Source organism: Rissa tridactyla, chromosome 5 (assembly GCF_028500815.1).
Source record: "Rissa tridactyla isolate bRisTri1 chromosome 5, bRisTri1.patW.cur.20221130, whole genome shotgun sequence".
NCBI classification, from domain to species: Eukaryota; Metazoa; Chordata; class Aves; order Charadriiformes; family Laridae; genus Rissa; species Rissa tridactyla.
Genome location: NC_071470.1, coordinates 28840859 through 29994291, shown reverse-complemented (window position 1 = coordinate 29994291; position 1153433 = coordinate 28840859). Strand labels below are relative to the sequence as shown.

At 39.6% G+C, this 1153433-nt stretch overlaps 7 protein-coding genes across 29 annotated transcripts; 3 read left to right on the top strand and 4 right to left on the bottom strand.

The window, feature by feature from the left end:
• Nucleotides 1-38691: 38691 nt before the first annotated feature.
• TRMT44 (tRNA methyltransferase 44 homolog) lies at nucleotides 38692-60042 on the bottom strand. Of its 7 annotated transcripts, none has more exons than XM_054202805.1 (11): nucleotides 59927-60042; nucleotides 55153-55270; nucleotides 54197-54399; nucleotides 52852-52920; nucleotides 50080-50187; nucleotides 48525-48596; nucleotides 45220-45326; nucleotides 44400-44583; nucleotides 43362-43749; nucleotides 42335-42451; nucleotides 38692-39868 (listed from the first exon to the last, which is right to left on the bottom strand). In XM_054202805.1, exons 2-11 carry the CDS (start codon nucleotides 55160-55162, stop codon nucleotides 39636-39638), a joined length of 1491 nt encoding a protein of 496 aa, XP_054058780.1. In that variant the 5' UTR covers nucleotides 55163-55270; nucleotides 59927-60042; the 3' UTR covers nucleotides 38692-39635. The 7 variants fall into 7 exon arrangements, with proteins under 7 accessions (XP_054058780.1, XP_054058775.1, XP_054058779.1 ...); XM_054202800.1 differs by lacking the exon at nucleotides 59927-60042 and adding an exon at nucleotides 59112-59541 and having other exon boundaries at nucleotides 54197-54416; XM_054202804.1 differs by lacking the exon at nucleotides 59927-60042 and adding an exon at nucleotides 56879-59252.
• ACOX3 (acyl-CoA oxidase 3, pristanoyl) lies at nucleotides 59519-96365 on the top strand. Of its 6 annotated transcripts, none has more exons than XM_054202795.1 (19): nucleotides 59520-59649; nucleotides 61363-61492; nucleotides 63078-63256; nucleotides 64793-65026; nucleotides 66085-66156; nucleotides 67579-67668; nucleotides 69641-69784; nucleotides 70626-70714; nucleotides 80231-80327; nucleotides 80745-80927; nucleotides 82324-82446; nucleotides 84809-84929; nucleotides 85431-85550; nucleotides 86236-86349; nucleotides 88011-88126; nucleotides 90764-90938; nucleotides 91448-91515; nucleotides 92210-92296; nucleotides 95740-96365. In XM_054202795.1, the coding sequence occupies exons 3-19, from the start codon at nucleotides 63089-63091 to the stop codon at nucleotides 95857-95859; spliced, it is 2121 nt and encodes a 706-aa protein (XP_054058770.1). In that variant the 5' UTR covers nucleotides 59520-59649; nucleotides 61363-61492; nucleotides 63078-63088; the 3' UTR covers nucleotides 95860-96365. The 6 variants fall into 6 exon arrangements, with proteins under 6 accessions (XP_054058772.1, XP_054058770.1, XP_054058773.1 ...); XM_054202796.1 differs by lacking the exon at nucleotides 59520-59649 and adding an exon at nucleotides 59707-60030; XM_054202797.1 differs by lacking the exon at nucleotides 61363-61492 and having other exon boundaries at nucleotides 59519-59649.
• Nucleotides 96366-153150: 56785 nt separating this feature from the next.
• HTRA3 (HtrA serine peptidase 3) lies at nucleotides 153151-180866 on the bottom strand. Its single transcript, XM_054202678.1, has 9 exons — nucleotides 180039-180866; nucleotides 170206-170305; nucleotides 168270-168492; nucleotides 167388-167582; nucleotides 164894-164926; nucleotides 164114-164228; nucleotides 156983-157031; nucleotides 155107-155202; nucleotides 153151-154119 (listed from the first exon to the last, which is right to left on the bottom strand). The coding sequence occupies exons 1-9, from the start codon at nucleotides 180460-180462 to the stop codon at nucleotides 153954-153956; spliced, it is 1401 nt and encodes a 466-aa protein (XP_054058653.1). The 5' UTR covers nucleotides 180463-180866; the 3' UTR covers nucleotides 153151-153953.
• A 25381-nt stretch (nucleotides 180867-206247) lies between these two features.
• Nucleotides 206248-246050, bottom strand: SH3TC1 (SH3 domain and tetratricopeptide repeats 1). 2 transcript variants are annotated; one of them, XM_054202674.1, is made up of 18 exons: nucleotides 245972-246050; nucleotides 239976-240227; nucleotides 237498-237572; nucleotides 235136-235263; nucleotides 232552-232657; nucleotides 230614-230757; nucleotides 229776-229953; nucleotides 228902-228975; nucleotides 227838-228033; nucleotides 226183-226310; nucleotides 224053-224094; nucleotides 220810-222489; nucleotides 219940-220120; nucleotides 217251-217401; nucleotides 214907-215029; nucleotides 214464-214614; nucleotides 213359-213555; nucleotides 206248-213119 (listed from the first exon to the last, which is right to left on the bottom strand). In XM_054202674.1, the coding sequence occupies exons 2-18, from the start codon at nucleotides 240181-240183 to the stop codon at nucleotides 212889-212891; spliced, it is 3993 nt and encodes a 1330-aa protein (XP_054058649.1). In that variant the 5' UTR covers nucleotides 240184-240227; nucleotides 245972-246050; the 3' UTR covers nucleotides 206248-212888. The 2 variants fall into 2 exon arrangements, 1 of the variants encoding a protein (XP_054058649.1); XR_008466572.1 differs by lacking the exon at nucleotides 206248-213119 and having other exon boundaries at nucleotides 213421-213555; nucleotides 214945-215029.
• A 13134-nt stretch (nucleotides 246051-259184) lies between these two features.
• Nucleotides 259185-404502, top strand: ABLIM2 (actin binding LIM protein family member 2). 3 transcript variants are annotated; one of them, XM_054202675.1, is made up of 21 exons: nucleotides 259185-259310; nucleotides 298471-298614; nucleotides 313942-314125; nucleotides 324081-324196; nucleotides 329118-329244; nucleotides 331679-331772; nucleotides 348496-348583; nucleotides 352679-352737; nucleotides 355803-355880; nucleotides 360517-360663; nucleotides 366023-366143; nucleotides 367875-367973; nucleotides 373540-373641; nucleotides 374858-374911; nucleotides 379561-379613; nucleotides 380242-380389; nucleotides 385891-385949; nucleotides 388300-388354; nucleotides 389514-389578; nucleotides 389759-389839; nucleotides 402738-404502. In XM_054202675.1, exons 1-21 carry the CDS (start codon nucleotides 259295-259297, stop codon nucleotides 402849-402851), a joined length of 2004 nt encoding a protein of 667 aa, XP_054058650.1. In that variant the 5' UTR covers nucleotides 259185-259294; the 3' UTR covers nucleotides 402852-404502. The 3 variants fall into 3 exon arrangements, with proteins under 3 accessions (XP_054058650.1, XP_054058652.1, XP_054058651.1); XM_054202676.1 differs by lacking the exon at nucleotides 259185-259310 and adding an exon at nucleotides 289732-289880; XM_054202677.1 differs by lacking the exon at nucleotides 389759-389839.
• Nucleotides 404503-416195: 11693 nt separating this feature from the next.
• AFAP1 (actin filament associated protein 1) lies at nucleotides 416196-535489 on the top strand. Of its 4 annotated transcripts, none has more exons than XM_054202866.1 (18): nucleotides 416196-416344; nucleotides 470900-471028; nucleotides 476281-476378; nucleotides 488721-488829; nucleotides 493377-493588; nucleotides 496647-496826; nucleotides 506199-506291; nucleotides 507904-507988; nucleotides 512342-512491; nucleotides 515825-516036; nucleotides 517517-517662; nucleotides 521259-521376; nucleotides 524916-525030; nucleotides 526547-526711; nucleotides 527278-527468; nucleotides 528177-528338; nucleotides 529722-529772; nucleotides 532464-535489. In XM_054202866.1, the coding sequence occupies exons 2-17, from the start codon at nucleotides 470902-470904 to the stop codon at nucleotides 529722-529724; spliced, it is 2166 nt and encodes a 721-aa protein (XP_054058841.1). In that variant the 5' UTR covers nucleotides 416196-416344; nucleotides 470900-470901; the 3' UTR covers nucleotides 529725-529772; nucleotides 532464-535489. The 4 variants fall into 4 exon arrangements, with proteins under 4 accessions (XP_054058841.1, XP_054058842.1, XP_054058838.1 ...); XM_054202867.1 differs by lacking the exon at nucleotides 529722-529772 and adding an exon at nucleotides 522890-523147; XM_054202863.1 differs by lacking the exon at nucleotides 529722-529772.
• Nucleotides 535490-541524: 6035 nt separating this feature from the next.
• On the bottom strand, nucleotides 541525-1117746 carry SORCS2 (sortilin related VPS10 domain containing receptor 2). Of its 6 annotated transcripts, none has more exons than XM_054203166.1 (28): nucleotides 1117396-1117746; nucleotides 932439-932506; nucleotides 793296-793395; nucleotides 662432-662596; nucleotides 657138-657211; nucleotides 644588-644652; nucleotides 642318-642436; nucleotides 638236-638325; nucleotides 625923-626102; nucleotides 619366-619512; nucleotides 617889-617991; nucleotides 608146-608222; nucleotides 603157-603248; nucleotides 601602-601709; nucleotides 587544-587664; nucleotides 586091-586224; nucleotides 585353-585481; nucleotides 583777-583948; nucleotides 580178-580364; nucleotides 575051-575184; nucleotides 573595-573718; nucleotides 571709-571821; nucleotides 569925-570050; nucleotides 566827-566926; nucleotides 565282-565384; nucleotides 554777-554934; nucleotides 552541-552620; nucleotides 541525-552200 (listed from the first exon to the last, which is right to left on the bottom strand). In XM_054203166.1, exons 1-28 carry the CDS (start codon nucleotides 1117744-1117746, stop codon nucleotides 552177-552179), a joined length of 3444 nt encoding a protein of 1147 aa, XP_054059141.1. In that variant the 3' UTR covers nucleotides 541525-552176. The 6 variants fall into 6 exon arrangements, with proteins under 6 accessions (XP_054059141.1, XP_054059145.1, XP_054059146.1 ...); XM_054203170.1 differs by having other exon boundaries at nucleotides 554789-554934; nucleotides 1117396-1117517; XM_054203171.1 differs by lacking the exon at nucleotides 552541-552620 and having other exon boundaries at nucleotides 1117396-1117517.
• Nucleotides 1117747-1153433: the final 35687 nt, after the last annotated feature.

Sequence of the window (1153433 nt, the reverse complement as noted above, 5' to 3'; positions counted from 1 at the left end):
AATTGTGTTTGTTCTGGTAAAACAGCAAAGGATGAAGCAGGCTTATCTGTAAACAATTTCTTTTTCTTTTATCAGTTCTACATTTTTCACAGATTGCTTGTCACAATATCAGAAAGGCACCACTTAAAAAAAAAAGAAAAAAGGAGCCCGACTCATGTATTGGACTGCTGAGATAACACTGGAGAAATGGGTTCAGGGGAAAAAAAAAAGGCAAGATAATGTATCAGAAATTCAGCTTGCTGGGGTTGCAGCTTGTATTTTTTTGTGGTCCTAAAATACCTTACACTTTAGATAGATACCTAATAATTAAAAAACACTTGCCACAAAGCCAACCAGACTCTAATATTGGCAAAAAAGAGGATGCTAGCGGTGCATCGCAGAAGCTGCAAATGTGGACTCTCTGATTATCTCTTGCCCCTTAATTCATCAACTATTAAATACCAAACTGTCAGGGTAGTTCTCTAAAGCAGGCATGTGAGTATATATGCGTAAATTAAATGCTTTTAACAATCCGTCAGAAATCTCCGAGCAGAAATGCTAATTTAGCCCCGGCTCAGCTCTTTTGCTCACACATTCGGTGCTCTCTGTGGGAGAAACGGGCCTGTGAAGGGCGAGCGGGGAGCGCTGCGGGTGGCCCGAGATGCCCAGCCTGTTCCTGCGGATGACAGCGCCGGGCCGGCAGCCGCTCGGATGGCAGAAGTAGGGCAGGTATGCCCTAAATGCGATTAATTAGCCCGGCTGGTAAAGCTAACACGCGCCACTAGCAGTGCCAGGCAGAGCTGGTTTTCCTGACTACTCATATACTCAGCATGACTTCTTGTCATGCTGAAATTTGAGCATTTCCTACTAAGTCTGTGGGGGTTTCTCCCTCCCTTCTTCCCAGCTTTTAATCTCTTCATCAAACGCATCCCTCATCAAGATCTGAAAAACATGGTTTAGTTGTGCATTATACTGGTGGTCATAGCCCATTGCTTCTGCCCTGCAGGTAACATGAGACTCCCCTATAGCAAAGGTTGTTTGAGAAGCAGGGAAAGTTTTCTGGTTTTATTAATTAGAAGCGGTAAATTACAGATGACTACAATGATGGCTCTGCTCATTTTTAACCGAAATGCATTTAAATGTGTTTTTACATTTTCAATACAACTATCAAAGTTGTTCAAGAGTACCATGAAATATTTTGCAAACATTAATGGGACAGCATCTTCCTTTTAGTGCTATTTTTGTCATGTGGCTTTTCCAGGTAACATCAAGAATGTTTGCAATGAAAAGAGGAAATATAAATCCTTTTTATTTTTTTTTTTTTTTTTTTACCTAATAACTACGACTGAAATTTCCTTCTCACCTTTTGCTATGTGTTGAGGTAACGTATCACTGCTGTTGGGATAGTTTTCTCTCAAAATGAGGACAAAATTATTACTTAAAGTAATGATCTAAAATTATTAATTCACAGTAGTTCATGTTGACACTTTAATGGAATTATGATGAAAGGAGAAACAGAAATTCACCTCTTCAAGGCTAATATTAATAATTGGAAGCAGTTACCTCAGTTTACACATTTATGGAATTAATTTTCTTTATAAAATTAAAAAATCTTTTAAAGCATTACATTAAAAAGTAGAATATGTTTAAACTATATTATATAGTTACATTGTAAATAGATACAATGCTATATTATATAGTATATTTATATTATAAAATGCTGAGGTATTGAAATTTTAAAACTCAAAAACTGGAGCAAGCATGTTCTCATCCTTATAAATTCATGCTGAATTTAGGTTTCAGCATGGTTCAGTAGGTTCAAAAGCAATAAATCAGCCCTAGAAAAAATGGGAAACTGGCTTAAAAAGAAGAGAAAAGACTGTATGAACACACTTTTTGCTTTTCAGACTGCTTTCTGACTTTTAAATTTTTATGATGCATATTGCTCTCAGTCTACCCGAGTGGATTACAGGGACTACAGTTCAGCCCTTGACATGCTATGGGCTCTTCGCAATGAAGGAGTGAAACAACCACCAAGAAGGAGAAAACACACCCTGCCACAGAAGCCTCCAGCGCTGGTGGCTGACAAGCAGCGGTGAGCAGGGCAGGAGCATCCATGAGCTAAATGAAGAGGAGACACAAGAAAGAAGAGGATTCTGGCTGAAAGCCTGCCCAGTGCTTGTTTTGAGATGCTGAACGAAAAAAGAGATCATTTTTCCAATCATTCCCAGAGACATGCTGGTACAAAAATCTTTGTCTTATTAAATTCACACTGATTTTCTAATCTTGTCACGCTGAAATTTGAGCATTTCCTACTAAATCTGTGGGGGTTTCTCCCTCCCTTCTTCCCAGCTTTTAATCTATGATTTTTTTTTTATTTCAGCTGAAGGTTCTGGTTACACCCTGCCCTGTCTGGAGCTCAGCTGGGTGAAAAGGTTATGTCCCTCAGTTCAGCAGTATCTTCTCACCACCACCTCCCTGGGAAAAACTGGCACCTTTTCAAATTGCCTGCTGCAAACTGCTCATCTGACTGCTCCCTAACCTGATTCAGTCAAACCCATCAGATTCAGCTAAGTGTTAATATTTGCTTAAGCAAAGCGCCCACCCGGTGCTGATCCAGGCCAGGGAGTCGTCAACCCCAGACCCTTTCCCTCTCCATCACCGCTCTCACCCTGCCTTCTACCAGAGATCACCTCCTCAGATCTGCCACTTTGACTGCCGTTTTGTTTTTTGTTTTTTTTTTTTTTGAATACCACTCATTTCAGAGTTTTGGGTATGCAGTACAGCTAGAGAAACTGCCCTAAAACAGAAACAAGGGGAGGAGGATGACTTCTGGCCAAGGGTTGGAACAAGCATCCTGGTAGGCTAAGGTGGGTGTCAGCTGGAGCCACTTCACCTGGACCCGCCACTGCTTCAGCGGAGTTGCAGTACATCTTCTAAACCAGATTGGTCTGAGGGAGCCTTGCTGTGGGTCAGTGTTAGGGTAACAGGCTTTTTGATATCCCAAAGTGCCTGAACACAGGACCCTCAAGAAGAAATTTGAAATGTTTTAGTTGCCTCTGCAGAAGCAACATTACCCTTCTCTTGCATTCATCCAACACAATACTAACTGGATTTTAATGATCACAGAATTCAGCCTTCTGAGCAAGCTGCTGCTTTTAAGATGAATTTGCATATGTATATTTTTAACAGAACAGTCACCTTCAATCTTAAAATATTTAAGGGTTCTTGGATGAACCTGTCACTATGACATTTTGCTGGGAAAAAGAAAGAGAAAACCGTAAGAGCTAATAATACTGACTGAAAGACCTGATGTAACCTTATTGCCCAGTAAACAGCCTATCGCCATTGCTAGTAAAGGGCCACAGACATCACACTAACTTTGGAAGGTCACAGCAGTGAGGCTTGGCAGGCCTTGCCCAAACCTGCCTCAGCCTGCCTGGAGCTTTGTTTTAGCTTGTTTAATATCAATTTTTTCTAATGACCAGGTGGCTAATTCATAACTTGTTTGAATAATCTCTCTGTATATGCATTGAGTATAACCACAATTAGTATTACAGAAAAAGTCTAATTAATAACACAGATGAAATTGTACTCACGGTTCTCTTTATTTTCCCGCTCAACCTATAGCAATTAGATCTGGGCTTAGATCTCTTTGATTAGATTGTTCAGATTTCAAGTACACTAGCAATACATATAAGGTTTTCTTCCTCTTCACCCATTAAAAGGGATGTTAAGTGTAACACTGAAGATGCTGCGGCTATTTATAAGACAGACAGGTCAGAACCGAAACAGCTATTTCTGTCTATAAGGATGCTGGCATGTTGAGGCAGTAAAGAAAGAAAGGACTATAAATTATGCAATTTCAGAGAAAAAGGATTTGGGGAAAGGGATGAATTCTCTCCCTGGAGCTCAAGGACAAACAAGACCCCTAAATCTTTAGAAGTGAAAGGTATTTAAGAAGAGTTATGACTTTGTATTGTTCCCTGTTTTTTGTGGTCCCTGTCACTAGTTATATCTTATTTAGTGAGATGTATTTTGTAATTTGTATTTCGCGTGTTTGCAGACTAATCTGATATTCCATTCCCATAACAAAACCCAACGCAACCAAAGGCAGTGTCCAACAGCTCTTCTCCCACTACTAACCAACAAATCCTGTTCAGTCTGGGTTACTTTCTCTCTATCTTACAGATCCATTTTTAGCAGCTCCACTTCTGACAGCAGCTCCTCAATATTGTCAGGCCAGGCTGTACTTATTCAGCTGCTTGCCCTAGAAAAGAGGAATCAGACTTACATCTTTACTCTAGGTTTCCTTGCAGTTTAAACCAAAATACCAAAGGGGTATGCTTTGTTAATTAAGGCATAAGTTTTAACAGGCAAACGTGATTCTCTGTGCTACCCTGTAAAATAGCTATGAAAAATAGCAAATGCTTAGCTGTATGATCCATGTTTTGTGCTTGACAGCAAAAGGGAATTGCTCTCATACTTGCCATTCCATTCCTGAGCTATTTGTTATTGCTAACCTTTGCAGTGCTTTTTTCTTCTGCTGAAACCACAATACGGCAGAGCAAAAAGCAAGCTGGGCTGCCAGCACTGAGCAGGCAGAACACACACCACTGAAAGAAAAAAATTCCTGAAAAATACATTTAAAACGAGAAATACTTCCAAGGCTTTATCTGCACAGAACAAATACATGGAGGAATTTCACTAGAGGATCTGATTCTCTGAATAGTTATCCTGGAACAACCCTCAGTGCAGACATCACGGCTTCATCTACACCATGCAGGAAAAGCAGGCTTGCAGTCAGATTCGCAAGCTGTCACAAGCACACACACCTCAGTCTGCTCTCGGTTTCTAAAATATCGTGGCAGTTTCCAGCTAGTTTAAAACCCCATCCTCCTCCATCCATAACTCCAGTGTTAAGTGTTTACCGACAAACTAATTCACCCACTCTCCCACGTACCTCTCCCAGCTGTATTAAGGCCCCAACTCCATTCCATGAAGTTTCCCAGACTTTAACTATTTATTTTCAGTTTCTTCGTTATACCTCAGGTGACAATGGTTTTATTCTCGCCTAATAATTATTCCAGACAGAACCTAAAAAAGAAAGACTTTCCACATCAAAATCTGGAAGATCAGTCCTTAGACCCACTTATCCACCCACTGAGGGCTACCAGGAAGAGTCTGCCCACCCAGCAAACCTCCCAGCTCTCTCCTGTGTGCACATTTCCATTCATCTTAAAGAGCATACGATGAAAACTATGTAACATATATAGGGAAGGGAAAGAAGAGAGTATGCGTGTTCAGAAAGTCATCAGGATTCATTGTTAGAAATTATTAAGGAAGGTAAAGGAGTGGAAGAGCTATGCGGGATTTTTCCTGCTTCTCAGCACAGACACTTGTTGGCTGGAGTTGTACAGCGACATTAACTAAGAATGTAATCACTACAAGCTCTGGGGGAAAAAAAATCACTTGTAGTGTGGATAGACATTATGCATGTTAGATTGAAGATAAATTTAGCATGTGTGGAAGCTGAAAATGAGCACAAGAGCTGTATGCCCAGGTGTGTAGACCTAACAATTATTATTTACCTCGTGGGAGAGTCCACAAGCATCTTCTCTTAGTGCAGCCTGAGGTCCCTCCTGGCTGGAGAGTGGCACTGCTCACTGCGAAAGCAGGCAAGCTTCAGAGCAAACGGGTTCTTACAGGGCTTACAGGCCAAAAAAAAAAACCAACTGAAAAAAAACCAAAAACCACAACAAAAAACCCCAAAAAACTCAAACAGATTCTTACAGGGTTTACAGCAGACGGCTTACAAAGGCAACGTGGCTACATGGGACTGCACTCCAGACTGCCCCCAGCTTCAATCCACTCCTAGAGCACCCATCTTGGTACAGAAGAGATGGTATGAAACATCCTTGTATTTTTTTTAATTTATCCAAATGAGAAGGACCATGCTATCTCTATGCATATTAAGAAATTGCAAATATATATACAACATAGCCTGCAGAAACTGTGATCTCGTCATGTAAAGGAACATCACTAGGGAGTCCAAAATCAAAGTGACTCATGGAAATTTATAAAGACCGCAGAGACTGGATCTTACATAATTTAATAACACTTTGTACAGAACAGCGTAAAAATGTGAAATGTGAGATGGCCATCAAGGCCTGCAGTAAAGGCGCAGCAGCTCAGAGCATGCTTCTTTTGTTTAATTAGGTCACTCAAAATAGTTCTTGTGAATGAACTGGAGGATGCCTCCTTTCTTTTGAGCCAACGAATCCATATGGATCCAACAATTTGGGCAGGACTCTGTAGTTCTGCTGAAGATATTTTCTGAGGCCTGAAGATATGTGAGCTTGGAAGAGGTGGGCAGGTTTCCGAGTGAAATGAAAGCAACTAGGGCTGCAAAAGGATGTACTGTTTCTTTTTACACGGCTAGTATTTTGCATCATCTATCCAACAGCACCTGTGTTTCTCCCTAGTGTGCTAGAAAGGTATTCTTTGATCTACCAGCAAATTGAACTCACGCTGATATGGCTTCTTTTCTTTCAGGGGAAAAAATGAGAAATAAAATTTTCTTCAGAAAGTAGAAAATCTTAGCAGAAAAAGAAAAGGAAAACAGACCTTTAAGAACAAACTTTACATGTGGCTCTGCTATGAAGACTGATCAGCCCCGAGTCTCACTGTAGCGTCAAAACCTGCACTTGCAGTTAGATTTTCCGCAAACGCGGCCCTTCTTATCGACTGTTTGGTTTTGCTCCCAGGCAGTGGAAGGCATTCCGGAGATTTCCTTACCCTGAATCAGTAACGACCATCTCAGAATCACAAAAAAGAGCAGCTAGAAAACTGCTACAGAAGCTGAAAGTGTAATAAATCACACAGCTAAGCCAAGGGAAAAAACGTTTGCCTCCTCTTGCAAGCAGTGACAAATAAGAAAACACGATACTCTTGAAAAAGTAGGCTTTCTCCATCCCAGCTTTGGCCCCGTTCTCTCTTCTCTGCTGCTGAAAATATCCATCTCTGGTACGTAAAGGGGGAATATTTAAGCTTCTAAAACAAATTGGTCCTGCAGCCCTTGCTGCTGTTGTAATAAAAAAAAAAACATAATTCCTGAGACACATACCAGCTAAATCCTTAAAAGTGGAAGGAGATGTCCCCTTTGTTGTAGTAAAATGTCAGCCTGATGTGCGACTGACAAACGTCAAGACTAATAACGCTTATTGCCAAGCCACAAAAATGACCGAAATTGTGTTTTGCAGCTAGCGTCTCCACAGGCATTTACTTCAGTTTTATAACAAATGAAAAATAAGGGAAAAAGCTATAGTTCTCCAATGCCAAGCAAAATATTTTATTGGTATGTCTAACGCATTAAGGTTCTGTTTAATGTAAATACGTGTATCAAAATTCAGTTGTTGCCAATAGCAGCAACAACATACGAAGGGAAAGCTCATATTCCCCGTCACTTTACCAAGTCACTTTGCTGCCACACTGGAATTACTTCTGATTAACACAGGTGTGACTGAGAAGAAAATTAGGCCTCATCTCTAGCGTGGATCTAAACATATTGCTGGCGCTTAACATGTAAGATAAGTTAAGATAAATGAATTTTCTTCCTCTATACAACCACTCTTACTAAATACATCCTTCTAAATGTCAGGCTCCCTGATGAAGTAAACATAGTGTGAGTCATAAGCTTCTTTAAATGCAAAGCCACTATACAGAAGAAACTGGAAATGACTTTTAATTTGCTCTTTAATGATACTGAAGCGTGCATATCTGTAAGATGACTGAGTCTGACACCTGAGGCAGAAGCACAGATGCAGTTTCTTATTGTCTGTAAATCATCGCCCATTCAGTATTTCTTATTCTAGTACCTCGCCTTCGTTTTTTTTCTCTCAGGATTCAATAAATCATATCATGAGATTTAATCATAGCCTTCTGTATGAGTTATGAAATAATCATTGTCTGCTACATTATTTCTCCTTGATAACTTTGTTGCATAGTGAAACTCCATACAATGTCCTTTGCTTCAAATAGCTAATTCTTTATTAAGAGAAAAACAACAGCAGCAGCCCATAATAATCCTTTTCATTATGCTCCAACACCCCACAAAGTCCTTGGTGTTTCTTGTATTGTGAAACTCAGCTACACAAGACGAAGACCTCTCATGAGACTGCCAAGAAAAGAAGAAAGCTGAGGGAGGAGACAGAAAAGGAACCATTTATTAATTACTGGAGATTAAACCTGAAATTTAGGATCACGGAGTAGAAAAATTATTCCCTTCCTGGGATCACTTTCTGGAGCTGATCCAAAGGACAGTGGCCTCTGTATCTGAACAGGAAAACCAGATTACCCCGGTGCTGCTTGTTCACCTTTGTCTTCTTCCAGGACAAAGAGCAACTAATAGCTTGCTCCTCTCCCTGGCTGGAGTCTCACCACCTCCGAAACAGCCTGGACTCCTCAAAATGACCTAGGTGAAATGGAGGTATTTGAGTCCAACCACTCTGCAAGCAGGTCTACTGAAGAGAATAAAACGGAGGGGAAGTTAGCTCCAGCGCTTACCAGGTCATTGCATGTACAGTCCCAGTAACGGGCAACGGAAGGACCTGAGTCTAGACTTAAATTTTGCATGGGGTGCCTATGTATCATGTTAGATAAATACACTAACTGACAAGGGCAAGGCATTACTCAGTGAATCTAGTAGAAGTGTCACTAAAGAAAGAAAGGAAAGACAAGAACAGACAGCTAAATCTCATGTATACTCTCCTAAAATTCAGCCTGATTTGCAAGCCATTTACAACTTTGCTAATGTCCTGTCTGTCTCTCCAGCTTTTTTTCTGGAGGATGTTTTGGCCTGAGTTCTGTTTGTTCAAGTTCCTTTTGTTCCTTTAACTGCTTGGCTTATGCTGGCTCATTCTACTTTCATCGTTGCTGTTGCCACTCTTTTCTCTGTCAGCTTCCCAATATTCTGTGTATTTTTGACCAGTTGCCAGTGGTTCTATGTTCTATGCAAGTCAGGTGCTTTATAACATAAGAATCTTCTGAAAAATAATTGTGTCCGTTTCCCCAGATACACCTGGGAAGCCTGGGAACAGTCCTGTTCTAGAGTAAAAGATGGGAAGCTTGAAACATCAACGGACTATTTAAAGGAACACCAAAATTATCTGGTTCATGGAAATAGTCTACAGTTACAGATGGACAGGATAACTGGATGGATTATCTTCCTTCTCCATTGCACCCCTCAAATGAAGCATGAAATATACTTTTTGGCCTTGATTTCCCTCCACCACCACCGCCTTAAAATGATTTTCTGCTACTGGAACTCCATTACCTTTAAGTAAGGTAGCATTGAGTTACCCTGCATGGGAGAGGAGGAACCACGGAGGGGATGAAACAGTCTCTGGTTCTTGCAGAAGACATTGCCATTGATCTCATTTTGCGGTGTCATCACAAGCCAGCTGCGGTTACCACTTGCATGCCATCATGGAGTTAAAATACTTTGATGTCTGGTAATAAAAGACATAACTTACACAGATGCCCTTTCAAAAATCTGTTTACTAAAGGGGCTTGAAAGGTTTTCCTGCATCAACTGAAAACCCTTGAAAGAATCAGATGCCTCCTCATTTTGCAGCTACCATGAGACATATGGGGAGTCGAATAAAAAGTGACCATGACATACAGCAACATCAAGCTCCAGTACTAAAACAAGGACTTGCAGAGCACTTATATTACAAAATACAATTTTTCTAAGTTTTGATAAAGAAATTCTTATTTGCCAACTGAATTTTCATGGCTACACCAACCTTACATCAAATTTGCTAGAGCAGCATTTTATATGAGGGCAAGGAAACACGCAGATAATTTTGGAAGCCGATGGGGCTTCCGCTATGCTAAAAAAGCAGTCAGTAGTTTATGCGCTGTCAGTAGAGCTGGGTGCCAGCTCCCCTGCTCTGTTTTGGGACTACTTCTCTCCAAATTCAGCCCCGAAGCAATCCCAGGCTCCCTCAGTGACAGCGCAAACTGAAGTCTGAACACAGAAATTCAAGGGGGAGCTGTGTTTTCCTGGGACAGCCTGTCCCTTTCAACTAGTACCTGACTGACAGTTGCTTGATAGGGGAAACAACCAACACAAGGTATTTGAAATAACATTTTCCTACGAAGAAAACAAACAAATGAACAGACAATGAGAGTGATAAGATTGAAAGCTCATCTATTTGTAAAGAAATGAGCAATAAAGAAAGTCAGTCTAAATTAGCGAAGAGTATCAACACACAGGCAAGGTACAAGGGGGGAGAGGCTGTGAATTTAGAGCTTAATTTTATCAGCTCTTGCAACTGTCTTTGTGCATCCCCCTGCCACCCAGAAAATGGAAGATAATTTACCCCTCCTATCGGGTGTTTTAATTCTTAGGGTGTGCACACAGACAGGCAGTTACCTCTGATTAGTACCGCTTTGCAAATTCAGTCTTACTCACCTAGCAGTAATTAGTGCATCTGTGCATAGGCTGGATCCAGCACATCTATGGCAGGGCTGCTATCACACATTAAAATCCTGTGGCAGAAACTCTGTATTTTAATTTGGAATCAAATGTTATTTCAGTTTAGCATAATTAACATTCATGGTAAGCTAACCAAAGGCCACTTCAATACTGAATTTAAGTGTTCACAGAAGGATTAAACGCCTTTTCCTGAAATCAGTATTAAGTGTCAGTTGAGGCTGGGGGTTTGCTGCAAACAAACCTCCAGAAATGAGGTGCTCAGAAGTCATCACATGCAAGTACTCAAAGAACAAGCAAGTTGTGTGTGGTAGCTTAGGTCCTTCATGTTATCTGCGAAATTATGGTGTCCTGTTAAAACATTTTACCTTAACGAAGTTAACAAAGTTACATAAAAAGTAGATTTGTGAGACACCCTCATACTGACTTCTGCTTAAGTATTTCATTAAGTGTAAACTAGCTATGAAGGTCTGGACTTGGGGATAAATAAAGGTTAAAGAAAGAAAAGTAAATATCAAATGAAAATTAAATGCAATAAAGGTTATTTTTATTCATTGTGGTATTTTCCCAGGTTAAGCTTTTATGAATTTTGTAAATGGCATCATCTGTTGACTACTTAAGCCAGATAGCAACCTCTACAAAATATCCCAATTTTACGAGAAGAACTATGCAAAATGAAGCGATACTGAAATGAAATGAAATTGTTCTCCCACGCTTAGGTAAAAGCATTCCTCCCTTATCTGCATGCAGCCAGAGAAATGGACTTAAGCGTGGGTCTCCAGTGCAGCTGGCATTTTTGGAAGCACGTAGATACTTTAGAAGCACTAGTATAATTGAAAACGCTTTCCCCGGTGGCTTCTCAAACCATATAAATACTACTGAAGAGTCCACCCTCCAGAAAGACAGACTCAGTTCTCCAATTCACAGATGTCTGGAAAGCCATCTGCTCAGCACAGACTCACACTATGTATAATCAGACACCAAGATGCAGAAGCCTTTATGAAATCACAATTTCCCCACGGGGTGACTTGCTAAGCCTGTGCCAGGGCACACATGCCTTGGTGAAACCACCAGCTGCTCCTCAGAAGACTGCTATGGCATGGTACAGAAGACGCTCATAGTAAGCAATACAGTGCGTGCTGTCATTACTATCACTGCCTGGGGATCTTCTAACAGAGCAGTTTTGGCTTGGAAGAAGTCCACTTGTCAAAAGCCAAGCTACCTACCGAAACATAAACACCAATTTAAACATGAATGGCATCACCAAGAGACCCTTCTTTCGCTCTAGCATGGCTCATGAACACTCCTGTGACATGAACACCCATCTCAGATCCGAACAGGCAAACTTTTTCCTGCTCTTTTGAGGTTTTGCCTTGATTCACAGCATGGTCCTCACTGACAGGTGGTAGAAACGAGTTTTATCCTAGCTCCAGCATTGCTGGAGGTTCCTGCCCCAATGTGCTCGGTGCTGCCCTGCTCACCTCTGCCAGCAGAGCCAACTGTGTGACTGGGTCACTCAAAACTAACTGCTATTCAAACCATGTTCTTCTATTTCATTAAAGTTAAAAAGGCAGCAACTGCATAAATATCTTGCGCAAGAAACCTCACACACCAGCAGCATGAAGCTGAAGGTTACTGGCAACAACCAAGACCTCCAACCCAGCCTGAAGCAGAGCTTGTACCTTCTTGTTCAAGGATGCAATCCCAGACACCCGGCCGCTCTGCAGGAGCTTCTTCCCAAGCTTTCTTACAGGCACAGTCAGTCAACCTTAGTCCCTCTCCTCCCCTACAATTGAAAGGTTTTTTCTATAGAACGATATACTTTTTCTGACTAAATTAATATTTAGTTGTATAATATTAAGTGAAGCAGCTCAAAAAGTGGAAAGGACCACCAAGCCTAGAATCCAGTAGGTTATTATAATAATTTCTGTTTTTTCTAGGCCTTGGAAAGCTATTTTTAATCTTTCTCAAATTTAGGCATGATCTGCAGCCTCAGTAAAATACCTTGAGTTTCTGTAACCCAAGCAGGTACCAATTATGTAGGCAAACACACCATTTTATGGTTACTATCCATTAATCCATTTGGTTGCTCCACCACTATTCCTCCCCGATGCTCATCTCCCCTTTTCCTTCCCCAAAGTTGTATTCAACAAAGCTGATCTATAAAAGCCTTTCAGTTCTTATCTGCGGCAGACAAAATCCTTTAAAAAGCTAATCTCAGGTTTTGTTTCATTTGACGCTAACACATTAAGCCTCCGAGAACTCTCTCTATTGTGCTGTCAGCTTACATTTCTCAGTGCTACAGGACTGAAAAAATGAAAATTAAATGGCAAGCCAGGGCTCCCTCCATCAGCACCAGTAGATAACTATGGTTCAATCCCACCTCTTCAGGACATTGTTGAAGGCAGCTGAACAGGTTTTCTCCCCCTATGTGCAAAACTTTCGTTTTGTTTATAGCTGTAATACATCCCTGCTCTGAGGTCTTGCGAGCACTGCATGTAACTCGCAGGAACTCCTCAGGTGCTTTAATTCAGGCTATGGCTACAAGTTCACATTAAATACCAGCCACATCCTTCCCATGTTGAGGGAAACAGCAATTCTTAAAGCTTTTGTTGGGCAGCGGCGTTGTTCACTACCAGCCAGACAAGGCAGCTAGGCATATTTGCTTTTGTCACTCATGACAACAGCCTGCAGCTGATAAAAGATTGTATTTTCTACTGGTTTTCTTCTGTTCAGGCTGCTGTAACAGCACGGACACGGTCTTCCTAGTTTCCGTCTGTGTACAGTGCTCTCTACCATGTGAGGCAGTAGGTGGTTGACGCTGCCCAAATACATTTTTAACCCTGATGGTGCATGGCCCGACATTACACCCCAGTGAAACAGAGCAAACGTGCCAAATCCTTCCATGTCAGAAAAAAAGAATTTTACAGCAACTTCGAGCTTGTGTAAAGTGCCTGTAAGAGGTGCAAAGCACAGTATGTTCCAACCCTTTGTGTTTCATGTTGTTTCCTTGCCACAGCCTTGCCACCCTTGGTGGGTGGGAGGGAAGAGGGGACTGTTCTTTAATTTCAATATCCATGTTGGTTTCTCCGCAGTTTAGTAAAGCCCCGAGAGGGAAAGGGGCTCCCCGTTCTGTGTGAGCAGCCTATTCACAAACCTCACACCGCCTGCGGCAGAGCGGCCCCGCTGCTGAAATGCAATAGGTTTCCGAATAGGTTTATTCTGGTGCTGCAGATAATGGGCTTCTGCTAATAACTTGACTTTGTTCCTAGACAGCTATTATAGTCTTAACACTGGTCAATCTTTAGTCTGCTTAAAAAGACATCTGACCAGGCAACACAGCAAATACCGTGGCCTCTGCTTAGCACAAATAAAAAGCTGAGATCAGGTTCATTTCATCCATTTCATTTGGCTGCTCAAAATTTGCCCTTGAAAAGCTGCTTACAGAAACCTGGACCAGTATGCAAAAATATCACAAGCAGAGAAAACAGATAAATGTATTAAATGGAGCACATTTGTTTAATGTATATCTCTGTACATATCATATACATCTGCATATATAATGCGTACAGCAAATGTATATAAATGGCATAGATTTTCCTACAGTCAGAACATAAATCAAGAATTTTTATGATGCATTGTCCTGTGATTGCCTGAAAGTCAGCCAGGAAGCTACAGGGAAGATAAGAATAATTCATTTACAATACATTTCTAAGTAAACTACCTATACCTACATAAACACACACACACAAATACGCATATATATAAAATGCCAAGAAAAGTATGCATAGACACAGCCTGTGTAACAAACTAACCTGTTTTCAGATTTTAATAGGAAAAAATCTCACAGAGAAAATAATCAGTAAGTGCATAGTGCCTGCATTGTATTCCTTTGAGACCTTTCTTTGTAGGATTTTCAGACTTACACTGATTTCTTGATCAGTGTTTATAATAAACGGGAAAAAAACTTTCTGCAAATATTTACACTAGTGGAAAGAAAAAATGAAGCACTTCCTGCAGGCTTGATAGTTCCTTAATGTATCGTGTGTTCCTTTAAGGAAAACAAACATTGAAAAAGCTGCGTTTGCTGCTACAATGAAAAATACCAGTATCGCCTAAAAATGAATCCCAGTATTATCTCCCAATCCTGAATGAATTCTAGTCTAGTCACAGATCACATTACTGGGTAGCTCGCTTTAACTTGCAAAAACCAGCAATCCTTTTTCTACAATGTCTCACAATGAAAATGCTTACTCTGTGTAGGAATAAATGATGCACCAGTGGGTTTGAAATTGTGTTTTAACGAAAACAGTGTCTGGATTCTAAAGCTGCTGTAACTTTCATAGCATCCACACCTAGAAACAAAACACCACTATGACTAATTTTTTTTGTTAGGCTCAGTCTTTTTGTTTACACAATTTAACCTGAATAGATGTAGTCTGGATTAATAGTGAGCTTGTAGCGGACATTCTACAGCAAGGCTTTGCAAGCATTTTCATTGCATGAGAACTTCACTCACTTTTGTCCTAAGTGATTTTTACCTTCCCTTCCTATTCCTGAAGAGTACCTACCGGGAAGAAATATAGCATTAGTTTTTTTCTCCAAAGAGGCTGTAGAGACAAGGGCTGGTATCCCCTGTGATATGGACAGGTACACCTGAGCCAGGTACCGTATGCTTCATTTAGAGTTAATGGAGAAAAACAGGCACTTCTAGCATACGTTTCCTTTTAACCCACAGCAGACAGCTAAACCAGGCTGCAGAAACTCCACTGCAAAGTGTTTACTGCTCCCCATTCATTACAAAAGGAATTTAGGGGAGCTAGCTCAGGTGATAGGACAAGAAGAAACGGCCTCAAGTTGCACCAGGGAAGTTTTAGACTGGATATTAGGAAAAATTTTTACACTGAAAGGGTTATTAAGCACTGGAACAGGCTGCCCAGGGAGTGCTTGAGGCACCATCCCTGGAGGTATTTAAAAGACAGGTAGACATAGTGCTTAGACACATAGTTTAGATTAGTGATGGTTTTTGTCAGTTAGGTTGATGGTTGGACTAGATGATCTGAAAGGTCCCTTCCAACCTAGGCAATTCTATGATTCTGTGTTAATAGTTATAAACAACAACTAAGCACGGTGAATCCCTAGCACTGCTGTCCAGCTTAATGAACCTGGTTACCCATTTTCATTAGGTGCTTGTGAAGCAATAGAAAATTCCTCTTAGCCACATACTCTAAGCTCCTTTTCATGATGTAGGAGTGAGTAGGAAGGAGAAGGAGCCAGCACCATCTGGGCAGCCAGCTCGCCACTGAGCTCCACCACGCACTCCACAGGACGCGCTTTGAGAGCCACTGTTACACAACACGGCATTAACAATATTTTCATTGCATTAGCGCCTGGGGATGAATCCAGCAGAAAGATGCACAAAAGGCCTTTTACAAGCACACAGATGAGGGCTACTCTGGCAGACCTCGTGAAAACAGTTTGGATTAGTGTCTGACGGGGGAGGAAAAGGCAAAGCTGTGCAGAAAGCCACTAATCTCCAGCAGGGACCAGACCTCAGGTTAGCCCCAGCTCACACCTGACCAACAAATTATTTGTGCAAAGGCATGTTTACTTCTAGCATACATTCAGCCATTAAAATTTCTTGATGTTGTGCTAAATATTTTGCCTCTGGTACAGCCAGGTCTCAAACTGCAAGAAGCCGTTTATTGCATGTTCTTTAATGCTCCTTAATAAACACCACATGGTTAATAGTGCCAGCAATTTCAAATACTATGACTATCTGTGACATTTTCAAAGTGCTCCCCTGCTAGGAAAGACTGTCTGGGAATAGTTAGAGAGCAGTCACCAGGTCCCATCCAGTCAAGCCGGCATGAGTCCAGGAGAAGGGGAATCAACTTGAACCATTGTATTAGGTTTGTAATAATATTTGGAAAGTAGGTTTGTCCTGACATGAACTTCCTTCAAAACGTAGAGCTCCTGATCCCACGTAAATTGGCCTTGACATTTAAGCAAATTCAATTTTCAGAAGAGTTTATATGCAACTTGAGTAGACACATCAAAATATTTTTCTCTCCATACATCGTTATTCAGGCTCGCCAAAAAATTATTTTATGTGGCTGTGGAGCTGTATTTAACTTCACTGAAGTGTATCAGGCAAAGAACTAGGACAGGAAGAGCACCTTCCCTTAATTTAGATATATGGCTGCAGCTTGGACCGCAGTTTTGCCTCTGAGGGCAGAGATTTATGTGGCTGCATGAACTCGAGCATATTCACTTTGTTGACTCTCTGAGGTACGCAGCTGGTTTCAGAGTGGATAGGCACAAGCTGTACCCTAGAGCTTAAGACTCCAAGTGCCATAGACTTTAAGACTCCAAGTACAGTACCATAGATAATTTTATTTTTTGATGGCTTGGAATTGCCACTTTACACAATCTGCAATACAAATTCCCTCTCGAGTCTTCTTTCCATCACCCCTCAGCACTTGGGATACACGGATGCTCTGCACCTGGATAATGCAGTTCCTGAAGAATCACTGTCACAGTCCCACTGTATCATCACCACTAGAGACAGGAGTACGTATTGTGACAACGCTTCGTGCATCTGTCTGTTATGGGTGATATTCAAATTCAACTTGATCTGGGACATGGTTCAGTGAACAGTGAACTTCTTCCTAGCACAAGGAAACAGGAACACGTAAGCCAAAGCCATTCCCATCACTTCACCTGCATATCTAATGAGGAAGGTGGCGGGTGCTGAGACAGTGAAGCAAGAAAAGAAAATACGGTATGCTCCCTTGAAGGAAGAGAAATGGAAATGAAGACTGATGGTTTTTGCTGTAAATCCACATAAAGGGCTCTTTAATCTCCATAAGCTCCGTATCCATGATAGTTAGCAAATAAATTTACTAACTGTTAGAAATCTATGGCTTATGGATAGATTAGGATGCATGCAAGATGCAAGACAGAACAGGGAAATACCTGCCTTGTTTATTGCTCTCCCTCCCCTGATACCCAATTTGTTCCTCTTAAATTCTGATCAAAAGATCTATGAATCAAGACGGTTATGTTCGCAGACTTACATCTTGGAAAGATACACTTAGATGCTGGAAATCACTAATGAGCAAAGCTCAGCTTTTTTTTCCCCCCAGTGAATCCCATCCTAACTGCAGCTGTGAGTGAGATATTTTAATGATTTAAGTATTTAGAGACTAGACTTTATGGCCTAATTTTCCAGGTATAGGCCCCATTTAAGTGATTTTAATTAACAGGAGGTGCTTGTATACACTGGTAAAAATAATTACTGCTCCTTCTTTACTCCACTGAAGAAAATAGATTTTCTGTAGGCTCAGAACCTAGCCTCATGATTCTTTTACAGCTGAACAGAAGAATCTACAACAGACAGAGGTCATGCTGACTACAGCCCTGAGAACAACACTATTTCTTATTGATTTCTTTTGTCCTCTAAAAAATAAATTTAAGTCCCTAGTCCACTAGCCTAATGTTTGATCTGGACAGAGTAACACTACGGTAGTTGAATAAATGACCCATAAATTTTCAGTAATACACACCCGTTTTATGTTTAAAAGCCCTCATATAAAATTTCATTACCCCATAACTTTTCTGTAGTATGTTGGTTAATGTAAGGAGAGCTCTAGCCAAGTAAAATACAGTTATGTCATTTTTATTATTCCCCTTCAAGTAATCAGACACAACTTCCAGTCCTGATGTAAGAGGACATATCTTAATCGCAGTCATTAGGGTCTGTCTTTAGCTCTTGATGTTGAAAGCTAGAAAGATGAAACCTGTTAGATGAAAGAGAATGTCAGTTTTTGATGTATAACCCTCCTTCTCACTCCCATTCCTTGACTGTAAAATTTATATCCATGGAAAATCAGAACATTTTTCTAGCACTATTACCAAGCTTTTATTCCCCAAGCTTTGCTAGACATTTCACCTAAGAAATTATGAGGTTAATTTATATTTACTCTAAATCAATATGTTAATGACTCTACAGTCTTTATGTCCCTCACAGAATTAATGAGAGAAAAAGGCATCTCTCAACCTCTTTATTTTCTGTACGCTAAACATTTGTAAGAGTTGTTTAAATGAAATCAAAGACAGAATCTTCTTGGAAGTGCTCGTTAATGTGCAGAGGCCTGAAGTCAGAAAATCTATTCCATTATTATTTATATATAATAACATACACATATATTTCTCTGGGTGAGAATTTAGACAAACTTGCACAATGATATAGCAAAATAAACTACAAAACACAAGTCATCAGCATCAATGAGGATGCGGATTCAGTAATTCAGTAACTCAGTTCCATTTCCCACATCCATTTCTACTAAAGAAGAGACAAACGTTTATGTTGACAATCAGTTATACAATCGCCAAATTGTAAGCTGTCAAATTCACATCTTTTAGGAAGGTACTTCGGCAGAAGAAGGAGCATAAATCAGCTATATTATTAACTTACTACGTATTGCAAAAATGACTACAAACATACACAGTATCAGTCGTGTCTCAGCTGCAGATTCAACTAAGTAGGCTCAACACTGTTTCCGATTACATGAACATATCCAACTGTTCTCTTATTCTCTCACCTTCTCTAGCTCCGTGGGTAATTGTTTAAAACAAAATAGAACAGCTTCAACACACGACCTTCAGACAAAGAACTCTTCATCTCCTTTCTCCAAAGTGGAAGCAGATGTGGGTTCAAATCAGTCACTCCAGGAAGAAGCTGGACCCCAGGCTTACTATACCTCTGGGAAGTTCTCCAAGTGGAGGGTTAATAGCTATTCTAAGAGGCCCTTCCTTTTCTCCTTATGGAAGGAAAAACAAGACTTAAGCAGAGAACTTATGCAAGACTTTGCCCAAGCTAAAATGTGAATGAATCTATTGGTTTTCTGTCGGGACCTTTTAAGTGCTTTTAAAGAGCACTCCATCTGGTCTAAGTTAATTCACTTGGGTTTGAGGCTATGCCTATAATAATTATAATTTACAGGTGGACCAAGGTTGCCATGATTGTCCATATTGCTAAATTGTTAGCTTCTCTAGTACAGCTTTGGCTTATGCCAACTACTGATCTCCCAGACAATGTCCATGCTGGGAAATAGCTGAGGCCACTCTGGGGAGGGGAAAAAGCCAGATGCAAAAAGTGCCATGTCATTTGCCATCAAAGCCACAACCCTGGCCTTGGCACACTTGTTTACTAGAGCAGGCATGGACAGCCTGCCTTTCCTTGGGTACTTTATGCTGTGCCAGACTGTCTTAACTAGGGAACAGGTGATTTAGAAGTTCAGTCTTGCAAGAGATAAATATCTGTGGCAAAAAAGTCTTTACTTTCCCTATGCCTTCCTTCATTACATGTACAATGGAATAATTTTTAATTCTTTTTCCCTTTTTTGGTATAATTATGCAGACTGTACACTTTGACAAACATCCAGCATCTGGCAATAGCCCAGTTATGCACAAAACCAGGTGAAAAATTAATCTCAAGAATCTGTGAATACCTCCATTATCTCGAAGCCTTGAAAAGACAAGAGATGCGAACTACAGTTAGTATTTGCCCTAGATGCAAGGAAAGATCCTTGATTAGCAACTATTTACACACAAGAACAAAGTGGTCAAATAACATGATGCTTTTAAGTTGGCCTTTTGAGGGACTGCACATAAAAATGTGTTTGATAGATAAAACAAGTATTATTGATCATGAAAGAAAAAGAAACGAGCCCTTTACATCCAGGGGCATTTGCCAACAGTGTTACCTTGGTTTAGAAAAAAGAATATTCACAGATGGGGAAAACAGGTTCACTGGGAACATGCCAACAAGATGAAATTAAAGCAGCAAAAAAGTAGGAAGCTTTCAACAAATCACAAGTGAGAAAAGGCAGCACCTTCTCATCTGTGTGGTTGCCATCTGGGGAAAATTTTTATTCTGTTCTTTTGCCTTTCTTTCAAGCAGCAAAAGATTTTGAAATGCTGACTGAAAAAGCAAACAGACAATAATCACCCTCTTTGCAAAATGCATGCAGTGATTGCAAAAGCGTTGCCCAGGACTCTCCATGCTGAGGCAGGTGAAGGCAAGGGACCAGCCTCTGGGGAAGGGAGATATGCTATGGAGCAGCTCTGGGCTTTTTCTGGGATGGTGCAGTTTGTGTTCCTGAGTGGTGGCTGAGGGCACAAAGTGGCCCCAGTTTCACAAGTTGTTCTGCATATCACTATGAGACATTCCTTCTGATAATCTAGTCCTAAACCATGAGCTGAATTTTAGCTCAATGCCCTTGTTCTTCTCTAAGTAAACGCTGCAGGGAAAGGGCAGGGAGCAAGGGAGGGCATTGCATGTCTAGGCTATAGTAGTAGACCCTGTCCTCTGCAGTGACAAAATGGTCCCAGCAGGAATATGAAAGTAGGAATGAAAATTCATCAGCAGTCAGGTGCCTTTTTTTTTTTTTTAAAAGTTTTAAACACTCTTTCATGAGCTTTCTTACAAGTAGATTTAAAATGGAGCAAATCAAATTTAGTTTTTGTGGGTGAAAAAATAGCAGCAGATGATTTCCTTTCTACTTCTTTGGAAATAAAACACATCATTGAAAACTAACTGTACATTTTTAATACAAAGTAGAAAAACGCCAAGAAGTAAGACTGAGAGAACGAATGCCTCTAGAAAGATAACTCAGTTACCCCACTTCCTGAATAAGCAGATTTCAGTTCAAGTTTCTGCTCCAAACTGGGCATACCAGGTCAGGTCCCCCTGTACTCCAAAAAGTGCTGCATCCTGAAAGCCTGTGTCTCCTCCTTGGTAAATGCCTTTTCCTGCTAACTATGCAGATGAAATCTTGGCTACCTTGAATTCCGTGGCAATCCTTTTACTGAAACTTAATAATGATATAGTGTTATTAGACATATAAACTACCATTACATTAGGCTTTTGAAAGGAGAGGCAGGGTGTTTAGCAATTTTGAAAACTGTACCTTTTATTTATGTGCTAAGTATCACGTAATCTTCTTAGCATAATTATTTTTCATCTCTTCTGCGAATTCCTGACTTTGTTTTCCTTTACTTACTGAAAACCAGTTTGCCTGTTTTTGGTATTGTGATGTCCAGAATTGAAAACAATTCTCGTTCAAAAAAGTCACCAAAAAATGAGGCATATCTTCTCAAACCAAGGTTAAATATCCTCATGTCTTACTACTGAAGACACATAAAAAGAGTTTTCTTCCAATAAGTCACTGTCCACTCCTTTTTTTTTTTTTGGGGGGGGGGGGGGGGGGGGGGGGGGCGGGGGGGGTGAAGAGTTTTATGGTAAAAATTCATATCAGGACTAAAGTAACATGACTTCTTTCCCTGATGTGCCAGAGAGGACTTTTATGTGCTTCAATCTGGAAGAAGCATCATGGCTTCACTTGATGAATGCCTCTTGGAACAGCTTGTCTGGTTTAAGCCAGAAAATTGCTTCTCCTCAGAATGCTCTGCCCTCTGAAGAATACATCTGTATGTGTGACAGCTTCTCAGCTGTAAAATCTATAAAAGAATGCCATTGCGTTATAACACAATGTATTATGAAGATAATTTCTCTGCTGTTTTGGAGTTGCATGAGTACTGATATGAGAATCATTACAGAAATCTAATCATAAAATAACTAAACTTGTTACTCTGCCATTCAGCGTTTAGTGGAAAATATCTCCCTACCACTGAGTTCTGCATTGTTTGGACTATTTATTTTTCCTCTTACATTAGATCATGTGGAATCAACTCTTTGCTACCTTCTGCAGGTATTCTGAATTGCCCTCATTTTCCTGTTTGACTTATTTCTTCATCTCTTTCAAAACTCTTCCAAATTTAATGTTATCTGTAGATATCGTTAATGTTGCAGGTTTCATTTTTATTGGTAAAAATGCAGGACAGAAGTTCTCTTTGAAGAGAAACACATAAAATAACAGCTTTCAGTGAAAAAAACCTGAATCTATTCGCAATATATCACTGACCAAAATTATCTGTAGTTCTGCATAGGAATACTGGCTGTACCTAAATTATTGATAGGAACACTGCAATCAGGTACATTACACAGGCCCATTTCTTACCTGGCAAGATCTGATTCAGTGGACTTAAGCCAAGGATAAACCTAATCTAGCACATCTTTGCTGACATTCATTGAAATTCTGGCGTCATACATTAACCATCTGTTGAAATGATTTCATGACATGAGAATATCCAAAGCTTCTAAGGAGTAATACATTAAATTTATTAGCGCATATGTTCAAAGAATTTAAGGCCAGAAACTTTGTAAATATTGAAAGCACATTTACTTAGTGACTCCAATGTCATTTATTGTAGCTGGGTCTTCTTTCAAAGTGTATGATTCTCAGATGCCAAACTAAGCAGTGCAAATCATATTTATTTTGAAGTGAACTTTAAAAGGCCTCTGTCTTGTGTAACAAATTGGTAAGGCAAAACTAACAGCACAAAACAAAACTAGTTTCAAATGCCTGTATGAAACTTTACATATGACTCCACAATATTATTTTAGATTTCTGATCCATTGGGTTTATTATTCTTGTATAATTGGTGTTGTCCTCTGACTTCATAATGCAAGTTGAAGACATGAGGAAACAAAACCAATTTTGTCTCTTGAAGTAAATTAGAGACAAAGATTATTTTGCTTCTGTTTCCACAGGACTACCCTATCTGCAGAAGAATATTTGCACAGTGCTAATTTTTTTGTTGCTGTTGTTGTTAAATGGGTAAACGTAATATAGTAACTGGGCTTATTTTGAAATGAAACAGTCCAAAAATTTAAATTGGAATCTGTTCACAAAGCTGTACTGATCTTTGTGGATCGTGGGTGTATTTGACCTTTCTAGATATTTGTGACATCCTATCATGTCCCTCTACACAATTCTAGATACAGAATCATATGATAGCAATTAAATAAGATCAAACATTCAAGAAGTAATAGTGTACATGGATACCATGATAGCCCTCACAACATATTCAGTGCTGCCTAATAAGCAGTGTAGAGAAAACGTAGAGTAAAATTCTGAGATAAAGTAGCGTGTTCTGACTCTGATACTGCTGCTCATGTGCTCTGCTTGATACCCTTTCTTTTTGTAACTACCAGATAATCAATGCTTCAGGTTAAAAAAAATGTTACTTTTAATTATTTTCACAGCTATTTCAATTACGATCAAACAGGATAGAAGTGAGTTTAATTGCCTTAATGCTTCAAGTTTTAGAAGATTAGCTCTAGAAGCATCTAAATGCACATCCTCCCCTGCTTTCTCCTTGCTCCCTGGGAAGAGGGAGTTATCTGCCAGCCTAACCCAGCAATAAATTAAGGTACCCCCCCTACTGTCACAACAGTTCTGAAGATTGCTTCCTTGCCATGCTGCTGCAGAAAGAGAGTAAGCAGGTGCATATATAACCTTCAATTAAGTGTACTGTAGAGCACCACCTGTGTGTACCTTAGAGATGATGTTCAGCAATCAGACAGCATGATTCCTTAGCTCAGACTGGGCTGCCTGCAGTCTTAGATGGGCAAGGTTATCCAAGTGGATCTTCTCCTCCTTTCCACATTGGGCAGGGAGTTGAGAATTTACACATGTCCTCCAACTAATCACCTGACACATCTTTTGAGGCATTCACCATATTTCATATTTGGTCTCTCCAAAGCATTATCATAAAGATGTCCGAGGTAGAATTCTTTTGCGAAAAAGTAAAATAAATCAAGGAGCTGATTTCAGAAATCAAGTGAAATGGGCTATTTTGATAAATCATGAAAAGGTGTATATATTTTTCAAGTTGGAAAAGGTAGATTTTGAAGAATTTGCCACGGTTTTGAGGAACTGACACTTTATGATGGGAGAATAAGAAGTTCAATGAACATTTTCAGGTACCTCTGGTAGTAGGATCTTATCCTGTATTTCACTGCACAAGCATACAATTTAGGTAACTCTTTAATTCTGACTCTCTGAAACCAAACTTTGTGTTGCCAAAACTTCTATCACTAAAGCAAAAGCTACATTAATTCCTAAATTGTGCACTGATGGAAAAATCTCTTTTATCTAAAGTAGAACTGATAGCACAGTGTGGCAAGGGTCATCATTTCATTTTGATTATGCGCCCCCAACTCCACAATGTTTCTAAATAAAATGGCAATTCTCCAGAGAAGTGTCATAGCTTAATTGTCACTTTTCTCCTGAACTGTGATAAATATAGAGTAATGTAATTAATGCAGCAGCAAGAAAAGTGCTGCTCCTCGAGGAGAAGAATTCATAAGTTCCCTCGTGTTGTCCTAGCAACTTTGCAGAGTTGACATAGATTCTTCTCTTTGAAGGCGGAGTAGGTACATGTCAGTTCTGAAACGTGTTATCTGTCATCAAATTACCTTGAGCACTGAACAGAATAAAATACTGGCTTTGTGACATGACTTTAAAAAAAAAAAAAAGTCCTGCATGCTAAAATTGCTAAGATAGATAATCAAGCAGATGAACTTAGTCCCACTTCAAAGTTCACTGAAGTAAACAGAAACACAAAGACAGCTAAAAGAACAGACTTTCTACACATGTGTAGAGAGCCAAATCCCTTCATGATCCCCTCAATTTACAAAAGAATTAAGTATCAACATACTTCAAAAACGTTGGTCCTGAATCACTAATGAGAAAAACAACATCATAATTATTGGCGTACAAAAATATGCCTGTGTGTTTCTGGAGACCACATAGCAACACAGAAGATAAAGTAAAATGTACAGTGGTATTGCATAGCACTGACTTTGACCATTCCTCCTTATCTACTGTAGATTCTTAGAGTTGGGCTGCTATGGGTTGTTTGTCTTGGACAACACTATTTACTGATGCCAGCATGATGTGCCCATCTCCTAGCATTCAAAGTACACAGCCCACCACCATCAGAGCAGCTTTCTTGTTCTGGTGGATGCATGTGGTTGCTTGGTCTTCTTCCCGCTAGGAAGCCTCCATCAAAAGTTTTAGCCAGATGAATTCTGTTTTAACATCAAATGAAGCCTGTAGTTTTATACTCTCTCCATAGTTTCATTTTCCATTCCCAGATCTGCAAGAGCTCCCTGTTCATCTTGCCAACACGCGCTTCTGCCATGCTGTTCCTTTCCCTTTTCTAGTATTTTGTTTATTTTAAGAATTTCCCTTTGGTGCTCTTTTTTCCCTGATAAGGCACCAAATCTCTTGGCTTAGACAATTCCTCCTCCACCTGCACGACAGCTGCAGCTTGAATCCAGTCATCTCTGGGGATGGCCCGTTCCTCCTCAGTTCCAAGCTGCCTCTCACCCACCTCTGACAATGCCTCAGAAGGGCTCAGATTTTAATTTCTCCCTGCTGTCCCTCTAGTTCTCAGTCGTAAGTTGTTGATTTTCACTGCCCCTTTCTGGTTTAAGTAGATTCAGTTTTATTTTCTGCCAATACAAAGACTGAAGTTGCTGCTCTTACTAGATTCTCAATCTATCCTCAAATCAAGGACACATGCTCTGAATTTCAATTGTATGCAGGTTGATTTGACTTCAAAAGGGGCACAAAAATACAGACAAAAATAATAATTATATCATCCTCCTGCTCCATGTTTTGTCATCTTGCTTTTACCACTGATTTGCTGTAAACTGTATTTAATGTTCTTTAGTTACACAAGACAAACAATTTAATTTAGCGGAGGAGATTATTTGGTTAAACTGGTATTAAGGAACATGTTAAGTACTAATAGTACTTAGGTTCATTTTTTTTTCTTCCATTGAAAACAGTATTAAAATAAAAAAAGGTATCCTATGACAAAAATAATCTCTCCAGATAAGCTTTTATCAGTTATTTTGATGACGTGTTCAAAATTCTTCTTACATGTCAATGGTGTGCTACAGCTACCTGAGGAGATATCTGCTTCTGCTGTATATTTTCAACAAATTCAGAAGATTACTAATTGGTACATATACCTTCAAGAAAGGCAAGTAGGACAGTCAGCATGACTACAATTAATCTAACATGGGCAAATTCTCAATTAAATCCTGTATCAGTTTATCTATTAAAAAACAAGTGCTGGAATATAATTACAGTCAGTGATGATGATTTTACAGAAAGTGTATCTTATTGACCAAATCTTATTTAATTATTGGATCAGGTCACAATTTTCATTAAAAAAAGATAACTGTGAGGATATATTTAGACTTTTATAAGGCATTTGACTTATGCATAGATGTATGATAATCTGATGTAAAAATTAACACTATACATTATTAATAAAGCACACATTAAGTGAATTAAAAAATGGCCCACGAATCTCTAGAAATGGTCACTAAAGGGAAAACACTGTGGAACCCAAGTAATTTTTAATATGATTCCTCAGGGTTGGCACTGGACTTCAGAATGCATAACGTTTTCATAAATGATTTTGAAATAAGGCTAATGCAATCTTAAAACAATTACAGCTGAGAAAAAAAAAGGCGGGATGATAAAAAGCAAAGATGAAACAGTCATATAGAATGATCTGAAGTAATTCAGCATATGAAACTATTAATCCCACAAAATATGTTAATAAAATCACATTCACATTATACATCTAGAAAGAGAAGTGCAAATCATACCCACAGAATGGAGGGTGCATTAGCAAAGCAGTGACTTAAAATGGACAAACAAATGATAAACAGAATTATTTTATCATTAGTTTCTGAGTGCTATGAAGACACAAGAAAGGCTAATACGTTCCTTCAGTATATGAACCTAGGAAAAGCAAGATTTTACTTCAGTGCATTTATTAATAGCACTGAAATGGAAATGCTGCTTCCAATCCTGGTGTCCACATTTGGAAAATCATGGCGCAAAACTGAAGAGACACAAACATGAAAAAATTAAAAGCTTATAGTGCCTACCTTCTCAAGAAGAGACCTACAAGGATGCTGAGTCAGAGCATGATTTGTAATCAAGCAGAGGCAAACCAAGAAGCAGTGGTCAAGTTGAACAAATTCAAATTGGAAACAAGACTAAGTTTCAACTGCAGGAGTGATTAAGCACCGAGACCTTCAATTCAAGACAGCGTACATCTTTGAAAGAGAGTCACAGACCTTTTACAACCTTTAGTTCTATCAATCTATTATAGCTTAATGAAGAAGCAATCAAAGGTAATAGGGATCTAGCATGAAGCTCATTGCCATCTGAAGACTTTTCCCATTGAGCTAAGGACTACAAAAAAGAAAAACTGTGACATTTATGAAGTTTTTAAACCATTAAAGTAACACTTGAAATTGAAACAGAAGGTTCACTTTCTTCAGCCTAGCCCATTCTTTGCTCTGGGGCTTTTACTTGCAAAGGGTGTTAAGCAAAGATGACAGTCACGCCACAGCATAAAGGACACAGCCTCTACTCTGTGTATGCCAGAAACAGACATATTAGGACAGATCCTTTGTTAGCATAAATCATTGTAGGCACTTTGTTTTGGCTCAATCTCGCAGGAAAAAATGCAATTCCCAAAATCAGGGTTTTGTCAAACACGATTTTCACACGACCTAGAAGAAGCATTAACGTATCCCTCAAATATTTGCAAGATGCTGCAAAAGGATTTTGTGATGCTGTCCAAGTGGCTTGGAAAAGGCTTTCCAGGTAAGTGAGTGTGAAAGAAGCTATAAAAAGTTTTAAAATGTGCCTAGGGTCTATTGATTCAAACAAATCATCCAACTCAGCTAAACGCTTCTTGCTTCCATAAAACCCAGATTACATCAGAAACAACCCACATCTGATGTTCAACTTGCATTTTAAAAAGTGCAGGAGTAAAATCTCTTCTTAGCATCCCAGCTTGGGCTACTCAATTGTTACAGTAGTCTGTTAATTCTAATGAAGGATCTAAGGAGGAACACAGTAAAGAGCCAGTAAGGGTGAAAATCCTTTCTCTCCCTTCAAAAGATAACATTCCCTAGACCAACGCATTGTTAGGAGAAATCAACCAAAGCTCACATATCTTGTCACTAGAATATAGCTCCAACAGTGTTAGGCTATTAGAAATGAGTCACCGAAAAATCCAAAGAGCAATACGTAGGCTTGGGGGAAGAAAAGAACCACAAAAAATTAATCATTATATTAAATCAGCTCAGTTGAGGATCCACGCAAGCAGACTAGTGCAAACCCTTGCCGAGAAAGCTGCTACCCACTGTGAATGCAGGGTGGAGGTACCCAATCTTGCTTCCATGACTGTCATGAATTTTGATAGATGACAGACAGCAGCCTCATAGTCACTGCGCCAGCACCCTCAGGTGAATTCCAACCACCCCCACAGATCTGAAGAAAATCAGCCTTTCTGAGTAGTCTCTAACCTGGTGCTCCCCGCTGTTTGTTGCCATCTCCTTCCCAAACTGCAGCAGTACATGCAGAAGTCAGGGAGCAAGCTTGCCTATGAACAGTGAAGAAGAAAGGTCTTGAGAATTTCAGCTTTCTCCCCATTGTCTATCACTAGACTCTTGTTCACCAACAGGCACATTTTTTCCTAAACTTTCTTTGGTAGTTAGACCATTTTTGGAATCTATTCTTACGATCGTTAATGTTCCCCGCTAGTTTCAGCTGCAGCTGGGCTTTGTCATATCTAATTTTGTCCCTAAGTATCAAAGCAATGCTTTTACATTCTTCCTTTGTTGTTTTTTTTTTATTGCTGTCCACCTTTTCCTAGATTAACCCTTGGAGAACTCTTCCTTCACCCCAATGATCCAGCCTCCCATACCATCAGGGTAAAAATTAAACAAACACATACATACATAAAGGATGTCAAAACAACGTGGTGGTGAGCGTGAAGATGATATGAATATGCAGACAGACATGAATACACAAACAAAAGAAGAAGCTTGCCTCTGCTGTTTTTTTAAATAGCCCTTTAAAGTCACCTTTACACATGACTAGGAGGTTAGCTGCAGGAGCACAGAACTTTGCACAGAATTCAAATTAGGAAAAAGTATGATTGCCAGACTCATTGAGACCTGTGTCCATCTGCCTCAGTATTCTCCATCTGACAAGGGGTAACAGGAGATGTTTCAAAGTAAGACAACCCCATTAAGGGCAACTATAGGACAACATGCTCTTTGAGAAATCAGTTTCCTCCATTCAGATGTATAAAGGATGTCTTATGTCCTGAAGCGTGCAGCTTTATGTCCTTTTTTCTTCCTGAAGTCTTTTTTATTTTAATCTCCTCTAATATGTCAGGAGATTTTCTCATTATCTATTACCCTTTTTTGATCCTATTAAGCTTCCGGCTGCAACGATATCAAGAGACAGTAGGGTTCAGAGGTTAATTGTGCCTTCTATTCAAAAAGTACTTCCTTTTTTCCATTTTAACTGTGTTCATTTTTAAATAATGCTAAAATAGAAACTGAAAAAAACCCTATAGCTCAGTTTAAAATAAAAATGAAAGAAAAGAGAGAGAACTAAATTATGACACTCAAATAATTCTTTCCTGTAAGCCTTGGGGAAAACTTGATGGCACTGAGAAGTTAATGTAAATTGCCACTGTTAAGGTTAGATTAGAAAAAAAAATTAAAAACTAACTCTTTTAATCAGCCCCTGAGCTGGTGTGAATCAGCTTAGTTCTTTGGGAGTTATTGAGCCTGATGTGATTTATATCACCTGAATATCATGCCTTTTGATCTTTAAATATCTAATAATTTTTTACAGATCTCCTGCGGCCTTCTTGTAATGTATGTACACCCTTCTTAAGTCACAGTGTACAGAACCAGACCTTCTACTTTACCTTTGGTCTCACCTCCTGCTTCCTATGCATCATCTTCCTGTTCATAAATCCCAGAATTATATTTATCCCTCTTTTGCAGCAAACACCATTGATCCCTATTCAGTTTTTGATCCATTATAATATCATCACCCAGTCAGCAATGCCCCATGTTGTATTTATAATGCCCCCTCCCTGCCTACAAACACACATCTCTCCCCATGTATTTAGCACTTGAACTTACTGGATTTCATCTCACTGATTTCAAATCACTTATGCAATTAATCAAGGTAATTTTGAATTATAATCGTGTCTCTCCCTTTCATTCTTCCTCCAGGAACTGCCTCCTGCCAGCCAGGGACTTTGCTTTCTAGCTACAAACTCAGTTCTGCATCAGCGTAATTTAATTCAAGGAATGTAACAAGTAGCACAACATTGGCATATTGTATAGCCTCCTTGGAACTTGCTATACCAAAGCTCAAAAGATTTTAAGATTTAGTTTCCTCTTTCATAATATACATGCCACTGCATCGTGCATTTAAAACCTACCTACATAATGTGTTTTAATACTGAATCTGTACTCATCCTGCTTCTGTATTCACACACACAGCGGTTCTAACCATCTCGTGAAAAAGCGCGTATTTAACTGAAGTCATTCACCCATTTTTGCTCGTCCCTACCTTTAATTATTCATTCTTGTTATTAATACTGTTGTCAAAATTCACATTAAAACCCCTTACCTTCTCCATTTTAAGCACTCATTTACCACCATCCACTCCAAAATGCTCACAGTATCTTCCATGAAGCATAGTCTGAAAATGTAATAAGCATAGCCTTTATTCCATCATCCACATTTTATAAAAAATTACATATTAGGATTCTAAAACTAGCACCTTTTGCATAAGGCCTTTTAATGCATCCTTCAGGCCTAATGTGTCTCTAGAAGTTGTATGTCAACCAGCTAGGAATAAACTTCATCTACATGGGCTTAACTCATTAGTCTAAGCATAACTATCTTGTGCCATTTGAGATATCCTAGGACAGGTGATACTTCCACACAAGATATGATAAAGGACCTAATGGAGGCCCTATGCTGGCCCAGGAGGGCTCCCCTGGGCCAGAAGCTGGAGACCTGGTGAGATACCAGGAGACAAGATGTATCTCCAATGGCACTTCATGTTTAGGCAGATGAATTATTCTTTATATATTTCCCTGTTTTCTTATAAATATGTCATGTAACGTGCCAGTGCTTGCTTATGTATAAGCCTGGAATCATGTGAAGGATGCTTCCATATGGAAGAAGACTACATTGCAGCTACACTCTTCTTTTCTGAAAGAAAGTTTTATGCCTCCCATCTACATTCGCTTTTGACAGTTAATGAGTCAAAGGAGAATTGTTCAAAGCTGCTTGACTTATGCTAAAAAAAGTCTTACGAAGAACTGAGCACACACGGATCTCACCTCTGCCTGCACACCTTGCACTTGTTAGAGGAAATGCTGAAATGGTTGACATATTCAGAAACAAAAATTTCAGTCTATTTTCAGTGTCAGCCAGCCAGTAACCACTATTCCTGTGGACATATACTGTGCAATGTAGGCAGTAATTATTTCTTTCAGAAAGATCCAAGGAATACAAATGCAACCCTGAGTTTCGTCCTCTAAAAACCTTTTGTTGTGCTCACCTACTGGGATCTATCTTATCTCCCTTTCTCTTCAACACACACTCGGAGGAGGAAACATAACCTATAGGTTTCTCTGCCAAGAACGTACAGCTGATTCCCTGCTTGACTCTCCATAGATGTAGACATTACTATCTGCAAAGAGTGCAATAGCACTGTGCAAAGAGCTGCAAACTTATCCTGACCCTACAGAAGGTCTAACAATGATCCACAGAGGAAAGTACTTCGAAGAACTAGCTGGGGCACAACCTGTTTCTTTCATCAGAAACATCAGTCCCCTATTCATCCAAACGGTGTGAAGCTGCCAGATTCTGTTCCATCGCTGATTAAACATCGACTATCATTATTTGTGGAGGAAACACACATAAAAAGCCATTTCCCATTAAGTGCACACATTTAAGAATAGTATTTCCAGCCAAAGATGATTGCTTGTTGACAAAATTACAAAACATGTCTGGATTTTACAAAATTAAGCCCATAATCTACTGAAGTGCAGAGGTGGAGTGCTATGATTGATGAGTAATGGCAGCAAAGGTGTTCAAAGGAACCTGAACCTGCATCAAGGCTTGATCATGTATCTCAAAAAAGTTAACAGAAAATAGCTCATTGCCTTCGCAGGCCCTTAATAAAGGGTCCTCTTCTGGACCCAGAGGAGAAAAGAGGTGATTTTCCCTTTTTCCATAACACCAGTATCTGCCTGTAAATGAGGCATGGGAGCAGTGGGGCTTCCCATCCAGCTGCAAAGGTACCTCCACCCTGTGGTCAAATCAACGACCAAGGGACAGATTCCACTCATGATGCACTGAAGTGTAGCTTTATGGGCCTGTCTCCAGGTTGACAGTGATGTGATACATCAGCACTGGAACATTCTTTCCTGACCATCAAGTGCCATTTATACTGGCTTAGAATCCCTCTACCCGGAAATCACTCTTTGGCTAAATTGCTGTCCATGGAACTTCCTTCTCCAGTTGCCCAGGAAGGGGACTGCTACTTCTTGTTTGGCTGTTCTTATGGTAGACATCAATATCACCCATTTTCTCTCACTCACATCATTACATTAATGCTTCCTAACCTCTTTACGATGCTTTCTAAAGTCTTAGCAGTGATACAATATGATGCAGTATCATCAAAGAAAGAAACAAACCATGGTAGCACAAACTGAAGGAACTCCCTATATAAATCCAAAGAATAAATATTTTCTGAGGAAAGCATCAATGTTTAAACAGAGGGAGTGTTTCAGTGACTGAGACACCATGCAAATCAGCTTTGCAAGCTCTGTGTCAGATGCAAATTGATGTTAAATATCTGGTGGCAAAGAGTAAGAAAGATGACAAGCTCTCTTGTGCAGTAAGTTGAGCTACCAGTAATTACATGGCTGAGACACATTTTAACAAGGTAACTTTGGCTGTGCTCAGCCAGCATCTTGCTGATCCCCTTTTCTTGCAGAACATCTGTAAGCAAACCAGCAGGTCTATTATTTTTATTGAGACACCTGGAATTTAGTATTTAGCTACTCATTTAGTCTTATTGGTTTTTTTACACTGTTATTTAGTTTTGTTGTTTTATTTTTACTGTTTTGAGGGCATGAAGTTCATAAATATCTTTAAACACCTTTTCCTATTGCAATGGTCATTTTACCTCCAAATGTTGACTGAGCAAGAAAAAAAAAAAAAGAAAGAGTTCATAGAGGCACTTAACTGTACCATAAAGACACTTCTTCACATAAGGACTCCTAGGAGACACTAATTTGTACCACTGTGTGGCATTTGCCTGGTTTTGACCACTATAGCTACAGAGATTGCAAGAAGCCTTTGGAAAGGAAAGATTCTAACATCTCTCTTTATTTATCAGGAGGTATCAGGACAATTCAGGACCTTCTAACTTACCAGAAGAGAAAAGTTGGCAAAAACTGACCTTCTTTTCCCATCCTCTGCAAGACATAGGACACTATGGGTGTTTTTAGAAAAGAAAGCAATGTTTCAGAGGAAAAAAAAGATTGCAACATTACTTAAATACCCAGCTTCTTAGTAATAATTGGAATTTCAGCTTGCCAAGAAATGACTTGAAATAATCTAGTCTTTTTTATCTAATCAGGGCAATTATCAAAATAACACCACTTACTTGTAATATACTTCAGTTACTTCACTTAGGCAGTTATATTTATACAGAAGGAAGATCCTAGAAAGAAGTAAATTCATATTATCTTCTCAAGGGAAAAAAATACAGGAATACCCTGGAAGAACGATGCAAGAACCAAACTGCCTACAACGTCTAATGAAATGCAACGCAGCCACCAGCCCACTGCCCCCAGCGCTGGAGAAGCAGCCGCACGACTCGCTGAGCTCTGGAACACGCAGCTGCGGCTGCAGTTGCCTCTCTGCAGCTTTTTCACTTTCCCCACCTGCTGGCCACGCTGGAAAGCTGCACAGCACCAATATGAAAATATCCGGCTCAAGTGATTCTGCCCTCACACCGAGGTACTTCCACAGGCAATTAGTGAAGTTTCTTTGCATTTTTTTTATTGTTAAAAGTGAGATCAGCATCTTTGATGAGACACCCCAGTAAAAAAACAATGAAAGAAAGGGCAAAAATACCCTATCATTAAAGCTTTTCAAAAAACAGAAGACATTCCCTATCTGCTTAGATTCCAAATACAAGAAAAAACATGACTGCTGGGCTAAACTCAATAAAAAGGGTCAATATTTATGTTCACATCAGTATCAGATCATTGCTAACAGGTGAAGTGTTCGCTATAGGATTTAAAGTCTGAAACAATCTCACAAAACAAAAGTCAAATAAAATAGAAGACAAAAAAGGACCAAAATTATTATGTCTATACTATTCCAAAGTATAACAGAAATAAGGATAGCAATGCCTGTACTGAATGGATTTCCTGATGATGCACCAAAGGCCAGTGAAGACGGTGCTGCAGAGTAAAAGCATTGCCCCTGGGAAGGCTACATATTCAAACAAAAAAAGCGTGACGTACTGCCGAAGACAGCTAACTTGAAAACTCTCTGCTGTCTCAATATTTTGTACCTGAGAAAAAGGAAAACAGCTTTCCCTTCCTCTCTCAGTTCCATGTTTACTCACTGGATTAAAAACTACTAACAAAGCTGACAATCCAAAGCAATAAGACTCTCGTTGCACAGTTGTTGTATCTCCGTGTACACACCACTCGTAATATCAGTTAGCAGTGAGGACAGTTTCCTTACTGCTACTATAGCAAAGCAATCATCAAAGTATTCAAAATTCAGGGCAGGCTTTCCGGGAGAGGATTGTTTTGATTTTGTATACAGTGTCTGGTGAGCTGTCAGACAAGATGACTGACTGGCAACTTGAATGGCAGTGTTTTTGCAGCGTGGCAGGTGCTCTCAGCTTCAGCAGCCAACACCGGCCCCTTGAGCGGGCACAGCACCGCATACCTGGGACGAGCTGGATACACAGCTTTGTGCGAAGTTCAGTGCAGATGGATCCACCGATCTCCGAAGAAAAATCTGCCACGATGCTCTCCTGCTGCAAAGGAGCATGAACCTACACCTATTTAGAGCTGTTGAAACCTGTTAGAATAAAATTGTAGAGGGAAGAGGGGAGATGGGTTGCAATTGCTAGGCAGATTTCATCTGGCAGCATTGCAGTAGCACCCCATTAGAAGTGTCTTAAAGCAGGGCTTAAAAGGTGGGAAATAAGCACTAAAGCAGTTACATATTTCTACCTGATAAATATGAACAATAAGTTATAATACAAATGAACGGCATACACCCAGCAGGTCTAAATAACAGTGTCCACTAAAAATTACTCAGAACATGCAAACTCCAGCCATGAAACCATTGCCACGTACATACAGTGCTGCTGTGAGAGGCTTACAAAAGAAGAAATGCTCCAACACCCTGAAGGAAAAATCTTAAGATGCTATTCACATGTCCAGCACGACAGAGTGGCAGAAAAAAGGTGACTGTGAAAGGAATTTCCTCATAGTAACTAACATGACCGCATTACATTCTGGGTGAATTCCCAATTAATTGCATTTTTTGTATGAAAATAGTCTTTCAATTATATAAATAGCAGTTACCAGCAGTAACAAAACATAATGTCTGACTTCAGCAGATGCCAAATGCTTAGACACTTCAGTGGACACCTGTCCCAATATTTGTTTTAGCTGTCACTCGGTAGGATTGTCACAGATTTTACTTTTCATGTCTGTTGATTCTGAAATATTTGCCATTATGATGCCCTAAGCAAAGCTATTGATTGCTCATTCTTGTCTACTTTATCTTGCTAACGCTAGATTCCAGCTCATAAAAACATGCTGAGATAACCGAAGATAAAGAGTTATTTATCAATTAAAACCTTGAATCTGAACAAAGAAGCCCCAAAACCCATAAGAAGCAGACTGATTTTATTACAAAGCATATCTAGAGGCCTACATTAGCTGTCAGACAAGCCGTAAGACTTCCTCTAGGAATTGCTCTAAATGTGGGTTAATATATTATAACATGAAGTAGTAACAGTAATATTGTAAACAGACAATCCAAATAATATATACACCGAACATTCTCCTGGTTTGAAGGGTGCCAGAAAATAGACAGTTCTGAAGCTGTATACAGATATTACATAAGTAAAAATATTGTGATTTTTTTTCAATTTTAGGGATCTGATGAAAAACTAAAATGCAGTCCTTTACTGAGGTTTGAGGGAGAAGGTAAACACAGATTTTTTTGTTCTTAATTTAGAATATTTATCTATACACTTAATGAAACTGTAGCTCACCTACATATGAAAACACAAAATCTTTAGGTCCCAGCATTTCCGATTGCAATCTGACATCTAACTTCTCTTTATGTTCTCACTCTTGCAAGGTACCTACAAGAGCAAGTTATTTTCCCTCTATAAAACAGGCTTCAAATAAAGCCAAATTAACTAATGGGTAGTGATGCTAATATACTAAGGAGTAAAATTACAGTGTCACCTGAATTATTGAGACTTCATGTTTGATTCCTTCGTGGAGCAAGAGTTTTTATTATCAAGAATGAAACTGATTCTTACTCTCTATAGTACTTCATCCATTGACAAAATTGAATATTGTATTAATGCCATTTTAAGACTGTGGATCATAGAGCAAGCATCAAGATAGAGAATTTAGATAAAGTAGAGCTATTTGACGCCTTTAGCAGTTATCTTCACATTTAAATGCAGAATTATGTAAGGATGGCATTTGGATGCAAAATGTTCTCTTACCATTTCTCCAAACAACAGGGAAGTTTCTGTAATTACAGAAGACTTTCTGGCTGGCTTGCCACCTGCGGTGATGCCAAACATGAAGGGGAGCCGCCATCATGCATCTGTGACAGATCTGCACGCTGGTGAGTTCAGAAACAAAGTCTATAAAAAGGAGGCAGTGTACTACAGTAATACAGTGTGCTATGCTAGTTACCATAGCATTGCACATATAATAGAAAAAAGGTAGTTTTAAAACTAATTCACTAGTCATGTATATATTTGTGACTTCAATGAGTCAAGCAGGTATTTCATTCCCCGTTTATTGTAAAGAAGGGGGGAAAAAAAAACCCAAATAAACCAAACTAAAATACAACCAACCTTCTTCCAGCTTCTTAATCCTGACTTCCTGAAAGCCCATCTGAGGGGCCCCACAGGTAAATTCTAACTCAGGAAATGACCTATTTCAAGTCAAACACATCCTACCCCAAGGTGAATCATTCGGGAAGTCACCAGTGACTGGAAAAGAATTGAAAGTCTGTTTTTGCTCTTTGCACCATCCGGAAACAATCTCATTTTGGAGATGGCATGAACTTAATTTTACAGGGGCCTCCTCCTCATCAAACATATCAATATGTTTACTACAGTAAATAAGCATCTTGGGGAACACTTCTTACTCTGCACATAGCAAAACAAAGGTTAGGGCAACATCATCACTTGATTACACAAGTTTATGCAATTCCATGGCTTTTCTCAACACTTGTCCCCTCGATAAGCTAAATATTTTTCTGAGATTCTTACAACACTAACTACACTATCAATTGCATTCCCTTATTTTGCTGCCCTGCTTCATATGAGTTGCAGTTTACCTGGCTTATACTATTCTTCCCCTTAGTCCAATAACCTTAACTGAACTACATCCAATTTGCCCCTTAGAATGTGATTCACCTCTTCTTTTTAAAATGCGTAAATTCTGTAATGACCGCAACACAGCTCTGACTAGCACTAAATTCAGGATAAGGTATACAACATTGCAGACCAGAGCCACGGGGAAAAACGCTCAGAGCCCACCACAGCTCCTGTTAGAGGCAGGCCAGGTAGCTGCACGACGTGATATATTGGATAATGTGGTATGTGATGCATGAGTAAGGTGCTGCTGCAATCATCAGTCGTGATTATCCAGAAAGAGCCACCTCCAGGACCAGAAAAGAAATGTAAAGGGAGAAGGGGGAACACACAACACTTCAGTCAGCTCTTTGCTCCCACCCTGTCAGTAGATTTAGGCCCTGCTGCTTCTGCATGAGATGGACTGCAACCTGTTGGCTTAAAAGTTAGGGCGTGAGAAAAGTGGCTTTGGAACTGTTTTGAAAAGTGGTCCCAGTGTCACCTTTCATTTTTCCTCTGCTTTGTATTCAATTACTTCCTTCCTTTGTTCTTCAGATTCCCTGAGCTCCTAGAGAGTTCTCACATGGCTTACTCACTGTTACCCCTAGACCTCTTCGTCCTGCAGTCAGTTTCTATGTCATTGTTCTTACCTACACATTTCTTCTTTAGTAACTTTTCCGCCCCGCCCCCCCCCCCCCCTTGCCCTTTCTTCAGGAAGGTTTAGAATCAAAGTCTTTCTCAGCAGATCAGAGCAGAGATTCCACACTATCAGTATACGAGGCCAGAACCAACACAATTGTTGGTTCAGCAGATACTGAACTTTACAAGTACCTAGCAGCTGACAGATACAAATTACGACACATTCAATGACTGTCACTGAGTAATAATTTGGATTTCTGCTATGTTAAACCTTTTAAAGAAAATAATACAGTCTATCAAGAAAATCATAACCTGCTCAAGGTGCTAAGACATTCCTTTGTTATCTGATAAGCAGAAACCCTACCATTCCATTATTAAATACATTTTCTACTGTTACTCCTTACTTTAAAAAGAGGGAAAGGACAGTACGGCCTACAGAGCCCTAAAAACCTACATCTACATGTGAAGCCTACACTCATTTTTGAATCAGTAGGGGAAGGAAGGAAAGAAGGTGTGACCAAGAAAGTAAGGGTAATATGTAGTATTACTCCACAGTTAACATGGAGAGGAAGCTGTCAGGTCAGGAAAGAGCGAGCTCTTTCCAGTTTCTCACTCACAAGTCTTAAGAAACCATAAATCCTCCTGGACAATTCACAACAAAACAGCTGATTTTGAGGGTCTGAAAATGCTGCATCGTGTACATTTGATCTGATCGAGGATCATGAAGAACGTCCCGGGAAATTAAGTTTTTTAACTTTTCTACTTACACAAACACACATTAGACATGCCATGATAGAATCCAAAAATATTACATATATTTTACTATACCTTTTCCATGTTAATAAAAAAAAATAAAGAATTAAAAATAGAAAAGGACTTGCAAACCAACTGGAAAATAAGATGCAAAGGAATGAGAACAAAACCTCTATATTGTACAGATCTTCATGGACTAGGCAGTCCCAAAGTCAATCACAGATTCAGTTATGTACACAAGCTTAAACATAAGTGGATGCATTTTATTACTGTATATGTTTTTTCTTTTTAATAATCTGAGACTGCCTTAGCTCCTCAGTTCCATGAGCATATGGGCAAGATTCAGAAGGCAAAGAACAACCATCAGGATGATGAAGGAAAAACCAACAGAGACGTGTTTTAAATGCTTCAGCTGAAAGGCGTCGTTTCACTTCAGGCTTAGTTTTCCTTGATGGTTTCTCTTTTCTCCAGTCACGAATATGAACTCTCCCATTTAGAACTAAGATTTAAAAACAAACAAAAATGCAGCTGTTAATAGACAGACATGGGAATTGTACTGGAAAAGATGCATAGTGACATTCTGTGAATAAAATATATATTCTACAAATGGATCGCTCAGGCAGAACCAAATGTGCCATTTGTACAGAAACAGAAAGAAGTGCAAAACAAACTGAGATAATATAGACACAGTCTAAAGAAGAATTGATTGATCTCCCTGTGAGATGTTTTACTGTGATGCTGAATAGTTTGAGGCACCTTTGTATCATCTTTGTAAAGGTTTGTTCATTTGTTTCAAATATAGCAGTTTGGATCATTTAGACTAAAATCCTGTGAATTTAGATTGCAAGTCCTGACAAAGAAGTTTCAACTGCAAGAACTGTAATCCTTCCCGTGTTCTAAACTTTATTACTCCACATTTAAAATGTGATTACCAGCAAAAATCTAGTAAAAGTCTTCTACTACTATTACTACACAGAAATGCTCTGGCAAAATGGTTCACTGACCCAAAAATGCACTGCACCAATGAGAGGACAAGTCTAATCGAATCAACAGTGAACTATAATTGGTTATTAAAGATTAGGCTTTTTCTTTTAAATTCATTTGCTGTATTAGTAGCATAAACTGCACACACACATTTATGAACCTCTGTCAAGTCCTTAAATGTGTAAACAGAAGAGAATAAAAGGAAGTTAGTAAGAGAGAAAGAAAAAACATAGATGAAAAACAATGGTGTAAATGAGGAGAGAAGAATCTGCCACTTCTAAGCTGCCATGCTCTATTTTCATATTCTGCTTCAATCATACGTTCTGTATCACACACTTGTAGCTTGGAATAGTTAACTGGTACTTTTCTACATTCTGATAATTGCTATTCAAAAGGTAACGAGTCCAGTTACCTTTCACACATTCAAGCCTGGATGAATTCATGCCTCCAGGTTTCCTTGTGATACACAAATAGATCTGTATAAAGCCAATCCAGAAGTGGGTTCAGCAGAGCTTTAAAATCTCTTTCAAAAGATGAAGAAAAATGAGCAGATATAATGCTATTTATGATCAAGCATACGTATTTTTTTTTCTTCGAAAATCAGCCCTGTATTGGACAAGATGCCTGATCAAAAGAAACTGACACAGGCTGGTTACTCTAAGCCCCTTCTTTTGCATGTGTGTGAGCGTGTATCCATCTGTTGTCCACGTCTTTAAAACACTTCAGTAAAGATGACAAAAGAGCTGTAGCCATGTTCTTCTCTGTCCTCTTTGGCACGAGCAATGTCCTTCTAGACCACTCGCTGATGCAAGTCCCTTATTATGGTGACATGCTACTGAAGGAAAGAATCAAATGGTCTCTACTGAAGCCCCAGGGACTTCCCATGTGATGTAAATTAACTGAGAAAGATCTGGCCTTACTCCTAGTCTTTCTTCAGAGGTAATGCGCAGACAGCATCCACGTCAAATAAAAATCTTCGTTCAGTGTAACAGGTTGTAAATCTATTCCACCTATCCCTAATGAAAGGGAATCAAATTCAGACACATAATGAACGCAGTGTGACCGACTCTTTCCAATGCATGGTAATTCAAAAAGATTTCAGTATGGCTTCACATTTTATAATTGCCAAGTGTACAGAAATCCTTAGTGAACACTAAACTTGGTTAATTTAGCCACTGGCAACAACTGGGTTGCATATTCAGGATGATCTGCCATGGATTAGTTGGTCAACATTCTGCAGCTGATGTAGAACTGTTGGGAGATACGAAGCTCACACACTTGCAAATTTAACACAGCCAAAAATATTGATAAAACCTTGAAGATCTTGTATTACTGCAAAGCTAGACCTTACTTTTGCAAAACTCCACACTGACAAAAAAACAACCCACACAAAATCAACCAAACAAAACCCACCGCCACATCATTGCAACAGGAAAAAAACACCCCAAAACAGTTATCAACAAACCACAGCCAACCCAGAAACTTGCTACTGAGCTCTTTCTGCCATGCTCCCACAGGCTACATAAACACAGTAACTCTCATAGTTACGGTTTCTTGTGGAGACTAGTTTTATCTTGTGTTGGCATTTACACTGTGGGGTTTGGCAAGGCCAGACTAAGTCTCAGTTAAATGCTTTAGTGAACTTGCTCTGCATGTGACAGCCCTAAAATCATCAATACTTTACTCAAACAATAGCATTAAATTAGCCACTTTAACTAAAGGGTTGTCTTTTCAGATACAGTCGGTCTAGAACAATTCTTTGCTCATAGATGCCTTATCAACCTAATTCAAAAGAATTTTACTAACAGTATCTTGGAGCAATGGGTACATAAAGACTATCCAATTTTCCACAAAAGTGTAGAAAGTAGTTAAAAAAATCACCACCATAGTAATTTTTTAGTTCAGTTTAACTGCACATAGAGAAGATAAAATAATGGTTAAAGAAAAGCAAAACAAAAAATCCTGAAAACCCCGTCTTTACCTTCGAATACTTGATGATTGTTCTTCAGTAGCGTCTGCAGGCCTCCATATTCACTCTTCAGCCTTTTTAAAGTCTCTTTATTTAAGTGTTCTGCTACTTCTTTCAAGGAAAGGCTTTCTGCAATAAATAATGGTGTAGCTATTAAAAATGTATATATATAAAATCCTAAGAATATCTAACTTCTATATAAATTAATAATTATATGTGGAATCTATGACTGATCTACAGTACTGGACCAACTGTTTGCTCCCAATATCATGCATGATACGTATTTTATATGTATATTTTCTGTAAAATAGCAGCTTTCATGCTACAGGACTCAAGTCAGAATCTCCACAGCAAGACACATTTTATTTTCTTTGCTTTCTTTACAGTAGCATATAACCTTCACTGCAATAAGCATTGTTTACATGCTTGTAATTAGAGAGAAGAGAGAATGACTCAAAATATCTCCTGTAACAGTAACATATGACAAACTACAGGGAGTAAATAATAAAAATGGATGGAGGAAAATGAAAAGATGGCAGTAGTGAGAAGTGAATGCTTGTAAAATTAACAGCAACTTCCATTCTTCCTAAGACTAAACTAAAAATTCCTAATTATGTCATAACCAAACGGCACTTCGAGGCACTTCTTACAGAATTATAGCTAATTATTATGTGACTATCTAAAAAGACACTTAATATTCTCACCAAATAGATGTAGTGTCTTCTGTTTTGGTAAATGGGGAGGAGTTCTGGGTTTGGTTTGTTTTGGGGTTTTTTTTAAACAAAAATTGATTGATTCTGTCCTAGTAGTTAAGTGTAGAGGGAAAAAAACCCACACCAATTTCAAAATACTCTTATACGCCTTACTGGCATCCCAGAGTGCAATAAAACACAGCAGAAAAAAAAGCCTTTGATTGCTACTGTACTGTTCTTGGCATTTCCTAAAGTCTACTTCACTCACTAAATGTACAAACATGTAAATTCATTGGAAAAAACATTGTCTACCAGCAGAAGATAATGTAAAGGAAAGACAATCTCACCTCCTTGATTCCAGGTATTCGTATTTCCACCATGCATATTAGAACATGATTTTTGGGGGGTTGCATTTAACAGCAAGTTTGCCACACTGAGGACCACATCATCTACAAAATCCCGAGGGAGTGAAGCACAATTCCTGATTTGTTCTACTTTTTCTCTGGGTTGAAATCCAGGCATCCAAACTGTACCAGCAGTTTCAGTCTCATTTTCAGGAAGTTCCGAGCCTGCTTCTTTGAATACCTCAGAGTGATCCTTATGATTAAATCCAACTCTTCTGTCATGTGTAACCACAGGACAGGTCTGACGATTATTAATATACTGTGTTATCTGCTTGTCAATCAAAGCATGTTCTGTAGGTGGATAGGTCCTATTTTTTCCAATAAGGCAAACCTGTTTTAGTAGAAACAGGTAAATCACTATTTATATCGAGTCCCATACTAACACACAGCCCCCCAACCTGCATGTCTCATGTGCAGGCTTCTAAATCTACCTACAGGAGATACCCATTTAAACTCAACGCTCATCAACATCTGGGTTTTTTTTAATTTTAGTTTTCAAATATTGGTCCCACAGAAGAAATCCAGTATCAAACTATAATCCAGCACGCCATACAAGCACAGAACAGAAAAGACTGTTCCCGATACTCAGATTATTTACACAATTAAAGCTGGACGCCTCCTCCTACTCTAAGAACGTTTCACAGCAAAATTAAGTAAAAATAAGCAAAATAGGCAGCTGGAAAAATTCAAGCAAAAATGGGTTCTGTAAGTTTTCCATCCTATAGGGCAACATAAGAAATAACCATAAAACCTTCCATTCTTTCTTGTCTCTAGGATTGTACCTATGATGTTAAGAGCAGGTTACTCAAAGAAAACAATGAGTACTTTTAGTCTCTCTTCAGAGCATATTGTCTCAAGTAATGCAACTGAGTATAGTCTGATCTTACAACAATAATAACGAACAAACATCCATATGCTTCAGACAGCTAGCAGCTTAAAAAAAAAAAAAAAAGATAAAAACCCTACACAGTTCAAAATTACCCTTTTTGTTGATGGAATTCTAAGGCAATCTTCTTCCACACGAAAGCCGCATACAAATCCCACTTGGGCAACAAAATCAAGATATTCTCTGTACTGAGTTTTCTTGCTTTGTCTTCGGCTGTATTTTCCATGGAAATCAAAGAAGCAACACGGCAGCACAAAGTAGCAACATGAACAGGAAGACCTAAAAGGATAACAAACTACTGAATGGAAAGTCATTTCAGAGAACACACAAATTTAACAAATAACCCATCAGATACAAGCAATAATGGAAATTTTTATTAAGTGACGCAGCTTCACAAAATAATATTTATATGTTCCTCTTTCAGTAGATCTATTAGCATAATCAAAAATACTGTTTCGCAAAGTATTTGCTGTAGCAAATTACTGTGCCAACTTGGTTTGCAGGACTAAATCTCTAGATATTAAGCTATTGCAGCTGGTTGTGAAGAGTACAACAGTTCAAGGAAAGGCAGAACCAACAGCAATTTTATTGAAAAAAAAACTCAAAGAAACAAACAAAAAAAATCCCCAACCCTCAAACAACAGATTCACACCTAAAGGATAAAAATCAATTCTGTTTTCTTAACTTCAAAAGCAAAACGCTGTTCTGAATTTTATGAGAAAGTAAACACTACATCTGTGCTTCTCCAAAGGAAGAGAAACATTTTGTAAAAATAATCAATTGGCATCAAAAGCAGCAAGACCTGAAAGGAGAGCAGGTGTGTCTGCAAAAATGACAGCTCTCACCAAGCACACATAGGTAATTACGTTTTGTTTTTTAATTCATTCCCTCCCACTCCCCTCCCTCCACAAATACCTGGCTGCAATTACAGGTATCCATGGTGTTAATTCATCTGAATGGTTTCCTATGAGCCAGTCAGTGTCTGGAAAGAGATGACTGTCACCTGGCACGATTGTAGATTCCTAAAAAAACAAACAATACATTAAGTGAATTTTATGATTTCTTTAAATGCATTTTATTTATTAATAAAGCACTAAACAACGATATAAAATCATACAAGCTGACAAATACAAGGTGAACAAGAACCACAGGCACCAACAGTACTTTCCTCAATCTGCGCTTTTGCCAGGCAGTAATTTTTTATAGCTACAAAGAAGTAATTTAGCAATAGCTACCCACAAAATACTGGTCAGACAAAGAGCGAAATAACAATTCTGATTAAGATATCTGGCACCCTAAATATTTGTAAACAAATATACATTGGATTATGATTCCTTGAAATTCTCCTGTCACATGCATGTTTGCACTCAGTTTTTCAGAAAGCCACTTAATTTGCTATGTCTTACAGTCCTAGGACTCACATAGCACTTAATCAGAACAGAGCTTCACTGCTATCTTCTCTTCTTTCACAGACTCTTCCCAAATCAAAGTCTTACAGAACACCACCCTTCACACCCTATCATTCACGTATAAAAAAAACTTATCCACCCTAACACTCTCCCTCTTCTCTATGTTGCCATTCCATCCCTTTCCAAATTGTGTCAAGACTACCTTATGATACATACAACAATAAGAAAAAAATCGGATAGAGAAAGAAGATTTCTTTGGTGGCCTTTAGAATAGCATTTTGCCTTGTGGAAATTCAAGATATAGGGATTGAGGTGACATCAGCACAGAGGTCTCCCCAACACAATACTGACTCACAGAATAGTGACTAGTCTCAAGAATACCCTATCCTGATATTCTTTAAAAAACAAAAAAAAAAAACAAACAAAAAGAAAACAAACAAAAAACTAAAACCAACCACCAAACAGGATGAATTTTTCATACAGGTTAAATTTTAAAAGTTCTAGAGTGCCTTTAATGTTTCTTTCTCAGACACACATTTTCTCACCTTGAACTAAATACAGCAAAGAAAGTACTTAAAGATGTTGATACTATGAAAGTACATATTCTTCTCTAAAAACATGTATGAACCTCAAAATAATTATTGGTCATATTTGAAAAAAAGCTTTACATTTGAATCTGCACAGAATTTTAGGAAAAGCCCTGAAAATTATGCCCATACTCTCATTTCATATAAAATATGCATGCTTTATGAGGTCAAAATTCACATGTATATGTAAAATAGTATCTGTGTAGGAATTAAAACACACAAACAACGCTTACTAGGGAATTTCTGAAATCTCAGACCACCGCTGTCAATTCGCCTCATCAGAAAGCACTGCTAGGTGTTTTAAGTATCAGTATGGTGTATCATTGTCCACTTTAAATATGTATCTCTGACCGTTTTTAGTTACATTATCTAGAAATGTATATGCACATGTAACAAATTTCTTTTTGGCAGGTTACTAGATGTTAAACGAAGTGGTTACTAGATGTTAAACGAAGTGTTTGATAAGTGTCTTCTTATGGTTGATTGAACAAGTTACTCCTACATCACATTTCAGTTTTGATCATTTAATTTTGGTATGGCATGAATTATCATTGCCATACTCCACATTTTGACAGTCAGCCATAATAAAATTTGTATTCACGATGTCTGACAACAGTTTGGCTATGCACAGTACCACCTGTTACATTCATTTATATTGTTAGTATTGGCACTGAATGTCACAGATGGCAATATTCACCCTACAACTCATGCTTTAAGTAAAGATCAAAACAAAATTAGCTTTGAGGGTAACAAAAGGCTGTGAGCAGGTGCCTTCCCCCTTAGCCACCGGAGCCTTGCAAAATCATTTCACCCTTCCTGTTCATTATATAAAACCTTGACACATATATTTGTCCTTTCCTTATATGCATATTTTGGATATTTTTATCATTTCTGTCTGCCTTTTTCAAGTGTTTTCTGTGATTTTTTTTTCTTTTAAAAAAGATGAATACACCCCATCCTTTTCTATTTTGTTCCCTCATGCTGCAGAGAGGGACAGCTGATGCTCAAAAGCTTCCCTATGAGTCAAGAAATCTAAGAAACTGTAAACAGTCAGAGCTCAATGTGAAATCAATGTACAAAATTCAAAGATTTCCATAATACAGAAAAAGAGTCAGGAAAAGGAATATATAACATGAAGGAAAAGAGAAGATGCTGTTTGGTACGATCCAGGAATGAAGGAGCACCACAGCTTGATGTTTTGGATTGTTTCTTGAAGCTTTTCACCTGGATACAGACTGCAGCAAAGGAATCTGTCAGTTTTGGCAATCTGTACCCAAAATGGCAGAGTGGCAAAAAGAAACCTGCACAAGACTGTGAAAGCTCCACCTCCCATCTGTGAAAACGGCTGCTCTTTTGTTGATTTAATGTAAGTTGTCAGCATTCAAAGATATGTTGAATTAACTTTTAGACAAAAATACTAGAGAGTAACTACAGGCGGAAAATTCTTTTAATATATTGGAAGCTGGTAATTTTTGAGATAACAGAGTGAGAAATTTTATGAGCCTACAGCACAAGAAATCAGGAACACCTCACCTCCAAAGGGCAACTGTTGATCAGTAACACACTTTTACAAGTATTAGATCAAAACCAGCTGGAGTTAAAGTGAATGTTCCTGTGCTGGAATTCTTCCTGTTCTCATAAAAATGCTAATGTGGAACTTGAAATATAATCCCTCTTTCAGACTCGTTTTCCTGTTCGTTTTTTTGAAGGCTATTACTGCAATTACTTACCACAAGGTCAGTGCAGCAGAGGACTGGTTCCTTTGAGGTTCAACAACAATTTTGTCCCCAAAACAGCACATAGCACTAGAAAGTCAGAATCACTTTCAAGAATAAACTACTCACAACTTTAGATACTAATATCTTTTATGAGGTACAGTGGTGCAAACAAAGCTGCTTGATGTTGATCTTCCTGTAAAATCAAAGATTGTTTTATACTGTGCTTGTCTGTACATGAAATAGGAAATCATGCTAGTCTTCTCAGCTGAAAAATACTTAAGTTGCAAATATGCAAGGGTATAATACAGCATTGCTCTAATAATCCCCTTAACAACTTACTTTATAGTCCCACAGGACATATGGGTGGCATCATACCAAACCCACAGATCACTTTAGGAAGTCTATACACCAGTATGTTTGATTACATTTGCATCAACACAACCAGAAGCAATGAACAAATGCGTAAAATTACAAAGCAATAAGATTGACATACATTTGCATAATACCTCTAAATGAGTTTCTGGTCCATACATGTCCCATATTTTTCTTCTCCTCACATCGATTCCTCTACCTGAATGCTGAAATATTTGAAGAACAAAAAAGTATTGTTTTTAAGTACTACTTCTAGCAGAAGGTGTCAAACAGGCTCACTAAGTGTACATATTGATATTGATTATATCATTCATACTAAAATTTAGGCACATAATGAAACACAGCTTCACCATTTCAGGCAGAAGCTGAATACTTTTAATCCCTTCTTTCCCTTCTAAATGTGAAGGGAAAGACTAGGAAACATTAAGAATGTATCTGGTTTGAAATTTTACCCGGGAACACCTGTTAAGACTGCTCTTGGAAATCTGAATCTCTGCAAAAGTAAAAGCATAATATTATTTTTTGTTTGTTTTTAAAATATCTTTCATAAGATGAGTATGACTGTAGCACAGAGAAGAGTGCTATTCTAAGCAGTGCTTGCTGGCAGAACCACCTTTTAACTCAATTTAACTCAACAGTCAATTAGGCTGTTGGAGTCCAAACACATTTTTCCCTGTGTGAACTGACAGGAACAGGAAATAGGACTGAAAAGCAAAGCAATAAATGAAGAATGCAGAAGTAACAGTATTTGAACTTCAAGAACCCTGTGCAGAACTAACCAAATTCAATTACTAAAAAAGTCTCATAAAACTCTCACACGTGATTTTTTTGAGAGTCAGCAATGTTTGTCAGTGCTACAGCAGCGATGAGCTAATGATGTACGAAAAGAAATGTCTACAGGGAAAATAGTGTCTTGTATTAGATCAATTTTTTCTGGCCACACAAGGAAAGAGAGCTTGTGTTAGGAGAACTTGTACTTTTTTACCATGCACAATGACATCCATTGATCTAACAGAAGGTGTTAATTTCCCCTACAAATTTTACCATGTTCTCCCTAAAGCGGAAAATACAATTTTCTAAGAAAGATGGACCCAACTTCACTGGGTTTTGTTCAGTCTCACTGAACATCTTTGTTCTTGTTTCAGAAACTGTGCCTCAAGAAACCGAATGTTGCTGTTGCCACATTTTCACTCTCAAAAGCACAGCATGTTGTTAGGCATTTTCACAATTAACAAATCCCAGGATTGTTTTTAAAGATATAGAAAAACATCTTCAGGACATGACAAGTAGAATTCCAACTTCAATAAAATTAAGTTTATGAAAACCTTCTCATTTAAAGGCTCTTGGGAAAGAGAAACTCTATGTTAAAGATTCCTTATTCCTTTTTGCTTTGTCTACAGAGTAACTAAGTTACACCACCACTTTTTGTTTTCCTTCTTAGTTTCTTACCTCAGAAAAATAGCCTTGAATTGAAATGAATTGCACTAATAAAAATATATAAATAAGTGAAATAAGGTTTCTAAAGCTCTGCTAGGATTTTTTTTCCTGCCACTAGAGTGAGAAATTTGTATTTTAGCAACATGAATTAACTGAATTTTGGATATTTGTATACCAGATAAAAGGAAAGCATTACAACAATATTGACTGTCTCTATTTTTTAATTATTATTTTAAAAAGCACTCTATTTACCCCTTCATTATTTAGAATATGAACCAGTAGACCATTTCCACATCCAAGATCTACAAATGACTGTTTCTTGGTCAACCCTTTTTCCTTTCTCTCTTCTTCCCAAAGAATCTAAGACAAGAAAAGAAAACATTTTAGACTTCTGCTCTCAACTTTCCCTGTAACAAAGCAGCAAATGTTATTGGAAATGAAAGGAGAAAGCTGGGAGAGAATGCAGATGTGACAGAAGACACCCCCTGTACTCAACAGAGAAAATAACTTGAGAGGAGAAAAAAAGACACCCAAACAAATAAAACTGTTTATGGAGAGGGCAGGAATTATGTTGCAAAGTATCAATCATTTTCTAAGTGCTAAGCACATCCTCCACTCCCTTCTGAATCACTGGAAGTTGAAATTAATCAAGGCTATACAACCCTGGGCTAGAGTAAGCATAAATGTACAATAAACTGCTAAGCCAAAGGGTGCAAGAGGAAGCAAGGGAAGTAGCAAGTAATCTTCAACAGTGTCTCTGCAAGTAACTCCACGGAAGCATTTATATCCACTGTATTAAAGAAAGAATTCGTGGCAGAGCTGAAAATAAAAACAAAAATGTTCTTTGTAATCAATTGGCTATATATTGGTACATGTAACATCACTTTCTCCTGAACAAAGTGTAATTTACCTAGTTACAAGTCCTTCCTTCACTTCTTCCTTCAATGAGAAGCTACAGACCACCACAACTCTGCACACTTATTTTTAACTATGACTAACAAAAATCAAGAGTATTTAACCACAAAAATTAGTATTTGTAATGTTCCTGCTTGCTAAATTGTCAGTGTTGCTAGAGGGAAAGAAACTGCAGATAATCCATGAGATTATCAGGCTGGGTTCACATTTTCAAGTGTAGTACTTTTGCACTCCAGGCTGTATCCCAAAAATCCCTAATCACTTCCTACACACATCACACCTATCCTCCATCCCCTGCTGAGTTTCTCACAATGCAAACTGACTAGACACTTCTTTGGGCATGTGCCTAGACAGTAGGTGATCTTAATATGACTGCAGAGTAAAATGAGGTCAGATGTAGATGCTGTAAATCCATAAAAATTTAACACTGGACCTACATTCTCTTAATCACCTGTTTAACGTACCTCCAAGTAATGAGTTATTGTATACCACCATATAGATACCTTAAAATTTTGCAAGGAGGTTAGGTTATTAATACCATACTTTAAGCTTTCATTTATATAAGACAGTTACTGGATTAGTTTAAGAAGTTTTTGAAAATTAGTGTTATGTCAGCTAAAACATATTATCGCTGTAAACTAACACTCGTCCATAAAAATTTGCAAAATATTTTCAAGAGTGTCATTACAGAATGTTCTTGTGGCTACAACTAATTTTTGACATCTAATATTATCATGGTGGTAAAAATGGTAAAAGATAAGACTACTACATAGCTATTTCCACAAGCCAGTATCACAGATTAGAATCGTTCCATTGGAAGGAACCTACAATGATCATCTAGGCCAACTGTCTGACCACTTCATCATGATTGTTTCTCTGATGTAAAAAGTTCTGTCGCACCAACGTGACAATCAAGATTTTGAGAGTAGTCTAGGTCAGTCAGGCTTCCCCAGACAATTTTAAAAATTTTCATGTGAAAATAAACTGAGGTTCTAAGTTGATAAACAGTCAATTATCAAAATAAATTAGTCCTCAACAAGTTCTGTAAATGAGCTGACTTATTTACAAATACTGACTTAGAGACGACATAAGAGGTATCTACATTATACTTCAAGATATCTACTTCAAGGTAGACATGCTTTTAACTGCACTCTGGAAAACAGTCAAAAAATATTGATGTGCCTATAGAGTGACAAATTTTGATGCTGGTTAAAAAACTGAGGTTTCTAGTGATTGCAGGTGGCAGAATTTTCACAAATTCTTAAATAGCTAGGTGCCTTAGAAAACTGCACCAAGCATTTATCTGCATTCCTAGCATCTATAGAGTTGGCCTTATTGCATTTGAAGACAGGATTTGATCTGAACTTTTATGAGGGAAAGACGAAGCAGTGAAAAACCTTTAGCATAAAATTAACAAGTCGGAGAAATATGTATAAAACAATAGTTTCTGATCTGCAAATCGGTCTGTCTAATCACTATTTTTCTGCTACGTCAGTGCTTTTTGCTTTATCACTTAAAAAAACCCCAACAAACATCTTGTCTGTGTAGATGATAAACTTCCTGTGATGAAGAACTGCAAATCTTTATCATATCCTCACAAAGAGATTTTAGTACCCCTCTAAACTTAATTTTCATTGTTATTGTGGTGAATTGTGTGGTATGGGGCAGTATGAAAACCAAATCAACTGATTTTCCCTGTGCTTTGTGACATTATTTTTTTCCCAATTGTTATAAAATACTTACCTTCTGTAATCACTTACTATACGTAAATCCCTGAAACGCTATTGAGAGTACTACCAAAGATCAGAATACAAACACAACTTGAACAGTTATAAATTTCACTTTCAGTTTAAATTACGCTTGTAAATACATGACCTTTGTCTCTCTGCTTAAATGAGAGCAAAAGCAAAAAAAAAAAACAAACCCCCAAACCTCCTAAACCTACACTCTTTCTCCTACCCCCTTCCTTTTGCCTTGTATGGCTGTAGTAACTTCAGCATTCTATTTTAAAGAATGCAACAACTATAAAATGAAAATACCTCTTTAGAGAGGCTCTACTACTAGGAAATAGAACCTTACAGAATATTATTAGGCAAAGCAGTTCCCTACCAGCAAGTAAGTGGCAATGGCAACGTCTTCATAAACAAATTTCTCAGGATCTGTCACTTCAGGCCACACCTTCAGAAAAGATAGAGAAAAAATATTTTCTGCACCATCTTAAATGACTTCAAAAAGTGCTCAGTTAGGTACTAATTCACTTCAATAGGCTTCTGCATGTCATCATTTTGCATTAGAACCTCATTAAAAATATACACAAAGAATGTAAATAAAGACTGTTTGTGAGGCACACAAAAGAATAACGGCGTAAATAATGTCTGCTGTCATACAATCAATAAAGTTTCCAAGAACATTATGGCTTCGTATGTGCAGCTCACAACAAATAAACTGCTGCATCTGTTCTGTAATAAAGCATGCATCCTTTTGCTTAACTCTCTCAGAAGAAAAATACTTATCTTATTCCTGTTATGTGCAACATTGGTAACATGAGCGTTTGTAAATTTGTTTTCACAACATAACAGGCAAAGAATTATCCTGGCACAACAGAACATGAAGAATGAAATTGTGAAGTAGGAAGACAGAAAGTGAAAGTGGAAGTGTTATCCCTGTTTTGTAAATGAGGAATTGAAACAAAGATTTAAATGCTCAACACTACACTAAGTCTACTGCACCGCTAAAGGCTGAACCATTACCTTACCCACAAGTCCAATTTTCCTCTCATATATATGTTCCTATTAATACAGAAATATCAACGGTAAAACCTTTCAACATTCTCACAGTACATTTTACAAAAGCATTTACCAATTTTTTTGCTTGTAGACAGAGTCTGGTGCATAAGGATATAGGTATTACTTCACACAGCACTTAAGATAATCACTGTCATTTTTCAGGATTCCCAGGATAAAACAATACTACAACATTGCTCCTCTAACTCAGAAAGACATACTAACATTGCATCTAAATTTAAAGAGTAATAGGAAATTTAACCTGCTTACTAACCAGTGCTGTTTCCAGAATCTTTCAGGTTTTGGAGAAGGTGGCACTTTATTTATGCCTTCTAGCATGGATGACTTAGTATTTACATCCACTGACCTACTGCTCACTTCTTATTTCAAGGGAAGCATTCTGGAAAGTATTTAACTCCTCCAGACATTTTGTGTGAATTTGGCTCCAAGTCTTGCTTTTCCAGTTCCGTTCTTCCAAATACTGAATTGTTTGTTTCCCACATACACAGAAAAAAAAACCCAAACCACCAGACTATAAAACACACATTTCAATTAAATTGCTTTTTTTATTAAAAATAAGAATTCAGTGGAAGAAGCAGTTTCACTAAACAAAAAATAACAAAAACAATTATAGGAAAGCATATTATTACTGCATTTACTGACAAACTTACCTTAACCATCTCTTTGTATTTTTCTTTAAGGTCTTGATAAACTTTGCTGTATTTTGCTACAGAAATGAGTGAGAGTGTACTTTTAAACTCACTGGGCTTTTGCTCCACAGACCATTTAGCCAGTTTGGACAAAAGTTCATTTCCAAGCCATGCTAGTTTTGGGTATGCAATTCCATCTGAAAACCAGTCTTCGGGAAATGGAGCTACAATAGACACAGACCTTTAAAAAAAAATAATAAAAACTTCATATACATATAGTGTATTTTATTATCTGAGCTACCCCCAAAAAATTAAAAGAATGATTAAGTGGAAAAAAATCAGCAGATCAAACAGAGGTGTAAAAGTAGACGAGGGAATAAGGACATAGGTAATACACAAAGCCACAATGACTGAGGACTCGCAAATGATGAACAACCTGATTTAGCAATATATCCAAAGACTAATTAGTAAAAGTGAATTCATGTAATTCATGAAAACAACAGGAAGATTCAGGAGGAAAATACATCAGTTGGCACATTTCATTATTTCATCATCTCTAACTTTATCCAGATTTCATTAGAGCTATGCCCTCAGATGCTCATGGTCTATATTTCAATGATTGAAGCTCAGCAGGTGCCAAACAGCAATTCCAATTTGACCCAAAACCTCACTAACAGCCACAGAACCTGACCTCTCTCACAAGCATAGCTAGTTTCTCATGATCAGAATATGCATACTTTTTCTAGACCACACACATGTACAGTCAATGTACACATTCAAAGTTGAAACAGATTTGTTTTGTGTTGATTTCGGTATTGCAGATGTTTCATTTTCAACACAACACTATGCACTAAAATCACACCACTACTGCCATTTACTAATCAAGCATCAAATTATGCCTAGATATCAACGCTAAAACACGGTGTGATCCTTACAATAATTCAGGGTTTGCTTCCTCTCTCAGTCCCAGCACTTACCATTCCTCATCTTTTATGTGTGTAAGTTGAATTTGATAAATATTGCACTTTTTAATCTGGTATTTTCCTTCACTGTCTTCCTCCAAAGGCAGAAAGGTCACAGTTCCATTGTAAACATCTGAAAAGATATTTAAATAGTGATATATTATTCCATGGTGCAAACCATCCTGGTTAGCACCAAAATAAACTTTTGCTTCCTTACTACTTTAAGTGCAAACTAGTGAGACAAGATTTAGGACAATGCAGGAAGAACCACAATGCTAAGAACACAATGCTAAGAACTGTTTCTCAGTGCGCCTGACATCTGAAACTACTGAACTGTTTTGAGTGCTCAAAATTTTGCATTCTGCTGCATGATGTTTTCCAAAATATCTAAGGCTGATCAGTAGGATTATTCATGTTCTTTAAACCTAAACATTTGCATAAAGTAAAAGCTATGAGACTTTTCTAGCACAAAACTGCTGCTTTACCCTATCCCACACTAAACCTGGAGTCCTGGGAAGCACATTCCAAATTAATGGAGACTTACATATCAGCCTGGTACTAGATGAACAATCAGTGCAATATTAAAAAATAATCAACAGTATTATCAGTATCTATCAATTTTGCTATGTTCAAACACATGATCTACTGTGTTATTTTAATTAAGTATAGCTATGCTTTATGTTTAGCAACATGCAGCTTTCCCAATTAGAGCTCCCGGCTTAAGCACCGTGAAAAAAACCCCAACATTATCTGTCCTAAATTAGTATCTCATAACACAGAATCACAGAATGGTTCGGGTTGGAAGCGACCTTAAAGATCATCTAGTTCCGACCCCGCTGCCATGGGCAGGGACACCTCCCACTAGACCAGGCTGCTCAAAGCCCCATCCAGCCTGGCCTTGAACACTTCCAGAGATGGGGCATCCACAACTTCTCTGGGCAACCTGTTCCAGTGCCTCACCACCCTCACAGTAAAGAATTTCTTCCCAATACCCCATCTAAAACTACCCTCTTTCAGTTTGAGGCCATTACCACATGTCCTATCATTACACTCCCTGATAAAGAGTCCTTCCCCAGTCCTCCTGCAGGCCCCCTTTAGGTATTGGAAGGCCGCTATAAGGTCTCCCTGGAGCCTTCTCTTCTCCAGGCTGAACAGCCCCAATTCTCTCAGCCTGTCCTCATAGCAGAGATGCTCCAGCCCTTTGATCATCTTCCTGGCCCTCCACTGGACCCATTCCAAAAGGTCCATGTCCTTCTTGTGCTGAGGACTCCAGAGCTGGACACAGTACTCCAGGTGGGGTCTCACCAGAGCCGAGTAGAGGGGCAGAATCACCTCCCTCAACCTGCTGGCCATGCTTCTTTTGATGCGGCCCAGGATGCAGTTGGCTTTCTGGGCTGCAAGTGCACATTGCCAGCTCATGTTGAGCTTCTCGTCCACCAGCACCCCCAAGTCATTCTCCTCAGGGCTGCTCTCAAGCCATTCTCCACCCAAACTGTATTTGTGCTTGGGATTCCCATGGCCCAGGTGCAGGACCTTGCACTTGGCCTGGTTGAACTTCATGAGGTTTGCACAGGCCCACCTCTCAAGCCTGTCAAGGTCCCTCTGGATGGCATCCCTTCCCTCCAGTGTGTTGACCGTGCCACACAGCTTGGTGTTGCCAGCAAACTTGCTGAGGGTGCAGTCAATCCCACTGTCCATGTCACCGACAAAGACGTTAAACAGCACTGGTCCCAGTACTGACCCTTGAGGAACACCACTCGTCACCGGTTTCTATGTGGACATTGAACCATTGACTGCAACCCTTTGAGTTCTAGCCAGTTCCTTATCCACCGAGTGGTCCATTCATCAAATCCATGCTTTTCCAATTTAGAGACCAGGATGTCATGCGGGACAGTGTCAAACGTTTTGCATAAGTCCACGTAGACGACGTCAGTTGCTCTCCCCTTATCTAACAATGCTGTGGCAACAACACAGAAGTCCACCAAATTTGTCAGGTGCAGTTTGCCTTTGGTGAAGCCATGTTGGCTATCACCAATCACCTCCTTATTTTCCATGTGCCTTACCAGAGTTTCCAGGAGAATCTGCTCCATGATCTTGCCAGGCATAACTCTGAAGGGAGGCTACCTGAGAAGACCTGGTTTTAAGTGAATGTGCATGTATTATGTTAATATATTAAGTTATGGTCAGCAACTGCACTACTGATCTCAATGGTATCTATCACCTGTGGAATAAAACATCTATGTCCAGTGACAGATTCCAAACACTTGAGATTTAGGAAGTGTCAAAGATTTTGGAGATGAGCTATGAACAGCTGCCCACACCCTTAAATATCTCTACCATATTTCAAGATGATATTCTGCAATTTTTGTCACAAGTAAAAACAGAGAGGGAGGAAAGTGTGTTCTTTTGAAATAACTTACAAATAAAAAGAAAGGAGACTGCAGCAAAACATGAATGGCACAATACAAGCTAGTACTCACACACAACTAATTTTTTTATCTTAACATCTTAATTTATTCCCTATGTCCTTCCTAGAAAGTGACTCTAAAAGCATTTACTATATTCCATATGGTATATGATATATATGGATAATTACTTTATAAACCAGTTGCAAAAATCTTTTTAGTTGTTTACCTAGAGTAATGTCTTTACAATAACTTCTTAAGTTCTCATTTTTGAAAATGTTTTTTCAGTTACCATCAAAACAAATATTCTGACAACTACAAACCTTCAAACCAAGAATGCTATATTGGCTAAGTAATCAAATTTCAAGTTGACTCCAAAATTTTCTGAGCAAAACAGGAAAAAACTAATTAGCAACCGAGCAAACATCAAGTCTTGCTATCTCAGACCATCCTTAACCACTTCCCTAACATTCTGATTTTTTTTTTTAATATTTTAAACATATGAATTAAAAAAAAATTCTCTTATAGCCTTTTTCTTACAGATAAGACTCTCCAGATGTAGTTCAGGAACATCTCCTCTTAATATCAAAAGAAAAAAAAACCATAAAAGTGCTGTGTATACTTTTTTTTGAAGGCATCAGAATAAGAATCGCTGGCCACAAGAGTATCCTGTCAGCTGTCCCCCGTAAATGACTACAGGTCTTTCTGAATCATAAATTTAATTGGGTCTGGAATTCTGATTCTTGTCAAAAATTATCCAGAATTTATCTTAAAAAGGTGTCAACCTCTACCATATATGATTTTCTTTCCATTAGTAGGGTTTACTGCAGTGTATTACCATCATATAATGTAAGTGCCTAAAAAAATAATTAAAAAATAAATAAATCAAGCTTAATTTTCAGCAATACTGAAGAAAAGAAAGCTGACAAAAACAGTTCAGCTTGGCCAGGCAGGTGCCACAGCTGCCTACTTTTCTTCATTAACTCTGCACTTTCAAAGGCTACCATCACTCCTTAGAAACCTGTAATTAGGTTTGCACTACAAGCAGCATTTTTGCGTGGGCAGCTTACTCATGACAGGACCTCGCACGATGACGGTCCTTCTTGCCTTTTCTCTTTAAAGGAAACAAAAAGATCAGCGAGTTTCTGTATCTCTTCCTCAGGAGCAGGGTGCCTGGCTGCCCTCAGTGCTTTTCCCACCTCAGCAGTACCTTACACATGACATATTATCTCTTCCCCTACTATGTTTTCCTCAGGTTGAAGTGGAGCTTGTTTAGAGTCAGAGTCCTACAGGTGTCTGACCTCTGTCATTTGTGTTTCAACTGCTGACACTTCCTGAACAAGGAAAAATAAAATCTAAGCAAACGAGAAGGGCAAAAAAAAAAAATATCCATCTGCCCTCCCACAAGTAAGGAAAAATGTGTCATTTATCTCTTTTGCGAGACAATCTCGGACGGGACGGGCCTGCAACAGAGGCGGCCCCTCACGGTGTGCGCTCCTGCATGGCGGGCGCCCCCGCTGCCCGCCGCCCCGCGCTCTCTCCCCGCTTCGGGGCCGGGCTCCCGCTCACCTTGCACCGCCAGCTCCCTCCTCGGCGGGGCGGGGGGACCGACCGGCCGCCCTCGGGGCAGCAGCGTCCTCAGCACGGCGCGAAGCTCGGAGCGGCGCCCCGTCCCGTCCCATGGCGTGAGGGGCGGCGGTAGGTGCCCGTGTCCCGCCGGCAGCTGGCCGCGCACCTCCCTCCACAGCCGGCCCAGCTCCGCCGCCCCGGCAGACACCTCTCGCCCCTCCTGCCCCCCGCCGCCCCACGCGGCGATGAGGGGGGAGGATGCTTCCCCACCTTCCCCGAGCGGCACCGTCCCCTCCGCCTCGATGGCGGCCCCGCACAGACGCCTGTTGGCCACCTGCGGCTTCTCCAGCCAGACGCGCACCGCCGCCCAGAAGCCGCGGGGCAGCGCGGCGCCGCCATCCCGCACAACCGCCGTCCCCACCAGCCCCATGGATGGCCGACCCGCCGCCACCACCGCCGCCGCCGCGCAGGGGAGGAGGCGGGCCGCGTCGCAGGCTGCTCCCGTCAGTTCCTGAGGCGGGGACGGCGGCGGCCGCAGGTAGGTACGGCGTCCCTTCACCCCAGGACGGGGCTTCGAAGCCGCAAGGGAGGCGGCGGCGGGGCTGCCCGCCTCACGGCGCAGTGGCCGCGGGCGGGAAGCGCCTACTGTCAGCCCTCCCCAGGCAGCCGGGCCTGCCGCTGGGGGTGCCGGCCTGCAGCTGAGAACTACGCGGTACCGCCTGCGCCCGGGGGCAAACGTGCGCTGGGGGATTTTTACCCGATTTCTAGGTTTTGTGTGAGGAGGGTCTGTGTGGTTGTGACAGCGGCCACGGTACCTCAGCGCGGAAACGCCTTTCTGAACGCGGGCTCCAAGCGGGGAGCGCTGAGTGACAGCCTGACAGGCCCCCGGCCACCACACTCCGCAAGGAAACAAATCTCGGTACAATTTTTCGTAGTAAAACCCACTACATTGTGTAGTCTTTTTTTTTTCTCTTTTTTCCCCTGAGAGCAGAAATCAGGCCCCGCCCTGAATTCACGCAGTTCAAATAGCGGTTTTGCAATGGAACCTCAAAGGTTTACTTCCCTGCCTTTAACCTCTCCAGTGCTGCCTCTCTTTGGCTAACTGCCTTCACCGTTTTTTTTTTTTAAATTATTTTCTAGCGGCTCTGCATTTGTGAGTAACAGTATTTCTGACAGAGTAAGGGTACAATATCCTTACTCTTGTCGACTACCAAGTGTCTTAGCTTGGTAGCTAAGTGTCATCGTTATGCAAGATAATTGGCAATAATACACTGCAAACAGAAATACTCCCTCAAGATTTGCGGACTGTTGTTGTCCAGTCATGAATTCTAATTACTCACAAGAGCAGCTTCCACGTAAAAAGTGTTTTCGACTCAGCATTTCTCAGTGAAACTGCAGCAGTTCTCAGCAAGTTGAAAATAACATGCATTATTTTCTGCTGCCACATCCACATGCAGATTTCAGAATGTCAGTGCAAGGCCGAAATTAACACTAAGGTTATTCTTTAGGGCAGTCCTTTGTTACTTTCCTCCTGTAATTGCTGGTTTTCATTTCCTAATTAGTTTTGAAACCGTTTGCTTGGAACCAAATTATATTAAAACATTGTATGAAGGCAGAGAGAGAAACTGTACTTTTTTTGAAGTACTGTATCCTTTTTTATGAATGCTGTGATTTTTCTCATTTCAGCAATCTCATTGATTTGCAAAGTAGATAAAGTTAGATGCAACAAGTGCAGTATTTTGATGTAAATTTTCCTCTGTTCTGAGCCAGAAGCCTTGAACTTCTGTCTGATTTACCTGTTTTCCAGCTGTAAGAGTAATGTCTGTTTACTTGGCTTCAGGTTGAAATGCTCTTTCTCAATGCCTTTCTCCCCCTCCCTTTTATTTCCAAACCTGTTGCTCAATAGTGGAACCGCACCTTCCTAAAACCGATTTGGAAGTCATGTGCAGAAATACTATCCTGCAGTCATCTGTATGTCTGTACTGTCCAGAACTAGAAAATGACCTCCATAAGAAGATTAGGTTGAAAGAAAAGAAATGTAGCAAGGAGGCAAGGAAAAAAAAACTGATGGAAAAAGCAGAATGACAGACTAATAGTTTGTGTACTTTGATATGTTCATAGTCCATACTGAGCTCTTTGCCAGCCCTGGGCCCAGATGTCCTCCCAGTACCTTTGAAAATTGCTTCTTCCAGCCAGTCCCCTTGTGTGCCCAGCTTCTGTTCCTCTGCTCGATCATTTTTGCATTTTACAGGCATAACACAGATCTCTGCCATCTGCATGAAGTGACACAAGTTGCTGGGTGTGATATGAGCAGGTAGCAGCAGAGGGCACTCAGACATCTGCTTCTGGAAGCAGCAGAGGCATAAGCCTTTACTCCTTGGGTAGGTTTTACCACAAAGCGAGATTCCCCATCTCTCCAAAACCAGAGCAGTTGTACCTACTGATAGTGAAATCCTGCTGGTTCTGTTCAGTCTTGCAATACACTTGCATGACCCGTAGATCTACACGACAGAATGCTGGCAGGCTTCATGGGACCTTATGACCTCTGATCACATACGCAAGAGGGGTCAACTCAGCACAGAAAAAAGTGTATTCAGAAAAAAACATTAAGTGGGAAGACAAACTGAAAATGCAATAAGCCACCACATAACAGAAATGAAAATTTAAACCTCAGTGAAGAAAGAATTAAAAGTGAAGTTCAAGCGTGGTTGCAAAATTCATACTTTGTATTATTTTAAATTTATTCTCGAGTATGGCAATATGATAACTTAAGAGAAGTGCATACCAACGTGCTTACAGTTTTCCAGAACTGCATCATCCATGTAGAACAAAAACCCCATAGTTATATGTGTTTTGTAGAAATCACTACTGTGATAGTTTTATTTTACTTCATTTGTGCAGTCATTTATGCTGCCATAATCTGTACCTTTTACAGACCCATTGCAGACAGAGCCTTCTGCTTGTCCCATTCACCTGTTCCATTCAAGTCAGTGTTGTGATGGACAGTTTGTTGACATTGTTCTGGTTTCAAAATTCTGAATGTTCACCGTATCAAATAGCATAGAGGGCTTGAGGTGTTTATGTTTCCCCTATGTAAAGCTACCTATTTGTTTCTGCACCATACTCCTAATGATCTAGGCAAATATACCCAGATAGCATAGCGCTCACATAACTGAGTGGATCTGTGGGAGCTAACCAAATAAGATTAAATTAGGCAAAGGAGATGCAAATGTGCAGAATTTTACAGAAATTTCTTCGTTGCAGTTGGTGTACATGAAATAAAGGTTTTATTACCCACTTACTCTTTCATATATTCAACCAGTGGAAGATAAGGGCAGAGTTCCTACCATTTTCCTGATGTCTTCTGTCTCATGTTTATCCATGAACAATAGTTCATTACTTAGGTTATATAAAAACAAACCTTAATGTATAACCAGCATGCCATTTAATTGAAAGTTGTTTAAATGTTAACTAGTAACATTGAAATAATACAGGCATCTCCTGCATTTGAACAGGCCTTTGTATGCATGTTTGGGTGCTTTATTATTTTGGGTTTAAGTTAGAAGTGAGGTAACAATTATTCATGTTATATTCTATAAAACATGTTATTTTCTTGCCTGGATCTTTTATCTCATCCACTCTTTCTTATTATGTAATATTAACCAATGGTGTCCCTGTTTCATATTTTGCTTATTTTAAAAGGATTAGCTCATATTTTAATAAAAAAGACCATGTAATTCATTTTGATCGCATTTGATCAAACACATATTTTTTTGCTTAGCTTGTACCAAGCCAATTGAATTAGAAAAATGGAAGGGCAAGCTTTTAGTTGGCTCTGCACTGCTCTACTCGTACATTTGAACAAGTCTGCATTTAGTTAACAATGCTTTTGATTTCTTTTAATTATTAAAAATTAGACATCTGTGGTGCTTCAGTTCATGATGTATCTTTTCTTGGTTGGTGCAGTTTAGCTAACAATGGCATCCACGCTAAATCTGAAAGAAGTCACTGGCAACCAAAGTTCATGGGATACTATGCTACCAGATTTCCCTAAAGGACCGCTTTGCAGATATCGTAAGAAAGCTTCCTTCAACTGGAAGGAGATGGCAGTGCTACTAGATGGCAAAGATATCATCCAGCTTAAGGTAAACTGCAAGAATTGTAAGGATGCTTTAATTTTGGAGATATCAGTAGAAGCAAGTATGTGATTTTCAAAGGGAGAGTACTTAATTTAATAATACTCTGTAGATATGGAGCATGAAGAAATTGGTTTTGCACATCCAATTTTCAGAACAGAACTTTCAAGCAACCTACTTTGCTGTCTCCTAAGGCTCATTTCATTACTAAACATCAGTGCAGGGGAGACCAGCAGGTGCTACATTAGAGAACTTCAGTGTTTATTTCAAACTGAGAAAAAAACCTATATTCTACCATACTTCTTTACTGTACTGCATGCATTAGTTCATATATGCCATGGTTTTGCAATGCACTTAAACTGAGCTAAGTTCATGCCACTGTTGAACAATATTTCTTTGACATGACATGATTTTCTGCGGTCTTCTGTGCTTGCATTAATGCTTATGTGGCATTGCAGTTGGACAGATGCTTACCTCACTGAAAGCTAACCCTACCAAAAAAAAAGACATTAATTGTAGCACAAGAGATTGTGTGGGAATGCATGATTTAAAAGATGTAGGTGGAGACAGAACTGACTTTTTTGAAGGTGGTATAGACTTACATGGATTTAAGCTGATCTTGAACGTTCGCGATAATTACTAAAATCTTGGAAGGTGGATCAAAGAAATAAAATGTTCTGCATCTGACTGGTATACATAAAAAAAACATAAGTGCTCTGTGACTCAGGGAGTTTTTATGGGCAAATAGCATTGTTCATGTGGAGAAAGGGAATGACCCTACCTTTTAAAGAAAAGCACAGAAAATCTTCTGGTTTTCTTCCTTTTTACTCTGTCATTCTCTTCAGAGAGGAGGAAAGGACTTTAAAAACCTTTTCACAAGATTTCCCTAAGGCACTGCACTTTTTTTTATAAATTACATGAAAGACAATTAAGAAGATGTGGATATCTTGAAGACACAGAGATCTGAGGTAAAAAAAAAAAGCCATAGTATATCATCTAACGGGGAAAAAAAAAAGATCCAAATTAAAATGTTAAAAGATGCACATCCCCGTATTGAATGGCTGCATATGATGGTTCCGTTAAATGGAGTACATTTCTGCTTTCATCTGGGAACACAGCGGTTGTGGTACCTTAATGGCTTTACCATTATGGCATATTTCTAACTGAATGTAACCCCTGGAGTTTTACCTTTGTTTTCAGATTGAGGGCCATTGCCCTTTAGATCCTGCCAGCAGCTTCATATAGTGAAATAATGAAGCTGCTATAAAAAGCAAGTAAGTTTTACCATACTGTTCTCTACATTCAGATTGAGTCAGTCCTACACATATTACTTCGACAAAGGAGCTTTCATAAAATTTAGCTGCATGAACTTTTTGTCAGACCTTTTAAATATATTTTTTAATTCTCTGGAGTTTTGGCTTTATGAATTTACATCTTCTATCAAACGATTGTAGTTTGAGGCCTAGTATTATCCTAGAAGAACAGTAACTTGTTTTGTTAATTCTTTTCGATTAACATTCTCATGTCAGTTTTTTCCCCCTCAAGAACATAATCTTCTCTGCTCTGGAAAGTGATCCTCTCTTTGCACATCATCCTGGAGAAGATCTGTGCCGTGAGAAATATCAAGAGCTGACATTCCTGCGCTGTAAAAGGCTCTTTGAGTATGATTTTCTTAGTCGGCAAGAGATCTTAGAGAACCCGTTAAAGATATTTAATATGGTCATCTGTATAGGAATGTACGATTGGTCTCCATGTCTCCAGTATTTCTTACATTGCGGTGTAAGTACAGTTCAAAGTTTATAGTGGTGCATATTTTAATTTAAGTATCTTGTAATACTGTAGTTCTGTTGCTTTCTGCCTGTTTTATTAAAGCTATATTTTTTCCCAGTCATTTGGTTTCAAAAATGAAATTAATTTTAACTGTTTAGAACAGTCAGACAGCTGTGGGATTAAGTTAGGAGATCATTGTCATTAAGTCCTGTCTCCAGTGGAATCCAACCTGGAAAGTAAAGCTGGAGCAGCATAGACAGAGCTACAGAAAGATATTTTGATGCCTACAGTTCCACCTTCTTTTGTCCACTCCTCTGCCTCCTCTCTATGGCATTAGCAGCCAAAGAACTTGGTTATTGGGCCCTGTTTGGTGGCTATGTCTTTGCTACAGGTACAGGTATCAGGAACTTCCTTGCCTTGCCCTTGGTGTGTTGATTCAGTGTAGAATCCAGAAGGAATGGAAACCAGTGTAAAGTTTCTCACTGACATCAGTGTCTGGTATTGTGTTCATCGCTTGCTCCCTAGATAAATCTCTCAGAAAGAATACTTGACATAGCTGGTCAAATAATGTTAGTTGAGTTAACTAATTATTACTATTCAAATGGCGGGTAGGGTCTGGGAAGTACAGTTGTGTTATGTAAATATCCATCTAGAAAAACTGAAGGTAGCTTTAAAACCAGTGTTCTTGTCTGATCTTGAAGCAGCTACCTTCAGTTCCCAATCCATTTGCAATAAAACAAACTAGAATAGTCTTAAAAGTTTTACTTCACTCAAGGGGACATCAGTAAGGACAAGAGGAAAGTAAGCTCGTTAAGCATTTTTAAGAGTTTGCAATGAAGGCTTGAACAGGTTAGAGCTGTGAAAATTTCAATCCTCTGTAAAGGGGCCTTGATAAGATCAAATTCTGACATACATCCTCCAACTACAGGCTAAGTAGTAGTTTACTGCGCAGCCTACTTTCCCTGGTCTCTTTAATGGATGTCACTATTACAAATTATTATGCATATGTAATTTGTGCTTTCCATCATGGGGGCACTGATTTCATTCATAATTCTCTGTTTTTACAGGTATTCGCAGGTGCAATTTTGAGTGCTTCTAATAGGTTTGCAGACTTTGTGAAACAGGTTTATAGTATGGAGGTAATTTTATTTTTTTTTTATAACTTGTTAGAACTGGGCACTGTCAGAACCATGGCACTGCCTGCACCCTTGTGTTATTTCTGATCTATTTACATACCTAGGTACTACTAAATAGTGAAAGAAAAGACCAAGGAGCAGATTGAAGCACTGAGCCCTGACTGTCCTCACTTCTAGCTATTATGGCACTTCCTGGATGTGTTTTAGTTAACACGTGCAGACAAAGTTTGGGGACTTCTCCAAAAAGGCAATATAGAAGACACTACAACAGTTTTGTCTCTGTCCACAGTCCTTTTAAGAGTGTATCCTTGGAAGTTTTGCATGCTCAGACACTTCCACCTCCCACATCTACATTATACACTGTGCAACACATACCCTTGCCATGATGCTATAAAATGGACAATAATAATGACTTAATGCTACAGAAACACCACATAGAGTCCAATGGAGACTCAGGACCAAGTGTCCTGAAGAACAACTGTAGCCTATCTGTTACAGAAAGAGCCAATCCTATACAGTTTTTCCTGTCTGTGCCATTTGGCCATGTGGGCAACATTTCACTGTCTGGCCTGACCCTCTTTGGCTTAGCGCACCCAAACTGAGCTTCACGCTTCTTTTGTTATTCTTTATCACTTTTTATCTTCTTGTTTTGCCAACGATTCACCTTCCTTGCTTATTTAGTTTTCTGAAATTCTGTGTCTATCTGCTTATAGACAGCAATGTACTGCTACATAGTTGTGATTTGATACCCTGTGTTAAAGATCAGGATGCATTCTTTTAATGACTCTCAGTCTACACAAAATCCTGAGGGTATGTGTTTGTCAGAATAATTTTCCCTGAGGCTTCAGGTTTAATTATTTTTTTTTAATTTTCAGTTGCTTTTCAAGGGTTTGCTACTAAAGAGTATGTGCTACAGGCCAAACCAGGGAAAGGGATTCCAGTATGCATATTTCAATGTGGCTTCAAGCAGGCAGAGTTCCCAAATGCTGCTTAGAACTAAGTGTGTGCATACATTGATCTGATATAAATTTAACCCCTTCAGTAATGTAGCCTATTCACAATTTTGAAAAGAAACAGCCTCACTCTGTTTTTCTCTTAACTTTGTGAGTTCCCAGAACTGCTTGTAGTACAAGAAGACTTGCTGATTTTCACCATATAACAGTTCTTTCAACCCAGACAGCTGAAAATGTAGTCAGTTGATGTAATAATCTGTACCTGCCTGAATGAATCAGCCATCAGCAAAGGAAAAAAGTACCTGTTACCCTATTGCAGGCATGATGTCCTGGCCTTAGGGTTACATTTGTTTGGTTTCTTGCAATTGCAAGTTACTTTCCAATAGCTGTATTTGCGATCATTTGAAAATCTTACTATTTTAATTGCTGTAATAAAGTAGTCTTCAACTGTGCCTTGTGTCTCCTTATTTAGATCTTTGGATGTTTTGCTCTGACTGAACTCAGCCACGGAACTAATACCAAAGGCATACGGACTACTGCCACATATGATCGTAGCACTCAGGTTAGTCCTTAATGCACAGGAATAACGTTTGACACTGTTAGATTACATTAGTTGCTAGCAGGACAGAATGATTCAAGGATTTCTTTGACTAACAAGAAAGAATCAAGTTCAACTCCATGTATAAAAAAAAGAAAGTCAAATACTTACAACGCAGGGAAGAGTGTTTTTGGGGAGCCCTGGTTCAAGAAAACCAAAAGAGACAAGCATATCACGCTTCATGCGCTGTGGGTGCATCAGTTCATAGAAAACTCGCTCTCTGCTTCATTTATTTCTAAAAGAAAGAAATACATTCCTGCAAAGAATACAATTAAGGTGGATGTGAGGATTTCAACAGGTAAGCATGTTCCCACACAACTTTCCAGTGTTTCAAAACAGTGTCTTCTGCATTAGTATTTTTGACTAGTGTAAATCAGTGCATTTAATACCAACAATACTTTTAAAAAAGAGGAAAGGGATTCCATTCCAACAGAACAAAATACAAGAAAGTGAAATGGTTGGCTATCATATGTCAATATTTATAGTAAGTCCAGAAATTTCTGTTTTCTTGTACAAGTTAATTTAGCTTCTGGTTGTGATATAAAATAAGGATAGCATTGTTCTTCTTTGTTGTGTCTCATGAGGAATAGTTGGACATGCAGATTAAATTGTCTTTTGTTTTTAAATATGAACACTTTATATATGACAATTAGGATTATTTCCTGAGGATCAGAAGAAGAAATATGAAAAAGAGATAACAAGACTATTGAAGAGGCCAAAAGAACAAAACAATAAACTGCTCTTTCCAATAGGATACTGCTTACTATTCATAATTTGTTTTCTGAAATCAACACTGTTGCAGAAATAAATTAATTTTCCTAACTTTTTTTTTGGTAAATTAATAGAACTCTTTAGTTGTACATTAAGGGAGAAGTTAAGAGAGGAAGCTGATAGAACTTTCTCTCTCTCTTTGTCATCTAAATGCTTGGTTTATGCCAAGTTGAATTTAAAATGTGTTATTTAATGTCCCAAGAAGGTAGTCTCGTCATCTTCCCCAAAGACTGTGGCATTTTATTGCACTGTAATGTACAGAACTGGGTGCTATTACTGTCAGCAAACAACATCACTCATATCTGTAAGTCATAAAGTGGCTTCAAAAGAATGAGAAATGAGAAGCAACATTTTGAAACTTAACATTTTATATTCTTCAGTTGGATAGCATTCTAGTCTGCATTTTTTCATATACAAGCAATTCGGCGATCATTTGTGCAACGTGGACGACCAGATTCCAGAAAAAAAATCCAAACTTGTGAGTTTGGCAGTATGAAAAGTTGCATTTAAATAAATTGAGTTTTGTGCTTGTGATGAGTGCACTGCAGTAAAAGTGACTGAAATGACTAAATCATTCTTAAGATCATGAAACTCTGAGTTCAGATTTCTTTTACATCCAGAAAGCACACTATTTAGAATCTAAAACTCTGAATGTCTGTGTCTAAATGTCTAAGATACATGTATTTTTCAGAATTCCCACTACTCATGGTCCCCCACATTGTCCAAGCTGGGAAGTGTACTGCCTTTCACACTGTCAACCAGGCTTCCTTTCCACACAAAACTGCATAAAAAGGAGGTGGTCGCTGCGTAGGTTTCAGCCCTTGAAGTCCCTCATATGGAACCTAAGATATAGGAAGTGCTTCCAAGTCCATCATTTTGCTTTACCTTTTTTAACTGCTTAAATGAGCAATTAAAAGGCTGAATTTCAGGCTTTACAATGAAGTAATGAACTTTTTCAGCTCTAAATTTTTCCGAGCTACATGTATTCTCTCTAAAGTTGAACACAATAAGAGACGTCTCAGCTGCTGGAGTGAAATACAGAATTAAACCCTGACAATTAAGGAATGTTTTCAAGACATTACCATGGTCATGGAAAAAAAAAAGAAAATACTGTGTGTTGGTTTTTATGATTTATATAATTTGCTCCTTTCTTTCCTGACTGCAGGACTTTATCATCAATACTCCTGACTTTGAAGCTGCCAAGTTCTGGGTTGGTAATATGGGGAAACATGCCACTCATGCAGTTGTGTACGCCCAGCTCTATACTCCTGATGGACAGTGCCAAGGATTACATTCCTTCATTGTACAGGTAGGATAGAAATGTTGCTAATCTTTTTTTCTTTTTGGGGGAGTGAGTTCAAATTAAAGACTTTCTGTTATGCTGTTATTTATATCTGACCAGCAGATGCTTTAATTAATGCCTTCAACATTTATTGCAATTGTAAGAAGTGTACTGATTTTAAATGTTCACTGATTTTGTGATGTTTGTACAGCCAGTTTTATACTGTCAGTTTTCTGCAAAAAATTCTGAAAAATACAAAAGAGCTGAAAAACCTCCAGATTATCACACTACATATATAGTTAGAACTAACCTATGCTATATGAAGTTCTGAAAGTCTTGGATAAGGCTTAAGATGATTTATGTCTGCCTATGCTGCAGGCTGATCTGTGTGAAATCTCTAAGCTTCTACCACAGAGATCAGTTTGTAAGATTAAAGGCATCAGAAAATATGGCGATACAGTAGAGAAGTTGTACGTAGTAAAATGAACTAGTTGCACAATGAACAGAATTTATTACAAAATCGGGGAATACCTCAAAGCTGATTGTTACATAAAAGTTCCATTGATTCCTGCTATGTCTGTGTACACCTCAAGAAGGTTTCAATGCTAGTCTGATGACAGCATACTTAACACGGTGATGTAATTAGTGTCATATTGCCAAAATAATTTTCATTAAGGGAGCTATATCCTGAATTAGAGGATACATAGGTACAAGTTATATCCAGGGTTACGTGCTTGAAAAAAACAGAGAACTTTCTTTAGTGTTAATAGCAGAATACAAATTGGGAATAACTTCACTGTTTGAAAAGTTCAACCCATAACTTCCATTGTTCCACAACTGAAATAATATTTTGTTCCCTTCTATGCAGATTCGAGATACAAAAACTCTCCTACCAATGCCAGGTGTGATGGTAGGGGACATAGGAAAGAAACTTGGACTGAATGGCCTGGATAATGGGTAAGTCAATCCATCTGAAGGAGGAAACATTCTAGATTATATCACACTGTGATATATATCCTCCTTTGTCAGTTCTCTCTTTATTTCTGAGGTATTCAGTAGTGGGTTTAGGTTGTTGGTATTTCTAAAAAAATCCCAGATTGAAAAATCTTGAATTTCAGTCTTTTCTATCTGAGTAATCGTAGTCTTTCTACTTCTCTCACTTTTTAAAGTGCCACTGATAACTCTCTGGATATCCCCAAGCATTCTTGCGGTCTCTGCAACAATAATAAAAAAAAAAAAAACAAAAATCCGTTAAGTTCTAAGTAAAGAACTTAATCAGCCTCTCCACCCATCTGGGTGTTAGCCCTTAATTATTTTGTCTGTCGATTTCCAGCCCGCCGGAAGGCTAATGGAGGTCCACAGACAAGGTTTATTGTTAGTAAAGATGAGACCCACTAGAGAAACTAGGTGTCTTGTTTGAACGATGGTGTTTCTGGATTAATCCTGTTCACTGCAGAAGGGAAGAAGGTGATTAGGTTTTTTTTTTTCTGTATTCTCTGTGTACCATTGAAATAAAAAAGTGCCTGGGCTCCTTTTCTGAGTCTTGGACTTCAGTGGCCTTGCTGTGTTTCTGCTTCACTAAGTGAAGGCATCCAACGGGGAGGAGAGACAGTGAGGAAACTGAGGTAGATTTCTGCATTAAAACAGCGATTATGTAATTATGATTTAAACCCCTGTATTAGTTACATTGCTCTGTGTAAAGACAGAGACCTAAAATAGTAAGGGTGGAGTGGAGGTTGCTTCTTTATGCCTCAAATTTACCTCAAAGAGGTAATTTGAGGTAAACTCGAGTTTTAAATCAGGAGGTAAGCTGTTGAGTGAGTTTGTTTCCCATGTATGTATTGTCCTTCATAACATGCCATTGCAGTAAACAAAGTATAGACATCCTAAGGTATCCTGCTTTCAAATGTAATGGCTTTGACTGGTTTTCCAGAAGGTGGTAGCTATTCTGTAGTTTGTTGTCTGTACCAGCCTCCTTCTGATGTCCCAAATAGCCTGTAGTGGCACTGATAGCACTGACTTTTATGTTTATGTAGCTCATTATCATTGATGCGCTGTTGCCTGAAGACACAGACAAAATAACGAAAAAAAGCATCAAGTTTTGTAGATGAAAAATGTGAGAAAAGGCCTGGAAATGAAGGGGATTTGGGTTTTGGTGGGTATTTTTGCCTGCATCTGCATTACAAAATAGTAGCCACCAGGTGGCACAGCAGCAGAGGCCTGAGTAATCTAAATGTAATTCAGCTTCATGTTTCTGTAGAAATGTTCGAATTCTGTTTGTTCTTAATTTGCAGCATAGTTTTATGTGGAACACAGGGAAAGAGAAGAGTGTGCTTGTCACATAACATCAAAATACACATCATTTAAAAATCCACTTATCCTTTGATCTACGGGGAAAAATAGAGCATTTTAAAAATATCGGTTATAACTGAATAATCTGAAGTGATAATCCATATAATACACTGTAAATAGGAGATATCAATGACTTGCTAGCTTAATGTCAGATGGAGTCCCTTATCTTAGTTATGACATCACATGTCATTTAAAGCAATCATAGGGCACTCTAATCTTGCTGTTAACTTTGCATATGCTGCTTTAAAAAAAATATTATTTTCTTCTAACAAATAGCAGCACCCAAGGAGCCACAGTCATGGATCTAGATCTCTTAAGTATGGATTAAGACAGTCTCTCTACTAGAAAGCTTAAATTTCTTAAGACAGCACCTGCAGATTAAGATAGAGGGATGAGGAAGGCCAAAGTTATCAGTAGATACCCTTCATTCAGCTGAAAACTCTAGAAGCCTGTGTTCCTGATCTACCTCAGCTATTTTCCATGGAGAGGATAGATGCCAACGTTGTTCACAAGAACTAGAGAACTAGTTTTCACTTCGCAACCTTCCTGCTCACATTGAGCTGTCGAAAGTGTCAGGACTTGTCCACATTGCTTGTCAGAGGTGCATGAAGGCCTGGATGGGGCTGGAGAGGCAGTAGCTTCACAGCTCTGCATTTGTTTGCAGAGATGACAAGCTGTACCAGTCATGTTGTTTGCACGATCTGCAAAGTCCCGGGATTCACAGGGAGACATTTCACTAGACACTGCCTTGTCAAAGTGTTCTCCTAAGCAGTTTAGTAATTTTATATCCTAGCTTATCCCAGAGAGAGCACAGCCTGAAGTTCTTGTGCAGTATAGAAGCCTGTTGTATGCGGTGACAAGAAAACATTAAATTATGCTGTGACTACAAGTGTTAGTCTCTGCTGCATGCTTTGCCAGCTTTTTGCATGTATGTGGGAAATCTGGTTTAACTACCATAGACAGTTAGTAAATCAGATATATTTCCATGTAGTTACACTCAGAATAAATGGTCAGAGTGAAGATCGGAATCTGACATCTCTGGCAGACTTGTCAGATTTTGTTCCTGCACTTCAAGAAGTTTATGCTACTGATTTTCAATATGAGTACAGGCAGTTAAGCTCCTGAACACTTATGTAGGACATGGGGAAGAAATTCCAGAGCTTTCTTGGAAAATGTCATTGATTTATGCTATATAAGAGAACAGAGTAGGTGATTGTAGTTGTCCCTTCTGGCTCTGGAAAACAATTAATCTCTTGGGTTGTTTGGCTGAAGGCTGGTTTCCTGCTAACGAAGAGTGTAATGTTTTCAGTAAGAGAAAGAATTTAAGAAGTGATGTGGGAATTTTTGCAGTTTATATCCAATTGACTAGCCTGCTGCTTCTAAGTCTGTCTTTCCAAGTAATTCTCATAGATTCACAACTGAAATGACCAAAAATCCCATGGGCTTCAGCTACCCTGGCAAAAAAAGGCAAAATCGCTTTAAGATATTTTAGAATATTTTTCTTTCTCTTGATCATTTACAACAATTTCTGTAATGAATACATAAATGATTAAAAACAGAACTCCAGTTTTTCTTGTGAAGCATTTAGACTGGGTTTGTGTTTTGTTACTAAAAAATAAATCAGACTGCCACCAGGGGATGCAAGTGCTTCAGTCTTTATTTTCATATAAAAATGGCCACCTGTTCCTAGCGCCCTGGCAGTCTTTGAAATGTGCTGTTCACGGAAGTCTCGAAATGGAAATAGCTGAGGAAAAAAACACTGAAAAATCTCTGGGTATTTGGGATCCAGGGACTTTTCAATAAAATGCATGGCAGGCATAAGAGGAGGGACATAAAGCAAGAGCTTGGGTCAGTGCTGATGTGCTTTTCTGTTTCTTCGCTTTGGGTTTTTTTTGTCTGCCCTGGCTAATGTGACATTACCAAAATTACCCATTACTGCAGTGCACGTCAGTAAATGATTGCCGTTGAATTGGTGGTGAACCAATTTTATGTCCAGTTGTAACAAGCAGCAAATTGCTGCTTTCCCCGCTCCAGAAATAGAAATGATGCCCAACTGAATCTGCATGGGAAACAGTTTGAAAATCAGTTATAATTGTGTTTCTGAAGTGGTGCTTAACATGCCTGTCTTTGTAGAACGTGCCCTGAGCTCATTCAGCTGATAATGTGTATACAGTTTATTGAGCAGACAAAACCTCTGATAAGGGAAGACCTAGTGAAATGAAGCTATCGAAGGTACAGCAAACCACTGCCAGACAGAAAGCTATTTATTTTAATGGAATTGTTTGTTGGGGAGAAATGGATCTTTCTGGGGGAAGAAGAATTGTTAGCTGTGTCTACTTATAATTATGGACTTTGGAAAACTGAAGGTTTTTTATCAGCTTTCATGTAGAATTAAAATGTGATTCATCTCTCCACATGTATAACATGCTAAGACATTCAGCGTGTTCTCTAGCAATCACTGAGGCCAGATTCAGTTTTCTGAATACTGAAAGCAAAAGAAAACACCCAAGAGAAAATGCATAAAGGGGTTCTATTGGGCAGAAAAGCAATAAATGGCATAAAAAAATGCCTTCTGGAAAGAGACTGCAGGTTTGGAAAGCCCTCACTACAATTCCTTGTATATTGGCAAAGATGGCATATATCACACAACCTCCAAGCCTTTACAGATTACTTTTAAATGGTTAATTCTTCTTTTTTTTTTTTGTTACTATTCCAGTGTCAGTGCCAATAATACATTAAGATTCTGCTACTGCTAGTTTAAGGGTAGAACAAATAAAAGTCTAGTCCTGCAAAGGGTTTTGGTCTCCCCTAGTATTTATCCTCTTAACTCTTATTTAGGTTTTGCAATGATTGCAGTTATTTCACTAGAAAGACAGGAGCTGTAATACGTGGTTGAAGCCGAAATAGTCTCTTGGAGCTCCATCTTACAATCTGAAGCAGTGGTTTGGTGAAGATAATTTCCATACTCATCTTCTTTGGTTGTTCGCTTCTCTTCCCACACTGGCTTTGTGCTGGGTCAAACATTTGTCTAGCTGTGTAGGGGACTCAGCTAGGGAACTGGAACTGCCTGAAAACTAATCCGACAAAAACAACCCCAAAATTGGGCTGTCTTCAACCAGATCATTTGTCAGGTCTGGTTCATTGCAAGGCCACAGAAGAGGCTGTTCCAGTCCAGGGAAAGGGACAGTACAGGGAAGTGAATAAGAAAGCAAGTGTAGAAGTTAGTCCTGCTTCTCAAATAAACAAGCTTATGCTTGTTTAACATTTTTATTGTTTTGCAGCCTCTGACTAGAGTCACAAACAATTGCAGTATTAATGAAGCAGCTACAAAATAAAAATAAATGTTAGAAATGCCTGTACCTGTACCTGCATTATCTGAATACAGTACCATCAATCCTTCCATTCCTTGTGAATGCTGCCACTTTCACAGTTAAACCAAATATTTTGCAAGATACATATTTCATATTTGCAATTTAAGTCAAAACAGTGATTTTTGCAGTGGAATCATTGATATACCTGTTTGCCCTCTCCACTTAGTTTCTACAGTCAAGGTTAGACACTTATCTGGGTACATACAGTGCTGTGCACATTGCTAAGATGTAGTCACATTGCTAAAGAGTGCTGCCTTATCCCCTGATTTTTGTCACTCACAAGTACCTCAAAACTGTGTAGCCGTAGCCAGTTCACACTGACAGGCACTTGGTGGTGCTAATGGGGAAAGGCCGATTCAGATCTGGTCACGCATTTGTTTTATCCCCCACAGAAATATAGGTCTCGCATTTGCAGTGAACCTGTTTTCTTCCTTAGCAGAGCTCTGTCAGCTCCCGACAGTTGCAGGAGCCTGCACATCCAAAACTCCTTGAAAGACTGGCACTTAGACTGTAAGAACTTTAGGGTGCGTGGGTCTTTGTGCATCCACGAAGTCTATTAAGGCAGGATTAGGAGGCCTATAAAATGCTATGTTGTTTTACTGTTGCTATTGAGCATTACTGTTAGAGAGCTACATTCTCAGATTAAAGCTTTGATAGTAGAAACTAGAGCGAAAATATTGCCTTGCAGTTTTCCCCAGCTTCTTGGTAACTCTTCTCAACTCTAACGTTTCTGTGAGTTTCAGTCTGGAGTATGTCGCTGTTTTCTTTCCTTCTGCAAGTTTTTTAGCAAACCCCTGAAGTGTTATTCTTCCCAAGGTTTACTGTATCCTATAAACAGCCATGAGATCACTTGACTCACAATCTTTCAATACCACTTACCTACTTTCTGTTTCTGGCTGAAAGGATTGAAGGAGCTGTCACTGCACCACCTCTAACGTAGTCAATAACGAAAGCTGGCAGGAAAGGCATTTCAGTGAGTCTGAAATTCACCAAAGCATGTTTGAGCTATTTGTACTATAGGTAACAGCTTATTAATTTAGGACTGGCAAAGGGAGCTCGTAGCTTTTCAGCTGCTCCTTTTTTATCAGCATTACTGCGCACCAGATGAATTACTATTGCATGATTTAAAGTCAGTAAGATTAACTTTGCTTGAAATGTTCCCTAACCTAGTGGCCAAAGAACCCACACAAGAATGTTGCTATTGGAATAGTGCTTCAGTCTGCTCAGCTAATCTATGGAGAAATCTGTGTGATACAGGTGTTTTTTACAGGCTAGATGATGCAAAATTGCACATTGCTATAGAGCCCTATGATATATATTTAAAGTGGCAGCTATCTGTCTGTCTTGCTGAGAGGTCTTAATCTCAGTCACACTATTTGCTATGCAGAAGAGGCCCTAAATAGGGTAGCTTTCAAACCTGTGGTCTTGTCATCAGCATGTGAAATTTAGCCATTTTCCAAACTTGCTGGTACATGATATCCCCATGACTATGTATACAGTTCCATTATTGTAAGGTATTTCTTTAATTCTTGAAGGAGATTTTTCCCCTAAGTGCGTTGACAGATGTGGTCCATGTCTATTCACAATGCTTTCTAGGCTAATAACCATTAGAAATGTGATCGTTGACTTCATTAAATCTTTACTATTTATTTTTAATATGTTCCAATATCAAGTTCAAATTGGCTAGTATGTCTAACAATTTCAAATAGCGAAGTTCTTGGAGAAGAAGCATAACAGCAGTTGGCAATGATCTCACAAGGTCATCTAACTCCCAGGTCCTGTAAGGTTCTGCTTTTATTTTCAACACTGGTACTCAAAGGCAATATATCTTATTTCTTTACACATGGGAATTTTCTGTGTGATTTTTAATTGCTAGTTCTGTCTCTCTGTTTTCCTTCTTAAAGTTTTTGTCATCTTATATGCATTTATTTTGATAGCAGCTTACAAAAAAAAAGAAGGAAATTCTGTATCTGTAATGGACAATATCAAGTAAAAAATCTAAACTTTCAAAAACTGTTGTTTGAACTAATTTCATTTTAAGAAAATAGATTGTTATATAATGATTGGAAATTTAGTATCCTGGTTCACTAGCTGTGAAAGAAGTTATTATAAGAAAGGTATACATGTGATTTTTTAATCAAAGTAATTCTAGGTAATCTTTCATGTGATACAGAATTAGCTACTTTATGTTGGACAGATTATAATAAAACTTTTGACAAGATTTTTTGCTCTTTCCAACAAAAAACTTCCTCTAGCTGTTTGGGATTGTATCACAACAGATGAAAGTGAGTAAAACTGTTTATTGGGTCATTTTGGGAGGTGTTTTGTTTGGCACACATCTGCCATACGTTCAATATTAGTAGGCTTGAATTTCCTAAAAGTAGGTTACTCGTATATAAATTTCTATATTAGTAGATTTGAATTTGCTTTTTAAGAACCCTAGTTTCAAGCATGTATCAATATAAATAGTTTTCTACAACTGCACAGCTTTGCTGAATGAATTGAACTAATCACTACAGTGTAAAACACAAAAGGACAATTTGCCGTCTTGTTTATTGTCATTACTATCACGAATCTCACCGTTCATCACACACAGGACTAAACATGCTCCAAATGCGTATTTGCAAAGAGAAGGCCCGAGAGCTAGAGCCCTATGAATTTCTTCCTAGTCTGTGCCCCAAACATTGTTAGGTTAACTCTTCCTTTAGTCTGGCTTCTGATTCCAGTTTTTATCACCCATTCAATAGCTTTTTAAAATAATATTTCATTGCTTTCTTCTATGCATCTTTTCCTAGTTGGGAGGGATCCTTTATAAGCATCCATGAAGCTCCCTTACTTTCATCACTCAGATTCCTCCTTAAAATTCTCGTTTGCTCTAATGGCTTATAAAAAAAAGTCAGTGCTTAGCTGCCAAGGTGCTGCGACTGGCAGGTATCATATCAAGAAAGTATTCTTCAGTAGTTAGTGTCTGCCTCACTGTTTGTTTGGACACATTTGTAGCTTCTTGCCTTATGCTTGGATTGTAAACTCCTAGGAGGAAGCACCTCCTTGTAGTTCCATGGCTGTGCAGTAACTAGGAAAAAAGAGTCCTAAACTAGGGACCTAAACCTTGCGACACACAGTCTCCTGTAATTAAAGTAATGAGTAATAATAATTAAAAAAGCTCAAGTTCTGTCTAACATGCATGCTAGTGCTTAAAAATATTGGAGTTGCTAAACAGTTTTAGTTGTGATGGATTTTATTTGCGATATAGTGAGTAGAGAATGTGAATTTAACTAAAAGATCTTTTTTGAATGACACGTTTTATTTTGAGCGATATGAAGAAATATTAATAAAGATGGAAATCAGATTTTTGGAAATTCTGAATTTGATTCTGTTACAAAGTAGTGTTTTCTTGCTGAAACTGGCACTTAATGAAGCACTTTTTAGCATCATTAAGGCCACTAAGCAGCTGGTTCTTTGTTGGGATAGCACGCTTTTCTCTGTGGCTAAGTCCAAAAATACTGTGTATCTCTAAGGCTGAATAAATTCAGTATGCAGATATGTTTCCTTGGAAACAACTTGTAATTTTAAAGCACATGCAGCAATGCAGCCCTTATGTAATTTATTAACGTGAAAGACCTGGCTCTCGTGAGCCTTATTAAATAGATCAGCCTGTATTGGCAGGAAAAAGGAATTTGCTTTGATTACAAATACAGCTTTTCAAGTGCTATTAGATACTGAGATATTCGTGAGTGGAGCTGATATTACTGCTATTGTGCCAAGTTGTATTGCCCATTTGGGTGAAACAGTTCATATACTTTCTTCCTGAGGAATATGAATACTCAGGACATTCTGCCTGTTCTAACAGCTTCCTTCTTTACTGCTGCTAGCATTCCACAATTTCTTGCTCTTCCTTTTTCAGATGCCACATTCCAGGGAACAGAAATCTTAGTTTGAGTTTAAACAAAGGAAAATTCTCCATTCAGTTGCTTCTCGGGGCACTATTTCAGCTATGTCCTCATTTGTATTGCAATAACACGAATGATCCTCACAGATCTGTATTTTAGACTCATAAAAATATACAGTGTCTCTATTCCAAAGCAGTCTCCAGACCGGACTGACCAACACTTCAGTAGAACATATGGTTTAGCAGAATTGTTTGTGGCAGGGAATTATTAGGAGTCAGAATGGCCCAGTCAGGTTCTAAGCAGGAGAAGGAAGTTATTCATCTTCCCAAGCTTTTTGTTAGCCGAGTTATCAAGCTAAGTAACTTACTCATGCAAACTGAGAATTCATTTCAAGTTTCTGGGCTGTCGGTGGAAGTGTCTGTCAAACTGCCTCTGTATAAGGTCTCTAGTAAGTAATTTTACCTGTCCTTCACCTCAAACAGAATACATTGCTCATCCTTCCATTAGTGGTTTGCTTCTTTACTTATGAAGCTGCTGAAAGTGTCTCCTAGAGTCCATGAGGTGTTTGTTTTGCTTTTGTAAGCATCATCTTTTTTTTAAAAAAAAAACAAACTGAAGAGTTATAACAAATAATTTTCCATCTTGAATTTGCTCTGCTGCCCTGAGTCTGAAAGCCTTTGTTCTCCCAGGCATACTCTCCTAAATTTACCTACCTGGCCTGATGGGCACTGTTTTCAGTTCACTGATATGCCTGAGATCATTGTGCAATCATGTCTTTGTTGTGACCTTTATTCTGTAACGTAGACACCTCAGACTATGTTGAGGCAGATTTTACATTTCCTGTGTATTTGTTTAAACAGATTTGCCATGTTCCACAATGTCAGGATACCTAAAGAAAACATACTGAATATAGCTGGAGATGTCACAGCTGAGGGAAAGTACTCAAGTTCAATCAAGGTATGAATCAAGGTTTTGTCTCATTAATACAGTTCATTAAATATACAAAGGTATAAGTAGGTTAAGAGACAGAGCATGGATCTCTCATGTTGGGAAGTACTAGATACCTTGACTTAAATAAGGCTGTTGATGCTTTCACATGAGATAGTCAGAATGCTGGTTTTTTAATTGCCTTCCAGAGATTTCTGAGCTCACCTTACTGATTTTACTGACTTCTTGCTCTTTGTGCTACCCCAGTGATCCTGAAGGAGTTTAGAGAAACTACTTTGAATCTTGCCTGAATGCCTTATCTGAATGTGTCAAGAAATAAAATTGGCTAGTCCTCTGGGCTTCTGATCATGCTACCAGAGTTGTCTCTTTCTGGGGAGGTAAATGAAATGTTAGCCTCACCATTCAGGCTGTCTTTTATTTATTCAGGATGTTAAAGAGCGTTTTAGTGCATCTCTGGGATCCTTGTCCACTGGCAGAATTCTGATCACAGCAGTTTCCACGACCAATTTAAAGCTTGCCTTATCGATAGCCATTCGCTTCTCAGCAGCTCGCCATCAGTTTGGACCAACTGATGAAGAAGAAATACCTGTTCTTGAATACCAAACACAGGTAAATACTTTGGCGTTCACCTCTACAGACTTTTATGTAATGAAACTAAGATTCAGATCAAAATAATGACACTGAAGTTAGTGAAATTCAGGTTGTCTATGTCATCTGAAGGGTCATTCTAGTGCAGCTGTTCTAACTTAAGAACTCCTTCTGCTGGCACGATCAGGCTTTTAACATAAGTTCTTGTAATAGCAAAAACCATAATCCTGTTTCTCTGAAGTACGTAGAAGCATTTGTCTTCTGAAATAGTAACCTTTTCAAAGAAAGACTGTCTTCTATGCACATGTGAAAGTACTGCAGATGTAGAAACTAGTATTTGTTAAAAAATGTCAGTGCCTCTTTTGCTGCTATGCTAGTTTTCTCTTTTTTTAGCCTTTATTCTTTTAAAGTATAGAAATCGATATTCATTGTGGTGAAGTCTCAAGCTACTAGTAATTTGGAGAGGAGTATAACCATTGTTTTTCTGCAGAAACACCTTTTGCTCTGAAAAAAATAAACCAAGAATATGTAGGATAACTTGAAAATAGAGAAAACTCAGATCTGCTGAATGAGAAAAGTTAATTTATAGAAAGTCCTGAAAACAATCGTGCCCAGTTTGTCATTGCTGAGTGGGTGCTTTTTTCCAGGTTTGCACTTAGTCTTGGCACTTTGAAAGATTTCATGGGTTTCTACAAACTGGCGGAAGCTGCCTTCTTTACATCTCTTCCAAATAAGCCAGGGTCTGCTTCCCACTATTCTTCAAGACACTCAGTTTTGCTCAGTTTTGGCTTGTTATTTAGGCTCTGCTTGCTGAACCTCTCATTCTCTTCTTGCTCTACCACAAACGCTTCTTGAAGCAGTTTCTTCTTTCCTTCATGAGCTCTATCTGAGTTGCATGGAGCAGCAAAGATGCTTTTTTCTCTGCTTCCCAGCCCTGTTTTTTTTTCCACAGAATGCAACCAGCACTAACTTACATTCAGCAATGAAGAAGCAAGTGAAACAGTTACAACCTCTGTCATGTTGGTACTGAACAAACACATGAATCATGACTGGCCCTGGCATGCCAGACATTGTATAAACATAAGGCAAAAATATGTCATTAGTCCCCAAAGCTTCAGTGAACTTTTGCACTGGTTTAACATAATGTTTATCACAAATTCGTAAAACGCATGAACTAAGAACATAGAGCATAAAATGCATGAACATAGAATGATGTAACTGTAACTTGTGTATAGAGCAGTTATACATAATTATGTTTATGGATGGTTATTGTTAAGTTTTGTTCCTTATAAAACAGTTTTCCAATTTGAACAAAGTAAAAATGAATGGGTGGGTTCAATATTATGACAGTTACATATATATAACTATTAAAAATACATATCAATTTGTGATCAAATCTATTTAATTTTTATTCTAGCAATGGCGTCTTCTTCCTTATCTGGCTGCTGCATATGCCTTAGATTATTTCTCCAAATCCCTGTTTGAGAACTTTGTAGAATTTTATGCAGGCGTATTGACAAAGCAAAGGAGTCAGAGACAGGTGAGATATTTACACATTTCTTCTTAGCTGAGTTCTTACTGTAATGAACTCAAAATTGTTAAATGAAGGACCTACTTAGAAGTCTTAGGCCGTCTTACAATCCAGAATGCTAGAGCAATCTCTCAGAAATATGGGGCATACAAAGTAATGAATTAAGTTGCATTCCGAAAATTAGTTTTGATGGAGTGGTTAACGTTTTATTGATTTCCGTGCAAATTAAATCTATGTTCCCTTGCAGAATTATTTATCATAAATATATGATGGTAATGCAAATTCAGCTTATAACTTTTAAAAATGATACTTCAGGGGGGATGTATCAAAGATTTTCTGAAATAATACTATTAATTTCTGCAGCGGCTCTATGAATCTGGCTTGAGTTTGCAATTCATATTTATGCATTGGGATAAATGTTTCTGGAGAAAAAAATTAAGACTTTTGAGTCTCAATGCTGAATTTTTCGTCCACAATCAGACCATTGGAAGTAACCCCTTTACAGAGGAAATAGTTTGACCTGTCTCTGTGCAAGGACTGATTCTCAACCAAAATAACTGCAGTATGGTTTTTTTAATAGCATATAAATGTTATTTATTTTTTTAAATTTTGACAATATTCATTTTTAGGACCTACACACTGTCTGTAGATCTCACTTAAACAGTCAGCCTTTTTTCAGCTAAAATAAAGCTCATGAAAGATTTGTGTACTAAATGGCTGGGTATTCTAATTTCTTCTCTTTGCACAAACCACAGAATAATCTGGTTAATTTTTTTAATCTGATATTTTATCTCTGGAGGTCTCCAGTGCAGTCACTAACCTTAGGCAAAACAGTGGCTTTCAGAAAAAATATCATGATAGAGAGAAATCTGATTGTTGACAATGTTAGGAATGTAATCCCTATGAATTCCTTGTGTTCTACAGGAGATCTTAAAAAAAATACAATCCAAAAACACCCAACCAGGGAGTTACTTTTAAACAAGCTTTGGTAATATCAATCCACTATCTCCAGAAGCTGGAATTCCAAACACATTTTCAAAGGAAAGCAACAGAGTTAGTGTAAATGCAGGCTACTAGAAACTGAGAGGGTACATTTAAGTTTTCCTGCTCTTTGCAAAATTGATGCTTGAAAGATCAATGAAAACCATGTAAATCAGTAAATGTTATAAATACCCCCTTGCTGACTGGGGAGAGAGGGATTGCTTATGTCACAGAGGGAATAGAAGATTCGTCTGGACATGCCACCTTAAACCACCTACCTCTCCATCTTTGGGAGGGACAGGTTGCAAGCAGTGAACTATCGCATGTCAGTTGGCACATCTGAGCTAAGATGTACGCATGTATCCATTACCTGGCACAAATTATGGCTGTCCCATATAAGAAAGTTAGTGCTGAATGTTTTTCAGTTGTGGGAGGGTTTTTTTGTGGCAACAAAAATTATGCTTATCCCTTACATAGATTTCAGAAAATTTTATGTATGTATTGCCAGTTATTCTTTTCTACATTATAAAGCAGTACACATCCGAGGGCAACTGTATGAGGTTTAACAAAGCCAAGTGCTTTGCACTTGGGTCACAACAACCCCATGCAACGCTACAGGCTTAGGGAAGAGTGGCTGGAAAGCTGCCTTGCGTATAAGGACCTGGGGGTGTTGATCAACAACCGTGCCCAGGTGGCCAAGGCAGCCAGTAGCATTCTGGTTTGTATTGGAAACGGTGGGGTGAGCAGGCCTAGGGAAGTGATCGTCCCCCTGTACTCAGCACTGGTGAGGCTGCACCTTCAGTACTGCATTCAGTTTTGGGCCCCTCACAACAAGACAGACATTGAGGTGCTGGAGCGAGTCCAGAGAAGGGTAACAAAGCTGGTGAGGGGTCTGGAGCACAAGCCTTATGAGGAGCAGCTGAGGCAACTGGGTTCGTTTAGCCTGGAGAAAAGGAGGCTGAGGGGAGACGTTATAGCTTTCTACAGCTACCTGAAAGGAGGTTGTAGTGAGATGGGTGTCAGTCTCTTCTCCCAAGTAATAAGCAATAGGACAAGAGGAAATGGCCTCAAGTTGTGCCAGGGGAGGTTTAGATTGGATATTAGGAAAAATTTCTTCACCAAAAGGGTTGTCAAGCACTGGAACAGGCTGCCCTGGGAAGTGTTTGAGTCACCATCCCTGGAAGAATTTAAAATACATGTAGATGTGGTGCTGAGGGACATGGTTTAGTGGTGGACTTGGCAGCGTTAGGCTAACAGTTGGACTTGATGATCTTAAAGGTCTTTTCCAACCTAAATAATTCTATGATTCTGCATAGCCATGGCTTTAACCGGTCACAGACTTACTTTGTGTAAAAGTTATTACTCACTTGTAACTTGTTTTTTCACAAAGGCTGATTTGGGACGTGAGATTCATGCCTTATCTGCTGCCAGCAAACCACTGTCATCTTGGACTGCTCAGCAGGCAGCCCAAGAGTGCCGAGAAGCTTGTGGAGGACATGGTTACCTTGCCAGTAAGTTACAGACTACTGCATACACTGATCAGAAAAAGAATGGTTATGTTGATGTGTTGATGTTTGGCTGTTGTTGCATCATGGTGTCTAAATTTTAGCTATATGTTTAGAAAGGACTTTTTCCTCATATCCATATTTTTAAAGTTTTTATACCTGATACCACAAAAAAGAAGTAAACCTGTGCAAGCATCTGCACCAGCATTTGGACAGCCTGTATATGTGATTCAGTCTCAGTTCCAAAAATAGAGATGCAGACTTTAGAGATGAAAATTCCCCTTGTAAGATTAATGCCACATTTTTCTAAAAACTTTATTCATTTTCATAATGAATATTAATTTTCAGAAGCTAAACAGTGAACTTTCAAGCTCATTTGTTGGTAACTATCTATACATACAGCAACAGACAACTCTCTTGCACTTTGTCACAGAATAATTATTTCATCCCTCTTAGCTTCCATTAGTACATTGCAATATATTAAGTTGTGCACTTGTTCTTATTAAGTGAATCGTCTGGGTGAAATCCGAAATGACAATGATCCAAACTGCACATATGAGGGAGATAACAACGTCCTGCTTCAGCAAACTAGCAACTACTTAATGAGCTGGATGAATTGCATAAGAGGTAAGTTTTCATTGTGGAATCCTATGCTGGACCCAACAGCGTGTAGTTAATGGAATTAGGAGGTAATTTCATACTGAAAGCAATTCACAGTCATTTAATCATTTTGTAGAACGTAAATAATGTGCTACATACTCTGTCATATGATACATTCACAATACAAAGATACTTGCTGCAAGAAATATTCTTTCTCCTAAGCCTTGCAGAAGTTAGCTAGATGTTTTGCCATCTCTAATCAGGTTAAGTAGTATCTTACGCCCTGAGAAATGCAGTTGTGTTCAATGGAACTACTCCTGAAGTCATTGTAAGTCTGGGTACCCTCTGCTCATTGTACTTAAAACAGTTCACATTGCCTTAATTGGTAGCAATATCCATCAGTACATTTTGTAGTTCTCCAGATAAAGATTTTGTTCCAATTTTCTAGCAGTGAGTTTCACCAGCATCTTATAGAACTGGAAAACTCAGCAATAGGAGTTGAGTGTTCTGGGGCTTACAGGCAATGATGTCAGGTTTTTCAGCACTTGTCCACCAGTCCTCATTTGGCTGCTCTAGGCTATAATAAAATAAATATTATGGCCTAATTGCATCTGGCCTATCAAGCATATGCATGGCTTTGTAATAGGTTTTTAGTTCCAAAAAGTCTGATTTCTTTTCTCATAAATCATTTTTATTTTCTTTGGTATTTCAGATAAAGCTCCTTTTGAATCCCCTTTTGGAACAATAAACTTTTTGCAAGACTACCATCATATCCTTGGCTGGAAATTCACACCCATTAGCGGTGAAAATTCCATGGACTCCTCAGGTAGCCTTCTGCTGTTAAGCTGATTCGAGAATCTTAAATTCCTTCCCAAAGGAACCAGAGATTTGAGATTCGACCTCTGCTACTTAGTAGATATTTTTCACATTGCTTTTTTCCTGACTTTGTAAAATATGCATTTCAATTTACTAAGAACACAGTTTGCATTTCAAAATATGTCCTATTGTCCCCAGCCTCAACTCTGGAATGTAGGATAGCATCAGATATTTTTCTTCCATTTTTGTTCCTCTAAAGTAGAATTTCTTATCTATTTTTTGGCACTGTATTGTTGTTTTCAAGTGAAACTGCTGTAAGGGGCATTGATTGCTGCTCACTTATATCTGTAAAATATCTTATTTTAGAAAACCATACAAATTATTTAGAAATATGTTGAAGAGGCTTAAAGTGTGGCTGGTTTTGACAGTTGCTTTTGGTTGCATGAAAGAAAATTCCCTGCAGTTTTTCTGGCTTACTCTGCTATAATCAAATCAAGTATGACATTGGATGCCATTCCCACTTTTGTATCACTGTGAGCCCGGATTGGCCCTTGAAGGCAAAAATTAACGAAGAAATGAGAAGATAATGAGATAGTGACAGGGCATTGAGCAAAAGTGAATCTGTGAAACTGAGAACGTACTGGGGGAAGAAACTCCTGTCCTAACATATAAGGGGCAATCAAGTTGATTCCTAGAATTCGGTAACCACTTCAGTGCTCAAATAATTGCAAAAAAGCTGAACTTCGGATAGTGATGCATAGTACCAAGTGACATAGTATCATAACAGCTATGGGGTAAAATCTGAATAACTTCAAAATACAAAGACTTATAAGAAAAAGACTAGTTCAAAAGAACTGCTTGCTTTCTATTTTGTTGTATGTCTCCAACTTGTGAAATCCAGCAGAGCACAAACTGATACCTAAGCACGTGTTGTCTCCTCTCTTGTAATACCTACTGAAACAGACTATGGTTTTTCAAATATCGGAATCTGTTTATTGTCCCATTCTGTTAGAAACTGGACTACTAATTTAGGTGCCTGAATTTAGGCAGCATGTGAACACTCACGATTGCCTAAATAATATTCTACGTTAAATCTTAAGCTAAGACACAAGCAAGCAGGATTCATACAAGGACTTTATGCTGAAGTACTTTTTTCCTTAGTAGTTCCAGGCTGCTTTAAAAATAAATGTGCTTCTGTACAAAGCAGGTCATTCAAATGCGATTACATTCAGCCACCTTTGCGATGTTAGAAGTCACATGCTTTCACAAAATGTGGACTGTCTTCTGTTCATGTACACTCAGAAGAGACTGAATACCTTGCAGACCTAAGTCTTAATATGGGAAGAAAATAACAAGCTAAAAAAATTCGATCAAGTCAGAAGTCTAAATTGAGTTATGGATATACCTTGCCTTTTAGCTTGGGGTCAGTTTGAACTAGTGTATGGTCAGGCATGGTATGTCTTCACTGTACAGTTACAATCTGACTGTCTTGCCTAGGTGCTATTTATTACATCTACAGTAATGGGCAAAGTGTCATGTTAATGGATTGATTAATTAACACTGTCACTTTTCATCTCGGGTAACAAAAACAGACACCGCAGAAGAATCTGCATATGACTTCTTGCATTATAAATGTGAATGTTAAGAATTTTGATTTCCTCTTTTTCACAGTTCCTTTAGCAGCATATAAATGGCTGGTTTGCTACCTTCTCCGGGAAAGTGACCTAAAGCTGAGCAAGGAGAAACAGTCTGGGCGAAGTGATTTTGAGGCAAAAAATAACTGTCAGGTAATACTTATTCGGCTTTCTTATTTTATTTACTTACTTTCATCCAAGTTTGTCAGATCCTGTTAGTTTTATCCTCTTCTGTCATGAAGTACCATTTCCTCAAGCATAAAGCAGCAAGTCAAATAACTAATAAAATTTAATACCTGTCCATGTGCATTGTATTGAACATGATAGCAGGAGGACAGTTACCATCAGCAGAAGTCTTTCAGCATGTATTTCCCTTCAGAAAAGTTGCAGGCATGTGGTGGGTGATGTCTGTAATTTTGATAGCACAGCTTTTGAAGACTAAGTCTACTACTATTAAATCTACTGCAGCATCTGATTATTACATCTCCATCTGCACTTACGGCCAAATACATACTGTAGGAAAGAATCTTGTTCTGGCAGGTAGGTAAACTAGATGACCTAATAGATCTTTTCCATCTCTAATTTCTATAGTGCAAAGTAGTCATGAAAGATACCAGACTGACAGCATTGGAACCTGAAAAGGAAACATTGACAATCTACATATAGCAGATCCACTATCTCACCAATGACTTTTAACAGCTAGGAATGGCTTAACTCCAAATTTCAGTGTATATCCCCAAACTCCCCAAATTCTTCCATTGCCTCCATGAGAAAAACTGGCTTGCATCCTAGGAAAGAACAGTTGTCATTTGTCACTGGGGAGAGAGAGATCTGTTCCCTGAAGATGGCCAGTGTCATTCATCTTCTCTGCAAAGCTCATTAAAAAACATCAGGAAGGAATATTTAATTCTGCACCTAGAAAGAGCCAGCCTAGCTTCAACAGGGGATGGTCTGTGTGAAACCTATGGTAGAGTGGAAGAAGTCTTCCCTGGTTTTACCCTAGAAGCAGCTTAATTAGAGAAACTCTTCAGGGTCAAATTCAGAATGGGTGCCAGAAATTCAAGCCTGATTGCCTGTCAGTTGGCCAGCTCTTGGGAGGCTGGTGCCAGGGCCAGTGTGTTAGAGAGAATCGTTTGCTCAGAAGCATGAAGGTTCTCTTCTATTTTATGTTCAAATGTGTTAAAATATAAAGGTACTTAGGCACACAACTGCTGCTGAGATAGGCATTGATATACCTTAGGTCATTAGGTTTTCTTTTCTCCCTAAAATTTGTCTTCAGGACAGCGGGATTTTTTATTTTAATGGCATCCTCAAAAACATCTGAAAATGATTTACAAGCTGGGCTTTAAAGACATGTACATATTTGATTTAAAATTTTCTGGGCATGAAGAAGCACTTTTCTGTCAGCCCAGTGGCTGACTAATATATAATATTTGTTCTTGCTATGGGAGATCTGGAAGAGATTCCTAACCTATCCCTAGGCTATTTTGGTTTGGGGATAGCCTGATAGAAACAATACAGAAGTACAAGCAGAGGTGAATAAGGAAATAAAATTACAGGGGAGACGCATGGGGAATTAATGCTTCATTTGGGATACTGAGACTTATTTCATTCTGACTAGGGAATTGATGCTCATATCTAAAAACGTCCATCTAGTGAGGGGGAAGTTCTCCCTAATCCTGCAGAGAATAGGTGTGTTATTTTGCAGTTCACACTTGTATCTGAGCTTGGATGTAAGTATTCCACTGACCAGCTATCAAGAGAGAGACGGCAATCTTTGGAATGTGCCTTTTTTAAATCGCATGGTGGATTTAAATGCAAGGATGATGCAAGTATTCAATGGAAAAAAGAAAAACTAATCAACTAATTCTAAATGAAAAAAAAACAAAACTGAATAAATGGGGTAAAACCAAACGCCAGTTTGCAGCATTGCAACAAATCAGCCACAACAGCAATGGTTTTATAGTCCCCTTCTGTTCACCAACTAGAGTGTTTTCAGGCAGCAGGCTATTTCATGGTAGGACATATGCGGTAATACAGCAAAGGTGAAGTAAGTAAAAGTAGAAAAGTTTTCCTATGTGAGTACAATCACTTAAGGCTTTATACTTGGTATTAACAGTAACTGGTTACCTTTGCCTTGCTGATCAGATATTTTGCAAGGATTAGTTGGATAGTTCTTTCAAAACATACTACAGTCTATCACAATCCATAAACAGAATGCACTCATGCTAACATGATCAGATTTTTTATTTATTATTTGAGTGGACTGTAAGAAGTTTTCAGTAGGTTACTGCACCACTTTGAAGATTTTACCCTCTTTATAAAATTCTGTATATTAAATAAAGATGAACCTACCTTTATCTTATTAAAGTTTTATGGGTTTATTAATGACCCTAAAGTCAGCAAACCTGATTTTGCATGATCTTCTCTCTTATGTAGCTACTTGATCCCATACAGTCTGAGTGCAACTGCCAAATTGCACTGGTAATAGACATACAATCTGCTCTCCCTTTGGATTGGCATAAGAGAGTACCCGAACTGGAACACAATGGAAAATTAGGATCTTATTTCTAAGAGGCATTTCATGAGGCATTTTATGACTAACCTCTGCAAAGACATTTTAGAAATGGTTTTCTTCTGGAGTTTCGTCTTAGACTTTCTTTAATCTCAAACTAAATCTCCAACAAATCAACAAATCTCCAGCTTCACCAGAGCAATGACATTTTGCAGCAGCTGACGTTTGGTTCCTTGTATGTTGTTACTCAGTGTCCTTCTTTTCTGTTTCCTAAGGTCTACTACTGTCGATCATTAGCCATTGCTTTTATTGAACAAACGGTCTTACAAAGATATCATGACTTCACTCATGATCCCAACACACCATCTACTCTGCAGCCAGTGCTTAAGAATCTCAGTGCTCTGTATGGATTCTGGTCTTTAAGTAAACATCTGGCTGTGCTCTACCAAGGTGAGATCAGCTCCCTGAATATACTGTACATGTTACTTCATAAAAGTCCTAACTTAAACATTATGAGGATTTTTTCCCATGTTGTATCTCGGCAGGGGGAGGGAATCCTAATTAGGATTTAGATTAGAGCATTTTCTTATTGCCTGTGTGATGTAAAACAACCATTCTGGGCCAAAATTTCAGGAGCAGGACCCTGGAGCTATGAATTAACCCAAAAGACTCTTTCTTAGCTCAGAGGTAATGGAGGGCCCACAAGTTTTGATGTGGTCCGGTGCTTCGGAGAGAGGACGGGGGGTAGGCAGCAAGATGTTGTAGTGTAGCTTGTTAATGCAAAAGCCTTCAAATGTCAAACTAAGACAGTTTTACGGTCAGGTCATTAATGAAAGACAGTCAATCCAATTACACAGGAGAGCCTATTTAGTCTCTTGAATACTGAACTGATAAACTGTAAAAGGATTGTATCATTGTAATCTTAACTGGTATAAGCCTCTTTGTGAATGTATTTGCAGGTGGCTATGCTTCAGGTGAACAAGCTGGTAGATTTATTCAGAATGCTATTCTGGAGCTCTGCAACACAGTAAGCCTTCAATATTGTTTGTTGTGATTAAATAAGAATATAGTATACAAATACTGAAAAAGAGACGTATCGGTTATGCTATACTTCAAGGGCTAAATTAGCAGGATATTACATTAATAGTTTCTGAATAACTTTCTGTAAAGTTTAGTAACTCATTGATCCTGAATATAGTCATAGTTCATTTACCGAAAAATGATAAACAATGTATCTTACAAAATAACACTCTATCATTTGTGGCCTTGCAATCTTCATTGGAAAGCCAGTGAAATATTGCAATCCAGTGCTGTTTATTTCATTATTGTGTTAGCTCATTTTTTTCTCAGCACAAAAGCTTTTAAAACTGGATCATATTCTTTGCAGATAAATAAAATTTCAGTGAAGAATCTGGAAGTTATGTTTTTAAAGTTCTAAAATACATGTTTTTATGTGTGTAAATGGTACCATCTTGGTTAAAATGTGTTTTAAACCCATAAGGAAAGGAGGAAATATTTAAAATAGAGTCTCTCTAAAATACGTCCCTCTTACACTGGGAGGAAAAAAAGCAAAATAAACCTAGATTCCTTATTTTGGATATCTTGTAAGTTACCAAGAGATGGTACTTTATGAAAATAACCTTTTTGCTGCTCTGTAGTTCACAGATAGCCATAGACAACTACAGAAGTTGCCTAATATTACGTCTTCTGTTTTTAAACAGTTGAAAGATGATGCAGTTGCCCTGGTTGATGTCTTTGCTCCTCCTGACTTCATCCTCAACTCTCCCATTGGTAAAGCTAGTGGAGAGGTAAGAAACCCATTTTAAAATTTGTTAATTTAATCATTAAGAAGAGCATTGCCTGTAAATAGCCATAACATATCCAAGGCACAGCTACAAAAGAACAGGAAGACACTATTTCAGTGGAAAGTACCGTAGTTAAATTGATGTCAGCAGAAAATGACGTTTTGCGTTTGCTGGAGACAGGCTTCAATGAGAAACTCATACAGTATTGCTCTTACCATCTCCTAAGATTCCTTAAGGAGTAACATGTCTTTAGTATATAGCTTAATATCTTGGAGAGGGAGTAAGGTGTGTTTTTTCTCTGCCTAGGACTTTTGCAGCCTTTATTGGTATTCGCATTACACCCAGTTTGTGTGATGTGCCTATAAATGTTGTAGAAATCATTTCTTTCTTTTAATTCTTCATAAAAAGAGAAAGGAAAATTTAAAACTTGTTCCAGTTAAAAATTATATCAGAAATAGTGCAATTCTTTGAGAATTCAGTTTATCCAGTGGGAATTCTAGGATATGACAGAGTATCTTGTAATACCCAGTGCGAGGTACAGCATTACCCAGGGGATCTTGGTAATCTTAATGCAGACTTGAAGGATGCCGTTTTGTTAGCACCTCTCCTTGCTTTAATGAATATGTAATCCCTCCTTGTTAAGGCTGAGAGATTGCGAGAGCTCATCCTTAACAAGAGCGAGAGTTGAATCAAGAACTTAACAATGGCCATACTGGATCCAGTTCACAGAACACTCTAGAAAACACTGTATGAAACAGATGAAATATTGAAGTGTTCTTTTCCTTGTGTCTTGGCAGTTGGTGGTTTGAGAGATATCTCAAGCCGTAGGTTGTATTTGTGTCATTCTGTTTAATAGTCACAGATGTATCTAGCTTCCATTAATTTTTCCCATCCATTTTCAATTTCAGCTGTGTTTTGGCTTCCATGACACCATAATTTCCATATTGGGAGTATTGTGAAAAAATAACTTTCTAGTCCTGTTCCATATACGTTTACTATCTGTGAGGGCCTTTTCATTCCTGTGACAGGCCTTCTTTTGCTTCTCTGTATCTTTCCTTGTTCTGACATGTCCTTTCTGAGGTATCATAACCGAACCTACAAGCAAGATCCAGGATGTGGGTGCACCATGGATTTGGCAATACTAGGTCACAGTCCCGCTCTGCTTTTTTTTTTTAACTTGACATACTTAAAGAGCTGTATTTCATTCCAAAGTCTCAGCAAACCAAAATTCTTGCTTACTGGCCAACCCTACTCAGCAGAGCCAAGCTGTGGGACAGCTATTGTGTAGAGACTGGCGTCACAGTGCGGTAGTTTGGTTTAGTGTGGATAGACCCTGTAGAGAATCACTAGAGCCTGGGGAGGCTGCCAGGAAGTTTGACAGGATTGCTGAGTCAAGTGTACTCAATGCTTTTCAATATTCGCTGTCTGTGTCTTCATGTCTAAAGTTGTCCATCGTTCCCATGGTAATCAAGCAATACAGAAGGCAGCCCAGATGTTTCTAACAAGACTGACCTAACAGAATTATTAACTTTGGTAACAGAGGCTCTACAAATAAAGGAGGAAGGGCTAGCTCTACATATCCAGCTATCTCAACAAGAGGACTATAATCATAACTGGAAACCTTGTTTCCATTTCTGTAGATTTTGGAGTATTAAAATAATGAAAGAGAACACGGGAGGGAAGCTCCAAAGTTGACTCTAAGAGGAGCATCATCTGTAAGAATGTTAAGAAAGAATATCTGTATTGTCCAAAAGCAAATTTTCACCCATTATTCTGTCTCTAACAGAAGCTGTGAGCAAATGCTATAGGCAGAAATATAAAATATGGCGTAAGTACACAGTGGTCTGTTCCTAGAATACTATCTGCTTTCTAGCAGTCAGCTGGAGATTTCTTATCAGCAGCTAATAAAGCTGTCATGTAATGGATTTGGCTAGCTCTTCCTTGGCTAGCTCTTAGCTCATACAAATACAGAAGCCACAGAGGCTTTTTAATATTAGGAATTAAGAATAGAGATAATATTAGGAATATAATATGTGAGACATGCCAATAGGACTCTACTGGCTTCCTCATGCACTAAATATTTGGTAAGGTTTTTGTAATTTCATTGAGTCATGTTGAGAAAATAATTTCACGCAGTGATATCCAACCCGTGTTCTGCAGAACTGAGGAAGGTTTTCTGAACTGTCTCTAAGTCTGTGGTTTTCAACTTGTGTAAATATTTTCAACTGAAATTTGAAAAAAGGCTGCCAATCCCTCCTTGAAAGAAAACACCTAATAAAGCTCCTTGACTCCTGACTGTCAGTATTTAATTCTCTATTTGTTGCAATCTTTGCAACTTGTAAAAAACAATGCAAACATTTTAGTAAAAATTACAGCATGGTAAAGAATAGATTATCCAAGCATAACAGGAAAATTAATTTAATTCAGGATAAGCTATGTTGTACTGCAGTGGAGTGCCTTGCACCGTGAGCCACAGATCATAATCGGAGCAGAAGAAACGCTTCCAAATTTGTTATGGGCAGCTGTAAGCAATGAATAAGAATTCAGATTCTCTTTAAAAGAAACTTAGGCGGTATGGACATCATTTCCCCATAGAGGCTTTGACAATCTCAGCTTAAGTATGTGAAGTTATCGCCACATTTATTTCAAGATTAATTAAAAATTGTTAGACAATATTAAATCAAACTTGGAATGGAATAAATAGTTAACACTAGCCCCTGTAATCAAGGTCAAATATATTTTATATTAAATATATTATATTTCAATATTTATTTTCATAATCTCAAATATATAGGGCCAAGCTATCTTTTGATGTAGAAGAAAGGCTTTTCACTTTACATCACTGACTGCTTTTATACTACATTAATATTGTATTATACCGTACTTCAGCTTACTGCTGAAAATATGGCCTTCCTTTCCTCATCTTTCTATAATGTTACTTAAAGTTTAAGCTTCAGTTAATTATGAACTGCCAAGAATTGCTAAAATGATACTTCTGCAGAATTTGCTTCCATGTACTTTTTTTAACTGTTCCACATAAAATTGCAAATTGATGAAGATGATGAATTAACAATCTGCTTATAGGAGAGAGGAATTTCTTATGGTCAGGTCGAACAGTTCACATCTGGGAGAGAAGTTATGTTACTTTCCAGAAATGTGTTGAAATAAAGGTAAAACCAGACATGCACGAGTGCTTTCAGACACAATCTTCAGGTTTTGACAGAACAAAGATTAGCTTAATATAACCTTATTTCCAAATTTCTACCTTTGATAATACAACTCATGTCAAGTTGAAAACAAGAAATTACAAAGATTACTGGTTTCCTGCTCTTATGCCAAGGATGGTCTAAATGATTTACACAGGTATCTAATGTTAGATAATTTAACTTGCAGAAATTTTCTTTCTTTTCTATATGAATTAATCCTTTTTTATTATTATTTTGCAGTTATATAAAAATATGTGGGCAGAGATCCTTCAAGTCAACAAAGCTCTGAACAGACCTTCGTGGTGGGCAGAATTTTGTATTAATAAACCTGTTACAGGCAGGCTGAGGTCAAGATTGTAAACCAAACAAGTTGTAGGAGGCTGGATGGGCCTGAGATGGATACCGCATTTCAAACATCAGGAGGAAATGAGACCATATGTCAGACATTGAAAATGAAAGAGATTTTCATAGAGAAGTGCCAAGTTTTAAAATAACTTTGAAATCCAGTCCAACTTGGTCTCAGGGACTGTAATAATAATGACAGAAGCAAGAGCAACACATCTGCACACTATTCGTATTTACTCAATTAAATACAAAAAAATGAAGATTCATTATGATCACTGCTTTGCAAAGTTCCTATAGAAGAAATGTTCTAATCAGTCTCTTGACTTTACTGTCATATTACAGAAGTTTAATAATTAAAAAACATTTCCCACCAGGGATTATGAATAAACTGAACAAAAGCAAAATAAAAGAGAATTTGAAGAAAAAAGCAAAAAGACATCAAGAACACCAACAGCGATAAACCTGTATTAAGGGATGTGAATCATTTCCGACAGCCCCTTTGAAGTCTGTGAAGCTATTCTGTGTTAAACTACTGGATTGCTCTTTCAATGCAGGAGAGGATTGGGATTTTAGATAATCTGTCTTTGAATTGTGTATAATTCTGTAGATAAAATTAATTGAAAACATCTCATTTATACATATTTTTTTTTAAATGTATGGCAGTGCAAACTTGTAAGTTTTATATACCTTCCTGGTTAGTTATAACATTATCAAGCTTGGGATATGTTGACACACAGAAACCGCATCTATGTTTTAGGTCAGAATTATTATAAATATGGTTTTATAAGAACATACAACAGTAGTAGGCATTATTCAACATACTAGGATATTTCTCTTTCAGCTGTATTAACTATCAAATATTTTTATTCACAAATGGAAGAGGCACTAGCAAGGCTGTGAAGGTTCAGAATATTTTGTGTTTTAGATATGCTGTGAAAAACAAATTCATTTTTTCCTTTATTGTATCTATAAACTGAAGTACCATTAAAACCTAATTCCTGTTGCCCTTACTGTTGTGTGCCAAAGAGATTATTTTATAAGTTAAAAAATTCAGTATTGTTTATGGCCAATCAGGGACGAATTATGGTTTGGGCTACTAAATAAATATGATTTCAGTACTTGAGTGTTGAATTCTACTCGAGCAGAATGAGACCCTTGTCCTTGTGGGGTTTTATAATTTCATTTGTTGTTGCAGTGTTAATATACAGAAGTTTGTAGGTCTTTACAGGCTGCCTCAATGTGACCGAGTAATTCTGCAGTCTTCTTTGATTCCATCAAGTCCATTGAGGACTCCCAAATGCATCATAATGCAAACACAATTTAGGACAGGCCAGACAGAAACTTTACGAGCATAGTGCGAGAACATTCAGAGAGCATCTCCCCCTCTGCCCCCCTGTTCTCAGACAACTGATTGCTGAGACCCAACCTATATACCATTTCATGAAAAACAGAGAGGTGAGAAAAAGCAATCATTTCAGTGTTAACAAAGCCAGATATCCATCACTGGAGGCATGGACTCCTTGGGGAGCTGTCTAACTGCCACAATTCTAGGAAATCAAACAGTAAATAACATGACAATATGAAGAGATGGCTCTTGGTGGAGCCTGTAGTAGTGGGACACCCCATGTTATCTTGGCTCAGAAGACAGGAGTTGGAAACAATCACAGATTGTTAGCTTTTAGTTGAAAGTAATGTTCTTTTAGTAAAGATAACTTCTTAGACAGACCTCGCAATCTGAAATATTAATGATTTTACCACTGCAAGTTCAAGGTCAATTAAAGATGATAGCCCTCAACACACTGCAGTTAAAAAAAAAAACCCCACAACACAACAAGCAAACAAACAAAACCCCCAAATGACAAAATGTTTTTTGTAGTCCCTTTGGAAAAATGGGTATAAACTATCTTGTTAAAGCTTGCCTGTATTTTTTTTTCTGAACTTCATTTTATTTGCCAGAGATAGTCAGTGTTGCTTGTGCTTTTTCTACCTCTGTTCTTTCTTCTTTTCTAGTGAGGTGCCATAACTCAAGATGTGCCAATAGAAGCTCCTTGTCTAGCAATTGAACTGTAGGAAACAATGAAAAGTTTAGCTGCCTTTGGTGAAAAAAACCCGGTATATTTATTTTTTGAACTGTTTTGCCTCTTCTAATAATGTCCAATAGGTGGCATCATCCCATGGAAAAAAAATAAATCAATACAGCTAAATACCTATAATTAGATATTATAGAATCATGGAGTCTCATGATTATCTTCATCTGTTTTCTGTGTCAATAGGGAACCCAGCAAGTGCCTACTGCTCGCATTTGTGCAGACCTGAAGGAAGCAGGGAGAGCACATTATGCCCAATACCCAGTGTGAGCACCAGGATCTCTGACAGTGAAAGGAGCAAGTGGGGTAAGAGCTGCCCCACTACATAAAATGCAGAGACCAGTAGCCTTGATCTGTCTCCCCACATTCAGCAGCACAATTTTGCTTACACGCACACAGTCTCACCATCACCTCAGAGCTCTTCATAAGTGATACGGACTTTTCCTGCCTCCTTCCTCACAGCTGAGAAACAGACCTTTTATTATATAATCTTGTATATAAACTGTAAGTCTATTTATGAGGCCTTCGTAGCCCAGAAGAACACACAAAAGTGTTCGGCATGTAGCTTCAGTCACCTTCATCCAAAAAAACCCCCTGAGAAATCAGCTGTGTCACCACAGAATAGAACTGACGACCTGGTGAGCCCCAGAAATACCCACCAAACACATGACTGCAAAAGCAGACACCTCTGTAGAAATACATCCCTGAGCTCTTCCTGCTAATCTTATTTATTATGACTATTTAGTCAACAGCCAAACTCCCTGATAAAAGCTGAGTCCCTACGTGCTGATAAGGCCTGTACAAACTGGCAGGAAAGCGTGCTCTTTGTTCTGAAGAGCTTCTAACTCTGACTAGAGCGAGCACTGCAGGGAGTGCATCAGCAAGAATAGGATGATGGGCGGGCAAAATGGGATATTCAGTGAAATGCCACAATTATGGACACTAATAGGAGCTGTCAGCTTGCACTAAGCTTAGAGCTTCACGGGATCCTTGGATACCCGCATCCGAGCACCAGAGCTGAAATTAGTAAAAGCTAAGCAGGGAGGCTGTGAGGCCTTGGGGGTTTACTCTTTGTAACACCCCACATCTCTGTATCCCCAGCTGCGGGGTGATGGTGGCTGCTCACCAAGACTGTTTGCAAGGTCAGTGCCAGGTGTTCCGCAGCTGTTGGGCTTTATCTGCTGCCAGCAAAGACTATCTCCCTTTGCTCTGACACCCAGCACAAAGCCACAGCACAGAAAAGGCAGGCTCTGGGCCATTCTGTGGGCCAGAGCACTCAGTAATTATCAAAGCTCTAATATTTTCTGTATGAATATCTGGAGAACCATTCTTTAATCAGTTATGACTATGAATTTCTGACCTGATGTTAAGCCAGACCTATGTAATCAAATAAGCAAAATATCCTTTTCCTCTGAAGTCAACAATGTGCCAAAGGTTCTAGAGGTCTTCTGCATCCAGCTGCTCAGAGCAGCAGCAATTTTAAGTCTGAACTTGTAAAGCTGCAGCATGGAGGGAGAAAGATGTCATGAAATTTGGCATCCAATTCTCTACTAAATCACAGGGCAATAATTCAACAACTACCACAAGATGTCATTATTATATGCAGTTTGTTTCTCTTTACAGGACATTAAATAAAAGAGGCCTCTGGCAGAACAGAAAAGTCCTTTCCCTCCCAGTTCAAACACCAAATAAAGTTGGATGTGTCATTTACACTTGGTTGGGGAGCTGGGCCAAAGGCTGTCAAACAGCTTCAGTCCGAAACAATTTGGCCATGGGAATCTGTCCTTTTAAGCTGTCACATAAAGGCAGCTAAATCTGTCACCAGAAAGCTGAATCCAAGTAGGCCTGAAAGAGCCTCAACCTACAGCTTCCCCTGTGCCCATGATGGCTTGTCTCTGGATAGTGGCATTTTTCTTCTTTCTCACTTTGTGAAACCTCCTACCTGACAAGGGTATTTCAAACTGGTTTCCTCTGTCATGTGATATTTCTACTGATGTGACTCAGTTAAAGCGAAAAAGCTCTTTTCTGTCAGAAAAAACCCCAAATTGTTCATGTGCAGTAGGACACTGAATGCACACACCTCCCTTGCTGATGTGGCAAGATAAATACATGAATATTTCACATTACCTTTTGTAGGAGCGATGGTGTCAGGAGAAAGTCTTAGGGAGCCAGATGGAAGCCCTGCCATCTTTACAGCTGCAGTTCTGTGCATACAGGTTTCCCAGAGGTGCGTGTTTTCTGCAGAGATAAGTAGACTCACTTGCTGCCATTTATGTCTGAAAGCTTCTTTCCCACTGTAGTAAATGATTTATCATGCGTTCTGCAGGGTAGCGAGTTTCTTTTCTGTTTGCCTTTATTCATGTATTTTCTTTACTGACTTAATGTGTTTTGAAACCTGAGTGGTGATTTAATACTAGCACATGCTATCAGCACGACCGGTCTCTCTCAGGTGCGACCATATGGACATCACGGAGGTCTGTGTTTCCTCTCGTAGCACTGTACCTTAGCAATGTTTTGTTGTTCCCAATTCTCATTAGCCTGAGATCAGAGTAAGGCTCCAGACCATTTTAGCTCGGTTCACTGGCCTGAGGAGCACCATAAGCAAAGGGGAGCTCGCTGCATGAGACATCCATGTGATAGTATAATCTGAGACAGACGGATCCAGACAAGGGAAGGTCAGCTGTGATCACAGCAGGCTGCCCACAACACTGTCAGTGGGAACAGAAGCATAAAGCTTCAACCTTCTCCAAGCAAGGCAAGTCACAGGTTTATCAAATACAAGCAGAGCACTTCACATAGTTTCCTTTCCGAGGCAGAGAGATGAATGCAGTTTTTGCTGAGAGCAACTGTTCTGCTGACTACCTTGCCTTTTTCTTTCCCAAATTTTTGCAATCTGGTTGCCTTTGTTCAGCATTCCCACAGCATGAATCTCTCTTGAATAAATGCAGTTTCCATCAGGATTTACTTCACTGTGTTTGTCAAAGAACAGACCAGCAAGTGTGTGGCTAGAACAATTCCCAATGTATTTCCTGAAGCAAACTTACACGTTTTTTTTACATTTTTATTTGGCAACTATGGTCAACTGAGATTTGAAGAAAAGTCCAAAGACCCAGTGTCAGTGGGCAATAGCCCCCTTCACATGCCCATGTTCTTCCACCCTCCTGCCCTCCCAACTCATTTCTCTTGCTTGTCATCTTCTCTGTACTCATAGCTTTGCTAAAAATTCATTTTTGCCAAATCATAAAATATCCATTGCTATTCCTCCTTTTACGCAAAGAATATTTTTAAATTGTAAGTCCTTTAATATAGAAAATTCATCAATTCATAATGACAGTATTGTTTAGGAGGACAGTTGCTTGCGGTGTACCTGCCATGGAGAGAGAACCAGGAGTTGGAAAGCAGCCCGTGGAAGGCCCAACAGGGAGCTCTAGTTTGGTCAGACCTGTGACCACAATAGAGACATGCCTCATGCTTTCAACAGGTGATCCATGGGCCAGGACACCTTCTAAAGCATCCAGAGAAAAGCAACTCTACTGCCAATGTGCCGTACAGCACATACTGCACACTGGCCCTGCCACCTCCACGAGGTCTTTTGGGGCAGCCTGTACATTAGTAATGGAAAACCATTGTCTGAGAACAAGACCTCTTTTAACAGCGTAATACATTATTTTTGTAAAATGTAAGAATCAAACCAGGAGTCTATAGACACACATCATTCCCCATAGCAAAAATACGAGCTGTGACGACAAAATTGTTTATAATGAAGCAAAAAAAAAAGTACTCAACAAGTAGTTCTGCTTTGTGTTTCTATGCTTTTATCACCAGGATGTGATGAAATACTTTCTAGTCCCTTCGTAACCCAGGAGGATGTTAAGCAACACTTACTATGGTAAACAGTTTAAAATCAGCAGACCCATATAACTGGCAACAAAATATTGTGAAAGCTTGACTAGGAAGACTTGACTGGCCTGCTCATACTCATTTCTGTTATACTTAAGAGTAGCAAAGAAATTCCACCAGATTAGAGTTTGCTGAATATTATACCAGTATTTTAAAAGGACAAGAAAGTGGTGAACATGATTCTATCACAAACAAAATAATGGAAAACATGAAGGAGGATCCGACTAAGAAAACATTTGGCATATAGTAATACAGTAAGTATCAATCAGAAATATTATAGAAAATAGACTGTCAGACAAACCTGATTTCATTCTTGGAGGCGTTCCCAGGTGTTCTCAGACTTCGTTTTTTGAGTATTATGTGACATGCAATGCACATACACACTTCTAAGACACCATAGATAGTGTTATATGACACTATGAGTGAAAAATCAGCATTTTTTTCTGTAACCATGATGGACTGTGCAGGCTGGGTGTATTTCTCCTTCTCAAGTAGAGTACAGCGGGATGGCACTGCACCACCTCCAAAGTATCATCTGGTGACAGCTGCAGGGCCACCCTCGAACAGAGCCCACCAATGAGACCAAAGAGTGGCTGTGACTGGATCCGTGCCAATGGGTTGTGTCTTGGGTGAACAACACTCAGTGCACACAGGAAAACACACTTTAATTGGATTAGGAACTTCCTGACTGACAAGATCTCAGAAAGCGGAGAAATCATTGACCTACCAGTGCTTGTTATTTTCCTCAGTGAGCTGAAAGTAATTGTAAAATCTCTTTTACTAAAATGAACAAATTGGTTGACTGGTAAATAAAGGTGAAAAAAGACTTGACATACAGCAGAGTCTGAAATGCTTTGTATGTTTAAACCAGTCTGGTTTTGCTGAGCTGAGTATCAGCTCCTTCAAAATTATGCGGAGAAAGGCAGATTTTGTCAGCTTGGGTCAGACAGAGCTGAGACAAGGTGAACACTTTCCTCTCCACATTGGCTAATCACTTTCAACAACCGACCTGCACTGATGTATTTGGGAGAGAAAGATGTGGTTTACAATTTTTTAAAAGTTACAGGAGTGTCACAGGAGGAATAAGAACACGTGTGATCCTCACAACCTTGACATAATCAGAGAATTGTTTCTTGTCCAGCTCTAGTTCCAAAAAAGCCACATCCAAAGTTAGACCCACAAAAGTGCTGACCTGCCTGGAAAATGGAAACTGTGTTGTGGATAGTGAGAAATTCTACAAGCAATTCTGTCTCTGTGCTCGCAGAAACTGAGTGCCCAACTGCTGCTTCCTCAGGGCACAAACCAGAAAAAAAGAGAGAGCGCAACAGTATTGACTTCAAAGCTGGAGAAAAGTGCGTTACAGCAGGAAACTGGACAAACTCAATGTTTAGCATGTCAAAGAGGAGCTTAAAATATGATGCGATTACAGTATTATCGGCTTGTCCAAAAGTAGAACAAAATGTTGAATGTCAAAACAATAATTTGTGTGCGATCACGAGCGAGAGACTTACAGAAGTGGTTTACTTTGAAAGAAAGTGTGTGCATGTACACCCATTATTTGGGCTGACCAAACAATGGTCTATGCTTTTGTTATATGCTGTACCAAGATCCTTTAAATCTCCTTTTCAGAACAGCTGGTGCCATTGAACTGCCCTCCAAAAAAGTGCTTCTCTGAGTGTCATTAAATAATGATTTTTTTTAAGCCCACACAAACACTTGGCTTTTTCCATCTAGTTTATCAATGATGAGTGTTTGCGAAGTCCAGAACTGAGCACTGGCTGTATTTCACTAATGTGATGGAGGAGCCAGGAAAAACATATCTCCTGGGGAGTATTCCCACTTGTAAATTTATTTTTGATACATATAGGGTGGAATTGGGTTTCTGTGCTTGTTTTGATCTCTTTACAAATTCTTATTAAAAGAATGTCTTCCAGCTCCACAGAAACTGTAAATCCTGTTCCAGTACAAAGCTGTGGAGAAGTCCCACAGCCAGAAGCGCGGGGCAGCGGGAGCACAATTTTCACAAAGTATTTCTGTAGAAAAACTACCTTTTCCACCTGAGGGAAGGGTACCACCACCTGATCTTTGACAAGATCATAAAAAAGAAGACACGCACAAGTGCCTAAGACACTGAGCAAGCGGCAGCCCAGTCCTTCGCTCAACACACGAATATTCGTGCAGTTGAGCTATGCACTACAGCAGATGAAAACCATGTATTTTTTTCAGAGCAGTCAGCTGCACTGAGTGTTGTTCACCCAAGACACAACCCGTCAGCACGGATCCAGTCCCAGCCACTCTTTGATCTCACTGGTGGGCTCTGTTCCGGGGTGGACCTGCAACTGTTGACACATGGTACTTTGGAGGTGGTGCAGTGCCATCCTGCTGTACTCTACTTGAGCAGGAGAAATACACTCTTAGCCTGCATAGTCCGTCATGGTTATAGCAAGAGCATGTGTTCAAGGAACTTCCCGCTGTATTTTTGGCTCACTTTTTCTTTTGGGTTTCATTTGGGAGGTTTTTGACAGGGAGGGAGAATTCAAGAGAATGCTACCTTTACCATCTACCAGTTTGTTTTGGAAAGCAAAGAAATAGGCACAGCATCACTTAACCATGTTATGGTTTTTCCTCTTCAGGCAGTGTCCTTTTTTCTGGTGTCTCCTCATTATACTTCAGCTGTGAGGCCAGTTCTACAGCAAAAGTTGGAGCATTTGCAGTTTTATTTCTGTTGCCAGGCTCCCTGATCATTGTGGGAGGATTCCATATGCAACCAAAGGATGATTTTCCTCTCTGTTAAGAAATAGTTTTGGCACTAAACTATTTGAGTCATCTTTCTGTTTGCTTGACTTCTCCCATAATAATGTTATCCAAAACTTGATTCACCAGCTAATCTCACAAGACAGGATTTTAGATGTTTAAAGAAAAAAAATATATCTGTTCCTGTTTTTTTTTTTTCATTTTGACCTAAGAAAGCTCAGAGTTGAAAGAGTCGTGCTGCATTTTGCTTCAGTTGAGGTTAGGTAGCAAAAACTTCTACAGAAAGGTATATTCCTTAGATGTTCAATTTACAACATGATCAATTACTTTCTGTTTTATTTGGGAGGAATGTGGTAGCATCATCGTTAGTGTTGAGGTGTGTCTTACAACTTCTCAGAACCATCATGTTACCTCTGAATTACCAGAATGATTCTGTCATATGTATTCAAATTCCCACTCAGGGATGCAACACTAGTTCAAGAAAAACAATTAGAAGGTCCCATATGGACTCATTCATAGATGTTCCTACCTCATAAAAATTAAGGCAAGTCAAGATGTCATCTGGTCAAAAGTTGTTCCTCAAGACAATGTTAACTATATCTGTGTTAGTCCTTAAACCTGACATTTTCTTGAATACATATTCAATTTTAAGTTGTAATTAACATACTGGAATAGGCAAGCATAACTGTTATTCTAGAAATCTATTGTTTTTTCATCACGTGTTTTCGTGGATTGTTGGTGGAGAGAGGAGGAGGGATTATTGTAATGTGAAAGAGAGGAAATCACAGACCAGGGTCGCACCATCCTCAGTGCTCTCACAAATATATCTCACAAATATATCTCCAAAACCTTGCAATTTAAATAAAAGACAAGAAATAATGCACCATGAACAAATTAATATGTCAGTACTGGAAAGCAGTATGTGTAGCAATCTCAATGTTCCAGTTGCCATTTTTAACCATATTTTTTATAAGCATGGTGTCAGGGGGGCTTAAGGGCAAGACGTAAAAGAAGCTAATGGGACACTTCTCCGGAAATTTTCTTAGAACTTCCTAATTTGGAAAGGAAACTGATGAGAAAATAGGTAGCCAGCACTTGGCATGAAGGATGGCATCATGGAGGCTGGAGTAAATACCCCATCAGTGAATGAGAGATTTCAAAATTAGGATTAGGCTATGGTGAGTCTTGTGAGCAAAGACTAAGAATTTACACTTAATCTAATATAGCAGACAGGGGAAGGGCACAGAAAGGGCGGGACAGTGCCAAGGTCCTGTGCTAAGAGAAAGTGCAAGTAATCTCTTGTATTTGGCATGGAAATGATAAGGACAGAGGTGCATTTGCCAAGGACAGAGAAAGGGAAATAATCGGCACATACTTCAATGAGTAAGTTTTGCTGTATGAAAGAGAGGGAAGTCAATAGCTTTTGCAAAAAACTTGAAGTTTTAAAATTCAGAGATAGCTTGGACATAAGGACCAGACTGACTGACAGTAAGCTTTCGTCCAGAGTGGAAGTCTCTCCTTAAACCGCTACTTTAAGTAATTACATCTGTGGCAATTTTTGTTCAGTTGTTTTTTTGCTTCCATATGTATCTAGGCAACACCTGGAATAATATTATTCTCTAAAAACCTCTGAAATCCAGTGGTTCATTGCAACATGTTGCAACATTTTCATTTTAAAGATACAGATTTCATACACACATACAGACACACAGAGACACGCATTTATTTACAAAACTCAATCTATGCATGTGTTCAGATGCAAAAATAAACAATTTTTAATCAGGCTTAGTCAAATAGTTTTCCCTCTGGCTGTTATTTCTTTTTGTCAGAATTCAGCAAGAAATGAATGTGTAAAGCTAGGTGTGTGTGTATGTTTTTTTAACAAGGAGTCATAACATTACCACAGTGATCAACTCCTTATGAAAGCATTATGAACGGCAAAGAGATAATAAGGAACTATTTCTGATGTGGTATATTAATTAGGATTACAATGAAGGTTAATAAGATCATTATCTCAAGAATTATACTATAAAATGTGGGAGAGGGAGTTCTCTTATTACCTTCAAGAATTTCAGCAGAACTGCAAGCCTTTTTTATGTTTTAAGTTTATGAAAAAAAAAAGGGGGATAATCTCATTTGTCTGATGAAGTTGCAGTTATATTTTTGAGTAACAAAGTCACGTAGGGGAATTACTGTTACTTTAACAAATGCATCCTACAGAAGATATTATCTTTTAATTACCTCAAGATGTTTAGAGCTATTTCCTTTTAATTAAAAATCAGAGGACATAAGAGCAGTGGTATGCCCAAATAGCCCAGGGAAATCATTTGTTGATCCGTGGTTGCTACGAGAATATTCAGACCTATATATTGTCTGTGGATTAACATATAGCTATGTAAACTAGAAATGCTTTGAAAAGCTTGAAGGGTTCATGCAAATTGAATTTTGATGCATACACCCTCCCTAATTACTTAAGCACATTTCAATGTGTTTTAAATCATTACATTGTACTGTTTCCACACTTCAAAGGCAAACTCTGTCTAAAGCCCTTCCTTACTACACAGTATGTGACTTTCCCTACACAGCGCACTGATAAAAACTGCCATGTCTCGTGCAAGTGACAGTGCTTGTGTGTGGCAAAGCAAGCAAGTCAACATTTAAACCACAAAAAAAACCCACACCAAAACCAGTCTATGGTAAGGAGTGGTCCCTGGCCCAACGGTTTTCAGTTTATGAAGGGTCCAGGACTTTAAGGAGAAGCGGGTGGCCCCCAGCATATTGGAATCTGCCTCCCTATCAGCAGGGGTGTGCGCTGGACAAGCCCACGCACGTGGGAACCTGGGGAGGCAGAAGAGCCAGGGCGGTAGAAGCAGAACTTTGTTATCCTCTAGCTGAGCCGGAACATATGGACAGGCCACGTTCACGTGCCACCAGCTGGTCTGACAGTTTGGGAAACCTCTCGTTTCTTTGCCCTCAAACTTCATGAAGGGTGTGTGTGATGGGGTGTAAAACTCATTAAATCTGGCAACGATCACAAGTATGGGTTAAATCTGAGCTGCAGCGGCATGGATGTTGGAAGAGCTGCACGGCGGGTACGAAGAAGACAAGCTGTGGTTTTCCTCCTAGCAGCAAGCATGAAGTATAAGCCACGGCCTGAAACCAGCACCTCTGGCCATGTGGTTTGACGGCACCTGCCTGTCCCCAGCGGTCCAGACAGGAAGAGCATCTGTGGAGGCTTGGGCTGAAACACCTGCACATCACTCCATAAACACAGCTTACCATATGTTACCAAATTACCAAGGCAGCCTGTGATTAGAGAGGAGGACTTCCGATGAAAGCAGAGGAAGAGCGTATGATAAAAACATTTTTATCTATGCTACAGGGTGACCAGAAGCAGATTTATAATTGCATTAAATTGTTTACGTAGCAATGTGACAGCTGACCTTGCTTTTATCTCCTCCCACTTGTCAAATTCCATTTTATTTTTGGCTACTTCAACATTCAGGATTTTTGTTGAAATACATTTTACCGTATTGCTTTACTGCCTTCCCTGATTTGCCTCATGATTTAAAGACACTGTGAAATCATTAAAGTCCCAAATATGGGTAAACTGGCGTGTGTACCATTACATCCTCCTCAATGGTGAGAGAAACAGGAATTTATAGAGAGAATTCATCCCTTTTGGGGGTCTCTGCTAAACACAGGAAGAAAGCTCTCGTTAGAGCTGTTACTTTGCAAAACTAAGTAATGCCCTCCAATGACATTACACCAGCGGCTGAATAGGATGAAGCAAAGTTCTGCCTTGCCTGTCACCTCTCCTGAAATATTCCTATCTCCAGGAAACAGCATCTCAGAAACCACTGTCCATCTGCTGCCAGCTGGCACTTTTGTCTCAGTAGAGGAGCCAGAAGACAGCCACGAAGGCTGAAAAGCAAGATTTCTGATTTGTGTGCATTTTTGGTCCAATTTGAACAATTACCCTGGGTTTGTTGCTTTTTTAATTTCCCACAAACAACTCCACAGAAAATCAGTTGCAGAAACACTGCTACATGATCTTCCAGAAACTACGTTCCAGATTCCTCCTACTCCTTTGAAACTGGCCTACTGTTGTGTCGTAAGATCTCAAAAGCTTTACCTCCGGGTAAAATGTGGACACAAGAAAAAGTTGTTCAGCCCCTCTCTTGTCTCTTCCCTTCATCATTGTATACCCCCACCTTTCTATAAGCTTACCTTCCTGTCCCACAGCAATGTAGAGGGCAGAGTTGCATCCATTGTTGTCAGTGGACCATACTGATGGGCCACTGGCTCACAGTGCTTGGCTCTAGCCTTTCTTTCAGCCAGGTTTCTTCTGCCGTAACCTTAGTCCACCCTATCACACCCGCCTCCAACCCTTTAAGTTCCCAACACCAGGCATCTGTATACAAAATCACATCATGAGGTGGCCCTGTGGGAACCTTGTGCCTCAGATCAGGTGACAGATACACATCAATGAGCCTGCCTGGTCACAGCAGGCCAAGACATACTGGCTCATGGGATGGTGAAAGGAGTATGTGGGGGTGGCAGAAGATTTGCAGTGCTGCACTGAGGGTGTCTGAGATGCACTCACCAGGATGCGTGGCTCTAAGCTAGTGTGTCATGTCACCCTGGTTTCCTGTACTTGAACGTGTATTCCGTCTCAGGAGACCTCACATTTGGCCTATATGAAAAGGAAAAGCAATAAATTCAGTCACCGTAGGGTTAATCAAGCTAGACTTGATGGGCTTGATGACACAAACCATTGGGAGCAGAGAGCCATGGCTCTTCAGCTACCAGCCCAGAAATGTGAGGATGTGACAACAAGTATGAACCACTCGGCATCTTGCCTTGCTTTATCGTAGAATCGTTTAGGTTGGAAAAGACCTTTAAGATCATCAAGTTCAACCATTAACCTAGCACTGCCAAGTCCACCACTAAACCATGCCCTAAGCACCACACCTACATGCCTTCTAAATGCTTCCAGGGTTGGTGACTCCACCACTTCCCTGGGCAGCCTGTTCCAATGCCTGAAAGGCCAACAAATATTTATTTCCCATCAAAACAGGTCTTCTCTTCAACCTGATGTGATCTTCTCAGCTTCTCCCGCTCTGCAGCCAGGCCAAGCCCAGGATTCCCACAGCTTCCCTCTCATCCCACAGTACCCTATCCATTGCCCCCATTCTCCTTTACTCCACTATGTCCTAATTCTCCTCCCCATAAATATTCATGTATGACTTTCACTCTATTCTTGTGCCACTCTATCGCAGTGCCACTATAGTTCTTGACACAGTCAAATTAACACACTGGAAATCCTCCTTTGACAAGTGCATTTATAGACAGACACTTCTTTTCTTTCTTTCCTGGCTCTGGGGTTTTGCCAGTGGGGACAATTTACATTGACGCAGGCTTGGCATTGGTAGGACTCCTGCTCATGTCCCCTAGAGTCAGTGGGTACGAGGTGGCCCATGCTCTTCTCAACTACCTGGCATGTTAGCATTAAGTTGTCTCTAGCATATCTCTTTGCTGGGAACTGTATTTGACATAGTTCCCCCAAAGAGCCAGAGAGAACAGTAGCATCATCCTGTACACATAAGTAAATAATAAAAGGCAACCCATGTAGAAGCTACTGCCATTTTTCTTTTTACTTCCACCCACTGTGAGTAGCTAACCAAGGAAGGACCTCCTAAATGTCCCTCTGCTAGTACTGAGCAGCCCTTATCATATTACAGATCTTCCTCATGTAGGAACTCTACAGGCACATTGAGCTGAAACTATGCACTCATTTGAAAATCTAAGCACTGGCAAATTAGATATCTGCGCTGAATGGCAATGGAAGCGTAACCATCTCAAGGGGGTTTTTCAGCATCTTAAAGAAGCTGGTGACTTGGGCTAAGAGTATATAAATTGATAGTTTCTATGGCAAGACGTTCTTCATCCAAGATAAAGGTCAAGCACATCTGGAAGACATAATAGCTGCGTCCTATAGAGACTACATCAACTATCTTGCTGCCAAAATCTACTATAAACAGGCACAAAGGGCCAATCTGCTGATTTTCCCAGCTGTCACTGGTTTATTTAAGAGGCTAAGTCGGTTTTCAATTATTGTTCTGTTAAGAAAAAAATAAAATCTATTGTGTAAGCTCTGTGCCAAATTACCATTGCTGCATGCTACATTTCCTTGAATTTTGAAAAGCTCATTTTCTGTTGTCCTGTTTACCTCCTTGGACTCTATATAATTATTAAATGGTCCCTAAAATCTTTTAGCCATTTCACAGAGCACAACAAATATATTTCCTTGAAATAGTTATAGCAAGAAATCTGCTTTAAATGGGACAACCGTTTGATCTAAACTGTTCAGTACACCTTTTAAACATTCCAATATTCCTTCGAAAGTGCTCAACTAACTTACTGTAATACCATTACTCAAAACTGCGTGGCACAACTATGGGTGAAAAAGGTATCATAAGCAAGAACACAAAGTTAAGAAGTTGTGTGTATGTATTATCAACAGGAGAGGTGCAGGACTTGCTAATAGCAGGCACCCTGCAGACAGATGCATCCAAACCCTGTCTCTTTTCTGCAGCTTCAGACCCTGTTTCAGGGCAGCACATGACACCCAGGAGGCTGCAGAGCCCACAGCCCTCCTCTGTGGGTAAGGACGAGTCTTTAAAACAATGCTGCCAGCAAGGAGGCACTGACCTTTTAAGTACCAACTCAGGGAAGGGAAGGACCACATCCAGCTCCCTCCTTAGTCTGAGATGTCTGAAATGCACTTCCCAGGGTATTTGCTACTGAATGGTTTTGGAGTCCCTCCTGTTGAAACTACACCCATGTGCATCCCAAGGTGTCAGAAGCAGAGCTACAGCTCGGCAGCAGAAGGTTAGACTTGGTCCATGGGTCCTGGCTCCTTCTGTGCTCAGCAAAGCCCCCAGCACAGAACCTCCCTCCATTTGCTTGGCTGAAGCCAAGCAGGAGGAGTGTGGTCAACTGCAGAATTGCATTACATCTTTGATGAGGCTGTGCTTCTGGCCAGGGTCTTCACTACCTACTGCAATTCAAATTGCTATCAGTTTGTATTCACCAGATTGGACATTTTTTGTGTTCAAAAGAAAATTTAGAACAGTCTCAGTCTGATATTGGTTTGGGTATTTCATTAACCACCTGTAAAGAAAAGCATTGCTTGAGTGCTTAAAAATTAGCAAAGGAGTATTAAATGCAGAGAAGCATTAAAATGGGTGGACTTGCAGCAGCTGGTTTGAGTGGACCAGCAGGAGGTGAAGGACAGCATCAGACACTGATTTGTCTTTATTCCTAGAATCAGAGCAAGTGAGAAACTGCCATTGCAGCTGCTTCTTTTGCACCAGAAATTTTATTTCTTTAGGGAAGTAAAAAGTAAAATTAGAAACAAAAGTCAAAACAACTTTTGCTTCTAGTTTATTCCACTTATTAAATGAAGAGATAACACTTGGTGAAGAAGCTACACCATAGAGAGTTTGCTAGTGATTTACAACTGCCTGCATACTTACTTGCTCATGGCCTCAACTAAATTTTACACCACTGCCCTTAGTGAATTTTTCTTTGACCCCAAATCTGACTAGGTCTTTGGCTACACTTTGCTAAAGCAGGTCAAATTGGCCATGCACAGTATATTTATAAAAATCTTTTTCTACTCTTATTCTTTTTCACGGACTAGGTAGAGTTAAACGTTTGTGAAAATGATGACTCAGCTCCTTTATTTACACAGAACCTCTGGAGATCACCAGAGGTGGAGGACTATTAAATGCCTGCCCTATGATGTGATTGACGAAGGGTGATTTGTTTTCCTGGGAACCCTGTGCTGCTAGAGAGGGTAGGGTCTGGACTCTATTCCAGGAGAAAGGGGAAGACACAGAGGGGGAGAGGCTCTGATGAATCAGCACATCTGAGACAACGGCAAACCCAGACCACAACCAGTATGTTGACTGGGACCTGTTTGAGCAGCAGGTGCACGTTAGTCAGCATCTACCAGGAATATTCACAAATGCAATCCCCAGCGTGCCTCACTGGGCACAACCCCAGCTCCTAAAAATCTGCTGAAACTGCTGATTCTGTGACAGGAACAATCCTCAAACACAAATCAGGCAGGGTGGGAGGAAAGCTTGGCCTCGGTCTGCAAGCTAGTCATTGGCCAAAGGGCCCTGAATACATCGGGGTGTGGAGGCACATGTAGGAGAAACAGAAGATTTCATCTCAGATTTTTACTCTGTGGATAGTACCCGAGTGAGGAAATCACTTACGGTCTGTGGCACTTCATCAAGCTACGAGCTGAGCGACCCTCCATCTCGACCTGCATTTAGCACAGGGGGTTGGTGTCTGAATCAGCCTCTCCTGGCCTCAGATGCCTTCCAAATGGTGCACCTGAGGTGATCATCTCAAATCCCTTTATAATCAATGACTAGGAACAGGCACTTACAGTGTATGGTTCATAACAGCTGTTTCAGAGGTGAGATGAGCAGCAATCTCTGCTGACACTAACAAAGGTATTAATTTCCAGACTGGAATATCTGTTAGGGGAGATACCTGTAAGTCTACATTGATATGCCCCCAGATCTGCTGCAGTTGCACCCAGCCAGGTCTGGTGAGATCCAGAAACAAGCCTGTGAATATCCACCTACAGCCTCAGCCCTTTTCAGCGGTCATGAGGGGAAGAAAGAGCATCCCACAGATGGCGTGATGGTCCCTCGGCTCCTGAAGTGCTGTTACTGAGAAAAAATATGGCCGTGAGCCAGAAAGAGAGAAAGAAGATGAGAATAGCAACATTTCAGATTAGTTCATTTTTTGTCTCTCAAGAGATGAAACTTTAGGCAACATCTAAGACTCTTTTGCCGGGGGGTGGGTTATTTATTTACTGAAGTCCTATATTGGATACCGGACACATAGTTAAACTGCAAGTTCTGTAGGAAACAACCTGTTTATCTGGAGGGATAACCCAAGAGGGATGAATTGGTATTATTCCACTTTATGTGGTGTTATAGACAAAAATAAAAAAGGAACCCAGCCTGTACCTGCCAGTGAAAGGCACCTCTGCAGACCCCGAGGTTAAACCGCTGCTGGCAGATTAAGCAAGTTCAAAAAGGCCGTCAGGCGCTCCAGCCAGCTGGCACAGAGCAAGCCCTGTCTGCTGGGGAGATCATCTCTCCTCCGAGACAGGGCAGCCACGTGTAGCCACCACCCACAGGGAATGGCCCCGGCAACTGCTGGGGAGAGCGGGCTGTCCCCGACCACCCCACCTTAGCTCCACGCCGCAAACAGCCACCTCGGCTCCCACGGCCAGGAACAGGGCCTGGCATTCCCTAATTATTCATAGGAATGTAACCGGTAAGTGAAAATGGGCATTTAGAGTGAAAGAAATAAAAATAAAAATCATACTTTCACCTTTGCCTTGAACTGCAAAAAAAAATATTTAAGCAGGAATTTTCAAACATGAAGTGACCCATGGATACTGGTTTGTTCTTTGAAAGTGGTGAAGAGTAAGGAAAATCTCTTATCTACAGAAACGCACTTAAATTCACTGGGATGATCAGAGATGGCAGAAAATAAAGAGGACCGTCTCTAATAGCGTGCAAACGTGCCTTGGTTTCAGAGCTGGAAAAATATCCAGTATTCCAGATGGAGAGCAAATTGAAAAACATTCTTTGTTTATATTTATTTGTTCAATCTCATGGTGTCCTTGGTTGCCCAGAGGAGCTACTGAGAGTAGTTTCTACTGTGCTGGTGGTTAGAGTTAGGTTACACACGCTTTTAGAAATTCAGCTGTCTGCCACTAATGAATTGTTCAGCGTAGCTTGAGGGTAATGATGCAATTAGCAGAAGTAGGCCAAAATTGTCCCAGGTGAAAGTCTACTGATGTCAATGGTGTCATTCTCGATGATGTGCTTGTTCCAGTGTGTGTAGAGACAATATGTAGAAAGAAGAGTCTTGCAAAAGGACTTACACAGATTCCGTTTGTCTTTTCCGATACTAATCCTGCATTACACTGAATAAAATGTAAAATTGCAACGTTTGCATTGACAGCAACAGTGCATTTCTGTGGATTGACTCACAAGTTCAGCCCATTAATAATTACTTTGTATTTTTAACAGTGTCCTTTGTGATTCTACCCACAGGCATATAAAATAATAGTTGTTCTGTTCCTTGACTATATGCAAAAGTGAAAAAATTTCTGAAAGTCCTTGTTACCCCTGGCTGTTTTAGGAATGGATTTGCTTCAGAGGAGCCCATAGCTAGACCATGGCAGGCAGAAAGAAGGGTGAATTTTGCCTTCACTGCCCTCCTGAATGAGGCACTGTGTAAAACGAAGCAACAGCCTTTCCCTGCCCCAAAGGCTTCTCAAGTCCGTTTCATCAATTATTTAAAGACATATTGCATTGCACTGAAGGTACCAGGCCTTCATGACTGGTAATCTAATAGATAAGAAGGGGAACACAGATCACAAATTGAAAGCACAAACCAGCCGTTTCACCCAGGTCAAGCAAGACATCCGTGTCAGAGCTCCCAAACCATTCTGATTCAGGGTTACTCAATTATTTTTTCCGGACTTCACTGGAAAATTGTATCATTGTCCCCTTGGTAGAAAGTGAAGCCTTGATGGAGGTCTCCCTGGCCAGAAAGGCTCTTCAAGCTGCAAGGAGCATTTGCCTGCACTGGCATGGGAGACATCAACATCTGAGGCTGTGACAAAATCCAAGCAAATCGTGTTCCTTGTCAAGACTTTGTCCATAACACACCAGCTCTATTTTGGTGTCTTAATTAAAGAGCTGTCCTTCCTCTTATGGCTTTCTAAACAATGACAGTAATGAGGGCAAATTTATGACTAGTGGGGTAGTCCACTTGATACTAATCCAAAAAGTACAACATACGGTCCTCAGTTTTATTATTCCTGAAAAAAACCAGCACTTTTGTAATGGATCTGCTTAAGTGTGACCTCTTAAATTATCTCTGCTAGCCGGCTGTAGCAACAGTTCCCCAGCTGCGCTGTTATTCATCAGTAACCATAGAAATTAAAGTGCTGCCAAGTATGTGCTCTTTGTTTTTTTCGAAGGGCTGAAAGATGATGCGGTGATGTCTTTGCCCCTCCTGACTTAATTCTGAACTCACCCCCTGGCAGACCTGATGGAGAGGTGAAGACGAAACCTGCTGTCGTTGGAAAGCTCTGTCACCAGCGAGCTCAGTCAACAACGCCGCTTCTGTGACCGGGCTGCTGCTGCTGCGTTTTCAGAACGCCTGCAGCTAGAAATAGGATGTGGTGGAAAGTCATATCCTGTTATTCTATAATTGCAGCCCTTAATGAAAAACTTTTTTTGTTTGTTTGTGTATTTCTGTTGAGATTGAAATGAAGCAGTCCTGGTATTTTTAGCCAAATGATTTGTTTTGGAAAGAAAAAAGTTGTATAAAATCTCTCCTAAAGGAATGCCTTCAAGTTAATTATTGGCCCACACTGATCTTTGAGATTTTATGGGTAATTTTGTTATTAGGATAGGATTCTTTGACTCTGAACTGACATCCGGGCTTTTTCAGTAGTCAGTAGAGTGGCACATTTCCAATGGGCAGCACTAATCATGTGTTAAGATAGGACAAATCCTCCTTTTCCTCAGTCATAGAGGCAGGCAATTAGCTGAGACCAGACTCCTAACTTTTGGGCAGCTACAGTTGGGTGAGAGAACTACTCATGGTGGCTTACTGACCATTTAATGGGCAATTCAAGGACAAAGAAACCTTGGTATTTCACTTTGTATTCCACTGGTTGCTTTTCTGCCACACTTTGTATTGTACAGTAAATAGCCAGCTATCCAAGGGGAATGCCTCACCCAACGTGCTTTTCCTTTTTGTTGGGTGTGCTTTTCCTTTTTGTTGGGTATGCAACATCTGTCCTACAGAAAAGGAGACTGCTTCCCATTTGCCCAGGAGAACTTAGAGAACATCTACAACGTGCAGACAAGCGTGGTGCAGAGATTTCTGCAGGAGCTTTTCAAGAGGGAAATCACATGGGAGGACTTTCTGCCTTGGCTTGGCAGCAATAAATAGTGCACACCAGACTCAGGTGTCTCTGAGCACTTCTGGCTTGGGATGAGCGTGGGAGGAAGTAAATTGTGTATCTCTACAACCAGAGTGAAAATAACAGCACCCTGAACTTGTTCATCAAAGTTAAACAAAAAGAATAGATTTGGCAAAAATGTATAGTTTCCTTCTGTCACCCTTTGAGGGTTCACTAACACCCAGTTTGACCTCTTCCTCATGGGAACTTTGTCTAGGGGGAAAAAACATCGGATTTTAAATTTTAACTTGTAATTATCAGATATTCTGTGCTGATGTGTACCAAAAATGTTGGATCACTGAAATGCTTGGAGTCTGTAAAAAAAAAATAAAAAAGCACTTCATACTGGTTCAAATAAGGAAATCGGTACAAATACCACAAAGACAAAATGGCCAACTCCAGATTCCAAATGAATCAAAAAGTCTATATTTAGCTCCCATTTAGCTCCTACTATTTCTGTTTCAATTATAAAACATTTCTTGTTAAATACACACCATCTTCTCAAATGCTCCACTTGACATAGTTGCTTGGAGCCCCATAATTCATCTCGACTTTTAGTTTGCTCACAGATAAAGGGATGGCAAAGGACAGCAAGTAAATGACTCAGGCTGGTGTTTTTACAGGGCCTTCACAGTTGCCGCTCTAGGAATTGCTCTGGAAGCAATCCAAACCTGGCCCAACTCCCATCAAACAATTTCCCTTACAAAGGTGTCAGATCTTAAGCAACCCTCTCCTTGCTTTTGGGAAGGGTAGGAGAAAAGGATGCATGAATCCTTGGGAGAGCAGAAGCAGCAGATTTTCTCTGTAGGCACCTGACACTAAATGCTGCTTTGTGGCCATGAAGGGGAGGGCGAAGAGGGTCACCCCTTGAACGAGTGAGATGTTTAATTTAAATGCCAGGCCTGGATGTTACAGGGGGTATTAGGCTGTTGGAATTTTTTATCCCAACTATTCGGATTTTCCTGAAAGATTTGCAATTCCCTAATTGCACGTTAGAAACAGAAGTGTTTCCACCTTTTAATAAACTCTAAACTTCTTACCAGAATCATCCCTTCAAAATACTCAGCATATGTTGCCTGTGGCCTGCAGTCTGCCACAGAGGATTTCAAATTTACCTGTAGCCTGGACTCGGGAAGTGAAACAGAGAGGAGAAACACAGCAACAAGATTCAGTCCCGGTTGTGGTCTGAAAAGCAGGTGGTTTTTTATTTTATCTTATCTCTGTAAGTAGAAAAAATCAATTTTTTAGCAGCTTGCACAAAAAAAAGAAATCAAATTGATGGAAGATCTGGACGGACAGTGGAGATGTGGGCCCAGGCTGTCAGCTTTCACTCAGGCTCATGCCGAGGCGTGAAGGAAACTGTTCAGGTCTCAGGAACCCCCTTTAACACTTTTAGGGAAATGTCTTTGCTTTACCACCCTGTCACGTACATGGTACTTTTCCAAGCTCAAGGAAGTTAGACTCATCAAACTCGAGTTTAGCCAGCATCAATTTGGCTGAACCGGATTTGGCTTCATTGCTTGGCATAATTAGACGGGCTTTCATAGGATGAAGTTAGGAAAAAGAAAAATTTAAACTGAAATACAATTTCTACCAGTAAAATGAAGCGGAATGTGAAGTAATCCCATAAGGAAGGAGGCTGATTCTCGTGTCCAAAGTCTTTCAAAGCTGGACCACACAAAATCCTAAGTACTTCTCTCAGGAGCAATCATGGACGAGTGGGAAGACGGAAGGGATGAGGTAATATAAGATAGATGTCAAACCCCTCTTTGAGGTACATGGAGGGAGGTATATATCCCCAGTACAGAGAAAAAGGCAGGCAGCGAGGTTAAAGGCTAACTCCAAAAAAGCCTTATAATTGCCTAATAATGTAAATTCATGAGTGTGGTGCGGAAAACTCTCATTCAGCTGCTGTTAATCCTAGACACAGCTAAGTTTTACTGGTAGCTCACTTTCTCTGCGATTTCAGCCTTAATTTAGCTACTCTATTAAGTATGGGCTTCAATCTCCTATTAGAGCTACAGACAGGAGCAGACGCCTCATTGTCATATATCCAAACTCAGTCCTAAACATTAAACTGCTTAACTGTACTGGAGCATGTATACACAAGCTGTCTAGGAGGTAGAAGATAAATGTTAATGTCTTCAAGTTTACATGAGAGTAAAAGCAGTTTCTTCATGTGTGTGAGAATAGTTTGAAACTTACAATATGGAACAAAAATTATCACAAGTGTGATTTTTTTCATTAAATACCTTTATCAGAAGGTTATCCAATTTGATTAGAAGGATTTTAGAAAGTAGAATTGGCTTGAAATAGCTGCACATCAAACAGCTACTCTCTCAAACAAAATTAAAATATACCACTCTGTCACGTACAGGCCAAGTTAACAAAAATGGTTCAGTGCTTCTATGCTAGACAATATTTAAATTTAGAACTATTTTTGAAACAAATTGAAAATGAAGAGAAGTTTGACACTGTAGGAGATCATTTTGCGCAGCGCTGTGTTTTCAGCAGCATACCTTAAAATATCAAGAAAATGAGAAGAGTCTTCTAGGGAATATCAAAGACATTTTTAATAAAAGCAACTAACAAGAACAAGGGAAAACAAAACCGATGACTTCCTTGTGACCACAAGCTTTGACTGAGTGCTGAATTTGCACTTGCAAAGTCATTTGTTTTGCAAAGTATAAAATTTACTCTAGCCTGTGCTGAACTGCCTGTGCCTAGCACATTTGTTTCATCAGTATTCAAACAGCATCTGATGTCGCTGATCCCTTGGAAGATATTTGTTATGTAGAACTCGTCCAAGTCCACACACCCAGTGATGTCTAGTAGGCTCCTTCTCCTCCTAAGACAGACTGATCTCTCATTTGTTGCAGTAAATTCCTGAAAACGTACAGTGAACTGGAAATCATCCTAACTCAACTGCTTCTTTTCGGAATGACACGTACTGACTGGCTACATTAAGAAAGACAGAAAATATATAACATAATTTTGCGATAGGTTGTCCCAAATGGCATTGGAACAATTCTCTAATGATTTTTATTCTCCTCAAACTGATACCACACATTCATTCCAACTCAGTGTGAAATCTGGGCAATATAATGAATCATGGAAGCCCAGGCACTGCACATACAGATTTATTAAGAGGCTGCAGAAAAGACCATAAAAAACAACAAAAAAGCATCCATAGACTTCAATGAACTTTGGGTCAGACCTTGAAAAGTACTGCCTTTTTTCTTCTCCAACAACCCACAAATTAAAAATAAATTAGTTGGATTTACATCTCACATGTTCACTTGTGAGCACAGAAGTAAGATCATTTGCTAAATGAAGAGTAAAATTCCTGCTGCTTTGGAAGATGTATTTCTTCACCAGTAGATGCACTCGTAGTCAACTTCCCTTAATCATTAGTGGATCATCTGAGTTGCAAATAATGCCAGGGTGGACAGGCAACTAGCTCCATCAACACACATTCTTCTGAGATGTCTCTACGCCACATCTCTCCACTGTGTTTCTTCACTAGTTTGGACATGAAACTGTTGCTTCTGGTCCTAAGGCAATTCCATATATTAGTACAGGAGTTTATAACGGGTTTATAATGCTCTCTCATAAGCTGTTACTCAGCAACAGGCCAAGTGTGAGCTAGCCAGTCCACATCCAGGTTGGTTTTATTTTTTATCTGAATGTCCTAGGCTTTCATTTCCCTGCAGCTGGATATCTGGCTGCAACTTAAATAGAATAGAGGATTCTTGGCTAAAGTTAGATGTTGTTGTCATCTTTCCCCAAAAGAACTAAAACATCAAGGATTCATCAAAGCACGGCGATGCTTGTGTTATCCAAAATCAGATCACAAACAACACAATTCTAAGTGCTCGTGTCGGGCTACCAACATCAAACACTTGGCGTGCTCGACATGACTAGCTTTTGAAAGACACTGCGGAAAAATTGAATGTTTCCAATGCCTTGATTGGAAGCATGACATCTCTTTAAACATGTTCGCTTAAGGACTCTTCCCCAAATGCAGAGGAGAGTGAAAAAATGTATAATTTGTTCACAAAAAAATGGTCAAATCTCTAAACATTAAGGTTGGTGCCATTTTGATGTATTCTGAATAGATGAGGAACATGGGCTTGCCTAGACAAAAGCCTATCCTCCTTCAGCTGCGCCAGGTAATGGTATAAACATAGATGCACTTAGGTACATATGCTTATGCTTCTATAGCTGATTTTGGCCAGGAAAGGAATTATACTTGTAAAAAACTTTTTATTATTATACTTTCATAACTGCATCCAAACTAGCATTATGCCAGCATATATACACTGGAAAAATAATAACACTCTTAAACAATCCCAGCTACAAGATTATAAGCACTGCCTGTCTCCTCAGATAGCTTCTTATCCCTCTTCTGAACATTTACTTTAAGGATGAAACATATCAAAGTGGATTGCACTCTACCTTTCCTGCAGAAAACAACATAGGGTAGGGCCCATTTAATGTCTTGAAATAACATCAAGTGAACCAAAAAACCTGAAAGTTGGATTTGACATGTGACATACTCGTAAATCAGCTTTCCACCGCATCAGTCCTCCATTATTTTTAGTAACGAAATTGATGTTGCAGCCTTTACCTAAGTGAAACATTCACTTAATATCACTGAATATTTCAAATGAGTATTCAAGGCAGGAGCTGGTCTGTTACGCGATATATGTTGTGCTTAGAAGCTGAGGAAAGTCTCAGCCAAATTGAAGTCAGTAAGAGACTTCCCAGAGGCCACTGGCTGTGTCAGCAGCTCTGCCGCAGGGCAGGTGCCACCAGGTGTATGCGCCCGGGAGAATTCCCAGGGGCAGAGCAGTCAGAAAGGTCCACCTCACTCTTCCTTGCTTGCTCCATCCTCAGAAGTATCTTTATGTATGAAGATTATTCCAGAATTATTCTTTACTGGTTGTAAGAACTATTTAAAATTCTAAAAAATTCAAGTGCACATATATGGTTTAAAACATCAGTTACCGTTGTTTGGAGGGCTATTTTCTAAGGGCTTTTGGCAAATTAGGAAATTCCTGATGCAGCTGTGAGTACTTCTATTTGAACATCTGAAATTCCGCAGCTATCAGCACATTAGCTCGAGCCTTGGTGACTCGTAAATCTTTCGCAGCATTTTATTTCATGAGGTCTAGTTCAAGCATTAGATGGAAATTACATTTTGCAGAGACCATGTTTGAACAACATTAGTTAAAGAGAAGCAAATGGATTTTTACTTTAACAGTAGTCCAGGTAGATATTAGTGAGCGTCCAAAAAAGCAGAGATCCGGTTTGAGCTAGACAGCAGGTCTTTAATAGAAAAAAAAAGAAAGATAGAGATATTTTTATCATTAGTAATGACATGAAACCTCAGGGATATCTGGAGATCTGAGATGAGAACATATTGTCTAAAAATGAAAACTTGAAGGCAGACTCTGACATAGCACCCACCGTGCCAATAGCTGGTGACAAGCAGATCCACCCACCCAAAGAATGCTGTTTCAATTCCCACTTCTCCAGCCATGCTTTCAACACACCCTGCAGACAGCAGAAGGGCTGCTTGCAGCATTTTGAAGCTATCAAGTGCTACCCAAGCCTGCATAAGCGCTTTCTAAACACCCATTCTGGACTGACTTATGATACAGGTAATGGCATGCCTAGTTAAGAAACAAGAAAACTGGTTTTATGATGTTCCCAATGGTTTTCCTGCAATTGCCATCCAGACATCCATTTTCCCTGATCATTAAAATCCATGGCCTGCTTGCGTCTGCTCAGAGATTCAATGTTTTTCTGCTTTAACTCAGTCTAGAATAGCCCCTAGACTGGTGGCTAGGGACTTCTGCTCAGTCCCTTGGATGTGAAACTTCCCAAACTTCAGAGAACCTACATCAGATCTTCGGCTTTCTATTCCACCATTGGCCTATGGATTTTTTGCCACATTCCTGAAAATTTAGGGGTTTGATCCTCTTTCTTAGGATCCAGGATAACCTTTGCCTGGAATTAGGCCCAAGCTCAGCCCAGCACTTTTCTCACAAAGCACCTTAAACGAAGATGCAGAGCCTTCTCACTGCCAAATATCCAGACGATCAGGGCACTCATCTAGGTAGGGGAGCAAGGTTTGTGTTGCCTACACACTGAGCATGGTGCATTAGCAATGGTAACAGAGAGACTTTTCATCACTTTCCACCACAACGCTGTGATTATTCAGCAGCTTATGCACAGTGAAACAATCCATCAAGAAACCTCAAGAGCAGCACGAGTCAGTCTGTGCACCAACAGCCCGATGGTTTGAGTCCTCTCCTGACAGAATGGCGGGCAGTTAGACATGCACTTGTTCTTCTGTAGAAGGTGTTCACCAAAGACTCAGGTGAGCTACAGACAGGAGAGGCTTCATTGACCTATGTGAGAATGTACGGATGGATCCCAGCAAAAAACTCTGGGCCAGACTAGACAGCCTTAATCGCTGCTCCGTCAAAGATTCGAAAGAGATTTCACCTCCTCCTCCAAGCTTTGCTCCAGGCAGAACTGCAACACGTCCCAAAAGCATGGCCCAGAGGACAGGGACCTTGTGAGTAAGACTGACAAAACGTTTGGAGCCTGGGAACCCTGAGAGTACTAAACTTACTGATCTGCTATCAGGATTTTGAAAGAAATCCATATTTCCAAAACGAGAAATGTAGACATCTAGAAATCTGCACTGATGGGAATCAAGTTTCTTTGAAAGGTATGAAAAAGTTTCAGAGATCTACGTTTTGAATTTAAGTACCTTAAGCTCCTTTGCAGACCTTGGCCTTTCTCTTTTATCTCTGACACCGATGTTATTCACGGCTTGTGCATTTTTACAGGGCAAGTGACATAATAGTCTACTCCATCCAGTCAATAAAAATCCAAACAGAGCTGCAAAAAGCAAAAGCCTTTTTTTGAAACCCTAAACAGGGATTCTGTGTTGTTTAATGGACTACCTGCCGTGCAGGGAATTGCTTTGGGGCAGGTGGAAACTGGGTCCAGAACTCCCAAATATATTCAAAGCAAATCGTTTCCAGACAATGGCAAGGTTTTCAGGATTAATAACACAGGTGATGTAGTGCAAGTAGGTAGCCTTCAGAGATACCAGTCCTCCACTCCTGCTTCCTGAAAGTCAGGTCTGGAGCTTTTATTGACTGTGTGACTATTCTTTCCAGTGAATTTCCAGGCGGATACTGCTGTCGGAACATTATGTTTTTCAGAATCAGCAATATGAAGTCAGATATGTGACACAGGCTGCTTAACTGCAAAATGGCAGCCCTTTGATGCCTCCGTTTTCACCGATAATGCACGTGCTTATGGCAACACCAGCCACATACGCTCTATCACTGACAATGCAGAAAAGTCCAGCACATTAATTACATCAGAAGACAATGAATATCCTTCTATCTCGCTTACATATTAAAGATTTTTATAGCATGCCTGCTGAGGAAGGTTCTGCACAGAAATGCCAGCAAAGGTTTTGGTGGCTGTAGTGTCGGTTTGTCATCCATTAATGCAGTGGGTAGAGCACTCACGCAGCCTGTGAAACACCTATTTCAAATTGTTTTCTTAGCCTGAGGAATATCAAATACACGTGTCCCAGGAATAGGATCTAAACATTGAATTGCTGGAGGATGACTTCATACACCCTTCTAGAGAGCCAGCTTTCCCTGGAGTTGTAAAAGATTCACTAGGCCAAGAGATAATCCTTCTTTTTTCAGTTTAAAGAATTCCTTTGTGAGAGTGGACTTGGGTTCCAGTCCTTGCTGTAAGACCCATTTAAATATCTTGTCCAATTACTATGGATACTGTAGAAATAGGATGCACCATTCCTAAATCCAGTAAAATCGAAAGAGCATGTTTGCGTCTTCCAGGGAAAGGATCAAACCACTAGATTAGAGTGTTGATTTCATTACTTCTGTCTCATTCATTTTTCCTTGGGCAAACCTTAAGAGTCTGATAAAAACTTATTACAGTACCATTGATAGACACTCTTTTCTTCTGTCTTTAGAGGACCGCATTCATATTTCACTTCACTTCTAGTTTTCCCATGCCATAATTAGCATAGAAACACACTCCAAAGCATGCTCTCATTGTTTTATAAAACCAGTTTATATATTTGATTTATATAAAATCAAATCAACAACAAAAAAAGCCCAACCCTGATGTTATTGGGCTTCCATCTTCGTTCTTGCAAAATATTTCAGAGTCTGAAAAAATTTAGTATTAAGCAATAATTTTAATATTCAGCTTATAGTTACACTGAGTTCATCCTCCTTACTCATGCCCCTTGGGCTATCACTCCCCTTGCTGTTTTCATCTTTAAATAAATACTTTTAGCAGGTTTTCTTTTCCCTCTTAGTCATCCTTTGGCCCAACTTGATTCTTTTTTTTTTTTTTTTTAACTTTCAATATATGATTTGTTGAACTAACCCTTTGACTTCTCATTCAATACTGTTACTCTTCAAATTCAACATATATTTCTTTATTATTTTTGCAATTAAATTATTTAATACCTATTTAAGCTTTACATATGAAGCAGTAAAACACTAGACTCTGGAACTATTGTATGTTGAAAGCTGATTTTTACTCCTTGATCTCTGTTAAAACTTCTTTATTGACACTAAGATTTCAAAATATCTTTCTCCAGCTGTATATCTCAGCCCAAAGCAAATCCAATGGGGAACATAATTTAATCTTTTTCTAGATTTAATCGCATTTATTCATCCCAAAAGTACTTCAGTCATCTAACTACATTCGGCTAGGCTTTTTCCAAATCTATAGAAAGGTGCTTCTGGACAGTGCATCCTTCCTCTTAGCCTTGTCACTTCTTTTTCAGGTACCTTTTTCTCTTCATTTTTTTTCAGGAAAACTTAGAAAACTAAAATGTTCTAAGCAAGTAATACTCAGATAGCTGAAGCTAGGCAAGATGTCTTCTCCACCTTCCGTAGATTTTTGGCAACTGCTTTGACTTCAGTGTTCTTTAGTTTCCATTAACATAATAAATAATAGCTTTTAGTAAAGCTGGGCCTAGCACCAATTCTTGCAATACTCCTTATGTTCGTCTTCCCTTCCAAATTGGTACATTGCCATTATCATTAACCTTGATTTATGGTCCCTTGTCTGCTTGCCAGCCTACTTGAAAGTGTAGTTCTCCAAGTCATTTTTAATTCATTTCTGAAATGAGACTACATGCCATGCTATTATAAAGTCCAGATTCAGCAAATTTTCCGAATTCCTATTGTATATTAATCCTGCCACTCCAATTTACCAGAGGTGTCATTTTGAGAAGAACACAAAGCCTAAGGAGTGTTAAGAACCAGCATTCCCAGCACAGCAAGAATAAGGGAAATAGGTCTGACAGGTTGAAGAGACGACTCTAGATTTCAGGAATACTCATACGCCTTTTATGTACAGCAGTATGGACCTTCTATTTTATCATTATGCCAAGGAGCCAGCATGAAATTGCATGTATTCATTTTCCTCAAGAATTCATAAGCCTGGGCTCCATTCATCTGCATTATTAGAAACATAGTTCATTTCTATAGGTATTTGTCTTCTAAATACCTTCAGGAAAGTTGGCATTCTGAGGGGGAATTAGTTTAGTACGATTATCCTCGATTTATTCAATACAGCCCCATTATGCTCTAAGGACTAAAACCTCTTTTCCAAAAGTTTCTTTTAAAATATTGTTTGTTCTCAAAAGGCTTACTCTGTAATAATCAGTGAGAGAGGTGGTTAAGCTTCTCCGCACTGAAAATTCATCTCTGCTTGATTCCTTTGCACCTTTGTCTTTAGTGATAAGAAGGGTGGAGGCCATTGAAAATCTGATTCATACGTGCAGGAACTCTGAATCTAGATAAGGAAAAGCCTTCTCTCTGCAGTGGGGCAAACAACCCATCACCCCACAGAAGAGCATCTAAAGTGCAATGCAGTGGCTGGAGAGTTCTTGCATTTTCTAACTCTTATTCTGCAGAATAAACCCGCACCAGTGGCAAGAGGTAAAGAAGAGCAACGGTCTCAGTTGCTAACCCTTAGTTGTCATCTTACTTCAGGGCATCCCGAGCACAAAATCTCATCAGACACTCATCATCAGAGAGAAGAAAAGACAATAGGAATTCAAGTGCGGGTTGGGAATTAGCTAAAGTTGGTAAAAGAAACAACTCTATACGGTAATGAGAGGTGGGAGGGTATCTTGGTTGCTCGTGAAGTATGAAGAGGAAATCGTGGTAGCTATGAGAGCTGGGTTATAATATGGGCATTTCAAGACATTTAATTCTTTTAGTTCCAACTCTTTTTTTTTTTTTTTGAGAATTCTAGATTTGTAGAAAGAGGGAGACGGAAAGAGAGAGGGAGGGGACAAGAAGGGGAGGGAGAAACTGAGAGAAGTCCATCCTTTTATCAGTTTGTCCACCAGCTTTACCTGCCAAAAAACCACCTCATTTTGATCCCTGACTTTTCATTCTATTCTCTGTTTGCTTGCCCACCAAACTTTCAACACAAACTTTGGAAAGCCTTAGTGGATGTATTTGTCTGAAACAACTGTGCTCTTTCTTCTTTGTTTTCATCCCTACTACAGCTGCTTTCCAGCAACTGAGAAAGAATTTAAGTCTGCTAGATGTTAATTATTACACTGCTCTCTTACTCCCACCTCCGTACACCCTGATCCTGCTCTCCTTTATCATAAAAACATCACAGAAACTCCACTACATGGATAGAGTTACAGTAAAAATGTTTCTACACACAGAGGTCCTTATTCAGTTATTGCTCAATACTCTTTAGGGGAAACTTGACTTCAGTGGGAGTTGGTCCATATAATGACTGAGCAGAGATTTCAGGGCATGAACTGCAGAGCACAGGAACTCCCACCAAAATTTTATTTAGCACATGAAGGTAGTGAAGCTTCGCCAATAGGCTGTTGTGGGAATACTGACACCACAACTCAAAAGTGTTGACTTCCGCCTCTGCTTATGAAACGTTGCAAGATCAGAACCTACATTTATATATCAGCTTAAGGCTGTAAAGCTTTTTATGACTTTTCAGGTTTCATAAAAACATATTTGTTACTATTTTATTATTACTTCTAGCATGATCTAATTTATAGACCTAACAGTAGATTTAAGATATTCTATAGGTGGAGTTGGTAGCACTGCCTACTATTAAACTTTCCTAACACTTCCACTTACAAGACACCATAGTCAACAGCTTATAACTTTGCCAGACCTGAACCATTTGGGCTGAAATTTGAGATGTTTCTCAGAAAATTTAGCCTTAGGCTGAATTTCACTGGCAAGTATCAGCCAAAATTGTGCAACTGTTCAGCTTTCTCCAAGAACAAAACTGAGAAAATGAAACAATTTTTGCAATGTTAAAAGAATACAGACAATTTCTTGGAGAAGCTAGAAGCCTACACTACAACACAGAAACAGTGAAAATAATGCTTTCTTACAGGGAGCATCTTTCACTGTTTTCTACTAAATCTAGACAAAGTTTTACAAGATAAACTTCTACAAAATCACAGATTCAATGGGCCCAGTAGAAACAGCTTCTATTTTAAGAGCTAAACAGCACCAATTCTGTCCTCACTGAACAGTCTTAAGCTTCTCACATCTCCTGTAGTGTTGCTCTTTCAGCATGAGAAATAGGGTATCTCTCTCTTCCAGATTCCTCCCTTTTTTCAGTTCAGAAAACTAGGCGATGCAAATGCAAATGAAACATGAACTTGGATATGAGGAAGCAGAGAGGAGAAATGGTCTACCTAAGAATGGGAGATTGGTGAAGACAGATCAGTGAAGGGAATGGCGCTCTGAAAATGAGTCAACAAAGATTTAAGACTTTGCTGGAAGATGGGAACTGGGACTGGCCAAATTACACAGAATAAGAAGCCCAGGAGAATCAATGCAGTCATAGGAACATGTTGGAGAAGGTGAGACACAAAGTGACAAGTTGGGAGTCATAACATACTTTTTTTAGCCTGTAATGGATACCCAGCTTCCTAAGTCTCATCATTTGCTGTTGCCAGATAGTAGTTGTGAAACCCATTTGTGATCTATGAGCATTTTTCTCCTTCACAGCTGGTCTCTATAAATTATGTCAATTTACTTCTGCTATAAATTATTAAACTGCCTGACAGCACCCTGCTGAGTTCTGCAATGACATATGATGAAATACCTCTACTTCTTTTACAAGAAAAGAAATAGGAAATCATGCCTAGTCAGACATGGGTACCATAGTTTAAGATGGCACTGCTCTTTATCCCAAAAAGTTGATTATTGTTCCTCTGGTGGATTTAACTGTCCCCACGGCTACATCATCACCAGATGAAGTGCCTAAAAATGTCTCCCCAACATCAGTTTGAATTCTGGTGACTTTTTTGGCTGAAAGATGGCTCAGACCTGACTGACGTTGCAATGAACCAAAGAGCATTCACACAATCCAATCACCTAACTCATAATGACAGTAATCTCCAGATAGAATGTGGCCTAGAACACAAAGAATAATGAAATAATTTGAATAGTACATAGTCCAGAACTCAGAAGTCAGTAGAAAAATAATAAGTAGGTCTTTGTTAATTCTTTTCACACCCTGATGATGCAGTGAGCCTGTGGAAAATGTTGCATGATATCAATGGAAGAAAAATGCTTGTGCACAAAGAATTATTTTCTAAGATTTCAGTGCCTGATTTTGGTCTCTAAATTTACCTGTGACATTTTAAAAGATTCTGCGTGTGCTGGCACATATAATTCCCTAAAGTATTAGTTGTTCCTTGTGCATTGTTTTTTTCATCACACCAGATTTCCTTATCTCTCTTCCTGGTATAAGAAATTTTATTCTGGGTACCAGAATTTACGCTGTCCAAAGTTCAGTTCAATGTTCAGTTAAGTATTTGTGAAACCAAAGTAGAAAATTACAAACCATTCTGGATACTTTTTCTGAGTTTTTATTACACTAAATCAAAAAAACCCAGAGATTTCTGGCTTTTTGGTTGGAAAACCTAAGGTGCTATTTCACCTACAGTTGAGCTTAAGAAGAGTCAGTCACTGTTTTTTCCACTCTTTGGCTTGGCCTCTAACTTTGTACAGTTTTACTTGGTGTCCACCAGAGCACCAGCAAAGCTTTCCTTTTCATTCAGCATCAAACACAGGAAACTCAACTCCATGGATATCAATTCTCCCTCCTGTCTACAGCAGAAAGGTTGAAGCTTATCTTCAGCTGAAGCAGCTTATATTTTGTCTTTGCTCTCCAAGGCTTCACACTGCAAGGCTCAACAGAAAGGTTTCAATGTCTTGCTAGGATTCTAATCAAGCACTGTTAGTTTGGGGTTTTCTTAGAAAAGCCTTTTCGCCTTCCTGAAATGGAGGAAATCTGAGAACAATCACCAGAGGAGGAAATCGGCCACAAACTTAAGAGCCCACAGGCTGCTTATTAAAGCAGTAGTACGCATTTGAGGAGCAGTGGCTTTGTAGTAAGGCTGTAGGCTAGACTGAGGTGATGTAGATTCAGTCCTTAGTTTAAATAGTATAGATGTAAGCAAACCACTGAGAGCCACAGCCAGTGAGGGATTTAGACCACGAAGGGAGGATTCTGGTGGAATAAAGGTACTGATGCCCAAATGTCTCAGGCTAGATGCCTTCTGCCCTGCGTCCACCTAGGATACAGGAACAAACCATTCCTCCAGTTGTGCCCAAAGAGGTCCAATCACCTAATTTAGAGACATTCCTAATCTCTAGAAAATCCTAATCCTAATAAAAGACATAATACTGTTCATATACATAGTACAAGTTTTCTTCGCATAGTCTGTTCAAAGAATATAAAGTGCAAATTTTAGCTGTACTAGAACAGACCAAAACCCAAGACTGCCCCCTCCACACTAGCCACAAGTTGCAACCCCCTTCTGGCTTTGTTGCCTGCTGGACCTAGGATTCCTTTCGGCTCCAGTTCTCTGCAGCATAGACCAGGAGACCAGGGCACTGGTATCCGGAACGAACAGCATGGTCAAATGCCCTGCATTCAGTGCCTGTCTGGACCAGCTCTTTTGCTGGTAAGTGCTTAAAGCATAAGACTATTATATAAAACAAGGGTACCGCTTTCGTCTTCTATTTTTAAAGAAAAGCACAAGTGTTATTCTTTCAAAAACCAGATGTAAATGTCTAGCCACAGAAGACCCTAGGCTCTAAAATGGATGGATACACCATTCTGTAGGCTTCAATCCAGACTCTATGCTCTGGAGAGGGATAGTATTCATAACATATAAAACCCCTGTTCTTACTTTTTCCTATTGGTTAGCATTAATCTTCTTCTTGCTTAATACATGTGTTATGTATTTTCCAAGATGTCTAATTTTCCCCCTGCTGTTCAAAGGAAGCCTACGTACTTCATACACACTTCTTTGCACTCAGAGGGTCAATGAACTGAAAATGTTGGTGTCTAAAGGCATCAAAGTCTTCTTAGGAAACCAAGTCAGAGACCTATGGGATAGGTTCATATCATCAGCTTTCTTGTCTACGTACCAAAATTTTGTATCTCAGTTTACTTGGCCTATCCAAAACATCCACAGCCAACAGACTTACTTACCCTCAAAACAGAAAAACAATTTATTAGTGTGACAAGCAAAATATTTACAAAGCATATTACAGAATCTAAACACCGATTTTTTTTGGACACAGAAAGGGAAGCATAAAGGCCTTCTGTAGCAGAGTCACAGCAAACCACTGGCTGGAGACTTGCCACTTTGCAATTCCAATTAAACACTTTTCGATCCAACCACTGAAGCCATCCAGCATATTCTGCTGAAGTCTGTGCAACTGATTTGCTAATACAAGTGGATGAAATAGCTCAATCTATAATCACTTCTCCTTAATGTGAATGGGACTACAGAGACAAATACTATTACACTGGATTCATCCACATTTTCCAATTACTGTTGTAAGCGTTACACATGCCTCACCACAAGAAATGAAATTTCTATTTCAGATTCCCTCAACCACATCAATTATCATAGAATTATAGAAATGTTGACGGTAAAGGACCTCTGGAGGTCATTCCATACAGCCTCCCAGTGAAAGCAGGATGGTCACCAAAGCTGGATCAAGCCACCTGCAATTTTGTTCAGCCTGGTCCTGAAAACATCCAAAGATAAAGATTCTACAACTGTGCAACTATGACTCAATCAAACTGAAGAAGCCAAGCAATTTAAGGCTGAATGGAAGGCACCATCCCAAAGGGAGAACCAGCTCTGGTTGTGTAATCTAGCATTTTGTCTTTGAGAATCCTCTGCAGATTCTTAGGGGGATTATGTTAAAGCAGAGAGTATGTAGACTGATCCTCTTATAGCAACCAGATAAATTAATGAAAGGGAAGTCTTTTCAGGAATACTATTGCACACAAAAACACAGACACAAACCTGAAGCTCAAATTCCTCAAGTCACAGGAGAATATTTTGCTAGGAAAACAATACAAGGACTACATATCACTGATTACTTGCCCTGTTCTTACTCTCTTTCTTTACAAGATGTTACTGGCTACTCAAAAATACAGGGTACTTGGCTAAAAAGACCTTTATTGTTTCTGTACTCTCTAAAGTTCACCATCAGTGTTCTTGTTCTAAAAAACAACATATTAACAGCCACCCCCATTTGGATCACACTCTTTAATCTCATTCTATCAAGAAAGCTAAATGTTCCAAAGTATGAGATCTTAATCATAGGGATCAAGACAGAAAAGGAGACTTAGACATTTAAGGGGACTACATGTTTTTTGGCTGTCATCAGCTTTAAGCTGCTACACTGTTGGTTGTTCTGGGTTATCTTTAAATGTCTCTGTGCCTCTGCTTCAAAACTTCAGTAATAACACTGCTTAGAGATGTTTCAAGAATATATACCTAATGTATCGTTAAAACACTCATATGTCATGCTAAGAGATGTCATTAATAAGTATCCAGGAAAAAATTAAAATTGCATCATCGTGCATCTGAGGTATACAGGTTAAAAACAATTGCCCAGATCAATTTACACAGTAGAAAATTATAGAACAAAAATACGATGCCAAATTTAATAACATCTTTGAAATGGCAAAACAATAATTATTCCACCTCCAAGACTTTGAAAGGCAAATAGCACCACTTTGATACTGAATATACTTAGTGTTCATGTAAAATTATGAAGACAACAAATTCCAGCAGATTCTCTTGCATCGTTTTCATCTTTCTGTGCTTGTATTGTTTGTACACCCTTTGGTTTCTCCGTCCCTGACTCAGACATGCATCATCTCTATTTCTGGGAAAATATTATTGACATTTAGTCCTTGGGTGTCTGTCACTGGTCGGGGGCAGGGCGAGACTATCTAATGCATGGAATGTAGGTCATGAAAAGCTGAGGGCACTCAAGATGTTTTTGAACCAGAAAAAAAGGCTTCTGGGATGGGAAAATAAGAAATTAGACAGCTTCATGTGATTTAATTTTAGATGCTTCACTGAAACACCACAGCTGCTCTGCTGGTAACGTCTTTTCTGGAGACAATGAGCTGAGTATTCTTACAATGGATTAGTGCTGGTAGGCAAACTGGGCAAAATTCAGCAACTAAATAGAACTTCTCTTTCTCTGCAGAAATACTGGGGACTCATCTTTCCTCTCCTCCCGTTCAGCTTGCGTGTGCGCGAAAGCTGCTAGGTATACGCTAAAGCTTAGACGCTACCTCACCACCTCTAGCCCCATCCAAGGCAATCAGTAAAGAGCACTTTGCATTACTGACAAAGGAATTTGGGACAGTTGGAAAGTGCTTCACAAGTTTTTTCCATTCCAGTTCCTCTTTCTGGGCGGTCCTTACCAGAGCCTGCTCTGGGTTTTGGCTGCTCTTTACCCAAAGCTGGCCAGAATAATTTCAGTTATATAACATTTGCCAGACACTCCTCTATTCTTCAGACTGTTCCTTTTCACTACATTATCCCAGATTTCCAATTAGCCTAATAGCATTTCCTCCCCTACCTACTTTATCAAATTCTCTCCTTGGCTGTCATTATCTCTGCAGGAATTTCTACGTAATATTAAAAATTATTTTATATCCCTAACTCTTACTTCTGGACTGCAGAGTTAAAGCCTAATACTTCTCTCTCCCTGACCACACTCGAATGGATACCCAACAACAAGTTACAAAGGGAGATTTTCATATCTCAGTCGTCAGCACCTATCTCAGGAAGCTCTCGTTTCCCATAGTCAATGGAGAATAGTGCTTTTTCTAACTTAGGTACAGGTACTAGGCATAGTAAGTAGCCTTAAAAAATCCAAAATATGCGACACAGAAGCCTTAGAAGCATTTAGGTAGGTAACATAATTTCCTTCTAGGAAAGCAGACACATCTCCTTTGTGGTTCTGTATTCCAGCTAAATTTTTAAGGAACTAAAAGGAGTGATGACTTGCAAGGTATAAATATAACGTTGTTGGTCCTTCTTGTTGGTCCTTTTGACGTTCTGCTCCTGTCCCTCTGCCCTTATCATGTGATGTGTGAAGAGCATCCCTTTGGTTGCCAGCTGTCAACTCCAGCTCTCAGGTGTTAGTCATAGCCTGGGCATGATCCTGAACCCACATCTCACAAGTGGTCACTCATGTCCTGAAGTCAGTCTTGTACATCTAATTTCTAACGGTAGCCAGGTGGTTACTGAGGATTTTGAAGACTACCGAACCTACTGATTTCCAAACCAATGTTTATGGAAATGGGAGGCACAGGATGTTTAATGTCTGTCTGCTACACTTCAAGTGCAGTTACTAGAAACCGTGCAGTCCTCTATCATTATTTAATAGCTCATTTGAGAACAACAGGGTGATTCCCTTTTCAACAGTTGTGGCCCAGAAAACACAAGTTTACATAACTTCAATCACCTATTGACAGCTTACAAGAGAATAAGTTAAAAAGGTCTTTGGGGATTTGGAAGTTTCTGCTTGCTGAAGTCTAATCCTAAACAAAGCAGCATAAAACATTACCAGGAAATAAGAGACATTCTTCCAGAGTTACAGACAAATGCATATTGCAGGTAATTTCTCAGTAAAAATGCCTACTAAAAATCCTCAAGTTTGTCTGCAAATGTAATAATGTGCAAGAGAGGAAGCAATGTCGTAGATAAATGACGCAGAAGGATCTCTGCACTGACAATGAGAAAAATGATACCATTTAGTCATTTGAAAATACGTGATGTTACTTCACCTGATTTTTAACAATAAGGGGAAAGAATTACGAAGAATAAATTTTAAAGTGCCAATTCAGATGTACATATGTTGTGGCAGATCTACTTGGCCCTTATAAGAACTCGAAGGTAACTGTTGCAAAGGGTAGATCAGATTAGAATATTATTAAAAAGGAGAAAATGAATTTGCATCTAAAAATCCCACCTGAAAATAGTATATCCAAGGCCCAGACATTTCAGATTTTCCTGTAGTATCCAAAGTAGAAGACAAGAGAATGTACTAAACTGACATTCAGCCCAAGGGAAAAAGTTTGGATGTATACACTGGTTGAACATAATGTAACTCCAGACATGAGTGAGGCTGTCAGGATACATTTTCCTGGGTAATTAATCCACCGAGAAGAAAAGTTCAGAGGTAAAACAATTAGGAATGACTACACCAAACTGGAGAGACAAGTTAAATCAAACGGTTCAATTACTGACATGGCTGTATTTCATGTGTCCTTTATCATCCAATTTGCTATCAATAAAGAATCTAATAAATGAAATAATTAAGGCCAATACAGAATGCAAGATAAACCTTGATTACAAAAAAAACCCCCAAAAAACCTTTAAACCCAATTCAGCTAAGGCATAATACTTAAAACTCTTAAGACTGGTAACTTCTATCCCAGTTGTTCAGTTACAGGCTGAACTGTAACCTTTGAAAATTAACAGACTCCCACAGGAATGCAGAATTCAAAATATAGTGCTGCTGCATGTCTTTTTCCACTCATCTACCTGATACCAAACTAGTAGATTAAAGTCATATTGAATAGGAGTTTGAATTTTAACACTCTGGATATGTTATTAAATGCAGACAATAAGCAGTAGCAAGCACATAGGGAAAATTCTACACTTCGAGCCATGATTTTTCTTTTCAATAACATTTTTGCAGCCCTGCTCTTTATACAGACGGAGACTCCTCAGATTCAGTCTGTCCGCTCTGTAATTCTCTGGTGACACAGTCTGCAAACATGCTAAGTACCGAAGCCCTCAAATATACATACCACTACTTCAAACCCTTTGAAAACCAAGCCTCTTTCAGCTTTTCCCTTGACAAGAGCTAGTGTGACAGACACACCAGCTGCTCAGACCTGAATAAGGGCTTTTTGAAGCAAAACCCATGAGCACACCAAACATTCAAAAAGAGACTGTAGCAGATGCATACTGCCTGAAAATCAGGGATAAGTCCAGAGCTGTGACACCTACAGCGGTATTTGTATTATATAGGCAATATTAGTAATTGGCAGCACCTTGATTTAAAAAATAAATCAGCCATCCCTTTGACTTGGCTTGCTGTCAAGTTAAAGAAAATAAGTGCCTGCAAAGCTCTGAGAAGATCTCAAAGTGATAAAAGGTTTACAATTAAAACCATTTCATGCCCGATTTCACCACGCTGAATGCTTGCAGTAGATAACTTGCACATCTGCTAATGGCATATGTCATCCCTTGACTGTTTCAGTTTATAGCACACTTTCCTCTGAAGAAAGCAATCACAGATTTTTAAAACTTTGTCTCTGGAAACTTTCCCTTTTCCAATGGCTTAATTTCTGAAGAAAAGACAAATCTGCTTTGGGATGCCAGTATATGTCTGTGAATCTAGAAAAGACAGTTACAGTCCCTGAAAGGTCTTGCCTGGTCAGTATTGTAGTTGCTTTCCATTTTCACATGTTTCCTCCATAATAAGGCTGAAAGGCACTGAGATTTCTCCCTGACTGCTTGCTATATCTGTGCTATGGAATGAATACAATCACTAGAGCAGTGAGATTGGCCATGGCTCTCATGCTGATACTAATGAGGTTCCTGGTATCATTTCCATACCCCCTCTAAGCTGACACTATAAATAACAATCAGTGCAGCCTTACATGGCTAAATCTTGATAAAGTTTCTGATGGTGCCAAAATATCCTATTTCTCTGCATGCCAGATGCTTTTAATAAAGCGATTTCCATCTTATGGAACTGTGTTTGTATTACCCTCGTCCCCCTGAGCTGCTTACAATGATGCTTACAGTTGGGTCAACTTTTTTCCCCTGTCTTGCCCTTTTGCCTCTGTATAAGAAATAGGATCATTCTCTGTAGCCACTCACAAAGAAGAAAGGATGTGTATGGACAACCTCTTTCTGAGAGCATTTCACATTGATTTAAGACTTTGTTCCATTCCTCTGCTTTTAGAGAAAGGTCTCTAAAATTGGCCAACAACTAAGCACAAATGAAAAAAAAAAAAAAAAAAAACGCGTGAAAGGAAAAGAATTCTAAAGCTGACAGAAGCACAGGGACTTTGTGTCCAGGTGACCTGCTGTGAAGTACTTGCTCCCAGAGCTGAATTCAGAAACCTGTGCTAGGTCCTGACCACCTGAGGGGCATCCCGTTAAAGCTGTCTTTTGACAAAATTCATTAAGAGCCAAGGACAAAGCCTTGGTCACTCTGCTAAGTAAGCTAAGGTCATGCTTGTTGCTATGCCCTTGTTCAGAAATGACAATTCTTAAATCCTTTCTCTCACAGAAGCACATTTTTTGCCATTTTCCCTGACAGTCAGTTAGTGAAGCCAATTGACTAGAAGATAAGAGACGTTAGTTTGAACTCCCTTAACCAATGAATGGAATCAAAGCCTGATTCCACATTTCCTTGGCAAGTGGCAAAGTCACAAGTATGTTGTATTGCAAAGGTATATTCCCTCCTAAACATGTTTGTTTGTTTTTTGCTTGTTTGTTGAAAGAGGAAGCCACCACAGGGAGACAGAAAATACCATAGCATAGCACCCCTTCAAGAACACCTACAAGAACAAGCTGTGGAGCAGAGATTCTGACATCCAACTTCATAGATTTTGGCTTATCTACAGTACTTAGTCTCATCACAGCTGCACTGACATAGGGTAGATGCAGAGATGCAGCTGTAGGTGTGCACATCTTTGGGGTTTAGACGTTTGTCAACATCAACAGCACTTGAGGAGAGATGTTACAATATTGCAGTACTGGATCGCAGTGCCTAATCTCAGTTAAGATTTATTTGAGACAGCTTCTCAGACCCTAGTCCTCATAATCTAATCCCATCAGGTCATTGTTCTTCCTCTTGGGGCAGGAATCACACAGCACTCTCAGGACACTGAGTAAGAAATACCAGTTTTTCCCATTCTTGCTTCCAGTGCCATTAGCTAACGCATTTGTTGTAATTTGTGAAAGGGATCTGTCAAGAGCTTAAAGGTCAACTGGTCTGAATATAACTAAGTCCATCTCCTATGTGTAAAGGAAGAAATAAAAGACATCATGGGAAAAAAACAACCAACCAAAAAAAAAAACCCAAAACCCAACCTTTCCATAATGTTCATGTTCCAGTAAGTACAAAAGTGAAGCAATTGCTGTCTCTTCTCCCTCTGAATGAGTAAGCACATTGCTGACTGCAGCACATATGCTGTAAGGGGTGGACTGGCAGATACTGCCCATAGCCCACATTGGGATAAGGCCTTCAACAGAAGATCAGGGGAACCGAGGAGATAAGGGTTTGCATGTGAGCTGTAGGACTGGTCCCAGAACTGCTCAGTCCATGACTACTTATGCTCGCTGACTTCTACCTCTGTGGCTCCCCTGTTGCACTCTGGTCCATGTTAGAAAATTTCACAGATGAAGTCTTTTACTATTGATGAGGGAGAAGTAGGAAAAAAGAAAAAGGAAAAAAAAAAAAGTGTATTCCCACACTCTTGCTTGTGCGTTAAGCCATATGCCAGGCACGCAAAAAATCTCAGACTAAATTCTCTAAGCTTTTGGGAAATATATCAAACCACAAACCCAGGCCAAGTCAGAGTGAGTGTGTGTCAATGCGCCTATTTAGAGTTCAGTAGTAGCTGGGCTCTGGCCGTGAGCTTCAGGCTGCACACGCACAGAGTGAAGCCGGTTGTTGCTCTGAAGAGGCTCCAGCCCGCAGCAGGAAAGGAGACCCAATTCACTGCAGCGCACGCAGCAGTTAGATGTCTAGTTTTCAAAAGGGGAATTTGAATTCATTTATGCCCCAGAAAGGAAAACCCTAATAATAGCCTTATCGGAACTATGTCTACTTTATTTAGAAGCGGAAAGTAGGATTGCAAAGGTTATTTTCTGAGATCTGATAACTCTTTACTAAAGGATAGAATTTTATTACACACTCTTCAGGATCCGACTAAAGCTATTCTATCGGAGTCTTCTTAATCTTCCATTATTGGTCATATTACCTTCTGCATCACCATAAATGGATTTAGAAAAGTAACTGGAAAAAGAGCTGATCTAATTGCAGAAGTAAGTACACCCTCAAAATTCAAGGCAACAATAAGATGCTATGGGTTGTTTTTTTCGGTTTTCAGCCAAAGATGTAAGAAGCCGCATTTAAAAAAGCATTCTTACAGAATGCCACCACTAATTGGGAGATTCTCCCAGAGGAACAAAACATCTGTTGTAAAGAAACAGTTGCCACAATATGTGGAGTTAAAAAGATACATCTATGTCATATTCAAATCCTGTGTGAACAATAAGATACCGTTGCAAGAGATGTCACAAGAATAATGCGCACCAAAAAATGTGCCTCCAGGCTATAAGAGACTATGGGCAATTGCTGAAGTTGACTCTTACTATCAGTATATCCAGCTCCACAACAAACGTCGTGAAACTGGCTTCAGTGTTGATTCAAATTTTACCCTGCTTCAGCATCAGTATTGAAAATACAATATTTTGTTAGTTTTGTATTTATATACCTGGAGCAGACCAACAAACTCTCATGGTATTGGAGACTAGGACCAGATTTTGCTATTTCAGCTCATTCTAATTATACACTGCATCTGGCATTTTGAATAGGAATGTAACAACTTTAATTATCGGCATACCTCTTCATTAGCCTCAAAAAAAAGTACAATGACATCTGGGCTATTTCTGTGAAACCGTGTGTTCTGTTTCTCTGTCAAGTAATCACAGTTACTCGTGCCTTTATATTCCTCACTTCAACAGCAGCAATAGCTATCTATTTAGTCTAAAAGCCTTGCTCATTTAGGAAATGTTAGTGTAAAATACTGTAGCCCATCTCTTCAGTGACAACTTGGGTACAACTCTGACTCATGACATACTCCAATGAAGCCCAAGGTCGTAATCCCTTTATTCCCAAATGGTCAATATCTGACCTAAGTATATTTAAAATTCGGGATACACCTAAGCTGTTCTGGAATTCATCCCGATCAGGGTAAAACTCCTCTGATTTGAGGGCAACATTTTCCTAGAGCTTAAATTTACTCTGTTTTATTTAGCTAAAAACTACAGACCTTTACATAATCATATTACTTTTACTGACTGTATGCGCTCCTTCGGAAGAGTATGACAAAGTAACACCTTGCAACTGCCTCGTAGCATTTTTATTTATTACCACGTTAAGGGCAAGGAAGGACAGGACAAGACAAGACAAGACATAAGAAAGAATAGGGTAGGGTAGGATGGGATAGGATAGGATAGGATAGGATAGGATAGGATAGGATAGGATAGGATAGGATAGGATAGGATAGGATAGGACGGGACTAGACTATCCTCCATTTGGTTTGATGTATCTGCAATTCGACTCTTGCAACGTTTCAAAAGGATCTGAACATTTTTAGCTTGTTTCTTCAGAAGGAGTCAACGTAGTAATTTATACAGATCCTAAAACTGGCTGTATATTTTCCAGCTGGCCACTTGGCTCAAATCCAGGTCACTCCTTTACATAAAATTATAGCTGTTTCACGACAAATGCAAAAGGACTTTGTTGCTTTTAGTCCAGCTCTCAGCAGTTTATAATTGTAATGACAAAGGTGACTACCTTGTCTGTATTTGCAACAAAGATGGCAGTGATTGACTGCTGTCTGGATTTACTCTTTGCTGCCTTCATATCGTTTCTCAGTGTCACCACTGAAAATAGTTCATCAGTGTTTATCAGATAATGTTTTGGGGGGGTTTTTCCACAAAATCAAAATCAAAAGTTTATTTTGAGGAAATTACTATTTTCCATATTATAATGAAGATTTCTTATTTAGCTTCATTTCATGATAAGGTAATAAATAAATCTTGCCTCACTACATCCCCCCCTCTGATTTACAATATTGTATATAGGTAATAACAAGGCAGGAACTCTTGTAAAAAGTTAAAATTTATCAGATTTTTCTGTTCGTAAATCCTCCCTTTCTTTGCCTGACGTTTCCCCAAGCTTGCCTGCTACAACTATTTGGAAAAGATGGCTTGGCAAAAAGCAACTGGTGGGAGTGGAATGACAGGGATCATGGAGCTAGAGGTTATTTAATTTGATGACCTAGCGTAAGTGGTGAAGCACAGGACATACAGCTCCAGTATAATCCCTAATGGGTCTTCTGAATGCTTTAGTAGCAAAAAGGCTGGACGCTTTCTTGCATCTTGTGGAATCAAAGAAAATGGAATAAATCATGTCTTCGATTTTCCTCCTCAAAACTGGCTTGCTCAGAAGTTTTGCCAGTATCAAAATAGCTGCCTGATGAGTTTATACTGTATAATGTGCACAAATTACTTGGCTTATATTAAAGTCACCTGCTGCTATATTACTCCCTGCATGAGAATGGAGAATACCAGCCAGTCTACACATATTCTGCTTTTTAACAGATTTACGAGGAGGCTGACAGGTGACTCGTAGTTAACCGCTTCTAGCGCACCTTGAAACCCTCAGCTGGTTTTCATAGCACAAATGCTCCAAATGCTCCCAGATGTTTCAGACCTTGCAGAATCAAAAGCATTGTTAACGTGCATAGATGCTTATGGGGATTTTTCCTATTCCTGGTTGTTTGAATGTTGAGTTCTTTGCAGCTGGCTGATAATGAAGGCTGTTTTCCAAAAACCCGACTTTTTCAGACAAATGTATGCTGTTGTTATGCAGATAAGACCTGTCAACACAGGCACGATTGAATCAGTCAGGCCAGTTAGCTACTGGCCCACGGGCTGACTTCTACCTGGTTGAACACAGTTTGGCAGATGCATCACCTTTCAAGCACTGGATGCAGCTGGATGAATAATACCATGAACTTCAAGAACCTGCCTTTACTTGCTATCTTTTGTTTTTTGGTCTTAGATGGCAACACATCAAATTAATGAGCCTACATGTCTAAGTATTAATGCAAATCTCTTTCACAAGTTACTTCAAATGTTTCATATCATATAATGAAGAGAGCAGCAGGTCACATTTCGCGAAGAATTTCCCACTGGAAGCAGATTTCATTGGGATTTTTTTTTCCTCCAAATCCTATGAATATGGAGAGCATCCTTGCCCTCTGACTTCTCCCAGTTTTGATTCAAGCACCGGATGTTTCATCTCAAAAATTTACAAGAAAGTGGAAGATTTTCTGCTTTGAGTTTTTCCTATGATACAAAGTTTAGCATTAGTTTACAGACGTTAAAAAAAAATGTTCTAAGGGATACTTTCATTTTATTTTTAGTATTCTATCTTTAAATTATAAGAACCTTAATATCCTACTAGAATTTTCTAGTTGAGACTTGACACAGAAAGAAAACATATATAAAAGAAGAAGAAAAAAACAACGCCAAAACTGACACTTTATGATAAAGGGGAAACACAGAATGTGAATTTGAGCCAGGAAAACAAAACATGTTGAAGAATGGATGCTGACTTATCACAGTTTAAAAGAAAAACATTGAAATTTAAACTGTCAGCTGAAAGTCAGTCCAAATTAAACGTTAGGAAGCTTAGAGACATCCCCCTGAGTAATTGGGCAGGTTGCCTATACCCTGCTGAGGCACTGAATTCAGACTTATATAAAAGCACATATTCATCCATGAGCTAAGGTTTCAGTGAAGAGAGTGAACACCAGAGAGGAGGCAACGTCCATTTACACATCTGTCTTCTTACAGACCACACAGGCTCATGGAGTGGCATTTCATTTAATCACGTAGTGACAGCGTTTGCAATTTGATAGTATAAGCTTATTTGCCTGAGATTTCAAAGTGCTTCATGTTAGGAATTGCTACCAGTCGCATCTAGTGGATGCAGGAACCGAAGAAGAGGAGGGCTTGAGCAACTAGTCCAGCATCAATCACAGCCTGGAATAGATTTGAACTGCAAACCCCCTACTTTTCAAATAAGTTGCAGAAAACATTTTATCTGTATTAAAGTCAGAGCTTATTTACCACAGCCACCTCCTCCCTCGCCCTCTTACTGCCATGTGACCCTCATTCCTGTGGTCTGCACAAAATGCAATCAAAATCATCCTTTCTTTCCAGACAGTTATCATTTCCAGTTTCAGTTAATTTTATCAGCTGCAAAGTTATTAGTCTGACTGTAAAATTCCATCAGAATCTACCCTTTGGTGCTTATTTATAAGTTCAACAATTAGAAGCCCTTAAAAATTTCAGAGCTCTTCCAGTCTCACTCGGAGCTATTCGTGGAGCATGACCACAGTTCTTAGGTTTACAGAAAGTTAACATGAACTATTAGACAGTTTAGACGGCTTTTGAAACAGCTACAAGTTACCTGAACCTCCTGATCAAATAAGAAAAAGAAAAAAAAGAAAAAGAAAAAAAAAAAGAAAAAAAAAAGGAAAAAAAAAGGAAAAAAAGAGGGGGGGAAAGCCTAGTTCTAGATACAGCTCTCTGTACTTCATTCTGAGCTACTGTTAAACTGGAAAGTATGTCATTATTATCTGCCACATTTGCTATTATCTCATTTGATAATACCTCTGTATCACAGAAGGAAATATCTGTCAGGCAACGTTTTAAGCGTTATTGCCAGTACTTCCACCAGTGTTTTTAACTTATCGAGGGTAAGCAGAGCTCTCTTCAAGTTCCCAGTGTCAGATTTTTTAACATCAGCTGCCCACAGAATTCATTTTTGATCTTTGCATTTCCCTGATGAATACTTCTACAATTATTATATTCTTATTTATATTCACTTCCCTTTTTGTATGTTACGCGTGTACAGACTGCATATGTGCATGCAAAATGAATACATGTGTATGCATCGTGTATGGTTTATAGTATATATAATGTGGAGGTAATTAGGTTTGTGTGCTATGTCGCCGTCACTCATAAGACCAGGGACACTATGGGCTTGCTACTGAGGGCAGGTGAAATGCGCGTTGGGCTGGCTAACGGTGATCACTCACTTGCAGAGATTCGGAGGGCTGTTTTAATATTCGCATCATGAGAATTCCAGTACGGACCAGATTTCGATGTTCACCAGCGTATTAATCACATGCTTAACTTCAAGCATATGTTTCGCTTCACAATTTTAGGATCAGGGCCTAGGTTTCTATGGTGTACTTGTGCTGGACCCACAGACAGTTTATTTGTTAAGCAGACCCAGCTCTGGTGACTAGAATTCTGAGGAGTAGACGAGTATTAACTGAAGAGATAATTAATCTACCTGTTCTCTCTTTCAGGTTTTTGGTTGCACTACGTTGTCAATCATTCTTCTGTTTCCAATGAGCCAACGTGGCGTTTACCCAGGCTCTTGAGACTGAACATGGAAAATGAGCAGTTATTTTGATTCATTGTTGTAACAGATTGTAAACCTCTCCTCTGTTTTTAGAAACATTTACCATAGCAGCTGAAAAATGATTTTTCAAAATACTACTGCTACAGCCATGGGCTTAGATCTTGGGTTTAACCCAAAACACCCTCAATGCCGCTAAGACCCTCTTTTCTAATCCTCCTAATCTCTGCACACACACACGCACAAAAGAAAGTTAAATAGCACGCTGACTGGGGTTTTCTTTTCTGTTTTTAGGGGAGAATTTCAATCTAAACCAAACCCACCCTATGCGGTGCATTACAATCAATATGACTTTCTATTTGTTAGTGTTGGCACAAATGGAGGTGGGGAATTATCAGTGAGAACAAGCTGAAGTATTTTTGGTACTAACAGCAGAAAGACTTCTGCTACACATCGTTAAGCAGTAAGTTTTAATTTCATGCAGCTCTTTCCTATTTTGTATAAATTTAAAACCTGAACATGAAGCAAATTCTCAAAATGGTGCAGTTTTAGCTTAAGACTCGTCCTACAGAGAGAAACCCCATTTTTTCCTTGTTATTAATATGTTGCTGCCATTAAAAATCTGACAAATTGTGTACAGTGACAAGACACAATTGTGATGGATGTCTTTTGCTTGCCAGATGTTGGTAAGATTTCTTTACGTAATACTGGTCTAGAGTGTGAGATTTGGATATATCATCTACTTACTAACAAATCTCTGCGCTTTATAATATGTGAAATAAAAATGTCTCCTTTCGCCCTACCTTCGATCCAGGTTTTCTGTGTGCTCTGTGATTATAAATTATTGTCTTTCTCGCTGAGCTATTGCTGTGTTTTTAGGGAGATAAATGAATATCAAAATATGTCACTGTGATTGGAAGTGTCAGGATGAACTTGTGGGAAATCTTCGCTCCAAGAAAGATGTTTACATTCTAACTTGTTCTTCCCTAAATCAGGACACAAACCAGTGCTGTGGTGTCAGGAATCGCCACACACGTATAAATTTTGTCTTATGGTCAGTCTCTAGGAAATATAGTACCCATGAGCCACACACAGCGAATCACGTAATCTATAAGGTATTCATGGCATACCACCTACATCTTCTGGAGAATCTGGACCTCAAATGCCTTGGGAATGGGACTGTATAAAGACAGAGACAGTTAAATAAACCTCTGCATCATCCAGCCGCTCCTAACCCCAGGAAGAGCTAGCTGATGCTTCAGATTACGATTGCCTTTCTCTTCTGCTGCTTCTTCCTCCGTGCTAATAGAGAAAGCAGGATGGCATGCAGCTCATTTTTCACTTCCCTTTTCTGTAAAAAAAAAGGACCACCGGGGCTTGATTTTTCAAAAGATGCGTCTGTGGCTATAAACTCATGCTGCGCATGCAAAATTAAAATGTGTCAACAGCTCCTTCTGCTCAAAATCTAAGATTTTTAGTGGCACAACTCCTTGCTACCTCACTGACCATCTGAAGCTTAAGCATCTCTTTGCATTTACCCACCAAACGTCATTGACCCAATCAGGACGACAGCTGTAGCAAATGTTTACGTGGAAAAAGAGGAACGTAGGTGTCATTGAACAGGAATCAGAGTTTTCTGGAAAAAAGGAAACTCTATATTTGATGCTGATTTATCATCTGCAGAAGTATGTTCTCAGACCTGGTCAGATGAGGTTGATAAGGAAGGTCTTTGCTATCAGCAAGCTGAGGGAGGTAACTTCTCCCCAGCTGTTGTAATTAATAGCAGTTGCTGCAAACTTGCAAAGCCTTCACAGTTACACGCAGAAACAAATTATGCCTGACCTGCAGCAACCTGCAGAATTACAGAAACCTACCCAAAGTCCATGGAAGGGCTTTGCTAGCTGGCAAGCAAATTTTCGGGTATCTTTTACAGAGCCTCTTTGCCTTAGTCTTTCATTTCAGAGCCCGACTCCGTGCCACTAGGGTTGACTGCATTAGCAATTTACTTGGTGGGGTCAAATTTCCTCAGTACTATGCAAAATAAATGTTGTGTTATGAAAATACTGCTCATTTAAAAAAAAATAATCTTAGTCCAGGTTCACATTTCTCTTAAGAAAATACTGATTTTATTTAATTACCTACCATCTTCGGGGGTAAAACAGTTCAAAAAGTAAGTTTTGCAAATATTGTTCCAAGTTAAGGCAAATCTGTAATGCCTAGCAATGCAAAGTGTGTAAAGATTACTATCTTTCTTTTCCACACTATATATTAAATTGCTTCAGTGGTAGAACTAAGCTGTAGAAAAGCTTGCTTTATTTTAAAGGGGTGGTGGTGATTTACAGAAGTTTGCCAGGCTGCTTTCAGGGGCTGCTCTTTTTCATTTTTGCCAGGATTTACTCATGTGTCTACCTTTTCTGCAGCTGCCATTACAGATGTGGAGCAAAAAAAATACAACCCAAAGCAGGTCCCTCAGCTTTCAGACCACATTCCTTTTCTGTTTGTGGTTGTTTAGCCTCATACCAATGACACTAATGACATCGATTAGCAAGAAATCAGAGAACTTCTCCTTAAAAAATCTCAGAAGCACTCAGAAAGTTTACTGCAACAAACCCAGTAAAAATGTAGACCATATGTACAGATCTTTGGGGAAAAAATGAGAAACAATGGTATTTATTTATCATTGTATTTCCCATCACTTCCTCAAACTCTGCCCACCGATTTCTCCTCTTCATATAACATCTGACATCCCAGACCACCGAGAAGCTGTAAAGGGCTTTTCAAAACAGCAGAACTCCCTTAATCTGCCACAAAATTTTCTCTGCTTTTCCCTAAACGGGGGATTTCATTGTAAGATTTATGGGCCAGAACAGCAATATTTTAGTAGACGAGAATGGCAATATTTAATCCCAGTGGAGTAACGTATTTCAGATGTTGAAGTCTTGCTGTAGAGGCACAACTGGCAGCTTTATGCCCCTAATGTAAGCAATAGCTAGTTTTCCAGTGGGATATACAGCCCTGCGTACTTTGCAGTGGGAAACAGAGTGCAGGTGTCTAACCGCAAAGACTACCAGCATGATGGACTTTCGCACTACGATATTTTTGTGTACATAAAAAATGTATTTGGAAGCATTTTTGGTGGTTTAGGCGTATTTTCCTATGTTCTTTGCATCTGGATTTATAGATGGGAAAGAAACATCTTTAGAGGTAAAATGGCTAGAAAGGAAAGTGTAATTAACACATTTCAAACTCTGACGGATAACTTTAGGTAGGTGGCTGTGGTAGGCACGGCATGGTGTAGCGAGCTTGACACCTGAGTGAGGCAGGGTCCATCATTTTACTCCCTTCGATTGAAAAACCTACCCCAGGCTGTCTTAGATAAACCTAGACAATACCATGAAATACCATGTTTTACTCCACTCAGAAAGAGTTCATTTCTCCCGTTGCCCCAGAACTTTATGGATTACTTCTGCTGGACACGAGGCAAAACTGCGATTGTTTTTCACGCATTCAAAATTAGGATTGAACTTTAGCTAGTAACCAAAGGCAAAAACCTTCATTTTTCTGAAACCGTCTTAAGATTGTAGGGTTGAAAGTCATCTCACCTAACTTGGGATCCATACAGCACAGATGCGTACATCAATCCTGGTCATCTGAGGCCCTCTTTACAGGAAGGAGACTTTATAGTAAATATTTTTAGGATACAACTTTTCAGGCCTGTTTTGAACCTCTACTTTCTGAGAAGAGAAAAGCTACTGTTTCTTCCCCTTGATGCAAAGGGAATCTAGACAGGTAGCTCAGACGGAATGACTGGCAGTCTATGTGGCACCAACCCTGAGGTAGACTTCCTCCCACAGAAGGAGGACAGACCAGTTGTCACTCCTGCTGTAGCACTGCACATCTTCTTGACCAAACAAGACATCAGAAAGTCATCTTCAAAAGCATGAGCGCTATATGCTGTAGCTTCTCTCTCTGTCTTTGGTGTTTAGGTTCTTACTGAGAAGATAGTTGAAGGCGTCTTGTTTTCTTGTTGTGCGTTGGTTAGTTGTTAGGGTTTACTTTTGGGTTCTTTCCCAAGCTGCTTCTGGGATTTCAAGCAGCAAATCATCGTGCCTGGCTATTTATAGTTACGGAGGCAGAAGACCATTTTGTAGTGGAACACAGCTTCAGATGGAGGCAATCGAGAAGTCATTGAACTTAGCAGCTGTGCAGCTGCGTCACCAAACCCCTCGTGCTGCCCAATTATTTTCCTTGGCGACTGCTTCCTCTAAGAACTTGTTTTTTCCTGACTATGCCTCAGTGGGCTGTTTGTGAAGGCCTGGCCAGTGTTTGTTGAAGAAAGAGCGAGCGAGCAGTTGCTTCTGTTATTCTCTAGAGGACTTTATAGGGAAAACGCTGTTTAATATTGACATATTCTCACAGTCTCTGGAGGAGCCTTTTGACAGAAAGGGAGGGGAAGAGGAAGGGAGGATGGAGGGAGATCTGCTCTGTCTGGCCTTGCTCCCCAGAGGATAAAAATCAAAAGAGAAAAAATAAATATCTTTTTCCTCTTTTTTTGTTTGTGACTGCTGCAGCCTGAAGCCCTGCTCCCGTATGCATGCTGTGTGCTCCCCAAGCGTTAGCTCGCTGCTAGTGAATATACTATTGAGCATTTTTAGTAGAAAAATGCAATATAACATTACCTCGCGTGTTTGCCAGAAGGTAAAGAATTGGACCAGCCAGCAAGATCTTCTAAGCAATTCTGCCTTAACTGCTGGTGCTGCTTCTTTCTGCTGAGGTTTACACCCCATGGCATGGCCTGGAAAGTTCTTCTACAGCAAAACCCCACCATGCTGTGTCTGCTGGGAAGGTCTGGATTAAAGACCAAATCTACTATTTGCAGAATACCAAAGTTGCAAAAAAAATCTCCTGCTGTGGGAAGAGGGATGGGAACAAACACAGACCTGGATGTTTTCCCCAGGCATGTCCAGTTAAATGAAGATTACAGAAACCCAAGTAAATAAGGGGAATAAAATAAAATAAACATGCTATACCCCCTTTCCCTTCCCTTTTTAGGGCTTCTTCCTACTTCAAAGCAATCCTCAGACTTTAGTCCTACATGTGGGTACAGAAAGTGTACCCATACTATCCATACACTCCCTCTCTGGGATAACCTCTCACCCTTGCGTGTCTTTGAACACCAGTTTCTGGCTGGTGGCGCCTAAACAGAGGCAGCATCACCTTCTATATCCTGCAGCGTCTTGTGGTTAAACAAACTTTTCATCAACCCACTGCCCTAGTATTATGCTATGGACTTGAAATGCTCAGCACAGCACTCCAGACTTCAGAGCCTGGGAAGAAAAAAATAAAATTCGCCTTTTTTCTGGATTTCTGCTAAACCAACAAAGCCTCAAGCATGAAACAAGCAGTCAAAACAAAATTAAAAGAGTGAGAGGCTGTTGTCTGGGATATATGGTGGTATGGAATAGCTGGTGCAAAACCAGTGGAGAAGAGCAAACAGAGCAGCTGCTGTAGAAGGCAAAATGCAGAAGTGTGAAAGGGCCGCTGTGGAAGAAGCCACACAGAAGAGCTTGGCACAGGCTGCATGGTGCACAGTGGCAGTCACAACGGATACATGGAACGGAGGGACTGCCGGCTGGGTATGGGGTTGTGCAGAGAACTGAGGAGCTGCTGTGCACTGATTTTATGTGTGACATTTCTACAGCCTTTTGAACCCTTTTCAGATCCCCACAGGCCAAAATTCCTGGAGCTGCATCAGGTACAACTGCTGGGCCGTGAGAGTGCTCTGTCTAGCACGGCAACCACAGCCTGCAAATCACCAGCTTTGCCAGCCTTTTCCACCCAGGCAAGCCCCAGGACTCATGTACCCCTCGTGTCACGTCCAGTTCCCTGACAGAGCTACAGGATCCCCTGTAAAGGAAGGAATTCCCTGGGTTTTCCTTGCTTGCAAATAGAAAGTGCCTCTCTTGCCAGTGGCATCATATTTTTTAACTGGTATTAGAAGTTGAAGTGTGATGGCGCACTTGTGGAGTTGGGGAGCAGATAGTCACAAATAATCAGCCATTGGAGCTGCTACGTGGGGCTCAGGGAGGGTGACAAGGTGCGTGTCGCACTGACTGCAGTCTGAAGGCGCTCTCCCCGTTATCGGTTCCTCTTGGGGAGGGTCACGGGTGTTTTGGGATGTTACCCTTCCCTCCCATCCCAAACTGCTCTGAGGGTACAGAGATAAATACTAACAGAGCTGCCATCCCTGCAGAAAGGGGTCTTCAAGTACCTGGCAGCTGTACAGCAGTCCGGCCCAGTGTCGTGCCCATCTAATTATATTAAAGAAACTAAAAGACATGCCTTCTTTTCTTTTAAAAAAAAAATGTCCTAAGAATATAATTCTTTTTTTGTTGTTCTTCTGTGCTGTTTCCCTTTCTTGTTTTCTGCTTCACACATACCTTGTCTTCCTGACAGCCCCCATCTCTCTCTATGAATGGTATTGCGTTATGCATGGTGTTACCTTGTTCCTGTCTTCTACCGAACATTGAGCCTGAAGCGCCTTTACCTTGCGCGTTGCCCCCAGCAGGCACCCGCAGGTGGGCAGGACAGGCCAGAGGGAGCTCCCCTGCAGGGCTGAGCTCCCTGGCAGTGCTCAGCAGCTCCCACTGCCCACGCGGCCGGGCTGCAGCGTAGAAACGCCCTGAAATGCTCATGCCTTTCATGCTGTCATTGCTGAGCTTTCTCTTTCCTCGTTTTGCTGATTAGGCCTTGCAGAAATAACGAGGCCGCTTTAGAAATCTTCATGGTAATAAAAGAGTGGTCAGACTGATGAATATCCAAAACTTTCCTCTTCCTGACCCAACCTTGACTTGGAAAAGCCGCAGCTGCCAGTTTCCTTGAGAGATCAAGATCATACTTTTGTTACTTTTTTTTTTTTTGCCTGACAGACACAGCCAGTAACTGCTTCTAACAGAAAAGTTGCTGAACGTTTTGTTTTAGACACTGACTGCTGTTGTATTTTCTCTCTTAGCCAAGAAACAAAGCTAGGAAGGTTGTGTTATAGACTTAACATTAACTGCTGGCATCAGTAGATGCTGACTCTATCTTAAATCTGAGCAATTAACCTTTGCAGCTCTGGCCGATGTCAGGGGGGACGAGTGGCAATTAATAAAGTCTGCTCTTGTATCTCAGCAGTTAAGGGTCACGCCACAGCTGAAATGACACAGACGCTCCCGCAGCCAAAGGAAATGACAATGCTTTCTTTCTAAAGGAACCTCGTCTGACCTTTATTCCCTCAAAGTGAAATCTGCTATAATGCAATGGCACTTGCAGACTCCAAGACGTGCGAGCTCCACAAAATTGTCAGAGAAAGCTTAAAAAAAGGGGCTGTGGGTAGAACACAACAGTTTTTGATGAGTAAGGAAACAGCCTTTCTCCTCTCCATGCGGCATCACGATTCAAAAGCCAAGGCACTTGGCCAGCGCCAACAACAGTGTATTGTTTTCATTTTAATGCTATGTCATTTTCAGACTCTATTCAGTATTACTGTAATAAGAGTTGTTACGCAACTTATTTCAAAATCACTACTATGTTATCTGGAAACCAAAAAGCCTCTCTTGCAACAAGACACTCACCGCCCTATGGGTCTCCTTACCAAACAATTTGTTGATCAATAATCTGAAAAATTAGCAACAAACTCGTGGAATATTTTAAGTTGTCAAACATTAATCAATGGACACAAACATACACCCCTCACAAACCGTGGAATGGTAGTCCTAGCGTGGTACACACATATGGATAGGCTTGACTTTAGGCACGACAGTGTCCTGCATTCCACGGCTATCCTAAGTTCAGGACCCGCTTATGGTTTTTGCAAGCCTGGATGCGAAGGCTGTATCTCAATAGAAAGGAGATGATCCCTCTGAATATGGAACACTCAACAGGTACAAGTATCTTTTGTTGGAGTGGTGAAAACAGCCCTCCTTTTAGTGACGGCATGGGTGTTACGCCATTATTAAAGACATGGGTGATAATGTGATGGAAAGAAACAGTATTCATTTTTAGGAGGAATATACCCCATCACCTTTCAGCCGTACAGTTGCAGTCACAGCCAGCAAGTAAAGAACAGATTGCTCTTTTCCACATGTCTGGCATCTTACAAACCCAAAGGTGCAAGACTTGTCACAAACAATAGCCAGAGTGTCTAAACGTGATGGGAACCTAAAGGAAAGGTTCTAGCTGCCCCAAAGACACACTCTGATGCAAAAAGGAGTTAAAGACCAAGTCTAGAAAACACAGCTTGCTGTAGAGACACTCCTCTGTCTCTTTGGAAACAGTAGCAACATTTGCTAACAAAGAAGATAGCTGTGTAGTTTAGGAGACCTAGGAGATCTGGATTTAGCTCTCAGCAGTTTCCGTCCCTGGTTTATCACGTAAAAGTCTCACAGGCTCCGGCTGTAGTAACAGGATTAATGGTGCTTCCTTTCTGCTTCTTGTCACGTACAGGCAGAATTGAGGACAACGGGATCCCAACTAGATACTCTAAATGACATGAAAGCACAATTCATAAGTATGAAAAAAAGTGTAAATAAATGACTTGTGTGCAAAGCATTTCTAAACATAGTCTAAATAAGGGCAGAATAATCATACCATAGGGCTGCAAAGGGTTTTCATAACATCAGGGCCCAATTTTCTGTAAGAAAATTTTCTCTTGGGAGAGTCTATTCCAGTTTGACAGAAGGGGGAGGGAAGACGTACTTGTTTAAAAAGAGGTTTACACCAACACATTATTTGTGTAAACTTTAATCTCCTTACAGTAGAAACATACACAGTACAAGCCAAAAGTAGTGTAACAATTTTACAGCAAAGCTTACCAGTAAAATGCAAAACTAATTTGTATCAAATTCTTAAAAAACTGTGCATTTTCTCAAACTTAACTTTGTTCAGCACATTGTTTTGATTTATATATAATAAGGCATTAATTCTATAAGAATCATTTACTATATTCCAAAATCGCATGACCTAGGTGTAACACTCTATAGCCTGATACCATTTTTGTTCCTTTCGATATTTACAGATTTAATCTACCTGCATTGACATGTAGCATACAAGCACTAAGAACAAATACAAGCTTTGCCAATACTAGTTTCACATTGAAAAAGTTACATTAAAAAAAAAAAAAAGCTCAATTGTGCATTGCAATAGCTTGGTTCTGCTGCAGCCATGACTGAAGTTTAAGAAGAATTTCTCCTTTCAGCATGCTTCTCCCTTCCAGTAGTATTTTGGTCTTTCAAAACGCAGAACTGAATCTGCTCTGAACCTGCAGGAACTGGAAGTGGACCCCATTTTTAACAGCTATCCAAAATTTGTTTTCCTCCTCCCCCTCCCCACAACACAGTTCTTAAATTTCTTTGAAAGTTAAATCTTCTACAAACGGCATAATTGAATTCATTCTAGCTACTATGTACAGAAATGGCTCAGGCAATTAAGTTAGTCCACCTTGTCATTAGTCAACAGGAAGTATAATTACTGTAGCTGTAAAGGAGGTATCTAGTGTTCCAGAATAAGTGAGTTTAATTATGGTGAGAGCTTCCTCAATTCTATTTACATGACAATTTCAGGCTCAATGTTAAATAGCAAGTCATCATTTCCTCTTCGAACTTCAAGTAGTAGAGGTGATTCATTCATCACAGCCTCTTGCAGGTCACTGGAAGTCATCAAAGGACGCCCATTGACTTTAACTATAATATCTCCGTCTTGGATTCCTCCTCTGCAAAGACAAAAATTAAAAAAGCAGTTAAGTATGCATTCTATGCAGAGAAAAAGTACAAAGACTATTCACCTCCTCTTTGGCTGATGTGATAAATTTTTACTTGTTTTAGTTTCCATTGAAGAGAAATTCCACCCTTCTGACTGCGAAAGAAAAAAAAAAAATTAAAAAAAAAAATAAATCGCTAAATGCAAAATCAGGCTTGCATCGTTTCAGTGGGGATTTTCTTCTGAAACAGCAAAAGCACACGAACAGTAAAAGTAGCCTAACCTTCTCTTTTTCTTTCACAAAACTACAGCAAAGGAGAAACAGAAAAGACTTTTAGCTGACTCATTCCACTCCAGAACATGCTTTTAGCTCTCCAGTATGTATTTCAAGCATTGGAAATTAAAACACTCTCAAAATTTCAAGACAACAAAAGTGTAACAACTGACCTCCAGGTAAATTCTTTCTCTCTTGCTGTTCAAATGTAATTCAGAATAGCTGCTTTTATTGCCTTTGTATTTTCATAATAATTCCTAAAGTAATTTTTGGAAGTGTCTTATTTATTTTCCAACTGTTCTGTAAAATAGCCTCTTCCCCTAAGAAAAAGCATGGTCTCAGAAAATAGCTCTGACAGTGTCTTATGTGAATGCTACCCTGTTTCCTGCTTAAACTCAATCCAAGTTTCTATTTATTAATATTCAACATACTTTTCAGAAAAAAAATTTGGTTCATTGTATTTGGGGTGTTCTTTAAATTTGCATGGTTAGTGTCTCATAACGTCATTTAAAAAGTTCTGATATTGAAATATTTCACTTTTGTAGAGGTGAGTAGAACCTTGGCACAAATTTTTAACTTTTTTTAAATGTAAAAGCACAATTTTTAATTGTTTAAATACAAATCAAGACTGGTAGGAGGAAGTACTTGAATATAAATAGAAATATTACCGACTAGTATCTATTTGGAGATTTATTTACGGTGAAGAACACGATGCGCTCTACATACCTATGAGAGGGTGAGTTTGGAACAACTTCATGTACATAAATTCCACTTCTGACATCAGGAAAATCTGCATTATTGTGTTTCAATTCTTCCACCAAGCTAAAAGAACAAAAAAATTATGTAGCATTTGATTCCACTACAAATGCAGTAGCATTCAAAAGTCATTATTTATTTATTCTCAAATTTTTATGACCAAAAAATAAATGACAAAATAAATGACATCTTGTGATGAGAATGGAGGGAATTTGAATTTAGATTAAAACAAGTAACACAGATTTTAACACAGTCAAAAACTACTTATCTGTGCAAAGCGTGCTATATTTAATGGTCTGGTACATCTGCAAGAACCTGACTTTTGCTATTTGTAGCAGAGAGGGGACTGCAGAAGGGCACAGGGACAGCAGCACTCTCTGTCCTAGGTGCTCTACAGGGACAAAAGTCATTCCGGCCTGAACGAATTAATGCTGGTGATGGCGCAGAAATTTGCTAACTGTTTTCCTTCTTTCATTTTGCAAGTCATTCTTAGTTCGTCTTTACCTAGAATAACATAGCTTTTGATAACTTCAATCATCAGATAGATCAAAACTGTGAAGGTTTTCCAAGGAAACTCCAGCTTCCTCAAGTTTTCTTGAGGAATTGTTTGTGCATCCCTTTCTAAAAGAAGACGGGAAGCAGCTGCAAAATGAAACTCTAAAAACATCCCCTCATTTCTGAGGAGGTGACATTATTTCAGGTCTGTGTACAGTGTGGCAGTGTGGGGTTAGAGAGTGGGTTAAAACCCACCTCTACAAAGAAAGTTTTAAACTAATGATGGATTACTCTGCTGTCCACCATGAAAACCTGGGGTCCCTCAGATGGAAAACAAGCCAAAATGGCTGCACACAGCTTCACTTCATTTGATTTTGTACTGAGGAAGCTAACAATTAAATAAGTAAAGCGAACACACCAAGGGAAGTAGTCTTTTCCTGAAAACAGGCCTGGAGACATCTTACACTGCTTCACTGGATGCCACATCTCACATCATGTTCACTTCATAATTACGCAGAGAAACATTCTGAGTTTCTCTCCATTGGTGGTGGCCCAGTGATGTTAATGCCATTATGCTGATTCGTTCCAGCTGAGGATCTGACCCTTTGGGGAGGATTGCAAGAGCGTAACTCAATAAACAAAGATGGCTTTACTACAACCCCAGCTGGAAATTCTCTTGTTTAATTTTGTAGTCTACTGTCACATTGGAAACGTGCCTACCGCTGGGAAAGAACACCAGTGCAAGAGCCCTCATTTGTTATCCCAGAATATATCTGGATGACAGCAAGACACAAAGCAACGTGAGAGAGAAAAGCCAGTAAAGAATTAGAGGAGGGTGCCCATATTCTGGCTTTGTTAACGTGGAGGCGTGAAGCTTTAATTCTTAACTTTAGCAACTACTTTCTTTCCAGTTAATGGGTAGGCACCAAATCTCACATCATATGGTCTCCACTGGCACTAACAAAACTACTGCCAAGCCCTCAGGCAGCTAATCTGGCAGTCATGGTCACCTGAAAGCAGCAGCTTGTTTAAACGTCACCTAAAACCTGGTAATTCCAGACATCCTTATCAAGAACGAAAATCCGTGTTCAGGCACTTTTTAATTTCCCCTCAGCTACCAACAGGGCATCCACCGTTATCAGTATTTAGAGAATGACTGACAGTGATTTTCCAGGTCTCAGAACATATATTTCACCAATATCATTAAAATGTTTCTAGACTTCATAGAAGCTAATGCACGCTTCTGGATTATCTGTAGATTTGTAATGAAAGATGAATGATGAAGTTTTGAACCGCTATTGACCACATCTTGTACGCATGATCATATAGATTATCTTTCTAAGATACTTACGCAGGTGTTATTGTCAGCATTCTGATGCCAATGAAACGTTTCTTCCCATCTGAAAATAACACAGACGATATTTAAGAAATTTAGGCAAACACTGACAAAAATAACTACTTTGATGAACCCAAATACCTGCCAATGAAAACAGGATGCATCAGCTTTTAACAAAACTAAACAGAAATCATACACATCTACGCTGAGGTCATTTTTTATTTTGGTTAGCCTTGGTGTACAGAATGACAATCCCTCACCTTGCAAGAGACGGTAAGAGAGAAGTTCATTTACACTCTGTGAGGGTTTTCCTTCAGGAAATGCAGGAAATTTTCTGTGATCTAGTATCCCATGACATCAGTAAATGGAAAATTTCATAACAAACTACCATTTCAGCTGAAACCAGTCAAGACTATTTGATCATATGGTGTTCTCACTAAAATGTAGAAATGGGATTTAAATAAATCAAAATGTCCACCTTTCAGAAAAAGGATAATCAAAAAACTCACATCGACCCTAATGCAAATGGGTTGTTATTTCTACCCCAAAGAATGAAAGGGGAGTTCTAAAAAAAAAACCCATAAGCCTCAGCCAAAACGATCAGAGGGCTGGAGCACCTGTGCCATGAGGACAGGCTGAGAGAGTTGGGCTTGTTCAGCCTGGAGAAGAGAAGGCTCCGGGGAGACCTTACAGCAGCCTTCCAGTATCTAAAAGAGGGCTTATAAGAAAAAATGGGAACAAACTTTTCAGTAGGGCCTGTTGCGATAGAACAAGGGGTAATGGTTTTAAACTGAAAGTGGGCAGATTTAGACTGTTCATTGCAGGGGGAACTGGACTACATGATCTTTAAAGGTCCCTTTCAAGCCAAACTATTCTGAATCTATGATTAGTCAGGACTCTACAGAATTTTAAATGGTGAAAATTCACTCCTTTAGGAACAGCATCACATTTCTGTACTTGGCTTTTAGTAGTCATGATATTACACAGCTGTCTTATGAAAAAAATGCAGTTTGATGACTTCCTGAAGTGACTGCTTCAATAGTTAGTTATATCCGGTATGAAACAATATTTCCCCTTACTTGTTCCAGCATAACTACTTCACAATTTCTTTGAGCTTCTCCATGTTCTCATGTGAGGAAACAGCTTGAAAAGGAGATGTACACAGTGTCCTCTAACTCCTATTCCTCACAAGAAAAACAGTCCCAAGTAAAGGAATCAGTCCTGAATCATATGCATGTCCAATATTCCCATTAGTGTCAGTGAAAGTGTTGAGTACTAAGCATTGGATTTACTACGCTCTGAACAATCTTACATCTGTAACTGTCATCCCTGCTTTTCCCTGAAATGTTCTGTCTCTCCTCTATTTTGAAGCAAAACTAATGAGATCAAAATCAGTAAGAGTGTCATGAAGAAGTTCAATTACTCAAAATTGACATCTCAAAAGCTTCGGGCATGGCCACGAACTAGTGCACTTACAGTGGTTCTCTAGTCTATATGGCATAAATGCAAGTTTTCACTTTTTGAAAATATCCAAACATGATAATTCTGCCACCTGAAAACAATCCGCTGTCCTTGCAATCTAGAAAGTTAAATGATCAAGTTGTCTTCATGAGACACATAGATGACAAGACTCTCTGGTGACAGTTTACTGTTTGCTTTAAACAGTTTGCTGCTGGTCATCACCTGTGTGATGCAGAAATACGCAGAAGCACAAAGCATACTCTGAGGGCTGAGTTAAGAACATTTACATGAAAGATAAATGAAAATGAAAGAAGGAACAAAAGAAACTGACCTGGAAGAAACAAAACAGTAAGGTGGACATTGGGCAAGAATGAAAAAAACACAGCAGAAATACCACTGACCTAAAAGGGAATTATTTCCACAGTGGCTAATGATACATGTAAAAATAAGGCTTTGGGGAAAAAAATAAATCTGGTAACTACAAACCTATTCACAACTAAACATCTCATTCTACCTTCCTCTTCAAGCAGGCTGGGATATTATTTCACTCCTGTTGATGCGCTAAAATTCAAAATAGCCTTCAGCCCTTTCTTCACAATAAGTTTGCCACACTGCAAATAGTGGTTCACACTATAACAGTAGCAGGCTATTGTATAAAGTAAAACTAATAGCTAAGAGCTATGGATTATTTTAGCAGCACAGTCCAGATTCCTCCCCTTCCCATCCTACAGCCATGTTTTATGTCAGAATACAGGTAAAAAAACTTCAGGCCTTTAATTGTGCAAAATTCCATTCCACTCAATTTAACCCAAGTCAAACACCAAACAAAAAAAGTTTTCATTAACAATGATTAGAGGGAATATAATTGTCCAGTTTATTAGAAGCATCAGCAGAGACAGAACAGACACAGACCACCAGCTGTAGCATTTTATCATACCCAAAGGACAGGCGTTTTGACGTCAGGGTTAAGTCACATTGGCAGAACAGTATGTGGCACCTGGAACTACCACTGTCATTTTACATCTGCTCTGTGAATAAAAAGTCTCAAAACCTGTCATTCTGGCAGTTTGTGGAATCATGAGGCAGAAGAAAAAAAAAAATAATTAAGAGAAGCGGAATATAATGAGATTGTAAATCTAAGAAGCACATCACCAAGGTGAAGTCCCGGCAGCAGTTAAAAGAATGTTAATATGTTAGAACAATAAGGTTGAATAAATGTGAAAGCACTGCAGCTTAAAGCTGGAGCAGAGCACAGCAGAGACATTCAAATTGCATTTTGTTTTTTTGAACGCCAGGCCAGATCAAACACTGGTTCCAGTGGTACAAAGTCAAGCAATCCAGCCTCAACCACTAGTTTAAACTTAAATCTGTTTTGAGTTAATAGAAAGCCACAAGCAGGTGACCCCAAGTATCTAGAAGCAGTTCATTATTTACAGAGATTTCTGTTCCACAGTAAAGAAAGAAAATGCACTAGGTAATATAGAATGTTTAGACGATAATAATAATCAGTGCTAATACTTCATTCAAATGCCATCCTCTCATTTTTTCCTCTCTCTCCACTCGTGTACTTCAGTAGATCATCTATTTGCAGTTACATACAATGGATCGGACTTCAAAAATATATGCCTTCTATGTAAAACTGGTAGTTGTCAACTGAGATTTAAAAGACTACGGTCAAACTTATTAAACAATATTCTGAGTATCTCCTATATGCCAGAGAGTAAATCTTGAAAGAGCAGTTTCCTAAGGGAATTTTATCATCTTCAGGCAATATGATAACTTAGAGCAAAATGGTAATACCCTTAAACTTATTTCTATGACCTAATTGTACCATAAGGGTGGATCCCACTGAAACTACTGACACATAATTGGAGCAAAAGAAAAACATGATAAAAACATCCCAAAAATTCTGCTTACATAAATTACTTATGTCAAGAAATAACGCCTATACAACAAAAGTGAAAACTATTACTGAAGGCCTAAAAAATGCAGACTATGTCTCAAATATGGTGAAAATATCTCTCAGAAATTCTCTTTCTTTGTGCATCAAGAGCTTTAAATGCCTGTTCTACCTCCAGCAAAAGTACAAGAGGTACTTAAGGCAAGCAAAAGCAAAAAGAATTTTTAAAATTAAAAAAAAAATTAAAATTGCCTGTGCCTAGGATATGCCAAGCAGTCACAGTCACACTGATGCTAAGAGTAAGTGTGAATCCTTTTCCTTTGATTAGGGGATAATGTGAACAATGAAAAGAGTCACACAGTACATTCCAATCACAAGATAAACTTGAATCTTTCGTTATTTTTTTTTTCTTCGGTTTCTGTAGGGAAAGTTATCTCTAGGCTCTCTAGCTGCTCTCAAGTGGGTTCATCATTCTCTGAAGGCAAAGGTGTCTGAAGGAGCAAGGTGGCTGATTTCAGTGGTGGCATCTCCAGCCGTCACTGACTTTCCAGCCCCAGTTACCAGGAACGCCTTGGCACGTGGTGGGCTTTCAGCACAAGGCTTGCGTTCATGTCTCTAGAGCCATGCATAGGGTGAGCCATCGCTCCTCTCTGTTTTGAGATAAGCAGTTTGGTTCTGAAGGGTAACATCACCAGTGATACAGACCCTAGTAACCTAGATGAATAAATAGTCTGTTTTTTCTAACTTGGCCGAAACAAGACTATGTCAGCTACTTTGAAATGTGCTTTTCAGCACATAATTCATAATTAACTTTTTTGATCACCCCCACCCGCCCCGCCCCCCCCCCGCAATCAATCAACAATTGAAAACAATCTCATCTGGGGAATTCCGCCAAACACAGATGAGAGGACTTATCAGAATTGTGGTGGTCTCAAATATATGAGCAGATGCCTGGAGAGGTAGCCTGGGAAGAATACAGAGAAATTGTCTGAGCAGCCAGGAATCAGGTTAGGAAAGCTAAAGCCCAGACAGAATTAAATCTGGCTAGGGACATCAACAAGAAAAGCTTCTATAGGTATGTTGGTGATAAAAGGAAGACACGGGAAAACATAAGCATTCTCTGCAAGGAAATGGGAGACCTGGCCACCTGAGATATGGAGAAGGCTGAGGTACTCAATGACATTTTTGCCTCAGTCTTCACTGGAAAGTGCTCTAGCCACACTGCCCAAGTTGCAGAAGGCAAAGGCAGGAAGCAGGAGAAGGAGGAACTGCCCGCTGTAGGAGAAGACCAAGTTCAAGACCATCTAAGGAACCTAAAGGTGCACAAGTCCATGGGACCTGATAAGATTCATCTGCAGGTCCTGAGGAACCTGGCAGATGAGTTGCCAAGCCATTGTCCATTATATTTGAGAAGTCATGGAAGTCTGGTGAAGTTCCCACTGACTGGAAAAGGGGAAACATAACCCCCATTTTTAAAAAGGGAAAAAAAGGAAGACCCAGGGAACTACAGGCCAGTCAGTCCCACCTCTATGCCTGGCAAGATCATGGAGCAGATCCTCCTGGAAACTACACTAAGACACATGGAAAATAAGGAGGTGATTGGTGACAGCCAACATGACTTCGCTAAGGGCAAATCATGCCTGACAAATTTGGTGGCCTTTTACAATGGCATTACTTTGTTGATTCATAAGGGAAGAGCAACCGGACTCATGAAAAGCATTTGACACTATCCCGCATGACACCCTGGTCTCTAAATTGGAGAGACACGGATTCAACAGATGGACCACTCGGTGGATAAGGAATTGACTGGATGGACACACTCAAAGAGTTGTGGTCAACGGCTCGATGTCCAAGTAGCGATCAGTGACGAATGGCATTCCTCAGGGGTCAGTACCGCAACCAGTGCTGTTTAACATCTTTGTTGGTGACATGGACAGTGGGACTGAGTGCACCCTCAACACTCAAGTTTGCTGATGATGCCAAGCTGTGTGGTGCGATCAACACGCTGAAGGGAGGGACGCCATCCAGAGGAACCCTGACAGGCTTGAGAGGCGGGCCTGTGTAAGCCTCATGAAGTTCAACAAGGCCAAGGGCAAGGTCCTGCACATGGCTTGGGACAATCCCAAACAGAAATACAGGCTGGGTGGAGAATGGATTGACAGCAGCCCTGAGGAGGAGGATTTGGGGGTATTGGTGGAGGAGAAGCTCAACATGAGCCAGCAATGCATACCTGCAGCCCAGAAAGCCAATTGCATCCTGGGCTGCATCAAAAGAAGCATGGCCAGCAGGTCGAGGGAGATGATTCTACCCCTCTGCTCCACTCTGGTGAGACCCCGCCTGGAGTACTGCATACAGCTCTGGGGCCCTCAACATAAGAAGGACATGGACCTGCTGCAGCAATTCCAGAGTAAGGCCATGAAGATCATCAGAGAGTTGGAGCACCTCTCCTATGAAGACAGGCTGAAAGAGTTGGGCTTGTTCAGCCTGGAGAAGAGAAGACTCCGGGGAGACTTTACAGCAGCCTTCCAGTACCTAAAGGGGATCTAGAGGAAAGATGGGGAGGGACTCTTGGTCAGAGCGTAGTGGTAGGGTGAGGGGTAATGGTTTTAAACCAAATGGTTTAAAAGAAGGTAGATTTAGATTAAATATTAGGAAGAAATTCTTTACTGTGAGGGTGGTGAGACACTGGAATGGGTTGCGCAGAGAAGTTGTGGATGCCCCATCCCTGGAGGTGCTCAAGGCCAGGTTGGATGGGGCTTTGAGCAACCTGGTCTACTGAGTGGTGTCCCTGCCTGTGGCAGGGGGCTTGGTACTAAATGATCTTTAAGGTCCCTTCCAACTCTAACCATTCTATGAATAATTTTAAGGGAATCCTGAGAGGACAACAGTGTAGGGAAACAACCCTGGCATCAGCAACTGGATGAAATCCAGAGAAGCAAAGATTGATATCATAAAGATCCAAGAGAAGCAGCAGCCAACGGTCCTGATACAAGATGAGTAGGGTGTGGACAGATAAATTGGCAAGCAAAAGAGAAAGGAAGGTTTGGCCTGAATGAAGCATTACTAGATCAGCTTTGGCTGTGCAGCACGTAGTATGACACCTCGTACAGTGTGACAGATACGAGGCAGGCACATAAAAAAAAGTCCAGAATATTGTAGTTGTCAGTTGCTGGTATATTTAGATTTTTATGGTCTTTGGTGCAGAGTCCTTTCTGTTTTTCTGCCTCTGCCCCACTTCCCCATGTATTTTTTCAGGAATTAGCACACAGCTCTTCTTCCACCGGGGTCTTAAAGTCTATCACATTATCCAATTATATAGGACTGACATAGATGATCATGGCAAAATAAAGACCACCCACTTATAGTGCACACACTACACTCCATCTGTGGACAAGTGTTTTAAAACATTCTTACCTTATTCTCCACAGTACACCTTAATCATATTTTTGCTTGGACAATATGTGAAATAGAAGGATAAGACTCCTTGAACAAGTCCCCATCATTTCTCAAGATCATTTGAGACTGTAATGACTTATCCGTGTCCTCACTATCCTCAAAGGCCCTTTTTCCCGGATTTATACAGATACTGTCTACTCTTCAGGGGTTTGAGTAATAAAACATCTCTCCCACTTCTGTGAAGTTGTTTTCTATTTCCAGGTCTATGGTATTCTATGCTGTAACATAATGCTGCTCCTTTAATAGGATCCCAGACTCGTGCCTTTTGGCACTTCACCAACAGATCAGGATACTAAATGGAAGATGTCACTGTTTTTTGCAGACCTTACCTTTACTTTGTTTGTCATGTGACTCTGTGAGAAACTGAGTGATACGGTCTGAAGGAATAGCAAACGAAATTCCAGCTGTGACCTTCAAGGTGTTAATCCCAATGACTTCACCATCCTGTTGAGAGACAGCACACAATCAATTTGCTCCTCAGTGACAGCATTCAGGTCACTGCCTAGCATTTCATATTAAATGCTGGTGTAAGAAATGTTAGTGTTGTAATCACTCAAGAAATAAACATTACTTGTAAGGGAGGATCTGGGCTCTGATTCACAATCTCTTTCGCATTTAACTGATGGCCAGAGAGATTACAGTACAGTTTGTTCATCCAAGGTCCATCTCACCACTCGGCAAGAGATTCCCTCTGCTGAGCAGGCAGTGGAGTCACTACCACCACTACAGCCACAATTCACTGACCTGCAAAATCAGTGTTGGTTTAAAGAAATCTATGTTAAAATTAGTTATGCGGATTAACCAGGTCCTATCTTTGCTGTGCATCCCAAGTTTTCATAGTGTGAACAAGCATAACCGCTCCTACCAGATCTCATTTTCCTCACTGCTGTGTAAAGTTTCCTCTGCTCTATGGGGAAATGTTTTTCAATGGTGTATGAATTGAGACCTAATTTGCATAGTTTGCATTAGCTCCATGTATCTGCCTACCACTAGCTTGAATGACTGGAAGGTGGTATGACCTATGAATCTTTAAAAAAAAAAAAAAAATTCTCCCACTTATTTCAAACTAGCTCTTGAAACAAAACAAAAACCAAGTCACCTGGACTTACCAGATTAACTAGAGGTCCTCCAGAGTTGCCGTACTGTAAAAATGATATAAGGGAACAATAAATTGGTGCTTCACTGTAGGAAATGCATTTTTCATTTTAAACAGTACTTTGTTTGTAAGTAAATGAAAGAGAGCAGGTCATTTCTTAGGCAGCACTGAAAGACACAGTATTGATCGCAGAAGATTACAGGTAGATCTTACCCTACCTGTTCACACCTCTGACGATTAGATTTTTTTTCTTTTCAGAAACAAGCCTTAAGTTAGGAGCAGCAACTTACCACTCCAAATAGTTAGACCCTAAGTTTAAGAAGAATCATTAAATGGTTAAAACGAGTATTTCAATTCTTCTAAAGACTGTCAGAACAAGGTAAGGATTGATTTAGTAACCACAAACATACAACCGTCCCCAGGGAGGGCATATAGCAGCTCTGAGCAGTCTGAAATTGTCTAATACCTAATGGCCTTCAAAGGAAACATCCAACAGGACTACAGGAAATGGGAGCTGGAGACATTCCTTGTCCATCTTCATGTTGGCTCAACAAGTTTGTTTTTGAGTGAGGCCAGAGTTTTCAGGTCTACCGAACAGCCAAGAGCAGCAACTTACCACTCAAAATAAACAAAAGCTAAGTGATGCGTGACAGCAACATGAGCCATATAAACTGTTTATACTTAGATAGCACTGGGCAAACCTTATAGATTCTCAGAAGAATAAAACAGACATTAAAGTTTTTAAAACAGCTTCAAAGTTTGAGTTTAAACAAAGAGATCAGTTTCTTACATTGTATCAGTCATCAGAGGCTACAAACTTGATTTTTCTGTCTGAGTGACACAAAGGAACCAAGATAATGATTCTTCATCCTTCCTCAGCATATCATCTTTCATTCACTTGTCCTCTGCTTAAAGGATGTGATAATGAAAGAATTTCAGCACATACAGTATAGCTCCATTTAGGAACGTATGGCCCTGTTTTCTACTGCCCCATGTTCCTGCTGTCCTAGCATTTCTCAGAAGGCAGCTGCATGCACATTCCTGCAGGAAAGTCTTGGCTGAGCCACAGGAATGCTCTGAACAGACCAGCTCTCAAACTCCTCCCATTCTCAGGAGAAAACCAGTGCATTAGCTAAGCACAAAGCATCCCTATGCCAGGGACTATCTTCATATTTTTTGGTCTCAGATGGCAAAGCAATTCAAATATACTGTCATTTTCCTTACCTCCTCTACTATCACTATTCCTAGCATTATCTGACACACTCTGCTACCCTTGTCTAAACTTGCTCATTGGCTTTTGAGGGCAGTGAATGCCTAAGTATATACTAGGAGGCAGTCTGATCTTGAGGAATGTGTACAGGCGTGAAGTCAAGAATCCCATGTTCCAATTCTGTCTCTGCCACCACTTCAGTGTGTGCTCCCAAAGAAACCATTTTGCATAAGTTTTCCTATTCTCCTTTTACAACTGAAGAAAGTAATGCCAATTAAATGTCTTAAGGAGTTCAGCTCCTGGATCATACAGAAGCTTTTTGAAAAAAAGTTCACTTCTACATCATTTCTTAGCACAAAAAGTAATTACCCTCTTTTTTTCCCCCCATACAATTTCTCTTGAAAAATCTGTGATAAGTATTTGTGAAGCACTTTACATGTGTAAAATGCTAAGTGTAATGACTTGTTATGTCAAATGTGATACCAAGGTCCAGCAAATAAATCCTGTAAATATTTTCCTTTCAATGTGTAACAGATTCAAGCCATAAATTTTCTACCTCAGATATGCATTAAGTGCTCTTTTTCGAATCACTACAAGTCATATACACACCCAAGTACCTTACATAAACTCTTTGGACTCCGCCAAGCTGCTCTGAAGGGATATTATTTTCATGTATTTCTATACAACATGCAGTGCTAGGACTCTTAACTCCAAACTGTATCTCAAACTTTATGTTATTTTACATCTAGATTCTTACTTGGGAGTATGTGATGTGCAAAGGGAAAACAAGAACAACAACAACAACAAAAAAACCAACCCCCTCAAGTTCTTACCTGGGTGTCCTGTCATTAAATTGAAGCAGATACTACCAACTTGACTACTCCATCTGGTTTTAATGCATGGAGATGAAAGAAACCTTGGCTCTATTCTACAGCTTCCTTGGCCAGATTAGTTGAACAAGCAGAGAGAGAAATGGTTGATTTACTGCTGGTCTATACAACCATGTGTTACTGCACAAGATCTACAGAATGAGAAGGTCTGTCATATGTAACATCTTCATAGACAACCTCAGAGAGGGCAGTTTTATTTAACATACCTTTCACAACACTAATGCCTGAACACAACTTACAGACACTGCATAGTCTTTTATAAAAAGAAGAGCCTATCACTGGTTTTAAACAAAGCTGCTTTTATTTAGTGGATTCACCTTTCAGAGCACACACTTCCCTGATTAATAGGTGGGGATTTCAAGGTCCCAGGACCGTGAAGCTCAGCTCCTCACATACCTAGTACTTACATTAATAATAGCATCCGTCTGAATGTAATCCATATCTGAGTCCCGCAGGCCAAGTTCTTTGCCATCTCGCTGAGCAGTGCTGACAATACCTGTTGTCACAGTGTTCTGTAAGGCAAACGGACTTCCAATCGCCACCACAAATTCTCCTGGCCTCAGATCAGCAGAGTGTCCCAGTAACAATACTGGTAGTTTTTTCTTAGATAAACAGAGAAAGAAAGAAAGAATGAACCATTAGTTTATACCTGAAAATAACCTGATTGGAATGATCAAAAACTAGGAAGAAGTTAGGAACATACTTTCCATTACATTAATGAAAGAGACACTCGCTATCGTACACCCAAAACTTAAGCCAGGTAAAATTAGTATACTGCAGGGTGTTACTGCTTTAATATGTCTTCAGAAACAAACTGCTAGCAACAGTACCGTTCAATTTCATCCAGAAAGAAAAAGGTCAGCAAGATTCATAAACAATTTCCTAGTTTTCCAGCAGATTATTACCTCCCTCTCCTAGAAAGAGCATACCAACCACGTATTGACCAGCCTGCCACTCTCCCTGCACTATGTACCATCTTGCAATCCGTGTATTGGCACAAAGCCTGAAGGATTAGCCAAAATAGGCTGGGTCTTCAGGTAAAGATAATTGACTGAGCTGCTTTTTTTTTTTTCTTCTTCTTTTTCAGCAGTTCCTAGCACAGTAGACAAAGTAATTTAATTCTAAGACATGAAAAATTTTCAGGTCTACAGAAACAGTTTGTTCGGTACATTGCTTTCCCCAGATGTATTTCCAAGGAAGGCCTAAACATATATTCCAGCCAATCACTCTGTGACTAAATTAAACTGAAACAGGGTTCCCAAATTAATTCACCTGTTTATGCCACTCACCTTAGGGTGAATCTTTATTGTTGCAATGTCAGATTTCTTGTCAATGTCTCTGATGGTTGCTTCGTAAGTATCTCCATTCTGTAGCTGCACTTTCAACTGTTGTCTCCCTGATATAGCATTGGTGCTTGACACCACATGGGCATTGGTCACAATTAAACCAGAATCAGACATAATAAAGCCAGAGCCACTGGAAAGTGGGACATTTCGACCAAAGAGAGGATGCCTGTACAAAAAAAGCAAGTAATCATAACTCATAAGGGAAGCACAACTTAGAGAAGATTACGTTAGAAATCATTTACCACCTTTCACCCTGAGAAATAGCAAAGAATTTGATGACCAATGTTACAACACTTACAAAAATTAAATTAAAAAAAACTGACAAAGAAAGGATCCTTTTTTGAAAATGGTGACTGCTTTTAGTCAGACAGGGAGACAGGAACCAAGGTTTTCAGACAACTCGCAGCATCCTTTTCCTTTGGCTTCCAATTCTATCTTTATAGCCTTCCTTGCAAAGAGGCTAAGTGACAACAAGGGAAGGAGAAGTCCCACCAGTTGCTGCTTCTACACAGGAAGAAAAGTGACAGGAAATAGCAGGGCTGACAAATGGACTAATCCTCTAACAGGGAAAACGGAAGAAGGAGGAACCTTGCAGCTGAACAGAGCAGTAAAGGAAGAGGTGGCATCTCAGGGAATCATGAAGCCCAAGTGTAGACTGGCAGGAAAAAGCATGCCTGGAAACTGAAAGGACTGGTAATGTGAAAGAAAAGAAATTAAAATCACTAACAATGAGTAAAACCTGGTGGGAAACAACATTTGCTGCAATATAGACAGTTAAAAGACTAGCAACTGTTTAAAATATGACTTTTCTCTATGAACAATTGCTGTAATGACCTTAGATTTGTTAGGGGAACAGAAAGTGCCCAGGCAGTAGAGGATGAGAAAAGGTCCACAAATTCTTCTTTCTTCCAAGATGTGGCCCTTATTAGGAAATTGTTTGAAAATTCTGGACTATTGAGCCGTAAAGAATTGGAGCCAATCCCAGGCAGAAGGCAGTATCACAATTAGCACCCAGCAGGCTGCAGGGCAAACATTTACTTATAGGGAAAGAACAGTCTATCTTAATTACATATGCAAAGATCTTAAACATCTTCAACTGTAATAATCTCTCAAAAGACCAACGAAAATGTGCATAAAGCTATGTGTCAGAAAACCTAATCATCTCAATTTTGCATATTAAAAAATCCTATTCTTCAATAAATTCTTAAGCCTATGCAAAATTAGAGTCCTCCAAGCAGAAAAGTATTCAGGTGATAGAGTACATATAGTATTTTCAGTAATTTGTTTTGACAGCAGGTTGGTTTGAGCACTCAATGTTAAACTTGCCGCCTCAACTTCAGCTTCAGTACACTGAATATTGGTATGTTTTGGTCAGCAAATTTAGTACATTTTTTTCATATCAGAAATCATTTCTGTGTTTAGATAGGTTACATCTGGTCAACATGCTACCTCTTAATGTTCTCCTTGCCAAAATAAAGTCACCTCTCATTGAAAGTGGAATAAGCAACAAGGAGTTATGTTTTTCCAGCTTACCTTCTGGATTTGCTTTTTTTTTTTTTAAACTGAGATAATAAACATAATCCAGCAAGCAACACATTTTAGTGAAAGCTGAAGAGACCTCCAAAGATGAGACAGCCTTATTTTATGGCAGACAATATGTATCATAAAGTACCTTAAAGACTGTATGCCCAATAAAAGAGATCTACTAAACAGGAACAAAACACACAAATGGGTGGTTCTCTGGATAAATGAACCTGCTGTAATGTTTCAGAGTATTTTGTGAACTTCAAGAATTCAAAATGAAAATTACTACACTGGACAAATCTTTATAGACCATTGTTAAACAATGCAATTAAAACACAAAAATTGAAAATGTTACCTGAGGAACAGTTCAATGTGCACAACTGCAGGTGCAATCTTTTCCACCACATCTGCTATGAAGTTGAATTTGTATCTTGGGCTGCTGGACTGTAGGTGACCTATACTAGCAGAAAGAATTGGATATGTTAATAAGACAACATTTTTTTACCAAGTAGGCAAGACAAATACACTTTGAATTGGTCTGTTTTTCCTACTGGGATAGCTTCCAAACAGGTATTGGAAAAGAAATCAAAGTCATTAAGATTGTTGAAAACTTATAAAGCATTTTGCTTGATCCTGAGAAAATTAAACCTCAGTATCACTTGGCTATAAGTTTTTTGACTTTCTTGGAAGCCTACAAGCCTTGTCTGGAGTATTTTCTCAGGACAACTACTGATTATTATCCAAAACACATAGGGTCACAGGATAAGTCATGTTGGAAGGGACCTCAGGAGGTTTCTACAGGAGATTCAACCATCCGCTCAAAGCTGGGTCAGCTACAAAGGCAGACCAGGTTGCTCAAAGGCTCTGTCCAGTAGGGACCTGCAAACCTCCACGGACGGAGACTCCAGAAACTCTCTGCGCAACCTGTCCCACTGCTTCACTGCCCTTCACGAGGTGAAAGTTTTTCTTATATCTAGTCTGAACCTCTCTTGTTGAGACTCATGTTTCAACTCATGCCCATTGTTTCTCATCCTCCCACTATGCACCACTGTAAAGAGCCTGGCTCCATCCTCCTGATAACTTCCTCATGAGTACAGGAAGGCTGCTGTTAGGTCCTCCTGAAGTTCTCTCTTCTCCAAGCTGAACAAGCCCAGTTCCATTAGCTGCTTCTCACAGGAGACATGTCCAACCCCTCCAGCTGTCCTCACAACCCTCTCCTGAACTCCACTCCAGTTTGTCAATCCCTCTCTTGTCTTGAGGGGTGCAAAACTGGATACAGTATTCTAGATGTGGCCTAACAAGTGCTAAGTAATACAGCTGCAGCACTTGGGAACTGCATTTAGAACTCAAGTTAGGATTTCTTGAAGCAGATACATTAGAAACCTGCTGTAAATTATTACCTTTGCACCTAAGGCCAACAGCCATCCTGGCTTGTATTAGAAATAGCGTGGCCAGCAGGACCAGGGAAGTGATTGTACTGCTGTACTCACCACTGGTGAGGTCACACCTCGAATACTGTGTTCAATTTTGGGCCCCTCACAACAAGACAGACATTGAGGTGCTGGAGCGTGTCCAGAGAAGAGCAAGGAAGCTGGTGAGTGGTCTGGAGCACGAGTCTTATGAGAAGTGGCTGAGGGAACTGGGGTTATTTAGTCTGGGGAAAAGGAGGCTGAGTGGAGACCTTATCGCTCTCTACAACTACCTGAAGGGAGGTTGTAGCGAGCTAGGGGTCCGACTCGTCTCCCAAGTAACAGGCAATGGGAGAAGAGGAAACAGCCTCAAGTTGCACTGAGGAAGTTTAGATGGGACATAAGAAAAAAACTTCTTCACTGAAAGGGTTATCAAGCATTGAACAGGCTGCCGAGGGAAGTGGTTCCCTGGAGGTATTTGAAAGACATGTAGATGTAGTGCTGAGGGATATGGTTTAGTGGTAACTTGGCAGTACTAGGTTAACTGTTGGACTTGATGATCTTAAAGGTCTCTTCCAATCTAAACGATTCTATGATTCTAAGTTTTGCAAAATCACATTTAAGCTGTCACAAGGCAGCTGGGCATAGCAATAGAATACTAAATACTAAGAGTTCTGGTAAAAGCCAGTGCAGTACTACATTAAACAGCACTATACAAGCATTTATGAATACTGAATATAATTCTGTGGAATGAAGATCTTTGAAGGGAAGGGAAAAAAGCCCACGGCATCCTGGCTTCTAATGTCACAACATCACAAAGAAAGAATACTGCTTGTGCTAGAACGTCATAGTTATCTGGAATCCCTAACACATGGGGACATATCAATCACACATATGTTAAACATATGCTAGGGGACATATCGCCACACTCATACAGCAATCTTTAATGTTCACAGCCTGATGCTTTAAAATTGACTATGGGATCTAGGGAAGTGGGTAAACGAGTTGTAATCAGATACAGCAATAACAATTTTGGGTTTTTTCAAATCTGGTGCAACAGCACACTGTTTATCCCAGGAGATAATATTCTTTTTCTGCCATTTAGTCAGAAGGCAGAGGGTCTAAGTTCTAATTTCTAAACAATATCAACTCTCCAGAAATGATGCTTTGCAACGTCACGATTTGCTCTAAGTTCAACTCACGCTGAATAATGATTTACTCTACAGTAGCTCTTGTGTACCAAGTCAACACCTGGTTTTAAGGCTTCTAGAACTGCCCATTTCTAGATCACATAACACCATGAGTCCAGATACAGATTCTGTCTTTTGAAAGTATATACTTTTCTTTCATCAGCTGTCCAAGTCTTTAAAACTAAAGTAGGTAGGAGACAACACACAAAAAGCAAGATACAGAGAAAAGAAAGGAGAGAGAAGTTTAATAGAGTTCTCATGCATTTTGGTACTCTGTGTAGTTCTTAATTCAAAGATCATTTTCACCAGCCTCATCTACAGGTGTTTTACTGACCATTAAACCTTAAAACTTGTAAATTACTTGGGATAAAGATTACAGCACAATGGAGTCTAACCTTTTTTACAAAAAAAGATGCCTCACTGATCTATTCTATTATTTGAAAAAAATCATAAGATAGTGGGTGACAGAGAAATAGTTGTTATAGTTCCTATAGTCTCAGAAAGTTTTCACAATAAAGTGTTAAAGGACCAACAAAGTCAGAAAGTGAGAGGCCTCACATTACCACGGTATCCAAAGGACCTGAAGCAAAGGCAGGAACTTATGGAATGGACCCAACACTGCTAACAAGGAAGAAAATATTGAAGAAACCAGATCAAGGCAATTAGGCATTTCTCCATAGAAGTCTGTGAGTTCTTTTTCCTGTTACTGGACATGGGATTTACTTATGAGGGGAAAGAAACCGTGCTTACATTTAGAAAGCTAAATTTATATGATATGGTATAAACAGAAGGAACAACTTGGCAGGACTTGATTCAGTCTATTATTTTTACGTACATTCTCACGCACTCTGAAAAAATCCCTCTAACCAATTGAACATGCCTGTTTCAGTACTCAGTTTAAAAGTCACCGCAAACAGGAATCACAGAGGACAGTCAAATGTAAGCACAATATACTGTTATTTATTTTGCTTACTGGGTCACTGAAGATTTATCTTACCTTCAGTTCACAAGCAGCTTGCTTGCTTATGCAGTGTAGCCTTTCAAGTCTACTAACGTAACTTCGAATGCTTGCATACAGAGCAGTGTTCACTGACGGGACATAACATTATCAACACATTTATCTTAATAGAAATGACTACCCATCTATGCAAGATAGTTGGCTAGACCCTCAGCTGATGAATTAGCATAGAACTGGGGGGAAAAAGCATGGTGAATGCAGGCTTTCAGTTGGTGTAAATCTGCACAGCTCTATGTGAGTCAGGGCAACTAAATTTGCATCTGCTGAGTGCTGAACTGTTCTGCCCATGACGAATTGTCACAGCATTGCACACGGCCAAAAGTAGAGGAGGACGCCTGCCAAAGAAGTCAGTTTTGCACTGCTCCTGACCAGCCACCAGGGAAACATCAAGGGTGGCAGCAGCTTTCCAGGTAAGATTTGGGGTAGACAGAGAGAAAAAGGCTGAAAGAGGTAGTGGATGAACGTAAACACTGAAAGAGTGGAAAAAAACAAAATGCAGCAATACAGAGAGGAGGCTGTAAAACTGAAGCAAAGCTTGTCTTCTTTCCACACCATAGTGAAAGCATTTCTTAGTCTGAGCAGAAGTCCAGAACCTGTCTGTTGGGAGTCAGGACGCAATACTCAAACCTGAAGGTGAATCCAAATCTGCACTATATATTAAAGGGAAATTTGAAACAAAGGAGGATGAAGAGTAACAGACATGCAAACTTTGTAAGAATGGTGTCACCGAAGACCTACTGGCCTGATTAAAGATGAGCTGCTCTTACTAGTGTCTGGTGTGGACTAAGTACTGATGAAAACTGACTTACAAAGTTGAGATGCCTTCACAGAAACTGATCTCTCTTGAATCATTTTCTGCAAGCCGGGAGTGATAAGTACCTTTAACACATTATATGACATGCCAGGAACTCAAACTGTGGACTTGGAAGATGTAACTGCCAACTAACATTTACTCTCACAAATACAGCTCTATTTAAGGGAACTGAAGTGTTGGCTATTATTAATAACATTTAGTGTATAATTATTAAACTGTTGGTTTTATCAGAAGTTCTCAATATACTTTGAAAGGAAGGAATTGCAGCCTGAGAAACTGAAGAAAGAGGCAACATCCAACATTGCATGTTGTATAAGGTCACCCCGAAAACAAATGTTATAACTGTAGCAGCAGAATCAGGCCCTTATGTTAGGCCTTCAATCTATCCTTTAATTTGCATTAGTTGGTAGACACTCGCTGCTGCTAGTGTTCTTTCTAAAACATAAAATTAAACACATCTTTTTCTTTCTCCCCCCTGGCCAGATACTCTTGCTGTCTAGCAGAGTTTCACGCAGCTCTCAGACCTCTGCTGGACTGTGAACGTAAAAGCTCTGAGTTTACAGCAGCTTTGTGTGTTTTGACCTATTGACCTACTGAGATTTGCCACATATTTTTTCAAAGGTCTCTCAATAACAGCCATTATTTTCCATGTTATTACTGCATGTTCAAAAGCATCTCACACTAACCAAAGCTAATTCATCTTGGCAAAAAGCCATAATTTAATCCCATTAACTATCTGTTACATAACCAAGATATCAAAGGTGCTGCAACCACGTTGTACTTGAAGTAAAACGAGATTTATACTGTATGAGTCTTTAGCTGTCTACACAGTTCTTAATCAAAAGAACTAGATTTTCCCAATCTGCTCCATAGTCACAAATCAGCCAGACTTTCAGCAGATCAGAACCCCCATCCTATCGTTTCAATTAAGTGATTAGATCTACAGAGGCTCTACAGCTCCTCTCCCAGAACATTCAAAATCCAGATTTGGATGTAAGTGCATAAAATGGAGTTAAAGACGTTCAGCCTGTTTTGTAAAATTTGATCTTATGTTTCCAGGTCTATGGGCTCCAACTAAAGCTAAAGCTAAGTGCCTGTCAGATAGGAGTATCTTTATTATCAGGTTAAGACTTTTCTTGGGTAGTAGTGTTATCTACGGGCTATGAGTTAATTTCATAGAGTTTTATTTACTTTTTTTCAGAGACTACAGACCCACTACAATCTCATTAACACTGCTGTAAATCAACAAATTTGAAGAGTTAAACTAGTATGAAGAGAACTGAAAAAAGTTTCAGCAGAAATAAATCAGCATAATCCCACTGAAGACAATAAAGCCAGACCCATTTACATTTGCAAAAGACTGAATGTTTCTGAATATCTGCCAACTTACTCCCTGTAGAATTAAATCAAATCAGATTCCATGCTTTCTTAAAGACACTATGTTGTATTAAAATCCACAATTTTATATTCATTAAGAATTTGTGAGCCTGGGAAACTCATTCTTTTAAGGCTGTTCCCTCATCTCCCTTTCAAAACCAGCTTCAGAAAAGATCTGTGTGTTCAGCAAAATTATTATGTCTAAGGGAGGACTGTAACCTGGCAGATCTGATCACTAGGGATAAACACTGTCCCTACTGTGCTTTCATGGAAATAAATGAAAGACAAATAAAAGATTATAACGTCTCTGCTTAAAAAACAGAAACATCTGCTGGAAACATGGGTTCATGGGCAGCTTTTCTGATGAATTCAGCATTAAGATCAAGTTGCATAGCTGTGCACTGACCATAAAGCCTTCGTGAGTTTAATGCCACATTATGGTTCAGGCAACTTGTTTATACAATGGATGTCTACCATGCACAGATGAAAACAATTTGGTGAACCAACACCAAAGTGGCTTTCTTGTGCAGTGCAGCAATCACAATGGCCAGACGGAGACTGACTGCCACAAGCTTTCCAGCACAGACACCTCACTGCCTCACTGACTTCAGATGCTTGTTATTCCCTCTTCCCAAGAGACTCTCATGAGGAGACGCAATGAGAACCTCTCTTTCCTGTTAGCTATCCTGCACAAAGCAGTGAAGTACTATATTCTGAATATTTACCAAACACTGTACAATATTCATCCTCACCTGCAGGAACTCAAAACAAACTCAGACATAAGGAAAACAATCAGAAGAAGAATGTGACTAGAGTTTGTGTTTCCAGCTGATACTTTGCAGTACGTTTCCCTAAATACAGCTGGAGGCAGCTGTAAGGTTTTGATGACAATAATACCAGGAGGAGACTTCAGTATCTCTTAATGGGCCAATTTCTCAGAATGCCAAGTAATGATATGCTTAGTTGTTCTTCTGTATCTTCAAGGTTATGTACCGGCACACTCCAAACACCCCATGTAGTACTGTGTGCAATGATTCTGCTCATGCATTAACTGTATTTCAAATGTTTCTTTCAGGGAACTGAATTTTTCAGCTCATATCTTGCAAAGATCTGACTGATATGGGTAAGGCTTTACATCATGATCGCTTTTTGAGAGTGACTTCAGTTAAACAAGGCAGAGGACATTCTCAGGCACAACTCCGCAAAGGATGAGTGTCAAAGCCAAAGTACTTGTTTTCTGAAACTTCTTTGCTCGTAAGTTTTCTAATCAGTTTTACATTTTCCCTTGTTGCACTGACAAAATAACACCCTGATTTTTTTTAAAAAATAACTTTTGTCTTCCACGTCCTCGGTGCGAAAATACAAATCTTTTGACATCTGAACTGTCTTCACAGAAGCCATTAGTAAAATATCATCGCAGAGAATTAACTGTGCTAAGAATGTTGCACTGAGAGATCATAAATAGCCCTTTGTGTGAAAGTCTGACATAAATTGGCCATAGATTGCAGGTGACCTTGTGAATCCTCTGAGTGAGGAGTCTGACACTTTAATTGGTTGATATGTGGCATTGTTAAAATTTAGAATTGCTGCAGTGGGAAACAGGGCTCTGTAAGAATTGGTCTTTGATTACAGAAACTGTCTTCCATAAAGGTTTATGCCATTACTTATATGCTGGCCTGTACTAGCTTGTCTTTCTCACAGTAGGTGACAGAAGGCAGGAAAAAGCTAGCTGCTTCAGAAAATTCCCATATATTATGCTATCTACTGTTGAAGAGGCAAAAAAATAAAATACTTGCAGCACTTAGTTTAAATTTGATGAAGAGTTCTGCAGACTGTTCCTATTTGTACCTCAGAGAAGTCCATGGGTCTGCTCAGATGCATAAGGCTAACTGTATGAGTAACTTTTCAAGGCATAGGCATATTGAAGAACATCAATGATAGAGTTCCTGTATCTCCATGCAGCACACACCCCTTTTAGAACATTGCATCTAAAACTTGCAATTTGGCTTGGTGTTCTTCAAGCTAATCCAGGCCTTCAACAAGGAAAAAAGTATTTTAAATTCTGTCAATTTTGGAATTACCACTTGGTCATCCTGGGTACCTCTTTCCTCCCTTCCTTTCTGCATCCTTAAATACTCCTTTTTCATGCATCCTTGTCCACCAGACTTCTGTCACTAGGAAATCAGAGTAAATTTTCTCAGCCTATCTTGGTTTATCACAGCCAGAATCTAACTTAGCATCAACATAAATAACTGGAAATGGACTGGAGTAGACATTTCAAAAGCTGCTCTTCGGGGTCACTGCATGTCCAGAAAATGGCCTAAGTCACGCTATGTAAGGCTACCGTTATTTGAGATTGTTTTAATATATGTATGGTTAAATAAAACTGCACTTACTTCAAAACTAGCTTAGCCCTTCAAACTGAGTCACCTGAGGCCAGATTTCTTTCAAGAACACGGAAAAGAGAGAAACTCGACAGTAATTTTAAACTGTCGACTTTCTTCTAAACCTCTCATTACAGCCATTGCATGTTATTGTTTAAAAAAAAAAATACAAAAAATACCATAATTGAGTTCTATTCCTGGCTCAACCACCAACTCAGTCTGACCTTGGGCAAGACACTTGGTTTCTTTGAGCTTCAGTTTGTGCAGCTGTAGAATTGAATAAAAAAATTAAAACTTAACAGAGAACCAGATGCTTCATCTAAGCTGAGGCTTTCTGGGACAAAAAATAAAGCCAAAATAAAGTGAACACTAAAATCACTAAAATAGTTGTTTGGAAAAAAAAAGTTACCTCTACCTCACAGCTCCAAATTCCTAAGCCTATTAACAGTAGATTCAGGAGGATTCCTTAAAGAAAATGTCATATATACCAAACCCTAAGCACTCAGTAAGCCCTTAGATGCAGGCTAACTCTCATTTTAGTTAAACATTCTGATTATTTCACATGGATCAGTTCCAACCAAGTATTTGGAGTACTAAAACTAATGGATGCTGATGTGAAAATGAACACGCAAACTGCAATTTGTAACTACAAAATACTGGAGAGACCGATCATTGCGGCTCCAGGCTGGCGTGTGGAGCAATTGCTGGCTCTGATACTCCTAAAGGAACTCCATGGACATCATTTGTCCTATATGAAAGGTCCCCTATTCACAGAAAGGCTACAACAGGTAGCCCTTTTCCCTCTGACCCCTTCCAATAATTTTGGCAAGTTTGCTATCTATGAATGAAGAGGATGGTTTGTCGTTCACCTGACATAATGGAAACACTAACGCATGATTTAAAACTCCATTACACACATGGCTTTTCTTTCCAGGAACACTATGAGAAAGGTAGCAGAAGCAAACCCTTAAATTAACTTATCAGTAAGTATGTGAAAAGATACTAGCAGCATTACCACTTCCATAAAGTGACCCATTTTAATACTAAAAAAAAGTTACCAACTTAAGTGATTACTAAACTTTAAGTTAAACCTCCAAGCCTGAAGTTGCCATAGCATATCACAATATCAAAGGAAAGGCCTTAGCACATTACTGCAAAGATAAGACCTTTTGATACCCTGAGTGTCAGTATTTTAAAATGTAAAGGAGGTTTGCAAGCATTTTTTTCCCACTTTAGACTCTACAAGACTACAAAACTTCTTGTGAAAAGAAAACAAAACAGGCAAAAGGCTATGTTTTAGATGTTTTATATACTACTTGGTGCATTTTCTGCCCTGCTGGAGCTACATGGCTTTAAGAGGCATTTTCTGCCTAGAGATGCCTGTCAAGTGAATCCAATCAACCCCACACACACCACCAGGGAGGCCCCAGAGCACAAGCGTTCCCTGGACCCTGCTCTGCTTGTGCAGGCCATGGTGTGATGGATGTGCAGCGCAATCTGCACGAGCGATGCCACCCAAACACCTCAGCAGCGAGTGCCAACGTTACCACACGCAGGCGGCAATGGCAGGACAAGAGCAAGCTTGTACCGCTGCCCGGCCAGCACACTCTGCCGCGAGAAGGGGTGATAGCCGAGGACATGGCCACTGCCCTGCCCCGACAGCCTAACGCCTTCCACCCAGCTTGCTTCCATGCCGACAAGCACACTCACCTCCTGCTGAGGCATCTGCAGCCACACTACCGAGGGGAAACCTTCCCAAGCCTCAGCCAAGGCCTCTGGTCCGCACTGAGAATCAACGAGGGGAATTTCTGCCTTCCCCACGCCACAGCAGCCGGGCAAGGTGCCTTCACCTTGTAGCCGCTTACACCCCCTGGAACCCCCCAGCCTTCCCAGGCCATTGAACATCACGGTTTTTCTCAGCCTGGCAACCAGCGCGCCCCTGCGCCGCCCACCCGCCGCCCTCGGCCCCATGGGGCAGGCCCCGCCATGCTCCTACCCGATTCACAGGCTCCCTTCTGGACCTGGGCGACGGCGGGCAGCCCGTGCTGCAGGGCCTTGCGGCTCACCGCCTTCAGCTGGCAGATGTTGTCGTAGGTCCGGCCGTCGCTGCCGCACACCTGGGCGCTGAGCTTGCACTGGCAGACCCCCTTGGCGAAGCGCTTGCCCATGGGGTAGCGGCAGTCGAGGCTGTCCCCGCAGGGCGGGTCCTCCTTGCGGCCGCAGGAGTCCCCCTCGCCCGCAGCGCAGATGAGGCAGCAGTTGCAGCGGTCGGGGACGTAGCCGCTGGGGCAGCTGGGGCTGGGGCACTTGGAGACATCGCAGCGGGTCGGGCACTTGGCTCGGGCAGCCGAGAGCTCGGCGGCGCCCGGGCTGCAGCCGAGGGAGAGCAGGAGCAAGGGACACAGCAGCGACACCCGCATCCTCGGCGGGCTGCGGGCGGGGGGAGCGGCGGAGAAGGGGTGCGAGCCCGCCCGGCCCGAGCGAGGGGTGGAGGCGGGGAAGGTGCGACCGCCGCGCGGCGAGGGAAGGGAGAAGTTGGGCTTTGTGCACACACGGGCGGGAAAGCGTCTTCTGCCCCGAGCAGAGCTTCTGCAGGCGGAGCGGGAAGGCGCAGCAGACGGAAGGCAGGAGGCTGGAGTATAAAGCCGCGGAGTCGAGGCCGGCTCAGTCCGTCCCCGCTCAGCTGCTGGCAGGGCTGAGGCGCCGAGCCATGGCCGAGCTGCCGCGCAAGGTGAGCGCCGTCCCCAGGCGGCGTCGGGAAGCAGTGAGGACAGCGCTGCGCCGAGCGGCAGGGTTATATGCGGGACGTGTCGGCAGCCGCCTCCTGCGGTTCCGCGGCGGCAGCGACAACCAGGCCCCACCCCGGGCGGGGAGGGACGGCTCCCCGCGGGCGGGCCGCCGGGCCGGGGAGGGCCTGGCTGAGGGGAGCCCTCAGGAGGGCCGGGCCGGTTCCCCACGGGCGGGCAGAAGGAGGAGGGCGCGCTGCCCTCAGCCGGCGCGCTGCGGGGCAGATGGCTGCCGTCTGCCCGTAAATCACCGCCCCGAGGCGGGGAAAGGCCCGGGGTGAGCCCGGCTGCGGCGGTTCCACTCGACGCCAGCAGCAGTGGGTGTGCAACGTGGGCTAAAACATTTCAAATTGTAAGGGAATGTATGTGGAGAGAGCAGCTGTGACGTCTGCGAGCGCAGGGGCCAGAAAGGTGGCAGCCATTTTGTCTTCTCTCATGCTTGTTTTTAATGTTGTCAGCGTTAATAAGGACATTTGTCACCACTGCCACCAAAGGGTTAGCGAGGTTGGGCCCCTGCCATAATATTAAACACAACAGCACTCAGATCCCGTTTTGCAGGTGACGAAGCAGAGACACATGGAGCTGAACACAGAATCATAGAATGGTCAGAGTTGGAAGGAAGATCACCTAGCTCCAGCTCCCCTCCCCTGGGCAGTGACACCTCCCGCTAGACCAGGTTTCGCAAAGCCCCATCCAGCGTGGTTTGGCAGCCACTCGTTCATACATGGCATCACAGCAAGTTGTATGAGATGCTTTTCAACAGCCAAAGGGGGGCCGCTGGGCTCCCCACCATCATTTACTTCAACAAAAGATTTGTTAGCTTATGTAATAATAATTGAAAGTATTGCCAATATCTTAATTCCTGACATTTTGATTTTTTTTAGGCTATTATTAATAACAAAGTATTCAGGTGGAACAGAGCATCTGTTAAGCTCTGTTAACTGGTCACCCGCATGGTCTTGTGTGGGCCATCCTTATCAACAAAACACTCACATTTGCTCTGAGGTAGCATCTAGTCCTAACTTTCAAATTAATTACTCTAGATATGGATTGAGCTGGCTTCCAGGAAAGTTAAGCTGACGCAAGGAGAAAGATCTCTAACATAGCTCACTGAGAGACCATACCAAACTTGGCGAGTCTTACTTGCTGTGTATGACACTTCCAACCTTGACTTCTGCCTGCAGTTCCCCCTTCCCTCTTTTTTATGCAAGGGATAAAACTCCTGCAATCCTGCAAGGTACTACCTTTCTCCTGATGGGATCCCATGAACCAGGTTTAAGTAGGCACTATTTGCTGACCAGCTGCATCTGGCTATAGGGTTATAAAAAAAGAAGAAATGATGGTGCCATCTTCTAATTAAGGATGTCTTGAATGCAGTAGGCAGCACCCAGAATCCCCTGCTACAGTTAGCGTTTTGTTGTTCCTTCTGTTATAGCGACAGAGGTGGTCCAAGACTGGATTCTCCAAACAGCTGCAGTCTCACTTATGGAAAAAGAAGCTAGCAACATTACATGTCTTGTGATGAGAAAACGGTAACATTTTGCTGTAGAACACATCTTGACACTTTTTTGAAAGGTAAGAGTTACTAAATAACTTTGTTTATAGAGCAGTACCTAAAATATGAAAAATGTCTATGTTTTGTTAAAAAACTTGCCCTTTAAGGAAACAGGAGACTAATAAAAATGAAGAGTGTTAGGTCTGAAACATGGATCAGAAAGAAACAAGAGCTCTGTGTGTAGGTAACATGAATATTTTCATTATTTATGATGACAGTTACAAGGAAGAGGTTGGGGAAAACGTTTCAAATTACAAATAGCAGTCTGGGAGTTAACTGCTGTTAGACTACAGAATCATTCATAGTTGTATTAGTATTCCTATTAGTTGTCTCTTTCTGTAGTCACACTTGAAGTCTTCGAACAGGATATAGGAAAACAGTGTGAATGTGGACATATAAATACGGCAACCTTAACTGGAGAGTTCGCAATCTAGGATGAGTGTAAAGAGTTTCACAGAATCTTCCATAAGATCATAAGATCAATCTGCATCTCGTTAATTTAAAAAATCTTGTTAATTGAAAAATAAAATCTGAAAGGTATTTTCTGATGACTGTTGTCTTGTAGCCAAAATAAAACATAACGTAATTTCTCTCAGATAAACACGTGTATAGTATTGCCACTGCTAGGACTGGGCATTAATTATATTCTAAGGGGTACTGATCAGGCTCCTATTTATTATAGGAGATAAACCAAGAACTATAAGGGATACCTCAGTCTCTGCAACTGTTTTGTTTTCTTTCTTTCAAAATTCATTATTCAAAAAAAAAGACAGTGATGCAGAGTGTAAGGCTAGGAAAAAAAATGAAAGTTACACCAAGTATTGGGTGTTCCTCTTTGGAACAGTGAGTAAGAGGTTTCATGGCTCAGTGATACTTGTTGAACACCTTTTATTGGAGTTTGAATTCATTCAAAATTCAAATGTGGCACTAAAAGCTATTTAAATGATAGCTCATTCAGTAATAGTTCTCCATCACTTGGAAAAATAACCGTTTCATGGGTTCTGAATCACCTCCGTCTGGTGGAAATGATGCTTACTGCATAGCTGGAAGGGAGGTGCCTCAAGACAAATCCAAAGCAATGCAGGAAATGTTACTGGTGACTCAGTGGGTATCTGTCTTCTCTCTTGAGGGCCAAATTGTGATTTTATCCAAGTCTCAAAGGACATTGAAGCCTGTAGTTGCCATGACCTCAAGAGAATATCAGGAGTTCGTTCTAAAACTCACTCACTGCATTCTAAACCCTCTTCTTCACTTTCCCACAACAGGAGAAAATCCACGTTGGCTTTTTATGAAGTTAATTGTCCTGTTGTGCCTGCTGTTTGCATCTCCTGGTGTGCATGCAGGGCAGGTTTATGGTCTGAGGCTGTTCCTACGTCTGCCTGGCTGCATATGTGTCATCAGAGCCACGGATGCTGGTCCCTTCTGTGCTGTGTAGTCCACATAGCAGTGACAAAGACGTAGGGTAGCACATGACACTACACAGAATTAATAGTGAAATGATGCCTTAGTGCTGCACTGGGGATCTATATGCTGCTGCTAAAGGAAGTGCCATTTGGATGATGTCTAAATCTAAATTTATGACCCCATAACTATTAAAATGAATACTTAATTGCTTGAGTATAGTAATATTTTCCACTCTGTCTTGTCCCCGTCCAAACTGGGTAATTATGTATCAGCTGATTTAAATCTCTGCATCTCTCAGTTTAAATAGCAAAGTATTCTCATTCACACACTGTCCTAAATCCCTTTATTCTAATTCCTCTCTGTGTATGCATAAATGTTATGAATTTCTTTGGAGTTAATTTCTATATAATTCAAATTTCTTGTTATTGTTTCCTTAATATGGTTAAAGTTCAGAAACATTCACTTCTGTTATAACCTCACTATACAAATTGTGTAAGTTGAAGACCACTCTGACCTCGCCATTGAGGTCTCTAAATTAAGAGCACATGTTTAATATTCATCCTCAGTCCCTTGTAGGAGTATTTTGAAAAGAAATCCAAAGCACACTTTAAACTGGAGTAATAAACACTGTTTATTTATCAGATTGTCTGCATCTCATTTCCTGAACTAAACAGCTAAAGTCTGTTTGCACTCCTGACATCGCAAGTCTCACAAGCTGATCCAAAAGAACATCTGTCAGTTTGTTTTCAAGACTGGACATTGCAGAAGAAAAGAAGGGGTGGGAGGAGAAATAGACTTTCACAAACACAACAGTTCAAACAAAGTGAGAACTCTCTAGTCTGCCTTCATAAGCCAGGCAAGCTGTGCCTTAGAAATATACTTTCTTTCTCTTTCTCCCGTCCCCTAAGAGTAGCTGAAACGCAGGGGTCATTTTTCTTCTCTGTGTTCTGCCCAAACGGATTCCAGTAAATAATTTCAGGAAGTGTTAATAAATCCAAAAATATATTCAAGAAATACTCTCACAGTATACTGAAAGCAAATTAAAAAATCAAGAGCTTGTTCTCCTCTAACATGAGACACAGTCACGCTGATCTCCTTGCATTTGGTGCAAGAGAAAAAAGGTAGGCTTTTGGCACAGAGACAGGATTATTTGCAGGAAATGCCACAGCCTGCTCTGTTCTTCACTCTGTTTCTAGCCAAAAGAACAGTTTGTGTTGGTATGTTTAAGGGGAGGAAATTCAGACCGTTAATAACAGAACTGGCCTAGAAATCGTATGCTTTAAATTCTGTCACAGTCTTAACACGCCTTTTTCTAGCTGTAGAAGGGTGAATTATATCTCAAACTTTATCATTAAATATAAGGTCTGCAGTGAAAAGATAAGTGCATCTTTGAGCAGGTGTGTGGGACTAAAAAAGTCTATTTTTTTGTTAGAAAATACTGATTGTACTTTCCAAACTTGTTTGTAGTCGGTTGTCTTTGAGCAGGTGTGTGGGAACTAAAAAAAAATCTATTTTTTTTGTTAGAAAATACTGGTTGTAATTTCCAAACTTGTGTTCGGAAGAGCTGTTTGATATGTGAGGGTGTGTATAAGGAGAAAGGGCTAGATCTGGTCAAAATCTGTGTTTGAGGAGGGACAAGCAGAGAATAAAAAAGGGAAGAGACCCCTTTGTTTTTCCCCTCTACAGGATCCAAGAACCAAAATTTTGGGTTTTTTTCTAAGCTGTAGAAGGCTCAGATTCAATTTTCTGATCTTTCTGGTCAAGAGCAGGGACTTGGCTTTGATGTTTTGGTGTTGCAGGTTCTGTCCACTCTGGAAGATTCCGTTTTCTTATATAGTGTTAGAAGCCTTAGTTTTATGCCGGAGCAAAAAGACAAATACCAAACACATTGTTGTATGCAGATTTCCTGCTTTGCAGCCCACCCTCCTGTAGAGTCTTCCAGACTGTTCCATTAATTGGCCACAAACATGTATGAAGGGCCGTTTTGCAAGAGCTCCCAGGTCTGAAGCTGCAACACGCAAGCTCAGCCAGCTGCTGAGAGGGGTTAGGTGGACTGGGCAGACCTAAGGCCAAGCCACTGCTCAGCAGGATACCTAAGTTTGTAGTTCTCTGAAAATACTGCTGTACTGTTCCTTACCTCCTATTAGCTCTCTAGAGAGAGATACTGTGACACCAGCTACTATCAGCTCAGTATGTGTGGGGCTATCTGAAAGAAAAATAAATTTCCTTCAATTCAAACCACACTTCTGTGGGTTCTTCAGACAAGGCGTGTTGCCAGAGCCACACCGCAGTCTCCTCTAGCTCATAGATTTTTGTGTGTGATTCAAATTTGTTTACCCGACAGTCGCATGTAAATGATCATGAGCCATGAAACTCCTTATTCTTGGAGTTTGGCTGTAGTGACTCGGAGGAAAACATACAAATGTAAATGGGATTTTGCTTCTCTCTGCTTTGCTGTTGAACAACTGCCTAGAATCTCAAATAACCTCATCCCAACTGATGTGTTCCTGTGAATATACATATCCTGCAAGATCCTGCCACATGCAAAAAGGATACAGTGTGTTAAGGAATGAAATGAAATGAAATGAAATGAAATGCAATGAAATGCAATGAAATGAAATTTCAGTTGGAAGGGACCTACAACTATCATCTAGTCCAACTGCCTGAACACTTCAGGGCTGACCAAAAGTTAAAGAAAATTATTAACGGCATTGTCCAAATGCCTCTTAAACACTGACAGGCTTGGGGCATCCACCACCTCTCTAGGAAGCCTGTTCCAGTGTTTGACCACCCTCTTGGTAAAGAAATGCTTCCTAACGTCCAGTCTGAACTTCCCCTGGTGCAGCTTTGAACCATTCCCATGCCTCCTCTCACTGGATCCCAGGGAGAAGAGACCAGCACCTCCCTCTCACTCCGCCTCCTCAGGAAGCTGAGGAGAGCAATGAGGTCAACCGCTCAGCCTCCTTTTCTCCAAACTAGACAAGCCCAAAGCCCTTGTTGCCCTCCTCTGGACACATTCAAGGACCTTCACATCCTTAAATTATGGGGCCCAGAACTGCACACAGTACTCAAGGTGAGGCTGCACCAACACTGAATACAGTGAGATAAAAGAAGAGGAATAAATTGGAACAGAATGAGTTAAAGGGAAAGAATCACTTTTAGAAGTTTTATACTTATATGGGCCCAATGCATTTCACCTTAGGTTGCTCTTAATGAACTGTCAGAAGCAACCTAGAAGTGCAGTTCACAGTAAAGTGAAAATAAAGACAGCTTATAAACCTCCAGAAGACCATAAAGTGGTCCATGATTGAGAACATACCATGTGTCACAAGTCTAATTCATCTATAAGAGAATAATAGAAATTGTAGACTGAGTAAAAGCTGCAGATGCCATATAAATACATAACAACATTATTAATATTTTTATGCTGTCTGATAACATTTTTGTAAGCAAACAAATTAAAGTCTGGGTGAAGCCTCATGATGTATAACTTCTTGGAATTCTGCTGTCCAAAGAGAGTCATCAGTCCTTCATAGTCTACCTGAAATTATGTCAGGTATTTCCATAGGCATATCTCCTGAGTCCAACACTGTTCTTATTATAACTGCTGCTGACTGTATGACAAAAGAATAGAAAAACTGAAATTTAAATTGATTTTTTAAAATGGAGAAATGTTCCTAATAATAAGATGCAATTTAATAAGGATAAGTGCAAAGTACTACACTTTGTCACAAGTAATGAGGAACCCAGTAATGAAACAGGGACTGCCTGGTTCTATACAGTTCTGCATACAAGTTTTTGAGCTTATGAGAGACACACTGAGGGGAAAAAATCACACCAAAACCACCCAAGGCTCTCTCTCTTGTTGAAATACATGGAATCTTTGTACATCTTACCAAAAAAAACCAACCTCAAATTTCCTCTTTCCTCGCTGTGGTAAGGTCTCAGTTGGAATTCTCTGTCTAGGTTTGCATTTGCCACTTCAAAAAAGATGTGAATCAGTTGGAGAGAATCCACAAGAGCGTAAATTCATTAGAGGTTTAAAAATATGCCTTATAAGCAAAGCTTGAAAGATCTGAAATTGTTTAGTCTGAAACAAAAGAAGACAGATTAGGGACATGATAAGGGTATTCAAATATGTAAAAGGTTGCTGAAAGAAGAGGGTAACAAGCTGTTCTCCATGTTCATTGGGGTAGCTCAAGAAGAAAGATAAAGACTCAAGATGCTGCTAAGCCACTTTAGGACTGATATTATGAAGATTTTTTTAAATATAAAGAAAGAGACTGATATTTTTACATGTAAAGATAGCAAAGCACAGGAACTGAGTTTTGTGGAGAGGATGTGGATTCTCTTTGTTTTTAAAAGCCCTCTTTATATGAAAGCTTAGATCATTTTTGTTGCAGAAGTTACTAAGAAAGACCTTATCCTGCCTTGGGCAGGTAGGATCTTGAACTCCTTTCCTCCTTTTCTTCTGATTTTGTGACCATAATGCAGACAATCTGCCTGAGTAAAGATTATATAATCAGATAGCAGAAGTCCTAAAATGAATCTAGGAAGCTCATTCAGAATTTCAAGAAAAAAGCAAGAAAGAGATGGATTAGAATTAGAGATGAAGAAAGATTCAGTTTCTCTCTATTGGAGACCAGTAGTTTCAGTAGTGTGATAAAACCACAAGGCAAAACCCAAGTAAAAATACAGTGAGATTGAAAGTGAAAATGGTTGTACAGCTAGAGTTTGAGGTCTAGGGATGATCAGAGGATAAAGTGCTGGGAATGGGGAGATCAAAGAGAAATATATAACAGATGGGAGGGTGAGGGAAAGAGAAACATTTCCTCCAGATGTCATGTATTATCTCCTGGAAAGACTGGCAAGATTAGAGAATATTGCCAAGAGGAGGATGTACTGTGAAGAGAGGTATACCAAGTGTATTATATTAAATTCGATTCATCAAGTAAGAAAAGACTTATTGTAAATTAGTTACTCTTTTAAATGTGCAAATTCCGTGTATTAATACAACTCGCTCCCTGTGTACTATCATTATTGGTATCACCAGGTAGTCAGTGTATAACTACGGATATTCTCTAAAACGTCACAACATCAACCTCCTTCTGTCTTCCATCTCTTCCCTAATTTTTCTTGTTTATACCATCCCATATTCTGTGACTGTTTTTTTCCTTGCTGGCAGAGTAACAAGGTTCAGGGGCCTGCAGATTTTATGAATCTTTTTATGGTGGCTTGGCGTTGTAGAAGGGTGGTGTGGATGTCGCTGGATATCAGCCAGTCTTTCTCTGAGAGGGTCTGTACAGTGGGTGCCAAGAGGGATGAGGATGGGAAGGCTGAAATAGAATTGTAGAACTGGTTGCAGAAACAAATACAGAATTAATTCTAGAAAGCAGAGTAAAAATTTTAAATTCATAAAGAAAACTTTATTCTACTTAATCCATGAAAGGACAAATTGTTCAGTTTCACTTGGAAAAGGTTAGGGGATTTACCATAAAAATGGTGCCTGCCTAGAGTACACAAAAAAGGTAGTATATGACCAGTTCCTTTTCTCATCAAATTTATCTAATTAATCAGTCATCCAAAGGAGGACTGTTGAAGAAAAGTGGGTTTAGGAGTCTTGCTAATCTCAAATTTTCAAACTCTTGAGCCTTTTTCTAAGTATGAATTTAAAAATTAATGATCTTGTTTCTTTTTGTCTTCTTTTTATAAGCCTGTGAGTTGTGTTTTTGAGCTTCCCCCCATGAAATGAGAGCTAGAAAATTGTTTTATTATGGAATGGAGACTCTCAAATTACTGCGGTAGTTAATGTTTTAAGAAAAACACCATGTTTTCAATATTTGCCATAAAACTACAAGAGTTGGAAACTTTGGTTTGAGTTTTAAAACTTGAAGGTAACTAGAACTACTTCTGAGGAATTATAGAAAAAAACCAATAGAAGCACAATGAGGAAAATTATAACACTGACTGAATTTTTCCTGTGAAGGCTGAATGACACAAGAAGAGAGGAGCTAGCAGAACTCAAAAGCCAAGGTTGGTGACGTTGATAGGATGAGTGAAACCATAAAGTGGAGAACAAAGGGTCAAGTGTGGAGAAGATAAGAACATAAATGTGGTCTTTCCAGGTTGGTCCAACGGGCTGGTGTCCTCTCGTTTATGGTGACTTAAAAGAGATCGCTGGAGAATAGAGGAAGTCTGAACTGACACTTCTCACGCCAAACAGTGCTGCTGATTTGAAGCAGCAGTTTTCTCACATCCTGCCACATCCTGCCACCACTACTACATTTTAAACTGGAACTCTCTGCCTAACTGTGACTCAGATTAACTTTGAGCAAAAAGGTCATTAGACCTTCTCACCCAAGCTATGGGCATTTTTATCAGCTTAGCCCTGTGAAATAATTGGCCAAGGCAAGTTAAGAAGACAGGTGTTACTGTTAGACCAAGCTGTTTGCCATAGGGTTTTATTTGCTTACCCTGGCACGTTTTGTATGATGTCAGCACGCAAAGAATGTTTCTGCAGATAAAGCAAACGACAAATGATTTCATGAGCCTGTTTGTGACAGATGTGTGCAGTGTGAAGAAACATTGTAGCACAAACTACAGTACTCGTCAAGATCGTGTTATTCCAGCTCATTAATCACATTTCTCTGGTTTGTCTCCACAGATGACTATCTGTGAAAACTCACTAGTGGTCATGACAAGGCTTTCTGCTTGCCACCCCCTCTACATAGATGCCTGTTGAAATTCTGCATATCATTATTGAAGCCACACTGAAAGACAGATGGGTATTGTACCTCTTTCACGTCTGCTTCACACTCCTTTTCCATTCAGAGCCAAGAGCTGCCTCATATATGAGATCTCCCACAGTTTTTCATGATGAAAAAAATTGTTTTAATCAGTATTCTCACTAAATTCTTTTTATCAAAGTGATTTAACCAAATAGTTTAAAATATGTCATGCTTTTTTTGGCAATGACCCATAAAAGAAGAGCAAGTAATAGGTGCTAAGTTAGAGGAATTTGCATAATGAAATTACTGAATCATATTACTACAGTGAAATCAGAGCATAAAACGTATTTGGAAATGTGCAAACCTTAAGGGTATTTTTTTATGTGAGGGAGGAAAAAGAGGAGATGCTTGCCTTCTCTCCACTCCAAAGAACCCAAGGGAATGTCTATTTACTGCTATCCCCAGGACTTCTGTGTACTCCTGGCCCAGCCTTTGGAAAATTTTACCAGTCAAGGAGTCATGCATGCCTGTTTTCTCATCCTTTACTTGTCATGGAGCAGCTGCATTTCAGAGTTGTTGGGAAAGAGCAGTGCCTACATATGGAAGAGAACAAGATGAATATATCAGTATTTGCAGTTGAGATCAAATCTGAAAGAAGCTTAAATAATGTGATGTTCATTGTTGCAAGAGAAGACAAGGATTCAAAAATTCCATCTGTAGCAGTGCACAGACTCATGAAACTCGTCCACAGACAAATCTTTTCATTTTGCATGTTTTTGGCAGGATGAGCCTCGGTTCGAAGGACAGGTTCTTTTATGGATCTGGCATTTTCATTGTATTCAGGAACAATAGCAGTGAACCAGCCAGGTCCCAAATGGCATGCACTTCTCTCCTTTGAGCTGCCATCAGTCATCTCAAAGAGTCTCAAAGCTTTATGTTCCAGTCCGTCTCTCCCCAGCCCTTCCTACTATTCTTATAGAAGGAAGAAGGGTAACCCACAAATCCTCTGTTAGTAGCATTAGGGTGAGTTTCAGCTTTCAAAGTCAGTAGAGGAGGTGCCTGACATTACACACAGACATGGGAAACTGCGAGGAGACAGAATTCCTCACAACCAGGTAGTTGAAAATTTTAGAAACAGTCTGAGTGTGACATTGCCAGCTGGCAGCCACTGCAGTGAAACAAATTAAGGACTTAAATTGCTTCTGCACTTAGGCATCTGGGTGTCATCTTTGCACGTTTGCCTGATTCTTCTCTTCAGAAGATCTGCTGGAGGAGAAGGATATTTTCTCATGTTTTATATAGCAATATACTGATTGGAGAACTCATCCGGGAAGGAAGGAACAGAATTCTGGACCATTCTCACCCAGAGGGAATTTCAGGCTGCATCTTTTTTTTTTTTTTTTTTTTTTTCAGACAAGCTATTGGCAGTTGTCTTTGAGAGCTCCCACCATTTTCTCTGACCACAAAAATGCAAAGGTCCATATGGGAGATAGTTTCTACAGTCTAGTGTTTAGGAGACTTAGAACTCAGTGGGATGAATCTATGAACTCCTGTAAATATTTCTGCTTTTGCTGCTGCACAATATTTGTGTTCAGCAGTCTAACAGTGCCAAACAACTATCTCTTCTTTAGGGACAAGATTGTTTTAAAAATGGGTATCTCCCTGCCAGTCCTTTCTGTAACACACAAGGTAAATTCGAAAATCAACCTATACTATAAAGTTCCACTATATTGGTAATTTTTTTGTGTGTGTAAGAGGTAGCAAAACAATCTTTTTGGTTGTGGTATTTTTGGGGGGGCGTGGTGGTGTTTGTATTTATTTTTTAAATTGCGTGAAGAATTAGAATTCCATGCTGCAAAATCATAACAAAGGGTTGAGTCCTCAGAAAGATCAGTATTTGGGAGCCACTATGTAGACCATGGATCACAGTGTAACTTATAGCAATAATGGCTTAATTTCACTTTTACAGAACAGCAAGGGTTAAGAAGGAGAAGTATCCTTTAGACTGTCCCCACGTGGGATTTCAGAGATATTTGCTGTTGGTGCAGAACTCTGCCTTTTTTGCCATGTGACTCCCTCAGCTCCCTCCTCTAAATATTCCCAGGTAGGCACACTGTTTGACTCCTCCCTACCACTGGCCCCTCATTATACGCTCATTCTCCTCAGTTGAAATTCAAACTTCTCAATAATATCTCAGTCTCTCTTGTCAATAGCGACTTCCACAAGTTCTTGAGAGGTTGTCTCATCAGAACTATTTTGTTTAACCTCACCTTTATCTTCTCATCTGGCTTCTTGAAGACTCTCCCTCCTCCTCGCTCTCCATTCCCCCCCCCCCGCCTCCCTCACCTCTCACATTTAAAGAGGTGACTCTTATCCCAAATATCTGACTTGGATGCAATGAACTTCACTCAAAGAAGTTATATGATTTCTTCAAGTTAAATCAGTCCCTTTTCAATCTATAGCTAACTTTCCCAAGGATTCTGTATAAGGATCTCATTTTACAGTGTTTTATGTCAGGCTGAAAAGTTTTTTGAATGGCAAAATATTCCATGGAATAATGAAGAAACTGCTCCTAAAGGCATACGTCAGATAGATTAGGGACAAGTTGTGCCTTTCAATGCAAATTTGCACTGATATGTCAGACACAGTGCAAGTATCCCAAAGTTTTAGTTTGCCAAGCTAATCAGTCAAGTCTGCCTATTGTATCTTGTCCCCAGGGTATAACCGACTCATTGAATTGTGACCATATTTGTCCCTACATATCATACTCAAAAGTTATGCTTGTTCATATACAAAACAACCTGTCCTCCCTTATTTTTAATCTAAGTATTCCACACCTTACAATATGTTTCACAGAAAGTTTTAGATGAAAGCACTTATCATGTTAAAATGTTTTTATCAACAAATGGCAACTCATCTGGTATCAATATTTAGTAAGTTAATACGATTTAGCAACACTAAAATGTTTTTTCCCCATTTTTGTAATGCTCTTTTCTTGAAATGCACTAAGTGCCAACAATCTGTTTTTCTATTGTAATCAATGCTTTCTTACACAGGCTTTTTAATTGCGATGGTCTAAAAACATCTGCCTGTGGATAGAATCCCTTGGGATTTAGGTTGCTTTTTGATTTCTACTTCTGTCTTTGGAGTTCAAATAACTCCCACTCACCTGACAGCATGATAATCAAAGCAGAACAAAACCTCGTCTGCTTCTGGTGAATTTCCCAACGCAAAGCAGATATAGAAAGGAACTGATTCTAGGGACAAATCCTATGCAGCTTTTAGTTGGTAGAACTCATTTGAATTCGGAGGGCAGCAGAAGAGATCCTGGCACTCAACTCTGAGTGAGGAATGCAAACTAGACCCAAAATGTTCTAGACTTGTTTTTACTAATACTGTATAATCTGGGCAGGACACTGAGGTTAATGTCTTTCCCCTTGTGAAATGTTCCGTGAGATTTTTAATTGACCACAAGTCACCAAGAGTCAGGTGTATCTCAGCAGTACAGTGACTCTTTGAAGTACTTCGGTCACTGGGTTGATGCTGACTTGGAGGGAAGACTGCCGTCTTCTCAGTCACTACCACCCTTTCACTGCAGCACCTGGAAATTCTTTGAGATCACAGCTTCCATTCAGATTTTTAACTGTGAGCCTGCACTCCATTACCAGATCTGGAGAGATCATAACCTAAGTTTGTGTAGTGGCTGACTTGAAGAAAGTGCCTTACAATTTAAGAAGCCTTTAAATCAACACCTGATAACTAGGTTCTTTATTATACAGGCAGGATAAAATTTCCGAAGTATGTACAAGTTCCACAATACAAATACAGCTTTCAAGACACAACTAGAAAGATCAAACTGAGTAAGCTAGTGAAAAGGCAGCATGTATAGGGAACTTAGATATTTTATTAAAATGTTTGTCTCTTCGGTCTGACAGCTCCCTCTTAGATATCTGTCTATGGTTAAACTGAAACAGCTTTACTCAGTTTGGGTGGGATACAGAAAATTACTTGAGCTGGAGAGCCATAACAGTTCTCTGAGGAGAGAAAATCCTTATATATCAATCTGGAGGCACTGGCAGAGAAACAAAAACTTCAGCACAGGGTCGGTGGTCAGCCACAAAACAAAGACTCTTTAGCTGTTTTTACTGTTATGGACTCTGAGTTATAGAAAATTGGAACATTTAGTTCATTTGATGAATATCAATGGAGTTTAAGGTGCAATTCATTTGATCAAATATGGGTGTCTACTTTCAGATTAGACAAACAATTTTCTGTATTTTACTGATATGTTATCTCTATTGATGGTAAGATTAGCCTGGACACCCAAGTTAAATGTAGACGTGTAATAAAGGTAACAGCTTGGGAGATTGAATAGCCTCCAAACTGACACTATCCGGACTACATTATTTCCTTTTAAATAAAAGCGAAGCTAGTCAGAATCAAAACTTACTCTCATCTAATGGCTGTTTGGAATCTCAGTCCTGTGGACAGTTATCTTGCATCCCCAATAAAACCAATGAAGTTGATACTAGATACGTATCCAAGACTCAGATTTTGTAATACAATAAATGAAGTTTGATTCAGCTTGCTAGGCCAAACAGGCATAGAAATTACCCTAAAATCTGAGGGTTGAGGCATGACAGTTACCTTAACAGTTACAATTGAGGCATATTGTATAGTGGAAAGATGTTGGCATGATGAGTCCTGATGAAGCTTTTCAGGAATTTCTGTCAGGGACTGAGCATCCACACTGCTTATCGGATTTAAAGAAACCTGAGAGGGGCTAGAGTGGTCTTAAAACATGCTGAACGATCCAACAAATCCACTTTCTCACTGACAGCAGTGGAGGCCTTCCTACTGACTCCAGTGTGAACAGGAGTGGGACTCAAAAGCACACTGCTGCTGCCAGAACTCTCAGAGCAGAAGCTCTTTACAACCAAAAAAGTGCATTTATGAGTTGAAATGCAATACATGTCATTTGCCTGTTAAAACTTCCTTATGCATATAAAGTTGTGCTTCTTGGCATGCACACAATTGTACTGTCCTGACCAAGCTGGATGTCTAGCTGCCTGTGTCCTGATAAAGCCCCTTATGATTCACACTGTTGGTATCTTTATGCCAAATTCCTTTAATGTTTTTTTCACTAGGCATGTTCATGTACATACACAGAACAATGAACAGCAGGCACCATCACATTAATTCATTAGTCCTAAATTCATACAAATACTCAAAAAGAAGAATATGCTTTTAAAAGGGAGACCAATATATCTTTTTTGTATTGTTGTCACTGTATTTCAAATTTGGCTTCTCTTTGGCAGAACAGAGGGTAGTAGAACATGTAGGGTTTATGAATTGTCCCTAATAAACCTGTATTTCATCTTTTAGCTACATTTTTTTACATTTGAAAATAACATCTGCTCCTTCCCTCTTACTCAATAAGACTTTTAAAAGAGATTAGATGCAACGATTTTCTAAAAGTCTAGTATAATGAAACAGCTGAAAGAGAAGCTTAAAAGAAGGCAACTGAAAAAGAAATGTATTCCCCACCATGACCATAACTCATAGCTATATTTTGTGAGAACTCTAACAAGCTAATCCATCTGGTTTTGGTTTTCAGTCACAGATGAACTAATAGCCTCTCATTTAAGTTACTGCATGGAACCACTATGAGCTTAAAGAAGCATTAGTCATTTTATTTGCATTCAAAGGGTTGTGTTTTTTTGAATGTAAGGAATATCTCTTCCCTTAAGAAGGGAACATATCCTGCATAGCAAGGATTACCAGAGAGGCAGGAAAATCTGTGTTAGCTAAAAAATTGATTACACAGACTCATTTGGGTTGGGCAAGGATCCTTCTGTGTCATCAATTCCATTCCACTGCACCAGTACCAAACTGATGATACCAACTGGATTGTGGGGTGGAAGAAAGTATAATTTCAGGAATAAAGGACCTAAAATTATTTCAGTGTATGTGTATGAAATTAAGGACTTCTAACTGTTCTGATGTCTCTCCTGTAGAAAACGCTAGCCAGATTTGCATTATTTTTGCCGACTTTTCCTCATTCGATATTCAAATGATACATTTTAATTCTAAATATTTGTTGTCTCTCTTCTAACTGTTACTTTCAAGAATGTTACTTAAAAGCCTTTCAGTGAGTAGTTGTGAGTAGATTAGTTGAGATGTAGGTACCATACTTTTGCCACAGAGCAAAGAAGGTAATGTAGGACCTTCAGTTTGCTTCATTAGGGCCTGCAGCAGTTAATGTACCTCGCTTATGAAAACAGTTTTAATTGTGGAAATATGCTTCCATTCAAGGAAAGCCATACCATAAGGAAGGAACTTTATTCATAGCAGGGTTCCTCCTCCAAGGACTGTTTCAACCCTCACTCAAGTCTGTCCTAGTTTTTCCATTGCTTCCATTTGGCATTGGATCATGCCTCTTCACTGATGAATTTGCAACACTGATAGATAGGAGAATATTTATTCTATACAATAATAATTCCAAAAATTACCATGTTACAGTGGACCATAATGAAGAATTTTGCTGTAGTAGGAATTCTGGTCTTTCATTTTGGTTTTGACCTAGAAATTATCTGACATGCTATAGACAGATAAATTGTTACCATTTTTTGATTGTACACATAGTTTTAAATAAGCTCTAGCCGCTGTTTTTCAGTATGCTCTCTGTTTTTTTCATATTAGGCTCATTATCCCTTAGTCCAGTGCTATCATTATAGATTTCATATGAAGGCAGAGATTATCTTAAAAAAAAAAATAAATTACACTATCCTAAACTTACCACCAATGTGTTCTTCATTTAAGAAAATGTCTTTTTCTCAGAGACTGATAAAGTAGCACTCAGCTACACTCATGAGTGTGTTACCTTTTATTCAACACATATTGAAGTCACAATGTATTCCCTTGTTTTCCTGTAGATAGAAAACCAAGCCGATAGGTATACTTGGCAGACTCACTGTAAGACATTTCATTTCCCAAGGAACAATAGGAGGTAACAGCTTTGTTCACAGTAAGCATTTTTAGGACATCATTGTGTAAGGTCTTAGGGAAAGAGACTCTGTGTGTCTGCCTTACAAAGAGCTCATGAAAAAGCTGCCTTATGCATAACTTATGTCAAAGATGCCCAGACTGTTGAGTGGAAGGACAGAATGAAGCTCTGAATTTCTGTAGCCGTAGACTCTATGAACTAGTGATTTCTCCAGTCCATGCAATGGTACTTATGATGGTCATTTGGGGTTTTTTGACTTTTTGGGGTTTGATTGTTTTTTGTTTGTTTGTTTGTTTGTTTTGGGTTTTTGTTTTTGGTTTGGTTTGTTTTTTTAAAAATGATGATATTCCTTACTCATTCTGCTTTCACTGGTGGCTCTGTGACTTTCTTAGGCGCTTCAGCATGGTGTGACTTTCTCTGTGGCCCACATCTATTATTAGCTGTTGTTTGTAATTCTTAGTAGTTGTGTCACCTTTGCTATTAGACTATAACTATTTAGGGAAGGGGGTTATGGTCTTCATTCTACAGAGATAATTTTGTGGGCACACCTGGGAGTACATAGACATCTGTGTCAAGGAATTTCTTTTAAGAGCTCCTAGGGGCAATTTTTGGTTTTCTTTGCAAGCTTCAAGGATCTGTGTTCTGTGTGGTGTCTGCTCTGTTACAGTCTGGGTAATACTGGTAGAGATCCCAGAAGCTGTTTACGTGAGAGATTAGGAACTCATTTACATAAGGTGTTACTCTCAGGACCAGCTTCATAGTTCTCTCCTACAAAAAATGGGTTTTGATTTGCTTTCCTTTAGGCCTCATGACATAGGTCAAGATTTTCCATGGACAAATACAATCAATCATCACTGATATCATTTCGTAACTCAAAATGGCTCATAAGTCCACAGAAATTTTCCATTGGAGAGAGATCAAATTGTCCACAGACATCTATTTTTATGAAACCCACAGACAAAATATTCTTGAAGCCATCCCTTTTTATATGCACGGTAACAGCCATTTTGCCTGAGAGTGCATTTGCAATTGTTGGATTTTCAGGTCACAACTTAATAAAAAAGAGGAAATTTTCAGTGAAAATAGAAGGGGGAAGAAAGGAGTATATCAATCTTTGCTCCTCTGCCCTCACCAAGTCACCAGTTCTTTAGAAAGGCAAAAACTTCTGCACATTTCTAAAATTAAAAACTATACCAAATAATTTATTTTCCCAATATTTTATACACTTACCTGTTTCACCAAAAGGAAAGTAATTTTTATTTAAAAAAAATATTTCCAAATCATTTCAGATCAAACATACTGCTTACAGTAATAGACTGGCTATTCTTAATAACAGAGCCAGGACCACATTCTCCCTTATGACACATAAGGGCAAACATGGTGGTTGCAAACCTCAGTGTTGTCTTTTCGGTCCATTAGTCTCAGACACAAATACAGATATCTATTAAAATTAAAGGAGCTCAGTAAGAGTAATCAGAAGATAGTAATTAGGATTAAAGGCTTCTGATAGGCATATTCTATAAATAACAGCAAACAGCAATAAAAACTGAACACAGTAATTAAAAAAATTTACTGCTAAATTACGTCTAGCACCTGTGGAAGATAGCAGTCAGCCACCCAGCCTGTAAATTTCAGATTTTTTTGTTCACATAAGCAAGTCTCAGTTTTTGCAGACTTGCTTCTGAGCTTTGCCATTACCTCACTGAGGATTTGTGCTCACGGGTGTGTTTGTGTAGCAGTGGAAATTTTTTTTCAACAAGTATGAAAATAAAGCCTGCGTGTTTTTCAATTTTGAAAATATTTTCCTTGGCAATGAAAGTGATAAACTCAGTGGCTAAAAATGGTGTACTTTCTAGGGTATATTTCTTGCTTTACACCTGAAATAGGACAACAAACTCAATGACAACAGATCTCTCAGCTGGCAAAATTAGTACAGTAGCATGAACTCTGCCAATTAAACACAAGAAAGCTCTCATTAGTCTAGATTTTTGGTGGTATGTAGCGATACAGATAATTTATTGTTTTGATACCTTGGAATGGTTGATTATACCTTTGAGAACTTCACAAATGTTCCTGCAGTAATACTGTAGTCACTGAAAAAGCAGTTGTCTTTTAGTCTTTAGGGTGTTTGCCTGAGTTTTCGTCAACTTCAAACCACAGTGCCCAAAGCTGAAAGGCCAATGTAGGCCAATCAACAAAGCCAACAGGATGTGTAATGGAAGTTTACAACACTGGAATCATTGTACTTTTCATACAAATGAGACCCAGCAAATGTAGGCATATGGTAATTGCCCTTCTTTTTTACTGATGTGACTTCCTCTTCCAAAAGAAGACTTTTCTTCCAATAAGAACCTACTTTTGGAACTGCAAAGCCCACATATGATTATCTAGGACCTTAGGATAAGTAGTAAGATATTCAGTGCCCATCAGTTTATGGTAAACCACAAAGCCAGAGAGAGTCCCTGTGATTTCAGAGTCTTATTGGCCTATTAGGAACATACCGATAGAACTCTCTCCATTTTCTATTCCCTCATGATATGGGAACTATGGTTATACCACATGAAGGACATCTAGTCAAGAGAATCCAGTGGACAAAATTGTGAGTGGACTTCAGACTGCTTTAAGCAGCTGATAAGCATGAGTTTGGATGACGAGCTTTGGTGTCAGGTGCCTAGTATATGACCTATTCATTCTTCTGCCCACACAATAGTACTCTGAAGTATTTTCATTGAGGATGATGGATGGAAAAGAGATGTAAGCCAGCAGAAAGACACAACAAGAAAAAATACTGGAAAAGATTGTGTCATGTGTGACTTACTATTGAATCTGATTCTTACTGATAAATACTGTAAAATTTTGGAAGTATCTGCATTTTTCAGTTAAAATTAGGGAGTCCTACATTCAGCTGAAATAAAACTGTGTATAAAACAATTCTGCTTATAAAAATGTTTTAGTAGTGGAAATGGATTACTGAACAGACCAGTAACATGCAACGGATGTTACATTTCTGTTCTAAATTATTGGTTTAAAGTCCAAGACACTAGTGACAGCTGTTCATTAGCCTACACTCCTCTCTCAATCTCCTTTCTTAGTGGACAGACACCCATATCAGAATTGTCAGTCTTGGTAACTAATTGTTTCTGCATCTGCCTGAAGACTAAACTATCCTCCCATAAACTGAGAAAGCCTTTTAGCATCAGCATTGCCACTGTATTTCATGCTGTGCCTGTGCAGATAAAGAAATTATGTCTGTCTGTTTTGCTGTCATATCTGCTTTCATTCACAAGCACTAAGCTTGTCTGAGCACAAGACTAATACAATGAAAAAACTAAATCTTCCAAAAATATTTTTTATTGTTTAGCTTGGGTAGACCAAAGCCCATTCAGTCACTGTAGGATGTGGGATTCCTTACTAAGCATCTATCCAGTGTTTTGGTATAACCACCATTCAAAATCTCTTCTGAACTCTTCAGCCTGATTAAATCCCATGTACGCTTACAGCTTTGGCACTGGTCACATACACATCATCACTGCCAGTGCCAAAGAAACGGCTGTACCCTTACAAAATTGAAAGAAAACAGGTTTCCCCTATCTCTCACTCTAGTGATGTAAGCATGGTTTGTCCCTACAGAACACAACCAAATGCAATAATGCCTTTTTAGTTAGTCGTTGGACAGCTAGACATGAAGAGTCTGAATCACCGTCTCCTTTGGCTTATATCCACTAGGCTCTCGGAGGTTTGCAGATGGCGGTCTTTTGATCCCTCCATAGCTTAAGCTGTTGTATTTTGTCAAATTAAATCCTGAAAGCATGCAAATACAAGGGATCAGAAGGATCTCTAGGGATCCAGTGCAACCCTGATGCTCTGAGGCAGAAATAACTACAACCAGGATACCAAATATTAAAAAAAAATATTTATCTAACTTGTTCTTAAAAAGCTACAATGAAGGAGACTCTCCTTATATAGCAGATCCCGGTACTTCATTACTCTACTATTGTGAAAATAGACAATATAAATCTTACTTTCCTTTCCCCTGCAGATGAGAAGAGCTGTCTTCTTCATGAGGCTTTTACATTGTGAAGACTATTATATCTGCCTTCAGTCTGTTCTAGACTAAACAAAAGTTGTTCCTTCAACCCTTCCTCAATGTTCCTATTTTCTAAACTTCTTATCAGTCTTATTGTTCCTCTTTGTACTCTAATTTGTCAACATCTGTCTTGTGTTGTGTTGTGCCTAAACTGGATACAGTTCTTCATCCAAGGTCTCACTGGACACAGAATAAATTTCTCTGTATGTTGTCTGTGACACTTCTGCTGATTTGAAGCTTGACATTTTTGCACTGCAAGCCAAAATGTTTATTCATGTCTCACTTGTCACTCATTACAATCCTTCATTCTCTTCTGTCACCTAGTTAGCTATTCCCCATTCCACATTTATTTTCCATAACACAGGTCTTTAACACAAGTTTCCTTTCTCGAGGAGATTTGAATTCTGATTCTGTCCTCAGTAGTGCATTTAGCCCCTTTCAATTGGCCATCATCGGCAAATTATAGACATCAAGATGTATTCAAAATATGTAAACAAGACCAAAATTATCTCTCTGAAGGTTGCTTTTTGAAATCCTTTCCATTTTGATAGTATGAAGTCCCAACAACTTATTTTCAAATTTTTAGTAAATCACATTTACATCATGTATTCTTTTACAAGAGGATGTATGACCTGACACTGTTTTACATAGTCTGGCATTTATTATTTCACCCTCATCCATTGTCCCATTAAAGTACTTGTCCTGGCAAACTCTGACATGTGAGCTCTAAGACAGTTTACCATCATCTTGGTATTTCCTACTGCCAACCTCACGTCAGTGGTGTATTTTATGCCTTGTTTTTATTAAATCCCATTTTGTAGGTCTTTGGGCTTCCAGAAGAAAGGTGGCTACCTAAATGACTGCTACAGATCTTGCAAAGTATAAGGAAAATGGTAATCTAGGAATTGCAATGTTGTTGTCAAATCCAAACCGCAGAGACTTTGTGCTTTTCTAGTGGACTTGTTATAATGATAAAAAAGTCTATCCAAGAGTAGACTCTGGGGATTGAACCAAATTTGTATGTTCTTTGGGAAAGGGTGTATGAAATAAATGTGTAACAAGATCTTTTGTTTTAATAAATTCAATTATAAGTACATAAACCTATTTCTAAGCAATTATTTAAGCATCTATAATAACAAAATGGTTTATTTGCATGCCAGAGACTTTTATTAGTTTGTTTTTATTCATGAAAGATGAAGTTAAAGAATGAACATGATTTTAATGTACAGTAGAGTATGGACCAAATGAAAAGTGATACTTGACTCCACCCAGCAAAGAAGAGCCACCTCCCCTTAATGGATTGAGCATTTGAAAGGAAGAAAAATAGCTTCGGGTTATTTTCAGATGTTTTCTAAAGTTGGATGAACTTAATCCATTTTGTTTTCCATCATTTATTCAGAAGTATTGCCTCAGGATATGTATGATTTTAAACACTAATATTCCACCACACCCCATAATATGGAATACAGCAACTAAGCACAATAGTAAAAATTCAAACATTGGCCAAGATTGCGTGCATATCTGAGACATTTATACTTGTCTGACTGAACCTGTAGGCCTGGGGAACTCAAGGGTTGTAATTTTAGTACTTTATTCCATGGGGTGTAACAAGTATCTTTGTTTTTGCGTATCTTCTACAGCGTCCTAATCCTCCTTCTACTGTATGAAAAATAGTCTTGCGGTCACTTTAAGCAAAGTAAAAATAGGGCTAAAATCTTAACGTGAATTGTATGTTTGCAACAATACAAACACGAAGAATTTCTGAGCTGGAGTAAAGGAATAAATGCACAGAAGATCTTGAAAATAGACAAATCATCCCAAATCTTGGTTCTACAATCTTCCATTTTTTGTTATGCATTTTTGGTACATGCAATTTTTGCCACGAAATTCATATGGGAATGTACCTAATGAATGCTTGAATCTTAGTGGCATTCATGTTCTTCAGGTAACAATTTGAGCTTCTTCACTTAAACTGTGTTACTGGTAGTACAAGAAAGGGTTTAATGGCTTTATTCTTTAGTTGCTATAGCATAACTAATCAACGCCATGAGAAAAAATTATACTAATTTTGAAGATGCAATGAGGATATTAAAGATACATTGGTCTCCTATGCTTGTCCAGTTCACAAATTTAATTATTTTTTTTTTGTATTCTGAAAGAAACTGTTTGCATAATTTATTCTAGAGATTTATGCTTGGTTTTGTGTGGAGTAGCAATAAAGCCATTAGAAGCAGTGTAGTAACACTGTAATAGGTAAAAATGAAAAAGAAAAAAAAAAAATAGAGGCTGTTCAAGTGTCATGAGACTGGTTTTGTTATGTTTGAATTCTCCAAACTACTTTGACCACAATGGAAAAACACTGCTGAATATCCCACATGCACTGTTACTTTAATAAAATACCAGATGCGTATTCTGTTAGATGCTCAGAAGACTATTTTAAACTAGCTGAGTGACATTGAGAATATATTTGCTTGCTTAATCTGAACCTTTATATTAAGTTGTTTCAGCTTTAAGTTAAAATCTATGAAATTACAAAATAATATGTGAAAATATGCCTTAATACCACTTTTGAGAAATAAAAATAATTCACAATTCCCCTTATATTTTCCCTTAATTCAGGGGAACTGAAGGCTCAATTTTACAATTTCCTGTCTTCCTAATATTCAAAATTGAATGTAGGATAAAATTATCCTTTCATTAATTGTCAGTGTCTAACTGATAGACCTAACTGTGGAAGGTTTCTGCATAGGATGACAAAAGAAGTAAGGAAGAATCCAAGCAGAAATTGTCAAAATCACACTCCAGTAAAATCAGCCAAGTATTAGCTTCATGAAAATGTAAACAAAGCAGACAGTATCTTGGCTTACGAATTGTGGAATGGGAGAGGACTCTAATTACAGAAATATGCATCAGCCAATGGAGGACTATAGATTTTTTTTCGGAACATAAAAAGAAGTTCTGTTAAGATCTTGAACTGTAAGGAAAGTGAGAGACTGGTTTTAGAGCATGCACGTGTAACCTTCTTCCAGAATCAGACTTCTCTAATGGGTCTTATAACCCAAATCCTGTAAAACGTGTCCTAGTCTGTAGCCCTCTTTCCAGTAGAACCTCTCATATTTTGCAGAGCAGTAAAGGGGAGGGGAAGGTCACTGAGAGGACAACCAAGGAGGAGGTTGTGTAGGAATATGCCAAAACTTCTACATCCTGTGGAGAAGTGCTCCTCACAGCTTAGTGCAAACACACTGCTGAGGAAGTCTCTCCAGTTTGTCCATGCCCACATAACCTGCTCCCCCAGACTCTCACATGGGAAAACACAGCCACCCACCAGGGCTGCTCAGCAGATATCAGATGGGAGAAGATTCCGTCTCTCAGCCCACATACACTCTCCGTTTCCAGGAGTCCTTTGGTCCAACTTGGACCTTTATGCAGGACCTCAGCACTTGGCTTTAATCTCCTGTGGCAAGGGAATGTCATGTTAGATACAGACCTTTAGCCAAATCTCAAATTCTTAATTTGACCCAGATCTGGGGCTTTGTTTTAATGGAGCTTAGCTGATTTACGTGAACTGAGAAAGTGCTGTATTGTCCAAATCAGAATTCCATGTCTCAGCCACTGAGTAAAATAAAACCTTAACTTGTGAACACAGAGGTCCAAAGGCAGCAATCTAAATATTTCTAAATGCTCAATCTAAGTTTATATTAGATTTAACTTGTTATAAACGATATCCAGCATGTTTAATACAGCACTAGTTTATCAAAAGTCATTTAAAAATAGAAGACAGTTCAGAAGAGATCAACAAATACCTTTGGGTGATCCAGGTATAGATTTTAAAGTAAAGTAAAGAAGCACTAAACAAGCAGCTTGCAACATTGCAGGTATTTGCACATTACAAACACCAAAACCACAGAGAAACATATTCAGTGCACTGCTTTAAGTTTTACCTCTTGCCAATTAAAAAGGATGTGTTTCAGACTGTTTAATAAAAAGCAACAGAGAATTCTGAAACTTCTAATATATATAATTGCTGTGAGTATGGGAGACTGGATGTGATGCAGCACCATCTTCAAAAGTAGCTCCCTTCTCATTCTTCCTCATTTTGAGCATAGGATAAGCTTTGTTCATACTTCTCCAAGTAATTATCTTATTTTCTGTTGGAAGTCTCATAGGTTTATTTGCTTCACCCTTGTCACAGCATGAAGCATACACATGGCAGAGCATGCTTACCCCCACAGGGTGCAAGTAGCTCAAGCTTACTCAGTAGGCATATAGTTTTGGTAGCATGTGTTAAAATGTCTTTCCTACGCAAGCCGCAATTTTTTAAAAGCTTCCAACAGGAATACTTTTTGGTAGGAGAAAGTCCATTCCTAAAGCAACCCCACTTTGCTGGTAAATCAGTCACTAAAGCTTTATAGAGAACAGGTAACCAGACTTCATTTGGTTTAAAATAAACATTGACCAATTAGTGGTCTTTTCTCCAGACTCATTCTTAGAAATAGGATTGATTTTTTTCCAACGTTAACTGGTATGTGGCAGACACCCAGGATTCAGCAAGGGTGATGAAAAGCCTGGCAGACCTAAACCCAAATAAAAATGGTGTCTAAAAAAGGAAAGCAGTAGAGCAAACGTAATTGGCAAAAGGTGCAATAAGGACAACGTTTCTCTTCTTTAATAAAAAAGTGTCACCATCTGTTCAACGACACATATATCAACGACACAACAACAAATCATAGACGCAAATTTATACACATTGATCAACTGGTAGGCAGAAAAAGGAAATAGGTAATCTAACAAAGTGATTCTACCCAAAAATTCCACTTATCTGGGAAAGAAAAAAAAATATGTCAGAAACAAAGACATTAATTAAAATTGATTAGTAAAGGACGATTTTTAGGGTAAAATACTTGCTGACACACAGCTTGATTTTCTTGAAACTTCTTGTAGTTAAAAGTGTTTCAGGATTTTAAGAAACCTATAGTTATCGTAAGTAAAATGAAGCGGGAAACTTGAAGAATGACTGCTATCTCAGATAATAAAGAATAACATTATAGTCATATAATTATTACTTCATGGTGAACAACATATTTACTCAGCTGTATGTTTGCATGTAAGACTATTGTTATCTCTGGTATGCAGGAAGAACAGAAAAAAGAACTTTTATACAGTGTATAATTGACAGACCTACAGCAGAGCATAAAAGAAACACACTTTTCAGATTACTTGGTAAGCAATTTACAAGTGTTTTCTCTTCAGTTCAATTCATTGCTACAAGAGTGCATGAATTTTAACTAAGTCTTTATACCATGTAAGTCCTGACCAATATGAGGCAAAGCTTCAGGATTTAAAGAAAATTGCAGTGCATATCACATTAATCTACCAAGAAATAAATACAGAATTATGCCAAGAATTAAAAATTCAAAAAATAATAGTTTCCAGGGAATAGTTTCAGAAATAGAAGGAATGTATTTATTTTACTGTCCTGTTGCTTTATAATTTGGATGCCTCTTCATAGTTAGTACTAACATCAACTTTGAAAATGAGACGAAAGATCCTGACCATACAATGATGCTCAGTAATTCAATTCTGAATAGAGAATAAAATTGCCTCAATAAACAATAGGTTGTTCAAGGCTGAAGATACTCTTTAAAAGGACAGTAGACTTAAAGTAATTAATTTACATTTGAATTTCAAGCAAATATGGATGCTTTACTGCATTGCCACTGAACAACAACAGTCTAGTTTTATTTGGAAATTTTTGTATGTTATTAAATGACTATGAATTGCTAAAGAGAAGTTATGGAAAAATGCAGAAATTAACTTGGGGGTTCAGTACATCACTAGACCTAAGCCCCCATTTCTCCTAAAAACAAGCCCACCCACACCCATTTATTCATGGCCAAAGGCCAAAATGTACAAGAACTCCAGAGAAGGAGGCGATATTTTGGTTCAAGGTCACTTTTGGTCACGTCTTAGGTGCTTCCTTGTATGTCCTAATACCCATATACTGCTGCTTTCTGATATTACAAAAAGTGCCCAGTTACACTGGTACTGTGTTAAATCTCATGAAGGGAGAGAAAGGAACACGTGTGTTGCATCTCAAACATAACTATGGCATATATTAGAAAAGGCAGGCACACAGAAATGTATCTGCACTTTAAGAAAATATGAGCAGGTGGAAAATGGTCCGTAATCCTTGATAAAGTCTTTTGCCAGTTTGGTAATGGATTGGCACCTGAGATGTTTCTTTCTCCCCCAGTTTATAACCTGACTGATAGAACGCAAGTATCTAACACCAGGCAGTGGTGTTAGATATACTTCAGGAAACATTCAGAAAGAATCCATGTTATTTTTACAAAAACAAAAATGCTCCATTTATCATACTCATTCCAACTCCCAAAAAATTAAATATTTTTCATGCAATGGTGAAATTCCCTTCTGTTGACTTGGCAAAGAAAGTATACTTTAAGCAGATTTTGTACATCTGCTGCGTCAGGAAAAACACCTGCTGGAAATTTTCAAGAGTTTCTCAGCAAATAACTCTCGAAAGCCATTCAGCATCTAAATGGCATATAAGTTTTATGATATTCTAAATCAGAGTAATCTTGTTTAGTTTACCTTTTTATGTATGTGTATGTATATATATATATATATACACCTACACAATACGTTTAGTATGTCAGTGTACTGCATAGCCAACTTAACCTGCCACTCATTTATTAAAGTGTCAGACAGAGATAAATATTAAACATTATTTTTCTTCCCGTTGTTATCTGAAATGGCAAAATGAAGCATTAGAAGCAAAATATTTAGAGGAACATCTTAGCACATCAGCAGACAACACCACCAGGCAGGCAATTTATATTAAGTGGGAAAATGGCTTCTGACTCTGCTAATATCTTTGGTACATTTTCAGAAAAAGTGAAGGTTTGCTCTGTATGTTAAGTATTTTGAATGTCACTGCCTAGAATACTATAGCACCCAGCTCATGCAAAGCAATTCATATGACATTTCTCTTGACGAAACAAGTCGCTGTCAAAAGTTGGCCATTTTAAACTAACACCAACAGTTTTCAGCAGCTGCCTGCCTCTACCTTCATTTACTAGGTTTCTTCTCTACCTCAGTATTCTGTATTTGCATTCCAGTTTTCCTGTTACCAAATAAAGCCGTGTACCACCTCAGAGCACCCAACTTTCTCTGGGTTGTCATTTATCAGAACTTTAAGCATTTCAAAGTGGCTTAGAATTGTTATCTTCAACTCTTTTTGCTCCCTGCAAGTGCTCCATTGCTTTCTTGGAGCATATTTCCTTTACGACAGAGCACACAGATGCTTGTCTAGGCAAGATCTGCATTTCTCTTATCCAGGTAAAGGGGCTCGAAGCCCTAGCTATGATCTAGGTCATCGGTTTTGAAAGCATCAGTTTTTAAGAGGTTTTTTGAGTGGATTTTTTTTGTGTGGGTTTTTTTTTTGTTTTGTTTTTTGTTGTTTTGGTTTTTTATTTTAATAAAGGTATTAGATTTTAGTTGGAAAGGAAGGGTAACGGAGGAACAGTGTGCTACTTTTTCAGGTTTCTGAATTCCTTTCTGGACTGGATGCAAAGCTAGAGAGTGCCACCTCGTGGCTAGAAGCTCTCTTGGCTGGCAAACTCTATAGCTCGGTCCTGCAAAAAATGAAGTGTCAAGATGTAATGGTTAGGCTCCGAAAAAACAAACAAACAAACAAAAAACAACATAAAACAGGCTTAACTTCTTTGAGGAGGCCAAAGTTGCAAAAATGTGGGCATGAGAAAGCAGCGGAGACTAACAGATACCCAACTGTGTGCCAGTTTCCACTCCGGAGAGCGAAAGCAGAACCTCGTTATTTCAAATCAAACAGAAATAGCTACAGGGTGTCAGTGCCTGCAGAGCTTTTAAGAGCTCAGCAGGGCATTTTTAGCTCATTAAGAGTATTAAACTTTTGCTGACTAGCTATATAACTAGTTCTGTTTAGAAGCCCTCTGAATTTACATGTGCTTCCTATGTCTTTTTTGTCTTTTTTACATTTATCATTCAAACATTCCATCACTCACTGTCTTTTCTAACAAACAGACTCTGCAGAAGTATGCTTTTTGTACCCTATCTAGGAGGCATCTAGACTCCACGCTGTTCTGTGATTTTGCTTCATTAACTGGTAGAACATTCTTCTAGTTTATCTAGACAAAATTGATTATTTACATAACAGCTACGGGAAAACAGAGTTTTATAGTATCTCAAATAATTAGACTTCCATTTATAAAGACTTGCACCAGGAAGCACACCAGGTAAAATTAATCTTGTCCATCTATAGAAATCTGCATTGTAGACAGATGACCATTCTGATTGCTAAGAGTAAGGCTCTGACAGGTGCCTCCTGAAAGGAAAATGAATCCTGAACAAAGAGAACAGAACTTAACAGTAAAATAATTTAGCCCAGATTCAGTTCCTGCCAAAATTTGTTAATTCCAACTTTGTTGTCCAAGTGCACTTCATTTGTTATCACAGAATCATAAAATGACATTGTGTTTCCCGGAGAAAAAGATCTATTTAAAGGTATAACAGGTTTTGAAGCAGTTTTTAAAAACGTAAAACGCTGTTTATATATCTAATAGGAATGCAGAAATCCTATGCCTATGACTCACTGTAAGCATACTGAGTAGGAAAACACAGAATTCCTGTGTCATCAGAGCAGGGAGAGAATTCAGGTATACTGCCTTTTCAAAAGCCACATACTTTTTGTATGCCGTTCAACTGGCTTGAAGGGAACACTCAAGAAATTCAGCATGCTGTACACTAGCCAAGCACAATTTAACATTAAAGGGTGAATTAATAATAGAGAACTGGATTGCTATGAAAGCTAAAATTCTGTGGAATCAGGGCAACAAGATGAAGTAGCAATGCAAGAAAGATAAGGTCTTACCAGCAGAACTGAATTCTAGATTAGCAAGTGTAGCTTCCCTTCCCAGAACACAGACTGCCTGTGATTACAGCATTTAGAACCAAAGAGAGGTTATAAATTTATCTAGTCTGAAAGCCAAATGAAATGGAAAATAAACTGCCAAGCACTGAAAAGCCAGTTAATGAAGAGAACAACATCCACAGTTTTCCCAGCTCTGCAGAGATCAAACAGGACTTCTGTTGAGTTTTCAGGCACAGACAAGGAAGAGAATATGAGATAATTAATTTCCCATGCTTAGTGGGACAATATGACACCAGTCTGAATCCGAGTCTTCAAAATAAGTTCATAAGGCGCCCAAACAGTAAAACTGTCAACATTAATGCTTAGAGTTCAAGTCTGATTGTGAGTGTCCAAAAAAATTTGTGTGCAGAATTGCTTTGTACACACATTTACACAATCAAGACATTAGAGGTCTGATTCACTACCCAACATAAAACTTCTTTGTTTTTAAAAAACAAAGTGCTGAGATATATTTAATGATCCTGCATATTTACAAGCAAGGCATTATCGTGTTCATTATTTTTAGCTATCTAATCCTCAGCATGAAACTGAAAACACAGGAGCATTTAAATTCTCTTTACAGTGTCAAAAAGTTGCCTTCTAGAAATAGCAAATAGAAAGTGTTTAAGCTCAAAGGTATAGAGCTGAAGCCCCACTTGATTTTGTGGGCCTTTGAGCCAAGTGCAGGGCTGCAGAGAGCTACCTTGTCTGCATAAGAACTCAAATCATCTCTTCAAGGTAATTGACAGGTCACAATTATCATGACAGATGGCAACTATCTGTTATAGTGCTTACAGCACTCACCGAGCAAGAAGATGCACTTCCCACATCTCTGGAGTTTCAGTCTATCAAGATTATATATGAAGTATTTTATATATATATATATCTTTATATAGATTATAAGCATCCTCTCTCCCTCTAGGAAAGATGTCAAAAAACTAGTGAAGAATTCACAAGGTCAAAAAGACAAGCAGAAGTCAGATACCTGTGTGTATATATGGAAAGTGTTCAGACTGCGCTGTGAATGACAGATTTTAGGAAAAGAAAGATTCTTGGGCAACGAACCAAAGTAATGAGAGTACACAGATACTCAGACCACAAAAGAAAAAAAAGGTTTTTTGCACCTTTCCCCAGGTTTGACAGTATAAGCAAATAAAATAATATGCAGCCAACAACCCCTAGCTGGTTTCTGAGACTGTGTGTGCATCTTCCAAAGACACTTCCATACTTCCATTCTTTGTAACGTCTCTTAAAAATAAACTAGCAGTTTCTGTACGAAGTTATTAGAGAATGAAAAGGCATCATTTCAAAGCGTAGCTAAATATTTAATTGCGAGATTATCAAACTTTAAGACATTGACATTCCTTCTCAAAATATGCAGCATGATCTAATATGTCAGTTCTACCATAGCTTTGGTACAAAAATGTTTCGAGGCAAATATTTATAACTATCAAAATTAACAATCTAGGATTTTTGCAATTAAAGTAGTACATTTTTCTGAGCATAATATAGTTACATGTAAGATGGCAGGAAATGCTATAAGTCATTGCAGACAATACTGACAGTTCAGAAAAGGGTCAGTTAAAATAAACCAGATAATTTGCCTTTGAAAAGAATGAAAGGGGGCTTTCACGTGACCACTGAAATGCACAAAACTACACCTTACATATTACTAGAGACTTCAGTTGTGGGAACCAGTTGTTAGAACACGTAGATAAGTGTTTTCAGGAATTAGAAGATAAATCTTAACTAGTATAAGTGCCTGTAAGTACTGCAGTAGATTAATTTGATAGGAAATGAGAGGTGATGCCTGGGGAACTGGATCAAACCAGTTCTCAAACACGCCACCTAACATGATTGTGCACATATTCTTATGACATCAAGTAAACACAATAGAGCTAGGTCATACAAGAACTAGGCAATGCAAAGAAACCCACATTTTCTAATGGAGTGTTTTCTCTCTCTAACACTTTATTAAGTATTTTTCATTGCATTTATGCTTGATCATTTTCCAATATCCAGCTAGGCAGAAACAGATAGCAAAGAAAAATTTAGTTTAAAAAATACTGTTGGGTTTTGGTTTTAGTTCACAGGCTGATCCTTAAACAACAAGTACAAGACTGTATATCTTGGAGACAATGAAATGTAGTTCACTGTCATATAAACTGGTAATTTAGTCTGGGATGCTGAGCTCCGGGGCTTACAGCACATGCATAATGAGACATTGAGCGCATTCTGCATCCTCCTACAAAGCCAGTGCAGTATTTCTTTAGGTACTTCTGTAGTTCTCAGACTGCATTTTCCAGAGATGCTTATGAACTCTTATAGCACCGATCAGGAGCTAGATTTATTCTCCTAACGTTCAACTCTGTTGCAAAGGTCCTTGCCTTTTGATAGAAGAAGAGAGACATTTCCCGATCCACAAGGAAGTTGTGGTAGATGATTGCAAGTCTTGTGTAAATTTTTAGTTGAGCTTTTTTATTGCCCAGGTCCATGGCAGCAGCAAGTGCCAAATGATAATAGCCTGCTGCATCAAAGGGGTCCTGAAATAAGAGACACAAAGATAGTATAGTACGCTCTATAGTATAACCAGCGTAAGAAGAAATACAAGGTCAGCTTATTAGGTATCAAATGAGAATAATATAGATTCTGAACTTCAGTAGGTTTTCCCCACTTTATTATTTACATATTAAATGCATAAAAACAGAATGCAGTAAATCCTGATGTTATGAAACATTACTCAGCATAACGATTTTCTGCAGCAGTTTTTGGTATTTCTTACCTTAAGGTCATAGAATATAATGTCTCCTAAGATCAAGTACACCTTGACATAATATAGTGTTTCCTCCTCAAACTCCAGAGGAGAGGAACAGAGGGACAAGGCCTTCAAATAAAAGTGTTCAGCTAGTTCACAGTGACCCAAATGATGATGGATGGCAGCCAGACGATGGTAAGCTATTCGTTCATTTAGCTGATTTCCTAATGAGATAATGTATGAGTCAGGATAAAACCAAAGAGACAAAGTAGTCAAGTTTTCTCAAACCAGATTACATCTATGCTATTTTTTGTTTACTTCTATATGATATTTGCTGACCTTTTATTGAATAAAACTAATTGTGCTCAAAAGATTCATCGCTAAAACCTGTCCTTTAAGAAAAATCCCACAGAATTCCTGAATTTCCTAGTGTAGGATTTGACAGTGCCTGGGGTTTTCTTAATAACTACATTCATATCTCATGTATAGATATACACACCCTGCATATACTTACAAAGAATACCAAATATATTATTTTGAAAGTGTAGTAGCTAATGAGATTAAAGACTCCCTTGCCCCTCCCAGTACACACTTTACATCAAAAGTTATGACAAAAAGATGATTTTCAGACTGATCAAAATGACCTGTCTGTGCATTTATGGAGGGGTGAGAGGGTTCTTAAGCAGTTGAACAGCTCTCAGATTTGAAGAACAGTCATTTTAGAAACTAGCCCTATTTTTTTTGACTACTTTTTCCTAAGGTCAGTTCACCAGCACGGCTGTGAGGAAATCTAAAAAAAAAAAAAAAAAAAAAAAAAAAGACACTCGAAAGCCTCTTGAGACAATATTATTCATTGGTATTACAGCTTAGCTGTGAGAATAACACTCAATTTGGACTTGGAATCCCAGGTTTAATTCTGTGCTCTACCAAAGGTTTTCCATATGAGCTTGGAGTTAGGAGAGACAGCAGTAAAGTTCTTCATTCTTGAATGGAAGCAAAAATAGCAATGGTAATATCATTATGAAATCCTGGAAAGAAATCTAACTGAATTCAAAGGGAGAAAGCCTTTTTAGAATTCTGTCTTATTTTGGAGATCTCAGTAATATTCAGCTATAATTGAAGTTGGCCTTACCTAAACTTACACTGAGCATAAGAGATGCTCTTGCATATTCCAGACTTTCCTCATAAGCCTTCAGATTTACCAGCAATTCCACCAGTTTATTGCATAATCTGAGTTCGGTGTTTTTGTTGCCAGTCTTAACAGCAAGTGGAAGAGCCCTGTCCTGAAATACATAAGAACAGGTTAGGTACTGCTGAACCCCAAGATGTGCACTGACAGGCTTCCATTTATGTTATGTCAAGCAATTTCTGGTTTTATTTTGCTCTTTGCATAAGGCATATCTTACACCCAGGAATTGCAACAGGTGAAGCGTTTTAACACCATGACTAAGTACTTGGCTGCAATAGGTTATAAATTATTTACTGGGAGAATTAGCTCTTGGTTCAGCATTTGTAGAACACCTGCTGCGATGGGAGGGTACATAACTATCCATGCAGTAGAAAAACTGCACAAACCCTGTAGAAAGTCACTGCTTTCTCCTTTTCCCAAGTACCATTGAAAAATATGTCTCCAGCAGCTTCAAACAATTCCATTCCTAAATTTGGATCTCCTGTGTAAAGAGCAGCATCCTGAGCAACCTGAAAAGAAAACAAGGAATGGAGAAAGAAAGAAAATCCTGGTTACTTCTTGATAAAAGCATCATAAATATTAGCCACTGAAAAAAGATCTTGTTAAGATCTTCTCGTTATGAGATAGGAAAGGCTATATTTTATGATACCCATGGTCTGTCTTTTTGGTACTCTGTTGAGCAGGCCAGTGGCAGATGCTGAAGAAGGAACATAAGGACCTGGGCACATAGTGTTATGGTCTCCCTTTTTCTGGCAACAGTACCCTGCTACTTTTGTCAGCACGTGGCACTCTAAAAACCAATAACGCATTTGATAGCTGCAACATATTAAATTTGAATTAAATTGCACTTACAGAACTAAATTCTAATTGCAAGTTGGATATTGCTAACCGTGCAGATTTTAAAAGCATCTGGAGTGAATTCTGTAAGTAAACGCAGCTCCACTGTCTTGTTATTCTGAAATAAACATATGCCATGTTATTAAAAAGGACTTCATGAAAGGCAGCATGCATCCTCCCCGAAGCAAGGATACCACGATAGCCAGTTACTGATAGGATAAGTAGTAATGAGAAAGGGGACTTGCACATGGAACAAGTTGAAGAACCTTGCTTTGGTTTTGGAATCTTTAGTTTGCAAGTGGCATCCCATTAATACAAGTCCAGCTCTCTACTTCAGCACAAAGGCAGCAATCCTTTTTCTGCCTATTTTGTCTTCAGGCACCTAAGGGCTCTATTGCATCACATTTTTGGAAGCTGTTTTACACAGAAGTTAAGATGTGACGACTTGCAGAAGTTACTGTCACAGCAGTCAACCTTTTAGTGGGCAGATTCCTGCTTTCAAGGCTTTCCTCATGGAGAGGCAGTGACTCTGTTCTAAAGACCAGGTTCCATACATGCTCAGTATGGAACACACACGCATGTCCCTTGCCCACTTGTCCTCTTGGAGGAAATAAAGCAGGTGGAGAAAGCCATCCCACATGCTGATTTGGCTTTTGTACCACCTGACCACTGACTTGGGGGCTATCAGCTAAAATCATTTAGTGAAAGAAAAAGAAATAACAAGCCTATAACACAGTCCCTTCCTGTAAGCACATCTATTCAGTTTTCCTAGTAAGTATTCAAAAATCTAACTTAATTGAGAGGAAAAAAAAAAAATCATTGAAGTAGCCCCACATATTGTGTCTGAGTACATTTTAAACGTTAATGCGTTTCCTGTGTTTTCCTGCTTCTTTGGAGATTTTTTTCCAAAACATTTTAACAACAGATGGGGGATTATTTTATTTAGAGATCATGTTTTGGTACCGCTCACACACCAGCCAAGACTAAGATCTTACTATATCGGGTTCTGTATACATCCTGCACTACAGGGCAGCACTGTCCCTTACAACAGGAGACAAGTATTTTTAACCCCTTTACAAAAGCAAGAAACTAATTCCCCAAATGCATCAGTGAATGGCTAGAATCACAGAATGGTATCACGCAATGGTAGGGTTGGAAGGGACCTCTGGAGATCATTTAGTCCAACCCCCAAGAAGCCTTATAGACAACAGAGTCAGATCTCGGCTGCAGTGCAGCCCTGAGAAAGACTCCAGATGATCCAGTTTCAGCAGCCACAAGGGCTAGGATCCCTGTTTTGGGTTATTTTTCACCCTGTGTTAGCACAGCAGTAGAAGCAGCAGCAGGTCCCAGCTGGTTGCAGGGGGTCCGAGGTGTGCCAGCCACTTGCCTCCTGTCTCACTGTTGCAAAGGCAGCAGCAGCAGCTCCAGCTGGCTCCGTGCCGTGCACAGCCACAGAAGGAAAGCTTTAGATGCTTTGGAAATGCTTCCTGAAAAAGCTACTCTCTTTTTTCTGGGGATCTGGCCCATAACCAGCATGCTAAGATGATTATTATGTCTTATGCACCAGCATGTAGGATGCATACATGGTTTGATTGCTGTGGTGCTGTAGAGCTGGTAGACAATGAAGAAATACACAGAATTTACAACAGACCAGGCACTTAGAAAGCTCGCTGCTGAAAATCTTTCCAGAGTCAAGCAAAAGATTAAAACGGAGCACCACCAGAAAATGCTGAGACTTTCAGCTGTTAAGCATTACATAAATGGTGTTACTATATGTTCAGAACATCAGTTAGCAAAATCTCTGGAATCATTGTATTGAATTACTCTCTTACCACGCGCGCCACCTGCACCATGTTGACAACATGTGCATGCCTGTAAGTGTTGACAACATACCTGAATATAAAGATCCACAAGCTCATTCTGCCTCAGAACGTAATATATCTTTCCTGCCCGTAGCCAAGCATATGCCTCTTTCTCTTTTTTCTGGAGATCTATAAATATTCCAAGGCTTCTTTTGGTATATTCAAGAGCTGACCTGTAAGCCCTGAAAAAGGGGAAAACTGCTAATCACTGAGGGGTTCTTCAGAATTGGGAATGTTTTTCTTCATAATGAAAAAAGCTTTATGGAAAAAAATCCCAAACTTCTTTCCTCTATTCAATGCACAATTATAATCTCTCAGCTATATTCCATTACTAACAGCAAATTTGGTGTTCTTCCTCTTCCATTTTTGTTCAATCTATGCTTCCTGTTGGATTGTTATCACATTATATTATTTCAGGATAGTTTATTTTAGATGTGTCCTTCCCCGACATCTCAGGCTAGTCACAGGTGGGAAAAAACCCAAAACGTTTCTTATCTTTAACTCTTTATTGTTTATCTTTAATGATTATCATGTATGGCTTTTTCCCCCACAAACCTCAGAAAGAGGTTGCATCTGTAAAAATTTTTTTCTAAATATCACCTAGGCCTCAGACTTAAGCACAATTCAAACTAATTAACATTTGTAGAAAATCTTGGAGGGGTACAAGACATGATCAGTTCTAGAAGCACCTAAATTATCGGGTCACTGGGCAGTGCAATTTTCTTTAAGTGTAAGGGCACTGTGCTCTCAGAAGAGTGGTCATACTTTTCCATTAGAAAGACCTATCAGACTGATTGAGCTTATGGTGCTTTACATCAGACACAGAAGCCCTAGACTTCCTTATTAAATCCTTCTCTATCTGTCTTGTGATAGACTCCCATCACCTTGACCTGGTTCATTTTTCCTCCGAGCACAAGACACAAACATTCCACAGTGCAACATGAACTGCACAGTTACAGTGAATCTTTACACAGTGCATCTTTAGAACAGCCTACTTAGGCCTCCAAAAAGATCTAAAACAAATCAAAAAATAATATGCTCCCCAGTATTGCTCGCTATCAAGATTTTAGTTCTGTCTCAACAAGGTATCTCGTTTGAGGGGAAAAAAAAAAATAATGTTTTAACCACATCCTGATTCTTACATAAATTGAAGAGACCTGTCACTCCTTTTATACTCATGAGAGAAAGTAAACGTCCACTGAACAAGCCTGACATTTCAGTCTTCTCTTTGCTAACAAGCTGCTAACATGAGGAAAGGCAAGGTAGTTAAAGTCATCCAGCTCATCCCAACTACCGAATGCCACTTCCATCCCTCCTTTGGACTTTTTGCTTTTACAGCAGCCATATACCCATCCATAACCCAGCATGGCAGCTGGAATGGGTCAGGCTGTGTCCCCTGGCATGGCCACAGTAATTTACAATGGAGGTTGGTGACACCAAGTGCATCACCGGTTTTGTTACTTCATCATAGATAACCAGCCTTGTTACTTGGGACTGTTAACTCAAAGAACACTGTGATACTATGGTTTAATATCATATTGAATACGTGCTATTATCCAGTAGTCTGCTAAGGTTACACAGCCAACATTTGGGAGCCAAGCTTCTAGGTGAGAAACAAGGAGTTGGACTCAATGATCCTCATGGGTCCCTTCTGACTTGAGATATTCTATGATTCTGTGATAAATTCTATGCACTGCACGCACACAAAGCAGCAGCTTCTCCAGCTGGTGAAATCCTTCTGCAAATTCCATGTAGTTTGAAATCTTAACCAACTCCTTTGTCTTCAGCCTCTCCAAAGGATTTTCACCAACTATGTCATTAAACAGGAGTGAACAAAGGAAAATAAATTAGGTGACATATTAGGAAAATTAGAGGCTTGGGCTGCAGCCACATAAAGCTAAAATAAGCATCTACTCTCTTTCCACGACTGAGGATATTTTTTCCATCCTTACTGAGGCACGCATGAAAATACCTGAATCTAAAGTGACTCCCTGAAGTGAGATACAGTAAGGAAAAAAAATAAAAATCAGACAGAGCTGCCTTAAAAAACACTTTAAAAATTGTCTAGAGAAACCCGTACCTTTCCCCAGCACCTGTTAGTTACTTTAAATTGATTTGTGCAGTCCGTTTTTTCAATAAAGCAAAGCAAAAAATTGGTATTCTGAAAATAAGAGCAGCATAGAAATTGCTGGAGACTGACGCTATGCAGTTTTGCATATAGGTTTTGTGCTTTTATAAGTTTTGAAAAAAAAGCATTTCCTCAAAGAGAAACACTTACATAGAGACAATTTGATGTCTGACCTGTCTGGAATATGTCATTTGATTTCTAATAGAAAAAAAATTGTCTTGTAAAAGTATCATTGCAAACAAGTCACCTGCCAGCACTAATCCTACAGCTATAACAGTCATCAAGAGTTGCGTAACATAGTACTTTTTAAATGCATTTACATAGATTTTTAAAAACCATTTGGCTCTTGAAGTGGTGCTAATCCCTGATGAACATCTTGTCTCCCTTGAGAAATGATAGTTACTTAAAAAAAGACCCACCGCAAAACAAGAGAAGTCTCTACTAGCACTGAACCCTTCAATTCTGATAAAGTGTTTTGGCAAAGCTGAGTGAAAAAAATCAGTCATATTTAGCTGTTGCAAAAATTGAGATCCTTCAGCATGGCAGAAGAGTTACAGTCTGAATAAAAGCAAAGTCATTCAGCATGTCTTACCTTTCTGTGCCCAAAGACAAATAGAGCTGACTAATGGTTTCCAAAATTTGTCCCTCCAGAACTTTGTTGGACATCTTTCTAGCTAAAGATAGTTGATATTCATTGTAGATGACACACTGAGCCTCATTTGGAACAACTGTACTGTAGAACTGACACAGCAGTTTAATTGCTTGTAGTTGACCTGGGAGAATAGATCGGAAATAGTAACATGAGTCTCTATTTTAAAATTAAAGTTAAATTAGTTTTAAAATAACTCATTCTTACTATTTCACAAATTCAGCATAGTCGAGTAACAATGTAAGAGTCATAACAAAAAGATTCCACTGCCAGTTTCTTCACCCCCAAAGTTAACAAAGAGGTTACTTCAAACTTGGTCTCCAAAATAAAATAATAAACCAGTTACATTACCTGTATAAGCTGCCTTAATCATGGTTGAAAGAATAAATAAGTAAAGCATGGGTCTTATAACCACAACTATTTTATGCAAAAGTAATCCAGATTACCAATTGTTTTCATACCTTTAAACTCGAGTCTGGTTCTGTTTTTACTACTAATGATATCATAACTATTGTAAGTGTTATTGAACATAGAAATCTCTCGATTTTTTAGAAATTATTTATTTCTCTTAACACTTCATTTAGTCTATTGTTTCCGACAAACCTAATTACCACCAGAAAAGCAAGCCAACATGTATTTATTTCTCCACCATTATGAGACAGAGCAAAGATTTTAATCGCTTTGATAACTATCACATAACATGTTCTTTAAGGAACAACTATAACATACCTAGGAACAACTATAACAAACATTTCCAAACAGGGTGCATTTTGGAACTTTGGCGGGGGGTGGTGGTACGGGGGAAGTACTTACTTTCCAGATGACTTGTCTCCATTGCAACTAAAAAAGCCCATTCATAATAAAACCTTCCTTTTTCTCTTTGAGTTCCACCAACATAGTAACATCCCAGCTGAAGGAGGACTTGGACAAAGTCTTGGCCACAGTCCGTACTTGGAAGTTTGGAGAATAGCTTCACTGCCCTGATATAATAATGTTCTGCCAGTTTGCTGGCTGCTGCATGCAGGCATAGTGCCCCAAAATTAGCCAGGGCTATAGCTTGGTTATGGGTCATATGAGTCTCTTCTGAAAGACGCAGTGCTTTGTAGTAACTCTCAGCAGCTTCTTTTGTATTGTTTGTTCTTTTCAAAGCAACAGCAAGCATATTATAAGCGATGCCTAGTTGTTGAGGATTGCTCCATGAAGAGTCTACAACAGCATTTAAAATGGCTAAAGCCACATCATATTGCCTGTGAAGAATGTACAACCAAGCAAGTGAAACCAAATAGTTAATAGTTTCCTCTGGCCTAGCAGAAACATCAGCGTCCAGTGCTTTCGTCATGTAAACAATGGCTTTTCCATACTGTTTGTGGTGACTGTACAGTTTTGCTAAGCTAAGATAGAGAGTGCTGCATAGTCCTTGCTGTTCATTAGTAAGCACAGACGAAAGTGCTTGTATGAGGTAAGGTGCAGTTTGGGATGGGAGTATTTGTCTGAATTTTCTCAGGCCGTAGAGCTTAGGAGCATTTTTGATCACTAAATCAATCCTTTTCAAGGAATCCGTTAAAGTATTTGAGCTCTGGGAAGAGGCAACCTTTATGCAACTTAACACAATGTGCGGCAAACACTTTTCATTGTAGGACTCTGCTAGTTTGAAATAACAGTTGTTTGATAAGTTGTTTTGTAAACCCAAGTCATTAAGCAACAGTTGAAACCTTTCCAGGAACGGCAGTGCCTCTTCATGCTGTTTGTGTGCACTGTAATGTTTTGCCAGTAGGAAGCATGCCCTTGCCTCTGCGTGTTTGTTCTGGCTCAAAATTGTCCTCTTCAGAGCATACTTTAGAATATCTGACTCCAGGTCAGCACTGCAAATGTAGTTGGGAATCCCCATGAGAAGAGATGTAGCCTTCTCAAAAACATGAGCACATTTTTCTTTGTTCTTCTGTGTCAAGTAGATGACCGTTAGGTTTGTATAAAGAGCAATTACAAAGTACAAATCACTAAACCCTCCACCTACTGCTCCCAACGCTTCCTCAAAATACACCCGAGCTTGGGAATACTTCAACTTTTTAACACTGAGCCTGCCCAAGAGAAAGCATAGCCTTGCTAGTGCCCAGGACATACCTGCTTTCTTTGCTGCTTCCCTTGCTGATCTAAAAAAGCTAACCAGTTGTTCTTCTTCTGAAAACCCATAAAACATGCTATTGATAAATGGATAAGAGAAATCATACAAGTTTTTGAAGTTTCTATCATACTCTTTCCTATTTAAGAAAAGTATCAATGACTCAAAGACGTCAGATGCTTGAACATCATCTTGACGTATGTGGAAGCAAGGTGGAGGAAAGATTTCTGTATTTGGAGAGTTAGCAGAATCCTTTCCTTCAGTAGTTGGCTTTTCTGCCTGGGTGACCTCCAAATTCTTGAAGTTCTTCAGGAATTCTTCTATCTTACCATTCTTGCTAGTGGATCCCGTGTTAGAATGTGAACATGGAATTTCTGAAATTCAAAAATAAATTACAGATCACAACTTCACATGTGCGTGCAAAGATATTTGGATAGACCAACAAAAAACATCAATAGAAGATGCTATGAGGAAAACACTATGTAAACATACTTCACTTTCTTAACAGTATGTCTAGGAGACAAGCCAGAGGTGGGGAAAAAGAGAGATCAAGAAGGATCGGGGAGGAACAAGTGTGGGAGAATGGAAGAGTGGGGATGAACAGGACTTGCCACATGTAAACAGGTTGCTGATCGGTACGCTTGCCTAGCCAGGCCCTGTGCCTGATCCAACACTAATCCAACTGAAGTCCAACGTTAATTCATACTGGTTTGTGTCTGAGTGTATACTCAAATAATATACACCGAGTTCATATTCTGTTCTCTCTGTGTGTATATAAGTGAGAGAGATTTGCCAATGAGTTACAATTCAGACTAGCTGGTAAGCAGGAGAACACCAGAATCTGGAAAGACCCAAGGTCTGAACCTGAGGCTAGATAAAGGGCCCAAGGTCAGGGCACAGATGGACAGCATGCATCTGAGTTGAGTAAGGGTATGCCTACGTCCTGACAGAAAACTAAGGCAGGTTAGCCAGGGAGGATGCATAAGATTGATTGAGCTCTTGAAGTCTCATGTGGGTGCTGCAAGCGTGCCTGCAAAGGTCCTGCTCTCCTGTCCATGCTATCTCTCTGTGGCCAGCCATAGCTGTGTAATGTGTAATAAGATTTCTTCTTTCAATCAAGTATCAACCTTGATTCTCTGCTGGCACAGATTAACTTTCTCAAAATTAAGAAGTTTGTGGTCATTGATCTAAATTCTCCTAGTACTGACATTGTTGAATATCTTACAAATATAAAAAAAGAGAGACGGGCCATCATGTCTTTAGTCCTCCCACTGTTACCCAGCCAAGGTAATAGGGCAGGGACTAGGGATGTAGTTTGCAGTCAGAGTGTAAAGCTTACAGCTGCATATTAACAGGAGCTTATTGAAGTTGCAGATTTAGAGCTCATTTTCCGTAGAATCTCATTTCTGAAACTGTTCAGCAGAATCATAAAAATAAAAACTGGTATTTAGAAAAATGTAGTACAATATAAGTAATGATAGTTACAGCTTAGCAACTAAATGCCAAAGGGAAATAATTCTGCATCCTCATCAAAATATCCCCTTTGGGAAACATATTTATGGGATGAAGTTTTCTAGCAGATGGAAAATCTGCTGGAATTCAAAGTCAGCACTTGCCAGGTGCCCCATAAACAGTATTTTGCCCTGTTAAACAACGTGGGGGGTGTCAGTGTGTGTGTGTCACAGCAGTAAAAATTAGTCATACAGTTTGCAATTGGATAGCGAGGTCCAAGACAGACATCTGATATCAGTGAAAACCCACAATGTCTTAAGCAAAACCTAGTGAAAAGAGGTTACAGGAAAACCTAGGAAAATAAACAATGAAAGAAGAAAGTTAAAACGTTAAGAGACATTAGAAAGAGAAAAGCTGTCAAAGTTATCAAAAAATCAGAAGTCACTTTAATTTTACTTCAAAATTATATGCTTATGAAGTATTACCACATTCATGAGCTTTCTGAAATTCTGGTTCTTCCAATTGGTCTGTAAGAAAGAAAAAGAACATGTTAGTTGTGGTATCTTGGTTCTTTTTCAGTTTTAAACATCCTAAAATAAGGCTGGTTTTGAGTTTGGGATTCTTTCTGTCAGAAGAATTGGATAGGTCCTGGAAATTTAGAAGATAGGAGATTTCTAAGTCTGACCCAAAGCTAACAGATACTAGAGACTTACCTTCCTGCTAATATAATTCACTGCTTTCTGTATGGTTGGGATGCATCACTACTGCATTAAAATACAAGTAGGCAGCACAGATAAAATCATTCCCCACAACCCACCCCCTAAAATGAGGTAACAAAAAGCCCTTAATATTACTGAAGTAAGTTTTCGCTTCTCTCCTGGGGTGAGGAATAATTATTTAGGGTCCTTTATGCAGATTGGAGTGTCAGACTTTTGTGGCCATTCCAATAGTATGCAGATGAAAAATCCTTGTACTCTATCTTTTCTTTTAATTTTGTAGACATTACTACTATAGATCTTGTTTTAGATGTTTAATGTAGAACATTTAAGAATTCATGATTTGTTTAGAAGATATTTCTCAAGGTATTTTAGTTGTCATGCTGCATTTTAGGGTTATAATACCTGTCTTTCATACACTAGATGCATTATAAGTGGTACTGAGTGTATGAAGACATATGTAAAAGCAGAGGCTCACAGAACTAGGTCTATTTAAGCTATTTTACCAGCCTTTAACAGTGACCTCTCACTGTTTCCTTCTGGATCTCCTTTCTGTAAATGCTTTCCTGACTTTGGTGGGCAAATGCCACAGATGTTTACATCTAAGTAGTAACTCAATGCTCTGAATATCTAATTAGGGAAGTGCTCATAGGTAAATACTTCCCATTAGATTGATGTAGATGGAAGGAATCAAAAACCCATTTACTCAGATCACACAACAAAACATCAAGTGAATATTAAAAATGCTTCCTCTAAGCAAGTTATGTTGATCAATTGTACAGTTTAAGAGAAAAAAGTGGTAAAGATGGTGCTATTAGCTGGGGAAGATGTGAAAAAAAGTTGGCACTTGTAAAGATGAGGGAGAAGATGAGATGTGGTGAAAAAAGTGTGACAGGCCAAAATAGCAGTATATCCATTAAGCCCATGAGATTGTTTTAGTAACAAATAGAGGTCTGAGCTTTTGTTCCCAGGCTTTTCATTTGAGCGAGAAAAGTGAGATGTGGAGTCATTTTGTACATTGACAAGAGTTGCATTTTGCAACTCAGGCCTGACATGCCTTAGTTATTGTTCACACACACAGTTTAATTTGCAGAATATTAAATCAATGCACCTGAGTAAAATCTACACACCAGCTCCTTTCAAATCAGAGCCTACAGGCCTGTCTCTCAGGATGCCACTTAATGGAGATAAAATGTTGTCAGACATTTGACAAGCATCACCACAGAACAGCCTATGGTGGGATAAGAAATTGCTGCTCCTGTTCAGTTCAGCAAGACAATTACATTACACTGCCTTACACTAAATCTGTAAAGGTGAAACCCCAGTTATCCCAATTAGTTTATGTAAAGCATAAGCACTCAGAGAAATAACATCTGTATCAGAGATGATGTAGTTAAAAGTATTTTTTTTCTTTGTATGAATAGATTTTGCTATTTTTCTATACCTTTGAAAGTTAAATCAAGCACAAAGAGGTGTATGTTTGCATTAGCTGTCAATAATTATTATGCTACCTTTCCTAAGATGAATGAAAAGCCAGCAGTATTTGGGTGAACATACTGCCTTTTATAATGCAGCACTCTTGACAATTGAAAGCTTGTTCAGCTCAATGACAGAGTTTTTAAAACCCCGCTGTTTAATTCATTCAAAAAAAAAAAAAAAGGACAAAAGATTTGTAAATGCTCTGCGGGGAAAAGTCTTGCATCAGCAGGAAAGTAGCAAAGATGATATAAAGGATTTTTATATGCCATACCTATGATCAAACTGAATACCAAGATATTTCAAAGTAGGTGTAAAGGCTGGGATGTCATTGAAATAGAAAAAAAATAAATCTGTTATAACAGGGATATAGGAACTGAACATGTACCTGGTGCAGTAAAAAGGAGTAAAACTCATACTTACCTATTCGATACACAGAGCAGACATCTGTGATGGAAGTTTGTTTCAACAAATGTATGACTTCTTCCAAATTTTTTTCTTTTGAAAAAAAAGATAGCTCTTCTGCTTCAAGAAAATCCAGGTCCTGTGGTCTAACAAAGAAAGAAGCAACTTCGAAAGCAGATTTGGCTTGAGGAGCTCACTGTATCAGCCAAATTTGAGCTTGTTAGAGAAAATAATATCTTTACATTATAGGTCCTACTGTGTTCAAAATTAGTAACAGTCATATTTATAAGATACATAGGAACTGATGATAACTATGCTTGCAGCTAACAGTTTCTGCCATATCAAAATAAGTTTTATGTCTATCTGTGTCATGGTATAGCACTTTATGAGAGAATTTATTAGAAGCACAAATCTTTAAGGACATTATGGTATTGATTTTCTAATGTAAGCTTAAAGGTATACATCAAATGAACCTGTAAACAACATGAGCCAGCAGTGTGCCCAGGTGGCCAAGAAAGCCAATGGCATCCTGGCTTGTATTAGAAATAGTGTGACCAGCAGGAGGAGGGAGGCGATTGTCCCCCTGTGCTCAGCACTGGTGAGGCCACACCTTGAGTATTGTGTCCAGTTCTGGGCACCTCAATACGAGAGAGATATCGAGGCGCTGGAGCGTGTGCAGAGGAGGGCAACGAAGCTGGTGAAGGGCCTGGAGAATAAATCTTATGAGGAGCGATTGAAGGAGCTGGGACTGTTTAGTTTGAGGAAGAGGAGGCTGAGGGGAGACCTCATCACTCTACAACTACTTGAAAGGACACTGTAGAGAGGCTGGTGCTGGTCTCTTCTCACAGGTAATTAGCGATAGAACAAGAGGGAATGGCTTCAAGCTGCAGCAGGGCAGCTTTAGGCTGGACATTAGGAAAAAATTCTTCACAGAAAGAGTGGTCAGACACTGGAATAGGCTGCCCAGGGAGGTGGTGGAGTCACCATCCCTGAACGTGTTTAAGAGTCATTTAGATGTGGTGTTAAGGGATATGGTGTAAGGGAGAACTTCGTAGAGTGGAGTTGATGGTTGGACTTTGGACTCGATGATCCCAAGGGTCTTTTCCAATCTAAATGATTCTACGATTTAAAAACTCCTTGTTTCAGCATTCAAACAGTCCAGACCTGTTAATAGGAGCAGCTTATTTACATGGTGCCAATGCCTGCTGAAAGGCACACTTTTTACGGGTTTCTGTCTGCATTATGAGCAATTATTTGTAAAAGGAGGCTCATTTGAAACAAGTTAAGGCCTGTAATTGAGGGTACTAGCAAAAATAGAATGTGGATGCTTTAACATAGATTTTGACAGACCAGCAAAAATGTAATCTTCCATAGGAGTAAAGCTTCTTGCATCTTGTGATCCAAAGAATAGAGACTGAACAGGGATAGCAACTACAGCAACCCCTTTTCCCCAGTAAGAAACTCAGGTACAGGCTGATAACATTTTCCAACATTTAAGCAGACTTCATGTTCCAATTTCTTTATATCTGTTCTGACTGATACACACTACAACAACTCCCATTTTAAAAAACCCAAACAGCCAAAACCAAACAAGACTGAGTTTAATGTACTGTATTTTAAAGCTTAAGAGACAAAATCTCTGTTTGTTTAGGCATTAAATACATATAACTTACTTATTTCTTGATAAGTCCAGTTTAACATGACTTGTCTTTACAAAACCTATTTGGCCAGTAAACACATGTCTTCCAAGAAACCATTCCATGCATTCAATGAAGTAGCCAAGGATCTCAATTTTGTCCCCTTTCTGGAAACTAATCTCTTCCAACACAATACTTTCATAATTCATCACAGCTAGACAGGATCCCATTGCTGTGTAATAAGGAGAGAAATAATATTTGCAGATAAAGTAACTTAACAATACAAATACACATAATAGAATAGCAACTCAGCAGAACATATTTAGCAAAAGACATTCCTGGAACTCATTAATTGCACATCCGATGCAGCAAGATGTAAAGCATCCAAACCTAATCAGTTTGGTTTGAGCATTTAGAATTTTAAACAACAGCATAAACCTCTTTATTTCTCAGCCATTAGAAAGGAAAGTCTAAAATGTTTTCAAATTCTAGCAAATTTCATCATCAGGTAACAAAATGAAGTGTTTTAAGTCCTTACTTTTCCCTCTTAATCGTGAACTCTGAACTTGGGCCAGAGTAAAAACCTTTGAACCAATAAAATCCTTATTGGAGAAATATAGAACATTCAATACAGCATTTAAACCAATACCTGTCGTAGAAAATAAGCAATGTTTACCCTCTAACCTCAGACAACCTGGACAAGTTTTATTTCTCTGGCAGTATACGTGTGAAAGATCCACAATAATCACACTGGTGCATTTTCTTATTTTTTAAATTTTATGATAAAAATCTACAGAGGCACCCTCAAATTACTTACTCGTTGCTACTTTGTGTACCTACTTAATACAAAATTGAGGAGAAAAAAGGGAGATATAAGACTTGAGATTTTAACTCAACTTAGACATGTCTAGCCGTGCATTTTGTAAAACCCTTCTGTCATAGGCATTGCTAATTTTACTCCAATATAATTTTGATACCTGTTTTCCCATCTTAATAAAATGGAGAAAAAATATTGAACCTTTCAGAGTCTATCCTAAGAAAAGTGTTGAATAAGTTAATTATTTTTTTTTCAATGCTGATGTTCAAATAGAGTTTCTTACCAATATTATTGATGGATTTAGATTCTGTTTTGTGTGCAACGTCAATAGGATTAGAATACATTCTAAGAAACCATCTGAAAGTAGAAAAAGAAATTGAAGTTAGTGTATGAAACACTTCATTAAATGTGCCAATAACATTGGTATTTTAAATCCACTTGAAAACAGATGCACCCCTCCCACAATTATCCTTCACCTTCAGCACTGTCTGTACAGTTCCGACACAGCTATATTTTGAGTAATATTAGTAGTAAAACAAGTGCTAGTTCAGTCAGTCAAACAAACCTAACTGAGAAAGTCACACTATTTCTCCCCGCCCAAGGTCAACAGAAAAATTTTAGCTTTCTAACTACTAAGAGCACCAAAAATTAATGTTTTTCTGGCGATTCCTGAAGTAAATCTATTGATAAATTCATTGTTACAATTTTGGCTTTGTAGCAATTATGAACTTGGACACGAACTTGAAAAAAAGTGCATGAAGGAGGTGGATTGCTCCTGTCAATAGTGTTGAGTAAAAATACTGCTAGCCTGCTATCATCCACATTTCCAAGCATCCCACCTGTTACGTATCCATATTTCCAAGCATCCTAAAAAATGAAAACCCTGACTTCATATTATTCTAGAAATTTTAATAGATTTTATTTCAGACTGAGGAAAAAACCCCACAGTACCTAATTCACAAGATGGGAAACCATCTTTAACTGCCGCTCTGGGGGCATCTGGATTAATTTCAGTTGTGTCGTATGGAAGGAAATAGAACATTTATTCTCAGTGTTAAGGGACGATGGATGTTCAATAACAAGAGACACCTATGTCTACGCAGACGTGTACATATGAAACCGATACATATGAAATAGGTAGCTAGTCAGGTACCTACTGATGAAAAGGGATCAACAGCTCCAGAGAAGCATTAGACAGCACAGTCTTGTCACCATCCACAGATCCACCTATTACATCTTCAGTAAAAGCCCCAGTCTCAAAATAAGTGCTTATTTCATTGTCTGTAGCCATTATCTTTCTTATCGTATTGTCAGGACATAAAACAAAAAATGCCCCTAAAAAGAAAGCAGGGGAGCAGATGTCATTTTATGTAACGTTTCAGTGTCATACAAGCTTTAAAACTGGCTTCAAGAGCATCAGTAATATTCAATTAGAGATTGAAAATCTGAAATTTGACAAGAATTTTCTTTCTGATTGTTCAGATATTCATAATTTTCTATCTAGTTTCTCTTTCATTAGGAAAATAAAATGCAGAGCTGAGGTGTTCAATGAAGTCTAGAACCTTCTTCTGATACATATTTTGCATGTTCTTATTGCAGTAATCGATGCATCCAGCATGTCATTCTGCCTCTGATGGTGGCAGCAGGTGATGCTATTTAGGAGAAGGACATGAGCCTGGCAACTATCTGTAATCCCTCTCCTGGATGTCTCCAGGATCTGCAATAATATCAAGCAATTTGGAATGTACATCCCTCCCTAATGCTTTTGGTATCCATTTATGGACCAGTTGCACCTGAATTTCTCTAATCCCTCTATGATCCCACTGAATCCAATCTGCATTTGTTCCTTTCTCTTCTCTTTCTGGTGCATTTCAAGTGAATATATTTAAATTTAAATTTCAACTTTGTTATTTGAATAGGTCTTAATATTTGATTTTAGGATTTTAAATCAAGGTGCTTCTCTAAATCTAGCCTTGCATGTGCAGTCTTCCTTACCTTCTTGTACTAGCAGGCTTCTGTACATCAAATTTAATGATTTTTCATTTATACAGACTTCAATGCCTGTTTCTTCCTCCTCTTGAGAATACAGCCAGAAAGATTGATCTAGGAATAAGTTCTCCATGCAATGATTTATAAAACCTAGAAAAAAATTCCAATTTGTTTTCTTTGCAGTTATAACTTTTCAGAAAGTCAGAGACTGGGGCAGGCATTTACGTAACTCCATTATTGCTTAACCCGCAATGTATATCTAATTTTACTACATAGTATCGTCAAAATTACATCCATACACTCACATGTATTACCGCTACTTTTAATGCTTAGCTCTCACAAACTTCACCTAGAAGGTGCATGGTTTTTCTGTGCCTAGTACTGCTGAAAAAGCAGACCATGTCTTCCCCTTACAAGGGTTCCCCATGGTTTAGCTGTATTTGAAAGATTTAGAGTCTGAGAGAGGTAACCACTAGCAAGTTTGAGCAACAGGTGCTTAGCACCACTTAGTAACAGATGACTGGAAATAATCTCAAAATATAATCTCTTTATAAATTTCCGTTGCCTGATTCAGCAGTGCCAATTTCTGACGATATTTTGCCTGGGTATCAGATTCCTGGCATTTCTTTGGGACAGAGATGATGCTGCATACCAGAGTCATGTACATCACAAGAGCGGAGCGCTTCAACTTGGAAACTGGGACTCCTTACATTAGGATTTAGGGCTTTCAAAGCTATGTGGTAGTTTCGGGAGATCTGGATTGGTGTATCATATTCAGAATTGTATAGATAATAGATTATTACTTAAAGGGCCAACATGAATACATTAACAAATCCTTTGTGCAAAAATTTACGAAGAGGACAAAAGGTGCACAGATCAGTGATTAAGGTGCTACCCTGCTATCTGGAAAATGCTAAATCAATTCCCTGTTAGCCACAGCCTTGCCTAAGAAGAAATTTCATCTTTTTGTGCTTTCTCTGCAAAATTGGATTGACACAGTAATTTTTCTAGTTCTCTAAGGAGCATTTTGAAATACAAAATGGCAAATATGAAATTAAAAATAAAAATTATTGTTTTAAATTGGTATGATAGAAATAGGCAAATTCAATAGTAATGCATAGAAGCTCTCCATCCACAGAAGAAAACAACTGAGGTGAACAAAATGGAGACAAAGATCCGATTCAAACGCTACTCTTCAGAAAAGACCTGTGAAGTTATAGGATAGTAAAAATGGAGCTCACATAAATGGCATCACATTGTTACAGAAGGCATGCTCAAGATTTAGAAACAGAACTGAAGCATGCAGTGCATACAAAACAATCTTTGTTTTACTTGGTATTTCCTCTGAAGCCTTACCAACTCTGTCCAGTTTACTCACTACGATTCAGGAAAGATGTAGAACAACTAGAAGAGTCTAGTGGGAAGCATGATCAGAGATCTAGAGAATACACTCCATGAAGAAGGATTATAGGAATTAGGGTTGATTTTCCTAGTGAAAACAACACTGAGTGGAAGCGCGGGTCAGAAGTCTCCAAAGAGGCACTAGCAAGGTGCAAAGAAAGAGTAGCCTTGACATCTCTACAGTGAGCAGAAAAAGCTGTAAAAGCATTTAAGTTGCAGCACAGGTTAGACTTTAGGACAAAAACACCTGGACTGGAATAGACTGCTTAGAAAGAAGATAGGATCTGATTCTGGAATATCTAACTTAGACAAGCCATCTGCCAGGAATGATAGCTGTTACCTACTTTGGGACAAAGGCGGGTTCTCCTGAAGGGTCTCTCCAGCCCTGTCACTAGTACCCAGTTCAGGAACATTACTTACTGCTATTAGGAGTTAATACAAAAAATCTCAAAATCCTGTTCAACAAGTTCCCAGTCAATCAGAACTTGTGTGCAGCGGAATAAGAAAGGCATATTGAACTGTTGTATGGCGAGACAGCTTTACCCAGTGAGTGGTAGGTCAGGAACTTCCATATTTCTTCGAAAGTTTTAAACGTTACCACTATCAGATCTTGATCACTATGAATAGACAGCAGTCTGGCAGAGAGCTCCTAAAAGAAAATCAAAACCAGTATCTTAATTACAATTATACTAGACTTGAGCACAATTTCTTGCTAGATAACACTTATGCTAAAATGCTATGTACTAAGAAGGATAAAAAATCATCCAGGATTTTATGTGTATAAAATACCTGTTCTTTAACACATACCTACAACATAGCATGAGCCAAGTTGTAATCTGATTAAAGGCCTGACTAAAGGCCTGTATGGTTCAGACATGTCTATGTATAGTGGCCAGTATTCTCTTTTAGAGTGTGAAAGCCAGGCAAGCATCTAGTGCTTCCAAGAATACCCTCCTAACACAGAGCAATTTACAGCTTGGGAACTGCTTTTGCACACGCCCAGACATGTAGGCATTAATATTAAATAGCGGAAAGGGATTTTTTTGTTGGTTTGGTTTTTTTGACTTAAAATTTCTCTAGGTCACTCGAGCCACTGTAAAGTTTTAGGTTACACAACATCTTGCTGTTAGGTTAGCCTCAGAGTTCTGCACACATAATGAAAACACACCTCCTCTGATGCATCTTTGAACTTGCTATGTGGCAGCTTCCGTCTTGTTCCAGAGTAGACATTGAATAGTCATTCCATAATTGACTCTTTCCATGCATAAGATAATTAAATATACTGAAGTATTTATTAGTTTTTTAAAGATGCAGTAAGATCCTTTTCTCCTCATTTGTACTGGTTCGTGTTGCCAGGATTTTGTGTTTAACAAAGATGAGCAATGGTCATTGTAAATGATAATGATAGATTTTTGTAAGGAATTTCAGAAATGCTGTGAGGGTGAACTACATAAACCTTCAAATAAGTGACAGAAATACATATTTTGATGGATTCTAGCCAAAGAGTGGTAATACGCAGTCTGGTTGCACTTCAGTTAGCTTAAAAACAGGGCTCTCCAATGATGCTGGCTACCATCTTTCAGGGAAATACAAATAACTGTGGCAATTTGAGACAAGTATCTGAACCAGTATCTCAGAGAATAAATCAGAGGCAAAGCTAACAAGTATAATGCTACTGTACGATTTCCCAGTACTGTACCCTTGCTCCCATTACATCAAAGTTGAAATGCATCTTAAAATAATTTGAGGACTGATCAGGAAAGAGATTCTAACTCTGGGGGTGATGGGGTTAGAAATTATCCCTCAAACATTTTCTGTAATCTGAGCAAGATGGTGCCGATCCACTGTTTTTGTGACCATTATATCATGATTTGAAAAGATCTGAGTTAATTCTGTTTAACTTCCGTATTTTTCAATTCACACAATGTGAATATATTAAAATAGTAATTCCTTTTTGAAAAGAAAAGTCCAACTTAAGCCTCTTCCAACAGGCATGCCTCATCACTGCTTTGATCTTCTGCATGCCCCTTTCTACACTAGATTAAATATTAACGAGGGCCTGAAATCTATTAATAAATTGCCAACACATGCTAAAATCTCGCAGCCTCAAGGGCTTTATGCACCACTGAATATCAAAACAACATTCTAAGGAAACTTATCATTATAAATCTTGCTTCCTTCAAAGTCCTTTTCCCAGTCTGTTTCTAATAAGGCCACAAATCTAGTCTATTTGTATGCTGTTTTCCTTCTCCTCCTGATCTCGTCTCCCTTTTTCCGTCTCCCACTAAACAAAAGCCAGAGCAGAGCAGCAGGAGTACGGACTGTTTTCACCGCCACAAAAATCAGCAGGCTGGTGATAGAGAGTTCACAACACATGCAAGGAAAAGCATGTAGAAACACATGCATCTGAGACGGTCATAAAGCCATAACTAAATAAGAGTCAGTGTTTGGCTTCCTAGTAAAGGAGGCTGGAACTCATGGCTCAGACAAGAAAGGGACACCGGAGGTCAAAAGGTATCATCCTGCTTTTTCATCAAGAGGAAAGAGGAGACTTTAAATTCTATTTGTAGCAAACCTCATTGGTTGTAGAGAACAGGTTTCCTACATACAAACAAATTAAAAATATGCTAACCCTCTTGTGTGCTATTTAAAGCTATTGCCATCTATCCCGAGGAAGTCCAATATTTATGCTATTCTACTTCAGACTTCCTCTTTGGCTTAGCAGTGGGCTTCCTGGGTAACCTGCATGCCAAATGACTCCAAGTGACTGGAAACGGAAGTGAACAGTCATTATGAGGGCAAATTTAAAAATAAAATAAATGAATCAGAAACCCATTATTTCCTTCGATGTAAATCAAAGCAGAACATACTTAAAATAAAACCCCATATTTAACATAAATCCTAGCTGGATTTATTTATTTTGTGTCAATTTGGTGTTCCAGTGTTTTCCAATGGTTCGATATTTCTAATGTCTCTAGATGGTTTTGGGCCATGGGAAGCTCTGGTCACCCAAATTCAGGCATACACCATGTAGATAGAAATGGGACCCAAAAATCTTACAGATTATTTCAGTAACTTGGAGCGTATTCTCCAAATAAATAAATCAGTTCCCAAACAATTGACTTACACTGAAAACTGCCATCACGTCCCTGCTGTCATTTTCCAGAAGACGCAGCTGCCCTCTGAGCTGTCTTTGGAGTACAGGATCAGGACATCCACTTTTTCGTCTTACCATTGTTAACTTCAAGGAGATATCTGGAGAAGGACATCTATTTACAGTGGATGTAAAAGAGCTTTGGAGAACCAGAAAATCCCTCAAAATGATAGAATCTACATTAAGAACTATTTTTTCAGCTTCAGAGACAGACACACGGAAAATTGACCTACTGCATGTTTCTTTTTAATTTTTTATTATCCAGTAGAGATAGTAGCCTAGCATGAAACATAAGATTTTTTTCAGTTGCATAATAAAGGCTACAGCTCTACAAAGGAGGGTGATGTGAAAGTCTGCAGAAATTTTGGGAGACAACTGACACACTTGGGGAAGGAGAAAAGAGGAAAAAAGAAGCAGATTGGTAATTTGTCTAACTAGACAGCTCTATGGACATTGAGAACATGCCCAGATTTCCAAATATCCCATGCATATTTTAAAAATTGAGGCAAACATACTGGAAAAAAAAAATAGATAGTTCAGCATGCTGCAACAACTCTTTATGCTAATCTTAAATTCATGGTTATCTGACATGTCACCCCCACTACTTCAGAAGGCTTCTATAAATTGAATATTGAAAAAGCTGTTTCTCAGCTAAGCTGATTGAGCAGCACCAAGCAAGACAAATGGTCCAACTAAAAGCTCGCTCACATGATTTCCCCAGCACATCTCAAAGAAGCTAGATACCTGTTCCCAGACCTTGACATCTGTTTACGAGAAGCTTTTACTACAGCTAAGGGTACCGTTTCAGATATCTCTCAGATAAAGAGGATCTTTGATAAAGCTGCTTTCATTCTGCATGTCTGTTAATTTAACTCAGTAACAGTATATCATATTCATAAGGTTTCAAATACCCAGATGGGCACATATAAGCCAATAATACCCACTCAGGAAGAATTCCAGTTGCAAGTATGCAAATAGGTCACGCTTCCAGCAATAAATGGGATTGTTGTACATACTGAAAATATTCCAGCTCCTCTGAGCTTCACCTTTTAATCAGGTAAAATAGATACTTTTCACATTCTAGTCTAATATGCTGCATCTTAATCTGTTTTCAAAGGGGTACCTATGTTTGCCTCCAGGAGTTTTATGATGACTTGAGCCTAAATTAGTCATTACTTTAAGGTCAAGAAGTGTGGCTCAGAAATATAAAGCAGTGTTACCAAATTACAAAACCTCTCTGTTTAAGCTGTGGTCATATAGTTAATTGCTAGTACAAAGAACACAAACTGGAGTTTGAATGTTACTTGGATCACTGTTTGGCAACAGTATTGTCGACCTTTTCATTTTACCTGAAGCCATAAGTTATACTGGCACAAAAGAACACTCTTACTTAACAATTTAATTTTTTGTTTTATATAATCAAATTGACTCCAAGTTAAATTGTGTTTCTACAGTTACATATTTATGTCTTATATAAAGTTAATATTACTGGAATAATAATTACATTGAATGAAAACAACCAAAATATGTCTGCTTCTGCCAAAAGAACAATTAATAATGCCTTATGGAAATGAAACATTGTCCAAAAACTCATTGCACATATACTAATCTTTCTGTCTGCTTCTGTGAGCTCTGATCCATACCCTCAGTTAAGAAGAACCCAATTTCTGTATGGAGTGAGACAAACAGGTACATAAGCACAAACAATTTAACTACAAATAACCACATGCCAGGGGGAGGCTGTCTACTCTACCACTGATGTGATTTGTCAGGTCAAGCTGGAAAGCAGAGTGCACACCAGCGTTGGTTTTTTGATGGTTATTTCTCTTCCTCCACAACCAAGAGAAGGGAAATGTGACTAGACCCTCAATGCACAGAGCAGGCCATGAGCCCTCCAGAAGGGAAGCCTGCTGTACCTACTTGCTGAAGAACTGCACTCAACTGCAACTTCATTGAAAATTCAGCATTAAAAAAAAAAGAAATTCAGACTTGGAAAGGCCACAAACTTAAAAAATCAGACATTTGAGGAACTGAAACACATACATAAAATAGGCAATGAACTTACTTGCTTTTCTTTTTTCATTAGCTATTACAATATAAGTCCATAAATTGTTTCTGGCTTTTATAGCGGTTAATAAGTTACTTCTCTCTTTTTATGAGAAATTTTCAACAAATCTTATGTAGAAGTTGGACACTTCACAGGTGCCATGAAATATGTTATAAAGTTACAGGAGTGATGACTGCAAGTGTGTTGACGTAGTTTTGTCAATTAGAAAACAGTAAGCAATGAAAAAAGCATTATTTTTAAAAGATACCATGAAAGAAAACATCTTACCAGTTGGAAAATTCTCTGCTTGACTGGGAAGCACCCTTGAACTGACATTAGTGCATTTTTCACTTTGAGAACACTCTGTTATGATAAATGAAAGGAATGGTTAAGTGCATTTTCTAAGTCCATATAAATCACACTGAAAAAAAACCCCAAAACACCAAAACCCCACACTTCCAAACCGTTTGATGCATTGGATAATTACTAAAAGAAAATAACTATGTTTTTCTCCTTCCTGCTATATGATTGCCAAAACCACAAAAACTATCTGAAGATCGTTTCTCCTCCCGAGGACGAAGTTAAATCTTGAGTTAATCATTTTGATGTGAAGCTTCAAGATAATGGAGAATTGGTGGGAAGATAGCCTCTCAGGAAACTGAAGTCCCATTTCGGAGGGAGCAAGGGCCTGACTTCATCTTCTCTTCCCTTGCACCTATACTAAAAATGGCCTCCGCTGAAGCTTCAGTGGTATAAATTGGCAATGATATGAGTGCCTTGTACGAGTTTATACATGGAGAGAAATAATCCTTCTCTTTATTTGTCACGATCTTAATACTTGGGAGGGGGTAATGTAAAACCAGGTGATTTTAAGTTTTCGAAAAATAATAAAAAATAATTATATTTTATGTTAATAATAATCTACTTTTTTGGCCCATATTTCTTCCAGTCCTTTTGGAAGTGATAGATTTTCATGCTGAAGAAACACCCGCTCCAACCAATTCCATTTTCTCAAGGTTCCCTGGGCAAAAAACAGTGAAGACAAGGCTTGATATTTCTAAGAATAAAAGTGTGAGAAATAGCTCTTTAAATTTTAAAAGAAAAATTCTGAGGCAATTTTCATGTATCCTAAGACATTTTTCCTCTGCAGCTCTTCCCTTGAAAAACAATTCTTTCTAGTCTTGTGCATCTGTTAATGTTGCATGAACAAAGTCACACAAATAAATAAGGATACATAAACACAGAGTTTTCCGGCTTCAGAAAAAAAAGCAGTAAGCAGTAAAAACATCATCTTTGAGGCCAATTATTAGACTATACTAACATTAGAAATCTCAGTTCTCAAGCACTTTGGGTTTTGTTAGGTTTTGGTTCCTTGGTTGGCAGGTGCAGAAGGGAGTGTTTGTTTGTTTTTAATCTGGACTCAATTATATTTGTTTCAAAATTTAAATTTGGTAGTAGGTTCACAGCAGTGCAGCCTGAGTATTTAAGGAACATCATAAATTTAAGTTCCCTACAACTTCTGAGACCAGACTTAGTTCTAGTTCTGCTTTTTCTGTTTTAGTCAGAAGTACAAACAGCAATTGTCAAAACTCTTAACAACATGTTATCACTTTGATCATCATTTAATAGTTGATAAGGGCAATTAATTAGCAGATGTTTTTGGTATGTGAATTTGCCATTAGTATTATTTCAATAGTACTAGATATAGACTTTCCTTGAAAGGCATTTATTGAGATATTAATATCCAGCCTGTAATATTTTATTTAAAAACTAAACCTAATTTCTGTGGCTTTTAGGAAGAAGCAAAAACTATGAGCAAGCATTTTATTACTCATGGGAGTTTAATTATAAATAATAGTTTGCTATTAAATTTCAGCAAAAGCATAAGAGTTACTATAAATACCTTTTAAACATTGTTTAAAGTCCTATAATTACATTCAAAGACTTAACATGAACTCCATGCCCCATTCCTAATTAACAGGATGACTTGCTTACTTCTTGGCAAGCTGAAGAGAAACTATACTGCTCTGGGATGCTTCTACCTGGTATTCTTTGATGTCAGCAGAGTTGCAGTTGTGAACAGAAAGACATTGCCTTTCTAAGCCAAAGGACATGCAATTTAAAATGAAATAGTTTTTCCATGATCGCTTGAAGTATTTCCACATTCAGAAAGCTCTCAGGCCTATATAAAGCAAGAGTCTGGCCGCTGGTTTTGAAAGACAGCCATCTACGCCACAGCACTGTTCCAGCCAGAGAGTGTTTGACTTCCATGTTTTTACTGCATGAAGTATGTTTTCATTTGCAGAAAAATAAAGATAGTATTACATCTTTTGCTGAAAAAATGGAAATCTAAGAATTTTTATTAAAGCAGAAACACGCAGACTAACACATCTCTGCTTATGAATCTTAGCTATTATAGCAAAAAGTGCTAGACAAAATATTTATATTTCAGTATTCTGTCTCTTGGGGTATGATAATTTTCATCTTAGCTTATCTTAACTAATAGATAATTCATTTGTCTGCTCAAAGTGAATTTCAATACAGATCGTTTAATAGTCCAATCTATGCAGCATTGCCATGGAGGAAGTATACCGAGTCACTTTGTTCCATTTAACAGTTTTAGATGTATTATAAAAAAAACTCAGCCGAAAATCACTTGAAAATTCTCTCCCTGTGCACAGCAAGCAATGTTTAAAGAACACATTAGTTTAAACACAAAGGAAAGTCAAGAGCAGAGCGACCAGTCTGTGTTGGTCGAGGTCTTACCCATTTGTTCTTGCAATGCATCCATCCCATCTACATCCCTGGCGGCGCTGATCACAGCATTGGCCTCCTCACATTTCCAGTCAGACCTCCACTCTCCCTGCTCCATTTCTTTCTTCTCCAAGTTCCTGTCTTGCTCTCCCTCTAGACCAGGGATGATGGCATTAGCGCTGAGCATGGACGTGCTGCCTGCTGCTGCCAAAGTCTCCATGATTTGCAATTCCTCACAGTGATGCAATTAACATTATCAACAATCTGAATGAAAATCCAATCATATATTTTAAAATAAGTCTCATAATACATGCACGTATTCAAGAGCTGTCCCTCTCCTGCAGGAGTTATTTTTAATTGTAATATACTTTAATGTATTTCCTTCAGACTTCTTTGAGAGGCATTGTTGTGTAACACCCAAATTCATCCCAGAAAAAGCTCCTGCAATTAGATGGAATCACTGCTTTAGCAACAAAGCAATAGATTTGACTAATAGCAACAATCCAAGACCTGAAGTGAAATGTCCTCATGCCCGCTGCTAATTATTCATTCTTGGCCAGCTTTAATGCAGAGCCTCCAAGGGATAGCATCACTCACATTAATACAGGCAATGCAGGGGAAAAACATCATTTTCTAAAAGTGACGAGAATGGAACGGGTACTGCATGCGTAATTCAAACAAGCAGGAAGGTTTTTATAAATCCAGATAAAGAATGAATCCTCTGCAGGCACCCACACTGCAGGAAGATCAGTATGTAGGGATCTAAAGATTTCTTTGCAGTAAAGCAGCAGAGTGATCTACTGAAGCTAGAGGCCGAGTCTGGCCGCAAGACTGTTATTGGCATGAACATAAGGAAAAAGGAATAGAAGTGGAAGTAGCGCACAAGTAGTTGCAAGTTTCACTGCTCCCTCTATAGTCACTGATGTGAGACATCCTGCCATCCCATTTCTTGGGCACAAGCTACTTCAGCTTCAGAAAAGTGCAGGCAGACCATCAGCCAATGCATCCGCAAAGGACGTGACTCGTAGCCAGCACATGCCCTACTGATATTTAGACCCTTTTCCTCAGTGGGTTCTCACATGCCTCTTTAATTGATTTCATACAGCTACGGGACAGATTTTGCATCAGTCCTGTCACTTGGACTTAATCCAAATTCCTCTGAGCTTATTCCAGCCATACTCATTAACAAGCTGCTTTTATTATGAGTATACAAACTTGTAATCTTTGTGAAATTTCCTCTCTCATTTGTTTTCCAGCAGAAATTGGTTAAAACTGAAGCTGTTGATGGAAGATTGCTTTCGCTCTGACAAAACCTCAGACTAGCGCCTGGTCACCTTTACAGTCTGCCTTCAGACCAGTCTGAAAATTTCTCCCTTCTCTGTTCAGCATGCAACGGGGTATCCCAAAGCACATTGTTGTGGCTTACTTCTTCACATATATGGCTTCCAACACTTCCTGCCCTCCAGGCTTCATCTTATAGATCCCTAAACCTGAGCAAACTGAGCACCAACATGAACAGCAGCAACAGCTCGTAGCTGTCTGCCATGGTGGGCAGGTACACCAGACAAAGCAGCGATCTGTTTGCACAACTTTCATACTCTGTTTTGCAGTCATTGAGACCTTTAGCCCATGGAGCACTTGAATAAGCAGTAAACTATATATAGACACAAGCAGGTTATGCAATTATAAAAAATTAATGAGGTATGTATACAGGTGGTATGACCAGCTCAGAGAAATAAATCATGACCATATCTACAACAAGCATAATAGTTACTGAAGTATGAGGAAATCTAGGCTGGATATTGTTTTAATGTTTTCATTGTCCCATTTTGCCATTTATTCAAAAGTATCTATCAGAGCAGCGAGGCTGATTTTCAAAAGATGCTTTGTGGTGTACCATCCCAATTCTCCATATGAAGCTATGTGTATAAACTCATTTATGCCTATAAAACACAGATAGTATCTCAAACACAAGTGATTTTGATGCCTTTTCTCAGAAAACAGTATTTCCACTAATGTATTTAGTTAACATTGTAGTTCTGACTTCAGATCCTAGTGTCTCTTGCTAACTTTCCTGAAAAACAGCCTATCAGAATTGATGACCTAGTTATGAATGATTAAATATAAAGGCCTGCCAGAGACCAAACTCACTTTGGTAGGGATAAGCTTTTCCATTTGTATAGCTGATCTTTTCCTTAAAGTAACAACAGTAGCTAACACCATTCTTTTCAGTACTGTACAAGGATTATACGTAATGCATTGTAATTTTCACATGTAAGGATTAAACACTCTTTTGCATATATTTTATAAATACTGGTATCTCCTGCTAATGAAGATGTAAATATTATGATATTAAGGATAATTGAATTCCAAAGGTGTTTAAATTACATTTTTCTGTGAATCCAAAGTCAGTTGTTATTTTTAGATTGGGATTATCCTTAATTCCAGAAATGAAATTCAGTGTTCAGAATATTTATTTTTTCCATCAGGTCCTATCTACAAGCAGAAATATAATCCTCAACAAAGTTTAGGAAAACAAGTATCCTGTGACTTGAATTCTTAGAATTCAGTTGAGTTGAAGAGATATTGGTTAACTTTTCCTGTCTTCTGCATCAACGCATGTCGGTAAGCATAACATATAAACGGGCTTGTGAATGAACCTACAAAGCACAGTGCTGCAAGAGCAAGCAGAACATCTGAACGAATCAAAATGGATATGATCTGTTTAAGAAGATTCAGTCATAGTACCCCAGAGCCTAAGCCAAGGGAAAAAAATCAGAATGAGTGAAAGAAAAGCAAAAATTATATGTTCTTATCAGTGTTTTCTCTTGGTTCTTCTAAGATACACAGTATGAAAATTAAAATCTCAAAAACATTTTTAGCAGTCATGCTCTCCTCTACAGATTCCTTTCCCATCTTTAATGTTTGCTTTAACTATCAAATGTCAACTCATGAGGCTCTGAAAACAAGATAGTAAATAACTTTCCTGTAGCTAGGCACCTAGTCTACCTAGGCCCATTTGAACGTTTGTTTAGCATCTAAATGTATCCTAAGTAATGCAAATTTGGTCACAGTTGACAAAGATTTCATAGAACTTTGCACCAAATCTCTGTCCTTCTGCTGTTCACCTTTGACTATCATATAAGTATCCCAAGCAGATAAAAACATTCATCCACTATAAAACAGATTTAGAGAACATTAAACTTCAGTACTTGAGTCACGAGCATCATTAGAGACTTTTCAGAAACCTATATAATGCTAATTTACTATCATACTTACTAGCAACTAGCCATTTGTTGATAGCAGCAAATAGAAGATGAAGAAATGGATTAAAGATCTAATGCTCATCTTTTAAAATAAGTTTGCCTTTTATAACCGGTTCATACAATCTACATTTATGTGCATTTTACTTATAATTTAGACAAAATTATTTTATCTCATGCTTTTTGAGGCTTGACCGAGAAATTTGTATTTGGTGCAGGATGTTGGCCATAAAACTTAATGATCTTCCCATTTTTCCAAACCAGGAGCCATCCTCTATTCAAAAGCCATGCAGGCAAGAGGTGACACTCCCCACTGATCTGGGAGAGTCTCACTTTCTAAGGCAGGCACTTGCAGTGGAGATGAGATGCAGATGGAGGACAGCTCAACAACTCCTCCAGGAGTGCCACCAGGTTTACTGGTGTCATCCCTCCTCATGGCCTGAGCTCCCTGGACATGCTGCCCTTCACAGAGCCATTGGTAGCTCCTGTCCAGCCTTACAAGGCTCAGAAGGTCACTCCACCTCCCCCTTTCCTTCTCACAGGGCATGGCAGGCTGGAAAGGTCTGTATGCAACAGCTGCTGAACAGAAGGTGGAAATAAGAGTCTCTTTTTCCTACTGGAAGTTAAATAGAACAATTCCATTATCATGCTTTTCCCGTTGTTGCTGCATCCTTTTCATTGAGTGCTTGTATCTGTTTTCAAAACACAGCTTACCATAAGAAAAAACATTAGCTTGACACTTTCCATTTCCCTAACTATGCAGGTTGAGCAGGGGTTTTTTTCCCCCCCCTGTACCTTTTGCTGTTGTTTTAAGAGGAGTTGTGGATGACAGGAACGCTTTCTCTCCCCCCAACTCCTTCCCATTAAAGGAGGTTGAATAAGAAAACTAGTAACATCCACTTAACAGGTTCTGGCTCTCTCTTTAAAGGTGTATTTCTAAGTACAAGAATAGGACTCAATATATAAAAATGAGTTCTCTGAACTAGTTGCCTAAAACCTGCACACAATACAATATTTCTCTTTCATTCATCACCTTCCCTCTGGGAGGCTCAGGACAACTTATTAACTTCTAGCTTCAAGTCATCAGTGGCAACTATAATCATTGTAGTTTTACAGAGGTGGAAAATGAGACAAAGATTATTTACGGTCATACAGGAGTGCTACAGAAGTGCTGGAGAAATAGCCAGGTGAATGTAAAGTTGAATTAATTTATCCCAAGAGGATTATTTATACATATTGGAAACCTCCAGGATGGTACAAGGTTACTGCCATTGCTCCTCTTTGTGTCAATTCCTATCTCATCCAAAGAAAATAAGCACCAGCTACTGTTTGTTTCTCCCCTCATCTCATCTCACCTGAGCCCCTGGTGGATCAGGGGCAACTTTTCTAAATTTAAAGCCTCTAGACTCTACTAACCACTGCTGCTGTACCTGAGACAACAGAACTCTGGCAGCCCCAAAATTTTTTTACTCATCTCATGCGGAGTGTTGCATTCAGGGCTCCAAACCAGGCAAGACAGCTAGCGAAGCCTGCATTGCCTTCATTTACAGGACACCTGACTATGCGCACACCCTTGATCTTCTGCTCTGCTTCATCTCCTGTACATCCCACATGTCATACAATACCTCGGTCTTGCAACACTACTGCCATAAATTAATCTAGGTCATTTTCCCAAACTGACGCTAGAGTAGTTATTTTATTATTCCTTCTCCCCAGTTTCAACTCCTATTTGTTTCACATTTCCTGTATAAGGCTACAAATATTTTACAACTGAGATCATTATAAACTTTATCCTTAGAGAGACCAAATCATAGCCTTGATCTCTATGAAATTTAGTCACAGGCATGACTTTTTTAAAAAAAGAATCCATACTATGTACTGTACAGGTAACACTTAGCACTTTTGTCCTCCAGGGCTGCTATGGAGGACATATAAAGGTAAAGCAAATCTGTAATCAGGGTAAACACACTTAGGTATCTTAGTACTCTCCAAAAATGGAAGATTGACTCCTTCATCACTGAAGTAACTTTAGGTTAGTTAGCAATTCTTAGTAAACTATGTTGCAAGCAGTATCATTGTTCATAGTTGGTCTACAAACAAAAAGCCCTAGCAAGCTTAAAAGATGCATTAGATTCCTTTAAAAGTTTTAACCCTTTCTTACAATTAATTTTCTTCATACCTCAGTAACACTGAAATATACTTTCCTCCTGCAATCCATCTCTGAAATCACTAAGTCCAAAATTTCCAAATTTAGATATTGAAAATTGTAGACTAAAATACAATTTCATAGCTGAATAAAAACAAGCATGAGCTCTAGGGGTGCTTTAAAGAAAAATCAGGTCACTGTTAGAAAACTATAAAAGGCATCTGTGAATCTCAATACTTCATTTTGAGTGCTAGATTTGACAGAGTTTGGCCTGTGGCAGCTAATGCAGAGGAATAAAGTAGGAGGAATACTTTTGTTACTGAATAGCAGCTCAGCTCACACAACACTGCTGAGAAGCGGGAACACAGAGCACCACAGGAACTCCCAGCACATCCTCATAACCATGACGGATCACATTTACACATATTTTCCAGTCATTTCATTACGGACACACCAAAGCATTGAACACGTCTGAAATTACCCCTATTTCTGCAGTTCTAACATCTTGACAATAAACCTGCAGTCAAATACCAGACCACAAGTACCTAAAATAAAGCGAAAGGCAAACATGCAGATATAGAGCACAGGACTTCTCCTACCTTTTCCAAGTCTGATTCGCTACAACATGCTGGTAAAGAGCAGACAAATCTGTGCCTTCCTCAGCTCTGCTCAAAACTGACTCCAGCACAGCTCTTCCTGTTTGACCTTCTTATCTTTCCTGTTGATTGCACAGCCCAGCTTGGATGTGGCAAGTACAAAAAGTTGTCTATTAACCGATACTGTTAATTCAAAAACTTTAGTTTTTTTTTTAAAAAAAAAAAAGAAGAAACATTCAGGAGCATGAAGTTGAGCTACTAAAGTTCATTGTGCAAAGCAAAAAAAAAAAAAAAAAAAATCTATCAAGTGTGCTGGAAGGTTCATTCACACACCCCTGCTTTCCAAAGCAGTAATTCACGTTGGCATTTTGCATTAGTGGCTAAAAGTCTCAATGGGACACATCCAGGCCATTGTGCTAGGCGAGCATTGTTCAGACAAAGTAACAAACCGTCCTTCGGATGGAGTACCACGCTTTGTTGCCCCTTTGCTTTTGATCATAGAATTAGGTTTCTTACTATCATTCCAGCTACAAAAAGGCTGATGAATAATTGTTTTACAGTGAATTCTCTCTGATACTCTTGGGTTTGAATTGCAGAAGTGTAGAGTTTTGCAGATCATGCACTATGCAGCATTAAATATCAGTTTGGGGAGGTAGGCAAGTCTGTTGTGGAGTACATGCAGACCATATCTTCTGTGTCAAAAGCTTTTATCATTGATCCAGATGCCATATCCTAAATGATCCACAAGAGAAACTAGAAATAATCCATCCCATTTCAAATCCGCTTGCTTTTTGTCCTCTACACTTTGAGATGTTTTTATACTCTCTTCCTCCCTACCATACTGAAAATTTCACATACGGTTAGTCACAGTTATGCTACTCTTGTAGGTAAGCACTGAGTACCGCACATGCCATCATTGTGGGCTGCATTGCAGCAGGCACTACACGAGAACAGAACAAACAGTGTCCACCCCAAGTGTCTGTTATCTCAGACATCTCTAGTTGGCAACATCCCAACATTTGAGGTATTAGGCCATTGACTAGTTGTGCTCGTGTATGTTGGCAGGGGGTGTGTTGTCCTGAGACACATCAAACAGTCAGAGAAAGCCTGTGGGACTGGGCAGCACCTGGAGAAGGTGGTTTGAGGTTGTCCTGCACAGCACTGCTGCCCTCCTACAGCTCCTGCCAGGGGGAATAGAAAAAAGTGACCTTTGAGCTGCCTTAAAGACCGTAGTTATGACTTCTGCTAATCTGCCTCAAGGAACACGCACTTAAAAGTTGGGTTTAGACTTTATAAACTAGATAGATATTAATTACAAATCATACTCTCATTTACCTTACTTCCTCCCCATCACACCATGTTATCGTGAATTATAAATGCTGCTTCAGACTGATCAGCCAATCTGTTCCTGCAGTGTGCTTGGGAACTCTCCATAGTTCCAGACATTATGAAGTTGGAGGGTATTCAAGTAATTGTATAAATCACAACTAACTAATCATCCCACAGGGCTCTCCTCCCACCGGAATTAATTTGATATTACACTATAACGCAGTACACAAAGCATGCCACTTCAGGTTTAATTAATTTATGTAGTAGCTATGCCAACAGCACAAAATACCCTATTTCTGTCACCATTTTACTGACTAGTTTTCTATGAGTTTCATAAATGTCTAAGTCTTTTCATCACTTTATTTTATTTGTAGATTTAAGGATAATCTTTGGTTACATTTTATATCCTCAGTTCTTCACTGGTATTCCTATCACCTCTTCTTTCATGTGTACTCAAGGTAGTTTTGCAAAAAAAAAAAAAAAAGGGGGGGGGCAAAAAATCATCTAACCCTATATTTTTCCTAACGAATACCAATCTTCTATCCTCTATTTCTACAGCCCAATCATTTTAGAATCTACCACTGATTAGTGTGTTCCTAAAACCTAAAAAAATACAACCAATTTTTATTTTAGAGAAGTGAAATTAGGAGAGACGCAACTCACTTAAGGAAACAATTTACAAAATAGCAACAACTGAACTCCAGGCTCCTTAATTCCATTTTCAATACCTGCTTAGAATCATAACGTTGTGTGGGTTGGAAGGGACCTTTAAAGGTCATCTAGTCCACCCACCCTACAATGAGCAGGGACATCTTCAACTACATCAAGAATCTTCAGCTTCCTCTATGATTTTACTCCACAGTGTATTTCATCATGCCATGCACAGTACTTCAATTCTTGGAGGTTTGTATTGACATGCAGTTTAAATGGAAACACGGAAAACAAAGTTTTCAGCTTCAGGGTAATGACATCAAAGGTCGACCCTGCGCTTCCTGTTGTCTTATTAAAACGGTACCAATCTGCATTACAGAAATGTAAGTGAATAACCTTATTGAAGATATGAACAGCTGCTCTCATGAAAGAGCTCCAGAGACCAATGTATTGTAGCAAACAGGAAAAACACAAAGGTAGCACAGAGCGGTTTCTGTATTAGTAATCGCATTGCTTATACTACATTTTAATCACTAGAAATTGTGCTACCTGTTCAGGTTTCCTTATGCTAAAAAATAGACTTGAGAATACTTCTTCTTTAACTATTAGAATTACATGAAGACTTGAAGGCCCTATTTATGTTGGGTTGTCCCTGATCTTTTCAGGATTATTAAAAGAAGCTGCCAGGAGGCCGAGGAGGACATTGCGTGTTGAAACAAGACACTTCCTCTAATTGTCTCTCTCTGGCATTGCTTTTCATCATCCTGTTTGTCAGCCCTTCTGCAGCTGCACGTTTGTCTGACTGCTTTTCACCACAGCAACTTGTTTTAGGAAAAACAACACATTTTAATATTAAGGCCAAGTTATACCTTCCAGTATAACTGTTGTTCCACCACAGCTGGGGACATACCTATGAAGGAACAGTCTGCTGCCAAAGGAACTAACTTGAACATGTAAGCACATTGAAATGTAACTCGTTTGACTATTTAATGATAACTGATAGCAAATACCAGATTTAGGCAAGAAGGGGCCTTCTTATCCACTTTACTAAATACCTGTCTGATCGCTTTCATCTCCAGTCCACTAAACATGATAAAGCTTATTTCACCTTGCTGAACCTTATCGTTAAAAGATCCTCTTTGTTTCATGTTTGCTGAAATTAGCATTCTTCGCTATTTACAGCTGGCACGACAAATTTGTTATCATATGAGATGCTGCTTTCTTGGCTAAATTAGTCTCTATTGGTTCCGATTTCATCCAGTGGTTAAGGTATACTCACTTAAAAAAAAGCGTGTAATGCAATCTGGACTACAAACTTCACAGACAGATACCAACTGAGCACTTAGATGTGAAACCTGTACATCTTGAAGTGGGAACTCAGTGACAACCATTTACTTAGCAAACTTACTTAAATAATTATATTAATTTTAGCAGGATTAGCAGCATGCATGGATATTAATTGTATTATCATCTTCACACTAGGCTTACACAACTTCCACAGAAATAGGCTTAGCCATATGTTTCCTTTTGATTAGCATGTTATCTCTCCCCAGTAACTGCATATAGAGTTAGCTAAAGAGTTAGTGTTTCTTCCTGGAGTCCTGTCATCTTTTCATCTGCCTGGTTGGAACCCAGATATCTTTACTTCCCCCAGGTCTTGAAAACAACACCACCCCAGCTCCACAGCCTGGTTCAGAAAGGAAAAACAGAAAACACAAAAAGAAAAATATACTCCCATCCATCTGTACGGAAATGCCGTCGCCTTGTAGTCTGCAGGAAAATGCTGAGTCAAAACATCCAGCTGTTACACCACTTAAATAGTTCCTAAGATATTTACCCAGCTCACTAAATAATAGCCAATTTTACTTACAATTACCAAATGTTAATAATAGATGTTACTAAGCTTGTTATTTGTCGCCACAAGCCATAACACGGCGCACACCTGACAAAGCTTCCTCCGAAGTTTAGCAACTCCCAAGAACCACCATTGCTCACTTGAGGACGTTTTTGGCCATGGGCCAAATAGCCAGCACGCTTCTACCAAGGAAACGATTTGGGCTCATATCCAAATCACAGCAGGCAGGAAGATTGTGATGGGATTCCCTGTTCTGTCTCAGCCATGACATGGACCATAGGCCTCCACGTACCAGAGAAAGATAAACCTTCTAAAACAGTTTCATCATCTCATAATAAAAATTTATTATTAGCACTTACCACTTCGAAGATTAATCATCTCCTTCCATTACTCTCTGGGTCACCAGGATTTATTTTCTGCCCCACAGGGATAACAGCCTCCCCTAATTAGGCACAAACTTTTGAGCCACACATGGCACAGAAAGCTTTTACTTCTCCATTGGCCACAAACCAAAAACATTCAGAGAGCTTATATTCACGAACTCCAGTACAGAGAATGAGCTTTCCCTATTATTTTTTTTTTTTTAATTTTGAAAGTGAAATTGATTTTCTTATATCTTCTTTTCTACCAGGATTAACAAACCACCTTGTAAACAAGACCTTAAAAATTTAGGTAACACGTGTTGATATGGAAGCAACAATACATTCTTCTACAAACCTCCAACTATTAAAAGGGGGGAAAAAAAAAAGTCTACATGCAATTCAATTTATACTTAAACTCCCACAGAACACCTGCTTTTTAAAAAAAATTATTTTTTTATCCTCTTCAGGCTAACAACCCACCTTTTATAGCATTGCAGATAATTTAAAAGAAAGTGGGTACCTCCTTTTATAATCAGGTGAATTGATTTTTCATTAAAGGTTAACTTTTTCCAGCTGCTTGAAGTTTGCAGGTAGAAATAAGAGTTTATTCTTAAGGAAAGATTTGTAACCTTCTTATAGATAGCCAGGAAATAATTGTGTAATGATATATTGATTTGAGATTATTTATCTTGCTGCCTGAATTAATTTGGTATCTCTTTTCCTTGTGAGAAATCTTTTGTTTTCCTTTCTAGGCATTCTGAAAAGGGCACTAATTAAGGTTTTTTCCTGAGTGAGATTTCTGGCGCGGTTTTCCTGCTAGCTTTTAAAACAGAGAAAACTATGTCAGTATATCTGAAACTGTTTAGTGTGAGGAGACAAATCACGTGCCTCCATGATTTTAAAAAAGAAGGTGGAGAAGCAGCAGCAATGAATATTTAGTTCTGCTTCATTTCCTTATCCCTTCTAAGGATTTGCATAAATGTATACTATTTGAAATATATTTTTGTATTTCTATATACATATTCACACTCTGTTATTTTTTTACTGGGGTGCTAAAGCATTTCTGGGATGGATAAAAAGACGTCCAACAGCAAAGCACTTACAGTCCTTAGCTGTACGCTGAAACAGTAAATTTGCAGTACTGAAATTTTACCCATCTGCTTGGTGATTCTGCTTAGTGCTAGATAATGCAGGGCGAGGGAGCTCTATTTATGGGAGCTTGAATATACATGGAATACAGATATCTTCTGAGCTAGTTTTGGTATTGAGGAAGTAAAGTTTGGCTTACTTTGGCATCCAAAATGGGGGAAAGATATTTCAGTATGGATTCGGTGGAAATGATGGCTCACTTTTGCGTCTGCTGATGCTCTGTGGAAGAACATGCCTGAAGGAATACGTGGAGGACCCAAAATGATAGATAGCCACCAGGCCAGAAATGATCATAGAATCATGATTTATCATCCTATAATCTCTGTGCTTTTATGAGGTACAGCAGAGTTTAGCGTCAGTAGCTTCTGTGTAAAGCGGAATGAATGCTGGTGGCAGGCGAGCCATGTGAGGGTCTTCCCTTTGATCAATGTAGCCCAAAATGCTACCTCCTTATAGTTTGGGATTAACATCTCCAGACACCAAAATGTCTACAGTATAGAAAATCCTACATTGATAATTTTGACTTTAACAAATAACTGTAAAAGTCTGCATCCATGTAAAACTAGCAAAGTAACTGGGATTTTTCCCAATTACTTCTGCCCTCTAGTTGAGACCTGAAGAAGGGCTCACGTGTGCAATATGATGTCCATTTTTTGCAGCTTTATCTGTAGATCCAAGTTACAACTTCACTTGGCCACAGACACCACAACTAAGTATATAAAAAGATGGTAATAAACATAACAAGCACAACACTTCCTGCTTCTTAAGTACCCAGCCTTGGCATGCTTGATGCAATATGTCCTAGATGAAGAATAAAGTCTTTAAAAGGTACAGTGCAATCAACAGTCTTGAGAAATATGAGGAAAGATTTTCTATTTAATAGAGAGGATCTGAGGCACAGTGGAGGTTTTGTCAATATGGATCTGAAAATTGTCAAAACTGTACATTTAACTCCAATTTAAATTTTGGCCTTTGAGCCATCTTACAATTCCATTTATGGACTATCGATTAAGTGAAATATACTTTCACTTGCCATTATAGACAGTAATGATGTTAAGGTGTGAATGTGTAAGGGAATGCTATAAAAAGATTCTTAATACGCTTAAGAGTATGCAACTAAAGAAAAATTATAATAAGCATTAACACATTCTGGGCTCACTCCATGAAATGCACAGTATTCATCTTATCCATTCATTATATTCAGTAATATTTTTCCATTTTTTCCCATGTTTGGAAAAAAATATTGTTTCCATTCCTCCTTATTTTCTAGTTGACGTCTGTGCATATGTTATCCACAAACCTCACCCAAAACCTTCAAGTTAGCTGAGGCTTGGCCCAAGCCGTTACATACAGATTGGGACCTTCACCTTGTATCAGTAAGCCTGGAAAGCAATACTGATTGTATGAGGCAGCTTTGATGCAGCTGGGGGCACAGGAGCATTCAGTCACAGCTGCATTTTTCTAGGGACCGATGTCTTCAAGGCCAGGTACATTCCCTGGCAGAGTGTGGGGAAAGCTTCTGTAAACTGTCGTGCATCTTACCAGGCAAAGCCTCGCTCACAGATGGAGCTACGTGAGAATTTTATCACCCAGGAAGAGTCTAAATTCTGCTAGCATGATACTGGTTTTTTTTTTTTTTTTAACGTAAGAACAGTGTTAGAGATGCAATGTAGGACAAGCACCAGGAAATCAGCATACATCAGCCTGAACTGCAAAACAGAGTTAAATTGACTCGGAGCCAATGGATTGTAATATCATCTACTTGAAGTGAGATAACGTAGCTTCACATGAAGAGCAATTTTCCAAGGAGTCACATTTGCAAGAGATCACAATATGCTTAATAAGCATTAACCTCTCCGCAACAGGCACAAAAGGGACAGTATTATAGTTCTTGCTTGTTTACTACAGAAAGCACAACATTATTTACATGTTTACAGTGTTGAGTACTGATATCACTGGCTACACAGACTGCATAACATCGCACTGAAATCCTCGCAAGCTTCATCTGCTGTTCTCAAATTAAAATGAGATTTTTGCCAATATTTTTGCAAGTGTAGTGACTTTTATATTATTCATGCTTTGTCTTGGCTCTTCCCCAAACCATCCTTTGCATTTGTGTTTCTGCGCATTTCATTGCTGTAACCTGGGGGGTTGTCATTCCTCTGTATAAACTATATATTGGTGCTAATCATTACCTGCTAGACTTCCTGTCATATGCAGCAGTCGGCAACATTAAAATTTATTTGTTCTGACCAACTTTCCAAAAGCTGACTGCTGACATGAGAGAACAGTCCTTGATTGTCTCACTGTAACAAAGATTTCTTTCATCCGCAGCCATTGTTCCCTTTGATGTTATTTCATTCTTTCTGTTTTCAAAGTTTGCCTGGGTGTTTTATTTGACCTCCTGATCATAATGCATTTAGGTTTGTAATGGGTAATTGATGTCTAAGTTATAACTGCTGATGCAATATTTATATTCTGCACACGGTGTGAAAGGAGCTTTGCATAAAAGTTGTTACAGAAATCTTGACAGTGCGACGCAGACATCTCAATATAGTGCTACGTTATTATTTCATTACAGCCGCTTCACGCTAATTCATTATTTATAAACACGTGTACTTCTGGCTCAGTGAATAGTTGGCAATTTATTTCCATACCCAGAATCTCATTTTAAGATCCCAGGCTGTTATTCTTCTGAAACTTCAGACTTCGCTGATATGTTATTTCCTACCAATGCCGTATCGATACAACAAACACAGTAAGGTGGTAGAGAGGTTACTACTGTCACAGGCACAAACAGGTTACAAACACAAGCGTGGCTTCTTTTGGCAACTGTCCCAGAACCAGTAATTCCCTGATAGAGTAGCTTTAATGTCAGAAAAGTCATAATTTAGATTTGGGATGAGACAGAAAATTAGACTAGTTCAGGTCTAGTTACAGGACTGTAACCCAGGCAAAGTAGTCCAGCCCTGAATTCCTGAGAGACATACAACCAAAACAAAAAACAAAACAAAACAAAACAAAACAAAACAAAAAAAAACCAACAAACCCAAAATATTTTTAGCACACAGATGTTTAGGGAGGTTTCTTCACACAAAAGAGAGTCAGTAAAAAGCAAAAGAAGGGTCATGACAGGTTCTTAGTCTTCTGTGATACAAAAGAATTGCTATTTTTGAAGTAATAGGAAAATGAGACCCTTCTGGAAATTGATAGAACACATTTGAGGAATAATTTGTCATTTAAAACATAATCACTTCAAAATAAATTACTATAAACTGTAAGATTACTTATTGTCTTCCAGAAGAAGTTGTCAAAAGACAGCAGCTTGGAGTGAATATGAGCCTAATCATTAGATTTCAGGTTAAAAAGTAAAGAAATTCCAAAGTTTCTTAGGAGCTTAAGCTCAGCTTTCAGGGCTACCTAAGAGAATTTAAAGGCATGAAATACAGAGATGCACATTAGGATTTACAAAAGGATATTTATGTGTGGTTTTTATGATTTTTTTTTTCATTAGATATCCATTTAGGAAATTTCTAGAAGGATTTGAACAACTAATGGTATAGCTGGGACAAACTGACTAATTGTTCTTTTAAGTTTCGCTCCAAAACTATTGACCTATGCTATTTGACCCGAATATCTTATGATACTATGTCAGCTTTGAGCATCAAGCCAAGAGCCAACTTCATCAGGTTAAACAGCTAGTTGAATTTGTGGTCTTCTATATTCTGGACTAGCAGGTAAATCACTCCTGTCAGGTAGCTGGATGATGTTTTGTTGTTTTTTTTTCACAAGTTTGTTTTTTTTTTTTTTCTGAAGAAACAAACGTTCTGCTTCATTCCCAGTGCAGAATTTCTAGTTCCTCACCCTCTTGCTGGACCCACCATCACTGAGATACTTTTAAAATATGACCCCTTTCATACTCAATTGTCAATGACCTAAAAAGCTTTGTAGACAAACAATCAAATAAAAGCAATAATTTTATTGTGCTGGAAGCCCATGGCCTCCCCATTGTTGTGAAGTTCAGAAATATTAGAAACAATCCTTTTTTCTTGCTTCAGTTGGACCTTTTCAAGAAAAGAACTAAATAAAAATATCGTATGACAACTTTTCCATGAAACTGAATTTTAAAATACCAGTATTATTAATTGAATGTTACCCCAATTGGATTCCCTGAATTTTGAAGATAATAAAAGGAAAAAAAATAAGAAAGCGAAATACTTTTTGATGTGGTTAAGTTCACTTAAATACACAGGGGGAAACAACCAAACAACTTTCTGTCTGCTTGAGCTAGACCAGCTTCTGCAAGAATTTATATTTTGTCGGTCCATTAAGTCTGCAGTATACTTAACATATAGAAGCACAGTCAACTGTAATGCTAATATCTGTTAATGAATATAAGCTGTATTGATCGTTCTATTTTGGTTTACATTTAGAGTACTCACTCTTTTTTCCCTTACATGAAGCCACATTCCCTTACTTGTCGAGGGAAGACACACGAAGATATATTCCCTTACTTGATGAGGATGCATTTCTGATAACTGGGATGGTTAGGAATTCAATAGATAGTGAAGGGGTTTTTTCCCAATACAGCTAATGTAATAGAGCAAGATGCATGAATGTACTTAAGAAACACGTACAGTTTAAATACACAGGGACAGTAAAATGCAATATAAGTTCTTCCGTAACACTGTCCAAATAACATTAGTGGAGAAATATTAGAAAACATTTATATATTAAAAAGTAAACTTTTTTGCCTTGCATAGAGTTTTCTAAGCTCTTCCAAAAAATAATGATGCTCTAAAAAGAATTCAGAACGACATTGAGGATGTGGAGGAAGAAGCAGGATCATCAGGATTGCCAAGGGCCAATTCAATTTCCAGTAATGACAGAAGTGGTGCAAAGTGCTGACAGTGTACAGGCTGCATTTTCAGCCTTCTTTGCAGTGGCTGGACAAGCTGATTGCTTTTAAGAATTAAAATCAAGAGATGGCTGCCTACTAGCCTGAGATTTGGATTGGTAACACAAGACTGAATCTTACATTGCTCTGAGGAGTGTATCTGCCCATCCTCAGGACGGATCATTGTCCTGAATGTTTCGTCTATGAGACTGCATGCTCAGTGTAAATCCTTTAGTGTAAACCTTCTTGCCAACTCTTTCTGGATGGTTTCACGTTGACTGTGAAGCTAACAATTCTACCACACTTTCGTTATCAACCCTTTCAAAAGCAACTTCCTTAGCAAAAGAGTCTTTCTGGAGAGCAAGGGTAACATCAAATCCAACAGGGTTCATAATAAACTCTGATGACTATTTTTGCCATAGACCACTCTTGCACGGAATCGTGACCTCTTCCCAAGTAATGCTAATGTTATCTATGCCATCCATGATATTAAACTATCTCCAGACGTCATTCAGGCAGGGCTTTTCCTTACCTGTTGTCTCCTAGATAAACTTAGAGAAGGTCTCTTCTAGACAGTAGGCCTTGAAAGCGGTGATTACTCCCTGATTCATTGGTTGGGGTCTTACCAGTGGCAGAACATGACTTTTCCATTGGGCTATGGGGTCTCCTTATTAAGCTTGCTCTAAACAAGGAGAATGTTGAAGTCCATGACCTGTTTCTCACAGCGTTACCTAAAGTCTGGCACCATGTAGGCACTTTGAGCATTTGCGTAGTAACCTGGACCTTTTACTTGTTTCAGGGACTGGTGGAGAGAAGTTCCAAAGTCCTCTTGTCGCCCTGTGGTTCTCACTGCAATGAATAAGCAAAGGCTTTAGTGTGCAGTCTGCTTCTGCACTGCTGCCCAGCAGAAGGGTCAAACTGTCTTTTAGCAGCTTTAAAGCCCAAGGGAGTTTCCTCTTCATTACATCCAGCATGGATTGCACACCCACCACCTTCAATACAAGTTATGTCTAATCTGGCTTTTAAAGCAGCACTTCTGCGTAGCCACAGGCTTACTAGCATCACTCAAAGATTCTCCTGAACTCATGATGGTTATTATATGCAAAGATATTTTGTGATTAAAAACACAAATTGCAGTGATGCTGGAAGCCAGACCTCATTCCCATGAATGCAGAACAGACAGGATGGATGTTGCTGCATAGCTGCAACTGAGACGCTATACACATTTCTACTAGTGCGATACATGGCATACATACACAGATGGATATTCGTGCATCATCGGCATCTTAATGAAGTTCTACAAGGGCCAACTGCAACTCAGCTGGCATCCTTCAGTACAGCTGGGCAGCTCAGGAGAGGTTTCAATGGAAAATGGGTGGTAGAAGATTGCAGGATGAAAAAACAGGTAATAAAAGCGCTGAGGAAAACATGATGTTAATCAGTGATGCAACTGCAAAACAAATGACAGAAAGCGACAGAGAGCAGCTTGGTACTGAAGTTACAAGTTGACAGTTTTAAGGAATGACTAAGTAGAGTAGGAGTGAAGGGTGGAATCTGATAGAGCAGCATAAATTCACGAGTGACACAGAGAAAGTGAATAGGGAATGATATGTTTGCTATCTCTTCTACTACAAGAATGAGCAGGCATCAAATAAAGATAGCAAATGGCAAGACTGAAACAAAGCAGATAGTTCTTCGCACCACACATAGTTCAGCTGTGAAATCCCTTGCACAGGGTGCTGTAGTTGCTTGAAGAGTGCATGGCTTCAAACAACAACCAGGCAAGATAATGGAAGAAAATCCATGGAAGTTCTTCAATACGAAGAACACACATCTGTCTCAGGATGATAACCACTGCTGCTGCTGGGCAGGAATGGAAAACTGGGTTGGATCGTCTGATCCTGTACGGCTGCTCTGAGTGCATGTCCACATTCTTCCCAACAGCAGTGATTACCTCCAGGGGCTCTCAGTTCGTGTCAGTCGAACGACAGGACAGCTGTATTATGGTACTGCTGTACTACACAGAGCCGAGGATCACGGTTCCCTATCAAATCATGACACGTAAGCGCTGCTACAGAGCTCATCTCACTTCAGTTACCGGTGTAGGATGGGAAAGTTGCGGAGGTTTTTATGGTTACGACTATTGGTTAAGTTTTAACTTTTAGATAACTGTTGGCGGAAAAGAGCATAACAAGGACGCTTATATAAATGCAAAGCAAGTCTGCACATCCCTATTTCTTCATGCTATTACTGTAATTCCCAGCTGCCCCAAACCTGGTCCGAAGTTGGCATCAGAGGAGCTGTGCAATACAGCTTATGTAACTACAGCTGTCTTCTCCTCGGTTTGTTAAACAGATGCTTTGGGGTTTTTTTAAACGTTATTTCTTCAAGAGCTATAGTAGATTTTCAGACTGCTGGAATACTGAAGAAGCTGGCTTTAATAAAACATTGTGTGTCCTCGTATTCTCAAATACAAGTGAGAGTCGGTGAGAGTCCACCTGCTCCCGAAAGCCCCACCTGCCCCTCCCGAACAATCAGACTTGCTGCCAAACATCTGCGCGGCGCAGCGCTGCCTGGAGCCGCGGCAGAACGCACACAGCCTCATCCCCCGGGCCTTTCTTCTTGGGGGGGACATGCTAAGACACCTGTGCTCGGGCAGCCTACAAGTAGGGCAGGGAAATGCAGAGGAAGCCCTCGCCCACCGAGCACCGGGTCGCTGGATGGGGAGCTGGCGGGCAAGGAGGTGAGAGCGGGCGGCGGGGGACGGTGCGGGCAGCATCATCTCTGCCCGCAGAAGCGGCGGGGCCGGAGCCTCCCCCCGACTCACCCCGGCCGCAGCAAGGCACGGAGGGGGATGTAGTCCGCGGGGAGGGGGGGTGCGGAGCTGCCTACACTTCCCAAGGTGCCCGCCGCGCCGCGCCGGGGCTCTGGGTGCCGGCACCTGCCGGCGGGGGCGGAGCGCGGCGCCGCCTGCCCCGCTGCGGGCTGCGCGGCGGCGGGCGGGGATGGTGCCGGTGCCGCCCGCGGGGGCGCGGTGACGGGCGGCGGGGGAGCGGCGGCGGGCGCGGCCCCTCCTGCGAGCCATGAGCACCGGCACAGGTAGGCGGGCGCGGGGGACTGGGGGGCGTGGGGGTGCGAGCGACCCCCCGTTGTGTTTGGGGGTCCGTCACGTTGCGGTGCCACTCTCCGGGGTGCGGGCGGGGGGAGCCGGCTGAAAGACGCTAAAAAAAGCGGAAAATGCGTGTGTGTGTATGTGCGCGGGTATCTCGGAGAGGAGCTGGCGCTGCCGCAGCCGCGGGCGCTGCCGGGCGGGAGGAGCTGCGGCTGCCGCCGCCGTGTCGGGACCCTGCGGGGGGGAAAGGGGGCTCCGGCGGTGCCGCTCCCCCCGGTCGTCGCCCGCACCCACGGCGGGGAGCCCTTGGCCGGCCGCAGCGAGAGGCGACCCGTGTCTGTCTCCACACACAGCTGCGACACCCCACGGCACGGCCCCGGGGGCGTCTGGCCCCGGCCCCGCAGCCGACATGCGGCTGAGGGCAGCCGGCAGGCTGCTGCCCCCCTCCCCGCTCCGCATCCCAGGGGGTGGGAGCACGGCGGCTCTGCAGACGGGGGATATTTGGGTTAAAAGCTCGGCCTTTTTTGCTGGCCGCGATACCATAGTGATAGAGAAGGTGAAAATGACGGAGCCCTAGCTAGGATTACCGGCCGGAGGGATCCAGTTGCCCAGGGCGATACAAAAGTAATTTCTCCTGTGATACGTGCAGAATTTGAGAACTGACTCGGAATTGTGTTTTCCAGCGATTCGGTATTCATCTGCCTTGTGTTGGCAGCGGGAGGTGGTTACTTCAGAGCGCAGCTGATCGCAAAACATTACAGTCTTTTAAGGCAAATACAGGGTTGTGCATCGGGGAAAGGGGAAGGTTTTGAGTTGTGTATTTTGTTTCTGAGGTTAACTGTAGTTGCTAAATATACCCTCTGCCACAACAACAGGGAGAGGTTGAATAGCTACAATTACGTGGTGACTCTGTATGTCAACATGCTTAATCATATCACGTCCTCATAGCGAGCCAAATGAGAGCCTACTGCAAACAAAGAGGAGAATGAGCTCCCTGTGAGAACGGTGCTAGACCTGGGGTCAGGCACCTGCCAGAGCCTTCAGCTAAAAACCTAGTTTGGCATTTCCTCATGTCTGATGAAGGTGTGGATATTTCCATGTGTGCCCATTATCCATGTTCCCGCACAGTCTGTGGATGAAACATGCACAGACAGTGTGCCGGTCCTCTCCGGGGAAGCGCCCAGGCCAGGGTAGGTGTCCAGGGGTGCGGGTGAGAGCAGAGTAAGTGCGTGTTGCAGGGTTGAACTGAATCGTGCGCTAGAAATCCTGATTCTGTTCCACGCCTCTAAAGGGAATCGAGATGGTTAATGCAGATGGTGACATCTGCACTGGAGATGATTAAACTCCAGCACAGAATCCTATCCTCGGTTACCCGTCTGTAATGTCTAACTGACGAACACAAAATACTGTTAAACAGCTAAATTCTGTAGTGATAGAACTGAGGCTGGTAGAGGGAATATTAAAGTCCAAAGTTGTATCTCTATAGTATTTAAAACGCCAATTAAATAGATTGTGAAGTTATAAAGCCATAGAAAAGTTAGTGCATAACAGTCTAGTGCAGAGGAGACTTGACACAATTCTATCTCAGTAATTGCACCAAACATGGTGTAAATGAAATAGCAAAAATGAACGGTGCCAAGATAAAAATAACATCCTGGGAAAAAAGAGAGTGGGAAAAAAAACCTCCTGAGGGTTCTTAGCTCTCATTTGAAAGTATAACTGGCAGTTTTAAGAGCATTGGTTTTAAGTATGGGTTTAGCTTTGATGTTTCCAAATTTTGATTTTGCATGTCTATGTAGACTCTGTAAACAATTTACAATCAATTTTTGTGATAAATGAAGTGTGAGGAGCCTATACCTACCCTGCAAAATCAATGGAAACTTTCCATTGACATCAATGGGGCAAGTATTGTACAGTAAATTTAATACCACGTTTTGACTAAAATTATTGTTTCCAAAAGATTTCCTCCAAAAGATTTCCACCAAAATTACTGTGGGAAAGCTGTAATGTGAAGTTTGGTATTTACCGTAACAGAAAGATGTTTCTGGTTCTGCAAAGAAAATACGTGTGCAATGTGGTATTAAGATCAGCCTCGCATAAAGTTCAAGGAATTGCTGCACTGTTTGGCAATTCAGGAGAAATCCCTGCTCTTCCTGGTACTCTTGAGATGGAGTGAAGTGTTGTGTATCTGTCCTTATTACTCCAGAGACCTTCGCTGTTTCCCTCTTGTGCCGATGCAACACATCATTAGCTGTCTGTGTCAAGAGGGTTTCGGGCAACCCTGTGACCCTGCCCTGCCATTTTAACCGTAGGATTTGGCTTTGGATATAGAGATGTGTGTATTTGGTAAACATGATTTAGCTTGTAATAGATAGATAATATAATTCAAAGTGTCCCAATAGTACATACGTTGAACCATCATTCTGTGTTAATGGACTGCAGGCTCATGCTATAATATTAAATCTAGAAAGCGTATGATCATGTGGCATAGTAACACATCTGAAATTCATTATTACGTATGTTGTAATTAGATTTTTCCATGTGTGATTTTCCTCAGCTGACTTCCATATATTTACCATTGATCTTGTCTGAAGGTATTTCTAAGAGCTTGTTCACTGTCCTTTACACCTGTGTTTGCATGGCATGGCCGTGCTTTCAGGATTCTAAATGTACTTTTAAGAGTTTATAATACACGATCAGTCTAGTATTTCAGTTCTTTACCATTTTGAAATCATAGCAAGAAGAACAGAGTAGGTTAAAAATTTAAGATTGAGAAAATTAGGTTCCCATCAATTCCCAGAAATAGGGTAACATGGTGTCTATTATTTAAGTGGAAAAAAAAGAATTGCAGAGCTAATTACATACTAGGTGAATTATCTTATATTAGATTAAAATAAATGTCATGACACAAATTCTTGCAGCTATTTAGTCTTAAAACTATTATATCAGAGGCAAAATTTGATTGTGTGTATCAGAGAACAGCTAATGGAGTGTCACAGCCCAAATGGAGGAGGAAGGTGGGGATCCTGGTTACAAAAGAGGTTATGTGCGTTGTTCCTGCTCTGCTTGGGAGATGCTTAGTTCCTTTTCAAAGTTCACATGCAGATATGCTGATAGGCATCCTCTCTGGAGACAATAATATGACTGTTTCAGACTGTAGTATATTTTATAGTTAGATACAGTGGTTTACTTTCAGCACTTAATTTTGAGCACTGGGAGAAGAGATCATTGAATTACTAGATACGAGCAGCAAGAGGTTGGCTTCCTTCAGAGTTCTCCAACTAATGAACGTGTGAAGATTATAACACACAATCCTCCAAGTCCTGTAATTAAACAGGATTAGAACTGCTTCCTTCCATTGCCATTTTAGCTGCATTTCCCCCAAAAAATAAGCAATGACACATATTTCCTAGTGGTATTTTCTTCCTTCGAAGTTGAATTGCATGGAATGTGTGTAACTTCTTAGATTGTAAAAAAAAAAATAGGAAGTCATATTTTAGGATTCTTTAAGGTTTTGGTGGAAGATTCTTCTTTATAGTTCTTTAGAAAAGGATTTCAGCTCAGTGCATGACATCTGTTAAATGGCATCATGTTCTGGGATTGTAAGAACATACAGCACAGTTAGGAGAGGGTGAAATAGGTCGGAAGAGCTTATCAAGTGATGGTATATCAGTTGGTAACTCCTGACTGCAGGACATCCTGGCTACCACGGGCCTTCACGTGCTGCCCCAGCGCTGCAGCCCATCTCTGGGAAGGCGCCTAGTTCTGCTTTAAAAAACCCGGGTATGTGCCTTTCTGACTGAGGTCTAGTTCTTGCCAATTTGCCGGTCTGCAGCGCAGCATCTGTACAGTAACGAGCATCCTCTGTGGCAGGTATCTGTACGCATCTGACTGCCACTGCAATACGTTAAATTCAGCATACGTTCAGGTTTGCTTCTCAGGGCATTAATGGCTTATGTACTTAATGGCAAATAATCAGCTTTGTTATAAAAACATAGAGGGCTAAGAAATGTAACGAAAGTTGAAATATTAATCAAAACATGGCTACTGAGGTAACCTTTTCCTCCTTTTACCTTCTTCTGTGCAATGGGCTGGCCAACATTCAAGGAGAAGTGAGGAGACCATGATTTTTAGTTTTGCCTAATTCAACAAATTGTTCGGGTTCTACACTACACAAATTCAAGCTTTTAGCAATGGAAACACGTCAATCTTGACTGTTGTTAACTTAATGCTCACCTCTGCGCTTTCCAGTCCTGCTGGGGGATTGCTGGTGCCATTAACTCACCTTTGGACCTTGGGTTCTCCATCTGAGCATCCAACGCTCACAGTAATGAATTGAGCACATTTGTGTGAAAATGGGCCGTGCTGCTTGGGGCTTTTCAGAGCAGAGCCCTGTCAGCGGCTGGGTGAGAGGGGCACAGCCAGCAGAGCTGTGGCTCCACACAAGCAGGGAAGCGGATGGGCCTTGGAGATTATTGGACAATTTGCTGGCTCGTGGTCTGCATCCTTAAATATAACCTTAAGGCAAATGTTTCTGAATTTAGATTATTCCCTGTGTCAAGATCCATTAGCAGTGTGTCAAGGTCCTTAACTGTTACCGTCTGAAATGGTGGAATGTTTTTTTCGCAGCTTATTAGTTGATGTTCATGCTCTGAAATCGAGATGGGGTATTGTTTTGCACGAAGCACGGTTATTTATTTTTCCATTTCAGAAAAGGAATGTGAGAGGAATATGAACTCCATTCAGTGAATATTTCTGCCTCCTTTAGAAGCTGTTTTTTGCCCTTTCTCTGTGAAAACAAACCATTCTTCTACTGGCACTAGTCAAAATGATCAATAAGTCTATTTTGGAGATTCTCCTGATCCTATAGGACACCTTGTTTGACCTGTAGTTGAAGGAAAACAAAGTCTAAATGCAATTGACCAAGAAAAATAAACATTCCTGAACTGTAACATGTTGCTAGTGATATTTTAAGATGACTTTAATGTTCGTGTAATATGGGTTGTTTTGGCTATTTAGGAACTGTTATTTTTAGATTTAAGTAATACTGTTATTGTAAAACAGTAACAGATCGTAGTTGCTCCTCATGGTGGATATGAGGAACAGGTGTGGTGTCTCGGCTCTTACTGTACCGTAGGTGCTCACAAACACGGCTCCTTGGAAGTTTTCAGGTAGCTATAGTTTCATTTCTAGCATGGGGCACCCTGATGCTTCAGAAGAGGATGAAATGTGATTGTCCCATGTACTGGTTTATGGAGTGAAATAACTGGATATAGTATAAATGTGGAGGATTAAGCATGCACTGGATGTGTTCCTTCAAACTGTTTCAGGGGATTTCAAAGTAAAATTTAATCCCTGTGACATTGTGTGGTGAAATCCTCAGTGAAGTAGGAGTTAGTGTTTGATGCATATCACATGAAGAAGCCACAGAACCTGTTCTGCTTGACGGTGTCATGCAAGAGCTTTTGTCACTTTAGAAAATAGGTCATATACCTCCTTCCCCTCACAGGAGTGTGACTTGAGGATTCGTGGATAGCAGGGAATTCCAGAAGTAATTCATAAGGCAGTTTACTAGCTGATGTCTAAATGTACACTGGGATCTTCTCTGCTGAGATGTCCCCTGTTAAGTGGGACTAAATGAATAGGCAGCCTTCTGTGTAGTAATTAATTTGGAGAGTTCTTGATCACAGACGACTTCAGTTTTTGCTTGACTTCATACTTCTGTCAAGAGAGTTCATTGAGGTACATTGCCTCAAATTTTGCTGTTTAAAATGATGTAAGCGCCCTAGAAGTCACAAAAAGTATTTTTACAGTTTCATCTTTATTTTTATCTCAGTTACTTTTGCTTAATTTGCTCCGTTTACAAATTCTCTACCTTTATTTTCCTGTTGATGTTCTCAGTGTTGCAAACTTAGCTGGGTTCTGCAAGTCAAACAGGTGTTTCTGTTCTTTACCTTGTAAAAGATGGTGAGGAGTTTTGATAGAGTTCAGCTGACAAGTTTGGCTTTGCAAAGTCTTGTAGGGTTTGCCTTGCTCTGATGTTTCGTTTGGCTTTGCAATACCAGGGGCATTAAAGCAATCACTCAGTCACAATTTTAGATGCACCACCAATACTAGAGGATCTGATCTTTAAGGTTGCATCTATAGTTGTGTAGGGGACAGAGAGCAAAGGACACCGTAGAAATGGGCTGTGTTGCCACTGTTACCCTTGATGACAGGGAGGTGAGAATGGAAAAGGGTTTTGCAGCCAAATCCTGTAACTGGGACACAAGGCAATGGGGAACAGCTGGGCCTGCGTACGTCTGCACCGCGAGTTGTAGCGAGTGTCTGGCAGTAACTGCAGCACCTCACCCTCTGACTTGCACATATGCTCCCCATTCTGTTATCTGTTAACCTGGCTATAAGTCAGGCTCATGCCGATTGTAGGATTCCTGCTTGCGGTTGGAGCCTCGGTGCGCTCGGTGGTTCCTGCCCTGCTCAGATTAAATAAAACCCCGCGCTCTGCCTTTGGAGCAGTGACAGAAGTGTGCCTGAGCACAGGCACAGGTGATATATATATATATTGAAATACTGGTGATAAGAGTGCAGGACTGGTTCGTGTGCTGTCTTGGAGCCCTACATGACTAATAGCGTACATTTATGTACAGCGTTGTCAACAGAGTCTAGCCCCTAATCCTATGGGGGTTTGTGCAGCGAGTGCGATGGGAGGAGCTGCTGTGGGCATCCCTTGAGTGTGGGGCGGGCAAGGAGAGATGGAGAGGTCTGCTTTTCATCCACCTGGAGAGGAGAATGCCAATGGGAACTGAATGGTGGTCTTCAACCCCCTAATAAGGGGGTAGAGGAACAACAGAGCCAAGTTCCTCTAAGGTGCGTGGGAAAAGGGTGAGAGGCAACAGTCAGGAGATGTAGCAAGGGAAATTCCCACCGGTCGTAAGGGGGGGAAAAAAAAACTGCAGTGAGAATGCCTGCACCCTGGAGGAGGGTGCCCAGAGAAGCTGTGAAATCTTCGGCCTCAGAGATTGTCAAAATTTAATTGGCAAAGGCCTGAGCAACCTGACCTAGCTTTGGAGATTGCCTTTCTGTGAGTTGGACGTCTGGGCATCTGGCCCAAAGTTTTTTGTTGGTATCTGAAGCCATCATAAAGCCTGGCTGCAGAGCTCCTGTTGAGCTGCTACAGAGATCTACGGGCAGATTAATCTCAAATGTTTTGCATGGCCATTTACCAACCAGTCTTCCTGTCTATGTTTTGGTGGCTCATTCCTGCCTCGGAAAATTGGAGAAAAACTAATGTCAGCTTCATGGATGAATGTTTGTAAGCTCTCCTGCACCAGGCTCTGGAGAAACAGAGTTTATGTACCACAAATCTGTTGAACAGTTGTCTGAAAGATGCAGACCTCTCTTGTGGGTTCTGTATGTGCAGCTGCAGAGTCCCTCCTTGACTGGGACAGAGTTTGGTGTGAACATCTGGCTTCTCCATCACTGCTGGGACTTTGAGAAACACTAAGCATCCATCACCCATGGGTGATATCAATGTGAACTGCAGAGTGTTTTGTCACTCTTAAACTAAGGCATTTATGTATGCGCCTTAGTATGGAATTAGGTTTAAACATTTTAACATCTTTGTTCTAATAGCCACGGCTTTTCATGTTACAAATCTAAGATAACAAGCATCTTGGAGACTGTCCTAATGTGTTGTTGTCTGTGAGAGCAACCAAAGCTTTTCCAGCAGCTTCTTTAAGGCTTCTGTCTTTACGAACCATAAGACCTTTAGGAATAAGCATTTCTGTTTCAGTTTGCTGTATGCCGCAGTTATTGCCATTATTTAAGATCACTGTCTGTACCAGCTCAGATTAAACGTCTGCGTGGCCCAGTAGCCTGTGTCCAGCCATGCCCGTCATCCTGACCTGGGAAAGACCGGTAACAGTGGATAGCTGTGTCCACCTTGGTCTTGAATTTTTCTCAAGATGGTACTAAGTGATGCATCACCTCAAGTACCAAATTTTAGCTCATTTTGGTAGCGTGGCCTAAATTTTGTTGTCTGCAGAAAGCCAGCATAACAACAAACTTCTATTTATATCTTAATAGAGCTACACAGTTACAGTGCTGTAGATTTGTTCGTGTCTGTATTATTAATTGGATTTGATATAAGACTGAAACCTAGGTTGTGCTGGGGACCCTTAACTCCTGTTATTTCTAAACTTTAGGGTTAAATAATCTTTCTGGACTGAAGTGATATGCTACATTTTCAGGAAAACTGCTGAAGTGATAGGCACCCATTTCACATTTCTTTCCATAGATCTATAATTCTAAATTGTGATGTGCCTGAGCTGTTTTCCAAGGTCAAGGCTGATTTTCTGTGGGAACCGCACGGTCTGTGTCCTGTAAAGAATATGAGACTGACGTTAGGGGGATGCTGCCAGCTCTGAAGAAATGCTCGGCTGGGCTTTCTGCATCTTGTCTCTGAAGCACGTAAGGTCTCCATAGATCTAGAAGCGTGCCGTAGTCATGCCTATTTTAGAAAGCAGCAAACAGCACGAGCTGCAAATGTAAGTTGGCAGAAGAAGCGTGGCTGTTAAGCTAAAGCTGTCAGAAACTGCCGTAATGTTGGTTGGATACTGGCTTGGTTTACCTGTCCTGTTATGAATTAGGAAAAGGCAGCTTTTCAGAGCCTTTCTAAATGCAAAGGTACTTAAGATTTTTGGAAATATATAGGAATGATATATATTGGAGGCAGTCCCAGATTCGGTCCTGGTAATTTTGATCTCCTGCATGTGTTTCCTAGGTGCTGTAATGTTGTGTTTAATAGAGCGACGGATGCTTTCAATATAGCTGTTTGCAATATGGACATGAAACGGCTCACCAATTTCAGTTATGAAATTCATCTTTAATTCTAGTTACTACTTTATTTTTATGACATTGTCTAGGTTATAGGTCGGATTCAGTTGCTAAAATATCTGATCTTCTACTGCTTCTCTGTGTAACTGATTGTTTTCACTCACATATTCCAATACTGAGTTGTTTGCAAAAGCACAACAGCTGTTTTCCCTCAAGACAACAAGAGAACAAACTTACCAGTCCGTTTCTGTACTAACTGTGTAATGGTAGTGGTGAGGCACTGGAACAGGTTGCCCAGGGACGTTGTGGATGCCCCATCCCTGGAAGTGTTCAAGGCCAGGCTGGATGGGGCTTTGAGCAGCCTGGTCTAGTGGGAGGTGTCCCTGCCCATGGCAGGGGGGGTGGGAACTAGATGATCTTTAAGGTCCCTTTCAACCCGAACTGTTCTATGATTCTATAATTACTCTGCTTCTGTAGAAAATGCTGTACTGGTTTATGTAACTTTTTAAAAAAAAAAAAATTTTTTTTCTCTAATTGAACCTATTTTCTGTAAGCAAACCTGTGAATGTATTTTAAGGAGTTGTGCATCCAGTGTTGCTTGCAGAGACTTTAGCAGTGGTTGAACAGCAAACCTTGATGTGTTAAAGCAAGGTTCCTGCTCTTAGCCTGCCCTGTGCCTCTCTGCTGTGGCTCTGGGAGGCAGGTGATGACACTTGTGCTCTTGGTGTGGTGGAGGGCAAAGAACTGAAGTGTGACAGGTGGCCTCTGAAGTTTCTAGGGAAATCATGGTAATTATGCTATTGAAAGTAATTGTACTATGGAAAGTATTTCCACTGCATTGATGCTATTGGACTATGAAGAATTAACAGTTACCAAAGAACCTATATTGGTCACAGGCTATTTGGCATTTCAACTTGACAGCTATGTATAGCACTCGAGCAGTAGGGAGGGAGGACTTTGGATGGACTGTAAAAGCTACGCGTCCAGGAGAGCTGTTGTACTAACCCATAAATAAGTCACCCTATGTGTTTTACTCCATTTTGTCTCTAGGCTGCAATCTCTTCTGCTGCTTCTGAGACGACCATTGCATCTCGCTGTCAGTGTCAAAGTTTCTTTTTATCTATTTATTTAGACTTTGTTGCATACTTCTGCGTAAGCATTCTAAAATGCTATGCCCTGAAGAAATTATTAATGCAATAAAAAAATTAGAAAACTCTTTAAAATGCAAATAATATAATTAACACGGTAATTGCTGTTATATTAATATTCCCTGTATTTCCTCTGACTGCGGTTAATGTTGTTTGTAAACTTTGGGGAGGAGATGCTGTCTCTGGCTTTGTGTACTGTATAAACAGCCATAGTATTTCTAGTCCCAGGCTGAAAGATAACGTAATCTCTTTAGGAAAATTCTGCTATATTTTGCAGGAACTCCTTTTTTGGTAGGATGTAACACTCTTTACATATATGTTCTCTGATGTCAGGGTTTCCTTTTGGTAGAATTTCATTATAGTACTGTTGGAGCTGCGTATTTTTATAAATATATTTAGCTGTTTAATAGTAGTTTTCATTGATTGACTGCAGAGCTCTCAAAAGAGAAGTAAATTCACTGGTGTGCGTATGGGAACTGAGAACAGATTTGTGACTTGCGTTTAGTCGGATTAGTCAAGAGGAAAAGAATTTGAAATACTAAAGCCTGAATTGTAACTGTTGCATCCATTAGGTCACTCTGACTTCACGTGTATAGGGACGTTTTGGGTTGGTTTTGGCATTGGCATGAGTGGTTGGTGCTTGTCTACAGAAGTAAGAACGGGAAATGAATGCTTAATTTGTTTGTTATCTTCCACTGAGTTTTGAAAAATAAAGTCTTAGCTGGTCCTTAGCTTGTCCAACAGCTCAAAGGGGCCAAGAGGGAGGGAAGAGTTTGGCTTGTAAAAACTAGCTGCAGGAAAGCCAGTTTCTTGCTGTTAGCTCCATGCCTTGGGCAACCTAGATATGCCCTCCCACTGCCCCCCCACCGCTTTTTGTTTCTCTCTGGATTGTATCCACGCGGAGATTTAGTTCCAAAAAGAAATCAAGGTTGCAACTGATGTCATCCTTCAGATAAGACTACATGTGTAAAATACTTCAAAAAAAAAAAAAAATCCCCCAGGAGCCTAACCCTGGAAAATGTTTTGGTTATTTTTTATTTTTACGTGGCAGGAAAAGGCTGCATGTACTAGCACCCGAGCTGCAAGCATGCAGCCCCACCAAGGAATCTGTGCAGCCCACAGTGACGCCTGTCCCGGCAGACCCCTGCCAGCAGCTGCCACTGTCACTTTCCGCTTGTTTAAAGCTCTTTAAAGGTGGCATAGAGATAGCACGCAGCTCTTTCCTCTAGAGGCAGGCTTAAGTTAATGTTTCCCCAGCGGCCAGCATTACAGATGCTTGCAGAAAAGGGGAAGAGCCCCTGCGCTTCTCTCTGCTCGCCCCTCTCCCTGTTCCGGACAGGTAGGAAAGCTGGGGATGGAGGCAACGTTCTAACTTTTCAATTTCTGCAGCTTTCATCAGTTACGATCACATGAGTACAGTGGGTAGTTTGGAAAATATTTGTGATCTGTCCCAGATCACACCAATAACACCTCTCAGCTTTTGTATCCCCCAGTGACCTGAAAGCTTAGTTACTGGGGTGAGGACTGTTTCAGTCCTGAGGGCTTGTACCAAGTCAAGCCTGTTCACTGGGTAAATGTGTCCAGATAAAGTGGACCTACTCCAAGCCACATGTAGCACTTCTGTCCAAAATACATCAAAGCAACCAAGGTCATTTCAAGAAAAATCTGACCAAAGTGCACCACGCTGATTGTCCCCTGTCGCTCTCTATATAACTACAGCAGCATCAAGTTCCTGTATTGATCTGTTTGTCATCAGGTTTTGATCGTTGCGTCATTCCAGAAGGGTGTAACCACCGGTATAATTTAATACCGGGGGAAAGAGAACCTGCATAATGAGAACCATTCAGGTGAGACGTGGAGCAGACAGGTCACACCGGGGGGGGGGGTGGTGTGTGCCCACAGGGGACCAGCGCAGCACCAGCACAGGGTGCTTATGAAGAACTGCATTGCTGAGCAAACTCATTCCAGCTTTTGTGTTCTTTGAAGCATTTTCCGATGTTTGGCCTTTGTAGGAAATCCTCAGTATCACACAATAATGGGCTTTAACTGGACTTCAAACCACAGAAGTGTATGTTTCAGAAGCTGTATTTTGAAAAGCATCCACAAAAACTTGTTCAAATTTATAGTTCATTTGAAGAAATCCATGAGTGGTGTTTTCCGAGCTGTTCACACGAAGCCACTAATGAAAGAGCAGCCAGCCCTGACGCCTATAGCCCCATAGGGAATGCCTGTCAAAATGCACCATGGCAGAGCATCAGGGTAAGGCGCCGGCAAGTTAAATTTGTCTTATGCGTGCCCAGAGAGTCTCAAGAAAGCAGAAGTGCTAATGCGAGGGATGCTGACTTATCAAAGGAGTGCAGCTACATGCAAGAGGATTAATTTTACTAATACATGCTTATAGTGCAAGCTAAAAAGGCTCTGCAACATCTGAATGCAAATCCACAAAAGAGTTAAATTTAGTTGGCGTTATGTTGTGCCTTTATTTTGAAATGGACACTGTTCACATTTACGGCTTGGGATTTCTCATTTGTAGTGCTCATCATAATGTTTTAAAAGTTATTCTAAAATTAATTCCTTACATGTTTTTGAGATGGATAATTTTCAAATTCAAGACTACCCTCTTTGTTATGTATAGTCCCATCGAAGCATAAGGAACTGTGTATTAATATAAGAAACAAAACTTCACGCTGCAGTTATTAAAAGCTGCCCCTTACCTTAGACTTAAAAATCTCTGAAACCTAAAATACTCTTATACGAATCAAACTTTTTCAAAAAAAGATTCTTCAATTTTTCATTGATGATATTACTCGGAGACCAATTCTAAATACAGCTTTGGTCAGCTTTCTTGTGCAGATATAGGTACCACAATGTTATTCCTTAAAGTTGGACCCCTAGAGCCCCCTCATCTGTGAGCTGTTGTGCTGCAAATTGTTAATGGAATATGTTATTCTGGAAGTTCACAGCTGGTTTATGTCACTTAATGCAAATGAATTGTAAATAAAATATACTAGGACATTAAATGTTTAGTTGAGATAATAGTTCTGTTTATTCAGCTTGAGGAAATGAAAGGTGGAGTTAAGACTACACTTAAAAAAACATAGGTAGGAAGCAAGAAAGCAGGTTTTAATTACGATTTAGAATAAAATCAATAAGCAAATAGGTCTAGAATAAAATTATAAAAGATTGCTGTAGATTGCTACAGTGGTACATTAACATACTAAACTATTTGGAGTGTGAGACGTTTTCCACATCAGAATGAAATAAATAGCAGCTTAATGCGTTAGTGATTTCAGTGACGTCTGCTCTGTCAGTTGCCCATGGGCTGGGGAAAATAAGTATTATGGCAAAAGATACGTGGGCGGATCCAGCAGCTCAGGATTTGGTGCTCCAAGTGGTGCAGGGCTGGGGACAGTTTTGGGTCCCTTGATACCAGCCGCATTGGTGAGATGCTTTTGGCCCCTGCCTTGGTTTGGTAGGAGATGCTCAGCTATGGGCATATCACTGCCATCCTGTTTCCCCTCCTGCTGTGGCAGTAAAATTAGTGAGTGGAATGAAGGGGCTGTATCTGGTGTTTCCAAGAGGAATATCACTTGCTGGGGGAGGATTTTTTTTTTCTTTTTCCCCCCTAATATTTATGCCTATTATTGGAGCTATACCAGTGAGTGGAACTGCTCGCCATCTTTGTCTGCTCTGGGAAGGCGCTTCACAACAAAACCTGTGTGACTGCAGTTCTTACACTAGAATACCTTGTTTTGGAGCATCTTTAGGACTTTGAATAACCTTATGCTATTTTTGTTTTAATTACTATAGTTTAATCAGTTTACCAGATAGTATACAAGCAGAAGTGAAAACCATATGCTTACCCTTGAGATCTAACTATCAATTAGGTCATGTATACATGCAAGAAAATTCAGGGAGAAATCACAAGCAATACCATCTTCATCTATAAAACAGAATACAAGTTGGAGTCTCCTTTTTACCATTTGGAATTTGTTTCTGTTGTTCATACAGGAAAGGGATGAAGGGAATTAAAAACCTTTAACCTTTTTCTGCAACCATGACAGCTAGAACTACATTTAAAAAAAAAAAGATTGCTGCGTAATCACTTATCTCCCAGCAGTGGTACTTAATTTAAAATGTCAAGTATTTCAAGGCTGTGATAAAATCGTGAGACTTAACAATGCTTCTTATATTGCAGTCAAAACTCCCAGAGCTCCCATGTCAAACAGTCAGCCAAAATTCAAAATGCAGCCAGATTAGCAGTGTTAATCGCATTGCCTGTTATTTAAATTGCAAGGGAGCTGTGCAGGGTGTAGAGGCTGGAAACTGGATACCTGTGTAGTAATGCCTGCGCCTAAGGATGTGACCCACAGCGTATGTGGTTAAGTGGGATTGGTATTTACTGTCACAACAAAATCACTACTTCTAAGGCAAATTGCAATGTTGAATGTGTAACTTGGTAAACCAGGTTGGTTTCTTTGTATGTTTGGTGTATGTTTAGGTTTAAAAAACCAGATTTGCTTCTCTGCTTCACTGTGACTTTTTGGTGGTGGGATCACCAGCGGCATTGTACGTCTAATATTTGGGTTGTAGGATTGTTATGAAATTCCCCCTGAATTCTCAGGGGCAGTCCTTGGGCCAGACTGCTGCAAATCCGAAGGCAGGCAGCATCAATGGAAATAGGCATATTCGTTGTGATTGATAGCACTATGAGACAAGAAATTTATTCTGACACTTATGTCTGAAAAAAAAAAAAAGACAAAGTCATTCATTTAGCCATTTATACATGAGCGTGCCTAAAATTAGCTTTTATTCTGTTAGGAATCCAATGGTCGACATGTACAAGTTCAGATCAGAAATGTTGACCCTCCAGGACATCCCAAGTTCTTTATGGCAGATCCAGAGAGAAAAGTTTTGCAATATTACTTATGGTATGTAGTACAATGTTAGCCTTGTTAAAAAAAAAAAACAAAACCAAAAAAACAAAAAACAAACAAACAAAAAAAAAACCCCACAAACACTAGATGGGCAAAGATGCTCTGGGTGAAAGGTGTTCAGCAGCACTGAATACCAGGTCACTTTTCCATAGATGCTAAATATGAGTTTGGAAGGCTAATTTTAGTCACCAGTGTGTGTCCTCACTCACTTGTGATGATCTGTTTTGCTGTTGTGCCAGGGTCCTGCTGCTGGGACAATGTGGAGCAGATCTGTGGATGGGATGCCTGGATGGCAGGGGGCTGAGTGCACGAGGAGGGGGTGCAGGAGCCAGGCTACTTCAGGAGGTTGAGGGGGAAGTTTTGTCATAGAATCATAGAATGGTTTGAGTTGGAAGGAACCTTAAAGATCTAGGTCTGACTCTCCTGTCATGGGCAGGGACACCTTCCACTAGACCAGGTTGCTCCAAGCCCCATCCAGCCTGGCCTTGAACACTTCCAGGGATGGGGCATCCACAGTTTCCCTGGGCAACCTGTTCCAGTGTCTCACCACCCTCAGAGTAAAGAATTTCTTCCTGATACCTAATCTAAATCTTCCCTCTTTCAGTTTAAAACTGTTAACTCTCATCCTATCATTACACTCCCTGATAGAGTCCCTCCCCATCTTTCCTCTAGACCCCCTTTAGGTACTGGAAGGCCCCTATAAGGTCTCCCCGGAGCCTTCTCTTCTCCAGGCTGAACAACCCCAGCTCTCTCAGCCTGTCCTCATACGGGAAGTGTTCCATCCTTCTGATCATCTTCGTGGCCCTCCTCTGGACCCACTTGAGCAGGTAATCTCCCTCTTCATGTCCCTGCTGGTGGGCTGTAGAGAAGATGGAGCCAGGCTCTTCTCAGAGATGCATGCAAAAAGACAAGAGTCAACAGTGACAGCTTGTGACATGGCAAGTTCTGATTAGGTATAAGGGGAAACAAAATTCCCGAGAAAGTCAGAAAGCACTGGAGCAGGTTGCCCAGGGAAGCGGTGGCCTTCCATCCTTGGAGGTTTTCAGATCTGGACGTGACAAGGCCCTGAGCAACCTGATCTAGTGGGATCTGTGCTGAGCGGGAGGCTGGATTAGTTGACCTCCAGAGGTGCCTTCCAACCTAAATTATTCTGCAGTTCTAAATATAGCATGTGGGAGTGCTAAACTTGATGTCGACATGATTAAAATTATATTTAAAGCTGGAGTAGGACAGCAAGGCAATGCTTCTGGGACTCTTGTGCAGCACTCTCAAAAATACAGACATGTACATTTTCAGTGGAAACTCAGTTATTCTGTAGCATAGTGATATCCCAGATGAGAGTTACATGACTGTTTTAAAAACATAGCTATGTCTCCGGGTGTTCATGATGCTTAGATGTACTTTGTAAGGGGTCAGATCTAATTCTCCAGGTCATAAACTGAACAGCTGAATGGATTCAAGGCTTCTTTTCCCCATTCTGTGACATAATTAAAAGATCTAATCTCTTAGACATCTGACCTGAGAATAAAGACAATACATTTCCAATTTTCTGTAGATTTTCTGTATGGTAGAGTACCCAGCTTCTAATTTTTAATTTACTATGTCATTACTACAACTAGGCCAGTTTTAAGATAGTGTCTCGATTTAAAGTTGAATCTTGGGACCATTATTTTCTTGTGGAGTGAGTGCAAAATGTATAGTGAATTCCTAGATAGGAGAGGTAGAATCCCATTGCTATAAAAGATCTCTAAAATGACTGGAAGAGATATTGAAGGAGGTTTTTAAAGATTAGGGCAATTTCAAGTTTTAAAAAGCAAAATTTATTTTGTTACACTTTCTAATTATGTCCATACCTCATCATACAACTAATAAATGGACTGATACATACAAGAGTTTAGGATTAGCATATAAGCATTAAAGCCTTTGAGTAGGTCTGAGTGTGTTTGAAAAGTTTTGGATCAGTGCTTTAAGTAAAACAACTAAATCTTACTGTGTGAGTAGAAGAATACCCTTTTAAGTGATTGTTATAATTCTACCTTTGTACGGATGTAATCTCACTGGTTGCAAAGGGAACATACAGAATGAATGAAAAACTGTCTCAGTAGCTTTCACATTGATTATAATTAGTTTATTTTCCTTCTTATCCCAGTTTCTGATAATTAATAATAATTTCATGAATTAATTAATAATTATTACTTCCAAATATGGACATGGGAAATCTATCAGTGCTGGAGGATCCTTAGGGGACTGCTGTTACAGTGCTGTAGCGTTGGGGACATGGGCTGTCTATCTGGAGGGCAAAGAGATGACTTACAGCAATTTTCCTTTACCCTTCCCTGCTGCTCAGTGGAACTCATAACTGGAATTGGCCTACTCAATTTATAAATAAGTGTTGATTACATCTTTATAGGTATAACGGTGCTAGCAGTCTGGCAGTGATTGGACTGATGGCCTGAATTAGGTGACAGACTTGACCCGCAATTGGAAAGAAAGTTAAATGGAGGCTTAAAAGAAGCAAATTGTAAGCACGGCAGAAAATGTTCTCGAGCTAGAGGTGCAGAGATTCTGCTGCTTTCGTAAGTGCCATACTAAATGGCACTATATTAGTGGTGTATTTATTAATGAAGGTAATATTATTACTATGTGTACAGAAAACCTCCATGACCCCATCTTGAGCAAAGAATATTTTATCAAAAAATCTTAGATTTTTAGATAACAGGTAGTAATCATAGAGTGACACAGTATTGCTCCTTTTTCTTTTGTGAATGTTTTGCTAGCATTTTGAGCACTTATTATTTTGGTGAAAGAATTCTGCATTGGGTTGACAACAAATGCAGATATTCCTTGCAAAATTACATTTTCATAAGAAAAGAACATGAAGAAAGGCCATTTTTGCTGCGAATAGCAGGGCCAAAGAACAGGGGGCAATCTCCTGATTCAGAAATATCTGTTTCAGCAGTTTCTCCACATCAGGGAACCTGTTGCTCTTCTTTTCCCATTGGATGTAGTAATGGACGGGTTTTGCCTTTCCCCTGGTAGTTCTCTGTTCTCAGGGTGGTACCTGTGTTTGCCAGTGTTCCCAGCTGTTTATATGCAGAGGTTTTCTATCATTTCGTAGACCTTCCACTAAGAGAGGTGGCTTTGTTTTTCTTTCTTTTTCCCTTAATCTGTAAAGTTTTGATACGAGTCTATATTAAAGACACAGTTTGCACATGTATTTAATGTTGGGTTATATCCTGAACTTGTTTAATCAGAATCTGGAAGTAAGAGTGTGTAACATCATGGGAATACTTATTCAGAAAGAGACTTTCTTCTTCCATTGCCTAAGTTTAAAACTTAGAGATTAGAGATGTTTTGTTTTTGTTACACAGTCCCACGTAGTATTAATTCCTGCCCGAGAGCAATGCTTAAACCCTTATAAATACCTTTGCTTTGAATAAAATTTATTTGCGTGTAGTTTCATACACAATGGTCTGGCTAAGTGATTTTGTTTGGGAATTGCTAACTTTCTGCTGATTAAACTTGTATTGCTGTTGGCAGTAGCATTTTGGCAAACGAAAGTTGGCGTCTTATAGACATAAAAAGTAATTATGATCATTCCTCCAAAGAGGTAGCGTTGTGACCCACCAAACCTATCAAGATAGACATCTATTATACATAGAATATTTCCATTTACTTCAATAGAGCTGAAATACTGCACTAGATTTTTTTCATTCTTTGTTGGTGATCATATTGGTATATGCTCTACTAGTATGAGCATCCGAAAATATGAAAGACTGTTAATGGATTCACATTAACAAAATCCAAGAAAGATGCTAGAAAAAGACTACATAGTCATTAATTGGGATAATTCACAATTAAAAGTTCAAAATTACGTAGAGCTACTTGAAAGGGCAAAATAGCACAAAGAGCTACTCTACTGCACTTCAGTGCGTTGCTGAAATAATGGATTGAAAACGTGATGCTGAAGTGTTTCCAGCATCACCAAATTGTTAGAAAATCTAACTTGCAAAAAGTATTATATTTGTTTAAAATGACTATGCACAATTCTCAAATAATTCTGGTGGGTTAGAAGGCTGTATTTTTCCCTTTGTAATGAAGGATGAGAGTTTCGTGTTTACAGGGTTCCCATGGTGGAATAACAAGAAGCATTGATGAGGAGGATCAGGAGAGCTGGCAGCTGAGTGACAGATGTAGGAGATTCAGACATGGTTTGCATAGGAAATAAAAGAAACTCTCAATCCCAACAAAATTTTTAAACAAGCACAGAAAACAGAGTGAGCAGTTATGCACTCAGGCTTGCACTGTGCCTCCCCCCTCCTAATTTTTGGATGCCTGGAGTTAGGTGAGATGACTCTCACCGTAGTAAACAAGGGGAGACTGAAGCTGTACCCAATCTCTCTGTTTGTATAAAGCTCACATTTTCATGGATTGAAGAACTAAAAACTTGTTCCTCAGGTGATTACAGTTGCTGTTGGAAAAGATGCCATGCTAGTCTTCCTCGTAGACAGTTTGGAAATATAAACTTTGGAAATATAAACTGTCTAAAAGCATTGTCATTCCGAAATCAGTGATACAATGCATGGTGTTAAAACCCGTCTGCCTCAGGCTGTCAGCATGGTGTCAGATGGTGAAACTGTGACACGATGGGGGTCATCAAGCTGTGTGGCTTGGGGCATAAGCGTACGTCATTCCCATCTTCCAGACTGAAATTCAGGCTAGACTTTTCAACTTTATTTCAGCTCAGTGTTGGAAGAGGGACTAAAATTGAGATAGCACTGGAATTTCCAATGCTTAGTGATACAGGAAAGTATTACTAGTGGAGTAGCTTAAAGAGATGGGGATGGCTTGTGATTGACGGTATGGAAAATGTTGTTGGAATGACTGAGTCTGGAAGCTAGGTCAAATTAAGGGTTTCTGCAAGTCACGGTGGCTAATTTAGAGATTTTTTTTTTTTGGCACCTAATGTCTCACTGGCTTGTTTAAGCAAGTTAATCAGCGGAGAGAAGCACTTCCAAAAGATGTCTCATTTTGCACAGCCTCAGTGGCAATTGTACCTAAAATTATTAGAAATGTAAGGATTGGATTGCATTAAGGAATTGCTCCTAGTTCTCTGCTTATTTAAAATGTTAGCTCCTGCTGTGTCCTTTTTCTAGCTTTTATGTAAGAAAATATATTGCTGAGATAATTCAATCACATCCTATCATTTTTCATACCCTGAGGACCTCATCAGTCCTTTCACAGAGTTAGGTATCATGCTTTGAATATTTAAATGATACTCACTTCTTGCAGCTTGATCAGATTAACTTTATTAGTGTATGTTTTCCTTAGGTAGCTCACTTAGGGCTATGTTCATGTCCATGTTTTAAGAGTATCCAGAAAAACAAAATAACTTTTTGAAATTCAGGCCTGTTCCTGCAGAAACACTATTAAAACAAAAGGTTTTGAAGTACAGATACTAATAGTGCTTAGCAGTGCAGAAAAACGAGTCATACTGGAGCGAATGTTGATTCCATTCATTACAAAGCAGAATTGTCCTTTTTTAATTCAGTGAGAGCAGGGCTGTCACTCTAAATGATAGAGAGAAATGGGCTGCCATAGAAAGGGCATTTACCGTCTGACTCATCATTTACTTTATGAGTAGTTGGACTGGGAAGAGAATTATCTGTGCTTATATTCTGTTTTAGAAATAAGCACTGGAAATGTGCTGCGGTAGCATGGATGCCTTGCTCTTCCTGTGTGTTGCATTAAACTAAAGTTGGGCTTCTCATTAAAACTGGTATTTTTGTGTCACGCTTTAGAGTAGAGCAGAGCCAAATTTTGGTCCTGGTCATCCCTTGTGGGAAAGCGGAAGGGAGCTGGAAGTGGTTAAGGAATAATGGCTGTGGATACAGCCTCAGAGCCATGCGTACAGCAAGAAGGGGACGTGGTAAAACGTGTAGGCAGTGTCACAAGTGGAGTCCATGAGCCAGGACAGCTGTGTCAGTGATGGCCCGACAGACCGACTCCGCATCAGCGGGATATAGGTCAAGGAATAGCATCCTACATAATTGTCATCTTAGTAATAGCATCCTCCGTAATTGTCGTCTTAGTAGGTTGTTATTAAAGACTCGAATCAGTAGGATTATTGGCAATTGGAGCAGCTTGAAGCCAGATAAACCTCCCCGTTGCCTTCCCTTGGTGCAGAGGAAGAGTGACCCGTATCTGCCTGGTGGGGTGGGTGCTGGGGCTGCCAGCCTCTGCGTCGCAGCGACTCTCTAGGCTTTTCTATGTTAGGGACAGAGGTAAAGGCTTCTCTTGAGGAAAATAAAGGTTTTTTTAATGCTCTTGTAAAGGTAGCTGGTGTTCACCAGGTCTTGGCTACAATTTTAGATTAATTCATTTTATTGCATGGAATGTGAGGACTTACCAGGTTCAGCCCCGGTGAAACTAAAAGGCAATTTGGATTAAGAAAGTACCTAAAACCGGTTTCTTTTGCTTTCTTTTGTTTTGACTTGAAAAGCATTTTTTGGCGCTTTTCTCCAACCTTCTCTGTCCCCCTTGGTGAACAGAAGTGAATTTCTGAATCACACTTTTCATCATGCAGGGCAGCATTTATTCACAGACTCATAGAACAAGTCAGGTTGGAAGGTACCTGGAAAGATGACTTGGCCCAGCCTTTTGTGGGAAAGGGAGCCTAAGATGACATCACCTAGAAACCTTTCCAATCACATCTTGAAAACGTCCAGTGATGGGGACTCCTCCACATCCCCAGGGAGGTTGTTCCAGGGAATTATTGTTCTCGCTGTGAGAAATTTCTTTCTTATGTCAAGATGAAATCTTTCACAGTGCAACTTGTCTGTTGTCTCTTGTCTTCTCTATGTGGCTCCTTGTGAAGAGAGAGCCTCCATCCTCTTTGTGGCTGCTCTTTAAATACTGCAATACTGTGATGAGGTCCCCCCGAGCCTGCTGCTCTTCCTTCTTTTCCAGTGAGTTGGACTAAGTAAATCCAGGCAATGCGAAGACTGTGGCAGCTCCTGTTTGTGCGCACCACAGCTTCACCCTGAACATGGCGCTGGGGCCAGACCTTGGCCACCAGTTTCCCTCACTCCCTCTAAACTAGGGTCTCCGTGCAAAAGTGACCTGGGTACAGAGGCTGGATGGGGACTAGCATCTCCTGCCCCCACAGCACATGTATCTCACTATTGTTACCTCAGCACAGTGAACCTAGTTTGTCTGTGGTTCCAGTCAGGGGAGTGAGGCCAGTGTGGGATTTGGAATTGCGTTTTCATCCATCCTTCACTGAATCGTATTTCTGTACATTACCTGGGAAAAACAGTGTGGGATATCTTTCTTTTGTAAATAAGACCCAGTTTTATCAGATGATGTTGCTTCTTCCCCTCCTGTCTGCAAAAGGCAAATATAAAGCTTCAGACCAAAATACTCAGTTTGACATGAAACTCGTTCACTGGCTGAATAAGGTGTCAGGTTGCAAATTAAGCAACCCAAAACTCAGTCAAAAAGTGTATTGTGTAGATAGCTCAAAAATGTATCTGTCGCCAGTAGAAATGTTAGTTGCAGAACTGTGCAAGAAGTAGCACAGTGGCCCCGGGCTCTGGGGTTGTGTTTGTGTGAATATAACACATTTCTCCTATGAATGCGGTGTTGAAAGATAATTGATTGCAGAAACTGTGTAGCCTGCATGTGAAAAGGGAGGCGATGTGCTGATACATCTGATGAGGATGAAGCACAATTAGATTTGCATCTAAGAAGAAATTCTCGTGCTGTGGCAACTTCACCAAAGTTAACTAATTTGCACCTATTTAAAGTACTGTGACTCTAGCACCAGGACTTCCATAATGTCAATACCTATATATATTTGAAGTAACTGTATGATTGCAATAAAACAGCAGCTAATCCCCTCTTAATGCCAAATTAAGCAGAGGAAATAAAAACAGGAGTTCAGTTTTATATTTTGGAGTAATTATCTAAGACATTTTCATATGCAACATAAAAAAAGACAGAACCTTTGGAAAGGTCTTTAAATTATTGTTTGTAATCCTTTTAGAAACACTATTTCATATAGTGTAAGTGAAAAGTTAGTAAGTTATAATTTAATTAATGATTAGAGGTGATTCATTGTGGCTGGGCTAACAAAATTAACTATTCTTTTCTACATTATTTTATCTCACTTTTGCTTTTTTGGTGTTGCTATAACAAGCGGGCATTGTTGTTATTCTGTTTGTACCAGGGAATGGAAAGAGAAGTGAGCCATGGAAATTCCATCTAAACTGTGGGGCTTTTTTCCCCAGTTCCAAACACTTGCTCATTTCCGAGCCAGGGAATGTGCTTGTTCCCCTCCTCAATTTGATGTCACAGACGGAGCAAATACCAGCATGAGGAGTCATGGCGAGCCAGGGGTGCAGCCTGGTTGCTGTTATGGAGCTGGGGGAGCAGGAGGTAGCACTGAAATGCCGGTTTCTGGTCTAGGATCATGGCGCTCTATAGCTTAATGCCCTAAAGGTGAGGGAACTGGCAGGAATAGCACTTGAATAACTGGTGGAGGTGCTAGAAGTGATTATCAGGGAGTTGCGGAGCAGTAATAGACATAGAGTCCAGGGTGGTGGTTTTTTTTAATTGATTCTTAAGATTTTTGGACCTGCTTATGCTAGAACTGAGCAATAAAGAATATCATTTAATTTAGATGTGCTCCAAGAAAAAAAAAATCTTTCTTCTTTGTTTCTTGGTATTAAAGTGCGCTTAGAGACATAATTTCATTTCAGATGTTCCTAATGAGAAATTGTAACCTTAGGCAAAGAGGGGAAAGGCCAGACTTTCTGACAGTGATGAGTAAATTGCCAAGATCAAAACTTGGCTGAACTGAGATCAGAAATTAATGCTGTTGAAAGTCTTCCACACAGATCAATAATAGTTTTACCAGTAGGCTTCACTGGGAACAGGGTCAAGTCCAACAGTATCACCCTTCTAATGATGACTTTTTTTATCCTTACTTTCAAAACAGCACTTCCATGCTGTTGACAAATTCCTCGGTGATCATCAACCAAAATGAATGCATTTATGTAGGCTTTGGATCTGACCTGCTGCTTTGCAGCTACATCCCTTTATAGAGAATGGGGTTTGGAAAGCGGGCAGAAAAATGTTTTCTGACTTGGTCACTCTGGGCTCAATGCAAGGATTAAAGCGCTGGGAGTCGGGTGCGTGTGCATAGGGTGTGGAGAGCTGAAAACGAGGACGTGTCTGAAATCCCCTCTTGGGCAGGTTTTTTGTTCAGGGTTTTATGCTTGGGATTCACAGTCTGGATCCTGACCCTGCTTTCAGCGTCTCTCTCCTCACCTTTGAAAACCTGGATGGAGGTGTCTGGGCAGAGGCTGGGGTTAGGCTCACAGCTGCTTGAGCTCCTGCATAAGTGGAATTTTGCAGCTGTGGTTCCCTATTGGATCTATCGCGGTTAAACTCACCTTGCCAGTTTTTTCAGCTCGCCCTAACTGGGAGACAGTAGCCCATTTTTTGCAAAGAGTTGTTTCTGCCTGTGTGTTTGCTGTGTGTGCCTGTCCTGGAGGTGCCATGTGTTGGAGGCGGTCTGAGCCTGGGCAGCAAGGCAGCCCAGGCTCAGGGGGGGAAGTGTCTCTCTGGGTTTCCTCCAACAAATATGCCAAGGTCCCAAAAAGGTCTCTAGTCATGTCTCCTTGGAAAGCAAGGAAGGTAGCTCTTCGAATGGAAGACCCTCAGATCTGCTGGATGACACCGAGTAAGAGCACTCGGTACCCCACGTTAGCAGAAAGGATTTAAGCTCCAAGCAAGCATATACAGCTGCTTTACCATCCACTACATATGGAAAAGTGGGGGGAAGCCAAAGGCTTTTTCTTGCAGCCCTCTGGGGACAGCTGGGAAATAGGAAGCGAAAAATCAGCTCGCTTTGCCGTTGGATGTGCGAAGGAGCAGGCATGAGAAGGCTGTTAAAAAGGGGGGGTTCAGCCTTGCAGCGCTGGACTTAACGTGTATGGCATCTCAGGCACCTGAGTCTTTCCTTAAACCTAGTCCCAGGCCTCTTAACTCTCAAAAGCTTCCATTTTTTTCAAGGTGTTTGTTTGTTCTTTGTAAGACACTTCCAGAGTTAAATTTCTGGGTAGTAATTGCAACATGTGAGAGAGCAGGTTGAGTCTTTTTTCCAAATAGCACCCAACCCACATGATCATTTGATAATCTTGCACAATAGGTAGCTTGTGATAGCAGAATTGTGGCAATATCTGTGTAACTTTCCAGAAAAGAGTAAAGCAGTGAAGATCTCTTAGTCTATCTGATTGCTTAGTTAATACTTCAATTTATTCTCCATTTAAGCACTCAAAATTTCCATTGATTAAAAATCCAGATAATTTAAATGGTAATTTTATATGTAAAACAATGGTAAATTAATATTTAGTGATCTCTTTCTCTCTTTGTGTGCATGTGGCATCAGCCCACATGGGGGAGGGGGGGGAACAAACCTATTTTAAAAACCTGCTCTGTGCATTAATTTACTCCCAGAAGAAATACCCAAAAATGATCTAGGTGTCTTTGCAATGCCTGTCACATTTCTTGCACCATTTGTGATCCCCTAAATGTCAAATTAATATTGTATTTTGATTCCTCCTGTATTAAAGGGTATAAATTAGCTTTTCTAACTTCCATGCCTACTACATACAATTTTTGGCTGCACCAGCTGACACTTATTGCCTCGTTCTGTTTCTCCAGTTTCCCTTCCATAAAATGCCGGGCTCGGATTCTGGGTTTTATCTCGGCAGTTCTTGTTACAGAACCATTTCTATTGCAGCCGGGTTGCCTTCCCTTAATACAATACCTCCCATTACCCTGTTTGCTTTCCCAGCTTAGGGCCAGGTATTCAGCAGGCGGTTTAAGTTTCCCTCTTGCACTCTCAATTCCTTTCTCTGATTAGACCCTTGTAGTGCCTGACCTTTTAGAAACTAATACCTTTTGCTAATTGCTTGCCTTATCCTTATTACATGGCAGTTTTTCTGCACTAAATGGCATGTGTCAGTTTATAATCTCTATGTAAGCAGGTCTTTTCTTACCTGATGGCTACTCCATTTGTTACTGGCCATCCCTATCAGTTTCGTAAGGTCAGCAGGTTCCCTGTGCAGCAGGTTCATTTCTGAAGGTGTGCGCCCTGCAGTACCATCGCTGTGGCTCTTGTTGTCACTTCGCTGCTAACCAGACTGTATCCCTTTACCCTCTGACCAGTGTCACTTTGCAGACCACTTTATGGACATGCCAGTACTCTGTCACCTCATTATGAGACAGGGTTTTCAGATTTTTTTTTTTAGCCCTACAAGGATTTTCTTGCACCCTATTTATGGGTTTGATATACAACTTTTTCCCATTATACATCTCTGCTAAAGGCTTTGCAGGCTTGATTTTTGATTTCTGCTCACTATTTCATGTGCACAGTTTTCTGAAGACTACTAGATGGTGTTTTTATCCTAGTTGGGGGAGTAAAGGGGGATAACCCACCCTTCAGTCTGGATCTAGGTCTGCTGTAGAAAGGTTCCCCCTTGAGAGAAAGGAGGTGGGAGCCGGAGAAGTTCTGGTTTCATTCATCTGACTTGCTGGCCAGCAGACAAGGCCTGTCATCACAAATTTCAGGGCTGAAGGAAGCTCTTTATTCCTGAGAGATAGCAGGGAGCAGAGAAGGACTCGTGACCCACTTACCTCTGGAGCAAGCACAGCTGCCTGCACTTCGTTATGCAGAGCTCAGAGTGGATTCTCAGCCTGATCTCACATTTTAAGTTTTCCTGCTTTATAAATATGTAGCGTTGTTGGTGTCTTATCCTTCAGTGCCTTGTACTACAAGAGCCCACAAATTGTTATTTTTCTCTGACTTGCTTGTGTGTGTGTTTCAATTAAAGATGCCCTTGTATACGGCTCATTGCTGTGCAGGCGATGCAAAATGTTTTCTCAGGTGTGGACTTGAGGATGGAGGTGCTTGAGAGCCAAAAGTTTAAATTCAGGCTGTTTCTGAGCAGGTTTGGTTTTGGCAGAGTACGACTGGTCGCTGAGGCAATGGTGGCAATGGTTGGGTGACTCTGCAAGTCCATTCCCAGCAGGGATGGGATTGACGCAAGAGAGGCTGGGCAGAAAGTTGGAAGACGAGGGTTTAGTTGTAGAGACACCGTTTATCCAACTCTCTCATTAAACCTTACCCTTTTATTGTTTGTTTTCAGTTCTACCGTGTGTTCGTCCGCTTTATTTGCATCATAAGTGTTTGAGGGCAAGGACTGTTCAGCAAAAGTGCCAACTTTGAACACAACCATTGCGGAATACATCAGATCAATTAATAAAGGATGATAATTAAAAGGAAACATCTGTTTTTAAATTTTATTTTTGTCCTAGTGATCAAACATTGCCAAAATCTGTATCATTACACACAGAAATGTACTTAATTTTACTGCATTTGTTTTGTTTGTTTGGGATCATATTATCCTCAATAGAAAATCCAGATAAACACTAACCTGGTCTGGTGAGGTGCTGTGAGCATGGGAGCAGGGTTCGACTCCATACCGTCACCTTCAATTACTATTGACATTCACTCTTACTGGAAAGAGGGAAGTGAGTAGAGGAAAAAACCATGAGTTAATTAGGAACGGATCTGAAATCTTTTAAAAATGCCATTTACAACCAATGGTACCATAAGCTATAAAGAGTTTGCAGCCAACTAATCCATTTCAGTGTGGCCTAAATTGGTTGCTAAGCTGTCTGGCTGCTGTTTGCAAAGATGTCAGGGAAGGCGTTGACCTCGGTAATGTAACCTTGGTGAAAGGGAACCTGAAACAGAGGATGGGTGAGGGCTCTGCTGTGGCTACCAGAACTTCAACTTGATGTTGTTAGAGGAGCCAAGTGCCTCATCCTTTCCTATAGCAAGGGCAGCGTTCTGTTAATACTTTCAAAACAAGGGGAACTGCAGGTGTTTGGCTTGTGTTGGTTTGAGAAACCAGGTTAAAGCTGTACTGCTTTTTGGATCATTTGCAGCAGGACCGTCAGCAGGCGGTGTCTGAGCTGTCTCGCCTGTGCTGCTCTTGCTGCTGTCCCTTGTCACGCTCCCCCGAGTCAGCCCATCACGCTAATGAAGTGCAGTAGCCTTGTGCTTTGTGCCTGTCAAGCCCATGGCTGGTGCCGGAGTTTCACAGCAATGCCATCAAAACCCTCTGAGCTCCTTGAGTGTGATTTCTCCTTTGCTGTAGCCAAGCGGTGAGACCGCAGGGGAGGCTCGAGGATCACGCCTCAAATTGTAAATACAAATTAGTACACTGTGCGACTGCGTTAAGATCGTATAACATCAAAATGTGGGTTATATAGCATTTAGCCTTGAAAAGGAGAAAGCCTGGCGAGCAGCAGGGAAGGCTGGGTTAGAGTGAAAGCGCTTTCACTTTTCCTGCCTATTAATTTACGTTCCTTCAGAGCGTTGCTATTTAGCAAAGTGCCTTCTGTGTTTCTGCCAAGCTGAAGTAGCCACTGGGAAAAACTAAGTAGGCCAAATCCTGCAGATATCTGGAAAGCTCAGCCAGGGTGGCTGGTGACGATCCAAAAGAGCACGGGGACGGATTTGGCCTCACGCAGACAGCATGACAGCATTGAACAAAATAAAACATTGCCATAAGGTTTTAATGCTGAAAGTCAGTTGCTGCAAGATAGTGCATATACAAGAATTTTTGAAAATGGAATAATTCATAGTTATGATTCAATGTGCAGAACCTTCAGATCTTCCCTCTGGGTCTTCAGGCCATGTCAGCCAGGACCACATCTGGCATGGCCCAGGACAGTGGTGTGTCACCACATGGATTTCTGCAGTCAGAGCTCCTCAGCTGGCCTTATAGAAATGCTCGTTCCATTCCCAATAGTCAATACTGGACAAATAAAGCAATACTTTGTTTCATATCCGTTACAAAATGTAAAGATATTTTCTGTATGTAAGAAACCAAAGGGAAATGTTCTGAAACTCAGGGGAATTCTTGATTTTTGCTGCTGTTGATGGGCGTTTCTGTAAGGTCTATGAACTATCAGCTGTTTCTGGCTTCTCATCATGAAATATTTTTCAAACTTGATTGTAATTGCATATAGATGCTGTTGAAAGATTGATGCCTTTTGTCTTAAAAAAAAAAAAAAAAGAACCTCCACCCCCTCTTGATATAGTCTTTATAAGAATTCATCCATAGTGAGCTGGTAAGAGCTTTAAAAAAATTCATAAGAGTTTCATTAAACCATAAAATCTGCACTTTATTCTACACAAATAAGCCTTTTCCTTTTTCAAATAAAGAAAAAAAGCAATATTTCAAGTGTTAAATAAAATGGTTTGGTTTTTGGTGAGGATTGGAAGGTATTGAACATCCTGCAAAATGATTCAGGATAGACTGTTGGAGTTGATGGAGAGACAGTCTTCCATGCAGCTTGGAGCAGTTCTATAGATTTTAATGTGATGCAGTGCAAAATATTCTTCAACCTATGTAGCAGAGTAAACTTACTGTGCTTTTTGTGCACGGTGCTACACAAACTGTGTTGTTTTCACAGCCCTCCCTCAGCAGCATCAGAAGCTGTGGAAACCTGTTTTCACATTTACACCCCTGACTAGTTTCTGTTTGTCAAAAGAGAGAAAAAAGCTGTTTCCTTGCTGCTTTGTAACCAAGTAGGCAATGGTTGGTAAAGGATGGTGAGCAATGGAAGTGCGGGGGAGAGTGTTTTGGCTTCTGTGAAGCCTGCAGGGGGAAAAAAATAATCTGCATTGTGAAAAAGGGAGGTGCAATCCTGTTCCTATCTCACCACTTTATTCCAGGTTCAGTCAGTTTGTTCTCCAAGCCATCAGTCCCTTTTCCAATGCACACGTTACTGCCTTCATACAAATTTAGTCCAAAGCAAGTAAGAGCTACAGATTTTAATCCTCGTGGAGTATTCACATGATAACTGGGCAAGCAAGTATTGCTTTAAATAGCTCAACACATTGCTGTTATTGCAGTGATAGGCAGTCCAACTCCGTATGAGCAATCAGGGGAGAGATTTTTGGCTGCCAGGTATCTCACTGACTGCCTTTGGGAGGGAGAAATGCTTACAGCATTTCGTGCCGAAATCAGTGCCGTGCTCCCTGGCACCAGGGGGACAGGGACTGCCTGGACCGGGGGGATGGCTAGAGGGATTTCTCAGCTACCTCAGCCCATATTTTTAATTTTATGGCAGGGCATTTTGCAGTTTTTCCTTCGTTAAGCCTTTTTCCCCAGGTGCCCAGCACCACCCAGCAGTGGCTATGGAAGGTGGTATCACCCCACACCAAGACAGCCGTCGCTGGCACGTCCTGCGTCCGGTCCCTCCGTGGCCCACCCCGTGGACGTGACAATATTTAGGCTCCTGCAGGACACTATTTTTACCCGGCGGCGAGGTGTTGGCTCGCCTCCCGCCTGTGCGTGGGTGCTGCAGGAGTCATCTGACCCCTGGGCATGCTGGTGTCGGAGCGCTCCGTACCGGCACGCTGTCCCAGCTCCCACTCCCCGGGTGCTCCGGAGGAGCTCCTCGTGCTGCCCAGACACCCAGCAGCGGTGCTTCTGGTGGTGTTTTCCCCTCTCCAAGGGAATTAACGTGGGAATGCCGGAAGATACAGGTACAGTGTGACGACTCCACATTTTGGAGAGCCTAGATCTGAAATTACTTGTTTTTCACCCGTAGCTGCAGTAACTAAATCGCTGATACTGTCATGAGAATAATTATTCTATGTTTATGTGGAAATGCAGCAGAGTGGAGGAAGATGGTTAAACGTTTATTTTAAATTATGTTTCATATTCTTTTAATTATATGAATGATGATTTGGAAATTATCATGATACCAGCACTTACCTGACAGCTCAATTTGAAAACTTCCCTCATTTTAGTTAATTTAGACTTATTTTAGATTTATATTAGCTTGTAATGAAAAAAAATAATACCTATTGCTTTATGCAGATTTGTTGGAATGCTCTTCCTATATCCTTTCTCATTGTAATCTTGCTAAACCCATACAAAAATAGCCTTTACGTTGCTGCGGTAACAGTCCCTAAAATTCAACAGAGATGTTTACTAACTGGCTTTGGGTTCGGTAAATATTTTATTATAATAACAAGGGCAGGAGGTTAGCTCGTGCTGGGCTCCTTCATGTGATGTGAATTTTGCACTGAGCGTACGGTGAGATTTGGAGCTCTTGTGTGTTGAGCACTTGTGCTGTGCTGCATCTCTTAGGCACAGTTGCATTCACATCCTGCTGGATAACGCCTCTCCTTCGTCTCTGACCCCGTAAACTCTAATTGGCAGTAAAAGCAAAGTTGTGCTGTCTGCCTGCTGTCCTCTGTCAGCTATAGGTTTCTGTTTTCTTTATGATCTGTAAGAAGTGCTGGAAAAGGTGTGCAATCCTTTCCTTATTGTTAAAGGAAAGACACTGTAAAAGATGTTTTTTATAAGCAGTAGACACAGGTATGGAATTCAAAAAGAAACGTGATTCTTGGACCTTGTTATTTAGTATTGTTGGACTATATGAATGCATTCAACTAAAGAGAGACCTACTGACATAGAGATTTATTGAATTTGCTGAATTGCCTGTGTTATGGTATAGGAACTGAAGAGGGAAGCGGTAGCAGTGCCCTGCTGTAGGAGCCACAGCAGAGGGCTTGCAAAGAGCAGGCAGCATTTCTGGGGGAGTGACTGGACCTGCTTGGTGCAGAAAATCCCGACTGGGCTCGTGTGTGCTGGCGTGGGGACGCATCGGCCCTCTGTATGGCCAGCTGGAGGGTTTGAGGGACTACCTAATGTGGACATTTAAGGCAAAACCTCTTTAGCTTTCCCTTTATCCTTGTGATCTTCTGCTTTGTTGTGAGATGTATGGAAGGAAAAGGTATTGTGTTCTAATGACAAGGCGCCATAAAGCATGCAAACACATTTGAAGCAGCTTTTAACACAAGCTGCTAATTGAGAAATGCACAGGTTACCACTAGATACTTAATGTACAGTTGCAGGTTTGTTGCCTGTCCCGTTTGGGCACATGTGCTCCCTCCTGCCACGGTGCCTGGACGCTGGGCAGGGCTGGGGCTGGGGAATTGCTCTTCCCTGCTGCCCAGCCTGGTGGGAAGGATGGATGGGGAAAGCTTCTGCAGTCCCTATTTCACAGTCGCCCTTTCTCTCATCCTTTCTGTGGAAAGGACCATCGAGGTCTCAGGCCCCCACGAGGCTTTGTAGTGAATCACCAGTTCTTAGGGAAAAAAAAACCCAAAACACCACCAAACTTCTTATCAAGAGTAAATTTATAGCTCACGCCTTTGCAGTTCTCTGAACACCGCATGTATTACCGTATTACTTATTACTGTGTTATATTGCCCTTCCCCCGACGCCAGCACTCAAGTACTCCTGGTCACTGTATTTTACACACAGACACAAGGCAGGGAGGGAGCGGGGGTCAGCTTTAGGCACTTAAAAACCAGGAATAATGCTTCATGGGATATTTAGAGGCAGCTAAATACTTGTTTTCTTTACTTTCATCTGAGTGTTTTTAAATCCAACCCTGAGTGTTTTGACTGAAGCGACACAAGAAGGGTTTGGCAAAAAAACAATTTGGACTCCAGTGTCTTAATTCCGGTGGGGTGCTGCTGCGCTCATCTGCTTCTCCTTTAATCCTGCTCAGAGAAGATTGCAAATTTAATTCCCCTCCAGGCTGCTGTGAACAACACCCTCCCCAAATCACTTGATACAGCATTTCAGCAATCAATACTTCTGTCCTGTTTCTCAAATACTTAGTGAGTAAAAGGCATTTGGGTCTCATATCTATTTATTTTGATTTTCAGTCACCGCCTTTAGCTGTAGATGAAAGATTTCAGTGTCAACATAGAGATAATTTCCTGCTAATTCCTTCATGCAGAATAATATCTTTTATCAGAGCTGTACATTTTTGGTTCAGAGTTGGAATGTGGCCTATGTCTTTGTTGGAAAAAAAAAGAACATTTGTATGAACTAAGCAGATGATACTGGTAATTCTTGATATTAACATCTTTTTACTCAAACAGAAGGTTTCCATCTCATGAAGCAAATGTAACGGATAATGAAGAAGGGATGTTCCCGGTGAATTTATAGAGGAGCCAGAGGTGCTGTTAGTTGATAAAGAAAACTGCTGTAGCTTTTCTTCTGATGGAGGGTTGCTCTGGAAGGCAAATGACATTATATTTGTCTGAGTCTGAAATGAAAGGCTTGTACTTTTTTTAATCCAACCTCAAGAACAGGACAAAAAAAACTCAAGAAAAAGAACCCCCCACAACCCTTTTGGTTTTCCTTTTACTGTTGACTTTTAAGCTCTGGTTCTAAACATTCCATCCAGGACCCTTGGTGGGGAATTATCACTTTCCCTGGATTGAGAGGTTATTTGGGGCATTTAGAAAAATTGTTCTTAAGGAATAAGATATTTATTCACATAAATGTTATCTATCCATTCAAATTACACCTTAGTTTAGTTCACAGTACTCTTTTTAAAATATCCGTATGGAATATCACAGAACAGAAAGCACCTGTCAGACTTAAATTTCAGCTCTGTGGCCCCCAGCGTAAGAAGGACATGGACCTGCTTGCATGGGTCCAGAGGAAGGCCATGAAGATGATCAGGGGGCTGGAACAGCTCCCATATGAGGACAGGCTGAGAGAGTTGGGGTTGTTCAGCCTGGAGAAGAGAAGGCTCCGGGGAGACCTTATAGCGGCCTTCCAGTACCTATGGGGGAGCCTACAGGAAAGACAGGGAGGCACTCTTGATCAGGGAGTGTAGTGATAGGATGGGGGGGGTCACAGTTTTAAACTGAAAGATGGGAGATTTAGATTAGAGATTAGACAGAAATTCTTCATTGTGAGGGTGGTGAGACACTGGAACAGGTTGCCCAGGGAGGTTGTGAATGCCCCATCCCTGGAAGTGTTCAAGGCCAGGCTGGATGGGGCTTTGAGCAGCCTGGTCTAGTGGGAGGTGTCCCTGCCCATGGCAGGGGGGGTGGAACTAGATGATCTTTAAGGTCCTCTCCAACTCAAACCATTCTGTGATTCTAATATTAAATTGTGTCATTTGGCCCTTTGTCATTTTAGACTTGTGTAATTGCCAAGAGCAGTAAATCTAATCAACGTTTTTTTTAGAACAGGGTTAAATAACGTGGAGTATATATGATATGTGGCCTTGTTTGTGTCCATATATTGAAAAAGGCAGATGGAAGTCTTTATTAATGAACTTCATATTTGAGGTTTGATCCAAGGTTGAATGTACATTCTTAAGCATGACACTTCTTAACTTTTCAGTACTTGATTTCTAAACTCAGTTATGGCTTCTATGGGTTTTATGCTAAGTTAAAACAAAATGCACCAAACTGGAAAAAGCATTAGGACTGTGTCGAATTCTGCAGTTTCTGGCCATGTGTTTCTTCATCAGGTCTGTAATTTCTCTCATTTGGCTGTCAGAGAGCCTTATAGCAAAGGGGTTTGTCATCCTCTGTGTGGATTGGTCCTAGATGGGATCTTTTGCCAAGGGTTTGATTTCCCTTAGCAGTTTGCTCACAGCAGAAAGAAGATGATGTTTTCCATCCCAGGCTCCAGAGCGGAGCGTGACCAGAGACTTGCAAATCTTCTCCCTTCTGCCACCACCATTGGCTTGTCTTGTGCTGCTTCCAAAATGCTCCTGCCTCAGCCAAATCTCGTCCTCATCCCTGGCACCTCATCCTGGTCCCCACTGCTGTTAAATCCTACTTAGTCTAGCAATACCAAAAGAACTGTGTTTATTCAAAGGGTGTTTTTTGGCCCACATATTGTGGATTTTCATGGATCTAGTGTACCTGTCACAATGTCCATCTCTGTCAGGTTTCAGCCTTTACTCCAAGTACTTCCAAAACCAAGGTGCTATGCTTTCTTTCTAACATTAAAAACCAGCATGTTTTATCCTTTCTCTTTTCTTCATCTTTATAAAAAGCTTAAACTGTTCGTCTCAAACTTTCCCTGAAGAAGCAAGCTTGAGAACACCAAGTGTGAATGTCTCTGTGAACAGTTGAAGTTTGGCAAAGATATAAGCACACTGAAAACATCACTTTACAGTTGCTGTAAGGTGTGTAATGCAGCTTTAGTAACGAGTGGTACCACCGTTCCCTCTTCCCCATGATACTTGCAGCAAGTCCATATGTTTTGAGCCAGCAGTATGGAAGTAAATCTGAGGAATGCATCTTATTTGACTTTTTTTTTCTTTTAACAAACCATTGCTATTTCAACAAGCCCTACTTCATCCAGACCTGCAGAATTATGTACTGCATAGCCTGTTGGAGAGAGGCCGAGACTTGACATCAGAAATATGTGAGCACTGGACATTTGGCAAGAGTATTGGCAGGGATGTCCCCAGCAGACAGGTCTTGTACACCAAAGAAATGCTGTGGAAAGTGTTTGCTAGTTCATTTCTTGCTGGCTTTTGTCCTTGTCAAAAAGTAAGTTGCAGTTAGATCTCTTTAGGACTTAAAGATTGGTGGAGACACCTCTGCTAGAGCATGATGCAGTCTGGGAGAAAAGGAAATTTGGAGAATCAGGCATCCATTTTTATTTCCGCTCAGAAAAAAATCATTTAAACTTAAGAAGGAAATTTCTAGTTTCATTAAATTCTACAAATCAGGGTATAATGTAAGCATTTAATTTTTGATGAGCTCTTTAGTTAGTTATGATCCGATGAGTAATCTCAGATCATTACATTCATCAGTAATTTGCTTTTTCACTCATTAAAGATATTGATTGTATCTTCTGCTGCTTCAAAGACTAGTTTTGATACATAAAGGCATAAAAGTAGAATGCTGAAAATTACCATGTAAAAATCTTTCCTTAAATATGATTTGAAATCTAAGTTAAAATTTTGACTAATAGAGTTAGTTTCTCAAAATTGTGCCAGCAGTTATTTCATCATAAAGCACAATATATTTAAAAATATTTAAACTTAAACTAATGTATCATTAATTACATAATTTTGTTGTGCTAGATGAAAGAATAAGTATTTAAAACTATCTTCAGAAGCACAGTTTTATAATGAGCCCAAAGGCACTGTTTTCCCACTGGGGTCTTGTTGTAATAGAGTAGCTTAGTTTTGAACTGAGAGGAAAGCGAAATAATTATTCATCTTTCTATCATGCATATTTTAAATATGATTTGTGTTCTTTGAAGATTAATGGAAGAATTCTGAATTGGTTGGAAGAATTCCAACATAGTTTCCTTTTTAATTTATTTTATTGTGGAGTTGTTGGGTTTTTTTGATTTCTGAACCTTGATCCAGAGACCTGAAGAGCAGCAAATGTGTGAATTCCCCCTGCCCTTTAGCTCTGGACGCTGAGCACCGTGTTCGTTGTGTAAAGCAAAACTTTCTGTTCTCTGCCACTTTGCAACAATTATCAACTTGCAACAATTTTCACAATTCAAAAAACAAAGTCACAACAACTTTCAGTTTCCTGCTGCTTTGCAGTAAGTTCATCAATGAACTCCCAGGTGCAAGAAAACAAGCAGAAAAATGAAGTTTTCCCTGGAAATGTGACAATATTTTCACTTTAGGGGAAGGGGTATGTTTGGTGTGGAGGGCTGCCTCGGGGCGTTCCAGCGGCGCACCTGGGTCCCTCCAGCACAGGCTCTGCGCGGCTGTTGGGACTCCTCGGCCGGGGCACTGTCCTGGCTGTGGGACCGGACCACAGCCGTCCCTGTGCCTCTGCACCAGCCAGGCACCGCTGCCTCTGGAGACATGCTGTTGAGGAAGCCTTTAGCCATGGGAAGAGTCGAGCGTGGAAAAAAGGGGCAAATGTTTAATCATTCCAATCAGAATTTTATATTTCAAATGTAACTTTTTAGGCCAAAATGTTCTGGGTGTGGTCAGCTCTTTCTAAGTCAAGTCTTCCATGAATTAAATGCTACAAATTTGGTGCTTGTTAGTAACTCTGGAGGGAGCAAAGCTTTATCCGTAGTTATAAACTTTTAGCAGCTACTCTACCAAGTAACTCAGGAAAATGCGCTGTTTTGGTTTCTTACAGAGTTGATTCTTTTTTTCAGGGTGGGTAGTTTGTTTTGGGCAGGTTACAGTAAAGAGAAATTCTCATGTCAAGACTTAAGTCTTGCAAAGTTCAGAGTTTCCTCTGTTTTCTTTTGCGGAATAAAAACACCCTGCAACAATAAGCCAGACCCTTGAACCGTGTGTGCTATTTGCTCTGTGTAAATTTGAGCATCTGCCTTTCTATAAACTTCTAATTGCCTGTCGTGCTGTGGTGTTTTTATTGGAGAAGTACTTAATTATAACCAGGGCTTCAGTAATAGCTCCAAAGTTCACATTGCCTTGAGCAGGACTCTTTTGACAATCCCAAAACGCATAATTTCAGCAGACAAGGCAGAATGCTAATGGGTGGTGAATAATGCTACTGGCAGCTCAATCCCACATATCTCCTTGGGGAAAAAAAAACATACTTTACTTACAGGAGTAGAAAGTGCCATTTTGGTCAAAACTTGCCGAAACTCCCCTTGAAGACTGGGTGGGAGGCTCAGCATCGCATTGAAATACTGTCTCCTTAAAGTCGGTGGATGTGGAAAGGCCTTTTGAGGCATCACCATTGGGTTCAGGTGGTGGGGATGAGGGTGAGAATAAAGGAGGAAGAGCAGCAAGGTCGGATGCTAGAGAACAAGAGCTGGATGATGCTCACTTACTGATTTTGGTGTTGCTTATTATCGTATGTGTTCATAGAGACAATACCATCACTGCCTCTGTATATCTTCCCTACCTATGGTGAAGGTATAGACATTACTGTTGTTTTGTTGTTGTGTCATTTTGTTTTGCTTTGTTTTTAAATAAAATCAGTTTTGTGGATTTTTTTCCCCTCTTCTTTTTTTTTTCTTTCTTTCAGAAGCCCTTTTTTTGAAATGGAATCTCTGATATTACAATAGGAATAGAAACTAAAGATCTTGACCAGTCTGAGTTTAACCCAGCCTCTTACAAATTTATTAATTGTTTCACAGCAGTCTCATACAAAAAGCTATTTCCCGGTGTTTTTCTGAATGTTGATGAAAGAGAGGGGTTACACAGTGGTGGCATTATCCTGTGACTAAACCCTGAAGGGAAACATATCTGATTGCCATTCGTACTTAGTGTATCAGCCTATGAGAGGTTGCTCCATCTTGACTGGTTGATTGTTAAGTTTGAAGCTAAAATTTTAAAAAATTCAATCACTTTGAAATAAGCAATCCGACCTTAGAATAAATGTGCCGCATTACAGAAGAAGAATGTAATGAAATATGTAATTTGCTTAAAATGCTTGATATGTTTTTCTGTTACTAGTTCTTCACAGAGGAAAAGAGCCAAGTCTATTGAGTTATAATATAGCCTTTTTATAATTAACTGCTTTGATGTTTGCTCTCTAGACTAAGTGCACTGCGATAAAATTTGATGCAAGTATTGCAGCAGACTTGCAAGAATAAGGTCGTATCCCACCTGTTCCACATAACACATTGTGATGCCAATTTATATTCTTATTATCAACAGCCCAATAAATGCAGTTTCTAATTTACATCACAAGATGGCAGCAAATTTTTAATTCACTTAATATCTTACTAACCTAAATAAACCTAATCTCTTGAAATCATGGTTTTCTTACAAAATGACAGCAACCTTTGTTTAATGATGATATTAACGTGGTGTTTACAGAGATGTCAGTGTTTCAGAAGTATGAACTCAAAACATCTACAGAAGTGTATTTCTATCCTAAGATCAGTTTAAAAGGCAATTAATTACCTTGGACTTTAAAGATCAGTAGCTCCCAGTGTAATAGTTACTAAGTCCCATTAAAGGTATTTTGGATAAAACCAATGCCTTTTATCTATAGTCTGGCTTCTTGAAGAGAAAAGGCAAGAAAGCTTTTTTTTTTTTTTTTGGAATTCAGGCGGAGTCTCTCAAGACTTGGTCATGGGCATTCTTCATAAGCAATTCTGGTTTATGTTTGAAATGTTTGCAGGCATGAGCTTTGAAAGTTATGAAATGAGAAGCTTGGCTCAGCTCCCTTAGCAGATCTTTTCTCCTGTGCTGGCCAATACCAGAAGTTAAAACGGTTTTATCTGCTCGACTTGTTCTGTCCCAGGTGTTGTCATTATTTGTAGGTCTTACAGAAGGTGCGTCTGACAACCTTTAAAATGCTCTGTGTCTTTTGTCTTCCCTTGCAGTTTCACAACCCCAGGCTGTACATAGCCAACTGGAGAAGCCATCAAGTACTGCAATTCTCTGCAATAACTGTGGAAACCCGTGCAAAGGAGAAGTTTTGAGAGTTCAGAACAAATATTTCCATATTAAGTGCTTTGTTTGCAAAGGTAAGTGTTTGTGACAGCTGTTCCTATGAGTAGGGCATTAACACTGGGCGTGTGACTTCATGGTCCTGGAAACTTCACAAACGTGTTTTACAGTGCAATTCATGCCTGAAGGGATTTACTGTAAACTCTGTGACGGCTTACTCTAAGACTGTAAACATCCTAAATCCTAAAAGTGGAGTATGACTTGAATGGATATAAACCTGTGGAGTTTACTTAAAATTGTGACCTGATGAAGAACAGGTTGAGAGAACTGATAGTGAAACACAGTGCCGGGTTAGGAGAGAATTAACATTGACAAAGAAACTCAGAGACTATCCCTCTCCCAGCTTTCTAATGTGTGCCGTGGGGTGGGCGGTGGCCACATCTGCTCCGACTCTCTTGTGTTGGAATGTGGTCTTTGAACCCCAGTGTGATCCTCTGTGTTTTTTGGGTTTTTTTTGGGGGGTAACTACTTGGTTTACTCCATACATAACACTTGTAGATACCTGTACATACATCTTTCAAACTCTTTTAAAGCCATGTGTTCTTATGGCAAATATTATTATCAGACTAGTTTTTCAGACCTAACTCAGGAAGAGAGCAGCTAACTTATTATTCAGGAGTCTTGTCTCCTGCATGAAGTCTCAGTAACATACTGATATGTGCTCCATGTAATTATCTTGATGAATCCAAGCCCTCTTTTATACAGATCTGCTATGAGAAAACGTTGACAAGTCCCACAGGGAGGAACCAGACACAATTATACACCCACATTTTCATTTTGTAGGGCATCTCCTTTTAGAAGTTGCCTGGTCACCTGCAAATGTAGCAGGTGGATTCTGAAACTATTCCCTGATCCCAAATTTAGGCAGTGCGGAAGCTTTCTTTCCCACCCCCATGCAGAAGATGATGAAGAATGTCCTGTTGAAGCTGCATTGCCCCTACCTGTCTGTAAGAGGTAGGGAGGAGTTTGTTTGCTTCGGGCAGATCTTGGATAAAACGAGAGGAAAAATCCCGATGTTAATGAGCAAGAAGCAGGGTAGTGCCTGTGAGCCACCCATCAGACTCAGCTGGCACAGGAGGTAGTGTCAGAGATGCATGGTTGAACTGCTTCTTGGTGTCAGGGCTCTTGGGGTACTGATATTCTCCTTTACTAATCATTTTGCTAAGTGATAAGTTTGCACACATAGTTGGGATTTTCTTCCCCTCTCATTATTTAAATGCCATAATTCCTTTTATCACTTTTCAGGGGTTTCCATCAATTTGCTGGCATCCTTTTGGTATCTGTTTTTGTTTTGTTTCTGGGTTTTATTTGTTGCTCAAGAAGTGTTAGTTGCTTTCTAGTGTGGATTTACCACGTTGTTAAATGAGAGGAGCTTAGGAACAGAACAGAGCACTGAACATACATTTCACTAGCTAACATACAGGGGAAAAAAATCAGGTTAGGCAAATGTGATTGGGATTTTTAATCATGTGCTCAAATCAAGGGATGAAAAAAATATAGTTAATGTGTTAGGATTTAGCAAAAAAACATAAATGGTACTCAGTTCTCCTGGTCAATTGACCACTTACCTCTTTTCAGCCTTGGAGGAGAGGTTCATGCCGTGACCCCTGTTCTGCACCGCTTTTCTCGTCATGCTGCTGGGCTGTTGTGCATGGGCAGAGCGATGATCCTGGGAATATATTTACCTTACAATTGACTCCTCCCTGTTGTGCATTTATTTTGATGGTACTCAGCGATGCAGTTTTCCCCCTCTCACGTCATCTGCCAAAGATAGCGCCTCGAAAGGGGCTGTGTGTCCTGCGTCCAGCGCAGCTGCAGGACAGTCCCGGGGCAGATAATCCCCACGTGTGGGCTGGCTGCATCGCCCCGCTAAGCTGCCTGCTGCCCGCCTGCTTAGGTTGATTGCCTCCATGTTGAACCATCTCATAGCCTTCATCAGAAAACCTTAATACTTGTAAAACTGCAGAAAACTATGTTCCTTCTCCCAGTATTTACAGATGTATGATGACGGAGACCACAAACTGACAAAGAGCCCATGAAGACGTGCAAATTACTGTCTTTTGAGAGGGTGTCCAGAGGTCTTTGACATCTGTTTATATGACTTGATCGGTGACAAATGATATTATACTGGAAGAAGTCACGCATACCTTTTTGAATACGTGTGATATGTGAAACCCTTTATTTGGTAGCATTGGATAAATTATGAGGTTTTGGGAGGCTTAAACATTGAATTGCTTCATTTTTTTTTTCAAGGTAGAAAGGTAGTTTTCTATATTGCCTTACTGCTGTCTGATTATTCCTGCGAGGGCTGTGAGTTTCAGAATGGTAACAGCAAGTACGTAGGTGCCTTCTGTATTTCAATTAAATGATATAACTGTGCAAACCCAGGGAAGGTCAGTATAGAGCCACTCATTCCCACCCAGTTCTTCCTGAATTTCCCAGATAATGCTTCTAAAGAAATCTAAGTTTTAAAAATCAAATAGTCAAGTGCTGACTGATTCTTGTCCTTATTCAAGATGGTGAGATGTACATCCAGATTAAAAAATTCCATAGCGATACTGTGAACATCTGCTAGTTTTACTCAGTATCAAAGTTTAGGAGGACTTATGGAGTTAAATAGGCATTATAAATAAGGTTTATACTCATATCTATTCATATATATTATTTCTTGTTAAGGTGCGCATCTAATCTGCTAGTAAAAAGCTGTAGGGGACATGCCATCTAGTCTCACTTCAAATTTTTACTCAGTCTTTACTTTAAAATATCTCCCATTTTAATCAGCTTTAATAAAAATGCAGTTATAATAAAAGTAGATGCCTCTGAAATATAAGGCAAACATTTTACTTGTTAGGCTTCAAGGGCTTTGGTTCCCATGTTTGCAAACTCTCTTATTATTTGTTACTGCTGTAACAGAAGGACCACGGAAAATGACAAAAGGTGATAAAATATTGTTCACTCAGACTGTCAAATTAAAACAAATTGTTTTATCTAGTTAATTCTGGGGGTGTCTGTCAGGTCAGGACTGCTTCTCATAGAGGGTTTGGTGTCAGGCAAATACTCACCTGGAGCTCGATTACAACAGTTTAATTTAGTGAGCCAGTAGAGACAGACTAATGTAGAGTTGTATGTAGGAGAGATGTAGGTGCTGCAGTTACATTATTCTGGGTAGCCTCTTTGATCTTTTGTAAAGAGAGAAATTACCTTGGTTTAGGAGTGTTTGTCAACAACTACTTTTTCTGTGATGTGATAGCATCCCAACGTTTCCAAAGTAACGGTAACCTATGCCACATACAGCATTTAGGAAATATTGGAAGTGTGAATCAAACCCCAGTGTTTTTAGGTGGTCTGGATAATTTGATTACTATAGCTTTATAAAATCAGAAACTACACTTTATAGTGTTTTATATAGTTGCTCTAGCAGACCAAATTATGGACAATCCATAGCATGTTTGCAAATGGATTTGCATGCAAAAATCCTGCAGCCCCCATCCTAGTTAAATGGGAAAAATCCGTGCAGTCCTGCAAAAAGCTGTTCTTTGTACAAGATTACTCATATGTGAGAAGAACCGTAACTTGATGAAATGAAGCAAGCTTGCAGTCTGAGCCGCAGATGTAAAAACATGACCATTGCGCTATAGCAGCTTCGCTATGTGTGTGTCTGTGTGTCTTGTTTTACACCTATTCAAAATTCCCTGGATTGCTCTCTTGCTGTGGATGCAGCACGTGAGGTCTTCCACGGCAGCACGGCTAGCAGTTTCAAGTATGCGCTTTTCCCTGTGAGTTTTCATCTCTTTGTTTAATTAACCCGTTAGAACATATCACATCTTCAGCTGGATTTGGGTGTGTGGTTCTGTGGGTCAGTGTGTCTGATTGTTGTGGAACTCCATTTTCCTGGGAATGGTTAAAAAGCCCTGGGCTGGATGTATCACTCTACAACATTTTTTCAGTAGAAGATACAACATAACCCTGAGTTACATCATTTTGGCGAAGCCATGTTAACAGGAAGGGCTAACACAGAATATTCAGTAAAAAGGTTAAAAACATCAAGTAACTCGGTAGTAGGAGTGATTTGTTTGTTAGATCAAATGCGTCTGCTAGGATATAAATATGTTAAAAGTTATGCTGTGTAATCTGAGGGGCTCGCGTTTGGACATAGCTGCAGGGTTTCACGTTTCAGAATGGGAGTCATTTATGGGAAGCTCACTAGTAAAATTTCGGAGTCCCAACTTTTGGCCAAGCAGTTGATGGCATGTGTGGTATCTTAGGCGCTGGGGAGGCAGCAGGGGCTCGTGTTCATCAGGTGCTCTCAGCAACGTGCCCATCACTTTCCAGGTACTTTATGAGTTTGCGGTCCCAAATCATATTAACTTGGTATAATAGGAAAAACTACACTTTCTATGCAATATTCTCATACTGAGCCTGGCTTGGATGGTGTGGTGGGTTTGGGGCGGTATCGTGGTTTTGGCCGAATTGGCCAATTAGAATGACAGATGGCCTTCCCCCCCTCCCCGCCTCTCCTCAGAGAGGAGAGGAAGAGATAAGGAGATTTGTTTAGAAAAAGAACTAAACTACTTTAATGAAAATAATAATAAATAAGAAAATAGTAAATAATAATAGAATAATAATTTTTTTTTAAAAAGTGTACAATATATACAATCATGTCACCAGCAGACACAGGGAAATTCCCAGACTGGAGTCAGCGATGGACGGGAGCTGAATTCTGGAACTAGAGTCAGAAATGCTCACATCGGGATCAAAGGCAGGCGAGCAGATGGGGTCCTCCTTGGATGTCAGCCATTGAAGAAAGAGTGTGAACCAGAGCAGCCTTGCCCCTTTGATCCCTCAGCTTTTTTACTGAGCGTGATGCAGATGGGATGGAATACCCTGTTGGTCAGCTTTGGGTCACCTGTCCTGTCCGCTCCTCCCTGCAGGTGGGACCCCTCTATGCTTCTCCATTTCCGACCCTCTAACGGGGCAAATAGCGGAGTTAGCTGGCCTTGGTTGTTACAGCAGTAAGTATACGCAAGAGCCTCTGTGCATACCATTCCTTGGTATAGTCAGGTCTTATCACTCTGAGAGTGAACAGTTTCTGAACAACATACTGTTAATTTCAGACTTCAGCCAGTTAGAAGAGGCCCAGCTAAAAAGTAAAAATTACAAATCAGAAAATTGGTTGTGTTTTACCTCAAACCAGGACAGGCTGACTTACCAATGTCACGTTAACTTAATATTTTATTTAATTGAAATAATGATAATGACAATATCACTTTTGCTTGTGCAAAAAGGGATTTAATGCAGTGGCCAGTAGTTCTATGTTGTGGTTTTGAGATTTTTAAACTTAAACTTTAAAAACCATTAATCACTAACTTTCCAAGAGCAACTCGATAATTTAAGCATGAAAACATGTTTTCATCAGTGAACTTTCACAATCATGAAGTAATCTGTTAGTTTTTCTGTTGTTTTGATCACGTCCTTCTCAGTTGCAGCCTTTCTTTGGATTCATGAAGAACTTTCTGCAGCTTCCCATGTCTTGGTTGTACCAATCACATCAGCGCTTCAGCAAAAGCTTTATTTCATGGCATACATTTCATCCAAAGTGTCGAATTTTTGAAGAATATCTTTCATGAGATAACATAATATTAGCAAGGTGTGGGAAAGGGACAGGAGAGGAATCACTGTTAAGAGTATTGGTAAAGGAATATCTTCCTAACATTGCAATAAAGCTTATCTGTCTATCTGTCTGTCTACCTATTTGTCCGTCCATCCATCCACCACAGGAAGCCAAGCTTCTGTCATTTCTCCTTTCCAACTTGATTTATCTCATTGAAAGACACAAAGTTTCTGGGGTTTTAGGGTTTTTTTGGGCATAGTAAAGCTATACAATGCTTACTCTACTCTTTATACCCATAATACTCCTGCTTTACCTTCTTACTAATGGACAAATACAGTTTTCTTTAGTATTTTCATTGCCTTGCTTTTCTCCTTATTTATATCCTTCTATTCCAAAGACTGGTAAGTTGTGCAAGAAATTCAAGTGCTCCTTAAAAACACAGATAGGATTTTCAAAGCAGTAATTGCGGAAATTTGAGGGACAATCCAAACTACAGATACAGCCATGTGCAGAAGGTGTTTGCATTGTGGAGGGCTTGTTCCTCACTGGGAAGAGCTAACTGGGAGAGGTCCTTAACCTTGCTGGGAGTACGGAGGTAGATTTAGACAAAGGCACCAAATAAATGGAGAGGAGTAAAACTCACCTTGGTTGAAATCAAAGTAGAACCAGGACAAAATTGAATGCATTTGGAAATTATGCCTGATGTTTGTTAGATAAGCTTTTGGATGGAAACACAGGCTTTGCAGGCAGTAAAGTTATTATTCAGATAAGGCAGTTTTGAGCATACATAATTTCTGCCCACATTCGATAGTGTCACCCCCATGAAGAGCCTGTAATTCTTTTGAATTACTCAAGTTCTCTTCTTAGGGTAAAGTTTCTCCCCACACAAAAAAAATATCAGTGCAAGAATGCCTTTATGCGGGGGAACTTTCTATCTGTGTCGTGTTCTTTCACATGGGGATACAGCAGGGATACAGCCAGCGCGATGGAGTAGTTACTGGGCGTTTCGAGGTACTAAGGTGACGTGAAGGCTGCATGGAGAGCCAGAGAGTTGTTGCATAAAATTCATTTCTGCCACAGTGGTGTTATTCCACCTCCCGCTTTCTGCGACTCATTAACGCAAGACCATCTGCCATATCTGTGCATAGTCAGAGCAAGCACTTAATTTGCAAACCTGTAACTGGCACCCAAAGCATCATTATGAAAAATCAGAAAATATTTAATATTGTTGCTTTACATGTTTTTCAAAAAAAGAAATAAAAAAGCAAACGGTTTTAATTAGCCTGACAAATGACGGCAGTATTTCATCATAAGCACTTAAGATGCTGTTAGGTTGAAAATGGATTAAAACACATTACTCTGTTTCTTAGATCTCTTTAGCATACTTAGAAATTTTAAATAACTGGATTGATTCCTTAAGATAATAAATCAATATAAACTGGATAACTTTTCCAGTTTTCCTGGGAGTTGTTTGAGTGGCTTGAAACAGCCACATATGTAATACTGTGAGGATCTCTCTCACCCTTAACACCATCGGAGAGCTTTTTTAGGGCTGTGACACTGTCTTTAAACTACTGGCTAATTCTACTTCACTTTGTAATGCAAAAATTACTAGATGTGTAGTTCCCATAAATTATAGGAGTCGAGTTACATAGTGCACAGGAAACTCCCCAAACTCCCTTTCGTTCTAATTAGTACAGCTGCGTTGTTAATGTTTTGTCAGTCTCATAAGAGCATTCTGAATCTCTAAGGGGTTTCCTGCACTGACGTGTGTACTCCACAAATTAATTTACGGGTATCATGGCCAGTCTAGCCGAGACCTTGTGTAGATGTCCTGTATGCTATATCCTTTGTAGCTTTATCAGTGCTACACATGCATGTGAAGTGTTGTAAGACGGATAAGACATAGCCCGCGCTTCTCTGTATCTTACCCACTCTAGAAAGTTGGTCTGGTTTTCCTTTGGCAGAACTGTCTGCTTTCCCGCAGTTCCTGAGCCAGCAGGTCTGCCTTGGCTTTCATGGTGCTGCATACTCCTATTTTCGTTTACCCAGACTGTAACAAAATGAGGTGAGATTCCAGTCCTTGAGATTATAGCTGGTATTTCAGATATTATAGCTAAAATATTGCCAGTGACTGACAGGCTTGAGTATTCTTGATTTCACGGACATCTGCTTGAAAAGACTTGGGTGTAATTACTCCTAGCTAGGAAGAGTGATTGGATTATATACCATAGCAAGGTTCCCTCTGTCTTGCTGCTTCCTCACCTATAGACAGAAGTTTCAGGTGTGAATTGTCCAAGAGGGCGAGTGAGGTGATATTCCCATGCAGACTTTGCATGGTCAGCAAACTCCATCGGGGGAAGACTTCCCCAAGACCTTTGTAAAATGCTTACGTGGACTCGTCGGCACCAGAGCACGCAACAGAATGAGTGTCACAGTGACAGTTCTCTTCTGGAAACGGGCTTAGACTGCTGTAAGTTAATTGCAGATCAGTTTGAAGTTAAGTCAAAGCTGTAGCGGTGGAAGTTTGCCAGGTGGTTGCTATTGCTTCTCACAGCTCTACTGGCCAGGAGGAGTGTTCCACGTATAATCATGGTCTTTTGGAGAATGGGCTTCCAGGCTGCATCAATGGTGTATGAAGATATGCAGTTTAGCTGCCGGAAGAGAATTACGTCAACAACATATTACATGTCATTCTTGGGATCTTAGCCACCAGCATCCATCTCAGAGATGGAGGAAAATAGTAGAAATGGACATAAAGCTGCAGTGCTGAGGAAGAAAAATTTTATTTATCTCTGAACAAGCAAAGATCTTTCTTGTTCTCTCTGTAACAATGTTATGAATGGGTCTTTGTTCCTTTTTTTTTATTTTCAGGGTCTCTGCCCCTCTCTCCTGTGTTGGATTCACTCTTGGTCTCTTTCCTCAGGCAACAAACAGGAGGAAAAAAATAGGCTTCAGACATGCAATTGCAGGTTGATCAGCAAAACGCTTGATTATCTCACAGGCTGAAAGCAAAATGGCACCGTTTGGATGACAAGACCCGTGCATTTACTGTTACAACCTGCCGTAGTGTACAGCAGCACAGCGAGTGTAGCATCCTCGGAGCCTCTCAGGACACAGCTGATTTTCCAGGCCCATCACACAGACAAAAAATTAATCTACTTTCAGTAGGCTCATTTGCCAGCAAGGGAGAGAGAGATGCATTTTATATTCGTGCAGTGCAAGTGGAATACTGATTACATACAACAGCGGGCTAGCAACGTGCTTAAAGCACATTAATTAATTGCTGTTGCTGCTATTTATTTTTATGGATTGTAGGCAATAAAGAATTATGGAGTTAGATTGACTGTGAAATCACACAGCATAAATGACAGTGCTCCAGGTGCTGTTACAGACACTGGTCTGGGGGACAAAGTAGTGTGTTTCTAAGCAAGTAAGGGAAACCCTCAGATCTAGATGAGGTGTATCGGTGTCAGGTAACCGCAAACCATCTTAATGAGTATAATTATTGAGTTGTCAGAGAAGCTGTCATGAAGTACCCTCCTCAGAAACGGTGTGGCAATCTTCCACCTCAAGTCCCACAGCATCTCCATGTATCAGCTTGCTGCCAGATACCATAAGTGGGGACAAAGACTCATTTATTCACTACTTAAAAATTACTCCTAAAGCTCCTAACTGTTCTGGATGGGGCATTGCCTTGGCGTGCAGGGTAATACCAAGACAAGCAGCTGAGTTACTCAGTGTTAGTCTCTTCATTATCATAACTGCTATGTCTGCAGTGCTTTTCTTGCTTCACTGAAATGAATGTCAGTAATGGTTGGAAACTGTTTCTAGGTTTTAAATAACCCTACCTCCAGATACTCATTTTGGATGACAAGTGTTGGGTAGGAGTGGATCTGTGACATAACGCTGATTTTCCTGTTCTAGGAGAGTAAAATCTGGTAGTTGCCTTCAAATGTGCTCCCTAGACTTCCTCCAGCTTTCCTTTCCCTGGTTTCTTGTCTCTGCAGGTGTGCAGGATCATCTCTGCTGGGCAGTCTCTCTGTCCGTGTAAGGAGTGGCAAGGGGCACAGCATCTCATCCGAGGGATGGCTAATGGGTCTGTTTTCAGAGCTACTCTTCTCAGCTTTAAATTGGGACTATTTTAATATCCAAGCCAGTATTTAACTGGAATCCCTGTGTTCTCCTCTGGGTCAGCTGGGTGTCGAGTTAAATTATACCAGATGGTTCAAAGAATGCAGGAGCGTGCGAGAGTTTGCGACTCGAGTTGTGGCTGGTGGAGCATAGCTGGTGGTGGAGTGATGTGTAAAGAGCAGGGGAGGAAGATTTGGCTTGTGGAAAAGCTGTGACTTCCCCTGTCCTGCAGAGTCAGTGGGTAAGAGGGAGAGAGTATAACGACGGAGACTTCCTCCTGTGCTCCAGATTCACTTATGAGCTAGATTTTTCTTCATTCATGAATAAATACAAAGACTTTGCAGAGGGTAGCACCTCTGTGAACTGTCATGTATGTGGTCTCTGTTACGGGCATGTGCCAAAACAAGATGGAAAGAAAGGGCTAAAAGCCCACCTTGCTCACTTTTCTGTGCCAAAAAATGCATTAATGGACTCTCTGTCTTAGGAGTTTTGCTTATAGCTAATCAGTCTGAAGGGAACCCTAGAAGAACTAATAACCATTGACAAGAATTGAGATTAAGGGGCTAAATGTGGCATTGAGGTTTGATACAAATGGTTTTCAAAACCGCTTGCAATGCTAAAACACTAAAAACCTGTATCAAAAGTGGTATCACTGATACAGATAAAAACTTGTGTGATGGCTATGCCTGTTTGAAGTCTTTTCATCCCAGCTTTTGTCTCTGAAGACGTGTTTTGCAGTGTACCTAATGCTTTTGCGTGAAAAGCCTGTTTTCATTTAAAACCTGTAATGGAAAAAATATTTTTCTTTAATATAGCACATGTAAGACTACTTCAGCTAAATTCTTCAGAAGTTATGTTTTTAGTGACATAGAATTGGCTGGCTTTATAAAAGAAATATTCAAGAAAATTATAATCCTCTGCCATAAAAAACGTTCTTGCACTAAACTGAATCAGTAGTCGTATTGACGTACATCAGGAGACTTAATAGCCTTGCTGAGCGGAAGAGGTTATCAAATCTCTGAAGAAGAATAAGCATGTCGGCCACTAGTCTCAATTCAATTTGTTACGAATCTAATTGGTTCCAAATAAATTTATACCTATTTAGATGTCAGTTTATTTCTACTACTGTATTACACAGAGGGTAGTACTGTCAGTGAAAAAGAAACAGCTTCTTTCCTTATTTCCCCCGTGCATTTTGTGCTGTAACCAGAGAATTCGAGGACTTGAAATTTCATGTAGTATCAGGGAACAGTTGAATAAAACTGTTTGGATTTTTTTTTTATATTGTAATGTTTGCGAAGCACTGATTTTATGGAGGATGACAGATGCATCTGCTTAATTAAGCAGAAGCATTAAACGCAAGAACTGTGTTTTTGAATGTTGATACTTATATTTTATGGATGGTATTGGGTCTAAGGTACCCAAACCCTAAGAAATTTAAAAAGAATTATTTTTTTTCTAATTTCATCCAATCTTGTCTCGCATTTGATGCTTTTTATCATTCTATGATCTCTCTCTCTTATTATCCTTTAAAAGATAGTCTCTTTAGGCTAATATTTTAACCATATCTCGTAATCCCTTCTTAATACTGCCCAAACTTCATTCTAAAGCTATAGAGATGTTAGGCCTTTTTTTCTATCTTTTTTCATTCTTACTGGGATGCTGTTCCACAGCCTCTTCCCTGTGATGGTTAGAAACATTTCTATTAATTTGCAGCCAGGGTTTCCTCACTCGTTTTTGTGACAACATTCTCATTGTATTTAAATAGCTCTTCATCTTTTCTTTAACTCGATCTGTTTAAACCTCAGCTGTATGTTGAGGTATTAGTTGTTTGGGTTTTTTCGTTAGGCTAAACAAGCCAAGTTCTACTTGTCTCTTAAAATAGGCTTTCATTCTGTAGGTCGTCCTGATAGCCCTGCTCTGCTGTGAATTGGTGTTTTGTGGAAATAACTGAGCAAGTTACGCCCTGTGCACTAGATGAGAGCTCACAAAGTTTGCCATCGGTAGTACTAAGTGGTTCTGTGGGACCTGCTTGGCCCAGCGCATCCTTTCTTATTGCTTCAAAACATTAATGACTTGTAGTTGTCCTGTGATTGCCCCTATTTACAAATCTTTCTTTCCTTTTGCCGCTCAGAAAGGAAGTTTTTTTTGTTGCTCCTTTTTGAATGGAATATGGTTCACCTTGTGTGTGTAAAGTAAATCCCTTTTCCGTGTCTCAAGGTTTCCAACTCCCCTTGTATCCAGATGCCCTTCTGTGCCAATAGTGCCTACGTGCTCTGGGTCATTAGCCTTCTTCATTGCCATGGGTCTGCTTTGTTGTAGCAAGAATGTTATTCCTATTGGCGTTTTGCTTAGTCATTAATCAGCTGTACTAATAGTCTTCCTTGGGACTGTGCGTCCCCCTTCTTCACAAACCACTGTCAGCTCCCCCTTGGCCAATTTCCTAATTAGAATCTTATTCTGTTAATTTTTTCTTATCCTACCTATTGCTCTAGGTAGGTGAGATATACAGCACTTTGTTTATCTAGAAAGTCACGTGTCTTGAAGTAGCTCTTTGCAGGAATGAAATAATTGACTCTGTATTGTGGAGCAAGTATGTTGGTAAGTTGTTTTTCCTTCTCACGGTCTACTTTATTTCTCGTATGAATGTCACCCTGGTGCGGTGTGTAGCGAAAGCCAGTAGAGGAACCCATTACTGTGGCATGTGGTTCACTTGCAGCGTACCTGTTGTGACTGTCAGGCTGTTAACATTAATTGGAAAGTACAGTAACAGGTATTAAAACAACTTAGCTAGAAAACAATTCTTAATCTTTGTTCTGCTGTTCAGATGAACATGGAACAATTTGTGTGTTCCTCTTTCCTGAATTCAGCCACCCTTTGTGTACAGGGAGGCTGAAGTGATGGCAATGCAGAAAGGGGCTTGAGTGAAGGCCAAGCTCAGCTTTTATTTTGAAGTCCAAATATCTTGTTTTTCTGTCTCTCTTTGGGTGAACAGTTTCACTGCAGGGTTTGCCAAGAAGCCAGGATTAAGCACATTGGTGCGAACTGCTTTGGAGTAATACACACTGAGCCACGGTAATTGTAACCTCGGTGACAGCAGAGAGAAAGGCAGATACCTTCGGGGTGAGACAGGGTCCCATCAAACACCAGTGGCAGGGCTGTCGCCAACCCACCTGGCCCAACCTCCCCCCGAGGCCCTTTAGCAGCTGTGAAACAGGGTCTGCCTGGCCTCCCTTGAGGACCCACGTCGTCAGTAAAAAAGTACAGATTTGCTTGTGCTTACTGTTTATTTTAGTAGGTGAGTAGTGGCAAGAGTGCATGACAGAGCAGTGGCAGATAATTTGTGGGTACACGATCAACTCCTCATCTTCCTCTTGTCATGAAAGCCCAGCTCCAAGTCCCCCTTGGGTGGCACAGACCAAAGCGCGTCGGTCGGTGCCTGCCCTGCAGCTCAAAGCGGTTCTTGGCGGCTTTGTTCAGGTGCACTGCAATAAGATGTGCCACTACTGGCACAAAGAAATATTCCATAGGGACGTAACCCCTCCCTGCTTGCTTCAGAAACACAGTTATGTCCTTTAGCTTTTTTCTCTTATGGTCTATTCTGCAAGTTTAAACACTGTATGATACAATTTAGAACTACTGTGGTGCATCGTTATTATCAGCTCAGCATGCTGTTCAGCATCATCTTAAATCCATCGTTGATTTGTGCTTCTGTCACACCAGTACGTACCTAGCTGAAATACATAGACTGAAAGGAACTCGTCATATTCAGCAAGTCATGCCATAGTTTTGAAAAGCCTGTTCAAAAAGCATGTCCTTAGTAAAAATAAGAGCAAGAGTGAGGAAGAAAAAATGTTCAAGTGATTGTGTTAAGCCTGTGAGATAAAGCACGTGAACAATGTATTGCAAGATAAATCATCTAAGCCGTAGTCCATGACAAATGCAATATAACTGGAAATATTTGACTTATAAGAAAGGTCAATTAACCTATGGTTCTTCAGTTCTTGATCATATACCAATACAGTTTCAGCATGATTGTTGTTTTCTGTCACCTAGTTGTTGGGGCCGTCTCTAGGGAGAAAGATCAGGATTTAAATTGCCACTTAAGGATTAAAGAGGGCCTTGAGCCCAGGCCTCCTGTGCTGCAGTCTCTAACTACTAAGAAAGATGTTAAAAAAAGGGCAAGTGATTGGATGTGGTTTTGAATTAATGTTCAGGATCCTGTGCTTTCTTGGGGTTTCTGTGCTGTGGGTATGTGTTATTTTGTTCCTTGAGCGTGCCTGCTGGACTCATTTCTCGTCGTTTGCAAGATGACTGATCCTGGCATTGCAAACAGGATTTGGTGTGAGTTGGGGGGCTTTACGTTTAAAAACTGAAGTGCCTGTGGACTCTCAGGTACCTAAGAAGAAATCTTAGTCTTGAACTTCAAACATTTAGGTACCTTTGCTATTTTGGGGCCAAGGCACCGAGCAGCTCTGCAGTGTTTTGTACATGCAACCCAAATTCGTTAAGCAATATTCCCACTCTTCTTCTGCTGCATGCGAGTAGTGACACTGCTGCCATCGTCTGTTCAGCCTCGTTTGCCTGTAGGCATCATTTGCTGATGGAAGTGCTTCCCTACATGCACATCCCCCAGGAGCAGAAGTATGTAGTAACAAGTGTGATGCTTTAACATTAAGTAGGAGTCAGCACAGCAGCAGAATAACTCACTATTTTGAATTCCAGTTCTCCATATAAACCAATTCAAGTCTGTTTTCAAAGATCCTGGTCAATATGGATGAGGGTCATCTTCTACATCTCTATCTAGTTCTATATGATTTCAGCCAGACTGTTTTATCTCTCCTTTCCCATTTTATATGTTCTCCAAATACTAGCCGAGCTCCATCCCTGGTGCAATGGAGAAAGCCCCTGGAAAGTCTCACAAGCCTCTGGTTAATCAACTGCAGATTTAGCTTAAAAAATATAGCATAGGATTAAAAACTCTACTTTTGCCAGGAGCAGGTGGTTCTGGAGATCCCTCCAATTCATGATGGGTGGGTGACATTTGTCAGGTAAATGTAAGATTTTTATTAAAAAAGGATCTTGTAAACCTGTAGAAGTTTACAGCAGTTGCCACGCACAGCAGACCCTGTCTTTGGAGGGAGCAGTATTTAACTACTTTTGTGTCTAGGAGGAATATCAGACAATTGTGATCTCTCAGAGACAATTCTTTGTAGCATTGGTGCTTTAGATTTTGAAGGTTTATGTCCTTTATGCATTTCCTTTAACCTGTTAAATGTGACGGGTGTTGTATATGCTAGCTCATACTTAACTCCTGAAGACTCTGTGCTAGCAGCCTCTGCACTGAGGTTAATATTTTTACATGGAATAAATGGAATAAATCCAGACTATTAGTGTACAAAATACATCACTGATGTAATTTACTATAAAAATAGTGTTTTTTCAGATGCACAACTGTTCTGTGATCATAAGCCTATATATTGAAATGCTAAAATACTCCACTAGGAACCATACTGATCATAGATGAAAAATCAGTATCATCTTAGAGAGCGAGCTTTGCTTTTCTAGCCTTCTGAGTCTGCCTTTTCTCTTCCTGCAGCTTGTGGATGTGACCTGGCTCAAGGAGGATTTTTTGTGAGACAGGGCGACTACATCTGTACTTTGGACTACCAGAGACTCTATGGCACACGGTGCTTCAGTTGCGATGAATTCATTGAGGGAGAAGTGGTCTCAGCACTGGGCAAAACCTACCACCCAGACTGTTTTGTGTGTGCTGTCTGCAGGTATGTTTTCTACATGAAGTTACATTTCATTTAAAAACTAGATTTTTTTGAAAGACCAGTGCCAGTTGTGCAAACTTATAGCCTAAAGATGGAAAAAAAAGTAGTTCTGTTTTCTTTTATCCAAGTAGCAGAATTAAAAAAAAAAAAAGTGCAAATTCTGAGGACCTCTTTTTTTTTGTCCCCAAATACTTTTTATGATATCTTATGTGTGAGGCTTTCAAAGTACTTGAGAAACTGCCACTGCCTCTACTGTCAGACCTTTTGCCCCAAATGTTACTTTATTTCTCTGTTGTCTGCTATTTTGTCTTTTGTTGACTGAAATTACAAAGGATTCCAGTGCCAGCGGCTGAGTCTTTGGTGAGCCAAATGGATACTGTGTTAATAGATTTAAGCTGAAGTTTCATAGTGCTGCTTCCCAGAAACTCTTGATAGTCATTTGAAATAGGACAGAAAGGTCCTGGACTTACAAACGCTTATGTACGTCTTGGATTTCACTGAGGATCTCCAGCAGCTGTGGAGGTGACAAGTGACACAGCATACAAGATTTTCCCCCGCTACATCCCAATGCGGTTCAGTGGGACCATTTCCCACGTGGGTATGTGCGACGTTGTGAGCCAGCGTTGGTGAGGATGTTTGCAGTACAAGCGGTTGATGTCTGCTTGACCTGCATCTTAGTCCTCTTCTGTGGAAATCACACAAACTGTTGAAGACTTCAGGAAGAAACTTTTAAGTCCACCACACCTTCAGGAAATGCGCTCTTATAGCAGTTTGGAACAAATGGAAATGCTGTAATAATTTCTCTGGCTAAACTTGAGCCTTTAACAGTATGAGAAAAGTAACCCCACGTTGAAAGGGAAAGCGCAGCGGGGCACTGATGCACCACAATGTAGGTGCTACGTGTGCTGGTGCCTTATTCAGGTGATTCTGCAGCCCCAAACCAGCGTGTCCGTGTCACTGTGGCCATCTGCCAGCCCAGTCTGCCCAGCTCGTAGGGCTGCTGAGATCAGGTATCCACCTGTGCTGATGTAGAAGCAGGACTTCAAATTCCAGAACAGCTGTGGTTCACGGCAGGATCTCAGTTTAATATATCAATTGCAGGAATAATTAAATTGCCATGTTAAGGGGAAGGTTTTGAGACTGATAAGCCTTATTATATTAAATTCTGTCTGTTCAAGGTTTGCTGTGTTTAATAGGAGATTTTTTTCCTTTTGGATACTTTAAACAGAGTTGAAGAGCAAAGGTAACCAAAAACCCTAAAATCATGATTTTTTTTTTTTCTTAAATAGGAGGAAAAATTATTTATTTGGGTAATTGTGGATCTCATGAGTTAACTGCTGGCTGTACATGCTCTTGGCCTGCAGCCTGTCAGTATTACAGCTCTTCTGCAAATGAGCACAGCTAATTCTTCGTACCTTTCTTCTTAGCACTAGTACCTTCTGTAAAGCGAGGTACTTTTTCATTTCAGAGAAAAAGAAAAACTGGTTGATTCCATTTTCCTGCTAAATGTGCTTTGTATCCTCAGCCCCACCATTAGTGTTTAGCATTCAGGCATAAATTATTTACCTGTGTGTTACTGTACTTAGCAACTTGGAACCTAACCTAGGTTTCAGTCAGGCTGTTGGATATACCAACCTCCTGCTGTATTGAGTCAGTCCTTCAGCTGATAGTTTGGAGCTTGGTAGTACAATTTGTCTCATCTCCCTGGAAATTCGGAATAATTTTCCATATGGCTAAACTGTTTATTCTTAAGTACCTAACAATGCAGGTGAGCTGTGTTGCAATACAGTGAAAATACTCACTAGAACATGCTACAAATACCATGTTTGTTGAAGACATGCTAAAGCTTTTAAAAATGAAGTTCCTGATACAACAGTATTTCATATAAAAAAAAAAAAAAATCAGAGATGTTCCCTAAACTTATCTAGAACTAAATAATTGGATTAAAAGTGATTTCAGTGATGAAGTTTCTAATTGCTGCTGTCTAAAACTTCAGTAGGAATAAGTGGATTTGCTTCTGTTGCTTTCCTTAGATGGACACACAAATTCCTGCTGTCTTTATCAGAGCCAACTAATGCCCTGCTGACTAACCGGATTCAATTAGTGTCTCCCAGGGGGGCTGTAACACTGAGTTGTGGTGCAGAGCAACAGAAGAATCCTATCATCTGTTTATAGTAAAAAAAACTGGACCAGGTCCTCAACTGCTTTAAATCAGCACTGCTTCAATTACCCCACTCTTTGCAAGCCAGACATAATTTATGGTTTTTTTTATGGGAAAGAGTGTCCTGTCCTATCTAAACATCATTATGGTTTTTATGGGAAAGAGTGTCCTATCTAAACATCATCAGCATTTATTTTATTGAGTGACATGCTCAGTAAAAATAAGGTGGGTAGACTATAAATACATGTGGCTTAAGCAGACCAAAGAACTTTTTTGTTTGCTTGTTTAAAAAAATTAAAATTAAATAGCAAAAAAGTAGAGCAGTTTGATTTGAGGTGCAGGATTGTAAAGCATTCTACCTTGGTATTTTCTGTGGTGGGAAGAGGACGGAGTACCATTTGTGTCCTCATTTCTTACAGACGGGCAGAAACCTTAAGTAATGAGCCAAAAGCACGCTGCCTGGGGCAGTTGGCTGATCAGCGCCTTTTACAGCTGGACGTTAATGTGGGCACTCGGTTAGAAATCTGATTTGCAGAACGGTGTGTGCGTGAGAGGTGCTGACAGCCTGACAGCAGGGCCGGTCCTGCTCTAATGGAAAGCAAGCAAGGCTCTTACCAACTTCAGCAGAAAAATATTGGCAGCAGAAGGCACTTTGCACTCATGGCACGGGTCTCCAGAGTGGTGCAGGATGGTTAAGTGCTTTAAATGACCACTTTTATAACCTGTATTTCTGTAGCTCTCAAGTAACACTTTTAAACTGTTCCTGCGTTGAATAGTAAACCAGTCACAGTAGCAACTCCTTTTTTCTTATTTTCAGAGAAGATTTGAATAGAAACTGGTAGGAAGGGTATATTGCTTCAGATGGTAAAATCAGTGCGAAAATCTAATGTGCGTACAGCTAGCTGGAGCGGTGGGGAAAAGCCAGTAACATAAGCCCGTTTGTTTTCTGGAGCTTGTGGTATTACTGGTCTTGAATGCCATGTGGCCCAGCGTCACAGAAAAGAGCTGTGTGCCCTGGTGCCCTCTGCTCTGCATTCTGAAGCTGCTGCTCTCCTCGGTCAAAAAGCTTGCCAAAACCAAAACCCAATCAAAAACCAGACTGGTCCCTGGGCATCCCCTGAGACTCGGATGCTATTGCCCAGGGCTGCCACAGGTCAAAGTGTGGAGGAAAAAAAAAAAAAAAAAAAGAGTTCAGAGAAAAACTATTAAAAGTACACTATAATGTGTTGTCTTACGTGATTGTTTCTCTCTATCTTGCATTGACTGGTTTGCTCCTAAACAAATTTAGGTTTTAATTGCATGTTTGCACTGCTGGCATAAAGATTGAGGGTTTGGCCCCTTCTTCTTCCAGTGCTGTTTATAGTCCGGTGAAATGGTTTTCTGCTCTGGTGTTTCATGATGATAATGCCTAAAACTAGGAATGAGTAGAAGAATAACAGCATAGATGAAAAAACGTTGCATATTAACTCCTTACTCCGAATTCACGGGAGGTGAGTGAGTGATTGTACGCTTACCATTTCGTTAACTGGAAGGGGCTGTGCCCTGCAGAGGGCTGCCAAAGACATTTCCTCCAAAAGGTTCACGTGCTTGTAAAAGCGAAATAGAAGGAGGGAGAAAACGAAGGCTATCTGTATCACTAGAAGCTGAGCTTTATTAAAATTGTGCACACAATTATACGGGTGTCAGAGACAGGAATGAACAAGTATGGACTGCCAGAGTGAGCTTAAACTCTTATGTAAGTTCTGTAGATGCGGCATGTTCGATCTGGTTACTTAGGAATCCTTAAGTTACATTTATTGTCTCATGTAACCACAGCATGAGTTTTTCCCAAACCAAAAGTCCTACTGACAGAGACAGGGAGTACGGCTCCCAGGAGTATTTTATGCAGGATGGCAAAGGGCAGGAAGTGGAGTCTTTCAGAAAGCAATGGGTAATCATCCCTGTGATAATATTTTCAAAAATGGGAATTTTCAGAAGTCTTAATACATCTATGCAGACCATACATCTATAAGATGTATGATCAGCATAAATTTGTGCTATGCATAGGGGTCTGTATTTGATTTCAGTGTTACTAATGTTCTGTGTGTCCATAGGGTATCAAAAATCTGGGTTTTGGTTTTAAGGCTTAATGTAATTGGTAAAATTGGGGCGTTGTTTATTCACCCAGTTGGAGGAATGTGTATAATATTTATCCCTTTAATTTCAGTATTCTTTTCATTAAAGTTTGTAAAAAATATAGCCCTTATTTAAGAGTCAAATTCTCCTTCTCTCTTCATCTCTTATGTGTCACAAAAACCTATATTTTTCCAACCTTTACTAAAAAGAATACTGAAAGGGATAACTATTATATACGTTCCTGGGGGAATAAATTAGGATGTATGTTCCAGGTTAATAACCAAATAGGTTCAGGTTTTCTTTACAGAATTTGGATATGAGAGTTCAGTATTTTGTCTGAATTTAGGAAGCTTTGTCTTGAAACAGCGTATTGGCAGAAGCTGAACGTGTGCCACGCAGAGGCGAATAACGTGTGGAGGGGTAAAAGGCAGTTACATATTTTTCAAGGGGTTTGGTGCCGAATCCAGATCTAGAACTTCTCTCAATCCATTTGTATTTCTGTTACCTTCAAGAAGGTAATTCACTGTGGCCAGGCAGTTGAATATAAAAATTCAGAAAATTGATAACTTTTTTTTTTCCCCCAAATGGGTCCTACATACAAGGCTGCTATTTCTAGAAAGAAGCTGATGGCTTTTGTGTATGTATTTCTTAAGAAAATAAAACAATACTGAAAATTAGAAGTTAAAATTCAGTTTGTTCTGGAATGTAGCAATTATGTCAGACTTTTTTTAAAATGCTAAACCTTTTTAATTACTCACTTTTTTTTAGTGCTGCTTAAGCTGTACTGGGTACTTCTTAAAGCATCTTATGATGCATGCTTCTTCATCTGGATGTTGAGGCCAAAGTTTTGAAATCAGAGTGAGTGTTCTTGGCATTTTGATTCTGAAACACGTAGATTTATCAATATATGGTGTTTTCTGAACAAAGGAGGTTTGCTGTCCAGCTCTTCAGGTTTCCGCATGGAACATACCTGTTGCCCTAGAGTCATGTAGGATTGAAGGGACCTGTGGAGGTCCTGTGGTCCAACCCCTGGCTCAAGGCAAGTCCAGTTTGAGCAGGCTGCTGCGGACACTGTCCAGTCACATTTTAAATATCTACAAGGAACGGAGATCCCACAAACTCCGTGGATAGCCTGTTCCAGCATTTGAGCACGCTTATGGAAGTGGTTTTTTCCTCCTTATAGTGAGTTGGCTTTTCCCATGTTCCAGCTTATGTCTGCTACCTCTTGTCCTTTTACTTTATACCTCTGGCAAGAGCCTGGCTCCAACTTCATATACACATCATCGGGTAGTTTTAGACAGCAATAAGATCTTGCCTGAGCATTTTAAGGCTGAACAAGTCTCACTCCTTCAGCCACTGCTCATGCATCCTGTGCTCCAGCTCTGGACCTAGCCACCTGCACTGGTCTCCCCCCAGTAAATCTTATCCTGAGGAGCGCAAAATGGTACATGTTGCTCCAGATGCAGTCGCTCAAATGATGAACAGAGGGAAAGGTCAGTTTCCTGGACCTGCTGACTACTCTAATGCAGCCCAGATGCAGTTGGCCGCCTTTGCCGCAGGGACGCTCTGCTGACACACATTCACCTTGGCTTCCACCAGGACCCTGTGTCTTTTTACGCATTCCAGCTCATTGACCCCCGTGTTGTACTGGTGCATGGGGTTATTCCTCCCTTGGTGCAGGACTTAGCATTCGCCTTGTTAATATTCATGAAGGCCGCAGGTAGCAAGTAATGCCCACTTTGTCCACTTGTTTAACACCTTTGTCAAATTCATCCCTATGGAGCAACCTTGAGGGATGTGATTGTACCAGGTAGAAATTAGAGCAGAATTCTATCCTGTAGGTCCTTAGGTTGCAGTCTGACACTACACCTCAGCCAAGGTAACTGCAGTCTGCTAATGAAATGAATAGCTTTGTTCTTCCCACAACCCTGACCATATGCTTCTGTTAATTTTACTATATAAAATTTAGTTGACTGTTCAGCCACAGAGTCAGATCAGCAACTTAAAGAACAGAAGGCCATCCATCTGCTCTGAAAAAACCTGAATATTTTCTTTTAGCCCAGAAAGCTTGAATGACTTGCCCACAGCTGCATAAGTTGAGGCATGGTGTGGAGAAGGACAAGCCCAGGACCAGACATTTCAGTGTCGGCACACAGTTACCCTGAATTAGGCTGGTCGTGGTTTGATGTTTTACAATATAATTTTGTTGGTCAGCTCCAGTCATTTCTGGGTTTACAAATATTGTAGGTAGGTGGATAAACCAAAATTCATTGGGAAGTGAATCACAGAAGATGTATTAAACTCCTACAAGTAATTTCAGCGAGCTCCTTTAAAGATGCTCTTAATTCTCATTTTAAAAATAGATTAGCCAACTGTGAAAATCACACTGAATATTTTTAAAAGGATAAGTAGCTAATTAAAACCCATACCTAGCAATGTTCAGTGAGTGACTGGTTGTGAGATGTCATTATATTCAAAGGCAGATACACTGCTCTTAACCTACAATGCTATTTATAGTCTTGCTCACAAGTTAAAGAGCTCAGAAACCGAAACCTTGTTAATTGACTGTTATCACCTTCTGTTGTGCCTTCACTCGTACCAGCATTGAAATCCTCACATAGGGCTGCTTGTGAAAGGGAGAGGTCAGATGTTACAGAAATACTGGCAAATGTGTTGTGTATGATCAACGCAATAGTGAAGCAAACACCAAGACTTAATTACGAGTTTAGAAGACCAGTGAGGGAAGGCAACATCTGCCTGTACCTTTGGGCAGACAACTTCCAAGGAGGATTTTTTTGTAGAGTAAGGTAGCTTGCAGATGTGAAAAACTTAATAGAGAAGTGAAATTGTTGCCCTCTCCCCTCTGAATCGAAAGGCACAGTGAATTGTTGCTAAACTTTCAGAAATAGGTCAAATAAGATATTTTTATGGGGTAGGAAAGCCTTCACACACAGTCATCCCAAAGGAGACTCTGTGGCATGCTGTGGTGCCTGTGAGCTTTGGCATGATTTGTGGGTGTCATCTGCCTGGCTCTGTGGTATAGGAGGTCAATTATCCTATTCCTCTCTAAGTTTTAACTGCACGTTCTTTCAAATTGTTTAATTGCCTGATGTAGCTGAGCCAATTCGAAGTGAGCAGTCCCTACTTCTACTTGATACTTGGCCCATCTGTTTCAGATGGGCTTCTGTGTTCAGATGGATTTTTGTTAGGTAAATCATTGAGTCAGAAAATTTATTAACTTTGCCTCTGGCTTCTGCTCCTAATATGCTAGATAAAAGAATGCTCAGTGGTCGCGGTGCTTCTTCAGAGCAGTGAATTGTTCATGGCTTCCAGGATGTCACCGTCTCCAGGACTATTAACAGTGCAAAGCCTGCTGTTTTACTGAGACATCTCATGAGAGTCCAGTTGTGTCATGAGCCGAGTTCCCTGTCTTGTTCCCCATAACGAGTATGGCAAAGCATACTTGATGGTAATATCCTACCCAGGGCGGGCACGAGAATGAAAGGTATTGAGGTAGGCAATGTAGTTGTGTGATTGTATCTGTGGAGCAGGTTATCATTTTTGTGGGGGTTTAATTCAAAATAGATTACCAGTGGTCATAATAAATATACGGGTGTCTGTAAATCAAGATGAGATGTCTTCCTAAAAACACATAGGAGGTCAGTTACAAGTTCTTGTCTCAATTCTGGAACAGCTGAAATTCCTTGGCTTTTGTCTTTCACATTGGTAGTAGGAAACTAGGATAGCATTTGAATTATGTCACTCCATTGTTAAGACAGTTTTTGGTAATTAGTCATTAATTTTCATGATCTATATAGAAGTATATCACATTTATGGTAATTTTTATTCAAATGAATGTATGTTCATGTCCAGAGGTCCTTTCCAACCTCAACCATGTTCATGAAACCCTTTCGTTATTCCATGTATTAGAAGGGTCTGAGTTTAAGCAGTATAAAAATCCATTGCGAACGACAGCTATGACCTAAAAAGAACGTTTTTGGTTTTTATACATAACACAGGAGTTTGCTGCTGCTGGATTGCTGCAAGACGGGAGAGACTTGCTTCTTGCGAGCAGCGCGGCTCCATCACATACTGTCTGTTACATACTAGAGACAGTGTTGTTGTCTTCTGATCCAGTTAGCGAGTAGAATTCATGGTACAAAGTCCTCTCTTGAACAGGTGGAACTTGAGGACTCCTGGATCTATACTAACATGGCGTTGGGCCTGTTTGTACCAGAGTCACACATGGAACATTTAGTTGTGTCAAAGAGCAAGATAATTTTAAAGGCTATTTCCATAAGATATTTTTCCTTAGCTTAACTTTTGGTAAGTAAGAAGGTAGCAAGTATTTGGAGTATTAAGTCATTAGTGAAGGGGAAAAAAAAAATGGTGAAAAGCAGAATTCATTATCAGATCTCCGAAGATACAACAATATTTAAATTACGTGTCCTCATAATTTTCAAAGTATTGCCTGTGAACCAAAACGTATGACAGTAGGGAACACTTTTTTACTGTTATTTAGTAACATTATTTGGAAACAAAGGACAGCATTGTTTTCGTTCTCTTTTGAAGTAATAAAAATTTTCTTTTAAATACAACACAAATGTAGAATAAGCCACTCTTGGGTGGTTTAGGGAGCAAAATAATGTTTATGCTTATATAGAAGTATATGGTTATATAGAAGTATAAGTGTAACAAGAAGCTGTACAGCTTTTGCAGTGAAGACAACCTTTTAATTGGCATGAATTTGATAGCGTTTGTGGGGAACGTCATGCATAGTTTTAATGAAATGTTAATGAAACAATCTGATCAGATGGACTTCACCACGAGGCAGAAGGCTTGCATTATGTTTGTGCCCCACTTAAGCCATATTTTGGTAGCTCGCTTGGGATTTAGTTGGACATGAGCTTTGGGTGGAGTGAAATGTGTTTCTAAATCCTCTCCATCCTTTGCTGCATTATGAAGTGATTTCTCCATCTGGTCCTCTTAGGGAAGACAACTCAGTAGTTTCTTTATCTAGGCAAGAAAGCTCACAGCGGAAAGCTTTTTGTTTTGCAGACATTGATAAAAATGCAGGATTTAATTAAGTGTAAGGAGAGCTATTCTTGAGTAGAGCTAGCAAGTAATGGTAGACACTTTGGGTTTTATAAGTGGGATAGATTTTCTCCTGTGAGACTTCATTGACATCTGCTTTCTGAGCATATAGATTAAGAGAAGGACTTTGATATGATCAAAGTTGGGAGGACAACGGCTGGTTTTTTTAATGTACGAAAGTTATCACTGTCATGCAGCATTTTAACAACATAAAAGCAGCTGCTTTTGTCCATACTTACTGCTTCTAATGCCAATTTTATTTTCATTTTGCAACTGATCCTGTTCAGTGATCAAGCCTTGATGATACTACAGTTTTAGCTACGCAAGAATTTGGAGTTGAATGGGGTTTTGTATCTTTAGATATTTTATTTTTTTTCTAAGTTGCTATAACATCTGCATTTGCATTTGTCTGGTTGGTATGTCCCTTCGATGCTTTATCCTCCAAGTGGCTGAAAAATTGTGAATGAGAACTGGGCAAGTAGAGGAAACGAAACCTGAGCAATATTCAGTTCCTTTTAATGGGAAGATATTGAATTTTGATATAGGCGTGAGACTGTAACCTGTTTGCTTTTGTTTCCTCTGTTGTAGGCTACCTTTCCCTGCAGGCGACCGCGTAACTTTTAATGGGAAGGAGTGCATCTGCCAGAAATGTTCTCTGCCCCCTTCCAGCAGCGCCGGCTCTTTCCCCGTACAGAACCTCCGAAGTAAGTAGGGGTTTCTGCTCTTTTCTGTTGATACTTCTTAGTCTGTAGAGGTTTAAAGAACGTAATTTTACCAATATGTTTAACTGGAATTTTTACCACTATGCTGCTTAAAAGGTGTCAAGAAATACAAAGTAGTCATGTGAAAAAGGGTATCATAGTTTTCCGAGAAGTCTGATACTAAAAAGAAACACAAACGGTACCATTATAGTTTTAACAGTACGCAGAACTTCCCAGAACATTTGGTTAAAACTGGAGTAAATCAAATTATTTGGAGAAAGGTGCAATATAGAAGTTAATATTTTTGAGGATTTAGTCCAACTCCAGCTAAAATAGAATCCAACATGATATTTAAGTGTTCCATGGTTGCTTCAGAAAATACCAGTGACAGGACCGCATGCCTAAATACTACACAGGAAGGGTTAATGTATGCAACGTGACCAGAGGGACATTTGCCTTGACCTCAGTACTGTTGTGTACTATCAGAAGATACAAACACTTCAGAGAAGAAATGTGTTCTTTTGATAGGATGTTTTTTGCAGCAGATCATAGAGTGGCATTGTTCCTCTGAACTCTGTTCCTCTGTCAGTTTGTGCACGAGGAGCTGCCATGCTTTAACATACATCCACCACCTGTATGTAACTAAACATCAACAGCAATTCTTCAATTAAACAGCAAAGAGAGAAATGTTTTTAATGACTATCATATCACATTGAGCTGGATTCGGCATGGCTGAGGAAGGGACCCCATAGATTGCTCTTCTTTGTGTGTAAGGGATTCAGCTAACTTCAGGGAGAAATTTCTCCTTTTTTTCTTTTTTCTTTGTTTTTCCCCACATCTCTCTCTTTACAGAAGTTTTCACCATCTCGTTTCTCCGGTTTGTCAGCAAAACCTGCTGTGTGCATGCAATGAGAGACACTAAGCTGTTGCTAATGCTGTTCTCTTTTTGGGGAGGAGATGGCCCTCTCTTAGGTGCTTTCTCTTGTCACTTATTCCAGAGGTGGATCATCCTCAGCCATCTTGGCTGGCTGCATTTGCAGATCCATACTTTAATGGCCAATCGTCTGTTTGTCTCCTTGTCATACGGGAAAAGCGGCTTTGACTTTAATGGAAATTATTTGCCTGGTTGAGTACTGACAGAACAACTTCATTTGATTATCTGTGACACAGATTCCTTTAATGTACTTATATTCCCTTTCTCTGTATACACACCCCCCCTATAGAGAGTTTTCTTCTGTTGCATTTCCCCAGCTCTCTGAGGTCACTGCACCAAGCCTTCCCAGTGCACGGGTACCTGCAAACCTCAGCAAACCACTGACCTCAAAGAGAAAGAGCACAATCTTTGTGGCAAAACCTGACCTGGGAAAGCAAAAGTTTAGCTTTTCCCTGAATAAAATCTCACAGATGCGAGTATTTAAACCTCAAATATAGGTCTGCTTTAAAACTTACCAGAAATGGAAGAAATCTTGCTTGCTACAGGTTTTAGTGGATTCACATAAGAGCCTTGGTTCAAACCTGGCTATCTGCCACACTGTAGACTGGATTTCTGAAATAATTTGATTTGGTCTTCACCTGAGACTTATCAACTCTGCTTCTCAAACTATGTAGTGATGGGGCGAGCTGATAGATGCCATGGCTTCTTAAATGGCAAACTGAGGTCCGTATCTGTTCTGCAAGTAAATTGTGCCATGATGTTGTCAGGATCCCAGATAAGTATCTTCCTTACCTGTATAGACTAAGTCCATTCTTGTCTCTTCCTTACTCCATCTCCCCGGTGTCTTGCAGTGCTGCTGCAGGGCAGCATTTTAGGATTTCATGGTGATGTGCAGCACCCAGCTGGCCCAGGAGCTGCAGAGCTCGTGGGCTTCAGGAAATTGGGTAGTAATGATGTAATCCGGCATTGCTGTGGGGAATAGAGCTTTAATGAGTCAATGGGAAGCATTGCAGCCATGAATACATGGAGGTGTGTGCATGTATATGGAGCAGGAAATGTCAGAGCCTGACCAATGACAATACAGAGAAAATTAACCAATTATCTAAAAAGATAATAAAGAATTTGGGAAGCATTCAAATTAATATGTAAAACATGGAAGAGCGATGTGTAATAACAGCAGTTTTCCAAGCACTTGCTAATCCTTAGGTTAGAACTAAGGATTTCAGGAATAAAGAAGCAGTGTCAGGGATGTTTTGGTTGAGCTGGAAAATTGAAAGTCCAGAATGGCTGTCTGTAGCTATGCCACATATGATACAAAGCAATAAATGGCATTAGTGTCTCCTTGTTTTAACAACAGTCTTCTTGGAAAAGACCTTGAGGTTTTAAACAAACAATTCTTTTTATAAAAGAACAGTAGTGCACAAAAACAGGTGACTTCAAGCAAGCTGTGTCAAGGACCAGGTAGTACGTTGACCTGCTGTTACGTTGGCTTTGCTCTTGGCTCAGGACTGCCTGATAAGTACTATGTATGTTATTTGTCAGCCTGTTTATCTCTGACGAGCTCAGGAATGCTTTCAGGAGATCTCTTGGGACTCACTGAGCTCCCAACATTACTGCCCCTTCTGAGCAGTCCCTCTGTTTTCATCCTCCCGGTTTAGTTTTTGACCTTCTTTACGCATTACATTTGAAAGAAATGAAAAATGTCAAATATTTGCTTTTTCCCTGAGTCCTTGAATTTTTTATTATTATATAAATACCTAGCTACCTGTTTTGTTTCTTTTATAAAATGCTAGCTGTGAAAACCTCTTGTGGCAGTGTTGATGTTGAAAGAGTACTTAGGGAAGAATATCAACATGTAGCAGCAAATTGATGTGTTCTGTAGAGTTATTGGTTGAAACTAGGTGAGTCACCAAAGGATGCTACATCCAAGACGGGAAGACAAGGACATTGCATCAAGAGGCACTGTTGGCATAGCAACCACAATATTTGTTTTTAATTATCTGGAACTTAACAGAGAAAACAGCAGTTAGGAATAAAAAAGTAGCTCACAAAATGCTGCTTTTCTGCTCACACGAGCTTACACCAGATCAAAGGTGAATAACATCTGAGCACACAGTGTTGTATTAAATTTGTGAAATAAACCCTCAAGCACTGAGATTAAATTAGATTACCAGATGAACCCCTGGTGCAGAGGAGATAAAAAAAAAAAAATAATATCTGATTGCAGTTAAATAATAGATACTGCAGTATTTATTGTCTTGTGGGACTATATCCAGGTACACACCCAAATGTTCTTTTCTATTAGCAAAATTCAAATGTTCTGATCCGTGGTGCGTACGCTTTTGTGCTGGGCTTGTTTCCACATATTGGTGCTCTACAGGGTGATATTAGAGAGGCATATTATTGCTCCCTTAATCCATTCCAAATCCACTAAAGGAAAATAAGAACTATCCTTTATTGTTGTGCACTAAGAAGTTAAACATTTACAATTGCACTAACAGAGCGTCTCCTTAGGGGTCACATAACCAACTAAATAGAATCTTAAATCAGAAAGTTTTTAAGAGGACTGTTTAAATCTTTTAACGAGTTTCTGCGTTTGAAGCTATTTCTTAATAACTAGATAAATCTTTTTAATGCTTTTGTGTGTCTTTCTCTTCCGTGCTAGTCACTGTTGTGTGGTGGTTTTTTTTCTTTTCTGACATCTCTAAATGACTCTTCAAATGTCTTTCAGGGTTTGTCTTTTCTCTAGCAAATTGTTGGTATACATTAAGAATTCCTAAAAACAAATAAAATATGTGTTTTCACATAAGATGGCAGATTTAATCATATGGAGGATTGGAAGGTTTACTGAGGTATTGATACTAGAATAAGTTTATTACTGATGTTTATCCCTATTTTTCCGCATATTCTGACTGTTTTAATACCTTGTAAGAAAATTATACGTAGATTGGAATGTCTAGAAAGTAAAGAGTGAATGAGAGGTGGACCCGATAGGGTAATAGAGGACTCATTTAGGATACAGAGAACCAGGTTCAAATCCCATGTCAGTGTAGCTTCCCTAAACAGAGCCCTCACAGGTGGACTGTTGGCATGGAAGCTAAGGGTGGATTTGGCTTTTACTACCATAGTCAAAAGCTCCACAATTAAAAAAAAAAAAAATTAAAAAAATCAATGAACCCCCCAAAAAAGTCTTGTCCTTCCTCAATTACTTTTTCTGAGGACTATAGCTACTTCACGTATAACCTGTTTAACCAATATAGTCTAGCTTATGTTATCCAGTTACATGTTTTGCATTTAATTTTCCTTCCAACTTTTTGGAGGTCTATATAAGTGAATTTCTACAAATAATAAATACATAGCTAGCTGTCACTTCCACACGTTGCAATGTGACTGCTGCTCAGGGATTTGTAATGCCTCTCAAGTATTGGGGTATTTCTCCTTGTTACAGAAGTTCACATCGGAACTTCAGCTTAGTTGTTTCTACAGCTGCAAAGAGAATTTTGAACCATGAGTAAAGCTTTCAGACCAGAAGCAAAGTCTAACATGAAGGTTCAATTATTCATATTATTTTATTTATTAATATTATTTTGTTAATAATATTATTAATATTTTATTTATTAATATTAAAATATTTTAATGACTTTTAGGTCTTTTTTAATTAATTTTATTAGGCTGATTTGTGATGCTTGAAAATTTAATCAGCGAAACTTTGTCTCTTTTAAACACAGTATAAATGACTTAAAATGAAACCTAAGTCACTAGGGAACCTGTCATTAGTGTTTTTCTTTGAATGATTCATGTCTGTAGCAATGTTAGGACAATATTAGGGCAGGACCACTTATCATCCATCAGTGAGCAGGCAGCGGCGAGCTTTAGAGCCTGCACGAACTGTTACTAGGACACCGATGGATCCTGGTACTGCAGTAACCAGGGTTGTTGCGTGACCATTTAAAGCCTGTGATTCACTCATATTGGATTTTTCCCTTGCAGATTGCGGGGGCTGTGGTTCAGAAATCAAAAATGGGCAGTCACTGGTCGCCTTGGACAAACACTGGCATTTGGGCTGTTTTAAGTGCAATACATGCGGCAAGCTACTGAATGCAGAGTACATCAGCAAGTAAGTTGAGTGGAGGAGCATTTTCCATTCCTTTCAGCATTCTTTTAGTACCGAATAATTAATTCAGTGTTACTTATCCTCTAGTTTGTGTTTATCAGTGTTTGGCCATATATAAAAGATTAGAGATTATTACCTAAATTGTATTAAACACAGGAAAATTCAAATTAAGAAAAGTAGAATTTGTCCATTTACCTGAAATGGGACTCGCCAAAGCTGTAGAAAGGCAATGGGGGGAGTGTGCCCTTACTTATCTATGTTTGACTTTGCTCTATGCAATGTTGTAATGTGAACAAGCAGATATTATCCTTTCCATGTGTTTCACATAAGGAAAAATGTTCTCAAAAAGTTCATTAAGGAGGTACGTATCATGATTTTGAGCTGCTCCAGAGCCTCGTGCTGTCAGATTTGGACTGAATGTGATTAGAGCGATGAGAGGCAGCACAAAGCTCACACACAGACCAAGTCCCGTGTCAACACTCATATCAGTCCGGTGAGATACAGGCCTTTCACTGGCCAAGGCACCTGGGATTAATTTCTCCTTAAGAGAAGTGCGTTGATACGATGAAATTTTCCTGAACGGTTAAGTAATTCGGTCACCAGTACCCAGAGATGAGGGAGTTTCAGAGATGATGTCCCACTGAATTTCAACAATTTTGTGGATTTAGATTAATACAAGTATACATTTAATTTCACAGTTTGCACTGGAGGCTGAGAAAACAGTATTTAATAAAAGGACGTTCTTAAATAAGGTTTTGCGTTATGCTCAAATGTTATGCTATTCTGCTGTATTTTGCTACAGTGCTTTTTTACTTGTTATTTAATAATAAACCCTGCCAAAATTGCAAAGATACAGTTATAGTGAAATCCTCTTTTTTAAAAAACCTAAATGCCAAACAAAATAACTCAAGAGAAGATTCGTGCTTAAATTAATTCAATTAATTATTGTGATATCTTATAGGTTAGTCTCTAAGCAATCCAACTTGCATCCTATAAAATTTTATGTTTCTCCAGGGAAATGTCGAGTAAAAATAAATAATAAATCTGCTAATAAATCTGTCTGATCATGGGCTGTTTTAGCATAGCACACTAAACATAGTTAAATATGTTAAATATGGACCACAAAATAATCAGAGGGAGAGAGCACCTCTCCTATGAGGACACGCTGAGACAGTTGGGGCTGTTCAGCCTGGAGAAGAGGCGGCTCCAAGGAGGACCTTATTGTGGCCTTCCAGTACTTAAAAGGGGCCTACAGGAAAGATGGGGACAGGGCCTGTTGCGCTAGAACAAGGGTAGTGGTTTTAAACTGAAAGAGGGCAGATTCAGAGTAGATACAAGGAAGAAATTTTTTACAATGAGGGTGGTGAAACCCTGGACCAGGTTGCCCAGAGAGGTGGTAGATGCCTCATCCCTGGAAACACTCAAGGGTCAGGCTGGACGGGGCTCTGAGCAACCTGATCTAGTTAAAGATGTCCCTGCTCATTGCAGGGGGATTGGACTGGATGACCTTTAAAGGTCTCTTCCAACCCAAACTATTCTGTGGTTCTATGTTTAACTTGCACTTTGAAACAGGAGAAGAGCCTTCAGTTTCTTCTGGAGTAATTTATTTTCATTCATTGGTTTAGTGGACTAAATGTAAAATTTTGTAAAATTGTGATCTAAATGTAAAATTTTGTAAAATTGTGATCTAAATGTAAAATTAACAAATAGGTTCATTTCAGAGCGATAGCCCAAATGCTCTGGTTCTGACTTAAAAGCTAGGACTCCTGTTTTTATTCTGCGTATCTTTAAACTGTACATTATCTTAAATCAATTATGGTGGTGAAATAACTGTTCACATCATCCATGAACACACTGCAAGATCTCTTCTGCTGCTCAGGTTGAAGTCTCTTAGTCATTACTGGCTTCCACAGGGCAGGTTCCCAAGTTGGTTAATCCAAGACTGTCTTTAAGCAAGTCCAGTCAAGAATGTCGGTAGACTTAAGTGTTAACCAAAAAACTTCATTCGCGGTCAAGGTAGTCAGATAAGAAATTACTCTGAAGACTAAGCTAAATACAATTAGATGATAAATAAAGAGTGAAAGAATAATATGTAGAAATAAGTATTTTTTTCCAGAGTGTGAAACAGGTGGAAGAATTTAATGAGTAACACTATCAAAACAAATGCTGTGAGAATCTTGGAGACTGAGCGTTGTGACATCTCTGGGAGAGGCGATGGCTGAATTCAGCGACAAAGCAGGGAAGTGGGATCGTGGTAGACTCTGAAGGGCCAGAATAGTTCATTAACTATTCAATTCTTTACAAAATTAATAAATACAAGTATTTGGGAGGGGGAAGAGTCCATAAACACCCTGTGAAGTGTTGAAGCATTAACAAATTTTATCTCTATAATCTCTCAGTAAACCTACCTAAAGCAATCTCTGTTGTTCCTCTCTAGGGATGGCATTCCATACTGCGAAACAGACTATCATGCAAAGTTTGGTATCAGATGTGACAATTGTGAAAAGTACATCACAGGAAGAGTGCTTGAGGTAAGGAGAACCTGTCATTCGAACACATCTCAAAGTGTAAAAAGAGACTTGCTCTTTTGGTTCTAGTCATATGCTCGCAAATGAGGGTTAATGCAGCAGTTTAATGTTACTTTTGTGAAATACTAGGAACTACTTCTGTAATTGTTCTCGGTTTTTTTCTCGTAATGGTTCGATAATACACATACTCCCTGAATGGGTATTTGTGGTACTGGAGAATGTTCAGATAGCAGAAGTAATAAGTGAATGGGGTTATCCGGCACATTTTAATACTTACGCTAAATTCCTTTGTACATTCTGCTCTTTGATTCTGCTTTAAGTTCCCTAGAGTTAGGGCGAACCTGCTGAAAAACTAAAATGAATCCTTTGAAATGTATTTTTTCACCCAGAAATGAGCTATGTTGCAGGGTTTTTTTGAGTTTGCTGTTTTAGTGTAGGTGAATGTTTATACTTTATGAAAAGAAATTTCCACGTAACTGACCTAGGGTCAGAAATTGATATATTCCTTTGATGTAAATAGAACTTATCATTGGATCTAAGTGTATGGTTATCAAATCAATGTAATAATTTATCCACTTTTTCTTTCTGCCCCTTTTCTGTATGTTGTGAAGCCTTGGCAGTACTGGATTTAGGAAGAGGTTTCCCAGGTTTCTCCGTTCGCCCCTTTCTCTTCATCAGTTAAGAAAGCCTGGAGAAGTCCCAAAGGACTTTCACCAGAGAAGGGTCCGCTAGGAGTCGTACAAAGACTTAACTGTCCAAATGGTGGACAATTGAGTCAAAGACTTAACTGTCTAAATGGTGGACAATTTTAGCTATGGAAGGGACTGATAAGCAAATGGAAGGAAACAATGACTCCACACTAGATGGCACGGTACGGTGTTAGGGTTAGGCATCAGAGGCTCTTCCACTATCAAATTGTTTTTACAGACATCTCAGAAAACAGAATTCTAATAAGGGATTTGAAAGAGTATAAAGACAGCTTTCTCACTATTTACAAGCATCTCTCTCAAGTGGGAGAGGGAAAAAAAAAAAAAAGGAAACATTAAAAAACCTTCAAAAAAGTAAAGGGTGACCAGTGGAAACTGCTACATGTTTTCAGAGCTGTCAGCCTTTGGCGCTGAATGAAAGGTAGTATGAGGGGCTGGGCTTTGGAGGTGAAGCTAATTAACTTACATTTGATGTGATAAAGAAGAGAGGTCAATGCAGAGGGAAGAGGGTCATGGTAAAAGCTGTAGCAAATTTGGGGTGCGCTTACCCATAGCAGGTTACAGGGAGCGATTAATACTAAGAAGGGAGAAGAACAGCAGCTCCAGTGTCTCTACTGACTCTGTTTCACAGTATTGTGTTTTTCTGTCCTAGTTCTTGCCTTGAAACGTCTGTACAAAAATATTGCTTTTACTTGGTAATATCTTATCTGCAGGATGGTTAAACAGCAGCATGTGGTGTGATGTGATTAAGAACTGGGTCCTTACTGTCTTTGTGGATGATGAAGAGAAAAAAAAAAAATTAAAAATATTTGCATAGTGGCAGTGCTGAGTTGGATTTGTGGGCCGTGTGGCTGTACCTCTTTCTTCTAACTGCTTGGTGAGAGCATACTGAACAGGAGGAGAATCCCTTGTTTTTATTATGGATGGACCAATAAAAAACTCAAGAAAAGATAATTCTTTAAAGCTGTTGTAGGAATTTTACCATGACTGATTATGTCTGTCGTTGTAGTTCTAGGTGATGTTCTTGGGTAGTGCACGTGTGTCCCCCTCCTCTCCCTTTCCCTAACGTTGCTCTGATGACAATACTGTGGTACTGATTCTCTTCTTACTGTGGTACTGGTGCAGGCTGGCAGCGACTTTGATTGAAGTCTGTGGCATTTAACTGTGGGGAAAAAAACCTGATGCAACATTCTGAAACTCTTTTTTAAAAAAAAGATGAGGAGAAAGGATTTTTGTGATCTGTAAAAGCACAGCTGAGTCAGATAGTGTCACTGTCAAATAGGAAAGATAGGATGAAGTTAGTGTGAAGCAGGCAGTGGAGTTGAACAGGTACAATGAAATTTAATGTCTGGAAGCTTATCACAACAACCTGGAAACTTTGTCTATAACCTTCTTTACATAAGATTGTATAATGTTGTTTTGTGTGCAACAAAACTAATGAAGCTTGAATATGGGTGAACATCCTATGCCCTAGCATTCTGCTGTCACGATATGTCCTGTTGCTCTTTACATCTCCAAACTTACCTTGTTCCATCCACTCTGTTTCTTCATGAAGTATTTTGAGAGTTTTCATTACATTTCCACTGTCTGTTCACGTGGTCAAGAGGAAACGCAGTGTGAGACTCCTTCCATGGTGATCAGCCTGTGATTTCCACCAGCCTTTGGACCTCTATAAGGCATCACCTTAGATGGCCATTGAGTTTGTGTTGACCGTGGAGAGCAGTCAGATGAGGAGGTAGAACGTACACCTCATTTCATTAGGAAGTCATGACCTAAGCACACAGATCTGAAAGAACGCAGAGACCGTATCCGTAGCTAACATGGTTAAGTCATTTGTTGTTCGTCTGCAGTAGACATACTTGTTCGAAAGGCTGGGAATTGGGGCTGATCTCTTCTCTCTGGCTGGTATCAAACTCGGTGTGTGTCACCAGCCAGCTTGCTGGTATATTTGTGTATCTCCTGATCAGGAGGAGAGAAAAAAGTAGCAGCCATGACTGGTTTCATTGTAGGATGTATTTTTTTTGTGGAATTGTCTGGAATCCTGAAACATTTTTCAAAACTTCAGTATTTCTCTTTACCATCTTGAATATGATCTGGAGATGCACTGAGATAATAGGGGCGAATTGCTATTAAAGTGGGGGAAAAGCTTGACAGCGATAGTTATTAGGCAGAAGAATAGTCTCCTAAGGGAGCTGCTGGAAGCTATCACTTAGATCTTATTAAAACAAGATTGGACAAGGCACTGGAAAATCTACGCTAGGGAACAGTCCCGCAATGACAAAGGGAGGGACTATATGACCTAATAGAATTTTTTCCATCTCTGATTTCTCTGATAATGTCAGGAGGACAGCTGCTTCCACAATTATTCTGTGCCCAGATTTTATAATGTTGTCTCCCTTTCCAACACGCTTGTTCGTTTTAAGTGTTTATTCAGCAGAGGAGGAAGGGAGAGTCAACTAGTGTGAGTTACTGATAACTTACAAAAATATGGCTGTTTTTCTAGGTTGCCAGCCAAATACAATGATGATTTAGTTACTTAAATTCTTCCTTCAGCCAGTTTTCTGAGGGCTAGATTCATTCCATGTAGTAAATGGGCTTAAACACAGGATAGTTCTGTTTATAATTCCTTTCTTGTTTCTTTCTTCCACTCCAGTCCACCTTGGCTTGCCCCCAGTCTCCCAGGGAACTTGTACTGGAAAAGCTACAAAAGGAGCTGAGGAGCTAATTTACGGACACCATAAATTCTTCTGTTGCTTTTAAAGGCAACAGTTTTCCTGTTCTTTTTACAAAAACCTTGTCCACCAGTGCTTTTATGGGCAAGGTTTGCTTTGCTCATGAAGCATACAGAGCCCTGTTTAATGCAACATCAGTCCTCTCCTAGAAAATGTGATGTATTATTACTGACCATATATATTGATAAACTTGCCATCTTAAATGGGCAGCAAGAGGTGGCTGGAGTTTACTTTATAGTTTGACTTAAAATGCAGTATGACTGAAGACCTTTAGGGAGAAAAAGGGTTTATTTTAGTGCTTATGCTATAGCTCTGTTTCCAGTCCAGCAATAGCTAAAATCATGCAATAACACAGAAAATAAACACGTTCTAAAATAACAAGCTGTTGATTTTTATAACGAGCCATTTCCCTTTCGTCATGTTGCAATCTATTTCTCTGCATTTGGCACTAAAAATATTTTTCTCTCTTTTTCTATCGCAAGCAGTTATTTATTAATTGAAATTGCAACTTGTGCTAATGAGGATATCATAAAAATAGACAAAATAAGTGTAATTGTCTTTTTTCCAAAAATATACTATTTTTTTGCATGATCATTCAGAGCCTGATACACACCCCTTTCAATCAAGAACACACTTTCCATTTGTTTCATGATTTTTAATCAGTCTTCGAGCTGTGATTTGCTTGGAGGAGGCAGAGGAGGGTTGCCTGCCTCACAGTCCTTCCCACATGAGAAGCCGTGCAGAGGCTTGGAAGGCTGTTGAGGTGCGTGGAGGAGCTTTCTGACAACCAGTGACTCCTCCTAGTCCCCTCCTGGGGAACATGCCTGGGTTTCCTTAACATCTGATATTTAGAAACTCAATTCCAGCAAACTCTCTGTGCTGTATGGTTATTAATTCTTCTGATGCAGATCTTCTCCCCATTAACTGATAAGCTCTAAGGAGAATTTATGGAGAGCAGTCTTGGTTCCTCCCAACTTTCATTTTGCAAAACTGAATGAGCCAAATTCTCCTCTGCTCATAAAGTCAGCTCCAGGCTCTTCTGGTGTTGCTGGTGGACCTTCGCGCCATCTATTCCCATCCGGAGCCACCTTCCCTCAGCATGGGGGAACATAGCGCTTCACATGATGCTTCAGCACTACCTTGTGCAGTTGTAGTAACTCCTTCCACAGTTTCTAAAGAAAATACTTTCCCTGGTACATCTCACACTGAGTGTGGTTGTTTTTCTCTGGCTTTGTCAACATTGACAGCATGTAGCGAGATATTACTTGGCGGGGGGGGGGTGGGTTCTCTTCATCTGCTGTTTCAGCTAATGATGTTAGAGGAAGGCTAGGTTGTTAGGGGAAGCCTTCATATCCAAAGATAACCTCCTGGGGATGTTTTGATGGCAAACGTGGCATAGGTTGTGAGGGGAGGTGTGATTGCTTGGATGGGCAGCTGCAACCCAGTGATGGCCACGTTTAGTTGCCTTTTAGCAGGCCTTCGTGTCCAGCTGATGAACTAATGGGATTACTGCTGCTACTGCCTGGTGTTTTGAGTTAATAATAAATAAAGTTGACAGTGTAGCGTGTTGGAAGTTACGCTTTTGGAAAGGTCTCTTGGGACTAATTTGCATGCAGCTCAACTGCTTCTGTAAGCATTAAGGAGTATTGACTAGACTTCTGTCTACAACTGTCCCATGAATTACAGCTTCACGGCTGTGGTGTAAATGTGTGCAACAAGCGCTGGTGAAAATGGCTGTATCTCTTGCTAATCATAAAATGGGTCCAACTGCTGCATCTGACATCCTAACTTGGCAGCATGGCACTCAGTATATGTGGGGGAAGAAAGGGTTAACATTTTTCTGGTTTACATGTATATGTAAATGTCTGGAAAAGCATAATCAGTATATTTTTAAAAAATCTATTAATCATAACCATGTGTTACTTTAAGGGAACAAATGCAGTAGGCACTAGGCAGGAATGAGACTAAAAGTGCCAATTATTTATATGCCAATTAAATGCCACTTATACCTCAGTGACATATTAATTACTTTTTTTTTGTAGTTTGTTTTTTGCTTTGCCCTAGGGTTGAGCTGCTTTTGTTTGCAGCCCCATCTACTTTGTAAATCAATTGCCTTTGCCTTTGCAAAAGTCTCGGTATAGCAGAGAGACGAGACTAATTCTTTACAGCAGGGTGTACAAATCTCTGCCTGCCGTGTGGAAGAATGGTTCGTTCTGAAATGCCTTGTTTCCCCGCTGTTTCGCTAACAGCAAAACCTAGTGATGTGTGCGAGGTACTTGAGCAGCTTATAATGTAGGCATTAATACTGAAACGTGCAATAAAACCGGCTCCGTCTATATGAAGGAAGGGTTTCCAGTGGCATGGGCAGCCTTGAGAAAGCAGCAAAAGGATCCAAGTGTCAGTACTAATCTTCAGTTAGAAACTGCCCTCTCTGCCAGTTTTCTCCCATCGCAAGAGAAGAAGGGAAACTGTTGGAAAAGATACGTCTAAATAAATCAGCATTAGCTCTTGCGAAAGGAAACCGTCTAAGGTAGGAAACGTTAACCAGCACTCTCAATGCTTAGTGTTTGCAGAGAGGCAAAGCATTTTGCAGCTTGAGAACGGTCTCTGTTTTGGTGCTGCTCGCATTCGTCTGGGGCTGCTGGTTTGAATGGCAGGTTAATCATCAGTGCATAGTATCTGAACTTGGCTGGGTGAGTGTTAATTGACAGTTGACTTAGACTTTCTGCTTTAAAACAGGCATCATTAAAAAGGGTATCAACAATCATATAAATAGCAACGCAAATGTTTTTGACTGTAGCTTTTAGCTTTCTCTGTAGCCCAATTGTATTGTTTTACATACATTCACCTTATCTTTCTCCCACCCTCATCCTTTCCCTTTTTCAACGACCTCTTCTCCCCAGAAAGAGATAAAGAGCTGCACCTATCTGTATTTATTATCTGGACTGTTAAAAATCCACCATTGTTGACATGTCAGGAAAACCCAGTACGTATTAAAGGGAACTGTTTGCATAGTTTTTACCCTGTGAATCAAGTTTTTAGGTTTATTGAGGAAGAGCGTGGAGTAGCATTTGGCGCTAGGTTAAGCTATATAGCTTACATTTTTACCCAAGTAAGGGATTCTGCAAACTCTCTCTGAATAATGCAAAAGAAGTTCAGAATTTGAGGAAAACTGTTTGATAGAATGACTATTGCAGGTTTTTTGTTGGTTTTTTATTTTTTTTTTTCAGTTGCTTGCTTTCTTTTCTGTTGAGGGTTTCTCTCCTGGGGACTTTTTCCCATACGTAGTAGTGCTGCTGTGCATTTGTGGCTGTGTGGGTTTGTATGTGTTAGAGTTTTAGCGCACAGTTCGACTTTTGAGCCTGGCAGACAGGTGAATGGTGTCCACTGCCTTTTCCCGTTACGCAAAAACGTATTACCAGTTAACTACTTAAACTATATTAACTGATTAATGAAAGCATCAAAGCAGTGATTGCGGTAGTCACCTTGATACCTTCTGAGCCTTAGACACAAACAGCATACAGTACGCCAGTTACAATGCCTTTCCAAGCACTGCGTTGCTGTGGTGATGCATTGTTATCTAGTACTATTTGCCGGCATTTGAATATTTTGACAATGTGAAACGTTGCACTTTTGGGGTGTTTTCAGTTCCTCATCCTATTACGTTGCATAATTTCTTTCATTTCTGGTGGGGCTTCTGACTCATGCCTGGGGCACGCTGCGGTCGGCCAGACTGCGGCTCCCCAGTGCCCTGTACCTACCCGTGATCCAGCCTCCAGGCGCCTCCCTCCAGCTCTCTCCCGTAACCATGACAGTGGTGCAGCACTGAGTGCACTTAGTGACAATTTGCTTTGTTGATAAAGTATCTCTGGGATGCTCTGGCCCATGTGACCACGGTTTGGTGTGCCTGCTAATAGCAGGAAAGCAGCCTATGTGACTCATTTCTTGTGTTTTTTAAGATTTTTTTTTTTTTTCATCCTGCCAATATTCAGCATTTTCTGTGCTTCTTCAAATCTCTTTTTTCCCCCGAAAGTAAGAACTTCTGAATGGTACCTTGAACTGGAAATGTGTGGAATCTGAAGGAGCAACTTCCTACTTCCAGGACGTACTGTTAATATCAGTTCTGCATATGACAGTGGCATTTCCAGTTCCAGCTAAATTTGGGGATCCAAAATATCAGCCCTTGTTCAGGCACAGAATGAGAGACTGTCCTCAGATGTTTGCAGCCTGGATCGCCACAACCAGCAAGAAAAGAGCTGGCTTCATCTGATACGTCATGCTGCCTCTCCAGGGCTGGTCAGCGTTGGTTGCAGCATCATTCTTCCCATCTGAAATGGGTGGGCTAAATGCACAGCTGCAAAGTCAAAAAGGAAGGGGAATATGTCTGCAAGTCATCTTTCTCCTCCTTCTCCCCCTCTCCCCTATCAAGGGATGGCAGAAGTGAGAGCCAGCTGCAGCTCGTCTTGGCCTGTAAGTGGGTTTTAAGGAGTGGGAGAGGAAAGTGGAAAAGAAATGAAGGTTGTTGAGCAAATGGAAAACAGAAGCCTCTTCCAGTCTCAGTGGGTGGCAAGAAAAATTTGCAAAGCTGAGATGAAAAAGACAAAAGGGGCAGATCGCTCATTGCATAACAATAGCAACTGAGTACAAAATCAGTGATTTTAGGTATGACAGACCATTTTGGTTTACAAGATCACGTACCAAATTCTGTAGAAAAAAACCCGCACTATTGGCCTCTTCCAGCTTTTGCCTGGCTGTAGCAGGGCTGAATTTGCTCCTGAGTCAGAAGTTGTTTGCAGATGTCACAGAATGAGAGTTCATTTAGAATAATGCTGATTTTTCTTTTTAGTCTTTCTTTTTTCTTAAGTATTCCCTTTAGGGGTTTTAAATAATTTTTTTTTATTTCTCCCACAAGCATTAGAAACCTCTCCTGAGAGTCCAGTATATAGTAAGTTACTATCCTTCTGAAACAAATGTCCCCTTTGGTACATTTGATCTGTGCTTTATACCTGGAAGAATAAAGAGTGTGTGGGAGGCAGTAAAAATGACTCAAATGTGGGTGGGAAGTCTCAAGGCTCCGCAAAGTACAGCGGGATGAGCCAGAACCAAGACAATGTGAAATAACTGTACATGTGAGACAGCTAAAGCTGTAAGTAATGCTGCAGGTGCATGTATTGAACGTTTCCCATGACTGTTTCTTGGCATCTAGTGGGATGATAAATGAATCCAGTAAGGAGAAGATGAGGAGAAGGATTGATTCAAAACATTACACTACGTTTACGCTGGTGTAAACCCCGTTGAAAATGGTTCATTTGCCCTGGCACACTGCTGGAGTGACTCAGTGGTGAGTCAGGTCCACTGTGACTGAGACAATTAGGAAGAGTTTTCCTCCAAATAATTCTCTCTTTGTCTCCTGGCTCTCACACTTTCCTCTCCTCGGCACTGTTGTGTAACATAAGCAATAGATATTTTGCCAAATACCTCTGCCTTGATAATGTTGCTTGTCCCTTCATACCCAGTAGGTAACATGACAACTGTTCACTGACTTAACCAGTATTGTATACAACTATTACTGAGTTCAAGTTCTTCTGTAGCATATGCAAAACTCTGGCTTCGCTATAAATGCGAATGGAGATTTTTTTTTTTTTTGTGGTTAGGCTTAAAGCTGGTAGCTAAGTACAGTCTTCTACGCCAAGCAGCAGAGGTTGTCTGACTTTCTGAATATCATAATTCTATTTTGAAAATACCCTATAGAATCCAGTTTACGGAGCAAGTATAGTCCATGCAACAAATACGCCACTACGTAGATGCAATGGCAGAGTTACAGTTAATGAGCGTGTGGCCATTGAACAACACTTGAGGGTGCAGTGCCCTGCTCCTTCTCCAGGGTACTCTTGAGATAAAGACGGAAGGACGAACACCTGGGCCTTAGATTTTACACAGCCTTTAGGATTAAACCCACATCGCACAACCTCGTGTTGAAGCGCTGTCCAAGAACAAGAGTGTTATGTTACCAGGTGGGAATAAGCAAGAACAACCCCTCATTTCAGCCTAGTAGGTGGAATAACTTGATAGGAAGATTTTCTGGGGCAGTTTTGTGCTCTTAGGTCAGAGAGTTTTTAAATAATAACTTATCTAGTTCTGGGACCAGGAACTAGAATCTTAGCTCAGCCAAAGTCAGGGAACTGCACTTACTTACAGAAAATCCATAAATCAGTGCAGTGACTAGTTGGGCCATTTAAAGTTGAAATGCTGTTATCTCGTTCAAAAACTTTATTAAATTTCATAAAGATAAATATCTAAGTTCCCTTTTATACCTGTATTTCACTGTCAGTTTCCTGTACATTTCTGCCACCTAAGAAAAACAGCTCATTGATGTAATAGTTCAGTAGAACCAGTCATTTGGGGAATGAATGAGGAACTGTAAACAGGATGAATTAAATAGCAACTAAAGGGGTTCAGTGGTTTTCCACCTTTTTTGATTTGTGTACTCTAAAAACATTTCCCAGTGAAGGTATGTACTCCTCAATTAATTGAATTTAGTATGATAGACAATGAACTTTCCTTACCTAGTGTTAAAATGTTTTTCTCCTCAGATCTACTCATATGAATCCATGGACATATGCTGAAAGTGGTGGGAGATTCATTTATCAAGGAGTTATGTCTTGACTGAGCTATCATAAATTGAAAGAGTGGAAGTTCTGACTGGGAAAAAAAAAATCACCGTAAGGATAACTAAGTACGGGAGCATTGTGCCCAGAGGCTGTGCAGTCTCCATCTTTGGAAGTTTTCAGTATCTCACTGGACAAATACCTGAGCAGACTGGTCTGAATTGAGTGTAGGAGGTTGGATTAGATGACCTCCTGAGGTTCTGTCCAAGTTGAATGATTCTATCATTCTGTGGTGCACTTGCACACTTCCTGAATTTAAACTGAATTATATTTCTACTACTAGCTGTATTACAAAGTGCACCTGAATAAATCTCAGTGCCCTTTAATGAAGGAATGTGAATGTCCATGTGAATGAAAATTATTCAGGAAATGGAGACATAGAAAAGGGAATAATTTATTGAAGTTTTAAACTTCTGCCCATCACTACAGTACCTAGGTATTTTTCTCCTTCTCAACCCACACAAATAGTAACTCCTTTCCATTTAAACAGATAGCAGCAGTCAAGTCGTATGTCTTTCATAAGAGCTTTAGTCCTTCATTTCAGGGTGAGAAGCTGCCTGATGGAAAGGCTTATTGATTGTCATTAGTTTTGTGCTTTATTCTGTTTCCCTTTGCTTGAACAGGTGGTTGTCTGGTTGTGACCCAGCTCTCCAACAAATTTGTTCCATGTGAGGAGCTTTTAACTAAGAATGCTTTATACCCATCTTCTGTTGGCTTTGTTTTTAGGTCATGTAACTGCACCATGCCTTGGCATACCGGCAGGCTCAGTGTTTTGTAGGCTGACTTGCAATATCTTTGTTCTGGATAGGATACAGGTAGGACTTCATTTGGAGATTTTAGAGTATGGGGATGGCAGGATTTGCACCTACCTCAATAGATAACACTCAGTGGTAATAATGCACTATTACAGCAACCTATTATACCCTTAAAATGGAAAATTATGTGATTCTTTGAAAATATTCTTTGATACGATTGAATCGTTGCAGCAGTCTAGCCTTTTCTCGCTTCCACAAATTCTTTACTCCCAGCAGTAAAAGGTGGTGTTACTGCTGTGCATTTTGATAATGAGGTAGATTTTTTAAATTTTTTTTTCAGGAAAAAGTTTACTGAAACCTTTTCATTCTCAGAAAAGGAACCAAATAGTTACAGGTTTATTTAAGACATTAAATGATTTTGACAACTCTTTCTTCCCTCTAACTTGGAGAGATGTGGATTTGTTGGGTGGGCTGTTTGGTGGATGAGGAATTGGTTGAATGGTTGCATCCATAGGATAGCAGTCAATGGCTCAATGCCCTGATGGAGATCAGTGAGAAGTGGTGTTACTCAGGGGTCCGTATTGGGACCAGTACTGTTCAATATCTTCATCAATGACATAGACAGTGGGATCAAGCGCACCTTCAGCAAGTTTGCAGGCAACATCAAGCTGAGTGGTGCAGTTGAGGGACAGGATGCCATCCAGAGGGAGCTGGACAGGCTTGAGAAGTGGGCCTGTGTGAACCCCATGAGGTTCAACAAGGCCAAGTGCAGGGTTCTGCACCTGTGTTTCGGCAACCCTCAGTATCAATACAGGCTGGGGTTGAAGGAATTGAGAGCAGCCATGCTGAGAAGGACTTGGGGGTACTGGTGGATGAAAAGCTGGACATGAACCAGCAATGCGCACTTGCAGCCCAGAAAGCCAACCGCATCCTGGGCTGCATCGAAAGAAGCATGGCCACCTGGTTAAAGGAGGTGATTCTACCGCTCTACTCCACTCTGGTGAGACCCCACCTGGAGTACTGCGTCCAGCTTTGGAGCCCTCGGCACAGGAAGGACATGGACCTGTTGGAGCGGGTCCAGAGGAGGGCCACACGAATGATCAGAGGGATGGAGCACCTCTCCTGTGAAGACAGGCTGAGAGAGTTGGGGTTGTTCAGCCTGGAGAAGAGAAGGCTCTGAGGGGACCCTATTGTGGCCTTTCAGTGCTTAATGAGGACTCATAAGAAAGATGGGGATGAATTTTTAGCAGAGCCTGTTGCGATAGGACAAGGGGTAATGGTTTTAAACTAAAAGAGGGAAGATTTACACTAGATATAAGGAAGAAATCTTTTACGAGGCTGTTGAAGCACTGGCCCAGGTTGCCCAGAGAGGTGGTAGATGCCCCATCCCTGGAAACATTCAGGGTCAGGTTGGACAGGGCTCTGAGCAACCTGATCTACTGGAAGATGTCCCTGCTCATTGCAGGGGAAGGTGAACTGGATGATCTTTAAAGGTCCCTTCCAACCCAAACTATTCTATGGTTTACTAACTACTTTACTAAGTGAGTAATGTGATCAGATGGGATGTACATAGTCTTCACTGGTGGGAATCATCAGAAATCTTGAGTCTTGTTCCAGGACTCAGCTCATGCTTTGAACTCTAGACTGCTCTGGTTCAATCCCTCATGTGTCAATCCATAAGCAGTTGTCGCTCATCAACTGCAGTAAAAAATTACATCAATCACACTCCTAGCAACGGCATGAGAGGCCAGACAAGCAATGTTATTGTGATAGAGTTACAATTATTATCCATATCATCCTTTATTATAATTCTACCACTTCATCAGTTCTTGCAGACAGAGCCAGAGGACGAGCAGAGGTTTTAGCTGAGCTGTCTGCAATAATGTAGTATCTTTTTCCTGAGTGATGACAGCTAATTTAAAACCCAACCTTAACTAGATAAGGTTATTCCTTCTGGTATGAATTACTCTGGTTTTGCTAGTGTTGCATGTTTCCCAAGCCTGGTGTTCATGCTGCTCTGCAGACTTTAGGATAACACCCCTTACTGTCTTCAAACTGTGCTTTAGATTATGTGATTCACATTTGTTGCATCAGGTTCATTCTTCTTTTATCTAGTTCAAGCCCTGAAGTTATGAGAAATGAGAAAATAAGGTTGTATGTACTTTTTTGCAGAACTTTCTGGTCCTTTTTTAAGTGAAGCATGGGTTCACTTGTCAGTGTACTGTGGGACAGGTGGCAACGTTGCAGTGCCCCCCATGCTTAGGGCAGGGAGTGCGGGGAGGTCCTTGGCTCTGCTGGGATAACGTTCCTCACGCGGACCCAGCCCAGAAGGCTCTGCCCTCTGTGCAGAGGAGATTTGCTATTCAAAGCAGTCTCTCATACCTAAAGAGAATGAAGTAATTCATAATACGTTGTCTCAGAGTGTTAAGGACTGTTTTGATTCCACCTTTAAGGACAGGCTTTGCTATTCAGGTGTGAGGAAATGTCAGTTAAGAATTAATCTTTATATTGATCTTCATAATAATACTGTCTTCACATCGGGATGCCTAGGCACAAAGACCTGGTGCGGTCTTGAAGCAAGTGTAGGATGTTGAGAAGGTTTCTTATAATCTACTACTTGAACCATAAGAGATCTCTGAGAGATGAATGTCCCTTCTTCTGTGCTGTGTGTGTGTTGATATTTTATTAAACACTGAGACAACAATCTGTCAAACTAAGCTTTCAAACTGTGCAAAGAAGAAGTAACCATATGGTTAGGAATTTGTTTGCTGCGTTAAACTCCCTCACATCAATATAACCAAGAAAAGAAAAAATAACAAGGCCATCATTATAACTAAACTGAAAACATAAAACAGTTGCTGCCCTAAGCTTATAAAATTTCTGGGTTCTGCTGGAGCCGATTGTTCATCTATGAGATGAAGCCTCTGAAATAGTCTGGAGAGAGAGGAGACAGGGGCCCTGATGGAAGCCTCCTTGGCATGTACCCAAGTGGGGTTATAGTTCACATTTGGACCCAACACACCCAGGTCAGGATATAGTATATAGTATCTAATCAGGCTACTTGTATAAACATATCAGGGAATATTAGTAGTGAATTCCTGCATCAAGTCCCTAGCCTCAGATTCAGCTGTCACCTCTCCTTTAGAAAGGTGGTGTGATCTGTTTTAGATACTTCAAGTGATGAAGAATCTGCCATGTCTTGTCTTCTGTGCTTTTGTTTGAAGAGGGACATCATAAAAAAATTATAAAAAGGGGCAACAAAAACAGCTGTCAGCACTTTGATTTATATGAAGAGTTTTGAGTATGTCCCATTTTAATTCAGAGGTAATTAAGCAAAATCTATTGGAGTTAAGCTGGTGTGAGCATCAACAAAAGGATCACTACACCTTTTCCCCCTGATTTTTCTGTTATAATTGTACCTAAGTTATAAAAAGAGGTCTCTGTACCATTCTACAGCTAGCTGACATTACTTACTCTACAGAGTGAATTAAAATGATGTATTTGGTTGTGTTGTTAAATTTAGGGAAATGGATTTTATTCTGTAATGCATCCAAGTTATCTGAGAATGCATTCTGACAGTTTATTTTAGCAAAGGAATAATTGAATTCCCCTAGAGAGTGTTAGCCTGGGAATTGTATCAGTTGTACTGAATCAATGGAATTATTGAGGCTATGCATTGCATTAGCAACGCTTGTGCGGTACAAATCTTTGAAAGGAAATTATATTTCTTTCCAGCTTGATATTCAAAATTTAAGTTTATTTCATGATAGTCAAATAACCTGTGCTTAAACACCTGCACTCACTCAAGCAATTTTAAACCTGAGTTTTAAACCTGGTACTGATACTTCACAGTCTGATACTTTAAGGTGTTGACACGGGTCATAATGGCCATCTTCCATGTCTAAAGTTGCAGAAGTTGCCCAGCAATAAAAATAAGAGCGAACTGGAACAAAGCTGTTTTCAAAATGGCAAGTCTGATGTGACGCATTGCTCTTCCTTATTGCTGATTTAAAATACAGCAACAGGTTTTCAGGGGTGGACCAAGTCAACACTGACAAAATAAATCCAGAGATTTTTTTTAACCTAAATTTGTCACACTCCTGTATTTGATATTGTGAATGGCAAAATAGCCCCCAGACACAAATTATATTCTTTAGTATAAATACCTCTGAAGACTTCGACATTCAGTCAATGAAAAAGAGTAAGACAAGTCATCCCTGTAGCAAGAGCGTTGAATTTCTAGATTAATAGAAGGGCTGTTCACAGTGCAATGCTGTGAGAACATATTTACATGCTGAAGACAGTGGGGCAATACTTGGTAGTAATTTCTTGAAGGTACATTCAATGCCTTTTCAACTTATTCCAGATAAACAGGTTATGAGACGTCCTACATGGACTAAAATTTGCTTATCTTTAACTCCAGGAGAACTTCTACTGAAGTTAGACTTAGCTTAACTTCAGGCTAAATTTAGTTTAATTTAGCTCTAAGCTTTAGAGTTACTTGGTCACCTGGCTTTTGTTCATAATGCAAGTGGCATTGACCTTAAGCCACTTAAACCATGGGCCATTCTGTCTATCACAGAAGAGTGTGGGGTCAAAGAGGAGGAAGGAGACTCCAAGATTTGGCTTTCAGTTCTGTAGGGATTTTGAGTAAGGAGTGCTGAGAGCATGAGCAAGAGCTGGCTTTGGGTTGTTGAACTCTGTTTTGTGAGTGTCATCTGAAAGATGGGGTAGGGGTGCAGGTTGGAGGGGCTGCGCCATGATGTTCACTCAGAAGAGCAGAACTTGCTGAATGCTGTTTCTGTTACTGGCTCAAGCCAGCGTTGCCTTGTGGTGCTGCTGCCCTTGCCTGTGGGAAAGAGAGCTAAGAAGTTTGCCCACAGTCGGACATAGAATTGAATTTTGGCCAAACTACCAAAATTGAGTCCTGCATGAATCCTGTGATCCAGGAATCTTGGCTTTCTTTTCTGATACTCATTTGAGATTAATTTCACCCTTGTCTGTGTTACACATTGGTGTTCTGACACAGACAAGCTCTTGCTCCTTTTAGCGGGTAGATGTCTCCTCTTGAAAAACACACTGAGGTCAATGGTGAAACATTTTACATTAATGGGGTTATAAGGTAATTGGAAATTTAAATACATGAAAATTGATGAGTTACTAAGCTCTTACGAGCAAATTTAGGGCTCTGTCCTGTTCTCATTCCAATCAATGAAAAGAGTGGTATAAAATTACGTGGATAAATCTGAAAACAATTGGCAAAGCTCCTGGCTTGTCTGCGTGAGGAAGGTAGAGCACAGTACCCGAAAGTGTCAGCTCTTACAATCCTATCGGCACGTGACACGCATTCCTCATGGAAACGGTTTAGTACCCATTACCTGCAAGACATTTTCAAAGCAGATACAAACATTCCTTGCATAAGAGGATTCTTAACTGTGCGTTACGATTATATATTCAGTGTGATCGTGAAGAACATACAGTTGAGTGGCAAATCCATGCCCAAGGCTATGACATCCCAACTTCCTTGTGTAGGTAAGTCCTAAGCCATCTTGGGCGTGGTGCACAGTATAGTTGTTTACAGGGAAAATGTGTTCACTATATAAAATTATTTCCATTCTGTAAATTCAGAGACTTAACTATTGCACATTAACATTTTTGTGTAGGCAAGACCATAATTACATTTTAAATCATGAATTGTCTATAATCAAAAGTAAGCATTGTGGTTGTAGGAGATTGTTGAACTAATTGGTATTAACTAATTTACTCAAATTAGTCATATTCTAGAGATGAAAGAAAAACTTCTCATAGTGAAGCTTCTAAATTGATCAGTATACTTAATCATCTGTGCCTTTTTTCCCAAACAGGCAGGAGAAAAACATTACCACCCAACGTGCGCACGATGTGTCAGGTGCAGTCAGATGTTTGCAGAAGGAGAAGAAATGTATCTTCAAGGTAAAAACTAAAAAAAACAAACCCCAAATCATTATACTTGGCAGCATTGCCCTCTTGCCCATACCTGCTAGCGTGCCTGAGCTATCTTGCACATACTCTCACTTTATAACTGCATTCTTCAATTTCTTTGGTAATGTGTAGGCTAAGGAAAAACAAAACCAAACCCTTGTTGCTTCTTACTCACTGATTACTTAAAAATCCAATAGCAAGTGTCCAATCCAATTACTCAAATTCAGTAGCAAGTGTGAATGACAGAAAGGATGAGTGGTAGCAGTTATTTCCTGCAGATGGAAGTACATGACAGGGAAGACTATAAGAATTTCCATTTACTAAAAACCCATGATTTTTCTGCAGTGATAAATGGTCCAAGTGGAAGTTAACAGGCATGCAGGACAGCAGGTTCCCTAAAGCTGCTGTTGCAGTCCTAAGACTAGTTCTGTTCCTATTGCCCATTTGGGTATGAGGAGAAAATCTGAAGGTCCTTACCTGAATTGCCCTCAATCAGACCTAAGTGCCCTCAGAGGCTGGAGCAGAGGACACCATGGAGCTGAAGCCCTTACCGCACAGTATGCCTGTACCTTACACAGCCATAAGCTTGCACAGGAGAAATTCAGTGTTTCTTGTCAGGGAATTTCAGTGGTAATAGAGAAGGACTTGCACAATAATTTATTCCACGGAAAACAAAAACTTATTTAATGTAGATATGAGCTAAAATGTATATTTCATATGTAGCAACTTTTAGCCGTACTAAACTGATCAAAAAAACCCAACGTCTACACAGCTAAATACAGGGTCAGACACCAGAGAAAATGAAGGCTTTCGCCTATGTCTTTGACTGGCAATATCTTTTCAAAGGAAAACAGAAAAGAGAAGCTCAGTGGGATGTGGGAACTGCCTGGCTGGTGTATTATCCTAAAATCACATGCTTGCCCAGATCTGTATTACAAATTCGCAATTGTCCACAGTTTTCTAGAAGTGTACTTTGAAATACTTCATAAAGCTGGAAAAGTTAGACTTTATTTAAAACACAATAGTGGTCTCAGTAAGATCTAATTATAATTTAGCACGTTATTTAAAATGACAATTTTATTGTCACTTTGGTTTGCAACAAGAACTAGCTCATTAAAGGACATAATGATCCTTGTCTGTGCTCATGGATTCTCCCTCAGGAGCCAGAAAATGCAGTGGCTCTTCTAATTGCAAAGTAGCTTAGCAGTACTAAAGTCCCCTGGGAAATCAATGCTTTAAAAAGATATCAAACTACAAATCTATTTCTAGATTTCAAAACCTCTGAAACTGTTATAAGGGTGGATATTTGTTAGGTTTTGTGCTGATTTTTAGTTCAAGTAGTCGCAAAGTATGGTCAGGTCCTGTTAATTTGGACCCGTCTTACTCACTTTGTTTTCTGATGCATGGAACGCTTATAAATACTGAAAGGGTGGGTGTCGGGAGGATGGGGCCGGGCTCTTTTCAGTGGTGCCCGGGGACAGGACAAGAGGTAATGGGCACAAACTTGAGCATAGGAAGTTCCACCTAAACATGAGGAGGAACTTCTTTACTTTGAGGGTGGCAGAGCACTGGCACAGGCTGCCCAGAGAGGTGGTGGCGTCTCCAACTCTGGAGACATTCAAAACCCACCTGGACATGTTCCTGTGCAACCTGGTTTAGGTGACCCTGCTCTGGCAGGGGGCTTGGACTAGATATCTCCAGAGGTCCCTTCCAACACTACAATTCTGTGAACATTCATACCAGCTTACTTTTAGCCTTTCACATGAAAAGCAGTTTTCATTAGAAACTGGTGCTAACTTCATAAAAGATCCGTGATCAGGCATTTGGACTGCCTCACCTGATGTGGTAGATAATAAAAAATGTCAGAGCCCAGGGTTTTATGACTTATTCTTCATCCTCTTATTAAACTACTGTAAAGTTCCTTTAGGTGTTGCACGTTTGTTAGCAGAAATTGAATCATCAGTGGTCATCCAGCAGATGACTTTTGGGTGAAAGGACTCTTTTTCTTCTGTGTGAAAAAGTTTCCCAGCCAGTTTTGCTTGACCACAGGTAGGAGTAACTCAAAAAAAGTTGATTTAAATACTTCTTAAAACCATGGGGAAGATTTACATGAACTTACACAGCAGTTGGGACAAACGCTTTCGGTAGGCAAGCTCTGACCCACTTGTAATTGGAAGATAAATTAGCATTAAATTCAAAGGTATTACAAAGATGTGTCTTAGTGGTTAAGTCCCAAAAAACTTCAGTAAATTAGTAAACATAACTTATCCGGTCTGTACTTACAGATAGTCTTTTACTGCTTGAGTCTGAGTTCATCTGTGTTATTTTTGTGAAATAGATTCTAATGATCTCCATCTGTCTTCTGGGAAATAGATTTTCTGTTTCTATCTTGTTTCCAAAATCCACTGGTTAGAAAACTATCAAACTGCAGTGAAAACAAAACATTTCCAATAAACCTTCTTGGTGCTCTCCACCCAGTATAAACATTAAATATTTATAACACAAAGGTTCTCAGCTTCCCATTTAGTCAGGCAGAAGTTGTGCCGTGCTCCCATTATTTTAACTGTGGAGGGCTTTAGTTTGTGGCTTGTCCAAGCTCGGACTGGCATAAACATAAAGGTTCCTTTTTACTATTAAAATTTACAAATCATTCTTTTATTTCATATAGTTACACACATTCCACTTCCATTGAACACTGAGTGTTGAACATCGTGCTCAAATTTTTTTAAATATTTTTTTCCTTTGTGACTAATGCAAAGCTATTAAGTTTCTTTACACACTTCATGTTTACTTTTATACCTCTAGACTTCATAACCCTCTCTTCTATACTTGTATGCAGTAGAGAATTGGTTCATTCTGTATTTTCTGCTTCCTCCAGGATGGATATTCCCCTGGATTTGGACAGTTAGTATTTTGATCTCTGAGAGACAAGCATGTAGGAAGTGCAAGATCCAGTACAGTGAATAATTCAGAAGGAAGGACTGGATTTTCAGCTAGTGTTAAATGCCACCATGCTATGCCATCCCATCGCAGTGTGCTACTTAGTACAACCTGAGCCAGACTATTACAAGAATATGAATAATAAGAGTACAGGAAATTGTAGCCACATATAAGGGAAAAAAGAAAACAAACAAAACATGAGAGTGTAACAGGTTGCCCAGAGATGCTGTGGGATCTCCATCCTTGGAGATATGTAGAACCCAAATGGGCACAGCCCTGAGCTGCCCGCTGTAGCGGGACCTGCTCTGAGCATGAGGTTGGGCTGGAGGAGCTACAGAGATCCCATATCAACCTTCTTAGGACTTGGGTTATGATGTTGATCTCACATATTCAAGTACATGTAACTTTCCATGTAACTGGGCTCCCAAGTTGGGAGCTGGGCTCAAGCCCATGTAACTGAGCTCCCCTGTTCAAGAAGGACAGGGAACTGCTGGAGAGGGTGCAGCAGAGAGCTACCAAGATGATTAGGGGACTGGAACACCACTCTTATGAAGAAAGGCTGAGGGATTTGGGTCTTTTCAGTCTGGAAAAAAGACGGCTGAGGGGGGATCTTATCAACACTTACAGATACTTAAAGGGTGGGTGTCGGGAGGATGGGGCCAGGCTCTTTTCAGTGGTGCCCAGCAACAGGACAAGAAGTAATGGGCACAAACTTGAGCACAGGAAGTTCCACCTAAACATGAGGAGGAACTTCTTTACTTTGAGGGTGGTGGAGCACTGGCACAGGCTGCCCAGAGAGGTGGTGGAGTCTCCAACTCTGGAGACATTCAAAACCCGCCTGGACGTGTTCCTGTGTAACCTGCTCTAGGTGACCCTGCTCTGGCAGGGGGGTTGGACTAGATGATCTCCAGAGGTCCCTTCCAACCCTATGATTCTATGATTCTGAAGCGCACCTAGTCTTTAAAATGTATGTGATCAGACTTCCCGTTATTGAGAAGTTGTCAGTTTTAGCTTCGAAAGTATCTGTGAAATGGTGACTGTCACGGAATCAGTCAGTATGCTGTATCTTAGAAAACCTTATAGGAAGGTTTAATAAGGTTCTTATTGGGGAACTGAATTAAACAGAACTTGAAATTTATTTTCCAGGTACATCCATTTGGCATCCAGTTTGTAGACAGGCTGCAAAGGCTGAAGAAAAAAACAAGGTAAAAAGACCATATTTTTACCCGTTGTTATTCCATTGTCATATTATTCTCTATCCCTTTTTTTGCAGTGGGCATCGAGGGAAGGATTTGGATTTTTTTCCCCTCGTGTAATTTTAAATTTTAAGTTACAGAAATCTAGTAGGTTAATGTAATGTAATAATGTAATATAAATATTCTGCTTTTACTTAGTGATTAAAGGTACAAGTTCAGGAGAATGCTGACCTAAGAGTTATATGTATAAACTGAATAAGGAAAAATGTAAAAATATGAATAAGAAAAAACAAAGTTAATTTTTAACTTCTGTCTGATTATGATGTGATCAGTGCATGACCTCTTCTCTTTTTATGTGGCTCTGCACTTAAAAGATCAGAGGACTTTCACTTTATTTGTTTTTACAAAAAAAAATCTCTCCTTGGAATTTCTTTTTTATTATTTGTTTGCAAAATGTTGGCAAGCCAGCCCCAACTTAATTTAATCTCTGGCTTTAAGTACCTCCTTAAGTTGGATGATTTGTGCATCTGTCTGTGTGCAAGGGGGGAGTTCTGGCAACTTTAATAATTACAAGGTTAGCAGATGAATAAGCTGCCCCTAGGAAATGAAGAATTAATTCTGTAGCTGGGGAAATGCTCTCTCTGAAGTGGTGGGACTGAGATGCAACTATCTCATTTAATGTGGAGGCCAAGTATGGGGTTCTTCAGTTCTGATGTTCTCTGATGCTCCAAGTTGGTACCTTTGGTATCCTCGTTCAAAAAAGCTCTGCTTTGATTCATCAAGCCTTGGATGGAAGGCACAAGTCAGATCAGCAGGCAGCAGCTATAAAAAGAGTGTTTACAAATCTAGTATGTTAGCAAGTGCAACTTTGACTAAATTATAGTTTTGAAAAAAGATTTGGTTTGGGCTTTGTCCTGAAGGGTCTTGGCTGTATTTTTTGTACCCATGTGTTTGTGAAGAGGTTGCTCTGGTATTCTTCATGGCGAGCTCTGAATATCAAATAAGTAACATTTCAGTATAAAATGTATTGTTTAATATATGCATATTAAAATCTGTGAAAATACTTTAGTAAGTGCTGCTGATACTATTAAGCAGTATTTCAGGCTTCCTAATGATTTTATTCTGGCTGAGTAACTGAAATTGCAAGCCTAAAACCCCAGGTAATTTATTGAAAATGTAGTAGGTTGGGAGTTTTTTTTTTTTTCCTGCCCTTCAAAGAAAGGCAGTGGATAAAGTTGTACTGGGTTCCTACTGGCTGCCTTTTCCTCACAAAGGCAAAGAAAGTGTACTTGTGAGACACTGTGTAAAGGCTGACTCATTTATAAAGCATCTCTCTAAGCGCTGGGAGTCTGCCCTGTCCCCAGCAGAGTGGAAGACATCTGTATCTGAAAATCAGTGGGAGTTTTGCCTGAGTTAAGGAAAAAAAACCAGAATGGAGCTCAAAGAATTTTTCCAAGTCTAATCATTTTTCCTTTTCTTTGGGTTTTTCCTCTTTTTTTTTGGTCTTTACACTTATTACTGAAAAATAAACCAAGTAGAAAGGATACCGTTTCAAAGAGAGTAGTAACGGACCTTTCAACATAACCTGTAAAGTTGGGAGTGGGATATACGGATTGAGAAATTTTCTGGTCAACTTCTGCAGTTTGTTTTTAAGTTAAGTTTCTATATATTTATATAGATACATGCACAGCATGTAATTAAAGTAGGTGACAAAGGCAGAAGGAGTAAGTGGCAGCACACTCCAAAACTTTGGAGGTGGAGTGGAAGGGAAAAAGAGTCGTGAAAGAGTCGTGAAAGAAGGACCTTCTGAGCTTGTCCAGAGCCTCAGTGTGAGACAACTGAAAATGAGAGGGAGAAAATTCTCAAATCCCAGTCAGACATGCCAAAACAATTAAACTGAATCTTTTTTTATATGGATAAGTATCACCACATACTGTCTTGAAGAAGTCCAGAGAAGGTCTGTGGAAGGATAGTTGTCATCATTGAGTTTGTTTGCGCTGCTAACACAGTACAGTACAGATATATTCACATATTGCTTCTGAAAGACAGTAAATATTTCACACAAGGGCTGGAGTAGTAGGAAGGATGCTTCCTTGACCTGACAGCTTAATAATGCTAAAATCTTTTTAAGGGTCTGAACAGTTATAACCTCCAGTTGAGAAGAGCCAGCCTTTGGTGAGACAGTAAATAGTGGTCGTTCAGAGGTGCATGGAAAAAGATGTACTTTTTGCAATCGGGGACATACTTTTCCATAGATGGGAAAGAGTATTTTATGATGCATTAACATATCTGGGTAAAAGAGGGTATAAACCCACTGACTTCATAGTAAGATTTGTTTAAATTGCAGTTATGAATGTCAGGTCTGTTTGCTCACGGTTAGTATCAATGTGTCGCACGACCCTTTGTTATTTAAAAGTAATTATATTTTTCATCATAAAGGAATCTACCAAAAAGAAAGCAGTAAAGGTCTGTCACTCTGAAAGCCGGAATGATTGAAAACAGAGCAAAACCAGTGGAGCATTAAAATTAATCTGGTAGTGTTACAGTCGGAGAGGGGAAAGCTAACCTATCGGATGCCTTGCCTCATTCGGGGTGCTCTGCAGGGTGTCGTGCTGTTTGCCATGAGTGAATGGCATGGTAGCGTGACACGTTCCAGAAGGGGGTATAGATTGGTTTGGTGGTATAACCTTAGAGTACAAATGCTGCCACCGTATCATTTTGTGACCCGGGACTCAGAGCTGCTGTAACTTGACCTGTCCCTGATAGTGCCCAAAGGCTGTCCTGGCAGCCCAGAAGTGCTCCAGGCCATTTCATTCTGAAGGGAGGGGAAAAGAAAGTCACATGTAAAATCATTTTTGCATTTCCAAAGGTGAATTTGGTTGAATAAAGGTGTTCTTTTATCTTTAATTCTTTGGTATACCTGTATATTTTGAGCTCGCTGTAACATGCCATTTTTGAGTGGTAAAGGTTAAATTAAATGAAATGTCTTGCACGCTCTTCTTGCAGTAACAGTTACATTTTTCTCTCCCTCTCCTCTATTTCTGATCTGTTTCACTTCTTTTATCCTGCCATAGGAAACAAGGACTTCATCTGAGAGTATTATTTCTGTACCTGCTTCAAGTACATCAGGTTCCCCAAGCCGTGTGATCTATGTGAGTATTTCCTGGTGAAATTCATTCCGTGGGATGGGGAAAACCCCCTGCTTCCTCCCACAGTTTAGCACGTTGTGTGGAAAGCTAGTATCTCCAAACCACTGCAGTTGGCAATTCCTCTAAAACAGAATTTACTTTCTCACGTTTAAAATGTTCGAATACTGCATTTACCATAACAGAATTCTGGCAGTTTCCTGTTATTTTCTGTGGTGTATTTATAGCACTTACATTACCACTAGAGCTGGCTTATACCAAAGCATGCAAAACACCACAGCACTTTCTAAAAAGAAAAGTTTAAGTAAACAGTACAACCCACAGGTAGATTACAAGCCTAGGTTTGAACACAACTTGTCTAAATCGAGCTCTTGGGCCTGCATCCGATTGCTTATGAAAACACTCGTGTGTGTGATTGCAGGACTCGGGCCTTGACAAATGCCAGTCCCTAACCTCAGAGGACCTTTGATGTGTTTATGGTCTAAGAAGTGCTAGCTCTGGAAAGCTCACAAAGAGAATTTAAAATAACAAGTATGATAAAAGCTTATGCTGAGTATTTTTTTTCGATACCAGGTGTACCTTGTGTGTCATAATTGCTCTAGCTAATGTTCATGGCCAAATTTTCAAGGGTACTGCCAATAGGTAAAAAGCATCCACAAGCATGCCATGTTCCATACAAACATCTCTTGGAGAGCTTCAGTATTCCCAGGGCTATTCTTTGTCCTGTCCAAGTGTCCCTTGGGTAGGCAGGTCATTCTCATCAGGTAGGACCATATGCAGAGGAAATTGCGGGAGATGTTACTGACTGACAGAGAAGTTGTTATACAAAGTTTAAGGGCTTTTATCTACTGCACTGAGACAAGCAAAAGAGTCCTTTGGAGCCAAACTTCTCTTTTTTCTTCAAGTAAAAATTATTTTGAATGCAATATACCCTTTATCAGAGTAAGAGTGAACTAGAAGTGGGGGAACTGCCCCTTATCTAAATGCTCATCATTTTTTCTGAGCTCTCCTTCCAGTAGAGCTCCATGCTGGTGGTTACCAGTGGTATATTCCCAGTGAAAAAACGTCATTACCTCAACACCTATGACAATTTGTTGTGCAAGGAGCCTGTTATCATGTAAGCACTTTCTTTGGACAGATGGTCTGTATCTCTCCAGCCATGCACCACTGCATTGTTTTTAGAGGCATGAGCGTTCTTCTAAGATTCAGATGTTTTTAGTGACATTTATCAGACTTTTGGATGGTACCGGTTTTCTTGATGTTTGTGATCACAGCTTTAAGCATGCTTCACAGGCTGTTAAAAATCAAGGATGACCCTCCAGTCTGTTTCTGGGTTTTTTTTTTTTTTGAAGAATATCATTATAGCAGCGCACAACTCTAATGTTTCTTACTGTAATATACTTTAGAGGCAGCTGGGACTGTGAAAGAATAAAGTTGTCTAGCAAATATGAGTCAATTAGGAAAAAATATTCCCCAAAGTGTGCAAGTTCTTGCTATCTCTCTCTCATCTCTGACTGCTTAATTGTCAAAGCTGTGAGATTGATTAAATTCTGTTTTGGCTTTTACAGACAGGAAAGTAAAAAGAATTAAAAACATGTTATTGGACTTTCATATTATCAAAATGATTGTTTAGCTATCTTTTGCAGCTGTTTTCTATTACAGGAGTGTTGTGACGTACAGACATGCTTAAGACTTGTCTGGGGTGCTTTTCTGATTGGCTTTACCAAACCTAAATTTGTGCTGCCACTGAAAGGCAGGTTCCACCCACATTGTGGCCCTGTCCCCTCTCTGGCCATCTCCTTTTTGGTGCTACTAGTGGTGGGTACAGAGGAATGATCAGTCAGATTTGAGACCGGATTCAGCTAAAAAATAACCCAGGAAAAACCTCCAGCTAACCAAAGAGGCAAAAAAAGCTGTCTACATGTCTCTAATGCTAATGTAGAAGGCAGAGCAGAGTGTGAAGGCTCACACAGGACAGACGCATCAGCAGTATCATGGATTCAGATCATTAAAACCAATAGTGAAACTGTACCTTGACAACTGTTGAGGTCTGTGAAGTATCATGCTCGACAAAAGCGAATTTAGAGAAAACAGTTAAAGCTTAGGAACCATGAATTTTCAGTGCTCATATTTTCAAAGTCATCAAGTCAGAGCAACACAATCTTTCTGAACAACACACCATCTCACGGGAGACGTGTTCCTGGGTCATGGTTAAGCTAGGGAAAGATGAAGAAAGTGTATTTTGACTAAACCTGAATGTGACTCATACAGACCGTTTACTAAAGCCGTACTTTTTCTTCTTCTGTTGATACCAGGCTTTGGTGTCTTGCACTGAGAGAGTTTGCCCTTTGATGTTAATGGGCATCTTTTCATTAACTTCAGTGATGGCTGGATAATATCTAGACTGAAATTTACCCCAGTGCAGGCATCCCCTCAGAGTCCTAAATACGACTGAAAAACTAGTTAATTTCTAAATTATGAGATTAAATCGGGCTTAAATAAAAGTCCTTCTTTATACTTAGCTGAATTTCATGAAAAGAGAATTAGGAGCTCCCTGCAAAGATATCTCTACCTGGGAGGTGCAGGTTAGGTTACATAGCTATGTTGTCGTACTAGGAATAGAAATCACTAGAAATAGAAATCAAAAAAGTTATATTTTTATACAGATCATATTTGCAATTATACAATTGTAAAATTACATATTCCAAATAAAACAGATATTCTAAACTCAGAGCATGATTTTAACAGAATCCAAAATACCAGATTATTGAAGAAATGGCTCACAGCCTCTTTGCCATAATTTGAGCCTTCCCTAGCATATTTGAATTCCTCTCACGTATTTGAAAGTGGGTGAAACAAATAAAACAGAAAACAATGTAGGCTGAATGTTTGTAAAATTGAGTGTGTAGAAAGCAACTGTATCTCTAAGGTGTTTTTTCATCCAAATTTGCCTACGTTTTGATATTTAAACCGAGAGGAATTACGTAACTAGATGCTTTACTCCTGACAGTTCTGAAGTCTGAGAGGATCTCAAGTTGCACTTCTACATGGAGAGATAGGGGCTAAAATTACTGTAATTCACACTTAAATATTCCCAATTCAGAATTTCTTTGGGTTCACTAGAATCAACTCCACAACTCTGGATACCTTAAAAAAGAAATTATCACAACCTCCTTGGCCTTCCTTGTAGGTACAATGCTGCCCAAAGTCTTCCTGAAACAGACTTGACTCCTCCTTATCTTGGTGTGACCTATCCCTGCGTCAGACCTTGCCACTGGCCGGCCTCTCAGTAGGGAGTGATTTATTTTCATTAAGGGGCTATTTCATTGCTTTTTAGTTTCTTAAAATAGCTGCAAGGAAGGTGAGAGCTGTAGGTCACTGAAGAATCACGTATTTGATTAAAACACATCTTTTTCATTAGTTTTGAGGATAAGAATATGTGATAGTTATGGCGGCTTCATTCAACTTTCTTAATTAAGAGGAATCTTCCTCCTTTCCGTGTTGCTTAGGCTTGCACAAATTCTTGCATTGTTTTGGAGAAAGGGATAAATGAAAGTTGTCACGCTAAATTTCTCCTGTATGATTAACCTAATAGAAAACTTCCCTGGAAAATCTATTGAACTTTTCTTAGCTCATACTAAGAAAAAAATGTAATCACTGCACACATAAATCCTGGATACTTTCATATTTTTGCATGTGGAAAACATTATTATATTTTTATAGCTGGTCATACTGAGATTTTTAGAGAATAGCGAGATTCACTCGTTTTGTTGCCAACAAAGAGCATATCGTTCTGCTAAGCCTGAATGGGGAATGAGACAATTACACTGCCCACTTCTCCACTCTCAATGTGGCCAACTTGTCGTATCTACAAGACAGTACATGCTGGATACAGTTTTGGTGCACGTTGCCATTATCCTAAGGATAATCTGTTCAAATGTAGCATTTTGTAATTATGTTTTTGGAATAAGCTTAGTAAGAGGAGAATGGGGAGCAACACAGCCCTTTCCCTTTGTTGGCTGTGTGAGTCTCATGAAGGGGTTTGAACTTTCCTTAAGTGGCATCTGTGATCTTCCAACTAATCCAGCATGGTGCCAATCCATCATCTGCTGGTTTGTGACCCGTAATTAAGGGCTACTTAGACATAGTCAGGAAAGGAGGTGAAGCTGTGGGACACAGCTGAAAGGCAAAAATTAAAGACCTGACTAATGTTTTTCAGCATCTGGAGAGTATATGTTGGAAATACGTATTTGATTATTCACTACTGCTTATGGCAGGGGAGCCCTGCACACTGAAACCACTTTAAAGTGAAGGGCATTTTGCCTGAAAGGGATTACAATATCTGTCCCCCGTGTCTCTTTGTGCAGCTAGCAGTAAGCGGGATATAACCAGGGGACCTGGAATGATGCCATGCTACTCTTATTAGCCAAATGTGAGTGACAAAGAAAAGTAGAAAGCACCAGAACATAAGAAGAAAACAGCAGTAATACTTAGCATTGTAAATAGAGGAGACTTAAATGTGCACAAACAAAGTGGTTTATTATGATGATGACTATTCTACCTACGCTTACCTGTCCTTTTCTGATTGTATCCTGATCATATTCTTTCTTATTCTCACTGCTTTCTTTCCTCCTTTTCTTAGGCAAAGCTTGGAGATGAAATTCTTGACTACAGGGATTTGGCTGCTCTTCCTAAAAATAAAGCCATCTATAACATTGACCGCCCAGATATGATCTCCTATTCTCCATATATCAGTTACTCTTCAGATGACAGGCATAGTTACGGGGAGGTACTGAAACATGGGTATCTTTTTTACTGTGAATTTGAGAGTTTGTGCATCATTAAACATGTTGCTGAATGCCCTTAAACATGTGCATAATTTAAAGAAAACCTTAACTTTTATAACTTCAGTAAATTGACTCATGCCATTCATTCATTCACAAGGCCTTCCAAAAAAACAAGTGAGATGTTCATTTCACTTTTTTAGTTTGTGGAAATGAAAGAATTGCTTTCTGTGATCATTTTTAAAACAGATGACATGTAATTAAAATATGTTTTTCTATGAGAGGAGTTCTACATGCATGTGGTAGGAAACAGGAGCCATTGCTAATTATAATGCAAAAATCAGAAGCGAAGCCAAATGTCTGTCATGATTTTTCTAATTTATTTTTTTTTAAAGTGTACCGTGTTATTTTGGTAACACAACAATGGTATCACTTTCCTATGCACAAATATCTTTCAACTGTCCCTTACTAAAGTTCATCCTCATGTCATGCATGCATTTCAACCTATTCATATGCAGAGCTAATATTACGCAGTTTGTGCTAATGAAATCTGATTTAACATAACTTTACTAATACTAATTCTGTTTTTTTGTGAAGCATATTTGTATATAACTCCTGTCATGCAAGTTAGCTTTTCTTTCCTAACCATATCTACCTTTTGTTTGAATTTATGATTTCTTTTGTAACTTTAGATACTTTTATACAAATCAAACCTCTTATGTATACTAGGTATACTATCAAGATATATATGGTCTAGAAAGGAAGTCTGAATTGTTCTCTATAGGTGTAAGTGAATGGGTAGAAATGAATACTGTAAATAATAGCCATACTGTTTATAAAAGCCCCAGTCCTTCTATCACTTCCACCTTTTACACTTAATCCACTACTACAGTCTCAGTACTGCTCTCAGGTGAAGTGCAGCATGTATGGTTAGATCTTGTAGACTCTCTTCCAGACCCTCTCTGTACAATGCTGAACCCCAGTAGCTCTATTACGCTGCATGCTAAAAGAATTAAGATTGTATCTGGCGAAGGGTTTAAATGGTATTTAGGTTTCTGAACTCACAAAACTGAAAGCTGCTTGCTAGCTCAGAACCTATGGACTATAAACTTTTCCTTTCTACGTCAGAATTTTTGGGTGCTGATAATGTTTGCGGCCCTTCTTAGCTGCCTGTTCCCATCCAGGCTTGGCAGAGGTGACACCTAGACTTGGCAGAGATGCATAAACTAAACAACCTTCTGCCAAGCTCCTGTGAGGTCTTGCTCATTGCACCCGCTCCAAGGTGATGGTTGTAAAACCATCACACCCAGCATAAATCTGTGCTGTTGCTGGAGTGAGTTTCCCCTGCCTGCCCTCAGCATCTCTTCGGCCACTTGCTCCTCCCCTTTGCCAGAGCAAGTGCCCATACGGCTTAGGTTTCTACTGAACCCATGGCATAATCTGACTCCATGCCATCACTCAAAGGCTGGAGGTCCCACAGGTGGGACAACTGCCTGATGGTGCGGTGAAACTGCCCGTGTTGGTGGGAGCCCAGCCAGTGGCTGTGAACTGTGAGAACCTCAGCGTTGCGCTTTCAGGAGTGGGATAGAAGACAGTTGCAGTTGAGCTCTAAAAATAACAACCAGCCAAAGAAATAAAACCACAGCAAAGAGGGCTGTCTGTCAACTGCTTTTAAGGGGTAGCTTAGTGGTGAGACCACAGCAGGAGGGGTTTATTCAGACAACTGGAGTCATTGCCCATTTCAGTAAACATATAGCTTAACAGAAGATAAAAGGGACCACATCATGAATGGGGGGCTTTTCCCCTGGGGCTGTAGGAAACACCTACAGTGTTTTGCACCACCAATGCTGTCTCAGATAGGTCTGTGCTGATGTAGGCATTTGTGTCAGCAAGACTTCAGTGATATCTTAAAAAAGTGGGGTCAAGTCATCTGTTTCTAGGTACCTAAACCAGGAGGGGATGTTGGGCTGTGCTCACAATCCAACATGTACATTTTTGTGATGCTCCAGATATGTACATCCTTGATATTGCCAGGGGAAAAAATATCATAGCACTGTAGAATATCTCAAGTTGGAAGGAGCCCATAAGGATCATCGAGTTCCTGCTCACAGGTCATCCTTGAAGTCTGACAGGCTTGGTGCTATGACCGCTTCCTTGGAGAGCCTGTTCCAGTGACCAACCACCTTCTTGGTGAAAGAACCTTTTCCTAATGTCCAATCTGAACTTCCCTTGGTGCAGCTTCATTCCATTTCCTCATGTCCTATTGCTGGTCACCAGAGAGAAGAGATCACCTCAGTGAGGTCACCCCTCAGCCTTCTCTTCTCCAAGCTGAACAAACCAAGTGACCTCAGTCGTTCCTAGTAACTCTTGCCCTCGAGGCCTTTCACAATCTTGGTTGTGCTTCTGTGGACACACTCAAATAATTTGATGTCCTTATATTGAGGTGCTCAAAGCTGCACACAGCACTCAAGGTGGGGCTGCACCATTGTAGAGTGGGACAATCGCCTCCCTCAACTGGCTAGCTATGCTGTGCTTGATCCACCCCAGGACATGGCTGGCCCTTTTGGGGCTATCGACCCAGACCCCCAGATTTCTTTCTGCAGGTCTGCTCTCTGGACTCCTGTCCCCCAGTTTGTACGTATGTGTATCCTGTCTTCCAAATTTCAGCATCCTGGCTATACTTGCTGCCACAATAGTTTCAGTAGATTTCTGCTCAACTCAACAAGTTTAGACCTTAGTTTCAAAAGGAAAACGAATGAACAGCAATTTTTCAAATTACATGATGTTTAATTTAAAAGTACAGATATTTTTCTTTCCCTTAAAGCAGCCAGCTCTGAGACCAACAAAGTTCTAGTCCAGATTTAACAAGGGCTTTTTTCTGGTCTCAGGCAGTTGCTTTAAATGTGAGTTTCCCTTCTGGCAGCACTCTCTGTGGTACAGCACCACCCTCACCAGACTCAAGGGTTTTGTAGTAAAGAAATCAAGAAAAGCTTTGTATGAAATTATTAATATCTTATTCCTTATTTACTTATTTAAAAACAAATAAAAAAGAAAAATTGGCCTAACTTAATTGACAGGTGGTTTTTGTAACTGTACTGTGTTATACATGGATAATGGTATTTTAAGAGTAGTTCTTCTCACAAGTAACATCATGCATGAATTTGTATCACTAATTTGTTGTGTGTTGCTGTTTGCAGTCACCTCAGTTGCTCTCTCCAACACCTACTGAGGTAATCCCCAATGCCTTTGTACTCCTGTTCTGACCCATTTTGTGATGCGTAAACCTGGTCATATTGATAACCAGCAAAGTCTGAAATGCAGGGTTTGCCTCCTGCCTCTACAGTGCATGGGGGTTTATAATTTATGTTTTTCACAGTGTTACTTGTGTTGAATACGTGCTCTGCTTCTGGATTGTCATCTGTACACATCTATCTCCACTGTCATCCATGTTTCTGCTTTCCAAAATAAAGGTTGTATTGTGGTCACTTCTTCAAGCTCTACTAAATAAATTACACTGGGAAATATGACTTATGTTTACATTTAAAGCTGCCAGCATGAGTTGACTTAAATTAATGCTTGGCATAGCTTTCTCTTTTTTTCATTTTGTTTTTTTATTTCACAAATAGTTAATCTACTTATACTATTTGTGCACACAAACTGTTAAATCATTTGCACATACCTGAACTTCTAGGTCTGTGTATTTTGATGTGCATTAATGATCAAAGCCACTCATTGTTTCAAGAAACATCACCTTGGAAGCAGTGAAAGCATTTCACACAGCTTCCCAAATACAATTACTCAGTTACATGTCACAGGCCTGGCTAACTTTTCCATTATCCCAATTTTATGTTAAGAGAACTGTATTGCAAAATTTCAGTAATAGTGGTGAATTGCGAATTTCCCTTAAGGTTTGTAAATAACCAACTGTCGCTATAAGCGTTGGTTGAACAGAGAAGTTAACCAATAGAAATGTAATTTAATTGACAGTTTAAAAATAAAAACATGTTTTATTGAATATTGGATTTCATGAACTTGATTGGCTGTTCCTTGCAGAGACACAAAGTACACAAAAGGTAAGGTGTGAAATAATCTATATGAAATTTTGGTGGTTTGGAAGATTATAATAATTCCCTTTAAATTAGCTATCAGTTAGCAAACGGTCGTACTACCAAGTTCCAGAAGTGACACCGGTATGGAGGTTGGTGCTGCCGTGTTTCATGTTATGTGAATTCTCCAGGTTATCTAGCTTTGCCGTGCTTGCTGTCTGGATTCACCTAAAGAGGAATGGATCGATATAATTAAGTTGTCCTGATAGGAATCTGGGAGATGATGATGGGGGATAAGTAGGATCTCCTGTGTGTTTAGATGATGAATGATCCTGTGGGAGTCACACAGGTGCCTAAAGATGTCCTGGGATTCATGACAAGTGACTAGCACCTGTTATCGTGTAGCATGTCTGGAATAGGAGAGGGGAAGCATTTGATGGAGTATAGCTTTCCATAAGGGAGTATCTGCAGGTTACCTTGATTTGTTCTAGTTGAATTTAACTCAAGCCAATTCTTGCCTGTCTTAAAAGAAACAAGAAATTTGCCTTTGCTTTTATAGCTGGTTTACAAAAAATAATTTCCAGACCTAATTCACTTAGTAATGCTGTTACTGTTAAGACACTACACGCAAATTACGATTGTAATTTAACTAGCTATAGAGAGTGTGGTGTTTGGAATGGGTGTACGTGGTTTTAAGTGGTTGAAGCCAAGGTTTTAGTGGGAAATGTGTTGTATGACTTGCTTTGCACAATGCTGCAGTATTAATGCTAAAGCTGTATAAGAGTGTTTATATCAGTTACCTCACTAGTAATGACCGTAAGGTACGCTGGGCAGTTTGTAGAGCCGATACAGTTGTTTCTGTGATGTAATGAAGCCAACAAATACTGATTTTTGTGTTGCCTGTAACCATTATGCATCCATTCATATAGATACAAAGTGACCATAGTACTATCACGCTAACCCGATCTCATCTTCCGTCTTCCCTCCCATGTATGTTCAGGGAATTACACTGTCCTGAAAAAACACTTCTACAGTGTTATATTCTTTTCACGTTATATTGTCGTTTTAAATTCATGTGTGTACTGATTTTCCTGCAAACACGACTGATCTCTGATACTTGGCAAAGCTGCTTTGGTCACATTGCGGTGGAGGTGTTTATGGCCGAAAGCCACCTCATTTCATTGGATTTGCATGGAGCGTTATAACAGCATTGAATTCCATCTACATGGCACAGAAATGTGCAAAATGTTACATTCTGCCTGTTTCGGAAGTCATTTCTCTCTCCCCTAATGACGTATATTTCCTCTCATCCTCTCAGGGTGACCAAGATGACAGATCTTTCAAGCAGTACAGGACGTCAAGCCCTAGCTCTGCTGGCTCGCTGGGCTATGGTCGCTACACTCCAACCTCCCATTCTCCTCAGCATTACAGCAGACCAGGTAATTGAAAAGCAGCCTTATTTATTCTCTAGACTTTTCCACTAATTTGTCTTACGTTGTAAGTAGGGTAGACTCCGGTAGGCAGGGGTTTAAGGTGGAGTAGCAGTTCGTTGCAGTGACTTATTTACTGTGAACAGAGAGTCTCATGGGGAGAAAGGAAACAAGTGCTTCAGGAACGAGCATCTAAAAAAATGAAAACAGGCATCTAGAAAGATTGATTTGATGTATCTGTAAACAGAAGATAGAACAGTTTAAAGGACTTAATCCTGGTCCCATCCTGCCTGAAGCTACACATTCAATCCACAGCTCTTTCATGGTGCGGCATGGTAGCAGTGAATGCACACAAAACCAAGAGGGTGACAGAGTGACTTTGTATCCCTTCTTATACTGCAGGGTTATGGTCCGTGTTTCTTCTCCACAGTGCAAGAGCTGGAGGAGTGACTAGTGGTTCTAATGGCTGGATTTTGAGGGCCAAGTTGCTTGCTTTAGTTGAGAAGCTTACAGCAATGTTTATTGCAGCTCTCGGCTGTAGCGGCAGCTGCGTTGGTGTTCTTGTTGCACAGAGAGGAGGGATCACCCCTTTTAGTCTCTGTGTGGGGGCCCCATACAAAAGCACGTTTGTGTTTGGGCATTGCACATAGTTCTATCCTTAGAAACAATCAACTAAATTTTTCAAAATTCATTCCAATTTTTCTCCACTCCGTCATCTGGGTGGAAAACACAGAGCATTTGTATTATTTTCTTGGCGTCTTTTCATTTCATTGGGGATATGTTATAATTATAAACTAGTTTGGAAAATTGGGAGTTCATAATCTTTCCATTGGAAATTAAAATTTTATGGTTAACACAAATAATTTTTACAGGAATTGAATATTTGTACTACATAAAGTCTTTGAAGTGAAAATGAGAGAGAGTATCAGATCTATTAGAGAGAGGGAAGATTAGTCTCTGCTGAAGGTCTGGCAGCTGTGTCGTGCTTAAGTTTAGCTGCACACTGTTAAAGGAAGGAGGGAAGACAAAAGAAATTCTAAATTAATTCTCATGTTTTACAGATTCAGTGAAAATTTAGAAGATAGTCATTATAATTGCCACTTTTAATAATTACCGTTAGTCCTACAAAATATGTTATCAGGACATTATTACAACAAAGCAAAGATGACTTCTGAGAACGTTTTTCAAAGTACTCGATCACATGTCTAACTTTCAGAGCTCAAATAACTTCAGGATGTTTCTTCAAAGCTTAAATTAGTCATGCACTTGAGTATCCTGGTGCGTTGTGAACTAAATCCTGCCAGCGCGCACCGACGGCAAGTGAGAACTGGACCCACTCGTAGCACAGTTCTCGGCAGAGACAAGGCTCTCCCCATTTCATTTCATTAGATCCATTATAAGCATATATCATTCCCTCTTGCAGCTTTTGAATATGCAGATTTTCCCCTGAGTGCAGCTATGCTTTTTGTGGTGCCTTTTCTGGAATATTTTCTGATGCGTTACATTATCAGTATTTTCTATGATACCCTTTCTGTCTGCAGAAAGCCCGTGTCCCTTGGCCAACTGCATAGTACGGCCACTGTGAAGTTTTTAGCAATAAACAGAAGTTTTAAATATAAACTATATGTTTTCTAAGCATCAGGAGGAAAATGTTCCTGAAAAAAAGGATGGCATTGTAATTTGTGGCTTTCAGTAAGTGAACTAAATAGTTTATTTTCACTTACTCTCTGTTGCCCCCAGCTGGTACTCAGAGTCTTGGTACCAGTAGCTGCATCTCCCTGCCCCAACACCCAAGCCCTACATCTACATTCAGACATCATTACATCCCTTTCTTCAAAGGTAAGGTCCAGGAATGCAAAACCGTGCTGTGATACTGTAGACTTACTCAGATGTGTTTCACTTTTATGTCTGTGCAAGCATGGCTTCCACTTGGATAAAATTTGTCTTAATTTTGTGCAAGTGCTTTTTTGATGTATTGTGTAAGTTTTAAGAACTGAGTGGGTATGGGTTGTTTTATTTTTGCTTTTTTTCAGTGAGTGTTAAGTGTTTTTCAAAGGGGTGGAGGGAAGGGATTAGATTTTCTAATGAAAATGAGGGAGGGAAATACTTTAAAAGTCAATTTGTTCTAAAATATATTGTTTACCCTATTTTGGTGATGCTAAATAAATATAACAAGCTTATATGTTGGATCCAACATTGGATGATCAGTTATCTAACCTTCTAACCTACATTTAGGGATTTTTCATGTTATTTGTAGCATTACCAAAAGTTATGCCAGATAAGCTGGTTAAATCAATATACCTGCACTGATTAGCAAATAGTGTTATAAAACAGTGTAAGTGATTCTAGTCTCCTTGCCAATGATTTTTTTTTTGCAGTGGATGTTAACTTTTAATGACTTCCATGTTGCGGATGTGAGACAGTAACAAGAAATGCCAAGGACTTTTGAGGCAAAGGCTATTTTTTTTTTAGCTAGTTAGTTTATTGTCAGAAAGAGAAGACATTCAGCTACCACATGTATCTTCCCCTGAGTCTGTCCTCTCTAGTAACAATACAAGTGGGGAGGAGACATGAATGATGAATGCCAAACGTTTTCAGTGCCTGTTCCTTGACTCTCATGTACTGTTTGATTTAATAAAGCAAAACTGTTCTTCTTGCCTTCATAACCAGTACAGAAAAGGAAGTGACCCTCTGCAGGAACCGGACTTGCAAACTCAAATGAATAGCAGGCGCTCATCACCTTTGGAAAAAATAACTAATGCATCTTCATTGGGCCCTAATGCATCCAGAAACAGTTCTGCCCAAAGTTAACTGAATTTCACTGGTATAAGCAGGAACAGAATCAGGCTCGAGTCTCCCAAATGTGATCCCTGAGAGAAAATTTCGGAAGAAAAAGCTGATGAGATTAAACTGATTGTTGCCATTTTAAAATCTACCTGCAAAACTCCTTCCCCACACCCTGGGTGGTGGGAACATTTCTTGGGAGGCTGGCACACGCCCTGGTATTCCCTGAGGCGCCGCGTGAACAATTTTTTGATCTGCCCTCTGAATTTGGGTGATATCATCCAGCCTGATGTACTGAGTAACAAAAACCTCTTCAGTGTGCTGCAGTGCACGATATCACTGTATGGAAAGCTCTTACTCGAAAGCCCACCTGCAGTTGCTTAGCAGCATTCCTGGTAAAATGAGTTTCTGTTTGGTGCTCCCCGCTCTTGCTCAGAGCAGCAGCGATTACTTTGTGCTGCTGTTTGGGGGAAGAAGTCCTCAAGTGGCGGCTCCTTGTGCCCAAACAATTGTTTTAGTAGTGTGATCAAAATTATAATGTTTTGCAAGTCTGCAGCTCTTTTTATCAAGGAGCTAAAATATTTTGCAAGCGGTAGCTTACAGTCCCTCACAGCGCTCCTGTGAGGCAGGCAAGCCTGTTTATACTTTCCCTGTGTAGGTAATCCTGAGCCCTGCAGAGGTTGTATGGATTATCCGCTGTTTTACACCGAGTTAACATCTCAGTCCGAAAGGAGTCAGAAGATTTGCCCCCATCCTCTTCACGTTCTCTGAATGCTTTTCTCTGAGTTGCAGACCGTATTTTTTCCTTATCTTGAGAAGCCTTTTGAGGGCGTCAGTGTGCTGTTTTTTTCTTTTCAAAGTGGTTAGTGTGGGGAGAGTAGGATTGTAGAAATAGTTCCTTTGTATCCAGACCAAGGTTAACGTTGCCACTTCAGTTTTAAAAAAGTGAAGTCACACTCATTTAAAAAATTTTGATTAAATCCCAAAATAAAACACTGCTTAATAATGCTAGCTTATTATCTTTGTAAGAACAGCACTCCACAATTGTCATTAAAAATATTTCTTCAAGCTTTCAGGAGACACAAATGTTACTACCCTAGGGAAATTAAAACAGGCAGAATCTTCCTTTTGACTTTACTGGGTTTGCATCATATTCTTTCTGAGAATTACATGGTCCATCATTTTTCCAGTGAAAAATATGATTACTGAGTTCCTGTTCTTTCTTCAGTATACTCTAGTCTATCTCCCATGAAATGTAATAGGATGAGCTATTCTTTATCATGCAGACAAATGATTTGGTTGTGCTCTTTTAAGGATTTTTTTTTTTTGTCTTGCAAATGTCTCTTCAAAATAAATCCTGTGCAACCTCACTTTGAGAAAGCTTCACAGTTCGTGCCCTTGCGAATCACAGGGTGTGATATTCTAAGTACCAACGCTTGGTGTAACTCTTCCTCTTGAGGTGATGGAGTCAGTGAGTGTACAGGCTGTGCTGAGCCCTACTGAAAAAATGCTTACTAAAATGTGGTGGAAAGTATCTTGCCTTTCTAGTGCAGGAGCACAGCTTCCAAAGCCCGTTTCATTTGGCTTTGAAAGCTTGAAAAGAATTAGTCATCAAACTTCAAAAAACTTTAATGTACCATGTGCAGAGATACTAAAGGATCCAGTTTCGGGAGTAGGCTCTGACATCTCCCTCATTAGGCCAGTGGTATCTGTTTGTTGTTCAATCCTCAACTCAGACAGCTCTTACTGTAACTTGTTATCAAATCTCCCATCCTCCCAGATAAGATGAAAGCTGACTAGGAAGGAGGTATAAACAATATGATACTTTTCCTGACAATCCCTTGAAAAGGGAGCATGGTCTGAGCTCTGGTCAGTTGGCTCCATGCACACAAGGTTAAAAGAGCAGCCTACCCTCTCAGCAGCCAAAAGACACAAGGAAGTTTTTGTGGTTGACACTCAAGTTCAAAGCAAACCTTTCCAGATTCTTTCCAAGTTAAACAAAATCCAGGGAAGAATTCATGATTCTGGTTTTTCAGTCTGCACTGACCAGTAGAGCAGATCACAGCCTGCAGCTCCTTGTGGCAAAAGACAAAACCAGAAGTTTGAAAAATATCTCTCTCGGGTAGTTTTATTTTCCCTGAGACCTTGTTTGAAGTTCTTCAATGTATACCAGGCAAACCTTGAAAGAGACAAATTCTTGGCAAAGTTTCATTTTAGAGATTTTTTTTTTTTTTTTACAGGCTAGATTAAATGACTGACTGGAGTTCCTACACATGAAATTTCTACATTGGTCTTTAGTTTGCTTTATGGTTAACTACATAAATTTTGTATGCAAAATGTAAAATGCAGCTGCTTTTTTGTGTTTGTCCAGATCAATGGCAGAGTTATAAATACAATTTAAATGCGCATCAGCTTGTATGAGTGGGCTGCAAGAAGAACCTTTTCCCTCGTTTCATCCTTAATTCTTCCCTTTCGAGCAAGTTAGAGGGGATGGCTTTGCAAATCGCTCCACCGAGGTGATCCTTACATTAAGCAGTTCATGGATTTTCTGTCCCCTGGTACTTGTGCTTGCATCCTGTTCTCCTACAACTGATTCCTCTCAATCAGTACTTCCTCCCGATTCCCCGCTGACACTCTATCCCTGTCCCTCAAGAATGACTCTCTATGTATGTACAATGCCAGCATCTTGGGATCACTGCTCAGTGAAGTAATTATTCATGCCAGTCATATATGAATATGAGGTTTTAATAATACACTAATTTTAAGCAAATCAGGAATTGATACACTGTGAAAGTCACCTGACAACTTTCCTTTTCTTTTAAGTTAAAAAATTCCAAAAGTAACATCACTTTGGGATGAAGATTTTTTTAAGGTTCTTGGAGTTTTAAAGGACCTTACTTAAATAAGTGTCTATCACTGCTCTTTGCATTCAAAGTTGGAGTGACACTGAGGCTTCTTCCACTTTGTAGGGGTGGCCAAGCATCTGGGCAGCAAGCAGCAAAGAAAGAGGGAATTAACAAACGTGCAGTGAAAACCTGTCACCGTTTCTTTCCTTCCAAAGACAAAGCAGGAATCAAGAAACTGAGTAACAGCGTGGTTCCTTGTCTGAGGACAACTTGACTGGTAGCTGGTGGTGACGCACCATGCTTTTAGTAATGCCATAATCCTTCCCTTACTTTTTGGAAGGGCCATAGGCTAACAGCATGTGCAGTTGTAATTTCACTTTCTCAACTGCTCTGATTACCTCTTCTGTTTTTTTTTCAACAAGAAATCACGATTATTGAGTACACAGTGGTAATGTCTGAATACCTTTCGAGTTTTAATTTTGCACCAACTATGAAAATAACAGACACAAAGTTTAGAACGAATTTAGAATTGTCATGAGATACGCAGCACGCTCTTCTGACCTCTTCTGGCTTGCTTTTCCTCCTGTCGAACTCAGTGGCGCTACCCAGTTGATTTCAGTGGTGCGTGTCAAGGCTGGCTTTGGTGACAGACCGATAACCACGCGTCCACTGCTTGTCAAGAGAGGCATGGGTTCAGCAGAGGCCACCTCCATGGGCATGGCCTAGGCAGTTATGGTAATCCAGTAGTTTTATGGTTATAAAACTTCCCCTCCCTGAAGGCAGAACTCAGTTACAGGTCTAGTGCTCCGAGCTGCTGCACTTTCTTTACCCCCCAAAAAACTTGCTGTAATTTCATCGTTACTAGCCATTAAATTTGTGCTCCATCCACACTAAAACAATAACAGCGAATTAACAACCATTTTGTGTAAGAATAAATGTCATGTTTGGCTTCCAGTTGCTTAACAGTGCTGTAAATTATATGGATTTTACAAGTCCCAAAAAAGTAGAGCTTTACTTTTTTGTTTGCCAAGCAGCACTATAATGCCATAGAGTGTGCTTCGGGGAAATTAGCTAAGAGGAAATGAATGGCACCTACTGAGCATTTGACAAAACAAGTGGGAAAATGAATATGGATCAGTCTATGTATATCTTGAAATTTGGTGAAGTGACTATGGCATTATAGATTCATGACTTGATAATCCAACTTTGTTTGCATAAATATGCTGTGGCATGTTACCTGTGGGAAAAGTTTGCAATTAAGAACCAAATTTCAACATCTGTTTTTTGTCGCCTATGTATGCAGGAATATTTGACTTAACCATAACATTTGTTTTTTGGCCTAGTCCTGCTTTGAGATAATTTGAAAAGTACTGAATGATTTCATTACTGGTTTCAGGGGCAGACTATAAGCCATAGCATTAAACTTTTCAAAAACTTGATTGAGAGATTATTCCGTTATGGCTATGCAAAATACATTACAAGATTGAGGATGTTATTATCCTTTTATTTTCTTCATTAAAGTGTTGTTAAAAGAGAAGCGTTAGATTCAAAGTGGGGCAGTTTAATCTGATATTATATATCAGATATTCATTACTGATGAGATGTTTGGAGACTTGAGCCAATACACTGTGCTGAAAAATAATGGGTTTTACAAAAACCATATATTTAAAATTGTTGGATTAACAAGTCATTCTGAACAAGCTTTTACGCTTGAAATACTCTACTTTGCTTTCCATTTTTTCTTTTATCTGCTTTCTTTGCTCTTCCCCTTGGAGGCAGTGAAAGTGGTCGGAGCACTCCAAGCTTATCCATGTACTCAGACAGCAAATCTTCACCTTCTGTCTATCAGCAGGCTCCTAGGCATTTCCATATTCCAGGTAGGCATTCACTGCTTAGCTTTTGATCTTCGATTGCTGGCACCTGTTTATTCTCTTCTGAATGTAATTTTATTTTATTTTTGCATTGATTTGTGAACTTCGAACTGCAAGAGAAGAAAACGTTTGATAAGTGAAAATCTGTTAACAGTTTAACTTGGTCTCAGAAATGAAGGAGTTAGAGAGCTGTGTGCTTACGTACATAAAAAATGCATTGGAGGAGGCAGACAGTGATGAATGCTATCGAGCCAACAAAGATACAGTTATTTATAGTGCCATTGCTTCACACGTCTGTCAAATTTGTGTGCAGGAGGGAAGGCTGAAGGGGTTTGGGGTTTTGGTTTTTTCCTTATCCATAGACTTTAAAAATAGCTGGTAGACCTTAGACCTCCAGGAGGCTCACTGTGGTTGTGTCTTTGCACATGTACTATACTGTTTTCAAGTTCACATTCAGTCAACGAGCACATTAAATTTATGTCCACACTGTTAGCTTTTTGACTGCTAAGCACATCTACTTGTTCAATGGAATAGTTTATTTATGTTTAGCTTCTGGGGTTAATGTTTCTATAAACACACGGTAATTAGGAGTTGTATCTGCTGAAGTCTGCGGTACTAAGTAAATCTGTTGTCCGTACAACATGATATGGGAACCCTAGACTGTGCCTCTGGGGGCTTTCAAAAAATTCCTGGAAAGCCGGGTTAGCTATACAATTCAAAATTAAGACAAACTATAGAATTTCCTATAAGAATATTGGGCATTTCCAGTATAAGCATCTATATCTGAACATGTACATTTTCTTCATAATTAATGGAGAAAGTCCTCTTTCAAGTGTGATTATAGTCTGCTGTGCCTGTATATGGATTTTAAGTACTGAGTGTAGCCAGTTTCTTTGTTGTCTATGAAGTATACATTAGTAGTGCAGACGTAACCACCTATGTTTCAGCAAATGAATGCCATTCAAGGTGTCCTAAAGCATTTTGAGGGACTTACGGGTGATTATACTGCAGAGGCAGGCATAGCCAATGTTTTAAATGTATAAAGATGGTGGGTAAGGCTTCATTCTCTTGTAATAACGAGTGAATGACAAGCCACTGAGTGAATGCGTAGTCTTTGCTGAAGTGTTTGCATTTTTAGTGTTGTTGAGAGGAGACAAGAGCAGCATGGTCTGAACTGCTTGCTTACTCTCTTATTCTTTCCTTTCTCTTTCCTTTTTCTCAGACACTGGCGTAAAAGATAACATCTATAGGAAACCTCCTATCTACAAACAGCATGGTACAGTCTGCTTTTCTCCGTGGCACTTTTCTCTACATGTCCTTGTAAAGAAATGCTATTGACTTCTGAATTAGTTTGCTGTAGCCTTCACATTTCATTATGTCCCCACAATCTCAAATAGAAAAGGAAAAAAAGTAATGTGAAAATTAAATAGCATTTTATATAAGATGATATCCAAGGATTCAGTAAGTTCTCTAAAACCGGGATAATGATATTTTGATTTGTCTTGGTAATTCAGAGCTGATAGTAACTTGTAAGCAATTTTCTTATTTATGGAATGATATAAAACATGTAACTGTAGGAAGTTGTTCTTCTCTTTTCAGACCGTGTCTTGGTGTATCTAGTTTTTGTAAATAATTCTGACTTCTACACTGCTGGGGAAAAAAATGTTCATTGATAAGTGGTGTGTATGAAATACCTATTTTTCATCTGCAAGTTGTTCAAGATGTAAAATATCAGGAACAAATGTGATCACACCATGGCAGTGAGGAGCAAATTCAGTAGCTGATAACATTGGCAAGATATGATTGGAAAAACTTTGGTAAACCCAGCAACAAAATTGTTGTCTGAGTTTCTAAAGAACAGAAAGAAATATGCGATGTTTTATACCACTGAGGATCTGACTTAAGACTCTAGTAAATGTAAAAAATAGAAATACGAAGTCTGCATTCTTCTCTTATTATTTTTGCTGTATATCTCACTGATTAACATCAATGGAATTTCCATATTGGTGTCAGTTCCTACTGTGTTCTCAGTGGTGTTTGACAATGATCTTGGTTTATGGTACAGGCTTAGTAATACAGAATTCATTTTTCTAAACTGAATTCCATTGTTAATCTTTGAATCAAATATGTATGGATTCTGCTGTAATAGGGTGCCTGAGAGGTGCAGAAGTACACTTCTGATTAAGAGTCATGACTGGGGTACTCCTGTACTCAGAAGCAAAGGACAATAATAAAATAAGTAACATAAATCTGCCCCAAACCAAAAATTGTATTTTAATAATGATTACTCCCCATCTTGGGAATGAATGAGAGAATAAAATAAACATGAGAGATGTTTATCACAAAGTGAGCGGTAGCTACGGCACTTTGGGGATGAAAGCTTGTATCTTTGGGGATGCAGATGGGAGAGCAAAGCTGTGCCACTCTTCATGGCAAGGGCTGGTCCAGTCTGTGCCTGCCAGCTGTGTCTGTTGGAGCAACTCCTCCCATCCTCTTACCTTCTGCAGCACTGTCTGCACAGAGGTGACCTCCCATGTTGTATGTGAGAGTGAGAAAGCTCTGTGTGTCTGTTCTCCCTGGCTTTAGCTGATAGCTGAAAACTTCCTGTGAGTGAAAGGTTAGGGAACTGCAGATACATCACTGGCTTCAGGGTCATAACAAGGAAAATACATTTTGCGCATTTTTCTTTTGTGGTAACAGGAGGCTTTAACTCATTTTATAATACCCAATTAACATAGTTTTAAAAAGGTTGCTTTTATGTAGTTAATCATTTTTTACTATCTTTCACGGAAAACAAGTTATTTCTGTTTTGGATGAAGTTCTAGTTTGGATCTGATACAGTAATTGGAGAAAGAAAATTGTCAACTGATGTCTCCCAACTGAGTGAGTCAGCCTGTGCACGTTCGCAGTGACTGGTGCTTCACGCTAAAGTAACTGCGCATTCAAATCATCCAGAGTTAGGTAACCTCTGTGGTTTTCTGGGTATGGTTTTGAGCAAAGTCAGACTCGCTGACGTTTCAGTGCACTTTTAGGTGTTGGTCTTTGATGTACGTTTTCTGCTCACAATATCCTAATCTTGGACAAACTAATGTTACCCCTAAGGCAAAGAGATAGTATCTGTTTGGTTTAGTGCTTGATTTAATGTAATCTGCCAACCTTATAGTCTGCTCAAGCTCTCTAATTCCTTCTTGTCTTTAGATATACAAATCATTTGAGGCAAATACTCAGGCTGAGCAAAAAAAGCTACTGTCAGAGGAAAAAGTTGAGTGTTACAGTGGTCTTTGGAAAGATCATGAACAAATGCAAAGTTACAGTCATCTGGTGTAAATCAGCATAGCTTCACTGATTTACGCAAGCTGATGATATGGCTCTGATGTCCCGTATCTTGGCTGCGTCATTTAATGTTACAGATATTTTTGGTTTGCAAAGATGATTCTAAGCAGCAGCAGCTTTTTTTCTGTTCCAGGCCAGGCATTTTTATATCAGTTTTCCATCCTTCAGATATGCAGCTGAAGTCTGGTTTATGTCAGTTTTGCACTGCTCTATGGAGTTGTTCCTTGTAATCACTGGAGTGAGCAGAGAATTAAATTATTGAGTCAGCAATCTCTATGGGTTAACAAGAATATATGTTTTAAACTTTCTTTTATAGATTATAGGTGTTCTGAAAAGTTGTGTTGAAAATACATGCTCATTTTCCTACTGAAGAGCAAAACATTATTTTCTCTAACTCAAAACCAGAAAAAAATCAATGAACTTTCCTTCCAATAAATAAATAAACGAATAAATAAAATTTATATTTGATTGTGGAAGAGCTAAAGCACGGACACATGAGCAGCTGATGATTCAGCTCCTCAAGCTAATGGGACACTGAACTGGTACATGATGAAAAGGAGCCAGAGAACATTCCTTCATTGAAGAGACCAAGTTTGAACAAACAAGCACAAAAATGTTCTTTAAAACAAAAAGGGCAAGAAGCTCTTCCAGAACATTTGGCTTTAAAAGGTTTCAGTTACAGCAGTGCCCAACAGATTTGCTGTAGCTACAGCTCTGTGTTTCTATTATAAACACCCAACTGCAGAATGAAAAAAGGTGGTGGAAGAATGGGACATATGAGAGATCAGGCTGAGAGCTGGGGTCGGAAAGTGAAGAGTGCGGGAGCCTCTGTGGCTGTTCGTGTGTGTGTGCGTGTTCATGTTTCAGAAATAGTTTAACATAGTTCAAAGCTTAAAAAAAAAAATGAAGAGGTTTGCTCTTCTGCAATATTAGCACTGATCCATGTGAAACATTGGGGTTCACAGCAGAACTGGGTGTCCCTTGTAGCAGTGAAGCTAATGCTCAGTACTGATGAAATTCAGGCCACTTGGATTTCTCTGCCAACCATGTGTTGTAGAAGCACTCTCAGGAACTCGGAAGGGGCCAGTCTTCATGGCCCCTGTTGGTTGAATAATGCTTTGGATTAAACTTGGTTTGTTATCCTTTGAAAATGTCAACATCTTGAAACAAAAACAATTTCCAAAAACACATCAGAATCTCTATATGGATTTCTGATTTAGTGAGAGCAAGATCCATACATGTAACCTGGAACAACATGTTGACTGGTGTTTTAGGGTGTGCTCCCTAAATATCAGTGAGCCAGGATTAAATCTTTCTTGCAACGCAGAGACTTTATTCTTCATCTGTCATATATGGATATTTCTTTCTATTTCTTTCTTAGAGAAGCAGCTTGCCATCTTGGGAAAATGCCCTTGTCAGGATGCTGTTAGCTAACTGTAAAAACCTTGAGTTTTTTCATAATGCTACTTTTATTTTATGGCCCAGTTTTGTTTTGCCACATAAAATTGAGAAAAAAACTCCACCCTCTACAGTTACAGATTTTCACCTCTAACCCATACATTTTTTTCCTTACTGCAATTTGTCAAGTATCACCTCCTCAACAAAACCAGTTAAGGTCTGCATGGGAGCTGTGTAATGGCACCAGAAAATAAAACTGAATAGCGCTGAAATGCTAATGGTGGGGGCCTTTTGCCCGTTGTAGTTCAGATGCAGGGCAGGTCCTCTGCAAACACGCTGGACGGGGGAATGGAGATGGCAGAGTTGTTCCCAACTTTGCTGGGAGCGTTGCAGCACTTCTAACAGCACAACTTGATCTCCTCCTCACCTCTGTCTCCGAGAGTCTAATCTGAGCCTTAACTTTTGTATTACCATACTATTTTTATTATTAATAAATATGTTTTCTGACTGCATTGTGTTGTATGGGGCTCTTGTGTTGCCCTTGTACTCAGGCATTGCAGACAAACCCCCTGTTATGATGACTTCTCATGGACTTAAAATTGTGCTAGATCATTGCATTACTCCAGTTTTGTGCCATTAAACTCTCCCCAAACAGCACAGAGCAATACAAAGGCAAGTAGGACTCAAATTTTGGGACTTCATCTGAAATGCTGTGAAATCCAGAACAAAATATTTCTGTAAGATTCTGAGGTGTAACTCAGTGTGTGGAACATAAAAGACAAGGAAAACCCCATTTGATGGTTGTGAACCATCTAATGAATAGCTTTTAAGATGTCAGTTTTGAGTTTTTCTTCCCAGCAAGTTGGAAAGCTACAAGAAAATAAACCAACAGTAAAATATCAGCAATTCCCCAAACATAGTTACTTCCTAAAAAGATAGATTCAAAGTCCAGCAAGAATAGATTCTGTAAATTCACTGTGTGTCTGAAGGATGGGTATTACTGTAACCAATTTCAAAATGATTTTAGGTAACTCTGTGAAACCATAGCTCTACACATTGAATTTTCTGACCAGCTGTTTTGGGTTTTTTTGGTTGTTTCTTTTTCCTCTCTTAAAAATATTTGGAACATAACCACAGTCAAAACAGATGACAAAAAAATGTAATCTGTTCTAATTTTTAAAATTAATCTTCCAGCCGCAAGAAGATCAGAAGGGGAGGATGGAAGCTTGGATCAGGACAGTAAGAAGGTAATGATCAGAAAGCACAAAAGGGGTTAGTTTATTGATCTTTCTTGAAGCAACTGTTTTTTAAAACCTGTTCATACGTAAGGGTATTCTTTCTATATAACTGAAATAATAATTACTACTTTTAGGTCTTTCCAAGAAGATATAGAAAAGTTAAATCTCTCACACAGAGGGTTTAGAATCTACATTCTACAGTAGAGAAAGGAATAGGGATATTGAGATTAAGAGCAATAAGCTCAGGGATTTTCACTCAGTCTCAATATATACATTGGTGATTCAGTTCAGCCTGTGGACTTTTACTTAGTGTGCATATTAACATACAAGAAAAATGTTCACAGAAGATTAATTCTAAGAAAATTGCATAGGGCATCTTCTCAAGTGGGGGGCAGTGGGCAACTCAATTAACAGAGAAACTATCCTCAACCCACCTGTGAGTTAAAAGTTTTTGGAAGCTGTGGCGTCTAACAGGGAGTCCCACAATATAGTCAACTTTTATCATTTGATAAAGGATGGTGCAAGTTGCAATGAGCATAAAAACCCAGTCGGTTCACAAGACTTCCCAGACAGGTGAAGTAGAACTGCATTGAGATGTTGAATTCTGAATCCTATAGCAGGCTTTTACTCTCTCCAGCTAAAGACCAGTTGGCTTATTCTGAAAGGGGATATGGACACCAGAACTAATTCCCCGGATTCAGACACCCGGTCCCTGTCTCTTACTGCTGGAACCGACAGAGAAAACTTCCCGAGGATGCAGGAGGGCACGACTGCCGGCTACTCCCGTGAGTACTGCTACCCGTTTTCAGTAGGTGGGATGGTAGTGTCAGGCAGATGGTTGATTTGTGCTAATTGCTCCTTGATACAAACTACCTGTTTTGAATATTAGTGGAGCCATTTCTTCTGTATCATGATAAAGCATAAAGAACACTTTGCTCCATAGATTAATTTGGAATAGACATTTTTTTATTCTTTCTCACAATTATACCTATAAGTTCACAGAAATCTTCCAGATATATAAGCCGTTGAGCAACCAGGTGGAATAATGGGATAATTTTGTTGCTAAATACTAGACTGAAGACCATATGTCCATGTTTGCTGTCAATACCAAAAGCATGTTCTACACATTTCTTACTCCACACCTCAGCAAGTCAGGAGGTGAGGGAGGTGATCATCAGAATTGAGTCTGAATTTTACTTTTAGATTACATAATTGACAAAAAATAGGCTAAATTAATTTTAACAGATAACTGGGCCATTTCGCTCCCTGCCTCCTCCACTTCACACCATACAGCAGTAGCAGGTCATCTGGGGTAAACGAGTTGGGGAAGCAGTTTTCCAAAAGAATGCATCCAATGCGAGGCATGTCTGGCGGCAGGGCTAGGATGTCAGTCTTGTGGGCATTTTGGTAATGTGATAGCTGGCTCCATCAACTTATATTAAGGAAATTATGGCTTAGCTATGTGAGGAAGAGGAAAAACAGATGCTACAAAGTCTGTCACAAGGCTGTAACAAGATAAAGAGGAACAGTTATTTTCGATCATCAGTCTCAGTGGTCTAACTTGAGGGGATTCGATTCCTTAGTCCTCACCAGACATTGCATACATGTACATGAAGCATATTGTAGGATTCTCTGTGCAGGGGAAACTGAGTCTGACCAGCTCACACACCGAACATCCATAAGTCACTGCCCAGAAATGAACACCTAAACCTTCCATCGTAATGCGCATGTTGGGTATTTTTGGAAGCTTTCTGGAGTTGATACAATGCATCTCTACATACGTATTGAGTGAATAGTCCTTGCGTGCAAATTTTAAGTAGGGAGAAGTATGTTGCACAATGAGAACTGTCATAAAAGAACAACATAAGGTGTCGGTTTTTTTCATGAGAATATTGCTATACCTGTCAGTCTTCTATACCAGCATTTCTTTTATGTTTTTTTTATTATGGAGCTATTAAAACTAGAAATGCAAAAGATGGTTCATGCCTCTGTCAGGGTCGATATCACCTCTGTGCCAGTGCAATATAGGTTGTGTAGTTCATTTTCCATTGCTTTTGTCAGTGTTTCTCTGTCCCTCATGAAAGTTGGCCCTGTTACCCAATTTGCAGCTGCACAGAAATGACATTGAGGAAGTTTTCTTTTCCTGACATTTACGCTTTTTTTTTTCCTTTCTTTATGGTTTTATTCAGTCATCTGACTGTTTTAATATCCAAGGACACCCTAAGTAATTCCTTCTCTACTCAGTGTTTCCCTATTTAGTTCTGAATATTTGTAGTCTGTCACATGTCCCATTGGCCACGGAAGAGTAGCTTCTTTGCCTCTTGCACTTACGGTTGAGAACTCCGACATTCAGCCCCATCTCTGTAGCTTAGTCAGTGAGTATCAGAGAAAACGAACTTTTCAGGTATAGGTTCAGTGCCAAGGGGTTATATGCAGAGTGGAGGAAGTTAGCAGGCATCAGACCGCGAGTCTCTGGTGATGTGTCCAAACATACTGTGCAAACAGCCCTGTGTTCATCTGTCCAGCCTCTGAGCAAACCAGAGAAGGGTTATTTTGCTCTAGAAGATGTTTAGCCACATGATGTTAGCTATATGCCCAGAAGAATGCATCTAACAACGAAGCACATCAGTATGAGGCTTTTTTTTACAGGCCTGCTGTATCTAGAGTGGAGCTTGCATCTCCTTACATCCACCTGTGCCAATGTGTCTTGTTTCTGTATATGTAGATGTTTAATAGTTAATAATTTACCGTAATTCATAAATTTAAGTGTCAAATATTTAGGAAAGCAGATACCTAGCAAGGTGTCTAACCCTTGCTGTTCATGTGTCTCTGGTGTGCTGAGGGGCAAGCTCAGAATATCCAGGGTAGAGTGAATGTCATACTGGAAAAAGCAGGAACCATATCCATGCAGAGAGTAATTGTTCAGATAGTGCCTGCTTAGAAGGAAAGATTGCTTTATCTTGGTCAGTTACTCCAGAAAATTTACTATAACAGTACAACTGCAGTTGGATGTGATAACGAGCGGTATGTGGTTGTTGGCTTTCAGTGTCCTATTTTTATTTTATATTAAAAAAAAAAAGGCAGAAAATTAAAAAGCATTTAACTTTGCAACTAAGTTCATGGGAAACAAAAGCTAACTGAAATACAGTTCCCGCGGGAGTCAGTGGGTCTTGCTAGCTTGTTTTGGGCTATTCTGGCTTTATTTGCCTCCTGGATTTTTTCCAGCCGGCCACACGATGTCGCTTGTGCCCGCAGATGTGGCTCAGTCCTGGCAGCCTGGGAGGCGGCTGCTACGTGCTGAAGTGAATTGGGTTTGTTTTCAAACCGGTCTTTACCTTAGTGCATTTTTGCTTGGTAACTGCGTAGTATTATTTGGTGATAGAAAAAAAGTGTCTCGCCCATCTTCTCTGTAGCCAGGAGGCCAAGAAATGGAACTCCACACTGATGTTCAGCACCAGCATCTTTTTCCAGGCAGGAGCAGAGATGATAGTTTTGTTGCAGATACATTCGTTCTGTCTTGCAGGCATTATACTCCTTGCCCTCTGGTGTCACTGCCATTCCGATAACAAGCAACGATAAGTTTCTAGTTTCCAAACTGGAATAGCTAAGTGACCCATCTAATTCAGTATTCATCACTACATCCCTGTATCAGACATGGAAAGCCCCTGCGCGGATGAAAACAAAAGTTCTGCTCATAGTTTATACCAATTCTCAGATGGTGGTTGATTGTGTTTCTAAAAATTCTCTTGCTTTTATAGATCATCTTTATTTTACTAGCTTAAATAAGTCAAGTTTATCAAGCCTTCTTTCCTGCGATGAGCTTTCAATGCCCCAGTTATCCTGTAGACCACTGGTCTGGTGGAGTTAATTTAACCCACTTGAACATTGATGAACAAGAACAGCACAAAGGATTCCTCCAGGATCTTCTGTCACTGCCTGAAAATACTATTATTTCTGTATCTTGTATGTATCAGGACAGACATATCCAACTTGTGCTTTTTTTTAAACTTATATTAGCAACTCAAGGTCATCTTGTGATTGAGCTGTATATCTAAGCCTGTCTCCTGCCCTGTCATTTCCAAATTATGAGCTCTCAGTTTAAATAGTAGAAGTTTGGGGTATTTGTTAGTCCCCAAGTGCATGACTTTTCCTATGAATTATTACATTTTATCCCATTTCTATTACTCTGATGTTCAAGGTTATCCCAGTTCTTTATGATACCCCAATCCTCTTCTATACTGGCAGTGCTTTATAACTTTGTTTAGACTTGGAAGTTTATTAGCCCGTTACTATTTTTGGTGTTCAGATTTTGGTGTTCAGATTCAGAAATCGAATTTCAACTCGACACCAGTCCATGATGACACTTTTCCTCTGTCAGCTCTGCTCAGTTCTCACTACCCGTTTTTTACATTTCATTATTTTCTTACTGAGCCTACAGTTCCTTTGATAAACTCCATCTTATCCAGATTTGCTAAATGCAAATTAAATATTTCATGTGCAGCCAAATACCAAACACTGTAATGATATCACATTAGATGAGATCCAATAAAATTTATGTTGTGCTGAAGTAATTTCTCTTAACAAAGAAAGCTACCAAGAAAGTCTGGCAGTGTGTCTTAAACTTATGTCAAACCAATTAAAATCTATGTGAATATAATTAATTTTATGTTTACTTTGATGTTTTTGTTCAGTCTTTCCTTAAGGTTTCTGTTAGTAGCAAACTGGTGGCTCCTCATTATCTATTTCCCCTTTTAAATATAAGAAGTATAGTTGTTGTTCTCCAATGATAAGGGGTATTGGACTTGTGATTCAATATGAGCTTATCACTCCTTGTTTAAGTACATAAATGCTTTGAATTATGTTTCCGTCACAACTGTGATTCTTTGGCATACCCTCATTTCGTGAGCTTTCCCTCCTTGCTCAGTACTCTACCTTTTGTTCCTAAAATCAGAGGTGAAGTATTCCTTCAGTGTTGGAGCCCTACCTAGGTTACCTTTCACCTCTGCTGTTTACTGACATAGCGTAACTCCCCGTGATCCCATTTCTTCTTTCCTTGTTCTCTTTTTATTTGGATAGCTGGAGAACCTTTTGCTATTTGTTTTAATATCATTTTCAGTGTTTAACTCAGCTTGACTTCTGGCAGTTCTCACTTTATCTCAGCACATCGTGAGCTCTTTGCTGATCCATCTTTTCTTTTTTCTTTCTGTATGCTTATTCTTAATCATCTCCTTAGGGTATTTATTAATCCAGTGGGGTCTGGAGTCCCTTCCTGCATTCCCTGTTGGACACAGATTGCTAACATTTTTGACAGAAAGAAGCATTGTACATTCAGTTCTTTGAGCTAACTGACTTCTGTAACTCTTTGCATCAAATTATCAAAGTTTCCTGTACTGGAATCAAGAATGTTTATTACACATGTGTTTTTTCATCTTCTATTTAATTTAAACTGATTCAGCTTGTCACTTCTATATAGCATTATTTTTATTAACCAAAAACTAATCTGAAGCACTTTTTGTCCTTTCATCGACAAAAGGAACTTCCAGACTTTCTTATTAGACTGTCGATATTAAAAATAAGGCTCTTCGGTTGTTTCATAGTGACTGCAGAGTTTCATCACCATATTACATCCAGTTTGTTCACGGTGACACCACTTTGCCAATTTTGCCTATCTTAACTCTCTTTCCCTTGAGTGTTTCTACACTCATTGATTTACTTTATCCATTGCCATATCTTCAGTTGTGCTTGTTTCCACTTGAAGCAGTAGAAGAAGTTTTAAAGAAAGCAAAAAAAAAAAAAAAAGTTGTGGGTTTTTTTAAGTGGTAGGATACCAGACCTTCTTTTTTTAAGAAACAAAACCAAAACCAGACCACATAGACCATGATCAGAAGTGATGTAACTCTAAAATGATGGTACCTTTAATCCCATTTTCAAGTCATGGCTAAACACCAAGTTGGAGGACAGAGATTTCACAAGCTCTCAAATCTGCTTTGCATCACGAAGCTGCATAAGGCTTCCATAACATGAGTCCCAAAACTTTCTTCGTGTCATGCCTGGTAAGGTGATTGCATCCTGGCATGCTGTTACTTATAGACATTCACATGTACACTTTCATGTACACTACATATGGAGAAGATGTGAGCATTGCTCAGTTATATTTCATCTCGTTAATAGAATGTACATATTGATCTTGTACTTTCAGTTTCTGGATGGTTTCTTGAATTCTGTGTTTTAGTAGGCTGTAAAGGATTTACAAAAAAAATATAGCTGTATATTATATCTTTTACAGGATTTCCATATTCTAAATCAGCTTCTCTACCTGGCTACGGAAAGAATGGCTTACATCAGGTAGGTATACATTTAAATGCATTCTCCAGCCAAGAGTGTATCATAAATAGGCAGCTTAGTAAGTAGCTGAAAATCTACACAGTAATAACAATTCAAAGATGTTTTGGCTGCCAGCCTTGTCTGACAGATTCATACCCTGTGTGGGTTACAGTTTGTCTGTCTGCAAGAGTAAGACAGACTGAGGCTTCTCCTTTTAATTGTGTGCAACATAAGCATTAGGAATCTTGATTCTCCTCCCAAAAGAAACAGCAGTCCAAAAGTGTACAGGCTGCACATATTAATAGATCACAGTATAGCTTGAATTAATGATAGAGTGGGTTAGGCCTAATTAGGCAAGTAATGATCTTAGAGCAAAGGTGGAGCAGCCCACATCCATTGCATTTCTTGAACCATCTGTTCTGGTTTTTTTAGTATGTGTGTGTTTGTGTATATATATATATATATATGTATATATGCATAGAGTCATTGTACTTCTAAGGCGGGGAGAGAGCGATACAGAGAGAATGGCAGGCAGCAATCTAGAAAGCAAAATGCATAACAAAATTATGAACAGATCAGACTAGGCGTTCTTTTTCTAATCCTTTTTTATAGTTTTTTTAAGTCTTTAGGAAAAAAGCATCTTTGACACTGTGGTGTCTCTCTGGCATCTAGTGTTATGGGTTCTCAGTTCATGGCTTGTATTTTTAGGTACAAACTCATTATGGTGACAAATTGGCAATACATAGGTGCATATGCACTTACATTTTGAAGATTGATTTGTGTCTAAATTACATGGACAGGACCTTGTTCAAATACCCTCCTTTCTCCAAAGGAAGATGTAAAAGCTGCAAAAGTACATGAGCGGGATTAAACTTCCAATGACCTGCAGTTTGGCTCTTATCACTGGGGAAGGAGCTACAAGAAAACAACTGTCAGAGGGTAGCTAAATGAATTTTTCAGTAGCTCCTGAAACCTTCATCCCTTTGAGTTAATATTACAAGAATAATTGTGCCTGCGTTGCTTCAATACCTGGATGCTTGAATTCCTCTCTGAAGGAACCAGTGACACTGGCAACTTGATCAAATGAGATTTAGGAATTTGAAAGGCTCTAGATAAACCTGTCCCTGCCTCTGAGTCAAAAGCTTTTTTCTGACTTCTCAGAGTAATGGTTACCAGTAACCTGAAGCGAGCGAGCGACAGACCTGCGCCCAGCCTCTGCACTGGTGAGGCACCAAAGCCATCAGCGGGCTTCACACGGATGAGGCCAAGCCAAACTCCATCAGCAGTGGAGCAAACTCCATCAGCTGAAGCCCTGCAATGTAACATGAAAGCAGCAGATGGCAGCATTTGTCCCACCTAAAGGGTCCAACCTCCCATCTGAAAACTGTAGGAAAGTTGAAAAGGTTGCTCATGGTCAAATCCTTGAGGCCAAAATTCTTCTCAGAATGGGTGTCCGCTCTTTGGATTGCAGGTTCATACCGGCTTTTGTGGTTTGTTATTTTTAATCAGCCATCTCACTGCTGCATAACAAAATAAACCAAAACCAAACAATAAGGAGCCTTGCAGGTTATTGTCAGCATAGCTGTGCACACCGTTGATACCTTAACAGGCAAAAATGAGACTCAGGGGAAAAAAATCATATAATAGTGCTTTAGTGATCTCCTGTAATGTTTTTCATCATAGCGCTGGCCAGCAAAGGAAAAAGACAGTGGGTCAAACAAAGCAATGGCACATATGTACAGTTCTCCCTGCTCTCAGTGGCATCAGCATTGTGAAGCCAAAAGCAGAAAGAGACAAGTTTCAGTGCAGCATAAGTGATTTGTGACAATGGCAGTAAGACATCTGCATCACAGGGAAAGGCATGTGACAATCTCAGTCTTACCTTACTGCCAGGTCTTCAAATGGGGGTGGCTGGTGGCTTTCTGACACCTTTCTGTCTCATTGAAAGCTGTGAGGAATCAGAGCTCAAAAATGTCCAAAGGGCTTAGAGGTGGGGTGGGTTGACATGACACTGCAGTTGCCTCTCTGAGTGACATCCAAGCGCCAGCTTTCACTGGTCTGTAGAAGTTCAGAGCGTAGGCAGCAAACTGCACCTGCAGTGCCTCCAAGGACCCAGGCACTCCATCCTCTTCTACAGACAGAACTCCATCTCTGTAATCGTAGGTTGATGGGTGTTGTGAGCATTTGGGATGCCTGCTGTGAGCAATTAGGTCAAGTTCCAATGAGACTTATTCCTCTTTCTCTCTCACGAGGATCTGTATTTTGGTTGTGTGGTACCAGCTGATTTTTATTTTTTTTTTTCCTCCCCACAATGTACAGTGTGGTTTTGTGGTGTATTTTGCTGCTACATTTCTTTTTTTTCCTCTTTCAGCCTGAAAATATGGGCCAATATGAAACGGACCAGGAGGCGAGCTGGGGGATGAAAGGTACATTGCAATATCATTTCCACTCCACTTCATGTTTTCTTCCTTTGAGGATGCTCATTAACATGTTGCCATAAAGGTTACTATTCTCAGAGCTTCACATAATAATGACTAGACAGAGACCCAGCTCAGCGTCATGTTTTCACAGTGAATCTTCTTTTTATCTAACTGAACATAAAGGCCTGACTGAAGTCTGCATCATAAAGTGGTGCAATTAGGCTGAGTCAATCTCAGTGTCCTCAATATGTGGCAACAGCCTCTGTGGTGGTGGTGGTGGTTTCATATCAAAGAGAGGAAGCAATTTAGGAACATGCATCTACTCATGGGGAAGAGCAGGATTTTGTTTCCAAGACACTTAATCTCGTTTTAAAAACCTTACTCTAATGCTTCACTTCATGCCTCTGTGTTGATACAAATCTTTGTCTCTGTGTTTGAATAGTTTAAAGTACAGATTTTGAAAAGTAGACTTATCTCTAATTTCATTTCAGACCATAAAAAGGTCTATGAAAACATACCAGCTATCCTGGTTGTATTTAGTCATCGTTGTGAACAGATGACCTTGTGGTGGTCATATCATGTATAGTCATATACTGACCTAACTACAATACTCTTGTGCTAGTTTAGATCCAGGAGTCATTTTCCCCACATCCCCAAACGATCTTTTCTTCACTGTTGTTATTCCTACTGCAGTCAGCCCAAGTGCAGGATGTTGGCATCTTGGAATATTGTATTAACTCAATGGTTTTCATATATGTTCCCAAACTGACATGCCTGTAATAATCCATATATTTTAACTATTTTCAGTAAAGAACAGTAAGGGCAGGACTTTGGGATGACAGACTGACTTAACTCTGCACGAAAGCCCCCTGTAAAAAGAAATTCCCAATTTTGCCAGACACTGTGTAACCCAATGGCATCGGGAGATGAATTTTCTGTAATAAGCCTTTGGTTTCAAGGACTATTGCTTCGGTAATGGACGGTGTTATAGGCATTCAGAGCACGGGGGTGAAATGTTTACTATGCATGCAGTTCAACAATAACTATTGAGAAGAGAGAAATGTAGTAGCATAACAAAATGCTGATGTACCCAGATGTTCATTGCAGTTACTCCAAAAGAAGCCTCTAAATTCTAAACTGTGAACCTGTTCTCGTTCTCTTGCAGAATACAAGGTAAGACGGGCTTTTCCAACACTGGAAGAACAATCAGATTCAGCACTTCCTAGCAAGGTTACATGTGTTCCTTTTTTTTTTTTTTAATTTTATTTTGTTAATTTTTGTCCCAGTGAAATATATGTCAAATCAGGATGCAAGTATGTACCATTTAAATTAGTAAGTTCCCCGCACTGTCATTTCCACGCATCAGAATCAGATTTGGCTGGAGTTCACATGCTCTTGTCTCTTTAACAGATTTATCCTTATAAAACACTTATTGTAACAAACCGAGTTCGTGTGAAATTGCCTAAGGATGTGGACAGGACCAGGCTGGAGGTAGGAATGGTATTTACTTGATGGCTTTGCAAGTCTTTGTCCTCTTTCTTTACCATCTTAGATATTCCTGTGCCCAAGTAATAGCAACAAAAGAATAGAGAGAAGAGAGGAATAACATTACATATTATATTTTATTTCAGAACACTAGTATGTAGGCAGTTTAACTAAAAAAGAGTAGCCAAAAGCCTGGCAAATGTCTGACCAAATGGTGTTTTACAAAGATACTGATGAACCCCATGATTATAGAATGGGGTGCCTGTAAACTTGTTTTTTTAATTCCTATAAAAGACACCCTCCTAGAATAACCCGAGTATTATAAAAAAAATCTCCATTTATCCTGCAAATGTATGGGCCTGTGTTTCTGGTCCATTGCCTTATTCAACCTATGCTTTGTCTGTGCAATCCATGATCACTGTGCTACAGGTTTGCTGTAGCGTCCACCTCTCTCAAGGAGTAGTAGTATAAGCTGGAGAAATGCAGATATAATTTATTGTAAAGGAAAGCTTAGTTTCCAAAGGCCAAATCCTGAAGTCAGTGTTCAAGCGAAATTCACGAGGTTGGGTTTTTTTGAGTGATTAATGACAGGATTGAATAAAGACTCACCTAAATTATTAAACTAATGTATCTTTGCGTAAATTCCTATTCAGAAGAAGAGAGAGTTCAAGAAAAATTATGTGATTAACAATATTGGACTCTGGGGAAGATTTATATTTAAATAAATTTATCGTGTTTTTAACTTCATGATGTGACAAGAAAAGAAGAAAGAAACTTTAATATTAAAGTAAAAAAAAAGAAGAAAAACTGAAGTAGCAGGAAGTTCCTTATTTAAAAAAAATAAAAATTTACCAAATTCTTATAAGTGAAGTATATTTTGGAAATGATGCTATGTTCTTAAATACTTAAATGTGCTTGTCGCCTGATTACCCAGCAAGTGGTATTGATTTGATTGTAAGGAAAAAAGAGCCTCAAATGTGTGCTGTTTCAAGCCTAGGGTATAGCAAGGCATGGTAGCAATAATAAAAAGAATAATGGTTCCAGAATAAGGAGCAGGGAGTTGGAGGGATACTCATCTGGACACATCCTCTAAAGGATTCTTTCATGTATATACATACATGCGTGTGTGTGTGTATTAAAGAATAGAGTCTTTGTTTAAACACATCAGGCTCGTCTGAATAGCAAATGCATCTCCAAATTGCTTTTTTTAAGGCAACGTATAGTTTGCTTTGGATGGATCGTGCCTGTCCCGGCTGCCATTATCCGTAACTCATACGCTGTCCTCAGCTGGGATCGCTGTTTGTTTAACAGAGGAATTGCTGGGTCTGCCTGGTACCAGGTGCAGCCCGGTGCCTGATGCCTCAAGGAGCCCGACCGCTTCAAAGATCTCACAGAGGTTTGCAAAAAGAACAATAAACGAGATCTGCTTCGAACCCGCACCAGGAAAGTGATAAGGGGACCAGGCTGACCCTGCTGATTGTTGCACTGTGTTAAACGCACGTGTCTGCAGGAAGGACTCCTTTGGAGACCATCTTACATTCATTAGGGATTGGTCGGTTTTTAAACAATTAAATTAGCAGGATTACAACTACTGGAGAAACAGAGGCAGCAGCTCATGTACACATTCAAACCATATGCAGAGTTGACAGGCACAAACGGTTGCCTTCCCTGCCGGCCTCTTCCCCTCCTCCCTGACCCTTCCTTCTGCATTACAGAGTTGCTGGAAATAAGTGCCTTTGCATAGAAAAGCAGTTTGTCGTTATTTCCTCTTGTGGCAGAAGAAGAAGATTGTAACTTAGTTGCTGACTTGTGCATTCAGCAGATTTCAGGCTTGGGTGAGACCCAGGCTCCAAGAGCCCAGGACTACGGGAGTTTATTGGTTTGCACAGGAGCAGACCAGGGTTAGACATACCCACCATCTGTTAGTAGAGGACCCGCTTAGCATATTTTGTTATCTTCAAGCTTTTGGGAAGCAATACTGGAAGCAGGTTTTTAAGGTTAGATTTCACCTTTTCTCGAGCTCCATTTCACATTCACTAGAGGGTGTGGTTCGATGCTCACAGATGTCTAGGAAGCAAGTGCCCTCTGTGAGCAGAATGGGTTGCCGGCTGGTCTCGTGTTTTCGTCCTGCACAGGAAGTGTCACTCTTGAAAGGGCTGGATTGTGCCTACAGAAGTGGTGAAGGTAATAGCACTGCTGAGCCCATGCATTATCCAAGCTGTAGATTGATTAATCATGGAAAATCTTTTAAGAAAAAAATCCATGTTCTAATATTCCGGTTTTGTTATGATGAGTTTAGTGAACTGAAGCCTCACCTTGCTCTCGCTGCCGCAAATCAGCGGGAGCTCCTGGCTGTGATGGCTGTGGGCAAGATACAGGTGATGTCACTGGAAGGAGACCTAGAGCCATTGTGTTTTATATCAGCTATCAAACCTGAAAGCAGTCTTACCATGTCCAGTATGATTAGAATATCTCACACGTCATGTTTCTGATTTCCTAGTCTACTTAAGAGTAATAAGTTGAATAAGTCTGCATGAGCTAGCTTTATTTAACAGCCCTCTTGCAAGTTGACTTGAAGCAGGCTCCTGTTTGTGAAACAGTTTGTTATGAACTTTGAATGATCTGGCATAAATGTCATGGAAAAGGCACTGTTGTTTGTCTCTGATTCCCTCTTACAAGGGAAGTCTCCTATATTGAATGCTTCTGTCATGGAAAGTGAACTCAACTAAATGGTATTAGCTCCTTCAGTCAAATTAAGGGAGGCTGTAACGAAGGCCTCGGCTAGTGGTCAAGGATCGCAGGAGGGTGGGGTTTTAATGGGTGGTAGTATTTTCCTAACTTTGCTCCCATTGTGAGTATTTTTAAGATTACGCTGTTGTGTAAGAAATTTATTTTAAGGATTATAGAAAATATTTTCTTGTAAAAATGCATATTTTTCTAAGCCTAAGAAGTATCTAGAGATTAGGAAGGCTCAACTGGTAATAAATGCATTCAAATAATAGGAATTCTTTCTTCAAAAGCACATATATCTAAGCGCAGAAACACTCGGCATGTTTTTGTTTGCTTGTTCTAACTCAGCAGTGAGGTAGAAGTAGCCCAGTTCTTGTGCTTCTCCAGGAGATGTTTATGCCAACAGTGAAGTAAGACATGCAGCATTGAGAACTAGTTATAATAAATGACCTGCTGATTTTTAAATACGTTACTGTCACTCTGACTTTTGAATGAATAGCCTGGATCTTCATTTAGTACAAGCTGAATTTACACTAGATAAGGATTTGGCTCAGGAGGCTTTTTAGAAGTTCCTCTATACCACAGAGCTGGTTATTCTAATGTTAGATGAACAGAGGAGCATTCCTGTGAGCTATTCTAATGGGAAATGGTGAAGAACAAGTTAATTCAGATAACGAACAGAACAACAAAGCAGTAGGACAGGATTGGGGTCATACAGTCTGGGTGAAGACGAGGAATTGCACCCTCACCATGTCTGCAGATGACACAAACTGGGGAGGAGAGCAGGTGATGCTCTGGTGAGCAGAGGGACCTGGCCAGGCTTGGGGAATGGGTTGACAGGTACTTCATGAAGTTCAATGAAGGTAAATCCAGATTCCTGCACTTGTGACAGAATAACACCATTCAGCAGCACAAGATGGGGGGAGCAGCTCTGCAGAAATGTACCTGTTGGAAAATGAGCTGAACATGAGTCAGCAGCGCACCTTTGCAGTAAAGGGGTTATAGAGGAAAACATAGCCTTCTCAGAAGTAGGCACTGGAAGGCCAAGAGGAAGCAGTCACAAGTTGCAGGAAGGGAAATCACAATTAGACGTAAGGGACAAGTTCCTCACAGGGAGGACAGTGCACTGGAACAGGTTGCCCAAGAGGCTGTGGAGTCTCCATCCCTGCAGGCAGGCAAAATTCGCTGGACATCCCCTGAGGGATGTGGTCTAATTTTAAAGTTGGCCATGCTTTGAAGGCATCCATAGGTCTCTTATTTGCTTAGGTTGGATAACAAAATAGGATTCTAAGCTACCTTTGCTGCAATAGCATTTGTAAAAAACATGCATAATTTGTTCTATCTTGGAACATTTTGTATTGAAAGGATCATTTTATTAGACAGAGGTTTAAATATAAGTGTCCTGGAGCAAACTTCTCTATTTTGGACAACTAAAGTCCTGTGTTTGCAGGGACTAAAATATCACCTTTGGATGGTACACATTAGCACATTCCTTACCTGCTGGTTTCCCTGTGGTGTTCCACATGACCTGTTTTGGGTTTTTTTCCAAAGGAAGTTGGGCTTATGGACACTTTTGAAAATCTTGATACCTCTTTTAAGTACTTGAATACCTTTTATGATTTAGGCCTTGGGCTGCTAAAAGCATGCAATTGATACTTTTATCTTAGATTGGATATCGTTTGCCTGTTATTCAGTCACAACAATGTGATTCAGTGCTTGCACATCCACATTGGAGGTTCATGCCCAGCTGCATAGGTTTATTTTTTTCCTCCTGAAGTTGCTTTTATCAGAGAGTATAAGATTTCTTTTGTGGTCACAGGCTGGTAGTTTTGAAAGCCAACATAGTCATCCATTTGGAAACCATCTTTTAGTGTTTTCATTTGATTTTCTTATCTTAATGTATCTTAGCTTCTTTAGCCTTTTCTTTTGAATGTCAGAGAGTTAAAAGCATTATTCGTTCATGCCTATCAAATACAGTAGAAAGTATATTATTCCACTTTTGTTTGAGCCTGTTCATTCTTTGTTTAACAAGGATACACTGAAACAATTGCTAAGGAAAAAAAAAATTCTGGAATGTCGAGTAGCAAACCTTCATCTGCCACCTTGTTCTCTTGTAAACAGAAATGAGAGATTTAAACATGGGTGCGGTCTTGTTTGAACAGAGCACTCACATTAATTCAAACATGCTTTTCCTCCTGAAACTGCTTGTCTGGATTTGTTTTAGGCATGACATTTTTTTCCACTAGTTTTTATTCAACAATCACCCTGGGTTCTAGCCATTTGGGCTGCAACCATTTTAGGACTGGTTTCCAGTAATTGGGCCTGAATTTATAACAGTCCCAGCTCCTAGATGTCATTCATACAAGTAATGTTGTGCGTCCCACCTCCTCTGGAGCTCAGATGGAGAAAATCAGAGCAAAACTGGAATGCTGTGTGTTTTAACATAGAGAAGTGCAGTTTGTAGTTTGGGGCTGAATTTGAGGTTACGGGCTCACTTCACAATGAATCTGGCGTGAAAAAGTGCAGTTCGCTGAATTCAGTGGAACTTCACACTGTCTAAACTTGCAAAACGTTTGTGTGATGTTTCTTATTCTAGGCATTTGCTTGCATCATGATCAGTGCTGGATGTCCAGATCAGTTTTCAAAGCCCTTATGAAAAGACCCATTGTAAAATTAAAATACACATTAGAAATTACAAAAGCTATTCCTATCAGAGTGGAAACACTGTGAGAGGGAACCGGGATTAGATGTGGAGCATTCATGTTATGGATGCACTAAAGCCAAAACTAGGGGAAACTGGAAAATCTGCTTTCAGGTATTTTGTACCTAAAACAAATGAATATGGGAAGTTTCATGTTGACTCCAGCATACTTTTTTGGATGATGCCCAAAGACCGTAGACATACCACCTGAAACCAAACCTTTGAGCCCTGGCTGTGAGTCTGGGACAAATATCCAAACAAGTGCTGGCGCTAAAATACATGAAAACACAATAAATAACTTCATTAGATTCTCCAGTTCAATAGTCATCTACCTTTTAAGACAAAATTGCATTTACGTGTCTTAAATTTTGGAAACTCAATATCCTCTATATATTTTCATTATTCATTATGGATTCGCAGACTTAGTTTTATTTATGAATTATTTTCTTAATTATGTAGCATGTTGATCAGTCTGTTGAAGGTGATTACTTCTGTAACTGTCAGCATGAAAGGGCTCGTTTAGTTGAATGACAGAATGGTGGCACAAGTTATCTTCAGAGATGTTCTACTGTCTACCACTATGTAGGTAATATATTGATATCCCTGAGTGAAATACTTGTATCTTTTCAGCTTATGGCATAATTACACAGCTGAGGAAAATACTGGATGTACAACGCTACTGTAGAATAGTTTGCTTGTGCCTTGTGATATTTCATAAGAGGTTAGATTTTAAATACCCCCCAGTAGTCGTGCTGAGTGGAAGGCAGCTTCTCTGTGAAGTTTCATGATACCCTGAGATACTAAATGAGATACATCCACAGGTCCAGGAGCCTTGTATAGATGCTTGGGGCTACATCGGCAGGGGGAAAGGTTTCACACTCCCTTCCTCATTGCTTCTGTTGCACAGTTTTTCCTGGGAGCCTGTCTGGGGACCCACATTGCTATGTGGAAGCAGAGGAGAGGGGGATCTATGCCTGCTTCCAAGGCTCGGTTGCACAAGTGCTCCAAGTTGCACAACTATTCAGTGTTGTGACTAAGTGCCCTCATCTAGTGTAACCGCAATTGTAGCACCTACTGCCTCATCCCCTGATCAATGGAGTTGCTCTAGTTATCTTTTGATACCTTTTTGAAGTTCATTAGGTGGCAACTCATGCCGTTTCTTAACGTTCCCTCCCCTATCACATAATTACTTAATAGTTTGAAACACTTATTGAGCGTGAAGCTTAATTACTTTGTAGATGAGCATAACATTCAGTACTCCCTTGGGAACATGGCACATGGCTAAGTACAGTTTTGGAATTAGCCACGCAGTAGGCTTAGAAGAAACCTCTGAAAAGCCTGCTGAGCCCCAGCAGTGCTACAGAAAAAAGGGGGGAAAGTGCAAGCCTTGTGAAAGCAGAATGAGGATTCGAAATTCAGTAGATGAAAGAGAACATTTTCTAGAAAATTAGGATTGGGCGTCTGAAAGTAATATTTGGGCTAACTTTGAGAGGCGCAGGAGAAGGGAATGGGAGGGAGAGGAGAAAAAACTGGAGAAGGGATGTAGCAGTTATTGTTTGAAATGTATTCAGTTGACATACTTTTAACATGCTAGATCTGAATACAGGAAAAGACTATGTCCCACCAGCAAAGCCTCTGCTCTAACTACCCTAAAAGAGCTAAGATCTGGTTATTTACATGAATGCTTGCTTACCTGTGGGTAAACCTTTCCCAGTAAATCCCTGTTTAGTTTGACTGGTTTGCATTTTGAAGACTCTGGAAAAGATCCTGTAGCTTTTACTTCTGGATTTTGTGGATCAGAGGTTGGAAGTATTACAAGGACTCTGAATAAAAATGAATTGAAGTGGACAACTACTTAAATTTTCACTCTATAAAATAGAGCGCACAGCAGTGCTTCAGAGAGAGACTAGCTGAAAGATTCACTATGGATTCAGGCAAAGGTAATGTAAAGCTCAGCTGTCATTTCCTATAACATAATGTAACAAAAAGCAAAAGAGAAACAAACCCGAGGTTTTAAATGACATCTAGGAATCCGGGCTTTGATTTTTCTAGTCTTCAGCTCATCACCTCCTGCCATCCACTGTGTTGGTTCATTGGTTCAATATTGACTCATGAAGAAGTATGATATCCCCTGGATGTCCTACATCAGCAGGTTTTCACAGGAAGATTCCCATCCAATTACTGACACAGAGTAAACATGCTTGTGCAGCATGACCTGGTCACAGCTTACTGCAGTATGGCTGTAGGTTAATTGCAATTTTCCCTTCCTGTGACTTATTCACTCTAATGCCATGTTCTTACGTATTGGTTTTGAAGATCTCTGAATTTCATTAAAAGTACAATTATTCTTGGGGAAAAGAAATCTCATTGAATTAAATAAACATTATAACTCTGTTTAGAATGATTAGTGACCTTTTGGCAGGCCACAGAAAAATAGAGACAAGCCTCATTAATTTACAGCGAAAAGCATCTCTTCTTTCTGAGATAACACTGTAGAGCAAGTATTTGAATGTGCAATTAATTACCTTTGTTCTGAGAGACTCAGAAATGAGCAAGTATCTGGACGGCTCATTTTAATGATCGTGTTCCGTAAAGCATGAGGATTTTCCATTATAGTGGTTGTGCGGCAGTAGAGAGGCTTAGCTCAGCCCTTGCTTAGTTCTGTATATCTTAATAAGAAACATTTACGTTTTAATTCTTCCGTTGTGCATGTGTGTGTTGTAGGAGGGCGAGCTGCATAATTACAGCGAGGTGTGGCGACCCTTCTTACACAGCACTGTGCCAGATAGGTAACATCCAGGTGAGGAATTACAGCAGCAGCATTCGGTTCCCAAGCCTGCAGGCCACCTTCAGGCTTCCCAAAGTGGGATCCCAATGGTTTGACCCCATTTCTGTAATCCAAAATGCTGTCAGTGCAGGTGAGAGATTGCGCTTCTGGAGACACGACTCTACTCTTCCGCACAAAGCCACTGCCGCGACCTGTGGGCACATCTGGTGGGACCAGCACTTTACTGAAATTGAGTCTCACTGTCTTTCTCTCATTTCTCATGCAAGCTAACGTGACACGCTACCCAGAACAAAAGGTTGAGCACTATTAACTTTACAAGCCTCAGATTAATACAATTTTATCAAAACGATATGATGTGGTAGTCCTTTCTAGTGTGACAGTTTCACAAAATGCTGATGTTCTGATGCCACGAGCTCCCGTTTAGCAGCCATTTTAGCGATGAACCATCTTTAAGCGATTTACTTTATCTTTTAGCAGGGCTTTCAGGTAGCATCACCTTAACATCACTATGCAGCTTCCAAACTGAGCTCAGCCAAATGCAGCCAGTTCAGAGTGTGGGCAGAAGGGGAACTTAATCTGGTCCTCTGTACCCTCCTCAGTGTCTGCAGCGTGCCCAGCTTTGCTGTTGATGCAGAGCAGAGAATTAGATTGAGTTAAGCTGCCTGAATATGGCCAAATTGTCACAAAGGGAATTAAGAATTGGTTACTAGCACGCTGTAAAACACCCAGACTTCCTATGTAAACAAGGCCAAGACTAGTAAAAAAAAAAAAAAGAAATGAATTTTACTTTTACTAGTAAGTTGGGCCATTCATTTAACGGCCCAATGATGCACTATTAACATAGCTGGATATTTTAAGCTGACCCAATCATAAAAAAAGGATGAAAAAAAATAAAAGATATAATGTTCTTGGCCCTGTAAAGCATAGCTTTACACACATATCTTCTCTCATACCTCAAGATGAATATCCTCCCTATTCCCTACACATAATTTTCAATTTCCGTTCTTTTGTTTGACTAATGAGACAACATAACGCTTCAGTTAAGACAAATTAATATTCAAATAGCTGAGAAGAAAGATAAATCAATCTAATATTTCTTAGTGGTGCATTTTCTCTGCCTTTGTTTGGGAAGAGCTCTAGGTCTTAAAGCTGTAAGGTTTAGGAAAGTCCCAACAATAGTGCAGAAAAAATTTAACATCGGACATACAAAGAAAAGTATGAACATAAACTTCCCACACTGCCCTATTCCCATGGTGTTTAGACCCTTCAAATACTTGTAGACATTTACCATATTCTCCCTTAGTCATCATTTGGCTAAGCTTATACATACTTAGGCCTTTTAGTCTTTCCTCATAAATCAAACTCTGCAACCCGTGATTACTTTTGTTACTTTTATCTGAAGCTTTGCCAATTTGATGACATCTTTCTGGGATCAAGGTTTATTCCAGAATTTGCAGACAGGACCGTAATCATTGCTGCTTCTAGGGTTGGTCCCAAAGCTACAGCCCATGGTGCTTAAGAAAGAGATGGTGAAAGTTTCTGAGATGGAGGGGAAAACAATGAGAATTATGCTACGTTGGGCACAGACTGGTTCCCTCAGAAGAGGGTTCAGATCAAAGGGAAGTGTTCCTTTCCTCTAGAATTAATTTCAAGTGTGGGTAATGCATTGATGGAGTAAGAAACTTTGTTAATATTGCAGTCTGACTGTTAGTCCTTGAGATGAGGGACACAGAATGTGGAGAATTAAAAGCAAAGAAACTTCCTAGTGGAAAGGGAGGTGAAAATAAGCGAAACTCATGCGTTCCCAACCTCAGTCTCTGCTACTGCATCCCTGGGATGGAAACTTTCAACTCCTTTTGGACCAGGCGGCACCAAGTGAGAGCTTCTGTAAGGGGAAAAAAAAATGGTGCCGGTGTAAAACAAAACTTCCATATAATTAGAAAATGAGTGCATGCAAGGAATGAAGGTGATGTCATCTGGATACAAGCAGAGGAGCAGAGCACAAATCTAATTCATACTGGCTTGGATAGATGCCTGCAGACTGAAAACTCAGTAAGCCTGAGGGCAAAGCAAAATGATAAATGGCAAAGTACGGCCTTGGAGAGGAAAGGGGGGATTGCAGAGCTTGTTCTGAGACTGGTGGCAAGCTTCGTTGGGAGGGGAAGCATAGCGAGTATTCGACACCCAGCAGAAGAGGCCTGATGTAGGGCTTGCGGACTCTCCCTACTTGACCTTCAGTATTGGAACGGATCTGATGAGACCACAGTAGTTTCTAGGAAGACATGGTGTAATTTACCTCAAGATTAAAAATGGTGGAAACATTCCTTTTGAAGTTTTACATTTCCTATGGTTTTGTGTGATTGGCAAAGTGGATTTACCTGCAGGGTATGGGCTTTCTGATTTTCTCTTTGAGTATGAACTGCAGCTTTCTCCTGAGTGAGGAGTCTCAGGATCTCAAGTCTTACCCACAATCTGGAAAGCAACATAAAACAAAATATGATATACTTTGCTCATCCAGACTTCTTTTTCAATCCCAAAGTTTACAGACAGGTTCCTTGCTGTGAGAAATTAGTGAAGTTAAGCTTGCTCACATTTGTCCGCTGGATTACCAGGAAAATATGAAAAAAAAATTCAGTGCAGAGCGAAGTTACTTTTTCTTTCCAAACCCAGTAGAATTAAATTCTGTTAGTGAGACATTGTTTCTAAAATACGTTGTCAGATGTTGCTCATTTCCATGCGAAACAGGATCTCCTTTGCCAAATATGCATGGCGTGTTTGTTCCATGCTATGCATAGTGCTTATGGTGGGTTGCTATCATTGGTCAAATGAAAAATGAAGGCTCTGTTCCAAAATATTAGTCACTGTTGTTCTGAATATGTGGAATCTCAAGGGAAAAAAACCAAGGCTGTCCTTTTTTAAGAAACCACAAGGGCCCATAATGACCATTGAAGGTAATTAAATGTAGTGATTTCTTACAAACAATTTCATTAATTTTCCTTGGGTAATTTACATTGAAAATATAAATGCATTGTTAGGAAGTGGAAAGTCAAAATTGTCCAAAAAATAGCTTTGGGTAAGGTAGGCCAATGGGGCTGTGTCCATCCTGGTTAGGTAAACTATTGTGGGATTACCAGGGCATGTCAGCATGCTCCCTGCCACGATTTTGGCTAATGGTGGCAAGCACTCTTCCAGACAATGCTGGGACCGGGATTCAAATGATAGACAACCTTGGCTTATTTGAACTACCAGTAAAAACATAGCCCAAAGGACCCAGTGGCCCCCCTTCCCCTGGGGAGTGCTGTGCTCCCCTCTACCTTCAGCATCTTGCACTCAGCATTATTCACATTCATGAGGACTGCATCTCCTCTGAAACTACCCTCCTGGCTGGCTTGCTGGCATGCATCTTGAGAGTGAGTGATGTGGACTAAATGGCCGTTTTGAGCCTCTTCCAAGTGATGAGGACATTGAACTCAGGTTTCCCACCTCCTGGGAAGTCCTGCAACCAGGAGGCGGTGAGACAAAAGGAAAAGGCCAATATCCCTCCCTTGAAATAATGTGGTTGTCTAATGTGTGATGAGCCTGATTCTGCTGTGTGAGAGATGTCCAAGCGTTTCCTCCACTTAGCAGCTTTGGGAAGCTCATTTCTGGGTGCAGGCGCCGAGGTGCTTGGGACAGGTCTGCTGGGGTGTCCAGGAAGGAGACCTGCACCTTGGAAACTTCAAGTAAAAAGCTCAGTTGGGGAGGAGAGAGTTAGATTGTAGGGCTGGTCCCAGGTTTCAAGGAAATCTTTGTGGAGTCCATGTTTAAAAATTGCAATTTGTAATTCTCATTGCATGGAATGTGTCCTTTTTAGACGGTGTGTGCTTAACACATCAGAAGTAGAGAACTATAACTGATACTACTGACATGCTTGAACAAGAGTTAGTCCACAATTATTAGAAGAATTTTATATGATATTCCTTTCTAATTCACACATTTATCTTTTTTGCCTTTTCTGTATGTGTATTAATAATTGTTAGGTAATTGTTATCTTACCTCCTTCCAATTCTTTATGTTGGTATTCTCCCCTTTTTCTCTCTCCCTTTTCTTTTTTTTTAATACTGAATCATGAAAGCATCAAATAGAAGCATAGTTCTTGGCATTTAAAAACAAAATCGTTATCCAGCTTGGGCTTCTGATACGAGTTTATCCCCATGGATAAGCACATTTTGGATTTAAGAATTTAGCAGTGTGCTCTCTCCTTTGTTACAAGGCTGCTATTAGTGGACCAGTGTGGCATCCACCACTCTCATTAAAGATCAAGGCAAAACAAATCAAACTCTGAAATTACATTGTTATCAATCTCTTTAAAGTCCTGGAATAGCTTAAATTTGTCTCGGCATGCTCTGTCATCAAGCACCATGTATAAACACATCATTTTTCCAAGGACCACAGCTTCTGCTCAGTTGGAACTCTATTGAAAAGTGGTTTGGTTTTTTTTAAAGTTCCTACTGCCATCAATAATGTTATTTCCCATCTACTCTGAGCTCATTTGGTTTTGATACGGTCTTTTCCAGAAGCAGTTTGGGAATTTAAATGCAAATCCTCATGCATTATTTTGTGGTGTGTTTTAAAACTTAGGAAGGGCAGAAATATTCATGTGCACAGAAGAGCTTAATGATACCTTTTGTATTTTCATTTTCAAGAGGCATTTGTCCCCTGAAGAGTTCCAGGAAGTCTTCAAAATGAGCATTGAGGAATTTGATCGTCTGGCACTTTGGAAGCGGAATGACCTGAAGAAAAAGGCCCTGCTTTTCTAGCCCCTCCCGGATGAAATATGTGCTTAATCAAAACAAAAATAGTCTTGCCAGAACTATCACATGCACTTGCTGTTGAACCATTGTCCAGCTTCATTGTGTTAGTATGTGTCGGGGAAACAGGACAGATTAGATGGCAACGCGTTGGAATACAGAGAATTTGCTAATCTTGCATGACCAGATGGTTTTGTCAGTAACTCCTGGTCCTACCCAGTTTACAACGTGCAAAAAAATCTAGCTTTAAATTTATTGTTGCTTGCAGTTATTGCTTGATGCAAACGGAAATTATGAAAGGAAGAGAAAAAGTGTAGCTGTGACAAAGGAAATGCATCCAACATTTTGTTCCATTAAGTTTTACAACACAATTTTTACAAAATCAAGTAAGTAATGAATATAAAATTCTCCAACGGGGGATCACATGATATTAAGAATATGGTAAAAGCCAAAGAAAAGCATGTCCGCAAGCAAATATTGCAATTGTTTATGTGGGGTACTTTTTAAGAATGAAAGCAAAAATATGGAAGCACCTTAATTCTACTTCTTATACTTTAGACACAGCCTACTCTCTAAAAGGTCATATTTGTCTAGAAGGTAACTAGCTATCTTTAATTACAACACAAGAGTTTTTATTTTATTAAGAATATATTGTGACATAGAACAGTTATAATGACTAAAATGTATACAGACCTACTTAAAAATTTAGTCCCATTTGTCAGGAAAACTGAAGCCTTATACAAAACTGGTTTAAGAGTGTATTGTGCCAGTTAACTGTGTTTTCCTACTAGTTTGGGGTGTTTGGAGAACTTTTTTTTTACATTTCATGCTGATAAAAATACCATGTAATCTTAATTATATGTAGATAGAGATATCTATCTATAAAAGAATTATTTTCATTAATATATATGTCCCGAGTAAAGACATTCTTACTTTCTCCACTTTCTGGCTTTACACAGTAAGCCACGAGAACTAGGATGGCAACTGGTAGGTGTGGAAATGGAACAGTTCAGCATAAAATGTAACAAAAAAAGCTTGGTGTGCTCTATCAATACTACATCCAATTATAATCAAGTATATAAGACCCTCATGCATTACTATTTGCATGTTTCTGTACAAATCAATTTAAAAAAAACACAAACCCTATGTGATACTGGTGTAGTACCTTGAAACTATCTTAAATAACAAGCAAAGCTAACAAAATCTAAGCGTTTGATATGAGCGTTAGACCTTAATATCTCTTCCAGCTGAAAGACTGTATTAAATTTAACAGTTTCATATGGTCAGAAGTATGGTTGCTGACAAGGAATGTTTTAAAGTGAGTTGCTAGTTTTGTGTGATACTAAAAGAGCATTACAAAAAGTACGTTTTTCAGCCATGTGTCAGTATTCTGCATTTTTACTGCCTTGAATGTTTGTACTCACTTCCTACTTCACTATGTCTTTTTGCATTTCCTTAAAGTAACTGGTTAATATATGCACTACAACACACTGTTTCAACTGACCCAGCATTGGCAAAACCATAGCATTGAACATGCCTTCTTCCAACTAATTTTCGAAATCCATGCTGTCGGAAATAAATATTTTCTCATGACCTAAATGTTTTGTCTGATGATACAAATGTTTAAAAAATTCATTAAAACAGAGACATAAGTGAATGATTTTGCTAACGAGTGTATAATTTTTAGATTGGAGTGCTGCGCTAGATGGAGTCTTTCCATCGTATTAGTGTAAATAATACATAGTTTGTATTAGTTTTGCTCAATGAGTAGAGCACATTTGTGTAAGGTACACTTACACAATAAGTGTACCTCTGAATGTCCAGTTACAGTAAAGTTGGTCATGATGTCAGCCATCCATCTAGCAACTGGCACATCTGACCAAGCAAAAAGTGCTTAACTGGTGATGTTCAGTGTACAGAACCATTAGCCAGTTGTAAGTGAGAGCTCCTGATCACCTGTTGTCTGCATCCATAATGCTCTTCAACCTCAGAATAGCTTGCTGTGTTTTGCCTAGGTGTGAACACTGGCAGCACACTGAAAAAGGCCAGTCTAAAATGTCATCAGCAAGCTCCATTGGTACTACGAAAATCTAAATCCAGGAGAGCAATTGGTTGGAGAATAACGATGATGAAGTTTGACATTGGTGAAGACCACTCTTTTCATCTACACCTTCCTGGGACATCACATTGATTACAGGCTTCTTCTCTGTGAGTGAAAAAAAAAAATTGCAGTTGACCAAAGAAATCCGTATACCAGTGCAGATCAGGTTCAATGTGGATACTCATAAATAGTTTGAAAATCGCTTCACCACAGCAGCTATTGTACCAGTGTAGGATTCAACCTATGCTGCAAGGAAAATGTACATTACTAAGCAACATGTGATCAACAGCTCCATGCTGCTGTACTGTGTTATGCGGATATATGGAATCATAGAATCTTCATGGTTGGAAAGGACCTGTGAGATCATCGAGTCCAACCATACACACACACATATAGGTGATGACAAGTGAGGACAATGAGGCACGTGAGCTCTGACCTATTTATGACGTGTTGAGCCAGCTAGTCTCTTATAACATCACCAGCCTTAGAAGTGTCTCCTGAAGATTCTTGTCCTGCCTTACCTAAATCAGATACAACTCTTGTTTTACATAGCCCCATGTAGATGTTTTAGCTCATGAGCATCAGTTCTTGTCACAATGCACAACTGTACCTAGGAGTGGTACCCCATCATCTATCTATATTTGCCTACGAGTCAGTTTGTCATTCTGTGCTCCCTTTTATGGTAAGTGAAGAGAAAAAAAGCACTTCAGTCACATCCTAATGTTCAAAAATAGTTGTATGAATTGCCTCTATCATATTTCTGTCCACTGAATATGGTAAGAAGGCTAATCCAACTGCAGAAGTACGCATTGCAAGCCAGCTAATCTTAGATGAAATTAATTTTATGCCTACAGTCTGTAAGTGAAAATAATAAGCCAAATTTTAACCAATTGATGGAATACCAGTCTTCCAACCATTGGCAGTTTCTAGAGCATGTTACCAAATCACTTTCAAGCCATCAGGATGGTACTTTGAATTGCACAGATCTCAAAAAATGCCTTAACACAGTAATTCTTTGTGTTCATTATACTATTCACCAAACAGGCATGTATTCGATGCCAAACACGCAAAAATGTTTTAGAAGACAGTCAGTTTATCAACTTACGTTCCTACTACCAGCCAAAACCAAAAAGGAATTTTGGCTTCCATACACAAAACCTTTGCGGACGTTAGATGAACAAGTACTCTTGTGTGTCCTCCTTATTTCATTTTCCTGAAAGTTTGAAATGGTCTGTAGATGTCTGTTCTGTGCAAAGGTGGCATAACTCAATAAGCTGTTCTGTTTTTCAGATGATACATGTCAGCGTATCACTCTATATTTAAAGCATCTACTGTCATATGGTGTAGGGACCTATTTAGTTATGCGTTTTAGCCTAACTAAATTCTCATTTACAATATGATAATTGTGCGCTGGATTTGGCACCAGCCAAATACACCAGTGTAAAAGAGCCATAAAGTGAGTACTGTTGTAATTCACTTCACTGCTAAGTCTTCTGTACATCACCTAAACTCCGTAAACAAGAACATGGCATACCAGAGAATACAACACTTCTGTTTCTAAAATATATCATATTTTCCCCATTTAAAAGCTGCAAATTGGAATTTTAGTCATGTAGTCTTCTTTCAGGAACTTAAGAGCATCTTACTAAATGTGAATAGACTAACATGTGCATAATCAATGTTCTGGTTTATTTCTAGCGTTCCATATGCTAATCTTAAATAGCATTATGAAATGGAAAATGCATTTCAGAGTAATTAGATAAATCGTTGCCAGAATATTCCAGAATCGTTGCCAGAATAGTGTGGCCCACCATTGGCAGTAACAAACTGAGAGTCTCAATAAATCATCAGCTGTTTTTTAGATAAGGCTCTTTCAAGTTATTAAGATACTGCTCCAAAGTCCTGTTTTCCAGGAAATGCTGTCTTTCACCATTTTGGTAAGTATGGATATGACTATGCAGCTCAAAAGGATCAATATAGATCTTGGAGGAACCTATTTTGATATGTATACAAGAAGCAAGGGAATTCTGTCAGAGATTTCATTTTCACACTTGGATCTGAAGTGTACGTCTCAGCTGTTCATGACAACCCCGATGTATGACCTAATTCTCACCTCATGTATTTTCAAAAAGGCATGTCTCAAACACAGCATTGAACGAGCCAAGATATTTCATCAGCGTAGTCTTTGAGACAAAGGAACACGTGGATTTTTGTGGTTGATGAGGAATATCTGACCAACAGTTCCAGATAGGAAACCAGGCGTGCCAGATTACCATTATAGCTGTCTGAGAAGGCTGGACATTTTTGTCTGACCTTCTGCTATTTCTTTTCCTTGTGGTTCAGGGGAGAACTCTGAAAACTGGAATTGCAGAAACAAGGAAATACATAGTTGTCAGAAGCTACCTGGAATGTAATAACCCTCTGAGACAAGATTAGTTTTGCGTGAACAAAAAAGATACAGTTCAGACCAAGAGAGATGCCTGGTCTTGCATTCCTTATTTTGATGAGGAACCATCTATTTAACGTTTCCTAAGTATGACCAAGCCAGACCATTAATTTTATTAGCCTTTTCACAGACCTGCAGGAAAATGCTGTTCTGCTATTTGCAGATTAGCTAGGTGAGACCCCAAGCACTGACATCTGTGTGGCACATCAGTTCCAAGGGGTCCTTATATTCTCCTGTCCCTCTGACTCGTGTGTGAGGAAAAGGGTTATGTTCTTCTAAGCTTCCTAAGATCTAGACTGGCCCTTGACCTATGTGATTACTTGATAGCTCACAGGTGGGTCTACCATTTTTCAGATCTTGAATATCTGAAAAAAAGACAAATGTTTTTTGTATCACAATGACAGACTGCAACCCTCTTGAACGTCTAAAATTCTACTGGAGGCTTGCATTTCTTCTTCATATCCAGGCCACTTCGGAGGTATGGCCGAATCTTCACAGGCTCACGGGAGGTGCTGGCTCAGGCTTTTGGAGTCTTTGTATTCCTTCTCACTCTATTCTGTGAAAAGCTGTGTTGGAAAAGGTGGTACTCAGTAAAAATGAAACATTTGAAACTCTCAATAGTTTACTTCTCGGGTAATGAAGCACACGCAGCAAATTGAATTTTGTTGGGGTTTTGCAGCTGGTTATTATTCCCTCCTCACAACCACCATCTCTGTGAGTTACAGTTTCTAAGTGCTCTTACTCTCACGATTTAGCATGTTTTCTTTCTACCACTCAGTTTTTGACTGACATCTTGACTACTATGCACGCAGGTATTTGTCAGGAGGTAGGTTCCATGGGGTTTTTTTTTAGGTGGTTGAACAAATCTATGCAGCATTCAAGCAGTTGGGACCAGCTGGTAGTCCTTCTGTGCCAGACTGCCCAACAGCAGCAGCTCCGGAGTGATTGGTCAAAAAAATGGACAAAAGCAACGTGTCCCACATATCTAAATTTTAGGGAAGAGGCTCACTGTCTCAGCTATGATATATTTACCATTTGTTAGGAGTCTGGATATCCTTGATTTCTTTTTCTGAATCTTGTTACATTTGTGTCCTGAATGATTTGCAGTTCACCTGTTTTCTCCACTTGCTATGATGCACTCCCATATTACGTCCTCTAACTCTTTTCTCCACTAAAAACTGCAACGTTTTCAATTTCTTTTGAGATTCAAACCTTTCTTTGCCCTTGATAATTCTTCTGCAAGCTCCTCTCAGCCCAGTCTACCTTGTATGCAGGAGGTGGTCTGACAGAATAAAGGCACTACAGTACTTGCTTTATATTCACCGCATTATGTCAAACATTATAACATCTTTTTTTTTACAGGGGAATAAGAAAGGTAAGAATGATTTTGACTCTTTTAATACAAATATACATTATCCTGAAGCCCTGGTAGAGCTAATCTCACTATTGCAAGCTGCTGGGTGTTTTTTTCCCTGAGTGGACATGCTCCTGAACTCTGACATAGGAGTAATTTTACTTTTTTACACTATTATCTATGCGTTCTTCTATTAACCGATAATTAAATAGGTAAGATGATTGATATAGCAAATTAAACAATTGAAGTTGCTAATGGTTGTCTGAATTTTCCAAGTTGTCTGGCCTGGAATAATTCAGTTGTGGAACCAGGTTAATACCCTTCATGCCACTTGACAATTTTGCCTGTCAAACTTTAAAAAAAATATAAATCTCTGTGAAGTTAGGGATCTGGAATACAGACACTTTGGGGTCATCAGTTTTTGCCAATTTTATACTAGATGTTTTTCATCTCTCAGCTAGTTTTTGATAGATGGTAGTGCCTGCAGGACTTTGTGAGTCACTGTATAAGCATCCAGTTGTTCAAATTGCATTTTTTTTCCCTTAATCCTTTTTTTTCAGTGTAATAACTGGGTATTTTGATAGCGCAATAAAAATAACATAGTAATCAAAGGCTACTGAAATAATTTATTCCACTTTAAATGTCACAGAAGAGAATATAAATACCTGATAGAAGTTGAAATATATCTCTTTTTTTGAGTAGATGCTAAAATTAAAGTGTTCTACAGAAGAATGAACTCCTGTTGTCAGTGGGAGAACTCTGTTGCTGTAGGTTATTATGAAGTGCTGAATTTCAAGGCAGACACTTTCCTCCAGGGTCTATAAATGTTTTTTAAAGTATTCTATAAAAATATAAATATCAGTTAATGTGCTTTCACATTTACTTTGCCTTTGTACCTCTGGAAGAGGCTCACATATCAATTAGCATATTTCAGGCCTCACGAGATGACTAGAATTAGTATTTCTATATTAATAGCAGTTTGGCAACTGATTGGCAACTATTATTCTGAAATTAAAAGTATTCGTGAAAATTTGCTTGAACCTCATCTTGCTTACTAAAAAATGGTGAAACGTCTCCTGTAAGAAATTCAGTAAGAAATAAAGAGGCCTAATACTTGCAAAACAAACCTTGTAAATATACTTACTCTACATCATCAGACCTTTATTTCCAAACACTGTACAGAAGGCAAACGTTAAAGTAGCACATGCCCAACCATAAATAAGGTCTTTTTCTTTCAAAATCCTTCCAGTTCATTGGTTTAAATGGAAATACTGGAAAGGGGGCTTGGAGCAGAAAAAGTATGGCTTTGTTACTTGTGAAAGTATCATTGAGAGCAAAGCTGGCCAAGCTCACTTGAAGGAATAAGAAAATTACTCATGTAAAAAAGTGACATTGTATCCCAGTGAGTCAAGTCAAGAGTAAATAAGGTGTAAATAAGGAGTAACTTGAAGTAGCTTTTCCAGTGCTTACATAAGTGTGTTTCTGTAGGAACAAGTGCGAAGTAACGCACAAGTAAAACAACACAGTGGGTTTATCCGAATAGTTGAGATTTTCAGCAGAATTACACAGGCGTTATTTTAACCGATGATAAGTTTAAGAAATGGCTGTTGCCTGATCTTGATGATAAAGGAGAAGGAAGGTATAGAGTTTCATACGTTGTTGAACAATGCGGGGGGAAAAAGAGGCAGGGAAGGGCTGAGATTCCATTTTTGGCCTAATCTTGCTTGAATTCAAAGGAAGCGCAGGTAAGGAGGTGAGATTTACTGGAAATCTTCGCCCGGTGGGTTCAACCTTAATATATAAATAAAAGTAACAAGAGTAGGATTTTTTTTTTTTAAGGACCCAAAGGTAGAACTACTTTTCAGTAATGCTGGGGTTTTAATATGCAGCTAATAAAAGGATGTTAGCATAGCATTTTGAAAATGTCAGGCGCTAAATGCTAAGCCCACTGAAATCACTGGCAATCTTACCTGCACAAGACCCCAAAGGTCAGGTTATATAGAAATTCTTCTAAAACTGAAATCAGAAGGAGGGATTGTTTGTTTATCTTTACCTCAAGCAGAAGACTACGAATGGGAAGTATAAACCATTTTCAGCTACACATTAAGATTCTACGAAGCATGTATTATCCTTTTTTAGGTATTCCCTCCATCACCCTGATTCAAAATCAATTAGCAGTGGAATGAAGAGCCTAATTTAAGATCTTTTACATCTCTGTGAAGAGAAGATAGTTGCAAATAGTTTTATTACACAGGAGAATACCTATCTCTAGAGAGTTAGGAGAGGCCCATGCATGATACAAAAGCTGCATAATCCCTCTTCTTGAAGTTTCTATAATGCACACTTTTTCAGATTTGCTTTCTGCAGAAAGGTGAATGGCATTTCTATGAAAGTAAGTTTTACCCGTGTAAGAAGTCCTTTTGGGACACGTATATACTCAGCACTGTGAGATTCCTGAAACAAATTTTTAAAGTATATGTAAAATATAATTATTTTTTTCTCCCACTGAACTGGGAAAGTATGTGTGACCCAAGAAAAAACAGCTCGTTGAAGAGATACTTCAAAAAGATACTTTTTTTAAAAAAATCAGGAAGATGTCAAGTATTAGAGTATTAATAACAATAGATTCTGCAGTAATAGGATCACAGTATATGATAAGAAAGGAAAAAAACCAACCCTTCATCAAGAGCTTTCTGCTGTGGGTAAAAGACATTTATTCCTAGTTTGTAAATGCCCCAAGCGTCTGAGACAGCTGTAGAAACACTGATGTTTTCCTTACAGAAAAAGCAGTTTCAAAGTAACAGAAGATTTTTGTTCTAAAAAGCTGTAACTTGCCTTCTGTTTTTGAAATCCTGCCATCATTATGTTTTACTGAAGAGAGTGGCAATTACTGTAATGTCACTCCATCTATTGACAGCCCAGATTGCGCTGTATTTTTGCCTGCTTTTCACAGTTCCCAGAGACCATCCGTTCCCCCCATGCCGACACAACGGGAGGGCAGGAGGTCGGACACGGCATGGAGGCAGCCGAAGCAAGGCTTGTTCCAGGGAGCCCTCCTCTCCCCTGCCCAACACACCAGTGTCTTCTGCATGGGGCGGTGTCAGGTCTCTCCATGAAGTCAACATTTTGACAACTGTAGGTTTTTCATGTCTGATCAAACAACAAAATCCCTCAAACCGCCCCCCCCCCCCCCAAAAGAACCCAGAGGCAGATTGTGCTGACAGCCTTTTTGGTACCAAATGGCAAGACCATAACAGCTCTTTCTTACAGCTATGATTTCACTTTAAGATACTGACACACCCCCACCCCCACCCCATATTCTTGTAGAAACATCTTGAAAGGTCTTACTGAAAAGTATTGAGCAGACTTTTAGGGGATGCCAATTATCACATCATCCAATAGCTTTTCTTATACTTGTTTTCTCACTAGGATGTTGCCGTGGTTTTGGGGCCTCTTAAAACTAGCAACTTGTCTGCTTGTGGACTCACTCCAAGGCAGATTTGAAGTGGAATCTAGTGTATCTTCAAAAACTGACCCATACTTTTAAATGCTTAAAGTACTGTTTTCCTGCCTTTTTGCAGTATTTAAGGGAGCCAAATCCAAATTGCTTGGAGTTCCTTACAAGACATAAATCACAACAAATGGTTGGAGATTTTTTTTCTCATGGCTGTGTTTCTCAGATTTCATCCAATGTTGATTTTCCAAGGGAAAAAAAATTCTTAAAACGTGCATAATAACTCTTCTAAGCACATCCTAAAGATAATAAATATGTCCTGTCGTTGTCATGACTTTTCTCCTTCAACACACTGGAGATTATCTGATGGTCAGAGTCCCAATCTTGTAAACAACTATATTTGGATACTGCTGGCACTACTCGATTATTTTCTTTTTTTTGTTCTGATTATTTTCTTTTTTTTGTGATAACCAGTACTAAGAAGATTACAGGAAGATAAGGGCATCCCTATGTCTCAGCTTCAAGTCATGCCTGAAGTTGTGAAGACTATTTCTACAGTAGTTACTCTTGACAGAGTGGGAATTTATTGTGAAATATTGAGAACAAAGACAATATTTGGAACATTGCATGGGTGTTTGGTCTTAAAGCTAGAAGGCGCTTTTTCCAACATGGAGGATGTGTTTTTTGAATTGGGAGATTTATACAAAATTGCCTTCTACTACTTTGTGTTAGAAGATGATTAGTTTAAGAAGTTTATTGGGTGCAAAGTATGACATACAGTTACTGTGAACCACAGATTTCCTTTTAATGGCGTGACTTCAGTTTCCATGCAAGAAACTCCTTGATAATTAATTGATTTATTTTGATCGTACTGTGTTTGAGGTGAGTTATATGCTGTTCCTTTTAATTCTATAAAATAGTATTTTTATTTAAATAGTGTCATTAAGACTTATGGGAAAGAAATCCACTGAATCACTGAGGTCTGTTTTGCAGCTGAAGTAGCTTACAGGGTGCATATGGCCAAACTCAGAACTGGGGGTGGGGAAAATGCCATTTTAAAACGCAGCGTCATGGAAACTAAGAATTTGACAAGAAAAGAGTTCTCTTGAACCCCTCAGCTTTAGAGACTTTGTCTTCCAGAGGAACTGTTTGTGTTGTCTGATGTTTGTCTCTGTGATAGATAGATGAAGTCCAGTCAGGCCAAGTGCAAGGTCCTGCACCTGGACCATGGCAATACCAGGCACAAATACACATCAGGCGGAGAATGGCTTGAGAGCAGCCCTGAGGAGAAGGACTTGGGGGTGCTGGTGGATGAGAAGCTCAACATGAGCTGGCAACGTGCACTTGCAGCCCAGAAAGCCAACCACATCCTGGGTCGCATCAAAAGAAGTATGGCCAGCAGGTTGAGGGAGGTGATTCTGCCCCTCTACTCGGCTCTGGTGAGACCCCACCTGGAGTACTGTGTCCAGCTCTGGAGACCTCAGCACAAGAAGGACATGGACCTGTTGGAACGGGTCCAGCGGAGGGCCATGAAGATGATCAGAGGGTTGGAGCACCTTTGCTATGAGGACAGGCTGAGGGACTTGGGGTTGTTCAGCCTGAAGAAGAGAAAGCTCTGGGGAGACCTTACAGCGGCCTTCCAGTACCTAAAGGGGGCCTATAGGAGAGATGGGGAGGGACTCTTTATGGGGGAGTGCAGCAATAGGACAAGGGGGAATGGTTTTAAACTGAAAAAGAGGAGATTCAGATTAGATATTAGGAAGAAATTCTTTACTCTGGGAGTGGTGAGACACTGGAACAGGTTGCCCAGAGAAGTTGTGGATGCCCCATCCCTGGAAGTGTTCAAGGCCAGGCTGGATGGGGCTTTGAGCAGCCTGGTCTAGTGGGAGGTGTCCCTGCCCATGGCAGCGGGGTTGGAACTAGATGATCTTGAGGGTCCCTTCTAATCTGAACCATTCTGTGATTGTATGGCCCATGCTTTAGTCCCTATGGAGTTACCACCAGAAGACAAGAAGTCCCTGCCAATCTGTCCAACAGCCGAAGGACAAACCCCTTATTATCCCACTTTCTTATCTGGCATAGGGCATAAAGTGCTTATTTTCTTGTGCCTGCCTTGTGATGACTATTTCTCATCTTCGTTTCTTTGCTGATCAGCTTGCTAATATCTTCAGGACATTTCTGTGGAAGAAATACCCTGCAGTGTTGCTAGAACCAAGCACCCTGCTAACAGACTGCAGAAGGGCCACACAATGTGTGGGCAGGCAGAGGCAATACACTGATGTGTTATTTAATATAATGTGGGCATTAAAATTTATCAAACTGGAGGCAGTAACGCCACCAAATCCTTGAAGTGCTCAGAGCAAGCATAGAAATCAGTGGTGCTATGCACAGATTACACTGCATGCACCAGAGCAGCCAGGAGCTGTGCTTTTACAGCAGATTCTTGGATTGTTCTCTCTAGTGATTGTGTTTTTCAGGTCATGATACAAATCAAGTAGCTCTAAAACAGCAATAGCTGAAAGCAATTGAACCATGGAGGAGCTACGGTTTAATTTTTCAAGGCTGACTAAGCCCTTTAATATTGCCAGAAAAATCACTACTTCTAATTACTCCAAACCCCACTCCTGCCAGCTCCCAACAAGCGGAATGAAAAAAGGCAGGTAGGAGCAGGCCACTGCTGTCAGAAGAGCTCATCCAGTAGGCAAGTCCTTCCCTGCCCATACCCACAGGCATACAAGAAAGAGAACATCTGAAAATGAGATTTTAGGCTAAATAATTTGTCCTGACAAGGCTGGGCTGTGAATTCAGCACTCCTGGTTTATGCTACAGAGATCTCGTGCATATCCTAGCTGGCCATGCAGTGTAAATGCTGAATAAATAGAAATTTCCCTTGCTGAATCTGTTACTTTGGGTATCACCCTATTGGAATGACAGAGAGTGATGAAACAGGACAGAAGACCACATTAAACCTGGCCAGATCAAACCAAACTTTATTCACCAAAAAATAAAGACGCTTAATGAGTTGTATGCTCTAAGATCCACGACAACATAAGCTATGAGCTTGTACAGAATGATGAATTTGTATGTAGAATGCCCCATATACTCCTCACAAGAGAACACTTGTGCATCCAACAGTTACAGTTGAAGTAAAAGAAAAGATGCGGTAACACCCAGCTGGACTACAGATGAAGAGATAGCGTTGCCTTAACCGATGTTCTTCCACTGTGACCCCAGTTTTCCAATTTCTCTGTGGGTAGAGAAGAAAACAAATACGTGAACCTGTGAAAGTTGGAACACGTTTACCCACCTTGTCCATGTGCACGTTTGCACTGGTTCAGCCTGCAATTTTGCTGAAAACTGAAGCCTGCTTTAAGCTCTCAGAAGGCATTTTTAATCAGTATAAACTTTAATCAACATAAACTGTCCCACCTCGCGCTCAATTTAAATCTGGCTTGCATCGAGCTAAACTAAGGCAACGGAACCCAGCTTTATGTTGGGTCTGTGCATGATTTTACACCGTTTTAGCAAAAGGGCTTAAATTGTGATGAATGGCAATATGCTTGGTGAGCTCCAATTCCATGATTTGGGTCATTCCCCCACAGCCGAATGCCAGCGACAGCATCTCCTGGGGATAAATGGGAAGCTCCGGTTATGGTACCGCAGTATTTCAGCATTCACTCGGGGAAAAAGCCTCCATCCACCCAGGATGCTTTACTCAGGGGCGGGAAGCCCACGTTTGAACTGCCAGCATCTGCCTCGCAGGGTGTCACCCCGGCTCACCTGCCCCTGGGCAAGCTGCGCCTGCCCGGCGGCTGCCGCCCCCCGCGGGGGGGATGCTGCGGGGGCCGCACCGCTCCCCCCTCTCCCCCCGCGCCTTTGTTCCCCTGGCTCCGCCTGTCCCCTGTCCCCTCCCCGCGGGGCGGGGGCTACGCGGCGCGGGGGCGGTGGGACCGGGCGGGCCGGTGCCTCCTCCCCGCCCGCTCCCCGCCTCTCCCCGCCCCCGGCGCGGCGCGGTGCGGTGCGGTGCGGTGCGGTGCTGGCTGCGCTCCCCGGCTTGGAGCTGCGCTCCGCGGCCGGAGCTGCGCCCGCCCCCGCTGCTGCCCGCAGCCCGCTTTGCGCCGGCAGCCGCGGCAGGACGGCCGGAAAGGTAGGAGGGCTCCCGCCGCCCCCGCTCCCCCTCTGCCTCCGGGCAGCATCTCTCTCCTCAGCTCCGCGGGCAGGGAGGGCGGGGGGGGGGGGGAAGAAGGGAGGGGAAGGGCTGGATTCAGAAAAGGGCTTTTTCTGACGGGACCCCGCTGCTGCTCCGGGCAGCCCCGTGGTAGCAGTTCAAAGCTGGGGGCTTGCTGGGGAAAAAAAAAAAAAAGCCTAAAAAATTAAAAAAAAAAAAAGAAAGAAAGAAGGAAAAGTCTCTTTCGTTTTGCTGGCCGGGAGAAGCACATGGGAAAAGCTTGCGAGGGAGCCCGAGCATCAGGCGGCGGCAGCTCCGGCGGCTGCCGTCCCCTTCGGCTCCCCGCCGGGCCCCGGCATCGCCGCACGACGCGGCCCGCACCCGGGCTTTGAAAGAGCCGAAATCCGGCTGAGATGCCCGGGATGAAACCCTCTGTTTGCGATCCCGAAACTCGCATCCCTTCCCGGGTAAAGGCACCGGCCTGGCAGCCGCGGGAGCCCGGGCTGCTGCTTTGTACCGATGAGAGTTTCATTATTTTCTCCCTTTTAGGGTGGGGAGAGGTGGTCTCTCTCCAGGCTTCTGTCATTTGAACCCCTTTCATCATAGCGGCGAGATTGCATCATGTTACGGTGCTGGATTCAGTAAGGGCAAAGGCGAAAAGAACCATCCTTCCAGATCTGTCCCATTGGCTTCCCCGTCCGACCCCCTCCTTTTTATTTCCTGTTGAAGAGCGAGGTTAGCACGAAAAAGCAGCCTGCCATTGGTAGGCGGCCGTTCAGTTCGCAGCGACGTATTTTGATTTCTTCCACTGAGGGTTTTTTGTGGAAACTCAGTTTTAACTTTGTCGGTTCCGTGCGCGTTATGTGTCTTGGGTGGGGGAAATAGAGGAAACTCGCCAAACATTTAGCTGGTAGGAAAATAATAGGCGCCAAACGGGCCAGATAAACAGCCAAAAGCAGATGTTGCTTTATAAACTAAAGCTCTGGAGTTGGAGGAGGTGAATGGATTCAGGCAGGCATCCCTCGGAAACAGAGGCATTCACCTGCCCAGAAAGGCAGCGCAGATAAATGAATGCACCCTTCTGAAAGGCAAGACAAGACAGATGTCAGGAACAGAGAAGTGTTTAGCTAATCTCCCCTCTGGATCCTATACGATCAGTTTGATGCAAACACTTGGTGTGCCTGTGTCTGTTTTATTTATCATACCTTTTCAATGACTTTTCGGCTGAGATTTGACTAGAAAATAATACATCTCAGAGCCAGAGAGATCTAATTAAATACTGTACTGCAGTCTAGGGCTTCCTAAGCTGGCAGATTCTGCTGTTCTTTGTGCAGTTCTTTGTTTTGTTCCATGGGGAAAAAAAATGTCACAGCCCGGCTTGGTTCGGCTCTGGGAGGTATTTTCCGTAACTAGTACCTCGCCCTTGCAGGTGCTCTGTCGCTGTTTGCTCCCAGTGTTACATGGCCACTTTTTTCTTTTATAAAAATAGCACTATTATGAAGTTCTTTTTCTTCGCTTCTCCGGGAGGGGTCGGTGCAGGGGGAAAAGGGAACAGCTTGGCAGCCAGATGGATCCATCCATCAGCGCCCTCCTATATGGGCACTTGGTGCCCTTCAGTCATCCCTTATGCCTCCTGGTGGTTTCCATAGGAAGAGCCACACAATTACTGTCTCCTTTTGAACAATCGTTTTTCCTTTTGGGACTGGGGTGGAAGTGGAGCAAATCCTACATTAGAGCCAGAGGGAGAGCCGTCCTGTCTTTCTAGGTCTATAGGGCACCAGATGGGTTTAAGAATTTGAAATGGTTTCTGAAAGGAAGCATTTACAGTTTTCTTTGTGTCTGTGGGTACCCAGTGATCGCAGTGACAAGCCTGCGCACAGAACAATGAGCAGATATTCACTGCCTTTGGTGATATACAGCACCGTTTGGTGTTTCCCAGGAAATATGTCAGCAAAATTCAAAGTGTTATGTGGTGTTCTCCGGTCTCAGGTAGATTTTTAGATTTGGAAGATCTGTGGGGGTTGAATTTGCAGTGTTTCTTGATGCAGTGGCAACAAGGAGGGGTAAAAGGCAAAGACACTTCAATAGGTCAGCCATTCACAATATTTTAAAACCTTACAACCTTAGTGGAGAGGTTTTTCATTTTCATCTCCTGAAGCTCTCAAAATTGAAGGGATACTGTCAGAGACATTAAAAAATATGTATAAATATTGAAGTCTCAGTGGGGGCAGGCAGTATTTGGTACACATATGACTAACTGTGCTGTTCCTTTCAGTGGTGCGAAGACGACCTGCTGTAAGGTCAGATCAGGAATTGTCTTGCCCTGCTGCTCACTGCAGACTTCCTTGAGGCATTGCCCCAGGACAAAGAGCCAGCAGTTCAGGGCTGGTTTATGCAATCTGGGGTCGGCCAATTTAATTTCCGTCCATTTTCAAAAGTTTGCGTTTCTGATACATCAGTCAATGGGAGTATGGTATCTAGGAGAGCCCGCCTGGTTAACTGCATTGTCTGAAGCTGCGCTCTTTGTTTTGCAAGGAGCGGGCGAGGAGGAGGAGGAACGCACGTGCTTCATATTCCTTTGCAAGAGATCTCTTGCTGAAGCGGGAGGGTGGGATGCAGGGACTTACGCTTCCAAACTCCCGTACTGGTTAGTTCACTCTATGTCATTATGGTTTTAGTCACACTAAAGCCGACTGTGTCAACTCTAAAAAAAAAAAAATGATGCATCCCTTCCAGTTATGCAATTCAGCTTGTTTTAGATGGGAATGACACCTTGCTACTGGTATAACCCTGAATTTCCTCTGATTCATCGGTTTATTGACAAATACAGTGTTTCATCTGGCACAGGAACTGTCTGTCTGGGCTGGGCAGGTGAGTGTGATACACACTCAGTAGGTATTATTCCAGGTTAATATACTCTAATATAAAATGTTTGTAGGCTCCCAATTGAACTCGAATAGTCAAACCCAACAAAAAAAATAGAAAAATGGAAGTCAACCAAAGGACTACTGTGAACTCTGAACCGGGGCTGAAAAAGCTAAGGCTTCAATGTACACCTATACTACATCTATTAAGGTTATCTATTGAAATTTAGGAGTTAGCTTTTCTACTATGAAGCATCCTCAGCTGGCCTTAGAGCAAATTTAAGTTCTTGATACCATACCAGATGTCTTTCTGGGGAGTGTCTGAATAAAGCAATACCGAGAATAGTCTGTCAACGTTACGAGCAGGTAAGAAAACATGTAGCTGCAATTGCACAGGGGTGACCCTGAGTGCAATGTGCAGGTGTTTGGACTGTACCTACACATCTGCCTATATGTGAAGGTCTTGTCTTTGTATTGCTTATGCAACAGCACAGTAACATAGATTAAATAGCTCTTACTCTCTGCTTAAACTTAACTCTTGACTCTCCATGTCATGAAACACATGCTGATGCTAGTAGTGCTAATGAATAGTATTGTAGGAACATAATTCGGGTTTGTGGAAAGGGGGATGTCTCATAGCAGATAACAAATGAGCCTTTTGGGACATAAGCCCCATGCTCCAGAGATATGGCAAGAAATTAAATCCTGAATGGCAGAGAGATAAAGTTGTCTGCTGTCTATGACCCCTCTGCCCCCTGAACAGAAAGTTGGCCATGACGTATAGTGCGTAGTAAGGCTTGAGTGCTCAAGGTGCTGAGCACCCTTAACACGTAGCAATGTCCAGATGAGCTGGTGGTGGTCACCTCTATAGAGCAGCCCTGGGAGAATACGCTAGGCTGTGAAAAGGATGAATCAATATCTGTTGTGTATTTTACCAGTGCCCATCAAGAAATCTAGGAAAGAAGCTCCTAAGAGGACTTTTTTTATCGGTTTGATTTTGTAGATATATTGCTCTTTATATGTACTGGTATCTTAAAAGTTGATGGTGTCTGTTTGGCAGTAAAATAAGCAAAATTGCATAGGGCTGTCTTCTTTAAATCTCTTTCCTAAACTGAAAAAGAAATAAACATTTTAAGAAATCAGTGCATTATTCCTCTCATGGTGACATAGTGGTGGGATTTTTTGACTATATCTGGGGGATTTCTGCTGCAGCGTCTCTTGGCCATCATGTATTTTTGAGCTGAGTGAAAAAGGCTGTCTTTCTTTAGGAGAGATGTTAGTGCCAAAATCCTTATGAGTACAAAATGCTGAATAAAAATATTTCCATCCATTAATATTAAGTGCCAGAAAAGAGTACGCAAGTGGTTTTAAATTTAATCTGCAGTGTAGCTGATATCTCAAAGATAACAGCATTTTTACCCCCAAGAAATACAGCACTTTATGTATGTGAGGTAAGTGCTATGACTTGCACTAAATATATATTATTCATTAGGAGACTGTCATTATATCATGTTTGTGAATTCCCCAAAGTCTATTATCACTGTGCTCCTCACATCTAAACATATATGGAAAACAAGATTTTGGTGTCCTACTTGACTGACTGATGTTCTGGCTTGCTGAATTTATCCTGAACTGGTAGCCACTTTTAATGAGCATACTTGGTTGGTTCATTTAAAATGAAAGGACTTTGGGAAAGGAGCTTAATTCATGTATTCACAGTAGCAGAGATAGCACTCCCTCACAGAGAATATGTTGTGGTATGTTATCTCAGTTTTGCAGAGAGGCAAATAGTGAAAACTCTTTAATATGCCGCTTTCGTGCTAAACTACTATGCGCTGCCTTCAAATATATAAAGGCTCCATATTTGGCCAGTTGCTGTGGGTGGATTCTCTTTTGTCCATTAAAGTATGTTTAAGTATCTCTTTGAAACTTATCTGGTCTCTCATCGGTTACACATGCTTACAGCATTCCTGTTGTTCAAAACTGGAAGAGGAGATAAGGCAAGGTAAGGAGGGAATTTCCTTGTTATTAACAATTAGCAGATCCAGATATTATTTTGCTGTACCATTTCTTACCAGGAGCAGCTGCAAAGAGAGAATTACAGTGTGACCTTCACAGCGTTTCCTAGTGCAGTCATCAATCAGTTCTGGCAGGAGCTTTATCGCATCTATCAGTGTGGCTCATAAGCCACATGCTGTCTAGTCTGGGGGGAAAAACAAAACAAACAATGGGAGCTACTGTAGGTTTCGTTTAAAATAAAACAACGAGGAGTGAGCTTTTCCCACATGTGCCAGCTTTGTAGGCAGATTTCAATTTTTACCGTGTGCTGTTGGGCTGATTAATAAAATACGATGGTTGTAAAGCAGTGGAAGAGACTTCCACTACGTCTCAATGGCGTTGGGAAATCATTCACAAGCCGTTGCAGCTTCAGCCTGTCGCAGTCGATGCTCTCCAGTCTCATTCTAGTCCTCAGCATTATTTTTACTAAGGAGTTGATGCAGTTATATTAATTTAGGTGTTTTCTGAACACATAAATGTTAGGGAATAAAGAAGTGTTTTCAGACTTCTCCAATTTTTATATGAAATAACGTAGCTTTCTCAGATTAAGCGGTTTGCTGTTTTTTGTGGGAATGTGTGCCTTCGTAGCTATTTCAGGGCTCTTTCCGAGGCAATCAGCTGCAACATCCCACTTTTAAGCATGCAAAACATTATTAACATGCTGTAAGTGTTTCATTTGTTTGTTTTGTGTGTGTTTGTTTGGTTTTCCCTACTGACCTTGGTCTGGTTTGGAAAAAAAATGAAATTTAAATTTACTGAAATTTAAAATATTTTGTGTTCTTACTGTTACACCAAGTTCGCTGCTGTTTTCAAATTCCTTTGGCCTCCTTTTCTTGCCAGCTGCAGTAAGTACAACTTTCTTGCCTTCCTTTCCAGGGCTCAGTACAGTGACAGGTTGTCACTTCGTGCCTGGCTTCCTTGCAGGCAAGTCCAAGTCCTAGTCCTAGTCCAAGCTAACAGGTAGATGGGAGAGCAGGAAGCAACAGGGACAGGCAGAATTGCTAGTGTGTAATTCTCACTTCCTTCACGGGCATATCTTTGTATGTATATATGATATATACAGATAGAATCATAGAACGGTTCGGGTTGGAAGGGACCTTCAAGATCATCTAGTTCCACCCCCCCTGCCATGGGCAGGGACACCTCCCACTAGACCAGGCTGCTCAAAGCCCCATCCAGCCTGGCCTTGAACACTTCCAGGGATGGGGCATCCACAACTTCTCTGGGCATCCTGTTCCAGTGCCTCACCACCCTCACAGGAAAGAATTTCTTCCTAATGTCCAATCTAAATCTCCCCTCTTTCAGTTTGAAACCATTACCCGTCGTCCTATCACTACACTCCCTGATCAAGAGTCCCTCCCCATCTTTCCTGTAAGCCCCCTTTAGGTACCGGAAGGCTGTAGATATGTAAATATGATATATAGAGACAGTGTGTATATGTATAGGTGATATGTATTAGAGCTGCCTTTGCCACACAGGTTTTCTGAGAAAAATGACTAATTGCTAATAAATATAGATATTTACCGTTATAGTGTCAAGTAAAAGGTTAAGGCCCCGAGCTTCAAACTCTAATGTTGATGTCTGAAAGTGGGGTGTTATCTTTAATTTTTGTGGTTTTTAAACAGCCAGTTCTTGGTAAAAGCTACCTTGGTACTAGATTTGGGCAAGGAAGCTTGAAATGCCATAAGAAATATGCAATAGCAGGTGCAAGGAAAACGCTCATGAAATGTGGAATATGTTTAGCAAAATGGTTATCTAGTCTATCAGGAAAAAACCCATGTGAATTGGCTAGCTGGCTATGGAAAGAATGACTTCTGAGGTTTTCCTCTGTGCGGGCTGTGTCAGTTTGAGAGGTTTTATAGCCCCAGCTGCTGAGGTGGCACCGGGCAGTGCAGTGGCCGCAGCTCAGCCCCTGCCCCAGAGGCCAGCAAACCCCAGTGAAAAGGAGCCTGACCGAAATGATGCTGCGCGTTGTCTGTCTTCCAACGCTGGGGCTGTCCCTGAGGATTTTGGCAGCTGAGGGGAAGGGTTTGACAGACAGACATCCTTGGGTGGTTTCAGATGGTGCTCTCAGCCGCTGCGTGTCAGCGGTGCCCGTCCCCACTGCTGAGCCGGCATCAGCCCCTGGGTCTCAGCCCAGCATCTCTGCCCGGGCAGGAGACGGGGCCAGGAGAAGCTGAAACTCTGGACCACGAGCTTCCGCAGCCAGGCACCACAGCTGCCCAACCACTTGGTAGAGGGGTTTTAAGAGGCCAAAGCCGTAAGTGGTCCCATCCCAGCAGGGGGATGAGGAGGAGATGGGAAGCTGCCCGCAGGAATTCATTGTTTGGGGGCTCCTGCTTGATGAGCACGCAGCAAACCAGCTGGCTGCCTGCTGCTGGCGTAGACCTAACAAAAAGACATCGTTTCAGCCCTGCAAGCAGGGTGGGCTGCAGTGAGGAAATGATAAAATGGCAGGAGTTGAAAATAAGACAGATAACGTCAAAGGCAAAGTCATTAGATAAGGAGAAGTGGGGCTGCTGAGTGTCACCGGGGCGGTGGTGGCCAGCAGCTGAGCTGCAGAGGGGCCACTGTTTGATGCTGTTCGGCTGCTGGGGCTTAGCATAGATCAAACTGAAATAAATTGCCCTTGCGGAGAGTGGGATTTATTCTTGTAAGCCAAGTCCGTGCTAGGGAATAGAGTGAAATACTTACTAGATACAGTCGCTGGCTGTGGGAGGTACAGGCAGAAGAAAAGAAATACCTGAAAATGTTACGAGCTAACTGATTTTCAACTCTTTTAACACACAACATTATCAAAGAATACCCTTTGGAAAATGAGAAGATCTGCTTCTTGGAGGGGGAAAAAAATCATTCAGGCTGAGTAGCTTCTGTGAATATACAGAGCTCTTCTCCTTGCCTGAGCCCTCTGTCTGCACCATGTGTTTGCCATTAGGACCATGCACAGCTTAGGACCATGCAAAGCTGCGAGTCTCCTTGGACAGGGGGTGGTGGGTCCTTCAGGAAGAACCAGGAGAGCTAAAAGGAGATAGAGGCTAGGTCAGGCCACGGCATTTTGTTTTGAGCTTAACAGGAATGAAATCCACCCTGAAGAGTCTTGGGGAAAATTCTGGATGGGGGCCAGCGTGAATAATGCTGAGCGCAGATGGGTGGGACCCCACCTGGTTACAAAAACAATCCTATTTCCAAGGTTAGTTAGTTCTGCTGACAAGTGAGGTCTCATTTAAAAGGAGAAAAAAACAGTTAGAGACCTTAAAAAAAAAAAAAAAACCCAACCCAAAAAACCTAAAAGTCTCTCACTTCAGAAATTAATGAAAACAAGTCCCCAAACATGCAGACAGCTGAAAGCACACACCAAAAACCTCAGATAAACAAAACAAGCGTCCTCTGGGGAATGGAAGAGCTGTTCCCTCTCTGGGAAAGTTTGTCTGTTCCTGTGGCTTGTGAACTTTTCATCTTCTCTGGGACTTTCTGCTGTCCTTGGTTCACTTTTTGCAGTTTCTTGGTCTCCTGCGCTTCTTTCCCTGGAGCTCAGAGGAGTGTTTATGCAAGCGCTCAGCTTTAAATAAATGAATTATCTCATTTGATGGCGGTGAGATTAGTGCTTGGGGTTGTGCCCATGTTTACGCTGCTCTGCTGAGCGGGAGCCCCCGCGGACAGGAGCGGGCTCGGGAGGTGTGTAGATGTGCCCACCCCACAACCACCTTTCTGCCCCCAAAAGGAGCCCTCCCACTGACCTCCACTGCTGCGGCTTGGAGCCACCAAGACACCTTCCTCCTTGTGACAGCCACATCCTCAGCCCGATCCCAGAGCCGATCTGCATCAAACCGTGTCCAACAAGATGCAGCAGTTAATTTTAACCTGACTCAAGTCCCAATTAACCTGACTCAAGCTCCTGGTGACTGCTGTTCCCGTCTGTCTGTCTGCAGTGACAGGGCCTCGCAGCCTCTCAACGCTGCAATTTCCTTCACATCCCTTTGGATCTTCTCCTTTGTTATTGTTTACAAAACGCCGAGCCTAGATTTTGCATGTGTGGAAAATCTTGCTGAGAGCTGTCACCCCTTTGACCTCGTCTTCTCCAGAGTTCGCATTTGTCTGTCCTCTTGCTTATATGGAACTTTTGCAGCTATGTAACTTTTTGAAGTTGTTTGAGTGTAAAAAATGGGCTATACTGAAGGCTTCCCTGTAAACAGTAGCTCTTGTACAACCTAAGGGCAATTACAGGTACCTGCAGGAGGCCCACATGACTGCGTCCCCCAAAGAAACGACTGAAATACTGATTAAATTACAAGGAAAACAAAACCTATCTTGAAGAGGTATGATGTTTGGGGATTTTTAGACTTCTTCAACCCTTTTCAACTCCTTCAGTTTCTTTCTCCTACCACAGTAACATCTTTTTAAGCAATATGGGACTGACTCTGCTGTACTTGCACTGGGGGATTCCTTTCTGGTTTATGCACCTCTACGGGCTCCAAGATCTAAGTGCAAACTCAGATTGCCCTGAAGTTTATTGTGCTTTATGAGAGCAAAGGGTGAAATCTGTCTTTGAGACTTGGGGTCATTTGGGCTAGGTTTCCTGACATACCAGCCCTTGCAAAAAAACAGCTGTTCTAGGGTTGTCATTCTGCCAGCTTTAAAGAAAAACAACCAAATAAAGAAAAAATACTCTGCCAAATAGGGATCAAACCTTAGCTTGGTCTGAGTGTGCTTTAAGTAGTCTCAGTCTTTGTATTTACACTAGTTAAGTTCTCTCCTTTCAGGGAGGTGACTTGGAAGCAATATTTATGGGAGTCCTTTCCCTGTACATCACCGTAGGGAAGGGCTGTTTCCTACTCAGGTCTAAGTGCGTTCCTCTGTGAGTCAGGATCTGCACAACCCAGAGCGAGATCTAAATGTAAATATCTGAAAGTAAAGATACATGAAATGAAGGTACACAGCTTTCCTAGGTGTGACTGCGGAGCTGTTTTTGGCCAGGAGGCATCACCTGGATGGTCCAAGTCACCCGACTAAGCCAGGACCAAAGTAGTCCAGAGACATTATCACAGGAATGTGCCCTTGCTTAAGCTATAGCTTGAGCTATATATATAGCCAAAAAAGCGTGTGCCCTTCTAGCAAGTTATCATCAGTGACTTACAGAGCACTTGGTACCCTAGAGCAGCTCTTTATATGTTAATAACTCATACAAAATTAATGACTTCATGAGATGGGACGGGGAGTGGGAACTGGAAATGGCAGATGCTCAGGGTGCAGAGGGAAGGAGAGAACTGACTTAGTCTGCCTGAATGCTTGAAAGAAACACATAATAAAGTTGTAAGGATTTAGGTGCACTGTTCGTCTCTCTCATCAGCCCTGCTAGTGCCCCAGCACTCCTGAGATTTCGGTCTAAAACTGTAGCCTTCACTTTAATGAAGTGCATAGGAGGAAGAGAAGCGTGTAAGAATCCTATAGCATCGTCTACCACTTTTGCTGTAGTCACCCCTGGTTTATAAGCTTTCATCTTAACTCCTGCAACTCAAGTGAGTTTAGGAACACTCCTAAACTCTGTGATAAACAAGCATTTGTGTACTTTACCCGGGAAACCCAATTTCTGGAATAATGCTAGGTGTTATATCCATAGGACTGTTTGTCACTGTTTGAACTCAGTTTACAGGTGTTAGGTCACCTGCCCCTTCTGCCAAGCAGCCTATGGAGCAAACATCTCACCTGCTGTTTTCAGCCCTGTACTCCTGACGTGAGCAGTGTCACGTAATGCTATATTATTTGCTATTAAAATTACAGACTGCGCTCTTCTCCCAGCGAGCCAGTGGAGAAGAGCCATGCAAGTTATCTCACTGACGTGAGACGTGCTGGGACTCTCCACACATCCATGCACTTTTCTTTGATTGCATTCACGGGGGTCAGCTATAGGGCGTCATGACTGTCCTGGATCAGTTCACTTCATTACAGTAGTCTGCCAAAATAATCCGTCCCCTATTCAGTTCATCTGCACCCAGTGCAATGAAGCAACTAAAAGTATGTGTATAATTCCAGAAGGCTCTTGTCAGCTCTGGGAGGGGTGGAACGAAGCATGGCCCTCTGTGTACCATAGCACTTCACAGGGTGGTTTGGCTACAGTCAATAATAAAGAGCATTTTTGCATAGTTCAGAAAGGTACGAAATAATATTGAGCAACCGTACCCTGTCATAATAGAGTCTGGCAGGGTAGAACTACATGAAAGCAGACAAAGGGCATGACAAAAAGGGTTTTTCCTTGGATTGGAGAAATCATTTTTATCCAAAAGTGTAACTATTGGACACTTCCAGAGGTAAGCCTACCTAGGAAAATGTTAAATTCCTTTTGTCATTGTTTCTGTATTAAAGTGAGAATTTCTTCCCAATGAGATTTTTGTAAGGAGGAAACAGATACACCACATTCACTGGTGGAAGTTGTCCAAAGCTGAAGGGGAAGATGCCTTTTCAAACTGTTAAGAGCAGAATGATAAAAGCCACCTGGAAAAATAAATGTTCAGTGGCTGCTGATTTCACACGTAAAGTGCATTTTCGTATGGAATCGTTATTTATACTGTACTAAACCTAATACAGCATTTAATAATTTTATTCATGTTTTAATTTGGTGTTATAAACAGAGTGATGCCTCTGTCTTCCTGTGCTCAAGAAATAGCATCCGTGCCTACAATGACTCTTCCTCTGCCTGTAGGCAAGTGAATTTTTGTCATTGACTAATAAGAGAAAGATCAGGGACTTGGGACCCTAATAATAGGACTGCTGGGAAATCACTGAACACCAGCAGAGATGTCTTTGAGTGAGAATTTTCATTGTCTGCTGCCATTATCTTGTTTTACATTCAGCTTGTCTGCCGGCTTGTGACTAGAAGCGAAGATTACTAGAATCCGGGCTTTTGAGGATACCATTATTTTCCTTTCTTTATCTGATCACACCATGGAATTATGTCACTGAATTAAAATTCTGACAGTGGCAGACTGTGTGTCCTGGATGATTAAAAGTTTCGTCAGCATAAAGTTGCGTGTTCTTTAATTTAAGGATCAGAGCGCAGCATCTCATCTGTTCCAAGTGTGAGGGCTAAGAAATGGCATTATTAAGCTAGCTAAACAACTGTAAAATGTATATTAAGACTAGCAAAGGGATTGACTTAGTTTTGTGTTGCCCTAGCTTCTTTATCTTCACAGAGGTTTTTTTTTCTACCTTCTTCCTATGTGCACCCATTTTCAGAATCTTTCAAGGCAAGAACTGTGTATTCTGTAAGATAAGTAATGTGTTATCACTCTTTTGCTGTGTTGTTATTGTAGGATTTTTACTAAGATTCTTGTTAGGTCAGATTGCTATCAGTTTCCGGATTAAAAATATGAACTTCTGAAGGGAAAATTTAAAGTGGTGTATTGATTGTGCCTGATAGCTGCTCTTCCAAATACATTTCCAGACGATCATCTGTCAGCATCTACTTCTACAGGGCACTTAACAATGTAGGATGAGCTCAGTCTAACTGCATTGTCCAAAGATGACAATATTTCTGCTGGAAAACATTAAACTGGTTTGTCTCCACAATGAAATCACTTCATTTGTAAATATCCTACCCCATAATAATGATATTAGTTATTATTTATGTTTATGCTTGTTCGCAAGCAAAAGCCTGTGCCATACTGGGGATCTTTTGTACTGAATGGTGCCCTATCCTCTATATAATTGTCTGCTATCCTTTTTTTTTGGCTTGCCTTACTCTGTATTTTATCGAGTACCTGCATCTGTTGTGAATTTTCATGTGAGAGTAGATTATGATAGAGTCAGTATCCTGACAAATTGCTTGAGAAGACAAATGGTGAGAAAGTCCCCCCTTGTAAGAAATGAGACCGAGGTGCTCCAGCATGGTGATTTTCAGTCCAGCAATATGGAGTCTTGCCAATGGGAATTTGTTTGCATCTGATTTCTTATCAACAGAGCATGGGTAGAAATTATGTAGGGGATTTCATTTCAGATTATTTTCAGTCACTGTCCTTCAAGGACAGAATGCAACTCGACGTGCAACCAAAGGCAAAGTGGAGCAGAGGGCAACCAACTTGGACATTGATCGAAGAGGAGAATGCTTTCAAATAGTAACAAGGAGGGAGATATGTGAAATAAATGCATCAATGCTTATCTAGATCAGGTGTAGATGAGTAGTGATGGGATATAGAAGAGTAGTGATGGGATACTTAACTGCCTTATTCAGTGTACTGCGGGGCTGGAGCTAAATCGGCACGGCTGAACTGGTGTTGGTGGGTTTGGAAAAGCAAAGGTACTGAGTGCAGCGCAAACCCTTACCCTGTTTATCTGTGGGACTTGAGAGAATAGGTTTGCTGTTTGTTAAAATGATTTTCATTATGTTTGTGGTGGCTTGTCACATTGGCTGCTCTTGGTACATGGGTGACAGCTACGAGCCAGAAGTGCTTTCTTTCCCTCCTCCCTTCTCTTGGGACAGTGGGATGAAATCTTTCATTCGTACGTCAAATCTGTTATGTTTTTCACACCAGAGTTTTGAGGCTGGGAGAAAAAGACCTGTGATGAGGCTGTGACAGGAGGAAGCCAAAGTTAGAGTGAAATGAGAATGCATTTTTATGAAGTAACGTTACATTTACTAATCTTGAAGATTTAGCATTTGGAAATGTGCTTTCTAACTGAGGAGAAACAGTTTGTTTTAATCTATTCACTTCTAAATTAGGACTCAACTATTGGTACTTGCAAAGCACTGAGAAAAGCACTCACTCAGACCATCTGTATTGGAAAAATGGGAATATGAAGCTAAGTGTCATCATATGTTCACAAGTCCTGCCTGTCCCTGGTGCTTGTAACATGTGCATGCCGAGTGAGCCAGAAACCGAGGAGACTCTGTATGAGTGGCTCCCAGTGGTGCCAGTTCATAGGTACTTCAGAAAATGCAAGTCTAGATATTCCTCCTACTTCTCTTCTCAGTAAAACTGGATAAGGACAGGTAAAAGATGACATAAAAATGATAAGTAATCATAGCACTATTAAATACGTGTATGAAGATAACATATGACTATTTACACAACTTTCTAACTATGTTTAAATGGTTTTACTGTAATGAGAAAGCTCTTTTTCACTTTAGTTTTAGTAAACATGGGATCAGATTTTCAAATTAAAGGCACATGAAAGCTGATAAGCACTAAGGGTGAGATACATCCTGCCAGACTCGAGCCACACACGAGAGACCAGGTCTACAGCCGAGCTTGTTCCCTCTAGACTTCCTTTACAGTCAGGGGATAGAAGGCTGCTTCTCTAGGATGTAATTAATCTGATCCGTTCAAAATGTCTATTTTAGGAAGGCTAAATTTCTCCATTGACTGTGCATTGGGCCTAGGGCAACTAGCTGAGATACAGACGACTATGTTGTAAGCGTCGGCATTTAGTCAGAGGAATGTCACCTCTAAAGCTCAAGTGGTCTGCCTCCCTACTTTCAACCCTATAAAATGAGTAATTCTTCTGAAGTAAAAGAATTTATTCAGGAGGCCTAAAACAAGATGATCGTTCTTTAGCTTTGCACAGATAGGTGGAGTATTTGTACTCTTAATTTAGGTTTACTCAGTGCTTACAAAAAAGTCAGTCACAACGCCTTTGCGGGGCTGCTTCAATGCGTTGAAGGCTCAAGGGACTCAGTGAAGACATCCTTGAAAAGAGACTGGAAACGCAGAAAAGATAACCGAGACAGATTCTTGCAAAATGAGTTTTATGATATAAAATTGTTATCTGTGAATTTCTGAGAATTGCTGTATAATATTAGTTCTCTCTTTTATGAGAGATTTGTCATATTGGTCTCATATAAGATCATTTTCATACCAAATGTCGGTTCATTCAGCTGTGAAAATTTTATTTAGACTGCTGTGCTTGGTGCCGTACTAATTAAGATGTCTCGTGTTTGTGTGACTGAGGTTCTTAAATAGACCAAAAATAATCAGTTTTATTACCACTGTTTAAACTTAGAAAAGAAAAAAATGTGCCATCAAATCACAGAAAAACAAGTTCTGAAAACTGAAAAAGTGAAAAAAACTGGTTGTGCAGTGGCTTGGGAGTCATTAGTTGGAGGTACATGGGAAACTACACCTAGAATTTGGGAGAATTTTGTTGCATGTGTCCTTAGAAAAGGTGCACATTAGAGGCCATAATTTCTGGGAAGGGGAAGCATCTGGGTTTAACCAATAATTTACTAATCCATTGAAACATGTATCCTATGTCTGAGTAATGTCAGGGATTTGGGATTTTGAAAGGAAGTCCAGGGAGAACCAGTGGCTTGAATTTATTACCAAAACGTGATTTTTTTATAAGTATACTTCAGATTTAGACAGGAAGTATAGCTATAGATAATTGAGAAATATGACTTTCTTTAGCAGAAGTACATATATAAAGTATTGTATTGCAAGCTGATCTCCTTAATGGCTATCTGTTAACCAGGCTTGTATTTGTTTTGGTTTTTATTATATACTATATTATATTACATGTTAAATGTATTATATGTATGTGTCATTCTCAGCTAGTTTTGTAGAGCGATAATTTCTATGGAATTTAGTGAGGAATTTTACATAGGGATGTCTAGAGACTGTAAACATGCAACAGTACTCAAATGACTCCAGTAGGAAACGAACACCTATAAAAATAGGGTTTTGCCAATGAGACCCAATCAAGCAAAGTTCTTTACACATGTATGTGTTTGCATTGAAGCCAGTGGAAAAATTCAGAGACTTAAATATGTCTATTAACGCACCAGACGGTGGAATAAAACTGCAGACCCAGAAGAAAAAAGATGGCTGAGGGGGGACCTTATCAACACTTACGAATACTTAAAGGGTGGGTGTCAGGAGGATGGGGCCGGGCTCTTTTCAGTGGTGCCCGGGGACAGGACAAGAGGTAATGGGCACAAACTTGAGCATAGGAAGTTCCACCTAAACATGAGGAGGAACTTCTTTACTGTGAGGGTGGTGGAGCACTGGCACAGGCTGCCCAGAGAGGTGGTGGAGTCTCCAACTCTGGAGACATTCAAAACCCGCCTGGACGCGTTCCTGTGTAACCTGCTCTAGGTGACCCTGCTCTGGCAGGGGGCTTGGACTAGATGATCTCCAGAGGTCCCTTCCAACCCTATGGTTCTATGATTCTGTGAAGATGCAGAGTGTCTTGTGAAGCTCCTTTGTACTGGGGTTAACTTCACCCCTAAGGCAGACAATGTACATAACCCATGTTCTGTATTTCTTTTCCTGTTGACATGTGTTTACTGGCATCGGCCTTTGTCTGACATTTTGTTGGTGTTTAAGTCTTAAAAATAGTTCAAAGACTTAAAAATAGTTTAAGCTATTTTTATAAAGAATGTAGTTCTTCATCACTGCTTCAGGCTGAATAACTGCAGTCTGGCTACGTCTTGCTTGTATTACCTATGGTAGGTGACCTCCCAGAAAGATTCATTACTGTTTGAAATGTGATGATTATTGCTGTATTGTTTTATCTAAATAATTTTTGTTGAAAGAAAGAGATAAGTTAAATATTATTAAGAGCTGTAGAGGTACAGCATTTATTAGAAAGTGCTATTCATAAACACATCACATTCACTCAAGTGTAGACCACCACATGGTGGCTGTTTAGTTTAGGCAAGCGTGCATTTACATGTTCTTTACAGGGGCTTATGATATGCTGAGCAGCTGGAGTTTATGTTAACATTCTGTATTAACCACAAAGGCAAGGTAGAGCTAAATGAGGGCCTCAAACCTTGGTAGAGGTTTCAGTGTTTTCTCTGAAACTGTATCCAGATCCCTAGCAAAACACCAACAGTTGCTACAGATGTTGGTAGAAGGTATCTGTAGTACATATTTACACAATCCTCCTTACCTTACTTATCCAGAGAATTGCTGATATCTCTTACAGATAAAGACCTTAGATCCAACAAAATTTAAAGGGCTGGGCAGGGATTAAGAATTTAAGTGCAAGGAACAACCTTCTGGCGATGTCTCCCTTTCAGCATTGACCTTGATTTGGAAGAAACTGGTTTGTACCTGCAACCATATAGTGTATAGGTGCTTATACCTCTTCACCTCACGAGGTTATTAATAAATAGGGTTTCTTGACTTAAAACTAATTTGAAACTAGTCTTCTCCCCTGAGGGGTAATGAGGTCTGACCTAGTAATCTGGTAAAGTGTATTGCAAGTGTAAGTCTGGAAAAAACCCATATACTGTTCAACAAGCCTACATCAAGAGAGCATAGGCTCTCGTTTCACAAGGTTGGATGCATCTAGATTTTTTTTCTTCAAGCAGCCTCATTTGCTGACCACAAAAATATTTGGGGAGACTTGTTACCAGCTTCTTGTTCGATGGCTAGCTGGTGCCTATCACTCCTCCCCCTTCTGTTGCTATTCCACTCTCAGTGTCCTACAGAATATGTATATATCTATCTATATATACACATGTGCTCATCCCTAGCACTGAGATTCCTGAGTAATGTATATCCCCTGGGTCTTTGCAGTGGACCTGATTCTTTTCCTCTAAATTTAGGGAAGCTTCCTCACTTTTCATGAGTCCGTGATTGAGCTGTTGGGTTTTGCTGGAGAAACGCTAAGTACAGTTAGGTAGCGCTTCCAGCTGATGAATCGTTTCAGCTTGAGCTGTGGGATAGGAAAGACACAGTTACTTAAACTGTGTTAAGAACAGCTGGTCTTATATATGAATGCATTTGTGTGTGTAGTCTCTTGCATTAACACTTCTGCATACTTCTGTATTGCGTAACAAACATTCGTAGATAAGCAACTAGAACTACAATATTGTACATAGCCTGCTGCAGTGGAATTCTGACTGCCTTCAGGAGACATTTCTTCCTGTCATTTCAGATACATTTCCATTTTCTCTTCTATTAGAAGCACCAAAGCTTTCCACCTTTTCCTACTCCATCCTTACAGGGTATGGGTTCTTTTTTTCATTTGGTTGGTGTTTTTTGTTTTTGTTTTTAATTTATTTACTGCATTCATTTTCCATGCTGCTTGTGGATTCCAAAACCTTGCCAGGAGGAACTTTAAAAATGCTGGCTTCTCTTGGTTGTTACATGTCAGCACAAATCAAAATACGTGTCAGCTTTTTTTCCAAGCAATAGTTTTATTAAATCCATCTTACAGTGCGAGAATATGTATGTGTTGTCTATTAGTAGTACTGCCTCTGTAGTGGTTAAGTAATATGTTTGAACCATACTTCTAGGAAAAAAGAATGTAGAAGGAACTATATTGTACTCTATTTCATCTGGAGATGTCCTGAGAGTTAAAATACATCAAAAAATTAAATAAGTCCCCTCAAAATGAAAGACGTGAATAACTGTGTGCATTCCTCCATAATAACGTTTGCTTATCCAGTTTCAGTCTCTTCTGTTTAATTATCAGGTAGAAGCACAAAGTAAAAAGGATAAAACGTAAAGGGTAGGTGTGGTACCCACTGGTTCATTATTTTTGTAAAAAAAAGAAGTCTCTACTGATGTTGTATTTATTGACCTTAAGACAAATTTCAGAAGGGAAAATAAACGATCTCCCTAATGTAAGACATGAAATACTACTGGGCTGTTTTAATTCTCACAGAAATATTCAGAATGAACTTTACTGCTCTGCATGGTTGCTTTGTAGTCTTTAAAAGCACAGAGCTGCATTGTTATCGGAGCAGCTAATGCTTTCCACAGAGATGCAGGATAACACCCCTGCTAGGAATGCACTGCCCCGGGGAAGAGAAAGCTAAATGTGAGCCTACTTGCAGCTATTGCTTTCATTTGAAAATAATTATAACATTTAGGCTATTGGTGACATTGCCTCCAGTAATTTCAGCAGTTCAGAGTGCCTGAGTGTATTTCACATATAATACACAGAAGTATTTTGCATATGTGTTTAATAAATACCATTTTTTACCTTCGTGAGTTTTGTTACGATATGGTCTATGCATCCCAAATTTCTATGTCTGAGTCGTGCATGTTCCAAGAAGCATAGTATACTTGATTCAGTAGGCCTCACACTGCATAACAAAAACATCCTTATTCTTGCTTCCACATAGCTGCTGAGTCCTACACATAAACAAATGAAACCCCACAGGAATAGGGACTCTCCTCTGAGGAGCTCGGGGTGAGCTGCAGCCTTCATGCGTGGCCCAAGTGCCTGACCCGAGAGACAGAGATGTTTTCTCCCACCACTCGCGTACCAGCAGCTGCCAGGCTTCCACCCACAGCAACATGAGGAAAGTCACGTATGTACGTATGTATTTGCGTGTGTGCACATATATACACACACGCATATGGACATATATATCATGGAATCATAGAATGGTTAGAGTGTGAAGGGACCTTAAAGATCATCTAGTTCCAACCCCCCTGCCATGGGCAGGGACACCTCCCACTAGACCAGGTTATTCAAAGCCCCACACTTCCAGGGATGGGACATCCACAGCTTCTCTGGGCATCCTGTTCCAGTGTCTTACTGCCCTCACAGTAAAGAATTTCTTCCTAATCTCTAATCTAAATCTCCCCTCTTTCAGTTTAAAACCGTTACCCCTCATCCTACCACTACATTCCCTGATAAAGAGTCCCTCCCCATCTCTCCTATAGGCCCCCTTTAGGTACTTGAAGGCTGCTGTAAGGTCTCCCTGGAGCCTTCTCTTCTCCAACCTGAACAACCCCAACTCCCTCAGCCTGTCTTCATAGCAGAGGGGCTCCAGCCCTCTGATCATCTTTGTGGCCCTCCTCTGGCCTCCATGTCCTTCTTGTGTTTGGGGCTTCAGAGCTGGATGAATATATATACACATATCTGTAGGACTAGACCATGTGCAGAGGTCTCTTCCAATGTTAATCATTGTGTGCTAGAGACGTAGTTTCACAATAGCTTTAAATCTAAATGTAGGTGCTCGTAAAAGAGACAATGCAACTCTTCCTCCCATTCCTTGCTCTTGCCCTACCTGGCACTATTGGAGGCTCCTGCAGGCATTCAGGGAGCTCTCTGCCCTCCTTTAGCTCCCCCCGTTGCCCAGAAATACACATGTTGGCCCAAAGGAAGGGATGAAAATGAAGGGTCAAAGACAAGATCACTCTCAGCAGCAATCCAGACATATGTTAACTTAAAATGTTTAGAGCAAAAAAAAGCAGAAATAACCATCTTATTTGAAAGACAGAGACATTTGCACACTTGTACATGCTTCTTTCACTTGTACAGACTGTACTGAGACATTCATCTCAGTATCTCAGGAAGGGACTCTCTAGTACTTGTTTTCTCAGAGCATTGGTAACTGATTTTAAGGAGAATATCCAGCCTGGCGTAAGAATCATAGAATTGTAGGGTTGGAAGGGACCTCTGGAGATCATCTAGTCCAACTCCCCTGCCAGAGCAGGGTCACCTAGAGCAGGTTATGCAGGAACGCGTCCAGGCGGGTTTTGAATGTCTCCAGAGTTGGAGACTCCACCACCTCTCTGGGCAGCCTGTGCCAGTGCTCTGCCACCCTCACAGTAAAGAAGTTCCTCCTCATGTTTAGGTGGAACTTCCTATGCTCAAGTTTGTGCCCATTACCTCTTGTCCTGTCCCCGGGCACCACTGAAAAGATCCTGGCCCCATCCTCCTGACACCCACCCTTTAAGTATTCGTAAGTGTTGATAAGATCCCCCCTCAGCCATCTTTTTTCCAGACTGAAGAGACCCAAATCCCTCAGCCTTTCCTCATAAGAGAGGTGTTCCAGTCCCCTAATCATCTTGGTAGCTCTCTGCTGCACCCTCTCCAGCAGTTCCCTGTCCCTCTTGAACCAGGGAGCCCAGAACTGGACACAGTACTCCAGGTGCGGCCTCACCAAGGCAGAGTAGAGGGTGAGGATGACCTCCCTCGACCTGCTGGCCGCACTCTTCTTGATGCACCCCAGGATGCCATTGGCCTTTTTGTCCGCAAGGGCACATTGCTGGCTCACGGTCATCCTGTTGTCCACCAGGACTCCCAGGTCTCTTTCAGCTGAGCTGCTCTCCAGCAGGTCAGCCCCCAACCTGTACTGGTGCATGGGGTTATTCCTCCCCAGGTGCAGCACCCTACACTTGCCCTTATTGAATTTCATACGGTTCCTCTCTGCCCAACTCTCCAGCCTGTCCAGGTCTCTGTATGGTGGCACAGCCTTCTGGTGTGTCAGCCACTCCCCTGGATCGCAGCTTCTCTAATTAGGGAGTAGTTAAGCTGAAAGCACCCCATGAGCATCTTGGAAAGGAAGGAGGGAAGTGGAGAGAGCACCAACAGGAGTTTTTTTATTTATGGTCAATGTACATGTCATCCTCTCACAGAGTATATTATTTATCTGATGCTAATCTAAAAAGGAGGAGATTAATATATTTTGAGTTTAAACTCTTAGTAATGTCAAAATTACCTTTTTCTGACTTTTCTGGGTGTATTACTGGGATGATATGTTACAGCTAGTGTCTAAATAACTGCTACGCCTTGACAAGCATCAGCTGGATTCCATAAGAACGTTATTTCTTCCTACTTAAGCAGCACTCTGCATGATTAGATCTAAATCATGAATGAGAAACACTTATTTCCTGTGAAAATTATATCATGTGACAAACTAACAAGAAAGAAGAGGAAGGTTTTGGGAAAAGATCAGTTACTTGAAGCTCTGTGCAGGCTTCTTTAGTAGTGAGCCTTTCAAACCCTGCTTGATTAAGAGCTCTGGCCTACCCTTTGTGGCCAACTGAAGTTAATACTACCCGTGCACGTCTGAGCTGCTTGTGAATCAGCTGCTGAACTGCTGTGGCTTTTAAATACTAACCAGAAATAGGGATCTTTTGCATTAACATGACTCTTTCAGCCACAGTGGCTCATCAGCTGAAATAAGACCGGTGCAGCTTCCACGTGTGAGGAAGAGGGGAAGCAATATTCTTGGCAATTGTGCCAAGGTATGGCCAAGCCCTAAGAGATCTGTGTCATTCTTTTGAGGTAAGCTGATTTTGAAGGGCCTGTATAGTGTCTCATCTTTTAAATATTCTGCCTCTTTTTCCTCTTGCCTGAACTTTTGTAACAATTGAGGACAGACAGAAAGGAGCCTATAACCTATTACCTCCACTCTGTAATTAGGCTTTGTCATGTGTCCACTTCTTTACAACCTACTAATTTGTCATATCAGCAAAGCGATGTTTCCTCATCATAACCTTTGATCATGAGAGGATAAGGTCAGCTGGGCTATGTATATATTGTCGCTCTTAATACTTCAGACAAACACAGGCTGTTTCTCTGATTAAAATGACATGCAGTAATATCAGGAGGTGATAGATTCTGTTGTGTTCTTTTCCCCAGTGCTGCCACTGTTACTCAAACATTGCTTAAGCAGAAAAGTTGGAAGTCGAGGCTGAAAGCTGTTCCTGGACTCCTAAGCACCTCATTTGTATCATCCATTTGTAATCTTTCCTCTTTCCATCATTCTGCTTCTCATAAAACTGACTTTTATAACATGGAGGAGGAGGATTTAGCAGGTCTTCTCCAAAATCTTGGCATGTGGGAAGGGGTTTCTGAACCTGGAGCACAGCAGTTTCTTCAGACAGCTACCAGCTGGGACGTTTATGGCTCTTTTGTTGTGTTGTCTCATGCCTGGATGACAAAAAGATTTATTATTCTAGGCAATTAGGGTGAGTTTTCCCCACTCATTTTTCATCTTTGGTATGATGAATTTGGTGATGAAACCCTGAAGACTTTTTTTCATGTTTCTTATGCAGAGGCTGAAGGCCAGTGTCACATCCCTGCCTCTCCCCTCCATGTTTTTAAGTAATAGAAGCAATTTAAGGTGAAAGTAAGTGGTATCTTTTGTTTCAGTGCATTACCTATAGCAAGAATAAAACAATTGTATGCACTGCAAGGTGTGTAGATGTGACAACCACATCTTGGCCAAGCCTGAAGGACTGATGTCATGCCTTTGCCAGAAAAACAGGCAAAGATTTTACTGGGACCGTTGTCTGTAAAAGATGTGAAATAATCCTCTGGGCCTAAATAACCTAGACAAGGCCTCAACTGGAGCAGTGTGTGATGTGGGGCAAAGCACGTGGGGGATAATAGGGGCCATTGGAGAGATTTCAGAAGAAACCAACAGGAATAATCAAAGGGCTGGAAGATGAAACACCAGTGAAAGGCTGGTGTTGAGATTTCAGTTGTTTAGCTGAGAGAAAACTGAGGAGAGACACGATAATAGTCTTCAAATAAGTTAAGGCTGCTATGAAGAGAAAGGGAATGTGTTTCCCATGTGTTCTCTGGACAGAACCAGAAAAATGGTCTTAAATCTCAGCACAGGAGATTGATAGTGCACATTATAAACACTCTTTGTTGTGGTAACTATGGTTGAAGGTTGAACTCGATTGCCCCCAGAGGTCAAAGGCTGGACTGACTTCCACCAGGAATGAGATGGGTCTAGCTGAGCTCACCTTGGATGAGAATGACGAACAACATCGCTCCTTTGCTGTTTCTTTAAGCTGTTTGAAGAACTATTTATGTTGTGTGCATTCTCATATTTTTCTAATCCTCTTCCAACCAAAAGATCAATTTTTTTTCTTTTTTAAAAATTACTTTCCTCAGGCTAATGCATAATGATGTCTTAACAAAGTAAACTTAAACACAGTGAAGAACAGTCTTCATGAGGGTAGCTTGGATTTCTAGGCTGTTCTCTTCAGACAATGACCTACCATAATCTGTTTCTCCATCTTAAATAGACTATGATGGTAATACAGTAACTAGCTAATGCAAAATGGTTTTGACGTCTTGGAGAAAGCTTTAACTGCTAAATACCATTGCTTCACTTTCATATCCTTAATTCTGTCTTCTCAGATCACAGTTTCATATTCACCCAAAGCTTTCCCATATAACTTTATATTTGCAGTTATTCTGTTCTTTTTTCTTTTCTTCTTTTATTGTGTTGAAATCGAATTTTGCAATTCTTAGCAAAACTTAAACAGACTTTTCCCCTTGATAGCAGATGCAGGGTTAGTTACTTTGTCGCCTCTTCTTGACAGCAATACCTTCCCTTTCTTTCCCTTCCACTTGCCTCTGAAATGGGCAGAAATTGGAGAAAACCATCTGCTGAAGCTGCTGCCAGTCTGGGACACGCTTACTCTCCCCTTCTTTCAGTTTTTAGTGGCTGGCATTTCTCACTCCCTAATGAGAGCATGTCGTTTTACTGAGTCAGCCCACCACTCATCCTCGTGAGATGCAGCCTCTGAGGGATACGACTTGCAAGAGACAGTCTGTTCAAAGTAACATAGAAGTCCGTGGTGATTAAAGCCTGACTTTTTAGGAGGAAAATAGCCAACTGAGCATTTCAAGGAACGAATGCTGGAGACGCTCCGACTGAGGGGACGTCTCATTCTGGTGTTGTGGTTTGTCCTTTCTCCCTCCTGCCTCGGTTGTCTCATCCTGCTTCCTCTGATTGCTGCCGCTTTGGAAGTGGCTTCAGTACAAAAAATGTTTTCTTTGAAGTAGTGTGGAAATAACATCTCTAAGAAAACATAACCAGCATATGTCCAGCTTTGTTTTTCAGCTATCTGATTCGAATACAGCACCGATATCGGTGGGTTTGCTTCTCTGCTGTAACATGCAAACTTTGAGTGACTTTTATGGTTCAATTACTTTTGGCAGACTTCGGTTCTTCACGTTAGATCCATGCACTTGTATAAACATAACTGGCTTCAAGCTGTGTTAAATATAATCACTTAGCTACAAAAACAAAAAACAGAGATAATGACTAAGATTAAGATTCCACTTTTTATAAACACTTTTGGGCTGAAAATGGTTTGGAGTCGCAATCACAGCCTGCTCACAAGTATTTTCCCCCTTTGGGTCTTTAGCTCTTCTCCTGTTTGTCATCCTCTTTGCCTTTGCTAAAAGTGCATTTTTCCTACTCTGAACCCCTAAGAAACAGACTCTGCCTAAGCTGTGTCTTAAAAAACATGCAGAGACACATGACAACAGGAAATATAAAGCAAAAGCTGAAATATGACACCACCACTCCATGGGGAGAGGAATACTGAATATTAAGTGAAATCCTGAAGTTCCTTGTGTTGCTGCCTAAAACCAGCTTGATAGGAGTGGTGAGCATTGGAAACAAAAAATGTTGTGGAAGGGACACAATCGGCAAAACAATTCAAAGAATACATTTGCCTAATGTTGATGTTTGACAGTAAATGTTTGTTCTGTGGTATGAGTGAAATAAGAAAAAAAGGAAACTAAAAAATAATTTTAAAAAATCAGTTTGCAGGCAAAAAAAACCCCACCTAAGTGGTGGGACAGAAGAGATTGCAGTTTTTATTTTTAAAGAGGATCTTGGGAGGTTTGTTAAAAACACCTCCCTTCTACACAGTCCTCCAAAGCAATGGATCACTTAAAGTTTGTTTGAAAGTTTAAAAAATTACCCAAACGTAAAAACCAAACCACCAAACCCCTCTGCTTTTTTGAAAACTGACACTAAAAGCATGGAAATGTTTTTCCTTACAAATGAGGTCAAAACAGCCTCATCACTCCCCCGGCACTGCCCAAACTTGAACTCTCTAAAAGACAGACACATCCTGAAATTCAGAAAACTCTGTTGCACATTACACGAACATCAGAAGCTGTAGTAAGAATTTAACTTGCTTTATATCTGTCCTTGTAATTCCAGCCTATAGTTTAGACAAAAAAAAAATACCTGTGCCAAACTAATATTAAGCCTTGTGTTACCGCTGATGAAGCTGCAACTCTGGGACTACTTGGACTCTGGGAAGGCGGGATGGACATGAATTAGCTGCTGCTGCCTCTGCTGACTTCACTCCTGCACTTACCCGGGTGTGAAGGTGTCTAGTGCACTTCCCAAACTTGCTTTAAAACCTTTGAATGGAGCTTGGTGCTGCTTTCAGTACAGGCAAGCAGGTTGATGTGAGCAGATAGATAAACTAATAGATGAGAGGGTCGTTGCTGTGGGCTGTTATTCTTCCCGCTTCCCAGCGAGGATGGGGGACAAGCTACAGACAAGTAGTTATTCTTCTTGTGCATTCCCAAAATTTCCTATGTGTGCCTGAAAGGACATGGTGAACCTATTGAGATATGCTCCCAGAAGCTCTTTCAAAACTCATCTGGAAAGGCAAGAGTTATCGTATGTATGTATGTCTTATGTATGTGATGGACCTCTCACACCTGAACTGGGCTAGTTTATTAAACAGTAAAGCAGATGTTCTTGCAGATAGCTAAGTATGAATTTCATGATGATTGGTTAATTATATGGAATTGATTAACTACTGAACAGCCTCTGAAGATCTGTTTAAACTGAAAAAAAATTAAAGAACTTTACTGAAACATTGAGTAAGGATTTAAAAACATACTTCAGGATCCTTTCTAGCTCTTTGTTCACCCTGGGTATAAATCCAATTTTAAGTTACATTATTATCTTCTTAAAGGATAAAAATACTCTGAATTTCATAGTAATATAGCTGAGTATCTGAGAAGTCCAAAGAGTCGTTTTCTCTGTGATCTAATTTGCTCTGTTGACGAAGAGGAAAGCGTGTGGTTAATATTACTAGAGAAAGTACACACTTTTATTGATGGCACTGCTTTAGTTTACTTGGGTTTGGAAGACATGGATTTACTTAGGGAAAACCCAGATGCAGATGATTAGATGAAAGGGAAAACTACCAAAAACAATAGGATGAGACTAAATCTGTGGAGCCACCATAATATATCTGCGTATCTGGATTGCTATTTTCTCATAATGAGTAACAGGACCCGGAAACCCTTTAACATATGTTACATTCACACTGAATCAACCCACGGTTTTACTCATATCCTTTTTATACTTTTATAAAACAAAATTTGGACTTGGTTCCAGTGATTTAGAAACGTTTTATGGCAACTGAGTCAAAGAATTTGGCAGCTTTTGCAGTTTGGAAGGCCACTGGAGTGTTTCGCAAAAGCCATACTAATGTCTTAGTAATTTTGAGGTAAGAGTAGTACATTTTTTTTCATTGCAAAAAGTAGGATTCTTTCTATTTTTCATTTGACTATTTAGAGGCTATTCAGTATCTAGGAGATTCCTGTAGCCTTTTCTTCCCTTTTAAATGGTAGGTGCTCTGTAAGGGTAATGCTGGGGAGTCCATGGGGAGACTTCTTACTTTTTCTTACATTTACATGGAGACGGATTATTTGATTTGAATTGATGAGATGGCCTGAACTGTTTTGTTAATATCTTTGTTTAGAAAAGTTTGTTTAGAAATGATTGCAAAAAATTTGTGGTCTCTTTACTTATAAAATTTGAAAAAGTAATACTGGTTTTCTAATCCCAAACTTAGATTTTTTAGGGAAGTAACTGAGAGACGGTGTAGGATAGAGTTTGTATGTTTAATATGAGGGTCAAGAATATACGTAGTGCTACCTGGAAATTGTGGGAGTGTAATAAGATCAAAAAAATCTCACCACTCTACCTTAAATATTTAAATGTCAACGTGAACCACCATGTCCAAATGTTTAATGTGGCCTACATGATTTTGGCATAAATAACATGACATTTTTTTCTGTTAAATTTGCTCCCTAGCTTTTTTCAGTATGTGTGTTTTCTGTCAGTAAGTATTAACAATTCCTGACAAGCAGAATCTGTCACTGATGCTGCACTTTTCCAGAAGTGCTGAAATGAGGAGTTAAAGAACACACTGATTCAAAGGGACAAGGAGCTGGTTTCATGCTGCTGGTGTATTGTGCTAAGGATTTTAGGAATATAGCTGGATCTTCTCATAGGTGGGCATAAAACAAGGAGTAAATGCATCAATGTTAACAGAATATTTTGTGTTTAAAATCAGTGTGTTCGAAGTGTTGGTTTATTTACTCCATGATATCAGCTAATGTGGCACATTAGGGCCTGTTTGTACAGGAGCTGCTGGATAATTTCGTATCAGTAGGAGTTATATTATCAGTAGGTTGGCTCTGGTGTCCTTTCTGAGAAGCAGACTGTGTTAAATGTTTGATGTGATGGTTCGAAGGGGCATGTTGGCAGTGTGACCGCTTCTGTCGCTTTAATCGGAGGACTTCATCGTAGCGTATCGCAGCGCTTGTGAAAAGAAGGTGGCAATGTGTTAGTGTTTTCAGAGACCTTAAATAATATCAGCATAGGCTGTACTGGAAGACCGTGAAGAATCTGAGACTAAAATGTTGCAATCTAAATTTCCAGCCTCCCTTATCTGGTCACTGAAACCACTGGTTCCTGATTTATAGAGGTATAAATCTTGAAAACCACCGCAAAGGCAGCAGCGTTATTCCATCTTTACATCCGCTTAAGCAGAGCTGGAGTTATTCCGAATTCTTGGTTTGTACCCACCCCAAGCAGTAGAGAAATGATGCTTAGTCCTTAGGCTCTGTTAGACCTTGAGACTCAACATAAACCTTTAGATTTTGGTTTCCTTGTTATGTGGCATCTGTCTGATATGTATACGTCCGGGACATGTACAAGATGTCTTTGGGGTTTAATATACCTTCATGTATACTACTGTGATTAAAATACACGTGTGGCATTCCAGTGTGCAGAGCAGGCATCCCGTTTGCTGGCAACAGCGAAGGTGGGATGCAGGGACGTGTTTCGTAAGCAATAAATGTGCATGAACACAATTATGCAATAAGGAGGAGTGGTTTCTCCTTCGTGTTTCTTCCAATTAACAGAACTTTAGGGAAAGCCAATGTTTCTTCAGCATATTCATATTGTGTCATAAGTGGTTAACTCCTTTAGACCAGTCATGCTGATAAGTGAGTAATTAATCACTTTTTCGTACTCTTCTGTGACCTCTCAGAGCATGTTTATTTGCAGGATGCGAAGCACGTTATCACTGGAGCATTAAGAAGGGAATAGGCCCAGTAATAGCAAAAGACTTCCATAAATTTGAAACAAAGAAGGCAGGGAAAACGAAGAGCAAGCAGTGTTAGACTAACCTTTGGTGTTTAAAGAAAGCTGTATTTACTTCGAAATCTATCATTTAAAATATATAGTAGTAGATCATCATGCAGCACTCTCTTTGTTTTTGTTGTATTTTTAGTTGTGATTACTCTCTTTTTGGTGCCATATAATCTGCAGTTATTTTAACTAGCACTCACAGCATAAACAATCTCTACAGGTTTTTCATTCTTGCAATTCATATTTACCAAATACTGCTTTTTCTGTTAAAACAGTTTACTCATAAATTATTGACTTGTATCAAAACAGAATGTGAAGTAGTCTGTGTACTTTCTCAGTACATGTTTAAGGAAAGTTGGACCACACAGCCACCACTGGGAATTGTTACGATTATTACCCTGTATTACAATTTTCTTTTACTGAATATCCTTTCGATTGGCCACCAAGCCTTTCCTGGCCTTTTAAGATTTGAAAATTGAGTCAGGCATGTCATTTGAAAGATTATAGTCAAAATTTGGTATAAGATTGCAATTTTATGTGTCTGACTTCATGGCAATTCTAATTTTTAGACTATTCTTTAATCCAATAAATCTACTATTTAGTTCAGACAGTTGCCAAATAAATGGTTTCTGCTGGCCTGGCAATGAATTTTTTCCTTTATTCTCTTGGAATACAAAGATGAATATCCAGTTAGTGTCCATTTGAAGGGACTCAGTTAGTAATTGGATACGTAGGATTGTTCATCTTTAGGTTATTACTTGAAATCCAGCCAACCTCAAAGTCATTAACATGGCTGAGGCTTTTTCCAGGTAGTGTGAAATGAGCTGGAAGTCTCATCCAGTTATCGATAGGCATCTATAGTAAAATGCTTTTGCTGCAATTGATGCAGAAAATGTATTTCCAGTGGTTGTAATTAATTACATAAATAACAAAATAATGCAACTTCCCAGGATGCAAAAATTTTTTTACGTAGAAAATTTTTTCTCCATACCATGTTTGAGGTCTGTTAGTGGAGGATCCTCTGGAGTATTGCATTACATTATTTATCATGCTATACCTGCTGGGCTTTTAAAAAGAAGACTCCAGTTTTCACGACTGAGGTACGTTTCAAAATACAGTAGAATAACTCTCACTATAATTACTGTGTCTATGTCTGAATGAAGCCTTGAGATTAATGTAACCTTGATCCAGAATGGAAAGGATATATACATAAAAGAACTAACTCTCTCCTAACACTGAAATAAACACTAGAGACAGATGAGATTATATGTGGAAAAACCAACCTGGTCATCCAGTCCTGCAAGTAGTGGTTCTGTCTTCTTAGCTATGATAGAACCTCAGTTAATTCACCCCATTTTGCATTTTTTGGGGGTATTAGCATAATGCAAATAATAAAGTATTGTCAATATGCTATAGCTGTTGGCAAATGTTACTGACGCCTGTGGTTCTTCATCAAAAGGCTTGCGCTGAGGACATGAGCCTTCTGCAGAAAGATGTCTGTGTGTAGCTCACAGCCCATCACCGGCATTCAGTTAAATGAACTTAAACAGATTAAACTGAAAAAACCCCACGCATTTGCCATTGTAGTTGCAAAAATGTAGAATTAAATGTCCTTTGAAGTTTAGACCTATTAACAGGATGGGATCTTTTACAGCCATAGCTGGTAGAAGGAAAAATTGATTTACAAATTGGATGTGTCTTTCATTCAACTTACAGAGAAATTGTTACATACAAATATAGTCTAATAGCAATGATGTAGAGACGGCGTATTAAGCTTGAGGACAATCTGTGGCATTGGATTGAAGGACTGAACCATGGGAAAGGACTGAACCATCTTTCAACCACCAAGACCAGAGGAGATGGGGAAAACCTATAGCACCAGGCACTACCTCTGTCCCTGAGGCACTGTCCTGAGCCGGAGCAGTGCTGGGACAGCAAAGAAAGGTTTCAGCTCCCCAGTTTCACCCTTTTCCTGGAGTGTGAGTGAGGGGGATTCTGTGCATCCCGGTGCAGTTCAGTCCTGGAATGGGGAGGAGAGGATGGGGAGTGTTGCCTGGCTCCAACTCTAAGCAACATCTGATGGCTTCAGGCTCTTTACGCCAACACTCCTGGTGGGGGAGAAGTGTAGATGCGATGTGTTTGCTTAATATGTGAGTTAATATTTGCTGATATTTTGTGCATTAACTGTCCTTGGGGGGGACGGGGTAATTATAGAAAAGAACGGGAGCAAATCTCTGTCAATAGGTGTGCTGCTGCACTTGGATGAAAGGCTGCCTTCCTGCCAGAGTATGTACCAGCCCTCCAGGGACCCATGAGAATAAGGGTTTAACCTCTGCGTAACTGAGTCCAGAAGGAGCATGTGCTGAAAGAAGTGACTGGTCCCATGAATTCAGATAAGTCATGCATACATCTAGTGTACTTACCACCTTGTAGGACCAAGCCTTAACAGAGTAAAGGTGAAGGTTCCCCAGCTGCCGTCCAGCCTCCAGCAGTTCTTCAAAACATCTCAGGTCTAATCTTGATTTCTAACTTGAAACCATGTTTTTCACTTCTAGGAACCTTTTTTATTTCTTCCCCTTTCTCCTTAACTACTTCTCCACTAGAAAAAAAGCAAGCACTGGCCCTGCAGCATGAAGGGTGCTTTTAAGGCAAGGCTTTGTCTATGTGCGCAGGGTGCTCAGCGGGGTCTTGTAGGAGAGAGAGACTCAGACCCTGGCAGAGCTGTTTTGTGCCTCAGGAGATGCAACCTCTACCAGGATCATGCTTGTAGTTTCCAACAGCCAGTGCCCTAATATAAAACCGCTAGCAGGAAATATTTAATAAAAAATTAGGAATTGGTTCCATGAAGACAGCTCATAGTTTTCTGTATCGCCATGTTAGCAAAACATTCTCTTAAAATAAGAGTGAACTGCTTAACTGCCTCTGGCGCAAAATTTAACTGCCCTCTGTCATAAACTATCTAACGAAATTCAGGGCGGTAAAACTGAACAAATGTGGGAGGAATGCACTTCTTAACTGTAAATGGGTTTTGTGATTAAACCTGGCTATTGAAAGATTGCATTCTCCACTGCAGAGTAAGACATTAGCAAGCAGGGCAAAAAGCAGTTGGAAACTGAGTAGCTGCAGAGTTATTGTAAAATTAAAGTCGGCAGCCCTGAAGATTGCAGCACCTGACTGGATTGCTTTACCAGTGACTCGGTTGGATTCATGATGGATGCAGCAGTTGTGCAGCTGTAGGGTGAGATGGCTCCTACTCGGGAAAGAAATCCTCCCTTTTGCACTGAATCAAGGGACTCTGCGACTGCTTAGTCTAGTCCTTGGCGCAGGGAAAAGCCAGAAACCTGCAGCAGAAAGTGGGGGGCAGAGCAGCTCCATCCTTTCCCAGCAGCCCGCAGTCGCACTGGAGCAGGAGCAAGAAGGAATTGTATGTCTAGGGGGATGTGCCATAGGAGGATGATTCAAGTTAACTTTTGGGTTTGCTATAGGTCCTGCAGATCTGTTCAGAGCGACATTTCCCACGTGCCTGAAAGAAAGGGAAGGCTTTTTAGGACTATATCTTTTATTATAATTGTGTCTTTGACGTAATGGGGATTTATTTTTTTTCACATTAAACCATATAAAAGCAGTACATTATGGTATTGGCACTTACACTATGTCCAAATTAATGTTTTTATTTTATTTAGAAAATGTTCCAAGCTGAAGGCAAAATGCCCCAAATTAGCTTAAAAATACAACCCAAAGAAAAAAATTGTCCCCTGGATAAAGCCCAGCTCTGGGAACAGAGAGAATTAGATTATCTTCCTAACTGGCACCAGCTCCTTCGCAGCGTTTGGCAGATTACTTAGGTCAGACTTTAGCTGTAGTGTTTATGATTAAGTGGAGAGGCTCTGGTTTCCAAACAGGTTACTGTATAATGACATTTTAACTGATATTAGGGGCCAGTTCTTAAAAGTGATGAAAACTTTGAACTTTTGGTGAATTTCAAAACGAATCAATGAGATTCATTTTTGAAAAGATATATAAAATAGTGAAGTAAAGGCATAGACTTCGGTATCTTTCTATTTCCAAAATTACCTAAAGGTATTGTAATGCCAAAAATGAATAGGCATTTGAAAAGAATGAAATGCATTGCTGTTAAAAAGGCACAAACCAGCCAAAAATAATACCAGGACATTCATTTTTTACCCTCCAAAAATAAATAACTTCTGTTCATTATAAACACTACATTTAGGGAGGTAATGCAAGTTACAAAATCTTTTACTTATTTTGTTTTGAAGTACAATTGAAATTAATTTCTGCTTCAGAATAAAAGTTTAGAGGAGAAAAAAAGAGCTTTCTTACGGCAGACGATTTTAATTTACTTCTAATGAATCTGACTCGTAGCATACTCATTCTTCTCGGCTCTTATTGGAAACTGCCTGAGCAGAAAGTTCATTTTTCCTGAAAAGTCACACTTCCTTCTGGATGTGAGTAATAACGTGTGTATGTTTATTTAGTAAAAAATTCTCTCTTTTTTTTTAACTAAATAAAAAACCTTTCCAAATACATAAGGCTGCCAAGAAGTGGATATTTGCTGGTAACCTACATGGTAAGTTTCCAGAGCATCTTTTTCTAACATTTAATACTGTATTATTCTGAGGTGAAAGAAAGTGTTCGTGTGCCTTGAAGGCATGAAGAAATGGCTCTGGAGCACTGGCTATAAATGAGGGGACCTTCTGAGTCTATCTCAGTACCTCACATTGGCGGGGTCTTATATTTTGTCCTGATAAAAGACTTCTGAACAGGTCTTTGGTTCTCGGGGGTGGCTTCTTGCCACCCTGTGTGATCCTGCCTTTTATCCTTGGCATGCTGCAAATCTCTCCTCTTGGTGTGGTAACTTCTCATGCTCTCGAGGAGAAAAGAGAAGGATGGTCGAGGAAGTGCAGATCACCTGCTTCTTGTCACAGCATGCTGTGAAAATGGTCATGTAACCCTTTACGGCCTCCTCCTTCTAGTACACCAAGACATGCCTCCATCAGAGTGAGATGTGAGGCTGAATTCAAATAATTCTGGAGCTCCTAAAGACCGTTGGCAGTGATCTAATATGTATGTGCTTACATACAGCTGTCTTTCACTCGAGGGTCTCACAACTGCTTGGTTAAGGGGAATGTGGTGTTACAAACTGGGAAACTTTGTCTTTCTGGGATGGGGCTCCTTTTCTTCCATCCCTCTTTCTGCCACGGTGAAGCTGGTGGCTGTGGCACACAGTTCAGCATCTCTTTTTTTGTGAAGAGCGAAGCTAAACAGCTGCGGTCCCACCAGGCTACTACATTAATTTTCATCAAAATTACACTTTACCTGCTTTAACGTACCTAAATCCTACTATAGAGGAGACTTCTGTTTTCAAGAACACTACATATTCTTTCACAATGCCAAAATAAATAAGGGGTGGGAGACAGGGATGAAACAGAGCTAACGAGGATTTTCTGCTGAGTGAATGTTTGGATTGTAAACTCTACGGGGGTTTGGACTGTATCCACTCTTGTGTTCTGGGGAGGCTGATCTCATTACCAGTGTCCAACAATAAATAAGGTTCTGCAAAGAGAATAAATAAAGTCTTGCAAAGAGAGATAAGGCCCGTCCAAAGTGAAAAGGCAGCAAAGAGGCTCGTTAAGAGGTGCAGAATCTCTAAGAAAACACAAAGATGCAATGCCTTTGGAAAATACGTGCAAATTAGAAAAGAGTTTCGTAGAATTAAGTGAAATAATAAACAAATAAACTATGACCCAGACTATTCCTTGCACTCAGCTTCTGCCTTGTCTTCCTCTGCTGATTCACGGGGGCCAGGGCGTGCTCCAAGTGTAGGGGCAGAAATAGGCACAACTAGTGATGATGGAATCAAGTATTGCTAAGAAGCTCCCAAAGCAAATGCAGCACTTTCCTTCTGTCTGCCCTCGTCTGAGTGCACTATTGCCAGAGACTCCACCTCATCTAACAAAGGCACAAAAAGAGGATGCCTCACCCCATCTGTTTGGTGATCTTGGCATAACCTGCCCTTCCAGGAAGCTTCTTCTTAATCCCTGATAAAAAGATAACCCTGTTTGGCCTTTGTCATACCCAGTGATCCAGAACTATTAGCAAAAACTATATTCTCTGCATCTTTCTTGCTATTTTATATTCATACATTTCAGGTGAAAATTTTGTATAGTTTCCTTTTATCTGTTTGTTGTCTTTCAGTTCTACTGTCTTCTTGCTGTTTAATTATTAAGAGGTGTAAATAGCATCCCAGCATCCTGTTTTACATCGTTTTCATTACACTTTTGTCTTTCCTTAGACAAGTAGTCTGTGTTTGTTGTTTTTCTCTGAAGCAAGTCTACCTGATCCTTTATGCGTTATAATAATCTATAGGTGGGTTCTGTGAGTAGCATGTAACAGTATAAAAATTAGCGTAGCATTATAAAAGTTAGTTGTTTCTGTCACACTGTTTATAGATGCCCTCTTGTCGGTTGTGGTACATGAAGTAGATGTGTTCTGCTGTGAATTTTCCTTTTTGTCATGTGGGATGGGAATGGAATCAAGATGTCAGGGACAGTAAGACTGGAGACTGGGGAGGCGCTGTGGGGCACGTCGGTAGGTGCAGGGGTGTCACTAAGAAGTGACATGGCACTGTCTCTTCCATGTGGGCCGTGCTGGGGAAGAGCAGGAGGGAACAATGAGGGAGTCCACAGCCCAGCAGAGCTGCTGGGAATGGGCGTTTCTTGGTTTCTGCGTCAGCTGGTGGGTGAATGATGGCAGTGCCCTTTCCCAGCAGCATCAGGCAAGCCCACAGTTAAGGCACCCTGTATGAAAATGCAGTGTAGAGAGTGGCTTTTCAGACCACCTTCCTAAACTTTCTTCCCAATTTTCCCCTTCCCAGACTTCGCATTTTTCAGGTTTCTACCATCCATATTGCCTCAGTCTTTTTCTTTGATTTGTTTTTACTCCCCTTATAGTTCTTATGTTACTCAGCTTCATATTGTTTACTTTTAAGTGGGGAAGGCTTGAAGATATATATTTATTTGTTCATTTAGAAAAGCTTCACCATTACTTAGACCACCTAGAAGATTAAACCCTGCCAGGGTAGCAGTGACCCTTCCTGTGTCCTTTACTCAAAGGAATAGACTGTAAATGAGAATAAATAGCAATTATTTTCTTCTAATGCAGGAAAATTTAGAAATGACTGAACAAATAAGACAGATATGTTTGGTTGCTTGCTGGTAGACCTTTGAGATCATACTCTGGTTAGCTTCATTTGCAGCACTTTTTCTTCTTATCTAGCTTTCAGATTTGTATGATTGCAAAACCATTAAAATGTTAGGTGGCATATGCAAGAATTCTTATGTTGCTTTCGTATGTGTGTTTTATGATATAATGATATAACATGATATAATGGTATCTAACTCTAACGTATTGTCTCCCTTTAGCAGATATCAAGGTTCAAAACAAAAGGGATTAAAATTTTTATCTCCAGTGATGGCGAACCTGGAGGTTAGAGGACATACCAGTTGCTTCTGTGCATCTCGCAGGTCCATGGAGAAGCAGAAGTGGGTCTACTGAGAATCATAGAATCATAGAATGGTTAGAATTGGAAGGGACCTTAAAGATCATCTAGTTCCAACCCCCCCTGCCATTGGCAGGGATACCTTCCACTAGACCAGGTTGCTCCAAGTCCCAGAGTCCTCTAATATCTTCCTTTTAGTCCTCTATTTTGGGGGGGATCAAAGGTGTTGGGGGGGGCCACAGCATATCATTTGACTGCTTCCTAGACTTTCCACATAGAATTTGCAGCCAGGGTTGTTTCTTTTCTGAATAGGCTTTTGAGATGTTATTGAAGCTTCTTGAAGGAAAACTGTTTACCCCATTGTTTGGTGAAGGATACAGATTCTCTAAGTTACAATTAAACAGGTGTCCATCTCTAACATACACCTGGGGAGGTGTTTGCTGTGGTGGTCCTCAACTGCGAACCAGAATATCCGGGGCTTGCAAGATACTTCCTGACAAAACAGTATTTTCCAGACTCTAGATATTTTCTGAAAAATGCCATCTGACTGTGATAATTGCCAAAGAGCAGTGTTATTGAGGCGCTGTCGCTGAACCAAAAGCTTATGTCAAGAGCTCAGTGAACCCTTTTCTTTTGGCTTTTGATTGGAAGCTCTGCTGACAGCACTGCTCCATTGACCAGCTGCATGGATCATTGAACTGTGCCCTCACAGAGCACACTTTGTGAAACTGCTACCAGAGCTCGAAAGAGTGATATTAGCTCATGATTTGCTACGCTTAAGTAGTGTTCCCAAAGGACCAGGGTACTGGACTGAGTTTTCAGAGCTCTGAATTCATCTCTGGTTCTGCCATTTATTTTTGTAGTGGTCTTAGGCAATTGCTTTTCTCCACAGTCACTTAGTTGTTGCTCTTTTTACCTTAAAGAAAGATAATCGGTAAAGGACTTGATGGGGCTGTGGAGAAACTGCAATCCTCAAGTTCCACTTAGCTGTCTGGAGCTGGGCTTTTATGGCTTGTTTTTTCTTCCATAAAGGGAAGATATCAACACTCCAATCTGAAACCTCCTAAGCTGGGAGGCTTAATGAATATTCATGCAGTGCTCTGAAGAATAAGTGCGTAAGAATTTTCCAAATAATAATCACACCTGCTGACTTTTATTCCAAGCCCCCTTCCACCCATGCTTTTTCATTATTTCAAAATACAGTCTTTCTGCGCCGCAGAACTGAGACCATTGCTTGGAATTTTGTAATGAACATTTCAGAGCTGTGCATGTGGTTTGCTTGAATATGATGACAATTTTTCACTTCTTGTTTTACTTCTCCATGTTGTTCTTGTTTCAGACGTGCAGGCTAAGCTGATACAGTGGGATACGGTTTCACCGTAGCCTGTGAAATAAGTTTTGTAAGCGTCATCGTGTCAGAGAATTATGCTAGCCACATATGGCCAGGCTGCGCCCTGGCACGTGCAGCAATCAGTTGGTGGCACTGGTGGGGGAGATGTGTTGGCGTGGCTGAGCATTTCTATTCTGAAGCATTTATTCCTACTCAGTATGGGAGCGTAAAAAGTGAAATCTGAGTAGTTTTAATTAATCCATGCTGCAAATGATCTCTGGCTTGGCTTGAAATCCAGTCCTCTCCCTCGCTACTCCTGGACTTAGGTAAGCCATTTGCCTGCAGGCTAATGCAAGCCAGGAACGTAGATCCGGAGGCCCAAGGTGGCCTGTGATTGTCCTCCCGGGCCAGACTCCATGGGTTCGGTGCGGAGCATCGTATGCTGAAATCGGGTGTCCCCCGGAGCCCACATCTCCCCGTTTGGCAGCAGCACAGCATCCTTCTGCTCCATGTCAGGCTAATTAGGTGAGGGGCCCCGGGGGCTGAGAGCGCTGCCAGGATGGCTGTCAGCGTCTGACTTCTCGCCAGCCATCTGAGGCAGTTTGGCGTTAGAGATCGAGGAGAGGCTGGAAACGAGAAAATAGTGAATGCTTACATGGTTCTGCCATCATCATCATCGTTACTATTATTTATTAGCATCTGCACATCTGGTCAAGCCATGCTGCAGCGGCTCCTGCCAGCGGGGTCTGCCCCCGTTCACAGGGCTGTGGCCCTGCGGCAGCCCTGCAATGCCAGGGAAACCTGCGAAGGGGTGTAGAAATTTATTAATAAAATTAAATATTATAAAATTTATTAATAGTAAATTCTCTATGCTTTGAATGATTTTTTTCTAATTCTCTAATACAAATGTCTAATCATTTACTATATAGGGGTTTGGGATTTTTTTAAGGTTTAAGGAAAACTTATCTCTTCTTCAAAAAGTCCTTAAGGACTTTCCACTGCATCCAGGTCACGTGATCTAGATCCACATTTTGGTTACAAAAGCCAAAGACAAAAATAGACAACGCTGTCAAAAAAGGATAAAATTAGTCAGGTTTTCTTGAGAGGGCCACAGTTTGATTTGGATTTTCAGATGTTAGGGTTAGATTTTCAGGGTTAGATTATCTCAGCAGCTGTTGACATTGGGAGAACTTTGCCATTAATGGGAATCGTTAGACAAATGCTGTTTGGATCTGAGATTTTGTCTCAAACGTTCAGTGTTACACATTCAACGTAGATATATTTGGTCTGTAGGGCTAATTCTGTTATAGCACAGAAATGATGTTGACACCAAATTTGTGGATTTAGAGAACTGCAGAACATGCAATTTTCCTCATCTTTTGCTCGTGTCCCCAGGAGGGAAATACCAGGTATTCCTGCTTTTGGATGTGCACAGAACTGCTCCAGCGTGCAGTGTGGATGGGACACCAGCCCTTGATGTGTCCTGTCTCTCCTTGTGATACGTCAGGAAATTGCACACAGAACGCCACCTGATTCTTTCATACTGAGATCCCCCACTATTGCCTGATCCTAGGATAAAAGGGTTTTCTAAACAGCCCGAGTTTGGGACTACAGCCCCATGGAGCTCCACTCTACAAGTAGATCTATGGTGGCGTTCCACCACAAAGTTACTCTAGCATAACTAGGTATTGCACCTAAAAACTGCATCGGTCCCGGGCTCCGGTCCATCCTGTGGCTGCACAAGCACCTGTGCCAGCCCGGCAAGGAGGCAGGAATGCCAGCCTGGGTTTGGGAAGGGCATGTGCGGCTGCTCCTTTTGGTGTCAGCACTGAGTTATGCTCAGTGAAGGTCTTTGTGATACCAAGCCTGCCTCAGTTTCCCATCTGTAAACCGAAGGGTGCTGCTCTGCAACCCAAAAGGGTGGTAGGAAAAGGAAATAGTTAATGGGTCTACAGTGCCTTGAGACTGCAAATTGCTTTCTAAAAGTTGTGTGATGAATATTTGCTCTCCTGCTTCTCTCATTTTAAAAATTGCAAAGGCTTTTTTTAGAAGCCATGCCTTCATCATAATTCATTTCTGGATTTGGCTATCAGTCAGTTTTCATCAGTTTGCCATCTGGAATGAAAAGAAAGCGTAAGCTGATTTTGCCTTTCTTTATATGTCTCCTAAGAAAAATTGGGAGCAAAAAAGTGTAATCATGGGAAAACAGATTAAAGAAGCATAGAAGAGAAAAAAAACCTTTACCGCAAGTGCATGTTTGCATTTTTCCTATGAACAAACTATTAAAATGAGATAAACCTTTTTGTTTTTCTTCAAGGAATACTGTTAAGGTTCATGGACTCTGAATGACCCATCTCTCTCTTGTTTTTCTTCTCATGCTCCTTCCTATTCACAGGACAGCCTGGCCTTTTTGAAGCACCTTTCTGTCATTCTCAAATGCTTCAAACCAAGGGCTTATTTAAGTAGTTTCCATTTTTCCAGTGGCCTTTTCTGACTTTTGCCAATTGTCTGTCGTGTTCTTGTTGATAGGGGGTGAAGGAGATCATCTTGCATTATTTTGTTGCTAATGTGTATATATGTCATGAGCCTCTGCAAATAGGGGGACAGAACTGGAAAGGACTAGAACGTGACGGAACATTTTATCCTTTCTTATGCTTTTTTTAGTTTTAGCAGCTTATTCGCTATAACCACGGTGCTCAAAGTATAGCTTCTGAAAAAATGGTTGCAAACTTTCTTCTTAAAAGTTTCTGCACTGCATTTTTCAAACTGCTTTGAACAGGAGGGAAGGGGTTTGGTTTTTTTTTTTTTTATATCTATAAATTTCTCAAGAATTCCCCTGAAAGCTATCAAAGTGGATTGGACTGCTTGCTTTCTGATTGTAAATAAATTCTAACTCAAGTGATGAAAAGTGCACGTAGGGTAAAATCATTTTTAATAGGAGGCTTTTAAAAATAATTCTATTTGATAAAGTTCTTATAAGCAGTTTAGAGCTCTCTTACATGGGAAAGAAGAGAACAGATCTCTATCTCAGAGTTTTTCCCCTGAAGCCTGTGAAATTAGTCCTTCTCTAAAACCAGTATGTTACAATTAATATATAGGGAATACCTCTTTGAGACTTTCTCCGTATTAAAGGCATTAAGATTTGTATGAGTATGCTAACATCAAGGACTTTATGCAGTATATACTCGATTCTTCTCACATTTGTGCTTTCCTTCATGCAGTGCAAATCAGATGTAAATAGGAAACTATTAGGAATAAATGATTGAGAGGATAAAATGTAATTTTAGTTGTTTTCTTAATGTCCGTGTTTGGCGAACAGCCTCAGACATTGAACTAGGAGATGTAATTTATACAAGCAAGACCAGCCCTGAGTTTTCTGTACGTTTGCTTGCGAAAGACCTTTTTGTGTTCTTCGAAATAGATTTACACTTTATTAATTTACTTTTTAGTTCTGATGAAAGAAAGTGTATGGGGGAAGAAGAAGAAGGGGAAGAAAGGGAGCACAGACTAGGAGGAGGAAGATTCAATGCAATTTGTTTCAGGGGCTACAATTGCAAATGAAGCATTTTGGTCTTTCTTGATGAAGGAAGGATCCTGTCAGATTAGAGGCCACTGTTGTCCCATTTGAGTTGCAAAAAGGGCTGCACGTGCAGTCTAATAATTGTCTGTAATGCTAAGGAAGACAGATGTAGCATTAGCTTCTGATGCGAGCAACCACCGTATTAATTTTCAAGGGAGCAGCAGCAAAAGCAGATGGTGAGATGAGGCAGGGATGCAAATGTCTGCCATCGATAGCTTTTACCTTTGTGTAATGGCTGTGGCTGATGCTGGGCTGAGCCAGCGGGACCCGATCACTGCCCGGCCGCACCAGCTGGTCCTTGGCCAGCCTGGCTGCGGAGGGATGCTGCCCAGGGCTCATCTGCGCACGGCTACAGGCATGACACGGGCTGTTTGTGCTATGATGCAATGGGATAACTTTTATACAGAGTCAGCACATTTTTGGTAATAACTGAGACCAACAGAGGCAGCAGTCAGTGGTTTCCTAGTTAGGTTATGAGTCTGTGTGAAACAAAGCACATAAACCCAGGAAAGTATGCAAACTTGCTATAAACTGAAATCCTTGCTGGTTTTTTTTTATTCTTGGGGGACGGTGCTGGGTTTTTGCCTTTGGAACATCAGTGGGAGGACATTTGGCAGTGCATCTTCTTTGCTACTCAGGAATACACGAAGAACTGGGAAGCACCTTTTAGCAAATATTGTTAAACAAGCCATCCAGGACCTTGTCCAGTGATACAAGGCATTGAGATCAATGGCACACTCAACCCTTGGGGTAGCTCATGTTGATCAGGATATCCCCTCAGCTGTGACAGAAGTCTGGTGGGGACAAATGGAGTTGCAGTGATCCTCCTAGACGTAAAATGTGGCTTCCTTCCCCAAGTGATATTGCTGAAGTGTGCTCAGAGGTAGCTGCGTAATTTGAACAGAGGGGTTTGTTCTGGATCCAGTGGTCCATTTGTGTCTTTATGGTATCCATCATCTGACACAAGTGGGTAAGCATGGGGAGAATATGCTAAAGATACATGTAAAGTGCATTTTTATTCTCTCTCATGGCCAGATACGAAGTTTTTAGATGCCGTAAGAGTGAGAAGCTGGTGTAACTTGTGCTGTTCAGTTCTGTGGCAGCACATTTTACAAATGGTAAATTAGCTCATTGACCTCAAAGAAATGCACCTAGACTCAAGGTGAGTGAGAGCCTCTGGTAATGCTAACTTTTTGGACACACGTCCTCACAGCTTTGAAATACTTTGTATGGATTTTTTTTTTCTTTTTTTTTTTTTTAAATATCACCTCCCTGTTGGAAGGGGGCAGCTGTGAGGGGTAGGATGGAGCAGGCCCAGCCGGCCGGGCAGTGCCTGTGCCGGTGCCAGGGTACGTCCCAGCAGCTGCCCAGTTCTCCCATCCTCAGTGCTGCATCCTCCCGCTGCGGGCAGGAGGAACAGACAGCCGACTGTTTGTCTACTTTGCTCCTGTTGCACAGGAATGAAATTACCGCCTTTTAGATGTTAATAACTAAAACACGGATTTATTTTTTTATTTTTTTTTTCTCTGAACTCATCCTGTTGTTGTGGTTAGTGAAACCAATCAGAAGGATTGGGACTTTTTTTTTTTTTTTTTTTTTACCATGGGAAAATGTTTGTAAGGTCTGGCCTAAAGGTAGATAAAAAAATCAGCTGCATGACGAGACACGGCGCAACTGTTGGGCAAGGGGGAATGTGAGGATTATTGTTGAAGGGACTGCTGAAAGAAAGAGGGATTTCATGGGGGAGAGGGAGGTTGCTTGGCAGGGAGAAGGGAGGCTGTTCCAAACATCTGGGGCAGCCTAACCAGATGTAGAAAAACTGGATAATGCGCAGAAAACAGAAAGCGGCCAAGGGGAGTGAAAGCCAGGGTGGTAAATTTTCCCTAAGATCTTGTAGGTAAGTCTGTCTAGCACAGTCTGTATTGCAAAGAGGCGCGAGGGCGACTGGATAGAAGAAGAAAGGTGGCTGGAGCAGCCTGAGAGAAAGGTGAGGGCAGCAGATTATTAGTATTTGTTAAACAGATGTTTTCTGGTTTCATGATAAATTCAAGGGACATCTATAATTAAAATGAAATCTCCGTAACATACAAGTATTAGCTGTATAGTCTAGGTTGCAATGAACTAGTTGGGCATCACTGAAACCATGAGAACTACACCAGATAAGGACCCAAAGTTTTTAATCATTTTTGTTTTCCATTTTTTTGTGAGGGGAATTCTCTTATTTATTTATTTTATTCTGTATCCTTAGAATATAAATATAGGTTAGTGTTTATTTTGTTTGGTGAGAGAAGTTCAATTTTAAGTCCCAAGTTTTGTGTTCAGACAAGTAATATATAAAACCCTGAACACGGCAGTTAAATATATTTGTAAGAATCTGCATTTTTTAAGGCAAAGATTTCTGCTAGAATTTTGTACTCTAAAGACCAGCAAACAGAACTAAGGGTGCCGTAGTCCACTTCGGTGTCCTCTGGCCTTGCACTTGAACTTTCTGCAGATCCAGCTCACCATGAGTCTTCAGAATAACTGTTGATAGTATGAGAAAGACGGAGTTTTCTTTAAAAGCTTGGGCTGTATCCAGTATTTAATGTTTCAGGGATCTAACTGCGTATTTTGAAGGCTTCCATGAAGAAACAGCTTCAGTAATTTCAGTGGTTCTGTCCATCTTATGACACACTAATGAGTCAGCAATTAGAATGATTATGGATTTTTTAAAGTTGTTGTTCATGGTTTGTATTTTATGCCATGAAATGCTCAAGTCTTTTGAAAAATGTAATGGCCTGATACGTTATTTTCTGCCTGATCAGTGCCAGAGACAAAAAACCACCATGTATTTGGACAAGTTATTTGGCTTTACAATTAGTGCATTTCATATGGTTCACTGGGTGGCTGTTGGTGACATGGTGACAACGTCTTATATCAGATTTGTGGGGTCTAAATCTGTTCATGAATATTGTTCCAGAGTGTTTGTGATCCTTCTTCTACAGCATGCTCAGTCTCAGGCCACATTGCAATAATACTGCCTGTGTTTTACCAGGGCAGTGACCCTTGCATCCATATAGCTGCATTTCTTCAAAATCTCATAGGCACCTCCAGCATTGTGCTAGAATATTTAATTGAGGAAGTTTCTGCATATTTTTAAAGGCAGAAGTATGAGATTTTGCGACAAAAGGGCATTTCAAATTCCAGCACAGTCCTTAGCTCCATTGACAAAACTTCTGTTGACTTACTGAACCAGCTTATCACTAGTGTATTCTTTAACACCTCTTATTTTCTTAGAAATATTTTAAAATGCACTTTTTGGACTACTAATTCTCCTATTTTAAGGAAATATAATTTAGTTTATGGGACCTAAATTTCATGGATTTCTAAAAGGTACTTGTTAGCTGTATCTGCTTTTAGAGAGAAAGTGTAACCTTCACTTACAAACACATTTTTGGAGACAAAAAAGGGACCTTGAAGGTTACTCTGTGGAGGTCCATTAGCAAGTGTGAATTCCACTCTTGGCTGATCCCTTACCACTAGTTAGTGTGTTTGCTGTGGCCCTCCTTTGGAGCGCTCTCTGTCCAAGCCCAGAGGCACCTGGACCAAATCCAGGCTCCTGGCACTCACTGGGCCAGTCGGCCCAGTAGGGTTACATAGGGAACCTTTGGTCAGTCTGATTTTGCGGATGTGCTGAGTGAAGGAACTGAAAGGAATGATTTGCTTCTGGGTGGCTGAGCTTGACTTTTTTTTTTTTTTGGGTCAGAAACTATAAAATTAAAAGTTCATTTGATTGTCCTGCCTATGTAGTATTCACAAAGGAGAACTATAAAGAGGAGAAATCAGAGAGACATTGATGTATTTCAGAGAATTAACTTGACAGCTACAAGGGACAAAGGGAATTCCCCATTTTAGAATTGCAATTTTCCTACTTTATCACAGCTAGCTGACTCCACTGTTGAAATGCATATGGGACTATATTTCATGGTTACATTTATGGATCACATGTGTCAGAGACAGGTCCAAGTGAATGGTACACCGAAGAAGTTCAGCAAACTGATGTAAGTTGTGCGTGTGCCTGCTGGAGGAAAAGCTTTGAAGGCATAGCTTAGGAGGAGAGCTGTCCCATGTCACCCATTGATGGATTTGCTTAGCGTATAGGCTCTGCTACCAGCCCTACCTGTGTGTCACCAAACAGTCCTCACTTTGATGACATGCCTGACACCTCAAACCCTGCCTTCTACCTTACACTGCAGACCAATGTCAGATGTGGTACCAAAATTTTTTTCCATTGGTACCACACAATTCCAGTGCAAGGGGCTACATACCGAATACTGTATAGTTGTTATTATGATTAATTATCATTATTATTAACAATATTATATTATATGTGCCTATTTGTGAATACTTCATTTACTGTTATTGCCTTGATGGAGTCTTGGTTTATGAGCTGTGTTCAACATGTTGATTTCCTTTTATCCATAAAACCACAAATGTCCTGGGCAACTTGTCTAAGACATTATGTCTTTTTGAGCATCTGACTGTGAAAAGCTGTTAAAGTTATGGTTTAGGTGGGTGCTTGTGAGAGAGGTCCAGTGTTATGTAAGACGATGCTTACTCAAGGATATTCTCCCTTAAGGTCCATACATTTGCAACTGCTCCCTCTGGTCTCTAAAAGTCTCTGTTGGAAATGCAGCAAAGCTCTCTTTCTTTCTGGCCTGGAAAATCTGTCTAAGAGTACAGAGTAATTAACTGAAAAGTTTTATGTTGATATTTATCATGATGGTGGGATTTTATGAAATTGTGGTTGCGTTTATGTCCTTATTCATAATGGAGGTCTAGAAATGAGTCAACTTGCATAGTGGGAGAAAGCGTTGGGTTTAGAGCACCTTTTTATGTGTCCTCCAAGTTTTTCAATCACGCAGAGAGTTGCATCAAAGAAAGGATACTCTCATTTTTCTGGCAGTCTAACATTGCTTTAGAGTGCCGGATCCTCTGTGTCTTCAGAGTTGCTTGATGAGCCAAGCATTTTAGACCTGATTTTCCAGGAGGCTGACAGTGACCAGATATTCCTCATTCCCTACACATGGAATATTTTTTTTTTCTGTTGACTACGACCTACCTCTTACATAATGTAATTCTCCAAAATAAGAATAAGGGGTGACTAAAGGACACAGAAGTTTTTTGGAGCACTGGTGTAACATGGGGAATGGTGCAATTTCCATATGAAGAGAGATTTCAGCTCTCACTCTTCTGCTCTCTATCAGTGTAAAGTACGTTTCTTTGCTCTTATTTTCTTAACATAAATCTGTATCAAAGTGTACATCTATTTAAAGAAATTTTCAAAAGCCTGTCAGGAAGAGCAGAACATGCTTCTCTCCTTGGGAAGAGCAGCAAAGAAGCAATGTATGGTAGAAGTTACTCATTGCATAACAGACCCAGCAGTGAGAACAGTGCTATAAAAAAGTGTTGTAAGATACAAAAAAAAAATAATTATTTTTTTCCATCTTCACATACAAATGTGAGGACTTCTGGATCTGTTCTTATAAAAACATAATATTATCTCATTTCTGGCTTTAAATTAGCTGCAAGTGGGAAGCCTATAACACCAGATTCACAGAGTGCAAACTGTTCTTGGACTGTACTGCAGGTATGGCTGACATGATCAGCCCTAGGACTTTTTGAACAATTTTTAAGTTTGGTGTTTTACATGTATTGTGTATAAAAAATTGTATTGCAGAATACAAAAAATACCAAATGCAACTGTGCAGTTCCTACCATTGCCGTATTTGTATTTCTTTGTCATTGTTTTACTACTCTGTTTTTCCTTCCATTAAGTTCATTAACTTACTGTCTCACATTTCTGCTGGATATGTAATTATTCATGACTTTGAAAGCAATCCTAACCTAAAAAGGGATCTGTGTGCAGCTGAGGACCCGAGTGAAGCACTCACAAGTCGTACTACAAGGCTTCGCTTTCTTTTGCTGCCGCAGGTTATCTGCTTCAGTGTGTCTCAGCCTTAACTGAGTCCCGTCTCCCCCTGGGACTTGGGGTCTGGGGCAGCATTTCACCTCCTACCACAGATTTTCTGTCTCCTTTTTGCATCATGTGGGAACTGCTTTTCTTTTGTGGAATCCGAGCCCGTGTTTTAGTTCTGTAGTGGCTGCTTATCTTTTGTGGTTTGGAGTAATGGAGGAGTTGAGCTAATGCAGGAGCCAGCAAGCAAGACCTGGAATGTCTTGTCCTGACGAGATGATGTCAGCTGATACATTTGGAGATGGTTAAATGGAAGACATTTCCATTTTCGGCACCAGTAGGGTAATGGGAGTCTGAAAAGAAAACTCGACCTGAATGCCCACAGTGTGCACAGAGATGGGAGGGTGAGACTCTCGTCCGGGCTGCTGGGCCTGCAGTTGGAGTGAAAACCATGGTCTTTTGCTTTACAAGGTATGTTACATTTATTTTGGGAACAAAAGTAGCCTCATATTAAAAATATACTTTTAGAGAAAGTCTTCACCAACTTGGTAAAGTCCACTGTAAGTTTCTGTAGTTAGATAGGCTTTTTTTTTTTTGGCTAACATATCACAAGTTCAATGTAGATAATTAATACTTAAATAAAAATAAATGCCTTTAATACTAAATTATTTCCTTTTAATTTTTCTTTTTTCTTCTTTCTTTTTTCTTCTTTTTTCTTCTTTCCATTTTTCTTCTTTCTTCTTTTGTTTCTTCTTTCTCCTTTCTTCTTTCTTTTCTTCTTTCTTCTTTTTTCTCCATTCTTTCTTCCATTTTCTTTTTTCTTTCTTCATTTTTTTATGGGTCTGTGAACTTGCTTAAAAGGAAGCATTCCTCTCCAAAGTCTGTGGCAGTACTTAAACACTGGTTTGGACTTTAAAAAATAAACTCTTTATCCATCTACCTTATGTTAATGGATTACACTCCTGCATTGCTGTCAGTCACTGCATGGCTGTAGCTGATTGAGTAGGATTTTTGGCACCTTATTTCTTGTCCAAACATTCCTTAATGCTTTCCCACCTCCTGTTTTATCACCCAAGTATTGCAACAGCAGCATTTGGAGCTCTGATAGCTTTTTTGGAAAGCTGGTTTTTTAAAAGCCAATTCCTTGAAAACTGAAGCAGAGGGAAGAAAGAAAAAGAGGAATACATGTGGGTTGTGGCTGGAACGATCCCCTGACACTCATTGAGGTTGATCATAAATATGCATGAGACAGGAGGAGTTTTTAGTAGCCGTGTTTTGCCTCTCTTACCCCAAGCTGCCTGGAAAGAGCGTTTGTGACAGCCTGGGGAGCTCCAAATTTTAAACAAAAGATGATTGTTATGAGCTTTTAGAGAGGCTTAAATATAATTATTTTTATGTTAAAACACTGTAATGACAATCCTTGTATGTGTTTTACTTGCTCCATGCTAATTCTTCATCTTTGGGCTTTATCTACTATTTAGGGTTCACCCCTTTTTCATACACTTCTAGCATTCCCTCCTGAAATACCATGGACCCCCAAGATCATCTCTACTTTCTGGAGCAGGTTTTTCGCATACTTAACAGGTAGAGTTCATCACATCTCATACACCACCATTAACAGGGCAGCAAAGAAGGGCCAGTGCAACCATGAGAACACTCCTCCTGAAAAGTCTTGATTTTTCACTCTGTGTTCTTCAAATAGCATGCCTTTTCATTTCTTGGTGGATAGGATTTTAATAGAGTTTTCAAATGTCATCTAGTTTCTGGTAGCATGTTGAAGAAATTAAAAATTTTTCCTGGTGCTAAATACACTGTCGCTGCCTGCTTCCAGATTTTGTGAATTTCTGTGTGAAATTCTTTTCCCAGATAATGATCATGTAGTCACAAAAGGAACTTTTTCATTGATTACTAGATTTTTGTAATTGCATTATGGTATTGAGTGGAAGCAAGTCAAAGTGATTTTGTGTTTTTCTTCATACTTTAAAGATTTTTGTCTCCTTGTGACTCTAAATTCTTCATAATGTCTCTGATATTTATATCTTTATAAAACACAGACATGGTTTCCCCAAGGGTATTCCGTTATGAGCTTTTTAATAAAATGTTCAAATGACAACATCCAAAACTAAGGATGATGACACTATTGCAATAGAAATGGGAATAAACATGCAGTTCACACTCTGTTTTTGATTCAAAACTAGATCATATGTCTGGTTTCTTCATTGTTGCATGCGTACCCAAATGCCAATGAGGTTTTTTTGGCAGGGTAGGGGGAGTCTGTATGTTTCAAGAAGTTTTTACACATTGGATCTCAGTAGGCTTCAATCAGATTTTGTAACAGAATAATTTTTAATCATTCAGCCAGCCAGCCACCAATAGCTTTAACTTTTTTCTGAAGAAAGTCCCAAAGTATCATACTGCTAACAGAATATGGAGGCTTAGATTTTTAAGAGGTTAGAACATATTTGCATTGAAATTGGCCCATGTGGTGTATGAGGTAGAGAACATCTTTTTTATGTAAGACAAAACTCCAGCATGAACATTTTTTTGAGAATAAATACTATTATAGGATTACGTATGTATTTCATTTAATATGACCTTGCAATAAATGACCATAAAGGCAAGGTTAAGGCTGAGACATCCACTCTGAAAACCTCTTAGTGGTTACCAAATATAGTTCTTCTCTGTGTACACGTGGATGTGCACATGTACGCTTGTATTGGGTTGTAGTTGGACAGAAGCACACCTATTCTCAATACCTGATTTTCATGTGTAGCCTAAAGATTGGCATCAAGATGATCCTAAAATCCAATCAAATTTGTTTTAGGATGTTAAACGGGATTTCCACCCCTGCCTCTGTCAAGGTAGAGCTCAAAATGTTGACATAGTTTTTTGGCTTTCCTGGAAGATGTATACTGACATACTTGTATACGTGCATTTATAATAGACATGCAAGCATAGAGGAGCATTTACTTTGCTTGGGGTTTTTCTTGTATGGACAAGACAATAATTAATAAAAATACTTCTTGTCATCCCTCATGGATTTGTCTTTCTTTTTCCTTAAAAGGTCTTCAGCAGATATTAGTCAACTGGAGAACACTTTTGGGTCATTTGTGGTGTGGCAAGGTTAAGAGATACTGTGATTGCTGTGAGTGACCAAAAAACAATCTGACCGTTACTGTAATGAGCTCATCCTTGTCTTTTCTTCTGGTTTAAGACCACCTTGAAGTCATGTGTGTGATATAGCACTGCTCCTAAGAATTTTTTTAATCAATTGGAAGTGAAAACTCCATATTCTTTAAAAAATGATTATAGGCTAGTACCCATAAATGTAGATTTGGAAGAACTGCATCATCATGCTCTTTCAATCCCAGTTGGTTTTATTTCTAGTTTGGAACAAAAACTATAGTGTGATGTAATTGCCTTCCTCTGATTATTTTTACCTTGGTGTATTCCATTGCTGGCTTGTGTATATCGTTTTTATGTGCTGTTGTTTCAAAAACTTTAAAACTCTTGAGAGCCAGTCTTGGAAATCCTTCTGGATGTATCATTGTTTTTTTATTTGTGCATGGCAATTGCAGCAGCCCATTAGGGGCCTATAATTCCTATTGAGCATAGAATGGACTTCTCATCATTTAATGAGGAATGTGATTTTGCTCCTCGGTCGAGCTAAAATCTGCTTACTGTTGTGATTACCATCCCTGGGCTCCACCCTGCCTTTCACCACCTGCCACTTACAAGTAATTCCTTTGGCAATGAGAATACAGCCCAAACTGTCAAATAAATTGGCCCCTTTCTGAGAGCCTTCTGATTATTATTCTTATTTTGTGGTGATGTCATATTTCCAAGGGTAATCTCTCACTGGAGGAGTATGTTTTTCTTTGGGACTTGCATCACCCTCTCATTTTTAGTCTCCGTTTCAGAAGTAATGATTGCTTACTGAAAACATGCATTATGTGGATTTTCTATTATTCAGTTCCATTACTTTTTGTGAGCACATCACTACATTTCTAGGAAGGAGAAAAGAAGATTCTTTAATCCAGAAAATAAGCCAAGAATTGAAAACAGGCAAACTTGTTTTTTTCCTGAGTACATACAAGTTTATTTGTTACTATCTTTAAAAAAGAGATTTCAATTCCTTATTTTGAATACTTTAAATGCACTCCATGTATTTTTGTTCTTTGCTTAAGCAGAAAAAGTATTAAAAAGCAAAGTGCATTTTTAGGATAGGTGGAAAGAGTGTTTCTTACTAGCTGGGAACAGTGTTTCCTTTTTACTTTTTGGATATTTGACATCATTGCGTATATATAAAATGAAGTTCAGAACTTCCTTCCTTCACACTTTGATGTTTGTGATGCTATTAACTCCCACAAAAGAAAATACAACCCCAGTTTAATCCTGGTAGTAAAATAAGAGAAGCAGTGCCTAGGTGTTTGTGCCTAGCATTTTACAACAGCTGCTAACAATTTTATTCTGTTGTCATATTAAAATTTCAAACTAGCGTTTACAACTGCTTGCTTGAAGTCAGTGTTGTATACCTGTAAGCTTACAAAGGCAGGAAGAACAAGTCTTCTCATGTTGTATATTATGATGCACTACAAGATATTTAAACCACAGTGCTGGACACTAGGCCAAATGTAAATGCAGTTACAGTGAATGTGTTACTGAGGCAGTGGTTTCGAGATTTTTTAAGCATTGTCTCACTGGTATGAGCTTCATCATGTCATCCTTTCTCAGTCCTAACCAAGGTATTTTTTAAAAAATTCTCTGCTGGGTGCCGTTAAACTGCTTCCAGTAACTTTGGTGGCTTGGTCATTGTAGCTGCGGTCATTGGTGACTGCAATCCAGATTTCCTCCAAAGACATGGAGGAGGAGGAAAAGGCCACACGTTTATGTGATGAGGCCTCAGGAGAGATTTGGGCTGATGCCAGGTCCCAGGAGTCTCTCCAGCAGCAGCTTCCTATCTCCTCTTCTTGTTTCTTCCCTGTCTCTTTGCCTCATAACTCCCTCTTGGTCTGTTTTCATTTCTCATTTTACAGTCTATCTGTTTATGTTAGATTATAAGCTCCTGAGTACAAGGATCTTATCATTTTTAATAACTGAAAACAGTTATGCACTCTGTGCACATCAGCGGTATCTGCTGCTTTCCTCCTTTTCTCTCTGCCTTCCCAAAACTGAAGGTTCTTGGCAAAGAACTGTGGCACAGCATGTATTCTTTGGTGAAGAGGGGAAGGGAGAGCTCCCTTTCAACTTATTTACAATCCCTTGCCTTAAGGAATCCAGAAAACATGTCATTACAAAGAAATTCTAGTGCAGTAATATATGCAATTACTGACAGTAATTTATATGGCTCTAGAACGACTTGAAAAATATACATTTCTTGCACTGTGTACTGATTAGATTTCACAATGACTGCCTAGATTCTATTGTAATGATTGCTTTTGAAATGCATATATTGTAATAAAAAAAAATATTAAAAGATTCATATATTCCATAATTAAAATAAAGCTCATAAAAACAGTAGTGATACATCCTAAATTCAAAGCATACTTAAAAGTAAGAGACCACTGTACCCTTAATGGAATATACATCTTATTTCTAAAGTGTATAATTTAAAAAATAACTAAGAGGTGACTATTTGGGTTTGGGGTTTTTTTAGGCCATAGGTCTTCTTTCTTTTTTTTGTCCTTGAGTCTTGTGATCGCTTACTGCTTTGCAAATCTGAACCTATACTTTTTTGCTTCAGAAGGCTGTATGCATGTGTGCTGGTGTTCCATAATGTGAACAACCCTGAAATTAATATGGTTATTGTGGAATACTTTGGATTTCTGATGGAATTCTAGACAGCTTCTTGCCAGAATAGCCAGAGCATGCAGGCAGGTACAGTGAGCAAATTAATGGGAAAATCTGCATTCACCGGAGACAAGAAGGGGCCAACAGCCCCTTGTAGGACCATAGCTGACATCCACAGGTTTCCCTGCACGGTGCTGTGTTCAAGCGTCGGATAAAACCAAGGCTTGTTTAAGGCTCCAGACACGTTCTCAGAAATGGAAAACAGGATTCCAGGTTCACTTGGGTAAACAGCTATATCAGAAAGGTTTTAGGTGTAGGGAAGAGTTTGTGAGAGAGTAAGCGGTAAAGAATGTACTTTTTAGAGGTCTGAAGAGGCTTAGCAGCGGTCGCCCTGTTAGGCCTTGAAAAGACTATAAAAACAAATGTGAATAAGTAGAGAAAAATTTAAGTAGAGGCATTTTGGAATGAGGATAGGACTGAGATTAATCCTAGGTGCGGCCCTGGAATTAAATGGATGTTTCTCCTCATCTTTTAATGAGGATAATGTCATCAGATACAGAAGTATGGAAATGTGTACTATTCTACCCAAGATGAAACTTAAGCTAAAAATAGGGAGTCCACTTAAGCGAAGGGACTGGAGCATCTCAGAGTTATGAGAGAAATGAAGCATGAAACTGAGGTTCAGTACCATGGGCTTCTCATAAATCCATGGAACAGGTATCATATGATTAGGCTGTAACAAATGTTTTTATATGTATGGTCTGAGCTACTGCAGTTATTAAGACAATGCAAGACTTGAGAGGTAATTTGAAAGGAAAAAAGTAGAAATGTGCTTACAAAGTTTGTTGATAAAAAAAATGAGAATGCAGAGAAGGAATGTAATTTTTTTTTTTTTAAGAAAGAATTGGAAAGCCTTGAGATCTGGAATAGTAGAAATGGGAGGAAATACGAAGTGCATCATCAGGAATCTAGGGAGTAATAAGAAATTATGCGATGGGTTGGGAGTTTGTCTTTGGAAGCTGTAAGAAGCATGAATCACTGTAAACAAGGAATACCTGCCCTTTTCCCCCCCTATCAAACACGATAAATAAGATGAGGGAAAGAGAGAGTTTCCCTAAACATTTATGAAGATACCAATTTGTCGAGAAGCTTTATCAAGCTATAATTTTGTTCTGCAGTTCGAACTTGTTTGTTAAAGGGAGAGGAAGCAGAGCGGCACTGCTAGAAAAGCAGATGGCCACACTCCTGCACCCACTTTTGTCTAGTGCTGGCTTCATGATGTGGTGTGTGAGAAGAACTGTCTTTTTGAGGTAATTGCTGCAAGTGCCATTGGTCCTCACTAATGGACTAGTCTGTTGGTTTTACTAATGAATGCAGTCTGTTTCCAGCAGGGAGGACCATACATTTTTAAGAAATGCTAGAAAATAACTAGGAATGTGAATAAATGAGAATGAAATCTTTTTTTTTTTTTTCTAATGGGACTTTTTAGAAAAAGCAATTGTCTCTTCTTTTTTGTCTTTCAGCCATGGAAGAGTTAATAGTTGAGCTGCGCCTGTTTCTTGAACTTCTGGACCATGAATATCTAACTTCCACTGTCAGGGAGAAGAAGGCAGTAATAACTAACATTCTCCTGAGGATACAGTCATCAAAAGGTCAGTGTCAGGGGTGGGTTTTCTCGCTTGCAGAATGCACAGAATAAGTCTGTGCTCAGTGAAATAGCTTTAAGGGCTGAAGACAAGCACTAAATTGAAGCAAGACAGAAAGACAGGGTGAAGCCAAAGTGTAACTTTCCTGAATGCTTTTGTTCATGTTCAGCAGTAAAACATAGCAAAAGGCATACTGGAAGTATCTTGGGTGCACATGGGTGAATCCAGCTACAAAATTACGTGCTAGATAGAATGTTTTTGCGTCTCCTGATACAGTGGTTACTTCATTTTATTTGCGGCAGCGATGCTATTTATGAGTTTTGATGGAAAAGTAATGCTGTGTGAGGGAGTGCTGGCCACAGCACCACTTTATAGCTGCGTGGGTGCTGCGTGCTGCTTCTCTGGTAAATGACCCAGATCCATCAGAAAGCTTGATACTGAGTTGGTGCACGGCTGATACAGGAGAGCCAGGCCAGAGCTAGGAGGTGGCTGTCAGCATGTTTGGTTTGCATTTTGCAATTAGAGTGATATTCACTTACCCCTTTTCTTCCTATCTAAAACCATTTTGATTGCACAATCACTTTTGTCTCTGTCAAGGTTATGGAACTGAATGCAATATAAATGATTCACTGTGTACAGCAACCTTTCCACAGACCTTATGCAAAGAATATTCCTCACTATTTTTTCTAACAGTACTGTCATATTTCCTTACAGCGCCTTTCTGTATGAAGTGGCCTCTGTTTCTCTTACATTTGACAGAAATACTGTCAGTGTAAACCCACAGTGTTTAGATTTTTCAAGAATACTAGAGTGTGTTGAAGAAAAATTCCACATTGTGAGCAGTTGCGTTTCTCATGATTTGTTTCTTCTCCAGTGCTAAAAAAATACGATCTTGTTTGATGCAGTATTTCCCCCCTTCACTAAAGACATCATTTCTGCCACAAGATTCAAGTTCAAGGAGACAAACTTGAAAATAACTGTTGTCCTCCTTTCCGTTTTGACATTCTTAAAGACTCATCACTATTTTTTCTTTACTACTGAGAGAAGGGGGCAGGCACATACTGTGGAAGGAGGCTTCATGCTCCAAAAGCCGATTCCCCAAACCCAAACCCCCCAAACCCAAAAACTGTAGGTAAGAACCTGCAATTTGATATGTTTAGAAACAGCTATATGTTACAGAAGTTCAAAATAAGCTCAACAATGCTGATCTGACACTGCATTTTCTTCTTGTAATCTTTTCAACTTTATTTATTAAGAAAAACATTTGACTTCCTCAAAAAGTCAGACACCATTCTGTTGCCAATTTTGGAAACACAGGGAAGGGTTATCATATCCTTTCCTTCTGGATTGTGGATGGTGTTTCAGGACACAAAAGTTACAGCTCTACTAGTAAATTAAACAGTGCTGGGTATGTTTCTGGACCCTGGAACTCATTTCTTTATGCTGTTAAATTATGGAGTGGTCCTGGGCATGGGTTTGGCTTGAGCTGACTCATCTCCTCTATCAGTTCCTAGGCGTGACTTGGGAGTTAGCACGGGCAAAGATCTGTTCCCAACAGATACCTCAAAATCATCACCCTCCACCCTGGTTTTGAGGGGTGAGAGGTTTTAACCATATGGATATGGATTTCTCTGTACCAGAGCACCTTCCCAGGCATGTTTAATTTATGACTTTAGATGTGGACAAGGATAAAAAGACCCAACGACCATAGCTTTCTGCCTTTCAGATCTACTGTTTAGGTTTTAAAGCCTATTTCAGGATCTATAACAAGATCCATTACATCCTATTACAGGGTCCATCCATTAACAAGATCCATATATTAAGTGATGGAGCTTGGTTCAGTGCAGTTGTTACTGAAATGTTATACCCACGCCTAGTGCCTACGTTCGAGGAGATAAAAGTTAGACATTTCAAAGAAAAGTCATAAAAGTGATGAAAGAATCCAGAAATACACCTTCAAATTATCCAAAATGAAGTATCATAATTAACCTTGATGTAGGAGAGGAATGACTGAGAATGAGCTCTTAGACTTACACAGCAAAAAGCAGTGTGCAATGGTGGAATGTTTGTTTCAAAGTGGAAATAAAGCACATATTTGAGCACTGAAGCTATGAACTAATGTGGGGACTTTGTAAGGTCTGCATGCCATTGCTGGCGCTTTATCAAGATAGAATATTTTGCTAAAAGATATGCTGTAGTTCAAACAAGTATTAATTCAAGGAAAACCCATAGTTCAGTTAAGCAAGAGGCCACAGGACCGTGCTTTAGATGTCTACAAACTCCACTTTATGGAATTGCAGTTTAAATAAGAGTTTAAGCCAACATAGCCTCTAAAAAAAGCATCCTGTTTCCCTCCCCAGGCTACTCATTCTTGCTCATCATGTATTGCATCTTCCTCTCTGCTAGCACAAGCGTTATTTGTTGGGGTTTTTTTTTCTGGTTTAGCCCTAACCAGTGTTACTTCCCTGTTCTGGTTCAACCTGAGGCCACACACATGCTTACGCTGGCACAAAGGGCGAGGTTGGTGCAGGGACAGCAACAAGGCAGGGAAGGAGAGGAGCTGCCTCCTTGGGAGCTCTGCCATCCTCTGCTGGCTTCAAGTGTGTGCGAAACTACCCAGGGAGTCATGTACTTTACTGGAGCTGACCCTGCTGCTTTTTTTATCAGTTATAACATTCAGTACTCCCATCCCTTTGAAACTATTCATCTCTTCATTAAAATTAAAAGCAATAAAAGATGCATAAAGCCACCGTACTCTGTAACTAAGCTGAACTGTCATTCAGAGTCTGTTTTTCAAAACGTTGTTTTACTCCACCCACATCACCCCACGAGAGCTCTTGGGTCGCTGGCAGAGCTCTTGGGTCGCTGGCACAGTTTAAGAGGCCTGAGGACTATGCTGAGTTCAAACTCTTTATATGCATTTGCAAAAATCAACTGTGTGAATCCAACAGGATATTTCGATTGCTGGAACAAACCGTTTAAGTTCAATGGGGAACAGTAATGAAGGATGTGTGGAACTGGGAACTGGCTGAGTTCTTTATAACATCTGGAAATGGACAATTATGTTTTTCTTTGTAAAGGTGTGGAAATTATTATAATGGGCTTGTTGGCTTTTAGCAAAACCCTTTAAACTCAGTAAGTTCTTACTTGGGGAATTCGTTAGAAATCTTTCTCCTTGTTTTGTTACATCTCCCAAATGCACACTGTTTTCTTCATTTAATATCTATCAAGCAGAGAGAACTGGGCCAGGCAGATGTATTCTTCAGGTCATAGCTGCCGGCCTTGACCTGCCCCACATCCAAACCCGTGGTTACTCTGAATAGCTGGCAAAACTATAAATCTTATTTTTCTTCCTGAGCCTTGGCATGCCCAATAGATTGTAGGTTTGAACAAAACACTTGGCATTTCCTTCTGAAACTCAGACTTTCTTCTGAAAAACAAAGACACAAACAGTTTATTTTGGAGTGAGAACTGTTGGTGGATTTAGTCATTTAATATGACTGTCAACATTGCTTGTTTTCTTTAAAGGGACCTGATGCTGTAAACTTATAATGCTGACTTTGCCGTGTAATTTGGCAGAAGAAACTGAATGTTAGAGTAGGTTCTTGCTTAAACACTCATAGTTTAAAACTGAGGAAAAACTAGTTTCACAAAGTCAATAGAATTCACTCAGAATACTTTTTTTTTTTTGCAGTAAAAAAGCCTTCGTATTTGACTTTTGGTTGTTATGGAAAGCATGGGAGACTTGAATACGGATAGCAGTCATAATATGGATTCATCCTACAAGAAGAGGAACAAGTGAAAGTTATACTAAAAAAAAATAAAATTGGAACGTTTCCCAAGACTAATCCCCCTCTTGATTTGTAGGAAGAAAGAAGAATCTGTGGCCCTTAGAGTCAGTTTATTTTATCAGTGTTGTTTTTCAATCCATGACTTCACACCCAGTGGGACTGGGTTATTATGACAAGAAACATTTCATCATTGATTACATTTTTGAGAATTATATGATCTTGACCAAAAGACATCCATTTGACTATGTAAATATATATTTTAAAAACTAAACTAAACACTAGAAGCTAAATTCAGTTTAGGAGTAAGCAGGGTACAATCCATTGACTGAATTTTTGCCAGAACATTGAGGAGATGCATCCTAATCTCCCTTTTGATATTTAGAAAAATAAACGATATCATGTTCCTATGTAGTGAGTTCAACTGGGATTTAAATTATTGTGCCAGAAACTCAGAACGAGTGGCTCACTCCTCTTTTTCTCTGGGAGGGAGATGCAATAGTGATACAAAGGATCCTCAAAGCAGCTTTTACACTCGGCTCCTTTTCCCTTTTCAAATTCACCTGGAAAATTATGGGATTATTTAAGAAAAAAAGAAAGAGGAAGATGGAAATGGTGGGAAAACATGCTCAGTGTGCAGTTCTGTTAATGGTGACGTGGTTTGAGCAAAGTCCCCCCAGCAGCAGCGTGCTCCAGGTTGGGGTGTCCTAGCATCCTGCCTCTCCCAGGGCTTGTGTAGACTCGCACCACGGTTCCCTGATCGGAGGCGGTGGGGGCAGCAGGGAGCCCAAAGAACATGGGTTCTGTGCTGTGTGGGTGCTGTGGGCTTGGCTGAATAGCTGTCACCACTGCTGCAGGGGAGGGAGAGAGGCAGGGTCTCTTCTTCTGCCTTCTTCCCCACTCTTCTGGCATGAAAGGAGGGTTTGGACTCATTTCTGCATGATGGCCTTGCCCATCCAAAGTGTGCCATGGGAACGACTGTTGCTCGTCTCCACTGGTAAAATGCAGCCAGCCACATACTGCTCATAGGCTCACCATGTTTTATTCACTTTATGGTGCCAATGGGACGTACACAAGTGGGGTATCTTGCCCCCCTAAATGGTTTTATCTGTATGGTAGATGCCTGGCAATGTGTTTGGATTTTAGCTGTTTAAGTCTTTCAGTTCCAGATGGGTAGGCAGTTCAGAATGACTTCCTGTAAATTTTTTCAGTGTCTGGTATTTGTTGATCCAAATAGCATATATGTTATTATCATATAGAGTAAGTCTGTGTTTGTTCTGCTTGATTAAATTCCTGAATTCCCAGCATTCTTCCAGTCCTGCCTTGGTAACTGCACTTGGGAGGTAGGTCATGAGCAGCACTGTGTGCCAGATTTCAATGTGTGACAGTCAGATGTGGTGTCCAAGTGTGGAAAAAATGTCCTGTTTGCACCCACCAAAGTGTTAAGTGGTGTCTGTTGCTCTTCCACAGGTTTTGAAATAAAAGAACATGTACAGAAGCAAGAAGTTGCCAACAGTTTGCCGGCGCCTCCTCAAATGCCTCTGCCAGAAATACCTCAGCAGTGGCTGGTGAGTGTTAATTTTTTTATATATATATATGAGAGAATATATTTGTGATAAGCACTAACAGAAATGTTTACAAGGGGAAGGAGCCTCCACGTCCAGGGAAATTATTATTCCTCTCAGCTCCGCTCTGATTGAGGGAATTGGATTCAGCTTGCAGAAGAGAAGGCAAAAAATTCCCTGTGGTGATACAAGCCCAGGAGAAGGTCACCTGCAAAGGCTGTGGAATCACAGTCTTTGGTGATTTTCAAAATTCAAGTGGCAAAAGTCTGAGCAATTTAACTTCAGAGGTTGACCTGCCTTGTGTTGGAGGTTGGCCTGGCCAAGCTCACAGGTCCCAGTTAGTTTCTTACAGTTTTAAGGATCAGCTTTTCCTGGAGCAAGCCTTATGAGAAGACTCCCTCTTGATATCTGAAAAATGAAAGTACAAAGTTTTAAAATGAAGGAAGACGGCTTCTTTTTTTTTTATAAAGTCTTTAGTGCCATTCTGTGCTCAGTCTCTGGGTAGGAAATTCCCTGCAGAACAAGAAGTGTCTGTTCTCAGAGATGTTTATAGCAAAGATACTGGTTGAGATCTGTAATTCAATTCCTCCAGTTGGGAGCAGCTGTCTTGTTGCAAAATAAACTATAAACAAGTTTTAATTCTCCTCTGTTACTGACTTTACGGTAGATTTGAAGAAAACATTTTCAACATTTTTTTAGAGAAGCAAAAGCAAATCATGATTTAGCCTGTTGAAAGGCGAACATGGTCTTAGTCCAAATACTGATAAATTATCCATCTTTTTATTAATTTTTGAAAAATTTTGTGCATGGTGATAAGGACAACCCGTGGAGACCCACGTTCATTGGCTGAAGCAGGAAATGTAGATGCAGTTTATGGGGGCAGAACAACTGGGTGACTAATATTCTGCCTCATTTTAGTGTGTTACTCTGTTATCACATTTATGCCCAGTTCTAAGAGATACAAAAGCCATTAGCATCTTATGAACGTAAGAACTAATTTACCAGATCAAACTCCTGGCCAGACTTTCGTAATAACCTTTATTTGATGGTGAATAATGCCGTGTACTGCAGAACAAAGTAAAAAAATCCCAACAACCGTATTAAGTAGAATACCTTAATCATAGTCTCTCCCTAAGCACTACCAGCTTTTGGTTTGTGACCTGAGCAAGATTATTGTTTTTTTTTAATTTTAATTCTACATAATGTAATGAGAATCATTACTGGAATCATTATAGGAAGGAAATGTTTATGCTAGAATTACTCCTATCCAGAGCTGGTATATATACTGTAGCAAAATTCAACTAAAAAGGGTGCTATAAAATAATTATGCAAGATTTGGATGGATGCAAAAGTGATCTTATTAATATGCAATGAAACCTGGAGAATCCATTTCATGGTTAACAGTGCCTGAAAATGATTATTTTTCTTTAATTCAAGATGCATATAGCATAAATTACAAGCGAAGGGGTTGATGAGAGGCAGGAAAATTATGGAAAATGCACAAGCCTTTGAAATGCAGACTTCAGGTGCTAGCTTCATAAACTGAAGCCAATTGAGATCCTCGTTCTTTCATATTTATGTAGGTTCAGTTTAATAAATTGGCTCTGAAGATTCAAGTTGTTTTTCTAAAGACAACTGACCTACTTTTCCTTTCTCATACACTAATGTGTAAATTCCCTTAAAGTTGGTACAGCTGCAGCGAGTGAAATGGTGTGAAGTATGAATTAGGTCCAGGAGGTCAGCACTGTTTTTTGCAGTAGTTCAGTTGGGATTTTGGAGTAACAAAAATATTTCTCTGAGATACAGTGGGAATTACCGTGGAAGTTGACACAGTTAGAGCTGGCCAGTCTGGAGTGCGATCTTCCCATGTTGAGCCTGGCAAAGTGGGGTTTGAACATGGCCCTCCCCTCTGACCTGCCTGTAACGCTGCGGACACTTTCATCTTGGTGAAGTCATCAAGCTGAGGTGGTTTTTCCATAGTGGTAGAAGCTGATTTTTGCCAGTTTTTCTGCAACTCTGTTGCTGCCGTCAGGCAGTGTGGTTTTCACCTCCCTTTCTGGTGTCGGTGACGCTTTGAGATCAGCCAGGAAATGTCTCAGGCCTCTCGTTGTCTTGCATTATCCAAATACAGGTTATGAGTGATGCTATTTTAAGATGGTAGCACATAGTAATTTGTGAAAAAAATGACAGACTGCTGCTTTCCTGCAAAAGACCAGGTGGAGTCAGAAGGGAAGGAAAAAAACCATCAGCTTCTTGACCTTTGGACACTGGGGCAAGCTCAAACCCCACTCTGACTTCAGAAACTTCTCCTAAAGTCATATTGAACTAATGGAATCGATCGTTAGCTGTTTTCTGGAAACCTTTCTCTATTAGATGCCTCTTTGTTAGCCCCTCATTATTATTAGATATGACCAGAGACTGTCGCATTATCTTTCTTTTTACACCAGGCTGGACATCAGTGACAGTGGCTAAGATCTAATTTTCCCTTCCATTAATGCTCCTCTATGGTGATTTTCAACCTACCCTTAATCAATGGACTCCTAAAACTTCGTAGCTGATGATGGCAGTCCGTACATAATTATGTCGCTCAGTGACACAAGTACTGATCTACCTTTCCTAGCCACTTTTCACAGACCGTGCTTTCCTGGTCAAGTGGAAGAAATTCCCTGGCCCCACCAGAGGCTAGGAAATTCTGCTCCAGGTTGCCCTTCTTCACATGGCAAGTTGGAAGTCATGTTGTATGGCACCTCTTTTTGTCAGCTGTTCAGGACAGAAACTTTTTCCACTTGCTGAATAACATCTAGTGGTGGTCTCAGGCTCCAGTGGAAACACAATGTGCTGCTGGAACACAGGACTTTACTGGAAGTGGGAATCAATAACTTTAAATAAACTATGCACTGTTTTAAAATCTATGGGTTTAGCACATCAGTTACTGAGCATGGTGGAAATTAAAGTTTCATTTACACCACTGTTTCTTTTTATGGCACTCGAGGGATTCTGCATTCAAAAAATGTTTAGTCTGAATTGATGTTTAAGCTTTTACTTATGTAAAGATATGTGGGTGGGAAGGAATTTAATACTCCTTAAAGTAGTGCCAGGAGCCAGAATTATGTGTGGGCAGGTGCTGTGCAAGGTTTCCTTTGTAAATCTGTAAATAGACCTGCATATTTGCTCAGGCCAAATCTTGTATCAGTTGTGTTATTCATCAGCCCATGAACAAAGAGTATAAAATTCATTTTATTTAGAGACATGCTGTTAATAGTTTAAATGAAGTCTCCAGTTATTAAAACACATTAAAGCCCAGAGAGTTTTCCTGGATTCAGTGGGCTTTGGACCGGTCTTAAAATCAAGGTGCAAAGTTGGACCTTGCGTATACTTGAATAAAGCGAATCACTGAGCACACAATCTCTTAGTAATTCTCTTTTTCTGTATACATTCCCTTGCCTACATCTGGTCTAGCAGACTTTCTGTCAGGCTTAGAAAGCACAAATACTCGCTTGCTTTAGCCTGTGCATACAGCTCCTTCAGATGGCCGGCAAAGTAAAAGCTGCAGATGAAGGATGAGAGTTTAAGGACAGCTCAGAGTCCTCCCGCAGAACTGAAACGCTGTTTGCCTGGGCGCGTTAATATGTCCTTGCTAGCATGAATGCAGTGCCAGCAGGTAGGGAAGCTTTGCCTGGGTCAGCAGCAGAGGGGCAGATCACCGTATTGGAAATAGAGTGGTGTTGGTTTGTCCCTCTTGAACCTGCCAGGGCTTGTGTCTTTTAGCCTGCTTTCTCCATCTCTACATCAGCAGCTACTTTTATGATATTTCCTCGCACTTGACAGGCAAGAAGCAGTGCTAGATGATGGGTTTGGAGGAATAATGGAGGCAATGCGCTGTGTGTCCCTCGCAGTGCGGCTGGTGGTTTAACACCTGGGATCCCGTCATTGCACTGTCACCAAGTTGCCTTGAAGTACATTTTCCACTGAGGCAATAGAATAAGATCCAGCGTGTCCTGCTGCTCAGATGCGCCCGAGGATTACTGTCATAAATTATCCACAGCATGACAGTGACAGAATACTTCTAGCCTCCAAGCATTTGGTTGTCATATTACATCTGACAGTCGGTGATTTCAGTGCACTGTGCAGTCCAACAAAATCAAATACAAACAGCACACAGCTATTTTGCATGATTTTCACAGTAAAATTGAGTATATGTTTTATTTTGCTTGGAATATTGACAATTCAATAATTATTTAACCACAACAAGTGTCTAGCAAGATGCCAGAACCCCTGTAGATATAAATCAAAAGGATAGGTCATCTTCCTCCAACCCTTTCCTGAAACATACACAGTCACTCTGTAGGAGTGTTTCATATAAATGGGTTTCCTATTGTGGGGAAGCAATTTGACAGCCTCCCTTTTTCTGGCTGCCTGTCAGGTATACTCTCAGATATTTATTAGAAAATGCTCAAAGGAGACAGTGCCCTTGGAGAAGAAAAAAAATCATCCTGAAATCAAAAGGATTTTTAAGGTGAAACATCACCAATTACATTAGTCATTCTTTGAACAACCACCAAAAAAGTGCTAGTCTTAAAGATTCTTCTAAAATGTGCAGTCAGGCTAGTGCCATAACAAAAGCAAGGGGCTCACGTGCCAGGTGGGTACTTATGAATCTTTATTTCATCTTGCTTTTTCTTCTAACATTGAAAAGCAGTTGTTATTCTCTGTTCTTCTTAAAAGATAATCTTAAGGTAGTATTTGGAGTTTTCCTCCTTGCAGAAACTTTTTAAAAGCCACAAAAATAAATTCAACAAAAATTCAGTTGTTTCATTTAGAGCTGGTTGATAGCTTCAGTTTGAACAAATCTCAGCAAGTTCTTCCATAATGAAGGAACAACTAATGAGGCCTTTTTGATTATTCAGTACAGTCACTCTTACTGCAGGCAATTATAAAATATTAACCCTTTCAGAAACTTACCAAGATCTATTTACTAGCACATAGATTTCTTTAACCCACTATTTCAATTTGAAAGGCTGTTCCACCATCCCAGTGTTCATCACCAGCCTTTCTCCTTGGGTTTAAGTCGCTTTTTTCCCCCACCTTGGTACCTGCGCCTCAGATATCCTTTGAAATCACAATCATATTCCTCTTGGGTTTCATTTCATTACATTGCATATAAGAGGCTCTATCAGTTGCATTTTGAGCTGTAGTTTAATTCTATCGAACTAGTTCCCATGTCAGTATTTCTCCTGTGCGCCTGCTGTAAGTTCACGTTTGAGTCTGATCATGAGTGACCAGAACAGCAGAGTCTTCTGGACGTGATTCAGTTGTGGAATACTTTTGGTCCTCACATCTGATTGCATAAGGATTAAGGACAAAGAAATGTTTGCAGCCTCTTTTTTGTTGATGATGTCTTGCAGGACACTGTAGTTGCCATTCCCATTTGCCTCGGGGGGGGTTGTTGCCTTATTGTTGATGATATATTTCACATTTGCAAGTGGTATCACAGAAAAGATTTAGTTAAAGTAATTTCCTTCTCAGTTCACTTACAATATACCTTTATAACAGTGCACCATATTTCAAAGTTTTCTTCATGTCTAAGCTGCCAGAATGAGCTGTTCCTGACTACCTTTAACTGGAATTCACATTTAAACTGGATGAGCTCAGGCCGGGTTTAATGTAGGATTGAACTGCTTCATTGTGAAACTGTATGCCCTCTTTTCTGTCTTTACTAGATGCTGGTGATCTGTGATCTCCATAGAAGCAAGCTATTAAATTACTAGTGCCACAGATTTGATAGGATATTTTCCCACCATTTTTCATGACATGCTCACGCTTGTGGCCTCAGGTTTTTGGTTTCTTGTTTCTATGCTATACCTGCCCATAAAACAACCTCCCTGTGCTGATAGTTAGGGACCAGCCTATTTGCCTTCCTAAACATGCTCATTATTGTGCTGTGCACAAACACATGGGAAAGGAACTAGGCCAGTAAGTACCAAAGGCTTCTCTTGTTTCTATTTGATGCAGTGCTCAGGCCCTTAGGAGAATATTGTTCTGGTGGAAATGGTGTTGCCTACACTTTTCTCACCATTTTGCCTTGTCTCATCAACACTGGCATGTCATGTACCTGGATGAGCTTATTAACTCCCGGAATATGAAGGTGATTTTGTCTTTGCTGGGGAATACAGACACTTCTTTGAGCGCAATTGCAATAACCACCTCTGACTGAGGGCCCTATGCTGATTAAAATTCAGATTCATCTTTCTCATGTAATATGCATGAAAGTGTTTCCCAGCATTGATTAAAGGCCATTTCTCTTCTTGGTACGCCCAGACCCTTTGCTTGATATGAGTCAACTCTATTGTGTTTTGTCTGAGTGGTGCTTGCAACTGGCTGGGTAATAATCTTATATTATAAAATTGGAGTGATATAGAAATATTGTGGGTTTCTTTCTGGCTCATTCTCTTTCACATTTGAATTATTTCCTTAGATCTTCCGTTAGTTCCATGGAGTCTGGCGTTTATTTCCACTCCTGTCTTCCATTGAGTATGCGTGTAACTCCTTCCAGCTATCGGTCCTTTCAGTGGTGCATTCTCTGCTCCAGTCTTTTCAGTTTTATTTAATACCTCAAACGTTAATTAAATACAATGGCAAGAACTGAGACTTAAGCTTATGCCTGGGTTCTGTCACAGGCTGACGTTGCCATCAGAGAGATGGAAGAACCAACTGGATCCTCTGCTCAGTGAATATACTGTATTGGTTTCTTACTGTTTCCATTTGTTCCTCTCCATTGCCATCTTTGCCTTCCTGTTGCTTAGGTAAAGGGGTTATGGGGTTATCTAAGCAGAACTCAGATGTGCTCTATTTTGTGAAATGGCAGCTCAGTTCCTGGTGAGGTTCCTGTGTAAATGCTCTCCAGACAATCTTCAGATCAAACTGTGGAGCCATAGTACACCCTGATTCATTCTTTAAATGCGAGCAAGTCTGTTCAGATCCCTTTCCCATCATCAGGCTCTGCTTTCTGAGGCTGCAATCTGTTTGTAGTCACTATACATACTAAATGCTTTTCCAGAGATACCTTTAATTAGGCATTCACCCCTGAGTCAGCAGACACGCACTTAGGCTGTGTCAGATGTACCTCCACTCCCTGGAGGACAGCGTGTAAAGCATGTACCTTCTTTTATTCTTAGTCTTAAACCCTAACCAAAAGCTTCGCTTGTGCATATACTCATCCTCCACCTGGTCGTCACTTCTGCTAGTGTTTCCTCCTTGCCCCTGTCTGTTCAGCAGTGCAGAAAGAGCTGGTGGGTTACCAGTTCAGCTCTTTGCAGAATCACCACGGGTTGCTGGGCCTCCCATCATGTCTGACTCTGGCTGTTGATTTCTTGGGCAATTCCTTTTGTTTTTTTTCTTGGTACCACCTGTGTACCAGAGGCCTGTGCTGTAATTGCTTGGGCAGACTCAGTGGTGGTTGGGTGGGACTGTACCAACAGCCTGTCATGCAGCCGTGTTACCCACCTTGTGGTGGGACTGCAGGGATTACTCTGTTCCAAAAAACTGAGTTTGGTGTCTGGCTGGCTGGTTTACTGTCCTTTGTCAGATGTGCTCAGAAGCGGAAAAGAGAAGTTGTTAGACTTCTTTCACATTATTTGGCTCCCGGTTTTGTAGGGTCCATCTGGCAAGCTGAGAAATTAATAACTTTAGGATACAGAGCTGATATCAAATGAAGAATTCTTCCTGGCTTCTGCTTGTCTACACTCAGGCTAGAATTTCACTCCTGCACAGCTCCATATGGTCTTAACATCCCATACAGTCAGCGCTTTTGTCCTGAATAAATCCAAGGTCCATCCGGGTCCTCAGTAGCTGGCATTAAATGGTGATTTCTTTTCAGTGCCTTAGCGATTCTGAATTTATCTAAAGGCTTTCAGACCAAGTGCGTGGCTAGTACTGGGGCCCAGTTTCCAGCCTTTACAGGGGTATGAAGAAGCTTGCTTGAAATGTTCTGTCTGTAATTTTGCCAGCTGTTTTGGTATTTGGTTTGTTGATTTATTTTGCTTTCTGGACGTCCATTTTTTCACATGTGGGGAAAGGGATCATAAATGTGTTCCTTCTCCCAGGCTGAGGATGCCGTAGGGTTGTACAGAGGTCAAGTCTAAGCTTGCTTCAACGCAAATGGCATGTGCATGTGTCAAGGTTTCTTCTTGACAGCCCACAGTTGCCTGCTGGCTTCTGAATAGCTTTATTATGCATTACCAGTGTGTGACCACTTTTCCAGTCTCATGTTGCTGCTTTTCAGTGTTGAGGGGTTACGTAGCAGCTGGCTCCGCAGACCGGCTGGATCCGAATTGGTGGTTGATCTAATATCACACGTGCGAGCATGGCTCTTGAATTGCTGGCAGCCTTTGCCTGCAGCACGGGTCTACTGACAGTCTCTGCCTCTGTTAAAGTCACTGCTTTCCACTGGAAATCTCCACGTCCTAAATCATTGCATAAAGGGAGGTGTTTCTTTCTATTTCCTACATAGTGTAAGTCTTCATTGGGGTGTAAAGTGATTTTATATCCTCAGGTCCCTATACGATGACATTTATTTTCCTCTGTATTTCATGGTGCTTTCCACACTATATACTTTCATATTGTCAGCAGATATCAGCTAGACTATCCCTAAAAAAAAAAGTACCTACCTCTCTTGGTAGGTGCCCTTGGACACAAGGGGGAAATAAAGTATTTTCTCTCCTAGGATAACGAAAGCAAGAGTTCATTTGTGGTCTGTGGAACACAGAGGAGCAGGTGGAGGGGAAGACCATAGATGCCATAAAATTAATATTTCCACTAAGACTGTTTCATAGTGTCTAGTACAATCATGAGTTTTACTATCCAGTTAAATATTGCTTATTATTTGAGATACTTGTTTCTTTCTCTCAACAGTCCCTCCTGTAAACTGGAGCTGGGCATCCCGCGCACAACCCATTCTTTAATGTCTTCAGAGATCTCAACCCTGTCGTGTAATTATCACCCCATCCACTTCTTTGTTTCAAATAAAGCATCTCTCTTTTGGTCTCAGACCCAGCACCTGACAAACACCTTTAACAGTATTGTTTCAGTATTACTGGTATTATTCTGGGCAACAATATCTCACTCATCTTTGCCCCTTTTCTTCCAGTGAGATCAAAATAATGTTAATTTTTTTCTAACTCAGTTCTTATTCCTGTGATTGAGCAAGGTTATTTATCTTGAAAGGCAACATTCTCTAGTTTTCTTCCTTGTGGCCTGTCATAAAAAAAAAAAAAGTAGAGATTTGTGCTAATGCCTTCTTTGCAGGTTGCCAGGTCTTTCCTCCTGATACCACTCAAACTACACATATCCTAGGGTTTTTGAGATTTAATCCTTTTATAGAATACGTAGTTTTGTGGGGTTTATGGCCTTGTTATTTTTCACAACTAATGAGAAGTTATTGAATCAAGAATTATTTCAGTTCATAATTCATAACTTCATCAAAATTCTTCCACTAAAGAATTGCCAAGTTGAAAGAATTACACAATACAGCTAGCAATAATAAAAAAAATTAAAGTGCTGTAAATATTAGTAAGTAATATCAGAATGCTGAGATGTACTTTTTACATTTCTTGTTGCTCGACCACTTATATATTCCATAGCTCCCAAAAGATGCAGCTGTTTATGGTACAGATTTGAATGAGGTATTTTTATTTTGTATTTAATCAGTTGGATTTTCTTTCAATATTAAAGCAGCCTTGCTTTAATCAGAAAGTATTTAATGTTGGATGTTTCTGTTTCTCCTAATGATTTTTTTTTTAAAATATCTTTTTTATAATTGTTTTCAACTTTGTTATGGCAAGCACTGCAAAATGCATTTCAGAAAGGAGCGCCTGGTTAATTCAGCAATGGATTCCATCTGTGTTGACGTTGGCTGCACAGCCCAGCCCGCCCCAGCTGTATGAAGTAACTGGTGCTCCAGCAGGGTCGAATTCAGACAAGTACCATTTGTGTTTCATTTCCTTTTTTCTTTCTTTCTGAATAACATTTTGTCTAAAAACAAGGATTCCCCCCCACATACCCCCCGATCTTTATTGGAACCTCTTATTTGTTTCTGGATAAAAGATAGCTTTGAAACCTTGGTGCTGTGTCAAGTCAAAATTGGAATGACTCTTGGGATGGGTATTTCCTGGGTGAATTAGGTTTAATAATGATAGGAATTTCATATGTCATATATACACCTGACGGGGAAAATAGTTTAAGGCTCGACCACAATATTAATGTATCTGTCTTCTGAAAAGGGTGGTATGAATCTACACCACCCCAGGAACAAACCTTGACCCTGACTCACTTGAGCAAGGCTCTGCCCACCTGGGTGAAGGGAGAAAACACAGACTCTTTGGAGGCAGTTCTCCCTATTGTGTCTCGCAGTTCAGGCCACACAGAGCTGATGTGTGCAGGTGTGTAGGGCAGAATTCATAACGTGCTGTCAATTTTCCAATATTAACAAACGTGTAATATTTTTTCCTGTCCCTTACGCAGCAGCAGCTAACCTTCAAAGACTCATTTATTTTGTGATTATGTGCAGATTTGCAATTTGGGTTTTTTTCAGCAGAATCACAGGGAAATGATGCTAAAAGTCACATTTTTTCATTATTTTGCTTCTTTGACCGATAACTTCTCTAGCAAAACTGGTCTGTGAGGAAAACTCACTTGGTTCACGTTGTAGATAACAGTAATTGCCATCTCTTATCTGTAATTGAGTTTGACATATGAAGTTGACTGTATCATTTGATATAGAAGTAATATTAGTGTAAATCTCAAGACCAAGAATTTCTGTGTTCAGTCATGAATTGGTTCATTGTTCATGAGGAAGTTTCTGATATTATTCAGTGCACGAAGGGAAGCCAGCACTGGAAGGGCAGGTTTATTCGTTAGCTCCTTGCCGTCCTGTGCATCGGGAATACACAAGCACTGACCTGCAAGGTGGAATAACCTACTCGATATGAATTTAACTGCAGAGCACACTAAGTGTGGGACTTGTCTTGCTGATGTTGTTAAGAATTAGATGTTTGGCGTAGGTGTATAATTGGTAATGAGATTTGGAGATGTCTCGCTCTGAAATCTGCAAAGATGAATCCAGCCCTGAAAGTGCCCACAGAATTAATTTCATTATAGCTAATGCCATGTGTTATTAAAGCTCAGTTCCTCCCAGGTAACTTTAGGTCTATAGCAAAAGAAGAGTGTAGTCACTGTGGCTTCACCTATATTACATGGAAGAAGGCTCTAGGCCTCTACTAGACTGTCCGGCCCATTGAATTGCACTCCAGAAGTGTCTGTATCTGACCATGAGCAAAGCCCACCTTGACTAGTTTCTTATCTCTGTTCATTCACCAAGTTTGGACTAGATCAACCCAATGCAGAAAAACACCATTACGTCTCTTTCATTACATGAAAAAAGAGAAAGATGTGTAGAAAAAATGTTACTGCAGAAATGAGACTCTGCTTACAAGCTGTATTTTTGTAATCATATAATAAACCGCTGGTGTTGGAAAAAGACTTTGGTATTTTCTCTGATACGAAAATATGGAACTAAAAACCTGTGGCAAATATGAATGAGTTCTATAAAATACAGTTGTTTTGGTACTTGTTAAGGAAATAGAACAGTAAAGTCATATGGAAGAAGTCACAGAGTACTAAATTTACTTTGTTACTATATCAACATACCAGGTCAGTTTTAAATTTAAAACAGGTTTATATTTAGAATAGAAGCATTTTAGAATTTGACCTGGTATTTGAAATATTTATTTTATCATATAATAGTTTCTCAATGTTTCTCCAAACTTTTCCTTGGTTGTAGCTCAGTTTTCACTATGTAGAAAGAGCATTTTAAAAATTAATGTCCATATTAAGAATTGATATACCATTGAAAAACAAAATACATCATGAAAATATGATCTAAATTATCTGTCCTTTATCTCTGCCAGCTCAGCTATTTAGCTTTTCTAAACTGCGCAACCAAACTGTTGTTTGCTGCTGTAATACAAATTATTTTAGATGTAAAATACTGATAAATAAGCTTTAACATTGTAAAATGGTCTATGCACAGAAGTCTCTTTCCTACATAGGCCCTATAAGTTTCCAGCTCTTAAATAGAGAACTGTGTCTTTTCAGTATTTTTACCACTTAATGCTGTTGTAGAAACGACTTCTTTTAATGTACTTATCTTGAATTTGACATCCTTAACAATGGCAAGTAAGATGGTACTGTGTTTGTATCCCCAAAGGACTCAGCTGGAGTACATGCAAAAATTTCTGCTACCTTATCATGAGTCATGGATGTTCACTTTTTCTTTTTCTTTTTTTTTAGCCACCAGATAATGGACCTCCACCGTTACCAACATCTTCCCTTCCTGAAGGCTATTATGAAGAGGCAGTGCCACTTAGTCCTGGAAAGGCTCCCGAGTACATCACTTCCAGTGAGTAATATATATCCAGACCAATTTCCGAGGAACTGGTAATTCCAGTGGCCTTCAGCTTTTTTAGTATTTGACATCTATATCTCTATTAGTGCTGTGGTGACATGTCATAAGCGTGGCTTTGACCGTCTGGGGACGGTTCTGGTTATCCTCACTGGCCATGCATTGGTTTGGTTTGCAGAATTGTTTTGGTGTGCACAAACCAAGCTCCTTTTGGAGGAAACTAAACCTGGAGCTCAAGTTAGGTGCACATAAACATGTTTCTGCTGCTGTTTGAGACAGAGGGTCCAAATCAGCAACTGGTCTTTTGGACAGATTTGAACCACAAATGTGGTGAGGACATTGGACCGGGAGTCCAGGGTTAAGGATTGTCCAGAGTAAACCCCTGTAAACTGGCAATACTGTAAATGTAGATGTTTCAGAAACTGGTGGCAATCTGCAGCTGTACAGGTATGCCTCTGTTGCACTGAATTACTTGCTAAAGTAGACAAATAAAAAGAAAAAAGGAATTATTGAAAAGATGTGATTTGCGGCATTTCTGATGACACATTGTGGATAGGGATAAATCACTCATACTGGCTCCCACAAGCCAGGTTTGATGCACATGACAGTGTTTTTGTGACTATTGGTTTAGTGCAAAAGGCAGAGTGCAGCCTCCTAACTGACCACCAGAATGTCCTTCTGCAACACAAAAATGCTCTATCTCACATCCAAATACTTCTCCAAAGACCTGTGCACTTCGCGGGAAGTACACTGGGAGCACGCTGATGAAGCAATGAAATGACATTTACAGAGGGTCAGTCAAGAGGACATTATGTACCAAGAAGTTGCAAAGATTTTCCTTTTTGCTGCTTTTTTATTGGCTGGGCTAATTTATTACTTGCATATGGCTGATTTGTCACTAATCATTATTTTCTATGGCCCAAAGACTAAAGGCATATCTTCCCCCATTTTATAGCCATTTTTATTATTTGAACTAGAAGTGAATAAAATGATATCTCCGTTCTTAAAACACATGCGTAGGAGTCACGTTAGAATCTTAATTATTCACTCGTACACTGCACAAACTGAGGTTATATTAATTTACCTAAGAAATTCAAGGTAAGAGTTTCGTATATTGTAAAGCAAATGAAGGAATATACAGTCTTAGCAGAGCAGCAAAATCACTCCTCTCGTCATTTCCTCCCTTGAAATGCTGCAGGGTGGTCCCCCTGTAATCCAGAGAACTGCTGATTTGTGTTTTGTTATTAAACAAGAGCCGTGCTCAGGCAGAAAAATATTAATAGAACAAATATTAATAGCACTACTAAAGGATTGCCTAGGGAAACAAAAAAGATAAAATATGAAACTAATTTCTTATTGTACTTAACCATCCAAATCCATAAAAATATTTAGGCTGTCTGCCCTAAAAGTTCGTTAATAATTCTGCAATTTAAGAATATATATTCATACATTTAAATCTCTGTTATTGTAACTTACCATCTCACTTGCTGTGACTTTGCTGTCTTTTCTTATGTCCTGAACTCCGTATCATCTCTTCTAATTTGTGTTTGAAGTACTTGGTTCTTCATCGGTAATGAAGTTGCTTTTAAATTCAATATGCCATTAGTAATGTATCTCCACTCAAGCAAAACTTCCACTAAATCCAGAGTGTGTGGCAATTAAAATAAGCCACCAAAGCAGTGTATTAACCAAAGACGTAACCTTAGCTATTCAGACTGTTTGAGGCGGAGAAGACCATAACAAAGAAGTGCTAAAAGTCTAAGTGTAAGAATAAACAGTTAAACAACTGCTGGGGTAGATATCATTATCTTAAGTAAATATTCCTATGGAATATTTTTGAAATGTCATTAAGAGCAAGGAGGCTTACATGCTATGTTTCCTACCTATAAAGGCGAAGAGCAGCAGAAGATTGCAGAATATAGATCATGAAAATGAAATATCTGTAACTTCCCCAAGTCCCTGTAATCTGTTTGTAAATGAACACTTGCAAGTAGGTGAAAACAAGACTGTATATGCCTTATCTGATAATTCCCTTTCTCTTTTTTAAAAGTTACTGGTCTGTACAATATGCCTAAATTACTACAGACTAATTTTTGGAATATGCTATTACAAATAATGTGAAAGTCCGTTGTGATTTTCACCCCCTAACAGGAGAAAATTTTGATGAGTATAAGTGTGAAAAGCCAATGTCAAAAGAAAATGCAGAAGATGCAAAAAAATATAGATCAGAAGCATTGGAACATGTTGTATCAGTGAATTTCGGTCTCTGAGACTTTAGTAGACTTAAAAGAAGTTTATTTTGGGGAGACACTTTTCACCTTTTTTATATTTTTTGTATTTCTCCCCTTTCTCTTGCCCCCTTCGCCACTCCAAGACCCAAAGAGTGTGTTGACTTCAACATATATACAAGAAATTTTCAGCTCTTACCTGTAGTTTACTGTCAAGCCTGTTTCATTACCTGTTGTGGTGAGACAATGAGAGACAACAGGTTTTAGTCACTACTAGCCTTTCCACAACTTACCTTTACACCGTTTGCTTCCATAATTTATCATTTTTTAATAGGAAGTTTACTGCTTCCCAAATTCAGTTCATAGGGATTCCCAGTTGGGAGTAACACTGCTTCAAAACCCTTTGAAATTATACGTACGTGCTGAATTTCCCTCCGTAACATTCTGAATATCTGTTAAAGCTGTTACATATGGGAAGTCGACTGCCTATCCTGTTTATGTTAAAATAGTCACTTTACAGTGTGAACAGGAGCTAGTTTGTGCCCAGAGCCTGAAGTCCTTGTTTTGGTCATGATATAGCAGTTTGGAGAAACAAAGAATAGAAGCAGATTGTGTCAAAGAGCAGCAAAGGTCTCAGCCCAGATCGTATTAGTCCTCCAAGGTGGTCACACAGCAAACTCCTCTTCTGGCCAAGAGTCCCACAACCCACAGAGGAGAGAAACATGGGGAGTAGTTAATGGGCAGGGTATGGCAAGAGTTCCCCCACGATCCCCTTACTGCGCGAGGATGGTATTCCAGAAATGTCAGCCTCAGAAGCTCCTGTGACTTTCATCCTCACATAAGCAGATTTGGATGAACCTGCATGTGCTGTGCCAACAGAGTCCTTCTGCTGATCATACACCTTATTGCTAACATGAAATCTGCGCTTGGCCTGCTTGTGAGCCACATAGGAAGTACCTGTAGGATATTTAACGTGCAGAAGTTAAATCTCTACTTTGAAGTCTCAGTCAGCACTGCCTACAATTCATTGAATCATCTGCAGCTTTTACTGCTTGCTCGTATGGAGCTGCCCCGAACCAAACACTCTATAGCAGAATTGACCAGAAGATGGCAATTCAGTTAAATTAAAGAGAAAGTTTCAAGAGTTTGAAATTTTGTTTTCATTTCACTTTGGAATGAAGAAAACCTATTTTGTACACTTTTGCGAAAACACAAATAAGATCAGACTATTTAGTCTTGGTTCAGAGATGTGAGGTCTGAGTATATCCCATTCTGACTCTGCACGTTAGGGAGGAACTGATTTAGAATGAGCTTTCCAGCAATCCACTGTCTTGTCCATTTCCCAGTTGTTCCAGGTCTCCTTCCTACATCCCACCTGTGTCCCAAATACCTAGCTAAAGCAAATGGGAGATTTTTCTTCCGCCTTCTGGCCTAAAAATATATCAAAGTCTACTTGAAATGTTTGGACAAAGTTTTAGCTGTTGAAAATATTCCAATCAAGTATCCTCCATGGGAGCGTGTGTCAGTGGATAACAAACATGCCTTCAGGTGTTATTATCTGAGGAACTTTACTTATATGCCTACATAAACAAATAAATAAGTACGGATGGTGGAAGAGAGGGTTCTGTGATAATGGCAGATTAGTTTTGTAGTTTAGGGGACTGCTGGAGCTGACGGCATTGTTGAAAATGACAGGTTGAAAATGAACAAAGATTGTTTCATTAAAAAGGAATCTTGCCATTACATCGTCAAACTTAGAGCAGGATTAAACATTTTAGGCTAACATAACAACATGTTCTTTGCAGAACGCCTTTAACTCCAGCAAAATCTATAGTTCAAGGAACAGCATTGTCTATTCAAGGTTAATTGTATCAGTGCAGGTGTTATATTCCATGTTTGTTTCTTAGTATGTTGCACTAATATTGAAATTTCTGTGCCTACATTTTGCATTATGCAATAGGTCAAGATGAAGATGTTTCTCTGTAAAAGAATTTCAAATGGTGGAAGTATCTGCTACGTAATATTTTGAAGATAATAAAAAACTACATAAAATTCTAACTATTCATTCCCAGCTTATTCTTTCAATTAGAATTCCCAAGGTATCAGTGTGGGTCTTCTATAAAATTTCATAATGAAACAGGATCTCATATTCAATTAACTTAATGTATTGATATTACTAAGCACTGAAACAGTAATCTGTTCATGGCTGACATTCAAAAGCCTTAACTTAAAATGAACCCTGTTGAGATTTTCAGTTATTTCCGTACGCTTCATTGCTAAATGTTTTAACTTGACACTTTTATGCTTTTCTTAAAGATTATGACTCGGATGCTATGAGCAGCTCTTACGAATCCTACGATGAAGAGGAGGAGGATGGGAAGGGGAAGAAAATGAGACATCAGTGGCCTTCTGAGGAGGCTTCTATGGATCTGGTGAAGGATGCCAAAATCTGTGCGTTCCTCCTTAGAAAGAAACGATTTGGGCAATGGACCAAACTACTGTGTGTTATCAAAGAAAACAAACTACTGGTAATTTTCATTTTTGTCTAGCTATATTTTCTTTGTACCTTTTAGATGATGTATTTATTTTTACAGGAATCTGGGTTTTGGAATATGTTCTGCAAACAGTGGCTAAGTCTACAGTAACCTTACAAAAGAGTTCGGTCATGATTTACCCAAGAAGCAGAGAAGCACTGAAATTCTAAGTGTATCATTTAGCCACTTAGAAATTCGAGTTTTATTGCGCTTAAACTTAAACCCAGGCAGTTCCCTGATACTGGAAAGAAAATGTGGCCTATTAGCTTCTAACATATTTCATTTGGAAAAAAAAATTGCTGAAACTGTAAATCCAATCTTTCATTCCCTGGGGACCAAAAATCTCTTAGGGAGCTTTGTGTATGAACTGTTGGATCAGACCGCTGGAGAGAAAAGTCCCTTGTTAGACTGAGAATTCACTTGGCAGCATATGCCGTGGTAATGTATACACTTTAAACTAAACCTTTGCCATCTGTTCTGCGGTAATTACAGATGCAGTATTCACATGATGCACAGCTGCATTATAGAAAAGAAAGAAACAAGTGGATGTATTTGTTCCTTAAGCATATCTGTTATGTTTCTTTCTGATTGGAGGCACCAGTAAAAGATTCCGTAAGTTAGTAAATTATCTGCTCATAGATGTCTTTCTGTTTTCTGAAAAGAGAGCCTAATTGAGGGAAACACTCATTTCTGTGTCATTATAAGGGATCTAGTGCTTACAGTAATAAATAAGTTGAGGTCTTAGGCACTCCCTGTCTTCCTGTCTGGTGCTTCCAACAGTTGTAGCTAATTATGTAACTAATAATTACTGAAATAGCCCAAACGTTAAAAGCTGATGAACAGGTGATGGAATATTTTCTGTACAGCCTTATTATTCTACACTCTTACAACATAGCTTAGATATGTTCGATTTAAATTACGTTTATTCTTGTGGCAGTATAGGAAATAACAGGATATGAAACAGAGGTATCTGGTTAAGAGGTTTCTGAAAATATCGTTGGAATTCCTTTGCCAGTTTTCAGTGGTTACTGAGGATTTAATTTTTCTATCCTCCTCCATTTAAGTGTCGAAAAGAATGTTGATTCCAATTCAGTTTGTATTGTATTCTTGCAATGCCATTATACTTAGTCCACATTTTTATCACCGTATACCAGGATCATATCAAATTTCAAGACTATTTGATAACAGCTTGAAGAAAAGAAAGAAAGCAAGCAAGCAAGAAAGAAAGAGGGGGAAAAATGAGATTTTTCCCTGAAGTCACACAGTATTTCTTCTACAATTATGTTTGTTGTTCTGTATAGAAATATGTTATTTTTTTCTATTTTCATTTCCTTTAGCCACATGTGTGGTCTGAAAAGTTGGGTTTTTTTTCTCCTTATAGGGATTGTCTTTTCAGTAATTCTGTAATGGAGATTAAGAAAATAAAAATCACAATAGGAGTCTAACGACCAAGTTACACAAGATTGGTTTATTGTTTGAAGGAGGACTTGGACATTTAACTTATGAGATATACAAGTAAAACAAATATATGTTCTTAGGGATTAGTAATTGCTTGTATTATAAATGCAGCTGTCCTCATAAAACCAAAATATTTTAATTAGAATTAGACATTAGTAATAACTTTTAGTAGGGAATAGTCTTTCACTTAAAGTCCTTTAATATATATACACTGCAGTTTTAGTAATGTATAACTATAAATAAAATATTTAAATTAATTTGAAGGGAATTATATGCTGTTTATTGCTTCTTAAAGTGACTAATGTTGTATGTTTTCAAGATTTCATAGCTTGAAAACATAATATTTTTTTAATAGTACAAACTTAAAATCTGTGACCAAGCTAGAGAAACTCTGGAGAGGGAAGGAGGATTACGAGTGATTTGCAGAGGCTGGTTTAGAGTGGCCGTATTTGCTCAGCCTGCGTTGTTGTGTTTATAACATACTTTTAACAGCTACTGTCTTCCTGACAGTTGCATCATGACTGCCGCAGACATGCAAAAGTTCATGTGATTTTCTCTGTTCACATTTACACACGTTTATACTCAATTATTCTATATGTGTGCATATTAATTAGTCATCTTTATTATCCCATACCTTTTTTGCCTTTGTGCTTAGTTGTATTGAGTAAAAGCCCAATTTACGGAAGTATATAAAATAGCCAGACAATCATATACACAGTTAAACATTGTTCTGTAGTCTGGCACTTGATGACAGCTTGATGAACCGCAACTGTACTGATATGTTAGAAGACAAGAGTAGAGACTAGGTCTATAGGACAAGCGATGTAATGTGAAACCCTTAATCTTTAGATCACCAATTTAAACATAGAGCAGGTCATCAGTGATCCAGCATGAAATGGCTGTTCAAGGACAGCACTTACTACTGAGGGAAAAACCATCAGGTAAGTCATATAGTTTTATCCAGGAGCTTACAGAGTAGACTAATGTGGAGATTTATGCGGTTTTGTGCAGTGACTGATTAAACTGAATTAGCTAAAAATGTTACTGTCCTGTGACTTTGCCCCCTTTCCACAGGGTGACAATTTTTTTACTTATCTCAAGAAAAAGAACAGCTGGGCAGGGCTTGTGCCAGCGCCTTTGTGGCTGCAGCGTGTAGGCACTGGCGCGGGTTTGCCTTGATACTCCAGGCTGTTGCTGCAGGGCAGGGTGAGCGTCGAGGCTTTAAAGTCGTTAACTGTACAAGTTTATTCTGCTGCTACATGTGAACAGATATCCTGAATCACCCTTTTCCTACTTGACCAAGGTCAAGGTTGAGTCATAAGGATAACGCAGAGAAGCTTAATACTCTCCATATGTTGTACCTGTCCTGCAATAAAAGATGTCTGTTAATGTCAGTCTGGAAGTAATTTTGCTTTACAGAGGGGATGAGGAGGAGAAATGAAAAGTTGGCGTTGGCTGAACTCTGTGGTATGTGGTAAAGGAGTGCACGGAAAATATTAAAAATTAAAAAATAGCATGTCTATATAATAACAGCTTTCCCCCAAGGTTCAGAAAGGTGATGTCTAACTTTTGAACTTCCTGTACATTTATTTAGTGTTACAAAAGTTCCAAGGACCAGCAGCCCCAGATGGAGCTGCTCCTGAATGACTGCAGTATCACGTACATTCCCAAGGACAGCAAAAAGAAGAAGCATGAGCTGAAAATCTCGCACCAAGGAGCGGATGCCCTGGTTCTGGCAGTACAGAGCAAAGAGCAGGCAGAGCAGTGGCTAAAGGTAAGGGGGGGATTTCTGACCAGGAGCTTTTCCACCCACAAAGTGCTTCCGTTGCTCACTCAGTTGTTGTTAAAACTGAGATACAGAAAGTAATATTCAGGCAAATCCAGACCACTGAAATCCTATCTAATTTGGGACTGCAGAAATACAGAGTTAAAGTTCAGGCCTCCGAGCAAGTCCTTGGGCAGCCAGCAGCTCAGTATTACACAGCTGCTGCTGCCTATGGTTTTCAGTGCTAATCGCACAATAATCTGGCACCGAGAGGAGAGGTGGCAAAGTCCCTTGCGTTTTCACCTCCGGCTCATTTTCCAGAAAGCTTTGGTGGTTAGGGGACACCGGTAGCGCGCTGAAGGTTCAAGTTCCCTAATGTGGAGGGGGCTGGCACCCAGGTTGCTTTTTGGAGTGGTATATGTGCATAACTGCCATAGGCTGCCCTGCAAAAATTGGGCATACAAACCTCACAGTCACCTTTTTAAAAAGAAGGATCTCTGAGGAGATACCTGTTTGAATTGCTCTGGATGGAGAAAAATCCTTCAGCTTCCTGAAGTCAGTTCAAGTTTGCTAATCCTGGTTTAGCAGGGTATCATCTGTTAGGGTTTGTTCTGGGAATGCAGGCTTCTGAGAAATGGGATTTTGTCATCTTCCACTCCTTTCTGTTAGGTGTCTGAAAATGTAGAAAATCCCAATGCAAGGGCTGCAGCTTTAGATCCTAACCAGAGTACTAGTCTTTATGTTGGACTTTGCCAGTCTCAAATGTGGAGGTCAGTGCAGTAGTGTGGGAAATGTATCACTGCAGTTTCAGTAGCTTGTTTTAAGACCTTGAAGTCCAGCCTTTTAAATGCATATAAAAGTCTGAATGCATAAGACTCATCAGGCATTCTCCATGCTGCGCTCTGATCTAACCTTATATGGTACTCACTTTTCTAAGAATAAATTGTATTTTTCCAAATACAATCAAATTAAACACATAGGAATTTCCTGATGGCAGATAGTTTCTCTGCAGAAGAGGGAGACATAAAATGCAGCTTAAGAGGTATGAGTTCTGCTGTGGGCTAATTTACTAAATGGAAAATTAATCTGTAATTTCCTATTTTGCAATATTGGAATATACCTTTTGGGGGTTTGCGGTTTGTGTGCGTTTGGTTTTGACTGTGAGTTTGTATCTTAGCTTAGAAAAAACACTCAGTGCGGTCTTTTTTAATAGAAACTTATCACAGCGATGTATCCGTTAGGCTTCTTCTAACATCAGTATCTTGTTTTAATTTTTAAAATCTAGCACCATCCAAGTGTCCCACTAACTCACCTAGAGTTTCAAAAACACTGATTGGAATGAAAAGAAATTCCTAAGTCATATTCTTTTCCAAGGGAATTCCACTGTAATTTGATCATAGTAACGGCACCATTATTTCCTGTGTTGTTCTAAACTTGGGTTTAGTAATGCTGAATTCATTGGCATTTATCGGACTTTCTTTCATAAAAATTGTTTTTTGGTTTTTTTTTTGTTTTTTTTTTTTTAAATTGTACATAAAGCATTCCCCACACAGGCAGAGAGACCAGTGCTAGACTTTTCCATATCCCAGATGCCTTCCTGCTACTTTTAAGAAAAAAAAAAAGAAAACAAAGATTTTGTACAGTTGCATGTTAACAAACTTGTGTGTGCTGTGGGTGGATGGCCGAACAGTATGTTATCTGCAAAGCATTTGGAGACAATCTGACAGCACTTTATTTATTCCCTTCATGCTGCAAAGCTCTCTATTAATAAAAACTCCTTCAAGTACATGGCAATGCTACTGTACGCTCAGCTTCCAAGTCCTCAGCGCTGCTGCAGCCCTCTCTGTTCTGCGTAGTACAAACTGCCTATCCACCAAATTGCCTGACCAAAAATGGTCTGCACAGCTCTTGCAACAGCTCCAATGTTTTCAAGAAGTATAGCTTTGTGAGAAAAAAAGCGTTGGTTTTTGTATTTTTAAAAATGTAGCAAAATGTAAGGGTTTTTTTGGTTTTGTTATTGTGAAAATAATTATTTCTTGCTCATTCAAGCCTTACTTCTGAAAATCATGTGTGGCCTTGTTAATAAGTTCCTGTACTGAGAAAGAGATCACTGCTTTGTCTTGGGAGAAATGGTTTGAGCTTTCCCTGCCTGTCACTCAGAGAGGCAGGGTTGTACCCAGCTCTGTCACCTATGTGTGATTTCTGCAGTTAATAAAATGGGCAGATTCAGAGACTGACAATGAGAAAGGTCCCTGCAACCACATTTTTAAATCATAACATGCCTTCTCTGTCAAAGGTACCATACCAATACAAGCCAGGTTGTCACTCAGGAACAGATTCTCATGAATTCATATGCAAGTGTCGAACTACAGCTTTACTTTTGAGCCTGAAAAGCTCAGAATGGCTTTGGAGGCCAGATTTTCCCATGAAAACTAAACCAGATTATTTTTTTTTTTAAGTCAGATGTAATCTGACTTTATACGTATAAACGTATAAAATACGTTTACTTAAGCAAATAATTTTAAAATATCTACTGGAAGACAAGCATGAAATAAATGCGGAATATTTCAGACCTTTTTTGTAAAGATGACACCAAAAAAGCCAGCTGATAAACCCAGTGCAAATTAAAGTCTAGACTGGAAACCACAAAGGGAGTTTCAGGTTTACCAGCTAACAAATGCTTGATGAAAAAAAAAGATAGCTGATGTCACCGAAGAGCCTGTCAAGCTTTCAGAGCAAGGAGCGTAACTAGTATAAATTCAGGCTAGAGCTGAGATCATAGCAGTAATATGGTGTGCAACATAAAGTGGTGGAATTTTCCAGACTTGAGTCCTAAAAATCTTCCCACAAAAATGTACATGAAAAAATGTGTGCAGTTACACACTCAGACCCAAACATGAGCTTTTTCCGTGCGCGCTTGAGTATATGTGCATCTGTGTGCGCTTTTGTGCATTTGTGGTCAAGTGAGGTCTTAAATCTGCCTGTTTGTCTCAGGACATCCAACGGACTGGTTAAAACTGCATTTATTCGTCAGCATCCCTGGGAAATGGTACATTAAAAATAAAAGGACTACTAAGAACATGACATTACAAGAAGATGCTTGTTTAGTGGATTCATTCATACAGATGAATGTGTTCTTTGTGCAGGACCTTCAGCCTAGGCCACAGAAAACTGCTCTTAATATTAAAAATATGTGAATGCTAAAGAACTTAAGTTCTGAAGTAGCTTCTTGTAGAAGACCGGTGAAAGAAGGAAATGGTCATTGTGTCTGGTCCCAAGGCCTTCTCTTCCTTTTTGCATTGCCTCCTGCAAAAATGTATTTCTGGTTTATCATGCATGAGAGCTCATCTATCATTTTGAAGTACTGGCCTTGATTTTCATTTTTCCCTAGCATTATGCACCATTTTTTAACTTTTCTTCATTTTATGGTGTGCGGCCATTTTGCAGCAATCTCTTCAGTTGAGGGTCTGTAATTTAGAGAAGAATCTCTCAGCTATAAGTAGACATTGCTGCATCTATCATTTTGACAATGTTCAGTCAGTTCTGAACTTGTTGTAATAAGAGGGATTTTTTTGCCCTGAAGAGAGACGAAAATCAAGGTTGTGATTGTATCCAGCCACCCAAAGACCCTGCAACACTCCTCGTAGGGCTGTTAATCTGGTTGTCCTACCCAGTTACCGTCTCTGATAACTGCATATTGTCTCTCGTAGAAGTCTTTGAAAACATCTTTTTTTTCATTGCCCTGAGCTTAGTGAGGGGAGTCAAGTAACTTCTGGGCTCCAGACTTAATGTGGACTGAGTTTTACTGAAGAATAAACTACTGACAGAGCTCTTCTTTTACCAGTTTGAATCAGCACAAAACTGAGCTTGGAACTGTAAACATTGTGTGGCTGGTTTTACTTTCTATGGGAATTTCCAGCTAGAGATCTCAAAACACTTCAAACATTACTTTCTTGGCTTAAGTAATGTTCCCCAAAGAGGTTATTATCTCCATTTTGGAGCTGAGTCGAGTCAAGTGCTGAACGATTGTGCCTTAAAACTGACTGGAAAAAGTGCGTTTGGGGATGTATGCTCGGTACAAGCGATTTCCATATAGCGTTTGTTAGTTTATAAGGAGCTTTGGGAACATACTGTGTCCCAAGACAGTCAGGCTGGGTTCTTTCTCCACTCCACACCGTCGCCAGCAGTGAAAGCTTTGCAAACTAAATTAAACCTCCCAGGACTTACACAGCTATTGTCTCAAAGAGAGGGTTTTAGATACCTTGGTAGAAACCACAGTAAGGTCAGTATGTTTGCATAAGAACTATTTAGGGCATGATCTGGAGGCGTAGCTGCATGTGAGGGCTTCGTCCAGCGTGCAGGACTGCTGCCAGTGTGCTTTGACAGAGCTGGAGGACCCCATCCTGGCTGTGAACCAGAGTGTGTTTCTGTGACCGGCATCATGGAAAACAATACATTACTTTAAAAAAGCAGAGGCATATGTAAAGTTAAAAAAAACCCAAAACACCAGTGAATACAGAACCGCAAACATCCTATTTGCTTGTTTTCTCAGGGATGTTTTCTTTAAGTTCCTGGCTAAAATCACAAATGCAAGCTGTAGCAGATCTAAGAGCAGAACCCAGGAGGGCTGAGACTTGATCCCTTGCTTTCACCACGAGATAGTATTCCTCTTCTCTCCTACTCGCAGCTTTGGATGGAAAATTATTTCAATCATACCTAGTTCAGGTTTATGGCCTAAAATGGGGTCTGCATCTCTGCACCGCCTGGGCTGGGGATGCAGCTGCCCTTGCTCGGGTACCTCTGCCCTTGCTGCAGCAACGCCTCCAGCGGCCCCCCCAGCCACCCAGCGCCTCCTTCCTTGGGCTCTGCCCGATCCAGTGGCCATATATGGCAATAGACTTCATGGTAATAATGCTGGAGAAAGGATAGAGGACTTGTCTTGGTTGAGTATGTCAGAAAAGTATTTTTAAGGGGATACACAGGCACTAAAGATAGGCTTGCTGGCTGCTACTGTGCTCGTGTTTCATCACCACTTTGCTCAGACAAACAGCAACAAGGCAGAAAGATGAATCTTTTTAGGCTAGGGGATGCTTGAGAATGATGTTTTCCAGTGATGAAGGTAAAGGGGAGTTTCTGTGGGGGACTTAAAGCAGAGGCTACGATGTCAAGAATTTCTGCCTTTCCTCTAATTTATCTAGGTAAACCCCTTGGGGCATTTCTTCTCTGCAAAATGCTGAGAGAGTTTTGGTCCTCTCTTAAGGAGGAGGAGTTTGATGCTAATGTATGTAGTGTCTAAGGGTCCAAAAGAGAGAAAGTGAGAATTAGTCATGCCAAAATGACAAAGAGTCTCAGAAAGTCAGTACTTCTCCAGCACTGAAAAAAGGAGGTTTTCGGGAACGAAAAATACCGAGTTACGTCTGGAGACAAACCCTTTTCCCTTTGCTATGTTGTGTATAAGCAGATTTCAGCTTTACTATATTCCTGTCTTCAGAGTGAAGCCACAGAGACAAGAAAGAGGCAGGGATTCAGCCCATCCCATTTCTAACAATTCCTGTCTTTGTGAAACATGTGGGTAGATGAGGATGGGGGGGTGGGTTGGCTGGATGGATTTCTGGCCTGGTTACATACAGAAGTGAAGCAAATGTGCAGTCAGGCCATCAGCTTTCTCCTTAATCACTTTTGAACTCGATCATATTAAAAGTGAGAGCATCTCCGGTGAGTTTCAGGAAAACACGAGACAAGGCGAGATGCTGTAATCACATCCCTGGGGTGAGCACAGCCTGTAGCCTGAACTCGTCCCACGGTACCCACCAGGAGAGCGGTCTCCAAGCTCCTCAAATGCAGGAAGACTCCACCTTACTCCTTATTGGGTCCCAAAGAGGTCACCTACAAGGAACCAGCTACAAATTTGGCACTTTTACTCTGAATTTGTTGGGTTTCTGTGTGGCAGGGTCTGGCTGGCAAGCAGCTGGCTTTCTGCTTTTACTGCACAGCCTGGGCTTTTTATCTGAAGCCTGGATCTTTGAAGGTAGCTGGAAAAATCTAATTTGATTCTTCTGACTTTGCATGTAGGGTAAGTATTTTGCCTCCAGTCATGGTGTGTCATTTAAAATATGAAGGCTTTATAGTAAATGTTAGTGCTCGTATAGTAAGGTAGTTTTAAAGAGAGAAATATTCCAGACACACCACGTGGCAGAAGTTCCACTGACTTCACCCGTCACTGTCAATGGCTTGGGGCAGGGAATCTTTCCAGCTTTGTACCTGCAAATATTTCCCCTCTGTTCCTCGTGTCACTGCAGTCAATGCGATACACTGAAGTATATCCTGATCCAGCTGGGGATTCAAGACCTTTCTATAACATAAATAAGGAATAATAATAGAGTTCAGGCTGCGCAAGCTTTTTCCAGGTCTGCGTTTGAAAGCGGCAGTTCTGAAGTCTACTAATTGTAACATTGTAATGGTAATTGTGGTATTTAAAATTCTTGTGGTGGAATAACAGAAGATTATTTTAAATGTATTTAGCTTTGAGGCTATCCAAAGAAATTAAAGGTCTTCAGTTTTCTGATTACATTTGCTTATATATTTTAAATATTTGAATACATAGCCTGTTTATGATCTCAGTTCAATTTTCCTGGCAGATGACCCTGTGTCTGTGTATGTGTAATGTACAAAGGCATTTGTGGTGAGAAAAAGAGAATGATTTCCCTTTTCTAATGTGTGGGAAAGCTTAAACTATTAATAGAGTATGGGCCATTACAAAGTATTCTCAGTACAGCCTTCCAGATTATGCCATTTTATTAAAAATAACACACTTGGGGATTCTTTTTATTTCCTTTCTAGTTTTGGAGCCACTGAGATACATTTATTCATATTTTCACACATTTCATTGCAATGGATAGAAGTTTGCGCACCTCCTTTCCCCACTCTCACTCACAACTATTTTTTAATGAAAATAGCGATCTTTTGTTTTCGTATGACTCCAGGAGACTGCATAGAAAAAAAACTGACAAAAATGCCGAGTCTTGTGATTGAAATTATGCAAGTTGGCAACACTGGTGGAATGTTTTATCCTTAAAATTTTGAGTTAAAGCTATAAGCATGTGAAAACCACATTTATAATGGCAGCTGTCTGCAAATGTAATTATAGAGAGTGCATCCAGGCAACCATTATACATTAAAGGCATTTCATCCTGGTGAGCTGTAGAAGTGTGAGTTTTATGCTGTGCATCGAACACAATTATATTGCACATAGAAGGCGATGAGCAAGTCTTTGCCAGTGAACCCCTTGAACCCAACTGAAGTGCTGGATCCTTGAATGTGCATTTGCTTCAGATCTTGCCCTGAACTTCCATCTGAGGGTGTGTAATTTTTTTTAATCAAAATTTAATTGCAGCCCAATTAAACACTTCAGCTTCTCCTTAAATATGTGAGGTATGATAAGAACCGGATTTACTTGGGTGCATGACTTTGCACATACTATTCAGTTAGTGCTGCCAAATCATTTCCCTCTGTTCTGTCTGTAACTCCCATTACTATCTGCCTTTGCCAAAATTAACTAGCTGTGTGGTGTGAGCAGATGCTGAAAACATGAGCCATTGAATCAGGGTCATGCAGGAGACAGAAATGAATGTTCCCAGAAACTGTACGGTCACATTTCTCTAGGAAGAAAACAGCAGTGTATTTACACCATGCTGAGTCCCAAGAACTAAAAATAAAACATAAAAAAAATTCTTAAGATTTTGAGGAATTTAGGGCTACATTTAACTCTGAGGTGCAAATGTTCCGCAACAGATCTATCTAAGTTTTCTGTTACAAAGGACACCAAGTGCCATGAAATACTGTGCTTATGTGTCTAGGGCAAGATACCGGGAAGTTCAGACAGTCAAGAAAGGATCCTGAAGTGTTTTAAGATACTAGCTCAGAAATAAAAGTGTAGGTTCATTTCCCTGCTGTGCTCAGATTTTTTTTATGTGACATTGAGTGAGTGATTTAATCTTTCTTTTGTTCCCCAGTTCTCCATCTGTAAAATGGGGCTGGTGCTCTTTCCTTCTTTATGGTATACAGTGCCTGTAATTTATGATGTGCTCATGAGTTGTAGCAATAGGGTCTTTGAAAGCCCATAAACATTTGATTTGTTTAGCTTCACCCTTAAAGAGAACTTCAGTGCTGTGCAAGGGCTGTTTGGTGCCATCTTTAGCTCTTTAATGCTTTCCGCATCAAAATTGTTCCGTTCAAAACTGAAATGAAGTTGTTTGTTGTTTTGCTTTTCCTCTCCTTTAAAGAAATCTGGATTTTGATAGTTAGATAATTGCTGTTATCCCTTGAACTGGGAGTTCTCGGGCCAGATCCTCCTCTCTGCCAGCCGGGCTTGCTGTAAACAGTGTGAAAGGAGGAGCTGGATATGGAAACACGTACGTGTACATGTGAAGGGGAAAGTTTGCATGTCTAGCGGTAATGCTTCCAGCAGAGTAGGGTCTTTCTTTCTTAGGTCACTTGGCTCTGCTGTCCCTGTGTGGCTGCATGGCTGTAATCAGCGGTGTGGAGCTCAGCACCCCATCAGCGTGAGTCTGGATGGAGAGCCGGGACCTGTTCTCATCAGCACAAGCAATTTCAGACTCATAATGGGCTGGTGGTAACCTCACGAGAGATAAAAAAACTTAATTATGCCCATAGGGAGTCATCAAATGTCTTTACTCTTCGCGTATTTTTACATTCATGTAGTTTCAGGTTTTGAAGTTCTTCACATTCTGTCAAAACCTCAGTGAGTTTGGTTCTGGATTTTTCTTTAACTTTTTAAAAGCAGACTTAATGCCATTCCCATTTCTGAGAACACATTTACAACTACTTTTACCTATACCTTTATGTCAATGTGTAAGTATAATACAAAATACCACAAAATACCACTGCGCAGTATTAACTGTAAGTCGATCAGCACTTCATTAATTCTCCAATAGCAAAAAATAAGCAGCTGGGTAGAGTATTATGCAAAACTCTTGTCCTTTGACATGCGGGACCTTGGATCTAATCCCACTTTTTCGTCATCATAACTAAATTAATTTGGTGGTGTCAGCTGAGTTCGTATTGCAAAACCAGCACGTGGAAATCAGCAGCGCTGTTGGTTTCTTTACTCAGGAGAGCCTTGGAGCTTAGGTTGTCTAGAAACTGAAACCTTCCACCTCTAGACATTATGTCTCTTCCAGGTCACGCACGAAATGACTTGGGGAGGCAGCGTGGAGAAGTTGGTGTCGTGGCAGCCTGCCTGACACCTGCCAGCCTAGTAAATGTCTGTGGGATTTTCCTTCCATCTCCCTTCACATTCATATATAATTTCTCTGATTTGTATTTTGTGAATTATTAACAAGCTTCACCTTGTCTCCTAAGGTTATAAAGGATGTGTGCAGCAACTGTACGGGAGCGGTAGACTCTGATGGGCCGTTGTCTAGTTCTCCAGTGCACAAGACGGAGCTGGAAAAGGTAAAGTTATTGAAATGATGAATGCAAAATTCCTTGTGATTACTTATTATAGACGCACTGCTAGGCACAGCATGGTTTAGGGGATGTTTGGACCATGAAGCTGAAATTGAGTTTAGATTCTGGATTTCATGTATTGACTTTTTCATGTGAGACCGTTTTCTGGGGCATTCTTCAATAACTTGTGCTGACTTGTGCCACTGTCTTAGACTGTTGGCCCTTGTGTCATTTTTGTCTGGATACGTGCACACATCCTACAGAATTAAGACTGCTGCCACATCTACTCACTTGGTCACAACCAGCCAGCGGGTCTGATATGTGTGCTGTGATGCAGAGACACTCTCTGTTGCAAAGAGCAAGCGGGGATGTGACCCTCGGGGAAGAATAGCTGAAGATTATACAGAAGTTTTCAGGGAAAGTCTTTTGGTTTTGAGACTTTAGTTCTTGAAGAGCTCCCTGGGCATGCTGAGGTCACTGTTTTGGCAGACCCTTTCAAGCATTCGTGCCTCAGCACAGAAACTTGGCTATTCACATGTGGTTGTCTCTGCTGCCTTGACTCAGCAGGATATGAGAGCAAGAATTAGGAAGGAGAACAGCCCTGCCCTGAACAATCAGTACATTAACAGCACCAACTTAAGCCCCTGCTCTGTTAAGGCATCCATGTGAGCAGATGCGTCTGCACACCCTGCTTAAAAGCCCCCGTGACAAAGGTTTCATCACTAAATTCCTGATGGCAAATTCTAACCCCATGGTGGAAGGACGCTATAGTCAGTAGCGTTACATTGCATTGCACCTGGGATAGTAAAAGCAAAGCATGTTCGTTCCGTGCCAGCTCAGACCTCCTGATTTCACAAGGCAAAAAGCTGTTGTGTTGTATGCTTGCACGCACCTGCAGAGTGTTAAGACAGTAACCAAAAGTGACATAAAATAGGTGTTTTCTAAAAGGCGTGCCATGAAAAAGGGTAGCAAAACTTCTCATTTGTTTCTTTTTGGGATAATCAGTAAATCTTCTTCATGGCTTCGCTACTCATGAGTAATGTGCTTACCAAAACTGTGCCGGCATAAGCTCTTTACTGCGTCATCCTGTGTCTTGTACACAACCATGACAGAATAATCAGTGCTGAAAATTTATTTCAAAAGCCTCTCTTTTGTGGCTATTGGAAGTACTGAAGCACCATGTAGGAATGAACTATTTTCTGATAAGTTGTAATTGTAAATGCATATGTGAAGCATTTTTAAAAGAAATAATTTTAAAATTATTCTTATCTATGTAATTGTTAATTGCTTATCAGATTAATAAACAGCAACATTTAGACTCCAGATATTAATGAAAAATATATTGTGTAATAAGAACTATTTACTTATGATTATTTCACTGTTTTGACTCTATTTTCAAATATAGACCCATTTTGTGGTTTCTGTGCTTTTCTAAAGCCTATATGGCAATGTAAATAAACTCTCTAAAACTGAATTTTTCACTGTCTTCTATTTGTCTTCCAAGTGGATGAGAGCTTGAAATGTGTTGTATTTCACAGTAAGCATATTTTTAAATTGACTCGCGTCGTTTGGCGGTAGTGCCCACATTGTCTGTCAGCTAATCTCTCTGTCCCTGCAGAAGCTGTCGTCTGAGAGGCCAAGCTCAGATGGGGAGGGTGCTGTGGAAAATGGCATCACTACCGTGTGCAATGGAAAAGAGCAAGGTACATCTCAGATGCAGAGATGCTTGGTGGAAACTATATGTGCATATAGAGAGCCATAGGTGCTGAAATACCTGGCTTTTGTCTTTTAAAAATGGGCAGTAAAGTTTTTTAATATTTTTATTAGGATTAAATTTAACGTGAAAGCTGAATTATGTTAAGAGTGGCTCCTTAAAACTTTGCAGGAACAGAAGGCATTTGATGTTGTCGTTGTGCAGGTAAAATCAATATAATTAGTACAAGGAAACAGAATATAGAAATTTTGACTTAGGCTTTTGTGTATTCAAAAGTACAGTTTTTCAGAGCTTGAGTGACCACTAAAAGCAACTAACAGTTGCTTTTATTAACTGTAACTGTATAGTGGCAACATAAATTATGGGTGTATAGCTTCTAAGCAAAAAAGCTATCATTGAACAGAAGGAAAGAATCACGTGTATTAGATATATGTGTATGTATACACATATATACAGTTTATATATTTGTGTTTACACAGATACATATATATATAAAAACATTTATGATTATTAACATACTAAAATATAAATAATCATGTACTATCAGTGGGTTTGTGTATATAATCTTACATATGCTACTTTGGAGCCATGCGTGTTTTGTAGTCCTTATAACCTTACGGAGGCACATCCCAAACCCAGAGGGAATTTTGTCTGAGTTATGTCTAAAAATCTCAACCCCTGTGCTCTCTTCCCCCGTCGCTCCCCCCTCCCTGCTCCTCAAAGCAGAAGAAATTCTGTGACTTTGTTAACTTGCCATATAGCAATGGTATCATTTAGAGAAGGCATTTTTCTGCAGCTGTCAAGCTGAAGGGTAATGTGAGCTGCAGTGAGCACAATGTCGATACTGGCCTTGGTGCCAGCGCTGTCTTGCCTTTTGACTCATTTCCTTTATCTTCTCCCTGGCTGAGATTTCCTGACTATACAGATCTCTGACATACCCAACGGTATGGAACAATGTCAGGTCTTGTGGTTTCTAGAAGCTGTGGTACATGGTTAAATTTCACCATATAAAATCTTCTACTAAGCTTTCAAAAAGCACACTACTGTTTTAGCCTCTGAAACCTGCCGAGAAACATCTGTGACCCAAAAGCTTGTTGTCCATGATGTCCAAAAGTGCCTGGTGGCTCAGGTGCCCTATGGGAGACAGGCTGATGGAGCACATGCTGCTGGAAAACCAGCTCAGCTTAGGTGTCTCAAGGAGGGTAATTAAAAATACCAGTTGCTTTTGAAAATTGTTCCCTTCAATATGTGGTAATAAAAAGAATAGGTATTAATGACTGAAAGGAGATTAAAATATCCCTGGCATCATTTTAAGTGGTTCTGGATGAAGTTACACTTTTTTTTTTTTTTAAACAACGGATAGGAAATACTTAAGGGAGTACGTGGGAAGGGAGACTCCGGAGAGCAGCCGTCTCCAGCCGTCACCCATCGGCCAGCCTCTGCTCCGCTCTTAACCAGCTGCTCGTTTTGCTGTGGGGAAGGAAATGAGAAGAAAAGGCTTTTGTGACAAAGAATCACTGGCTGTCAGGCAATCGATGTATTCTTTAGACTCGAAAAGATTGAGTCATGAAGGCCTTATTTCTGGTGCCTCTCAGTTCTGCAGAATAAAACAGCAGTGTGAAAGGAAGATAGAGCAGGAAAACAAACAAACAAAAAAGTACTGAAATGGGCTTATTCCACTGTCTGTTCATGCTGCTGAGAATGGTTCCTTTGGGCTTCTGTCTGAGAGAGATGAGTTTTTCTCAGTCTCTGGGTTTTTTCAATGCTTTTCATCTCCTACCCACTCAACAGCCACAGTCGGTCATCGGCTGCCTCTGCGTGGGATGGAAACCTGTCTGCAGGCAGGTGCTGCCTTGGGGTCATCCCTCAGGCAGAGGGATGAACATGATGATCCCCCACGAGCAGATGGACGGATGGCCTTCCTCCCTCAAACATGGGAACTCGTTGCGCGTTTAGGGAGCACAATATACGTTGTGAACACCTCTCCCTTAGGAAGAGAGAATTAGACCTTTGCTTGCACACGTGCGTCGCTGTATTGGAGTTTGCTGGTGAACAGCAAAATCCGTGCCTGAAAAGCTGCCTTTGCCCCTCAGCACCGCACGCAGCAGGTGACAGATTTGTACAGTCTTGGCTACGGATACAATTTCTAAATAATGTTCCATGATTGCTAACAATTAAACTAAATATGATAAATTATCCCATTGTGAGTCCCAAACTGCTTCTCTATTTCTGTGCATTCTTCTTCCCAGCTCATCAATTCAAATAGTCATTTTTCCTGTGAACATTTGGTCCCTTTTTTATTTCCCCTCAGTTTACACAAGTCCATAACTGCTAAATGTTCCCTGTTGCAAAGGGAATTGATATGTCAGGGATAAAGTTACAGCAGCCCAATCAGTAACTATCCTAAATGTATTTTTCACACAAATTATGTATCAGGACAAGTTGATGGATAATTTTGCTACTCAGTCAGTTAGCAAGGAGACTTGCTCTGTGGATGGAATCCAAATAAGGCTGAATGCAATTTCTGAAAGTTCATTTCATTTTCTTTGTTCTGTTTTGCAAGTAAAAGGTCTTCTTTTTGGATTCTGTTCACTCTTAGAACCTTTTTTTTTTTTTTCAACAAGTTTATTAGGATTTTAGTCAGGTAGGCACTTTTAAAAGTTATAACCATAGTCCTCGCCATGTTTCTTTTCAGCAGCTCAACGTCTCAGTGCACGGAGCTGTAATATTACTAGTATCGTATTAAGTTAAAGGAAGCAGAGACTGGATGTTAGCAAAATACCCCTTTTCAGCAGAGCTTTTTCTTTCAAGCCTGCATGATCACAAAAAGGGTCAATCTTTTCATTGAAGGCTTATACTGATCCCATTAACTTAATTGTTAGTAGCTAATTTATAAGTCTTGTCCTTCTAAAAGGCCCATTGTGGTAAGATACCTTAACCTAATTGTACACAGCAGGGGCATTTTCGATGGACGAGCGTAGTCTGTCTGTGTTGTATATTTAATTGGTGAAGTATTTTGAGGTAAGTGTTTAGGAGCATGAAGGATCGTCTGGCTGGATTTTTATTCTCATGTATACAGGCGAAATTCATATGCAGATAGCTCAGGCATACTGATAAATTAGATGACCACTGGTGTGGAAAGAGGCTTTCAGCTTGATTACAGCTGGCTATGCTGCAGCACACTTGAAGCCTTACAGAGATGAGCCAGGGGCTCATGAGGTAATAGGAGCCAACACGGAAACACCAGGGAAATACCTCCAAGGATTTAAGGGGCGCACCTCTAAAAAGGTCACAGGGCTGACAGCCCAGCTGAAGTGCCTCTACACCAATACACACAGCATGGGCAGCAAACAAGAGGATCTGGAAACCATTGTGCAGCAGGAAAACTATGATATAGTTGCCATCACAGAAACAGGGTGGGATGACTCACAGGACTGGAGTGCTGCAATGGATGGCTTGTATCAGAAACAGTGTGGCCAGCAGGCCTAGGGAGGTGATCATCCCCCCTGTACCGTACACTGTACTGTACTGTACACTGGTGAGGCCCCACCTCAAATACTGTGTTCAGTTTTGGGCCCCCCACTACAAGAAAGACATTGAGGTGCTGGAGCGTGTCCAGAGAAGGGCAATGAAGCTGGTGAGAAGTCCAGAGCACCAGTTCTATGATGAGCAGCTGAGGAAATTGGGGTTGTTTAGCCTGCAAAAAGGAGGTTGAGGGCAGACTTTATCGCTCTCTACAACTACCTGAAGGGAGGTTGTAGCGAGGTGGATGTTGGTCTCTTCTCCCAAGTAACAAGTGATAGGACAAGAGGAAATGGCCTCAAGTTGCACCAAGGGAGGTTTAGGTTGGATATTAGGAATAACTTCTTCACTGAAAGGGTTGGCAAGCACTGGAGCAGGCTGCCCAGGGAAGTAGTTGAGCCACCATCCCTGGAGGAATTTAAAGGACTTGTAGCCGTGGTGCTCAGGGACACGGTTTAGTGGTAACTTGGCAGTGTTAGGTTAATGGTTGGACTCAACGATCTTAAAGGTCTTTTCCAACCTAAACGATTCTATTATTCTATGATTCTATGATTAGATTAAATTAAATTGGAAGCTTGATTTTTGTTTTTCTTATCCTTCTGAATGCCATGATTTTTATAGCACAGAGGTTATTTATAGGCATCCGCATTAGAGAGAGCATATAATGTTTATCTCGTTGCAGTCTTTTGTACATTGCACTTTTGTACAAATGTTCATCTTGCACAAGATTGTTTGTCTGAACTACTGTTTTTATTCAGGTTCTCTCTATTCATTGGTTAATGTAAATACTCTAAAATACACATTTTTGCTTTCTTAATAGTGAAGAGGAAAAAAAGTTCAAAATCAGAAGCCAAGGGCACTGTGACTAAAGTAACAGGGAAAAAAATAACGAAGATCATTGGTTTAGGAAAGAAAAAGCCATCAACAGATGAACAGACCTCATCAGCTGAAGAAGATGTTCCAACATGTGGTAAGTGATTTCTCTCCTTGAGTCTTTAATGCACACTGTGACTAAAACTTTATAAAATTCTAGCCTAGAAATTCCTCTAAAATTGCTTTAGCTGCTATAATTCTTCCCTTGACGTCAGAAGGATGCACTCAGACTGAAAAAGGAGTAATCAAGAGCTTATCATTTGAAAAGAGACTAAACGAACTTGACTTTTCAAATAAAATGGTAGCACAGGCTCAGAAGGAGCCTTTGCAAAGGTGGGCACTGGAAAAATTGCTCTTTGCAAAGGTGAGGGGGAAGAGAAGTGTGGACAAAAAGCAGAAAGAAACGAGCTGTTTTCAAACAAATGGATATAAAATGAATATAGGTGGCAATATGGAATAAATTTAGGTTAGGAATTAAAAGAAGGTTCTTGGGAAAGGGATCAAGTCTTTTTTGATAGATTATGGTGAGGTTTTATGGGATAGCAATCAAGACAGCAGTCTACTGGCCTCAGCCAAAGTGATTTGAGTTTAATTGTGGGTTCCTAAAGTGGTACATATCGGACAAAACTTGAATGAAGTTACAAATTTCTAGTAAGCTATTTTATCTCCTAATGTTGGTCACTCCATATGACAGTTGTAGTGCTTGGCAGCCAAGGAAGTATATAAAAAGGCGTGCAGAAAATGCTTATGTTTTGTATCTTATCTTAGCTGTTAATGTTTGCTCACAATTCAGGACTTTGTGCAATGCACTTAGCTGATGTCCTCACAGCTCTGGTATTTTTAAACAGTGCAATGTATTTACATTCTCCTGGTTGCGTTCTGGTGCTCCTGTATGAAGTGACACTTCCACACGTGAATAAGGTTGAATGCACCCTTCTCCCAATCCCTTCCCAAAAATATTTCCATAGAAAGCAATCTGTGAAGCAGTTGCACCAGATTCTGAATTGCTTTCCTCTGTAATTGAGTAGGAAAACTTTGGGAAACCCAGAAATCTGTGATTAGGCAGCAGTTGGCAGAACCCATCCGTGCATGAAGTGTGGCAGATGTGAAAGAAGTAGATCCATGGACCACCGCCGAGAACTTCATAGATCACAGGTGGCTCTCAAGCCACACTTTGGGAATCATTCATATAAGCGATCTTTGATTAAATAAGTGTGTGTATATATGTCTATACGTCAGCTAAGTACAGATGTGATTTATCAACCAAAAGAACAGCTGGGAAAAGCTGTGTCCAGCCAGATGCATTGTCCGAAGCATCTGGCTTCCATAAAAGCTCAAACTTCCGGGGTCTCATAGTCCGTTGATTATTCTGTATTATGTGAGATGTTAACCACAGCTGTACGATCTAATTCCTAGTATTTCTATCATTATTTTGGATATGGACATAAATACGGCCATTACTGGTGTCTGCATTTGGCTCTACTCTACGCCACTTGCAGATTTTGTAGGAAAATATGTAAGTGTCTAGGCTTTGGTCATTGCAGGGAGTCTTTGCAGGAGTTTCTCACCAGCAAGAATTTGGCTCAGTGCAACACTCTCTGGGAGGTTGCTCCATAGTTGAAGGCTTTTACACTTTAAAAGGCTCTGCCTCCCATGAACAAAGGGAAAAGCCCAGCGGGGCTGTAGGGGACACCCAGCTAGAGTGGAAAATAAAACCCACCTGTACTGGGAGTCATCACAAGCTCTTCCCTACAGCATCATTGGTCTTTGACTGCCTGGGCTAAGCTGAAGTGCTAAGCCCCAACTGGGGATATACTCAAGGCACTTTGGTCATATCAGTTGTTGAAGTTTTAAGTAGGGATATGTGGGAGGAAAAGCATGGGATCCTACTTAGTTCAAGTGAAGTAGGAGGGTTTGGAAGAGCTTTTCTGAGAGGTGCATTGGGAGCAGAGGGGAAAACCAAGTACTATCTGAAAAAAAGGACTCGCACTCCAAAACAAGCCAGCTGGCTTGCATGTGAAGGGCTTTCCATTTCTAGGGATTAATAGCATAATGCACAGCTATACGGGGTTTTGTTACAGGATGAGGGAGGAGAGCTGGAGTGTGATCATCACAAGGAGCCAAAAATCAGAGGATTGTGCACATCCTCCTTTTTTTTATGGCACTTTCCAAGATGTGCGCAATTCTGATCTGCTATATCCTGTTGGATCAAGCTTTGACATTGGAACCATAATGTTGGAAGGAAAACCCAGAAAAATTAATGATAAGTCATAGTTTTAATGAAAACCAAAGAGATAGCTATCCAACAGGATTAAATGAAAATCAGACCTGCGATAGAAGACAATTTTTTTACATAAATTCTGGCCTGTGCAAGATATCATTTGTTTCCCTCTTCATAGCCTGTTTGGAAGCAGCAACATGCTGGATTCATGTGCTGTTCACTCTGTGGAAGCAAAAGTAAAAGATTTTATATTTTTTTTTCACATTCCCAAACTAAATATGGCAGGAAAATTGTGCATTGTCTTGATTGTAAGGTGTGAGTCTGGAAAGATTGTTGCTATGGTACAGAGAAGGAAAAACAGAAACGCTGCCCATTTAATGATATTATATGCCTAGACACTATATCTGAGATAGTGCATGATAAGAAAAGTGGGGTTTTTAAAAGGCAATTTGTTCATGAAATTTTGAGGTGTTGTAAGGGTACTGTATTATCCCTTGGAAAAAAAAGATCTTTATTTAAACTTTTGTCTTAAATTTGAGTTGAATTTCATATATATTTACTTCTTGAATTTTAAACTGGTATGAATTTTATTTTTATTGGCATAGGTAGCAATCTATTAAATTCTGCTTTAAAAGTGTTGCAAACCAAGCCTGAATTCTTCTTTCTAAGTGAAATTAGACCATGTAACATCAACACTTAGTACGTCTTTAAAACACTGATTTTGGATGTTACGGAAGGTAGCTCATCATCTAATTTTATAATACAAGCAGTGATTTTTCCCAGAAAATTTCGGTCAGCCACAGTTATCAAAGCCATTACACATGGAGAAGGTGGGTCTTCTGTGCGAGCACAGCGGCTGTGTGCATACCTTTTTACCACTGTCCCTCTCCCATTCTTACTAAAGTCTCAGAGATCGGTGTGCTCCTGCTTAACCAGCTGCAGCAGTAACACAGAACAGCCATTTGCGCGTGAGCGGGATCACATCTTTATACGCTTTTTTTTCGAGGTTATTGGCACACTGATATTTTTCATTAAAACAAGTGGGGCAGGGTCATTTACTTGTCTTCCTAAAATCCATCTGGACTTTCTATTATAAGAGGAATAACTTGTTTAAGTGCTAGCATTACAGTGAAAAGTGAGGGTTGTTTTTTTTTTTTTCTTTTAAAAAAAAGGCAGGAGTAAAATATCTCACATTTCATTTTATTGCAGGATATCTCAACGTGCTCTCAAATAACCGTTGGCGTGAGCGCTGGTGCAGAGTGAAAGATAATAAACTAATTTTCCACAAGGACAGGACAGATTTGAAGACGCATATTGTTTCTATCCCTCTCCGTGGCTGCGAAGTTATCCCGGGACTGGATTCGAAGCATCCCCTGACCTTCCGCCTGCTCCGAAACGGGCAGGAGGTCGCTGTGCTCGAGGTGCGGTGGTTGCTAATGGCTATGAATCGTAGGAACATACACAAGCTAAATTAGAGAAGCACTTCCATACAACCTGGCCATTCACAAAAATCTTTGGAATAATATTATTGCAGAGCTGGATAATAAATACTAGAAGGAGAAATAAAATATTAAGAGTTGTAGGCAAAGAGAAAACTGAGATTTAATGCGGTTCAGAAATCTTCTCAGTAAGATGCGCTTCTCTACACTGACCTTCCCTTGACCTGCTACTAAAATATCTCTGCTCTTTCTCTATGCACACTTTTACACGAGGGATATAATTACTTTGGTAAATAACTTAGCAATAATTAAATAGTGGATCACTGTTGATGGGAACTCTAGAGCTCTTAACTCTGATTTGTCTGCTACTTACGTGAACCACTTTTGCTCATCTGTGTCCGTATTAAGGTAATTCTGCAGTAAGAAAATAAAGCGTGCCGCCATCCTGGTGAGTCTCTTGGGCACACCACACGTGTACACGCTGCCACACTCCTCGCACTACAAAGGTCATACCTTCATCTGTGTTAGGCGGGTTAGGATTTTTTAGGGGGCTTTATTCATCATATTTTCAAAGCTGAAATGAGAAGACACAACACCAAGTATAATATAAAGCCAAATATAAGTGTCATAATGAGGCAACCTTTTCCTTTCAGTGGCAGGATGGACACTTTGACCGCTTTGGTTTTCTGACTCCAGGTCATGATGGTCTCACAACCAGGCCTGTTGTATGTGAGCAGTTCAGAGAAGCTGAAAAACTGGAAAGCAGCTCAAGGAACTATGAAAGGCAATGAAATATTTCAAAAGAATGAGAAATTTAGAAACCGCAGTTTCCTCCTCCCTTTTTCCGTTATTTATTTTGCTACTGTTTAACTTCTCAATTGGTGACTTGAAGCAAAATATGAAAACTTAAAAATTATTTTAATAGTATTCACATTTGTACATGTGACATTAGGAAAATGAATGCCATCATCTAGACAAATGTATTGGCATTTTTCAAAAAATAACATTAAAATCTCTTCTACTATTTCATTTCTCACACCCCCGCCTCGTTTCTGCTTAGCACTAACGTTTTCTTCTCAGGAGTCATGCTAACTAAAATCCCCCAGCCTAGCATAGGAAAATAATTCTGTTATAGCTTTCAATTTTCTGACGTCTAGAATAAGCATGGCTTGACTCTAAGTCCACTAGCTTTAAATGATTATTTTTTCTTCCTTTTTGGAGATTGCCCACGTTGTATTACATCATAACTGATGAGCACATAGCTTACTTAAAGTGCCTCCTTCTAGAAAAGCACATTTAATAAGAAATCCTGGGGTTTTTAGGAGTTCAGCAGAGATAAACCAAAGCCTCTCATACAAGGTGGCAGCAATTTGTCAGCCAAGAAGAATGCGCCGTTTTGAAATAATGCTCAGCTCAGTGGCAGACTAACGACCTGACAGATGCTCTTGCCCTCTCCTTGCAGGCATCCTCCTCTGAAGACATGGGCAGGTGGATAGGAATTTTGCTGGCAGAAACAGGGTCTTCGACAGACCCTGGAGCTCTGCACTACGACTACATCGACGTGGAAATGACGGCGAGCGTCATCCAGGCGGCCAAACAGACTTTCTGGTGAGAGGTGTTCAGCTACCCGGGTGTTTCCAGTACTCTGAGAATTTATATCCCTATGTTAACTCCAGTGCCAAGACAGCTTATCAAAATCCACCTCCCCCTTTGCCAGATATTGAGCTCCTGAAGTGTTTCAGCATCGCAGCATGTTAGATGTGTTCATGATTATCATGTTGGCATCCTGCTAAGTTCCATAAAAGATGCAGACACCATCCAACTTTACTCAAATCTTTACTCATTTTTTCAGTAAGTCTCCTTATCAAATGCTATATTTTAATCTTTTATTTTGCCTGAGGACTTAGAACTATCCTTGGAAGAGGACAAATATACTGAAATATGTAGCTATGTAGTTCACGTTTATCTATTGGCTGTATTTGCTGTACATATAGCCAATAAGTACAGCATATATTGGCCAGTATATGCTGTACACTAAAAATGTATAGCGAATTTAAGTCTTGGATAATCACATTCTTAGTGTTTCCTTCTCAAGTTCTTTATGATTAATTAAAAACCTCATCAAGCTCACACCAGTCCAATTAATTTCTGGCTTTTAATTTAGAAGGTGGAAATTGGGAAGGTGTCTAGGGCGCAGCACGAAAACTGTGTTTGAATTGCAAATCAGTGCAGTGAATTCCCCATTACTGATCCGGTGCTAAGAAAAGTAATGCATACTTAGCATATATAGTGATTTACATGTTCAAATCAGTTTAGGCATTAAAGCAGTCTTTGGTGGGAAGAGACTGTCATTTTTCCTTGGCTGGATGAGGTTGTTTAGAGACGGAGTGAAGGAACAGTTGGGACAGGCGGGATGTCCCGCTGCAGACGTACCCTGTGGTTTCCTTGGGTCAGAAAGCGGGTGGCCTGAGAAAACAGCTGGCAAAGGCGTCATCCCCCGTCTCACTGCAAAATGAGACGCCCCACACAAATTTGGAATTCGTGGGACTTAATATATTAGAGAATCACACCCCCATCTGCCCACCATACCTTTAAGCAGACTGAAAATGCAAAACAAAAGGGCAAAAGCTTCTGAGTTTTCCAGAAGAAGATTGTCTTGCCATTAGCGAGGTGTTAAGAGGGCTTTAATGAGGGAAAACGGGCAGCTTATTCAGGATCCAGTTTGAATGACTTCTGATAGAGATGCAAGTGACCGAATGTTACCACAAGCCCAGTTTTGTGAAAACCACATAATTTCGATGATAGTATCAAAATGCACTTAGCTTACAATTTATGTTAATATTTGTTTTGAAGTTAATAGAGCTCAAAAAGTTTATCCTGTGTTGACATGTATTTTTGCTTCAGTCAGCAGCTAGCAATAACCACACTTAAGAAAGAAATAGAATGGAACCCTTTTCCCCCTGAATACTGCTTCACTTTCCTTTTCTGAACAAATGTGATATTAATTGGAGCCAAGTGAAAAAACATATGCAACTGGACCACATGTTAGCAAGGAATGTCAAACAACCTGCAAAATAGCAGAACTCCTCTATTAAGAATTAATTAAAATTCATTCATGTCTTTAGAAGACTGTAAGAGCTTGTTGATAATCAACTAGAGTAACTGTCTGCTGATTTTCAACTACTCCTAGAAAATGAGGAGAAATTACAATGATACTTAAGTGTTAATAAAATACTATTCTTGCCCTGAATATTAGTATTCCAAATGAACTGCAATTATCATTAAAGCTTTGACTGTCGCACAGTCACTTCAGGATTACTGGTTATTCGGTTCCTGAGACTGATGCTTTGCAAAAACGATCAGCTCTTCATTAATAGTCCCATGAATTTTCTTCATCTAAATCATTAGATATCTAGGCCAGGCTGAAGAAAAAATGCTTCCAAGCAGGTTTTCTCCATTTCCTTTCTCATGTAGCAGTTTCATAATAAAATTAGCTTAGATGGCTACATCTGTAAACAGGATTAATGAGGCTTAGTGAAATAATGCTTCTGAAGTGTTTGCAGATACTTAGATAAATCTTAGCTGCCTTTGGTGGTGGAAATAGTTACTACAGGTGCATCAGATGTCATAAATGAATATCCTAGTTTTCAGACATGGTTATTATGCATCACACTCATCGAAGCTACTTAAATAGAAAGAAATACAATAGTGACTCCAAATGCAGTCCTTCCGACTAACCAGAAACACTTGAGCAATGTTCTTCATTAAGAGGAACAGTAAACAAATGCAGCCCTTTATTAATGTCTAATAAAGTATGAGATGTGATAAAGTTAAAAACATTTTTTATCATGGAATTTATCTAGGGCTTTTTGCTGTTTGTTTGTTTGTTTGAAGTAAGAAAAGCTTCTGTCTAATGAATATTCCACCCTCGCCCTGCCCTGAAAGGTTCACACCGAACTGGGCAGGTTTGTTCCTCCTGTGAGCCCGGATCTCCCGCGGCTCAGGTGAGCCGCAGTTGGATGAGGTCTGGCTCCCTCCGAATGAGAAATTCAATGGACTCCATGTTATTCCAAACCTAAAAGAAAGCAACTGTTGGAAACCACAGCATTCTTGAGCTGCAGCCAGCGCTACAGAAGACCCTCTCTGCTTTAGTAGGGCTTTATCATATTTTATGAATGTCAGCACAGAGTCTGAATAGTTCCATTGTTTGGGATGGAAAGCTTTGTTTTCCCATTCACGTACACCTGAAGCTATAGGAATTATTTGGGATCTCACTCTATACCTCGTTCAATTTTAGCAGTTGCTACAAAGGGAGACTCGCCCTCGGGGTCGTTACTGCTATTGGGCCTGATTCTGCCATTTTCTACACTGTTAGGTCTTTGCTCACGACACAAAGCCCGTTGTGGTCCATGGTATCTTGCATGTGTTCTGCAGAATTACAGTAAAACAAGCTGCAATGTTGATTTTGGAGAGGGAGGGTGAAACAAATAAAACATACATATATATCATATACATACGCATATGCATATACATATCTCTCTCCCCCTGTTGAAGTGTCCAGAGGGCTGAAATACAGCAAGAATGAACACACAGAGTATTTGCATGCACAGTTACCCTGAGCTGGGAAGCATAGTGCCATTCTGCACACTCTACCCAGCCTAAAGTGCTGATACAGAAATGAAAAATTCCCAGATTTTGAGGAAGAAAACATTCAGCAAATTTCGATAGAAATGTTAACTTAGATTTCATCAATAACACTTTTTTTTTTTTCCAAATTTTTGCTCTCTCCCAGTTCCTAAGTTCGCATCCCCCCGGAGCACACATGCACCCAGAAACACCTGCTTCTCCCTGATGCAGACAACAAGGGAACTTTTATGGGACACTGGCAAGCTGGTTTATAACATAGATCAGCAGGTTCCCATGTAAACATGCCACTGAGCAGTTACAGCTGTTGCCCTCCTGGCTTCCACACAGTCGTATCCCCGCTGTAAGAACGGAGGACAGGAACATATGGTTTAATATTGGCTGCTAGCAGCAACATGTGAGTAGCAAAAGAAAGAAAACTGTCCGCAGCTTTCTTGCAGGAAGTGAGAAGATATGTGCTTCCAGGCTGCATAATCGGATATAGGGAACATACCACTGAATCATCATTTAGACTTAGGCTCAAGTGCTGGTTTTTATTATTTTTATTTTGCTTTATTCAGTTTTATGAACAGGCGAGTTATATCTACAAATCCGTATCGGGGAAGCACTGCCAATGGCTACGCCTGTCCGAGTGGAATGGCACTTCATTACGATGATGTTCCCTGCATAAATGGATCGGTAAGAATTGAATTTGCACAGAACGAATGGTTTGCATGTGTTGAATGCATGGACATCTGAAAATTATATTATCTAAAAAGCCCCACTGGGTAGCTTCCAAATGAACTCCTATTTTTCTGATTGGGGGCTGCAGACTTCTCTCACACCTACAGAGTATTAGGGGTGTGGGACATATTGTTTACATTAACCTGCACATGAGCCAACGTGCATTTAGAAAGCGGTTGCCTGTTGACGATTGGTTGCCAAGTCCTTGAATATAATACTCACTCGAGGGGGTACTTTTTAGATCACACTGGACCTGGCAAAATTAAGGACTCAGTTATACCAGGCATTTTTTGGTGTCTGTTGAAAAAAAAAACCACCCAAAACCCAAACACTTCTTAGTCCCTGGAGCTGCGTTCCTCATGACAGCAGGTACTGCTCATCGCAAAGGAGAACCACAGTGTTCCCTGCCATCTTCATAACTTGCAGAGCTGATTGTAGGCAGATGTGTAATAGGGTTTAACACATATATGTGGTCCTCAAAAAGATTTACAGGGGAGCTACAACTCTTCATTTGGGCTGCTTCATAAAGTGCCCCCCCCCCCGCCCCAAGGCTGAACTCCAGAGAAATTCAGAGTTTCAAAGTGTGACGTGGACTGCAAGTTCAGTCCTCCATCGTGTATTAGTAATGTCATAAAGATGGTAGAAGGCCCCTCTTGGGACCAACGCCCGACCACATGTGTGGTGAGTAGTCTGTGTGTGTAGGTCTTGGATGTGCTCCTGCCTTTGTATGAGTAGTGTACAGCCACGGCCAGGATGGATTAAGGAAGGATATTTGGCAACCAGGTTGGTTTCTTTTAAGATTAATTGAATGAATCACTGGAGTATTGTTGTTGAGCTTTCCATTTTTCTGAAAAGAAAAAAAAAAAGAAAAGCAAAAAAAAGGAATGGCCTGTAGCTATTTTAGCTGGTTAGCTCAGAACAATAATTCTCCAGCAAATAAAATGTAATACAAGCATACCAGCAGCTGGTATTCACTGGAAAGACATATAGCCTGAAGAAAGGGGGGGAAAAAAAAAAAGAAAAAAGAAAAAACCCTTTTGGCTTCTGCTAACTGTTAGGCCGTATTACTTTTAACAACTCATGTAGCAGATTTAATCCCACAGATCCATCTGTGATGTCTGTGAGTATCCCTCTGTTAACAAAGCCTGCTCCTGCCCCCTCAGTGCTAGAGCTAACAACGGAAGGTGCTGTCTATGAAACAGCAAGGGTGATAGGGCAGTGCCGGCTTGCTCCCGCTATGGAAAATGCACCGGACTGAGCCTACGAGCCATGTAATGCAATGCTTCCTTTCCACACTGTGTCCTCCCCTCCTCTTTCTAAATAGTTTGATTCAAACAGAAGCAATAAGCATATACTTGCTAACCACCGCGGGCTTGCTACGGTCAAAAGGATTACTAATGTTTTCACTTTGCTTAGGAGGTGCTGCATGGTGAATTGTGTACTAACTGCCAAGGTGTATGTGTTGCAGTGGGAACCAGAAGATGGCTTTCCTTCTTCTCGTAGCAGGAACATTGGAGAAGAAATGCTTTATGATAACGCAGGCCTGTACGATAACTTGCCGTCTCCAAAAATCTTTGCGCGCTATCCGCCAGCTGACAGAAAGCCCAATAGGTTATCTACTGACAAACTCTCCTCTAACCATTACAAATACCCTGTCTCATCCAATCTGTCTTCTGCTCAGTCTGTCACTAATACCTCTGCTGTGGGGAGGGGATCTGGCTCCCAGGTACTGTACTATTTAATACTTAACAAAGCTTTTTAATTTTTTTTTTTGTTGTTCTGTTTATCTGCTTGTTATCTAAAGGGCCTTGGGCTACTTCAGTCCCTTAGTCTTAGTGCCGAAGTGCTTGGAGCTTAGTCATGGGCCCACTGCAAATGGAACAGGTTTGCTAAGTTGTAAATGCTGATACACAAGTTCTTGGTGATTTACAAATTGTGGATAACAACAAAAAATATAGATGTGACCTTCAAACTTAACCTGAGTGCATGTCTAGATGCCTTCTGTCCCCTTAGGCAGTGATGGCTTAAAAAAAAATAAAAGACAAATATGACTTGGCCATGACAGAAAATTTGCTTCTCTAGAATGTTACTGATCTGTATATTACTATTTTTATATATATTGTGAAAATATATACATCGTAACATATATTATATCCTGTCTGTTCTAAGTTATATTGTATATAGTGTGTATGTACCATATTTAAATTACTGACTGTTATTTTCTTCCCCTAAAAAAACCTAAGCCTATGTCTATGCTACTTTCTGAGGACGGCCTCAGGCTTCTGGACCTCAGCTGAAATGAAAGCGAAGCGAAAGAGAAATGAAATCCTGTGTGCTCAGTCTCAATAGCAGTCAGGCAGATCCCAGCTGGGGAGCAGAGCAAACCTTGCTCGCAGCCACACGGGGACCTTCTCCAAAGCCCGTAGCCAGTCTCCAAAAGCTGGTCATTGGCATAAGCCTGTGAATGTATCACAAAGATGAGTGGTTTTTAATCTAATCTGAAGTGGAACAGTTAGATAAATGGTTCCATTGAATATACCTGCCATATTGCGTGTTAATTCACTTAACCCCTATAAAAACTTCATATGGGAATATTAGAATTCAGTGAAGTTGCAGAATGTATACAGACCCGAGCAAAAATTGCGCTGATCTTAGGCTGCGGCAGCAGATTTTGTTACACGCCAAGTTCAGTCCTCAAAAGCTTTTGGAAGCAGGTGCCGAGAGCGTGGCACACATGTGCCCTGTGCTGGGCAAAGGCATCCCCCACGGAAATGCTACCCTTAACCAAGGACAGTGTTGCTCTCCCCAGGGTTTAGTTCAGTGCAGGGGAGCCCTCTAAATGGAAGCCCCTGGGACGCGAAATGTGCTGTTTCTGGTAATCTTGTGAACTCATCTGGTCATTGTGAGAGGTTTTTATAATTAAGAAAAACTTTTCATTAGTAGCTGGAAGTTGTATTAGAGGAAATTGACATGCTAACTCCTAACATTTAAAAATGTGTAATAATTATATTTTTTTGAAAAAAAAAATAACCCATGCACCACAAGGATGGCAAGGTCATATAGTAAATAAGAAAGAGGGTTGAATTTGTGTGTGGCAAACCCTGTTGGGTTTTTCTATATGAAATTAACTCTGACAAACCTGTGTTTCAAGACTCTATACTGTGTATTCAAAGGTGCAACTTTTCTGCCTCACAATGGCTTTCTTAATACAGTAAATGCCAGAGTTTTAAATAACTTGGAGACCATGATGCCACCAGAGGTGGGGAGTTCATCCCCTTGTTATCCTGTGATTGCTGGAGTGGCTGCCGCTGAGCAGGCAGCTCTCGGAGACGGTATCTCCGGAGGAAGTGTCGTCTCCAGCTCAATCAATGCAGTCTATTAAGGCTCTCTGAGCGGGCGGCTTTTTGTTGAGCTTTGCCCTTGATGAAAGGGTGACTGTGATGCCAGTGGCACAAGAATAGCTGGACCCCATTTGTACTTTTGTTTCCAAACAGTTTAAAAGCAAGAAGCCTCCTGTGACCGCTAACGGGATCACCGGAAAAGGGAGAACTTTAAATAGCCAGCCGAAGAAAACTGAATCGGTGTCATGTGTGAAGCGCACCGCGTCCAGTAAGTATGTCTCCTCACTGCTGCCTCACTTGCGAATGCAGTCATGAGGGTACCCAAAATAGCTGTCTTACTCAGCAAACAAGATAAAGAACCGCTGTAGTTCTTCTGTGGCTGAGAGGCTGAGCGGGAGATGCCCATCAAGACTTTGAATAGGAGATATTGTTTGCATTGGTGAGTCATTAGTACTCCAGCCATGCCACGAGATGAAGGGTTGTCATATGGAGAATGATAAATATGAAATGTGGACCCATGGCTGCAAAGTCGTGAGGACAGCAGGAAAAAAAAAAAAAAGAGTAATGATGATTATTATTCATTTGAGGCAGAGAGTAAATCTGTATTCCTGTTGGAAGAGGCATATGAGGAGCTGAGAAACACATGCAAACACTGTATTGGTCAAAAGTGGAAGCACTCTTACCACTAATGAAAAAGAAAAGGTATAACAACCACACAGCTTAAAAGCTTCCTCAGAGAGAAGAGCTTGGTGAGTGGCAGCTTCAGAAAGAGGGATCTTCTCACCTAGAGGCGAATTGCCTCTAGGGAATTCCTAACAGAGATTGCTTTGCTTAAAGAAGAAAAGACAAAAAAGAACTATAATCATAATTTTAAAATATGAATTCAAAAAGATGGCTTCTGCTGGAGAAGAAGAGAATGTGGGGTTTTAATCCCATGATAAATTTTTAAGAAGTCGTGGATTTAATGGCCACAAAAGAATTTTGGGTTAGACTTCAGGAAAGAAGTATGTATCTTTTGAACCATGTGGGTCAATTGGTACTGGAAAAGATAGTTGTGGGAGTAGAGGCATCTCGGTTACTAATGACCAACTAAAACTGGTTTGACAGCTATTTGTCAGGGATGGTTTAGTTGACTTTGCCTTCAGATATGCAGATAGACAACGTGATCTTTTAGCTGACCTATTTTCTTTGAGGCTGCAACTGGAGCAGAGGTATAGAAGGGTCTGGGATATAAATTAGACCACAGATAGATGTGAGCCATGAAATAAAAGCATTTATATGGGAAATTAAAAAAAGAAAAAGAAAGCTCTAAAGTAGAAAAACTTGAGAACATCTTTGTATTCTCTTATGTCAGGTGAGACAAGATGTGTGCTTTAAGCACTTGAAATAGGAACGGAACCCAGGTATAAGGGCAGGCAGGTGGTTTTTCCTCTGACCCCTTTCAATTAAAAATCAAGGGTTCGGAGCTAAAGAGGAGCCTCTTTTCCTTCCTCTGAACTGCACAGAAAGGCAAGGCCATTTTTCAGAACCAAGGTACTATAAGGTAACTGGCATATCTCATCTTCCCCGCATAAATGCACAGAACAAACTGACCCGTATCTTTTATGTAGCTCTGCTGCAGAGCTCAGCGTGAATTGTGCACCTTGAGAAAACGCCAGTGGAAGAGGGATGGCAAACCGGTGTCTCAAATCATGACATGCTTCTTGTGATGTTCAGTCTCAGGGAATAGTTTATAGTTTTACTGTTAATTTTAACCATAAATAACTACAATCTGATACATACAGATGCAGAGCAGTACAAATACGGCAAGAATCGTGTGGAGGCAGATGCAAAGAGGTTACAAAGCAAAGAGGAGGAGCTGCTAAAGAGGAAAGAAGCACTCCGGAATAGGCTGGCCCAGCTCCGAAAAGAAAGAAAAGATCTACGCGCTGCCATTGAAGTCAATGCTGGTATGAGGTGCTTTGTTGTGCTGAATTCTGCCCTGGGTGGGCTTAATTATCCAAATAGCTTTGTATTCTGTCACTACGTGAGGTTTGGTTTTGATGTTAAATTGTACTCTGTAATGTCTGTATTTGCTTTCTATGTAGATATAAAATATATAACATAAATATATATATTATATATATATGCAGGTGTATATACTTATTTTATATACATGTTTTATATATATGCATGTGTGTATATATATAAACACCTATGAAATGACACTGATGGGGACTTCAGACAAGCAGAACATGGGAATAATTTTGTTGTGACTGGCTAATTATATTTTCCTGACATGGAAAAATAACAAAACAAATGCTCATTTGAAACTATACTAGGAACCTAGGGAAGGCATCTGATTTCTGTTGCTAAACTTTTTACAAGAAAAAGTGGTTTTTGCAAAGTACATAACTTTTTTAGTGGTGTCGCTGATTTTTAGAGAAGCTATTCCTTACTTTTTTTAAAAGAAAATAATTCTGTATGTGGCAATTTAAGCTTCTTATTGAAATAACAACATTGCTGTGGATGACAGGCAGAAAAACCCAAGTGGTTCTTGAAGACAAGTTAAAGAAGTTGGAAGAGGAGTGTAAGCAGAAGGAGGCTGAGCGTGTAAACCTGGAGCTAGAACTGACCGAGGTGAAGGAGAGCCTTAAGAAAGCCTTGGCTGGCGGCATCACATTGGGCTTGGCTATTGAGCCCAAATCAGGAACATCAAGCCCACAGGTACGCAAAATCCCAGCACCATGGGCTGGGAGCACGCTGCTTTGTCAGCTCCGGTAAAATGCGTGGGAACTGAGAGTTTTCAAAAGGTTTACTAAGCCCGGGAAATAAGAGCAGAACTAAATGCCTTTCTGTGATATTTGCATTCTTCAGCTACATCTGGTGTACTTTCTAGAGCAGCGGGGAGCAGGTAGACATGGGAATCACAGGCAGCATGTGTTGGGATAATGTGCAAAAGCTGACACCTCCCTGCCCTCCATGACTGTACAAGTGCATGAACTGAGACATCACCCCACTCCACCCCAGGGAGATTTAAATGCACCAAGTCACGGTGCAGTGATGGAGACCCACTTGTGCCGGTCCCCTGTCCCCTTTGCAAGGGCTGCCTCTCCTGCGCTCATGATGGAGCATGGCAGTCCTGGCTTATGCTATAGATCTGTGTCAGAAGCAGCCATCAGAAGGACCAGAGAGGGATGTGTCAGTTCCTCAGGATCACCCAATGTTGTTTAATCACAGAAAATGAACTCTAATTTTCATCACAGAACACAACACCATTTCGTTTTCTTTTGTTCTAACCTCTTTTTCATTTATCCATCATTATTATGAATATGGTTTCTTAAAAAAAAATCTGCAGTTCTAAGTCTTGATAGGAAACATTGCCCGTGTGACTACTTGGAGGAAACTCAATGTAGGCTTTTCCCTCTTCATTAGTCTCCAATTTTCAAGCACCGAACTTTGGAGAACTCTCCAATCTCCAGTTGTGATACCAGTGATACCGAATGCTCAATCCCTGTGAACAGCGCAGCAGCTCTGAAGCGACCTCCCTCGTCAAATAATTCTCCATGTCGAGGCCATGTCCTTCGAAAAGCAAAGGTGAGAAGACTTATGTCTAGTTTTCTTTCTCTGTACATTTTCTTGCTTTCTTAAAAAGTCTTACTTGCTTGTGGAGAGACCGGGACAGAGGAGAGAGGGAAAGATCGGTTCCTGCTGCTTCTGTGGGTGAAATTTAGCCTTAAGAAGAGAATGTGCCATATCTGAATTATTTGTATTACAACATAAATACTGCTGATTTTGGGGAGCCTTTTGCAGAGACTTGGTGAGTAGTAATAATGAAGTATTCTATATAGGGTTTTTTTTTAAGTAACTTCTGTTACACATCTTCATTATTTACAGTGACTGAGATTATATACGTTTACAGTGACTGAGAATGAACCTGGCACCTCAATGTAGTAGATAGATACTGAAAAATCATCATCTCAATAAATGATTTGGTTTCATGGCACATCCTAATCTCTCTGTTTCCTCCTCCCGGCCCCTTTAACCTCTCTGTTACCCAGGCCATGAATTACTTCTCCCACTGTACCTATGTGAGAGCTTTCCCACCCTTCTTCTGCCACCATTTCCTCCATCCTTTCCATGGACACCGACTGCTTTTTCTGCCAGTTAGCCTCATTCATTTCAATTCAAGTAAGAATAATTAAACTCAGGGTAATAGGTTTCAGTTGTTTGACTTCGAAGTTTGCTGCTTTTGTTTCTAACCTGAAGAAGGATTCACATGCTCTGAAGCTTGTGTATTCCAATTATGGCCTAATTTGTCTCATGAAGATACCACCTCTAGCTATACACTGTGTCTTAGATTTGCATGTTAGCACAGCGTTACTCAGGGAATACGGTCTAGCAGAGCACAGTCCTTAAGAAAGGGAGCGTGGATTTGTGCTACATGCTGGACAGGCACATTAATTAGAGCCAGCCATTATTCACTACAGCTGGAGAATCCAGGACACTATAAAAACCTGAACATTTTTAGCGTAAAGAATACCTTCCAGCTGTAGTACATTTTTTATGCTCAGCATATGCTATACAGGAAAATCCCTGCTGTGTTGTTTGATATCGCCGTGCTTTGGATGGCACGATAGGTCGGTCAAGCTCCTTTGCAGAGGAATCTTGGATATAGGATTAGGCTAATCAGAAAGGATATGGAGCTACTATGCATATTTCCCATCCTGGGAAAAACAACTCAGAAGTATCCAATTTAGCTTTAACAGCTTTTTCCTAAAACTTCACACACGAAATATTAAGAGTGAAATTTTGCTGAATTAGATAGTGCAACCCAAGCCGTGCTCAGCCCATTTGCAAGGAGCTGCAGCCAAAGTCTGCCATCAGGTATGCATCTGCGGCACAGCCCGCTTCCAGGGGGAGTTAAATGTACATGTGCGAGGGTGGAATCTGGCTCTCAGTTCTTTTGGCCTTTTGCAGTGATGCGTGAGCCCAGGCCTCGTAGATGTGGCTAAAGAAAGGGCGTCACACGTGAGTATCCCAGAGCAGAACTTACTTGGCTCTCCACGCATGGATGTCAGTGCAATCTGGGGGCGTGAAACAGGTTTCACGGCCGTGCTAGCGCTTGCATCTTCAGCCACTGGCACATCTCCCAGTGTTACGAGGGAGTTGTATAAGCGTTCAACCCGTCAGATTATTTCCCCCTCCCCCCCGCAATATGTATCTGAATGCACTGAATGCCTCCTTCCCTGCTCTTTCCTTGCACGAAGGGTGCCGAGTCTGTTCACCAGCCAGCTTTGTGCTTGCAGCCACCCTGATGTCACCGCCGGAGCCCACACAAGACTGTGCCCCTCTCTGCTAGGGCAGATGCTGATGCTGATGCTGAGGCACAAGGCGTGCGGTGCAGCCTGCCCCGGGAGCGCTGTGGGGCACAGCGACGCCTCGGGGAGGTGGAGGGAGGGGGGAGGTTTGGAAGCTGCTCCACCAAAAATCTCTCTCCTCTCATATGCACATCACAAAAGGGTAAATACAGAGAGAAGCAGGAGGACAGATCTAGTGTTAAATCTAAGGACTAGCAGAATTTGGGGATGCACTCTTTAGGACATATGCTGTACCTACACACATATTTAGATGTTTTAACTTTTCTGTTTGTAACATGCTTTTAAATGTTCTTAGAAAGTAATAATGCATATGTTTAAGAAGCCAGAAGGCATTTAAAATGTAATTTTGTTAATCTCTACTTGTCTGGAAGTGGAGACTGTATTAAAACGTGGAAAAAAAACATTCTGCAGTAGCATTCCCAGGGAAGTAAAAATACTCCAAATATCCTTGCTGTGCAAGAAAAACAATTATCTAAATATTTCACATTTCAAATTAATTTCTAAAAGCAAATTGTTATGTGCAGCAAGGAAACTGCAATGATTATTTCTGATCTGTTTTTAAAACTGGTGGGCTGGTGCATGTCAGGTCAGCTGCTTACATTTTGCTCATGTTCAGGGACTGGAGGAGAAAAAGAGCTCTCCCGGTGCCCCAGCTCCCAGTCAGGCTGGCAGTGTTGACTTAAACATTCCTTAACTGGCGTGAACCTGCCTGGGAAATGGAAACAAAGAAAAAGTTCCTTCTGCACCTGCAAAAGAAGCTACTGCTTTCAAAGCTTATTTAACACTTAGCAAAATTCTCCTCCCAGTTGCTTAACCAACGACTTCCTTGAGAGCTTTGGCAGCATACGCATAGAGAATATACATTTAATATCCTTTTTAAAATAATTGAGTTTTTACCAATACTGTGTTTTAAGTTTAGGTTTACCATAATTTGAAATGTAAAACTGAGTAATTAAAATACGTTGGATTTTAATAAAAGTACCGTTTAAAGGAAGAAAAAATACCCCACAAGATTAAAATAATAAAAAATTATTGTCTACATGCTTTAAACCCAGGATTTTTTTCTTATATTGCTAAAACAGCCACCAGCTGTGACCTTTACTGTTGCTTTACAGTGGTTGAAGAGGTGTCATGGTCATGCAGCTGTTCAGCCAAACTAATGCTATTACTGCTTTCAGCAGCAGAAACAGATATTTACATGCATAAGTAACCGTTTTCAGTCAGAGCTCTTAAATGTTGTGGAATGAGTGTTAAATTCAGGAATTCAAGTTGGGAGCCAAGTCAGCAGGCTGCCTGCAGAGTACCTCTGCAGAGGCGATGGGTGGGAGAGGAATCCGCAGACCCCGGTGCCTGGCTAGGAACAGCTGGGCGGTCGCTCCACAGGGATTACTTCAGCGGGAGGCCAACTCCTCCATGTCTTCCCTGTTTCCTGATCACTGTCAGGGTGTGTTTCAGGGAGTAAGTACAGTGCGGATGCCCTAGGCTGAGCCCATCCCTCTTCAACTCTTCTGCTCCTCAAGTCAAGAGCCACAAGTTTGATTTAACTGGGTGTTTACCTGCAGGAATCCCATGATTGTCACTTGTGTAGCAGAAGAAACGGCAATACCTTGCTCTGAGATATATGGATGACAGCATTATAGGTTACGTGCTTTGCTGTGGTCGGTAGGTGTCGTTGTCCTCAGCTGACAGGTGGGGAAACTGAGGCACAGAAAGGCAAAGTGATTTCTTTAACTTGCCAAGCAATAGCTCGACTTGGGTTGCGTACATGGGAAATGTATGCAGCGGTAACTACCTTGCTTTTCTTTGCCCTGCCTGTAAGTCATTCTACCTCAGTAAGTCGCCCTTCTTAGCCATAGAAACGTGTGTCTGCCATGAGTTTTATAATAAAAAATTGAAGAGCAAAGCAGTGACTTGGTGTCAGCTATGAGAAATACTGAGTGCTTCCTGCCGTCCCGTGCAAGTAGGTTAGAAAGCCCGATCTGCTAAATCAGCCCCTCTCTTACTCAGTTCCAGCTGAGCGCTTCAGACCAGCTGTGGTGTGTGAAGTTTTTCCCTACGTACCCTTTGCATCAAACAAACATGGCTTATTTGCACTGCGCTAAAGAAAAAGTTGCCGTATATAGTTGCGGAGGGGTGGAAGCTGCGCACAGACGCTACCAGGACGTACTTGTTAGCATTCCCTAACTAATTTGTGGGCAGAAGCCTGGATTTGGTGAAGTTCGTGGAAAAACTGTTACTGACCTCAGCTGGCTTTGGCTTAACAGATCTGATGACATCAGTGAAATAGCCTGATTTCTCTAACATTTTCCGTATCTTTTTTTTCTCCCCCCCCACCTTCCAGGAATGGGAGATGAAAAATGGAACATAAATACAGCAAAACCACTCACTTTCCATAAAGGCCTTACCTATTATGGACCAAGACGTAGGCTGCAAAAGACTCATCTGAAAGGTGGTATCAAGCGATACAACATAAGAGGTTTTATAATTCTGTTAAGTTAATGGTAGCTTGGCGCTAATTTGCCTGTATTCCCTCTACTGTATTGCTGTGTAACTACGTGTGCCCCTTTTTATTAGCTGTAACTCTTTATTTCCAACTTCACTGGTAAAGAAAATGAAAACCAAAAAAAACCCGAACCAAGCATAGTAATTAAAAAGGAGCATAAAGTAGCAGTTGGAAGTTTACTTTGCCGAACCAGCATAGACCAGCAATGTTAATTATATCGCGTCAGATGGCCCGAACACCACTGAAGACTGGTGCGTTAAGACCGATGTGAAATCATGGTGGATAAGAAGTACTCTTACAGGTTAAAACCGCCTTTGCGAGGTCTGCCACAGAGGTGGCTGAGCAAAATCTTGCTCGTTCGCGGTCACTTTGCTGATAGCTGTTCACGTGGCAAAAGAAAACGGAAGAACTGTATTCACAGCAATGGCATGGCTTGCTTGGCCGGCAAGGCAGGAGCTCTTCAGTGCCACTGTCCTCTACGCTGGTGCGAGACCGTGGGCTGACACGACTCAGCTGTGGAGCATTTTTTGGATACTGTTAAGACAGATGATTTTTGTCATTGGGAGGTAAAAAACTGCCATACTTTGAGAAAAATGCATTTTAGTACATTCTCTTTATTACTATTCTGAAGCACCAGTCATTTTCAAAGGTCATGTTGTCGAACTATGATTTGTTCCTGATTTTTTTTAAAAGGCAAACAGGTATTTTTAGATACGACTTCTTTTCTATACTTTTGAAAAAGAAAATGTAATTGAAATTAATCCTCAACAGATAATGGCAACTCAGAATAGCTTATGCAGTCAGTCTTGTTTTGTTTTTTTTTATAATATAATATTGTTAAACTTGAGTTATAGAACACTGCTGTACTTATTTTCCTTCATCTTTTCAGACCTCAGCTATTATTTTTGAGGAAGATGGATTGAAAAGATGATAGTTTCCAGACTCTTTTATAAACAATTTTACAAAGAATTGGGGATTTTCTTAGACAGGAGTCCATTTCTGTTTACTAGGAAACAGCGTCTTGCATTTTAGTCTGTAAAATTACAGAAATCTGTTCTTTGTATCCATCCATGTCAGTCCTGAGAACTTACACGCAGTAAATTGCCAATTAAAGTCCTTCAAAATCTCAAGATTGGCTTTAAAAAATCAGGAGAGCAAGCGACAAAAAAAAAAAAACACAACCTAATCATACAATTTATTGGATTCTTTTAATTTTTTTCTCTGTGCTTTTTTTAAGCCTTTGGAGAGCCTTCAATCGCATTCTCAAGATTCTTTCTCTCCTCAGCTGTGAGGACTAGAAAATGACTTTAATTAAAAAAATTAAAATACTACTCATACTTCGAGATAATTACAGATGCTAGGGCTGGAGTCTTGATAGTTAAGACTTGCAATTAAAACCACAGACGTTGGCAAGACAGCAGTTATCAAGGATCACATCCCTTTATGGCCCAGCCTATAGTTACCTTTAGGAGTAGGTGCGTGACTCTTGAAGGGTACACTGGGATTCCCAGCTGAGCTGGATGCCAGAGGGCTTCCCGCAGGAGCAGGTGGGATGTGAAGGCACAGAGCCGTCAGAGAGGCCTGATGGCCGCTGGGACACAGGGCTGTGTCCTGTTGCCAAATGCAGTTAGTGCCAGGGATCCCATTGACCTCAGCAGAGCAGAAATGGGGCCCAACATGAGAGAAGGCTCTTTGCTTCTTGGGACTATGCTTTGTACAAAGTGCAACAGGAATGCAGATACAGTAGGGAAGCAAGTGTCAGTGTGGTTTTCACTGAAATAGGATTTTTTTATATTATTTTAGGTCATCTGCTTACTTACTAACTCTCTAAGTGGAGGGCACATTCTATGCTGTATGACTATGAACTAAACAGTATCAAGTTCCCATAATTATTAGCAGAAACAAATTTGAAGCAAAAGTAAGTTCATTTAGGCTTTTTATTTCAAATTAAGTTATTTATTTGTATATTTCAATAAATATTTAATTTATATCTGTACATATTTATGATGCAAATTAGGCTTCTAGTCAACGTTTGCAATGATGTAACAGTTGCCATTAAGAAGTGGTCCCGCATCAAGTAATGCCGAGTAGTCAAAAGCCAAATCACTTTATCTTGTTTACCCAATATTTTACCCATTGTATCTTCCACCCCCCATATCCTATGGAAAAAAAATAAACCCTTGGCAAGGACAGGTTTTAATCCATGTCGGAGATAGAAACGTGCAAATTTCTGTCCCAACAGAAATTGTGTGGTGCTGGAACCGTGCACACAACCTCAGCCTTGGTGCCACAGCCTTCTGCTCTGCCGTAGATGCTGATCGCCCTCAGCATCTCTAGCGCCCTTGGCACCTAGAGCTCCCGCTGCAGCAGGGGCTGCCAGCAAAATAAAGCGTCTTTTGCCCTTCCTGCAGCAAGGGCTCCATAAAGGCACCGCCGCCCTTCACCCCAGCCTGGCACGTGCTGTAACTGTACGTCTCTAATGCATAAGGACATCCTCTAATGTATAAGTGCGTCGGTACCACCGCAATTTGCATTCATGACACGTCTGTTCTATATAATTGCCAAGGTTTTGAAAGAAGGAAAACAAAAAAACCTCGGGAAGTAACCTCTCGATAGACCACATTCGGTGCTGTGAAATAGACTCTGTTTTCTTGAATAGTACGATTGCTGTACAATTTTTTATAAAAAGCGACAGAGCTTGTATTTTCACCATTTTTAGATTTCAGGTTCACCAGGCAAAGTCAGCAATAGAGCAGCATGACTTTTGTTTTAAAGGAAAACTCTAGTATTTTTAACCATTTCTGTGTCTTTTAAGAAAACATCACACTTGCGCTTCCTCAACAAACTCCTGTTACTGTACCAGGTGCTTTTTTTAATTGTTTTTTATGATGCTTTTTTTAAGAAAAAAAGATCATAACTCTGGGGGATCAAAGGTGTTTTTTTAATGAAATGATTGTGGCAATTTGATTTTTGAAACGGAGAATACTTAATTTAGTATCAATTTTTGTTAAAGACACTTTCAAATTAATTGGCCCAGGCTGTATGTTGTAAAATAATGTTCTCATATTAAGAATGTAATTATTTCCTTATTGTATTTTTTAAAAAACAAAATCATATTTAAAAATCTCTGTGAAAAAAAAAAAGCATGAAAGAAACATGAAAAAAGTTTTTGTTTTATTTTTGTTATTGGATATGTTGGCAGTGCCCATTATAATTGACTGTAAATATAGTCTTTCTACTGTATTTCTCAATGTATTTAAGTTTTTTGACACACGTTCATGGAAACTTCTGTTAAAAAAAAAAAAAAAAAGACCAAAACAGACCCATCTTCATATGTGTGTCTTAGTAGCTTCAACTAACTTTATGCCTTTCTAGTTTACTCTTCAGAAAGTCTTGCAGAGTGTGAAAAAAGACTGGCACCTGGTAGGTGCGACACATCGAAGACCATTATTAATAAAGTTACCTGTCAAAGAAAGAAGTATTTGCATTGTTGTTTCTTGGTCTTTGTCAGTATAAGAAGTAGGTGGCACCTTAGCAGGACACCCGCAATAGTCATCCTCAACCAAGTACCATTGTCCCCTGCCAGCCAGTTGAAAAACGGACAGGTTACATTTAGTATTTTTTTGTTATCAGTTCTGTCCCCGTTTAACTTTGTGATGACCTTCTGCAACTCGCACGCAGTCTATCTAAGGGGCAGCCTGGCAACGGCAAATGGACGTTCAATGTATTTAATGCTCAGAGCAGAAGTTACCGCTTACTTAGTGTTACTGCATCAGATGGCTTAGACATCAGCCCCGTTAATAAATAATGTAAAACTGTAAAACACTAAAAATTACCTCTCAGAAATTAAAGCAGATCAAAATCAAACTGTGCTAATTAACTAGGAATGTAGCAATTCCTTATAGATGACTGGCAGGTTAGATTGACAAGCCATAAGCCATAATTACTCCTTGTGGCTTTTCCTAGATTTAACTCTTGTTCCCATTACACTAAAATTATTACCAAATGTCATGCTTAAATAGAAAATACATTTCATTTTACCAAACCCAGGGAAGCAGTATTATAAAGTAGCCTAATTGGTTTCTTTTCTGTAATCCCAACCTCCTGGATGTCAGGAGAAAAAGGTGGTCAGCATATGTAAAGCGGCTCATGGTGATATAACTAATAAGAATTGTGTCTCAAGTAGACACGACTTTTTGTCTGCTTAATCAAGGCTTTTAACACTTCGCTGCCTTTTATGCAATTAAAAAGCTTTCCACCTCAAAAGCAAAGCAAATTATTAGTATTTCTCTAGAGAAAGAATGTCTGTAGAAAATATATATACAGGACAAGTTGTAAAAAAAAATGTTAATATATAAAAATATATATTTAGACTAGCTGTACTATATAATATATATTATTATTGTAGTATAGTAATATGTATGCAAAAATTAGAAAATGAGTACCTTAAGTTACTCAGGCACATGGCCTAAAAAAGCCTTAAAGACCATCTTAGTCTTTTTCTATAAGCTACATTTAATATTTGGTCTACCCAGTTGCATCTCAAAGGCATTCAATATGAAAGAACGTACCAACACCTAACTTACTTACTCCGCTGTGGTTTATTCTTGCAGGTGGGCACCCACATGCAGTGCTTTAATGTTAAGTTCTTCTTTTTTTATATATTTTTTTTAATTTGTGCAAAAGTTGAGCACCATCAGACCCCTCGTTACAGTACTTAAGCACAGGGCTTTATAAAGAAGGGCTCCTTGCTAGAGGATGAGTGATGCCAAATGTGACACTATTTTTTGAATGGAGAGGGAAAAAATCAGGGAACGCAGACTTTTACAGCTGTACTGGGCAAATTGACAGTATAATAAAGTGAAGCATTAGTGAACAGACTGAGAAATCACTGTACTGGGGTAGAGTCAACACAAGTTTTATACTGGAGTGTCATTGCTCATGAAGTCTGAGGTCTGTGAGGCCGTTAATGAGCATCCAGGGAAAGAACATATTCTGCTTGGATTTCTTCAACACGCTTTTGACAAGGTCCGTCACTAAAAAGATTTAAGTAGCTACTGGAGAAAAGGAAAAAAAAAAACCAAAACCAAACAACAAAACAATAGGATAAATAACTGGTTGGTAAACAACAAAAAAAAAGGGCGTAAAATCTCTGTTTCCGCTGGCTTGGGTCTTTCCAGTCAGCCTTGGGATCCCACAGGGCTAGGGTTTGAGCCTTGTGCATATGAGAATAATTGAAATAATTGGAAAAAAAAAAAGATGAAAAATTTGCTGTTATTTACTTATTCAGGATAATAACACTAAAAGCTGTTTAGTGGGTTTTTTACCCAGAATTGCCAGAAATACCTTTCACAACTTCACCGGTCATTAAAACGTCAGAATAAATTCAATGTAGAAAGAACCGTAAGGAAAGAAGAAAAAAATTCCCAAAAAACCAACCTAGCTAATTTTGAGCACGGAAATAGCTCTGACTACACGCAGAGATGATCATGGAGTTTTAACAGTTAGGTCCAAGAAAACATCCATGTACTGCACGGTAACAATAATTAAAAAAAAAAAAAAAAAAGGCAAAAAACATCCCATGTCAAATATCCTGTGATCTAAAACAAAACATCGTGGGCTGTAATAGTACCTGTCACCCAGGACACCAAATGTTTCCATTGATAAAGATAACACTAAAACAACTGCTATGCACAAGAACTTGTACAAACAAGTGCTAAAAGAAGAAAAACGCCGACCTACGAGCTCTGATTGATCCATCGTCTGCTTTAGGACCTGTAGAACATTATCCAAAATCTCGGCCCTGAATGTCATAAATACATAAATCCCTATGGGTGATGGTACAAGACTAAGAAAGAGATCCAAAAGTAGAGAAACCTCATGATACACGGAAAAATAATACTGTTTTTTACAATTAAATTTAAAGAGAAAACAAAGATAAGGGCTTTTCAGTGTGAAAAAAGGTATCTTGAGTAGGGGAAAGAATATGTTAAAAGGTTATAAAAATCAGCAGTAGAATGTGACATGGGAATAAAATAGTCCTTGTCACTAACGGTACAAACTCTGAGGGTATCAAAATTAATGGGGCAGGCTCAAAACCGCTACACAGAGGTACTTTCACTCACTGCCTAATTCAGCTATGGAGCTTGTTGCCACAGAATTTTATGGATGCTAAAAGCTTCTACAGCTCCGTAAACAACAAAGAAAATTCATGGCAGAAAAGAATTACTTTAGGTCTATTAAGCACAGAGCTCCCAGCTCGGAAGCAGGTCCAGGTCCACTGTGGATGGAGGCTGGAAGGTCAGTGACCTTCTGTGCTTCCCCCTGGTTCCCCTGCCATACTGGTTTTGATAAATTAAGCTGGTTTCATTCATAAAAGATGATTTAATTTTTCCCACCAGCAGTTACAAAAGCATTCTCCCCTATAAAATAATGTATCACCTTCCTTTCAATTTGATTTTTAAAGAGAGCATCTGTCTTAAGATCAAGACAATGCAATGTCATTCCTTCCAAATATATTAGGTAATTGAAATAATTAAATTACATCAAGGATATTCCTCTTCCATAATCTCTCCGTATGACAAGGAAATAATTTTCCTAGTAGATTTTGTAGAATTATAGCTCAGTAGAATTTCAGCTACATGGTCCTGAGTTGAACTTAAGTGAAAAGCTTCATTCCTGGTTTCATTATTAATTTGTAAACAGACTGATAATTGCTGTCACTGAATTATTTCTTTCAATTATTACTCGTTTAACCTGGTTTTTTAGCACGTACTGCTTTTTCCGATTTTTTTGGAGGTCCACTTGTGGTGTGATGGTGAGAGCGGACCCTTTTATCACATCAAAAATACACTGAGCAGCATTTGTAGCATTTTCCTTCAGCTTTTGAAAGCCGCGAGGGTCAGAGTACAGTAACATTTTCACCACAGCAGCTGGAATCGTATGAAAGCAAAAGCATCTTTCAAGGCATAAATGACAAAAAGAAAAAAATGGAAAAGAAATCAGTGTCTTCGTGGAAAACAGGAAAAAATATTGGCTGGTGTTTATGACTCAGAAGTTTTATTATAGAGACGTAATTTATGATGATGTTGAAACCAGCGAGGCTTCAAAATAGCATAGCAATTAATATGGCTTTGATGAGCGCAGCAAAGGAAACAGTAGTGGAGTGATCATCTTATCCTTTTTTCCATGGAAATTGGTTTCTGAAGTAAAGTAGCCCTTCAGGTTAAGTATTAGCAACCTTCATTTGGTGTCTCATTTATGGAAACATCTTGTCCATGTCTGTTCTCACTCCTGCCCTTCCAACTGAGGCGCTTTCCTCAGAAAGAGCTATCAGAACATCGTTAAAAATAAGAGACTTTAGGCTTTCTTTTGGTTTTGCTTTTATTTATATCAGAGCACTAAATTTGGAAGATGAAACGTAGCCGCTTGAGATTCAACAGGCGGCTTTTTTAGTGATAAGTTGCAGTTTAAAGTCTCGGCTAGCCACAATAGAGGATTAGAGAACCTAAAATGACAACCACCACCATGTTTGCTAGCGGAGTTACACAAGCAGGGAAAGCCTCAAGCTTCATTTCTGAACCCAGCCTCACGTTCAGCGCCATGTGCCAGAGAGCAGGATCATATAGCCCATACCCAGGGGTTCCTCTGGCTGCTAGGTCCTTCGTCAGGGACTATGAGAAACTGCTGCACTAGGGTAGACTGAGAAAATTAATTTTAAACTTATATTTTGGAAATTTTTCCTTCTAATTACCCCTCTTCTGATCCTCAAAATATACCCACTCCATGAATAAATAATCCATTCATCCCATTGAAAGCCTCAGTGTAGTCTATAAAATTTCTATGGCTAATTAAAAAAATTGGCAGACAATAGTTTATGTTGCTGCTTTGTTCCAGTATGAGGTTTAGCGAGACTTCGCATTGCACATCCACAACCACAACGCTTGGCAATGTCTCTGCTCTTCCCCGTTGTGGGCGTTAGGCAGTGAAAAGAACTAAGTTTGGATTTTACCAGTGTCAGGCTTCCCCTGGGAAGGCCAAGCTGAACAGCAGCAAACCCAAAACTGTATGCCAATTCTAAATCGGAGTCCAGCCAGTAGCAGCTCACCTCAAAACTCTGAAGCAGGGAAGAACGCCCCAATTGCAGGGACGCGCGCCACGTTCTGACTTTAGAAATTCAGTGACCTTGGCAAAGATAGAGAGCACTTGCCAGGATCAGAGAGCATTTTAAAAGCCAGGGCCTGATCCCTGCATAAAGCTACCTTAAGGACAAGTTTTGATTTGCAGACCCCTCAATTTTGCAAGGAGGATGCAGCTTCTATACAGCGCAAGCAGCTCTTCAGGAAGAGAGCGGGATAAAGGAAAGACAACACAGTTAATAAAGCAAAAAGAATAAATAAGGAGCAGGTGGTGTGTGAAGAAACCAACAAAAGTGGAAGAAGAGACTGGAATAAAGACATGGGCAGGGCAGAAGAATGCACAGAGCTTCATTCTTTTTACAGCTCTCTGTTACAGGGAGATCAAGGTTAAAACCGGCTTAATTCTCTAATTCTTTAGCTAGACAGAAATATTCAGCCTTTGATTCAGTGGGATTCTAGGAGAATGTTTCTTTTTCTTCAAGGGCAGTTGCATGGCTTCAGTCTCACCACAGAGTGTCACCCTCACGCCAGTTATACTGCAGCTCAACTCCGCTCCTAGGGAAAAAAAGACTTTTCCTTGTGGAGTTGAAGCTGCAGTGCAGGAGGACAAAGCAGAGCGGCTCAAGTGGAGGTGCTGCTGAAGTTGAGTAGTTTGCTGACAAATCAAAACACACACACACACACAAACTCCGGGGGCTGCTTAAACCATTTTCCCTCCACAAATCCCAAGAAATTCTTCACAAGAAAAACAAAGCAACCAATAGTTTAGAACCAAATTTTATTAAAGAAAAACCTGTAGTGCAGGTTCTCAGGACAAATGCATACCTTTGGATGCAGTGGAGTACACAGGTACGTATACAGTAGTTTGCCTGCTACATGTTTGGAAGCTGAAAGAGACTGTGATAAACTGCACCGCACAGTTCATCGCCATCGTTAAGAGTTGCCAAAACCTTGGTTGTGGATCACTAACAGATACTTGGTTATGTGTGTGCACTACATATTGCACAAGACTTTTGATTAAGCTATTAATTGTGCAATTGAATCACAGTTAAGTGTTACATTAAGCATATTCAAACATATATTTGATTTATTTTTTTTCTCAAAAACAGCACGTCACTACAAAACTGCCATTAAATGTTACATATTTACAAAAATATACAAATAACACTTTTCCCCACTTATGACAATGCACCGGTTACAGATTAATTCCGTTCTTCCCTTTAGCCCTGATAACGTATAGAAAGAAACCTGCTCAAAGCCAAGGTCTCCTGAAACAAAATTAGGAAAAGGCATGTACTGTTTTCACAAATACTAGAATGTGCGAAGGCAAAAGGAGAGGACTGCGTAGTCAGGTATGTTAAAGGTATGGACTACAGCACACTGATGCCCATTAAGAGCTCTACACGGGTTGGAAGGGCTCCTCTGTCAGAAATCTGGTTAGAAACACAGTATTAAGCATTTGTTGATTGTATTCTGGAAAAGTAGGTGCAAGTAGTTCAAAAATTAAGTTCTGCCTTGGTGTACTCTCTTGCTAACCACGGGAATAAGAATTAGAGGTGAAAACCAGCCCATCCCCTGCGTGAGTACAGACGCAGCAATGCAATGACGGATCTTAGCCTGCAGCTCCATTTCAAATTCACCGTGGGCAGGAAGATTTCTGCCATAACACAAAGCTGAACTGACAAAGGCCGTGGAACTTCATGGTCATAAATTAGGGTAGAATTTGGCCCTGCAGTGCCAAATAAATAATGCTCTACGTGAACAACAGGGTAGTGAGAAATGCTCTGTGAATCTCCCCAAGTATATCAAGGTTAGTTTTTCCTTTATTGGCTTTCATATCTTTACCAAGAGCTGTAAGTCTAATTAGCCAAAAAATATGATTTGGGCTTGGTTTACTGGCCAATTTTGTTCACATGGGTAATGCCAGCAAAATCTATATGATTTATCTGTCCAGGTTTGAAATGAGAGATTCTGGATCCACCTGTGCTGAAACAGGCACAGATGCACTGTAAATATGCCAGTATTCATCCTTTATCCTTAAAATGGAAAATTCTCCCATTCCAACTCTCATTATCTCTCCAAATCTTCCTCCAATATTTAATCCAGGGTGAATTTATATTCCTAGTGCGGCTTCATAAATACAGAGCAATAATCCTATGACAATTTCATTTAGGTGAGGAAGGGTGATAGTTGATGTCCCCTAAACCCACAATTGCAATGCTCTGGTGTGACCACCTCCCCTTTTGGAAAGACATATATCTATGGTTAATGGAAAGGTAAATCACAGTGCATATTTGTAAAAATAAGTGGTAAGTAAAGCACAAAAGTGGAAGCTTCCCAAAGCGCCCTGCCAGCTGATCAAGTTCCCCACCTCTTCCAATCTGCTATTCCTCTGCAAATTTTTTCTTGTGTTTTTTTTCTCAGCCATACAGAAGAGGATAAAAATGAGTTAAACCCCTTTTGACATCAACCCAGCATACTGGCAGAACCACAATCAGAGAAAAGCAACTCAGAAATGACTGGGATCAAGAGGGGAGAATTCAAGCATACTTCTCCATTTGATTACGTTTTCCCTCCAGAGCCTTCTGCACTGCAGAAAGTGCAGCCCATGACATACACCCATGAGGAAATAAATCATAGCTTGTCAGTGACAAATAAAAAAAGGAGCTATACTCAAATGTCTAGTGTGTATATGAAATGGAAGAACTCAGTGTTCCTAAAATTAAAATTTCTAGTCACATGCTCAGTAAACTCCAGCGGCTGGTGTTTACCCTCAGGAATACTATACCAACCCCATCCATCCTCTCTAAACATTATAAAATTACAACTCGTAGCGGGATTCTAGCAAATTACATTTAAGCAATATAAATCCAAAACACAGACCCTATAAAATAATTCTTCTCCCTTGCCTCCTAGCTGAGTGGTGTGCTAAGGAGGAACACCATTAGCAAATGCCCTAAAATCATCTCACAAGTAAACCTCCATTGGAGCTACCTCCGGAGCACACATACATGCATCATGGCTCCTGCGAAGCAACCACTTTTCCACGTACCTCAAGTGGGACATTGGTGTGAGCCAGATCTCTCCTAAATTATAGGTAGAAATGCTGAGATGTTCACATGTTCCTGGTGCTGCATCAATGGTTTAACACTCACGGTTTAACACCACTGTATGCAACCAACAAATATGCAACCAACCAAAAACAGTGGCCATCACAAATTAAAGTAAGCTCCAAAGCTTAAGCAAAACAAAATCAACAACTTGTGGCAAAATAATACACACTGGTAACACTGACTTTCTCCGTGCTCTTCCTTGTCCTGTTTAGTCTTGTGCTCCCCCTCCCTCCTGCATCTCTCTCACATACACTCACTCTTCTCTAACACAGGCTCTACCCTACAAAGATACTGCTAAGCTTTTCAATTATCTTGCCCACATCAACTTCTCCAAGCTCTCCCAGCAAGAAGATTCTGCCAAACCTGTGTGACGATTTTGCTTAAACTTGTATTTTATGGAACGTGAAAGCAAGCCACTTGCCCCTGCCTCCACGAGAGGTTGCATACAGACCCATCCCACAAACCTGACACGGCAAATTGTTCCCAAGATGAATGAACCCTGCTACTCTATTAGCAATTATCACCTGTTCTTCAGCTTCAGTTTGTTATTATTTATAATTTATCTTAAAGGCTATGTACTAGCTTGGGCCTCAATATTTCCCATATTGAAATGCAAATCCAGCCCGATGGTCTGGCCAGGTGTCCCTGCCCAACCTTGCTGCAATTCTGCATCTGCCAGTTAGAAGGGCTGGCAAAGCAAACCAGCCCTTGCTGTGCTCCAGGAAACTCATGCAAACACCATGCCTCATCCCCATAACCTGAAACAAGGCAGTAGGCGGTATTTGGGAGATAATGGGTATAGCTGTCTGTCAATTAAATATGTATTTTCCACTACAGAGAGACGGCAAGGTCAATACATACATGGGTGAGAGAGGAAAATGCTAGTTATAGGTTTATTATTCTTCCAGGGAGTACAATAATCATCTGCCTCTCAGACTAGAAGTACGTGCTCTCTGGGACAAGCTGCTGTGAGAAGTCCTGGAAAGGCTAAAGAGAAGAGTTCCAGAAAGATTTAGAGAAAATGAGAGCCAAAATTAAAAGGATTAAAATAACCAAAAGTGGGAAAGAAACAGGCAGGAAGGACTGCGGAGAGGCAAAGCACAGGGGACCTACATCAACTCAGATAATACAGCAGAGCTCAGAGGAGAGACAGGGATGGGGAAGAAATCATGATTCTTCTTGTTAGCACTCAGGACATAGTAGGGTGTGTATCCAAATAAAAACATAGAAAGAAGTAGAACACAAAGCAAAACAAAGAGCAAGGAAGAAAAAAGTGGATAGTAGAGAACTGTCATCAGGAGGAGGAGGCAGGCAAGACAGAGCGACAAACAGCAGCAATAATGAAAAAGAACAAAAGAACAAAAAAGGAGAGGGAGAACTGAGGAGAAACAGAAGAGAATGGAAATTCAGACAATTTTTTCTATAAAGTGTCACCAATTACTCAGCAAAAAGTTGGAAGCATTACACAATGCACGTCACTTCTCTGAAGAGTTCAGCATCTCAAAAGATGAGCCCCAAACAAAGAGAGGAATATATTTACGAGCAAATGGAGCCAGTGAATTGAGCACCTTCCCAAGTTTGTGATGATATTCTGTAATCTTAACCATTTAAATGCCCTTCTGTGAATCTGGGACATATAATTGGTGTATTAAAATATTCTCCTTTAGACTAGTTTCATCATTTGCAAACTGCCTAAGTGCAGGTTACTGATGTTTGGGGTCTATACATCCCTTTCTGCATAGTCCAGCCTATTCATAATCCATAACAAGAATGTCTCAAAAACCGTGTGCATACAAGTCTACTGTTTTCCTATATGAGCTGTTGTCATTAAAAAGCACCTCTTTCACCATTTCAGAAAGATTTCCTTTTAAAACTGTTTTAATTAATAAGCAAATACTGTGAATTAATACTTTTTTAAAAAAAAACAAAACAGAATAAGCTAATTCTTGCCCTTTGTTCTGCAAGAGCAGACGCCGTCAGTAGGAACTAAATATAAGTATCAAAAGCTGGTTAAAATTAGCAACAAATACACAGAAATATAAGACATGCTAAGAAAGTTATTTGGAACGCCTGGCCTTCCTGGTGATTAAGATACTCATTATACCACTAAAACCATGTGCAACAAAGGCGTATTATTTAAGTAGCACCATGTACTGCAGCATGTATTATTGCTGCCCAGCAGGGCTTTATGTCCACTGTATTGCAAAAAATTAGTGTAAAGATGCAAATTCTACAGAAACTGAGAAATCAAGACGAATCAATAAAGCTCAAGTTTGTGTAATGCTTTCAAGTGTTGCAAAGAAATAATTTTAAACAGAATTACTCGTGTAAGGGAAAGAATCCACTTTTTTTTCCAGGGCTAGTAAATGTCACTCCTAAAAGAAAATCAATCTGGAAGAAGAGAGAGGCAAAGAGTATGCAATTAAGAACATGTATTTTTAGAGATGCTATTGAAAAATGGATTTTAATACAAAACCTTAACAGCTCTTTGATAAGGATTTCATTTTGTCCAGCATGTTCATACCCAAGCACTATTCACATAGTTTATATCACTGCACTTCAGAGTACCTATTTCTAAGCCTTCCAGGACTTCTCGTCTCAGATACTGTCTTCCAGAAGACCATCTCAGCTACCAGCACATAAACTACCTGAAAACAGACTTCTGACAAGTCTCACATATGGAAAAAAAAAAAAGATTAAAAGAATGAAGATCTCTCATTTGCTCATACATGGCTCCATAATTCATATTTTAAGTAATTTGCTACTCCATTTAACAAGGATGAAAAAGGCCAGGCCCGAAGATTTAAAGAAATGACATCTCACATATTAAAAATCACAAAACTTACTTGCTGTATGTACCAATTTCATAAAAAAAAAAAAGGAGGAATGTATTCTTTAGTCTTCACACCATCCTGAAGTACCATTACAGGTCCTATTTCCCTGATGGTATGTATAAATCCCTCTGTGCAACATAGTTGAAAAGAAAGGAAAAATAAAAACTTTGTCCACGTGACATTCCCGATCAGATTTGGGAAGTGACCTATTCTAGTCCATCTCAACATTGAGAAACCCTTCTGCACTCCCTCCAGCTTGAAGTTACAAACTGAGTTGAAAGAAAAGCTGCTGAGGTTATCCATAGGGTAGAAGGCTGGCTTAGGAAAGATCAAAAAATTAAGAGGGCACAGCTTGACGTTTCCCAAAGACTGCAGGGCCAGGCTTTTAATTGCAAAAGCTAACTGGGGGTCTGAGTTATTTCAAAATTTGTCACTTTGACGATTATAGTCTGAAAATAAGTGAAAAGCATTACATATATGTCCATGACAGGAATAAACATGCATTTAAATGGCACGGAGAGGGCTAATACTGAAAGGAAACAAGGAACATGAAAATATAGACTTAACATCAGGAAAATGGTCTGAGCAGATTCTGTAATTACTTCTAGGCAATTAAATGTTACTCTAATGGAAGTTTTAGAACGACTTTCTCAGACTAGTAAGATTAGTCTATATGCCAGTTTCGTAATGAAAGTTATAGAGGCAATGTGCAATTGGGACCAAAACAGAGAAAATGAGCCAGGAAGTGGCTTTTTGGTTGGACTTAGAAGACACAACAAAATTTTGCATTGCAGAAATCAATATTTATAAAGGTAAATGCTTACGCATTCCCTCCTGGTGGAAAGCCAATATTTTGAGAGAAATGTGCACTTACTTTCATCTAAAACTCTGAAATAAAAATGAAGATGGAAACAATATAGTGGTATCAATCAATATACAATAATGACTCCAACTGTCGGGGATTCTGCAATGAAATAAAAATTTTAGTCTCTCTTTCCCCCCCAAAGCCTCATTAATAAAAAATTACAAAACATTGTTTTATAGGAAACATTGGAAAAATCTACAACTGAAATTGTCATTGATTGTATCAACTTAGCAACATTGTATTCAACTTGAAGCAACACTAGAAATTCAAAGCATATCAGAACCATTGGCTCATCATCAAAAAGTTACTGCAAACAACGGCATGTATTTAATTTCCTAAAAAGAATTTAAAAACCCAACATTTCTTTGAGCACGCATTTGTGTAAGGATGGAAACCACTGCAGTTCCATTCTGTTCCATTCTGCTGACCTCTATTAAAAAGACCGCATGCAGTAGTAGAGTACTCCCTCTAAAGGGATGTCTCATTGGACCTGAAACACAACTAACCATCACAATCATGTCAGATGAAATCTGCTTTCTACTCGAACTGCTAATGGCAAAGCGCTGATTTGTCTCTGTCTGTCCAGAGACATCTACTTTACACGAATAAACACTTTACTCCTCTTTACACTGGTCTCTGAAAGCAGAAAACTCATCAAGAAAGACATAATTCAATGAGAATATCCTAAAACAGTTCAAAGAAATTGGATGTGAATTGGAGATAACAACATCTTGCCTCAGGCTTGGCACCTTCTATTTCTTTATAGTCATTTCCACCACCCTCTTCTACAGGGTATAAAAACATACATTGGTTTATATTGCTTTTATTTTTGAGACATTGATTTACACTGTGTGTGGATTTTCCCTAAATGTCTTCTGAGCACTTTATATGGATGGACCACTCCAAAGACATATAAAACATTCAATGTCAAAAGGGAAAGCAAAGATAACAGCCGTAAATCTTGAAGTCTGTGTTAGAACGCTTCAAATCCGTGCTGCTTGGAGCACTCTGAAAAGTACAGGGGGGTTTTGGAATTGCAAACACGTAAGAGTTAAAGATAGCCAAAAGATGTAAACAAGGACAATACACCACCAGTTTTGTTGGTTTCAGTATAGTTCAATATCAATGTTGGTAAGTATTACTGTACCCATTATTATAAGGTTTTTGACCAAATAACACTGTAGAAAAGAAAGTTTAAGGTACTAGTGTGTAACTTAGCAAAATCACAGCCAACGTTGCAATGCTACCATGTAACAATATGATCCAATAACAGTTTTTAAATCAAATTACCTTTTTTTTTAATAGTAATGTACCTTTTTCAGATTACACATGTTTTACATTTATATATAATTGCAACTGGTTTCAGTACACTACCTTTAATAACAGCGATAATTACAAGTAAAACAAAGAAATGATCACAAAATTCTTTCACTCTGAAGATCCTGACCAAACAGTGATTAATTTAGCCTCACAATACCCCTGTGAGGTAGGTAATTACTATCAGCCCAATTTTATAGGTGGGGAAACTGAGGCACATACAGGTTACGTAACTTGCCCAAAGTCTGGGTACAGAATCCAGGTACCTGACAGCCATCTTCTGTTTCTTAGCCATCAAATCACCCTTCCTCACTAACAGATTTAACTGGAATATGTACAAATACTGCATGTGTGTGTGCGTGCACGTATGACAAGCATTTGTGCATAGACAAAACTCTGTGTTTCTGTATACGTATGTCTAGGATTTAGATACATATAAAGGATAAAATGCTAAGATATCATGGATGTAGTTCAAGAGATTCAAAACCTAACACTACTGAGACTTTTCATTTAAAGATAAACCAAGACACCATGAATGGGAAAACGGTAAGGGTATTTTCTCAATTTTAAAATAATTAATTTTAAAGTTATTCTTGCCAGGGAATCAAAAGTTTCCTTTATTATCTGCTGGGTATTATAAATACAGTTATGGCAAAACTGACAACTCTTTAGAAAACAGTGTTTTTAAGACATGACAAACCAACCTCACAGGAGTACTGCATGAATCAAATTAATAAGTGTCGAAAAACATTATTACAGGCACTATATTGTGCTAAGTGTTAATTAGAGTACCAAGCAGTTAAATATTCTACGGTGTTCCGAGAGACTCCTGTTATCAGAGACACAAATCACCCTGTATTAAATGTATAAAAGTAGCTGTTAAAGCACAGATTAGACCCGTGACCCGCTTCCAACAGTGTCCTTCGCCAATCAGACGAACCGCGGGAGAACAACCCCAAGCTAGAACTTCCATCCCATCCCTTATCCGTGAGGCTAATCCGCTACTCACCTATTACTTACAAATAACCCACTTTAGTTCTATTTCACAGGAATGAGTAAGATGTTTGCAATACTACTTTATTCTCTGTTCCAGCTCATTTCCATTAGAGAAAACATAAAGGGCTAGTGAGAATGGAAAGCAAGGATCCCGAGAGCTTCCAATGCACAGCACGATTTCTATTTGCACTTCTCTTCAAGAAAGCCAGACTCAGATACGTGTAACCCCTTGGATTTCTACACAGGCTGGCATACAACAGTCAGCTAGAGCATCGCTTCTCTGGAAGTCGGTTTGCATGGCACTCTATAACTACCTAGGCAGAAATTTTAGAACAATTTTTGAAATTATTTTCCTGAGGAGTTTGCAAGCGCTTTTCAGAATCTTCACTTAGACTTTTCCACCTACTTCCTTACAGTAAGTTCATAATCTAGATTTTCTTGTGCTTTACATATACATCCTGTGGGATTTGTGAGAGCCTACAGTACCGCACTGAATTATTACATCTCAGTCCATTGCATTTGATGACAATATGCTCTAGGATATCCACAGCTACATGGAATGCATATGATAATTTTAAGACAGTTCTTTTCTGTCTTACCAGCATTCATTATTTTCTGTTTGTTTATTCAGAAAGATGTAGTTAGGTACCTGTATCCTCCTTAAGCAAGGTGGTGTGCGAGCTTGCCACTAGCATCAGTATGACATTCAGTGAGTAAAGAGCTATTTATTCTCTATCGAAGGCAAAAAGTGAAGAGATTATATAGGTTTCTGAGAGAAGCATCCTAATTCCAGGCAGCTGTGACACATAGGATGCCAGATGTTTAAACTGATCACATCACTGTCCATTTCCTACATGGCTCCGTAAACCCCAGGGAAAAGACGAGCGGGGTTTGGATTCACCCCACTGCCACTTCCCTAGGGATGCAGAGGTTGGGACTAGGAAACTCTGACCCAACTCACCAAATTGGGATTAGGAAACTCTGATCTGACTCACAAGCCTTTCCGCAGGCAGCTCCTTCAGAAGCCCAACCACCCTCCCTGCAGAAACAGGGGCCAGCAGTGGCAGGGACTGAACAACACCCTGTCATGATGGAAAGGAAATACGAACCCCTGAATCATAGCCCATCATGGCCCTCCAGATTGCCAAACCAACCAGAGCGGCAAAGGTCAGGTAAGAGTTTGCCCACCCCTGCCTGCAAGGTCAAACAGCCAGGGAAAATCCCAAAGAAGGATATGGGTGGGAAGGGGACGGTGGTGTGCTACCCAGTCCTGCCCAGGGGAGAGCTCTGACCCACCCAGCACCTCTGCCCTAATAAGAAGTTTTAAAAAAATAACCATACAAAGAAAGTGACTTAAAAGAGGTATTTACACTCTCTGGAAATTTAAAAACAGACAGGCCACCAGCACAGGGTTTTATAGGATAACTCATCTGGCAGCTGCCATCGTCCTAGAAGTGCTCGCTCAGGAGACAAGAAGGAGCAACTGAAATGACCGTCCACAAGTGAAGGCACCTGGTCTGGAAACAGCGTCAAGCTGGTGTTTTTCTTTCATGTGGGGTGGGATTGGGGGAGATACTGGTGCTGATGGTTTGTCAGGACTTGCTACACTTACAAGAGCATTATCCTATATTATGAGATATCCTGAATAGCACTTTACTTCTTTCAATCCACAGAAGGGCCTAAGCCTCAATTCATTAGATTGTCTCACACATGTTTAAGTTAAAGAGCTTGTATTGACTAGGAGTGCATTTGTCTCCTTGCTCAGTCCTCTCCCAGTACAGAAACGCTCGGCCTCCTGAAAAAATGTCATTGTGATCAACCAACCATGTTCTGGTCTAGTCGCTTGGGTAAAAATCACTTTTTAAGGCTGAAGAACTCCAGCCTTCTGCTGAATACCTCAATTAAAAATATAGTTAAAAAGTTACAGTCAATCCTTCTAAAAATAAACATAAAGAACTAGAGTATATACAGAAAAGAAAAAAGGTGGCATTGAAGGTGCCTAGGGCTACGAATTTGCTACCGTAGTTTGAGTTTCAATCATAACGAGTTCCCAGGCCATAGAGTGAACACAAGACGTATTATCCTCCTTCCCTGGTAACTGATGATGGACACTTTTTTCCACGGGACCAATAAGGAACCTCCTCTCCACCAGCATTTACAGCCATATTTGAAATTTTGTGACATCACCAGGGAAAAATAAAATGATACAGAGAAGAGTCTTTCGGTTTTTATGTTCAGCTGTAAATATCAGCTAACCAGGTAACTGTGCATCTCTCTGGAGTTGATGCTCAAAACCACGCCTGAGTGATTGCCTATGAAAATACAGAAACAAAAGGCCAGCATTAGTGTATTTCAGGCACTTTACAATGAAACCCCCTTTTATTGCAGGGACAAGTCAATCGCATAAAGAGAGTGGCTTTATCAAACAACAGGTCAGGTGAAGGTTGGTGCAACAGCTCCATGTACCTACAGCATACTTTCGCGCAAAGCTTTTGCTCATGGTGGTGGATTTGTGGCGAATTCCTAGGGTTTCTATCCCAGTGACAGCATAAAGTTGGTTCTCTTTGTGGCTTAAAAAGGTGTAGTTGTCTCGAGGGGTGCAGGTGAGGGAGGAGAATGGAACCTGAGGCGTCCATTCGACATGCCACTGACCTGGGACTGGACACTGACCGGCATCAGCAATAGGGGAACTCTGTAGCTGTTCAAGTTGCCACTTCTCCCAGAAGGAGTCACTGCAAGGTAATGGTGTTGAGGAGTCCCAAGGTGGGGGTTGCGATAAAGTAGGCAACATAAAATATATAGAAAACAAAAAAAGTGGATGGGTGAGTCTGGAAATACTGTACTGTGGAAATTCAAAAGTTATGAGAAGAGAGAGAACAAACAGAAACCCAGGCCTGTAATTCCCTGCTGTGCAGGGAGTGGAGGCTGCTACTGACATCTCCCAACAGGGAGGGAAAAAGCTCACCACAACTAGAAGGGATCTCCATAACATAGGAACCTTCTGCAAATAATGTTGTAAAACAGAATTTAATTTAAAGCAGGGATTATAATATGTTTCATACTCTAGCCAGATAAAATAGAGGAGCATCATTAACAGGAATATTTTCTTGGCAGTACTGAGCAATACCGGAGCTAGTGGAAAGTATTGCATGCAACAACACAGTACAGCAAGCAGAAGTATAGTTTTATGTCTTAAATAAGTCTTTTGTCTAAAAGCTGTACAGTAGCTGACGAATATGGATGATTATGATACACATAAATGAACTCTCTGTGCTCCACTGGAAATGCTGCTGGTGTTGACAACCTGGCAGAAGCACAAATCACCTCGAAATCTGCACTTGTCTTAAGTTTCACATCAAAACATCACGACCTTGCACTCTTTAACCCTAATAATGCTTTGCCCAGATAGAAGAATTTTTTTTTCCACTGAGCAAGGAGCGCAGGGCAAGCAGAGATTATTTCTGAATGCATTACAGATCAGGGTAGCATTTCTTTATTCCAGCATCCCAAGCTGCCTTATATTAATAGGCCATAAGGGATTTTCTACCATTAAAAGAAGTTATGCTTTTGTACATTACTAGAGGTGTTTGAATGCTCCACTTTGTCATGTCTGCAAAGACTTTGTTATCATTCAGCCTTCTCCTCTAAAGGCCCTGGAGATGAGTGGATCAAACAATTTTAACACAGACTTTGTTTTTCCAGGGTTGTTTTTGGAACAAACTCCGGTAGAGTCAGGAATGCAATCAAGGTTGTCTTGCAAAATCTGAATGAAAACACAGTGATACTCATACACAAAGGTTGTCAGAGAAAAGACAGAAATACAGAAAGCAAAGCAGGAGGCTGAATTCTTCCCTTGTGCTCAAAGCCAACACCTCCAAGAACCTAGAAGCAGCATACGGTTCAGCAAATGAAAATAAAGACATCAACAACAAACAATAAAGGTGAAACCCAAGATAAAGAAATCTCTGCCAAAATTCCGTCTTTCCCCAGGCTACCTATGGTGCAGCTAAAACACATCTTCTTCTGTGGGTTCATGAAGGCATTACAGTTGCCTGTTGCACTATGAATCTACTGCTACAAATCCCAAAGGCTTTGGGTTATCTGATTTATTTTCACAAAATGTGTAGAAATGGATCAGGGGCTTTTTTCATTGTCCTACACTTTTCAGCCTGTGACCTGAAAGCAGTCTGAACACAATGGTAAATTTTACAAGAAATGAACTTTATAGATCAGCAATCTATGTTGCATTAAAAATAACCACAGGGTGCCAGCATATACACTTCCACCTGACAGTGAAATCATTTGCACTGAGAGATATTCACAAAAAGTTTCCCTCATGGGTTCCTTATGACCACCTCATGAATACTAGAAAGTTACCAGCTAAAACAGGGAAGACTTATGATACTTTTTATACAGGAATAAATTTAATGTTTCTAATCATGAAAACTTTAAATGCCACTGGAATATGATGGCAGATATAGCCATGGATCTAGATACAATCCATCTGAAATCACGGAAACAATGACTCTACAAATCCTTCTGACCTAAATGCCATTTTCCACTAATAAAGGGGATTATTGAGTTAATTCAAATGTTACCTATTATATCCTGTTCTACTAAGTATAACTTATCTCTAAAACTGTCTAAGTAAGTCTCCTGACATTAAACTGTACTATCTCTGTATTCATGCTCTATATAGCATGTCATCCATACATTAGCCTCCATCACAAGCAAGCCAAAATAAGATAACTGAGATAATCCTCTGTTGGCGGTGTACTATTTGCTTCCTCCTGAGTCTAAGCAGAAAATGAAAAAAAGCTAAAATGAAAACACACATTAATTAAAAATCAATTACTTACAAAAATTTATAAACTAAAAATGAAGTTACCTCTTGCGTTACCTAGTGTTTGAGAGTCCAGATCATCATCAATAAACTCCTCACCCTGGATGATGTTCTGGGTGTCCTCACTATGATTAACAGGGCTTGTCATCTCCTGCTCTTTTTCGTTGTGCATCTGGGCATAGACATTTCTGCCTGGCAGTTTCCTAAATTGGACAAGGAGAAAAAGTCTTGTGATGGAGTTCCTTTGTGTTGCACTCACACTGGCATCAGAGCAGAGCTTCAGCAGAGGGAAGTCACACCAGAATCACAAAATAGCACCAATGCCACCCTTCCTTATAATTTTGAGTTCACAACCTAAACACAACTTCTTACTCTCAGTCACAGTTTTATGTAACTGCCTCATCACAATGTTCATACCAATGTAATAATTAAGCATCAATTTCTTGACTAAGATTGACAGACAATGAACAATATAAAAAAAAAAAAAGCAAAACAAAACCCACAGAAAAGCTATTTTTAAGAACTCAAGCAATAAAAAGGAAAAACAGGCATTCATTCCTGGTTCCAGGTGTCTTCAAAAACATTAAGCTGGGTCACAATCATGATCCCTTGTGAGACCCCACCTAGAGTACTGTGTCCAGGTCTGGGACCCCCAACATAAGGACATGGACCTGCTCAAGTGGGTCCAGAGGAGGACCATGTTGATGATCAGAGCGATGGAACACCTCTCCTATGAGGACAGGCTGAGAGAGTTGGGGTTGTTCAGCCTAAGGAAGAGAAGGCTCCAGGGAGACCTTATAGCAGCCTTCCAGTACCTAAAAGGGGGCCTACAGGAAAGATGGGGAGGAAGACGTGATCAGGGAATGTAGTGATAGGATGAGTGGTAACGGTTTAAACTGAAAGCAGGTAGATTTAAGTTAGATATTAGGAAGAAATTCTTTACTGTGTGGATGGTGAGACACTGGAACAGGTTGCCCAAGGAAGTTGTGGGTTACCCCTCCCTGGAAGTGGTTCAAGGCCAGGTTGGATTAGGCTTTGAGCAGCCTGGTCTAGTGGGAGGTGTCCCTGCCCATAGCAGGGGGGTTGGAACTAGATGATCTTTAAGGTCCCCTTCAATGCAAACCATTCTATGATCACATCTCCCTGGTGAGGTGGGCTGACACTGAAGGTGGGTGATAGCATCAAGTAGCACTCTCATACTCCATCAGGTTGAGCAAAAAGAAGCAGGAGAAATCCAGGAAACAGGGAATGGAAAGGGAGCAAAGAGTGAAGAACCAGGAGGCCAGGAGCATGGGGTAAGGATTAAGAAGCTAAATAGGCATCAATAAGGTCAAATAAGAAGACAGGGAAGGTTAGTGAAGTTAAGCAGGCAGCACCGAAGGAGACAGTAGAGCTTGGCCCAGGAAAACTGGGAATTGCTGAATTAGACAAAACTTTCTATAGCAGACAGCATTTAATTAATTCATTCATTCTGATTTGAATCTAGAAAAAAACAAAAAGCATGTTATTAAATGGCTCTAGCAGCTCTAATTAGTACCATGTCTGAGCCTGGGAGGCTTAAGAGTAAGTATTGATACATGGTTCTTCACTAGATTAACTTAAATTAGACTTTGTAAAATCAAAGGGAATAATTAGGGCCTTCTAACTTCGTAACAGAAATATTTGTAGAGAGCCATATCCTTTGCTGTAGCCGCATTCGCCTGCAATCTGCCTGGGCACATAAGGACATCTTTTCCTAGGCACCAAGCAGCCACTTCTGATTAGGGAGCTGCCGGTTGTGAGCTCCGTTTCCTACACTGCAAGAAGCAGCTTGACAGCTTGATCAGCATGACAGCAGATCAACACTGTCGAAGTCTGTGCTTAAACACAGATTATTGCAACAGGCAGACCATGAGAAGAAAAGAGAAAATGGGGTTGAACCGCTGAGGTTACGCTGTGGTTTCTGCTGAGCTCCCTTAGGCAGTGAGAAGACAGAAAAAGTGACACTAATTTTTAGGCATATCTCTAAGGACGACCATCTTCTGCTCCATATTCTGGCAGCAGTTTGAAGCCTGGATAAACACACAGGTTGCTGTCTTTTCTCGAGGCTTTTGAAGATGACCTGTCTTTAAATGTCATTTCAGAAGAAAGGTTCTTTACCAGGTGGTACCATCTTAGTTTGAGATAAAACATACTGCATCAAACTTTTTTGAACTGCACCTTCCATTGATTCAAACTAGTTAGAATAAATAGAAATTATTAAACAATGAAAGACAACTGAAGAGGATCTCCTCCCTTTAATTTGATCTATCCAAGAAATGAATTGCATCCTATATACCTATATATGTACACACACACACATCTGTATAGGTACATGTATACACACACAAACAAAATCATATACACACAGAATTCACATATTTTATCTCATTTTTTATAAGCAGCACAAAGAAAGAAATCTGATTGCTCTTGCTCTTTTCTGTATCTCAGTGACCATGGAGTAAATGCATCCCCCAGCGTGGCTGGAGAGCTGCCTGGCAGAAAAGGACCTAGGTGTTCTAATTGACAAGCGGCTGAACATGAGCCAGCAGTGTGCCCAGGTGGCCAAGAGGGCCAATGGCATCCTGGCTTGTATTAGAAATAGTGTGACCAGCAGGAGGAGGGAGGTGATTGTCCCCCTGTACTCAGCACTGGTGAGGCCACACCTTGAGTATTGTGTCCAGTTCTGGGCACCTCAATACGAGAGAGATATCGAGGCGCTGGAGCGTGTGCAGAGGAGGGCAACGAAGCTGGTGAAGGGCCTGGAGAATAAATCTTATGAGGAGCGATTGAAGGAGCCGGGACTGTTTAGTTTGAGGAAGAGGAGGCTGAGGGGAGACCTCATCACTCTCTACAACTACTTGAAAGGCCATTGTAGAGAGGTTGGTGCTGGTCTCTTCTCACAGGTAATTAGCGACAGAACAAGAGGGAATGGCTTTAAACTGCAACATGGTAGGTTCAGACTGGACATTAGGAAAAAATTCTTCACAGAAAGACTGGTCAGACACTGGAATAGGCTGCCCAGGGAGGTGGTGGAGTCACCATCCCTGAAGAGTCGTTTAGATGTGGTGTTAGGGGATACGGCATAGGGGAGAACTTTGTAGAGTGGGGTCGATGGTTGGACTTGATGATCCCAAGGGTCTTTTCCAACCCGAATGATTCTATGATTCTAAATAAAGCACAGGAGTAACCAAATGCAAAGGACAAGGATGGAAAGAAGGTCTCATAGCACAACACAACTATTATGACCACTTCAACTAGTCCAAGGGCTCCTCCAGCACAAACATACAGATAAAGCCAAGCTCTGCCTCACTCTTCTCCCATTAACTGGATGAAAAAAGCCATGTTGAAAGGGGGAAGGACATTCCTCATTACCAAAACAAATACATTAGGTAATTAATTTTGACTTTTTTCTCTAGGGCCAGTAACTCCAGTCTGCTTTTAATGTGTTTGCTAATGAAAGTGGTCATGTGGAGAACAATATCCCTCTCAATCAGACCTGCATCAAACCTGTCAAACTGCTCACTTTCAGTCCACTGCCAAATGCCTAAGGGAAACAAAACACATCTGCAGAATTAGCACATATGTTGCTGCAATAATTAGGCGACCTTCTCAAAACTGTATTTGACAGATTGTAGAAGCATCAATGGCATTATCAAAATATTTTTTGACATAATAAAAACGTTTTCCATCTCAAAACCATATGGCACATCAGACCTTTGCAGTTAAGTAAAGGGAGCAGAGCTGCTAGTCTAACTGTTGTCTGCCCAGGATGAAGGACCTGTCTGACACCAGGTCAACAAGATGTGTCCTTTGGTGTAAATCCTGAGGCTTCAACTCACAACTCTGGTAAGACTTACTAGTTAGACATTACCACAGTCACAATACATACTATTAAACATATTAAAGGGTTCCTGAATGAAGAAACCGCACAAGTCCACAAATAACCATTAAATGTGTTGTTGTTAAGAGCAGTTCTTTATGGGTTAAGGGTAAAAGGAGAAAAGGTGTAAGCTGTTATTTCTCACTCACGAGCCTCACAAGCCTAATCCTGCTAAGCACAAATTCTTCATGGAAGATATAAAGTTGAGGTACTCAGTGACTCTTCTATACTTTGCTCCTCACACTTACAGAGGAAAGCACCTTAGATTGCAACACCAAGTATGGATGAGAGGAAGGAGAATATTACAGGTCTTGTGAAGGCATACGCTGTAGGCATTTGACCTTTTATACATTATAAAGATCTCTATGTGTGTCATATTGGTTCAGTTTTACAAGGAAGAGACTCAACCAGACTGAAGAAAACCATAGTCCAAGCCTTTTCAAGAGTCATTTTTAACACATGCGCCAGATGTTCTGTTTATAAGGGACAACCGCACAGTGGGATGAAACAGGATGTGGATATTGAATCCTTGCTAAAGCTGGGACTGATTCTGGCAATTTTCCAGTCACTCCTCACTGCTCTAACATGTAGGAAGGAAGCAGCCACCCCTAATTGTACAGAGAAAAACCGTTGTGTACCCTGATATGCTTTGCTCTTCTTAAGGAAGCAATTTATGTTGAGTCCAATGTAACTGTTTGAAGTAGGCAGAGCTGAAATGCTCTGGGTCTACATAAAAGACTACTGTGAAAACATGACAAGACATGAAATTTGACCCAAGAGATTTATATCAGCAATATGAAAAATTGAAAGCACACTTATAAGAACAGAGAAGAAGATTATGCGATTGTTTCTTTCGGGGATTTACTCTTCAGCTGCAAAATGCATGTGCTTCGCATCCATCACTGGAGACAATTACCTCTGCTGAGCAGCACTCCATGGTTTACAGTTTTAGTTCCTTTTGTTTACTCTGTAGCATTTTATTTCAATCATGAAGAAGAAATATTCATGCCTGCTTTGAGGATCATAAGTTTCCATATGAACTGGAGACTTAATTCTACACAGAACTACTAACGAACATCACAGCACGTGGCTTTCTTCAAGCTCTCCAGATCCCATACCTTTTAGAGGATACTCCAGGAAACATTTTTTTTCTTCCCTATATTCACAAATTCTAATCAGTTCATACTCGAAACTGTTTGCACTTAAAAATGTTCATCAGTAAGGAACAGCAGGAGGGAGATGAGATATTGATTCCCACTCATTTAAACTCTCTAGTTTATTTGGCTTTCAATTCCTTCCTTGTGGAGCCAATATTCATTGGCCTTTATGCAACTTCATTCATTTTCCAGAGGCTTGATTAAGATTCTGTTTAGTATAAAAAAATAGGAACATATTCACATGGCAAAGGATATGGAATAACGTAGCATTCTCTTGGAACTTAAATAAAACTAACAATAATAATCCATTAAATAGAATACTTTGTTGTGGTGTTGTCTTTATTATGTTTGGATTAATGTTCGGATGACTGACTTCTTTGTACTTTAAGGCACTCCCGATTTACTTGCCTCTCTCATTTCAGAAATCTTTTCTACATGCTATTACTTTGATTTCTGAGGAAGTTTTTATGAAATGTTATGGATCATTAAATTAGTGCCTGTTTTTTTATAACTAAATGGCATGGACTGGGACTAAACTTGCTCTCATGGAACATAAAAGTAGTATAAGCAAGGTGGGGAAAAAGATAGCTTTTCTCAGAGACCGAAAATGAGATAGTAAGTCAATGAGGCAGAAAGATAACACAGTTCTGCTCCAGATTGTGGAAATGACCCAGGAGGGGGTTCATTTACCAAAAGTGGCACTTGATAGTAGCAGAGAAAAAAGAAATACACACAAAATGGTATAAATTTGGCTGAAGTAGATTCACGGCGATTTGTGAAAACAATGTATGCAGCTTTAAGTACACTGGCAGTAGTTTGCATACAAATGAAAAGATTAAGATTTTCATACTCTTTTAGAAAACCAAATTTGCAACTATTAACCAGGTAAAATACCTAAGCAGAAAAGCCAACTATTTGCTCTGGTTTTGGCTACTCTAGTATCCTGTTGTTATACAGAAGTAAAAAATAAGAAAAGGCTGATTTTGGATCTTCCACTAAACTAGTAACATAATGTTTATATGGCAGCTCTGACGTGGCTGGAATTTTCCTTTCCCCCACTTTGCCTAGTGTAGACAGTGGTATTTGCCTTCTCTATACTGTTGCCCAGACCCCCATAGCATAGAAGCTTGCTCTGAAAGAATGAGGAAATCTTTTCTGGATGGCAACTTGAAACCCACAAAAAATATAAACATTGTTTCAAAGGGAACGGAATCAGTGCTTTTTTTTATTGAAGCAGATTTAGTAAAGATGGTATAGTATAGAAGAAATAGATGCAGGTCCCAAATCTACATTAAAAAATGGACCTGATTTCTCAAAAATATTTTCCAGCTGCTTCATATTGTTCTGGTCAAATGAGCAGCTGTAGTCCGTTTTACCTGGACGCTTAAACAACCGAAGCGTACTAGTGAGTGTTGTAACATATTGTTTGCTCGAGGCATCAGATCGGTGATTTCCACACTCGGAAAGTAGGAGCAAAGAAAAAAGCAAATTATTCTTGGGCTTGCCCACCATCTATTTTCGTTGTCTGCACTACCTCTTGTGCCACAGTCAGATTCAGCAACTGGGATATTTATTACCTCTCACTCCTTACTGCTGTCCTGAAAACTTCCCCCAAAACTATTTAAACCAATCTTTGTTCATCAGTGGCATACAACTAGAATTAGTTTTTAAAACTATCGATGTTTATAATTTAAAATTTACTTTTCATTTACTGAGTAATAATATCCCTAATCTGAATTGCTTACCTACTCTGGATCACAAATGATCAAACCCCTGCGTGTGCCAAGACTTTCTGTCTTTTTATTTTTTTTTGTCTAATGCAACTAACCACTTGAGATTGACAAGAGTTGCTCCACGAGTTCTGGGGACTCCAGCACCAGTTTACTGAGCACGTGTTCCTGGGGAGAAGGAACAGGCCACTAGATAAAGAGGGTGGGAGGAGAAGCGGGGTGAGGAGGCACAGAGAGACAAAATGATAGATGCTTGCAATTTTACTGTATATAAGAACAGAGGGCAGCAGTCGTCTTAGTGTTTAAATATTTGGAATTAGGGTATATTGAAAATGATACAATCATACCTAATCATTAACCTAGACAGTCATGACAACTCTGATTATCCAGCAGACCCTAAAAATTTAGTTTTGGTTAGAGTAGTGGGAAATAATACAATTTTAATCTTTTCTTTTTAATGGGCATTCCTCCAGGAGTGATGAGACTGTGTTGGTTTTCACTCTGCATATAACTAATCAGCCAAAATCCCACTACCTCTACATGATGCTGCCTCTGTTTTTCTCCTAACCCCCTACTTAATTAGATAAAATACTCTCTTCCTTTTCTGCATATGAGGCATCTGACACAGAATCTTATGCAGGACTTATTTTTAGATTTCTGCTCTATCTCAAACTAATCTTGTGAGATTAGTCCTTGTGAGGGACACCAATTTTTAGTACTTGGTGTTGCAGTTTTCAAAAACTGGCAGATCAAACAGGAGCAGAAAGTTTCATCATAGCTGCCCTGACTGACTGCCCTGAAAGATTCACAAAAAAGAGGTATTAGATTATTCCCTGATGTCTTGTCAACACCGTCTTTCATCTCACAATTCTGCCTGACAAAAATGAATGTAAATTAGGATCCAAGTTCATGACACGAACTTCAGAGATAATCCAGGCAGGAAGAGCAGAGACCACGCTCGGAGGACAAGGGGCCTCGGCAGTCAGGAATCATCAGGCAGTCTGAGACAGGTTTCCCCGTTTTCTATCAAAGCTGTACAATGGTCTACACGGAAGTTCAATATTTTCTCTTTACTTCTCATCACAAGTCCGGAACAGTGCCTCTGCTCATTGCAAATGGATGAAATGCTCTCATGTATGAAGCTGTAACCCTCCTGCCAATCCAGCCCCCATCTTATCTCCAAGCCAGTCTTTCCATCTTGCAACTTTCCAGGTATCAAACTTTACCTTAAGAACTGCCCTTTGGGCCAGCAAAGAGAGACAGAATAGTCCAAGGCACGTTTCATGCAATCGTTTGCAGATGACCTGCTTTGCCTGTGCCCCAATGCCAACTGAAAGCCCTATAGACCCAATCAGTGTAGTGATAAAACAAAAACTAATAAACCTTTGTCTGACTCAGGGTGGGGGAAAAGGAATTTTAACCCTTTTCTGAAGGGACTAGCTGACTATCAACTTAGATAAATGAAAGGAAAGCACCACCAAATGTCTTCCACCTCCTTAATTTTGTGAATGGTACATAATAATTATGGACAGTATTAACATTTCAACACTTTACACTTGTCGGTAATTTCTATGTGGAAATAATTTATATATATATTTGCATGTGTTATCTGAGTTACCACAGGGCCCAGAAAGAGATCTTCTGCTGAAATTATCTCCTAGAATTAAACAATTTTTGTTGCCTACGGCATTCTTTCAGCAAATTAATTTTTGATATACAGGCATATAATATTGACAAGTCTCCTTTGTGCATTACAACCTGTAACCTTTATATCTATATAAAGGACACTCAGTTTCATAGCCTCAGTCCCTATGGACTAGTTTGTAAACTTACATACTCACTGCACTGACTTTAAAGGGACTATACTTGCAAGTAAGTATACTTGCAACTTGCAGCTCCATGGGGATTCAGTATCCATCTTTATAACCACAGGAAAAAAAATTTTAAGGGATCTGGGTGGGAGAGGATTTCACAGGGAGCACACAGGGAGAAAGTGATTTTTCAATGTAGCACTGATTAGGCGCTCAATATTCTTTGAGGATCAAATTGCAAATGAAGGATGCAACTGAAAAAATTGTCATCTTGGAAAAGTTCAGCAGGAATATTTAAAAATAATTCTGTCAAATATCTCAGAAACAAATATCTCAGAAAATTGAATACTACTGCATGGTCATTCATCAATGCCAACAGCAGTTTTCAGGCTACTGAGAAACATTTGAATATATCTCACAATTCTTCTCACTCGGCACCTAAATTAAACCCCCAAAAATTTAAATGCAAATGATTTTCACAGATTATATATAGAAGTGCAAGAGACATTAAAGCTCACAATTTGCAAATTGTACTATAGTTTCCTCCTTAATAAAAGCTCTATTTATAAAGCAATGGTTCATTGGACATTGTAGAAAGAACTCAAGGAAAATAATTTTTTTCTTCCTTTCTTGAATATTTTATACTTCTTTTGCTATGCAGTAATTGTGTCTGTTATTTAATTGCTCTCATTTAAGAGCTAATAAAAGATATAAATCATACAGCTTTCAAAAGATATCACAAACAATTTTTATGATTCCACACTAGAAACAGCAAATCCTCCATGTATTGCTACTGAAATAATATAATTACATCACATCAACCATTTTTATGCTTTTCCTTGCTGCAGGCACCTAAAATAGCAAAATGGATTTTTATTCAGTTGTAGACAGTCTGATACAGCATTCTGTGCTTTGTTATTTAGAGCAATCAGCCACTATGAGCTCTAAGAAACTTAGGTGCTGCAGTGAGAAAAAGAAAAGATTCTTGGAAAAAACTCTATTGACTTAAAAACCCTTTATCTAAACAAACTCTTGCTTAAATGCTATCTACGCCTACTGCTATCACAAACTCAGTTCCGCATCCATTTCTATAAACTGATGTATGTTTCCAATAAAAAGCAATGTTTAAAAAATGAGACAAATCAATAGGAATCCTCACCGAGTAAGGACATTAGGATTTGATGATGATGAAGGCTTGTTTCCAGTATGCTCAAACCCAATAGCTTCTAAATGCCCCAGAGACAGAAAAATACCAAGAGCATAGCCAATGATAACACAGACTCATGAACAAGAACAAATCTTTAAATCGCACAGCACCTAGTAGCTCTGATTAAAATCAATTGTGGACTGAAGATACATTGGACTGTCAAAGGCTGGCATGGCATCCCTTGTCAATTTTGAGAATATGTCTCGCATAAGGGCCACTTCTAGAATTATTTGACACTCTAGTGTCAAATTAACACTAATCTATTTCCATCACTCATTCTATGTGGCATTGCCCCAGCCATTAAAATGTAACGTGTGCAGAGAAACTCCAGAGAGCTACACGTTTTGATAAAACTTCTTTTTTTAAGCAAATCAGCATTGCAGACACACTCATTGTCCCAGATAGCTTTAGTTTATTCATAACTGCTAGGAGTAATGAGGTTGGAATTAATCAGGAATCATATTTTAGCTCAGCTCTCTTTCTTGATGATATTATTTACACAAGCTGAACAAACTCTCCATAGGTCCCATATTGCTGCTATTTATCTTGGAACACAGCAAGTCAAAGCAAACATCAGTGCATTACCTTGATGTCTGAAAAGTTCAGAAAAACATGATTTTCAAAGCAGTGGATTTCTTGCAATTCTTCAAGAAATCTCCTTTTCAAAATACAAACTCTGTTTTGCTGATCTGTGGATAAACTTAATTCTTAAAATGTGTATGTTGTTGATGAAGGTTTACTTGCCTTTTGAACTTGTAGAGGATGAAAGCCCCAACTGCGACTAGACAGATAACAAAGAGAACCACAATAGCCCAGTAGCCACTGCCTCCTCCAATCCTCTGAGAGTCTGAAATATGAAATAAATAACAGCTTAGCATGTCCTATTTCAGATCTGTCACATTCTTGGGCTTTCTTTTCTAGCTAATTGTCACTTTTTGTTATTTGTGTAACCTCTTCACTCTATCTGTAGCCTCTTCAAAAAGGCAACACCACAAAATTAATTGGTGACTTGTGACTGAAGGACAGAGGACCAATTAAAAAAAAACAAACACAAAAAGCAAAACCCTGAAGATTTATTTACGCACTCAACGTTTTTCTTCTGTAAATCTAAAGTTAACATAGGAAACGATCACATACTCTAAGTACACGCGTTGCAAAAGCAGGGCTGTATTAGTTTCACAGAGAGAGAAACTAAGGCTCTGAACAACAAATGAACTCATCAAGGTCAAACATTGGAAAAGGCTGGAATGAACATGGGTTTCTTTCAATCCCAGCCTTTTGTGCTGGCTAGAGCATGTTAGACCTTTAAACCAGATTAGGTACCACAGCAAAACTGTAGCACGATTCTACATCAGAAACTAGGTAAAAGAGCGTTGTCTTCCGCAGAGAGCTGACAGATAAAATATCACACCAATATTTACATTAATTGATTGTGGTCAGCTAAGTTGTTCTCCCACAACACATTGAAATAAGAAAGAAGGATATATTATGGGATATGATACACAAATAAAAATTACAGGATGTTCTAGTACAAGGTTTAAGTCAACGCTGAACTTTCTGGTTAAAACATCGTTTTAATGTATCGCTGTTCAAAATACACACACACGTATACACATATACTCTCTTCAACCAGTTTCCAGGTACATAGTGAATCCAGAGATGCAGGAAACGCTTGCAAAAAACCTGTTTCCATTTGTTTTAAACACAGAAAAAGCATGTAATTTATCTCAGGACAGGATTAGCAATGTGGAAACCCGACAGCAAGCTTCACGTCTGTTGATTTGGAGATCAGATATACAAGGCAGAGACGCAAGGTCCCAGACCCCTGGAGTTATATCTGGCTGAAGTAAAGCAGCTCTGCTTTCTCGGCAGCCAGTGCAACCAAAGTGCTTCAACAGATGGTATTTTTGAAGCCTGGTTGGCTCTTCCTTCAGGGCACTGTTTTGTATAATATAGGTATTTAGTTAATGTCACAGTTACACAGAAAAAGCACGAAGCTGTTGATACAAATAATGAGGTATGACTAAACGGAATTATGTAAGAAATATTTACTTCGTGGTGATTGTTAACAAGTACCAATTAAAAATATATTCATATATACATATGTGTGTATGGATATATATATTTACATACATACACTCAGATATATTTATGTATCTATATAACCAAGTAAATATATATGTGTGTATACATACACATATATTGATACAAAGATTTTCTCCTTAACTTATCAGAACTCAGACAAGCATCCAAAGGTTGGTCTGTTGGGAGCTTTGTTCATATACTTACCTGAACTGGAGTCAGCTAAAGTCACTAAGACCCAGTATCCTCCCCTCAGAAAGAAACTGATGTTGTGTGCATTCAAGGCCTGCTTTATGGCTGCTATTCTCTGAAAATACAACAGAGAGAATGTCAGATGTCTTGCACTCTGTTCCACTTTGAGAGACTCAATGCTCTAAAAAGGAAAACCTCTGGTTCATTAAACGCTGAGAAACTCAGAAAGCATTTGTCAACGACGAGCTGAAATTTTAAAGAAAATCCATATTTAAAAATCATGCAAAACTCCACAAGCCGTAAAAAGCTGAAAATGTCCAAACTTTATAGCCAAGTCTTTCTTTTTGCTTACCAAACCCTTTACCTAGTATGTAACAACCAACATGTCATTTGCATGCACTATTGGGTTTACCTGGGTCATAACTCACACAATGCGTAATCCATATTAAAAACAGTCAATTTTTCTAACCTATCGGAACAAAACCTGCAATGTCACTTTAGATTTCTTGCTATGAAAAGTAACTGCTATTTGATAATGAACTGCATGTCATAAATTTACCTCACCTCCTTACCTATAATGGGATGGATTCCATTTATGCATTTAACAATACTCTGTAGAAATATATATGTCCATCCATGTGGAAAAAATCAAGATTTCTCCTATTTTTCTCCAGCGGATAGAGCATAGTAAAATATGGTCTCTCACATTTTTATGGAGCAGAACCATTAAATATACCATCGTATCCTAACCCCAAATGACAAATTGTCTAAATTTTCCCTTCTACTTGCTTGTGTCTTCAACATGGGTAATTTTCTAAAAGACCAAAGCTAGTTTTATACTCTATGCCTTACAATTTAGGATACGGCTTTCCACAGGATGCCAAATTAGAAATATGCGTTATATCCATGAAACCTTCACGAGCAACTCCTTTTATGATATTATCAATTACAGTGTTCATCTTTGGCAAGCCTTTGCAGTATAACAAATAGAAATCCATGTAGTCTCTCTCGTGTTACGGACAGAGACTACACAAAAGTTCAAATTCAAATATCCTCACCCATCTGGAATATCTAACTTCTGAAGCCATTCCACTGACTTTATTACACTTATTTGGGGGGGGGGGAATGACTCAACGTAAGGGTGATTGGAGCATGGCCTTGGTTGTTTTACAAGACAATTACTCCAGATAGCTCCTAAGTATTTATTTTTTGTGCCCAAAGTCTGAAAATAGAATGGGTATGACAACTATATTGATTAGTAGCCTTTAAAGTGTTGCTGGCACCACTGAAATAGAGTTACTTAGTCTCAGTCGAGGTTCACTCACATGTTTATGTTATACAACACAAGAGGGACCACTACTTGAGGCTAATCTGACTTTCAGCCAGTAAATGAAATTACCAAGCCCCATAACTTTGGATACATCATATTTTCCTGGCAGGCGTTTGAAGAATTCAACATTTGCTCTGGTTGTTGCTTAAGTAAGTAACACTTGTTGGTTATTCCTCCCTCCACTCCAGGTTCCCACCAAAGCCTATATGAACTACACTACCACATGTCTAAAATCTGAATCTCATGTGAATCCAACCAACAGTTCTGGCTTATTTATTTCACTGTTAGATTGATGGTTGTTTCAGTCCTCATGCTTGTTTTTTTTCTGCCCCAAGATATTTATTGAGCACAGTGCTGCCACCTCTCCCAACTGTTTAAAAAACAAATCCAGTGTTTGGAGCTTCTCTCTAGACTCTCAAAATTAAAGTTCTTACACCAGCATTTGGATTTTCTATCCTCTTTTTCTAGATTCTTTCCAGTGATAATGCTTGAACATGTGTACGCAATGGCTCCTGCACTGTGGTATAAGAATGCAAAAATAATGACAGTATTCAAACTCTTAACCTCTTACACATCTAGGGGTCTGACTTGCCCTTTTTGCCAAAGCAACTCATTGGGAATTTTCATGTAGTAGCTTGTCTAGATAGAGCCCCAAATCTCCCTCAGAGCCACTGCTTCCCAGGCTATAGTTTAAATGCGCTTTAACTGACTCTTTCAACTGAACTCATCCCACCTGACGTTAGACATGTAACAGATGTGCATAAATCAAGTGACCAAGTCTTCCTCTAGAGTCAATTATTAGAATGAAATACTTTTGAAATTGCTGTGATTAAAACAGGTTAAATCACACTCAGCTTTTATTTCTACATGTACAAATTTGAAAGAAAAAGGGCTTTTGTCAGAATGGAATCACATTTCAGAATTATCCAAAGGGCTCCTACTACTACACTGCCAACTTAAGATCTTTGTTATTGCTGGCTACTTTTATCAGTAATGACTCCTATTCTAGACTACTGACTTAATAAATAGCATCGCATCACAACACTCCATGTAAAACACCAATAAAAACTCCACCAAGTAGGTGTTCTCTGCCTGACCAAGAAATTATTGTATTAACAATCCTTCTTAAATCACATAATATCCCAAATCTAAAAGGTTAAGAACAAATAGGTTCTCTTCAAGGGAAGACATTTCATAACTATGTCTAAGTCAAGGATTTCAGGGACATCTCCTCCAAATGTGCAGAAAACATTCTGCATTGGTGAATCCTTGCAATAGCGTCACAACACTGACTTTGAGAACTGGCACCAGCAGCATGACAAAGCACATCCTTCCAGTGAAACATGATGAAGACCTTCAAGATTCTTTTCTGGTAACAGAAGAGAATGTAACAAATCTTTAAACAAGTGACACCATGAGTATTTTCCTGTTGACTTAACCAGTTATGGCTTCTAAGTTTATTGACAGAGGGTATAATTTAGGATATTTCTCAAGTCACAATGGATTCTGATACAACGCATTTTATCAAGATTTGTGCCATTCCATTCTAAATCAACAAATTTATATGCACATATCAATAGCTAAAGTAGTGTCCCTTAGCAATAATATAAAAATAGAAATTTAGGCAGCTGGCACTAGAAGACTGGCTCTACAGCATTGTACTCTATAAACAATCAGTGTTAGGGAGAACCTTTTAATTTCTTGAAAAGACAATGAAAGTACAGCCACTGATTGCAAAACAGGATGAAGGCTGTCCTAACCAGACATACGTTGCTCTGGTTACCTTATCACTAGTTACACTTCTCTTCCTTTTTGGTTGGTTTGCTGGTAGTAGCACATGCAAGTCAGCAGTTGTGGGCAGACCAGGTTTCACGACTGTCATGAGTGTTTCTTTGGGTATATTGGTTTCCTGTGAAGACAAAGGCATACGGCAAATTATAGGACATCATGCTTTATATTTTATAGAAAATACATAAGTAACTTCACATGTGTCTTTTAGTCTTTAGTGTTCAGATCCTTAATATTTAGAGAGGATTCCACCAGCAGCTAAAACATGAACAAAGCCAAACATAATTTAACTGAAACATGAGCTGTTCTTTGAAGACTGGAAGAGCTAAGCTTTGTTATCACATTAAAGAGATGTAGTGGCATCATGGAAAGAAGCAAAATGAAGTGGTATACAGCTTTAGCAAAACTCTGCAATGGCTGTACATTTCTAGGGTAACATAAAAAAAAAGAATCCTAAGTGATTTAGGATCCTTTGTGGGCCATTCAGACACTTAGTAGTCTTAGAAGGGCTTATTTATTACAGCTAACCTTAGCTTGGGGAAGCTACTCTTCCATCTGTGTTTAATGGTCAGAGAGAAGTCTTCCAGGGTAAGACTAAGAGCACCTAGGTTCAGTTTCTGAAATTGTTATTAACACCTGCATCCCCCACCCACAATCAAGTGTATGCCTTTTCAAAACAGTTTGTGCAAATTTTGCTTTTAGCCCCAAATTCCTCTGTGTGTTGTGTAATACAGTCACACAATTCTAATGACAACACGCTGGGTACTTTCTGTACCCTTTCTCCAACAGATTCTGAAATTTCATTAAATTGTTCATATTCTTTTGCAAATGATTTAGAAATTATAAAAATACAAGGGCTATTTTATAAGGAAGTAAAATATTTGTTTGACTGACACTGGTTACGGAATGGGGTTAAATTAAAAGTGGGAATTTACTTTAATTTGACATTTGATATGAACCTTAAAAAAAACAAACAAAAAGGCAGGGAAAAGTATAAAGTCAAAATTCCAGAACCTGATTTGCACTACTGTAAATCCACAAAAAGTCAAGTGATTTCAAACACAAGCATTTTCTAACAATTATCAACCTGCATCTCAGTGCTATTGTCCTCACAAAAAGTCAGTGCGTGCACACTCAGTTGCTGGCAGCGTGCGGACCTGAAGAGCACGGCCCTAGAACTCACAGTTTTTATGAGGTGCATTTACTTATCTCGCAGAACTGCTGCATGGCTTTGTACTTGAATTAACCTACAGGATTCAACTGCTCCCACTCCACATTTCTTTTGCAAATATGATCTAAATAACCATCTGTATGAATTGTTTGCCTAGGTATTATAGAATCATAATTATAAATAATTTTCAAAGTTACACAACTGACATTGTAGATTTTTTCTTTCTGTTTTGTTTTTACACAAAGCCTATGTCCTTTATATTACACAGCATCCTTTGCTTAACTTCTAGATATATCACATTTAAGCTACTCTTCCTGTTTTGGAGTCAGCAGTATTTACCAATACGTCTATCCCTAACCCCAGAGAGCAATATTTAGCATTAAATACCAATTAGGCTGTGTTAGACCTAAACTTTCTACGTTACAATATCATCATCTACAGCCTGCATGTAAAAGCCACGCTAGGCTCAAACTTGTTTAAAATGTGGCTCATGAGGTTCACTTTATTATTTTGCACTGCCTCCTTTTTTCTAAATGAGAAGGCATTAACTTAACCTTCAAGCTTTACGACTGGTGAGGGAACATTTTACGATCAATCCGAATGAGCACCTTTGCGAGAAGTCGTGTTACTACCCGCCCTATGTCTTCCCTCCACTCTGGTATGTCAGGGTTGTATATGTCCAGGTGCTTAGTAAACTTCAGAGGAAGAACATGAAAATGATCTAGGAAAAAAAGAAACCAAGCATTTTTGAACAAGTAACAAACCAGGCTGCAAAAACAGTTTTGCAGAAATCAAAGCTGAAAATACATATTCGGCATTATTTGCTGCGCAGCACTGCAGTATCGAGGAACCCCGCTGCTCTGTGTTGTGTACTCTTGCACAGAGCAAGAGTACGCTCCTGTCAGGCACTCAATTTCTTTCTGTATTTTTGTCAACATCATCAAATTTGTGCCTAAAGATAAAAAAGCAGGAAGAAAAACATACACAAAGCAGATTTGCATACATCCTCTGGGGTCATAACCTTCCCAATAATTTTTCCTTAGGACAACACACCACTCAGACGTGGTTGGTTTCTTTTATTTGTAATGGGAATGTGCCAATGGATTTTATTCTCACTGAATCATAAACATGTGGGTTTTGCCCATTACGTGTTCCTGTTTTTCATGTAAAATGAATATTTTATGTAATCCATTAAGTAGCTATGAAAATATGAACAGAAATGATATACCAAAGGCTAACTGACGCCCTCTTCAAAAAAATAAAAACAAGGTACACCCACATTTCTCTGGATATTGCCCAAAACATCTGAAATACCAGAAATGGGCTGTTCCTCAGTAAACAGTCTCCAAAGTCTTTCCTTTTTCCATATAGGCTCCTTGGATGAACACCTGGGGAACTTAATCCAAAGCAGAGAAAGAGAACCTCTGGAATGCCTCCCCACTGCTTCCGACAGAATTTTAATGTGGTTTTCTTTACCAGAGGTTTCTTCTTTATTTCCCCCACGACCAGTACTTTTTTTGCTCTTAGTATCAGGATTTGCCAACCCTAAGAGCCGAAGCAGTGTTTGAAAACCAGTCATTGATCTAGTCACACCAAGATGGGTTATATGTCTAAGATTTCTAAAAAAGTGGATGCACTTATAAGTGGTATCATAAACATTAAATCAATTTATCTTTGGAAAGGAGAAGGTTCATAAAAGCTGCGTTTAGCATGAGTGTCTTTTTTACCATTATTTTAAATTAGTAAGTATACTTAAAGCAAAAATAACAGAATCTTCTTCAGACAACAGAGATGTATCATGTTGTGTATGTCATGATATCTGAAGGCTTTTAGCTCTGCATTAAAAAGAAGGTTTTTCATTTATCACAATTCTCACATGTGACAGCACAAATACAGATGTAAATAATTCGTCAGCACTACATTTTTTACAGTATTTTATGCCTTGTCACCACATTATAAGACACAGCAAAACACACCAGGGCACAATGAGAAACAAGATCTGAAGAGTTATTCAGTAATTACAGCAGAGCTCTACTTGATCCAAACTCTCAGATAAGCATCAAAGGAACAGCGACATATTGTGATAAAAGGCAATTATTTCACATTGGTTTTAATGCTGAGAGTACGTACACAAGTAAACTTTTTTTTCAGAGGTATTTCAACTACTTTATTTACAAATTCTAAGAAACTCTCCAGTCATAGGCCAAAATACTACTTAAACACTATTGCTACATATAGCATTTGGGAACTACAGTAACATTTTAAATAAGCAAAGGAAGCACAATGTTTTAGATGAAAGCACTTCATACAATGACACTGTTCAACTTCATGGAGTTACCTAGTGACAGCTCATCCCTTTAATTTTAAGAATTAAATGTGGCATTAGATATAATTTTACAACAGGTTCAGTTGTGTCGGGATGGTTTAAGAGGCAAAAGAAACAAGTACACATGAAACAAACAAACAAAAATAATTAACAAGAGCAATGTCTCACCAAAAACGTGGACAACTTTTGAGTCCTGAAGCATGGAGCTCCCACAGGAAGCCTGCACTGTAACTCTGACGTCACCTGTCTCAGCAAACTTTGTCACCAGAAAACTCTCCAACGTAAGGAGTGGCTTTAAAAACAGAGAATTTGAAAAAGAATTTCAGCAAGAACCACAAAAACAGTGTCTGAAGAGACCGTCACTACAAATGTTAGCAAAAAAGGTTTCACATCAATTATTCCATTAATCAATATTTTATCAAATTGCTCAATTACAATTTTCAAAACAGAATATTTCTTTCCCTAAATGGAACTTTTATAAACAGAATAGCTGCCAGATGGGGCAAAAATTTCTTTCAGAATAATTGGTAGAGTATTAGGTTTTCACTCAGATCTCACTGAAACAAACAGACTTTGACTCAGGCTCTCAAATCTCTACAAGATCATATATAGCAAGACATTCGCCTCAAAAAACGTGGGGTGTAGTCAAAGTCAACAGGATTAATTCTGTGATTTTAGAGCATCATCCATGGACGCGCACCAGTCCACCATAACCTCCAAGGCAAAACAGATACTCTGTTCCCTGACCACAACTGTATGAACTACAAAACCCTCTACAAGACTACATCGATCTGCAGTGCCTCTTCTAGCAATGGCACAGTCAATAATAGTGACAAGATACAGGCTGGGATTATGGTAGACAGCACAGTTACAAGAAGCAAGTTCATTGTGCTTATCTGAAGCATTCCTCTGTCATACTTAGTCTCCCTCATAAAGAAAATATTTCATTTGTCTGTTATTGAAAGAATTAAAAGAAATTAACCCAGCTAGACAAGAAATACTCCCAATAGGAATATCTGGATATTTATTGCTCTAGGATATGTTTATCTATAATTTCTATCCCAAAGTGAATATCACTAGATTGTGTTAGTGCTTTCACTATTTTGATATCCTTTTAGATATCCCAGTTATTGTTGATATGCCAGTTTATTTTAGACTCCCAGAAAATATTTATCTAAACAATGAATACATATATTTTTGTATATATTCAGCACTTAAATTTACAGTAGTCACATTATCAACATGGAAGTGCATAAATCAAAGTTCTGTCATTCACCAAGGCTATGATCCCAAATGCATCCCCCTCCACAAGTTTTTTTCCCCACAGGTAATGAAATAGAAAAAAATTTTGTTCCCCTCCCTCAAGAAAATAGTTTAGAAATTCAAACCAATTCTAGAAGAGAAATTTCCATTTCCACATAAGCAATAAAGTGAAATTAACACCTTAAAAGTATGTGATAAAACAAGGCAAGTTAGATACTGCTTGCCACCCGATATTGTTTGGAATGAAAGATGGTCTAAAAGAAGTCATGCAACATAGTAGTATTTCTATACAGTAAAAGGTGTCACTCAAACTTTACTGGAAAGAGGTCAAAAATAATCTCAGTCAAAACCATTTATGTACCTGCAGATTGTTTCCTATCCACCAGTAGAAGACTGTCAAATTCGGGTTCTTAGGCAGTATGATGGCTGTCAGGTTCACCTCCTGGTTTCTCCCAACAACTGGAACCACTTCTAAATTTAAAGCCTGCAGTGGAGCTGAACAAAGTTCAAAAATATCATTAAACACGAATCTGTCAATTTATTAATACCTCTTCCCCCAAAAGCCTCTCACCAGCTCACCACAAGGTCCTGAATTTATTTTTCCCTTCCCCTCATGCTTTACATCTGTGATGAATGCTATGAGCATAATTGGGAGGACCTCATTTCAACAAAAAAACTCCAAATTAAAAAAAACCAAACAAATAAACCACAAACAAAATTCTAGCGTAACACAATGGATTACCAAAATGCACCTCTCTGATATACTTTTTTTTGGGTGCATGTCCAATTCTAGAAACCATAAGCAAATATCCCAGCTAAAAAGTGGAAAAGGCATCTCAGCATTTTTTTTTCTTTTTTTTTTAATGTAATAAAATATCAAATTAATAGAAATCTAACAAATATCTCAAATCGCTAAGGGAAAAAGCAGAAAATTGAAAAAGAATGTCGCTGACTACTCATTTTCGTGTTAAAATATAAGCTGTTAGGCTCACACCACACATACGACCTCATTAATGCATATTTTAAAATAGATGCGTGTATCAGGGGAGCATTTATTTGCAACTCAAAATAGATAACCTCTGTACTCCAAAATATGCCTTCAGAATAAGTTTTCTCCTTTCTGAACTTTTGCCTATGAAGGCTGTAAACATTATTATTTGTATAAAAGAAATGCATCATTGCCATGATTTTTATCTGCTTCTTGATGTTGTATTTTGCTTCATAGCACAATAACTTTATTGAAAAAAAATCTTCCGTAGGTTTACGTGTATATCGTTTTCAGAATGTCTGAATCATAGAATAGTTTGGGTTGGAAGGGACCTTTAAAGGTCATCTAGTCCAACCTCCCCTGCGATGAGCAGGGACATCTTCAACTAGATCAGGTTGCTCAGAGCCCCATCCAACCTCACCTTGAAGGTTTCCAGGCATCTACCACCTCTCTGGGCAACCTGGGCCAGGGTTTCACCACCCTCATTGCAAAAAATTCCTTCCTTATATCTAGCCTCAACATACCCTCTTTTAGTCTAAAACCATTGCCCCTGTTGCAACAGGCCGTGCTAAAAAGTCTGTCCCCATCTTTCTTAGAAGACTGCTTCAAGGACCAAAAGGCTGCAGTAAGGTCTCCCCAGAGCCTTCTCTTCTCCAGGCTGAACAACCCCAGCTCTCTCAGCCTGTCCTCATGGGAGAGGTGTGTTCCATCTCTCTGAGCATTTGTGTGGCCCTCCTCTGGACCCACTCCAACGGGTCCATGTTTTTCCTGTGCCGAGGGCTCCAAAGCTGGACGCAGTACTCCAGGTGGGGCCTCACCAGAGCAGAACCTGCTGGCCATGCTGCTTTTGATGCAGCCCAGGATACGGTTGGTTTTCTGGGCTGCAAGTGCACATTGCCAACTCATGTCCAGCTTTTCATCCACCAGTATCCCCAAGTCCTTCTTGGCAGGACCACTCTTACTCCCTTCGTCCCTATCCTGTACTGATACTGGGGGTTGCCCCGATCCAGGAGCAGGACCCTGCACTTGGCCTTGTCGAACCCCACGAGGTTCACGTGGGCACACTTCTCAAGCCTGTCCAGGTCCCTCTGGATGATGTCCTGTCCCTCAGGTGTGTCAGCTGCACCACTCAACTTGGTGTTGTCGGCAAACTTGCTGAGGGTGCACTCAATCCCACTGTCTGTTTCATTGAAGAAACTGAACAGTACCGGTCCCAGTACAGACTTTTGAGGGTCACCAGTCTCCATCTGGACATTGAGCCACTGACCACTACTCCCTGGATGCGACCCATCCAACCAATTCTTCATCCACTGAACAGTCCACCCATGAAATCCATATCTCTCCAATTTACAGAAAAGGCTATTGGGTAAAAGCTTTATAACAGTACAATGGGATAACTAGAATTTCTTAACTTCAGCTGCACCATCTATCCAGGATACCAAAGTGCTCTATGGTCCAACGTACATTCATTACACACAGTGAATACTAATCCATCCATTTTTGTTTCATTTTAAAAAACTTTTAACTCATTCAAAGGGCTTTCATCTCAGTTCAAATTTAAAGGTAATTCATACCAGTTCAAAGCCTTTCTCTTATTCTCTTTGATTAACTGATTCATTGCCCATTCACTTCTAATTCACTTTGATTAAATAGATTGAACTTCTCTAAGAGTACACCCTCCTTCTTTTCCACCTCACTTCAACCAGCCTGTGTGCTGCTTCATCCAAATATAAGGCTCTATTTTCAGTCTGTGTTTTCTCCGATAGCTCTTTAACCACCTACATGAATTCAAGACATGTTGAGTGTTCAAACAAATGGCTTCTTCAATAGCTTCTTTACTGATACAGAGTTAAAATGCTCCTCCTGTTGCTAGTGCCTTAAGGAAAATTCAGAAAATGTAGCAATACCATCAAATCTGTTCCTCCTAGAAAGAGATTTTCCTTCTGATGAGGTAAATTAAAGAAGTCTGGAGCAATCTGTGTCACTGTGTTGATTGTGCTATAAATTTATATTTTCCCAGTGAAAATCGATCATTCTGAGATAGTTTTGGTCCTGAAGCAGGTTACTTTTCCAGAGTTTTTAGGGAGGAAGTTGTTTGGAACTTGAATGATGACTGTTATTTCTAAATTCCTATACAGTAAAGAGCTAAAAATAATTATTGTGAGTCATTCTGCTGATCTCAGTCACACAGTTGCATAATGCATTTGAACAAGTTTCACAGCACCCTTAAGTGTATACAATAGGAATGTAGTTGACTTATAAGATTTCTGTTTAGTGAAGCTACAATTTCAGCACAGTTTTCAATGCTCCCTTATTATTCACATAATAGACATGAAGGTTTCATGAAAAAGAAAATGTACACCTAGTTCTTCTTCAGTTATTCTTATTCTGGGTTACCTACTCATGTTCATACTGTCAGACTTGCTCCAATTTCTCCTACAGTTCATTAACAAGTTGTATATTGTGTGATCTGGATCAGAAAGCATAATCTGGATGAGAGGCCAAACGTCACATAATTGTCCTGCATTACAGGGGATCCCATGGCAACAGAACTTGGCTTTAAATTCCCGTTATCATTTGTCCTTGAAAAAGTTCCCAGGGAATACATCAGCTGGAGATATGGTGAAAGCCGGACTGTATGGGCATTTGGGCTTTCATGATATTCCACAGCGAAAAATGTCCCTGAACGGCTATTAGTGTTTCTCTAGAACATAGAAATAGCAGTTTAATTAGTGCCAGCTAATTTCCTCAAATCTTGTAATTTACTTAAAAAATTAAACAGAGTAAATCACACAGAAAGCATTTATTCAAGTGTGCTGGGTAACACGCTTTTGTGAGTCTTCTAGACCACGCGCAGCATCCACGGACAAGCTCAGGAATGGACCACATCTGCTTCAGTGCTCTGCTGCCTCTGCACTTCAGCATCAAAGTCCTCTTAACGCACCAGTCGTTTTACTTGTAAAAAATACCTCTGGCTTCTGCAATTCGTAAATCCACCGCAAAAAATACAATCGACATCTTATATTTTTACCGTTTATCCTCATGTAGGCCACACCAGAAGCACATTTTGAGAAAGCTGTTGTTCCGCTTTCTGTCAGGGCTTGCTACTGCTTGTCATTCTCTGAACAGTACAAAGTTGTTCTCCCCAGAGAGAAGGGTATTACACAGAGCTTTTTTGCTGTTTGTTGCTTGTACAGATCTACTGTTCCTGTGCTTAATCTACTTCTCAGCACCTAGAAGCTCCAAAAACTTAACAGTTGAAGCCCTAAGTAATTTATCTGAGCTCTCTGGAGTTGCCAGATGATTTAAAAAACCAAACGTAACAGAGATAATGAAACTGAGGCGGAGAATTTGATTCTGATCCTTTCCATTTGATTTTAATCAGAGATTGGCCAGTAGCACTAATGGGTCAGGCTCCATCTGCTAATCAAAACAGAACTGGAAACTCTGGACTCAAGGACTGTGACTAGCAAAATATATAAATACCAGTAGTCACCAGACAGGCTGACATAAAGCACATGGATCTGTGCACAGCCGTGTATGTGGCTCTAGCAATTTCCACTGCTTTGGGATTAGGGTGGAAGCCACACCGCTCACAACAGAGGGGAAACAGACACCTGGAGAATGCAAGATGAGTATCTTTTCTTTTGATGCTACTTGTTTCTGAATTTTTGACACATCTGAAAACAGGCAAAGCAATAGCTGTCTTGAATCTCGAAGGAAGAGGAGAATTCAGTTCCAGTTATGAATTTCCTTCTTAGTTTCAATTATGAAATGACTGAGGTACATTAAACTTGCGATGGCGCATGATATTCCCTGTGCCGTGCTATTCTTTTCTTTTAATCTATTTGATGGGGGTTTTAGGTCTTAATTAAGGAGAGGGAGAGAAGTCTAAGTCAAGTAATACTGCCTGTCAACATGAAGTTATACCCAAGTACCACTTTAGAACTCTGTGAGAATTAACTACCTAAATCTAGATTCTAGCGCTTAAAAAGTAGCCCGACTTTTAGAAACACTGAGATTTTGACTCTTTTTTTAAAACCATACAAAAGCTCATACATTTCTCAACATGTCTGTTCACTTGCTTCACACAACACCTAGAAGCTCCTAAAAAGATATAGCTTGAAGTGTTAAACTTTAGCTGCTAAGACTGCCAATGGGGTCTTGAGTCAGGAAGTTGACTCAGTCCTTGAGTCTGGGAATTCCTTCATTCCTTGAAGAAGGAATCTCAAACCTGAGATTTGAACTGAGGCATGCTTGCTACTTAAAGATTAATACACCATCCTTCTCCCAAATCCAAACAAAACTAAATCTGACCTCCTAATACATTAGGTTTACAAGCCTCTGCATTAACAACATACAGCACTGCAAGACTGCATGAGGTTACTGAAAAAATATGCAATTTCCTTAATTGTGACTAGGAATTTTCCTTACTACTTCATAGCTGTCATGAGGTTTTTACACAGTAACAAAAGCAAGAAAACCGAAGAGCTGATTTACAGTTGACTTGGACGAACACCACAGCCTCATCATGCCCAGCCACATTCTCAGCCTTCACCGAGACACGGTAAATCCCAGGATTCTCATAGCGGTGACGGATGGGTTCTCCAGTCATCGTAAGGTTCACATATATCGCCTTAAAGCCATCTCCAAGATCTACCTGGTATTTGGTATTCAATATATCCCCCTAAAAGGAAAATATATGAAAAATATTTTAAATGGCCAGAACCAAAATAGACAGGACACATGATTATAACCATTTCCTGAATCACAACAGCATTTCCAGCCCCAGCCAGATATTTTGACTCAATTGCAATAGCTGCAGTAAAACCACTACATCCATGGCAAAGATTTTAGTGCAACAGATTTTGCATGCATTAACAGAGATAATACTAAATTTCCACAGCAAGGCGCTGCCTTACAATAAGATACCCCAGACCACTAAATAAGTTGTATGACACAGAAATGATTACTCTTGTCTTAATGCAGCTGGACATTAACTAACATAATGGTGCAGGGCAGCAAGTTCTGAGTGATGCTCATATGACTGCAAACAACCGAATATTGTTATTTTAGCGAATTACCACTCATCCAGTGAATTTCTAACCCACGCAATTATAAAGTAAAATTAATTGGTTTAGACCTTCTTCACAGCACCTTCTAATCACACCCTCCGAGTGTCAACCACTTCAAGATCCAAGCTGGGATGTTCGCACAGAGTTGTACTGAATTATACAGAGCTACCAGCATATTTAGAACTAACATGCTCTACTGCAAAATTAGATGCATGAGTAATGAAGCAGATTATTGCGCTGAGTTTGGGAAAGGGTTTAAAAGTCCAGCCAAATAATTTTGTCATGTCAAACATCTCACAGAATTTATAATTCATTGCACTTCTGCTAAGTGCTCCTTTAAATGACACTGTCTTCCTGAACTCAGCCCTAAAATACTGCAAGACTGATCAGAGGACAAACGTATGTCCATCACTCCTGTTGTCACGGTGTGGCTGCTCAGGAGAGAAGTCAGGCCTGTGCTACGCGGACTGGCGATGCAGATGGAGTAAAAGGAAAATTCATTTTAGCTGTGAGCAGTAACACCTTCTCAATATACTGGCAGCACTGCCTTAGCGAGCTGCCCTGCTTCCTCGGTCTTCAGAAATATGTTCCTGCTCGCGTGCCACAGTACATGGCCATCACAGTCATGCAATTAAAACAGGCTGCAGGGCCAGGCTTCGCAGAAAATCCTCTGTACTGTGAAAACACAGTGTCAGTTTAAAAATCTTTGTTGCCTCTAGGAAAGGATCGTACACATCCATATGCTAGTCAGGTGACCTGAATGGCCATCAGAGCAGAGAAGGATTGACACCCATCAAAGTGTTCAAAAACCACTTCACTTGCCCATAAGCCACTCTCTGAAATAGATTTATATCAAAATCTAATCCCAAAAGGCAGCGCTAATGTAAAATCAAAGGAGGCAACAAAGCACAGAACTTACATACACTGGCATTACAAAGGGAAGGAAAACATAGTATTATTTCCTCCTTTTATTATTTTGCAGTTTGGTTGATTTTCTTCCATGTTTTATCAGATGAAAGAGCATTGCTTATAACGTAAAAGAATACCCATAATCAGGAACCTGTAGGGTTATCATACACCTGAACACTGTATTTCAGCACACATAAAGGACGTTGAAAGCTCCTTTACTGTGAATATTTTTTTCCAAATAACATCTTTCTTTTGACAACAGATGGGTAGAATTTAGCAGAGGAGATAATATGTTATTAAAGTTTAAAGCAAAAAGACACGTCTTCTTGCCAGCAATGTGCCAGTAAGTGGAATCTCTTTAGACAACATTAGCTTGCAAACAGTTCTTGCTCACTCTTTCTTATGCTAACAAGTCTACATGCATTATTTTTTCCAGGTGAGACAGAAACCGGTGTTGAAAGTCAGGAGATGCAAGTTTCTCTTAATGTCTTATTCTAATACCTTCCCTAGCGTAAAGATGAGAGTGCTGCCTTCAAAACACCAAGGCACTTCTGTTTCCCTGACCAGGAAAGACAGAGAGCAGTGGACAGATAACAAACGAGTCACACGGGGAAAAGGCAGCTAAATTTAAAAGGAACTGGGACTCCCACCTCCATGCAAAATATATGATTGGCATGACATTATTTATTCATACATTCAGCCAACAGAATTTGGGAAAAAATAATTATAAATGACCATTATTTCTAAGGTCGCTTTGCAAACTGCCCAAACATATCCAAAGCCTGCTTTCTTTACTCCCTGATGTCTGCCATTCCTGCACCTAGTAACACGCATTCACACAAACTAGTAAATTAATTTTGTTCAGCAGAGAAAGTGGTATGTTTTGTTTTATCCTAGTAGAGTTATTTCTTAAATTCAGTAATTGTTATGAATTCTCATTAGACTTTGTTATATAGATTAAATCCTAAACACTCAGAACACCCGAGTATAAATATTATTCTTAGCCATAGGGGGCAGCAAATTGTTACATTTCTTCTAAATCTGCTTTCCAGTTCGATGTAACGAGCAGAAAACACAGCACGGGATTCCCTCTTCAAGATCCCCGACTTCTGCAGAGTTTTTAATAGTTTTAAATGTTTTACGTATTGCCACAGAGATTCATGAAAGCTTCAGCATCTATACAGTAGGAAAAAAAGTCAAACTGCCAATCAAAATCATTACAGTCCAAATGGCAACCAAATGCTCTATTGTTACAATAAGCGTTTCCAAACAAATTATAAACAAGAGACGGCGGAATAACTTGCCACATAACTGTTGGGGCACTGCAAGCATCGGGATGCAGAGCCTATGAAGCATTAAGCAGCATAGTGTTCTGCACATAACCTTTTTGATTCCATTACAGAAATAAATCCCAAGTGCCTGACTTATACCGCAAACGTTTGCCAAAATGCATGAAGTTTCTTCAAGTTCTTGCAAATCAGTGGGGTTAGCCAGGAAGTACAATACTCCGGTAACCTGAGCACAACAGTTAGAGCCTAATACTGAAAGCAAGCATTAAGAAAGATACCCACAGCAAACAATTCATCCAAAAGTTATTCGCTCCCGTTGGTCAGGGCCTTAGGGCATTGTCTCTCTCAATAAACAGAAAAAAACCCCATATCTTTGGCAACACAACTAACATATAATAAATGTTCTTATGCTGTGCTATTTGGTGATTTCTGTAAAGCTATGCCTGATTCCTTTCTGAAAGGCAGATTCTCAAAACCACTTAAACCAGAATATTAAATGTTGTCTGCATTTCTGTTCTTCTCTGATACAGCAGTTGAAATTTTCAGTCCAGGGAGGCTTTGGTGATTTAGTTCCTTTGATTTTCAAAGAAGCCAATGACTGACCACGCTGCTGAGGAGACAAATCCCATTCTGTGGGCAGAACTTGCTGGTTCACTGAGCTTACTGGATTGTCTGATTCATTTGAAAACAGAAGTTTCAATATTTAGAGAGTCATTTGTCTTTGTCTTAAGCACAACTTAATCTCATTCAGCAGCAAAGCGGGCAACAGAGAAAGGAACCATAAAAATAGTGTGGAAACTTTCATAAAGCCAATGTTCATTACTACCTGCTCTTGTTTGACGATGAAGGTGACGTCTTCCCCAGGCTTAACAGCCAGGCTTTCTTCTCTGATGCTGATCTGAAGTCCCTTGGGAGCAATCAATGGACACATACGCTGTGCTAAGTTCTGCTGCAGGTCTATGCCACCTTCACACACATTAGAAACGACTTTCCTGTACCTGCAAAAACAGTAAGCAGTGAGCACAATGAATTAGAGGTGAGCAGGAGAATGCCATCAGAGGCACTGAATGCGAGAGTGATGGTAGCTAATGAATATCCCTTGGGTTCATGAACAGACAAGACTGCAGATGATCAACTCATGATGCAAATACCTTCATGACGGACATTGCCTTTACAAAGTAAAACCTGTTGAAAGCAGAGGGCATGGAGCAGATGGGGGTCTCACTTGTATGCATTGGTAGAGTCTGCCTTTTCAAATTTAGAAACATGCCTGACCAGGCCTCGAGGAGCTATATAGTCTAATGTCCTCTCTGCCATACCCTTTCCTAGAGTTCAACAGTCTTCAATGCTCTAAAGGTCTTGGCTCAAATCCCAAACATCAGGAAGAAATTAGATCAAGCAGCTTTTGCATTATCCCAGAACCAATTGCTTATCTGCTGCTCTCAAATCCATGCATTTTTTAAAATACTTAAAGCATTTATTTAACATAACAGTATAAAAGAGTGAAAAGCCTAACACTTTTAAAGAACTAATAATGAAATACTTGGATGTGTACAGTAATTATTTACAGATCAGTTTCACTCAGGTATGTTTTTTTTAAACATCCTTTAAAATTGGAGTCAGATTTCCCTCTTTTGAATTCCTATTCTGTATACTACAGCTGTCAGCCGCAACCCAAAAGGCATCATTTTCCTTGGTAAGGCAAATATACACAGAGACCGTGATTCTATTGCCAGATTTGACATTTCATCATTTGGTTCTCATCTCCACAACCGACAGAGATGATGTTATGATAAGCCAGAATAGATGCCAGCTGCAAGTTATTCTCAGCACAGACGTCAGACTACATTGTAGTGTATATTCTATGTGGTATTGTTTACAGTTACTAAAGCTTTCCTTTGATTCTGAGCGTCCCATATGGTCAGGAAAAGAATCGATTCTCCATAGAACTCCTTACCCCTATAGAAGTGAGAGACTGGGAAGTTCTGTGAGGTGTTACTGGCTCCTCAGAATAATTCATTGTATTCAAACTGAATATTGGTCTAAACTCAAGCAATGAGCCAAAAAAAAAAAAAAAAGCCTTTGAATGGACATTCCTGTCATAAGTGTAGCAATGGTTACAAAATAAAAAATGAAAATACTGGGAAGAAGACAGGTCCCCCTGTTCTCAAACGCATTAGTTTTTGAACTGCTATGAACATGTAAAGTAACATTCCTCTTTCATTTGTCTGTAGGAAACTTTTGCACATGCTCTAAGTTGGAGTCAGAACTTTTGTATTTCCTACTTTTTTACAGTTTGCCTTGTTTACATTTTCTTAAAACCACTTTTCTGGCCCTTGGGTGGAATGTTCTCCGCTACTCTGGAAGCCTCTGCAAGCCAGTTGAAGGCAAAATCAGCTTACCCGGTGCTGCTGCTGTAGGCCTGCCCCAGCACGCAGTCTTCAGGAGGTGCTTCTGGGTTAAACCAAAAGTCAGCAAAGCATTTGCTAGACTCCGACTTCAGAGGTGCAGAGCGCTCAAACCCATAATCACTGAAAAACATCAACACCAAGGGTGTTAACTATCCCCACTTTGTTCAGCAGTCTAATTTGGGGTGGATGAGACTATATTTTTAAGAGTAAAAAGATTTTTTTATTATTATTCTACCAGCTGAACATAAAGTTGATGAAGCCAGTTCTGTTCCAAGTCCAATTACATCAGGAGATGCGTACACCTGGGTGAAAAGCTGGTTGTAATTACTTTGTCAGTTCTTCAAAATGAGTACTCTCTTGCTAGCTTAGATTTTTAAAAGGTTTCTTTTGCTACTCAGACCAACACATTTCTTCTGGGTTTTTTTTGCTTCATTTGCAAATAGAAGGGTTTGCTTGCCTTATAAATTAACCCAATGGTCATTTTTCAAGTCTTGACCAATAGAGAAAAATATCAGGATTTGTTCAGTCAGGTGGAACAAACACTTAAAACATGGCAATGTTTTTAAACAATAGCAAATGCAAAAGCAGCCTTTTACTCAAATTACAGGTTGCCTATTTGTTTATACACAGCTATGTGGAGAGAGGAGCAAAAGGAGGAAAATAAACCCAGCTCAAACTCCAAGTAACTACTTACAAGCAATAAATCAAAAGGTTCACGGACAGACTCACCATAAGAAATCAGAGTTCACACATTCACAAACTTTGGATGTGAGAGCTGATGTGAAACTTCTCCCTTTAATGCACCATGACGAAATCTTCCTCTTCCGAAAGCTCCTCTGCTGGCCCATGATGCAACGATCACCCTGAACATCAAAGCACCGGACTTATTGCACACCGTAACCTACACCACACAGACGTGACCTTATGTTGTCAATGGGGTGATCTTATTGCCAAGACTATAAACTTGTATCACCTCTTTCACATTCAAATGTATAGGTGTGCAAAGGTCTCAGCCACTGCCATCAACTAACGGGCCATCACAGAGTTGTAACATACACTGTATTTCAGGGCACAAATCCAAAGATGTACATGAAAATTTCAAGTGCAATTTAACCCATGTTCCATGTGCGCAGAATCTAGGCACAACCCTACAATTGTCCATTTAAAAATTCAGTGTGGATGCAGACAGCTGAAGTTCTATCTATACCACTTTGTCTCATGTCGGCAGCCAACAAGAAGCACGAATCATGCAGATACAGGTAGAATTAAGACTATATGAACACACTCAACTGGTAACTGGGCAGCTGCAAGTACTCTGTCAAAGTCATTTTAGTAGTTCCTAATTCCTGAAAGACATTTCAATGCCAATATCCCAAAATACTGTTACTCTTTAGGCTCAGATGTGCATAACATTCTTAGTAAATACACAGCATTCCCAAACAAGAAGTATAAAATTAGGCAATTAGGCATGAGAACTAGCAAATGAGAGCTGAAAAGCTGGAATAACACTGAGTTGTATGCAAAAAAAACCCAAACTAACCCTGCGGAGAGTGACAGAACAAATGTACTGGAAGAAGCACAAACATAATAATCAGAATTATTATGAATAAATATGACATATTCCATTTAATGTGGTCTCTTTAATCAATACATTGTATAGAGAATGTAGCTTCCCAAAATTGGATTTGGCCAGAAAACCAGGATTAGCACAGCCTTAATGCATTACTGCAGAAATGGTATTACCCAAAACAACTGGACCTCGTTACATGATCAGTCCACTGAGATCCTAAATTACTTCTGGAATGGGCTTTACTTATAACAATTTATATATTGTGGTCAGGAAGTTGGCAGAACGTACGACTCCATGTTGAAATTTCTTCAATCAATATTACACACTTTAGTTTATGGTATATGCTTCATAATCCAGCAGGACCACCTATTATTATGGCAGACCACCAGACGTACTTCCGCCTTTCCCAGGACACAGATTGCACAACCAAAGAGACCAAAATATCCTCCTCCATTTTAAACTATTGTAAAATCAGCAAATACCAACACAAGGACAACAAAGCGGGGGAAGTAGCATCCAAATTCTATTTGAAAACATTTTCCTAGCATGTAGTTCTACGTGACTCTAAAAGCTGCGGAAAAGTTGTGTCAGTTAACATAAGACCATGAATACCTGTAGATTTGTGAGCTCCCAAGATTCATAGTCATCATCAGAGCACTCCCTGGGGAAGGATGGTCTGAAGTCCACCTTCACCAGTTCCCAGTCTGAACGGTAGCTAATATGTCCAAAGACTCTGAACAAAAAGACCAAAAATAAAATCTTACTGGAAAGAAATACATACATCTGAGATTCAAATTTTCCTTCTATCTTTTCCTTTCCATGGTCATTGTGACGGTGTGCTCCCCCAAGCCACGTTGTCCCGTAACCCTGCTCAAGCAATAACCACCAGTGGCGGTCATGATGGATGCATCTGGTCAGAGTGGATTCAGGGGAGACAGATAACAACACAATCACCAAGGGCTAATTTATGGCAATGCCCTCACCTAACCCCAGTGCTGGGCAACATGCGACTCAGGGCTAATTTGGAAGAAACTGTCATCTACAGTCAGTATGCAAATACGACTATGAATCAATCATCTTACCCCATGAATAGTGAACAGCCCAAGAGCTCTTTGAGCTCCCCTGCACAGCAGCAGGCTGCACACCAGGATCTCCCCTTGAGTAGGGGTGCCTCCCAAGGTTACTCCTCAGGGTTGAGATTTCTTGCCACAACAGATTCACGGTAAGTGACTAATAGCATGCTAAACTTTGAGATCTTACTAAGTGATATTGATGACCCCTATATAATCCTTCAGATGCAAATGGTTGACCAAGTCTGGGACTAGGATAGGATCCAACTGCATCCTCTCTGAGAAGGAGTTTAGAAAGCAAGGGGGTCCTTTCTGAACCTCATGACTCAATGGGAGGGTCTCCACGAGAGTTTTGTTTGACCCTGTTCTCTATGCAGTAAATAACCAAGTGCACCTTGCCATCTAATCTTGTTAAAACACTGTCGCACTTACTACCAAACTTTGCTAAATCGCTGTTTTATATCAAGAAAAATATTGCTTCTCTTATGAGTGAAGTGCATCACTCCATCCGCAACAGTCATGGTGCCCTACTAAAAGGTCCCTGGTAATTTTTCTTCCACTTTTATTCTTCTTCATATGCAACGTGTCTAGTTAGAAAACACTTGCAAATTGTCTATGGAACTCTATAATGAAAAAATATAGCTCATAGATTAGAGACTTTTTTCCCCAACAAACTATCCAGAAATTTAATTAGAACTATACTATCTTTTCTAACTTGGAATCCAACCTTTTTGTCTATTATCTTGTTATATGAAACATTTTTCGATAGGGAGCTCAGATCATGGAACAGAACCCAGGGTCACTGGGTTCAATTTCCAGCTCTGTCACTCATTCCTTATGATTATGGTGCAACTCCTTCCGTTGTTTGTGTGGGGTTTTTTCTTAACTTCAACAGATTTCAGGTGGCAATTTGGTATTGTTCAAACTCACAGCAGTATCATGAAATTGTATTAATTTCTAAGGCGTACACTGAATCTACACGTTGTCCTGAAGAACTCTCAAGTCTCCTCTTCATTTCAGATAGTCCAATGTATAACAAAAAACAGGCACAAACTGGAAATTTCTTTTTGGGGAAAAAAAAAAAAAAAGAAAGCTCATTGCTTTAGAAACCAAGCTGCACATTCGAAGCAGCCAACATTTTCAAAGTCAGAATATTTATTTCCAAAACAAAACGGGTAAGTATGACATCCAGCAACAAATTAGAAAGGATAAAGACTCTATTTGGGTAAAAGTCAAATGTATTTGTGGTTTGTATCAGGCTTATGTGGCTTACTTGCCAAAGAATTTAAGGTTGATTCTGAAGCCAACAATTTCTGTGCAGTTCATACTGCACAGCGTTCATATTCCAAGCTTTAGTAGCATTCTTCAAACTAATTCATTCCTTTTGTTTTGCCCTCAGTTTTGTCCAAATCCAGACACAGCAGGAATGGTACAGTTTTGCTAAAAGCATTCTGCTGTGTGCAGTCATTTCTCTTGTCCTGAATACCAGGTTCAAAGTGGAACTGGGGTAGACCAGAAGTGAGAAAATGGTGGATTCTCTGAAGCACAGAGGCAACAACATCACACTAAGGATCCTCCCTGGTGGATGGATGTAGGGCTCTGAAGTCTACCAAAGAGGCCAAAAAATAGTTGCAGATTACTGATGTGCAGTGATTTCCCTCTTTCTTTTCTGGTGTATTTGCTTCTCAGCCATAGCACAGAGATGTAGGTATCTGTAGATTACTGCCCATAATGCCCACATTATAACAACCAAACAACCCATGCTCACCAACTTCACCATCAGAAGTGCACTTAATTAAACAGAGACACGTGCATTTAGTTTGTATGTCTTACTCTTTTCTTAGTAATGCTCTGAGATTAAAGCATTTACATCATCTGACTTTCTTTCCTTTTCAATCTACCCGTGTCTCAGAAGTAGAAACAATACACGAAAACTAAAAAATGTGGCTTGGTCTACTGGCTGTATATGCACATAGGTGGTCCTGCTTCTCTCAGCAGGAAGACTGTCTAGCATCGAGACCTACAGATTTGGTTCCTTTTTCTGGTTCAGCTGGATCGTGAGAGCTGCTGTCACCATATAATCTTATTCACTTGTAGTTACCTACGCAATAAAGTGACTACTTAGGTGGTCTCATGCTTTTTCCACAATGCCTGCTTCAATATGACCGGCTTTGCTGACAGGCATGAAGTGTCTTTTCCATGCTAAATACCTGTGCCTTTTTTTTTTTCTAATCTTTTTTTCTCAATACAATGTACTAACATAAGGCAGACTTCACCGTGTGCTTGTGCAGCTACCTACCTCAGTGAATGCTTCTTTAGACACCACAAAACTTTACACATTGGTTACATTTCTTTTATTAACTCATTTATCAACAAAGATGTTCAAGTGCAAGTAGCCAAGTCCTGTCAAAGCTTCACTCCTGCCTCAAGAAAAGTATTTTCTACGGAACAAACGAAATTTTCATTCACGTTAGCTATCTCAGGCAGATTAGTCAGGAAAGGAGAAGAACAGAAAGGAGAAGAGATGGCTGAGTTCAACGCAGAACAGAATAATGAAATTCTCATGAAAGTATATAACAAAATCTCTGAACTATTAATAATTGTCTTTGAGACCTCACAGCGGATGAGGGTGATTTCAGATGACTACAGAAAGGGAAACATTTCACCTATACATATATATACGCAGACACATACACATATATGCATCTGCCTGTGTATGTATATATAACCATATATAAAAACCAACAAAACAGAGCCCAGGGAGTTACAGAATTAATTTTGATATCCACAAAGATACCAAACAAATTATTAAACTACCCACTTGTAAGCACCTTGGAGATAATTAAAATGATAACAAACAGCCACCACGGATTTGTCAAAACGAAGTCATGTCAAACTAATGTAATTTCCTTCTTTTACAGGGTAACTGGCTTAGTGGATAAAGGAAATAATTTGACCTTTGATAAAACTGTTACACAGTGCTAGCTGACATTGTCTCAATAATAAAAAAAAATATAATAAAACAATAATGAAGATAAAATCATAATGAGGAAAGGGAGTACATATCCAATTAGAAGAATCCATTTTCAAAAAGTAGTTATCAAACAGGGAAATATTTTGAGATATGTATTGCAAAGATATGATGGGTCCACAGTCAGTGTCTTCATTAACACCCGTATGGTCAAATAACAAACACAAAATTTTGCAGATAACACAGGAGGAAGGGGGTGGGCGCTCAGCGATGGAAGCAATGGTCAGAAATCAACATCACGAAATACTACAAAACCAATGGCAAAAAGTACTCCTAGGAGAAAAAAAAATAAATACCCACATAACAAAGGTGCAAAACCAAAACGGAGAGTAACTTGCAAATATTGAAGAAAGGGCTTGAGGATTTCTGTGGAATTAAAACAAGAATGCAGTGTTGCTGCAAGAAGAAAGACTAATTCTAGGTTGCATTCAGAACCGAAACACAGAAAACATGGAGGTAATTATTTTGATAAACTTGGCACTAGTGGAGCTTCTGGAAGAATACGCTGTCTAATTTTGGATGTTATATACATATTTACACACCCACTAAAAATTAATTTGAAGAGGGGCAAGGATGACTCATAAGCTACTTAGAAAACGTAACCAGTGAAGAAAGATTGAAAGAATGGGTCTTTTCTCTGGAAAAGATAAAGCTGAGAAGTACAACAAAATGTCTTGAGAGTCTTGTTATAGATTTGAAGAGTTGCCTTCAGAAAGACTTGGAGTAAGGGCAAAAAAACCCGAAGGACAAGGATCAATAAACTTAAAAGTTACAGCTGCACAATTCTCCAATTCCTTCTCCTCAGCACTGCTCAGGCCACACTTGAGAGTACTATATCCAGTTCTGGAGTCCTCGGTACAAGAGAGACACAGACAGACAAGGGACTCCCACAAAGGGCCATGACGACGATGAAGGGGCAGGAGCACCTCTCCTGTGAGGAAAGGCTGAGAGACCTGGGACAGTTCAGCCTGGAGAAGAGAAGGCTCAGAGGGATCTTATCAATGTCTATAAGTTCTTGAAGGGAGGGTGCAAAGAAGGCAGGGCCAGGCTCTTTTCAGTGCTGTTCACTGTCAAGACCAGAGGCAACGGGCGCAGACTGAAACATGGGAGGTTCCCTCTGAACATCAGGAAAGACTTTTTTACTGTGAGGGTGGTAGAGCACTGGCACAGGTTGCTCAGGGAGATTGTAGACTCCCCATCCTTGGTGATACTGAAAAGCCATCTGCACACAGTCCTGGGTGTAGGTAGTCCTGCTTGAGCAGGGGGGTTGGTCCAGATGACCTCCAGAGAGGTCCCTTCCAGCTTCAAACGTTCTGTGATTCTGTAATGGTAATGGTACGAGCTATTGAGGTTGTTTATTCTGCCTCACTGGAGTAAGAAATTAGTGAAACATCAGAATTAGAGCTAGAGGTGATAAACTTTTGAGATATTGCCCACTCCCACATCCTACAATTTTATAAAAGTTGTATAAATTATTCTAGAAATCATGTAAATTCCAGAAGAATATGGAAGCTACGTGTAAACTATGTTTATACAGCAAAGGCAATGCTTCAACGAGCAAACTATAAGCCTGTGGATTTTTATCAAAAGACAGAAATAACCTTTCTGCCTGTTGGTTCAGCCTTTTACAAAAAAAATTATCATTTCCATTACGGCTGCTGTGATTCTCCAGACTGAAACCCAGGTTCTGACAGAGCACAGTAACTGCACCACTGATTCCACCATTCTCTGGCTTAAGTAAAATTCCTGAGATTCCTGCAAGTGTCTCAGCACAGCCACAAACACCATGAAAAATGCAGCCATACAGCTTTGGAATTCCTGGGGCAAATATCCTAGGGTATCCAGCCCCTTACGTGCACCCAGCTTAGCAAACTATTTGAAACCACAGCCTCATGATTATTAATGCTGTTGCGGCAATGTTGCCCTATTGAGGACAGGGTTTTGTAGACATATCAGGAGAGCCCATTTAAATGCATCGCCAAATATCACTAGAATTAAAAAGAAGTATTTTTCCAAAGTAAGGAAGAAAAGCATGTTTTAAGTAGGATTCAATGGATTAGATAAAAGCATGAGCTAAAATAAAGCTATACATACCAGCAATCACAATCTAATTGCTCAGGTGCAAAATATATATGCCCAATAAAATCATATGAATGGAAAAAACTGGAATAGTGCAGCAAGTGTAACTGATGATTAGAAGTTAAATATCAAGATGACAGTAATTCATAGAAACCTTCTTCTTGATTAATTATATTTCATTAGAAAGCCATCCAATAAATTCTGTTGAAACTATGAAAGATGATGCTGTGACAAATAATTTTTAAAAGAAATTCCAATTACCTTGGAAATTGATTTACTTTTATTTGCAAGATTTTGGGATCCATAATTTTAACTTCAGTGTTTCAGTTGCCATAACAACTTTGTACATTTGTTCCTAGTTCATTTATGAGCACATCATTTTTTAATTTGATTGCATCATTTGATAGCTAAGACAGTTTAATGCCGTTTTTAAGCTAACTCATTTAAACTATTTGCTGGAGGATTGCTGGTTATTTCTGTTCCTGATAAAGCTCATAATCAGGGGGAGATAATTTAACAGAAATTATATGCAATGATAATCTCTTCCAGTAAATTCACATTTCTGTTCAATAGAAAAAAGGATCTATTCAATAGATGTTCTTAGTTCAGACAAAAAGTAATAGCCACGTTGCCTGCTGCGTGTGTCACTTGCAAACCACCCGACTGAAGCTATGATGGTGCTAAAGCTGGAGACTCCCGCAGATTTATCAGGTAAACATTCAGCTTCTATGGCTTTATTGAGGAGAAATGACACTGATTTTGACAACACGCTGCTCATCTCAGATGTCACAGACATCTTTTCATAACCACTACACTTGTCTTCCTCTTTAGCTTTTCTGCTGTGTTCCTCAAGATTTTATTCACATGGTTTCACAGCATCAAAACGCTGTTTCTCAGAGCAGATGGATTTTAGCTACAGTGTCCAATATCATGTATCTAACGCTATATAAATTAAGACATGCTTTGAGCAACTTTTTGTAATATTATGGTGGTTTACCTTTGAGCTGTTAGCCATACTGTCTACAGACAAAGAAAATGCTTTGAGCAGCCCGATGTCTGATATACCCACCAGATATTCAGAGCAACATAGCTGAACCTGCAACGGTTTTGCTTTACTGCTCAATATCCGAGAACACTCAAAGACCTCAGAGTGGTGGAAGTGATCCTGCTATACTACTCCACCAAGGTCATGAAGACAGCACATGTGGAATTTATTCAGATGTTTAACGTAGCAACTTAAATTGTCCCAGTTTTGCAGTCGTACTGAAGACTGGTGATGACAGCTGCGTGATGCACAGCTACTTTTGTTTGAAATTAGATGCCTCTTTCATTCTAGACATGCCGCTTTAATCTCCCAAGTGCTGCGTTGGCTTTTGCTCTCCTCTACATGACTTTGTCATCAACCGTGATGCTCAAAGCAGCATGCTGCCAAGGTAGCAGAATTTGTCTGCACAGTCCTGTACTGCCCTGCTGACACACTCTGCTAGCTGGACATGCCAGCTGGGGGTGGAACAGGAGCTCTAGTGTTTTGGAGGCACCTTCAAATGTATAAAACTATCAAAAAAAAGCATAGGATTTGAATCAGGGTCAATTGAGGACCCCACATACAGGTGATGCGGGCAATCTCAATGGCTCTATCTTGGACAACATGTCTAAATTCTTCTGGGCAGCACCTAAGCAAAGATGTCCAACCATGTGCAAAAAGGCAGGACCTGAAATTCGTTATGGATCTAAACCTCAATATCCAACAGTGAGTATGAGACCAAGCTGGGAAAGGAAACCAGGCTCTCGGAGGTGCAAGTTAATTATTTTAACAACTCTCAGTCTCTTGGAAAGTATTCGTTTAAATGGAAGCAGTCACAGAGCTGTGGTATTTAGATCTTGTTACCCATGTAAGGCTTCCTTTCCTGTTGTAGATCATATTAGCAGGAAACACAATTGTCAGTGAACTTACTGTATTGTTAAAATCTTTTTTTTAACTGTCACAGCTCCTTGATTATTTTTATAACACAATTGCATTTTCAGATTGAATACTTAATTCACCTTACAGTTCACTAGATACCAGAGGATAAATACATTAAAACAGCAGCAACTTTCTCAGTTGTCTTTTACATAAAAGGAGTAGTGTGTTGGAAGTTTCTTGTCAATTTATGGTGAGCTCAAAGAGCCAAGTCCTTTGCTTCACTTAGACCTTTACTACAAATGAATACAATACAACTGAAAAAGCAAATAAATGTGACAATCTTCTTTTTGTTTTGCCTGTTGTAGTTCGTATTATTACAGTGCCTCTGAATATGCAGCAAGACACATGACCTCCCCTTGCCAAAATCTGTAAAGAAATTACCAAGTTGAGGGAGTAAAGTGATGAGGTTGTGGCATGGAAAGATGCCTCCTTCATCTCTAGTGTAACCATTGACAACAGGTAGTATTCTTCTTAACTCACAGAAACAATTAACATTGTTAATGAAAGATTTTCCAAGGGGATAAGTGTTGGAAGAGTGGGTTAGCCATGACTGTGTCTACAGTGCTATTTAAAGCCCACCATTTTCAAAAAGAAAATGTTGTCTTTGCTTCCTTTACATCAATGTAAAATCAACAGAAACTAGATAAGTCAAAGGGTTCGTACTAGTAAAATGGATGAAAGTAATGTAAGATTCAAGCTGCAGTCTGTTACACATCAAGATTATAATTCTGCGTATTTTTCTAATTCCGCAGAAGAACGTAACAGAGGTCACATTTTCAGTGGCCCTCCTAAACCGCAACTACAGAAATGATGAATGCTTCCATGTGCAAAAGTAGACACCTGCCTACATAAAGCAACTGCACAAAAACAGTGCTTGTGTACACAACAGATCATGTGCAAATATGCTGAGACACTTATGATTTAAGTGCCTTAAACTACAAACACATGCATATACTTTATGCACTGAAGAGTAGTTTTTCTTTTTTGGTTTGTCTGCCAAAGTGAAAAATGAGGGGCGGAAACAATTAAGTTGAAATTGAACCAAAGTATGTTTTTTCATTGTTTCCTGCCCCCAAAAAACAATAATTGCCAATCATTCTTTTATGCCAATACATCTTGGTTTTAAGTCTTTTGGGGAAAAAGAACGGAAACGAATGCTTCAGTTCTGAGAAGTGCTGGAGAGGAGTAGGATGAGCATGTTCCCATTTTATCCAGAAGCTCAGTGGCTCCATTTAGGTTTGTGAACTACCTCCAACATTTTTTTCCATCTATTTGGTAAATCCCTGTCCAAGAACAACCTTTTAACATGTAAGCTGTTTGGAAAAAATTGCAGATTTAATGCCTAGCCTGATGCTTTATGTAGAAGTAAATACAAGGCATACTGTGAATCAAATGGATTAATTTAAGGAGAAACATATGACATTATAAAGGATAGCTTTGCATCATTCAGCTCTCTGCTGTCATCTTATTTAAAGATCAAATTAATTTTGAATACTTACAAAATTTTATAATTAATTCCTTAGCTAATAATTTTTTTTCTACTCACATATTTAAAAAGCAGATCCCTTTTGTCACAGGTAGGAAATTCTTTATGCAGACTTCACCTGGCAGAGCCGGAGTAAATAGCCTATGGTCACCTAAATGGTGACTCCTTTATTGTGAGAACAAAATATAGCAAAATGGAGTTCAAGGCTGCAAAGGCTGGACGCAAAAATCAGTAAAATATTTGAACAATTTTATTATTGGTGAAAGCTTCCAATGTCTACCTCATCATTGCCATTAGAACCAGACACTGAAATGGAACTGTCTCCCTGAATGAGAAGTTAGAGCACCACAGCTGCAGGCGGTCTGTCACTGACAGGGGCTCAAAATGACGCAAAGGCTCTATCTGAATAAAAAAAGTCACTTGTCACCCTCTTACTCTCCTTCTCTCCTCCTCTAAATAGTGACAAGGCGATTAAAGAGTCTTACAGGACACGTATTCCTAAACTTTCAGTTCCTTTTAATCAAATATATTACCAGATCTGCCCTCAAAATGTACTAAATATGAGCTTTAGCAAGACACTGAAAACATCATGTTCCCTTGCTTCTGAATATGTTATGGAAACTTTATGGAAAGAAAAAACAAAGCTTTAAACACTGGACTTCTTTTGAGGAGAGGGAGAGAGAGGGGCAGTCCCATGATCTTGGCTGCAAGACCACAGGTTGGCCGTGACACTACAATGCTTTGACATGCTCTGCTAACATCTGTGTCCACAGAGATGCGAGCAAAAGCATTAGACTTGCCACTAAACAGGCATTTGTACATCTGGATTAGCTGATATCTAGATTAGATTGAAGTAGAGTAACCAGTTTGCTTTTTCAATGCTCTTTTATCAGAGGTCATCATTCTCTTCTTGTCTTTCTATACTTTATCTATTGACGGACAGATATGCTCCTCATTATGCAGAGAGTAGAACAGCCATTTCAGGACTGAGCACTGCTTCTCAAACAAGAGATTAAGTAGCTGCAAATAAAACCTAGAATTTGCCTTGGGAAATCAGCTATTCTCTTACATAATGAGGCTTTATCTACCATTTATCAACCTTTTTTTAAGGGTTGCAGTATGAGAAAGTTAGTAGTGAAGAATTCCCAACAGAGAAGTACCTCCACCTAGTAAGACGCTCAAAGACAACAGGAAAGGCAGTGTGCTGCCATGTGTGGCACAACAATAAGCCTCACAAACTACACATAATGTTGACTGTTACTGATGTTAAAGCTGAGGTTGACATTACTAGCAGAATCGACAGTTGCAAAATTCCAGATGGTTCTTCCTAATATCTAACACCTGTTAATATCCTATCCACCTTGTTTTGATTAAGTCTAAACTAGACTATTTTTGCTTCTATTATCACCTAGGAACCCAACAGGACTGCAACAACAGACTTTCAAGAGAGCAAGATGCACATGCAGGAGTTCTGCAGTTCAGAGATGTCATGAAGTTCCCAGCAGCACTGGAAGTAACTGTTGTTACTCTAAAGACCTTATAAAAAAAAAAAATCCCTTATTAAAAAAAAAAAAAAAAGGAAGACTTGGATTCTATCTGACAAAGAAATGCAGTCCTTTTATGTAACCTCTTATTGGCCTTTTAAAAAGAGGCCACGGGCTGTGGTACCATGATTATCATGTCTACTGGGTTTACACTGCAATCTAAATAACCTGGTTTGGGAAACACTCCCAGAAACTGAACTGTGATTTAGAAGTCATTTTAACAGGTTTGAAACTTTCATTATATGAACTACTTCCTTTGAAGAGGAACATCAATATTTCAGACACAAAAATGCTTCCTTTTCCCACTGAGTTAGGCCATTACTCAATCCAGCGTTATTAAGTAATTTTTTCCAAATATATTTTTAAAACTGGGTTGCAGTAACGTTCATTCTTAAAGAATTTAGCACAAAATAAAGCCTACTAGACCATGCACTATTTTGATGAATACATATCAATTACTTAAGGAAATTTCTTAGCAAACCTTACTTACTCATTTCACAATAAATGGTGAATTTGAGCTCTTCATTTAGAAATTGATTTTTCACACAGAATGAGTTTCCTAAACTTTATGAATACTTTATTGCTTATCTCTCCTAAAACTCTTAACTAGGTCTATTTAGAAATCGATTTGTACACAGTATGAGTTTTCTAAAATTTTTGAACACTTTACTGCTTAAAACTCCTAAAAACCTTAACGAGATCTATTGCACAGCACGATGGAATAAAATATATTTTCCTTGGCACTTGAGCGCACGTATTTTGAATACTGCAGGGGATTTGGATGAATGATTTAGATTAATGTCGACTGGCAGATGACAACTCAGTTTATGAAAACTTTTGACAAGTCAACATTTGTTTTTTTCTCTGTTTTGGAGAAAACACAAAACTTTCTAAAATGAAGACTTGAGACAACCAGGTTCACATTCCCCTTTTTCTTCAGTAAAGCTTTCCAGACCTCTTCATTTTGGATAAGTTATGACAGAACAGGAATTCAAATGGAAGTCCCTTACAAGTCAGGTCAATGTCCCAGTCACCGTGCTGGAAAAAGAATTCTCTCATACACACACTGTTATCAGGTCTCTTAATGTCTTCCCCAGATATCCTTCTTGTGGATTTTTTTTTTTTTAATAAAAATTAAAAGCCTTGAAGGAAATCCCTAAGCTGACTTTAGTAGAACCAGGATTTTACCCTACAGTAACAGCTGCTTTCCGTACAAGTAAAACATTGACTTTTTTGTGAGTTTATTCTAGAAACTTTAAACAAAACCATCTCTGTCCCACCATTTTGCTGCAAACTCTTTCAGTTATTGCCTCCCCACTTCAGAATTATGTTATCTCTGCTAATTTATGCATATTTTGACATTGGACTCTTTATTCAAAGTCCTTATTCAAACAAACTTCCTACCAAAGGGAGAAAATGAAATTCGTGTATGAGTAAAAAATGTCAGACTAGGTCCTTAATAATGGATTTGGACTCTTCAGGGTGAAAGACTCCATTAATTTATTCCCATTACCATGCACGAGTCCATCTTACCATGTTCTACCCAGAAGGAAAAATACTTTTTATCTAATAAAATGGAAAAGACGGTATAGTTGATTTTTTTTTTCCCAAGGAGGTGGGTATCAGTGGATGACATTTCTCAAAAGCAGAAAATCACTGCAGATTAAGTCATACCCAGCAACCCAGTTCAAGTGTGCAGTTTTAAGAGAAAATGACCTAAGCCAGACAGAACGACAAAAGGTCTTGAGGTAAAGTCAGACAGAGAACCACTGGGCAGGCAATGTCACCTTGAAGGTAAAACCCAATCAAAAGCATTAGGAGAGACAAGGAAGCTGATAAAACAGCAACAAGGAAAAACACACTGTAAGTTTATTCATCCTACTATCTCTAGATTCTGATACGTGTTTTCAGGGCCAGTCTGTGACAGTAAGTGTTTGATGTCCTCCATGTTCAGTAGAACTAGCTGCAAGGTAAGATCCTACAAGCCTGGCACTGAAATGCTGGAGTGAGACTCTTGTTAAGCCCTTACAAACATAAAAGCGATATGATGCTTTTTTGTCAATGCGGGCTCATGTACCAAATCTAGCTACAGTTATATATATTTCAGATGGATGATTTCAAAAAGGTATTGTTTTACATGAGCACTTTAGCCTATTCAGCCAGATATTTAAGTATATCTTCACAAAATCACTGCTTTAAATGATACTTAATAATAAAAAAAAACACACACAGAGCATATAGTCATCATACATCATTTTATCTGCCAGTAAGTAGAGTTTAAAATAAGCTTTTGATCCCTCTGCTTCCACTGAAATCAATGGAAATCCTTCATTCAGAGGCATAAGTATCTCCGTGTGGCATATATTATAGCATAAAAAACCCTTATGCTTGAGAAAAGGGGAAGATGGTGGAGTAATACTGTTCTGCTCCGGTCATATATGTATAACAGGATAAATGGGACAGTGGAGAAAGAAGGAAAGAACTAACAGGCTAAATTCACCCCTGCACAGTACAGCATTATGAACTTGGCACAATGCTTTGAAGTACATTGAGTAGGATTTTTGTTTTGCTGAGGATCCTTTACACAACTCCATACTGGGCTAATATTTTTTTTTTTCCTGGGGAAAATGCTACTGGTACCTGTCAAAGCCCGCTCTATTTGTAATTTCTAGGAAAAAAAAGCTTGTCACGAACACACTGAGCTCCAATATAAAGGATCACACAAGCTGTTCTGATAGGAGCATGTGTTAACAACCTGCACATCTCTGAGCGCATTCCCCTTCCCTCCTGCAGTCAGCATGTGACTTTCTCTCTAATTGGACAGGTGTTTTCTAGTCTCAGACACTTCCAAAGTATTAGCATTTATCCTAGAGACACAGCAAAACCTGCAGCTCAGATCCAGATGTTGCTGGCCTCTTTGAAAAAGATAAACAGGCGACTAAGCTGCAGCGTTTGGCTATTTTTAACTCTATTCACATCATCTGCCTCAGTCACTGCACAGAATTAAAATGTGTATTTGCTAGCACAGTGTTTGGTTACACAAAGTCCTGCAATGCTCGTTACTAGGACAACATAGTTATTTACGCTGCAAAGACAATTTTCATAAAAAAAAAAAAAAAGAGATAGATGTTTAGCATTTTTGGAGTCTGCCTAAGAATCTGTAGAAAACAGAAAAAATGCAGGAATAGTTAATTTTTTACCTACATTTCTCAGATTTGTATTTGCAGTCCTATTATTCTACTGTTTCTGGTGGTAACTGTGAAATTGCACATGAACATAACATTTCATCTTTACAATCTGAAATACTGCACTCAGATAACATCAAAGACACGCTGCACACTAGGGCTGTTTGGACATCAGTGTAAGAATCTGTGTGAATGCCAGAAGCAAAAGCCACTGACCCGAGGACTCTCTCAAACATCCACAATTAAAAATATGCTCAAGTGCTTAAGCAGAGAGCCCGCTGAAAAAAAAAAAAAATGAAACCAGAAACTTACGTCATGACCAGTGTCTCATCTCCAGGTTCACTAAGTAACCCATCTACAAAGACTGAAGTGCTGGTAAAATTATGTGTACTCCAAGTCTGGCCTTCATCTATGCTGAACCTGTAAAAAGAGCAGAAATGGTTTTCATTTACAGCTATTATTATACAAAACAGAATTCATTCAAAAAAAAAAAAAAAAAACAAAAAACAACAAACCCCAACCCTTTACTACTAAAGTCCAGCATTTACGATCACCAAAATACAGTATGCCTGGACAGTGTATCATATGAATGTGAACTTTTTCTCAGCAACACATCCAGGGGCTCACATCTTTATTAGAAGGTGTATATAAATGTACCACAACAATGGAAATTCTCAGGCACATAAAGACCAAGGTCTGTCAACAAACTATCTTGCTACCATGTAGGTTCAAGAGCAAGTTAATTTATCCTTCATTCTTTCTAGTAGTCTCTGAGCTAGAGACCTGTTAAGCAGAGGTCAGTGAAACAGGAGAGGCAAAACAACTCAATTGCTAAAACACGTGGGAGGTGCGGAAACTGCAGGCACCGAGATGATGGTCCTTCACAGCTGCTACCATCCACTTCAAAACTTGCAAAAGATGCCGATGAATCAGCAAAACGTATTTCAAATACTCTGTGCACCCAAAATTCACGATTCAAAGTCTCGTCTCTTCTGTACATTTTCTCCAGGTCTTTTGGATAGTAGGTTAATGATGGCTTTCATTCTAGCTAACCAAGTACGTAGCCTAGTTCCTATTAGTGTATACAGTATTAGGCAAAAATGAACCTAGTCACAAGTGATACAGATCTCTTGCATTTTTTATGACCAAGATGATAGTTTTGTATGCCATTACATAAGGTTACCATAGTTTGTTTCACTATCATGCAGTTTAAAACTCGATATTTTATAACAAAATGCTTTGCAGCAAATCATTCCTGCCAAACAAGCTAAGGCGGCCATTTGCTGCATTATCATTATATGACAGGATCTACACATATTACAGTTAATCTGTGCATGAATATCTCACATCAACTGGGGTTCTGGCATACTGTATTACACAGCACATAAGCACATGTAAGTCCTTTCCCCATTGAATCCCAAAGTCTACATTATATTGCTCTTGCCAGAGCAACTCGGGGCTATTCTCTAACCTCTTCATTCACTGTGACCAGATACCTAGGCCATAGATGCACCATAGGATAAGCATCATAACCATATACTGCTGGTGCAAACCAGTAGCAGATAATAACCATGCTGAACGTGGCTTGTACTGTAGAGTTACAGGGTAGCCTTTTAAGGGAAAATATCTACACTTGATGCAAGAAAATTTTATTATGATTAATGCATTATGCCATGGTACCTTCAGCACCATGACATAATCTTTAAGAATACATCCACCTGCATTTTGTTGACTTAATGAATGTTAAATTAAGCTGACTCCAGCTGCATTTCATACATGATCGCATTGAAATGCTCATCTTAAACTCTGAACTTTGCCTGAGGTCTTGAATACACAATAGCTCTAATCTAATTGACTGTAGGATTACTTGAGTATTTTCAGAGGGATAGAGGTGTCCTTGATGGCCACAATAACTCCACCATGGTCCAGGTACAAGATGTGATGCTCTTCTTCAAAGACCTACAAGTCAGACAAGAAAAGGCCACCTAAGCAAATGTACAAAACAGCAGAAATAAAACGTATGAGCAAACCAGGATTAAAAGACTTATATGTTTTATAACGTCCACACTTCAAATTGAAAAGGACATAAAAGTCAGTTTAACTCTTGTATTTCTCACAGCTGTAAAAAAAAAAGAAAGTTAAGCAGGTGAATCAGAAAATGTTCAGGTTCAAATCACAGTCAGATTAAACTGTCTAAAGGGATTCTAACCCAAGCTTATATTTCTCACAGTATGCATTCTGCATTTCTTCCTATTATATATCACCAAGTGACCTATCACCTTACTTCAGTATTTGCCATATTCTGTGTACCTTGCAGAATAAAATGCTTTGTAATCTAATTCTAAGAAAAATAGGAAAAGTATTGCCATCCATGAATTTCTCACATGTTCTCCAGACTCTACAGAACTTGAAATAATTGGTGCAAGCATGTTTTCTGCATTTCCAGTGTCGATGATTTATTTAAATTCAAACTTCATGTGATCTCACACAGTGGCCGCTCTTAGTTCTGAACCAAAATACATGTAATACTGATTTAATGGTTTAAAGGATTCAAAATTTCCTAAATTCTTTTCATACATTTTCTAGAGGTCATCAGCAGAACTAAAATAAATGAACAGGTAGATATCTTCCCTTTTTTACATCTGAAATCTATTTTTTTAAGACAGGGTTTACTCATGTTATTAGCGTGTGAAAGTTCATTTAACATAAGAGCAGGTGATAAAGTGCGAGTTACTACACACGCTTCGCAGTTAATAGATGAACATGCAGCCTCCTACACGCTTCGGCAAAGCAAAGGTGAAAAACATAAAGGTTAGCTTTTCTTTGTTTTGTGAATGAGAAAATAGTGATGCATCACAGGTATCTGCATCACTGAATGCTTGGTTTTTTGTCAGTACTAAATGCTACATTTAGAGGATTTATCAGCAAGTCTGAACCAGAGGGGGGAGAAAGTATCTTAGAGCACATTCACGATTACTTCAAAAATAGTAAGCATTTAATTTGGGTTCAGAATTCAGTCTTCCTCTCATCTAGTAAGAGCATATTTTATGGGAATCCTAGGGCTTCAAGTGTCCGATCGGTTTTTCAACGTTGCCAATTTACAGGCAAAACCCTGATATGAGGCATTTACAGTCCTATCTACTTGTTCCACACAGCTGCATATTTTAGGAGAGAATTCAGTAGACGACAGACATGCACTTCAAAAGGATGAGATCAGCTGGAGTCAAATAAGCAAGCAGAGGCTTGATCCTCCTCTAAACTTTGTTTGAACTTTTGCTCAAATCAAAATGAAACAGTATATGCTGGGACATGAAGTCTCCGCAAGCTTCAGCATCATGCTGAAGACAAAGGAAGCTGGTATCTGCATCACTTAATGCAAATTAGGTTTTCCCAGAAAAGCGCTACGGCACTTTCTCATGCACCATTTCAGTACGCCAGCCTTAGCACACTATAAAGCACAGCAGATACATTACAGGCATATTAACGGCATCTTTATATCATGCTCTTTTTGCACACATTTCAAACAGTTGGTAAGCAAAATGTATGAAATTCCTTATGAAAGCAAATCTTCATCTTCAGTACATTGAAAAGAATTAACGATTTCATGCCTGTGGAGTTCAGCACACAAGTAAGTATTTATCTCTACTTTCTAGAAACAAACCCAAGGGAAACAGTTTGCAAAGGATTTAGGCAAAGGTGGTCCCAGTGTCAGAGCTGAAGTTCGAGCCCAGGAACAAGGGGCATGTATGTTCAGAATCAGCCGTGAATTCTTCACTAACTAAAGTTCAGGTAACATACATATTATCGTCTTTACTAGTAGCCAGCCACTACAGAACTAGATTTTTATAGCCTATTTCTGTATTTTTTCCTTCTTCCGTGTTTTTTCAAGCATATGATGTGATTTATAGACATAATGTCAACGTCTTTTCTCTCCCTCTCTCTCCTTCAGCTGTCCATGTTTTCTTCCTGTGTCTGTCCTAACAACTTCAGCAACTACTTCAGAACAAGGTATCTGCTGGGAGCAATTAGGAGAGCTCCATGAAATCAATTAAATCATTTTTAAGTGATCCTAGAGAAATATACTCCACACAATTTTACTCTGAGATACAGAAGTTAAAAAAGTAGCCAAAAATGGCCAGTCACTTGTTTCTCTCACCAAGGGACATCCATTTCTAAATTCCAATCTGGAAACAGAGGATAAGCCAGTAGGACCTTCCCAGAGGTGAGAGGCTGGGACTGCAGCCATTGTAATTTTGCATCCAGTTTTACCATGCTTCGGGAGAGGGATGTCACATTAGATCATCCAATCGATGAGCAACAAAAAGGAAACACACTTCAGAAATTGAATCAATTTGGAAAATCAGTGGATTTCAGTTTGCTTTTTTCCAAGGGAAAAAACCCCTATGGCTCTGGGTAGACACGATAATCACCTTTCAACATCTGAAAAGTTGTTCAAAGGTGACAGGAAACCACTCCTCTTCAAAGACAAGAATAAATCAACCTACCTTGCAAAATTTGTGAAACTGCAAGAATAACAGCAAAAAGCTCCACTAGCTTTTGTTTAACGTTTGATGAAACACTGAACAGGTTGCCCAGAGTGGTGATAGATGCCCCATTCCTGGAAACATTCAAGGTCAGGCTAGACAGGGTACTGCACAACCTGATCTAGTTGAAGATGTCCCTGCTCGTTGCAGGGGGCTTGGACTAGATGACCTTTGAAGGTCCCTTCCAACTCAAACTATTCTATGATATTCGGAAAAATCTACGAAGAAAGGCGAAATACCACAAAGGCAGACTGCAGAATCTCCTACAGTGAAGGATTAACAAACAGGTCTGGCAAACCTCTGTTAGAAGCGTTCCTAGTATGTTTGATGCTGTCTTAGAGCACATGATTGGATTACATGATCTTTGACCTTCCTCCCAGTCCTATATTCCTATGAACCAATACTGCTATTATTTCAGGGAAGCTTTTAATTAATTCCTTGAACTGCCTTTTCTCCAAATTCCTTTATATTTACTTCCTTGCATTGCTCTGTCACTTTACTCAAGCACAGACTGCTTTTCTTCTAGTCTGTAGACAGCTCCGCAACATCACACGTGGCATGTGAGAAAGGTGACAGGCACTCACTAATGACAACTGTAAAGTTTCCAAGTCAGTGACTTAAACCCACCTGAAGAGCTGTGCCAAAACATGAGCTTTGTTCTGCTTTTTGCCAGCTCAGAAGACCTGTAATTTACTGTCTAAATAATTCCCATATCATCTGAAGCCTTGTCTTTTGTTGCATGAACTCCAACAGAGAAAGCAAATGTACCGCTCTCCTCTGGAAGAACTGTTTGATCATGAACAGCGAGGCCATAAAATACATACAATAATCTACATTTTCATTCTGATGGCAAATATTAGGATTGAGTAAGCTCTTTCAAAAGCTTCGAAGCAGTTGTAATTAAAATAAAGCTAGCAATAATGTTTGTCATTTTGACTGTCATAGTGAGGGATCAGTTTGTGGCTGGTTTTACAGCGTCAATAGTCACCTTAAGGTCAGACTTCATCACGTATCATTTGCCTGAGCGTCTCTTAAATAAAAAGCAGTGAAAACATGAATTTTATCCCCTTCACTCTTTCCTTCTTATTTTTCACCCCAGGAAAAACAGAACTTTGGCAAATGGTGACAATAAATTATTAGAGAGGTCTCTGTGAAGTATTAGAGAACACAGTACCCACTGTAAATCCTGGTAGACTTTTGCATTTAAACACCTATTTATCATCTGCTAGAATTCAAGAAGGAATTTGGCATAAAATTTTATCTTTTAAACCTCAAAGGACATTATCATGACAAAAATAATGTATTTCTTCTTAAAAGTCCTTCTGTGGAGTATTAATGGCACCCTACAACAGCAATATAAGAAATCATCTGTATTTTTCTTTTCATCTCAAACTCCCTGAGATCAATAACACTAGTGAGAGCATTTTCACACTTACTTCTTCTCGGATAATAACACAACTGAATTTTATTTTAGCTGAACACTAAAATATTATTTTAAGTGAAAGTAAACGACTTTTTGACACACTTTGGTGGTTTGAGGGTTGTTTTCTTCCTGGATATAAACTATAAGTAGATTCCAGAACTTCCTTATATCTTATGATCATGACTGCTGTTGCTGTTTACACTCAAAAAGAAAATATCCCTGTGATTAAACATCACTGAGACAGACCTATTTAGGAAAAAATACAAAATAAAGGTGCAATGTTTAAATTGACACTAGGCATTGGAAACAAAAGACATCCAGAATTCAAATAACATTACAGCTACTACAAGACTGTTTTTTTAAAAAATGTTTGATGCTTGTAGTCCCAGAACGGATTAAATCATACTAAAAGACATTCAAAGGTTTATCACTTTTTTCAAACTCTTTTTGCTTTTTCAGTTTCAATGGAGAAAAAAGTTGAAGCTTAAATAACCAGTTTTCAGAGTATGAAGAAGAGGAATTTCTTCTTTCAGGTTGGAATATTTGTACTGCCAGATCTAGCTGAAGTCCACTTCATCATTAGCATAGGAAGATTACTTAAATTATTAAAAACCAAAAAAAGACTCTATGTTTTTTTAATGCAAGATACTTCTAAAATCTTTAAAAAGACTGAAATATTCAAGTTTCAGCAGAACCTCACAGCCCGACCAATTTGAGTCTTTGCAAATCACCTCCTTAATCTCTCCCAGTTTCCAAGCGAAATGGGGATAATAATAGCTACCTCCCTCAAAACAGCAGGTATATAAAGATTAGTTAAGCATTATAAAATTCATCATATTGAGCACATTGAAATTATTTCCAGGTGCTTTTGATGATTCCTGTTTCCTACCTGACGCCACGTGTTCCCACAGTCAGACGTTATGTACATCTCTTCTTTATACTCAACCAGCTGGGACCCCAGGTTACCTGTCACGAAACAGGAGGAAACGAGGGTTGTATCCACGTAAGCAAGAGAGATTGGATCTAGTCCTGGTGCTACTCAGAGCGAGAAGTTTCTAGGTCAGAGCAAGAACTGAACTCAGATGATGAGCAGGCTTCATTTTTGGGAGCACCAGATAAATCCTCTTAAAACCACGTATATACACTTTTAACTTCCTTCCTTACATTGCTAGCTGTCTACAGGTGGGAGCAATGAGGACAACCAAACATTTTACTTTTGTTGCTGCAGGCTGAAAAATTATTAGAGAAGAACGCATATTTAAGATGTAAGTCTGAAACGACCATAAACTCAGAAGCCATACCTTAACCTGAACCTCATTCTGTAATATTATTAATCTTGAACTTAAATTGTTAAAATAAAAAAAAAATCTTTTATCTGTAAGACTTTATGAAGTAGTAGCAAAATCTAGAATCTGGAGAAATACATAACACTGAAAAGAGGGGCAGGGGGTTTGAAAAAGCATGTAAACACAAAATAATCTAAAGCAGAATTACTTGATTTACCTAAATATTGACCAGGAAGCTACGGAATATTTTGACAAAATGCAGTGAGGGGCAGCAGCTAGCATTCAGATTACTGCAAAGCAAACAGAAGTGTTAAAATAAACTTGTGGAAGGTGATCTTAGCAGATGCAATCCCAAATACTGAGATCTTCATCTTTTAACATGCGGTATTTTCAAATAGCAAACTATTAAGCCACCAGGCAGTTTACAGTATTCTAGGGGAGAAGCAATCATAGCACAATATTCCTTCTGAATGGTATCCTCCAGGGGATTTTGACTTAAATATATGGTTTTTGCATGTTTTTACAGCTAAAATAAGACTGAAGTTATGAGATCCTCTTAAGCAGAAGAGACGAGGGAAGAAAACACTTGAGATTAGGATAGTGGTATGAAATTTCACTTGTGTGTTATATAAATAGCTGGTTTTAACCACCAAAACAGATCTGTTTACGCAGAGTGCGCTCATTAGTGCTGAAAGGTTCCTGAGAGGAATGACAGCACCCACTGCCCAAAATATCCAGATTGCGTGTGCACCACTGCTTAATAGTATAACTCTACATTATTTAACCCTAAATACAACCTAGATAGGATTAGAATATTTATGTTGAATCAGGGAATTTATAGGAGTCTGTTCATTTCTTTCAAATGCATCTAAGGTTTCAGAAGATGCCACTGCCCCTTCTTAGGTTTTCATCTTTCCAACCCACTTCATGCTCTCTCATTTATCAAATAATTCAGCACAGATTTAGTTGGCCGTGTCATTTTGAAAATAAGACCCTGTTCTTGTAGGCAATGGGGAGACTTGATAAGGTCAGTACAGTATGGATGGAGGTGAAGTAGACTGAACACACACTTATGAATCAGGCTCGTATAGATGAAGTAGATGTAAGATCTGTAAGATTAAAAATGTGTCAAAACCAGCTTACAGACTCCCAGATCAGGAATGACTACTATTGGATGTGACAGCAGTTGTGCCAAGTGGGAAGGAAAGAGAAATAGGTAATTGCGGAGGGAACATCCCCTATTTTTTCCCCTGCAAACACCTTCATCTTCAAAAACAGCCCACCATTAAGTCAGCACTGAGGCCATGGGGCGCTTGCCCAGGCGGTGCGTGGTCACACCTTCCCACCGCTCTGCCTGCTGACTTGAGCCATGGAGCCAGGGTAGAAAGGGCCACCATATGGCTTCCCAAAAGCGTTATCATTTGTACATAAGGCTGCCTAGTTTTAAGAAACAAGGGCTCTAGTGATACCAGCAATCGAAACGAAACCTCCACAACAGAAATGACAGAAAATTACAACCATATCATCAGTGTTAAGAACAAAGGACCATAGACCTAACACAAGGTTCAATCTTTTTAAAAAAACAGATTAAGCTTTGGGTTTTATTCTGTCCAACAGTCCTTGGAAAATTACATGTTTTGATTACAGTCACATTGCATTCATTTAGACAGATCTTCCATTATAAGAGAAAAAAACCAATAATTAAACATGATTAAGTTGTAAATATTATCTAATGAGAGATCTAAAATGAAAGCTTCACATTTGAATCCAGTTGTCTTTTCTCCTCAAGTTTATTTAAAACTTTTTGGTTTATGGCATTTTCAATTTATTATCACTTTGAATCCTAGAACCCCAAGTAAGCAAAGATCAGGAAACACGATCTGATTTTCCTGAGTCTCACAGATCTCATCAGCAGGTAGGACCAGATCCCATCAGCTTTGTGTAGTGAAGATTAATTTGGTCACTAGAAGGAAGTATGAATGAGAAATCACCTTCTCAGGATTTGTAGGAAGGGAAGGGGGAGGTTTGATTTGCTGTTTATACAAAACATACTTCTTTTGCTATTCTTACTTTCCTTTGCATAGATTTCACTGGTATATGTTTCTGCAAACGGGTATATTTTTGTGCTTCTGCAATCACTCACAAAACTTTTTCTTTGAGATAGCTGGGGATAGAAATATTTATTCCTTGCTAGAATCTAAAGAATTGCTGTCAGTCTACACCCTTCTTTGCACAGATACCTTTAATGAATGCATTGCTAGTTTTGCTCCTGGATAAATGCTGTTTATTGTACATCTTTTTGCCAGTTACTTAAATCTGCTTACCTGAGTAGGTCTTTATTTTGAGAATTGCTATGGATCTGCACTTTAAAAAGTGCTGTGCTAAATTGCCTTAGCTAATGGAGAAACAGTCTGTAAACTAAACAGCATCAACTTGTGCTTCATTAGAAAGCCCTTTACATCCAGCTGATATGGTAATGACTGAACGATACTAGCAACAGCTTTGTAATTGCAGCTGTGTAAAAAGACAGACATGACTTCTCCTAGTTTTGTTTTACCTTTATTGCCTTTTCTTGGTAAATGAGCGAAAGGAGTTGGTGGACTCAATTAAAATTACAGAGAAATGCCATTCTGTCAAAAAACACAGCTGATGACAAACCTGGCCCAGAGGCTGGTGCGCTGCTTTGGGAAAAAGGACTTCCCTGCTTCTTCAGCCTTTGAAAGTAGACTGTCCCCAGGCCAAGGGTGAAAACCCAGAGGTTGACAGGTACTTCCGGCTGCTGACATAATGTTCTGTGCATTCATGAAGGCTGTCATTTCCAGTACTTCCACATTTTTTAGGAGACACAATTATATTACATAAGTTTGCAAACTTTATAAACTCAAACACGTCTTCATGCACATCAGAAAACCCTTTCTGCAAGGGAGGATAAAACTCTTCAGTATAGTTGCAGTTCGCAATGCCTTGCTGAAAAACAGCATGGGTGGATGCAGAAAGAAAAAAAGCAGGAGAGGCAGCAAGCAGGGGACCTGCGTCACCAATGGAGACAGGGAGGCTCCTGCAAAGCGCAGGGCGTTATTTGCCATGGGAAACAGCCACGCAGCCACATCTCAGGAGTGACAGGCAGAAGGAAATTTCCATAGGAACACATAGGGGTGTGTGATGCATTTAATGGTACGTGTGATACCATTTCAAATAGTATCTTTGAAAGCTGTTAGCCTGAAAAAGTGGAACCAGAATAAAACTAAGTCCTTCAAAGAACTTAGCAGACTCACCACAGATTTATGTGCAAACCTTTCTATTTAACATGTGTCACACAAGAGTTACGAGTTTTCTCTATTTAAAGAGTTACATCACTTTATTTTTTATATTCTAATAAAAAATAACTTCAAAGATTTGGGACATTCTGTTATTTTTGAGATTTAAAATAAAGTGCATAATTTTACTTCAAGGCTCTAGCTACCTCGCAGTGTGTCATGTTACTGGATTAAGCCAGCCAACTAGACAAAGCACATGTAATAGCACCCCATAAACCCCTTTACAACAGCTCCAATTCACATCAAATGAAATGCAAAAAATCCTGACATTAATAACATTACAAAAAAATGACTATAAAGTCACAAGAGCACTCAGAAAGTACAGCTGAAACATCCTGAAAGTTTCCATGCTGTATCCAAGTGGAACTAGGAACCTTATTCGTGGTAAACGTGGCAGCCTGTAACACGTGCACAACTGACATCACGATCAAGTGATACAGAAGGTGAGAAACTGCCAAATTATGCTCAGCCCCCAGACTGGAAGCCAATACTTACAGTTTGTAAGTACCATTCCCACCACATCCTGAAGTGTTCAGACTGTACCACACACCCACAAACATCAACGTGCTGTTTGCCTGGTGAATCACACCAAAATCTGTGCTCCTTATTGCAGCTGTAAAGGTCTGTAGTAACTCCTCAGGTGTGCCGCTACAACACAGAAACTTTTTTATCATTACAGTAGGTCTGTGTTAGATCTCCAAATCCATCTGTGGTAACTAGTAAAGGTAATATAATACACTGAAGGCAATTCAGGTTCATACTGAAAAAGTTACTGCATCTGGAACGGGTAATCAACTGCAGGCTATTTTAGCCAGAGCTATAAATGCTATAATTTTAACATCACTTTTTGATCTAAATGGCGTGAAAACTACTCTGACACATGACACAGACTGTTTTGCCATCTAGTTTCAAGAAGTTTTGTCTGTAATATAGAAGCTTCTCAAGTTTGTCTTATTTTATATTATTTTTGTAGCTAAATGACAGGAACCGGAAAGAAGACTTTTCAAATTATTGTGAAAGAAGACTTTTCAAATTATTGTGAATATTTGCTCCAACTTTGGTTTCTACATTTCTCATCCAACTTTAAACATACTGTAGTTAAAGTCATTTTTAGAGGTTCATACTTTTTCCCTCATAAAGGGACAGTATTATTGCAAACACGACACATACATGAAATAAGGAAAGGCCAGAGACTGTCCTGCAGCCCTGAGGCCAGTTGGCATGACCCGACCACGTTCACACCACAGAGCACTCAGGCCCGGCCCTCCCCTGGTGGTGCTACAACAGACAGAAGATGTATTTTTTGGGTGAGGTTTTGGGTTTTTTTCTTTTGGGGGTTTGTTTTTTTGATTGTTTTTTCAAGTCCAAATTACCTGAAATAACATGAGAGCTATGTTATAGGCCGTGAAAATGGCGTTCTCATGTGAAGATACTGAGGATGTATGTGGCATGCCCCCGATCATGATAGATGTGTCTGAGGGTAGAAGGCCAAGGTATGTTGGGTTGCGTAGGTTAGGAGAGGTAAAGCTGGTGCTGTCTTGACCATGACACTTATCAGAAACAGTCCCATGTCTGTGCCTTCTCCCCAGACATGGCTTGGGGGCCCAGGTACACCTGAATTCTTCTTAAACACTTCCCCGAAGGCTTTTGTCACCAACAGAGCCAGGATACTGTGCTAGATGGACTTGGGCCGAGTCAGTATGACTCTGCTGTTATTATGTTCTGACACCTTGAAACAATGGGAAACATTTTGGTCTTTATTTTGGACTTTTTGATTAAGCATATTCATCTTTCATTTCTATTACTTGCATTCTTATAAACCTTTTCAAACTGTGCTTTGGGATACAGGAAATCCTCTTTTGCTTTTTTACTTGTCCTGAGTAAAGGCTAATTTTGAAGTTACTAGGTAAAATCACATATTCCATCCCTGCAGGGGTGGCAGTCCCAAAAACTAGAATACAGGGATACTAACTACCCTTCAACATATTTCTCCAAGCTATTCATAACTTTGCACATGACATTTCAGCAGTTGGTAGCACGGGGGCGTGAAAGAAACCAAGGTATTTTAGTGATGACCAGTGGCCACCCAAGCTCTCTGGAAAGGTGGTATAGCTGTGAAAAACACATACAGATCTCAAGAGAGTAATTAAAAGTTTGTCTTTGCTCAGGCATTTTGGCAGGTTCCTACCGTGCCACAAATTACTTTCATTTATCATTTACTATTAATTTACATGTTTTAAGAGCTGCCTATCACTGCATTTACCCATATTTTTATATGTGATTTTAGACGTGCTTACTGTGAGAAGAAATAATCCCCATATGCAACACTTTGATAATCCTTCTAATATGGAAAAATCTTTTCCATATTAGCCACTTAAATTTAGCATACAGGCAGATACCTGCTCCAAAAAGAGAGATGTACCTTCCCTAGATTACTGGTAATTAATACAGTTGCAATATCCCTTTGGTCAATGCACAGTAAGCTAAAATTTCATGGTTTGTAAACTTGTAGTCACAGTGAAGAACAAACATACAACCAATTTGTGTTTAAATGTCCCAAATAGACAGTTTTTGGCTGGCAAGCTGAAGATGTGTTTAGCTGAGGGAGCGATTCACACCATCAGAGTGGGGAAGCATGTTGATGCAAGAAAAATCCAAATGAATTGCAGCATCTTCACTCAAAAATGCACTGGAAAATGCCCAGTCATCTCCCTGTTCCCTCATCCTTTTTACAGTGGCATCCTAGTATGCTACTTTTGTGAAAAATGATAGAAATTTATCACAATGTATGCAATGTATTTGGGCCTCATACGACAAAAAGTAAATGGAACTTTCCAGCACTTCCTCAATTCGTGTGAACGTGCAGAATTTGCTGCTTGCTTGATTTGCCGTCAGGATTGAAAGCTAAGCAGACAATTGTTGTGAACTAGCACCTGAAAAATCTACACTTTCTCTAAACATTTCTCATACAGAAGTCCTTCACAAGTTTATAATAAAAATTTACACATCAATTGACACACATTTCATAGCTGATGCTGTGAGAAATAGAAGCTGTTGCCAAGATTAAAATGCACAAAAATCAAATGTAAATGCAAAATCCTATTACATTCCTTACAGGGAGCAAAGCAGTTATTTAAAAGAACACTTTAATATGCAGCTATAAAATTTAATATTCCGTCTGAACAATTTATATATATACATAAGCTAAAAATATGCATTCCTCAGAACTATTTATGCAACTTTAATAGAGTGGATTTCTTTTTTCAAATATGAGTTTAAAAAGATGCAATTTTAAAATCCTATTATTGCATTTTTCCCAAATGCTCTAGGCATGAATGCTGTTCACCATTTAATTATTTTTGAAATTAAAACAATATTCAGTAGTCTCTGTGCTCTGATTTTCAAGCACAGTATCAAAACTATCTTTAAGTCATAGGTTAGGTTTTCCATTACCACAAGCAGCTGTGTTGTATAAGCTTTCTATCAAGTGGCCAAACTCCATGTTAAAGGGATTTTTGTTTGTTTGTTTGCCTTTTTGATTGATAGCAACACTGCTCTTATTGAGAGGAACAACTTCATGGCTCCTATGGTCAGAAACTTCTAATTCTAATTCTAGAAATTTCTAATTCTTATCCACTTGTTTACATTGCTTGTTTCTACCCCATAGTTACAGTTTCAGGAAAAAAGATCATATTCTTTATTGTCCTTTATTTTTCACAGCTAATGAGGTTCCTCTTCTAAATATTCTCTATTTCCATAACTGCCAAGTAGTCCTTCTTAGCACCTGCTCATTGGCTCTGAAGATTGATGATCAGAATTATACGCATTCTTATAAGTCACAGTATTTTCCCAGAGTATTAATATTTCCCTCTCTCCGTTGGCAATTGTTTACCTACTTCACCATCAGAACACATTTCTCTTTTTTACAGCACAAGGCACTGATGGTTCCTAGTCACACTCTGATCAACTGACATTCACAGATCTTTATCACCGCCGGTCATTTCCAGAAGATGTGCTCTCCCTAAACCTAGCAGTAAAATTCCAATAATGAATGTGCTAAGAACCTAGTAGTTCTGTTGATTTGCATAGGATTATCAATTTCAAGGATCAGGCCAGAAGAAATTCAAGCTCATTGTTGGTAGAAGTATTTCTGATAAGAAGTGTAAATTTACAAGGATATCAGGTTTGCCAGATAAAACTGAACATGTGCACTGAATCTAGATGACCTGAGCATCCAAATAATATAAATGCAAGTCAAAATCAGAGTTGATTCATCTCATCTGTTGGCAAGGGGATGCAGTAGCTCTTTAAGATTTTTAAGACTCCAAAATAAATCCCCCAGCTCCATTTGCAACTACATGACCTTCTACCAGAGGAAGGATGTACTGCACCACTCTTGGGAAAATTTTTCTCACTTTCACACCATCTCTCCTAGCTAGAGATTAGCACCATCCCTCATAGCAGTTCCATAGCGATGCTATGAGGGATGGTGCCCCTCTACCATTTTCATTACATTATAAGTTGCTCCACAATCAAGTCAAATTTAACATCAGTCCAGTTCTTAATGATATCTGGATGTCATCAAAAAGGTTCCCTCATATTCACGTTGAGGAAAGCTGTTGACAAGTTTACCTACTGCTACTGTAAGACAATGTCAAAGGGATAAAATCTCGCCCCATTTCAGGAAGGAATTAAGGGCAAAATACTCTTCTCCAACCTGCTATCCCTAATATAATCTCAGAGAACAGTGCAGTCAAACACCACAAAACCCAACCAAATGAAAACAATCCAGTATCTCAAAGAATATCAGTTCACAACATCAGATAAAACAAGGACAGATTAAAATGAAATAGAAGTAATGTACTAATTAATTAAACCCCATTGCTTCATTTGCTACTAGAAGGCATTCAGGTACAATATGGTGAGGCTAAAGTTAAGAACCTACATTAGAATAGGAGTACCTTCATGTAAAAAGAAGATCCCTGAGATGGAAGTTTTTTATTGAACTACTGGAATTCATAAAAAGTGAATTAAACACCCAATAGAAATGTATCTACCAGGGCACCGTAGAAATTCTTAGTCTCATTCGTGTCAATAAAAATACAGCAGCATTTCACTAGGTAGGTCTGCCTCAAGTAAATACTTTAAACTCCATTAACACTAGGGCAAAACTTGAAATCTTCAGTTATATTGAAGTAATGCAGCTGTCAGTTTCTTTCAACAGCAAATATGCTCACCTTGATATTCTCAGGAAATTCTCAATTTAGTAAGCCATTTCTAAGAGACTAGTGTAAGCTAAGGCAGAAATATAATCCATAACAAGCATAAAATAATGCAATTTTACAAAAAAACCTCTTAGAACAGTTAACATTTCAATAATTTTGAAATAAATGAATAGAGGAATCACAAGGATATGAAGTAAAACAGAGTTATGAGAATATTTTTCTTGATGAGTAGTCACCACTGCAATAGAAATTATTTTATTAAATGCCACTTCACAGTACCACGGGTCCATGGAGAAGCCACAACCAGCATTGTTCCCACCACAGAGACGCATTTGCCTTTTTCACTTCATCTCTCTTTAGGCAAAAAGAGAATTAATAAAAATGACAAGACAAATTATCTCTATCTAAGCATAAAGAACAAAGGCTTGGCCACTGTTTACATCAGTTTTCTGGGCTATTCATGATGCTGGAGGCCCTACACCCCACTTCTAGAGAAAAAGAACGCAGGACAAGTCCTTCAGCCACTGTCACTCCTCCCCATCGCACTAATGAGGAAGGAGATATTACACAGCACAGAGAAACATAATGTATCCTGTTACATATCTGTCCTAGAAAACGCAGCTCTGGGAGTTCAATTAACTTTTATTAAATTGTTTGATCAAGAGATCCCATAAAGGGTTATTCCACAGGGAAAGCCTTACATTGGCAATGTTTCTAGCATGGTATTGTTATAAACCAAAAGACTAGATCTACAAAGAACTGCTGCCACGTTTCAGGTCTCAAAAAATAATTTTAAGCATTTACCTGCCCCCATTATGAGCCCTGGTGCAGTGTCCTTCGTATGGACTGTTCCTGACACATAGGGGTTGTCTGCCCAGCGGAGATGGAGGTGAAGGTAGCAATCAGGCTTGTGGGGGAAGAAGATGACAAGTTTTAAAAAAACAAAACAGAACTGGTAACAGTTATGTTCCTACAATAATGAAAACACAGTCAGCGACCAGCTTCAGCAATGTATGTCTTTGTAAAGAAAGGGAATAGCTGCTTCCCATGGAGCCAAAGTCCAGTCTGAAATATCCAGTTAATATTAGCTATCTAGCTAACAAGAATCTCTGGTGATGTCTGCATAGTTTGCCACTGTCTCAGCAAAAAGATTTCCAAATTCGAAAGTCAGACTGAAATTATTGTATAAAAAACCCTTGTGACAGAAGAATTGCTTAAAAATTATAACTAACAGCAACAAGTATTGTATGTTTTTTGGTGCCAGGTAACTGGTAAAATGATGATTTAAACCAACTGTTTGTACTGAAATTTCTTTTTTAGAAAAAAAAAAAGCTATGAAAAATACCATAATGACTTTTGGACACATCTATCGTCTCTCCTTGGCTAAGCAACTTACTGGTTCTTGCTCTTTATGCAGTGGCACCCAGAGGTCATATCGCTCACAGCAATCTGACCAGGAGTGGGCTACCAGCATCGCCTGGGAGCTGCTGGCACTGCCAGCCCTCCACTCGTCTTGGAGAGCTCCGGATCAGGCCCTGCAGGCTGAATTCAAGATCACACCGCACGGTCTTCCAAAGGGAGCCAGAAGCTCCAGCCCTCCACTTCTGCTACGTGGAGAGGGATCAGAGCTCTGGCAGTGGCAGGACTAAAAGTATTTATTTCACCCATCGACGCAGAGCCTGGAGTCCCCAGGAGCAGAGAATCAGTGAGAAAAATACAAGGTTTTCAGTACAGCCCCGAAAATAACAAAATATTATGGGTAGCTGGGACATCTAAACAAACTGAAATAACATCATCTTACAAAAAAAAGGCCTTTTTCATGCAGTTAACTGTGGTGTTTATTTTCAAGCAACTGTCAAGAGTTCCCTTTAACAGGGAACCAAGGGTTACCTTGGTTTAAGATGAAACAGAAATATGAAAGATGGAAAGAGAAAAGGTATTGGTATCTATTTGACTGATGATGCACCCCTTGTATCCAGAGACAAACGGCTGTTGTGATTATTCTGAACTGCGTTGTGTGGTTGACACACAAAAAAAAGGTCTTCTTGGTGTGAAAGTAAGCTCTACATTAAGAAATGCAGTGCTACAGACAGGGCCGTGACTACTCACACTACAAGATGACTTGGGACACCACTGCTATGTAATGCAAGTAGATTTGCCCACTAGTTTGGCTGGTAAACTTGGCGCAAAGCTCTTGGGCTGTTAAAACTACTGCACATCCTACCATACAAATAATTCCTGTGCACTTTAGAGAAAGGACAGGCTAAAAAGAACCACTTACAGGTTTGCAGTTTGTCGGTTTGCCATTCATATCAATTTCTGGAGGGTTTAGAAAATCCCAGTCACGACCTTTGTTGTAGGTTATCAGAGTTGTAACTTTCCCGTCAATTTTCTGGTTGGCGAGAAAGACTCCTTTTACACCTCTGACCTGGAGCATACAGGAGAGAGAATTAATGACCAGCACATATACATTTTTTTCAACAAGGATTATCCCTGATTAGCTGCTCCTCTGCGGCTCTGAACTGCGTACCTCATGTAGCTTCTCCGCTAGGAAAGTGAATGATACTTTAAAAAAAAAAAGGAAAACTTTAAAGATATTTTAAAAAACGATACTTCGTAAAAAAAAAGAAACAAAGGCAAAAGGATAACAGGAAAGGGTGAATGGGGGAAGGGGACAATAATTATTAACTGATTGAACTGATTTGTATTTCTAAGTGTATTTTAAAAGGATATACAGCTCTCAATGTCAGAAGGCTAATGAAATCACGTCGTTTATACAGCAATATACGAAAATCACAATAGCATGGCCTTACTGTTCACTACTGTTAAAATTACAGCTCTGCATTTTTTTTAAATATGGACATCTCTAAAATGTTATTCTACAAATGATGTAAGCAATTTATAACAGCAACCTGCCTTTTACACTGAAGTCTTGTGACCCATATCATACAAATAGTACACAAATAGGTTACAGTAACAAAATACAATATAACATCCTTCAAAATAACACTGAATTAGGAAGCACAATTGCCTTTTGTAGGAAATAAATGCAGACAGTAATCGCACCTTAGTGTGTTTAGTTCTACCCCTAACATTTATGTTATGTGTTAATATTCCACCCAATGCCACGAGATAAGATCTTGTATTACATTTGAAGGTTTCCTTAAGAGCTCTCATTTCCCTTGCAATTATTTATAAGGTTTCTTGATTAAAAAAAAAAAAAAATGTTGAAAATGTATATCAACTCATATACCATTTCCAGCATAGTACAGCTCTCTAATCTGCTTACGTGCTGACATTTAACAAAACTGAACCATTCACTACAACTGACTGCACAAGATAGCCAGCTCCTCACATAATCAGGAATAGTTGCCTCTTACTGACCCGATTCATTCCTGGACTTACTATTTATTTTATATCTAAAATACTTTTCCTTTTTTTCCTACTACCAGTTATGAACTCCCTTTGACATTAATTTAACAGAAGTCTGCATTTAGGGTGAAAAGAAGGCATCCCTTTCATCAAGCTACAGATTCGCTATCTATTGTTTAGAAATATATGCTTTTTTCTAAGGAACTGACCCAAATCTACAGAGAATAAGAATGCCCTGCTGGTTATGGTAATAGCCTAGAACTTGGAAATATATTTACATTTATATAACCAAATTCCGTATAGACATTTTAATACCGCACTCTCTCATGAGTTCCTTCTTCCTTAAATGCCATGTGTGTGCTGTTGGCTCACTATCCAGCATGCTGGAAGCTCAGAATCACCTCCAGGTCAGACATACTAAAAAAGTCAACCACTTTGCAGTGCAGGTGAGAAAAGGAAGGGGAGGGAAAAAACTAGGAACCTGCTTTCTTCAGTTTCAGCGCACTTTCATCTTTCTGGGGCTTTATTACATATTCTGTCTTCCAGAGACGGCACAGCCATGGATATTACTGAAAAGCCTGGCAGTTCAAACATTTACTTGAGAAGACAGACTGGAGGTTCAATTTCTGTGCATGTCTTTCTTCCAGTGAACACAATATTAACTATTTAAAAAATAATTAGATCAGGGACTGCAAGTGAGGTTTCCCTCTTCATTTGTGGATGGCAAAAACAATCAAGAATCAAGAATATTTTTATTTCCTCTCTCTGTCTCTCTTTTTCTCTCATTCTTGTTTAATGAATATTTAATCATTCCATATAATCATTCAATGGGAGTCAGCCTAAAATTTTTCTGCATTCCCATCTCTAACCTATCCAAGTGCTAAGAGAAACTTCTCCTCTCTAGAATATGGCACACAAGTGTTTGAATCTATCAGACAGAAAGGTTATGAAAAAAATTCTTCCAGTGTCTCACTTAACTTCTCTCACCGCTGCTCCTAAAAAAAGATAAAAGCCAACCAGCACTTCAGCAGTGCTATGTTGAATGAAAGGCATAAATCTTGCTTGAAATAATAAGTTTCAGGCATCTATCTTCAGAGAAAGTTCAGAAGCATGATGTTTGGAGTGATGCATTAACCTAAAAACCAGTAACTAATATACAATATGTTGTGTAAAAAATGGCGGTTTTAAAACAGCCCATCCCCCCGGTAGCATTTTCTATTTTATTTGTCCGGTATGTAATGTAATTACACACCTGAACCTGTCTTTAAATGCTGTATGTCAAATCTGCCTTCTGGATTCAACTGTGATGCTGAGGCATCCAAATTCTTCCGTACTTTCTACTCCTTGACTCAATTCCCTAATCTAAAATTGGTAGATTAGCATCTTTCTACCAAGAAGGAAAAAGATTCACATTAATAATAAGGTGCTATGGAAAAGAAGACATTTCAACATTGTTGAGTTTTCAGTTACTCTGATGAGCAGTCCAGTATCTACCCAAGACAGAAGGAAGGAAATTCAAAAGTACCTTTCCTTTGTTTTTCTTCAGACTTTTGGATTAGTTCACAGAGCACCTATTTTCCAAAACAGTTCAGGGCCCTCATGGCCAAGAAGGCCAATGGCATCCTGGGGTGCATCAAGAAGAGTGTGGCCAGCAGGTTGAGAGAGGTCATCCTCCCCTCTACTCTGCCTTGGTGAGGCCGCACCTGGAGTACTGTGTCCAGTTCTGGGCTCCCTGGCTCAAGAAGGACACGGAACTGCTGGAGAGGGTGCAGCAAAGGGCTACCAAGATGATTAGGGGACTGGAACACCTCTCTTATGAAGAAAAGCTGAGGGAATTGGGTCTCCAGTCTGGAAAAAAGACGGCTGAGGGGGGACCTTATCAACACTTAATGTTATCATGTTATCATGATGCGTTATCAACACTTAATGTTATCAACACTTAATTATCAACACTTAAAATCAACACTATCAATACTCAAATGGTGGGTGTCAGGAGGATGGGGCCAGGCTCTTTTCAGTGGTGCCCGGGGACAGGGCAAGAGGTAATGGGCACAAACTTGAGCATAGGAAGTTCCACCTAAACATGAGGAGGAACTTCTTTACTTTGAGGGTGGCAGAGCACTGGAACAGGCTGCCCAGAGAGGTGGTGGCGTCTCCAACTCTGGAGACATTCAAAACCCGCCTGGACACGTTCCTGCATAACCTGCTCTAGGTGACCCTGCTCTGGCAGGGGGCTTGGACTAGATGATCTCCAGAGGTCCCTTCCAACCCTATGGTTCTATGATTCTAGGGGTTAGTGGTACCCCACTATGCTCATAAGGCACTTGGTGCCTTATAAACCTATTCTCTAAATGGGTTTCCTGCTATGATGATGTATTCTGACACGTTAATTTCTGCATTTTTACATTACTGATTTTACAGCCAAACAATATTCTATACTACTTGGTAGCAAGAAGCACTGCTCAGATGGCCCCACAGTGTTTATTAGAAGCAGTTACTGAAATACAAAAAATACAGCTATATAATAGAAGTTTGTGATTAAAATTTAAATATATACAATTTATTGTTTGGGAAAAAAAGGATGAAGAATGTGTACTGCAACTTATGTAGCTCTTACCCATATGAGGAGTCATAACAAGATCCAATCTAGAAGTATTACATTCGTGTGCCCATTTTGCAAATATGCCTATGTCAAATTTGTGACTGGTTCACATTGGCAGTACTTGATACAATTTCAAGGACACACTCCTTTTGTACAGTTACAAATGTCTATGCTCCTTTCCTGTGCTCCAAGGGCATGCTCCTTTCTTTGTCTTTTCTTCTTTGAACAAGTATTTTGGAATTATTCCCCTTTCTCATATGCAACATGAAAAGAAATACAGTACAAAAAAAAAAGATAAAGCATATAAAAGAAAATGAACGCAGACAGGTAGAAACCTATAAAAGATTTTACAGCAGATGTACAAGTAAAAGATGAAGTGAGGTCAGCAGAAGATAACGAAGATGAACAGTGCAAATTTTAGGGAGAATTATGCACTGGTGGAAAGAGAACTGGTCAGCCGTTCAGGACTGTCTCAGTGTTGCACTGAAGATTCCTCTTGCCGAGATGGGATACTTGCATCAAAATGCCCAGAGAGAAAACCCAGATTAAACCAAAAACATACCATCCTCAAGGACTGCAATACATGTTATATTTAGCAGCTATTTATTACTGTGTAAATAATCCATATGCTACTTATAGATACAAGTACTCGATCCCATTCTAGTACACAAAATGGACACCAGTTATTTATCATATAAGCTACCTGGAAGCTGTAGGCTTTCTTATTGTAAGCAAATAAAAGTGTTCTACTATAATGCAAGTCTATTCCAAAAATAGCTCTAAAAAATTGAAATGTATGGCTCCATGTATTGTTTTTCCTATTACTCTTTATCATGTGCACATTTTCTTTTTAATGCAACCCTACAAATTAATCCAGCACCCACGATAATCTAGGATATCTTTCTCTTGCGCATTATCAAATGTGCCCTCAGCAGCATTGTGAATTTCTGAAATCATCAGTGAAACTGAATTAAGTAAATAACTCTTTCAGAAAAAAGGACATCCAGGGGTGGCATCTCTGTACAACTTATCTGAAATGACATGCTACGCAGGGAAAAGAGATTGCACCCAACTCCCTTTGAGCTTTGCATCCCACAGGAGTGACCAGGAGCAAAGAGCTGCAAACTAATGCTCTCAACAAATCACCCTCTGGGAATGTGGCTACACACAATGTGTAGCTTCACTCATTAAGAAGCCTCATTTCTAAAGAGGTAGAGTCTAGAAAATAACCATTGGTAATGACACAATTTTTGCTTTACTAGAGCCATTCGGAAAGAAAAGGTTAAACAACGATGGAGGAGATAAGGTGGGGGAAAAACTACTGTCATTTCCCCCTACCTAGAAGAGTCTAATTATTGCCATTTAACAGCTCTGTATATTTATGACTTGTACCCTGAATTACTACAAACATTTTCCAGAAAAATCTAGTGCACGTATAAAGATATTTTTTTTTAACTAACACCAGGCAGATTAGAGAGTAGCAGTGGCCAAACTGTCGGACCAAAGGTCCATTAGTTTAATACCCTGATAATGGCCAGTGCTACCATGCTACAAGAAAGAACAGAACCAGAGCAAATGTACACCTGTCCTAGTTTCACCTGGGATACAGTTAATTTTCTTTCTAGTAGCTGCTGTGTTTTGGATTTAGTATGAGAATAATGTTGATAACACATACTGTTTTAGTTGCTGCCAAGTAACGCTTCTATTAACTCAAGGACTTTTTCAGCTTCACAAAGAAGCTGAGAGGGAGCATAGACAGGACAAGCTGGCCAAAGGAGTATTCCATACCATAGACGTCATGGTCAGTATATAAATGATGGTTGGCCAGTGGGCAGGGACCCACGATCTCTGCTCAGGGTGGGCTGGGCAAGTAATCATCAGGTGGTGAGCAACTGTATTGCATCACTTTTTTTTTGGTATATTCTTTCACCATTATTATTTTCTCTTCCGTTATTGTTCTATTAAACTGTCTTTACGTCAACCCATGAGGTCTGGGTTTTCTTTGGTTGGTTTGGGGTTTCTTTCTTCTTTCTCTCTTTTTTTTTTTTTTCTCCTTTTTCTCCCTCTTCTCCCTATCCTACTGGGGTGGGGGAGGGCAGGGGGGAGCACAGGGGGAGTGAGTGGCTGCGTGGACCTATCTGCCATCTGGGGTTAAACCACGACAACACCTTATAACATTTAAATATCATCATCAACAGGAATGGAATTGATAACAGTTTGTGCTACTCTTCCAAAATACTGTATTCTTCAGTCTTTTCTTGTGCCAAGTGAGCTGATGTGAAAATACAAGATAGATTTGTTTACAGGACAGTCTCATAGCAAATGCTGTTTGCACAAGACACCTACTGAAAGCAAGAAGATTTGCTGCCCAGTATCTAATTTTGTCCATTCTTTGCTTGTCCGAGCTGACACAACCTAGCACAAGGCTCACGCAATTACTATTTAAGACCCTACTGGCTAAAAGATGTCCTGCTCAGAGTCAGAAAGCGTATCACCAAGTCACCTAGAAGAAAAAAGCTGTACATAGGCAGCTGCATAACTTCTTACTTCAATAATAAATTGCGCTGCCAGTTTCACTTCTCAATATTTTAAAATAAAAAAAACAAACTCAGCCAATTCTGCTTTTGCACATCCATGGAACCTCATACCAAGAATCTTGTTCTTAGAACACACAGCACAAGGGCAAGAGGGAAACGTAAGTAGTAACAATGCACTATCAATAAGAAAGAAATCCTAGTCTTTTTACATTAAAAACAACTGTGAAAATATATTAATGTAAAATTAATTATATTCAATCAAAATAAAAAAAAAATAAAACTAAAACTCTACCGAGACTACACATATTGGAAGAGATAAAGACCTACCTCCAGAATATCTATCAGGACATTCTCTTCTGGCTGCTTTGTGCTCCGGACATTCTCCAGCAGGATAGAGTAGTAAACACCTTGCGGGTCAGACTGGTACAGGTTGTACGTGTCTGTCTGGTACCACTCCTGAACAGCCACAAACACCTGGTTTTCATCTGTACTGATTATCTGTAAATCCTGGAGAAAAATAAGATACAAAATGACTCCCTTTCTCATAATTTCTATTTTACAAACAGTAAGTTGACCAGGAGAATTGAATATGGGGGGTGGGGGAGGGAAGGAGGAGAGTAATGCATCTGAAAGTTCAGAGACAGTAATGTCTCAACACAATGCTAATCAACATGCTGTATCCCCCCACTCTGAGGTGATCAGTCACTGCCTTCTGGCTACAGTACACAAGCTGGTACTAAAGCTGTGATCTGCTTTGACTTTCATGGGAAATGACTTCTTGAAAAGAAGGGGGGAAAAAAAAGGCAAGGGAAGAAAAAAGTAAATTATTTTCTAAGATCTGGATGAGAGTCAATGGAAGACTGGAACAACATAAACAAAGTTAATCTAAAAAAATAATCCCCAGGTAGCTAAAGAATTGAAAATTATTTTGTCCAGGGCAAAGCATAACATAGCTTAAAGAGGATCAGATATAATTTACAGCAGTTACACATAAGAAGTGGGACATACAGCTCATGTATATTATAGCACACAATGCTAATTTATCTCTCTATGTGGACAAATCCACTGGAATATTCAACAGTAATAACATGAGAGTCAACACTCTGCATTCATTTCTCAAGAATTTCAGGCATGAATACTGCAACAGCTTTCTTTCAGTTTTCCCAGCTTCTTCACTCCAAACTTCTCAGACAAAAAATGCACAGCTGGGGAAAATAATTTAATACTAATATTAAGCAGAAGAAATAAATCGGGAACTAGCAACGCTGAACTAAGCTTAGCAAACAGAAAAAAGGACATGAGTTTGCAATAGGGGATGGCAGCATAAAGGCAGATGTTGGGGCTACATATGAAATGACATCTAGTCACGAAGACTGGAAGCTTGTAAACTCTTTATGACCATGGTACTTAACTGAGAAAATATATACAGTTCTGGTCACCTTATTACTGGAAAAATAACTAAGGCGGTGGAGTGAATATGAAATAAAGCCACCAAAATGTCAAAAGAATATGAGTTGGGGAAAATTGCCTTAAATATATATACATATAAATATACGTATGTATATATACATATCTCAAGGAAACAACTTTGTAGAACTCTAAGAGAGAAATAAAACAAATTCTGTAAGGATCCAGTTAAGATTGACGAAAACACGAGTATTGCTGAGAAATGCTGAATACTTGGCAAAGCATGGCAGTCATGCTTTAGGCAACAAGCAGGATTCAATTATGGCAATTAATTTAAAAAAAAAAAAGACATGAATAGAAATAAAATAATACAATGGAAAGATTTTTAATATGAACAAAAAATTGTCATTAAATAACTAATCATTACTTAAATTTAAAGTATTTTTACATGTCTGACACATCTCAACACAAAAGAACCTAAACGCAGTTTCCTTATCAATGACAGCTCAATGCTGTTTTCAAAGACTTTCTTGTTGAACTGTGTGCTGAAGTAGATTTTTACTTAGCATCCTGTTAATAGATCTCTTCTCTTGTACTCAAAAATCAGTCAGAAGCAGAGAGTCCAACAGAACTTCAGTTCTTTCCATCTGAGTACAAAACAGTAACTGTTCTGCCACAGAAATGCCAGCAAAACACAGCAACTGATCCCAACACGTTCTTTAAACAGCCTCTTACTTGTACAGAACGCTTCATCTCCTGCCTTGAAGATATGGCTGGGTAGCCCACATTACACCACATCTAATACTGAATTCACTTTCTCTTTTGCAGTGTGAGAAAAGCTCCTGTCATTATCCATTAAGTAAGGATGGAAGTGAAGCAGGGAGTGAAGCAAGGAGTAATGAAACCTTTTTTTCACGTGAAAACCTCTAGAAAACCCTTACTCTCCTGTGATGCCAGGAGCTTTCAGCAAAATTATCATCCACATTATTACAATAAAACATTTATACAGTGCCACAAACAAATGCAAAACTCCAGTGAATGTAGATAAGGCACTTTCCTTCCCCAAGCTCTGGTGGGGCAGCAGTGGCTGCATGGGTGGCCCGTGGCGGCAGAGGTGCGAGCTGAGAGGACAAGCACAATTGTGGTTCTCGTGTCTCGGGGTGGGGTGGGAGATGCTGAGTCAGCAGAAGCAGCGCACAAAGAGCTAAAACACGTGGTGCAGAAAGACAGCAAAATTAATTTTGAGCAGAGTGGAGGCATCAGGTAAAGAATGAGTGGTTGGACTGGAGAAGTTTACCACAACAAATGAGGGCTTACTTTTCTCTTGGTAGTGACTGTTACCAAGCAAAGAGGTTTGTACACTCAGACTGTTTGCTGCCAATTTTTTTCTGAGGCAAGAATTCAACGGATCCTGGTTTTAGCAAGTCAAATTGTCTTTCTACTTCCTTGAACTTTGTTCCTTCCATTCAGAATTTACACTTTCAGATTTCTAGTTCAGCCTTACTATTACTTCTTTTGGCAGTGATTTCTTTCTCCGTCAAGAAGCAAAACAGTCCTTCAGTTATACTACCTTGCAAGAATCAAGTGAAACTTTCTGCCCACAATCATGACCATAATCCTCTGGGAAAATTAATTGGCAAAGTAAGGAAAACTGCAAATGTCATGCACAATACCTTTAACGTTCCTGAATGACACAGACTGTTGATAACCTAGCTAAAACAAAGCTAAATTGTCATGTCATAGAATCACAGAATGGTCAGAGTTGGAAGGGGACCGTGAAGATCATCTAGTTCCAACCCCCCTGCCAGGGGCCAGGGACACCTCCCACTAGACCAGGCTGCTTCTACTGACATGATACCCACTGCTCAACAGATGAAAAGCACACAAAGACGGTATATCAGCAAATATTGCTAGACAGAATTTACTGTCAGTAAAGAGTTAACTAGCAAGGACTCCTGAGAGAGAAGAAATATCTTGATTCAAGGAATCAGAGTTTTTATCGCTTTACCTAATTTATGGCCACAGATACTACCTCAGGCTGTAATCTCAGCAGATCCTATAAGGAAAGCATTCATTCTTTTATGATTTTATGCTTGGACTACTGCAATTGCATTCTTGCTGGACCTCATGCTTTCTCTCTCCATATTCCACAGGCTACTCAAAGTCCCGCTGATCATCTAATTTTTCTGTAATTATGCTATTCACACATGGTTTATTCAAATTTTTTATAAAGATCTTCTTTACTGATGTTAGAGACCTGCAGAATTTGGAACATTTCTTATTGTAACTACTCAGATATTTGTTTATCGCCAGGCTGCTTTCTTATATACATTCAGTATTTGAATTCTTGTGCTTCCCTTTCATTTCTGTGCTCAAACGAGAGAGTCTGTGTATTTTTGGGTGTCCGAAGGCAGAATCTTTCTCCAGGTTTGCTATAACCCCGACTTCATTTTTCTCTGTGGCATTCCCATTTCTCTACTACTTTGCTTTTGCTCTGCACGTTTGCTCTGTCCCATGTCTTGTTGACCCAAGCATCCATGCTGCCGTCATTCTCACTTCTCTCTCTTTTTTGTTTTTGCAAAGCTCGCCAATGGCATTTTGTATCAGAAATAGGCTGTCATTCCCAAATGCCATCCAATTTTCTCCATTAGCTTTATCTCATCTTTTCAGGTTGTAAGCTTTTCTTTTGTAGAGCTCTGATGAGACATCCAATGCTACTAACTATATATTGTCCAAAACTCCCTTTTTCTTTTTCTTTAAATCTAAATCCCCATGACAATTCTTGGTTCTGTTTGCTAAGGTGCTTCTTGTGCACTATATTCTGTGAATTCCTTTGACGCAATGTTTCCTTCATCCTCCTCTCTTTACTGGGTAATGTTATAGCACACTAAGCACAGATGTCTGTATGTTCATCACTAAAAATCTGTGGAACTACTCATAGGTTCAAGACAGTGGACCATCCCAGGGCCAGGGATAGGTCTACCTATAGGTGCAACCAAAGACGCCTGCAAAGTACTCTTAAAATCCACTACGCAATCAAGTCCACAGGGTCATTTCCCTATGGTGGATGAGAGTAAAGAGAAAACAGCCTTCAAATAACACAAACAACTACCCCAAGGAAAATGGAATAAATTGTCTTCTGTCTACCTGCAGTTAAATACTGGGTATAAATCGCAGTTAGGGAGATTTAGGTTAGACATCAGAATATCCTTCTATAGTAGGGCTGGGTCATACACACTGAGGATGAAATGCCTAGGAAAGTAAAGTAATCTTCATCTTTGGGAATTGTTAAGAGTATGTTAGACAAATATCTGTCAGAACTGGTTTAGGCAGACGACTATGTTTTGGAAAAGGACCTCTCAACATCCTTTCCACATCTATTTTCTATGGTCCTGTGAAAACAGGAGAAAATAAAAACACACCTTATTGAGATCACTTGAAATGTTAAACATACAAATAGAAATATCATTAAAAAACCAGGATTTGAGCTTTTTGGGTTTTGTTCTGGTTTTAGTTTTTAGTTTGTTGTGGGTTTTTTGGTGTTTGTTTTTTTTTTTGGTTTTTTTTTTAATTCAAAAGTTATGATTTCTTAACTATGCTAAAGAAAGCAGACAATTTCCAAACAAGTAAGAATTTCAACTTGATCATGGAATTAGAATTAAGGGCAGCTGGAAAACTGTTGAATCTGAATTACTTTTCTACAAAAATGCTAAATGAATGCTGAAAGCAATCAAAGACTGCATATTAAAAACTGGTATTATTAAACAAGGCATCCAGTGACAGGTCATACCACTCCTGCTCTCTCAGGGACTTGTAAGCTGCTGTGTTTATACCTTTCATCAGTAGCAAAGAACACAATTGTTCAAATAAACACAAAGACAGTTTCAAAGTGATACTAGAAATAATTAGACATGTATAGAAGGCCAAATTGTACTAAAGATGAGCACCACTTCAAAGAAACGTCATATCACATGGACAGACCTGGTCTATTAAACAATATAAATGAATCTGAGGGTGTGCACATGACATTGAAATAACTGTGCATGTTCAGCCATGCAATGGAAAGCAAGCACCCAAAAGCTCTTCCAGCAAGTACAGAGCAACAATCAAATATCACTTCTTAAAAACAACCACACTGCTTCTGAATTATTTCTTTACTTTTAACTCAGAGATACCAACATGATCACTCTAGCATTTTCCCAAAATTATATGCTTTTAATGCAGTTGAGTCTGTTTTCACAGAAGGCTGAACGAACACCAAATCAAAAATCAATTATGAGTCAAGAAGCACAAAAGCATTAAACAATTAAGAGCCGTGTTTTTGGGGAGCTGAGGATAGGTGGGAGGAAGGAAAGAGGTTTAGAGGAGGAAGGGAAGAGAAATGCGTTGTTTTCACTGTACACAGCCCCATACCATCTACATTTAGTAACTCACCAGCCTGTAAGTCTGCTAATACTTAATAGAATTTTATATTCAATAAACATTCTATATGGTTTACTGTATTACTAACCACGATAAGAAACCCTATGACACAAATACAATTACACCTTGAAGACCGAAGAATATAAAAGATGACAAGGATCGCACAGCAAGCCACTGCTCCTTTGTGTAGTAAAGTGTGGGGATAACACAGGAAATACCATTAAGTGAAATCACTGTAGGCAATGTTCAGCACAGCTGACAAAATGCTACACAGGCAGGACGCTTCAGTCAATCAGGCAAATAAAAAAGAAACTCAAAATTCCCATTTTTCATATCTTACAATTTTTACTCCAATGTCAGAATTTTGACCCTCTGCAATCTTTTAATGCCGTGGTTGGCAATACGTTAACCTGAAGCAAGTGATAAATTAAACAGAGAATCACAAGGAGTAAATGTATCAGAAGCACAACAGATGTAAGCACTCAAGGCTGCGTAGTCTCAGCCTTGACCTCCAGTTGCACCACAGTTATACCCCTGTAATCTCTTAAGTACAATCAAGGTAACTGGATGGCACGTATCCCAAAGATAATCTCCCTAATCTTCCTTGCCTGGCTGAGTAAAACAGTGCAAGGAGAGAAATCAATAACAAGCTACAGCAGGAATAAAAGAACAGTTCCTTGAATCCTCCTCGGATAGATTTGTATGTCCGGGGAGCCAGACAGCTGCTCCAGCCCAGGTTCACTGGCTACTGCAGTGACACCACCTGGCAAAGGGATACTTCTACTGCATCAAATGCCACTGCTATCTCTATTTCTATTTTGTTTCCCTTTATTCTTTGTTCAACAATGGACTTTCAGAAGGCTGGAGAAGTGGTCCTGCTGCAGCTACACTCTGCTTTTCTGCCTGGCACAGGGGAACAACCTCAGCCTAAGCCACCCCAAGTGACGGATGACGGAGGTGGCAAAGGGGTACCCAAGCAGAGAAACAATTCTTGAGAGACTTAAGAGCCTTGCTAAATGAGCTCTCATAGCCTCAGTACTTTGTTATCCAACCATCACGCAGCCAGAGCCTCAAGAGAACTTTGTCTACTGACAAAAGGGCTGCAGGAATGTTTCCTGACATTTCTGCTGTTAATGAATGGGCCCATTTAAGGAATCCTTGAAAAAGTTTTGGTAAGAGGGAGCTTAACAGAGAAGGGAATACGTGCTTCAAAAGACTGATGGCTATTTAGAGAGAAAGAGTAAAACTGCTCAAAATATTTTACTCTTGATAGTATTGTATCTATTATTGGATGATACAGACAAGCGTGGAAGAAAACCTGTGGTTAAAATAATGATGTATATCTCAGACTGAGGCAGGGAAGAGGTGGACCTGTTTCGAGCCCCTCAGAAGGGCACTAGGGGATAATCACATAAAAAGAATATATGGAGTTGATGAAAGGTGTGTATAGGAGATTCATATTACCATGAATACATGGCAATATGAATTATTTCTAAGGCAATAGGATTTTTTTTCCTTTTATTTTTGTTTATTTTTCCCCTGTACTCTCTTTTATCTTGGTTACCTGAAAAATTTTACATTATTGCCCATTTCACTAGATTGAAGAGACATACAGAGATCAAAATAGATGAATCTTTTTCCACAGCAGAACTAAACTTTCTGAATTACAGTAGGATATAACAGACAATAGAGCTCTCACATTAATAAGATTTTGTAGCTGTCATGAACAAATGCAGAATCAATGAATGCCTTGTATCAGTTCATAAAAGGAGATTATTATCAATGGAGTTTATTTACCAGAGGTGGGAAGGGGACTCAGGATAATTAAATTCTTACAAATTGCAACAGTAAAACTACCAGGATTTGCAGCAGATTCCTTGGTTTGGTCAGCAATTTTATTAACAGCTTTTTTTCTTAAACTCTTAGAATGAACTAGTTCCCAGTTTTACTGTTAGTCACATTAGAGCATGACTCGAAACCCCAAATAAGGACCAGAACCCAACATACTCCTCCTTCTCCAGACTTCTCTAGGTGAGGGCAATCAGAGCTGCAGGAACTTCCATGCAATACAGGTGTGACAACTCTCTGGATGGGGCTGCAGCAGACTTGGTCTCCCAGCAGCGGCGGCTGAACCCCTGCTCTGGGATGAAACTCGCCCAAGGAAGATTGCTGGGTCTCCCTGGATCTTACTAGATCTCCCTGAACACACCTGCATGCCCAGCCAGTCACCTCATGACACAAATGCAATCTTGCCGCTCTTGGCTTGGTTTTGGTATTCATTTCCTACGAGTTATTCACTTCTGATCTAGGCTTTAGCAGCAGAAAACAAGCTACCTTGGTAAAATGGAATACAGAATAAAAGCCAATTCAGTTTTAATACAATCACTCCAAATTTCCTCTTCTGTTTTGGGAAACATACAGGCAGCCTTTCATACGGCTTCGCTACCCCTCTGCCTGGCTGCAGCCAGAATGTGACTCCTGTCAAACGCAGGAGACAGCTGTGTGATTCAATGTAGTGCCAGTATCAAACACGCTACTAAAAAAAAAAATGATCTGTCAACAGCAGGCAAAAAAGCTAAAAAAGAAAATATCAATTCTGTTCATTAAATGGCCCCCAACAGCTCTGCTCTCTGTACATACACAGAGCTCCGATGTGTTACAAAAAGGTGATCTAAGTGTCACTGTGGAGCCGGAGCCTAGAAACTTAGCACATGTAAAGCTTGGCTGGAAGCTGCTTTTATCAGCCTTTGATTCACAAGTAAGGAGGCCTTGAGATATGTCCAAAGACAAACATTTATCCTTTTCTAGGTTTCTCTTTGTGGGTACATTTGGACAAATACAGGCACAAATGCAAATACAAACAATATAAAACAATTTTTTTTTTTTTTTGCAGATTTTCAACCTCTTCATATCAAAAGGAAAACGAGACATCAATAACATTTTGTAATTGCTCAGTCTGAAAATGTTCATTCTATATGAATGATATAAAAATCACCGTGAAACACATCTATGCTGCAAAAGAATAATATCTGAAGAGCCCAGCACCACTCCCTGAGGCTGGAGCCTGGTTTTCCAGCGCAGCTCTCCTAATTTTGTTAGACACATCCTTGACCAGCGTGTAGTATCTTCTGTCTTAGCTACAGTTTTCCTTCCCTGTACACAATTGCTGCTCAAAAACTCTGGCCAGTGATATGAAGCACTTTACAGAGATCACTTGGAAACAGATTTTTTGAAGCCTCATCCAATTCTTTTGAGAAAAATGCAATATAGCCTATTTCAGACTCGCTTCATCTCCTGGTTAGGCAGAATCTAATACAAAACTCGGAAACTCAGTTCTTTCAGAAGCTGTTGTTTTTAACCAAACTTAAAAAACAGATTCTTTGTAAATACTTTCATTCTGTTTATCTTCAAACACCATAAAAGTATCAACTCCACAGTCATGCGTTCCAGATGTACTCTTAATGTCCCGGTGTCTTTGCTGATATCCTGCTTCTTTGCAAAATTTCATCATTAATTTGTTCATATGAATCTTTTTCCTTCTGTTCAAACTGGATCGGAAGATACATTTCTACTGCACTCTGATGATTCTTATTGATATGTGTGATGAAAAATTTCAGAGCTGTGTTCTTATTTATCTTATTAGTCTTATTTACTTCAGTAAATTTTTTACTTTAAATTTACTTATTTACTTCAGTATCTAAAATTTCTGCTGTAATGCAAAGGTACCAAATCACTTCAAAAAAACGTATCTTTTTACAGAAGAGGTTAAAATCTCTCCCATTCACCACTGTTCTAACGGATAGATGTATGGCTTCCAGGCTCTCTTAGTGAAATTTTCAGCTCTGTTGTGTGCAGATACCCAAAACACTTCTCTTGGAGGCATCATCAAAATGCTGAAGAGATACAGTTTATTTCGTTCCACTCATCAGGTACTGCCTGAACTAGGAAGAACACAAAAACATCCTTTTCCAAATGTCACACTCATCCTGTTCCTAGCTTGCTATTGACTCTATCCAAAATTAAACCATTAACTTCTAATTTATTTATTCAGCCAAGCCTGGAGTTAATCTGCTTAGCAAGGGGGGAAAAAAAAAAAAGACAAATAAACAAAACCTATATTTTCCGAAACAAAGAATTCAGCATGCAGCACTGTTTCAAACAATCCAGATTACATATGGCAAAAATACTAGTGAGTTATGACTGACATTTTTCGAGTATGTCAGAAATTAACTCTGTAAGACCATATGCCCCATAAACTAAGTACCCTTTGCACGTTAATGGATTTTAAGGCTAAGAGTGATTATTAGATACCCTAGTTCGCTCTCTGCTATCTTTCCAACCAGAGAATTTCCAACAATTATTTCTGCATATTTTATAAGATGCAGGAGGAGCAAATAACTTCTATACGGCTAGAGCAAATCTCCCAGAAAGGTACTCAGTTATGATTTGAAAACTTCAAAACCTAGAATATCTGTCACTTTCCTTGGCACTTTTTCAAATAAATAGTCACCAACAACATTAAGAAGTTGAGCTCAGTTTCTAATTTGAATGCATCTGGATTGAGCTCACAGCTATGGTGGGTCTTTCTCTACCAAAGCACTTTTAAGACTCTGTGTTTTCTCCCCATAAGGAGGCTTCTTCATTAAAATCAAGTTGTCTCTTGATCTGCCTTTTTGAAAAACAAATTATACTTTTTTCAGGCTTATTTTTCAATCAGATTGCTGAACTGATCTTGTTTATAGTGCGGTCCTGCAAACACAACACATAGTGGACTGCAGGGGAGTAGGAGAAATAAATGACTGGGGAGGACTTTTTAAACTGGTTTTGCTGCCAAGGAAAGCCATGGAACAAAGATATAGGTCACCCACTGTGTGCCGTGTCTCCAGCCTTCCCATAGCATTTGCTGCTCTTCACAACTGATGCAAGCTCACCTATTACAAACGTGGATGCCTACAAGGGAATAATCTCATATAGTTCTTGAGTTCTGACAACCTCCACCCATTTATGGAGATGTGTCAGATAGCTAGATCTGAACCCAAATAACATACCTTTTATTAATATAGTGTACTGCTATATAGATATTTAAATCAGAGGCATGTGTCATTAAACAGGTATAGTATGCATCCAACTTAAAAAAAAATAATCCCTTTCCTGAATGCTTGAGTAATTATCCCTACTGTCTACAATCATAACACTCTGTGCAACCCTTAAAAAATTGAGGTAGTATGTCCATCTTCTATGTGATGGCAGTATCAGGAAGGGCAAACAGTGCTCCACTGGCCAAATGCAGCAGATTACTGGGCATGAGAAGGAAACTGCAATGGAAAGGTACATATCCTACACAGGCCATCCAAAAGCAGAAGGAAGAAATGCCCAGGTTTCTCTTATAAGATTTCTGCCCTTCCACTTCCCAACAGACAACATTTTCCCACACAAGTTAGTATAGTCAACGCTTGCACTAAGGTGCGGACACTTCTTTAGGAAAGTTGCCATGGGCTGCAGTCCCTTGGGGTGTCCCTGTGCCAGCGGGAGCTGCCCAAGGCCTGCAGTCCCTCAGAGTGTGCACATCTGGCATGTTGTAACATTTACAACTGGATATTCTCCTATTGTTTTCCTAATTACAAATTTCCCCAAGAAAACATAAAGGCTACACTGAAGGCCTTAAAAACACTGAGATAATTATATGGAGAGGTTGATATATTTACCTGTGTCTATACATTTTTTGTCAAAATAGATAAATAAATAAATAAATAAATAAATAGCTATTTCCATAGTGCTACTGGGAATATATCCCAAATAACATCTGAGGATTTGATTTCTGGGTTTTATTAATATGCTGTATATTTAAAACCAGAAGACTATGGACCACCACTTAGGTTTAAAAAAAAAAAAAAAAGGCAAAGATAAAAAAAATTAACACATTCTTTGTGAAGAAAAGAAGGAAATAGCTTGTACTCCACTGTCCTTCATTAGATAAGCAATGAATTAAACCTGTGCATTTCAAGACATGTAAAAATCACATGTCTTAGTTCTCTACTAAGTGACAGAACCACATGAAAAGGCAGGAACCTCAGGAGGTCTCTAGACAGACCTCCTGCTCAGAGCAGGGTGAACTGTGAGGCCAGACCAGGTTCCCTGGGGCTTTATCCAGCCGGGTCTTTAAAACCTCCAAGTCATTTTTCTTCCGGATTGTAGAAGCTTTCTAACTATACATAAAGTTATGAAATACATTAAGTGCAGCACAAAAATTCAATTGCATATGTAAATATCTGTCTGTGCTTTATTGCTAATTTACTATGCAAGTAGAGAAACCTTGTCACTATAAAAATATGCTAGACTGAAGGAACCTCTCAACAAGCCTTGCCATTTTGTTAAGTAATTAAAGTTCATATTGGGATTCTTTAATGAAATAGAGCACCATCAACTGGTAAAATTCTCTTCTATTACTATTCATGCTTATACCAGAAAGCACCATGTGGAATTAAACTGTAATTGATTCTTGAAAGAACACTTGTTCAATATCATTATAGTGCCACTGGGTGTGTAGCATTGTTTCATGGAAGCAAAGCCCAAAATTAAATGACAAATAAGCTATTGTATGTTCTTGCCCTCTATGGTTTATGGGCTACTACATTCCTAGAATAAAAATAAAAACAGTAGGGCAAGAATATACCACAAAAGGGATTCAGAAATCTTTGCAAGGAGAAATTATGATCTCAGAAGAATGAGGTTAAAGAAAAGAACAAAGCTAGTTTAGGTAGAAAGAGAAGAAGAAAAATATATAAAAAGAAAGAAAAACATGTATACTTACCTTTGGCAACGCGTATTTTGGCAACTTCATCTGTACAAAGCCGTTGCGACGATAAGACACATAATACTTGGTCTGATTTGCTGATGTTGTCTATACAAAGGAAAAACAGAACCTTGTGATAGTTTATGTCACACTCATACATTTCACACTCTTTAGAGTGTGCAGTAGAAGACTTTTTTTTTAACCTGCAACTGAAATACATAGCTATTACTTCTATTACACGTGATCAATTTGCACAGTGTACTGTATTTATTCTAAAAGAATAAATAAAAAATTGTGGGGAAAATAAACTCCAAAGACTCAAACTCTTATGGTCTCCCCCTCTTTAGGAAGACCAAAAAAAAAGTTATTGACTTCCCTCTTTTGCCATTTCAGCTGTCATGGGTGATACCTGAGACTTCAGCATCTCACCATCCGCAATCCTTATTGATATCTCAGTGCCTATAGGCCTCCCACATTTCTGCCCTTTTGTAGAAACCCAGCTGCAGCACCTTCCCAGTAAGAGGTCAGGAGGAGGTACACTGGCCATGAACACCAGGTACCTCAAGGGCAAGTGGTACTCCAACAGCGCTATTCAAAGCAGAGCAAAAAAGGCTAAATAAATTACGCTAACATTATGTAAAGCATTAGCTATATTTGACTAATATTTTCTACACAGGATAAAACATTTTCCGGTGCGAGATGCTGACATGCCACATGGAGGATAGTGATGTAATTCTGAATCCATTGGTTGGTCAATTTGAAAGACAGCGATACCTCCTGAAGACACAATTATACGCCTAGAAAGGTTAAATATGTATTTCAACTGCCTGCATGTGTGGAACTGAAGACAGATTAAGTTTTATGTAAAATACTTGGGCGCTTATGAAGATTTTCACCAAAGAAAGCCAACAGAAAGGCACATCGAAAGGAACACCACTGTTTTGACTATTGCCCATTAGTTCCTTTCTCCTCTTTGTAATAGCAGATACACTGGTCATTTGAAGACTTTTACCTTATTTCCAAAAAAATCAATGCAAATATTGTTCCAAAGTACCAAAAGGAACATTCTAAATAACCATCTATGAAAACGATCAACTAACAGCTGCCCTAGGTTTTTCTAGTCAGAAATATAACACAAAAATCTGTGCTGGTATATAAATCACACATATCCAACTAAGCCTCTTGAACCCCCATCAGATTAGATTAGCAAAGGTTTTAGCCTTTTGCAAATAATATTTCACATTTTTTTCCCTACAGATCACCTAGGTAATGGCTCTCCAGTCATTTTCACTGAGTTTATAAAGGGTGGCTGCTTTGCAGTAATGGACTGGTCAAAAAAGAAAATGGAAGAAGTGAAATGAAATGTGCAAAATTTTTCTCTGGTTGTCCATGACAAATCAGACTGTGGAACAGAAGCACAGACTCATCTTCTTTCTTTGTCTTAGAAAATCCATTTAAAATCGTACCCTAATCTCACTGCTTTTCTCCTCAACTTCTGTGTTTAAAAAGGGAACCTGATTCAGAAAACAGCCTATCCTGAAGCACGCAAACTGGGCTCAGCTTGGCAAAAATAGAGTTGATACATGCCAGTAAATCCACCTGCCTGAATATTTTCAAGATCTCAAAGTATTTACAAATATAATCATTTTCCCTCTTTTTTTTTTAAACCAATTTCCTTTTTTTTTAAACCAATTTCCTTTTTTTTTGTGGTAGAAAGAATGTGATGCGTTAAATTATGGATTAAACCAAAAACCTCACCATTTATTTAATGAGTGTTAAATAGCAGTCTTATTCATCTTTTAATAGCTTTCTTGTTCATTATGCATTTATTCTATGTCACTCCTTTTAAATGACTGAAGATGATGCAAGGCAGCAGAGAATCAGAGTGGAAGCAGCTAGTTGTGTCAAGCCTCACTGACATTAAAGGCTGGTCTGTGCTTAAAAACAGTGTTGAAACTTTAATCCTCCTACTAACATCACCTCTCAAACTGTCTGACTGTCAATGCAAGCTGGAAAAGAAATGAGTATTAGAAAGTTCCTGATCTTCGTGGATATAGACATACTAAAGAAATGGGGTGGAGATCTTCCTCCAAGATGGTAGAAGTCTGAGATTAGCAGGATTAGCAGCGGAGACCTGCAAGGCTCTGATTCACAGCTGCACAGCTGAGGGGATGTGAGCGATGCCGGGGGCAATAAGACAGTCTCAAACTCTCCTCTTTTTGCCCAGATGATTCTGTTCCATCTTCTTTCTGACAGATACCGCTGTGATATTACGAGGAGTCCCTGGTCTGACTCTAACTCATATAGCGATATTCTAATTTACATAGCAATATCTTAGTCTAGCGATAAAAGAATTTCCAAGTGGTTTCAAACGGATGTTGTTTCTCAGCTGTGCAGCTGCTGTGTGGTTTCACTGGACCAGGTAAGCAGTGTCCTGCATCACACCTTGGGGGTGGCTGCACTTCAGATGTGATTATAGGATCCCAGAGTTATCTTCTATCCTGCCGTAACATAGATACGGCTAACAGTAAACCAATTTAGCAATAAGAGAGATGTATATTCCATACCGTGAATTACTGCAGGTAAGTCTGAAAGGAAAAGACTAGAGACATTACTCCTTTATGTGGAATACATGCACATCTCATTTACTGGCACTGACATACCTCAAATCTACAGAGACTATGTTATCAATGCCATCGTTTTGCTAGTAGCAACCGTCCGTTACTTTCCAGGTTGCACGTCCATTTTGTGTCTGCCCATGCCTGGCATGAGACAGAATAACAACAACTCAAGATGCAATTATACAAGACGTCCGGCAAAACAAAATGCTTGAAGAGGAGGCACAGCAGTCTGGAAGCACACATGGTGAGAAGTACTTCTCACCATCTACACACCGTGAAATGGATTTTAGAGTGTGCCTGGAGGGATCCAGAGATAATACCACCTTTGAGCAAAATGGGTGCCAAGAGTGCTAGACCTGAGCTGAAAAATGCCTACTTTAACTCAAAAATAATCTTCCAAATCCGTTTTGCTGGTTTTTTTGTGGTGATAAACGTTCTAAGCCATGTGGGCCTTTGAAACCACTATAGCAAACAAGAGGAGAACAGATTTTTTGTCTCTTTATCAATTTACACATCCTTTTGGAAGAAACAGCCACAATGGGGGAAAGTTGCACAGAAGCTAACCTGATGTACACCGAGGCAGTGGTGGGGAGAGCTACCCATCACCACAGCATTGCTTTCCTGCAAGAGTCAACAAACAAGCCCTTACAACAAGCAAATCTTACCAAAGTAAGGGAAAAATAATAGCCAAACACTGAGGAAAGTACAAGCAACTTTCCTAGGAAAATCTTAAAAAATAAGACATAACCTTTCTTTCAGAAGTTTGTAGCTCTGACAGATTCAAATCACAACCAGTCCCAAGCACATAAAATGACATGACTTTAAGCATGCCTGAACTGTACATGATGCCACAAGGCTGATGGAGTCCCAGCCCAGGTTTCTGCATGCAGGTCTTACAGTTTGGGAATGAAATAACCCTAATGCAATTTGGACCATCAGAAGTGGCTCCAAGCTTCCCAGCTATAGCTGTTTCACCCTGCGCTTCCTAAGCACAGCTGTATAAATTCTTTCCCAGCAAAACTTCTTCACAAGAGAATCCATGTGAAGAAGCTGAGCCACTACACTGTAAGTGGCTTTCCTTGAATACTCTTCTCAGGTAACCTTTTTGTACTATGGAGGTAGTGGAAAGGACCCAGAAGAGGTTGTAAGCAGAAAAACAAAAGGGTTGCATTTTGCTTAACGTACAAGTAATTTTGAACCATACAATCTATTTGAAAGCTTCCATCTTGTTAAAGCTAGGTCAGTGATAAATTAAAATCAACCAAATAAACAGGCATCTGGTTGTACAAATTAAAGATGCACTGTTTTTTTTTTCTTTTCCCTGATAAAGGAATGCTTTGTTCCATGTACAAATTCATAAATCACCATTCATACTCTGTAACAGGTTTCTCCATGCTCCTAAATTACAGTGTTGCTGCACTGTTTAAAATTTTATTTTTGAATTTGGAAATGGAGTGTCTCTCCAGAAAGCGGCAGTACCTGAAGAAATATGTAGTCATCCTGCACAGTAAGGGAATCCCGATCAGTGCCACCAGCAAACTGGACTGTCATTGTCTTATCAGAGCAATTTTGAATCTGGCAAGTGATGTAACGATAACCTGAGGGAAGAGAGACAGAAACATATGACAGGGCTATCAAGGGAAAAAGAAGCACGCAGTATAAAATGTTATTCATGTAGGGAAAGTGCTGCCTTTGCCAGTCAAGTTAGTTGTAAAATTATTATATTAAACCCTCATATAAGAGTTTTTCAATCTCCAACGTACTGAGAATGAACTGCTTACAGTTCAGATCATTCCCGGGAGGCAGTCTGTTATTATCCAAATTTTGCTGGTCCAGAGAGATTAGGGGTTAGATGAATGAGACATTCATGGGTGGGGATAATAGAAGGAGCCTCTTTTCTCACTTAACCTATGCACAGAGCGGAATTATTCACTTGGAGAAACGTCAGCCTGACACAACATAACTGAAATCAATAGATCAACCCCAGCATAAAACTGTGATGAGCAAGAAGAGAATCAGACTCCATTTAATAGATAGCATGCAGAATTTTAAAGGCTATTTTTAAAGCTCTGTAGGAAAGTTAAGACACGCTATTAACACACTATTGGAACTGTTCTTTTGGGGCAGGACTTCTATATTCAGAGTTAATACCTTGCTGAAAAAGCCTGCACTGATTTATATCAGTGGAGGCTCTGGCCTCTCTCTTGCTCTCCAGTTAGCAATGGGCAAGGAATATCCTCTCTGCCTGGGGTGTTAGAACAGGATCACTGCATCTTTGATGCAATCTGTTCTTATCACAGAGAGCAGAGCCAATAATCATATCTCATACTACCTGTGGCCCAAACACCACCTTTTAGATTCAAGCCCTTGTACGGCTCAACCTTTGTCACAAGCTTCTCAGCACAAAGTACTTGAGTGACTTTCCCAAGTGCAGTGAGAAAACTGTTAGACACACAATCCTGTGTCCAGATCACTAATTCTCCCCACACTCCAGATACAGTATGAAAGAGCAAATAATGCACCTCCATGCATGTGGTTCATTACTTTTGCAGTGTGATAGGAAATGCATTCCACACTTTATGACTTTCAATTAGAAAAGGCCAAACGAGTATATTAGATACAAATATTTGTTTTTAAATCTGGATCTGTTTAAGAGGCAGCTAGAGTCAATCCAAGTTTTCCTGCTGTTCAAATCATCACCACAAGGATATTTGAGCAAGCGGTAGCAATGGGCAGCAAGACAAGCATTATAGTTCTTCCTCAGATAGGTCATACAAAGATGCTGTTTCCACTAAAATCAATGGCGATGCTTTTACTGACCATACGTGCACAAAGTCAGTTTGTTGAGAACCCAGCCAGGAAATATTTCATGAGAGTTTTTCTTTTTCTGCTGTTTCTGTTAACTAAAAAAAAATATTAAATCTTTCTACCTAGCTCCTGAAGAATCATCTTACATTGTCTCTAAATAGAGCAGCTGATGGGGCTGTGTAAGGGTCACCAAGTCTCAGAAATCTCACCACTGAAAGATTTAGAAACTTTGTCATCCAGAATTTAACATGGTAACTTTGATTTTTTAATAGGGCTGAAATGAGGAAAAGCTACTGGATCAGGGAAAATCAAATTGCGCGTTCTTTACAACTCATTTTTAAGACTGCACAGGAACTTAGATCATCCGAGTCAAGGAATTAAATTATCTTTTAAGAGTACAATTGGTAACAAGAAACTATACAAGCTTTTGGAATCCTGGTGACTCTTTAGTACAGCACATCCTGACTGCTAATCTGCTTTTTCATTTATTTTCCCTTTGAAGTCTCAGAGTACACTGGATACTGTAACATGAGGAAATTCTGGGAGATGGTGGTTAGTGCAGTAGGACTGACATATGCAGCGATTCACTTTAACAGACGCTTACCCAGCACTAACACTGCATTGCCAGTTTTATTTGCAAATCAGGAAAAAATGTTCAATGTTTAACTGCCAGAATAAATTGCAGTATTAATGGATGTTTTCAACAGAGCATAGCATCTTGACGTCAATTCGCCTTAGAGTGGAAAACAAGTAAATTTTAAATTATACTATATTTTTATATAACAGGACAGCTTTGCTGACTACAGAAAAACAGAGAAAGAATCTGACTTGCACAATTTCTCTTCTGACTAGTTTTAAAAACAATCCATAAAGTACTCTCTAAAACAAAGAGAAGTGACTATACACTAGGGCATCAATTGATAACATTTTCATTTCCATACCTCCACTGGGGTCCTGGATTTCCATATGAACTAAATCAGGGTCTCCATCAACTCCAGCAACAGCCCTGAGAACATAATATAATCAAGTTATGCAGAGCCAGCTACAGAATAATCATTATGTGGATGGAGAAAAGAGAGGATTTCATACTAACCAGCTTTAACATTCTATCTGGGAAATTAAAATAAACACTTTTTATAATGTACTATTACTAACACCTAGATGGAAACTACTTATTCTGTACTTGACATCACTTTTTTCTTAAATTTCTTTAGAATCTCTTTTACTAAAATATGCATACAAATAGGAACAATTGGGGGAAAGAATAGAAATAGGTATGAAACCAGAAACAAAACTTCATAATCATAAATGGATAAATATACACACACACAGATATGCACACACTCACATGCACTGGCAAGCACTAGAGCATCTTTTTACAATTACCTTTGACATTTGAGACTACAAGGCAGATTTAGTGCTAAAAAAGACCTAGATTCCATTCTTATTAGAAATATTTTAAACTTGAGACACAGCTTCATTATGAATTGATACATTTTTGGTTAGCATATTCAGGAGAAGAGTAGATTCCACTTTGACAAAGGAAGAAAGTGAAGAATAATTTTGAGAAGAATATCCTGAGAAGGAAATTCAGCCAGAATTGATCAAGGTGCAGTTTAACTTTGAAAAGGTGTAATGGGAATACCAGCTGATTTTCTCTTAGTATCTCCCATGTCAAATACGCTCAGCCAAAAGATAAGCTTTCTACCCTTAGGGCTTCCATCCCAATCTGGGAAAGGCAGCCCCAGCTGTGCTTTTGTCTGGCCCTTCCCTTGTCATTAGTCAGGCAGAGTCTCCAGAGAAAGCTTTGAGCTGACGGTCATGCTGTCACTAAGCGAAACAGAATCCTGCCCCACTCCCATAGCTACATCGCTCTTCACTGGCACGGTACGAGTCCATCGAGTCAGCAGATGTGGGCTGAAGACACGCAAAGGAGATACACTGAGTGATAAAGTGCAGCTGGATGCAGATATTAAAAAAGCCCATTAAAATACTTGAGAGAAAATTATCATTTTGATACAATTATTAATAATCAAATGCAATAAAACTATACTTTCGACTGAAATTACATCACTGTTTAATGATTTTAATAGCATTGATTTACGAGGAGCGGTTAAAACTCAGACTCAGTAATTGGTGGCTCCTTGGGAATGCAGGCCAGGGGGAAGAGACTGAATGATTTCCACTGCTGCATAACAACCAGAAATAAGCACATATGCCGTTTTTCCCTAATAAGATAAATTATCAGTCCGAAGAAGGAGAGGGAGGGGGAGGGATGAGCCCGCGCCAAGCCATAAGATGTGAAGGAAACTTCTAGTGGGAATTGTTTAGTAAATGCATGGAAAAATCTTCCATTTAAGAAACTGGTCTCTGAAAAACAAACTATTCTAGCATTTTGGAGGCAACACATTAAGTCAGAGAAGACGTTACATTCATTGAGGTCTGGTAAGAATATATCTGAGCAGAGGGAAGGGATCTGTGAACTTTTTTGCTGTATGAGCTGTATATGTTTTTCTAGATACTCACACCAAATCAAACCTGCTATCATCTCTGGAATCAGCTTTTTGAAGGAAGAAAATTGTGCTTGCTGAATAGTTTATTTTTTGTGCTGGACTTCATGCAGCTGAACCACAAACTAAACTACAAAAAACTTTAGAGTTGAAATCTTCCAAGGCTCAGCCTGATGTGCTGATTGGCATCAATAATGCAAAGACAGTTTTTGAGTACTTTTGAAACAACCTCTTATATCTATAATTTATCACACACAATTTCATAAGCACAGTTTGAGATATTTTTCAACATCTTTACCTTCCTGTATTTCCTTCAACAGCTCAGAAGTGACAATGATCTCATGTCTACCGTGTTGCTTCTAACAGTGGCAGCTGGCACAAGTAGCCTCTAATCTCGTTTCCAGTGTAATCTTTTAGTGCAAGAGGTTGTAACTGATCTGTTTTAATGAACACTGCCTCAACACAGAAGATGAAAGTTTCCAACCCAGACTACTTTTCTCCTTTAGATTTCTATTTGAGTAGATGTGAATAAATCACAAGGAAGGGTTGTTTTTTTTTTTATAAACCAGCCAGAAAAAAGCAATACCTCTTTCCCCCTGAAGTTCAGACATTTCCCCTACTGCCCCTTTTAAAACTATCCTTCATTATTCAGGAGAACAGTTACTTCCAAAAGGTTAAGTCCACTCTTCCTAAACCAGCTTCCTAAACTCGGTGTCCATTGACTATAAAGGTGGTTTAGGATGACAGCTCCAGGCTGCAGTCTGACAAGCATTTCTGCTAACTGCTCTACCACATTAAGCCACCCCATTCTGTGTCCCCAGTCTTGCCTCTCATTCACTGCCTCAGATGTCCCATTGCACTTGCCAGGTTCCAGTGGTGGGAATTGTCTAATTTACAGGCGATCCTACAAAGATGGAAGACACAAGGTGCTGAAAGAAATGATCATTAAGCTAGACCTGTAGATCTCTAACTTTAGACACATCTGACAGGAGAAATCCACCCTTTAAGTGCAGAGTTTATCCATTCCGAAAGGCACAAATTAAGTAAGCAGAACATTTCAAAAATATGTTCTGTGTTTTTCATTACTCTAATTGTACAGATAAGCTATAACAGCAGAGACCGTTTACTCAGTGAAGACATTACACCCTCAAAGGCTACTTTAAAATGTCAGCTTAAGAACAGAGTTTCCAAACTCCTAAGTCCAGCTTTACAAACACTTAGAAATAGTCCTTTCTTCTTTTACCGAAAAAAAGACCCCATCTATTACGGCTGCTAAGAAAATCTTCAGAGCAGAGTATAACTAATGCAGAGAACTTGAAGCTATATCCCTGAAGAATAAACTAACCTACTCATTTCAGTGGACTCCTCTGCCAACAGCACTTTAAAAAGCAATACTGCTATTTCACTTGAGCTTAAATCATGAACCAAAGGGAAAGTCGTATGACACTATGCAGGCTAAACAGTCTAGGTCCCTCTAGGTCCCCGTGCGATACAGCTTTCTTAAAATGATGGGCAAAAAATGTACATACAGAAACACATAAAGTAAATGATCCACTTAAAAGGAAGGCTCGATTATATGTTTTTTCATATTAAGGGAGAAATATAAGTCAATTTTTTTTTTGCATTCTCATTTACAAACTTACTACTATAACAACATAAATGCATGTACCACTGTGAGGACTGTTTTCACACATTCATTCACAAGCACAGTTTACTGTTCCTCAGCTGGCTTTAGGATAGGACCTCTTCCATCTTACAAAGCACAGACACAATGGACCCTGATAATCCAACAGCTTCTTCCTTTTTAGTTGACATTTCAGCATCAATTTTTAACATTTTTTCCCCAAATAGAACAAGCACTTTCTTGGGAACTATTTTTCTCAATTTCAGCAGGGCTTTTAGCTTTGTTTGGTTAGAATTGCCCACTTTTCTTCTCAAAGTAGTTTGCAATGAAAACGGTCATATCTCAGCAATCTGGGACCATTTCTTTGTTTATTTGTTTTACTTGGGTAAAGGATGGCTCACCACCGCATTCAGGGTTTTCTGGGTTTGGGTTGTTTTAGTAATTTACATTCAACTGTTAAAATTTCCAATGAAATTCAGACGAACTTTAGTTTTAGATCAGACAAGTCTTCCTCTAGGAAAAGAAATATCTCTTGACCAAATACATAATGTTGGATAAAGCAAGTGCAACACACCAGCAGTTCAGATCATGTAACAGCGTGGTTACAACACTTCAGAATTAAAATCGCCCAACTTGATTGTAAGGTGGTGTAAATACCGGCAGCCTCAACATGCTTCTTCCCTTTCCTGTGAACACAAGTTCCCATGATCTCCCTTGTGCTTGTCTGACACCATGTTGAGCCCCTTGGGAAAACTAGTCCTGCAGAATGTAATTTTAGAACTTTTTGGAGGGATTAGTTTTCTGTTTCTTAAGTCACCAGATCATGGCAGCAGTTGAGCACCGATCCCATGCAAGAAAAGCAGCAAGATACTCCCTTTTTGGTGGTGCAGAGGTGAAATGGCCTCAGTGCCAGTGCAGCCTTTGTGCATGACTAACCTCCTTTATGTTATAAAGCTGCATCTGATAAAACGCGTTGAGAAGCAGAAGGAAATTCAGGGCACCTTTGCTTCCATTCAGGCCTGAATTAGGTCTCCTGAGGGACACTAGAGCCCTTTCTTTTACACGTGGTTTTTTAGACTTTAGGGAGGTTCGCCTGAAAGATTAGCTGTTGTACGATCTAATTCTTCATGTCTTTGCATTAGTGTTTGCCAGGTAATTCCACTGACCTTAACAGCATTACATCAGCATGAAAATGGTGCAATGGAGGGGAATAACAAGCCCTCTGCATCTGCTTTGGTCTGTGTATAAACGTATACTCCATGATATGACCATCTGGTATTTTATACTTTTAAATCATAGAATCATAGAATCTTCATGGTGGGAAAGGACCTTTGAGATCATCGAGTCCAACCATACACACACCAAAAAAAAAAACCCACCAAAAAAACCCCCCACAAACAAACAACCTACAATCTCTGCCACTAGAACATGCACTGAAGTGCCAAATCCAGACGTTTCTTAAATACCTCTAGGGATGGTGACTCAACCACCTCCCTGGGCAGGCTGTTCCAGTGCCTGACCACTCTTTCAGTAAAGTCATTCCTCCTAATATCTAATCTAAACCTCCCCTGCCGCAGCTTCAGACCATTTCCTCTGGTCCTGTCATTATTCACCTGGGAGAATGGGCCAACACCCACCTCCCTACAACCTCCTTTTAAGTAGTTGTAGAGGGCAATGAGGTCTCCCCTCAGCCTCCTCTTCTCCAAGCTAAACATGCCCAGCTCCCTCAGCCTCTCCTCATATGACTTGGTCTCCAGACCCCTCACCAGCCTGGTAGCTCTCCTCTGGACACTCTCCAGCACCTCCATGTCCCTCTGGTACAGAGGGGCCCAGAACTGAACACAGTACTCGAGGTGAGGCCTCACCAGTGCTGAGTACAGAGGCACAATCACCTCCCTATAACCATGCTGAAATTCTAAGAATTTAGAATTTTCTGTTAAGCATTCCAATTATGAGACCTTTGGCATTATTTTAATAATAATTTTTCTTTTAATCAGCTACCTCTCTTCTTCACAGACTGCCCTAGTATTTTCTTATTCTAGTTGCATGTAGTATTAGAAAAACACCAATACTCACCTGAAATTTTATATTTGTGTAATATACATGAACAAAAATTACCACTGACATAATACTATGCATCCCAAAATGTGAATCATAGACATCATAGAATCATAGAATCGCCTAGGTTGGAAGGGACCTTTCAGATCAGCTAGTCCAACCATCAACCTAACACTGACAAAAACCAGTCCCTTACAGGATAATTATGATTCATATTTTACTTCAAGGCATGAAGGCATATTTTACTTACGGGCAGTGCCTTGCTTAGAAAGCAAGTCAAAAGCATGCAAAATTTTCTACTGAGTAGCTTAAAACGGTATTGACTCTTGGCAACCTGGTTACTCAGGGAGACAAAACTATGATTTGATTCATACAAGCTAAAAATGTGTTTGATTATGACTGATTTGTATTTCAGGCCTTGCCACCTTTGCATCTGCTTTAAAAGACATACCTTCAATGATTCAGTCAATGCCATACACAGCCAAAGTGTGCTGCTACTTATTTATTCCCTATGCTTAAATACTTTTTAACCAAAATATCTTTCCTGTCACCTTTATCCAAACAGCATAGCTGGAGTGGTTTGTCATTGCCATGGGTTGACCTTGGCTGGCCTCCAGGTGCCCAGCAAGCTGCTCTATCCCTCCCCCTTCTTAACAGGACAGGAGGAGAAAAATAAGATGAAAAGCTCATGAGTTGAGATAAAGACAGAGAGATAGCTCACCAATTACTGTCACAGGTGAAACAGACTTGACTTGAGAAAGATTAATTTAATTTATTGCCAATTAATAACAGTGTAGGATAGTGAGAAAAATTACACAAAACTAAAAAAAACCCCTCTCCTCAGATTCAATTTCACTCCTTGACTCTTCTAAAGTCCTCTGACTGAGCAGCGCAGAGGGATGGGGAATGGGGGTTGCGGTCAGTTCCTCACACGTTGTCTCTGCTGCTCCCTCCTCCTTGTGCTCTTCCCCTGCTCCAGCGTGGAGTCTGTCCCATGGGAGAGAGTCCTCCACAAACTTCTCCAGCATGCATCCTTCCCACGGGGTGCAGTCTTTCAGGAACAGACTGCTCCAGCACGGGTCCCCCATAAGGCCAGAGTTCCTAGCAGCAAACCTGCTCCAGCGTGGACTCCTCTCCACAGGCCCACAGCTCCTCCCAGAAGCCTGCTCCAGCATGGGCTCTCTATGGGGTCACAGCCTCCTTCGGGCATCCACCTGCTCTGGCATGGAGTCTTCCATGGGCTGCAGGTAGATATCTGCTCCAGTGCAGACCTCCATGGGCCGCAGGGGGACAGCCTGCCTCACAATGGTCTTCAGCACAGGTTGCAGAAGAATCTCTGCTCTGGCACCTGGAGGACCTCCTCCCCCCTCCTTCTTCACTGCAGAGGCAGAGGAGGTGTTTGCAGAGTTGCTTCTTTCACATTTTTCTCACTCTTCTCTCCCAGATGCTGTTGCGCAGCTTTTTTACCCTTTCTTAAATATGTTACCACAGAGGTGCCGCCAGTGTCACCCATGGGCTCAGCTCTGGCCAGCAGTGGGTCTGTCTTGGAGCTGGCTGGAACTGCCTCTGTCTGACACAGGTGCAGTTCCTGGTCTCTTCTCACAGAAGGCCCAAACGCCTCTGCTATCAAACCTTGACACATAAACTCAATAGAGTCATACACATCACCACGCAGACAGAAATAGAAACAAATACCATCCCAAGTAATCAAGTCACACGTTAAGAGTGACTACCCACACAGATTCTTGGCTTCCCACACAAGAGCCTTTCACACAAAATTCGATGTTAAAGGCTCAATGAAGTCCTCTTTGCATTTCTCTTTCCTTCAGGGCATAACATCGCTGAAATCCCCTCGTTCACCTGACACTTGAATAGCCAGGAACCCGCTAGACTTGACATTAATAATGGGTATGGCTGTGATTGATTACTCTTGTGGGATTTCATCGTGAGAACAGAACTTCAGTCCTCTGAGAACAACTGCTATACCCAAATAAACTCGCCATTTTTTTTTTTTATGTTCTCACCTCTCATGAAAACGGAGAACCTACAGCTAAAAATAAGAGTAACAGATACCCATAGCATAGGATCCACATATCTAGTGCACTGAGGATAAAGAATGTCTAAGGCTCTAGGCAGAGTCATAAAGGAAATGTGCTGGGCCTAATTCTCTGTAATTACCAATGCATGACCTACTGTCCTGGGGTATGTTTGTGCTGGTGTAGACAGCTGATTCACAATCTATTCTTTGCTTATGTATTACAACGCTCTATTTTGAGAAATCAAAAGGAACTTAACTGGTGCATAAGCCCTGGGGACTGAAAAGAATAGCATCAGAGCCGGAGAAATCCTAAACTGCACTACTCTCGCTTCCTCTCAAGGATTACCATACAATACACCTTTTTTTTTTTTTTTTTTTTTTTAAATGGGCTCGATATATGTACTTATAAAGGACGGGTAGTGTAACATCCCCTAAACAAAAATCATCACATTAGGGCAATACTGCATGGCCAGTTGCAGTTTACATGCAGCAGGTCACAGTAACCAAAGTTTCTTAATTTTAAAGCACAAGAATTTGCTCAAAATGGAAACTTCTCACATTAAAAAAAAAAAAATCTGAGTCTTCCTAGCTAGTCTTTATATAAGGTTTATTTTCTAAATGTTGATACAAAATTAATTTTTTTTTAATTACAGTGTGACTTAGTAGTTAAATTTATTAAGTTAATTTCAAATCCACATTTCATAATTTTGCTTTGAAAATTTAAAAAAACCTTTTTAATGAACAATGTCAGAGCAATTATTTTCAGTATTTCCATCATTTAGGAACAGGGTTTTTTCCCTGTATTTTGATTTTTTCATTCTAACTTGAATGAGAAAACAAAACAAAACAAAACAAATTCCTAGAATATATGTTTTGAAACCATCTTTACATCTATCAGATGTAGTGCTGAGGGACGTGGTTTCGTGGTAACTTGGCAGTGCTAGGTTAACAGATGGACTTGATGATCTTAAAGGTTTCTTCCAACCAAAATGATTCTATGATTCTATCTGCAGCCTTACAGCTCTTTTGATTTTAGAATAGAATGGACTAGACTACAATATTTTTAGTTGGAAGGAACCTACAATGACCATGTAGTCCAACTGCCTGACCACTTCAGAGTGGACCAAAAGTTAAAGCATGTTGTTATAGACATTGCCCAAAAGCCTCTTAAACATTGACAGGCTTGGGGCAATGATCACCTCTCTAGGGATCCTGTTTTGCTTCCTAAAATGCTAAGAGAAGACAAACTGCTATGAAGGATTGGTCAATTTTCCTTTCCAAAAGAATAATGAAACAAATTGGTAAAATGTCTGGGAAGGGGTAAGAAAATGCCACACTATATCACAAATAGGAAGAAAATATTCCGTACTCCTAAAATAGAGATGGTAGTATACACTTTCCACTGGTCCCAGTCATCCTTCCATTAGTTCCACTATCATGAAAGACCAAATTCCATACATTAAATCCGCAAAGATACTTCAGGGATGGTGCAAAACACTTGAAAAGCAAATAAAGCCAAGAAGATGATTTTAATATATTGCTTATAAACTTACAGCGTAAGATCAGAACATAAATAATTTAGAATACTCAGTCCCTACTGACCTTCCCTTAATATAAATACATAAAACATGCCATTAAATTAATTGCATTTGGATTTTCATTGATTAAAACAGAAATGCTTCTTCAGGAAATGCATGAAGATCTGGCTGCTGCTGGAGGCACCAAAAAATTTGTTTTTACAAAGCACAGGAAAATATTATGACTGATAATATTTGTACTTACCAGGCTGAAAAAAAATCTTAGGCTATATTATCAACTTCAGTGGCAAAGCCTGACTGAAATCAAAGAAGAAACATCTGCTAAAGATCTGCCCAGAACCAGCCAGTATCAGCAAGACACACACCCTCATTTACAGAGCTGTACAATTAGTTTGAATTAATTTAACCTATCTTTAACACACCAGATGTTATATATTGCCAAGAAAACAATACTGGACTTAGTGTCCTAACAGTCAAGGTGTGACAAAACCTGTATTCTTACATCTGTTGAAAACTACACAAATACTTGTTTCCATCTAGCACTCAGATAACTCGGGTGATGAAGGCCATAAAGTTTCATATAATGACAGAGTAACTCCCATCACGTCCAAACCCCCACTTGCATCAGATTCTATATGGCAATGTTGTGTATGATATTAGAAGTAAAATATATTTATATATCTGTATTTCTATGAAAGTTTAAGGGAAGGATCATTTGGTACTGATGAGGCACCTAGTGCCAGGTCCTGCACTTGGGCCACAACAACCCCATGCATCGCCACAGGCTTGGGGAAGTGTGGCTGGAGAGCTGCCTGGCAGAAAAGGACCTGGGGGTTCTAATTGACAAGCAGCTGAACATGAGCCAGCAGTGTGCCCAGGTGGCCAAGAGGGCCAATGGCATCCTGGCTTGTATTAGAAATAGTGTGACCAGCAGAAGGAGGGAGGTGATTGTCCCCCTGTACTCAGCACTGGTGAGGCCACACCTTGAGTATTGTGTCCAGTTCTGGGCACCTCAATACGAGAGAGATATCGAGGCGCTGGAGCGTGTGCAGAGGAGGGCAACGAAGCTGGTGAAGGGCCTGGAGAATAAATCTTATGAGGAGCGATTGAAGGAGCTGGGACTGTTTAGTTTGAGGAAGAGGAGGCTGAGGGGAGACCTCATCACTCTCTACAACTACTTGAAAGGACACTGTAGAGAGGTTGGTGCTGGTCTCTTCTCACAGGTAATTAGCGATAGAACAGGAGGGAACGGGTTCAAGCTGCAGCAGGGTAAGTTTAGGCTGGACATTAGGAAAAAATTCTTCACAGAAAGAGTGGTCAGACACTGGAATAGGCTGCCCAGGGAGGTGGTGGAGTCACCATCCCTGGATGTGTTTAAGAGTCATTTAGATGTGGTGTTAAGGGATATGGTGTAAGGGAGAACTTTGTAGAGCGGAGCTGATGGTTGGATTCGATGATCCCAAGGGTCTTTTCCAACGTGAATGATTCTATGATTCTATGATTCTAATTTGCTCCCAAATCCTTGCTGTTGCTGGCTGATACAGCTGTTGAGAGAAATCAGAATGGTCTACATACAGAAAAGCGGAAAGCGAAAACCTAGAAAATACTTCTAGTGGTTATAAATGTACAGACTTTTATAATTTATTATTCTTATCTGAGAGGAATGTGACGTTTATGAACAACCATGACTTTGAAGTACTACATGGGAGTTATTCCTATTGAAGCTCCAGGATGCTTCCCTGATTGTGTCTGAATGATATAAAGATTCTGACACACAGCAAAATGCAGACTTAATATTAAACATGCCTTACTGGCTTTAATTCTTACATACAAAAATTATTGAGAGATTGTTTGAGTCAGAGCAAAACTGACACATATCTCAGTGATATGTTACGTTTTTCATAATTTAAGCGTGCTAAATATATACCTAGACTAGAGAGAGGCTTCCACTGTTCTTTCTTACCTGTTAGTAACTTTGACGGTTTTCAGACCTAACACATTTGAAAAATTTGTTTGATTAAAGACAGAGCGCCACATGATCTCCTGATTTACACTCTATATAATCTTGCTACAGAAAAATCAGTTTTAAGGCAGACATGACATTTCTGACCCAATGTATTACTTCTAAATAATTATACCCTTTCACATGGTAGTTAAGAGACCTGTAAAGTGTATTGCCTATGAAACTCCAGCTGCTGTGCAGAAATAAGTTCTTCACTAAGGCTTTATTTTGCAGGAGCAAGTGAATCAGCCTGACACTTTCTGCTTAAGTAATTCAGTAGAAAAGGTTGAGATAAACCAGAGTAAATCAGATGGGTGTTACTACAAACCAACCGCAGGCTTGTGTTCTAAAAGTACAGCCACTAAGTAGGTTGCAGACTGAAGAAGAGGCACTCGGAAGCATGAAAAAGCTCCCTTTACATGTCCAGGGATAATTACACCAGCAGGGCAGCAGGGTAGGTTAGTTCTTGTGCTCCAAACCTTTGAAACAGGGTTTAACCTGTCCACATGTCCCTGCCCCGGGTCACAACCTCCCCAAGTTTTTTTGAAGGCCAATGGCCAATGTCTCTCTAGGTATTTCAACAGCTCTGCATGCTTTGTAACCGCTACGCCGGCAGTTTAAGCAGGTTGGGGGTTTGTTTGTTTTGTCTTTCCTCGACAATGGGAGTATCTATTTCAACTCAAGAGAAAAGCAACTACCTGAAGAACAAGAAGGATCACAGCATGAATGCCAAACACATCTCAAATCTTGCAACCAAGATCAGGTAGATCCATTTCAATACTGGCAACACCACTAGCAAACCACCAAATATTGCTGAAAGCCAGATATGGCTCCATAGACATATGGATAATTATATTTTATGTAATTGACACAGATCGGAGTCCTTCTAGAACTAAAATCAAAAGTCATTTAGGGAACAGAAATGTCTAGCATGTTATGACTAATCCTGTAATAAAAAAATACTTATTATTGGTAATGATACAGTTATGCATAGTCCATACTTACACACTGAAGTAAAAAGTGAAAGGGGGAATTCTCTGGCTTTTTCAACAGAAATCAGATAACTATTGAGTGTGCAAACTGACCATTTTTAAATACAAAATCAATTAAAAACACTATCAAAAGAGTAATTTCAGTGTAAAGAGTTATACACTTTCCAAATTAATTTAATTTGTATAGAAAACAGGCATTGACTTATTCTTCAAACATTTTGTCAACCTGCTCAAATCACTTCTTAAACATTTTGAGAGACTGCAAAATATTTGAGCTGAACATGAAATCCTTTGATATACGTGTACTCGATAAAGTCATCTTTTTCCCCAGTTTCTTTAATAGCTTAAGTTTATATATGACTCCAGTTAATAGGTCTGATTCAACCTCGCTTAAAAAAATGTTATAGATTTTTCTCTGCAAAAAAAGACTGGTCTCCTTTCTAAAGATCAATTTCACCAGTAAAACAAAGAGCAATTTCATTGGACATTACAGCTCTCTTTAAATCCTGGGCTCCATAGATCCAGACCTATAACCCCTACACGTGCTGACACTCAGTACGATCGCTGGCACGAGTACGGATTTGCAATGTGCAGCAACACTGATATAAATTGCAAAAGACACCAAGGCTTGTACTGTCCCCATCAGTACCTCTGGAAACATCTTTCTTGATTAGAACGAAGTACTTTTTGCTGTTCATTTTTTTGTTTGGAAAATAACAGACTTCTTACCAAAAAATATGATCTTTTGAAACTCGTTCCTGCAGAAGGATCCATTTTTTCCCCAAGTCAATGGATACATAAACCTACGAAAGGAAAAAAAAAAAAAAAAAAGAAAAATTGGATGACAGGAAACTGTTAATGTTGTACATCTTCAAAGACAGGCCCTATGTCACTATTAAAATAACAGATTGTACACCAATAAAAAAAAATAAAAATCATTACCAGGAGTTCTCTACAAGGTTTTTCAGAGTAATAACCTTTCATAGAGAAAATCTTATAAAATATAATCTATAATGAACAAAACTCAGTGACAATGTCTTCTTGTTTACCATGAAAACAATTCACAGTTCATTTTCGGTCAGATGCTTTTTTACATCAGCATGATTTCACAGAGGGATGGTAAAAGGACACTTTTCTTCTCCTTCTTCCCATTCATTGGCCAAATAAGCAGAAATATTACCTTTATGCTTCAAGCCTTAATTCCATCAAAAATACTTAAGCTAGGAAGTCAATGGATTTAAAACTCTGCTAAAATAGGACCAAAAGATGTTAGAGAAATGCTTAAGAGATTTGATAAGGAGAGATGCACTTAAGGGCTTGTTTTGTGGGTCCAATTTGTGACCCATGAGAAATGGTCACTCAGCAGAGAGGCCGACGATGGCCTGGAGGACGAGGTCTCCAGCTCCACCTTCCCTCTGAACAGTTCACCCCTGGTAAAAAAGCAAAGGCTAATAATATGGATGGATATCAAGACTGCAGATGAAAGCTGTTTTCCCCCAGAATAAAGTGGGATATAAAATAGCTATTCAAAAATCTCCCTCCTTCAGCATTTGCCTTCATAATGCGTTTCCTCTGGTTGAAATAGGAAATATCTATCAGAATTCTAAAAAGACAGATTTAAAGCCCCCTGCTGTCTGCATGCATTTCTTCTTTGATCCAATTTACATATGATGCGTTTTCTCTTAATATCTCTAATAGGGGAAAAAAAAAAAAGGCAAGTAAAACTGTTCTTCTCTGATGTGGGAGTAAGTCACCAGTTCAGTCGCTGATGGTTCTGAGGGAAAGTGTCTTATGAGGACTAGTAAGAAATGTTTTTGTTTTAAAATGACAGGTTCAATGACAAATGAAAAAAAACACCCCACGATTATGAATTATGTTTTACTACAGAACACTGGCAATATTAATATGTAAAGATAAAGGCTAAGGTCACTCATCTCAGCATAAATTCTATGGGTAAATTTACTAAAATTTGAATTAGAGATAAAAGAGTATTTCCCAGTTACTCTGCCTTTCAGAATGACTGGGCTTTGTTCCACTGCATGCTCAATTAAAGCAGGTAGACCACATTTCGGGTGAGAAATTACTATCAGGACTCAGATTGCTTACTTTAGCATTCACCCAGTCAATGCATAGACAGAAATGATCACAGATCAAAAAGTCTTCAACCCCAGAGCTAAATGCGTTAATGATGGGGCAGCAGAGCCAGGCTCCTGATTTGCCTGCTAACTTTCTGATCTTAGTTTTATTACGTGGGTTAGGGTTTGCTGCAACCAGTGCATTTTATATCAAATAGCGCAGCGCAACCTCCTGGAAGGGAGGGATGTGGCTTTTAATGGGCTAGACCATGCAAAACGGAGAACCTGAGCTTCTTACTTCTTCAAACATTTATCACCACAGGCATTATAGAAAAGATAATCATCGGTTTGACCATCTTTCTAGAAGGGTGGACCCTGCTCAGTCAGTTACCAGCCTCAGCAGACCACTATAAATCTGGAAGAGATGATCATTTAATGCTCTGCCCTAACCATGGTGTCCAAACTGCAAAGAAAGCCAAGAATTCAAGAGGTTCCTAGCAAGAGGGAAAAGAGCTATTTAGGATAAGGGACAACACTGGCAAATGAATAAAGGGACATAATTTTGTCATCGACTAATTTCAGCAGAAAATGAGAGAAGATTCCTACCATTACAACAGAAATGTCTGTGCAGTAGGGGCTGAAAAAGACCAACCCAAATCCTTACCACCAAACCTAAACTACCTGCCCTCACACACATTTAAGACTGAAGTCTGGGAGCTTATGAATGAACAGTTTGGTTTAGTGTAGGGGGAAGCCCTTGCAATCTTACTGTACGATAAGATTGATAAGGCACATCCAAACTAAGAAGAATTTTTAACTGATGCATTGTTTGAAATAAATACAAAATAATGCATACCCAGCTTAGGCGTACATTCAACTTCCTTTAATTAAAAAAATGACCAATGTGTGACTCAAATGTGTTTTGTTTTTTAACAGGTACATATGATAAAACTATTAAATGTGATTAACTATGAGGTGAAAACAGTTATATTAGTGGACAGCTAAAATCTCTGGCTTACACATCTAATAGACGCTAGAATTCTGTTTATTGCCACCCATGTAACAAATGCGTGGAATCAATTTTTAAAAAAATTGAAAAGGCTTTTCGCAGTTTTACCATTTTTCATCCTTTCAGCTTCTAAATGAACAATTAAAATCTACTGCATCCTTGTCGAGTTTTAAAAAAATCTAGAAGCATTTATATAGACTCAGTGAATAGCTAATTGTTATTCATTATAACTGAGGTAGCCAGAAAAGGAAGCTATAGATTTGAGGCAGTAAATGGATTAATCCAACCATATTGACTGGATTTGCATTCATTTATAGTGTCAGCTAGAGGCTAGAGCTTTATTTAAACAAAATCTAGGGTTCTGAATGAAAGAAGAACGCATATTTTGCAAGACAAAATAAGCTCTAAATCAAATCAGAAGTTGTGAGAAAGGCCGTGATGCTCCAGTAGACAAAGAAGCCCAATTGCTATTTATGAAGGACGTGATCCTGTATTCCTTGTATTCTCAAAAGCGCGACTGTAAGAAATCATTTGAGTACCAGGAGGTAATGGCTGTTCCTGAGTTTTAGATTGATACTACTTTCTTTCAGTGAAGGTAAAGTTACTAAACTCAAGCATAGTAGAGCATACCATCTCCCTAGGCCAAATTCAGATCAACGCTATCTCTGAAGAGCATTGATTTTAGTACAGTGACCTCTTTTTATGTCATGTTGCAATTTTGATGTTTAGCTCCTCCTTTGCCAATATCACTTCCTCTTCCCCCTAGGCTAAATATATCAGATGTTATACAAAATTTAAACAGGTTACTGAACCAGCTATAGTAAAAGGCATCCTTTATTCCTACACATCTTAGGTAAACATGTAAGACTTCACCAGTAAGTCTTTATGGTTGACTCCTTTTAGCATCATATTGAACGCCTGAGAAAAGTCCATCAGATTACCTTACCATTCCTGCTACTCCTGCAGAGCTTTACTGAATATTTTGTAGGGTTTTTTGTCCAGTCATATTTTAAGAGTGGCAAATAATAGCATCACTCCTTTTGGAATATTATCCAAGTATAAAATGCGTGAAAATATCCCTATCATGCATAATTCATCAAAGCACAAAGCAAATGCTTCACTTTGTGCTTCTGCCTCCTCCTCTTTACCGGCAAATATTTCTATGCACTTCTTGTGGGCTGGACAACTTCTTCAATACAATTCTTTGGACTCTTACACTTAAAGGTTCTGTCAATTCCGTAACTACACAGAATGCAGGAATGATATCTAATGTCAGAAAGAAAACTGAAACTGACATATGTTTCATAACATAGGCTTTTCATAACTTCAGGCTTCCCTGAAGTATTCTGTTTACATAACATGCATTCAACATATTGTGTTAGGATTGAAGCTGCTAAGTAAAATATTTAATGTAATTTGTGACTGAGTTTGGTTTGCTATGTTTTTTATTCTAGTTCTATCCTTTTCTGCAAATCCCTGTAAACATGAATTGTTTTGGGATCAGCTGTTAACTTATATATCCCAGAAAACATCCCAAAGGATGACCTGATGGACTAGGGAAGTGATTGTACTGCTGTGCTCAACACTGGTGAGGCCGCACCTCCAGTACTGTGTTCAGTTTTGGGCCCCTCACGACACTAAAGACGTTGAGGTGCTGCAGTGTGTCCAGAGAAGGGCAACGAAGGTGGTGAGGGGCCTGGAGCACAGGGCTTATGAGGAGTGAAGTTGAGGGACCTGGAGTTGTTTAGCCTGGAGAAAAGGAGGCTGAGAGGAGACCTTATTGCTCTCTACATGAAAGGAGGTCGTAGCGAGGTGGGAATTGGTCTCTTTTCCCAAGTGACAAGTGGTAGGACAAGAGGAAATGGCCTGAAGTTGCGCCAGGGGAGGTTTAGGATGGATATTAGGAAAAAATTCTTCACAGAAAGGCTTGTCAAGCATTGGAACAGGCTGCCCAGGGAAGTGGTTGAGTCACCATCCCTGGAGGTAATTAAAAGACGGGTAGACATGGTGCTTAGGGACATAGCTCAGTGGTAGTTTTGGCAGTGTTAGGTAAATCGTTGGACGCTGATGATCTTAAAGGTTCCTTGCAACCTAGACGATTCTATGAAATTGAAATCTATGATGATTGAAGTCTGTGCAGTATTTGGCTGTAGCATGGGCAACTTTAACCAATCTCGCCACCTAAATATACAGATGCTGTGAAGTCTGACAAGGATTAAAATGGACTGGAGCTTACTAATTTCAGTTTAAAACAGGAGTAACGATGCAGGTAAGTTAAGACCGCTACAAGGACCAGAATCACGGTGACTTTACAACTGATAAAAAAAGGGATGAACAAACTGTGTGCGCACTCATCAGTGCTTAGCCTAACCCATTCAAAAAAATGACTTTATAATTTAACCAGAAGAAATCTGAAAGATGGCCAAAATTTACTAACCACATGATACAAGTCCTGAATCTGAAAGTGGTATAAATACATCATAAGAGAGAGAATTATTCTACATTTCTACAGCTTCACTGATTCCTCAACTCCTCTTCTGCTGTATGACTGTGCTGTTTATTTTATATTACATCTCAGGAACGGCTGTTGGATGCACTATTTCAGCTTCATTAACTTTCTACTACACTATAAATTACAGAGCAATTGCTTATGGTCACTTTCTAGGGAGGAGCATATTGCAGAGGTACTATTTAACTATTTTATGCATGAGAATAAATATTAGCAATATCCATATCAACTGAAAATGCCAGGATTGAAATTCCTGGGGGGGGAAAAAAAAAAGATATATTTTAATAAACCTCAACACCAGCATATGATTCCCTTCTGGGCAACTGATATGTCATAAAACCCAACACTAATCAGCATATCAGAACTGTTTTATATCTCCTTAAAAATAAATTCCTAAATTTCAAACAAATACTGTATCTTCAAGCTTTACCTTGCCTTCCTTAGTGTAAGCAAGTACTTTATCTTCTTCTTTTGGGTGAAAAAGAAGAGTTTCCACAAAGAAAGTAATAGGTTGTTTCTGGAAGGTGGCTCCTTCATCCGTGCTTATGAAAAGACTTTGGTCACGATCATTATGGGAAGAACTTACAAGAATAATCTAAAAGAAAAAACAAACAAAATATATTCAGAAGACTTTTTTCTTTATAACAGACAGCATAGCCTTATTTTTCTTGCATAAGAGTCAGATTTTGTACCTACCTTACCTGTCAAAATTTTGTGGACAAGACATTCAAAAGCGCCAAAGAGATAAGGACTGCAAGATCCTATTAATCTTCCCTGACCAAATCCGTCAATGTTAAATTCTGTAACATCTCTTGCAAATCATTCCAAATTGATCACTCCTCATCTCTACTCAAAATGACTGCCTTGGATTTTGGTCCTTGTGCAAGGTGTGTGAGGCCACATGAGAAAATCTTCAGACTAACCAAAAAAGAATTAATACTAGTAATGACTCATTTTAATATGTCCATATAAATACATCACTTTATCTAGTGAGGCTGCCTTTATAAATAGTAAATATAAAAATAATCACTGTTATATCAGAAGAATGGCCTAGGAGAAAGAACTAGTTTGTAACATCTCTCCATTGCTTCACCATTCTCCTCCTGCTGACACATTTGGGATAAAATGGCAATTCACTTTGATGCAGAAAAATATGCCCATCAATTATTTGCATTTCCTTTTCTCAGGTCCAGATAATACCTTAACTCAAGCACACTAATAGCTTGAGCTCTCTCCTTCCGTGAGCTTCATGTCACGCTGTCAGCAACTAAGAAATTATCCCCACACAATTTAATCAGAACTTCACTCTTTTCAACTTCTCCACCTTCTGCAGTTGGCCAGCATGTTATAAGGTGGTTCTAAAAATGCCAATGTGAGAATACATTTTTATTGTCATTCCAGATCAAACAGGCCCAGTTTGCATTCAAAGAGGTGCCTTAATCAATTGATAGCTTACAAACAAAATATGGATTTTTTTCAATGCCCAGCTGGGCTTTATTTGGCTCTCACTTCAAAAATAATTAAAAAAATAAATAAATCGTGAATTCAAAATGTTTTTAGAATATTCAACAAATGATGCAGAAGGCACCACAGAATCCTAATCACTGTGATACAGTGACTGTAAATTGCTTACAGAGATAAATGGCAATGAGTTGTGCAAACAGAATTACAATAACGTGAACACAGAGAAGGAAATATATTAGGCAAAACAGTACAATTTTTATGCAGCCTTTTTTTTTATAGTAAAGCTGAAGTTAAAAATTTGAAATTTCTAATGAATTACACAGATATGAGAGCTGGACTGAGCTTTTACTGCAATTGGTCTTGGGGGAAGAACTATAAATACCACATTTGTAGATGCTGTAATTTGACAGGTTACTTAAGCATGTGCACTTGTACTTAAAGCACATACAAAGTTGCACTAATTTCTGCATAGCTTTCATATACCTAAAATAGGGGACATAGTGAGGTACGTTGTTGAACGAGAGAGAGAACTGCACATACTTCAGGGTCCACAGTCCACCACTGCAACCCCAAACTAAAGCATATGTTAAGCCAAACCTATTTCTAGTAGCTGTGTGACTAGGTCAGTTAGAAGAGCAAGGTAATAGCCAATAACCTTACTATGATCTTGTATTTTTTTAATGATACACTTTACCCAAGTGTAGGAAACTCTGTCATTTTTATTGGAAAGCCTCTATAAACGACACCTTCACAAATGCCATTTCTTATTCCAACCGTATTCAATAGCCTCCTGTCTCTCAGTAAACTCTTTAAACAGGATCTGTTTAATTTATTACTACGTGCACTCCCAGTATGCTGCTGGTGGCCTACATATAGCATTCAAAGATTCTTGTAACACATTGAATTTGGCAGGTTTTCTGCAGAGGGCACAGCAGCGACCTAAAATTGAATGTGCTGCCCTGTCCCTTTGCTCACGTCGCAAGGCGGAGCGAAGAAGCGTTTATGCCCAGCACAGAGATTTGTATTTTGCTTGCCATGCTACCGTCTGCAACTCAGGCTCAAAATATCTAGTTTTTCTTGGAAATAAATGAATCCAAACTATCTGCATTCTGAGTGAGCTATATAGTGCTCATTCTTGTTGGTTCCAGACCAGATCACAGAAAGAAGGACCTGGTCCTGTGCTAAAGCAACCTCTACAAGCAAGGCTGCAATGTGAGCTCCACAATTTCTGCTGAAGCTGGTGGCCAGGCACCTCCTCGCATTTTAACGCATGCAGAGGGCTGGTCCTGAGACTCATGCTTAGCAGTATGTCCAAGTGCTTCCACGCTGTATCGCCAGAAGCAGTACAGCAGTAATTCCATATAGAAAGCTTAATATCTTTGGATACAGCCTTCTAGCCCAAATAACGCTTTCTGTAAATACCATTATCTTCATTCTCTCCTGTTAATGTTTTTTTAAAATGTATACAACTAAGACAAAAAATCACTATGGCATATATACTCCAGAAAAAGCATAAAACTGCACTTGTACAGAACAGTAATCTCTGGACTACAGCAGTATTTTGCCTTGCTTTCTTTTTCTGGCCCAAGAAATCTTATGCTTCCAAAAATACCAAAATTTTGGCTTTGAAATAATAATAAAGGAATTAGGTTTATAAATTTGGGAGTGGTTTTCACTGTTAATGAGCCTTTAGATTAGGCACATCTAAGTTTCACAATGAGCACCCAAGAGCATCTTACAGAGAACATCATTCTAGAAACTGAAGTCACAATAAAAATGCTAGCTATAATGAAATGCAAGCATGCTGTGATATTTGCTAATGCTGCCCTTCAAAAATGTTATGTATCTTTCAGAGTTAAATCTATCAGAAAAAAAACCAGCCCAAAGATTGTAGACATCTAAGCATATATGGCAGAGTCCCTAACTATACTTTTATTCACATCCACATCGTAATTCATTTAATGAAATATTTTTCAATTTCACTCACTGTTCTGATTTATATTTCAATAGCTTAAACCGATCATTATGTGCCAGGCATACAGATTTGCTTCCCACAGCTAACACACTGGGTCCTCAGACTTGCCTGCTGGCTAACACTACTTATTGAGGAAAATATTCCAGAGTAAATATTGTATCCACATTAAATGCATTCCATAACAAGTTTTATTTACTTTGTAAGTGGAACAAATAGCAAAACCTTCCTGCTAGCAACTGATGAAGGGATGCAACTGGGACATACTATCTGGAGAGCTGACTAACAGTGATTGCTGAGGGTTTTAACTCAAAATAAACAACTACTTGCTTGAATAATTGTGTATCCAAAAACCAGAACAGCTTTTAATCACATGTAAATTTCACTTAAGCTTCTTTTAAACAACTTTTTACAGAGCATTTCTCCCTCCTGTGAGACTTTCCTAATATTTTTTTAGTAAATTGTAACTTTATATTATGCTGTTTATCCCTGACCTCACTACTTAATCTCCCATCAACCACAATAACACATGTGTATACATTCAGAGCAGACGTAAATCTACAACTTCCAATAGTTAAGCAGAGGTAAAAGAATATTTCAAGGAGATAAACTATCCCATGGATTGTAAAGAAAATGAGTAAAAATAGAATATGTTATAGAGCCACAGGAAGGAAAGCAAAAAAAAATTTCTAATAAAAATGGAAAAATACTACACCATGCCAACATATGAATTAAAGCATTCCAAAACCAAAGAGAAGCTATGTTTTTCCTCATTTCAGGAAAAGTTAGTGAGGCAGAAGGTAATATAAAAGCCAAATAAAACTGAAAAGAACATAATTAAATCCATTTATTTAGTCTCCCTTTCAGGACTGATTGGCCAATGTGCATGTCTCACCATTCCCTCTACTGGGTGGAATCACAATCTGAACCCCAAAGGATAAAAAGACTCTGACAGCTTAGGCTACAGTAGCTTGTGTATCATACTTCTTCCCGCTATTACCATGAAGACTTGGAATAATCATAGTGATTACTAGGGAGACTTAACTGTAGAATTGGCAGCAATTCAAAGCTATGCTGTAATTTCAAGTGGCAATAAACACAGGATATTAACATGCATCATTTCCACTGTGTCTGAAATATATCCCCCCCTCCCCTCAGTTTAGGTCCAATCAAATGTAAACTCAAGATAAATTTGATCTTAATCAGCACTTTCTCTAAAACAAGGCAATCTTCTAACATATTACAATTGTGCTCTTTCAGCTTCAGCAACTGATCTTAATTTTAATTCCAGCTTTTATTTTCCTTTCTGTATTTCTCACATTAAATTTGGGAAAAATAAAAAGTCAAAATGTCCATCATGAAGATATTTCTAGACTCACAGCATCTGACTTGCCACAGGAAATTTGCGCAGTAAGTGGCGAGAGAGATGAGACATGCCATTTTTTAATTCTATAATCCTGCATATGGTCTGAAATCAAGACACTTGATATTCCTGAGCACTCTAAACTGACTTCGAAGGAAGAAACCTCCTTTGGGCTCAATAAGAAATCAAAATACAGAAAGTCTTCATTTAAGCACAGAGCATCCATGCACCGAGAGGCCAAGCATGCCCAGGAAGCACCTACACCTCTTCAGTCACCTCCAGTAGACGGAACTCCCACTGGACATAGAGGATTTGGCTATGGGGATTCAATCCTAGAGTGCTGGACTCACTCCAGCAAAAAACCTCAATGATGCAAACTTATGAGCCATCCCCACTAAGGTCAATTAATTTCCATTAAGAACATGTAATGTTAACGCCTAGATGAAGGTTCTTAGCTAAACTGGAGACAAGGCTGCTGGGCACAGGGCAGCACCAAAGTCCTAGTGATAGCATCACATACAGCTGCGTGCCTATATGAGTTCTGAAGATAAATAGTCTTTGTGGCAATACTGCCGATCTAGGGGCGGTATTCATCAAGCTTCATAGCGCTGCAGTCACACTCTCAACGTTTTTCAGATTAAGTAACTAACTCATCTATTTTTCTTTTTCTTTTTTTTTTCTTTTTTTTCTTTTTTTTTACAATTTACATTATTTATAAGTTATTAGATATGCTTGGCTGACACAGAAATTACTCTGCCTCCTGGTCCCAGTTGTAAATGAGATGTTGCTTCTCAGACAGCATTCATAAAACACACAAAGGGGACTGCCAAGGGTTATGATTTTTATCTTGGATGGTATGAAAGACCTGATAACTCAAGAGTGGCAAAGCTGCAGAGTGAAATACAGTCCCTTTACTCTCATAGTGGCAAAAACAATATCTAAAGAATCGACCCAGTGTAATTCCAAGCAGAGTATAAAATAAAATGCCTTCCAGGTAGCACGTTAATCTTGCAAATTTTCCCTGAAAGTTGCACCCAAAAAATCGCTCCTCACAAATGTTAGTTATTAGCAAATCTAATCACTAATGAATCACTGAAAGTTAACAAGAGCTAGAAAATCAGCTTGTGTGTGCAACTGAATTGTGTAAATGCACACTGACGGAATACATATATACGTGAATGTACACACATCCCAGAACGGTATATTACTTTTCATGGTAAGCATTCACAGCTTCCTTTAGAATTTGTATTTACTTTCTCTTGAAGAGTCCCTTTCAAGCTGTCACACAGATGCATTTCAAAACAGCAACTAGTCTCTATGAGAAGCACCATAAGAGAAAGGAAGTTGGGAACGTTAAGGATGGCTCCCAAGAAACATCCGCTACACAGATCACATAATCTCAGGACACAATCAAAGGCCATATGAAGCAATCCTGGTGGGGCTAATGGAAAGCATGTATTACAGTTTCCTCTCCCCTGTGTTGTGGTCAGCTCATTAATCATTTGGAATATCACATCGGAAGCTGTAAGGTTATTTATCTAGTACCAGCAACATATTAGGCACTTTAGGATGTGGAGTGAATAATAGGAGTTTAGGATCTTAAAATGAGCTGGTTACCAACTGGAGAAGCTGGTAACACATGAAACATGCTAAAGAGGGAATGAGCATCAGAGTTAGCACCTGAACAGAAAAACGCATTCAGAGCAACTGGACGGAGGACAACTGGCTTACACTGCAACTAGGCAAGCCTGAAATAATATAATCTGAGAGTAAAATGAAATAGTTTTGAAATAGTTGGCTTTTCTCTAGGGCACTCACTATAGTGGAAGCAAGTTTAAGGGTGGTTACATATCATAATAATGAATGCCCACTGAGAAACAGCTACAAAAATTCTGACTGATGTTAATGACCAGCCTGAAAATCCTGCCCTGTTGCGCTAGTTGGAAACCTGCATGTACCCAAATCTGCCAGATCTCTGTAACTTAACACCTCAAAGATGCTGACTATGCCAGCTCTCTAGGGGATACCAATTCTTCAGTCTTCTTATTTAGAGAAGTGTCAGGTAGGATAAGCAAGCTGATCATTACCTCTTCCTCCACGGGAACAAATCTCACCCACCTATAACCTGCTGGAACCAAAAAATTGTTGCCACTTGACTAGCGTGGCAGGCCAGATTTTCATGAGGAATGCTCTGCTCAAGATCATTTCAGAGCAGTAACTCGTGCTGCCAGGCCGAGAATTTTAAAAATCTGGCACATATTAAGAAATTTTGTATTCCTGAAATATACTGAGAGGTGTGAATATGCCAAAGATCACAGCAGAGGGAGAGGAGAAACAGTACTCAACATGGTCATAGACAGTCCTTTCTTTAAAAGCTGATTTTTCTAGTGTTATTTGCATCTGTCTTGCAGAGCTAAGATAACAAACATACATTGTTTATCTTCTGTACATTGTCACTGTTATGAGCAAGTAGTTAATTAATAAGGAATATGTTTAATATATATCCAGTGGATCTCTTGGCACAGGCTGAACTTACACCGAGAGGAACAGAAGCTTTATTAGGTACCTAAGATTGACATAAAAGAACCTAATACTGTTTGTTACAGATACTACTTTTACTACTTTTTTTAAAGTGAAAACAGAAAAGTCCTTTGGTCTTCCTGCAAGGTCAAACGTCAGCCTGACTATTGCTAATTCTTTGGCAACAGCAATCATTTAATGTACCCTTTGTAGAGTTCCTACCTCTAAATAGAGCAAAACCTAATGTTGAGATGTTTTGTGGGATGATCATCATATTGATATCTTTACACATTCAAATGGTTTAATTTAAAACTATGCACTCCAGTATACCAGGAACTGAATCACATAGTCTTTCCCAGTACGCTCAACATCAGAAGTTTGAGTGGGGAACAGCACTGGGAGGGCATAGCTCCAACTCTAGTCACAGCAGGGGAATGTTCCCTAACCAGGTTTTGTATTGCCCATAAAATAAGGACATTTTGTGTGACTTGAAGGGGGAAAAAAAAGAAAAAGGCAGTTAGACTGCACAGCAGAAATGGGCAAGTTTCACTCTCTCACCAACATGTCCACAAACTTTAGTATTTCCCAGACAGAACAGGCACACAGCAATCTTTTTAGCTTGGACATTTGCAATCTAATTTAAGAAGTTATTTTGCAGATCGCCAATAAACCTGCAAAAATCTTCTGCCTGCAAACATTACAGAGCAAAAAATATAAAACAATGCTTCCCAAACAGGATAATGGATGCACAACAAATGACTGCATATGTGTGTTGATCTCATTCAATGAAGGAACAGGTCAAACTGTTCCTAGTCACCAGCCATTAATTTGTCAGCAGCAAAAACCACAGTAAACTCAAAGAGAAATTATGTGGACGGTAATTAGTGGACAGGGAGAAAATACGAAGGAACAGCAGGCAGTTGTGGTGGTTAAAAATATCAGTCATATGGGATCGATCAGGACCTCATCATCTTGTGTAATAGGTAAAACATTAGTATGCCTTAAAAATATTACAAGTGTGTCTTTGATTATGAAACTCAGTTCTATTATGAGGCTGCATAAGAATTTTCTGGGAAGGCTGGAAAAGGAAGCTCTTAAAACATTAATCTGGGGAATCTCACTTTGCACAAATTGTCACCTCCAATCCTAAATACTCAACGTGTTCCTGGTGTTCTCGCAGCCAAAGGCCATGCCATAATGCCATGCCAAGATATCCCTTATGCCAGTTGAGGAATGAACTTCCAATTATCTCTATTCCTCTCCCTCCAAATTCTATAGAACACTTCTTATGAAGATCCATGTACTTAACAAGTCTGTTACAAATCATAAAGAATAAGTAGTATTTTCCGGACTTGGAGGTGTGCATGTGTGTGTATATACATCTGCAAATACGCACAGGTTCATGCCACCGGATGGGCTACATCCAAAGTCGCTGAAGCAGCTGGCTGAAATCACTGAGAGCTTTGAATGACCCTAGTGATGGGAGCGGTTCCTGAAGATCAGAAAACAATAAACACCCTGCCCATCTTAATATCATCTGCAAAGTCTCTCAGGTGTGTCGCACACTGTATTTTGAACTTGTATGTTCCCATATCTAAAGGGGTACCTGGCACTAAGAAGTGAGTTGCTGAAGTCTTTACCCTTTAAGGAAGCACCTGCTTCCTTTTGAGAACTGTAGGTGCTCTTCTTAATGGCGGTCTGGGTGTAGTTAGAGATTGAAGAGCTCTTCTCTCCTAGGCCACAGGGAAAAATATAAACCTGGGAGAGAGAGCTGCATTGAGCAAGCCTTTCATACATAAGGCACAACTGATTATGTGGTTTTGAAGGAGAAAATGGAAGGGGAACAAGAAAGAGAGGCAGAGCAGCAGAAGCAAGCGCTGGAAAAACAGTAATTATTTTTCACTTGAATTTGGCCATATCTCCATTATGTAGGCTACAAAGCTTAATTATAAAAGCTCTTGCTATTGAAATATTTCGCCTTATCTTTGATATCCAGTCCAAATGGACTGGAAAAAAAAGCCCTTGAAAAGCAGAAAGTAAATGTCTTTTAAAGTAATTTTTGGTCCCATTAGGGTGAATCTCATTAATAGAAAACGGACTTCACCGAAGAATACAGCTTTTATATTTGGAAGCATACAGTACTGCTGTGCCTGATTCTAGCAGCACTGTCGATAATAAACCTTCCTACATTAGGGCTTAGATTTTTGCAGTTGTAAAGTACCCATTTTATATTGAGGTAGGGTTTTATAGTAAATGCACATACCCTGGCACTCATTGTGCTAGTTTTCTCCAGGTATACTTGCGATGGGTGTTGATTTGAGCTTTTGAAAGATGATGTATAAAACTTCTTTTTTTTTTTTTTTTCTATTGAAAAGCATCGTTTTGACGTAACTGAATTGTATTGCTGAAAACTTCCATCAGAAGATTTACCAGCATGACTCCTAAGGCCCATGAGGTAATTATGGGGTGAGGGTATTCCTTCTGGGGCTGCTCCACCTTATACAGATACAAAGAAAATATTTGTTGGGACAGAGACACTGACTTCGTTGCTCAGTGGTTAGAGCACTCGCACGCGTCATTGCAGGAATGGGACATGGTATCTTCCCCTGTTGAATGCTGTGATTACTAAACCTTAGGCAACTCTTTACATATTCTCATATGTATGAGAGAAAAAAGGCTGCACACACCACCAAAACTAAGAAAGAAATAGAAACAATGTTATTTTGCTCATTTGCTAGTTTGTAAAATTTAGGGGCAAGGGTTATTGTTTCTTTGTTTGTTCCTAAGCATGTTCTTTTGTCTCTTTCTCTGTACATTTTAATGAAAAGTTGAAAGGTGAATAGGAAAGTAAATGAAATAAATGCACGAACATTTCTACTAATTCCCCTTCTCTCACTTTTACTAACATTTAATCATCAGGAAAAGTTTGTAATTAATACAGGGGATTATTTTTTTTTTTAATAGAAACATAATATTTTACTGAAAATGAGACATTAGAGAGCTCAGATCCTGGCAGTGTGTTTACAGAGACAGAAGGCAGCTAGGAAGATTTCAGGAGCTTTCTTTCTTGGCAAGAACATTACTATAGATTCAGCTACGAATTATGGCTGATACTGAAAAAGAAAACCCAGGTGATACTGTTATCTTTTTCTTCTAAGACAGACAGCTACACAGAGCTCTAAAAACATCCGACCAAGGTTAGTCTTGGGGTACCAATTCTGTTCTCAGTCAGCAAGAACTTTGCAAACTGACAGTTTTGCAGACCCTGGGACTGACCCCATCTAAACCCAAATCCAAACAAAACATTGGTCACGCTACTGTGTTGGCACTTAACAAGATTTTGTAGTAGTTCTTGAGGCTGTAACACAAATTTCTTACGAGATTTTACATATATCACAGTTTCTCTAGGTTTCACATCAATACCAACAGCATGGGAATAAAAATACATATGTTGCTTTAAAAGGGAAATGGAGGAACTACAAAACCAAAGAAATTCATGAACTGGCACAAAATATTGAAGATACATTAGCAGGAACAATTGCATTTCAACAAAGAAAGGAAGAGAAAACCTGTCTTGCCATTCTCCTCAAAAACTCACTATTGTTCATATTTTGACTCATTGGCAGAAAGTACTGGATACCACACAAGTCACTGGATTGTCTCAAGCATATTGGAAGTATATATGGGGTTACTGGAAGCAGCCCCATATAAACAAAACAAATTTTCACAGTAAATAAAAAAGCGACTCCTCCCTCCCACATCCCACCCCCGATGCTGCCAATGAAGCATTAATCCTGAAAAAATGTTGATATTGATACTAGGAGTTGTTCTCATGAAAAAAAAAACCCACAAACTATTGCAAAGTAACTTCAAACTTTCAGTTTAAAGTACTATCCACTTCCAATGACTGAATAATAAATTTCACCCCTTTACTGTACGTTAAGGTCACAGTATACTGCTCAGTGGTCTCAGTACCTTAGAGTTAACTTTCATGAGGGATGAACACCTTACTGCTCCAGAGCCAATTTCTAATCTCAGCTGTGCAGATGTGTATGTTTTTGATTAAATCTACTGCTCATCTGGCATGCACATACAGCAAACAGAACAGACCTGTATGTCTTCCAAACTGAACAGGCAGTCTTAAATAACCTGGGTTAGACAGAAAGGATAAAAACAATTCACCTCAACTGGTAATTAGGCATCATTCTGGGAGACTCAGTTCCAGTGTTTGATAGACCCAGATGGATACTGCCCAGGTGTTACATTAGAAATAGCTTCTTGTCTTGTAAGTTGCATGTTTTTACGGTCTTTCCCTTACTTTCTTTTCAAATGAACATGTTCTTATTCCTAGGTAAGAACTTAATCTTATCTCACTGTTTTTCCCTCTACTTTGCCTATGCTCCTCAGGCCATCTGTTGAGCTAAGGGACAGGCTATGTGGCTACTAGGATTTATTTGCCCAGTTTAACTTCGAGAACACCAAAGAGAAGGGAATAACACAAACATATAGGTAGGAAAGGACTTCCAGAGATAATCTACTCCAAACTCCTCCTCCAGGCAAGACCAAGTAGAGCAGATAGTTCAGGACCATGTCCCCTCCAGTCCTGAATATCTCTACGGATGGAGATCCCACAGTCTGGACGGCCTGTTTCAGTGTTCAATGACCCTCCTCATAAAAATGTGTTTCCTTGTAAGCCATTGGAGTTTCCCATGTTCCAGATGGTGTTGTTAGCTCTACCTCTGGTCCACACCACTGAGCAGAGTCTGACTCCGGTTTCATGCACAGCTGGTTTTAGACAGCGATAAGATCTCCCCTGAGCCTTGTTAAGGCTGAACAAGTCCAGCTCCCGCAGTCTCTCCTCGTGTCTTTTGTGCCCCAGTGCTGGATCTAACTGCCCCTCCACTGGGCTCCCTCTGGTATGTGAGTGCCCCTCTCGTCCCGGGGAGCCCAAAACTGGAGAATCTATTCCAGATACAATCTCAAAATTCCTAAATAGAGGGGAAGGATCACTTTCCTGGAGCTGCTGGCTACACTCTTTCTAGACTATGCGGTTGGGTTTCTTTGCTGCAAAGGCACACTGCTCTGCCCTTGGGAGTTCAACAAGGAACCCCAGATCTTTCCTGCAAAGCTGTTTTCTAGCCAGTCGGCCCCATTCATACAGTTGCTGGAGTTATTTCACCCCAGATGGAGGATTTTTTTTTTTTTTATTCGCCTTTGTTGAACATTGAAACATGTTGAACATGTTTCCTACTGGCTCATTGCTCCAGCCTGCAGAGTGACTGCGGCTCTGAAAGTACCATCCTGAAAAAAATGCGTGTAGATGGAGGTACCTAACAATTGCTGTTGTCTCAACAGCCACCCCATAGTCGCCCACAAATGCTGTTCCCTGTACAGCCCATATAGAAAGGCAAGCACTGAAGCTGGGAAGATTAGATTGCCCACTGGATTTTTCAGAGGTTTGTATCTTGTTGGAGCAAGGCAGATGCCTAGGTAAAGTGCGGTCTATTGCCCCAATTAGTCCAAGTCCCTAACATTTTGATGAGGCTTGATCTCAGATTCCTAAATTGGAAGGATGAGATTGCACCCTTGATTTTCTAGCATCATTTAAAATAATCAGGAATGTTTAATTGCTCATTTCTGCTCTAGAGTACACTCAAATGACCTTTTCTGGTCCTCAAGATACGTTTCAAAATTTGCTTTTTGTTTTGGTCATCCCCCCGGGTCCCCGCCTCATTTGCCCTGCAAACAACATAGTTTATTTTCTCATGTTTATAAAATCCTTTCCAGCATAACTTTCCAGGACACCTTGTCCTTCACCTCCTATGTTTTAATCCATTGCAGCCCTGGACCACAGCTAGCCACTGACAAAAAGCGTAAGAAGATTTATGGTCTTTTATATCAATCGTATTTGAGGTAATCCTCCTAAGAACTTCTAAGCACCATCAAATTTACTGTAATACAACCACAACTAAGTGGGTGGAGGCAGGGTGGCATGAGTTAGCCATAAAGTATGAGACATTAAAAAAAGAAACACTAGGAGATACGAAGAGCCTCTTTCACATAATTAAAAGTTAATTAAAAACTCTCAGTATGATCTATATCCAGAAAAAACAGCCTTTTGTCATATCTACAGTGAGTTTCCTGAAAGAAGCGCTCATCCGAGACTGCAGTCCATTCCAGAAAAGTAAATAGAAATCACACAATAATCAACAGCCTGTCCCAGATGGCATACTAATTTACTAACAGTTCTTGATAATTTATTCAAGTTAAACAGTTCAGTGACAGGCAGAGGGGCAGGGAGTGGTGGAAGAGAAGGTTATTTTCTCTCTTGCCTGACACTGTCTCACAGTCAAATCTACCTCGCTTCATCAGCTTGCTCCTAGGCATTTCTTTGAGAAAATTAATAAGCAGACAAGACAAAGTTTGTAGAGGAATAGGCCATAACTCATTTATTGCTACTGAAAACAGAAGGGCCTATGGGACTTAAAAGACATCAAAGATGCTATATTTACAAAAAAAAAAAAAACACCACACCAAACACCCCAAAACCTCAAAATATGAAGAAAAAATGAGCCTCATTTAAGAAGATTGCCCAGGTGGATAGCTAGTCTTCCCAAACTGCCTGCAAACAGTCCTCTGTGGTTTGTGAAATAATTTTTCTGTGATTACTAAACAATTCTATGATTCTATTATTGCATGTTTATACAGAACCAAAGGATCCTAAATCAAAATGTTTCAGAAAGTAAGAACCAAAATTTCTGTCAGTTTTAGCCGCATAAATCAAAGTGGTGACTGGGGATGCAGAAATAATAATGAAGTTAGGATTCATAAACAAAGCAGCAATAGGATCTCACCATCTGAAACAGTCAGCATGCCTACAGTCCTAACCAAGTTTTCAAAAGGCTTCAGCACATCCATTTCTCTGTCAGCCTGATTACAAGTTGCCCAGGGCAAGACTCTCTCTCGGCTTCACATCTGGACAGTGCCGAGCTCAATCATACCTTTGCCTGTAGGTGCAATCATGATAAAAGTAAATAAATACAGCTGCAAAAACCAGACTGGCCACACTGAGTGCTGAGAGCTGCTGAGTGTTTTTTGAACTCGCTTCTATTTTTTTAACCCCTAAATGAGAATTTGGTAATTTTTAAAGACACATCAAATATTTATGGCAAATTAATTCAAATGAGCTACACTGCCCTCATTTCCACTGTCATATATAGAAAGCAAGGCCATTAATTTCATTCGTTGTACTACTGATGATATACTAGTGGCATGATTTTCAAACTGCTAAGCTCCAAAAATACCCAAGTGCATCATCATCTTTCATGCTTTCTACAATTTTCAGAGATTTTAAATCTACGCCTACAGAGAAGCCTGAGTCTGCTAAACCTCCAATTCTGAGCATCTTTTCCAAGGTTTATCACTTGGAAGAGTTTTCAGTATCCTGGAGCTATGAAGGTGACTTTGCAAACAGTCACGGCAATGGGTATTAATGAAAGGCTAGATGTGATTCAGGGTGTTATAATTGCTGCAGCCAAGGACGAAAAGAGTAAAAGAGAACAGCGCAGGTTCATGCCCGAACAACCTGTTGTGGCACCATGCTAACTGACAGTAATCACTGCAAGCCATTGAGAAGCTGAACTGTTCACCTGGAAAACAAGCTCTGACTAAGAAACATCAAACTGCCAACAGCTAGTTGAAACAGGATGAAACAAGAAGTTGAAGCTATGTTTTTGGACTGGCCCATATCAATTCTAGGGAATGGTAAATCCCTGTAAACTCTCAGCAATATACCCAACCTGTCAAGCTTCAGGTTACGACCTGCTCTTCTGGTTCCTATTCTCTTCCCTTGGTAACATCAGGGGACTCTCAGGTCCCTCTGCTGAACAAGGCACAGGTCATCAGCACAAAGCTTTATAGAAATCCAACTGGGTAGGGCAGCTGCAGCACGATGACAATATTTTTCTAATACAAAATAATTCTTGACATCTTTCTTATCCATCTTCAAATTTACATTTAATGAGTATGTTTAGTCTTTGGGTTTTGGAAGAATTTTTGAATTCAGATTTAGGCCACAGTTTCTTTTAGAGTGTGGAACCTATATCTGCTAGAGAGAAACACTTGTCAGTGAACTGGGGCCATATAGCTCAACATAGTGCAGATTTGGTTTCCAACTACACCAAAGTTCTACAATAAAATAATCCCACTGAAAAAAGTCTGCCTCATATTGAGACATTTATCAGAAAGACACGAAACAGCTAAAGTTTGCAGCCTACCCACATGTTCACGTCATAACCTATTAACCAGAGATTATCTCTGTTTTTCACCAGGAAAATGAGTATGGACAAAGTCTTTACATGTCTGCAAAGCTTTGGAAACATTCATGGGATACAGACCATGTTACGATATGCATTTCAAGTCTGTGTTGTCATTGGTGTCCAAGACTTACCATGCTCAGGCTGAGAATTTATGTACTTTGTTCCTCCAACTCCGTTACATCTTTTGACTTCTCTCTGTTATTCATGTCTAAGTGAAACTGGAAGTGGATGAACTATCACGGGAAAAGGAGAATGAGCAGTGTAGCTTATAGGTAATTTAAACATTCATATAAGCATGCCCATCAAAAGTCGGAGTTAAATTCATTTCTGCACTTCCCTGTATCTCTATCAGCTCTGGGCCCCCCAGGAAAACATTTGATGGTCTGTAGTTCCCATTATGTAGCACAATAGCAGTGGCTGATCCTGTGATACTCTGAATGCTCATATAATGAAAAACGGTTTGATTTTATGTCAGTATTCTGTCTATGCTTACCTTCAGAATTTAGGAGTGCATTGCATCTTTTGTATCTATTCCCAAATCCAGCTTGTTGTATCTTTAGGCAAAATAATCAGCTGTGACTTTATTAATCAATGTTCACTTTGTTAAACATGAGGAGGGAAAAACACCTTCAAAGGTTTCATTCACTGAAGAGTACTTTTTGCAATAGAGTGATGGTAACAAAACAACTTGCTGTGAATTCTGTAACATAATGCAGGCTGACAAGGTAGTAACCGTTTTCCAAAGCACATCGCACTACACAAACATAGATCATGGCTGCAAAAAGCACACAGCCTTTTCTCAACAGAAGATTTGTAATAAAATTACATGTTCACAAAGCCTTCCCCCTCAACACAAGACTCTAAAGCTATGCCATCTCTGCTGTATTTTGAGATGGGTGTCTGCAACCTCTCTGCTGAAGGTTACACTCTAGAAAAGGGACAGCAAAAATGCCTGCTCCGGTCACAGACCAGTATGTTATGACAAACTACCATATTGATAGTTCAAACAAGATTCACCAGAAGATGACTCTTGGATCCCAACAAGGATGTGGCTGTGATGGGCAGGAAGCAAAACCAGGCATTAGAGACTCAGGTTTCCAAGCTGTATTTGAGATTTTCTCAACAATTCACTATAAGACTTGGGGGACTCTTCACCTCACCTCTCTGTGCTTCATAATACCCATCAACATAATGGGGATAATACTTATATGCATTGTAGGACTAAGATGATGGAATTAAAATATGATTTAATATTAAACTGTCCTCTGCTGTAAGTACTTCAGAATATCCACACTTAACACTTCTCCAAAAAAAGCACACAGGTTTCATCCTGTGTTGGTTTCCTCTCATTTTCCATGCTGGTATTTTGACCATTTAATGTAAAACTGTTGCTGTAACGGGCATAACGTAGATCAAAATAGTAGCCACAGAACAAGGAAACAAACAATATGGTGAAGAAAAATAAACGTCATCTGTGCTGTCAAAAGAAGTCTCAAATGCAGATTTTCCATTAATGAAGTGTAACCTTTACCCATTCAACGTCATAGTTCCCTCCAGAAATGAAAGAGCCAAATACGAAGACCATTAAATCTGCTGAAGCTCGGTCTAACAGATACAAATCTTTACCCTGAGAAATAAAATCCCTTGCTATAAAATCTCGTTCAACCACATTTGCCAGTGTAAAAATTGTGGCTAAAGCTATGAAGTCCAGATCTATTTTGACCTTTCAAAAAAATAGAGTTGGAGGTAAGGGTCTCTGCAGTCCTTCTTCACTTCATATGAGGTGTTTTAGTGAAATAAGTAATCCTTTCTAATGTAAGAGGAAGCTGCAGAATCAGGTTTGCTGTGGCCACCTGTTGAAGTAAAACAATTTGTGATGAGCGTCTTGTTTTGCAGAGGCGTAAGAATTCAGGCCTTGGAGCTGGTTTATCCTCTATAGCACACCAGTATTCCATGGCTTTCATATTATCAAGAGGTGCTCAATTCAGTGTGAAAAGTTAACACTTGTATTAGCACTCCATTCCACCCCCCCACGCTATTTCTGATGTGAAAGTTAGCTAATATATCTATTTTTAGATCTAGTAATTACCACTAGCAGTCTCACCACTCTAAAGAAAAAGCAGAATCACAGCACTCAACGATTACATTACAAATTCTGAATGGACTGCACTTGAATTACTCAGTAAAAAGGAATCAAAAGTCACATGAGGTCAAATCATGCTGACTACAAGTCAGTATAAACCATTCTTTGCCTCAGAAAAAAAGGTCACTCCACCAGCATTGTGAGTTAGCAGTGTTTCTGGATGATGGGTTCTGTCTCAGTTTATTTGAATTAATGGAACGATATGATTTGATCACAGAGAGATCCTTAAAAATACTTTTCAAGGAGGCACTTGCGCACAGTCTAGATCTGGAGTTTTATTAAAATATATACACTTCTGTACCCTGGAGAATACAAGACCAAGAATGCCCCTTGCAGATGGAAGAGAAGACACAAAGGTTGCTGGCAGTTCTTAGCCTTCCCTCAGACCAAATCCCAAGCAAGCTTTGTCTTCTGCAAAGACAAGCTTCACCTCTTGGGCTAGGGAGTAATGTGATAGGACTTCAACACGCATGGATTTCCACTGCAAATAAAAAAATAAATAGACAATTTTGCAAATACTGTTGAATTATGTGAATATTTGTCTCCCTTACTCCCCAGTTGCCATCCTGCACTCAATCCATTCAATTCTGAGTAGCAATTTGGAAAGCATTAAGTGTGTACTGTAGCCTTCCAACTTGAAAGGGCCATCTTACGAAAAGAGAAGTGGCTAAAATGAAGGAAAATCAAGTATAACTCTTACTTCAAAGCAGTACTAGTGTGTTCTAATGCAAGTGGGAATATATACCATGGCAGCAAAATACGGCAGAGAAATACAGCGGTGCAAATAATTCTAAGATTTAAGTTATTTGTTTTTTATCTACATAGGAAATGTATTTATTAGAGTAATTTTAAGAATCTTTGAAGAACAGTATTTTGCTGCATGAGAAATATTATATCCCAGAGTGGCTTTTGTACAATTCGCATAGACAAAAATTGCAGGAAACCTTACGAGTCCTGCTGCCTCCTGAGTAATCACAGGGGATATCATCATTACCCACACCACATAGCCAGCTTCTCCCAAGTCATAAACAGCTGTAATTATGGAATGATCGGAAAGTGTCAAAATTTATCTTCCAACTGGACTACTGAAATGATTTTCTCAAACGTCTCAAGAGAAGTATAAAAAAAAAAAACACTGCCAGTAACAGAAAAGCTTTTTTTCACAATTCCTGCTCTCCATATAAATAATACCATTTTCACCAAACTGGATCTCTAGTTGCCTTGTTTTCTGTAACAAATACAAACACAAACTGAATCTTAGTCTTACCTGGGAACAATACAGGTGCTGTTTTCCTCCATCATCTCTTTACTATCTGTCAAGTGTCAAGTCTTACCTATTTAATTACATCCAGAACACATTTTGCTACATTTTACAGGGACAAAACTTTTCTAAGTTTCAATAGTGGCTCTTAATAGTTCTACTCAGCCTCCTGCTCTTCAGACACATTTATTTCTTTATTTTCGTTACAATGCTGAATTAACACGTATCGCGGCATTCAACAAGGGGCGGCACTGTAGGTGGCTCTGTTCAACGTGGCTGAATTGTTGACATGACAGTTGCTTCCTGAAGCACTTGTCAAAAGCAATCTCTAGCTCCTACAACTTTCTGCTCCTGCTCTTCCTTTCTCTCCCTGCTGCTACACCTTTCTTGACTGCTCTTGGAGGTCAAGTCTTACTTTTTCAACCCACCCTGTGTTGGTCCTTCCCCTGTTAGAAGCAAATTTAATACTCCCGGCTCCTCCTGATTTTGACTGGCACGCATACTGGTCATCTTAGAAATCTCCAACAACTTAAAGCAGTGTGATCCTGCCCCAGATGACTAAAATACAACAGATGGACCCAAAGGACTTCTGAATACTTCTGTGACTCCGAACCAACCACAGCAGATCAGAAATGTGAGCACAGATCCTGACCACCATTTGTAACGTAAAAAGAAAAGAGACTGAAGTACGAGGGAAAAATTATTACCATCACTCTCTACGTTGTGAATTGATGGAGAAAAACAAAGACCAGCTTTCAAAAAATCTTACCTTCTACTGAAGCATGTAAATAAAGACATGGTTTTCAAAAATGCTGAGGATACAGCAACTCCTGTTGTGACCCCATGAGTACCTTTTCCAATTATGTCTGAACTTGGTACTCTGAGCTCTTGAAAAATCTGATCTTAATCACAGGCACTAAGCAATTTTGATCCTTTCTCTCCTCTCCCACCATCCCCCAAATCCACTCCCAAAAAGCTTCTGTAAATGTGAAGACTGTTGCAGAGCTGGGTATTAATGCAGTGCATCTTCTTTTTCACTCAAGAACTTAATACCACACATTTCTTAGTTTCATATATGTAACACCACATATTTTATATTTATGGCAGTTAAATACCTGTTCTCAACATGTGCCCTTAATACCAAGCACCCACAGTCTACAGACATCACTTCAGAATACCACGCTATTCTTGAGTAACAACTCATCCTTTCCATCAGATGAAAGAGAAATAATAGTTTCTGATCTCAGATTACAGATGTGATGTCGCTGATGGAAGAATATTCTGTTTAATGGAATGACCTGTGTTACCTTTTGTTAGGGAAGTGTCAATTGTGAAAGGCTTCATTAAAAAGAGAGAATGAACAAGCAAGACAGAAAAGCCCTTTAAGAAAGTTGGGCTGTCAGGTTTTCTCCAAGGGAAGTAACAGTTCTTTTCACACTGCTGTGTGAACTGAATTATATTTGACATTTATTCCAACTCAAACCTACCTAAAAGTTACACAGTCAATCAACATTCATTAGAGTCAAGAGTCAGGATTTATTAAAGTGTTTTTCTGTTCTAAATTTCACCACCCTTTACAGATCCTCCATTAGTAACTTTCCAACTCGGCATCAGACAAGACAGTCACCTTTTTACTGAGCTCTGTGCATGCAATATCCTTGTCTAGTATGTTTTATGAAGGTGGTATGTACCCATGAAACTTCAGAGATAAGTGTAATTGAGAGGCAGGTATCACCGCTGAGGCTCGGCTGACACAGATGTGCACCACTGCCCCTTTACTGGACCTGTTCAAGCCTTTGAAATAGCAACCTACTGCTATCAGCTATTTGTCGCCAGGGTTTTCAAGTAAGAGTTCAAAAAGTGTAACATTTGAGACTCCTATCCCATCTCCCCAGTCTCTACCTCTTAATCAAGTTTTGATAAGCTACCACTTGCACAGCAGGTTGTGAATTTACAGCTTAGACAACAGAATCTGCCCAGTTGTGCTCATGCCATGGCAGTGTTGGTTTTAGTGCAATGAACTTGGATTGCAATATGACAGCATTAAGCAGCATTCTGTTCAAATACAGGGCATGCTCGAGAAAGAACCCTTTATCTCTCCTGTGATATAAAAAAAAGACAATGAAGCCCTGTAAGAAGATCGTAACACATTTTGCCATGTGCCTTAATATTAACTTTAAGCACCACAGAGTGCTCAAATATATTATGAGGCTTCCATTTGTTGGAGGAATTGATCTAAAAGGCAGACTGCAACCCATATGTAAAAAGTCGAATCAGTTATGCATTAAATTATTGACACCAGACAATTTTTAGAAGTACTTATTTACCATAAAAATACAGAGCAATTGCTGTATTTTCCCTAACTATAAAAACCTCACAGGTTCATACCTTTTAAGGCTAGAAGAGGCCACTCTAACAGTCTCTTACAAGTGCAACACTGCTGAAACCGCATGAAATAGTACTGCAGATTTCTAACATGACTTTTAGCCTGGCATAATATTGCTGGTTTGCTGGATTTTCCCCAGATCTCTACTAATTATCTCTTTAACACTATGCTGCCTATACTTGTTACATAAAAACACTGTTTACATGTAAAGTAAGACTTCAAAACGATGCAACTTTATTTCCTAGATTAGGGTTCACTGCACGTGTTCTGCTTTTCCTGTAAAATGTAGTTCATCTCATGAAGCACAACAACCCAAAGATCAAGAGGGGCTGGTGAGAGTCATACTAACACCATCCTACTCACTATCACAGCAAATGCATCCCCTGTGGGGGAATGTCAGAATACTTCAGGTCTTACCAGGAGATAAGGGGACACTATTAGTACCCAAGTAACCACAATGCATCTCTACATTAACGGAATCATATTTGAACTGAAGAAAGGTCTACAGGTGTCACAGAAGAGTATTACCCACATTAGGAATTGCAGAGGAAGCTGTGGCAAATAAATGGCGCTCCTGAAGTACGCTGTATTTTTTGCTTGGGGCCTATTTCCAAGCAACTTTTCAGTACCATTAATGACACCGACAGAATGAAATACTTGGTTTATAACACCCAGACCTGAAATTCCCATTACAAACCAAAAAAAAATAAAAATCCACTTTACATAGCACCATTCTTTAATCTGTATCTCAGATAATGACCTCTGCACAATCACTCCAAAACATCCTCTCTGGCTTTAAAACACCTGGGCAAAAAAAAAAAAATCAAAATAAAAAATTATACAGCTAGATGCCAGTTTGCCATCTGAACTGTTCACTAAACACCTTATCTTGGTTGAAATCCAAAGACTTTCCATGAATTCAAATGGAGTGACTTTGGAATTAAACTAGCATGAGAGCACAATTCGCCTCTTAATGACAGTTATTTCCAAAAGGGAAACTGTTTTATGTAATCAATCTGAACACCTGCTTTTGCAATCAGCCTATGCAATCAGACAGATTACATGATTACTACCAAATATTGTGCAGATACATTCTGGGAGAAGAATTTGTTGCCGTTTCACATTTTTAATCAAGGTAGCAGGAAAAAAAACACCGAAGAAATAAAAATAAGATTCCATCTCAGCAGGTATTCATAAAAGAAGGACAGAAGAGAAGTGTGAAGTTTGACTGAAGCATGTTTTTGGAATAGATTTAAAACCTTTAAACGTCATTTTCCCCCAAAATTCCAGATGAAAATTATCCAAACAAAATTTATCGTTTGATACCATTTATATTATTTAATATTATTATTGATACCATTTATTTAATTATCGTTTGATATTGTTTGATACATAGAAGCTACACACAGGGCCTCAAATCAACCAGCAATCCACCAAGCATATCCTTAACTTTAATACTGTTTTAAAATACCAAGGGAAGAAAAAAAAAAAAAAAGACAATGGGCAGGATGTCCCCTCAGACTCACAGTAGGATATGAAGGACTTGCCTAAATGATGAAAACTAAGATGCCAAGTTCTTCCCGGTGATCTCTGCTATGAGAATCCAGCACTGAATAGAAACACTTGCTAGAAAACCTGAAGAAAAGTATAACTTTGGCACACCCTCCACCGAGTTACTGGGCATTAGTATCATTTTTGTTGCTCTTTTTTATTTCTGATTCTGCTGTAAAAACAATTTCACGCAAAGACCACAATCATTAATATCTAGGTAAAATATCTGACATCAAACAAGCTTTGAAATAGCATCAATTCCACAACACCGCAGATAGTGAACTTCATCTTGGATTTGTATAATAATTAGTTCAGAAGTAGGGAATTAGACTGCATAACATGCAAAATTCTACAGCATATTCACAAACAGACTGGAAAATTACTGAATAGAAAATAAATCTGCAATTTATTATCCTGATACACAGCAGCAATACGGAGAATCAACTAAAATATCTGATTGCATGCAACTCAACCACAATAACACTGTTATTAATATTTTTATTATGAAAAACTTTAACACTGAGCTCCGTACCCTACATACAATAGAAACTTTTTTAGTATAAGAAGAATATTAGTGTCTTGAAGGTAAAGGTATAGTATGACTCAAATCTTGAAAATTCTATTATAAGCTTCTCTTAGCATTTTGAAAATATCTTTGTGTGATGTTTGAGCCAAATTGCTTAGAAAATTTAGCAAAATGCAAGTCTCAGAGCTTATTGTCTTGTTGCAGACAAAAGTTTTGCAATAAGAAAGATTCTTCAAAAAATCATTGGTTGTTTTAAGCCTTTTAACAAAATTCCTTTTTTTCAGCTTGGTTATGGACTACAGCATGAAACTTACTTTTCTGCACCTTTTTCCATGAAGAAAAAAAAAAAAAAATAACCCACCACCAAACCATCGAAAAACCAAAGCCAAACAAATAATGGTTCTCCAAAGAACTGGTCCCCAAAGGACAGATACACTTCCAACATTTGAGAGTTCAGCACAGAAAGACTTAGGTGCTCACACTTCCAAAGTGCTGCCTGCACCATCTACAAATAATCAGCTTTCTCAGCCATCTGAGGACATAAGTGTTTCTGTAATCATAAACTTGCTAACTATACACTGTCAAGTATGCTCCTGAAACATTAAGATGAATGACCATTTTGTCAGTGGCAGCGTAAGCAAAATTATGAATGACCTAATTTTTCAAAAGTTGCATGAATAATTATGCATGCAAGTAGATACAGATATGTAACTGAATGTTTATAGGAGCAACTACTGAATTTTCATCATCACTACAAACACAGGTTAGAGTTTTGTGCTCACAGACATCCATATGCTTTTTTACATACAGGTTCCAAAAACAGGAGTAAAGTTACCGGAGACAAAATATAGTCTTCTGGTTTCATGTATGTTTGGACAGAAAAACAAAAAGTCAAGAACAAAGAATAGGAAATGCTAAAATTAAGATTAAAAGACAATGTATATTGGATTGGACAGTGATTTGAGGTTTATAAAATGAAACATGTTTCACCCGACAGAAAAATGGATGTACAAACCTCAAGCAGAAATCCAGCTACAGTATGTTTTCCTTAGTATTTCCAACAAATTTGCTTGATTTCCTACACCAAAAGCAAAGTAATCAAACCAAAGTAATCAACCAATAGTAGGTTGATTACTGGCCCATGCAACATGGCATAATAAAACTGCACATCCTGCCTTGCTGGAAAGGGACACGTCATGTGTCACCATTGCATTAGGTTGACCGAGCGCAATTATATTTGGCTGGTCAAGCATGCACATAACTGTTGACATGGCTTGTGCATTGCTATATTTGCAGTGTGCTGAGCTATTAGCATCAGAATATCTCTTTTTCCCCTTACCAAGAGAAGCCAAATCTTGATATGCTACCTCAGTATTTATTCCTTCCACATTCCTACAAATTCCTATGAGCTTTAGCAGAACTTGCTAGAAGTCAAAATTAAAAAGAAATAACACAGACCTCAAATATTTTTCTTGTCAGATCTTCTGTCTGTTCTAATGCTAGAGAACCACTTCTTTACGTTTATTCAGAGTAAGAGACCTCTTGCTCTATGAGTAGACCCAATGAATCCAGTAGGGCTACTTCTGGAGTTAGATGCTCCAGCGAGCATTCACTAATAAGCGAATTAGCTAATGCTAATGCTTTGATGACTCAAGTCATCAAAATTGGGCTCCGACGTGTTATTTCTTCACAATAAAACCACGCTTTTTTTCCACTTACACTTCATGGGAAAGATTAAAGAGCTAACTTGTCTAACACATAATTGTCCTGTGTCAAAAGGATAAATGGTTCAGCAAGGGATATATTCTTCAGAAAACAGCCTAAAACAATATTAAAGTCAAGTGTCCAATTTCGGGAGAGTGAGGGAGGAGGGGGAAGGAAAACCAAATAATATTGCTACTGCCACATGTGCACGGGAGGTTGAAGCACGAAGAGCACATGAGGAGAGATCTCCATGGGATTCGACACTGCCTTCTCTGGCACTCCAGCTCTTAGTTATCTCAGGCACAGTGTTGTATTTGAGCTGATAAAGGCCTCCAGGATTCATGGGAAATAACTGATTGTTCCTGTGGGACAAAGCCAGAGGTGAATTCACATGGGACAGCACAGACGTGTTTACTCTGAGCTCTTAATACTCCAGCACTCCTATCCCAGAGATACAGACCAGAAGCGCTGGAGCCGTAATTGCCAAAACTTATGCTGACTTTTCTTGCACAACCTTGGCTCAGCTTCTTAGGTATATATTACAAATGAGTCTTTGAGCATATAATCCTTTCTTGCACATAGTTCCACATACCTTCTTCATTCGCTGGCAAAAGATGCATACCTAACCTTCAAAGGCCATTTACTGCCTAATATTACAAAAAAATTATAGAACTTTCGCAGTAAATTAAAACAATTGCATAGCAGATATGTAAAACAAAAATCCAATCTAAGCTTTACCAAACTAAAGCCAGGCAGAGTTATAAGCAACTAAAAAGTAAATCCAGTATTAGGAAATACTAAGCAACTAAATACTTGGATCATCCTTTTGACAACAAGATTCCATGGTTTTGGTATCTGCGCATTTTGTACTCTAATGCCTCAGTATCTGCTTGCAATAATGCACTGCCATTAATGGGTTATGAAAGATGTCTGGTATGATTTGCTTCAAACCCTTCCTATCTAGTCTGTACCTAATATTAGTGGGAGGCTTGGTTAGGATGCTGTTGCTTGGTGTTTTGTTCACGAGTCAACACTGCTCCGTCAGCTTGAAGGGTACACAGGGAGAGAACTCTTACTTCACTCCACCATAATCCTTTACCAACTTCTTCACTTCCACTTAAGGAAAATGTAAATTTTTAGCTATTCTTCCCCACTCTACAGACTGCAACATATATGTCCTTTCACATGGACTAGCTTTATTTCAGCCTTATTTTATGTCTTCCGTACTGGCCCTTTTACACACGTTAGGGCCAGATCACATTTTGGCTAGCAAGAGCACAGTTTAATTTATTACTATCGTGATGAAAAAACCCTTTATCTACCATTGCTATCAATATGATGCCATGTCTTTGTTTTGTTTGGTCACTGTGTATGACCTAGTACATACTCCATACGTAACAAGCTACATTTGGTGAAGCTCCAGTTTGAGAGGACACATGTCTTCTTTTGTTCCTGGTTAAGTGCTCCTGTCCTAGGGTATGTCCATAAGGAGAAGGATTTTTCTGCCCTCCGGTTGTATTTGTTCTTTATCATGCTATTGTTGTAGAGCCTGAGGTTTAGGCAGGTAATACTGCTCTTTTTTGTAGTCATTTTTTATTTTAATGGATTTCAGCTATTCTTCTGTTTTAAGTCATCAGAAGCCTTTAAGTTACAAGCCTCCAGTAATCCAGTTAAATGTTGGGAAAGTGCTACATAAGCATTAAATGCAATTGTTAATATCTCCTGGGGGCTGCAAGCAGCTCACATCACGCTTAACTGGCCCTTCTGGCTGCCACACAGGGCTGCATTATTCATCTCTGGAGGCAGATGTGTCCAGCCGACTTTATCCACAGCCAAATATGTTTATTTATTACAGCACTTCAGTGTGTTCTCTAAGCCCTTCAGTTCAAATTCTCAGACATTTCTGGTGTAAGAGGCAGGATTAAAAGAATGCTTCTCAGCATCTTTGGTTATCTTTAAGTTTTTCTGCAAAGATGTGTGTAGAGACAGAAGCTACCCCGTGGCTCTTAGTAGCACAGATGATAAGTGATCCTCTTTGGCTGTAAAACATACCTTGCAGCTGTCCCTGATTTTTACCTCAGAAGTTCACTATCCTCCTTGATCTCAATTGTACTTTACTGAAAAAGTGAGGCAAAGAAGTGTCATGTAATAAAACAAGGGAACATACTTTTGGCAACGATTTTCTGTTTAAAAAAAACTGCAACAAAAAGGACGGACTTCATGGCTTAGTGCAGAGTTTAACAGTATCTCTGCTTCCAAGCAAAAGCATATTAAAATATTGTTTAAACAATTATTTTTTCTGATACTAAAGGCTCTTAAGGTAATCTCTACACGGAAGGGGCAGAGATAGCAGGAAGCCAAGCATCTTTAAAGGTACTCACTAGTAAGTGAAAATTAATGTGTCACTTTTTTCTCTCTTAACATGCCCATAGGGACTCCTCTACAAGCCCAGAGTTCTGCTAACTGGTTTCATTATTCCAAACACATCACCACCATGTGAAAGCACGGGTTTCCTCTGAATAGTCTCCAAGTCCAGCCCTCTCACATCTTCATCATCCTCCCTTTCTGGCTTCCTCCCCCCAAAGGCAATGCCTCAGATACAAAGGTGGCATATTATGACTGGGAACCCAAATGTAACAGAGCTATATTTAACTTATAGAATAAACTGTCTTTTACAAGAGCTAACCTGAAATATCTCACTCCATGATGCCACCTTACTCTTACAACTGGTCTTTGGACATGCTTGCAAATAATCAAATTTTCTGCCTGTCTAGAATAGCTTAGTAAGACAAAATCCAAATGCTAGCATCAGTAGTTAGCCTAAACGCAGATAACAAAGCCCCAAAATAGAAGCAGTCACCTTGAATCCCTAATATTTAGCATAATCCAACAATACCTTTATCTGTACATTTGCTCAAAGAGAGTAATTTTTTTTTTCCCCAAAGAAATGGTTTATTCTTATTACAGAACAGTAAAACCATGCTCATGGGTTATAAGGAACGTGAAAAGGTTGTCTTCTCAGAGGTTGCCCCTCATTCAATTTTTTGGAAGGCTTATTTCAGATCAGATAGATTTATTGGATGAGGAAGATTAAAGAGGCTATAGCTCTTTGATTATCACAGTGGCATATGTTCTTGAATCACACGACACGGTCCCGGTCATGGAGATATGTAGCTTGCCTCAACCTTTCACACTCCCTTCTCTCCATCTATACCTGGACTACAGCTGCTTCTAAATTCGACATATTCACTGGGCAGGGATTACTTTACATTTTCTATGTGCTATACAAACATTAACTTATTAACCTCCATAATAACCATGGGAGATTCATCTGAAACCTATTCAAAACCCAGTGGAGGATATGGGAAGATTCAGCTTCGAATCAGGCTCTCATATAACAGATAAGTAAAGCAAAACATAAGATTCTGTTTAACTTAAGACCATATAGCAACCCAAACTTCAGTCAAGATCAATTCCATTCTCTCAAATATTACGGATGTTCCAACTCCTCTGGCTGTTTAAAATATTCCTGTTACTTCTGGTTCTGCTTACAACTGACACTGAGCGTTACAGCAAATCTCATAGAGAGGAAAAAACGTTCATGGCTCCTTGTGATTTCATCAACCTACTTTTAATGTTTTTAAAGCAATGCTTAAGCTCTGAAAACAAAGATTTTATCAAAATCATTACTGAACGCATCAGAGTGCTTGATTTCACTGTAGCATGTTTTGCCCTATGCATTTGTAAAGTTCATCACAGATTACAGTAAATACAGGATAAAATATTTTCAAAGGTACCTAAGCACACCATTTTCACTGATACGTGTTCTTGTAAGTCATTTAGTCACTTTAAAAAATTCTTCTTGTTATGGCTAATTAAGATGAGCAATAGAAAAATCAAACAGGGTGACTCAGTGCTATATCTACCGTGACTATTCAATGAAGTTTTTAAAACTCAAAATGAATCTAATATTTGAAGTAATCAAGTCCTAATATAAAGCCCTTTTCTCATATTTTCCTTTGTTTTGGTATTTTTTTCTTTTTTTGCAAACAACCAATGGTAGGAAATCCTTAAACTAAAAAGCATGTCACCAAATTAAAAAGCCAGTTAAACCACGTCATTTTAAAAGGCACAAAGAGACACATTGATTCTGCTTGGTAAGGTATATCACGTTGGTCTCAACATTAGTTAAATTCTTCATGTTCCATATGAAAACTTAGAATTTATTTGACAAATGACCAAACAGCTGCCACAAACTCCAAAAATCATGTTCTACTAAGGAAACCAGCCCATCACAAAATGGGCCACTGGGACTCGTTCCTTTAAATATTAGTACATAGAAAAAGGAAAAGCTTGATAAATATGTATTATTAAACTAAGGAGCACTGTACTCATGTATTTCCCCAATGCTTTTTTCAGAATTCACAAACAGTTGGACTGAGATAACCTGAGCCCAGGTTCAAAATTAAAAAGTTCTTTTGAAAAGTCATACAGCCATCTGGTAGTCGAAAGGCTTTAAAATGTTCTAGCAGGACTTAGTATCAGAGAAGAACAGATGCCTGCAGTATACATTAGACATGTCATCTAGGGTTTCCCTGCCAAAAAATCATTTATGTAAAACAAACTTTCAACTAGAAACCAGATTTCAAAGGGAAACAGACATTTGGAGGAAAATAAAACACCTTTGCAAGAAGAGCAAAAGAAAAACTCATCTGCTTCTGCATGCTTTTGCCACTACTCTCTATTACTGTATCCATTTTTCATTCCCTTCTCTTTCAGTGATGATTATTTCAGGAAACTTTGAAATTTCTTCAGTAGACAGTTGTACAATAGGTAAGTGGCTCAGGCAGGAAAATACTGCTGTAAAAATCCTTCTGTTGGAAGATCTGTATTTCTGATTCATTGGGAAAGAATGTGCCTGTTAGAACAAGAACACAAGGCTGAATATAAAGTATAATAGGAGTTATTTACAAACTTCTAAATGTCATCTGCAAGTTAAACACTGCATCACAAACACAGATAAAGTCAAGTTCCAACCCTGAGCATCCAGTAAAAACAAACAGAATCAGTACTTGAATAGATATACTGGTGCCCCCTTGCAGATCCTGGTTTAAGATTTTATTCTCGCAACCAGTCATGAAAAATTATTCATGGGACTGTAACAGAGACTTGGCAGATTGGATGACCTCGACCCACAGCATGAGATACTATCCTGGGACAAAGCCACAGTCACAACAACTTTAGGCAGCTCTGGTTTGGCCTCAAACTATGGAGACGCCTAGGGTTGGCTTATCATCTACCTTATTTCATCACTTGACTTTTCACGCACATTCAAAGCTTGTTAAGGACTGAACTAGTTGGCTGCTGTATTATCTGACAGCTACAGATAAATGTATATGGGGACTGGGAAGAATTTCAGCTAGGAAAACTTTTATAATAAATTTATATATATTTATATAATTTATAATTTTATATATTTATATAATAAATTTTATAATAAAATTTCATTATACAAAGTCCTTAGGATCTTTCATCTACAGGAATCCAAAAACACCATGCACAACTTTATATTCCCTTTCAGCTTTTCCCTTTTAATATGAGAGGCTTATCTTTTACAGAAAGGTAAATTATGCAGCTTCAAGAAATTTGCTAATAATTTTATGTCACGTTGGTCAAACTATGATGAGACATAAATGTGTCAGAGTAATAATACAGGATCTCAAAGCAATAGGCTAAATGGGAAGCATTTACGGTAAGCTATCATTATACATAATATAGTTTTTCTTTGTAAGTAGTTGATACAAAATAAGATACTATATTAATGGCAAAACAATTGGATTTCCTAAGGAAAAAAAGATTTGAAAGATTACTAGTTTCTGACAGTATTATTATTTATGATGCTTTTGTCACAATGATTGAAAATGCAGAAAGATCCTTTGTGGTTAGTCAACTTTTTCTTAGCCTGGGCTTGATTTGTGCTTAGACTACAAAGAGGACATCAGTTCTGGATTCTCGTTTTTTTTCCTCATTTAGTTTTAGCTGGAAATACAAAATCAGAAGCACACACAAACACCACCAGATGAGCCCAAGGCATGGTACATGTACTTCACATTTCAAATGTTAAAGAATTTAGATAATAAAACTAATGAGTGTCTTGGTTTAACCCCAGCTGGCAACTAGGACCACGCAGCCCTCCACTCACCCTCCTCCCCCACCGTCCAGTAGGGTAGGGAAAAGGGGGAGAAAAGGAGGGGGGAAAAAAAACCTCATGGGTTGAGATAAAGACCCTTTAATAGAACAGTAATGGAAGAGAAAAATAATAATGATAATTATTTTGTATATTCTTTTACCATTAAGTGATGCAAAATAAATTGCTCTCACCACCCAACGATCAGTTGCCCAGCCTGTCTTGAGCAGCAATCACGGATCCCTGCCCCCCAGCACACCCCCATTTGTATACTGAGCATGACATCTATGGTATGGAATATTCCTTTGTCCTGTTTATGCTACCTCTCAGCTTCTATGGGAAGCTGAGAAAGTCCTTGACTTTCATGACAAAACATTACTTAGCAAATATGTGTTATCAGCATTATTCTCATACTAAATCCTACATACGGCAGCCACTAGAAAGAAAATAAACTCTATCCCAGCTGTAATGAGGACAACGAGGAAAAACTTCTGTAAACTGGATAGGTGGGCTTAAGTGTGCTTAATTCTGAAACAGACAAGACAGTAAATGAATATGAGCTACTAAGGCTACAGTCCTACACCAGAAGAGTGAAGGAGAAGATGGAGCGGCACTACTTTCACAGAGAAGCAACTGTTTTAAATTAGTGAGACAACAAAGGTTACTCATTTCTATGGCTGGGATGACGGAAAACAAATTCTTCAGAACCAACTTAGCAAAGATTTAAATAGAAGGAGATCTGCAGACAGTAGAATCATAGAATAGTTTGTGTTAGAAGGGACCTGCTCTAAATCTTCCCTCTTTTAGTTTAAAACCATTACCCCTTGTCCTCTTGCAAAAGGCCCTGCTAAAATGTTTTTCCGCATCTTTCTTATAAGCCCCCTTTAAGTACTGAAAGGCCACAAATAAGGTCTCCCCGGAGCCCTCTCTTCTCCAGGCTGAACAACCCCAACTCTCTCAGCCTGTCCTCATGCCAGCCCTCTGATCATTTTTGTGGCCCTCCTCTGGACTCGCTCCAACAGGTCCATGTCCTTCTTATGGTGGGGGCCCCAGAGTTGCATACAGTACTCCAGGTGGGGTCTCATGAGAGTGGAGAGAGGCAGAGAATCCCCTAATCCCCTCTCTTGACCTGCTGGGCATGCTGCTTTTGATGCAGCCCAGGATGCGGTTGGCTTTCTGGGCTGCTAGCACACATTGTCGGCTCACGTCCAGCTTTTCATCCACCAGTACCCCCAAGTCCTTCTTGGCAGGACTACCCTTAATCCCTTCATCCGCCTGCCTGTATTGATACCGGGGGCTGCCCCAATCCAGGTGCAGGACTCTGCACTTGGCCTTGTTGAACCTCATGAGGTTCAATTCTCAAGCCTGTCCAGGTCCCTCTGGTGTGTCAACCACAGCACTCCGCTTGGTGCCACCTGCAAACTTGCTGAGGGTGCAGTAAAGGGAAATAAGTTCATCTCATGACCCATGTCTTCAGTGAAGGAATTTCGTACTTCCGTAGTCCAAAATCCACAGTTGTACAATCCCTAAAGTCACACTTCTTTTCACCTATCTTTCCCTTACACACATGGACAGAAAAAAAACCCCAAAATGCACCATACCCAAAATGCAGAAGACAGGAAGAGAGAAAACAAATGTTTACTTCTCAACCCGACTTCTAGCGCTTGATTTCCATGTATCATTAGTCTTCAGTTCTTTATTTCTTCACATATCAGTAACAAAAATATTCACTGTAACACAACAGCAGACTGAAGGCTAGTGTGAATCGGAAGATACCTCATCAAGCAGGACTCCAATGGAGTCACAAAATATGTATTTGATGTGCAACCACACTTCTTACTTAAAAAGTGGGTCTCACTACAACTGAAACAAAACCACTTCTGAAAAATCTAACTGGAAACTGGTCACCTACTGGGTGGATTTAAAACAGGAAAACAGGACAAGCATGATGAGGAATTACAGAAATCTGATGTCTATGCTTGACGCATACACTGCATAAGACAACAGGAGAGAGAAGCTGTCTTGCCACTAAAAATGGTCATTCTTTTCACAGGGATTTAGCTCCAAACAGACTGCATAGTGCCCTTAACTGGATAGGAATAATTAGAAATCTGGCTGAATATTTATGCTTTCACTTCCCTGGCGAGGAAATACAACAGCTATATGCATCTTCCAATAAATACTGTCTCATTTCCTAACACAGCTGCCTGCAGCCACCTAGCACTTGTTATTAAATCCTTTCTTACCTCTCCTCCCAGCGAGGCAGCACGGTTCAGCAGTCCGAATTGCACCCTAGTGACCACCCGCACTACTCCGGGCGTTGTCATTATCTGGGGCTGACTGTCTGCCAGTGAATCACAATGAAGACGACTCTTCACTTGCCCGTCTTAGATTTTTCAGTAAAGATGATGATGATAATACCTTTCTCATCACAAAAATGAAAGGGGAATGACAAGGACTGTTAATGATTTGTACAACACTCCGATAATGTGGAGCACCATTTAATGGTAAAGTGTATTTGAATTATGTCAGCTGTGAAAAGGAGATCACAAAAGCATATTGGAGCACAGAGTAACATTTTATGCTAATTATTGGTAAAGAGAGAATGAAGAAACTAGCCTTCCTATATCCAGTACTAATGAGACTCAATTTATGCCTGCTTTTACATAATCTTATGAGAGCAAAAGAAAATCCCCACCCTATCTGCTAGATGTATACTGGAATAAATCTCCTCCCACAGAGATTTGCCTCAATCATGGTAGCAATCAGAATGTTTAGACTTTGATGTGAAAACGGAGACCGGGGGGGTGGGAATCACTCCACAAATTAAAAACTGCGCCTTCTAAAATAACAGATAGAAAAATTTCTATAAGCAACACAGAATGAATGATCAGTAATGATGTCCCAGGCCACAAACTAGCCAACGCTTTTCCTGGGCATAACTGTTTTGCGTTGGAAAGCGCTTATGTGCTCTGAATAAACTTCATTTGAAGTTAACACTCTAGCTTGTCCTTTTTCCCCCCAAAAAAATATTACATACAAAGTTGTATGCTGACAACTGCAGTTAACTGAATCACTCCTTCATGTGCATGTATTGGAAGAAATTTAAGTGTATGTGCTATAAAATAGTCTTCTGCAGCATCGATACCCTTTCCTAGTCAGATTTTACTGCAGCATTTTTTACAGAACCAAACTCACTAGCTCTATCAAGCTCATAATCAAGCTACTATTCTCACCTGGTTATTTAAAAGCATAAGCTGCTTTTTAGCCTCAGAATGAAAAAAAAAAAAATCAACAAAATCCAGAAATTCACAAAGTAACTACAATGTGATGCTAAAAAACACTGAAAAAGCAAGTGGGGATCAACATCCTATATGCTTGCAGGATGCACATTTAAAGAAAGACCAGTAAATACTGGACAAAAACTAGTCACACTTTACCAAAATACAACCAGCAAAGATATTTGGTCGCATATTTGTTGAAAGATTAAGCCAAAGTCAGACTGGGTATAGTCAATGACAGGTTTTCTCCAAAGGATTTTTCCAACCAGAAATCAAAACAAGTATATACAATAAGAATAGCTACTACGAAAACCTTGTTCTTCATTGGCACCATTCCACACACTGATCTTTTTGCAAAGGTATATTCCCTTCAGGTACACACCTAATGGAATGTTTCTGAAGTGGAACTCAGTTCTCAGCGATCAAAGCTGTAGATTTTCTTGGCCAAACATCTGAGACATCCGAGATTAACATTTGTTAATCTCTCAGAGATTAACTAATTTCTTCTCTTATATGACCCCAATAGAATTTTCAGCACTAGCTAGGCAACTTAACGAAAACAGCAGCATTGTAAATTCCTATCCGTATCTTCGTGCAAACTCAGGTAAATTGATCAGTTTTGAGTTTTACTATAGGGATCTATGCGTTTTTTCTACTGGAACATTAAATGAAAATGGCTTATTGTTACACTTCAGATCTAACAATTAGAAGAAAGTCTTTAGACAGATGTAGAAGAAATAAAATTGCTGAGATTTGCTCAGCTATTGTTGCTAAGCAATTGATAAGTTCTCTTACTTGTAAAGTGTTATCTCTATATATACATTTTTTTATTTTTTTTGCATGCCATCCCTGGATTTCCTTGCATATCTTCCTCTTTGCTTTCACCAGTTAGTTCTGCATATAGAAATCAACAGGTTGAAAACTTACTGACCAATACTTCCACAGCAAAGCAAAAAGACCAAGGTGAATTTTAAAGTTTTAGCTGATTAAAGTAAGCGATGACACGACCTCCCATTAAGAAAAGTGAACAAGTGTTTCTTTGCAGACAAATTATCAATAACATTTTAATTCAGGCTTGATTGAGTCAAAGCAATTATCACATGGCAGCAGGTAGTGAGCAATGAAGTGCTCGGGGTATCATTCTTCCCTTGCAAGGGCTGGAGGAAGAGGGAGTAATTCCTATTGACGAGGCTAATCTTCTAGTCTTCTTAACGTCAGGCATGCTCAGATGAGACAAATCCCACTCGGCATTCCTTGTCTACAAATTGGTCGTTTACATAAACATGTTTTCTCACCAACATATGCTATTATAGTAGGTTACCCAAAGATGGCAGCAGTCCAACCACTTATTTAGCAGCCAATGTTCATGTGTTTTGTGTAAACACATGTACTTTGCTAGCCCTTTTCTAGCCTTTATATACAGGTCTGGAGACTAAACCTTACTAAGGGCAAGAAAAGCTTTGGATCCCTGCCTTTGAAGTCGCTTCCTATCATCGTAACAGCATAGAGCTATAGGGCTTTTTGTTCTGCCGGGCATATCCTGTCCCCCCAAGGAAACTTTGAAAGTTTTCGGAAATAAAATTACCATTAGACAGACCATACAAAAGTTTTTACATACTGGTTTAGCTGTCCAAAAGCATTACTTCAACACTGCATCGACATTGTCCACACAGAGCAGTAACCCATGGTGTGCCTTCCCCATGTCTTTTCAACACAGATTTTAGAGTTGTTTTCCAGATACTAAACTAAAAATGGGGAATGACGTTACGGCATTCACACATAGTTTTTTTCACATGCAGATGCCGTATTTATCACTATTCATGTCCTTGTCCCCACAAAGATCAGACCGACTCTGTTCTTAAGGGATGACAGCACCCTGCCAGGATGGTTATCTGCAATGTGACTACTGTAGATTATTTCAGTAACAACTACTGATAATAACAACTGCCCATTCAGTTCCTGCATATCTCTGTGGTCTTCTACTTGGCTTACTCTGTTCTGTGCAGAGGGACAGGATATTGGGAAAAATAAAATAAATAAATAAGCAAACCCCTATATCTCTCTCTTATTATCTGTCTTTTTTTTTTCTCTCATTCTTTTTTTCTGAGACTAAACAAACCCAAATGCTGCAGTATAAACTACGCGACTACACACAAATGTCGACAGAACTTAGATTTATAAAAAAGTGACCTCTGTCATGTCCTTCTAACATTTTGCTAGCTATTCCTGCTGATGAGCAGTTATCATGTCTCACAAGACTTCAATAACACTAGAAACAGGATATCTAACTATTCTGCATCCATCACTGGAATGATCTAATCATGTACTAAGAAATAAGCACCAAGCCATCTCACTTCATAGTAGATATATTTAAAAGACTGATATCTACAAAACAGATTTCCTTGTACTAGAAAAAAAAAAAAGAAAAAAGAAAATGAAACGTTTCTGTGCATCCCGTTTAAACCTTCTACACCTTCTCGATTCCACGAGGAAATCTGCAAATACATTTGCAAATTGTGATTACAGTCTTCCAAAGTCTAAAATTCCAATCGCCTTATATGGTGGTTTTTTCCTACTTTACTGAGTAAATTTCTCTGACCAAGTGTCCCCCACTTCTCACTGCAGGCCAGGTGAAATTCTGTTACTATTTATCACTTGTGAAACAGTAATGTACTTCCTACAGACAGACAGATGCTATAAAGGCATAGAAAGGCATAAAATCAAACTAGGTAAAGAAAGAAAATGAGAATGATAAAAGCATGGCTAAGCTTAGTGCACCTTTTGTTGGCTCAACTGTATTTGCTTTTCCTTACACATCTGCACACATTTCTCTGTAAATAAAGTCATTGTCTGATAAACGGTAGGCAGCAATGTGTACGAATCCTGCAATACACACTCCTCTCTGGTATCACCCATGCTGGGACTAGACAGTAGAATAGTATATCCCATTGCCTCACCTGAATACACTCCCAGGCTGCCTATTACCAAAAAAACCCCGCATTTTGCTCAAGTTACATTACTAAGGATTTTACTTACATTTCATACTATGAAAACAAACAAACAAAAAAACCAAAATAACTGAACCAGTCTTTGCTTTCAAAAGGCAATTGTAGAAATTCAATATGGTGACCAGAGTAACAAAGATACTAGATATCTTTGGATACAGGTAGTGTTCAAGGATACAGGTGGTCTGCGAGGAGCAGGAAGTTGGACTTGATGATCCTCATGGGATGCCTTTCAACTTGAGATATTCTATGATACTCAACAAGTGAAACTGGAAAAAGTAACTAACTGGAATATAAGATGTAGTTATTAAACTTCACCTGACAATTCAATCCCTTTTGTCCTTGAAAACTTTAGTTACAGCTTAAAGATGACAGCTGTGGATTTCCCTCCATGGTGTTTCAGAGGAGTTTTCTCTCAATATTTCCATCATGCATTGATACCTTTGTAGGGCTAATGCAGAGATTACACTTTCTCATATATGTTGTCAGATACCAATAAAATGGATTCTAGTAAGTCTGTAAGGATTTGGTCTGAAACTTTTCACTCTGCGTACTAGTTCCTTGCAGACTCTCGGTAATGGGGTCAAACAAGGAGGAAGGGATAATGCACTGCTGGCTCATAAACCCGGGCCCGCTACTGCCTTGTTCATCTGTTTTCAAGAGTAGTTACAAATTTTGACATTACATTTCTGCACTAATGAAACCAGAGAAAACCTTCAAAAAATATCTAGTTAGAAGTGAAAAGCTTCTGCTGTCAGGTTCCCAAGCTGGCCAAGGGAACCAGCCCCATAAGATGCTTCAGAGTCACCAGCTGCCCCCAGCCCTGTGGGACCAGTCAGTGAGGCAAGCCCCCTGGACTATGTCCTTAGTCCAAATCTGATGGAAATAACACTGATAAAATTTGCCCTCCCTGATTGTTGTAAAAGGTGTCGCTTTGGGGGTTGCATAATTCAAAAACATAGTGAACGATACACTCTCCTAAACCAAGCATTGCCTCAGTGGCAGCCACAGGTAGATGGGATTAGTCACCATGCAGCTCTTCAAGCTCTTCATTTACCAACATGACTGTAATTAACCTTTCAGCGAACACATTGTTGTTGCCATAGGAACCCACCCTGGACATAAAGACAGTTTCATTATGTACTACATACACCGAGGAAAAGTTATGCTTCTGACAGCTGCGTCGTCATGAAAGGGTGTCAAAGCAGTTGTGAACATCATCGCTTTAAGGAGAGACAGGATGACAGCTCAATAGGAAAGTCATGACCAATCTAGAGAAATTAAGGCCACAAGAGGTGCCAGGGAACCCAGAAAGCCATGTCACACCCGTTCAAATCACCTTTCCTTCCACTTCTCCAGAGTAAGCAGTCACTGCAAAAAATAAAAATTTCAGAGGAGGAAAGAGCAAATGAGAGCACTCTTCTCTATCTCCACATATAAATAGAATCATATTAAACAACCCCACGAATTAAAAGAAAGCAAAAAAATAAGAATTAGTGCTTTAACCTAATGTACAATAGGCATAGAAACTCCATAACACTATTTATTTTTAAAATGAATGCAGTAGGTTTATCTATGGGAGAAAACAAGAACCATAAAATCTAAACAGAATAGCACCTTACTAGCTAATATTTAGTTTGCACTTTACAATTTGCATTATAATCACTATCTACTTTCTTCTCAGAAAGGATTTCCAAAGACCGACATAATGAGATTTGCAATTTACTGTACATTACCCTAAGAATCTTGAGCTTTACTGAAAATTATCAAATAATATTTATTAGTATTCTAGGAAGCCTTTAATTCAATATTAATCTACATTTGTCAAAAAAGATCTAAAATATATTTTGAGTTGCATTATCTATTCTTTCTTGAAAAAAACCTGAATTCGTATATTCACTAATTTGCAAAATTCAGTGCCTATTACATCTTTAGATCATTAGTTCCTATTGGATCCTAATACAGTTTTAATGAAAAGGAATGCAAAAAAGAAATAATCCATCTGTAGATTTGAGAACTAATTTCTAACATAAAACATTCTATAGCAATGTAAATGTACTATTTGCGTATGCCTCAATTTTCCCTAAGACATACTTTATCTATCAATTTTTAAGGGGAAAATAAAGCACCCAAGCATCCACAATTCAAATCAGGCAAAATTTAGGTAGAGTCCAAACATGAGAGCTACAAAACAATTTTCATCGTAACAAGTTCCATACCTAATGGGCCCTGAGAACTTCTGCTTTCCACAGAAAAATTACCAGGGTGCTTTGCGTTTGCGGTTGTGCATTTGCCATCTTTCCTCAGCTGTGTATGTAAATGCATAGCAAATCAAGCTCAGATTCATAAATTCAGGCTCCCATGGGCCTAAAATTTGTGTCTACTAACCTGGGAGACGTACTCAGCACATGTCCACAAGTATGGACATCACCAAGCTCAAAAAGGAGGAAAATGAAGAACTGAAGACAGCAGCAGTGCTTACATTTTCCTAATAGTGTATGGGGCTGGGGTCTCTGTCCAGGAAATACAAGATCTGGCTTTTAGACCTTCACCTGAAAACTACTTATTCATTTTTCATTGAAGAATAAAAATACAGAATGCATAAACCACCATCAGACAGAAGCTGCAGCCTCACCTCTTTGCCACTCTCTTTCCTGCTTTCTCAGGGAGACAGGGCTGGGCTGCTGAGACAGGGGACACAACCCAGCTGCCTGCATGCAGGGAGGGCGTGCAGCCTTGAGGCCACTGCACAAACGGCAGAATCCTCTTTCTCTCCCATCACAACAAATTAAGCAAACAGCGACAAACATCATTAAATTCCTGAAATTTGAAGCAAAAAATGCCTACCCCAGAAACACTCCAGTCAGGCCACAGAGACATTTTTGCACCCTGTCTTTGTTCAGCTTTTCCTGTCAAATGACTCACAGGTGATTCCGGGCTTCAATATTATTAGAACAATTCAATTTTGCAGTGGCAACGCACTGAGTTAAGAATTGCAGAAGGGGCAGAAGCAGTCATTGGCATTTCGAGGGCTAGGCTAGGAAGGGCTAGTGGGGTTTTGTGTGGGAAAGGCTGATAGCAGGATGCAGGAAGAGTACTGGGATGTGCATGATTTGGAGGAACTGGGTTTGAGGGACCAGGGATCACAGCTCTTCAAGCTGCAGAAGGATGCAGATCTCTTTCTTTCTCCTCACCCTAATCATGTCTCTTTTCTAGGATCTCGTTCTTTCCCCTTACTTCATGATACAGCTGACAGCTTGCAGTTGCTGCTGAGATATACTTCCATTACCTTCTGCAGCCCCAGGCAACTGGCTACAGCTTTGAACTGGCTTAGACGTTCCTGCACAGTTCACATGCTTGAACACCTGACAGCCTCCGTGTGCTTTATAAAGAGCAGGTGCTGGAAGATGGGCTTGTGGGCGTCATTCCTAGAGCTGGATATTCAAAAAACAACTGTGATGATCACAGAACAGTTTGGGTTGGAAGGGAGCCTAAAGATCATCTAGTTCCAACCCCCTTGGCATGGGCGGGGACACCTCCCACTAGACCAGCTTACACAAAGAACCATCCAACACGGTCTTGAACCACTTCCAGGGAGGGGGCACACCCAACATCCCTGGGCAACCTGTTCCAGTGCCTCACCACCCTCACAGTAAAGAATTTCTTCCTAATATCTAATCTAATATATCCCCTTTTCAGTTTAAAACTGTTACCCCTCATCCTGTGTCACTACACTCCCTGGATCAAGAGTCCCTTCCCCATCTTTCTTGTAGTCCCCCTTTAGGTACTGGAAGGCTGCTATAAGGTTTCCCCGGAGCCTTCTCTTCCTTAGGCTAAACAACCCCAACTCTGTCCTCACAGGAGAGGTGCTCCAAGCCCTCTGAACATCTTTGTGGCCCTCCTCTGGACACGCTCGAGCAGGTCCATGTCCTTCTTATGTTGGGGGCCCCAGAGCTGGACACAGTACTCCAGGTGGGGTCTCACCAGATGATGTTCAGCCCTGTCCTGAGCCATCTGCATATGATACAATATGCTTTGAGGGAATGAAGGTAAAGATGCCTCATTGTCCCTTTAGGTTATTCAAAGCTTCAAGGCCCTTATTCCAAACTTTTTAAACTTGTGATGAACATTACTTTTCTGCTCTTTTTGCTTTTCTTCTGCTAGGGACCTGCTCCCATTCTCATGGGGCTGGTCCAAAATTCACAGAGGTCAGTAGGAAGACCTGTATTGACAACAGTTTCTTTGAGCAGGCTATTTGCTATTGACCCCAAAAGTGGTGGTATCAGGCCTTAACCACCCCTTCCCCTCCCTTCATATTTGCCCCTCCTAAAAAAACAGACACAACAAAGAATTAAAGATGCTCTGTGCCAAATGAAACTGAAAGGAAACATCGCTATTGCCTTCTTACTTCACAAGCACACAATACACCAAAATCATGGCATTATTCTGACATCTGAAAAGAAGAAACTGATAAGAACATGTTTCATTTGCATATTAGTAGAATTTACTGTTTGATAATCTGAATTATTGACTCACGAGAAGCAAATCAGCATTGATCAATCCCTCTTCGGGCTTTTTGAAGCCCTTTGCTCAATGGCTGCCCAGGTCAGACCAAAAACTGCACAGCTTTTTTGCCTTGTCCAGCACAGACACTGTTCATGCTTAAGAACAGTTACTACAGAGAAGGTATCAAAGAAGCCCTACCACCTCAATTACTAAAAGATATCCTTACATTTAATTATTATCATGCTTTCTTGAAGGCTTGAGTACAAAGGCAAACAATGGCTGTCACAGTTGAGTTTTTCATAGTTGAAAGGTTTTGGATACAACAATCATGTTTACATATGAAGCACAGTGAATTTACCACTAAATAACTTCTTTGGTTCAAGATCAAAACATGGTAATAATTTTTTGGTTTCTTTAAGGCTCTGTTGCAACGATAATCCAAGAGCAGAGGCAGAGTAAAGATACCTCACCTACCCGTCACTACGTCACTGCTTGAAAGGCACTTAGCTACATCACACAATAGGTTTTATGACTATTCAATTATTAAATAGTATTAAATAATCATATTTTGATTACCAGTTATGTTCTCCTGACCTTCAATGAAAGTGTTGGAAAGCCACTGCATCTCTATTTAATATTAAAACTTACCATTTGGCTAACCTAACTTTCCAAATTGCAGCAGCTGTTTTTGATAGGGTTTCTATATGTTCTTGCTTCTGGTTCATTTTTAATGAGACCATGCAATCAGGTACTTAAATCAGAGGATAAAAAGCCCAAGAAAAACTAGGCACTGAACCATGAGCTTTACTGGGTGACCTTAGACACCTTTTCCTTGTGATTCATGCAATTTATCTTAAAACAAACAAACAAACAAACCCCAAACAACCAAACCCCTGTGTAAAAAAATCTCAGATCTTGCAGAAAATTGGAGGTGACATGTCAGCTGAGCTCAGCTTCCAACACCATCCTATTGTGGGGCTGAGCACATTCCTGGGATTTCAATTTTATAAATTATGTGTGCTATAAACTGCAAGAAGATGTAAGTACAATCCTGAGAAGTCAGCAGTGCCAGCTTGCTAAACCACTATATTTCTTTAAACCTACATTCTGAACTTAGAAATCACTGTGAGAATTTCAATTAGCGCAAACTGTGGTGTACTAAAAAGTGAGTACAAGTAAACATCCTTCTAGTTTGCAGGATGTAACAAATTCATGAGCTTACCAGTGAAACACAAATAACGTTGTAGTAATGGATGTAGATGCTTATCAAAGAGAAATCAATCTAATAAAGAATTTACTCAGTTAACACTTCAGGGCCTTTTTTTGAAGCCACGTGTGCAATGCCTCTTTAAAAGGTGCAGCAATGATTTAGGACATCATAACCTGCCCCATTGCTTTCCAAGCCAAAAATTCATTGCTTATTTTCTATTCTACCAAATGCCATTTTCTATGACTCCCTGCTGTCTTCCTCTGTACTTGTCTGAAACTCCGAGTTGAAATGGATTATCTGAACTCAGCACTACCTCCAGAGGAGTCACCAAGATGACAAAATGCAAGGAAATAAAAACATCTCCGTCACTGATTAGCAGGAGGAAAGGGTCAGACAGGACAGGTGGGGAGGAAAGGGAGATGATGACAGATTATTATAAACCTCCCAAGTGAGTCATGATGAATAAAACCTTACTCCCAGATGAGAACTAGGAATTTAGGAATCATGGATGACGTACTTTAGCAAACTCATTTACAGTGTTTCCCGAACAAATATTTCCCTGTGAAACAAAACAGAGTTGCAAAGGGAGTATTTCTGAATTGAATTTCAGAATATCTCACTGACAAGTACAGAGCAACACACTTTCACAATTCATCTGTTTGCCTTAATTTACCAAATCCACAACATGAAGGCATTCCGGCTTCTGCTGCTGTGTAAAAATGATGGAGCACATTTCCAAAAACAACTGCAGTAAGGTAGCAACAGACTCCTCGGTCTCATTGAGAATGACAAGCAGTTGAAAAGAAAGCTTACGGATAAAAATCACAGACTGCATCCATTTGCTCTAAATGGGAGTCAATACTGCGGTCTGCAAAGGATGAGGGGAAAAAAGAAAAATCAAGCAGTTGTCAGGGACAGAGAGAGCAGCACTGATTCAATATGAATTTAAAAAGCAAACAAACAAACAAAACACAAGACATCTGTCTTTGTACAGATGTATAGCTTGGTGCTGGGTTTTGTCCCAAAACAGACAATTTCCAGATATAACAGCCTAGCAGTACCAGGAAATCACTCTTATGAGAATTTTCCTGTTCGGTTCTTACCAATTTGTTTTTCTATTGAAATTATAGATGTTGTGAATTACATAAACCTCTGTAATAAAATTATATTTAAATGTAAAAATAAATTATTTAAAAACTTAAACAAATGCCTGCAACGACCAAGGAATGTCTCTTACTGAGAACAGCTGTTATTATTATTGTCTCATGCTATTGCAGACATTTTATAATCCTTATGTATATTATCCAAAGTAATTCTGCATTTCAGTATTATATGCCTCATGAATCAGAATATTTTACTCAGACTTTTCTGATTTAATAATCTAATATTTTAATAATACTCAAGGCATCTTATAAACAAACTGCTTTGCCTACAGACTCCAGACAAGCTCTTCAGCTCATCACACTGGTGACATTCTGTGATCAGTATTATAAAAAAAAAGTTCAATGGACTTTCAGGCCTAAGATTTATTAATTTATGCATTTCCCTTAAAATACAACACAACAACAGCAGCAGTAACAGCTTCCTCACACACTGTTTCAGGTCTCATGTTCTTCACCAATCATAAATAACTCCTCCTACCCCAAAAAGGCCTGAGTTTGACCTGGTGATTTGGTGAATTCTAGTGGTCAAAAGCGATTTTCCTGCAAAAAAGAATAGATAGCTCTGACACACTTCACTAGTTTTTTTAATACACAGCATGAGAATGGTGGAGAAGCCTCTCTCCTCTTGATGTCTTTATTGAATGACTGTTACTTCATTTCATTTCTTCAATAGCTTTTTCTGTTAGACGCAAGCATTTTCTTATGAAATTTCCTCTATGTCTGTTATCTCCTGGGATATTCTGCTGTTACCATTCATTTAGTATCACTTTCTCTAACCTTTAAAAATCAAAAAAATCCTCCCCATGGTGTGAAGAGCAGTAGACAGGGATGACAGGAATACCATTCACAAATTATAAGGCAACTAAAAAATCACAACAATATTACAATAGTTTTCAGGAGACATATCCCTGTTTAGGGTGATCGATACAAAGAAACACCAATGAATGGCAGAAAGTGACCAAAACTTGACGGATTGACAGGCCTACTCTAGCAGCTGCAACTCAAGCAATACTACCCCCGTAGAACTGATATCATCTGCATGAATAAAAAAAAAAAGAAGTAAAAAAAAAAAGTTAAACCCTGAGGAAGTTAAACCTGGTGATGAGAGTGACAGCCATGCCATTACAGGATCAAGTCTTAACATCATCATTAGCTCAGAAAAGATTCAGAAGAACATAAATTCTAAAAGAGATAATTTGGACAAATTTGCAGCCATCGATTTAGGTCAGAGTTGGTCATGTCTGGTAGAAAACAAATGAAGAGTAAGAGGTAACTAACTCACCATTAGACTTGGAAAATTTAAAACTGAAAACAAAATGTTCAGTCAATTCTAAAGAACTGGACACAAAGGTTGGGATAGAGTCCACTAAGAGTGACACAGACGGCTCCACTTACTGTTACAAAGATGATGTGCCAACTGCTTATTCTGTTTGGGATGGAGGAGCAAAGAACAAGCCAGATGTAACTGCCAAGATCTCATGAAAAGCTTATGATTTTCAAGTCCCCTGTTCCAGATCTACTGAAGAAAGGCTTTAATGCTGCAAATAAAGCTGAGTTTCATTTTTTGGTATAACTTTGACAATTTATTTTTACTAAGAATTTGAAAGGTCAATGTTAGCTTAGCTTTACCAAAGCTTTTTTACTACTTGGGAATCATTGATTCACAGATTTCTAAGGGAAGGGATCATCAGAAACAGCCTGAAATCAGTGCAGTAAAGGCTATGCAACACCACCTATTATTCTCGAGTTCAACTAGTATTTGCATTTGCCTACAGTATATTCTACATTTTAGAATAATTCACTAGTTTCAAGCCAGGAACCTCAAGAGGTAAAAGTCACAACCCATTAAAACTTGCACGCAGCATGACGTTTAAGTTGTCTGGCTTAGCGTTTCTTGAAAACTATCTCCTGTTACAATACTCATAAATCGTAGTCACGTTACATCTCGGTATTTCTTTTGATAAACCAATCACGGAATCACGGAATCTTCAGAGTTGGAAGGGACCTCTAGAGATCATCTAGTCCAACTCCCCTGCTAGAGCAGGGTTGCCTAAAGCACATCCCTCAGGGCTGCATCCAGGCGGGTCTTGAAAATCTCCAGAGAAGGGGACTCCACAACCTCCCTGGGCAGCCTGTTCCAGTGCTCTGTCACCCTCACTGTAAAGAAGTTTTTCCGTGTATTTGAACGGAACTTCCTATGTTCTAGCTTGTGCCCATTGCCCCTTGTCCTGTCGCTGGGAACCATTGAAAAGAGCCTGGCTCCGTCCTCCTTAAACCCACCCTTTAGATACTTGTAAACATTAATCAGGTCCCCCCTCAACCTTCTCTTCTCCAGGCTAAAGAGTCCCAGCTCTTTCAGCCTTTCCTCATAAGGGAGGTGCTCCAGTCCCATAATCATCTTGGTTGCCCTTCGCTGGACTCGCTCCAGTAGTTCCCTGTCCCTCTTGAACTGGGGAGCCCAAAACTGGACACAGTACTCCAGTTGTGGCCTCACCAGTGCAGAGTAGAGGGGGAGAATGACCTCCCTCGACCTACTGGCCACAGTCTTCCCTATGCAGCCCAGGATGCCATTGGCCTTCTTGGCGACAAGGGCACACTGCTGCCTCATGGATAATTTGCTGTCTACCAGGACCCCCAGGTCCTTCTCCTCAGAGCTGCTTCCCAGCATGTGTACTACTTGAAAATTGTTTAAAATATACATATATAAAATTCCCCCAAATATGCAGCTTTCTAAGTGCAAAACAGTCACCTAATTTGTGACAGTCCGGACTCTTCTTTTTTATTATGCTGCAAAAGATTCCAGCTCTGCAACAACTCAGGAGCTGCAAGGTGAACCACAGGTAACTGAAATCTGCCACCTAATTCTCAAGTCCACTGAATAGTAATGGAGGTTACTAGTGATTTTTATTCATTTGAAAGGATTACTGGTAGTTTAAAGTTTAAAAAAAAATAAGAAGTGCAGGCATTCAGTCTAGGTGCCTCTCTTATCCTACCTTCTGAGCCAGATAAGACAAAGACATGCAAACTTTTCCCAGATGTGAAAGAGAAAAGGAACTGACCGAGTTTACAGAAGAAGGAAATATTGGAGTATTGCCTTTTATTTAATTGCTGACATTAAATGATGATAGGGTTTTAGTACTCTGGTATTACTTAAAAGCCCGAGAAGCCATCACCAGGATGGATAACTGCAGCTGAGAGACTGTGAATGAGGGTGGGCACTTAAGAGATCCTGATAACACCACACAAAAAACACTTGAAAAATACACCGGAAAGATTCATTGTTAACCTGCCACGACTGAAGAAGTGCTGCATCCTCAATCGCATGCTTAACTGGTGGTGAGCATTCAAGGCATACAGGCAGCATGCCCATCTGACCAACTATTTGGCTACGCTCAGGTTCTGCATCCTCCTGCAATTCCCACCTGCCTTTTCCCTTATCCCTCTGCAATCTTCCCTTACCAAATGCCCAACAGAAAATCCATCAACTACCAAGTGCAAAAACATCCCCCCAGTGCAGCGATAATTTTTTCCATTCTTCCAGCTGTAAAGATGGTCAATGTTCAGTATGATGTGCCTTGAACCCCGCTGAAGATCTAAGGGTTAATATCCTGTCATCATGCACCCAGATCGCCCAAAACCCAAACCACATAGCATCCAAATTCTGCACATATTTTGCAGATGTAATATCATACATGTGGTGATACCTTCGTGCCCATAAGGAATTGTAGCTCCTTTGATTTCTCTCCAACACACTCCTTTTAACTGAAGCTATACCTTAGGCCAGTAGCAAAGAGTTGTTAAAAGAGGAGAAGAAATAAAATACCTGCCAACTTGTCTGACAGAAGAAAACATTAAGATAAGCCATAAGCACAAGAATGCACTCTGGCAGTTTTGTTGAGTACGTGCCACAAAAGGATCGTTTAAGATACGCTGGTCTCAGAACACTGCCTTTTTTACTTATTTATTCATTTTTTAAAAGGAACAAGACACAGAGGTCTCAGCAAAATTCCTTCAGTATTTCCCACCAGTAACATAGTTCATGTGAGGCAATGTCATGATAAAGCATTAATCAGTTTTTATCCAGTCTGCAGAAACATTTCCTTAATATTCTTATGAAGAATCTAACCAAGCCACATTTAGTTAATTTATGTGTTTAACTACCACATACCAAGTACTCAAGACTGAATTCAGCATCTTTATTAAAAGTTTTAAAGAAGAGAGGAAACACTACATTAAGGATAACTTTATAAAATGCTCAAAAGACTATGCACACATATTTCTCAACACTACTGCCAATTAAAAAGAAATTTTATTTCTTCTGTAGTAATGAGCCACTAAGCTCCTCTTTATCTGCAATTTAATTTATACAATAAAACTTTTAGAAGATCATCTATTATTTACCCTGAGAACACTGACAGCAAGAACGGATAGAGGTGTCATATATCCTCTAAAATAACCACAGGTAAACACACACAAAGCCAGATGAGAGAGCAGCACATACTTTTATCAGAAATCCATCACGCGTGTATAGAATACAATGGGGACTCAAGTGTCAAATCTCACAGTGGTGGACTTCATCAAAGAAAGAATTACAGCTTTGTGTCTTCTTTGACTAGTAGACCAGGATTTTCTTCAAAGCTTTCTGTGAAATCCACTTCTAACAACCCCATACGTCACCTTTAATCTTTAAGGTCAGAACCAAAAAAGGTGCAATTTTAGAGATGTTACAGATACAAGAGTGAATTCTTTAACCAATTGACCATCTTTACTAACACAATTGAATTTTAACACAACTTCCTCCAAACCTAAGCAATAATGAGATCTAAGAATTCAAGCTTTTTCATTTAGAGGAGGATATCTCAAGGATTCGCCTTGAAAACTGAAAACAATACAAGCTATTGAAAACAATACACTGAATGAGATCTGCTACTGCAAGCGCATTTGTTCTCCAGAAGAAAACAAAATCTGTTGTTACTGTAATATGATTGATAGTACCTTGTTACCACAGAAAAAAATTGTGATAAAATAAAGGGATTTCCCTGAAGCATAGGATAAATCTGTCTGAACACGGAAAGAACATTCCTGCTTATCCTGAAGTACACATATTTAGTGAAATTTGCATTATACATATGACTGCAAAATTTTATTACAGAAGACATTCTCTTTCGGAGATTTTTCACAGCTATTTACTGTTCTTCCACTCCAAACCCAATCTGGGATCTCAAAGTCAAACTGAACTGCTCAGAAGTTTGTCACCACCAGAAATACAGCTTCATGTATTAAATCATGATTACGTTTATTGAAACACATAGTACTCAACTCTGACTATGCTACTATGTCAAACCAACTGCTTTCAATGGATTTTTATAGGTGCAACTGCTTTCGGGTCAGTACATAATCTGACTGACATAAACAGAAACTTCAATGAGTTTTCATAAAGATAATAAAATTTAGTATGATACAATATAAGAGTGATATTATAAATGGGACTGTTCAGCCTGGGGAAGAGAAAGTTTAGGGGGATCTTATCAATGTCTATAAATACCTGAAGGGAGGGTGCAAAGAAGATAGAGCCAGGCTCTTTCCAGTGGTGCCCAGTGACAGGACCAGAGGCAATGGGCATAAATTGAAACATGGGAGGTTGCCTCTGAACATCAGAAAACACTTTCTTAGTGTGAGGGTGACCAAGCACTGGCACAGGTTGCCTAGGGAGGTTGTGGAGTCTCCCTCCATAGAGGTACTCAAAAGCCATCTGGACAAAGCCCTGGACAAATGGCTGTAGGTGGCCCTGCTTGAGCTGGGGGGTTGGACCAGATGACCTCCAGAGGTCCCTTCCAACCTCAACCATTCTGTGATCACTACCAAGAGTAGCTATGACCCTGAACCAGTGCTGGGCATGAAACTTTTCATTGTACATCAGATCACCTGAGATCTTCCCAAAGTTACAGCCTCACAAAGGTAGACCACTCAAAACACAGAGGTTCGGGCACTCATCTGCTGCATAGGACGTAAAAATTCATAACTCAGTTCTATGTGCAGAAAAAAACCCAGATCTCAGTCTCTCAGATTACATACATTCCAACTTTATTTTTTCACATGTGCTTTATCATAAATGAGATGTGAAATGTATTTCTGTCAAAGGCTATTGCCATAGCGTGGCCTGAACAACATAATTCCAGATTTCCTTATCCAGTGAACATGAGCTCTTAATTCTGAGATTCAACAGAATTTTGCACAATGATGAAAAGCCCTGTGTATCTTTAAAAGCAGAGTTTACTCTGAAATTTAGAAAAACTAAAGAGAATTGCACACGGTCACAAAGTCTCAAGTGAACAGTGTCAGCAAAGACTCAAAGTGTGTTATATATTCTGAAAAAAACCACAGGCTAATTTCAGTGAAAGACACAATGTTAATTATAGAAAAAATATTTCCCACTACTGCTCTCACCATCCCTGAGCAAAGAAAGTTTATATTTGCCAAAAGACTCGATGTATTTATCCTAGACTAATTCCAATACCTTGAAATGTCACCACTGGAGGATATTGCAGTGGAAGCTCAGCTACGTACTGTGGATCAGTTCAAAATCAGAAACTCAGTGAAGCAGCACCCATCTACCTCCTCCTTGCCTTTGAGTCACTTCCAAACAGCCCAGGTTGTACTAGCAATTCTGTCACAGCTCACAATGCATACAGCACTAGCTAAGCTAGTGACAAATCGAATTTTGAGGTAAGTATTTAGAAGATAAGAAATGTGAGAAAGTAATTCTGGGTTTTAAAATTAAGTATGTTTAGGATTAGAAAAAAAAGCCCTTATATTGTGGATCTATACGAATATTTAAGTAGGCTAATAGGGAATATCCTGGCTAAATACTAAAATTAGTGAGGCTGTCCTATTGCAAGGCTTTTTAAATTATTATTATTCACAGCATTAAGCTGTTTTACAAATATGCTGAAACTACTGCTTTGAATGGATTTAACAACATAGGAGCTATTGATTTTTGCACCCAATTCCAAGAGCTGATGAATGTCCTTTTTCCACTTAAGGAGAAGAGAGATGACAGTTCTTCCATCTGTTGGGACTGAGAACCTTTGTGACTGAAAAACAGCTCCCTTTGAGGGAGGAAAACAAGAAAAAATTGGCCATGTAGATGTTCTTTAATAGGCAGTGCTTAAATTGAGAGTCTCTAGCAACATGAACTGCTTTCTATAGCTGGTTTGTTTGTGTCTCAGGCACAGGAGCCAAGGGAGATGGCTGCATTATTCACTGGATGTTGCTGTTACTGCAAGATAAATACAGCATTCTTCTTTTTATCTCTGAAGTGCCTTTCAGATAAACAGTCTGACCCGAAGTGAAGCCCTCTGCTGTTTAAAAACAAAACCAGAAGAGATCTATTTTCCCAACAAAAGCAGGACCAAGCAGAGAGGTGGTTTTGGACCCAATGGTTAAGAACACCATTTGATATGATCCCAACCAGGATTACACAAGCAAGAGGGGGAAAAAAAATAAAAATAAAAAAAGCAGCAGCGCAGTGAAAGCTAAAGAAGTTATGAGACATAGAAAAAAAGACTATAACAAGGCTGGAGTTTGCAGGACCTTTGCTGTCAGGTTCTGCGAAATCAAAGTCAATAACAAGCACTGGCCAAGAAGCATTGGGCCCAGTGGTGCCATTAGGACAGGGTTAGGACAGAGGTACACGTCTCCAGTGGAAATGTCATGCTCTGAGCTGCCGAGTGCTGAACCAGCATTTTAGGAGAAAAAAAATCTGTAAGAAAAGCAGTTCAGATTTGTTCTCTACTTCACCTTTGAAACACTAACAGGTAGAATGCCTTTGCACAGAAGAATGAGAGAGCAAGGGAGTAAGTTATGCTCCTCTTCTCAGGTTCAACATATATTTAACTGCATTATGCCCCAGTATTTTCACGTATCAATATCAAACAAACATACAATTACAAACATATTGTTTCCAAGAATCCAACATAAAGCTAACAGATGTTACTTGATGCATCAAATTCGTATGCATCTATTACCCCTAGTCAAAGAGCTCCCCGTGCCTCTGCTATATTCCCCAACACCAAGAAAAGACACTCGTTCTTGAAACCTCAAATAATGGAAATATCACATTCTCCCTAGGCTACCTGTTTGAAAGGTTCACCATCCTTATGCTTAGAAGGTTTTTTTCTGATGTATAACCTAAATCTTCCTTGCTGCAATTCAAGTCTGTTTCTCACTGATCTCCCTTGTGAAAGACTGAATGTATTCTGTACCTCTTTGCAGCAGCCTTTAATATATTTGAAAGCTGTTATCATGACACCTTAATCTTAACTTCTCTGTAAAATCCCATTCCTTCAACCTTTTCTTATTAGTTTGCCTTTTTTTTTTTTTTTTTTTTAAACGGACCTTTTAGGACTCATTTTTCTCTGAACTCTCCTAAATTGGTCCCTATCCTTTTTGACCTTAGGAGGCTCAAGGAGGGCTAAAGAATTTCTTCTGTTGTTTAACACAATGTTTCTGTCACACACTCCAGATGGTGTTTGACATCATTGACAAGACATTGTTTACCTAAGTTCAAGTTGAGATTGACTATTAACCCACATTTCTTCTTATATTGATGATGCCTAAGGAGTCATTACCCATCCTGTGCTTGTACAGTTAATTATTCCTACCTAAATATAGAAGTTTACATCTGTCCTTTCTACACAGCAACCCAGATAAGCTTATTTTACTTTTTCCATAGTGTTTCAGTAACAAAACAACTAGAATTGTTTTACATTCACAGAATGCAGACCTTGCCACCCAAACATCCTTGCACACTTTCCCATGTTATTGTCACCTGATGACTGAATAAACAGTCTCTGTACTTCATCCAAAGTACTTAATGAAAATACAGAATAATGACTGGGCTGAAGTCAGGCTCCTGAAGTCCCTTTTGATGTATCAGTCCATTCTGACAGATTTTTCTAATGTGTACATATACAGACATCTACGGCTTCTCCTCTATCTACCAGAACTGTTAAGCTGTCAGAACAGAGAACTAAATTCATGACATATTTTTCTTGATTAATCTTGATTTCTTGATTACCGTTATTAAGCATCATTGTAATCTTCTAGTTGCTTACAAAGAATTTATTTTAAAAAAACAAAGGGTTAAACTGACAGACTTGTAATGCCAAGATTCTTCCTCCTTCCCTTGCTTTACAGATGGTATTATATGTTTGCCATTTCCACCCGGGTTTTGCTGAATATTGTGGTAATGAAGAACAACCAGTTTAAAAAAAAAAAAAAAAAAACACAACAAAAGAAAAGCCAAACCACAACCTAAAACCGAAACAAACAAAAAACCCCCAAACAAATAAAAACCCTGGATTATTTCTTTTCTATACACCTTTGGAGCCTCAGTCTGGTAAGTGTTCTCAAAGTACTAGTAACATTTGCCACCAGCATGAAAACCTGCACAAAATGTAGTTGTGACAGAATAGAGACTGAAGTCCAATGTCTGAAAGGATTCAAGTCTACGTCTCCTATCAAACCAGCTGCAACTGTGAGATTACCTATGAGGAGCATAGAGCAGGGAGGAACAGGGATTATGAAGCCTTGTATCCCTGTTTACAAAAACCACTCATATATTTTATAGAAAAAAGTCTTTGCTGCTTAATACAGAGGCCAAACCACAAGGGTTCATATCACTCCTGAGTTTTCTTTCCTCTTCATTTCCTTCCTCTCTTCCTTGTTGTGCCCTGCACTCTGTGCAATGGCAGTTTCCCCAGGAGTGGAGAGTTACAGTGCCATCATGCTGACAACAGCACTGAATCTGTCTCATCTCCTAAGCAAATATTCTACTAACGAAATACATGAGTATCTTCAGAAGGTTCCTCCAAACTACAATTAGAAGAGCATTTACTAATTTATCTTCATAAGAGTGACAAAACCCCCTGCATTTAACATAACACAGCAATTTTCTGAACACCGTAGTCATCCTCCATGCTGGATTGCTTTAAATCTTAGGAAAAAAACCAAGCAAAACCAGAAGATCGCTCCTATTTAAGTAAAAGTATGTGGAAACTATTCAAGTTTCCTTACTTCAAGATGGACAGAATTAGTACAAGCAGAACAAGGAAAGCAGGTAATGTAAACATTGAAATGTACTGTAACTAAGTTAGAAAATAATAAAAATGGCTACATTATAAGGTACAAAGCATCAGTAATTTCTTAGAAAAGACGCCTGCAAAAGACGTGATCCTTATGGTCACAGAACCATATTACAGGAGAATGCCTGTGGGTGTTCCCCTTCTATCTCTTTGATTTAGCAGCAAAGAAAATGAATACAAATAAAGGAATAAGAATCCTCTCCAGACTTTGGTTTAGCCCTGCATGGCCACCTCTGTCACTCGACCTGATCAATTGGTTGTTAGTGTTAGTAAAAGCTTATCTTGGATTGCATTTGCATGCTTATTCAAACTGTACCACAGTAGAAACTGTCAGCACCTTTGAAGCAAGGAAGCTAACAAGCTTTTTGCAAGTAACCACAAGATATATTATAGCTACATAGTTTATAAATCCAGGCCAATTATAAGTTCTTCAGCCTGTTTCATACATTCCTCTTTGAAGTCTATTCTAAAAACCTTTAGCTCCAATTTAACAAGAGTAAATGTAAGTTTCTTCATAAATTAATGGCTCAGATTGAGAACACCTTCAACACACAATGGCACAGGAACAAAAATGTCTTGTCTTTGAATTCTACACACAGAGCAACACTTCTGAGAACAGCAAGAAAGGCCCAAACCTAAGCAAAGTGTTGTTTCCATAATGCAATGGAAGAAGAAACAACCACATCCGTTTTGCCGAAAACAGAAATGCCTATATTACAATTTAGACACACTATTTCCTCTTCTTTGCTACAGTTCCTTTAAAATGCCAAAGTTAAGTCAGGTTCACCACCATTTCATTAATAACACACAGTTATTGCAGGGAGGGGGACAGGACATGGACCTTGGGAGCAGTGAAGTGAGTAAACCCCTGTTCACATATGGCCTGATCCCACACAGCACACACAAGTGCTCCAACCGGAAGGCTGGCAGAAGCCCCATTTAATTCAAGGGAATTGGCAGCACAGCTGGAGTTGAGCTGATGACGAGGTGTTATGCTAGGCCTTAGTCCCTCCAAAACGTCATTAAAAACAATTAGGTATTAGTAGAACCAAGCGTAGCTCTTCCCTCAGGGTGGATCCTGACCAAGTGGTTACGTACCCACTTGTTTCTTTGCAGTCGATAATACAACAGAGTTTAAAATTCAAAGCAAACTGTTTTTTCTGTAAGTTTTAAGCAAACATCTACGAGACTTGCTTCAATTTTGTATTGAAACAGAACTCCAGCTGCACAAAATGACCCAAGAGAAGCCTTCCACTCAAGGACTTTATGTTCTCTGCTCACAGAAATAGCGCCCACGAAACAACAGGCTAAGAGCAAGAGGTTACGCAGCTCCAACTCCAGCTTTCTGAATGTCACTGACTTCAGGTAAATACAATAACCCACTAGAGGTCAACAAAAAGTCTCTGGTAAAAAAGTTGAGTGCCTGTGAGCAGATAAAACCCACTATCAGATTTCCTAAATTTACACTGAGGAATTAGTATATAAGTCCCTTTCTTTTAAAAGGATAGTTTAAATTTCTAGGTCTTGATCTCTTTCTCCCTGGGAAGAACAACTCAGCATTTTCCGCTCCATCCCACAAGTACCAACATACCCTCTCCTGAACTGCAACTGATATCAATGTAACTAAACCCTGACAAACCGTTCCCTCTGAGATTTGCTACTTCTGTTTTGAACTGAACAGCTCAAAGGCTTGTCCAGCTTTTCCCAACTCTACAGTCAGTGCAACAAAAAGTAACCCAGATATTCTATTTTCTGAGCATCCTCACACACACACACCCCCCCCCGCCACGAGAGCTGGAATGTACAGCTTTTTCATGGAGTTTGCATGTAAATTCAGGGTATGTTTAATTTATGAGCCAGCAATGTGCCCTTGTGGCCAAGAAGGCCAATGGCATCCTGGGGTGCATCAAGAAGAGTGCAGCCAGCAGGTCGAGGGAGGTCATCCTCCCCCTCTACTCTGCCTTGGTGAGGCCACACCTGGAGTACTGTGTCCAGTTCTGGGCTCCCCGGCTCAAGAAGGACACAGAACTGCTGGAGAGGGTGCAGCAGAGAGCTACCAAGATGATTAGGGGACTGGAACACCTCTCTTATGAAGAAAGGCTGAGGGATTTGGGTCTCTTCAGTCTGGAAAAAAGATGGCTGAGGGGGGATCTTATCAACACTTACAAATACTTAAAGGGTGGGTGTCGGGAGGATGGGGCCAGGATCTTTTCAGTGGTGCTCGGGGACAGGACAAGAGGTAATGGGCACAAACTTGAGCATAGGAAGTTCCACCTAAACATGAGGAGGAACTTCTTTACTTTGAGGGTGGCAGAGCACTGGAAGAGGCTGCCCAGAGAGGTGGTGGCGTCTCCAACTCTGGAGACATTCAAAACCCGCCTGGACACGTTCCTGCGTAACCTGGTCTAGGTGACCCTGCTCTGGCAGGGGAGTTGGACTAGATGATCTCCAGAGGTCCCTTCCAACCCTATCATTTAAAGAGCAATTGCTGACAATCTTAAATCAGCTACCAATATATCCACGCTACCTCCTGTGTAAATCTTGGACAGAATAGAAGGCTAGGACTGTAGCTTACCAAGGTAGGTTTTCAAGTTCTAGTTAGAATTCCTGTTTCCATACTCGGACTGTGTCAGTTCTGCAACTCAGATCTCTGAAGCATCAATGCAAAAACTATCACAGTAGCTCATCAGCCAATTGAAGAGTGAATCAGTGCTTGAGTACAACACAAACATTCTGACAGGTAGATAAACAGATAAAATTTGTTGTTTTGTTAATTTCTGCTAGGAAATTAGAACACACATTATAATAACCCAGGCTTCACCACACCTTAAAGAATCATCTTCTCTAACAATACAAATTTTACATTGTCTCACAAATGTATCAAAGGGGAAAAAAAATAATCATCTGCAGTCTGGCTAACCAGAGTGTTTCCTTTCTTCTTATTATGAATAATGTTGAAAATGCTACAATAAATTCAAATACCAGGATCTATCAAAAACTCCTTGCTGGAAGAGGCTTGATTTTTAAGGGAAAGAAATCCATAGAGATTTGACTTATTAATGGTTTATTAAAAATTAATTCATGCCAAGAGCACATTAAATGTTCATCTTATTAAAGAAAATATAATTATTTCAGTGAAGATAAAACAATTTTACTAAGAAAAAGATGGTAAAACATATTAACGGGATTAATATTAAAAATACATTGTCTAGAAACACAAGAATAAAATGCTAACGTGGTAACTAAACAGCAATTTTATATTTAAAAAAATTTGCCACCATTATTTTAAGTTAAACGAATTTGGGAAGCATTTATTTTGCTGAGACTTGATCACTTAAGCCCAATAGTTTTGATACAATGAAAAGAAACTGTTCGGCAATCCTTTACTTAACCCCACAATGCTCCAACACTTAATAGAATTTCTTTAATGAGGTTAACACAATATTATTAAGGGAATTGGGATTTGAATTCCAGTCTTTCTGTATTTGTTTTGTGAATGTCAGTAAATAGTTTTCTTACAACAATAGTAGCTTCCTAAAGGAGGGTTTAAAGAGACAATTCTGCAAAATGTAAGGCTCTCGGGTATAATTAACGTGCACATAGAGATACATGTATAGACAGTTTATTAAGATGTATATACAGATGTTAATATACTTATATCAGAAGTAATATATGATATAAAGACAAAGTAACATCCTTTCAACAACAATATTCAAATACGACGCTAAACTACTTTTACCAAGAATATTTGCTTTCTCATTGTTACAAAGAGATGAAAATTGCCTCATTACAGAACCTCTATTCTGTTATTTTCAAATGATCAAATAAATTGTACTTTTCCCACTTAAATGATAAAACTTCAGCCAATAAAAGAAAGTCTGATGGCTGGATAGAGTGGAGGTAGCAGTTGCAATGCTGAAATTGAAGTTTTTGGTAGTTGTGATATAAAATAGCTTTAAAGTTTTATGACAAAGATTTGCACTTTTCTCAAACAGATATTGTGTCCCTTTCCATTTGCATGGACTCTTTCACCCAAATCGTTAGATAGAAATATCACACCTTAAGTGCTAACGTGAATACTGCAAGGCAGATCTTTTTCAATCATAATTATCAAGAAAAATAGCAAATGCAATGATCTGCCATGCTTTTTATTCAGCCATAATTCATTTTAAACTGTAGCAAAATTAAGGTATTCCCTACTTACTGCAACATCATTACATTTTCCAGGTACCTCTCCCTATGTAATCACATTGTAAGTTTTTTTCCTGTTCTTCTGCTTCACTGTTTTCCAAGTACTTACAGTACTTCTCAGGTTGGTGTCATCTACAGATTTAATAAGCACATTCTTGACACACGCTTCCTTTTGACAGTGAAATATTAATAACACTCCCCTATTATAGCTTTTCCAACAGTTTTCTATCTACCTACAATAATTTCTTGTGCTGAAGTCAAAATAAATGACATCTACTGCCTGTCCTTTACCCACAAGACCTGTTATTTTATGAGATGAAAATTAAATTGGTTTGACACATTTTGTTCTTGGCAGATGTATGTTTACCATCCCTCATCTCCTTTATTTTTCTGGGTGCTTACAGGTACTTTTAGTGACTTCTTCCAGTATTTTTCCAGGAATTGAAGTCAAGTAAGTACGTAATAAATCTCACTGAATTGCTGTGGACATATTGACTATTAATTTAAAATGAAGAACATTTTAAAATGCTTAGTTGATTCAATTTTCACGTAACCTAAAATACCTACGCTGCTTAATCCCAAACTATTTTCTTCTTAGAAATACATTTGTGACATTTGAAGAGTTGGAGAAAATGACTGTATTCAAATATTTCACTTATTTTAGCATAATAAAAACGTAACACTCAAAAACCTACCCAATTTTCAGTGACACATGTTTCGGCATGCTGGAGCCAATTATTTGTTGAACTTTTTAACGGATTGATTTTATTGAGTTCCAAATTACTATGATTTTTACTAAATTCAAGGCAGTCTTTGACAGTACTAGTACTAAAGACATGGCGAGACCGTATGTGTATTTTCTGTCCTACAGCAGACCAAACAGTTGTTACCACACCACGGCTTCGAACAGAGAGGCAATTAGCACTAAAAGTAGCTTAGATTATATGTTTTGCATCAGTTGTAACCCCTTATCCTTCATGAGAGAGACAATGCTCACCTTGCTCTATTTACAATATCTGTAAAAGAGCTGTACTAAAAAGATATCAGTGGAATTGTGTTACTGCAAAATACGGTGAAGATGATCACTTATTCCCCATTATTTAAAACCAAAACGCTAAACCCCCCAAAATACACAGTTCCTTAGAAATTTAAGATACTAGGGACATCACAAGAAGGGAGAGAGAACGTGCTCTACTTCAATTCACAGCAAGACACGTCATACTACGTTGGCCAAAGTGCTACCGTAACATCTTCTGATAATATTATATCATCGCTTCCCCAGAGGAAGAAAAAAATAATAATTCTGGAGAACCCGTACTATTAGACTGTTCACAAATCCATCCAGTTTTAACAATACGAAATGGCATAACAGCATATTGACAATTGGCATTTCACTTACTCTTCAATGCTTACAGTGAGAGGAAAAAAGATCATGCAAACATGATTTTTCCGTTCACTTGAGTAACATTTTCATGTATGCAGAGATCTGGCTTATTTTCAGTTGACCATGATTCATGTATTGCATTGATATGTAACATGCTTAAGTCACACAGTTTACTACAGGCTCATAACTGCAAATAAAAACCGCTAGGTGACTGTCTTTGGTGCAAAATCAGGGAAAGGACATTATATTTCTAGCAGAAATATCCCTATTCACAACTAAATTGTGTCTTGCAGGCTAAGAGCTTTAAGAAGATGCATTTCCTTTTCACAGCACCAGGATTTGACGCTGTGATGGGGATATTAATACCAAGCTGCCAGAAGCGATTAGTAATCTTCTGTGGGTGCAATCAGCCCTGCTCACGCTCACTTCATCCAGAATAGGAAGGAGGAGTGAAAAGAGTATTACCCCTTATCCTGCAGAGCAGGAGAGAGAACAGCCTTAGTGGAGACGCTGAAGACCTGAAGGGGTCTGGTTGGGATGTGTCTGAAACCTGCTTCATCTGGCCAAGTCTGCAACTGTTGCTGCTATGTGAGCCAGCTCACAGACAGAGGCAGTAATATTCACATGTTCTCGTTTTGCTTTTAACCAAGGACTGTGTATCCCCTTAAAAAAAATAAAAAAAAATAAAAAAATCACTAGCAGGAAAAGGTTCCAAAGAATGACCTAGAAAGCCCCAAAGTTAACAAGGAGAAACCTACAACAGCTAGACAACAGGGTTGTCTCCAAATTCCTGCCATGCTCTGAAGCAAAGGCACCCGAGTATCGGCTTAGTGGCTCCCTCCACTTGAGATCCAGGTGCCACATCTGCAGGTAGGACTCATATCTATAACCCACGTCCAATGGTGGGTGACAATAATCACTTACACAGCGCCCTGTACGTTAGCATATATAACCAGGAATGGAAGAGGTGGGGATCTGGGTCTTCCCTTGGGTAGAAGAAACTCAAACCCACCTGTCATGCATCTCAGAGAGACAAGCCTTCCTCCATCTAATTCTAGATGCTTTCCTAAACTTGCAGAGAATTTGTTGTGAATCTCTCTGGGTTGAGAGGGTGTGCGTGTATACATTCCACAGGCAATTGACCTGTAAATATATTTGATGGAGAACTGCTTCTCTCTTTCCATTCATTACTGACGTAAGATTCTGAAACTCCTTTTAACATTTCCATTCCATTAAGGGTCTAGAATTTAGTGGGAGGAATACAAGTCAGAGTGCCTGTCCATCAGGCTACAGGAGAGTCTGGTGAAGATACGTTTCATAGCTGTGCGTTAGAGGAGTGAAGGTATTTGCAGGCAGAGTAAGCTGTTTCTATGGCCTCATACTCAAGGTACTCAGTGGGAAGCAGGAGAAACTAGGTTACACTCCCTGCTTAGTTTATGCGTTGTGCATTACACAGGCACCACATGAAAAACAGAAATAATCCCAAGAGCAGGGCTCTGAAGTCAGCTCCGAGTCCCTGGACATTTGACTATGGAGCAGCTTGCGAACGTGACACGAGTCGCTCCGCGTTTCCATTACATATTTGTGACTGAGGCGCATGAAGCAGAACAGAGTGAAAGAACTACATTGCATCACTCACCTTTTATTAAAGGACAACAAATAAACAAAAAAAATAAAATAATAAAAAACTGTCTGTCTCGCACTTTGTATTACAGTCTGCCAAACATTTCATTTTTTGGATTACCACGTGTCCAAGAAAAAAAACCACAGAAATCCATTAAATAAACGTACTCATTTCATGGCTGCAAATACTAAATGCACATTTTTCTGGGAATTGTTACACTAAGTGCCACAGATCATCCTCATCTGTTTCCAGCTGTGGTCTAATGCTTTAGAGGAATGCATAAAACCTCATGCACCTGGAGATTAGGAGATTTCTCTTACTCCAGTTGATCAGCTTGCAAACCCAAAGGCTGACGGTTTATGTCATTTGTACTTTATATTAACATGATGATTTCACATTCAGTAAATTTTACTATATTCATTTTTGCATTAAAAACAAATCTTCATGTTATTTTCAGATTACTAGTTACAAATTATACCTTTCTAAGGGGTGGGGAAGGTGAGAGGAATCTTGCAAAACAGGGCTGATATTGTTGCTATCGCAGAAGGGTTCCCCACCTCCTTGAGTCTATTTAATAGGTTAAGTCTCTCTACTGAGACTAGAGAGTACCATAACAATATTAATGACTTTTAAGAGAGTTCTGAAAGATCCAAATGACTTGCAAATAAAAAAAATAGAGAGGAGGGAAGCTATTTTTACTGATGTACTTACACTTACTTTATCCTCATTTTTAATGCCCACTTGGTGAAATATTGCCTTACGGAAGCTGATGGAAAAACTCCTTTGATGAGAAATATGTTGGAAGGGGGAGGGGAGGAAAAAAAAAAAAGAAAAAGAAAAAGCTGCGTTTCTCTAAACCCGGTGCCTGCTACTGGAATGTTATGGTAGAATGACGTTATGCAGAAATAAACTGGGATGTGTTAAGAGTTAAAGGCAGTGCCCAGAAAACACAAAAGAAACTGGAATGTTAATGAACCAGAGAGCACAGTTAGAATGCAGAATTAATTTGTAGTCAAGTGAAGCCTGAAATTTGCTATTGAATTCTGCTACTTGTTGACTGTGGTTTGTGTTAGGTTCTGAGGCTTGCTTGATTTTTTCTTCACTGTACTGGCATTTAGCGTTAAAGAACGAACAAAGCTTAAGTATGTGAGTCACACAAATCAACAAGGAGCAGGAGGCTTTAAAATTGCTGCTTCTTGGCCAAATGAGGTTGATTATACTCTCAATCCTTTGATAATAAATAAATAAACAGAAAGAGAAGACAGAAAGTCCTTTAAATTGAAAAAGCACAGGGTGGACATGACGAACAACAAGACACTCCACATAGTTCCAGGCACACCAACACACTTGTAGTTGTCAGGAGTTCCTCACAAAACTGTATTTTTTTGTCACATTTTTCAAGTTTAGCATAGGTAGCAATACCAAACATAGCAATGCATGTGTTATGCTTCTGCATATGACTCCACTCCCCCAAGCACAGCATTCAAAATACCTCTCTCATTTCTGCAATGGCACTACTGGACTACTTGCTCATGGTAATTTGTTCACCCTTTCTTAGCACTACCAGCATATTATCTATTATCAGCACCAATTCCCCATTTCACCACCTTGAGCTCATTCATAGATTCTCATTCCATACACCTAAAGTACTAGAGATGCTGAATTAAAAAATATGCACCACCTACTGCAGGGCCTTGTGGCCGTTGGAAACACCAGTAAGTATTTCACACCACTGCCTCTTTGTTCTGCAACTAGATAGATACAACACCCCTCTAGCACCCAAATGCACAGGGGTAGGTCCTCTCCTCACGGAAGTAATTTGCAATTCCTGAACATGATGAAGCGTTGCCCTCAAGCCTCGTTATTGTACACGTCCCAAAGGTTATTCTCTGCTCTCCATGGTGTGCTGCATGGCACATCTCTGCAGCTCATTTACAAGACTGGCAGTTGATATGCAAAACAAACACTGCTTGCTGCCTGGTGTTTAGCTGCCCCATGCTTTTGCTGCACCCCTATAACCACTGCCAGGTTCTGCTAGGTATGCAGATCCGTTTCTTTTAATTTTGTGACTATGTCTCCAGGAAAACAGTCTTCATTTTGTGTCTTACCCATTGCTGGACATGCTGTGGTGTCCTTGCTGAACTTGTGCAGTCAGACTGTCTGAAGTTTCATAACCTGCTAACCTTAGCTTTTCATCTCAGTTCTCAATTATTTCAATTCATGGTTTAAATGTTTGCTGTCAAATATGTTTCACATTTAAATTAATGGAATCCCCAAAAGAAAAATATAGCCATTAATTTTTACGGGTTGTTCACGTTGAATGGTACTTGATAATACAACTCATTCCCACCACTCACTCATGCTGATTGGCAACGACAGGAAGACAAATCAACTACAAAATTTGGGAACTGACCTCAGTGTGGAGAACTGAGCTGCCATTCAGACTAGTGAAAATGATCTGGCAATGAAAGAAAACCCTTCACAGATTACTCAGGACTATAGGAACTCTTGATTTCACTAATAGGTCCTGGTTTATGTTCTGAGCAGAGAACCATGTAACAAGTACTAGATGGAGAAGCTAAGAATGGAAACAGAATAATTTAAGATAATTTTTCATAACAAGTTCTTCCATATTTTAATATATTTTTCCAAGAATAAATATCAGAAATATGTTGGCAACAACATCTTTCAGCTAAATATTTCAGGCAATGCATATTGCTTTTGGAACAGAAAAGAAATAATGGGAAACTTAAGTCCTGTGCTGGGCCTCTTTTATCTGTAAACTTTTATTGAATTTCCATGTTTGCAAACAATAAATAATAATAATAAACCTGAGCATTTTTATAGCTGTTTTCATCCATAAACTCTGAGGTACTCTTTAGTATGCTTGCCTAACTATAGCCAATAATTTTCCCCTGTTGACTGGAGTGGAATGCTAAATGCAAGTGTAGTCCATTAAAAGGGAAATGAGGAGAAAGATTGTCTTGTGGTTAGTGCCTGTGACTGGGAGTAATAATTCTTCAGTTTTATTTCCAGCTCTGCCATTGACTCACAGAGTGACCCGGGCAAGCCACTGAGGCCAAGAGACGAAAAGAGAACAGAGTTAAGTTCCTACATTTGATTTAACCATCAATAAGAAGTTTGATTTTCATAACTGCCAACTATCTGGAAATTCTCACTGTGGAAAAACTTTGCCCTAATCTCTTGTTCCAGTAGCTGACCCATCCGAAATTCAATCTTCATGAGAAATTGAACTGGTTTAACTTGAATCAATTTTAAATTGATCTCATTAATTTGTTATAAATCTCAACTGTACACATGCTTAAACCAACTAAACTCTCTCTTAAGTAACAGTTAAGCTTATTTGGTAAAATGTATTTTTTTTTTAAGAAAAACTCAAAGTTCAGCCATTTGACAGCTTCTGGATTAGGAGATGGCACTGTTTTATCCTGGTTCAGACCCAACTTTCCACTCAGGCACCTTTTTGTCATGCATCTACATTTTGCAGACACTGCGTGTCAAGTCTAAGATATGACTTTGCTTTCGTATTATTCAGTTTTGTTTCATATACTACATTGTCAAACTATTACAGCAGATCCCTTTTTCCTGGCCTTTGCAAATACAAATTTCTCCCACTGATACTTCTTCAAGCATCTTTCATATTCTCCTCTTTATTCCCCCTCTTCTGGCTTTTTTCCTATCCCTGTGATCTACAAAATTCCTGGCTTCACTTTCAAGACTTCTAGCTACCTTTACCTCAACTTTGGCCATTCAGTGACTGCTGAGACATCTGCTCCCAATTCTGACTTGAATTCCCTTGCAAATGTCTTTGGAAAAAAAATAATAATCAAACCATCACAACCAGAAAAAGATTCTAACTGGTAACACTGGTGTGACAGGACTTAGCGTGATTATTTTACTGTCAGTCATAAGAATAGTCAGGAGCTGTCAACAATTCAAGGTTTTTAGAGTTTAGATCAAAATTTGAACTATTTGTTTTCTCAATAAATGGAAAACCAAAACAAAACAATGTGCTAATATAAGTGACATTGCTGCCAACCTTTTCTATTGATTACTAGTAAAGCCCGACAGAATATCAATAGCACTCTATTGAAATTATCTCTACCCGCTCTGAGATAGAGTGCCTCATGTGTGTTTAACACATTTAAAACCAAATTACAATTAGTGAGCATATACATTTTAGCATCAAATCATCCACAAATGGAACCTTCCTGATTTTCACAGTTTAACCAAAATTAAGTCACATTTATTAACGTTTCAACACAGGGAAATATTGTCTGCAGCAGAATGACTTCCTTTCCTTCCTTGCAATGTACTGCAGTTGGGAGAAGAATTTCATGCACTGAATGCAGTGGGTATCAGTATAGACTCTGACTTAAGAAATTAACAACTTGAATTTTTCTAGATGCCTTTCAGATCTTCTCACTGACCTTAAGTTGTACATATAACAAAGTAATTTGTTTGTTAATTGACATGGCACTATCCCCAGTAAAATCGATGGTCTTTACTTCATTAATTCTGAGGCCAGCAGAGCCTTCCAAGACACTTAATTTCTTCGCTGTGAACTCATAAGAGTCACTTTGTCAAACTGCAGAACAGAAAATAAATACTACAGAAATATGGGGATCATTTACCTTTTTGACTCTAACGGAAGTATCTCTAGTGGACATTTGTGCAAACAGGGTGAAGAAATTTTGCTTAAAGCTACAAGCAGCAAAGAAACACAGTTTCTAAAGAGAGAATACGGGGCTGAATGGCCCACTACTCAGCAGATGGGTCAAGAGGGAATATCTGCCAATATTTTTAAGTGGGGAACAGGAATTTTATTTCTATCTCCCTCCATTGTAGTTGGTGCAAATTGCCATTTTCCTATAAATTCATGATTCCAAATAGGATGCGAGAACTATGAGTAGGTTGTGGAAGGTTGTGATGTTTTTATAGAAATGGAAATTCTGTAACACAAAAAAGAGGATGAATAGCGGAGGAGAGAAGCTGATGGTCAGCAAGAGAAGCAGCAACAGTAAGGACAGACAGAAAAAGGAGAGAGGCTTGAGATAAAGGAACTGAAATGATGAATAGAATTCTGTTCCACAAACCCAACAGTCTTAAGCTTTAATTTGCTCATTGAGCAGTTTTACAATTGGATGCAAAGTAGCATATAAATTATTGATCACCTTTGTGAATAAAGTACCAAATATACCCATCTGTTAGGCTTTCTACAGAAAAAACATATGCTTATAACATTGCCACAGCATGCTGACATTAGAACTTCACCAGGAAGAAAAGTATTGCTTTGTAATATTTGACATTCATAAGATCACGGAGTAATTCAGTTTTTCCAATATATACATATAGCAGTTTCAAAAATTGTAACTATGTATTTTATATCATTATCTAAAACAAATGAACTCATTTCACTAAAGTTGAACTCTCTGCATGGTGATGGTTTGATCTTGAACATCACAGCACTTACCTGCTCTGTCAGAGAGAGGAGGAAAGATGAAAGGAAATATCTGAAACACTAGGAGTATGTTTCTGGGCAACAATATAGAAGGAAAAAAAAAAAAAGTTCAGTGCCAGTCTTGTAGCTAGGTTTAACAGCAAGACAGGCACAGAAGCTACAGATGTTTTTTAATGGCAAATAGATGACAAGAAGGTGCCTCAGGTCTGTATTATGTTACCAGGACGTTACTCTTACTACTGTCATCATAGCAAACCTATGGTAATTATACTTGCATTTTTTCAATATGTCGCAGATTCCTCAGGTAAGGACCATGTCTTTTCCTGTGGCTTGTGTGGCATAAAGTTTAAAGACTATGAATGGGACCACAGGAAATTAAAATTCTACAAGTTTTAATACAAGTGAGCACGTAGAGACAACTGAGTCTTGGCTCTTCCCCTAGCCCTCATCCTTTTCTGCGCATTTCCAGTGGTCTGGATGCAGCTATGGACAGTAAATGAGAATAATTTTAAAAAGAATCCCCAAAAGTATACATTTATTGGAGGTTTTAGCTCCTGTAGTTGGAGCTATGAAGACATTGAAAGCACTGAAATATATTCTTAGAATGATCTACAACAGTGCCCACAACGGTTTAGCTAAAGTTTGGGTTTAATCACCAAATTGTTTAAGCGTTTACACAAATTCTGCAAGAAGTCTGTCTGCTTCCTACAGTCCCTCAATCTCTTTATGAACCTTAACCAAAGTCTCCAGTTCTATTCACGTGGCCTTAAAGCTTCATGAAGTCCTAAACAAATCTATGCAGAAGGGAGCAAGATCTAATTCCAGAGTCTCTATTGAACTACTTATTTGATTTTCCCTGTATGGCAGGATTTTTTTTTTTTTTTTTTTTTTTTAAAAAGGAGAGGAATGGCCTGTGGCTTGTCCCTACAACATTATCCCGACTTTGTCCAAGTCTGACAAGGCACCTTATTATACAAAATGGCATGTGTACAGACTGCATATGGACACAGAGATGACATTTATAAGCTGTGCATGAAATTTTCAGTGGAAAGCCTAAGGGACAAGCCCATGTTATTTGCTATGGTTTGGAACAAATTTAGTTCATTTTTAAGCAAGTATTGGGTCATGTTGCACGGTAGATTACCTTTTCCCTTCTAATCTAGGTAGCATCTGGTTAATGAACAATTCAAATACACCGGGGATACGCTAAATCACTGAGAAAGAAGCATGGAGATAGGAGTGCTCTAATTTCTCTAGAAAAAGTTTTAAGGTGAGAAAATGGTAATTACCCCTACAGCACAGAATCATCAGCATCTATGCTTGAGCAGCTGTAAAAAATTCAGTCTAAAAAGTGGTTGGACTTAAACAACCAAGACAATACCTACTGCATAGTTCTTTTTGGGGCTGAGACCTAAGTGGGACAAGTGAAAGTAAACGAACAAAGAGTACAGTATTCCAGCTATAACAGTATGTCTTACTTAACTACTTTCAAACAGCCTTTTCCCCTCTCCCTTCCCTACTAATTGCAAAGCCAGGCTGACGTAAAAGATTCCCAATATGCCACTTGACTCATACCTGCTATGAGATATCCATCACCACTTCACACTACTATTTTTTTTCTCCTGCTTTTTCTTTCTCCTCCTCTTTTTTTTTTTTTTTTTTTTTTTTTTTAAATAAGCTGCAGTTTGGTACTTAGACTGGAAGTAATCTGAATAACCCTAGCCATCTAAATAGACAAATACCTCGCTTCTCTCTAATGTCATGGCAGAGAGGTGCAGGCACCTTGAAAGGGCGACTTCTGCTAGTCATGTTAGAGATCTATCTTAGAACAGAACAAACCATCCTCCACAGATGCCTCTGTCCATTGACTAGACAGAAACACTAGAAAATTATCTCTAGCTAGATGCATAACATTTATACTGCTAAACATCAAGTCAGATACATTCCAACCTTTAACATTTTATGTTGAGAATTCTGATGTTTATGGACTATTAGTTCTAGTAACAGATGTTAAAGCCCTAATTGATATTAAACTCAAGCTTGCCTTTTTTTTTTTTTTTTTTTTTTAACCTGAAGAGATAAAGCTCTTCCACCATTTTTGTAGATATCCAGATGGCTGGAAATATTCTCAAAGGTTGTCCAATTAATTGCAGTATATGGTTCATAAGGGAGAGCAGATAGTCATTTTAAGCATGTACAGCTAATTTTGAATGCCTTGAAACACTATCATATTCTCATTTAATGAGCCTCTCTCCTAGTGTTGCCAGTTTGTGGCATCTCCATTTGGAAAGCGATGAAAAGAGAATCATCTCCCTTGCAGGCAAAGACAAAGGTGATAAAGGAAGACTTTGGTCACCACTTCAAAGAGAGTAAACAATAATTTTGAAGTTGTCATTAGGGCCACCATGAACAGGTCTGATTATTTCTGCTGATTCTCAAGACTTAGCCATTAAAGCAAGCAAACTATTTGATGCCATTTTCAAGGCCAATTTTTTTTTTTTAAAGGAAATTAATACTTTTTTATGGCTACAATCACTGGTACGCTGTTGGTGACAATAATGACATAGGAATAGGTTTCATTTTACTTTAAACTCACTTTAAACCAGACTTCTATTCAGTTTGCATCACTGGAGCATACCAGGTGCTAAGAAGTTACAGTGGTGCTCTGCTTTCTTATCCAATTTATATCAATAGCACTTACGTTTTAAAATCCTGTCAAGAAAAAAGAATTAAATCCACCTATTTGGAAATCAACCTTTATTCTGCACTAGCCATATGTTTTTATTGTCACTTCTGAAGTCACACTGACATTTTTTCCCCATTTTTCTCTACATTGGCTGTGACTACTTCACGTGCTCTGCAAATCCGATCATACTTCAACTGGCACCAAAAGAATATTTAAACACAATCCTTAAGGAGGTATATAGATAGTATCAAAAAGGTTCAATATTAATCGTTCCAAAAATGCCTCTGAAAAACTCTATGGCAGCATTCAATTCAACAGCAATTAGCCACAAACATCATTTGAAAAAGACAGACGCTTCACTGGCTCAACAGCCCAAGTGGACATGCTCTGTGGCCTGCCAGGGACTATGACACACAGAGGAGCACTAACAATTTAAGAGAACCATGCTACTCATCATCTCCTAATACTTAACACTGGCCACGACACACTTCTCTCTCAGACTACCTGCCACAAAGCACAGGTTATTACACAGGGTCATTCTTTTATTTTGCTCTAACTTAACTCTCTTTTTCAAACGCATGTTTTCTAAATCTTCCTTCTTCGTTTCTTCTGCTACAGATGTAAAGCTTTCATTTATATATATACACGTACACGTGCGTATCTATATATACACATACTGATTAGAGACAGCTTCTGGCTGCCTATTAGGCAGAATAGATATACTATGATTAATGCGTGCATATACTGAAGTATATTCATGGAAAAACTTTGCCAAGTATCCTCATTAGTTTCAGAGTTTGGATATTTTTGCAGAGTTATAATCCTACAAACTCTCTCCCCCTCCTTCATCACTTTCCCCTCAAGAGCTATAATACAAAGAGCTGCAATGAATCTAAATATGTTCAGTGCTTGCAGACTTCAAACCAAGTTCAATTTAAATATGCATCCGCTGTTTTTTCACTTGGCAGCTACCAAGTAAATATAACTTCTTATATAGTGATTATATTTAAATCTCCATCACTTGGACCTGAACATGGGAATATTTACAATCTTTGCATTTTGCTTACTTACATTATCATCACTCTTTACTTATTAATGGAACATAATAGACAAATGTACATAAAGTATATTTTGCTGTGAGAATGAAATAGTTCAGAGGAAATTATTATTATTAGTTAAGAAATTATGCATCTGGTAGCAAGAAGGTTAAGAAACTTCAAGCAGAGCCTCCCACTAAGTCTAACATATTTGCATTAAGGCCTGCTTTTAAGGGGAGAGAGCCAGTATTACATCACACGGAAGTCCTAGGAAACAAGATTTCATCAGGACCCTTGCAAACTCAGGCATTATTTGCTGTGCACCCACCCCCTATTTCAAGATTTAAGAGATTTGACATAAGGCCCCAAGACAGGTTCGGGATGCACAAAGATAAAGAGCTATAGTGCCAGACTGTTTTGCCCTGAGAGGTGTCATTATACCTATGTCAACAGCACAAAGACCTATGAAAGAGAAATATAGCCAGAACGGCAAGAGAGACCCTACAAAAGCAGCTGGGAGGGGCTGTGACAAGGAGGAAACCAGAATCACTATGGCAAAATCCTGTACTAATACAACTTTTGTTGTTGTTGTTCTGTTTTAAATTTAAGATTAAGAGAGAATGCCAAGAAATACATAGGGGCTCTGGTCTGCAGTGCTGTGGAGAAAAGCACTAACTTTTGCTCACGGAAATGCTTTTTGGGTTGGTTTAAGGGAGCATAATTATATTGCTTATTCCAATGCCACAATAAAAAAGAATGCTAAGAAAAATTAACACACTTCGTTACTGAATATCTGATAGCTTGCAAGCTCTTTGTTTTATATCTGGTTTATGAAAGAAGAAATAAATAGAAATACCATGACTGAAACTGAAAAAAAAAAATATTAATTTCAGCAAATAGCCCATAAGATGTTTGGGGCACAGCTACCCACGGTACACATATATAGTATCCAGCACAATCTTTAGAGATGCTCTCCAGTTTTTACTGCAACTCTGTGAAAAATAATAGTCCTCTCAATGATATTCATTTTCGCAGGGTTTAACAAAATAAGTCTAAAAGATGAATAGCCTTCCTTTTTCAAACTGGTCTCAAAATTACAGGGATTCACCAGTACAGTACAGCAGTCCCTTTGAAAGTGACAGAAAGCAGCAATAAACCTAGTTTAATCTCCTGGTCTGATGATGTTTTCATACCCTTCACATCAAAACAGAGCAGCTGGTATGCACTAATGAATACAGCCCAGCGTTCCCAGTTTTAAACTCCTCATTGCTCATTCCAAGTCACATTGTAACCCAATTTGACACTCACAGCAGCAGCAGCTTCATGGAAAATTCTTGTTAGTAACAACGTTAAGGGTTGGACCACAGCAAACTACATTGGGAAAGGGGAGAGAAGTGCACCCAGGCAGAATAACATTGCAGATTAGGGAGCAAAAAAATCCATAATTTAGTTGCAAGTATCTCCTTTTCTATTGCTTCCCACCACCTCTAATTAATGTGCTACCTCATAGATATTTGTCATACCCTTCTGGAAGTGGTCTCCCCATACTATTTTCCATGGACCACAACATAACAGCAGGAAGCTGCTGTGTTGCCTTCTCACACCAATCCCACACAGCCCCAACCACATTCCAGCTTGAGCTGAGAATCAGGGAATTGCACAGCACAAAAAAATGCCACCAAGAGCAGTAGGTGATGAAACAAGGACAGAAATTCCAGATCTCCTTGGCCAAAAAAGACACAACAGCACATAAGAGAACTTGATGGCAGGTCCTGGTTAAAACGACCTTTAGGCTTTCATAAAACTCAGCTCTTCTTAACTCAGAGAAATAGGGCTTCACATAATCCTTGTGGAATAGACCAAAGCGGACATGGAAAAGGACTGCATGGCTATGTTTCATCCCACAACCAGAGCGATCAACAAGAAATCACATTTTGCTAGCAGCTTAATTAAAAGAAACCACTGATTTTTGCAACAGATATTTAACGACCTTCAAACAGAACAAAACCTAAGACATTACACTGACCACTAGACACAAGATTGAAATGAGTGAAATTGGTTTGGTAAATCTAGATTTTAGGAAGAAAAAGTACATCTGCTTTAATTCATTTCCTCTTCCTTCAGTTATTCATATAAGGAATAATGAATTCTCATTCTCTTCCTTAGAGGCTCTATCAATAACATTGCAGACAAACTCAATTAGCATTTAAAGGCTGAAACCTGCTTGAATTGCTTTGAGATTCCTTTGAGCTCATCTCCCAGCCAGACAATGTACTGAAACTGATTTAGCCCACTCTTTTTGAAATATTGCTGCTATTTTGTCCGTAATATATCACAAACAAAAATATGCCTTCATTCTGATAGAGGACCACAACAGATTTTGCATAAAGTTGAATAAATGAGAACAGATGATAACTAAGCAATATCCAATCTGATGGTTTCAAACAGTACATTTATTTTGCATAAACAAATTAACTGTTCAAAAAAATTCCTCAAAACCATTTACTTTCTATTTTGCTCAGAAATGGTGAAAGTCCGAAATCATCACAAAGTCATGCTGTTCTAGGGGCACTGAAATTGTTTTTGAGGGTGGCATGTTGCATATTATCATGGCCATAGGTGTTTCGCTTGTTCCCATATATATTTCCAGTCCCTATTTCCAAGGCTGGTAAAACACTAGCCTCGATGCCATCTTAGGGAAATGACTGCCATGGGTTAATTACACAATGTGTGAATAATGTCTTTTCTTTCACCAGTTTTCAATCTCCCCCTTCCAGTTTCAATCAGTGTTTTCTTGTTCTTCTATTCAAGCTTTAAAAATAAAATACAAATTCCCATCCTGCTTTACTGTAATCATTACTTTGGTTAGTTTTACTGTTTCCTTCTTATTCATCTCTCCCTAAATAGTCCAAGTCTTTTCAATCTCTTTTCATATGAGAACACTTTCTCCAAACCCCTGTCATTCTCCTCTTGTCTCAACCACTCTGCTTCTCTAATGTGTCTTTCTGATACAGCAATCAGAACCAAACACAGTGTCCCAGGTGAGGGCACAGCACTGACTTTTCTTTTTTTTTTTTAATAAAATCATAGCTATAGCGTTTTCAGCATTTTTCTTTCTTCCATTCCTTTAACTTTTGAATATTCGTTTGTTCTTTGGCAGCTGTTACACAATATATAGAAGCCTGAATTCAGCTGTCTAACTCTGATGCCAAGGTCTATTTTGACTGGATGCTGTCAAGTTAGAGCATAAAATTAATTTCTAAATTTAGACAGCTACATAAATACCTAAACCTGAGTTAGTTATCCAAGTTTCTCTGGGCAACAAAGAGAAATAGGCACTTTAAGGGTATAAATTCAGACATCCATCCTATGAACTGAACTGCACCCCAAAAGCGCAGTTCCTTCCACCAATTGTAACAGAGATGTTGACACCAATATTCCAGGCCTGAGGAATCCTATCCAAAAAGTTAACCATACTTAGTTTTTACAATTCTACCCATTTGTATTTCTAAAAGCGTTCTTTTTAAAAAATTAACTAACTGAAAAGCACAAGAAAGGCAAAAAAAAAAAAAAATCACAATAATAATTTTAGGGGACTCTCCTCCCAGGATTGAAGCCAGTGTTTCATGAAGTGGTCATTACCAAACCAAAGAAAAAGAGGATCAGCAGGATGAGCAAACAATGTCTATTTTAACAACAAGATTTCAAAATCACTCTTATTACATTCGAAAATTATCACAGTTTTGTCCCATTTTTTTCTGATGAAGCGTTCAAACAATTTTTTTCTTTCATATCAATAGGAGTTTCCATTTGAGTTTGACAACTTCCAGCCTGAATTAGAGTTGAAATCTCTGCTACCTTGTTGAGTCGGTAATGCTTCCTGAGTGGAGGAAGGCACAAAGACACTCAAAGTGCAAACCAAAGAGATCAAGAGTTTCTCTGAGACGAAGTTGTTTAAGAGTACTTCTCCACTTCCTTGCAAATTGGCTGCCATTTATACCATGGTAAAGAAGTGGAATTGTGGATGGGAGCAGAGGAAGAAAAGAGGGACAGGAATAAGAGCACAGAGCTGAATAAAAATAAAAGAGAAAAAAAGTAAGACCTTTCCATGTATAAGTTACTGTATTGGTACAGCACATACAAGAACATGTGATTTATATTGCATGAAAACAGTAAGACTATGCTTTTGGTTAAAAAAAAATAATTTAGAAAGGTTCTAAAGAGAAGTCAAATTTAATGTAAAATTCCAACAGCATTGATGCCCTTTTGTGCAAATGCTGAAAGTTGAAGGGAGATTTCATTTCCCAACAGCAACACAGGCAGCTGTGCTCAGGAGCTTTCTTAGGTTTTCATTTTGCTTGTTTGTTTTCCAATAAAATACTATTGATTCCCGGTCAGGTAGTACAAAAGGGCTGTATAAAATAGTCTCTGCGATAATAACCACAATGTCTTTACTCGCCCCCCGCCCTCTCCTTCCACTCAACTTAAACAAAGGAGACTTAACAATTCTCCCGCTTTGGTGAATAGGAAACTGCACTTAAACCAGCAACCACTGTTTGCTTACCAAGTCTTTTTATCTTAAGCGCAGGCCCTTTAAGAATACGTTGAGGTGATTTAAAAAACTACGGAAAAATTTTAGAAGTTCTTTCTGTATAATCAGACATCAAAGTTTGATGTGGAATATGGTTTTGCAATAAAATCTCATTCCTTCTAATTTGCATTTCAAATAAACCATTAATATCTTACAAAAGGACTGAGAACTGAGATAAAACGTACTTTACACTTTGATATGTCAGCTGTTCACCCCTGTGGCTTCAACTTTTTTCTGCTACTAGTTACTACAACTTCACACCACCTTTTTTTTGTTTTGTTTTGTTTTTATTTTTTTATTTAACCTTATGCCACCACCAGTATCTGAAGCTGAAAAAACTGCCCTGACATGGGTTTCTAAACACCACAAAATCCTATGATAGAGATGGATTATGGCTTCAAGAGCTTTTAAAATGGACTTGCAGCTTATTTTTCTCTTTATCCCCATTTAGTGCCCTCAAATCCCCTTCCAGCCCCCTTTTGTAGCAGGCAGCATCTGCTGCTGGACATTCTCATACGCTTCCTGCTGCAACCTTTTGTTATTTGGAAAAAAATTTAACAGAAGGATAAAAAAAATAAATAACCCCATAAATGACCTAAATTATTAGCCTGAGTCGCTTCAACCAATGTTGCCAAGTCTGGTGCTGTATGTAATCTGGAAACGCCACCACAAAGGAAAGGAGATGTCAGGTCATCAACGGTGGTGCTTGTTCCCGCTGTCACCACACACTGTATGAAATACCAGCGAGTTTGTACCAGCAAGGTCCCAAAGCAGCAGCTCTAAGTTCTCATCACTAATTTATACCTGATGATGCACCCTGCACCAAGGAGGGATGAGCAGGAAAGACAACACATAAAAATCCAGAAAAGATCTATTTCTTACCTACCTGACTTGTTTGGGTTTTTTTTAAGGAAAAAAAAAAAAAAAAGGCATTTTTAGGGTATAAAGATTATGATCATTCTGGAGATAGTCTGCCCTTGATTCAGTGAAAGGTCATTTCTGTTTTGTGTGCAGCATAGATAGGGTCTTGGGGGAGAGATGCACGCATTGGAAATGCTAATAGAAAGATGCTTACAATGCATTAGGAAAACAAAAACAAAACAAACAAAAGACAAATACAGTCACACCTCATCCACGTTTCCCAGGTGAACAACCTCTGCTCTCCCCACTAAACAACCACAACCTGACTCTCACTACTGCAAATACAGATCGTTACCATCACCAACACAGCTTCTGCCACCATATTTCTAGTCCAAGATTGTATTGTCAGAATTGCATCACCTATAACGATGATGCGGACTGCAGAGAGCCTCAGCATGCCAGGCATTAGGTTAAAACAAGACTTTCCAAAGTGAAAGCCACCAGAGCTATTCACAGAGCATCATCTGGGGATGGATGTTAAAGGTCAAGTTGAAACAGTGTTTTTCACTTCTAACTGGGTCTTTTCTGTCATGTATATCTCCTCAAAAAGCATACATCTGGGATAATCTTTCTCTTGCTTGGGTCTTGGTTCCAAAAGAAAATACTTCAGCAAGGTTAACACCAGATCATTTTGCCAGTTTTGAATTATTTAAGCACAAGGGAGAAAGCAGTTGTGTCTTTTTTTTTTTTTTAAAAAAAAAACAAAACAAAAACAAACAGTTCTGTACTTTTCTGCATACTGATAAATCTAAGCCTAATATTTTATGTGTAGTTACTATTTATTGTTTGTTTACAGAGCTGGAAATATGCTCTGCACAATCATCCCTGCCCCAGAGAATGAAGGTGGAGTCTTAAACTCACTGGTAGTCTCCACTGAATTAAAAAACATTACTCATATATGTAAAGTTACCATTTATATTAAAGGGAACAGATATGCAGAGCTTAAAAGCTGACAAAAAAAAAATAAATAATCCCAAACAACTAAAAAAACCCACCAAAAAAACCACTGGAAAAGGCAGTGGATGTGGAAGGGATAAAATCACAGACATCTTCCTACACCTAAAGAAACCCCATAAGAACATGATCCTGTGCCACTGTTCAGTTATTCTGTAACATAATTAGCAACAGACACTAATACAACTGTTTACATGGGTCCACAAACCTTGACCTTAATAGGACTGTTTACATGGGTATGTTCTCCCCAGCTGAGCTCAGACATTTTCAGCAAAACATACAGAAAAAAATATGGTTTATTTAAAATAAGAATAAAAAACATGAAGGGAAATTAATAACAAGTGTTCTTGAGAGCAAGAACAAGTGAGCAACTTCATATTGTTGGCACTGGACTTAATCTAGCTCCTGATGCTTGTATTTGGGAAAGAGCGAATTGGAAATTATTATCCTTGCCTATACAAATAGTCCCACTTGAGGCACACCTCACGAGTCAAGTACAGGATTAGGTCTTAATACATTGTGTTTGGAAACCACCTATTTCTCTGCATTAGGAAGGTGTTATATCACCTTCTCACATGAAACTCACAGCAGTTTCCTCAGGACTGATAGGCGTTAGACTTCATCCCTCAGGATGTTATAATACAGGACAGCTATACGTTTTTCTGCACACCAAAACAATTCAAAATATTACATCTTGTGCATACACAATAAAAAAAAAAATTACTCCGCGATCACAAAGGCCGTCTTTGGATCAACATTACCCTCATATCAGTTATGCGTTTTGGATAAAAGGTTTGCATTTGCTTTTGAGAATTGCCTCTTTACCAACTCAAATACATACTGTATCTACATGAAAATTCAGAGTGCCTCTCCGTCATATTTCCAGATGAAATATGGTAACATGTCTGCTTTCCATTTCCAATGTCTTTTTTATCTACATGATGCTATTAATTCCTAATTCCTGTTCATGAACTTCTAAGATCGCTAAATTACAGAGATCTAGAAATTGTTATGAACAAAAAAATGGTTCCAAGACATTTCTTTTATTCCCAGATACTTGAAGTCAGAAAGGGATTAAAAACTAATGCAAAATATAATCGCCTACCTTAATGCTACCCCTGCCCCCATAAGGTCAATTTAAAAATGAAAATCAATTTAAAAAAAATAAACCAGTACCTCACAATATCATAGCCACTTTTTTCAACCTCTTTAATAATGCTACTAATTCAACACAAATTTAAAAGTAGTTTTATTAGGCAATTTTTCACTGGACAGAACTATTATAGGCAACACAATGCCTCACAACTCTACTAAACAGTCACAAAGACCTTGCAGAGGGGCTGACGTGATTTAAACATCATCCAGGGAGACTGTTTGAACTATAGCTCCATCTGAACCCGAACAGAGGGTTTTAATAGCCAACGCTGTCAGCCTGAAGAGATGTTGCTAAATTCAAGTAAAGGGAAGAAATGAAAATCAATATTATTATAAATTATATGTTTTCCTGGAATTTAGAGTCATTAAGAGACATTTCTAGGGAGCCGGATATACATTTGTTCGCAGCACAAGCCCTTGCGCAACAAGGGTGATACTAATAAAACACGTACATGTGTCAATACTTGAATGAGTACTTACTAAAAAGGTTACAAGTGCAACAATTCTAATCCAATTATAAAAGCAAAAAAAAAGTCCATAAAAATCTATATAAAAAACTGAGGTATTAGTCTAAAATTTCTTTTCATTCCACAGCGACAGATGAATGTGATATTGTCCTTAGCAGTATCTATTGAGTGATGCATTTTTTGCTATCATTTAATAGTCTAGTTATACAAAATCAATACTCCCACACATGCTGTCATTCTTCTCCTTCTGTGCCATTCAGGACTGTGGAAGCAAAGAATCCCCATATGTAATAATAAATCCATTTAAAACAAAATATTGAACCATGTCTTCAAATCTTCTTCATAGTACATGGCACTTTCAACATAGTTACTTCTAGAACTTACACAGCTTAAGTTAATTTCCTTATGGAAAAGGTTTAGGAATAATTTAGAAATGCAGAAGAAGATGAAAACATGCGTTGAGTTTGAGCGTAGGTACCAACATGGCCCTTTGGTCACATCCTCAAGGGGAGTCAAGACACCTACTTGCCCAAGCAGAATTAACAAGTGTTCTATTTCAGGAGCATAAAAGTTTGTCTAACCAAGTGCCCCCATGAGGCTTCTTCAGACAACCCTGAAAGCAGAGGCACAATGGAAAGATACTCTTACCTATCATGCAAACACAGACATATTGATTCTAGGGGTAAAAAAGGTGAACTTGGGTATATTGTGTCTTGACATCTGGGTTTCCCTTGGGTCTGTGTTAATTTTTTATTTTTATTTATTTATTTTAAGAAACAACCAAAAAAATCACAATATACTGAATGTAGAGACTGAGGCATCTAGAGTGGAATGCGAATACTGTCAGTACACTGAAACGGGCAGAGGATCAAGGGCTCAGCTAAAATAAGCGAGATAAAATAGTAAAAAATACCACCTCTTTCTTGGGATCGTACACTGAGCAAAAGCCTCCAGTTTGACAGTGACAGAACACCAGGATTATCAGCTTTCCCCTAAATTAAATGTTTCACTTTGTATAGACAGAAGTAACATACACTTTCCTTTTTAAGTTGGAGGAGCGAGAATTGTTATTTACTATACTACATGGTAAGCTACTCATAAGGTTAAAGAGCATGCCACCCAGCAGCTTTCCGCCGAACTGGAAAAGGGCACACCTTAATGCTTGGCCACTATATCAGCAAGAGGAGGAGATTTAGGGAGGCAAGAAGGGGGGAGTGCCAGCATCCTGTCTCTAGGTCCCTGCTTTTGGGAATCATCCGGAAAGGCAAAGTCCCGGATCTGGCTCTGGCTTTCAGAAGTACATTTTACATTCCCTGACTATTTAGTATAAAACAGAAATTCTCCTAGGAGAACAGAAGTTTAGGGAACACTTCTGAAGAGTGCAAGCTCTCCCTCTAGCTAAAGCAGTCCTAAGATCCTGGTTATCCGTTACCTGGACAGATGCCCTTTATCACTTACTTTATACAGGTATAGGCACCACTCGTAGCAATTACAGTAGCCGTAACTTTGCAACGCTTTCAGCATAGGTTAGACATGTACTGAATATACCTAGTAGATTATTTGCTTGGGGGCCTAAGCAGCGAGATGCTGGCTGCATGAATCACACACTGCCTCAGGCACCAGGGAGGTGCCAAGACACGGAGGCAGCTCTTGGCTTGCACGGCAGTAAAAGCCTAGGCACTTCAAGCACTCCACTAGTGAAAAAAGTTGGACCTCCAGGGATTGTAACTCACCCAGTGACATTCTCGGGATTATTCTCCTGCACTTCAATTCCATCAAAATTGTATTTAGATGCTAAATTTTGAGCTAGGCTTAAGAGAATGATGATGAGTGTGCTATAAGAAGCAACAAAGAAATGAGTAACCGGGGAGATGTGTGTGTGCCAGATTCACAGAGAAGACTGTATCCATATCTATCTGCTGAAAGAAATGAGAAGATTTAGAAAGCTATGAGAAAGTTTAGCGCCCAATATTGTGTTCATCCAGTGAATCCATCACTTAACAAAGACAATATATAGAAAACATCACATGATAAAGCTATAAGGGAATTCCATTCAGAATGTTGACAAAGAGTATGTTGAATCATTTCAGGTGCATTCAGGTGTATTCTGGTGCATCTCCTTCTGAACAGGATCATACACCGCGTGACACATCTTTCATACTACTGGAACAGTTTTAAATTAAGTAAGCGTTTTCAGTTACAGGAGAGTAAATATTCAATAATAATCTATTCAGAGAACAACTATAACATTTAACTTAAAAAAATATGTTGGGCGCATTCATCATTTCAGATTTAAAAAAAAAAAAAAATAGCCCCAGGGAGCACCAGCCAGCGGGAGATGAAGATGCTATGTAGGGGCTTTTGCAGTTTTATACTCTTCACATATTCCTAAGATTAGCCACACTGGTGCTGACAGAGGGTTCACATCAATGTCTTTTCTCCGGGACTGGAGAGGAATAGATTTCTGAGAAAAACTACTATAGGAAAAGTAAATCTTTGCCCAACACTTTTTGCCCCACAGTTTTTCTATACTGAACCATGAGTTGAGGGAAGATGGCAGTGGTTTCCAAGACAAGAGTGGCAGCTTTGTGTTAACAGTCTAGATGTACTTTTCTTCCACAAATTTCTTAATCCTTTTTTGAACCATTGCAAATGTTTTACATCCACAGACTCCCGTGCCAATACCAGAACACACAAAGCAGCAGTAGAAGTAGGAAAGTAGGACCATTAGAAAAATCCAAACAGAATATCAAACATATCTTTCCTGTTCAAAAATAGGTTCCTCAAAAAACTCTAACATTTTTGAGACATTAAGATTCATACAGAAGCCCTTCAATACAAAATTTATTTATTATTTTTATTCTTTAAAAGTGTTTCTACTGATTAGTTATGGGTATTGGGCTTACTGGGTAGTTCCGCAGATCACACATTCTCCCTTTTCTTCCCTCTCCAATTTTGAGGTCTATTTGACACCTTCTGCTCCCCTGGCGGCCCATCAGATTTCAGCAACAGGTACAAGGCAGAACTATTACATCCCTAAGTTCCTTTCCCCTCCTAGGGGACTATCATCAGCTTCTGGCCGTTTATTTTAATATCTTCTCTACTGGCACTTCAGTTTCATACTCTCAGATGTCCCCAGTGAACAAGGGGTACCGGTGGGAGGACCACTTGACTCACTGCAGGCAATATAAGTTTCTTCCATTCTCTTGATTATTTTGGTGTTTCCACCTGACACAACAGACACAATCAAACCAATTGATTATCTTCACTGTACATCTCTGAAGTGAGGAACAACATGATGCTTACCTTCTCATTGATGGTTATAGTTTAAAATCAGACTAATTGTTATTAAGTGCTCTCACTCTAAGATGCTATTTTACTGCAAAGACGACATTATGTATTACAGTACGGCAGAAAACAAGTAATTATCCTGAACAGCAATTAAGTTCTTCCACAAGCTCAAGTTAAAAATCTATTTCATCCATCCTATGTTATAACATTAAGGAAATTGGTCCAATTTGAATGGGAAAGGAGAGATGAGTTTTCTTATTCCTTCCTGTCAAGGAGCATAGGGGACACTACAATGCCAATAGACATGTCAAAGCAGCTTTCTCTCCTAAATTACTTCTTGCTCCATACGTTTGGACAAAGCGATTACACTAACTGTGCTCTCACTCTGGTTCCATATATTCAAAATGATTGAAGAAAGATATGAAACCAGTTACTCTGATGTAAAACTGGAGGTAGTCCTGAAACGAGTAGTTGGTTTGGACACATCAGTAGCTTTGTGGGCTGAAATACAAAGTTTCATATCAACAAAGGAGTATTATTAAAAAATATCAAACAACTGGATTTGACCTTTGTAAAGGTATTTCCATAAAGACCCATATTTAAGTCAATATTTCATGTTTAATTTAGGGGAAAAAAATTTTTGAAAAACCAGGTGTTCTGTTTTGGTTTTTTAATCACACAATTTAACCTTTCTTCTGTTAGAATATTTCTGCACTTTAAGGATTTTGCCCCAGAAATCCAATGGCGTATGGAATCCTTTAGTTTCTTCAGCAGATTGAACTATATCAATTTCTCTAAGGATGTTACTATAAAGCCATGTTATTTTATGGAGGGGCAGTTTGTTTGCTTTATGTTTTTGTAAGGCCAAAGACTTTCCCCGGCAAGACTACAGCTCCCCTTATAAAATGTTTATTCCCTTTAAAACACACTTTATTGCATTAGTAAACTTAAATTGGAGCTGTCAGATTTCTTCAAAGCATCCTGAGGAATCTGTCAGCAGTGTGACCAAGTGCATCAATTCTGGCATTTCTTTTCACAGTAGATCAAAATCTAGATGGATGAATGATCTGAAACTGTTATATGTGTGCTGCTGTCTGAAAGAGTTGAGCTGGTTGGTTTAATGCCAGACAAATGTTCTTCCAGCTGCACTTATATGACATAATTGTGATGTACAGTCAATGGTCAGATTTACGATCTGAGATATAACACCTTTAGATATGTGAAAGCACCAAGCTGCTCATTCAAGTTTCTAGTTCTAAAACGCAGCATTCAGTCAAATACTTCTCACAAGAGACACAGCTCTTTTCTAACTCAAAGGTCAGCATCAGCCATCAGCAAGAAGATGGTTAGAAGACTTGGTCTGGACATTGAGAGGTTGGTCCTGCCATTAGCCCTTGCTGCCAAACGGTGATTTCAGGGAACCATGCCTGCGTTTACTTCTAGAGCAAAACAAACAGCAAAACATGCTCAGTAAAATGCACTCAAATACATCAAACATCTACTGCAATCACAAATAGCTTGTTGACCAAATTCAGCAGCAAGAGTGCCTTCAAGTCTGCCAGCTTGATGATCGGAAGCACACAGCAACGCAACCAAAAAGGATTGCAAAAAGAACTGAAAGGGGAAAGGCAAGTGGCCAAATGTTATCAATAAGATGTAAGTATATTTGCTCTTCTTACAGAGAATTTTGACAAAGAAATCAATACTTCATATAAACATGAAATACATCACTAGAGTAAACACATAACAGCAACCTGTTGTGGGGTTAGTGAGTACTCTCCACTTTAAACCTTGGGTTTAGGCTTTTGCTACTGAAATTGTACTAACTGTGACCTGGCCTCTGCTAAGAGAAACTGATTCAGTCACTTTAAAACTGTCCAGCCATGGAGGAAAGAGCTCCAAGCTGAACTAATTGCTCTTGCCTTTCAACTTTTTCTTTTAAAAACGTTCTGTTTTCTGCCTGTATGAGAATTCCAGAAATTATTACCAAAATTTTAATTCTTGTAGCTGCTGGTTAACAGTGGAGAACTCGGGGCCGGGGGGGCGGGGGGGAAGATATAACTGAGAATTACATTCTTAGATATCTTAAATACTGTAATTCTGAAGCATATCAAACACATTATACTTTATTATAGAATAAAAGCTATTCTAAAGTCTTCTACTACCACTGTTACTTAATTTCTTGAGCACTTCAATACAGCTTCAGTATCTTTTAAATCTTTAAGTAACTGAGAAGAACTAGAACTGCTCAAAATCTCAGACTATCTTGGGAAACATTTGAAGTTACAATGATTTCTCCAACGCTAAAAGGAGATACTACCCATGGGAAGCTCTAGTGTTATTCTTGAGATCTTTATAGCAATTAATGCTTATATATTTAGTTAGCAGAAATGGAACACTGATCCTTCAATTTAAATGGTACTCAGACATCAGCTACACTACCCTAAGTCCCGGGTCCAAACATGTGAACCAATACTGCAGCAGGCTGCCATGGTTTCTTTCCCAAATAAAGGACATCTGCACTATGATTATGGATTAATTTATCTGTACAACTGCATGTACTGAATAAAGCAAATGTTTCACCTAATTTAATACCAATGAGCAAAGAATTGCAAGATTTAGTCAAGGTATCTTTGCAAATTTTAAGTTAATTGGAGAATATGCAAAACTGGCATTTATTCAGCCTTCGTGTATAAAATGGAGGACAAGCATTTTCCATTTTCCCATCAAATCAACTTTGATTGTTTTTATTTTCACTGACAGAAGAGAAAAATCTAGTTATCCTTCAAGAATTATTTTTTTGCAGCAAAATACTACTAATAAATACAACCATGATGAGAAGTCTACAAAAAGTCCATATTAAAAGTTCAATTACATTTATAGAACACAAGTTTGAACATGCTTTAATTTGCACCTATTTTACCTCATTTTCCCTTATCTAATACAACATTCAAGCAACCTCTACTGTTACTCTGCAGCAACAACAGCAATCCATTGCAGATTACAGTGGGAATGTATACTCAAAGACACAGTAAAGATTAAGTCCTCCTTTGCTCTCTTCTTTACATAGTAAAGACTTCTCAGACATGGTACGTGCAGTCTCTGCTGCACACAGCTGTGGTCTGGCAGACACTATTACGAAAGATACTCATCCCCCTTGTAGCATCTTCTGACTCCTTGACGAACAATAAGAAGATGTACCAACAACTTTTGACTTGCCCCTGGGCTGGTCACGAGTTGCCTCTTTCCAACCCATCTTTTCATAACAGTTACCAAGTTTTGACTAAGACTTCATTACATGAAATTTGACAATCAGAAGCAATTTTTTTAAATGAACACTGATATATGGAAAAAACTGCTCCTATCAAACTTGATTTTTTGATTTTTATATAAATGTGTTTCATAAAGTACTCTGACAGTTCAGATCTACCTCCTAAATTAAAAGCCAAGTTTTGAGATGTACTTAAACGTAGTAATTTTCCAGGATGTAATAATTGTTAGGCCACAATTCTGCAAGGACTCAGCAAGTTTATGTTTAATTTTATACCCCATAATTAATTCCAATGACTTTATTTGTATTGTAAAACAAGTCATCTATCACTACGCTAGAAATATATTAAGCCGTAAAACCTAATTTAAAATGACTCTAATGCCTTGCTCCTTTCAGAATATCATTGTGCCTGTGCAACAGCAAACTAAACAAATCTTGTGATTTGAAGAACATCCTGACATGCATTCTAATGTTCTTGAATGCTCCTTCTCATCTGCAGTAATAAATTGAGTGCCAGTGCTCAAGTAAAAAAAATACAAAAAACAACTTATCTAAAAGACCACCGTTGTCTTAAGAGTCTTCTAACTGAAATATTAAAGTTTTGAGATGTGAAAAAAGTCAGAGGCTTTTACAGAGGAGCCACTTTTCTGTTAGAAGTCCTGATATATTCTTCATCCACCCTCAAGGTGACAAAGCTCTCACTGCTCATTACATAGAATGCTTGGGCTGTAACTCTAGTGCTCTGATTCACACCTACCTTACAGGTCATTGATATACCAAAAAAATAGCCTAAGGCAAACATTACTAGGGGTATTCATACCATCTCAGAGTACATTGCAATCATTAGGCAACATACATTTTTTAAAAATGAAAATACTTAAGTATGAAAAAAGATGTCTAGACAACATGTATGAGGATGACTCCATAGCATTAATTAAGAAAAAGATGAAGACAGATAAAAAAGGGATGCTATAATTGGAAGCAGCAACTGAGACAGCAAAAAGAAGTAGTCCAAAAGTTGTCCTTATTTATTCTCATAAATATGTAGATTATCTTTGTTCCTCCAGTGACTGCATAGCCTGGTTTATGCTTCCCTTTGTTATTCAATTCTAACACTCTGCTGAGGAACTGGGAAGTCCAGCATTTCCATTCAAAAATTGGAATACACAAATTGCACAATTTATAGGAAATATGTTGCTCCTTCCCTATCCTCCGAAACTTAACAAGATAGATTTTCTCATACTAACTCCAGCCATCTTCAAGTTTAAAGGTAGCAGCATCAGGTCAATGAATAGACAGGGCATTATTTTCTGACTCAAGCTTTTTTCACAATGCTTTGGTATAACAGTAATGTTACATTTATCAAAGAGTTTGTGTCTGGAACATACTTACAAGATCAGACATATTTTTAGGAATTCTTTGTAAACAGAGCTTCTTCCTTTGAAGTAGGATTTGAAAACATTGATAGTGTTTATCCCAGAAGGGAAATAAACAAGAAGATGCATAATTAATATATCAAAAATAATGAGTTGTATTGAGAGGGAGCTTTAGTTCTCTATCTCATGACAGAAGAGTAAGGGTCATTCAAGAAAACTGACTAGTGGTTTATTTAAAAAAAAAAAAAAAAAGTAGGAAACATTAACTCTTCCCCCTTCACTCCTTGTTGTGAGATATTGATGTTTTTCCCAAACTAATTTCTCTTGGAGACAGGATATTAAACTAAGCAGATCACATCATTTATTACCTTAGATCACATCTATTAATGTAATACTTGGTTTCTTAGTACACAGATACTCTAATAAAGAAGTTCAGTAACAGCAATACTCTTGATGCACAAATTCATCTTGGGATTAGATTCCAAGTCCAGTTATTATAGTTTATTCATCTACCAAACATCAGCTGACCCATGGCAACCACCAGTGTGCATAGTCTTAGACCATAATAAATGCAAATTAATGCACTACAACTTAAAAGGCAGTGGGATGTGGTTAAAGATAACTTGCATGACTTTGTCAGAAGCAATTTGTTAGCACAATAACTTGATTGTGTGTTTGAGCTGTTAACACCAAATTCATCCCACCTAATTGTAGACAATCAAGGGCAATACTTAATCCACGTGTACAAAATGGCATGTGGTCCTTCTACAGTGAGTTAAAAGACCAAGCACAGGACGATTTACATCCTACACGGAAGGAAATGTACCCTCGCAATGCCACTCCTCTGCAGGGAAAGACTAAGATCGCAGGTTAGGAGGGTAAGCCAAAGATATCTATTCAGTTTTTGGAATGAATCTGGGCCCCAATGTACAAATCTTACCCTCCCCAACCTTTTTCTCCAAGATTAAGATAAACCAATGTCATGGTTCAACCCCAGACAGCAACTAGGATCATGCAGACGCTCACTCCCCACGCCAGTAGGGTAGGGAAAAGAGGGGAAAAAAGGAGGCGAAAAAAACAACTTGCGGGTTGAGAGAAAGACAGTTTAATAAAACAGTGACAGAAGAAGAAAATAACAACAACAATTGTAAAATAATATACAAAATAAAGTGATACAACACAAGTTGCTCTCACCACCACTATGGGAAGCTGAAAAAGTCCTTGGCCAGTATAAATATCGCATAACAACAACTAAAACAATATGTGTTATTAACATCATTCTCATACTAAATCCAAAACACAGCAGTACGAGGAAGAAAATAACTCTATCCCAGCTGACACCAGGACAACTCAGAAAAACTGACAGCTGGCATTTCCAATGGCTACATGTTTCTACGTGTAGCCATTGGAATGGTGGAAGCCTTTCCCTTGTATAAGCTGTTCACTAACTCTTCGGCTGAAGACCACCTCTCCTACTGTTGACTGAGTAGCTGATTGTATAAACATTCCTCCTCCTCTTCAGACCCAACTTAGATGGCTTGGCTTGGATAACTAGTGCAACCTGATTAAACAAAGATAGTTGATTTTGCATGAAAGCTGCTGAACAGTCCTTGAACAATTCATTCTGCTACCTCAGCTGTCTTCCAGACCAGTCTCCGACTCAAAGGATGAACGATAACAGGGTTGATAACACCTCAGACCACTACAGCTGTTTCTCAAAGGTCATCTGATCACAGCTGAAATCCCACTGATTTCACAGAACAAAGTCCTATTCCTCCAAGGAGGACAGGACCCAACCGCGGATTACAGGCACACTGTGAACTGGCAGCATCTCTGTTAAAAACTGTTAATAATTCATTATCACCATTTTATACCAGTCAGCCCCTGGAGAAGAGCAAATTAAAAATGCTGCTTGAAATATCATCCTTATCAGCAATACTGGGGAAAAGAAACGTAACTCCTTTTCCCTACTCTCTGCATGCAAACACACAAGCAAAATGGCCTTCTTTAAAAGAAAACAGTTGCTGACATTTTACATTTCTGTTTTTACTTTATTTACAGAGGACTCTGTCTACTGGGAAATGACATTTTCCTTCAGCTATGAAAATATATAGAAAAATGGTACAGCTGGAATTTACAGGAAATGCAGCTAGAAAATTACAGAAGACATAACGACCCGTGTTTTCTGTAATTACACAGAAATATGGATTAGAATTTGTATTATTGTGGTACATTTATGATTCTATTTATGACCTCCAGAAAGCAAGAATGGCATCCTTTTCATAATCTACCTTTTATAATACCGGTCAACACTGACTACCACAAAGAATGTTTCTTGAAATTATCGTCTTAGAGTGCAATTAGAAGTTTTTTGTAATACTGTGACAGAAATATTAAATAACGATGAATATACATAAGTATACATTTAACATTTGATCAAAATTACAAATGAATTCTTCTCTCCTATACAGAAATTACCATAGATTTTTATTGTAAGATAAATGTCTAAATGATCACATGGATTTATTTATAATCTTGAAAATACAGGCAGAAAGATGAAATACTAAACTCAAAATAGAATTATTCAATCAAATCTATTATATTCCACCCAGAAATAGGATATCCTGCTAACAGCAGACTGGGGTTAGGCAGCACAATTTGACTAAAGATGCATATTTTTATTCATGACTTCTACAAACTGTCAGCAGCTGTAGGAATACAGACTTTATGTTGCCAATGATAGCTGACAGCACAAGTGAAGTAACCAGCTTTCCCTTCTCTACATGTTTGAAGAATTGTAATATCATTTATCCACTGCAAAGGTTTACAAAGGCCTGGCAGAGTGAGATTAATATGCTTCTTTATGAAGCAAGCAGCGATGTTTACATCCTTCCTTCTCCCTCAGTAGAGTCTGACTGCAAACCCTTCGTATAATCAGGCTTGATGGGTGTTACTGGAGGCTCAGAGTAAAATAAATGCAAAAAAAAAAAAAATCACCCTTGAAAACAAATGGAAGAATATTAACTCTTTGTGGAAGAGCTACAGAATGCAAACAGGATCAGCTCCGTTTCTGGCTTTTGATTTACCTTACACCATATGGACAGCTTTTCCAGCAGAACAGTAGCAGAGCACTGCAAGACCAACGATATCCCCCTGAAAAGCCAAAAGACTGTATTCCCAAGTCCTTCAACTCAAATAAATATGAGAAAAAGTTTTCTGCACTCTTGCCACATAGACTCTGAAAACTGAACGCAACCAACAGGTGACAAACTCGGTCTCCTATGAGCTAAAAAATAGATGCCTTTTACCCACAGGAATTTGGCCACCTCATTCCCAAGTGACATTTTCATCAGCCTCCTAGGATGCTGCAGCCAGGGCTGCAACAAAGAGGAAATGCACTACTGGGAGTCACAATTCAGCAACAACTTGAGTACTGAACCTTGTTAATCCACCCACGAGTAAAGCAAGTAGTGGGACACCATAGTTTATATTCTGCTCTCAAATAAACGCACCCTGAAGTTCATACGGATTTGGTAAAGTTAGTGGAGCTGAGTGGGATCTACTGTGGTATAAGTGCTGAGCACAACATAGTCCCATGTCTATTGCTCTATTTACAAAGCATCACCTCAGATTCCTTCTGAGAATCTAGCTTTTTCTGCAGTTGTGCTGGCAGTGACTCACTTGTATCAACAGTGTCACTATTTTATAAACTGTACCTAGATTTACAACAAATTAGCAAACAATAGTCTTAAAGTATTGCAGTACTTTGGGTGTTACCTACAGAATAATGCAATAAGGATGCTGAAGAAGAGAGCAATCCATATTCTTGAAGAAACATTTCTAATTTGTCCAAAGGAGGGTAAAAATTGAAAAAGCTTCTGTGTACACATCTAGAGTGCACAGGCACATGCTTACACGCATATATATATATTGTCTTTTCAGAGCATCCAACACTTAGTTCTCAGCCCTGGAGGTCCAGAAGTGACAGGCCTACAACTGCATCTTTGTTGAGGCATAAAAGAGCTCCTCTAAGTTATTTTTAGGTTGAATTTCCTCACCCCGGCATCATCTTCGGAGTCTACAGAATCAAATACCCAGTGCATGGCTTTGCTGTAAAAAAAGAATCCAGAGACAACCATTTGCTAGAAAATTATTTTTGGTTGTAATTGTAGGGTGGGATTTTATAAAGCTCTCACTGCCTGCCTAACTTCACTCCCACTGGCTAGGAAGAGACATTTGCTATGGTCTGCAGCAGAAGCAGAACTAGGCCAGCAAGAAAGACTTTGAAAAGTTGTAACCGGTTCTTTTTTAAAGATTCTGACATACAAACCGGAGCCCACACAAAGGAAAAAAAAAAAAAAAAAAGGTTAACTCTGCTTTATTGTGAAGTCTTGCTACAGAGAAAAAAAGCAGTGAATTTGGCTTTATTGCAAAGCCTTGCTAAACAGTTCCCACATGTCCCAAAAGTTACTTCAGGGAGTCTTACCACCCCATAAATCGTAGTAGTACCACTGAGCAGCGGGTTAACAAGGAGACCCATCAGTACGGCAGAGGGAGGTAGGCATGGCCCTTGCTAAGCAGTTCCCAAATGTTCCAAAAGTTACTTCCGAGAGTCTTACCACCCCACAGACTGTAGTAGTACCGCTGAGCAGCAGGATAATGAGGAGCTACATCGGTACGGCAGAGGGAAGGCAGGCACAGCGGTTGTTCAGGGCGTCCCCTGCATCTTCGAAGCGCGCTCATGTCTCTCTCTCTCCCTCTCCGGCCCGAGACAGCCCCCCTCATATCCTGCACTGGATTGAGTAGAAAAAGTACAGGCTAGAGTCGCTGCACGCGTGGCCAGTGCCTGCAGTGAGCCTTACCAGACTCATGATCCAGCTTTGCTAACAGCAGCTGTCTGATACCTGACTACACTGTTGTACTCCCTTCTTGTTATCTTCTTCTTTGAAGGTCAGGTTCTCATAGATACACACATAGTTTTTGCAGCAACAGTACTGAGGTCCTTTTTCTTGGCATGTATACTGGGTTTGTTTCAACTAGTAATTTTCCATCACATCTCACTCGGACCATCCTCTATTATGCCTAACACAAAAGTCAACCTCACAGTCACAATTACACGTTTTGTAAGGAACACAAGAAATAGTAAGCTGCCCTAGTTGTAGTATCTATAGTTAATCAGCATTCAGTATCTCCCAGTAAGTAGTCAGCATCACTGATCATACAGATTCTTATATGGATTCTTTGCTGGTTCCATTTTTAGGTGACAAAAAAACCCCAAAACCACACAGAGTATTAAGTAGGTATGGCAGGGTATAATTAGCAAATAAATTTACTCAAATGTAAAATGTCGTAATCCACAGAACTGGGGGGGGGTGTGGGGGGGTGGGGTGGAGCCACAGAAATGCTTTAAGGGATGAAGTGTCAGCTTCACCATGTAAGGCCTCCAGAGCCCAATCTGTTCAGCAGGAGCAAACTGTTGGTACTTAGACAGGGAAAAGATGTAATGGAAGAGAAATGCTCAGTTTCGATGATATATGTGTGTTAGGATATGATAGCTGAAAGCAGAAATAAAAAGACACGATGTTGTGGCAGTGAAAATAAACCATTTTTCAAGTTCATAGCTTCATCTCCTCTGTGTTCACATGAAATTTAGGATTGGGAAGGAATCTTACCCCAGACCATGCTGACTGAGAACTGTTCAGCCAAGGTGTGCAGCGTAGGCCGGCAGCAAGTACCACCTTCCGCCACTGGCCATGCCTGAGCCTCCCCTGTCTGCTTGTAGTATGCAGTGCTTTGGGGCAAAACTGTCTCAGCAAATCTCTCAGGCTCAGTACAACGCTAGTCAATACAATTTAATAGCCAGTTTGAACCCTGCATGATTTCATTCTCCCCTTTCTGGTCTCAGACACTGTGAAATAAGGATGAGTCTACGGTCAGTCCCCATGCAATATGCAGCCCTGTGCTTCCTGTGCTAACAGGATCAGTGTTCTGGTTCTACTCCTTACACGCCTAGCCTTGCTTTTTTATGCCTCCTTTCAACTGCAATTTTACTCATTTCTAAATACAGAGAAGAACTTTTTGCCTGTGGCTTCCTCCCGAGTGCTCCTTCTTTCACATTCTTGTGCCCCGGCTTTATTAGCCTTGTCTATCAGTATGCGCAGAAGATGCTCTCACCAACGCACCTGACACGCTGTTCCTAACATTTCCTAAAGTACCATCAGCAATGAATCCTATTGCTTCTTACTCTGAGAGAATTGTGAGTTTCTCCTCTCTCCTTTAGACTGTCAGTGTGAAGCATTCCCTCCCTGGCATTAAGCATTCTGCTGATTGATCCAGTGCAATAAGAAGAATTACAAATGTTAGAAAACTGAGTTACTTAAAAGTTCAGTAATTTTAGATTATGAAAATTCACCTACAGTATCTCTTTCAAATTCTCTCTAAAGATGCTAATGCCATCTGTAGCTGCTGTTTTTATTAAGATTATAATTAATATAGTTGTATTTTGGTGCAGATTTGTACAGCGGTCCCTTGTACAGCAAGGGTGATACACTGCCCAGTTTGCTGTGCCCCAATTTGATTTTTTTTTTTCCCCACACATTGAAACTTCAGTATGTTGGCTCGTGTTCTGCCTACAATTTTTAATCCAAGAGAAAATGCTCACCAAATACCCCACCATGCAATGCTCTTCATGCCTCCTGAAGTGACATATGACTTCTACTGACATCTCTGACACAACTAAATCCTAGCACTCTTATTTGCTTGCTTCCTAATTCTTCATTTCTGTACATTGGCTTTTATCTAACATGACAAGAATTTCTATAACCATTCAGATAAGCACTCACAATTCTTTTAAAGAGGTACGCTCCCTCTGCGTTGGATGTGACATTGTATAGCAGATCTGAGGTCAGTTTAATCCAAGCTTCTTTTTCTTTTTTTTTTTTTTTCCCTTTATCAGGTACCTGAATACATCTGAAAAAAGAAGCTTAAGATAAAGACATTAGAATATCCATATACACCTGCCTCCTCTTCCTATAAGAGGAGCTGGTGTGCATCTCATGCATACAGCAAAGATCCTGCCCTGCTCCCTCTCTCTGTTTTTAATCGAGTCTTTAGATTTCACTCCCTTCCCATTTCTTTCATAACCAGTCAGTACCAATTTATGGTACTTGTCTTCTCCTTAAAGCTTTTACTCCTTTCCCCATCCAGGAGCTCAGGTGGTTCAACACATGTGTCATGGGACGGACACATGGCAGATCCATGGGGTGCTGCTCCCACAGATCCAGAGGGGCATCAGTGATGGGCTCGGCCACCCCATGGAAAACAGCACCAAAGGGATTAGCCTTTTGGCTCTCAGAAGGAATAACAGATCTTTGGTTTTTATTGTCAGCACTACCAGTAGTCAGGCTTTACCACGGAAATCGCTGATCCAATTACCAAACTGAATTAACTGAATCCTAGTCATATGCGTATTTGTTGAAGCGGGAAAAATTGTCTTTCAAGCTACAAAGTTCATTTGGTCATACCATTGTTGTGGTAGAAAATTCATATCTTTGCCTGATTTATTACTGAGTAACCTCTTGAATGTCCAAGGATATCACTCACTCACCTCCCACTATAAGCCTTGAAGCCTGCTGAAATCCCTATTGATCCACCGCTAACTCCCCTGAATTCGTAAGTCAACAGTAGCAGCGGAAACTATAGCTTGCAGGCCTTACTGCAGAAACCCATCTGTCAAAAGCCTGGTAGCACACACAACTGTTTTCTCAAAGAACTGTTAATCTGCCTCCCTGCCATCAGTGACACTTCAAAGAGTCAAAAGCCAATGTTGCTCATCTCAATACCCAAATCTCTATTGCCGCTGCTCCTCACAAAGGTTCACTGCCTAGATCTGCACATTCTGCAGATCTGAATTTCCCTGGATAACGTGTCTTTTAGTATTTACATTTTTATTAGCAATACTGTAACACAGCAGTTCTGCCCACCCCAGAAGACTTCAAAGTCACACACAGTGCCAATGAAAAGCTCCAGCTTCTTCAACAGAGTGACAGCTGACAGCTAAAGAACGTGCCTAACAATTACAAGCTTCATCAGATTACAACCTTAATGACAGAAAAAAAATCCACCTTTAGTAAAAGAGCCATGGAATCTAAATATCCTCATCAAGTAGGCAGCACTGATATTTCACCTTCAGTGGAAAATACCTATGTGTTAAATTAACTTGTGACAACTATGTGACAATTAACTTGCTTCAGAAAGGAGATGATAATCACACCTGCTGCCAAATCTGATGTGTACCACACTGAAGTAGTCTACTGATTATGTATTTCAGAAAGCATGTATTGGTATACAACTGGGGAAGACACTCAAGTTCTGCAAATATATCACGGTATGTTTCAGTACCTCTTAAGTGTTAATACTATTAACATATAATATTTATGAAGAATCTCCTTTCTTCCTTAATCACATTGAGATTTTCATTAAAGGTTAATTCTAAAGGAAGTTAGTGCCTTCAATCATACCTTATTGACCATAGTTTCTTATTAGAACTGCCACGTTTCTCAGGCAACACACCACTATGCTCTATTAAAACAACGCCCACTGCAAATTCTTACCTAGCTCAAACCGACCTGCAAGCAGTCTGGATCTACAAATACAGAGCTACCCTTTATCAAGAGACCGCCTGCTTATTTAACATCTCGATTTGATTAACAAACAGAGGACACAAAACTGTTATTGTCCTCTATTTGCCATGTCTGCAGGAAAACCTGCTTAATATTAATATCATGGTGGTCTTGAAAAAGGGACAGATTGTACTTCAATAGAACCCTTCTTTGGTAAACATTCAGCAAACACTTTTATGACTTTGTAATCAATAGGAAATGGCAATGGACAATGAAGACTATTTTAAACGGTGTCACATCCTCTTGCTGCATATTTTCTATTAAGTTTTTTTTTTAAAAAAAAACCAAACAAAACAATCAAATTACTGTTAGTAGGAGTGAAAAGTCACTTCAGTAGAGATGAAACTCAGGTCTAATCTGCCATGTGTGTACATAATTGATTTTATTTTTTCCCCCCAGGTAATTATTCCTGAAGGTTAACAGTGCACATATAATTGAGAAAGAACATAGCTTTTCCAAAGACAAAAGACCTGAATTGTAGGAAGATCAGCTATTAACAAACTGAAAATTAGAACAGGTATCCCCAGTTCACTTTCTTCATCTCCAGGCATGCTACAGTCTCGCTGAATAAGGGGACACTTGTAGCTTCACTACCTTTTCTGTACTGCCACACCCTCGTTACAGCTACTTGCAATCTGTATCAGTTCCCCAGATTTAGCAGTCATTTTACTGCTTTGGGAGATGTTCAACAAGTCTCTTGGTGCAAGGAAAAGTACCAATAGCAACAGAGACCCAAACATATTTTAGAGTATTAATAATAACAGCAATTTATACTAGAACATATGAACAACTGAGCAACCAACAGCATCGATCTATCATTTCAAGACAGTTCATGATGCACAGCAGAAATGTATATGGAAATTAGGAACTTCTCATTAATAGTTTTCATTTGTCAGACATGGAATAAACTCTGCAAGCAAAATTCTCCTTTGGTAGTATTGATTTAGAAATACAAATTTAACACAGGATTAGATGCTTAAGGTTTTAACAGCGAACACACACACAAAGAAGTAGTCAATAATGACAATGAAAGGCCAATTTCTTCTTAGTGGTTATTTTTAAAAAACTGCCTTTAAGTGAAGATATCCTCAGTCTCTAGACAAAGGCGGTCACCCTCACACTTCAACGATATATTGGTCACTTCCATATTCAATGATATATTTCAACTACCTCTCACTCCAATTCTGTGATGTGTCATGTTGAGATGCCATTGCTTTTTCATTAATTTTGACAATTAAAATGTACTAAACACTTAGCTTTTCGGACTACTACTAATGAAGGAAGCAAGTCCCTCATTAATATGAATGTTCATATCACTTCTGGATCTGGACTATTACGTACAAGATTACAGAACTACAGTAGCAATAGTTGTTTTTTTTTTTTCCTTTTTACAAATCACTGAATCAAATAATTATGGGGAAAATGCCATTCTTACAAAATAATAAATCATGTAGAGTTTAAGAATTTATCCTTTTCCGAAATCAGGAGGAACTAGGGGTGCAGTTTAACAAGCAACTTTTCCTTTTTCCTATTCATCTTTTCTTTAATATTTTGCAAGCTACTTCTCTGTACAACACACTTGACCAGATCGGAGCGTCAAGTCCTTGCAGCGATTACAAATAAAGGACAGAGGAATATCAATAACTGTGTTTAAAAACTGCAAAGTTAAATGACCCATAAATACTGGACTGTTATATGCCACTCCTGAACCTGAGGACAACACACAGCACGCAGATTTTAATCTAATAAATAGTATAGCAGGAAACAAGATGAGCAACACTCGTTACTGTGACTATAAAACCAAATACAGAGGCAAGTTGGGAGCACTGGACACACCACTGCTGTGGACAGCACAGCCCAACGGACAGGACACCAAACCAGCACCAGGATACCCAAGTTGCATCTTCTGTCTCCACAACCCAGATCCTTTTTGACTTCAGGGATATCACTTCAGTCTCAGCTTCAAAAATAAACACCGTAACATTGAGAAAGGCTGGGGGGAGGGGGGAAATCTCTAAAATGGTTTGATTACTGTTTGATAGAAAAGTTTGGGGTTTTGTTTTAAATGAAGGGACAGCTGAACCTGTGAGTCAGTGTCTGAAGTCAGTGAGAGCATGGGAGAGTGACAAACATGAACTACTTTGAGCAGTGCTTGCCTTGCACTTAAAGCAGGGAAGGTAAGTGCCACCAAGGTCAGGTCTGCTTTCCCCGAATATCCGTGAAGGTAGAAGCTGTCAGATTTTCATCATATGTACATATGTATTTAAGTGACTTTACAGCGCGAATGGCTGAAACATCAGTCCCGGTTCCTGTCCATTTAAGTAAGTGCTAACCGAAAGCTTAAAAATCCAATGACCTTTTATAGTTGTAGCAACAGCTCTATTATCCTGCCAATATCTACTCTCTCATGAACACTCTGCTCATTAGTTGACATTAAGCTTGATTGCTGTAAAGGTGATGTAGCTGAGCTTTAAATGGTACCTGCATTGTCCTATGGATATTTATTCCACAGCTATTCTGTAATTAAAGGCTTTATCAAGCCCTTGGAGAAATTCACTTACAAATAGAGTTAAAGAAATGTGAGTTGTTCTAAATTACTGTATTTTCACACAGCAATTCAGCCGACTGCCAGAAAATGCAGCCAAAAATCTCAAACACTTTTTAGACCAGGAAATGAGATTAGCAACAATCAGATCACACTACTACTATGTTATTTTGAGAGACCTTTCAAGGTACTGACCTAAACATCAATTATCCTTCTGCCTCACATGCATACAAATAACTGTCTTGAATCCCACAATTTGGAACACAGCTGGTGATTCTGCTGGTTGAACAATACTTTATGTTCAAGGAAAACCTCCAGAATGCACTTCCTCGCAGCAAAACGGAATAAAGTCTACATTTCCCACTCAACCAAAATATTGCCACACCAAGAGCTAAGAGACAGAGCTACGGTCAGTCAATAACTCTTTCATATGCTATATGAATAACAGTAAAGCCCACTTCCTACCCTTTCATAGCTAATTCTTGCCATTTTAAGTGTGGTTAAAATAAATCCACAGCAAGTTGACCCAATATAAACATAAGATACCACATAAAGACAGATCACCTGAAGCCTACAAAGCTCTCATCTACAAATCAACTCATTGTTCCAGCCCTTGATTTTAGAAGCAGTGACAGACAGGTTAAACGCGAGTGCTGAAGGATGCAGACACAGCGCATTATATCTCCATTTTAACCTTTCTTAAAGGTAGCCTTAGAAAGGGCAGTAAACTCTGTTATTTCAGTGAATTATGCTATACAGATTTAAAAGATTTATTTCTTTCTACATCCATCAACATTCATTTTTAGTGTAATTAAACTGCTCTCATGGATCGATGAGCACTGATAACAACCTAAAGTAGACCGAGAGCATCCACCAGCAATCTTTTTCATTAAGTACATAACCAAATATTATTTGTTAGGCTGAAACATAAAATGCATCTAAAGGATCTCATTCTGTTTGAAACCTGAGGGACAGCCAGCGCATGTGACCTTCTGAGAGATGAGGACATATAACTGAAGCTTTCAGGAGCAAACAATCCTTATTACTTCTATGAGGTTTAAATCTTATTTCTACAGGTGAGGCTCTAACAAAAATATAAATTAAATAAAAATGGTAGCTGTTAGAATTAGGCACTTAGTGATAACATAATCACAAAATAAAATAAATCCAAAAGCTTTAACAAAAAAGAATCTAAATATTCTGGATGTCCATAAGCAAATCCAATTTCCAAGTTTTCTAAAGTTGACAGTTCTTTAAAATCATCGTATAATCAGGAAATTAAATAGGAAGTATCATTTAGGAAGCAGGGGAAGAGTAACGAGAGACAGTAGCAAGAAAGTAATGTTTGGCTTTTTCAATCCAGCCCCTTCATATATTTTTCTGTGTGTTGCTTAAAATATTATCAGCACTAGTTGGAATACAAAAATCTCCTCCCATAATAACCACCACCATCCCCAAAACAACAACAAAAATTGCTTCAAAATACATAGGACACAATTTTTTTCTGAGGGAAACGACATCTAAGGATGTCTAAGTTAGTTCGCCTACCAAATGTTTCAGTCTTCGGAGAACCTGAATTTGGACTTTGGTGTTCTCCTTCTGGTTCTGTCCCAACACTAAACCAATTCTTGCATAGAGCTATCTTATAAATGTCTAGGTATTAAAAAAAACCTCCTTCACACTGTGTACGGATCCTGCATGAACAGCCTTTATATCTGGGATAGTGACAGTGGAATCGACAGCAAAAGCACAAAGCATCACAGCTACACTGTACATAGACCAGTGAGTGATTATGTCCATTTAGTAAAGCTTGTGATGGCTCTTTTTTCCAACCCCCCATAAAAACCAAGAGCCATTTCAGTAAATTCTAGAACAGCAGTATTTCATTTTTCAGACAATCCTGGCCAAAAAGATACATATTTTATATCCGTTTGCATATTTTTACATTTGAGTACTAGCAGAATTTAAAAGCATTACCATCATTGGTATTAATAGACTTTGCATGCTTAAATCTCACAAAGAGAACTGAGAGTATTTCCCTTAGCTTTCATTATTCAATGCTTTAACTGCTAAAAACGTCCTTGTTCCAGTGCCCCTGCATGAATAACGGTACTAGGCAAGAGAATATTTGAGTTTTAGAAATCTCAAGAGGCAGCATCCTCCTCAGTTACATCATCTAAAGATATTCAGACTTTGCCTGTGAATGACATGGAGGCCAAGACAAGGTTAGGGCAATGATCTACCATCAACTCATTAATGGCCCTGCACCACATCTGCAAGCCTGTTCTCAACATGCAGTGGCGGAAACGGTTATTCAATTTTTCAGGATGACTGGAAGCTTCAATATTCCAGGTGTAAAAACTGACTCTCAGTCCTCAGTATCTTGCATTTCTAATTACTTTAAAAATACTCTTCTGTGCTTTTCTGAAAAGGAGAACTACAGCTGACAGGGTAATCCCAAAGAGCAATACAATTACTTGTGTTGGTCTTCTCTTCCTGAAGAGTTGCTCATTAAGAGCCTTGATGCTGGTGAAAATTGTGTCAACATTTTCCCTTAATACAAAGCACTAGCTTTCCAGTTGCTGACTATTTTGACATTTCTAGCTGAAAGAAAAAACATTTCAAAGCCTGTACGGGATACAAAGAGTGGACAATCTGTTTATTCTTGCACATTTGCTTTCAAGGTTTATCACTTGGTCCATGTACGAAGGGGAAAAAAAAAAGCAAAACATGGAAAGAAATCACAAAGAGAATACAAAAGAGGAGCTCATCTGCCTACGTATGCTGTGAGCAAACCGCACAACTGGAGCAAAGGGGGATGCAGAGAATATGGGGCATTGACCCTCATTGCCTCCCTCACATTCAAAGCAAGAGCCAATCTGGAAGAAAACTGCCACTGCCAGGTGGGCTGAAGATCTGGCACTGCTCCCTTTGTTTATTGTATACAGACTACAGACAACATCTCCCACAAGGTAATGTTCATCGGCAGTCTCCACAACACCCCTGTGAAGGTAACTTACAGGACCCATTTTGTGACTCTATACCGACCAATGTCCCGCAATCAAAGAATACATGCACCCCAAAGGCAAAGATGCTGTGGGTCCCACCATGATGCTGCCACACTGAGCGACGGAAGATAGAAGAAAGCCTCAGACAGGCTGGGTTCTGCATCTGCCTCGCATTCCTGGACAGCCTCAGATGAGTCTCTTAACTGGTCTGGGTTACAGTTTCACTATATAATGCTTGGAAATCGTACTGAAATGCTTGGATAGGAAGTGCCACAGACAAGCCGACAGCAGCAGTCAGCAACAAGTACACATGCATCAGGTTTCCCACCACAGGACTTCACGTGCTAGCTTACCCCATAAATGTGGGGATTTATGGCAAAGGCAGCAAGACTATCCCAAGTTTAGCTTCTTCACACTAATACATTTTCATTTTTAATCATCTTTTTCAGCATTTCTGTCTCCTACTCTCGCCCTGGCCAGTTTCTTTGTGCTGCCCTCGATGCTTTCACTGACTTAGCCAAGGAAATATTAGTCAAACATATAAAGCTGTTTTCTGCCACCATTGCTGATACTAAACAATACCATATAACTTACAATTCTTCTTCTATGGCCTAATTCAGTAAGAATGAAGGAAATAAAACACAACCCACAAAATTTAGTAGAGCATTTTCTTTCAAAACAGTTTTCAAGCTTATCTAAACAATTTTATATAAGGAATAGAATTTATCTAATACAATACAATTACTCCACAGAGAGACACCAAAGGGTAAAGAAAAGCAAGGAAGTAAACAAGAATAACCCTGTCAGGATACGTTTAGCTCCCACTCTGCAACTCCTCCTACACATAAAAAACACATAACCACAGAAGTCAACACACACTATACAATATTTATTACCAGCTTATTGATACAAATATGAAATTATTCATTTCTAGAAAGGATCCATCTGTAATTTTTGCTTTTATGACCAGTTAACATCTAACTGAACTTAATACAAAATCAATGATTTCTAGAGGGTTACAGTCTGGCAGTGACTGTTGTGTTTATTATTAGATTTCCTAATCTTACTTTCCTAACCATGACATTTCTCAGATTAGTCAGCAGTGGATGTCAGCTACTCCACATCTTTGAGTTCACCGAAGTCTCAATAAGGCAGCTGACCCATTTGAGACAAATTCTCAAATGTGGCAAGTCACCACAGCTCCAATGACTCCATCAATGCCACCAAAGAGGGGTCTGGTTTTCCAGCTGTACACAGAAGTATTTGACAAAACTCTGGTACAACGGTGGCTTTATCAAGCTCTCCAGGATGCTTCCCCATCCTCACCTGCTCTTCTCAGATGCAGCTCTCATTGCCACTGCTCTCCTCTGAACCTTCTCAAGTAACCAAATCACTTGGAGACAGCCCTATTTTATTTTGCTGCACAGTAGTGCAGACATGGGTGCCATCTGTACATCATCTGCTGACAGCTCAGAGACGCACACCACACCCCTCCTCCTTTCTAATTAACTTGGGCCAAACACTAGGCTATTTCTGAAAAAAGATTCAGTGTGGGAACGACTACCACCATGTAACAAGGAACTGAATATCTGTACCCATATTCTTAAAATTAGTCTCACTTTTAACAATCAGTTTCTACTTGAAACACTGAGCATCCATTCCTAAAGAAGAAAAGAAGCAGCTCCAACTATGACAATGCAGCTATTGTGCCTATTCACCAGTTAATGTGCTGCAAAGACTTTACACACAGATATTTTATCTTCTTTAGCAAACCAACTAGCTGCTCCATCTATTCATTCAATCTCCAGTTTAGCATCATTGCCTCTCTAACATTTCTAGCACTGAATTAACCGGCCTCTTTAGTCTTCGCAAATGCATTAGCAAAGCTTCCCATCAAAATATCACTCAAAGTACTATTATTAGCTTAGCTTTAATATAGCACAGAAATTAAGAATGGCTGCAGCTAGAAAAAGCCTATGTAGATGTTATTTGTCTGACAGCTTCAGGCTTATTCTCAACACACTAAATAACTCAAAAATGACTCAGCCAGCTATTCACTGACATCAACCCCTGCACAGCTGAGTAAGTAACGTTAAGGGCCTGTAAATGGAAGGAAATCCTATTATGAATGCCAGGAGGGGCATCAGTCTTTTCTTCCAAGCCACTGCTCCCTATGAATGAGGGGAACAGCACTAAGAACCAAACACAAAGCCGGATCTCCAGCAGCTACAGTAAAGCCACACATTCTTCCAAGCTGGGGACACCCAGGGAAAAAGCTCCAAGAGACTCAGGAGCTGCTGAAACACACAAGTTTTTCAGAGGCAAATCTTAAACGTTAAAATGTCTACAGTAACAGAAACTTCACAGAAACTATACTGTGTTAACAACACCTGGCTGTTCAAGCATGTTGCAGTTTTTGGCTTTTTAATCTGCTTTTGCCTTTTTAATCTGCTTTTGCCATTTTCTTCCTTCAGATCGCAACAACCCCAATGCCGTTGGCCAGCCCACAGCCGGGCAGGCAGGCAGGGAGAAGCTGGGCTCTACTGCCCTTCGTCTGCAGCTGAGCCATCTGCACTGAAAGTTAGCTTTTATGAAGAAAAGTATATTGTGTTCCTGGGACTTCTCTGCCATCTGTGCTGCCTTCTGCTGGATAGAACACACCTGGAAACCCAGCAGATGCCTTACATGTTTCCAAATAGACCAAAAAAAGGGAGTAAATGGATACAAAAAGAGAAACTTTTAGTCACCACAAAACATCCTGCCAAAGAAAATTTGGCAAATACTGTTACTGAGGTGCTTATAAGCGTAAGCAAATCGTTTCTGTCATTCCAGTGACTTGAGGAGAAGGAGGAAAAAGGGGATGAAGAATGTCTTACAGAAGGGAATATCCTTGCAGAAATGGCAGCTACTCCAGGCTAACCAGAAAACAGCAGCTCAACCTCAACGCCAAAGCCTAACTCACCATTCAAAGCAAAGGAATCAGAGTCCATTCTGGTTTTACCTTGGCACAGATCCTTTGGTTCTACCTTTGAATTACACCATTTTCTGTAATTAGGACTCAAGGCCATTATTTCTGTCCTTTAAAAAAAGGACTGAACTAAGCAGAGAGTAACTTTATTTGGTATTAATAAAGGTTGGGCAACGTGTAAGTTTTAACTCAGATATATTTATTCAAGAAAATTAAAGTAATACAAAAACATCTGACAATACAAAAATTAGTAAGAATAAGTGCCTTGCTTCTCAAGCTGATTGCTTCTGGAATTAATGAAGGACCTTTCTCCTCTCAATTGTGCTGAAAGGTTTGCATTTTCCTCCCTTCTTTCAAACCCTCTAAGGTATTGCTATAATGAGCATTTGTCCTGGAGACTGCTAGACAGATTTAGCATGTTTTGGCTATCATTTCCGTGTGACAACTACTAAATTTCATTAGGAGAGCTCACATGAGCACCACTGCAACACTTGCTGGACTGGATCACAGTTCAGTGATGTGTTAAAAATGGGAATGTTGCAGCTTGCCCCTCTGTGGCTTCTGCCATCTCAGAAGGGCAGAGATCAGCCCTGTAACACAACATTTAACCTGTAGGCCACCAAACTGGCCTTTATATTATTTTCCTCATTAATTCTAAAAAGAATGAGCTGCCATATAGCCCAGGGAGGGCCATATCTCTCTATAGATTCACTTGGAAAAGAAAAAAACCAAAACATATTTTCAGAGGATTACAATGTTTTATAACAACATTTATTTCTCTGTCACGAGCAGCCTGACAGAGACTTTTCCTCTTTACAGAAATTATAAAATATCCTCTTTACAGAAATTATAAAATACTGGCTGCATGGTCTCTTAAAATAACTCTGCCCTTAGCTCTCATTAGAAGAATTTAATTCTTCCAGTGCTCACACACAGCTTGAATTCTATTTACACCAGTACAAATGAAGAGTATTCCATTTCAAGATTATCTGAATCACACTGAAAATAATTCATGTAACTGAAACTAAATCACAGCCATAGTCTCACTCATACTTAAAATTTTGGTGTAACTCACATGAAGTAGCATCAGAAGACATCATATCTGAGCAAGAGATACTCAGACTCTCAGATTACTCCCCATTTACCACTAGAGGCCAGCAGTTCACCTGCTGCTGCTACACCAAGGAGTACCTGACCACCTACAGGTAATTCCGCTCCTTCTTCCACCTGCTAAACCATATTAAAATAGGCTAGAAACATATACACTCTTATCTTACGCACAAGGAATAGCTCCCCTTGGTCATAAGGGCTGCTACATATTGGGAAAGAGACGTAACTTAGGCAATCATATATTTAATGGAGATACACACACATGCACAAAACCTATTAAAAAAAAATATAAAAGTTTTGCAATGGGGAGAGGGAAAAAAAAATCTTGGGTTTTCTTGGGTGGTTTTTTGTTTGGGTTGTGGTTTGTTTTTTGGTTTTTTTTCCACTGAAAGCTATCAGTCCAAGGAAGGGTACTAATTTTTTCTGAATTTTAATGGTGTATCTGAAACTAGTATCTATGGCCTGAGACACGTCATTTAACATTTGGCTGCCCTTCTCTCTAGCTGTAATAAGCTGCCTAAGAAGCAAAGACAAAATGGATTTGATATCTCATTCCAGGACATCCACTTGGAGACAATCCCTACTTTAGAAAATGGCAAGCAGTAATCATCTGAAAAAATGACTCGGTTTAGACATCCAAAAAAGTAAATATGTTCAAAATGTCTTTAGCATATATTTATTTACCTTTATTTCTTTGGAAGACTTTTATTTCTACATATAGGAGTAAGCAAGGGCTACTAAATAGCATCTCTATCATAGAGCTCTTGCTTCATGGTGCCAAAATAACAGGGGAAAAACCTCAACTTATCACAGACATTGCACTATTGTAGACAGATACTGAGAAATGCTGTTTTGGACAAAAGCAGCCTAGCATTTTTTTTTTTCAAGTCTCTTTGGACTTAGATAGTACCCATCTCCTAGGAATTTTGTAGTTTAAGAGAACTACACGAAAATTACTTAAAGAGATTAAGTTATTCATTAAAAACTTTATCTGATACTGAAAAAAACCCAACCAACCGATTTCCAGAGGAGACAAATCTGTCCAAAGGAGAAAGCTTTAGTTATAGTTTTCCTAAGGAGCAGGCAACCTGAAAAAGATGAGCCCACTGATTTATTCCCCTTCTGCCTATCTGCAAACCAGTAGCTAAAACCACAATGCAGATACTGCTCACGTGTAAATATCTTCAACGTGCCACAATACAGTTTCTCCTTGAAAATGAGACCTCCTTTTAAGTGCTTTTACACTATGCAGTGAAATAACATATTGCATACATTTATGCCTACCTTAGGGAGGTTCCATATCTGCAACCAGCTAGTGCACTTCCAGCCAGGCAAACAGTTGTCACACTCAGCTCTTCAAGAGCTGGGAAGCATTGGAAGCATTAAAAGGGCAAATTCAGAAGACTCTTCAAAATCCAAGAGAGGAATCTCTAAGACTAAAAGCAGATATTTGCACCACCTCACGGTAAGCAAAACTGCACAGCACGTGGAGAAAAGAGCAGCCATGTGCTGCACATCAGCCTCAGAAAAGCCTCACACACCAGACCCTCAGGTTCATATAATGAGCAGAGCTCCTCTGAACACAATGTAATTGCATCAATTTATACCAGCTGCGAATCTAGCACAGGGTTTTTTCTAACTCACTATTAACAGCTGGTATAATTCTGTTAAAACTGTGTCTTAGCACAGTTCAGCTGCAGGTCAGTCTGTTTCAAAGAAAGCAAAGATGATAACTATGGTGAAACGGTTGCCTGAAATGCAATAAAATACTCATTAGGAAACTCAGGCTGTTTCTGCCCCTGGGAACATTTATTAATCCTTGTATTAGGATCCTCAAATTCTTTCTGTTTGCTGTCTAAAACCATCCCTGTTTCTTTGCCACCTCCATTTTGTATTGTCACAGAGCTGATGGAGTACTTGTGAGCTTGAAGCTTCTTCTCACAGTTTGAGAAGTCCCTAAGCAGGTTTCAGGACAGTGGAGAATCAAGCCCCAAGAGTATCAAAATTATTTAGAAAAAAATGACATAACCTCTAAGAGAATGCAATTCCAGCCACTCAGTGTCATTGAATCCTTCCCTTCTTTTTCCGTAGATTTTTCCAGGCATATCAGGTTTGCACACCCAGCAAGAGGGATGGTCAACCTATTACATTTACCAAAACAAATTATGCAAGCTGATGAAAAGTGTTTCTTGCAGCAGTAATGACCGAAGTGCGGGAGAGGGTATAGCAAAGAGAATGCTCAAAATTGAGTGATGTTATCAGTGAAACTCTGTCTATTCGTCTCAACAGAGAATCTGTGCTCCAGAAGAAAGGAAATAGGAAGGGAATGCCTGTAATTCCCTCACAAGCAGCCAAATTAAAGAAGGACATACCTCTAACAGAGCTATTTAGGAAGTACTTCAGTAAGTACACCTTAGCCCAGTAATTGCAGCATTCTTACAGCAGTAAATAGATTACTAAAAAGCAACAGCAATTCTGGGGAAAATGTGATTATTGGAATGGAAGTTCTCATCTAACTGTTTTGTGTTATTTAGCACGTATTTTCCAAGTTGTACATGACCTGCATTTTCAAAGAGAAGAATAACTGCTTTACCAAACCCAGGGGAGAAAAAGCACTTTGAGACACTTGCCCATTAACATGTAGCATAGTGGTTTGCAGATATCCAGATCGCCTTGATTAAATGAATTAATTACCCTCAGCTGCAAGACTTTAACTATCAGTTTTTCTTGACTGGCATTTAGTTTGCACAAGAGACCCAACACTTACACTGAGCCCAGAGTTTTCATGTGTACCGGAGACTTAAAACTCCTGAAACTTAATACTGACATTATCTGCCCATGTACAAGAAAAGAGCAGGTATACAGTTGTAGAGGTAACAACACATAGTCCATCTCACAGTTCCTAGCATAGTCTTAGAAACAACAAAAAATATATTTCTATTCAGAAATAAAATTAAAATCAGTGACAGTGTAGCTCAGTTGGACATACTACGATAACCTCATTTGTTATTACTAATTTGTAAGATTAGTATACTATTTGAGACAACCTATGTCTTTTTTAAGGTAGGACACTCAGCCATCACCATGTACCCTTTTAAAATCTCAAAACATCTGTTTCATCTTATGGTCACTGCTCTGAAGATTGCAGTGACAGGCTCAGATCGTAAAATGCGCATTTCTGCTTTTCTGCTGAAGAAAGTCCGCCAGCTCACCGCAGTGTGGGAGAAAAAAAGAGATCTGAAGCAATCTGAATCCTGTCCTGTGACACATGCAAACTGGCTGGTGTGGTTGGATATAGCTGCTAGAAAACATAGTACACTAAGCAATTACGAACTCGCTGTTTGTCTTGGGAAAAGAGAATTGTGTAATCAGTAAATCTAACTGAGTTTTATTGATCGAGCCAGCAATGTTGCCTCTTCAGAAACCCGATGAAAATGCCAACGCAAAGTCCATCGACAGGTGCTCTACTGTTTACAGGGAGAGCTGAAAGGGGTCACTAAATGTGCTGTACAGAATGTACTTTGCCTATAGGTACACTGCAGATTCTCACAGCTTGCCTGCTTTAAAAAGAATTCTGGAGAAAGCAAAACAAAAAAAAAGTCCTATACAAGTCTACCTTCAATACCCTGTATGAACAGCCAAAGACCCAGCAGCTCACGCACTACCAACACCTAAGAAAATAAAGGTTGAGAGCATGGTCTATTAATTGGCATGCAATCGGCACTCTGCAAGCAATCCTTGATGCTGCCACACATGGGGAGTGACCCACCCTGATGGGCTCTACCTTTCTCTGCCTCTTTTTACATGAAAAACTGAATTCCAACACCTCACACTCAGTTTTGCTATGGCTTAGACAAATTTGTAGCATGCATTGATGTCTTTGAATGAACAAACTGAAGTGAAAAGTATTAACCATTTTACCCAGACAGCCATATTTTAAACAAAATTGGATGGAAGCGGTGAAAATATCCATCAACAAAGGGAAAAGTATGTAATGTATAGAAAAAGAAAAAGCTCTGCAGAAGAGTGGGCTGCTCTGGAAAGGGGTGAATACTCCATGTGCACAGTATGTCTTTCTCTTTTACCCATGAACTTGGTACAAAGGCGCTTGCAAACCTTTGCTTAAAGGGAAACCATAACTAATGGCATCTGCCACAGGAACTGATCAGCATTCACTGAATTGCAAACCACAGCTTCAGACACCCTTAACTCCCACACAATAGATCACCAGTGCCTCTCGGGTTCAACTGGCCTCCAGTGTGCCACTAGACTTCAAAACAGGAAGGTTGTTAAGTGACAAGTCAGCCAAGTGACAAAAGAACCAAATATTTATAAACATAATGCAACAAACCCAAGTGAACTTTGGTCATCTTGCTTACAACAGCATGGCTTTCCATCCCTAGAGAATTCGGGACACTCTCAGCCTAACAAGGCACTGATTCTTGTCTCACTCGGGCTCCGGGGGGCATGACAAGAGCAATCTTTTGTCCCATCAGGGGAATGGGAGGGAAGAAATGCTACAATCTTGAAAAGTCTAGTTCAGATACTTACAAAAGGGAAAGGATATCACAGAAATGAGAAATAAATGTTTAAAATGGGGTCTGTGGCCAACTGGAGGATTGAACCAAGACATTTTTGTACAGTGAGCAGTGAGAAACTGGTGACTTGGAGACTCAGAGGATCTATTTCAAAGATTTATACTGCATGCTTCATAGCATTTTCCTTTCTCATGGTGTCCTTAACTCTGCAATATATAACCAGATTGCATACATAAATGGCCCAATTCAAACTGCTCGTCTTACCCAGAAAAGAATCTTAAGCAGTTTTGAATTTAAGTTAAACAACTGGACATGTAAAGTAAAAACACATTAAGTAAACCATAACCTTTGACTGAAGGAACCATGAAACTGAATTCTGAATGTGTGTGGCACTCAGTAACCCCAGAAGCCCACAGACCTCAGGAGGTCTCCGGTCCAGCCTCCTGCTCAAGCAGACCAGCCTGGGGGTTGGCTGATGGGATTAGCAGAACAGCTAACTCAGGTTGAAAATATTTGTGAGAATTTTGGGGTGGGAGGGAGGAAGAGGGTCCCAGAAGTCCTGTGGGGAGGCCACAGCCGGGGCTGACCCCCTTGACCGTGGCCTCATCACTGTGGATGTGCCTGGCATTCACTGTTCCTGCCCCACCGGCCACAGATCACCCTCAGCTCCCAGCCCCCTGTCCCACAGGGAGCAGTCGCCCTGCGCTGCATCCTGACACTGAGCACTGAACCTGGAATAAGTTGCATAGATTTCCTTAAGCCAAGGCTGTCACTCTCTATGGTGTAAATAAGAACTAAGTAGCACTCTGTAGAATTGAAGTATTAATACGATGGTTAAAAAGATGACAATAAGTAAGATTACAATAAGTAATCAAGTGGCATCCCCAAACCTGTGTGCAAGGGCAATAGCAAGGGCTATTGTTTAAGATCTAAGAAAAGTTCCAAAGTGAAAGAACTGCTTTTTAAAAATATTTTTTAAAATATATTGTAAAATAAGTTAGTAGTTCATAGAAGAAGGTATTTTAAATAAGGTAAAGAACTTAAAGCAACTTGAGTCTGGTTCATCAACATTAGACAATACAGGCTGTGGGGCAGAACTGATTCACATTAGTAATTTGCCCAGTCAACAAAATAAATCTTCATTCTGCAGGTTGATGACATTACCAGACCAGTAAAAACCCGGTAGATGTGTTCCAGGCTTTCTGGGGCAAGATATTTAGTCTACTTATAAATGGGATTTATGAATTACATAACCAAAAAAGAAAACTGACAGTATATTTCTTTTTAAAAAAAATATTTCAATTATTGAACAAATATCACTTTCATAGCAAAACAGTTGCACTTCTACAACAACGGGCAGCTTTAATGAGCCTATTTCCATAAAATGCTTGATTTTCAGCTTCAAACCACCCCAGTGCCCTCCCTCAACTCCCTTGTTAGGCATCTTATTAAAAAGAAGTATTAAGAAAAATATTCACTATCTTATTCATTTGAGTCTTATTCCAGGACTATTCCCTAAAATGAGTCTTACCTGTTTCCCAGGAAATACTCTAGGGCATCCATTGCTGATAAATAGACACATATACCTCTGCCTCCACCCTCATTTCAAAGAATATGGATTGATTTATGGATTGCAAAATATTCTAATATTGCTTACAAAATCTGCTACCTTCTATTGCAATAAAAGTAAACAGAGAGTCACCTTCACAATAGAGACTATTATTTGCCACTTCCACAAGAGATGGAGGTTTCATTTCTCTACTCCCTGACTTTCAATTTAGCCATTCACAGCTATGCAAAGTTAAATACACAGCACCCTACCCTCCCACCAAAAACTGCTGGATCCCTACTGAGCTCCTACAGCGTGAGCAGAGCAGCGAGCCTCATCCGCACCATCCCAGGCGACAGGCACCACCACCTCTCTTGCGGGAAGGCTGCTGCATCAGGCTTTAAAGCTAAACAGAAGAAAAATCAGGACACGCTCCATTTAACGTCCCTTGGGTCTGCCACTTTGCCCTTCAGTCATTTGGCGGATATATCTTTCTCTTTTTGAGAAGAGCTCCTCGGAGCCCAACCTGCGGCTCCCCATTTTTAGAGGGGAGGGAGAGGGGGAGCATCCTTTTTCTGGAGCTCTGTGCTGGCCTAAAACCATATTTAAACTCACTGACAAGGAAACCAGGCCCTGGGACGGACCCCCGGCATATATGTGTCCCTTCATTACAGAGCAGCTGTGGTACCTCTGCATGGTCCGAACCTGGTCATCTTCCCTTCTTCGGTGGTACTTCTTGTAGCAGTAGCTTAAAGCCATCCCTTACTATTGGCAGCATTTCAAACCCCTTCACATTAGATTTGCCTGAGTTTAAACAGCACTGAGCCATGCACTGAAGATACAGCCCAAAAATCAAGCTTTTCCAGAAGAGCCCCCAATGAACAGCTGACCAGGAATGTAACGACATTACGATACTCTTTAAATTCCCCAAGGAAAACATAAGACGATGCTTTTTCTCCATCATTACTATGGTCATTACCTATACTACTATATTTTAAGATTTAGCATTGCCTGATTCACAAGCAACATAGGAGGGACAGACAAAAGCAAGAGCTCTGCCAGGTCTGCTCTGGTCTGGTTTGGGTTCTTTTCTGGAGTGTGCAGCTGCTTTCAGAGCGATGAACTGCCCCATCGCTGCTGAAGATGTTGCTTCAGGAAAATCCACAGTGGTTTTAGTCCTTTTATCTCAGCAGAGGTCACCCTGAAAGCTGCACTGAAGAAACAAAACAAAAGCACATCTGATGTAAGAAGCCTGGCTACTGAGAAGGAAAAGCGCCACAAGCTTGAAACAAAGCCTCCAGCAAAAGATTTTTGTGCGTACCCTGTGGCACACACAGCCATCAGCAATTTATGAATTTTGAAAAAGAGCTAAGGGAAGGTTCCAGATAAACTGCATTTTGCTATAGAACAATTACTTAATTTGCTTGGAAAAAAGCTACTCTTCTCATTTATAAATTAACATATGGAGAGACTACTGTCCCGCTCCTCTGGTAAAGACTAATTTTTGTGCATTCCATTTTATTCCCCAGTTCCCAAATGCAATTGTGCAAATGCTTAACCTTATGCGCTGAACTGAAGTCAATGGCATCATCCATGCGCTTAATGCCAAACATGAACAGTTTAAACTTCTGCCGAAGCAGAACACAGAAACCAACCTGAAAATCAGGTCTCCATTCTTCAGTTTTGATGAAACTCTGACTGATGCTGGATGCTGCAGGACAAGGGGACTGTTAAGGAGACTGTCCTTAATACCCATCTTGGAGGCACAAAATGACACAGCAGCAGAACAGAGAAAGGAGCCCAGGATTTGTAGCTCGTCTTCATTTCAGACCGAGTCTTTAATTTCTCAGACCTATATGCTAATGAAGTAGTTTGTTCAGCTGTTTCAGTACTGATCCAGACATGTGAATGAGTATCTTCCTCCAGACCTTTGCTGAAGCTGCTTAAGCTCAATGTAAGTGACATAAGAAGCAGCGAGTAAAAAAAAATGTATCACAGGTTCCTTAAGCCAAATTCTTACTGATTTTACAGGACAGTTGAAAAGCTGAAAGCCTAATCAAGAAAAGATAAACATGGATGCTATATATGCAGCATACGTTTAATAACTGAACTCTCTTAAAAATTTGTATTAGCCCAATTTTACAATTTGAATGTATGAAAATACATACTGCAGTCTGTGTGTACACGCTGTATAAATCTATCTGACACACAAATACAACTTTCTGAGGCAATGAACAGCAATCATTCCCAGAGAAGCTGATGGGAAGAGATGGCTGCGCAGCACCTGTGGGAGATGAGGCTCACGATTTACGGGATCATCTCCCTGGAGCTCCAAGAGCCTCACACCCCTTTTTCCATGGCTTTCTAACTCAAGCTTAGAATAAGGGTAAGTCTTTTCTAAGTAGTGAAGCCTGGTCTGAGAAGGCAATGTGTAAGGGGTGCTAGGCAGGACCCTTTCATCAGCAGTGGTTGTAAGACAGAACACTGTTACACGATGCAATGATGTATCACAGCAGCAGTGTACAAGCAGGCTTGAAATATCCAAATATAAAGCAAGTTTACACTATAGATGAACTTAATATTCCTAAGCAAGAAAAGATTTTGAAAATTAATGTTTCAAAATATTGTTTTCCAATAGACAGGCCAAAACTTTCAGCCTTAGCACAAGGAAAAAATTGCTGCATCTTAGTACAAATGCTTGTTTATAACTAACCGAATACCAGCAGCTCTCCTCCTCTTCTTTTACTGAAAAATCAATTGTTTGCTGAGGAAAAACATGTGCAAGGAAAACATTTGAATCCCTATTAAGAAAAGTGCAGAGCATTTCACTTTCATAGAAAAATGTGGACAAATGGGACTATTCCTTGTAAAGATTTATAAATCAGTTACAGATTGTTGTCACACCAGGCCTAAAACAATTTTACTACATTTAGAGACTCAGGAATGCTTTTGTTTGAGCACAGAACTTTTCTAAACCTACTGTAGCTCTGCTAACAGCCACCGGCCCTCAAGTAGAAGCCCTTGGAGAGGTATTACCCTGAAAGCCATTTATCTTTTACTTCAATTTGCAAGCAAACACCAACACAGAGAGCCATTAGAGAACAAGTGCTCTCTGGATGCTGAAAATCAATGGAGGAAAATTAAAAATCAACAAAGCTCTCACATACAGCCTCCTAAATGAAATGGCCTGTGATCCAGTCAATCCTTGTTAAGAGGAGAGTAAAATAAATTCTTAATCAAGGATGAGCTCTAGTGACACTTCTTATCATATTTATATTGCATATCATACATCTCTAGGTATATTCTGTGTCATAAGGACATAATCTGATAATAAAGATACTCATAGTGAATAGAACAATTAAGAAACTATTTGCAACACTCAAGTTCTGGTGGCAGGCAAAAGATTTAGGCTCTGAGAAGGGTAATGATGAGTGAATAAAGTGACACAAGTAAACACAGCAGCAGAAGTTTTGTACAATATTTTGATAAATGCTCCTTCGCTTACTTCTTGAAGAGTAAATCCACCTAATTTACGTCTTTTTTTTCTTTTTTCCAACGGTATTCAGCTAGTTACCTATCTCTTTAGGTCAGCTCATAAAGCAGCACTGGGAGCAACACAGTGCCTGTGATGCTCTTCCATGTTGCTCACAGCCATGGAAAAGTTAAAAAAGAAAAAAATATTAAAAATATTTGTCTGTGCTGTCTTACCTACTAATTACTGTCGCTCATGAACCAGTTGAACCACTACCCCTGAGAATGTGACCAAGTAGTGCTATAAAGATGTCAACAGAATGCAACGTTGCATGTACAAACCACTCATTTACCTTGATAATTGCAATAAACATGCAACAGCATGAGGTACGCTAAGAAAATAGGATATCTTCCATTGAGGCAATTATTAGCCTTCCTAATGTAACAATTTCCCCATGATGTAATAGCCATGGCAGAATTACGCCGTTTTAGCCGATATATATTGAAATAATCTATATTGATTGATTTAATTTTCCATATTTTTTCTGAATGAAGAAAAGGACACTCCTTCCACTTTGGGTGATAATTTCTCAACATGGAAAGAAGAGAAAAGAGAGAAAAGATTAAAGGGTTTCCTTAAATCCTTCATAATTTCCATTACAAACATGACTCTGTGAGCAAAAAGGAATTCTGAGGTGAAAATCATCAGAAATGAGAAGCCCCCCATCTAAGGGAGCTAAGGAGCCTTCTCATCTCCAGGCTGAACAACCCCAAATCTCTCAGCCTGTCCTCATAGGAGAGGGCTCCAGCCCTCTGATCATCTTCGTGGCCCTCCTCTGGACCCGCTCCAACAGGTCCATGTCCTTCTTGTGCTGAGGGCTCCAGAGCTGGATGCAGTACTCCAGGTGGGGTCTCACGAGAGCAGAGTAGAGGGGCAGAATCACCTCCCTCAACCTGCTGGTCACGCTTCTTTTGATGCAGTCCCTTTTTTACCAGGCTGTTTTCATCACCAGCAAATGAAGTCCCTCATTCTTGCCAACTGCAGTGATGAAATTGCTTGACCTTCTAGAAAACATACGGTCTTTGAAAAACATTTCACACACATTTCAGCTTTATCTTGTACAAGGACTGACTATTTTCTACAATGTTTGCAAGCTGCTGGGTATAAAAAGTCTCTAATGATTACCATCTTTTCTTCTTTACCAGAGTGAGGGTGTTAAAACTGTGGGCATCACTGATATCTTCTACCACAAAATACAAGCTCTAAACTACCCAAAGGGTTACGTCTAATAAGCTTCTTACAACCATGAAGACAGATGGCATGGCATATCTGAACACGAACGCGACAAATTTAGGACTATGTACTTTTGCAGCATTGACTCTTCAGGATATTTGTTTGGCAGTAAAAAGTGTTCTTCAAAATGATAAAAATAAAAATTGACAATTCTTTTTTCCAAAGTAAAGACAGGTTCCATAGGTCTCTCCCCTGGTGACTAACCTAGTAATTTTTAATAGGTAAGGGAACAGAAACAAAAATACGGACTGCATTTTAACTGTTTATTTTATTTTCACTTCTCAGGTTAAAATTTCAAAATGGTTGGGTGAGAGATAGAGAATAGCTCAGGGCATCTTTATTTTAAAGCTCAAGAAAACTTGTGAGAAATTGCAGCAGATTTTATCTGATTAAAAAAGGCAAAGGTAAAATGGCAGTTGACAAAATTTTGAATATGTTGCTTGCTCTTCCCTAGCAAGGCTCATTTTATTGCAACTTGACTCATCAGATGCTGTTTTAACACCTCTTGAGATGCACGAAGTTGATGTCTATGCTCCCCTGAAGACAAGAACACATTTTTCAAGGCTCTAGGCTGCCAGCCACACTGCAGTGAAACATATGCTGTCCTGTTACTTCAGATAACAAACAGCTTCTCTTTTCTTCAGTCATTCAGCCACACAAATAATTATTTTGTCTCCTGAGACTTTTGAAACGACTGAGGTCTCTTCAAATAGGCATCAATTGCATTGTGTTTGCTGGGTAATATACTTCTAACACAGGGCTAGATTATTCCAACCAAGGTATGGTAACTTAGCTGGCTTTTGTAAGTAGCAGCTGAGGCAATTGGTTGTGACTCCACTATTCCCAACGGTAATCCTTATGGGAAGACTATAAATATTGCATACCCACCATTATATGCGATGAACAAATATTGACAATATACTGTATTCTGAAATAGTCGGTAAGAAACCTCCTTCACATGAAAGAACCCCATTTACAAAGAGTCTTTTAGATCGAGTAAACATATCCAGGATTACAAAGACAACTGGTGACATAGCTTTAGAAACCTGGAGTACTGACATCAGTCACCAACTCAACCCCATGAGACATCACTACTCCCCGTATTGTCATTCCTTTGACATGAAGAGTATTTAGTCTGGATCATAGGTTCTTCACATAGAACTAGTCTCATATAAAGAGGATCATGAGGGGATTAAGAACACCACAGCAACCATTAACACACTTATTCTCTTTGGTATTTGGAAGCCACCCATCACCATGGTACCCCAGTGTGAACTGGATTGATACCCTAGAGCTTTAGGAAGGGAAGAAGTTAATTTACATAGAGATTTGAACCAGATAATGCCAGCACATTTCTTTGTCCGAAGGAAAGAAACAATACATCATGAGAGCTGAGCACCATTTTGAGGTGATTCATGACCAAAATTGCATCTGATACGCAGTTTTGCATCTGACGTGCAACTCCCTCAGCTTCCAATGCTGCAGCCATTAGCAGTGCCTGTGCAAGGCTGCCCAGCAATACAGATACTGAGATGAATGTGGCTGCTCCTGGAGTGAGGGTGCCAGGAAAAGCCCCCTCCAGGCCAATCTGCAACTGGAAGGGTAGGAGGATAAAAAGAGAAGTGGAATGGAAATAAGCTGGAAAGGAAAGCTGGAGGGAGAGCCAGTTACACCAGGGAAACACTTTTTCGGGGCTTTCACACAAGCAAAGTTGGGGAGAGACATGCCGTTTCCAGCAGCCCACCTCTCCCGGGAACTGACTGCCTTGCCTAGAGCCATAAGGAATGAAAGCAAACCAGTTCACAGCGATGCTAGACCTCCCCAGGTTATTATTGCAGTTCTCCCTATCTGGCAAATCAATACTCAAATCGCATGAAAGCCCAGATTGCAGCACTGTACATTGTTAAACAAGAGCCCTAGATGAAAGGTCATCAAGCTGGAGTGCCCCGATTACCTTATAATATGCTATAACAGAGCTGGGCAAGCTGAAATTGGAGGTTTCCTCCTGATTTTTGTAGTTCCTTAAGAAATCACAATAAACTGGAAACTCAAATCCTTTAGGGAAAAAGCACAATAACATCTTACTGTGCAGCTATTGACATATATTTACTGGATTAAAAAGTGGACTGAAAATTTATTGTGCATTCTCATGTTATTCTTCACCTTTCTAAGATCTACTAAAAATGGGTACAGCCTTGAGAATAGACCTTTTATTGGAGATTTCTGGTAAAAGCCTGTAGCTCCTACCACAGTGGATGTCACTGCAAGTTTACAACCTCAGTGTTCTCTGGGGATAATTTTGTTAGCTGAAATTTATAAACTGACCTGCAGAAAAGGCAGAAAGGAGGACTCTTGGGTTCTGCCACCGCAGCACTTGATGATTTTTAAATAAACTTATTTGTTAGAATCAATATTTAGAGATTTAGCCCTTCTCTGGTTTTTACCTGGGTGATATTTAGCTTATGTTTGTGAACACAGCTTAAATGCAGTGGCAGGTGGCACAGCAGTATTAAGGAACAGCAAAGTGTCCAGCCTCAGCCACTGCCAAGCTCCAGTAATTTTTCCAGTCAAAGAGAACAGACAAGAGAGAGGGTAAAAAAACACACCGCAAACAAAACCCAGTGTGCTATCAAAATGTTCAAAAAAGATAAATAACTGGCAATTACCTAAATCATGGACCACAGAATACAGGAAAAAAGAAAAACACTGCAGTGTTACCTGCAGACTGTGAGCATCAGCCTAATGAATTTGCCTCTTAACATCTTAGTTTAAAAAAAAAAAAGGGAAGAGGATAATCCCCTTATTAATGAATCAAAGAATCCCACGGAGAGAAAAATATATAAGTAAAGCAGAATACATTATAGCCTTGAGATAAACTCAGAGTTATAAATGATGCTGTAAGTCAAAAATTTACCAGCTATCGCAGAAAAAAATATATAAGATTCAGGCTCTTTACTGGCTATTAAAATGCCAGGGCACTTTCAGAAAAAATAAATGTTGATCAGAAAATGCTGAAGTGGCACAGGCAATGTTTTCCAACGCACAGTTTGACAATTTCTCAATTTGAACATTCATTTTAATTAGGAGTATTTATTAATTTTACAAGTAAACTTTGACATACTTTTAAAAAACTACATTTAAGAGGGTCACAATTTAAACAAAATATTTCACTTAATCTCATCTTTTTTTCCTTATCTCGGCTCCATCAACTCTTTCCCAAGTCCTTTATTTCCATCTGTAAGCCAGGATATAATTTTTTCAGAAATTTTCAGAGTATTGATAAGCATTTCTGACCTTATCCTAACCCAGCCATGTTTTACATGGTAACTGGTTTATAGCAGATAAGTGTTAATAAAAAGTGAATTTTATGCATTGTGCAGAAACACAGAGCCGTTGTTTTCCAACAGAGCATCTAAAATTTAGGTTCTAAATGTAAATTCAGCTCCCTTCTTTGTTTCCAAGTATAACTTTTTAAAGATGTAGTTCAAATTGCCTTCGACACTTTAGAAAAGCTTTAAAATTTTGTTATTAACACAGATTAGCTTTCTATAAAATTATTAAGAAATTTGGCTCATAAGTCACATCTTTAGTCTTAGAAGAGGCATTGCAGAATATTTTATCAAATTCTGTGTTCTCTATTTAATCTTCCAAAATCATAACACAAAAAAGTGTCAAAATCTACTTGGTCCTTGCTCAAAGCTAATAATGGTCTTACCATTGAAAATACTTCCCAAGTTTCAGTCATTCATTCTGGAAATATTAACCATTCTGACTTTTTTTTCAAAAACAAGCTTTCATATATTTGACTATTGATAATATTTATGGTATTGACAGACCTTTCACAAGCCCATACTCTCCCCTGAACTGTTAAAAATGCATTTGATTTAATTAATCTATTATTTTGTTGAGGGGCAAATGGTAGTTTTGTGCTTCAAGCTGAGAGTCTGGCTTAGACGTGTGGCATATTATTAAATTTCTCTCATTTCTTCCCCAGGCAAGTCACTTACATCTTTCTATTTCCACATCTGTAAAAGGGAAATCCTATAACGTCTTCAGAATTCCCAAAGCTATTAACAGGAGACACCAAATCATCTACACGCATATAAAATTTTGAGATCTTATGGCAGGGTACAACTCACAAGTGGTTTTAATATGGTCTAACAATATACCACGCAATATTAGAGTGGAACATTATTACCTCCTGAACGGCATTTTATTTCAGAAAGGACAGTTTTATAGACTTTGTCTGCTTAAGTCAAGTGAAAAGTTATGGCTGGACCTTGCAACAATATACAGCATGGGAGAGTTTCAGAGGAGCCTTTGGGCTTTGCCATCCCAAAGTGCAGCAGAAACCCTGTATCCCCGAGCTCTATGTAGCAAAGATGTAAAAACTGGAGGCCTGGATCTCCTGCTCCTGTGTTACTGCACCTTGCAGAACAGAAGAGCATTTCTCAACCCTTCAGCTGCAGCAAGTAAGAGAACCATTGCCTTTGCTAGAGCCCACAGAAAGAATGAAGTGCGAGGCACATTATTCTCCCAGACAGACTCGAACCTTTAGCCAAAGCCCTGCTAATTTATCCCTGCCTGCACTGCATCACAAACAAACTGTAAAAGCACTTAAACACAGAAAATCCTACAAAGTGACAAAATGTGGAAAAAAATTAGTCTACAGGTGTGGCTGAGTGAAACAAACAGGACGTATATTAGCATTAAAGAAGAACACCACCAGTGCATTTAATATCTTAAATTGACAGGAGATGTTTGCTTATTCCCAGTGATCCTGGTCTGATTCCTGTAGTCATAGTTACACTGAAAGCACTGCCTTTTATGCAACTAGCAGTCGTCCATTTCTGGCACCAAGCTTTGCAAGATAAACACTCCACAATCCCTCAGTGCTACCTGAGGCACTTCCCTCACCAGACCTTTCCACAAGATATCCTTGCGCAGACTTAGTGGCTTCTGGAAAAGGAGGAGAGCATTTCAAAGTCAAATCTGAATGCCGTTTCAATGTCCAGATAGGTAATATTGTTTAAAGGACTGAGAACAGGACTGTAAACCTGTAAAAATTGTAGATCCAGCAATGCAGTGGAAATTAATCCTGTTCCATTTGGAGCAAGTAGTTTAATTTCCTCATTTATGTTACCATCATACTCAAATTACTACCTTTGTCCTGAACCAGTCGTGCCTGATAAATGCTAAACAATCTTGAAAAACATAGGAACGTATTTATAACAATTATTTTCAGCATGCTGCAAATCTTAAAATGCTGTTCAGTACTGCAGGGATGTGACACAAAAAATACCTTATAAATATGCATTCGCCTTGAAATGGGATCATAAAAATACTCAGCATTTATTTAGGGATCACAGGTGCTCTGTAGACTTCAGTATTATTGTCTTAAGTTTATAAATAAGGAAACTAAACCAGAATAATTCTGTACTTTTTGCAAAACCCTGTAATCTGACCTCAAGGTAGACTGTCAAATCATGTCACATCACACTGTTTTTGCACAAGGCAAATGACAATACAAGGTGGGAGGCAATGGGAAGTCAGGCTTCAGGGAGGCTCAGGCTTGCTCAAGGTCATAGAAATTAAAGTCAGGTCTCCTGGCTAACAGCTCCCTGATCGAATCATCCTACTAGCACCGTTGAAGAGATTCATTTTATGAATTATTGTCAGGGATGTGTCAGCAGTTTTCTTATTATCCCAAGAAAATGATGATTTTTGAATAGAAACATAGACCATTAACTACATTCTTCTAAATATATATATTTTTTTTTAGTAATTGTAACTGTAAAAGAAAAAGGTTTAATTTGGTCCAGAAATTACTTGCGAGGTTTAAAAAGGAGTAATGCTGAGAAATGGAAGAAAGAAAAGCTGGAAAACAAGAAAGAGCTGGAAAGAGATTAAGAGATGGAAAGAAATAAGTGATGGAAAGGTTGCAAAAAATAATTTTGAAAAAAAAAATGGGGGGAAAGAAATACTGGTTATACACAAAACAAGGCTGCAAAAGATTCCTCCTCAAAACCAAATCAGGAATTAGGAAGAATTCACCATTCATCTGATAGCAATCTTCTGCTATGAACGGATGTCAGCATTAGTTACTCCCACAGATGGAAAAAATCTGTCTCTAGCACAAGCTTGAAAGAGGCCACTATCAAGAAGGCTTCAGAGGTAGCTTAGTTAAACATAAGAGACTTCAGTTTCCAGAAGTGAGATTCTTTCTCTGCCTGACAGAAACACGTAGTGAGAAATGAAAAAAAATAATTCTGTTTTATGTTTGCATTAATTTTTGAAGACTATATTCAAATAAATGTGTACAGGCTGCATGAGAATGACATGATTAAAACGTATTTGTCACACAGGTCCTGCCTTTTCAGTAGAAGTTTTCTGCTGCAGGGTGCTGGGGCCACTCGGAATCAGGGCTCATTTCAGAATTAGAAACCGGTAAGCACTTATGTTCATCCCTTCTAGTAAATGCCACAAAGAGAGTGGAATAAACAAAATCACTGGTGTACTTAACAGTGAGATTCATGGTAGTTTAGGAGTCCTGTACAAATATTTGTGCTGTGACAGCAAGATTGCAGCAGCTGACTGGTTTAAGCGGCAGTTTCGCTCCCAGCAGTGTAGGGGGGTAGAAGCCACGGGATTCTCAGTGGGGTGAGATGCTGCCAGCCCTGCAAAATGGCTGTGGTAGCAATTTAAACCCTGCTTATTTCTACCGTGCTTCCATGCTGACCCCAGGGAAAAAAAATGCTGCTGCATCTCTGCTCCTGAAAGAGCCAGAGGAGTTTGTGTGGTCAGCAATGAGTGGAGGGAAGTCGAACAGCTGCAGTGAAGAGAAGCAGAATGTGACACATCAGTAGATTGGAAAACGCTAGCAGAGCATGAAGCGTGGAAGCTGGGACTCGTGCTGCTGTTCCATCATTGGGGAAATGAGGAGGAAACGCACAGGTCTCCAGGAGATTCAGAAGGTCCATCAGCAAGCATGATGGATGTGTTTCAAACACTCTATACCATTATTTTTGGGCTGTCTGGGGAATATGCCTACTGTATGTTGTCCTTGCAGACCTCCTGAACGGTATTACTCATCTTTCTTCAAAGACGGTTTAGAAGTTTTCATATAACCTCCTTAACATTGTCCTATTGGTTAGTTGTTGCTGCAGTTAGACTCTGAGTTAAGATGAAAGAGTTCCCAATTTCCTCCCTTCTGTAACATGGGAACGTTGATACATGCCTCTAGGCATGTTGTGATGTTCAGTAAATTATTAGACGAAAGTAATCTAAACACACAGGATAACTGCAATAGATATAAATAATCCAAATTAATCACAGAAAAACATCATCTTGTGTATGCCACTTTAGCAGAAACCTCACTCTGTTCTGAGACTTATCTGTACCCATTTGATCCTGGCATAGCGGGCAATGAATTAAATACTTATTAAGTACCGTAAGATGCTTGTTACTAATCCTTTACCATTTGCTCTTTACAATTAGTTTCTCTCTCTTTTCTTCTCTTTCCTTTTGCAAAGATTCAGCACCGCTGATATAACCACCTCTTCCTTTCTGGTTTTATCTGTCACAGATTTCATGCAACCCTGAATCGGTAACTGTCCATTCTTCGTATGGACACCTTCTCCTTTGGATGCTATCTCATATATTATAATTTGCTTCCTCCTTATATTTAATTCTGCAAGCTCCGTATTGCATCAGAAAATCTTCCAGGATAATATTCTCATGGGAATGTATAGCCTTCAAAAAAGACAGGCATGATCCTCATAGCTACTGATTAGAAGACAGCTGTAGCTCTAGGTAGGACACAAGTCTCTGCCATGCCAGACAAAAGCCTAGGTCTCACTCATGTCTAGAGACCTACCGCAGACAATTTTGGCTGATCGGTTGATTTTCGTTTTCTCCCTAGATGTTATCTCAAGCAGAGGAGGAATCAAGAAGTACTTTCAGGTCAATGAGCCCATGGGCAGGCTGGACAAGAAAAACACATGACCTGCCTACTGTCCCGCACTGCAAATCTACCACCACGCCTCTATATTTTTCTCTGGCTTATGGCTAGGATTCAGATTTGGGCCTAAGTATAAGAATCTACATTTTAAAATAAAGAGCTTTGACATGACAGAGCCTGGTCTAAATTTTGCAAAATTGCCCTTCTTTTCAGACAAACCAACTCAAAATCCCAGATCTTAAACCCCCTCTGGTGTGGAACATTATGCTTTCCTGTTATGGCTCCTCTCCGACCAGCCACCCGCTCAGCAGCACACATCGCTGCAGGTAGCGAGGGTAGCTTCAGACCTGCTTTCTACTCGGTGCTCTTGATTGACTATTCCTATTTCTTCAAGCAATGACCCCTGCTCATCATAATAGGAAATAAAACCTTGCTGAAAATACGATGCTTGGATTCCTTCTCTTCCCAGAATTACCAGGAGGGAAATGGATGTCTCTCAAGTGCAGAATCATATGCACAATGGTCTCTTAACACTTGCTCACAGGTCTTTTCCATTATCACATAAATCTTTTTTATGTTGTACTCCCACCAACTAGTCTTTTTATTTTTGGCTTCACTACAGTAAACTTAATTTAACATTACAGCTTTTTGGTAGTTGTTGGTCTGCTTTTATGATTAATGAGTTTTAGACAGGAAATTCATAAAAACAGAACAAAAGAATCTATAATAAGCATGCAGTAAAGACAGGACTATTTTTCCGTAGAATAATTGTATGCCTGAGCACAAAAGAATGCAAAAGTTGTACATTAGGCTGCAAAATCACAGCGGAAGGTCAATCTCAAAAACTTCAATTGAGAACTCTACATTAAGCATCGAATAAATTATAGGATAGAACAATAACACAGAATGTCTGTTCAAGTGTGCACCCATTTAGCCCACACACCCTCTACCTTGATGGGTAATTATCCTACATACTATGTTAAACCTTCACACTAGTCATGGCAGTCTACTGTTCGCTTGCACTGTTAGCCAGGTTTGTTGATTTGGGGTTTTTTGAGGGTCATCATTTTTCTTTTTTTAAATAAGGTGTAGCCCTTGACCCAAGTCTACTCCAGATGCTGGACTATAAAAAAATTTATAGGTCAAAGGGAGCAGAACTGAAACAAAAAGATTTAGAGGCAGAGGTAGACATGCATGCAAAAAAGTATTCAAAGACAAAAATGCACCTAATCAAGAAGAGCTGGGGATTCCTTTCTAGCTCCATACACAGAAGACCAGGACAAGGAAAGGCACAGAAAGCATCAGCAAAATTTTTGTGGAAATGAAACCAAACCTTTCTCTGTCACGCTATACAGAAAAATGCATTCATAGTCCACTCTTTAAGACAGGAGGTGTTACATAGAGTATGAAAATTACATAAGAGTTACACATTCTTGATGCAGACCTGTTAACATACAACATATGAAAAAGCCCTGATTTCTCAAACAAAGCAGGAATCAGTCAGACAGGGAATGCTGAAGGTCCTTGCCTCCATTTAGCCAGTAAATAGCTCAAATACTTTTCTAATACCCAGATTCCTCGTGATCGCTCCATATATATGTTTAATTTTCAACTGTTTCTCTGTTTCTCAAAGATTTATCATATTTTTCCACATATACATACTCACACCCCATCAAACCTTCGCTCTGCGTGGCTTGGGTTTGGTGACCTCTGCTGTAGATGGTGACTGCTAGCCAACCGCTCAGTGAAAGCTCTGACTGTTTTAATCTATTGAGCTCCACTCGCATTTAATAGCTTCCTGGCTGTCAACGAGGCAACTGCTCATCAGCTATGTGTGTATGAATAAAATCTGGGATTTCTGCATAGGACTGCCTCTCACAGCAATCCACTTACTAGCAAATTATGGGTGGAAAAAAAATTTGATTACTGGGCATACTTCTGGAAGCCTTTGGAAAATCTGAAGATGAACTGAACAGTCCCAGCCAGAAGTCTTAAGCAAAATGATGCTGTCAGGTTACATCAGTGCTCTGGTGGTGCATCACTAGAATAAAACTGAATGGTGACACTGCTTATAAGGAAAGAATGCATCATGGTAGAGAGATGATGCATCACAACATACCCATATTCTGCAGTTTCACAGTGAAATTTTCCTGAAGTAACTACTCAGGTTATTGAAAGGAATATTCCATAGTTGACAACTTCTACTAATATAAGTGTAGGATAACTCTGCTCTCTGTGTTCGTGGATGTTCTGGTACGGTCTCTAAGGAAATTGGTACCTGAGTAGAATTATTCCTTACAAGTAAATGTAGTCATACTGCATTTTGACAACTTCCACTACCAATTGTTTTCCTCTGAAAGACGAATGTCAAAATGCTGTAGGACTGCATTTACCTGTAAGTGCTTACAAACATTGCTCAAGCCAGTTGCATCTTGGGAATGCTTTTATAGCTGTGGCAAATACCCTTTTGTGATCATGTGTAATTTATACTATTTTAAGCTATCAGGATTTAAAATATTGTGCAGGATAGCATATAGCCTTATTACTATCTTAAGTGTTCTGCATGGTTTGTCAAGCAAGAGTACAGGTTTGTCATCTTGCCTTTTAGTTCTGAAAAACATGCAGCTATTGGTTATTGTGACAGCTGGGAAATGTAAGTGTTCAACCCATTTAACTAATAAGTCAGTGTATGCACAATCAAAATTTATTTTCTCTTAATATGAAAAGCCTGAATGTACACTGCTTAGCTGCCTCTTTTCCAGAAGCACATAAACAGAAGGATGGATCCATCAGTTGCATTAGCACCAATGAAAATTAAAATATACGCTGAATGTGGGAAAAGATCAGTGTTCATTCAACTCCTCCCCCGCAATATTATACAAACAGAATTAAAGCAAATGTGTAATTTCTACACCAAACAGCACATATGCCCTATAAAAATGTTAAATTCTTAGATGAATTCTGCTAACTTTTGCCTTCTGTAGAAAGAATTTACTTTGTTCAGCTGACTCCAGATTGACACTATGGAAAGCATAATTCCATACTCCATGAAACATGTGCATCACTTCCAAATCACAATTATAATGCTGTTTAGAAAAACAGAGGATTCAAATCAAATTATTTCCCCCACATGGTACATTATGAGATGCCTGCACTATTTGATACTATTGGCATAGAGTAATTACAGAAAAGGATATAATTATGTAAATTCTGCTGTGTAAAGTGCAGGAAAATCCCTTATCAATGCACAGGACTTCAAGGCCTGCACAGAGTAAGGCTATTTTATGTCACAAATCAATGAAAAAGTGCTTCAAATGGAGAAGTTTGCATCAGAGAGCTTACATAGGAGAACTCACCTTCATTACTCTACAACTTTCCAAAACCATGTCAGAATAACAGTTTCAGTGTCTTCGGTTGCGGGCTTATACTACACTAAAAACAGACAGAATGCAAAGCAAATATTAATGTACCCTTAGGAAGTGTGAACTCTTAATTACAGGGCTACCTTGCCTATTACTCCATTGTATAGCATTTAGGGGGAGCCTACATGTTCTTTTGCAGGTAGGTGCAAATGTCTTCTACTTGTGCTGCCAGGTGACTGCAATTCAGCTCTGAATCCCAAACAATACAGCCACAGTTCGCACCTCCATCCCATGATTTCATCAGAAAGGCCCATTCAGAGTGATACACAAAGCCCTTTAAAGCTCTACCCTCAGAGGTTTGTCACCTTTTCTTGTCAAAACTGAGTTTCGTAGCTTGAGTCCTGCAGTAACCAGAGCAACTCAAGTTCCGCATCAGAGTTCTGCTGCATTCAGACAGAAAAAGACCCAGACTACAAAAGATTGTGTAGAGACGACCTTGATACAATTCCTTCCTCATTCATCTCTTAGGCCCATGAACAGTAGTCATCACAACTTGTTCATCGAAGAGTGAGAGAAAAGGAATCTGCCACTTTGCCTAGATTTAGTAGGGTTTATAAATTGCTTCTACCAGCTAGTTAAAATCCCCCAGCATTCCTGTAGTTTACCTTACAATTTTGTTCTTTTTTTATACAGTCTCTTTTCCATGGAGCACTATGTGAAAAGGATGTTGTTGTACCCTCTGCATCTGCTAACGCACTTCTTCACAAACAGCATTACAATTCTGTGGAATTTTAACTTCTTAAACTACAGGGTAGGGAAGATAAGATGTATAAACTTTTTTTTTCTTTTCAATCTATCTTAAGAAAATGCAAGCTAAAGCAATTGATAGGCACTGAAAATTTTCCGTAGAACTTCACATTTGCTGTATAAAGCTCACTTATAAGTCCATTGGTCTGAATGGTATAACTGCAGCTCACAGAGTGGAGGCGTGTTGAGTGAAAGTCGCTCCAGGAGCTGGTATACTGGCAGAGATAAACTGAAGAAATAATGTCAGTCCAGGAACTAGACTGGAACTTTATAGCAAATATTTTATCTAATTGCATTCCAAAACAAAATAGTCTTCCGTCTCTTTGTATGTCTTTGTAGGAAGCTGCAGTGAGTCTCTGGTCAGACCCACAACAGTCTCAACATCATGTATAAGAACCTCCACAAGATCATTCAAGTCTTACTCTGACAAATACAAAGAACTATGACTTTAATAGGATGAACTGCCTGCAGGTACATGCGTTTCTCCACTGACTGCAGAGGGAGAGGGCTTGACTAGGCACCTAAATTGCACTGAGCTAAAACCAGGTGAGGTTAATGCTCTTATAACATTGAGGTGGAAAGTATAAGCATTAAATTTGCAGTACCAGTTCTTCCATAGATGCGGTTTACAATGGGTAAACGGAATGAAGGCATAGAATAATGCTTAATATGCAAAGTATTCAAAAAATACCCATCAACGTCTTTGATCTCTGCTTTCATGCATATTCCCAGTCTCTAAATGCTAACTGGTAGCATGGGACTACTTACGCTTTAAATTCAAACTGCATGCTCAGTTCCAGAACGCACAGTCAGCACTCCAGCACAGTTTCCGTTTTCAGCGCGTTTCAAAAGATGTGAACTGGTTGACAAAAATCCATACCATAATGATCTGAAGTCTAGTAATACCAGGGATGAGTGAAACCCTGAGACTTTGCTCAGCTCAGAAAAGGGAGTCAGAGCTCTAAAGGTTCTATCCCACCTTATTGCAAATGGGCTGAAATGGATGGATGGGGAAACATTTTCTTCCATCCTTCTAAATAACTTTTATGAAATCAGCTGGTAGCCTTAGTCAGTGTCCAACACCAGAAAAGTTGCCATTATGACTGACAAAGTTCTTATCACATGTAGACTTCTCCCTTACTTGCCATGTGTGACTGCAACACCTCAAAGACCAGTTGCTGTTGGCAATTTAATTCCAATGCTTTCACCATTTTGGTACCATGTATGTGTGTGTGTGTATGTATATTTGCATACAGAAACATGTTTCCCTCTGGCATCGTTTAAAGGCCCTAAATCCTGAAGTCCTTTCTGCTCTGCTGGTTTTGTTGTTTGTATGCTATTGAATAACATCTTCATAGAAGAAAACTTCTGCATAAAACCAGTGTATTTAACAACTACCCAAAGGGACTTTGTATAACAAATGGATTCCAATATGGTGATAGTTTACACTAAGCAGGCTTTGTATCTCTAAGAACTTCAAATTTTCTTGAGCAGAATATAGATTTTTCTGAGACAGGGTTAACGTGAGATTTTTTTGGTTTTTGTGTGTGTCCTTCAGGCTTGAAATTCAGCCCTCTTTACCCCCCTTTATTTTTCAAGACAACTGGCACAACCACATTGTCACTAGCCCCCCTGTGCTTATGCAGGCTTTTATATTAGAGCTGGGTGAGCTGGGAAAAAATCCTCCACAGAGCTCTCATCTGTCTCTTACTTTTAGCTTTTATTCCCAAAGCTGAAATGGGTGAAGATTTTTTTTTTATTCTTTTGGACTTGAAATCACCAGTAGATCTTATCTCTGAGACACAGAGCCTTTGTGCTTGGTGGTAGTTCCACTTCAAGAAACAAAAAAATAATTTCTGACTTTGCAGCAAATTGAAAATATATTACTGAGCTCAGGCATAAGCATAGCTTGGGTGCAAAAACTCCAGTGACAATTGCAAGAGAAATAAAATATCTACTTAACCATCCAGGCAGCCTCGCTGAGTTACACTGATTTTTGATTAAGCAGAACAGACAGATAAACACAACTAACATTGTCCTTCCAATCAGTGGCCTCTGCATGAAATCAATGCTTTTGTATTACACTGGGGTTAAAAGGCCCTTATCAAGAGAAAATTCTTATTTCATGAAAGACCTACTGTGCTTCTGTTATTCACAATGTACTTCACAATTTTTGCTGTTTAAGACACAGGCATTTTGCAGACATAGAAGGGTTGTTATTGGGTTTTTTCCTCATAATCGCTCTTCCTGTTGCTTCTAATATAACATCCATTGTAAATACACTCAATGGGTCGATTTCGCTCTCGCTTATAAAGTCCACTTAATCTTCCTAGGCTCCATGAAAAGCTTTTTGGCTCAGTAATGATGCAGGAGCAGTTTTTAAGAAAGAGTTTCAAGGAGAGGGTTTTTTTAATTTTTAATTAAGGTTTTACACAGGATAAACATCATTCTCAATGACAGCCTCCCCAGTCCCTATGCTTTATATTAAGGAACATGCAAAGGACTTTGAAATTGTGCATAAAGGATGAAGAGGTTGAACACTAGTTCAAAAATTTTAGGTGGATGTGTGGAAACTTACAGGAGTTGCTCTTCCATTTCTGTGGAAAGCTCCATGGAACCTCCATTTCCAGGAGTCAATGGCCTCAAAAGTTTTCATACTCCATCACGGCATTTCTTCCTTCCTATATTATTCAGCAAGAATAAATATCCCACTTCCTTTCGTCACAAATTCATCTAAGGTGACCTGCAACTTTGTGAAAACCACTTCCCTATATTTTGAAAACCGGTAAAACACACTTCACATGGTTGCAGCATTGCATAGTTGAGTCTCAGGTGCCCTATAAAAAGTAATTTTTTTGCCACATACCTTTTTTTTGTTGGTGGGACAAATGTAGAAATTGTCAATAACAGTGGAAATCCCAGGCTGTAGATTCAACTTCGTATATAACGTCCCAAAATCTGAGGACCTGAAAGAAATCAAACATCTGTAAGCGCTCTCTTTAAAGGCTTCATCATTGAAACTCTGCAAAAAAAAAACCCCCACTTTGTTGCAGTAACTATCCCTTTTCAGTGCTTCTCCACCATTCTTTTGTTCTTTTCAGTGCTCCTTAGCTAAAAGAAACTAAAAGGAACCTGCCGCTATTAAGAATATTTTTCTAGGTTTGAAAAAACATGGCTAGTTCTGTCTGTATTTAGCAGTTCTGTGCAGTGCTAGCTTTCATCCCAACACTGCTCTGTGCAGTCACGGAAGCACAACATGTATGCCTTTCCATCACCACCAACAAGATGGGAAAAAAAAACTAAGCAAAGCAAAGGCTCATTGGCAAGTACTAACAGCACCTCTTTGGCTATGCAGAAAAGGAAGAGCTAACTTCAGAGCTTGGTGTTGTATAACAGAACCATTTGGCCTGAGATCTGGAAGACTCGCAATGGACCTCTACCAGAATTCATACTTGATAAAGGTATCTATCCAATCCTCCGGCTCTTTTTCAAAGGAGCACTAAATTCTGAATGAATAAAACCAAAGTCAGAACTTGGCCATCAGTACATCGTACATACAAATCTATGAATATTTCAAATGTGGGCACTTGGTAGAAATTATTTCATATTCCTGAAAAAAGTAAAGTGAAAAATGGCATCCTTGCTATGCACCTGTATCGGCAATATCTAGCATAAAAAGAACGCGCAAGTGAAATGTTAATATAGGAAAGCCTTAGTTAGTGAAACTGAAAACAAGTCACATCCGAAATTGAATCACTTTGTATGAAGCCTTGTTTGTTCTATATAGGATCAACTTGCACCATATGGTCTCTCCTTATTTACAGTTTTTCCTTTTGCATTTGGCAGGGGACTCAGGCACATCTAAGGCACCTCTCCCTTCTTCACCAAGAAGCCCTGCCTAAGACAGGTGGTTGGTGGGAGGATTTCCACTCTATACTCCCTTTTTTTCACCGGAATAACAATCTCCTTTAACAAACAGGGCTGAAGGTATGCTGTTCATACCTCTACATTATTCAAACAATTGTGAACATGCCACAGCTCTCATGTCCAAGAGAACCAGGATGAGACCTCTGTCCCTCCCAGTGTGGCGCTGAGGACTGCCTATGCAGTGATTTTTGCCCTATAGCCCCATTCTACCATGTTTATTGTTCTCCAGTGGGCTCTGTTGACTCAAACTCCTCACCCAGAGGAGTCACTGCTGAAATTCGTAGGAACATGACTGAGTACAGCAAGAGAGAAAAGTGAGAAACCAAATTCCTGACTAAGTGTGTACACCTTGACAGGCGGCCCACAGCCTGAGGTCCCCTCCAAGGCGCTTGAGGCAGAACGGTCCCTGAGGGGCTGGTGCCTGCAGGAAGCTGCCATGAGCACTGTGTGCCCACCCTGCACCCACCCATGTCCCAGTCCCATCGAGGATGTCACCTAAGTCAGCATGCTGTATGAAGCCAGAGGTGGCTACTTTGCTTTCACACATCCAGCTTTCCACGTGAGAACTTTCAGCTATGATCATGGAGCAGCTTTCTGTATCTTTGGCATTACCAAGCATATGGGGCACAGAACGATATGCCCGGATCATGTCCTAAGTTACACCAAGTAAAGAACGGTTCATATTTACCTTGCTTTTCTTCCCTCTCTACCAGTCAAAAAATGACTGGGCATAAGCCTATGACACACAGACCACACTCACAGTCTAAAGTTGAGACTTTATCTATTTTATAGTGACATCTGAATGGATTTGATCCAGTTTTTTTTTTCCCCTGTAATGTTGCTTCACCTGCAGATATACAGCAATGCATTACAAAAGTTAATGGAATCGTAGCAATTCAGTTTTGACAAATAATTATGTAGAAATCAAATACATATAATTGCACCGCACTGGGTATTCAGCACCAAGCTAATTAAAATTCTAAGGGGAATAGGATGGACAGTGCTAAACCTAATTTGCCGGAGGTGTTTGACAGAAAAGAAATTAAAGCAAAGACTAAAATACTGACTTCAGACAGACGTACTGAAATCAGGCAGACCAAGTATGTATGGTGGAAACAGAACCTACTCTATTCTCTTGGAGGATGGAATATCATCAGGTCAGTGGCTTGCCCAGTAATAACATCCTAAAATAATTCTTGAATCTTAAAGATGATCCAATTTACTTTGAAGAGGCAGTTCCAGGACTAATACAATGGGACGGTGGTGGCAACTGTATCAAGGCATGAAAAGAGTACAGGCAGGAAGCCCAAAGAGGATAAGCCATTTCAAAGATAAAAAGTTTCAGTCTAAAACTTCCTCTTCTAATTCTCATGGCTTATAAAAAAGTACTACAAGAAAAGAATAAAGTGGTAACAAAAAGAGTACACTATGGTAACAAAGGTATTTTCAGACAAAGGTAGAAAAAGTATACAGTCAAACATCTTTTATTTTCTGGTACAAATTAGCTATCTCAATGTGGAAAAAAATTAATCCAGTTCCAATCTGAGACAACAGGCTAATGCCTAAGCAGGAGTACCTGGATTGGCAGAAGATCTGTGGATCTATGGATAAATTTGTTCAGACTCCCAAATCTTTTTTATTATAACCCAGCCTTGAGGGAGCGCAGGAATGTCAGCTACTCTTTGAGAAATTTACATACAAGAGGACATAGCTCAAGGACATTATTCAAGGGGAGCACTGTCCAAAATAATTGGTTTTCCAATTCTGCTACAATCCAGAGAAAACAAGTCACTACAACTTTTTTACTTGAGATATAAATTCCATGTTCCTGACTCTGCATCTATAAAGAATTAACATTTTGTAGCACACAGCTAGAACAGAATTCCCTGTAATTGCACTACTGGGCTACAGACAGGGCTGGGAAGGATGAATTCTGGGATCTGCTAGCATGCCTATTTCAAGAATATATTATAAAGAAGCAGCACAAAATGTGTTTTATACCTAATTTAGGAGAGGAGAAGCCCTTTATACTCTTCCAGTCACAAAGAGAATTTTTTTGTGTGTTAAGAACCAAACTTGTGCTGTGTAAAAAGTGTTAAGGAGAGGGTGAAAAAAAACCCCTCACAAATGAACCATCTGTGTTTATCAGGATAAATATATTGCCTTTCCTCCCTAACAATTCATGAAAAGGTATTTCTAATGGAAAGAGGATACCCACATACCTGATAAGAGTAAAACATCCATCTATAGCATGATTTATTTGCAGTGGTAGCACAACAGCAGAACTCCGTAAGCCAGAGCAAGAAGTATAAAGTCTGATTTCTTAAAATGCGCCTGACCTGCAGTTCTGAGTGATCTGGATGCAGTTAGTGAGCATTTGGCTTTCTGTGAGACATTCCAGGGGATACAGCAAGCTATCCACTGGCTGCTTCCCGCTGCTGCTTATCCAGCTGTGCACTACAGGCTACAGGTTGTATGGACGTTTCTTAGTAGAGAAAAACTCAGTGGAGGTCTCGCAGGAAACACGTCTTCCAGTATTCAGGTAATGGGCCATTCAAGAGTAGTGAGACCACTGGATGCTGGAACAACGGGATTATTCAGGTACAGATGCAGATATCACACAACCTGTGTCTGCCAGGGCTTGTGCGTGGGTAATAGCTTCTTTGAAAGTGTATACGTCTGCTGAAATATGTGCCATTCTTCTTTTTTTTCTTTAAGGAAAAATCACTTGTTACTATAACAATGGCATATCGAAATAATCATCAAAATCAAACAATGATGTTAGAGCACAGGCAGAATCATGTCTTTTTAGCTTGTTTTAATACTGTGAGCTCAAACAATAGTTTATATCCTGATGAACGTACCCTGACGAAACAAAACTTCCAAAGCCCCTAAACTCTGAGGAAATTTGTGTCTCGTCCTTAAAAATGCAACTTTTTTATATTTGAGCTAAAATGAATTTATGCCTAACATACTTTGGAAGTGTACCTACACACTGAGTCTGGACATCTTCCAACAGAAATATTGAGAAAGAAGAAGAAATTTAACAGCTACCAACAGAGACATGAACCAAATGTTTGCCTGTCTAAACTTCACTATCATTATACAGCTCTCCACCAATGACTCACACCTGTGATTCAGTATTGCTCATTGTTATTTTTTTTTCCAGATTATATTTACAAGCATATATTAAAAAATATATAACAAACATTAAAATATATAAGAAACATTAAAATGTCTATCGGAAGATGTTAATGAAAATTTTCAGACAGAGGAAAAGTGCATTGCCAAGTCAAATGTAATACTCAAAGGAAATGTCAACTGCAAACGCGTCCTTTCCTGTTTTCTGTTATTTTTAATGAATTGAAGAGATGCACTGGAAAGAGAATGGTTGGAACGCTTAACACACATGTTCATCGGATTTCCTCTACCTTTCCTTCTTGAAGATTAACTCAAGCTCCATTCTAGCCGAATGAGCCATCCTGTACAAGCCCTATTAACTGAAAATCCTAAAAGACAACGATGAAGAGACTTCAAATGATGACTCATGGATTGCTCAACTAGCGAAACAAAAAGAAAGCCTTTGGAAAAAACCCTACGCAAGATCTGCTGGTTTAGATTATTGATAAATTGTTGTAAAAAAGAGATTCAATTGAGACGCATATTACAGAGTCAAGGAAGAGTGTATCTGTGCATAACACTCACTGGACTTCTTCCCACTTAATTTTCTCCAGACTGTATGCAAATGTTATTTTCCTGCCTTCCCCTCCTTTTGGTCAGAAGAAAGATCCAGTATTTACACCATGAACTTTAAAGTGCAAGAGAAATTAATTCAGGTTTTTGCTCTATCACACACTTATGTCTAACACCAGGATTTCCTTTATGTTCTGGTCCCTCACATGAAAAATCGAGACAACACTATGTCCTATACCTCAAATATCTGCAAGGAAAATAGGTATCTATAGAACTGTACAGTAATGAAGACCAGATGATGGAATATCTAAAACAGATACATCAGAAGTTCCAACAACAAATGCCGGGACAAACCTACTGAAAGGGAAGTAACCAGAGCAGTATCACTAAAGAAGTGGTACACTACTGTATCTTCTTTACTTAAACAGCACAGAAGACTTCAAGGGTTCTTACACGTATGATGTGGAAATTGCAGAGACTTTGGTTAGCCTCATAAAATCCTCTTAAACAGCAACAAAAAACCTCCAAACCCCTAAAGCCTTTCTTCAGAGTAGAAACACATTGTAACATTGGGTTCCAGTACCCAACCCATCTATTGAGGAATTCATGCCAATGAAAGTTTCTTCAAAGGCTGTAGAAGAGTATGACTCCTAGCAATCCAATTAACAGATTACTCATCAGCTATCAGCTCTACTGGAGTACTTTCTGAAAATACCCCTCTCTTTGGTTTCCAGAAAAGTCAAGCCTTTTTGAAATTAAATATTTTTCCTCTCAAAACTAGAAATATAGAAATGTTTCTTCCTCAATCCAGTTTTACACTAAAGAATCATTGGCATAGGCAAGAGCTAACAGATAAACAGTTTAGCAACTTCACATTTAGGCAATACAGAATTTACTGTTTTTTCCAAAAGTACTGCAAAGATGAATGTATCCTGTTTCTACTTACCGATCCATTACTGGTAACATATATTGATCATATATGCTGATAACATAGATATTTTTAAGAAATGTGGATTACCACAACAGCCTTTTTAGTTAAAGCGACCTACTCTGTAATGTGCTGTTAAGTATAGATGGTGCAACATGGTGCAACTCTGCCTTTATACAGTTATAGAGATTCCTTCACATTTTTACAGGTATTATGTGCACAGGCAGCCATCCACAGTGGCTTTTTAGTGACCTGTAAACATACTGATTGTAAAATAATGACCTAAAAAAAGCTACAGAAAAAAATCCAAATGAAACCAAAACACTGAACAGCCACATTCATATCGAGTGAGAACTCAAGGAGGATAAATGAATTCTAGAACTGGACTTTTATTCAGCGCATTAAATACACACAATTCAACTGGCTGCACTGAGAGGGAAAACCAGTCCTCTGTAGCCAATAATAAAAGCCAGGATTACTCTGCTAGGTGACTTCAGGGAGTCAGATCCTTCCTCAGGAGCTACAGTTACTAACTTCACAGTGAGGCATAGGACGCAGCCTTATTTTTCAACATACTTAAAAATCGCAGGAGACAAGTACTAAACGATGCTACATGTTGGCTTCTCCTCTGAGGGTTTGACATTCGGCTCCCCTGCCGCTGCAGGGTACCTGGGCTGACTGTGCCCCGTACTGGCATGCCGGGCTACAACTTTCTATCCTAATGTCGCAGCTACCTTTGCAGAAAGTGTTTCAAAGCCAATGTTTTCCAGGAATTACCCCGTCTCAGAGCTGTCCAGACACAAAGCTTCGCACAGGACAGGAATCATTCACATTTTCTTATGAGGGAACCTGGAAGGTGATAAACAGCTGTGTATACGGATGGGGTGTTACTTGGCGCAAAAAATTCAAGCTATATAATACCTATTTATGTACAGTATCATGTTTTCCCTTACTGGTATCTTCTGTCATGCACTTATTGTGTACTGTTTTTGGTTAATTACTTAATCTGTACAATATAGACACACACACTTAAACTTTAATAGTTAGCAGCACTGTGTCTTTAGTTTATACTGCATATCTTTCAGTGCTGTATTTAAATATTCCTACTCTGCATAGTCTTACAGTTATCTTCTACAGCCTTTCATTAGTCCTTCAGTATACCACAAACATCCTCCTCATTAGCCTATAATCGCGCTGCTTATCAGTTACATTTTCAAGCTCCTCATTACTTTGTTGCACAGCTCCAATAATTAGACTTTATATTTTGCAGGCCCGCACAACATCGCATCAGCTTCTACTAGCTGCAGCTATCACCTTTTCTCCCAGAAACTGTTAGTTTAGGCAGGACACCTATTCTGAAACTACTGTCTTGGTGCATTAATTCCATTGCCAACACACCGCACTCGCTGATGGCGCGGCTTGGAAGGTACAGCCTGTAGCCACGCTTGCAGTACACAGATATTTGTGATGAATCTGTTCAACCATGAAACAAGCAGTGTCACAGTGACAAAGCAGACAAGACACTGCCAGGAAGACAGGGTTATGTCTTACTTTTGTAAAAAGTAAAAGCTCTGTGTTATTTCTTCCTTCTTAGCTTTGCAATGCAGGCGGGGCTGGGGCAGGTGCTGGATACAGCCGGGCCTGGGAGCACCTTAAAAATTCCCCACCATTGTTCAGGCGTTTGCTCTTGTTAAAAAATACCCAACAACTGAAATGATCCGTGTTCAAATTAATGGTTTTGAAGACTTGCTTTTAACCCGGATCATTTCAGTAATCCTGTTTACAACTCAGCCCCACAACCAGTTGTAGTGACCTAAATAAGGGAGTAGAAAACGAGAATTAAATTGTGGGAAATAGGGAAAGATCAATTTCTTACCACGCTTTCTTCATTGAATTCAACATGTCATGTAACTTTCTTCATTGATTCAACATGTCCTGTAACTAGCCGTTAGTGTGCAAGCATTTATCCTAAGAAATGGTCCTGTGTAGATTTAGTTTCAGCAGCTGCAAATCCAGCATTGCATTAGTAGCTCTCAGCAAGGAATGGAGTATATCATGGAGCGTTTGAGGGGTTTGCTACTCAGAGTCAGCTCTGGCCCATTAGAAACATACATAAAATACCAGAACTGATAACTCACACAGTGTTACAAAAATGATTAATATTAATTTGGGGGGTTTTGGTCCATAAAAATGCTAGCTGGATTAGAGTACAGGAAGAATTTTACTGTTAGGTGTATATTTTTTAATAAAAAGGCTTTCCTTCACAAGCTGAATTTATTATTTCTCAAAGTTCTGCATTAGGAAAAAAAAACCCAGTGTTTTCACTTAACTATTTAATTACTACCTACAAAAAAAAATACTTCACTCCCTATAGAGTGTTAACTTCCTTCCACCAATTTGAATAAACAACAGCATTTGAAAAAGTGTGTTTGTTGAAAATTGGGGGCGGGGGGGGGAGAAGAAAAAAAAGAAAGAGAGGCCTTTGGTGCTAAAATGCCATTTTCCAAAATTATGCATACTAACTATATTGCCAGAAGTGGAAACATCATTATATCACTTCCAGTACTATTCTTCTTTTGTCAGTGCTCTGACTGGAAATGAGTAATTACAAAAAAAAATTCTCATCTTACATATTTGGGGAAAGGGGATGGTTTCAGAACATTTTCTTGAGGTTTGCAAGGAACATTAAAATTCTCCACCATGGAAAAATGCTAGGTATTTCCCACAGCCCAGGCTTTTTATTTAAACCACTACACACAGCTGAAATATTTCTGAAACAAATTTATTCTCGGTCAGGCAGCTGACTTGCCTCAGGAAGGCAAGAAGGATGTTGGGATGCATGAGAAGAGAGCATTTGGCCTTGTGCTTTCTGACCAGAACAGCAAGTTTTCTTGTAATCGCTGGAAAGATCTGGCTGCAAGAAGAACATTTACTAAATTAAAAAAAGAACTGATAATAATTTCATAAATTGTATGTTCACATTCACATGCAATTATGTATTTCTCTAGTGATGGGCTCTGCCAGCTATAATACTCAGCAACTTTACTCTCCAGTAAGTGGAACTCTTCTTTAACTCCATTTGTAGAAGTTTTTGCTTTTGCTGCCGAAGTGCTGACCTCACCTTTATGATTGCTCTGGGAGAGGTGGGAGGGGGAGTGAATGATATGGCCAGGTTGTAGCACTTTATAAAAAGGTAAATGAAGTCAATGTTTTGTCAGTAATTTGACTGTGATACTCTGCACCTGAAGCCAAATGCTTGGCAGAACTAAGGGAGTAACCGGACATTTTTATGAAGAATGAAACTATCCTAAATAGTGAGTAAATACAGATAAATAGACTCTGGAAGGTATCAAGCCTTATACTGAGTGTATTAGAAATGCATCAACTGCCCCACAGTCATCTGTTGTGGGTTTTCCGGCACGCTTCTCCGAAACTGCTAGTACACATCATGGATGGAGGCTGGGCAGTGCTCGGATGCAGTGCAAGTTCATCCAGGAGATCAGTTCCCACATCCCCAGTGTCAAAGGAGTGATTATTCTAAATTATTACAATTGCATCAGGAATAAAACCTTTGCAAGGAATTTTAAGGCATCATTTTTAATTCCTCTCCTGCAACATAAATTCATTGTCGGTGTTTAAAATACCTCCTGCCTCACATATGCCCGTGAACGAGGTTGCCGCAATGTGTCTTAAGTCATGAAAACATTTAGACAGTTAAACAAGTAAAGGTTTTCTTAACAGCCTTTAAAATCAGCATACGTCTGTGCCACCTGAACTGGCAGTTTGCAGAACACAGTGGGAAAGCCTGCAGATAAGGATGGGAGGAGGCACACCTGAGGTTCTGCAGTAACCAGGGGCACACCTGAGGGTGCTGCAGTAACCAGGGTGACTGGGGGAACTCGGATGCTCACAACCACTTCCGCACAATTTGTTTCTGTTACTTGCTAATGACCCCAGTCATAATCTCCTAATAGCCTTCCTACAATCGCTGATGCTTTTTTTAAAATTTATTTTGTTTAGAGCAGCCAAATTTCCCTTGCAGTTGTTCTCCTGTAACGGCAGTGACACCTGGGGAGGGCCGAGCCCATCAGCTGTAGTTTGGCCTGCTGTTGAACTTGGCAAGCCGGCAGCACATAAAGCCCCAGCAGATGTTTCTGCTTTTACAGCAGCTCTTCCAAACCCTTGGCCAGACATAAATCCAAAATAGATCCAGAAAAGAGACAAACAGTGCCACCATCATGGCTCTTAAAATTAGGAGGCAGAACCAGCCTTTTCTGCAGGACTCTGAGAGACCATTAGCAGCAGAAGGTGCCATGAAGTGTTCCCATAAATTATGCAGACAGATTACGCAGGCCAACCACAGCAAATGCAGCACATTTTGCACTGCGTCGCAGTTTGCTAGGAAACAGAATCTTAAGACGAATACACGCATTTACATAGGAGTTTCCAAACTGAGATCACACTTCATAGCAACAAGTACAGGAAGCAGGCGGTTTTATGGCCATTAACACTTTCACATGGATCTACAGTGCTTCCACGCCGTTAATGAATGTTCGAAAAATCAAACAGTAAGGAGATGATCCTTGGCAGAAGTAGTCTTCTGAATACATGCCATGCTGGATATATTTTGAAAAATGAAAGCCGCACTGAGAGCGTGTTCAGAGATGACTGTGCTTTATAGGAGAGAGGGCTGATATATACCAGGGTGACATGCTAATACATTCGTTCACTTGATGATGACTAACTGCTCTTAACGGAGGCTTGGGCCACAATAAATTGTTGCCATATAATTTCAAATGCAAGTGAAAACAACCCCCACAGAATAAGAATAGCTCCCTACGTTCAAAATAACACAAAGCACTCAAGGAGTCGAATACTTCAATCACATTCTTGTCTGGCATTACGGGAGACTAGGAAGACAAAAAAGTGACTCAGCATCTAAAAAGGAGTTCTTTTTGTAGGAGCGAAGGTTATTTACATGTTCTGCTTGCCCTAACATCTACCATTCAAGCCCAGATGGAGCTGCCAGCAGCGGATGCAGCTCTGCAGGTCTGGGGCTGATGGGGTGTCTGGGGTCTCTCACTGAGGCTGGGACAGCAGGAGATGCGTTCTTCCTTGCAGGAGCCTTGTGGTGGTGGAAGATCTGGGTCACCAAGTGAAGAGGTGCAGACTCCACAGCTGCTGAGATGACAGGAAAGAGATCCATGGGATGACAGCAAGTTTGTAGATGATACAAAACTGAGGAGTGGTCGATACATCAGTGATACATCTTGTGGAGATATGGGCAAACAGAAATGTCACAATGCTCAACACAGGGAAGTCTCGCACCTGGAGAGTAATAACCCCATGCACCAGTATATACCGGAGCACAACAGGCTGGAAAGCAGCTTTGCAGAAAAGGCCCTGGGGGTCCTGGTGGACATCAAGTTGAATGTAAGCCAGCAACATGCCCTTGCTGCAAAGAATTCCAACAGTCTCTCAGGCTGCATCAGGAAGAGTACCAGATAAGCAATGTACCTACCACATAGGGCCTGCACAATCTTTGGATATGAAGTCTGAAATTATAGTCATATCCCATACTCTAAATTTGTAGTTTGAAAGGTGGCACAGAAGCATTTTATCTACTTTTTTTTTTTTTGCAGTCACATAACTAAGTCTTATTCAACTGCCCAAAGCAGTCAAGCTTACATGAAAAAAACATGTGGTTTTGCCCAATGAAAGCATTTTTTTCTTCTCTGCTGTTGTTGATTCCACTCAGAACCACCACTTCGGGGAATTTAACCTATGGAAGCTTTGGCAAACATTTTGGTATATGCGGTCAAGCCTCAGGTTCATAGTGAAACTTCAGCACAACACCACTACTCCACAAATAAATGTACAGATCCCAAATGCTCGCCACTAGTCCCAGCAGGCATATTTTATTAAGTACCTTTTATACGTGGCTCGGAAACCAGCTTGATCTTACACCAATAAAATGAAAACCAACATCCCAGTGTTTGGGGAGAAAGACTAAGATACATTTGCTGTTCTTACTTCCAAATCATATCCACTCCAAGCAGTCTTTTTTCACAGAAATCAAGACTCCAGCTATCACTGGAGAAAGCATAAGGAGGGTGGTTAGGAGGAGTCAGTCCATGCAATGCCTATTGCTCCACATTTGCGGGTAATCCCAGTGAACCCAGGAGTCTGCAGTCTGCCCTCCTTCTCTCAGCTTCATACAGTAAAGTAAATTTAGATGTAAATGTATCTTGTGTTCAGACTGGAACAGACTGAGACAAACTCTCATTATCATCATGAGATAATGACAAAGTGAAAAAGCCCCACAGTTTATCTTAAAGACACATATAGAATCTTGACTGTTGAAGGCATCGACGTTCTTTCACATGTAGGCATTTTATATTTTCTCTAATTTTTAATATCCTGTGCTAATAAAAATGAGATCTGAATCATAATTTTATTGTTCCTATACATTTAATTAGTAGATAAAGGGAATTCCTTCTTCCAGAGCCATCTGACTGACTTTAGACCATGTCCTACTATTAAACTGGTAGACTGGCTGTATTTAACATTACCACTGATTAACCTGTCTGTAAAATCTAACCCTGCAGAATAAATGCCACAGAAGATTTAAGGAAATGAAACACAGTGGCACCACAGGGCAAGCTAAAAAGTTCCAAAAACTTTCAGCAGAAAGTTAGACAATGACCTAGCTTCAGAGCTGTGTATTTGCTGAATCCATCGACAGTGAAGCTTGCACACTCATGCAAAAGAATACTTAATAACTGCAATAAAATTGTTTTTAAGGGCTGTAAATGACCATCCTTGAGTTATCAATACTAAAACCTGATAATTCTTAAATGAAATGTAATCATCTTGGTTATTTTAGTTACTTTAATATATCTTGTTCAGAAAGTTTTGGCATAATAGATTTTTTCAATTTCTGAATTTCAAAAGTTTTAAACTGAAGAAGAGGCTCTCCTACAGGAGACTACCATATTTCCAGACCATATATAAGAGTTGTTCGTCGTTAACTACTAGTCCAAGGATACCAAAATGGACATTAGGCACATACATTTTCCAAGACTGTATTTTGCCATGTTCTGATCTCTTTTCTTTATTAAGAAGTTGCTAGTAAAACTGATTGATGGGTAGTCTTATTGTACCAGGAGGACTTGTCGTTCAACTCTTTGACCTTGTCTTCACACTAACAGTCAAGTGTCTTTGAAATCTGTTTACTTCAGAATTTACAAGAGTATTAATGACAGGATGTCAGCGCTTCTCAGGTTTGAAAAGATCTAATAATAGTAAATGAGTCTGGACAGTAGGGTCATCTATAATGCACTTTAAGAAAGACAAATTTCATTATTCCACCTTACAATTAAAGACAAGTAAAACAATTCTTACAGTACTTTTTATTCTTCGGTGGTTTTTTATTGAAGAACATTATTTTTTTTGAAGCCAACATAGATCACATTACATGAGAACAAGAAAAAAAGCTATACTATCAAATAAAGGACTTAACTTGACAGGTGCAACACCCTTTCCAGAAATAGCTACAGAACCTTTTCCGGTGGTAATACTTTCCTTCCTTCATTAGCAATATTATATAAAAATTACCTGTGGCAATAATTTTCTCTTGTGCTTGCTAAAGACCCTTTGCTTTGCTGCACAACTGTCTCAGAAGGAAAAGTGATCTTTTGTTCCAGCTCCTTCCAATATAGTTCCACTCCTTATTTACCTGCTTACAAATTCATCTATTCTACTGCATGAGATTAGTAAGAATAATACAAAATATGATAATCAGATGACCCATCAAATCCCAGAGAAAGTGTCCTCCAACATTAGTGCTGTGTCTTCAGGAACCGACTAATCTAGCAGAACAAGGAACAGTCACGTCACACCTGTATTTGCATTGGCCACATATGGCCTATTCAGCAGCTATGTGTGGACAGCATTTTGATTAGCACTTCAAGTTTCTAATTTTTTCTTTTGATTATAGCTTTTGGATTTGTCTCAAATTCTCCTAACGTTTCACGTATTTTACCCAGGTGTATAAATGTGCATTCAACTCAGCTGAGCTTCAGATTCCTCAAATTTCCTCAAATATTACAAGAGGTCAGAGAAACTTCTGGTTTTGCGTCAACAAAGCATAAAAATAGAACAAAGTTGATACCGGTTGCCTCTAAGACACTGAAGGATGCAAAAGTGAAGGATATTACCATATGATCAAAGGAAGCTGTAAATTACTAAAAAAAGAAGTAAAATAAGAAGCAGCTTTGAGTCGCTTATTCTGTTAAGAATGCGAATTATAAGTAAGAGATATTGGCTGATGGATTGATAAGAAATTTCAAGTTATTCCAAACTACTAAGTTACTTACAGTGATATTCAAAATGTGATCACTTTTAAGCCACACGATAGAGTGGGATTAATGGAACAAATACTTTATGAGCAACCCACATGTCATGCCTACTTATTATTATGAGGTTTTGGTTACTTATCATTTCAGGTCTGTGGCTTTACTAAATAACAACAACAACAATAATAATAAATAACACCACATTCAGACTCTCACATCTTTACGCACATACCACCAAGTGTAAGAGGAAAGAAAAGAAGAACATTCATGTAATCTTTTCAATTTAATATCTTCATGAAAATACAGTTTGGGTTATGCAGACTGTAGGTAGATTTTCAGGCTTCAATTTTATGCTTTGCAGTTGTCTCTTTAAATATTTAGGTATAGATTTGGGGGAAAAATACGTTGTCTTTGTTAGTAAACGTGTCAAATAACATAGAAGAATGTGGGAGAGAATCAGTTCTGCTGGTCCCCCATCCCTCAAGAAGCAGATCTGCAAAATCAGAGGTATAATAGACAGGAACAGAGCAGGGTCATTCATGCCTTGAAGCTGTGGCGAATAAGCAATACTGTCAGGCATATGAAAACTAGAGATGTACATGATTTCACCATTAGAAGATCTAAGGTCCTAAGGAGGAAAAGATGATCTGCTATCCTCTGCTGCCCACCCCATCCCTACTTGTTACTTCCTGTAAGCCTCTCCGCGCCAGCTTACAAGTCCATGAGCAGCAGAGCAAAATTTGCCTTTGGAGATGGCTGACCTTTAGTAGCTGCATTTCAAATTATTATCACAGCACCAATTGCACATCCGATCTTTCTTTTATACCTATCTTTTCTTTGCCTTCCCCATCAGAACAGCATTGTTTTTTTGTTACTTTTTCTTCCCATTCTATTCTTATCTTTTGGCAGTGATTACAAAAGACTTTGTGTGTAGCATAAGCAAGGAAAGAGAAATGCATTATTCCTTATTCTGAAAGCTGGACATGCTGGGCACAAATTTCATTTAAATTGCAGGTAGACCATCACTAACAGTACTGATAGCAACGTCAGGCATCCTTGGCACACAGATGGGAAGGCCTATTTGTATTTGCTTTGGAATTTTCTATTATGTTCTCTTTTAGCATATCAGTGCTTGGTGTCAATTTACTGCCCCATCTCAGAGAGGAGAAAATAAATGCCTTAAACATCAGGTATGCTGTCTGCAGGCAATTGGTTCCAAAAATTTTGGATAAGTGGACCTCTGTCAGAATATTTCAGATATCACTATACTTTACAGTTCCAGTTGAAAACAACATGCCTGCAACGTAGTTCCACAGCTCAGCTGTGAAACATTGGCCCATGAACTTGCAGATCTCCAGTGGTCCATACCACTATTTGTGAACCACTATACAGAGGGCTTACAGGTACCTCTAACAGCTGTCACTAACTAGTCCAGAGTTTTGATACTGTGCCGTCAATTCTGGAGAGAAAAATAGGACAGATGGCTGGAAAATTGTTCATCTAAACCTACAGTAGTCTGCTTATTTAACTGCATCATCTCCAGGTACTTACTCTGGATTTAGCCCATCCTTTCTGAATTCACTTGCCACCCTCTCACCACCCTAGTTTCCATTATAACAGAGACAAGGTGAAGCTCTGAGAATGGTGAGACAAATTGCATTTCCTGAAAACAGTAAATATTCTGGGAAGATGTATACAGGAAAGGAAGAGATGCTGAAGGGCAGAGAACAGTCCATCCTAAATTCCCAGTAAAAAGGCACCTAAGTAAATCACCTGGTATCAAGCCCTGTGCTTTCTGTGTATATAAGCACTAAATTCACCTCAATACATAAGAATATCACAGAACATTGCGTTGCATTATTTATTCAGACAAATTACTCTTTTTGGAAATTATCTGAAAAATCAACAATAGTTCTCTCAGATTATTTGTAAAATAATTCTTGACTTGTAGCTTCTTAGCTATAAAATACCTGAGCTCTGACAGGGCACAAGGTAACATATTAAGTCTGGTTTTTTGCCTGATCAACTTGCAACTCAGAATTGGTCTTCTGTCCTAAGCATTTGTGATTATAAATTCCAATTGTCATCCCTGAGTATTCTGTAATGTATAGTTAAAATGTATTGATTTGGCAAATCCTGCCATTTGCTGAAGTCTATTTGTAGAAAATGAACACAGGACGGGTCTAGACAGGATTGAAATAAATTAATTCTCAACTATGAGCTAACATTCACAGAAAACTTGCAATACTCTCTTGCTTGACTCAAGCAGAACAAGAGGCTCAATTACTAGTTCTGTGTCCCAGCAAAGTCTCCGCTCCCCAGCCGACTGCCATGTGCTTCCTATCCGAAATTAAACTCAATCACAACCTCAAACACACTCAAATATAGGGAAGAGGTCCAAGGGAAAATCAATGTCCTTAGTCATTCCTCTGAGTTTCACCCTCACTGATTCCACAATGGTATCTTTGGCTTGTGAATTAATCCTTGATGTGAGAGGAATGCTACCATTCTTGCCATTAGTTTTGCTAATAGGGAATATTGTCCATCAAATCACACAATCCACAGAACAGAATGATGCCAGCACCTAACTTCAGAATAAGCACCTGCAGGCGAAGCAGAGTACCAATGCTTGGTCCAGTCTGCCCCTAGAAAACACTCAGTTTTGAAAAACAGTGATATGAAAAATGGAATTGGCTCTACATGCCATAAAGTATGTGGTAACAACAACTATAAGAGCTGATTCTGTTTGAATGCCCCACTGTGAATTTAACTACACATAGTTGCTTGGCAGAACTTGCAGGAGACAAGATCTACTGACAGCAGCCCTTCTCGGTCACAGAGGTTTATCACAGGAGCCAGAACTCCTGGTCTGGTCACTTTGTGCTCCAGAGGAAAGCCACTTGCTCGTCCAGAGCCAAGTAAATATTCCAGCATTATCCTTCCATTTCTCTACCAGCTACCACCATCCCTGCTGATAAGGAACAATACTTTTTAACTCGACAATTAATTCCCTAAAGACTGCTTCAAAATGTAAACGTTATTTTCCTATCGACATTAAATATATAGAGACATTTATAAATACACGATTTCCTCCTGAAATCTGATAATCCAAGTGGTTAAAAATAATTTCCATTGAGGACATATTCCCATTCCAAGTTATTTCAGTAACCAAAAAACATTGTTTCTTCTCCCCAACAACTTGAATCCAACTCAACAAAAGCGTGCAGGGGAGCAGTTCAAAAGGTTTCCTAGTTCACCTGCCGAACCACTTGCAACAGAGCTTTCTATCCTTTAATGAGGCCTCTCAATTAATCCTCATGCACTGCATATGCACTAAATAATGCATGCTCTTTTACCTATGTACTCCCCAAACACATTGCTACTCTCTCCGAAACTAATAGTGACCAAACAGAACTATAAGGGATAATATGACGGAAGAGAACTATAAGACACACAACTGATGTGTGCTGCATTTATCAGAGATGCAAAACTGTCACCGTACCTGTCCCAACAAACCTAACCACAGAACGAGTGCTTCTTCATCTGGTCTACACTTGTGCCTTTTTGGCAATGTTTTGCCACTTGGAAACATCCACAATTCAATCTTAACCTTGGAATTACTTGTTCTAATGTATTTTGGAACACTACAGCTTTCATAAAAATTTGATTCCACTACAGAAAATTACAAATGTCATCAGTCAGCAACACAAACAATTCTTGGCTCCTCTTCTTCGCATACATTTGGAGAGCGTTCATATTTGTCTGAAAATGTTTTCAAGTGGTAATAGTTGTACAACGCAACAGTCATATAAACCAAGCTCCAACTCTGGTCCTGCAAGTATTGCCATGCACGATGCTCACAACCTCCAGCAACTGCAGCGGGCTACTCTTAATGCTAAAGCCCCTGAGAGCTTTTCTTTTTTTAAAATGATAGTGAATGTTAAGTTCAGCGATAAGCTCAGGGATCTGAATTCAGTGTTCTACCTTTATAATGGAGCTGACATCTGTGTACAATATCGAATTCATTTACAAGTTTGCATGGCGATCCAGGAGAGCTAACAGAGCTAACTAAGTGTTTACTATATTTGATGGGATAAAACCATGAGGTAATGCTGCAACTCAGAACAAACGAGCCTGGTGGAAATTGTCCATTCTTCCAAATCTAAAAGGTGTAGGATATTTAAGGTAACAAAAGGAATTGAAAATGCACTAGGGCAGAAATGTGAATGTATGCAAAGCATGAAAAACCTAAAAGAAGCTTCTTGATTTGAGCATAAATCACAACTAGCAGTCAGGATTCCAATTTCCTGTCACAGTGCCTATAAGTATTTAACTGTTGTTGTATACAACTACTGTAAAAATAACTTCCTTCTCAGAGAAAGTCCTCGATTCTTCCATTACTGAACCGTGGATCTAAACACACATTCCAGCATACCTGTTATCCACAATGAAGGAAGCACCTCACAGGATCAAAAACTTGCTTTCTGTATGAAAAATGAAAGGTCCTGAGGCAGGCAGAACAGCTGCCGACTGTTGGATTACTGGTGAACTTCTCACCTCTACAGAGGATTAATTCAGGTGTCCCACCCACCTCAAACACCTCAAGGCGACCCGCCTGCTCTGCCATGCCCATCTCCACCATGGGTAAGGCAGTTACAGGGACAAAAGCAACCAGATCCTTTGCCTCTCCCAAATCCCCATCAGATCCTGCTGTAGGTTATTCCTCTCTGTGATAATAATGTCACATTACTTTCCAATCCGAGTTTATACTGCTTTACACAGAAGTATCATGCCAGATAGAACAGCACATCAATACAAATGAGACCAAGGGCACAGAGGCAAATCCTGCTCTATTGTACAAACTTCTACTGAACTTCGAAACAAACTCTAATGCCACATAGGCTAATGTGCCTGTGGAGCCTATTAACATTCCTACTGTGTTTTCCAAATTACCACTTTCAGGAGGTCACAATAGTAATCAGAATAAATCTGACACTTAAAAAAGAGCCATAACACTAACTATATTTTATTTACCATCAAGATGTCAGAGCAGATAAAAGTGCTTATTTTAGGCACGGTCATAAAAGGAAGTCCTCCAGAAGGAAGATACAATTTACCACGTACGGAAGGAATAATAACATCTGATTTAATCTATTGCAGATATATTAAATAATTATTGATCAGCATACCAGTATTCATCTGCCTAATTTAAGATACCTTCTTATCACTTAAATATAAGCAAAATTACCGGGTGGTGTGAAATTTTTCAGGCTTTAAGTACATAAAGCAATAAGTAAGTCCTAAACTCCAAAATTTATTTTCTGATAATATCAATTTGCCATTAGAATCACAACAAACAAACAAACAAACAAACAAGACCACACAGAAATCCAGAAAACAGGGCTGCAAGTTTCTTCAAAAGAAGCCTACTCCAGTTCCACCACTGCCAAGGCAGGTGAATTATAACTCTGTCATCCCTAACAGATGTTTGTTTATATATTTATTAACCTGCAGTAAAGAAGATTTTATAAACTCCTTAGGCAAATAATCCAAATGGCATATCATTTTATAAAGTTCCCTAATTTCTAACTTGTGTTTTCGTTGCTAACATATAAACTTGCTATTCATCATCTAGCACTATGCATTTGGGGACTGCATCCTCTTTGCTGACATTTTTGAATATATTTGAAGACTGTTAACACATCACCCGTTGACTGCTCTTTAAAATAAACAACCCACATTATTCTGGTCTTTGCCATAGGTCACATGTTAGACCCTCCTTCATCCCTGATGCTCTTTTCTAGGCTCGCTCCCACCTGATGCCCTACAAAATTGAATTGACTAGAAGGACTAATTTGTACCTTTTGCATATAAACTCAGATATACATATATTCCAGTGTGAGGTTTGGTTTTTCTGCATCACCAAGACAGGACTGAAGTTCAGTTTGTGATCCATTTTATTTCTGTAAAAATTTCCACTTAATCAGTAGCTGTGAGGCTGTCAGTTCCTGTTGAAGCACAAAGGTTTGCACTTACACCTACTAACTAATCTCCTCTCTCTTTCCAATCATTTCCTCAGTTTGCCAAGATAATTTTGAATTCAAATTTTGTCTTCCAAGATGCTTACGAGCCCTTTAGACTCCATGACATCTACAAATTTAATATATACACTGCCTACACCATCAACCAGATCACTAATAAAAATTGATTGACCCCGAACACACAGACATCTAGAGAATCTCATTCATTTCAATTTTCTGTTTTCCCAGTGAAGCAGTAACGAGTCTTTCTGAGAAAGTCTTCAGACCAGCTCTCCACCTCGTCTGCAGCCTCTTCATTTGATTATCAACCCCTAGATTTTGGGGTATTTTCAGGAGGCCATCAAAATCTTTGGACAAAAATAAAGATACTCCAAAATTACCTCATGGAAAATGACAGAGTAAAGCAATAACACGTACATGCCTTTTACTGAACTCGTAGTGATAATCCCATCATCCTACATGCCAAGTTTCCATTGACTTCAGCACTGAGCATTGGAATATTAACAATTCACATTATAATTCTGGCATTGTACTCACAAGAGAGACGTGGTACACAACAGCAAAGGAGATGATTTACTGTAGTCCTTTGCACACTAACCACAGAAAGAGAACTTAAAAACTGCAACAACTCTGGAGAAAATATGTTTTCTAGACACTAACTCAAGTAGGCCTCGTGACGAGAACTATTTTTGGTGGAGAAATCTGATAGCGGATTATAGAGCTGTCATTTATAACAAGTATAATCCCTTGTAGTGCAAACTCAGGAGATTGCAGATTTGGGACTGCAGAGCAATCCAGCTCCATATGCATGAGAGCCTCGTGCCCCTGGCTAAAAGAACTGTAGTCTTGGATATTCAGAAACCAATTTTGATTACAATCAGTCTCCATTAGAGTATCTACATGAGCTAAACTTCCACAGTTCATATTTCAAATCCATCACTTTTCTTGTACTGGCTTTATTCAAAAGAATTATTCACATTAATTTGTCTATATCAGTGCTTGTAGGATGTGTAACGGAAGAAATAGCAAGACATTTGGGGGGGAGAAAAAAAAAGAGAAAGCAGAGGTAGTTCATCCAAAAACTAAACAGAACAACCTAATATGAAGACAGGCCTGAAGAGCTGAATCCATATAGCTTGGGAAACAATGAGTTGCACAGGATTTTGACAGAGCAAATACAGTGCCAGCCAGTATAGTGTGCCAACTATTTAACAAAAGCAAACAGCCTCCAATGTTGACATATTTAGGCCTCATTAAATCCAAAATATCAAAGCCTCTCCATATTTAAAGCAGAGGCGCTTTATTCAGCATTGAAAAGGCATCTTCTCTCACAGGGAGAAAGTTTCCCAGGTTTCCACAGTGCCACCAGCATATGCTCAAACTTAGAAAGCTTAAACAATTCTAAATACTTCCTCAACTTACATCTTTCTGTACATCTGGGGGGTGGGGTAATTTGTCTCACAACTAAAGGGAAAAGCAGGAGTTTTTCATATGACATGATGGAAATTTAAAGGTGATTTCTAAGGAGGTGTTTCATGATGCAAATTCAGGAAGAGGCAATGTTGCTCTTTTTCCTTTCATTCTAATTCTTTAAGGGGGCATCTGTGACGATGCAAACATAAAACTTGTCTGAACAATACAATCGTGTTATACTTGATAACGTTCCACCATACCCAGAAATCCAAACTAATAGAAAGCATTAATAGAAATCAAATTTAATAAGTGAGAGAACACTGCAAAGAAATAACTGTATCGCATCTCATGCTTACCTTCTCATTTGACAGAACAATGCACGGTGCAACATTTTTTGTCAAATAAAAAATCATATACATAAGTATATAAAAATATATATAAATGCATGTAATTATGTCATCTCTGGCTATGACCTGAGAGGAAACAGTTGGAAACAGATAACTACCTAGAACATGTGAACAAATGACCGAACAAATGACAACTGCATTTCTGAAATAATACAAACCTAGAGCTATCACATGGCACTAGAGGCACAGTTTTAAATTCTCGATCACCCCTGTAATTAAGCTTCCCACTATACCTGTACACCAGAGGATGCATCCTGCTTGATCTATAATGTGTGAGACAAGTCTTAAATAGACATCTTTAGTCTGGCTCCCTCAGGAAACAAGACTTACGCGATCATTTGTTTTCTCTTCCAGTTCCTTTCCCCATCCAAAATGGCTTTTGGACCCAGATTTCAGAGGAAGAGAGACATCAAAAATCCTGAACTCCAACAAGTTTTATGAATAGAAATAGCTGGATAAAGGATACAGACTCAATTAGCATCTCCACTGAGGGAAAGGCAAATGGAAGAGGCCAACGGGGGTCTGGCAGGCAGCAGCTGGCTGGCTTGCCAGCAGTCGTGAGGCTCATCATCGGCCACAGCAAGTACTGCCTCTTGCCCTTCCAAGAAGCACGTGGAGAAGACCACAGGGTATTGCAGGACTCAAAGAGAAAGGTCAGGGGAACATAGTGAGGAAGCTTGTTATTACAGTGGATAAGCAAAGTATTCTGTGATTCTACTAGCAGGGCTACCTCCATGTGAATATGGTGTAAATGACTATACAGTGCAGAGGTTTACTAGAATAAAAAGGAGAATGTCTTAAGATATGGGGAGAAACTTCCATGTCCTTTCTGTGCCATGAGTGGGGTTATCTGGTGTCCCACTCATACATAGCAGTCTATAGCTGCAAATAGTAGAAGCTGAGTATTCTCTTCTTATTATCTCCCCCTTAATAACTACTTGCAAAAACAGCTATAGCAAAATCCAGAAATAAGCAGTTCACCTGTGTTTAGTCACCTCTTTCAAAAAGCAGTTATTTCACCTAATATTAAAAACACCCTCTTAAAATAAAAATTCGTACACGATTTTGCTGATAAAGTACCATTTGCAATCCCATGAGGAAAAAAACCCCACAAAACAACAAAGAAACAAAAACTTATTTAGGAACAATTTCTAAAAGATGATTTTTCTTTTTCATTTTTTTTTTAATCCAGTCCCGAGTTCCACAGTATGATGGGTCTTCTGTACATGTTATTTAGTGTAGTACATTGAACATACTAAGCTCCTTTACACTAATTCCATGTTACATCATGTATCTGTCTAAGTGGTTCTTCTTGATCAGATCTCACAGCAAGGTGGTCTACATTTTTATTACTAATTTGGAAATTGGGTCACACTTAAATTACTGAGATTGTATCATTTCCTTTACTAACATTTCATAATCTTTCTCACCTTACAATGACGTCCCTCACTGCTAGGCAGGAAACCATTTTCTTGTCTTATGAAAGTTTTGAGACTCCATAAATTGACACGGCTTGAATTAGGATGAAAACAAAGATGAAATAAGACTTGCCAAGGTTTTTCACAAAAAAAAACCCAAAAAACCCAAAAACAAAAAACACAACCACCCAAAACAACAAAACCCAGAGAAGGAGCAACATCCCAGAAGAGAAAAACCACTTATGGTGAAGGTATCCACCAGTCTTGTGGGAACCTCTGGTTCAACTTCTTGATCCTACAGTGCCTCCAGGACCACCTTGCTTTTTCCGAGATAGGTGTTTGCCTCTCTATACATGGCATCCTTTCCTTTCAGGGTGGAATTTCCAGTCATAAATCAGAAACGCTTGTAAAAGCATTCTTGGTGAAACCAGTACATTCCTGTAAAAAGCTTTCATTTCAGTAAATGTAAATGTACATTCTAAAAAATGCCACTTTCAGACTGACCCTCATTTTATGTTCTCACTGAAAGTTGGTGAAAGCACAGAACCAAGCAGAGAGTACACACACGTTCCCAGAGTAACCGTTGGCATAGTACTAGTAAATTCAAATGGGAAAAACATCTCTGTTTAAGTCTGTAACTCATTATTTTGTTTTAAACCTATTCACAGCAACCGACTGATAATACGGAAACAAATACGGTTTTAGTTCAATTACTAAAATATTTGAGTTTTAATATAGTGCTTTTTAACCCATTTATTTATTGTTAGCTTCCGAACCTGTAAAATCTTTATTTGTGAGCTTTTTTATTTTAATCACCCTAGCCATCTGCAGCACATCTGTTACTTGCTCGTATACAGTAATTAACTTAAATGTGGGCTGGGTACTATTCTGTATCAACAGATATCAAAGCACCTGCTTTGATAAGAGACCAATGCCTCCTTATCAGCTATGATAGTTGGTCAGGTTAGAGTTAAGATTTAGTATCTGTCCCCTAAACTTACGTGCTATATCTTTATATAGTAACTGAGAGCAGAGTCTGGGTTTTTTGATGTTCTCCATTCCAGTGGCAAAGTGCTGTTTCTTGAGAAAGATCTCTCATTAAAAGACAGATACCCTGATACCAGTATTTATTTGTTTTTAAACACAAAAAGTGAATGTTTCACATTCACTCAATTAGAAATCTTGTGTCACTGCAGTTTTTCTGCTGAGTGTGGAGAAAGGGATATGTCTTTCTTTGTGATCTCTGCTGGAGAGAGAACATTTAATGAATCCATTATGAAAGTTCTCAGAATCATAACCAATTCATTAGGTTTTGAAAAACTCCTCAGGATCACGCTGAATCCACATACCTACCATCCCTTGGGAACTCTGTAGTCAGCCTTGAACTGGCCACACGACTGCAACCATTAGACTTCCAGGCCAACTGGACCCGTCTTTAATTACATACTTAGTACAAGTCAGTTTTGACAATCCTGTTACATTTTAAACAAGACATAACTGAATCCATCATGAATCCCATGATAATTGCATTTTGTTACCTTAGAGGTCTGCGGCTCCTATAATTAATTGCATTCTTTTTAAAGTCTGCCCAGGAAAGAATGGCTTTCTGCCAAGAAAGTTTTTATAATGTTCAAAGACTCATTCTGAAGAACAGCAGGTGCTCTTTGTTTTTATTTCTCAGTGTGCTAATGCCAGAGAAGCAGGGCATTCAATTGCCATGTGTCCACAACCTAATGCTCTCTCCATCTCCATAAAAGAGAGAGATTATTGTACCATTCAGAGCAACACTCCAATAAACACAGTAAGGATCGGACTATTAGGCAGGCTGTTTCGGGAAGTTGTTCTCTTGGGGAAACATGGTTCATAGGTGCATGTGAAGAAAGTCTGCTATGGTATTTGTGCATCAAACCTTTCATCTCATGTGTTACATCCATAGTGAGGGTGCTCAGCCTGTTAGTTCTCAGAACACAAAGCATTTCAGTCTGCCTTCCCTGGGCAGCAGGGAGCTCATTAGTATCACCAGCTCACCATCTGTCTCTGAAGGAGGAAGAGACGGAATTAATATATGATGGAGGGGAAAAAAAAAAAAGGCAAACAAAAAAAATGGTTGGGAAGCAGCAGGATGTCATCCAGAAAGGCACAGAATGTTTCCTTTGAAATCATCTTGCCTTGTCTGCACAAAACATGGAGAATGGCTTGGGCATGGCTATGAAATGTTCACAAAAGCATTTGTAAAGACTGAATTATGATCATTTTAACTACAGGATCTTCCAAAATCCACAGAAGAGCATCATTAAACACAGCTGTCCGCAGACGAGGCCTGTGAAATCTTCCTGGTTCTGTACTGCCTGAACCACAGGAGCAGGCAGCAGCTGAAATGATGCCTTTCTGGCTTTGAGGCATAATGAGAGAAAAGGTAATGAGCGAGAGCAGCTCCTGGTACAGACCAAGCAGCCGTCCTGCAGCACAGACCATGTGTGGGCTGTGTGAGAGACACTCGAAATGAAAGCTGTAATCACCCAAACGTGGAACAGTCTCCTCCCCAACTTTTACAAATGGTTGCGGAAGCAAGAAGAGACCACAGGAGAAAGCCAAGGTGGGCCAGAGTCACTGAGGACAACGACAGGAAGGAATGGGCTGCAGAGGAAGAGGACTCCACAGGGCAAACGCAAGGGAGAGCACAAACCTTTGAGATAAAGCACCAACCTTCTGAATATTGAATTAATCTCAAAAATCCTAAAACATCCCTTTCATTAGATGTTAGCCATTTTAATAATACAATTATCTTTATAAGAATATTTTATATATACACATAATACAATATAAACCAATGCAACCTTTAGAATACCCAGCTAATAGGACAACATTTCTCTGAGTACCTGCGAATTAAAAAAAATCGTAATTAAAAAAACTAACCTCAAATTATTTGTAGAAGTTTTTCAAGTACTATCCATTATGTTTGTAACTATGCTCAATATATATCTACTTTGTGTCTTAACATACTTAAACTAACCTACTTTGTTAATATGGTCACAGCTAAAACAGAATTGAAATCACAAATTATAAAGTCCAGGGCAGCCTGAAAGTCAGTCACTGAGTGAATCCCCTACCATCCTGTCCTTTGGGAATCTCAATATAAATATTCAGAAAGAGAATACATCTTACTGAAAATCAGGAGTGGTGCACAAAGCACTCAGAGCTTTTTTAAAACTCTGACATAAATATCAGCCTTTCAGCTGATCCCAGAGACCTTTGGGTCAATCACAGACGGACAAAAATGCACAGCTCAGATATTAAATGTCCAAAATCTGAGACTCCTTCACTTTTTTGATGGTTTATACTTAGACACTCAGATGTGAGTCTGTTTTCTTTGGTTGTTAACTTCTGTGTCAGGGAAATTACCCTCAAAGCCATAAAAAAATTATGGAAAAAAAAATACAAGTTAACATAGAATCCTTAAGTTGGATGGTAACATTGGCTCTCGTGTACCTAAGCAGATGTCTTGATTTTCAGAAAGGCTGAGCAATTGCTGATAGGTATTGTCAGGCACCACCATTTTTTGGAAAACCAAGTCATTGACCTACAAGGTACTACAATTGGCTTTGGGGTTTTAAAATTTATTTATTTCAAAGCCTTGTTCTGTTAAAAGGGGGAAAAAAATGTATCTAGCTGTGAATGCCAAAAAATGTTAATGGTATGACCTCAGTTTTCTGCTGATCATGAACTATGTGGAACTTGTCCAATAAACATAATAGAGTGGGAAAATGAGTAACTGAGTTCTTGAAAAAACAAAGCGAGTATGTCATCAGCACACAGAGCAAATGCACTTCTGTGCTACTTTCTGGGTCACAGGCACTCTCACAGCCCACAATATCCTCCTCTTGACTACCTCACACACCTCCGTGGGTCTGACCTACCTTGACAGTACGTCATTGTTATACTTGACTTCAAAGAAACAAATGCAGTTACAAAAGCAGCACACTACAGTAGCACATCAGTGAAATCAAATCTTACATCTGAAGAAAAACATGTCTATGAGTCAAATTCAGCTCTGTTTTACAAAGCTGTATAACTGGAGCAGCTCCCTGAATTTCACTGGAACTGCCTCAGAAACGCAACCACAGAACCCTTTTTAACAGCAGTGTAACAGAGAGGTGAGTCCAGTTCACTGCACAAGTGCTCTCATATTTCCTTCAGAAAAGGGTATCCTTGTTAGTTATGGAAAAAAGTATTTTCATTTCTGAAGTTCTACTGTCAGCAATGAGCAGATTCTTTGGTTGCATTCCATTATTTTCTGCTTCTCATGGCAGAACGTATAGCAATGGGATAGAAGCATGGCAACGACTGGATGCAAACTCCCTGCCATAGAAGAAAATACAGATATCCTAATCCCAAGACAGTAAGACGAGACACAACTGTTCATACTGGCTTTGTACCAAGGAATGAAGTGGCTACAGCACTGTAAGGCATATGTTCACAGGGTGAGGTGTGTATATATATACACATACACTCGTGGAAACAATAAATATCTGTAAATATGGAGACATAGGGCAGATCAGGACAGAAAATATGACTGTGTGTGTTACAAACAGGCATTTGCTCCTTCTGAAGACATTAACGTGAGGTTTATTCATATTGCCACTGTGCACTCCACTTTCATTGTTTCAGTGTTGATGCCTGTTCATGAAAACATAAATAAATGAATACTGGCCTTCATGATATATTTAACAAGCCTCTCAAGATCCGAAATCAATAATCTCAGTGCTATCCAACTAAATCACCACACTGCCTGCCTCTAACACAGAAAAGTTAAGATTCTCTAAATACAGTAGTGATCATGACAGCTGATTAGCACCCAAATCTCTTGTATCTGCTGGCACACAAAAAGCAGCGCTGTGGTAATTTATGACAACTGATGTCCCCAGCATTAGTGTTTTGGTTCTGCTCAATAAGTAGTCTGTTAGGGAACAAATGCAACATGAAAAGTGATGTCTGAAAATAAACCTTCCCCTTTTGGTTAATTATGATGGATAGTAATTTTGAAGAAGGTGGCTGCATTTTTTAAGTGGCGAGTTTGACTAGATAGATGACCTCCAGAGATCCCTCCAAGGGCCTGGAAAGCATCCATTCTCCTAAAAAAGAAGAGCATGTGCCAACCCAGAAACAACTTCCAAGAGTAATCATTGCTGTTGCAGAATTTTATCTGCGGAGTAGCACAGACAGGTGATCCATAGCTGGAAACACAATCAGACACACAAGAAAGAGGACAGAACTACTGCCAGTCCCTAAGGCAGAAGATGTTCACAAGGAGATTCATATACAAGAACATAACATGTTTTGTTTAAATGAACCTCTAGCAAGCAAAAAACTATATATACACTTGTAGACCACTAATTGCTAACATACTTGGCATAATTTTTCAGAAGTACCCTCCAGTTTACTGGCATAGTCTCAAAGTAGAGTCCCTTCTTTTTATTTGCTGAGCTCTTGCCTTGAAGCATTTTTCAAGGTTTTTTTTATTTATTTATAATCACACCAGGCCTCCTAAAGGTTTGGAATCCTGTTTGTTCTAACAAATTGCCCTCATAATTAATAAATGTGCTAAATCTGCTGTCAACCTAACTGATGAGGAAAATTTGACTGCGTCCTAGAAGGGAAGGATTTTTCCCTGTTGCACCTTTTTTAAAAGAAAAAAAATCCACTTCTGGTTGAGGACAGAGATATTGAAAATGAAAGAAAATATGTAGAAACATTTTAAAATAAAAATAAAAGTTGAAAAAGGATAGGATTTTAATTTTAGAGCCAAACAAGGCAAAATTTAAGTCATGACTGGAATTGAATTATGCCCTTGGATAGCACTAAAATGGCAAGTTGAAAACAAGAGATGATTGTCCTGTTTTATGAATGCCTCTCCAAGAAACAAACTTCTGCATGATCTGGTCTGCTGATTGCCCACCACATTCTTGTTACTATTTCTTTCTCGTATTTCATCTATTACTGCTTTTCCAAGAACTACCTAATGCCCACCTATGAGTGTCATGGAGAAGGGAGAGTATTAGTCCCGCTTGGTTACCCAGCGCCCACAACTTTGTTCACGGGGCAAATGAAAAGCTGACAGACCTGACTGATATTGCAAAAGCACTAACTAACGTAACTCAATCAAAAAGTGATGGTGTGTTTTGTAACCTTATATACTGTGCTGATTGCTGCATAAAGGAAGCTGATTTAAAGCTAACACATAATTACAGACAAGACTCTCATACTTCATCAAAAGGAACCCACCAAGACCTGCACCTGGTAATATATTTAGGCTCTGTGAATTCATCAATAAATTAGGAACATCCATAGGTGCTAGCAGGCTGAAGCGCCTTGCAAAGGAAAACTTCCTAGAGGTAAATCAATGTATATCAGTTTTTTCAGTGTAAAGGGAACGAATTGTGAAGTCCTCAAAGAAAAAATGAGAGCTTAATATGAGTGGTTTCACCATTGATGATTTTAGTAGAACCATGCCAGCCCCACCATTTGTCAGTTCAAAACACAATGCAAAGCTTAAGAGGAAAGTAACAGCAAGCACTTTGGGGTTAAGGAGGAATATATCACAGAAATTTTCTACTCTCAGAATAACAATTACTCTCATTTCTAGGGTGACAAATAAGGGAAATAAAAGGGAAAAGGAAATATAACATGAAAAGCCCCCACTCCTTACTAGGTATCAAAACTCCCATGTGCTAAAAGCCTTCTTGACTGTTAAATTTGTTAGGGTTTTCACCAAACACAGTGCAATAAGTCATCAATAGATAACCACACTGAACACTTAGGATCGTAAAATACGAGAACAGCACACGTGTTAAATACTATTTACTAACATGTGTTAAATACTAACTAAATACTGATCTATTATTAATATGTTATTTAATTGGTAAATAACGTATTACATTAATTAGGTGGACTTTGGACCAGGTTTACAGTGATAATTGTATTTGTCAGGTGGAAGAAGAGAGCCATACTCCACAATTTCAGTATAACATTCTTCACAAGAATGAGTATTGATTCAATCTAACTGTGGTTATCTAATTGTGACTATTAGAATTACGGTACCATTTTCAGTATAGAGATTGACTGTAAGTAAATGAAGAACTTGCCTGTGATAAAAAAATAAAAACAATAATGCTATTAGGTTACGTGCTATGCTTTAAAATCTCTGCTGGAGAATTCCCTCAAGTGAAGTTGGGGATAATATTAAAACCAGTGAAGCATAACAGCTGCCATAGGGGAATTATCTGGTACAGTATCCTGTTCTGGTAACCTTGCACCCCATGGACAACTAGATACATGAAACCACCCTCTAGGGAAAAATACTCTTTATTTCTCTTATGTGCTATTTTGTAAAAGCCTGAGGTGACAATTTACTATTTGCTGTTATACCTTTTTTTCCCACTCCTTAACCACTAAGCCTCTCTGATTTCACTTTCTGTTGACAATGCTTAGCTCAGAGACATAGAAATGAAATTCTTGAAGGACTCCCTTCACCTGGAATTTCCATAATTAAAGGTATGACTTTGCTAGGAAAGTGGTGCGAGTTTCTGACTTCCCAGTCATGCTCAAGCTCCATAGCAATACCTTGAGTCAAAATAAACTATTGAGTCTGAGAGCAGTGTTTAGATATCAATATAAGTATTGCCCAACTCCACATGGAAGGTATGGGGTCCCCAGCTCCAAAGTATCTGTGTTTCTAAACAGAAAGGTGGTTCAGTAATGCAGTATCTTAATATACTTCAGAATATATATATTAAACCAGTGTTAAGCAGAAAGGTTACACTGTATTTCTACTGGTGCTATTCAGTAGTCTGTCCTTGCTAAGAACAACTCTCTGCTCCTCTAATGCAGAAAGTGGAGCAAGATACTCCGCTTTAGGCTTACAGCTAGTTATCCCATACAGCATTTACACAGGCTTGTCTTTAATCTCTTTGCTCATATACTATATTCAGAAATGAAACGGGGTAGTGCAAACAGCACAGATGTGGCAGCTGTTGCAGTGGAAATAGCGAAAAACAGAAGAAAAAAATAGTATTTTCCCCATAAAAGCAGGTAGCATATATAGCAACTATATGTAAGAAAGGAACAAAATTTTAAGAAAGAATTCTTCCAATGCACAGAAGTTGTAAAGGTTGCTGCAAGCTGGTGAGACTCCACTTTGAAATTCCTTCTTTTATTAACTTTCTCAGCAGCTTTAAACATTTTTCCAGTATAATTTTATGGCTAATATATTATCATTATTTTGAATTGCCTGAAAATCATGAATCAATTTAGTCGCAAAGCAGATCTGTTCGATTTAATGTTCTTGTTACTTACTGCCTCAGTGTTGCAATTTTCCCCCTTTGCTTCCTTTATTTCCCTCTCTCTCCTCACATCACCCTGCTGTAATGCCTTTAATATAAAAGATGGCCTTCATTCTCGTGTACTATTTAAATTCATCATGTCTGACCTCTTCAAATGCAATGAATGCATAATTAATTTTCATTATAAATTTAGAATACTTCCTCTCTTCTTGCCACTTCAAGCTTCCTTCAGCTTTCAACAGCTATCATGTTTTATTTTATATTCCTTAAAAAATTCTTTCTTGCTGTCTTCTTTTCAAATTTCACTTTACATACAATTTGACTCTTCGGTACACACACACAGAGCAGGAACCAGCCCAGAACCCAATGCAAGAATCACTGGTGTTTGGTCCATCGCTAAAAATACAGACTGTAGTCATATAGCTGGGAAAAGGGCTGTGCATCTTCTTCCCAGGAAAGAGAGGTTTTAGGATTAATATGCAGGGTCCTTACTGTTAATATCAAGTATTTAAGAAACAGATACAGCACAGAGCTAAATTTATTTATCTCTTTAAATTGTGTCATTACTTCAATATTTTTTCTTTTTCACAGTCATTAGGGGTGTTCTTACTTCATACACACGTTTCCAAAATCCTGGTACACAGGCTTTGTGCAGATACTGGTTCGCTTGTTAAAATAAGTTAACAATTCTGTTTCTCTAAAACGCCAATTGCATCTTCAGCATGCCAATGGGTGAGTAACATGAATTCATGGAGATGGGGTTACCAGCCAGAGACTGTAGGAAAGGAAAGCAGCTTGCTCGGTTTTGATGTCAGCACCTTCCATGTCATGGGGACTACTGCTTAAGGGAGCTTCCTTGCAAGTTAAGAACTTTGCTGAGCAACATCAGGCCTATCTAATTGACCAGAACAGTTCTGAAATGTACTTCAAGCTGAACAAATAGACTTGTGGAATTGCAACACTCAAAATGTTTCCCCATGAAGGACACAGAAGTGGAAGACTTGGTTGGTATACATTTATTTCTGCTCAGTATTCCCAGTTTGTAGGATAAGCATAACAGTACACTCCAAGAAGTTTTATGAGTTGACTAGACCAAAATATTTCTTTTATGACAACTGCATTAACTTTAGCTCCTGGATTTCTTTTTTTCCTGTGAAATAGTCTTCAAAAAAGTCTTTTAGAAGATCTAAAACTACTGCCAAAGGAAAAAAAAAAAAAACACAACAAAAAAACTACTTAAAAACTGGTGACTACTCATCACTAAGAGATCAGGAGACCTCCAGAAACACTGGCAAATTTAGCTGCCTTCCACTCTGTAAAACACTCCACCTTAAGACTGATGCTTTAGTGCATGCATCAGATTTACTGTAACTTCACAGGAAAGCTTTTTTGTATGCAAATTAAACTACAGTAAAACTTTGCAATTTAGTTGTACTGCTTTTTCAGGACAGCCCTCCATCTCTATTAGCTCACTGACTTGAAGAGAGCCCTGTTTCAGACCAGTAAAGCGTGAATTGTCCTTGAAGTCTTTCCAGGCTTGTTTTGTTACACCACCTTTTGTGGAAAATATGTAATTTTGCTGGCATTTCCATCTTGCTGTCCAAACATACACAGTTTTAACCAATAGGGAAATTCTTGCCAAATGAGGTCTCAATGACATGACACCAAGGCAGAAAGGTCACACACTGACAATGCAATAGCAGCTGCACTGGAATTGTTAAGGCATGAATTAAGTTAAGGCTTTGTTAAGGAATGAAGTGCTGAATTTTCCTGTTCATCCATCAAAAAAAGAAAGTAAAGAGACTGCACAAATACCGTGCACTTTACCTTTTGAGTACCGTTCAGATAAACTGATCATTTCCTAATGGAAAGCCACCTGCTACGTGCACTATATTGCCGTTCCTACCTACTTTGCTCTGCAAAAGAAGCTGTAATATGGAACTGAATGACGTTAAAAGCAGGACGGTACAAAGTCCAGAGATTTAACTTACGCAATGGAGAGTATCAGAAAGATGGTTATTTCATACGGAGTATCTGATATAATGAACAGATATAACCCACCAAACCAAAACCAAACTAAACAGAAGAACCCTTAAAATAAGTTAACCCAATCGCTTAAAACATGGTCTTGACAAAGCATTAACACACTATGTAGACTACAGTCCTGAAGGCCATGACTACATATAATTTTCTTTGTCCTATGGAGAGATGGTGAAGTGCTTCATAAGGAAAATGGCATTCCTGTATGGTTACATATTGAGACAACTACCTTGGAAAATATCCTGGGGAGAAGAAGGAGAAAGAAGGGAAATTCTTGAGTGGCAAGAAGATTTATTGGATAATTTAATAGGATTTTCTCATCACTAAATTCTATTTTTCTTCTGTACCTAATCACCTTTCTTCTACCTCATTAAATCCAATTTCACTTCGTCATATATTTCTTTCCTCTCTAATTTCATAGATCATCATGTAATTTCTCTCTCACCAAACAGCATACCTTCTTTTTGCATCATTCTTTCCATATCTACTCTTTTCCACCTTATCATTATGCTGCCTCATTTCCTGCTCATTAATTCTCTTGCCATAAACTGGTCACTCCTGTAATGCTGTCCACCCTGTCTTTCAGCAGCATTGTGAAAACACTGTGCATCTCTGCTTTGCTCAATTTCCTCCTTTTTTTTAGTTAATTTGTTGACTGAGCCATTTTGAGTTTCTTCATTTTTCTTATTTCTAGAAACATATACACATAGAAATGATAAAACCAAGCTATACAATCATTAAATCATACTATAGAGAGCTACCTGCATGCTCCTGCACGCATTGTTAACTATATTGTGGGTTTGCTGCGCAAAAGTATAAATAAATTTAGTAATTCTACATATTTTGGACTGATCTGCATCTTATTCATGCCCCTGAATTATGCTTTATGTTTCAATAATGAAAATTTCAGTAATTCTGCATATTTTCTAATTTTACATAAAGAATGAGACTAGTTGAACATTATGTCATCTTGGGAAGATTCGACGACATACCTGAAGCACCATTCAATCTTGTCTGCACTGGAAAGACTGAATCCTGGCAAACAATGTCTCTATACCATGTTTTGTAATATGTCCCTCATATATTCGTATTGAAAGTGAAAACGTCTCTGTACACATACACAGACAAAAAAATGCCTCTTCGGCCCTCTTCCACATCTCTCAAGGTTGTAAAGGAAAATACGATAGAAGAGAATAACTATCACCTTTGAAAGAGTCTCTAGTCTATCATTTTACTAGATCCTTTAAATGAGCCAATTATCATCTAAGGCAAGGAAGAGGGCTGGCACACTTCCAAGAAGGGCAAAGCCCCAAATAATCAGACACTGCAGGAAGTTTGACTTGTTCCTGTAATAAATACACCTGTCTGTAGGAAGCCAGCTTGGCTTGGGTGTTCGCATTGCATTACATAGGCATAGTATCATGAAAGTGAGCAAATGAAAATTGTCCTAGAAATGGAAGCACGGGAAAGTACGCAGAGACACCCCAGCAGGACCGGGATAAGTATCAGCTTTGTGAAATTTGGCTCATGTACCAGTTATAAACTGCAAGACGCAGCCCTACCAAAGGCCCCCAGAGCTTGGAGATCAGGGGTGTGGGACAAAGGCAAGAGCTTCAACTGGTCATTGTGGTCAGGACTGAGGTGGAGTTTGCAATCCATCTTTGACTCAAGTTGGTAACAGATGACTCAAAGTCAGTTTGAAGACAGGTGTCCCCGTCACCCCCCCGTCACCCCCTCCCCCCCCGCCCAAAAGTATAGATGCATTTGTGCAATATGCTCCTGACTTTGATTGCTCTGAGCTGTTCCTGCATAAAGCCATTTCCCAGGAGATAACACCAACCAGTCTGCTAGCTCTTCAGAAACCTGTATATTCAATTAGTCTCCCTCAGTGGTATGGGCAACCTGGAAAAGAGAGTATGTGATGATCTCTTCCCTAACTATATTTAATGAAAGAGGGAAAAGATGTTTGGGGGAGAATGTTACCAGCAATTACTAATTAGCGATGACAAATTAACAGATGATAGTGAGTCTCCTCTGGTTTAAAAACTAAAAAAGGGCCTGGGCATGTCCAGTCATCAGATGATCAACAGAATATTTTCAGTAGGACAAGCAGTATTGTCTGGAACTGGACTTATTCTCAGTTTGTCTTTGGCAGAAGGCTAAAATGTAAAACATAATAGCTGATACCTTCCTTGTGTTTGCAGAGGACAATTTAAACTGTAGCTTTCTGTATTTACTAACAGAAATTGGCATGAAATGTTTAAACGTACCGATTTCAAACTAAACACTGAACACCTTCTGCAAGAAGTCCCCAAACCCTAATTCCTCTTAGATCCTTCTGAGGAATCTGCTTTGTATACAGGGGACTGACTGGACACGGCTACAGAAGTATGCAAGTTCAAAAGCATCTGCACAGATGTAAAATTGTTTCAAGAACATAATAATAGGTGAAGTTAACATAAATTTATTAGTGAAATTCTTATAGGTTTAAAAATGTAGCCCATGAATAAATGGGGTTCTGGGGTAGGCATGTCATTCCCACTATTCTTTCTTCCTGCTGAAATTGCTCCTTCTGCTTGTGTTACTATTTCTTGACTGTCAGACAAAATTTTACTATTACTGCCATCTTTGTTATCATACCATCCCCTTAAAACGAGTGCTCAAAAATCCCTGTTTCTCAGGGATAGTATTACAACCTTGATGAAGAGACAACTAATGACCATTAGAAGGGCTTGCTGCGCAGCACATAGAGTTAATTCATTTTACCATTCTTTTTCCCTTGAGTTTTCTGCAAGGACATTTTAAAGAATGACACTCCAGTATCACCGGTTCCTTTTATGTTCCTAGTTGGTTCTGAATAAGATACATTCAACCAGTAACAAATCTGATAAAATGACCCTGTAGAAATGTCAGCTAGCCAGCTGACCAGCAAAGGCTGTATTTGCGTGAAGCTGATCCAGAGGTAAACGTTTCACTTAAGTGAGAAATAACAAAGTCAATGCTTAACATACTGTTGATATTGATTAAATTAAATGATGACATATAAAATGGTACACTGTGATACTGCACTGTGAATCCCAAATACACAAAAATCACAAGTCAGGTTTCTCAAAAGTAGGACTTTATATAACTGGGTTTAAAAATGAATTTGGGGTCTACTCATTAAAATTCTTTAATTTATTTTTGTTGCATTTAAAGTGTTTCATCTTTCCAAGGTTTCAGCACCACCACCACAATGCCTATCAATTCATGAAGACTCTATGATACTAATACAGTGCAAAAGCAGAAAGTACTGGGGTATGTTTGATGGTATTGGGACATGTTTGACAGAAAACAAACTCCAAAAACAATACGACAAAGTAAGGACCACTGATGAACCAAAAGAAGGCAGGATCATGGGAGCAGGACAGGGTGCAAGATATGAATGTAGTAAAAAGAAAATCTTAAAAAAAAATTTTTTACTTACTCCTGCTGTCTGTCTGCTGGCTAGGTGATGTGGTTGTAGCAGACTTAGTATGACCACCAGCTAATGAGAGTGATTTATCTCATAGTTGTATTTGCACTTAAAAGAAAAAGTGGGGAAAAAAACCCCAACAAATCAATTCCAGTTTGTTCTGTACTGTATTTTCCAGTCAAGGGTCTAATGTTATGTTTTATCATATTTAACAATGTACAACTCTATTGGAATCAACTTAACTAATGAGATGTCAAAGATATACTTTGCTACATTTATCTAAGTTAGTAAGAAATTCAAAATTCCTTTAATGACAAACTAATATATTTTCATTCTGCTGTCAAAGAGTCTTTGAGGTCCTACTATAAGTGAATGCATCTGTTGCATTAAAATTCTTGTGTAAAGCTACATTCATCATTTGCTTTAGAAAAAAACCGCTCAACCATAAAACTGCTTCATCTGGACATAAAAATGTAGAACATCAAGGTCAGAAATAGGAAGAAGAAATCATTTAGATATAAAGATACAATAGTAAAACTTGATGCACTGCTACATTAAAGCAATATTGGTGCTCAACTTCATTTTTGAGTTTGCCGTACCAGTTGCTAGTGATTAAAAGGCAAAAAAATAAAGACCCATTACATTTGAATACTATATACCAAGAAAAGCAATATAATTCCACATATCTCTGCTCATGATTTTATTTATATAATAAAGAAAACTTTCATATTTCAGGGCATAAGCACGCAGAGCATGTGAAAATCAACATACAGATGGCATCAGTCAATTCAGAGACAGCACGTTGCCAGCTTCTCTGAAGAATGGATTTTGTCTGGAGTCAGATACTAGATTCAACAGTCTAAGAGAAATTCTCATACAGGACCAAGAAGATGGAAACCCACCCCATAGGACTTTGAATTGAAGAGGAAATGAAAAATTCAGTGAAACAAATGCAACACCTGTGCAACCTCGGAAAATATTTTGGATTTAGGGCCTGATAGTACCAGTACATATTCAAACATCGTATGAAAGCCCTCTAGCCTACCGGGCCTGGGAACTGACAATCAATATTGCAGCAACTACTGAATGAAATGAGTGAAAATATAGAAGCAAATGGGTTGTAAAAGCATAAGAAGATGACAGAATTTAAACAATATCATTTTAATATTTTACCACGCAATTTAGATTTCATCAAGAATGCAGAAACTTTGAAGTCTAACACAGAGAAAATGTTAATTGGTGTAAAACATCAACTTGTCACTGCTGTTTTCTAAAAGCACGTAAGCAAAATATCAGTGGGGAGAAGGGGAGGGATGCAATTTTCATTCTGCAAGGTGTACATTAAATCTGCTCTGCTTTCAGGTCATCTACTTTGTTCTTTTAAAGCTGCATTCATAGCTGTCTATACTCTGCTTTCCTTTCAAAGTCTTTTTTTCAGCCACAACTTTATATGCCTCTGGTGCATCAACATTTCAGTAACAGCACAGGGCTGGCATTTGCCGTTTTCATTCATTCTGTGCAATATCTTATTATTCAAAGATGGTCATGAATCTCGTTGGGCCTGCTCACAGTCTTAACTGAGGGTAGGACTATAAGTATTAAAATCTCTGAAACTGTCAATTTATTTGCAGAAAACTGACGATAAAACATGCAATTTATGCCATTTGAGGCGCCTCATTTTCCGTAAAGAATTTACATGAGCACTGAAACAACAAACCAATCTTCTCTAAAGCAAGGGTAATTAAAAACACAAAATCCGTAAGGAGTGCCAGTCTTACATTAAAGACAAGTTTAGATTAATCAAGTCATTGAAGAGATGGGAGGCAAGACGACAGCACTGAGGATGATGTTGTTTCCTAAAAGTTGAAGTCTTTTGTGATATGAATATTAATAGCCCAGTAGCATTCCTCATAGACAAGATTAGTCCAAGGCTCGTAATTCTGCAAGTGGAGAGCTAGAGGAGTGGCAGCAATAACACTCCTGCTATGGAGGGAACTTCTGGGCTCAGTAGGTCCTAGTTCTGTCACCTGAGATTAGTTCTGTGGTCTCAAATTTCTTAATTTCTCTGTTCTTCAGCTTTGCAGCTGCAAATGGGGGTAAAATTTTTATTTTTCCCAATCGCAGCTCCTCTTGCCTGATGAGAACACAAAGTCAGAACTGCACACAGACACACACATATATTTATTTGCACACACCTACACGCTCTGGCATAGAGGACTCCCTCTCCCACGGAGAAGCACTAAGAAATATTAACTAACGTACACCAACATTTTAATACAGCATGAGGGAACCAACGTTGTTTTCACAGCTAACAAAACCATTTTTCTCAGAGTATAGCTCTACTCTACTATGAAAACAAAAGAATTCTAAATTAATTAATTGCATGTGGCTATATTTCTTCCTCTTGAGACGAGTGTCTAGTTTGATGATCTCTGCCTTCCCGCCAGTACCGCTTTCCTCCATTTGTGAAAATATGCTATTTGGATGACTACAGTGTAATGATGGCCAGACTGATCTGCCTCGGAGAGAAGAGCGGCTGTATTTTAAAAGAACACTGCCAGAATACTTAAGAGGATACTACAAAAAAGAAGGACCATGTAGAGACTTGCATCATTGAGGAGGTCTCTTTTGGTACTATTACCACTATCTCTAGAAAAAGTGATTTATAAATCTGATAGATATTGAAGGTTTCAGTTCTACCATTCCTCCTGTTACATCCCTTACTTTCCCCTACCCTTCCACACTAATCTGCTTCTGAATGTTCCTTCTTTTTTTCTGTTTCACCTCTACAGTTTAAAGTCCATCACCTCTTGGAACAGTGTGTGTTAAACTACATTTTGTATGGAGTACTGCTGTCTCCCTCTGAAACTGCATTCTTTTACTTTACCCATAAAGAAAATGGTGTGTTTGCTTACAAATGGACAATATTTTGTTCTACCACAATAGTTAAATATAATAAAAATATTACATATTTTATGCAAAAAGAAAATGAAATGTTAAAAATGAAAAGGCCAACATGCTTTTTGCATATTTGTATTGCAGATGTAACTTTTTCAGAACTGTTCTAATCAGTGGATTTCAAAGATAGTGGCATTTCTGATTATTCTCGTGTCAATTTTATGCCCTTTTCCTTTCTTCACAACCAATTAGTTTATGTAACAAAGTTATTTGCCCCTGCAGAGATTAAGATTTCAGCGTAAAGTCTTACAGAATGGAGAACTGCTCAAATATTCAAATGACAAGTATTATTTAAAGTTGTAACATTAAGAATCAAGCTAACATTTTCAGAGACCTGACTTCATAACTCTTCAGCAAGAATTGGAATATATTTTCAGCTTCCTAGGCAAATGCTACCTTTATCAACATCTAACTTTTTTTTAATGTCACAAGTTGTATTACCCCATTAATCAAATTGATAGTGGTGGTTTGAATTTCACATTAAAATCAAAAGCAGTAACTATACAACTGTGAAGAAATTCTAGATTGAGCGTCAGTCACTTTCTGAAGCAAACACAGCATATCATTCACTGCATTTCATTTAGAAATCATTCAAAATGTCTCTTCTAAAATCTTCTAAATCAAGATTCAGAAGCCGTGCCAACAGTACATTTTATCTAAAATGCTTCTGCCAACAAAATACCTTGTTTGTTTCCATTGGGTTGAGAATCACAATAGCTGTAAGCTAATATTTAAGTAGTTCAAAAAAGGAATCACCTTTCACACAGGTTCAAATTAAGAAACCAGAGAAGTAAAATACCCCATCTATTAGTCAATAACAACATGACTTGTTTAGTGATAGTAACATGCTCCAAGCTGCAGGCAAAAGAAACGAAGACAGGAACCCTGCCCCAAGGCAGCTATAATCACGTACAAGACAGACACATAAGACATTACAGGGCTGAAGATTACTTTATCTCAAACTGTAAATCATTTTAAGAATACATAAAATCATTTGCATGGCTTATTAGTATCAATCACACACAGGAGACGAGTTCTCAGAAAGGGTCTGAACAAAGAGAGTTTATTTCCCCACTGAATGGGGAAAATCTTCCAGGTGTAAATAAAGATCAAAGTTCAGAGTGGAGAAATAAAACAAAGATAAATGATTTAATATGAAGAGCATGCTGTGGAAATAGAAAGTGAGAAAATCAGAAATGTAAACAGCAGCAGAGAGCGGAATATAAATGGACGACATTAGTTTTCCTCGCAAAGAGATCCACGGAGAAAGAAAGTGAGCAACGGTGAGGGCAGGAGGAGGGATGAAGAATGGAAAGATGCCAAGGGCACATCAACAGAAAGGAAGATAAGGAAAAGAAGTTCTAGTTTTGGGGACAGAAACACATACCCACACAAGAAATTTTTTTCCACAGTGGAAAAAATGCAAAAAAAATATCCGTGAGGCTGAAAGAAGAGAATTTAAAAAGAAACCCCTCTTGCATATAGCACCTTTCCCTTTAGTATTTATCGCCACAACAGGAGTCTCATCTGTAGATATTGATCCATCGGTATGTTGGGTAATTGAAACTTTAATTTACAATTATTGTTCCTTTTATTAGAAAGGTCACTTAATCTACGTCAGCTTCTGCTTTCTCCAACATTATTAACTCTTGTTTTCAACAGCTGGAGAATATTTTCTGTATGTAGCAAATGGAGCAGATTAAGATTTATTGTACAGGGGCCTAATAAGTTAAAAACTTTCTACTATAAACAGAGGAGTGTGTAGGTGCTACATTTGCATTTTTATCAAAATTTTATATTTCATACAGCAATTTATATGAGTCTAGAGAGAAAATTAGTAAGTACCTATTATGCTTTAACATAAAATAGAGTTAATGACTGTGTAAGGCTGCTAAAACCATGGAAAAGACCATTTCATATATGAGAGTGCTACTTGCTAAAGGAGAATGATATTGTTTGGATCAATGGCTAGAATAAATTCAACAAAATAATGTATTTTAAAGCTTCTTTTTAATGTCTCACTTCTTCTATTCTTCCATAAGGTACTGATCTTTCCTGGAGAAAGGAAACTGGGCTGGCAGGACCCCTGCCCTGACGAGAGCAGCAGTTCTTATGTTCTTTCCTGAGAAAAATTAGGACATCCTGAGCAGAAAAAGATGACACATTCTGGAGAGAAAGGCTTCTTAGAGACTGTTAAACTTCAGATTTACTAGAAGAGGAAGGAGGAACTGGCCAATGCCCTTGCTAGTGATCTTACAGTTTTACTGAAATGGGTCGAGATATTTATAAATCTTTAAAAAGTAGTGGTATTTCAAAGAAAAGCAAACCAGAGGCCAAGAGAAACAGAGACCAAGTCATATCCCAATTTACTGCTAATGAGTGCACACAAATTCTAGACCTATAAAAGGGAGCTTGATAAAACAAACAGTGTATGCTACAGAATCATCCGCGCTAGAAACTGAAAAAACCACCCCACAAATTAAGGCATTCATATTTCCAATATAGTTTTCTAAAGCACATTTTGTGATATTTCAGTGCTATATCAAATTCAGAGTAGTAACGTGCCCTATCCAGGTCTATCCCTTCCCTCTTGGGATCATTCATAAGTGTTAAGCCTAGAGAAAATGCTAAAGTGACCAACAGAAAAGTTGAGCAGGGATGCTTTAAACATTTTTCCCCTTCCCAAAGGAAAGGGATTACAAAAGCTATGGATTGGTTTTGACAGTCACCCAAGGGCTGCATGTAAATCCCAGGCCAAGGCCCCATCTTCCTAATTACAGCAAAGAGATACCCTGTGTCTTTCGGAATGAATGGTATCCTAAAGCGTAAAACGAAAATACAGCCTTCTGATTAAAATCCTAAGGGTAGAAAAAGATATTGAACAGCCAACTTCGATTAGAAAAAGTCAACCTTCCCAAAACAAAATCCTGGCTGAAGTTCATTAATAAAAGGGGAAATAATTTCATGTATCTGACAGGATAGCGGTTTCATTTGAATTTTAAGAGGGAATGAAAACTTCCTGTTGGCTGTCTTCAGATGCCTCAGGTTAGAATCTGATCAGTAAGATGGAGTCTAAGTATAGAACATAGCAACTGATAGTACATGATTAACTGGCTGGAGTAAAGCAAGGAAAATCTATCAGAAATTTATTTTGTAAAGGTCAGCCAGAACCTCTTCTGTATCTGGGTTTCACCCCCAACATCGTTCTTCACATCAGAAATTCCAGCTGCAGTTGAATTTCATGCAGACAAACCCCATTTCTTTTATGAATGAGTATGACTGGTATTTCCAAAAGGAGACTCTAATTGTTCAAGGCTTCCTGTTACTTAGAGTTTTGACAGCTTTCCTTGATTTGCTGCAGGTAATGGTCCTTGTGGATGTAGGCCTAAGAAGCTTTTACTCGTGTGGCACTGCAGTCAGTGGCTCTCACATCGTAGCTGCTTTGATCACTTCTTGCGCAGATGTGATTCCCCAATGGTTAAGTGCCTTAGTAACTGAATTCAAAGTTGCTCTTCTGTAAAACATGTTACGAGATGCAGCCCATTTCAACACAAGTGCAATGTGTCACTGCAATAAATTACTTTGCCATTTTTATTCTATGTGACCCTTATATAGCCGCCTCAGCCGAGAAGGGAGCTTGCATATTAAGATCAGTAATCAAGTAAGGTTTGGGGGTTTCCGACTTTGCCTTGCCAATGGTGGGACTCACCTTGACAAATATTATACCTCTACAATGCAAATGCCAACATCTAAGACAGTCATGTGGGCTTGCTTTATCACCAATGAGGAGAAACAGGTAGACAAGGGCTCTGGTTTGGAATGTGGTTTCAGGACTACATTAATAGCACACAGACAATCTTTATACAAACACATAGAAAACAGAAACTGAGACAACAAACATAGACATCTATATCACTGACATTTAAATTAGGTCTTCAAGTGTCTGATGGCAATGCCCTCACACCAAAAAGGAGTTTTTGGCAAATACTGCCAACTTATTACTGCTTATTTAAATTACTTAGTTGGGGTAAAAATATCAAAACATGGCCTTGTCCCCCATAACATCCTCACAGGTAAGCTTAGGAAATGTGGGTTAGATGAGTGGACAGTGAGGTGGATTGAGAACTGCCTGAACAGCAGAGCTCAAAGTGTTGTGATCAGTGGTGCAGAGTCCAGTTGGAGACCAGTAAATAGCAGTGTTCCCCAGCACCAGTGTTCCCCAGGGGTCAGTACTGGGGCTGGTCTTGTTCAATATATTCATCAATGACCTGGATGAGGAGACAGAGTGTACCCACAGCAAGTCTGCCAATGATACAAAACTGTGAGGAGTGGCTGACACACCAGAAGGCTGTGTTGCCATTCAGAGAGACCTGGACAGGCTGGAGAGTTAGGCAGTGAGGAACCTAATGAAATTCAACAAGGGCAAGTGTAGGATCCTGAACCTCGGAAGAAATAACCCCATGCACTGGTACAGATTAGGGGCTGACCTGCTGGAGAGCAGCTCTGTAGAGAGAGAGACCTGAGAGTCCTGGTGGACAACAAGTTGACCATGAGGCAGCAGTGTGCCCTTGTGGCCAAAAAGGCCAATGGTCTCCTGGAGCGCATTAAAAAGAGCATGGCCAGCAGGTCAAGGGAGGTCATCCTCCCCCTCTACTCTGCCCTGCTGAGGCCACATCTGGAGTCTAGTTCTGGGATCCCCAGTTCAAGAAGGACAGGGAACTGCTGGAGAGAGTCCAGCAGGGGGGCTACAAAGATGATCAAGGGAATGGAGCACCTCTCTTATGAGGAAAGGCTGAGACACCTGGGGCTGTTTAGCCTGGAGAAAAGAAGACTGAGAAGGGATCTTATGAATGCTTATAAATATCTAAAGGGCAGGTCTCAAGAGGATGGGGTCAAACTCGTCTCAGTGGTGCCCAGTGACAGGACAAGGGGCAATGGGCACAGGCTGGAACACAGGAAGTTCCATCTCAACGTGAGGAAAAACTTCTTTACTTTGAGGGTGCAGAGCACTGGAACAGGCTGCCCGGAGAGGTGCTGGAGTCTCCTTCTCTGGAGACATTCAAAACCCGCCTGGATGCGTTCCTGTCCAACCTGCTCTAGGTGACCCTGCTCTGGCAGGGGGGTTAGACTAAATGATCTCCAAAGGTCCCTTCCAACCCCTACAATTCTGTGATTCTGTGATAATTGTGACCATGTTATGTTTAGAAACTTCCTGTGCCTGCAACGCTTTCCTACACCACTACAACCCATGAGATATTGTTCCATGCTGAAAATCCAGCGGGAGCTGTTGCCTGGGTGTTGTCAGTGAGCCCTAGAAACACAGTACGCATTTACAAGCTTTCCAGAGTCAATCCACAAGTACTTTTCCTCAGAAGCACTTGCAAAGGAGAACCACTCTGAAGGACTGGATAATTTTACAATTACAATTCCAGACATTTGTAAGCTGCCTGCTTCAGTTACATTGAGAGCATTTTGCTTATTAAAGCAACTGTACAAACTGCAGTGTAAGAAGCTTAACTCTCATTTCATTTCCATCACACTGTATTGCGTGAACTCTATGGACCTTGCAGTGAATCAAGCTCAGATCCTCAAAGGGATGCTGTTAAAAAATCTGGACCTTAGATGTTTTAGTAAAAGGAAGAGTACTTAAAATGCTGTTAATGAACTCAGAACATGGAATAAACTTAAATAAAAATGCTTCACAACTAAAATTATGTAACAAAAAGATAGGAGAAATATTCCAGTATTTGTAAGGACTTTTCAAGTAAGTGAAAATACTAAGAGAAGGCTGCCAAATAACCAAAGTACTGAATGTTTGTTTGATCTCTAAAATGCGTAAAAAAGTAAATCTACGCCTTAGAAGACCCTACAAGACAGGCACTGAAAATGAAATAAAGGTAGTCTTGAAAATGTGTACTACACTGAGATGTCCATTAGAATTTTTAATGCTACGAAGATTTACATCACCAGATGGCTTAATACCTTAATCCTTTTATCATTTCATGGCATCTATTACAGACATCTGGAAGAACCAATGGAGGTTGGAAAACAGAGAGACCGAGAGTTCACTGAAGAATTAAAGTCTTTTTCCAGCATAGTAAGACACAACAGAAGGAAGGTGTTAAATTATTATGACTGTACATATACATATTTAACTGAATTATAACGGACGGTATGTCCAGAAGAAGGTAATTCTTCTCTGAGTGGCAATCCCATGACTGTAAGATTATTTTCTAAGACCTTTTCCCATCTGGGATTATAAACATTTATCCCCTAAAATCATGACCCCTTTATAAATTAGAGCTCTCATCTGCTGCACAGACTTCAGACCACCCACATTTCATGGACTTTTCCCTTCTCTCCAAGACAGAATGAATGTAATTTATATTTTCATTGTTTAAAATATAGATATGATTTTAGTTCAATTTATGGATTCATTTGAAACTTGAGTGTTGTGACTCTAAGGCCATGTGTAGATTAGATTAGGACAAGCAGACTCCTATAGAGCACAATTGTTTTTCCATTCAGAAACTATAAAGGCAGAAGTCAGTTTATAGATTTTAAAAAGGACCCAAAACTCTAAATGCCCACCCTGACCCTCTCCTAACACTCTCCATCTGTCTTCCCAGTTCTTTGCTTTCTATCTCATAATTTTAGGAGGCCCATGGTTATCTTTCCTTTCTTGTAAAGAAATAAAAATTAAATAGAACAAAGAATATTAACTGCAACTGTTGATTGTGACAAACTTGAAATATCTTCACAGGTGACAAATGAGTATCCTCAGATAGAGAGAAATTCTTCTTACTAAGAGCTGAAAACCAGAACTCTAGTCTCCCAACCACACAACGCTTAGAGCTTCTCTCTCCAAATAATGTGTTTTTTTAATGAGAAAGAAGTCTGGAAAAAAATGCACAACCCACAGTATGTGCTGGTAAAAACAAAGCAGAAATAAGTCTTAAAACCAAATAATTTTTGCATCAACCCAATTCCTATTGAAATTAATGAGGAACCTCTCCACTGGCTTCTAAAGATAACAGACATGTTACAGACTTCAAGGCATTTTAGTAACAAATTGCATCTCACCACAGTTTTGGCAGTCAAACAAATGGAAAGATCCCTAAATGAGAACAAGTCTAATTGGAAAGAAACTAATCAATTATCAATGTTTTAGCAATACACCAACTGATAGAAACTTACTCTCTTTTGAAATTACAGCCAAATTAATGGGAAATATTAATGTTTCTTACTAAATTATAATAGCCGTATCCTTATAACTTTCATTCATAATGGACCATTTTGGGGATTATGGATGAGGGCCATACACCTCTAGCATGCTCATGGATTACGGATACTAAAACTGGTTTGCAGGGAAGAAAGCCTCTACTGTCTTATTTTCTTCTCAAATTTCCACTTTTCCCATCTTTTCTTAAAGTTCTGGACAATTCTATTTAACAGCCATTTAAATCAGAAGAAAAGAAAACAAAATGTTTTATGACAACTGTCTCTGTTGGCTTCAATAAACTTCCACAAACATGCGACATTTTGGCTTCCCTGAAAGCAATGGGGCTTTTGCAATTGCCATCACCTTCTAAGGCAAACTCCAAGTAGAGAGGAAAGGAGATATATACCTTAGTTATATTTTTTTAGATTTTTTTTTTGAGTAACCTGGTCTTGTGGAAGGTGTCCCTGACCATGGCAGGGGGGTTGGAACTAGATGATCTCTAAGGTCCCTTCTAACCCAAACCATTCTAGGATACTATGACATATATCAGACTAACAACACTGCGTGAAATTAAAACTGGTTGAAGGGTACACTTTATAACGCATGACATAAAAATAAGCGAAGCTCTCCTTAAAAAATATAAATGAAAGAAAGGGGTCTTTTCCCACAATCACTGTGTTTGGGATGCAGAGTGCACAGCCATCAGGGCTGGGCATTGTCATCTCTTCTTTAATTTGATGCCTAATAGTGTATTTCACAAAACAAAAGAAACCTTCACAAACTTTATTAGGTATTGATATAATTATAATGTGACTTCTTAAGAGCAGAGATATAGAGATGAAGCTACTTCATCTCTACATTAGGTTACATTGTTCAGACTTACTTTACCAGTATCAGCATTACTGAAAATTACTGTATTTTTAACACACTACACATTAGTAGTGTGTTCTAACAAACAGCAGATTAGTAGAAATATGAAGCATAAGCAAACCAGCATGAAGAGAAAATCAGAAAAAATCCTCTGTCCAGATTAGTAGGACTGGAAAGTTCCTGCCCAACAGTACAATGAAAATGCAACGAGTTCATATTTAAATCCTCTGCAAGTTAAATTTCAAGACCATTTTTCAAAAAATGCTCTATAAACACCTCACAATTTTGAAGCTTGTTAGGATAAATATTGGTTGAAAAGCAAGTTTCTGGTGCACGTTTCTGATCCTTTGATAGTATTTCCTCATACTATTCTAATACAATGGCATGTCCTTAGAGCATTTCTCTCATATTCTTCAAGTAAAGTTATTCCTAATACCACATTTCCAAAGCCTGCATTGGGAGAATTTCATTTTCATAATGAGGGATCCGAGAATTCAGAGCTCTGAATTATGCCTGCAAATTTACCTTTATCTTAACTTCTTTTTTACATTCACGGTAAATATCTTATTAATCATAGGACTATACCGGGGGGACAAAAAACCCAGAACAGTTGAAGGACAGGAGTGGTTTTTATAACTTTTACATACGATAGAGCGAGGAAAAAGTGGTGCAATTACCTGACTAGAGACAGGCGTCTTCCTAATGTCAGGCCTTGAGATGATTCATGGGACCCTCTGTCGAAAAGCTTTATCAGGATGCTATACACGAGCTTCTACAAAGGGCATCTCTTGTTATTGTTCTAAATACTTCTAATAAAATCCCTAAAACTGCCCAATAATAATGAGACATGAGATCCTATTGTACGCTTGACAATATTAAACAGAGAACCTCCTGGAGCTGCGAAAAAAGCATTATGCTTCACTTTATCCCACAAGACTAGGGTCTGAAATTAAAGGTCAGACCCATTATTTCACATCAGTGCTAAAGGCAGGAGAATTTATTCACTACAGAATTAAAGATTAACCAGATGCTTTACCAGGCATAAGACTGTTCATAACTTAGCAGACAGTAAGAGAAAGTAGAAATCTGAGAGAACCCTGTAAAAGCTGATGCTGTCTCCATCCTTTTGCTGGACTACAGAAAGAGGCCAGGGGAGCTAAAACAGCAAAAAAATTGTTTGTATTTTCAGCGCCAACCTTTTAAGCATCGCCCAACTCTGGCTGCAGTATATCAACTATCACGAAAAAGTGGGCACATCTGCACATTTTGACAAGTGGCAAAATAGCATAAAACTTAAAATTACTCAAATCACCTTCATATGTAGTATGGTTAGACAAAATGAACTCCCCATTTTTTCCCTCCTTCTCTTGCCTGAAAGATGAGCAAACAGAGCAGTAAAATATTCCATGTTGTCTAAAAATACTGTATTTCAGGCGCTGCTCCCTCTCTTTGTTTTCCTTTGCTTGCTAGATCCATATGGTCTAAATAGTTTCCAATATAACTAGTCCACCACCTAGCTTTTGCCTAAAATTTCCATGATATTTCCATATCTAGCCCCCTGTAGCTTATATACTGAACCGTTGAGATCAGTACAACCAGATTTAGGCCAAAACCCAGTAAGCGATATCATTCTCTACCTGGTCTACCTCAGCTTGTTTTCAGCTGGGCTACTTTCTTCATCTTCCCACTTACACAGCCTATAAAATTCTGTCCCATGCTAGCCTTCGCTTGGGTTAAAGGCCAGAATTTTAGAAAACTTAATTTAATGCAATTTTATAAATTTAGAAGGATGACCTCCTTCCTGTTAACATTCTTGTTCTCATGCTCTGACAAGAGCATCGTTTCACACAACTGCCCTCTTCTGCATTCAAATTTATAACATCCATAGAGGCTAGACTTTGCTTCAGTCACCTTAGTAGAAATGTCAAGTAACTCTACTGAACTAAACAGATTGACTCTAAATTTGCACCTGGTTAACTGAAAGCATAATAGAGGCATATAAGATTTTACCAAATAAAAGCCTACAGCTTATGTGTTGGGAAATGTGTCCAAAAGGACTCAACAGCAAGGCCTTAGTACAGGAGAACTTTACACAGTATGTAACTCTTAATTCCCTTCAGTTCTTGTTGCACCTGTCTTCTCTTGCTCTTGAGAAATGATGTATTTGCTTTCTGCTCCAATGGATGAGCAGAGCTGCTCCATCCATAACCGTGTCATTACATTTCCAGCTCTTAGACGCTTCTTGGATACTCCCTCAGGCATTACATATTGTTGCCGAGCATGACCCATTTCCATAATCTGCGTTTTCCACTGTTGTGTCTCTAAATGGGACATGTTCTCCTTTTGTCTGAGAATCTGCAGTAGATCTCCCATGCGTATGCAAAATGTTCTTCTTGCTTACAAATTTCATCACTGGCTTACTCCTAATGACATACCACCTCATTACTCTGACTAACAAAAGGACTTTTGTGACAGTCAAAGTTTTCCCTAGTGATCTCAGGCCAACTTAACCTTAGTCCCAAATGGGTAGATTGTAAAATGATGACAAATTGATTCTGTACCAACGCATGTACATCATGCATAGCATCTTAATAGTCTGTTTTCGAAAGCAATCACTCAGGTATTCCATTCATTTTTACAGGTAAACTTTGAAATCAATTAAGAAAACATTTTTCCCCTTAAAAACATGTCAGAAAACATTACTGTTTCCCATCCGCTGAAGAGAAGTAAGGTACATGCATCCAAATGGGATTTAACAGAGCACACTATTGGTAACCCTTCTCATTTCAGGGCCCAGTTCTGCCTGTCTCCCATGTAATGCTATCAGTGTCTTTATCCATGCACTATGGCATGTCTTGAAACCACCAAGAGCAGGCAGCAGTACACGTGCAGCGTGATGCATCCCAACCTGCCTCACCACTAGATATGATCACAGAACACGTCTTGGTCTGGAAACTAAGAGCATGAGGATTTAAAATGGAAGTTTTACTCACAGCTTCTTCACTTACAGGGAACTGGACATTAGTCTTTGTGACACTAAAGGCAGGGTCTATCTGCTGTTTAATTTTTCCTCTCAATTTATCTTCCAGCTCATTAATCCGTTTCCCAGCAACCTGTCCCCACTTTCTATTCTTACAAGCAATTCTTCTCTGAGCTCCTGCTGGGAGGCATCCATCTTTCAAAGCAGTCAAGCTTTAATTTCTTCTTGTCTAGCTTGAGCTACATCAATCCTCCTCCTTCTTTTTTTTCTGTCCTGCAAATTCCAGACTTGTTCTCAGAGTAACAAAACGGTGCTGGAATTGGGACAACTAGCCTAAGTAATGGACACCCTTCCTTAGAGAATAAGCTTCCAAGTAGCTAGAAAAGGAACGCCCCATTTTCTAGTAGAAAAATGATAACACCTCAATAAATAGAGCCTCATTTAGCATGGCAATTTGTCAGAGAACAGAGCAAGTCTCTTCAGCTGCAAAGCACCTTCTAGAACACAACACATAAAAACATTTTTTAAATTCTCCCCTCTAAAAAACTAATATATATGTAATATCAGGTTCCTACATTAGACACTTTTTATTTATCCAGAAAACAACTAAACAATTCAGATGTTATTATTTTCAATTCCCACCACACTGATAGCAGTGTATATAAATAAATTAAAAATTTTTTTATAGCATTTGCATACACTGCCAATGCACATTAGCGTCTTGACTGCTGTGCTATGTTGTTTGTTATGCTTATGCTAACAGCGGAAAATATTTCTAACACAAAGTGCTCCAGGTCACTTCTTGTACCTGATGCAGAGAGAGATAATAAAAGGTGTTCTCATAAAGGCTCCTCCACTCTCAGTCCCAGCTCAATTAAGAAATGTGTTTTCTTCACACACAGCTTTCCTCTCTGTCCCCACATCTCATTTCGCACACTTAGGGATGGCTGCCAGACTAACCAAGACAGTCCTGCTATCATAATGATCATAGGGATGGTAATGCGACTCCTGGTTCCTTCAGCGAGAGATGCTGCTGCTGCAACATTTTGCTACCTCACTCCTGTGCTACTATTTATATTGTACTGTTTAGGCAGACATACGCCATATATTTGGAGATAACTTTACCAGTGAAAAAGGGTTGGGTTTTGTTGTTTTTCCTTTTTTTTAATTTAGGGGATTCTTTTTTCTTGCTGACAGTAACTCCAATGTAGGGCTATGCCTACAAATAAAAGATGGTTTGGAGAAGAGTTAACAGATATGATTAAGGGAAAAGATTGCTTTCCCTCTCCAGTACTCCTTTTTTATTACTATTTTAGGGTTTGAGGCATGAAGTAATTCCCTCATCTGGACCGATATATTTGGCCAAAAGTAGCTCAAATAATAGAAGCAGCAAGGAAAGCTACACAAAAGAATACACTGCAAAACTATTGGAGACAATACACCTGGGGAGGCTCTACAAAGGCAGAGAGATGGTGGATGTGGAAATCCACAGGAGACATCATATTGAAAATGAAAAAATGAGAGAAAAGGAATAAGACGCAATAGCCTAGCTTGAACCTTTTTGTATTTCCTCTATACTCCAAGGCTTGGATGGCACACAGCCTCTCAACACCAATTCCTTCTTTATTATTGTTGTTTCTATTCCATCAAAGATTCTGGTCCCACTAGAGGTGCTCTGGCCATGCCTGTACTTAGGCTCGCATTATCATTCCACATTTTCTTTGTGGACAGCCCAAACTCCTGCTAACCACAGAAATCCATCTACATTTTTGGCATATAAACTTGGTGGCCATTTAAGAACTACTGCATGAATGTCTGCTGCACGTGTGCCAGAGCCACAGGAGACTGCCAGGCTGCATACAAATAAATACACGCTCGAGTGTACACTGAAACAGGAGTTCCCAGAAACACCACTGGGTTACCTCAGAGGCAACCCTGAAGGCACTGGAGAAGATGAAGTATATAGGTGATGAATTTAGCCTCAAGTCTGGCATCAAGGCTGCTCCTGCACAGCAAGAAGAATGCAACCTGCATGTACAAATGCTCCCTGCTGTAGAAGTGGTATCCCATACTTCTAAAGCAAATTTTTTGCAACCCCAGGCACTATTAAGGTATGCATTATCTTTCAATATTGCACAGATTAGTCAGCCTCCATGCTGGTTGACAGTGTTAACCATGAATAATATGAAAACAGGACTATAACTTAGATGGAAGACCTTTTTTTTTTCCATGTATTTAAGCTAAAAGATCATTTGCAGAGGATAGTGGGCATTCATTGCCATGTTTACAGATATTAACTATTAGGACACTAACAGCACCTAAATTAGGGAATCCTTTTTTCCACAACTAACTAGTATTAAATGATTCACTGACCTTGTGTTATGAACAGTTCACTGCCAGTTTCATTTGGAGCGTTGTTACTATGAACGAGCATTTTCTGGGGAATTTTTGAGCAAGAAATCCCTCCAATACTCCTTAAAAGTTGCAAGGTCATAATTATAACTAAGATGGATGTCCTGGTTTCTAGCCATTTATCACTACAGTCCTATGGAGAAGATTTCTTTGCTGTGAACGACAACAAAAAAATGAACAGACAAGCCAAAGACCTGGGAAGTATGACAGAGTACGGAATTCAGCAGCCTGAAACAGTATAGCCTGAGCAGGCACGCTGGAGAAGAACAAGTCTATTTCACTGCTTGATGGAGTGACTCTCACAAGCTCTGTATCTTAATTTTTCCTTTTTCCTGCTTGTCTTCCTTTTACTGTTTGTTATAAACCTTCTTGTGCTTGATATTCAATATCTCTCTTTTCCCCTCTAAAGGTATTTTTTTGTACAATGTGGAATCAACTTTCCCTCATACAATCTGTAAAGGAAAGCAACAAAAGCCCATGATTCAAGCTGTGAGTCTTTGAAAAAACACAGAATCAAATATTTATAACACAACCGTGTGCCTACATCTACATATTTCATCCTATGACAGCATCACAAGTTTATTATAGAGCAACTATCACTCCACAGTAGCAGTTGAGACTGGCTTTCAGTGTTAGCCCTGTAAAATATTTCTTACAGAAATAAAAGTTAAAGAACTCATCTACCTCTCTACTACAACGTAACAACCTGTTTGCTTTTCACACACATTATGCCCCCTCAAAGTGGCAAAACTTTCGTGTCAACTTCAGCAGAGCTAATTACTACATCACAAATACTTCCAGTTGAAGGGTAAAATATACCAGAGGCATGAAATATTTCATTATCAATAACTTATGTACGCCTGGAAGGATCCTATGTGGCCACTAAACCATGCATTAGTCAAATCTCTATTTGCTTACGTGCAATCAATGTATTTTTTAGCACCACTGGCTGAACTAGTGCCATTTCATCAATCAAAACCTATTTCTGGCCCATGTGAAAATCTGTGGCTCATAATTGTAAAGCACATCTTGGGACTATGTCCCTTTCAAACTTTTTAATGTTTATTTAGGATTGGGTCCAGACCTTATGAAGTCTTGGAAATATTCTTATTTAGTTCCACAGTGCTCATTTAACCCATTGGACAGTACACGCTGGCCCAGTCCACGACTTCTACAACTGAAGACCCCAGCTCAATCTCAAGACAAAAGTGTGAAGATTTCCATTACCATCTCCTGCAGGAGCTAACAGGGAGCCATCACACTTCAGACTCATAAGAAACTCTCCACGCTATGTTCAGAAGTGTAACTGTATATTTAAAGGAAAAGAGGATGAAAGGTAATCCTTTACAGATGAAGTATTTCATTGGCATAAAAAGTAATTTAAGAGCACGTAATAATGAAAAACTGGCTGGATCCCTCAAAGCCCAGACATCTCTAGAATAAATTTATTCCATCTGATTTTTACAATTAAAAAAATAAATTGGGGAGAGAAGAACCAGAGCGTTATCCACCCTGAAATACAAATACACTGCACTAGCAGAAGCCAAGAGCTAACTGTTAGTGGCTGATAATGAGCTCACATAATGCCCATCACCTTGGGCAGAGAGCAAGTGAGGGAGAAACTTGCTATACATTGATAACACAAACTCTTAACTAGTTAGAAGACTATAAATACGTTTTGTCTTTGGCTCTGAGAACTGAGATATTGCTTCTTAACATTCACAGACCATATAGCAAACCAAAGAACAAGAATACTGTTATTTTACTGTAAGTTCGTACATGAACTATTACAGGAGCTTGACCCCTACGAATTGGTGGGCCCTGAGTATCCACCCGGGGGTGTTAAGAGAGCCGTCTGACATCACTGCGAGGCTACTCTCCACAGTCTTTGAGAAGCCATGGAGAACACGGGATGTCCAAGAAGACTGGTAGAAGTCTAATGTCGCCCCCATCTACAAGAAGGGCTTAAAAGAGGATCCATGAAATTAAAGGCCAATCAGTCTTACTTCAGACCCTGGGAAAGTTATGGAATGAATGCTCCTGGGAGCTATTGCTAGTCAAATGAAGCATGTGATTAGGAAAAGACACCACGGTTTCACCAAGGGCAAATTGTGCTTGACAAATCTGATCTCCTATGACAAATTAACTATTTCGGCTCATGCAAGGCAAGTGGTGGACATTGTTTATGTGGATTTCTCTAAGGCTTTTGATACAGTCCCCACAGCCTCTTCCTAGAGAAACTGATGCGTTATGGTCTAGACAAGTAGTCTGTGCAGTGGGTGGGGAACTGGCTGACAGGTCTCACCCAGGGGATGGTGGTAAATACTTCTTTTTCAAACTGGCAACCTGTCACAAGTGGGATCCTCTAGGGATTGATATTGGTCCCAACGCTGTTTAATATCTTCATAAGTGATCTGGACGATGGGATCAAGTTTGCTGATTATACCAAACTGAGTGGTTAAGTGGACACTTTGAAAGGGAGAGACACCCTGCAGGAAGACCTGCATAGGCTGGAAGAGTGGGTTAACAAGAACCTTATGAAGTTCAACAAGAACAAGCGTAAGGTCTCGCACCTGGGAAAACATAACCCAGGAGTGCAGCACAGACTAGGATCTACCTGGCTGGGGAGCAGCTCTGTGGAAAGGGACCTGGGGGTCCCGGTGGACAGCAAGCTCAATATGAGTGAGCAATGTGCTGCGGCAGCAAAGCAAGCCAACAGGATGCTGGGTTGCGTCAACAAGGGCATCACCAGCAGAGATAAAGAAGTCATTATCCCACTCAGCACTTCTCAGGCCACACCTGGAATACTACGTTCAGTTTTGGTCCCTGCTATACAAAAAAGATGTGGACTGGCTAGAGAGTGTCCAGAGAAGGGCCACCAAGATCACCAAAGGACAGGGAAGCCTGACATATGAGGAAAGGCCGAGAGAACTGGGTTTGTTCAGCTTTGAGAAAAGAAGGTTTAGGGGAGACCTCATCATCACGTTCCAGTATTTAAAGGGTGGCTACAAAGAAGATAGAGACCCCCTTTTTACAAGGAGTCACATGGAAAAGACAAGGGGGGATGGGTAAAGTTACTCCTGGGAAGATTTCAATTGGACACAAGAGGAAAATTTTTCACAATGAGAACAATCCACCATTGGAATAATCTCCCCAGGGAAGTGGTGGAATCCCCAACATTGGATGTTTTTAAGACTCAGCTGGACAGCAAGTGGATCAGACTGCTAAGACTGAAGTGGCCCAGGTGGATCTGGACTGGCAACATAAGGGTGAATTACTCATAGCTCAATGGGCCCATGACACCACAGGCCACCAAGGAAGACATGCAACACATAGATGGGCTCATGATTGAGGGGTGGACTTAACCATGGACACTATCGCACTGCAATTAAGCAAGCCAAGTGGTTAAAACCTCTCTGGTATGGAGGAGGATGGCTGAAATACAAATGTGGGGAGGTCTGGCAGATTGATTGTATCACACTCCAACAAACCCGCTAAGGCAAACACCATGTGCTTACAATGGTAGATGCAACAACCTGGAAACATATCCCATGCCCCATGTCACTGCCTGGAACAGTATCCTGGACCTTGAAAAAGAAGTTTTATGGTAACATGACACCCCAGAAAGAATTGAATCAGACAACAGGACTCTTTTCCAAAACAACCTCATAAACACTTAGGCCAAAGCGCATGGCATTGAGTGGGTATATCTCATCCCTGGCAATTTTCTTGAGATCAACACTTTCAATCCACAGACCATGGGCACGGGCCGTGCCAGATACACCAGCTGCAAGCTCCAGATGCAGCATGCAACAATTTAACACCACACACTACCTCTCCTGCTCTGAAAGACTGTTATGACAGATGGAGCCCAAAGTCATGGACTAAAAGAACTCAACAGACATTTTAGAGGGAATGATATCTGTGTGTGTGTGTGTATATATATATATATCTTTACCAACGACAGGAAAAGCGGTGGTGACTTGTTGAGAAGTCTAAGACTTGGGCATGATGTAGATGGTATAAAATAAGGTATGGATACTGTCCTGGTTTGGGTTGGGATAGAGTTAATTTTCTTTCTAGTAGCTGCTGTGTTTTGGATTTAGTATGAGAATAATGTTGATAACACATACTGTTTTAGTTATTGCCAAGTAACGCTTCTATTAAGTCAAGGACTTTTTCAGCTTCACAAAGAAGCTGAGAGGGAGCACAGACAGGACAAGCTGGCCAAAGGAATATTCCATACCATAGACGTCATGGTCAGTATATAATAGGAGTCAGGGATCCGTGATCGCTGCTTGGGACAGGATAAGCAACCAATCCTTGGGTGGTAGGAACAATTTGTGTCACATCACTTTATTTTGTATATTCTTTTACTGTTACCATCATTATTATTTTTCTCTTACGTTACTGTTCTATTAAACTGCCTTTATCTCAACCCACGAGTTTTTTTTTCCTTTTTCCCCCTCCCTTTTCTCCCTCATCTTTCTCCCTACCCTATTGGGCAGGGGTGAGGTGAAGGGGGTGGGTGAGGAGTAAACGGCTGCATGGTCCAAGTTGCTGGCTGGGGTTAAACCACAACACTGTATTAAATGGTGATTTCTAATTTTGAAAAAAATGTGTCTGTAAGGCAGCGCAAGTCAGATTATATAGAAAACACCTGGAAAATATAACTTCAAGCATTACATACAGCAAGATTCGAACAACGTTATACTGATTTGCATCTTATTCTCTTAAATTGCCCCAGTGAAAGCAACATGATGACTTAATATAAGGTGCAAGCAATATGGTCCTCCGGTAAATAAAAGACACGTATTCTTCTAGGTATTTTCTTATACTGATAAAGCTCAAAAAGAGATTAAGTGATTCTGAAAGGCTTTTTTTCCCCCTTCCAAAATTCATATTGCTCTTTTCAATTTCACTTTGAGTTACACACTTCATACATTCCATTTATGAATACGAATGTGGTTTTACACTCTTACACTATGGATCATGGCCCCTCCGGAGCCGGGGCAAAGGAGCTGAAAGAAGACTGAGAATTGTTAAGCAGCTGTAATCTGCAAAAACTCAGTTCTTCCAAGGTGGAGAAATGAGAGCAGGCTGTGATAAGTGACTACAGGTGGTTTCGCTAGCAGGGGAAGTGCTCACCTAATGCAATTGTTTACAACAGATCGGATCCTCCAAAATGTTTAGGCAAGCCAGTAATTACAGCTGCATCTCAGTCTTCACATTGTCTAGTCAGGGGGTCACATAAAGACAGATAAGCCAAGAAGAGGTCAGGTATTTCAGTCTGAAAACACCAAGTAGTCAGATCAAATACGCTGGAAGTCTACAACAGGAATTATTGCTGGGCCGTACACAATGATTCAGTTTTCCATAAGCACAAGTGACAGAGGCTGAAAGTCAATGGGAGCTAGGCTGCAATTACACATTCACCAGCAGTATTGCCTATAGCAGCCTAAGTAATCACCTCCTCAGTCCCAGCCACTTATTCCTGCCCTTGCATGGCATGCAGTGCTGTGCTCCAGGAGGTGTTTGTGTGCCTGTCTGATGACTAGAATGGGAAAACTGGTCAAGCTGTAGAACAATTCCATTAGAAAAATAACAGTGATTGTTATTACCAGGGCAGAGCCAGCACACAGAGAGAATCAAGGTGACAGCCCAGAGAAGGAACTGATTAAATTATGCTGCTACCACAATGTAGTTCCGCAGCTACATCCATCGAAGAAGAGCTGCTGCATCTCCCTGAAAAGCTCTGCCACATCATGTGCCAGAATCCTGGATGACAAATTTCCCATTCTTGTTTTAACAGGAATACACGAATAAAGAGTAAAAACAAGTATCACGCTGAAGATGCCTGCAGCTCAATATATTGGTCCTTACATATTCACCTATCACAATATCCATGGATTAGGCTGAGAATATTTACCTGGATTAGAAAGCATTCTGTATCTTCTACTATAAATCAGCCTAAATTGGCATGATCGATGTACAGTCTCTCTTTGAAAAACTGCTTAATCATTTGCTTTTCTTTCATAACAGAAACCTCTTTGAGTTTGTTTGAGTTTTTTGTGTTTGGTTGTTTGGGTTTAGTTTTTTTCAGGAACAAAATCAAGGTCAACATCCCAATGGGTTTACAGAGCCACACTAAAAAACTGCAGAAAAATGACAGAGGCAAAATACTCTGTAAAGAAAAAGTTCAACCATCCCTGACACTGTATTTACACAACAGATGCAATTTTGTACTTACTACAGTTTCGATATTGGAAAATAAGTCTTTGACTATGATCTTCTGAAACTCTTCAACCCAGTGTATTCTCTCTCCCTAGATGGGCTGACCTCTCCTCATTGTCAGATTTGTGTTCCAGAAACAAACAGGACACATGGCACTTTTCCCAGCAGGAAGTTAATTACCAGTATAAGGAAAAGTAGTTTTTCAGACTTCCATTTTCAGAGAGGACATTCCCTTTAAATTGTTTTGCAGAAGCAGGCAACAGAGCGTGTATTTTGTGTATTTTGTCTCCTTTCCTCCCCGAATAGGATTTATAATAGAATGAGCCTAAAGCAACTATTGAAACACTGGATTGCAGTGTTTGAATTCACGCAGGGGCAGTTCTTACTGTTGTAAAATACATGGAATTAGCCTTAATTTGTCAAGGAGCAACAAGGGATGACTGCTCCCTGAAGGACAAGGTCAGCAGGACAAGAACTTTAATGATGAGGGCCCCATCCTACCATGTCAAGTGCAGTGAGCTGGAAAGACTGGAGATGGTGGCTGTGTCCAACCATGAGTCCAGATCATAAGGCAATGGTCATGGTGAGGAGGCAGGTCTGAAGTCTAGTCAACAAGTCAGCCTGCGCATTGGGGTCTAGATGATCAAGGGCCATGGCCAGGCAGTGGCACTTGGTGGCAGAGCTGGAGACAGGCACGACCATGGTGTGGTTCAGGCAGGGGCTGATGATCCCAGGCTGAGCTGAAATGGGGTTCCTGGGCCCAGGGACAGGGGATGGGAGAGGGCCCGGGGGAGGTTGGTGAGGGCCACCAAGGCTCATTGGTGCCTTCAGGGAACACAATTCTAGGAGGGCTGAATGTTTTTGTTGTTTAGATTTTGGTTTTAAAAACACTGAAAGCTGAGGAGATCATGCTTAAGCTCTTCTGAGTGCTTTCCTGAACTGAGTTCTTAACATCCATCTAATCTGGAGGATTCAATTTGCTTTGCTTTTAGAATATATTTTAGATATAACAAAAGGATATGTGTGTTTTCCTACAGAAGATGCTACTATTTGTTATTCTCAATTCATGACTACATAAAATAATCTGCACAAAACATCAAAGATTTTATTGTGAAAGTAACCCACATACCACCAGGTCTTAAAAAGATAATCATGGGGTATTAACTCAATATTATCTTTAATCAGGGGAAAATTCTTGCATTATTGTCATTCTACTTTTTAAAGTCCATGATTAACTGCTATTAAAAGATTCTCCAAATGACACAGATCAGTAATGCTCTACAGGGACTACACAATTGGGCCCAATGAGCAAAAAGTGGAAAATAACTTTGCCAGAAGTACGTTAGCCAATTTTCTGTCACCTATTTATACTGCTTTGCCAAATAATCTTGCTCACAAGTCTATGCATTAACAGTAAGTATTTTTACCATCAAACAAAAAGAATTCAAAAAAACCTGAGTTCTAGTGTGCTGGGAGCTGGATGCCACCACAGATATGCTAAAGCAAATCTTCGAAGTGTTTGTTGGTTTTTTTTAAATCTCAAATATCAATAAAAGGTTCAAATGTTGCTCTCCGTTTTATTTCTGCCATTTCTGAATACTTTAAAGTTTCATCTTTTTTCTCCCGCAATCTTCTTTGCTTCTCTCTATTTCTCAAATCCTAATAAAGCCAAGCTACACTTTTGTACTACAATTCAGTGTGATGTGCTCAGCTTTCATTACACCAACCTAAAGTTTCTCAGGAAACTATCTGTAGGATGGCTCTCAGTTATGTAATTCCTCTTGGTCCCAATATGAATACCTCTTTATACTTCATCCCACACCTTCCTTTTGATACGATTTCTCATCTTTATGCCATAGAACAGACTTTTGTGTACTTGCCAGTGCTTTTTCAAGTTTTTAAGCTATCCACACCTCTTGCAGGCACAATGATTGAAACACAAGGTACTTCTTGGGACATTTAACCTTTGTTGACAATCGATTCCACAGAAATGACTTGCATTCATTTTATTGCTGTCATAAAAAAAATTAAATGTGATAGACATACAGCTATTTTGAAACAATGTGTTTTGAATGAACTCTAAAGAAGTAATAACCTGTACACTAGCCAATCAAATACCCTGATGTAACTCCAGATATTCTATTAATTCTGAATTATAGTCCTCCTTGCTAAATCTTCTTTCAGATCTCAGGTCCTTAATATACAATAGAAGAGCACTTATGGGAATTGGAAATAGAGAGTTCATAGTTATGGCTGCAATTCATTTTTCTTACTAGAAGTCAAAATCAGCCCATCAGTCAAAGAAATACCATCTCCTAGAACCGCTCGTGAGGGATAGGATAGAATTTTTCTACTTTTGAACTGCATTATGAAATGGCCTCCTTAATTGAGAAATCCTAAAATCAGAGGTAGTAACCAAGATCAGAATGATGTTTCACTTTGCAGACAGAGGAATTACAGCTGATTTGCCTAGTTGAGATCCAACATTCAGGACCAAAGTCTGTTAAATCTTCCCTTCAGATATAGCATCAAGCATACCTTGTCTCAAACAATATTACATGTTGTAAGACTGTTTTAAATCTATAGTTTGATACTTTGATTTTTTTTTTTATTTAGAGTGTCTGAATAAAAAAAAATGTGAATATTCTATAGAGTTAAACTAATATAGAATTTCAGTACTACTATGTATCTGCATCACTACATTATCTGTATCACCCAACCTGAGGTAGATAGCAAAGCATAGAAGAGGAAAACGGTCTTGACACAACGTCTTACAGTCTAGGCAATTAAACCATTGAATATGAAGTCAAAATAACAAATTGCTTGTTAAATAATTTTAAGTGATACTTTCCTTAGAATGTTCCTGTAATAGCTTGTTACGAGATTCAACGTCCCTGTCAAAATTCAATGTCTCCAGTCTCACAGACTGTGGCAAGCAGATTAATAACAGAAAACGTAATGCACTGTGATCCTTCATTGACTCACTGACAAATGATGATGTCCCAGCTACATGCTTTTTTTTAAATCCTGTGTTTTAAAAATGATATAATCATGAATAAAACCACTCCAAATTTTGCTTTTGACGCTTAATCTGTGAAAGACCATGCTTATGTTGTTAGATGTTATTTCTGCTTTAATTCTTGGAACAGGATTCAGATTATGATTATGGGAACAGATAAAGGATTCTGGTGATAACTCCCTTATTTGCCGGTTTTAGCAGGCCTGCCTTGGTTTCTTTTCACTGAATGGCACTCTATAACCCTACTTTCTGGCACTGACAAATTTCACTCTTGCAATGCTGGCACGCAGACAGGACTGGATTGCAGAATCGCATCGCATTTCTGCAAGGTGTTTATATCTGCTCTCATTTCAGCTTAAGCAATGTATTTATTTCAATTTAGCTGAAGTTGCTTAGGAACACATTTAGGGTAAATTAAGTTTAGACATGCAACCAAGAATGCGGATGTATGTGCCAAAAACTCATGGACAGTAACAGCTGTACTCAGGGTCTTAGATTAAAGCTGTTTACCCGAACGGGAGGCAAAAAATCTAATCTCACATTCGTGGTGGACTAAAAGCATAGATTCTATTGATGAAAATGAGCTGATGAGCCATACTTTTAACACTACTAATACTCAAGAGCACATTAAAGCCCTCTTAAGACATATGCCCTTTGCACCAATTTAAGTAAGGAAGACTGTGATAAGACAGGACCGTATGTTAAGAGTCATATACCACCAAACCCAAACAGCTGAACTATTCAAGATCCCATCACCTGAAATGTGTTTGCACAAACAATTTGGCACACACTTACGAACAACGGATGCTTCTGTGGAGGCAGGATCAGTTCATTAACAGAGTATGGACTGAATTATTCATAGAAAATCAATTATTTAGCACCTGCGCTTTAAAGTACTGCATGCCATTTTGGGCGCTTATTACAAAAAGGACATTAATAAGTTAGAAAGAATCTAAAGTAGGCAAGCAAAACAATGGAAGGGTTGTAAAGATAAAGCCCAGAGGAGAGGGAATGAGAATACTTCATTTATACCTGGAAGGAAAGGTGAGAGTACTCTTTTTAAGAATAATCCCTTTCTGGTAAGGGAGTATTTACAATGGTAGGAGAGAGAACTAAAAGGAATAATAGCTTGAATCCAAAAGGAGTAATAGCTTGAATCTAAAAGTGGTCTATGCTAAAGCTGATCAAAGACTCAGAAGGAAGCTAAGTAGGCTTAAAAAAAATCACTGATAATATAAACCTATAGTTAATAGAACGGAGGCAGTAATAAAACTGTTAATGACTTAGAAATACAGAGACACGGGGAGATAGGCGCTTCATATATTCTACAATATTCTACAGAGAAATGCAAGCTACAAAGCCTAGGTTACAATTAAAAAAAAAAAAAAAAAACAGAAGAAGAATAACCTTAGTAATCATCTGCCATAAGACACTGGGTAGAAGAATCTAAGTGACAAATGTCTGAAAGGAACAGATCAGACAGCCTGAATCAGTGTCATACTCAATAAAAGGAGACATGTTATGAAAGGAGGAGGAAAACTGGACACAAAAGGCGTTAGATGGATTCATTCTACATGAAGACTTGTCTGTACAACATATAGAACAAGCTCTCAAGCATCTATAAGATCTCATACAGGGGTTTAAAACATAGTATCAGAAAATATACTGGGGCATAAAACTAGTGATACCTCTCAGTCAGGGAGGGTCAGAGAGGGGAGGAAACCACCAGGCTACAGATTCACTTTGTTTGTAAGAAATCTTTTGTTCTACGCACTTTCCCAATGCATCTAGGGTCCAGTGAGAGGTGACAATATTCTCCTCTCTGTTACAAACTGCACCCTGGTTTACTTGACCATAATAATTACTTTCATAAAAAGCTTTGGTATGCAAATAAAATTTTATTTATAAAACAGATTTGAATTCTTCAGATGACTTTTTATTGCAAGCTCAATACCTCTATTAATGCTCGAACATTAACAGTAAAAGATCTCTTTCAACAGTGTTACCTTACCCCATCCTTGCCATTTGACAATAAATTTTTGTTTGGGTTGTCCGGCGTGCTTTCTTTTCCTCTTTCAGATAGAAATTGTGCTACTCTGGGGTTGTATCATTCTAATACTAACGTAGTCCAATTAAAAAGCAACAACAACGTTCTGCTGTGTATTCAAAGAACTGGACTTGAACCTTGTTCTTCCCACTGACCTCTGTTTACATCAGGAGAAACTCTACCCCACCACCATGGAGCAGTCTGCAGTCTGAGTAGTATAAAGAATGAATGAGTCATTTAATCATTTAATGCACCCAAAATTTGATAGAGCAGATCAAAAAATGTAATATTATACAACAAGTCTGTTTAGTTGGGTGTTTTGTTACAAAGTGGGTAGTGCTGAAAAATCATTAGAAACACTTAGCTAATTCTCAGTTTGGCTCAGATTTTCCAGCTGGTGAAAGGTCTTGCCCTACTAAAAAGGCCCTGGCTATGCATTAGAGCACTGGAGTTGTGAAATGAAATTCCCTGCTGGTCCCAGAGCATCACAACAGCAATGTACGCTGGTACTTAAGAATGGTCCTGATACATCAGCTTTCAAGCCCTTTGCCTGTTAGGATGATTTGCTATTGCCAGAGAGAATTACAAAAGAAATTTCTGAAATATTCCAAACCGTTCCGTATCAGCCGATTAAGCAACAGGGGAACTTTCTAAAGAAGACCTGAGTTTGCATCCAGTGAAATCGATAACAATTATTTCACTGACACCCAAAATTTCACAATTCTGTTGTTGCATTCTGTGGCTGGACTGTTCCAACATCCTCAAGTCTTTAAGCCAAATGTCTGTTGTGATATATACCAATAGCCGCTCACCCCGTTCTCAGGAAACATGAGATTACTGCAGCAGCTTGCAGAGTAGGCACTCTGACACGGGCAGGGGAAGAAAAAGACTTTCCAACTGTTCTGAGTCTGGACAAATCATCCCAGAGGCTGCAGTCAAGCCAGGGACTGCAATTTACGTGTTTTGCAAAGGCATAAACACAATTTGGTCAGTTACAAGTTATTTCAATACAAGGGCTACAGAAAGATTTTCTTTGGTGCAAGGTGTGAACCTCATCAACTGCTAATTCTGCAGGCTGTACTTTTGTTCCAGGAAAAGTACATAGAGCCCTATCAAAGGGAAGTGCAAAGTGACAGTGACTGTGAGAAGCCCAGTACCAACATGTTTATCTTCCGTCAGTAACTGTGCATTTCCGCCTTCTCATGCGTCGTCATCCAAAGGTGGAAAGTACTAAATGGGCTAAGTCAACAGTGGATGTGCAGAGGCGTTGCCTCAATGACCTGAAGTTTCACCTATCATGACTCATTTACTATTTTAACATGTTTTTCTGTTGTGAAAACATTTCCAAAAATTTACTCTCCCTATCATCAGAACGATCAATTCAGCTTCCTGCCGTACAGGAATTTCATATATGTTTCTGCTTCTCACTGCATTTGAAAAAAGTTAAATGCAAAGAAGTAATATTAACAGCTGCAGCCTTTAACTACCTCCTAGAGTTTTTAAAGGCTTATTATCTTGAATATTGCAGCCTGATAAAAGAAAAAAAAACACAATGTATTCTGAGTCTTCATTCATTAATAGGAAGAAAGTAACTCTACAGCTCTTTAAACAGAATTCTACAAAACCACAAAGTCTTATTGTTACTAAAAATCTCACATTAAACCTGCTCTACTGACAAATATCACTTGACAAGCAACAAGTTCAGCTCATTTAAAGATTGTCATTGCCTAGAGCTTGCCGTCAACCCTGGCTCAAGCACCACAGTAATCCTTCCATTTGTTACAGACTGATCACAGCCTAATTTACCTAAAGTAACAAAAAATCAGAAAATTACATTTCAATTTCATACATTTTCAAAGTAATAGGTAAAACCGGAATGATACATTTTCCCATTTTTAATGCCTTCAGTCAATGAGACTGCAGATCCAAGAAGTGCTGATTGCGTAACACCTTTCTACACACATCCTAATTCCCTGTAGCGATGCCTCTTGCTCCCAGTATAGCAATAGTGTAACCAATTTCATGCCAGTGTTGGAAGAATCAGTATGCATGAAGTGTTGGTTTCCTACTGAAAAATTAATTAGTGCTATTTGTATGCATCACTCAACTTTTTGTAACAGTGAACAAGAACTGCATAGCTATTTCCTAAATTCTGCTCTAACTTTTTGTGCTGTTTTAAAATTCAATAAGCACAAATCACAGCTGTTTTATACAGCTAAACAACAAATTGCTTTGCTACGACTCCTACATCTATTTACTTAATGGAGACACTTATAATGGAAAGCCCTTTGAATACCAGTGCTTGTTTCCACAGAGGCTCCATCCTAATTATAAAGGTTGTGAAAGAAGTATTACAAAAGAAAAATATAAATTACACAGTATCCTAAATTCCTCTACATTTTTCATATATCGTGCCTGTAATTTCAGAATTTGCGCTTCAAGTATGGATATGGCCCAACATCTCACATGAAACACCAAACACCATGTCGAGATGTTGAGACAATTGATGTCCACGTCTCTAAGAGGGATTTGGATCCGGGATCATCTGGCACAAAGAGGAGAATGCTGCCGACACTGACTGATGAAACTCTGCACAAAGCAGCGGTATTTTTATTTTGCAGGTATTAAAAAATAATTCCTGCTTCACTTAGCATTATTAACATTCACAGCATTATAAGTAGTGCAATAAAATACTGGATAGCCAAAGTAAACAGCCTTCCCAAGTTTCTCAGCAAACAGACAAAATGCCCAGCAATGAGAGGCATTTCAATAATGTATTTAAATACAGTACCTAGAATTACTATGTATGACTGATTGTTATGTTAGCAGAACTATAAGACATGAGTTATTTATTTAAGCCTTTAGTAATCCCGTATCATATCACTGATGGCCTTATCCCATTCAAAATCAATCCCAAATGCTTAAACCTTTCAGATGGGCTAATGTTGCCTCTCAGTCTTCATTACAGCGGGAATGAAGGTCAAACTAAATGATTAATGGAGCATTTCATTAGTTTTTTCACCACAAACTGTGAATAGGAGTTTCCATTTGACTGCCCAATTTCAGCCCACTTGGAAAAAGGAGATGATATTGGCTGGATCGGTTGGGACACATGGTGAGTAGTGATCCACACGCAACGTGTTTGTGGTGAGAGAAACTCAGTGAACCAAGACAAAGCCACTGACCAGAAGAGTAACAACCACCATCCTTCTACCACCCACTACCTGAGGAAAATTAATGTATGGCTAGTCAAGGATTTCCAGTATTCAGTTTTTTTCGAATATGCCATCATAAGAAAATGCTGCTAACACATTCACACAAAGCAGGTTTCACTTTCCAGACACACGCTACTGCAGATTTCTAAAGCAATCTCTAGTCGGAAACACATCCATGCAAGCAACACAAAAACTAAACCCCTTGCCATTAGCAAGTCCTTAAATTTGTGAAATTCTGAATATACCAGCTGAAAATTTTGTCCATGAAAGCAACTGACAAAGCAAGTACGACTGAAGTTAAATATTTCCTTAATTCTACATTGGTAATATGTAAATGGCTGAGGTGGTAACAACATTTTGTAACAAACAATTCATTGCCTAATAATACCATGTCTCTTTTCTGAATCTCAAGTTCAGCAAAGCTTATGGAAGCTAAAATTTAAGAGTTAAGGCAAACCTCTGAAAAGTTAAATTCTACTCCTAGTTAGAGCAGAATACTAGGAATAATCTGATGGTGTTCCAGACACAGTCAGTATTTCAGCAATCACCAGGTACTGCATCTTATCAAATCAAACTCCAAAATTAGAAAGAAGTTAGGATTAATCTGTGATCCCACGTGGTTATGGTGGTACCTGTAATTCCCAAGAAATGAATATTGAGATAGACACAGGGCTAAATCAAGAGGGTTTAAGCTTTGGGTTCCCCCCTTGCTGTGTTACAGACTTTATAGCAACATCGGGAAGAAGAGAAAACTATGTGCTACATCCTCCAAGTGTTATTTATCAGCAAAAATTAATGAACAGCTCTTCTGGGAAGAGGTCTCAAATCTCAGCTCAGATTTAAATGGCACTTATCCCTGACAAGAAAAATGAGCATTTCAAATTCTTATTAGGTAGTGTTTGTATCTCATGAGAGGAGACCCTCTAAGATCATCAAAGCCTCAGACGACATTGATAAACATGTGACAACACGTAAACACCCACTTTGGTTTTTGTATGCATTTTAAACCATGCTGTCCCTCCATAAAACACACCGCTATGCGCTGTTTGCTTTCAGTACAGCCATTTCGTACTGGCTGGCACCTGTCTATTGGATATTAGATGATTCTCTCCAGGATCCCTTAAGTTTTACCCAAAAGGAAGGATACTGGCATGAATTCACTTCACCTCAGGCTCAGACACTTTGTCTCTGTAAACCACTTTTAAAATTCCCAGAACAAAGGAACAAGCATGCTGACCACACAGCACAGCGCTGTCTTGCATCTTGAAAGTAAACCTCTCATACCACCTGTATTACCTTGTGATTCCTCACTTTTCCCCTACCCAGATCCAGCAGACCACCAGAAGCTCTCAGACAGTTCCAACTTCTCTCTTTCATCTGCAAAACGTCCCCTTACCTCCGTAGGACGTTTCATCTCCCCAGAGTGGTGAGGCTTTCACCAGTGCTTTCAGATTTTAGGACCAGAGACCAAAAGTCAGTCTTTATGCAATTCTGAAACACTCTACTTAGATGTGTCATGGGGGCGTTAGTGCCTGCAGGGCACTCTGCAGTGAGGACCATTATCACAGGACCCTGAAGGCGTTACATTTTCCCTTTTTCCTTCATGCCAAGTAAAGATTTGAAACACAAGAAAGCAGCAAACTGATCCTCAACTGAGCTGGCGGCAGAGTGCCTGAACAACAGCGTGACCACCAGTGTGCCATATCTCCCTTCGTGCTGGTTACACACTTCCACTCTATTTTCCCTTGCTTCTGCTCCATACTGGCCAACTGCAAAATTGCAGATATGCTGTTTTGAGGACTTACACCCCAAACTCCTCCTCATCCATTGTCAGTCATTCCAAGTACCAGCACTAAAACCTGGGGGAACATTTGGAACACTCTTATAGACAGAAGTACCTAATGAGTATCTCTAGCACTATAGCAACCCTGGTTGGATTCATTTTCAAAGTGACTTTCATCAGCAAAGACTAGGGACTGCTAATTAAGAAATATTAATTCAAGCTTATTATTTTGTTCACAAAAAAGGGCTAAGCAAATTCAACTATATTCAGCTGAGCCATAAAGCATGTTTAAAAACTATACAACTACACAGACGACAAAACCAAAGTAACAATTTAATAGCAACTAAAACAAGGTGATACTTACTCCTCCTGGAATATGAACTATCAGAGCATCATTATAATTTTGAAAAAGGCTCAGATGAAACACTGGTACCTGATCAAGAATGTATCTGCTGATGAATACAGAAATACGTCTAAAGAGATCAAAAGAAGGCGCATGAAACTCAAGCAAATAGCTACAAAACAGAGTCCCAAATCAGAGGGGATCCTATGTCACTTTCCAGTCAAATACACCAGAGGAGAGTTAGGAACAAGAATATCAAAATTGCCAAAGCAGTATTTCACTTTTTTCTGTCAACCAATATATTAAAATACCACTCTAGCAAACCATGCATCAATCTTGATTAGTACCTAAATTTGTTAGCACTAATACCATCCTCAACATCCTGTTATCCATCCTTTCAGCTGCCTTTGACAAACAGCAGTGCTATCCTACTTCTCTAAATAAAGAACTGCTTGCTGATGCTTCCAGGAGCAGACAGGCAGGCTCCCCGTGGCCCTTGCTTCCCTGCCACGGGCTACTGCTCCCCTCTTTGTGCCAAAACCCCCGGCGAGAGAAGCGAGCTTCAGCAAGAAACTGCTGCTGCAAAAAAAAATCTGGCTGCAAACTGCTCCCCTTCCCGAGGGCATCCTCGGCCAGCCCTGCACTCTGCCCTGCTTGCCCCGCAGCTGCACCCGCACAGGGGACAATTCAGGTACCAGTGGCCTGTAGCTGGGGAAGAAGAGGGAAATGAGCTGCCCCTTTCTGTGCCAGAGGAACTTCTGATCATTAAAATTGCCTGTACAACCCCAGCGCTAAGACACCAGCAGCAAGCACGTGGGACGTAATAAGGACTAAGAAACTAAATGCAGCACCTAAAGCGTACCCCAGCGTGGCACTTGCAGTCCACTTACAAATAGTTTGAAGCCAATCATAGTAGCACTTTTTATCTTTTTTAAAAAATATACAGCTATATGAAAGCAGCGCTGCAGCGTGGAATGTGTCCATGCAGATGCTCCATTGTTTTGTAGAGGGGAAGCTGTGTAACATATTACATTTGGAGACAACTGATTGCACATTCATCTAATCCACATGACTACGCTTTCATACGCCGCTCCCCCAGATATAGATGCGTGTAACAAAGCAAAATGTTCATTGCACATTCATCGCACAAGCGAGATTATATTCAGCCTTCTTTTTCAGAAAGATTAATTTTAACGAACTTACAAATAAAACTAATGAAGGCCAGACAAATTGAAGAGATTAAAGCGTAAGACCAAGATGGGCTAGAGAAATTGTGCTGTGAATAATTAATCACAAATCAAAAGTCTTCTGAAGCCAATTATTTTCCTAGGATTCTTTCAATTGTGAATACCCACTACTGAATGACCTATGTCTTTCCCATTTATGCATCTCTGAAGCACATTACAAGTACCACTAGCTATATCAAAGATCTCCCAATTCAGGACAAAAATCCTTGTGGTAGCAGGGTTGGTGGGGGAGGTGAGGGGGTGGAGTTTGTTGATAATTGATAAATCTAACAATTAACTCCTTTGGAGAGATTTTCAGCCATGAAAAATCTGTGAGTTTTCAAAAATCTACAGAGCACAATAAATCTTGTGATATCCCATCAGTTCTCAATGACTGGATGGGCAGAGGCTGAATGAAATAATTTTATCCAAGTAGAACGATGCTGGAAGGCTCCTAATTTCAGCAGTACAGAGGGGTATTGCACACAGCCATGCAAGTGCACAGATTTCTAATGCAAACATGAAAAACTCTACTCAGGTTCTCAATGGCAAATTGGGAACACTGACCTTTTTTCCATTGCTCACTTTTTTTTTTTTTGTTTTTTTTACAACACACATTTGCTTAAGCAATTACTATCTGCTGTCTTCTGTGTACTAAGCATTTGGACCAGCCTGCTTTTTTATCTCCCCAGTACCTCTTCAAATACAAGGTCTCAGCAGAATCTTCTCTCTTTTAATTGCCTAGTTCAATGCTTTAGTCTTTTCAAAGTGCTCCCCGTGTTCTTTAAATATTTAAGGAGGATACAAACCCCTTCATCTTTTGAAAAGGCCAGACTGTCATCCAAAATTCTTCATTCCAGTTTGAAGCTCCATTGAACTTGGAGCAGAAAGTCCAGAAAACCGTCCTGATCTCTCATGAAGTTGCTCCCCTGCCTCCCTCCTCCACTGACAACACAACTTCCCTCCCCTCCTTCCCATTCCCCTTACACATGAGAAGCTCTCTTAAACAAATGATTCCTCTACAGATTTCTCATTGCTCACATCCCTCCTAAAGACCCACTACTGCCATTTAGACTACTAAAAAATATTTAAAATAAATCTTCCTTTTCTAATAGCAACTATTTTTGTCCAACATACTGTGCTTGTACGTGATAACCTCTTTAACTGATTGCTTTCTCCAGTGGTACTTTTGACCCTGTAAATTCTCCAAGGAAGTGTCTCTATCATATGAACAAAGAATACAGCCCAGTGAAACAACACAGGCTAAATACTGAAACTCAGAAAGATGCATTTATCATTAAGTTGGGCTCTTTGTTCTTCTGTTTTGTTTCATTTTTGACATTAGGGGATCTCAGAGGAGGATGGCTCCTGAAAGGCTTTACAGAGTCAGGGTAAGGATGCGGGTGAGGTTATTTCATGCTGAAAGAGAACAAAGGAATTCAAATTAGAAAGGACAGGGAAAAAAGACATAGAAAAAGGCATGAGGACATACAGAAAAGATGTATTTGGGAAGGAAATATGAAGGCTGAGCAGTCAAGAAATGAGAACAGGAAATGCAAATAGTAATCTTGGAATACCACTGAACAACACAAGAAAATGTTCATAATGTAAGAGCCTGTCCAAACACTTCAAAAGGTCAGTACAAATTGGCTCATCATGTTTTAGCTACAGGACAAAGGCTCACATCCTATCTGTAAAGGTTATCTGACCACTTTTTCCTGAGTTGGAAACACGCAGGTGAAATCAAATGTTGCACAACATGCAACCAAACCCAACTCACTGCATCACTGGACCTACACAGAAAAAACCTGCTGCTAAATGCATGGTTAGTAAAGGATGTGTATGAAACAGGTTTGCTTAATGTTTAAAATACTTATATAGGACCTACTGATGTTTTCTTTATTTTTCTGTCATTAAAGTACCTCACTTTTGAGTGATCAATAACTCAGATCCACTCTTGTTTTGTGAAGCTTACAGCAGCGGTGAATAAGCTTTAGATAAATGGGTAAAGTGGAGTTGATTTTGCCTTACAGGTATAGGGGCAAGAGTGGGGGAATGTGATGATTTCCCAGCGTGGCTACACCCTCAGCAATTCACAGAGCTACTATTATCAAATCAAAAAACTGTGGACTTCACAGGTTTCTTTGTTTGCTTTCCTGTAACTGTAATTAAAAAACACATTGCCTGATATGTTTTCCGCACTGTGGAAAATTTTCACTTTCACTTCTGCTGTCACCTCTGAAGGTTTATTTCATTGTCAAAGCTGCTTTTTTCAAGTGTTTACTGAAGAAAAAGAAAACAATTCTCACCTTTCAGCCTCCTACAAGGTTCCTCTGTGAAAACCTTTCACAAACCAGCAAGCCCAGCCTGCACCCACTCCCCTTAACAGCAACTCTCAGGAGGCAGCTGGGGAGGGAAGGCAGAGGGCAGACACAGGAAACAAGGTAGAAAAAAAAGGAAAGCCAGGAGGAAAAGAGGGAGAAGAGCAAGTTCAAAAAAACTGAAGACCCAGCTCCATGCACAGCCAATTGAGACCGTCAGCCCAGTGGGATCAGGTTCAGGAGGGCACCGCAGCGCATCTGGGAGAGCTCCTGGGAACTGGCTGAGTAAGGGAACGCCAGCAGCAAAAGGTGTCCCCGCTGTCCCCCAGCACATCACCTGCCCAGCATCCCCACCGATGGTAGCCTCGACAAGCAGCTCTTCAGTAATTATAAATAGAATTAAGTGTGGGGGCAAAATGAAGGGTAAAGGAAGTCAAAAAAATAAAAGAGAACACGTTGGATTTACTAAGTGGTATTTTTAAAAGACTATATTATGTGTGCAACCTGGAAGTCCTTGGCCAAAGCAATTACGCGCATACACAAGAGCACTACAGAGAGAGAGAGAGAGAGAATTCATCATGAGCTGTACAAGTCTTCACAGGTGCTGGAAAGCAATTTTTTTTGCAATGACCAGGCACAGACTCAGCTCTCCCCCATCCTGTTTTTCACCCCTCTCCCTTAGCATTTCTTGTGAAACTCTTAAGTCTGGTTAGCATTGCTCATCTCTGTGCACTGAGTGACATGAACCGTCCAGGCATTGAAGCACCCTGTATATCTTCTAGTGCACTCCTGACTAGGAACAGAACAGATTGCCAGGAGTTTCTCCTACAATTGCATCATTCAGCCTTGACAGCAGCTGAGAAGCTGCAAATGCTTTCAGAAGGTTTTGGACCCTATTCCCAGGCCCCATGGTGCCAGGTCTCGGGCGATGGAGGCTGTCCTCTAAGAACTGACTGCTACACGCTGGTTTCAGCAACACCACCCTCTCTGGAGATGTTGTTCAAGACAAAAATAATTAGAATTAATAACACAGACAGGTGGAGAAATCCTGAGGGAGAAATCTCTTAGAGTCAAGGTGTTGCTTGAGTTAAACCCAGGTGAGACAAATCAGTGAGGGATATGCTTATAGTTTGTTATTGTTGTGATTAATATTGAAGTTAAGCACGATATCATATTGTCTTTTGTCTCCTTAGTGCACTCAGAAACCATAAACTGGAATAGAAACACATACAATGTTCTGCTTATCCGAGATACATAGAATTTTATATGTGACAATGCTATGTGTTATTTATATGGCAGTATTGGCAATGAGATATTTACCAGAAAAATACCTTTAATGAAGTGTTTTGATTAAAAGAGACCTCCTCTCATGGGAAAGAAGTTACCAAGACATAAGGCCATTTTTTAAAAATGGATTAAAATGAGAAATACGAAAAGTCATCAGACATAATAAGGGAAACCATTAATCCAAACACAGAGATCCCATCCTTCAGAGGCATTGCCAAGATAGGAGTACCCCACCTGGGGATGCACGAGAAGCCAGAAGCGGAGTGACTCAGAAGGCTGACCAAACCCTACAAGGGGTCTTAGCAACAACATTTTGAAGATCTCCAAACGCTCCTGTCAGCATTACTCTTTTTGTCACTCATTAATAGGTGACTCAACTGTAGAAAAAAATAAAAAAAAAGAGTGCAGATGGGCAATGCTCAGTATTTGAATAATGGATCATTTCCATTAAGTTGTGAAAAGAATGTAAAATTGTATGGTGATCTGTTAATCTGATTTAGTGATGGATAACTAAAATGATGAATATGGATTATATATTTTTAATGAGTGTTACATTTAACGAGCATGAACATTGGTGAGTGTGAACATTAGTGAATGAATAGCAAGGCTTATAAAGTTTTGGATCTGACAAATCTAACTAGAGCTGTTTTTAGCATGCATACTATTAGTATCTTGAGATTAAACAGTACCTATTGGAGCACGTAATTGTTGACAGATAAGGAGATCTTGAGTCACGTAAGCAGTGTGTTTCCTCTTGCTAGGTAAATATATTTTAGTGCCCACGTTGCACTGCATGGAAATATTTTTCCCCTCTGCTAAACCATGTTGATGTCTTTCCTGTCATTTAGCAGGCTGGCAATGAAAAGAAGAATAAAAAATATGGGGATTGCTCAAACGTTAGTATAAGCCAATTAACAGGTATGAAAGGAAAGCTCAGGAGAGGCAATGAAGTTGAGACTCTGGGTTTCATTAGAAGGCAACCAGATGTCAGGCTGTCCACGCTCCAAGTAAACATGTCCTGGAACAGAGACCCCCCCCGCACCAATCCAGCCATCCTTCCAGCTGCCAAACTCGCCTACAGCTGTGGATTACCGCATCTCACCTCCTCCACAATCTCCCAAGCTGCTCATATCCAAATTCAAGCATGTTATTTTTCATCTATTCATGCACAGTGCAATAAAGATCCTTCCTAGTAGAGCTCTACGCGCTCTCTACCCACTTTTGTAGCAAACACAAAATTCACCCTTTTGTCACCTATTAACTGATTCACTTTGAGGAATCACTCTTTCTAGAAAAGCCTAGAGTTGAGCCTGTTCAACACTGTCCTCTTTCCTTTTTGCTCCCTTTTACAGTCTTATGTAGCTGCTGCAGTAGCGTCAGCAGGTGAAACACGTCATCCTCCTCCTCAAAGCATCAATGGTCCCCTTTAAAGCTGTATCAAATAAATAGCATCCTTTCTAGACAGCAACAACAAATGGCAACAACTTCCCACACTTACAGTTACTATTTCACTTCAGCCTTCACCAGTCCTTTACTCTCTGTTATTCTCACTACTTTTTTGGTATCATGATGGTTGCACACTACAAGGTGGAGACAAGAAAGCAATGATATGAAGTTATACAATAGAAAATACTTCTTTAAAAGAGAGAGGAAGAGATCTTTAGGCAAATGGTGGAAAAATGTTCCCTCTTTGCACACAGAGCACACCAGAAACAAGGCATGACAGGAGCCACAAGATCGAAATCCAGATTTCTTGGCTTTCAGTAACAGGATCTCATCACTCGACCTCCTTGCGCCTTGACCTTTTACTTTGCAGCTGACGTGTTCTGGGCAACTTCTCTGGCTTGCTACTACAGAGCTTTTTAGGCCATCCTTCCTCTCAACTTTGTACCCGTATTTTGATCTTAAGTCCCTTTTTTCCCCATCAGCTACCTCAGTCTGCCTAAAAGAAGTTACAAAAAGCCGTAAGACTTGGCTAAATACCATGACAGCTCCAACTTTGCTTAGTTCCCCAGTTTTGCCAATTCAGCCACAGAGTCCACTATGCAATGACAACTATGATGAAGTTCTTTGTTTTGCATATCAGTGAATGCTTTTTTCAAGAAGGTGATTTTCATTTTCTTTAGCACAACTGAGGTTTGTTTCTTTTTCATTTTCCCACCCTAGGAAGAACAGTCTGCCCTGAACCTCACTGGTAAGCAATTAAAATCTGGAAGCTTGCCAGCCGCTGTGGTACTGTGAATTCATTTCCCAAGTAGACATGTAATTCTTGGAGCTGAAGTCGAGACAATAAAATGTGTAAAACTTGACTATAATATGACTCCTCACTAAACGACAAAGCCCCTTTCATACAAAGAAATTGGAGCAAACCAGTCGATAATGAGAAAGTGCAGGCACTAATTATTTTATTACAAATCTGGAAATGATGCATAATTTAATTTTTGGAAATTAAATGTTCTACTGATAGAATAATCATTTTTTCAGGCCTGACGTCATTAGGACTCCAGTTGTCTTTAATATCTCTCAATAACACACTTATTTTCACCATTAAAGCCAAGCAATATTCCAAATGTCTGGACTTCAAAAGCTCATACTCAGTTTGCAACTATCAGCTTGATACTCTCCAGATACCGCAGAAAAGAGGGAAAAAAAAGCAGATGAGGGGAAAGGACATTGTAAAAGTAATGTTTTAAAGGTAGCATAGCCCAGCAAATGCAATTAGTGAATCTTTGCCACGTATATTGAATGAAAAGCAGAAAAATGGCAATAGACTCGTTAGATGGTTCACAGGAAGGTCACGGCCACAGATGTCAGTGCCCCAGACCAGCCACATTTCAGTGGAAGGCTAACTGACTCCCAGAAACTTATCCCTGTGGATTGGATGTGGATTTGGGAAAGCTTCAGATTTCGGACTGGGAACTGAAGAAAAAAGGGGAGGGAGAGGGGGAGAGAACGAGACCCACCAGCCAAACAGTATTATATTTCCCACTGCACAGGCAGCTCAGGCCTTGGAAGAGGGTAATCCTAACAAATCCACATTATAAAACTTTTTTCACTTAATTCATACAATCATTTTATTGTTTGTGTATGTGTACCTATCCATCGCAAAGATTTAAACTGTGGTGTGCCTTACATGTATTGGAAGATTAACAAAGCTGCTACAGCATGCAGCTTGTTGGAACCAAAGGGAACAGATTTATTCCAATGTCCTAAACTGTTTTAACATAAATTAAGTTATTTCACCTGAAATCCCATACGGTGTTCTATGCTATATAGTCATGATTATGACATTACAGTTAAAGGTCAGTCGAGGTTTCTTTTATAGCCTTTGGTAAATGGAGGATTTATTTTCTTGAACTCTTCATATGCCAAATTTGGCACTGTATGATTTGGGCCCTACACTAAACACAAGTTAGTTTCTGAAATATGGTGTTGATCCATTAAGAAGCAGAAGAAAACTTAAAATTGGAAACAACTGTCATATACTTAGATGTCAGTGTACAAGAGTAAAAATAATAAAAATAGTCCTTTATGACACGCTCAGTAATTTTATTAACTTAATCCAAAAATAGCTACTAAGAATTTCATAACATTCATTCACCAGTGTCTGCATACTAATTAAGAAACACTTCCGATTTAACCAATATATTCATTTAGGCCAAGGTTCAGCAAAACATTAAAGTAAAAGTTTAAAATCCATTTCTAGCTGCAGAATTAGTCTGCTTTATGCTTAATCCAAATTGCTAAATCCATTTATTAAAGAGCTGAAGGGGGTTCAGGGAGGGAGTATTAGATTAATTATAGACTGATACCAGTATTGCCTCAAAAAGAGTGACTTAAAAGACTGAAAGATTATTTTATGACGATAAAATTAGAGGAAACATGATAAGCGTGCTGTATAACAAAAGCACAGGCTACGGAGGGCTGATCTGACGCTTTTTTCAATGCGGCACCATGACAAAGGTATACTGGACAAAACAAAGAACGTATCAAATCAAACCTGATCAAGCAAAACAATCTTTCCCAAGCAACCAATGCATGGATTTCTCTGTCACATAATAATCAAGCAGAGAAAGACTAAGAATGATATTTAGGTCATGGCATGATATTTAGAGAAATAACAATTTCTAGAGTAGCTGGCAAGTGTTCCAGCACATTTTGGAAACCTTATCAAACCCTATTCCTCAGGGTCTCAACCAGTTTAGATACCAAAGAAACCTCTTAACATGTTCTGCACTTTTTCTTAAGCGTTTGGTACTCGGATGTTATACGCTGGACTAGCTGGATCATCGGTCACCTAGTAATCCTGAGCTGCTTGAAGATCAACACACAGATTTTCTTACATCAGCAAGAAAAAGTAACTTGGTTACTTGAAAGTATAACTGCCTTGTTGCAAAATTCTCCCTTTCTCCCTTTCTCCTCTTATGCTTATCCCCAATCTTGTATCTGTTGCTCTTAAATACGTAACTTTTTTTCCCAAAGTATACCACTAAAAGGGAAAAATTTTTGTTGTTGATATTTTGTTCTTTTGACTACAGAAGAATAGCTGCTATTCAGACATGGGCCACAAACATATAACAGTCTCCCAATGAGATACAAAGATCAGTGGTCACTAGATCATCCAATTTACCACTTGGATTTTGTCATGATGACAGCATGCCTTGCAACTAGCATTAATTATTTCTCCTGAAGCAGATCTGACATCTTCATTCATAATATATTTAATCTATAACATGTTTCATGCAGCACTGCAGACTGAATACTTGATTTTGAAAATCTGAATACCAACAATGCATTTCTCACAACCAGTTTGGCACAGAACCAGTTGCAGTGTGTTTCATAGAAAGAGAGTTTCTTTTCAGTCAGATGCCCAACCCCACAAGAAGAGACCAAAGCCATCACTGAGTATATTTTTATTCTTATATTTCTTTTTAAAACTCAGTGTTTTTCCTTTCATAAAGCATCACAGTGGTGCAAAGTAATGGCATTTTTCCAAAATCACTACCAGCAGAAACAAGATTAGTGTTAGCACAGGTCCAAGGACACGAGGAGCAGAGCACCCTCCTAGGCTATTTTCTTCACAGTGACTATAAAATGGTCTCCATTTCCTGCTGTATCAGTACAGCAACTCAACGCGATGAATTTGTGCAAGATTTACGTTAGAAACCAATACAGCACCAGACACCTTTCCTTCAACAGTAAAGACAGAAGACTAAGAGCAGCTGGTTACATCTCTCCTGTCTTTCAAAATGCAAAAGCCATCAATATTCTTTCAGAACGTGGACAGGATTGGAATCACCTCTCTTTGCTGAGCAGAAATTGAGAATAAAATGCCCCGCACTAGATGAAGAAATACAACTTAATTCAGACACATAATCTCTTCATGGTAGTTATTTCCTTTCCAATATAACATAGCTTTTTTGTGATGTGAAGCTTAATTTTTAAGTTCTTATACTTCTTGAGAAATTTATATAAAAATATCAAACTAAGCTATGCACTTGATTTACAGCAGAATGTTAATTATTAAAACCATAACGCTAATCTGACCTTTCACATTTTTATAGCTCTAAATACAGAAAACGCGTCACATACATAAAGAAAAATAAAAATGCTATAGTAGCCTAATATTGGTTATGGAAACAAAGCATTTTTTCAAGGACTAGGCTTGACTCAATTAAAAGTGTCTATTCTCATATGGCTGATATCTGTTCAAATATACTTTATTCTACACAGGCTAATGATTTGAATCTCCTCAGAGATGCAAAAATTGCATTGTTCCATATTTCCATATCACTTGTGTCAGCCCTGGTTGGTAGTGCTTGATATCATTGCAGCTGAACAGTTAAATACTAATCTGCAATTCAAATGCTCACAAAAGCACTGCATGTACTTTTTTTTTGTTATACCATAGTGAAAAAACAAGACAGAAGATAACCACACTTATATAGCCCTATTAGGAAATTTTACTTCTACTCTTTCAAAAAGAACGTAAAAAAAACGAAAACAACAAAAAACATGAGAAACAGTCCAAGAAAATTAGTACATAATTCCATAAGCACTCAGTCATGAAACGTACTCATCTCTACTATTCCCCCTGTTCATATAAAGGAATTCCCATGCAATGAAAAACATTTGTCTGTGTTTTTGAAGATTTATTTCACTTCTCAGAGATCACGACCCACAGGTTATATTTTCACTCTGCCACTGGCTTGTTCTGTTACCCAAGGCAAATGACTCAGTGTCTCTGTCTTCTTTTATAGGGAAACTGGGGCTATGAATACTTCCTTTAAGAGGGCAATTGCAAGGATTATTAATGCTTTGTGAAATGTTTTAAGCTCTTCCAATTAAAAACATTGAATAAATACTATCCAGAGCATAGTGTTACAGTGTAACAACTGCACACTAGTACTATAAATGGAAATTATTACTATTTTGAGAACTAACAAGCATAATATTACAAAGATTTAAATTACATCTTTAAAAGAGCTTTGTGAATAGCTTTATTTAAGAAACTAGGCAACTATCATTTATGATCACTTGGCTTCCTAGGTGCTTTAAGTCTAAATTGTCTCAAACAATTAGTCAATAATTGACTGTTCTCAAACTAAGCTCAAAATTGCAGAATCAAAGCTAATGACGTCCCAGCCCTCTGCCACTGCCAACCAGAATCAAAGCTCTGTATTAGGAAAAAACAAACGCAAAGCATGCTTTTGTTTTTATCTTCTTTTGGGCATTTTTTGGTATTGGTTTTGTCTATTAGGCAAATTACTAAGGAGATGAGTTGATAACCCTTAGTGTACTGTAAAAACACACCACATTTTGGAATTTTTGTAAAGCTCAAGAAAAATTCCTAGGAAACCCGTCATCCCAGAGTCACAGTCTTCAGACTCAATGTCTTCCTGTCCTACAGAGGTTGTTCAAACCTCCCTGGCCAGTCCCTTCTTTAGGGTCCACAGGAACAGAAATGTTTCAGAGCCCACCTTCTCCCCACTTCTTCAAGGACCACCCTCCCAGGGACAGGGTCCTGCTACCACGTGACTGCTCAGAAGAACATTTCTGAGAAATGTGCCTGAGTCTTCAGAAGGCAGCATGGTCAGAGAATTGGCCACACAGTGGGTAGATTGCCCTGTACTCCAGCAAACAGCCAAGCAGAGGTTTTAATTTTAATTTTTTTCCTGGTCGGAGGAAAACACCCTCTAAATGCATAAATGCATAACAAAAAATATGACTAGGAGTAAGTACATCACAAAAGCAGCAAGGTTCTTGACTCACAGAGAATGACACTCAAGCATGTGTACTTGGAGCCAGATTTCACTAGGAACATTGACATATGAGGGTAAAAAGAAATGTTTTAGTCAACATAAAAATGAACATTTTTCTCACTGCTGAAGCTAATCAAACACCCCACTATCCTTCCAAGGGAAGGATTTTACAATTTTAGCTTTCTCTGATTTTTTATTCAGGCTTTTCAATTTTTCCAGTTCTGTATAGTGGCAGCAGGGACAATTGTTTTACTTAGTTTTTTTCATATCTCTGTATAATGACTAAGCCATTTTGGCGTTGGTCTAAAAACAAAAACAGACAGACAGACACACACCCCAACAAAACCCCAACAAAACCCTTGCTCTTGGGCAGAGACCAAGCACAGACAATTACAGCCTTTGTAAATTTAATCTTGGAAAGGAGGAATCAGAATACAAATGCTCTGCAACCATTACAAGAACTTTCTTCTCTGCTCTCTGCAGAAGTATTTTACATCTTCCATCAAGGGAATTAGTAGGTAGCACAGCCGCACTGAAATATTCTCTTGCAGTAATATATGGAAAATGAAGATCTTCTGAAGGCACTTTAACCAATACATCGCACAACTCAAAAGTCAATAAAATAACTGCAAAATAACTAATCTGGAAGGCATATCAGATGATCTCTGTATCTGCAGTGATATAATGAAACCCTACAAGTGATAGAGACCCACAATAAATCAATTCATAAGCACTAGAAACATAAACCATACAGTGCTGGCGAGATGTCACTAGAGCCCTTGCAGGTAACGAAATATATTTCACCTCTGGAGACCTTTATTACCCATCTCTACTGACACACAATGGTCATTACGGGTTCCAGAGCCTTACCTCAACCATGTGCATCAGAAGTAATGAATGGTCATACTTAAATAAGACACGCTGGTTTCATTCTCTTCATTGCAGAGCTTTAGAGAAATCTAGTGAGTAATACTGGAATAAAAACAGTCAACAATTTGATAATTCACAGTCTAATGTGCTCTTTAGTATCTGGATTAAATTCTGCCTTGACCTATCACTACACTCAGATGTCCAGTTAGGAAAATCACATGTCAAATATTGCTTAAAAGCAACACATGCAGAAAGACATGTATTTCATGAAACGACATGTAATTCACCAACCTTTTAAACTACTTTACAAATCTCCTCTAATCTATCATGTCTATAGAAGCTTTTGCCTTATCTTTTCTCATCGAGAACAGAGAATGAAGAGAATAATTTGAAGTTTTTTCATATTATTGATAAGGAGGACACTCCACTGTCTTGACTTCAAAACCACTTCTTCACGTTGGAAAAAAACACCCTTAAAACAGCTTGATCATCAGTTGGAAAGACTCCAGAATTAACAGAATGATGAAAAAAAAAATTATAGCAGTTCCCTACTGGGGCTTAGTCACCTAAGTCACTGCAGCTGCAGTCACCCCCTGTCACAGTGTGTGTGTGTGTTTCCAAGGTTTTAGTTCTTAGCAGACATGAGCATCCATACGTCCCGTTGGTGAGAGTTCAGGCCACTCACACTTAAATGAATCAGGCATTCTCCTCTTTAAACATTATATCTACAAAATAAAACCTGCCAGATTAATTTACAACCATGTGCATTATGAGAATGATTAAATGTATCAAAAATAAGTATTCACCTATCAATAGCTTCTTTTTTTTCCCCAAATATCTTCAGCAGTTTTATGTCCAAGTTTGAGAGATTTACTCTACAGCTCCCTAAACTGCATGTCCTGTTGGATAATGGTTTATCCATCTACATCACCAGAGATTATAGTAGCCAGCATAAAAACCATCATCTAATTTGACAATCACCATTGACTTCTGCAGCATGCTATGCTTTTTCTAGATGATGAGATCAAATGTTAGTTTGATGTAAATTACAGCCTAATTTACTAACTATCTGTAAAGCATTTATGAAGTTATGAAGTTTTCCCTGCAGAGCTCTCAACCTGCTAAGACCAAAATCAGGAGCAAAGATTTTTAAAGAGAAAAAAAAAAAAAAAAAAAAAAAAAGTCGTTCAGCACACATACAAGTCAATCTACACCAGCTCTTCGTTTCTTAGCAAAACAGTATTTGCATTACTTTGAAGATACAACCCAAATTTTAAAATGAGGTATCCACTAAATATTTTATTTTCCTATTGAACTTGACCCAGAGAAGAACTGCAAATACGTTATTATGAAAATCTGTGTTTTGTCCTGGTGCATGCAAAATTCTTTGACTATCTAATGAGGGATTAAAACTGTGCACTGTCTGTTTAGCGCACTTGGCACTAAACAGACACTAATAAGGAGGTCAGATGAACCAATGGACTTAGGGAGATGAAGCAAAAGTATAGATGAGACAGTATTGCAGGAGGGAAGGAAAAGGAGAAGAAGAGGTGCCATCAACCAATCATGACTAGTTATTACAATAAATTGCTGTTAAAGCACATCAGTTCGTTATTATCTCCACTTCTGGCCCGAGGAATCAATAAGCACAGCATAGGAGGAGACATTATAAGTTAATGCACCAGCTTTTTCAACCTGAAAGTCAACAATTAAAACATTTCTCAGTTTTATTTAAGGAGTAGTTGAAAACAGAGGCTGTCCAGTGCAGTGTAGTTCGGCCCCGAGCTGGCACGGAGAAACTGGCACAGCAGCAGCTTTGCACTATTCCCGACTAAATTGTTTGATGCATTTAAAATCAGTGTTATCGTTTAAGGAATATAGTATCATTTAAAAAAACATGACAGAATACGACTGGATAAAATGCATCATTTAGAATAATGCAAGGAGAAGGAATACAATTTTGACTCATTTACCACAACAATACATTTATTTTTAGCATTGTTGTTTTTCAGTTATTTTACACCACAAGAGAGGATAAATATCCATTTTAAAATAGCCAGACAAGCGAGTGATCTCTCTTTCTGATGTCATGTTCTATATTTCCCAATCTTCTAAAAAATGTTGCCATCATAAAAAAGAATCACTGTGTGAGGCAGGAGGTGGAAGTAGCAGCAGCTCTAAGGAGATAACATCTGTGCCACATTTCAGATCAGGGAGAATGGATTCCTACAGGAACCTTACAGCACGGTAGAGGGTTTTCTTCTTATTACATTTCAGTAGTTAATTTTAGAAGCATTTGCTCAGCATCGCCCACATGCAAGTAGCCACTTGTGCCAGTTAATGGGAATAATTTTCTCTGTGCGTCGCAAGGCACACACCCATTTTACTGTGTGCTTTAGAGCACAAGAAAATATGATGAAAATCAGCCTCTTGCACCATACGTCAACTTGGAAATAAACGCTATAAATCACTATTTCTCTGGCATGTTACACGGCAAAAATATAGCTTAACTCTTTCAACAGTTTCTAGAAGGGCTGGAATCAGCAAACTGACTTTGGCATGCCAGGTTGAGTAAGCAGCAAACATGGACAGTGCAAGCTGGTGGAACCAAAGGGCTTTTTACATTATGAGAATGAGAGCAAAGCCTGAAAGAAAAGGAGTTTAAGACCTCATAAGAAAATTTAGAGCCTATTTAACCATCATTCCATAGGAGTTAAGTTCTCTGCAAGTACAGATATGACGAGAAAAACTTCTACTAAAAAAAAAAAAAATCCACAATGAAGTGTTGTTTAAGAAAAAAGCTCAATGTGTTTCAGATGTATATTTTTGAAATGCCAGACAGAGCTAGTCAGCTGTGTACTGAATTTTCATCACTAGGTAAATTTAAGCTGGCTCCCAAGCAGTATCTCATGATCCCACTGTACTATAAGCTTTATTCACCACCCAGTTAATGAATAAAATATTATGATATAGTGTGGACCTAGTAGTGCAGTATCTTTAACCATTAAAAAACGTTAAACTTATCTCTGCAGAGAAATACTATTACCTCTGCTTCCACAAAGTGGATAAACAGTCTTGTCCAAAATCAAAGCGAATCATTGGCAGAGCTGGGAATGAAGTACTTGCAGGAAACACTGCACAAGCCAAGCCTTTGTCTTTAAAGAAAACATAAATCCTCTTGAAAAATGTGATTTGGAAAATGAGGTTTCACAGAGGTAGTATAGCAAAATTTGTATGCGTAAAAGAGGGATGATAACAATGGAGGTTATAGAAAAAGGTGGACAGCTTTCCAAAGGATGTGCTCGTAGCAGAAGCAGCAGATTCCTATGCCTGTGAGTAATCCTGGAAGTGCACAGGACAGACTTTGACCTTACTGGTATATATGCCTATATGTTTGTTTTCATACTCTTTCCTCAGCATCCGCTGTCAGTCATTGTTAGTGAGAGGACACTGGGCTTCAAAAACCCTTGTGCCAACCATTTTCCAGTTTTTACAAGGTTTTAGGTTTCTTAAATCACTTACAATTGTATTGCCTTAGTTTGGTAAAAATGAACTTCCTATGAAATTGGGCACAAAGCAAAGACTGTCATTCTCTTGCACGCTGTTGGCACAAAAGTGCATCCATCTCAATTTCTGCTATATAATCCCATTTAGGCATTAAGACTATTTAGGGACTGTATCGTGAGGATAACAATTCTGTTATAAGGAAGAAGAGTATGACCCAGAGAAACTTAATAACTTAAGAGAAACTGAGACTAACTTAAAACACCTTTTCATATCAAAACTGACAGGGTTGTAATCACATCTGCAGTTATTCAGTATTACCTTCTGCAAGAGTAACACTAGCTAGCTAGCTAACTAACTCTGAGAAAGACACATCTCCTGATTATGAAATCTTTTTCCTGGGAAAAGGTTATCTTGAGATTTAACAGCGATTGCTGGAGCATGGAAAGTATCTGCTCCACAGGTATCATTATCTGCATCAAGACTGCAGCACATAAAAAGTCTTAACTGGTGGGAGATGCAAGTGTTATGATGCCGAGTGGCATGTGTTTTTATAAAGACAGTAAATAACAGGCCAAAACCTCCATCTAAAAACAACTGTTCAAGATTGTCATCTGACTCCTGTTCAACTTAACACCTGGCTGAATTTTCTAACCGATGGTATTAACATACTGCCTTCCCACAGAACATGCAGCGCGGCAGAGCCAACAGCCGTATGTGGGTACCACTGAAACAAAACCATTGGTAAAAATCTATGAAATGTAACAGCATCTGTTCACAACCCAGACGATCTTGTGCTCTCGCATGCCCAGCTCCACTCATGGGCAATGTCACCATGGAATTCAGGGACATACAAACCATCATTTGTGTCTTGGCTGTACATTAAAACCCAAAGTTTTCCATTAAATGCTTGGCTTACTTCAACAGAAGTTTGGTTAGACTTAATCCAGTAAAAGGGAGTTTTCCACCAGCAGGTTGTGGAATACACTGGAGCGTATTTTCAGTCCTTGTACAGTCCGTTTACCATGACTAGGACTCTTACTGAAAGAAAAATGCTGATCCCTTCATCAACTGAACTAAACATCAAGTAATTCTGTCACCTACAGCATTCCAAAACCATATAACCAGACCTCAAAGAAATCAAAATAAATGGGAACTACCATTTAGGGCCCAAGTTTGCACGTAAGTGTGTGCACTTCAGAATCCTGCCCAAAACTCAGATACACAAATTTCTGCTTAATCTGCATCCAATTCACATTTTTTTACAGAGAATATGTGTACATTCATCTTTCATATCTTTCCAACCCACAAACCAAACATCAAATAAACCTAACGGGTCACCCTCAGCTAGATAGGGGGCTCGCATGGAAGTTGTTGGCACGGCCTTAATAGAAAAACAGAGGAACTGGGTAAGTTTGCTCAAACTGAGCTCACTTTTACATAGTTATATTTTTTCAAAGCATGTGTATAGCATGCTTTGTCTATAGCATGTCAACCATTTTTTTTTTCCATTACAAGCAGGCTTTATATGAAAGGGAGGAGGCAGAAGCAGATCACAGGTCATCATTAGAACAGGTTTTATTCCCAGATTTGAGCAAAAGTGAGTATCAGCACCAATTTTAAAAGATTAGTTGAATCAGAGGGAGGCCTCAGAAGGCAGCCATTTTCCAGACACGTACCTCCTATTTGTAAGATATAAAAGGACAAAGCCCAACTTTTGTCTTTCTATTTTCACCTTTATTTTTATTTCCTTTTTAACCAAAAGCTCTCAGTAACAATTCTGGAACATCAGAAAGATTTACTCATACTAAAAATCTTTATCTACATCCATATATGGATATAGGTAATGTGCAAGGGTATGATACTATCCTTAATCCTTTAAGGTCTGAATTCCAAGAAATTGAATTTCTTTTTATTAATGGAATAGAGGAAGAAGGGAAGGCAGTATCAGAAAACTAACAGGAAAGAAAATGTGTCAGCTTTAATCGGTAAACTTATTTACATAAACACGTAAATAATGCTATACAATAATGCCCAAACAAGGCAAAAATTGCTGAGCTATGGAATACATACTTTTGAAAAGGATTTGCTTGGGGCAAAAGTAAAGATGTAGAAGATCATTTCCCTTTTTCACCATTGCTGCTGCCTTACACAGGGCTTTCAAAAAAAGGAAGCTTTCTGACTTCCTTACATTCCCCATTTTCCTTGTCTCATTAGTACAAAGCCAGGTAAAGTTCCCACAGATGTTACATATTTTGAATGCTGTATTTGAACAATGGTTTCTGCATCAGGAGCTAAAGGTGGAGCCGCTCACTTCTCTGAGCTGCAAACGCACTGAACTCGGGGCAGGGGCTCCTGTCTGCACCATCTGCAAAGCAGCAATCTCAGACAAATTAACCAAAGTAAGAAACTCCAACAAGACTGAACAAGACAAACAACAAAAAAGCACCAGATCTTTCCAGGAAATCACAGATAGATAGAAGCCCAACCTACTCACCATGAAACCACAGCGTTTTAGGAGAAGGTTTCCCACTAAGCCTGTGTGCCTGAGCATCCCTGGCATTAGCACACCCTGCAACTCTGCTCCCTCCATCCTACAGCTGCTTTCCCAGGGGGGTCCTGCAAAAGGCGTTTTCTTCTGCTTGCTTTCTCCCCACGCATAGCTGAAGTGAACCACAACGCGTTTTATTGGTTTCACCAGCAGAAAATTTATAAAGGTGTTAAGAGTAACTGGCAGCTTGCCCCAAATTAGTTTGGGATTGTGAATGCCCTGCCCTGGCGTGGGGAACTCGTGGTCTCAAGTGCAGGGTTTCTGTTACGCCCTGGCACCACGCACCGGCTGCGGGCACCTGAGAGATCTGTGGTGCCTACAGAACCTATCCGCAGCCTCATGCTATACAGCCTCCCACAGGCTCTCGGAGTACTGGCTTTCACCTGACTCCCTGACTCTCTCACATCATACCAACTCTCCAAGGTTAACCTGAATATCGCTTCAAATTTCCTTGTGAAAATAATCAGTAATTACTAATGCACTCCAAACATTAAATATAATTTCCTATATTAAATATTCATATCAGTTAGGTTTGTAGCTGTAAGAAATTAATTCTGTTTTAATGGTCCTAAGTCTGAAGAATACAACTTTAAAGAATGTAAAAATTTCACAGACTGAGTAGTTTTCTCTTGTCTATGAATGAAATTTTATATTACCCTCAAAGCCTGCAATAAATGTATGGTGTATCTGGCAATCTTAACTTTTTACAGCATGCTCGATTTTATTATATGATAAGTGGTCAATGGTACAAAATGACACGTTATCTTACTGCAGATACAACTTATGTCAAATTAGAGTTGGATATTCAAGTTTTAGTTCCTGCTGCTTGATGTTTGTGTATGTTCTTTTTCACTCCTACTGAACAGAAGTCACGAGTCTGTAACTTGCTTATTTAACAGTATCATGAGTGCACAGAAGTGAGAAAAACCTATAGAAAAGGAAAAAAAACACCACACAACCAAAGAAACACATTATGAAATGAATAGAAAAGGAGAAAAGTCTCCTCAAGCTGCTGTTCTTGCAGAACAAACAAACTAGCCTGGCCTTCACAGGCAGGAGATATTTATATCTTGAGCTAGAACATTCAGACTTGAGGAGCTTATAAGAGCCTTGAACCAGAACTATTCCATTTGCAGCAATTTAAGCTAAGTCATCTGAACTGAACTTGTAACTTCCATGACACAATATATTCCCTTGACAATATATAGCTCATGGTACACAGAAGCATAATGAGCCAAACTCTTTGAAGAGATCACAGTCTGTCTGTATTAAATCTAATCCTATTTCATACTTGTAATATAGCTATAAAATATAGTAATGCTTCTTTTAGAAAATCCCAGACAGTTTGGTAGAAATATATTATTTCTTTAATTTGAAAAAGATTTCCCTCTTTTTAAAATTAAGGTTAGTCAAAGCAGCACAGCATCGCTCCTGGTTTCCCAATAGCCAGGCACATCCGAAGCAGCCAGAAGGATCACGAAGGCATTTTCGGATGGAAAGCAGCCGTATTGCACGAGCTGCTTTGCCACTCAATGCAGCACTTGAGTAACAGCAGTAGCTCTGTGCTATTCATAAAGGCGAGGAGGAAGCAAAGATTTTTAGGAAGAAAATGTCCCACACCCCCCCTCAGAGATATATTTTTTATATCTGATCTATAAAGTACATCTGCTAAAGAAGCCAAAGTGAGATAACAATAACCCTGTTTAGGGCTAGAAGTGAACTGCTGCTCACATTAGCGAGCGTCCATTGCCTCCCAGCCCAGCTCTGCACACGGGGAATAACTTCACTGCGTGAAAGCACCACGCGCTGTGGGGAAAATGCCTCAATTCAAAGATAAGAGCCTACCATTTACTGCAACGTAGGGGAAAATCTTGTAGCAAACTGAAAAATAAAATTTTCAAGTGAACTAAATATTAAATGGTTGGGCCTGCATTTAGTCCCATATTTAATTTTATACTACATTTGATTAACTTGTGTGGCTTCGAAGGTTTAAACGGTAACATGGAGAAAGTTTTGCACTGAAAACTCACAAGGAAATTATAAATCTTGTCAGGTAAGGCTATAGGGAAAGCAGAAAATTTGACAGACGGAGAGGAAATACTGGAAGGTTTTGATACCTGAGGAAGCCGTCTGAGTTTGGAAATCAAGCATATTATTTAGTTAATTATTTCACTGCCTAATCTAGGCAATGAAGTAATTAACTAAAGTTGAAAGAGTTGCTATTCACACTGGTATCATTTTATTTTTTCCAAGTTTGGCTTCTCAGTGAAATAAATCTTTACACCCCTTTAAGACTATTCTTACGGTCAGGCTTTAAAATCAGACAAGCAAAGAGTTGTTGGTTTATACTTCTAACAACTGAAAGAAATTACTGAAGAAAGGGGAGCTTGATTGGCTTTGGGGGGTTTTGTTGTTGTTGGTTTGGGGATTTTGTTCGTTGGTGGTGGTTTGTTTTTTTAAAAAATAAAAGCTTAGCTACAGGACCAGATTTAACCCAAGGAATCACCTGCAGCATATTATGTGTTGCATGAAGAGTTGTAGAAAGTGACTGAATTATCCATGCATGCACATACACTTCGACTCCAAAGCATTTACAGGTCAAAACAACCTTTTTGTCATTCCTGCAGAGGAAGCAGGAGGCAAGGGCAAAAGCTGCTCCTGAACTCCAACATACAAAGGAGGAGATAAAAATCAATGAGATTTAGAGTCATGCGGCTGATATCTTGCAGCTTCTTTCCATTTTACTCCCATATCTCAGGCACTCACTTTTACCACTGACTTTGACTCACAGCTTTCAAATACATGCATTGAGGCAAGAAATGAAACAGCACGGGAGATTTTCTGTGCTTGGGGCTGCAAGAAGAACAAAGACCACTGGTGAGTACACTTTACATTCAAGCTGCCAGGACTCTAGTTTTAATTTTCTTCTTCTACCTTACCTGACTAGCAAAAACCGCTGCAAAGTGAGCCCCTCTGGCAAATCAGAAATTCCCTCTTAATAAAATGAGAAACATTATATAAAGCTATTTTGCCTATAACTGTAGGTTTCTACACCACCAAGGCAGGAATTGTTTCCCAAAATTGTTTTTTACAGAGTTAATTAGAATAAATAGATTTTCCATTTTTTCCTCACCTCTTTGGTGCCCACAAGCTCTTTAGTGAATTCTTAGCTGGATTTTATCAATTAGTTGATCAATCAATTTTCTATTAGAGACACAAACATTGAAGATGTAGTTGAAGTACAAGGTTATTTAGTCTCCACACATTAAGCAACAGATAGAAAACAAAGTCCGTTGTCAGCAGACAGCAACTCACAGAAGGGAAGTGATTAAAGTGATTAAAAAGGGTCAAACAAACCATAAAGAACATCTGTAATTGTATTCATAATAAAGTCATCCTTACCACAGCACTCATCAGTGCATCCTTGACTGCTCTATCTGAAGGAGTACTAATGAGCAAGAGAAGAAAGTACAGGACTTGGAGCCAAAATCTGAAGAGGTGGATGATATGTATAGAAAATATTGCAATAAACTTGTCAGATTCTGAAGGAGGCAACTACACTTCGGACATCAAGTCCACACTGTCTTAAGTCTCTCGGTTTGCAGTTGATGTATGTGTCAAACTCTAGGTTGTACCCCCAACCGTCCTCTTGGGGCTAAGAGCAACATACAGCTGCATGAGTCATTTCTACATGATATAGGTATTACAAATATGTACCCACAACTCAGATATTGGAAGCAATCCAGTTGGAGTTACAGGAATATTTGCGAGATGGAGCTGCTGGTGCGCACATAAGCTTCCCCAGTTCAGATGTGCCCCCTGCCCTCAACTATCAGCCCCTCTTCTTCTACTCCTCTCTGCTTAAAAGACCCTCAGCCAACATCCTTTCTCCATGGAGCAGATTTCCTAATCAGACCCACAAAAACTGCCTGCACACAGCCCTTTCTCACCGTGGCAGCATCCTGAGCCTACCTGGGCTCATTGAACAACGGAGGAGATGGAAAGAAGAGTGATCAGAGCCTCATCATGAACAGATCCTGTTGCAGGGTGGCCGTGCCATCTGTCTTGGGTTCACGGCGGGCATCAACCGCTTCAGGGTATTTGCTTTCCCTCTGTAGCACTTCCTAAATGTAAATATAAACCTGTGGGGCTACATTGCTCTCTGCTGCCAAAGAGACTAACCACCGCTAAAGGCAGAAGTGAGCACCAGAGCAGCACACTGAAGATGCCTGAGGGAGCTAATACAGCTTAATAACCCACACCTCCTCAAACACTGTGAGAGTAGGAAGTAACATTAATACCATTTCAGTTGTAACATAGGAGGGACAGCAAGCAGAAGATCTAGTGTGTTGCATTAACAACAGCTCATGCACGAGAGGGCCTGAATGAACAGTTGTCACTGTAATATTGTGTAAATACCACCAACACCCTTAAAAATATGTCATATTTGCAGATAGCAGCTGCTGAAATTCACTGATGGCATGGAGCCTCCGCACTGGCACAGTGGCACAGCTCTCCGCGGGCTCTGCATCAGCTGATTTGCTCAGCTCCACCAAGAAAAATAAACAAAATTCTAGCAAAGAAAAATATTTGCCTTCGACAGTTGACAAAATCAACACATCAGAACCCCCAAAACTCCAGGTTCCTTACCCATGATCTATTTCAGATAACGGAATGTGAAACACTGTTCTTAAAAAAATATGCACAACATCAGATGGCAATTCTCATGATTGTGACTTCATTGCACTTACCTTCTGCAAAACACTACCACACAGAAAAACAAATTCTATCTAAAAGCACAGGCGCATATTTTACAGAAAATTTGAAAACTGTAGGATCATTTTTCCAAAACTTAAAGCAACAGTTCACATAAAAATTAAAAACCAACAAAATAAATCTAAGTTGTAAGTTTTAACAAAACACGAGCGTGTCTTTACAAGCATTCTGCTAAACTGCCATGAAGTCATCATCATCCAGATGCACACAAAAAAGGCCAAGAAGGTATTTTACTTAAAATGAGACACGGAATTAGCAATCAAACCAGAAAAGAAACGAGAACATATAAAACACACACAGGAAAAAAAAAGAGTGTCTGGATATATAAGGCTGAAGAAAGGTAAGTGAATGACAATGCATAAAAGATAATAGTGGGAAGAAAAGATACAGGAGATCTGCAAGAGGGAAGCGGTAAAACTGTATAAAGGGTGACGTAAAGTACACAGAGATGCTCAAATGTGGTTTTTTTTTTCTGTTCTGTATTCAGAATGAAGCAGGAGGATGCATTCATCTCATGCGAAGTTGTGGATGGAACAGAAAGTTTGCCATATGAGATAGAGGACGTTAGGCAAGATCTACTAAAATTAAACAATGTTCAAATCAGCAGCTGGGATAATACATACTCCTAAAGTGTTAAAAGGACAAGGTGAGGAGCCTCCCTGAATTGCTAATATTAAGTTTTAAAAAAACCTTTGAAAACTGGGGAAATTCCAAAGAAATAAAGGACTCCCAAAGGAGATCCAATATTTAAATAAAGATAAAAGACATGGGCCATAGACCTCTAGAACAGTTATTTAGCATTCAGTAAAAGGAGTGATTAATTTGGAATTTCATCAACAAAGAATTAGAGGCTAAAAATCTAATTAATGTCAATCAGTTAGTTTAATGGAAGGTTGGTCTTGTAAAACAAACCTGTTGTCTTTTTGTGAAGAGATAACAGGTCTGGTTAACAAAGGCAATTGTATGCTATAGTGCACTTGATTTCTCCATGGCATTTGACTTAGTACAACATGACATATCAATTAAAAAATGATGATGTGGAATTAACATAGTGTACTTCAGTTGGATTCAATTGTAGTATACTCGCAAGTCTCAAAATGTTCTTGATACCGACAACTCCTCATTTAGTGGAGCCGTAAGGGATTCATTCTTCATCTGAAGTTATTTTTATCAAAAATATAAGATCTCCTGGGATAACAGCGGTAGGTGAGACAGCATCTCAAAGGTTAGGGAAGAAAATTTGGTGTCTGAGAAGCTGAGTTGCTGTCTACAAGGAGAATCTAACGGGATTCATTTAATAGAACTAAATGCATGGCAACACGAGGGGAATTAAGAATGGAGCTTTTATGTGCCTAATGGGAACTTCAGGATTGTACTTGACTTGCCTACTTAAGAAATTTAGTTTAGATATTTGTCGAAGTTTTTAAAATAAAAGCCTGTGTTTCCTACAGAATTATGAAAAAAAGAAATAGATACTTCCAGAGTTGGATGCCTGAAGGCTATCAGTTGGTCACTGCCATGGCAGCCACCCACTTTGGGACTGTGGAGAAGAGCTTCAGTGGAAGCGAGAGAAAAAAAGAGAAGCTGGAGGAAAGAGAAGGATGAGAACTTCAGGATAAGCTCTTGAAGACCTTAATGAAAAGCATGTATGACATTCTAGGGAGCAGGGGGATGGGGGGAATCAAATAAAGGTTAGGCGAATAGAAATAATATCACTTTTTTTTATACTATTTGTGAGACCTCTCACAGAACACCAGCACAGTGTCCACAATTTAAGAAACATGTGGAAATACTGGAAAACATTCAAAGGAGAGCCACAAAAATGACTCAAGCCTAGAAAACATGATTTATGATGTGAGACTTAAGAAGCACAACATATTCAGATCATCAAAGAGAATGTTATAGGCTGACTTCATCACCATGCACAGGTATTTTCACACATAAAAGCTATCTGATAACAGGCTGGAAATAGTTAATCATGCAGACAATGGCATAACTAACTTCCAGTCACTGGATCTCATTAGCAAGTTAAACCTTGAAAGAAGCTTTTGATTACTTTCACAGCTGGGAAAATTGAATTGAAATATTTTACCAGGGGACGATGCATTGCTTGAAGTCTTTAAAAGAAAATTATGCTATCCTTCTAGAATATATTTCTCCTCTTCTTTTTCATTTTTTGCCACAGATTCTTGGAGAACTTTTCTGCAGTTAACATGCTTTGTTGAACTGGACAGGAAATATGATGTTTTGACTTTCAGGGACAGAAAGACTATAAAGGTAAACAGACTCCAAAACCTCTGTCTGCTCATCTCTCTTCCTTCACAGGAAAAGAAAGTTTCTTGCCTTTCTCCCCAAAGAGTCAGAATGACTTCTGTTCTCCATTAAGAAAAATCATTTTATTGACATCTCATATTTTAGGGCTTTCAAAATCACCCGCTGAGGTCAGAAACAACACTTTCTCCCTCCCATGCAGCTATCTAGACTTACTCCAAAGGCAGAAAAGGAAAGAACACTATTTAGCTTCTTCTGCAGCATCAGAGATGAAGCACAAGCAAAAGATGAAACTACAAAAACAGTTCTATGAACTCTTTCTTTTCTAATGGACTCGTGTAATCGTAACTAATAAATTCCTTGTCATTCCAAGAGTATCAAGTATTGGAGGTTTCACTATCTCTTCTACAATCTGGCACAAAGAATTTAGACTCCAGAAGACAAAAATTCTTTAGTCTTAAAGGAGTACACAAGTATAACAAAAAAATCTTTTTCGATTATTTTCTTTAAAGAAAAGTAGAACTAAATCCTCTAGTGGTTCCTTTGGGCATGAAACCCTGTGAAGTACAGCTCATATCTTCATAGCAGATGTGGTGCTTCCATGGATTTTGCATCAAGTTTCAGCATGTCAAGATATAACATGAAAGATAGATAGGTAACATTTTCTGAGTGACCCTGGATAATTGTACTGAGACTATCACAATTATAAACAGAGAACAGTGCCCAAAAAGATAGGATTGCATAGAAGTGAGCACTTTGCATGGGATTTAGGAAATGCACTGTCTGTGTATCAGTTAAGCTGTGAGTGATGGGAGCTGTGTACCCAGCCCAGGGTATCACTTTCCCAGAGTCATGACTGACCTTGAAGCCTTTTGTTTCCTAAATGCACAAAATTGGCCTTTGAGATACTCTGTAGATGCCTAGAGAAAGCTCCCTGGATAGCCTCTGAGAGCACAGTGTATGAACTTTATAGCAGAGCCAAACCCAGAATTTATGCCTGAACTAGAAGATTATCCATCTATTCTATCTCCCAGAATACAAGGCAAAAAGTAGACTTTGGTCTCATGCGATTAGTCTTCATTATTCAGGGCTAAGCACAATCCTGTGATACATCTCTTAACTTAGCACACTGATTTTGCAGGCTATTTAGCAACCTTTAGTGTCTTTAAAAGCAGTAAAAAACCCCCAACCAAAACTCAATGAAAACTCCAAGCGAAGAAAACATTAGTCATCACATACAAAGAAATCTTTCTAAAGAAACAACAGAGAAAATGTGTGCCTTGTTTCTAAGAATAATAAACTATCATTACTAGCAAATACTAGCATATACAACAGGTAGTTAATGCCTTCATTTCCTGGTTTCCAGAACCATCTGCCTACTCAACAGGATGCTAATGCTCCGAGTTACAGGGAGATACTCTTCATTGCATTTGCACTTAAAAATTATACAGCATCTGTTATTGAAGGTCTTCATTATGGTTGAACCTCCACAAGCCTTAGTCATAGTCCCTGTCATCTGCCCGCAATATCATATCACCCATCTGGCAGCTTCTAATATTTTCACTGTGCTACCAAGATGTGCCTAACACACTCTGAACTGTGAAGTTATCCCAGTGTTTCAAACACTGACAAAGTTTCAAAGAAAGGAGCTCGCCTATTGCTAAGAACTCACTCCTGAAAACCAGATCACCTAATCTCAAGCTCCCTTTAAAAAATAATTAAAAAAAAAAAAAAGGAGGACATCACAAGGCATAAGGATCCTCAAGAGCCTGCTACACCCTGTCTGGGCTGCGAGGCCCTGCTCCATGTGTCCCCAAGGAACGTTGTGTCTCAAGGAAAACACTCCCAAACCTTAAACTTGCCAAAATTGTTGCACTGGAGTTTAAGCGGAGCGTGCATGTGGGTTTCTTCATATACACCGGAAAACGTTTTTTCTGGTTTTTTTTCCTCTCAAGTAAATAATTTCCTTAGGTTCAAAAAAGCACCAGAATGATTTTATCTTTATCACAGTTATAAAATACAACGCAGCTGCCACAGCCATTCTTCTCTCTGTAAATGTTTGGATACTCCCCCACACACTGTTTCTTCCAGTCAGTAAATGTTTGTATGCCAGGAAAAGACACTTGACTTCCTTATCTGTTTTGTCAACGAGACACCAAAAAGCATAAGGTTTCTTGCAAAATCCACTGTGCCTTGATCTAGCCCTATTTAAAAAAAAAAAAAAATGGGGTGGAGAAAGGCAGGGACAGAGCATGAACTTGGGCAGCAAAACCTTCCAAAAGCAAATAAAGCCGTCTGTGTTGTTACTGGGAAGTGTCTATAGAGCTGCCGGCCAAATGTTGGTGCAAGAAAAGATTATTTTTAATATCAGAACTGTTTCTAAGAGAATGCATATTCCCATGATCAAATCTAATGCAACACCATCAGGATTTGGCTCTAGACAACATCCATGACATTTTATAGCACTTATCAGCACCACAGTTAAGTGTTGCTGACAGGGTCTGTGGAAAGCAAGCCGGGCAGTCAAGTTACACTGGAAACTTTTCAGCTCCCAGGGTCTGTTTCTGCCGGGATCTATGTCCATCTCCAGATCAGCAGGATGTTGTCCGTGATGGCTCTAATGCTCTCTCCTGCCACAAGCTGACAGCCTTCTCTCACTAGGGCAGGGGAAGGAAGCAAAGCAAGCAGCTAAATCAGACACTTTAAAAACAATAAAAATTGCTGCACAAACCATACATCCTTATACTTAGCAGCAACACATGGTGGGAATTTGCAGCTCCCATATGCTGCAGATTTTTTAAGTCCTATTACTTAAAAAAAAGAAAAAAAACAACAACAAAAAACACTCCAGAACATCCAGATGTTTTTGAAAAGTCTGAGATTGTTTCCCATTTCACTGCATATATTATTTTATCATCCTGATGTTTTACGATACATTTTGTACTACCTTTTCAGATCAGCAGTTTTTTCTAGCTTAGATCAGTGAGCCCCAGGACTGTGGGCTCAGAGCCTTTAACACCTCTGCAAGTTTTCCAGTTTGGCTTTCTCCCATGATTGGCCACCACCCAAAAACCCAGCTTCCAGCCCAGGGCTGCCCTCCCACCCCTGGTTTCCATTCCTCAGTTCTGATTCTGTCCCACGTCAGGCCAAGCGAGGGGGGCGGCGGGAAGAAAAAAAAAGTCAAGGTTTAAGTTAAATATTCAAAAGGGATTATGTGGTTTCTTTAAAGTTTAATTTAATTTTGCAATTTTCCTAAAGGAAGTATATTCATTTCAGGCTGTTCTGGCAGGACAGATAATTCACTCCAACACCTATGAGAGAATAAAAGGACTGAGTCTCAGGAATAAATTCAGAGAGCACCAGAGTCGCTACATTAAAGGTGAACCCTTACTTTCACAGGACAAATGCGCCACCAGTTCCACCACAATGCTCTGGATTATTAATTCCCACATGGCATGACTGAAAGCATCCCGCCTCCTCCATTGGCATTAGGGTCAGCTCTGTCATGCCTGCAGAGTGGCTCACAGGAGGAGAAGGCTCCCAATAAAAATACCCTGCTATTCTAAACAGCACTGACCCTCCCATCTTCAACTCCTACAGAGGGAAACGTGAAAGATGGCCAGCCTTCTCTATAACCAACTATGTATTTTTTGCCAGTGACATTACATAGGTAAGATAATATAACCCTTCCAGATTTACCATGTGCTCGACTCCAACCCATGCATTAGAGAGTCATTCTGTCAGAATAGAGAGAGAGAAACAAATGTATTAGCAATCGTTAATGATTAGTGCAATCTACTTTTCTATTTCTTACTATTAAGAGATCAAACAGAAACCTCAGCCTGGATACATTACAGTCTCATTAAGCCTTAAAGCCAAAATGGAATGAACCACTGCTCACAAATTAATTTACTCCTGAAATTCAAAGCAGTCAGTCAGCACGGGATGGGAAGGACAAGCAACTAACAGGCTTTCATACTTGGTAAATTATGGACAAATGTGTTTACAGGGAAGAAGAACTCAGTTTTTAAAACCTAGACTCAACTAAAGCAACTGACGCTAAATGCTAGAAAAAGAGGTTTTGTTTTTTCCTTCTACAGCACAGAACATACATTTGTCGGTGTATACAAGTAAACTAACATATGTTATTATAACATTAGAATAAATAAGGCCACTGTCTCCCCAAGTCCTCTCCTGAATATAAACCAAGCAAACAAGGAGATGGCACGTAGGAAGGAATGCAGACTGAGCAAGTAATTGCAGATACTCATTTACTGTGAGTTACATAGATGAGTATGAAACTGCACAAGAGAAGAGGACTTAAAAAGGTATCTTCAATAGTTTTACTCCCATTTGGGTTTTGTTCAGCAGATTGTATAAAATCTAATATTAAGTTCATTAGTATAAGAATGCATAGATAGTTTTGCAAGCTCAGACCAGTCCTGGAAGGAGAGCTGCTTAGCACCCACACCAAACATAAAACATAACTAATATTTCCACAACAAACATTACTTCTTTAAATCAAAAGAGCCAAAACACACAAACAATTAGAAAGTGCTGCTGGTGAATTAACGCTATTCCATTCCACCACTTCCCATTCAGTGTTTGGAAGTAAGAATATTCAAGTACCACTGCGTAAGATCAGTAACAAACAATAAGTAAGTTGAAATCTTCTTCAGAGGCTTCACTTTAAAAAAATAACATACAATGTATTGATACATGACGTTCTAATACACAATTGAATAAAAATATGGTAATTTGTCTTTAAAACTAATTAGTTTTAAACTTCAGTTTTGTTTTACAAAGAGAAAAAAACATAGGTGTATATATAATGTATACATATAGAATCTATTTTAAAATAACATTAGCTGGTAAAGAATATGTATTAGAAATGACATATTCTATTCTGATCTGCATTTTTTAAACATCTAGAATAATCTGTCTTTATAAACACAGACTTAAACATATAACATGTTATACTGCATATGTGAATGCTTCTAAAAATACTGTCCTTTCATCCTTGCCGAGTTCTGGATTTGGGATTGCAAGCCTTACATACATGCGACTCATCAGCCGCTGCAGGGAACTGTAGTGTCCTGAACCTAGAACATCACACCTGCCAGGTGAATGTAGGAAAAACAAGATTTCACCCCAAATACACTTGAGCAAGATCCTACCCCTGTGATGCAGAGTTTACAAAGAAACCAACAGCATGAATCCAATCACTTGCTACTAATCTATGGGGGTTTTGCATGTTTAAAAATACATGCATTTGTGAATTCATACTCGTATTCTAAAAACACAGTTTTACCTCTGGCACTCAGTAATTTCAGATGTTACACAGCTTCAGTTGCATTCTTACAGGTTAGCATAGATATTGCTTTTCCAACTTTAAAGCGGTTTGAGAAGAGACAATTTAAACTCACTGCGGTATTTGCTTTGCTCCTAAGTGCCCTGTATCGATTACCCAAAAAACCCTCAGGTTTTTGTGTTTATTTTCTTTTTCCTTCTGATGCAACACATGGATCATGAATCATTTTTCAATCAGTCATTTGCTTATAGTATGAACCAAACAATAACTCAGGGGGAACTCCACATGCCCACACAGAATATAAAAAGCTAAACTTCTTGCATGGTGGAAGAGCCATCACACCAATACTGTATTTCTGCAGAAACACTTAGTGACACGATCCATATGTAGCCCTCGCTCTTTAAAGCTTGCGTGTCTTTGCATGTCTCCATGCATGTGACAGCCCCCTACCAGGACAAGCTACAGTGCCAGAGCTATTTGGGGTCAGGAGGGAGGATGGTGGCAGGTAAAGCAACCTGGAGCATGAGTTCTAGCTGGATTCCAAATGTTTTCCTACAGTTCTCCTGCATAAGAACCCATCAGAACAGGAAATACCTGTTCTCCCGTTCTCTCTCACCATAACTTAACATACCTTGGCTGTATCAGTGTGGGGCACTATGGAGAAAGAAGGTAATCCTGTCCTGGGAACAGGCAAGACACAGGTCTAGCCATGGGAATTACCTTCTGCTTCATACTGTGAAATCATGATAAATCTGAGTATCATCCTGAGACTTAAGATTTTAATTTTTTTCCCTTTAAATGACCTCTTCGCTTTCAGGGAGATACATAAGCACCCAAAAATCACAGCTTCCTCCCTCCCCCTCCTCTTTTTAAAGCATTCTGTTCTTTGTGAAAGCAGAAAAAACCTTCAACATACCAGTCCTAAAGGCAAAAATGCCAAAAGACAAGGAAAAACAATTCAAAATTGATTAACTCAAGCTTGTTTCTGACTTCTGAATGCATCAGATTGACAACACTGCTGAGAGTCACTACGTGACTCCAAAGATTTAGGTCATGTTGCATGCTTGTATACAAGCATAATTAATTAAAAAAAGATATATTTCACAAGTAAGTCAGGAAAGGTTTCAGCAGTCACTTATTTCTAATGCCACTTGAATTATTGTTCTTTACTCTTCAAATCTGTTTCTCAGTCTAATTCACATGCAGACTCAAACAACTGGCCTTTCTAAATAGTCCAGACTTTCACTAACAAAAGTGATGAGAATCCTGTACTGCATATGATAAAGCCCTTTTGCATATTTATGATGTTAAAGTTACATTAGTAAAAGTAGAATCTGAGGTTTCATTGAAAACTAATGCAATATGCACAGCTCTACCTCAAAGAAAATTTGCCTTATGATGGGATGTTGCTTGGTGTCTACCTGCTGTTCTGGTATCTCATGAGGGAATGGGAAGCACTCACCAAAATTTTCTATTTAATGAGCACAGAACACAGGTTCCCAGTGATGATTAATATCCAAATTTTCATTACATTCGAGTGCATCATTAAATTCAGGGATTTGTTCAGATCCTCTAGAGAGAGGAGATCCAAAAGCAAAGTCTGAATCTAGATTTGCTCCATTTCCTTCCTTAAATCCCACCTCTGGGAAATGTTACCAAGGAAAGTACAAATAGACTGCAAGCTACCAGAAAAGTCATTGCGAAGGAAGAACTGCCTATATTAAGACACACAGCTCCAACTGTAAATTAATCCGATCAACACATATATATTTAGCTAACCAAAATGCCCATGCAACACTATAATAAAACACAATAATCAAATGAAAAATAAATAAACTCAGTAGTGGAATTGTGGATTACAATACGTGTTCTCTGTGTCTAAATAGGCACTTAAAAAGTTCTTTAAAGGGATAAGAGGAAAGAAATGGAGAATATTGCAAATGTAGACTTGAAATGAAAAATCCACAGAGAATTACGCATGGACACACACGAAAAAATTGTGCAGGCCTTCCACATGCCTTCTTTAGTTTTAAAGGCAGTTTAGTTAATAGCAAGAGATTTTATATTTTCCAGGGAGGCTTTAAAAGTAATTATTGTCCATATGTTCTTTGTCCATAAGTCTGAAGCGGCAGCCAGCAGAATTTCATTTTCTTCCCTTATTTCAGCAATAAATTTCCTTAAAGAAACTCTCTTGTGCCCTGACAGCAAAAGCAGTATTCATAAATGAAAAAAAAAAAAAAAAAAAAAAAAAGAGAGAGAGAGAAGAAAAGAAAAGAAAATTTCCCCAGTTTACTCATTTCCACAAAATAAGCCTAAGAACCCCAGAATTTTTAAAGGTTCTCAAATCTGACAATAGAGGAGACACATCTCTAGACTCAAGCTCACATTCTGAACGTGCCCTCAGTCCTTAAACACTTCCTCTTTAAGGACTCAATATCAGGTCCATGGCTTTTAGCAGTAAGAAAGGATGTTCACAAACTGCCTTTGGATCCAGGGTTAAATTTTCATTTGGGATAGATCACTACTTAAAAAGAAAGAGTGTAATGGGAACTTGTAGTTAATCTAAAAAAAACGTTCAAACAAGAAACTTTCTAGCTCCTTTATTAATTTTTAAATTGTGCGTAAGTAAAACACCAATGGATATTTATATTTCTGTGATATCTTTCCTCAAAGATCCCCTAAACAGGCTTTTCACCTCTTACTGTAAGAACTTTCTACGGAACAACAATTATACACTTGGTTCTATAAAGGACATAAAGCCGGAATATATCAAGTTCTGAATACACAGCAAGTTAATCTATAGGGCATAAAGGTTCACCACTTCCTAAAGCAAAATAACATTTTTCTTTCCATCCAGCACTGTATAGCCAAATAAAGGGTGGGAAATATTTCATTCTGTGTATGACTTGCAATGCTGAGTTCCTGGGTTACTTGTGACTGGAAGTGCTGTGTTCCTAGGTTACTGCATAGCTTGGGACAATAGGTACTGTTGGAAAAAATAGCATTGAAAGAAAGAGGTAGAAATAGCCTCTCCTGATGTAGCAGGAAAGAGGAAGCAGATGACCCGTGGGGTTTCTTTCAGTGTGGGAATATCCTGTGGTTTTAAAACATTTATTTGAAAAATCAGTATTACTTTGCAGACTAGGCTCAAATGAAAGTTAGTAAATGGCAACATGCCAGAGCACTCAGCTGAGCACTCCTGTCAACATGGTGATCCCTCCAATAACCAGGAAAAATCTTGAACTATATTAAGCAGAAGACTAACAGCTTGCACCCTCCCCCCTGCCCCAAAATGTCACTTCTACATCCTGGAAATTCTCAGTATGTATAGAAACACAGACACTCCCTTACACCACTCCCAGACAAATCCTTAAATAACGGAAATTAAAGTGGAACTCACCAGAGCTGATTGAGGCAAGCTCACATCTTCAAATGCATAGCCCCCCCAATCTACCTGTAGTTGCTTATAATAACATTGGCTTATTTTAGTTGGTGTGCCAATGCTGGGAGAGCAGATGGGCTTATTAATACCTGCAAGCGTTGTCTGTGTGCAAAAGCTCACAACTAAAAATGAGAAAACCAAATTATTATTCCTAGGTGCTGTCAGTGTTTATTTCCATCCATGTACTCCTAAGCCACAAGCATCAGTTTTCAACAAGGTGTAGCCATTAAAACATCTAATTTGGCACCAATGCAACATAAGCATAAATGCCTTCTCACAGACTGTGGGTAACATTAAATAAACCAGCAAGGCCAAGGAAAGCAATATGAATGGCTTGAAGAATTTAATTAGACTCACAAAAACTACCAACACAAATAGTACCAATTGACAGCCTTGTTGGCAATCACACACTAGATGTTAGTGGTTCCACAGGTGACAGCGACAGAGGCTGCACCCTCCCTCTGCTAGAGGTGGTCCTTCCAAACAGCATTGCGTTGAGAAACAGTTCCTACCACAACCTTCGCTGAACCAGCTCTGCAGATAAAAGGTGGCCTTCACTTCCCAACTGTATGATTCTCTCATATTTCAAAACTACTAGGTACTTCATAAATATTTCTCCTTCAGATACCATAAGATACTACTGAAACAGGGCAAGAGGTAGTTCTCAGCTATTATCTATCTTCAGAATAACATTAAGGGATGAATATATATTATTCATAAGAAATCCTGGAATGTCTCATGAGTACAGAAGCCTGATTTCCACTTCCATATCATTTCCCTTATCACTTCATATATGCATTTCTATTGCTTATATGGACAGACTAAAATCAGTCTGTCTTCACCTAACAAGCGTTGGTCAAATATTGCCATTGTCCCTTCAAAAAAAAAAAAAAAAAAACTTCACCAAATCCAGTTTCATTCAAAGTCAAATATTTGGTGCTAAGTCCCGCAATTCTTGTTTAGAGCAGTGTTGTAAGCAAGAAAGTGGAAGGATGCAAACATCCAAGGGTTCTTACTTATATGAGTACACCTCAGTGGCTTGATCCCTTCTCATAAGCCCTTTATAAGGTAATTTTATTACAAGGAAAAGAAACAGTACTAAAATTAGAAAATGCTAAAACTTATGCATATTTATAATCTAAATACGCAGCCCCAAAGACACATCAGCAATAATCCCTCACCTCAGTTTGCACAGCTGCTGATGGTGAAATTGCCCAATGCAAAGATCTCAGGAGGCTGCACTACATAGTCTCCAAAAGTCACCTCCAGCCAACACACCTGTGATTCTATGATCTTGCTTCTACAGCTCACTTACCCCTTCCCGTGAGCTTTAGTGGTTAAGGCAGTCTCAGAGACTAGACCACACACAAACAAATCCGTTTCCACTCCCTAAAAGGGAATTCGTGTTCATCTGATGTCAAGAGACTTCTTGCACTACCTCTGAGCTACGTCATCTCTCCCTAAACCACCATCACTGGGCCAGGGGCAGTTAGTAGATGTCCTTAGAGATGCCTTTAGCCCAGCTTCACCCTGACATCTGCTGCCTCCCTTGCACTCTGTAGCACGTGAATATAGAAGCCTCTCATCTGGTAGAAGGTCCCCAAGATCCCCAGGCTAAAGATATAATAACAATAGTTTCAAACATACTTCTTCCAAGGAAAGACAGTAATAAGAACAGAAACTCCAGCACTGAATGGAGGAAGAAATTCAGCAGCATAAGGACACTTGGGAAAGCTCCTTTCCTTCCCTGTCACCTCTCTATTTACATCAGCTCCACAACTCAGCCATGTAACATATCCTCTGGTGACTTCTCATTCTCAGAGTTGGGGCTTCATTATACTAACCATTTCCAAAGGTGGGACTCCTGCCTCTGTCCTGCTCAGCCAAGACATCACCAGAAACCACGCAAGTGGGCAACTCCAGCTTCAATCCTGATTTGGGGTCAATCCTCCCCTTCAGAAAAGTTCATAAAAAGCACCTGGTATATGAAATATGGTTGGTGTAATAAATACGATTCTTCTTTAGTACATGAAATATGGTTAGCCTCTTTTAGACGTCACCAGAAGTCTATATGGTCACTTGAAATAAACCCAAGAAAAAGGAAAAAAACCCTCTTCAGTGCCATCACCCCTGTACAAAGGACCTGCTAGAGAGATATTGGTCATTTGCTCAAATAATCTATGGCTTGAAGAATGGCTTAAGAGTTCAGAAGCTTGAGGGGTATCACAGGAATGAATTTTACTTTCCAGGAAAGACATCAAACCCAGACTTTTCTGTGGCAGACATACCAGCATATCCTTTCAGATCCCTTTGAGTATATTTTCTACTCTTTGGATTTGAAACGGAGCAATAAAATAAGGTCTCATTTTTTAATTAAGTTTCCTGTAGGCAAGGTTGAAGAAGAAATATTAGTGAGTGCCTCTGAAGTGGGAGCTAGCACAAAGCCCCACTAATAGGACCATTGACCCAACATTCACAGGATTTATCGTTGCTAAACAATCCAGGCAGCAACAAATAACAGGTTCAGAAGTTCTTAGTAGTGGTATGTTATCAGGGAATATACAATCAACTACTATATGACTGTTATTACTCTTCAAAGTGCATTTATGTATTTTACTCTCTTGCTTGCAGTACCAGAGTACACATTGCATATTCTAATAGGACGAAACAGAAATAACCAGCTGCTGGTAGTTATTCACGCTCTATTCGGGCTGAATTTTTTTAAGATAGAAGTGGTCTCTTAAACAAAGGTGTGCTTCCTGAGAGAAAATATTTGCCATGAAGGCAAAACTATCTCCTTCTCTCAAAGGAGAGAAACTCAAATGGGGTAAAAGGATGTATATCAGACAACCACCTGTAGGAGACTTCATGAGAAGTTCAATTCCTTTTGATACTTGATATATATTCTTGCCAGTCACAGTTTACAAGCTGGCAAAGATTGGACAGAGGAACTTACCTAAGGATAACCAGCTCTTAAGGAATGAATAGCCAATCAGGTTTACACCAATTCCTTCCTCTATCCTGCTGCTTTTAGAAGAACTACTCACAGGTAATACACTGAAAACTAAGCATTACATAGTACTAACCACATTGTCTGCCACTCCGGAAGAGGAGGAACGTAAAGCAAAGCACAAGGTTCATTTTCAAGTTATAACTAGCACAATAAGTTTTTAATTTGCTACTTACAGTTATCAACAGTTTGGCCTATACCTCAAACATTTTCCAAAATGCTAAAACACTCATATTGGGTTTTCTTAGTGAAAAAAAGAAAAAAAAAAAAAAAAAACAAAACACACACACATTCATTTTGTCATGAACTGTGTGGTTAATACATGTTCCCTGCACTTGAACCCCGCTGGACTTTCTCTGGTTTCAAATAAATGGATTCAGTAAACATGAAGCCACACTGTTTTTCCATCAAAAGTCACTATGATATCCAGATGCAAAACCATGACCCTAAACAGAGACATCAGAAGATTATGACATTAATTGCTCTTGGATCACTGTGGTTTTCTTTTAATTGAAACGTGCGGCTGAGAAGTTCATGCTTCTCTCTACCTCTCTATGTAGTTACCTAAACACACTTATATAAACAAATCCAAATTTGAATGAAGGGATAGATCGATATCAAGGTAATCCCTGAAAATAAGGAAAGCATAGAGCTTGTAGAAGCTTTACCTCTTTTTTACTTTGAATATAGATTAAAACAACAATAGGGAAACTATATCCCTATAATGTTATGCTGATGATCCAAATGCTAAAATTCAGGAATGTACCTGCAATATACACATATAAATTTTAAAATATGTAAATATGCATATTTTAATGATTGAACTCCAAAGTTACAGATCATGACTTCATTAATATACTATTTTAGTGAAGTCAACCTGCCAAGAAAACTTGCCAGCTGGTAGAGCTCACCTCTGCCCTTTTTAAGGTTTCTAGTTTGCTCCAGGAAAGCCTTGAATGTGCACCTTTCATTATTGGGGCACAGAAGAAATCCCTTTGCCCTGAAGGTTATCAGCATGCCACTCAGACTATTTTATGTACTAAAGTCTGAAAAGGAAAATACGTTTCCTAAGTTCCTCCTCTAAGCACATTTCAAATGATGAAGTGTAGCAACAGTAAGTGAATACTTCAGTGACAACCAGTTTAAAAATGAGAACTTCCTCTACTCTGTACAGAACAGAAAATATTTAATAGAAGTACTTAGGTAATACATTTTTTCAGGTGGCCTGAACATTTTCATTAGCAATTAAGTAATTTTACACCCTAAGGATAACAATGAGATTATCCAACACATTGTCAGAAACTAAACACACAAAGTTTGTAAAATATACAATTTATATAATTGCTTTACACATGGTTGAACTTTAAAATAAACCACGATACCTTCTCCAAGTAAAGATGCTTATTTTACCATGTTTTCAGTAGTACAGATATAGTGATATGCATATATCAGTCAAGTTATATTCCACAGTAATACCTTATGCAATTGATTGAGCAATATGTAATTATATCCCTTCCATGAAAATATAAGAGATTATTTAAATCATCTAAGGGAAGGCTGTAATTTTTAGTATCTTGTTGATTAAGCTCCATTTTGCAGAAAGCGTATATTAGGCTTTCTACTTTCCTACTCATATTTTTCAATATGTTAGTTGTCTTTCTTCTGAAATCAGTTCAGATACTTCTGATGCCAATCTGCTCAACCAGCAGATGGAGATGGCACACTAAGCTGTTCCATTCCGTAAGAAAAGGACATCTCCCTACCCAGACAGCCAGGAATTGACTGCAATGTCCATTTCTTTTGGATACTACTTCTTCTCAGAAAGAAAAATCTAGCAACTCACTGAAGCGCAGGAAGCAATGGCAGCAACATCCCTGTTGCATCAAAAAGACTACAATTGTAGTTATCATCACCTCTGAGTACACAATATACAGCCAGCAAATCTTTTCCTACTCCAGAAATGTCCTGCATGGAACATGGGCATCATCTGACAGGTCTTCAGAAAAGATGAATTTAATCTGCTACTGTTTTTCTCTCTCTGTGACTGAGTCATTCTCCTGTTGTATCCCTCCCACCTTCTTTACTGTTTCTTGTTCAACAAAGCACCAAGCTGAACTTCACCGATTGCATTTCCTTATTGTTCTGGTTGTATTTTTGTTTCCTCCTTTCCCCTAAATGTATCTTAGATCATCATCTCTGATTCTAAAACAAGAAAGTTGTAGAGCTGGTACCTACGGACTCCTCCTTTTCCAATGGGACTCTTATGATCCAGATCCATCCCACTTAACATTCACCTTGCAGAAACCAGTGGACAGAAAAAGGCAACTGCCATGGTCAGGTCATCATTCCTATCTTCCCAGTCATCCTCTGGAGGCCTCTACTCATCTCCATTAGCTATACGTATTACCTCAGGCAACTACCTAATTTAGGCATTTAAGTTAATAGGAATGTCCGGGGCTTACACTCACTTGATGCATTTAGAGGAGAGCTCTTCCTTTAAAAAAACAAGACTTACATGGAGAGAAGAAAAGGGAAATGGAGTTAGTTACAACTCTGCTCATTAAAGCTTAAGCATCTTTATTTTCCTTCCTTTCCTCTGTGTTTCCAGTAGCACTGCTAAATACTTTAGATAGCTTCTGCTGCGCAGAATAAATGAAATCAAGCCCCTACTAAGAAGTTCCCCAACTCCAAATTACTCTTTCACTGTATGAAAAGTAGCAAAAAGGGCAATTTAAAATTTATAACTTCCTTAATATTGTGTACAGTCTTCACAAAAATACACAGGCAAACCTAAAAAGCAGTTAAGTAACTGCGGTCCATTTGCCATACACAGTAGAGGCACTTCCAGGGAATGATTAGTTCTGTTTAGCTCCAGCTGTCTGTAGTTTGTGGGGCTTTTCTGACACAGGCAAAGCGGAATTCAGCCAGCAATCTGAAACCTGTTACATTTAGGAACACATTTATGTGTAGTAACTAGGTGACAGATGACTTCATAGGAAGTTTCCAAACCTATTTAAAATTGGGGAAAACAGCTGGATAGGTATTTTTACTTCCTGTGTAATCTGTAAACTACAGAAAAAAGAATAAAAGAAAAGAAAGGAAAAAAAAAGAGACAGAAACAGACACCCCTCCAAGAGATCCTATACATTTCATAGTCTCCCAGAGTACCAGGTACATAAAATCTTGCATATTATGGTACTAAGAGCTATATGATGCCTTCCTGCAGCTTTAAGGAAATGCATTCAGAAAGCAAATTTTTGAAACAAAGATGATGGATGGCAACAGCAGCTTTGGGTGGCTGAGATCCTACAACTGCTGAAAGCTGATCATGTCCATGTAATTCTCAAGGCAGGATTCCTCCTCCCCCTCCAGGGGATACCAGCAGTCCCTGGCTGCCAACAGACTGTCAGGCAGAACAGTAAGTATTACAAGAAGGAACAGAAAAACAGTTAAAAATGCCTGTTCAAACCTTATTTCCCTTCACTCCCCCAAGACATACAGAAAGAGTTAGAGTTTGCTAGAATACAAGGACAATCATTACAATTTCCTCAGAGGCTGGCACATTTCGGTTCTTCCAGCGTTCCCCATCCCTACTTTGCTGGCATGCTGCTTCTTCCGACTGACATTAAGGCTGATGGAGCAGCCAGTGTAGGAAATGGATAAGCTGCCTCCTCCAGTGTAAGGCCACTGGAGATTTCTCATACACAGTGTCCAGTTTTCTATTCCAAGCTTATGGATGATATCGAAGTGACAAATTAATGACAAATAGAAGGACACAGCCCCCACAACACAACAGAAAAAGCACTGAGAAAAGTATTCCTATGTCTACATGTGAAAAGGGTCAAATGTGCCAAAAACAGAAAGGAAAAGAAATTCTATCTTAAATTGCTGCTTCTTCCTCTTCACTGGGAAATGAGAGCATCCTAGTATCCCCCAATCCAACCAATGACAAAAGTACATTAAGAAAGGCAATTAGACCCCAACTTGTAAAGCTGTTCTACATTCAAATTCTTTGCCAACACAGGTGAAGAAAATGCCCATGAGAAGGAAAAGAAAAAAATCATGCTACAAACGGATCTAGAAATTAGAAATTTAACAGGAGCCTTCCTTCAACACTTGCCCCTCTACATTTTAACAAGGTTGTGTTTTCCATCTTTAGATGCCTCTGTCTCACAGCAATACTGTTAAACATAGCAACAATCTTTAGATTCACTTAGTTTTAATCTGGAAAGAAGCACTAGAGCCTCTAGCCTGACCTGCCACATGAAACTGGCCAGAGCATTTTGCTCAAGTACAGCTACACAAGAAGATGGTAACTCTCGTCTAGCCAACACACTGTATTTCTAAATGCCACCTAGTCTTGACTAGAGGAATCTATCACTTACTCTGGTTGGTTTGTTTCAGCATATAATTATGCTTCCAATTAAAAATGTGTGTCTGATTTCTAATTTGAATTTGTCTTGCTTCAATTCCCAGCCATTGCTTCTATTCATGCCTTTTCTTTTTTTTTTTTTTTTTGTTTTGTTAGAGTGTAGAGCTCTCTAGCGCTTGGTATTTCCTCTCTTTGAGAGTACAATGAATTGCTTCTAAATGGTATACGTGTCTGAATACAAAAACACACGCATACAAACACACAGAGTATCACATCACCATTAACTGTGATCAACACCTCCGCAAAATCTGAAAAAATGCACATGTAGGAGTTGAAGTGTGTTCAAGATAACAGGGTTAAGTCCTCTCCTTTTATAAAGACTGGCTTGCTGCTAATGAAATATAATGATTTTATTTAGTGCCTTATCAAGAGACAGCACTGGCATCAATTTTTGTCACTCAGAGGGGCAGTAACAGTTACTCAGTGGCCACCTCTTCTCTCTACTACACTTAGCACGCAGCTCCGGGGTTGATATAGCAGTAGGAAAGCCTGGCCTAGCCCTGCTCGCTTGGTGATGGGATCCAACAAGATCCCAGCTTGAAGTGATTATGGCTCCACTGGCTGAATGATGGAACAGATTTCCACCTCATGGCAAACAGGTTCATTTTCTGTATGTACCTGGCACATCCTGAAGTCCTATCCTAAGCCACTGACACTGGCAGTAAAAGCCAATTAAGAAGCCAATTAAAAAGCACTCCTTGGTGCTTAGACCTTGTTTTGCTCCTGATGATGAGGAACAGTGCAAAATCCCAGAGGAAGGACAATCAGTCCTTGCTTACAAAGCACTTCACATTCCCAAGCAGCCTCTTCGTGCAACCATATATCCCTAAGTACACCCAGTTGAGTTGACATACACAAGCTGAAAATAATGATGATATAAGCCTTAATACATGGTTTAGCTGACGTGCAGCATTTATATATATTTTGTATATTAGTATTTTCTGCAGAGAAAGAGAGAAAGTATGAAATGGTGTTCGAGGAATTCCCCCCACCTCTTTTCCCCCTCCAGGTTTTCACCTCTTACTATCCTCTCCTCATCCTCAGATATATAATTCACCTGATGAAAGATATGTGGGGATAAGGGGACAAGGCTTCCTTCTTTTCTTTTCCTGACAGGTCTGATACAGAGACTTGTGCTTGTAATGGGCTCCTTAGCAAGAAAAGGACCTTCCGCCGTACAGGAAGGTCATAGACAGAGTCTTACTACTGCAAAAACAAACAAAAGCTCTTTTCTTAAAAATATATGAAACCATGTTCGGAAATGCATGGAAACCTTAAGAAATTTCTAGGAAATTTTATCCACAATTACCCTCTTAGAAACCATCAAAAATTTTATTTATTCTTAGAAATGCTGATCTCCATTATTAAAATTTCTGCTTATATTTTAAAACACACTGAAAAAATGGGTGGGGGAAGATGGGGAGAGATCTCTTTTCAGGTGAAAGAACATAAGAGATGTCTCCCTATAAAGGGGAAGGCAGAAAAAAGAGGTAGAGACGGCGAGGAAAGGACTAGTAAACATCTCTGCTCCAGCCACAGACAGGCACAAGTGGTAGTGAGATAAAACTACAGTCCAGATGACTAAGCTGTTTCTAGCTGTAAAAATTAAAGAATAATAATGTTCTGGAGGTAATGTATATGAGGCATTAAACAGCGGTTTTATTTTAAATGATGCAAATCTGTCCCTACACATAGAGCTTTAATTGAAAAGCCAATGGAAAGCGTTGGCTGCTAGATGGAAGGAGTGTGGGAAGCTGCTGCAGACACGCAAAATCTGTTTTATTCATGTGCACTATCTTTGTTTTTATTCACCAGAAAAGTCAAAGCCTCTGAATTCTGGTTAGTTTCAACTTGCTTTTATATCAAATATGTATAACTAAAAGAAAAAAAAAAAAAAAGGAAAAAAAGGAGGGGAAAAAAAAAGGAAAAGGCCAGATGACAAATGTACACAAAACACATGGCCAAGGATTTTACAAAGGCTTCCTCGCTCTTAGTGAGAATTTTCCCAGGGAAGCCGCTGCAGTGAGGGAGAAAGGCAGGAATGCTTTTGAGTTAAGGACCCTCTTCCCTAAAAAGAAATGTAGTATTGCCTCATTTTTGACATCTCCAATATGTAAACTCACAGTCATAGGAAAAAGAGACAATTAAAAAACAACAACAACAAAAAAAAGCAGTGCGATAAAACAAAGCCCCATTTAAGAAAGCATTAAAAAAAAAAAAATCAGACCAGAGGATAAAGTAAGTGTCCTTCTATATAAATGTTAGATATCTAAGAAGTTAGAAGATTGCTTAAATACTGGGGGAAGGGATGGAAACAGAAAAAACGGAGTAGCTAGCAAGGGTACTGTTCATCAGGAAATGCTTAAAGTTAAATCCAATAAATAAGTTAACTGTATGAAGTAACAGGCAATCCCTGTGGGCTGGAAGTTCAGTATGCGGTATTTACCATACCACCACTGGACTGGCCTGGATGGGAGCAGAGACTCCAATTTGCTTCGTGAACTCAACGACTGCCAGATCAGGAAACACAGCCATAATAGGAGATTTCAATGACCCCACATAGCTTGCTTAAATGTTATATCAGGGCATGATGCCAGAGCAAATTTTCAGACCCTGCTTGGTGAGCAGCTAGCCAGGAAACTCCGAGGGGAAGCAACTCCTCACCAAGTCTCCACAGGGCTGTCGGTGAGTCGCTCTGCAACCGTGATCAGCACAGACATAGATTCAACATCTATGCCTAAGCAAGGAAGCCAAAATATCCACAATGGGAGTGGGTTCAACAGGATTCTTGCACAAAAAGGAGGAAGCTTGGTTAAAAAAAGAAAACTAAAAGAAAGAATGAATTAGGTAAAACATCAGAAATGTCTTTTTAAAGGCATGAGATTGAATTTTAGTACAAGTGCATACTACCTAAAGCGGACCAAAGGAAAAAAAAAAGGCATCGTTAAAAAGAAAAATTACTTGAAGAAAGAAAGAATTTTTGTCTAGCTGAAGACTACAGGGGAACAAAATTCCTCAGAAGGATAACACTATAATGCAACAGGCCAAAATAAAAACCTCTGAAACACAACTTGAAAAAGTTTACACTGTAATAATAGATGTTCCGTTGACCTACCAAAAGATGTGAAGCCTGCCACAGCAATCTGTGGCGCCAACACATGAGCAAGGTGAGAAAAGAGCATCCAGAGATGAGGCCACAGCAGAGAAAGCAAACTAATGTTTTTCATCTTTGTTCACCCTGGAGCTGCTCTGAAAGGTTCCCACGTCAGAGCTCTTTTTTGCTGTTGCTATATTAAGATATGTCTCATATTAAAGTGTCAGTGAAAGACATTTTACACAAATCAACACTACTCCTCTGCCCAAACCAGATGGTATTCATCCAAATGTTCTAAGGGAACTCAAGGATGAAATCACTAAGCCGTTAATTGCAGAGAGTGTCTTCTCATTTAAAATAATGTTTGTATTAGAGAAATGGACATTGCAAATATGGATTCCAATTTTTTTTAAAGGTCTCCAAGAGCAATTTAGAGAGGTACTTCAGGGCAGTAAAGTTTGATGTCAGCACTAGGCAAATTAGTAAAAACTATTCCAATTCTGTAATTTGACACATGGAAAAATAAGAGGTACTGAGTGAGGGTCCACATGGCTTTGGAAAGAGAATGCATAACTCATTAACATCCTCGGGTTTTGACAGAATCAATGAACATATAAAAAGGAAAATTCAACCAAATAGCCTATTCCAAAAATCTTTCAGAATGAACCCCCACAAAACACGCTCAAGAAACTATATTGCTAGAGGATAAGAGGACAAGAGAATAGGTCTTCATTTGGAATTACTCTAAAAATGGGAAACATGAGGTTTGATTCATTTTTGCTATTGAGAAAAGTCAAAGGAGTCCCACAAGGTAATTTGGTCAGTCCTATTTAAAGTATTCATAATTACAGAAACAGGGGCAGACAGTGACAAAAGTCTGCTGATAGTGCTACATCCATCATTCAAAGGAGCAAAACAAAGATGAATAAATAGCAAGTAAGACAGTAAGTATGAAAAGTTGTAGATGAACCTCATGATACTGAGTGACTGATCATTAAAATGGCAAAAGAAATTCACAGTAGATAAATTTAAAGGGATGTTTTAACATTACATACAAAATGAAGGCTTTTGCACAAACTGCTACCATTCCATAAAGGTACCTGAGTGGTATGATACAGACTACCATGAAAACATCAATCTGCCATTCAACAGTGATTCAAAAAACAAATAAATTCAGAAATGTTTAGGAAGGTAACAGAGAACAAAACAGGAAATTCCATTATAGCACTGTATGAGCCCCTTCATCATGCTCTTATCTTTAATACCCCATTCAATACTGCTCTACTTACCTCAAACAGGACACAAGGGAAGCACAACAAGTACACATAAGACAGTCAAGGGCAAGCAAAAGGAATAAAATGACTTCTCTTCAAGGACCAAAAACTGTAGTGTCCATAAAACCAAAAGCTTACAGGATAAAGTGGAAGGGGTGTTTCATCATAACCCACAGCTGTGGTAAAAAATGTGTGCCCAAGCTAAAAAAAATAAAAGAAAGTTAAAAAAAAAAGGAAACCTGGATGGGGAAGAAGCCCACATCTATGAGGGATATTAAACAAGGGGACTGCACCTCAAGCTCAGGAACTGCCAGAGTCAAACATTGATAGAGTCTGGGAGAGTGTTCATGGAAGAATGAATGTCCCTCCTATCTTCAAGAAGGGCAAGGAGGAGGATCTGTGGAACTACAGGCATGTCAGCCTCACCTTCATCCCTGGGAAGGATGGAGCAAATAATCCTGAAACTAATTTCTACACATAGGAAGGAACAAGAAGGTTTGGGAGTAGTCAGCATAGATTTATGAAGAGGAAAATCATGCTTAACCAAACTGATAACTTTCTAGGTAGCTCACAGGATGAGGGGAAAGCTGTAGATACTGTTTACTTTGACTTCAGCAAGGCTTTTGTTGCCATCTCCCATAAGATCCTAATTGACAAACTGATGAAGTATGGTCTAGATAAGTGGATAGTGAGGTAGGCTGAAATTCTAGGCTCAGCAGGTTGTGATCAACCTACTTATGGTTGGACTCAATGATCTCAAAGGGTCCTTTCCAACCATGAAGATTCTATGATTCTATGATCAGCAGGATGAAGTCCAGCTGGAGGTGAGGCCCTAGTAACATACCCCATGGGTTGATACCGGAGCCAGTACTGCTTAACATATTCATTAGTGACTTGGATGATGTCACAGACTGTAACCTCAGCAAGCTTGCAGATGATACAAAACTGGGATGAGTGACTGATACATTGGATAGCTGTGCTGCTAATTCAGAGGGACCTCCACAGGCTGGTGAAATGAGCTGACAGGAATCTCATGAAACTCAACAAGGGTGGACAACCTTGAACATGAGCCAGCAATGTGCCCTTGCTGCAAAGAAAGAACAGTCTCTTAGGCTGCATTAGGAAGAGTGTGGCCACCAGGTTGAGGGAGATGAACCTTCCCATTCAGCACTGCTAAGTCAGTCTGGAGTGCTGGGTTCAGGTCTGGTCTCCCCAGTACAAGAGAGACACAGACATACCGAAGCAAGTCAGCTAAGGGCATTGAGGGTGGTTAAGGGACTGGAGCATTTGACAAATAAGGAGATACAGAGTTGGGAGTGTTTATCCTGGTGAAGGGGGAACCTTATCAATGTCTATAAACATCTGATGGGGGTGTTGTGAAGAAAACTGAGCCAGGTTCTTCTCTGTGATGCCCAACGACAGGACGAGAGGCAATGGGTATGAACTGAAACACAGGAAATTCCATTTAAATGTCAGAAAAAGATCTTTTCATGTCAAGAGGGTCAAACACTGGCACAGGTTGCCCTGAGAGGTTTTGGAGTCTCCATCCCTGGAGATATTCAAAACCCAGCTGAGCAAGGTCCTGGGCAACCTGCTATAGTTGACCGTGCTCTGAGCAGGGGGCTTGGACTAGACTATCTTGAGAGGTTCCTTCCACCCTCAATGATTATGTGATTCTGTTAAACTCCACTGCAGGAGTGCAATGTCCTTTTCTTACAGTTCATAAGTATTTGGTATGAGCTACTGGCAGAAACAAAACAAAGGACTGTCCAACTCAGCAGGCTGTTGTGACCTACTATGGTCATTCTCATTTTCTAGATGATAATTTTCACTAAATTATTTTAATTTAAATGTTGTAAAATGTATCATTTTAAGATGGAATCAATTTACGTTGATGAAGAGCACCCAATTTGATTAATATTTTCCAAAGCTTTCTAGGTTAAAAAAAAAAAAACAAAAAAAAAAAACAAACAACACACATAACACGTCTTTCTTCTTGCACAGAAGAATCAACCATAGAGTAAATCACAAATTAAAGCATAAACCTAATGTTTGCTTTCTTTCACCTCATCTGATTAGAGCCATTAAATTTGCATCATCCTTAGCTGTGCAATTATTATCACGGAAAGCTTAGCCTGTTAAATTTAATTCTCACATTGCAAAAGCTTTCCAGGGAGTGATTCTCCTTTTAATATAACTTCCACAGGATTTAAATGGAGGTTACGTTATTTGACGAATCTATTTTTCCTCCTTATCTTCCTCCTAAAGGAGAAGGTGCTCAGTGCTGACTCACAAGGACCCAATGGCTCCTTATCCTAATTCAAAACATACAGGGCTGAAAGTGATGAAGGTGTAGCCGAGAAGGACTCTAATATTGCTTTGCACTATATCACCCTGACTCTCACCATACTCAGTGAGTTTATTCTCACCTTCCATCACTCCTCATCTGATAGGAAAAAAAAAAAAAAAAAAAAAGAATGGCAAGAAAGTGAAACACGTAAAAGATTTTCCTAAAACCATAATCTCCTAAAAAGCTTTCTCTTTGGTGGTTTGGAGGGTATTTATAGTAGGGCTTTTCAAAGCCATATCCTACAACAGAGCTATCATCTTGATTTATTTTTCTCCTTCCTGCCCATTTATTTCAAGTTTTCATATTTTTCAATCTGTCTAAATGTAACAGTGCAATTCAGAACAACACTTGAATAATTTTTCAAATTAGAGAAGACTGCTTACCTGGCACAGATGATACTCAAATTGACCATTAAAATCTACCAAAAACATACGATCTCCACTCAGAGAAATGTCCCACATCCAACCTGTCTAATGTCATTTCAGAACATCTCTATTTAAACCTAAACAAAATCTGCATTTACTAACTTATAGTGTTTCTGGATCATGTAAGTCTTCTGTCCTCCCTCCAAGTACTGATCCCTTCTCCTAAGAAGTACGTGGGTAATTAGAGTATTTCAAATTGTTAAATGCTACTGATCTAAGCCGTTGGGCGTTTTGTCTCTTTCTCGGGATTGTTTCTATAAGCAGGAGTGACACAAAAGACTGCAGGAGATTCACTCATTTAATGTTTTCATTCATGCAGCATTTGCAAATAATCTTTCAATTTAAAATATCTTGTTTCTTTTTAATTAACACTCTCTTGGGAAAACATTCCCATTCAAAATGACAGAATACGTGGATGAGAAGCAAACAAAACAGGAATAATATCCTTGCCTCTGGTCTAAGAAGGAAATCCTAAAGCCTGAGCGTGCAGAGGCACCTGAAGGCACACAGAAATGGTCTATACACATTGCACTTTGCTAAGACACCTTAATTATGCAGGCTCTCAGCGAGCATCACCCATGCTTGAGTCTGGATTCCTTCCCATCTCTCTGTTGCACAGAGGTGATGATACTGTCTCACTTCACATGGTCTTTAAAAGGATCAACTGACGAGCAGAGTTTCAAAACCTAATACCGATGAAACTAAACAGACAAGAAAATAAAACCGATCATCGTGCTAATGGCTGAAGCTCTGTTCCGAATCATTCGCATCCAAGGAGAAGAGCCTGTTTCACGGCTACATTTCTATGAGTTCCCTGGTCCTTCCGCTGTAGCTGCCTATAAGAACATAAATCAGCATTGACTCTGATCATTTTAACAACTTTGCTGTGAACAATCAGACCAAGATTACCAACTCTTCCAGCTCACAGCACAATTGGTGCTATGTACTGTTAATTTTTAAGTGGGATGAAATTTATAAACTAAGTTAATATTGTTTAAAAAGGATTTTGATATGTCAAAATGTTAGAATGCTTTTTGTAAAGTATAGTGATGACTTCTTCCACATAGTTATTTTCTAACTGGCCTCTTACTACTCTTCGGTCTTCCTTCTCTCTATTCCACCCCTGCAAAAACAATTGGAGAATGAACACGCCCCATCCAACAGATGCCTCCCTTTCTTTTTTAAGGAAAACTACTAGAAAATAGTTTAAAGAGAAATCTGTTTGGCTAAGGAGCAAGGAGTCAGAAAGGTATTTTTGGTCAAAACAGATAAGATGGAGGATACCAGAAAGAGAAAACAAATTAATAGGCATGGCCGTCATTTCCCTGCAGCCTGCTGGCTACAGGCAGGGTCACCTAGGGTTGAGCAGAGCAAACATCAAGCCCTCTTTGTAAACTTCACCATTAAAGAGCCCTTTACTTCCCTTTGATAAGCTGAAAGAATGAACCCTGTGCATCTCTCACAGCAGGCCATTTTCTCCAGCTTTGAAATGCTCCCGTAACTCTCGTCCACTTTTCTCCATGCATCTGAATGTACGGACAGGAGGCCCTGATGTATTTCAGCATCACCCTCGCAGCAGTGTGCACAGAAAGCAACATACTGTTCTTCTCCCTACGTCTGAGTGCGATTTACATGAAGTTCATAATTACCCGAGACACACCATGGAGGTCACCTCTCTGATCCCCTCAGCCTTTTTACCATCGCTATTTTCCACCATATGCCAGCATATTTTGTACATCATATCCCACATTTCTTGTTCCCAGAAAAATAACATTCCATTAAGCTGAACTTGGTTTTAATGGGCCAACTTAAAGCTCTTCTGTCTGTCCAGTCCTCACCACTCTTTCAATTCTTTTTTTGTCACCCACAACCGTAATCAGCAATAATTTGTATTTACTGACAAATAAGTGGTTAAAATGTTGACTTGAAGCAAGGCTAATACTGATCACTGCTGAACTCCAGGCAGTTAAAATTACTCAATTAAATTTAAAAGATCTGTGAATTAACCAGTTTTTAATATATTTAACCTGTGCCTTATTGACACTGCATAGTGCTTTCCCCCTGTTCCCTTAAATAGAGAATGAGTATCAGGAAACTTCAATTTGAAAAGAGAGCAAACTCCCAGAATATGATACAGAAAAGAATCAGTGAAGCAGAATATATCAGTTCAAAAAGTCCTAGACTCATTTATAAGGAAAGAAACTTAAGCAGAAATTTGGTAAAGATGTGGAAAAACAAAGTAGAAATCAACAAAATCAGTTAAACTTCTAAATTTCTTTTTCGTGATACTTCTTGTTCTATTGCATAAACAAAATAGTTGCCATCCTTACCAGATCCCAAGAATTCTCAGTAACTAAAACACAAAACTTAGTAAACAGTACATTTTCTTTGTTTATCAAGTGGGGGTTTTCTTCATGCACATCTCACCATTTAATTTCAAAGATGACAAAAATTTTGGGTAACTCCCATTCTGAGTACTCAGAGTGAAGAACTCGGTAACTAGAAAGTATTGAACACCCACCCTCTGAAAATTAGGTGGGTTATCAGTAATTACTTACCTTTTGTGGAAATATAGCATTAGTTTATTTAGCACGTGAACAAATACAGTGACCAATTTAAGGCACATTTACACTGAACGGAGCACTGACAACAGCTCTGGTGAGCCTTACAAGGCTCCATGTGAGCCACGTGCTGATTTTAAGATAAAATATGAAAGCACCAGATGCCACACCAAGTGCTGACCCTACCACTGACCAAATTCTGAGCAGTGGCCGCAGACAGCTGGAGGCAATCAGATCTCTAATGCTTACATTTTCATATTCATATCTTTAAGCACAGGTGGGGCTGATCCATTTGCTTGTTTCCAATACAAAGCTAAACCATGTGTTGTAAGCAAACTGTAGTAGGTAAAAACTATTGTCTTTCTGCAACCGGCTGTGTTGCTGTCATTCAGCTGCCTAGGCAGGATTGAGTTAAGCCTGGATGGGGGAGAAGGGCATGGTTCAAACACTGGGACTCTTGCCATTTGCTGTCAAATGCAGAAGAAAACCAGGAGCCAAGAATCTACTCCAGAGTTCACTTGGCCTCCAGTGTGCCTCCTTGAAACCTTCTGCCTATTACACTAAGTGACAAAACGAGTGATAAGGTATGAGGCTCAAGGATCCTTGCTTGTGACAGATCAAAGAATAGATCACGAAGACAAGAACAAATGGATGACAAGACTTAGTTCTAACATGTCAATTCTCTCCACCTTAATGTCCGAACCAATACAACCATCATCAGATGCATGGAGGAAGCCCAAGGCCTTCAAGCCTATAGTTTTTACTCAGATCACCCAGTTTCTGCCTAGATGAAAATGCTTTGTGATGCAAAAAAAAAAAAAATGCTGTGCAAACTGTCACAATAAGAAAATTCCTGCTGTTGAGCTCAAGTTTAACCCCTTTTCTGCTGCAGGGCTTCATCTGTGGAACAGATACTGCAGCAATCAAAGGAATGTTGCCTCAGAGGCTACCAACCAGAGGGGAAAAAAAAGAATGGAAACAGATGTTACTATTTCCATAGTAAATAACACTACACTCCACAAATGGTTGCTCTAAAAAAGCCACAATCGGTACAAACTGCAGTTGAAGTCTATTTTTAGTGGTTGTTCCTGACTTGTAACCTGTGCAAATCATTACAGCCCCACTGCTTCCAAAAGCACTAGCACTCTTTACACCAATTACGCCAATTTATTGCCTTGTCCCCCAGTAGGGCACATGCTTTTGTGCCCTAAAATATGGGTTGTTTTCAAGGAGAGAAGGTGGAGGGCCATGCAGGTTAGCTTGTCCCCAGGGGTGACACCACATAGTTCAGTTCTTCTGAAGTGACTGTTTTCTTATAGTGAAAACACACTGACTTGCTCACCGCAAGCTGGGCAGCAACAACAGCTGCAACTTCTCACAGGAATTTTACAGAGAGGGTGCAAAGGGAAAATTAAATACTGAATATGCAGCACACTGTGGAGCAAAACGAAAACTGGAAGAATCCCTGTGTGGTCTAGGCTCTGCCTCAGTGTCATGCCGACACTTGCTTTGTAACACGTAACGGTAGTTCATTTTTCTTCATGACCTGCAAGAGAGCAGACTAGAGCCTCTTCATAAGCACCGTTCCCAACTAGCCAGTCAAACTGAACATATAGATTCAGGACAGGACAGAGACATAAAAGAGAAAAGCTTTGACCTTTCCTTCTTTAAGTTCTCTCTTAAGAAAAGAACATGATAAAATAACATATTTGAGGGAACAACCTTCAATGGAACAAACACTATTTGACTCCCCTTTGTTTCCCATCCCCAGCCCTAAATGTTCTTGTGCCAAAGACTGTTTCACAAGCTTGCTGCACGAATTGAGGCAAATCCATTAGCTTCTCATAGATTTTGGAGTGGCTACAGTATATTCTGATTTTCAGAGCTAAAGCTGAATTTCATCCCATTTTCTTTGCGTTATTTCCAGTTAGCTTGTATCCATCACGTACTCCACAAAAGAATCCAGCTTCGATGGGAAGATGCTAAGAAACAAGAAATCCACCAAACAAATGTTGTGCCTCTTACAATTACTCCTCAGTTCATAATCACTTTTTAAAGCGATCAGCAGTTTTTACTCCAGTGATTTCAGGTGTCTACATTTGACCTTTGCAACCCTGTCAATCAAGAATATACCAAGAATATATATCTACAAACATACAGGTCAAGCTAAAGATGACCCAAAATTCTCCAAAACTTCATAAATTTGACAGCAATAAGAACTGCTATATGAATTTCACTCTTTGAAAAAAACGTGAGCTTTATGCATATCTCAGGATTAGTACATGAATTCTTGCCCTAAAAAACTCTGCTTTGCACATTTCAATATCCTGACTTAAAGAATTCTCTTCTAAGCAAAAGACCATTAAAAAAAAAAAAGCACATAATTCTCCTTCCTTTTCTGGCAAAATTAATCTTCCTAACGTTTGCGGCTACAATAGTATTTACCTGTGGTAGGCAAATCTTCGAAAGAAAAAAACAAACAAAAAAAAGCCAACACAAAACTTTAACTTGTCATTCAGTCTGATTAATGCTTTATTTAGAAGAGCCCATGTTACAACCAATTACAGCACATCCTGCCTAATTACCTGGGAGTCACTCCACAACAAACTACAGTTCTATGACTAGAAACAACAGGCTTGGCTTTGGTTCGTGGATTACAGCAGCTGCAGCCAAGAGGTGTCATAAATAATGTACCAGCAACTAAATCAAAACGCATCAAGAATTCATACTGCATAACAAAAGTGAGGACAAAAAGTTAATTCTGGCATCCCCACTGTTTGTACGCTGAGAGGTTCAATGCAAACAAGACCAATGTTACCTTTTTCAAGAGGTAATGAAGTGACTTGGGTGTATAAGTAATTTTTAAAGAACTGAATTTCTACTGTTAATGATTTCAGCATTTAGGGATTTTCACACTTATTTTTATATTCAGATAAATAAGGTAACTATTCTAACTGTTCACCCAAGCACAGCCTATATGTGGGCAGAGCAGCAGAGGGGGACCCACAGAGGACAGATCATCCCACTTCTACAAATGGAATAAAATAATTTTGTGTTGCTTCATAGAAGAGAGAAATCAGCAGCCTGGAGTGAGTCCAGCGGAGGGTCTCTAAGATGATGAGGGAACTGGAGCACACGATCGACAAGGAATGGCTGAGGGTGCTGGGTTAGGTTAGTCTGGGAAGCAAGGCTAATGGGGAATCTGATTTCAGTCTCCCAGTACCTAAAAGAAGGTTATAAATAAGACAGGACCAGGGTACACAGTGAAATGGCAATAGATGGCAAGCACAAGCTGCAAGATGGGAAATTCCAGCTGACGTAACCCCTTACAGTAAAAGCGGCAAAGTATAGGCACAGGTTTCCCAGTGAAGCTGTGGGATCTCCATCCTGGAAAATTTTCAGAACTGGACAGGATGAGGCCATAAGCAACGTGATTAACTTCTGCAGTGAACCCTGCTTTGAGCAGAGGTTGTACTTGATGACCACGAGAGCTCCCTTGCAACAAACATTATTCTCTGAATGTATGCAATACAGAAGAGACTTCCGAGCAAAGCAGACATTTAAGTGGTCAACTGGGCATCAGAAAACTTATGCCCTATTCCCAGCCCTACCAAACACGCCAAAGAAAAAATAAATAATAATGTTTATTATAATAATATCAACATTTATCGATTCCCAAGATGCATTTTTTATAAAAATGCAACAATTTGGAAGTACAAAGACCAAGACGTCCAGTTAACATGGAAATCAAGAGAAAAATATTTACTCATATTTACTTATCAAAGTACTTTACAAATGTTAACATGCCTTTTAAGAAGCTATGTCCACTTACCAGTGTGAAGTTTTTGGAAAATGACTCTTCAATTCACACATCAGTGCACATTAAGAGATTTTTACCTAAAGCATATTTAAGCAAGGAGTCAAGGTCTCCTCCAACTGTGACCTATTAAGGTAACACTGTGATAGGTACAAAGTCAGGGTGCTTTATACAGCATACGTGTAACATACTTTTCTGATCTTTAAATAATTAACTTTCTTTCCCTCCTTAATTTTATTTTAATGTGCTTCTTGGATGCTTTCCACTCTGGAACACCGGCAGATTCATATATTCACCTGAGGCCATATGGAAAGCCAAGGCATGAGAGTTTTCACCCTGGGCTTCCGCACTTTGCCAGAAAAGTGCTGCCCTCTCACAGTGAAGGAGAATAGTTTCTTACCAGTGCATCCTTCTCATTAGCACAGAGCAGTCTCAGTTGAAAACTGCAGCAAAATAATACTGAGAATATAAGTATCACACACTTGAAATCATCACACGTACAAAACTCCATCATTTGTATATTTTGCTTCCAATCATTTTTAAATGAGGCTAAAGAGTAACATATTACTGCTTTTCTAATTTTACGTGTCTGAGGCTGAAGAAAAAGCAAATTAAAAACTACTGAAACTGAGACACCAGTATTTAGCACAGACAGTGCCTAGGGGGTAGGGTTAAGGGAGAGAAATCTCAAACTCTAGTTAGCGTACTTCAGAACAGCAAAACTTTATTTTAAAATCACATTTTTCCATATCCAGTCTATCCCAAAGAGACATTACAAAATTAAGGAGTGGACAGCATATGGTAAGAATTAAGATAAAACAGTGATATGTCTCCAAATTCTTGGAAGAGAGTAAAATTTAAAATCATTTTCTCTCCCATGTGTTAACATTTTATGTTGAAGCCTTCAGAACAGCCAGTGATCCGAAGGACGGATCAGCGTTACAGAAAACTATCTGAATCATACAGAAAGCACGACCATACATCCTCTTCCTGCCAGAAAGGAAAGCTTGAAAGACTGCATATCAAAAGGCTGAACGATGTAGATGCTTTTGAGCTGAACTGTTAGGCTTTTTGATATTAAGGAAGCACAATTTACTGCGTGTCTGCTTTACATGTTTCCCTGGCTTTTGCCCAGAGGTGGCTGTATTTCACTGATAGCGCAATGTCTTTTTATCAAGGGGCATAATTCGAACCGCATGCACCTTCTTCAAGAAAAACAATATCCATTTGACAAAGAAAGTACATACCAGATTTGAAAAAAATAAAACTAACACAGACAGGTGCTTTTCAACAAGTAGGCGAGAACAGGTATATCCCCCACCCCCCGACTGAAATTACAATTTCATATCCCATGGTAGAAAATTGGGATCAAATGTGCTCACAGGTCATGGAAATACCTACAAAAAAAACCAAAAAAACCCACAAACCAAAAAAGTAGCTGGAACAGAGCTTCAGTTGACTAACTGACTAATTATCAGTCATCTGTTCAATGCGAGGTTGCAGGGAGAAGAAAAAGGAAATCTCTCAACTAGTCTTCTACATTTCAGAACACCAAAAAGAATCAAGACATTTAAATCTTACTGTAAAATGGGTTTAGTTTTTGTAAACTACCCACAGTCCCAACACTTCAGCATGTAAGATTATATCTACATTTTTAAAACTGGCCTATATGGAGTTTTTAATTGTCCCAATCCCTACTAAATTAAAGCAGAGAAAGATGCCTAACAATACAAAGTTCCTAATAAATAAGTTATGTGGGAAATATTGCCTTTGTCATTTTCACACTGAAAAATATATTCCATACTGCAAGGATAATGAGAGTATAAAACATTAACACTACATTTTTCTATACCATTCTGCATAATTAACTATGCAGCTGTTCATTCATTCAGCCCCAACAACCAAATTAATTTGCAATCCGTTTGCAGGGGATGCACTAGAGCAGACGGCACAAACTACAGAAGCAAGCGAAGCTGCTCACACACCACATACCACATCAGTGACACAAGGTGCCCAACACTAAGAGAAGCAACGGGGGGTTGCAAAGTAGCATTTTCAAAACAGCAGCTGAAAAAAAGGCACTTCTTGATTAGCTGCCTTGTAGTGAAACTACGGGTAAGTGGTTTTGGATGGGTCTCATGGTATGTTAGTGCTCTCTGACAGTCTCCTGTCCTTCTCAGGATCAAGCCAAAAACTTTAAGGAGACAAATATCAAATATCCCGAAATGTTTCAGCTCCTTCGTATTATTTGTATTAACGCAGCATTACAGCCCTAGCACTGACAGGGTCCCACTGCACTTGTACAATCAGTTCTCCAAATTACTTATATACCAAAGAATGAATCGGGCAAAGACCAAGGAGAGAAAAGCCCAGGAACCATAAGTCCTTCAAACAAGGTCACACAGTAGGCTGAAGGTGGAACCAGCAGCATCACTGCTTGCTGAGTGTGATGTCGTATCTCCTTTACCATATGCTCCCCTAAGCCATGACTTCGCCCTTTTCAGGTTTTAAACAATATATCCTACTCAGGTTTTTATACCTCATTCATCATCATAAAAATGTGATGAGCAATGAAACTAGCTGCTTTGATTATGGTTTCTTATTTATTCCATTTTGCAGCATGGCAAAAGAAACATCATTTAATATATATATACAGTGTCATTCCATCTGCCCTAGGTTATGGGCCCCACGCCTCCCTGCTGTGCGGGCCTGCTGACAGTGGGAGTTAATGGATGACAATGCAGCAAAGTACTTCTGATTAGCTAAAAACTGATAGTTCAACTGTTTTTATATGAATTTAGTACAGAGGAATCATGCCACAATAAAAGCTCCAAGATTGCAATTCTTGGTTTGATCGTGTAGAAGTGTATCATGGGCAGTGCCGACGCAAGCTTCCCTCTTTTATGCCGGGAGGGAGGGCAAAGGCAACACACAAAATGACAAACCCCACTGACAACTAATGCTTCGAAGGACACTGTTTCTCTACTCCTCATCTTAAACCTGTCTGCTGAGGCCAGCAAGAAAGATGATAATTTCTTGTAAGGAAGCTTATGCAATAAGATACCATGACAGATCTGAGGAAACGCCAGTGAACTTCCTAAGCTTCCTACTGCTACCAACCTGGATGGGTTTTGGAAAGATTGCTTATTCTACTGTTGTCAGTCCCAGCCAAAAGGAGTCTACTGAAAACAAGAACCTGTGGTACAATTCCCATACAGCCTGTGCCTATAAAAAATGTTTATGATACCAGTTCCAGTTAAAGCAATCAGAAATCCTATTACTTAGGTTCAAGTTACTCAAATAGTAGAACAGGATTCTTAAACCACTTTAAAAAAATGGTTATTCTTTCTTAATAAATTGACTTAATAAATTGGTGCTGCCGGCAGGACTTTGGGTTCTTTGATCATGGCCTGATCTACAAAACACCAGGCCTGCTGGTAACAGGTGGGAATACCTTGTCTTCCAGGGGGAAAAGGGTTCTAGGACAAGAGTTATCAGGGCTCATTGAGAGGGCTTTAAACTACATTTGAAGGGGGGTGGGTACTGGGCTTGCTGGTGAGGTGCCAGGGCATAGTTGCTCAGCACTTGTGGGCCAGTGTGCCAGTATTTTTGAGAGCCAGAAGGCACACCACATCTCAAGGGTAAAACCTACACACACGACTCCCTCTCTGAAATGCTTATACACCAATGCACGCAGCATGAAGAATAAGCAGGAAGAGCTGGAGACCTGTGTGCGGTTGCAGGGCCACGATCTCATTGTAATTACAGAGACATGGTGGGACAGCTCACATGACTGGAATGCTGTCATGGATGGCTTTGTCCTTTTCAGGAAAGACAGGCCAGCGAGGCATGGTGGTGGAATTGCACTCTATGTGAAAGAGCAATTGGAATGCATCGAGCTCTCATTAGGGGCGGATGAAGAGAGGGTTGAGAGCTTATGGGTAAGGATTAAGGGGCAGGCAAGTATGAGGGACACTGTTGTGGGTGTTTATTATAGGCGACCTGATCAGGATGGGGAAGCTGATGAGGCTTTCTACAGACAGCTGAAGGTAGCCTCACAATCGCAGGCCTTGGTTCTCATGGGGGACTTCAATCACCCTGATATCTGCTGGGAAGACTACACAGCCAGGCACGCGCAGTCCAGGAGGCTCCTCCAGTGCATTGATGATAACTTTTTGACACAGGTGGTACAGGAGCCAACAAGGAGAAGAGCACTCCTGGACCTGGTACTGACAAACACAGAGGGAGTGGTGAAGGACATTAAGGTAGGGGGGCACCCTAGATTGTAGTGATCATGAAATGATAGAGTTCAGGATCGTGGGTACTACACACAAAACAAAACATCAAGAAGTAAAATTACAACCTTGGATTTCAGGAGGGCTAACTTCGACCTCTTCAAGAAACTGCTTGGAAAGATCCTGTGGGCTAGGGCTCTGGAAGGCAAAGGGGCTCAAGAAAGCTGGTTGGTATTCAAAGACCACTTCCTCCATGCTCAGGATCAGTGCATCCCTAAGAGCAAGAAATCGGCCAAGGGACGCAGGAGACCTGCATGGTTGAGCAGGGAGCTTCTGAAAAAGTGGAAGAAGAAAGTTTACAGTAAGCACAAGAATGGACTGACCCTTTGGGAAGATTACAAGAATGCCGCCAGAGCGTGCAGGGATGAAACAAGGAAAGCCTTGGAATTAAACCTGGCAAGGGATGTCAAGCTCAACAGGAAGGGCTTCTACAAGTATACTGGAGGCAAAAGGAAGACCAGAGAAATTGTGGGCCCACTGTTGAATGAGACAGGAGCCACGGTGATGGAGGATGCAGAGAAAGCGGAGTTACTGAATGCCTTCTTTGCTTTGGTCTTTACTGCTCGGCCCAGCCTTCAGGAGTCCCAGGTTCTGGGGAAAGTAACAGGGAAAAAAGACGACTTCCCCTGGGTTGAGGAGGATCGAGTGAGGGATCAATTAGGTCAATTAGATATTCACAAGTCCATGGGCCCCGATGGGATGCACCCGAGAGTGCTGAAGGAGCTGGCGGAAGTCATTGCTGGGCTGCTCTCCATAATCTTTGAAAAGTCCTGGAGAACAGGCGAGGTGCCTGGGGACTGGAGGAAAGCCAGCGTCACTGCAGTCTTCAAAAAGGACAAGAAGAAGGAGCCCGGGAACTACAGGCCAGCCAGCCTCACCTCCATCCCTGGAAAGATGATGGAACAGCTTGTTCTGGGCGTCATCTCAAGGCACGTGGAGGAAAAGAAAGCTATCAGAAGTACTCAACATGGATTCACCAAGGGGAAACCATGTCTGACTAATCTGATAGCCTTCTATGATGGCATGACTGGATGGATAGATGAGGGGAGGGCGATAGATGTGGTCTACCTTGACTTAAGCAAGGCGTTTGACATGGTCTCCCACAGCATCTTCATAGGGAAGCTTAGGAAGAGTGGGTTAGATGAATGGACAGTAAGGTGGATAGATAACTGGTTGAAAGACAGAGCTCAGAGGGTCGTGATTAGGGGCACAGAGTCTAGTTGGAGATCAGTGAAGAGTGGTGATCCCCAGGGGTCAGTACTGGGTCCAGTTCTCTTCAACGTATTCATCAATGACCTGGATGAGGGGATAGAGTGCACCCTCAGCAAGTTTGCTGATGACACAAAGCTGAGGGGGGTAGCTGACACACTGGAAGGCTGTGCCGCCATACAGAGAGACCTGGACAGGCTGGAGAGTTGGGCAGAGAGGAACCGTATGAAATTCAATAAGGGCAAGTGCAGGGTGCTGCACCTGGGGAGGAATAACCCCATGCACCAGTACAGGTTGGGGGCTGACCTGCTGGAGAGCAGCTCAGCTGAAAGAGACCTGGGAGTCCTGGTGGACAACAGGATGACCATGAGCCAGCAATGTGCCCTTGCGGCCAAGAAGGCCAATGGCATCCTGGGGTGCATCAAGAAGAGTGTGGCCAGCAGGTCAAGGGAGGTCATCCTCCCCCTCTACTCTGCCTTGGTGAGGCCACACCTGGAGTACTGTGTCCAGTTCTGGGCTCCCCGGCTCAAGAAGGACACAGAACTGCTGGAGAGGGTGCAGCAAAGGGCTACCAAGATGATTAGGGGACTGGAACACCTCTCTTGTGAAGAAAGGCTGAGGGATGTGGGTCTCTTCAGTCTGGAAAAAAGACGGCTGAGGGGGGATCTTATCAACACTTACAAATACTTAAAGGGTGGGTGTCGGGAGGATGGGGCCAGGATCTTTTCAGTGGTGCCCGGGGACAGGACAAGAGGTAATGGGCACAAACTTGAGCATAGGAAGTTCCACCTAGACATGAGGAGGAACTTCTTTACTTTGAGGGTGGCAGAGCACTGGCACAGGCTGCCCAGAGAGGTGGTGGAGTCTCCAACTCTGGAGACATTCAAAACCCGCCTGGACACGTTCCTGTGCAACCTGCTCTAGGTGACCCTGCTCTGGCAGGGGGCTTGGACTAGATGATCTCCAGAGGTCCCTTCCAACCCTATGGCTCTATGATTCTATGACTCACTTATTATGAGTTATATCTCACAATGATTGAATTCCTTTTCCAGAAGGAGGATTAAAGAAAAGAAAAAAAAAAAAAATCAACCTGTAAAGTAGAAAAATTCCCATGCTCCAAGACATAAAGACGCTCAGCACCCATGCTGCAACAAGCTCCAATGAAACACAAGTGTACTGCAAGCAAGAGCCTTTTCTTAACTATATAAATCACGTCTTTCCAACTGGATTTTAATCTATCTGTCATATATCCTTTGTGTATTCACAAACTAGTGTAGAAACATGTAAACATTTGAAATCATCATCACCACTCAGAGTTGTTGAAGACTTGGAAGAGTAGTTATGACACAGCACTCTCATCTGTGAGCAGCAGATATTCAGTAAAGTATTTTGGATAGACTTCTTTGGTAGCTTTTACTTGATTGTGGGATTTATTTATTTTTTTTTCAGTTCAGACCTTCATACATACAAGACATAAAAGTATTTTTTAAATGCTATTATGGTAACACAGACATAAATGGACCTCCTTAAGGTAAGCCCCGTGCCCTGGAGAGCCATTTAAAAGACATCTCCTTCAGAGGGGTCTACAACTCAGAGAATGGTTCTCACCATCCATGACCAAAGTTCATTCCTTTATTGAATGGCCAAAAGCTACAGCCAAAACATACGACAGGATAAGTGCAGCACCAAGGTTACAGTAAGGTTATTGCTAATATGCTACATCTTGGTCTTAGGAAAGACTATGGTGGGTCATGTGTCCGTTAGAGCATACACTACAGAAGCACACTGCAACATCGTCCCTAAATCAATACCACTGCCCATCAGAAACATCAATAATGATCTCTTCAATATCTTGCGCATTCCAAATTTTGTCAAGACATGGTGCTTTCATTTCCTTTGTCTTTAACATATTTTTCTTACACAACACCCATAATAAAACCTTGCTGATAGAAAGTGAATGTAGTGGATTTCAGCCTAACTATGAATTTACAGCTCATTTTAAATGCCCAAAATAAATTTAAAATAGAGACTTTCCTGTACAATTCAACTCATAATGATGCACTGTAGAGTATTAGCAACACAGAAATTGCAGCAAATATAATGAAAGTCTTTGTAATTCTATTAGGTGAATATGGAAATATGATCAAAGAGAGTATAAAAAACTGTTGTTCAATAAGAGAAATAAAATTTTAATTGTAGGACTGCCTTTTCAACAGTACTACTGAAAACCTTTTCACAGTGGAACAGGTGTAAAGAAGGATATAGTAGGACAAAAGAGCAGCACAGGTATAATTGAGGGCAGTCTATTTTGATTGCAGAACCTGCATTACTCAGGATGATGCATTAGCCAGAGAAAGCACAGCTAGACATTAGATCCCAAGCTGAGTTTGCTGGTCTAATAATTAGGAAGCCATTCCTTTTCTTGTTTTTACTTGGAAAGAGAGCAAATTTGTTATGGAAATCACAGACTCAGTAACTCCATCCCTTGGGGCCATTTCTACAAAGTCACTTTTCAAAACAGAACCACAATATAAGACCATCTGGAAGCACAAATTGCTGCAGAATACAGTTGCTCACTTACTAAGCAGAACTTCACACCAAGAAAGAATTTCACTGGGGCACCAGACTCTATATTGAGTTTATTGGTTTGCTTTTTAAGTTAATCTCACTAAACAGGTGAAATGAGCTTCACCTGCAAGTCCAAAGAGTTTAGAAACAAATGCCCATACTCATTTTCTAGCACTCTAAGCCACACAGGGTCTGGAAATCTTCCTTTCTTGAGTGGTATATGTTGTAACTGAGTCTACCTTAAAAGAATGTCCTGCTCTTCATAATCTGGGTTTTAACCTTAGTGTAGACATGCATCTTTGTGTAAATGCCCAAAGCACCCTGCGGTCACTGTGCATTGATCACTGCTGATGGCCAGTGGGTTTCTACAACCCAGTCTTGCCCTGAATACGTGTTTTTTTGTGGGTGCAGATAGAAACAACTGTGCCACCGAAGAGAGGATTTTCATGACTCCCTGAGGTTTGCAAAGTCTTATGCTGTCCATGAGGCTCATGCAATTGCTCTCACCTCCAGCTGCCCGGCCACTGACTTGGACTCACAACCTCCTCACACAGCGCTGTGACTGCGCTTCCTCCTCAGGCTGCCTTTGGAGTGAGGAGTCCCAGGATGATCAGCTAGGGTATCCAAACTATATTTAAGCAGTCGGAGAAGTCTGTTTCTGCATTTAGCAGTTCATTATTGACAACATGGGGCAAAATATCCCAACATCTCTGAAAATGGGCCTACTTGGGGTTCAGCATGCAATGCTGAGAGGAGTTAACAGTGCAGTTAACATCAAATAATGTCGTTTGTTTTGCTGTGGTGAAGCAATAACAACATGGTGATGCCATTGGGAACAATGGCAATTACACAGCAAGTTGCATTAGCACTACCATATCATTACAGCTTGATAATACGCAATCAAAACTTTATTAGCAATCATCAGCAGCATCTATTATTCATTGCTTAGATCAAGTTAAGAAGGGAAGGCTGCACACATACCAGAAACAGGACTCTGAGCCAACCTAAGCACAGGGCTGGAAGCCAATTCCATGGCCATAGCGTGCTGAGTCACTGCAGAACCTTCAGCAATCAGTTACCATTGCAGGTGCCTCGTGTAGAAAATGAAATAGTAATAGCAATAAAATATATCTATTTCCAAGAGACATTATTAGGATTAATTAGCTCAGGTGTGTAGGTAAGTATTAGTATTAATTTCTTAGTGACTACCAATTCAAAGTTAAAATATGTGATTGTAAGATTCAAGTACACACATCAAAAGTTGCAGGCATGCAATCTATGCAAGCAAGCACCTGAGGTTGTAAAATATGTGCAGCAATATATTTATGCACAAACTGGTCCATAAAGCATATGAAAACACATACTCAAGTATCTGTTATCCTAAAAGGTCTGTTTGATTCAGGTCCTTCATACAGTAAACATGCTGGGTAAAGATATGTGCGGACTCTGATAGGAACAGCACTGGTATGTAAAGTATCTTTAATACATGCACAATTTGTGAAGATAGCTGGAGTACCTGAATTTTAAGTTTTAGTCACAGTAGTGGTTTTTTCGTTATGCTAATGAGGCCTAACACAACAATGAACCTGTATTCCCAATATGTACTGCAGTTTAGAAACTCCAAAAATAAACCTGAAAACAATCCTGTGTTCCTTCTCAACAAGTTATTTTAATTTACATTCAAGAGGCAACTGATGTCATCTGTTTATTTCGCTACCTTATTTTGAGTCAAATAACAATACAATTTACCCCAACTTTAACAATTACTTAAATAAGCAAATTAGCAAAGTATCAGAAATAGCCGACTAGAGAAGCACACCCTGGTGTTTTCTAACTACATGCTTCCACCAAGATTTATGCCTCCACCTCTTCAGTGTAACCAGACATGGCTGCCACTAGTAAAAACTTGTTAAGATTTTCATTATCCAGCACCATTCTTCCTGTTTATTCAACAATGAAAAGATTCCAAGGTAATTAAAATTTAGGCCTCCCAATCCTGTAACCTGACCCACATGGGCAGGCATAAATTATCTACACAAATTAACAATGCTCTGCAGAGGCACAGAAATTCGTCACCTAGATCCACTTCCAAACATCTATCTTCCTTGCATAAAGCCTCCCCAGCCACATACCTCCGACTGGTGTTTTCCCCCACCATTTGCATTACTCTTAAAAGTCTGACTGCAACTCCAAGGTCACAAAGAACAAATAAGCATGACTGGACCACTGAGTCACCCTTCCCTTCTCATTCCCTGTTCCACTCAGCAAGGAAAAAAACCAACCCGTTTATTTTGAGTGATGGGAGAAAAAGAGAGAGAGATGAAGAGGAAATATGTTTTAGAGGAAGAAAAAAAAGGTGCAGTTTCAAGAAAGAAAAGAACTGACAAATGCCAAGCTAGGATAATATTTACTGATTGGCAAGATGAAAGTGGGAGATTAAAAATTAACCTGGTGGGGACTGATCAGGTTATAAAACAAGTTTATTTTCACTTAGACTATATGAAGTGTCTGGTATGATCTAGCCAGGCAAGATAGGAAGAAGAAAAAACATTGGACTGGTTCAGGAAATAACCAGACAGGATCCATTCCCACTAGGGCACAGAAACCTCACAAAGACCAATAGCTTTTGCCCTCTGACAAAAATCCCTGTAACATTTTTCCACACCTGTTTAACTATATATTTGTTCTGATGCAAATGAGAGGAATGCAAAAGAGAATCAAACAAAAAAGTTTAAAAATATACATGGTGCATTCTGGGCAGGCTGCCAATGTGAGTACAGCACCCCGGCCCCATCAGCAAACATGGAGCTGCACGAATGCACACCCAACCATTTAACACAGAGAAAAAACACAGAAGTTCCTTGACTTCACCAACAGTATTTCTTTTTACTTCACTTAGTACAAATAATGAGCTACGTCTCAACAGAGAGAGGCACTATTTGATATTTTTTGCACCAGTTGGTGTCATTTGTGCTCTTCCAGATCCAGGCTCTTTGTAATTCCCCAAGTCTGCCAACCGCACGTGCCGCTTTTACGCCCCAGTGGGCAAAGGAAAGAGGTGAGCCCAGAGCAGAACATATCTAGGGATGGATCAGCTACCACGCCTGGTGCAAGTGCTAATCTTAAGCGCTTGCTTCCTTTCAGCTTTTCCATCCTAGTTTTATAAACAACCAAAGCATCTGGTACATCTATTACTTGTAAGTAAAAGGACCTGATTTCGCTATGATGCACGCTAGCATCAATTTTATTTGAATGCAGTTCACACCAGTACTTCTTTACACCAGCTGTCAGCAAGGTCTGAATGACCTTGTTTGAAGTGTTTATGTTCTCAAAAGAAAGCAACATTATCTGAAGCCTGTTTTATGTTTATTTTGAAAGAGCAGAGAGTTTATTTTGAAGAGTCCGACTGAATAAGTTTAAAAGACTTCTACGATAGATTACACTGATGCGTGGATAGCAAAACTTAAAACATATTGCACATGTTGTATAGACCAGGGGCATATAACAGGAAAGCAATGTGTGCTTACGCAATTACGGGAGTATCCAAATTGCCATTTGGTTGTCTTCTTTGCACAAGATGTTGGACAAAAATTAAACCAGAAACAAACATGCAATTAATTTCCCATCTTGTAAGTTTAAAGGATAATTACAAATGAACCATCATAACCCTAAAAAGGCCAATCCTGAGACAATACTACGCCATCTCCATTTGAGCTTAGTCTCTTTCCTGAACACCCCCTTTTTATGATTAGAAGTTTCCTTTTTACTTGCAAATACCCTTGTGTTGCATGGACCACTGCCCCTGGCCAGACTGTACTCCTCAGCTACTAGTATGACAACGAGGTATTGCAAAGATATGCTGTCGCTATGAGAAATCCCACATGGTTAAAACAATGCAGCCTCCTCCAAAACAAGTAACAAGGCTGGTGTGCAGCACATCCTGGTCACAGACTTTTCCCACTCCCTGTTCCGTTGCCCACTGCTTTTCTTGGATTGTCTGTGTAAAGCTCCTTACACACACAGGTGAAGGCTGAGTGCCCATACAAGCTCTAGGAAGTTTACAAGTACCTAAGCCACAAGTTATTAGATAACCCGTTTGTTTCTAGACCTGAAGCTTATGGGCTACAAAAGAATTTCACGTAAGACTCCTCAAATAAGTCTCCTATCATTTATAACAACTATTTAGACATCCCAGCAGAATATTTCAAGAATATTTCCACTGCTACAGATAACGCAGCAGAACTAGCATAGTGAATATTGGAGCAATATTATATTTATTGGTAACAGTGAAATACTTTCACTTCTGAAGTGTACATAATGCATCTAGCAAAAATTTGTGGTGGAAGACTTATACAGATACCCAGAAAATTAGAGCACAAAAAGCCCACTCGGCAAAACAAAATTAACACAGGAGAAGATAAGCAGCATGACTAGTATAACATCGGCTTATCCTAGCCCTGGTTTTGTGCTGATATACACCTGAGCGTGCAATTTGTGAACATGCAGGCAACAAGCATATTGATATCTTAATTCATGAACGTTAAGGAAATGTGAATCAATTTGGAAATTTATTTGGATTACTACATATTTCCAGTTGTCATAAGACACAAAATAACCTGCACTGGTATTATATTTCATCTAATTGTGACTGCTCCTAAATCAGGATTACTTACTAACCTCAATACAGTACTCAAGAGCAGTAAGAACTCCTGAGAGACACATCCCAACACAAGAAGTATTTCAAAGTTCTTAAGTAACTTTGATGCAAAATTTCTAAGAAAAGGAAAAGAATGGCACCTGGCAAAGCGGCATCAGGAAGGTACCTTATAGTTTCTATCATTGTTTGTCTCTACTGTTAAAACTCTTTTCAAACTCTTTCTTACTGAACTGCATTTAAGGAAGAGAATGAGTAAGAGCTGATGACCAACTGGATAATCCTGCTATATTAGCATCAATTGGCTACCAAGTCAACCCAGCAGCAGTTTGGAAAGGGAAAAGAGATGGATTTATTATGAGAACGGCGGGGAGGTTATAAGAACAGCAGAGAACTTACCTCCACAAAGAGCTCTCCAACACTCTCCCCATATCAGTATGATAATACTTGGTAAGGATCAGGATCACCTAAAAAGAAAATGAGAATAAATACATTTATATATATGAACTGATGTAAAAAACAGAACATGATCATGGGCAGCATTATTCTGGCAAATGCAAGAGTGAGGCTCCTGAAAATCTGACCTGTATTTCACTTTATTTTTACCTCTTGCTGGTTTTGCTTTTAGACTGTTTTTTTTTCCCCCCCCCTTTCTCTTTCCGAGAAGAGCGATTTCAGCACTCAAAGTTTTGTGCAAACCTGGTGACTTTGTGAAAGATTGCCCATTTCACATGAGCAGTGGAGTTGGAATAGTCACATAAATCCCCCCACCACATGACAGCCCGCAAGCAATTTGTATGACTTTCTCAGCAGGAAGAACCAATCTGGTTGCTAGTTTAAGTTTAGGAGACGATTCTCTTGGACATCTGCAGACATAATTTTTTTTTAATCCAAAGTGTTAAATAATGGTTATTAACTTTGATTATCCAGATAACACATTCAGGCAGAAAATGAGCTCTGGTCTTCCCTACAAGATCAGAAACTCAACTTTTATGTCTGTCATTTTTCATTCCTAGAAGTATCACTTTTTTTTTCCTTCAAGCACCAGCTCCATACTCTGTAAATTACTCATCTACATCACCAACAGCCAACAAAATACACAAACAAATTTCCTCCACAAAACATCTTCAGCCTATGTCAGCAAGAAACACGTTCCATGCACTCAACATCTCACAAATTCACTGGTCAAACAACATAAAACACTAGTCCATGACTGGTATATCAATCCGAATGCTATGTTTAATATTTAGATCATGTAAAACAGATTTCCCTCGCTGGCTGCCAGTCCATATTAGTGGTTCTTATACCCACGTTCCCATAGCAACCTCATAGAGAGTGGGAAGAACCTCTGGTTCCTTGCACAGCTCTTCACTTTCTTTAATGCGGGGTCAACATCAGGCTCCAGCAGTTTGGAGCATGCCGTTACTTAGCTGGCACTTCCTCTGCTCCTGACCACCAGACAAAATCTCCAGCAAACAGCAACTGTAGGCATTCACTTTGATTATTGAGATAATTAATATGCTGATGATACTTTTAGGCCACAGTCTCTGTACGCTGGAGCTTGTGAGAGAACAGAATTCCAAACCATGAGTGTTATGTAGACTGCACTTTGGAAATAACACAACGTTTTACAGAACTGATCTGTAATACCAGTCTCACTCAGGGTTATCTAAGCCTAATAAATTAACAGCACGTATTCCTGGATGTATACTGATACAGGTAAAAGCAGAACCAATCCATAATTCACCAATAATATTATTCTCTCCTATTCTCAAAAGGGTCACAATCTACCAGACCACCACTGGAATTTGGTGATTTATAAAAAAAAAAGGCTTGGTTTAAAAGAAAGCAAGCAAGAAAAAAAAAATCTTTTATTTTTAAATAGGTTACTACAAGACTTACAAAGCCAAGAGAAAGAACCATTTCCCAAAGGGGAGAGTATCTACTGATGAGATTCCTGGCTACAGCCCAAGCACGCTTCATCAGGTCAGCTATTTATTCTATTGTCAGTGTCTTAACTACAGCTTTCTGCTGGTGCTTGCAATTAAGGAGAAAAAGAAAGAAACTTCACTACTGGGAGCATCTATTGGCTCCAATTATTAAGGAAAAAGTTACAGACTGTGCTCTTCTGAACAACTGAAATTCCTCTTAGGCCACAAAAACTGACCTGGGATGTTTTTTTTAAGAGATGCAAGAATGCCTATTTGGTGCATGGAAATAAAAAAAAAAAGAAAATATCAAAAGATATATATACAAAGAGATTACACTTCGTTTTCTTACATTCGTGCAGAACCAAAAAGTGAACCCTAAACTTAGTAAGCCACCTTGTTTTATCCCTGTACAACCATAACTTTTTAAATTCAGACATATTATTTCAATGACGTGCATTGGAGACGTTCTGACACAGGGTAAGCCCAATGCTTCATTCCTGAATGGACCTGGTTATTATTGTACACACAAGATCCTGTTGGGTTACCCTCAGTCCACCTGCTTTGAACTCAACCTCTATGGAAGCATCAACAAAGTACCTTCGAGATAAGCCATTTCTTTAACTCAGCACCTGTCCTAAGTGTTAAAGACTTGCAGGGCCAAGGAGTGTGCTCACTGTACTGCTTGGTAGCTGTTGTTCATCTAGGGGATGCACACACCAGATCAGAAAGCTACTGTTGTTCCACACACGCGAAATGAATGGCTTTCAGGTAACTGCAAACTGCATTGGGGAGCAGCCATATGCAGCACGATGTCTTATTTATGCCGCAGGATTGGTGCCTAAATCAGAGTCATAGCTCTGAGAAACAGATGTCTATTGCCCAATCTGGGCTGGTAAATTCTTTCAAAAATTAAAATACCTTATTTTGCATTTCAGAAGTACGGAGAATGACTTAGTAGGAAAAACAAAGCTATAATGAGCCATCTTTGAATTCTTAAACGCTGTTAGCAGATTCCTGTCGCAACCTAAGAAGTACGAAGCTGCCGGGGGGGATGACCGCTATTTCAACTATGCCAGTGGATTTCATCCCAATGTCCAAAAAATGTAGGTCAGCTATTTAACAGATTTTACAGCATTGTCCTCTGGATCATGGGCATCTTTTCAGGCTAAATAGTGATCCTGCTAACCAGAACAGTGTTTTTTCTCAATTAATAAACAGATGCAAAGAACAGGAAGAATCATTTCATAATAAAAACATAAAGGTCTTCAGGATCTCTGGATTCTGCGCATCATTTGTACGAGCATAGCCCTGTTTCACTGATTTCATTTCAATGGCACTCCATAATTACAAGCATTTTACAGGCTGGATGGAAGCCAATGGTTCATACACAGGGCTGTCCTAGTGAAAGCGCTTGGGTGGCCTGTAGATACAGAGAGAGGCTTGAAGCACAACAGCAACTGAGCAATGATCAAGGGTATGATCCTTAGCCAGCTCATACTACCATCAGTCACGGACAGCTAAAATAAATTTAGATTTTTTGTGTTATTCTTTTATAGCTAAAATAAATGTAGGCAACGGAAGAGAATTAGACTCACCAAATTCTTTATTTAAAGATGGATTTATAGGGCTACCTAGAGATCTCCTAATGCATCCAGTCTCCTGTTCTATGAGGAGACTTGTGAAACCATTTTAAACCATTTCATCTTAAATTCACCCACAGTTCTTGGAGATAGTATGTCAATGGAGGTGGCAACAATAATTCCCTGTTGTGTGGTCGCGACCTATGAACACCCGATGGTGCTTCTGGTCAAAAATACCTAAGGAATGTATTCCTTCTGCTTTCACTGCCCTGAAACAAAAGTCCCTAAGCGTTCCTTCTTCCCAGATTCCTCAGAATCTGCGTTACCAATAACACCACTAAGGCCTTTCTACCTGCAATCCCTAAAGAGGGAAAACGTTAATGAAGCGCGAAGATTGGAATTTTCGTTGTTTGGGGGTTTTAAGTAAAAACAAGTAAAAACACACACATACTTTGGTCCAAAATAAAGACATGGATGTCTGGTACAGATCCCTTGCTCAGTATCTGAGCTCCACAGCCTTCTCTTAGGCGCAGTCCTTACTGCACTTTACAGCTTTCTGACTACCTTTCTACTGCTTGCTCTGATCTCAGCACGTTCTGCCCCTCTGCAGCGAGCTGGCAGACACTGCAGCTTCACCTCCCTTCAGGAACATTAGAATAAACAGAGCATCATATCTCCAGTTCCCTGTCAGGTTCCCTGCATAGAATTCAGGGGACAGTATTTTAACCCTTTTCCTTCCAATAAATTGTTTTATTTTGATACTACCTGACAGGCACGCACCAACCATGTCACACAGTATAGATTTAAAATAAAAAAGCAAAAAAGGAAAATCAAAACTTTCAGCGTTTGTCACAAAGTAGTGCTGTATTACTTGCTACTTTAGTAAAGTCCTTGACCTCTCCATAAAGCCAGAGTTGACCAGTATTTCTCCATATTCTGTGATATGGAATATACATCTGTGATATATATTCTGTGATATGGACATATGGAAGATAAATCCCTTAGGATTCCAAAAGTCATACACAATGTGCACTGGAAGTTAAGTTTTCAGTGGAAGTAATAACAGTAATTCTGGTCAATTCGCCCAGGCTGGGAGACCTTAAGTTCAGAAATTTCTCTACCTCTACTTTTTCATCCTCCCCCCACCGTTTTTGGGGGGATGGGGGGTGGTGCAGAGAGAGAGTTTTGATCCTCCCATGCCATTCCCCTACTTCCCTAACTTAGTTCCTGCCTGGGTGGATTCTCACTGTTATGGTAGTTACAGCTCAAAACTGTTCTCCTAACAAAAGAGTTGTAGCAGTTTCTGATCCAAAAATCCTTTCTGGATATAGACCTACCTTTCTTCAGTTTTCAGTGAATAATGGACAGGGAAAACAAATGGAAAATTCCACAGATATTATTATCCATGAATAATTAAAGTTAGAATGATCTACGCTTTCCCCCTCTCCTTTTCTCTTGCTCCCTTCTGAAAATGCTTTGCTGCACGGCTGGGCGAAAAAGACCAAACCCTCACTTCCAAGAGATAGAATGTGGTTTTAATCATTTCCTAATAAAATTTTGGCTTTAAAGAAGCCCATTTTAATCCTCTCTTTTCATCACCATGTCACCTAAGAGGGGCAAGAAAGGAAAAAGGAACGAATTCTAGATCAATCAGTTTCCCTGGTGTTTACATTTTATCTTTGGGGTGTTTTTTTTCATTTTCAGTGAAGGATTTGCTAAGATCCTTCTCTTTTTGATAAACATTGACTTATGAAAAAAAAAAAAAAAAAAATCCTTTTTTCCCCCCATGCTTCTTCCATGATGTATTATTTCACAGACCATTCCTAACACAGATCTCTCTTTTTCTCTCTACCTGGCAATTCTTATGGATTAAGCTGTATTTGACCCCTGCCATTTGTGATTTGAAGTAATTATTTTTTTTGGCATCTATTCAGAAGTTTAATAGCAAAAGACTCATCCTTTCAAAGGTATAATTTCAAGTATGATTGCAAGTTTTTGTGTTTTCCCAAGTTTATTAGAAGGTGAGAGCACCCTGTAAACACTTCTGGGCAGCCAGAGCTACCAGGGAAATACACTGCTCAGACAGACTCAAGTGCCTGCATACTTTTTAGCATCTGCTTAATTTAATTCATGTGAATGAACGCACTGAAATCAAGAGAAGTGCTTCTGAGAGTCACCTGAACAGGCACTTAATACTCTGTATGACTGGGACATAAGCTGCTGTTCTGTTCAAGAACGCAGCCGAACTCACCTTTTCAGCTATTAAACTATAACTATTTCACTGTAAACTGTAACTATTTCAGGGAAATCAAGATGTTCTAGGCACAGCCTATTAACTCATCACCACCACCCCCTGTACTTCCAAAACTTTCTTGACAGCTAATAATCAAAAAACTCCCTAACAAATTATAGGCAACCACCTACTGCTCCAATCCGTCAAGCCATTTTGACTTTTGCAGCAGCAGGCTCTTCAGTCACCATGCTGATGTCGATGCTAGTTTTAACATTCATTATTTAAAACAAAGACTCTTAGAAGAAAAGTAAAACCCAAGAGATTATTAATACGATGGTATATTACCACAGGTCTATTGATCACACTGGGAGAACTGTAAACAGAAAGAGAGCGTTTAGGTTCGCTCTGTTGCAGCATTATGATGAAAGGTGAAAAAGGAGACATTTAGACCATTACTAAAGCTAATGAGAATTCACTGTATAAGCTTCTACTCCTCTCTGGTAATAAAGTTCATAAAAGCAACCCATGACTTAACATGAAAGACTTAAAGAATTAGATTTATAGTTCTTCCAACTAAATTGTATTGGAAGAAGAGAGAACTTACAGTGTATGAAGTCACTGACCGGACCAGTGCACTTGTCTTAAGCATTAGTAATAATTCTGTACAGCGAATTTATTCATAATTCAAGGCAAGACAAAATAATGGCTCAATTCCTATTCTCTAAGAGGTATTTCTATCCACAAGAGCTGAATAAGTGCATAGTCTTGAAAGCAGTGGCTGTGATTGCTTCCGGATTCAAAACCATGTTAAATATAGTACTTTACACATTGACCCTGCAAACATTTATACAGAAGAGTAACTTTAAGATATCTAATACATTTAATCCACTATCTAGCAAGAACAGGATTATATTCTGTTAGCACTGCACAAACACAGAACAAAAAGACAGCCTATTGCTTTCAGGAGCCTACAGTCTAAGTTCAGAAAAAAAGAGAAGTCTTCACATCATCAACAACTGATCTCAGATTTTCAGTGCAAGCTCCTAAGAAGATTATGTTTATGTGATGGCACTGCACGTACACTGTATATATATGCTTTTGGCTGCTCATCCCTACCTTATAGTTCTAAATCCACTGACTGATTTCAATCGTATTTGACAGAGAGATAGATAGCCATAAGGCTAAAGTAGCCATAACCGTTCATATCACAGGTCCATCGAGATCAGTAATGTGTCTCCAACAGTGGCAAACAAAAAATACAGAAGTATTAGAATGGAGGGAAATATAAATATATAATAAATAAAGATGCTTCCCAAATATATTTTCCAGCCTTCAGCGATTTGCAACTCAGGCAGTTGGGCTGTTACTTCAGGTTTTAGAAGTTGGCTTCTAGGTGGTACTGCCGGAGCCATCAACACAACAATAGGGACTACTGTGTTCGTAACTTCCAATATTTAGTCTTCAAAAAATCAAAGCATATGTAAAATTGGTTAACTAATCTGGATTACTGCTACTCTAACATATTCATGTTGCTACTCATTTCTATAATCATTAGATGCAGCTCTGATATTTCTGGAGATGCTGCAGATGCAGAGCTCACTCAAACAGATGGGAACTCGATTTGAAGGCCACAGAATTACAGGGCCCAAAATTCTAGATTAAATCTGCCGCTTGGGAAACAGCATCTAATATTTTAAATACTTGTTCAATTAAACTTTCTGTTCTTTTTCAAAGAGGCCAAAACAACATCACCAAACAATGTCATTGACACAAAAATCTCCAGTTCTCTGCCATCGCCTTTTTCTACTCAACTGGAATATTTTTTAGATTCAAATATTTAACATAGCATTTGATAAGCTCTTAAAACCACATCTGCAAACATGCCAAGAGAATAAATTTCTGAAGCATGAAGCAAGAATATTTTTTTCCTAGTCTGGCTTGACTCCTAATTTTAAATTTTTTTGAAATAGAGACTAGCTTTAGTTTTCTCCTATAGTAATGCATTCAAAATTGAATTAACAATCCTTCCTGCAGAAGCAAACCTATTGTCTGAATATTATTTTCCATGCCCATGAAAATTCAGGATGAAGCAGAGCTGACATCTAAAGACGACATGTGTAAGACATCTTGACTCTTACAGATATTTCAGGAATCCAGTACTATGGATAGGCAATTCACCTTGGTCATCAACGTTATATACTCACTACCAGAAAAGAAAGATCAAATTTTAAGTGCTGCTTGTGAAATATTCCCGGTCTGTCATGCAGTGTTACTGCCCAGTAGTAAAATGCCAAAAATTGAAAGTGAGCTTCCAGTCTGCATCACTAAATCCTTTTTCAAAGCCAGAGCTTTTTCTTTTTTTTTTTTAAATTACCATATAAAAATAATTATGCTCTTTAGTTCAAAAAAGACATTATTATGCAAGACATATGGAAACATCTGTAGAGGATACCATAAGCTGGGAAAACTGTTCCTTTGACGCAGGGCTGTTGGCAGATACGTTCATACTGGTTACTCTCCCTCACAGTTGCTCTGTCTTCACCAGAACCACACGATTAAATATTATTGTACCAGATAGCATCATATTTATCAGAGGTTGCATCAACCTACCCTGACCTCAAAATTACATTTCGTTATCTCTGAGAACGGCTTACTGTGCTCAAATAAGACCTAACTGCCTATCATAAAGAGGCTTTGTAAGACTGCATATGGGAGCAAGGACTTTGACGCTGCATCAAGATCAGGCAAAGAGTCAGAATGTTTAATATCCTTCTTATCATGAATAAGGACCGGACTTTATATTTCCTGAATATTGTAGGTACCTGAATTTGTTCTTTATAAATGAGAAAGATAAACATGGCCATATGATCTACAGAAGGGGACAACAGCACATTCCTACCTGAAAGGTGCACTGCCAGGACAAACATGCTAAAGGTCAAGGCAGTGACAGAGTGATGCTGATTAATATTTCAGTCAGAAGACCAGAGACACAGCATAGGCAGGTGCAAAACTTGTTCCGCACCTTTTGTGATGTGGTGCATTGAAAGGCATTAAGATGCTCAGGGGTACTTTAACACCCCATATTCCAAAGACAAAATCAGGCCTGGAAAATGCCACAAAAACGGGAGGGGGCAGGGAGAAAGGAAAAAAAAAAAAAAAGAAAAAAGTCATGGGGTTGCCTAGTGAAACAGGACTAACACAAAACCTATCTGGGACTGTGACTTCAAGTGCTGATGAAAAAAAGTCCTCTTGTCCCCTAGCAGATCACCCTCCCAGTGGGCTGGGCACGGGTGACTCTCCCAGCAAGGACTATTTGCTTCACACAGGGACAGACTGGGCCCAATGCCACCCCCTTGCTGTCCCTTTTACTGGGTGGAAGTTGGTCTCTCTACGTCTGCCTCTCATTTTAACTGTTTCATTCCTACTTATCTTGCTAAAATAATTAATTTCAGTAGAGGTATCACCAACACACTGCCCCCAGTATGGTGTGAAATGGGACCATTCCCATGCAAATGCCAAGCCCATCTGCTCCCTGTGGCCACATTCAGAATAAATTTGGGACACCTCAAATGACATTAACAGAATTCAGCTACTGTAAAATACTGGGAATGACCCCCTCTGAGAGGAAGAAGGATGAAAGCACATTTATCTTCAGCATTATCCCTGAAGCAGCAGAACTTCGTATCCGTGCCAATGGAAAGGGCGTAAAGGAGCCGAGGGAACATCCAACTGGGTTAGGAGACTATTAGAAAGGGCTTGGGAGCAGTTGGGAAAATTGGTCAGGGGCCAAATATGTCAGAGAAAACATTGGAAGGGGCCGGGGGAGTGCTGGAGAGTTCTCCACATTCAGTGCAAAGCCAAGCCAGGAGGTTTCCAATCTGCGAGCACTGAGTTCTCGCCAGCTTTTTGTATTTCTTTACCCCGCCTCTGCCCTAGGTGTTCATTACTTTAAGAGCCATGGGGCCATTAAAGCTAAGTGGAATTATTCAGCATTATCTGTGAAAAGAAACAGCTATTTCACCAGGCAATGCGACATCCTTTTGGATCTCTAGCTAATGCCGTCCTGTCACATAGACACTATGCTTTAGTTTAACCAGTATGAAGAATATTAACACAATCGGTCATCTTAGAGCCAGGTTTCAAATTAGCCTTGCATTCCAATCTTAAACCTCTAATACATTTTAAATGACCTTCAGATCAAGTAGATACAAGCAGGAAAAGATTGTAGGCCCTGATAAATGAGGTCTATATTTCTTTATTTTACTCCAGCAAAGACTTAGGCATTCGACAGATTCTTTAGAGACAGTTTTTGTATGTCAGCATTTAGCAGGCTGTAGCTAGGGCTGCAAAGCAGTTTCAGCAACAAGCTCTTAATGTGAAATTCTCCCCCTTAGAGACTGATGTTTTTCATGCTTGGTCTCTCCCCTCTGAGCCCAGATTGTTTTTGAAATATGTTAAGAACTTCTTTCTTCATGTTATGAGAACTACTCTTTTCTGTCTTCATAGATATAAGCATAGGTACAACAGTTAAGCAGCACAAGACTTGGAAGGAAAATATTTTTGATTCATCCCTACAACACTTTTGAACAGCTGTCTCTAACACTTACACCTTTCTCATGGCTCTTTTCTGTAGAAATGCAGTAATTCCAGGCTTCTCACAGCCCCTTAACATAAGGTAGCAGTACTGTCTATTTTACAGTTGGGAAATGGAGGCAGAGATGTATCACTCTGATTTATCCCTCCTAACTTTAGGATCTACCAGTCCCTAAGACCAAAAAAAGATACCTCTGGAGATCAGTTTTGCCTATCTAGATCTGATAGTCCTTTGAAAGTACTTTTTTTTTTTTTTCCCTATTGATTTATCATGCTAAGGACCTACACTTCCAGCCTGACCCTCTCAGAAAGCCTGGATGGAATCTGTGCTTAAATGAGTTGTGGAAGAAGTCCAGGCAGAGAGAAAAACAAAACAAAACAAAACCACAAACAACAAAAAGAGGACAAACTGAGAAGCAGGATCAACAGACTTGAAATAAATTCTGCGTGCCACTAATCTTAAGGACCTTCTTTTCCAATACATGATGCTCACAGACCCAAGTCTTGCATTCATTCAAGACCACTTACCCTAACACTGGTACCCACGCCTTACAGCAATGCACCAGCACTTGCTAGAGCAAGGTGGTCTGAAGTACAGTTACGTACTTCTATCCCACAGATGTCATATCTGTCATGTAATATAAACTGTGACAAAAAGACAACATTTTCAATATGGGAAAAATTCATTTTTCCCCTTGTGTGCCTTTCCACCAAGGAATAAATGGTAATCTGAGGAAAGAGTTAGAAGAAATTTATGCACCTATATATCATCTCAGAAGGTGCAGCAGACTAGTTTTTGTAACTACCAAAAAACCACATTTCATTTCTTCAAAATGGCATGCATGGCTATGATGTGTCTAATACTGGGGTACTTTATTACAGAGCTTAACACTATTAAACAGTTAAAACTTCTGTACAGTGTACATAACATTTACCGTTGTCCTTCATTATAGTGAGCATCTCTCTGGAGCGGCTATTTATCTTCCAATCTTTTTTTCTAATGAGTTTGTTCTATATTTTTATTGTAAATGACTGTCTCCATTTATATTCTATTTCTGAAACTTACAGCATAACCTTCTCTGTTTACAAGTCAATAGTCTTCTTCTGATGGAAATTGCCTTATCCCAAAACAAAGAAATAGATCTGAACCTTTTAATTCTTGCAAATTGTTTTTCTTGAGTTTGGGGTTTGACTGATGCCATAACAGAAAAGCACTAATAACGAGAGTGCAGAGGATACAGCACAAACCCAGTGGCAATTTTTCAGCTCGATGTTGTTAGCAAACGGATGTTTTTCTTGCTCCCTCCTCACCCTTCCATACCCATGCATTTATTTTGAGTCTGATCCAAAGTCTATTTAAACCAATGGGAATCTGGATTAAGCCCATTCTAAACATATTAAAAGTAAATCAGACCTTGAAATTTCTTTCATGGAGGGAAACATCCAATTTTGATAAAAACCAGTATTTGCAAAAGTCTCATATATTTTGTGCACAGGAGAAACGGTCAGGCTGTATTTTCCACAAAATACGTGTAGTTGTACAAATTTATGACTTTAAATGTCAAGTTATAAGGGACACAAGACTACTCAAAGAGAATAACTTTATTATATTATACTTAATTATATTATACTTAATTATATTATACTTAATAATGCAAGCTTTGTTATCCTATAGTGGGAACTTACACTTCTGAAGATCCCTCTAAATAGACATTTCTTAAAGTACAAGTTCACTCACAATGTAGAGGAGAAAGCGAGCAGAGGTAGATTGCTGGAAGTGACCTCAGACCTATTATGTCAATCCATGATCACCTACGTAAGGGAAAACATGCTTTCAATCCAGCCCAAGAAATAGCTTGTAGAAGTTTATTTTGTAGACACAATAAAATGAATAAAACATCCATTCAAGATTAGTCAGCCACCTCCTGAAGACAGAAGCATGTCAAAAGCTGATCAAGGTTTAGGAAAAAAAAAAATCTTCTATTTTTCCTGTCAATTCTTCAGTGAACTCTTTTTCCCAATGGGAGATCAGTGACATTTCTTCAGGAAGAGCAGTGTCAAAAATAAGGAAACAGAAGTTTATTTCAGCTAAAATTTGACTTTCAACAGTCAAACATGCGAATGGTACCCCGGTAAAAAATCTTGTGCAAGATATCAGAAAAATACAGATCAAAATGGCTCAGGCTTTCTTTCAGAGACATTACGGTATTAGTTAATTAATACAGTATCGCTATTACTGCTATATGAAGAAGGAAATTATAAATGTTAAACTTCAGTGCTGGGAGACGTTAGCTCAATCCAGAGATTTCCCACCCATATTCACAAGCCACCCAGTGCAGACAGCTACCCACAGAAACCTATGCAATTCCAAGGGCATTGACTCCCTATCAGCAGGGAAAGAAATCAAGTCCTCTCCATATTCCCTAGTCCAGAGAAGGCGAAAGCATCCTTTAATCCTGTAACAACAAATAGACAGCAATTTACCTGAAGTGATATTTTTTGCAGCTTCCCTCTCCCCTCCCCAAGTCACAACACAAGCAGCCGGAAGTGCATTTCTCAGGGAAGGAGACATAACGCAAGCCGCTCTAAATCAGTCATGCTAATTAAATAAGGCACAACAGGACAATGGTCAAAAAAATTCTGAACAAAAGAGGAAGACCAGAGTATGGATGTAAAGGACATAGAGGACTACAGTGAAAAAATAGGAATCATCAGATACCTGGAAATAATGTGAATTCCCCATGAATAAAATAAAAAGGCAGTAAATGTGCTACTAGAGAAATGCATCAACCAGGAAGGGGAAAAAAAGATGCTCAAACAAGTCAGTTCAGTTCTTTGGTTCCCATCCAACTCAAGCAGTGTCCATTTCCTCAGCAGGTTAAGCTGTTTGGAAAACTGTCAGTCCCCAAGAAATACTTACTCCTCAATGCCTTAAGAGAAATAGCTTAGGGAAACGTGCAGGGTCTCTGATCACAGCTCAGGCAAGTCTTTGTTTTGCTTTTAGTATCCTGGTACCTAGGGTTGTCTTTCCTTTTTTTTTTTTTTTTTTAAATTTTCTCAGAGCAAAGAATACTAATGGTCTGTGGCTGTGCAAGACTAGCTGAGATGAACAAGGCCTGAGAGATCTGCGAACTGAATACCTAACTCATACCCAGGAGCAGTGTTATGACTAATAAGAAGCTTAGTCTGAAGTTTGTAAAACGGATTTGTGTCTAAAATCAAGACTATTTGCTAAGTCTTTCTTTTATTAAAAAAAAAACAACTTACATACTCCTCCCCCCACAAATCAATGCATTATAGATACATTCCTTCAGATCTGTCTTTAATTATTAATTACCTTTCAGCTTTGCAGTGACTCTCATAGCTATTTCACACTGACAGACTAGAGAAAAGGGTCCATCCCACTTCAGCTAGAAGAGGGGTAGGGGGATGGACAAAAGCGAGGCGTGGGGGGGAATAATCAGTAAGCCTCCAAGACAATCTGTTTATTTTATAGGTTCAGAAGATGATGCTGTTTAAAATTTTACTTTCAACACCAAAGGAAAAAGGACAGAAATAAAAATTTAAATAACTGCCTGTAGCTAAATGTTTCCTCTCCAGAATGCTTAGAATAGAGCTGCAAATCCATGGAAATAGGTATTTCTTAAAGGAATTGCTACTACAACCTTAATTCCAGTAATGTTCAATACCATAAAATATAATGGTCTTCATAGCAGGTAATGGCAGATAACGATCACAAAAGTTAAATGTTTTCTGCTTGAATTCATAATGAATCCAAGTGGATAAAGGCTACAAGGTAAATGTTTACTAGAGGGGTAAATAAGATAATTAGTTCCTGAACTAAAAAGAAATTGAAGAAAGTTAAAAAAAAAAAAACAAGAAGAATACATGTTTTTTTTAAAAAAAAATATTTTACTTCCTGGCAGTGGTTCCTTTTTACTGTAAAGTGAATTATTTCTGTACTTAGGCATGTCAGACAGCTTGTAACGCATTTTGTAGTCTAGCTCTTAGCTTCACTAAAACGTAGGTTCTAGCTCCTAAGAGGTACCTGTAGCCTAACTTACTCTAACGTGATTTGTATTTTGTGTAAAATCCCATGATTGTTCCTGAAGGTTTATGCATCAGAAACAGGCATGATATTCTGATTTATTTTAAGTGATTAATTTGATATTTTGCTCTTATATTGGGAAGGGAGGACAGTGGCAAAGTTGCCACAGTCAAGAATGTTTGCCTGTAACACAGGAGTAAGGAGAAGATGGTATCCCTGCAGAGCTATGAGGCAGCAGCAATTTTGCGCACTGGAAATGGCCCTCAAAGCACAAAATACAATCATATTTCCTGAAAAGACTCTCTTTATAAAGAGGCGGTAAGCCAAAGATCTAGGTTCTTTGCCTCTGTTTTCTCAGGCACTGTCTCATCCCAGGTTGTGGCTCTTCTCAACTCCCTGAAGGAACTTAACACCTGTTGGGGGCTGCACTGGGGCAGGTGGGACTGCAAGTAGAGCCAAGCACGTGTCCAGAAGAAAAAGGTATCTCTCCTGACTTCCTGCAGATTGATGCACTTAAGGTGTCAGATAATCACCACCTTGCTTGCTTAAGATTTGCTGCGATTATGAAAACTCAAACAACAATGCTCAAGTAGCCCTTAAACATAAGGAATAAACTGAAGGCATCTCAGATGCAAAGCCCAAAGCTAGAAGGTGTCACCTGGTCCTTCCTGTCCATCTTCCTCTTTTCCTTCCCTTCCAGGCCCAAATACCTGTAACTCAAACACGCTTAAAGCACATTGCTCTAAATACAGCTACATACATTTCAAAAAAATACAGCTTCTACATCTTCCTCTAGTAAAGAGTTCCAGTATTTATTTATGCGGACAGGCAGGTAATGATGGCATACTTCTAGACTAAATTTGTCTACCTTCAATCTTTAGCTATGGGATCTTATCATGTCCTTGTACCGGAGATTAAAAGGCCCTTGCTGACAAATATATTCTCCATATGTAAGTACTTATACACAGCAATCACATTATCTCTTGACCTTTTCTCTTTAATAAGATTAATGACTGGTCTCCCTGCAACTCAATTCATAAAGCTTATTTTCCAGTATCTGGACCATTTTTTGTGGGTCCTCTCCCCACCTCTCATCTCTTATCTTCAGAGTACGTCCCGTAGAATTGAGGGCACTTCTGAGGTGAAGGCATCAGACCTGAACAGCAGCAGCTACCAGAAGCAAATTTTCTGACTTGTACTTGATATACCCTTTATGGACAGCCCACAAACAGCTTACAGGAGCCTCTCCACAGGTTTCCATGAAAGTGATTCTGGAATAAGCCAGCAGAGTGCTGCTGTTGTAGAACTATGTTAAACATTTTGTTCTTCTTTCCCTAAAAGGGAAAGATCACTTGGCAAACGCCTAATAAAATTAGGGCATGCAGAGGGAGGATTAAATGAATGCAGATACATACAAAAATAATCAGCATTTTTTCCTCCACTCCACCAGGTTCTCCCCAAGAATCCAAGAACTTTCCAAGCCCAGACATTATTCATCTCTCAGACTCCAAAGAGCTGTTTCTAATCTGTCTCCTCTTGTTTAGCCTTAGGCTTTGGAGACCTCCACCTACACCTCCAGCAATAATTATTCTAACTAGTCTCTGCTTCCCTGGGCTAATTGCCAGTAGAATCCAACTGATTTTCTGTAGAAGAAAAGAGCAAGCTTGTCAAGAAAAACTCTGCAGCTGGAGACAGAGAGAGGAGAAAAGGGGAAAAAAAAAAAAAAGGGAAGAAAAAAAAAAAGATAGGAATTCCAGCATCAAGAACAAACCTCATGAGCTCTGTTTGCCACACCAATCCAGTTTAAGTACATGTTGAGCAAGCTACCCCTCAATAACCTTACACTGACTTCTGTGTCACTACTTCCCAAAGCAGCCTTCCACACTGGGAGCCTCACATTCATTTTTGTTACTTCCTGATGTACAGCTTTTCATCTGGCTTTACCAAAATGAATTTTGCTGGAACTTCATCATCTAATCAGCCATTTCAGATTATCCTTGTAACAACCGTCATTGTTTGAGCAATTTTCGTGCCATCCACAAACTTAACAGCAAAATTCTTATCAGTATTGAAACCACAGAAATACTGACTAGCACTGGATTCAGAACTAAAACCTAGAAACTAAGGTAATGAGTTTTCACAAAATTGTGAATTAAGTCGCCAGTGCTTCCCCCAAGAGAGATTACTCCCCATCCACCCCCAAGAAATTGCCCCAAATGGACTATTCTAGCTGGTGGCAAACATGCTCTGACTTCTGTAGATGACAGACCTGCCTTCGACTCTTAACGCTTAAGATCCCTTTTTCAACACTAAGGCATCATTTGAGTTCACAGCTTTTAAGGAAACACCATGTGTTCCGACTGTCACATTAAGCCTACCAGGAAAAATAAATTTTATTCTCATAACGCAATGGGTTACGTTCCTAATTGCAGAACCGGAAACAGTTAATAAAGAAAACTGTTCATTGCGTTACATCATGCTTAGCACTAAAGCGGCTCCAGTGTTTCAGTTTGCTTGACGGCTTGCATTGTGCTTGCTCCAATCAAAAGACATACCCTCACTCATCTCTCCATAACTCACTTCTTTGTCACCTCTCCAGGAAAATGAAGCTTTAGAATTTGTACTTAATATCACCCTTATAACCAAGTACTCCGTACCCTCCTCTCTTCTTTCAAAATGGGTTTCTCTCCTACCCCTTTTTTCTCAAAACTGGAATACAAGGTGCCTTCCAGGTTGCATTCGGCTTCTCATGGCAAGTCTGGCATATAAACTTACATCCAGGTAATTGTGGGGATCCCACCATTGATATTTATCATTCAGCAACTCCGTATCGACAACTACATACAAAATCTAGAATACTGTGTCCATTTTGGGGATCCTGCTGCAACAAAGATTGACAGACTGAAGTGAGTGCAGCAGAGGATCACAGTTAGAGAGCTGAAGTGCAGGACAGATAGGGAAAAGTAAGGGAGCTCCATTTTCCCAGTGATGCAGAGAAGACTATCTAAAGAGAAGAGACAGACTCTTCAAACAAGAAAAGAAAAACCACAAGCTGGAGGATAACTTCCAGTGGGATATAAAAGGATAAATATTTTCACCATAAGAATAGTTAAGTACTAGGACAGGTCGCCCAGCAAGGCTGAGGAATCTCCGCCCTTGGAGATCTCAAAACGTGCCTGGACCAGGCCTTAACGACTTCATCTCACTTTTGATATAAGCCCGACTTTGAGCAGGAAGCTGGACGAGATGACCTCCAGATGTCCCCTCCAACCTCAATTATTCTGCAATTCTATGCCACATGGATTCCTTTTAAATTAATCTCATGTGCCTTAATATCTCATGTGAATATCATATTTTAAGACAAAAGATTTCTTGATCAGATTTTCATGTCCAAAACTTTAAAAGAAACCAAGTATATTATATTACCATAATCACTTTCACCACTTTGTGAAGAAAATGAAGTTTTTATTCTCCTTTTAATAATGGCTTCATAAAAACATATTTGAATAATTTATAACATATCAATTCTACTGCTATTGCAGTTAGCTCTTCTCACTATGATAAGCAGACAGTAAAAAGGCTTGTTTTTCCTGAGATAAAGCAAGTTCAGAGATAGCATTTCTACTCAGACTTTACAATCTCTAACTCAGTTTCATGGCATAATTTGTGGGCAGAGTACCGAGTACGTTACTAGGTTTCAGTTCTTTTTTACCTTTGCTCTTTTCTTCTCCTTTCTCATTATCACAGTATAGCAACAGAAACCATATAGCTACAACAACTACAGCTTAACCTAAACCCCTTGAAAAACATGTAGTATGAGTATATTCACTTACTAACGAGCATGAGTAATAACAGTCTCTTCCTCACCCAAAATTACTTTCTTTAGTACATCTATAGTTGTACCCAGAGATTTGGTCCCAGTAGTTAAGCAGGTTGTGGCAGAGCAGAGGCCTCACAAGCACAGCACCTTTACCACTAGACCATCCTGCCTTCACGCATCTCAACCACTTTTTCCAGTGAGACACTATAATTTATTTGTATATATGGTTAAATAAATCAATAAGTATCAGCAATAAGCTTTAATAATTTGTGATATTAAACATTATGAATTTAGAGGTATTCATTATAGACTAGCAAGTATATTTTTAATTGCGATGCTTAGAGTTGAGCCAATAATTTTCCCCAGAGAAGGAGCAAGAAATAGTCTCACTTCTTTTCCTAAGCACTGCTATATACACTCTTTACAAAGGGGGGGCACTATATACCAGTGATAAGCAAATGATCTTCCGATACACAGTCTATAAAATGTTTTGAAATATTCTGGCTGAAACATTGCATTGAAATATAACGCCACATCATATGCTGTCATTTTAGAGGTAAAACTATATGCTGTGGCAGTGTGCCTTTCACTCAAATTCATATCACTGAAAAGTAAGGGGAGAAAAGTAGCGGCAGGACAGCTCTTTTTGACAAAGTACCCTGTAGCAACCATATCAATTAGGTTTGCATAGATCTCCAAGTGTGAGGCAGTTAATGAAATACTGATCATTCTCCCCAACTCTAACTTAGACATGTTAATTAAAAATTAGAGGAAATCATCATCATATAAAATGAGTTCACTGAGCGAGAGTACAAAAATACCTACCAGGCAGTGCTCTGTACACGAGACTTCTTTTCAACACTAATTAAAATGGATATTTCTGCACATGCAAGTCTACCCAATGAAACACAAATAATAGCGTGAGTTTAACATTTAATGATTTCTCTGTTAAAGAGAAGACTTTCATTCAGGAATGCTATAATTTACTCTGAGTAAGATCCACTTAATCATCATGTTTACTGCCTCCTTTTTCTTCCCACATTTTCTTTTTCTAGCCAGCCATGCAATTGGCAATTTAAGATTTAAATTCTGACCACTTAAGCCTTTATCTACTGCATTTCCCAACCCCCATCTTTATTTTCCTTCCTTGTACCACAGATCATCTAGCTGAAAATCTTCCATAGCTGACAAAATGAGCTGGTTCCACCTGCGAATAAGACACCGATGAATACAGCTTCCCTCCACAGAGGAGGGATTCCCCCAGGCAGCAGGATGAGTTCAATTCAGCTGCACAAGTGAAAAGACAGGGAGGGTTACAGAAAGCTTTGCAGAGGGAGGGTGAAGCAGCCAAGTCACAGGAAATAAGGAGAAGAGGGGAACTGGTCCAAAGGCTCACATCCTGAACACAAAAATTCAGGTTGAATTCCTCTGATGGTAAGTTTTCAACCTCTTAAGGAAGTCTCCTTCACCTTAACTCCCCATGAGCTGAGTAAAGATACAATAATTCTTTGTTTTCCTCACATAGTTCTTGGCTTGCTAAAACTTTATGGTCTTTGAGATAAACACTTTCTCTCATACATGCGTAAAGCATTTAGTGGGATGAAATTCTGACCTTGACTGAGATCTTATGTAAATACACAGTGGTTAGCAAAATTAAAGGATGCAACATCAAGCATTCCATAGACCGGCAATGCTAGGATTAAAACCACGACATCTTTGTCATCTCTGTCTTTCTCCTGTCTGTCTCTTCCCAGATAGCCCTGGTTCCCAGTCTACCATGAGAATCTCTTATTACCCAAATCAGCTTCTCATGCCTGTGTATTCACAAACAAAGCTGCTAACTTAGAGGAGACTATTTTTAGCTAGGGTGCCTGGTTTCCCAGAGCGACCAGGGCTATAGCTGCAAAGCACGTCTTTCACATCTCCTACCGCAATGAGGTGGAGCAGCCAGACCAGTCAGCAGGGCTGCTATAGCAGGATGAGTGAGCAGGATCTGCCCTGAGCCCTCACTTGACTAAGATAACATTAACTCTTTGGAACACATTAGCTTAAATGAAAAATTAAACAGACTGCAAAGGCAAGGCTGAATCTATACCCTACATTCATAACAAGATGATTAAACAAACTTCTTTTTATTAAGATGTACATGAGTGGATGAGGAAGGGGAGATGAGTCACTTTTCTTTCTGAGCCCAGAGAGATTTCTGTTAAATCCATGCTGCTACTCCAGCAGAAGGGGAAGGAGTCTGGGCTAGTAGCCCACTATGAAGAAAGAAAGAAAATAATGGTATATTGTGAAAACCACAATGGAGGCTAATGGCCAAAAATGTTATGAATCACTGTCTTAATTAATGCTGCTAATCAAAAAAAAAAAACAAAACAACCAAAAGCCACTGACAAAGTATTTTTATTGTTAAACTGCACACAAACACACAGAGAAGACCTCAGAACCTTTCAGAGGAAAAGGACCCACAGCTTAAGAAAAAAAAACTAAGAAAAGTGATGCAGCTGCAGCAAGTGGCCACAGCTCGCTGCAACAAGCATGGACTTGTTCAGCTGCGTGAGCAACATTTTCCAAGCCTGAATGGTGACTTTCTCAAACGCTCATCATAAACTTAAAATGACCCTTCCCTACCACCCTGTGCAGGGTGCTCAAAGGGGACTGAAATCATGACCTTTAGGAAGCACAGGCTTCTATTTAACAAAAGGAGTTTAATATATTAGTTGTGCCACAGCAGGGACAGGCAAGTTCACATAGTTCCCTAGTGCACAAGACGTTCCCTCAACAAAAAAAGCTCAGTCTAAGTGCGCAGGATTCCCAGAAGCAGAATCCCATCCAGCCAAAACTCTGCGACAGCCCAGAGAGGACTCAAATTAAGAGGATCTAGCCCTGTACTTCCAGCACAGAAGCCATGATTCAGCAAAGCACCCAGGCACATACCAAGTATTCATCGAATTAGGGCTCAACTCCTAAAGCTCATTTTCTAAAGGACAACTGTGCTGCTGACCTAGACAGCAGCAATTTGTTCCAAACCAACTTTTATTCCACTCATACCATGGGCTAGCCAACGTCATTGATCAGCTGCAATTTAGAATTAAAGGAAAAAATGCATTGCAACAAGGGTGGTTTGTTGGGGTTTTTTTTTGGTTTTGTTTGTTGTTTTTTTTATTAGTCTATTTTTTAATTCTGATATTCCTACTGCAGGAGTCAATTCTTCAAACATGACTGAATTTTAATGTAATAAAGAAGAGTGCCATTTAACTGATGCTCAACTAAGATTTCTTTTGTTACACACACAAGAATTTTGTAGATGATCTCCTACATGCCTGTAGCACCTTGGAAGCACCCAATATTTCAAATCTATTTACAGCATTAAAGTGTAATTGGATAAGCTCTGGGGTTGTTTCTGTCATGCTTCTGTAAATATTATAAATATTAGAGGTAACATGGGCTCTTTTTTTTTGTAAAAAAAAACCAGACACTTCGTTAAAACAGACACTTCATTTCAGGATCTAATTCTCACCCCCACAAGGATGACTGTATGTTCATTACATAGATGAATTTCTGGTTTTAAGAATGTCTCCGTGTGAAAGAATAAGACTGGCAGTTGCATCTAAGATAAAATTCTTCCCACAAAACCAAAATTCGGATTCTTTTTTCTTTCCTTCTGTACAGACTCAGTCAGTTTTATATGAATATCTCCCATTACATGAATGCGATCGCTTATACAGTCCATTGTGATGCATCAGAATAAGTCCCATCAGATTCTACATGAATATATCAAAACCCCTATACTTTGTTAAAGCTGCATCTCCTTTTCTGAACCAGACAATTTCATTTTAAGCAGAAAGCATTGGTGGCTTGAAAAAAAAACTTTTTAAAAGTCATCTGTCCACAAGCCGTTCAGCATACCCATAGATTATATTTTAAAAGAATCTCAAATAATATGATATATTCTACTTCTGTAACATGTGGTAATTGCAAAGTACTCTAAGTCACACTAGAAAAAAGCTAACAATAGCCTGTCTCCAAGAGGATAAAGCAAGGTATGTTAAAGCAAGAACTTTCCCCTTAATGGTTGTAACCTTGCAATAGTACACTGCACCATGAAAAGGGAGTCCTTCCTCAACTTATCCTTTAAGACCAATTTATATCCTTAAGACAATGTTCTGATAGTCACTGTAGTTTCAGCCTAGAAAATGAACTACTACTGTAAAGAATAAGCCTTAAAATTTACAAAAATTATCTGTACCAGTGAGATCCTGCTATGAACATCTATTGCACAGAGATGACTTTCTAGTAACTTCTTCTGCAGACTGTAAAATTGTCATCTGTTGAAATGATGCTTCATTGCAGCTGATCAGGATTTGGAAGTGACAGTATTAACTAGCTGAAAACTATTAAACAGCTCTTAAAATTGTGCATATAATTTGCACCAATTTACAACAAGATTTTCCTCACAAAAGTCCATATAGCGTGCACTTCTGCTATTTTTTCTTTTGGAGGAAAGCCATATTTCCAAGCATTCCTTTCTTTTATGAACATATCTAACACATTGCTGGACTAAAAACATTGCCCTTAAAATGGCAAATGGTGTTGCTGACAACGTGAAGGAAAAACTCATTTTACTGTAATCCCCTTCTCCCACTGTGGAAAAGAAAAAAGAAAGAAATACAAACAAGCTCAAAATAATAGTAACGTTTCCTAAAAAAAAAATTAAAGCTACGAAAGAAAAATAAAGTATTCAGCAATGTGCCTAGTTGAGCTTCATCTACAGTTGGTTTCATTTAATGGCATTGTATACAGACGGCACATCAGTAACCAGGCTCCGACTCCCTACTTTAAGTCTAAAATTAACATGAGCTGAGTCCAGTTGCTGCTTAGGAAGAGCTGCCGCGCTCACTGCATGCAAACCTCTCTCATGGTAGGGTTTCAAAAGCAGTCGAGGACATTAACCACTCATTTTCTTTCAAAGTTTCACCACCCGCTTTACATAAACAGCTCCTAAATCAGAGTTAGGCTGTAGTTTGACACTACAGCAGAGCTACCCTGAGGGCTTCTAAAAAAACACCCAAGCACTGCATCAGTATTAACTCACCCTGACAGTTCAAATCTGATGAACAAAGGCTGAAAAGTTGATTTTCTATTGTCAAGCTTTATGTTGGCTCAGGTATTATCCTCCTGCACCGTTCCAATCACCCCTATGGATCAGGTAACATCTGTCTTCCAGCATCAGGCACAGAGCCAGCACAGATTTCACGCTGCGCTGCCTGGCTAATTTGACAGCGCTGCCCCAGATCACACTTGGGCTGCTGGATGATGAAGGAACGCCTGGTCTGGGATTAACGATCACAGAGCTGGACGCTTATTTCTTGTTCACATCGACCTGGGAGAAGCAACAGGTTCCCGGAGAGGCCAGAGCAACAGCGTGCTGGCCAACGCAATCCTGTCCTGGGGGATCTCACAGTCCAGGGACTAAGGGGAAGCAAGGACACAGGGCTGTGCCCAGAGCTCCCAGGAAAACCTTCTCCCAGGACTGTGCGCTGAGGCCAGCCTGGTCGCAGGCACCCGAAAGCGGTCAGAGCCCCTTCACTGCTACGCAGCTCCAAGAGTCAAATATCTCTTACCTAAGGCGGGCACAGGGACAGAGCAACAGCCTCCCAGTAACCTGCTGCCCTGTGGAGCCAGGAAGGTGGATGAATTCACTCCCTGGCCATCCTTGATCGAGCAGAGCTGTAGAGGCGTAACTCTGACCAGATCAGCCTGGACCATGCAGCGTTACAGAATCCAGCTGTGGATTTCAGATGCCACTCAGGTTATGTGCCGTTCAGTGGAAAAGGCCAAGACACACTGTCAGTCTGGGACCCCATTACTGGGTTGACTTTAACAGTGTTATAAGCTGATAACGAAGATCACTAGCATTTAAATTTATTTTTCCATAAAACCTCCCAAGTCGGAAATAGCAACACGCTGAGTCGATAACAAGCTTCGGTGAACGGTGAGTGTGTTTAAGGGGAGAGAGCATAACCTCCACAGAGTACAAGAAGCAACGGTTTGGTGTAACGATGTTTGTCGTAACTCGTTTTCCCCGAGGACTGCTTTCATTGCAAAATTTATTTTAGGTTACAAATAAGCAGAAAGTCTATAACAACTGAAATGTAAATTATTCCTTTTTACAGAACATTTTGAGTAAAATAAATTCTACAACAATTCCCCTACGCCTCACTGCTAAAGTGACTAACTATGCCTTGTTCTCCAAAAATGCAATTTTCTGTATCCAGCTGGTTTCCATGGTGCAGCAAGAATGAAAGTGACTGAGTCACATCACTTAATCCAGGGATGAGCTAAGTGGCTTGTTAATATAAAGACAGTCTTACTCCTACTATGGAGTTTTTCATGTTAGGATCACATAGTTTTTTGCCAGTAAGTAAATAAGCTTCACCAAATTTTTCCCTAGTTACTTTAAATGAAATATACACATCATCATTAGAAAAAAACCCTAAAAGTTCCTCCTTAAACAGTGACTGCCAGACTCAAATCCTCCCTCTTCCAGAGACATACACGAACTAAAGGAGCATCTCCATTCTCAATACGATACCAAAATAGTGCCTCGGGCCATTACAGAGTCCCGCAATATGCACACACTCTCTCTTGTTTATATTTTTTTTTTTAAATTCTTGCAAAGAGGGCGGAGAACATATTTTTAACAGAGTTGGTTTGTTGTTTTTTTGTGACCCACACATTTGTTTTTCCGACAAACCTAAACATGAAGCACAACTCTAAATGCTATTAAGTAGATGACATGAGGTGATTAAGTAGATATTAACATTAAGAAGTGATAAACTGTAAATATCAAGAGATATACAAAGCTATACAAAATATGTATATAAGACAAACAAAAACTCTAAGATAGGTTCTAGAATAATTTAGACACAACCCAGAAAATAACAAACTATTAAGCAACTTTGAAAGATGTTCTTACTATTTACTAAGAAAGATAACATGCATCAGAAATCTTTATACTACTGTTAGATGAAAAGAGATGTTCATATATCCATTGTCAGAGCACTACTCAACTCACTGCAAAACATGCAAATTGAGATATTACTCGGTGTGTTTTTCTTGTATCACGAATGAATCATGGTGCTTTTAAAGCAACATAAAATTAGGAACAGATGCACTAAATGTCCAGGGTTTTTAACACCAGGTAGCGTAGGCGACTTGACATTTATGCATTTGTGACAGCACCATAACTGAGCCTGCATCTCAGCAGCACTCTCTCTAAACACACTCAGCCATAATATCACTGTCCCTCTGTTTTAAAAGATAAGGGAAGCAGCAAAGAACTCCCCCATGAAGTACCATTATTGACTGAAGAGATACCACCATAAAACCACAGAGTCAGGACTTCGTTTAGCATGATACTTCGGAAATCCCACTGTCTCCACTCTGTTCCCGGCACAACGGCCTTTGACAGACACCAGGACTTCACACACTGCGGCAAGAATAACCACACACCCAAGAGCCACTGCAGCGTCACCAGAACAATTCACAGACAACGTGACAACCAACTACTGGCCACTGTAAGGCTGGGACAATGTGACAAAGGTGCAAAATGCTGGCAACTCTGTCAATTATGCCCAGACACGGTCAAATTATTCAAGCTGCTAATTAACCATACAGTGTTATGGACGTAGCTCTCCGCAGAGCATGCTAAGGTTTATTTGCTGAGGGTGCAGCAACAACTCATTTTTGCTGCTTCTTGACCCAGTTTTGTCTAGAAGCAGAACAGAGGTATTTTACGTTCACAACCTGAGCTAATTAGCCTTTCCAGAAACCTGGGAGCTCAGTACAGTGATTCAAGGGTCTTTAAATTGCACTCCAAGCATATCCTGGATGAGGTACATTATCCAAAGCCCCCGATACTCTCGGTAATGGAGAAATGACTACAACCATGATCTCTTGACTTACAATGCAAGGATCTAATCACTATGAGAAAGTCTACCTAAGGCCTTATACTGCTACAGATCCTCAGAAGAGTAAATTAAATCAAACACAGGCACAAACACAACATACACAGCAATCCTCAGCTCTTAATGAAGAATTCATTTGCACTGCCCATTTAAATGAAGGTGAGAATACTGATCAGACACAGCTTTTCCAAAAAGAAAAAAACAAAACAAAACACGTTTCTTCCCAATGCCAAGGCTTTGCTTCTATTTTCAAGGCACTTCATAAGCTACAATCAGTGTTTAACCCTTTGTTGTCTCTTTTGCTCTGGTTTTAATTTGCATCATCTGAAGGTGTCACCTGAGCTTGTTAAATTAACTACTGGCTGCTCAAGTACATTTTATTTGATTCCCATTGTTTTTATTCAACACAGGCCCCGTACCATGCTCCTGAAAATGTTATTTGAGCACATTACCTGCCATGTATGAGCCTTCTCTGAGCTTCCTCTAGCCAGAGTTCTGCATGTCACAAAGAATTTTATTTTAGAGCTTTAAAAAAATAACGTAAGTCTAAGCTGATGTGTGCTTGCTTTCTAAAAAGGCAAGGAGAAAAAGTATGGCTTGTACAGGGAAAAGAAGCTGATGAGCTTTGCAACAGTCCAGCGTTACAGAGAAAGATTGATATTTCCACAGCCTACCAAGTGTTGCCCCTTACTCGTCAACAGGAGCAGCCATCCCATGCTAAACAAGTCTAACTCCTTTAGCTAAAGGAGTTAGCTAAATCCCATCAATATTACGATGGGAGATCCTTCTGTGTTGACCCTCCTTGGTCAAACCCCTCCAGGTGTTGCCTTTATCTGAAGTCTCAGGCAACTAACGTTACGTTGCTTAGTGCTGAGACCTGTGACTGCGTCATGTCCTCTACAATGGATTTGTTTGCCTTCTTGCACCTGAGATATGTCACCCAATCCACTGAAACCCACCTAGCAGACAAAGAGAATTTTCGTTGGTGTTACTTTTCCTCTTTATAACTATTCTGTTTTGCTTGGAAGCCTGGTAACCCTAGCAATGAAAGCCATCATAACAATGAAGTTAAAGAAAAAAAAAAACAAAAACAAAACTAAGTTTCTGTGCATGATTCAGCAATTGAGAATCCAATTTAAGTCTTTTTTTCCTTCTTCCCTCCCCCCCAAATGCAACAAATAAAGTCCCCAGCCTCAGGACTTTTTCCTGGGGGATATATCCTTAAAGGCATTTCAGAAGACAGTCAAGTCTCAACTGTGAAACAGCATCACTCATCTATGACAACATGACAATTCAGGACGTTTCCATCAAGTTGACAAAGATGCATAACTTAAATAAAATAATCATGTTCAAATTATCAACAAATGAAAGTTAATGATGGATCAAATTTAGCAGAACTATTCTAACATGTAACACAATTTGGTCCCCAGCTATAAGATGTAAAATTTAAGTGATAAATGGTTGCTGGAGACCTTTTGAAGATAACTGACATGCTACGGTGCATTAATATTTCTTTCATTAGTATCAATCTGGAGTGCTCATCTGTTGGCAGAAGGCCAAATGCATTGTGTAAAAAATACCCCTACCACAAGAGTCTTCTACTTGAAAGACAAATGACTCGGGAAACCAAATCTTTTTACTATTAGTCAGATAGTATTAAGAATCTGATTTTTGACCTTGATTCTTCACTGTCATCTAATTTTGCATCCAGATCTTTTACAGAAATGATAATATCAGCTGTTTAAATTATTTATTATTTTAAGTACTTGATTTCTGTCTGAAATCGTGTGTTTTGATATGAATACGACATGAGTATCACCTGCAGTTCCTTTCACAGATCAAAAGCACAAAAAGATTTTGGAAAGCCAGGCTTTTGTAGAAAGCGCAATGTAAGTCCACTGATTATTTTCAGAGTAAATCAGTTATAATTATCATCTTTTTTAGCTGTTCTAAGAAATATACCTTTCCTCTTCCCTTACCAGGCTCCTCTACTGTACAAGAAGTCTTGGTAAGAGAGCGCATGAACTGGAATTGTAGGTCTCTGTGGGCTTCATTCAGTCTGCTGTTGCAATGATACTATCTTGTCTCCATTTTTCCTCATAATTGCTCCATTTGAAAGCCAGTGTTCACCAATCAGAAGCTCCTCACGCTCATTCTCAACATAGGCAGCTTCATCTACCTTTCAGCTCTACTGGGCACTTCTAATGTCACAGTGACTTTGGCCATAAGATTCTCCCAGTAAATGTGTTAAAGTTTGTCAGGGACCTGAGAGCATCAATACGCCTTCTGCCCTGGGCATCCTCCCCTTGGACCCCAATCCATGTACCCTCTTGTCCACAGCCCTGGGGATCTTCCTTTCAGTTCTGGCACAGGGTCCTGGCCTGAGCTGTGTCATAGTTGTGCCTGTTCCCACTCCCATTCCCTGATGGTCCTGAATTGTTGTTTGGATCTCCTGGCTTGACCTTGGACCTGACTTGTTACCTTGCCTGCAACCAGGGAAATATTCATTTTACATCATTTTTAATCTAGGTTTGCTATTCCCACGTCAAATTTTAACAGCAAGAAAAAAAATTAAGTTTTAAAATTTTCAGATTCTGGTTGACCTGATCTTCCTAGCTTGTTCTATAATATTCTTCCAGGTTCCAAGAGGTGGTTACAGTATACACTGGCAGCTGAGGTGGAGATATAGCACCACAATTCAATTAATTTTAAAAAGCTAATAAAAATACTTTTAAACCAATCATTGGTATGAAGTCAAATAAGTACAAAAGAGAGAAACGATAAATCCTGTGGATTCCCCTGAGCCAGACAAGCCTTGAATTCCCAGCATCAATAAAAGGAACAGAAAAAGAAGAAATGCAGTTGTCCCTTGTGTCATCATATATAAGTTAAAAAGCACAAGACCCTTTTCACCCTGCACAATCACAGTTCACTTCTCTTTGAAAAGATCTAAAGATCTTTTGAGACATGAAAATACATCTATTCTCTGCTATTACAACCACAGTAGAGTGATCCTCACATGGATTTTATGCCCACACACAGGCAGCTGAACACAGATAGCAAAGCAAGCAGCTGCTACCCGAGAACAGTAGCACAAATAAAAAAGACAACACCACAGGGTAAGCAAATAGCTGCTAATGGTGTGGTGCAGGTACTGCTTTGGGACCCACCTGCTGCCAGCCAGTTCAGCCACAGAAACTTCCATTGTCTGGAAAAGGAGCATGAGAAGCCAAGTTTTTTCTATCACCAGTGCATAACATCACATATGGATTTCAAGGGAACGATAGTAGAGTAAATCTGAAGTATCCTGGAGAAGATGATTTTAGCATAGGAGACTTAATTACTTCTACCATAGGAAGAAAATCTTTTCCCACAAGAAAACAGAACTCAACTAATGGCCTGGGAGAAAAATCTGAACAAGTAGGCAGCAAGTGGAAGTGCAAATGAAGATTATGCTAAACGCACGTGGGACAGAATTCAGAAAAGTGAGAATGTTGCTGAACAAACAGCATAAATCCACTACGCTAGACAGCCACTCAAGGGACAGAAATCAGAAGAGAGCCTAAATTAGAATGAAAATGAGGTAGAACAGCATATATACATGAGAAAGACATTAACAAAAAAGAGCATATTGTGCATTCCTTCTCAGTTATACAAGCATCATTGCTGCCCTGCTTAATTCATTCATAATTCTATGGGATATGAATTCATCCTGGGATCCACACACATCCATCTTCTTCATTTCCCATTTTTCCTTGAGTTTTAGCATGCATTACCTGCTAAAGTACAAACACATCATTTACTTCCAGCCAAAGAAAGAGATCCCTTCCTTTTCCTGACTGTTTTCTACATGCACTTCCCCCCCTACAGATTTTGCCCATTTGGAAACTCAGTAATCCCACCTGGAATCTTTTCCTTATTCAGTAATGATTTTTTCCTGCTGCTTAGACACTCTAGCAGCCTGTCTGATTCCACAGAGTTTTCAGGATGTGATCTGTATCAAAAATGGCATCATTCATCTATATGAGTGATTTCTGAGCAGAAAGGCATTTAGCAATACAGACCTTTGAACTGAGGCTGCTTGGGGCTACCCATCTCACAAAACATACCAAATTCCACGTATGCTGATGATCAAGGCTACAGTGGCAATGCTGTACGGCAGGAAGGAGAACAAAATGCAGAGGTAATTAGACCACAGAGTCAATGGAAATATTCCGTCAAAAGACTAACAGGCCAAAGGCACACGCACTCTGATCAGAGCAGCCCTCAAAGGGATGTAGAGAAAGAGCAGGAAGCAATATAGGGACACCCAACACAGTGACAACCCCACAGAAAGAGCTTGATCCTCACAGCAGATTCACATGAGCTTTGTTGGATGTAGAGAAACAAAGGGAATATTGATCACCTAATACTGCTTTATGGTTTCTTTCTATTACATATATCACAGAAAGAGCAAACCGTCTCAGTTGGGGTTCAGTCACCATGATGGAGGCTCAGCCCAACCGGACTTTTCAGACAACCTAGCATCTCTCATGGCTGACAAGCTGCTTTTCATACGTGTGTAAATTCTACTTGGTTGGGTGCAGCTGCTCTTGATTTGGTCAAGGTGAACAGCATGTGCTTCTCTAGCTTAGTGACCCATAACGAAACTAAATATAACATTTTTTTAAGGCCTCGATATAGAGCAACGTTCAGCAAGGGTACCAGTAAAGCAGCAGGAATCTTCATTAGTCCCGTGGGGGAACAGTATTTATTTATTCTGGTTTCCATCAGACAGTGGGAAAAAAATATAGGAATTCCAGTCCTTGAGTAAGAGCATCTGTAAAATCAAAGACTGAAATGGGAAGAAAGGAAAAAAATAAAGAAAAGGAAGATTAAAAGGCCTCATGCACCTCTGAAGTACAATAATCTGAGACAGGAAATTGGTATCACTATAGCAACCAAAGTAGTGCCATGAATGACTTTAAACCTACAGGGGTAGGAAACTATGGATGCCCAGGACATGAGAGGAACATTTTATTTACAGTTAAGCAATAAAAACAATCAGCCATATATTACATCATATTTCTAACAATTATTTTTCCTCAAACTTGGCATTATGCAGCTTTGTTATATCTAATTAGTAAGAAGTCTAATTACAGCTTGCAGATGGTGAATTCTTCAAATGGAATACAAAAAGACTACTTTCAATCAGTCAGCATCTTACTTGGGTAAGTCTGCAGGCACGATATCCAGATGTAAATAAAGTTTAAGGTGCCAAAACATCTCCTGTGAAAGAATGCCTTGCAGGAGCTATCAGGAAATGAAAGCCTGCAGTAATAAGACCAAATTTATATGGAACCCGAGTATGAGAGGTACATACAGGTATTAGCCTTTGCGCAATGGGTAGGAAATTTCTCTTCCAAACCACCATCGATAGAGGCAAGAAAATGATTACGATTTCTCCTGTCAGTCAAATTCCCAGTTAGCGATGAAAGTCCAATCAAGGGTAAGGAAAATTGTTCTACACCCAAGAAAACAATGATGGGCCCCTAACAACGGGTTGGGAGTTCAGAAGTGTTGTGACAAAAAAAAAAAAAAAAAAGGAAATAACCGATTTTCAAATTGATAGGGAAGGATGAAAGCAATCTGAAAGCATGTGAAAATAAATGGGAATGACAAGAAAGACAGTCAGGGTGGTTAGTCTGGCGAGTAGTATGGAGCCCTATGTCTCCTCTATAATTGCTCTGCATATTCTGCTTTTGATTTCTCTGTAGCTATTTAAATACAAAAATTTTCTGAGAAGACAGTGAACCTAAAGTTTGGTACAAGATAGATAAGGATCTATGTTTTTAGTTAAGCTGTCCCCTGAACTTTAACAGATCATTAGTTTTTCATGATGATACTGCACAGTAGGTCTCTAATTAAACCGACTGTGCTAGATGTTGCACAAACACCGAGCTCAAAAGATCCCCATCCCAAAGAACTTACCCCACCTCAAGTATTGTGTCCAGTTTTGGGTCCCTCACCACAAAAAAAAAAAAAAAAAAAGACATTGAGGTGCTGGAGTGTGTCCAGAGAAGGGCAACAAAGCTAGTGAGGGGTCTGGAGAACAAGTCTTAATGAGGAGTAACTGAAGGAACTGGGGTCGTTTAGCCTGCAGAAAAGGAGACTGAGGGGAGACCTTATGGCTTTCTACAACTACCTGAAAGGAGGTTTTAGTGAGGTGGGTGTTGGTCTCTTCTCCCAAGTAACACACGATAGGACAAGAGGAAGTGGCCTCAAGTTGCACCAGGGGAGGTTTAGGATGGATTTTAGGAAAAATCCTTTAAGTCTGAGCACCGTAAACACCAGAATGGGTAGCCGGAGGGGAAATCTCTCCAAAACCAAGTAGTGATGGAGATTCCCGACAGCAAAGAACCAAAGGCAGCACCTCAAAAATCCCAGTTTAGCTAGAATTTTGCAACTGTACTCCACACTTGCCAAATGTAGGCAGCCGACAGGATCAGGCAACAGCAGCATTTCTCGCTACAGAAAATGTGTTTTTAGTAACAGAAGAGAAAGGTTTACAACAGATAGACAGAAGCTGATTAACTTCTTTGTATGCAACCCCTACAACATAAACCAAAGGGATCCTTTAATTACTATAGTAAATGAAAACAAAACAAAACTAAACTAAAAAAAAAAAACCACACACACCCAGGACAGGCATTTCTGCTACAGCCAGGAAGATTCTGCATGATGCATTCAGATGGCTTTTGTGCGCTAGGTCTTGTAGCAATTAAGAAAGTCTGAAACGGAGAGAAAAAAAAAGATAGAGAGACTGCCTAAGATGAAAAGCTGAGAAAGAACTGGTGAGACTAAGTGTTTTTGCAAATATTTCAGTCATGAGATGGGTGACATTGTTAAGCTTGCAAAGCCCAAGACAGCACTGAAATAATTTTCTACTCTCTTGCTTACGATATTTTCTTAGAGCACCAAGTATCTTTCATTATCATTATGGCTTACATAATTGCAGCTTGAAAATAATCAGGATCAGAACAGAGGATTCCTGGCAGGAGAATACAGAATGCTATAGAACCTATTTTTAAATGTGCATTTCTTGGCTAAGATGTGGTGAGAAGTATTTGTACTCTTTTACTATCTGAGTTAGCAGAAAGATCATAACACAATATGAAATTAAGTGCTTCTATTTTATCGTGCTGTTTTGATTAGAAAAGTAGGGGAATTACCTGAAAACTCAGTGTTATGATTACTATATATTTACTACAACTGATGCTTTGAATACTTCATCTGATAGTATTATCACACATTTTACAGTTTCCATAAATATTTCTAATCCCTAATGACTTTAGGTTATGATATTTAAATGATATTTAAATTGCAAGATACATAACCCCAGAGACAAACAAAAACCAAACCTGCTCCAGCAGGAGTCTGCTGCAAGACTAGATCTTCCAGCTATTCTTTCTCCTGATCTCCATTTATTTTAATGAAGTTCTGCATTTCCACTACAGGTAACTGTAAACCTTAGTGACAAATCAAGCTATAAAGAGGTTTTTTGAGGAAAAGACTCAAAAAAATTATTTTTCAAATTTAATCAACACGCATCCATTTTCACTTCAAATGCCTGAGTCACATTACATTATTGAAATGAGAATTTTAATAAGGTTACTATTTTGCTTCTGTCCCATTAGTGTTATTACTAATTGCAATGATTGATATCAATTGTAAATACTAATGTAAGACACATACTTCAGGGTTACGTTCAGGCCAAACTGTGATTCAAATCTACACTTTAGTACATGTAATTGTGTTTCTCTGATACACGTTTCAGCTATCAGATCTACATGGCACGTGCTATGTCTTGAATTACTATGAGTTGTTAAGGAATTTAGGTAAATTCAAGATTCTCCTTTCCCCTGGAAACACAAAATATTTCCTGTTAAAGTAAAATTAGTCCTGACTGCTTACTCTGTATTGCAGTGTGCAGAAGGGGGTGTAGAATGCAAACAGCTCATTAGAGACCCTGCAAGAGAAGTTTTTCGTCCTTTTTTTCATGGGGAAGAGAAAAACGTGGTGAAATTAGCTCAGGTGTTTGTGTCCCTGCAACAAGTCTTCATTCAGAATTTGACAGCTGAAAATTCACTACCTGTGCAACAAGTTTGTCAGAAAGATTGCAAACTCCGAAGTTAAGAATTCACTACAACTGCATTTAAGACGGGAACTAGGAAAGAAGGGTAGACTTAGCAAGATACTCATCAACAGCAGGGTCTGAGAAAGTCAAGTCAACTTTCCAACCCGCGGATCCAGACTAACCCAAACCACAAAGTATTATTTTCCTCTGCAAATAAAAAGCTGCATGCTGTACGACGACAAAGCTACTTGGTTTGTCCATGGCATGACTATCCTTCATTTTCCAGCAGCTGAACTTTTCACCACAAAAATCCTCAAGAGGCATGTGTCTTCTATATAAAAAAAATATCAGAGCATGTCTGTGGTCGCAGTACAGCCTGCCTGCATCCCGCTCACAGCAGCCACGCACCATCTACAGGGGCTATAAAGCATGTGATGCTGGAATGGATTGAGGGCGAAGGGAGGAACATTACCCAAGACAACGGTACTGCAAGAGAACTCTGGGTATCAGTTTTTTCATAACACCACGCAGGGACTTGAGCTTCAATAGAAAGGGTGATGTTTCTGACATTTCTCTCCCAATGAAACGTATTAACATTGTTTGTCAGAAAAAAAAATAATGATGGAGCATAGATCAAATTTAAACTCCAAATATCCTCAAGTGACTCTGAACCACACGGCAATTTCCCCAGATACGCTCAGAATATGAAAGCTCTATGGCTTCAAATAAAAATGTGACAAACCCAGCAACAGGTAATAGCTGTCATAGTGATGCATCCAGTAGATATCTTTTCTTTTTTTAAATACAGCCTAGTCTTTCTTTAGAAGGATATGGACTTTAAAAAAAAAAAAAAAAAGGCAAAACACCACCAAAGCATGTCAGCAATATTTTCCTAAAAGATGTTTAAGCGCTTGAAATGGATCTCTGTTCAACCTTTATGCCCATTTCAAGCATTTCTTTCACTACCACTGGAATACAAAGCTGCTGCTGTGCAAATTGCTCTTTTACTTCATGGAACATGTGGCCTAATAAATTCCACTTTTTAAGTTTTGCCTCCCAATTAAAAATAGGGATTAGTGCCCTCAAGGGAAATACAAAGAACATTTTCTTTGAGTTCTAGATCATGAGATTTATTTTCCATCTCAAAGGCAGTGGATGCCAATAACCCCAACTCCAGTCGATGAGGTCTTGAGAGGAACCTGCATTAAAGATGTTCCCATCGGAGCATCCTACTTCACAACTGAATTGGAAGTACTGGAGCCTGGAAGGAAAAGCCGTCTCTCCTGGGGAAAAGGGTTTGATCGTGGCCATTTGGGATGAGAGGAGCGATCAATGTGCACTAGCTGTTTTGTATGATTTCAAGTACTTCTCATTCAGAGAGTTTGAGATTTTCATCCCCTGCGTAGAAACTGAGTGCACTCAGTGTCTAAAATAAAATGAAGCAGTAGGAGGAGGTCTCATCGCATCTGCGGGAAACACCATTCAGCCAAGCTGCGAGAAAGAATAACGAGTTCTCTTAGACTTCCAAAAAAAAAAAAAAAAAAAAGAGAGAGTTTTTCATCTCTGCTTCCCATTTTACCTGTTTTTGTAAGTTTTTGCAAATATTACAGTCCACATCAATAAAATGCAAATCAGAGAGAAGTTTTAAGCGACCTTTCCAAACGGAAAGGAATTCAGCGTCAATAATTTATAACTACTATTTTTAACTTTTAGGATTTTACTGCAATTAAACACTTACTAAAAAAAGAATATTTATTTTTGAAATTCTAACTGGTTGAATCATAGTATTTGAGCTCCAAGAGAAGTATTTAAGTTCATGAGACTTTAGCAAGTAAACTCTATCTATTCAAAGGTCAGAAAGTAAACACGGATAGAAATATCACCTATGCTGATTATATGTTTATATTTACACTGTATATATATTGATCATATAGAGATAATATATACACATACGTAACGCACTCAGTAAGCTGCTTACTGATTTCTGAAATAGTAATCTGACTTTTTGATCACCTGCAGTTTGCAGAATACTGCAACCTCTCTGCTTTCACATCACTTCTCTGCCTACAGGGTGATCCTGTTGTGCTCCTTATGAACGTTTGCTGCTGTTGAGAGATCGCATTCGTGCCTGCATCTTAGCACACCAGGCTGGAGATATTGTTACCTGGAAGAACAGCTTTCTTTAAGACCTTCTCCTCTCTATAGAAGTAGTATACTGTGTTATTAAAAGAAAAACTGATTTACAACTGATTTACAAGAATCTGATTTATTTTTTTTCTTTTTCAATATTAAGTGTCCAATTAGATTCTGAGTTAAAGCTGAAGGCCTGATCACTCCAGCCTCCATTCTCATTACTGTAAAAAGAAAGAAATAACATATCAGGACTTATTATCAACAAAAATTTTCAGCCTTAACTCTGAGTTTCCTTGAATTTTTGAGTTAAGCCAGACTCTTCACTATTACTTAAATGTTGGTTTGTGTTCCTTAGTGGAATTTCCATATTTTTTTTTGTTAGTTTTGTTGTTGTTTCTTTTTCCCCACTCCTTCAGCAGAGAGAGTGTGTGTGTATATATATATATACACATACACACATATAAAGCCTTACAAGTAAAAAATGCCTTTCAAATTCTACACATGCTTTAACAGTGTCTTAACTACATAATTACTCTGTAATAGTATCTAACAGCTCCAGGCAATGCAATACTAAGAAATGCGTTTAAGTTTGTTGTTTTAATGAATAAAAATATAATTAGGACTTAAAAGCATGTGATGAGAAAAAAAAAAACCTGAACAGCTCCTTCAGGTCTGTAAGCAAAAAGGCTCTTCAGAGCAGTCCCCCGTGCTCCCGTACGACCTGATAGATTCAAGTCACCAGCCTCTGCGTGCACTAAAATTTACCAGTTTAAAGAGAACACTTCAAATGAATGATATATAGGTGGGTGTGAAGAGCAAGGGTGGCTTTTTTTAACGTATGAACCAAATCCTCGTGTGAAGATGTTGGCAAACTATGTCAAGAGAGAGCTTCTTATGCCCACATCATGGGAGTTTGGTTTCTGCTAATTCCTGCTGCCTGTCCTTTCCCCAGTGATAACTCTATAAGCAGGAGCTAGCTTTTGAGTTTCAGAGAAGAGGAATTTCACCAAGATACACAACGCGGAAACCCTGCTGACATTTGGGTATTTTTCTCTCTATATTATGAGCCACAAACAGCATCTGTGTTGCAAACAGGAAAACTAAGCAAGTCCAAGGCCATACATGCTACTAAAGCATCCTGAATCAACGAGACCTTCTAGTCTCTGAGCTGAAGGACTGCGGACAGGATGTGCAGCTTTTCAAAGCTAAATTGTTTCACAAGATCTGTGTCATATTTCAGCTACTAGGAGGCATAGGCTAAACTTCATTTGGCTGTGCCAGCAGAGGAACCCTCACCCTCGTAGTTGGTGCCTGCCTTCACCCCCCATCTCCACCATCCCTGGGAGCATGTGGCTGCCCTGCCTTCCCAGCCCAGGGTACACCACTTGCCAAGGTGACAGCAGACAGGGCTGGCTCCCCTCCAGCATGGTGGGAAGCCTCCGTCCGCCAGCCTCTGCCCACCGCGGCAGAGAGGAGATGCTGGCAGGCTGTGCAGACAAGCTGGGTCCTTAAGCAGCAGGAGCCACAGTTAAGCGTGGGGATATGGGGCCAGGAAGCTTGTTCAGGCTTGGCCCTGAGCCATGTTAGGATGGCGCCTGGCAGAACATCGCAGTGATTTTGTTACCTCCATCAGCCTGCTCTCCAAACACCTACTCCGCCTTCGCCGAGACACAGACCCCCAGCCAGCTTTCAGGTTTTCTGCAGTGAGATTCAGTACAACCCACGAGCATATGGTGCAATTTTCCCAGACTATGCTCCATCCTTGGCTAGTTTGTTTCTAGGAGCGTAAAGGGTCCCCGTCTCTCTTGTTACATCTTTTATGCATCTCATCTGCCTGACACGTGAACTCTGTCCTAATGGCTGGGCAATGGGGATTACTGTTAATGGTGCGATTACCACCAACACCCACATTTCCATCCTCTCCTTTCCTGGCTTATTTATTTCACTCGTCTGCTAAATCTAGTTTTCTGAAGCATGGGCGTTACATGGTTATATGTGTCTGATATAGTAAGGATGCAACTTGGTTATGATCTCTTCATATAACAGGAAAATACTGTTATTCTGCCATGGAATTATACCAACACGAGCCCCAAGCTGACTTGGCCCTTTTCCTTTTCACCTTTACAATACAAAGCACAGAGACCTCACATTTTTGAGTAAACAGTAACCTTTTATAAAAATTATTCTTCTTCCCTCTTACATTCTGATTTTCTTAACTTTTTCTGTATCATATTGGCTATGATTACCAGTATAATTTGCTGTGTCACTTCCGGGTGAACTAAAGACAATAAGCCAGCTGCATTTGCCAAGTAAATGCATAGCTACCCAGCAGGCCTGCATCTTAACATTAAAGCTAGGTAACAAGACAGTAGTTATCTATTACAGCAGATAACAAATAGTTGCATCCTACCTATGTCTGCTCAAATTGTAGGTTTTTGTGTTCAAAAATTCTGATCTTTCAAAATAATAATGACAAGCACTGCCAGCAGATTCAGATGGCAAAAGCATTTCCACATGCGATTAAATTTACTGATCATGTTGACTAAACCAAGCATCTCTGTACTTGAATTTTGGAGTTATCACTTTCCGCATATGAAAATGCTAAAGAAAAAGCTTCATTCTATCTGTCCGAATTTTCAAAAGTGATACCAAACCTCATGCTTGCAGTTTCTCAGTGGGTCTTACAGATAGCTGTGCAAGCTTATAGCACTTCCAAGCAGGGGAGGAGGCAGGAAAGACCAGCTTTCTAAAACATCGAAAGAGATGGCATGCCAGAAGGCAGACAGGAGGAGTAATTCTGTATGCCTATTTGTATGCACTGCAAATACTTTCATGCAGTTTTCCTCGTGCCAGTTGTCTTAAGAGACAGCTCAAGTGAAGCGAAGCCAGCTGTGCCAGACCTGGCAAGGGCATGCCAGCCAGAGTTCTGTGCCCAGATGTAAGACATAAGAGATCATCTGTGAAAAGTCAGTTTGCAAACAATTAGCACGGGAGCTTCCTAATGCACTGGTGAGAAATGCAAACACACTGCACAAACCTACAGGCTTATAAAGTAGATGCTGAAGCTGGGGTTTTCTTAGAGATATCAGCTCTAATTCTCAGCCTCAGGGCAACTACTTCACACCAGATATAACAATTCAAGAAATGACTGCTAGGGAAGTGGATAAAAAAGTTGGAAAAGGTCCATGTGCAAGCTAGTCACTGGTATCCTGAGGATCTGATGAGAAAGATCATTTACAAGGCAAGTCCCTAACCAGCTGACATTTAGAGATAATGTGAAGTAAAAGAACACCAGAGACTGAACTGCAGAGTCAAGTCATACCAGGGAACCAAGAAGTGGGCAACACAGAACGGTAACCAGCAGCAATTAATAGAGCAGCTTACATAAGGAGTTGCCCACATACCTGTTGCTAGACACAGGGAGACGCTGAGGGCTGTAAGATAAGAGTGTGGTCTCATATGAGGCCCTGAAGCAAGTCTATGTATGGGAATAAATGGAGACTTTTTCTTTACTTTTTCAAGAGTTAAAAATTAGTCATAAGTTATCACCAACCTCTACAATAAAGAGGAAAAATTTACTTCTAGTGGAATGAGACATCTATACTCACTGTATGTACACATATATATGTACACATTTAAAAAACAATATTTCTAATGCTGCTGCGCCAAAAAGACAGCTCACCCCTTAATGACAGCATCATAAGAATTCCTAGCATTTTAATAGAGCAAACTTACTTTAAGATGGTCCCACCAGATGCCCCTCCAAAGCAGTCCTCTCTCGTTTACAGACATTTTTAGCATACCCACCAAGTGATCGATTGCTCTCTTCGGTGGTTCAGACAAGCTCCATGTAGCCTAATCAAGTCACGTCCCTAAGAGTATTGTTGTAATGAACACGGAAAAGTGTTTTTAAGCTAAAAAGCCCCAGCTGAGACTGCTGTTTCTACCAATTCTTGATGCCAGGTGGACAAAGATAAAGGCTGAGTAAGGGAGACTAGTCCAAGTAATCAGTAGGTACAGCTAGGGGGAGGAGTGGTGTGGTTTGAAACGTTTTTCAGCTTAATAGTAACCTGGAAAGAAAAATGCAGTTTAGTATTCTCTCAGCCTTCTGAACGGAGTGAAAAAGCATTAGATTGGTCTTCTGGCAACATGAAGCGTAAACAGGTTGAGGAATTAATGTTGGTTCATCAATATATCTACCAAAGGAAACTAAGGCTGCTGAGCCTGGAGTAGTTCAAAATCAGTTCAATCTACTGATCTAGTTAACAATTTGCTTCTGCAGGCAGGTTTCACAGGACTGTGTTCTCAGTAAGGTCACTCAAAACAGGACAGGGAAGTTTCCATAATACAGTGGAGGCTTTTGTTGGGGAGAATAACATGCAGGTATTCAGTGCAGATCTCAGTATCTGCAGCTATTCAGATATGGCTACCAGGTGGGGTGGTTTTTTTGTTATTTTGGGCTTTTGGGTGGTGTTTGCTTTGGGTTTCTTCAAGAAAAATACCTTTACTGAGGTCCTATCAGTTTATATAAGCTGGTTCAAAAGGCCTGTCTTCTTTAAGTTTGCAGTGGAACAGCTGCAGAAGAATAAATGGGCTAAAACAATTACAGATACAGCAGTGAAACATGTAATACTCCAGACTAGTCCACTAAGCTTCATACAATAAATGAAGAGGAATTTGAACTATTATATGAGCTGTGCCTCTCAAGTAACCAGACTCAGGACTAGAACTGCCCTCAGTGCAAGTACCCTGGGATGGGAGATGATAAACCGTTTATCCCAGGCCTTGAGTCTGAATGACAAACAAGATGCCAACAGAGAAATTTTTGCCGCCTCTTCCAGACATGTGCCAGCACAGCACCGACTGCCCCTCTACATCATAGATTATTTTTGGCCTCTGTAAATATATATTCCACTGTGATTTAACTATTCAGGCAACAAGGGTGGGAAAAGTCCTTTCTGTTCACAGGAAAATTACATAATAGTGCCTTGTGGCTTAACGACAGCATTCCTGAATATGAAAAACCATAAGTGTTAGAGAAAGGAAAGAAATGCATACCATACCGGAGAGAACAGGTGGCTCTGCAACTGAAAAAGTAAATAACCCAGGCAAAAAAGGTCGAATATACTCTTCTTTTTTTTTTTTTTTTTTTTCTTTTTTTGGAAGAAAGCTTTCACATACTCATTAGGAAGCTAGTTAGATTATTCTTAGTGATTAAAAACATGGAGGAGTTCATATACCAACAGTCTCCGGATTCTCTGAAAGGAAGGGGAGGATGAACCCTCCCACAGGGATACAGGGAAGAATGTATGGTAACAACCCAGCATGCTCCACTACACAGCAGTGGGGTATCAGTTCTGAAGAACTGGCAGAATAAACCCAGAACCTCAACTTGCAGAAGTCTTCAAAAAGACTTTTTGCTGCCTAATCATGATCTCTTTGCTCTTCCTCATACTAGTGGGCCAGGTATACCTTCTGCATCCGTGATAGACTAAAGTAGTTGGATTCCTGTAAGTAATAAAAATAATTGAACTTTAGTTTTGCTTTCAAACTCTTACTAAACAAATGTAAATATATGACCTGGTGAAAACAGTCTCTGCAGCATTAGATGCTACTGCTCCTTTATCTTCAGGGTCTTTGATGTTATATTGTTATGGATGAGGATCACAGATATAAGTAATGTTAATTATTGCTGATACGTAGCAGCAATTTCTTCTTCTGGAATTCCAATAAACCCTTTGATATCAATGCATGAATATTATAGGAAACATTGTTCCATTGAAATGGCTAAAAAGACTGCCAAAAGAGGAAAGCATGTGGAGATCAGCAGGCAAGGATGAACAGGCTGAAGAGGAAGTACCATAACTCTTGTCAACTCTGTCCCTTTTGATCTAGGTCACTTAGGAAATGCAGAGGCACATCCTCACATCCCCAGCAAGTGGGGGGGAAAGAGTGGGAATTCTCTGGGGGAAAAACAACTGAGGAAGTCATCTGGCATGCAGGGAGGTAGCTACATCATGGCTGGCTGTTCAGAATCAAATGGGACTTCAAATGAAGGGAAAAAATTGGGAACTATTTACAAAACAGAATTCAGCAGCAGCTGGGAAAGCAGAAAGAAATTCTTATCTATATTGAGCTGGGAGAATGGCAGGGCAGACGAACCTGACTGAGGCACGTCATCTCTCTATTCTCAATAGAAAGGAAACTAAAGAGAGCATCCCAGATGTTAAAAATGAAGGGGCTGAAGTCTCTGTTACAAAGGTAGAGCAATCAGTTTCCACTTTGATAACTTTTTCAACCACTACATCCACAATGTCTGCAGCATTAGTCTTTCTTGCCAGCTCTACTAAGGTATTTTTTCATTTTAACCATGTATCAAAGTGCTTACTGGTACTTAAACAGGACCCCTGTCTTTGTGGCTCACTTAGCTGGAGAAACCTCATGGGCTGCTCGCTTGTCAGAAGAGAGGTCCTCCACTGTTCCTCACCCCAGACCAGTTCCAACCCATAGCTCGAGTCTTGCTGAGCATGGCAAGTGCACAGCAAGAACTTCAAGCCACAATCACCACTGCAGAAAGGGCAGTTGGGGACCTCACCCCCGGCTGTCTAATTCAGCTAGCAAAGGCCACAGGGACATGGAAACAGCAGCATCAAAGTTAGGGTCTACTGTGCTGATTCAGCAGTTTCATGTTCTTCCAAATCCAGATGTTGCACACACCCCTCAAGCACCCAGTATCCTTTTTTCTAAGCACTTACTTATTTTTCTATCCAAAGTAACCCAAATCCCTATTATTTATGTGTTCTTCCAATAGGAGCCCCTCGGTTTCCACAAACACCCAGTTGTCAAATACCCACACAACCTGTATGATCTCAAGACACACAACCAGTCTTGCAAACCAGTTTTCAGTGCCACCCACCTCCTGGTGACTAAGCAGTCCATCTACATACAGCTTTCCTGGCAGATGCCTCAGGCACCTCCCTGCTTCCAGGAGATGTCAGTCAGGGGTTATATTTCTTGTACACTTCCACAGGGTCTGATGTCTCCGTTCCCTTCCCTACATGTACAATATTTTTAGCAAGATTCACTGATAGAAATCTGGATTTTTATTGTAAATTCACTTACAAATAGATAGATTTTACTTCATAAACCCTGACAGAACAACCTGCATGATATTTGACATTGATTTTTTGGCTTTACCTACCTAAAATATCATCCTTTTTACTGTGGGTAGATGCAGATGTGTGTTGAAGTGATATTTTCCTAAAGAAATCTTAACAAGTATAGCATTACAGCTATTTAAAAATAAAAGTCTGTTGTTGACAGTTTTTCTGCAAGCTCAATGATTAAGATCGCTATGCTGAAGTCAGAAGTTCTATACTAACAAAGTCACAGATGGAAACCAAAGTATAGCACTAAAAAGTATTGATATTCACCGCTATTAGCTCAGATTAAAACAGTTAGCATGTTTTCTCAAAGGTGGACAGGTCATCAACGGTGGGAGTGAATAAAAAACAAAACTGCATGTACTTTAAGATACAATAAAAGGAGTCCCCAGTTCCAGCTACGAAAAAAACCATGCCCATGTAGAAGTTTGCTACATAAACCACCATGACCACTTCTAATACAAGCTATTCTTCTGTCGACAGACCCTATTGAAATTAAGATTCTGGAAATTCAGGTATCATCATAATTGATGAGTGTGTGCATCAGAAACTGAGGCCATACTCATGTCAAACTCACAACCTTCCATTTCTTTATTGGTCAGTGAGAGAGGGGCACGGTCTTCTCACTGAAAATTAATGGAATTATGTAAGCCAGGCTAAAGGAAATTTATATCTGTTCAGAGGTTTTTTAGTTTGCTTGCTTGCTAGCTTTATTTACTGATTGATTTACTACTGGATATGGGAGGCAAGGAAACACTTTCCCCTATTGTTTGTCAGTGTCTGGTTTTGGTCACGATGTAAGTCTGCTGTTGTAAAGGTCTGGGTGCATCAGCAGAGCAACCCTGGGAGTCCTGCCCTTCCTGCTGCATAAAGTCCTGTATAAATTTTGCTGACGCTGGTTTTCTAATGGCTGTCATTCATTAGTAAAGGCACAAGGACAAAGTTGATGATGATAATGACAGCAAAGAAATCAGAAAGATTCTATGGCTTTCAATGAAAGGGAAAAAAAAAGATTTACATTAAGTGAAGGTCCATAAAACCAAAGTTATGTCCTTATATAAAAGAATAAAAGAAAAATCATTCACCTATAAATACCTTTAGTATCTACAATATTTAGAGCATTTGCTATAGTACATATTTGCAGGCACATAGAAATAATAGAGATTCTTAAGACAGCTTTATTGTTTTACTTTATGTAAAACTGGTAAGATAGAGAACAACAAATCTTCATGTTTAGTCATTTATGATCAGACGTTGCTACTAGTAATTTATAGGTGACTGTTTTCATTAGCACATGCCTAATGTCCCTTCTAAATATGCAAGTCAGGCACTTTATAGACACCTCTCTCTACATCCAAATCATATTCAACATATTCCAAACTGGGAGACTAGCAAAAGCTCATGCTGTCATTTAACCAGCAATCAGCCTGATTTCAAAATGTGGTAAATAATCTCTTCTCCCACTGAATTCAGTGGGAAGTGCAAGTTATCAGCATTCAAGAGATCTAAGCAGTTTCTGTTTAGCAACCTAAATTAATTTGAAAATGTTTACCTGCTGGGCCCAAACCTTGAGTAAATGACTTGTGACTTGAACAATGTCTTCCAGAACATAATTAAGAACATTCACTGGTAATGGAGCACTTAACAAGGCACCAGGGGGCCTATATGTAGCCAACAAATGGGGGAATTCCCATTATTAAGTTGTAACTTCATACAACCTACAAGCAAATAGCTGCTGGACAGGAAGATTAGCCAAAAAGAAGGAAGAGGGCAGCGAGAAGAGCTGCTGCACAGGAAGGTATTTGGATAGATTCTGCTGTTTATAAATCAATCATTATTTTAAGCTCAAGACATCTCTACTCCATGCTCTGAGCTCATCTCTCTTAGGCTTCACTATAACCAAGCCTTTATACCACGTTCTTTTCTATACAAGAAGCAGCAGCCAAAATAGCACCAGCACTAACAAAGCACACTTACAACAGAACATGAACTGCTGGACTTTGTGGTTTGCAAAGGAAAAGTGTCAGAGACAGAAATGTACCTGACAACGAAAACTTCTGCTACTGATTAAGGGATAGATCAGCATGGCCTCCCCTCCAGAGATCGGTGGAGACTTCCAAAAAGGCTTTCAGAAAGTTGAAAAACTCACCTCAAGGCATACAGCAAAAATCAGACCTGTGCCTGGCTCCTCAAATGCTTCAGTCTCCGCTGGAGTCCTCTCCACTCGCACCGATGCAATCCATCAGTGATTCTCAATACTGTCATAAATAGCACATGCTGAAATTCCGCTAGAACTGGAGGAGGGGATGAAACCATTGTTTTACATTTCTAACAGCAGAAAAACCATAACTCACAGAAAAAAGTCTTAAGTATCAGGGAAAAAACAGGATATACAGTCAAATCTGTAATATCATGAAACATGCCTGCTTTACAGACAGGGATCGTTATTGTTTATTCTTGCATGCAATGTGAAAAGAAATCAATAATTATTCTACATAGTACACTACAAATGCAGGTCATGGAAAATATAATTGGGCAATCAGAAAAGACAACTGTACGTCCAGGACAAATCCTACCAGGACCCAGCATCTAGCACAGACATACTGAGTGCCCTTGATCCTCACCGACACAATTCCTCAGGGGTCCTTTGCAAGCACAGAAGCAAGTCTTTAATCTTTATTTTTTCTTCCAAACTAACAAGAAGTGTTTCCTACACAGAAATGTAGTACAGGAAATGTGTGTACTACCTAACATCTTTATTTCAGTTTTCCATCATGCACCTCTTTTTAGTGGTTAACTAATACTAGTACTCCAACTAATACTTGTAAAAAGTTTTGAAGATGAACATTAGTAGATAAGGATGACTGTTATATAATCCAAAAACAGAGCAGAGGTGATCAAGTGTCTAGCAGATTTGTGCTGTGTGATAAGAGCTTTACTAATTTATTTTCCTCTCTTTACAAATTCTCTCATTTCATGAAAAGATCTTGCAGCAAGGCCATGCTACTTCTCAGGGTCTTCCAATGCTATTTACTGACACCAAAACATAACACCAAAGAAGATTGGGGGGGGGGGGGGGTGTGTTTAAAAATAAAAAGTCATTCTTCCATTTAAATCTAGCACCAAACTTCTGCTGAAAATGTATATTTTGAAAAGGTTGATGGATAGAAACACATCGAGCTTATCTGTGACTGAGGTTTTATCTGTCTGCTTCTACCAGTCTGGTAATTCTGTTCATTGGTGGCATGCATACGTATCTCTCTACCTGTATAACAAATACAGATCTGCAGTAGTTGTCACTTTAATTTATTACAACATAAAACTCAACAATAAAGCAATACATCTGTTGAGAAAACAGACAGGAAAATGTTAATGTTGCCGCAAAGACCCAAACCATCCAAGTGCAGGATGATTTCTCACTGCAGCAAGACCACACGGACATGCAAAGAACATTCTAATTTGAGCTGATCAGTAGGCAGCTAGCTCCTCTCCAACAGCAAGAACTCAGGATTTATCACAATTCCCTCAGTCTGTCCTTTAAACAGAGAGAAAAATGGTACAGGAACCTGAAAATGCATCTCCTAACAATTGCAGCTAATTACCATTCAGGCTCCTGCTCCTATCCCAGCTGCTCAAGGATAATTACCCTTAATGAAAGTGGTGGTTGCAGGCTTCTTGGCTCCGCTAAGTTGCCTTATAATAACAGACTGCTGAACGCATTTGGCATTCTGTATACCTTGCCACAGAGGAACAGTATTGATCCACGCACCATGGCATCACGTTCAGACTAAGAAATTCACTTGTGAAAAACATATGATACGCTCAAAAGCAGAGGAAAACATCACTCCCCGAGAGCAGACAGCTTCTTCTGTGCCAAGATGCTGTCTGAAATGCAGCTTGCCCACAGGACAGCACAATTCCTTAACACGAAGCCATTTCACATGACAAAAAAAGTAATGCTCTTGTTCACAGAGAAGTTAGGCCAGGTGAGGGTGCTGAAAGACACAGCAAGCTGAGGTAGGGCTGGGGCAGACTTTGGCCTCTTTGGCCATATCTGCATAGGGAAAGTTTTGCCACTATAGATACTCTGCTGGATTAAAGCAAAAAATTGCTCATCGATTCAACAGCACGGTTATAGCGCAAGACACATCAGTAATGTGCTGTATTAAAGTTTCAGCTCTAGAAAAATACTATCAGTATTTCCTGATAAAGATATTTTCCTGCAATGGCTTTTCCTTGCAAGTGCCACACAGCAAATGGCTGCATAATACTTGCTTATGATTTTGAGAAAGAATGATTCTCATTTGGTCTAATAGAAATAGCAGAAGAACAAGGCTGTTCGTCCTCCCTTTCTACATAACCATAATCAACATGGATGAGCCAACCTCAAGATGCCGTTTTGCACGACAGAGCTGGGAGCTGAAAAAGAACATTTTACAGAAACTGAGCCTCATTTTTGCTGGGAGAGAAGCAGCCAGGGGAAATAACAGAATAAGGCAAATATTCTACAGCTTCTTTTTCAAAAAAACTGTGCCCATATTGTTTTTTACCTTGAAATTTTGCAATTAATGACTGCAATACCAAGACAGTGCAGAATGACAAAGAAATGAAGATACAGGCAAGGAAAAGGGAGAAAAATATGTTCTTTGACAAAATGTGAAGCACAAGCGACAGTCAATAAGGTGAGTTGATGAGGTGGAGAGATGTGAAGAAATTGTTCCAAATAATAGAAGGCAGAACTAAGGAGTTTCTCTGACAGCAGGAAGACTTTTTGATTTGACAAGGAAGTGGTCATCAAGACGCAGGCACAGGAGGCTGGGGAAAGCAATACAGAAAAATATGAATGCAGAATGTGGAGGATTTGGCGAACCTCTCAGGCTTTTTTATTTTTTATGAATTTGAAAATCATCGAGTCCAATTGTTATTGAGATGAAATGACATTTTTGCCTCCAGGTATGAAAAAGAAAAGGAACGTGAAAAGGAATAGTACTATGATGAACAGATAAGAACATAAAGTCAATAAAAACACTGGTTGAGAGGATATCCAATCAATACACCAGCTAATGTTATAAATAATGTTTTGGAGAGAATACTATTCTACTTTTTTTGGTTTGCATATGATAAGCCTCAGTAATGTTGAAATTTATGTTTATTTGGCAGTTACCCATTACTGGCCATTTTCTATCCCTGCATTCGGAAAAATGAAGTACTACCTGGCAATAGAGACTATAGGAATCACAGAGCTGTTTTGATTCAGCGTTGCAAGTTTTGCATTCTCCTTGTTTGTGTTTGGTTTACAGTAATGTTCTGAATGCTCTGAGGAGAAGGACCTGGGGGTCCTGGTAGACAGCAAATTATCCATGAGCCATCAGTGTGCCCTTGTCGCCAAGAAGGCCAATGGCATCCTGGGCTGCATAGGGAAGACTGTGGCCAGTAGGTCGAGGGAGGTCATTCTCCCCCTCTACTCTGCACTGGTGAGGCCACAACTGGAGTACTGTGTCCAGTTCTGGGCTCCCCAGTTCAAGAGGGACAGGGAACTGCTGGAGCGAGTCCAGCGAAGGACAACCAAGATGATTATGGGACTGGAGCACCTCCCTTATGAGGAAAGGCTGAAAGAGCTGGGACTCTTTAGCCTGGAGAAGAGAAGGTTGAGGGGGGACCTGATTAATGTTTACAAGTACCTAAAGGGTGGGTTTAAGGAGGACGGAGCCAGGCTCTTTTCAATGGTTCCCAGTGACAGGACAAGGGGCAATGGGCACAAGCTAGAACATAGGAAGTTCCGTTCAAATACACGGAAAAACTTCTTTACAGTGAGGGTGACAGAGCACTGGAACAGGCTGCCCAGGGAGGTTGTGGAGTCCCCTTCTCTGGAGATTTTCAAGACCCGCCTGGATGCAGCCCTGAGGGATGTGCTTTAGGCAATCCTGCTCTAGCAGGGGAGTTGGACTAGATGATCTCTAGAGGTCCCTTCCAACTCTGAAGATTCCGTGATTCCGTGATTCCGTGAATTTCTGCTAGAGAGATGCCTAAGTGGATGGTCCCTAATCTCACAAAATTTGAGCATCACATTGCTAACTTTTGCTTACACTCCCAAAACACTGAGAATTATAATCTCAGGCCCCAGAGACTGTAGTTTCCTACCACAGCTGAACTGTAGCATCCTAAATTACGACTACACATTGTCACCTATATAATTATAGAAGATGTAAGCAATTTGTAATTAAATACAAGCATTTTGAGATAAGGTCATACCTGTAAAGCCCATGACAAAAGTGGAAAGAAATTAAAAATCAACGCTAGGAATCCATTCTTGATGCTCCTCCCAGTGTTTGGACAATAAGTGGTTTCAAAGGCCAGGATAACCTCAGTAAGAAGTGGCACGGTTAAATTGCAGAGCGTTTCCATTTTTATGACATTATACATGGAGCATATGCAGACAATGTAGTACAACAGAAAGTAATTTAAGTCTTAATTCTGTAGTTCCCTGATATGGTAAATTTATAATTGTCTTTGCTGGAACTATGGAAATTATTTGAACGCTATTCCAAATCCCAGCCCTGTGCTTCAGACAAACATCTTGTGCTTAGAGCACTTAAGGATGAACATGGAGAAACACACTGCCCCTATTTAGAAACAACTTACGCTGCTCTCATAGTACTCACACTTAAGGCTTTTTCTTTCTCTGAACCAAGCTGTTGACTTTCTTTGCTGTCCCTTGGAGATTAACAGGTTATCTCAGATTCTCCTCAACTAGACGCATAAAAGAACTCTCCGAGTCCTCTCACACCCACTCCATCCATCTAGCGTGACAACCGTCCCCTGCTCTGGTTAGGAAGGAAAGAGGATCTTTACACTTGCCAGGTTCTGCGCAGAGGGTGATATGTGACATTGCCACCTAGTCCTCAATAAAGATCACCCACTCCACTGCACTCAATTTGCTTCCCATCAGCTGTAACAAACATCACTTTACTTTTCTCCTGATTTCTCTTCTCTAGGGGAGAAAATAACAACCTTAACTAAATTGGGGCTGCTGGTAGGAAACCATGAAGTCCAAACAACAAGGAGATCCAATGATTTTTCTTTTAACCTTATTCCCTCCTACAGCCCTACCACAAAGCCCAGTGGTCTAAAAAGTGAGATGTAACGTGCAGATCTATTCAGCTGGCAGTGAATTCTCCTTCGAAGCCCTTGCATAGGTACTTACTGATTCAGTCATAGCCTCATGAATGGCAACAGATGAAAATTAAAGGATCGACAGCATTCAAAATTACAGTCTTCTGTGTCAGCTAAGTGTAAGGCAAGGCAATAGCTCGAGTCCACTCATCCGTTCTTCAATTAGTTTAATTCTCATTTGGAGAGCACCCACCCTCGATCTCAGTGAGCGGCTCTGCCACCTTGTCTCTCTGCCAGACTACTTGATGATACATGATGATACACTTCTTACATGATGATACACGTGGAGAAGGGTGAGTTCTAGGATACAAGCCACAGAGTACCCACTTTATTTTACTACAAAATTTCATGGCTCTGCCAAGGATTCTGAACTCCTCCACACAAGGTAGGTAAGTCCCGTTTCACGATACTACCTGAGCCTAATTTAACACATCATTTTAATTATTGCTAAAAATCAAATAAGCGGAACACTATTTCTTTCTCCTGGGAGAGATGGCAATTTACATTTCCAAAAATAATATAATTCACAGCAAAATTAAAGTCCCAATGCGTATAATAATTTTCTAAAATATACCCACCACTGTCAATCAACCGAAGCCTATCTGAACCAGTCTCTAATGCACCAGATAATTTAAACACTACAATATCCTTTAAAATCCCATAGAACAAATACAATACCTCATCCAAGACAAACTGATTATCATTTTCATTTCACTTTTTAGACAGTTCCTAATAGGGTCTATTCTCCTAATATATGTGTGCAACAGCCATTAACATAATGAGAACAACATTAAGTGAATCAAACGAGAGACTACAACTCACATTTACCAGTACGGACCAGACCATGATCTCCTTTACCACACAAGTGTAGAATAATTCGGCTGAACACAGTTACTCCAGACCTTGGCAAATGAAAATAGACCAGAATCTTGCCCTGGATTACTAGTATTTACATAAGAATTACTAGATCAAATATTTAAGGAAATAACTTGAATGGAACCTCAGAAATCCATGTGCAATACAGAGAAGCAAAGAAAAATATTTTGACCAGCTGAAAAAAGAATAATAGACAGGTATACTTCCAGATTACCTATGGAGCAGGCATGCATTATTCCTCTTATTTTTATATGAATAGATACTACCGTTTACATATTAATATTTTTTTCATATCATTTTCACCGGATAGCAAAGGACCAACAACGGCCTTGATCAAGGAACTGAATGGCTATTCAGCACTTTAGAAATGGAGTATTACACAAGTAATTGCACTCATCCTTTCACAGCTGCAGTGGAGAGTTACTCTAGCCACCTGAGAAGGTCTACAAAATGATATTACATTCTCTGAATTGATGCAAAGATCTTCTTCATTAGGATTCAGTGTCGAGCTTTTGTTTTGTTATTTTTAGTAATAGCATGAAGGTCAGTTTTCATAAAGCTCCACGTCTACTGGTGGTGTCATTCTCTTTAGTGTTCTGAGTTGCAGTATGAATTTAAGCCAGCCTAGCCTTTTGTAATAAAAGCTGGTGCCCAAGTTAAATTGTACAGCGCCCTGCAACACACGCACTATAAAAAATGCAGCAGACTCTCCAATATGATTGTAACAACAGTGCCCAGTGTTGTGTCATTATTATAGTCTATCCATAGTCCACAGATACCAAGCAGGAATACACCAGCCTATTTGAGAAGCTACCCTACTGTGGAGATGGCTTATACAGAGTCCCATTACACTCAGTGCAGGGAAATGATATAAGGAGTAAGAAACCTTGATGTGGTATGGGGGAAATTATTCTTTTTTGCAGGCTGAGCTCAGCAGCAAATCTACTCATGTCACCTTTTATTTACTTAACAAAAAACCTGATGCCAGAACTAGCAGACTGAGATACTACATTTCATTTGTGGAGCCATGGTGTTAGCAATGGTTCATTGAGACTATTTCTCAGAAAATATCACTAAAGTACTCTTTGTAATTATATTGAACAATTAAGTATAAATTAAGTTACCAAAAGTGACACTGGGCAAAAATGTTTGCATGGATTAAGTCTGCTGACCCCGTGACTTTACACAGGGGAGAATTTGGAGCTAACAAAAAATACGACTTGATGGGCAACTTGGAGCTAGGCAGAAAAAATAAATTAATATTTCAATCCTATTTAATTTAAAATACATTTATTAAAGGCATCCATCCTAATCGAGACTCTTTTAAATTATTTATTGAATATCAAAATATTCTGAATTAGAAAAGCCATTTTAAAACAGTCACCTTCCCAAAGTGAAACAAAGGCATTACTACACATCTGGCAAAATTCTGCTAGAATTGTTGTTGTCCTGTTGCAAACACAACCCTTTCAGCTGAATAACAAGGAAGATAATTTGGTCTTTTTTAAAAAAACTCTGTACAGATTATAAGGAAGTTGATTTTATTTCCAGATGTTAAGGGTTCACATACACATGCCCCCACCGTAGATTAATATATGCTCTGAACCATCTGCACAAAATTGAACACCAAAAGATTCATGTCTTTCAGTGTAAAAACTAAATGAACACTTGGAATCATTTCCTTGTCTTCCTTGTCTACATTTCCCATTTTTAAAAGGGATGGGTACTATAAATCTGAAATGCAGGCATAGCATTTAAGAAATAAAGAACAAATGTTTTCTAAAAATTTGTGTAAATTAAGTATTTCTAATACCTTTTTTTTTTTTTTTAAGATTCCATGAAAAGGACCATATTTAAAATAAGCTTTCTCTTTCTCTTTAAGAGAAGAGTGGTTAAAACTAAAACTCCATTTAGTTTGAGCAAAAAACAGCACAAGATGAAAATTATACATTTAAGAAGTGCAAAGCAAAAGTGTTTCTAGTAACTTAAACATCGTAAGCGCTAGAGAAAAAGCCAAAGTATTTTCAACCTAAAATATGGAAACATTTTCTGGGCCTATTGCACCAAAGTCAATGGAAGTCATAGTCAGATTATACTAAACCTTTGTTCAAAGTCTTCAAACCAATAAAAATCCTTATCATCAGTCATCAGCATTTTGTTTAAATCTACAAGTGAATTGGTACTTTAGTAAAGTTGAAAGCTTTTGTTAAGAAATTCACATAATCACCAATTATCCTTTTAACAAATTGTACTGTATCAACCAGGTAGTCTTTTCCCCTCTCCTGTAAGAGTAGTTCCATGTGCCCTGATCAAGTTACAGGAATCACATCTAAGTGCTCAACAGATCTTACTGTTCCAGGGAGCAGTCTACAAAATCCTAACTTTCATTAGTAGGTTTCATGAAATATTTTCATGAAACTCTCTATTAGAGACTCTCTATTAATAGACTCTCTATTCCTCCCACTTTGAATACAGTTGCTGATACATTAGTGTATTAAATGTAAATGCCCCTGAACATCATCAGAAGAAAACAGCAGAATGAACTGTGCTTTGTTCAACAAGTGTTTGTTGTAAGCCACTGAGATTTTCACTTAGGGCTTTATCTTGTTGCAACGATTCTGTGAATTTCACAAAAGCTGGGTAATAGCTTAATAACTGTGTGCAATGGCAATTTGAGGACTGATGAGAAAAAATAGTGTGTGTTCAGCATCAAATACCATCCCTGGAGTCTTCCCAGATCGTGCGTAGAGTCATTTGGGACACGCATCATGATTTCTTCAGCTATTTTCCATCCACTCCAAAAAGAGCAGGATTGACAGATGTGAACATTTAACACACTTGAGTTTTTTCTTATGACCTCTGATACAGACGCCCCCATTCTTTATTATTCTAGTATGTGCAGAAACTGTGCATTGACTGAAAACCATTTGTGGTGACTTAATTAATGGATGGATTCTATTCCGTCCTGCCCCGATCTGTTCTATATCCACAAATAGGTGAAGACATTCAACACCTTTTACCTCTCACTGATTTACCTCCAAGGAGAAGCTACTCGGCGAGGTATTCAGGAACTGCCAATATAAAGCTCTAGCTTTTCTCTGATTTATTCACTTGCTGTAAAGGCATATCAAGTTTCTAAACACTCAAACACAGGAGTTCCAGCAACACAGAGAAAATAAATTCCATCTTTGACCTTTTTAAACTACTCTTATAGCATCATTCTATAAGACTGAATTTATTTTTCTACCCAATGTATTCCATTCAATGGCTGCAAGGCATTAGCTAGGATTAAAATCAGGTCAACACCACTAAGAATAAATAGCACTTTAACCTGAAGAATACAAAGGCACCAAAATACCCAAAACTGACCACAACTGATCTGTTCGCTCTAAGATCCAATATTCTCAGTGGCAAGTCAATGTTCCTCCTGTGGTCTTTATGAGGACTAACAATGAACACTATTTAAAAAATAGATAGAAGAACATGATGGGGTCATCACAGGCTTTGAAGGTGGAAATGACTTTACTGTTATTAATGACATGATAACGCCCAGGGGTCCAGTCACAACCCGAGCACCACTGTGCTAGTTGTTTTACAAAGAACAGGACATAAATGGAGCCATCACACAAAAATATATTAAAAACGTAGGTAGGAGAGAACGGGCCAGGGCCTCAGGGCTAAAGTGTCTCATATGAGTATTTGGGTCCATGCGGTCGCTCAATCCATTTACTGAGCTGCCCACAACAACAAACAGCCCTTTGAAATTAGCTCCTCCCTTGCAGGTAGTATGCCTGTATGTTAGATGTATGTGACACCATCTAGGCAAGCAGGGATGTCAGAGAGAATAGCTGCACCTAAAAATCTTAATCAATGAGGACAGAAGTATAGTATCTTCAGTTAGGTCCATCTCTAATCAAGGTGGCTAAATTATACAAGATATGTAACACTTTTTTGCCTTCCCCACCTAATCTCTAAATATGGATATCCCATATGGATATCCCAATTATGGATGTATAGATATCCCAATGCATTATCTGCAAATACTATTTTCTATTTCATCAGAAAATAGTGTATCCGAAGAACTATCATTCTGGTCGTCAATGGAGTTAGATGAAGACCTCCTGACATAAAGCATGAGGTCTACAATACGTGCTGAAGAACTAAGTCCACTTGCTGGTAGCTCAAGCAGACTTATACTATTGGTGGATAAAGCACTGTGGTGAGAAACACAACATATTCTTGTCAGTGAGTCACACCAAGTTGTGTGGGTTTATTTGGGCTCTTATGGAATGGGAATGCACAGCTCTCTACTATATAGACATCTACCAGTGCCCTCTACTGGCTGTCATCACAAAACATAAACAGCAATTAATAAGAGGTTGAGTCAGACCTCTTCTCACATAAATTAGTTTATGCTGACTTGTCAGGTAGAAGTCTGTCATTTTAGTATCGAAGAATTTAGCTATTGTTCTTCATGATGCATATCTGTGGTTACGCAGTGACAGAGGTATTAGCCTGTGATTGACTGTAGATAATCATATGCTTTTTTGGGTGAGCTATGCATGCGCTATGCTTCTAAATCTAATAACTATTATGCTAGTTCTGTTCTCAGCGAGTGCGTGGCTGCTTTTCTATGGCATTTTCCTTGGAAATCAATATAATGTCAATGACAAAAACCAACACTAGGGAGGCAGTCCGGTCTAATGGCCAGGAAAACATGCCCTGGAGCCTGGGTTCTGTTCCCTCTGCCCCCACCTCACCCAGTGACCTGCTGATATGCATTATTTACATTACAGAAGCATCTGGAGACCTCAGGACCAGGGCAGGGTGGGGGCACTCCTGTGGTATGAACAATAACAAAAAACAAGATTGGCTTTCCTAGGTAACAAAACACAAAAGAAAAATTAAATAAATATATTGCAATAGCGAGCCAGAAGTACCACATCATTAATCTGCGTTCCTGTTTCCCCATCTGAAAAGCACTTTGGGATATCACATGAAAGGTGAACATGGATTTTTAAACACCGGTATTACATTACGTGGGGCAGTTTTGACACATTTTCCCACATTAGGTTTTTTCCACTAGAACAGATAAGACAGAAACTTTCTGTAGACTGTGTTTCCATGATGACAAGATACAGGACTGTGCAATAATTAAATGTTTCCTTTATAACTAGCAGTAAAAACCAAATCTGATACTTTCATCCTTGGTACTTTGCTTATCCATAGTTGCAAATGATCCCTCTTATAAGTGAAATTCAGGGACGGGCCTTCCATGCAATTGTTTTGACCACTGAGCTGACAGGAGAATAAAAACCTCAGAAGTTTAAAAAATAAAAATAAAAATATCACAGCAGGTTTTCTTCCTTTTGATTTCACCCCCTGCAGTGGCTGCTTTCTAGGCATGTGTGTCCACAGTTCCCTTCTCTTGCCTGCACACATACACAAAACTAGCTTTAACGTAAATATTCAATCCTCAGTATCAGGCTGTCATCACACTAAAATGAAACTGCTCATTTTTAACTGAAGGAAGCTTTTTTATGACTCGTTCCCCCAATAAAGCCATCATCCCGTGCTAACGAGGTGCTGTGAAATAGCTCACATGGTCAAGCCAATGCACTGCTCCTTGGGCTGAGCAGGCGGTGCATGAGGAGGCTCAGTACAGCCCAACCTGCCTGCGCCCTCCTACAAAGCAGAAGTCAGCTCCTCCTGACCCCATCTTTGACAAAATTAAGAGATTTTCCACTGGAATGCTGTGCTACAGGCAAATATGCCCTAAGGAAATAAGAAGAGCTATTCAAACGAGTAAAGCCTTGCAGGATGAGACCCTGTCTTTATCTTTCCCTGATAGTCTTATTTCCAGTTCTCAAAAGCTGTCTCACTGCCAAAACTCGAAAAATCAACTTGCACATCACTGGCGTTCAAATGAAGGGTCTTGTGGGTTTTGTTTAGTTAACTAAAATGAATACACTTTTAGCTAAATTTTAATTTGTTGCTTATTTGCAGTTTGTTAACATGTTCCTAAACACGTTAAAAAAAAACACCAAACCCTCTGCTGCAGTTTAATTTTATTTAATTTTTTAAAAATTCTCTCAGGGTAGCTGAAAAGGATAAAATCCTATATTTATCAAAAACACAAAGAATAGAATTAAGGGGAGTTACTCAGTTAGGTAGAGTGGAAGCTCTGATTTTTTTTTTAGCTAGTGGAGATCTCTGCAGAAGACTGCATCTTCTGCAAAGCATGTGGATGCATACATACATAATACAATGGAGTTTTAAGAGAACAGTATTGTACCAAACAAGGTCAATTTTCATTAATGTTGTGAAAATACTATTATGATAAGAATAGAATATTTGGATGCAATATGCTGGAAAACATAAAATATGGCAATGATCTTTAATAGACCTGATAACAGTTTCCCACGTGCTACTTCAGCACAGCTTGCATCTTGTCTGTCTCCATGAGCTTGGGAACAGACACCGAAATCCCCACCAAGGGCTAGTATCATGGTAGCATATGTGCTATCCATGCTTAGCACAGCAGGGAAATAAGAGTCAAAGATTTTACCAAGGGTTATAAAGGTCTGGTAAGGATGGACCCTACTTTTTCCAAGGTAAGAGCCAAATGAATGAGAAAGCTGATCCATCTAGCTCAATGGACCACGTCTTGCAATCATCCACAAGAAACGCTGCTGCCCCATCCATCATTCAGTTGCAGAACTACTATCACAGTTGAGCTTGAATTTTGTCATTCCAACAATCACATCAGAAATAGGACAGGTATGAAATGGCGTAAGTGTGGACTGAAGGGTTGCTGCTGTAAAGCCAACGCTCCTTGAAATGCCCCTACCCATCTCCTGAACTCTTGCAGGACTAAGTCCATAATTTAGTATAGATCTAAAATATTGCTTTGATCAGCCAACATGCCCTGGAGATGTCTTCCCTCAAATAAGCATGTTGAACTGCTTAAACCTGACCCACATGTGACTGCAAAAATGCACCTGAGAACTATTGATTTATGAAGGTTACTGAAGAACTACTTCACTTCTAACACAACAGGAAAACACAACTCTAGATATATGGGCTCGGAGGAAGCCTTTCTCAAGTAAATAAATATCTTGCATACACCTCCTCCAACCCAACAGTTTGTGGTCCCCACTGCCCCTTATTTTATTTGTGACCCAAAACTGCAACATTTAAACATATTTCTAACTTTATAACCCTGGGATGTCCCAATCTATTTATTGGGCAACACAAAATTCAGCTGGACAACTTGCAAGTATCATGTTATATATGTGATTAAAAATGTCAAGATTAGGAGCTGGCAATACATAATACAGCCTAGAACAATGAATCACCTTCTATCACGCAATGAAGGTCAATGGACTTGGATTCTGTGGGACTGAGGGTGGCAGCAAGTTTTTAGGCGAGATAGTTGTGTGATGTCTAATACAGAGCCTATGCTTTGTGCCTGTTAATAAATGTGTCCTTGTAAAAATCCCTGTGAAGTAGAAAAGTAGAGTTATCCTGATTTTTCACAGATGGAAAATGGAGACACAGAGAAATTAAAGGGGAGAGGCTGTCTCTAGGGTAAGCATGACGCAAACCAGCCAAATCTTTATAGGTCAAAACTGCCACTTTGAATTGCACCTAGCAACAGATGGGAAGCCAGATTCATTCCATTATGTGTCCTTTTCAGTAAGGAGACAGAAAATAACCAGTGTAAAAAATACGCCTTATTTTTGCTATTATTGTTTGTTAGGCACTGCGAGAACAGAATGTGCTGTGGAGGAGATGGAGAGGAAATGGTGATTATTGCAGGAGTAACGTTTACCTACAGATCTTGTAATCAAGAAGTTGGTTTTTTGTACCAGTTTATTCCCAGCAGCTCTGAAATCTCCCAGATGAGTAAAGACATTTGGTCCCAGGCCCAGTGTTCGCTTAAAGGCAGTATAAACAGAAAGCCGTCAAAAAAGGAAAAGCCATGCTTATCAGGCTGTTGCTGCTCTATCTCTCTCTTGCTGCCTTCCACAGTTTGCAGGGCACATGAAAAGTAAAATAAATACCCAGTTACATTTTGCTTATCATCTGACACATTTCACAAAAAAATAAAGGCATCCACTGAGGGTTTTTTCTTTTTATTTCTGTCTGCCGCTGACAGAAGGGGTGCTTAGAATTAGAGAAGATAAAATGGTTTTAAATATGTATATATTTAAGAGGTTATCTCAAAGGAAAAAATATTTTTCTGCTGTGGTTGGCTACTACCTTAGCCCTGTTTTAAACATTTATCTGATGAAAACACTGCATTCCTCAAAAGAGTCGGTTCATGAATCCTCAGATTCTTACAGCTAACAAATAATTAAATAGCCCAAACTCTGTACTTCTAATAGTAAAGTGTCCGACTCATGATGCCTAGTTAAAAAACCAGCAGGTCCAGCATGCCACCCCAGCCTGGCTGGGGTAATGCAATCTCACAGAGGAGACAGCAGGATGGGATTTTGGCCAACCTCCTCAGTTTAGGAATCCCACACCACTTGAACCAGCCCTTCCAACCAGGATACAAGCGGATTCATCGTGGAGCCACGCTGACAGCCAGGACAAGAGGCATTAATGTTGCAGAAATTACAGTGAATTACAGCTTTTGTTTGGTATTATCTGTTTTATAGACCTTGGGAAAAGCATCAGCTTTTTAAAGCTACCTCTCATTTGAGACTGCACAGTTTGAGAGCCTGTTTTTAAAGCTACAGTGGTGACCACAGTTCAGACAGCGGTACAAATGCAGTACAAAAAATTAGAAGAGTATTCGCCAACATTTATAGTTCTTTGGCAGCCAGGTGTCTCACAGCATTTTAGAGACATTCATGAGAGGAATTTCCTGAAACTGCAAATCACATGGGTGATGGCAAACAGAGACAAACAGGTACAGAGAAGTTAAATGACCTCCATGAGGTTGGTTGAACGTCTGAAAGACTAAGTCCTCTACACTCCTCTTCAATGTGTTTTTATTTCATAGTAATTTAAAAGTCCTGTTCATTCATTCAGTGGTACAGCAGTGTCAAACATGATGTGCTGGCAACCGCTACTATTGTTTCACTGGCATTTTGATTTTAGCATTCTGTATAGCATAACTTGTCAAATTGCAGGGGAAGCAGGAATGCAGCCAGTACTTTCTAAGAGGAATCGCAAGTAATTAGATCATTTCTACATGTACCCCAAAGTAGGGGGGAAAATCTGGAATAAGACATGTAAGGTGGGGATAATATGACTTCATCACTTCACAAACTTTCTCAACAATAAGCTAAGGACAGCTGTCATACTGATGGAAAACCAGAAGAGTTAACACGAGATGACCACAGGTACATTTTCTATCCAAAGAAATCTCTGATGTCAACCAATTTACAGTCACCCTAACAGATTTAAAACTCTTCACATTTATACACATAACGGTCTGCATGTGTTAGAAATGCCAGCTGTTGATTTGAAATGCTAGTAGTCTGCCATGGTGCCTCTTTTCCCTGACAGTGTGAAAAGAGGTGGCTCGTACAACAACTGAAACTTCAATTACCTGTGAGGACATAATTCTCGATACATGCTGTCTTCAGAGTGAAAAACATATGCCATTTCTTAGGCTCCAACCAATCCTGGTTTTAACATGACAGAAGAGGGATGAAAAATCTGCAAGCTGAACTGAGTGAGATACAAGCTCAGGTATCCTTCAGAAATTGGTGGGAGGAGGGGAAGATCTTGAACTAGATTAATTTAATTAAAAATAACCCGATAGTGTGCAGTTGATGGAGTTGAGAACTAATAAGCCCCATGAGAATTAAAATGGCTTGAAGTCAAGGATCATAGTTTATCTGACATGGCAGAACGCCTGCCTGCCTGCTCTAGAAGGAGCTTGGCCAAATCTGTACATCCAATTCAATTTCCTAGCAGATACCCACAGAAAACCTTACAAATTAATTACAATATAATAAAAATTTTAGCTCCGTGAAGGAGATGATGTCTTACACGGTATTAAGATCTCTTACATCCAGCATCAGTTCAGTGTAGCAGCTAGGAAGGGATCTGCAGGAAAACACGGAAGAGAAATTTGGTAAAACTTCTTGAAGCATCTGGACTTTTAAAGTGACCAGCCCAACTCTGCTCTATCTCACCACATGGAAATGACCTCACAGCTTTCCACGGGCCTTTGTCTTTCTTCCCTAAGCATGGCAGCAGCAGCAATCTGAGGGATATGGGGGGGAGGGAAGGGACAGGGAAAGCAGTGCCTTTGAAGTTGACAGAAGGTCCACAGAGGGCAACTCAAGCCTTGAACACCACAAGTAGAAGTTCAGTGGTTTCCATGGGGTAAGAGGTACCACCCGGGATGAATAGGAGGGATTCTGTCTTCTGCACTTTAGACATGCCAACAGCTCACTGCCAACTAGAAGACCAATGATTATTATGAAGAAAAGCTACAACTGCTGACATTATTCATATCCAAGCTGCACTTGTTCCAAGACCATAAAAAACTCTCACTTTCTGCAAAATGTTCATTATCAGGGATATACGATGTGGCAATAGCACAGGAGTGGAGTTCAGACTCCTGCTCCAGTAGCTCAGCCCGGGCAGGGTAGGCTCCACACAGCTCCAATCCTGCTTGGGAGAGCTGAAGATGAGCTATGGCAGGTGAGGAATGGACAAAGCAGGTCTCTATCAGCCTTTCTTTCCCAAAAAGCATCCTCACTAGGAGAAGACACCAAAAGCAGCTGTGCAACATGGTGCCAGAGCCAGGTTGTTCTGGATATTCTCAAGTCTGAAAATCAACCATATTTTGAGCATATCTCCCTAACAGTAATTCTCAATACACCAGGGCCATCACAGTGTATGTCTTCTGTCTGACTGTAATTTTGAATACAGCTCACTTATCTAGAATTAAATTGAAAACCATGCCTTTAGGTTAATTTGACCAGTTCTGATCCATCTGTGGTGCCTGAAAGTTGTTCAAAATTATACACCATATATCATGAAGCTCTTAAGTCGTTCAATCTAATTGAAAAGTTTTATAGTCCACTTCTACAAATTTTAACATCCCAAACAAATTTTAATCATTCTTCCCTTGTAGGAGTTCTTACTTGTAGCTAATTAAAAAACAGGGTCCCAGATTGCCTGCCCTTGTAATACCATTCTAGTGAAAAAGAGGGGAAAAAAAAAGGGGAATGATAAAATTGCTCAAACACTTCTGTAAATTACCTCTCCAAATGTTGCCCCTGCCCTGCGCGCAAATATGGACAAAACAGAAATAAAGGCAAGTCAAAATAGACAAGCCAGGTCACTGGGAAATAACTTTTTTCCCTATGTTACTATGTAAACATATAATGGAGGGAATCTAACACCTGGAAATCACAGTGAAAAACCTAACCGACCTGGAGTATAGTCAGTGATTCTCTGAATCTGTGTCAAAGAAAGAATGCAACATTTGTTTCCATCCCAAGTGAACACATTCTGGAGTTGTCCCTACATCAGTCCATTAAAAAACTTGTAACAAAAATACAGTTTAGACCACTACAATGCCTTAATGAATCTATGCAAGAGTGGAATTTTTCCATGTTTGCTCTTATTTAATCAAGTGAAAAAATTTCATTTCACTTAAATTTAATCTCTATGATTTCATCAATGCGTGGCAGTAGCAAGTAATTTAAGTATACACGTTCCACAGATCTTAATCTTTACAATGTAGTTTTTAAATCTGCCACTTTTGTATTTTGAGGGTCCTAACAACAGAGTGCATTCATTCAGTGCTTTCCCAACCAAGCAAAACACTCACTGGGATTTCCTTTTCAAGCCTGCTAATTGAAAACATTCTGCAGCTTATTAGTCACTATACAGATTATCTGCTGACATGCAAACTCTCACTCATTCCAGACTTGTTAATTAACACGTAATTACCGATCCCACAGAGACTGGACTGCAGGTGTGATGCTCTGGGTCCTGCTCTAATAACCATTCCTCTCGGATGCTGGCACAGATGGAATACACAGCAATTGTATTTTCCCAGAACACCATCCCACCCTCCCCAAAACTGCTCAGACTCTGTTTTGGGTTTAGGACATTATTTTTACTTTTTTTTTTTTTTTTTTTTTTTTTGTCTGGGTTCATTATGTCCAACATCCACCCACAACCTATCACAGAAAAGCAACAAAAATCAGCGCTCTCCCATCAGCCTGGCTCAGCAGGAGCTGGCCCAGGGCAGCTGTTCTGCCTGGTGAATTTGAATAGGAAGACCTAGTAGAAAAGAATGGCAGGGGATGAAGGAGAGACTAGTAACAAGGAGAGAGACAGATATGTCCAGTCATTTCTGTGACTACCTAAATGATGATCTCACCTACTGGTTTATTCAATGCAAGGTGATACTCAGTCAAGTCTTTTATACAGCGTAAATCTTACCATTAAAATACTACCTTCCGTTCAATTACTCTCATACAGAGCATCATGGTATCATAACTATTCCCTCTATGGATTCTTCGGATAATGGGATGTTCAAGAAGAAACCTTTTTCAAATCTCTTTACACTGAATTTCTTTTAAGACTTGATATGTTTTAAAAGAGTCTTTGCTCAAGTAAGGCAAAAATGCTATCAAATAGTTAAAGTGAAAGTATAAAGGCACTGCCATGAAAAGTTAGGTCAGATGAAATCACAAGTTTATAATTCCTTATTAGCAAGGGTATACTGGTCATGGGATACAGTCAAGAACCAAGTCCAGAAGGAACTTTATTAAGCAAAGTACATTTGCCAGGGACAAGCGTATCCAAACTTAAAACAACTAGGGAACTGGATTATTAAAAGCATGTGGAGTAGGCACGTAATTCTATTCTCACTGAAATCAGAGGTAAAACTACCTTTGATGCCCCCAGTGGCAACAGACTGTATTAGACAGTTTTGCAAACTCCATCCTACATATGTAGGGGTTAACAACAAACAATTTCCATATCCCTGAGACAGAATCTCTGATATAAACATGACCAGAAGTCATGAAAATTACCACCTCAGATGGAATCCCAAAATTTGTTGCACTATGGTTCGTTATGAGCGACTGAATATGAACAAGACAAATGAGCTTTTCTATACCTAGGCAGCAGCCACATTCAGTTTGAAAGCTCCAGTTTCATTTACTGATTTAAAAAACAACTAAACCTTTGTAACAAGAACACTGTGCTACTATTAGGACCTTCCCGACCTGCATCGACTCAACTTTCTATGCATTCGCTGTCAATTCAGTGTCAACTACACTGTTACATTATGAACCTTTTTAGAAGGAAATGGATAAGAAAGATGGTGCCAGTACAAATTGGTTAAGAGAGTCACTAATTAGATCTGGAAAGGGACTTCTAGAATTAATAAACGTTTTTAAGGGACAGAGAGAGTATCTGGGAAGTGGCTATACATTTGCATCAGAGGAGGGAGCAACTCTATCTGCAACAAAGGTGTAGAACCTGCCAACAGCAGGAGATGTGCAAGTTCTGTGTGATAGATGATTCTGAGATTGGCACATCTGGGTCAAGGTATTAAACTGGAACAAAAGTAGTTACTTTTATTAAACGTGGCACATTAACAGCTTTAAAGACCAACAATGCTTCAACAGCCATGGAATTGGTAGAAAGCTGTAGCAACATCAGCTTTTCTGTATGAGAGCAGAAATATGTTTCAACCTGGTCTTGCATATAGACATTATAGGACCTGCCTTTTCAAGTCACTGGCTTCAAAAGACTAAGGAATAATATAGGTCACTGCTCAGCTATCATATGGCTGCAACCTTTGAAACTTTGATGATTCTCGGCAAAATCTGGGTTTGCCCATGGTCCACAGTCACTACCTGACCCTGACCTTGCTAACTGCTCTCTCTACTAGGGATTTGAGAAGGGCCTGTTGACAAACCTCCCATCAAAGGTTTTAGAACAGACTCCATGCCATGTACTTCACACAACTGAATTTGCTGATATCAATCGTGATACACTGTAGGTAAGTTTATACACTGGAATTTTATGATAATTCCTACTTTGGCTGTAAGAAAGACTTTTTATGCAACTCAGTACCTAAAGTGAAGCGAAAAAAAAGGTAAAACTCTGAAGAAGGGAAATGTAAGATAGTTGTTCACGAAGTGATGATAGGTAGGAAGAAACAGATTTATATAATCAGTGATTAAGATGATGTATTCAGCTTGACGGTAGACACTTTATGTGAACTGCTCCACAAAAGTCAGCTGAAAATACTGCCTACAGAGTAGAAATTGGAGCAAAATCCAGCTCTTCAAGAGTTAATGTAATTCTACGAGAATGAAGCAAATTCTGCTTCTGACCCTGTCTGTGATACATCAGTCTTCATCATCTTTAAGTGGCCTGACCTCTTCCTCCTAGCAGAATGATGAAAGACGGCTACTAAAGCTACTCAATTTCAGATCTCAGCTTCTAGGAAAGAGGCAGTTGTCACCCTTTCTGAATAAGAAAACATGGAAAAGAATTACCAGAAAAAGTCACGCTCAACCACATCTATAAAAGGGTTCAAAGGCTTTTTCGTACCCGGATAACATTGGAACAGGCTTGTCAGGAGAACAACAACACCATACAGTGCCACTGAGCAGCTTCCGGCCTCTAGTTTGCTGCTGAAAAACTAGGACAAGAAATGGTGAAAGGAAACAAGTTAGGTGCAGTCCTATTTCTCTTTACCTCACTGGCACCGTTATTCAGAGGCGCTGGCCTGAAAGGGCTCCCCTACACTTCCAACTCCAGCGCTCACATGTTTTTTTAATAAACATTCTCCTACCTTAATTCAGTTTCAAATAATATCAAAATAAGCTCAGCAGCCTTTTGGAAAGACAACGTAGAGACTGCCTACCAACAAACAGAATCACATAATGACATTTGCAGCACACACTCTTAAACCTGTTGATTCAAGTAATGTCTTGGACCCTTTCTCCTGGAGTTTGTAATGCTAATATAAAAAGTATCTCTTGGAAGAGGAGGAAAACAGATGACAACAAAAAGAAAATGCAAGCACATTTCTGTCTTCTAAAATAAGGCCAGAGGAGACCTGAGCTGGAAGTGAAATACCTATGGAAGCTCCTCAAGTTAAAATTACTTTTATAAGTGAAAAGAGGAAAAACCTGAGTAAAGGACTGATTAGAAACTATTAGTTCTTTAATCTTCTATCATCTCTTCTTTATTTGTTAACCTCAGAAAAAGAAACGTGTTATATTGTTTATGTGGAATTTTTTTTTTCCTGATATGATATTCACCTCTGGAAAAGTTACAATGAAGTTTGTTCAGTCTGGTATTTCTGCTCAATAATTAATGGAAGTAAGTGAAATCTGGAAACAAACAAACAAACAACTCTCCTTTACCCAGGCTGGGGTTGTTACTAAAACTGTTGTTCATAGGACAGAGAGGCTTGCCTTAATTAGCTACCGTTTCAGTCTTAATATTTACAGATCACTACAGTATCACAGAAAGCTTTCAATATTAAATACACAACTCCGACTCATTCTAAGACACTTCCTGACTGGATGTGCTCGCTCAATGAGTTCCATGGCAGAGCTATCCTTTTGAACTAGCACGGTACGCAGATGTTATTACAGAGACTACGAACACAGTGACAGTAATAATGAATTGAAATTTACATCAAATGTAATCTCATTAATTTTCTGATCATATCTGAGGTTGACTATTTAAATGCATTAATAAAAAATATCCTATTACATGTCATTAAAGATCCTATCTTGGTTAATTTCCTAAAAAAATATCATTCCAGTTTACTACTTCATCTTGGTTTTATGTATCTTAATTTTAAACACATAGTACTTGGATTTGGAAAGAAGTTTAATCAAAGAAACAGAAAACCTGAGCATTGCCCTAAATTGTTTAAGTCTCAAAAAAGTGCTCTATATTTCTACTTACTTGCTTCCCCATACAATCTGATAGACACGACACCAGAGATCCAGACAGAGATAACAGAATGACAGCATGAAGCCTGCCATCCTCAGGCTATCAACCAAGCGGGTCCAGCATGCCCAGCCATGAGCCTTGAAGCTCACCTGAAGGGTCTTCAATAGAAGAGAGCTTGGTTTGGCTCCTGCAGCTGGTGCGGCACCATCAGATTGCACAGCTTTGTAAGGCAAGATGCACATGTAAGGCACATGCAAGGCACGTGCAGGAAGAACTATACTATGGTCTTAATGCCTACTTCATACCACCCAGCCAACTGCGAAAATAACAAATACCCTACATCAGCTTGGGCTGTATGTAACTAAAATGGCTGGATTCAAGTCAATGGGAGGATGCCTGCAGTCCTGACATCCTGATTTCTTTTTCTTTTTCAAATTAAGCACTGTGTGAACAAACGTACTTTAGACTACTTTTTGACACTGCTGGGAAACAAGGTGATTTGGGAGCACTGTTTCACCTCGCAGAGAGGAGCCCAAGTCAAAATATTGGGTTTTAACATCTTTTATCTTTTAGAAGAATTCAGAGGAGACGTTACATCTGTAAATAACAGATGCTACCGATTACACAGAGTCTGCATTTCCACCCGCTGACCTGTGTTGTACAGACTTCAGTCCCTGAACAATTCTTTCTAACCTGAGTCACTGGTTTGTTTTGTACAGCTACACAGAGGTGATCGCTCTATGCGAATACCTCTCCAGAAGCCCTTCCACTGCAGTATGAGGTATTTTTAAATATTCAGTAATAGCTCAGAATCAATTACAGATTGAGTTAATATCTTTAAGATAAATGGAAGTTATCTTATTAATGAATAGACTTTGGACATTTCCTGAGGGTGCTAAAACTAGGCTCACACATTTCATTAAGAGCCTAAACATATGGCTTGTTTTTAAAAAGTGCTCAATCTGTAGCAACTTCCAGTGATTTGATTACAACGAATGGAGCCCTAGAAAGTTCAAAATTTTTGAAAAACATCAAGGTATATAATTTGAACTTCTAAACACAGGCCTAATGGGATTTGCAAAGAAAATTCAAATAAATACCTATGTAATTAATTTATGGGATTTGCAGAATACCACAGGAACAATTCTAATACAGATTCTTCATTTACAAACTAGTGGCTGTAATCCACTGAGGTTTATTAATGCATTATGAAAAACAGAGAAACATATACCCCTACACACTATTCATTATTGTCTCAAGTTCACGTTACCACAACTCTGTGATCCTTATGCACACTCTTAGCCCACAGCCAGGTAATCCCATGTAGCTCAAACCTCTTACACTGAGATTTAAGGTAGATTATGTTGCTGGGCTTTCACTGCTGTGCCTCTGATGATGCATGGTAATTTATTAAGCTGTAATAAACTGATTATAAGTCTGAGCTCTAAGTTTCTCCTGAAGATATGGGCACTTCACTGAGAGTCACGGAGTTACAATCACTTAAGAAGTTACCACTTACCAACCATACTTACATTAAGCATCACTATAGGCGGTTTAAATCAATTTGCTTTACCTTCCAATTAGAGCCATTCCATACTCAGTAGTGTCCATACCATAAACAACGTAATTTCAAACTGCCTTATTGAACTCCATGCCATTGCCCTTAAAAAACAAAACTGACTCAGGTAGGTTTAATTTTCTTAAGTAAACATTCAAATGCAATTTAAATTGATGGAACTGGTTTTAAAACAATATACAGTTGTGCATGGAATAATACGCATCCATTTAAATACATCCATTCCTTTTTACCCATTCTTAAATAAAAGTAAATTCCAAACTAAATTTAGAAGTACTTAAACCGTTAGATAAACATAGCAGAGCTCTGAAATACCCAATTAGTTTCACATAGATTCTTGGATCTTTAAGGATTAACAACCATAATAATTACCAAAGAGTCAAAAAGCAACTATCCACATTATTCTTTAAATCATATTATTTTAGATACAACTTTATAGGGGAACCTGCATTATACTAACATAGGAGATGAAAGCTAATCCAGTCAGGAAATGTCGAATTAAATTTACAATCCTTCAGGAACTGCCTGTTAGTCATTTGCTGTAAGGCTTGTATATAACATGCCATTCCACGATTTCAGTAGTACAAACAGCAAATCTACAATTTTAAATTGGTACAGGAACGCAACATATTTTTACGAGAGTCTGTGGATTTCTGCTCCACAAGTACTGACGATACCGTAAAAAGTGAGTGGTGCCAGAGCTACTTGTCTGTAAATTTACATTTGTTATCATTCCGGAAGGAAAAGACTAAACCTAGAGAAAGTGTAGGCACAACCATGACTTTCACAAGAAAAGTGAACATCTGCTCTTTTCCAGAACAGCTTTTATCAGCTGCAGAACTAGAAACATGAAGAGAATTTGGAACCAAGAACTCTCTAATGTTTCTATGTAAACTATCAAAATACCATGCAGTGGTACCCAGCAGCACTTCTAAGAAAAGGTCCATAAGGGAGAAGTTGGAAAGTGAATTTTTTATTATTTATTTAGCACCTGTGTAAACGGCAATTGATGCTTTATCAACACAAATGTCCCGAGTCAAAGCTGAATTTATCTGGTAGCATCCAAATGCTGCAAAAGGGTATATATCACATTGTCTCAGGGATACTACAAATGATTATGAAAAAAAAAAAATCATTGACGTTTAAAAACCTTTCTTGGGTGTAAAGGAAGAATGACAGAAGTCTGCACACAATATAACTAATATATGCCTAATTCTTTTCAGAATCAAGGCATAAAGTCACAGATTAAGAAAGTATTCAGATTTTATAATATTTAAACAAGGTTTTGAGCTGTTCATCTGTTGTACCTAATCTTGTCTCTCTGTAAAACAAGGACCATAATGATGAACTGCAACTGATCTTACCATCTTGAAATTATTTTAAATGTTAATCAATCACTAAAGATTATAATAAAGCAGCACATATTTCATTATGCTAGTCTAGATCCTGGTTGACAGGATACCAAGCAAAGACTGCCTGCTTTATCAGAAAAAGCAGAATATCTCCTGGGTTTTGGCAGAAGATCAGTCCAGAGTTCTTGGAGTATAAAACTATTTGCAAAGCATCTGCAAGAATCCTACAGACTGCAAATTAAAAAGCCTGACTTTCTCAACTCTCCAGAATCCAATAAAAACATTGCATGCTAGTAAAAGAGGAACCAAAATGTGTATATCATCTAAATCATTTCTATGATTTCCTCAAGCTGTGTGGACATTTAAGTCCATAGTTTGGGTCAATACTTCATTATTCCATGAAATTAGAACCCAACATGTTAACCAAAATCAGAGGAATTCTAGAACCCACATGAAATCAGCCCTGAATTCCAGAATCCAGTGGAATCAGCCCTGAATCCAGAAAATATAACAACAGCAAGGATATGACACAGAGCATGCAGAAAAGGAAGAGTTTTCTTTGTAGCTGCACAGTCTGTACCTGTCACTCCAGTGTACGGAGACCTATGAAAAATGTTATTTTTAAGAATTATTCAAAAGCCTTGTTTCAGCACTGTCAGAGTTTGCAAAGTAGATGTCCTAAATTACTGAACTCCTAAATGCAGTTCTGTGGCATTAAAAAACAGAATCTGGGTGTGAGAGGAATGTAGAGACTGCAGTGGCATCAGCAGCCGGGAGCTGTTACTCCCCCCATCTGCTGCGGAACACGTCAGGTAGTCAAGGCACAGGAAAATCAGTACTGATGAATCTATGTAACACTTCCTTGAAGTGATGGCAAGTTAACACACAGGTCCAATCAAGGCTTTCAACATGCAAAAATAAAATCAAAGCAGGGCCCTTGAGGTATGAAATATAGCTCCAACTCTATAAACTTTCGGAGAAATGTTACTGTATAAGAAAATTGATTTATTCTAATGCAGAGTCTGGAGCTACATCACCTGCGTATCAAGCCACATTTTAACCAACTGCCTCCAGTGTTTTAGTTCACATCTTTCATTTCTCCTTAAAATGGCTATTACAGCAACTATTATCAATTTGAATCTGGCAGTACAACCCACAGTCTGGTGCTATTAAAAAAAATACATTAAACAGGATTGTGTACTAGATCGCGCGACGTACCCTGAAGGCATTTGCTGAGAAATTTTGGCATTAGAGCTTTGAAAACACTGTAACCCATGCGATCTCACAGACGTATACATTCGTGAGCTCATACCCATGCATACACTTTGCAATGGCTCACGTATATAAAAAGTGCGAGTATTCACACTGTAAGAGAAAAGGACAGTATGACACAATGTTTGATCTGTGAGTGAAATAGCTTGACTGTGATGATTTTAGCAACAGGTCAAGTTAAGAAAAAGTAAAGAAAAGAACAACCACATCAAAACTGCAGTGCAGGCAAAGCAATTTACACTTGGAAAACACTACATTAGGCTGTAACTTCATTTTTTAAAAAAAATTAGGAGCAGGTAGAAGAGCTCAGCAGGCGTGTGGCAGAAAACCCCACTTTTGTCCCAGCTCCAGCCACAGCGCAGTGTTATTCCCAGCTGGGTGCCTTCCCTTGCCTTGTTTCACAACCCACACCTCCTGGACAAGGCACCTCCTGGCTCGGGGATGGATTTAGTCTGGTATTTCTCCTACAAGGCTTGGCCCATTCCGAGAGGCACTGAACTTCTACTACAGCTGTGTTAAAGTCTCAGGGCATTATGCACATCTGATCAGATTGATGAGTACTACTGTAAAAGGAAGGAGGAGAAGGAAGAGAATAGAAATCAATGACTTCACTTACTGTACCCAAGAAAGAACCAATTATTCAGCAAATCTGCCTTTGCTAATTCTGTCACACAACCTCGTCCATTAAAGTCCCATCATTATTTGAATTAACTGTTGCTGTCACAGCAATAATATTCACAATCAGCCACTCACAATCTGCAACTACCTAGTTTATATTAGAACCAATCTAGTGATACAGCCTGCATCTAATGAACTGGTTTGTAGTTTAATTATAGTGTTTACCAGATAATTTATTAGACAGCAATAAAGTTTAGATTTACTTCTCACACAATATTGCTGCATTATTAGAAGATATATACATGAAGCTACATTTTGCTCTCAATTACACAAGTATAAATCTTGAGCAACTCTACTGAAGTCAATAGTTATTTTAAATTGACATGCAGCTACTTTGCATTTGAAAATCTGTAATAAAGAGCAGAGTTTTGTTCCCTGGATGTGCATTACTTATAGCACTCCAGGTGGTTACTTTGATAATGATACAGAACATTTCTGTACCGTTGAAATAAATGGCAATCCTGTTAGAGAAAGTGGCTTTATAATAAGGAAGGAAATGAACTACACGTTTAGTGCAAGAAGCAGCATTCAGACAATTGCTGGTACACAATCAAAGATGATTAACTAAAAAGGAAAACTGCACTGAGAAAGGTAGATTTCATTCAGCTTAAAATGAACTCACTGAAATATTAACAAGCAGAAGCTGTTGTATTAAAATCTGACTTTGAGATCAATTAAGGTATTAACAATGTTAACACTATATTAGTGATTGATTTTTGCATACAAATAGGAATAAATAAAAACAATTAAATAGAAAGAGAAATTATAAGAAAAAATATAATATTATTTATCAGACTATAATACTATATAGTTGAGTTCTAAGGCTATGCAGGACCCAAACTCCACTGTTTTCACAGTCTGAACCTGGACAAACTCAACACTAACACATAAAACTTCATTTTTTATTTAGAAAAGTGGTGGAATTTTATAGCTGCTTTGATCACACGTAAACATATAGCAGCTTGCAGTCTTTCACATAACTGACTTCTAACTAAGCAGTGACATTTAATATTGAAGACTGTGATTCTGATCGTATCTCAGTGGTGAAAGCTGAGCAGGGAATTACTGTGAAAGCAAGAGAATTCCTAAATTAGCCTTATAATCCCTCTTTGGGATGTTTGGCTTGGGAATATCAGAGAACACCTGATTCACTTCTCTACCAGTTCTTCTTTCAGTAAAACTGGGGTTAGAATACTGACCGTTAACTCACATTGAGGATATTGGAGGAGACTAGCTTCTTCATGTTTTTTAAATAATTCTGACCTGTTCAATGGCAGACACAATCAAATAAAACAGATTCATAGTTTCAGAGATCTTGCAAAATGTGGACTCTGTTCCTGGGGATCCAGGCCTTCAGCAGATGTAGAATATATTAAGTCCAAATCACTGAATTTCCCCGTGCCTATACCCCCTATTTGCAAAAGGGAGATACTAATATTTCCTACTGCTAATTTGTGTATTTAGGCTGCAAGCCTATTCAATCACAATGGTTTCTCAATTCGTTTCCGTAACAGAGAAGGAATTAATTTATGGTGGAATAGGTAGATGTCATCAGCATAAAAATAACTCATTACAAAAATAGTAAGATGGGTTCTTCTGAATGCTGCATGGCATTTTCTAACATTGGGAAAACACAATAAAATGCACTAATTTTAAAAATTTAGGAAGCATGAAATTCCTAGACTTCTAAAAAACATTACACATTCTTTCCCATGGCTTGCTTTTAACTCTCCACTTCAATTATTAATGAACAAGAGCCTTTTGGCTAGAACACCCCACAAAATCTCAAAGCCCACAGCATCTTCCATCATATCAGTAACTTCAGCCCAAGCTGTGAAACTTCTGCAGGCAGAATGACTTTGAAGTAGCTGGAGTTCTGGGAGAAACATGGTTTTTACCTAAAATTTGAAATTTTAGAAAGGATAAGAAAAATCCGAATGGCATCCAACCTCTGCCCCAGTCCTTGAAAGTGTGAGTTTTATTTCTCAAACACTGTCTTTCCTCTGAAGCTGACTTTCTTCTCGAACTAGAGTGCCTTCAAATGGTCTGTGCATCTGCCCACATGGCAGGTAAAGAACAGCCTGCTGGCTTAACATGCTTACCTCTACATGGATTTTTATTCCATAGCATCCTGTATGTGTTGGAAATGGCAGAAAGGCCTTGGACAGAATAGGAGGGAAGAAACATTACAGAAAAGAGAATTGTAAAATACTTGGTTGGTGGGGAAGTAAGTATGTAGGTATGCACACATTCACACACACACACAAAATCAATACTAACTTATTTACATTTCAAAGCTGTAGCTGATAGGAAACCAGAAAGATTTCTGTCCTCAAGTTTTAAGTCAGCCTACTCCAGAGTTAGGGGCTATTCGCTAAGTCAGATCTGAGTTTGGATTTCTGATATAAACAAAAGCTCAGGAGCGGGGCTCACCAGCACAAGAATAAACGTCTGCCACGCACACATCTGCTGTCTGCATATTCACCATGTCAGACTCCCTACCTCTTTAGCCAAATTCACAAAAGCCTTCAATGTAACTGCCATTCCCTGGTGTCATGTGGCATTAAAAGGATAATTAATAAAGCAGAGTAGATTAATTAATAAAAGTAAAATGGATGAGAAAGAAATGAGAAACAGAAGAAAGTGCGTAGCGGGGAGGATGTACAGTTCGTTTTCACTCAACCATATATGCACACTGAAAAAATGGCAAGGAGGGCACTTCCAGACCACTGAACACAAAAGAAATCTAATGGGGAGGGTCAAAAAGAATTGAAAACAGTGAAGTGAATTCAGTCTATGCTCCTATCTCCCACCACTGATGACCTAGAAGCGTACTAGCCCTGGTGAGATGATGGTTGGTATATGCTAGTACAGTTAACTTTGCTGGACCTTCACTGGAGAAAAATTATTAGATTGGATTTTATCATTGTAGCTTAAGCTCCCACACAGGAGACCACAAAAATTATGTTCATCCACCAATCCCTAAAAGCCACCTATATATTGCACTTGGCAAGAAGCAGCCAAGTATTCAAGAAAACCAGTTATTCATGTCGTTCTTTGTCTGCCTTGCATTTATATATTGATCTTCCAAGTGAAGTGACCACATGGCTTTAGCATGCTCCAGTCACCAATGATCCGTGTCAAATCATTTACAAAAATGCAGTGATCAAAGGTATTATTGATCTTTCTCCTCACACCGAAGGAAAATTCTTGTCTTTTCTTTCCTGAACTCCCCCATCTCTTGCTACCTCTCCCTTTAGGCTGCCAGCTCCCAGCTCTTGTCACAGAAAGAAAGCACACATTTAGAAATAAGATGCCTAGAGAAGGCTGAGTGATGTCTTATTTAAAATGCTGAAAAGTGTGGCTGCATCATATCAAACAAAATATATGTAACCTCATATTGATACTAATAAATGAAGTAGGACAAATTAGAAGTGCGTACAAAGCAAGCAAAAGCTTCCCCATACTGCCCCATTGGCAAGTCCTTTACTAAGTCCATCTCTGTCGTCGTCTCTGAGCTCTTTCAAACCTCTCCTGAGTCCCATGTGCGCAAGAAAGATTTTGACAATGAGCCCAGTTCCACTTTCCTGCAGCAATCCAGCAGAGCTCAGAAGTATTATTCCCTTCTGACCTTGGCTGAACCAAGCTACAGAATCTCTTGGTTTGAGCTTCCCATTCCACCACAAACCCCAGCAGTCATGGCTGTTACTGGACTCCCCAGTAATATCCATATGCAACATTAATATTAACGGACAGTTAATACCTTTTCATTTATTTTTGACCTATCTGCAATTTAGGCTTCACCTAAAGCATCAAAGCCAAGAAATACATATGGTCAAGTTCCAAAAATCAACTTACAATCTGTTATCTGAAATATTTTGGTACTACAGAGATATTAATGACAAAACTATGTCAGCCTTCAAGATTAAAAAGGAAAACAATTCAGCAAGAAACTAAGATAAGGCTTGCGCAGCTTTGGGTTTTTTGGCACCAGTCTGTTCCACACGCATACAAGCTGTATTTGATTTTTACTTAAATACAAGCTCTTTATCACTTTTAATATGTTGTATCCATAGTTTTTGTATTTCTAGAAGCTTTTTTGGTCAGAATTGTTGCATTTGCTGTCACCTAAAATAGAAAGCTATTTAGTGGCAATAAGAGCAGATACCCTTTCTGTGACTTTTACATAAAATCTCTATCTTGATTTAAGCCGTATTGAATTTAACTATTTTAACAACAACTGCTCTCACCAGGAGGTCATGCAGTAACAGTTTCTCAGTCTGTAGGGAGAGACTGCAGCTGAGCTGAGACAACAGCACCTAGCACCAATACAGTTTTCTGCATCTCTGCTTCATAATTTAAGGAGGTACCTTCTTTCAAACAGTTTACCTGTTAAATATCATGTGAAGATGCCACTTATTTGACTGAAAAAATACACAGCAGAAGGCAGGCCTATATTAGAAATTTACTAATTTTATTTTAAGTTACTGAGGACCTCTTCAGAGGTTTGGTTGTTTTAATTCAGCCACTAGTTTCTACTCCCTCATAAAACAAAACAAGCACAAAGCTACTACATAGCACCCTGTTTTCTGCATGTATAATTATCTGTAAATTCAGTGAGTTTGATAGAAGGACTGTGTCAATCAAACTGACCAATACCTTGGCACGCTGAAGTCAGCACTGCTTTTTCTTCACAAGTTTTGTACATGACTACGATGTCGTCGATCCAGTAGATCTGCAGAGCTTAACAAAGACACAAGGCAATGGCTGGACCGCTGTAAGCAAGATCAGGATTGGGTTTCTAGTCCCAGCCTATACACATTTTTAGTTTCTTATTTTGACAAGTATCCCATCTTACCAATAAAACAAGAGCCTCTATCCTGAAGCCGAAAACCAACAAGTGTACTTTTGCAATTATTCTGCGTACCACAATGTAATAAAATAAACATTAAAAAAAAATCCCAGCACATTACTTACTGCCAAACTAACACTGAACAAACACAGAAACAATGACAGTAGATATGCAATAATTGTTATTTCCTACTCAGACCGTTCACACTAAATTTCTGCCAAAAATTAATTTTCAAAGCTTAAAATTCGTGAAAAGCCACAAGCACTTTGGGAGAGTTTTCCTACTCTGAATATTGGATTACGCTATGCATGCAACTGACCCTGACAACTGAAAAAAAAAAAAAAAAAAAGTATTATTTATGCTTGAGTAAGAGCAAAAGTGTATACAGTAAATATTTCTGACAAATCAGGGCTATTCCTGAACAAACATCCTGTGGAACTGGAGTGGAAAGGGAAAGCTCACCTTCAGCTCTTGTTCAGAGGCTATTAACTACGCCTAATCCTTCCCAGGGCAGAGGAAAGTATGAGGACTGGAAAGACCTGGAGTGAAATGCTGGCCCCGATGATTTCAGATGAGTCAACGTTTCATCTGACACTGAATATGGGAGATTTCTTTTATAAGTAAACATAAGGAAGGGGCAACACAAAGCAAGTCAAGAAATGCAGCTTCAGAATGTGAATGCTGACAATCAGCCTCCCAAGTCTCCTGGACTCTCCAGAATCCAAAGGTGTTTCATTAGCCTTGATCATCCAGCACCTAACACCTAAAGTGGTTCCAGACTGTCCTACATGCAGCACTGGTGTAACACAGGTCACTTCTCAGAGATAAAACAGCCCAGCAAATTACAGAAGCACTAATGAGAGTACACGCTGCTGCTATAAACTCAACAGTTAGAGCCACCAAAAAGGGATTCTAAGCTGGGCATCATCAGCCAGCAGAGTTAAGACTGCTATCAGGTTAAGATGATTTTGTAACTCTTTCCTTGCAGCAGCTACACTGGTATAACCCACTGCATGATGCACGGGCAGTGCTGAAAGAGAGCCGCTAGCTGTAGCGGAACGGCACAAATGTTACAGGCTGGCTCCCACTACCTATACAGTAAGTGTTTGGGGTTTTAATTCTCATTAACTCTATTCTAATTTAAAATCCCTCTGGGAAAAAAGAAGTAGACTTCCCTTTAGGTGTCCACTTTCTGCATTGTGAATGGAAGCATATAAGAAGTTTTACTTATTTTTTCAATTTCTAATGGTCCTGGATTGCCACTTGTATGTCAGCCTTAGAAAATGATATGCAATCTGCATCAACGTGCCAAGGCTCTGCCCATCTCAGCATACCACAGATCTCTCCGAGACATACTTAGTGCATGCAGCAATATATTTTAAAACATCTTAAGTGACCACGTTTGCTTGTTTGTCTTCAGAACCTTTGTCTGTGTCCTACTCATTCCTGGTAAATTAATCTCACACTGAGTAACCACACACCTGGTTCTTCGAGCACACATGGAACTACCTACCCACACAAGGCAGGGTTGCTAAACTGTGACTTCAACAGCTGATTTAACTTCCTTAATGTCCACACTGTGCACATCTAGATTCGAAGAGAGGAATGAGATGGGGCAAATAAGGTTGATCACAGCAAAAGCTGGTAATTATTCTGAGTGAGGATATTTTGAGTTAGGTGCAAGCGCAAAGTTCAGACCTCACGCTGCCACAAGCCCTGGGTCAACACTTCGCCCCACCGAGTGTCAGTGCAGCAAATAGCTTAAATGAGTTGCATGTAAGAGGAGACGCAGCTGTGTAAATCCGCACCCTCTGGGCATACAGCAGTAAATGCCTGGAATAAAATATAGGTGCCCGAAGTACATATGGAGAATGAGCTATATCCTCGTTTGCCAACTGAAGATCACGGAGTTCAGGTTTTACCAAGCAAGGAACACTTTTGACTTGGAGAGCATTATTCAGCATGTCATTAAATCTACAGTAGTTTTATTAGAGATGCTGGAATAACACCTGTTTAAAAAAGGTGAGATTTAGAAGAAAATCAGGCAAACAATCTCCTTGCTTTGTTTTGCATGGACTAATTAACAATAACTGCAAACTGCACTAATGAGGCAGGCTTTATCTAAGTGTAAGCAGCAAAAAACAACCTCTTAAGCAATTCCCTGTCTAAACATTAGGTCTTCCGCAAACTTAAAAATGCATTCCATACCAATTTATTTTAATTACCCATAAGCAACAGGGGGGAGAACAACTCACATCTTAGTAATTTAAGCCCAAATTTCACTAGTACACAGATGAGTTACAAAGACCTCCATAACACGGCTCAGGATGGAAATGCTGACAAGCTGTTGAATCTAACGATGCAATAGAGAGATTAAATTTACCTCACAAACTATTTGAATCTGGACAGAGACAGATGGAGAAAGTATATCAAATGTTGGTATTTCAGGGGGAAAATTTGAAATAGTGAAAACATAATTACAAAATCGATTTAGGAAACATAAAATCTACTAAGGTCTGAATCCTCTAGTCCACAGAGATCTCAAATGCAACTGCTGAAGGATCAATGCTACAATTTAATTGCGCAGATATTCTGAATATGTGTATTACAAATAATAGATGTTTCTACCCAGCTGTTCCGTACCCCATGAAAAGAGAGCCGAGCCTCATTGTCCAACTGCAGGACCTGGCCTCAAACACTGCCTTCAAATCCTGGCTCTGATTCCACTCCTTGCTGAGACTCCAGGAAAATAATTTAACTCCTACTGGCCCCGTACTGATGCTGACTAATCCTGCACAAACCCTCTGAGGGATCAAGATTTAAGTAATGAATGAGTTCTTTCGGTACATGCAATTTAACCTGATGCTACTTTCCTCTTGTCCACTGGGACAGCAAAAATTCAGCCACTAAAAGGTCTCCTGTCACCTCCCAAGAGGGAGTCTTGAGCAGGCACAAAGTCACCATCTCAGCTCTACCCAACTCTCCTTCCCCTCTCCTCGGGACAACTTGGACCCTGGCAGACATCATCTTACCCTCACTGCTCCATCAGGCAGGTACGAGTTTGGGCAAACCAGAAGCCAGTGCCACCTGCAGCTGACCCTAGCATAGGACAGGCTCCTCTCTTGGTCAAATATTGTAATGAGAAAAACTCAAGATATATTTCAGTTGTCTCAATCTTGTTCCTTTACAATGTGAATCTAAAATTGCTTTTCTTTATCCACTGGACAGCTATGAAGCCATGTTATTTAATGAATGGGAACCATATATCCTGTCCCACAAATCTTTAATACTATCCTGGTTCTTGTCACTGCATTCAAAGTGATAGAGAACCAAGAAAAATTGAACAAAATTCTTCTTCCATTTGCAGTCTTTCAGCTACTATGAATATTAGCCCTGCATAGCCTTAAATAACTTTTTTCAACTTTTCAGTAATCTTCATATAATTCAAGTTAAAGCCTTGCTGTTCACATGCAACAGCTTCTCTCACTGTATTGGGTTTGTGTGACCAGGTTTTGGTAACGGAGGGTCTACAGGGGTTGCTTCTGTGAGAAGCTGCTAGAAGCTTCCCCTATGTTTGACAAAGCCAATGCCAGCCAGACCCACCACTGGCAAGGCTGAGCCCATCAACAACAGCAGTAGCGCCTCTGTCATAACATATTTAAGAAAGGGTAAAAAAATACCTGCACAACTGCAGCCAGAGTAAGAAGTGAGAATATGTGAGAGCAACAACTCTGCAGACGCCAAGGTCGGTGAAGAAGGAGGGGGAGGAGGTGCTCCAGGCACCGAAGCAGAGATTCCCTTGCAGCCCGTGGTGAAGACCATGGCGAGGCAGGCTGTCCCCCTGCAGCCCATGGAGGTTAACGCTGGAGTAGATATCCATCTGCAGCCCATGGAGGACCCCACGCCGGAGCAGGTAGATGCCCAAAGGAGGACATGACGCCATGGGAAGCCTGCGCTGGAACAGGCTCCTGGCAGGACCTGTGACCCCATGGAGAGAGGAGCTCACACTGCAGCAGGTTTGCTGGCAGGACTTGTGACCCCATGGGGGACCCACACTGGGGAAGTCTGGTCCTGAAGGACTGCACACTGTAGAAAGGACCCACGCTGGAGCAGTTTGTGAAGAACTGCAGCCCGTGGGAAGGACTCAAGTTAGAGAAGTTCGTGGAGGACTGTCTCCCACGGGAGGGACACCATGCTGGAGCAGGGGAAGAGTGTGAGGAGTCCTCCCGCTGAGGAGGAAGGTGCGGCAGAAACAACGTGTGATGAACTGATCACAACCCCCATTCCCTGTCCCCCTGCGCTGCTCAGCAGGAGGAGGCAGAGAATTTGGGAGTAAAGTTGAGCCCAGGAAGAAGGAAGCAGTAGGGGGAAGGTGTTTTGAGATTTAGTTTTTATTTCTCATTATCCTCCTCTGATTTGATTGGTAATAAACTAAATCAACTTTCCCCAAGTCAAGTCTGTTTTGCTTGTGATGATAATTGCTGAGTGATCCCCCTGTCCTTATCTTGACCCTTTCATTGTATTTTTTGTCCCCTGTCCAGCTGAGGGGAGTGATAGAGCAGCTTCGGTGGGCACCTGGCATCCAGCCAGGGTAAACCCACCACACTCACTCAGAGGATGTTCACCATCTGGTCAATATCTTTATTTTCATGCTGCTAACAACTCATTAACTAACGATGGCAGCTACATCTGACTCTTGCACCTATTCTTTGCCTGAAATTACAGGATGTGACCTGCACAATACATTTCTGTACAGAAAGTGCTAGCAACACCACATCTAACTCCACACAACATTAAAACCGGGTGAAAAATGTACTTCCTCCAGAGGCTCTCAGCAGGACACCCTTTACTCATCAGTAAAGAGCTGCCCACCTCACAGAAACAACCCTCCTCCTCTCCCCGGCTTTGCAATTTAACATCCTTGGTAAAAGCTACGAAGAGATCAGGTACTGGTGGGCTCAAAAATTCCTTTTCCCAAATGAAGGTTTCTTCAAGAAGTGGGTTGCAGCAATATGAGCAATACGTTCTTCAGGTGACAGAGGGGACATCAAGACACTGCTGTATGTTTACCAGCAGGTTGCAGATGAAGTGGGAATTAGAATAGAGAGGAGAGAAGCACATGCAGAGGAGTGATGAGGGTGTCCAGCTGTATGCCTTTACAAGCCAACACACATGGCTGTCAAATGGTTCACAGAAGATGACACGGCAGCCCTGGCTGTACCACATGCTGTACTGGATTATGCGGGTATTCTGAACCATCCCCTTGAAACAGTCAGATAAGCGTTTCTCTGCAAGGCTTCTGGTTCCTCCAGCTCAGCATGTAGCATGAAGCTCACAGCCATTAGAGGAGAGACTCACAAAGCTGCCTGAATAAATGTTTCATAGATTCTGACTTTAAGACCAGAAGGACTGCTGTGATATCTCATCCGACTTTGCCCCTGACAGAATGAGGCATATAAATCCCGAGAAATCTTCCAGTTCCTTCCAGCACATCTTTCAGAAAGCCATCCTACCAATGTGAGACATCAAGAGATGGAGATAGAGCAGCACACCCTGATGAGACGTTCCTATGGATAACACCCCCACACACAACCCTTTTTAAAACCTGTGCTTTTACCTTCTGCTTGAATTTGTCTAGCTTCGGTTTCCAGTCGCTTGATCTTGCCATGTCTTTGACACCTGGACTGAAGATCCCTCTACTCTCAAAAATTATTCCCTGTGTGGGTAATTAGAGTTGTCACACTATTCAGAAACACGCTAGATGTTCTCACTTCTACCATAATAATTTAACAAGTAGAATTAGTCGATTTTTTTTTTCAAAGTAGGTGTCTGTAGACAAAAATGGACCTCTCCATAATTAAAAATATGGAGGGGAAAAAAAAAAAACATTTTGGAAGAGGTGTTTGGAGATTTTGTTTAATTATGCTGACAAAACTTACAGGTTCCTTTTTTTTTCCTTCACAGTTGGGTTTTTTTTCTCTTTTTCCCAAATCTTTCCACATCCTATCATTTCTCAGTAGTGAAATCCAAAAGAGGGATGCAGCTAGATGGAAATGGCATTTAAAATTCAACAACTTAATTATAAACCCAGAAAATTTAAAACTTTCTGTTGAAATTTTCAAACTTAAATAGTGTAAAAACTGAAAGCACAGCAGTTTCAATTTCTCTTTGTTTAGGCAACTCTGTATCTTGGCAGGTTACAGTCTCCCATTAAAATTATATTCTTGAAATTAAAATACATAAAAATATATTTTTGAAGGAGCATTTTCCTCTGCTACTCATCCTCTGCAATGCTCTTTGCCTCCTCTCTTTTCTTAGTTTTCCTTCTATTTTCATTGTTTCTGAGCTCTTACAGTAAGTTCTTTTGTTGTTTTAAGACACAAAGAAAAATATTCAAATGCCACTGAAGGATAAATGTATATAGAAAAACAATCCTGAGCAGTATAAATTTATTACTTCTAGCTGTATAACAAGATGACCTTATTTGCAATGTATCATATTCATTGGCTGTTACATAGTGTCTTTCTGAAATCTGTTAATTCTGCAATAATGTCTTAATAATATCAAACTGTGTGTATTACATAGCATATAAATTATCTGGTGTATTGAAATAACTTCTCATTACAGCATTTCCTAACTCCTACATCCCCATTTGAAAAACATTTAAACAATTTTTACCTCGTATTTTAAAGTATGGCTGACAAATGCAGAAGATGAATACTTGGAGGAAAACAGTGGAATACTAATGAGTATACTTTTTATCTATGACATTGCACTTTTCTGTTTTCATTGTTCACGGTGCTAATACAGCCTGGGGAAGACAGTGGTGATTCAAAATGCAGCTACCGACAGAAGCAAATCATTAATAATGGCACATTCTTTTTTCCAAGCATCTGCTCCCTTAAATCTGAATATTTTTAAAACTAAATTATATTTTAAATACAAGTCGTACCAGAAAGCCAAGAGAAGACAGCTAGGCTTTATTTTTCCTGTTTCCTCACCCAGCAAAATTGCCGTTTGGCTTCTCTCAGAAAAAAAAAAAAAAAATCTCCTTCCTGCTCACAGTAACAGGAAGAAAAGAGCTTGATTTTCCAATCCAAAATTAAATTTTAAGACCAGAAAGTAGAGGAAGGGAATAAATATGAAGCCCCACAAGTCATTTTTGCAGTCACCTTCTGAACCACACACCCATTTTTCTGACAACAAACCTACTCTAATCTAGAATAGAGGTTGACAATGAAGTTCCTGTGGTCACAACACTCCATTATATCAGGCAAATAAGTATTTCTTTTAGTCATAATGTCCTTGTGTTTTGCTGTCCAAAGTCACTCAGGAGAATTTACTGAATATATTTTCACAACAGTAGATCAATTGGAAAGGCTTAGGAACACATAATTATTCCATATCACTGCATTTTTACTGCTGCGATGGGATGAAGTTATCCAATGGGGGGGAAGATCCATCCCAGAGCACAGAGGGTTTTTTTTTTTTTCTTTTTTTTTTCCCCAAATGACCCCAACTCTTACACTTTCATAAGCAAAATGATTCACTGCAGGAAATGAAGCGTTAATGCAGCTTCACGACATTTTGAAGCTACAGCTGTTTCAATAGACAAGATTTTTAGCCTTGAATGTACTAGTAGCACTTGGAGCTGAAAGCATCTATTGAGTGAAGAAGGGCTTGACCCTTTGCTCAGTGACTTCAAAGTTGTGAGTCATATGGCCCGGAAAGAATCCCTGAGAAGTCTTTAGAAATAAAAGTGCAACACAACCATTGTGCTACAAATGGCTTCTGTAAAAAAAAAAAAAAAAGGCATATTTATCATTATGCACCAAACTACATAAATAAGTCTAAAATTTTTAACCACACTTTTCAAAGGAAAAATGCAAAGAAGTAGGAAGCTGCCGACCTAGACAGCCAGGTCTCACTGATCTGAGAGGGGCTGCTTCAGCACCCGCTGCCGTCTGCGGCACAGGTTGGCTCTGGGCTTTGCTCTCCTCACCTCCCACAAGCAAATCCAGGCCAGGAGCAGACGGTACGTGCACGGGAGATCTCCATCACTCCAAGTAGGCCAGTGTACCTAGAATGCCATCTGATAACATCTACATAAATTGCTTTGCCAAAGAAGAGGGGGTAGGAATCACAACTGCCAACAACTGTACTGTCTTCAGTCTCCTTCAGCAACAATTGCTTCATTTACCAATTGCAGAATACGCTTTTGTTTGCCTCTTAACAAACCTTTTTTAATAGCTTCAGCGAGAGCTCCTATCTCTCAGTCAGGGCCAACAGGCAATGAATGAGTCTCTAAAAAAGGAAGCAAATACCTGCAGGTATTGCTGAATAACTGTACAATAAGTAACAGCTACTACAAGCACCATCTCATGTCCATGTTAATCAAGGCAGAACAGGGAAATATATTCGAACTACCTGCATAAAATATAATGGAGTTGGACAAAAGAACCTCTCAATAGCAAAAAGAGAGAGAGCATGAAAAAAAACATTAGGGGACTGGGAAAAAAGCTGAGGAAATTAACTATCTGGGAAAACTGAGTAATTACTGGTTCCAATGAAGGAAGGAGGAAATAACTGGAAATGAGACACACCAAAGGAGAAAAATACTGCAGGCAGTAATACCAAAGAAGACAGGAAAACTGGCAGGAAATAAGATAAAGGAGAACCTGGGGAAGAAAGGATGGGAATGAATGCTTATTCACCCAAGAGCTGCGAACACTAGGTATTGGTCTAAACAGACAGGACCAATGTTTAGAAAAGCATTTATATAAGAAATATATAAAACATTTATGTAAGAAATTGATCAATAGACTTGCTTCCATGGTCTTAGTAACTTCGGGTTTATGAAACATCTTCATTAGAAATCTGAATAGTTTAGACAGAGGTTTGTGGGTGACACAGTATCATTTAGGTTGGACTCTAGAACAACCTGGGGAAAACTACTAAATCCAAGCAAAGCAAAGTGTTCCAGCAATATAACAAAGGAGAGCCACCGTAATTAAATGCACTTCAGAGAGATTCAATGAATGTAAAATCAGCCTTGACTCCCAGGAAAAGAGATCATCTCTTTATGGTCATATGGGCAGCTCGACTAAAATCTTTTGCTCACTATTATGAGAAAAACGCACTTTGATCTGTCAACCACATCCTTTGCAGTGAAGAGGCATTGGTTAACTGTCTCCCAAGGTACTTTAGTTCCAACAGACCCTGGGTAATTAATGATTCTTCTAAGACACGTAAGAAGAATGAATATTGAAGGATACAACAAAAACGTTGTTTTCCTTTAGATGGCTCTTTTAATTTGATAAATGCAAACAAAAAAGTGATAAACAAAGGTGAATTTGACATGAAAAGAACTATTTTGCAGATAGACCGTGAATAATAAAATGTTCCCTAAAGGACTGGCTTGCCAGACATGAAAGGGCCACATGAGCCTGTCCGGTGACAGCCCATCCTGAATTTTCCTGTCTACAGCTGGTGTGACACTTCCCCATGTCTGCAGGCTCTAAAGGGTTAACTATGTGAGGGTTTTTTCCTATAAAACTCCATGCAACCTATTTCCTTGCCCAGAACATCTTGTGCATTGTGCTAGCATACAATGAAACTATTCAGAAATTCTTATGATTCAATCTTTTTCTGTCATTGGTTTTAAGCTTCTGGCTAAGGAAGTGTTACTGTGGAATAACACAAGTGCTCCGCTTAAAATTACTTCAGGTTTTTAATCCATCTCATACGGACTTACAGTGGCACAAGCTGAAGCAGAATCTGGCCCCTTCTATTTCTCATGTCCTTAAAATAAATCCATGAAATGTGGCTTCATTACTCTCTTCCTCAGATATAGGAACAATACTGGGTTAGATCATTAATGTCAGAGGGTCGCTAAAGCCCAAAGCAATACAATGATTTTGGCCAGCTGAGGGAGCAGGTCTATTGTTCCTTAACGATTCAAAAGGTGATAAATCTTTTCATTCTGGAAGGATGCTGCTATCAAATGTGCATCGGCTTCTTCTGATTTAAATGTCCATTTGCATCTGAAAAGATACTCTTCCTAAATTCTCTGCGTGCTCCACATGTAACGCTTCACAGTAATCAAACAACAGGGCTAAGAATGACATGGATGTTTAAATGCTACACATCAGTGCTTGCAACTACTGATACCACAAAGGTAACACATCTGTAATTAAAGACGATAAAGAAAACCACTGCAAGCCTCTATGCCCCCAGAAAAGCTTAGAGAATAAGCTAATACAACAGCATGGGCAAGGAAGTGTCTCATGGAAAGGCAGTTTGTGGCTCCATCTCAGCTTGCCAGGCCTCTAATTATGCCCTACACCATCTTGCTCCTGGGTCAGGTATCCACACTAAAGACTAATCTGAACTGTAAGGGTCTGGTTTGTTTTATTTAGAATATACCAGGGAAAAAAAAAAAGAAACTCTTTATGAAAACAAAACTACAGAGGGTGGAGTTAATTCTTTCCAGGTTTGGATCCAGGCTGATCTGACAAACCTAGCTTTGTCCCACATCTGTTGGAAAGACAGAACATTTGCTTACACTTGCCCTCAGGAAGGGCGAATTGGGTAGTAAAATGGTGGTGGCTGAGCAAAACAAGAGGCTTGTGTCCAACTTGTTTCTCAGACTGCAGGAGCCAAAGCTCGAAAAGATTATGGTACCTCCTTACTGAAAGACAAAAATAATGTTCGTTTATTAAAGATGCCGTATCATTGAGGATTTGCCACCACATAGACACATTCTTTCAATTTTGATGAAAGTCTCATAAATAAAATTAACAAAACTGTCTCTCTCCCTGGCAGGTCATTTTTTATCATAGCCAAATTTCTTAACAAGTAGCATTTACCAAGCCACATTGCCTGTAAGTACACCCAACAGTCACAGACTACAGGATGATATATTATATCCATGAATACCTCACAATTGAAATACATTTTCCCTACAGGACTACATCACTGCTTGATTTAATTTTTCCTGACATTTGGCCTGGAGCTTCTTTAAAGAAATGAACTTAGGATGCCTTTGCTGACAGCAAAGGACAAACCATGGCTATATTCTCAAATCCTACTTAAATCATGCACACTACCCTTTAAAATACTACTCCTGCATAAATTGTAGGATAGTCACTGAGATCTATTAGTCAGAGTTCATCTTCTACCATTTGAGGATGAGCTATAGGTCCACATATGCAGTACAAAAGGTCCAGCATAAATCATACAACTGCGAAGGAATAAACACTTTCACCAGTGACAAATTTATCGATGTGGAAGAAGATATGCCAACTCGTCAGAATCCCTACTAGGGTTTTTTACAACCTCAATACTTCTTACTATGAATCATCCATATTCTAGTTTGGATTGGTGTCTTTTTCCTTTTCCTCCACACTGTTCTCTAAAAACCAGGTACGTAAGAAGATGCCATTTCAAAAGTACTCCTGAGAGAGAGAGGCAAATAGAGTAACTTACTGTAAGGTGGGGGAGAGGAGATGGATTAGGAATTAAGAGTACCACAGTGCTTCTAATAAATCTTCTGCCTGAAAAGCAGCCAAAAAAGTCTACATTCATTCTCCAATTAGGTTATATCTTTCTCTTTAACATTATGAAGCTGCTATTAATATTATGAAGTTGTGTGTCTCTCCAAATATTAAATTTAATGCCCATTATAAGTGACACATTGACAAGTTCAGAGAGGGAAGTGCTCTGGCTGTGATACAGGCATAATAACACCACCTATGCAGCACTTCCAATGGTTTCCTAAGAGCGTATCTCAGGCCTGAGGACGACCCTACAGCTGTATGATCTCCAGGTCTCTTTGAATCCTTGGTTTCAGTATTGAGGGGAGCTGAATATATCGTAAGGAGAACTACATAGTTTTAACTGTGTAAAGCTCTAAGAAATTACTTGTGATTTCATTAACTTATTTACACAAAACCAGACAGAAATGGTCCCCAAAGGCCTTAGAAAAGGGAAGTTATGGAAAAATGAAAATTAGGACCAAATTAGGCCTGGGCCCAGTGTCATTTCTCTGAGGACTGTTCTCTCTTAGCTCTGCATCTTCACCTCTGAGTGGTCTAACACTAAATGCTACTCAACACAAACTGATCTTCATTGACAAAAAGGACTGGTCACCCAGGAACCAGCAAAACACTGTGACAAGTGAAAGCAGGACAAACATCAACTGTTTGTGGCTACCATTACGCTAGATGCGCCCTAGATTTCATGACCCACTTTTGACATTTTGAAGCAGCTCATCCGAATATACAAGTTTTTCAGGCCTTGTGTAATTCGTTTCATACAAGTACCTCTAAATTCAATTTTTTCTCATGCTCTTTTATTATTCTCCCATTTCTCTTTTCTTCCTCCCTTCTAGAGCAACTTGACCACCCTCAGCATGTATGAACACATGCATGGAATAACCCATTTTGGGCTTAAAACTGGTCAGTTCATGAATAAAATCAGTCACGTTGACCAGTCTTTGAATACAGAAATCTTTGAATAAATGGCAGAATGCTTAAAGCAGCTTAAAGCTGCCCCATAAGCAGCAAAAGAGAAATCAGGCCTAAGTTTATCACACTTTCAAATGCCCACCATTCACATTTCTCGCTCTTTCAAATGCACAGCCAGCTTGTTTGTGGAAACCACAGGATAATATACTCCAGGTTTATGCCTTAAACGTCATCTCTTTCCTTTTTCATGCATCTACAGGATTACTTTTGTACCTGTTATCAGCATATCTTTTGGGCCCTGAGCAATCTATTAAGAATGTGGAGAAACGATCACAAGCAATTGAGTTCCTGTTTGTCAGGCGAACCTTGGTTGCTAATCGATCAAAAGTTCTCACTGAAAACATTAAGTGAAATGCACTTAAGTTACCACAAAGTAATGAAATAGAAGAGCTTCCTAGATAGAAAGATGGCCTATACGAGCCATGTTTCATACAGTGTTGGTGAAATTTGTATGTTTTGTAAAAAAAATAAATAAAAAAGTCTCCCCACCTTCGAAACTAAGTCAAAAAGTCTCAATTCAATCTTTGAAAAATACTTAATTTTGTAAAGGTAAAAAATGCCTTTTAAGCCTTCAGGTTTGCACAAAGAGACTAGTCTGAATTGTATCTCTCAAGAACAAACAACAGCTCCTTCCAGTTCAAATGAACTGAATTCTTTTTCCAAAAATCAATTCTTTTTGCTGAGCTCTTACTCTCTGTTCTGTCCCTCTAGCGTACCTCATCCACATCTCCCTTTGCCCATGTTACTCTCAATAATAATGATTTTCACTCTCCAATACTGTAACTTAAGCTCCTAGTCTTGTCCTAGGTTTCTTTTGCTTGAGGCAGTCAGAACTAAAAGACAGATCATCTGTCTTAAGACCTGCATTTTTCCTAGCTACATAGCAGATCCTGGATGTGACCAAAGCAAGTTATTTAGCTCTCTGCTTCCATCTCATATATTTAGGGGAGAACATCAGGCAGGGAAACTCCCTCCATCACAGTGGATGAGCTTGATGGGGCTCTGAACAACCTGGCCTACTTGACGATGTCCCTGCTTATCGCAGGGGGGTTGGACTAGATGACCTTTAAAGGTCCCTTCCACCCAAACTATTCTATGATTCTATCACAACTCCATGCTTGGTGGAACCATGACTTCATTAAAGGACGCAAAGCGTAATACTTTTGTGTCAGATTTTAAATTCAAACATGTCCTGGTTTGCAAAACGGTGAGTAAATTTGTTTCTTAACAACATAGTAAACCTTTTAAATCGTGTATAAGCAGCAGAACAAAAACTCTACATTGCTAGGGCAGAAAAAGATATTTCAGTGCCAACTCTGGTCCATTAGATTTTAATTGGCTCCAGCTGGCAGTCCCATAAACTATAACGTTTTTTACCTGAAGCTGAGCAGCTGTCCACACAAAGAGAAGAAAAAATTTCCTACCCAGGAAAAAGAAGAAAGTATGTTGCATCTAACTTCTTCCTTACAGTCTACTACAGAACCAAGTACAGTCAGTGTACCAGATTAAACAGCTCTTTCAAGGTTCCTTTTCATCCAAAATCCCAATAATCTCAAAATCTTAAATTCTGCAATATATTGACACAAGTCATTCAAACACCCTTCTCCAAGGAATCTGTGTAATGCTCTACTAGTGAGAGTGTTAAATTTAAATGTTATAAACTCATAAAGAGCAAAGATCAGGATTTTTCCAAATCTCTGCCTCTGCTTTACCTGCCTGGCTGGATGCACTACGGGACAGAGCACCTCACTGCTGCTCACTGGCAAACTCAACAGGCATTGCGGCTCAGACTGGACAATTCCTTAAATTTTTCCCACTCAGGTAAAAAGGATTTAGTTGCGGAAACTGTGGAACTGAATTACTTCTGCCATTACTACAATATAGTATAATTTTAGTCAAGTACAGGCAACTGTCCGCATATCTCCTATGTATATGTAGATAGACAGATATCAAACAGCTTACAAAAATTATAGAAGCCTGATCAAATTCCAGTCTTATCGAACCAAAGAGAGACTTCAGTTTTTCACCGGAAGACAAAGATGAAAACTTGGTCTGCTAGATTTCAAATGCAGTATTACCTTTTTCTTTCATTTATTCCCCTTCGAGAATTAATGAGGAAAAAATATAAATAAAATTTCAGTCTGACCTGCAGATCAGTGTTTTCAACTAACTAGTCTCACCTGTATTACTGCTAGCAGTGGTAGTAACACGATACTGTCAATACTGTCTCCTGCAATGACATAGAAAAACATCTTCCATCCCTCAGAAGAGAGGGTGCTTCAGAGGAGCTGCACAAGCCTTTCAGAAGCACCGTAGCATTCCCAGCACCACTGATGAGCTTCCTCTCCACCACCAGCAGCACAAGGACAACCCCACTGAATTCTGCAGGCACTGCCGAATGATGAGCACACAAAGAGCTGCGAAAATCCCCCTTTGTTAATTGGTATGTGCAACACCTGGAAGAAGAGGGATAACACAGATTTCCTCTTAAAATCTTGAAATGGGTGTCATATTGTCTCCCCGTTGAGCACACAAGCCCTGCTTCTCCTGCTGTCACAAAGGTCTTTTGAGGAACTAGAAAAACCATACTGCGGTGGTGTGCAGGCCTTCAGAGCTTGAAGCCTTGAAGCTTTTCTCCTCTGCTCGGGGAGCGCCTGGGAGGACCCAAGGCTCAGCTTTTCCGTCTGCTCAGAACTGAGCAGCACTCGTGCTCTGGCATCCCTCCTCCCAACACTCGCGCAGGCAATAAAGCAAACAGACAGGGCTATTTTAAAAATGACCCTAATGATGTAAATTAGACAAACATTAATAAACTCAGCGGGTTATTTCCCTACTGGAAAAACCACCGTAGATCAGAACAGCTCTCATGTCGGTGATTCATATTGTTATACAAGGCCTGTGTCTGAAAATAAAGGTTCCACATGAGACTTGCATTGAAAACACCTTATCCACCAGGATCGCCTTTATTATTTCTGAACTACAAAGAGGCCAATAAAAGATCTGTATTAAAACAGGCCCCCTGTTACCAGAATGCTGTGATTAAATGTTTGACTTACAGTTTGCTTTATTAAGCAAAGCAAATACCGGCAGCTTTCCAGATTTCTGAACTTTGAGTTGCTTTTTAGCATTAAGGCTGGCCCAAACCTGCTCACATCCTACCAGCCTGGAAACTGCACATAACACAAACCTGCAAGTTATATTTTATCCTACTGCAAAGTGTTAGATGCCTGATTATATAACGGTTAATTTCCCATTATGGGGATCTCTTAAAGCTACACAATGGAGACACTAAAGAACCACTAAAGAATTGCTCTTGATGGCAGAAGGCTTGTGCCAGACAGCTACAACTTCTCAATGTAAAAGAAACATATATTTTTATGTTAAAATCTAGTCTAAGAGTTCTCATATTCCTAATACTTTCGGTTAATGATGTCATTTCTATATGTGAAATAATACATGATGCTCAAAACCACTAAGGGGCTACAGATTAACAGTCAAAAGACTGGAAACACCAAAGTTAGAGTAAGCACTCTTTTACTGCCTCTGTACTGGAGAAAAACTTAAGCATGAAAAGAAGCTCCCTAAACACCTGTAACAGAATCCAGCTCAATGGGACTATCAGCATGACAGTGGTGGATGAGGCCCCCAAGCACCTACCTGCCAAACTCCACCCTTCCAAGGCCTTCTACAAATACACTGGTACAGCTGATCCTGACTTTGGAGATATGATGGCCATTTTAGCACTTGAGATCTCTCACAGCACTGTTTTCTGCAATATCCTAGTATGAATGATTAATATCTTACAACACAACTCTTTAATTCTATGCTAGCAATAAAAAATATGGAAGCGGACCAAACTACCACTCCAAACACTGTTTTTAAATATGGTGTCAGCAACCAGTGCACAATGCCAAGGCCCAAGTCCTCAAAGATATTTAGACACCAACCTTTGTTTTAGTACCTACATTTATTGTTGAGGTCCCATGACAGCCTCAAAATCCTACAGCTCAGCTGTTCCTTCAATGCCTCAGGTGTACGGATGTTAAAGCCCACGTAAATCTGTACGCAGAAAACAACCCACCTTTGACCTGGGGTTCACCCGACCCTAACAGCTCTAACTCAACAAGCCAAACCTTCCTCATCTGTTGTGCTGCAATGGTCCAGTTTGTTCCATGGATTATGAGACGGAATACTCATCTTGCTGTAAACTGCACAAAGAGAGGCTTGGATCCATCTCACAATGGACACCTAAATGTAGGTACCACACACAGGCGTTCACACGTGAAGAAGTCACCTGAGCACTTACTACAGTCAATGGAGTCCATGTCAGCTGCTCACCTCATCCTAAAAGAGGCACTTAAATTTGCTTAGCTGAACAGCACTAGACTGCGTTGCTTTAGAAGCTGAGTAACTTTAGACTCTTACAATGAGATCTTTGCTGACTTTATAACAGAAGCTTAGACTCCTGCTTCACATGTAGACAACTCTATTCAGATATTTGAATTTACAAATAGAATCTTACCCTAAAGTCTAAAAAGATGATGCAGATTCAGGCTTTACTGAAGGTGTTGTCATCCAGCCTCTTCCACCCAAAAGGAATGAGTGCCTTCATGAGGAGCGTGGGAAAGCTTACATCAGAGACAGATTTTATGGTGTATCTGTTTGTTAGTTACAAATGAAAATTGTGTGTGCTGTTCCTTCTGCCTGCAACTTAGAAGTATAAACTAAATTTTAGATAGGTAACTTAGCCATTGTTTCTCACTTAAGGTATAGCTGCTCTGTTCCACTGTATCACTCAGTACCATCAAACCTGGGGCCACAAAGGATTTAAGCATGTCATTTAATCATTCTCCAAAAGGCAAGCTGAACAATGTCACATCTTTATCATTGCATATGGCATCACTTATCCTGATAGCTGTAAAAGCAAGAATCACTGTTAAGCGTTTAATCCTGTCAGACAGGGATATTAACCTGCTATTTTAGAAGCCATTGCCATCTGATCTGTGCAGTACTGACAATGATGGCTTCCCAAGGAACAATTCTTTCTGCCAAAAGAAAGGATGGTAGAAATAGCTCTGACAGAGATGGAACTCTAGACCTGGTGGTGAAAACTTTTGATGGAAGTTATTTCAGTAAAGACAGTGTGGGGGCAAAAATAAGTTCTTTAAAACATTCCTTAACTTCCTGTAATATGTAACACATTAATCTCTTTCCCTCGTTTGTAGGTATACATGCATATATTATTCACTTATCGGTACCTACAAGGATAAAATCAAAGAATGACCTCATGCCACAGTTAATGTCCTAGCAAGGATGTCAACCCTAAAGCACACTTCAAGGGGGAGAAAGTGAATAAACAGAAGATTTCGAATCATGGATTAGACATTTGCTTGAAAAAGTACTGCGCTGAGAGGAAACACAACAACTGAAGGAAGCAACTGGACTCTGGATTCTGGGCAGAATACGGCCATACCAGCTGGACTCAGTTGACAATGACTCTTTCAGACATGAGATGTTTCATTCATATTTCACACAATGGCTAGATGAGTAATGAACAGATGGTTTTGCTATTCGCACCACTTAGTGGAGCATGAAATGATGCACTGACAGGTAGGAGAGAGAAGAATTTGAAGCAGGTGTTGTAGTAATACTATGGCAACGTACAGCATGTCAAAATCCATGGTGCAAAATACTTAACCAAAATCTATTCAGAGGCTCCAAAATTAGAGGTATTAGTAGCTAATGTTTTTATTTATTTTTTTTTTAAGCTTGGAGAGAAAAAATATAATAAGCAAGAACATTTTAGCAATTAACTAATCTATTCAGGCCTGTATGTTCTTCTAATGGAAGAGAGACAAGGATCATCCAGATATATATGACCTCCAAGCCTGAACACTGCAATGCGCAGTTGCGTGGGACTGTAAGCTAGAGGACTAAACAAACTCCAGCTGGCATAACAGGCAGCTGCCTAATTAGTAATGGATTCACTGTTTCACAGATATGTTGATGCTCTGCTCACTATACTAGCTGATGAGAATGAAGTAAAAAAAAAAAAAAAACAAAACCCTCAACTGGAAACTCCAGCATTGAGTTTCTGCCATCATATGATAGTGTCTGGGGCTGGAAGTTGACTTGCCTCCTCAAGCTAACATGCAGACAACTCAAAGCAGTGTTTAAAAGCAGTGGTTTCTCCTGGAGTAAGTGAAACCATGCAGAACCTCACTTAGAAGCCAAAAAAATCCAACTTCAAAATACACTTTGGATTCTTTTTACGTCTCATAAATGACTTTTTAAGTCTAATTCATTAATTTAGGACTGAAAGTTTTCAATATTTTAATAAGAAATCTATCAAGGCATACAAAATTTCATTACTTCCTAAAATATTTTAATAAAATATTAACCATTACATTAAATATTAGTATCAAAATACAAAGTAAATTATTTTTTGGTGTTATACTAAACACAGTGCAGGTTTTTGCTGCAACTATCACAATAAGAATGAAATTTTTAAAAAGAGCTTCTATTCCATGAGGACATATCTCTGTGTGAGAAGCTGCATTTGGGAGCAGCACACCTTCTCACATGCCATTTGTCATTAGGGTTTTAAACATATCATTTACCTTCATGGGTCTTTTCTCATATTTTTGGACAAACACCTTGCTAAAGACAACACGTTGGGATTGACCCTCCACTTTCACTTCCATACATGAATGAAGATCAGCTCCACTGCTCAACAGTCATGTAAAGCTACCTTTGGTGAGACAAAGCTCGGATCTCATGTATGTATTGTTTCCAAACTTAATGGTATAACAAAAATAGCAACTGTTAACTTGGAAAGATGAGATGTAATTATGAGAGCGATAGCCTACTGGCGTAGAACACACGAACACACCTACTTTCATGAAATCTGCGCGGCAGTCCTGACTGACCCCAGTTCACCAGGGTGTGGGCTTTGTACCTTCTCCAAAAGAGGGCATTTGCAGAACGGCCTCGCAGCCCTGGCTCGCTGCCTCTCTGCGCTGACTCAGAGGAAAGAGACTGCCATCTACTGAGTTAACCCCTCTATTAGCAAAAAGGGAGTTCAAGCAATGAAGAGGAGGTTCATGGTCAAGGCAAGGACGTTAGAGAGTTTCCACAGACATCAGCTGTTCCGTCTAACAAGGCTTCAACAGGGAAAAACAATTTTAAATAAGCCTTTTTCTTCTCTTCCCTTCCTCCCCAGCTACTTTCCCTTAGTCAACAAACTGATTTTCTAATGGGAATTATTCATTCGATGTATACTTTTACCATCTAACCCCTGTAATCCTTTTGCTCTGAAGGACAGAGATTGCTGTGCCTGCTGTTTTTGCTGCAGTGAAGAAGCAAAGCAAAAAGGTGGAGTATCAGAAAAAGAAAACAGAGAAAAGGATAGTGGAGAGTTGCAAGAAGGGAGGCTTTTGAGCACTTACAGAGTTCATCAAAACATTTATATGAAGCACTCAGTGGAAAAGATCAGAGGAAAAGCAGTAAACCATATCATGAATAAAAGAACATTGCCACGAACGGCCAGTGCCCACTGACAGTGCAGTGGGTTGACAGCATTAAGATAGAGCTTAATAAGCCTTAGCACTTGAATATCATCTCAAAGCAAAGATCTCAAAGCAATTGCAAATATTAAGACCCCTTCTTGCACCAGGTGCTCTGCATTCTCATCTGTTAATATCCATCAGAGCTAACGATGTTCAATATCTCGCAGTACCCAACTCTAATTGATTAAAAGCCTCAAAACAATGCAATGAGATATGAATTATTGCCTCCAATTGAACCAGGAAGAAACTAAGAAATAAAAGAAATTATTTGAGAAGATGGTGCATGCCTCTATGTTCCACTAATTTTCCTTGCAACCCAAAGAGTTCCTACAGCAAAAATAAAGCTGAAACATTCAGTCCTGAATGTCTGTATCAATATTCAATTAATTACCCAAATAGCAAGTGCTGGGAACATCCAGAATGACGTCCAGAATGGAAAGCATAGTTATGGGTTTACCTTAAGAATCTAGGCGAATGATAAAAGCACCTGGTTGTAGAACAAGTAAACTCAAAATTTTGTTCACGTGACTTTTCAAATGTCATGCAGCAAGCTGATATCAAGGCTAGGATGAGAATATATGACTTTTTATTCCTGGCTAAAAATGCCATCCCATTTCTCTCACGATGGAAAGCAAGCCAAAACCAAAAGGGCATTTATTTTATCCCAGGATATCTCAATTCCATTTAGCCAACTCTGCCCTGAAGGAAGTAAAACTTTTCCGCTTTACTTCTTCCCAGTGCTGTTACAACAAGCATTACCACATAATTTCAGATGGCTGCACTGTTCTTGACAATGTCACTTTCCAACTGTGCAGAGATTTGGAAATGGTTATTAAACACTCATCAAAGAATAAAACCAAAATTGAATCTAAATGGACTGTGCTTTACTCCATGGAAGAGAGACAGCTGGCAGAACTGCACTGCACCGAGGCATCCTGTCAGGCTCCACAAGGAATGCCATCAGGCTCCACTGGTGGCATCACAGCTGTAGTGGCAGACTCCCACATTCCAGGCTATCGGATCAAATTGATTCTCCATACATAGTAAGAGCTGTCTTGCTTGGTTTCCTTCTAACAGGCTGCTGAATGTGGCCATACTCGGGAGCACCTGAACAGAATTCAGCTGGATTGCTAAAAAAAAGTGTATCACTATCACTGTTCATTTTTTATTCTATACTCTTTCAGGTAGAATCACCCATTCTCACTCACCATTCAAGGCAGAAATGCCTGGGAATAAAGCTACCTTCCTATATTATATACCCTCCAGGGAAAAAGAATTAGGCTCATGGGAAAGTCCACTATTTGCTTACTACAGCCAACATTATTTTTATTGAAACAAATCATCTCTTGCATAGACTCAGAGATGCCAGACTCTCCCATCTCCCAGGGAGGTCACGTCATTGGCTCTAAAGAACAGTCTGTGAAGTGGCTACAACCACGATTCGCCCTGTTCCCACATGCAAACTGTAGGCAAGTTAGAGCAGGCTCCAGCGCCCGGGAGGTTCAAGAAGATGCACTCTGAGGAGACCTGTGCTTCCATAAGCCAGCTTGCTGTTGGTCCTACCTACAAGTTTGGTTTGAAGGGCAGCTTCTGGGATGCCTTTAATGAGGCACTGGAACCATGACCACTGTCTCAGAGCAGAAAATGCCACGATAAAAAGAATTACTCCCCTTTTTTTAATTGTTCAGATTTCTAGCTGTCACAGCTAGTTCAGAAGTTAGTCCCACGCAACTCTGCACTAACAAACCTCAGCAGCACCTGTCAGTAATAAAAAGGGTTACACAACTAGCGACTGTAAAACTGTGAGAACCACAAAGGATAGACCCAAGCAGCCAAATTTTCTTCCTCATGCTAATAAAACCTACCAGAGGAATCCAGCCTACAAGTAGCAAAAATACTGCTCTCAAAATAGAAGAGGTGCAAATACTAGGAAATATTCATATATAGTCATCTCAACTTGATTGCAAAGCTGTTGGCTATAATGTATCCGCTTGCTGCAGTCATGCATATTTCCAGCCATTTCAAAGCAGTGTCTTGCATGATTTGGAGCTAGAGGCTGTATTAGAGAGATATTGTGACATTTTTCTGCTCAACTACTGTAAAATGTTAGTAAATAACTGATTTCTTCACTATCCAAACTGTCGAGCTACAAGCAGAGAGGGTGAGAGAGGAAACCTCAGTGGAATGGGTCTGATCTCATTTCTTATCAACGGTTTGCTTCTGCCAAATCAGAGAAAATGCAGCAATCCTTAAACAGTTAAAATTGGAGAGACTGAACATCCCCCAGAGAACAGCTAACGGGATACAGGGCTTTTTCACCTCCGGGTCACTGGCTCAAATCTGGCTTCTCCCAGGAGCGATGAGCCTGCCGGGCAAGCTCCTCAGCTGGGGCAGAAGGATGCTCTTAAACCAGCCGAGGGCTTGCTGCCAGTCAGCATGTTTTGAGAAATAATCCATTGCAGACCAGCCCTGCTCTTAGAAGAGGCTGTACCTTCTGCTCGCAGAATGTCTTACTATCGCAACCGAGGCATATTAGCACTGAGGGTGAGGTAGAAATACACCGCCCGGGATGCTTATTTCAATTTCAACACTTTTATCTTCTGTCATGGTTGACAGTTCCCAATCCAGTGTTACGTACTAAGCTCTTTTATTCAAAATGGTTTTTTTTTTACTGTTTCTGCTTCATATAAATGGTCTGACCAACTTTTATCAAACCACAGAGGGAAGGCAATAGGAAGGAATGCAAATAAAAAAGTAGATAAACTTTTAGGCTACAGAATAGTGTTTTTTTCATACCGTGATATTGTGCAACTGCCTCCCACACACTGTTATAGATGTCACATGTATAAATGGATTAGAGAAATTAGAGAAATGAATTAGAGTCGTTAAAGGTCTGATCTAATGGGCCCTGGAACAGGACTACAGAGACTCAGAACTTGGACTAATTCTAACTGAAGTCAAAATTAACATCTCCACCTGCTATAATGGAGTGCGGACAGATCTTTTAGGACGAACTGAGTGAAGTTAGTGGAATAACAAGTGATAAATTAATCTCCAAATATCTGGATGCGTATTTAGAATCATGGAATAAAAGGGAATGGATCTCTGGAGGTCACCTGCTCCAAGGCCCTGCTGAAAGCAGGGTCAACTTCCAAGTTAGAGCAGGCTGCTCAGGGTTGTACCCAGTCAAACCCTGAGTATTTCCAAGGGTGGGGATACCAGAGCTTGTCTGGGCACCTGTTCTAATGCTTAACCACCAATGATTTTCATGGTGAAAAAGTTTTCACCAATATCTAATGAAATCTTTATGTTCTTGTTAGCAGCAAAGGATGAAGAATGTCCCAGAACTGTTGCTAGTCCCACCTCAACAGCAGAGAGGTTTCCTAATTGGATCTGATGACATACTCTATCCTCTCCTCTTATTTTTTTACCTCTCTACCAGGAAAAAATGCAGATGAAAAAAGGGAAAAATCTGTTTATTTGGCATCTCATAATCTATGACATTAACCGCTGTGATTCGATTCTTCCCTGCATCAGAAAGCCAAGTCTGTGTAAGCAGTCAACAATACCAGCATCAGATTTACAGAGGCACAATATGTACATCTAATCCCATTAATATCTATTCTATGTTTTGGGAAATTTTCATTCTGAAGTTCCACTCACGTTATTCAAGAAACCACAGAAATTATGCCTGAGGAGGTTATTTCCACAATGGCAGCATGTTTTCGGTGACAACACAGTTTGCCACAGGTGATGTTATAAAACATAAAATCTCTGCTATATTAACTTCATCACGGTAGTCCCTTGGGATACATTACTGGAGCGTCTTCTTACTATAAAACTCAATTTTTAAAATAAAAATGACCAGAGCTATATTTAGTCCTCTGTTCTAACTGAGCAGCTTAAGATGCTGTTAGAACTACATCTCCAGTGTCTTCAGGAATTTGGTACTTAGCAGTAACACACAGCAGAGCATGCACATGACAAAATACAGTTCTCACAAAGCATTTGACGGAATAAAAAGTAGCACCACTTTCCTCAAGCTAGAATCTGTTACAGTATTAATGATTTAGATATTCAAAAGCTTTCAACTAACACTCAGGCAACACAGAGGAACAGAATGTCAATATTTATAAATATATGAATACATTAAGATAATAGCAACGAGAATTCTCTCCTACTAATTGACTCCTTTCCAATAAAGACTTAGCATGAACTGCAGTTCTCCCCGATTATTCTCCGACAGAAAGATACACATATTCTCAGGCAATTCAGCATTACTGACGGGGGAGGAGGGCGTATTTGGTCAAAAAGAAAGTCTTTTTTTTTTTTTTTTTGGTAAATGCATTGAAACTTACTGTTGAACAAAATCTATCCAGAAATTGTTGAATTTCTGCTGAAAGCTTAAATTTTCCAAAATAACTGGTTATTTCATATGCTTAATTTAACAAGAAATACTGAAAGGACTTGATTTTTGGTTGAGGATGTGCTCTTTCAGAACTGGACTTTTTATGGGGTGACGAGATATAGACATGTAAAATCATTAGTGATTTTTCAAAGGGTAAATCAGCAATCAGCTCCTAGAATCACAGGCCCAGGAGACTGAGCAAGTTATATTAGGCACTCATGTAGGAGAAGACTTGAACACAACACCTTACCCAGCGGAAGCCACTGACAGGAGTCAGCCAGACAGCACATAATTACCCAAGCTGGAATTTTGCCCAGATGCCTAAGTTAACAACCTAGAATATACATACCATGGATCTTTAATTACCACCAGTGTTCACGACCTACGTTTTATGCATCACCTGAAGTCTGCCCTGGGAAATAAGCGAAGTCTCCTGTATATACGACTGAGTGAAAAACAGTAAAGATTTAGGTGACTCCTAGGGAAAAAGGGAAAGTGCTAGTCCGATCTGCAAAGATCTCTCTGAGAAGGTAATATGGATGCAGAATCTAATTTTGTCTCCAATGATTTGCAGGTAGCAAGCTCTCTTGGAGAAAAAAAGGACTGAGCACAGACAACCACCTCCTTTCTTTCGTCAGTCAAAGCAAGTCTGATGATGCTGTCTCTTGATTTAATGTTGTTCTACCCAGGTATGAAAGGGAATTTCAAAGCTACACCACTATTTAAAGAAACTCTTACCGCCTTAAAGCTTTTAGAGAGTATATTGATTGCATTACCGAGAGACAAGAAACACCAGCTTTTAAAGAACTTCTGTTATTACCATCTTCACCTGACTCTGATTTTTCTTCTTTTTTCATTTTCTTGTGTGTTGTGATACTTAAGAACAGTGAAGTGTTAAATGTGCTTCCCATTGTTGAGAAAGGTTTTATTGGTTCACCTCTCTTAAAAAAACATGTTGAGGCACTCTTTTTAACACGAGTTCATTTTTTTTTATGTAAAACACTGTTTAGAAAAGAGGTTTACCAGAGAGATTATGAAAGGCAGAACAAAAACAGGTTTTTCTTTAGCATCTACTGTAATTCTTCAATGAGCTGGCTACTTCTTAATCAGATCAGACTCTCCTGTCACTGCTTGTCTGCTCGTACCATCCCACTGCAACAGTACTGAAACATCACTGAATTTATTCTCACATGAGAGTCTGAACAAATGGGCAGGAAAAAAAAAAATCAATGCCTTTAACCTGGTTTAAAACATTATTTTTGGTCTCCAATTTTTTTAATTCATTTTAGCCAGGAAATTGGAAAAATCATTATTATTCATTCAGATTTACTTCTAAGATCTAAACAAGGTCTTTGGCCACAAGACCATCCACCTTATGCATGCTGGAGTTAAAGAGGTAGTAAACCAGGCACCGGTAAAACCACGTGCACCCGTGTCAGAGTCTGACCCCGTTCTCTGACACTGCGCTACAAGGTAAAACGATGTGTTCATTTCCTTACCTTTTCCTTGTTAATGTGTCATTCTCAAGTTATTTTTCTCAGTATATTTTGGCTATGGCACACATGACCCAATGTAATTGGTCTGCGAAGCCTCACCTTGAAGGTCTCATGTTTGGTTTTACTCAGAAATGTGACTGCATAAAGATTTCACATTTTTATTGCTACTTTTCTTTTACTCTACTTCCCACATAGAGTCTGAATGAAATCTGTTCAGTGGAATAACACGAGCAGGGCACGCCGCTTTCTGCTTCTGCTAGTGCTGCAAATCTAACTCAGCGAACAGAGGAGGAACTGGATTTTATTCTAGTTCACACTTCATCATCTGGACTGTTAATGAAGTCCCAGCATTTTCACCTGCACCACCACATTAACAGAAACTTGTTTAGCACTGCAGCAACAAAGAGCAAAAGTACAGTAGAAACCCGCAGTGCTGCTCTGGCATTCACTTTATCCTCCAGTTCTCTTTGAAGGAAGGATTAAATCCACAGATGAAATAAACATCTCCCTTGGAAAAAAAAAAAAAGCCAAAAAAAACCAACACACAGAATCCCTCTTAACTGTCTGTGTTAAATCCGGCTTTTCAATAGCATTACTCTCTGCTGTAAAATCAAACAGGATCTGCAAACCACAGTAATTCCTCAAAAAAGGAGATTTGTTATTTGTTAGTTGTTTTTTATTTGTGTTACTATTCAGAAATACACCCTGTTAAAATAAGAAGTTGATGGTTTTGACACTGCAAAGGTTTTTTCAGTTTCTGGTTTTGCAAACAAATAATAAATCACAAGGTGGCAAATACTCTGACTATCTTCAGGCAACAGACATTTTGGTAGTGGGGACATTTTAGTCTTGGGGATTTGGCTGGGTTTTTTTCAGGTTTTTGGTTTGTTCTTTTTGCTTTTTTTTTAGGATTTCCTATAGTAAACCATGGTATGAGTAACAGAGCTATTTTGTTACTTCAGGGGAAAAAAAAACAGGTCAAAATTTGATCTTAATTAAGATGCAAGAACACCATTAATGTTCAAGAAGATATCCAGGATTTAAAAGATGAATGTAGGTCTAAAAGCAAGCATGTTGACAAAGTTCTCTTATATACAGACAAAAGGACAGGGAAAAAAAAATCTGCGAACTATAAAATTAAGTAAGTAAGTCACCTATCACCAAACGCATTTAAGTGCTCATACAGGCAACTAGAGATCTAGCAAGCAACCAATAGCAACTGAATTAGTACCATAATTTTGATACCCTCTTTGGCTTTTAGGCACATATTAGAAGCTTAAAGTTTTTGTGGGGGTTTTTCCTACCATAAGCCTTAACATCTGCAAGCTGTGTTCAAAATCCTATTCATTACCAATGCCAAGAATATGAAAGGACATTACCCAGCACACACAGGCAGGAGCCAATTCATCTAAACTCAGCATGAAAATGTGCTGTTACTATTCAAACCAGAGGGCACAACAGGCAATGAGGCACTGGCTGGCCTTTGTTGCTGCAGCGTTGATCAAATTATCAAGTAATATACATTCTGATTTTAAATAAAAAAAAAAAAAAAAAAAAGGATAGTAAACTGAATCTTAAGATGAACAAAAACAAGCTTTCTCCAGGACTAGCAGCTGATTTAAAACTTTGAACTATTTCTGACTTTGAAGTACTAATACACCATTGAAAAACAAAGAGAGCGGAGAGCAAGGTAGTGCAATCAGTTAAATCAGAGATCTGCCTGGAGATCTCTGTGAAGCAATGAGGGCATACTTAAGGGCTGAGAGTCGTGATCAAGCACCCACAGAAAGTCACCATGGCTCAGCTGATTTACAGTAACTGGTTAAGCAACAATATCTATGGTGTGTTTGAGTCCTCTGAAAAGCTACGGTGCAAGGAAAAATGAGACTCAATTCCCAAAAAGACCAAATCTGGAAAGTCAACCATTAAATAACAGCAGAAGAACCTGGAATTGCTAGAGCAGGCACCTATCCTTCCCTCACCTACACAAGCAAGACTCCTGGGGAGACGTTCACAAAGCAAATTATGGCCTGGGGAAACAAGTCAACTTTGACCACATCCACAGATGTTGAAGTCTCCAGAAGCGAAATGAAGCCTCCAGAAGGTAATTCAGAATCAGAGCCTGTTTCTTTTTGAAAGAGACAGGCAAGCATGGAATCTAGCTCCCCAGCATCAAGTTAGCTCGTGAATATCCCTTTAATACCATTTGCTGACTGCTATCTAACCACAGGGCCACAGACGTGCAGCGAAATGTCACAGCACCAGTGTCACTCCCAGTCAGGAGGCCAGAAAACGTCCCCGCTTCAGGCAACCCACACACTCCAGATGCGTGCCAGAACAACTGAAGCGGAAAAGAGTGAAAAAATCTTCAGCAATCAGAAGGTTATTTTCTACCTTAATTGACCAGAACATTGTACGCGAACTGTAATTTTATCCTGATGAACGTTGCATGCAGGGACCCTCTGTTCCCAGCTCTGTTATCGGCACAGTCGGACACCGCAGACCCTCGCTCTGAGGTTACTGAAAGTTAATCCCAGCTCCGCGACTGGCCCACTAGCCCCAGTACACCATTTAACCTTCCTGCAATTCAGATAATTCACCTATGCATTACCTATAATACCAAAATGTATATAATCTTTAAATAATATATATAAAGCACTGCTACCTCCTTAGATGTAGGATGATACTGATATAATTTACATTTACATCACACTTACTTATATCATATATACTCCTCTCATTGCGCTTTCATTAGATAATCCAAATATAAACCTACAGTGAAGCTGGGCAGTGCTTTTAACTTCTCCTTTTAGCATTTCATTCCCTCCTGTAATAATCTTTTACCCTGCAGTTTGCTGGGAATATTTTTCTTGTTTTTTTCCTTTCTACCTTGGCAGCCCAATGGAAGTAGGGTTTGGATTAACTTTCAGAGACTCCATGGAGGAAGTACAAAATATTAGAACTCGTCCAGCCCAATATCTATGTCATTTAACGTTCACCAGAATATGTACAGATCATGGCAAATTGTTAAATGTGAGATTGTATGCAAGGGCACTTTATCTTAAAAATAAGTCTGCTCAGAATAAGAACATGAATTTGGATACACTATACTTACAGGGTTTTTTTTCATTACATTAACATATATGTCTCCTACAAGCAATTACTTCAATGGCCAAAGAATACAGGAATATAGAGAGAGCACTTATAAAAGCGAATCACACTTTGTTTTACAAATCATTATTAAAAAGTCACTTTTGAAAAATAAAAGAAAGAGCAGGCAAGAGGTCAGGTGTACTGTAACCTAGCTACTCAGGAGGAAAATTTCCATGTTGAGTGCAATGTTAAATCAATGAAGCTTAGCAAATTTTAAAAAGGAAAGTTTACAGTTACTTCTTCATACAGTAATTGATACATGTTTTTGCAGCACCCTCTTCCCTGGCCTTCACTTTCTCTTTGTTTCTTTCAGAGAGGTCTATGGAAAATGATTTGGTATAAACAGGGGATTAGTTTCCTCTTTCATTGCTCAGTCCCCATTTGCTCTGTTTGGCAGTGCAGCCCATTACTGAAGCAGTAACACAAATACAATTCTGTTTGCTTCACAGTACACAGGGGCCACAGGTACCTTTACTTACAGAAATTGAAGTAGAAAGGGATGGTCAGCAAAGCCAGGTCATTCCCAGCTTCTATTCGGATCCTCAAAAGCCAGGAGAGGGTATGTGGATGACGAATATTTTACTCACCGCTTTCCTCCTCTGCACAGTGGGGCTGAGCCAGATCAGCATCGCCCACTGTGCCGAAGCCCCAGGGGCAGGAAGGAAAGGAAACAAAAGGGTCGTGGCACTGCTCTGCTTTCTGGGGACCCACGCACAGGGAATGCAACAACCACATGCTCGTTCTTGGAAGCAGTCTGCCTCTTAATGCTGCCTTTGAAATTTCCTAACTTCATGTTACAGCTCCAGCTGAGTTGTAATGCTACTGCTAAGTCCTAGGAATTCAGAAATTAATACATTTTCATAAATCACGTCAAGTTTTCAAATTCTCCTTCCTGCGCTACCTCCTGGTCTTGAAAACAATGATCAGTTCCATTTCCTATGTTGGGCACAGTTGTTTGTGATAGCTACATAAATCTGGAAAATGTCCACATCGCTCTACATTTACACCACTGGAAACGAGAGCAGAATCCAGTCCTACAGTTTTACCCTTTGAAGTGTTTTCTGGCATGTTTCATTTTGCTGACCTGCTTTTGACTTTGGATTTCCAGTGCCATGAAGACTCAGACAAACAAAAATAAGCATTTCACAAAATTTCTAATTATCTTGGGTTTCATATCGCCTTCTTTTCCTTTCACCCCTACTTGCTGAACAATGCCTACATTTAGGACACAGGCTGCATGCTCTAAAGATGCAAGCGAGGAATCCTACTGATATCAAAAACTATTCTCACATCAGCAAGGTGAACAGGGTTTGGCCCAGAATCCCTAATGGGGGGTGTGGCTGAAGGCAAGGAAACCAAAAATGAGAAATTGAATTCCCCAAGGCCCAGTGTCACCATGTCAGCATCAATGTGGGCACTGCTCCATTTTATTTTACAGAGAGATGTGAACTTTAGCTACATTAAAAGCCAGCTCTATCTACAGCTGTTCTTTGATGTCTAAGGCCCGATGGTTTCCAAAAAAAGACTTATTCAAGCCATTGTAATCCACACCAAAATGGAAGCCGGTAATGCTAATAGTAGGATAATGTGAGAGAATGTGCAGTGAGAAATGGGAAAGAAAAAGCAAAGCTGGTCAGAATCAGCTGCTCTGCTCCATCTATTTGATGTAGGGCTGCTGTTTAGCCATCACAAGTTCTGTTATAACATGTTCCCTTAGTGTTATTCCTATCTTTTTCCTTTTTTTTTTTTTTAAATCATTTAGGCTGCGAAGGCCCAAGTTAATTGTTTCTCTGCAGTAAGTACCATTTTGTCTGATTATCACTGATGTTCTGACAACAAAAAAAGAAAAAGACATTAACTCCTGACAGCATCACACTTACAGAGTTGGCCTCAGTATTTGTTTTCAGCTTCCCTCTTGTCTTTCCTATTTTAATTTTTCTTCTCTTGCATATTCAGCAACATGCTTTACAATGTGTTGTTGCCCCCCACACTTTCTAACCAAGCTTTGACAGTGTTCATTGCTAATCCAACAGTTTGCACAAGTCCATAGCACAAGGTCAAGTCTAATTATCTTCTCCACTTTTCCCCCATTCCCTCAAGGCAATAATAGCTTCAGGGAATTAAATACAGGATCAAAAATGAGAACTCTGCTCCTATTAATTGACCTGCATTTTCAGCAGCACTATAAGGGGAATGTCAGGGTCTCAGGTGCAGCAGAATAAAGATATTAGCACTCGCTGTCACATCTTAGGCCTCCTTACTCCATTCGTAATGTTTTAGAGCTCAAACAAATTGCCCAGACGGTATTTTTTGAGTTTTGTAGCAGAAGCTGGAGGTAGTTTAGGCCAAATACCAGATGCAGAGTTATGCCTAAGTGAGCCTTCATTTGATAAGAATTTTTCACTCCAACTTTGGCGTAAAGGTCTCTGTTACATCCTTCTCCGCATAGGTGCAATTCCTCATCTTCCTTGCCCAAACCCTTCTCCTCACACAGACAAATACAAGGCATCCAAAGTTCACTGAGTAGCTTGAAGAAAGCTAACATTCTTGCTCTCTCATGGCTTAAATAAAGAGAAGACTACAGGAGAAACACATACTGAGAACAAGTAAGCAGAAATTAAGCAAAGGTCAGATTTTCAAGATTATGAGTTTCCTTGTTTGCTCTGGAGGCAAGTCATGTTCTGCCAGAAGCATGCTATAATCTATTTCACAGTGTCAGGATTAGAATTAACGTTTAAAGTAGTAACATGTATTAAACACAGAAAGTAGTCCTTTTTATTAAAAATTAAGAGACAAAACCCCCCCTAAAAAAAGCCAGCGAGCTAAAATGTAGAAAAGTATCTCCTATCTTACCTACAGACATGGAATGAGGTCCCTAGGATATCTCCTCATAGATATCAGCAAATGAATTAAACTTATCAAATTCTCTCCAGAAAATTTGCTGCCATATTCTGTCACAGATTGCATCCTCCTGCACCCAGCATGCATACTTGCCATTTTCATAACACCCAGCTCGTCTCCATGAGGACCATCGAAAAGCCCCGACACATCATTGTCATCACTGAAGTCTCTCTATTGGCTCTCACTCAAGAACACCCTCCTTGTCCCCTGCAGTAAACATTTGCACAGCCTGTGTTTCCAGTAGTTATCTCACTCCAGTATGCTCCAATGTACCAATAATGGCAATCTCAAATAGCCATTTGTCCTCTGGTACCTCAAACTCTCTCTCTTACACATCTAATGCTAGGAAGGCTGACTCAGGACAGCTGAAAAGGTTCTGCTCTAAAATCTGTTTCTTGGAGGTTGTTAACTGTGGCCAGACACCATCTCCTGCTTACCCTTGTGGGGCTGATTTTTACCTAGCCAGCCATGGGCCATATCATGGTTGCCCTCACCACTTTCCATCCTTTCATATGCTTTGAAACATTTTATTTTGATCAAGATCACAAACTCCCCGGAACATAATTTCTCAGTTATTATGTGTTTGCACAGTTCTCAGAACACCATGGACCAGATCTGACTAAGAGTGCCCGGTGCAACTAGAATATAAATACAACAGCAACAACAGTTTTCAATTGCTGTTTATATTAAGAGTACCAGAGAACACAAATGCCATACAAAGTCTTCTTTTTAACCAGGAAATGAACATTTTTTTTTTTATTATCCTCAATTCTCACGTAGCCGCTCTGAATGACTCTGTCCGTGCTGAAGACACAGTTCTTGCAATCTCACTCTTTTCTGCTTTGGGAGGTTTGTCTCATGTTGGTTTAGGATGAGCAGCGCTCCTCTCTCGGTTCCATAAGTAATAAAAGATGCGCCACTGCCCTCTCTGATCTCTTGGTAGAGCCTCCACTCAGGTGTCAGGGAGGAAAGAGACAATACTAAAATCTCCGTTGACAAGAGCGGACAAAGAGCTGCTGCAGAGGAAATGGCACCACAGAGGGCTGGGATACGAGAGGGAGGGAGGTTAGTGCTCCTCTCCCACCAATACTAACAAAACCATAGCAGAACAGAAGAGAGTTTTGCTATGTGGACACAGACTCAGCTGATGCCTCTATGCCCAAACTATTCATCTGCAAGACAGAGAAATTGCTGGACCGAGCCTGCCACGACCTGCACAGCCTTCTCCCCCCCTGCGGAGGGAAGCCTGGACATCAGTGTTGTCAGCAGCATCTGTTTCGCACAGCTTTTACTCACAACATACTTGGCTTGGGATGGGCTGTTAGCCCCTTCGTTCTGCAGTCCCCAGAGAACGCCCAGGGCACTGGTGTGGAAGGAGTTAAGATAAGGAAAGCCATCAAAGCTACTGGGGACTCTTTCAAATTGCGTCTTGTGGGGCAAAACACAAATGTTAAAGTACACATTAATTTTCTTCCCCATAGCAGGAGCTTTGCAGATATTGACAACTCTCTCAGGATGAGGCTTACGGCAGCTGCATTAATTTATACTATTGAGCTATAATGCTTTTAATTTATTTTCTAATTTGCTTCACATCCCCAAATTCCCTAAACTGCTTCTGTCTGTTTAATATGAAGGTTAGCCAAGGCTCCACCAGATAAATCCACCTTAAGGCTATCAGAAACCTTTTGTGAAGCAAGAGCATTCTCCTTCCAAAGAGCCCTTTCTTCTGTTCATGAAAAGACTATTAATAACACAATTATTCCCGTTGAAAGAAAAGGCCATAATTAATAGACTCAAGAGCAAAACATCCATCCTACAGGAAAACAGGCTTTCTGCTCCTGGAGGCAATATTTTAAACCCAGAGTATTCCTTTGGATTTAGAAGCAGCTAAATCTAGAGAATAATGGAAAATAATAGAGACCGAAAAGAAAAAAAAAAAAAAAAGTTGCAGGTTCCATGAATAGCTCAGCACTGAAAGCAGAAAATGAGAGGCTACACTTCCTATTTCCCAGCAGTCAACTAGAATTACCTTTCACACCATGGCTTGAGCTAAATGATCTGCAAATATATTTTACACATGTTATACCAGGGCTCAGCATTTTAAGTATATAGGTATATATTTTTAAGGATACAGATACTTGAGGAGAAGTATTTCTTTTATTTGCAACCTCATTCTGTTAGCTGGTAGCTGAACAAAATATTAACAAGCTTTCTGTACAGGGCTAGAGGAAAAATAGCATTGAAAAGAAGGGTGAGACAAATGAAGAACAGAAAGCAGTGTGATAACATAATTTTTTGAAAGCTAGTGGTCTCCAAACTTTTGTAGCTATTAGCTGATCAGCATCTCACTTGTACCAGTGATAACCTACCCAATCTCAGTTGTGCTTGAGGAAGAACAGTTTAAGTCTGCGCCATACCTCACTACCTTATAAAACACAGGCTTGCAGAAACTGAGCCCCATTTTGATTTAAAGTGAACCTAATTAAATGGAATGCATGCAGGGAGATAGAGAGACTCATTGACAAGGTAAAGAGTAGGAGCCTGAAGCAGCAGTGATAAAAGTGAAGTACGAGGGGTGACACCCCAACCAGCTGTAAGTTCATTTCAATTCCATAATATTTCATTGGCATGACAGCTGCTCATCTGTGGTGCTTCTAATCAGCTGCAAATGTCTGGGGGGCTGTCGTGGGTCCATTTGTCACTACTGTCTTCTCCTGATTCACATACAGGAATGACAGCATCTCTGCTTTTTTGCCATGTTAATCACAGCGTGGGGTTTTGTTGGGTTTTTTTGCTTCATTTTTTCCCCCCACGTTCCCTTATAGCTTTGGCACTGGAGAACAGATCCCTGTTTCATTCTCTCTCCTATCGTGATTTACCATTATCTCACCCTATGCAGTGTTTTGGCTATCCCACTTTCCACCATTACTGTATGCTTATGTTAGTAGATGCTAAAAAAAAAAAAAAAAGAACAGTTGGGAAGTTACTGTAATTTAATCTTACTGTGTTGCTGGAGGAGAGTTCTTTAGGGCAGACGGTGATTCAGCATCTTTCTTTATCAAAACCACACCAGGGTGTTTTGCGCCTCTCTGCCTGAGCTCACAGTGGCTGTAGTGTGTGTCACCCAATGCTCACAGAATTGAAACGATGCCAAGTCACATCACAAGTGCCACAACTCACTCCTCAGACTAAAATGCATAAACCAGGACAAAACACTCCACTTGTCTGGCAAAAATAAAGCTGCTGTTCTCAATAAGTGTGACCTTTAAGTGTTCAGTGCATAGAGCAGAAAAAGGATATTTTGCCACCACCTTTACAATAAAAGACTCCTATTATGTTCTACAGAGCATCCAAAACCAGAGCTTTCAGTGGTAAAACTGCTATGTCAGTATTGTTAATTGTACAAAGAGATACATGCTCACATATAGACTTATACACAAATATACTGAAGGATGCTGTAGCATATAATCTTTTAAAATAAATTACGTATTTACCTATTTTGTTCCTATACTACAATTCTATCAGGTACTATACCATCGAAACCAAATCAAGACGGAGCATTGCATGAATTACTATGGAATGACAGAAATTAAGAAACAATATCTGAGATGAGGAGAGGCATTGGGACAACTTTGGCTTTGAGTATATATTTTTTGAGAACTAGTTATTTAATATTTATGAAGTCTTTTGCATATAAAAACATGTAACTAGATATTTTTAGTATTTTTCTACAGCAAAAAGTCAAAAAGCAGTAACAGTACTGCTGGATTTGCTCTTGGTTTGGTTGTACCAAAAATGTACGCCTCACTTGTAAAGTCTCATACAACAACAGCCATCATTAAAATCTGCTTATTTTTCATAATGAAGTGTTGTTTCAATTTTAGTGCATATCCTCTGAAGTGACAGGCTACACGGGCACCCTTCAGGGAAAAATCTGCAGAGTATTATTACATTTGGATAGCCAGGGTTAAGGAAAAAACACTCATAGTATAAGCTTGTTATCTTATAAATCTGCTACCATTTGCAACAAGGCTAAAACAACTCCTTAGAGAAGTTCAAAAGATGTACACTGAACTCAGAGGACTGCATCTATCGTAGGGAAAGGTAGGTGAAACACATTTTGCATTAATTCAGCGCACAGTCCCCACAGACCTCCCTGGCAGGAGCTATTCTGGTGTTGCCCCAGGGGGGCAAAACAAGTCTCCCAGGCTTGCCCCATGCTCTCCCATCTCCCACGCACAGACACACATCTGCCATTAACCTCACCACGCAACTCAACGCCCAGTTGCTGCAACACAAATCTGTGGGACAAGGCAGCAAACCAGAGTTAAGGAGACATGGAGGTTGTCCATGCCTTACCTCTGGCAATTCCATCGTTCACGTTTCCAAATGCAAACCTTTTAGCCCTCTCTCTACAGCTCCTGGCTGTCTTCTGAGGGATATGACACCCACATTTTCCACATGCAAGCACATACAAGCCAAGCTTTTATTGCTCTTGAGCTTTCTTTCACAGGTCTTTTCAGAATTCTGACTATTTTTTATTACAAGTCTGTGAAATAGTTTATTTGCCACCAAAAGGAAAAGGAGAAAAAACCCAACCCTATCTGTCCCTGCTAGATTAACTCCTGTAGACTTCTCCTTTCATGGACCTTTAGTGAATTTATATACATATAAATCAAGAGACCGCTGTTGTTAACTCTCTATAAAAGAATGAGCCTCTTTTATCTTTCACCCATGGATGGGCAAGACATTCTGATGTTGCTAGTTTTCCCACTTCCAATGTGAGTGCAACCGACTGCATTGAGGTCAGAGCTTAGCTCACCTCAGCTACATCTAAGACAAGAGCGCTCCTTCGACTGGCAAAAAAAGATGGAAAGCAGCACTCAGGAGAATGAAAAAATCTTTCATTTTGTATTCTAATTTTTCGTCATTAGAAGTTCCTTCTCTATGGTGATGCTAATTTGTTTTTTAAAAATGAGGCTCCCCCCTGGGATGAAAATCTCCTCAGAGGGCTCTGGCCTTTTGTTTCAAATTCCTTGTGAAGTCCTTAGGGTTGAAAATGTGGCTGCCGCTTAATACATTCCATTTTCCATGCATTAGGGTCAGTAATCCAGTCCCGTGCAGAGCAGGATCTCCCAGTGGGCTCTGAGCTTCCATGACGACAGTGAGCAGGGAGATAAACGTGATGGAGACACACAGAGCCCCCATCAGCAGTACCTCACAAAAACACTACCCAGCCTGCCTTTTCTTCTCTTTTTTTTTTTCTTTAAATAAACTATTAGTGATTATCTGGCTTGTGATTATGCTCCTGTGAGAAGCCATCTGACAAACCATAACTAAAAATGATATGAAAAATCATTCACTGCATTTTTTAACATCTGCTTATAAATCCCCTTTTAGACTTTCCTACCTATTTTGGGTGCACAGTGTATGTAAAACCCGGCACGCTAAGGGAGAAGCATTCATCTCACACCACTTTATCTTTGAAGTGCTGATAAGAGGACCTAAAAATGCTAATACATTTGGAAATTCCCCACAGAGCCATAATGAACAGATTTATATAAACCTCAGTATTCTGCCAGTGTCTCGGGCGTGAGTAGTCTTCACTAAAAGCAGTTTTCTTCCTCATCCATGTTGCAAGCTTTAGACAATGAGCAAGTAGAAGAGCAACGCTTTACAAAATCTACATTTAATCTCCCTTTCCGCATGTATATATTAAGAGGTTATACATTTAAATTCATGCAGCCCACCTCAAATTGTCCAGTTGCCATACTACTGTGAGGAGAAGGAAAAGAGCAGGAGCTAACTCAGCTTTAGCTCGGTACAGAGCAGTGGTCCAAACAAGTACAAATGTGCGAGAAAGTGGATGAGCCCAACCTGCGGGCAGGACGAGCCTCCCTAGCAACCACAAGCAGCAGATGGCTTTTTCATCCGTCTCTCTCTTACAAAGGGTAGCAAAGTTGTCTAGCGATTAAAGCTGCTGGGAGATAGGAACCTGGACCACTGAGCAAGATATGTAATCTCCAAGAAGGATCTTACTCTTTACAGATTCTCCGTTGCTACATCTGTAAAACAGAGATAATGTTATCCTCTGATCTTTATAAAGTGCTAGAAGGTTCCTGGACATAAAGTATATACATAAATTTTTTGGAGGAAAGAAAGAACAGGTTGGAGAAGGGCTTAATGTTCTCAAGGAAACTATACTAATGACCACACTTGGATGATAACAAAAACTTGGAAATGCCACAGCATTTTTCATCAAGAGATGCCAAAGCATTGTGCAATGGATCTCTTATCCTTACCTTACAAATGAGGACAAGACACAGAAAAGATTTCCCAAGGTCACCCAGTAAGCCAAAACTAAGACTAGAGAAAAAGACTCTGTTTTTAGCTACCAGCCATCCCAGGAGAAACAATTTTGTCCAAGAGAACAAAGTTGACCTGGACTTAAGTATATTTGATTGCCTTCCTAAAATTCTGGTGTGCATAAGGCACTATTTCAGAGTGAAAGCTGAATTCAATATAGTAAAACAATTTTAAATGCACGTGTTCTTTTTGTCCCAAAGCATTTCCTAGTTCTTAATGCGCTTTACCTGCAACATCAAGAAAATGAAGTGGCAGAGGGATATAGCACCAATGTAACTCCTGTGAAAATGTTTAAAAATGATGGGAAAAATGTGGCCAAGAAGTCAAAGATAAACTTACATTATTACAGTATTGTGTGATTTTAATAATGGTAGAGCAAACACAGGAACTGTGTTCTATAAACAATCAATTCATGTGCCCCACTCCTTTCCTCTTACACACGCTTGCATTACATCTATAGGCACAGTGCATAAGCTGCCAGATATAGAAGTTGTGTTGATTCAATGTGGGGTCTTTGAACCACAAGGCCTTTAAACTCAACAGACCCTAATCAATGAAGTAAGTTTTACTTGTTTTATTTAATGGCATGTTTCTGTGCTTAGCTTGTATTTTGTGCCTAAATATTTCTGCCTAGCAATATTTTGTTTATATTTGTGGGTTTATTTAATTATTTTTCCAAGTAAAGGAATTGGAAACATTAGTATTAAACATAAAATCCAACAGGTTTACAGGAGACTATTTTTACAAACACTGAAGCACTGAGAGACTGAAAAAAGGATTCTCAGTTCCAGCCTCTGAGCTGGGCATCACCTCTGTAGTCAGCATGGAGTTCAACAACCTTTCCTACAAAATTGCTTGCATCAGTATTGCCGAAGCTCCACTTTATTTGAGGATGGAGAATAGGGTGTAAGGAGAAGAAAATAACATTTACAGACTAAAATTTAAGTGCTGACTATGACAACACTGCCTAACTCCTACTCATGGATGTTCCAAAGCACAATGCACTGACTGTTTCTACTATGACAGATACAGCATTTCAGTAGCAATAAGATCAAGGTGTGCTTGGCATGCGAAAATCTCTAGCCCCAAATTCCTGTCCCTCTGGTGTTGGTCACTGACAGGGATAGAATCAGAGAATCATAGAATATGTTGGGTTGGAACAGACCTTTAAAGGTCATCTAGGCCAACCCTCCTCCAGTAAGCAGGGACATCTTCAACTACATCTAGATAGATCCTTGCTGTACCTATCTGAAGTCATTCGGGTGCATAAGAAAAAAGAACAGTTGCTAAAAAAGCAAAATAAACAAATCCATTTGTTTAAACTTCTCTTAATTCATTTTAGGGTTATTCTCAGACGATATAGTTACAAATGCCTGAGCAAGGAGGTAGACGCATGGGCTCTCTGCTGATTCAGGCTTCTGCAGAGCAAAACTGCATTATCTCTACTGCATTAAGGCCTCACACAACTGCCTAAATGGCCTTGGGATTAGGTCCTATGGGAAGTGAAAACAAAAGTAAAATACTTGAGCGCAAAACTAAATCAATAATCCTGAAGCTATTTATTCCTCTCAGTCAAGAGTCAAATGAAAGACAATCAATACAATTATTGTAACTTCTTCCTGAAAAAGCAACAGATAATCTATTCTGTGGAGTTGAAGGAACCCAAAGCACAGTGCAAAAGATCAGTCCTCTTCATCATGAGAACAGCAAAGGATGCTCAGTGCTTTTCTAGCTTGTTCTGCCAAAGTGACAGGAAATGGAAACAAATTCCAGGTTAGTGCCATTATCATCAACAGCTGCTTTCTAAAAGAGACTGCATTTCCCCACATCATTTAAATCTGCATGCTGAATGCAAAAGCTCGTGTGCAAGAAGCTCAAAACAGATTTTCTGCAGAGTAAAACTTTCATCAATAATTATTTTATGCTGCAGGACAAGAAATGTTCAGCAATCCAATTTCTCGGTTCACATTCACATCATCTTCGATTTCTTCATCACCTCCCCATTTTTTTCAATTCGCACCTACAGCCACCCATGCAGAATTCCCTTCCCACAGATGGCAGCTGCACTAACAAGAACTGAGCATCTCATATTATGAGACCTTTTTCTGCTACAGGTCCTTTAGAGCGACTAAATAGCCTACAAGCAATACACAGCAATGAAACGTAAACAATCTTGGCAGAGAAGGTGAAAAAGCAAAGCACCGAAAAAAGAACCGAAGAGTTCCGGGAGTTTTGAGCAGAGCCTTTAAAACTGGTGACAAGCATAGTGGCTTTGTAGAGGGGATGCCTCTTTTTTGAAGGCAGTTTTCGTAGCAGTAGTTTCCCAAGTATAAAACCCACACATATTTCCCTATAAAGATCTGTCCTGCTAGTGCCGGCGCAGCCAACACCCCCAACAGCTCTGCAGTATTGAGAGCTGCCAAGTGGAAGCGGCTCAGGTGCAGGCACATACCTGGTAACTGGAGAAGCTGCACTTCCACTGCAGCTGGGAATTAGTCTAAGATCTGAGGAATCTGTTTCTCTTAACAAAGACGCACTCTAGGAACAAGCTGGGTGACAGGAGTGTTTCACTTCCACCCCGAGACATCTCTGCTCTGCCACTACAAAGCACCATAACTCCAATTGCCGAATATACTGAGCCCCCTCTCACCTTATATTGCTACAGTATTGCCTTAGTATCTAAATTTAGAAATACCAACTATGACGCCTCTGCCAAATTTACACCTTTGTGTCTTTCTCACAGATCACTCAGTTTTGGTCTTTCATCTCTTTGTCCACTACATGCCATCATTGTGGCAGCAAGAGAACAATTCTTCTGACAGATTACCCTGGTATCTTGCACTTCAGCCCTCCTGCATTACTTTCCAATAATGTCTTTCTGTTTGCTTCCAACATTACTTGTGTCATTATGATCCCTCTATGGTTTCTTTTTGGCTCTATCAATAGGCAGACTTCCCAAAAGCATTTTCCCATGGACTCTGAGGAGAAAACTCCATCCCAATGGCAAAGGCTCACACTCAAACCAGTTTCTCTTTTTCTTTTCAATAGAAGTTACACGGAACAAGTTTCATTTGGTAAATTTAAATCACTGAAAGCAACAAGGAAAATTCAAGGCTTCCTGGCAGAGGAGTGAATTCTGCATTCGGTTATGCACTTACTTACATTCATTATTCTCAGCTTTTTTACTGTCATTCACTACTCTCAATTATTCTCCCAAAGGAGAAAACATTTATCCAGTCGATACTGGTCTACAGTGAAACCTGCATCTCTTGCTCTGGTAGAAGTTCATCTAACCACCAGGTCATTAAAAAGACTGGAACAGAGATATTTTCCAACACTTCTACTGCCTGTGTAAGGGACTACTTAAGTAGTTTACAATTAGAAAAGAAAAAAAAAAAGGGTGGGGAAGTAAACAGCACAAGAAGCAAGTACTAGGACCCAAGTCCTTTTATGAGCCTAAAAGACTTGCCCAAAGTTGCACAGAAAAGCTGTGGAAGAGAAAGAAACCGAGTCTCAGGCTCTCAAGTTTCACAGGCACAAGGTAGTCTTTCCTTTCTATGAACAGCACAGCTCCTGTATTTTCTGCAACAAACAACTATTGTGATGGATATTCTGTGTTAATGTATTAAGCCATCAGCTCTAAAAACAGCCTGGAGATCCACTGGTTTGAAGAGCGGTGTAATTAGACACTAATATATTATGCTGGACAGGAGTTAAAACACAGTGGTATAGACTAAAATCCACCAAAGCAAAGCAAAGCATGCATGAGAGTATTCAGGAAGATACGCATTCTTGATACACAGGCATTTTCCATTTGCTTACTATTTTCACACCAAGATCAGAAGCTTGTAGCATCTCTCGTGCTCCAGGGTATCATTATAAGAGATAGTTCATGCTTTGTCTTCATCCTTGTACTATTTTTAAAAGAATATTATTAATGAGGAACAACGTGTAATTTTGTGCTTGGAAGCAGATGAAATCAGAAGTGTGTCCCTGTGCTTTAACATGCAATTGGAAAAGATCTGTGAGTTAGTCACACAGAGTGCAGCATCAGCTGTTACATTTATCTAGTCTTTCTCCCAGGAATTTAACTGGCTATTTGATTATGGATATGTAGCTAAAAGGAGTGTATCATGGCCCAAAGTCTTGATTTTGAGAACCACACCTCAAAGCCTCCTTTTCTCCAATGCCAGAAGGTTTATTTCTGACATACTGTCAGCTTTTAGAAAACCAAAAAGTTAATCCCAGGGGACTTACTTGTAGACACATTTTAGAAATAATGAATAAAATATAAGAAAAAATAGGCTGCAGACTCACTAAGTATAGCGATAGAATTGTGTGTGGAATTTTATCCTTGACTGAGAGTCAAATTCCACAGTTTTTCCTTGCTGTACAGTTTCATGGACTATACCAAAACATCCGAACTTCCCCGAAATACAAGAAGAGGGGGAATACAAGACTGTAGATATCAATCTCAGGTCCACACATCAGACTCAAATGTTTTCCTTTATTTTAAACCACAAATGAGTTATGCCTTGTGCTATCTTGCGTAATTAATTAAAACACATTCTGAGACAATGCAAAGACCCACAATATGTTTGTATTCAAAAATTAATACAATTGAGTTATTAATTCATGCAATTGTGATTCTCATCAGAAACCAATTCATTGCTGTTTCCCATAAAACTTCACTATCTGGGAAGATCTCAATGTAAAGAGGGCCTTCTCTACCATAAAGTCCTCCTATGCTTTTTTAAAATGGATAGAAGAATTCATCCAGACTGGCAGAGGTAAACAGCACTCCCTGAAAGTCACAGCTGAAATAGGAAGAGAATACACAAACACTCGTGTTATACAGAAATCTATTTGCCAACATGCTACTGGCCAAATTTACCTGTATTAACACAGTAACACATCTAACATTTAAATCACTTATTAACAGGCAGTATTAACCCAGATCTATTTGGCTAACAAGCACTTCTATGCATAGCATTATTTGAAAGATGTAGATAAACTGGAGAGCTCTCACTGAAGGTTACAAAAGAGCATCAGAGCTGGAGTCACTTGCCTACAACAAAATAATAAAGCAAGGTAAACCTATGAGGGCTTGAGCTGAAGGAAGAAGGAAACATGAATGTAGCTGATGATTAACTACGTGAAAAGTAAAAAGGAAAGAAGGAAAGGATTTAGTTCACCTAAAATGGAGTGCAAAAGGAGAAACTGTTTGAATAGCTAGAAAGTGTTTAATGATCTCCCTATAAAAATGACAGCGGACATGACTTTTTAGATGCTCAAAAGTATTGTTCTGTTCTGAAGAGCTTCAAAATGCCTTCTTTTCCATGGCATCTGCTCCTTGCAGAGACATACCTGAACAAAACGAAGTATTGCTGCTTTTGTTTCTCATAGCCTTGTTCTCACTGCACAGTCCCATTGCCTTCAGTGGGTGAGGTCACTAAAGGCATAATCTGAAAAAAGCGATTTTTTTTTTCTGATGACAGTCAATGAACCTTCCACCTGAAGAAGCTTATCTCTTACTGGAGATAGGTTTAGGAACACGCACGCAGAAAAGGAGGAACATAACTTAGTTCACACATTTCTCACATTTGAAATTGGGCAAGAAGAAAAAAAACCATGAGTTTTTCACTAGTAAATTTGATACTTAAAACATTGAGAAGTTGCAAGTACAGAACCCCAGGACGTACTGACAAGGCATTATTTGAGAGAGGAATTCAGGACTAAACAAAATTTAAAAGTAACATACAACGTTAGAGCAAACATTCACAAGAAATCATAGTGCTTGGGTGATATCCTCAGTGGCATGAAAGCTGTTAACAGTAAGAGCACAAAAAAAACCCAAAAAAGGTCCACATTAATGACAACAGTTCCTTTCAGCACAGTTAACAGCAATTCACAGGCATGCTATAACTATACATAGGTAAGATGACAGTACTTTTATATAATTATTTTTTTAAAAACATTCCAAAAACATTTGCTTAGGTAGCCTTAAGATACATGTTTGTGCCTGAAACCAAAAATGCCAATGAATTAAATAACTTTTCGAATAATACTTTAAGTAGAGTGTGATTTTATAAAACAGATTTATGGTCCGTGGCAGATAATCACAGAAGAACAATTTCTTCTCATATTAAGAGTTTGCAGCAGTTTGTGCTGATGTAAACTTACAAGGTTAAGGATATGAGTAAAATCTAAATTTCTTTTAATTGGGACTCCTATTGAAGGAAGTTTATTAATATCAATTTAATACTCTGGATTTGTATCAAGTAGGTACCAGACCACATTCCACAATTAATGCTCCGTTCAAAAAGGCCAGTTAGAGTCATATTTTCTGAACTGCGGAGTCTCCATTTTGAGTGCCATAAATGTCAATTAAAAAACTAAGGAGAAAACAACCCAAAATTAAAAAAAAAGCAACCACCCAGAAATGCTGGGAACTTAACCCCTCACAGTATTGATTCTCTTGCCACATTTCAAAAGAAATTAAGAGGAAGAAGATATTGGTGATGATGTTGACACACTTGAAAATCTAGTCTCAATGCCATTAACAGCAAAACCGTCAATATAAACTAAAGTGTGCATTTTTATTAACTTAATATAAAGTGGAGTGAGGGCTTTCCCAAAGATTCTGCTGATAGTATAGTGGAACATGGGAAATCATAAATGAAATATAAAGTTACTGCTATTTGGTTTTGCAGCCATGATTTGGGGATCATTTCTATGTATTTTCTTTTTTTATTCTTGCTGCTTGTGATTATTGCTACTGATTATTTGATCCCAAAAGAGGAAGCGGGTAGAGATGCGAATGAAAAGAAATGAATGGGTGGACAATTATACTCCATCAAATGTACTTGAAATCAATCACAATGCAGTTTACTCAGGCTGTTTTCCTGAGCTTGCTGTCTCTATGAACTGTTCAAGGGAAAACCTCAGTAATGATCTGGCTTTCTGCACATTGATTTTTAGCAGCGTTGTCATTTCAACCAATAGAACCCAGGTAAAGACTAAGTGAAAACGTTTTCTTTTATTGGGGAACTAACAAGTGCATATAGAAATTTCCCCAGAAAATGCAAAAGGGAAAGAAAACAAAAGGGGCATCTAGTTGCAAAATTACTGGGCGGCACTGCAAAGTAAAAATAAGGGAAGGGGGAAGACTATCAGTGAAAAGGAAAAAGGAGCATTTCTGGTTTTATTAATTAGGTTTTTAAATGTTGCAATTTTTGCTTGCTTTTTTTTTTTGTATATATGAAGCATTCTCCAGATACATAGATAGTAATTAGAAATGTTGTCAGTTGGAATATTTTTGTGTCTGTTCTCCAGCTGCGTAAAGTTCACCCATTGGGTTCAAACAGGGAACTGTAGTATGGTTCTTTTTATGGCTGATGTGTATATTAGGATTTGGTGACATCGGGGAAGCTTTACTAAATTGAAAATAAGGAAAAAATAATTTAGTATTTACTTTTTCATTAAATACTTTTTGTAAAAATCTCTAATGTATATCTGATACTCACTAGCCTTTGGGACAACAGAATCGCACAGGAGCGAATAATATGTGTAATAATTGACCCACCGTTTTGCTGTCTACATAAAAGGAATTCTAGTATGTATGAATAGTAGAAGGCAAACTTAATTTTTTAAAACATTTTCCAGTTTAGTAACATTAAGTTACAGATTTAAAACCAAAAAAAAATGTTATTTTTAAACCACCTATCTGTTTAGCACCAAAAGCAATCACTTCAGGAAAGGAAGATGTCCACTTCAGCAACTGATTTAGTTTTACCATTTTAATAACCAGTAAACTCAAATTGCCTTAATATGCCAGTCCAGCAAGTAAAACTGTTCGGGAAGCTGCACACTCCAGTGAGATAGGTGATACTCTCCCAGTTTTCTGAGTCTGAAATTCCACTAATTACAAACAGATTTTATACCCGGAAGGCTTTCAGGATCCGAACTTCACTTCCAAGCGCAAACATTCAGAAACTCTGCACATTTTACTCATAAACATTATTCAACTCAACAGTAATAGAATTACTAGAGAACACTTGTTATATTGGTAGTGCATGAGACTGACTTTATATTTGAAGGGTCAAATATCAGGATGATTGATGTAATGTATGTAATCTAAATCTAAACTAATTTTGTTTTTACACAGCATTACTAGCATCTAGGCACTTCCAAGCCCTAATCCGATGATTCTTCTTGCATCTCAGTTTCCCCATCTGTAAAACATGGATAAAACTTACCTTCCCCACACAGCGGATGTGTGGATTAGCTAGAGAGGCTGAAAACCCTTTGAAGATGAGAAGTGCTCATCATTATTATCCAACGGCAGCATTCCAATTACAGTCTCTCGTCCTTCTTCCTTTAGAAGCTGTCAAACATAATATACCGCTCCATGCATCACAAAGATTAAATAGGTCTAATATGACAGGTTTAAGATGGACAGGATATTATCTTAACAAGGTTACATGCAAATATAATTACTTGTTTGCTAATTCATTTCATTTAACCTACAAATGCTGTCAGACTTCCTTCGGCAAAGAAGGACCCCAGAGTTCTGCCATTAAGGGGACGTTGTTTCTTTAGAGGGTGTGTGGAACAACCTCTTCTTCCTCACTACCTCCACCATGTCAGACCGATGTATTTCCTATTGGTCTTAGAAAGGCATTACGAGAATTTCACATTTCTTGAAAGTTACTTTTTGTTGTCAGTATACTGTCCAACTGCCATATATTTTCCATTAGTTAATTAATCCTGATTATCTTTTCATTTTAGTAAAGGAATATCTACAGCAGAGAAGCCACAGGGCAGACTTGTAAGGCATTTAAGCACCTGTAGTAACTACAGGTTACTGTAAAAATCTGTAAATACAGATTGTTTTTTTTAAATTTCACAAGGTCTCTGCCTGAATATTTAAGTACCTACATACTCTTTAAAAACCTTCTTTTCTTGAAGTCAGAGAAAAAAACATCTAAACAAGAACTAGAATTCAATTGTTTTTATATCAGCAGGATGCATCTTCTGAAGAGTCCTACAGACAGCTGATTCATTAAACTGATTTCCAGAGCAACAAGTATCACTTCACGACAGCAAAAAAAGGTATGGTCACCAGCAAAGCATATAGTCCCAAGAAGTCCTTCAGTGCAAAGGTGCTCCTTTCAGGGGGACAGGTTTTCTATCCTAACAAGCATGCAACTGGTGTCTTGTTTCTGCACAACCCAGGCAAAGCCATTGTACCCAGGGCTCAGCTCCATGGAGTTAACATCACTTCTGGCTTTGCCACTTCGCTCCCTCCCTGCTACCGGCTCTGCCGGACGCACCCAATGCAGGCAAGCACACCAGCAGCCACAGTCTCATCAGCAGGGTGGTCAATACCCTCATTAGCAGCAGAACAAGACCACAGAGCCAGGTGCCCTACATTGCTAAATGACACAGTTAAGCTCGATTTTGCAATATAATGAAGGAAGTGAAGTAAATGAGAAGAGCTCAAAAGGCATGTGAATAGGATAAAGAGAACACGGAATTTTTTCTTTGCTTTTTTCTCAAAATTTTCATGTCAGCCTAAATCAAGATGAAGGCACTAGCTGACAATCCTCAATTAATCTGCTGGAAGTTCAGCTTTAGAGGTTAAATTCAATGAGTGTCTTAGAAACCCAATGGATTCCTTGTAGCAATCTAACATTAGTAAAGAGTTTTCAAACATACTACACCTTTGAAAAAAAAAAAAAGGTGACAGCACCTCTAGATTCTGACCTAGATATTTATCTTTACAGAACTGGATTTAAAAAAAGCCCTGCAAAAGGTGGTGGTCTTCTAATCAGTTTAAGGAATAAAGAATGGGATTTTTAAGGCTCACTTTATCATGAAACTACAACCATGCCCTTTTATGTGGCTCTGTAGGTCAATCCTACAGCAAATGCACAGGCAGTGAAGATCCCTGTTTGCTGCAGTGAGACAGACAAACTCACAGGATCCTGTTGTCCTTTCAAAAATGTCAAGCAAGACTGCATTTTGACTTATTTTGGACACCCCTGCTACACTGTCAAGAGAATCAATTCCATAGCAAATTTCTTCCCATGGAAAAGAACAGCTTGCTAGAGACACCTGGGCAACGAAAAAGTTTGGAGTCCTAGGGGCTGGTTGCATTTTTTGTAGAGAAGCCCACTTAACAGCCATCCTTCTCTGTTAACAATCATTAATTTCTAAAAACCAATTTTTAAAACCAAGTTTAATTCTTGTTCATGACTTTATAAAGACATAAAGTCTTATGGGTGAAGGAGCGTGCTCACTAGAATTACAATTTCCAAGCCATTTTTGAAACTTATTTTTGTAGAGAAGCACACACACGGACTTAAAAGTCTGATGTACACACCTACAATTAATTTGCTATCATCTCATGACAGGAAAGAAAGAGGCTAAGAAATGATTGATAGATTACACTTCAGAGAAAGAGAGGGATGTCTGTTTGAGCAACTTAACATCGTCTTGTTGGTTACTTTGCAAGAGATTGACCTTTTTAATTCCCGTATGAACCTGAAGCTAACTTACAGCAGAAAAGGCCTGCTACACACACTGCACTGACAGCTAGAAACATTTGTATTTTTTTTCTTCAGACTGGAACACACATTCCTTTATCTTAAATTCTTCAAGGGTGAGGCAGTTAGTTAGGCTTCCGCCAAAAGAGAGACCGCTGGGATGGTGTCAGCAGCCCTGGGGCTACACCTAGAGCAGTATGTCAAAACTGGGGCATAATCCCTCTGCTTGAGTCCCTTATACTCCAGTGTGGCTGGAGATCCAATTTCACAGCCATCCATCTTGATCTGATCAATGAAAGTAGAGTCCCCTACGACAGCAAGCCCCAACAGGCAATACTGCATTCTGATTTAAGTAACTTCCAGCTCTGACCACCTGTCTCAGTGGCCACATCTCTGTATTAAAGACAGCAAAACGCTACAACTCCAAGGGCTGCATCTGGCAGAAGACCAAATACAATAATGCCATATCTATATGGGCTTATTTCTATCATTATGTTTTCATTTCCTTAATGGCTTGAATATCTTCTTTATCTCAGATAAATGTGCAAGCTAGACTCCTTGTTTGCATAAACTACAAGTTTCTTTATTGGTATGCACACATCCAAAGTAATCTTTGCAAATGTCTACAATAAAAAAAAAAGCAACAAAGGCAGCACAAAGTAATCTGAAATCTATGCTGCTCCCCTGAAATACAGAGTGGCTAATTTTCTTTAACCATCTGCTCTGTCCACCTTAAACTAATCCTAATCCCCTATCTCATCTGAAGACAACCTTTTGTGGTATCCAAAGCTCTGCTACGCCAAGCAATAGGTGTAACAGATTTTCATTACCACGCTAGCTGCCACCATTAAGACCCATTTACTTGGACTGCTCAGATAGAGCAGCTGCTTTGATTTAAGATCTCCGCTCCAGCTCAGCCCTGATCAGAGGAGCCTCAAAAAACTGGCAGTATATTTAAAGTTATTCACGGTAATGAAGCCATACCACACACTTTAGAAGTCTATTGTCAAAGCATAATTGCCACTGCTGCTACACCTTAGGACCTCCGGACTGGATTACTGTATTGATTTTTACACGGAGCAGCTGTGGATCACTTAAAAGTTGCAAGCAACAGAGAAAGCAGCTATTCACAAGAACAAAACATCACAATTTTTCATACCATATGACTGCCCTGTTAACCCTAATACAGCTCAAGATGTTGATACTGAGCTACGAAAGTCTTTATATGGGTTAGGTCCAAGCTATTTTTAAGATCACCTTTCTTCATCTGAGTGCCGTAACTGTTAAGAAAAGCCTCCTAGTTTTAATAAATAATTCCAACAGCAGGAAATTTTTATTGAAGCAAATTTGACACTGCTCAATTTGACAGTGAAATAAAATTTGACTATCATTCCTGTATGGATCTGATACAGCCCTGTCTGTCTACATTTAGCACAAAGTATATGACTATGAAGACACACATGGCAAACAGGAGTCTGCAAAAACACACCTCACCAATACATGAATGCTTCCTTTTAACTTCAGAAATATTTTAAAGCCTTGTCTTAAATTTGCAAAGCCTTTAACCAAGCTGCCTTTACAATCCCCTCATTTTCCATGATCTTGCACGATAGCTCTGCTCTTGACGAACAATGCAGCCTTAAGCAAAGCAGCAAGGATTGTGTATTTTCAATGGCTGGATGCCAAATATTAAAGTCCTTGTCAAAAGAAACTTGCCGAAGCCTGCTGTTTAACTCCAAACACAAACTACATTTTGGGGAAAACTTTTTCTAGGTGAAGCATCAATAAAAAGTGTCATCACAAGCGGAAAAAGGAATGTTTCATTCATATGCTTGTGAACGAAAAAAATAATGACCTTTATGGGAATACATACTGATATTCTTACTTTTTTTTAAGTAAAGCTTAATAAACATCTCAGGCTTCATACTTGGTTGGAAACTAAATTGGATTTCTAAATCTCTACCTATAAATCTTTGAAAGTACTCAGTGTCTGATGTCAGGAGATCCACTATTCAGTGCCTTTGAAAATGAAACTACGTGTATTTCAAAGCCCAGAGAGGATTAAAGAAGGTTAAGTTAAAAAAAAACACACCCACCCCAAAAACCAAACAAACTTGAAAGTCTACCCTTCAAATCATATATGCCCAAAGAAAGAAAGAGTTGCATGGTGTCTGTATGTCTTAATCCTGGCACGCGTGTATTTATTTCTACTGCCTTTGATCAATAAGCAGTGGAAATCCATGCACCTGGGAAGTTAAAACAGAAATCACAACCTGACTTTTCAGGTTCTCCCACACACAAAGTTATACTCCTAGAGAGGGTCCTGCTGAGCCAGGATTACATGCAAGGAAGGACTGTTCAACACAGGAGAAGGCTGTGGGATCAGGACCAACATATCGCTCAGGAAAGATGAAGGCAAACAGTAGCATCCACTATAGTACGGGAGGCACATGGTTTATGTGTGTTTCCATGGATGGCTCGGATTAACTACTTATAGCACAGTAAAAAAATATGAACCATGAAAACTGTAATGGACTGGTATCATTTCTGGCCACTTAGTGGCTTTATGGTCTCTGCATTTTCCCCACACACTGGAAAATAAACAAGTACAGGTGCAAGCTCCTTGTAAATGGGAACAAGCAAAGCTTCCCTAACAGCTGCTTTATCTGCTGTTTCTGGGATAATATTGCAAGATGAAGCCCTAACTAATCCAACTGCTGTAATAAAAAAGCTGATGCCATCATTTTTCTAATCACTTCAACAAGCTACATATACACATAGTGATGATTACATACACTATGCTCCCTTTGCTTGCAGAAAACTGATCATCCTATTGATTGCAGCTTTATATTTAGATTCCAACAATGAAAGTATCTTAAGCTTAGAAAGCAGCAGCCTGGTCTTCTGGTTGAGTAGTTCCCTATCAGATAATTAGTAGAGACAGACAGGAAAAAAAAAGAATCAGTATCTACATTAATATCTATGACTCACCAGAAAATTCTCCCTTTTAAAAATTTCCATTCTGGACAGCTATGAACTAAGAAGTACAATTACTTTCCTCTCCACCCAAGACAGAAGCAGCTGCATTTCCAACCACAACTCTTACAAATACACCAGTGCCCCATCAGCAAACCCAACAGGAGCATTATGGCAATTGCATAATTCTGTTCCTTGAAGAAGAAAACTGTTATTTTGAATGAATAGGCACCAGTAAAAGACCTCAATGCTATACTGAAGAAAAAGAAAAGAGAGAACTCATGTTCACGCCCTGAAACTGGTAATTTAAATATTTCTTCATCCTGACCCATATGCCTTTGCATTTCGATGGTACCAGATCCCGAATGCCACAAACCCCACACCTGAAATGGTGTGGGGGGATGGCTGCAGGCTTGCCTCAAGTGACGGCAGCACTCCCAGCATGAGACCAAGCAATGCGGGATGTCACGAATTGCTATTTTGGTAGAAATCCATCATTTATTCTTCCAAAATTCTATTATGTTTATTTCAGGGTGTTGGCAAAATGCATAAGACAGGAATGTATTAGAGAACAAGCACATTATAAAAGTCTTGGTGTAACCACCAGGTGAAATCAGCAAGTTTATATCCTACTCTTTTTTTTATTCTATTATTTTCTATTATGTTCCTCCCAAATAGTAGCTATTATATAAAGTTGACATTGCAGGTGTGCGGCACAGGCCTCTGCATTATCAAGGCATTATAGAATTACATAAATCGAATAATTTAATTGAAATAATCAAAAATTACTTACTAGAATTGAAGCCAAATACGAGCAGAGCTTGGCTTTTCTCCAATATGTGCTAGCAACAATATCCCAACCTTGTTAACATATTGCAAGTTTTTGTATAGGCAAGAGATCACAAGATAAACCAGTTCCTCTCTTTCTGCAGTACACAAATCACATATTCATTCAATACATACCAAATCCTTCATATATATCTTGAAGTTTTCTTTCTAAGAATACACCAAGCTGCCTAATAAACTAAAAGTGCCTTCACTGAATGGACCAAATTCCCAGTGAGGCTTACAGGGTTCAGGTACATCACAAAGCAGATCCTTTCAGTGAGTTAATTGGAGCTACAGAAAACCATCAACATTCAGTGAAAGAAATTCAACTGTTTGTTTTGCAAAGTTCACATAGAATTTGATGAATATATTTGAAATACTCCTGGTTTGGTAATGAGCATGAAAGAACTGGTCCTCTAACATATCTGTTTAAACAGTTGACATTTCATATCAATTCAATTTTTTCAACTTACCTTGCATATCAATGTATAAAAAGATACGGAAGTAGACAATATTTAGCACTAGCACATGCAAAGAACACATGAAATCTGCTACTTCAATGAATCATGCCAGGTCTGCGCTATTACTCGCACAACACAAATGCTGTGTTAGCAAGTTTCCACATTAAAAACCTGTGCTCTCCGCCTTAAAAGACTGAACCAGCTAGGTTGTCTATGGAAAGGTGTCCTTGCAACCAGAAATCCGCAAACAGAAATAGTATCAAAAGTACTGTTAGTCATGCAAGCCATCTACATGTTAAGGAGCAAAAGCACACAACAAAGAATTACTGTATTCTGAAGCTTAAAAAGGAACACTATTTCAACATAACGGCCTCAGTCTCCAAACACAGGCAGAGACACAATAGCGTGGAGATGCTGGACCTCTTGAAGACAGCGATACAGTCTTCTAACTGCATCTATATGTGGATATTCACATCACTCCTACTCTTCGAGGCAGCTCAGGATAACAGTGTATAATATCAGGGTGGAGAGGAATCGTGGTTATGTCTCTATTCAGCAATATTCACTATGGCTGACTCAGATGAGTGCAAGAAAAGCAGCTGTAACTCTCAGGGGATTGTAGATGAGACAGATAGCAGAAGGAGGGAGAGAAGGTAAAAGTAACCAACACGATGATGCATCTAAAAGACCATTCCAGAAAACTACATTGATGCCTATGTTGTTGAAATAAAGGGTAAAATTCTGAAAGCTTCATCCTAAAGCTGGAAAACAAAGTCCACATTTATCTAAATATCTTGTTTTCAAATTATGAACACCATGAAAATTATGAAAGTTATCAGAGGCTATGGGTGCTTAGCAGTGATATAAATCAGGTCACTTGGTTATTTAAGAGCGAGTGATAAAACCTCAGATATAAGACGTGCAACACATCCCAGTTTCGGTGCTCCTCTCATAGGCCAGACTGAAGTGGGAGTGACAGATCCGAGTGCCTTTCCGTGTACAGGCGGAGCTAATCCCCACCTCCTCTGATTCCTCCTAGGGAAACAGAAAGAAAACAGTAGAAGTAGTCTAAAGACTACTAATTAGATTATGCTGATTTAGGGATGTACCTTTTGATGTGCCTGGGATTTGAAAATTTTGTTTGCTGTTACTTTATGCATGAGCAAAAGCACTCCTCTTTCCAACCCCTCAGGACAGAATAAAAACCCTAGTAAATCAATAACTGCCATTAAATATGAAACTATTTCTGAATCCTTGCAGTAAATAAAGAACCCAGGTTTATCTAGCCCTCAATATAAAAGGATATCAAATTCCTGAGGTCATGTTTTACAGTCCCTTGATAGCACAGACTACAATTTATTAGCTTGCGGACAGCAAAGAGTATCTTACGATACATTATTGTAGGCAGAGAATAACCCACCTCTGCTGGTTAGATCCAGAAGGCACTCAGAAGTTTATTTTCCTCTAGTGTCTTCCATTCTGAAGACCTGGGAAAATGTGAACCCAGCTGATTCCACTGACTCGTCTTCTCCTCATAAATAGCAATTTAGAGGACAGAAATGTTAAAAGGCTGCTGTCTGTTGAGCTTAATATATTACATCTGGAAAGATGGCCATTATTGACCTGATAAATTGAAACTGATAAATCTTGGGTTGTATCCACATCATGAGAAAAAACTAATCATGGGAACTGAAAAGAAAACCATAATGTTATATTACATTTGCCTCATCTCCAGGAACATACCTAGAAATGTACATTTCAGGAATTAAACGCAAACTATTCAGCTACCCTTATATTGTGTCTGGAAAGGATCACTCTGCTTCAAAAAATTACTATAATGTGTACATCGAAAGTGGAATGAAAGCTTTGAGAGTTTATGCAGTATTTAAATATTGCTGAACTACAATTGTAACGGCTAATTCAAGACAAAAATGTCATCTATTTTGTTAAGATCAAGCAGTCATAAGGGTCTTGACTAGTTCAAATGATCAAAAACTACAATGGAAGTGTTTCTCTTGAGCTGTACAGTTAACACATCATCTGCTTTGCAGAGTCACAAGCTACAGGCTATATTACCTGGAGAAGATATCCTCTTACGTGTTGTCTAATTCTCCTGTGCATTTTTGTATTAACAGATTTGTACCATAAAGCTTTTTCCACCCTTTATTTCACATCCATTAACACAGAAGAGAGTGTTCTCAGGAATTAAAGTGTTCCTTTTTTACTGGTTAAAAAATAGCTACGATAGCAAATTTTACAAATATTTAGTCATGGAGGACAACCACATTGTGTAACACATCCAGCACTTTAAAAAATCAAAATATCAATTACAAATATAGTCAGTAAGCAAATGCTAAGAATTTGCAAGTTGGATAAAAATCTCATTCCCAGAACTAAAATGTAGAGTTGACATATGCTTAACACTTACATTGTAGAAGTACTAACAGGCCAAAGACAGCTGAAGCCTGTTAAATCAGTAAGCCCCAAAGACTGTATCATCTTAAGAACAGCCTATGTTCGAAAGAGCTAGGCAGAGCATTTGGAAAGGCTTCTCAGCACTAGCTGGCACTCTTCTGGCATGAAGTCTTAGTTTAAGTTTAACAGTGACTGATGTAAACATAAACCATTGAACTGAACTATGTTTGTCCGGGAAGGAAGCTTCTTATTCGTGATGAGGACACCCATGGAATAGCACTTATTTCCTGCAAGATGGACAGAAGGTTACAACTTCTGGGTAGCACTGCCTCTATTCACCACAAACTGTCTCAAATAATTTAATTAAGAGAGAGAGCACAGAATCAGAACTGGAATCACTCTACCACATTAACTTCTGATTATAGATGGATATAAATTTTGGGAAACAAGCCCAGTCAAATCCACAGTATAACTGCCAGGACAGAGTGTCATTAAGCAAAGATAAAGACGAGCTGGCCAGACATTTGTCTTCTGTCTCCCCTGTTCAACCACAAATTCCTGCGGTTTGGGTGGGTTTTTTTAAAGATTTAAAAGTATCTATACAACTTCCAAATAAACTTGTTGAGGTAGAGAACAACAGCAAGCATCCAGTTGCAAGAGCCAGCAACTGAGGAATAGTCATTGCGGTATCTTCTCAGTGTAGTTTTTAATATTCTTTTCCTCCTGCTGTTTTTCAGAAATAGAAAAAACCTCAAGCCAGAATTATCACAACGAATGAAAGAATACTGGCCAGCTCTTCAGAGGGGCACCCAACCTTGCTATGCCTGCAAGGCCTTCCTGCTTGCCATCTGCCATGAATCTCTTCTCTGCCGCCATCAAGAGCTCTATTATCAAAATAAATAGTATGGGGGGAAAAAAGGACTCCCATGATGGCCATCTGATCTTAACCCCTTTTCTGACCCTTGCTCTGGGTTCAGCTTCAAGTGCCTTCATCCATATCAAGAAAAGCATACACAAGCCAAAAAGTCTCATAAAACATTCAACTCATCATTGTTATTAAATCATTTTAAAGCGCCAAGTTGGAAACAGAATCCTATTCCTTTTTTGAGGATTCAACAAAGCAGAGATTACATGACTGACAGGTGTTTGACAAACTATATCCTGTAAGGAATCTCAGACTGTTTACAGATCGCGATGCAAAGAATCAAAAAGTATCCTTCCTTTTTAGAGTCCTTACAGAAGCATTTGTACCCATGTTAGTGAGGAGAATAGGACAACACAAAATTCATTTTAGAAAGTTCATCACCCTGATGGAGACTGGAAGGGTTTATGGCACAGTTTATGGCGCAATCATTCAAATCCCAAAATAGGTAAAAAATGGTTCATTCTGAACATTTGCATTCCCTCAAAATAATCAATTTGTGTTGTTATTTTTTTAAAAAAAGGACTTCAGATGTCTGCTTCAGTGAGCAAACTCTCAGAATGGAAAACACACACAGGAAGATGTGTCCTCCCCTTGGCTGGTTTACATCGTTGTAATTAATTCAGGTACTGAATCTCACTAGTTAAGAATCTGGTATATCAAATAATTTAATTTCATGGATGGCCCTACACGGCACAGTTAGATGTAGCTGCTGCTGATACACAAATGTTTGTGGCTTTAACAAAGTCTGCTCCTTTCTGGATTGCAGGCAGGTGCCAGGGAGCAGCAGGGTACTCAGTGCCCCTCTCATCCCAAGTCCCTCAGCACAGGGATGGCCACAGCTTTCTGCAGGTGCACGAGAGCACCAGGGCAGCATCTGGGAGGCAACCACAGGACTTGAACTCCAAATTGAGATCTCCTGTGCAAAGCAAAGCAAAGCTGCTGGTTGAACTTCAACAAGTACAAGCCCCCCTGCTCGGTTTGTTCCAATAAAAACCTCCTTACTGCTCTACCAAGGTCGTGTAATGAGAGATTCTGCCTCACAAGAGACAAAGGTTTGAGTATAAAGAAATTTGTTGCTGTGGTGATGTTGATGATTCACCCCTACTCTGTGGCTTTACACCTAGCTACCATGGCACAAACGTCACACACGCAACACTATCAGACTCTTGCACTTATGTGTGGAATAGACTCCAAGTCTGCAAAGTACGTACACCCACACTCACCTCTTATGGTAATGCAGTGGGACTTAGTCATGCGCTTAAGTGACTTGTTGCCTATAAATGGATTAAACCCATGTCTGTAGTTGAACACATGCTGAAGTGTTTGGCTGAAGAGGGACATAAATCTGCCTTGAGTTTAACTTGCTTTGCTTCCTTCATCTGTGTAGGTTTGTGGTTGTAGTAGTTTTTACAGGTTCATAGAGAGAGGGATAAAGATTATTCTACTGTTATAACATCTCCCAGGACTAGCTGGGAGATCTCATGCTGGAAGAAAGTGTACCAGTAACACAAACCATAGATCATAAGCACAGTATTGCAAAATGCATTAAAATTAGCTTGCATAATTTTATTTTCAAAATAAAACTGTTCAAAGATAGGAAAGACTCCCAAACCACCAAGCAATACTTACTTTGGCTCCTTTAAATTTTTCAAGCAGCTGAATAACATTAGATGGATTCTAGTAAAAAGAAAAAAAGAAAAAATAGGGCTCCATGCAACAATGACCTGACTCTAATCTTAATTATTTAGGTGTAAATGGAAAGGAACTCCACTGAAGCCACTAGAATAACAGCACTGTCATCTCTTTAATCTCAGTACACTATGTAAACTACATTCAATATTTGTCAAAAATTGAACGTCTAAGACTTATCCAGAAGAGTGCAAAACTTGGCCCGGAAAATCCAAATTGAAGATTATTAAACAAATATGCAAACAAACAAAAGTGCAATAATTACACTGCTGCCCAGCACAATCATTATTTTGTAGACAGTTAACAGCAGTTAAGTGTTTTGTAACAGTTAATGGCCTGATGCTTGCATATTTAGAATCCAAATGGAGCGACATTAAGAAAGTTGGTGTTAATGTGACAGGGTCATTATATTCTATTGCCCACCTCCCAAAATGGATATATGTTGTTGCTTTTATGCAGTACATAGTAGGACATGATCCATTCCATCAACTGCAACAGGAACATTTTTGACACTCCCCCTTCCCCCAAAAAAGTAGGCAAAGTGTTTAGCAATCACTCTGCACATACATTCCCAGAGAAAAGACTTGTTTGGTTTTGCATGGCCTCTAATATGTCCACTACGAGAAGAGTTTGGCAGCATCCTCTACAAACTACCTGCAAGAGCCTGCTCTCAAGGAAAGATTTAAAGGATCTTTAAGAAGAAGGAAACAGGCAGACACATACAAACCATGATAGTTTTGATTCTGAACTGTTGCCAGCATTCAGCACAGCTTTAATGTTAAGATACACAAAATTTTTCTGCACGTAGATTTTATAACATGTTTCTTACTCATGGGATTCATATATCTCACTCAGACGTATATACTACTAACAAACACGTATGTAACTTTTTTCCAGGAATGAAATGCAAACTGCATTTTATACATAACAAATTCCCTGATTATATACACAGATCTATTGCGCAGGACATTTGTGTTTCAGTCCCATCATCTGAAAACACTTAGAGGAGAGAGGGGTTTGCAAGGGTGTGCTTTTGTTTGCTCCCAAGCAGCTAGTTCACTGCTAAGAAATGCTGATGAAATCGATTTTTATCGATCAGCTTCATGCTTCATCTAACATACTAGGATGTTTGGTGCCTGATCCACAGTAATTGCATAATCAATTTCTTGCTTCCTTAATAAATTAATTTATTAAATGCAAAATACGTACAGCTGATATTTCAAGGAGCTAATTTGCAAACTAAGGCAATGGTAGGATTCTTTAAGAAGATGACCTCTGTGTTTCAAAAGTCTGGGCACATACCGTAAAAAAGGGAGTAGCCAACAAAGTAATAAAATATTTTAAATATAGTTGTTTGAATTTATATAGCATAATTTTACTATCTGCCTTAGAAAAATTAGCCTGCAAGAAACATATTCACTAATGAAGAATGTAATTTTTTTCATCTATTTATTTTTTCATCTCCATATGTGTGTCAGCCAAGCTTCCCCTGCATTCTCAGAACTGTCGGCAGTTTTATTTTTAACCATAAATCACAGAAAAAAAAGGATAATACAACACTCACTACGTAACAAAAGTAAACCCATCAACCATTATCATCATCACCTCTGGATTAGTGTTCATCCTTCTGAAAATGGAAGAGAAAATGCCAACAACCAAGTTGTTTTAAATGGGGGAGGAGGAGCGAGGTTAGTGCAATTGTCTTTTTTTCTTTTTTAAACTCTTGCCAAGAGATTCCACCCACAGCTCTCCACAACAGATCTCAAAAGCACTGTCACATCTAACAGTTTCTGGAGTGATGCCAGCAGGTATATGTCCTCCAAAAAAAACCCAGCTTCTCATCGGGAGAGAACCCTGCACAGAAATGGGCTGACTGGTGCGTGGGGGAGAGGGAGGAGTTTTAGAGCCCTCCCTTCCCTTCCTCTTCTCTCCAAAATGGCCTCCCCAGCTGCACAGTAGGTAGTCCCAAGTCAGGCGATGGAGCAAGGGGCCACTGGCCATGCAGATGCCGACCAGCCTCGCTGCAGCTGCGGCAGGATCTGCTGAAGTTAGCACAGGCTCATTGCTTCCAGCACACATACGCCGGCTTCTGCCAGTACCGCCGCCTTTGAAAGGTTTAGATACAAAGCCTGTATCTGAAAGAAAAAGTTCTTATGGCACTAGTTGCCACAGGCACTAAGATGTCATTGCAAATTCAGCTATTAGAGAACAGGTAAATACCTTCAGGGCAAGCAGGGGTTATATTCTCTGCAATAACTTGCTGGTAATCTTCTATTTAAATGGTCTCTGCTCCTTCCTATCTATGTTAGGTCATAACCACCTAGCCCCCATGTGAACTCCGGTATCAACCCATTTGGAGGAAGAAATTTGGTCATATCAGCTACACTAGAACAGTCACACATCTTGATGCCAATGGTGCTTAAATCAGACCAAAACATGAGGGAGAGCCTTCACATCAGCAGGAAGAGTACCAGCCCCACCAGAGTGACACTGAGAAGATGCTGCCTTGCTTTCGGCACAGCAACTGGCAAAAGCAGCTTCCCCCATCTTCTGTGTTAGCCCCAAGCCTCAGCATAATGATGATAACTGGAGTCTCTGCTTCATCCCAATAACATGCGGTTATCATCACCAGGGATGAAATTAAAACTTGAAGAATGCCACGTGCAAAAATATAACTCCTAAAAGAAGTTATAGTTATCTGTTTCTGCTGTCTGCTCTTGTTCTCACAGAGACTCCTCGACAAATCTTCACCACAAGTAGCAGGTAGCAGTGACGAAGACAAACAGGAGACGTACTGCCATACAACTGGTGCGTAATCTACAATCTGTACCTGCCAACAGAAACAGTGTGTCTTCACACCGTATCAGACTAACAAGCATGACAGGAAACCTAAAGCACCTAGATACTCTAAGCCCTGCAAACATCTAAATAATCTTAGCCCAAGATAGAATATTAGCAATTTAATGCACAGTGGACATTTTTAATGATCAAATGTGATTGACTTTGCACCCTCAGTCGAGCATGGGAGCTGACAATGTACAGTCCTAGTCCCTTGCAACACAGAATAAAACAAGGACATCTGAAGCACCTTCAAAGGAAGTTTTTAAAATATGGCCACTTGATTGCTTGCAAATAGCTCTTCGTGTGGGGATGCTTACTCTGGAATCAGAGGACAATATTTCAAATTAGTCACAAATTTTATTTGTCAATCTAGGGGAAAAAAAGGAAAAAAAAAATCATTGTAGAACAAGGATATCCCCATAGGGACATATACCCCTAAAACTGCAATTGTTTAAAATCACACTTTAATTTTTCCAGTTAAACTTTTTACAAGTTAGCTAGCCACATACAAGACACCAACTGGCCAGACTGTGAGAAACAAATTATAAGTCCTTGAAATATGGTCATAATAAATTAATACAGCTGCTGTTCAATTAACCGTGATTCACATTTTCTTACAGAATGACAGTAATTTCAAAAAACATGGGTAAACACTGATGCACTGATAATCACAAGAGCTGTGAGCTCTCCCAAGGCATTAACCAGCCAGGAAAAACAAAAGTTTGGAAGAAGATTCTTCCAACATTTTTGGCGTATATTTGTGCAACAAAACTGGAGCCCATGGAGATACTCCTTATTTACATGGCCCATTAAAATGTCATCCTTACAGCATGGAACCAGAAAAATTTTGATCAAACTCAACGAAAAAAGAAGTCAGGTTTTCTTACATGAATTACCCATGCAAGGCAGACAAATTAGATCAAACGGTTGATATGGCACCCAAATAAATCTGCTGAGCAAAAGTTTGCAGGAGGTTTTCTGAGGGCAAACAAATTGTTTTCAATCCCACCCTTTCTCCTTCTTGTCTATTTATATTGAGAACTCTTCCATTAAATTCTATTTCGTAGAAAACAAAAATGTCAAATTATTTTTAAAAATGCTGAAACAGGAATTTGCAAGTATATTTAGGAATAAATCTCAGAAGACTTGCACTGTCTCAGCATTTCTGTGTCAATTTTATTGTATTTGTACTGATAGCATTAAGCATTCTACCCAGCAGAATTTAAATATAAGCAATTCATAACAGAATATTTTGAAATAAAGTAATGTAACACATTAACTAGAACTTTCAGTTACACCGTACAATTTGTCAAATTGCCAAGAGAACAACTCATTTGAAAAGACAGATTGTTGCTTATTCTTTAGCTGTCACTTGTGTTACTTCAGTTCAACTACTTTTGCCTGACACTTGGCGTGGAGTTAGTCAATCATACTGACGGCTGCCTGATGATCTCTGATAAAATGCACAAACAAAACAGAGATTCTAGTGACTCATCCATCAGTCCGGAGAGTAACTTGATACCCCTGACAGCCACCCATGCCGGTAGATATTACTGACACAATCTAGTCATGGCATCCTTCCCAAGACTGGGAAACTACTGGGATAAATTACTTGGATTTGCCGGATTAAAAACTATCTTGAGAGTCTGAATCTGTAGCTCTTCTGAGTATTTTTGCAAAATCTGCCTGCTAAAGACTTCTCTTGAAGTTAAGGCATTTAAAACAGTTATCCAATATGAAAAAAAAAACAAACCACACCAAACCAAACCAAGCAACTTTGCAGAGTGTGTAGAGATCCTCTGGGCTTGGTCCAAACCCCTCTGGAGATACGACCAGACATCTTCCACTAGGGACTCCAGTGAGACCACCACCAACTCTTCTATTAGCTACCTAACAGTTATGATGCAACATCTGCATCCTGCCACTCTCCCTTCTCAGAGGCTCAGTTTTCCTTTCATGTGTTTAACTCATCCATGTATTTTTATATCCTGACTAGTGTTCCACAGGTGGAGCGCAAATAAGACCTTATAGAACGATATTGCTACAGAAATAATGAGTATGTCCACTGTCTGCCACTTTCCCCCTCCTTTTCATATGCACATACATGGCAATAACCTTCATGCATCTTAAAGCTGCAACTGCTCGCTCGTGTGTGAAAATGAACCTCAGACTTCTACCAGTGATGAGGACAGAAGCCTAACGGTTTTGTCCAAATTAGCTCTTGAATTGGGTCATATATATTTTAATGAAGTAGAAGCTAATGTGGGGGCTGGAGTCAGGAAGCTGGATGCTAGATGAGCGGCTGTGATTGCCTTTGTCCTTGGTTTGATTAGTTTGGCAATCACAATCATTTACATAAATTGCGAGTATCTTACAAAGGGGGAATCACATCCCAAGGGGATGGAAGAAAGGAATGTACAGACTACTCATAAAAAGATTTTAATGTGCTAATAAATACCAGGTAATTTTATTCTCTTTCCATGTGTTCCTTATTGACAAAGCAACTCAGGTGGCTCAGGCAGTGCCACACCGATCAGGACTGCCCTGCAGGCCTAAGCACGGATTACTGTGAGAAACATGATGAACACCAGGTGAAAAGAGATGGAGAGTTTTCCCTCTCATCCCAGAAAATGGGTATGTATGTTCTAGACAATTATCATCTCCATCAAACACACCACTAAACAAACATTTGAAATTTGCCCTAGTTTGTCAACACAGCCTTGTCTCAGAGGATTCACCCTTCTCGAGCAGCACTGCAATTCACGCACTTGGTCACAAAGCCCAGATGTGCACAGGAAATTATGAGTTACCCAGTTTATGATCTAGCATGAATCCCAATGGAATTAGACATGCATTAGTGTCCTGGTTTCAGCTGGGATAGAGTTAATTTTGTTTCTAGTGGCTGCTGTCTTTTGGATTTGATATGAGAATAATGTTGATGATCACATCGGTTTAGTTGTTGCTAAGTGATGTTTACCTTAATCAAGGACTTTTTCACCTTCCCATACAAACTGAGAGGGAGCATAGACAGAACAAGCTGGCCAAAGGAATATTCCACACCATGGACATCATGCTCAGTATATAAACAGGGGTTGGCCGGGGAGGGTAGGAATCCACAATCACTGCTCGGGATGGGCAACCGATCATTGGGTGGTGAGAGTGACTTCTGTTGTATTACCTTATTTTGTATATTCTTTTAGCGTTAGTAGTAGTAGTAGTAGTATTTTCCTCTTCTGTTACTATTCTATTAAACTGTCTTTATATCAACCCATAAGTTTTTTTCCTTTCCCCTCCTTTTCTCTCTTCTCCCTACCCTATGCAGGGGGGAGGGAAGTGAGTGAGCAGCTGCATGGTCCTAGTTGCTGGCTAGGGTTAAACCACCACAATTAGGATGTAAAAAACTTTCATTTGCCCACAGAACTGATGCAGGCTGCAAACTTTTCCACTGGCTGGTGCGCTTTCAGGTATGAACTCAACCCAGCCACCCCAGAGAAGAACTTATAATGTGCATCCTGAGTCATTCCTGGTCATTTCAGCTGAGCACACCAACTGAGAACTTAATTACCCTTCACTGGCTTATGGAAAGGGTCCTTTCACACCTTTCTTTCACATACTGGACTGAGACAACCAAAACATTTCATCTGCGCTGAGCAGTAGTTAGCAGGCGTTACTAACTTCATGATACTTCCAATTCTTCAAGGAAGACTTTTCTCCAGTATTTTTATCTGTTTATATGTTGTAGGTGGGTCAACATTATGTAAAAAGATATATTAATAAAAATAATGACAATAGGTCACAGATGACTGAACTGGGCATTAAACCTGACTCAATGGAATTATACATTTAAGCACACTAAATAAGCACTATCATCTCCTCTAGGAAATTATCATCTTCCTAAATCCTCAGAGGGTAAAAATGCCAATCTGGGAATATCCCAATTATATTAGTCCACACATGTTTCACTGAAGGCATCATGGCTGCACCTCCTTCTGTAAATTAAAGAGCACCATGGAACACGCCCAAGCACTGGAACTTACCTGCCCGTGCTGGGAGCCATTGAGGGGCCCCTCACTTATTTGGCTCTTGCCAACACAGCCAACAATCCCTAGACACAGCCTGAGAGCCATAGTGAGCAGGGACCAGTCCCAACAGGAGGAGCAGCTGGAGCTACCCTGGTTTGGAGGGCACATTTGTTGAGCAGAGGTGTGACAGTTCTGGACTGCTCCCACACCTGTCACGCTCTGGGCCAGCGTGGTCCCAGGCCCATTCATGTTGGTACTATAGATCTCTCCTGCCTACAGACTTGAAGATTATCCCAAGTAGGAAAACTGTGGACTCCTTGCCAAAAGATGTCATGAACATCGCAATTTTACATGGCCTTCGGGGGAGTACTTGACTTGGACAAGTACTCAAAACAACCACTGAGAGTTACTTTGCAAATGAACCATATCAAGTTCAAGAAATCCCCCGAGTTAAACATTGTTTGAGGCTGAGAGAAGATTCATGGAAGTGTCAGACATGTGTGTCCCCTTCTTACCCCCTGGGTCTGCTTATTATGGCCACTGTTGGAGACAGGATATTGGGCTAGATGAAGTCTTTGTCTGAACCAGTACAGCTGTTACGCTATTACGCAGAAGTGGTAACATCCATAAGAGTTACTGTGACAGAGCAGATGTGAGGAAATGTTCAAGAAAACAGAGGAGCTGAGAAGTAATTTGGCAAGTAACGTTTTGGCAGCAGCGCTGGCTTAAATAGCCTCCCTTCTCCCTGACCTCACCCACTTATTCCCACCACTCCCTTCTTTGTGCTTGTACAGCTGTTTGCACAGCCACATAGTGAACCAGGCTAGAAAACAGACTTGGATGAGACACCTCTCTTCTCTTCTTTTTTTCCCCCCTTTCTCTAGGTTACTTTTCAGCCAGATCAGTATCCAGATTTAGCTGCTGCACAGCTGAACAAATAGTTTGCCAGGACAACACAAGAAGCACCACAAATCAGGAACATGTGTCCAGGGCTAGGAGGTGTTTATGCTAAGCATAAGCAAAGATTAAGTGGGACCATCACCATCACCACCACCAGTGCAGCCTGAGACTCCTTGGGGTAATGGAAGAAGCATCTGTGCCTAGAGCAGCATCAGGGCTGGCTACCCATCCACAGCAACGACTGGAAGGACACTGCCTATCTGGTCTAGAGAAGACAGAGCTTCAACACGGATCAGACAGTGAGAGAACTTGTTTGCATAGACATTCCCTGCATCATAGCTCAGATAAAAGTAAGAGCTCTCCTAGGAGAAACCAGTCCAGGTTCAGTTTGAAAATGGGACGTGGCCCAGGTACCTGTAAATCACCTGAGGATGTTCCTGCTAAGCAGAATTACCGTGTCTCCTAAACAGTAGTTATTGAGTACATTTGGCTTTAATTAGTTCTCTGGGCAATTTGACGATTAGGAACATCCTGATTAAGTGGAAAATGATACACTGGCTTTGCATTCACTATAAACAACATATGGTAGTTTACTACCTAGGTGCACACAGAAGCTGAGCAGAACACAAAGCAGAAGAGGGACTTGGGTACTACTAATGGCTGCTTTCTAAACACGGGCAGTAAATGACAACTTGGCTTCCATATCCTTGCACAATCCAGTCTGACACCTTTGCCTCAGCGGAAACAGGAATAATGCATTAGGGAACAGCAAGATGCCATAAAAAGCACATGCCTTTTCTTTCTCATGCACACAGCATTTAAAGGCAGGCACCACCGTTTGCGTTGCTTTCCTAACAGGCTGCCAGAAGTAGGAACCAGCTCCTGCCAGAGGTTGTGTTACTTTGATACAGGTGGACCAAAAGACTAAAATGCAGTATTCAACAGAACACCTTTACTGCCTTAAAATAACAGTAGCAGTCACTAAACAGTGGCATGAGCGCTGGCAGCCTGAATGACTGCAGGGCTCTGACTGCATATACTAAACTAACTCCTCTCAAACTACACGCTACCACACCTTCCTGGATACTATTTGCCATGTCAGCTAGAGGAAACCAGCAGAGGTTGCGTACAGATAAATTAAGAAATGAACTGGGACACTACAGACAGCTTAAACTCTGGACTTCGTTATGTTCAAAACACAAATACAAGTCAAACACATACCCAACAAGCATCAGTCAAAGTATTGATGTCACTCTAGATTGTCTCCTTCTGATAAACTCTTTGAAGGTGAAGGAACTAGGTGAATTCCAACAGAAAGATCATATAATACGACTATACAAAAACACGACAGAACAAACAATTCACACACAAAAGCTGATTTCTAAGAAGCCCCAAAACTAAATTCACTTCACCTCTCTCAGGCCTTGAGATGCAACTGTCTCTGGTAGATTCTCCCAATACATACATACCAGCTAAAATTAGGCTCATGATTGTGACTCATCCAAGTGGCTGCCAATCTCTTAGTTAAAAAAAGAAACAATTCCAGCAGTTGTGTACCACACACAGCTCTGTGCTGCACAAGACGCTTGAATCCAAATTGGAGCAAAGCAGCTTCATGGCTTCGGAGTGAAAAAACAACACAGGCAGTGCATTTCTTAAAAGTCAAGATCCTTTCTGACACATGATTTAAAACTGCAGAAAACACATTTGCCTGTGCTGATTCTGTTCAACAGCTGGATTTTGAAAGATTGATCAAGTATCTGATAAATCCATTTGCCTGAAGAACGTTTTTTCTGGCAGTCAAAATGATTCTGTGTCTGTACTGGTTCTCTACCTGTTAAAGAAAAACTGCACCATGTTAATCAAAATAGACAACGCTTTCAGTGTTAACCCAATTATGCGAAAAGCAGTGTCACACCTCTGCCTCAAACACACCAAAGCAAACTAAGCCTGACTTAAGACAGTCTCATCAGGAGCCAAGGGAAAAATTGTCTCGGAGCAATTATGCCTGTCTGTTTAAACTGGAATCTTCCGCGGGAAAGACCCCCACCTTTCAAGGGTGATAAGCAGTCAGCTCGTGTTTAAGTCACTGGAAGCAAGAGGCAGTCAGTACTTCTGGACATAAACTCCTTAAAGAATAAATTATAACAGAAGGAATCCAGCAGGGCTGTCACTACATTTAAAGACAAAATTCCCATTGAATTCACCAAGACAAAAGTAGGCTTTGATACATGTTCCACACAAAGTTGCAGCAGACTTTGGTCTGTCCCCAAAAGGGGCAGAGTTGTCACAGCACTCACGAAACGGAAGTGAGATGGATACTAGACTTGAAGACTCTTCTGCCTGCAAACAATATTACATTCACTGGGAACTTCTTTTTTAACACGCACTCTCTGGAGCTCTAACTCTGCAACAAGCTGAAAGCTGCACTTGCACTTACTACTATCAAATCTAGTTCTTTAGAGTATGCCACGGAACTCACTCCCTTTATATTACGAAGCAGGATTAACGTGTCCTTGCACTGTAAGTCTGGACCAGAGGAATTTAAAAGGAGAGCTCTGTGCTTTGGTCCCCCTGTGACGAAAAGGAAGTTAGCCCCTAATATAGCTGTAAGCTCCTCTGTTCTCCATGCCAGAGATATGTGATGAAAATGAGATTGGAATGTGGCCCCAAAACTTTACCAAAACAGTGGAATTTATTATTATTTTTTAATAACATGCTCAAACATTCTGCCCCAGCCCATGAAGCCAGTATGCTTATGAATCCAGGACATCACAAAGGAGCCCTTATCTCGGCAGTATGATATAGCATGTCTCTAAAAAGGTATCTAACTGCTCGTTATGAAACTTCAGTTCATCTGTTTTGGTGGAGCGTGGATCAAACCAGGCTGTGTTTAACAGCACAGTCTTGATATTCAGAAATGTATCACATTGTTACATTTACACATGACAACTGCACTATGTTTGGGCAAAGAGTCTGAAGAAATCTCCCTCTTTATATTGTAACAGTAACTGTCTTTATTCATAAACCAGAGAAGATACGCTACTGGTTGATCAAAACACTTTCATAATCAAAAAACTCACTGTCCATCAGTCCTCCAGGCATCCTCTTCAGCCAGGTAAGCCTTACTAGGTTAGCTTAACAGACCAGCAAAAAATTAAGCTTGTGTAGGTCAAGGCTGATATTCTCAAACTTGGCTGTATTATGTTATGCACTTAAATCCACATTTAGTTTTCAGTAATGCTGCAAACCCCCACACAATATAACACATAAAGACACTGTGGGAGTCAGTGTCTATAAAAATCAGAGCAGTCCTACTTACATGCTTAACTACAAATTTGAATGTCTAACTTCAGACATTGCCATTCAAAAAATGTTGGCCTAAGTGATTTATTTCAGGCTGCAAAGACAGTCAGGGTTAAGAACTGGACATGAAACCAAATTACTTTCCTTAGTCATATGGTTTAGTATTAGGCAGTCCTGCAAGGAGAAGGGAGTTGGACTCGATATTGTATGATTCTATGATGACTCTGCCTAACCAAAGCCTTCTCAGCGTGCAAATGCACAGTTACCTGTGAGCTTCTAACACAGAACACAGAAGAGTTAGAAAAAGACAGACAGCTGTGGTTTCCATCTGCATGAAAAGGATCAAGGCAGGGGGGTTGGAACAAGCTGATCTTTAAGGTCCCTTCCAACCCAGACCATTCTACGATTCTATGATCATGCATGGAAAGCTCTCTTTCCTTCCATATGGAAGCTTAATAAGCAGCGTCCTGAAATGAATATATCCACTTCTCAAAAGCAATTACATGCAGTTTCTCCAGCAATGAACTCCCAGAGGACCCTTTACTCACTCTATGCTCCTAGCGTGCACAGAGTGAGTATGCACCCAACTCCAGCACCCAAAAGAAAAGAAACCACAGTTACTCTTCAGTATATTTTTCACTATGTATTTTATCAACACCCAGAAGGATAATTAATAACAAGTAATAAATCTGTGATCTGGGTGCTCTGCAGAAGAGGTGGCTGTAAATAGCTGCTTGAACATAAGCTTGCAAAGCACTGCTGTCTTCGAGCCCTGCCCTGCTCTGCAGGAGGCTGGAGCCTTGTGGGGCACGGGGGAAGAAGCCCTGGTACCTTCCCTCTCAGCACACATAATACGCACGTGTGAATCAGCAGCAATAGAGTTACGCTCCGTCTATCGCAAAACCATGGAAAATTCAAATTTAAGGCCATAACTCTGCCTGCCCCTGCACCACCATGCTTAGCTGAGGCGGTGCTTGTTGTGTGTCATGTTTGATCACTGTGCTCCCAAGGACACCAGCAAAAGCCAGGCATAAGAAAGTGGGTTAAAAGCCGTGCCTTTCTGATCTGCCACAGAACATCCTCATTTCTCGGACTTCAAATTGGATCCACATTGTTTCCCTAGCACGGTCTATTATTTCCCAGGCTCCAGAAGGTAGGGTGGGGCCCAGCCCCCTGGCAAACTACCCAAATCCCCCACCCTCTGAAGGACTCCCAGCTTAATGTTATGATTCAACAGAGATTCCAGCAAACGAAGCAGAGGAGATCTGTGAATAAAAACAACAGCACAATGCTTGGTTTGGCCGAACAGTGTTTGACACCACCTATTTCTCATAAGTATATGCATATTAATTAAAGATAGTTCATAAGCTGGTCATGTTTTGCTTGAATGGCTTCTGGCAAGCACTGTGATATGCTGGAGTTTTTAGGGGATAAGGCAATGAAAAATATTGCAGGTATCAGGTTCAGCACTGAAAGGGGCCAACAGAAAAATGGCCAAACAACACAGCTCAAAGGGAGAAGAAGATGGGAGGAATGTAGTAAGAAGAATCAAGTACTTTTCGTATTATTTTAAGGTGGTAACATGAGGTTTATTTCTTTAAGAGATGGGATTGTTTCTCAAGGAACTGAGCCAAATCAAACAAAAAGCTAACAAGACACAGACAATAAAGTACTGCCAGTGAATGTAACAGCTGTTTTTCAGCTCACTTAGTTTAACCTGTCCTTGCCTTTGGCAGAAGACTTTTGATTTTAGCAAGACAACTAGGATTTCATAGCAATGCTGAACAAACATCTTATAGAGAACATCATAGAGAAAAAAAATGTTTCTGCATTCTCCGTGTGCCATTTATCCACGATGGACACTGGGTGTTTCCCTCACCTTCCTCCCTTTGAAGTGAAGGGTAAAGAGCAGAGTTAAGCCATCACAAAGTGCTTCTGAAAATCTTGCCCTTAGGATGTTCCAATGTTTCTCTTTACGTTCCCCTGAGGTGGTAATTTATTTCATTAAACAGATAGTCTACACTGGAACTAAAACAACTTATTGCAGGTAATTCTTAATCAGCTTCATCAAGCTCAAGTGAAAAAATATTCTGCTTGTTTTAAAGAGTTCCAATATTTGCATTTAGAGGATTATTAAGTAGGAATTAAATCATGTTCCTGACATATCTGGAATTTGATTAATAAGTAATAAAAATGTCTACATTAAATCTTAACAAAATCCAGAGTTGCTGCCATAATAAAATACTATCATGCAATTTAAGCTTGCAGAATATTTTGCTGATTTTAAAACCCCATACCCAGTCCTTGTGCTGGGTATGTACTAAATCACAAGTTATATATTGCTTCTCTCCTGAAAGGAAGATGAAAGGGCAGCTGGGCTAATGTAAGAGTCACCTGGTCAGAGCAGCAGCAAAGCAGAATATTCTCCTGGAAGTTCGGAGTTCCTCCACTGTTAAATGTTTCTTCTGGTGCCAATAAAGGGAGGATGTGTCACAAGGGGAATATCTGCCACTTCAGCTGTAATTAAACTTGTTGCAGAGTATGATCCACGTAGAAGTAATTCTTGATCCACTTCAGCTGGTGATTATTTCCCCATGGAAAAATGAAGGACTTTTAGCAGGCAGTGATGAAGGCATGGGGTTGAATACAATCACAAAAGAGCCACTTGGACGGGAATAGGCATGTTGGAGGTTTTAATCTTTGCAAGTGTTTTAAAGCAGGGTACAAGAACCTGCCTCCTTGTAAGACTACTCTCAAAACAAATCAATTGCACCTACTCACCAGGGTTCAAAACTGCATCTTTCCCATGGCTTTTCCCTGATAACTGGTATGTACCACATTACGTATTACAGCAAAATCATTCCTTCATGTACAACTTCCTGCATTTAATCTCTAAATGTGCTTAATAAAAGGCTAGTGAGTTTGGTATCTTTCCCAAGCACAGCCAGGTGTGAGCTAACTGTGCATATATGGAGCCAGTGGAGTTCCAGCCATTATGACGGGAATTAAAATAAGTATTTAGTGCAATTTCAGATGCCTTAAGTGTACCCCACCTGGCTGATCTAAAAAGGCATGTGTTTTATTCTGCCAATTTCATGCATACAGACAGCTTTCAGACAGCCAAAGTGGCAAAAGGTCACTGTGTTATACAGCTGAATTGCTCCCCAGTGATTAGACACCACATTTATTTGTCTGCACCTTCATGCTGGGCTCCACCTCCCTCTGCCCCGGCCCTGACAGCAAGGAGGAGGCCAAGGGGAGGCGGGATGGGATGGGGGCAATGAGGGGCTGTGATGTGACCGCAGCCCCAGGCGAGAGGCACACAGACAAGAGCAACAGTGGGCTGTCCATGTTGGCCCACTCATCTGTCCCATTTGAGTAAATTTGAAGAGCAACAGCCCTTTTTCCCTGGGCAGCCGAGGGCTGGGCCTTTTATCAGCACCTGTCACCCCCCTCCCACTGGTTCTCTGTCACAAGAGGCAGAATGTGGGCAGGGGCTGTGTCTGTGACATGCCTGGTCCAGGGAGGGTATAAAAAGGGCTGCGCAGTGAGTCAGCCTAGGTTGGAGGAGAGCCAATGGGTGAGCAAAACTGAGGTGAGAGGACAGGGAAGAGGGCAGGAAAGGGGACGGCTGGGCCACAGGCAGGGAGCTACATCTGGCTGGCAACAGTCACCAGTGGCGTTCCTCAGGGTTTAGTTCTAGGGCCAGTTCGGTTCGATATATTTATCAATGATCTTGATGCAGGAGTCGAATGCACCATTAGCAAGTTTGCTGATTATACCAAACCATGACGTGCTGTTGACTCTCTTGATCTTGATGTTAAATAATGGGGCAATGATTAATGAGATGAAATTTAACAAGTCCAAATGCAGGATTCTGCACCTAGGACAGAGTAATGCTGGGCACAAGTATAAATTGGGAGACGAGTGGCTGGGGAGCACTGGAAGAGGGGAGGGAGGTGCTGGTCTCTTCTCTCTGGTATCCAGTGATGGTATCATGGAATCATAGAATGTGTTGGGTTGGAAGGGACCTTTAAAGGTCATCTAGTCCAACCCCCGTGCAGTAAGCAGGGACATCTGCTGGATGCATGGGAATGGTTCAAAGCTGCACTAAGGGAGGTTTGGACTGAACTTTAGGAAGCATTGCTTTACTGAGAGGGTGGTCAAACCCTGGAACAGGCTTCCTAGAGAGGTGGTCAATGCCCTAAGCCTGTCAGTGTTTAAGAAGCATTTGGACAATGCTCTTAACAACACACTTTATGTGATCAGCCCTGAAGTGGTCAGGCAGTTGGACTAAGATGATCCTTGTAGCTCCCTTCCCACTGAAATAGTCTATTCTAGTCTATTCTATTCTAGGTGATAAGTTTCTTTTTATTTTTTTTTTAATAATCAACATATTTTGCTTAATAAGCAAATAAAATGCAGTTCAAAAGCACTCTGTTGATGTTAATATTTCAACTAAAATGAAATCAGCATCTTGCAATAATCTTGTGGCAGTACATTAACCACAGCCAGACATGAGAAAGGAAAGCAGAGGCACTGGCAACTAAATTCCTCTCAGCTAGCCGGAGTAAACCAGAAATAATTCCACCGAAGTCAATACAGACTCGCTGGTATAAAAAAAGCACTGGCAAATCCTTAGACTATTCCTTTCTTTAGAAAAGCAACAGTTAATGCAGGCTGTGGAAATCAGCTCTGCTTTAAAACATGCCATTGCTGACAGGCTACTTTCAGCATCACCTGAGGGTCAGCTGTCACCAACCTACACTTTAAAAGCTAATTTATTCTTACAGATATTTTCTTAGAAAACATGAGTTCACTAGGGCTTACAAAAGACACGTTAGCCAAAAGTGAGGAGCACATCACTTCAAGACATCAACATACTTCCGTGGTCCCACATTCCCACTGCCCAGTGGGCATCTTCCCTCATCTGACCCTTTGTCCAGAAAACTACTGAAGAAATTTCATCTCTTCCTGTGCTGTTCAAGCATATAGTATAACTTCAAGTCTAGCTTAAACAATCTCCTAACTACAGTGTCACTGTCACACTTCCATTAATCCTTTCCTAGTTTAAACACGACTGTTTGGTAATGGCATTAGAGTAGGACTCCAGATCAAGCCCTTGCTCTGTAGACTTCTTGTGGAAATCCCCGCACCTTCCTGTTAAGAGAGTTAGGTCTATCATTACTTCTGTAGGGGCAGAGTGAGAAATAATGTATGCTAAAAAGCAGAGATTATGGTAATTGGGGCCATGCAAGTACCCATGATACACAAATACAAGATGTTAGAGATGATGCATAAAGCATATGAGAAATAGCTTACTTCTAATCATAAACTGCTTTTTCTGGCACAATAGCTGAGATAGATGGGCATTTGGGAAATTAAAAGGAGAAGGTGAATAAAACTTATATTTGGAATTGTTTTGACTGCTATTACTTGTGCTAATTGCTTTAAAAAGGATTTTGTTTGATTGTTTAGATAGCATTTTAGGAGAGTAAAACCCAGCACTGAGACAGGTCTTTGAGCACTTAAACATTTCCAGAGGGATTTACGGACAAAATCTTTGGTGATCAAGAACAATCAAATACAATCCAAGTCCTGAATCAAAACGTTAGCCTACTTAGGGCTTTTCATCTCCCTTGAGAAACCATGGTCCCTTGAAAGATTTTGGCAGACCTGGCTGGATACTTTGGTACTTAATATGCAACAGCAAGAGCGAACAAGCTTGTGAACAGCCATTAAATCACAATCAAGGATAGAGTCTAATCAAGTCTAAAAAGAGCAACATTACGTTTCAGCATGCAGTTTGTTATCAGCTGAACACATTAAACCATTAAAAGCATTCACAGAGGAATCTGATGAATAATTTCATAAATAGATGATACCAAAATTTGCATATGAATACAAGCCACAAACTCACTCTGGGTTGAAACGCTTGCACCTCTCAGCTACACAGCAGCACCAGATATAATGCAGGACACAAATGTGATGTTAATAGGAATACGTTACAAAGTAGACATCAAAACAAGAGAGGGAAATAGCTTAAAATTTCAGGTTAAGGGTGCAGCAATGTGGCAGAGGGAACTCCTAAGCTACAAAACTTGAAAAGGGGGAGCTCATCAGAATTTCCTACCTGCATCAATTGGTTTCCATTCCCCACAGGAAAAACACAGACCATTACCAAATAATACCACTGTGCTCATTTTAGAGAGACCTGGATACAGAAAGGCAAAGTATGTCTCCACCAGGAGCCACAATAATAAATAAATTAATACTATAGAGGTGTATTTTGTGAAGTATTCAGACTCTTGCAAAAGTATTAACTCTGACAGCAATATGATGAGGTGTATCTCATTTAGCCCTCTGTATGGAGGGATTAAAGGAAGCTAGAAAAACAAATGGCAACAGTGTTTCCAAACAGGCTTCTTTCCAGACAGGCTTCTTTCCAACCAAACTTTGTTTCCAAACAAATTAGGTTCCTCAATATTAATATAGATGTGGTGAGCTGACTCACACTCATCTTCATTTCAGGCAACATTAACTAGACCTAATTTTCAGAAAGGATTTTGTTCTCAGTTCTTTCACATGACCCTTTAAAAAAAAAAAAAACTCAAGATGCGTATCCAAAAAATCTTAAATATTTGAACTAATTAAATAGCTGTAAATATATTATTGTAATCAATCATTTTCAAAACTTTTTGCTTTGCTATCTTAATTTATTTCCATAAGCTTGGTCTTTGTAAAGGTGAAAAAGCAGTACACCACTTCTGGGGAAAAAAACCCAGCCAAGCTGATTTAAATACTTGAGCATAAATTGTAGAAAATTAACTTTATTCCTACAAGTTTGTAAAGTGTTCCCCAAACCACATTTTGTGTTGTGTGTACAGAGCACATACATAGAACAAAGATGTTCAGCTCCCTGCCTGGGATGCTTAGACACTGTGGCAACACAAATAAGAAACAGCAACAACAAATCAGCAGGACAGTCAGCACCAGCATCCAAAAGTCTGCACTCCCAGCATCTTACAAATCTGCCAGGAAAACCGAACCCAGGACTGCTGGCTCCTGCTCCACGTTCTGACTGATAGAGAGCTTTACGTTATTCCACAGTAAATGTGAAAGTTGAGTTAGGTATGGTGCTCTCTTAAAACTGCCTCTGCTTTGGAGTATGTCGGTGACAGAAGAGCAGCATCATGCGCGTGATGGCACACCAGGGATGTATGTAGTTTCACTGAACTGACAGTGTTCACCAGCTTACTGATCACAAACGCAATCCGCACTTGCTAAATAAAACTTAATGAAGCAGCACCAGTGCATTTCAAGGTCCTAAATCAAAAAATAACAAAAAAAAAAAAAAAGATACACAAACAGTGACTGCTAAAAGGGAAATGCATTAGGGATGGGACAAAGGGTGAATCTCACACACTCTGACGTGTAAGCTGATACACGCTGAATTGATGCGCCATTAAAAATTAATTTGGCTGCAAGAAGTAGACAGATAGTGGAAAACTTAGTCAACAACCTAGAATCAGTTATGGACCTGAGAATACCTGAGCCCAAAGCCAGACAAAGAGAACAGTTAACAAAGAGAAAGGGAAAGAAAAAGCAGTATAACGAAAATATAAATATTGAGCACTGCAATGCATTTCAGCTTGTTCACTTAGTCCTAAGGGACACATTGAACACTCTGAGCCATCGCAAGGGCACTGACAACTGGCAGGAGTGTCCAGCACACTGCAGGACCAAGCTCTCTAACACAAACCAGAGCTATTGCCATTACATGCATTTTATAATGTAATCAAGGCATAGGCATGTATCCAGTGCATCCAATGCCTACTGGGAGACAATGGAAAACATTATTTCACTTTTGCTTTAACTTGGACCATGGTTGGAAAGAATAAAGTGTCAGGTTTCAAAGGAAGAGTCATGTGAACTGAGAGTCTTGAAGAAAAACAAGAACTTCAGATTCCATTTTTTCCCTCATCTCAGTGCAGTCCATAGTACTAAACTTTAGAAACCCTCAAAAATACCACTATGTATTCCATGGAATCCAACTGGATATAGTATGTACATAACCATACCCGATACCAACACTCCCACCACATACTTGTAGGCCTCCCATCACCAGCAACTGCATGTTAATGAATTAATTCTCTGGATAACTATATGAACATAAGGAACCATCGTTATTGCCATTTTACCGACTCAGAGCAGAAGCTCAAGATCCCAGAGACTGGCCACTTTGATCTGGCTTCTGTTGATCTAAAACTGTGACATCCATCATCAAATGATTGCTATTACTACGACTTACCGGATTCCACTTAAGCTTCTAACCAAAATTCTCAAGAAATTCCATATAAATACTTCAGAAAAAAAATGGATACACTTTATGGCATAATCTAAACTTAGAATATTCTGCAGTTGTTCCACAGGATGGTTAAATTCATCCCTAATACCTGGTTTATTTCTTCTTGTAGAAGATGCAGTCCTAATACATTCACACTGTGGATCAATGAATGTAGTCACTCCCTGTGATCCCAGGACTAAAGAAGCTGCAGCTTAAGTTTACTTACTTCTTAATTGTATTTTTTTTTTTTTGACAGCATGTGTTTATAAGTCACAAGACAGGAGGCCACTGCAATGACAGCTAAATGACGAAAAAAGTAACTAATTATTCGGGATAGCAACACAGACACCATGGATGCATCCAGAGCCACTACTTCTAAAAATTTCATCCTACAAATGCTCCTACAGCATCCCGCTTCCTCTTGTTTATTCTGCATTTGGCCCCTTTAATCCTCTTTACCCAGCAGCAAACGCTCAACCAGAGGATGCTGAGCAGCCTCCTTCCAGCCTCATCTATTACTTGATTAGGAAGTAGCTGGCACTGAATGGAGCTGGATACTTGTCAAAGAGCAAGTATGCTGAATGCACGCAATACAGTAAATTACAGGCACATTTACTTTAATTTAATCCTTATACATCTCCTTAAATTAGGAGGTGGGAAGCATAACCTTTTCTGTATTCAAACTATGGTTTGGTTCCTAATCATCATTCTCATAAAATTATAACAGTGAGCTTGTGGAAAGTATTTCTTGCAGTTTTTATGTACTTAGCCACTCTTTTGGTCACCATTCTCCCTTTCCTCATTTAAGCTCAGGCCACATCATAAAATCTAAAAAAATTATTGTATTTTCACAGGTAGCACAGACAAATATTTCATGATACTTCTGCAAATAAGCTCTTTTTTTATTCATGCTATGCAACGTAAAAGACAAGACAATCAGCTGGCTACTGAACCTAAAATAGTTATTGGGCTTTCTCTGTGAAACGATGCAAGGACAGAAAAATGGAGTTAGATGGCAAAAGCAAAAGCCAGACCATCTCCTCTAATTAACGTCACACTAGCTTTCTGGTTTCCTGGCAACTTTGGAATTTCAGCCTTGTCAGATGGAAAGTATTTGCTTGATAAAATTTTCAGAAATTCTCATCACTTTAATTTGCCAGTAAAACAGATTTTTACAGGGAGGAGGAAGGGAAATTAAATTAGATCCTGTTTTCTCCTTTAATCAAATGGATGGGGAAAAAAAAAAAGAAAGGGCTGGTAAAATATTATGCCAATTCTATCATTTATCTAAAACCTACTCCTCGTTTCACATGAAAGACCCATTGGTTCAACCTGGGTGTATACAACCCCCTTGGACGTACTGTAATAAGACCTTAATCTGCATGAGTGAATCTGACTCCTTGGTTTTGCCAAAAATCTGTACACTCATTTGTGAACATAACAACAAGCATTTAATGTCTCAGCCATCAGTACAATAATGAGAAATGCCCTTTCCACTTGGCTGTTAGAAAGCTTGTAAACTTCTGAGCAACAACACTAATGTAACCCCACACAGATGGTCCAAATTTAGAGTACCACAACCAAAAAAGATGACAAGTGCCAACTTCGTAATGTGGCCAGAGACTTTGCTGTCATATAGAAGAAATTAATTCAGTCCAGTTCAGATTACTATCCTGCACTTCTCAGTACAGCATCTGAGCATGTCTGCACCATAAAATGGTAATAACTCCACTGTAGTCACAGAAAGAGCTGGATCCCTGGAGAAAACCCTTCACAATCCCCGTGTTCTGCTTCTGTGCCATATGGCCCAACTCACATCGCAATTTAATAAATGTGAGACTATGCAATCCCTTTGGTCTCCAAATCAGGCACTGCATCCAAAAGTTTCCATCTTGCATTAAGATGAAAACAAATCTGCTTGAAAAACCTTTGGAAAGAGCATGACGGTTCCCAATTTCTCTTTCTCCTACTCAGCTTGTCCAGGCTCAGTCCAGTGAAAGCACGGCACGCCTGGGCCAAATCCCATGAAAAGGTGCTCCTGGGATCGTGTCAAAACTCACTTTGTGGTAATCCAGGCACAAATCGTGCTGTTAAAAACATGGTGCTCCTAAAATGACTTTGCTAAATACCTCTTCTACCAGTATCTAAGTACTGCTAAGAGACCTTGAATGTTAGCTTGAGACTGCTACATGAAGCCTTGGTTGTAATCAAAGTCCTTTATTTCTCAGAACTGCCTGATTAAATGATCAGAATATCCTACAGGTGCTTTTGAAGCTTTACATCCGTTAGCCCAGCCTATACTATCAATGGTAAAAATATTAACTATCCTTCCACCAGACACAGAATGATGGGTTATTCTCATTTCAATTATCCCAAGGGCCAAATCTTTACTTTGTTTTGTTCTGTTTCCCAGCTACAAAGAGCAAAACATGTCCTTTCAGTCTGGCTGACTTTCATCAGTGATCAAGAGGAAAAAGCCGAAAAACCTATCAAATCTAAGGGACACGCAGCAACAGCCAAAATGTTCATTCCTTAGTGCCATGCTCAGACTAGCCGAGCACTCAGTGCCATGGCAGACCACCAGCTTTCATACCACACTGTCCAGGGGAAAATGCTGCAAGCTGAATGATGCCAGGAATTCAGGGAGGGCAGACAGAGATGGAGGATCATTTGGTCCTGGCAAGGCAGCAGCTCCTACTCTTACAGGCACTGTTTGGTGCAGAAAGCCACTATCTTCCCAAAGGTGAGATAAGACTGAGCGAGACTGCAGCAGAAGGCAGCTTGCTCTAAAGAGGCCAGAGGAGGAGGGAGCTGCTGCTCCAGCAGAACATAAGCAAAGAGAGATTTCTGTCTTGCTGCAATTTCTGTCTTTCAGCTCCCACTGAGTTCACATGCCAATGCTCCACATTTTTATTTTGCAGCTTTGAGTATTGCCTAACTATGAGTGATCTTTCTGGGGGGAAATAAAAGTGCGGAAACTATTATGGAACATGTAGAATATACAAAGTGGAATCATACAGAAGTCACTTTCCAGCTGGCCTTGTTCTCCCATTCATATGATAGTTTTCATATTCTTCTGGATTTCTGCTTATTCAAACTGCTGGAATATGGATGCTGGCCACTTTAACAGAGCAAGCTAACTCAGCATCTATCACTGACCTGCAGAAAAGACATATTCTGATAAACACAAAGTTGCTTTGAAAAATCCCAGATATTCAAAGCACCATTTCTCCTGTGATTTTTCTTTTTCCACTTGTTTGCTTGCTTTCATTTCTTTACTTATTGCAGAAAACTGGGTCCCGCACAGTTAGGAAAATGGCATCTTTTCCTTTTAATTTATCCTACACAGCACAGACATTCAAACTGGTGGTTCAGCAGAAAGGAGGTCAATGTACTAATGGAATCAATAAACTTAAGTGTGATGAAGCAACTGCCACTTCAATTACTGTATAAATCGTAAATCATTTTCAAACTCAAGAAATGTCCTTCTATCACCAAACTATCTGCTTAAGCAATTGTTTAAAAATCAAAGTGTGATCTTGTAAACATTTTGGGGCTCAGTTACACTGTATGTCTTACTCATAACTTATCCTTATTTCTTATTGATTCAGATTCAGAACAGAGTAAAGACAAAGTGAGGGAGTATTTACAATCAGAAATTATAACATCCTCCTCCTCCCCACTTGTTGCCTCCACTCCTTAGTTAGTCACAATTGGATGCTCTGATGGTAAACAATTCTCTGAAGAAAAATGGGAGCATGAAGCCATACCCGTACCCACCCCAAGCCACCGGTGCTGTCCAGGTGCAGAGAGTGCCATCGTCAAACAAGTTCTCTGCAAGCCACCATCGAGTGACCAGAAACTCTACAGGCTGATCTGCCGTGTGCTGATATGGACAAATGGCTAAATACTGCTGTTAAGCTCTATATGCTGCATTGCCCTGTATGATATGTCTCCTACTCAGCAAGCAAAGGCACAGGCATTTTTTCCCACCCTGGAAGTTTAAAATATGCTCCCTAGGTGACAGGAAGTCTTGTCTGCCCAAGTTAAAGTAATACTGTAGCATGATGTAGCATGACCTCCCCTTTACAGTCCTCATTCCCCAGTGAAGTGTATCACCCACTCACTCTCTCTCTCAAACCCTTAAAGATGCTCAATGTCACAGAAAAGCAAGAGCAAGAAAGTCCAAAGAGAGATTATTACTGTTTAAGTAGTATATATACAGTGGCATGAGGACGCACAGCAACCCTGAGATGGAACAAAAGATTATCATCCTGTAGCAACCTGTATCATCCTGTAGCAACGCTACAGGCTTGGGGAAGAGCGGCTGGAAAGCTGCCCAGCAGAAAAGGACCTGGGGGTGCTGGTGGACGGCCAGCTTAACATGAGCCAGCAGTGTGCCCAGGTGGCCAGGAAGGCCAACAGCATTCTGGCTTGTATCAGGAATAGCGTGGCCAGCAGGAGCAGGGAAGTGATCGTGCCTCTGTACTCGGCACTGGTGAGGCCTCATCTCGAGTCCTGTGTTCAGTTCTGGGCCCCTCTGTACCAGAGGGACACTGAGGTGCTGGAGCGTGTCCAGAGGAGAGCTACCAGGCTGGTGAGGGGTCTGGAGACCAAGTCATATGAGGAGAGGCTGAGGGAGCTGGGCATGTTTAGCTTGGAGAAGAGGAGGCTGAGGGGAGACCTCATTGCCCTCTACAACTACCTGAAAGGAGGTTGGAGAGAGGTGGGTGTTGGTCTCTTCTCCCAAGTGAAGAATGCAGGACCAGAGGAAATGGTCTGAAGCTGCAGCAGGGGAGGTTTAGATTAGATATTAGGAAGAATGACTTTACTGAAAGAGTGGTCAGGCACTGGAACAGCCTGCCCAGGGAGGTGGTTGAGTCACCATCCCTAGAGGTATTTAAGAAACGTCTGGATTTGGCACTTCAGTGCATGCTCTAGTGGCAGAGATTGTAGGTTGTTTGTTTGTGGTGGTTTGTGGTTGGGGTTTTTTTGGTTGTTTTTTTTTTTGGTGTGTGTATGGTTGGACTCGATGATCTCAAAGGTCCTTTCCAACCATGAAGATTCTATGATTCTATGATCCTCTAGTCCAGGACAGATATGAGTTATTACACAGAAAGTGATAACCACTGGCAACGCTAATTATCTAGCCTGAAGCAGAACATACGTGGGATCACAAACTACTGAAGCACAGATTATTAGACAAGTGGAGCCAATGCTCTCTGTAAACTTTTTGTAAAGATCTGCTACAGCTCAGCAGGCAAAATAATGTGCATCAACTCTTCTTTCGGTGAACTCCTCTCTCTGCATTGTAGAACTTCAAAACTCTGTTCAAATTTGGGATTCCTTTGTGCTTTGTGCTGCAGAAATGCATGGCAAGAAACTGCCTTTTCCTTGAAGTTTTATCTGAATAGACAAAAAGGATCAAAAAGAAAATAAAAGGTAGATTATCAAGGTCAAGAAAGAGATTGATTACAGACTTGTTCAAAAATCAAATCTGGTTCTAGTAAAGCCAAAGTGAAAAATTGAGCCTGATGGCCATAACACAGTACCACTTTTCCTCATCACAGAACTCCCACATCCCTAAATATACTCACACTTTCAACATGTCCCTGCACTATCGTAGAGCTCAACTTCCTGGCTCTCAGAGAGGTGGCAGACTTGAAATCACAATGGCAACTCCCACTGGCACAATCTCCTCTGTTCTTTGTTTTCAATGTTTTCCCAAATTATTTTCAGAGCCTTTCTTAAATATTTACAAACTTCACCTTTGTTTTTTCCTCCAACAAGAATACCATGAGCTCCAAAAACTCACTGACTATATTAAAAAACAGTCCAAGCAGTAGCAATGCAAAATTCAGAACCTTCTTTAATATTCAGTAAAACTATCTAAAGCCAAGTATTGTACGATGTCTTTTGAAGACCCAAGCCCTCTCTCTTCTGTCATGCTAAGCTTTCCTTCCGCACTCTACTAAAGAGCACTGGCTTTAGACAGCTAGTGAAGTCTTTGGATCTTACCAGTGGTAAATCTCGTATTACAGCTCTTGCTTCTTTACAACACAGGTCCCCTAGGACAGTGTACACAACTGCTCATACAGCTTCACTGACCTCTGTAGAAATACACAGGAAATACACAGTTCCATACCTTCAGCATTTCAGTTTCCTCATGCTTAGTAGCAAGCCTTGCCCATTTTCAGTCTTCTGCCTACATAAATGCCATGAGTAGTCTATGAAATCTACTAAACTTGCAATATAGAGCATGCAAGACAGTGAGGTATTTTGCTACACATGAACCGCACCAAAAGCAGTCATCTAATGTTGTGGGTAATTATCACAGCAGACACACTTTGCTCACTAATACCCCCTGTACCATTGGTTACTCTTTAAAAGACTTTCCTCAACAGCTTCATCACACTGTCTGTAGCAATGGCTTGGTGTGAGCGCCAGCAACGTTTCTTCTTTGTTCTGTTCAGGAAGCTACGCACTTCTGTTTATCTGAAAAATCAATTTAATTCTGGTAGACATAAAGCTCATTAACATTCCGATATTTTTCTTCTGTTGTCTGAATGTCTCCGTAAGAAATTCTGCAGCTCTGAGGGTTTAACCAAACGCTTGATTTTACTGTAACTCACAGTGGCTAGCCTTAGTGATAACTTAATTTCATATTGCTCTCAAAAGTTGCTTTGGATTCACCAGCAGGAAGGGAATCATGTAATAGTCAATGTTATCAAATCACATTTGTCACTTCTTCCTGTAAACACCCAGAAGGAATTTACTCCGCTCAATAAATTCCAGATATCTGCCTAGGAAGACATAGAGACACTTAAAAGCTGTGCGGTAGTAATAATGAAAGTGAGAAGCCTGCCTCTGAACTCCTATGTTTAATGCATTAACATCTGCTGAATATTATTACCTGCTTTACCATAGAACCTATATGCCCTACTCCAAGATCAAAATCAAAATTATACTAAGTGACATATAAGGTACTGTTCCAGAACTATAGATTTCACATCAGCTACGTGGGTAAAGGGATATGGAAAAGTAAACACAGAACCAAGGCAGCAGAGGTCATTACTTGTAAACATTTCAATGATTTTCTGGGAAGTAAATAAATGAGAGGTTAACCAATAAAGTATATCAAGTGAGACATAAGTAAGTATATGTACATGCACACAGAGCTTCTGATCCTTCCCTGATTTTAACTTATTTTTACCAGCTGTGTATTTTTCTCATACAAAATTTACCTATAAATGTCTATAATCCAGAAATGTATTATGAGGCTCATGCAGGTTAAAGAATTAAGGATGCGGAGGGAGAGAGAAAGAAAATGCCAGCAGTGTCAAGAGAATAAAAAGAAGAAATAAAGAAAAAACAAATAACGGAAGACCGGGAGACTGCCCAGCAGTAGAAGTGCAGTGAAGCAGAGGTGGGAGGCAGCGTGGGAGGACATATGCTGTGTGCCCATATGCCAGTGTGGAAGAACATCCAGGCAATGGCATGCAAAACCCAATGACACTATCCAGGCCTTGAAGCAGATGCACTAATTGAAAGCAGAGTTTGACATGTGAAGTAAAAGCCACAGAAATATAGGAATTCGTATTCTTCTAAAAGATTTGTGGCATTGTACAGTATTTTAATCAGCAAGAAAAAAAATTCAATTCCTGGAGTTTACCACTAAAGTGAACAAACCTACGGAGACATATTTTGGAATAGGAATGCAACAGGAGACAGCCTGTCACAAAATTTCTTGTCAGTCACTTCTGGATACAGACTTCTTCACATGTGATTCCCCCAGTGTGGGTGTGGGGGTAAAGGATGCAGGTGGAGGAGGGTGTCATGCAAAGCATGAAAAGGAAAGACATTGTGGAGAATGACTACAGACCTACTTTTATCTAAATCAGGTCACTCATTTGCTTTACCACAAGATCGCACAAAGAGCTGTGGTGGCAAAGCTAAGTGAAATGCATTGAAAATTAACAGATGCTTGGAGATGGACATGGGTGAAAGAACAATTTAGGTGGTATTTTAACAAAGAACAAGGCAACAGAAGCATACTAGTATAAGGTGGAGATGAACACCATCCTCAGATTCTCAAACTGACAGAAATTTTGAGATTGTTTTACTTGCTTCTTAAAGAAATAATGGAAAATGGGATGTATAACAGTGACCAAAAAAGGACCGACATTGAACCTATTCTTATAAAAAGAGGAGGAGGGATAGGAGGAGTCTGAAAATCACCAACCAGCAAGTGTAGCTTCAATTCCCAGAAAAATTCTAGAACCTACCACCAAACAAACTGTCTGGTAGCAATGAGTGAAGTCCAGTTTAAAATTTGAAAAGCAAATAGTATCAAAATGATCTAATTCCTTCATATAGCACAGTAACAGGTCTTAGGGACAATAGAGAGGCAAAAGATGCCCTCTGCATCAAGCAGGTTTGCAAGGGAACACGTCCTTAGTCTGGTATTATTTAACATCTGCATGAAGTGGCTATGCTTATTAAATCGGAGGATGACACCAAGATGAAACATACAGACTGAGGCACAGGATGAGAACTCAAAGTGATCTTCACAAACTGGAAAAATGATCAAAAATGGCTGGGTGCCATTCAGCAAGAACGATGGCAATCAATGAGCATAATCAGAATAGGCAAGAGCAAACTACACTCAGCAAAAGAAGAGCTGGGAGCATTAAATGAATCATGAGACAGTAATGTCTGCCTTTTTCTCAACAGCATGGCACCATCAGGTAATGGATAAAGAGGCTACAAGACAAGACACATGCAGACTGTGACCCTCAGAAAGGAAACTTCTCCAGCCTGAAGACCTCAGTTGGAAGAGTGTGTTCCTGCCAAAGCATCACAGGACTAATGTGGATTAAATGCAGAGAGCCTGGAAGAATACAATAAAAATGATGAGAGGTCTAGAAAAGCAGCACCAAGTGAGCAACAAGGAAAGGATGACAAAGCTGAGGTTATTAAATCTGAAGAATGCAAGACATAGGAGAAGCATAATAAAGGCTTTCAGATACATTAAAGCTTGATGAAAAGAGACAGGGAATAAACTTTTCTCCGTATCCCTAGTGGATAGGGAAAGAAGTAAACTGAAGCAAGGCAGATTTAAATCAGACATTAAAGAAAATAGTCTAAACCCAGCTGCCCAGGTTCTTCTTATCACAATTAATTCTCCAAGTCATTTCTCCGTGAACAACTACACTGATACCAGCTGAGAGGGTTTGTACAGGCCTGGAAATACTCTGTGGCTGCTTAGGGTAGCACTGCTACCCAGAGAAACAGGTAGCAAACAACATGTTAATGGATCTGTTTCACAATACACTGATTCAGCAGTGAAGCTACTTCACAAAGTTCCCATTTCCGTACTGCTCTGGCCACTTGTTCGCAGCGCCTTGCCTGTGTCTGATGCCCGTTCAGTGCAATGGTTGCAGAGCTGTACCATGCACTGGTACAGTGAAATGAGCCAACTAAAAACAACCCTGGTTTTGGAGGGGTTGTTTTAAGAGGCCTATAACCTGGGAGAATGCAATACCAGCATACTGCAAAGCATCTAAACCCGTACAATAGACAGGTGAACCTGGGCCGCCCACATAAATGGAGCATGTGTACCACTTTTTATACTCAGAAGTTGCTTACAACCAAAACAAGACAACAAGCTCTCATCGTGCAAAACTGAGCTGGGGATTATACACCCACCACAAACTTCCACCTTTTCGTATGGTTTTGTACCATGATACTTACAGGGCTGTTTCATGTTCTGTACATCTATTCAGACCAAACAATTGGCACTTCAGTAATGAAAGTGGAACACTACAATGACATATTCTAAAATTAAAACATTAACATGACTTTCTCCTAGACTCTCTCAAGTGAATGGTGGCACTTGCACTATTCTGCAGTAAATTTCAAAGCAGGTATCCTTTGAAACTAAACACATTATGACCATTAGCAATGCTAATGCAATGCTCATTAAATAAATACATTTTCTACAGATCATAAATAAAAATCCCTTTCAAAAACAGAAGGATATCAAGACAATATTGAGGTTTATTAGGGCTATAATCATAAGTAGAAGGTTAGATAACACTATCTAAATATTTAACCTTTTGGAGATCATTGTTGGAGTACAACAGTCAATGTTGTACAACACGCATGTAGATCCCAGGCCTTCCAGAGTACCAATTACAATGATTACAAAGCAGGTAGGTTAAATTTGTTGTCTTTAGTAGTGTAGCAATTGACCCTGAAAGTAACTAAATATGAAGGCACAGTTAATTTTAAAGACACACAGATTACGTTGCTAATACACCTCTAACAACTGGAACAAAGGAACAAAGAGCATTGCCCCAAATTACAATGACAGTCACATGAAAGATTTGGGAATTTGAAACAGGGTCCTACTATATCGAGCTTTAAGCTCACTTTGCTAGACCACAGATATCCCTCATTATATCTTGAAGACCTCATATGGCAATTATTTTAGCCCAAAGAAAAACTCTGCAGTGCTCCGCTGATTTGTAATTCTTCTGCTCTGGAGGAATAGTCATATTCGTTCACAAACAGTTTAAATACTAATTATTTCTTTGCTAAACCCTGCAGTGAAACTCATATCTAGAAGGGGCCATGTAAAAGCACTTCTAATATTTCTGCTGCTCAAAGAGCAATACTCTTCATCTGCTTCAGTGATTTTCTACCCAACAGGTACAACATTGAAGTAATGAGCATTATAAAACTTAATACAGTGCCATATATATTTTATGGCTCTGTAGATCCAGATCAGAGAACATCCAGATTGTTTTTACAGAACTAATGCCAGACACATTTCAAATTATTATGTATGCAATGATTCTAAGAAATTTAACTCTTACCAAATTAAAATTAAAAAACCATATAGTTGAGAAAAAGAATTTTAAAAATCTCAAACATTCTTTAAGGAAGGTAAAATTTCCCAATGATTTTTTAAGTAGATGTTATTACAAAAGAAAATAATATATATCAAAATAAAACATGGCTTGGTAAGAAGCATATTTCACTAATACCAGTATCAGGTATTAAAAATACATGTCAATGAGAAATCATTCATAATGCTCTACTGTTTTTACAGGGCAGCATTTGAAAAACAGTGTCATGTAGGATGTAAAGCCACATGAAAGCTCTGGATGAGGGACTGTAAAATGAGATCCCCTTACATCAGACTAACATCAGAAAAATAACTTTCCTGTGTAGCTTGCCTCTCTTTTCCCTTCTGTTTACCTATGGTAACATGATCACACAAATTTCCGAAGTATCCAAACACTTCATGATCTTTGATGTTGCCCTTCTAACCAAAGAGGCGGAACAAGACTTCCGTACGTGACGTTTAGATACAGAAGGACTCAAGTTATCTGCTCAAGGTTGAACAGAAAGCTTCTGGCAGCCCCACAAACCAGAAGTAGTTCTCCTGAAGCCCAAGAAATGTAGAAACAACCAGACCCGCCTCGTTTGCCATTTCTGCAAGAACCGCGTCATGTTGCAACCACTGACAGTCCTCTGTAAAGAAATCGCAACTCACCTGGAGTCTGTTTTTGAACTGACAGAGAAACTACGGCAACAGAGGCTTACGTTGTTGGTAATCTGGGCAAAAATGTCCTACTTTAGGAATTTGCTCACTATGCTTTTTCTGTATCCAGTTTCTCTTCCTTAGCAGCAAGTTACAGCCTGCTTCTGTAGAAAATCCACAGAGCATTAGCTCAACATTGGCCAAGTACAGCAAGAAGAGTTCTCTGACAGTAGTGCCATAGTTGAAGCTGATATAAGTGGACAGGCTTCTCTCAGCTCCTGGGGAGGAGTCATCCAGCCTATCCCAGCCTCACTTAGAAAATTTTACAAGAGAACACACTATATTTTATTTATATTTATCTGTGTTTTCAAAGAAGAGCAGCTCAAACTTCTGCATTAAATCTACAAACTATACAGGCAGAATAAGGACCTGTGCCCACCTGCTTATATAGCTTCACATACAGCACATAGACAAACACAAATTTCGGTGCGAACACTATGTTGAGAACATACAGATTTGGAAAGCACACACTTCATCAGAACTTTTTCCAAATCTAGTGGAAAGTAGTTTCATATAAAATCACTCATCTGAAGTCCAGCTTAGAATGAATACCCAGCTCTTCAAGAACAGAAGGCAGGATACTGACCACTACTGCTATTCCATGTTGCTTTTCTGATGCACATTTGACAGAGTAAGTCTGCATGCTGCCACCACCCTGAAGTATGACTAGGCCTGTCTAAGACCAAATTTCATCATTAAATCCAGAAACACCTCATCTGAAGAGAAAATCTGTGATTTAATTATTCTGTGCTTGGGCAAACAACATTTCCATCGCGTCTATTTCTACAGAAGCAGAAATCTACTATTTCCACAGAAAAAGCTGCAGCCTTCAGTTCTTGCCACAATATTCCCTTCATGTTTACAACACCCGATCAACATCCTCAAAGGCTCCGATTTCAGTGCAATTTGCATGTCTTAATTTTATTTAAAATGTCTTCTGGAAACTACTGAACATCTTCTCCTTCGATTTCCTACAGTATGTCTCAGGCATACATGAGGAACTGCCCAGGAATACACTGCCATACCAAATATACTTCTGGCTCAATTTAGTTGTGTTAACAAAGCACAGCCATCCCAGCTGAATTTGCCTTGTAGATAAGGTGTACGCAGCACTGCTTAGTATGTTTCACAATTACCTCTAACAAGGTTTGAATGAAGGATGGAACCACCACAAACAAAATTATCTTACTTTCTATTGCACTTAAGTTTTGACAGACGGGAAGCTTTCCAAATTCTCCTACTATTTTGTGGTTAAAATAGGAAAATCCCGTCTGCTAAAAATGGAGAATGGTCCAATTAAACACGTTAGCTACTGAAGAACTGTCATCTCTGGAGCTGCCTTGAAGCATGATGAGTCAACAAATTTGCCTGCTGAGGAAGCTTCATGTATATAATCACTAAAGTTTGTGACATTAGCAAAGACCCTTCAAGAATGAAAAGTGATACCAATTGCTGCAAGCTTTGCTTCCTAAACTTCTGATTGTTCCTAAATGTGACACAAATAAAATAAGTCTAAAACTATTCATTTTTCCAACATCCGTTAAGGTCTCTTGAAAAGCCTATCCTTAGGGACAATTTGTCACATCACAAAATGATGACATTTGCACCACGACACGCTGACATTACACTATCCCATCAACAAGTAAATGTCACAATTTGTGACATAAACACTGCCCTATGACAACCTTTTGTTAGCCTCAATGATACCATATACAAATATTTGACCATGTAATGCAAACAGAATCAATGACACCTTTGGGACCAAAGCAGAGCAAGTCTGTTCCCTTTGTGTGAGCCAATGTCAGCTTATTCGCTCCTAATTCCACAGTGTTAAAAAAGCCGCAAGTGCTACATGCTCAGATCTAGCGACTCAAAAACCGTACTTCATATCCAAACAAGTCTGATGCACAAGGAGTTAGGTCATTGCAATAGTCAAGCTAAATGAAGCAGTAACAGAACTCTACAGTCAACATCTTTAAGCAGTAATAGGGAAGGGTGAATCCAAATTAGCCTTCTAATTATTTTCTCTTTAACTTGACTATTTAAGCCATTACCTAAGTTATACATTATAGTGCCCAGAAAATTTTTATTATAGAACAGTCCTGTTTTGCTGCACTGCTCTTCCTTCACCAAAAATGTGAGGAAGTGCAAAAGCACCATGGTTTTTTCCCCAAGTAGATATAATAATGATGCCTACTAAAACTGCGTGTCATTCCTCAGAATTATTAGTATGCATGTGGTTCAGAAATTACAAAAAGCAGCTGAGTATACTAAAAAATTACAAATAAAATTGGTCCTGCTTTATTATCAGGATGAGCCTCACACTGTTGGCAATGAGAGATGAGACATCCCTCCAAATACTTTTGGGGCTTAAATACCTCCCAACTAATATGGTGACTAGTATGGTTGCAGCACTAGCCCAAGGATCTGATCCAAAACACACTGAAGCCTGCTGTTGCCTTCTACAGGCTTTGGGTTCAGTAACACCGTATGGAGTCCCATTGCTCTCATAGGTAAGAGTTAGCAGAGTGCATCAGTGAATTTGGAAGAATGAGACTTCGATATAGGGAGCCTTCTGCAACAGGGAAGTGATGAGGACTCAGGTCTCGTTTCTCTCCATTGAACTGATTGCCTGTGCGAGTAGATTGATGCAGAAATCAATTCACTCATGCCAGCTGGTTTCCCTCTATCTGCAGTGATGGTATGTTGACCAGGATATTCCTTTCCTTCAGCTGATGTGTCTTTCATATGTAGCATGCTGACCCTAGTGATGCTGAACAAACCAATACGGCAGCTGGAAAGATTAAATTAACCAGTCCATAGAAGGGAAGGTAGAGGACTAAGAGAGAGTGAGAAGACAAAGAAAGGCAAAAAGGAACAAACCTCTACTTGAGCTAACAAGCTTGCTTTTTCTAGACAAACTCGATAATACAGAAATGTTTAGGGAAAAAAATTAAGAGGAAAAACAGTAAGAAGGAACAGTGCGGAATTCAACATTTAAAATACAATTCTTGTAACATTACCTGCTTTTGTTTACTTTTCCCCATCTTCTTTTCCATTCCTGTGAACACTCCACTAACTGTGAGGCAAATCAAAGCTAAGAATCCTTCCATAATGAGTGAAATTTAAGTCAATGAAATGGTGCTGCTCTCCTCTAGCTGAGAAATCTAATCACGACTCGGGTTCCAGTGGAGCCTACAGACAGTCCACTATAATTGAATGTTTTTATTGATATCCTTCAATCCAACATTAAAAATGAAAAAAGAGCACTAGAAATCTTTATTTAAAAATCATGAACTACTTGAAAATAAGAATGAGCAAGAAGAATTTCAAAATTCACCTCCAGCACTTCTTAAAATCTAAGAAACTTGATCATGCCTGTTTAATAATTTGCCTTACAGTAACTTAAGAGAAAAGGAATGATTTTGTTTTAACAGAATCGCCAACTTTTACTGAACATAAACGTAGCTTAATTATGCCATGCAAACTTGGAATGAACAAGCAGCATTTCTTGTATGTATCAAAACAACTTTATTATACAGCACACCAGAAGATCAGCTGTTTTAAAGTCAAACGCTAAGACATCAAAGGCATTTTTTAATGCTTGGAAAGGGTGAGACATTTGAATACTCTCAGGTAAACTTTCATAAATTAAAAATGAGACTCACTTGTTCATAAGAACATACACTGTATTGGTTATGTACCAAGAGAATAATGGCCTGAATTGAAAATTAATCCTGGCTCAGATGAGGTTGTCCATTTAATGAACATTTCTTCCACTTTAAATAATCAAGGAAAACATTCAGGATACTTAGTACTTTTTCCATATGATAGTACTATCATCCAACACTTCTAAAAGATGCTTTAATAAATTCCATAAAAACAAAAAGACCTCTAAAAACTACTTTTGTCATGCATCTTTCTTTCTAGAAACAACATTCACTCAACAGAAACAGTACTCTTCAAACTTCCCAAATTGGTGAGAAACAGTAGAAAATAAGTACTTTGTAAATTATGTGTTGATAGGTCTACTTGTTATTTTATATCATTTTTTGGAATTTAAACACTATTTAAATCAATATAGTAAGAAATGGTTTTGAAATTCTAAAATGTAGCTACAGACCCACAAAATATAAATCACAACACACCCCAGAATTTGAACTCATTTAGGTTTGAGGAAAGGATGATGTAATCAATAGAAATTCAGAACTAGCAATTTTGGCTAACTAACTGCTGCATTTAAGTACATAAGCTCATCTTTCCTCTCATTTTCATGTTTATAAACAAGGTATGTTTTTTGCACCTGAAAAGCTTTTACAGGTACCCCTGAGCCACCAATTGCTGTTGCTGTTGGCCAGAAAAGCTGTCTGGTAAAGGATCACAAAATATTTGTCTGAGTCTGAAGCTCTTCCCTAGATATCCACAGGTCTAGCCTAGCACAGACATGCTTATGTTCTTCTTAGAAGTCATTCCCATAAGACAGTATCAATTTCATGTTAGATAAAAGCACTCTAAATCTGTTCATCTTCTTTCAGTCCATGAACTGTAGTGGCTGCACAGCAAGTGAACTTGCATCAGAGAAACAAGCTATGCCAGAAATCAAGACGTTAGCACTTTCCTGCTTTTGACTCCCATGTTTTCAAGGCTCAGCTAAAGCCACAGAGTTTACAAAGATGAGCTGCAATTTCCCTCCTACAACAGCTTCACACTCATTTGCTGTCTTTTCTTTCCTCAGCTTGCATTTGTTTTCAAAAGAAGCTTCATTCATTTTAATTCCTGCAATAAGTAACAGCTTGTAAATAGTTCACTTCATTTAAAGGAAAAAGAATTCATTGCTTATAGGTTGCAAAAAGGAATAATGAGGCATACTTGGCAAAGTCACATATCAGAATGACATACACTAATATCTGAACTTAATTCAGACAATAAAATACACTGTAACAGACATTTCAGAAGTTGTGTTTTGCTCACAATACTTCCATTATGCACTAAATCTAACACTGAATAGATTATGATTATTTTTCAATTAAACCTGGATGAGAAGCAGAGTCATTCCAGTGATGGGTAGTATATAAATTCTTATTAGATGGCATGTGCAGATTACATAACTGGATGACTGGAAATGGGATTTTGAGTCTTTTATTTCTAGTTATGATCATTTAAACTGACACAGAAGCTTGACACAGAAGCAGTGTATCCCAATCCATGTCCCCAATCCAAAACTAACCCTAGGTGAGATTAAGAAATCACAGATTTAGGCTGGTAGCATGTGCTGATTCTGGCTGGAACAGAGTTAATTTTCTTCATAGTAGCTAGAACAGGGCTATGTTTTGGATTTGTGCTGAAAACAGTATTGATAACACAGGGATGTTTTAGTTACTGCTGAGCGGTGCTTACACAGAGTCAAGGCCTTTTCTGCATCTCATGCTGCCCTGCCAATAAGCAGGCTGGGGGTGCACAAGAAGTTGGGAGGGGCCACAGCCGGGACAGCTGACCCCAACTGACCAAAGGGCTACTCCATACCATATGACGTCATGCTCAGTATATAAAGCTGGGGGAAGAAGAAGGAAGGGGGGGACATTTGGAGTTATGGTGTTTGTCTTCCCAAGTAACCATTATGCGTGATGGAGCCCTGCTTTCCTGGAGATGGCTGAACACCCACCTGCCGATGGGAAGTAGTGAATAAATTCCTTGTTTTGCTTTGCTTGCACACATAGCTTTTGCTTTATTTATTAAACTGTCTTTACCCACAAGTTTTCTCACTTTTACTCTTCCAATTCTCTCCCTCATTGCAACTGGGGGGAGTGAGCGAGCGGCTGCGTGGCCCTAGCTGCTGGCTGGGATTTAACGACAACAGGGACAGGGCATGAAGTGAAACACACTGGGCCAGTTCCAACTTAAATGATGTATTCTGGGGCCAATGTTTTTTTTAAACATCTGCTATTGCTGTCCTCTAGAGCTACAGATACTGCCATGGACGCAAGATTCCCTTAAGCAATGCTGCGCTGTCTGTCCAAGCCTGCAGACAACATGTGACCAAGTGTGAACATCTATATTCACTGGAATGGCAACCCCCAAACTGATGACATGTCTGTGTCATTACTAACCATTCTTCGAAGATCTTTTTTTCCAGATGGAACCAAGAAGATGATGCTATTTAAGCCCTCAGGGGTGAGAAAGGTGATTTAATACAGAGAACGAAATGAAGGGAGAATAACAAAGGAGACACACAGAGACAAAGAAAAGAAAGAACGAATGAGAGATATACAAAAAAGCAGACAGAAAAGTAACAGAAACGAAGGACAGGCGCAGAAGTTGCCTAAAGGGGAGCAGAGTTTCTCACTGAGTGATGGTGACTGTGATAATCAGGTTCAGTTAATAAATACAAGTCTATTTAGTTGCTACAAAAAATAAAAAGCTTGCATACTTTGTGCAAACCATCCACATACAACAGACTGTGGATCAAAGACTATGAACTCTTTATATTATTTCCTGGCACACAGTCTATGCCTAAATGTGAATTTCAGTGCTCTCATCTCAATGGGCTTGACTTCTGAGCTACCGACCCCTGTGAAACATCACGCTGGACTGAGTCCTGCTCCCTCCGGGAGCCTCGATATACTTCACAACGTACAGCAATGTAATAACCAGACTTGCTGGCAGTTTCTGCAAACAAGATAAAGATTATATCCTTCTCTAGCCTTTACATTCCCATCTTCAGGAACAGTCTCTTTGCAGTCACGAACGTTAGAGCCAAGATGTAATCCCTCACAATAATATGGACACTGATTCAAACAGGAAGCAGAGGGTCTTCTTTTCAGTGTTCATAAAACATCTCTTGCCTCAGTAGCACACACAAAAGCAGCTCAAAAATTCCTGTGTGTTTGCAGGCTGATCAGGCCGAACCAAGTCCACCTGCTGATGAAGCAGCTTGCCTTTCATTCAGTTCTTAAGTTCTGCCAGTTTGTGCTAGTTTAAGAAGTGGCTTTTCTGCAGTTAGCTAAACTTAAAAAAATATTTTATGTTGATATTTTACCAGGTAACAACCTAGCTCTCACACTGAATATATATGATGATAGCCTGATATCAATCATCTCCTCCTCTCCTCCAAGGGTTTTTTAAATACAAAAATGGAACACAGGGCACAAGGTGCTTATACAATGAATTTAAAAGACGCTGTCTTTTAGAGTTCTCCAGAAGCAATGAGATTATTAAAAGGAATACCAAGGTTCAAAGCCTTCTAAATGTAGCCCACTTTATAAAAAAACCATCTGTTTTAAAGCAGTTGGAAGAGGAGGAAGGAAGGAAAAGGAGATCTTCTTAGTGGCCCTCAGTGCTCCACACAGTAGCCCTTGAGAGATGCTGCATGAAGATGAACATATGTTATTTCATTATGAACTGAAAACGTGTTCGCTGAGCTCCGTCTTACAATTTTTAAGCAGAGATGCCCGATTCAGCCTATATGCAGGGGAATGCCTTCCTTCTGCATCTTCCTTTGCAGAAGCTGGTGGAAGCCAACAGCTTAGTCAGTGAATCACAAAGTGGGTTTCAGAGAGCTACAAAAATGCTGTTTGGTTGATGTGCAACACACTTTCTTGCTTCTTTTCTTTACAGTGATTTTAGACAGAATTTAATGACCCAAGAGAAATTAAACACATTGATAGTGGGCTGCTTGCTCCAAAATATGGGCACCTTTGCTCCATGCACACATCCTCCTCCTCCCTCCTGCATGTGCTCAGCAGCACCTCAGTGGATGTCACATACAAGAGAGGAAAAAATAACTCTGGATTCTTTCATATTTGTTTTTCCTATCAGGCTGGGAAACCTCAAAATGAACAGGATTAGGTCTCAGCTGACTCCACCACTATTGGCCTCCCTCATTCAGGGGAAAGAAAAGCTCAGGACCAACAACATTAACAGCTTCCCAATTCTCTACCCCCAGAACCAGCACAAACCCAAGGGCAACCAGGGAGTTCACTGTCCATCCTCTGTAGCCTGTCACTGGTGCTCAGGACACAGCTCCCACTCCAAAGCCCCCATACTCCCCCCATACCCCCAACTATTTTGCATAGTTTCTGTTCAGTTTATACTGCTCACTGAGGGCAAAGGATACGTTTCAGGACTGCTCTCAAGGCAGCTGAGACATTTTGACATGCTTGCCATTATGTGGTTGGGTAACAGGCAGGGAAACATAGGAAACCACTGATTAAAAGCCAAACAAATTAGCAAAATAAGAAATGGCCCTCTAAATCAAAAGCTGCAATTCTGATGAAGTCCCGGTGCCTGTGGGGGGGCACCTGAGCCTGGGGGAGGAAATATTTTTAGTTCAGATGCCTGCTTGCTTCTACGTTGTAACCACATGAAATCCTACAATACCCAAGACTCCAAAGTCTATACGTATCAATTAAACTTGTGCGGTTTACAAGACTACAATGACAGAGGTCAGAAGGAACGATGTTCACATAGCATATCCACAAACCAACGTGTAGCAGACAAATCCAATGTGAACCCTTAATAGTCTCAATGGGGTCCCATAAAACGCTCAGAAAGAGCACAGTGGGATCACTCTAAAAACCAGCTGGGAACTTAGATGTTAATACCCACTTGTCATGGAGTAGGATACCGGGGTTTGTTTAGTTAAGAAATATCGAAATTAGAGCCTGTAAGCACAAACACACAAACACATAGCAGATCCAAATCACTCAATTTTGACTTCCTTTCCCACTGGGGAAATCACTGACGGTTGAGGTGAGCTGGGCTATAGATCATTAGTGTTTCTGTGCCACCCAGCTGCATGTGGTTACTGGTCTCCAGCATCACCAGCCAGGCTCCTGGGCATCTCCAGGCATTTGCTGCTACAAATATCCCCAGAGTTCACCTCACGAGCTCTAACCAGGCTGAATGTTGGAGCACTGTGTAAGTGCACTACTTCCTGATGGGTCCCCAATTGCCTTGTGGTGGCAATTGATTGGCAAAGACCTCTATGCACCCAGAAAGTAATCCACCTGTCACTGGCATGTGTTGCTTTTGTTTGGTTTATTTCTATTTTTATGCCTCATCCATGGAGCCCCTCAAAAACCATGCATAAAAAAGAGCTGCCTATACAAAAGGGGTTCATGAGTTCCCTCAGGGTTATACTCTTATACCTATGCCAACACTGATGCCTACTTATGCTGAACACCCAATACAATACGTAGGAGCATAGAAGAAGATCTGAGAAAAGAATATTCTGCTTTCCAAAAATCGGAAGATTTAACAAATACTGCTGCAGATTTAGATGCCTTAGACTCACAGGCAGTTCCAATCCTATGAAAAGAGCATCTTACAAGGTATTTTTCTGCTAGCAAACACAGGAAAAATATCTCATTGAACTTAGACCCAGGAGGGTTTTATGGCAACCTAACATCCCCTGATACAATTGTGTTTTCATAGAAGAAACAACTATTTCTTCAGAATCATTCACATTTAACACTGTGAAACACTGCCCAAAGCTCAAAGAGTGGTTCCAACATATTCCTCTCACCCTCCAGCTCCATCCCCTTGGGCATGTCTCTTGCAGTGACAATTGCTTGTGGAGGCAAGCATGGGAATGCATTAACCACAAACAGGTTGTTCTTCAAGACCTGAGGAAAGCAACTTTTCTCTACTGTAGCTCAGTTAGGGAGGCCAGGCTACACATTGCTAAAATTTACAGGTGGAACAGCTCAATCCTCAGTCACCACCATTATTATTTGTTAATATAAGGTAATATGCCACCAACTCAGAGAAGAGCCCCAGTACACCACATCTTGCTCGTACACGTGCAGGGGGAAGACTGCTCTCTCCCTGTGGCACTTTCAGTCTGGGGAGCAGGAAAGAGACAGTAACAGTGATAAAAAATGTGTTTTCACAGAGTGTAGCTTGCCATCTGCTAAAACTGAACACACTGGCCAGTAAACATGGGCCTACTGCTCAGTAGGAATAAGGACACATCACAGTAGTTGGTGCTTGCAAATACGCTTCTATGACACTTCATGCCGTTTTACCGTACCTCTGATGATCTTACAAAGACAATGGAAGAAACAGATTTCATAAAGTGAATGGGGAAAAAATAAACATTAAATACATCCACTTCATCTACTAGAAAAACCTTTTAACAATGTTACTGCACAGAAACCACGGAAATTAATTTTTTGCTAATGACCAAATTATTTAAGTGCTTTCATGACTTATCTTTTTAAAAAAAAAAAAAAACTACTTACTGTTCTGTGGTTTTCTTTTTAGAAAACACAGATAATCACAAGGACATCAGAGAGATTAGAGGGAAGCCAGAAATGCACAATAATCTCTGTGTGTATGTAAATTTCTAAAAATGCGCCAGTCAAATACACAGTAGGTAGGTACTATTATATATAGGTATTGTCCTATCCAGATGCTGCAATTAAAGAGCTAGAAAAAGTGGGCTATAACAGAAAATTTTAAAGGCCAAAATAAATGTTATTCAGAGAAATAATTATTAGTCTACAAGAGTAGGAAAGCCACAAACACTGAGACAGAAGCACAGCTCTTTCAGTATACTGGTAAATGAGGGAGGAAAAATACAGGTTACGTTTCACTGAAAATGGTTTTAGTCACATAATCTTAAGTCTGTTCCATGATCTTGAAGTGCCAGAGTCTAGGCATTTACATTAAACTGGACTACACATTAAAAGGAGCCCTGATCAAAACAAACATGAGAACAAGCAAAGAAGTTTGCATGACTTGTCAGAGCCTTTTCTTCTCTAATTCCTAGACTGGACTGTGAAACAGTCAAAGGAACAAAGAAACCATAGAGGTTATTTCCTGCCTCTTTTAGGTGTTATGGTAATAAGCATTACTTTAATATCAAAGTGCAACAGCAATCCTCAGAGAAAGGGAAGTACCATTATTCTCGCATTGCAGGTAGGAAACTGAGGCATAAAATCACCTATGTAATGCAAGTGCTATTTCAGAGGATACTGGTGAGGTAGCTGGCAAAGTTCCTCAGTACTCCTATTCAGCTCCAATTTAACCCAACAGCCGTTCATTTGGAACCTCGCGCTAAACCTCTGGCGAAGCCTCGAATTTCCCCAAGGCATCACTGTGAATACAGCAGCACTGCTTCAGAGTTCGCAGACGTGGTGATGGGGCTGTGTGGAGCATTGCCAGTTCTGCCACGGGCAGCACGCACGCTCTCAGTCCTGCAAGACACCAGTGCCTCAGCATCTCTCCTCTTCCCACAGAAGCCTCATCCAGGGCTGACGAAATCCAACAGGATCCATAAGCACAGCACTTCTCCACCCATCTTACCAAAACCAGCAAGTGCAGCAGATGTGCCAGCACGAACCTACAACACTGAGCATTTCACAGGGCACAGTGACTTCTCACAGCAGGCAACACTGCCCACCTCACCCTTGTACAACAGCACTGGGCTTAGAGTGCTCACCCAGCAGAAGAATCTAATTCCCCCTTCTGCAGGAAGAGTTGAAATACACATCTCCTGGCAGAACAGAGACTCATAACCCTTGCTGCTAACACTGTTCCACTTTTTCTTGGCACATTGCAGACCCACTGGTTTGGACAAAAGAGAAAGAGACAGAAAAACCTACCTACGTACAAACATAGAGTGAGCATGTTTCTAAACTCCCAATTAATTCTCAACTTGGAGAGAAAATTTTAGGCCTTTCCCCAGTGGCTGCTTATGTATGAATATTCCAAGTCATTAGAAAAAAAAAATACTTAAACAGCTGTTGGAGCAGCCTTTGGACTGAAACTTAGACCTTTGTGTAATCTCTGTCAATGTACAACCTTTAAGCATATAATTTTGCTTTTCAGGTAGAAGCGTTGTAAAATCTTTAGAGCTGCACCTGTATTTTTGCATTGGGGTTGTGCAATACCCACCACAACAGAGTCATAATCCATAACTGGAACTCGAACAGCCATGCTACAATAGGAAGGAAGGAAATAACTGCAGCAGCAATAAACTCCAGATATTTGGGTCAGGGATAACTTTAAATAAATTCTGTGTTTCATCAAAGTTTGTCTCCTAGGCCCCCCTACAATAAGTGCAGAGAGAGACATGCTTTCAGGAGTTAACTCATCAAAGCTTTCTCAAGTACAGATGCTAACATTGCCAGGGGAGGGATGAATCCAGGGACCACCTCCACCTCCTGCAACTGCAGAAGTCGAAGCTTAGACTTGAAGGCTGAAGTTAGGCACGAAAAAGGATTCCATCCATTATTTCTTTCGAAAGTGGTTTTGTCACTGGTGATTTGTTAGTTTTTTAAATTATTATTACTGGGGCAGAGAGTTGGGGATGGGAATGTTTGGTAAAGAATGTGAGACTAGGGGAATAAAAATGCTGAAGGAATGTTGCAGGTCATCAAGTTTCATCCTGAGCTACAGCGAGCAGTCATATACTGCAGACTACTTTCAACCTACACTTTCAGCTTTTGCTTAAATGAATTCGTGCTTTCAGGAACTAGAACACTTGCATTGTACTGCAGATTTTCTCTCCTTATGCTAACATCCTTTGGTCTTAATTGACAGAACCATAAAATACTTTATTTGGACATACAAAGGGCTTGGCATAAAAACTTCCATAATCTGGGCAGTTTCATGTTTTAAATTCATAAATCAGTACACACACCTCACAGAATTTCCCATTTTAGCAGAACAATTAGTTTTTTCTGGGAAGCTCATAATTTTCCCCTTCTGTTCTTTCAAAAAGAACGTACTAGTCTATTGAATTTTAATAAAATCAAAAGGATGTCCTCATTTCTTCCTCCAAAGATCTGTATCAGTAGACTCCTAACACTGTCAAGCTTGGGAAGAATGCATTATGTTCCCACTGTGATATGTGAACCTGCAATCAACAGCCTAAACACATATCTAATGACTGTTATTAAGCCAGGTTTGGTTTATCATGAACGTGTAATACATCAGCAGTATCAGAGATAGGATTTCAATCTGGTGTCTGTCTTTAGTGTTCATTGCTAAATTTCCCTCCTAGATTTAAACTCTCTGAGCACATCCCTATTTCGGCACAGTAGTACCTACTCAGGCTAAGGCTGTTAGTAGCTTGCTTCTAAGCAAACCAGGTAACACCAGTTAAACCAGCAAACCAGGTAAAACCAGGTACAACTGCAGGTGTGGAAGGCTGCGCATGGACAAGGACTTTCAAGTATGTTTGAAACACACACTTCCTAATTAAAGTATGTATCAATTTTAAGAGTCTACTTAGGGGATGAGAAGAGGTGCCCTTTCTTTTCTTTAGCAGCTGGAATTTGCTGAAACGTGGAGAGAGCTCAGCAGGCAGCGACATGACTAGCAAGCTGTAGGGCTGGAAGAGAGGGAAAACAGAGGCTGGCAGAAGCAAATAAATGAAGTAAGCCATAAACTTTACATGAAGAAAAAAAAAAGGAAAAAAAGATGTTAAACTCCTGAGTTACTTCAGTCAGATTAAAATCATTCTGTTTTCCACAAGGGATTCTGCTGTTCCATTCAAATATGATTATTGGATTTGGTTTCTGTTTGTTTTTTTATCGCACTATCATCTCAAGGAATTTTAAAAAAAAAACTCCCTATGGGAAATCTGCCTTTCACTTTGCAATATATCTGCCATTTATCAAAGGTCTGAGCCATCAGGATTTTTGACCTCATGCTCCCTTTAGTTTCATAAAAAGTGGTCTGGCTACTCTGGAGAAACAGCACCAAAACCTTACCACAAATGGACTTTTGCCCAGTTTGGATAGATAATTACATTTACCATTAGTGATACTGCTACAGATTTAAGTCAATGCTATTTATAGATCCCCTCAGCAAAGTTTATTGCCAACTAAACAAAACAGAAAACCAATTAAATAAAATATCTGCCAGAAGAATACATTTAGTGATCACAGGGCTCTATAAATCATATATGGTGAAACTGTATCGCAAAGAGTAATATTTTTTAAATTAAACAAAGCATCTGTACATCAAATACAGAAAAGTCCGGATCAGCTAAATTTTTTGTGTGTAGCGATTTCTGTAGATATGTGATAAACCTGCCTTTCTGAGAAGGTGCTGCTAAATAGTAAGTCTAGAAAAAAATGTGTGTATATTTATGTTTATTTTCGATAACAAAAATCTACATGTTTATGAGGGATCATGACATCAACTTACTGGACAAATAAGTGCCTGCATGGACTTAATATTTTTACAACAAACAAAAAAAAAGGAAATACTGGAACCATGAAACTACAGACATAGAACTAGTTGGCCAAAGTCCTGTTCACAACACTTTAGCAGTCTGCACACAGCATGAAGAGCAGCTCATGAATCAAAATCAATCGTGAATACAAGTCTCATTCTCCCTGTATTTCTCTTTTGGCTTTGATTTTTTTTTTTTTTTAAATCAGCTAGTACTAATGCACAACGGGAATTGTCCAGAAGGGGAAAAAAGAATATAGTTTTGCAAAGAAAGTTGTTTACCTAGCACAAAAAAAGCTCCAGGGATGACTATAAGGTCTCTTCTAAGGAAAAGCAGGGTTTTTAAAAGCTGTCATCAGTTGACTATTTTTCCCCAAATCAGAAAGAGTAGTGTATTTTTAGCAAATCTGTGAACATACATATTCAGCTTAACACAGTAAGAGGCTATTCTGTATGCACACTACCTGTATATATTCTGATGCACAACTTCACATTATTTATCAGTTACACAAACGTCAGTCAGTAGCCCTCACCAGCGTAAATGGTGCGCTGCACCACCCACCTGTCATGTCTTCAGTTTATGATATTTTAAGACTGGAAAGGAAATTAGTTCCACTTGCATGAGCCTTTGTTTGAAAGTAATAGTGCACAACAGATTTCTGTGGATAGGGGACAGAGAGCAGAAATACTAATTGTAGGAATTTGCTAACCTGATATACTCTTGATGTTACAAGGACTAGCTTTGCAAGATTTGCATCACTAGTGATGGTTTTAACTATGCATCCCACTGTCAAGAGAGGTCGGGGGCAGGCTTATTGTCTGTGTAATTTATAAATAATTAATTATTAGAGTACAGAATAAAAGTAATGAGGACACAATACAGGAAGCAATTTGCATACCTCCCTGCACAGTTCTCACTTGACAAAGCAAGGAAGTGCACAGTGATCTTCCCAGTTATTCAAGCTCACTTTACAATCAGTGCAACTATATACTCTGCTGTGCTATCAAATCCACCACTTCTCTAATTCGCAAAACTAACAGCATTACGAGAGGATACATCAGACTTCTACAGTACAGGAAAAAAAGGGGAGGAAAGAGGACCAATTTAATTTATAGCCTCCTTAGTTTCTTTCAAGACATCTCATGCAACCAAAAATTCACCTGCTCCTATTATTGCAGCACAGGAGGATTTAAAAGATGTAAATAAATGTTTTAAAGCTCCACGTGCACATCAACCTAACCTCTGCCCCTCTCAAATTTATTTATTGGCCCTTGATCCACACATATGAGTACTCCATCGTAGCACTTTCAATGAACTATTCGTGCAGGTGAACATCCCTCAGAGAAGCAGCTGCCCCCTCTGCTTTTATGGTTATTTGTCTCTCCATCACAGAGCTCAAAGGAATAATCCTACTGCATATTTCTTCTTCACTTATTTTACTAGGTGAGGTGTTTAAGAGGATATACGGTCATCTGGAGCTCATCACTGTCAAATTTTCAGCCACGCAGCTTTACAGGGTAAAGGAACTAGTTCAGCTCCTTGGTTTACAAAGTGCTGAGTACCTCCAATGAGGTGCCAAACGTGCGTGGTGACACTTTAAGATTGCTTAGCACCTCCTGAGGTTTGCAGGGCCTGATCCAATATGCTTGGGACAGAACAGCACTTCATGGTTAAAGCCTGTGCTTCTGAGGCAAGGCAAGATTTGCCACAGATTTAAGAATGTAGGGTAAGGCGCAAGGTTTGAGAAGCACTGGATCTTAGTGTTCCTCCAAACACTTAACCCAGAGTAAAATAAATAAATAAATAAATAAATACATTCACACGTACATACATATCTATATAAACAAACAAACATTCAAGACTACTTTAAATATGTTTTGGATCAGGTACTTCTTTTCAATTGTTTTAATCTCACGTACTTAGAGGCAGTAAAATTCTCTCCAAACCCTTTAAGTCTGCCCTGGTCCCATTGGGCTTAATGTATTTCTTCCACTTCTTTTAAAAAAAAAAAAAATTCTACACACTGTCTTTACAAATCATTTTTCTCTGGAAGCCTTTGTTAAAATCAGCTCTTCTACTGGAAGCGTGCAATAAAACAAAGCTAACAAGAAAAGAAGGTGTAAAAAATGCTGACAGTCATACTGTAAAACATCCAGCGCAAAAAGACTGTCTGCTCTCATTTGGGTTAAGGCAGCAAAGAGTTTTTCATTACCAGGTCACTCGTTCAAATCCAGTCTTGCTTGATGGTAATCACCTGATGGCAGGCAGAGTAAGCAACATAATTTTTTAAGTAACTTGGCAAAAGTATTTTCTATTGAATGTGTAAATGCTGTAGACTATGTCTGCAGGCATTCATGGCGACAGTATCATCCTGCAATACTGAATTAGCAGATAGTAACTAAGCAAACAAGAAAGAACTAAGAAGTTGCAGCAAAGACTGTAACCACTTTCATTTATTCTGACAGTTGCCGCTTATCTTTGCTTTTGAAAAGACTACTTGGTAGTATTCTAGTAAGTCAACTGTAGCATACTGTGAAAAAATAATAACATTTTAGCAATACAAGCCCTCACTGCAGCATCTGTTATTAAATCTTTGCAGAGAGGCGAGGAGAGACCACTAGTCATAAATGTGGATTAGCAAGGTTCTACTATATTCGTTTTAGAGTGCAGAGTGCTTTGCATGAAAGCTGTTACTTGCCTTTTATGTCAAAAATGAACTTATGCCAACTTTTTAATACTGACTTCTTCAAGGAAGTAGTCCTAATAGCCTGCAAGCACTGTCCACAAAAACCAGCAGCAGTCTAACAGCAGAGAAGTAGAGGAAGGGCAGAATCAGAATAGCTGATGCTGCTGATTTGCAACATTTTCTTTTCACAGAAAATGGCCATCATCTTATGCTTCCTTCCTGAGCAAATAAAAAACTGACTTTGAAACTGTCAAGCTTTATGACGCTGACTCCGACTCTGACACCGACTCTGACACCTGATTATACAAGCGCATTAACACAAGCGCTCAGCATGCTCAAGGGAATCACTACATCCTCACCAGTGGAGCCTTAGCAGCTCCACATCCTGGGTGACTCCCTAGGAAAACGGGCAAAAAACAGGACTTGAGATCATACTGAAAGGATGATAATTCACATACTTACTTGTACAACACAAGCTCTCTGAACTGAGCCAAGTTTAAGTAAACTTTATGCTAAATTCACAAAGTTCAAGCAGAGTCGGAGCTTAGCTGAACTGTAGCAAAAACAGTCAAGAGTTTTCCAGAAACACTAAAATCCTCCAGGAGAAAGTTGATCTTGAGCCTTCATAACAATATTTTCCTGTCTCTGAAGTTACACAGACAGTGCAAGGTGCTATGTAATATTTACCTATGACACCCACTGTTATGATACAATGTTTCAGCGAAGGATAAATTAGAAGCAGCAAATCCCTGAAATTACCTGTGCAAATAGGCAACCATTAATGGGTCGATACATAAAGAAATGAAGACTAGCTGAAATTGAAAATTAGTTAAAAATAGATTATAGGTGCTCACCGTGAGAGCTGCTGTCTAAAATATATAATTAAATAATAAAGGCAAGGCACACAGCTTTAACTGCGAAAAGTTGTGAACGCTGATGCTCTAAGGCAGTAACACTGGTCTCAGCGCGCGATTTTTATCCATGGATGAGGCTGTAAATATCTTCGGTGAGCTGCTGCTATTCCTTTGCGGGAATTCCCCCCTCCCCCCCTCCCCGCCACCGCTCCCGGCGGGGTGAAGCTCCGGGCCGTGCGGGGAGGGAGAGCGGGCCCCGGCCCTCCCCGCGCATCGCCCGCGCCGTGGCGGAGGCTTGGTGCCCGCCGGGCGGATTCTCCGCGGGGCCGCGCCGCTCACCCGCTCCCGCCGCTCACATCCACCTCAAACCCGGGCATGGACTTTATTTGATTTTGGTTTTGTTTGGGGGTTTTCTTTCCCCGGCGCTTGAGGAGGCAGAGCGCGGCGCGGGGAAAAGTAGCCGGGGATGACTGAATTGAGGAGAATCGATTAAGACTCGACAATTTAATCTGGGACCTTATGCGGGCCGGCGGAGATAATCCCCGCGCCGCAGCTCGCCCCTAGCCTCTCCTTTATCCGGAGACCTTCGCACAGCCCCGGGGGCACGCCGATCGCACACGGACACCGCCTCGCCGCTCCGGGATAAAGCCTTCCACCTCCTCTTCCTCCTCCTCCTCCTCGCAACGCGGCGCACACCGCGCACCCGGCCCCTCTGCAAGATGCGCGCTCGCAAACTTTCCAAACTTCTGGGGAAGTGGCGGAAGGTGCGCGGGGCTGGCCCGACCCCGGTGGCGCTTCGCCTCCCGGCGGCACCTCACCGGCCGTCGGAGTACTGCTCGACCCGAGCGGAGCCCGCGGGCACCCCCGCGCCCCCGACTAGGCAGCGGGCGGCGGGAGCAGCGCGCCCCGTCCGCACCGAGCCCGGCGGAGCGCAGGCGGCAGCGGCACGCTGCCCCCCGCAAGTTGGGGGAGTAAAGCAATGGTAAGCGCAAGGGTAAAGGCAGGGGTAAGGGCAGGGACCCCCCCACACCCCGCCCCTCGCACTCACGCTGCTGTTCTCGCCCGTCCAGTGCACCATCGCCTGGTTGTGAGACGCGTCCCCTTTGAGCACGAAAGAGGTGCTGATGAGGGAGACCTGCTCCCGGCCCGCCGCCGAGGATGCTCTCCTGGAGCGGCTGCCACCCGCCGCCGCCTCGCCGCCGCGCCGCGGCTCCGGCGGGCTGCGCGCCCCGCGGGTCAGGGCTCCAGGGCGCGGGCGGCCGCAGGGCTCCGCGCAGCGCAGCGCGGCGGCGGCGCCCAGCAGCAGCGGTGGCAGCAGCAGCAGCAGCAGCGGCGGCGGCAGGCGGGCGGCCCCGCGCGGAGCGGCGGCGGCGGACACGCGTGGCCCGCCGTGCGCCATGGTGGCTCTCCGGCGTGGTAGTGACAGGCGGGGAGGTGGCGGGGAGGGAGACACCGCCGCGGAGGGCGGGGGCGGGGGAGGGTTGTAACCGGAGCGGGGCTCGCTCGGCAGCGGCGTGCGCGGGGCTCCGCGCCCAGCCGGGGCGGCGCCGCCATCTGCTGGCCCGCGCCGAAACGCCGGGCGGCGGCGGGCGGGGGGTGTGGGCTCGGCACAGACGGACGGACAGACGCGGGGTGACGGGCACAGCCGCCCGCGCCCCGGGTGGGCAGCGGCGGGGGACGGGTCTCTCCCGGTGAGACGGGAAGGAGCTGGCATCGGCAGAGCCCGCTGCGTGTGAAGTTTCCCGCGGAGCTCCGGGGAGAGGCGTTCCGAGGGCGCTCCGAGCAAAACTCACACAGCCCCTCGGGGCCGAGGGCCGCTGGGGGCCAGCGCGCCAGCCCTCCCCCTGCCGGCACAGGGGATGGCCCTGGTTTGACAGTGAGTCCCGGGAGGCTGCAGGAAAAAAGCCAGAAGGGGTCTGTTTGTCAGCAGCTGGAAGCCGAGGAGCGAATGGAGCAGGTGCAAAAATAACGATTCTTGTGATTAAGACGAGAAGTGCTTCCATGGAGAATGGGAGCCCTTCCTTTCCTTAGCCCCTCGGCTCCTCACAAGCAGCCGGCTGTCACCTGCATTGTCCAGAGCCGATCATTAATCCAGTGTTGCCCACTGTGGGGACAGGTGACTTGTAACTTGTGACTGATCCATGGCAGCACCCGGAAATGCTCGGGGCAGTGTGGTCCCGGCCAGGAGGGCAATGACAGGGTCTGTGCCATGTGGCGTAACTCAAAACAGACAGCTGAAGGGGTGGGAGAAGATTTAGGCATCATAGACTGGATGCTCTTCCTGCTCCACTGCAGCATGCTGTGTAACTGTGAATAAAATTGGTACTTGTGAAGTGGTTCGATGCCATGAGATGGAGCAGGTTAGAATCATGGGGTAACTGAGGTCAGTGGGGACCTCCGGAGGATTCCTGGTCCAACTTGCTGCGCAGTCCAGGGCCAACTCTGAAGTTGAATCTAACTTCACAGTAAGATAAGCTTGCTCAGGCCTAAATGTCAGAAAACATACTTGAAAGACCACCGAGGGCAGTAATGACTGCAGCTACAGGCAGACACATTAGATGACACCTAGTAAGAGAAATCTGGGCTGGGGAAAACCAAGGTGAGTAAAGTTAGTAAACCAGCTTTAGTTGTAATCTGCCTTTACCCTAATGGCCTAGAAAATTAGGATTACAAAGGCTTTTCTAGGAAGATTAATAGAAAAAATAGTATCCACTGGTTTAACTAAACTGTTTACAGGCCTGGGATGACTACCACAATGACCTAAAATAACCTGGTCATCCCAAATTCATGTAAAAATTACTTTCAGCAAGCTACATGATTATATATTAGCCGTACACCTTCAGTGTTAGGAAACCTATGGTAACCTACCCCGTAACTACTGTTGTGGCTCAAACTATAAGGCAGCTTCAAATTCAGGATGACTCTCACATTTCAAAAGGAATAAAGATTAAAAATAATAATAACTACATAAAATCCCACGTGCTTTTTCTGCAGCTTCCAAGAAAGTCCTCTTTCAGAGTCCCAAGCGCCCACAGCCTCAAAATGGCTTCTGCACAGCCTTCCCTCTTGTTCCTCCCGTGCGGTGTCTGAATTAACAGAAGAAATTGCCCCTTCTCTGAGAATCTCCAGCTGCTGGTTGGGAAGATTCTGCCCCAAAAACCTTGCCAGCAGGAGCTCAGGCAGCCAGCAGGAACTCCAGCAGGCAGCACCACCTGGCCTAGGTCACCAGAAGCTGCCTCTGGGACTCTTGAAGGGGCTGCATATTAAATTCATTCCTCAAGCCGTTTACATCTTGTGTAAAAAGCAAGTTGACTGTTTTGAAATCTTGATTTCTGGAAACAACACTGAAAGCTCAGAAGGCCTAGGAGAAGCTATAGGGAACTATCTAAAGGAAGTGAAACATGAGCGTGAGATGAGAATCATCTTTGCATGCAGTGTGTTTTCTCAGAGTGTCTTATCATTCTGAAACACTACCCTTGTAAGAGGAAAAACACCTGGTTTTAAGTGGACAGAAAGTTAGTTTTCCAGATAAAACCCCCTTGAATCTTGCAAACTGGTCTCAGTGACAGCTGGTGGTCAAACACTTATTTGAATCATTGCTGTTTGGACATGTTCTTTAGGGTCACAGAAATTAGGCAGTGATTCAACTGCTCGCAGAAAACACACGAGTGGAAAATCATTTTTTTGCTGGGGTAACACTTGCATGTTGAGTGTGTCACGTTCCAACTTTTGCATCTCTGCACAAAAAGCAACAAAGGAAAAAATGCAATGCTGAATTGTTAAGAAAACACTGACCAACCACAACCCTATCAACCAACATGAAGGGGTGATTTGTCCATTTTTAGGAATTCAATAATTTTGATTCTGACATTGTGGCCTGTCTCCTTTGAAATAGTGATGATTTCTCAACACTTGTAGAATAACGTAAAAATACTCCGTATAGCTTGAAGGGCCTGAGTCCCTACATGTTAAAACTGGCATATAAAACCTTACACTTCATCTGAGTGAACACAGTTGGACTTTGTCATGCCTATCCATTTTGCATTCACCACTGTGTTCAACAGGTAGGGCTCCCAGTGAGCAGCAGCAAAGAGAAGAGATGATAACGTCCACATTCCTAAGAGTCATGCTCTTTATATCTGTCAGTAACTGACATTTCCCACAATGAGAAATGAAAAGAAAACCAAGCAGTAGTTCTCGAATGAATGAAGCCTGGTATCCTCCAGCCCTGCATCTGATGGTCACTTGCAAGGTCTGCTTGAATCTTTTCCCACTGTCAGAATTCTTTCCCGTGTATCTTCACAGGAGCCTAACAAATCCACTAATAAAGTCCTTCTTGTCTGCCCAATCTTGAAACTTGCCATTCATTTTTGTGACCTCCCCCTGTTTGCCAATTTTGTTGAAATTGTCTTACAGGTTCAGAAGATGTTGACCAAGGTGGATGGACAGATACACAGCCCAACTGATGAGTCACTGACAAAGAATAATTTCACAGGCCTTTTATTCGTAGGCAAGTCAATTAAAAATCTCACCTGAAGGACGCTAAAGCAGAGAGAAATGGATGTAATTCTTATTTATCTTTATGAATTGTAAGATTTGAGTACATGTGGATGAATCACTCAGCCTACCACTGCGCTTGTCACTAATTGAATCCCTTAGTATCAAGCTCCTAAGCAGTCAAGGATTAAATGGAAATCAAGGTAACTTCTCTCCTTTAGAGATTATCATAACCAAGACAGATGTATGAGCAATGCTAGGAAAATATTTGCACCATCCCTTGTCTCTGCAATAGACATTCTCAGGATAAATACAGAGAACTTCTGCCACTAAGGAAAGGCTTTTACCTGGCCACTTCTTCAATAGCCATTGAAGCTCTTTTCACATCAACCAGATTAATACACACTTACTGAATCTTGCAATCTAATAAATAATGCATATTTAATATATCAGTAATTCACAATAATAAAATGTTGTAACTCTAGACTAGGGATATGGTAGCAACAGTACCTGAATTGCATTATATCACTACTGCGTATGTTTGATGACAGTATGAGTATCAAGCAGATTGGATGAGAAGGCAGAGGTCTGCAAAACTGGAAAAGAAGTTTCATTATATAAGTCCCATTAATGTCATTCAAAGTCCTGTGGTTAAATCACCTAAGAGGTAAAAACATGTATTTGTTTTATCCAAAGTTAGGGGATCACATCACAGATCAGGGTCCAGTTGTGCTAGGTAGCTACTGTACAAAAAGAGAAAACAAAGGTTGATCCAGCTTCATGGAAATGTTTAGTTATGCAAAGGACAATCAAAATAACGTAATTCTAGTCCAAAGCATGACCGGAATATTTAATTACTTCTTATTCTGTTATGTTTATTCCAGCTGAAATGCAAACAGAACAGAACGGAATCACTACTGATTTTTCTAGGTTTGTTAACATCAAGTATGTTAATAAAGGAGGAAGCTAATTTACAGACCAGCGTGTATAATTTTGTCTAGAAAGCCCAAGTGAGCTAAGCAGTATAAGAGACCAACTCTGAAGAGCAAAGCGCTTTCCCAGTTTCAAAGCCTCTTTAACTGGAGCTTCTTAAAGGTTGCCAAAAAGCTAGTTTAGACTGAGTTTAAGGATTCCTAAAACAAAGAGGCTTCCCTAAATTTCTGTCACCTTTTATGTTTCCTATAAACTCTGGCTCAGCAAATACACACAGGCAGACAAAAAGACAAATAACCTAGTGTCAGACACCTCTGAGCTCCTCTAGTCCCAAAACAGAAATAGAAAAAGCTTGAAAAAGAATTAGTGAATTAGTGCGTTGTAAATCCAAAGCAAGTTTCTTTCTGCTAATGGCAGAATTATTAGTGCTATACTAATAAAGTCTACGCACATTTTTATTGACTGTCAGATTAGATTAAGATTAAAAAGTCTTCAATTAACCCACTTTATTTTTACCGTGTTCATTTCTGATCAAACACTTACAAGTATTACAGAAAGCCGCATGTTCTGCTTGAGCAGAAACCAAGATACAATAATAATACTTCTTTTGCTACTGGACGTAAGAAGTACTCTTGCAAATAAAAATATTGATAACTGTTTGTTATATGTTCATACTCACAGCTTTCTTAAATTGATAATGCAAGATAACCACAGATGCACAACATGGTAGAAAATCACAAAAGAATTACCTGTTTAAGCATGCTCCTTATAGATTGTTTACATCTTTTAAAGGTTGATTTAAATTAATGTATCAGGATGCATTTAGGATACCTTGTTCTATTAATTAGATGCAAACCGATTACTATTTACATTGTGTTTGTGTTACTAACATCATTAAGAACACAGTGACCTGCAGGGTTTTAGACAAAATGCTCATGCATGAAAACAATTTAATCTCACACGTCTTATCAAAATGCTTGACTCCAAAATAGCCTTATTACTCACTCTGACCACATTCTAAGCTAACAAATTAATAAATGGCAAAGCTTTATTGCCTTATTACCCAATTAACAAAAAGCAAATACTGTCTTCTGTGTTAAATGCAAATTATTATACCCAATGCCATACCCTGATTTCCCTTATGCCAAACAGCAGTTTTTTATTTAGCTAGGCCGCTTGGGATCCAAAATAATTTCTGTTTGTATTACTACAATTACCAAAAAAATAAATCTTTCTATTCAATAAATCTAGGTGTCTTAACACTTTTCTCAATAGTTGTTCCATTTGAGAGAATAAACAATCAAGCAGATGTCAGATTGTTTTGTTCACATTAATTCACTGATACACTGCTGTCAGCAGCTAGCCCAGATGCCCACAGAAGAAAGCCTAATTAATAGGAAGCAACACTTGTCAGTAGAAAAACAAAACTCTACTTCTGTGGGCAGTTCTGAAGTTGAAAAAGTGAGTAGCTGCCTTTGTTCCATGAAAGACTGACTAAGCTACAAAGTACACATTCAATTACCCTATTCAAATTTGAACAACATAAAAAAGAGTGGATTTCAGCATAATGTATTATCTATGATTATTAAGGAGTGCTGTGTTCAGGTATGAGTATTCTAACTGACATATTAGAAAAAATCTGGAAGAGCTGTAAATGATTTGAGGGAAAACTAAATAGCTTCTAATCAATATCAATATCAAGTTAGCAAACAGCATGTATGCAGAGAAAACTGATGCAACAACCCACCTTTATATAGGCCAGTAGCCCATAAACAAGAAGTCACTGAGGTTGTCTAGAAACCTCATCCTTTGAGCATCTCCAGCTCTCATTTAATTCAATGAAAGTAACTGAACAGCTCAGCACCTTGCAGGATTTTTACTAGTAAGTAGGTAAATATACAGTATATTTTTCTCTAGTTCTAGCTCATAAAATGAAAGACGAAAAAAGTTGTAAAATTACTGTCACTCATAAAACAGGCTGACAAGAAATACAAGCTGCCTTGAGCCTCTAAGTTTTATCTTCTATCAATCAGAAAAAAAAAATAAACTAACCTGTATAAATTTGTTATGCCACAAAGTCTGAAACAGGGGCTTAGTCTGAAATAGAAAGCATATGGTGAAGCATAATGTTGTGGTGGCTATTATAAGATTATCTGCCTTCAGCCTTCATAATTTCTCACCAACAATCAATGGGGAGAGTTCTGAAAACATGAGAGAGTTGGCTTAATTGTCTACACCTTAGGAGTTTACCACAAAACAAGAAGAGCTTTTTCTTTTATGTGGCTGGCTAGACTAAGGGAGTTTGTTTTTCACAGAATAGCTTTGCATTCGTGCTTTTTCTGTCCTAAAATTGCATGAAGCTAATTTGAGAAAATACGGAAAGCTGGGAAAGGTTTGGGTATTTACGTAAGTAAAATGTGGTGTGAAGGATCTAATTCTCAGGTTTACATTCAGTTTCGTATAGGTATGGATATGCAGTTCCTTTTATTTTAAATACTGTTAGTGTCTTACCAACCACTTACATTGTGATCTAATCTTACCAGTATTTTTATCAGTGTCATTTATTAATCAGTTTGCTAATATAGTTGCAGTTCTGAGAAAATGGTATCAGAAAAATAAATAAATGTTAAGCTCAACTAAAACCAATCCATTCTAAATTAGTCTTTTGGTCTTTTGCAACAGATCCCTGAAGGCACCATTTTTCTAATAGGAGATCTTCCCATCTGGTAAACGTTTAGTGGGAAGTCAGTATGACATGTTTACAGCTACCTCAGTCCTCTCAAACTCTTCATGGAAAAAGCTTAGTGAGGAATGCAGATGGGAGAAGGCTCCAATTTATGGTTAATACGTTTTGACCAACAGAGCAAATCCTTTCTATTGCAAACATAAAAGCTTAAGTTGGTGTGGAACTGGGTACTGTGTGGTTGGGTGCCTATTTGAAGGGGTGGGGGAGGATTTTGCTGTAAGTTTGCCAGTGAGTTTGCTAAATTTTTTCTCATGGCCAAGGTCTGCAGATATAGCAGTGTCTGGTTCAAAGCCAAACCAACAAAAATGAGAGATTTTTGTATAGAAGACATACTTAACTAAAACATCATAGAAGACCACACTGTTTTCAATATGTGTAATAGATTTACCTAAAGTAACAACCTTCAGGAATAGATGCTTTAAATAATTAACAGAATAGTACAGGAATTTGGTTTAGGTAGTATTTTTTTCTGAGTTGGCTTATTCTTTTTTATGTAATTTTTTTTTCCGTGTTTGTTTGCAATATAGATTTGCATGGTCTCGATGAATGGATAAAGATAAGTCTTCCTCCCCTTTCCCCAAAAAAGAAAGTTACTGAAAGCAATGTAGCACTGTGAAAAATGTGTACTGTGTGATGCCAGGGAACCTGACTATCACACATTCTAGAGAAGCCCATTTTCAAAAAAAGCTGTATGGGTAATAGTGAAAATTAAAGTAACAGAAACATAAAAGACAACTGGCACCAATTCTTCTCCTACAAGCTATTGTTCCTGAAAAATGGAACAGCTGAAGGCAGATGTTTTGTGTAAGTAAAAGGCTGGAGGGCGCTGGAATCACAAGCTGGAGAAATACAAAGGACTTCACAGTTTCCAAGGTTCCCTTTATCAATTGTATTTCTACATTTAAACATTAATTTATTTTAAATAATTCTTGCTCTGCATTTGAGCGAGTAAAACAAAAAAAAGCCCCATATTTTGTAATATTTTTAAGTCTTGTTTTATGCACCAAGCCAGATTACTTATATCAAGACAATGTACTACTTTTCCCAAAGAAAAGGTACTTTTTAGTATTGTCATATGAATATAGGATGACCTAACTAACTTGAAAAAGACCAAACTGGTGGACAAATATCAAACTGTTTTGAACAGCCCTCTACAAATTCCATTATCAGTACCTCTTATAAACACACAGGATGAAAAAATATCCAAAAGAAAAGCATTTCTCTTTTTTTCTTTCCTATGCAATATTTTCTCACCAATTCCAAACAATCACAGCCTACCCTGAAGTTCCCTTTGATCCAGAGTCTTGAAAGAGCCTAAATCTGTAAAGATGCAGGTAGGCATTTTCAGTGCTCTTGGCCCCCAACTTCTACAAAGATCAATGGGAGCTAAGAGCCCAAATGCTTTAGAAAATGAATTTGCCTTTAGAAATCTGGCATGAGCGGCTGTTTCAATTTTCTTTGGGATTATCAAAAAGCAGGGAAGTTTTTTTCCATATGCCTGCTGTATCATTCATTGGAAACTGGGAATAAGTACTGTGTGAGAGGTAAATAAGAGCAAATGTGTATCCGTAGGAAACAATGTATAAAGCTTATACAGCAGCTTATAGATTCAGAATATTTTTCTTAGAGCTTCATCTGTTGGACTCAGGAGACTGCATAAAAATCTCAGTGTTGGCATTTAGGAAGTGTGATTGATAGTCCTCACGTTTTCAAAAAGCAAAAACAGTGAATAAATTAATCCTCTAGACTCAGGATATTGGAAGACAAAGAAAGTGGAGTCAAGAACTTCATTTTAATGTCACATTCTTTAAGACATTCTCATGATTTTTCAACTTTTGTGCTTTTCTTTTGCAGTGCTGTGGCAGAAAGGTCTAGCATGATTTTCTCACCATCTTCTCCTGCCTGACTAAACTTACAAAAGCTTTTAGTGGTTATTACATTACAGGACCTGAGCTGATTTCTTCTGGTTTTGAAATGATACTTGGGAAATAATTTTTAAGAAAAAAGGATCTTAAACCAGGACACTAGGATTTTTATTTTTTTTTTATCTATAGTTGGTAATTCTGTATCCCTGATCTACAGAAGGTGGAACAAGAAATCTGGGAAAAACAGATGTTAGAAACACCTAAAAAACCAAATCTGCTTAGGACTCATGAAAGAGCATATGGGATCTGAATTTGCATCACCTAAACTGTAAAAACTGACAAAGAAACAGAGGCTGACTTTTACATATATTTTAGTGACAAACCTACTGCTAAATTCCCATACTTCACTCTAATTTCACATATGATTCAGAGTGTAGCACCCAGAAAAGTAGTACATTTATCCACCAAAATACTTAAAATAAATACAACTGGGGGTGGGTGGGTGTGGGGGGATCAATCAAATAGAATGATCAGATCTTTTATCCCAAGACAACTTGCTCAAGAAAAATACAGTAAGGCTGCAGATTTGTTTCTGCTATTGTAAAGATTCTGCAATTTTAGTCTGCTGTAATCATATAAATCCATCCATCAATAAACATAACTACTCTAACTCTTATTAAAGAAAAGCCATTAAAAATACCTGAATGGTAGAGCAAAGATAGCAGTCTGAAAAAAAAACATACCGTCCATAGCTATTTTTATAAGACCTAAACCTCCTACAGCATACTGTTAAAAATTACTTTTTCCCATGAATTTTAAAACTGTTTCATGTGGCACAAATAATCACCCTTTGTGCCTATAGTGCAGTGTTTATGTGTTTTCCCTTGTTCAGCTTTCAACCCAGGAATAAATCATTGTTCCTGCAATTTTCCAGCAGTGCTCTTGTAGTTTTAGCTTGCTAGAACTGCATCACAGGACACAAATCTTCTGTTTTAGGAAGAAAAAAAAAAAAAAAGAAGACTTCTCATGGGGTCTCTGGTGTCAGCAGAAAAAAATATTAGTGAAGATATTCAGCTGTAGCTGGCTTGATATAGAATTTTTCTCATCCTCAGTTTATTCCTACCACTCAATTTTCAAAGAACCTTCATTTTCTAGGTTTTCCACCTTAGCTGTATTAGTAGTTATTCCTACGGATATGAGTATTACTGTGAATAGGGTGCATACTTAATCTTTTTTCATATTGGCTGAGTCCCCCTCCATCTCCAAAACCAGCCTAATTCTGCATAAAGCTGTGGAAGCACGTGGCCCCTGAACTTCATTAGTCACTACAGCAACATTCGATACACTGCTTATCACTGTTGGGTTGTAAATTATAGAAAATACGTTGAATACATTACTGACTTTGCAATGACAAAAAAGACCAATAAAAGAAGGTCCTATGCCAAGGCTCACAAATCAGCAGAGACCTTGAGCACATGTTTAACTTCAGTCATGCAAGTGGACGCACTGATTTCACTAGGAATCATCCTTTGCAACTCTTGAAACATTTTTGTGCATTTTTAAAAAGTGAAATATGGAGAAAATCCCAACTCCGTGTCCATTGCATTCACTAAGCATTAGCATTTCAAAGGAGAAGGATTGACTTCATAGTAGTATTTCTCATACTAATGATGCCCCAATGTAAGCTATCTAATTTGTCATCTGGGCTTTTTATTTCCAGTTTACCCTAAAGTCTTATTCATGCTGTGACCCCTAACCTAGGTTGGAAACCCATTTGCAGCACAGTTAAAAGGAGTAGCCATTTAGTAATCTGAGGTTTGTAGGTCTTGCAGGGCTGAAACCTTAGAGATACTCGGATTCCAGGAATACTATTAGGTCAACAGACCAGCCAAATTAAAGGGTATTTCTGTGCGTGGGTTATACAGAGGATGCTAATCTCTCATGCAATGCCACAGCAATACAGCTGCTAGTTCTGGTCACCAAACACCTACCAGAGAATAAAAGTAGCCTCTAGCCATTCACCGGTGACATATACACCAAATTTAATCATGTCTTAACAGCTACTGCCATTCACTTATTTCTTCTCCTATTATAAATGTTGGTTTTGAACCTTAGATAGACTTACTACCACGCAAGCCAAGCCTACAGTGATCTTTTTAAGCAGATGTATGCCTTAAATGAGCTCAAATGTAAGAAAATGTGACTCCATTAGAGCCACAATGCAAATGACATACGTTTCCTAACAGTTTTGTTTTGACTCAGTTCCGTTATTTCTAGTTAGTTAGATATCCTTTCAATCTCTCCAAAAAGTTTAATTCTTTCCCTTCATGATATTTATTCACTTTGAATAGTTCTGCCAGTATTCCCCATCATTATCTTCAACTATGGCTTCCTCAAGTTTTACACATTAAGCCAGATTCACATCTCCTGTTAAAAGAGATAATCAAACTAGCTCTAAATAAGTTCAGTTGTGCTTTCCCCAGCTATGTTACCAAGGTTGCTGTGCTTAGGCTAACTGACACAGCTGAAACTCTACCAGTAACTGCACTAACTCCTTCCTGAATCACTTGTCTTACTGGACACCAGGAAGAGATTCACACCCACACTTGCTTTTTCCTTAGGGAGGTCCCTGGAGGGGAAGGCAGGATCCAACTTCTCTTCATAAAAGGTTTATTGACTGTGAATGTTCCATATCACTTCTGATCTTCTTATCTCCTCCTTGACCTCCAGAAGATACATATTAGGCATCTGTGCATCCTGTACTACAAGAGGACCTTGCTTTTCAGCAACAGAGATTTCATGAGGGTCTGTACAATTTCCAGGGAATATTATCCCATGTGTGACTGATTCTTTTCACAAATACACTTTACCAAATTCCTATTTCATTCTGAACTAACATCTTCAAAATACAATGCAACAAGCAGTGTTCAAAGTATATTTTCTTACAAAAACTGAGATTATTAAAACCAAACTTTGCATTTTGCCGGATTTTGCCATGAAGATTATAAACTATGCATTTATAACTTCACTGAAATCAGTAGAGTAACATACCACTTACTCCTGTAGTTATTTTGATCCTGTAATTTTGAGTGTTAAAAAAAATACGACCCTACAATAAACAAAAAAACATAATAACAAAAAAAATGCAGAAGGCAAGTGAAAATGTTTAAGCTTGTCCCTTAAAACAAACAAAGAAGAAAGGTGATATTTACAAAGATTTTATTGGGGAGCTCATGTATGTGAACTACAATCTAATGAAATATTCCCAACAGATGACCCACTAATGACAAGAAGATGAGAAGACTGTCATTGACTTCAGAGGTAGCAAGATGAGGCTTTTTAGATAATCATGTACCAGTCAACTGAGACAGGGACTGACTCTGCAGGTAATCAAATACCTCCTACAAGCTGCTGTTCTGATGAGCATGGCTAGACCACATCAACTTCCAAGCAATAAGCATGCTTTACACTTCTTGGAATAGCATCTCCTTCTTTTATATATGTGTGCATGTCTCGCAAGTGTTTGCATAGGGAATCCTTGGACAATAATACTTTAGAAGAGCTTTTGTTGGCTACATTCATTTTCCAAACACGTGCAGGTGTGAGAGGCAGAAAGGTTTGGGTTTTAAAGCCAAAACATTCCTCATTTGCACACCTGCACTTCTGGCTAAAGATGAGAATGTTGACAGCCTGTATGTGGCACTGCTGTATGATTAACATTAATATTTAACATTTACTAATCCTGCGCATTGACTAAACTAATCAAAACTAAATAGGGTGTGGCACTATCCAATTGGCTAAAAATAGAGCAAATTACATTAAATTCTTACCCCTTTTGAAGTCAACAGAGTTAATTGTTCCAAACACCACATGTGTTGAGAAGCCTAGGCTTCATTATAGACCAGTACGGAAAAGGCATTCACCTGCCATGTTGTCTGAACATCCTTCCTTCCAAATCCTCACGGAACCATGTTGGCTGAGATACTTAAAAACGGTCTTCTCAATCAAAATTTCAACACAGCATCTGCTGTTTTATTGTATTCAACAGCAGCCTGATCATCAATGCACACCAAATCTGTAAAACCCCAACAGGATTCCCCTGTGATACACATGTGATATACTAATTCGCTCAGGATGCTTTGTCATGTGGCTGAACTGTGGTGATAAGCTTTCTTTTTAGAGCACTTATTCTTGCTAAACTAGACACTTGTCTAGTTCTAGAAAAGTACTGGGAACAACTTTCTTCGTGATTGTTCCATAGGAAAACTGAAATTGCCTCTGCTATTTTTACTATGTATTTCTCAAATAACTATCAGTAAGCACTCCATTGTCAGAACACTTTAGACTAAACACATTCAAACTAGAATTAACCAGCTATGAATGTTTCCCCCCCAGGTTGTATTCCCATGGATTTCTTGAAGATGTGTTCCCCTTTTCAAGGCAGGATTTTCTTCCAGGCTTAATATGGAGGATTCATACATTTGTGATTGGCTGCTAGATATCCAGCGTTATCAGCCAAAATAGTAGCTACTAGTAGCTATCAGGCCAATGTGCAAATATTTCTGTGTAAAATAGCTTAGACAGAAATATGGCACCTGAGCAGTTTTGCCAATTACCTGAGTTTCCATGTCTACAGAGGTTTATTTTAAATCAAAACACCACAAGTGGGAATTTAGCCCTAGGCTGCATGGATGCCATACATCCAGAGCAAAAGCACTCAGTAACACCTTTGGCTCAGCTCTTCCTTGACCCCTTTTCAACCAGATATTTCTTTTACTCCTTTCAAGCTTCAGTCCTTCACGTACATGTTAGTTTCCTGGCCCATTTGCATAGAGTTTCTCAAAGCTTTTCTATGCTTTAAGCTTATACTGTCACTTAGTTTTCCAGTCACTCTGCTTGCCAGTTTCTTTACCCTCCATTACCTTGTCTGATAGAATTTAGATTGCCGTTCCAGTATCTACTTCAACAAACCATTTAAAAGTCATTCTTAAGTACTCTTGTATTATTTCTATAGCAACTTCCATTTATTATTCTCAAAACCCCTTACACGTTGTACATACAGGTCTAAGATAACACCTTACATTAAGACACTATAAACAATTATAAGGAGAAAAAGTATATCTTAGATAAAAGTTTGTTAGGAGTGGAATATTTTGTAGCTTTTCTTAAGCAGACTATGCATCTATCAATAATAACTTTTTATCACGTCCTGGATACAAAAGAGTTCCTGTGCATAAAACCATACAACACTATGATAGGGAGTGCTTGTTATTAACCTTAGAGTGTATTTGGTGTTTTTATTTAGTGTGTTTATTTATCATTTTTTATTACTGTAGCAGCAGAGACTTTTTAGTCTTCACTTGAACACGGGTCTGAGGCACCAGAAAATACTGTCTCAGTTTTAACACTTTGTTACCTTAGTGCATAGTAGTATCTGAACCAAAGGTTTGATTCTGCCTATTAAAAACACACAAGGACTATTGCTTCCACACCACATTTCAGTACTATACGTCTCCAGGTTAGACTTGGACCTATGTGTACTTTTAGTGCTATTGTGACTACCTCTAGTTTTCACAGTTCACTGCTCTGCTCCATTTCCCTTGTCATAGCCCCCTATTACCTTTAACTTACATGGTAAGCTCTTATAAACTAAGATTATCTTTTCTATCAAGTTTGTATGCTGCTTGACAAAATGGGCCACAGATCTCCAATCTCCCATCACATTAAATGCTTCACCATTGATTTATAAAACAAGATGAGAAGAGGAAAAATAATGCAAGCAAAGTAATGTAGAAGTGGAAGACCCTGAAAGGGGAGCAGATAACGAAGGAAGAACATGGCACTCCATGCACGGGGAAGCAGTAGGAGGAAGAGCCAGATAAACAAAGCAATGGAGAAGGAGAGACTACTGGCATGTAGAAGGTGTGAAGCACCTTTGCGTACTTAACATGGGGATCAAGAGTTACACCAAGCAAGCAGCCAGCAGTAGCTGTTTGTGAGGCTCAGAAATGAAAGGTCTAAAGTAAGTACTGGTCAACGAAGTATCTGCTCCACAGCCAGTCATATCCAGTGAAGAGAACATGGCCATTGGTGAGCTCTGAAACCCTTTTAGACTAGGAAAGGGTGCATTAGAAGAGATCAAAGGGGTAAGGTCTTCCTGGATGAACTGCACAGCACACTGTAATGCAAATGCCCTGTAAAGACCTTGTAAATGTCATGACAAGGTACTCAAACATTCTTTTTACCTAGAATGGCCACATTTTATAGCAAAGAAATTGCTAAAATAGGTGCAAAGACAGTTTTCACTGTTGTACATATATATGGTGTGCCTGCTCTTTAAATGCTGTGTGGAGTGCTGATCTTCCCATCTCAGAAAGAATGTAACAGAACCCGGAGAAGGAAATGTGCAACAATGATGACTGGAAGTTATGAGCAACATCTATATGAGAAGAGGCTAGTCAGACTCTTGAGCTTGGATGAATGATGACTGAAGAGGAGCACAGTATAGTTCTATGAAATAATTGGTAGGGAGAAAGTAGCTCGTGAATCAAGCAGTTCTAAACCACACAAAATGAAACACTTTTTAACATAATTAAATTCCACATGAGATGTTGTGGAAGCCAGAAGTAAAAGAGGCATTAGAGAGAGGTAATAGCACATGAAGGCTTTTGAGCATCATGGTACAGATGAAAGATCCAGGTCTGAAAGTCCCCAAGTTGCCATTTACGGAAAGGTTGGATGGCACCAGGGAAAGATTATTCAGTATTTGCCCTGTTTCTTTTATTTTTCCCCAAACATCTGTTACTGGATATTGAGAGACAGTGTTCTATTTATATCTCCTTGCTCTATCACCGTTTTAACTTTTTAAATGCAAAGTAGCTTAACTATAAAAGCAGAGAGCAGCAACAAGCACAGCTTTCTATCTCTATGAAGCTACACTCAGATATGGAGTGATAACAACAAAGTAACAACACAGGCATGTGCAATTCAATTATTTACATGTCATTTTCCACTGCTTTCAGGCGACATTATCAAACTAGCCAGACAACTACCAGAATTATGTCCTATTCCCATTACTTTCATGAAAAAGAATTCACTTTTGCAAGACATTACCCAAGTCAGCCACATGAACATCTGGGTCACAAGAAACTTGGTGCGAAAGCACCAAGGTTACTTAAAGTCTCCCTCTTATTGGATATGTTGCTTCAGGGAGGGACATGGTGCAGCATTACTGAGTTGCAAGAATTCATCATCTAGTCACAGAGGGATTTAGGGAAATGAAATGATTCAGTGTCTCAGAAATTGTGAGGGTAAACTGGAGTATGTGTCCTGGACAAATAGGATTAAAGACATAATGGCAAAAACAGAACTGCAGAAAGAAAGTCCGTATCTGTTGGATAGATTACTATTAGTTACTGGACATTTTCAGCAATGATTCTGGTTAAAATGTATTGTACTCTTCCTAGTGCATAGTGATGGTAAACTTCTGGTAATACTCACCTGGGAAAAGGACCTGCAAACTATTAGCTTCTGAACAATCAATTCTAGCCCCGTGCAGGGCAACAACTTCAGTTTTAGAGTTTTTGCTACACACCAATCTTCTCTATATTGCCTACTCTTCCAAAATATCACACAGTCCCTACCTGCTCTTTTGCTTTATAGAAAGGTGCAAAGTCTGCTCCAGATTGATTTGGGCAAAGTCTTATCACCAATTGATAATACCAGTAATTATGGTCTCTACCATATAATTAATACCCACATGAATAGAAGTAAGGTGTAGTTGCTACTTATTAAAAATCCTAGATCTAAACCATGGAAAACATACATAATTCATTTCATAGAAAGAAACGACGTTCTGCTAAAACCAAGTGCCCTCTCATTAGAGTGGAGGTGAATGTTCTGTTACTTACGGTCTGAATATGACTTCATTTAATCGATCCTTATTACTGAAGCTTTTATTATCCTAACTTACAATCTCAAAATAGAAAAAGTCTTGGAAGCTTTGATTTTACTCCTACTGAAATACATCTGCTTTGTTGTTTGAATTACAGCTTCTGTGTATGAAGTTCAGAATTTTTCCCTTCATTCACACTTAGAGCCTTAGCTTACCTGTTGAAAGACTGAAAAGTAATTTATGGAGTGCAGTCTATTTCAATAATGAAACAAACCACACAGTGTTTCAACGAGGAGATAGAGGCTGAAAAACTGAGTTACACAAATTACAGTCCTAGTGATCTGGAGTTCAGTCAAGTCATTCAGCATAAATGGAAAGAGAACTCTAAAAAACACAAAGGATAGCTTTCAAATTTCAGTCAGACAAATGACAAAGTTGTAAAGATTAAGAACACAGGATCAATATGGTTCCATCTCCTGGAAGAAGTCTGTATTAAATATTTACATTCTGAAAGCATCATGATGTACCCAATTTCTGTGAGTTTGAAAAATGGATCAAACATAAATATCTAAGTGCTATATCTGCTCTTAAAGTATGCAGAGGTGATAAGCACAGGATTCTCAGGGAGCCTGAGACATCTGCCTTGAGCTCCTGCAATAGAAACTCTAATTTACAAATAAATAAATTAGAATTAGAATTTTCAATAGTTTTTAAGGCCATTAAGGTCCTTTACAATTTCACCAATTATTTCTTGTGCCATATTTAGAAGCTGTATTCAAAAGGCTATTCAGTTTAGAAAAAAGTAATTAAGGAAAAAGTGACAGAGAATACAGTTATCCCCAGACACAGCCTTCCAATGATAAATTACAATCAAAATAAACCACCCTTTAGTGAGTCCCCCTGTTTTAAAATATGTAGTTCTACAATTACTAGCATTAGGAAAACCTACTACTCAAGATGGATTGACACTGATGCCTGAACACCTTTGAATCAAAGGTATTCCAACACTAACAGGTTACACCTCCTTCACCAGCCAACCAGTTTTCACAAAACATGCAGGAATGTACTACTTCTGATAGCTCTACTCCATTTCAAATTCAGGTGATGTAAACATTACTATTGGCAAAACCAGACCTGGCTGCGTCATTTCCCTAGGAAAGCAGGCTGTAACTATTTATTGTCACTAAATGACTCCAACAAATTTCTTTATGCTGCTCTGAGGTTAAAGAAAGCTTAAACCACAAGTGGTACATCCATCCACAACAACACACCATTGTCTAGAAAAATAGAATACAGAGAGCTGCAGAAAAAAAAAGGGGGGGGGAGGGGCAGGCACAGAATATTCCTAATAGCTCAGCATCTGACCCTAAAGCAAGGAGCTTCTTGTCACTGTGAGACTGATTGTGGAGGAAAGTCAAGGCATGGTACTTGACTCCTTTCTCTCTCTCTACACTTCACAAAGGTAGATCCACTACTGTGGGCAAGGGAAAAGCAGTGGACCAAGAGGAGCATGTGATAGAGTCAGATGACACAAAAGCAGTCATCCAGCAACATCCCTTCTTTCACATTATGGCTGCATCTGGTACTGGCTTTCTTCTTAGGTCTATTTATAGCATTCTGTTGTCCTTTCAAATATCTGAATAAAAGCAATGCATTTTCAGCAGTTTCAAAATCAGAGAGACAATTCTCATAGCAATGGTAGCTACTGAAATCAAAAGCAACTTTACTGGAGTTACACTAGGTCCATGTAGGAAAAACAGTGGAAATACAGCTCCATAACACCTTGAGAACCTCACACTCCATGATAAGGAAAGGAGGAATGTAATAAGTAACTCAAATCTCACCAAAAAAACGAAAATGCATTTAAAATTGAAAAAGCCTCAGAAACTTGTCCTATAAACTTCAGATGAACATTATTTTTAAATCCCTGTTCCTCAATATAAGGAATAGTAGATTCTGTATTTTATAATGACAACAGAAGACATAATAAACAAAACAGAAATCAAAATAAATTTCTCCCGAGATTTTATTTCCTTCTTGTAAAATCACTGATAAATTCTGAGTTCCATGCAGAATGTATATAAGCAGAAACAAGTAGATTGAAAAGATGAAAGCTGCTCAAGTGCTGCAACATGTTGGTCTTATGCAGAAGACTGCTGAGTGATGAGAATGCTATGATCAATTTGACAGTTTGCAGACCTATTGAGCAGTAGCAAGACTGAATTAGAATTTTTAAATATATCACTAGAAACTGTGGCTACAGCAATCTAAAGATGAACTCATAAAAATCAAGACAAAACCATAATAGCTGGTTGACACCACACCAGCTACAGAAATAACGCAAGGAGCAGGAGAAACAGAGAAAGAGCTGCATTTTGCTTATTCAGTATGCTAAATCAATCTTTCAGCATCATGAAAAATTACCATTTTGGGCACCTGTGCTTCACATGATTAAGACGAACAGAGTACATGAAATTAAGAGCATTGAAAGAACGAATCTCAATTTGCATGAGGACTGTCAATATAGCCAGGTCCCTCTGTGGATTCAAACCAGAGAAGACAAGGACAAGGGAACAACACTGATAACCTCTGGAGGTCTCTTTCAATAAGAGTGTTTTACAATTCTAGAATTTGTCTATCAGACACAAAGATTTAAACTCCCACCAGCAGCACCTGGATCATCCCCTTTTTATCATTACCCACTTCTGCTATGATGCCCAGAAGTAACGAGTCAACATGTAACCAAACTAAATGGTTGGTTTCTGTACTTAACTAGCAAAAATGTGTGCCCTGATACATGCATGTGTGTACTCTACACATCTAGTGGTCATTTGTTTTGGATATTTATATGCTTCTCCATTTGTCCCTTGGCAACTTCAACCTTAGGCTGTAGAAGCCAGACACTTTCCTACCAGTCCTACACAACATTAAACACAGAAAAGCCCTGGTCCTCTTCAGGTCCTCCAAATGAGACAGACATTATTACTATATGGTGATCAGTGGCAGAGTTCTGAACAACTCCAGTTCTGAGACAGAGTAATATTTTTCTAATGCCATATGTCTAGGATGAGTCTTGCATGGACTGTTACTATAAGGAGAGAACACTGGGGATGAATGCTGAACTTGTAAGTAATATAGTTGATGACTTGTCATGATAAGTAAGACTTGTCATGACGGGTTACCTCATGCAATAGGTGAAGACGCTTTTATAATAACAGAAAATATGTAATAAACCCCCAGATTTTTTATTGCTTTGCACTTGAAATTTCTGGAAGGAATAAATTGCTTTTCCATCACACATTGTGCTGTCTAATTTGTGCAATTAATAAGACTTCAGACACATACTAGGAAAAGATATTTATTTTATTCCTGCATCTAATACATGTGTACCGGTACGGATATATTATAATACAGATATATCAATCTGTACAGATCTGTGTATCTGTACAGATATACAGATATATCAGACTACTACATATCTTCTATCTGTATCAATCTAAAATGATAGGTAACTGCTCATATATTGATAATTCATGTACCCAGTGTGTTGTGTATGTTTCACTCTTTGAATACACCATGTACACTCTTGTAATGAAATGAGATTTCCATATCTATATGCATGTCAGGACTCAACCAGGCGATAGGCTGTATGCTGTATTGCTCCTGTACAGACATATATTTATGGACCATTTTAAGTGTTTTGAGGCAATGGGATGTAAATGTTAAGTTTCTTCAGATTTTACTCATCCTGTGCATATTTCAGCTTGTTGCATATTCATGCTAATTACAGCTAATGAAGCTACAATCCTCAGGAATAGGTGCCTCCTAATCAGAATGTATTATTACTGCTGGATCCTTTGGCCATGGCCACAGTCACCAGCACATGTTTAGGCTGAGTTTGGTTAGGTTATTAAAGGAATGATATAACATAGTTGTCTGACTCATTGACCCAAGGAGCAAAAGACACTCATGACATCACTTTGGGGAGGGCAGAAATATTATTTAAGTTCCTGACGGGCAAAAAAAACCACTTATCTGCCCTTCCCTAGCATCTTTTTAGAATTAATAATGCAGAGTGAGCAGCAGTGGCGGCTTTTTCACTCTGGCACACCTCTCAGAGACACCTGTACAGGCTCTATTTCATGCTAGCCTTGGCCTCTTGGTGAAGATTTCCTAAAAATACACCGATTATGAAAAAAAGTGCCAAGATGATACCACCACAAACTCCATCCATGTTGGTGGGAATTTTTGGTCATTACCATATCGAACTGCCCCAGAACTGAAAGGCAGTGTATGCTTTCACCAGTCCACTCAGCAATCCAACACATGAGGATTTTAATCCAGACATAGTTCACTATAAATTAATCTTGTCTGAATTATTTAGACACTGATAAATTCCATATTAATTAGAACCTTTCAGGAAAGAGACAGGAGCACTACTGTAAACAGACTGAATACAAAAGCTTCTGATCAACACACAATTGCAAATAAAGAAGCAAACAATGTGTTAGGATTATGGGAGAAGGAGGGCAAAAGATTTCTTGAGATCCTCAGCCTTATTTTCTGCAACGGAATGATAGAATCATAGAATATGTTGGGTTGGAAGGGACCTTTAAAGGTCATCTAGCCCAAGCCCCCTGCAGCTAGCAGGGACATCTTTAACTAGATCAGGTTGCTCAGAGTCTCATCAAGCCTGGCCTTGAATGTCTTCAGGGATGGGGCCTCCACCACCTCTCTGGGCAACCTGTTCCAGTGTCTCACCACCCTCATTGTAAAGAACTTCTTCCTAATGTCTAATCTAAACCTACCCTGCTCTAGTTTAAAACCATTGCCCCTCGTCCTATCGCTACATGCCCTTGCAAATAGCCCCTCCCCAGCCTTCCTGTAGGCCCCCTTCAGGTACTGGAAGGCTGCTATAAGGTCTCCCTGGAGCCTTCTCTTCCCCAGGCTGAACAACCCCAGCAGGTTATAACAGAACAATACAGAAGAGAATAAAAATAATGTTAGCATGCCATTTTATTCTAGTCATTAGTATGCCTTCAGCTGAAATAGTGCATTTAGTTCTGGGCATCTTGTTTTCAAAGATAATGGAGGAAAATAAGTGCTTCAGCAAGATGCCAACAAGAAGACATATGATGGAGATATATGAAATAATCAATGGTATAGCCACAGTCAGTCAGGGTTTGGTATACCTTTACTCAGTGAAGTAGTAAAGGTAAAAGGCAGAAATATTTAAAATATAAAAATTGTCAGGTTAACCTCTGAAACTCATCACTATAAGGCACTAAAACCAAAACTTAAATGTTTATATAAACAGGATGAACACACAAGTTATATAGCAGGAGTTTGCGTGGATTTCTCACTGACAGCCAGTACAAAAATGCCTCCCCCAGAGGAAGGACACTGTGCAATGATTCAGAAAAGAGCTTCTTAAACCTCAGTCTGGAATAGGACATTGGCAAACCTAGGACGCAGGACAAGACACACAATATTTTGACCTACATGGCAATTCTTGTGTTCATATACTTCATTGTTCACTAAACCGATACTTCATTTTTTTTGAAATTTTTTGTTTGAAGGGGGATGGGGATGAAACCAGGATTACAAAAGTGGTGCCTGGGAGCAGCATACCAGTGCTTCTGGGTAAAAGTGTTAGCAAGGTCTTGCAATCTGTCTCAGTGATGGTGGGGGATGGTGATTTGTGTGGTAGCAAAGACATGAGGGGTAGTGATAATTTGGGAAGTACAGAAGTGTCTGAGCATGATCAGGTGCGAATTAGGGCTTGTCCCCGCAAGGAAGTAGCAGAACAGTTAGCCCAGCTGAAGTGCATCTACACTAATGCACGCAGCATGGGGAATACACAGGACGAGCTGGAGGCCATTGTTCAGCAAGGAAACTATGATATAGTTGCCATCACAGAAACGTAGTGGGAAGACACACACAAGTGGAGTGCTGTAATCGATGGCTACCAACTTTTCAGAAGGGATAGGCAAGGAAGGAGAGGTGGCGGGGTGGCCCTCTATGTTAGGGGCAGTTTTGAATGTCTAGAACTTAACAGTGTGAATGACAGTGTTGAGTGTGTATGGATAAGAATTAAGGGGAAGGCCAACAAGGCAGATATCGTGATGGGAGTTTGTTATAGACCCCCTAATCAGGATGTAGAATCTGATGAAGTATTCTATAAGCAGCTGGCAGAGGTCTCATGATCATTTGCCCTTGTTCTTGTGGGGGACTTCAACTTCCCAGATGTCTGCTGGAAATATAACACAGCAGAGAGGGAACAGTCCTGGAGGTTCCTGGAGTGTGTGGAAAACAACTTCTTAACACAGCTGGTGAAGGAACCAACTAGGGGAAGTGCCCTACTGGACCTACTGTTTGTTAACAGAGAAGGTCTTGTGGGGGATGTAAAGGTTGGAGGTCGTCTTGGGCACAGTGACCATGAAATGGTAGAATTTTCAATTCTTGGTGAAGCAAGGCGGGGAGCCAGCAGAACTGCCACCTTGGATTTCCAAAGGGCAGACTTTAGCCTGTTTAGGAGCATGGTCGAGAGTGTCCCTTGGGAGGCAGTTCTGAAGAGCAAAGGTGCCCAGGAAGACTGGTCATACTTCAAGCAGGTGCTCTTAGATGCACAGGAGAAGGCCATCCCCATGTCTCGAAAAATGAGCCGATGGGGAAGAAAACCAGCCTGGCTAAATAGAGAGCTTTGGCTGGACCTCAGGAAAAAAAGGAAAGCTTACATTCTCTGGAAAAGGGGGCTGGAAACTTATGAGGATTATCAAGATATAACAAAGCTATGTAGGGGGAAAAATCAGAAGGGACAAAGCTCAATCAGAACTCAGCTTGGCCACTGCAGTTAAAGACAATAAGAGATTCTTTCAGTATATCAATAGAAAAAGGAAGACTAGGGAAAATGTAGGCCCACTGATGAATGAGACGGGTGCCCTAGTGGTGGAAGATACAGAGAAGGCTGAGTTACTGAATGCCTTCTTTTCTTCGGTCTTCACTGCTAAAGCTGTCTCTCACGAATCCCATACCCTGGAGGCAAGGGGGAAGGTCTGGAGAGAGGAAGATTTTCCCTCAGTTGAGGAGGACCGGGTCAGAGACCACTTGGCCAAGCTGGACATTCATAAGTCCATGGGCCCTGACAGGATGCACCCGCGAGTACTGAGACAGCTGGCAGATGTTATCGCTAGACCACTCTCCATCGTCTTTGAAAGGTCATGGGGAACAGGAGAGGTGCCTGAGGACTGGAGGAAGGCTGACATCACTCCAGTCTTCAAAAAAGGCAAGAAGGAGGACCCAGGGAACTACAGACCAGTTAGTCTCACCTCTGTCCCTAGGAAGGTAATGGAGTGACTCATTCTGGATGTTATCTCCAAACACGTTGAGGAACAGGAAGTTATTGGAAGTGGTCAACATGGATTTACCAAGGGTAAATCATGCTTGACCAATCTGATGATAGCTTTCTATGATGTTATAACTGGTTGGCTGGATGAGGGGAGAGCCGTAGATGTCATCTACCTTGACTTTAGCAAGGCTTTTGACACTGTCTCCCATAACATCCTCATTAGGAAGCTGAGGAAGTATGGGCTAGATGAGGTGACAGTGAGGTGGATCGAGAACTGGCTGAGTGACAGAACTCAGAGGGTTGTGATCAGCCGCATAGAGTCTAGTTGGAGGCCTGTAACGAGTGGTGTCCCCCAGGGGTCAATACTTGGTCCAATTTTGTTCAGTATATTCATTAATGACCTGGATGATGGGACAGAGTATATCCTCAGCAAGTTCGCTGATGATACCAAGCTGGGAGGGGTGGCCGACACTCCAGAGGGCCGTGCTGCCATCCAGCGTGACCTGGACAGGCTGGAGAGCTGGGCAGAGAAGGATCTAATGAGGTTCAACAAAAGCAAGTGCAAGGTCCTGCACCTGGGGAGGAAGAATGCTAAGCACCAGTATAGGTTAGGGGTGGACCTGCTGGGAAGTAGTTCTGAGGAGAAGGACCTGGGGGTCCTGGTAGACGGTAAATTATCCATGAGCCAACAATGTGCCCTTATTGCCAAAAAGGCCAATGGCATCCTGGGCTGCATAGGGAAGACTGTGGCCAGTAGGTCGAGGGAGGTCATTCTCCCCCTCTACTCTGCACTGGTGAGGCCACAACTGGAGTACTGTGTCCAGTTTTGGGCTCCCCAGTTCAAGAGGGACACGGAACTGCTGGAGCGAGTCCAGCGAAGGGCAACTAAGATGACTGAGGGACCAGAGCATCTCCCTTATGAGGAAAGGCTGAGAGAGCTGGGACTCTAGCCTGGAGAAGAGAAGGCTGAGGAGAGACCTTATTATGGCATACAAGTATCTAAAGGGTGGGTTGAAGGAGGATGGTGCCAGGCTCTTTTCAATGGTTCCCAGTGACAGGACGAAGGGCAATGGGCACAAGTTGGAACATAGGAAGTTCCGTTCAAATACACGGAAAAACTTCTTTACGGTTAGGGTGACAGAGCACTGGAACAGGCTGCCCCGGGAGGTTGTGGAGTCCCCTTCTCTGGAGATTTGCAAGACTCACCTGGATGCAGTCCTGAGTAATGTGCTCTAGGCAATCCTGCTTTAGCAGGGGAGTTGGACTAGATGATCTCTAGAGGCCCCTTCCAGCTCTGAAGATTCTGTGATTCTGTGATTCATTTAGGCTAGGGCATTGTTTATCTTCAGTAACCTGGTAGAAGATAAAAGAAGTATCAGCAATTTTATCTTTTTTACCCATTGTCAAGCAGTAAGAGGCACAAAGCTGCAGCAGTCTGTTAAAGGGATTATATGATCAAATTGCCTGCAAGACCAGGGAACGTGATTCACTGATGAGCTAGGACCCTCCTGGTCCTAAATTACTAAATGCATATTGTACTGGAAAAGCAAGGGTTTCAGGATTTTTACATTAGGACCACAACTGCCATTCAAAAAAGTCAACATCAGTTATGCTTGAATATCAACCAGTTTGATTCTGCATGCAAGGCACATACATAGAAAGAACTCTATACCTTTATGTCTGAGCCCACAAAAAGTGATGCAGTGATGCTTGACAGAGCCTGAGCCACTGGCAAGACATCTGTGCTTATTAAAAGCAAGAAAATATGAAATTCATATTAATTTTCTGTTTGATCAGAATTTGAATTTCATATTAGTTATGTTTGTTCAGATTTAGAAGCATCTGTCATCCGAAACCACCAATCAATATTTTATTCATCACATACCATTTAAATCCATTGAGAAACAACCTAAAGTAACAGCACAGAAGTTAAAAATGCTACAATTAAAAATATAGTTCAGCCTTTTCAGTCCAAATTAATGGTCTTCCAAGGGCGTTTGTTGTTGTTTCTCCATTAAGTTCATATCCATAGGCAAACTGCTTTTGTTGGCTCAATTTCCTTATGGTGGTCAGTTTATTTTTATCGACTTATAGTTAAAAATACAGAGAAAGTGTTACCAGGAATAAGAAAGAAGAAACTAAAAAATCAAAAGACCATCCGTAGTGTTAGACTGACTAACCACCACATTACTGAACAAGACGCTGCAATGAGTGTGATTTCCTGTAGATTAAGTTAGCATTTCAATATATGTAAGAACATTTCAAGTCAGCTTTAACTGCTTAGTAAGCATTTTACCACTGAAGAATTACTGAAAACAGAACTGTCAGTCTCCTTCAACAGAATTTTTCTTCTATTTCCCATCTTGCCACAGAATTTTCTATCGTTGAATACTGGGACTGTCTGAAGAGTAAAGAAAGTTATGCTGCTGCCTTTGAATTACCGATAATTTGTAACTATGCTGATAGTCACGGATTTTAATGATAACTTGAATTACCAAGTAGAAGACCTTAAATAATCATTACTTTTGTTTTGCAATTGTATTCTTTACTTAGTTAATTTTCATTGGTGGCATGTATTGTTATTTTCACTTTGCTGACAAAAATGAATTAATTTAAGACCTTATTTGAGTAATGCACAATTATTTTGACTCTTCGGGGTCTTAGAGTAAGACTCTTGTGAATAGCATGTGTCTTATTTATTAAATGTCTGCTTTTGTGTAACTTCTGTCAAACTGAATTAAGATTAAAGATTCTAATTTACCCCAAATGCATAACACAGTGTTTGGAGCTATTTTATAAGTAAGTAAAAATCTTCAGTCTGCTGTATACCCGAAGAAAAATGTTTGTCTATTCACATTTTATTTTCAAAATTTTGTAATTGATAAAGAAGGCTTTACCAATCTAAAATTAGTAAACTAATCTGATTGTCTCTTAGAGCTGTTGTCTCCAAGTGTTTAATTAGTAGATCTGATCCTCCTATCATAACAACAGTTTGAGAGAGAAAATCAAGTTTTTTGGCTTTTTCAGCACAGGTCAGTTTCTCAGCTTGGAGCTCAATAATTATTGAACTGAACTATTTGAAAAGGCCAAAATAAGGGAGCATTTTTTTGTCTGCAGAAGAAAACTAATCCTGTATTACAGCCTCAGAAACCTATAGTTTCAAAGACTTACTCAGTGACTGCAGTGGTTTGGCTATTGAAAATATTGACAACAATATAATAAACTTTTAATGCATAAAAATAATTAAAAGTATTTTTTACTAAAGTCAGGGCTTAGTATATACTCATGTTTTAAAGGTATTTTTTAAAAGATGTATTTTCAAAAGAAAATATATTTAATTTCAATTTTAAATATAATTTTAAATTACCTGATTTTTATTCTATTTTATCATTACAAGCAAGTTTGATAAATAACTCATCAGAATTGTTTGTTCATTATCACACAGGCCAAGAAAGAGGATGAAAACAAGCCAAGTCTTAATTATGGCTAGTCACCTAAAATATACACATATTTTATGTACTAACATTAAGGTTGGTACTGTTCTCACAGTTTGCCTTTGTTAGAATGAAGTTGAAATTTAGGGTAAAATATTAACGGAGACAGAAAACTTCATAGTTTTCTAACGTAACAGCAGATGAAGATAAACCCTGGGCTTGATTTCTGAAACAAACCCAGCCTGCGCTTGTTTTCGTAGGAAGGAGGTGGGATCCTTAGTGTTGCTGTGCAGACCTTTGCTCACATAAAATGAAAACACTAAATCTGACACAGGGGGCTGACTGTTGATACTGGCCACAGCAGAGAGCAAGTAAAAGAAATACCCCTCGATGTTGACAGCTTTTCACGAGAGTCATATGTGGGATTCAGCTTCCCTTGGAGTGACATTAGAGTCTGAGTCCTCCCCCAGGACCCCTGCATAATGATCCCAGGACCCAGGGCACAAGCATCCAAGTGCATGGCAGCCTCAGAAGTGTGGTCCCACCTGAAAAGCTTTTCATATCTCCTCAGCAGGGGTACATCCACTGTATTTTCCCAAAAGTGCAGTTATTGTTATCAAGAGAACCTTCATCTTCCAGTGCTTTGTACACCGCTGACCGCCAGCCCCCTTGCATCTAGAAGCTATCCTGACGTTAGCAAGCTCTTTGTTCTGCCACTGAAGAATCTTCCAGCTTTCTCACAGTACAAGATAATAAACATGATTATATTCCTAGGACCGCAGCATGTACCTTGTTGGATCTTCTGGAAGGCTGAAGCAGCAAGACATTTCCATCTGGAAAGACCGTGGGGAGTGGGCTGAAATAATAACAAGATGGGGAAAAATGAGAGATACTGTAAAAGAGACCAAGGTTCTGTTCAGAAACAGGTTCAGCAAAGACAGGCTGCCACGTGGGATAGTGCTTGTAAATTAAGAATATAATAGAATCATAGAATCATAGAATCATAGAATTGTTGAGGTTGGAAGGGACCTTTAAGATCATCGAGTCCAACCTTTAGCCTACCCTGACAAAAGCCACTTCTAAACCATGTCCCTAAGTGCCCCATATACCCTTTTTTTAAACACCTCCAGGGATGGTGAATCCACCACCTCCCTGGGCAGCCTATTCCAATGTTTAATAACCCTTTCAGTGAAAAAATGTTTCCTAATATCTAATCTAAACCTCCCCTGATGTAACTTGAACCCGTTTCCCCTCGTCCTATCACTTGTCACCAGGGAGAAGAGGTCAGCCCCCATCTCTCTACAACCTCCTTTCAGGTAGTTGTAGAGGGTGATAAGGTCTCCCCTCAGCCTCCTCTTCTCCAGGCTAAACAACCCCAGCTCCCTCAGTCGTTCTTCATAAGGTTTGTCCTCCAGACCCCTCACCAGCTTTGTAGCCCTTCTCTGGACACGCTCCAACACCTCAATGTCCCTCTTGTAGCGAGGGGCCCAAAACTGAACGCAGTACTCGAGGTGGGGCCTCACCAGTGCCGAGTACAGGGGGATGATCACTTCCCTAGTCCGGCTCACCACACTATTCCTGATACAGGCTAGGATGCTGTTGGCCTTCTTGGCCACCTGCGCACACTGCTGGCTCATATTCAGCCGGCTATCAACCAACACTCCCAAGTCCTTTTCTGTCGGGCTGCTTTCGAGCCACTCTGCCCCAATCCTGTAGCGCTGCATGGGGTTGTTGTGACCCAAGTGCAGGACCCGGCATTTGGCCTTGTTGAACCTCATACCATTGGTCTCAGCCCATCGGTCCAGCCTGTCCAGATCCCTCTGCAGAGCCAATCTACCCTCAAGCAGATCAACACGCCCGCCCAGTTTAGTGTCATCTGCAAACTTACTGAGGGTGCATTCGATCCCTTCATCCAGATCATTGATAAAGATATTAAAGAGAACCGACCCCAGCACCGAGCCCTGGGGGACACCACTTGTGACTGGACACCAACTGGATTTAACTCCATTTACCACCACTCTCTGGGCACGGCCATCCAGCCAGTTTTTTACCCAGCGAAGAGTACACCTGTCCAGGCCATGAGCAGCCAGTTTCTCCAGGAGAATGCTGTGGGAAACGGTGTCAAAAGCTTTGCAAAAATCCAAGTAGATAACATCCACAGCTTTTCCCTCATCCACTAAGTGGGTCACCTTATCATAGAAGGATATTAGGTTTGATAGGCATGACCTGCCCTTCACAAACCCATGCTGACTGGGCCTGATCACCCTGTTCTCCTGCATGTGCCGTGTAATGGCACTGAGGAGGATCTGTTCCATGACCTTCCCAGGCACCGAGGTCAGACTGACTGGCCTGTAGTTCCCCGGATCCTCCTTCCGGCCCTTCTTGTGGATGGGTGTCACATTTGCTAACCTCCAGTCAGCTGGGACCTCCCCGGTTGTCCAGGACTGCTCATAAATGATACCAAGTGGCCTGGCGAGCACCTCCGCCAGCTCTTTCAATACCCTTGGGTGGATCCCATCCGGCCCCATAGATTTGTGCACCTCCAGGTGCTGAAGCAGGTCCCTCACCGTTTCCCTTTGGATTACAGGGGCTTCATTCTGCTCCCCATCCCTGTCTTCTAGTTCAGGGGTCTGGGTGCTCAGGGAACAACTGGTCCTACTGCTGAAGACTGAGGCAAAGACTTCATTAAGTACCTCAGCCTTTTCCTCATCCTTGGTCACTATGTTGCCGGCCCTATCTACTAGAGGACAGAGATAATCCTTAGTCCTCTTCTTATTGCTAATATATTTATAGAAACTTTTTTTGTTGTCCTTGACAACAGAAGCCAGGTTTAGCTCTAGCTGGGCTTTGGCCCTCCTGATTTTTTCCCTACATAGCTTAACTACCTCTTTGTAGTCGTCTTGAGTGGCCTGCCCTTCCTTCCAGAGGCCATAGATCCTCTTTTTTTCCCTAAGTTGCAACACTAGCTCCCTGTTTAGCCAGGCCAGTCTTTTTCCCCGACGGCTTGTCTTCTGGCACATGGGGACAGCCTGCTCCTGCGCCTTTAAGACTTCCTTCTTGAAAATCATCCAGGCTTCCTGGGCTCCTTTGCCCTGGAGGACTGCCTCCCAGGGGACTTTGTCAACCAGGCTCCTGAAAAGCCCAAAGTCCGCCCTCCGGAAGTCCAAGGTAGCAGTTCTGCTGACCCCTCTCCTTGCTTCTCGCAGAATCGAAAACTCTATCATTTCATGGTCACTGTTCCCAAGACAGCCTCCAACCTTCACATCCCCCACAAGACCTTCCCTATTTACAAACAACAGATCCAGCAGGGCACCTTCCCTAGTTGGCTCTCTCACTAGCTGTGTCAGGAAGTTATCCCCAGCACATTCCAGGAACCTTCTAGACTGTTCCCTCCCTGCTGTATTGTATTCCCAGCAGATGTCCGGCAAATTGAAGTCCCCCACAAGGACAAGAGCTCACGATCTTGAGACTTCTCCCAGCCGTTTATAGAATATTTCATCTGCCTCCTCATCCTGATTGGGCGGTCTATAACAGACTCCTACTACGGTATCTGCCTTGTTAGCCCTGCCCCTGATTCTTACCCATAAACACTCAGTCTCATTATCACCATCAAACCCTGCCAATATCGAGGCAGGAGTCCCAGAAAAGAAAAAAGAAGCAAATTTCAAGGTGGTCAACAGCAGCAAACATCAAGGCATACTTGCCATATGGGCATTTATATGGCACTAGAAGTACTTTCTGGGTGCTGCACAAACTCTCAAGTGTCCAAGAGCCTCTTCTTGGTATGCATTTGATTCATGCTAGAAAACTTCATGGTGCTGAGGGCAATTCATGGTTGCAGTCCTCATTATTAGGGATTGGGACATATTTGGTATGTTCCCACAGTGGATCTTCTCGTTTAGTTTCCTCTGAAAGCAATCTATCTAGCTCGTCCAAACTGCAACTGCTCTATGACGCAAAGAAATGCAGACAAAGTACTGACAACTGGGAGATCTACTTCAAAAATACTCTTCTGCTTCAAAGTGGGCTAACAGCGAATCCACCAAATGACACATCATTGAGTCTGGATCTTCCTTCCACCCATACTGCCATACTGGTCCTGCCACATTGTAAGATGTCACAGCACAGGAGGAAGAGGAGGAACACTGCTTCATGTACACCACACAGAGGCTTAACTCCCAATTTCATGTGCTGTGAGACAGAAGCCCTTCGGATCAGGGTTGCATGTGCTTCTTGTGACAGGCAACATTCATTCTGGCATTTCCTGAGCTGATCTTTCGGAAGCCATTCATAACATTTGTGTGTGCAATTAAACACATTTGCACAATTCCACAGTAGCATGGGGATGCTAATCTAAAGAAAATCCTCTTTTCTTACATACAGGCAGATGAGGGAATACAAGGAAGCAATAAGACAATATTGATCTGCAAAATAAGCAGCATGCTGCAGAGGGAAAATCAAAGACACAAAATATGGGCTACACTTATAATAAGGTTCCATTTATAAATATTTTATAAAGGTTAAATGACTGTAACATGTTATAAAGACAGTATAGTTATAAGATTTACATATTACAGCTGACAATATCCTTAGAAGGTTTAATGGATAGTTAAAGGCAACGTTCATAAGCAACCTATTGGACTGTAATTGCTGATTTGCCTTTTACTCAAATATCTATTAAGTCTTTTATTAACCCTCTGTATGACCCTCACTATAAATTATGATCATAATAAGGATTTCTGTGGTTTTGGGTCCTATCCACTTTACAATTTCCCTAGGTTAGAAAACCCTTTTTGGACAGTGCTTGTAAGTAGGTGTTATCAATACACTATGTTATGCCATTCTAAGAAAACCTAAGTTTATTGCAATTCTTCTCAATAGTTAAGCTCTTTGCCACCTGGGAGGACCACATTGCATACAGAAAGCATGTTTCAAAACAGTTTAAAATTAGTTCTTTCTTTCTGCTATTATACTATACTGGCACTCTCTCCTTTCCCTTTTCCTTTCTCTATGTTCCCCTTGGGACAGATGGAGTAAGTAACAGTGAATAAAATGATAAAATTAAATTAAATGCAGCAAGCTTCGGCAGGCACAATTCCCGATCCTGCAAGATGCCAAGTACTCCCAAGTCAAGATCAGGTACTTGAAGCTCTACTGTAAATGAAACAAGCATAAAAAACTAAGTATGAACCTCATTAACATGGAACAGGCACCAAAGAAGGGCACCTCTTCCCTTACCTACAGGACTACTACCGAATCACTTAAATGGTCAATTACCCAGGACATCACTGCAATATCAATTTCCATTTTTGACTCCCACAGTCCTATGAAAATCAATGACTATACCATTGGTGCATATTGGCTTTCATGTACTTTGATGCTCCCATTTCCCAAAACTGATGAAGCCAGTAATTGATATTACAGTATGTTCTTTACAGGATGCTTAATAACGAAATATGTTTTTAATGAGCCCAGTCATACCCCATTGTTTTATTTATTTTTTTGTAATGATAAGGGAGTGACTGAGGATAACTCCATGGGCCGCATTCAAAGCAATGCCTGTTTTTCCTGGCATTGCCTAAGAACAGCTTTTCACTTTTCCAACACCATTCATATATGGATTTCAAAGCACTTGACAAACACCAATAACACCTCCCATTAGTTAATCAAAGAATTAAAGGGAGACACAGGAATCACAAGCAAATACATGGAGTGGGACGTAGCAGCTGATTAACAGCACACAGCTATGCTATTCGATGTCAAAGCTAAGAACAGTAGTCATGTCAAACTGCATAGGGAAGATAAGTGGATTGCACTACTTTAGAATCAATCTAAAAGCCCCTAAACCCATGAAAAATCTTGAGTCTTGTGACAAGTTCCACTGAAATTAATTAGACCACTTGTGAAAAACAGGAGTAAGGAGTTATCCTCGTAGAGTGTGAATATGTCAAGGACGCTAAGGATAGTATGTGTTCTCAAATCCAATTTTTATCAACACAAATTTCGACGAACTAGGACAGGCATGTAAAGGTATGAGAATCATAAGCTTAAAAAAAAAATTACTTTGCCTTTTCTATGCTACAAGTCAATCCATTAGCCCTATGTACTTTTAAGAAAACTACAAAATACTTAAAAAAACAGAAACTTTAAAGGCTTATTTAAAAATCATCATACCAAACCAAATGTATTCAGGAATCAGAATTCTCCATGCTGCAGTTAAATGGACCTGTGACTCCAGCATACAGTTTGAGATTGCTATAGTTCAACTGATCTTTCTGGCTCTCTTTATCACTTTATCTTCCTCTCTTTATCACATAAAAATATACTACTCATAAAAGTCCAAATAAATTTTACAGAAATATGTGCACAGATATTTCTTTTTCAGCCAACATAACAATAAGCTATGTTCTCACAAATGTGTTTCAACAAAAAAGGAAAAATGATAGATAATTCTTCATAATAGTCTCTCTCTACTTAGCAGGTGTCACCCTGCATAGCAGTTATCATAGCCTACAACAGAATGAACCAACAAAAAAAATCCTTATTCAATAGGAATGTTGTCTTTCATAAAGACATCAGGTTACTTCTATCCATCTATTTTGTGTGCAGGATTAAGCTGTAGATCAGTTTTCCCAGGATTATCACAGGTCAAGAATTTTCTGTCAGAAAATTTGCTATTGGAAGAGATCTCTTCTCAACTATGTATTTAGTCAAGGTACTCAGATTATAGCCTATTAATTTCAGAAGGATTTAAGTTCCTCTTCTGAAGCTACCCTATAACACTGACCATCATAAAAACAGTTATTTTTACTACAGACAGCAATGTTGTATAACGTAATGTATGTATAAATGTTGAGGCTCTGTTGTACTTGACACGGCTTCTGAGTCCAACATAAGCAGATAGGTACTATAAGACACCAAAATCCAGTGACTTGCTGGAGGCCACAAAGGTAATGAAGCCAAAAGAACCTACATCACCTGCCATCAAGTCCTGTGATTTATCTGCAAGCCCAGCATTACCTTTCTAATTGATATAATTACAAATTACTCACAGATCACATCCTGGACCTTCATGAGGAATAATGACACAAGCAGGGGCAGTAACAAAATAAAATTAAACACTTTCCGAGTCACCTGCTCTATGTTCATAGTAGCTCTATCAGAGCAAAAGTCAGCAAAGGACAAGTTAATATAAACCTAAGACTAGTATTTATTTTAGAAATACCATCTCCAAAGTAATTTAAATCACAGCTTTATACTCTCAATAGGTAAGAATCCTTTTTCCTTTTTTCCTTATTTTTAAAGAAAAGGGTGAATTCTGACAAATAATTGCTAAGAACAAATACTTTTAAAAGCTTCAACCTCATCCCGAGCTGTCCCAAGTGCTTGCATTCAGTTTGGGAAAGGTAAGGAAGTCAGCAAGCATGGTTCACAATCGTCTTCAATGTTCAGAAATTAGCTCAGCAGCCATTGTGTGTGGGAGCCAAGGGCAGCTATTCATTTAACACTGATGAAGCACCGAATCATGTCCCAGTTGTACCCACAGTTGCATGGCCTAGCAGAAAGTAATAACACAGAGCTACTAAATCACCTGTGTGGCAGCTGGAGATACTCTTCCAAAAGTGAGTTAATCTGACCCTGGCCATGGAGTGGGCTTTATGGTTGCTCTTCTATTGCCTCATGGATTGCAAAGCAGCTAGAACTATCCACTGGGTCTCTGAACTATTCATTTCAACAGTAGTCCCAGCTGTCTTTGTAAAAAGCTGCAGGAAACACATGCACAGGGCATGATCAGATATTTCCTTCCATTCTGGAAAAGGAAAGAAAGGAAGCTGCAGTACTTTGCCAGAAACAATTCTAGTGGCAGTAAAGTTGGCTACAAGAGACAGTCAAGAACCTATGGCAGCAGTGCACATCAGTTATTTTTCTTAATTCTAGCTCATAAATCCTGTGAGCACTTTACATCAACATTTTAGTAGTCAAGGGTTCGCAGTACCCTGCAGGAATTAACACTACAGAACCAACACAAAGTCTTCCATGAAGTTGCATATGGATTTCAGTCCCAAATAAAGCCCTGTGGCTTTATTTTTATTCTAGGAGGAGGGCAGAGGAGGGAGCCAGGGGACAAGCAGAGTCTTACAAGCAAATACAGATTATTCTCCCTCAACTTGCCCTATGAACTGTAACAAGACTCTTCAGCCTCTCTCCTCCCAGATTACTCTAATTCAGTCCCTATCTCCAGTCACCGCTGCTAACATTTCCATTCATAATATAAGTGTTTTTAAGACTCTTACTGGGAGCAGTACAGCACTGAGGACTTTCATGTTTTCTCAGTGTTACATGACAAATGTAGTCGGAGGGAAATTCCA

Bases quoted from the DNA above. Each gene is read 5' to 3' on its own strand.
- TRMT44 (XM_054202800.1), bottom strand. From the start codon at position 59,541: ATGGGGCTGGTGGGGACGGCGGTTGTGCGGGATGGCGGCGCCGCGCTG. The intron at 45,327-48,524 runs GTATTATGCAAA...TTGTTTTTTTAG, and splicing joins GACCAGAAACTCATTTAGAG to GAATCTACAATCGTGCCAGG. The intron at 43,750-44,399 runs GTAATTTTGAAC...CTACTAAAACAG, and splicing joins GAATTCCATCAACAAAAAGG to GTTTGCCTTATTGGAAAAAA.
- SH3TC1 (XM_054202674.1), bottom strand. From the start codon at position 240,183: ATGGAGACTTTGGCAGCAGCAGGCAGCACGTCCATGCTCAGCGCTAAT. The intron at 220,121-220,809 runs GTAAGTACTTCC...CTATTCTCCCAG, and splicing joins GGAGACAAGTCATCTGGAAA to GTCAACTACAAGCAATTAAA. The intron at 214,615-214,906 runs GTTTGTGCAGTT...TATGTATTTCAG, and splicing joins AAGCAGTGACTTTCTACAGG to GACAGGGCTCTTCCACTTGC.
- AFAP1 (XM_054202867.1), top strand. From the start codon at position 470,902: ATGGAAGAGTTAATAGTTGAGCTGCGCCTGTTTCTTGAACTTCTGGAC. The intron at 517,663-521,258 runs GTGAGAGGTGTT...TGCTTTATTCAG, and splicing joins GCGGCCAAACAGACTTTCTG to TTTTATGAACAGGCGAGTTA. The intron at 525,031-526,546 runs GTAAGTATGTCT...TGATACATACAG, and splicing joins TGTGAAGCGCACCGCGTCCA to ATGCAGAGCAGTACAAATAC.
- HTRA3 (XM_054202678.1), bottom strand. From the start codon at position 180,462: ATGCGGGTGTCGCTGCTGTGTCCCTTGCTCCTGCTCTCCCTCGGCTGC. The intron at 155,203-156,982 runs GTAAGTATCTTA...TTGTTCTTTTAG, and splicing joins ATGCTGACAATAACACCTGC to CTTGGTGGAAGAATTGAAAC. The intron at 154,120-155,106 runs GTATGTAGAGCG...TTGTCTTTGCAG, and splicing joins CCAAACTCACCCTCTCATAG to AGGAGGAATCCAAGACGGAG.
- SORCS2 (XM_054203166.1), bottom strand. From the start codon at position 1,117,746: ATGGCGCACGGCGGGCCACGCGTGTCCGCCGCCGCCGCTCCGCGCGGG. The intron at 638,326-642,317 runs GTACTGCCGCTT...TCCTTTGTATAG, and splicing joins ATGACTACATATTTCTTCAG to ACAACATCAGCAAATCAGAC. The intron at 583,949-585,352 runs GTAAGCTGATTT...CTGTTTTTGCAG, and splicing joins GCCTACAGCAGCAGCACCGG to GTACAGGAAAGTCGTTTCTA.
- ABLIM2 (XM_054202675.1), top strand. The intron at 314,126-324,080 runs GTATGTTTTCTA...CCTCTGTTGTAG, and splicing joins TTTGTGTGTGCTGTCTGCAG to GCTACCTTTCCCTGCAGGCG. The intron at 389,579-389,758 runs GTTACATGTGTT...TCTCTTTAACAG, and splicing joins ATTCAGCACTTCCTAGCAAG to ATTTATCCTTATAAAACACT.
- ACOX3 (XM_054202797.1), top strand. From the start codon at position 63,089: ATGGCATCCACGCTAAATCTGAAAGAAGTCACTGGCAACCAAAGTTCA. The intron at 80,928-82,323 runs GTAAATACTTTG...TTTTTATTCTAG, and splicing joins TTCTTGAATACCAAACACAG to CAATGGCGTCTTCTTCCTTA. The intron at 91,516-92,209 runs GTAAGCCTTCAA...GTTTTTAAACAG, and splicing joins TTCTGGAGCTCTGCAACACA to TTGAAAGATGATGCAGTTGC.